General features: G+C 47.2%; 1 protein-coding gene across 1 annotated transcript; it reads left to right on the top strand.

The window, feature by feature from the left end:
- Positions 1 to 185,739: 185,739 nt before the first annotated feature.
- Positions 185,740 to 1,110,597, top strand: LOC138267129 (putative ATP-dependent RNA helicase TDRD12). Its single transcript, XM_069215983.1, has 15 exons — positions 185,740 to 186,075; positions 244,267 to 244,307; positions 271,236 to 271,400; positions 283,993 to 284,129; positions 319,827 to 319,946; positions 375,002 to 375,057; positions 482,876 to 482,961; positions 503,881 to 504,106; positions 663,128 to 663,167; positions 785,447 to 785,554; positions 907,628 to 907,735; positions 910,293 to 910,353; positions 1,011,774 to 1,011,872; positions 1,100,676 to 1,100,864; positions 1,110,466 to 1,110,597. Exons 2-15 carry the CDS (start codon positions 244,284 to 244,286, stop codon positions 1,110,595 to 1,110,597), a joined length of 1,551 nt encoding a protein of 516 aa, XP_069072084.1. The 5' UTR covers positions 185,740 to 186,075; positions 244,267 to 244,283.
- The last annotated feature ends 19,520 nt before the right edge of the window (positions 1,110,598 to 1,130,117 follow it).

The raw sequence follows: 1,130,117 nt of genomic DNA, 5'->3' as shown, positions 1-1,130,117 counted from the left end.
GGGAGGACCTTAGACGCTGGGCACAGAAGACCGCGAAGGCCCAGCTGGGGAAGGCCTCCCAACGAGGGCAGGGTGCCCGTCGGAACTTGCCCCCCCTGATGGCCCGCATACTGGCAGTGGCCTACCCAGAGCTGGTTGGGCGATTGAGGGCAGCACTGCAGCCACAAGGGGGCGAGTACAGTGAGCGTGAAAACAATTATTTTGGGGTCGTATGGGATTCTGGTGGTGGGTTTCAGTTAGTGGGAGCCCCTTAATGTCAACTCAGCCATTGCTGCGTGATCCAGCTCAAGGTAAATAGGTGTATAGCAAAATCTGGTAACCTAGATAGGTAGCATTCCTTGTCAGACAGGGCTTAGTGGGTCCCAGGAGGGGTGCAGTTGGCAGTGGTTGGCTCTCATTTTGCTGTGGCACTCAACCAATATAATGCCAGTGCGATGCATAGTGCCCAATCCTGATCCCTGTGTGTGATGGTAATGTGTATGCCAACTGTGTTTTTGTTGCTGTAATTGACCCAGTGCTCCCTTTCTCTCTCTCCCCCATTATCTTCTGTCATCCTGTCCATATGTGCATTAGCATCATCTGGTGGAGGAGCATGGGCACCTGTGACTGAGGGAGCTGCATCCCACAGGACCCAGGAGGCAGAGTCCACAGACGCTGAGAGGACCAGTGGGATGGAGGGCGAGGGGAGCACCACAGCGGAGACAGGAGGTGACAACACTGAGTCTAATTCCTCCTCCGATGGGAGCTCCCTGGTGGTGGTGGACACCTTTGGAACCACCCCAGCTACAGGTACAGCCGCCACCCTGTACCAACACCGCCCTCCTGGTAGCCCCCCGCCGAGTTGCACATGCCCGCTCACCCAGGAGGGTGGGCATCTCCTTTGCCCCAGGCACCTTTGGGCCCTGCCTCAGTGAGCCGTGCTGCCCTCATTGAGGAGGCTATTGACCTCCTGAGATCCATCTCTGTAGGGCAGTCAACCATTGTGAATGCCATCCAGGGGCTGGCATCCCAGATGCAGCAATGCAATGCATACCTGGATGGCATCCATGGTGGGTTGGCGGCCCTACAGAGATTTTATTTCAGGCTCTTGCCTCCTCTTTGATGGCAGCCAGTGTGCCTGTTCCTACCATCCCCCCTCCAACTACCACTTCCCAGTCCCAGTCTCCTCAGTCCCAACCCATCTAAGACACAGATACAGACAAGCATGCACACAAAACATCACACAGGATTAGCACAGTCAAACACAGGCAGCACCCTTCAGGCCACATGCACTCACACAAACAACAGGCATCACTGCCCCCGCCAGTTCGCCGTACTTATAATCACCTACGCTGCAACTCTCCACCGAGGCTGCCTTCTCTGTTTGTCTCCTACCACCCGGGACACTCCAAGATGCCTCACCATTCACCTGGGGTCTGGTATCAGTCCTACCACTCTCACCTCCTCCAGGGCCTCCTCACTCAGTACCAGGACGTTGGTGCTCCTCTCCGCACTCCAGCGAGGAGTTCAAAGCTCCAAAGATGCATGGGCTTCCTCCCGTCAGCTATGGGCCACCCCATGTCACAACAAAACGCAGACTGTCCCGGGTGCGCTCCTCGTTCACCGGCTGAGCCAACCAGCGCGATCCACTTGCGCTGCCTCGTTTCTCTCCAGGCGCAGCGCCACCCAGGCCCGAACGTCCTTCGTCGGGCCTCTGCGTCTCGCACTTGCCTGTTCTGTGCCCACCCAGCGCCGTGTTATTTTCGGGCTGCCGCGAACCAGCCGCAGACCTCACAGGTCTTAGTCCTCTTCTCAACGGGGTCGGCTCCCCCCCCTCACGGGTCTCACCAATGTTTTCCCGTAGCCACTGCCTGCTCCGTCATCCAAGGCGTGCCCCATCCAGCCGCTACAGTGCTTATGGGTTTCTCCGTCTGGAGGAGCCTACCATCCAAGCCCGCCCCTCTTGCCGCGCTCGTGTCAAGGCCGCTCCGGAGTTACCACAAGCCCCGTGTCTCCAACTAAGTCTCACGGCGCCGGTTGACATGGGGCCCGCTTCCAGGGCACAACCTACAGCGGCGGCCCAGACGCTTAGGGGTTTCAGTTCAATATGACCGTAGGATTAATGTGCGGATTTGTAGGTGGCCGGCAGAGCTCCGCTAAAACGTGGCCATCTTGCAGCCGGGCAAGCTCCGCCTCCTCTACGATACACTTTTTTTTAGATTTCACCCTGCAGGTACAGCGCCGTTCCACAATTTCGATGAAATCAAGAAGGCAATCCATACTAAAGAACTGAAATATATGATGCTATATCCAGCAAGGCTACAGCTGATAGAGAATGGCAAATTGTGGTATTCTACCACACCAGAAGAGGCATGGGGCTGGATTGAGGGCTGGCGCACTCCTAGACAGTAAACCCCCCCCGAAAGGTGAAAAGGGGGCACCCCGCAGCACAACGAAAGGATGACCTGTTGGCATAGGTTGAGGAACAATCTGCTGTGGAAAATGTGGCCTGGGATCGAAAGTTGTCATTGATGGTTTTATTTGATATAGCACCCATGATTACTAAGTAAGATGTTGATGAGATGGGGAGTTGGTGGGGGGAGGAAGGTTTGTTTAGGGTGTTGGGACACTGACGCTTCAGGTACATGAATACACAACATAGGGCAAACTCAGATGGCTCCTAGGATAAGAAGCAGCAATAATTCCCAATGCTTCACACACTACAGATGTGGGGGAAATGCTATTGCATTGTGGAGTTCTGCATGCTGAATAACGTCACTTGTTTTTTCTTGGCAGAACCAGCCAAACTTTAATGGATCTTATGTTATATTTTGGGCGACAGATGCTCTGCAAGTTGGGATGATGGGCGTACAGCAGCCTACAATACAGGGTAGCACGGTCAAAGGGGAGTTTTTGGGAGATCACAGTATTGTTCTGTTCAGATGGTTTTACATGGTTTACTATGTTTGTGCTCAGCGACACGGCGTATCAAAGGGAGGACACTTGAATCGCTAAGAGGGAACTGAAACTTGTTAGGCATTTGGACACACTAGATGAGACTTCCCACTACACACCACCACATGGGAGCCCCTGTTGGCTCTGCTGTATAGGTCATGACATGGAATGTTAGTGGCTTAGTGTAGGAGGCTGGCCTGGTTTGTAGTGGGTACCTTGGGTACTTACACCTTATACCAGGTCCAGTTATCCATTATTAGTGAAATGTAGTAGTGTTCTAGCAGCTTAGGCTGATAGAGGTAGCTGTAGCAGAGCAGCTTAGGCTGAACTAGGAGACATGCAAAGCTCCTACAATACCACTCTAGTTGCATAGTACTTATACACAATAAAGGACAATACTCAGTGTTATCAAAAATAAAGGTACTTTATTTTAGTGACACAAGGCCAAAAATATCTTAGAAGCAATACTCCTTCTGGAGGTAAGTATTATACACAATATATTCACTAGAGACCAAAATCGGGTAAGTAAATAGTCGCAGAATGGTGCAAACAATAGAGAATACCATACAGTGCAATAGGAAGAAATAGGTCTAGGGGCAACACAAACCATATACTAAGAAAGTGGAATGTGAATCATGAATTCCCCCCTGGACAAGTGTAGTGTGTAGAGGATTGCTAGGAGTGTAAGAAAACCACAAAGGTGAGGAAAATACCCCACCCCAGAGCCCAGGAAAGTAGGAGTAAAGTACTGCAAAATTCTTTAGGACACAGTACAAATCGTGATTAGAGTTATTGCAAGAACCAAGAAAGACTGCAAGCAAAAAATGGTAGATTCCTGGACCTGAAGACCTGTAAAGAGAGGAGACCAAGTCCAGAAGTCGCAGAAGATTCCAGGAAGGACAGGAGCCCCTGCCATCCTAGAAGATGGTGCAAAAGAGGATTCTCTGGTTGGAAGAAGTCTGCAGAAGAGCACCAAAGAAGATGGCTGCGGGTTCCTGTGATGCAAAGGATGTCCCACGTAGAGATGTTAGATGCAGGCGAGTTGCAACGCTGGATTCGTCCAACAAGCCCTGGTTCAAGCAATGTCACTGATTGCGTCAAAATGGCGCTGCCTGGGCCCAGGAGGGACTTGGGTGCCTCCTGGGGGCCTCAACTCGGTCTGAGGAGGTCGAGGGGGCTCTCAATACTGGAGGGAACCTACAGATGGCCAGGCAGCACCCTCGGAGGTCCCAGAACACGGGGACAAAGAAGGTGCAAATTGCTGTTGCTGCAGCACTACAAAAGAAGGTCCCACGTCGCCGGAGAACAACTCAGCGAGTTGAGCGTCACAGGATAGAGTGCTGGGGTCCTGGGCCAGGCTGTGCACGAAGGAGTCATGCAAATAGTGCACAGAGGCCTCAGGAGGTGAAGATGACGTGGTGCACAGGGGTACTGTTGCAAACGGGGAAGGCAATCCAACATTATATTTACTGGTTGTTGGTTTTTCTGTTTTGTCTTATCTTCTTTCTTTAGTGTGTGACTATAAGGGGACACTCCCCCTCCTTGTGACCTGGGGCCAGTAGCCTTTCAGGTTTAGGGTAATACAACTATACCTTCCCCTTGGACATGTGTTACTCATGTTTACATTGCATGACTTTTTGCTTGCTGTGTCACCATTACGTGTGCTGTGCAGTGTGGTGTTGTGTGTCATATATATGCCAAATTTTCTTGCTTTGTTTCCTTTAGGCCTCCATTAGGTATCTCCCCACAGGTAGGCCCCCTAATCTTTATATTATATTATCTGCACTCCTTTTTAGCGGAGTGGTTTATTGGTTGCAATGTGTGATTATGAGGGATCCTAGGCCCTGAAGAATGGCCCCAGGCCTTCCTTGGCTCTTAGTAGTGGGCAGAAACATGTTGGCCAGTAACTCTTAGATAGGTGACCCAGTTAGTCTTTGTTCTCACCGAGGTGTCCCATCCTTGCTCTTGATCACACCAGCAGACACCATGAATAAAAGTGTACTATTACACAGGTGACTGACTAGGTGTTTTTACTTCATCCCTAGTATAGCTGGATCCCATATTTTTCCAGACAAACTGAATTTACGCACTCCCTCCTGTTCTTTTTAACAGTGAGGTTTAGTCCGCCCAGGTGGCACTGTCCTACCTGGGTGGGACTAGGTGGTCATATGATGAAGCATGACACTATATAGTGTGTGAGACCACCTAGTCAGTAAAGGAAACTCCCCCCACCATACAACCTTCCACAGCACCCGACACGGAAACTCATAGCGTTAGTTTGAGGAACCCTAGGCGAAATCTCTCGCCAGCGGCTCCATAATATAAGTGAACCCCATACTCTTTGTATTTAGGGGTCTCTGACATCACCTGCTTGCACTGGCCACTCCGAGATCTCCAGAGTGTTCCCACACCTTAGAAAACAAGATGGCTAACGCCAGGGACACACTGGAGGAGCTCTGGGCACCACCCCTGGGGTGGTGATGGACAGGGGAGTGGTCACGCCCTTTTCCTTTGTCCAGTTTCGTACCCGAGCAGGGACCGGAGGTCCCTGAACCGGAGTAGAGTGGCGTATGCAAGGAGGGCACCATCTGTGCCCTTCAAAGCATTTCCAGATGCTCTGGGAAGCTACCCCTCCCAAGCCTGTAACACCTATTTTCAAAGCGAGAGGGTGTAAAACCCTCCTCCCAAAGGAAATGCTTTGTTCTGCCTTTCATCATGGGACTGAGCTGCTCAGACCCCAGGAGGGCAGAACCCTGTCTGTGAGGTGGCAGCAGCTGTAGATGCAGTGCAAGCCTCAGAGAGCTGGTTTGGCAGTACTAGGGGTCCATGGTGGAGCCCCCAGGATGCATGGAATTGCCCCCCAATACCATATTTGGAATTGGGGGACAATTCCATGATCTTAGACACCTTACATGGCCATATTCGGAGTTACCAATGTGAAGCTACATGTAGGTATTGACCTATAGATAGTGCACACGTGTAATGGTATCCCCGTACTCACAAAGTCTGGGGAATTGGCCCTGGACAGCGTGGGGGCACCTTTGCTAGTGCAAGGGTGCCCTCACACTTAGTAACTTTGCACCTAGCCTTCAGTAAATGAAGATTAGACATATAGGTGACTTAGAAGTTACTTAAGTGAAAATGGCTGTGAAATAGTGTGTGCACTATTTCACGCAGGCTGCAGTAGTAGTCATGTGAAAGGGTTTGTCTGAGCTCCTTATGGGTGGCAAAAGAAATGCTGCAGCCCATAAGGATCTCCTGGAACTCCAATGCCCTGGGTACCTAGGTACAATATACTAGGTTTGGCAGTACTGGGGGTCCATGACGGAGCCCCCAGGATGCATGGATTCGGCCCCCCAATACCATATTTGGAATGGGGGGACAAATCCATGATCTTAGACACCTTACATGGCCATATTCGGAGTTACCATTGTGAAGCTACATATAGGTATTGTCCTACATGTAGTGCACGCGTGTAATGGTATCACCGCACTCACAAAGTACGGGGAATTGGCCCTGGACAGTGTGGGGGCACCGTTGCTAGTGCAAGGGTGCCCTCACACTTAGGGTGCACGTAGCCTTCAGTAAATGAAGGTTAGACATATAGGTGACTTATAAGTTTCTTAAGTGCAGTGAAAATGGCTGTGAAATAGTGTGTGCACTATTTCACGCAGGCTGCAGTGGCAGTCATGTGAAATGGTTTGTCTGAGCTCCTTATGGGTGGCAAAAGAAATGCTGCAGCCCTTATGGATCTCCTGGAACCCCAATGTCCTGGGTACCTAGGTACCATATTCTAGGGACCTTTAAGGGGGGGTCCAGTGTGTTGGAATTGGTAAATGAAGTCACTAAACTATAGTGACTAATTTGGAAGCAGGGAGAGCATTAGCACTGAAGTTCTGGATAGCAGACCTTCAGTGACACTGTTAAGCACTACTGACAACACACACATTAGGCCACAAACTATGAGCACTGGGGTCCTGGCAAGCAGGATCCCAGTGAGACAGGCAAAACACACTGACAAATAGGGTTTTATCTATGAGCACTGGGGTCCTGGCTAGCAAGATCCCAGTGACTCAGTAAAAACACACTGACACACACTCACAAACAGGCCAAAAGTGGGGGTAACTGTGCTGGGAAGAGGCTACTTTCTCACACCTAGGTAAACAATAAATAAATGCACCTTTGCCTTACTGTATATCTGCAGACATGCCCAGTTCTTGTCCTCCTACAGGAATCCCACTTGAAAGGAAATCACTACAAAGTACTGGATCGAATGGGGGTAATCTCTATCAGCACATGCAGGTTTCACCTCTAACTCCAGAGGCACATGCATCCTTATTAAATCGTCAGTGCCCTACACACCAAACCGAGCATGGCACAACCTTCTAGGCCGATTTGTGGCTCAGACCGGCACTTCAGAGGGTTGCGCACTCAACCTGTGCTCAGTTTACATACCACAGAGGTTGCATGTAGAAATTTTACCAGCACTTAGTGCACTGCTATTCAAGATGCTTCCGGACACCTTGATACTCTGAGGGGAGGGTGTTCATGAATTCCTCCATGGAACCGTAGATGGACACATGACCAGTCCACTCTATAGCAAAGAAGATATTTTACTCTCCTTAGATGCAAGGATGGCATTTGATAGTATTGAATGGCCATATCTATTTGCAGCCTCAACAGGTTAGGATTTGGCCCCCAGTTTTGTAGTTGGAGTAAGCTCCTGTATCGGGTCCTTTTGGCGAGGGTGAGAGTAATTGGGGCAATGTCCTGTTCTATCACCCTTCATAAGGGTACAAGGCAAGGCTGCCCTCTGTCCCCAATGATTTTTGCTTTGGCGTTGGAACCACTGACCGCCTGGATTCAGCAGGACCTTCTCATATGGGGAATCAAGGGAGGAGGCAGCTGGGAGGAAATAAGCAATCTGTATACTGATGACATCCTATTATACGCTGCGCGACCCTGTGTGGACACAGTACTCCATATTGTTCAACTCTTTGGAAGTTATTCTGGTGACCAGATAAACTGGGACAAATCCCTTATTTTCCCACTCACAGGGGGGAGGCCAACACTTCCGTCAAGATGTGTGGCCCTGGTCGTGACAGATGTTTTTCATTATCTGTGAATTTACGAAATGCAAAGTGCAGAGGAATTTCTTGTTTCCTTAGCTGGAACACCTTCGCAATGATTGGCTGATGCTTCCGATGTCCCTGATGGGGCGAGCTGTACTTTTTAAGATCATGTCCCTTCCCGGCCCATTATACGTCCTTCAATATACCCCCTATAGGGTTGCAACTGACTTATTTCGCACAACCAATAGTGATCTGCGCAGGGTCCCATGGGACGGGGTTGCTCACGTATTTCCCTCATTAAGCTCCAACAAGGGGTGTCTGAAGGTGGGTGAGGTGCCCCTGACATATGCACCTACTACTCGGTAACGTAACAGACTACAATTAATGATTAGGTGTTCGTGGTTATTGAGAACCCTGCTTATCGAGTCGACAGAGAGGCTATGGGAAGCCACGGCTTCCCATCAATTCTATATGTTAGAAGACGGGAGGGTCAATCAGTACTGAGGGTGTGGAAAGAGGCCACCAAATTCCTGGGATGGGAGGGCAAGGTTGCTGACACGACCCCACTATTGGATAACGATCAACTAAAGGAATTCGGAAATCTGAAAGTTTTTCATAAATGGGACCTGATAGGCATCAAACATCTTGGGAATGACTGGAGAGTGGGGCACTAGTGACATTTGAAGACCTGGGACTACAAGATGGGGGATTCTGAACGGTTTAAGCATTTGTAGTTAGGCCATGTGCTGCGATGTCATGTGATGGAGGGGAGAGCAACTGCCTGAGTTGGCTCTGCTGGAATACCAACTACTTATAGACACCATGCTGGACAAAGCCATCTCCCTGACATATAGGAAATTAAAGAGCAATTCCCCTGACCCGCTACGGTCGATACAGGAAGCGTGGGAGAGCGACATAGGATTGATCGAAGATAATGACTGGGTAGAGGCACTACAGAGTTCCAGAGGAGTCACATTAAGAGCTTGCTTCCATTTAATACAGCTCAGGATATTGCACAGAGCATACTAATCTCAGCCACTTTTAAACTGCTTGGGGCGATGCGACTCTGATTTGTGCACTAGAGGATGTGCTATGGTGGGGTCCTTTTTCCATATTCTTTGGGAGTGTCTCATAATCCAGCAATACTGGAAGGGGGTGATGCAAATTATGAACCAGGTCATGGGTCTCATAGTGCCACTAGAAGCAAGACGGCATATACTTCAAATAACAGGGGACAAAGTGTGGCCTAGACACCGGAGGATAAGGTTGAGGTTGATGTTGGCGGTTGGGATGGCTAAGAGGAACATTGCTAAGTCATGGGGAGTAAATAGACCCCCGAATGGCCAAGATTGGGAGAATGATCAAGAATGATGCCAGCAAACAGGGCAGGTGATCTATAAAATTCCGGGATGTCCCCAAAAATGTGAAAAGATCTGGAAACCCTGGATCACCTACAGGGAATCGTGATTTATGCATGTGGGGAGGTGAAGGGGAAATTCAGGGGCTGAAAGTGCGTCTAAAATATTCTATATTTGTTCTGGTTTAGCTTTGCACGCTTATAATTTCCTAATGCTGGTTGACACGTGTCACATCTGTAAATTTATTGTGCCTTTTCTCCGTAAGGTATCAACTTATTGGTTCATGATGATACCAACTTTGTTTGCTGAGCAACTGTTGAATATTTTTTTTTTTTTAAAGAATATCATCGTCGGTAAAAAGCTCCAACTTATGTATTTCCGCTTCAGATTGGATTCCCCAATTACGGCCAATATAAATAAAATGGAAGAGCAGAGGCTCTATACTAAGAGCGAATGCGATTCACCCCTGCTGGACCCCCATCTGACTTGAAACAGCAAAGATCGCTGGCAGTTTAAGGTCACCCACGCCCTGGAAGAAGCATAATTAGCCATGATCATGTCATAAATTGAGGTCCAATTACCAATTCTTTCAGAACCAGTTGTATGAAGCACCAGTCTATCCGGTTGAAGGCCTTTCCTGAATCTAAAGAACTAGTAAAGCTGTCACCTTTTTCAGGATCTTCTCGACCAAGTGGACCACCCTTCTGATATTATCATGCATATGTCTTCCCTTTATAAAGCTTGTGTGATCTGAATGAACGAGTCCTAGAAGGAGATCTTCTAGCTTATTTGTCAGGACAGAGTTTGGTGTTTACATTTAGAAGAGTGCCTAGTTTGTAGGAAGCTCATTTCTGCGAATCACTGCCAGATTTCAGAATGACAGCTCCGATTGCTTCTGTCAGGGAAAGTGTCACTGTTCCTTCTGTGCAAAATTTATTGCACAGGGATGTCAATTTGTGCATCAGTTTGTGGTGATATTTTAGTTAAGTGAACATTATGTATATACTCCCTCTGGGTGGTAAAGTGGTTACTCTATGCTTTGTACAGGGTGTAGTAAAACTCTTCTAGTTCCTCTAGTTTATCTGCTTCTGTTTTTTAAGGGTGCCCTCCCCCAAAAGTGATTTTAATATGTGCGTTTCCATTTTTTCCCCTCAAGAGTCAAACAAGATATGGACCTATTTCATAATTTGTTTCGTATGACTGTCATTTGAGGCAGAGAAGAGTACAGTTGGCCCTGTGGGTCACTACAACCCTAAGATGACCTCTAAGAGTGGTAGTCTTTCATGGAACGGTCAGCTTTGCTGTACGATTGTACTGACGACTTAAGACTTAGAGATCTGCCTGCAGTATCTGTGCCTCTAAAGATCGGAGACTCTTAATGTTTCCCATGTTAGAGATGAATTTCCCATGTAGGACTGCGTTAAAGGCATCCCAAATCATAGCTGCGGAGACCTTCTGATTCTCGTTGAGATTAAAGTATTCTCTAATGCACTCAAAGATTTCTCGCCTGATAACGGTGTCACAAAGCAGAGGGATCCAGATGTCAATTCCTCGTGCCTCTCATATTTTTAAGGTCCCAAGTCTAAGTGTAGGTATGCGGGATCGGTTAGAAATCTAAATCTGACCATTTTTTGATCTCGATACTAGTGGTGGTTGTAAGCTTCGTGCTATGTTTGCAGCTTCTTTAGTGTAGAATTTGTGTATTTATCTAATCAGGAAATAATACGTCAGTCGGGCAGTGCAAGAAAACATGATACCTCACCTTCAAAGAGTATTTAGTTTGTTACTTTTCTGTTTGCCTTGTTTCCTGGCGATGTTGTAATCCATGATCAATCAAACGTAGATGGCGTGGAGATCCCTGGGTAAGCCCGTGAGGCGAGGGGAAGTAGTTCTGGCCAATCCCTCAGAAAGGATTACACCTAGACATGTTGCTGCATTCTCTCTCTCTGAGAAATGGTGACTTTCATTGTCTCTTTCGATTAAGAGACCAAAAGGCACCATCCATTTATATCTATGTGGCATTCTGTATGTAGAACTTGTATGTAGGAACCTGGTTACGGAACCTGGTAACTGTTACTATGAGAACCTGGTGACAGTGACCAGGCGATCTGACAGTTGGAGGAGAGGAGCAGAGAGAGAAGGCTTGTGTTGGCTGGGGTGTTTTATTTAACTCTTAACTTGAATAAATCACAATGGATTACATCATAAATGGTGTCACTCCTCATCATTTCATTGGCGACGAGGTAGAAGAACCTATTGACATTTATATCAACACCCCAGCACTACTGGATTGGCTAAAGTGTGGCAGAGACTTAAATTTCATTTTGGGGCCAGTCCGGCACCATTTGAATCAACGTGGCACACACAACTTGTTCGACTTGCCTTCAATACTGCAAATCTCCGTGCTTTAGCAGAGCTTTGGTGCGAGCAACGGTGTGGTGGCACCATTTTTGGTCTGGCTGCATCCGGAGGCGTGATTGTGCTCTTGGCGATTCTACTACGGAGGCGCTTCAAGATACGGCCACTTTCAAGATACGGCTGCCGTCTTGGCCGATTTAACCGTTCCTTCGCAGTGCGGAGATTCAGCTGTTTTTCGATTCGGATGTGCGTGAGGCACTGCGCTGGCTGTGGGGACGCTACGCTCCTCTACAGAGCAGCGAAGCTACGGAGAGCCGATTTAGCCAATAGGTGAGGTGGCAAATTGGCTTATCGGCTGATTCGCTTCTTCAGAGTGTTGAACGACGTTTCTTCCTTTGACTCCCCAGGAAGTTGTCCTGGGTGCCAGAAGATGGCGCTATTAAGCTAAAGAAGAGATGGAGTTGCAGGAAAATACCTCCTAGAGCTGGGACTGTAATTTTGTAAACTGTTCTATACTGGTGATTGTGTACTTTCATGAATTTAATTGTAGTTTGGAATTTATATATTCTCAAAAATCTTTATTTTTAATTCAGATTCAAGACTTAACACTATTTTGCATGTCATACAGTAGCACAAAATTTTAAAAGAAATATTGATACATTATTTAGTAGTATTATTCGCCATGCAGAATGTAACTTGTCCACCATTTTTCTTACCTTCTCCTGGTGAACCACAGATTCTGTGGAAGAAATGGAAAGGTGTATTTGCGCATTATGCAAGAGTTTGTGGCATTTCATTGAGTGCAGAGCGCAAGATGTCACTTTTATTACACTGTCTAGGGGCGGAAGGCCAGGAAGTTTTTGAAAATCTTCCTGAACTTTCTGTTGATGATGCGGATGAGCTCAATGATTTTGAGATCTGTATCAAAAAACTAGACTTACATTATTTACCTACAGTTTCCACAGTTTTAGAAAGGTATCACTTTGGGAAAAGAGTTCAGCACTCAGGTGAATCTGTAGAGGAATACATCACAGTTCTCAGGAAATTAGCCTCATCATGTAGTTTTGAGAGTAATAAAGAAGAAAGCTTAAGGGACCAATTCATGTTGGGCTGTAGTATTGAGAAAGCAAGAGAATCCTTTTGGAACAAGGATAATCCTTCTCTTAGCGAAGTGATTGTTATTGCTAAAATGCATGAACATAGTTCAGCTTGTGTTGAAGAAATTAGGAAGACTAATTTTACTGAAAGAGAATGTGAGGTACATCTTGTTGGTCATAAGAAGAACCCACAAGAGAGGGTGAAATCTCAGAGAATAGACGAGGAAAATTCGAAAGTCAATAAGGAGAGAGAAAATGTCCAGGGAAGGTGTTATAGGTGTGGACAGCTTGGTCATTATGCTAACTTTAAAGGCTGTGTTGGGTGGAAAGCTTCTTGCAAAAAGTGTGGTAAGAAAGGACATGTTACTTCGTGTTGTAGGAGTGCAGACATAAAAAAAAAAAAACAGGAAATAAGTTTGGAAGATGATGATTTTCTTGAAGAATTTGTCCTACAAGTCAAAAAGGGTAACGGTGGTCCAATAGAGTCTGTACAAATTGAGGGAGTAAATATTCCCATGATGTTTGACTCAGGAGCAGAAATCACACTTATTCCGAGAACTCTTTTTGAAAAACATCTCAGAACGACTGTAAGACTTTTGAAACCGGATATTTCACCTAAAGGGTATGGTGGAAAACCAATTAAGTTATTAGGTTACTTTATTGGCTCAATTCAATTCAAAGATAGGTCTACAGTTGGTAAGGTCTATGTTTCCATGAGAGGTGATTCTCTTATTAGCCGGTTTCACCAGTGGGATTTAAAGGTGTATCTTGACCCTAATGAATGTCCACCTGTAAGATTGAAGAATGATGTGTGTATTGATACTGTGAAACATGATGAGGATATCAATGTTAACAGTACGAGACCATCATATGAACAAGAATTTCCTAGCCTTTTTCAAAACAAACTTGGATGTATGAAAGGTTATGTACATAAAATTAAGATGAAGAAAGATGTCATACCTGTGGTCAGCAAAGTAAGAAGTGTACCTTTAATGGTCAAAGAGAAAATGAAAACAGAATTAGATAAGCTTAGGCTGAATGGCATTATCAAAGAAGTGGAGGCCACTGAATGGTTGGCTCCAGTAATCATGGCTGTAAAGGCCAATGGTGAACCAAGGCTTTGCATTGATTTGAGAGAATTGAATAAGTGTATAGTGGTGGATCATTATCCTTTGCCCAACATTAATGAAAAGTTAACTTTATTAGGAAATGCAAATTGTTTTTCTTCTATAGATTTAACATCTGCCTACCACCAGATTACTTTACATGAGAACTCTCAAGATTTAACAGCGTTCATCACTCCTTTTGGCTGTTATAAGTTTATTCGTATGCCCTTTGGTCTGGCTTCAGCTGCAGCTGTTTTTCAACGTGCCTTGGAAAGACTGCTGGGAGGACTGCAAGGTATCAAGGTATATCAAGATGACATTCTTGTTTATGGTAGAGATGAGAAAGAACACAACGAAAGGGTACGCCGAGTTCTTCAGAGACTTGAAGAGAGTGGTTTGACCTTGAAAGCAGGAAAATGCAAATTTAATCTTCATGAAATTGATTATCTGGGTCACAAAATTTCTTCCAAAGGTATTGAACCCAAGAAAGAATTGGTTGATACTATTGTTAACTTTTCCAGTCCTGCCTCAAAAGATGAGGTAGTGAGATTTTGGGGTATGGCAGAGTTTTACATTAAATTTGTGGATCATTTTGCTGACAAAACTACATGTATGAGAGAATTAGTAAGGAAAGGTGTCACCTTTGACTGGAGTGATGAGTGTGAAAAGGAGTTTGTTTCAATGAAGCAAAGTTTGAAATTTGCTGCTAGTTTGAATAGTTTTGAACCCGGACAACATACAATAATAATGTCCGACACCAGCGTCAAAGGACTTGGGGCTGTCTTAATACAAACATGTGGTGGTGTTGAAAGAACAATACTTTTTTTATCAAGGTCCTTGAAGGGAGCAGAGTTAAACTATTCTGTTATCGAAAAGGAGGCGTTGGCTGTGTTTTGGGCGGTGAATAAGCTAAGGAAATTTGTATGGGGTAGCAAATTATTGGTAAGAACAGACTATAAGTCATTGAAAGAAATCTTTGAAAAGAAAGGGTTGGATGCTGTATCTGGTAGAATCAGAAAATGGGTAGTAGCCTTGCAGGAATTTACATTTAGTGTTCAGTACATACCCGGGATTGAAAACAACCTTGCAGACTGTTGTTCGAGGTTAGTAAACGACAATATGGAGTCTGAGAATGCTTTCATGTATTATGAAGACGACTTTGATGTGTGCATGATCAGGGACGGTATAATTAAGGAAAGTGACTGGATATTGGAGTTATTCAGTGATGAAGTTTTACAGAAAGTTATAAAAAAAATCAGAGGTGGTTGGGATGGTACTGAGAAGAATGATCAACAATTATATGGGTTCTGGAGAGTCAGAGATGAATTATCAACTCATGGTGATTTCTTATTGAGAGGAACGAGGCTTGTTCCTCCAGGGAAGTTGAGAGATGAATTCATCTCTATGGCTCATGAGAGCCATCCTAGTATTTCCAAAACAAAAGAAAGGTTAAGACTCATGTACTGGTGGCCAGGTATGGATGTGTCAATTGAAAGATGTGTTAGGGAGTGTGCAGAATGTTCCAAGGCTGACAAGACTTTAACTTGTAGAACCCAACCCATGAAAGTAAGGGAGCTACCGAAAGAACCTTGGCAAGAAATTTTGTTGGACACTTTGGGTCCGATTAGACATTCAGGCTTCGATAAATATATAATTGTATTAGTGGATATGTATTCAAGGTGGCCCGAATTCAAGATCACTACCTCTGTGGAAACACGCGATGTAATAAGCTTTCTTAATGATATTTTTGATAGAGAAGGGTTCCCTTCCTCTATTCTGACTGACAATGGTGTACAATTGGTCTCACAAGACATGGAACGTTTTCTGAGTAAAAGAGGCATTAAACATAAGAAGACTTCTCTTTACCATCCTGAAACCAATGGAATGGTGGAGAGGTTAAATAGAGTATTAAAAGAAACTATTCAAATTGCTTTGGCAAATAATAAATGTTGGAAAGAGGAAGTGTCATGTAAAATCAGGATCTATCGGTTGACCCCTCAATCTGTTACGGGTTTTTCACCTTTTGAGTTGTTCAAAAGGAGAAAAACAAACACGTTGGTGTGTCCTTCATGGGTAAATGACAAGGTGGGTTCGAAATCTGAAACTTTATAAAATAATTTAAAAAACATTCTGAAAGAAAGACCAGATTTGATAAGCGCAGAGCAGTAAAGAAAGTACTAATTCAAGTAGGTGATTTTGTCAGGGTAAAGAATCCTCGTTTTGGTCTTTCTAAAGAACATTCAAAATTCTCAAGACCTCTTGAAGTTAAGAAAGTTCTGGGAAATGCTGTAAGAACTGAAGATCACAAAGTGTGGAACATTGGAAGGGTAGTCAAGGTGAAATCTGCTTTTAAGGATGATAGATCTGTGGGAGGTGATGTAGAGAGAAAACATGGTAATGTTGACGACCATTTTTCACCAAGGAAGTCTTCAAGAATTATCAAACGTCCTAAAATCTTAGATGCCTTTGTTTAGAACATATGTTTCTTTATTGTATGTGTTTTCTTGCTAAAAGTTGTCATTTTACTTATATTCTCTTCATTGTTGTTATAATTTCATTTTGATGAAGGGAGGGAGATGTGTGGCATTCTGTATGTAGAACTTGTATGTAGGAACCTGGTTACGGAACCTGGTAACTGTTACTATGAGAACCTGGTGACAGTGACCAGGCGATCTGACAGTTGGAGGAGAGGGGCAGAGAAAGAAGGCTTGTGTTGGCTGGGGTGTTTTATTTAACTCTTAACTTGAATAAATCACAACAAATTACATCATAAATGGTGTCACTCCTCATCATTTCAATCTAATGTTTTGAGCCTTCAGTTTATCTGTGATGGAGCAGAAGAGAAGCCCTTTCTGCAGTCTCCAGTTAAAAAATGTCAATACATTTTGTGCAGTGCAGCAAAAAAAAAGTTACACGTGAGATTGTTATCCATTGTACTAGGTAAAAAGTTGACAGTTGAGGGGTAAAATTAAGATGGTTGCCCCAGTGTTCATATGTGGTTCCTGCTTCTCCAGTCGTTGCAACCATTGCAGTGCTCCTGAGACAATAAGTGGAGCTGAGCCCATCCCTGACTTAAAAACTGTCCAGGGGCTTGTTGTGGTAGACTTGAAGGTCGTTGAGTCTCCTAGGCTGGTGTTTCAGCAGCTGGAGAAAAGACATGGGCCCTCATTACAACATCGGCGGTAAATCCCGCTTACCGACGTGCAGAAGACCGCCAACACACTGCAGCAGCTGCGGAATTCCGCCACAGCTATTACGACCCACAGCTCAGAATCCACCAAAATCTAGACTCCCGCACAAGTCCACCACACCAAAGGTCAGTGATAAACTGGCGATAACAAAACCTCCACCATCACGCCAACAGGAATACGCCCACACTATCACGACCCACGAATCCACACGGCGGTCTTTCAACCACGGTATTCCATTGACGGTACACACATATACAAAACATAACCACATTGGAAATTTGGAAATACACACACTTGATACACATACACACACCACTCCCACACACCCAATTCAATATAAAAGGCACACCCACATTACCCACAAACCCTTACAAACAAAAAATTTTGAGAAGCAGAGAGACAGCAAAGCAAAGACCACACCAGCATACAGAGGCACACAACACCATCACTCATACACCTTCCACGCACAAAACACCACACACCCCTAAACATCACCCCACACAGCAAAACACACACCACCTCACACAGCACCCACACCACACCAGGGCACCGCAAAGACACCCCAGGTTTTCTGAGGAGGAGCTCAGGGTCATGGCGGAGGAAATCATCCGGGTAGAGCCACAGCTATTCGGATCACAGGTGCAGAACCCCATCCACTATTTTGCACTTAAATAAACACCCTTGAATCACAAAACAATCTGGAGTCAGTCTGTGCTTTCACTAATGTGTATTTGCAATAACTGAGGAAAATAGCAATTTCCATTCTATTGTCAACATACCTATGTCATACAGCTCTAGTCCATGAGGTAACATAGCAGAGGTCACACAGTGGGACCCACATCTGTCAAATCGAAAGTGACAAATCAGGGTCCATACCCTGGTTGAAAGTGACAGACAGATGAGAGGTAGAATAATTTTATCAGATGTAGGAGGCAGTGATGTTTTCTTACCTGTGTCTCACTGGAAGTATTGCTGGATCACGGTGTTTCTGTTGTATATGTCCTCTTCTGCCTCCTCTTCTTCACTGTCCACAGGCGCCACAGCTGCCACAAGACCTCCTTCTGGACCATCCTCCTGCAGAAAAGGCACCTGTCGTCGCAAAGCCAAGTTGTGTAGCATACAGCAGGCCATGATGATCTGGCACACCTTCTTTGGTGAGTAGTATAGGGAACCACCTGTCATATGGAGGCACCGGAACCTGGCCTTCAGGAGGCCGAAGGTCCTCTCTATAACCCTCCTAGTTCACCCATGTGCCTCATTGTAGCGTTCCTCTGCCCTTGTCCTGGGATTCCTCACTGGAATCAGTAGCCATGACAGGTTGGGGTACCCAGAGTCACCTGCATATGTCGAGGGACAACTGTTAGACATACATTAGCCCTTAAGGACAACCCCAGACCCAGACATTCATTCACAGGGTATAGGGTCCTTGTCCTCACCTATCAGCCACACACGGTGCCTCTGGAGTTCCCCATCACATAAGGGATGCTGTTATTCCTCAGAATGTAAGCATCATGCACTGAGCCAGGAAACTTGGCGTTCACATGGAAGATGTACTGGTCGGTCAAACACACCATCTACACATTCATAGAATTATAACTCTTCCTCTTTCTGTACACCTGTTTACTCCTGCGGGGGGGTACCAAGGTCACATGTGTCCCATCAATGGCACCTATGATGTTGGGGATATGTCCCAGGGGCATAGAAGTCACCTTTCACTGTTGGAAAGTCCTCCACCTGAGGGAAAACGATGTAGCTGCGCATGTGTTTCAGCAGGGCAGACAACACTCTGGACAACACGTTTGAGAACATAGGCTGGGACAACCCTGATGCTATGGCCACTGTTGTTTGAAAAGACCCACTTGCCAGGAAATGGAGTACTGACAGGACCTGCACTAGAGGGGGTATCCCTGTAGGACGGTGGATAGCTGACATCAGGTCTGGCTCCAACTGGGCACACAGTTCCTGGATTGTGCCACAATCAAGTCTGTAGGTGACTATTACATGTCGCTCTTCCATTGTCGACAGGTCCACCAGCGGTCTGTACACCAGAGGATGTCGCCATCTCCTCACCTGCCCCAGCGGACGTGCGCTATGGATGAAAACAGCGATCAGAGGGTCAGCCAACACTGAGGTACTAAAAATTACATCTTTATTGCATACATTTGTCAATCCACTATGTGCCTGTCTTAGTGTGTATGCAATGCCTAGATATGTGTGGCACATTTAAAATTAATGCCATGTGGCCCACTGAAATGGCGGCTGCCTGACCTGTAATGTGGGACAAGGGGATATGAGAAAACTGCGCTGATGTTCTACACTGTCGCGGGTGGCGGTCAAAGACCGCGGCGCAATCCTGCATTGGTTAACATTGGACACTATGGATCCCAGGAGCTAATGACGATGTATGCTGGCGGTGACGGTACGCACCGCTGCTAACGTGACCACCATTTTCTCTCTCTTCACTCACTTGATACCTGATCTTCGACAGGAGAGGACCTACACTGCAAGTGCTGCTGTGACCTGTGTCTGGAAGCGATGATGGCTCATGTGTCTGGGGAAAGGGCCCCTGCCTTCACTTCGGAGGAGTTGGAGAAACTAGTGGATGGGGTCCTCTCCCAGTACACGCTACTCTACGGTCCTCCAGACAAACAGGTGAGTGCACTGTGAGCATGCTTTATGGGCAATGCCTGTTTGGAGTGGTGTGGATGTGAGATGGGGGGTGAGGCCTGCATGATCCGTCAGGGCAAGGGTGGGAACGTGGGCCAATGACCATGACGGTCCGGACAGTTAAAGTTTTTCCCTTTCCCCTGTACTATTCCTCTAGGTCAGCGCCCACCAGAAGAAGGATATTTGGCGTGCCATCGCCAAGTACGTCCGGGCCCTGGGGGTCCACCACAGACGGAGCACCCACTGCTGTAAAAGATGGGAGGACATTCGCCGCTGGAGCAAGAAGACAGCGGAGGCCCAGCTGGGGATGGCCTCCCAACATGGGAGGGGTGCCTGTCGCACCATGACCCCCCTGATGTTCCGTATCCTGGTGGTGGCGTGTCTGGAGTTGGATGGGCGCTTGAGGGCATCACAGCAGCCACAAGGGGGTGAGTAAGGTCACTTCCATCTGACTCTGCGCGCATTGGAGGTGTCTGGGTGGGGGAGGTAGGCTGTGGGTTCCCCTAGGCTAGGGCGAGCCTTGTAGGCAAGGACTCTTTGTGAGGCAGGCTAAGTGGCACCCCAACCCCACCAGTAGTAAGAGCCATCTACACCTAGTCAGGCTCCTGTGACTTCCATGTGTGCAGCAATCGGGCATAGGCCAAGTACCCCATGTCCCTGTGATGAATTAGGGAACTCTAAGTGCATGGCTTAGTGCAGAGGGCTGTTGTGTCTGTAGTGTCCGCCAATGGAAGAACATGTCTTCCTACTTTCTTCCCCCCCTTTTTGTGGTCTCCCTGTTCTTGTGTGCATTAGCATCATCAGGCGGAGGAGCTGTGCCACCGGAGCAGGAGGGAGCTGCATCCCAAATGGCCCTGGAGGGCGACACTACGGAGTCAGAATTCATCAGTGGGACGGAGGGCGAGGGGAGCTCCATGGCGGGGACTGGAGCAGAGACCAGCGACTCCCACTCCTCCTCTGATGGGAGATCCCTTGCAGTGGCGGGCCCCTCTGTGCCCCCCGCATCTACAGGTACAGCTGGCACCCCCCCTACCAGCACCGCCCTCCCAGCAGCCCCTCAGCGTGTACCCCGTGGCCGCTCACCCAGGAGGGTGGGCATCTCCTTCGCCCCAGGCACCTCAGGCCCTGCTCCAGTCAGCCCTGCGGCCCTCAGTGAGGAGGCCATTGACCTCCTGATATCTCTCACTGTTGGGCAGTCCATCATTCTGAATGCCATCCAGGGCGTAGAGAGGCAGTTGCAACAGACAAATGCATACCTGGAGGGCATTCATTCTGGCCAGGCAGCCCAACAGAGAGCATTTCAGACTCTGGCCTCAGCACTGATGGCAGCCATTGTCCCTATGTCCAACCTCCCCCCTCCAACTTCCTCCACCCAGACCCAATCCCCAGTACCTCAGCCTATCCCAAGCACACCATCAGACCAGCATGCACACACCTCAACACACAAGGGTAGCTCTGGCAAACATAAGCATCACACATCCCACAGGCACTCACACAGGCATACCACACATACCGACATCCACTGCCTCCACTGTGTCCCCCTCCTCCACGTCTCCCTCCTCCCTCCCTGTCACGTCTCCACTCACACCTGCATGCACTACATCCTCAGCCACTACCTCCATCACCAGCACGCCCATCACCACACACCGCTCACGTGCACTCACCACCCCCACTACCATTCACACATCCCCTGTGTCCTCTCCCAGTGTGTCTGTGAGCCCTCCTCCCAAAGTACACAAACGCAGTCACACACCCACCCAACAGCCATCCACCTCACGACAGCCTCCAGCCCATGCACCTTCACCCAAAATCAGCAAACGAACACCTCCTACAACCACTACCTCTTCCTCCACTCCCAAACCCCCTCCATCTACCCGTCCCAGTGTGTCTAAAAAACATTTCCTGTCAAACCTTGACCTCTTCCCTTCACCTCCCCCACCCCTTCGTCCCCTAGGGCCCGCCTTTCCAGGTTCCAACCCAGCATCTCAGCCACCACATCACCGGGCACGGTGGTGCCAGCAGTAACCGGATTCTGGAGTGCGCCAAGCAGCAGGGCTGCCAGTGTCCCGAGGAGCGAGGCCAAGGACATTCCCCCACCTCCTAAACAGAAGAAGTTGCCCACATCCCAGAGGGAGAAGGCCAAAACACCTGCCACCAAGGGCTCAGCCAGGACAACAGTTGGGAGTGGCAAGACAGCTGTGCCAGCATCCAAGGTGGGGAAGGGCCTGAAAAAGAAAGGCAAGTCAACGTCGCCGCCAACCTGCACGGCGGACAAGACCGCCACCGGCACCGCCACTCAGGACACCGCTGCCAGCAGCAAGCTCAGTGAGCCCCCCACCAACACCGCCGCTCAGGACCCAGTCACCACCACCGAGGTCAGTGAGCCCCCACCAGCACTACCGCTCAGGACACCGCTGCCAGCAGCAAGCTCAGTGAGCCTGCCACCAGCACCGCCGCTCAGGACCCAGTCGCCAGCCCCGAGGTCAGTGAGCCCCCCACCAGCACCGCTGCCCAATGAGCGGCGCAAGCATCGCCACTACTGAGCCCGCCACCAGCACCGCCAGCGGCCACGCCACAACCTGAGCCAGTGGCACCACCGCAGACATGGCTGCCATCCCCAGTGGTCATTCGTACGGGGCTGGTGGTCAGTTCCAGGGGCTTGGCCAGCTTGCATGTAGCACCACCGTCAGTGGAGTGCCACATCCACTACCTCTGTCCTTGGCAGGATGAAGCACTCTGGGCACAAAGCCCCCTCCAGAACCAATGGAGAGATACATCCACTACCTCAGTCCTTGGCACGATGAAGCACTCTGGCCACAAAGCCCCCTCTAGAACCAGTGGAGAAAGGCATCCACTTGAGAGACTGCACTCCCCAGGATAAAGCAGTGGGCAAACTACCCACTAGAAAGACTTGTGAGACTGTGGCTTTGCACTCCCCAGGATGCAGCAGTGGGCAAACCACCCACTGGAAAGACTTGTGAGACTGTGGCTTTGCACTCCCCAGGACAAAGCAGTGGTAAAACCACCCACTGGATAGACTTGTGAGACTGTGGCTTTGCACTCCCCAGGATAAAGCAGCGGGAAAACCACCCACTGGAAAGGCTTGTGTGACTGTGGCTTTGCACTCCCCAGGATAAAGCAGTGGGCAAACCACCCACTGGAAAGACTTGTGAGACTGTGGCTTTGCACTCCCCAGGATGCAGCACTGGGCAAACCACCCACTGGAAAGACTTGTGAGACTGTGGCTTTGCACTCCCCAGGACAAAGCAGTGGTAAAACCACCCACTGGATAGACTTGTGAGACTGTGGCTTTGCACTCCCCAGGATAAAGCAGCGGGAAAACCACCCACTGGAAAGGCTTGTGTGACTGTGGCTTTGCACTCCCCAGGATAAAGCAGTGGGCAAACCACCGACTGGAAAGACTTGAGAGACTGTGGCTTTGCACTCCCCAGGATACATCAATGGGCATGGAGCCCCCTCGTAGCGCTGGCGTCGTGCACTCATCCGGCCGAGGTGCCCCCCTTCCCTCCCCTGAGGTGCCTGTTTTATTTCGATCTGATGCCCTTCCAGTGTTCTCTCCGTTTCGATCGGGTATCTTGTGTGGGCTCGCCCATGTATTTTGGGCCCAGTGGTCCACGGTCTATATTGGTGCAGGACCTGGACTTTGATTCTTGGTGTACATATTTGTTCGTAGTATATATATATTTTTGACTAATGGATGTTTATTGATTACAATGGTTACAATCATTACCTTTTGTCCTTGGGTTCTTCCAGGGGGGGTTGGGGTGTGTGAATGTAATGTTTCAGCATGTATTGGTGTGTGTGTGTTGTTGTGGGTGAGGGTGGGGGTGGGGGTGTTGCGTGTGTGTGTCACTCTCTTTTCCCTCCCCCCTCCCCTGTGTCGTAGGTCTAGTACTCACTGTGGTCGTCGCCGCCGTCAGTCGTGCTCCTGGTAGAGGAGCAGGAAGACAATTTCAGGGAGTATTTGGAGTTCAGGCTCCATGGCGTCCTCATTCTTCGTGGGTTGTGTTAAGGTGAGTGTTTCCCCTTCCAAGTCCTGTTTCCGCCTTGTTTTTGTTCGCGTTGATTCCGCCCCAGAAAAGGTGGCGGATTGGCCTGTCAAAATAGTGTGGGCGGTACATTGCCTTCCGCCTGTCTGCTGGCGGTGACCGCCATGCTGTTTGTTTCTACCGCCGTGGCGGTCGGAGTGTTAAAGTGGCTGTCTATGTTGGCGGTTTCCGCCGCGGTCATAATTCCATTTTTTTTACCACCGGCCTGTTGCTGGTTTTACCGCCGCTTTAACACTGACCGCCAGGGTTGTAATGAGGGCCATGGTCTGTTATCAAGATGGTGGCCGTTCAGTTTTGAACCTCAATAAGGGGTGCCTGATTGATGCAAAGGGAGCACTGTAACTCAGCATGGGCAGGGTTGTCTCCAGCCAGGGAAGAAAGTGAAGCCAGTCTCACTATAATTTTAATTCCTAGTTGCTACAGGTGCTGAATCCAACACCTCACACTAAAAAGCTGACACAGCCCTGTTAACTGTAGTGAAAAACATCCTGGAATTGTAAGACAGGATATAGGAAAGAGGTATCATTCAGCAGGAGTTAAGAGTAGTTATCTGGGACAACGAGGGGGGACACAAAGACAGCCCTTCACGCTATCTGAAGCAGAGGTGGTATCTCCAAAGAGGCTATGCTGGAAAGCTCCAGGCTAAACCCTTCACTATAGCAAAAGAATTGAGAAGCTCTATGGGACAGCTGTACCCTTCATTGGAGTTTGGGCTGACTTGAGGATCCTTGGGCCCACTTAGATATACTGCTCATAAAAATGTAGCTGTGAATATGTGCCAACCCTGTGCTGAGCAGAATGCAGCACACACAGAAGTGCCAAAGCGTCATTTTGAAATGATTGTTGATGTGCAGGAAGGGACACCTTCCCACAAATAAACAATCATGTCTGGCATTTTGCTCTTTCTATGTGTGCTGCAGAATGAAGCATGCATAGAAAAAGCAAAAAACGAGGAGGAATAAAAGTATTCCTCCTCGATGTGTTAGCGCGTCAGACCTTATTAAGAAAACCCACAAGGGTGACGTGAATAAGCCGATGGATCTTTTGACTCGCTTCGGGCTTAACTGTTATTACATGTAACAAACTTCATCAGTGAGACCCCTAACTAACATCAGATTAGAATAGCATGTTTGGGCTTCATGCAAAACAATTTAGTCACACAAATTTGGAAAAACATCTAACTATGGTTCTATCAAAATAGCGGTTGGTACCTAGAAACAAAAGAAAAGTAGACATAACAGTCAGTAAAGTCATGGTATACCTGTCCTCAATAGGGCTGAACAGGCTCTGACAGCCTTCGTCAACAGGACATCAGTTCCGTCAGCCATACATCAGAATTCAGCATCAAAGCTCAGAAAAAGCAGTCTCTCTAAGCAGTTCGAAAGAATATAGCTAAACTCTCAAGACAGTTAAGAGGAATATTGCAGAATGGCTTCTCAGGACCATTAGGAAGAAAATAGCTAATGGCCTTTCTCCTCTCGGTGCAGTCCAGCTAAGTTAGATTTCCTAAAACTACTTCCCACATTGTAATTGGTCTGGGGATTGCATGTTCACACTTAGTCCAATGAAACTAAACTCTCAAATCTATAATTTTACTACTACATGGTTAAAATGTCGAAGATTGGTTCCTCTCCTCCCACTCTCATCATTCGGCTCGTCAGGTATCAATTTCGTTGCAGCTTATACTCCAGTCAGTGCATCCATTGTCTTCTCCTGGGAAAGTCAGTCTTACACACATTACATTAAAAAATAAATTACTATCAGGTACATCATCTTCTAGCAAGCAGTTTCTCATGAGAAAGAACTTCAGATAGTAGCACATGGATAGTATGGTGGAAAATCACAATTTAATTCTCTAAGCATCCATTATATCAGTTGCCTAAATAATGCAGCTTGACATGAGACCATGCAACTAGGCCAAGACCTGGCTAAGTTAAGGCCTACAATTAATAAAGCTAATACATAATAATGCATAACCCTTAATATGACATATTACTACATTAATCAAGCATAAGCTCAATATTTCATATTAATAAGCCAATAATAAGTACACTTAGTGAACATTGGCGGCCACTTTGATAGGCACACCTTCAAATGTGTGCATTATTTTTCTCTCTGTTAATACATTTTCTACACATTTTCAACACACAAAATCCATGAATATTCATTAATAAGACCCATTAATAACTCAGTGTTAGCAGTTGCACCTTGCTAACGCCACCCCTGAGATGCCGGTAGATAGATTTTGGCGCTGCCTCAAGTTCACAAAATCTCGTAAATCTGAGGCAGCGTCAAAATGCAATGAGTGTTGCTGTGGCAGGGCTGCGCGTGAAGGGGCTGTATTGACAAGGTGGTGTTAAGCCTCACAAAGTGGCTTAGCGCCACCTTGTAAATACGGCCCAGGCGTAGCGCCAACAGAGAGCCACTAGAAGAAATGCTCCAGTGGTACTAGGGGCTCTTAAATATGCCCCTAAATCTTCTTTTTGACACGCATCCCGGAGTGGGAGCCCTTTTTCGTTACCATAATATATGCTGTGACAAATTATTCTGAATAAACACACACACTCTCTCTCTCTCTTTCTCTCTCCCTCTATAATATATTTTCTTAATTGGGGTGAGACCCCCCTCACCCATTTTTTAAATTATAGAAAGGTGTTTTTATTTGGTGGTGGGGCAAAAACGTATGCCTTTACAATGCAAGGTAAGTCTACATAATAAGTGAAACCCTTATTTTTTATAAATATATTTGTGTATAGGTAGGTGTGTGTGTGTGTGTGTGTGTGTATGTGTATTTGTGTATAGTATCCACTTGCAGTACCGCCAGTAGGTAGTTATAGGTAGGACCTAGTTTCCATAGAAATAGTGTTTTTTGACTTGGCTATATCTTTGGCACCTTTTGACGAATCTTCACAAAGTGTTCCCAAAAAAGTATCACCAAGGGTCTTATGCATGTAATGTTTCGGAGTGGTCCATCAAGTGATGGCCGAGAAAAAGGTGGGTGAGGGGACTAGGGTTAAAAAAAAAGTGTGTTTTTCATGTTAATTCCAATAGACTCTTTAGACACACCTGCAGCAGAAACCGCTGGATGGAATTACACACAAAATTTAGCAAAAAGGTAACTTTTGATCTGCAGATCACCCTTTTTCTTATTTGGTGTAAATCTGTTCAATAGTTTTCAAGATACTAAAGGAAATGCAAATTTGTATATCTGGGTGGAGCCTAAGCACAGATCTCATGGTAGATCTGACTGTCAGCATGTCAACCAGAAATTGAGGGCAGCCATCTTGGGACCAATATACATGATATCATCTCAATTAAATGTATTGTAGTGAATGGCAAGTTTTGAGGGTCACAATAAGAACGTATAAAGGGTGATAATACATTTTAGTTACAAAATAAATAATCTGTTGATGGTACCATACTAATTTTAGAAATTGTGGTGTGTTCTAAGGTGATTTTACCTTGCTGGAATTTCATGAATCATGTTTGAGAGAAAACTGTTTTCTCGTGATTGTCCCATAAAGGTTAGGGAAGGTGCTAAGAAAGCTAAAATAAGAGCATATTTTCTATAAATTCACACTATCTTTCTCAGCCATGTGAGAATGAAGCCTGACATTCTCAGTAAAACATAAGCTTCCAACAGGAGTAGTCTGTCAGTTGATTCTCTAAAAATGTTTCTAGCTTACACGTCAAGAATTTTAAATTTTATTAAGGACACATAGGCAAGTATTATGCTTTCCTTCTTTGCTGTTTATTATAAGTAGAAAATCACAGCAGCCAATCAGAACTATTATTTTTTTAACAAAGACTACATTTCCCATAGTCAAAACGTCATGTCCACTGTGACAATGACGGGATTAGCCCTACAAATACTCGAACCAGCGCCATATTCCTTGTCTTTCTTTGCCTAGCAGCGTAACTGGAGGTTGAATGGACCACGAGCCTCTTATCCAGTTAAATCAAGTTCAATCAGAATACTTTTAACAGCCATAACATGACTGACGACCAACAGGGTCTGGAAATCTTGCACCACGAGGATAACGGTATTCCTTTATCTGGTTTTCTGTTACGAATCTGTAAAATAATAAAGGAGAACCTGGTAATATCCAATCTCTAATATACTATTTATTATCGCAAATAGTGCAATCTGGGAGGGAAAAAATATTAGCAGAATATATTACATTGATGCATCATTAAAATTGCATTATATAATGTTAAAATACATACCATTAAATGAATAACTACATGAATAATTAAATAAACAAATGGGAGGGATAATACTCGCCTCCGTGTCGTTAATAGAATTTAAAATTCTTGAAGCGTAAGCTAGAAATTTTTGTATTCTGTCAGGACAGGATGCTTCTTGTTATGCTTGTTTAAAGCTTGTTTTAACACTAAGGAAGCCACATCTAGTATAGGTTTGTAATGGAATGTTTTAAACGTCGAATCAACTGACCAATCTGCTGCTTTCATGATATCTTGTAACTGTGAACCTAAGGCATAAGACTTTGAAGCCATGGCTCCTCGCACTGAATTTGGACCACAAATAGTTGTGTCTGTACCTGCTTCTAATGAAATCCATTTCACCCAGCGAGCTAATGTAGCTGGTTACACTGGGTGAAACGGTTTCTGAAGGGCAATCAGGAGTTGACCATTGTTGGACTGTCTAAAAACCTGTGTGTGGTCTTCGTATTCTTTTAGACATTGTACAACACAAAGTTTTTGGTTTTCCTGAAAAATAGAATAGGAAATCTGTTTAGAAAAGGTTTTTGTGCATCTCGAAATGGAGAATAAGACTCCTTTCGATGAAAACACACGACCAGCGAGATCTAAGGCCTTGACATCAGATACACTTCTGCATGACGCATGACGCTAAGCACAAGAGAAGCGTAAATTTGTCTGAGAGCGGCTTTCTAGACAGGTCAGTGTTACATGGCCACCGCTGTAAAAACTTTAAAACGATGTTGACGTCCCAGAGAGTTGAGTATTTGGGAATAGGAGTATTAGCCAAGCGAATACCTCACATTACTTACCAGAGGATGTTCCCCTATAGGCCTACTGACCAGAGGCATAAACACAACGGAAATGGCTGACTGGAAATTGTTGACCGAACAATAACCAAGACCATTGGAGGCCATTTTGGCTAAGAAATCGATGATAAAGACAATGGAGGCCCCCCATGGGATCACCATTCTGTGAGTCGCACCAACCAATCCACCTACACCAGGCTGAGGCATATCTCTTGTGAGTGGAGTTAGCCCAAGATGTGGAGATGAAAGCTTGTTCCGAATGGTTCGGCGCAAACCATCTTGTCCTGAAGTGCGCCACGCCATGAGTTGAAGGCTGCACTGTTGAAGAAGAGGGTGACTGTTGCCCATCGGATCTGTCAAAAGATCCGATAACAGGGGAATCATCACAGGGCAATCTAGCGACATCTCCAAAAGAATTGGCAACCAGGGCTGCGCTATCCAGAGTGGAGTGACCAGGATCAGATCGGCCTGTTGACAAAGGGTTTGTGCTGCAACCCTCGGGATCATGAGAAATGCTGGAAAGGCATAATGCAGAAGACATGCGTTTGCTAAGATATTGTCCATCCTCAGAAAAACGCAGCATTTGGAGAGAGGAGCCAAAGCCTGGACTGTGAAGGACCCAGCTAAGAGCTCTAAGCAATTGATGTGCAGTTGGGATTCTTCTAAGTACCATCGACCCCTGGTGGAGATGCTGCTGCATCTGGCGCCCCAGCCCCACGACTGGCGTCTGATTCCAGTACTATGTCTTATTGAGAACCGAAAACTGCCTTGCCATTTCATGCTGACGTGTTCTAGTTCGGCTCTGGTCTCTTCGTTCAGAGCTATGAGATCCTAGTAACTTACTCCCTTCTGGAGGTGCTTGATTTTCAATCGTTGAAGGGCCCTGTAATGAAGAGGGGCCAGAAAGAGTACTTATATTGAAGATGCCAGGAGACCTATGATCCAGGCTAGGGATCTGAGGGAGATGAGGTCCTTGAGGAGGACAGACTTTATTTCCTTCCGAAGGGTGTTTCGTTTTTTGGGGGGGAAGAGAGAGTAGAGAGGACTGGGAGTTGATCTGGAAGCTGAGAAACACTATGCACTGAGAGGGTGAAAGGACAGATTTCTTCTCGTTGATAAGGAAGCCTAGATCCTGTAACAACTGGACTGTCCAACTCAGGTATACCATGAGTGTGTGCCGCTGTTGGGCCATAATGAGGAAGTCGTCTAGATAATTTATAGGACAAATGCCCCTGGAGCGGAAATCCTCTACCACTGGACGCAGACTTTGGTGAAGCACCAAGGAGTGGATGATAGACCAAAAGGTAGAACCTTAAAATGAAACCACTTGCCCTTCCATTGAAATTGTAGGAACTTCCGGTGAGGCTGCCAAATTGGATTTGAAAGATAAGCGTCCTTCAGATCCAATCAGACCATCCAGCCGTCCTCTCTGAGGATGTCCCTCAGAAGGTGAATTCCCTCCATTTTGAAATGGCGGTAGAGAAGCCAACTGTTGAAATCTTTCAGATTTATGACTAGACGTGAACATCCCCCTTTTTTTGTGACTACGAAAATGTTGCTGCAGAATCCAGAAAGGTCTGGGAGGCAGTGACATATTGCATCCTTGCGCAAGAGATGATCTATTTCCTGTTGAATAAAGCTCTGATCTGCATGAGAAAAATGGAGAGGGTGGGGAATAAAGAGTCTTTTGGGGAACTCTGTAAAATTCTAGCCTGAAACCCCTGGTCGTCTCCAAAACCCACAGTCTGAGATCCGAAGCGACCAAGTGTCCAGGAAAAAACATGCCCTGACATGTACAGAAGTAGGTGGAATTAGGCTTACCTTGAGAAATTGCTCCTGGATTGTATCCAGTGTGGGTTCTGTAGGAGCCCCTTTTGTAACGGGGATGACCTCCCTGGTTCCTGGCCGGATAGAAGGTATCTTTGCTTTGGTTATAGTAACCACGACCTCTGAAGGAGTTGGAAGGTCGGCGAAACGGCCAGACGATCGACATCTGTAATGACCAGCCTTCACAAAAAGGTGCTGATTTAACACTTTTTGGATAGAGGTTTGTGCTTTAACTAGGGTCGTAAAGATGTGAACAAACTTACCTATATCGTTCACAAATTTTTTGCCAAAGAGAGCCCCATTGGCAAGGGATCCAGGTTCCATGTGCCAGTTCAGAGAGTTTAGGGTCTATGCGCATGAGCACTGATCTTCTGCGCTCCACCGATAATGCACAATTTGCATTGCCTAACAGGCAGAGAGCGTGTTGAGCCGAGCCTGCCATACTGTCCGGATCGACAGGTGTGTCAGACTTTTTGCCCGCCACAGCCATGTCTAGGATCTTGTATAACAGGCCTGAGATGTCCAATAACTTATCCTGGCAGGCCTTCTAGGATCTGTCAATCCCTTTCTTGGGGTCTTCTGAGGACCGTTTCAGGAATGTGAAAAGGTTAGTGTCGAGCTCAGGGGTCTCAGCTACTGACAAGACCAAGTCCACTCACCTGAATTCCAGGTTCTGTGGGAGCGAAGAGAATAAAAACCTCACCCGTAAACACTATTCTCTCGTATCTGAACTGAACAGAGAACAAGCAAATAGTCTCTGGGGGAAAGGGATAGGGAACATGGATTTGGGAAGGGAAGAAAAACAAAAACACTGGTTCACAAAGGAGCATCACTGTTGTTCTAAGAAAAGTGCCTCAGGGCTTGGTGCAGGAAGTTCTAAGACCACAAACAAATCAAAAACAACAGAACCACAAATACCACAGGGTCTTTCAACAACATAACAATAATTATCATTTGATGAGCAATCACCGAGCCTTTCAGCAAAATCACAATAATTCTTAGCACTTGAATGCTCAACTATTAATCATGCTTTTGTAACTCACAACAAAAATCGTTATGAAATCAAACTTATGAATTTGTCTTTTGTTATTCGTCTTCACACAATAGATTCGCTCCAAAAATAATCAGAATAAATGTCTAATTTTGCATAGATATCGAGCGATGCTTTCAGGAGTTCACAACACTTAACTTCAATGCTACTTTTAAAAATCCTTCTCAAGCTGTCTTTGGAAAATAGTCTTGTATCACAGTTTCCTCAGCATCGACAAATGTTTTTCATAATGCACCAAAAGATCACTAACCTCGAGAAGGTTGAAAACAGGGGAACAACACGGGGATTATTCACGAACCGATTTCTTCTGGAATGTTTTCGATTATTTGTGGGAGATAGAATACCGTTCATAAATTATCCAGCCGCTGCGAAAGTAATCCGCTCCAGAGAGGGAAGCTCCGATGAAGCCTCGCACTGAAATGACGACTCCAGAAGAATCACGGAAACTCTATCTAAACCGGGAACACCTGTGAGCGAAGAAAGACTCGAAGCCAAGCACAGGAAACACCTTGGCAGTTCTATTTATAGATTGGTGATGAGTCATCAGACACATGCTGCTGATGAGTCATCAAACACTTCTGATGATTCATGTGAAAGAGTTCTATCCCTCCATAAACTACTTGGCACACAGTTCACAAATGGATCAACACTTGCTCTTATCAATATAAACAAACATGCAATGTAGTGTTCCTCACAAGTTACAGGGAAGTGCAATGCTGTAAATACATTCATGACATGTTTCAACTTTCTTCATACATGCTGATTTATTTTGTGATGGTGCAGTAAGAAGTGTGCGTGTGTGAGTCCTAACAGCTACTTTGTGTGGGATGTCGGGACGGGGACACTCTGATTTCAGCCTGTTACGTACCTCTTTATCAAAGGCCTTATGAAGCTAATTTGGCCACAGGGAGGTGGTGGTCCCTGGGGCCCATAGGGGTCCACGCGGCCTCCCCATTTCTCTGATTTAGCCCCGGGTAGGTGGTGATCCCTGGAGCACAAGGGTCCACAGGACCCCGCAATACCATTAACATTTTCTGCCCTGAAGAGGTGGTGTTTCCCGGGGCACTTGTAAATTTGCAGCAAAGGTTTGTTTTTTTAAAAGTTTTTTTATACCCTGCTGGGGTCCTTCTGGGTCCCCAAGAAGAAGGCTTAGGGGTCAGGGTATTCCTACCTAGCCCCATTTTTTGTTTTTTTTCATTTTTGGGGGGACTCTGCTGAAGTCTAGTCCCAAGAGGGCTGCCAACACTTCCTGGTTGAAGTGTTGGCAGCCAATCAGAGCTCAGCAGATCTCTGCATGAACTTGTCATTATTCACAAACATGTCACATCCACAAATAAACAAATTTGGATTTCCTTAAATTTCCCAACAACTACTGCATGGATTCACACCAAATAACAAAAAATGCAATCTGGGGAACAAAATCTAGCTTTCTGACAAATTTGGTGTAATTCCTTCCAGCGGTTTGGGCTGTAGTCGTGTTCAAAACTCCTATGGGAATTAACACGAGTAACGCACTTTTTATGCGCAACAACAAGGATCACCAGCACCTTGTTTTGGGAACATTTTGTGAAGATCCGTCAAACAGTGCCAAAGATATAAGCTAACCAAAAAACGCTTTTCCTATGGAAACATGGTCCTAACTGTAACTACCTACTTCAGGTATTCCATAGGAAAAGTGTTTTTTCTCTTGCTAATTGATTGAGCCCTGTTTGAAGAATCTCCAAAAAACATTCAAAAATTTGTTAAAAGGTCCTCTAACAGGTTCCCACTTAATTTTCTCACTGACTCCACAAGTAAACGGACAACTGGGGGGTGGTCTATAGAAGAATCCTGTACCAGTATACACCCTGGAATTATATCCAGTTCTACTCTCAGACAGCATATGCATCTTAAATCTATTATAATATGCCCTTGCGCTAGGAATGAAATGCCTAAAAACCAAACAGTCTTTGAACAGGACGAAAGACTCATCCACCACTGTTTCCTTACCCTGGAACATAGATTTCTAAAGAAAAAATGTACAAAATGATCAAGGACAGGCCAAAATCTTGAAGAGACTGTCACAATCAGGGTGATCTTGTGGCAATGCTGAAGCATTATCAATAAAATGCAGCATATGAAGCAGAAGAAAATACTGATCAGGACTCGTTGCTGGAAATATAGCTGTTGCCATCAAAGGACTAGTAGACCAATAAGAAGACCATGACAACTTCCTTATCAATCCCATCAAAAACGTTTTCCCCAAGAGCTTCTTCAACTCACTCAAATTTGTGGGAGTCCACCGGCTAGCTCTAGAGTTGGACTTAAGTCTGGCACTGTTGTCCCTCACTGTTCAGCATACAAATTAATCTGATCAACAGTCTCATCCAAAAATACATCAGCCATAACAAACTGATAGAAATGTATAGGCAAAAGGTTTCCAGTATTTACTCTACACCCTGAGACACCACTAGAGGCAGGCAATACTGGGTGCACTATGTTTGGGGCAACCCAGAGTTCAGCACTTCCAATAGGAAGCCTTTCGACCCCAGGCTGAAATCCAAATTCCTCTTGCTGCACAATCAGCAAACCAATGGCCTCCTCTAAAAGAGGCACTTCTTCTGCAGTGGCTTTATCCTCAGATGATTCCTCTTGGACAGAAAATTCACTGCCAGAATCTTGGACTTCATCCTCTGCCTCAGATGCAAAGTCAGTCCATGGTAAAAGGAAGATTTGATAAGCAAACTGACAACGTGCTGAGCATCAATCTTACACATAGCCATAATCCTTACTAATAAAATAGTATTCTGGAAGGAAAAGTCAATCAATACAAAACACACAACGATCTATATACTTAAAAACGATACCACTCACTTGCCAGAGACAGCAAGACTGAGGATCAACAACACCTACTATGCACAGACACAGTAAGCACCAAAGAAGTCCCACTGGAAAGGGAAAAAAACATATTACACATATCAAAAGTCATTACAGAAAATGCACAAATCAATATGTTACTTTGGAAGACAATCACACTAAAAAGCTAAAGGTTCAAACATTAGTACAGCAGTCAAAAACATTATGCAAACAGGCCAAGGATACATATTAGATGAAGAGATTACAAAACGAGTTGCTCACCAACACAGTTCCACAAACTACAGATCTGCCAAAGCTGCACCTGCAAACAGGGTTCACTACCAAGACAAAGGAAACGATTGGCTCAACAATAAAAATACAAAATTAAAACACAAATAAAATTATAAAATAGTAATCAAAATACGCTGATATTACCCCATAAGGAGGTGTGTCAAAGGCAAACAAAAGACACTACCAGATGGAAGCAAACCATACCCCAGAAGCAATTCTCCCACCACATTCATAACCTTATTCCCACATGACTTGTGTTGCCACCCAGCCGGAAGACTTAAAAATCGCCAATCTGCCCCATGCGAGGGGGGTGCGCTTGGGGATACAAACAGAAAATGCCCCCCAAGGGGAGCAACCTTTCTACACACTACCCCTGGTGTCTAGTGGCCTTTCGCACTCCTCAGAGGGCAGATAGACCCTACAAATAGCTGATCTGCCCTCTATGTGTAGGGGGGTGGAATACAAAAAAAAGATTATTCACCAAAGGGATCCCCCTTTACCCAAGGGGTAACTCCCCGCAATTATCTAAAACATATTAGCCCTGAATTCTAGTGGGTTTTGCCACCCCAACTCCCCTCCCCAGGAGCAGACCAGCCTAATTAGTCCACAGGGGGAGCCCAAACATGGATTTAATATTTGACCCTTAAAAGAAGTGACCTTAGATCTAGGGGTTTCTCCCCAACCACAGAAAAGGAACTGGTGATCTATTGGTGTGCATTCCTGCACCATGCTTGCGGCCCCACCCATTCTCCCACATATCCCCATAAAAGTGGACACTGCTGGGGGCTTCTGGTGGAATGAGTCTTGACCCTCAAGTGCTGTTCCCGAGATCATAGACTCTTGGTTGTGTTTTTGTGTATTCCTCCTAACATTCTGAAAATCCGGGGACTTAGAAACCTTTTAGCAACGAAGGCCTCCAGACAACTGACAAATCTATCTGATGAAGGTGCACGGTTGCTGGGCCAATGATTCAAGTTGCTTCCATTCTTTCCACAGCAGCAAATCTATTTCAATGAGAAGTTGCAGAGAGGCTATTGGCTATCCAGCCTTGTGAAGCTTTCAGCTTTGCCACGCTGGTCGAATCCAAGCCCCAAATAAGTGTGGACGAAGGCGTCAAGGGTATCAGTCTGGCAAGGGACATTGCTCAAGTGCAAGTTTTGAATTTCTCCAAGCTTTCCTGCCAGAAGACAACGGCACCGGTAGGAGTTTGTCTGACAGATATCTGGTCTTGTGGAGGCCATCTCAGCCATAGCCTGCTGCCTTGCCACACCAAGGACTTTTTACTTCCATTTCAAAGACTAACTCAGAAGGTAAAACTTATGACTGGGATAACCCTGGTATCTGTATTCAAATTGCGCTCCATCGTATTCGGCCTTAAATCACAACTACATCCAGAATAAGTGCAACCTGAAGACCGCTGTTGGAGCTCAATTCTTTTGACACTATTTTAATTTAAAAAAATTATGGCCCTCATTACAACATTGGTGGTAAATGCCGCTTACTGCCGTGCAGAAGACCACCAACACACCGCTGCGGCCGCGGAATTCCGCCACAGCTATTATGACCCACAGCACGGAATCCGCCAAAATTCAGACACCCACACAAGTCCGCCAAACCAAAGGTCAGTGATAAACTGGTGAAAACAAAACCTCCACCGTCATGCCAACAGAAATACGCCCACACTATCACGACACACGAATCCACGTGGTGGTCTTTCAACCGCGGTATTCCATTGGTGGTACACACCGCTGCGCTCAAAATACACACACATTTACAAAACACAACCACATTGGACAATTCAAAATACACACACCTGATACACATACACACACCACTCCCACACACCCAATACAATATAAAACACACACCCACATCACCCACAAACCCCTACGACCACAAGTACCGAGAGAAGGCCAGAGAGAGACACTACAAACAAATACCAAGCATCCACAGGCACACAATACCATCACCCACATTACTTCCATGCACCTCACACAACACACCACTAAATAGCACCCCACTTATCACTACACACACCACCCCACACATCACCCACACCACCCCATGGCACGGCAAAGACACCCCAGGTTCTCTGAGGAGGAGCTCAGGGTCATGGTGGAGGAAATCTTCCGGGTAGAGCCACAGCTATTCGGATCACAGGTGCAGCACACCTCCATTGCTAGGAAGATGGAGCTATGGTGAAGAATAGTGGACAGGGTCAACGCAGTGGGACAGCACCCAAGAAATAGGGATGACATCAGGAAGAGGTGGAACGACCTATGGGGGAAGGTGCGTTCCGTGTTATCAAGACACCACCTTGCGGTTCAGCGGACTGGCGGCGGACCCCCACCTCCTTCTCCCACAACTAACAACATGGAAGGAGCAGGTCTTGGCGATTCTGCATCCTGAGGGCCTCGCAGGAGTAGATGGAGGAATGGACTCTGGTAAGTCAAAGCTTTACTATTACATCCCCCACCCTACCTGCATGCCATCACATACCTCCACCCTCACCCCCATCACTCCTACTCCTCACAAATGTCCCACTATCACAACCCACCCATCCCAACACCAAGCCCTGCATGCAACAACAAAGCATAGACACCCATCACCAAAGCATGGCCACTGCACATGCCCATACACCCCCCTAAACTACCATCACAATGGGTCCCACACAGGAACGCAAGCACTGGGGTACACGGACACCCACCTATTGCACACCATGGCACACACATATGTAATAAACATCCTTTTATACCCCTGCAGGACCCCTACCCAACGTCACCGGACAGGAGGGTCCACACATGTCCACACCACCAACAGAAAAGGTCCCCAGTGATGACAGCAGCTTTGTCCAACTGGATCTAGATGACCAGCCTGGCCCATCGGGGACCTCTGGACAGTCGGTTCCCCTCACACAGTCACAGGCCACTACAGACTTTCCCCCCTCTGGAAACACCAGCACAGCACCCACCCAGCGGGCCCATACCTCTGTCCCCAGGACACGTCAAGCAGCAGTGTGTCCACCACTACAGGGAACCCAGGATAACCCACCACCCCAACAACAACAGGGACCTGGGGGCAGTGGTAGTGGGCACACGGTCCAGGGGACGGAGGCCAAGGAACACAGGGGAACTGGGAGGGCTGCTGTGCGACAGGGGGAGGACAGGCCAAGGGAACCCACTCTCCACGAGGCCCTCTCCTCCATCATGGGAGCCTACCACCACTCCCAGGAGACGATGCCAACAGTACTGGCCAAGTTTCAGGAGACCCAGCGCCTGCAGGAGGAACAGTATTTGGGCTTCAGGGAGGAACTCAGAGCCATCAATTCCACCCTGGGAACCATCGTAGGGGTGCTGAAGGAAGTACTCAACACCAGGAGGGACACTGTGGCACAACAAGGGGCCCCTGACACTAGCATGGACGATGAACTGCCCACCACCTCCGCCAGCTCTAGTGGACAGGAGGCACCGCCACAGGACCACCACACCAGCACCGCACCCCCTGCAGAGGGAGAACCACCCCGCAAACAGTCCCTGAGATCCAGGACAAAGACGGAGAACGATGCCAAGACCCCTGCTGTAGGAAGTTGGCTCTGTATGCACTATTTCAAAGTAAGAAATAGCATGCACAGAGTCCAAGGGTTCCCCTTAGAGGTAAGATAGTGGCAAAAAGAGATAATTCTAATGCTCTATTTTGTGGTAGTGTGGTCGAGCAGTAGGCTTATTAGAGGGTAGTGTTATGCATTTGTTGTACACACACAGGCAATAAATGAGGAACACACACTCAAAGACAATTCCAGGCCAATAGGTTTTTATATAGAAAAATATATTTTCTTAGTTTATTTTAAGAACCACAGGTTCAAGATTTACAAACAATACTTTAAATGAAAGGTATTTCACTCAGGTATCTTAGGAACTTTGAATCATCACAATAGCATGTACAGTTTTGGCAAAAATGGCAATAAGCTATTTTAAAATTGGACACTGCAAAATTCAACAGTTCCTTGGGGAGGTAAGTATTTGTTAGTTTTTCAGATAAGTAAAGCACTTACAGGGTTAAAAGTTGGGTCCAAGGTAGCCCACCGTTGGGGGTTCAGGGCAACTCCAAAGTTACCACACCAGCAGCTCAGGGCCGGTCAGGTGCAGAGGTCAAAGTGGTGTCCAAAACGCATAGGCTTCAATGGAGATAGGGGTGCCCCGGTTCCAGTCTGCCAGCGGGTAAGTACCTGCGACTTCGGAGGGCAGACCAGGGGGGTTTTGTGGGCCACCGGGGGAGACACAATTCAGCACAGAAAGTACACCCTCAGCAGCACAGAGGCGGCCGGGTGCAGAGTGCAAACAGGCGTCTGGTTTGCAATAGGTTTCAAAGGGAGTGCCAGGGGTCTCTTCAGCGATGCAGGCAGGCAAGCGGAGGGGCTCCTCGGGGTAGCCACCACCTGGGCTAGGGAGAGGGCCACCTGGGGGTCGCTCCTGCACTGGAGGTCAGATCCTTCAGGTCCTGGGGGCTTCGGGTGCAGTGTGTTTCCCAGGCGTCGGGTTCTTTGAAGCAGGCAGTCGCGGTCAGGGGGTGCCTCTGGATTCCCTCTGCAGGCATCGCTGTGGGGGTTCAGGGGGGTCAACTCTGGCTACTCACGGGCTCGCAGTCGTCGGGTAGTTCTCCCTGTAGAGTTAGTTTTCCGCAGGTCGATCTGGGGGCGTCGGGTGCAGAGTGGAAAGTCTCACGCTTCCGGCGGGAAATGTGTAGTCTTTATAAGTTGCTTCTTTGTTGCAAAGTTCCAGGTTCTTTGGAACAGGGCTGCTGTCCTCGGGAGTTCTTTGTCCTTTTAGATGCAGGGTAGTCCACTGAGGCTTCAGAGGTCGCTGGACCCTGGGGGACGTGTCGCTGTTGCAGTTTTTCTCAAAGTGGGGAGACAGGCCGGTAGGGCTGGGGCCAAAGCAGTTAGTGTCTCCTTCTTCTCTGCAGGGCTTCAGGTCAGCAGTACTTCTTCATCTTCTGGTTGCAGGAATCTATCTTGCTTGGTTCTGGGGGCCGCTTAATACTCAATTTAGGGGTGTGTTTAGGTCTGGGAGGTTAGTGGCCAATGGCTACTAGCCCTGAGGGTGGCTACACCCTCTTTGTGCCTCCTCCCGGAGGGGAGGGGGTCACATCCCTAATCCTATTGGGGAAATACTCCATCTGCAAGATGGAGGATTCTAAAAGTCAGAGTCACCTCAGCTCAGGACACCTTAGGGGTTGTCCTGACTGGCCAGTGACTCCTCCTTGTTTTTCTCATTATCTCCTCCGGCCTTGCCGCCAAAAGTGGGGCCGTGGCCGGAGGGGGCGGGCATCTCCACTAGCTGGGATGCCCTGTGGCGCTGTAACAAAGGGGGTGAGCCTTTGAGGCTCACCGCCAGGTGTTACCGTTCCTGCAATGGGAGGTGAGAAGCACCTCCACCCAGTACAGGCTTTGTTACTAGATACAGAGTGACAAAGGCACTCTCCCCATGTGGCCAGCAACATGTCTGGTGTGTGGCAGGCTGGCAAAACTAGTCAGCCCACACTGCAAGTCAGGTATGTTTTCAGAGGGCTTCTCTAAGATGCCCTCTGGGTGTATTTCACAATAAAATGTACACTGGCATCAGTGTGCATTTATTGTGCTGAGAAGTTTGATACCAAACTTCCCAGTTTTCAGTGTAGCCATTATGGTGCTGTGGAGTTCGTGTATGACAGACTCCCAGACCATATACTCTTATGGCTACACTGCACTTACAATGTCTAAGGTTTTGCTTAGGCACTGTAGGGGCATAGTGCTCATGCACCTATGCCCTCACCTGTGGTATAGTGCACCCTGCCTTAGGGCTGTAAGGCCTGCTAGAGGGGTGACTTATCTATGCCATAGGCAGTGTGAGGTTGGCATGGCACTCTGAGGGGAGTGCCATGTTGACTTTGTTATTTTCTCCCCACCAGCACACACAAGCTGGCAAGCAGTGTGCATGTGCTGAGTGAGGGGTCCCCAGGGTGGCATAACACATGCTGCAGCCCATAGAGACCTTCCCTGGCATCAGGGCCCTTGGTACCAGGGGTACCAGTTACAAGGGACTTACCTGGATGCCAGGGTGTGCCAATTGCAGAGACAAAGGTACAGTTTTAGGGAAAGAACACTGGTGCAGGGGCCTGGTTAGCAGGCCTCAGCACACTTTAAAATCATAACTTGGCATCAGCAAAGGCAAAAAGTCAGGGGGTAACCATGCCAAGGAGGCATTTCCTTACACCTGCCAAGAAATGAGACCACCCTGATTGTCATCCTTCTGTCCCACCTTGTCACCCTGTCCATCCTCAAACTGCCCCAGCTCCACTTCATATGCCCATTTGGGCAATGCATCTGTGAAACTAATAAACTGGACTCTGCCATGGACATTCCTCCACCATCACCCCTCACCATTTTACAACTCCCTCCAATATTGAGCACTTAAATAAACACCCTTGAAGCACAAAACAATCTGGAGTCAGTCTGTGATTTCAAAATAGTGTATTAGCAATTACAGTGGCAAAATGCTCTTTCAATTGTAATGTCAACATACCTATGTCACACAGCTCTAGTCCATGAGGAAACAAAGCAGATGTCACACTGTGGGACACCCATCTGTGAAATCGTAAGAGAAAGTGACAACTCAGTGACCATTCACTGGGTGAAAACGGCAGACAGTAGAGAGGTAGTAGTGTTAAAGTACATGTAGTAGGCATGTTTGTATTCTTACCTGTGTCTCACTGGAAATATTGCAGGATCACAAGAGTTCCTGTTGTCCATGTCCTCATCTTCTGCTTCCTCCTTCCCACTGTCCACAGGCTCCACAGCTGCAACAACACCACCATCTGGACCATCCTCCTGCAGAAAAGGCACCTGTCGTTGCAAAGCTAAGTTGTGAAGCATACAGCAGGCCACGATGATTTGGCACACCTTCTTTGGTGAGTAGAATAGGGATCCACCTGTCATATGGAGGCACCTGAACCTGGCCTTCAGGAGGCCGAAGGTCCGCTCTATTATCCGCTGAGTTCGCCCATGGGCCTCATTGTAGCGTTCCTCGGCCCTTGTCCTGGGATTCCTCACTGGGGTCAGTAGCCATGACAGGTTGGGGTAACCAGAGTCACCTGCAAATGGCGAGGGACAACTGGTAGACACACACTAACCTGTAGGGATATCCCCAGACCCAGACATCCATTCCCACTGACTTGCTTCCAGGTGCTCACCTAATAGCCACACACGGTGCCTCTGGAGTTGACCCATCACATAAGGGATGCTGCTATTCCGCAGGATGTAGGCGTCATGCACTGAGCCACGGAACATGGCATTCACATGGGAGATGTACTGGTCTGCCAAACACACCATCTGCACATTCATGGAAAGATAACTCTTCCGGTTTCTGTACACCTGTTCAGTCCTGCGGGGGGTACCAAAGCCACAAGGGTCCCATCAATGGCACCTACGATGTTGGGGATATGTCCCAGGGCATAGAAGTCTCCTTTAACTGTAGGCAAATCCTCCACCTGAGGGAAAACGATGTAGCTCCGCATGTGTTTCAGCAGGGCAGACAACACTCTGAACAACACGTTGGAAAACATAGGCTGGGACATCCCTGATGCTATGGCCACTGTTGTTTGAAATTACCCACTTGCAAGGAAATGCAGTACTGACAGCACCTGCACTTGAGGGGGGATTCCTGTGGGATGGCGGACAGCTGACATCAGGTCTGGCTCCAGCTGGCACACAGTTCCTGGATTGTGGCACGGTCAAGCCTGTAGGTGATGATCATATGTCTTTCCTCCATTCATTGTCGACAGGTCCACCAGCGGTCTGTACACAGGAGGATGCCGCCATCTCCTCAAATGTCCCAGCGGATGGTGCCTATGAAGGACAACAGCGAGCACAGAGTCAAACAACTCAGAGGTACGTACCCACAGCTTACACAGAACACAAATCATAATCCGAAAATTGGCCTGTATGTGTGTTGAGGCTAGGCCTAGGTATGTGTGACGCAGTTAAAAATTAAGCCATGTGGGCCCCTGAAATGGGGGCTGCCTTACCTGTAAAGTGGGACAATGAGATGTGAGGTAACTGCGCTGGCGTTGTACACCGTCGCGGTAGGCGGTCGAAGACCGCGGCGCAATGCTGCATTGGTTAACATTGGACCCTATGGGTCCCAGGAGCCAATGACGATGTACGCCGGCGGTGACGGTACGCACCGCCGTGGACGTGACCGCCATTTTATATCTGTTCAATCACTCGATACCTGACCTTCGACAGGAGAGGACCTACACTGCAAGTGCTGCTGTGACCTCCGTCTGGAAGAGACAATGGCTCGTGCGTCTGGGGAAAGAGCTCCTGCCTTCACATCGGAGGAGTTGGAGTAACTCGTGGATGGGGTCCTCCCCCAGTACACGCTACTCTGCGGTCCTCCAGACAAACATGTAAATACACTGGGAGCATGCTGTATGGGCTATGCCTGTGTGGAGTGGGGTGGATGAAAGATGGGGGGGGGGATTGAGGCGTGCATGAAACGACGGTGAGTGCATGTGCATCATTGCAAGGGTAGGGATGGGGGCCAATGACTGTGATGGTGCATTTGGTAATAACTTTTTTTTTCCCCCTGTGCAATTCATGTAGGTCAGCGCCCACCAGAAAAAATATATTTGGCGTGCCATCGCCAAGGACGTCCGGACCCTGGGGGTCTACCACAGACGGAGCACCCACTGCCGTAAGAGGGGAGGACATTCGCCGCTGGAGCAAGAAGACAGCAGAGGCCCAGCTGGGGATGGCCTCCCAACATGGAAGGGGTGCCCTTCGCACCATGATCCCCCGATGTTCAGGATCCTGGCGGTGGCGTACCCGGAGTTGGATGGGTGCTTGGGGCATCACAGCAGCCATAAGGGGGTGAGTACAATCTCATTCTGCTGATTTTGCACGCAGTGGAGGTGTCTGGGTGGGGGAGGTGGGCTGTGGGCTTCCCTAGGCCAGGGCAAGTTTATTAGGCAAGGTCCCCTTGTTCTGGCAGACCCTGTGGCACCCCACCCCACCTGTGTACAGTGCCAAGTACACCTAGTCAGGCTCCTGTGTCATCCATGTGTGCAGATGTCGTCCATAGCCTTGTAGGCCATGTCCCAGGGATTGAACAGTGGAGCCCAAGTGCGTGGCGTAGTGCAGGGGGCTTCTGTGTCTGTCGTGTCCGCCAGGGGTAGCAGTAATGAATGCACTCACCATGTCTTCCTTCTGTTCCCCCCCCTTTTTGTGGTCTCCCTGTTCTTGTGTGCATTAGCATCATCCGGCGGAGGAGCAGTGGCACCGAAGCAGGAGGGAGCTGCATCCCACATGGCCCTGGAGGGCGAGACAATGGACTCGGAGTTCACCAGTGGGATGGAGGGCAAGGGGAGTACCACGGCGGGGACAGGAGCTGACAACAGTGACACGGACTCGTCCTCTGATGGGAGCTCCCTTGTGGTGGCGGCAACATCTGTGCCCCCCGCATCTACAGGTATAGCCGCCACCCCCCCTACCAGCACCGCCCTCCCAGCAGCCCCTCAGCCTTTACCCTGTGCCCGCTCACCCAGGAGGGTGGGCATCACCTTCGCCCCAGGCACCTCAGCCCTAGTCACCCCTACTGCCCTCAGTGAGGAGGCCATTGACCTCCTCAGGTCCCTCACTGTTGGGCAGTCTACCATTTTGAATGCCATCCAGGGTGTAGAAAGGCAGTTGCAACAAACAAATCCATTCCTGGAGGGCATTCATTCTGGTCATGCGGCCCTTCAGCAAGCTTTTCAGACTCTGGCCTCAGCACTGATGGCAGCCATTGTCCCTGTTTCTAGCCTCCCCTCTCCAACTTCCTCCACCCAGACCCAATCCCCTCTACCTCAGCCTATCCCAAGCACACCTTCAGACCAGCATGCACACATGTCAACACACAAGGGAAGCTCAGGCAAACATAAGCACCACACATCCCACAGGCACTCACGCAAGCATCACACACATGCAGACACACCAACATCCACTGCCTCCACTGTGTCCCCCTCCTCCACGTCTCCCTCCTCCCTCCGTCACGTCTCCACTCACACCTGCATGCACTACATCCTCAGCCACTACCTCCATCACCAGCATGCCCATCACCACACACCACTCACGTGCACTCACCACCCCCACTACCATTCACACACCCCCTGTGTCCTCTCCCAGTATGTCTGTGAGCCCTCCTCCAAAGTACACAAACGCAGTCACACACCCACCCAACAGCCATCCACCTCACGACAGCCTCCAGCCCATGCACCTTCACCCAAGGTCAGCAAACGAACACCTCCTACAACCACAACCTCTTCCTCCACTCCCACACCCCCTCCAGCTACCTGTCCCAGTGTTTCCCAAAAACTTTTCCTGTCCAACCTTGACTTCGTTCCCACACCTCCCCCACCCCGTCCGTCTCCTAGGGCCTGACTCTCCAGGTCCCAAGCTAGCACCTCAGCCACAATATCTCCGGGACCAGTGGTGCCTGTAGTCACCAGAATCTGGAGTGCACCTGCCACCAGGCCAGCCAGTGTGGCACGGAGCCACAGCATGGACAGTCCCCCACCTGTGAAGCATCAAATGTTGGCCAGTGCCCGGCTGGAGAGGGGGGAAGACTCCAGCCACCAAATCCGCTCCCAGGGGTACAGGTGGGAGTGTGGAGTCAGCTGCGACAAATTACAAGGTGGGGAAGGGCCACAAGAAAGTCAGCAGGTCTGGGAAGAGCAGCACGGCGGAGGAGACCGCCATCATCCCCGATGCCCAGGAGGCCACCGCCATCATCCCCGCTGCCCAGGAGGCCACCGCCATCATCCCCGCTGCCCAGGAGGCCAGCGCCATCATCCCCGCTTCCCAGGAGGCCACAGCCATCATCACTGCTGCCCAGGAGGCCACTGCCAGCACCTGCACTGCTGTCCAAGACGCCACCGCCACCAGCCCTGCTGCCCAGGATAGGACCGCCAGCACCAGCCCTGTTGGGCCAGACAGGACCGCCAGCACCATCCCCGCTGGGCCAGACAGGACCGCCAGCACCAGCCCCGCTGGGCCAGAGAGGACCGCCAGCACCAGCCCCAGCCCCTCTGGGCCAGAGAGGACCACCAGCCCCGCTGGGCCAGAGAGGACCGCCAGCACCAGCCCCGCTGGGCCAGAGAGGACCGCCAGCACCAGCCCCGCTGGGCCAGAGAAGACCGCCAGCACCAGCCCCGCTGGGCCAGAGAGGACTGCCAGCACCAGCCCCGCTGGCCCAGACAGGACCGCCAGCACCAGCCCCGCTGGGCCATGAAGGACCGCCAGCAGCTGAGTCACTGTAAAGGACCCCGCCGCAACAAGCACCGCTGAACAGGGAACCGCCGCCACAAGCACCGCTGAACAGGGCACCGCCGCCAAAAGCACCTCTGAACAGGGCACCGCCGCCACAAGCGCCGCTGAACAGGGCACCGCCCTTACAAGCACCGCTAATCAGGGCACCGCCACCACATGCACCGCTGGCCCATGAGCGCCAAGGGCACTGACGCTACTGAGTCCGTCACGAGCAGGATGAAGCACTCTAGGCACAAGGCCCCCTCCAGAACCAGTGGAGAGATACATCCAGTACCTCATTCCTTGGCAGGATGAAGCACTCTGGGCACAAAGCCCCCTCCAGAACCAGTGGAGAGGTACATCCACTAGCTCAGTCCTTGGCAGGATGAAGCACTCTGGGCACAAGGCCCCCTACAGAACCAGTGGAGAGATCCATCCACTACCTCAGTCCTTGGCAGGATGAAGCACTCTGGGCGCCAAGCCCCCTCCAGAACCAGTGGAGTATCACATCCACTACCTCAGTCCTTGGCAGGATGAAGCACTCTGGGCACAAGGCCCCCTCCAGAACCAGTGGAGAGATCCATCCACTACCTCAGTCCTTGGCAGGATGAAGCACTCTGGGCACCAAGCCCCCTACAGAACCAGTGGTGTATCATATCCACTTCCTCAGTCCTTAGCAGGATGAAGCACTCTGGGCACAAGGCCCCCTCCAGAACCAGTGGAGAGATACATCCACTTCCTCAGTCCTTGGCAGGATGAAGCACTCTGGGCACAAAGCCCCCTCCAGAACCAGTGGAGAGATACATCCAATACCTCAGTCCTTGGCAGGATGAAGCACTCTGGGCACAAGGCCCCCTCCAGAACCAGTGGAGACTGTCATCCACTTGAGAGACTGTGGCTTTGCACTCCCCAGGATTGAACAGTGGGCAACCCACCCACTTTAGAGACTTGAGAGACTGTGGCTTTGCACTCCCCAGGATGAAGCAGTGGGCAAACCACCCACTGTAGAGACTTGAGAGACTGTGGCTTTGCACTCCCCAGGATTGAACAGTGGGCAAATCACCCACTGTAGAGACTTGAGAAACTGTGGCTTTGCACTCCCCAGGATAAAGCAGTGGGCAAACCACCCACTTTAGAGACTTGAGAGACTGTGGCTTTGCACTCCCCAGGATTGAACAGTGGGCAAACCACCCACTGTTGAGACTTGAGAGACTGTGGTTTTGCACTCCCCAGGATTGAACAGTGGACAAACCACCCACTGTAGAGACTTGAGAGACTGTGGCTTTGCACTCCCCAGGATAAAGCAGTGGGCAAACCACCCACTGTAGAGACTTGAGAGACTGTGGCTTTGCACTCTCCAGGATTGAACAGTGGGCATGTGGCCCCCTCGTGGATTTGGCGTTGTGCACTCAACCGGCTGAGGTGCCCCTCCTTTCCCTCCCCCTGAGGTGCCTGTTTTATTGCTATCTGATGCCCCTGCAGTGTTCTCTCCGTCATGGTCGGGGATCTTGTGTGGGCCTCGCCCATACCGTGTGGGTCCAGTGTTCCATGGAATTCAATGGAGCACTACCTGGACTACTATTCTTGGTGTATATTTTGTTAATAGTGTAAATATGTATATTTTTGTGTACTGGATTTTAATATATTACAACGGTTACACTCATTTTCTTTGGTCTTTGCATTCTTCCGGTGGGGTTGGGGGGTGTGACTATAATGTATCATGATGTATTAGTGTGTGTGTGTTGTCGTGGGTGAGGGTGGGGGTGGGGGTGTTGCGCGTGTGTGTGTCCCTGTTTTTACCCCCCCCTCCCCTGTGTCGTAGGTGCAGTACTCACTGTGGTCTTCACCGCCGGCGTTCATGCTCCTGGTAGAGGAGCAAGAAGATAAGGGCTGGCATGATCTGCAGCTCTGGTTCCATGTCGTCCTGGTTCCTCGTGGGGTGTGTAGAGGTGAGCGTTTTCCCTTCAAGATCCTGTTTGCGCCATGTTTTTGTCCGCGGTGAATCTGCCCCGGAAAAGGTGGCGGATTGGTAGGTTGTGATACTGTGGGCGGTACTTTGTCCTCCGCCTGTCTGTTGGCGGTGACCGCCAAGCTGTTTGTTTGTACCGCCGTGGCGGTCGGAGTGTTAAAGTGGCTGTCTTTGTTGGCGGTTTCCGCCACAGTTGTAATTCCAAATTTTTTACCGTCGTCCTGTTGGCGGTCTTACCAACGCTTTAACACCGTCCGCCAGGGTTATAATGACCACCTATGTCTCTGGTCCACCTAATTGAATATTTTTTGTTTTGGTGCCAATTTGTTCATTAAACTACTATCTTTTTTATAAAATGTAATGGGATTTTTAATGTGTTGTGTTTTTCACTTAATAATGGTTTTGGTATTTTAAAATGCCTGACACATTTTCTAAGTTTATCCTGTCTGCTCTGTGCCATAGCTACCAGGTGTTGAGTTCAGGTTTAAATTACTGAAACTTTTTCTGGACCTTACAAAAACAGTGATATTATTACTTGTGGTTCACTACCATCAACCCCAAATAATAAACCACTGTCTTACATACATCCTGAAGGCCAAGCATTGCTGAGAGGTTAAATGAAATGAGTCCGACTCCAGCCAGAAGAAGGCTGGGCTATTCTGGCACCGAATAGCGTTCCATGAGGAAAATACATGAAACTAAGAAAAACAATATTTCAGTTCAGAAGTAAAATGTATCAGGCATGATTCAGAATTGGCATATTGCATAATAAAGCACTGGTGTTAAGGCAGAGAAAGAAATAATTCAGCTTTTTCTCACAAAAACATGCTTCGATATACGCTGATTGGCTGTAACTGAAGACCTCAGGTTGATCTTCTTTGTCATAAGTGTTAATGAGTCCAGACTTGACAACATCCTCTAGGAATTCGCACACCTCTTCTAGTGGTTGGAGTGTCTCGGTTTCAAACCCATTAAACTGCACCTACCCAACACCGTCAGGCTTACACTGCTGAGGCACAGAAGAATCACATTCCAGCTGCGACCGATTGTAGAGCGTGAACTAAAATACCTGGAGAAAATGCATACGATTGAAACATTCACTGGTTCCACCCCAATGGCTTTCTGTCATGATACCACAACAAAGAGAGAGGTAGCCTCCCAGTTTAAATAGGTGTGTGTGTGTGTGTGTGTGTGGGGGGGGGGGGGGGGGAGTGGTAGAAGAAACTTGTTTTTTAATGTTGTTTTAATTGACTTTTTTAATAAAGAACTGGTAAGATCGGTATGAGCCCCCAAAGTCTCTTGGTCGTGCCGTGCGACGTTATGGAGAGTATTTTCCTTAACGGCTGACCAAAAGGCCATGACCTGAGCCATAGTTAGGTCGCAGGCACCCTCCCGTTCCCTGAGACCATTGCACCTCTTCTCTTAGCAAGGCTTAGAGCCACTGAGGCTAAGTCTATACTTGGTGGGCAAAACCGAAGTGTCACACAACAGTGCAGTTTGAGGGGACAAGAGAGGGTTGGTGGTTTCGAGGGACAGGTACCTGTAGCAAAGCACTTAGCACCCCAACTGTTTCTGCCAGAGTAATAATACATTCGGAAAATTCCAAAACATATAGATGAAGTTAGCATTTAATAATCCACATGGTTTACATCCTATCACGTCAGTAGCCCCAAATCTATTTGTTCAGGTGTATAGTAATAGTGATATATCAGCTTGAAATGTATCAGCCTGTGTCTATAATTGACTGGGAGGTCCTTTACTTGAACACAGCTAAACTCCCATGTTGTACCTGTGAGATGATGTCCCAGTGAATCCTCCCACCTGTGTTTAGCTGCTCTAAGTTACTTGGACGATATCACCCGTGGTTGAAGAGAAAAAGAAATGAGTCATATCTGCCCTCAAAATATAGTTTGATGATAGCAGCAATTCAGGCGGTGAGACAGGGAATGTCGAGAAGGCGGTCCGGACGGCGGAAGTAAGGCAGCCTACATACAGCAAGTCGGCGGCGCCAACGACGAATCCAAACAGGACTGGAGGCGCCCTGTGCGACGGTTTATTTTGGCGCCCCCCACCCCCATGACCTCCTCCTCGGTTTCACTCCCTACCACCTGGCAAATGTGCCTCTCATCTCTTCATCGCTCCCCTTTCACATACATGTGTTTTAAAGCACTTTTGAAGGATGGCTTTACTAATCCACTCAGCTATCCACATAAAATATAGGTGCATATTTAAGATCCCCTAGCGCCATTCTCACGCAACATTAGAGTCATGTTTTTATGCTAATGTGGTGTTAGAAGGCCAAAAACGCAGTGCCTGCGCCACTTTGTAACCCTTTGCAGTACATTTTGCCTGCATCAGGCATAATGTATGCAAAGGTGGCATTCTCCCTGTTAGGAGGGCCAAAAAAATGGCGCAAAGAAATCTGACAGATTTCTTTGCGTCATTTTTCCGGCACTTTTAACGCCTGCTTGGAGCAGGTGTTAAAAGGAGGTTTCCATCGATTACAATGGGCCTCTGGGTGCTTTGCTGAATTAGCATGAACATTTTTTACGTTAATCCTGCAAAGCACCTGACTAGAGCCAAAATGTCTGACGCTAGTCCCCTAACTACTGCCATGGTGTGCTGTATTTAAATACATCGCACATATGGTAGTGTTAGGGGAGCGCTAAGGGACGCAAGAAAAGTAGTGCAGCACTGTGTGCAGTGCTATTTTTTTCAAATATGTCCCTTAGGGTCATATTTAAGAGCCCCTACTGCCATTCTAATGACAAATTAGTGTCATTTTTTTATGCTAATGGGGCGTTAGAAGGCCAAAAACGCTGCACCATATTTACAAAGTAGCGCAATGCATGCACTGCACCACTTTGTAACCCTTTGCGCTACATTAATCCTGCATCAGGCATAATGTATGCAAAGGAGGCACCCCTGTTTTTCCGGCACTTTTAATGCCTGCTCAGAGCAGGCATTAAAAGGAGGCTTCCATTGCTTACAATGGGCCTCTGGGTGCTTTGCAAGATTATTGGCAACATTTTTTACACAAATCCTGCAAAGTGCCAGACTAGCGTAAAAAATTCTGATGCCATGGTGCGCTGTATTTTAAATATGAAGCACACATGGTGGCGTTAGGGGGGCACTAAGGGGTGCAAGAAAAGTGGTGCTGCACTGTGTGCAGCGCCACTTTTCGTAAATATGCCCCATAGTTTTGTTTTTTTGTAACAGGTATATTAACCCTCTATGGTACTTTATGTTGAGTCAAAGCTGCTCCTAGGCAAAACTCCCATCGCTCTCCCAAGCAGGAACATTAATCACAAGGGGTATCTTGACACTGTAATTGTTTCCTGAAGGATGGACGATCAAGGGACTTTTAAGTAGGTGCTTTTAAATCGCAAGTTTCTAAAGTTATAGCTAAACACAGCACCTCCCCCCTGTGGTCAGCGCCCCGTGGGGCCGCACCACTCGCACCGTCCAAAAGGCATCCATGAATCCAAACCTTCAGCGCAAACTGACTGTGAGTTCGAAAATGTGCAATTTTCAAAAAGGTCGCCCAGCATTGTCATTCCCAGTATTTGCACCAGTTTCAGTACAGGCTTTTCCCTGGATGGTGGAAGCAAAGGGTTGTTGTCCATTAATCAGTAACAGATGAAGGGATAGGAGCTTTAAGATGTCCGGCCAAGCCCAGCACACCGTTCCATCTACATTCACATCATCTCTCTTTGAGCGTGGTTGGAGTTGACACACAATAGTGAGCTGGAGAGGATAACAGCCCGGACAACACGTGGTGCTTTTCCTTGAGGAGGGACCCAGCTGCTACAAGGTAATAAACGTAACAAGCTTTGGCAAAGCCAATAGGTTTCGCCTATGCAAACTTTGTCAATATTTTAGCAATGTTGCTGAGCTGTGTGGATGGTCGTATCGTATTTTTTTTTTCAAGTGTTGGTGGGACGGCAGGCCAGGAGGCATCTCGAAGAGTGGCCATGCAATACAAATTTTTTATCATTCTACATACTTCAACCTAACCAATGACACTGGGATGAAACCTCCTTGCCAAGAGCCACACAAAGTGTCAGAGCGAGTATTTATTTTTTTCCTCCCACTATACTGGGTGCCGCCTTCTACTTTGATAAATTATCAATATGATTATTTGTGAATTTAAAATAATACCATAGTAACGAGGCTACAAAAGGAGGTGTTTAAGTAAGCGCTCCAATACCTCTGGTCGAATTTTCTCTATATAAATAAGGAAACCTCCCTGAATAAATTTTTTTTAAAAAAAACAAAGCCAAACACAAGAAGAGAGAGAGACCCATGGAGGCTGGGAGCAGCAACATAACGGATGCGGGGGACATCCGTGGGGGTGGGAGCAGGGAGCAACCTGACTTTACTTTACTTTATACTTTATTGCGTAATTAATTCAAATCATTGGCAGCCTTTACGCATTGACTCAAGAATGCGACATCTCAGGGAGTGTCGTCATTAAACAGAAATTACCTCTTTCTCACATGAACAACATGTCTCAGTGATACACAGGCAATGAAGGAGATGCAGTAAAGTTTTCAATAGGTTTTATTAACAAAACTGCAATCTACGATAAGTTGCATGGGCTTCAAAGATCAAGATAATGAATAATGCGAGGAACAGAATGGTAAAGGCAAGAGTCATGAATACAAAGACCCCCACCATCTTGCAATAACATAAAATGACATGAGATATGATATATGTCCTAATACAATAGCATGATGAACCTAACCCCTAACCTAAAGAGAGCAAGGTGTGATAAACCTAATCTGCCAAAATTATCCTATTACTGTTGGGGTAGTATAATCCAGCAGTTGTCAGGTACCAATGTGCCCCTTATGGCTTTGAGTCCTGCTGCCATTGCACCTGCTGCACCAATGAAAGCTAGGCTCTGTCATACTGCAAGCAAGAGAAATGGCCCCTTTGACTGTTGGGGTAGTATATTCCAGCAACTGTTAGGTAGCAATGGGCCCTTTGCGACTTTGGGTCCTGGTGCCACCGCATCTGTTGCACCAATGGAAGTTAGTCTTTGCCACGGTACAAACAAAGTAAATGGCCCATTCGACTGATGGGGTAGAATGGATGTGTAGTAATTATTAATTCACCAACTTTCATTCCTTTGAATAGACAGAACAAGAATGAATAAAAGCGAGCTGCCTAGGTAAAGCGCTTCAATACCTCAGAGTGGAATTGGTGGTAAATAAATAAACAAATCCCCCCAAAACAACGAAAAACACTAAACCAAAACACCAGAGGTGCCCATGAAGACTGTGAGCTGCAACAGGCAGGGGAAGTAGGCGAAGGAAGGAGGGAGGGAGAGAGGGGTGTGAGACTGACCACGGACATGCACTCTTGGAGAGAGCATGTTGAAAAACATAAACAAGTTAGTTTTTTGTTTTTTTTCAAATATGTTTTTATTAACTATTTGCTGTTTTACATATGTAGGTCTATTTGCAATAACATATTGTCTTTATTGTACATTTCTATTAACTGAGCCGCGTCTCTGTTATATTTTGCTTGCAAAGTGCTTCGCGATCATCAGTTCATTTCAATTACAAATTAGCATTTATACATCATTGTTTCCAGCTCTTTAATCAATCCGTTTTTTGGGCATCAGTTCTTTGAGTGCCCCTTGTTACTTTTGTGCTTGGTGACCTAATAACAGACTTAACTCAACTTCAAACTGTAAGTAAACTTATTGGCTTATATGGGTGGATCTGCTTAATTTCTAAAGGGAGGATTACCGGGGCGTTTCTTATCATGTAGTGGTGGCCTGTACTCCGCTCCCCCCCTCCTCTATCCTTTAGTTATTGTGTCCTATCCCCCCCTACTCTTCGTCCCTACGTTTATCCTGGCGGTGTGTCTGGTATTTCTCCCGTCCTGGATTCGGGGATCTTCCCCAGCAATCATATCTGTTGGCCATTTCAGCTAGTTCATCCCACCCCCTCAGGTGCTATCGGTCTCTTCTTTAGGTCGTCCCAGTTTATCACTAGGTTTTCCCACCCCGAAGCGATGGGGGTCTGGCGAACTCCCCTGGCCTCCTCGGCTTTAAGGACCTGCAGCTCAGCCCTGGACCATCTTGTGACATCACTTCTCCACTCAGACAGAGAGGGGCAGCCGGGTGACTTCCAGCCCTTCACAATCAGTCTTTTATAGAGGGCTAGGGACAAGTCAAGGAAACAACCCCCAACCCTACTCCATTTGACGGCAGCTCTAAGGCCCAATAGGCACATGTTGGGGGCTGGCCGTAGCTCCGCCCCGTACATCTCTGTGAGGACTGCCATCATCGCGCCCCAACCCCTCTGGAGTATCGAGCATCCCCACATCATGTGATCGTAGTCGGCCTTACCATCCCCACATCTGGGGCATGTCCTGGGCGCCCCCCGTATATGCGGTGCAGTCGTTGAGGAGTGAGGTATGTTCTGTGTAGGTAGTTGTATTGGATGTATCTCAGCCTCGTGTTGCGTAAGATCGTCCTGGGATAAGCTAGTGCTCTGGTCCACTCTGATTCAGACAGGTCCCGCCCAATTGTCCTCACCCAATTTTCTCTTAGGGAATGCAGGGGGTCCACCGCTGCCTCTATTTGGGCCCGGTAGATTTTAGCAATTAAGTGAGATTCCTCTCCTGCTGTCAACAGGAGGTGCAACACCCCGTGAAAAGTGGATTCCGCATTAATCGTGTCCCAATGATCTTTCAGGGTGTGCACCAGCTTCCTGAAGAGTAAAAATTGTCCTCGTGGCAGTCCCCCCTCTGTTACCTCAGTGAAGCTCCTCAGCACCCCATCCTTGAATAGCCCCCCGATTGTCACCATCCCTGCTCTAGTCCATGGTCCCAATCCCAGTCCCCCCCGCACCTCCACTCCCGGGTCCAGGGCGACGACCGCCATCGGCAGAGCGGGAGAGTATGGCGGCCCCACTCCAGTTCTTTTCGTGCACCGCTTCCAGCATTTCATTGCCACATTGCACAGTATATTGTCTCTTATGGGGGCAATCTTCCTGCCCGCCATACTTGCTGCTAACCGAGCTGTGTCTATTACTCCGTGTGCGGTAGCCAGGTCCAGCTGTCCCCTGCCCGCCAGCCAGCCGGCCACCCATTGTAACTGGGATGCCAAGTAATAAGCCTCGAAGTCAGGGGCACCCAGACCTCCCTGATGTGTCGGTCTACAGATAGTCGAGAGCGCCGTTCTCCTGCGGCCCTCATCCCATATCAGCTCTCTAAGCAGAGCGTTCAACTCTCGGAACCATGCAGAGGGGATCTGTAGCGGTAAGTTAGCAAAGTAGTAGAGGAGGCGTGGAAGCATGATCATTTTTTAGAGCGCCACTCTGGCCATTATTGATCGTTTCAATGATCTCCAGAACCCCACTGAGGAGCGCAGGGATCTGAGTGCCCTGCCAAGATTACCGTCCCTGAGGTCGCTCAATTCGTGAAATATTTGTATGCCCAGGTATTTAAAAGTCCGCGGGCCCAGTTTACATCCGCTGGGCACGCATCAGGGCGCGCGCTGCCTGACTGCACGGGGAACACAAATGTTTTCCTCCGATTAAGGCGATGTCCGGATAAGCCCCCGAAGTCTTCCAGGATCCCCAATGCCCACGTGAGTTCTCTTGCCCCATACCTCAGGTAGAGAAGTATGTCATCAGCATACAGAGAAACAATATGCTCAGTTGGACCCCAAACGATTCCCTTGCCCATGCCTTCACACCGCAGCTGCGATGCCAGGGGTTCAATTGCCAGGGCAAACTATAGTGGGGACAAGGGGCAACCCTGCCTGGTTCCCCGGTGTACTGGGTATGCACTGGAAATCGTCCTTCCGGTCTTAACTCTTGCTAGTGGGGATGAGTACAACAGGTCCACCCATTTCACCCACTCCTCCCCCAGCCCCATTTTAAGCATCACAGTCCTTAGATAGTCCCACCTGATAGAGTCAAAGGCCTTCTCGAAGTCTACCGCGAGCAAGACCCCCGTTGGTGGCTTCAGGTCCTCGGGCATGTGCAAAACCGTAAAAACCCGTCTCAGATTCAGGGAGGTACTGCGGCCAGGGACAAAGCTGTTCTGGTCAGCGTGGACTAACTTGGTCATAAGGGGGAGCAGCCGATCCGCCATAATCTTGCTAAGAATCTTGAAATCGCTGTTTAGCATTGATAAAGGCCTAAAGTCCGTTACCGGAGCTTCCCTGATTTTTGTCTTGGGGAGTGGCACCACTAAAGCTTCCCGCAGTGTGCATGGTAGCTCTCCTTGATGCAGTGACTCCGCATACATCTCTGCCAGTTGGGGAGCCAGCAGGGACTTGTATTTTTTATAAAAATCCATGGGGAGACCGTCTGTTCCAGGGGTCTTCCCAGGTGCTAATTGCGCAATGGCCTCGCTTACTTCCTCCACCGACACTGGTCCCCCCAGGCTATCTCTCTCCTCTGCACTCAATGTTGGCAGTGGAGTTTGCTGTAAGTACCTATCGAAGGTCTCCGTCCGCAGCTCGCTGGGTTTCCCGTACAATTGCGTATAGTATTCCCTGAATGCGTCATTTATGGGGCCCGGTCTGAGCCTGCGAGATCCTTCCCCATCTATCACACATGTGATAGGCTCACCCTGTCCCCCTGGGCGGGCCAGCCATGCCAACAGTTTCCCCGATCTGCCCTCCTCCGCCTGCATGGATGCTAAATATTTTTGCATATTGTGGCACCTGAGCTGTTCTTCAATCCGGGAGTGTTCCCTGCGGGCACGGTTATATTCTTCATTCTCCTGAGCTGCCTTCCCCTGTCCCAATTCCCCCTCATGTATATCCTTCTCCAGGGCATTCAGTTCCTTTTCAAGCGTGCGCTTCACCCTCACCGATTGCCCCAAGCAGAAGTCCCTCGTCACCACCTTGAGTGTCTCCCACTCCAAGGCCCTAGAGGAGGTGGACCCACTGTTCGTCTCGATATATTCTGCTAGATGACATTGTAGGGCCTCCCTATACGCCTGGTCTTCAAGTGCTGAGGGGGACAGTCTCCATGACGGTATTGGGGGTCTATCCTCCAGCACCCTCATCGTTACTAGCAAGGGATTATGGTCAGACAGGGTGCGGGCTAGATATTCTGAGCGTGTCATAGTATTTATCAGGCCTGCAGTGCAGACCACTCTGTCAATTCTAGTGTGTACCCGGTGGAGACCTGAGTAGTAAGAGTAGTCTCTAGCAGTTGGGTGATGCACTCGCCAGACATCCGTCAACCCCCACGTGTCCAACCACTCGCCTAATCTTTTGGCTGTTTTGATTGTCGCTGCCCCCTGTAGAGGCGGGGTGGACCTGTCCATGTTTGTGTCTAGCACTGCATTAAAATCCCCCCCTACTAATAGCTCTCCGGTGCATTGGCGTATAAGGTGTCTCGACAGGCCCGTCATGAAGGGTACCTGGTCTTGGTTGGGGGCATAAATGCAACTCAAGACTATCGGTATACCATGTAGCCTCCCCTCTAAGATCACGAATCTTCCCTCCCGGTCTATGTTGGAAGAGATCATTGTGAAAGGGACCCCGCTCTGATCCATACCAATACACCTCTCGCGTAGGCTGAGTATTCCGATGCAAACACCTGCCCTCTCCATCTGCGTCTTAGCTTCTCTCCCTCCCCTGGCGCCAAGTGGGTCTCCTGCAATAATGCCACCTGTACACCCCTTCTCTTTAAGTAAGAGAGTATTTTGTGCCTTTTAGCTGGTGTGCCCATCCCCCTAACGTTCCAGGTCAAGAGATTGTAATCTGCCATTTCATAGTATCAGTCTGGTGACATTGTCCCCGGCTCTCCCAGGCCTCGGTGTTGTTTTTCCGCATGTTCATGTCTTTGCCATAAACTAGTTCCACCACCCACTTTGCCATATTAACTTGTAACTGTGTAACCCAACTCCTGATCCCCAGGGCGCCTCTTAACTTATAGGTTGCCCAGCAAACTGTGCAACAGTGCAACTTGTTCAACCACTTGTCAGCAGTACTCGCCATTCTGTTGGATAGGCGAGGTTCTGGTCCGGGGGTGGCCAAGTCCGGAGGGGCCGCTAGTTCCCATGACATGCCTTATCTCCGGAGCCCTTCTGCAGGTTCAGGTTAGCCAAGTTCGTGGGCCGTTTGCGGGGTCACTTTCGGGGCTCGGTCTGAGTGTTCCAGGTCTCCCGCAGATGACACCAATGTGTCGTTCGATTCCTCCCCGGAGCATTCCTGGGGGGATGCCTCCCCACCCATGTGTGCCGCAGCTTCCAGCGCTTCCTTCCTGCCTTTCTCCTTCTGTGTTTGTGTTGGCGCCAGTCGTCGACGGTCTCTGGATTTCCTCCCCTTCATAGCTCGGCGAGCCCTGCCTCCAGCCGGGCCCTCTCCTGCGGGCCGCCCCGCCTGGGAGCCATGTGACTCCAGCCACTCCCACGCCTCCTCTGGGGTCTGGAGGAACGTTGTCTTCCCTTCCAGCATCACTCTTAATCTGGCTGGGTAGAGTAGCGAATACTGGATTCCTTCTTCTCTTAGGGCTCTCTTGACTGTCAGAAATGAAGCTCGCTTGTTTTGTACCTCCAGGGTAAAGTCCGGGAATAGTGTCACCTCCCCGTTTGCAACTTTAAATGGGCCCGATTCTCTGGCTCTCTGCAGGAAAGTTTGTCCCTGTCTCTGTAGTGTAACAGTTTAGCTATAACGGCCCGGGGGGGCCTACCCGAAGCAAGGGGTCTCGCTGGTACCCGGTGTGCCCGCTCCAGCGTGTAGAAAGGAGTCTGGCGCCCTGGCGCCACTGTCGTACTGAACCACTTCTCCAGGAATTCAACAATGTTCGTCCCCTCGGCCCCCTCCGGGAGGCCCACCATGCGAACATTATTCCTTCTGTTCCTCCCCTCCGCGTCCTCCGCACTCTTTTCGAGGCGTGTCACTCTGTCAACAAGGGAAGTCACTTCGGCCGCCAGGTCTTTCTGTTTTGGTACGATGTCCGCCAGTGCGGTTTCTGTCTCTTTGACTCTGTCTACCAGTTTGTGGTGATCCGCTCTCAGTAGGCTCACCTCGACCGCGACTTGGCTGATCTCCCGCTGCAACGTTGCTTTTGTGTCCTCAATCGCCCGAGTATTTTCTCTAGAGTATCCTGGACTTTAACCTGCGTGTGGTCCCATGGGCCCGGTTCCCCGCCCTCGGCCGGAGCCACGGTGTCCATGGTTCTGTTCTTGCGGCGGCTCTTGGGGGACATCGGACCGGCGGAAGGCCGCACCCCAGGGGCTCTGACAGCAACCCCAACGGTGTCTATAATTCCTCTCCGGGTCTTCGCTCTGCACTCTCCCTAGGCCGTGCTTTTGTTCCTGGTTCGTCCTCGGCAGGATCCCTGCACCCCATCGGGATCCGCTGTTTCCAGGTTGTGGTGCTGGGGGCTCCGCGCTGGCACTTTCTACTTAGCCACTAATCTCTTCAGCTCCGGACCCTTTAGTGCGTTGTGGGGTTGCGTCTATCCCCCTTCCTCCTGGCTCCAATGTTGCCTCCCTCTTGCACTCCTTGTTGCGCAATAGTCACTTTTAGGCACCCTCAGTCACCCCTCTAGGGCTATTCTCCTCTTGTATGCTGTCCTCCATCCTGCTCGATTTGGGGTCTCTGGCGCTCCCGGGCACCCGGGGAGTCCACGATTCCATCTGCTGGGCCTTCCGCCCACCGCTCTCCCCCAGGGTGCGAGCCGCCACTCACCAGCACCACCGATTGATCCTTTTGCTTCGCTGGCTTGATCCTGTCAGTTGGATCCTCCTGCCCCTGTCTCCAGGTCAGCTCCCAGGGGTCTCGGCTCGGCGCAGTCCCGGGCCGCTCCACTCCGGCATCCACCTCAAATGGTCTGCCTGTCCCGCCACAGTCTCATCAGTGCCCACAGGGGCTTACCAGGGTTCACTGTCCGCTACTCTTTCCGTTTCTTCAGCGTTTGCCAGGGCCCAGGGCACCACCTCCAGTCAAGCGGCCCGCAGCATGCCCCCTGGTCGCACCGCCACCTCGGCGTCGTGTTGCTCCGTCTCCCTCACGGCCCCGCGCTGGCCCCGACCCTCTCTCTGGGGCCACGCCTTTGCCCAGGAGCAGCGCCGCTCCGCCTCCCGACGGGGTGTGTCTTTAATTGGGCCCCTGGGCCCCAACCGGCATCTCCGCCGCAGCGGAGAGACTCGTCTGGAGTCCCCCGCTGTCCTCGGGCCGGCCGCCCCCGAGCCGCCTCGGTCCGCAGCCCAGCGCGAGGCCCCAATCTCCTTCGCGGGCCGGCCCCTGTATTTTCAGGGGGCCGCCCGCCTCCAGAAGCGCCGCTTCGCCGCACCCCGATTGGGCGCGTCCTTACTTGGGCTCCCGGGCCCCCGCTGGCACCTCCGCGGTCGCGGGGAGACTCGTCCAGAGTCCCCCGCTGTTTTGGGGCCGTTCGCCCTCACGCCGCGTCGGGTCGCGGCCCCACGCAAGGCCGCGGCTTCGGCCGCGCGACCAGGCCCCCGGCCCTTGATATCGCCGACGGCCCGATTCCGCCCCCCGGCACCCTCCGGGGTCGCCACAGGGGTCCGATCACGCCCAGCCACTTCCGTCGGCTCCGCCTCTCTGCTCGGACCCTGATCGGCCCGGAGAAGGCACGCTTTTGAACGTTTTCTCGCCGGCCCCTCCGGAGTGATAAGTTCAGGCGTGCGCCATCTACGGGTCCTTGGCCACGCCCCCATAAACAAGTTAGTTGAAAAAGAAAACAAAAGAAAAGCAGTGGAAGAGCATGATCGATTTTTAGATTCTGCTCCCAAGTATACGTGCAGTTGACAATCAAGCTGAGTTACAAAGAAAAAGTACCTCGAGTAAGGCTCCACAAAATCGAAAACACACAAAAACAAACCCACCAGCAACAAATAGGAAATAACATGCACAAATCAATAAAAAACAAGAAAAACAGAGTGACAAGCAGGTAAACAAATGGAAAGTTAGAGAAAAGTTGGAGTTGGGCTATAAGCCCATTTAGAAATTTTTTTTTTACTTACAAAAGACTTCACAAGCACAATGCAAGCACTGTGCAAGCGAAACCGAAAAATCTGGGCCTGCCAGTCCCCCAGGCGTCATTGGTCATGTAAGCACCCCCCAGTGTGCCCTTGGTTGGTCCTTTCCCGATGTCAGACATAGGAGCACTAGCTGGAACTGTGTTAAAAATACTAGCAGTAGGGTAACTGACATCTTGGTCAAAATACCATCTTAATGAAGGAAAATAACCCAAACGGGCAAGGGTAGCCTAATCCAGTGTGCAAAGCTCATCCACACCTGGTCAAGAGCTACACCAAAATTGTCTGGGATGAGGTCATCACAGTCCCTATATACCCATATACCCAAATACATGACACAACCCGGACTCCACTGCTGTGGGTATTCCACTGCAGGTGGGTAGGTACATTCAGTGAGAGGGAACATTTCGAACTTAGTCCATTTAATTTTTAAAATGGAGTAGCCCACAAAATCTTTAACTTCCCATGTGATGAGTGAATTATTCTCTTCAGGTCTCTGAAAAAATAGGATGACGTAATCCGCATAGAGTGAGATAACTACAGAGCCACTCCTGAGTTGAAAACTTCACTGCAAGTGCAATTCACAAACAAAGCATGTCAGGGGTCTGATTGCAAGGGCAAAGATTAGCAGCAAGAAGGGGCACCCCTGATGGGCCCCCTCCCTACACCAAAGGGATCGGAATATAATTTACTCACCTGACACTCATGAATGGCTACTCCAGTGAATCAAACGCCATCTCCAAGTCCAGCATCTCTGCCACCGAGGGCAGGAACGGGTTCACCATGTGCAGTATCACCATTGGTGTTTGCAAATGAAAGATTGCAGTGCTGGATTATGAAACTCACTTGCTCCGGTAGCCCCCCCAAAGTACCCAGAGGATTATTTTGCGTTCTCTTCTCTCTTTAAATAGGGAAATAAACAGCCTGGTTTGGGCTCAGTAACTAGACTATTCATCCATAGGAAATGCCAGGGTGGCTCTTCTAAAAAGGAGAAGGAAGCGTATGAAGCTACGCATAGCAAGAAATGGCTGTAACAAACTTTGGATTCTTCTTAGAGAAGCAGCAGTAAAGAGTCAAGCTAGACATTTTTGGGCCCTGGTTGGGGAGGGGTGTGGAACTAGAATCTGATCTTCTCCCGTCGTCATATCTACTACCTGGTGGTCCGAATGTATTGCCTTCCTGTATGCCTCAAATGGGGTGGTATTTTTGCGGCCCCTTGAAAGTAAGGAGCTGTATCCTCCTTCCTGTCAGTAAAAGAGATAGAACAAGCTATTCGCTCTATGTGTTTCTCTGCTGCAATGGGCCCTGATAATGTGTCCATTTCCGTAGTAAGTATCGGTCCCTGGAGTAAGATCGTATATGTGGTTTTTCATATGTGTTTTATTTCTCAATGTATCCCTCCCTTATTGACTGGTAGCATTATTATACCTCTATTTTAAGAAGAGCGACCGCAATTGCCCCGCTAATTATCGGCAGATCGCCCTTCTAGATGCAGTGGGAAAAATCTTTTTTAAAATGTGTGCTTTCGAGACTCACTGATTAGGCAGAGGAGAATAACATTATCCGTTTGGAGCAAGCAGGGTTCTGGCGCAATCATGGCACAAAGGACAATATTGCAATGCTACAAATCATCACAGAATAATATGCCAAATTAAGAGGCAGAGTGGTTTACGCCACTTTTATCGATTTCTCAACAGCGTTTGATAAAGTGGATAGAGCTCTCTTATGGGGAAAACTGGCCACTCTGGGTATTCTTCCCACCCTTCTTGAGCTATTGATTGCTCTCCACTCCTCAACCTGGTGCAGAATCCTCTTGGGGGCAGATAGAGGCTTATCGCCCGAGATGCCTATTCTGAATGGATTAAAGCAGGGTTGCCTTTTGGCTCCCTTGCTCTTTTCCTTATACATCTCGGATTTGCCCTCCCTTTTATCTCAAAGTCAGGGTTTTCCCCCTCAATTAGGCAGACGCCCGATCTGTTGTTTACTGTATGTGGATGATATTATTATTTTTGATCTAACCCCAAAAGGCCTACAGAACTGTCTTCAATCTTTGTCACAGTTCTCTGAGTCCCACTTTTTAAAGATTAATGTTTCAAAGAGCAAGATTTTGTGCTTTCATAGCAACAAGAGAGCGAAATTTTCTAATTTCCATTGGGCACTAGGTAACCAAAAACTGAAAATCGTGAATTCTTATACCTTTTTAGGGAAAATTGTATGCAGAAATCTTAGTGACATCATCCACATCACCTCTAATAAATCTAAAGCTGATGCTCAAGCAAGAGGTTTGGGGGCGTTATGTATGGCCACGGAAAGAAGAGATTTCGCCCATCCCCTAGCGGTTTACAGAGCTAAGATCCCCGCTTCTCTTCTCTATGGAGAGGAATTCATATATTCCTCCAAATGGTGGTTTCACAGGATGGTAAGATCTTCAGAAAGCTTTTATCTGTAAATACAGCTGTTTTGGTTGCTACCTTAAGGCTGGAATTGGGCTTAAGAAATGTGTTTGCCCAGGGTCTAGCTAGGGTCATCCGTTGGGCTGCTTCTCTCATGAAACCAGAGGATAATACTCTGAGGGCCTTACTGCAAAAATAAATCTTTGTGGAAAATAATACCTTCAGGTATACCTTCTCTAAGATTCCTACATATGCCCTAGAAATGCTCGAAGTTGACTTAAAGCAGGTCTTGACTATTCCTTTACCGCAATTGAAAAGTGGCTTAAAACAGGCAACTTGGTCCTTAAGTCATCGATTGGACCTAGAGAGCTGTGCAAAAAGGAGAACGTTCTCGATTTTATCAAAATCATTAATAGCAAAAAAAGCACAACCTTACGTAAACTGGAACTTACTGCATGGGGTGCAGCGGTTTTGGTTGCCTCTGAGATTGGGATTACTACCTTTAAATGTATTGTTGGCAAAATGGTATGGTTCAACTAAAGAGAGCAACATCTGCTCTGCCGAAACTTAAGACCTAAATCATGTTCTATTTATTTGTACTTCCCTTACTCCCTATTGGTGTAAATGGCTATGACCCATTTGTTTTCAGTTCTCTCTGATGTTGGCACCAGAGCTTCTCCAAGTCTTCTACTCTCCTCCATATGAATTGTTTTGATATAGAGTTTTTAATTTTTTAAAAGTTTTTTTACATTTGTTTTAAGATGCAAATGGTTCTTTTCAGTTGGTCGAAGGAAGATATGGGAGAGAGGTGATATGATCAGAGGTTCAGGGAAGCCATAATTGTGTGAGATCAATTGATCAAACCGCTCCTACTATTATTATTATTTTATTATATTATTATTATATGTACATTTCGGGCAGTTGTTTAATGATTCATGTATATTTTGATATTTTATGCCTTGTTCATCTTTGCATGTCTTATCTTGTTTTATTATGTCGACCTCGTTTAGGGTTCCAAAACATAAATAAATAAAATTGAAGTTAAATTGAATTGTCCTGGTAGCATCAAGTGTTGAAGGTGAATTGCCAGTATTTTGTTGTCAAGGAAAGGGGCCCTTAAAAAGTGCATTGGGTGGAGTCTTTCTGTGGTTCCAGCAAAACAGTTATGATCGCTTCTGTGGTGGAGGGACATAGGGCTCCCTTAAGTACGACAGTGTTATACATGTCCTATAGCTGGGGAGCTAATAAATTGATGTGTTGTTTTTAAAATTTTACGGTGAGACCATCACCTCCTAGGGCTATACGACTGGGAAAGCTTATCACTGCCTGTTTGATATCTTCTAGCGTGAAAGGGGAATTAAGAAGCTCTCCAGCTTCACCCTCCAACCATGTCAGCACTACTTGGTCGAAGTAAGCAGCTATCTCGGCACTAGTCACTCAGCTGTGCATAGTCGCTTATGAACTTGCTGAAACAGTGGCATGTTATCAACAGGTGCAGTACAGTCCACCGCGACTTCAAATCAAATGCTAGTAATCTGTGTTGTGGGGCAATGTGCTCTGCCTACCCAGGCAAGAGTTCTGCCCGGCCGGTCGCCCTCACCAAACTGCCAGACACAAGCATGTCGCCCAAGGTACAGGACCTCCCACTCAGCTTCTTCAATTAATTCCTCAAGGATCGGCTGAAGTCTAGCTAGTGTAGTTCATTTCTGGGAGCCTTATAGTTGCTCTACCAGATTTTAAGTCAGTTTCCAACTTAACAAGCCGGTTACAAATTGATTTAAGAAAGTTCACGCTATTTGCTATACACGTGCCCTGTATGTACACCCTGAAGGCTTCTCATAGTTTGCCCACATCTGCCAACAAATGCGTTTTGTTTATAATAGTCCGCTATCGCTTCTCTGATTTCTGTCCTGGGAACGGCATCTCATAACTCTCTGCCCTTCAGTCGCCAACTAAAGAATCTAGGTGATGAAGTAAGCCTGTCAGGAAGCAACAGAACGGGTGAATGAACAGAGAGTGAACACGGGAGGATGCTCCCCTGCTGAACCACAGGCAGCAGGAATCAGAACATCACCAACAGATCTATGCGCAAGGACATTGGGCAAGTATGGCTTTAGCGCATGAGGGAGGGTGTTCCGCTTTCGGGGTTGTATTGAACTTAGGGCCTGATTTGTGAAAAGTGAGCGCTGCCTTTATGTCATTTTTTTACGAAAAAGTGGGGCAAACTTACAAAATATAACCTTTTGCATAAAAAAATGACGTAAAGGCGGTGCTAACTTTCATAAATTAGGCCCATATTTATACTTTTTGTGACGCAAAATGGGCTCAAACTTACGAAACAATTGTATTAAGTGAGTTTGCACCGCTTTTGCATCAAAAAACTACTCAAATGTGGCGCAAAAAAAGTATAAATATGGGCCTTAGTGTGCAAGGTCAGGTTAAAGGCCCCCCCCTCCTCCAGATCATGGGCCACTCTCGGTACTTGGAGCAAAGGTGCAGAGTGTCATTCAAAAAATGTGGCTTATCCACGTTTGGGCTATGAATATTGACTAATAGAAGTTGCTGCCCTACTAAGACCCCTGCACATATGACCACCCTCCTCACTGCATCCTTTATGCATTCTACTAAGTGAAAAGTTGAACATTTCCTACTGAGGGTGACCACCCCCCTCGGAACAGGCTGAGTATGATGAAAAAAACAACAATGATGTGTACCCCAGCCGGAGGCAAACGCTGAAGTACCTAGCAGAGAACAGTGCATCTCCTGTATCATGGCTACGTCCACTTTGTGCTGGTCCAGGCATGCTAACACCTGCTGTCCCTTACGGGGACTACTTATCACGCAAACATTCCAACAACAATATTAATCAATGATAATAAAGATATGACAACCTTTTATTCATTGGTACCTCAATGCACGTGTTCGATCAATACGGTTGGAATGCCAGTAATGAAAATGTATGCTGATCAATGTAGCATGCTGTAAAGGAACACAAAAGAACACCCAGCTAATAACACTTACCATCCCTGTCCCATGCCAACCCCAATTGTTAGCAAGCTCCCTAACCTGCGTCTCCCATTAAGGAGGAGTGAACAATAACATTGACTGAAAGCCCATCAGAGTATTCCACACAAGGTGGTGCCAGAGAGCTCGACTGGCCCTGAGCTTAAAGCCCAACACTACTAGAAAAACGTATTTCAAAATGATGCTATCTATTTTGCAGGAGAGACCCAAAAGGTGATCTGCCTCCTGCAGAAGGGCTAGATGCTGGAGTCAGACAGACTGCCTATTGTGTTTTACTTGGCCTTCGAAGGTGAGCTGATCCCAAAGTTGTGGAAAATGTACGAGGTGGCTCCTCCCAGCTGCAACCAGTGAAGATGTAGTGACCTTCATTCTAAAACCAGGGCGCCCCCCAGAAGAACTCCCCTTCTATCTCCCCATTTCTATCCTCAGTACAGACTATAAGATCCTCAATAAAGTCCTGGCCAATCAACTCCTTCCGGTTTTACCACTGCTAGTTCATAGTGACCAGAATGGATTCATCCGGGACGAAACACATGCCTGAATCTGAGGAGGCTCGATGAAATCCTAAAGTCCCAATGGAGAGGCCCAACTTGGCATGTTTCTGTCTGTACCTAGAGAAGGCATTCAATACGCTTAAATAGATATACCTTTAAAGCCTAAAGAACAAGTTACTTACCTTCGGTAACGGTTTTTCTGATGGATACAATAGCTACCGGTAGATTCCTCACCTTATGATTACTCACCTTATGAATTCACCCTTGCACCAGCATCCGACGGAAAGTCTTCTTCCCAGCTCTCCACGTCGACGAGGACGTCATAATTGCACGGATCTACGCGACTCCGTCTGACGTCACCGTGCCAATAAGAGGTCCTCGCCGGTGTGCAGGAAAAATATAAATATATACATACACCTATACAACCACATATCCTAGTGCAATCAGAAAGGCAACGGGGAGGCGGGTGGGACTGTGAGGAATCCACAGGTAGCTATTGTATCCACCAGAAAAAGCATTACCAAAGGTAAGTAACTTGTTCTTCTGATGGATACAACTACCTGTGGATTCCTTACCTTATGAATAGAGTCCCAAAGCAGTACCGCACTCGGAGGTGGGTGCCTGTCTGATCACACCAAGAAATCCTGAAACACAGATCGTGCAAAATGGCTGTCCCTCTGAACCTCAGAGTCCAAGCAATAATGCTTTGCGAAGGTGTGGAGGGACACCCAAGTTGCTGCTTGCAAATATCCACCACCGGAACCCCCCTTGCCAGGGCCGAAGTAGCAGACTTAGCCCTGGTGGAGTGGGCTCTGATACCCTCTGGGGGAAGGTTTTTCGCCAACGAGTAGCAGATCTCGATAAAAAGGATAACCCACCTGGAGATTGTTCTTTTATGGACTGCTCTGCCCTTCCTCTGTCCAATATACCCCACGAACAGCTGATCTTCAAGGCGAAAGTCCTCCGAATTTTCAATGTAAAAACTAAGCGCCCTTTTAGGGTCCAAGCGGTGAAGCCTTTCTTCCTCCTTCGGGTGGTGAGGAGGAGGGTAGAAAGATGGAAGGGTAATAGTCTGCCCTATATGAAAAGGAGTGACAACTTTGGGCAGGAAAGCCGCCCTGGTTTACAACACCACTTTATATGGGAAAAACAAGGTAAAGGGGGGTTTAACAGAAACAGCTTGAAGCTCACTAACCCACCTAGCCGAGGTTATGGCAATGAGAAAAATTGTTTTAAGAACTAAAAACCTTAACGGGCAAGAGTACAAGGGCTCAAAAGGTGACCCCATTAAAAAGGTTAAAACAAGATTTGGTTCCCACTGAGGCACATGAAAAGGAGTGGGAGGAAACTTATTAAGTAAACCCTTAAGAAACTTAACCACAATAGGTGATTTAAACAATGAGGGCTGATCCGGGAGACAAAGAAAGGCTGACAGAGCAGCTAAATAACCCCTAACTGTAGCCAGTGCACAACCCTTCTTTGCTAAGTCCAAAACAAATAATAAAATATCAGAAAGGTGGGCCTTCAAAGGATCAATTTTCTTTTCTCCACACCAAGCCACAAATTTTGCCCACCTGCTGGCATAAACTGTCTTAGTAGAGTGTCGCCTAGCCAATAAAATAACATCCTCTACATCTGGTGGGAGAGAAAAGGAACTCAGGTTGCCCTGTTCACTGTCCAGGCATGAAGGTGCAGGCTCTGGAGGTTGGGGTATAGAACCTGCCCCTGCGACTGTGAGAGGAGGTCTGCCCTGAGAGGGAGACGGAGCAGATGGCACAGCGAGAGTTGGAGAAGGTCCATGTACCACACCCTTTTTGGCCATACTGGGGCTATTAAAATGACCTGAGCCCGATCTTGGCGAATCTTCCTCAGAACCCGAGGAATCAAGGGTATGGGGGAAACACGTAAAGCAACTGGTTGCACCAAGAGATCTGAAACGCATCCCCCAAAGCTCCTTGCGCCGGATACTGGAGGCTGCAGAATGACGGGCAGTGCGTGTTCTCCCAAGTGGCAAATAGATCTATCACTGGAGAACCCCACATCTGAAAGATCTGTTGAACCAGATCCGGATGGAGACGCCACTCATGATGGGCTGAAAAATGCAGACTGAGAGTGTCCGCACGTACGTTGAGCACTCCAGCAAGATGATTCGCTATCAAGCAAATCCCATGGTCCCGAAACCAGGACCAGAGACGCAGGGCTTCTCTGCAGAGAAGATACGACCTTACTCCTCCCTGCTTGTTTATATATCACATCACAGTAGTGTTGTCCGTCAGGACCTGAACTGACTGACCGCGAAGGGACGGGAGGAAGGCCTTGAAAGCCAAATGTTTCACCCGCAATTCTAACAGATTTATATGAAAAGTCTGTTACACTGGAGACCAACGACCCTTGATCTCCAGGTCCCCCAGATGAGCTTCCCACCCTAGAGTGGAAGCATCCGTCATGGCCGTGGCCACTTGATGTAGCAGTGAAAACAGCCTTCCTTGAGAAAGGTTTCCGTCCACAGCACACCATCGTAACTCCGCTGCAGCGTCTCTGGAGATCGTTCTCGACTCCTCGAGATCCCCTTTGTGTTGAAACCACTGCCTGCGGAGACACCATTGGAGAGCCCTCATGTGCCAACGTGCGTGAGCGACCAAAAGAATGCAAGAAGCGAACAGACCGAGCAGACGTAAGGCCATGAGGACTGGAACAACCGCTCCATTTTGAAACATTGGAATCAACGCCTGAATGTTCTGGATCCGCTGAAGTGGAATATAGGCTCAATTCAATGTTGTATCCAGTACTGCCCCTATGAACAGGAGGCGTTGAGAGGGCTCCAGGTGAGATTTGGGTACATTTATCGAAAAACCCAGCCTAAACAACAACTTAGTTGTCATCTGCAAGTGACGCAACACAAGCTCTGGAGACTTGGCTTTGATCAACCAATCATCCAGGTAAGGGAATACCAATATCCTCTTCCTCCTGAGACTTGCTGCTACCACTGCCATCACCTTTGTGAAGACTCGAGGTACTGAAGTAAGACCAAACAGAAGGACCGCAAACTGGTAGTGTTGTGACCCCACCACAAACCGGAGATACTTCCTGTGCGACTTGAGTATAGGGATATGAAAGTACGCATCCTGCAAGTCGACAGACACCATCCAATCCTCTTTGTTCAACGCCAGAAGTACCTGTGCCAGAGTCAGCATCTCAAATTTTTCCTGTTTGAGGAACCAATTCAAAATCCTCAGGTCTAGGATTGGTCTCAAACGACCGACCTTCTTGGGGATCAGGAAGTATCTTGAATAACAACCCTGACCCCTTTCTTGCTCTGGAACCAACTGCACCGCACCGCACCTTTTGACAATAGGGTCTGAACCTCCTGCTGTAACAACAGGAGATGGTCTTCTCAACAAAACGAGGGACGGGGAGGAATGGGAGGAGGAAACTCCTGAAAAGGGAGAGCATATCCTTTTCTCACAATGTTTAGAACCCATGAGTCTGATGTAACTAACTCCCACTCGTGGAGAAAAATGGTCGATAAAGGGAAGGAAACTAGGGCTGCTTTCCTTGCTGTTGTCCTCCAGAGGAAGAGGATGATGCAGGGTGCTGCTGGGTGGCCCCTCTTGTCCTAATCCTCCCCTGCCCTCTAAAGGATCGATATAGAAGGCTGGTAGGCTGGTAGGTTGCTGGACTGAGGACTGGGGTCTCCCTCGATAAACGGCTCCACGCCTAAAACCCCTGAACCTCCGAAAGGACCTAAAAGGGGTAGCAGAGGAGGCTTGCAATCCCAAGGACTTCGCAGTGGCCCAGCTATCTTTAAAGCTCTCTAGGGCAGAGTCCGCTTTATCTCCAAACAGCTTTTCCCCATCAAAGGGCAAATCCAACAAAGTGGTCTGTACATCTGAATAAAACCCAGAGGACCTCAACCAAGCGTGCCTCCTGGTAGCAATAGATGTACCCATTGCCCTGGCCACCGAGGACGTAGAGTCCAGGCCAGACTGGATTATTTGTTTTGCCGCAGCCTGCGCATCAGATAGGAGTTCACCAAATGGTGTCTGTACATCCCATCCAGGTCAGGAACCATGGCCTTCACGGAGTCCATGAGGGCGTGAACATATCTACCCAGCTCACAGGTAGCGTTTGCAACCTTGAGAGCCATGCTGCAAGACTAGAAGGTCTTCTTTGCGGATTGCTCCATCTGCTTGGATTCCCTGTCTGATGGAATCACAGGGAAGGAGCCTGGAGCAGACCGTGTAGAAGAAAGGCCTGAACCACCAAACTCTCCGGGGTAGGATGTCTTGATAAAAACCCCAGATCACCAGGCACCACTCTGTATTTCCGTGCTACAGCTCTATTCACAGCAAGCGACGATGCAGGCTTCTTCCAAAGTTCTAATATGGGCTCCGTAAGAGCCTCGTTGAATGGAAGCAAAGGATCCGCAGAAGTCGAGGAAGGATGCAGGACCTCTGTTAAAATGTTCGTCTTAACTTCCGCAGCAGGCAATGGAAGTTCTAAAAAGTCCACTGCCTTCCTGATCACTGTGTGAAAAGAAGCTGCCTCCTCCGTGAACTCCCCCGGTGAAGACAAGTCCCATTCCGGGGAAGTGTTCAGCCCACTGACCAAATCCAGCCTCTGATACTCTCCCAAGGGCTCGACAATCTCCCCCTCCTCCAACAACTGCCTTTGATACTCTTCCTCCTCTAAGAGTTGCAAGGCCTTCCTGCGTGACCTCAGTCGAGCCTCCAACCTCAGCGACGACATAGAATTTGCGGATGTCGAAGACACCGGCTTCAATACCTGATGTGGAGCAGGAGAGGAAGGTTGACTCCGGTCGAATCCATCACTCGGATCTGGCACCGGCAAGGATCCTAATGGCACCGAGGATGCTCGTGGCTCCACCATCGGTGCCGGCTGACGGGGTGATGAAATTGGCGCCATAGATCTGGAAGGCGACGTCATGTGATCCACAGGGCCTCGAGGCGATGTGATCGGTACCCTCAGCCAGATAGAATGGCATAAACGCGCTGCCTTGTACGGAGCAGGGGAGCCCAACGAAAAAGCCAATGGACCCGTGGGACCAGCCGGTGCACCAGCAGGGGCCATCACATTGAACATAGAGAACATGGCATTCAAAAATGCTGCCGGATCCGCTGCCGGAGCCTGGAAGGCAGGATACCGCTGGTCTCTCTGTTGCACTTGTGCATGCTGAACATTGGACTCCTGAGCAGCAGGTGAAAATCGAGAACTGTCCGCAGGTGCCACAACCTCAAAGACAAACAGTGCCGGAAAAGCCTCACAGATCTGGGGTTGAGGAGTCACCGTCGGACTCACCTCCCACGTCGCACGGCGCTGACGAGATGGAGACCTCAATCTTGATCGGCTCCGAGCCGAACAACGCCGAGAGTCATGATGGGTGCCGTTTCTTATGCTTCTTCGAAGAAGCACTGGAAGAGGATATACAATGGCTCCTATGACCCTTCTTCGCCTTGGCCATAAAGAGTTTGGCCTCCCTTTCCTTTAACGCCTTTGGATTCATGCTCTGGCAAGACACACACTCCTCGATGTCATGCTCAGAGCTAAGGCACCAAAGACAATTGTCATGAGGGTCAGTGACCAACATGTGACCCCCGCACTCTCTGCATGGCTTGAAACCTGACTTCCTAGGGGGAGACACTGTAACAAAAAAGTCAGATAGCAAAAAGATGAAACCTCCAACAGAAGCAAGAGCTAGGAGAAAACTGTTAGCGTTGAAGGCACAGAAAAAAGGGAACTGACGTCAGCACGCCAGCGAGGACCTCTTATTGGCACGGTGACGTCAGACGGAGTCGCGTGGAGCCATGCAATTGTGATGTCCTCGTCGACAGGGAGAGCTGGAAAGAAGATTTTCCATGGGATGCTGGCGCTTGGGTGAATTCATAAGGTGAGGAATCATAAGGTGAGGAATCCACAGGTAGTTGTATCAATCAGAAGTCAATTTGGACTAACCTGGCCCCTACTCAGGTAGATAAAACTCCTCTACGGAGCCCCAACAGCAAAGACGATAAAAGGAATTCATATCTCGACCTCTTATGGAGTATATTGGGGCTCATGGCAGGGATATCTCCTATACCCTTTGCTATTTTCTTTAGCTATTGAACCATTAGCAATGAAAATGTGGCTGAGTAGCACATTCTGGGGCATACCGATGGCTAGAACAGTGCACGCAGTATCCTTATATGCTGACGACATGTTGATTTATGTGCAAGATGTTACAGCAGACCATAACCCGATTACTGTTGCCATTTCAGGCCTGAACGTCAACCATAACAAATTCCATGTATTCACCTTCGCGTGCAGTGTGCCTCAAATATTGGTCCACTTGGGAACTTGACCCATAAATTGTGCTCCAATCTTCTTTCGGTATCTAGGAATAAACATTTACCACACACCTATGGTCTTATTAGATGGCAATCTTGGGAGGGTAGTGAGCTCCTTGCGATCATAACTGATCTTCTGGATCTTGCTACCTCTGTCGGTCCCTAGCTGTCTAGCCATCACAAAGATGGTAATGCTACCTCACCCTCTTTATTACTTTGCAAACCTTTCTCTGCTCCTACTCTAGAGCTAATTTCATGAGTTTGATACCCTGCTAACATCCCTTAAATGGGGTTTGGGTAGACAGGGATAAGCTCAGCAAAACTTTGGCTACCCCCTGAAATGAGAGGATGGGGAGCCCCTGACTTTTATGGCTACTACCTAACAGCCCATCTTTAATCATGGTACACTGGTTGGAAGAATCTCACATTCAGGAGACAGGGCTTGGGGCCTCCCAGACATGAGATGGGACACTGGGCTTTATTCTGATTCCTGGCTCAAGAATCCATGAGGATACACCATTATTATTACACCAGGCCTTTGAACTCCTGAGGAGGGTCGCTGCATACACTGGCGTGGCCCGACTATAGGCTCTGGCTATGCCCCTAAGTGGCCTCCCAACCAACTCCAGATGCCTGACGGCCCGAGATCTACTGCAATAAGAAGTTTGCCTTCAAACCTTTGGGGATTCTAAATGCAGTGGGAACCCTCCTTGCATTGCTTACTTTATTCGAAACACACAATTTACTGCTCAGACAATTTCATGTATATATTTTAGGATTCAGGTTATTCTCCGGCAGCTCTGAAGAGAAACCCCAAGTGCTCCCCCTCCAAATGCACTCTTGCACATCATTTGCACCATAGGGCAAGGTCATAAATAAATTACCTGGATCTACATGGCCACCCGGAGGGAATTCTGGAAGATTTCTCAGGGCAAGTGTTTAATGACAAGAAATGGCGGAGGGCAACTGAGTATCCACTGAAAGTCTAATCCCCCAGAATACTCTCTGAATAAGGTCACTGAGATGACTACTACAGTAAAATATGATCCTCTCCCACCGCCATTTGGCGGTCCTTGCATATAATAATTTACTGTAGGGTGTAGGGTAAAGAATCCCTGTGGCCTATAGATGCTGTGAGCAATTCTCCGGCAGGAAGGAAAGGGTGGGTTAGGGTTAAGGAATGCTTTAGTAATATTCTGATACATGCTACCAAAACTGACATAACTGCAATGTTAATGTCAGTACATGTTAATGTGTCCATTACAGTACTTCCATAGTCTACAAAGCTCATGCATGGGTTGCCACCATATTACTGCCAATACTTGCCCGTCCAAGATGGACTATTGTTGAAAAACCAATAAAAGCACGTTTAAAAATAAACAATTTTTCAGATACATTGAGAGCAATTTTCACCACCCCTCCACCCCCTAACCACAACACCAGCCCAATATTATGTTATAATATGTAGATAGCAGGGTGGAGAAGTAACAACAGAGAAAAGCAATATCTAACCAATGAACAAATATTGTTCTTAAAATAACGATGCTGAAAATGTCCCCTATAGATCATATCAGTCAGCAATCTTCCGGTAAAGATAAAAATTCAGCAATGATTTAACTGTTGTCACTGAGGGCAGATGCTCCCCAGAGCCAACCACTCCTAGTGGAAGCTGGTCTTGTGGGATCAGTGGTTGGGTCTCTTCAGGGCGACATACTGTGTTCAATACAATCAAGTGCTGCTGCTGGTTACACAAAAAGGTGTGCTTGCCCCTGTATTAAAGTCAAAGTCTAGCTACAAATAACAGAGTATTTGATGGTTTTGGCTCTAAGGTCCTCATTATGACCCTGGAGGCCGGCGGTACACTGGTGGTAACACCGCCAAAAGGCTGCCAGTGTTCCACCAGTGTATTATGACCGTGGTGCATTAGCCACGGCCACACCGCCGGCCCCTCCACTTGACCGCCAGACTTCCGCCAGGCAGTCATAATCCCCAACCGCCAGCATGTCCATGACGGTAAACACCACCATGGAAAGGCTGGCGGTAAAGGGGACTCGGGGTGCCCCTGGGGGCCCCTGCACTGCCCATGTACTTGGCATGGGCAGTGCAGGGGCCCCCAGGCACAGCCCCATTGAGCATTTCACTGCCCGAATTTCGGGCAGTGAAATGCGCGACGTGTGCTACTGCACCCGCTGCAGAGCAACATTGTCACCGGCTCTGTTATGAGCCGGCTGCAACGTTGATGTGACTTTTCCACTGGGCAGGCGGACGGAAACGCTGTTTCTGTCCGCTGGACCAACAGAAATGTCATATTAGGGAGCCACCAATACGGCCAGCACTGGTGGTATAGTGGCGCCCGCGGCGTGGGGGTCTTTTTGAAAGACCGCCAAAGTCGTAATGAGGGCCTAATTATTTTCTTAACCTCAGCAACCTCTTGCACTGCTGACTGAAGTTGGGGTAAAATGGCACTCGGGAGTCCACGACTTGAAGACCTTTTTATTAGGAGAACTTGACCTTTATCTCTGTAATTGAGGCGTTTTGTTACTATCACTCTAGGGTTTTGCCAAGGCTTGGGTTTAGGAGCAAAGGATCGACATGCTCTCTACAGAATCAAGGCATCCAAAAAAGCATAATGCCTGAATAATTTAGCCAGAAAGTCTTAACAAATTACTCCATATTGGTGATGGTCATCGAGTCAGGAATTCTTATGATCCATATATTATTCCTTCTGGATCTTCTTTCCAAATCTTCAATTTTTGTTTTGATTACTTTTAGGATGCACATGAGAGGAAAGTGAATCAGATGATCAATGTTGTCTGTCCTCATTATCTTAGACCTGCGCTACTGCTTGTGTGAGCCTTTCATGGTATACATTGATCAGTCCCTGGAATCTGTCTGTTCTGTACGTGAGGGAGTCTATTTTATTATCTATTTTTTTTTAAATGTTTTTTAGAAATCTTTTTTTTGCATTTAAAACAAACAAGTACAAAACTACAAGATGCAAAATATTCAGTAGCATGAAGATCTCAGCACAACGGACCCAGTCTCTCCCTTCCCCCATTCCCTCACCCCTCCAGACCTCAGTATTCAGTTCCAACTGCAGTGGGAGACGCAGCTTCAGCCTCATTGATAACATCTGTATCAAATGTGCATATTCTCCCCTTGTAAGTATTCCACGTTCCCCATACCTCGATCCATTTGTTAGGGCAGCCTCTGCTTTCATATACCACCTTCACCACCAGCATACATCAACTCATATCTCGCTCCCACTCCCCCATCAAAGTGCGCAATATGCTCCCCAAAGTAGCACTCTATTGTGCTTGGCGATCATTAGCCCCAACGTTGCCCACAGTTGATCTGGCCGGGAAAGGTCAGTGGCATCCGAGATGTTTGCCAAGCACCACTTTGCGGTTGCAACCATGTTCCCCCCAAACACGTCATTCAGACACTTAACCACTGACTTTCAGTACTGCTTTAGGATCAGGCAACTCCAAAGCATATGAAAGAATGTACCTGTTAGGCCACAGTGTCTGTTGCATAGGGAAGATGTTGCCCTGCCCATCTGTACCATAGTAATATATACATAGTAAGAGTAGTGTAAAATCGTTAGTTGCACCAGGCAAAATCGGGATCAAATGGTCACTTCCCAGGATGACACCAGTGCCTCTGGCCAGTCATCATCTTCCAAGCTCCCCAGATCTCCCTCCCATCACTCACGTAAATGTGCCAGTGAAGTTATTGATTAACCTTCGATAGGTGAAGGAGATGGCTTTACGTGGCATGTAGACTGTCAAAAACTTATCTTACAGTGGCAAGGACTCAGGGAGGTCTTTACATTTTGGCAGCAGCTTCTGTAGAGCGAGTCCGATTTGTAAGTAGCAATAGGTTTTAGCATGTTTCAAGTTGTAGTCACATTGCATTGTGGTGAACGGGAGCACACCATCCTGAGTCCAGAGGGTTCCAACTCTAGACAGGCCTATCAAGTCCCATTTATTGAAGCCAGGCTGCGTCCCTAAAGTACTCAGCAATGCAGCATCCCATGGGGGGTGGCTTGATTGATCTTGTCGTGCCAGCCAAGGGCAGCTAGCGATGTATACCAGAGGGTGAGTGTGACAGCTGTGGGATGGGGGAGAGATTTACGGCATGTTAAACCATAGAGAGCTCTGTGATACCCAGCCAGCTGCAGGACCTGATGGTCCATACGATATGCTGGTTCCCTGGGAGGTAGATGGACCCAGTAGTTAATAGTGGTGAGCTGTGCCACCTAATAATATTGTTGGATGTCAGGTAGGGCTATTCCCCCGTCGTACCAGCTGTTCATGAGTTTCTCGATATCAATGCCTGGAGGACCACCATCCCAGAGCAAAGTATGGGTTTCACTTTCGATCGCCATAAAGTAGGAGGGTGGGGCTGGGCATGACGCATTTTGGAGTGCATATAGGAAGTGGGGCAGTTCTGTCATTTTGAAGAGCACTGCTCTTACAAAGAGCAACAGGGGCAAGGTTCTCCAGTGTTGGACGTCACGTCGTAGATGCACCAGTGGCGGGTCTAAGTTATAGGTGTAGAATTTAGTCAGATCAATGGTCACACAGATTCCAGATAAGGAAATCCCTTTGAGATAATGCAAACTGCAGTCTCGGGGAAGTCATGGGGCAGACCCATGGAGTATATAAATTAGGGACTTATCCCAATTAATGGTATAGCCTGAGTATTAACATGTATTGCAAGTATTTGCATGATCCTATCGAGGGTGAAGACTGGGTCTGAGACATAGAGTAAAATGCCATCAGCGTAAAGGGAGATTTTATCTTTCCAATCGGCGGATCACTGCAGGCCTCGTGCTAAGGGATCTTACCCTATCCAGACTACAAGGGGCTCCGAGATCAGAGCAAAAATCAAGGGGGGCAGTGGACATCCCTGTTGGGTTACACGCTGAAGCCAAAACACTTTGGACATGCCTCCATTCACTATCACTTGGGCAAGGGGGTCGGTATAAAGGAGTCAAACCCATGCCTTTAAGCACGGGCCAAAGCCCATTGTGGCCAGCACTTCGAACATAAAGGGCCACCCAACTGTCATACGTGCGTTGAGTGAGAGAAACAGGGCATCTTCACTAAGCTCAGTGGGACAACCGAGTACGCCATGAAAGTGTCATAAGTTAAAAGCAGTATTCCGACCGGGCATGAGGCCTGACTGGTCTGGATGGACCAGTGTCTTAATAATTTGCGTTAGTCATGATGCAAGTAGTTTCACCAGAATTTTAGCTTCTGCATTGAGTAGTGAAAAGGGACTATAGGAGGCACAGTCATCTGCAGGCTTGCCAGCTTTATGAATGACAACAATACTGGCCAATCTTTGGTCCCTGAGCAGAACATCTTCACCACAGCTGTCGCTGAACATTCGCAGTAATTGTGGGGCTACTATTGGGGTTGTAAGTTTGTAAAGTTCAATGGGGAGGCCATTTGGACCCACTGCCTTTTTAGAATGTATACCCTTGACAGCTTGTACAGTCTCCTTATCTGTTGGTTCTTGCTCCAGAAGTGTCCTCCCTGACTCCGATAGATTCGGAAGGCAAATGTCGGCGAGAAGCTTACATGACTCATCCATTGGGGTTATAAACTCTCACTCGCTATTGTTTATCATTTAATATTGACCAAGACCCGTCTGCTCGCTTAGGCTCCACTGTCAAGCCAGGCCTGAAGTTTACCTGCCTTGTCACCCAATTCGTACAATCTGTGCTATGTTGCACAGTGGTGGGCTCTAGCGGCCAAGTGCCAAGTTAAAATCCCCTCCCAGTAAAAGGTCTCCAGCAGGCAGAAGAAGAAGAAGGAGGGCACTGAGGTCGGCACATGCAGCTGCATGTAGTCGGGGTGGGATATATACAAAACAATATTAATTGGTTGACCTACATATTTATCTAGGGTATCTGGCCGAAGCCAGCACTATGATGCCCACCCCTCTTGAGCCAGGGGTATACCCTGCGTTTGCCAACATTTTATAACCCCATCTTTCAAGTGCCCGGTAGGTATTGCTTTGTAAGTGAGATTGTAAGTGATATTCCTGGAGAAGGACCACATCTGGGGAAAGGCGTTTAAGGCATTGTAGTACCACTCCTCGTTTAATCTTATCTCCCAGCCCGTTTATGTTCCAGGATAAAAGTTTGAGGGTCAGTGTATTCAACCTGGTGGCCATAGGGATACTATATGTGGGTGTGCTCTGCCCATAGCAGCAAAGGCCAAAGGATGGGCCAAAGACCCCGGACAAGGGGAAGACAGCCGCGCATGCTACAAGAACAAAAAAAGCAAAATCCCAAACTAATCCCCCTACCCTGCCTCCCTGCATAGCGGACCTAAAACTGCCTGCTCCCTCAACTTTGCAGAGTGCATGTCGCCCTTAAACAACATAATTAACGATAGGTGGGTGAGACTAGTGCCCATATGTCTCCCTCAACCCTTCCCCGTCCAATTAGGAAGAATGTTACTGCTGCTGTGCATCCATTAATGAAGTCTCTTTTCTTTAAAAAAAAATATTTTTATTAACAATTTGCTGTTATACAAATACAGAATAATTTGGCGTGGCAGTTGAGATTACACGTGCAGCTCAGGGTATTACATATTTGGTCAAATATCATGTACTTTCTTTTACATCAATTTGAATTGCTTATTGTCTAATTCTAAGGTCTCGTACATTTGCCTGTGCACCACCTGAGAGCTATGCCATTGATCTGATTGTTGTACATCTAGAACAGTTTTTAACTAAAGTTAAACAGATTAATGGTGCGATGGAACTTGTGTGGGCAGGTGGTTCCAATGTCTGAAGTCAACCTCCTCTCCATTACGCTGGAGCGGGGTTGGCGCCTTTCATGTTATCCATCCCTATTTTAATCCCAAGATGGTAACTCCCTCAAATAATGCCCGTCCCCTCAAACCCCCACTTGGTCACTTCTGTGCCCTCGGCCGTGCATTCCATGTCTGTCTTCGTTTCCCTTCTAGTGTCTTCTAGGTTCTGAACTCTGGATTTATCCTTCCCTAACCCATGAGTTGTATCACTGCCGGACTCTGTCTTGGGCCTTTATTTTAATCTTTGTCAGTCCCTCTGTGGTTGTGTCCGTACCCCTCAGCATCCCTTCCCACTTTGTCAGTATCTCCTCCCATTCAAGGGGCGATAGAGGTCTGGCGGAGTCCAGGCTCCTCCTCTCTCTTCAGTATCTGCAGTTCTGCTCTGGCCCACTTCTCTACTTCCCGTCTCCATTCCGTCATTGATGGGGATCCGGGGATTTCCACCCCAAGGTGATCAGTCTCCGGTATAAAACCAGAGCGAGGTTCAGAAAACGACCCCTCACTTTGCCACGTGGGAGACCGGTTCCAAGACCCAATAGGCACACACTGGGAGATAGGGCTAAATCCCTTTCAAGCAGTCTAGAGAGGTCCGTCAACACACTGCCCCAGCCCTGACGCAGGTCTGGACAGCTCCACACCATGTGGTCGAAGTCTGCCTTCACATCACTGCACCTGGGGCATGCCCTGGGGACCCCCCGTACAATAAGGATAGACGGTGTGGGGTGAGGTACGTCCTGTGCGTGTAATTATATTGAGTATATCTCAGTCTCTTGTTTCTCGATACTTCCTTTGGGTACGCGAGTACTCTACTCCACTCTGAGTCTGTTATTTCATTTTCCAAGGATCTCTCCCACCTCTCCCGTAAGGATTGCATTGGGTCAAGGGCTCCTTCCTGTTGGGCTCGATACAGTCTTGTGATGCGGTGTGCATCATCCCCCAATGTTAGGAGGAGGTGCAATATCTGATGGGTGGTAGGCTCTGCATTCACTGTTTCCCAGTGTTCCCGCAGATTATGTGTTAACGTTTGGTACAGAAGGAATTGTCCCGGATGGATTCCTCTGTCATTCACTAGATCAGTAAAAGGCCTCAACACCCTGTCCCGGAATAAGTCACCTACCGTCTCTACTCCCGCCCTTTTCCAAATCCCGAGCCCTGTACCCATCAAGATCTCCTCCCCTTGTTCTAGTATTAGGGCGGTCAGTGGCAGGGCCGGAGAATAAGGGGATCCCACCCCCACTCGCCTTGCACACCTCTTCCAGTAAAGAATGGCTACTTTCGTCATCAGACTGTCCATTTGGCGTGTCACCTTCTTATTAATCAACTGCGCTATGACTCGGTCCGTACCTCCATCTCCCACTGTAATCCATCTGTCCAGGCATCCCTTTCCAGCGAACCAACTGGTGACCCATTGCAGTTGGCATGACAGGTAGTAGGCCTCAAAATCTGGAACCCCCCAGGCCCCCTGCTAAAGTTAGTCTACACAGGGTCGGGAGTGCTGTACGTCTGCGGCCATCGTCCCAGATAACTAAGTAGGGTATTTAATTCTCGAAACCATGCTGAGGGAATCGATAATGGTAGGTTGGCAAAATAATAGAGGAGGCGGTGAAGCATGATCATTTTAGATAAAGAAATTCTGGCCATGATGGATAGTTTTAATGAGCGCCAGAAACCTACTAAGGCTCTGAGGGAGCGGAGTGCCCTTCCAATGTTTCCATCTCTCAGATCCCCAGTCTCATGGTATACCTGTATACCCAAATACTTAAAAGTGCGTGGAGCCCAAACTATGTCCCCAGGGCAGGGGGAGGGTCGCCCATAAGATTTTGTTAGGGGAAAAACAAATGTCTTGCTCCTGTTGAGGCATAGGCCTGAGAGTGCACCGAAATGGTCCAGCGTCTGCAAGGCCCAAGATAGACCCAACTCTCCATCATTGAGGTATATGAGTATATCATCAGCATATACAGGGAGTGCAGAATTATTAGGCAAATTAGTATTTTGACCACATCATCCTCTCTATGCATGTTGTCTTACTCCAAGCTGTATAGGCTCGAAAGCCTACTACCAATTAAGCATATTAGGTGATGTGCATCTCTGTAATGAGAAGGGGTGTGGTCTAATGACATCAACACCCTATATCAGGTGTGCATAATTATTAGGCAACTTCCTTTCCTTTGGCAAAATGGGTCAAAAGAAGGACTTGACAGGCTCCGAAAAGTCAAAAATAGTGAGATATCTTGCAGAGGGATGCAGCACTCTTAAAATTGCAAAGCTTCTGAAGCGTGATCATCGAACAATCAAGCGTTTCATTCAAAATAGTCAACAGGGTCGCAAGAAGCGTGTGGAAAAACCAAGGCGCAAAATAACTGCCCATGAACTGAGAAAAGTCAAGCGTGCAGCTGCCACGATGCCACTTGCCACCAGTTTGGCCATATTTCAGAGCTGCAACATCACTGGAGTGCCCAAAAGCACAAGGTGTGCAATACTCAGAGACATGGCCAAGGTAAGAAAGGCTGAAAGATGACCACCACTGAACAAGACACACAAGCTGAAACGTCAAGACTGGGCCAATAAATATCTCAAGACTGATTTTTCTAAGGTTTTATGGACTGATGAAATGAGAGTGAGTCTTGATGGGCCAGATGGATGGGCCCGTGGCTGGATTGGTAAAGGGCAGAGAGCTCCAGTCCGACTCAGACGCCAGCAAGGTGGAGGTGGAGTACTGGTTTGGGCTGGTATCATCAAAGATGAGCTTGTGGGGCCTTTTCGGGTTGAGGATGGAGTCAAGCTCAACTCCCAGTCCTACTGCCAGTTCCTGGAAGACACCTTCTTCAAGCAGTGGTACAGGAAGAAGTCTGCATCCGTCAAGAAAAATATGATTTTCATGCAGGACAATGCTCCATCACACGCGTCCAAGTACTCCACAGCGTGGCTGGCAAGAAAGGGTATAAAAGAAGGAAATCTAATGACATGGCCTCCTTGTTCACCTGATCTGAACCCCATTGAGAACCTGTGGTCCATCATCAAATGTGAGATTTACAAGGAGGGAAAACAGTACACCTCTCTGAACAGTGTCTGGGAGGCTGTGGTTGCTGCTGCACGCAATGTTGATGTTGAACAGATCAAAACACTGACAGAATCCATGCATGGCAGGCTTTTGAGTGTCCTTGCAAAGAAAGGTGGCTATATTGGTCACTGATTTGTTTTTGTTTTGTTTTTGAATGTCAGAAATGTATATTTGTGAATGTTGAGATGTTATATTGGTTTCACTGGTAATAATAAATAATTGAAATGGGTATATATTTTTTTTTTGTTAAGTTGCCTAATAATTATGCACAGTAATAGTTACCTGCACACACAGATATCCCCCTAACATAGCTAAAACTAAAAACAAACTAAAAACTACTTCCAAAAATATTCAGCTTTGATATTAATGAGTTTTTTGGGTTCATTGAGAACATGGTTGTTGTTCAATAATAAAATTAATCCTCAAAAATACAACTTGCCTAATAATTCTGCACTCCCTGTAGTGAAATTATATGTTCTGATTGACCACATTTTACTCCCTTGCCAGTGCCCTTGCTACGCATTGCAACCACCAGTTGCTCTATGGCCAGAGCAAATAGAAGCAGCGATAGCGGGAACCCCTGTCGCGTCCCCCGGTATATAGGGTAAGTATCTGATATCGTTCTGCCCATTCTCACCCTCGCCAACGGTGACATGTACAGTAAATCCACCCATTTTATCCAGCCTTCTCCCATTCCCATCTGCCGCATCACTGTTCTCAAATAGTCCCATCTAACCGAGTCAAAAGCTTTCTCGAAATCTACTGCAAGCAGCACTCCCGCCCCGGGCCTCTCTTCTTCGGGCATGTGCAAGATGGCGAAGAAGTGCCTCAAGTTCAAAGAGGTGCTGCGGTTCGGGACAAAGCCATTTTGATCAGTATGCACTAACCCGGTGATGTGGCGTAGGAGTCTATTGGCTAAGGCTTTACTAAGGATTTTAAAATCATTATTTAACATCGATAGAGGTCGAAAGTCCATTACTGAAGCCTCTCTCGACTTCGTTTTGGGCAGAGGGACCACCAGTGCCTCCCTGAGTGAGTCCGGTAGCATTCCGCGTTGCAATGCCTCCGTGTACATCTCCACCAACTGGGGGGCTAACAGTGCAGTATATTTTTTGTAAAGGTCCATGGGAAGTCCATCCGTCCCTGGGGTCTTACCGGAGGCCAGCTGTGCAATAGCCTCCTGTACCTTGTCTACCGTCAGCGGGCCTCCTAAACTATCCTGTTCCTCAGGTGCTAGCATGGTCAGAGGGAGCGGGCGCAAAAAATCGTCTAGGTCATCTGCTCTAAGCTCTCCCGAGGCCCCATAGAGGTGAGAGTAGTACTCTTTGAAGGCGTAATTTATGGGTCCCGGCATACACTGACGTTTCCCCCCTTTATCATAGACACTTGTGATGGGTCCACTATCCCCTTCCGCCCTCACTAACCACGCCAGCATTCTACCTGATTGGCCCTCCTCAGCCTGGAGTGATGCCAGATATTCCCAGAGGCTGTGACAGCGAAGCCACTCTTCCACCTGGGCATATGACTTCCGTGCCTGGACATATCTTTCCTGTACTATATCCCCGTTCTCCCCACCTCGCTCCCCTTCGTGTATTATCCTCTCTAAGCTATTCAGTTCGCGTTCTAGAGTGCGTCTCACTCCAACTGTCTGACCTAGGCAAAAACCGCTAGTTGTCACCTTGAGAGCATCCCATTCTAAGGATCTTGAAGAGGCTGATCCCTTATTGGTTTTAATATGGTCTGAAAGGTGTAGGCGAAGGGATTCTCTGTATGCCTGGTCCTCTAACGAGCCAGGGGTCAGTCTCCATGTCGGGACAGGAGGCCTATCCATTGTCGCTTTCCAAGTAACCAGTAGGGGGTTATGGTCCGATAATGTGCGAGCAAGGTATTCTGCGTGGCTCATTCCCTGCGCAATATCTGCTGTACACACCACCCTATCTATTCTGGTATGTACTTGGTGAAGTCCCGAATAGAATGAATAATGCCTCTCAGTGGGGTGTTGGACCTGCCATACATCCACTAGGCCCCACGCATTCATCCATTCTCTCAATTTTTTTCGCCACTCTATGTGTCGCTGCCCCTGTAACTGGTGGAGAGGATCGGTCTAAATCCACGTCTAATATTCCGTTAAAGTCTCCCCCGATTAAGATACCCCCGGTTTGTTGCCGTGTGAGATGACTCAACAGTTGCATTATAAAGGGGACCTGATCTTGGTTGGGGGCGTAGACACTGCCCAGGACAATTGGAGTTCCATGAAGTCTCCCTTCCGCTATCACAAACCTACCCTCATGGTCTATGTCCTTAGATATGACTTCAAAGGGAACCCCCGCTCGTATCCGAATCAAGGCGCCCCTCGCATACGCTGAATAGCCAGTGGCAAACACCTGTCCTCTCCATCTACCCCTCAATCTCTCCACCTCTCTTGCGGTTAAGTGGGTCTCCTGTAGCATTGCCACCTGCACACCCCTTCTTTTAAAAAAGGACAGTATTCTGTGACGTTTGGATGGGGACCCCATACCGCGTACATTCCATGTTAGTATATTATATTCCGCCATAGGGTTGTCTTATAAGCATTCGAGGTTGCCCACCCCTGCCCTGGGTACAGACTCCCCGTTTTTCGGAATGTGTACATAAGTATTTCTCTCCACCCTGCCCATCGCACCTGCAAAATTTGTAACTGTAAAACCCAACTCCCTAACCCCAGGGCGCCTCGCAAACAGTAGGTTGCCCAGTAAACTGTGCAACAGTGCAACATGTTCAACAGAGTATCTGAAATTCTCGCCAGTCTGATTGGTTGGACGAGAACTCGTGTGGGGGGGCAAAGTCCGGAGGGGCCACGGGTCTGTACAATTCACTTTGCCCCAGGGTCGTGGTATCACATCTGTTGCACAAGTTCGTCTGATGTCTGGGGGGGTCACCTTCGGAGCTCCCGGCGAGGACTCCGAACATCCCATGGAGGACCCGGCCGTGCCATCTGAGTCTACCCCGGAGCCTCTCGGGGGGGATTCCTCTCTGCCCATGGATGCCACCGCCTCAAGGGCCGCTCGCTTTCCAAGTTCCTTCTGTGTCTGCGTTGCCATTCCATGTGAGCGGTCCCTGTTCCTCCACCTTCCTAGGACTCTGCGCTTTCCAGTCTCTTTTACGTTGACTTTTGCGCTCTGGGCCGACTGGCCTCCATGGGCTTCAAACCATTCCCAGGCTTCCTTGGGGTTCTGGAAAAACAAAGATTTACCCTCGTGTGTCACTCTCAAGCGATCCTGGAAGAGGAGTGAGTACTGGATTCCTTCCGCTCTGAGGGCCTTTTTGACTGCCATGTACGAGTTTCACCTGATCTGGACCTCAAAGGTGAAATCTGGGAATAACGTCACCTCTCCGTTCTCAACTCTGAAGGGGTCTGCCTCCCTGTCCCTCTGGATTAGGGCATCCCTGTCTCTAATGAAGAACTCTGGCTATCACCGCTCTGGGTGGTCTGCCCAGGGGAAGAGGTCTCGAGGGCACTCGGTGTGCTCGTTCAAGCGTAAAAAACGTAGTCAGGTTGTCTGCTGCTACAGCCGTGCGCAAGCAATTTTCCAGAAATGCCACCATATTCATCCCTTCTGCTCCCTCCGGCAGGCCTACCACTCGAATATTGTTCCTTCGGTTCCTCCCTTCTGCATCCTCAGCTCTCTGTTCCAGCCGTTTCACTCTGTCGTTAAGATTCTCCACCATAATTGTTGTGTCTCTTTGTCTAGGAGTGATATCCGCCAATGCAGTCTCTACCTCTTTAACTCTGTCAGTTAATTTTTGATGGTCTGCCCTCAGAAGCCCCACCTCTACAGCCACTTGATTGATATTGTGCTGTAGTGTAGCTTTAGTGTCTTCGATTGCCCCCAGGATCTTGTCTAGGGTATCCTGCACTCTAGTCTGCGAGAAGTTCAGAGGTTCCCCCTCTTTGGCATCAGTGTGTGTTGGACGGTCCACAGCTTTGGTCTTGTGCCGACTTTTGGATGACATCGGGCTTGCAGTGCTTCACTTCGGTGTTAACGGGAAGGTGAGCTGGACTGTTATATTGCACTCATTCACATAAGCTCAAAGGCTTATCTTGGGCCAGTCAGTTGCATCCAGTGGTCCAATTCAGCTCTTCCACACAGTAGTATTGTGGTTCTCTTGGAGTGTTCCCCCTCTTTCACCTGATTCTCTCACTCCTAGGGGCCTAGCTGCCCCTTCTTATTGTTGCCCTAAGCACCGGGCCCAGGCCTCTACTGCTCTCCACCTCCAGGGTTTCCTCTATCGGGTGCAGTACACTACCCAGGGCAACAGCGGGTATTACAGGCCTTCTGATTTCCACCTTCACCTTAGTCCAAGTGTGCTCCCTCCTTCCAGCAAAGCTCGGTAGGACTCACCCCCTCACTTCTGCTTTACGTCCTTATGGGGAGCTGGGCTCACTCCTGGTGTCCAAGGTTCGTGCGTAGTGTGAGATTGCTCTACTCAACAAGGCGTTTCACTTACTTTCGGTTCTCGTTCCCCAGCGTCCCTTCCCTGTTGTGGGCGCTAAGTTCGCACCGACACCGCCGGCTGACCACGTGCTCCATCACACCCTCAGTGTTTACGGGCGCTTTATCCAATGCACTGCAGCATGTTCTCTGCTAGGCCGATGCGGGACCGCCCTTCAACGTCCACTATCAGTCCTGTGGGGTTATGTTCAGCACCTCGGGCCTTTTTGTCCAGCGTTACTTCCTCGCCATGGGTGTCGGGCCTGCACCAACACCGCTGATGGCCCGCACACTCCGTCACGCCCTCGAGCGTCCCATCCGGTGGACTACAGTGTACCCTCCGCCAGGCCGGGGCGAGACCGCCCCACAACGTTCTCTGCAAGTCCCTTGGGGGCACACTTCGTGCCTCACTCCTTGTTCCCCAGTGTTACTTCCTCATTGTGGGTGTTGGGCCTGCATCGACCCCGCCAGCGGATCGTGCTCTCTTTCACGTCCTCAGCGCACGTGGGCGCTTTTATCCAATACACTGCAGCATGTTCTCCGCCAAGCCAGTTGGAGGCCGCCCTTCCACGTCCTCTACAGGTCCCCTAGGGCCCTGCTCCGTGCCTCGTTCCTCATTCACCAGCGTTACTTCCTCGATGTGGATGCCGGGCTTGTGTCGGCATCGCCAGTGGCCCGCTCACTCCATCGCGCCCTTAGCGCGCACAGGCTTACTGTAGCGTGTTCTCTATTAGGCTAAGGCGAGGCCACTCCTCGGTGTCCTCTACAAGTCCCCCGGGCTGTACTCCGTACCTCAGTCCTTGCTCACCAGCGTTGCTTCCTCGTTATGGGTGCTAGGCCCGCACCGACACCGCTGGTGGACCGCGCACTCCGACGCGCCCCCAGCGCACACGGGCGCTTTATCCGATGCAATGCAGCGTGTTCTCTGCCCGTCCGGGGGGAGACCACCCTTCAACGATCTCTACAATTCCCCTGGCGGTGCGCTCCGTACCTCGATCCTCGTTGTAGGCGTCAGGCCGGCACCGACACCGCCGGCGGATCGCGCACTCCGTCGCACCCTCAGTGCACGCGGGCGCCTTGTCCAATGTGCTGTAGCGTATTTTCTGCCAGGCCGGGTGAGGGTCGCTCTTCAGCGTCCTCTACAAGTCCCCTGGAAATCTGTTCCATGCCTCGTTCCTCACTCCTCGATGTTACTTCCTCATTATGGGTGCCGGGCCCTCACCGTCACCGCCGGCGGACCTTGCCCCGAGCGCACACAGGCGCTTTATCCAATGCACTGCAGCATGTTCTGTGCTAACTCGGGACGAGTCCGCCCTTCAATATGCTCCTCTGGCAAGCGCCGAAGCCGCGGGGGGGACCATGTCACTACGCGAGTCCCCGGTCTCGGCCCGGTGGCCCCGGTTCCAGCGGGGGCCCCCACGTTCCGGGATCAGACTCCCCCTTGTTCCTCTGGACCCCCGGTGCCTCCGGGTACCGACTCTACAAGTCGATGGTCCCCAAGAGTAGGCTATTTTCAAGGATTAATAGTAGGCCCCTCTTGAGCCACGTTCTCAAGCGTGCGCCATCTTGGCTGCTTGGCCACGCCCCCCCATTAATGAAGTCTCTTATCTGGCCTTATCAACTGCACAAATCCAATACAATAAAGAACAGGAGAAGACTTGCACCACAATGCAGCCTGAGTCGTTATGTCAAATGAAATCATTTGGGAAGTTGTGTGTTGGTCCTAATCCTGTTCCAATTAGTGTGTCCAAGGTCTTAATCGGGTGGTGCTCACAGGGGCCATTCCCGTTGGGACCCACTCCAGCAGTGAGAGTCACCTTGATCCTCGAGTTTGTTTGGGTTTTTACATTGGTGCGTGCAATGTGTTTTGAGGTTGAGTCCCACTCTTCATCTTACATCCCTCCAGCTAGTCCCATGTCTCAGTCGGATTTGTAAAATACCAAGTCTTTCCTTCTGCAACCACTCTCAATTTTGACGGGAAAATCATGGAGTATTTGAGTTCTCTGTCTCTCAAAGCTTTTTTAACCTCCAAGAAGCTGCATCTTATTAGCTGAACTTTCAGCATCAAGTCCGGGAAGAAGGTGATTTTTCGCGTTTTTATAATGGAGAGGTAGTGCAGTATGGGCTGTCTGCAGTATGACACTGCGGTCCCTGTAACTGAAAATGCAAGCTATGATTGGGCGAGGTAGTGCTCCCAGTTTAGGGGGTACTTGGAACCAGATAGGCTTGGTACATCGAGAAGTAGTTAGGCAGGCCCCTGGGCTGCAGCATTTTGATGATTAGGTCTTCTAGGAAGAGGTCAACTACGTGTCCCTCTGCTCTTTCAGGACCCTGACAATTCAGATATTATTCCACTTCAAGTGGGCCTCATAGTATTTAAGTCTAGTTTCCAGGGCCCGTTTGGAAGCCTGCAGCTTGCTAACTTGAGTTTGTAGGGTCCCTGAGACTGCTTTGAGAGATGCAATCGACTCATCTGTCATTCAAGTTCCCATTTTGAGGAGGTCTGCTCTCGCCAAGGTTACTTCAATCGAGATGGAGTCAATTTGGGTTTCTAGGGAGGTGCACACTCCTTGGATCGCTGTCATAATATCCTAGAGAGTGAAAGTGTCAGCCCAGGGGTCTCCGAGGTGGTAGGAGCCTGTGCAGTCTGGGGCTCCATACCTGCAGTTGTGTCCTTGGGGAGAGCAGATTTGTCCATTTTGGTCTAGTGGGCACCTCGAGCTCCCTTGCCCTTGGTCATTGTTTGTGAGTCCGTTGGAGTGGCTACTTAGCAAAGCTGGTTAGACACTCATGTAGGGAGGGAGGGGTTTCCAATGGCAATCGCCGCTGCCTGCCTAGCCAGCCAGCCTGTATAGCTGTGGCTAACTGCCTTTTTAGCATGCAAATAGTAAGGAAGTCCTTCGTCTATTTCCATGCTAGTTTTCTTTTACAAGCCACAAATTCAAAATTGCTTTTTGTGCTTTATAAACAGGCAACCCTTCCTCTCTCTTACCCTGGCCGCATACTTTTATTTTTCTTCCACACTCTTCCTCTATCTCTCATTCCACAAATTAAGGGATTTATTTCACATTAAACCACACCCCCTCCCAAATGCCACACCATGTCACAAATTTCTGATGTGCCCTGCCATGATTTAATAAGCAACAAATCTCCCAGACACTGCCAGGGGGTTATTTACACAGGGACTTCTTTTAGCTGGATGAAATTAAAAAAATTAAAAACAAAAGAAAATACAACATTCTCCAGGTGGGGTTTGAACCCTAGTCAAAAACTGTGCTGACTGTTGGTACTAACCACTATAACAACAGTTCTCTTCAAATAGTCTATTGGTTAAATGCCTTTTTATCATGAACATTGTGTATGAGTCCTATTTCTGTTTTTGTTTGGTTTTGGAGGGGGCCTGGTGCCCTGTGATGCAGCACTTGGGGAGTGCAAGGTAACAGTCTCTCACCTGGGTGTCACACCCACAGGATTTGCAGGGTCCAGGACGCACTCCAGTCCATGGAGGCAGGACTACACACTGCCCGCCGACGGTGATGGCTGCTCAGTAGTGTCAGTGGCAGTGCTGGTGTCAGTGCTACCAGTGGTGCTGGTGGCGGTGCTGGCAAAGTTGGTGGAAGGCTCCAGCCCATCCCCTGCAGCCTCGGACGGCTACACGCTGGGGCTGCTGCTGCTGGCAGTGGTATTGGTGGTGGTGCTGGCAGTGGTGGTGGGAGACCCCAGCCCATCCCCTGCAGCCTTGGTTGACTGCCTACTGGGGCTGCTGCTGCTGGTAGTGGTGCTGGTGGCGGTGCTGGCAGTGGTGCAGGTGGTGGTGGGAGGCTCCAGCCCATCCCCTGCAGCCTCGGACGGCTGCCCACTCGGGCTGCTGCTGCTAGCAGTTGTGCTGGTGGAGGTGCTAGTGGTGGGAATGCCAGTTGTGGGGGAGGCTCCAGCCCTTTCTCTGCAGCCTCGATGGGCTGAACCGCCATGGTTGGTGTTGAGGGCTCAAATCAGTCCCAGCACCAGGTCTCCTGTCAGTCCTGCTTGCAGGGGCAGGACCCTTGCCCTTGCAATTGGCAGCTGGTGGTGCCTCCTTGGCAGCTGGTGGTGCCTCCTTGCCTTTCCCCTTGGCAGCTGGTGGTGCCTCCTTGCCCCCTGCCCTTGGCAGCTGGTGGTGCCTCCTTGCCTTTCCCCTTGGCAGCTGGTGGTGCCTCCTTGCCATTCCCCTTGGCAGCTGGTGCAGGCACGCTGTCAGTGCTGATGGCTGGTTCCCTGGAGCCTCTCACAACTGCGGTAGCTGCCGACACTACTGTGGCTGTGGAATGGGAGGCTGAGGTGCTCACCTGGGTTCTGACCACCCTGGCCCGACGTGAAGGACGGGGGGAGGAGGGGTAGGGAAGAGGTCAACGGCTGAGGGGAAAAGCTTCTTAGGAACACTGGGGCAGGAAGAAGGTGAAGGTTTGGGAGTGGAGGAAGAGGGAGTGGTTGTAGGAGGTGCTGTCTGCAGTGTTTGGGTGCAGGTGCATGGGCTGGATGCTGTTGTGAGGTGTGTGGCTGTTGGGTGTCTGAGTGCTTGCGTTTGTGTACTTTGGGAGGAGGGGGCACAGACACAGTGCGACTGTCCCCTCGTGTCTATGCCATGGTGCTCCCCTCGTCCTCCGTCCCACTGGTGCCCTCACCGTCGACGGACTCGGCCTCATGGGCCATGTGGGATGAAGCTCCCTCAGTCACTGGTGCCACTGCTCCTCCGCCAGATGATGCTACTGCACATAATGACAGGGTGACAAAACAAAAAGGGGAGGGAAGAGACAAAGGATATGTAAGGAAATGCCTCCTTGGCATGGTTACCCCCCCCATCTTTTTGCCTTTGCTGATGCTAAGTTATGACTTGAAAGTGTGCCGGGCCCCTGCTAACCAGGCCCCAGCACCAGTGTTCTCTCCCTAAACTGTACCTTTGTCTCCACAATTGGCACAACCCTGGCACTCAGGTAAGTCCCTTGTAACTGGTACCCCTGGTACCAAGGGCCTTGATGCCAGGGAAGGTCTCTAAGGGCTGCAGCATGTCTTATGCCACAGTAGGGACCCCTCACTCAGCACATGCACACTGCTTGCCAGCTTGTGTGTGCTGGCGGGGAGAAAATGACTAAGTCGACATGGCACCCCCCTCAGAGTGCCATGCCAACCTCACACTGCCTGTGGCATAGGTAAGTCACCCCTCTAGCAGGCCTTACAGCCCTAAGGCAGGGTGCACTATACCACAGGTGAGGGCATATGTGCATGAGCACTATGCCCCTACAGTGTCTAAGCAAAACCTTAGACATTGTAAGTGCAGGGTAGCCATAAGAGTATATGGTCTGGGAGTTTGTCAAACACAAACTCCACAGCTCCATAATGGCTACACTGAAAACTGGGAAGTTTGGTATCAAACTTCTCAGCACAATAAATGTACACTGATGCCAGTGTGCAATTTATTGTAAAATACACCCAGAGGGCATCTTAGATATGCCCCCTGAAAACATATCCGACTTCCAGTGTAGGCTGACTAGTTTCTGCCAGCCTGCCACACACCAGACATGTTGCTGGCTACATGGGAAGAGTGTCTTTGTCACTCTGTGGCCAGGAAAAAAGCCTGTACTGGGTGGAGGTGCTTCTCACCTCCCCCTGCAGGAACTGTAACACCTGGCTGTGAGCCTCAAAGGCTCACCCCCTTTGTTACAGCACCACAGGGCATCCCAGCTAGTGGAGAAGCCTGCCCCTCCGGCCACTGCCCCCACTTTTGGCGGCAAGGCTGGAGGAGATAATTAGAAAAACAAGGAGGAGTCACCCACCAGTCAGGACAGCCCCTAAGGTGTCCTGAGCTGAGGTGACTCTTACTTTTAGAAATCCTCCATCTTGTGGATGGAGGATTCCCCAATAGGATTAGGGATGTGCCCCCCTACCCTCACGGAGGAGGCACAAAGAGGGTGTAGCCACCCTCAAGGACAGTAGCCATTGGCTACTGCCCTCCCAGACCTAAACACACCCCTAAATTCAGTATTTAGGGGCCCCCAGAAACTAGATTCCTGCAACCTTAACCAGAAGAAGGACTGCTGACATGAAGCCCTGCAGTGAAGACGGAGACGACAACTGCTTTGGCCCCCGCCCTACCGGCCTGTCTCCCAACTTCGAAGAAAACTGCAACAGCGACGCATCCAACAGGGACCAGCGACCTCTGAAGCCTCAGAGGACTGCCCTGCAACCAAGGACCAAGAAACTCCCGTGAACAGCAGCCCTGTTCAACAATCTGCAACTGTCTTGCAACAAAGAAACAACTCTAAGGACTTCATGTTTCCCGCCGGAAGCGTGAGACTTTCCACTCTGTACCCGATGCCCCCGGCTTGACCTGCAGCAAACCAACACTACAGGGAGGACTCCCCAGCGTCTGCGAGCCCGTGAGTAGCCAGAGACGACCCCCCTGTGCCCTCACAGTGAGGCCTGTAGAGGAAATCCAGAGGCTCCCCCTGACCGCGACTGCCTGTAACAAGGGACCCGATGCCTGGAACCAACACTGCACACGCAGCCCCCAGGACCCGAAGGAACCGAACTCCAATGCAGGAGCGACCCCCAGACGACCCTCTGCCTAGCCCAGGTGGTGGCTACCCCGAGGAGCCCCCCTGTGCCTGCCTGCATCATTGAAGAGACCCCCAGGTCTCCCCATTGCTTTCAATAGAAAACCAGACGCCTGTTTGCACTCTGCACCCGGCCGCCCCTGTGCCGCTGAGGGTGTACTTTCTGTGCCTGCTTGTGTCCCCCCCGGTGCCCTACAAAACCCCCCTGGTCTGCCCCCGAGGACGCGGGTACTTCCCTGCTGGCAGACTGGAAACGGGGCACCACTGTTCTCCATTGAAGCCTATGTGTTTTGGGCACCTCTTTGACCTCTGCAGCTGACCGGCCCTGAGCTGCTGGTGTGCTAACTTTGGGGTTGCCTTGAACCCCCAACGGTGGGCTACCTTGGACCCAACTTTGAACACTGAAAGTGTTTTACTTACCTGTGAACTTAACCTCTACTTACCTCCCCCAGGAACTGTTGATTTGTGCACAGTGTCCACTTTTAAAATAGCTTATTGACATTTTTGCCAAAACTGTACATGCTATTGTGATTATTCAAAATTCCTAAAGTACCTAAGTGAAATACCTTTCATTTGAAGTATTACTTGTAAATCTTGAACCTGTGGTTCTTAAATTAAACTAAGAAAATATATTTTTCTATATAAAAACCTATTCGCCTGGAGTAAGTCTTTGAGTGTGTGTTCCTCATCTATTGCCTGTGTGTGTACAACAAATGCTTAACACTACCCTCTGATAAGCCTACTGCTCGACCACACTACCACAAAATAGAGCATTAGAATTATCTCTTTTTACCACTATCTTACCTCTAAGGGGAATCCTTGGACTCTGTACACACTATTTCTTACTTTTAAATAGTATATACAGAGCCAACTTCCTACAGGATACACTCGGTCAATGGCTGCCCCAACAACACCATTGGCATACACAGCACTCTCACACAGGGAACAAGCCTATGCCCTATGCAATGTACTACCAGTCACAATGCTAGTCACCAGCACAAGGACAGAAACATACCTAACGCCAATAGCAGCATACCTGACACCCAGAGACCCCTGCCCAGTAGTGGGTCCCTACTAGCTTTGTAGGAGGTGGTGTTCATCAGCCCCTGCCCAACATGGGATCTTCCCTGCAATGTCTGGCCTGGCCTAGGGGCACCCACAGGCCCACATCCACCACCGTAGAACACCTAACCACGCACAAGTAGTAGATTTGGAAACTGTACTCACCCCCTTGTGGTTGCTGTGATGCCCTCAAGCGCCCATCCAGCTCTGGATAGGCCACTGCCAGTATGCAGAACATCAGGGGGGTCAGGTTTCGACGGGCACCCCTTCCTCGTTGGGAGGCCATCCCCAGCTGGGCCTCCGCCGATTTCCGTGCCCAGCCTCTCAGGTTCTCCCACAGTTTGCGACAGTGTGTGCTCCGCCTGCCGTAGACCGTCAGGGTCCGCACCTCCTTGGTGATGGCGGGCCATATACCCTTTTTCTGATGGGTGCTGACCGGCAGACAAATAAACATAGAAAAAGGTATCAGCCATACCGTCCGGCCTGTTACACTCATGTCCCACCATAGCTCTCCCATCCCCTTACGTACAGACATTTCCCACCATACATGCAGCACGCTGCCCATGACCCTTCCACCAACCCCCCCCTTACATGAGGCCCTCACACACAGCACTATATTAATTCATGCCCCGTGCATCGTGCTCACAGTGTACTCACCTGTTGGTCTGGAGGCCCACACAGCATTCAGTACTGGGGTAGGACTCCATCCACCAGTCTCTCCAACTCCGCAGCAGTGAAGGCAGGGGCCCTTTCCCCAGTGACTCGAGCCATAGTCGGTTCCAGACACCGGTCACAGCGGCACTTGCAGTGTAGGTCCTCTCCTGTTGAATGTCAGGTAGCAAGTGAGAGAACAGATAGAAATGGCAGTCACGTCCGCGGCAGTGCATACCGTCACCGTCGGCATACTTCACCATTGGCCACTGTAACCCATAGGGCCCAACAGCAACCAATGAGGAGTTGCATGGCGGTACTCGACCACCTCCTGCAACGGTGCACAATGTCAGCGGCATTACCTCATTTCCACATGTTCATTCTCATAGGACAGGCGAGCGCATTTCAGGGGGGGAGGCCATGGCACCTAACTGCGTCACAGTACACATAGGCACCATTTGGGCCTATCCAAAACATACTGTTACTGTCACAATATGCAGTACAGTGTACAGTTTGGAAATGTGGAATACTGACCACCTGCTCACTCTTTTGCCCCCTAGAGTACAACCGCTGCAGACACCCCCCGTTTACAGACTCCTGGTGGACTTAGCAACAATACAGGACAGGCACATTATCCTCACCTATAGGCTGGACAGGGCCATAATCACAGAGCTGTGTACCCAATTGGAGCCAGACCTGATATCTGATATCCGTCACCCCACTGCGATCCCCCCTCTTGTGCAAGTCCTATCTGTGCTCCATTTCTTGGTAACTGGTTCTTTCCAAGTGACAGTGGGCTTGGCAGCAGGAATGTCTCAGTCAATGTTCTCAATAGTGCTGACCAAAGTGTTGTCTGCCCTGATTAAACACATGCACAGCTACATTGTTTTCCCCCAGGTGGAGAATTTGGCCACAGTGAAAGCTGATTTATATGCAATGGGACATATCCCCAACATTATTGGGGCGACTGATGGTACACATATTGCATTTGTCCCCCCCTGGAGAAATGAACAGGTGTTCAGAAATCGAAAGAGTTTTCACTCCATGAATGTGCAGATAGTGTGCCTGGCGGACCAGTACATCTCCCATGTCTATGCTAAGTATCCTGGGGGTCTGTGCATGATGCCTTTATCCTGAGGAATAGCAGCATCCCATATGTGATGGCTCAACTCCAGAGGCACCGGGTGTGGCTAATAGGTGAGCCCATGGTTCCAACCCAGTATATATTGGTGTATGGATATGGTGTTGGCCCTAAAGGTTAGTGTTTGGCTAACAGGTATCCATCGATATCTGTAGGTGACCCCAACCTCTCATGGCTACCGACCCCAGTGAGGAATCCCAGGCCAAGGGCAGGAGAACCTTACAATGAGGCACATGGGCGAACAAGAAGAATAATCAAGAAGATATTCAGCCTCCTGAAGGCAAGGTTTCATTGCCTCCATCTAACAAGTGGTTCCCTGTGCTACTCACCCAAGAAGGTGTGCTAGATCATCATGGCATGCTGTATGTTGCATAACCTTGCCTTGAGGCGCCAGGTGCCTTTTTTGCAGGAGGATGAGGCTGGAGATGGGCGTGTGGCAGCAGTGGACCCTGTGGACAGTGAGAAAGAGCAGGCAGAGGATGAGTACAACAGAACATCAATCATACGACAGTTCTTCCAGTGACACACAGTTAAGACACTGTAACTTCACTTACCATTGACAGTTTTGTGTTGGACATTGTACATGGCAGGCTGATTTTCCCACTACTATGGCCACTTACTGTACCCTTTGGCATCTCTATTTTCAGATATCTGTGCCCCACTCTGGCTCCTGGTGTGTTGACTGCTGCCAACTACAGGTCATACCTATGTATACATTACTGTACAGTTGAAGTGAAATGTTTACAGCTTGTTAAACAAATACATATTTCAATCAATTGACAGACTCCATACTTGTATTTGTTCCAAGGGTGTTTATTTAGGTGTTAATACGTGGAGGTGGTATTGCAATGGGCTGGGTTGCTGATGGAGGAAAGTCGAGGGTAGAGTCCAGTCTATTGGTATCACAGGTGCATTGTCCAAGGTGGCATAGAAAGTGGAGGAATGGCAGTTCAAGGTGGACAGGGTGACTGAGTGGGACACAAGGGTGACATTCAGGAGAGTCTTATTTCCTGGCAGGGGTCTTGGCAATGTTCTCTGGCTTCTGCCTGGATCGCAGGGACCATTTGCGGGGTGGTTCTCCTTCTGCAGGGGGAGGGGTGCTGGTGGCCTGTTGTTCCTGTGGCGGGGCCTCCTGTCCACTAGCGGCAGCGGAGGTGGAAGGCTGTTCATCGTTTTGGCTAGAGTCAGGGGCCTGTTGGTGTGCCCCTCCTCCCTCATGGTGTTGGTCATGTCTGCCAGCACCCCTGCAATGGTGACCAGGGTGGTGTGGATGTCCTTCAAGTCCTCCCTGATTCCCAGGTACTGTCCCTCCTGCAGCCGCTGGGTCTCCTGCAACTTGTCCAGTATCTGGCCCATCGTCTCCTGGGAATGGTGGTATGCTCCGAGGATGTTGGTGAGTGGCTCCTGGAGAGTCAGCTCCCTGGGCCTGTCCTCCCCTTGTTGCCCAGCAGTCCTCCCAGCTTCCCTGTTGTTCTGTGCCTCTGTCCCCTGAACCATATGCCCACTGCCACTGACCCCAGGTCCCTGATCATCCTGTGTTTGTGGGGTGGTGGACACACTGCTGATTGATGTGTCCTGGGGACAGTGGTATGGGCCTGCTGGGTGGGTGCTGTGGTGGTGTTTCCTGAGGGGGGAGGCTCTGTGGTGGTATGGGACTGTGCCTGAGTTACTGACTGTCCGGAGGTCCCTGATGGACCAGGTTGATCATCCAGATCCAGGCGTCCAGAGCTGCTGTCATCACTGTGGGCCTCTTCTGGGGGGGGGGGAGGGACTGGATGTTGCTGGCACCTCCTCTCCGGTGACGTTGGATGGGGGACCAGTGGGGATGTAAATGCAGTGTTATTGTTTCTGTGTGTGCCATTTTGTGCATGGGTATGTTGCCCTCTATGGTTGTTATTTCCCTCGTAGCTTAGCCTTGTGTGAGTAGTGATTTGGTGAGCTAGGTGATTGTCTCTAGTGTGCATGCTTTACTGATGTGTGTCCATGCAGGTCTGTGATGGGGGTCCCTGCATTAGTGTTACATGCAGGGCTTGGCATTAGGATGAGTGGGTTGTGATGGTGGGGTATATGTGAGGTGGTGGGGTGAGGAGGGTGAGGGCAGGGGTGCGGGTATGTGATGGGTTACAGGTAGGGGGGTGATAGTAATAGAGAGTTGACTTACCAGAGTCCAGTCCTCCTGCTACTCCTGCCAGGCCCTCAGGATGCATGATTGCCAAGACTTGCTCCTCCCATGTTGTTAGTTGTGGGGGAGGAGGTGGGGGTCCACTGCCAGTCCTCTGTACTGCTATCTGGTGTCTTGCTGCCACAGAAAGCACCTTCCCCCATGGGTCATTCCACCTCTTCCTGATGTCATCCCTTGTTCTTGGGTGCTGTCCCACAGCGTTGACTCTGTCCACGATCCTCTGCCATAGCTCCATCTTCCTTGCAATGGATATCTGCTGCACCTGTGCACCGAATAGCTGTGGCTCTACCCAGATGATTCCCTCCACCATGACCCTTAGCTCCTCCTTTGAGAACCGGGGGTGTCTTTGTGGTGCCCCTGGTGTAGTGTGTGTGAGGGTGTGTAGGGTGTAGGGTGATGGTGTTTTGTGGCTCTGGTTCTGTGGGTGCTCTTGGTCTCTCTCTCTCAGGTGGCAATATTTTTTCATCATAAGGGGTTGTGGGTATTGTGTGTGTGTGTTTTATAGTGTTGTGGGTGTGTATGTGTGTCACGTGTGTGTAGTTTGAATTGTCCAATGAGGTGTTAACTTGTGTGTATTTCGAACCCAGTGGTATGTACCGCCAATTGTTTACCGCGATTGAATGTCCGCCGCGGTGATTCGTGGGTCATAATGATGTGGGCATAGTTCTGTTGGCATAATGGTGTGGGTTTTGGTACCGCCAATTTATCACTGACCTTTGGGCTGGCAGACTTGTGTGTGTGTCTGTATAGTGACGGATTGGTATGTGTGTGTCATAATATGGGTAGCCGGTATGTTGGCGGCAGTCGGCATGGCGGTAAGCAGGACTTACGCCAATGTCATAATGAGAGCCTTAGTCTTCTAGAAGCAGGAAAGTAGTAGGGTGAGGTCCTGCTGAAGCTGTTGGCTTTGGCAGGGAAAGGCCCAGGTGGGAAAAGTTCAAAGTTTGTGTGCAAGGAAGTCCTTTTGTCAATCTGGTTAAGATGTCTATGTTTGGACTTCATCTCTCTTCTTAGAGCTCAGAATTCTTCACCTGACAAGGCTAAGGGTTGTATCTGGTGATGAGTTCCACAAGGCTGGATACCTCCTTATAGAAGGCCACCTGAAACAGATTTGCAGCTGCAGAGAAGATCCTTGAGGGAGATACCTGTTTTTCAGCTTAGTGAAGTCACACTCTGGTGGGATTGGCTCTGATAGTTGATCTCAGTTCTCCTATGGCTGGAAGTCCAAAACGCTTTCTATGTTCCAACTTTCCAAAGATTGCAGCAGAAGTCCAGTTACACACAGCCAAGTTTCCCAGGACCTCAGGGGCAGCACTTAGGAGTTAAGGCACACTCCAGCGAAGGCTGCTAGCAAGGTTCCATCAGGTATAGGTTGAACTGGTAAGCTGCGCAGTTGCAGTAAAAGCTTCTTGTAACTTGCTGCATCCCGGAACAGGTCAGTCTTATGTCCTTTGGAGTCCACTTCTTTGTCCTGGGTACAAGAGGAAGATCAGGATCAGCCCGTCAGGGCTGTTGCACAGTTCTCAGAAAACAGGTTCAGTCCTCTTCTGATCTTCCACAAGTCCATTAATGTTCTGAGGAGGGTACTGGGGATGTCACATTTATGCTTGGTGTTGGACCTAGCATCCTTGGCGTGGTTTCCCCTAAGTTTTTTGCCTTTTGACCTCCTGTTTTGCTGACTTTGTTTTTGCTGTCCTTATGATTCTGTGCACTTTACCAATGCTAACCAGTGCTGAAGTGCAGGTGCGTCATACTCTAAAACATGGTGATATTGGCTTATCCACAATTGGCATATTTAATAAAATTGTAAGTCCCTAGTAAGGTGTACTATATGTGCCCAAGGCATGCAAATTAAATGCTACTAGTGGGCCTGCAGCACTGATTGTGCCACCCACTACAGTAGCCCTTTAAACATGTCTCAGACCTGCCACTGCAGATCCTATGTGTACAGTTTTAAACTGCCTATTTGATCTGGCAAGTACACCCACTTGTCAGGCCCAAACCTTCCTTTTTATTACATGTAAGTCACCCCTAAAGGTAGTCCCTCATTAGCCCCAAGGGCAGGATGAACTGTATTTAAAGGTTGGACATGTACTTTTAAGTTTAACATGTCCTGGTAGTGGAAAAGTGTTACATTTGTTTTTCGCTACTGCAAGGCCAGTCTCTCCCCCAGGTTAACATTGGAATTACCTTAAAGCAGCCTTTGAGTGTAACGTCTAATTGAGTAAAGACAGAAATTTTGAGTTTGGTGTCTCTGGACTCACAATTTAAAATCACAATTTATAGTGAACTTGGACTTTAAATTGTAAGTCTAAAAATGCAACCTTTAAAAAGTTGGCATTTTCAAACTTTAACCATTCTATGCCTCTGCCAGTCTCTGAATACACATCTGGGGTGGGTGACAGCTGGGCTTTGTGCATTTCCTCTAGACAGTCACACACAAAGGAAGCTGGGGTGTGACATTTGCATCCTGTTGGCCCGTTGGTGACCTGGTGGTTGATGAGCCTTCCTGACCTAGATGGGAGGGAGGAGCTGACACCTGAATAGGGCTTTGCCTGTCCTCACACAAGCCCCTGTAGAGTGTCTAGCGCTAGGGAGGGAAGGGCAGGGACCTTGTGTACTTCAAAGGCGTCTCTCCCACTTCAAAGCCTCAAATAGGTATAGTTACTGGACCCCCAAACTCCACTAAATCAGTACACTTCAGGATCTGAGGACATTTTCTAGGAAGAAGGACTGTTGTGCTGCCAGGAGGGACTGCCACTCTGCTCAACTGCATAGCTGTGTTGGTCTGCTGCCTGCCTGCTACCTCTTGACCGGGAGTGATGAGGACTGGACTTAGCTCTCTACATCCTCTACAAAACCAAGTGCTTGCTGGCTTGCCTTCTGTCCTGGAAGTGTCAGGGCCATCAAAGTCTTTCCTCACCCCTACTTCAGCTGCTGGACTCTGCCACTGTGAGTCCTGCCCTGCCAAGGGGTTCTAATCCAGTCCTGGGCCTTAAGAGTGGACCCTGCAACTGTTTTTCTTCAAAAATCGATGCATCAAGGCCGTTGTGCCGCTCAGAACCCACCCAATGCCCTTCAACACTTATGTAGGTCCGATTCGACGATGATGCGGGACCCGATTGCGTGATTCGATGACAACGCTGCGCCAATCCGAAGACATCACTGCATGGCTCGCCGATGACGCATTGCCTGCATTGAAAGGGGTTTGACACCAGACCTGGCTGCGTGTCTCAACAATGATGAGTCTACCCGACTGGTTGGCTCAGAACTGACGCATCGAATCTTCGACACCAACACTTGCTCCATTAAGGTTCTTTCTTCAGCGGGCCTTGTGTAGGTCCAGTAGCCAGCCTCCCCTCCATTGCAGTCGACCTGAACTTTGGATTTACCCAGGATTAGCGCAACCTCAAGTAACCTTTTAGCGTTATTGACTTTTAAGCACTACATTGCAGTTTATTCTTTAAAAATTCATACCTTGAGTTCTACTTATTGGATTGTTTTTCGTTTTGGTCTTGTTTTGCTCAGATAAATATTCTCTGTTTCTCTTAACTGGTGTGGAGTCTTTTTGTGATGTTTTTCACTTAGTTACTGTAATTTAAGTGTTGCACAAATACTTTATACATTGCCTCTTACGTTAAGCCTGACTGCTCTATGCCAAGCTACCAGAGGGTTAGCACAGGTTAATTTAGGGTGTGTATCTGAATTACCCTGACTAGGTTTGTTGTCCCTAATTGAACAGCATGCATACCTGTAACAACTAGAGACCCAATTTCTAACATCAGCTTGTGGGTGTGCATGACTCCTGGCTCCTCCCTAACCAATTGGGTAAAGGTTACCAGGAATTACCCTACCTACTCTTGCAGCATTGTCTGTGTCATGGGAGACCTATCTAAAGTTTATTCAGGTCCTGAGAGCTGCCCAAAATGGTCATCTTGCCAGAGTATCAGAAATACCTCCTCACATCCAAACCTCTGTCTCTGCTCTGGTAGCCGTTTTTCACAACTTAATCAGGATTGAGCACCAAGAGGGCTGCAGCTAGAGGCTAGTACAAATTAGCCCTTGAGACTTGAGGCATGGAAAATGAAACTTTCTAAAATAAGGTTTTCTTTCATATTTATTAAAATTAAAACTTCACGAGTGAATTTGGCTTTAAATAAATATTACAAATAGTCCTGAATGAAATCCCTTGCTGTTTCCTAGGTGGATACAGCCTTATTAAATTTAATATTGCATTCAGTGTTTTCTTATGGCACAGCAAGTCGGTTTCATCCTTTTCACTGCAAGGACATGCTCAACACATAGGTCCAGATTTACTAAAATTTTGCATCATAATTGTGCCACTTCTTTGGAGCAGCAACAATTCAAAATGCTTTTCGAGATTTGGAAAGCCCTGCAAGGACCAATTTGTGTCACCTTTTGTGGCTCTGTAAAAAAAAAGTGATGCACGTTGTGTTACACTGTGTCGGGGAGATGTTACATGGGTGAACCACGAGCAGTCCCATACACCCATCCTTGTGTATTAACGCAAAGCGTGATTTACTGAAGGAATTAAACCTGAGTTTGTGCCAAAATCATGCACCTACCCAAGACAGGGGTAACTAGTCTAATTTCTCTTTGTTACGTCCTCCTTCCATGTGTGCTGCATTCTGCAGCACAGATATTATTAGGAATTTACCTCTACGTATTGTCTTTGTGCAGGAAGGTGTCCCTTCCTGCACAAAAACAATACTACCCACAATGTGGCACCCTTGTGTTGTGGTGCAAGGCTGCCTGCATTGACACAAGCCAGCCACAAGTGCACCACTGTAGACAGACAGCTGAACCATGCCATATGTTTGTATTGTGGCAGTGTTCTGCTCTCTCCTATTCACAGATAGCAGTGCAGCAGCTTGTCTTGCTGCATTGTTAAGTGCACTTTTAAGAAATCTGCCACTAAGTTTTGACATGTTCTACTTTTGAATACCATGCATCCTGCTTTATGGGCGGAAAGGCCTACATAGGAGTCACATGTTAATATTTAAAAGGAAATTATGACAGGTGAGAAGGGGTTTCTTTGATAGGTCGAATTGTATATTTACATGGCCACTCAGGCTATAATGATAGGCCTGAAGCCATGTTTTATACCATCAGTTTAGTGGATGATACAATAGATGCTGCAGTCCAATAGTGATATTTAACTTGCAGGCCTTGGGTACACTTTGTGCCATATACTAGGGGCTTAAAGGTATGGTTAAATATGCTAAGTTGGAGTATACCAATTTCATCAGGTTGAAAACAGGGGCACAGGCACTTCACCTCTGGGTAGCAGGTGTAGTATATACAACCAGCAAACACAGATATGGCAAAACTCTGGGTGTATATAATGCAAAATATGTCCATTTCCTGCTGTTGAATCAAACATTTTACTTTTTTACCAACATCCTCATTTTCATTCTCAGAAATTATTCTGAGTATTTATTTTCTTTTTCCTGAACTGTTTTTTCCAGAAATTCAACTAAAATACATGGCCTTTTGAATTGTGACAGAGGTGACATGCATTTTCCTGCCATTTTGCAACATCTGCATACCAATTAAGTCTATTCTATGCTAATAACAGTTTAAATTAATTAATAGCATAAAAGCAGCATCCTATTTTAAATGTTGCACTATATGGTAATCATTTTGATGTTTAAGTTCCTCAAAACAATAAACGATGTACAATATCATTGTGATTGTTGCTGACAAGATGTTCTTTTGTTTGGAAAGGTTTAATAATATTCTATACTCAAATTAAACAATCAATTTAAGCATGAAAAAAATAACATCTTCATTGTATGTACATTGCCTTTATTAGTACAAATACCCCCATTTGTTTGTCTTTTATGATTAAATAAACCACAACAAACATTTCTATGTATTACTCTGTAGCAAATAAATATGTTCAGTAACAGTTGTTTTACTTAAATCACATGTAACCTATACAAGAGTTGACACATACTAAATAATATTTCAATGTACTTAAAAAGAAAAGACAATTATTCAAAATACCTATTTTAGAGCATTTTCTTTTACTTTTTTAGTTGTTTGCACTTCATCAAGTTCATCCTCATTGAGTGTAAGAGGTATCTTCTCATTAGCACAAGTTCTGCTTCATACCTATTGAAACCTTCCAGGTTTTTGAGTATTTTGATTGTTATCTGCATTAAGAAAATAAAAAAGTTCAAATCTCCATACTTTTAATTTTAGTATTAAAGCAAACATGGAAAGTAAACATACAATTTAACATTCCTTACAAGAATTAGGGTCCTCTGTTATTGTTCTCTGAGGTTGTCTTTACTCTCAGGTGTGAACTATGTACACTTATTTGATATTTTCATAGCTTTGATTCATAAATACTGAATACAATTAGCATGTTCCAAAATGATCAGCGTCTTCCTTTTTATTTTTTCCATGCAAACATTTTTATTTCATGTTATACAGCACCACTTAGGTAAATGTACAACAATTTAAGATTGTGAGTATTGCTCATCTTTTGTTGCCCTTTCTCTTTTTAATGTTTATCATTACTCTTGATAACATCCATTTGAGAATATGTAAATGGTTGTCAGATTTTTCCAATTTAAATAAACTATAATGGCAGTTTGTCTCTAGTGGTTGTGCTTGGGAAATGCCTTGTCAATTCAGCTTTCTATGTTTTACAGTCTTTCACTGATGAGTAAAACACAAAATAGTCTGTGGTTTATGTGAGTACACTTTTAACTAGCACATTCGAATGTCTCTGTTTTCTATTCTTTTTTTATCCAATAGTAGATATGTACGTGTTATTTCACATTTTTTGTTCGTAATAGGCAATGAATTATGGACAGTTTTCAGAATATCACCAGATTATGAGGTGTGTGTCATAAAGAGCTGAGCTTGATAATTCATGGCAATTTATTTTCATGGCAAATCTTTCTGATACTGCCTGCAAAAGTACAACCACATTTTCCTGCACCACAGTTCCTGATTTTCAATCAGGACACATGGTCACAGGAATAGGCTAAACATGAACCATAGTTCTAGTCCTTTCATCAGAATACATGTTTTTAATCAAGTATGAACTTTTCATATTGGGTAAACCCTCGTAAAGAAAATCCGATCTTTGTCTGAAAATGAAACTCCATTTTCCAAGCATAACCCCCACATGCCAACTTGTGATTTTCCAACACCAATTAATCATGTTGATGGGTTTTGCCCTGCTTGAGCAGGTTTTACAATCCCATGTCAAATCTGCCTACCATAAAGCTAAAGATGCCTACTATATGCAAAAGGATGCCCTCTGTTTAGTCGGTGCCACAACTGCTCCATGGATGCCCTCCATAAGGCTAAGAACCTCCATATTAGTCACAGACATTATTGTTCCAAGGATACCCAGAATGATGTGACATATGGCCACAATTAGACCATGAATACTAACAATATGTCAAGTGTAGCTGCCATGATACCATAAGTAGTCCAACAATGCCTGACATAAGCAGTATTTACATTATGCCAGTGCAAACATAATAAGAAACACTTATAATAAATAAGAAATGATCATAATTGTGACAGGTATGTATGTGCTGTACATAAAAGTGTAAAATAAATCCATATAAATTCTTATGAATACTGTACACAGACCAAGTTCTTTAACTACGGCCCCTGCAGCATCGATTGGAACATTAGAAGGCTCAAACCTTTTCACATGTGCCAGACATTTAATATTAGTTTTCATAGGCTTTGATAACCACTGATCCAGTTGCTTGTGGCTCCTGAACATTTTTGGGGATCGGCCCAATCAAAACTCCCAATAATGTGCATCATTTATTAGTACCGAGACAAGTATCATATTCCTTAATCTCTTGGAATGCACCAGGTCTAAGGAAACAACCCACAGCAGTCTCCTTCTTATCAAACTGATATATTTTATACTTGCAGAAGACTTCGACCACAAAATCTCTGTCCGTAAAGGGCTACCATAAAAACAACTTCCCAGCTATAAAGCAATTTAAGCATGGTCACGTATCAGGTAGTCTTTCAATTTATATGTCTACAGCTATTGATAAATATTGAATATTAGGAAAACGTTCCCAGATTTTATTAATAAATGTCACTCTAAATATGCATGGAAACATCACACCATTTTATTTCAGATTTATTTAGTAATATCGACAGCCTGAAGACCTTATATCTGGGAGCAGCAGTGATCATAACAGGGGTTTTTAATTTAAATGTACTTGAAAATAAATAGATAATTTATAATACTGACAATTAGGCTACTACTCAAAGTTCAATGGGGAGTTCCACAGTGAAAATACTAGGACAAACAGAGGGCCCAGAAATTGCAGGCCTCTTTCACACCCTGAATGTCTTGCCTTTTAATTGGTCAAACGATTTCACTCCTCACCGCCCCTAGAGATGGGCCGCACTAGATTATATATTTGGTACATGTTCACCATATCAAGTCTGTGCTAAATTTGTTGTGGTTCTGCAGAACAAGAGTGGCCACTTCCCTATTCTTGAAAAAAATAATGTAAACTCCCAAATTTTGTTTATTAGGCAAATATTGGAAATGCTAAATGTTTTTTGCATTAAATGAGATCAAGCGGTTCCTCTGCCCATGATAAATATAAACAGTGGTGGGAATCCACCCTGACCCTAGAGCGGGTGAACCACCCTCATAGCCAGGATAAGTTCATCCAGATCCATTCAGTACGGCTGAGTATCATAGTTCCTTAAAAAGGATCTAGCTAGCACAAAGAAGCATACTGGAAGAATCAGACCTCGGGTAGGAAATCATTGGTTCTCAGATTCACTGAGACAAAGAAGGAGTGCAGTCAATAGAGATACAAAAAACAACAGTAATAACTCCAAGGGGATGATGCACTTTTAAATATGTTAGCTAAAGTGAAAAGAAAATCTAAGAAAAATAAGGAGGCTGCACAGAGACCTTTTTTTTTAGTCAAAGATGGACCTTAATTTACACTCTCAGTAAATTATGCCAGTTTATAAACCGGTTTGATGATATCAACAGCCCTAACAGAAAAAATGGAGCAGGAGTTACAGAATAGAAACACCAATTTTAAATTGATATCATTCCACACCGCATGAAAATACCAATCAGACTAAAGTCAAGAGGTGCCCACTTTTATAACACAACAAACAAAGATCAATGTTTCTACTTGTTTAACCTCCTCTGTATCTTTAAACTATCTGTTTATATCCAAGCAAACAGAAGGTAGAGCCAGTGGTTCACCAGGACACAAAGTACTGAGTAAATATGATAAGGAATTCCAGGCCCATTGGATACACCCAGTATTTAATGCTTGCTTTCGTCTGGGCTCTATCTATGACACATGGGGAGGCTCCATCTTACACCTGATATTCAAAACTGGAGACATAGCTGATCTGCATTATTAGCGTCTAATACCCTTTAGATATTGAATCCAAGTCTGCTCCAGGTTGCTGCTCACTGATCGTGACAACTGAGATGAGGAGAAATAGATTATCTCTTTCTATCATACATGGTTTTGGTCAAATTGCTACAATGAAGATAATATCATAGCCTTTACCCTTATGTCTCATCACTGTACTGGCAACCAATGCATACCACTAAATGCATGTTTTATTGGCTATAATGCAGAATATTATGGGTGTAGAGAGATGGCTTTTACGGATAATGTGAACGATCGGGAAATTCCAACACTGTTACTCAGAGCAATTATTTCCTTACTCAACAACATCAGGCCCAAAATTAAAAAAAGGTGGTGGAATTTGCATTTCTAACAAAGGACCTACTAATGGAGGTCTGAAATAAGGCTGCAGTCTATTCTGCCTATATAAAGCTGACATTGGTATAGCATTAATTAAGGCCTGAGTATACCCTCAAAATTTGACAATCAGCATATTCAAAGATCACAGTAGGTAGATGATCTAATTATCCTAAATAAAAAGGCAATAGGCCTGGTAAGGGCATTGGATTCACTTGAAATCTATGAGCAAGGCAAATAATATGGTCCATGGCAGAGATAATAAGAACTGCAACAAGAAATGGCACCTGGGCATGAGTAATGTTCTATTTACAACTATCCTGGAGTCTGTTATACCGAAAAGCTCTCACTAAGATGCCATAGATCTACAACAAAAGTGATCATGGTCAAATTTCTCCCAGCCTCAGTTTATGGTCAGAGAACTACACCCAACAGACTGGCTTAATTTCCTGACACTTTACAATGCAATATGTTCAGAAGGATATTTCAACTACCCCAATTCAGCCCCAGGGTGCTGATTCACCTGGAATGTGGACTCCTAAAGCGAGATCTGCAAACATTATTTCTTAAATATTCTTATAAACTACCACTGGGAAAGCTAGGCATTTTAAAGCAGCCCAATATACAATAATTCATGCAAATAATAAATTTTCAAATCCCTGAGTAAAAATCTGTTATTTCCATCTAAGTCATCTACAGATTAACTCCATCTAGACCAAGAATATCATAGTCTTTATTTAAAGTAGCATTAAAGACACCAGTCACTTAATGTCATGAGCAGTTGACAACATTAAACTCTTTCAACACGTTTCACAAAAGTCTCTTCAATTTGTATACCTTCTTATCAAAACAGCCATAACCTTCAGAAACCTTTAGCCTACAATGTATACAGAACATCATCCTATGAAATGTTTGATAGTGCTTCTCAAAGAAGTTAGCAGAAATAGTCCTCATCGTAACTTGGATGCTGTTAATTGAGGACTCTGCTACTACGATAGAGTCACTCTTGCACTTTTAATGCTGATGCCCAAGACATAAATTGTTATAGAACCAAGATTTTTAGCTAACACAATCAGAAGCTGTATGGAAGCACTGAACCGCTGCCTAAACACCAAGAATACAACAGAATTAAGCAGAGCCGCAACGTTTTTTTCTACTATTTTTGGAAAGTTTTTATCCCACATGCCATCTAATAAATATTGTTTTTTCCTGGCTTTTTCTCTTAGGTTTTAAAGGATTAGCATTCCCTGCCGCTGAAAAACATGCCATTAACAAATCAAATCTAACCATGTTTATATAGTGTTTGGACAAAATCTCAAGGAAAAAATATTGTAAGGACAAAATTTTGTGTCAAGTATATTGAGGACAAAAATACGGTGTCAAGAATATGGAGGGCAAAAATATTGTGAAGGTACTTATTTATTTAAGGTGTTAGATTAATTACATCAGGTTTTGTATCCCCACACCCCTCCCAGGTTCCTAAGGCCCTTCTTATAGTCCTTAAAAATGATTGTGCATATCCTTTCTAACACCAATTCAAGTAATCTAAACACTAAACTGCCCAACACTTCCTAGATCGTTATATTTTAAAAGATATAAACCAAATTCAAAATACATAGTTTCAAAGCAAGCCATCTACTAATACTATTATTAAAATTACACTATTCCCATTATTGCATTATTCCTATTATTGTGCCTACACTCCACCCCAAGGCAAGGTGCATGTCCGGAACAAGAAATATCAACCTTAGTTACCCCTGGCAAACGAAAGTCCAATATCAATGCCACTCTTAATACCATCTTCCTGTTTCTTTTAGATTTATTGGGGCAGCTCTTTAATTCAGATGAAGCACGGTACCTTTCTGTCGAAAGTAAAGCTTTCCTATGCTTAACTTCACATATATGTACCTTGATGATACATATATCTTCAAGGTATGTAGACGTGTAGTTAACAATAGTAAATGAATACATATCCATTTGCACCTATCTTTACAATATTATGGTCCTTGACATATCTGACACAATATTCTGTCCACACAATATTTTCCACTTCGATATTCAGTGAGACAACCATTTATAATCTCTCTCATATACTGATACACTTTGACTTGACTTAGTATACTATGTGCAACGGCAGGCTGAGGCAATGTCTTTCATGGAGGGACATGTCACCAACGACATACATACCAAACACAAACTTAATTTCAGAGAAATGTGTATGTATGCACAGAGAAACACGCATACATACATGCACATAGCCCTTCCACACTCCACTCTCAATCTAGTGTTTAGTATTGTTGACTACACGGCCATTAATGCCTGGTCATCATATACTTTCACTCTATCTCCAGTAGCCCCTCTGTCTAGCGACTCTACTCTGTTTATTGATGACACTGATCTTTCTGGCTCAGTTATCACACGTACTGTATGATCAATAGAGTTGTGTTTCTAAAGTGACTTACCTCCATGTGACTGCTAAATTGAGAATGGAGACAGGTGGTCATTTAGCAGGTAAAATTGGTTATCACATTGTGTGTTTGTGTGTGAGCATGTGGCCCTCCCATTGGTTTGACTCAGAGAAATTCAAAGGATACGTACATGTATAGCACTGCTATCTTCAAAATGGTTAGACCCTCTGAATTCGATAGTATGCGCAACTACACTTCAGAGTGCTACTTCCAGGGTACTGAATAGCTACAGGCAGGCCCAGGGCAACCTGTTGGAGACCGGTGGTTCACAGAGAGTAATTACGAGCCTCATAAAGAGGGCCATGATGCAGAGTGTCAATTTTGCTCCCCAAAGTTAACCCCTTAGCTGCTGGGCCTTCCCCCACACAGTGCTGAGCCTTTTTTTGGCTATTTGGGGAAGTTCGGGCTTAGGCCTTCTTAACTTTTTGTCCACATAAGCTATCCACGCCAAATTTGCGTCCTTTTTTTCCAATATCCTAGAAATTCTAAAGGTACCCAGAGTTTGTGGGTTACCCTGGAGGAGGCCAAGAAATTAGCCAAAATATAGCTAAGATTTCGTTGTTTTTTTCAGAAAAATTTGAAAAAAGGCCCACTGAAAAAAGCATGTGTTTTTTTCCCCGTGAAATTGGCCTAAAAAAGGGTTTGCGGTGCTAAAATCACCATCTTCCTAGCTTTCAGGGACAGGCGAGCTTGATTCATAAAACCACATTTTTCGAAACAATTTTGGCAATTTATTGGGACATACCCCATTTTTCCTCTTTTTGTGCTTTCAGTCTCCTTCCACTTAGTGACAGAAATGGGTGTGAAACCAATGCTAGATCCCAGAAAACGAAACATTTCTGAAATGTAAACAAAATTCTGAATTCAGCAAGGGGTCATTTGTGTAGATCCTACAAGGGTTTCCTACAGAAAATAACAGCTGAAATAAATAAATATTAACATTGAGGTGAAAAAAACAACAATTTTTCTCAATGTTGTACTCTGTAACTTTTTCCTGCGATGTCGGATTTTTTAAAGCGATATACCGCTACGTCTGCTGGACTCTTCTGGTTGCAGGGATATATAGGGCCTGTAGGTTCATCAAGAACCCTAGGTATCCAGAGCCAATAAATGAGCTGCACCTTGCAATGGGTTTTCATTCTATACCAGGTATACAGCAATCCATTTGCTGAAATATAAAGAGTGAAAAATAGGTATCAAGAAAACCTTTGTATTTCCAAAATGGGCACAAGATAAAGTGTTGATAAGCAGTGGTTATTTGCACATCTCTGAGTTCCGGGGTACCCATACTAGCAAGTGAATTACAGGGCATTTCACAATTATACGTCTTTTTTACACACTGTCTTACATTTGGAAGGAAATAATGAAGGGAAAGACAAGGGGCAATAACACTTGTTGTGCTATTCTGTGTTCCCCCAAGTCTCCCAATACAAATGGTACCTCACTTGCATGGATAGGCCTGATGCTCGCGACAGGAAATGCAACATGGACACATCACATTTTCCAAAAGAAAACAGAGGTGTTTTTTGCAAAGTGCCTACCTGTGGATTTTGGCCTCTAATTCAGCTGGACCCTGTGGAAACCTACCAAGCCTGCACATTTTTGAAAACTAGACACCTAGGGGAATCCAAGATGGTGTGACTTGTGGGGCTCTCACCAGGTTCTGTTACTCAGAATCCGTTGCAAACCTCAAAATTTGGCTAAAAAAACACTTTATCCTCACATTTCGGTGACATAAAGTTCTGGAGTCTGAGAGGAGCCACAAATTTCCTTTCACCCAGCGTTCCTCCAAGTCTCCCGATAAAAATGATACCTCACTTGTGTGGGTAGGCCTAGTGCCCGCGACGGGAAATGCCCCAAAACACTATCTGGACACATCAAAATTATCAAATACAACACTACCTGTTTTTTTGTGTGTGTGGGGGGGGAGGGGGAACAACCTGCGTTTTTGGTCCTGGGCTCAGCAGCCATCTAGGGAAACCTACCAAACCCAGACATTTCTGAAAACTAGACTCTCAAGGGAGTCCACAGAAGTGTGACTTGCTTGGATCCCCCAATGATTTCTTACCCAGAATCCTCAGCAAACCTCAAATTTAGCTAAAAAATCACCTTTTTCCCACATTTCTGTGTGGGATCACTGCACCGGGACAAATTTTCTACCACCCAACGTTCCCCTCAGTCTCCCAGTAAAAATGATACCTCACTTGTGTAGGTGGGCCAAGTACCTGTGACAGGGAAGAGCCAAAAACATGGCAAAATTGAGGGGGAACCAAAGCAGGTCCAAAAGGGCAGTTTGAAAAAAAAACATTTTTAGGCTGACAAGTGCAGCAGAATTGTTATCGGTATAGATGGGACAATGTTGGGTGTTAGAAATGTTGTGGATTCTTGCAGATTCCGGAATATTCCATTACAAAAATGTGGGAAAAATGTGTGATTTCCAGCAAAGTTGGAGGTTTGCAGGGCATTGTGGGTAAGAAAATGGTGTGGGTGCATGTGAAGCACACCACCCTGGAATCAACTAGATGTTTAGTTTTTAGATGTGTCTGGGTCTTGTGGATTTTTCTACATGGCAGCGTCCCAAAGTCAAAAAAGTGCAGCCCTCACCATTCCAAGTGGGACAATTTTGGGAGTTACCAAGCTCTCATGGACCAAATGTAAAACGAAAACCCAAAATAATTAAATGTCTTCTAGCTTGCTGTGGGATAAGATGTTTTGGTGTGCAGGGGGAGAGCTGAAAGACTGTTACCCCCTTCAGTTGGGGTGGGGGCATAACCAGGCCCATACTGGTTGGTAGCCTCCACCCCACTATTATTTTTAATTTTTATTCCATGCCATCTAGTAGACTTTCTGCTCCCCCGGGGTCTGGATCGGGGTTAGTTGCCCCATCTGCCCACTGGTGGGCAGAACAACTTTGGCCCCATTTATATGGGGTGGGGTTATGGCCATACCCCCACCCTCTTATTTTGAAAAAAACCCTTCCCTGGTCTCTGGTGGGCTTTCTGACCCCCTTGGGGACAGATGGGCCTTCCAAAAATAGGCTGATCTGCCCCCAAGGGGGGCAGATATGGCCACCAGTAATGTGCCCCCATGGGGAGCGACCCTTGCCCAGGGGGCAGCCCCCCAAACAAAACACACACACACGAATCCCTGGTGTCTTGTTATTTCTGCACCCCTTGGGGCAGATTGGCCTAACAAAACTAGGCTGATCTGCCCCCAAGGGGCAGAAATGGCCTAAATACAATTTGCCTCCCAGGGGAGTGACCCTTGCCTAGGGGTTTGCTCCCCATACATAAAAATATAAAGTAAATAAAAAAACATATATATCAATGGTGTCTAGAGGTTTCTGCCCCCCCGGAGGCAGATCGGCCTAATTATATTAGGTCGATCTGCCTCCAAGGGGGGGTAGAAAAGGCCTAAAAATATTTTGCCCACCCGGGGAGCGGCCCTTTCCCAAGGGGCCTCTCCTCTTATGCTTAAGGATAATTAACCGTTGCTGAAGGGGTCGCTCCCTAAACATAAAACAAAACAAAAAACAAATAAAAAATTCTGGTGTCTAGGGGTTTTCTGCCCCCGGGGGGACAGAAATGGCCTTCAAATTATTTTGCCTCAATGGGGAGCGGCCCTTACCCAAGGGGCCACTCCCCTTATACGTAAGTAAATGATAAAAAAAAATCCCTGGTGTCTAGTGGTTTCTGCCCCCCCCCCCCGGGGACAGATCGGCCTAATTATATTAGGCCGATCTGCCTGGGGGGGGGGCAGAAATGGCTTCGAAACAATTTAGCCCCCTAGGGAGCGACCCTTGCTGAAGGGGTTGCTCCCTAAACATAAAATAAAATTAAAATAATAAAAATACCCGGTATCTAGGGCGTATTCTGTATTCCCCCCCCCCCCTCCCAGGGCAGAAATGGCTTTAAAATTATTTGTCCCCCCTGGGGAGCGGCCCTTACCCAAGGGGCCGCTCCCCATATATTCATTTAAAAAAAAAAAGAAATTCCCTGGGGTCTAGTGGGCATTTCTGCTGCCCGATCGCATTGCAATCTATGTCCAGCTACATAATGGTAACTCCAAACCTGGGCATGTTTGGTATCAAACATGTTGGAATCATAATTCAATACTGTTACCAGCATTGGTTGTCTGATCACATGCACTCGGGGGGCTCCTTAGAGGACCCCCGGCTCTGCTCCTACCAGTGTGCAGGGTTTTACTTGGCAGCCCGTGCTGCTGCCCTCCTACAGACAGGTTTCTACCCTCCTGCTGCTTGAACAGCTCAAGGCCAGGAAGGCAGAACAAAGGATTTCCTTTGGGAGTGGGAGGCAAAAGGACACAAAAGGACTTGTCACCACTGCATTGTTCATGCGGCCAGTTTGAAGCCAGGGCAGAGGAGGCATTAAACTTCAAATGGAATTCTCTAGAATATTCTCCTTCTTCAAAGTGGGACCAGTTATAAATATTGGACCCTCAGACACAACTCTTTAGTACACCTCTGGACCTGTAGAAAGCTTGGAAAGACTGCTGTGCTGCTCTGCAAGATGGCCTGCTACTCTGCTGCTCTGCTGCCCTGGTGTTTGCTGCCCTGCTGGCTGAGAGAAGGACTGGAGCTGCATATTGAACCCAGGACCACCAGAGTGACTCCAAGGGCTAGTTTTCTAGCCTCCTAATCAGAGTCTCAGGGTCAGAAATTACCTTTAACCCTGCACCTAGACTCTGATTTCTGTGACTACTGCCCGCCAAGTGGTGGCACTCCAGTCCTGTACCCTTGGAAGAGACCTGAAGGCACTCTAGAAGCCCCAACAAGCCTCACCGTACAGCTGCGAGTCCCATCGGCATTGATGCAGAGCGAGGCAAAGCCTTGCAAAGCATTGCTATACAGCTTCATCGCAACTAATGTCAGACAATGCAAAGCCTCGCACAGCAATGTCAGGCAGACCACGCACCAGGATTTAAGGTACTTTGTTCAGTGACCCTAACTGGTTCCCTGTAACCAGCCCGTGCTCTATGGCGGTCAACAAGTAACCCAATTTGTAACATTGTTTATTCTTGAAACCACATGTGATAGCACGTTCCCTTCCTAGGGCCAATGGCATCCCTTGTATCACATAACTGTAGGGTGTGTAGTGAGACCTCATATTTATTTATTCATGTATATATATATATATATATATATATATATATATATATATACATACACACACACACATATATATATATACCTATTCACTGAAAAAAATAAAGGTTACAGCAACATTGTAGTAAGGTTCTGAATTTACTTACACAAAACCATCAGCCGTGCTGGACTGCAGCCAACTCCCTATAGACACCCAAACCTGCGCCACACACGAAGACCGTGCAGGGCAGAGGCTGGCTGCAGGGCCTGGCCTGTGGTCAGGCATGGCAGTCAATTCCATGTAACCACCCAACCCTGCGCCACTTACAATGAGGAATGTTCCGACAAATTGAAAAAAAAAAAATTATTTCAAAAGTACAAATAGTAAGTGCACCTTTCTGCATTTACCTTAAATATTTTAAGTTAAATAAAATGTAAAGCCAAGAAATGACAACAGATACACCTGATGGCTCCATGAATTTTCATACTCTTTGTTCATTTTAGGGAGTTTGCTACCATTACTGAAAGCTGCCTGGTTCCCTTTCTCACGTGGTTGCCACACTAAGTGGGTGCAAGCCCTTATTTTATTACGTTTATGCTTTTAACTTTCACACATTGTAGGAGGTTGGCTCTCTATGTAGTGTGCAAAGCTGGGCCCACTGTGCAGAGAGTCCGGGCAACCACACGTTGGTTTATAGAGGTAAAAACTAGGCCACCCAACGTTCTAATTTTTATGGTAGCTTGGTCGAGCAGTTAGGCTAATCTTGGTGAAGTGCAAAGCATTTGTTGTACTCACAGTGTCAATAAATGAAAACACACACTCAAAGCAATAACTCAAGACCAATTTACAAAAGGTTCAGATTTTCCTACAAATTTTAAGACCCAGATCATAGAAATCGGATAAGTACTTTTTAAATTATGTTTTTTCAGAATTTAGCAAAAATAGTCTTTTTGTGTGGAATTATGCACCATAAGAATCTATTGGAGAAAACTTTAAAAATGCATATAAAATCAGACGGTGTGTTTACCAATGTCTCCTTTTGTTCTTAGGCCAAGGCCATTGAGAAGTCCTGTAGGCCAGCCCGAGGAGTTTGGGCGGTTCACAGTTTTGGTGGGAAGAGCTGCTGAAAAGTCCTTGGAGCTGGTGCTGGACCACTGCGGGGGACCACTTGGAAAAGTAATGCATAGGTGGACTTCAAGGTAAGACTGGTGGGTCCACTAGGAGTGTAGATGTTACAAGAGGTGGGGGACCTTTAAAGCACAGGTGGTTCTCCAGTACAGGGCCCAGGGAGGCCAGGTGCAGAGCAGATAGATGAGCCAAGAGCTGTGCGCAAAGGAGCCCTTGAAAGCAGAAGTTATGTCTCTTTGAGGGTCACTTTCAGGTCAGCAGGGCCACTCTGGTGGGTGGTTCTGGTGGTTTCTGAAGTCCCTTGACTGGGGTTTCCTCCTGCTCCTTTTGCTGTTCGAAGTGGTCTTTCCTTCCTGGTGTCCGACGTTGAGTGGCCAGTACCTAGGGCTATTGCATGGTTCAGCCACTGGAGGCCGCAGGCCACCAAACATGGTACACTTGCAGGTTTTTGCCCTCAGGTTCAGTCGGTGAAATTTGGTCCTGCTGTAGGGTCCTGTTCTCTGGTCAGTAGCTGATCAGTGAACTGGAATTCACTGGGCTTTTGGTCCTGGTTGCAGGAGAGTGATGCCTTCACTCTGGATGGAGATCTTTGGCAATTGTTACAAGAATGGAGGTCCTCTGGAGATTTTTAGAGTCTGTCTGATGTCTGGGCAACCCCTCAGCTGTGATTGTAGAGTCCTGGGTGCAGCAGGCAGGGTTTGGCACCTTTTATTTGATGCAGCAGGACTTCAGTTCTCAAGCCTTGAATCTTCTTTGTTGCTGGTCTTTTTGTGTCCTTGGAATCTGAATCTCTGGTCTACAGGTGTCCACTAAATACTGTATTTGGTGACCGTTTAGGAGAGTACCTAGTAGTGACCAATGGGTCATCTACCTTATGGTGGCTACACCCACTATGTGACCACTTCCTGTGAGCAGAGGTCACTTACCTATCCCTGATAGGCTATTTCCCTAGCATGCAAGATAGAGGAAAATTTAATGGAGGGGTCACCTCGCATGCAACACTTTAAGGGGGGGTGCAAGCTGGTGGTGCCCACTCCTCCTGTCCTTTGTGTGTTTTCCCATTGTTGCTTCCCCAAAAAGTGGGGGTTTGCAATGGAGGCAGCCATCTGCTGCTGGCAGCAGGCCTGGGGGTTGAGTTTCAAAGGCGGTAAGCCTTTTGAAGCTCACTAGCAGGGCAGTGCACATTCCTGCAGAGGGAAGTGTGACACCACCACCCAGGAAGGACTTTGTTCTGGGACCCAGAGAGCAGGAGTTCTCACCCCAGGGTTCCAGAATCTTGTCTGGTGGTGGCAGGCTGGTTGTGACCGGCCAGCAACCATGCCAGTGTTAGCTTTGCAGAGGTCACCTCTAAGGTCGCCCATTGGTACATTTAGCAATAAATCCAATACTGGTAACAGATTGGATTTATCATTCTGAGTTGTTTGATACCAAGCAACCCAGGGTTCAGAGTAGCCATCATGTAGCTCTGAAACTCGTACTGACCAGTGTCCAGCACATGCATTTAGAATGGCTGCTCTGTTCACGTACTATGTCCCAGGTTTGGCAGGGACATAGTAGGGGCATACTGCTTGTGCATCTATGCCCACACATACAGCACATCTGTGCTGCTGCCCTCAAGGGGCGACCCTTATCACCCCATGCCCTGGGTACCTAGGTACCATTTACTAGGCGCTTACAGTGGCAGCTAAGGATGTTGCCAACTGTATGTAGGAGGCTGGCCTGGCTTGTAGTGGGTACCAATGGTACTTACACCTTATACCAGGTCCAGTTATCACCTTATTAGTAGAGTGTAGTAGTGTTATAGCAGCTTAGGCTGATAGAGGTAGCTATAGCAGAGCAGCCAAGGCTGAACTAGGAGACGTGCAAAGCTCATGCAATATCACTTATATCATATAGGTACTATATCATCAGAATGACAATACTCAGTGTTACTAAAAATAAAGGTACTTTATTGTAGTGTCAATGTGCCAAAAATATCCCAGAGGATATACTCCCTTAGGAGGTCAGTAACATACCCAAAATATACACAACTAATCAAATCAGGTAAGTAAAACAGTCAGAAAGTAGTGCAAACACTGTAAAACACAATAGGATGCAACAGGCCTAGGGGCAACAAAAACCATATACTAAGTAAGTGGAATGCGAACCACGAATGCACCCCTGGGCAAGTGTAGTGTGTAGAGGGTCCCTGGGAGTGTGAGGAAACACTAAGGGTGTAAGGGAGACCCCACCCCAGGACCCTGGAAAGTAGGAGTAAAGAACTAGTATTTCCCCCAAAACACACTAAAGTCGTGATAAAGGATTTTGCAAGGACCACAACAGCCTACAAAGCACTGAAGATGGATTCCTGGACCTGAAGACCTGCAAAGGAAGAGGACCAAGTCCAAGAATCGCTAAAGTGTCCAGGGGGTGCAGGAGCCCACTAAACCCCAGATGAAGGTGCAAAATGGCTGCCTCAGGTTGGAAGAAGATGCTGGTTTTGCACCAACGAAACAAGGTAGGAGGTTCTTCTTCTTGCAGAAGATGTCCCACAGCGTGCTGGAGGATGCAGAGTTGTTTCCTTGGCAAAATACCGCAACCAAGCCTAGCTAACTGCAAGAGTCGCGGATGGAGAAAAAGGATGCTGTTCGGGCCCAGGAAGGACCAGGATGTCGCCACTTGGGAGAGGAGACAGAAGGGGCCCTCAGCAACGTAAAGAGCCCTCAGACAGAAAGGAAGTACCCGCAGAAGTCCTTGAAGACGGGTTCAAGAAGTCTGAACACAGCGGTCATCTCAACACTGCAAAGAGAGGTCCCACGACACCAGAGGTCAACTCAGGGAGCTGGGCATCACAGGACAAAGTGCTGGGGGCCTAGGCTCAGCAGTGCGTGCAGGATTTCTTGGAAATATGCACAGAAGCCCTTGTAGCTGCAGATCACACGATGCACATGATTACTGTCTGGGGAGGGGAGGCAAGGACTTACTTCCTCCAAATTCGGACAGTTGGACCTCTGGACAGTCTGGGTAATTTGGGTCCACCACCTATGTTCCAGGGGCCACGCTCGTCAGGATGAGAGGGGACCCAGAGTACCTGTGAGCCTGAAGTTTGGTGCCTGCTGAAGCAGGGGGAAGATTCCGTCGACCCACAGGAGATTTATTTATGGCTTCCAGTGCAGGGTGAAGGCAGGCAGCCCCCAGAGCATGCACCACCAGGAAGCAGTCGAGAAAGTTGGCAGGATTAGGCTACAATGTGGCTGGTAGTCTTCTGGCTACTATGTTGCAGTTTTGCAGGCGTCCTGGAGCAGTCAGCGGTCGATCCTTGGCAGAAGTCGAAGAGAGAAGTGCAGAGGAGTCCTGCTGGATTCTTGCAAGTCGTAATCTGATGAGAAGCCCACAGGAGAGACCCTAAATAGCCCTCAGAGGAGGATTGGCCACCTAGTCAGGTATGCACCTATCGAGAGGGTCTCTGGCGTCACCTGCTGGCACTGGCCACTCAGAGGCCTCCAGAGCGCCTCCACACCTCTGAAAACAAGATGGCAGAGGTCTGAGACACACTGGGGGAGCTCTGGGCACCACCCCTGGACAGGGGAGTGGTTACTCCCCTTTCCTTAGTCCAGTTTCACACCAGAGCAGGGACTGGGGGTTCCCTAAACCGGTGTAGACTGGCTTATGCAGGGAGGGAACCATCTGTGCCCTTTAAAGCATTTCCAGAGGCTGGGAGAGGCTACCCCTCCCCAGCCTTTAACACCTATTTCAAAAGGGAGCGGGTGTTACACCTCGCTCTCAGAGGAAATGCTTTGTTCTGCCTTAATGGGACTGGGCTGCCCAGAACCCAGGAGGGCAGAACCCTGTCTGTGGGGTGGCAGCAACTGTAGCTGCAGAGAAAACCCCAGAGAGCTGGTTTGGCAGTACTGGGGGTCCATAGTGGAGCCCCCAGGATGCATGGAATTGGCTCCCCAATACCAGATTTTGAAAGGGGGGACAATTCCATGTTCTTAGACATGTTAAATATTTGGAGTTACCATTGTGAAGCTACATATAGGTATCGACCTATATGTAGTGCACGTGTGTAATGGTGTCCCCGCACTCACAGAGTCTGGGGATATGGCCCTGAACTATGTGGGGGCACCTTTGCTAGTGCAAGGGTGCCCTCACACTTAGTAACTTTGCACCTAACCTTCAGCAAGTGAAGGTTGGACATATAGGTGACTTATAAGTTACTTAAGTGCAGTGAAAATGGCTGTGAAATAACATGTGCGTTATTTCAAGCAGGCTGCAATGGCAGTCCTGTGTAAGGGTTTGTCTGAGCTCCCTATGGGTGGCAAAAGAAATGCTGCAGCCCATATGGATCTCCTGGAACCCCAATCCCCCTGGTACCTAAGTACCATACACTAGGGACTTATAAGGGGGGTTCAGTATGCTAATTGAAATTGGTAAATGTAGTCACTAGTCTATAGTGACAAATTTAAAGGCAGAGAGAGCAGAAGCACTAAGGTTCTGATTAGCAGAGCCTCAGTAGCACAGTTAGGCAATACACAGGCATACACATTTAGGCCACAAACTATGAGCACTGGGATCCTGGCTAGCAGGATCCCAGTGAGACAGGCAAAAACATACTGACATACATGTAAAATTGGGGGTACCATGCCAAGAAAGATGGTACTTTCCTACACTGTATCAATACCTTTGCAATTTTAGGGCAAGGACACTGGCACTGGGGACCTGGTTAGCAGGATCCCAGTGCACTCAAGTCCAAGTTGCATTCAGAAACTGGCAAAACGTGGGGGATTGGGGGTGGGGGTACTGCAACAGGGTGCCAGTTTCCCACACATGCTTATTTTAGTTTACATTTTCTTTCCCAGTAGTAACCAACCGCAGGGGAGGCTGTGACTGGTTTTAGGGGTTGCTAGACCCTGGTTCTATTGTTCTTTTACCCAATTTGTTTTTACTGGGTGACGGTCTGCAGAGTGCTTTAGACCACGCCTCCCGCCATGCCCGGCTCATGGCGGCTGATTTCAAGGGCAGGCAAGCACGTTCATGCAGCTGATGGCTCAGTAAGTTTCTATACTCTTTGTTCCTTGTAGGCAGCTATCTAACTTTACTGGGAAGTTCCTGGCTCCCTTTCTCACGTGGTTGCAATACTAAGAGGGTGTAAGCCCTTACTTTATTATGTCTATGCTATCACCTTTCACACTTTTATTTTACTTTGCATTTTCTATACCAGTAGTAACCAGCCAGAGGAAGCCTGTGACTGGTTTCAGGGGTTGCTGGACCCAATTTGTTTTTACTGGCTGATGTGCTGCAGAGCGCTTTGGACCACACCTTCTGCCACGCCCCGCTCATGGCGATTTCAAGGGTAGCAGAGTGCATCCGCACAGTGGACGTACACAGCAGGGGCCAGGTTGTCTGGGCCAGATCGTGCAGAGCGCCAGGCCCCCTGGAAAACTGGCTCCAGATGGTAATTAATGGTGACTTATACCTGGGAGGCTCTGCTGGCACTTCATTCAGGTAAGACTAGTGGCTGTGATCAGCTTAAGCCATGTATTAGTACTGACCTCATCACGGTCACCTGCCAACATTGCAGTCTTCAATTACATTCATTGTGCCCGCCTCAGTCCAACAAAGAGACTTTGAATATTGTTGCAGCAACAACTTCCTTTCCTCCTCTGAGACGGTTATTGCAGCCTAACAATACATTAATCGGTCTTTTAATTAATGCCCAATCCCTTGTAAAACACAATACACTATTCCATCTGCTTATGATGACTTAAAAACCTTCCCTGGCATTTGTTACTGAGAGTTGGCCTGACCCCTCCTCTAGCCCTGATATTCAGGAAGCCTTGCCCGAGTGCTTTGTTATTTTCAGACATGATAGACTGGAGAAGTGCAGTGACGACTTAGCCATTATGTACAAGTCTGAACTTTCAGTCTGCTGCAACTCTGTGCCATCACCTATTTGTGAGGCACTCGCCTTTTCTATAACAGTCTCCAAGAATCAGGCTTTTATAGGTATGGTCATGTATCCCCCACCTGGCCCAAGAGCCACCTTTTCCCAGGAGAATAGCAGTCTGCTTGAAGATAACATTCTGCTCTCAGACTACACTGTTTTAGGTGATTTTAATTTCTACCTAGAGGCCCTTGAGCATAAGGATACAGCAGCACTTTTACTGACTATGTCAGGTTTAGGACTTTCACAAACACTGGTTGGCCCCACACACCTAGCAGGGCATACATTAGATGGGATTTTTACCAGTAACACTGCACTTGGCAATATCAGGACTTTTCCTATGGCCTGGACAGATCATAGTGCAATTGTATTTGACTTCAGTATTGGTAATTTGGAATCTGCTGTAAAAACCTCTCCCAAAGTGTTGTCCTCCCGGGCTTGGGATAAACTCCTACCTGCCCCCTTTAATAAAATGCTAATTGACTCACTCTCCTCCCACTCGGAGAACCTTTAGGCAGCCGTATCTTACTATACTACATGGTTAGATTCCGGTGCTTGCACCCTGGCACCAATGTAAACAGTTAAATCTAAGCGGGGCAAAATAACAGCCCTCTGGTTTCCAGAAAAGCTCTGGGCCCTTAAACAAAGCTCTAGAAAACAGGAGAGGAGATGGAGACTAGAGTACAATGAGGTTGAGAAGGCCAAGTGTAAGATTTGCCTGGCTGAGTACAAGGCAATGAATGACATGGAGAAAGCGGCATACTTTACTAATAAAGTAGAAGCTGCCACAAATTCCACCAAAGAACTGTTGCAAATAGTCACTACATTGACCACGATTTCTATCAACTATATTTCGGTCACTAGTTAATCTTTTTGAAACTCCTTGGCCAACTTTTCCAGCAAAAAGTTGAAGCTGTTTATAGAGACTTTGATTCTCTAACCCTCCCCCTCCACTGATTTGTTTCCAATACTAAATGTGGGTCACCGCTTGACCCTTGTCCCCTGAAAGTGGCGAAACTTGCAGGGGAAACCATTGTTCCTATACTTTCAAACATTTTCCATATCATGCTTAAACTTGGATCTTTTCCAGTTTCCTGGAACAAAGCTTCCATGCTCCCCCTCATAAAGAAAGCTAATTTGGATCCTATGGACGCAAATAGCTACCACCCTTTATCCTGCCTATCTTTTCCAGCCAAACCTATGGAAAAAATTATCAATAGGCAACTTATAGAGTTTATCGACACCCACAATATTCTTGATGCTACTCAGTTTGGGTTCCGCACCTGTAACAGTATAGAGATAGCATTGATTAAGGCTACTGAGCAAATCAGACTGTCCCTTGATTGGGGAGGGAGGGCTGCTCTTATCCTGCTTGATCTATCAGAGGCCTTCGACGCGGTTGTCTTATCCAGGTGGCTGGTTGACACCTGTTCGGTATAAGTCAATAAGGACACTCAATGAAGGACCACACACCAATTATGAATACAATTTAGCTTTACTATAATTTCAGGTAAATGCAGGCATTTAGCACATCAACAATAGTGGTATAAGAATAGCAATGAAAAGCATCTATTCATATCTATGTACACTACAAAGAGTATCTATGTATACGTATGAGCAAAGAGTTCATTGACAGAATAAGAATAGCAATAAAAAAAAAAGCAACTATATATATATATAAGTACACTACAAAGAGCATCTATGTATACATCTGAGCAAAGAGTTCATTGACAGATATGAACTTGGAATAACTGTATACCAAAATGTGATACACTACGATGTTCAGGGAGCAGAATATAAACAAGTTGAATACTTCAGATAAGCTTTGATTTACTGCACACTAAAATGCATATTTCAATTACTGTGGCAGACTCACACTACGATGTTCATTCAGTAAGGAAGAAAAACTATAAACAAGCTGAATTTCTCAGATTATAAACACAGTGCAAGCATAATAATCAATCATAATAATAGAGCAGAGAAACAAAAAGCCTTTCATCCCTGGGTGGAACTTAACTTAGTCCACGAATGCTGGGAAGCCCTCTACCGTCCGCTTGGACCTCTTTCCCCCTCGAGCATCACGGTCTTGGAACAGCAAAACAGGGAGGCAGCTCTGGGTCTGAAGATGACAGTTTCATATCTCCATCTGCGAGCTTCAATTCCCTCACCCACTTTTCAGTGCTTAAATAACCTGAAGCTTGGATTCTACCCCCTTCCAGTATTTTCTAGCTATTTTATCAGTACATGTCTCTTGGCTGCCTTGCCATTCCCTGGCCATTGTTTTCATTCCATCTTTCACTGTGGTCTTGTTCTCAAGGTTGAGACTGAATCTCCTTCACAGCCTGTTTCTCACACATGCAGCTGCAAATAAGTTTATCTACGGAATGTCAAAAGAAAACAAGCTTGAAAGCGAACATCGTGAATTTCTTCCACGTTGCTCTGGCTTCGGCAGGCGTCATCACGCTCATCTACACTGTTCAAGCTAATTAACCCTTCGCGTCACAATGTCTTCCGCACCTTTCCCTATACTGATCAGCGGTCAATCATGGGATGGTGCTGGAGTGTCTTGCTGATATTGGGATGACTTGTGCAGCGTTGGACTTGTTAAAGTCCTTCTTTTCTGACTGTGAACAGGTGATTCACCTTGGCAAAATAGTCTCACCATCCTTCTCCCTTCCTTGCGGGGTCCCCCAGGGAATCTCGCTCAGTCCAAACCTTTTTAATGTGTAGGTCATCTCTCTGGCCAGCATAATTAAATCATACGACTTCTCGCTTACATCCTACGTAGACGACACCCAAATTGTCTCCTTTGCCAGTGAAGATTCAGAACTTGGGTCTAGATTTTGTGACTGCATGTGTGCGGTTAGCACATGGATGAATAAAAAAACTGTCTGAGACTTAAATTAAGTAAGATTGAAGTGTTACTGTTTGGATCACAGACCTCCTTTTGGATAGATTCCTGTTGGCCACAGGATGTGGGCCCACTCCCAGCCCCTGTTGCTAAAACCTGTAACCTGGGAATACTAATCAGCAATAGATTGTTTTACTCTGATCATGTTAAGGCATAACCTCCTCTGCCTTCTTTATGTTTAGGTCTCTAAAGAGATCATTCCCTTTGTTTCTGATTATTTACAGAAACTGATTGTAACGTCCAAGTTAGATTACTGTAATGGCCTTTTTTCTCTATGCTCATCAGTGTGTACTAAACATACTACAAACTCTGCAGAATGCCTACTTCTGGAAATTCCTAAACATCATTCAATTTCTAAACACATAAAGAAACTGTATTGGCTTCCTATCAGGCAGAGAATTGTTTTAAGCCACTTTGCATTTCCTGCAAAGCACTGAACAATCAAGGTCCTGCCTTTTTTAACAACAGTTTAAAATGGTATATACCAGGACAGAGACGTAGGTCAGCAACATGTATGAGGGCTATTGTCCCCAGGTTTAAACTGTTGGCCTGGGGTTGCAGAAGCTTTTTTCACTGAGCTACCAAGGCTTGGAATGTTCTGCCTATCACCATCAAATCAGCTCCTAATTTACTGACCTTCAGGAGTGAGGGTCTCAGAGTTTAACCACTGGGCCGTAGGTGACTCCTTACTATGAAGTGTTCAGGCATCTCAATGACATTCAGTCCAGAGATGGTGATGGCAAAAAGACGTAAATGTTCCATCACTAGGAATGTTTAACATTCAACACACAAGTAAATAAACAGACGCACTGCCATGAGATAACCAGGATTTGAACCTCTGACCTACTGAGTGACAGTGCAAGAGCTTTAGTCCAGAGGTGACTCTGTTCTGCTGTGCATCAAAACATAACTATAGTATTCGTAGCAAACATCTTACTAGTGTGACGTTTTGAAGTCACTGTGTTGAGTGACTGTGGCAGTAATAATCTCTCTCTCCCTCTTCCACCCCATTATGGGATTGAAGAGGGGCAGAGAGAAAGAGAAAGTGACAGGACCGCGGAGGAGCCTTGAGGCCCCCGAGGTCGCAGCCTAGCTCCTATCTCCTGCCGGAGCCAGCACTGCTCCTGCAAGCAGGGAGCTGCTTTAAATAGCATCTCCCTGCTTGCAGACGTAATGCTTTGATCTCTTTCCCTACACATGTATTAGTGTGCAGGGAAATAGATGAAAACTTCACTTGCAGCAAGCATGAGCTGTTTGACAGCTTCCACTTGCTGAAAGTGGAGTTATAGTTTCTTTTGCTTGGTAGGAGCTGACAGCTCCTGCAGAGCAAAAGCAAACAGCTACCTCCCGAAGGCAGTAGGAGCCGGCACTGGGGAGGTGGTGGTCCCCAGGGCCATAAAAGGCTCCTTATATTGTATTTGCCCCAGGAAGGTGGTGGTCCACGGGGTGCCACTCGGTCCCCCCCACAAACTCCACTTATATATTGCCCCGGGGAGGTGGTGGTCCGTGGGGCATGGGTGGCTGCACTGATTCCCCCACATACATTTAATGTAGATTTCCCCAGGGAGGTGGCCGTCCTCGGGCAGCGAGGGTCAGCACAGGCCCCACCACATACATTTAACATAGATTGACTTAACATTGTTGGCACGGGGAGGTGTCAGTACCTGGGGCGCAGCTGTGTGTCCCAGCATACTTTTAATATACATAGCCCCTGGTGGTGGGGGGGGTCCCGGGGATTTGATAAGCCCTAGGAGGGGCACCCCTGCACCCCTCCTATATTTTGGCAATGCCCCCGGGACCTATCCCACTCGGGGGAAATGAAAAGCAAGCATAGGAGACCGCGCTTGCTTTTTCTAAAAAAAATCACAGTGAAATTCACCGATCCACTGCAATTTTCGCAGTGATTTAAAAAAGAAAACACTTAAAACACTTTTAAGCCTGGGGAGGGGGGGTCCAGTGGTACCCCTGTACCAAGACTAGGGGGTTAGTGTAAACGCTTAAGCTGAGTCTCAAAATGGCTGCCAATACTTCCTGATTGAAGTGTTGGAGGCCAATTGTGAATTTGTGAAGCACTTGTGCCTCCAGATATATACATTTAGTTTTCTTTTAATATTTCAAAAACTACTGAACGGATTTACACCAAACAGCAAAAAGCACTCTTTCTGGACCAAGAGCAAGCTTTTTGCCAATTCTGGTGTAATTCTGTTCAGCAGTTCGGGTAGTGTCTAAAATCTCTATGGTAATTAAAATGGGATGCACTTTTTTGGCCCCCCCCTTTTTCTCTATATAGACAGTTACGAAATGCTTTTTCAGTGGAAACTAGGTCCTAAGTATACCTGGCCTACTGACAACCGACAGTAGGTAATGTGTGTGTGTGTGTGCAGTTATACATATATATATATATATTATATATATATTCACTGAAAAAAACAAAAGAGGGATGTTATAGTTAGGCTCACATTTCAAGGGACAAAACCATAGAAATTCTACAGTTATAGTTAGTTACCTAAAGTAACTATAACTCGTGCCTTAAGGTAACTATAACTCGCACCCCCGCCTTTCACAGTTTTTTCCTAAAAACTTTTACTGTACAAATGACATTCACTTTATCAAGTATGTTATCAAAGATGTCATGGGTGCTGTAATTTGTGATGTAATTAACGGGCTACTTGACACTGCAGGGTAAGTCTTAAGCAGCCCCATGCTTGCTGAGGCATTTTTTCTCTGTCCCCATAGGGACCCCCCTTTTTCCCTTTTTAAAAAAAAAAAAATATTTGCTCTGGGAGGTTTCCCAGGGTGTGGGGGACACGGTCCCTGGAGAGGAGGTGGTCCCCAGGACAGCGGGTCGCTGTGGGACCCCTGCATTTTATAAAAGAAAGCCCTGAGGAGGTGGCGGGCCCCCGCATATTAAAAAATGAAAGCTCGGGGGAGGTGGTAGTCCCCGGAGCTGTGTGAGGGGTGGGAGCCCCCCCCCAAAATTATTTATGCCCCTGGGACCTAGCCCACCCAGGGGCTTATGGAAAAAAAAAAAAAAAAAAGTGCGGGTGCCCGTGCTTCATTTTTTTTTGGCTGTGAATCTCGCAAACTCCTGGCAAAAAATGATTTTAAAAAATGTTTGGGACCCCCCCCCATGCCAGTGTCCCTACCCTGGCCCCTTTTATTTTATTTTTACTTTTTTTCTGGGACTCCCAAGATGGCTGCCAACACTTCCTGATTGGAAGTGTCGGCAGCCAATCAGAGCTGTGCATTTCCCTGCAAGGGCTCGTCTTTGTTCGTGAATACTTCGTGACCAGAGATATAAAAATTTGAATTTCCCTAAATTGCTCAAAATCTACTGAATGGATTTATTCCAAATAAGCAATAGCGTAATCTGCATACTGACAGCTAGCTTTCTGCCAAATTTGGTGAAATTCCGTCCAATGGTTTGGCCTGTAGTTGTGTCAATTTTCCATGTTTAAGCAGATAAAAGTGGATAGTTGATGAGGTAGATGATTCCACCTTTAGACTGAAAATCAACCTGACAGAATAATAGGAACTAAACGTGGGTGTCGCATGGCATTAGTGGAAGGACTATCAATGGATTACCATACTACTTGAAACAGAAAAAGGACTATGTAGGAAAGTACCATCTTGCCTGGCATGTTACCCCCATTTTTCACTGTATATATGTTGTTTTAGTTGTATGTGTCACTGGGACCCTGTTCACCAGGGCCCCAGTGCTCATAAGTGTGCCTGAATGTGTTACCTGTGTAGTGACTAACTGTCTCACTGAGGCTCTGCTAATCAGAACCTCAGTGGTTATGCTGTCTCATTTCTTTCAAATTGTCACTGACAGGCTAGTGACCAATTTTACCAATTTACATTGGCTTACTGGAACACCCTTATAATTCCCTAGTATATGGTACTGAGGTACCCAGGGTATTGGGGTTCCAGGAGATCCCTATGGGCTGCAGCATTTCTTTTGCCACCCATAGGGAGCTCTGACAAACCTTACACAGGCCTGCCACTGCAGCCTGAGTGAAATAACGTCCACGTTATTTCACAGCCATTTTACACTGCACTTAAGTAACTTATAAGTCACCTATATGTCTAACCTTTACCTGGTAAAGGTTAGGTGCAAAGTTACTTAGTGTGAGGGTGTAGGAGGCTGGACTGGCTTGTAGTGAGTACCAAGGGGTACTTGCACCTTGCACCAGGCCCAGTTATCCCTTATTAGTGTATAGGGTGTCTAGCAGCTTAGGCTGATAGATAATGGTAGCTTAGCAGAGCAGCTTAGGCTGAACTAGGAGACGTGTGAAGCTACTACAGTACCACTTAATGTCATATGCACAATATCATAAGAAAACACAATACACAGTTATACTAAAAATAAAGGTACTTTATTTTTATGACAATATGCCAAAGTATCTTAGAGTGTACCCTCAGTGAGAGGATAGGAAATATACACAAGATATATATACACAATAGCAAAAATATGCAGTATAGTCTTAGAAAACAGTGCAAACAATGTATAGTTACAATAGGATGCAATGGGGAAACATAGGGATAGGGGCAACACAAACCATATACTCCAGAAGTGGAATGCGAACCACGAATGGACCCCAAACCTATGTGACCTTGTAGAGGGTCGCTGGGACTATTAGAAAATAGTGAGAGTTAGAAAAATAACCCTCCCCAAGACCCTGAAAAGTGAGTGCAAAGTGCACTAAAGTTCCCCTAAGGACAAAATAGTCGTGTTAGAGGGAGAATGCAAGGAAAACACAAATCAGCAGTGCAACAACGATAGATTCCTGTCTGAGGGTACCTGTGGAACAAGGGGACCAAGTCCAAAAGTCACAAGCAGCTCGGAGATGGGCAGATGCCCAAGAAATGCCAGCGGTTGGTGCAAAGAAGCTCTTACTAGGCTGAAGAACTGTGAATACTGCAGGAACGACAAGGGCTAGAGACTTCCCCTTTGGAGGATGGATCCCCCACGCCTTGGAGAGTCGTGCAGAAGTGTTTTCCCGCCGGATGGACGCCAACAAGCCTTGCTACACGCAAATCGTGCGTTTGGCGTTTTTGGACGCTGCTGGGGCCCAGGAGGGACCAGGAGGTCGCAAATTGGACCTGCAGAGAGAGGGGACGTCGAGCAGGACAAAGAGCCCTCACTAAAGCAGGTAGCACCCGGAGAAGTGCCAGAAACAGGCACTACGAGGATGCGTGAAACGGTGCTCGCCGAAGTTGCACAAAGGAGTCCCACGTCGCCGGAGACCAACTTAGAAAGTCGTGCAATGCAGGTTAGAGTGCCGTGGACCCAGGCTTGGCTGTGCACGAAGGATTTCCGCCGGAAGTGCACAGGGGCCGGAGTAGCTTGCAAAGTCGCAGTTCCCAGCAATGCAGCCCAGCGAGGTGAGGCAAGGACTTACCTCCACCAAACTTGGGCTGAAGAGTCACTGGACTGTGGGGGTCACTTGGACGGTGTCGCTGGATTCGAGGGACCTCGCTCGTCGTGCTGAGAGGAGACCCAAGGGACCGGTAATGCAGCTTTTTGGTGCCTGCGGTTGCAGGGGGAAGATTCCGTCGACCCACGGGAGATTTCTTCGGAGCTTCTGGTGCAGAGAGGAGGCAGACTACCCCCACAGCATGCACAAGCAGGAAAACAGTCGAGAAGGCGGCAGGATCAGCGTTACAGAGTTGCAGTAGTCGTCTTTGCTACTATGTTGCAGGTTTGCAGGCTTCCAGCGCGGTCAGCGGTCGATTCCTTGTCAGAAGGTGAAGAGGGAGATGCAGAGGAACTCGGCTGAGCTCATGCATTCGTTATCTAAAGTTTCCCCAGAGACAGAGACCCTAAATAGCCAGAAAAGAGGGTTTGGCTACCTAGGAGAGAGGAAAGGCTACTAACACCTGAAGGAGCCTATCACAAGGAGTCTCTGACGTCACCTGGTGGCACTGGCCACTCAGAGCAGTCCAGTGTGCCAGCAGCACCTCTGTTTCCAAGATGGCAGAGGTCTGGAGCACACTGGAGGAGCTCTGGACACCTCCCAGGGGAGGTGCAGGTCAGGGGAGTGGTCACTCCCCTTTCCTTTGTCCAGTTTCGCGCCAGAGCAGGGGCTAAGGGGTCCCTGAACCGGTGTAGACTGGCTTATGCAGAATTGGGCACATCTGTGCCCAACAAAGCATTTCCAGAGGCTGGGGGAGGCTACTCCTCCCCTGCCTTCACACCATTTTCCAAAGGGAGAGGGTGTCACACCCTCTCTCAGAGGAAGTTCTTTGTTCTGCCATCCTGGGCCAGGCCTGGCTGGACCCCAGGAGGGCAGCTGCCTGTCTGAGGGGTTGGCAGCAGCAGCAGCTGCAGAGAAACCCCAGTAAGGGCAGTCTGGCAGTACCAGGGTCTGTGCTACAGAGCACTGGGATCATGGAATTGTACCAACAATGCCAGGATGGCATAGAGGGGGTAATTCCATGATCATAGACATGTTACATGGCCATATTCGGAGTTACCATGGTGAAGCTACATATAGGTAGTGACCTATATGTAGTGCACGCGTGTAATGGTGTCCCCGCACTCACAAAGTTCAGTGAATTGGCTCTGAACAATGTGGGGGCACCTTGGCTAGTGCCAGGGTGCCCTCACACTAAGTAACTTTGCACCTAACCTTTACCAGGTAAAGGTTAGACATATAGGTGACTTATAAGTTACTTAAGTGCAGTGTAAAATGGCTGTGAAATAACGTGGACGTTATTTCACTCAGGCTGCAGTGGCAGGCCTGTGTAAGAATTGTCAGAGCTCCCTATGGGTGGCAAAAGAAATGCTGCAGCCCATAGGGATCTCCTGGAACCCCAATACCCTGGGTACCTCAGTACCATATACTAGGGAATTATAAGGGTGTTCCAGTAAGCCAATGTAAATTGGTAAAAATGGTCACTAGCCTGTCAGTGACAATTTGGAAAGAAATGAGAGAGCATAACCACTGAGGTTCTGATTAGCAGAGCCTCAGTGAGACAGTTAGTCACTACACAGGTAACACATTCAGGCACACTTATGAGCACTGGGGCCCTGGGTTACCAGGGTCCCAGTGACACATACAACTAAAACAACATATATACAGTGAAAAATGGGGGTAACATGCCAGGCAAGATGGTACTTTCCTACACAACCCCCCCCCAAACGAAGGACAATAAGACTAGCCATTACCTGATGAGTCTTCATTGTCTAAGTGGAAATATCTGGAGAGTCCATCTGCATTGGAGTGGCTACTCCCAGGTCTATGTTCCACTGTATAGTCCATTCCCTGTAGGGATATGGACCACCTCAACAATTTAGGATTTTCACCTTTCATTTGTTTTAGCCAAAGTGGAGGTTTGTGGTCTGTCTGAACAATGAAGTGAGTGCCAAACAGGTATGGCCTCAACTTCTTCAGAGCCCAGACCACAGCAAAGGCCTCCCTCTCAATGGCAGACCAACGCTTTTCTCTAGGGGTCAACCTTCTACTAATAAAAGCAACAGGTTGATCCTGGCCCTCAGAATTAAGTTGTGATAGGACTGCCCCTACTCCTAATTCAGATGCATCAGTTTGGACATAGAATTTTTTAGAGTAACAAGGGCTTTTCAGGACAGGTGCAGAGCACATGGCCTGCTTCAGCTCCTCAAAAGCTTTCTGACAGTTTGCTGTCCATAATACCTTTTTAGGCATTTTCTTGGATGTGAGGTCATTAAGAGGGGCTGCAATGGAGCCATAGTTCTTAATGAACCTCCTGTAATACCCAGTGAGGCCTAGGAAGGCTCTCACCTGAGTCTGAGTGGTAGGGGGAACCCAATCAATAATAGTTTGGATTTTCCCCTGAAGTGGTGCAATCTGTTCCCCACCAACAAGGTGTCCCAGATAAACCACCTTACCCTGCCCTATCTGGCACTTTGAAGCCTTGATAGTGAGGCCTGCCTTTTGCAGGGCCTCCAAAACTTTCCAAAGGTGGACCAGGTGATCATCCCAGCTGGAGCTAAAGACAGCTATATCATCCAAATATGCTGCACTGAAAGCTTCCAGCCCTTGCAGGACTGTGTTCACCAACCTCTGAAAAGTGGAAGGTGCATTTTTCAAACCAAAAGGCATTACAGTAAACTGGTAATGTCCTCCAATGGTAGAAAATGCAGTCTTAGGTTTAGCATCTTCTGACATTTTGATCTGCCAATACCCTGCAGTCAAATCAAAAGTGCTTAGATACTTGGCAGATGCCAGTGTATCTATTAGCTCATCTGCCCTGGGTATAGGGTGAGCATCAGTTTTGGTTACCAAGTTGAGACCTCTATAGTCTACACAAAACCTCATTTCCTTCTTTCCATCTTTAGAATTGGGTTTTGGTACCAGTACCACAGGAGAAGCCCATGGACTGTCAGAGTGCTCAACCACTCCTAGTTCCAACATCTTCTGAACTTCTTGCTTTATGCAGTCCCTGACATGGTCAGGCTGCCTATAGATCTTACTTTTGACAGGTAAACTGTCTCCAGTATCTATAGTGTGCTCACACCAAGAAGTGGTGCCTGGCACAATGGAGAAGAGTTCTGAAAATTGTCCTAGGAGATTTATGCAATTATCTTTCTGCTCAGCAGTAAGACAATCAGCCAAAACTACACCTTCCACAAGAGCATCTTGTTCTGTGGAAGAGAAGAGATCAGGTAGAGGATCACTGTCTTCTTCCTGTCCCTCATCTGTTGCCATGAGCAGGGTGAGATCAGCCCTGTCATAGTAGGGTTTCAGGCGGTTGACATGGAGCACCCTAAGGGGACTCCTGGCAGTGCCTAAGTCAACCAAGTAGGTGACTTCACCCTTCTTTTCAACAATTGTGTGGGGTCCACTCCATTTATCTTGGAGTGCTCTTGGGGCCACAGGCTCCAAGACCCACACTTTCTGCCCTGGTTGGTACTGAACCAAAACAGCCTTCTGATCATGCCATTGCTTCTGGAGCTCTTGGCTGGCCTGAAGGTTTTTACTGGCCTTTTTCATGTACTCAGCCATCCTTGATCTGAGGCCAAGTACATAATCCACAATATCCTGCTTAGGAGCTTTTAAAGGTTGTTCCCAACCCTCCTTTACAAGTGTGAGTGGACCCCTAACAGGGTGTCCAAAAAGAAGTTCAAAGGGGCTGAAGCCCACTCCTTTCTGGGGTACCTCCCTGTAGGCAAAAAGGAGGCATGGTAGAAGGATATCCCATCTCCTGCGGAGTTTTTCAGGGAGTCCCATAATCATGCCTTTGAGAGTTTTATTAAATCTCTCCACCAGTCCATTTGTTTGTGGATGATAGGGTGTTGTGAACTTGTAAGTTACACCACACTCCTTCCACATGGCCTTTAAGTATGCAGACATGAAATTGCTTCCTCTGTCTGATACTACTTCCTTTGGGAAGCCCACCCTGGAAAATATTCCCAGGAGGGCCTTTGCCACTGCAGGAGCTGTAGTGGTCCTTAAAGGAATTGCTTCAGGATATCTTGTGGCATGGTCCACTACCACCAAGATAAACCTATTGCCTGAAGCAGTAGGAGGGTCAAGGGGGCCAACTATGTCAACCCCTACCCTCTCAAAGGGAACCCCAACCACAGGCAGTGGGATAAGGGGTGCCTTTGGAGTGCCACCTGTCTTGCCACTGGCTTGACAGGTTTCACAGGACTTACAAAATTCTTTTGTGTCCTCAGACATCCTAGGCCAATGAAACAGTGGTACCAATCTGTCCCAAGTTTTCATTTGACCCAGGTGCCCAGCTAAGGGAATGTCATGTGCCAGTGTTAGGAGGAACTTTCTGTACTCCTGAGGAATCACTAATCTCCTGGCAGCTCCAGGTTTAGGATCCCTATGCTCAGTGTACAAGAGGTTGTCCTCCCAGTAAACTCTGTGAGAGTCACTGACATCCCCATTAGCCTGTTTGACAGCTTGCTGTCTGAGACCCTCTAATGTGGGACAGGTTTGCTGTGCCACACTCAGCTCCTCTCTGGCAGGCCCCCCTTCACCCAAAAGCTCAGCAGTGTCTGCTTCCAGCTCCTCTGGTGTAGGTTCTGCACAGGGAGGGAATTCTTCTTCCTCAGAAGTAGAATCCACTGTAGAGGGAGGGATAGTAGGAAGTGGTTTGCTTCTACTAGCCCTAGCTTTAGGGAGCACTTGGTCCATTGTTCCAGGATCCAAGCTTCCCTGTCCTTTTTGCTTTTTGGCCTGAGCCCTTGTCAAAGCAAAAATATGCCCTGGGATGCCCAGCATTGCTGCATGGGCCTCCAACTCCACATCTGACCAAGCTGATGTCTCCAAATCGTTCCCTAATAGACAGTCTACAGGTAAATCTGAAGCTACCACAACTTTCTTTGGACCAGATACCCCCCCCCAGTTGAGATTTACAACAGCCATGGGGTGGCTTTGTGTTATGTTGTGAGCATCGGTTACTTGGTACTGGTGTCCAAGTATGTGTTGTTCAGGGTGCACCAGTTTCTCAATCACCATTGTGACACTGGCACCTGTGTCCCTGTAGGCCTGGACCTCAACACCATTTATTAGGGTTAGTTGCTTGTACTTCTCCAAGTTATGGGGGCAAGCAACCAAAGTGGCTAAGTCAATAGCCCCTTCAGAGACTAAAGTAGCCTCTGTGGTCTCCCTAATCAGACCAACCCCAACTAAATTACCAAAAGTGAGCCCAGCTACTCCCTTGGATTGGCTATTAGTAGGTTTGCTCCCACCACCACTGCTATTAGTAGGGACACTAGGTGTAGCAGTAGGGGTTGTAGTGGTAGGAGCTGTGGTGCCTTTCTTTGGACAACTGGGATCTGTTGTCCAATGGCCTTTTATTTTACATAAATAGCACCATGGTTTCTTTTCCTTGTTCTGATTAAAGGAGGATTTGGGCCCACCACCCCCACCAGAGTGTTTTTGTGGGCCTGATGAAGACTCATTTTTAGATTTGTCCCCACCCTTGTCAGAAGACTTACCATCCTTCTTTTTGTTGCCATCTTTGTCACCCCCTGTATGAACTTTTCTGTTCACTCTTGTTCTGACCCATTTGTCTGCCTTCTTTCCCAATTCTTGGGGAGAGGTCAGATCAGAGTCCACCAAGTACTGGTGCAACAAATCAGACACACAATTATTAAGAATATGCTCTCTCAGGATCAAGTTATACAGGCTGTCATAATCAGTAACTTTACTGCCATGTAACCACCCCTCCAAGGCCTTCACTGCCTGGTCAATGAAATCAACCCAGTCTTGTGAAGACTCCTTTTTGGTATCTCTGAACTTTATCCTGTACTGTTCAGTGGTTAAGCCATAACCATCCAGGAGTGCATTCTTAAGAACTTGGAAATTGTTAGCATCATTTTCTTTTACAGTAAGGAGCCTATCCCTACCTTTTCCAGTAAATGATAGCCATAGGATAGCAGCCCACTGCTTTTGAGGGACATCCTGTACAGCACAGGCCCTCTCAAGTGCAGCAAACCACTTGTTAATGTCATCCCCCTCCTTGTAAGGGGGAACTATCTTGTGCAGATTCCTGGAATCATGCTCTTTTGCAGGATGACTATGGGGAATACTGCTGCTGCCACCATGGGTATCTAAACCCATCTTCTGTCTTTCCCTCTCTATTTCTAAAGACTGTCTATCCAAATCCAGCTGTTGCTTCTTGAGCTTCAGTCTGGTTTGCTCCACTCTCAATCTATTGAGCTCCCTTTCTAACAATCTGTCATCAGGGTGTGTGGGAGGGACATTTCTAGATACAGAGGTATGATGGGAATGAACAGAAGGAGACCTGTCCCTTACAAGGGGCACCCTAACAGCTTGGCTACCAGCATAATGTGAGAGCACATCATCAGTATGATGTGATTCAACCTCTGTACCAACTATGCTAGACTGTCTAGTAATGGGCAGGCTGAGAAGTTTCTTTCCTGAACCTTTTCCTGGGGGAGTCCCTGGATCAGATTGAGAACCATTAGCTACTTTTTCTACAGATTGGGCACTTATGGCCTTATCCTGTACTCTAAGCATATTAATTAACAGTTCTAAGGAAGGATTCTTCCCTACACTCAAACCTCTCTCTATGCAGAGACTCCTTGCTCCTTTCCAGCTAAGGTGATCATATGCAAGTTTGGACAGTTCAACTTTTTGGCCTGTGCCAGACATTTTTAGAGAGAGTTAAAGTGATAGACAAAGAGAAAAAAGTTTTCAGAACTTTTTGGAAAGACAGAAAAAAACTTTTTAAACTTTTAAGAACTTTTTGAAAGTTTGGAAGTACTTTTCAGCACTTAGAAAAGAGTGAAAAGAGGAAATGCAAAACTTTTTGGCTATGTGTATATACACTGACCTTGTTTTGTATATTTTTCTCTTATGAAAAGTACAATGACAAGAGTGGTAAGTAGTCTCAAAGCACTTATCCCACCGCTGCACAACCAATGTAGGAGGCTGGACTGGCTTGTAGTGAGTACCAAGGGGTACTTGCACCTTGCACCAAGCCCAGTTATCCCTTATTAGTGTATAGGGTGTCTAGCAGCTTAGGCTGATAGATAATGGTAGCTTAGCAGAGCAGCTTAGGCTGAACTAGGAGACGTGTGAAGCTACTACAGTACCACTTAATGTCATATGCACAATATCATAAGAAAACACAATACACAGTTATACTAAAAATAAAGGTACTTTATTTTTATGACAATATGCCAAAGTATCTTAGAGTGTACCCTCAGTGAGAGGATAGGAAATATACACAAGATATATATACACAATAGCAAAAATATGCAGTATAGTCTTAGAAAACAGTGCAAACAATGTATAGTTACAATAGGATGCAATGGGGAAACATAGGGATAGGGGCAACACAAACCATATACTCCAGAAGTGGAATGCGAACCACGAATGGACCCCAAACCTATGTGACCTTGTAGAGGGTCGCTGGGACTATTAGAAAATAGTGAGAGTTAGAAAAATAACCCTCCCCAAGACCCTGAAAAGTGAGTGCAAAGTGCACTAAAGTTCCCCTAAGGACAAAATAGTCGTGTTAGAGGGAGAATGCAAGGAAAACACAAATCAGCAGTGCAACAACGATAGATTCCTGTCTGAGGGTACCTGTGGAACAAGGGGACCAAGTCCAAAAGTCACAAGCAGCTCGGAGATGGGCAGATGCCCAAGAAATGCCAGCGGTTGGTGCAAAGAAGCTCTTACTAGGCTGAAGAACTGTGAAAATTGCAGGAACGACAAGGGCTAGAGACTTCCCCTTTGGAGGATGGATCCCCCACGCCTTGGAGAGTCGTGCAGAAGTGTTTTCCCGCTGGATGGACGCCAACAAGCCTTGCTACACGCAAATCGTGCGTTTGGCGTTTTTGGACGCTGCTGGGGCCCAGGAGGGACCAGGAGGTCGCAAATTGGACCTGCAGAGAGAGGGGACGTCGAGCAAGACAAAGAGCCCTCACTAAAGCAGGTAGCACCCGGAGAAGTGCCAGAAACAGGCACTACGAGGATGCGTGAAACGGTGCTCGCCGAAGTTGCACAAAGGAGTCCCACGTCGCCGGAGACCAACTTAGAAAGTCGTGCAATGCAGGTTAGAGTGCCGTGGACCCAGACTTGGCTGTGCACGAAGGATTTCCGCCGGAAGTGCACAGGGGCCGGAGTAGCTTGCAAAGTCGCGGTTCCCAGCAATGCAGCCCAGCGAGGTGAGGCAAGGACTTACCTCCACCAAACTTGGGCTGAAGAGTCACTGGACTGTGGGGGTCACTTGGACGGTGTCGCTGGATTCGAGGGACCTCGCTCGTCGTGCTGAGAGGAGACCCAAGGGACCGGTAATGCAGCTTTTTGGTGCCTGCGGTTGCAGGGGGAAGATTCCGTCGACCCACGGGAGATTTCTTCGGAGCTTCTGGTGCAGAGAGGAGGCAGACTACCCCCACAGCATGCACAAGCAGGAAAACAGTCGAGAAGGCGGCAGGATCAGCGTTACAGAGTTGCAGTAGTCGTCTTTGCTACTATGTTGCAGGTTTGCAGGCTTCCAGCGCGGTCAGCGGTCGATTCCTTGTCAGAAGGTGAAGAGGGAGATGCAGAGGAACTCGGCTGAGCTCATGCATTCGTTATCTAAAGTTTCCCCAGAGACAGAGACCCTAAATAGCCAGAAAAGAGGGTTTGGCTACCTAGGAGAGAGGAAAGGCTACTAACACCTGAAGGAGCCTATCACAAGGAGTCTCTGACGTCACCTGGTGGCACTGGCCACTCAGAGCAGTCCAGTGTGCCAGCAGCACCTCCGTTTCCAAGATGGCAGAGGTCTGGAGCACACTGGAGGAGCTCTGGACACCTCCCAGGGGAGGTGCAGGTCAGGGGAGTGGTCACTCCCCTTTCCTTTGTCCAGTTTCGCGCCAGAGCAGGGGCTAAGGGGTCCCTGAACCGGTGTAGACTGGCTTATGCAGAATTGGGCACATCTGTGCCCAACAAAGCATTTCCAGAGGCTGGGGGAGGCTACTCCTCCCCTGCCTTCACACCATTTTCCAAAGGGAGAGGGTGTCACACCCTCTCTCAGAGGAAGTTCTTTGTTCTGCCATCCTGGGCCAGGCCTAGCTGGACCCCAGGAGGGCAGCTGCCTGTCTGAGGGGTTGGCAGCAGCAGCAGCTGCAGAGAAACCCCAGGAAGGGCAGTCTGGCAGTACCAGGGTCTGTGCTACAGACCACTGGGATCATGGAATTGTACCAACAATGCCAGGATGGCATAGAGGGGGTAATTCCATGATCATAGACATGTTACATGGCCATATTCGGAGTTACCATGGTGAAGCTACATATAGGTAGTGACCTATATGTAGTGCACGCGTGTAATGGTGTCCCCGCACTCACAAAGTTCAGTGAATTGGCTCTGAACAATGTGGGGGCACCTTGGCTAGTGCCAGGGTGCCCTCACACTAAGTAACTTTGCACCTAACCTTTACCAGGTAAAGGTTAGACATATAGGTGACTTATAAGTTACTTAAGTGCAGTGTAAAATGGCTGTGAAATAACGTGGACGTTATTTCACTCAGGCTGCAGTGGCAGGCCTGTGTAAGAATTGTCAGAGCTCCCTATGGGTGGCAAAAGAAATGCTGCAGCCCATAGGGATCTCCTGGAACCCCAATACCCTGGGTACCTCAGTACCATATACTAGGGAATTATAAGGGTGTTCCAGTAAGCCAATGTAAATTGGTAAAAATGGTCACTAGCCTGTCAGTGACAATTTGGAAAGAAATGAGAGAGCATAACCACTGAGGTTCTGATTAGCAGAGCCTCAGTGAGACAGTTAGTCACTACACAGGTAACACATTCAGGCACACTTATGAGCACTGGGGCCCTGGGTTACCAGGGGTCCCAGTGACACATACAACTAAAACAACATATATACAGTGAAAAATGGGGGTAACATGCCAGGCAAGATGGTACTTTCCTACAGAGGGCACCCTGGCACTAGCCAAGGTGCCCCCACATTGTTCAGGGCCAATTCCCCGGACTTTGTGAGTGCGGGGACACCATTACACGCGTGCACTACATATAGGTCACTACCTATATGTAGCTTCACAATGGTAACTCCGAATATGGCCATGTAACATGTCTATGATCATGGAATTGCCCCCTCTATACCATCCTGGCATAGTTGGCACAATCCCATGATCCCAGTGGTCTGTAGCACAGACCCTGGTACTGCCAAACTGCCCTTCCTGGGGTTTCACTGCAGCTGCTGCTGCTGCCAACCCCTCAGACAGGCAGCTGCCCTCCTAGGGTCCAGCCAGGCCTGGCCCAGGATGGCAGAACAAAGGACTTCCTCTGAGAGAGGGTGTTACACCCTCTCCCTTTGGAAAATGGTGTGAAGGCAGGGGAGGAGTAGCCTCCCCCAGCCTCTGGAAATGCTTTCTTGGGCACAGATGTGCCCAATTCTGCATAAGCCAGTCTACACCGGTTCAAGGGACCCCTTAGCCCTGCTCTGGCGTGAAACTGGACAAAGGAAAGGGGAGTGACCACTCCCCTGACCTGCACCTCCCCTGGGAGGTGTCCAGAGCTCCTCCAGTGTGCTCCAGACCTCTGCCATCTTGGAAACAGAGGTGCTGCTGGCACACTGGACTGCTCTGAGTGGCCAGTGCCACCAGGTGACGTCAGAGACTCCTTGTGATAGGCTCCTTCAGGTGTTGCTAGCCTATCCTCTCTCCTAGGTAGCCAAACCCTCTTTTCTGGCTATTTAGGGTCTCTGTCTCTGGGGAAACTTTAGATAACGAATGCAAGAGCTCATCCGAGTTCCTCTGCATCTCTCTCTTCACCTTCTGCCAAGGAATCGACTGCTGACCGCGCTGGAAGCCTGCAAACCTGCAACATAGTAGCAAAGACGACTACTGCAACTCTGTAACGCTGATCCTGCCGCCTTCTCAACTGTTTTCCTGGTGGTGCATGCTGTAGGGGTAGTCTGCCTCCTCTCTGCACTAGAAGCTCCGAAGAAATCTCCCGTGGGTCGACGGAATCTTCCCCCTGCAACCGCAGGCACCAAAAAGCCGCATTACTGGTCCCTAGGGTCTCCTCTCAGCACGACGAGCGAGGTCCCTCGAATCCAGCAACTCTGTCCAAGTGACTCCCACAGTCCAGTGACTCTTCAGTCCAAGTTTGGTGGAGGTAAGTCCTTGCCTCACCTCGCTAGACTGCATTGCTGGGAACCGCGACTTTTGCAGCTACTCCGGCCCCTGTGCACTTCCGGCGGAAATCCTTTGTGCACAGCCAAGCCTGGGTCCACGGCACTCTAACCTGCATTGCACGACTTTCTAAGTTGGTCTCCGGCGACGTGGGACTCCTTTGTGTAACTTCGGGTGAGCACAGTTTCACGCATCCTTGTAGTGCCTGTTTCTGGCACTTCTCCGGGTGCTACCTGCTGCTAAGAGGGCTCCTTGTCTTGCTCGATGTCCCCTCTACCTCCTGGTCCAATTTGCGACCTCCTGGTCCCTCCTGGGCCGCAGCAGCGTCCAAAAACGCTAACCGCACGATTTGCAGCTAGCAAGGCTTGTTGGCGTTCTTTCGGTGGGAAAACACTTCTGCACGACTCTACAAGGCGAGAGGGATCCGTCCTCCAAAGGGGAAGTCTCTAGCCCTTTGCGTTCCTGCAGAAACCACAGCTTCTTCAGTCCAGTCGAAGCTTCTTTGCACCCGCAGCTGGCATTTCCTGGGCATCTGCCCATCTCCGACTTGCTTGTGACTTTTGGACTTGGTCCCCTTGTTCCAAAGGTACCCCAGATTGGAAATCCAGCGTTGTTGCATTGTTGGTTTGTGTCTTTCCTGCCTTATTCCCCTATCACGACTTCTTTGTCCTTTGGGGAACTTTAGTGCACTTTGCACTCACTTTTCAGGGTCTTGGGGTGGGCTATTTTTCTAACCCTCACTATTTTCTAATAGTCCCAGCGACCCTCTACAAGGTCACATAGGTTTGGGGTCCATTCGTGGTTCGCATTCCACTTTTGGAGTATATGGTTTGTGTTGCCCCTATCCCTATGTGTCCCCATTGCATCCTATTGTAACTATACATTGTTTGCACTGTTTTCTAAGACTATACTGCATATTTCTGGTATTGTGTATATATATCTTGTGTATATTTCCTATCCTCTCACTGAGGGTACACTCTGAGATACTTTGGCATATTGTCATAAAAATAAAGTACCTTTATTTTTAGTATAACTGTGTATTGTGTTTTCTTATGATATTGTGCATATGACACTAAGTGGTACTGTAGTAGCTTCACACGTCTCCTAGTTCAGCCTAAGCTGCTCTGCTAAGCTACCATTATCTATCAGCCTAAGCTGCTAGACACCCTATACACTAATAAGGCATAACTGGGCCTGGTGCAAGGTGCAAGTACCCCTTGGTACTCACTACAAGCCAGTCCAGCCTCCTACATTGGTTGTGCAGCGGTGGGATAAGTGCTTTGAGACTACTTACCACTCTTGTCATTGTACTTTTCATAAGAGAAAAATATACAAAACAAGTTCAGTGTATATACACATTGCCAAAAAGTTTTGCATTTCCTCTTTTCACTCTTTTCTAAGTGCTGAAAAGTACTTCTAACTTTCTAAAAAGTTCTAAAAAGTTTTAAAAGTTTTTTTTCTCTGTCTTTCTAAAAGCTCTGACAAACTTTTTTCTCTTTTTCTATCACTTTAACTCTCTCTACAAATGTCTGGCACAGGCCAAAATGTTGATCTGTCCAAACTTGCATATGATCACCTTAGCTGGAAAGGAGCAAGGAGTCTCTGCATAGAGAGAGGTTTGAGTGTAGGGAAGAATCCTTCCTTGGAATTGTTACTTAACATGCTTAGAGAACAAGATAAGGCAAGAAGTGCCCCATCTGTTGAAAAAGTAGCTAATGGTTCCCAATCTGATCCAGGGACTCCCCCAGGAAAAGATTCAGGAAAGAAACTTCCTAGCCTGCCCATTACTAGACAGTCTAGCATAGTTGGTAATGATGTTGAGTCACACCATACAAATAGTGTTGTCTCACATCATAGCAAAAGCATTTATTCTCACCACAGTGGTACTGATGTTTCTGTTAGCCAAGCTGTTAGGGTGCCCTCTGTAAGGGACAGGTCTCCTTCTGTCCATTCTCACCATACTTCTGTTTCAAGGCATGTCCCTCCCACCCACCCTGATGACAGATTGTTAGAAAGGGAGCTCAATAGATTGAGAGTGGAACAAACCAGACTGAAGCTCAAAAAGCAACAGCTGGATTTGGATAGACAGACTTTAGAAGTAGAGAAGGAGAGACAGAAACTGGGTTTAGAAACCCATGGTGGCAGCAGCAGTATTCCCCATAGTCATCCTGCAAAAGAGCATGATTCCAGGAATCTGCATAAGATAGTTCCCCCTTATAAGGAGGGGGATGACATTAACAAGTGGTTTGCTGCACTTGAGAGGGCCTGTGCTGTACAGGATGTCCCTCAAAGGCAGTGGGCTGCTATCCTATGGCTATCATTTAGTGGAAAAGGTAGGGATAGGCTCCTTACTGTAAAAGAAAATGAAGCTAATGATTACAAAGTTCTTAAGAATGCACTCCTGGATGGTTATGGCTTAACCACTGAACAATACAGGATAAAGTTCAGAGAGACCAAAAAGGAGTCTTCACAAGACTGGGTTGATTTCATTGACCATTCAGTGAAGGCCTTGGAGGGGTGGTTACATGGCAGTAAAGTTACTGATTATGACAGCCTGTATAACTTGATCCTGAGAGAGCATATTCTTAATAATTGTGTGTCTGATTTGTTGCACCAGTACTTGGTGGACTCTGATCTGACCTCTCCCCAAGAATTGGGAAAGAAGGCAGACAAATGGGTCAGAACAAGGGTGAACAGAAAAGTTCATACAGGGGGTGACAAAGATGGCAACAAGAAGAAGGATGGTAAGTCTTCTGACAAGGGTGGGGACAAATCTAAAAATGAGTCTTCATCAGGCCCACAAAAACACTCTGGTGGGGGTGGTGGGCCCAAATCCTCTTCTAATCAAAACAAGGAAAAGAAACCATGGTGCTATTTATGTAAAATAAAAGGCCATTGGACAACAGATCCCAGTTGTCCAAAGAAAAGCACCAAGCCTCCTACCACTACAACCCCTACTGCTACACCTAGTGTCCCTACTAATAGCAGTGGTGGTGGGAGCAAACCTACTAATAGCCAATCCAAGGGAGTAGCTGGGCTCACTATTGGTAACTTAGTTGGGGTTGGCCTTGTTAGGGAGGCCACTGAGGCTGTGTTAGTCTCTGAGGGGGCTATTGATTTAGCCACCTTAGTTGCTTGTCCCCTTAATATGGATAAGTACAAGCAGCTACCCCTAATAAATGGTGTTGAGGTTCAGGCCTACAGGGACACTGGAGCCAGTGTGACTATGGTCATAGAGAAACTGGTCCACCCTGAACAACACCTACTTGGTCACCAGTACCAAGTAACCGATGCTCACAACAACACACTTAGCCACCCCATGGCTGTTGTAAATCTCAACTGGGGGGGGTTTACGGGTCCAAAGAAAGTTGTGGTAGCTTCAGATTTACCTGTAGACTGTCTATTAGGGAATGATTTGGAGACATCAGCTTGGTCAGATGTGGAGTTGGAGGCCCATGCAGCAATGCTGGGCATCCCAGGGCATATTTTTGCTTTGACAAGGGCTCAGGCCAAAAAGCAAAAAGGACAGGGAAGCTTGGATCCTGGAACAATGGACCAAGTGCTCCCTAAAGCTAGGGCTAGTAGAAGGAAACCACTTCCTACTATCCCTCCCTCTACAGTGGATTCAACTTCTGAGGAAGAAGAATTCCCTCCCTGTGCAGAACCTACACCAGAGGAGCTTCAAGCAGACACTGCTGAGCTTTTGAGTAAAGGGGGGCCTGCCAGGGAGGAGCTGAGTGTGGCACAGCAAACCTGTCCCACATTTGAGGGTCTCAGACAGCAAGCTGTCAAACAGGCTAATGGGGATGTCAGTGACTCTCACAGAGTTTACTGGGAGGACAACCTCTTGTACACTGAGGCAAGGGATCCTAAACCTGGAACTGCCAGGAGATTAGTGATCCCTCAGGAGTACAGAAAGTTCCTCCTAACTCTTGCACACGACATTCCCCTAGCTGGGCACCTGGGACAAATGAAAACTTGGGACAGACTGGTTCCATTGTTTCATTGGCCTAGGATGTCTGAGGACACAAAAGATTTTTGTAAGTCCTGTGAAACCTGTCAAGCCAGTGGCAAGACAGGTGGCACTCCAAAGGCACCCCTTATTCCACTGCCTGTGGTTGGGGTACCCTTTGAAAGGGTAGGGGTTGACATAGTTGGCCCCCTTGACCCTCCTACTGCTTCAGGCAATAGATTCATCTTGGTGGTAGTGGACCATGCCACAAGATATCCTGAAGCTATCCCTTTAAGGACCACTACAGCTCCTGCAGTGGCAAAGGCCCTCCTGGGAATATTTTCCAGGGTGGGCTTCCCAAAGGAAGTAGTATCAGACAGGGGAAGCAATTTCATGTCTGCATACTTAAAGGCCATGTGGAAGGAGTGTGGTGTAACTTACAAGTTCACTACACCCTATCATCCACAAACAAATGGACTGGTGGAGAGATTTAATAAAATTCTCAAAGGCATGATTATGGGTTTCCCTGAAAAACTCCGCAGGAGATGGGATATCCTGTTACCATGCCTCCTTTTTGCCTACAGGGAGGTACCCCAGAAAGGAGTGGGCTTCAGCCCCTTTGAACTTCTTTTTGGACACCCTGTTAGGGGTCCACTCACACTTGTAAAGGAGGGTTGGGAACAACCTTTAAAAGCTCCTAAGCAGGATATTGTGGACTATGTACTTGGCCTCAGATCAAGGATGGCTGAGTATATGAAAAAGGCCAGTAAAAACCTTCAGGCCAGCCAAGAGCTCCAGAAGCAATGGCATGATCAGAAGGCTGTTTTGGTTCAGTACCAACCAGGGCAGAAAGTGTGGGTCTTGGAGCCTGTGGCCCCAAGAGCACTCCAAGATAAATGGAGTGGACCCCACATAATTGTTGAAAAGAAGGGTGAAGTCACCTACTTAGTTGACTTAGGCACTGCCAGGAGTCCCCTTAGGGTGCTCCATGTCAATCGCCTGAAACCCTACTATGACAGGGCTGATCTCACCCTGCTCATGGCAACTGATGAGGGACAGGAAGAAGACAGTGATCCTCTACCTGATCTCTTCTCTTCCACAGAACAAGATGCTCTTGTGGAAGGTGTAGTTTTGGCTGATTGTCTTACTGCTGAGCAGAAAGACCATTGCATAAATCTCCTAGATCAATTCTCTGAACTCTTCTCTACTGTGCCAGGCACCACTTCTTGGTGTGAGCACACTATAGATACTGGAGACAGTTTACCTGTCAAAAGTAAAATCTATAGGCAGCCTGACCATGTCAGGGACTGCATACAGCAAGAGGTGCAGAAAATGTTAGAGCTGGGAGTGGTTGAGCACTCTGAAAGTCCATGGGCTTCTCCTGTGGTACTTGTACCAAAACCCCATTCCAAAGATGGAAAGAAGGAAATTCGGTTTTGTGTAGACTATAGAGGTCTCAACCTTGTAACCAAAACTGATGCTCACCCTATACCCAGGGCAGATGAGCTCATAGATACACTGGCATCTGCCAAGTATCTAAGCACTTTTGATTTGACTGCAGGGTATTGGCAGATCAAATTATCAGAAGATGCAAAACCTAAAACTGCATTTTCAACCATTGGAGGCCATTACCAGTTTACTGTAATGCCTTTTGGATTGAAAAATGCACCTGCCACTTTTCAGAGGTTGGTGAACACAGTCCTGCAAGGGCTGGAAGCTTTCAGTGCAGCATATTTGGACGATATAGCTGTCTTTAGCTCCAGCTGGGATGATCACCTGGTCCACCTATGGAAAGTTTTGGAGGCCCTGCAAAAGGCAGGCCTCACTATCAAGGCTTCAAAGTGCCAGATAGGGCAGGGGAAGGTGGTTTATCTGGGACACCTTGTTGGTGGGGAACAGATTGCACCACTACAGGGGAAAATCCAAACTATTATAGATTGGGTTCCCCCTACCACTCAGACTCAGGTGAGAGCCTTCCTAGGCCTCACTGGGTATTACAGGAGGTTCATTAAGAACTATGGCTCCATTGCAGCCCCTCTTAATGACCTCACATCCAAAAAGATGCCTAAAAAGGTATTGTGGACAGCTAGCTGTCAGAAAGCTTTTGAGGAGCTGAAGCAGGCCATGTGCTCTGCACCTGTCCTGAAAAGCCCTTGTTACTCTAAAAAATTCTATGTCCAAACTGATGCATCTGAATTAGGAGTAGGGGCAGTCCTATCACAACTTAATTCTGAGGGCCAGGATCAACCTGTTGCTTTTATTAGTAGGAGGTTGACCCCTAGAGAAAAGCGTTGGTCTGCCATTGAGAGGGAGGCCTTTGCTGTGGTCTGGGCTCTGAAGAAGTTGAGGCCATACCTGTTTGGCACTCACTTCATTGTTCAGACAGACCACAAACCTCTACTTTGGCTAAAACAAATGAAAGGTGAAAATCCTAAATTGTTGAGGTGGTCCATATCCCTACAGGGAATGGACTATACAGTGGAACATAGACCTGGGAGTAGCCACTCCAATGCAGATGGACTCTCCAGATATTTCCACTTAGACAATGAAGACTCATCAGGTCATGGCTAGTCTTATTGTCCTTCGTTTGGGGGGGGGGGGTGTAGGAAAGTACCATCTTGCCTGGCATGTTACCCCCATTTTTCACTGTATATATGTTGTTTTAGTTGTATGTGTCACTGGGACCCTGTTCACCAGGGCCCCAGTGCTCATAAGTGTGCCTGAATGTGTTACCTGTGTAGTGACTAACTGTCTCACTGAGACTCTGCTAATCAGAACCTCAGTGGTTATGCTCTCTCATTTCTTTCAAATTGTCACTGACAGGCTAGTGACCAATTTTACCAATTTACATTGGCTTACTGGAACACCCTTATAATTCCCTAGTATATGGTACTGAGGTACCCAGGGTATTGGGGTTCCAGGAGATCCCTATGGGCTGCAGCATTTCTTTTGCCACCCATAGGGAGCTCTGACAAACCTTACACAGGCCTGCCACTGCAGCCTGAGTGAAATAACGTCCACGTTATTTCACAGCCATTTTACACTGCACTTAAGTAACTTATAAGTCACCTATATGTCTAACCTTTACCTGGTAAAGGTTAGGTGCAAAGTTACTTAGTGTGAGGGCACCCTGGCACTAGCCAAGGTGCCCCCACATTGTTCAGGGCCAATTCCCCGGACTTTGTGAGTGCGGGGACACCATTACACGCGTGCACTACATATAGGTCACTACCTATATGTAGCTTCACAATGGTAACTCCGAATATGGCCATGTAACATGTCTATGATCATGGAATTGCCCCCTCTATACCATCCTGGCATAGTTGGCACAATCCCATGATCCCAGTGGTCTGTAGCACAGACCCTGGTACTGCCAAACTGCCCTTCCTGGGGTTTCACTGCAGCTGCTGCTGCTGCCAACCCCTCAGACAGGCAGCTGCCCTCCTGGGGTCCAGCCAGGCCTGGCCCAGGATGGCAGAACAAAGGACTTCCTCTGAGAGAGGGTGTTACACCCTCTCCCTTTGGAAAATGGTGTGAAGGCAGGGGAGGAGTAGCCTCCCCCAGCCTCTGGAAATGCTTTCTTGGGCACAGATGTGCCCAATTCTGCATAAGCCAGTCTACACCGGTTCAGGGGACCCCTTAGCCCTGCTCTGGCGCGAAACTGGACAAAGGAAAGGGGAGTGACCACTCCCCTGACCTGCACCTCCCCTGGGAGGTGTCCAGAGCTCCTCCAGTGTGCTCCAGACCTCTGCCATCTTGGAAACAGAGGTGCTGCTGGCACACTGGACTGCTCTGAGTGGCCAGTGCCACCAGGTGACGTCAGAGACTCCTTGTGATAGGCTCCTTCAGGTGTTGCTAGCCTATCCTCTCTCCTAGGTAGCCAAACCCTCTTTTCTGGCTATTTAGGGTCTCTGGGGGTCATTCTGACCCTGGCGGTAATTACCGCCATGGCGGAGGTCGGCGGTAGCACCGCCAACAGGCTGGCGGTGCACCGCTGGGCATTCTGACCGCGGCGGTTCAGCCGCGGCCAGAAACGGAAAGTCGGCGGTGTACCGCCGACTTCCCGCTGCCCTTGAGAATCCTCCATGGCGGCGGAGCTCCGCCGCCATGGGGATTCTGACACCCCCTACCGCCATCCAGGATGGCGGTAGGGGGTGCCGCGGGGCCCCCGTAAGAGGGCCCCACGAAGAATTTCAGTGTCTGCTTTGCAGACACTGAAATTCGCGACGGGTGCAACTGCACCCGTCGCACCTTCCCACTCCGCCGGCTCCATTCTGAGCCGGCGTCCTCGTGGGAAGGGTGTTTCCCGCTGGGCTGGCGGGCGGACTTTCGGCGGTCACCCGCCAGCCCAGTGGGAAAGCCAGAATGACCGCCGCGGTCTTTTGACCGCGGAGCGGTCTTTCGGCGGGAACCGCTTGGCGGGCGGCGACCGCTGTCCGCCGCGGTCAGAATCACCCCCTCTGTCTCTGGGGAAACTTTAGATAACGAATGCAAGAGCTCATCCGAGTTCCTCTGCATCTCTCTCTTCACCTTCTGCCAAGGAATCGACTGCTGACCGCGCTGGAAGCCTGCAAACCTGCAACATAGTAGCAAAGACGACTACTGCAACTCTGTAACGCTGATCCTGCCGCCTTCTCGACTGTTTTCCTGGTGGTGTATGCTGTGGGGGTAGTCTGCCTCCTCTCTGCACTAGAAGCTCTGAAGAAATCTCCCGTGGGTCGACGGAATCTTCCCCCTGCAACCGCAGGCACCAAAAAGCTGCATTACCGGTCCCCTGGGTCTCCTCTCAGCACGACGAGCGAGGTCCCTCAAATCCAGCAACTCTGTCCAAGTGACTCCCACAGTCCAGTGACTCTTCAGTCCAAGTTTGGTGGAGGTAAGTCCTTGCCTCACCTCGCTAGACTGCATTGCTGGGAACCGCGACTTTTGCAGCTACTCCGGCCCCTGTGCACTTCCGGCGGAAATCCTTCGTGCACAGCCAAGCCTGGGTCCACAGCACTCTAACCGGCATTGCACGACTTTCTAAGTTGGTCTCCGGCGACGTGGGACTCCTTTGTGTAACTTCGGGTGAGCACCGTTTCACGCATCCTCGTAGTGCCTGTTTCTGGCACTTCTCCGGGTGCTACCTGCTGCTAAGAGGGCTCCTTGTCTTGCTCGACGTCCCCTATACCTCCTGGTCCAATTTGCGACCTCCTGGTCCCTCCTGGGCCGCAGCAGCGTCCAAAAACGCTAATCGCACGATTTGCAGCTAGCAAGGCTTGTTGGCGTTCTTTCGGCGGGAAAACACTTCTGCACGACTCTACAAGGCAAGGGGGATCCGTCCTCCAAAGGGAAAGTCTCTAGCCCTTTGCGTTCCTGCAGAAACCGCAGCTTCTTCAGTCCAGTCGAAGCTTCTTTGCACCCGCAGCTGGCATTTCCTGGGCATCTGCCCATCTCCGACTTGCTTGTGACTTTTGGACTTGGTCCCCTTGTTCCACAGGTACCCCAGATTGGAAATCCAGCGTTGTTGCATTGTTGGTTTGTGTCTTTCCTGCCTTATTCCCCTATCACGACTTATTTGTCCTTTGGGGAACTTTAGTGCACTTTGCACTCACTTTTCAGGGTCTTGGGGTGGGCTATTTTTCTAACCCTCACTATTTTCTAATAGTCCCAGCGACCCTCTACAAGGTCACATAGGTTTGGGGTCCATTCGTGGTTTGCATTCCACTTTTGGAGTATATGGTTTGTGTTGCCCCTATCCCTATGTGTCCCCATTGCATCCTATTGTAACTATACATTGCACTGTTTTCTAAGACTATACTGCATATTTCTGGTATTGTGTATATATATCTTGTGTATATTTCCTATCCTCTCACTGAGGGTACACTCTGAGATACTTTGGCATATTGTCATAAAAATAAAGTACCTTTATTTTTAGTATAACTGTGTATTGTGTTTTCTTATGATATTGTGCATATGACACTAAGTGGTACTGTAGTAGCTTCACACGTCTCCTAGTTCAGCCTAAGCTTCTCTGCTAAGCTACCATTATCTATCAGCCTAAGCTGCTAGACACCCTATACACTAATAAGGGATAACTGGGCCTGGTGCAAGGTGCAAGTACCCCTTGGTACTCACTACAAGCCAGTCCAGCCTCCTACAGACTACAGCTGTATTACTTGGACGCATGATCCTTTAGACTAAATACAGGAACTAAGAAACTGCTTGGTTGTTGTTCTGGGTACTAGACTGACTTGTGGAATGTTTCTAATGAACGTTTCTTAAATAACTGAAAATATTTAGCAATAAAATTCTATAGCACACATAGAGAGAAATGAATAGCTTTTTTGTGACTAACAGTCTTGAGATGTACACGCAAAGACATTGTAAAATGAAAAAGGTGACGTCTAGTGACTGTGAAAGAGAGAAAAGGTGGTTGTTTTCGAGGCATGAAAAATACATATGAAATTGTGGCATGAGTTATAGAGGAATATTTTGTGAGTAACATAAATGTATGGGGCTGCTCCCAGAATGAAAGAACGTGTGTATAAAGCATAAACTCCCATTATTATTTTGCATTATGTGAAAGAAAATTACCATAGAAAGAGAAGAAGGACATCCATGCTATCTCGTTGATGAAAAGGCATTTAACCATCTTTTGGAAATGTCCCTTTCTACAGGATCAGCTTTAAACATTTTGCCTACCCTCTCTACTTTTCTGACCTAATTTTTGCTAGCTTTAGGACTCTGTGTACTTTACCACTGCTAACCAGTGCCCATGTGCTCTCTCCCCTAAATCTGGTAATACTGGCTTATCCCCAGTTGGCATACTTAATTTACCTATAAGCTCCTGGTAAAGTGCCCTAGATATGCCCAGGACCAGTAAATTAAATGCTACCTGTGGGCCTGCAGCACGGATTGTGCCACCCACTTAAGTAGCCTGTAGGAAGCTGCATCTTTATATAGTGGACCAAAAACGAGGTACATGTGCAAAACGTCCAAGCAATCCCCAGAGGTATCACAGAGGCACAAATTACATCCCAAATGCTCTCTTTTTGGGTAGTGTGGTCGAGCAGCTAGGGATATCAGAGGGTGGTGCAAAGCATGTAAGACACATGCTCATACAGTCAGTGAGACACACACTTAATAAAGAAATCGGATACCAATTTATACAAATAACACATACTTTTATATAAACTTTGATACCAAGGTCACCGGAGTCAGGTTAGTCCTTTCAGAGTTATTAATTTTTTGAGTTTAAAAAGGTTAATCTCCTGGACTTGGGGCAAGGTCCAAGGCCACACCAACAGGTCACCTCTGGCGGCACAGGAAAGGCTGGGAGCAATGGTGCAGTTCAGCGTCGGGTGCCCTGTGTCAGTCTATGGGAATCGGTCCAGCCACAAAGCTGCTGCAGGGGTGGTCTGAGAGTCCAGTTTGGGTGAACCACTGAGGGGGTTCGGTTCTTGTGAAGCTCAGGGTTGTAGGAACACCAGTGGTCCTGTTCTCCTTGGTCCAGGACATCCGGGGGCAGAGGTGGTTTGGAACGTTGGGTTTACTGTTACCAGAGATAGCTGCAGGACAGGGGGCCCACAGAAGCAAGCAGCAGGCGAAGACTTGGGGACCAGTCTGGGTGAACCAACAAGTGTGCTCAAGTTTCATAAGCCTGGGGGACGTAGGGACACCAGTGTTCCTTTCTCCTTGGTCCAGGGCATCCGGGTGCAGTAGACTGTCAGGTCTCCGTCACCAGAGGCAGTCACAGTAAAGGGGGGTCTGCAGTATCAGGCTGCAGATGCCATCGGGAATTCCACAGAGGGCAAGCTCAGGGTGGGCTTTGTCTCTGGAGGACCTGGGATCCACGCTGACACAGTTGGCCCACTTCATCTCCGACTAGGCTTAAATACAGCAATGATGTCCTTGGTCTGGTTTTTGGTGGTCCCGGTCCTTAGAGTTCTTTCTTGGGTGCCGCAGATGTGGGGAACAACTCCTCTACTCCAAGGGAGTTCTTCTTGGCAATTTGCAAAGCTCTGATAGCTCTCCCAGTTTCTTGGAGGCTGCAGCGGCAGGACAGGTCAGTTGCTCCTCCAGGGTCGGGGGCAGCAGGTAGACTAGCAGGGTTGGCGCAGAGTTCGTCGTTCTCTGGTTCAGCAGGTGTCTTGTCCACTTGTTCGTGTTCAGGGAAGATCTGAGGATCTGGTATCAGGTGGTCCCTTAAATAGTCAATTTAGGGGGCATTAAGGGGAGTGAAGGGTAGTAGCCATTGGGCTGCTTTCCCTTGAGGTTACCATGCCCCTTAGATGGCCTCTTCCTGTGGGGAGTGGGCATCACCCTGTTGAGAGTTCCTTAATTCCACCACACACAAGATGGCAGAATTTCCTAAGTCATGTCCACTTCAGGCTGGTCACCCTAAGGAAGGGGGGTGTGGCCAACAACATGGCCGAGCAGCTGCACTTGTTGTGAGTTCCGGTGGCCAACAAGCAATCTGTGAGGAATTCTGCCTACTCAGGGGACATCTACACCTTATGTGGGGACACTAGTGCCGCTGACGGTCCTCCAGCTCTGTGAAGGGCCATGGGACCACTTAACAACTGCACAACTACACGCGATTTGAGCAGCGTGGTGACTCACCGGACAAATGAACATGGCAGTGGCCGCTCTCCTCGTTGCCTGATCTATCCTGCTGACCAGAACAAAGTGGCCCCAATTCGGAGGACGTTGTTGTCTGAGGTCCGCGAGGGAGAGAGTGAGCCCTACTCCCAATCGGCGGGTGGGAGGAGCCGGCAGCACGGCCACAGATGAGCGAGCGACATGGGCCACTCAGCTGGGATGAGACCTGAGGTGAGCATAGGCTGAAGTGGCATGTAGATGTACCCCAAAGAAGCACAATGCCGGGCAGTGATTGTGTGCCCGAACACCTAAATATCCAGAGGGGTGCCTGAAAGTGCCAGTGTCTGCAACACAAAAGGAGAGGCCACTCCTATGGGCTTCGTTGGAAAGTCCCAAGCTGGAGTACACCATAGAGTCGAGGTGCAACTGGACAGGCCTGCGCTCCCCCCCCCCCCCCCATCTAGCCCGGAGACGTAGCTTCTTGAGTCAGAGAGTAGAGGATTGAGTCTGCCCCACTGTCAGCAAGCAAGAGGAGCCGGGAAAACAGATGCGGCGGAGCAGGTGATAGGGACTGCTCGACCATGACGAGGCCCGTGGGGAGATGGGACGAGAGTTACCCAAGCACGCCCAGTGGAGGTCAGAGGGCTGGACTTTGAATGAGGGGCACATACGCCCTGGTACTCAGGCGGGCCCCAGAATCATTCTGGAGTGCAAATGAGTATGCCTCAGTGATCTGCAAGGGCCTTGGCACAACCCAGGGGAGGAACTAAGCACGCCTGGGGCCGAACGCTGGAGCACCAGGGGCCTTGCGTAGGCAGGCCTTATATGATTGATAAGGGGCTTCTGGGGGTAACACCACTCGCAAACCACTCTTAAAAAACATTTCACACACCCCAAAGGGTATACCGGATACAGCCTGAAGGCCAGGCACAATAGTAGTGTTTGGGGATACGATAGAAGAGGAGCGCTACAGATGGTGAGTTTGTGAAGTCACACTCTAGCAGGGCTGGCTGTGGATGGTGAAGGGGAGCGTGGAGAGAGAGACTAGGCCGGAAGCCATACCATATTCGTGCGCTGTCATCTACAGTGTTCCCAAGAGGGGCTAACACTACATAACTCTTGTGTCCCAGTGCTGCCTCCTCTGTCGTCCTCTGTCCCACCCCATTGTGGGCACTGCAAATCAAATCAAATCATTAACATTTATAAAGCGCGCTACTCACCCGTGCGGGTCTCAAGGCGCTAGGGGAAAAAGGGGGGGTTATCCCTGTTCGAACAGCCAGGTCTTTAGGAGTCTCCGGAAAGTGGAGTGGTCCTGGGTGGTCCTGAGGCTGGTGGGGAGGGAGTTCCAGGTCTTGGCCGCCAGGAAGGAGAAAGATCTCCCACCCGCCATGGAGCGGCGGATGCGAGGGACAGTAGCGAGTGCGTGGCCAGAGGAGCGGAGGAGGCGGGTGGGGACGTAGAAGCTGAGGCGTCTGTTGAGGTATTCCGGTCCCTTGTCGTAGAGGGCTTTGTGTGCGTGGGTGAGAAGTCGGAAGATGATCCTTTTGCTGACAGGGAGCCAATGCAGGTGTCTCAGGTGTGCAGAGATGTGGCTGCTGCGGGGTATGTCGAGGATGAGGCGGGCCGAGGCGTTTTGAATGCGTTGCAGGCGATTTTGGAGTTTGGCTGTGGTCCCGGCGTAGAGGGTGTTGCCGTAGTCCAGGCGGCTCGTGACGAGGGCGTGGGTCACGGTTTTTCTGGTGTCGGCGGGGATCCAGCGGAAGATCTTGCGGAGCATGCGGAGGGTGAGGAAGCAGGCGGAGGACACGGCGTTGACTTGCTTGGTCATGGTGAGAAGAGGGTCCAAGATGAAGCCGAGGTTGCGGGCGTGGTCTGTGGGGGTCGGTGCGGTACCGAGGGCCGTGGGCCACCAGGAGTCGTCCCAGGCGGACGGGGTGTTGCCGAGGATGAGGACTTCCGTTGTCTGTGTCTGTCCTGCCTTGAATCCCACTGACACAAGCCCGGAATCATGGCAAAAGATAAGGAACCCAAACACTTGTGACCGGGCAAGATGGACAGATACACGAAGGCTGTACCTCCTCTGCCACAACAGGAGACTGATGCATTCTCAGGACCCAACAACGCAATCCTCCTCTAGGCGTTGCAGTCCTCCAGGGAGGCACTTGCGGGTAAGATGCGAGAGGTGTGTGCAGAAGTCTCCTTCCTGTGCCAAGACCTACAAAATGTATCAGAGAGGGTGACAGCTGCATAGACCAGGCTTTCAGAGGTAGAGGACACATTCCAGAGCCTCAGAAAATCAGTGACAGAGACCCGCAGGGCCAACGCATATATCATGTGGCACCTGGAATACAGAGAAAATCAGGCCAGTAGAAACAATCTTTGCTTCATTAGTTTCCCAGAGGGGGCAGAGGGCACAAACACCAACAAGTTCTTGACCAAGGGCTACTGAACACCTTCTTCTCCAACAAGTTTTCCAGATGCTTTTTGGTGGAACGGGCACACAGGGCCCTCAATGCAAAGCTTCCCACTGGGGCCTCACCACACCCTATAATAGCAAAGTTTCTTAACTTTCTAGACAAAGACATGATCCTCGGTGAGGCCAACCACAAGCTAGACCTATGCCACGAAAAAATATAAAATGATGATATTTCCAGACTATAGCGGGGAAGTTCAATGTCAACGCTGCACTTTTGATTCAGTAGAAACGAAACTGCGTGCCCTCCAACTCCACTATATGCTCATATTTCCTGCCAAACTAAAAGTTCTCTAATACGGAGGAGACCTCTTGTTCCACTCCCTAGAGCAGGCCTGGGCCTGGCTGGAGGAATGACCCATACCCCGGCTAGGTCCAGAGGCAAGACCAAGTCGGCCATTAGCAGGAGTGTCAGGCCAGACCGAAAACCAGCCAGCATTGAAGGTGGCGGAAAATACGTAGACACACACCAACTGGAGGGGATACCCTACACCCGCAGAAGACAATGGTGGATAGACTCTGAAGGAGACATCAGGCACACCCATAAGAAGATCTGGGGACGCTCACTGTCTGAGACTCACCTATCTGGCCCCAGTAGGGGGGGAAACATCCTCGGAAACAAAAAGCATGCACCCCATTGCTGCTGAAATCACAGCATTAGAGGAGAACATGGCTTACCAGGAGAAACAGTCACAGAACCACGGCCGAGATCTCGACCAATCTAACCCCTGAAGTGGCATCTCTATGGCCATAAACATGGGCAGCGACCAGACAATACTATCCCATGAACTCATGTCTCCTCTTCGGAAGAGCACAACTGAACTCTAATTGGGAATTACTCTCTAAATGCATAGCTCCACTCTCTTTTTTCTCTACCTTTTGTCCCTTCCCTTCTTTCTCCTTCTCAACTTTCCTTCCTTCTGATTTCTCGTAAATGATTTAGCACTGCATACATGTGAAAGTTATGTAAGGTTAGGCAACAGAACTCTTTCTATCTTCCTGCGCACAGCTGTTCAATGTTGATGTGATTTGATGCAACACAGAGTTGTAGGGGGAACAGAGGGGTGGGTAACGGCTGAGTGAGTTCTACAATTTGTTTTTTCTTTTGAGTTTAAATGATGGTTGTTGTAGAACATGTGAGGCAACGGACACAATGGGGCCACAGGAGGCAATTGGCAGAAGACGAGTGTAGGAAAGTAGCCTCTTTTTAGCATGGTTACTCCCACTTTTTGCCTATTTGTCAGTGTGTTTGACTGTGTTCACTGGGATCCTGCTAACCAGGACCCCAGCAACTATGCTCTGTCCCTTTAAACTTGGTAACTTACACCCCATATTTGGCACACTGGTGCCCCCATTTAAGTCCCTAGTATATGGTACCCAGGGCATTGGGGTACCAAGGGATCCCTTTTGGCTGCAGCATGTATAATGACACCCATCGGGAGCCCATGCAAAGTGTTCTGCAGGCCTGCCATTGCAGCGTTCTTGGAAGGGGGTATGCACCCTTTTTCACTACAGGTCACCACACCAGGTCACTATAAGTCACCCCTATTGCAGGCCCTCCTAGCACAGACAGCATGGTGCATGTCCCTGTGTGAGGGCACCCCTGCACTAGCAGAGGTGATCCCATGAACTCCAGTTACATTTTCATGGACTTCGTGAGTACGGGGATGCCATTTTACACATGTACTGGACATAGGTCAATACCTATGTCCAGCTACATAATGAGAACTCCGAACCTAGGCATGTTTGGTTTTAAACATGTTGGAATCAAACCCGAATACTGTTGCCAGTATTGGCAGTTTGATTACATGCACTCTGGGGACTCCTTAGACGACCCCCAGCATTGCTCCTGCCAGCCTTCTGGGATTTTCTGGGCAGCCCAAGCTGTTGTCACTCCCCAGACAGGTTTCTGCCCTCCTCCTGCTTGATCAGCTCATGCCCAGATAGGCAGAACAAAAGATTTCCTTTGGGAGAGGTGGGGTAAAACCCTCTCCCTTTGGAAATAGGTGTTACATAGCTTGGGAGAGGTGGCCTCCCCAAGCCACTGCTATGCTTTGAAGGGTACATTTGTGCCCTCCATGCATAAACCAGTCTACACCAGTTCAGGGACCTGCAGTCACTGCTCTGGCAAGAAACTGGACAATGGAAAGGGGAGTGACAACTTTCCTGTCCATCACAACCCCAGGGGTGGTGCTCAGAGCTCCTCCAGAGGGTCCCTGGGTTCTGGCATCTTGAATCCAAGGTTGGTAGGGACCTCTGGGAGCATCTGAGTGGCCAGGTCAGGCAGGTGAAAGGTGGTCACATGGCTAGGTGACCAAGACCCCTTTTAGGGCTATATAGGGTCTCTCTCTCTCTTGGATGGGGCTCAGATATAACATGCAAAATTCCAGCAGGACTCCTCTGCAACCTCTACTTTAACTTCTAGCCACTGGAACTGCGACTGGACCCTCCAGGAGCTGACAACCTGAATCCATGACAAAGACTCTGCTTAAAACTTTGTTTCCAAGGCTCCTTCCAGCTTCTGCAACATTTCCCCAACTGTGCATCCTCTGAGGACGGCAAGTCTTCAGTCTGCACAAGAACAAAGAAGGAATCTGCCTTGGAGTGAAGGAGTCACTCCCCTGTATCCGCAGGCACTAACTGCAACGACGACCGGCTGCGTGGATCTCCTCTCATCCTGAGCTACGTGGATCCTGCATCACGGGTGGTGGTCCAGAGTAGTCTTCTTGATCCTCTCTGCCAGCTGTCCAACTTTGGTGGAGGTAAGCCTTTGCCTTATCACGCAAGACAGTACACCTGTGCACAGCATCTCTTGCAGCTACCAAGGCTTGTTGGCATCTCCTCCAAGGGATCTTCAGGCTCCATGTAGCCGCAGCCCCCAGCACTCCTTCCTGCAAAGCACAGCCCTCTGCGTGCTTCTCCTGAGGCATGGGACCCTTCTCCACTTGAGCTGCGTGGGCTCCTCTACGACTCCTGGTTCTTCTGCCAGTGGGTCTCCTATGGGGTCTGCCTCTTCTTCTGTGGACTCTCTGCCTTGCTGAAGGTCTCCCTAGGACTTCCCAGTGGGCTGAGTCCACCTGGACCTTGCTGCTCCTTGGCAGCTCCCCTTTTTATTTACCGCAACTTCTGCATTTGCCAAGGCTTGTTGGTGGCTTTTCCAAGCCACTGACCAACTACAATCATCAATCCGGCGTGGGCGCTGACTGCATCCTTCAGGAACTCTTCACCTGCTCCAGGGCTGCATCCCTGACTGTCTTCATCTGTCGACCAACTCCTGCAACCACACCTGGGTGGTAGTAGCTCCTGCTCCCTCTGGACTCTTCTGTGACGTCTGGACTTGGTCCCTTTATTCCACAGGTCTTCCTCTTCAGGAATCCATAGCTGGTTTCTTGGAGTCCTGTCTGGGTGTTGCATTATCTTCTTTTTTGTCCTTTGGGGTGGTTTGGGGAAAAAGCAGTAACTTACTCCTTTCTTCCTGGTCGCTGGTGGTATTATGGTGCTTACCTCTGGGGTTTTCTAGTGCCCCGAGCTCTCCTCTATACATTCCACTTACCTAGGTGGGGGTCTGACTTCGCATTTCATTTTTTTAGTATATGGGTTGGGCTCCCCCTAGTGTCACTCTTGTCTATTTGTATTTGCACTGTTTTCTATAGTTTTCTATGCCTGTTTCTGTTTATTAATCTACATATTGAGTATGTTTTCTTACCTCTATTGGAGGGTTGCCTATCTGGTGTTTCGGTACTGTGTTACTGTAATAAAGACCCTTTATTTTCTTAACACTGAGTGTTTTCTTTCATGTGTGCAAGTGCTGTGTGACTACAGTAGTATTGCATGAGCTTTGCACGTCTTCTAGATAAGCCTTGGCTGCTCATCCACATCTACCCCTAGAGAGCCTGGCTTCTAAACACTGCCTACATTTCACTGATAGGGGAACCCTGGACTTAGTATAAGGCGTAAGTACCATAGGTACCCACCACAAACTAGGTAAGCTTTCAACAGTGAGAAATCACTGTTAACCCACAATGGCAATGGTGTCTACCCACACTGATCTGGGACTCAGGGTATTAATGTGTAATGTAAACGGACTGGGGAATAAAATGAAACATGGCCTGGTAATGACATATATCAAACAGATATAACCGGACAAAGTCATGCTGCAAGAAGCACATCTGCAGGGAACGCAATGCTGTTTTCTAAGGAGGGGCGCATATGTGATTTTAGCTCATTCGGGCTACACTTCGGTTTTTAGGGGTGTGGCAATACTGTTTAAAAAAATACCCCCTTCACATTGACCCAGACACGGACTGACCTGCAGGGTACATACATTGGGGTTAGGGGCATGTGGGCAAGACAAGATTTTGCCTTGATCTGTGCCTTTGTTCTTCCCCATCTTCAGGCTCCCACACTGGCCAAGGTGGTGGCTATCTTGCTGGAGACCCTCATCTCCATACATATCCTGGGGGGGACTTTAATGATATGATGCACCACCGCTGGATCGATTCAAAACTAGGGGGGACACTCCTCAGACCACCCTGCTGGCCCGCTTCGTGGAGACAATGGGACTGTCTGATATGTGGAGATGCCAACACCCCCATACTAGACAATACTTTTACTTCTCAGGGGCTCACAAGGTGTACTCCTGATAAGATCACATATTTATGCCAGATGGGGCAATGAGGAAGGTATCCTGGGTGGAGTACCAAGCCAAATGTCTGTCTTACCACTCACAGCTATTGCCACAACTTGGGACAACACCTGGAACTCCGAGAAATGGGTGGAAATTGAATGCATGGGACCTTTGCAATGGGGAGGCAGACAAAGGGCTCAGAGCGGACACTGAACTTTTCTTCAGGGAAAATGTAGACTCTGTCGACTCAAAAGTTATGTTGTTGGAAGCCTACAAAAATGTCCTAAGAGACAGAGCCCAAAACCTAATCTCCCAGAAAAGAGAAGTGGGAGTCTGCAGTGATACGGCACATAGAATGACAAATCCTTTCCCTAGAAGAGTAGGCAGACAGCTCACCAGACCCCCTACTTTTGAGGCTATTAGAAACCCTGCACACTGAGTACTGTGACTTGGCGCAAGACACTGCTAGACAACAGAGGTTGGCAACCTTGCACCATCTATATGAAGTCAGTGACAAGGCTGGGAAATTGCTGGCCTGGATTAGTAAAAAAAGAAATGGAGGCCAGATGAGTCTGTGAAATCCATTAAGATGGCGGGGTCTCCCACACCACAGATGTAAAAATCATCCTTTCCTTTGCTACATACTACAGCTCCTATTATAGAGCCCACCCACTTAGTGAGCACACAGCCATCACTCACTACCTAGATGGCATCCAGATCCCGACACTAGGCTCCGAAGAGGTTGAGACCTTAGGGAGTGACCTAACCCTGGTGGAGATAGAGGAAGCGGTATCCAGGCTCAAGACAGGCAAAATCCCAGTGCCAAGAGGCATCCTTGCTGAATTCTATAAGCGCTATAATGATATTCTGGGTCCTCATCTGCTGAATCTTTTTACAGAAATTAAAGAGGCGGGTACAGAGCCCCCAGACCTTCGGACAGCCACTATCACACTCATCCACAAAGAAGGACGACCATGCAATAAGTGTGCCTTCTACCGCATAGAGGTTAAAATTCTGGCCACTGTACTGATGACACAGATGCTCCGGGTCATAACACATCTTATACTCAGAGACCAGTAAGGGTTCACGCCGAGACGCTGCACCCACCTGAACCCACGCCGAACTCACAACTGGATGGCAAAAGTCGAAAACCGACCATCCACCCATGTTTTTCTATCTCTGGATGCAGAGAAAGTGATTGAAGAGGTGCATTGGCCATTCCTGTAATGCACACTGATTAAATTTGGCTTTGGGCCTAAATTTAGATATTGGGTATCTCTCCTCTACCAAGACCCAAAGGCAGCGGGGCACGTAAATGCGCTGTTGTCACCTGAATTTCCCACTGGTCGGGGGACCCAACAAGGATACCCCCATCCCTTCTTCTATTTGCCCTTACGGTTGAACCTCTGGCGTGTCGAATTCTGATGAATTCTGATATCCATTGATTTCAATGTACAGCCGAGGAAATTGAAGAAAAGATCTCCCATTTCACAGATGATATCCTTCGGTACATCACTGAGCCCCAGACCACCATCCTTACCCTTTTCCATATATTAGAATACAGGCAACACTAAGGGAATAAAATAAACTGGGACAAGTCCACTATATTCTCACCTGGGCTCGCACACAACTCCCCCCCCCCTCCACTGGGTAATCTAAAAGTAGCTCCCGAAGGCTTCAGGTACCTGGCATCTTCATTACACCCAATAGGTAAATTTGCTACCACCAAAATCTGGGGAGAGTGGTGTCTAACTTTCAAGAAGATGTGGTAAGGTGGAGAGACCTCTCTTATCGCTGCTGGGGTGGGCAGCTCTCTTCAAGATGATTACCCTCCCACAGCAATTGTACATGCTCCAAAACACATACTTTCAACTTCCAAGGAACACATTCACCAACATTAAAGCGATAATGCAGTCCCTATTGTGGCACAGTGGGCACCCGATAATAGCTCTGAAGACACTAAGACGAAACCCCTGCAATGGTGGGATAGCTCTTCCAGACATAGAGGCCTACTATTGGGCAGCACATCTTATCCCGAATAATGATTGGGTACACTCACCAAAAAGACCACCCCACCTATAGACTGGAGAGGGGCACCCTGGCACGTCGCTCATATTTACACTACCTTTATGGTGGCAACCCAGATACCAATGGCAGTCTGAGAGAGGACAACTAAGATGATTGGTTGGGCCCGGAAGATCACAAAGATGACACCCTTCTGGAAGGGGTCATGGCAGAGTGGGGTTATCAAACTTCAAGGCTTTGGGGTGTAGGACTTAATCAGTATTTCCACGGTGGGAGACATCCCGGAAAACAGAGAATTCAAATCCTTGGTGACTTTTAGCTCCAAATACAAACTGCATAAGTCCCAATTTCTCAAATATGCTCAATTACAACATGCCTGGATTTCTGAGGGCCTTTCCAGTTCTGAGGTTCCAGAATACAACCCATTGGAGGGGAGACTTCTGCAAAACAAATTGACTAAGGGGGCGGTTACACTCACCTATCGTACCCTGAACAATAATATGCCTGCCAATCTGCACAGCCTTAGAGATCACTGGACAAGGGATGTGGTCGACATGGAAGATATTGACTCATGCACCCCAGGACGGTTCCTATCAAGACCTGGCTGCGCCTAACCCATTACAAAATCTTACACAGGGTGTACTATGACAGGGCTAAACTACACACAATGGGTAGAGCGGTGTCGCCAGCATGCCTGAGGTGTCACTACAAGAGAGGGGACTTCATACACACACTGTAGCACTGCCCCTCATTCAGGGGTATTGGAATGCAATCTTGGCAGAGCTTGGTGAGATCCTGGAGGCACTGCTCTCAACTGATCCCAAAAATGTCCTACTAGGCATCCCAAATGATATTGATATTCTTAGATCACATCCTATTTCTAGTACACTGGGACTTGTGGTGGTAAAACACAATAGTGGTGTGGGAGTGGGGGGTGGCAGAGGTCCTGACACTTCAAGAATGGAAGAGATGTATGGACCCCTATATGGCTGCAGAGACGGTAACATATGCCATTAGGGGCTGCCGCCAAAAATTCTATAAAACATGGGGCCGATGGATCAGATATTATGGGTTTGAGAGAGTGGGTGATAGCCAGAATGGCACACCAGGCCCGGGAATACACCCATATCACAGAGGGTCTCGAAATGGCTGTACCAATACTTAACACTGTAGCATGGTGGTGGAAAGTGCCAACGTATAATTGTTTATACTGTGATGACATGATACCCATGTATTGCCAACTGCAAATTACTTTACTGTATTGTGTTATAATGCGCTCTCCATATGTATACTCTACACCACGGTTTTTGATCTTCTTTGTTCTAAGTGATTACACTAAAATTGTAAAATAAAAAGATATTTAACAAAAAGTCACCCCTAACGTAGGCACTTGACAACCCAGAGGGCAGGGTGAAATGTATTTAAAAGGCAGGTACATGTACTTTTAAGTTTTACATGCCCTGGTAGTGAAAAACTCCCAAAGTAGTTTTTCACTACAGCAAGGCCTGCCTATCTCTCCCATAGGAGAACATTGGGATCACCTTATTAGATTGTATAAGTGTAATTCACAATCTCAAAGAGATATGTTTTTCGAGTGAGTTTGATGTCTCTGGATTCACAATTTAGAATCACAAGTGAAAATGCCACTTTTAGGAAGCTGGCATTTTCCTGCCTTAGCAATTTGGTGTCAGCAGCCTGTCTGCGGTCACATGAGTGGGTGTAGTTGGCAGTTGGGCTTTGTGTATTCCTCCCAGGCAGTCACACAATAGTGGGATAAGGTGCATCTCAACGTGCCATTAACTGGCTTGACGGGGGAGATGAACACAGTCCCACTTACACCTGAATAGGCTGTGTCCTGTCCACACACAAAGGGCTTAATGACCCTGTATTCTTACTCCAGCCAGCTTGGAGCCAGGGCAGGGGAGGGGGGGAATTCCTTACACTTCAAAGTAGCTGTCCTGAACCTTTGCCCACCTTCCAGAACCTGTGCACCAAAGTATAAGTACTGGACCTCTGACACCACCAACTCAGTACAATTCTGGACCTGTGATGCTCTGCTAGGAAGAAGGGCTGCTGTGCTGCTGAAGGATTGCCACTCTGTTGGACTGCTGCTTTGCTGGACTCCTAACTTGCTGTGCTGGCAGATGCCTGCTGTCCCCCTGCATGGGTGAGGAGGACTGGACCTGCATCATTTGAACCCAGTGTGACTCCAAGGTCCAGCTGACTGGTCTCCTGATCTGAAGTCTCGAGGACATAAAAGACTTCCAACTAACCAACTTCTGCACCTGGACTCTGCCATCTGTGAGTCTGCCCTGCCAAGTGGTTCCACCCTAGCCCTGGTCCTTTGGAAGTGAGGTCTAGGGTGCTTGCTTCAGTAGAACCAATGCATCCCCTGTCAACACAGTGCATCACCACTGCTGCATGGATCAATACTGGTGCTTCATTTGTGTTATGGTGTTGGAACCGGTGCATCACTACTGTTGCATGGATCTAAACCGGGGCATCACCGCTATTGCCAGACCAGACCTGGCGCATCACTTTCAGACCTACTGCCTCCCGGAACCAAAGCATTGCCGCAATGCATAGAGAAAACCAACGTAACTCCTCTGCTGCACGGGGAAAATTGACGCATCTCCTCCGCTGCGGGACTCAACAGCAGTGCATTGCTTCTACTGCATCCCGCATCTTCAATGTCGATGCAACCAGGACTAAGGTACTTTTGTTCAGGGGGCCTCACTGTGTCCCTGTATCTGGCCCCCGCTCCATCTCGGTCGGCCTGAACGTTTGACTTTGTCCCGGTTTGGCATGACCAGATATGCTAGATTGGAGCTTCTTGCCTCTAATCGCTATTTTAGAGTTTAATCTTTAAAAATACATAACTTAAGTTCAACTAATTGGATCTTTTCTGTTTTGGTATTGTTTTAATTATTAAATGTTGCTCTTTTTTTCTAACCTGGTGTGGAATCTTTTTGTGTGATGTTTTCACTGTTTTACTGTTTAAAGTGTTGCACAAATACTCCACACACTGCCTCTAAGTTAAGTCTGTCTGGTCTGTGCCAAGCTACAAGAGGGCGAGCAAAGGTTAATTCAGGGTTTGCCTGACACGTACCCTGCCTAAGATTGTAGTTGATGCTTGACTAAGGTTAACACACCAGTCAATCTAAAAATCATCTTCTAACACCATTCTATCATATTAGTAAATTGGTTGGTATAGTGGTTGACACAATGGATAACATATGCTTTTGACAAGGATTCAAACCCCACACAGAGTAATTTTTTATATTGTTTTTATTTTTTTATTTTACCCAAATGAGAGAGGTCCCTTTGTAAATCACCACTAGCATTGAATGCGGGATCTGTGGTTTATTTAGTCAAGTCAGTGCACGTCAGAAATTTATGACATGCTGTGGCATGGGGGCAATGTTTACTGTGAAAGTAATCTCTTAATTTGTGGAATGATAGCTAGAGGAAGTTTGTGGGAAAACAAGAAATTATGGGGCCAGTGGTAGGGTGAAAGAAAGGAAGGGTTATTTGTTGATAAGGCATGAAAAGCAATTGCGAATGTGTGGCATGTAAAAGAAAATCCTCATTGAAATAGAAGAAGGACTTCTGTATTACGCACAAGTTGACAAAAAGTTGAGACAAACAATTCAATCAATTTATAAAGTGGTGTAGTGGTAAGTACAAAGCGTTAATAAATGTTTTGGCTAGGGTTCAAGCCCCACCAACAGGCTGTTGACGTATATATTTATATATTTTTTTCTTTTTAGGATGCTGCCCCTCTATGTAGTGTGCAAAACTAGGCAGATTTTGCAGGGGGTCCAGGCAACTACACGTTAGTTTCCAGAGGTAAAAAAAATCAGATTACCTAATGGTCCAATTTTTTAGGTAGCTGGTTGTGTAGTTAGGCTTATCCGGGAGATGTGCTAAGCATTTGATGTACTCACAGTATCAGTCATGCACCCACACGCACACAATGAAAGGTTTGAGAGCAAATTTATAAAAATACTTCAGATTTGTAAATAATTTTTAAAACTAAGAGGGTCAAGGTACGTTAAGTACTTTTCGAGTTATGATTTTTCAAAGTTTTAATAAAGTTAATCTTTCTGTGCGTAATTCCGCACCATGCGAATCAATGGAAGGCCACCTGTAAAAATGCATATAAAATAACACAGTTTTGTTACCAGTCTCCTCTTTTGTAGGATAGTCGATGAGGATGTGGGCACACTGTGCCAGCTGGAGAGCCTCGGGCGTCTCCAAGTTCTGTCGGGAGCAGAGATGGAAAGTCTTTTGGCACAGGCCCACTTGGAAGGGCCACATGGAAAAGGAGCTGGCTTGCAGAATTAAAGGTGGTGCTTTGTGGTACCCTTGGGCTGTTGAGATCACAAGGGGATAGGGACCAGTGGCACATAGCTGGTTCCACAATGCAGGGCTCAGGGCAGCCGGATACAGGGCGAGTTGGAGGTCTTGGAGGTTGTGCGCAATGGAACCCTTTGGAGATAGAGTTAAGTCTTCTTCTGGGGGCCTTGCAGGCCAACGAGGGCACTCTGGTGGGAGGGCCAGGGTGTTCCTGAAGCCCCTTGACTAGGGCTTCCTCCTGCCCCAGTTGAAGCTCTGGGAGAGCTGTTTTTGCTGTTGTCCGATGTGCACTGATCTGTACCTGGGGTATTGGCACAAGTCGGCCACCGGAGGGCCCAGTGCCACCAAACCGCACACTTATAGGTCTCGTCGGGGCTGTCGTTGGTGTATTGTCGGGTCCGGCTGCAACTTCCGGTTTTGGAGATATCGGCCAGTCAGTGAAGTGACCCTCACTGGTTTGCTGGTTCTTGCTGGTTTCTTTTGCTTCTTGAGTGGTGCCTCCACTCAGGAGGAAGATCTCGGGCTATTTGCAAAGGGTCTTTGAGGTTGGTCCAGTGGTCAGCATCTCCGCATCAGCGATTGTCGGGACTCTGGTGCAGCAAGCTGGGGTCTTGGATTCTCTTTTGGTGCAGCAGGCACTGTCTTCTTTTCTTCCTGATGAATCTGATTTCTTGGTCTAGGGATGCCCACAAATACTGAATTTAGTGGGTGTTTTAGTGGAACCTGGTAGTGTCCAATGGGACACTTACTTTTGGATGGCTACACCCAGTATAGTGACCACTTCCTGTGGGACGGGTCACTTCCCTAAACCTGATTGGCTATTTTCCTTCCATCCAAGATAGAGGAAAATTAAATAGAGTGTCCATCTGGCAGCCAACACCTTAGCAGTGGTGCATGCCAGGTGAGGCCACTCCCCCTACCGTTTGTGTGGTTTCCCGCCTTTGCTCCATCCAAAAGTGGGGGTTTGCAAAGGGGGAGGCCATCTGCTGCTAGCAGCAGGCCTGGGGGTTGACTTTCAAGGGCGATAGCCCTTTGAAGCTCACTGCCAGGGCAGTGCACATTCCTAAGAGAGGGGGTGTTAGCTCCTCCACCCAGGAAGGGCATTGTTTTACAAACCAGAGAGACAGGGCTCTCCCCCACCGTTTGTATATTGGCTGCCTGGAGGTGGCAGGCTGGCTGAAAACAGTCAGCAACCATGGCAGGTTAGTTAGCTTTTGCTAGGGGTTAGGTGAGCTCTAGGTACTTTTTATAATAAATCCAGTACTGGTACCAGTTTGGATAGATCATTCTGAGTTGTTTGATACCAAATAACCCAGGGTTCAGAGTAGCCATTATGTAGCTCGTGTTGACCAGTGTCCAGTACATATGTTAAAATGGCTGCTCTGTTCACTCACTATGTCCCAGGTTTGGCGGGGACACAGTGGGGCATATTGCTCATGCAGCTATGTCCTCAGAAATAATATGGAGCACCCTGTCTTAGGGCTGTAAGGCTTGCTAGAGGGTTGTCTTATCTATAGTAAATGCTGTGTATGGTTGACAGGGCACACAGGTAGTGTGCCAAGTTAAGTTTGTGTTTAACGTTTGCAAGAGGACACTTAGGCCCTCATTACAACCCTGGAGGACGGTGGTAAAGCAGCGGTAATACCGCCAACAGGCCAGCGGAAAAAAAAATTGAATCACGACTATGGCGGAAACCGGCAACACAGACAGCTACTTTAACACTTCGACCGCCACGGTGGTAACCGCCAACAGACAGGTGGAGGACAAAGTACCGCCCACCGTGTCACAACAGGCCTATCCGCCACCTTTTTCAGGGCGGAACCAATGCTATCAAAAGCACGGCGGAAGCAGTACACAGAAGGGAAACCACTCACCTCTCGACACCCAACGAGGAACCAGAACCCCATGGAGCCCGAACTACACGTCCTGCCCATGCTGGTATCCTCCTCCTGCTCTATCAGGAGCAGGACAGACGCCGTCGATGCCCACGGTGAGTACTGCACCTACAAGACAGGGGAGGGGGGAGTGAAAAGAGAGTGACACACACACACACAACACGCAATACCCCCACCCCCACCCTCACCCACAACCCATACACACAAATACATGCAGCAACATTACATATACACCCCCTCACCCCCCTGGAAGAAAGCAAGGACAAAATTAAATGATTGTAACGATTGTAATCATGAAAAATCTGATAGTGAAAGTTCAAAATTCAGTATATACAGATATTTACACCAACTACACAAGTCCGGATAGTGTACCAATCATTGTCCGTGGACCAGTGGTCCCAAAGTGCATGGGTGAAGCCCACACAAGATACCTGACTCGAAACAGAGAGAACACTGCAGGGGCATCAGATTGAAAATAAACAGGCACCTCAGGGGGAAGGGAAGGGGGGGCACCTCAGCCGGATGAACGCACAACGCCACTGCTGCACGAGGGGGCTTCATACCCATTGCTTTATCCTGGGGAGTGCAAAGCCACAGTCTCTCAAGTCTTTCCAGTGGGTGGTTTGCACACTGCTTTATCCTGGGGAGTGCAAAGCCACAGTCTCTCAAGTCTTTCCAGTGGGTGGTTTGCCCACTGCATTATCCTGGGGAGTGCAAAGCCACAGTCTCTCAAGTCTTTTCTCTCAAGTCTTTCCAGTGGGTGGTTTGCCCACTGCATTATCCTGGGGAGTGCAAAGCCACAGTCTCTCAAGTCTTTTCTGTGGGTGGTTTGCCCACTGCTTTATCCCGGGGAGTGCAAATCCACAGTCTCTCAAGTCTTTCCAGTGGGCAAAGTCTTTCCAGTGGGTGGTTTGCCCACTGCATTATCCTGGGGAGTGCAAAACCACAGTCTCTCAAGTCTTTCCAGTGGGTGGTTTGCCCACTGCATTATCCTGGGGAGTTCAAAGCCACAGTCTCTCAAGTCGTTCCAGTGGGTGGTTTGCCCACTGCTTTATCCTGGGGAGTGCAAAGCCACTTTCTCTCAAGTCTTTCCAGTGGGTGGTTTGCCCACTGCATTATCCTGGGGAGTGCAAAGCCACAGTCTCTCAAGTCTTGCCAGTGGGTTGTTTGCCCACTACTTTATCCTGGGGAGTGCAAAGCCACAGTCTCTCAAGTCTTCCCAGTGGGTGGTTTACCCACTGCATTATCCTGGGGAGTGCAAAGCCACAGTCTCTCAAGTCTTTTCTCTCAAGTCTTTCTAGTGGGTGGTTTGCCCACTGCATTATCCTGGGGAGTGCAAAGCCACAGTCTATCAAGTCTTTTCAGTGGGTGGTTTGCCTATTGCTTTATCCTGGGGAGTGCAAATCCACAGTCTCTCAAGTCATTCCAGTGGGTGGTCTGCCCACTGCTTTATCCTAGGAAGTGCAAAGCCACAGTCTCTCAAGTGGATAACAGTCTCCACTGGTTCTCGAGGGGGCCTTGTGCCAGAGTGCTTCATCCTGCCAAGGACTGAGGTAGTGGATGCCTTTCTCCACTGGTTCTGGAAGGGGCATTGTGCCCAGAGTGCTTCATCCTGCCAAGGACTGAGGTAGTGGATGCCTTTCTCCACTGGTTCTGGAGGGGGCTTTGTGCTCAGAGTTCTTCATCCTGCCAAGGACTGAGGTAGTGGATGTGATTCTCCACTGGTTCTGGTGGGGTTATTGTGCCCAGAGTGCTCCACATGCAGTGTGGCCGGTCCCATTCCCTCATCTGGGTGTGTGTGCCACGAGATTGCCTAGGAACAGATAGCATGATACACCATGGAGGCAGAGATATGCCCCACACTGCTGCGGCTTCGCCTTCCACCTGCAGGTGCAAACAGTGATGGAAGTCATGCCTCATGGAAGCTGGGCAGGGTCCAGGAAGTCTCCTCCAGGCTCGGAAGACTGACCACTGGGGATGGTAGCCGTGTCAGCGGTGGTGCCACTGTCTGAGCACCTCGCGGGGCTGGTGGCGGGGCTTGCGGCTGTGTCTGTGGCAGCGGTGCTGGCGGTGGTGCATGTGTCAGCACCTGTTGAGGGACACAGCAGGACGTCTCCTGCAGCCTCGGATGGCTGCCCACTGGGGATAATGCTGGGGACCTTTGCCGAGGCTGCAGACGTGCCGGTGGTGGTGCAGGTGGCTGTGCAGGTGGCGGTGCTGGTGGCGGTGCAGATGGCGGGGAAGGTTGCGGTGTTCGTCGCCATACAGGTTGGTGTAGTCGTGGACAGAAAGGGTGACACTAGTCCCTCAGTCGGTGCCACCGTGCCCTGTCCTGATCTGCTCTTCTGCTTTTGGCCCTTCCCCACCTCTGATGGTGCCGCAGGTGTCTTGCCACTATCCCCTTTTGTTTTGCCGGAGCCCTTGGTGGCTGGTAGGTGCGGCTTCTCCCTCTGGGATGTGGGCACCTTATTCACCTTGGCAGGTGGTGGAATGTCCTTGCCCTCGCTGCGTGGCACACTGGCAGCCCTAATGGGTGGCGCACTCGATGACCCCGCAGTTGCTGGCAACACTGTGCCTGGGGATTTGGTGGCTGAGGTGCTGGGCTGGGACCTGGAAAATCCTGGCCCTAGGGGAAGGACAGGGAGGGGGAGGTGAAGGGAAGAGGTCAAAGTTTGCCAGAAAAAGTTTTTTAGACACACTGGGATGGGAAGATGGAGGGTGTTTGGGAGTGGAGGAAGAGGTAGTGGTTGTAGGAGGTGTACCTTTGCTGAATTCGGGTGAAGATGCATGGGCCGGATGCTGTTGTGAGGTGGATGGCTGTTGGGTGGGTGTGTGCCTGTGTTTGTGTACTTTGGGAGGAGGGATCACCAACACACTGGGATAGGACACTGGGGATGTGTGCATGGTAGTGGGGGTGGTGATTGCACGTGAGCGGTGTGTGGTAATGGGCGTGCTGGTGGTGGAGGTAGTGGCTGAGGATGTAGTGCATGCAGGTGTGAGTGGAGACGAGACAGGGAGGGAGGAGGAGTGTAGGAAAGTACCATCTTGCCTGGCATGTTACCCCCATATTTCACTGTATATATGTTGTTTTAGTGTATGTGTCACTGGGACCCTGCCAGCCAGGGCCCCAGTGCTCATAAGTGTGCCCTGTATGTGGTCCCTGTGTGATGACTAACTGTCTCACTGAGGCTCTGCTAACCAGAACCTCAGTGGTTATGCTCTCTCTGCTTTCTAAATTGTCACTAACAAGCTAGTGACCAATTTCACCAATTCACATTGGCATACTGGAACACCCTTATAATTCCCTAGTATATGGTACTGAGGTACCCAGGGTATTGGGGTTCCAGGAGATCCCCATGGGCTGCAGCATTTCTTTTGCCACCCATAGGGAGCTCTGACAATTCTTACACAGGCCTGCCACTGCAGCCTGAGTGAAATAACGTCCACGTTATTTCACAGCCATTTACCACTGCACTTAAGTAACTTATAAGTCACCTATATGTATAACCTTCACCTGGTGAAGGTTGGGTGCAAAGTTACTTAGTGTATGGGCACCCTGGCACTAGCCAAGGTGCCCCCACATCGTTCAGGGCAAATTCCCCGGACTTTGTGAGTGCGGGGACACCATTTCACATGTGCACTATACATAGGTCACTACCTATGTATAGCGTCACAATGGTAACTCCGAACATGGCCATGTAACATGTCTAAGATCATGGAATTGTCACCCCAATGCCATTCTGGCATTGGGGAGACAATTCCAAGATCCCCCGAGTCTATAGCACAGACCAGAGTACTGCCAAACTACCTTTCCTGGGTTTCACTGCAGCTGCTGCCAACCCCTCAGACAGGTTTCTGCCCTCCTAGGGTCCAGCCAGGCCTGGCCCAGGAAGGCAGAACAAAGGACTTCCTCAGAGACAGGGTGTTACACCCTCTCCCTTTGGACAAAAGGTGTCAGGGCTGGGGAGGAGTAGCCTCCGCCAGCCTCAGGAAATGCTTTGATGGGCACAGATGGTGCCCATCTCTGCATAAGCCAGTCTACCCCGGTTCAGGGATCCCCCAGCCCTGCTCTGGCGCGAAACTGGACAAAGGAAAGGGGAGTGACCACTCCCCTGACCTGCACCTCCCAGGGAAGGTGCCCAGAGATCCTCCAGCGTGCCCCAGACCTCTGCCATCTTGGATTCAGAGGTGTGCTGGCACACTAGACTGCTCTGAGTGGCCAGGGCCAGCAGGTGACGTCAGAGACTCTTTACCTGTGTTACTAGCCTATCCTCCTTCCTAGGTAGACAAACCTCCTTTTCTGGCTATTTAGGGTCTCTGCTTTGGGGAATTCTTCAGATACCGAATGCAAGAGCTCATCAAAGTTCCTCTGCATCTCCCTCTTCACCTTCTGCCAAAGGATCAACCGCTGACTGCTCAGGTCGCCTGCAAAACCGCAACAAAGTAGCAAAGACGACTACTGCAACCTTGTATCGCTTCATCCTGGTGGTGCATGCTCTGGGGGTAGCCTGCCTCCTTCTTGCACCAGGAGCTCTGAAGAAATCTCCCGTGGGTCAACAGAATCTTCCCCCTGCAACCGCAGGCAACAAAAGACCGCATCACCGGTCCTCTGGGTCCCCTCTCAGCACGACGAGCGTGGTCCCTGGAATTCAGCAACTCTGTCCAAGTGACTCCCACAGTCCAGTGACTCTTCAGTCCAAGTTTGGTGGAGGTAAGTCCTTGCCTCCCCACGCTAGACTGCATTGCTGGGTACCGCGTGATTTGCAGCTGCTCCAGCTCCTGTGCACTCTTCCAGGATTTCCTTTGTGCACAGCCAAGCCTGGGTCCCCGACACTCTAACCTGCAGTGCACAACCTTCTGAGTTGTCCTCCGGCGTTGTGGGACTCCCTTTTCTGACTTCGGGTGGACTCTGGTTCACTCCTCTTCTAAGTGCCTGATCCGGTACTTCTGTGTGTGCTGCCTGCTTCCGTGAGGGCTCCCTGACTTGCTGGGCGCCCCCTCTGTCTCCTCATCCAAGTGGCGACATCCTGGTCCCTCCTAGGCCACAGCAGCATCCAAAAACCCTAACCGCGACACTTGCAGCTAGCAAGGCTTGTTTGCGGTCTTTCTGCGTGGGAACACCTCTGCAAGCTTCTTCACGATGTGGGACATCCATCCTCCAAAGGAGAAGTTCCTAATCCTCTTCTTTCTTGCAGAACACCAAGCTTCTTCCATCCGGTGGCAGCTTCCTTGCACCCTCAGCTGGACACACCGTCAGAAACCACCGGACCAACTCCTGGCTAGCTCACGGTGCCTCACCTACACCCCCAACCCTGCTGAGGTGAAAGGTGATTGTGGCCACCTGAACATGACACTTTGACTCCTGAGGAAGTTGTTGAGAAAAATCTCACTCTTTCGTTGTATTACTCGTGCATTTCCAGGCAAAACACAGGAGAAATACGAAATAAGGGCCTGGTTTAGATTTTGGCGGATGGGTTACTCTGTCACAACAAAATAAGTTTTCAATATTTTAATTGAAACAACATCTGCCCACTCTCGACATTGTCGCGACTCTTGGACTTGGTCCCCCTGTCTTACAGGTACTCAGGTCCGGAAATCCACTGTTGTTGCTTTGCTGGTGTTGGTCTTCCTTGCAGAATCCCCCTATCACGACTTCTGTGCTCTATGGGGGTTGTAGGTGCACTTTACACCTACCTTTCAGGGTCTTGGGGTGGGCTATTTTTCTAACCCTCACTGTTTTCTTACAGTCCCAGCGACCCTCTACAAGCTCACATAGGTTTGGGGTCCATTCGTGGTTCGCATTCCACTTTTGGAGTATATGGTTTGTGTTGCCCCTATACATATGTGCTCCTATTGCAATCTATTGTAACTTTACACTGCTTGCATTACTTCCTTTTGCTATTACTGCATATTTTTGGTATTGTGTACATATATCTTGTGTATATTTGGCATCCTCATATTGAGGGTACTTACTGAGATACTTTTGGCATATTGTCATCAAAATAAAGTACCTTTATTTTTAGTATATCTGTGTATTGTGTTTTCTTATGATATTGTGCATATGACACCAGTGGTATAGTAGGAGCTTTGCATGTCTCCTAGTTCAGCCTAAGCTGCTCCGCTATAGCTACCTTCTATCAGCCTAAGCTGCTAGAAACACCTCTTCTACACTAATAAGGGATAACTGGACCTGGTACAGAGTGTAAGTACCCCTTGGTACCCACTACAAGCCAGGCTAGCCTCCTACAAGGAGGACAGAGGAGGGGGACACAGTGGAGGCAGTGGGTGTTGCTGTGTGTGCCTGGGTATGGTGCTTGTGTTAGTGCTTGTGGGATGTGTGGTGCTTATGTTTGCCATGTCCACTCTTGTGTGTTGATGAGTGTGCATGCTGGTCTCATAGTGTGCTTGGGATAGGTTGAGGTACAGGGGATTGGGTGGGGGTGGAGGAAGTTGGAGGGGGGAGGCTGGACACAGGGACAATGGCTGTCATCAGTGCTGAGGCCAGAGCCTGAAATGCTCTCTGTTGGGCTGCCTGCCCAGAATGAATGCCCTCCAGGTATGCATTTGTTTGTTGCAAATGCCTCTCAACACCCTGGATGGCCTTCAAAATGGTAGATTGCCCAACAGTGAGGGATCTCAGGGGGTCAATAGCCTCCTCACTGAGGGCAGCAGGGCTGACTGGGGCAGGGGCTGAGGTGCCTGGGGCAAAGGAGATGCCCACCCTCCTGGGTGAGCAGGCACGGGACACACGCTGAGGGGCTGCTGGAAGGGCGGTGCTGGTAGGGGGGGTGGCTGCTGTACCTGTGGATGCGGTGGGCACAGAGGTGCCCGCCACTGCAAGGGAGCTCCCATCAGAGTAGGAGTTGCTGTCACTGTCGTGGAGCTCCCCTCCCCTTCCGTCCCACTGATGGCTTCAGACTCCGTTGCTTCACCCTCCATGGCCAAGTGGGTTGCAGCTCCCTCCTGCTCTGGTGCCACTGCTCCTCCGCCAGATGATGCTATTGCACACAAGAACAGGGAGACAAAACAAAAAGGGGGGGGGGAAGACAGAAGAAAAACATGTTCAGTGCATGCAACACCACTACCTTTGTCTGACACAACACACAGGGAGCAGCCCTATGCACTAAGCCATGCACTAACATGTACGAGGCCTAAGCCTAATTGTGGACACTGGGAAGTCACAGGAGCCTGACTAGGTGTAGATGGCTATTACCACTAGTGGGGTGGGGTGCCACAGAGCCTGCCTACCAAGGGACCTTGCATACTAAGTTTGCCCTGGCCTAGGGGAACCCACAGCTCACCTCCCCCACCCAGACACCTCGTAATGCGCACAGAGTCAGCTGAATAAGAGTGTACTCACCCCCTGCTGCGATGCCCTCGAGCACCCATCCAACTACGGATAGGCCACCGCCAGGATCCAGTACATCAGGGGGGTCATGGTGTGACGGGCACCCCTTCCACGTTGGGAGGCCATCCCCAGCTGGGCCTCCGCCGTCTTCTTGCTCCAGTGGCGCAGGTCCTCCCATCTTTTACGGTAGTGGGTGCTCCGTCTATGGTAGACCCCCAGGGTCCGGACATCCTTGGCAATGGCACGCCAAATACCCTTCTTCTGGTGGGCGCTGACCTAGAGGAAAGGTACAGGAGGAAAGGAAATTACTCACCCATCCGGACCGTCATATTCATTGCCCACCAGTTCCCATCCATGCCCTGACGCACATACACTCACCATCCTCACATGCAGGCCTCAGCCCCCCATGTATCTTCCATCCACACCACTCAAAACAGGCATTGCCCACGCAGCATGCTCACAGTGTACTCACCCGTTTGTCTGGAGGACCGTACAGTTGCGTGTGCTGGGAGAGGACCCCATCCATCAGTTTCTCCAACTCCTCCGAAGTGAAGGCAGGGGCCCTTTCCCCAGACACTGTAGCCATCGTTGCTTCCAGACACAGGTCACAGCAGCACTTGCAGTGTAGGTCCTCTCCTGTTGAAGGTCAGGTATCAAGTGAGTGAACAGATAGAAAATGGTGGTCATGTCCGCGTCGGTGCGTACCGTCACCGCCGGCGTACATCGTCATTGGCTCCTGGGACCTACAGGGCCCAATGTTAACCAATGCTGAATTGCGCTGCGGTCTTCGACTGCCCACCGCGACGTTGTACAACGCCAGCGTAGTTACCTCATTTCCCCTTGTCCCACCTTACAGGTCAGGCAGCCGCCATTTCAGGGGGCCACATGGGATGGATAAAAACTGCGTCACACCTATTTAGGCCGGGAATACAGACAGATACCGGCACATTGCGATTTACCGTTTCAGCAAATAACACATTGTGATACCTCAGTGTTGGATGACCCTCTGCTCGCTGTTCTCCTCCACAGGGCACGTCTGCTATGGTAGGTGATGAGATGGCGGCATCCTACGGTGTACAGACCACTGGTGGACCTGTCGACAATGGAAGAGAGACACATCATAATCACATACAGACTTGATCGTGCAAGAATCATGGAACTGTGTACCCAGCTGGAGCCAGACCTGATTTCAGCTATCTGCCATCCCACAGGGATCCCCCCTAAAGTGCAGGTTCTGTCTGTACTCCATTTCCTGGCCAGTGGGTCTTTTCAAACAACAGCGGCCATGGCATCAGGGATGTCCCAGCCAATGTTCCCTAAAGTGTTGTCCAGAGTGTTATCTGCCCTGCTGAAACACATGTGCAGCAACATCGTTTTACCTCTGGTGGAGGATTTGCCCACAGTGAAAGGTGACTTCTATGCCCTGGGACATATTCCCAACATCATTGGTGCCATTGATGGTACACATGTGGCATTTGTACCCCCCCCCCCGCAGGAATGAACAGGTGTACAGAAACCGGAAAAGCTACCATTCGATGAATGTGCAGATGGTGTGTTTGGCAGACCAGTACATCTCCCATGTGAATGCCAAGTATCCTGGCTCAGTGCATGGCGCTTACATTTTGAGGAATAGCAGCATCCCTTATGTGATGGGGCAACTCCTGAGGCACAGTGTGTGGCTAATAGGTGAGGCCAAGGTCCCAACACAGTTGACATAGGTGTCTGGGTATGGGGTTGTCCCTAAGGGTTAGTGTGTGTCTAACAGTTGTCCCTCGACATTTGCAGGTGACTCTGGTTACCCCAACCTGTCATGGCTACTGACCCCAGTGAGGAATCCCAGGACAATGGCAGAGGAACGCTACAATGAGGCACATGGGCAAGCTAGGAGGATTATAGAACGCACCTTCGGCCTCCTGAAGGCCAGATTCCGGTGCCTCCATCTGACAGGTGGCTCCCTATACTACTCATCGAAGAAGGTGTGCCAGATAATCGTGGCCTGCTGTATGCTGCACAACCTGGCTTTGCGACACCAGGTGCCTTTTCTGCAGGAGGATGGGCCAGATGGTGGTCTTCTGGCAGCTGTAGAGGCTGTGGACAGTGAAGAAGAGGATGCAGAAGAAGAAGATGTTGACAACTGAAACAACATCATCATGCAATACCTCTAGTGAGACACAGGTAAGAAGATATAACTGCTTCCCACATCTCATACTATTGTTGGAGCTAGCATAAGGCTGTCATTTTCACTCAGTGTATGGACCCTCACTTGTTACTTTGCCTTTCCATTTCACAGATCCGGGTCCCTCTTTGTGGCCTCTGCTATGTTTACTGCTGGCCTACAGCTGTGTTACATTGGTATGTGAACAAGTACATTGACATTGCTATATTCCAGAGATTTTGTAATTACACATTTGTGAAAGCACAGACTGACTCCAGATTGTTTTGTGATTCAAGTGTGTTTATTTCTGTGCAAATACGTGGAGGGGGGTTGTAAAATGGGCTGGGGTGATGGTGGAGGAATGTCCATGGCAGAGTCCAGTCTATTTGGTTCACAGGTGCATTGTCCAATGGGGCATAGGAAGTGGAGCAATGGCAGTTTAAGATGGACAGGGTGTCAAAGTGGGACAGAAGGGTGACATTCAGGGGGTCTTATTTCCTGGTGGGGGTCTTGGTAATGTTCTCTGTCTTGTTCCTGGATCTCAGGGACCGTTTGTGGGGTGGTTCTCTATCTGCAGGGGGTGGGGTGCTGGTGGTCTGTTGTTCCTGTGGCGGTGCCTCCTGTCCACTAGTGCCAGCAGAGGTGGAGGGCTGTTCATCATCCAGGCTAGTGTCATGGGCCTGTTGGTGTGCCACAGTGTCCCTCCTGGTGTTGAGAAGGTCTGCCAGCACCCCTGCAATGGTGACCAAGGTTGTGTTGATGGACTTCAAGTCCTCCCTGATCCCCAGGTAGTGTTCCTCCTGCAGCCACTGGGTCTCCTGAAACTTGGCCAGTACCGTGCCCATGGTCTCCTGGGAATGGTGGTAAGCTCCCATGATGTTGGAGAGTGCCTCGTGGAGAGTGGGTTCTCTGGACCTGTCCTCCCCCTGTCGCACAGCAGTCCTCCCTTCTTCCCTGTTATCCTGTGCCTCTGTCCCCTGAACAGTGTGTCTACTGCCACTGCCCCAGGTCCCTAATCGTCCTGTGTTACTGGGGTTGCCTGGGTTCCCTGTAGTGATGGACACACTGCTGATTGACGTGTCCTGAGGACAGAGGGATGGGCCAGCTGGGTGGGTGCTGTGGCGATGTTTCCTGAGGGGGGAGGTTCAGTGGTGGTTTGTGACTGTGTCAGGGGAACCGCCTGTCCCGAGGTCCCTGATGGGCCGGATTGGTCATCTTGATCCAGGCGTGCAGAGCTGCTGTCATCACTATGGGCCTCTTCCGTGGGGGGGACTGGATATGTCTGGCACCTCCTGTCCGGTGACGTTGGGTAGGGGTCCTGTTGGGGTGTAAATGCATAGTTATTGTATCTGTGTGTGCCATCTTGTGCAATGGGTGAGTTACCCTCCTGTGCTTGCATTATTGGCTTGGACCTTGTGTGATTGGTGATTTTGGGACATGAGTGAGTCTCTCTACTGGACATGCTTTGGTGATGGGTGTCCATGCATAGGTGTTACATGCAGGGCTTGATTTTGGGATGTGTGGGTTGTATTAGTGGAGTATCTGTGGATTGTTGGGGTGATGGGGTTGAGGGTGAGAGTATGTGATGGCATGCAGGTGGGGTGGGGGGATAAAGTAGTAAAGATTTGCCTTACCAGAGTCCAGTCCTCCTGCTACTCCTGCAGGCCCTCAGGATGCATGCTCGCCAAGACTTGCTCCTCCCATATTGTTAGTTGTGGGGGAGGAGGTGGGGGTCCACCGCCAGTCCTCTGTACAGCAATCTGGTGTCTGGATACCACGGAACGTACCTTCCCCCGTAGGTCGTTCCACCTCTTCCTGATGTCATCCCGTGTTCTTGGATGCTGTCCCACTGCATTAACCCTGTTGACAATTCTGCGCCATAGCTCCATCTTCCTTGCAATGGATGTCAGCTGCACATGTGATCTGAATAGCTGTGGCTCTACCCGGACAATTTCCTCCACCATGATCCTGAGCTCCTCCTCAGAGAACCTGGGGTGTCTTTGAGGTGCCATGATGTGGTGTGGGTGATGTGGGAGGTGCTGTCTGTTGTGATGTGTGAGGGGATGTGTTGTTTGAGGTGCGTGGATGTTGTATGAATGATGGTGTTGTGTGTCTGTGGATGCTGGTGTTGTGTTAGGTAGTCTCTCTCTCTGGCCTTCTTTCTGAATTTTGGTTGTAAGGGTTTGTGGGTGTGTGTTTTATATTGGATTGGGTGTGTGGGTGTGGTGTGTGTATGTGTATCAGGTGTGTGTATTTTGAATTGTCCAATGTGGTTGTGTTTTGTAAGTGTGTGTGTATTTTGAGCGCGGCGGTGTGTACCGCCAATGGAATACCGCGGTTGAAAGACCGCTGCGTTGATTTGTGGGTCGTGATAGTGTGGGCGTATTCCTGCTGGCGTAACAGTGTCGGTTTTGGTATCGCCAGTTTATCACTGACCTTTGGTGTGGCGAACTTGTGTGGGTGTCTGTATTGTGGCAGATTCAGAGCTGAGTTTTAATACCTGTAGCAGAATTCCGCTGCCGCAACAGTATGTTGGCGGTCTACTGCACGGTGGAAAGCGGGATTTACCGCCAGGGTTGTAATGAGGGCCTCAGTGTGCAATGGCAGTGCTGGGTGTATCTGGATGCATGGCCCTATAGGGTGGCGCAATCAGTGCTGATGCCCTCAGGGGCCTACCCATAGTACCCCATGCCCTGGGTACCTACCTTTTACTATGGACTTATAGTGGTAGCTAAAAGTGTATCCAATTACCTTTACAATGTTTTAGGGAAAGAACACTGGCACTGGGTACCTGGGTAGCAGGATCACACTGCACTCCAGTCCAAGTTGCATTTAGAAATCAGACAAAAAGTGGGTGGGGAGGGGTTACTGCAACAAGGTGCCAGTTTCCCACATTCTTCATTTAACCCAAGTGAAAGATAAGTCTTTAGAAGAACCTACTGGCACTTCTGGGGGTTTCTAACACAATTATACTTGAAACAGTGTGTCCAAAAAAGTGACATGCTGTGACATGCTGTGGCATATGTCACATGCCAGACTTGTGCTCCAACTCCTTCTCATTTTTCCTCCTTGGGACCTCTGCCAGTTCAGGCTGACCTCTTAACTGCAGCCGAGGGAATCACCAAGCCACAACTCCCGTAAAAATATCCAGACCAGACCTAAAGTCTACTGCGGGCCTTGGCCTGGCTTCCGAGACATGTGCTCCTCTCGCAAACAGCTGCACATAGGCTGACTACCCCTTTAATGCTGTAGTGATATTTGTATTTTGACCACTTGGCTTATCTGTCCACCGTCACATTACTGATCACCAGTTACAGACTCCATTTTGTATTCAGCTTAGCCTTAGCTTCACTGCCACGTTAAAGGTGCAAGTAGTTTTCTGTACAAACATGTTATGCAACGTGTTTTCTATTCTGTGTGTTCTTTTTTCACTGAGGAGCTAGGACATAAGGTGGAGGAGTCAGTTAGCAAGCTAAGGATGTACTAGACTGATGGTTATGGTACCGCAGGGAACGGTTCAGTTTTGGGAAAGACACCTCGGGATTTTGGCCAAGTCCTGACGTGTTTCTTTCAAAGCTGACCTAAAATAGCCAGCATATTTTAATACTTCTTGCACAGAGGGAGGGGCTTTTCCAGAAAGCTCCTTCCTCATTTGTTTAAAATTTATAAGAGACCCAGATCAACAGTGGGAGATTCATAGACCTCAATCAGGATTTTAGTGTAGAGTTCTCTCTTTCTCGTTGTAGTCGATCGGGGTCATCGGCTTGCCGGCAGGAGAAAGATGAAGCACCAGACAGGCCCTACGGTTATGCATTTTTATTAATCATGGTCTCACTTCATTTTTGCACATTTTAAAAGTACACTTTTGGCTATTCAAGCCTTCCTTCACAAGCCTTGTGAAAAGCTATAATAAATGTCTTCTTCAGATTAAGAAGTGCATTCCAAAGAATCTTTTTGACTCCTTAAAGCAAAACATCTGCGTACTCCTAGCTTGTTTCCAGGAAGCAGCAACACCCTGCACCGCAGGGAACCGCATCATATGCCTTAGAGCTAGGACGACTTCTGACTGTTTGTGGGCCTATTTTATTGATTGGCGGGCAGGATTCTACCGTTGATCTCTTATATTACAAACACTGCCTGAAGCATACAGAAATGCATGCAGTCTCCATAACTTGCAAAACACTTACACATGTCCGTATACGTTCAAAACTGTCACATTTGCAAATGTGGGCCACTTGTATTTTAGTGTTTGGATCTATTTGCTGTCCCAGAGCAACTCTGCCCCCGCTCTTGTAATGGGAGGGCTGTCTTTGGTTGACAAAAGCAAATTACACTACAATTTAGCGTCGGAAACCGAGTCGTAGTACTTTTTAATACATTACAGTTCAATGTCGGAAACTGATTTGTAGTCTTTGTTTCCTTGTAGTACTTTTTTATTACACTACTTTTCAATGTCGAAAACGGATTTGTATTTTTTTCCTATCTTTGAGACCAGAAGGTTCCAGCTATAATCCAATAATATTTGTGTAAAGTGTAACAAAATAGACAGGAGGCTCGTGTCCTATTCTAACTCAGGTCCTGGAATAATTCTGCGTGCTTGGATGGGGTAATAATCCCTCAAGTACTTTAAAAGGTCAGCTAATGGTCATTCTCTGTACCGCATTTGCGTACTATTAATTTCCAGGCTAAGGGAGGTCTTGCGGCCTAATGTTACAGATGGTGCTAGTAAAAAGCCTGGCGAGCTATAGAGGATTCAGTCACATTGGCCTCTTAAACAAGTACAGCAACCACATGGCTGTATGGATAATACACCATCAGCGAAAACCTAGCCCAGGCCAGATTACGGTATAAAGAGAAAATGTTTCATCAAAATGATAAAGAATTATTTTACTGCTAAGGTATATTTTTTTTTTACTGGAGTGGACATGAGACATACCTGCTCGTGCCATCTAGTATCTTTTTAGTGGGGGTGGAAGAATGGAGGTCTTACCCTATAAAATGTCAGCCTCTGCAGCCTCCAACCAAAACCTCATAAATCAACCTATTCTTGGATGCATTTTTTTTCGTTTTTTTTTTTTATTACGCCTCCATTTACGCAGGGGCGTGGCGCCGTGCTGCTAAAGCCTAGTGACGTTCGGTACGTGACGTGAACTTAAGGTCAATGTGGAAAGCGTTCCTTGTGAATGTTTAATTGTGAATTATGTCTCCTCGGCTGTTCTATTTGCCCAACTCTAGACAAAGAGTGGAATCGTGGCCAGCACCGTCTTTCAGCTAAGAGTCAGAGGAGTACTGGGGCTGGAAACTACTGTGCCAGCTTCAGGTACGTTGGTGAGAAGTAAGCAAGAGAAAGGAGCGTAGTCTCGGCGTTGGGTCTGTGTGGCCGTTCAGTAATTTAGCTGTATGTCTTGTTTCGCCACCGCAGTATTTCTCACTGTTTAACTTTTTCGGGCTCCAGAACGTACCTTAACTGTCCGTTTTTGGGAAGCACTGCTGTCCCAGAACGCCTTTCATCACCTCTGCCGCTATTTCGAAGTAGTGATGTTTCCTTTTCTAGCCCACTTTCGCCATCTCTGGAAGCCGTGGTTCCTTCTTCACGGCAGAGGTACCCAGATGTTTACTGTTTACTGTCACTGGTTAGTTGTAAGTTTCCCGATTCACTCTCTTCTGGGAGTGTTACCACGGAACGCAGCTCACTCTCCCGCTCTCCGTCTCACCTGGTTTGTAAACTCCTCCAGAAAATACTGCCCTTGTTTCAGGGCACTACCTCACCGCTACCCCCCAAAAAACAACTCTCACACACACTAATTTTCCCCTGCAGAGCCCACACACACTAATTTTCCCCTGCAGAGTCCGCCCCATAGCAGTCACCCTGAGTGAACACACTGGAGATCACAGCTTCCTTAGCTTTATCTAGTTTCCTCTTCCCGTGGGTAACTCGGTTAGTTCACGTTTTTCTTTGCATTCGAGGACTTTCAGTTATGATTTTATAATGAGATAGAAAGAACTACTTGCCAGCCCAAGTCAAAAAGGAAGATCATCCTAGAGTAATTCTAAAGTAATCAGATGACTCCTTCCTGCAATAGACTGTAATTATCTGGGGAAGTCATCCCAAACCATCCTGAAGTATGTGTATAGGGTGAAATATTTAGATGAGATGACCCTAGAGTCATCACAAAAACTACTCTAGCATGTTGTTCTGCTTACTTCATTTGAATATGCATGATGATCTTCTACTACTCCAGGAATACCAGCTGACAACTTGAGGATGGGCAATCTATGTATTTTACACTACTCTACTAATTGCCACGGTCGGGTTGGGGGTCAACAATTGGCCCGGGCACCCTAAAAAACGGTGGCCTGGATTCACGGATCGTGGCGTTTCATGAAACACTGCTGGATTAATATCGGGGGCTCATTTTTGCAAATATGCAGGACACAAGTCGTAAAAAAAAAGTGCTGGGGGGGACTAAGAGGCTTACAGGAAGTGGTATCACAACCCATGACCTCACAAGAAGTATCAGATCTTAAAACCTCTCACAGCAGATTTAGCATGGCTATATTTGAGCAAATTACAATACTTAAATGATAATTTGCATAGGGTTTGTGCCACAAAAGTGATGCAATCCTGATGCAACATCTGGGACTAAATATATACATTTATTTTTTATGAACCCTGCCAGGAGGAACATGGCAGTAAATCAGTTGTGCTTAATTGGTTGCAAACTCTGCATTTTAAAATATCTTATGGGGTTAAAACACATTCTGCAGAGATATGTGTGCCCAGTAAATCTCAAGGAATATTAATAATGGTAAGCTAACTTTTGAGGGTAACACATTTGCTAGAGAAACCTGTGTTTTCTCTACTCCCAGTTTTGAATCAAAGTACCATAGAGGGTTAATGTGTCTCTTGCAAAACACATCATGTAACATGCAGAGAACCGATTTTTATTATATGAAGCTAGGTATGTGAGTTACTGCTTTTAACACAGATATCCCTTTGTTACTTGCAGTTCCTAAATTGTAATCCTTCTAATATTGTACAGCATGCTATGAAGCTACAAAGGACATGTGATTCCTACACCATGTAATCCTTTTACTTACACCGTCTTATGTAACACATTTCATTCATTGTTTTACATATTTATAGAATTGATTGTCAATGTGTACGTGTGATGTAAGGTGCTTTTACAACCTGCACTAGAGGAGTAGTGCTATAAAAGAAATACAGCAAAACAGTGGTATCTAAATTGTTATTCGTGAGACTACTAGAACAGACCAATAAATCTGACACTTAAAATGCATGAAAATTGAAAAGCTCTTATATACAGGCATTCAACAAGGTAAAAAGCGTGCCTCTTAAGTATTTGTGAAGTGATAACTACAAGATGCTTGCCTTTGTTTCCCATCCCTTACATTTACATCTAGGTGTAATGCTCAAATATCTCCCAGTCACGATAGTGGAACAAAAGGAGGCCCAGTGGCCCCTTAAAGTCTGCTTTTGTTCTGGACCTAGCTTGAGACTGAACTATGATAGTCTCCTTCCCGCCTGCATGTTACTGCTAGAAACAAGAGCAGACAAAATGCAGGCACTGCCGAATGTGTCCCAGTGTCTGAAAAATACACCAAGACAAGCTCAGCATATTTCAGTGGGGCCCACTTATTGCAGGGTGGACGGCGTCCACTCTGTGAAAATAGTGGGTGGACGTCCTGTACCCTCTACTAGTGCCGTGTTAATATGTGTAGTAAATAACACATTTGAAGCTTATGGGGACAGTAATCTTGGTCAAGGCAAGAAACACTACATCTTTGAAAGCTGAATACATGATTGCAGTCTCAATGTGATGTATAACAAAGTGAGACTCCCTGTCTTAACCAACTTCTATGTCATGGTCTGATTATCAGTGAAATCTAACCCAAAGCCAAGATCAAAGGATTTAAGTCAGCCTGCATTGGTCAGTCTTCTGGGGATGGGAGTGGGGTTGTAAGAGGAGTGGGTGCTTAGCACCCCCTATAGCCTTGGCTATGCCAGACAACTTGGTTCATTTGAAAACTGGTATCATTGTGCGGAAAAAAAACAACCGTCCAACAAGGGGGCCTCAGGCACTGGCCCTCTTTCTGGTCCCCAAAATGTCCGGTTTACCAATCTGACCATGCTAATTGCCCATCGAAAGGTAACGACCATCACTATTCAAGAACACATCTGCCAACTTTCCTGTTTAAAACTTTGCATTGTTTAACTTATGTTTTGTTCATTGTCTCATTCAGAGCTTCTTTTGCACCTTTGAGCTATGGCGAGAGAGTACATCATAGCCTTGTCTCGCCACATAACGGGAGGTGTTTATTTTTTATTTTTTTATTATTATTTTGAAAGATGTTTCTTACTAATTTCGACATGCATGTTATGGGTCTGCAAAGGAGCATGCTCCATTCCTTTGAATGATGGACATCAGAAAGCTTTTTAAGAGTCAAATCTTCACACTTGGTTTCCTGATCACAGGTCTCAAATTGTGATTGTCTCTTATGGAGGGCCAGTTTTAAGGTGCCATTGATTTAGGAGTGCCTATTGCTGCCCAAGGGTCATACTTTGAGTCTGAAGGCTGGTGATGTACACAATTTAGATTCTGCTCCCCCACTGCACATTCAACTCTGCTGGAGTTCTAAGTTTTATTTAAAGTGACCCTTCTTTACTGGGGTGGGCAAGGTTACTGTTCATCTCATGAGCTATTATGAGATGACTAGTGGCAGCTCACGGTAGATGTGGCGTACAGGCATACTGATCCCTCCCGACTTATTCATGCAATTTGTGTTAAATGAGTGCTCGCTGTTGTCAAATTTCAAAGGAGCCTCTATGATATATGTGAATGTCCACGAGGTATTAGCTTTTGCTTGGCGGTAGGTGCCCGTGCCGGTCTCTCTCCTCCAACCTTATTTCCCGGTTGTGAGTTAAGATAGCTGCAGAATTTGTGAGTATTCATCTGCTTTTTGGCTATAGCATATGAATACTTGTGGAAGCAAAGAACTGTAGAATAATATTGTTGTAGGTTAAAAGGTCAGGTGACAGTTGCACTGTCAACCCAGACTTCAAAATTCATATAGAGTAATGCCTGCTCTCCCTCTCTCTCTGCAGCCAGAGAAAGACTAACTCAATACATAATCCAGTTATTTAAGACACTAACAGCATTGCAATGTCATGTTTCTACGTTCGCTCATCCAGCTGGATAAATAAACAAAATTACCACAGCTTGAAGAGGGCAAGTACTCCTTTGTGTTTTTTTTCTTTTTTTTTCCTTCTTTTTGTGGAAACACACCAGTGCAGCCCAATCAAAACACATATCCCTAGCTCCCAACATGTGGGCAGAGCCAAAACCTCTCTAGTGGTGCTCGCAGTTGTCTGGCGACAGCAATGCTGTTGAGCTAGGCCATAAAGAAACAACCAAACCAAAGTGCCCAGCCATATAACCCGTTGCTTTGACCTGATCAAAGGCGTGTGCTGTCTGCCGACCTCACCCTAAACATCTTGTGTATAAGTATGCCAGGCGAGCCTAGCAACAATCCCTGATTGAAGGAAAGCGAAAGCTGGCCTACTTTCCTATGTTACCCTGTGCTGCTCCTGATTTCCGTTAGACTTCCTCTTCTTCCTGATTTAACTCCTTGCCATTTCAACTGATAATCAGGAAGCACTTAATTTTTGTCAGATGTCAGCCAATTACCATGGATCATATGGGAAGCTGGGCTTGGGGAAATGTACCAGGATAATAATATTTATACAGGACTAGTGCAAGGTATCGAGAATATGCTGTTAAGGAATAAAAAAAAATCTAGCCTTTTATTTCTTGGAAAGAATAGTGCACCACGTATCTGTTTGTGAGAGAAATGAAGGATCTGCTTTCTGTAGGCTGCTTATACATTTAAGTTGTGATTTTTTTTTTTTCTGGACTTCTGATGCATGTGTATAATACATGAAAGTTGGTAATTATGAGATCTGTACCGTCAATAGTTTAACTGTTTACGTAGCATTTGTTGATAAGGATGCTTCTATTGCTGCCACACGCTTGGTAACATGAATTATGTTCACCACTGTTATTACCCCATACCTATGTTTGTGATTGGTCTCAAAATATAGTGGCAGAGGATGAATAGTGTATTGCGATTTGGGCAATAACCAGATCTTGCTAACGGTTGCCAGGAATACATTTATATTGCTTTTTGGTTGCTAGTACTTCCACCCCCCCACCCAAAAAAAAAAAAATTACACAAAGTAAATCTACACTGCCTTATTTTTAAAAGGCTTATTAAATCCTACTGCCTCGTTCTAGTGCAGAATATATGTATGCGTAATTACAGATACAAATATTGCTATTTAAGATAACGGCAGAACAGGTAAATAAAATGGACTTAAGCTTCCCAGCCTATTACATAATAAGAATATTTAGTTGAATCCCCTTGCTCATATCTACATGAGCACCGAAACAGTGATTTTATAAAAAAAAAGAAAAAAAAAAAAAAAATCCCAGATGGTACACAAGCGTACTTGCCCCTTGTTTGCATTTTGACAGTCTTTGTTTTGCCCTTGGTTCCCTTTCTTATTTTGCTATTCCTTGAAGGAAGGGGCTTTTTAACGAGTAAGCACAGCCTTGCCATACTGCTGTAGATGCTCTTGGAAATGTCTGGAACTCTCTCATTAAGAAGTTAGCAAATATGTCATGAGTATTTTTCAACCTTAATTTTGGGAAATATTAACCTTGTGATGTAAGCTGAGAGTCGAAATGTTTGAATTCCTGTGCATATTCACACAAAGCCAATTTTTTTTTTTCTCTAAATGTTTCACTTAATGACTATATAACTTGAGCTAGAAATTCGCAATTGAAGAATTAAAAATGTTATACTATAAATGCACATAAAAGGAAAACACATGGCAGGTATTTCTTATGACGTATGTGAGGCCATAGGCAGTGATATACTTAATGAGCGGGGCTTCGGGTCAGAAATAAGAACAAGTGTGGTTACCTCGTAATAGTATTTGAGAATAGTCCCATATTCTGGTGGCAAGGGTTTAGCCATGCAAGGGAGTGGTGAGGGATTTAGGTTCTAGTTTGGGCTTGTACATGGGAGTAGTGTGCAACAACTAAAGTTAAAGCTGCTCTTTGCTCATGTTTGGTGTATTTTAATGGTCTGGTGTTAGGAGTTAAAGTATCTATTTAACGATTTGCTTTGGCGGATGGGTGAACGTTCCTGTGTCTTGGTTTGGGTAGTGGTTCTCTGGTATTGTTCTTTGTTACTTGAATATTAATGGGGTCATGTAATCAAGTACCTTTTGAGGAATTCATGTTCCATGTGGATAAGATTTGGTAACTTGGACTAATATTTTTTGTTTGTTTGAACGGTTTTCTGGAACCCATATCAGGTGAATTTATTTATTTATGTTAGAAACTTGTATCTCTTATTCTTTTGTGAATAGAATGGGACTTGTGACCTATGGATTTGCAGGGCAATTTTCACTGGCTAAGAGTCTGTAGATTTGTACGACTGACTTTGTGTTTTGTTTCATCTTGATGAATTATTGTTTTCACAATATCAGTAAAATCTATAAGGGTGTAATACATGTTATATTTTGGATACATGCTTATTTTTCCATGTCCGCCTGAGAAGGAAAGTTCATGTGGAGCGTTGTAGGAGGCTGGCCTGGCTTGTAGTGGGTACCAGAGGTACTTACACCTTGTGCCAGGTACAGTTATCCCTTATTAGTGTAGAAGAGGTGTTTCTAGCAGCTTAGGCTGATAGAAGGTAGCTATGGCAAAGCAGCTTAGGCTGAAGTAGGAGACATGTAAAGCTCCTACTATACCACTGGTGTCATATGCACAATATCATAAGAAAACACAATACACAGAAGTACTAAAAATAAAGGTACTTTATTTGTATAACAATATGCCAAAAGTATCTCAGTGAGTACCCTCAGTATGAGGATAAGTTATATACACAAGATATATGTACACAAACCAAAATTATGCAGGTAATAGCAAAAGGAAGTAATGCAAGCAATGTAAAGTTACAGTAGATTGCAATAGGAGCACATAGGTATAGGGGCAACAAAAACCATATTCTCCAAATGTGGAATGCGAACCACAAATGGATCCCAAACCTATGTGAGCTTATAGAGGGTCGCTGGGACTGTAAGAAAACAGTGAGGATTAGAAAAATAGCCCACCCCAAGACCTTGAAAGGTAGGTGTAAAGTGCACCTACTACCCCCACAGAGCACAGAAGTCGTGATAGGGGGATTCTGCAGGAAGAACAAACGCCAGCAATGCCACAACAGTGGATTTCCGGACCTGAGTACCTGTAAGACAAGGGGACCAAGTCCAATAGTCGTGACAGTGTCGTGAGTGGGCAGGAGCCCAGGAAATGCCAGCTGAGGGCTCAAGGAAGCTGCCACCAGTTGGAAGAAGCTTGGAGTTCTGCAAGAAAGAAGAGGACTAAGAACTTCTCCTTTGGAGGATGGATGTCCCACGTCGTGAAGAAGCTTCCCACGCAGAAAGACTGCAAAACAACCCTTGCTAGCTGCAAGGGTCGCGGTTAGGGTTTTTGGATGCTGCTGTGGCCCAGGAGGGACCAGGATGCCGCCACTTGGATGAGGAGACAGAGGGGGCGCCCAGCAACGTAGGGAGCCCTCACAGAAGCAGGCAGCACCCGCAGAAGTACCTGAACAGGCACTTAGAAGGAAAGTGAACCGGAGTCCACCCGAAGTCACAAAAGGGAGTCCCACAACGCCGGAGGGCAAATCAGAAGGTTGTGCACTGCAGGTTAGAGTGTCGGGGACCCAGGCTTGGCTGTGCACGCAGGAAATCCTGGAAGAGTGCACAGGAGCCGGAGCAGCTGCAAATCACGTGGTACCCAGCAATGCAGTCTAGCGTGGGGAGGCAAGGACTTGCCTCCATCAAACTTGGACTGAAGAGTCACTGGACTGTGGGAGTCACTTGGATAGAGTTGCTGAGTTCCAGGGACCACGCTTGTCGTGCTGAGAGGGGACCCAGAGGACCAGTTGTAGGAGGCTGGACTGGCCTGTAGTGAGTACCAAGGGGTACTTGCACCTTGCACCAGGCCCAGTTATCCCTTATTAGTGTATAGGGTGTCTAGCAGCATAGGCTGATAGATAATGGTAGCTTAGCAGAGCAGCTTAGGCTGAACTAGGAGACGAGTGAAGCTCCTACAGTACCACTAGTGTCACTTGCACAATATCATAAGAAAACACAATACACAGATATACTAAAAATAAAGGTACTTTATTTTTATGACAATATGCCAAAGTATCTCAGAGAGTACCCTCAGTATGAGGATAGCAAATATACACAAGATATATGTACACAATACCAAAAATATGCAGTATAGTCTTAGAAAACAGTGCAAACAATGTATAGTTACAATAGGATGCAATGGGGACACATAGGGATAGGGGCAACACAAACCATATTCTCCAAATGTGGAATGCGAACCACGAATGGACCCCAAACCTATGTGACTTTGTAGAGGGTCGCTGGGACTATTAGAAAATAGTGAGGGTTAGAAAAATAGCCCACCCCAAGACCCTGAAGAGTGAGTGCAGAGTGCACTAAAGTTCCCCAAAGGACATAGAAGTCGTGATAGGGAATTCTGCAGGAAAGACACAAACCAGCAATGCAACAACGATGGATTTCCAGTCGAGGGTACCTGTGGAACAAGGGGACCAAGTCCAAAAGTCACAAGCAAGTCGGAGATGGGCAGATGCCCAGGAAATGCCAGCTGTGGGTGCAAAGAAGCTGCTACTGGACAGTAGACGCTGAGGATTCTGCAGGAACGACAAGGGCTAGAGACTTCCCCTTTGGAGGATGGATCCCCCACGCCGTGGAGAGTCGTGCAGAAGTGTTTTCCCGCCGAAAGACCGCCAACAAGCCTTGCTAGCTGCAAGTCGTGCGGTTAGCGTTTTTGGATGCTGCTGTGGCCCAGGAGGGACCAGGATGTCGCCAATTGCGTCTGGGGACAGAAGGGACGTCGAGCAAGACCAGGAGCCCTCTCAGAAGCAGGCAGCACCCGCAGAAGTGCCGGAACAGGCACTACGAAGAAGAGTGAAACGGTGCTCACCCGAAGTTGCACAAAGGAGTCCCACGTCGCCGGAGACCAACTTAGAAAGTCGTGCAATGCAGGTTAGAGTGCCGTGGACCCAGGCTTGGCTGTGCACAAAGGATTTCCGCCAGAAGTGCACAGAGGCCGGAGTAGCTGCAAAAGTCGCGGTTCCCAGCAATGCAGTCTGGCGTGGGGAGGCAAGGACTTACCTCCACCAAACTTGGACTGAAGAGTCACTGGACTGTGGGAGTCACTTGGACACAGTTGCTGGATTCAAGGGACCTCACTCGTCGTGCTGAGAGGAGACCCAGGGGACAGGTGATGCAGTTCTTTGGTGCCTGCGGTAGCAGGGGGAAGATTCCGTCGACCCACGGGAGATTTCTTCGGAGCTTCTAGTGCAGAGAGGAGGCAGACTACCCCCACAGCATGCACCACCAGGAAAACAGTCGAGAAGGCGGCAGGATCAGCGTTACAGAGTTGCAGTAGTCGTCTTTGCTACTTTGTTGCAGTTTTGCAGGCTTCCAGCGCGGTCAGCAGTCGATTCCTTGGCAGAAGGTGAAGAGAGAGATGCAGAGGAACTCTGATGAGCTCTTGCATTCGTTATCTGAGGAATCCCCAGAGACAGAGACCCTAAATAGCCAGAAAAGAGGGTTTGGCTACCTAGGAGAGAGGATAGACTAGCAGCACCTGAAGGAGCCTATCAGAAGGAGTCTCTGACGTCACCTGGTGGCACTGGCCACTCAGAGCAGTCCAGTGTGCCAGCAGCACCTCTGTTTCCATGATGGCAGAGGTCTGGAGCACACTGGAGGAGCTCTGGACACCTCCCAGGGGAGGTGCAGGTCAGGGGAGTGGTCACTCCCCTTTCCTTTGTCCAGTTTCGCGCCAGAGCAGGGCTAAGGGGTCCCTGAACCGGTGTAGACTGGCTTATGCAGAAATGGGCACCATCTGTGCCCATGAAAGCATTTCCAGAGGCTGGGGGAGGCTACTCCTCCCCTGCCTTCACACCATTTTCCAAAGGGAGAGGGTGTAACACCCTCTCTCAGAGGAAGTCCTTTGTTCTGCCATCCTGGGCCAGGCCTGGCTGGACCCCAGGAGGGCAGAAACCTGTCTGAGGGGTTGGTAGCAGCAGCAGCTGCAGTGAAACCCCTGAAAAGGCAGTTTGGCAGTACCAGGGTCTGTGCTACAGACCACTGGGATCATGGGATTGTGCCAACTATGCCAGGATGGCATAGAGGGGGCAATTCCATGATCATAGACATGTTACACGGCCATATTCGGAGTTACCATTGTGAATCTACACATAGGTAGTGACCTATGTGTAGTGCACGCGTGTAATGGTGTCCCCGCACTCACAAAGTCCGGGGAATTTGCCCTGAACAATGTGGGGGCACCTTGGCTAGTGCTAGGGTGCCCTCACACTAAGTAACTTTGCACCTAGCCTTTACGAGGTAAAGGTTAGACATATAGGTGACTTATAAGTTACTTAAGTGCAGTGGTAAATGGCTGTGAAATAACGTGGACGTTATTTCACTCAGGCTGCAGTGGCAGGCCTGTGTAAGAATTGTCAGAGCTCCCTATGGGTGGCAAAAGAAATGCTGCAGGCCATAGGGATCTCCTGGAACCCCAATACCCTGGGTACCTTAGTACCATATACTAGGGAATTATAAGGGTGTTCCAGTAAGCCAATGTAAATTGGTAAAATTGGTCACTAGCCTGTTAGTGACAATTTGAAAGAAATGAGAGAGCATAACCACTGAGGTTCTGGATAGCAGAGCCTCAGTGAGACAGTTAGTCACTACACAGGTAACACATTCAGGCACACTTATGAGCACTGGGGCCCTGGCTGGCAGGGTCCCAGTGACACATACAACTAAAACAACATATATACAGTGAAAAAGGGGGGTAACATGCCAGGCAAGATGGTACTTTCCTACACAACTCCCCCCCCCCCCCCCCCCCCCAAACGAAGTACAATAAGACTAGTTATTCCCTGATGGGTCTTCATTGTCTAAGTGGAAATAGCTGGAGAGTCCATCTGCATTGGAGTGGCTACTCCCAGGTCTATGTTCCACTGTATAGTCCATTCCCTGTAGGGATATGGACCACCTCAACAATTTAGGATTTTCACCTTTCATTTGTTTTAGCCAAAGTAGAGGTTTGTGGTCTGAACAATGAAGTGAGTGCCAAACAGGTATGGCCTCAACTTCTTCAGTGCCCAGACCACAGCAAAGGCCTCCCTCTCAATGGCAGACCAACGCTTTTCTCTAGGGGTCAACCTCCTACTAATAAAAGCAACAGGTTGATCCTGGCCCTCAGAATTTAGTTGTGATAGGACTGCCCCTACTCCTAATTCAGATGCATCAGTTTGGACATAGAATTTTTTAGAGTAACAAGGGCTTTTCAGGACAGGTGCAGAGCACGTGGCCTGCTTCAGCTCCTCCAAAGCTTTCTGACAGTTTGCTGTCCATAATACCTTTTTAGGCATTTTCTTAGATGTGAGGTTATTAAGAGGGGCTGCAATGGAGCCATAGTTCTTAATGAACCTCCTGTAATACCCAGTGAGGCCTAGGAAGGCTCTCACCTGAGTCTGAGTAGTAGGGGGAACCCAATCAATAATTGTTTGGATTTTCCCCTGTAGTGGTGCAATCTGTTCCCCACCAACAAGGTGTCCCAGATAAACCACCTTACCCTGCCCTATCTGGCACTTTGAAGCCTTGATAGTGAGGCCTGCCTTTTGCAGGGCCTCCAAAACTTTCCATAGGTGGACCAGGTGATCATCCCAGCTGGAGCTAAAGACAGCTATATCGTCCAAATATGCTGCACTGAAAGCTTCCAGCCCTTGCAGGACTGTGTTCACCAACCTCTGAAAAGTGACAGGTGCATTTTTCAATCCAAAAGGCATTACTGTGAACTGGTAATGGCCTCCAATGGTTGAAAATGCAGTTTTAGGTTTAGCATCTTCTGATAATTTGATCTGCCAATTCCCTGCAGTCAAATCAAAAGTGCTTAGATACTTGGCAGATGCCAGTGTATCTATGAGCTCATCTGCCCTGGGTATAGGGTGAGCATCAGTTTTGGTTACCTGGTTGAGACCTCTGTAGTCTACACAAAACCGCATTTCTTTCTTTCCATCTTTGGAATGGGGTTTTGGTACAAGTACCACAGGAGAAGCCCATGGACTTTCAGAGTGCTCAACCACTCCTAGTTCTAACATTTTCTGCACCTCTTGCTTTATGCAGTCTCTGACATGGTCAGGCTGCCTATAGATCTTACTTTTGACAGGCAAGCGGTCTCCAGTATCTATAGTGTGCTCACACCAGGAAGTGGTACCTGGCACAGTAGAGAAGAGTTCAGAAAACTGACCCAGGAGATTTATGCAATGGTCTTTCTGCTCAGCAGTAAGACAATCAGCCAAAACTACCCCTTCCACCAGAGCATCCTGTTCTGTGGAAGAGAAGAGATCAGGAAGAGGATCACTGTCTTCTTCCTGTCCCTCATCAGTTGCCATGAGCAGGGTGAGATCAGCCCTATCATAGTAGGGTTTCAGGCGATTGACATGGAGCACCCTAAGGGGACTCCTGGCAGTGCCTAAGTCAACTAAGTAGGTGACTTCACCCTTTTTCTCAACAATTGTGTGGGGTCCACTCCATTTATCTTGGAGTGCTCTTGGGGCCACAGGCTCCAAGACCCACACTTTCTGCCCTGGTTGGTACTGAACCAAAACAGCCTTCTGGTCATGCCATTGCTTCTGGAGCTCTTGGCTGGCCTGAAGGTTTTTACTGGCCTTTTTCATGTACTCAGCCATCCTTGATCTGAGGCCAAGTACATAATCCACAATATCTTGCTTTGGAGCTTTTAAAGGTTGTTCCCAACCCTCCTTGACAAGTGTTAGTGGACCCCTAACAGGGTGTCCAAAGAGGAGTTCAAAGGGGCTGAAGCACACTCCTTTCTGGGGTACCTCCCTGTAGGCAAAAATGAGGCATGGTAACAGGATATCCCATCTCCTGCGGAGTTTTTCAGGGAGACCCATAATCGTGCCTTTGAGAGTTTTGTTAAATCTCTCCACTAGTCCATTTGTTTGTGGATGATAGGGTGTGGTGAACTTGTATGTCACCCCACACTCCTTCCACTTGGCGTTCAAGTAAGCAGACATGAAATTGCTTCCTCTGTCTGAAACTACCTCTTTTGGGAAGCCCACCCTGGAAAAGATTCCCAGGAGGGCCTTTGCCACTGCAGGAGCTGTAGTGGTCCTTAGAGGAATTGCTTCAGGATATCTTGTGGCATGGTCCACTACCACCAAGATAAACCTATTGCCTAAAGCAGTAGTAGGGTCAAGGGGGGCAACTATGTCAACCCCTACCCTTTCAAAGGGAACCCCAACCACAGGCAGTGGAATAAGGGGTGCCACCTGTCTTGCCACTGGCTTGACAGGTTTCACAGGACTTATAAAAATCTTTTGTGTCCTCAGACATTCTAGGCCAATGAAACAAGGGAACAAGCCTATCCCAAGTTTTCATTTGCCCCAAATGTCCAGCCAGGGGAATGTCGTGGGCAAGAGTTAGGAGGAACTTTCTGTACTCCTGAGGAATCACTAATCTCCTAGCAGCTCCAGGTTTAGGATCCCTTGCCTCAGTGTACAAGAGGTTATCTTCCCAGTAAACTCTGTGAGAGTCACTGACATCCCCATTAGCTTGTTTGACAGCTTGCTGTCTTAGACCCTCTAGTGTGGGACAGGTCTGCTGTGCCACACTCAGCTCCTCCCTGGCAGGCCCCCCTTCACCCAAAAGCTCAGCAGTTTCTGCTTCCAGCTCCTCTGGTGTAGGTTCTGCACAGGGTGGAAATTCTTCTTCCTCAGAAGTCGAATCCACTGTAGAGGGAGGGATAGTAGGTAGTGCTTTACTTCTACTAGCCCTAGCTTTAGGGAGCACTTGGTCCATTGTTCCAGGATCCAAGTCTCCCTGTCCTTTTTGCTTTTTGGCCTGAGCCCTTGTCAAAGCAAAAATATGCCCTGGAATGCCCAGCATTGCTGCATGAGCCTCCAACTCCACATCTGACCAAGCTGATGTCTCCAAATCATTTCCTAGTAGACAGTCTACAGGTAAATCTGAGGCTACCACAACTTTCTTTGGACCAGTAACCCCCCCCCCCAGTTGAGATTTACAACAGCCATGGGGTGGCTAAGTGTGTTGTTGTGAGCATCGGTTACTTGGTACTGGTGACCAAGTAGGTGTTGTTCAGGGTAGACCAGTTTCTCTATCACCATTGTGACACTGGCACCAGTGTCCCTGTAGGCCTGAACCTCAACACCATTTATTAGGGGTAGTTGCTTGTACTTATCCATGTTAAGGGGACAAGCAACCAAGGTGGCTAAATCAATAGCCCCCTCAGAGACTAACACAGCCTCTGTGGTCTCCCTAATCAGACCAACCCCAACTAAGTTACCAAAGGTGAGCCCAGCTACTCCCTTAGATTGGCTATTAGTAGGTTTGCTCCCACCACCACTGCTATTAGTAGGGACACTAGGTGTAGCAGTAGGAGGCTTGGTGCTTTTCTTTGGACAACTGGGATCTGTTGTCCAATGGCCTTTTATTTTACATAAATAGCACAATGGTTTTCTTTTCTTTGTTTTGATTTGAAGAGGATTTGGACCCACCACCCCCACCAGAGTGTTTTTGTGGGCCTGATGAAGACTCATTTTTAGATTTGTCCCCACCCTTGTCAGAAGACTTACCATCCTTCTTCTTATTGCCATCTTTGTCACCCCCTGTATGAACATTTCTGTTCACCCTTGTTCTGACCCATTTGTCTGCCTTCTTTCCCAATTCTTGGGGAGAGGTCAGATCAGAGTCCACCAAGTACTGGTGCAACAAATCAGACACACAATTATTAAGAATATGCTCTCTCAGGATCAAGTTATACAGGCTTTCAAAATCAGTAACTTTACTGCTATGTAACCACCCCTCCAAGGCCTTCACTGAATGGTCAATGAAATCAACCCAGTCTTGTGAAGACTCCTTTTTGGTCTCTCTGAACTTTATCCTGTATTGTTCAGTGGTTAAGCCATAACCATCCAGGAGTGCATTCTTAAGAACTTTGTAATCATTGGCTTCATTTTCTTTCACAGTAAGGAGCCTATCCCTACCTTTTCCACTAAATGATAGCCATAGGATAGCAGCCCACTGCCTTTGAGGGACATCCTGTACAGCACAGGCCCTCTCAAGTGCAGCAAACCACTTGTTAATGTCATCCCCCTCCTTATAAGGGGGAACTATCTTATGCAGATTCCTGGAATCATGCTCTTTTGCAGGATGACTATGGGGAATACTGCTGCTGCCACCATGGGTTTTGAAACCCGGTTTCTGTCTCTCCTTCTCTACTTCTAAGGTCTGTCTATCCAAATCCAGCTGTTGCTTCTTGAGCTTCAGTCTGGTTTGTTCCACTCTCAATCTATTGAGCTCCCTTTCTAACATTCTGTCATCCGGCTGGGTGGGAGGGACATGCCTTGAAACAGAAGTGTGGTGAGAATGGACAGAAGGAGACCTGTCCCTTGCGGAAGGCACCCTAACAGCTTGGTTAACAGAAACATCACTTCTACTGTGGTGAGAAGGAATACTCTTGCTATGATGTGAGACACCACCATCTGTATGGTGTGACTCCACATCAGTACCAACTATGCTAGACTGTCTAGTAATGGGCAGGCTATGAAGTTTCTTTCCTGAATCTTTTCCTTGGGGAGTCCCTGGATCAGATTGGGAACCATTAGCTACTTTTTCAACAGATGGGGCCCTTTTGGCCTTATCATGTTCTCTAAGCATGTTAAGCAACAATTCCAAAGAAGGATTCTTCCCTACACTCAAACCTCTTTCTACACAGAGACTCCTTGCTCCTTTCCAGCTAAGGTGGTCATATGCAAGTTTGGACAGATCAACATTTTGGCCTGTGCCAGACATTTTAGAAAGAGTTTTAAGTGATAGAAAAAGTGAGAAAAAGTTTTTCAGAACTTTTTAGAAAGACAGAAAAAAAACTTATACAACTTTTTAAGAACTTTTAGAAAGTTTAGAAGTACTTTTCAGCACTTAGAAAAGAGTGAAAAGAGGAAATGCAAAACTTTTTAGTTATGTGTGCACACACTGAACTTGTTTTGTATATTTTTCTCTTATGAAAAGTACAATGACAAGAGTGGTAAGTAGTCTCAAAGCACGTATCCCACCGCTGCACAACCAATGTAGGAGGCTGGACTGGCCTGTAGTGAGTACCAAGGGGTACTTGCACATTGCACCAGGCCCAGTTATCCCTTATTAGTGTATAGGGTGTCTAGCAGCATAGGCTGATAGATAATGGTAGCTTAGCAGAGCAGCTTAGGCTGAACTAGGAGACGAGTGAAGCTCCTACAGTACCACTAGTGTCACTTGCACAATATCATAAGAAAACACAATACACAGATATACTAAAAATAAAGGTACTTTATTTTTATGAGAATATGCCAAAGTATCTCAGAGTGTACCCTCAGTATGAGGATAGCAAATATACACAAGATATATGTACACAATACCAAAAATATGCAGTATAGTCTTAGAAAACAGTGCAAACAATGTATAGTTACAATAGGATGCAATGAGGACACATAGGGATAGGGATAGGGGCAACACAAACCATATACTCCAAAAGTGGAATGCGAATCACGAATGGACCCCAAACCTATGTGACCTTGTAGAGGGTCGCTGGGAGTATTAGAAAATAGTGAGGGTTAGAAAAATAGCCCACCCCAAGACCCTGAAGAGTGAGTGCAAAGTGCACTAAAGTTCCCCAAAGGACATAGAAGTCGTGATAGGGGAATTCTGCAGGAAAGACACAAACCAGCAATGCAACAACGATGGATTTCCAGTCGAGGGTTCCTGTGGAACAAGGGGACCAAGTCCAAAAGTCACAAGCAAGTCGGAGATGGGCAGATGCCCAGGAAATGCCAGCTGTGGGTGCAAAGAAGCTGCTACTGGACAGTAGAAGCTGAGGATTCTGCAGGAACGACAAGGGCTAGAGACTTCCCCTTTGGAGGATGGATCCCCCACGCCGTGGAGAGTCGTGCAGAAGTGTTTTCCCGCCGAAAGACTGCCAACAAGCCTTGCTAGCTGCAAGTCGTGCGTTTAGCGTTTTTGGATGCTGCTGTGGCCCAGGAGGGACCAGGATGTCGCCAATTGCGTCTGGGGACAGAGGGGGCATCGAGCAAGACAAGGAGCCCTCTCAGAAGCAGGCAGCACCCGCAGAAGTGCCGGAACAGGCACTACGAAGAAGAGTGAAACGGTGCTCACCCGAAGTTGCACAAAGGAGTCCCACGTCGCCGGAGACCAACTTAGAAAGTCGTGCAATGCAGGTTAGAGTGCCATGGACCCAGGCTTGGCTGTGCACAAAGGATTTCTGCCGGAAGTGCACAGAGGCCGGAGTAGCTGCAAAAGTCGCGGTTCCCAGCAATGCAGTCTGGTGTGGGGAGGCAAGGACTTACCTCCACCAAACTTGGACTGAAGAGTCACTGGACTGTGGGAGTCACTTGGACACAGTTGCTGGATTCAAGGGACCTCGCTCGTCGTGCTGAGAGGAGACCCAGGGGACCGGTGATGCAGTTCTTTGGTGCCTGCGGTAGCAGGGGGAAGATTCCGTCGACCCACGGCAGCTTCTAGTGCAGAGAGGAGGCAGACTACCCCCACAGCATGCACCACCAGGAAAACAGTTGAGAAGGCGGCAGGATCAGCGTTACAGAGTTGCAGTAGTCGTCTTTGCTACTTTGTTGCAGTTTTGCAGGCTTCCAGCGCGGTCAGCAGTCGATTCCGTGGCAGAAGGTGAAGAGAGAGATGCAGAGGAACTCTGATGAGCTCTTGCATTCGTTATCTGAGGAATCCCCAGAGACAGAGACCCTAAATAGCCAGAAAAGAGGGTTTGGCTACCTAGGAGAGAGGATAGGCTAGCAGCACCTGAAGGAGCCTATCAGAAGGAGTCTCTGACGTCACCTGGTGGCACTGGCCACTCAGAGCAGTCCAGTGTGCCAGCAGCACCTCTGTTTCCATGATGGCAGAGGTCTGGAGCACACTGGAGGAGCTCTGGACACCTCCCAGGGGAGGTGCAGGTCAGGGGAGTGGTCACTCCCCTTTCCTTTGTCCAGTTTCGCGCCAGAGCAGGGCTAAGGGGTCCCTGAACCGGTGTAGACTCGCTTATGCAGAAATGGGCACCATCTGTGCCCATGAAAGCATTTCCAGAGGCTGGGGGAGGCTACTCCTCCTCTGCCTTCACACCATTTTCCAAAGGGAGAGGGTGTAACACCCTCTCTCAGAGGAAGTCCTTTGTTCTGCCATCCTGGGCCAGGCCTGGCTGGACCCCAGGAGGGCAGAAACCTGTCTGAGGGGTTGGCAGCAGCAGCAGCTGCATTGAAACCCCTGAAAAGGCAGTTTGGCAGTACCAGGGTCTGTGCTACAGACCACTGGGATCATGGGATTGTGCCAACTATGCCAGGATGGCATAGATGGGGCAATTCCATGATCATAGACCTGTTACACGGCCATATTCGGAGTACCCATTGTGAATCTACACATAGGTAGTGACCTATGTGTAGTGCACGCGTGTAATGGTGTCCCCGCACTCACAAAGTCCGGGGAATTTGCCCTGAACAATGTGGGGGCACCTTGGCTAGTGCCAGGGTGCCCTCACACTAACTTTGCACCTAGCCCTTACCAGGTAAAGGTTAGACATATAGGTGACTTATAAGTTACTTAAGTGCAGTGGTAAATGGCTGTGAAATAACGTGGACGTTATTTCACTCAGGCTGCAGTGGCAGGCCTGTGTAAGAATTGTCAGAGCTCCCTATGGGTGGCAAAAGAAATGCTGCAGGCCATAGGGATCTCCTGGAACCCCAATACCCTGGGTACCTTAGTACCATATAGTAGGGAATTATAAGGGTGTTCCAGTATGCCAATGTAAATTGGTAAAATTGGTCACTAGCCTGTTAGTGACAATTTGAAAGAAATGAGAGAGCATAACCACTGAGGTTCTGGATAGCAGAGCCTCAGTGAGACAGTTAGTCACTACACCGGTAACACATTCAGGCACACTTATGAGCACTGGGGCCCTGGCTGGCAGGGTCCCAGTGACACATACAACTAAAACAACATATATACAGTGAAAAATGGGGGTAACATGCCAGGCAAGATGGCACTTTCCTACACCAGTGATGTAGTCTTTTGGTGCTTGCGGTTGTAGGGGGAAGATTCTGTCGACCCCCGGGAGATTTCTTCAGAGCTCCTGGTGGAGAGAAGAGGCAGGCTTCCCCCAGAGCATGCACCACCTGGAAACAGTCGAGAAAGCCGTCAGGATGAAGCGATACAAGGTTGCTAGTAGTCGTCTTGCTACTTTGTTGCGGTTTTGCAGGCGTCCTGAGCAGTCAGCGGTCGACCCTTTGGCAGAAGGTGAAGAGGGAGATGCAGAGGAACTCTGGTGAGCTCTTGCATGCGTTATCTGAAGAATTCCCCAAAGCAGAGACCCTAAATAGCCAGAAAAGGAGGTTTGGCTACCAAGGAAGGAGGATTGGCTACCAAGAGAGGTAAGAGCCTATCAGAAGGAGCCTCTGACGTCACCTGCTGGCACTGGACACTCAGAGCAGTCCAGTGTGCCACAAACACCTCTGTTTCAAAGATGGCAGAGGTCTGGGACACACTGAAGGAGCTCTGGGCACCTCCCCTGGGAGGTGCAGGTCAGGGGAGTGGTCACTCCCCTTTCCTTTGTCCAGTTTCGCGCCAGAGCAGGGCTGGGGGATCCCTGAACCGGTGTAGACTGGCTTATGCAGCGATGGGCACCATCTGTGCCCGTCAAAGCATTTCCAGAGGCTGGGGGAGGCTACTCCTCCCCAGTCATCACTCCTATTTCAAAAGGGAGAGGGTGTTACACCCTCTCTCAGAGGAAGTACTTTGTTCTGCCTTCCTGGGCCAGGGCTGCCTGGACCCCAGGAGGGCAGAAACCTGTCTGAGGGGTTGGCGGCAGCAGCTGCAGTGGAGACCCCGGAAAGGCAGTTTGGCAGTACCCGGGTTCTGTGCTAGAGACCCTGGGGATCATGAAATTGTCCCCCCATGCCATAATGGCATTGGGGTGACAATTCCATGATCTTAGACATGTTACATGGCCATGTTCGGAGTTACCATTGTGACGCTGTACATAGGTAGTGACCTATGTACAGTGCACGCGTGTAATGGTGTCCCCGCACTCACAAAGTCTTGGGAATTTGCCCTGAACGATGTGGGGGCACCTTGGCTAGTGCCAAGGTGCCCACACACTAAGTAACTTTGCACCCAACCCTCACCAGGTGAAGGTTAGACATATAGGTGACTTATAAGTTACTTAAGTGCAGTGGTAAACGGCTTTGAAATAACATGGACGTTATTTCACTCAGGCTGCACTGGCAGGCCTGTGTAAGAATTGTCAGAGCTCCCAATGGGTGTCAAAAGAAATGCTGCAGCCCATAAGGATCTCCTGGAATCCCAATACCCTGGGTACTTCAGTACCATATACTAGGGAATTATAAGTGTGTCCCAGTATGCCAATGTGAATTGGTGAAATTGGTCACTAGCCTGTTAGTGACAATTTGGAAAGCAGAGAGCATAACCACTGAGGTTCTGGTTAGCAGAGCTTCAGTGAGACAGTTAGGCATCACACAGGGACCACATACATGGCACATACTTATGAGCACTGGGGCCCTGCCTGGCAGGGTCCCAGTGACCCATAGACTAAAACAACATATATACAGTGAAATATGGTGGTAACATGCCAGGTAAGATGGTACCTTCCTACAAGCGTTGCTTGTGTCAGTCAGTCATTAATCTTTATTCGGCCCACAGGCCATGAAAGTTACAAAGATAAAAACACTCAATAAATATAACCACAAATCCTTAGCTAAAGTTCAGAAGAACAGACCATAAAAACAGATATGATAAAATGCATATAGGAGAAAAGCAAAACATAAAAAATACCGAGAACCTAAAGCACAAAGGTCCATGAAGCTCCAAAAAAGCAAACAGTTTTAAGGAGACTTGTACTGCAAGACATCTGTTTATTATTTTCAAGGCAAGATTAACAAAGTTTCCCACGGCAACACATCTCTAACTTTTCTAGTTTTTGCAGCTGCGCGATGCCTTCTTGTGAGAATTAGTGTTAAAAGATAGAAAAATGGGGGTCAGGATGCGTTTCCTCGGGAAGACCTACAAGGTACAGAAAAGAATAAAGTGCAGTGTGCTCTGTTGTTGGACATTAATATATGGGCGACAAGGTAGTGTCGAGCCCCAGGCTGTATTTTTTGGAAAGACCACTAGAAAGTACAAACAGATAAAATGCAAGCTGGTTAAATAAAACTTCATACTTCCCTTAGGAGGCCAAGAGAGATAGGACTTGAGCCTATGTGTCTGATTACTCAGATTGTATTTAAGGCTAGCTGAGAGCTTATCAAACTCCAACTGATGGAGCCTACTTTGCTTACTCAAATAGGCCTCATTCATGTTAAGAATATCCTTGGTATCCAAGCTCATTGGATTACTAAACAGATCTGGGAGTCCCAGGTCAGTAAATTCCTTCTTTATATAACAAATCAATGGGATGTCTTCTTGTTGGAGTATCCCCAGCCCTTTATACCCCCCCAAACACCAGCTCCATAACTTGCCACAGAAATGCACTTATTCTTGTATATGTCACTCATTTCTCTAACTGGTTTTTGTCCCAGTTTCCTGGCAGAGGAGAAAATAGACTCAACATCTCTTTGTATATGTGCAGGCCTGGAGTTGTACAGTGTGTGCCAGGTTAAGACCAAAGCTTTGAAGAGGAGCACTCCGTTCTAGAGAAACACTTCCTCAATGGGTAGTGATAGTCCAAATCGAGAAAACAAATCCACGTATAGAAGGAAAATTCCTTGTTATCCAGTTAATGAAATTCATCAGCCAAGAATCAGCAAGGAGCTATGTTGTAATGTCACACTCACATTTTATTAGATTCTCTTTGTAACGTACAGCAGCCCAGCCAGCACGCTTCATCCAGAGACTGACTTCATCAGGGTCATTGTATCAGTATATTCATATTGCTTGTATTCTTCCTGTCAGGTTCCCCACAATCCAGTACATGGGAGGAATAGTAACTTGCCTAGTTAAGATCTGTATCAGCTGACCAGTGTCTGCTGGAATCACTGTATCTAAAGTAGGGTTTTCGCCACCTGTAAAACATGGTTTATTGACTATTTTCCCCATAAGGTGGTATTGTCTTACAGCCTAGTGGCTTTACTCTGTTCTTCCCAAGCAACATTTCTTACCTCTATTTTCCTGTTCTCTAGGGTTGTTTTGCCTTGCTTCCAGGATCCTCCATAAGGCAGGGTGTAGGAGGCTGGTCTGGTTTGTAGTGGGTACTTAAGGTACTTACACCAGGTCTAGTTATCCCTTGTTAGTAAAATGTAGTCGGTCTCTATAAGCCAGGCTGTCTAGTGTAGGCAGAGCAGCCAAGGTTGAACTAGGAGACATGCAAATCTCTTGCAATACCACTCTAGTCACACAGTACTCACACACACAAGAAAGACCATACTCCGTGTTACCAAAAATAAAGGTACTTTATTTTAGTGACACAAAGCCAAAAATATATTAGAGGCTATACTCCCATAGGAGGTAAATATTATACACATAATATACACTAGTAACCAAAATCAGGTAAGTAAACAGTCATAAAATGGTTCAAATAGTGAAAATCACCATAGGCTATAATGGGCAAAGGGGCAACACAAACCATATACTAAAATAGTGGAATGCGAATGCCGGTTTCCCACCTAGGCAAGAGTAGTGTGTAGAGGGGCTCTGGGTGTGTAAGGAAACACTAAAGGTAAGTAAAGTATCCCACTCCAGAGCCCAGGAAAACAGGAGTAAAGTACAGTAAGTTTCCTCATAACACTAGGAGTCGTTATAAAGGATTATGCAAAAACCAAGCAGGACTGCAGGACACCAACAATGGATTTCCGGACCTGAAGACCTGTGGAGAAAGGAGACCAAGAACAGCTGAAGAGCCCAGGAGCAACTGGAGGCCCTGCTGACCTGCATGAAGGTGCAAAAGTGGATTCTCCAGTTAGAAGAAAAAGTCAGAAATGCACCAAAGAAGACAACTGTGGGCTCCTGCTTGGAGCAAGAGATGTCCCACATCGAGTAGATGGATGCAGGCTGTTTTTCATAGTTGGATTCTGCCAACAAGCCTTGGCTCATGCCAAAGACGCGTTTGGCGGGCAAAGGCGCTACCAGGACCAAGGAGGGATCTGAGGGTCTCAACTCAGACTGAGGAGAAAGCGGGGGCTCTCAGCACTTCAGAGAGCCCTCAGAAGACCAGGCAGCACCCACAGGAGTCCCAGGACACAGGGACAAACGAGTTTGAAATCGTGGTCGTTGCAGCACCACACAAAGGGATCCCACGCCGCTGGAGAACAACTCAGAGCTGAGCGTCGCAGAATAGTGCTGGGGACCTGGGCTATACTATGCACGAAGGATTCCTTGGAGAAGCGCACAGAAGCCCTAGGAGCTTCAAACCACGTGGTGCACAGGGGTACTGTCTGGCTCGGGAGGCAAGCTCTTACCTCCACCAAATTTGGACAGCTAGACCTTTGGACAGTCAGGGTCACTTCTGTCCACCACCTGTGTTCCAGGATCCACGCTCATCGTCGGGAGAGGGGGGCCCAGAATACCGGTCATTGCTGCAGAGTGGTGACTGCTGAAGCAGGGAAGTGACTCCATCACTCCATGGGAGATTCCTTCAGTCCTTCTGGTGCAAGATGAAGACAGGCAGTCATCTGAGCGTGCACGACCTGAAAACTGTTGGAGTTGCCGGAAGGAGCTGAAGTTATAGAGTTGCAGTAGCCTTCTTGGATACTTTTGTTGCAGTTGTAGAGTTCCTGGAGCAGTTCTGCGGTTGATCCGACGGTAGAAGGTGAAGCAGAGTTTGCAGAGTATTCCTGCTGGAGTCTTGCAAAACCAAATCTGAGGAAGATGCTCCCAGAGTATCCCAACAACTTGGAATCCAAGATGGCTAACACCAGGGACACTCTGGACGAGCTCTGGGCAGTTGTCGCTCCCCTTTCCTTTGTCCAGTTTTGCGCCAGAGCAGGGACTGGGGGTTGGGGGAGGGCTCTGAACCAGTTTAGACTGGATTATGCAAGGAGGGCAAGGTTTGTGCCCTTCAAAGCACATCCATAGGCTTTGGGAGGATACCCCTCCCATGCCTGTAAACCTATTCCCAAAGGAAATACTTTGTTCTGCCTTCATGGAATTGGGCTGCCCAAGCCTCAGGAGGGCAGATGCCTGTCTGTGAGGTGGCAGCAGCTGAGGCTGCAGTGAAAACCTCAGAGAGCTGGTTTTATGGTACTGTAGGTCCATGGTGGAGCCCCCGGGGCACATGGAATTGTCACCCCAATACCAGAATCGGGCTGAGGGGTACAATTTCACAATCTTAGACACCTTACATGGCCATATTCAGGGTTACCAGTGTGAAGCTACATATATGTATTGACCTATATGTAGTGCACACTTCAGAGTGGTGTCCCCGCACTCACGAAGTCTAGAAGATTGTTCCTAGACAGTGTGGGGCCACCTCTGCTGGTGCAGGGGTTCCCTCACACACAGTAACTTTGCACCTCGTCTTCAGGAATTGAAGCTTAGACATATAGGTGACTTATAGGTTACCTGGTGCAGTGAAAATGGTTGTGAAATAGTGCTTACACTATTTCACTCAGGCTGCAATGGCAGTCCTGAAGAAGTGTTTGTATGAGCTCTTTATGGGCGGCAAAAGAAAGGCTGTAGTCCATAAGGATGTCCTGGGTAACTAAGTACCATATACTAGGGACTTATAAGGGGGGGGTCCAGTATGCCAATCTGGAGTGGAATATCGAGTCACTAGACTATAGTGACAAATTTAGAAACAGGGAGCATGAGCACTGGATTTCTGGTTTCTCAGAACTCCAGTAACACAGTCAAGCATACTGACAACACAGTAAAACATACTGACATATAGGCCACAAACTATGAGCACTGGGGTCCTGACTAGCAGGATCCCAGTGAGACAGTAAAAACACACTGACAAACAGGCAGAAAGTGGGGGTAACATGCCAAGAAAGATGGTACTTTCCTACACAGGGTGTTTTAGATAAAACTGGACTGTGGTACAAGCATGGTTGAACCAACTGACCGGCGGCAGAGGCTTACCTTTCCTATTGCATCTCAGATCATTTTCTGCTTCAGCACAGAGGGCACTAAATGCCTGTAAGATAGCCTCAGGGGATTGTGCTAGCGAGGTGAAGACGACAAACAATCTCCAATTATGGTTAACCAATTTAGCCACAAAGCCTCTTACTCCACTGACTCCCATTTCATTTTTAACCCTCTATTGTAAGTATTAGTTTTCGGGATAGACTCGCACGTCCCTACATTATTTCCTAGCTGTATGTTTATTTGAAAGAGTATAGGGTTAGGATTGCTTAAGCTGGAGGCATCTACTGCGCAGTCCAAAATCATGTCAGCCAGGTCTGAAGAAACAATGAAGAAATGTACTTCACTGCCTTTTGAGCCACCAATAAAGGTGGGTAGTGCTAGGCATGCTTTCCTGCTCTATTATTATTATTATTTTTTTTTGTCCTTCTGAAAACCAATAGCTTAACTAGAATAATTCTATTAATGGCATCCCTGATTAATGTATGTTTGAAGTGCAGGGACACCTCCTTGTCTTTATCTTCCTTTCCGTACGGCGAGTGGCCACTGCTGGCAGTTTCATATTAAACTCTTCCCCCCCACCCCCCAGGTTATAGGTAATTCCCAACTATTTGTCTATATAAGAGTTTCCAAGGTGAACTCCATTCCCTCAACCACCTCCACCATGCATGTTTCAAAAACATTATTATACAGGTTTATCAGGGCAACATCATATGAATAAGGAATCTGTAGTAGGATCAACTGAAAAATAGTGGGAATGGGTACCTAATATAGATGGAACACCTGTCACTTTGATGGAAATCAGTGACCAGCCCTCCCTGAGCTCAAAGGGGAAGCTCTACTACACAGCAGAATCGTTCACTGAGCATGTTTCCTGCAGAAGAATGTCAGCTTTCCCTATTCCCCTAGACCAATCTGGTTTTTTTCAATTTCTTTTGTGGATATCTGCTATATTCCAGGACAGTAGTCTTATGCCACCCCCCCCCCCCTCCTGGGCAACCTACACTGCCTAAGGAGGCTGAGAGAAGCCCGCATAGCTCTCCAGCAAGACGGTTTAGGAACCCACCAATCCCTCTCCTGCTCCCCAACCCCAAATGGTCCTTGCCTCGCTAAATCCCTTTAAGAACTAATCTGTGGTACCTCCAGCTGTGAATTAGAAAGTGAGTATATCTCATCTATAGCAGCTAATGGTTCAATTGAGTTCCAGACTCCTATATTGAACTCCGTATGCTCTGACCTAGGCATGGGGGATGCAGCTTGCAGTAGGTGGAGGGGTAGGGATGCTGTACTTTTGGGGCAAAAAAAGCTCAGTGGGACCACTTGGATGAGTCCTATGGCCCTACAGTGAGGTAAAAAACTCCAGCAATGAGTCTGCCAGACTATGTGATTTAAAAGTGACAATAAGCAGTCCCCTGCAGATTCGTTTATGCTTGACCAAGTCCTAGGAGTTTTCCTAATCATATTGATCTCCCCATGGTAATTTATCATTCCCCCTCCCCCTTTTATTCCTAAACCAATGAGACACCTTGTTTTTTTAAAGTGGGGCAACTTTCCCTTACATTGGGTGTGAGCACCGGCACACCTTTCAGAACTAGGACATAAGATGCACACTCTGCTGGTAAATGGGGGAAATGAGTTAAGAATCCTGCGCCCCAGTGGTTTCTTGACGCTGTTTGTCCATGCCCCTCGGACAGTCTGGTTAAAATGTTCTTCCGCTTCACAGGGCTGCTTAGGTCGCTTGGACCATGCTCTTGCAGGCCCACACTAGACTGCCTTTTATGGTCAGAAATAGTCTGTGGCAGGGGAGGTGGTGGCAAATCCGAAGATAGTTGTGGTGCTGCACGTGGATGCACAACTCCACAGGCAGTGGCCAGTTTCCCCAAGTCCTCAGTATTCTCCAACCGTAAGATAAGCAGCTTTAATAAGGTTAATAAGGAAGCCAAGGCCTCCGTGACCAGAGTGAACAAAATCTCGGTTAACTCAGAAGTGCCGACCATATCCCTCCTATAATTGTCACCCATGCTCAACATTTGAGTGGACAAAACGGACAAAGTGCCTGAGCATTGTTTCTTAGACCTCCTGCGCCCTTTAGTTTAATTCTTTTCCCTGATTGCCCTTGTTTATTGACCTCGTTGAGTATGGATTGGGGATAATTCTTGCATTCTTCTGCTAGTTCCTCTGGTGCGCTTACTTCAGCAGTGTCTGCAGGCTCAGCATCTGTTGTACTTCTTCCTGTTCCACTTGAGCATGATGCCAAGCCCACCTCAGCGATGGTCATATCAGACAATGGGTGTATCTCCAGGACTGATTATGGTGCCAGATGGCGCTCTGCTAGCTAAATCGCTTTGAGCATCCCCACCGCCTGCTATTTAAAAAAAACAAAAAAACTGGCCAAAGTGGTACATTGTGCTAGAGAGGGAGGGTTACCTGCGGATTTTGGCTTCCCCATGCAAATGGCACCAAGCATAAACAATATTGGATTAAAACAGGAATAAAAGGCGAAGTCCCTGACCGTACCTTTAAGATGGATGTTGGGGGGTAGTCCAGCCTCTTTAGAGCGCTGACAGGCGCAGTGTGGGCTTTGCCAGGGCGCGACCCACGCCTGTCTCCTGCCAAAGGAGATAACAGTGCGCTTTCTAGCGATAGTGGCCGATGCGGGAAGTGACATGCAGCAACCCTTCCTCCTTGGGCAGTGTAGCCTTGGACTTGATGTCCCGACTACAAACAGGTCCTCCTGCGGACATACCCTGCGTGACCAGGAGTCTGTTCTTGACGCTTTAGGTGAGTCTTGGCCCTCTGGTCTTCCTAATACAGGGAATACTTCTCCTCACTCTCCAAGCGGCCAGCCTGCGGTAGGATGCCCTCAAATGAAAACCCAAAGGACAAGGTTGCTAATGTTATCACTTACCTGTCAAATATGCCACCATCACCAATAGTGCATTTTTCTTTCTTGATTTTTGAGGCACACATCCTCATGCATCCTCTCCCATTTGTGTGCGTTTTTTTACAAAAACGCCTTGTGCCCTTCGATTTCAGTTATCTGTGTCCCACTACCCTGACAGTACCAGCGAGAAATCATTGGGACTTGTGGCGTCCTGGCCACTGGGCGAGGTGATGCTGTCCTGTAACCCTGTGTTTCCTGACATCTTTTCTGTTGCTCCTTCGGGTTTGGAAGCTGACTGAAATGTTCAAGCTTCAACAACCTGACCCAGTTTACCTCATTTCTGCCCGTTGTTTGTGTCATAGAGCAGTGGTTCCCAACCTGTGGTCCAGGGACCCCTGGGGGTCCGTGAAGCCTCCTCAGGGGGTCCACGGCTGCTTAGAAAATTTGATAATATTAACAGATTAGGTCCCCAGCTTTCAGTAATGACTCATTTGTGGGGTCCCCAGATTCCAATAATGATTCAGTGGGGCTCCCTGGGACCCAGTATAGATAGTCGGGGTCCACAGAAGTGAAAAGGGTGGGAACCACTGTCATAGAGTACCTGGGCCGACAGATAAGTGGAGAGAGGTTGGCTTAATTCGGATCACTGTGATAGAGTTCTCCTTTTAGGAATTTCCAGTTAGATGATTTGGTTAGTTGTTGAAGACTGCCCATAATGTCTTGGATGTTGATTTTGGCCAGTTTTAGATTATCTGTAATTGTGAGGCATACCAATTCTTTAGGGACAGGCCTGGCCTCTATGGCTTTGTTTTTGAGGAATGTCTTAGACATTGTAGGTTTTTGCTAGCTTGTGTATGTCAGGATATGTGTTCATTTTCATCTCCTTGCTATCATCTTTATTAAGGTTTGAAACAATGAAGCAACTTCAGGAAGGTTGACATTATCATAACTGCTTTTATTTTTTTAAACTCAAATGATGGGTTGTGCTTTAATATGCTTATGTTGCAAACAATGAAAGGAATTTACTGAGCGAGTGTGGCACACTTGTATTATGTGAAATGTACTAATTGGATAGGATGGTTTACATAGGCTTGGAGGGGCTGCGATACCTAGGCACGTGTTATCAAAAGGGTAGCGACAAAGAGATTGTTTCAGACCGAAATATATGGTATTCATGAGCATGACCGGATCAATAACATGGGGCGGCAGGTGCTGCAAAATGCTGGTTTATTTAAAAAAGGGTCTCCCATTTTTACTTGCACACAGTGGGGTTCAAACCTTGCAAGATGAGGATATTAGACAAGTGACTAACTACTCGTTGATTGGGGTCTAAAATATAGACCTAGTCCTGGTTAATGGGGACTTTCTATAGATAGGTTTGGTATAGTTGGGCCCAAGTGTGTGTATATGGCCCACATCAGATAGGTGTTTTGGAAATTGGATATTAGATATGTGTTTATGGTGTTGTTTAGATTTCATTGATTTGTACAGGCACTACAAGATACATCTGATATGGAGAAAAAGATGCAGTACAATTGATAAGAATAGGTAAGACAATATTATTGGTGTGCTTTGACCAGACGTACACTTGACCCCTTCTTAGATCACAAATGACCTATTCTATATTTTAGGATACTTGTACCTTGGAGGTACCTAATGCAATATATACATGAAGATGTAGGGGTATCACAGCTTTAAAACTCTTGTACACCTCACACAGAGAGAAAGGACTATTGGTTTCCACATGGGTGATTACTATAGCATGTTCTGACTCACATTCTGCATGGATGGATTTTTATTTTTTTAATTTTTTTAAATGTAACAACCATCAAAATCCTTTTCACTATCTCACTAATTAGCACAAGAAGCCCAATTATCACTTGGGAGATGGAATAGTCGATTGCAAAAGAGTTCAATTTCAGCAATCATGTATATTTGTGGTTCTGTTATAGCTCTTAAGACGTCGACTGCAACTTATGCAGCATTGACGAGACATGTTGACATGGGCAATTGTGATTTGACTGGATGAAAATAAAGCTCAAACGAACATTAAATACACAGTGTGGACTTATTTTTGAGTGCTCAGAGCTTCCCAAAAAATATATTCTAGGAAGACAAGATGGCGTTTACCTTCTCCTTGAGCACCAGACACTTACAACTAGATTCCTACTCTTTTACTGCAAGAGTAAGTGCACCGTCATTCCCAGCCACCTTTGTTAATGAACTTTGCATTATCACAGCTAATGTTTATCCTGGGCAACAGTTGTAAAGGCCTCTCCAGCTCACTGGTTTTGAGACGTTCTCTGAAAGGTGCCTGGGATGTTTTTATAAGGGCATCACATCCTTTGTCAGCTTAATAATCAAGCATAAAAACTCCTGTTCACTCATTGCATCTTAGAAATTTTACTATCCTGTACTAATTTGGACATATGAATTTTGAAACATAGAAAAAGCTGTCTCACCTAATGGATCTGAGCTTTGCCAAGAGATATAATCATGTAAACGTTAATGATTCCACATTACACTGCAGAATTTGCTCTGAATTTGTGGTAACTGTCTGTAACAATCCTGTTTTCATGTCCCTGCAAATGGTATTTGCAATAGAGAGAAGGCTACTCGCCAAGACTGAAGCAAAAGGGTGGATGTAATTTGCTTTGATAACACTTTGATCTCAGGTAGAACTTTCTAAAGACTTTGGGTCTGGTTATAACTTTAGCGGATAGTACTCCGTCACAAATGTGACAGATAACCCATCTGCCATATCTTTATATCTTATGGAATTTGTAAAACGGCAGGCGGGATAGCCGTCACGTTTGTGACGTAGTATCCCATCCGGCAAGGTCGTAATCAGGCCCTTTGTCGAGGAAGGAGTGCTCTCTGGAGGTTGGTGTCCTTTCAATGTCCCCATGTCTCATGCCTTGTGGATGATATGCCCAAATGTCAGTTATGTTGCATGGTTGCTGCTCCAGAATGAATCCCATCTGATTGATCAAAGTGTCTCCTTAGGGTTAATGAAGTCTCGAGTTTAGTTTACAAATGCTTGTAAAAATAATTCCTAAATATCAGTATTTTTCACTGCTGCAGTTTTGGTCTCGACAGTGTAGTTGTCATTAACTTGATTTTTTTTTTTTTTTTTTTTTAAGGGATTTTTTTTGAATTTACGAAACCTTGTGATCTGAATTGCTAAATATAGTCTCAGTTGTTTCTTAACCCCTGTAAATTTGTGATTGTGCTGAGAGGTGAAATATTGCTTATGGCTCAGCTCTAGTCTCTTTATTTGCTTTCCATATTTCACCAGTCTGCGTGAATGCCTGCCGATGTTTCAGTTTTAGCCACAATTGCATACATTTTCCAGCAAAACACTGCCTTGCCATGTACCGTACTCAGACTACTATATTCAGAGCAGTGGTGTGGCTTTATTTCATGCGCTTATTCTGTTGCAAATGATGACCTCTTCGGGTAGTTTCGTATCGTGGCTCATTTGAAGGATTTGGTAACACATGACTTAATGGATAAGTCTTTTGCGTCGATGTTACCATCGTCAGGCATCCACAAGATCATGTTCCTCCTGCTACTTATGAAGTTATTTAGGTAGGGGTTGGGCTGCTTTAGCACTTTTGTGCAGTTTAATCAGCTGACAAATTAATATCATTTATATGGTTCTGATAATCCCCATTCCCTCCACAAATCTACCCTGCTCTGACAAGGCCTCCTACACGAGCTCTGCTGGTTGCCAATTCAGGATACAATTACACAGTGCTAATTGATGTAGAATGTAAAATCCTTCATCCTAATTGAGTTGGCTTTTCTTAAAGCTGAAATGAAGTCTTCAAATAACGAATGAGTCGGTTATGGGGAATTTCCAATATCATTTATTCTGCTTCCACTGCAGCAGTGGAGTCTCAGAGCATTCGCCAGAGAGTCTGCTTCAATTTAGGAATTACTCACCTTAAATACATTTGTAGTCACGTAGGAAATAGTAAAAACAATCATCTCAACAAAAAGTGATCATAAAAGAGTTTAGTGAGAATAGCAGCTGTAGCAGGAAGATCTCAGACAGTTTGCCATTTATCATTAGCAGTTGATTGGTTTCCTTCCTTTGTTACAATGTCTGTTACACTTTTAAACAACCCATTATTCACTGACATGGGTTTATCAATGTATTTCTTTTTTTGTAAGTGTTTTTTTTGCGGCTATTGTGTGGTAGGGAATACCCATGCTATGTAATGGGAATGTCCCTAAACTTTTGGCAGCCAGGTGTATGTTCTTTCCTCACACCTAAAATACACTAAATACCCTTTTTTTCCTAGGTACATGGGCTAGCCTAGTGAAGAGTTATTGCTTATGGTTAAGTACTGTTCACATTCACTATCTCCCACTTCTTCTCTTTTTTTTTTCTGTCCTCTAAATATATACTCCCCTTTATCTCTGCCTCAATGCCAGAGTTGTCTGGACAGGTGGGGCTGTACCATTCTGTAGTAATTTCTGAAAGTTGCTAGGATGTAGTATTTATTATTAAGGGTTCTTCTTCCTTATTTTCTGACATAGCCCAATCCATAAGAACCTGAAGGTACAGTAACCTATTATATTCTGATAATGTTGTCCTTAATAGTTTAATTCGTTTCTGCTCTGTCCCAAAAGTAGAAATCTTAAAAAAAGAATAAAATACATAGCATGATGTGTTAAATGGCCGAGGCATATCTTGACAGGCATCTGTATGTGTGTGTATGTCTGAAACCTTAATTTCTCTATGGTATGCATTTATTATTTGTATTGCAGCATTGTCCCTGAACTCAGCTTGATGGTGCTGGTGCAAATTATTGCCGGGGCAACAGTTGTTACAAACTAAACTTTCTGTTTACCAGTAAGGGCCATTATTTCATACATCACAATTGCGAGAAAAAGGGCCATACTGAACCCAACAATAGTAAGCATAACAAGAGAAGGGAAGCTTAATAGGCTCTTTTTGAGCTTCCTCTTATGTCTCTCCATAATTGAATATCCTTGTATGCAGCACTGTTTATTAAGTTTTGACGACACACTTGGTTTGGGATTTTTACCTCTGTTCACCACGCTCTACACAATCACAAGGCTTCCAGAGGTTCACAGCACATGTGAGGCTCCGAGTCCAGTCTTTCAAGACTGTTGGTTGGACTCATCAGATTGTCTTTTAGGTCTTGGATGAAAGTTACATCTGGGCTTGTTAGTATGCACTTGTGGTAAATCTGATATGCGCTCTGTCTGTTCTTGACATGTTGGTGCAGGCACTCTCTTCACAAAGATGGCATGTATCCAGTTTTTATGTCCCTCACATTTCGCAGCTGTGTTAGTAACCAGAAGGACATGGGTCGGGCCCTTCCACCTATGCTGAAGACAATTGTTGCACTAGAAGTTCTTAGTCAACACCCAGTATGTGGCCTGGAGACCGTGTCCTAATCATGGATGATGTGGGCAGGGAGTGTTTCACTTGATTGTACAAAAGATTCAGTCTTTTTTTTTTTATAAACAAATTTGTATTGCTTTTAAAGAAGGAATAGGCAAAGTACACAAGTAACACACAAGCCCTGGTCTGTGTGCCACCGGCTGGACAGTCCATTCTAATCTGACATTTCTGTACTCGGGATACACAGGAATCTCCAAGATTTCATAGTTTGTTATTACAGAGAAAAAAGTGGGAGGGGGAGAAGGGGAGGGAAGAGGGAGAGGGGGATGAAAGGAGCATATGCACACAATCTTCTAAGCCCCTTTAGTCTAGCAATCCCGTCCATTTCCCCCAAATCTTCTCATACTTATGGGGACATCCCCTTGATTCGTACATCACTTTTTCTTGGGCTGCACACCAGTCCACAACCCGCCTCCATTTCTGAAGGGAGGGGCCCTTGGCGGTTTTCCAAGCGGCCGCAATGTCTCTCTTGGCCACCATCGTCGCTGTTCCGACCAAAGTCCTGTCTGCTCCAGACCCCTCCATGTCATCCATTACCCCCAATAGTACCAGTTTGGGGGTCAATACCTGCAATACTCCCAAGACACTGTTCAGCTCATGGTTTACTCCCTCCCAGTATGTTCGAATCACGGGGCAGGACCATATCATATGAAAGAAGTCGGCTTGGCCTCCACCGCATCGTGGGCATTGGGCCGAGTTGCGGAAACCCATCTTGTGCAGTCTATCTGGAGACAGATATGCTTTATGTAGAAAATAAAATTGTGTCGCCCTCAGCCTTGCCGACACAGCCAGCGCTCGGGGAGCCATCAATGCCTCTGCCCAGTCTGTCTCTTCAAGTGGACCCACCCAATTCTCCCATCCCTTCCCAAGGTGGCCTAGGTCCCCAGGTGCGTTGGTAACTAACATTTTGTAGATCTGAGAGACTCCTTTCTTCCCCAGACTTCCCATGAGTATTTTAGCCTTAACTGGGTTGACTTCCGGTACGGGAGTCGACTCTTTTAGGTGCATAACCAGGGCATGCCGGAGCTGGAGATATCTAAAAAAATTGCTTCTGGGACAATTGGAACTCTTGTTGTACTTCTTGACAGGACTTCATCATACTTCCTTTCCACACATCTCCCACCAAGGATATGCTCAGTGTGTCCCACTTCCCGAATCCCTCCGATTTGGCTGTCTCTTTCAGCCATGTACCGTGCCACAATGGGGTTTGCTGAGTAACCACTTTGTTCTAACCAGTGTGTCTTAGGGCCGCTCTCCATGCTAAAAAGACCGCCTTGGTGATAGGCTCCAGTTCTGTAGGGATCGGTGCACCGTATAGCACATTCAGGATACGGGAATACCCCAAAGCGTCTAATTCTACCTGGTAAGCTGGGTCTGACCAACCCCCGTTGAACCAATCATGAGCCACCAGGAGTTGTCGCCAGGTAGTACAGATATGGATCGGCCATGCCTAGTCCCCCATCATATACCCCTCTTCGGCAGCTCTGGGACGCTACTCGGTGCCTTGCCACTCCCCATATAAAGGAGATGGTAATTCCATCCAGCTTTCTAAACCATGAGCGGGGGATCGTGGATGGCAAGTTCTGGACCACATACAGAAGACGTGGTAGGACCATCATCTTGTACAAAGCTACACGGCCCAATACGTTCAGGGGCAATGATTGCCATTGTTTAAGGTCCTCCCGTATGCGAGACGCCAGTGGAGTCCAGTTCAGGGACCAGGTTAGCTCTGGGAGCAGCGCAATCCATATCCCTAGGTATTTAAAACTTAGGTGACACAGGGGGACCACCTCCTGCCAGTCAAAGCACTCCCGTGACCGCGCCAGAGGAACCAGCACCGACTTGGCCGGGTTCATTTTGAGCCCCGAAGCCTCCTCGAAACGCCGTAATAGATGGAAACCTCCGGGACCGGTCACTCCCGGGTTCGCCATGTATAACAGGACATCGTCCGCATATAAGGCCACTCTGTCTTCGTACGAAGAGCCCCATTTCCAACCCTGGTAAATCGGGTCTTTCCGTATCATCTCCGCCAAGGACTCAATGGCCAGTGCAAAAAGGAGAGGAGAGGGGGGGGCAACCCTGTCGGGTTCCCCGATGAATCGGAAAGGCCGAGGACAAGACTCCATTGACCTGCACCTGTGCCGTAGGCTTTGTATACAGGGCCCGGACCAGTCAACGGAATCTTGGTCCAAAACCGGAGCACTGCAAGAGGGAACCCCCAGTTAACTGAGTCAAACACTTTTTCGAAGTCGATGAACAGGAGAGCTAGGTGTTGGAGCAGTCGGTGTCGCCCCGCGAGGCCCACTTGGAGCCTTCGTATACAGTGACACATACTACATCCGGCCATGAAACCACACTGATCCGGGTGCACTAGCAGAGGCATCACCCTCTTGAGATGGGAGGCCAGTATCGCGGCGTGGATCTTTACTTCACTGTTAATCAGAGATATGGGCCTCTAATCCGCGCAGGAAAGGGAGGGGGGTTGGGTCTTACGCAATACGACAATGGTGGCAACATCTAGTCCATCTGGAAAAAAGCCTTTTTGGTCAACTTCTGCATAGAGATTCATTAGATGCAGGACCAGCTCATCCCTGAACCTCTTATAATATTCTGGAGGAAACCCGTCAGGCCCGGGAGTTTTCCCCACTCCCATAGCCTCCCCAATTTCCGTTTCTGTGAACGGTTCCTCCAGTGCCCAGACATCCACCTTGGGCAGTTCCGTGAGCGAAGTGTCTGCCAGGAACCGGTCTGGGGATCCCTTCTTCTCTGAATTTGTTGCTCGGTACAGGACCGTATAGTATTCAGCGAACGTTTCGGCCACCCCCTGGAGTTCAACCAGCCACTCCCCATGCTCATTGCAAATCTCAGGGACGATTCAGGGAGCCTGTTGTTGGGAAATCAACCAATATAGTAGTTTTCCTGTCTTATTACCCCAACCATAAACTCGGGCCGTGGAAGCGCGCCACATGTGTTTGTCCGTTTCTAGGGATAGACTACGAATCTCCTCTTTAATCAGCAGGAGTTATCCGTTAGTTCGGGTGTGTTTCTTGCTCTGCTTCGAGATGAATGGTAAGGATTCAGTCTTTTAGTCAGGGCTGTGCAATAGCTCTACATTGCACCACCAATGTGCACAATAGCAGTTAATTGGAGGAGCTTCACATCACCATCAATCCTTGAGTCACAGTCTCATGACGGCTTACTTTGTTGGTGGCATTCGGAGTACTGCACATACTTAGTAGTGCTATGGGCAATGCTTATACCAAAGTCAGTTCAGTATCTGCACATACCTTTTAGTTTAAGAATACCATTCCTCTTCTCCACTGCGCCTACTGACTGCGAATGGTACACACAGTAGAACTTCAGCTTTATCGCCAGGGTCTTACATGCACACTACACCACTTTAATCACAAAGCGTAGACTGTTATCTGACAAAATTGTGTGTGGAACCCCAAACCTTGGGATCAATTCCTTCAGCAAACACTTAACCACTGTTTGTGCATCGTTCTTCATAGCGTAAATCTTAATCCAGCCAGAGAACATACAGACCATCACCAGTGGTTATCTAAATTTGTGTGTGGGTGGAAACGTCACAAAATCCATCTGTAAATGTTCAAAAGCACCTAAGGAACAAGAAAATGCCCTGATGTTGTGGGTGGTTCCTTACCTCTGTTAAACAGTCTACAAGAGACACAGTTCTGTCATATTGTCTCAAACTTTTTCCAAAAGTTCTTATTATACCAGAATATAAAGTGTTTACACATGACATTGCGCTCCCGATATGCATGACGTGAATAGTAAGGGCCAAATTTTACACCAAAGCATAAGGCAACCTAATAATTCTGTTAGGTCCTACCCACATCCCATCATCCTTGGTGCCCTTCTTTTGCCATTCAACCTTTTCTCCATCAGTTGCATTCTGCTGGAACAAATGGGGATCCATGTTTATGTTGCATTCTGCTTATAACATTTGCTCTGGTTGACCCAAGTACATATTGGTTTTCTCGGGTATGCCAGTGGTATTAGCAGTTTGATCAGCAACACTCTTACCTCCTCCCCCCCCCCCCCCCCCCCCCCCCCCCCCCCCCACACACACAAAAGAAAATATCCTTACTTGTCAACTAAAGCCTCCACCTCTCTTGGTCTGCATGCTGACACAATCCCCTGTCCCATCTAGCCAATATCTAATCAAGTGGCTTCATTGACCAACAGGAAATAACTGTCTGGGGTGTTTGTAAACTGCAGACAGAAGTCCTTGTATAAGTGCATTCACTAGGGCAGAAGTAGAGCCAGATATCCATCCCACTATGGACCTTTAAAAGTCTTCCTCTTCCAATCAATACAATACAATGACAAGGTACCAATTCATTGAGATCCTTTTTGTGGCAAGTCCAAAGTGTCTTGGGAAAGGGAACCATTGTCTTGTCTATCTGGCTCTTCTTTTAGCAACTGCATCTTTTTGATCAGTTTTAATTTTAGCCCAAAGTTCTGAAGGTAGAATTATGGAACACATTGTATCAAGGTCTTTCCATGTCAGGTCGCCTAATTTCAATACCTATTCTACCTTTTGAATACCATGCATTAGGGCTCTCTTGTAGGTTAGGAAAATATTTTTTTAAAAGTAATCCATCTTGGTACATTGAGTATAAACATAGTAAAATTACTCAGTTGCCATTCCCGGGATTTCCCTCATAGGAATTACCTTACTCTGGGCTCTAGAATGGTAAGTGAGCCAGGTGTTTGTAGAAATCCATCCCCAGGCAGTGAGATGTCTGACCTGTATTGTGTCTCATTTGTGTTTTTTGCATCTTCAATCTGTTTCTTTTGTTGCCTTCTACCTTCCTTCGTCTCTTGATCCCACCCTTCTGCCTATTTCATACCCCCCTCTTTTTTTTGGATACAGTTAATGTATCCAGATCCTTTTCTATGGTCCTTTACCCTGCTCCACGCAGTCATTTGTTACTTTGATGTCCCATGATGACACAAATTGCTTCTTATCACTAGGGTGCCACTGAGCAAAGAAAAGAGCATTAGTATGTGCTCAATCTCAAATCTTCCATCTCATGTGCCATCCCATGCATTATGTTTTCCTCCAGTGCAACTAGTACTGAATCATCATGACTTTGTTCTAAACGTCTGGCTAACTCCCTCCCTACGAGAACGTTTTGTCCATATAGGCTACTTTGCCAAACTTGCGTCCTCTTCCCCCCCCCCCCCCCCCCCCCCAAACATCCTAGGGTTTCTACAGGTACCCCACGTTTGTTGGTTCCCCTTAAGGAGACCAAGAAATTAGCCAAAATACAGTGAAAAAATCAGTTTTTAAAAACAAATGGGGGGAAAAAAGGGCTGCAGAAGAAAGCTTGTGTTTATTTTCCCCTGAAAATGTCAACAACAAGGGGTTTGCGGTGCTGAAATCACCAGCTTTCAGGAACAGGCAGACTTGAATCAGAAAACCACATTTTCAACACAATTTGGGCACTTTACTGGGACATACCACATCCTCGGCGAGGATAGCACTGTGCTGATCCTATGCTTAAAAACTTTGCTGGATAAGCAGACATTTGAGGTGAGCAAATCTAGAGTGTCGCTGGTGTTGCAGGGTGCTCCTTACTAGAGCAGCTCTCCACCTAAAATTGGGAACTTCCCAGAGTTCTCCTTTGTTTTTTGCATAATTTATGCGTCACATGTGTGTGTGTGTGTATATATATATATGTGTGTGTGTGTGTATATATATATATATGTGTGTGTGTGTGTATATATATATATATGTGTGTGTGTGTGTATATATATATATATATATATATATATGTATATGTGTGTGTGTATATATATATATATTATATATTTTTTGGTAGTTGTAGGGTTTCCTTGGGGGCCAAAATCTTCCCCAGGGAAACTCTACAACTACTGAAAAAAAAGTAATGCCCCCACAGGGGGCACCTACCTTCAAATAAAAAAAATATGGCCCCTGGGGGGGAGGGGCCACCCGTTTTCCGAGGGGGGCTGACCGCTCCCACCCCCCCAGGTGAAATACCTGTTGTCTTGTGGTGTTTCCTGGCGGCCAGGAAACAGTCAGGAACGCCTCGTATGAAAGGGGAGAGTCTCCTCTTTCATACAAGGCCTTCCCGAATGTCGGGAAGGCCGTTTGGGGCAGTTTTCCACATCGGAGCAGGAAGCGGCTGTGTGACGTCAGCATGCTGACGTCACAAAGGGGTGAGTGGGGGGGGCAGGGGGGCACCGAAGAGCTTCCGTGTCTCCCAGGGGTTTAAAAAATAAAATACAAATTTTAATCGATTTTTCTAACCCCCTCCCTGGTGTCCTCCACTGGTCGTGACCTGCATCAGGGAGGTAGTGTGGACGCCGGCCAGTGGCCGATACCTGCACCAAAGGGGTTAAGTTATCTTCAATTACTGTAAGAAATGTACCTAAGTTTATGCGAAAAAAAACTTCCCACAACAGTTTTCTAAACCACCTATGTTAGACTCTGGTAACATGGTGGTGCAAGGCCCTCTGTCAAAAAATGTAATAGTGCATTTTGCTGAACGTTTCAGTGTCTTTAAACACATTAGCAGGTTGGATTTAAACTTGGACAACTCTCCGTATAATCACTTTGAATTGATTGGGGGGGGGGGGGGGGGGCGGCGCACAAGCTTTCAAGTAAGTTTCTTTAACAAGTGGAAAATTAGAGCAGCTGTTGAGGCCATTGGGCATGTTAGACTCTTGAAGGGAATTATTCATAACGTATGTCCTCACTGGAAAACCCCGTTTTGCAGTCTTGTTACAGAAAGCCCCAGCTGCCTCTCTGGGAGGCTACATTGCATACCATATTCCACAGAGCCAGTCCTTTCTCAAGATTGAATGGCGTTTGTATCAGTCTTAGTTGCCTTGGCCCTGTTTGTTGCCTTCCTCCCTTTTCTTTTTGAGCAACCCACAGGACATTTTTTGGTTTCACCAATGGTGGATGTGTCAGTCTTCTTGCTTGGAACTCAGCATTTTAAACAGTGCCACATAACACCAGTTTGCTGCATTTAACTGCCACGTGATGGTGTCAAGAAAAACAAACAAATGTGGAAGATTAATCTTGAGAAACTAACATAAATGATAATTTACAGTGCCAGTCGGTTTTGCTCGTATGTAAAGTAAGGTTCACTCCTCTTCCTTTTACCTTTTTTATGTAGGTCTCTAACAGAGGGTAATATTTAAATATGTGGCCTCCAAATAATTGCTGGTTCCACCAGTTGGGAAGCTGAAATTTCCCAAATGTTCCTAGGTGCCGAAAACCATGCCACCGGTTAGCCTGTATAACTGAATTTCTGTGGCACCCCACATCCCATAGTCCTTATTTAGTCCTATTCTTTTCTCCGGTTCTGGTTTCACTGGGGCTCCATGTGTGAATGTAAAGTGAGTGTTTTAGGAACCTGTTCTCCTTCAGGCAATAGAAGTATTGCCTTGCTTTTACAGGAATAACCAGTAAGTGCGTGGGGATTTGTATCATATTTCCCAAAATGTCATAAAGAACTAGAAATTGAAACGCTTGCATCACAATGACAAATAATGCTGAAAGAAAGTTATGGATCATCATGTAATAATAGGGTTGGAGTTAAGTTTGACATAGTACAGTTGTTGGAGCTCGAGGGGAGGAAAGAACCTTACTGGCGTAATATCTGAACTTGTTAATTAATTTTAATGACTAAACTACTTAAATCATGTTTGTCAGACTTCACTCCCTTCAATCCACAGTGTTTTATGAATTTCTTTAGAATTTAAAATGAGGGTTTGCAGAAAAATACCTTCCGTCAACCTCCACTCCTGTTTTTACTCTGGAAAGCTGAATTGGAATTTAAGAGAATGTTTTATTATGCTTAAAAGCTTTGGCAAAGGATGACTGATTGTTCGGACTAAGTTGGAGACTTATAGCTACAGCAAAGGCAGTGTGGGTGCATGATTGTTGGTGAGTTAGCAGATAATAGTCTATATGTGGCCAGACGTGTACAGTAGTGGGGTTGATGATGTAAAATAGGAGTGCTGATGCATTATGATGGCTTTGTGGGCATTTGTGCTTCAGTGTATGAAAGTGGTTGTGGGGTTGTCTGATAGGGTTATGGCTGGGTACTGCTGGTTATGTGGACTATAATGGTGTGATTGATATTGGAGTTTGATGGGTGGGTGTTTGGATGTCTGTTGGTAGCTGTGGTATTTTATAGGACCTCATTTAAGGAATTTAGTTCATCCTTATCTCCCTAATAAACCCTTCTGTTCGAGTAACCAGAATTTAGCAGTGATCCCGCAAGTCAATCTGGTAAGACAATAAGGTCGTGTGTGTTGCCAAAAACTCAGGGACTCCCTCTCCTCCTACCTAAGGCTTTGGAAATCTACTGAGAGTTCTGTAAGCAGTTAAAGACTTAGGTATTCTATTCCTGCCAGACTTGCCTGGATTGTTAGACTGTGGGATGCCCTTTGAGGCAGCCATGCACTTAATAAATAACATAACATGTAGCTTTTTACTTTTCTGTGCACACAGACCACCGTGAAGCGAGAACTAATGGAGAGATCAGGTTGATCTAGGCTGTTCTTCTGATTTGAATTAACCCCACGAAGGCAAAGGAAACGAGGCATGGCATTGTGAAGCTTCAGTTATAGCTGCCAAATCTCTGTTTTGTGTGTGCCCTTCCCAGGTTTTTAGTGTCATATTGGACATTTCAGTGCCTTTTTTTTTTTTTTTTTTTTTTTTTTTTTTTTACACTTTATCACAAGTAGACAGAACAGTTGTCATTGTATTGAATACATTTCGTAAGTACGCACCTTTTGTGCACAGCAGTGGTGTACAAACAGCTTCAGAACAGGCTCACTGCTCTTAAAATGATTATATACAGTTTCACTGACCTGTTTCCCTTTCCTAATGGATTATCAAAAAAGTATCCCAACAGTAAACAATATAGTACTCTTTGGAATCTATTTATTCTACAGTGAGAATAGTTGTGCATAGAGGTATGCGTCCAGCAGCCGGGGCACAGTGTCACTTGTGCAGCACTGCACACTGTACATGAACTGTAGGGAAGTGCCTGTCAGTGGGAAGCGTTTGTTATAATTGGAGGCTGGGATGGATCAGCTGCAACTCCAGGCGTAGGCACAATGCAACTTTAGAAACGTGTTTACTTTTACTGATGCTAATTTGCAGAATCTGATTGCATGTAATGAAACAGCCCGTGAACTCTAATGGAGAGCTTTTAATCGAGACTGCCTTAATTGGTCACTAGTTCAGTGATTAATTACCAATCCACCCCTGAGTAAAATGTCATTGCAAGCCTCATAATGTAATGTGCTGGAGGTATTCCTTTTCCTCACATAGCCTCTTGGTAGCTATAAGGCACACTTTTAGAGTTTGTAGTTTTGCTTTTTAACGTGGTGTTGGCACTAAAGACTGAAATATTATGCTCACAACGGAACATTAGCCTTTCCTGATGATTAGCACACTTTTGGAGGATCGGTTATTTTAGAGGTCCCAAAGGTGTTTGAAAATGTGGGTGCACTTGTGACTTGTGTATATGTGTGCTCTTTAAGAGTAAGGCTGCAAAGAGCACAAAGTATGAATGCATAGCCCCTCTTTCCTTAGAGGTGTTAGAATTGCCAGGGTCCCGACAAGTACGATTCTTAGTACTGTCTCCGGGTGAATGTGTATACTTTTTCATTTGTACAGGGAGTGCAGAATTATTAGGCAACTTGTATTTTTGAGGATTAATTTTATTATTGAACAACAACCATGTTCTCAATGAACCCAAAAAACCCATTCATATCAAAACTGAATATTTTTGGAAGTAGTTTTTAGTTTGTTTTTAGTTTTAGCTATGTTAGGGGGATATCTGTGTGTGCAGGTGACTATCACTGTGCATAATTATTAGGCAACTTAACAACAAAAAATATATACCCATTTCAATTATTTATCATTACCAGTGAAACCAATATAACATCTCAACGTTCACAAATATACATTTCTGACATTCAAAAACAAAACAAAAACAAATCAGTGACCAATATAGCCACCTTTCTTTGCAAGGACACTCAAAAGCCTGCCATCCATGGATTCTGTCAGTGTTTTGATCTGTTCACCATCAACATTGCGTGCAGCAGCAACCACAGCCTCCCAGACACTGTTCAGAGAGGTGTACTGTTTTCCCTCCTTGTAAATCTCACATTTGATGATGGACCACAGGTTCTCAATGGGGTTCAGATCAGGTGAACAAGGAGGCCATGTCATTAGATTTCCTTCTTTTATACCGTTTCTTGCCAGCCACGCTGTGGAGTACTTGGACGCGTGTGATGGAGCATTGTCCTGCATGAAAATCATGTTTTTCTTGAAGGATGCAGACTTCTTCCTGTACCACTGCTTGAAGAAGGTGTCTTCCAGGAACTGGCAGTAGGACTGGGAGTTGAGCTTGACTCCATCCTCAACCCGAAAAGGCCCCACAAGCTCATCTTTGATGATACCAGCCCAAACCAGTACTCCACCTCCACCTTGCTGGGGTCTGAGTCGGACTGGAGCTCTCTGCCCTTTACCAATCCAGCCACGGGCCCATCCATCTGGCCCATCAAGACTCACTCTCATTTCATCAGTCCATAAAACCTTAGAAAAATCAGTCTTGAGATATTTCTTGGCCCAGTCTTGATGTTTCAGCTTGTGTGTCTTGTTCAGTGGTGGTCGTCTTTCAGCCTTTCTTACCTTGGCCATGTCTCTGAGTATTGCACACCTTGTGCTTTTGGGCACTCCAGTGATGTTGCAGCTCTGAAATATGGCCAAACTGGTGGCAAGTGGCATCGTGGCAGCTGCACGCTTGACTTTTCTCAGTTCATGGGCACTTATTTTGCGCCTTGGTTTTTCCACACGCTTCTTGCGACCCTGTTGACTATTTTGAATGAAACGCTTGATTGTTCGATGATCACGCTTCAGAAGCTTTGCAATTTTAAGAGTGCTGCATCCCTCTGCAAGATATCTCACTATTTTTGACTTTTCTGAGCCTGTCAAGTCCTTCTTTTGACCCATTTTGCCAAAGGAAAGGAAGTTGCCTAATAATTATGCACACCTGATATAGGGTGTTGATGTCATTAGACCACACCCCTTCTCATTACAGAGATCCACATCACCTAATATGCTTAATTGGTAGTAGGCTTTCGAGCCTATACAGCTTGGAGTAAGACAACATGCATAAAGAGGATGATGTGGTCAAAATACTCATTTGCCTAATAATTCTGCACTCCCTGTAGATTACAACATAACGAGGGCATGCTCATGCAAGCATCACAAGACAGTAGACACTATGGACTGGGATGGGCCAGGCTGATTCTAGCAGAAAGTGGAGGAGAGAAATAACTGGCCTGGTCAGGACCGATACTCCGAACTAATTAGTATTATATGGAAGGAGTACAATTAAATGTAACACAGCATTTTAGCATTACGTATTCAACAATTGTTATAGGCTGCCTGTCCCCACCCCCAATTGTCGTGGCGTATGTTTTTCGAACCCTGTATAAATGAAGCCAAAGAGTAATCTCTGCACAGCTTTTAATATTAGAGATGTCAAGCCAATCACCATTAAGTTGTAAAGTTAAGGAAGTGTGCTTTGTGACGTTGGCTATTTTTTAAACTGCCAGTTAATCCTATGACCCTGCAAGTGTTCAGGTGGTGGTGTAGTAATTGTTCAATAAGTTGGGGATATAGAGTTTGTAACAGTTTGAAGTACTTTATGTACATAACGAGGTAGTTCATTATACAGACCCTGCACAATAAAATGAACCCTCTTCATTATATAAAATGTTTCAAGTAATGAGCGCTAGGAGCAAACCAGTTTTGCCCATATTTCTGTTTAAGCATGCCAAAGTTGTATACTTCTAACCCCTGATGTGTGTCCCCTTGTCTCCATCAGTGCCCGGTTCTCCCTCTTCCATGGAATCTGCAGTTGCTCTGTCAAAGGGCAGATGTACCTCAGTCTCATCCATAACTCATATGATCTGTGTCTCTTACTTCTGGACTGTATTACCCACCTCTCCCCTGTACTGGACTGCATCCTGGGATGGCATTGACTGCCTCCTCTAGACTACTTGTTCGACCCATCCCCGTCACGTTAGTTTATCTGATGCAGCATGGATTTAAAGTTCACATCTTCCATACGTGCCATTTACTTTCTTACACACTACATGCCTACCCAGTCTTACGCCTCAAAAGTAATGTCACTCTACTCACTTCCCTCCAGACACAGAGATTTGAGTCTTTGCCTTCTGATGACAAGATTTAAAGTGAAGACCTTGCACGCTCAACAGAACGCTATTCTGGAATATTTTGGCCAACATCATTTGGTCAGACAGCCAAGCAAAGTCTACTTCAAATAACATTAATTGAACAAAGGTGTCTCAGTATGAGCTGGAATGGCATGTCGAGGAACACAGTGTGTGTGCAATAGAAAACAGCAGCTATCACCTTGCTTGCCTAAACTTTGCTGATGGGCTGTTTTGGGTAGCACACTGATAACAGGTTGTTGGGAAGGAACAGGTCGGTGAGATCTACGGTCGTTGGTATAAGGCACAGAGTCTTGGTCTCTCTCGAGGATGAGGAGAAACATGATCACTAAGCTAGGTTAGGTGCCATGATCTTAATCAACCATCTCTTTAATTTCTATGGGGCAAATCATAGTTTCTTTGAAAGTGAAACATCATGGCATTAAAATCCCACTGGCAGCTGATTTGCATGCTCCAAGGGTTTTTCCAAAATGTTTTTTTTGCCTTTGGCAATGTGGCACTTGGCAGAGTTGGTTAGTATCATGTACCAGCATCTCTCAGACAAAGCAAGCAACCAAAACCCCCTAAAATCTGAGCACAGATCATTTACTGCAAAAAGCAAAACGTTTGAGGTCATGTAGTTCAAATACTCTTAGTTTATCAGTAAGACAACTTAAATTTCCCCATAAATTATTGAATCTAATGCATCAGATTTGTGCCTTGAACACTTTGTTTCAGGCGAAGAAACCAATATTTTCTTTCTTTGGAGACAATGAGAAAGTCTAACTTGGCCAGCACAAGTTTTGCAGCTTTATTTTTATTGTGGTTTTTGACAGCAGCCAAGAAACAATTGAGTGCATAATATGCATAGATATACCAAGAGGCAGCCCAGTAATTGGTAGAGGTCCTAATCTAATGCACATCATCCCGCAGAACTTATGTTGTAAGGCAGAGATAGATGTCCACGCCTATCAGTTAACAGTGGGTCTTAATGCGGCACTTCATGCATGAGCAGATAGGCTGCTAAAGGCCTCAAATGTTGTATGGGCATAGCATCTGCAGGATTGTGGAATAATAAAGTCAGTTGCTTGTTCTTATAGATCACTCTTAAGCCACATCTGAACAGTGGGGGATCGCTCCCTGCCCTACACGCAAGCCACTCATTGCTTAGCCAGCATGAGGGGGATAGGAAAAAAAAAATCACCTGACACCCCAGTCCATAGACATGGTGCAGCCCAGCATGGCCACTTTCAGCAAAGTCACCTGAACAGCATCCGCCGTCTCAACTAAAATACAGTACACTCCTTCCCAAAAAGCACAAACTTGCGGGCAACACCATGCTTTATGGATAAAGTCTGCTTCTGCTTCCTCACAGAATGCACAGTGAGAGTTATGCTGGAGTCTAAGTCAGCCATTGTAGGAGAGGTCTCCTACCTGGCTTCACCAATAATAACTTTCTTTATTGGAGATAACGCCTCCCACGTTCGCCGCCCCCAGTGGTTTTGCCCAGGGGATTGATTGGGGCCTCAGATTGCAAAGTGGTATACAGCTTGATCACTTGATGTCTGGAGGTGAGAGGAGTGTGCAGTAGAGCCAGGGAATTGGGACTTCCTCTGGGAATATGGAGTACTTGCCTTTGCATAGTACTCTAAGTCTGTAGTATATCAGTGCAAAAGGGCAGAAAAATCAGACCGGGCGGACTATCTCGTAGTCGGCCAGCCATCCAAGTAACATGACAGCTCTGCATGCGCAAGAGGACTGCTTTGTCACTGGTGAGGGCTACCAGAGGGGAACTCTAGGTGATAGTGCATCCCGTTGTCTATGCCCCGGAGCAACCTATGTGCTGATGGAGCCCTTCCCACGCTAATTGCAAGCAAGAAACAGTTTATTTCAGCACGAGGGCGACTAGGGGTCAGGCAAATCAAAGCAGATTATACTCCGAGGTGGGCAGTGTAATGCTCTATGGATAAGTGGGCCTTGTATGGAGGTGGGAGCAGCCAAAAGTATGCAAAGTGTGCCCGTGTACCAAGATAATAAAGCTCAACGCCTGGTACTGCCAGACCACCCTGATTGTAAGGCAGGGTCAGCACTTCCGAAGGACTGTAGGGTGTTATTTTATTTTTTCTTTTCTTTTTTTTTTATTGTGGTTTTGAACTTACCAATAACATTGGTATAGTGAATTCCCCAACAACTTTCACAAAGCCCCACTCCCCCCCCCCATACATGCGTTAACATTGAGTAGTATTCCTAGGTCGATAATTCTCCTCTAAGCCAAATAATAAGTTATCTATGTGCAAGGCATTAGGTTTCGGGTGTGGTGTCCGGTTCCGCTTCAGAGTCTGAGGTGGTTGTAGCAACTTCCACAGTGGGGACTTCAGGTGTCCTCAGGGTCTCTAGTATTGAGTCCCATTGTGTGGCATTGTCTCTGGGTCTTTGCCCTCGCAGTGCTTCTTGAAACAACACAGCTCCTTCTATTTCCGCCCATTTTTCCAATGCGTTTTGCCATCTGGTTACTTGTGGGCCTGTTGGGGCCATCCAGTTTGAGGTGATTTCTCTTCTAGCGAGGATCAGGGCCAGGTCTTTGAACCTGTTAGATGTTTTAGGAGCTGAGGGGTGTGGAAAGTCCCCTAACAGGGCCACTACCGGAGACAGGTTCAGCACTCTGTTGGTGCAGATTGAGATTTTCCCAAATATCTCTTCCCAATATGGCTTAAGCTGAGGGGAGCTCCAAAGCATGTGTGCGTATCCTGCCGCAGGTTCGGCGCATCGGGGACAGCCTATGCCATTTGTGCTGTAAATTTTAGCAATCATTTGCGGGGTTAGTTCGGCCCTGTGGTAAATATATAGATTTATTAGCTTGAATCTGGCGTTTCTGGACACTGAGTGGATATGGGAGGTAACCTGGGTCCACTGAGACTCTTCAAATGTAATATCTAACTCCGACTGCCATTTAGTTTTAAGTTTAGTTAAAGGCAGGCGTATGCTATCCTGTAGGGCTTTATATATTCCTGAAAACACTCCTTTCTCATCCCCTATTGAGCAGAGAAGGTTACAGCCGCTATGGGTAGGCGGTTCAAGAGCTCCTGTTCCCCCTGATTTGTTAGCAATTCTAATGATAGCGTTGTGGGTAATGAATAATCCAGGAGGGAGGTCGTACTGAGTTCGTAGTTCTGTATAGGTGTAGAGTTTCCCTCCGCTGTTTAGATCTCCCAGTTTTGTGATATTATGAGGCATCGATTTATATGTTTCAGACAGGTGAGAGGGGCCTCTGGTGCATATGGAATTTTTGCGCGGGTACGTTTTAGGTATTGTTCCCAGCAGTGTCTAGTCGATTCCCACTCTATTGGTAACTGTAGTTTTGGTTTCCTGGGGTTCAGTAATATACCTAGTATTCTATCAGATGGACAATTTAAGGGGAGTTGTAGTGCAGTTGTGACTTTGGGGCTGCTAATTAGTTTTGCTAGCCATTGTAGTTGCCCCGCCCAGTAATATATTTTCAAGTCTGGGGCAGCCAGGCCTCCTCCTACCGTGGGTCTTTGGAGGGAGCGTAGTGCAATTCTGTGTCTGCCCGATCCCCATATAAAATTAGTGGACATAGACTCTCTCTCTCTAAACACTGCTTTCGGGATTATGAGTGGGATGGTAGAAAAATAGTAGAGCATTCTGGGCAGTACTATCATTTTAAGTAAGGCAATTCTTCCACTGACTGTTGGGGGTAACGTCTCCCAGAAGCGCATATTTGCTCTAATCCCTCTGAGTGCTCCTTGTATATTTCCTTCTAGTAAATCTTCCATTTTGTGATATATTTTTACTCCTAAGTATTTAAACATGCTAGGGGACCAGGGCAGACCCCTTGTGTTGTTGGGCTCATGGGTGTCCTTAGACATTGGGAAAATTTAGGATTTCCTCCAGTTGATCTGAAGTCCGGAGGCTACACCGTAGTTCTCCAGCATCTTCATGGCTCCAGGTAAGTCTCTCTCCAGGTTTTGTAGGAAAAGCAGCATGTCATCTGCATAGAGGGCGATGTGATGGGTCCAGTTTTTAAGTGAGATACTCTTAAAGTGCAGTCCGGTTCTGGCCATTTGAGTTAGGGCTTCTACTGCTACTGCAAAGAGAAGGGGGGATAGTGGGCATCCTTGTCTGGTGCCCCTGCCAACCTGGAATGGGGCGGATATAGTATTGCCTGTTCTCAGTGGGGTTAGTGTACAGAAGTTTAGTCCATCTTACAAATCCCTCCCCCAGTCCCAACTTTAGCATGACCTGCTCTAAGTAGTCCCACCTTAGGCTGTTGAAGGCCTTCTCAATGTCCACTGAGATGATCGCCGCCAGCGGCAGAGTCGGGGGTAGAGAGTGGAGAACTGATACTAAGCGCCTAATGTTTTGGGCTGTTCTACGCTGAGGAATGAAGCCTGATTGGTCTTGGTGAATCAATGATGGCATATGAGGAAGGAGTCTATTAGCTAGTATCCGGCTTAATATTTTGTCATCAATGTTAAGCATGGATAGTGGGCGATAGGAGCAGACGTCGGTGGGGGGCCTGTCAGGTTTCAGTAGGGGTATCTGTGATGCTATTAATGGAGTTTGACCAATGACTTTGTGTTTCACCACTACGCATATTAGTTGCTCAATGTTCACCAGTAGCACATTATATGTTTTGTTCAGCCTAGCCGCCTATTGGCTTTGACATGGCATTAGCCATTACTTTCTGTATTCAATTTAGCTGCCTATTGGCTTTGACATTGCATTAGCCATTACATTCTGTATTCTGCCTATTGGCTTTGACATGCTGTATTCAGTTTAGCTGCCTATTGGCTTTGACATGATGTATTCAGTTTAGCTGCCTATTGGCTTTGACATGCTATTAGATATTACATCCTGTATCCAGCTTAGCTGCCTATTGGCTTTGACATGATATTAGACATTGCATTTTGTATTCAGCTCCGCTGCCTATTGGCTTTGACATGATATTAGACCTTGCATTTTGTATTCAGCTCAGCTGCCTATTGGCTTTGACATGACACTAGACATTGCATTTGATATTTAGGTTAGCTGCCTATTGCCTTTAACGTGGAGTTAGACATTGCAGTTGAGAATCCAAGCTGTATTTTTCCAAGCTGTGTTTTGCCACATGATGAGACAAGATGTTTTCTTCTCACACTAGACTAGACCTGATAAGAGAGAGTACATCTGGTGTTTTTCCTTTCAGCTCAAGCTTGGGAAGAGGAGCAGTCTAGGAGATCTGGCCAATCTCCAAAGGCTTGCGTAGTTTTCCCGAGTCTGAGAGGAGGGGCACACCTTTGTAACGGATGACACGGGCTTCAGAGGATGAGATTCGAATCTGCCTGACTTCGGACTGGAACTTGGCGCCAGTTGCCAGTATCCAGTGTGGGTAGATTATCTCTTTCTCGCAGTTGACTGGAGTCATCAACTTGCAGACCCTAGAAAGATGAAGCTGTAAATAGTTTCTCACATGGTGAAGTATTTGTTTTGCTTTGCATTCAATATCTTATATATATAACCTGCTGTGTACATTGCAACTGAAATATATTTTGTTTTCATTGCTGCCTTTGAATGTGTGCTTGAAATCTAATAATTTGTCTCTTACGAACTTGTGGTTTTAGAAGAATTAACAACAATAAAAGTCTTCTTTGAACTCAGAAGTGCATTCTTGATATGTTCTGTAAGCTCTGATAACGAGATAAGAAGGAAAGCAGAACAGTATCATAATAGCTATGTTGGTTGATTGGGGGAGGTTATTGTTATTCCATGCTTCGGCGTATAATGTGCAAAGGTGGGGGGGCAGTAAGTCTTGGTATATGTGATAGAACTCTAATGGGAGCCCATCTGCTCCTTGGACCTTGCCCTTTGCCATGCTTTGGATCGCAGGTTTAATTTCTGCGATTGATATTGGTGTTGCTAGGGCTGAGCTCTCCTCTGAACTCAGGTTGGGTAGAGCGAGGTCCTCTAGCTCTCGCATCTGAGTGGTACTCCGTGTTTAGGTGGGAGGTGCGTATAATTTTGCATAGCATTTAGTAAAGATGGTATTTATCTCTTTTTGGGTGTATACACTATTGCCCGGGGTTTCTTCGATTTCGACTATGACGGTTTGTTGGGGTTGAGCAAGTAAGGCTAACAGGGCGCCTGCTTTTATCACCTTCTGAGTGTTGTCTGGTTAATTATTGCTTATAGTCGAAACATGCCGATCTGTTGTTTGCCTAGTTTATTCTCGTCTTTGTTTCATTTAGAAGGAGGTTCAGGTCAGGTTGTGTGGGGCGCCTTCGCTCTGTCTCTAAGGGAGTCTTCCAATTGTTGGAGCTCAGCTTCTATTGATTTCCGAACTCCTATATTTTCAGTAATACAAGTGCCCCGAATTACTATTTTGAATGTTTCCCATTCAAAAGATCTAGAGGACGCCGTCCCCATATTTTGTTTGAGAAATTCGACAATGGCCGCATGTAAAGTGTGTTTGAATGCTTCGTCTTCGAGCATTTCCGCTCTAAGGCGCCAGGTTGGAATTGTCGGTCTCTCGCTACCCCACGACAATGAGATCATCAGGGGTTTGTGATGAGATATTGTACGACTGAGATATTCGGCTGCTATCACGTCATTTTGAATTTCGGTGGATACTAAAAAGGTGTTGAGCCTGACGTGTAAATCATGCACAGGTGAATAATATGAGTAGTCCCTTGAGTGTGGGTTGAATGTCCTCCAACTGTCTCCTAATTGCCAGTAGTGTTACCATTCGGTGAACAATTTAGCGGATTTTAGGGATTGGGATTGCGGCAGTGGCCAGTGCAATCTGTCTTGGTTGATGCTTGCTATTCAGTTAAAGTCCCCCCGATTATATTTAAACCTGCAAGAAATGGGCCTATCTCTAGAGATAGCTTGTCGAAGAATTTCCCTTGGTCATGATTTTGGTGCGTATATACTGCCTATGGTTACTTCCCTCCCCTCTAGTCTCACGCCAACTACCACGTACCTTCCTTCCTTGTCAAGGATTTTGCGGAGTATCTGGAAAGGGACCCCATGGCGAACCCATATCAGTACTCCCCTTGCGTAAGCTGAATAGTTAGTGGCGATTATTTGGCCTCTCCATCTTTTGTTGAGGGCATTAACTTCTTGCTCCACTAGATGGGTTTCCTGTAAGAGAGCTATGTGTATCCCTCTACGTTTGAGATAGCTGTATATTTTATATCGCTTGGACATATTGTTTAAGCCTCTGACGTTCCAGGTTATTATTTTATACTGTGTAACCATGATCTTGGTTTTTCTTATCTGTGTTGGCTAGGGCAGAAATATGCACTGCGGTACTGGAGATGCTGATTTGAAAGCGAGGATCTAGCTCGAGAATTATCAACTTTAGTAATGGTATGTGCATGAATTACCCCTTTTCTTAACTTAACGAAAACCTCTCTCAACTCCCTCTCCCCAGGACCGGTCACTGAAACTTTCCCCGTCCAAACCATTATAACTTACCTTAGTTCCTATTGGTGGGTGGCGTGATCGAGAGCCTACACTCCAGGCCGTTCCAGGGACCCGGCAAGGACATGTCTGCTGCCCAGAGAGGTTTACTCAGAGTTAGCCGACTTCTGCGGTTCCCGTGTATACTTCTTCAAACAAGTGTTGTGTTAGTTATGCTCGTGGTGTTACCTATGTGATTTCAGCTCCACCCGTGAGGGGTCAAATTATTTCTTCCGTCGATCTCGGGGTTACTTTAGGCAAGCTAGTAAGAGTGTTCCGTGATGAGATTGAGGAACTCCCACAACTCGAGTCGTGGTCCAAGGCGTCACCCAAAGCCTGGGAGAGGACGGGGGCTTCTCCGCTCAGAACTGCCGCTGCATCCACTGCTTAGTGCATTTCTTGTAGAGTTTGGTGTCTAGAGGGTGCGATTTCCAAGACCTGTTTGGAGGATCTGCTACGTTTCCTGCCTGGCGGGCGAGGGGCCCTGGTCCGGAAACCCAGAGAGGCAAGATGCAGGGATTCCAGTCAGTCTCCCACCAGCTGTGGAAATGAAGAAACAAAAAGTGCATTTTGCCTTCATGTTCTACTCTAAGTTTGGCTCGGAAGAGCATTGCATATGTTATACCTTTTTCGCGTAGTGTACGTTTGTGGTCATTGTAGGAGGCTCTCTTGGGTTTGAGTTCCTTTGGTGAAGTCTGGGAAAACCATGATGCGTTGGTTATTTAACATGATTTCACCTAAACGAATTTGCGAGAGGATATAGTCACTATCTTTGAAGTGTAGTAGTTTTGCCACTATTGGACGTGGTCTGGTTCCTGGGCGGGGAGGTCTACTGGGTACTCTATGGGCTCTTTCTATCGCAAAAAGCGCTGAGAGGCCCTCGGGGGCACAATGTCTTTTATCCAGCTTTCCAGGAATGATTCCATGTTTGCTGCAGAGGACTCCGCTCCTTCCGGCACACTGACCAGTCTAAGGTTGCTCCTACAAGAACGGTTTTTTGCATCTTCCGCCCTGGCTTCAAGAGCTTTGATTCAGGATGTGAGCTTGACAGTTTAGGTAGAAGATGCTTTCTGCGTGGATGTCACCAGTTCTAGGGTCTTTTTGGTCACTCCTACTCTCTCCGTGAGCTTACGGTGGTCGTCCCGCAACAGTGATAGGTCCACTGTCAAGTTATCTATTTTTTTGTTCAAGTGCTTCGGGGGATTCTCTAATGGCCTGAAAGACCGTGTCTAGAGTTGTCTTCTGCTGTGCTGGGGTGTTTTGCGGGACCAAGTTTGGGGGTTGTCCAGACATCTTGGTGGCCGTCACGTCGTCATGGTCCTGCCCTTCACGCTTTTTGGGTTTGCCCATTGTTTTAACCCTGTTGCGATGCGAATGAAGTAGGAGGCCTCAGTTGTGGCGTTCAGGGGCTCTTAAATTTGAATGTTTCGGCGGGGTGGGTCTCTGCGCACTCCTCGCAGCTCCTCGTCGAGTATCCGAGTGAGGGGAGCGTTATTATTGAGCAGGGAGGTTGGATCTCAGCTTTCCGCCTTTGTTTGTGGAGGTTTCTACCGGGTATCTGGGGTCCACCGGCTTGCAAGGCTGAGGGGCAGATTCCTGCTAGTGTCCGCTTCCCTGGCAAGACCAAGGGTGTTAGTCAGCAGGCAGCAGGTGCACGCGTCTCCGCCCGCGCTCCTATGGGGGTTAGCACTCCACTTGGTGGACCTCCCGAGGTAGGTTTTTGTATGGGCGGTGGGGGGGCCCAGTTTCTGAGTCCAGGCGTTCCTTTACTTTTCTTCATTTCCCCCCCCCCCCTAGTTATTTCTATGTTTTTATAATTAAAATTCCCTACAGTGCCCAGCGGGGAATTAGATTTTAGCCGTGACTCCTCACCTCTTTGGAGCCGCCGGCCCCGGACACCCAAATATTTAAAGCTCAGTCAACGGATAGGAACCTTATCTTGCCAATCATAGCAGTCCCGCGTAGGCTGCAGTGGCATCAGCCCGTACTTAGCCGGATTCATTTGCAGGACTGACGCTTCCTCAAAGCAACGCAGAAGGTGAAGGCTTTGTGGTCCAGTTTCACTAGGATTCGCCATATACAATAGGATGTCATTGGCGTACAGTGCCACGTGGTCCTCGTAAGTGGGATCCCAGCTCCACCTGCGGTATATTGGGTCCATCCTAACCGGGTGAGCTAAAGGCTAGTGTCGATAAAGGACAGCCCTGATGTGTCCCTCGCCGAATGGAGAAGGAAAACGATAGTGTTGTCCACTCAAATTCCGGCTACGGGTTGATGTATAGAGTGTGGACCATCCGGCAAAATCGTGGGCCCATGCCCGACCGTATTAGCAGCAAACGTAAGTATTCCCAATCTACCATATCAAAGATTTTTTTGAAATCAATAAAAAGAAGTGCTAAATCGGAGGGAATGTGTTGACGTTGAGCCAGTGCTACATGGAAACGATGTATACAATGACGTGTACCCCGTTTGGTCATAAAGCTGTATTGGTCGGGGTGAATCAGAAGTGGCAGGACCCTCTTGAGGCGGGTCTCAAGAATTTTGGCATAGATTTTTATTTGGTTATTAAGTGAAGTTGGTCTGTAATCCTCCCAAGACCTGGTCGACGGCTGTGTCTTAGGGAGCACCACTATGGTGGCCATGTCCATTCTGTCCGTAAAGGAACCAACCTGGGTCTCTTCATCATTTGGGGCCTGAAGTTGAGGTGTTAACCCTTTGCTAAACATTTTGTGGTATTCCAACGGAAACCCATCGGGTCCAGAAGTTTTTAACCCCAATGACATGATTGCCTCACTTATTTCCTTCCTCGTTATAGTTTCATGAAGGATGGCCATGTCCATTCTGTCCGTAAAGGAACCAACCTGGGTCTCTTCATCATTTGGGGCCTGAAGTTGAGGTGTTAACCCTTTGCTAAACATTTTGTGGTATTCCAACGGAAACCCATCGGGTCCAGAAGTTTTTAACCCCAGTGACATGATTGCCTCACTTATTTCCTTCCTCGTTATAGTTTCATGAAGGATGTCTATGTCCATTTGTAACAACTCCGGGAGAGGGACATAGTTAAAAAATTGTCGGTGTGTTCTGGGATTATCATTGGGGAAGCCTTGTATAGTTTGCTGTAATAAGAGGGAAAAGTGTCCGCCACCTATTGTAGCTTGGTGACCACCTCACCCCTACGTTGCTAATTCCGGGGATAATTCTAGATGAGTGATGGTGTGATACCAATCAATAAAGCAGTTTCCCATTTTTGTCTCCCCACCCATATACACGGGCGGTGGAGGCACGCCATAAGTATCTGTTCCTGTATGCGCATGAGTTGCTGAATCAGTTCCTCAGTTGGCTGTGTGGATTGTTTAGCTTCAAGACGGAGGGCTCAGGCTTCCAAACTAGAGATGCAAAGCCTCTGTGATCGCTCCCGGGTGACTGGTTGGATTAAAATACTATACTTTAAAAAAAAAAAATCACTGGAAAAAACTAAGGTTACAGAGACAATATAGTTAGGAAATGGAATAAAAAAAAAAAACATAGAAATTCACTGGAAAAAATCCAAACAAAGGTTGCAGGGGCTTTATAGTTAGGATCACATTTTAAACATAACAAACCATAGAAATTCACCTGTTATAGTTAGTTATGTAAAGGAACTCTAACTTGTGCCCTAGCCTAAGGTAACTATATATTGCGCCTTCGCTATGCACTAATTACCCCACAAATTACAGCACTCATGATTTGTTTGACATCATTGATAATATCAGTGTAATATTTGCAGTAAAAAATTTGCTGAAAAAAAAACTGCATGGCGAGGGCACGAGTTATAGTTACTTTAGGGCACAAGTTATAGTTACTTGAGATAACTCTAACCGTTGAATTTCTGCAGTTTTGTACGCTATAGCTTAACTATAACGTCCTTCTAACTTTTTTTTTTTTATGAATATAGATGTGTGTGTGTGTGTGTATATATATATATATATATATATATATATTTTCTCTATTGGGGCTGTTGTGAATTTGTAAAGAAACGCTGTGGAGGTGTTTTGTAAAGTATGGAAGTCTGCATGCATTTATACATGCTGCAGGTAATGTTTGTGTTAATAAGAGAAATCAATAAATACCATTTCAGCATACCATAAAAGGGCGCACAAATTCCATTGTTTTCCCCTTGGGGGCTGATCGTGCCCTCATTGTGGGGCCCAATTGCTACCCACTAAATACCTCCATTGTTGGCCAAACATGTATGCCCAAAAGGGCATAAGGATACTCTTGGTAATAATGGAATATGGTGAATATAGAGATTTGGTATAATAGAAAAGGCATAGATGGATATACCAGCTGCAGGGAAAGCTCTAATAAGCAGAGATGTTAGACCGAGACAGACCTTCCCTGTTTCTTAAAACTTAAAGTAAATGGGTGACAATCTTTGTCAGACTCTCACTTGAGTTTTGACGATCTGTTTAAAAGAAATGAGCCCTGAAAAAAGATTTTTTTGTATATATTGAATGTAAAATAAAGAATTGAATAGGTGAAGATTGCCTGTGCATTTCAAATGTAAAATAGCCCTCCTTTATACCAGTAGAACTGCTTCATAGGAGGCAGAATGAGAGCTCATATAGCCAAAAGCATGTTTGTGAGAGAAATACTCTTCTGGGCTCATCTAAGATGTGATGGACAATGCCTCGATCCAGTAGATGAAGAGAGATCCCATCAAGAAGCCACTGGCTGAAGAGGGCCAACATAAAGCCTAATCTATGTATCTTGGAAATAGTCTGTCAAGCAGTCAGTTGCCAGACCAGACCTAAAATGGGTGTATCACTGAGGAGGAATCCCTAGGCCTTTGAGGGGGTAAACCACAGGACAGCTGTCTGTGATCTGCTAGTTGGCGGTCCCATGTTTCAAACAGCTTAGTGGAATTGCAGTTGACTGAAGGATGAAACACATTTCAATTTTTTCAGGAAAGGTCTGTTAGGCAATTTATAATGAAGTATTCATACTGCTTTTTAAAGCATATCGTAGAAAAAAAAATATTTTCCAAAAATGTAGATGCTTGTAGTGCTTGTGATTAAGAATAAAGTTTTTATTTGATGTGAAGTGGCCTAATGTTTGGTTTGTATGTCCTTTTTTTCAGATGTATCCAGCCTGAACATGAGTGAAATTGAAGTAGTAAAGGTACACCACATATATTTTGAATGTTTGTGTCAAACCATGATTTTAATGCTGGGTGCTCATTATCCTGGGTAACAGAAGTTGAAATTGGCTTACTGCACAGTCATTCCAGTGTGTGCAGCATTCTATGCAATTTGCTACTTAGTCAGTGAAGGGATGGTCTGTTTATTTAATCATAAAAATGTATTTCAATGGTGTGTATACTAGTGTATGTGAAGTTGTATAGGCTTAATTTTTAGTTCAGTACATTACTTAATCACATTATAAACACATTGTGTCTTGTTGAAAGTGACTTTGCTTTACTGGTCTAATGGGAAATGTAAAGGTGTTAGTCGCTTCCCTGCCTTAAAGACCTCTGTCTGTGTTCAGTGAAATATTGTGGCTTCTAATTACTTGATAACTCATTTTTGTTCTCTCCAACTTCAGTTAACTTTGGACTTTAGATCACCACAGGATTATGTTTCCTTGGAAGAATTCTGCTCACTTCAGCCTTACATTTGTTTTTTAACTTGTTTGTAGTGTCATCAAATACCTTTAAGTGGTATCTTTCTGGTAGTAAGACTAATTTTATTCTAAGATCGAATGGCTTATTACCAGGGCTAAAGATTTGGCTAAGATTGAAAAAGTGTCTAATATTACATGTCATCTTAAGGAGCTAGTCAGATACAGTAGGTGAGTAGGAAAGAAAACCTTAATTTGAGCACTCATAAACTTTAGGAACCTTCAAGATTACAGTGTGAAAACATTGGTACATAGGGTAGATTAAAATAAGGTATGGTGGGAAAGAGGAAGCAAATAGTACCTGGGAAAAAATTCAGTCTGAATTTTGAATAGAGTGACTAGCGCAAACATCTCCTTTTTAGGGTGGAAAACTAAAAGGGCAGTCTGTTATGTTGAGTTTAATGTTTCCACCTTTAGGAAGTTTATAACAACATTCAATTTCAGTAATAAAGAGATGCATCACTTGTAACTCTGAGACATGTTTTCAGTATGCAGTTGTATGGATATTCACCCTTCTCCAAGCATTTTGTACGTATTTTCTGGTTAGGCAAGGAAACTGTTTAATTAGGCAAATGGTAGTGGTTGTAAATGAGATCACAGTATTTATTTTTAATATTAATCAAAGAACGAGGGGGCAGTATAATGCGGGGAGTTTGGGTTCTGCCCAACACGGTGGAACGGCTACTTTTGAAGTATGTATTTTTTTTATTATCATTGTCTTGTCCACTTTTGTGGGTTTAGATAGACATTGGCCGATGCTTAATGTGAACCTAAATGGCTGTCTTGTTTAGTGGTGTAACCTAATTGTAAAGGGACTTCTGTGCAAAAAGTATCCCAGCCTGGTATAAGGCAGTGAGTGATCTGAAATTCCCTTCGTTAGGAAGGTGGTTTCCTAATGAGGGGACCAAGAAGTAATCTAACATCGAGCCCGCCTGGGAGTTGATGTTAAATCAACTCCCAGATGGGCTCTTGAGGACCAAGAAGTAATCTAACATCGAGCCTGCCGAGATGCGTATGAAATTTGTCTCCTCTTTGGATGTCTCGCCCTCCACAGGTCTTGTAACTCCTTTGCCCAAGTGAAATCTAGTAATTTATAGTTGTCCGTCCCTCTGACAGCTGTCATTCTAAGTTTGTGTGCATAGTCAAACTGAGTTCACCCCCTCACAAGTTAGTCACTTCCAATTAGAGTAACTCTTTGGAAGGATAAATTATTCATAGGCCTAACTTGTACATAACATGCATGTATCATTAGAAAAGCCTTGCGATATGTCACCCAAGTCTATTAAGGGTTGTAATGCAGCTCCCTAGTAAATAAAGAAGCAGTGCAGGGAATGCGGACTATTATGATTCCTACCTAATTCATGCAGAATTGAAACATGGGTTGGGAGTATCTCATGTGCAATAGTGCGTAGTCCTTCATTCCACGTAAGTGCCCTGTTGGAGTGCTGTTTGTCTCTGTCTTAATATTTTTCTACAGTTGTCACAGACCTGTGGGGGGCATTTGGGGTGGAGGTGTGGGGTTCGGTTGTCACAGTTTCATTACTATGGATAGTTGAAGCAGGACCATCCAGGCACCATGGTACCTCATTCTCCTTTGCGTTCCATGTTGTGCTTAATGCGGAAAGGGCCACTCGAGGAGCACCACAATTATATTTCTCCAACAACCAATGAATGGGTGGTGTGTTTAGTAGCTGTGAATTCTCTGCTGCCGGTACTGTGCCTTGGTGGTACGTGACTGCCCTGCTCTAGCCCTCTTACAGCCATCTACGGTGTCTGTTCAGTCCTGTCCCTACGCCTCATCTCCTCTTCACTGCTTATGGTGGGGCGTGGCTGCCACTGATCACCTTGGGGCTGCATGGCCGAATTTTGGCACCCTCTCGCTCCCATCAGCGTCCTTTCTGCCCAGTGTTCTTCAAAGGCCTCTGCATAATTCTGGTGTCGCATTAATAAACAATTTCTTTTTTTAATTCTGGCCAACTCTTTAATCGTACCTGGAAGAGAATTCAGTCTTCAAATCAATACTAAACCAAACGAAGTAGCAGAGATCTTCAAATTCTTCGAACTATATTTCTGCACAGAAAATAGAAATGTTAAGTGTCAAGAACGTCAAATATCTAACAGTTGAACCTCCTCTCTTTCAAAGCAAAACAGTTACACTGTAACAGAGAAATTGAGGGTATGAGGTCTGTAGAGTGTAGGTGGAATTAAAAGTTGGAAAAGCACCCTAATCTGTTGGTTTTATGTCCAATTTTTACAAAATCTTCTGGGACCATATTAAATTCCTACAGTTAAATCTGTTTCAACATAAAATGAAAACAGACAAAATAAGAGGCATCACAGCTGAAGCTCAAATATCCACTATTACCAAGGAAGGGAAACACTTAACACTGAAACAAAAACATATAGGCTGATTTTTGCATATAAGCCTTCATTGTAAAATGTATGCTAAGCATTTAGCTAATTAACATAATACATTGCTCCTAAGTCTGAAACAATCTGTTAGGCTGGATTCAAGACTGTTTTGCCATGTCTTATGAAAGGCCGAACCCTTGAACACTCCTATGGCTGCCCTTGCCTTGGATGGTGAAAAAGAATGTTAGGTTGCTTGGATAATTTATTTTTTATGATATCCTACTGCTAAGAGTCGTGTTGAATTGATGCTTACTAACATAACATTAATAAATTACATCAACCACTTATGGGGGTTATAAAAACATATGTGATCTCTGTACATTTTTCTGTCAGCAAAGATGTTTTTTGACCAACGCAATATGATAATGAACTTTTAAAATTAATTTACCTATAAGAACATTTGAATAGGTATTTTATAAGTCTGCTGAAATCTGCATGGGTGGAAGGCTCACTTAAGGACACTTCTTAGGTTAATGTTTGATCACTTTTGATATTACTTTGGTCACTCCTTTTCGAATATAATTTTTGGTCACTTCTCGTTGATTTCATTCTTGAAAAATGATAAAAATAATACTAACTGGGCGGATTACACCTGTCATAACTTCTGGACTCCAATCCAACACTTGTGGTTGATGGCAGTTGCATTAATCTCTCCTTTTTTCTCTCATCGAAACTAATATACATCCTTCTTCTAGTCACTTGTTAGCACTCCGCTACAAATTAAGTTTGTTACACTTTTACAATGAGTCTCGTCTGATAGCCAAATATATATTTACTGGAGAAGATTTCTTCTTTGAAAAATTCGACCTCTTTTTGCATTCTGGGTGATATTCCCAAGTATTTTTGTTTTTCTTCCAAAAAGAAGAGTACCTTTTTTTCTAATTTCTTTTTGTACTTTTAAAGCCTTGAAAAAGCCCCAGGTTTTCATATCGGCAGGGAGCAAAACGCGTGTCAGCTTCTGTTCTTCTCTATGTACCTCATAATAAATACCTACTGGATTCATTGACTTGGCTGAACGTGCTTCTTAAATTCCGATTATGATGTGAAGATTTGTACTATTAACTTGAAATATGGGTTTGCCAATACCTCATTGCAACTATTGATTATTCTAATTTTAATAGAGGAGGCTCATTCTTCTATCCAGACTCTTAAGGTCAATGAGAAATTGCAGGTTAAAATGAAATACTATAATCTGGCCTTTCCATGGTCAATCACAACCTTCAAAATAAAAGGTTCCCTTTATAAAAATTAACTCAATTGATAAAGGCATTCTGTGGTATAAACACCTAGCCACCAGTAAAGATCTTTTTCCTTATTCATGAAAATAAGCGAAGGTTAGAACGTGTTATATTTCCGACGTAGCCTCTCAAATCACTTACTAGTTGATTTTGGCCTGTATCTCCCACTCTTAATGAGAGGAGAGGTATAGTCTCTGACCTTCTCCACCCTCCTACTCTTGAGTCCGTTTGAAACTTACAGGGAAAGTAGGGACTAGACTGTGTTTGTAACCATCCTGATAGCAAATGCCCTGTGGCTTGGTCCTATGTATTGTTTATGTTGCTTTTATGCAAAATTACTTCTCTTCTAGGTCAAACTTAATTTAGGTTGCTACATAAAAAATATTATCTACGCAAGCCAGTAATTGAGATTCTGAGAATTTGCTTTAATTGTGGATCTGCTACTAGGACTTGGATTATAGTTCTTTTTTTTATGCCCCTTCTGAAAGCTTTCTAGGATAAAGTTTGTGATCACATTGACAATGTTGGCAGCATAAATTTATCAAAAAGCTTTACATATTCAATTTCTGGAGCAGTGTTGAGATTCGATATACCAATCTCCAATCTTGACCATCCTCTTATTAATCTGCTACTCACTCTGGCCTGCAAAACAGTTCTTAGGAATTGGAAAGATTCAAATAAAACATCAACCCAATTCTTGGTGGGACTATCTTGTCTTTATGAAAAGAGTGGACAGCATAGCAATTCAGATTTCCCACAGGCTCTGCCCAAAACGTCCCATATGGGAGAAAGTAGAAATTTACCTCCATCCAGATAGTCTGCATATTCTATCAATATGACTTGAGTCTCTCATTGTACATACTGTTATGTCTGTGTACCAGGTTCCACTTCATTATTACATTTTTGTAATAGCATCCAATTGATGTTCCTTTTGTGTGCTTATTTTATTCCTACTTTTTTTCCCTGTTACCCCATTTGACATTATTTTGTTGATTCCCATCCCACTTGATAAGTTCACCTTGCCTCACTCTGGTTTCTTTTCTGAGCCCATTACAAATGTCCGTGGAGCGTAATGTATGCAGATTTCACTGGTCTATATAATTTGTCTTTTATATAAGGGCGGTGACTATAAAATATACTGTTGATTAGGTAGAAATGTTTTGTTATACTTCAAGGTTGAAGTTATACTTATGAATATTTTCAACTTCTTCCCTTGTGCAACTCTTTCTAATTTCTTCCATTTGATGTTTATTGTGCTGAAAAACTAAAAAACGGGGCTCAGATTGGTTTGAGAAATGTGAAAAAGCAGGTCTGAGAAAAATATATATTGCCTTAACACTTTGTGCAGGTTATGCTGGGTATGCAGGTGTTTGATTTGGTCCTCTCTGCAGGGTCACCCCCAAACGTTTTGCCTTCACCCCTCTTTTTTTCTGAATTTGTTTCTTTTGGTTTTGGGACTCCTGCACTGTTTATCACTGTTAAATATGTGATTATCAGCCTACATCTGATTGGCACATTTATTTTACATTTAAGTCCCTAGTATATGGTATTGCATGTACCCAGAGCCTGTAATTGAAATGCTACTAGTGGTCCTGAAGCACCCATTGTGTCACCACCTAAAGTAGCCCTTAAAAAAATTCGACCTGGCAAAATAAATCGTTTTCCAGGCCTGATACTTCTTTTTTAATAAATGTGTCAGCCTTAGGGGTAGGTCTTAAACAGCCAGAGGGCAAGGTGCAGTGCATTTAAAAACTAGGACATGTTATTTTAAGTTTTACTTGTCCTGGTAGTGAAAAACTCGCACACTTATTTTTCGCTACTGCAAGACCTGCGTCTCCTATTGGATAACATTGGGTTACATTTGCAGATTTATGTGCTTGCTTTTAATTAAGATGAAGTAGGAACATCACGTTTGATCCCTAATGAAATGTAATTTAAAAACCCTCTTATGTTGTAAAGTCTGATTTTGTCACAAATCTGAAAATGGCTCTAATAGAAAGTTGTCATTTTCTTGTCCTAATCATTTGGGGCCAGATGTATCAAATTTTTTTTTTGTTTGTTTTTTTTAACCCATTCTGTGTCTATGGGAAAAGTGTTCGTACATATGGCCCTTGGTGCTTTGTGCTAGTTTCCTGGGTCACTTGACTGAGTAATTTAGCTGTTGGGCTTTGGGTAACCCCTTCCCCACTCCCAGACAATGAGACAAAAAGGAACTAGGTAATGGCAGGATGGATTATCCTGCCAGGATGGCTGGGGCAGAACTGTTCCCTGCCGCACTTAACCTTCAAAGAACTGCCTCCAGCACACACACAAAGGAACTTGACCCTCTCTTTTGTCACTCCAGTCTTTTGGAGCCTTGGCAGGCGAAGAAAGGACCATTCCAGAACCTGATGCTAATGAGGGTAGACCCTAAAAGATTCCCTCACTTCAAAGGCTTTCACCAGAGAGAATTATTGGATCCTCTGAGCCAATCATGAGTACACTTCTGAACCTGTGGACATTACAGAAAGACTGCCTTCTTCCCTAGAAGACAGCCCTGCAGCTTGAGGCCTGCCCTGTTAAGCTCCTATGAAGAAGTGACAAATCCTGACGTTTTGGGCTCTTCCGGACGAGCCCAGTTTGTGCAAGACTTTGCTGCCTGCTGTGACTGCCAACTTGGGATCTGCACTTCATGCTACTTCAGTGGCAGCCCGCAATCACTGTCAACGCAGTGCTCCAGCAACAACTGCCCATGATGCCTGACCAGATTTTCAAGCGACAGCAATGACCATCTGCAAGACCTAGCCTGTTCTTCGTGCTATAGCGAATACAATTTATGATGCTTACTGCTCCTCCCGAGCCAACCCCCCCTTCACCCCGAATGAAACTCTTCGTGCCCGACTTTGAGAAGGCAACTTTTTCAGCGCCACTATTGCGGTCCCTTTACTAGGTGCATGCTCTATCTTGGTCATTCTGAACTTGTGGGTTACCCCTGGTCTAGCATGACTAGATTACTGCAAGTTGCTCTTTCTGCTTTTAGGCGCTATAAATACCTAAAACTTTGCATATTTCTGGTTCTACTGGATTTTTGTCATTTTGGTCTCATTTTATTAATGAAAATGTACACTTTAGATAAAGTGGTTTGGGATTGTTCTTGTGTTTTCACTTTGTTACTGTTTTATGTAGTGCGTGAATACTTAACACACTGCCTTTAGGTTAAACCTGACTGCTTTTGTGCTAAGCTACCTGAGGGTTAAGCACAGGTTAATTGATTGACTTTTTGTGGCTCACCGTGACAAGAATGGTCTAGTATTAACTCAATTTCACACATTGGTGTTCAGTGGTTTGATTCAAAACTTGTATTTGTGCAGTGTCAGTCAGTGCTCTGATGTGCCATAAAATCCCATTATTAATTGATACTGGATCCATTTTTTTATTTTATTCCCCTTGATTAGCCTCTTTATTCCTTTTTTTTTTTTTTTTTTTTTTCCAAAAAAAAATTCACTTCCATCCTACCTAATGTTGTGCATCAATTACTTTGCCTGTTACAAGTATGGAGTTGGTCAGAGGCCTGCCAGTTACAGGCTACAGAGAAGGAGGAGAGGGGGTAGATGGTGAGGGGGCACTCAGAAAAGGAGGTGTAATGGGGGAATGACTTGGTGACTTCAGAGGATAGCGGGCCCCTTCCGGATGCAGGGTCAGCAGCAGCGTCTTAGTCTACAGTGTCCTCCGAGGAACTACTGGACGGGAAAGACAGAACAAATACAACCTGCAGATTGCCAAATTACTAATTGAGGTGATTCTGGCTCTGGAAGGAAAGGGGCTAGGTCAGGAGAGGTGCCTAGGAGAACTGGACTTGAAGCTCAGCAAGCATCAAAGTCCAGCAGTGATACCCCAGTGTTCCATGGATGCAGGAGTGTCTACCTTTCAAAGCATCTGTTGCCTAACTTTGCTGTGGGAGATGACATAGAAAATGGTTTGAGGCCTATGAGATTGACCTAGAGATGTACAGAGTACCTGATGATAACTTGGGAGACAGTCCCTGAAGCCACATTCCCAGTGAAGGGAGGGATTCACTGTTAGTTCTAGGGAAAGGGGGCAGGATGGTGTATATCATCACGAAGGACACTCTTACCAGGAAATATGGTCTTAGCCTATAAAATAGATTAAAGTTTAGGGACAACCAAAAGTTCTCAACATGCTTTCAAATACTTTCAAGTACAGGCAGTAGGTCACCTTCATTGGGCAGAGGGTTGATGCTCTGAGCGACACAGGGCCAGTATAAGTGCTGTACGATGTCATCTGATGTCCTCTGAGCAGGTAATAAAAGTAGCTGTGAGTCCTGCAGTGCCTGTGAAATGTCTATTAGCTAATGATCTGGAGTACACTGTCTAGAAAGAAGTGGAGCTCAGCCTGAGTGTGTCTGCATTACCTTGAATCCATGGTTGACAAAGAGGGGAGTGGAGGATGCATGGAGCCTGGAGAAATGGCTCAGGCTGCTGCAAAAAAAAGGGCAAGGGTATGGGAAACTAGCCTGAATATGGATCTGCATGAGGCAAAAGTGGGATGTCCTCTTATGCCAGCTTTTTGCCAAAAGGAGGTGCCACTGAAGGGAGTTGAGTTCAGCCCCTTTGAGCTCCTGTATGGTGACCCTGTTAGGGAACCGCTCAGCTGGTGAAGTAGGGGTGGTAACAAGCTCCCAAGAAGCCTTTGTTGTGAGTCTGTTTTAGTTCCCTGCCTGGACAAAGGAGATAGCTTAGCTTTTAGCTTGCAGACCTGTGCCCTTTTTACCTATTCCTCTTTGACCTATTTATCATGCTCAGTTTTTTATTCTATTTATAGACTCCATGCTGCTTTGCAGGGAATCTCAGTCTTGTGTCTCTGCGTTTCCTGATCCAGAGACTAAGGGGCCGATCACATCCCAAGGTAACTGGGTTGGTAGCTGGGGGGGGGGGGGGGTTTATTTCTCATGGACAGTGTACTGGTAGATTCGGCTTATCATGCATAGCTCTCGCTTTAGGGTAGGGTACGGTTTATTGCAATATGTTGGGGGTTTTCATATTCACCACTTTTATCCTCTCCCATTTTGCTTCCATTATTTCTCATTGTCCGAATCATTGCTGCACATACATTTATCTTAGACTGCAGTCTTTCAATAAATGTATTGAGAACTGTCCTGCATCTTCTTTGTTGCCTGTGTGTATGTAAGAGGCTTATTTATAATGCGAGAAAAGGGGTAAGATTTGTTACACCAGAACTTCCCTGAGAGGTCTCCACGGTCCATGCGCTAGGCTGTGAAAAATCTCCTTTACTACTTAGTGTTTGGGTGAGGTACTGCTAGAGAACCAGGAGGTTTGGGCAGACCGCTTCTAACTGGCGTAGGAGTAACTCCGTCACCTATGAACAAAAGTGTTGCTGCCCCCTAATCCTGCAGTCTCGCTGAGAGGGAGAGTCATTCAGGACATGGCGCAACCAACAATGGTTTTTAGGCACTAATTTACTATTCGCCCTGAGTATCTGTCTCACACGCAGCAGGTACCCTAAGCACCATTTTACAGAGATATCCGTGGTCTTACAGATGATCCACCTCAGTTAAATAGGGAGTACCTATCTAAACTGAAGGTTGTTCAAGCTTGAACTTTTAAAAGGATTTCTCCCCATTTGGTGTTCCGTTCTCTGATACTTATCACTAAACATGGCTAACTCCATAAAAATTCGGGAGAACTGCAGAGAAGCTTTAAGGTATATCCTACCCCATGGCTTAACAGGTGAGGGCTGGGGAACTAACATTTGTTGTAGAAGCAAATAGAGCTTACCAAACAAACATTTTACTTTTGGGTCACTTTTCCTGAAACAAATGCACATACCTTTTACCCATACAGAGTATCAAACAAACTGCAGTGTTACCAAGCTTATTAACACTTAGAAATCCCATTTTGTTATCAAGAAAGCCAAAACTGGTTTAATGGTTCCCTACCACATGTAATGCAACCCATGTGATTAGGTCCTCAAAGTAATGATGGACCAATGTGGCAAATGTTTGCCACATACACAGCACATCCTGGCTTACAGGCATGCAATCGCCGATGTACGCACACTTTACAATGAGCTAGTAGCAATTTACAGACTACTAGAACAGTGCGTTATGTGAACTTTGAACATCGCCCCAGCAAGGGCTGCACCAGCTGTTCCCCAATTGGCTGATACTGGCATTAATCCACAAACCATCCACCCCTTCATGGGTAAAGCACCCACGGGGTAGGGGAAGATTCTCTTCTATATTGCACAAAACACATATCAGCCGGAAGCATTATTTCCCCATACCGTACCCCAAGACAAACAAAGAATTCTCACAATGTGCTTGCCATTCGGAATGATTCGCTCAGTAGAGGACTGCACCACTTGCAATACAGTCTTTGACGCAATTTACACTCCCACACCTGGTACTCTGACACTTGCTAATATACCAGAAGTGTTGAAACAAATTCTTAGTGAATATGGGCATGCCCCAGCCCTAGTCTTGGGAAAGAAATGGATGAACAACTTAGTCTCCTCAATTATTCTCAGTATCATGAAAGGGAGAAGCAGCTGTGTTGGCAGTCAGCAAGGGGTTATGGGATGTGCCTCAAAAGGAACAGGAGCGCTAGCTACCAAAAATTATTTTCGAAACCTATACAAGTAGAGGACGATAATTCCAAAGTGTGCAAGGACCATCCAATCAGTCCAGTAAAGTCATTGGTCCAATGTGAAGGGAGAATTTTTTTATTCCAAGAAATGCAGACAGCTGACACATGTTTCTTCTGACTTTTTCAAGGCTAAAAACTCATATCACTGCAGATCTAATTCGACTTCGAGACAGCCCTGATGAGGTCTAGGACAGTGACTACAGGTGCGTCCAATACCAAGGTAGGGACAAGTAACCTGATACAATTACACAGGCAATTTCCAAGGCATTGTAGAGAACACACCAAAAGTATTCATGTAGCCGAGTAGTAATAGACACACAAAAAACGAATTCCTGTCTGACGGGGGTCAAATGTCAGGCACTCATGTGAGTTTGATCTAATTAGACTGCAAATCTGAGATCCGGTAACAAAAACACTGTAGTTGAGCATGAGGCGAGGCCATGATATGTCCCCTGGTACTGGCAAAGACTTGCTGTAGATTGAAACACATGTTGGCTGTCTGCATCTTGTGGAATAAATTCTCCCTTCTACATTGGACTGATGTTTATACTGAACTGAATGGATGGTCCTTGTACACTTTAGAATTTCTGTATTACTTCTCTAGGTGCACTTTATGCGTATGTTTGTGGAAATATTTCTCATACTATATGGCACTAAAGGGGTGGCGGAATGCTGTCACCTATTGAGTGGTTTATGTTTACACAATTGTCATTTAGGAAGGTGTTGTACATGATTGACCACCGCTACCTGTTCTTTCTTGTACTTAGCATAGGACGGGATAGTCTGGGTGCCAGACCACCAAAGCCACATATACAAAGTACTACCCCTAAGGAAGGTACTAAACAAGCACAAGAGAGTTCTAAAAAATGCTGGGACAAACAAAACAAAATAAAGACAAAAGAAGTCAGAGCAGATTCTCTGCATCCGGAGACCTCTGGAAGAAGATAGTGTTCATAATAGAAGGGCATTAAAAACAGCTAATTGATACCAATAGACTGATAGACGTCCCTCTCAGGACACGTTGAATGAAGTGAGAGAGTGGGTCGGTGTAGGAAGCTGGCTCTGTGCACACTATATCTCATTTTGAAATAGTATATATAGAGCCCAGAGGCTTAACAGAGACTAAAGTAGATAATATTAATGGTTTTCTTTTTTTTTTTTTCCTTCTTTTTTTTGTGGAAGTGTGGTCGAGCAGTTATGCTTATCAGAAGGTAGTGCAAAACATTTGTTGTACATAAGCACAGTCAATAAATGAGGCACACACTCAATGACTAACTCCAGGCCAATGTATTGATATTGGAAAAAATATATATTGTTTATTTCTAGAACCAAACAGATCTTGTTGCAGTTAAGTAAATTTGCAAGTAAGTATCAAACATCTGTATCAATAGCACTTTGATTAGATTTTGCAAAGAAAACGGTTTACATGCAATTAACACTTCGCTTTTAAAAGTTGACAGTGCAATTTTCAGAGCAGTCTTGTGGGGGAAGGTGTAAGTGCAGTTTTGAGGTAAGTACTCGACTTACAGTTCCAGTCTCTGGGAGTTAGGATGTCCACTGGTCAAGGTGTAGGATGACCTCAAACTTACACCACTAGCAACACTGGGCCGGCGGGGTGCAGAGGTCCAAGTTGTAGTTAGATTTTGAATGGGATAATATGGAGGCCTGGGGGACTCTGAAACAGACCTGTAGCCAAACATCCACCCCCTCCCCACACCCCCACCTCCACCCTCCCCCGCACCTAGCCGCACAGGGGCGGCCGGATCCCAATGCTTTTCAATAGGTGGACCCCAGGGGTCACAGAGATGCTGCAGGCTGGGTCTGGGGGGTTGCTTCCAGGAAACCATAGGCAGGGCAAGGAGGAGGGCCACCTGCTGGACCGTTGGTCGGAATTTCCCGAAGCCAGGGGACTGTGGGTGCTGGGGTACTTTTAGGCGTCTGGAATCTTCGTCCGGTTCTCTTGCGGTCAGGGGTGTCCTCCAGATTAGGCTGCAGGTGTTGTTGTGTTGGCCAGGAAGGGGGTGGGGTTGTCAACCCAGGGTGGACACATGGTTGGAATCACCTGGGGACGTGCTCTGGGCCGGTGGGCCACCTGGACTCAGGTTGGGTGCAGAGTGGGCAGGACCCATGGATCCAGAGCAGTTCTTGAGTCCTTTTGGAGGGTTTCTTCTGCACAGGGGCGCTGTCCTCTGGAGTTCTTGGTCCTCTGGTGGGCAGGCAGTCCTCTGGGGGTTTAAAGAGGTCCTGCAGGATGCGTCTCCTTTTTGTAGCAGGGCTTCTGAAGCTGCAGACAGGTTGGTAGATCTGGGGCCAAGTCATTTGTCGTCTGGAGTCTTCACTGCTGGGGGGGTTTGGCTTAGCAGTCCTTTTTCTTTCTTGTTGTTGTTGAGGTTGGCGGGAATCTGGTGAGCTAGGTTCAGGGAAGCCCTTAAATCCTAGATTTTGGGGTATTACAGAGGTCAGAGCAGTAGCCAATGGCTACTGTCCCTGAGGGTGGCTGCACCCTTCCTGTGCCCACTCCCTTTGTGGGGTGGAGGGAGAGAGGGAGACACTCCTAACCCAATTGGTCCCTGTCCTTCAAACCAAGATGGAGCATTCTACAGGGAGGAGGTGGGGGTCACTTCAGCCCTGGACACCTTAGGGGTAGTCCTAGCTGGAGTGGTCACTCCTCCCCATTTTACCTCATTTTCCCACCGGACTTGCCACCAAAAGGGGGCTTTGTCCAGGTGGTGGGCATGTCTACTCACTTGAGTACCCTGGGGCACTGTAACAGGAGGCCTGAGCCTTTGAGACTCACCACCAAGTGTTGCTGCAGGGCAGGAGGTATGAACCACCTCCACCCAGGACAGGCTTTGTTTCTGATCCCAGAGAGCACAAAGTCCCTCACCCCTTGGGGTCAGAAAGTTGACTGTTAGTGGCAGGCTGGCCCAGACCAATCAGCCCTACACTAGGGGTTTGGGTAAAATACAGGGGGCATCTCTAAGATGACCTCTGTGTGCTTTTCACTATAAACCTGTCTTGCTGTTCCTAGTGTTACAAGCTCAGGGGGACATGGCTCCGTGGGCATCACAGTTATATTATCAAACCCCTTGGTGTCCCATGATTCCGCCAGCTGTAATGTTGTGGATCTGAGAGCCCCCTCTCCCATGGGATACCCCTTAAGAGTCGAGGAAGCCATTCTTCCCACCGCTATTTTGTCATCCGGACACATTCCACTCCTGGGGCATCACGATTATCCCACAAGAGATCCTTGGTTACCCTGCGTTTCTATCTGATCCTTCTAGTTTAAATTCTTTCCCTGTGCTGAAATCATTTTCAATTCTGAAAGGTGCTCAGGGTAGCACCAGTACCTTTACCGACACAGGAAGGATTGGTGCTAGTAACCAATTGGGGGCTACTGGGACTGGTTGCCATCTGCTCTTCTACCTGGGCGACCCGAATGACCACCATTGGAGGTGCCCTCTTTGTTAAAGTCTGAGGATTTGTCTTTATGCTCTTAAAATTTCAATGGGGTTGTTCATAAGTTTGAATCGGCCATCTTAGTGTTCCTTTTAAACTATTACGACTTAATAACTTTGCAGGAAACATGGGCTGAGGTCAGTTGCCCGCTGTCGGGGTTTCTGGAAGTCTAAACGTCTGCCTATAGAGAGAAGAAAAGTGGATGAGCAAGGGGGTATTTATCTGCTTATGTCGCTGTCAAACTAAAAGTTCATATCACGCCACTGGTTTGGGATCAAAATTGGGTCCAGGGGATTAAGATCGGGGGAGCGGAGGGGTGGACTGGGGGTCTCACCGGTGCACGGGCTGGCGCAGCTTTGGACGCTTCCCTGATGGCCATCGACAGAGGATATGCTGACTCCCTCTGAGTGATTGGGGCTGAAGGGGAAGAGGCCCAGACTTGGAGACTGAGCTCGGAACGCCGGGCAGCAGCTGACTCCTGGGACAGGGATAGGCAGTAGCTTGAGTGACTGGAATGGTCTTACTTTGTCTTCATACTGATGGTCAGGTTGCACATCTGTGAACACAGCACTTCTAAATCTTGAGAACCCCCCCAAAATGTCTTTGTTGTACTTTGCTAGGTTGCAAAAGTGTTGGGCAGGGGCGACAGATGCTTCAGGGGGTAGAAGTATGGGGTGGGGGGGGCGTTGGGGGTAAGGGGATTGTGGGGAATTGTTTTGTGTTGTTGCCTTTATATTAACTTCATTTTTCCAGGTTAGACACGTACGCTGTGAATCGCGTGCGGACCGATCCGTTGCCCCGTGTCGTCCACAGTAGCCCTGGTGCTTGGCAGCTCGGGCCTGCTGAAGGACCAGAGTTGCATTCAGTGCCATTACCTCCACCTGTAATATGTCCGCAGTACTCTCCTGGAACGTGAATGGTGTATTAGACCGCATCAAGAGACCCACAGTCCTCCGTTACACTAGGAGATGTCACCTGGGGGTAGTTCTCTTACAGGCGACCCACTTGGTGGTAACCCAATGCCTGTTTCTCGGTCGCTTCGGTTATGACTGGGTACAGCACTCTTATTTCTCCAGGGATTCCTGGGATGTGGCCCTCATGCTCCATAAGATGTTCCCCATGCTAGTGGACAAGGTCCACACCGACCCCCAGGGGAGGTATGTATGAGTCGAGGGCCGCCTGGCAGGTTGACAGGTTAACTTTGTTTCATGTTGTCTTCTCCGGCCCACCCTCGCAGGACTGCGCACGCTGCTTCTTTTCCTACTGCAGGGAACTACTATTCTGGGAGGGGACTCCAACTTGGTACCAGACCCTCACCGAGACACCGCTACTCTCCCTCGTACGGGACGTCACACTGATTCTATGTGCCTATCAGACTGGGCAGACTGCTTGGGCCTGTGCGACGTGTGGCGGGCTTGGCACCTGCAGGCGATGACGTTCACCCATTGGTCAGCAGCCCACTACATGGAGGCGTGGATAAACTTAATATGGCTCCCAACTGCGGATCTCCTAGCCTTGACCTCAGTGCAGATCCTTGCCTGTGGTATCTCTGACCCTGTGCCGTATCTCGAGTTGGAGTGCCCTGGTGCAGAATGCGCGACCCATATGACGCTTCAGCGCCTGGTATTTGAAAGATTGATTGTGTGTAATTCATTGACCAAGAATTACTGCACACTTGATTTTATAATTACATTCTGGGGGCAATGATCACTCTCACACCGGTAAGAAATCAAAAACGTTTCAATAGAGGGGAGCAATTCTATGTTAAATAGCATAATACAAATAGGAGTAAGTTCGCCCATCAGATCTCATCCAGCACAGAGGGATGTCTTGTTGCAGACGACAATCAAAACTTTGGTTTTGCCAAATCATCAGCTTAGAGCAAATGGCTATGTTTAGCTATACCAGGGTTGGCCTCCAATGGTTGTTCAACCAACTTGCACTTTTTACAGCTGTGAATGATTTGGAAGTAAACTTCCTCAAAACTAAAGTGGTTTCCTTTGGTAGGAAAAGACAGCTGGGAATTAGCTGGTTCTATAAGAGCAGCAAATTTATTTCAGATTTGTCTTATAAATATTTAGGGGTGCACCTTGACAGTAGGGGCAGCTTTGTCAGGCACAGGAGATAAATCGAATTTAAAGCTGTAGCCCTGCAGTTGGCCTTTTCTCAGTTATTCAGTACTTTGCAGGGGCCTAATTTGCTCCCATTAATGGATGTTTTGAGAGCTAAGATCATTCCCTCACTGCCTTATGGTCAGGAAGTCATGTTGGGCTCAGGTTCCTGTCTGTTAAACAGGTTGGTCACTAAGATTTATAAGAGGGTTTTTCATTTACCTCAATCTGCAGCTCTCACGCAGGTGCGGTTGGAATTTGGTCTGTTATATCAGCGGGGGCAGTAGGTGCAGGTGCCGTCTTGAAATTTGCCATAAGTTGCGTGGGGCTAAGGTGGGAAGTTTGGAGTCAGTCCTGTGTCTTGAAATAAGTGTGACTGAGGTAAAAGGGTCCTTCTACCTCCTTCTTTTCGACCGATTTGTAGATAGCTATTAAGTGTTAGTGGGCGTTAGGCCTGCCAGTGGCCCCGGAAGTCAATTTAATTAGAATTATGTGCAGTGTCATACTTTTAAAATTGTATCCCCTCCATATATAGGTTTGCATTTAAATTGATGTCAAAATAGATAAATCATTCAAGTATTCATTATGTATTTTATGTTGGATTTTAACACCATGGCTGTTGCTTGATGCTCTCAATTGTGTATTGCACCAATTGATCAATTTAATATCTGTATAATAAACATATTTCACAGGTTGTGAATGGCAAATAAACCCAACACTGGCATCAGTGCGTGTTTATTTTGCTGAGAGGTTTGATACCAAATGTCTGTCTTCAGTGAAGCCATCATGGAGCTGTGGAGTTTGTAATGGTAAATTCCCAGTCCATGTACTTAATATGGCCCCACTGCAGTTACAATGCCTAAGAATGGACTTAGACGCTGTAGGGGCATATTGCTCATGTAGCTATGCCCTCCCCTGTGGGATAGTGCACTCTGTCTTAGGACTGTAATGCCTGCTAGAGAGATGACCCACAGGCAGTGGTTTTTGGGCATGGCACCCTGAGAGGGGTGCCATGTCGACTTTACCTTTTTCTCCCCACCAACACACACAACTTGCAATGGTAGTGTGCATATGTTTGGTGAGGGACGCCTTAGGGTGGCACAATATATGCTGCAGCCCTTACGGACCCTCCCTGGCACAGGGTCTTTGGTACCACTGGTACCTTTTACAAGGGACTTAGCTGTTTGCCAGGGGTACTGTTTTAGGGAAACAACACAAGTGCTGGGGCCTGGTTAGCAGGATCCCAACACACACACACTCAGTCAAGTTAACATCAGAGATCAGGCAAAAAGTGGGGGATACTGCGAACAAGGGCCCAGTTTTCTACATACGTCCACAGCCCACAGACCAGGAGACTCCACCAAACCTGGGGGAATTGTTCCTAGTCTGTCAGACAAGGAAGAGTAGGGAAACAGGCTGGTTTGTTGCAGGGCCTACTCTGCCTTACCGCCTCCTGTTCAGATCATGCCCTCTGGGGAACTGACCTACCTCAACAGTGACAGGACCCAATCTGAATTGCCTCTTGTCTGTGTTTTAGTGTGTTCACCCATCCTTTTTATCTTGGGGCTAGAGGCATCCACCTCTACTAATCCTATCTTGGCCTAGGCCTCCCCCAGATTACCCAAAGAGCTTACCCACCGCTTGAGGAACCGCACCATGACCAACCGGGGCAACAGGCCTATCTTGCTATTTGCCATGGGGTTAGACCACCATGCCGAGGACAGTGGAGCCCTATAGACTAACACCCTGCTGAGACCACTCTCAAGTGTCATTGCCCAGAACCACACCTTTAGCTCTCCACCCACAAGGGAAGGGGCTAAGTTATAGGCTTCTTGGGATTCAGGGTGCCTATCTGCTGTGTTAAAGTAGGGGTGTGCCACATCTTGTAGTAAACACCCTCCTTCCACTCTCTCTTCTTTTAGCTGAGGAGCCACCAACTCATGTGTAACAATTGTCTGGCTAGTCAGACTTGTGGGTCAGACTGTGCTTCACCAGTGCCAATTGTTTAGTTTTCTCCTACAGGAGCAGAATCTCCTTGGCTAACCGGAGGCTTGGCTAAATGCTGCCTACCTATCTTGCACTTAATTTTCTTTCAGGCCTACTTGAAGACACTGCAGAGGCAGCACCTCAAGAATCCTTTGACAGGTCTGGCACTGGACCAACTCCTCTCTTGGGCTCTGACCAACCTGTGGGTAGTCATTTCCAAGGAGACAATCAAGGGGGAGGTCTGTACTGACTACCACTCTTCTCCAGTTAAGAGGCACACTCATTTCTAGGAGCACTAAAGGTGCAGGCCTATTAGTGACTTCCTCTGGGCTAACCCTTACCCTGATAGTCTCCCCTGGGATGTACTGGTTTGAGATCACAAACCTGTCCTATACAACTGTGGGACTGGCACAGGTGTCACTCAGGGCAGTTGCTGGGATTCCATTCAACAGTAGGTAGTCGAAGTGTTTACTCTCCTCTGGAATCTCCAACTCACCTGTGAGGCCCACTTTCCAGTTAAAGACTTTGACCTCCTCATCTGAGGAGTCACCCATAATGGCTTCACTGGCTACCCCTAGGGGTTTGCTAGTGGGTTTGTTTTTGGGACAAGAAGTGACCTTGGTCTGGTGCCCTGTCTGTCTACAGTTGTGGCATCATGCCTTAGTGGCAGCTCGGTTTTTACCCTGTAAAACTGTATCATCCTGAGGGTAACAGAGTTGTGGAGAGGAGGAACTGAGACCTAAAGCAGTGCTTAACAGCAATAGTATTCGGTTCAGGCCGTAGTTGGCTTCATCACCTATATGGGGGTCCAGAGGGCACATAATAATCTGCCAAGACAGTCCTTGGGAGGGCGTACTCCAAGTGAGATCCTGTTTGGAATACTCATGTATATCCCAGATCGTGATGGTCCTGGCATGGTGGTGGAGGACACACCGTTTGACATAAATGAACGTGTTGCTGTTTCACATTAACTACAACAATTTTGAGATGACAATTCATCTGCCTGAGCTGCCCCTTTGGGAATAAGGGATTTACCAGCAACATCTACAGGCTGGATTCCCAAAGGTGGGGATCTGGTTTGTGAAAAGATCCTGTGAAGAAAGAATTTGGCACATCTTACAGAGCACTGGTTCCAGTCCTGGGGAATACACAGCACTAGAACTGTCATCCTACCACCGCTGACTGTTCCAAAGGGAACAGATTTGCCTCCATTTACAGTGTATAAATTGCACCATGTGGCTGATTTTGCACAGTGGGCTCTGAGGTCCCTTCGGTAGTACCTGCTTTCCTCTCACTACCCCAACAAAATATACCTCTGCATGTACTAAACAACATTTCTGCAGCTACATGTACAAGCAGCAATGCTACAGTTGCCTCCTCAAGCATGGGGAGGGTGAAGAATGAGCTTTTGCTGATTCCTGTTACAACTTCTTCGACAAGAACTGTCCAAGATATGGAACTATACCACTCCAGTTCAACGCAGACTGACTGAATTGTCTACTCTGAACCTCTGCAAGAAGTGGGGCCATCCACCAGTGCTACATTGGCTCCTGTGTTTGCACAGGCTACTTCTGGTTATTTCATTGATATTGATGACTTTTCTTCAACTTCATCTACTTCTGCGATGGAAACTGTTTCAACAACATGTAAACTATACATATGACTTAAAAATAACTATTTAATTTATTCATCGTATTATCTGTGGACGTTACTGACATGGTTTGCCTTTCTATTATGGATTGAGTTTGTCATTATTTTCTTTCTTTTGATAAATAGACATTGCCTTCCTGAACGTGCTGCTGTTGCTGATGAGCCAGTGAACGAGGTTTTACCTCCTTACCTTCCCTCCCATAAAGTTGGAGACTTGTCCTTTGTGAACATTTCAGCAATTCCTATTTCAGATGGGATAGTTTAGGATAAAGTTCCCTTCGATATATACGGTCCTACTGAGATCATTCAAAGTTCATATGTGCTTAAAATATAATTCACTGATGTAATTGCAGCTGGTGTTTCAGATGACTGGGGTTTTAAGACAGTTGATCCTATGCTTGCGGAGCTTGATTAATACACTGTTTTTGAAAGTGATAATGTGTATATGAGCACCGCGAATTGTAGGGAAATGTACTGTTATCATCATTGGGGACACTACTTTCTACATCGAGCTACTAAACAAGGATTAGTTTACAATTACACACAATGGGAGTATTGTCCACCTCCACCTGTGGGAAGTTCCAAAACATATGTGGATAAGTTTGCATATTTCAGTGGGCATGACGCTAGTAAGGCTGAGTCATATTTTAAATTACCACCATCAAAATGCGGAAAACACCAGCCAAAATCTAATTGATATATTCATATTCTTTTGTTTCCTGGTATGCTGTTGAAGGCCATAAGTTTTGGAAAAACACTATTGAATTGAATAGTGTATGGGGAACGAACGATTGGCAAAAACAGATTAGGGAAGCTTTTTTTAGAGCATGCCTTATTCCCTTTCAAGTTATATTTTTGAATAAAACTGTCCAGCAAACATCCTGCTTGGGGGTAGGAGAAAATAAAAAAAAATGAACGCATCCAGTATCCCCATAACAACCAAATTTGATAATTGACAAATATTTCTAAATGTCAACGGATAAGTATTGAATGCTTTGTTTCAGAATGGTACCTTTAGTTCCTCACTTTCCAGTTCTGGCGGGTGGTTATTGTTGCTAAAGGGCACAAATGATTGCCAGACACATTTTTGTTAATTCCTTAGGGGGTTTCAGGACTGCCGGCCAGACTTTTGCTTTGTCTTGGGTCAGCACTTGGGTACTGTCACCTCATATAGTGTGGGTAAAGTATGCCAACAATGGCTACGCTCTTCCACCTTAGCAGCAGTGAAGGAACATATTACTCTCCTTTCAGAGGAAGTAGACTTACAAGAGTTCTTGTTGGGTCCAAGAAAGCCACGCTCAAAGTGATTCCTATATGGTGTTTATAATGAAATATGGAATCTTTCCCAATTGGAAGCCCCTGCATGTTTAAGGCAGATAGATAGGAAAACATGGAAAACACTTTAGCTGTTGTTGATAATGGCGTGAACACTCTGTCCAACAAAATGTATACCGTAAATAATGTTATGTTTTCTGCAATTTATATAATTCAGAAGGACATGTCCTTTTGGGCAAAGTTAGCTGCGTTTTTTTGCAGCTAGTTTTGATACTGCAGGTTCTGAAAAATGGCTGCGGGCCATGGAAGCATTAGTAGTGATGTATTTTCTGCTTTTAATTTGTCTAGAGAACAACAGATAATAGCTAAAAAGGAAGCTATGCTCAGTATCGAAAAGCTAGAAAACCAGCAGAATCACCATCATTGGTATGATTAGTACATGGAGCTATAAATTTGCCTTTATCCACTTTTCATTTCACAAAATGTTTGGAACATCTTGCTGTAGGCAGATAGAAGTGGTTGGGAGACAGTTACAAACAGGAAGAGCGGGAGTTGCCTTTCAATTTCGGGTGTCTGGATGGTGAAACTGAGGTCGTCTTTGGCTGAAGCAAATGTGAGACTACTTTTAGTCATTCAATGATCTGTAAGCAAGTGTCCTTGCAAGGCCTTTGCAATGCTGAGGTCGCCAACTTGCCATGCTTTCTGAAGGGTGCTCTGTCCCTTTAATTTGTCCGGGATTTCATATACTTTACCAACGGAGTTATGTGGTTCTGACCAATCAAAGCAGCTGCGGCATGAAGCCTGGCATCACCTACACAATTTTTGTTTCCTAAATTACTTGCTGCAGCCATGTTCTATTAACGGCCCCCCCCCCCCCCCCCAAACCCTGTGCGAGCACATGCGCGCACACACCCCACGCCGTACACTTCCCCCTCCCCCACGCCGTACACTCCCCCCCCACGCCATACACCCCCCCCCCACATCACGCACGCACACACCACACACGCACACCACGCACACACACACAATAGGAGAAGTAGAAATGTGGCCTCACACTGCTACTTCTAATGTAAATTTGGACAAGCTAAGCGGACTAAAGGCATTATTGTTCCAAAAACAAGTAGCTCTGACATCAGCCAAGGAGACTTCTAATCTCCAGATAGAAAGATCATTGGCAGAGATACAGTCCCTATTAAATATAAATTCCCCCAAGCACTTTGGAGAATTGGTGGCCAGATTATTCAATGCATCTGACACTAGGATTGTTCCCTTCTTTAAAGCTTTAGGTTCTGGTTTTGTCAGAACCTTTGAGACCTTGTTTGGAGTGATGAGTTAAGCCATATATTCACTCTTTTTCAAGTGTGTTTGATGGATTGCCAATAACTTTGGTGTTAATTGTCAGAATTTTGTTGCTGCTATTTTTGTTACACAGTGGCTGTCCAATCTTGGCATAGCGGAGTGATGGAGCTACCACCAGCCCAGCTGTCGTGAAGGGATGATGCAGTACTTCAGTGCTCCCTTACTGGAGGAACTGGAGCGGTGTTCTGCTTTACTACAAACTAAGAGGAAAATGATGCCAAGGAATGCAGCACTCCTAGTTTGAGTAATTAATTTATTAAGGCCCTCCCCAGATTTCAAATGAAAGTACAATAAAATATAACCATGAGCATTTAACTTGAATGCAGTAAACGCTAGAATACTTACAGCACTTAAACAATTATAGGCATAAAAAAGGACAGTGCATCAACAATGAATATGTATGCAGTGAATGTGTGCCAAGCTAGATAATTAAGAATAAAAATGCATCACCATGGGGATATGGATCACTACAACGGAGGGTGCTCATTACACTGCCAATCCGTTCCCCCTACTACAGAGACTGGAGGATGATGTTAAACACTGGAGTATGCTACCACTATCACTAATGGGTAGAGCAGCCATGTTCAAAATGATGGTGCTGCCTAGATTCCTCCCCCTATAGGATCTTGGATGCCTTCTTTAAGAAAGTAGACTCGCTAGTTAGGACATTGTTATGGGAAGGAGGGCAGGCCTGCTTAGCCTTGACAACACTCCAACGCAGTAAATAAAAGGGAGGCATAGCTTTGCCAAACATCCGGAAATACTACGAAGCAGCACAGGTGGGAGTGGTTAATGATTGGGCATACCAAGACCAAGATGATCCAGCTTATAGACAGGATAGAGAGGGGATGGGGCCTAGGACCTGCCTACATCCACTCTATGGGGAGGAAAAATGGGTTTACTGATGGGCCCGGTACCAGCAACAATGGTGGATACATGACGCAAATTAAATAAAGGAATGCACAGGGAGAACAGACTAACACCTAGTACCCTGCTATGGGAGGGCAACAGGTTGCAATTGGAAAGTATGAGAGGGAATTTTTATGGGTGGAGGGCAATAGGCTTATCCACATAGGCGGATGTGTGGGATGCAAATGGAATAGCACTTGCGGCTAATATATGTTTGCTCTGATGCCCGATGCATAAGTGTTAGCATTTGCTTGATGCAATGATAACCAATAAAAAGAATAAATAAAAAAAATGTACATGTACATTATTTTTCTATGTTACGTTGGGATATTTTTGTATCTTGTTGAATTTTTACTTTATTGCTGTCTTAAGTGCTGCATAAATACTTTCACATTGCTTCTAAGTTGCACCTGACTACGTTTGTTCCCAGCTACCATATTAATTTAATGACTTTTTGTGGTTCACCCTGATAAAGATTGTGGCTGTTGCATGAGTATTGTTTAATCCCTCTCAGCCAACAACAACCCAATTTGTCACACACAGGCATTGCTTGGAGTTCAATTTAGGCCAGGAACACTTTCAATTTACTGTTCTTGCCTCAGCCCCTTTGGAGTTAGCAAAAATGATGGTACAATTTTCCATTTCTTGCCCATTCTCAGAAGTCAAGCGCTCACATACTTCTGTAATCCAGTGTCTGCAAAAGGTGTCAGCTGTAGATTACCTCTAGACACACTCCTGACATTGGTTTTACCATCAATGAGCTGAAGTCACACCTGAGCATCACACAAAGGATTTCATTCATTTGTTCAATGTTGACACTGTTTCTAGAGCTTCCCTCCTCCTCAGCGATTCCAGGACTTTGAGTATATGATGCTGAAGTCTTGTATTAGTCTTAACTTTTGGTGAAGATGCCTCTGAGTCGTCTTGGTCTCCCTGCCTCATGTATCCTCCTCATCTCATATACCAGATGGCACTCCTAGGCCCTGTACTCGGTCCAGCAGTGGGATTTTCTTTCTGACTCCAAATCTTGAAGGAGGTGACACATGATTTTCAGTGGTGTCTGGCAAGACTGCAAGTTAATCTGCGACAGGCCATTCTGTTTCCACTTGGATGTGATAGTGGTGACAGTTATAGGTCTTTGTTTGAGGGAGCTTTCTGGGGTAGGTAGAGAATGGAGCCCCCCCCCCCGCAGAGAGCGGCACCATATCAGCCTTTAGCATATTGGGCAATTGGTCGAGTGCCAAAAGATTTCCTGAAATCCATCAAACTGGTGAGGGGGAGGGGTATGAGGGGTGGATAGTACAGATCCTCATAACAATATGGCCATTTTGTGGTTCTACAACAAGCAGTGTTGAGTGGGGTCCTGGATCCTGTGTAATGGGGTGCTATAGCTCTACAGGGACAGAACATCTTAGTCACCAAACATCCAAGAGTGTCTTCATCCTGTAGTGACACATGGCATCTTTGATCAGTGGGGCATGCCCTGGCTAGATCTGTTCACCTTCAAAAACAAGCTATCATAAGTTTTACCTGTTGGAGTTTATTTTTGTTATATATATTTTTTTTTCAGCATTCTGGCTGGAATGGGAAGACTACTCGATGCCCTCTTCTGTTTCTAGTTTCAAAGAGGATCACCATCCCCGTCACAAGATATTCTCAGTGCCTTGGCCTGGACAAGGAGAATTACTCCAATCAATTGAGCCTCTCTATTTGTCCTTTGATCTGGGTCCTGCTTTTGGAGGACATACTATCTCTGCAGCAAGTTGCCATTCTGAATCAGTCTCCCGTCTACACCTCAATCATTAGAGGTTTGCATCTGAATGCATTTAACTTGCTGATAGGTAGTTGATGTCATCATTGCATCAAGACAAGCTTCCATTAAATTAATCTATGCTGGGCGTTGAGATGTATTTTCTGCCTGGTGTTGTTCCTGAAATACTGACCCCTAACAGATCAAACTTCAACAAGTTGGAACACCAGCAATCCAGGACCTGTTTCACCCTAGTTATGGTCTGGTCCTTGGTTACTTCTTCTGGTTCAGAGAGGATCTTGCTTGGCAGTTCAGGCTGGACTATTTCCATGAGGAGCAGGGTCAAGCCTGATTTGCATACAGCTTGGTCCAAACTGAGGTGGCATGGTGAGCAAAAGAATGATTTGTTGGGGTGCTACCCAGAGCAATTGCCAGTGGTTAGACAAATTGCAAGCATTCCTTCCATCACCTTTTTTGTGTGCTTAAGTCAGTTACTCTGCCAGTGATTTTCCCCACCTCCACTCTTGAAAGATGAAAGGCTCCATCAATTGGTCTTTTAGGTAGTCAGTCTGCGGACCAATATTGTGGATGATAAGCTCGTTGTGACTTTTACTGGGCCAAGGAAAGGGTACGCTTGTACAGTGCGGTCTGTCAGACCTCATGCATGATAACTTTGAAGCAAGATAGTTTTGAAACCAATTTGTAGCAAACAAGCAACCAGTAGAATACCCACAAAATAGACTAGTAGCTGAAGAATGCCAGACTGCTGTTTTTAAATGTGGACTAACCCTTGCCTGGTAGCAGTAAGAGGTGTGTTTTTTTTTTTTTTTTTTTAAACTATTTTTATAATTTTTTATTTTTAAACCACTCCTTTGATGGAAGAGATGCTATGATCTTGCTTGCTTTTCATTATGAATTGTTTGATTGATTGGAAGCAAAGGAGTTCACCTGACCATACTAATTCATATTTGCTGGCCCTGTCACAAGTTGCAGAGGCTTTTTGATAGATTAGTGCAAGTTAGCTGGAAACTTGAGAGACCATATTGTGAAGAGAAATAAATTAAAGTGTGCATGAAGTTTCGTTTCTGTGGACTGGCTGCTACCAAGCCTTCTTTCCTCCAGGGAATAACAGACCTGCCAACTTATGAACATTTTTCATCATGTGAGGAGGGGGTGAGGTCTCAATGGAGGCGTAGCTTAGTACCGATTATAGCCATAGGAACTTTTTTAGTTCACACCTCGCCCCTCCAACACCAAAAAACAAAGCCTTGAAGGCTGTTGCTGCTGTCCTGAAGAGATTTCACATGCTGTAATGTACATTGGCTACTTAGTCATGTGATTGTTTCCTCATTGGGTGAGCATGTGATGGGAGCCGATATTATGTGACACACGGTGGGACTGAAATGAAGTTTCGACTCCTAAGGCGTTACCCAGTTTAGCGTGTTTCTGCCGTAAATAGAAAAACTGAATGGAACTATTGAGGTTAAAGAAGTGAAACCATGGTTAAAGGTGGTGTTGAGTAGTACTGACAGGTATCAGAGCTTTAGGGGTACATTGCAGTTAAATTTTGCCGTGGTGTAGTTTATAAAGATTTGTTTGTACTTTGCTTTGTACAGATCGAGAACCCTGGATGCTTTTGGGGTATTATCAGAAAAGGTTTTGGAGCAATACCAGAAGATGCAGAGGCTTATGAAAGATTGTACATGGAGCTGAATCAGCTTTACAGTGTAACATACAGAGACATTGAGGAAATAAAGCCAAGTGCTTTAGAGAAAGGACAGGTACGTTTGTAAGCCTTTTTAAACGTAAATAGCTGATTGGAAATTGCTAATTTAAAGTGTGGTTTCCAATCAGCAGTAGTAAAGTTTATTTTTTTTTTCCTTTTTTTTTTTTTTTCTTTCTTTCAAATAAATGTAGACACACAGGTTATCTAAAGTTATTAATACTGATATATGCATTGCTTTGGAGAACTTAATTTGTATTATTTGAAATACCTTTCAATTTGTCTTGGGTCTGGAGATATCCATTTGAATGTATATGTACAGATTAATGCTGTATTATTCTCACCTGTCAAGATGGGTTTTGTGAATGGAGAATGATCGCCTGACTTGACACTGGAAAGCATGTTTGTCTGCCTTCAATTTTCCCTTAGTAAGCTGTACTGTTTGACCACTCCCTCTTAGTACGTGCCTGTGGCTGCAGTGGTTCCTTTTTGTATTGGCTAATCTTAAGAGGAATAGGGTCAAGACTGATTTGCATATGGCTGGGTACAAAACTGGGGTGGCATGGTGGCAAGAACGATGGATTAAACCCAGCTCTGTGACTGGAGGTGAGTGTTTGCATTGTTCAGCACTCCGTCCATCATCCTTTTGTAGTACCTAAGATGGAGGATTGGAGGGACAGGCCCAGAGTCCTGTTTGGAATGTTCTGGGTAGAGCCCTTCTGTTCATGAGCTCATTTTGTAATGGGACAGACAGAGGTGTGTTAAGGAAGGAGATGTGACTTTTTTGAAGATATGGTTCTCCCTGTCTTTCCTAGGCTTTCCTCCAAAGATAGGCAGCCTCCCTTAACTTTGTACTTTTTGTTTTGTGTTGCTCCAGAGGGGAAACACACAGCCCCCCTCCCCACCCCCCCTTTTCCCTCACTCTCTGCCTTCCTGCTCACAATTGTGACCTAAAGCACTGCTAGACCAGTTTGGGTGAAAATATCAAAAGAGCAAAACTGACCAGAACTGATCACAGAACCTGAACTGAAAGAGTATACAAAAGGGACAAATGTTCAGCCAGTGTGCCAAGAATTCCTGACCAAAACCCAGGGATCTTCCCCAGTGGTGACCCGGAGATTGTTTTGAGCTCCAGGTTTGTGGTCATGAGCATGAACTCCCATTGACAAGTTTGTTAACAGTAACTCTGGAAGTATGCTATTAAATTTCCAGAAAGGTTGCCTCTGTTCTTCTAGGTAGAGGGCTCAGGAGGTGCATTAGAGGTACCCCAGTACATTCTGCGCTGATGAAGTGATGGCAATGAGGGAGCCCTGGCGCGACAAATCAGCTATGAAGCTGCCAGATGGATTGAGACCTGCACCACTGCACAGAGTGAGTCATTGGAACTTAAGGTGTCCTCCTTACACAGGCAGTTATGCTGACACCTGAGGCTGCATGTTTTGAGGAATTTGAGAGGGTGCGCCCCACAGCACTGTCTAGCACCAAGAAATGTCTGTAGTACTGCTTGAGGGGGGGGGGGGGGGGCGGATGGAAATGATCTATTTGTCTAGGGGGAAAAATGCAACAATTTTCCATGTCCAATAGAACAATCAACTTGTCCGACCTACTTCCTTAATCAGTTGCATTGGCTGACATAAATATTAATGAATTTTTCTTCTAATAAACATGACCATCAAGATAGATACTTTATAAGAATGCTAAAGCAAAGCTTGGTTATATTGGTGAGAAAAGATATATGATCCTTATTCACCCAAAAAGTATTGAAACACAACACTAAATGATCTTGAATAACTGACTTCAGATACACAGGTTTGGACACCCATATCCGAAAAGCAAGTTGTAGCCCAAGCCCATTTTCACCTTCATCCATGTTGGTTGTATGCCAAAATAGTGTCTCCAGAAACATCGTAGCAAAATACTGTGGTTTATATTGAGGAAATAAATGCAGAGCAGGTCATAGACAAAAAAATATTCTTAACCCCTCTGTGCTTACCTTCTTGATGTTTGTTTTACCCATGATATGCTTGAATCCATATTCATAGTACCTTGATGTTCCCATAAAGAAGGTGATCATGATCAGAAATTCTTTGAGACTGGAGAAGAGCTACCTGTCACCAGGTGCCATAGGTCATGTTCGAGTATTGTTTGGATAGTACAGGAAGCATTCTAATATTAGTGTTGCACAGTATTTGAGGCTCAAGGTTCAGTATTTTCAGGGTCACTGCTCAATTACCACAACAGCAGTGGTACCCAGATACTTCAAAGTTCAATGCCAGCCTATATTTCCAGGTGATCATCCAATGGTGCTAAACTTTGTTTACCATTGTTTAGAAAAAATGAAAAAATCTGACAGCTCAAACTTCCTTGTGCCCCAGTTAACACATTGCCAATATGTTTCGACAGTGTAACACAGTGCCACATGTAAAGAGCCGTGGTTTGGGGATGGGAAACAGTTGTCATGGCAATGTTTTTTTTTTAACAGGGTAAACCTGAAACCCTATTTCTACATTATCATTCTGCGCAATATGGTAAGTGGAACACATGTGAATTTGGCATGGGAATCAATTCCTGTTTCCCACACATTTATTGTTCCTCAAAAAGTCATTAGCTACCTGAAAGAATTGGTCGTCAAATGTGCTTTATCACCTTGCACCGTCGCAATGTTAAGCTAGATGGGGAGCACAGAAAGCAATTGCTGCTTTTTAATAGATAGGTACACTCAGAACAGGTAAAACAATGAGATTAACTCTTTTTATTTTATATGATAATCCTGAATCTTTTATCAGGTAAGAAAAGTTGATTAGTGGTAATCATTATCTGCAATGCACAAACTCCTTCACCAGTTGTCAGTCAAACCTGTATGGAGACATTATGGTGATTCTGATCTCTTACTAACTCGGATCTCAAATTTCTCTTACATCTGCCTGCTTCCATCCCAATTGGTTCTTTCCCTTTAGCCTTCCCTTACTTTATTTATAATTGTACTGACTCACTACCCAATTGTAGTGGCACACAACCCCAGCACAAATAAGCCCCCCCCCCCAGTGCACTGCCACAGAACTCCACTGAACAGACACACAATGAAGCTACTGAGAGATGCTCTGCTGCATAGAACCACACATCACATCCTGCACAGATGCAAAATCTTCCTTGTAAAGGCACCCTACTGCAGGCACACTCCCCTAGATGCACATTCCCTCTTACACAGACCTACGTACAGCCACTCTAGATAGATCCATGCTCCCCATTTTGACAGACAGACAGGGGCGGCTCCTCCATTAGGGCGGAGGAGCATGCACATGCTCCCAATCTGCGTGGGAGTGCCCTGCCTGTCAGATGTTAAGATTGATTACAAGATTGGCAGATGGATCCACAGAGCAGTAGTGAGCAGCAGCCTTAGATGCAGGATCTCCCACGATGGCAGCACCATCCAAAGTGCCCAAAGGAGCCAGACAGTCCACTAAAGGTGGCTCATAAGTGGCCTCCTGAATCAGCCTCAGTCTCATGGGGCACGACCGTGAATGAACCCTCAAAAGAGCGAATGGATAGCTGAAGGAGTGACTAAGAAGACTGGAAGATGGACACAAATCCAGACCCGACAGCCGACAGTGTGCACAATCCCTGTAGTGCTCGAGGCATTGAATATTTTGGTTACCAGCTCTCCAAATAGCTTGGGGAAGTTGGTATTTAATATTGACTGTATCCCAGCTGAGGATCTTGCTATCTGGAGAGCATCTGTCTCTCTAGCTGATGTCAACACAAATTGTTTCTGGAACAATAGTGCCTTTGGCCTGCTCAACTTGTCATTTACATTAGTATCAATATGAGGCCACGTTTCTGCTACCCTTATCTCGTGTGTGTGTGGGTGGGGAGGGGAGGGGAATAAAACATGTCCTCCGCACGTTACGATCTTAGAGACTGAAATTGCGTAGGCAATTCATGGTCACATACCCCAACAGCTTTGTTCGTTCAGGACCACATAACTTCCATTCGAAAGTACATGAAATGCTGGATGAATCAAAGGGACGGGAGTACCCTTCAGAAAACAGGCCAAGTTTGCCACCCCCGCACTGCAAAGGCCATGAAGGGACACCTGTTTGCAAATCATTGAATGACTAACTGTAGTCTCACATTTTCTTCCATTAAGAAAGACCTCTGTTTTGCCGTTCAGACACTTATATTCAAAAGGCAACTCCCACTCTTCTTTAATATAGCTATCACCTAGCTGCTCGTATCTGCCCACGGCAAGATGATTCAAGCGTTTAGAAAAACAAAAGGTGGAAATAGGCAGATTTATACTGCCATGTACTAGCCATACTGTTGATGGACTTTCTGCAACTGTGAAAGGCAACTTCTCTAACTTTTCATTGTGAAGCATGGTGAAACTTGCTTCCATTTTAGCCATCGTCTGTTGTTCCCTGGGTAAGTTAAAAGCAGCAAACAAGTCACTACTGTTAATATACTTCCATGGAACGCGGCCGTTTTTCAAAATCTGTAGTGTCCAACCTAACTGCATTATGGAACGCAGCTGACTTTGTCCATGGTGTAAAAGGGACATGTCATTTTGAATTATGTCAATTGCAGATGACAGTGTTATTAAGGGAATAAACCCTATTAGACAGAGTGTTCATGCCATTATCGACAACAGTCTTTTCTAAATTTTCTTCATCAAGCTGCAGTAAATGCACAGCAGCTTCCATTTGAGACATTTTTTTCAGAGCTCATTGTGTATGGCATATATTAATCTTTTAGAAGTGGCATTCTCAGATCTAACACAAAGTCCTGTAAATCTGTATCTTCAGAAAGAGTATTACGATGTTTCTTAACTGCAGCTAAGGTGTTACCATGTAACCACTGTTGGCACAGTTTTCCCACACTGTATGTAGTTACTGTACCAGAGTATTGACTCTAGACAGAGAAGTTTTGGCCGGCTACTCTTGAAACCCTGAGTAATTCACAAAACTCGTGTGACACTCATTTGTGTCTATTGGCTATAATAATCACCCGCCAGGACTGGAAAGTGAAGAATTATAAGTACCAGCCTGAACCTTTGCATATAATTCTTCCACTGACGTTGAGGCAGGACTACCAATTGGCAAATTTTGCCGGTGTGGAGATACTGGGCACATTAATTTCCTTAATTTTTGCTAACCCTAGACAGGAGGTCTGTTGAATGGTGGAACTTAAAAAGATAATTTGTACAGGAATAAGGCATGCTCGGAATAAAGCTTCCCTATCCTGAATTTGCCAATCTTGTGTTCCCCATACACTTTTTACATCAATAGTGTTCTTCCAGTATTTGTAACCTTTAACTGCAAGTTGGGAAACAAAGGACTCTGAATCACATTTGTGTTTGCAATATTTTCCTAATTTTAGAAGGAGGTACTTAAAGTAGAAGGATTCTGTGTTCCACATGTCATGCCCAGAAAAATGTGAATTTATCTGAAAAATGTTTTGGGCTCCCCACAGGTGGAGTTGAACAGTGTTCCCAGTATGTGTAATTGAATACTGATCGGTGTCTAGTTGCATGGTGCAGGTAGTAATGTCCTCAGTTATTACAGCGGAACATTTCCCCATAATTTGTGTTAGTGTACACGGCATCACTTTCAAATACAATGTAATCCTTCATTTCGTCTAACATGGAATCAACTGTATGGACATCCCAGTCATCGGTTACAACACCAGGTGTTACTACATCAGTCATTGAAATTTTGAAGACCTATGGAACTTGAGTGACCTCTGTAGGCCCGTATATATCAAATGGAACTTTAGCCCACACAATTCCATCAGGAATTGGTACTGCTGAAATGTTCACACGGAACAAGTCTCTAGGGACCGTATGCAAGGAAAGATATGGAGTTAGAACTTCATCCACAGGCGCAACAGAAGAGCGTTCAGGAAGGTAATGACCACTTATAAACTAGAAAAAAAGTCACACATCCAATCCATAGAAAAAATGCAAGCGAAGTCAGAAATAATCACAGATATTTCCATGGATAAATTAAATAGTTATTCTTAAGCCATATGTACAGCTTACATGTCTTTGAAACAGTGTCAATAGCAGGTGCGGATGAAGTTGTGGAAAAATTATCAAGGTGGATGAAATAACCAGAAGCAGTCTCTGCAAACACCGGAGGCAATGCATTACTGGTAGAAAGATCAACTTTGGGTGGATGCTCATAGTAGACAATGTCGACAGATTGTGGTGTTTTGGAGTAGAAAACAGCCACATATAGGACATGTTTTGTTGTTGAAGTGGTAACAGGAATCAGCAACAACTCATTTTCCATCCTCCCCATGCTCGAGGAGACATTTGTAGCATCGTTCGACATGCTTGTGTAGCCAGAGGTATTTTTGTTTCTTCTTTGAAGAAGTATGTCCTGTTGGATATTGAGAGGGGATCGGGAACTACCCAAGGGACATCTTGGTCTACTCTGCAGGATTGGCCAAATGATATAGTTTGATGTTGTCAATGGAGACAGCTCATTTTGCTTTGGACCTAGGCAGCGGTGGCAGAATGACAGTTCTGCTACCTTGTATTCCCAGGACTTCGACTGGTGCTATGTATGATGGCCCAGATTCCTTCTTCACATTAATCTTCTCATGAACCAGATCCCTGACTTTAGGAATACAGCCAGTAGAAGTTGTTGGCAAATCACTTATTCCTAAGGTGGCAGCACTGTTGGATGATTTATCACCACAAAATTGCTGAAGCTCCTGCAAGACAGTGAGATGTTAGTTTATGTCAAAAGGTGTATCTTCTGCCACCAAACCAGGGCCATCCAGATCTGGGATGTAACTAGGTATCCCAAAGAGAACCTTTGGAGTGCATCCTCCCAAGGACCTTATTGTCCGGTTATTCAGTGCTCTCTGTACCCCATATAGGTGATGAAGCCAACTGCTGCCAGAACCTAGTATTCTAGCTGTTTAGGACTGCTTTAGATCTCGATTCCTCCTCTCCATGACCACATTTCCCTTGTGATGGTAGGGTGAGTAGTAATGGAGTTAAACACCCATCGTCCCCATGGGGTCCCTGAATGTCTTGAAGGCAAAAGCAGGGCCCTGGTCCGAATGGAATGCAGCAACTGGTATGTACTGGTATAGATCAGCAAGTCTTTTATAACAGTTCGAGCGTCAGCCGACCGCTGAGGCCGTACCCACAGGAATCTAGAACAAGAATCTACAGAGACTAAGATGTACTTATATGCCTCAGGTTGAAGTGGACCACAATGGTTCAGGTACAAACATTGTAGTGGCCTATTGGACACTAAGAGGGATGTCTGCAGAGGGCGTTTGATGTTTGAGCCCTTTATCTGCTGGTAAATGTCACAACAAATTACATTGCTTGGTCTGTTTGTATAGACCTGGCCACCAGAAGCGTTTCCTGTAAGAGTGTTATTGTGGCCGCAACACCAGCATGTGCAGAGGCAAGACCCTTATGCGCTGCTTTGATTAGATCTAATCTCTGGTCTTTGTTGGGGATCACTCAATCTCCAAATCCAGGAAGTGTTGCATAGGCAACATTCCGTGCACTGATGTGATATATTTTGTAGGCTATGCTTCCAGGAGAGGCTTGCCTTAAACCAAAGCTTTCACGGCAGCCAAATGTTCATTAACCAATCTCTTCTGAGAACAAGTCACTGCAGCAACAGAAGCTGTAGCTACTGCTTATTTGTCCACTGAATCCAGCGTGGGTGTAATGCATTAGTGTTAGGAACGCTAGCTTTGGTGACAGCCTCTAAGGCGGGCACCGGGGTAATTACAATAATGCGTTTCCCTTAGGCAAGTGGCCTCTCCTCAATGACCGCCATCTGAACTTGTTAGAATTTTCTCTGTGGGTGCAAAATGTTATTCTGTATTGGAGTATGAATGTGATTTTATATGCTATGGGCACTATGTCACCTTTATTAAAGGCGACAGAAGTGAACCCAAGGGCACCAGCAATTATTCTGATGACCAAATTTGTTTTTTTGTCACTGGTGTGTAAGTGTTTTGCTTCTAGCATGTCCTGTCGTAGTCCTCTAAGGATGCTTGTGATTTTACTGTCCAGTGTCTCCTAGAAATGTCAGGGATATTAAGTCCATCAATCAATGCATTTATAGAGTGCACTACTCACCTGCGAGGGTCCCAAGGCGCTGGAGGGCGGGGGGGGTGGATTACTGCTGCTCGAAGAGCCAAGTCTATTTCATCCACAATTTGCACACTGGTGCCCCATTATAAGTCCCTAGTATATGGTACCTAGGGCATTGGGGTTCCAGGGGATCCCTATGGGCTGCAGAATATACTTTGTCACCCATAGGGAGCCCAAGCAAAGGGTTCTGCAGGACTGCCATTGCAGCTTGCCTGAAAAGGTGCAAGAATCCTTTCACTGCCACTTTTCACTACACCAGTTCATTTATAAGTCACCCCCTATGGCAGGCCTTCTAGCCCAGAGGGCAGGGTGCAAAATACCTGTGTGTGAGAGCACCCCTGCACTAGCAGAGATTCCCCCACGAATTCCAGGACCATTTTCCCGGACTTCGTGATGGCAAGGATGCCATTTTACATGGTTAATGGACATAGGTCACTACTTATGTACAGCTACATAATGGTAACTCCAAACGTGGGCATGTTTGGTATGAAACATGTTTGAATCATACCCCAATGCTTCTGCAAGCATTGGTTGTATCATTCCATGCACTCTGGGAGCTCCTTAGAGGATCCCCAGTATTGCCATTACAGCCTTCTGTAGGTTTCGAGGTAGCCCAACCTGCTGCCACCTCTCAGACAGATTTCTGCCCTCCTGTTGCTTGAGAAGCTCAAACCCAGGAAGGCAGAACAAAGGATTTCCTTTGGGAGAAGGGTGTTACACCCTCTCCCTTTCGAAATAGGTGTTACAGGTGGAAATAGGTGGGAAGGGTTGCCTCGCCAAGCCACTGGAAATGCTTTGAAGGGCACATTTGGTGCCCTCCTTGCATAAACCAGTCTACACCGGTTCAGGGACCCCCAGTCCCTGCTTTGGTGTGAAACTGGACAAAGGAAAGGAGAGTGATCACTCCCCTGTCCATCACCACCCCAGGGCCGGTGCTCAGAGTTCCTCCAGAGGGTCCCTGGGTTTTGCTATCTTGGATTCAAGGTTGGCAGGTAATTCTTGAAGCATCTGAGTGGCCAGTGCCAGTGGCTGACGTCTGAGCCCCCTTCGAATAGTTTTTCACTCAGATAGGTGTCCAATCCCTCTTTCAGGGCTATTTAGGGTGTCTCTCCTGGGTTGTTCCTCCGATTCGGATTGCAAGACTCTGCACCCTCCACTTCAACTTCTGACTGAAGAAACTGCATCTGGACTCTTCAGGACCATACAAGCTGCAACAAAGCAGCAAGATGCCTTCTGAAACATTGTATCTCCAGCTCCTTCCAGCAACTGCAACATTTCCCCAGTTGTGCATCCTCTGAGGACAAGCCAGTCGTAGGCCTGCATCAGAAGAAAGAAGCAATCTCCATTGGAGTGAAGGAGTCACTCCCCTGCTTCTGCAGGCACCAACTTCTCTGAAAACCGTGCCTGCATCCCCTTTCCTGCCGAGCTGTGTGGATCCTGCCTCAGAGGTGGTGGACTGAAAAGGTCCTGACGGTCCCCCTCTTCCAGCTGCCCAACTTGGGTTGAGGTAAGCCCTAGCCTGCCCACGCAGGACAGTTCCCCCGTGCACTGTGTCCTTTGCAGCTGCCAAGGCTTGTTGGCATCTTGGCATCTGGAGGAGCTCTGGGCAACACCCTGGGGTGGTGATGGACAACAGAGTGGTCACTCCCCTTTCCTTTGTCCAGTTTTGCGCTTGAGCATGGACTGGAGGGGTCCCTGAACCAATGTAGACTGGATTATGCAAGGGGGGCACCATCTGTGCCCTTCAAAGCATTTCCAGAGGCTCTGGGAGGCTACCCTTCCCAAGCCTGTAACACCTATTTCTAAAGGGAGAGGGTGTAACACCCCTCTCCCAAAGGAAATGCTTTGTTCTGCCTTCCTGGGCTTGAGCCGCTCAAGCAACAGGAGGGCAGCAACCGGTCTGTGAGGTGGCAGCAGCTGGGGCTGCTTGGAAAACCCTAGAAGGCTGGTTTGGCAGTACTGGGGGGGTCCACTGTGGCACCCCCAGGGTGCATGGAATTGTAAAACCAATACTATAATCAGTATTGGGGTACAATTCCCAGATGTTATACACCTTACATGGCAATATTCGGAGTTACCATTGTGAAGCTGGACATAGGTATTGACCCATGTCCAGTGCACGGATAAAATGGCGTTCCCCACACTCACAAAGTCTTGGAAAATGGGCCTGGACAACGTGGGGGCATCTCTGCTAGTGCAGGGGTGCCCTCGCACACAGGTGCTTTGCACCTAGCCTTCAGGGTTAGAAGACCTGACATATATGTGACTTATAAGTGACCTGGTGCAGTGAAAATGACTGTGAAAAGTGCATGCACTATTTCACACAGGCTGCAATGGCAGTCCTGTAGAAGCCTTTGCATGGGCTCCCTATGGGTGGCAAAAGATATGCTGCAGCCCATAGAGATCCCCTGGAACCCCAGTGCTCTGGGTACCTAAGTACCATATACTAGGGACTTATAATTGGGCACCAGTATGTCAATTTGGGATGAAATACTGGGTTACCAGTATGTAGTGACAAATTTGGGAAACAAGAGAGCATCCGCACTGGGGTCCTGGTTAGAAGGATCCCAGTGACACAGTCAAGCATACTGACAAACAGGCCAAAAACCATGAGCACTGGGGTCCTGGCTAGCAGGATCCCAGTGACACAGTCGAACACACTGACAAACAGGCCAAAAATGGGGGTAACCATGCCAGAAAGAAGCTACTTTCTCACAGGTTGTCTTCGTGAATGCTGCCGAGTAGACTGGGTCGAGGGTGTGACCTACTGAGTGAGTGGGGAGGTTTGCTAGTTGCTTCAGACTGAGGGTGGCAAAGTTGTCCAGGAGGATTGTGGTGTTTGGGTTGTCGTGGTTATAGAAGTGAAAGTTGAGGTCACCGACTAGGATATAGTTGGTGAAGGGGAATGCTTGTGGGGCGACTAGGTTGGCGATGGTTTCACTGAGCTGGTGCTGGGGCCCGGAGTGGACTGTAGACCAGCATGCCACAAAGGCAAGTGTTACGATTGGTCTGAATTTGGAAGGGTATTTGTTCAAGGGTGGTTGGTGGGTTTGGCTTCTTGATGGTGGTCGACAGGCAGAGGGTGTTCCTGTAGACTATGGCAACATCGCCTCCTGGTTGATTGACTGTCTTTGTGGACGATTTTGTAACCGTCGGGGACGGTGGTGGCGATGTCCGGGGCAGAGGTGGGGGGGGATTCAGGTCTCTGTGAGGAAGGTGATGTCAGGGGCGAGCGAGTCAAGGAGGTCCCAAACTTCTACTGCGTGTTTGGCAAGGGCGTGGATGTTGAGGAGTATGCACTTGGGATGTCTGTGTGGGTGGGGTGGTATGGCATGCTGAGGCAGGTAAGAGAGCAGAAGCAGCAGGAAAATGGTCCATGTGTATTCTTCGGAACGGCTTGGTGGCAGGCTGAGGATCTTCCAGGGTTGAGGGCGTGTAGAGTGTTGTCGTCATATTGGTGATGGGGTGTGAGAACCAGGATCTGTGGTCATGGGCGCGGTCCAGGTGCGGACGGAGGTAAATGAGTTTACTGCTCAGCGGTCGCCACTAAGAAGGGGATGGAGGTTGGAAGGCTAGAAAGCACTTTGTAGGGAGGGGCAGCAGCAACGGAGTGCGGGAAAACTGCAAACAGCAATAGCAGCAGCACAGGAGTGCAAAAAGGAAAAATTTGATGCTATGTCCTTTCTTGTGTAGTGGCTTGTTTGAAGGCTTTAGCTAAAAATCATGGATTTTAGCCCTTGAAGATAATTTTGTCTACCCGTCTATGCTTTAGCATCACAGAATACTCCCTATACTGCTTGTGAAACGGATTATCTGGGTTGGAGACCACCTTGAAACCTTTTTTTCTTTAAACCTGATTTGGCTAAGAAAATGTTCAGAGGTTGTCTTGCAAAAGAGCATTCCATAGCTGCATAAAGAGTTATTAGAGTTCTTTTTGTAACCCCTATATGGCATCTACTTCAATGTAAATTTAAAGCAAAGAATGTTCCTTACTTTTGTGGACAACTGGAAGCATTATTAGAGTAGTCAGCAACCCATGTTTGTCATTTTAGGCCCGTCTGCTATATTATAGGTTGTGAAGAAGAGCAGAGTATTGGAGTAACGAAAAATTGTTTATGCAGCTTTGAAAACTGTGTCCTTGCCACCTCCACAACATCTTTGCAGCCATCATCCTGGTGTTTGCCAAGTCATGTTGTTTGCGTTTGAGTGAAAATATATGAAACTGTTGCAGCCATAGATGTTGACGTTGAGCGAAGTGACAAACTTAAGGGGCATTTAAAAATAACTCTGAGCTAAAGCATCCTTTATTTTTGTATCAAAGCATTTTCAAAGCAGGGCCTGCTATGGGGTAAGGAAGAAGAGCATGTTATGTGAGTATTTGAATAATCATTACATTTTGAGAACCGTGTGTTATTAGATACTGTTTAATATGTTGAAGTCTTTCCTGCTCGCCTCTTCAAAAAATGTGTTCATATTCTATTGATTTCATGCTTTCAGCAATTAACTAATTCTTTATTAGGTCTGTGCTGTTTTTTCTGACGAACTCAAATGCTGGTGCAGGGCCATTATAGAATCTTTCATGTCAAGTGGAGATGACTTCCTAGCAGAATGTTTTCTTGTGGATTATGCAAAATATGTTCCAGTGAAAACCAAAAGGTAAGAAGCTTATATTTTGTTCAAGCTTTCCTTGTAAACCAAATTGATACCACATAATATGCAATGATGTTCCTGTTTCAAGTGTAATATCACTAACCTTAATACAATATGTCTAACTATTTTTATATAAGTCGAAAAGCAAAAGTATTATAGATGCAAATATGACAGTTGCAAATTGAGATAAAATGTTTTAGTATATAATGGTGATACAACTAAGTTAAATACCAAGTTATAAGTAACACACTGAATAGTGAGGTAAACGTAGCAGAAAAAGAAAGGTCAAGATTTTTCGAAGAAGACTTAGCATCTTCAGTTTTGTAAACTATATTTAACATTGCATTGCAAACAGATGTATAGAGTTGAGATGAACATATTTAACATTGATCTTAAATTGACCTATTACGCTTATGCATTGACGACGTGACAATGTTAATTTATTATACAAAAATATAATATTTAGATATGTATTTGCTGCACAGTCAAGTGAGTTAATCTTGTCATACTAATTTATAGGTGAGGAGGCCAAAATACACCAAGATACCGGTCCCTCTCTTATTGAATTTTATTGTCAACTGTTTTATTACAAAAAGAGGAGAGAGGCTTGTGACAGTAAATTTGTTTGATCAGTAATAATGTTTTTGGGAATTAATATACATATATAGTTTGTGATAGTATGGAATTCTTATTTTCCTTAATTGGTTGACTGCCTCCCTTCTCAGGCAAAACATTCAGATTTTGTTGGATAAAATCACCACCTTCTGTTATATCAAGACAAAGCTTTTTTGGTCATGGACACTTTGTTAGGAGGCCATTCACCTTTGGCAGCTGGAACAGCTACAGCTAATTTTGCCAGTTATGGGTACATGTTGCAAGTGCCCACTAATGGATTGCAGTTGCTTGATTGTCTGTAATGAGACTACCACAAATGGTAATTACACCTCAAAGTGATAAAGGCAATCATCTTACGTTCATGATTTCTATTAGTAATTCCCTTCCCCATGGCCCAGAACAGGAAATGTCTTTGGTTTTATGCAAAACACTTCCCTTTGAATGGTTTCGTGGGGTAAGGATTCGGGTCCATTTGGTTTCAGGGTCTTTATGTACACTTTTCCACCACTTCCAAACTTTTGTTGAAGGTTCTGTGGAAGGTGTGTGAGGTTCAAGCCCAACTGATAGCCACAGATTGGACAAGGAGGAAGTGCATGTTGATCTCTTGGCATTTGGCATCCTCTTCCAGTGCAGCATAGGGTGGGCCTGCTCTTTTAGCAGGATCGTTGGGTCTTCCGCTTAACTCCTCAAATGCTGTGAATTCTGCACAGGTGAAGATAGTGATGCCATTTGCACTTCTTAATAAGCCATCATGATGAAATGGCTGAAAGTTTATGCCAGGAAATCTGCATTGAAATTCATACACATGTATCACTGGAACAGACTTGTTCCTTTTACTGTAATGTATCGGAGAGACAGACGATAACGGCAAGGAGATCTTTAAGATAGTTTAACGCTCCATGAAGCTAGAAACAAAGTCCCTGCTCCCCAAGCTTAACCAAGTCTAATGTATGGGACTACGTGATTTCTTTGAAGATAAGATATCCAAAATCCAGGCTATCCTGGGGGATACCTAGTATACTGGATTCTGCCCCAGGACAGGCAGACATTTAAGGGCCATCAGCAGAAATGATGCGGAGGTCTTTTCTACCCAACACAACTGATCATTTGAAGGAGCAGTTTGCCACCTGCAGATCAGGGTCTCCTGAGGATCCTTTCCCACCTAATATACTAAGGTCTATAGCTGACAACATTGACCCGGTCTATCAAGAGCTGTTCTGTTTCACTCTGTGCGGGTCTAATACCAGATTTCTGGAGGAGAGCAAATGTTGTCCCCCTTCTTAAAAAGGCCAGTGCAGATCCGGAAGTTCTAACAAATTTACATTTGGTCTCATTATTGCCCGCAACCACTAAGATTTTAGAAAAAGTGATAAGCTGCAAACTCCTTACTTTGGCTTATAACAAGCTGCTACATGCATTCCAGTCTGGCTTTCGAGCCCGACGTGGCACTGAGACAGCTCTACTCAAAATATGTAAATCTATTAGGATTAGCCTGGATTCTGGTCTGAGCAGAGCTGGTGCTGTTGTACCTATTTGATGTAGTGGACTACAGTATTTTGCCTCCAAGACTGGAACATTTGGTTGTGGCAAGCTTTGCCTTAGGGTAGCTAGGCTCCTTTATGGGGAAACGAGAGCAGGTAGTCTTGATAAAGCCATGCTCCTACAAAGCCAAACAGTTGAAATGGGGTGTTCCTGTGGGCTCCGCAGTGAGCCCTACCCTCTTTAATAGTGATCTGTCCCCTTTGGCATCAAAATCATGTCCTATGCGGTTGATACGAAGCTCCTGCTCACCTATGAGGGGGACTCTGCACAGAGAAACATTTGCTCCTTGCCTAAAGGTGCTGCTTGACTGACTGAGGAGGAACAAAATGCAGTACAACCCAGACAAGATAGAGGTTCTTCTGTTTTAGTTGAATCCCCTCCCGGGATGGACAGGTCGCTGGCCTTTCTTCAGTGCCGAGGTTTCAACGGATGTAAAATCTTGCCTCTGGGTTCTCCGCCTACTCTTAGATCTTATTTAGGCTGGATTATGTCAATGTTTTGTACCTGTGCATACCAGAGTACTTAAGCCAGCGTCTGCAGGTGGTCCAAATATGGTGATCTGCATTTTATACAAGCTACATAAGCAGTCGTCAGTATCTCATCTCCGCTAGAAGCTCCACTGGCTTCCAGTGCTCAAGTGCATAATGTTGAAATCCTTTACTTTGACGCACCAAGCCCTCCACAATAAGGGTCCATAATTCCTGAATGAGCGGATAAGAGACTATAGACCAGGGAGGTTGTTGCCTTTTTGTGATTGGGTATTAAATATAGAACACTACTTATATTCTTTTTGGGGTTGGTTTATTGGCACAGGGCTGCCTTTAAAAGTTTGCAGTAGGGGAGGCGAAAACGAAACCCATTATCTTGTCAGATGTGGGAGAATCTTCTGAGTGCACAGGGAATCTAGTAACACTTTACATTACTCCATCTTTTCTGCTGACCTGAAATACTGCACCCTTTTTCTTCACTTTGAAGTAGACCACTAGTGATGACTTGCGCTAATGCGCCCTTCTGCATCAAACAATATTAATTTCTACTCATAAACACTAGAGTAAATTTGTGCAATGCAATGCAAAATGCAATGAATCTTAATACCAGTTTTAAGTCTCCGTTGCAGCATTTACTGTCCAGAAAAGAGATAAATGTTTGAAAAGGTGTGTAGGAAAGTAGCACCTTTCTGGCATAGTTACCTCCACTTTTTGCCGTGTCAGTGTGTGTAGTACACTGGGATTCTGCTTACCAGGACCCCAGTGTCTGTGCTCTCTCCCCTAAATTTATTTGTAATATAACTTTTATATCTCACAATTGGCATACTGGTGCACCCATTTAAGTTCTGAGTATATGGTACGTGGGTACCCAGGGTATTGGTACACCGGGGGCCCCCCACATGACCTGCAGCACATATTGTGCGACCCATGAGGGCCCATGCAAACTGTGACCGCAGGCCTGCCATTGAAGTCTGGGGTGAAATGGTGCATGCACCTTTCACCCCAGATATATGTTTTGTCTTTTATCATGGTCACTGCACTCTGACCCTGTAAGTCACCCCTAAGGTTGGCCCTTTTGCCCAAAGGCAGGGTGCATGGTTCTAAGTGTGAGGGCATCCCTGCATGAATAGAGGTGCCCCTACAAACCCTAGTGTTCTGCTTGGCTTCAAACTAAGGGGGAACAAAGCCAAAGAATGCAGCACTCTTAGTCTGAGTGACTTATTAAGGCACTTCCCAGATCTCATACGAAATCACACACAAATATGAACATGAGCATTAAATGGAGTAAAACAGGTGTAGATACCAAAATAATCACAGCAGTCTAACAATGATACCATGTACTCTGGGGGTTCCCTAGGGGATCCCCCATGTCTGCCTGTGCAGCCTTGCAAGACCTGCATGGCAGTCAGTGCTGCTGCTGAGCCCCAGACACTGTTGTGCTCCTTGCTGCTGAACTTACATTGGGCAGGGGAAGGCAGAACAAAGGATTTTCTATAGGGTAGAGGTGTGAGCACCAATTCCTCAGAAAAAGGTGTCTCTCGTCTCGGATGGGGTGCTTCTGAGCACCACCAGACTGCTTCTATGGGCACATTTGGTGCCCTCCTTGCATAAACCAGTTTGCACCAATACAGGAACCCCCGGTTACCACTCTAGTGGAAAACTACACAAAGGAGAGGAGAGTCACCACCCCCATGTCCAGCTCCTCCCGTAGGGAGGGGCACAGACTTCTGCCAGCTGGCCACTTGATTTCTCCCATCTTGGAAATAAGATGAGCAGAGCCCCCTGTGAGCATCTCACTGGTTAGTCCAGGTGAATGACCTCCCTGACCCACTCTGATAGGTGGGTCATTGCAGTTAGTGTCCAATCCCCTTGACATCCCACGGACACTGACTTGAGAGTTCTACTGTGCACAAGGGTGCCTGGGGAATCCTACCTACGTACCTTTGGGGTTTTAGCCCTTCCTCAGTCCTAAGTGTCCCTGGGTGGTAGTGTGGGTTGGGAGTGATTTTCACAATGTTTTTTTCTTTTCTTCAGTATATGGTTTCACCCCCCCACTCCCTCCCAAAATAGGGGCCCATGTTATTTTATGCCTTTACTTACCTGTTGCTAAGTATTTTTTCCTGTGACCATATCTCTGGTTAGGAGAGTGTATGTTATAATAAATGTACATATTTTTCTAATACTGGTGCGATTATTTTCTGTGTGTACTTCACTGACTGACCTATGTGGTATTTGCAGCCTCTTTACACCCTCCTGGATAAGCCTTAGCAGCTCTCCACAGCTACTCAATCAAAAAACCTGGTTATCTAGAGCCACCTACGCTATCACTAAGGGTTGCCTGGACTCAGTACAGGGTGCCTCACCTATAGGTGTACTTCATATACTCAGCCAGCCTTTTACAAGATGAAAAATAAAATGTGGCCTGGTGTGCTTTCATTGTGGGAAGAGAAAAACAATGTTGTCCATTTAATACTTCAGGCATCTTCTTTACCTACAATGCAGCTTACTGGCAGGCCAGATAGGCAGTTACTTTCTTCTGGCTCATGTAATCAGGACCTGCTGAGCACATGCAAGATTTGAACCCCTCTGTTTAAACTAAAATTATTTTATTTTTTTAAGCTCTAAAAGTTATATTCAACACATGTATTCAAAGATTGTGATGTGTAAAAAGATGTCTTAAAAACTGAGACTGAAGGCATTGGGCTCTTGGGGCCTGATTGGAAGACAGGAATAGGGGATGAGCTGACCAAGAAGAGAAGACTTGAAAGGTCATCTTCACCTGTCCCCTCTTTACAAAGACTCCCACAAAGGGAGATCTAAGTAAAAGAGGTTGTCAGAATATCAACGACATTACTCTGTCATTCTGGCTGGACGTCTAATGTATGTCTCACCAGGGCATCTGACTCTACCTGTTCACGTTCAAGCAAAGGCTTGATACCATGTAGTGTTGTGAGCGGGGAGGGAAGATAGCTGTCAAAGAAGCTGCATTGGTCCGTGTCGGCACATAGAGATTGCTCAGTGTCGAAGGGTACTCTTGACATCAGCTAACTCAGCCGTAGTCTACTTGTCTGTCATTGAAACCAAGCCACCAGTCATCATTGATGTATTGGTTGTTGAAAGGAACAAAATGGCATAGACTGAGCTCTCAATCTCCTTTGACATCAAAGAGAATGCAGTTTTCAACAGACATGTCTGGAACTCCCTCCCTGTCTATAGTCTCACTGTCCTCTTCACCTTCCTTACATTCACTACAACTTATATTACTGGAACACCAGAGTATGGATGCTCCAAGATTCTCAACCTCCACTTTTGTCACTACACCTAAAACAAAAATGGTCTTTATCTAAGCCTCCCCCTTCTACCACTCATCCAATAACACCAGATTTTCAAGGATTGCCATTAAAGCCACTAAAACCAGTCATTCCATTTGAGGAACCACTTCTGAACCACTGCAGAGCCTCTGCCGTTTTAAATATTTTGCCAGAAGTGGTGTCTGGCCCTATCTCAGTAACCCCTCTAAGAGGAAACCAACTCCTTCATTTTGCCATGCTCTAGAGAAGGAACGACACAGATATCTCATAAGATCTGTACCGCGCTCGACAAACCAGAATTACTACGCTTTATACTCCAACTTCACTAGCGACATTACCATCTCAATTCTCTCTGATAGATGACTTTTCCACTTTTCAGGAAGTTTTACTAAGGGGTGTCACTAAAGTGAACGTCATTTTGGAGGCTCCGCAACCAACTTTCAATAATTCCTGAAATTGTACAACATAGAGCAGCTCCCAATCGCCTCTTGCCACTAGCCCCCATTCTGCTCATTATAGCAGAGGACACATTCTTGACACCTGCAAAATTCAAGGCAGCAGCTCCAGGATTGCTAAAGAAATATAAAGCACTGCAACAAGATCCTGACTTCTAAAAGTCAAATCCAACCGGACTCTGTCATAGTAACCTTTGTGAGAAAACATGCATTGGCTCCAGAGACAACGCCTCCTCCAGATTGTGAAAGTAAATGCATTGATGCTGTAGGGTGAAAAGTATGTGGAACACATGCCACATAAATAAAAATACAAGTGCCACTCCTTTCCTTGGTCTTTACTAATGAGAGAAATGTGAGGGTATGCATTCCTTCATTAACAACTTGCCTGAACAGCATCAACGAGATTTTAATGAAATTCTCTAAGATAATTCTTTAGTGGCTTACCAAGATTAACTTATAGACACTTCTAATTGCAGATTGCTCACCTTAGAATTTTCCCTGGATCCCAATTTTTTTTTTTCCTTTGAGCAGTATTCCTGCGTGCCTTTACATGGCATTGGTTGACTCCGCCTCTGTCATTGGCGTCGTGGTTGGCTGTTGCTTTTTGACTGGATTTTCAACTTTTTGTTGAAGGTGTTTTTTTTGTTTTTTTTGTTGTTAAACTTTTCAGGTGCATCGAGGATGTCCAAGAAGACCAGTTTCAAGCCCTTCGACTCCAGTAACCACATGTCCGTGACTGATCCGCTCCTGGTGTGTTTGTGGTGCTTGGAGTGTGATCCAAAGTCATGTTCCGACTGCCGGCCCATGAACCAGAAGGCTTTGAGGCAGAATGCTCACCTTAGAATTTTCCCTGGATCCCAATTTTTTTTTTTCCCTTTGAGCAGTATTCCTGCATGCCTTTTCATGGCATTGGTTGACTCCGCCTCTGTCATTGGCATCGTGGTTGGCTGTTGCTTTTTGACTGGATTTTCAACTTTTTGTTGAAGGTTTTTTTTTTTTTGTTAAACTTTTCAGGTGCATCGAGGATGTCCAAGAAGACCAGTTTCAAGCCCTTCGACTCCAGTAACCACATGTCCCTGACTGATCCGCTCCTGGTGTGTTTGTGGTGCTTGGAGTGTGATCCAAAGTCGTGCTCCGACTGCCGGCCCATGAACCAGAAGGCTTTGAGGTAGCGGTTCCTGAAGCTGCTTGCGGCCCGGCATCCAGCTCCTCCTCTCTTCCGGTCTCGGTTGGAAAGAAGGTCCCGAGACTGCTTGCGGAGCCACCAGCACCACTCTTCTTTGTCCCATTCTAAATCTTCGGAACATTTGGGTAAGAAGTAGTAGTCAAAAGCACAAGAGCTCTTCGACTTCACCTTGTTGGTCGGACGATGCAGCGCAGGACAAAGAGCGTTCTTGCTCTAGGCCTCTGTCTTTGGAGCCTACTGTTGGGTCTGCTCTGCGCCTCCCTTAATTCCCAAGAGTGGAGCCACCCCTGCCTAACTCCCAAGTTTTACGAGGCCACACACACCTCAGTTTTGGGCAAGCCTGCCTTGTTAGAGACCCCCCAGGTCTAACTGGTTTGGCAGGGGCACCTTTGGGTTCCACCCTGGCGGCTTTGGCCTCTGCGCCGAAGGGTATACAAGGGTCCGAACCGGCGTCTGTTGTACCTTGACCTTCCCTGATGTCAGTTCAAGCATCAACGCTCCTGAAGCTGCCTAGGCCTGCAAGCGGCATCGATCCTATACTCCTCGCCAACTCCCACACAAACCCAGAACAACATCACTTGATGCAGATTCTGTCAATGGTGCAGAGCCTTTGGTCTCTAGATTGGATTTCGACCCTTATTCTTATGAGTCTGAATTTGGTGAGGGTATGGAGGGGTCAGTGGAACCTTTAGAATACAAGCTGGAAGATCCTAATGACGGGGCTCAGGAACTGGGTGAAGCCAGCGGGTTGGCTACCTCATCTGATGCTGGTATGCTTTCTCCCCGTACTGTGGCTACGGAGTAGGGAGCTTCTTACTCCTTGATGGTAAGAGTGGCTGGGTCTTGGGCCTCGAGCTACCTTTGGTGTCTTTCAGGACTAATCTCCTGACTGATGTGCTTCAAGCAGGGACTTCAACATCAGAACGCCTTTTGCCCTTTAATGAAGCCCTCATTGATGTCCTGCTGGGAGCATGGTCCAAGTCCAGCGAAGGGGCCCCTGTTAAAAGGACAATCACCCGCCGCCATAGGCCTGGGCCTAACGACCCGGCTTTCCTGACCCAACACCCTATCCCTGACAGCTTGGTCATCCAAGCCTCAACCTCCCATGGTGCGTTCCCTTCCGCTCCCCCGGGTAGGGAATCGGAGAGGCTGGACCATCTTGTGAAGAAGTTGTTCTCTTCCTCCAGCCTGGCTTTGTGAGTAGTGAACACCACATGCCTTCTGGTCCGTTGTAGGACTGTGTCCCATAAAGTATGGGTGTAAGTGTTGCCACAGGTCCCAGAGGAGGGGCGAGACATACTCTCCTAAGCTGTTTCTGATGGGAGTGACGTGCCGAAGTTCACCATCAGATGTGGGCTGAATACGACTGACTTTCTGGGCAGATCAGTTGCGTCAACGGTTGCTTTAAGACGCCACACCTGGTTACATACATTCGGCTTTTAAGAGGATGTCCAATCTAATCTGATGGACATGCCCTTTGATGGCACAAGTCTCTTTGGGGACAAAGCAGACTTAAGGAGTTTCATGCTAAGGCTCTGTCACTTGGTCTCGCGGCTGCCCCTTGTCCCTCTCAGTCTGCTTTTTGCCCCTTTCATAGCTACGGAAAGGGCACCCAGACAGATCAGTTCCTTGCCATGCTGCACAGTATCTGTGTGGTCAAGGACATGGGATCCAGTGTCCGTGTGGATCTGGGAGCCAGTGGCCTCCCTCTGCCCCAGCCTCCATGCCTTCCTAATCTGGCGCTTCCCACCAGGGACAAGGCGGCAGCTGGTTTTGCCATCACCTGTCCCACTAGACCATCATCACGTCAGACAGATGGGTTTTGCAGATCGTTCAAGGGGCTTCTCCACCCTCTTGAAGAATACCCCTCCATGCCACTATCCTGTGATCGCATGACTGAGGATCACCTAGCACATCTCAGCGAGGAGGTTACGGCTGTCTTGGCCAAGGGAGCCATAGAGAAGGGTCCCTGTGCCAGAAGTAGGTCTTGGTTGCTATTCCTGCTACTTTCTAGTGCCAAAAAAAGGCAAGGGCCTATGCTCTACCTTCGACCTTTGGTCCGTCAGTCCCTTCCTCAGGAAGGAGAAGTTCAAAATGCTTGCTCTGGCTCGGGTCCCACCTGCCCTGGACCCAGGAGGCAGGATGGTAGTGTTGGACTTGCAGGATGCTTATTTCCATATTCCTGTCTTTCCTGCCCACAGATGTTACTTACGATTTGTGGTAGGTCATGAGCATTTTCAGTTCACTGTGTGCCCCTTTGGCCTTAGCAGCTTTCCTTGGGCGTTCATCAAAGTGGTGGCAGTCACAGCTCATCTGCCCAGGTTAGGGCTGTCAGTCTTCCCCAACCTCGATGACTGGCTATTGAAGACAAGCTCACCCCGGGCTAACGTCTCCCACCTCCAGACTATGACGAACCTCCTACATTGACTGGGGTTCACAATAAACATGCAGAAGTCACACCTGGTGCCCTCTCAGATGCTCCCTTTCATTGTAGCTATTCTGGACACAGTGCAGTTTTGGACCTATTCTCCCGAGCAGTGAGTCCAAGATATTCAGGCCATGATACAGATGTTACAGCCTTTATCCTGGATTTTGTTGAGAAAGACTCTGAGGCTGCTGGGCCTCATGGCCTCCTTCATCCTGCCAATGACTCATGGTAGATTGCATATGGGAGTTCTGCAGTGGGACCTGAAGTGCCAGTGGGCGCAGCATCAGGGAAATCGCTCCGACATGGTGCAGATCTCTGTAGGGACTGCGCATGATCTGCAGTGGTGACTTTTAAACGGCGATTGGGTCAAGGGCTAATCCCTCTTCCCTTCCCCAACCAGAGATCACCATAGTGAAAGATGCATCACTCTTTGGGATGGGGTGGCCACATGAGAGGCGGAGTCAGACTTCCATATCAACCTTCTGGAACTCGGAACGATTTGGCTCCTCAACACAGGTAAATAGACAAATTCACCAGGAGCCTTTGCTTGGGTGAGGTCTGCTGCAGTCGCGTCAGTGGCTCTCTTCTAGGCCATTAGGGATTACGGAGGAGATCTGTAGACTCTGATCAGAGGAGTGAGTATTGAGGTATCCCCGTGGCACAAGGGCATCTGTAAGTCAGCAGACCGCAACAGTGAGGCAGAGGTCCAGAGTGTGGAAACAAGGTTGTTTCATGGGTAAGTAGATGAGGTCCCATTGGGAGTTGTCAGCTGTTAAGGAGCTGCGGGCTGAAGATTCGTAGGGCCCCTCGAGGCACAATAATCTGCACTTCGTTAGTCCTAGAGGAAGCAGACAGCCCCTACCCAGAACAATTCTTCATGAACTGATTTAAATCCTGGATTTCAGAGGCTGAGCTCTTGAATTGCTTTGTGCTGGAGATGGACAACTGGGCTCATAGACCACTTCATGGGGACTCGGCCTGCCCAGTTATATCGTGGGCCCTGAACTACTTAGACATGTCATATTGAGAAGGGCTCAGCAGACCCAGGACCTCAAGCATGATAACACCAGGATAAGGATCCCGCCCCCCCGACTACACAGCAAAATTGCAGTAGTGCAAATCCTTTGAAGGGGTGGAGCAAAAGTTGATGGTGATGGATTTCCAATATATGCTGCCTTCTTGGAAGTAGAAGGTAATGCATGGCTGTTAAGCCTTCTTTGAGACTCATGAGAAGGTATGAGTGGGATGAGCATATATTACCAGTGGCTAGAATGGGGTTCAGTGGGGGTGCTGGGGCATGGTAGCTACCTCAGATGTTCAGTTGGCGGCGACTGCTTCAGGGGCTCTAGAGGTTAGACACTGTAGTTCCCTATCAAGGAGATAAAATATGAGACTTGAAGCTGATGGATCCTCCTCTGGCACTGAGGATCAGAGGTTTGCACAGAGGCGCCAATGGGTAGCCCTGGCAGCGCTCCGCCTGCCACCTGGGGAGGGGGGCTTGGGGTACCGGACTTGAAGCTGTACTACCCAGCAGCTCAGCTTCAGTGGCTGGTGAGCTGGCTCAATGGGTCGGACCCCTCGGTGGTCAACATAGATGAGGGGCCTTCCCAAGGGGTGGAACTCCTGGCTTGCCTACTTCAGGGGAAGCGGGCCCTCCCTGGATGGAGTATACTGGTGGCCGCGGCCTTTGCAGCCTGGCGTAGGGCACTTAGCCAAACACACACGACAAAGCCTATTCCTCACCACTTTGCCTAGTTGGCTTCCCACATGGTGAACCCTGCTCCTCTTTTACCGCACGACCACTACAACAGTGGACAGAGGTGGGGATCACAACAGTAGGTGACCTGTACAAGGGAGGGATGTTGATCCCCTTTGGCGACTTGACGGAACAAACAGGCTTAGTCACTGGCCAGTTCTTAATTTGAGGCACATCATAAGAACCCTGAAAGCCATGTGGGGTGACTGAAGTGAGGAACCTGCTGCAGCTACATTCCATGCTGATTCTTGGGGGGGGTGGGGGAATCCCACCTGATAACGTGGTTCTACAGAGCCCTGAATGGGAGGATAGACCGATCATTGGAAGGACTAAGATGTAAATGGGGGACGGATCTAGGTAGACAGATGACGGACACTGAATGGACCCGAATCCTGGCATACCCATACAAAATCTCACGAAACACATGCTTGAAGTATATCCAGTATAACTATGTCCATAGGACCTATCTTACCCGCATAGAATTAATCGGATAAATGGATATGTGGTGCAACGCCAGCTGAACAACGCAGACTTCTGCCATATGACTTGGGGATGCCCGGTGTTGCAACACTTCTGGGGGAAGGTTATTACTAGACTTAATAGCACCCTACACAGGCAGATGGATAATGGCTCAGCTGTCTGCTTACTGGGACTTTTCGATAGCCCCCCCCCCCTCCTCCACACACCCCACCAAAACAAAAAAAGATGTGGAACAGGTTTGTTGACCTGGCTTTGGGACTAGCACGAAGGAGGGTAGCGATGGTCAGGAAGAATAGAAACGGACCTATGTCGAGCATATGGGTGGCAAACGTTACTTAATGGGCCAGTGCGGAAGAACGGTGTTGTAGGCTGGCCCTCAATGTAGTGTACAAAATTGATTAAACTGTGCAGAGGGTCTGGGAAACTACAAGTTGGTTTCCAGAGGTAAATAGTAGAGCACCTGATGCTCCAATTTTTAAGGTAGCTGTTCGAGCAGTTGGGCTAATCCATGAGATGTGCTAAGTATTTGCTGTACTCACAAATCCAGTCATGCACCACACACACTCAATGAATAACTTGAGACCAGAATTTATTAAAAAAAACACTTCATACTTTTATATGAATTTTAAGATCAAGATATTTAGAATATTTTGAGTACTTTTCCAGTTATGACTTTTTGACGTTTTAGCAAAGTTAGACTTTCTGTGTGTACCCACGCACCATTGGAATCAATGCACAGTCACCTTTTAAAATGCACTAAAAATCTCACCAGTCTCTTCTCTTACAGGGTGGCTGCAGCAGTCAGTGGGCAACTTATGCCAGCTGGAGAGTGTCTGGTGGCTCCTGGTTCCAGCGGGAGCAGCGTTGGAGAGGTTCTTGGCATGGTCACAGGGCCACTTGGTAAAGGAGCTGGTTTGCAGGTTTAAAGATGGTGCCTTGGGGTCCCCTTGGGCTGTCGGTTGCAAGGTATTGGGGCCTGGGGCACACAGCAGATCCTGCGATGCAGGTGGAGGTCTTGGAGGCTGTCCGCAACGGAGTCCGCTGGAGGTGAGTCTCTTTGAGGGCAGCTTACAAGACAGCGGGGACACTGATCGGAGGTCCGGGCTGTTACTGAAGCCCCTCGACTGGGGCTTCCTCCTGATCCTTTTTCAGCTCTGGGGGAGCTGGTTTTCTGCTTGTCTGACCTCAGCTGGCCAGTACCCAGGGTTTTGGCATAGCTCTGCCACTAGAGGGCGTAGTGCCACCAAACTTTGCACAGTTGTGGGCCACATCTGGGCGGTCGTCGGTGTCGTCTGGTCTGGCTGTGACTTCTGCTCACTGAGATATTGGCCGGTCAGTGAAGTGACTCTCACTGATTTGTTGGTCCTTTGCAGGTTTCTTGATTTTCTTGAGTGGTGCCTACACTCAGAAGGGAGATTTAGGCTATTTGTGAAGCCTGGAGGTCCTCTGGGGCTTTTGGGGTCGGTCCAGTGGTCAGCTCCTCCGCAGCAGTGATTGTTGGGCTCTGGTGCAGCAAGCAGGGGTCTTGGAGCCTCTTCTGGTGCAGCAGGTCCTCGGTTCTCATCCTGGTTCTTCGGTGCAGTCTTCTTTCTTCCTGTGAAATCTAAATTCTTGGTCTAGGGGAACCCACTAGATACTGAATTTAGTGGGTGTTTTAGGGGGAACCTGGTAGTGTTCAATGGGACACTTACCCTTGGGTGGCTGCACCCACTACAGGGACCACTTCCTGTGGGAAGGGTCACTTTCCTAAACCTCATTGGCTGCTTTCCTCCATTCCAACATGTAGAAAAATGAAATAGAGGGTCCTCTTCTCATGCAAGCCCTTAGGGGCGGTGCATGCTCAGTGAGACCACTGCTCCAACCCTTTGTCTGGTTTTCCACCTTTGCTCCTGCCCAAAGTGGGGGTTTTCAAAGGGGGAAGCCTTCTACTGCTAGCAGCACGCCTGGGGGCTTGAGTTTCAGGGGAAGTAGCCCTTTGAAGCTCACTGCCAGGGTGTTGCACATTCCTGAGGGAGGGGGTGTTAGCTCCTCCACCCAGGAAGGGCATTGTCTTACAAACCAGAGAGCCATGGCTCTTCCCCAGGTTTGTTTGTTGGCTGTCTGATGTGGCAGGCTGGATGGAACCATTCAGCAACTATGCCATAGGGTTAGCTTTTTCAGGGGGCACCTCTAAGGTGACCCCTGGGTAGATTTAGGGTTGAATCCAACTCTGGTACCAGTTTGGATTTAATATTCGGAGTTGTTTGATACCAAACAACCCAGGGTGCAGAGTAGCCATCATGTAACTGGGGAAACTCTTGTTTTACCAGTGTCCAGTACATGGATTTAAAATGGCTGCGCTGTTAACTCACTATGTCTTTGGTTTGTCAAGGACACAGTGGGGGCATATTGCTCATGCGGCTATGCCCTCACACATAATATGGCGCACCCTGCCTTAGGTCTTGAAGGCCTGCTAGAGGGCCTGCTTACCCTTATTATATGCAGTTTGGGGTGGACAGGACACACACAGAGTGCGCCATGTCGAGTCTATCCTTCTAGGTTTGCCCCAGTACATGCAGCCTGCTATGGCAGTGCTGGGTGCAGGACCCTTGGGGGTGGCACGATCAGTGCTGCTGCCCCCAATGGTCTACTCCTAATATCTCTTGCCCTGGGTACTGGGGTACCCATTTAATAGGGTCTTATAGTGATATTTAAAAGTGTATCCAATTGTGCCATGCATCACAACAGATTTAGGTAAAGAGCTCTGGCCCACGGAACCTGGTTAGCAGGGGCCCTGGACACTACCATCTTCTAGAACACATCAACATCAGGCAAAAAGTGGGGGCTAACCATGCAAAAAGAGGCCTCCTCTCACAAACGGCGGGCACTCCAGAGGGAAGAAATGAGAGGGTTGAGGAACAGACCGATAGCCCCCCACCCCATGGGCAAAAGTGGTGGGAAAATGGGACAATCTCGAGGCAACTATAGATGACCTTGCAGGTGGGCTGCTTAACCTGCGGAGTTAGGGTTATAGCAACCTCATCCCCTCCAGGACCTCCCAGCACGATCATGCACGAGCTCGCCGCTCTGAACCGGAGACCCACTGGCGACCCCCACCACCGATTATTACCTTGTAGGCAGAGTTCTGTGAGGAACAACCCTCAGAGTGGACGATAGCAGTGCTTGTTAACTGTTTCAAAGTTGTCATGTAAAGGTGACATGTAACCTGTTATGATCCTGTGAATAAGATGATGTACCATCTGAAATACCAGTAAACAAATATGTTTAAAAAAAACCAAAAGAATATGTTCTTATTCAAGTCACCATAGGTTGTTCACTTTTTGAGAGACTCGCACATGTTTCGACAAATCTCTGGCCTTCATTATGAACTTGGAGGTAATCACTGCCGACAGCCGTGCTGACGGCTGTCAGAAGACCGCCAGTGGTGGTGGACTGCACACCGCAGAATAATGATGCCAAAAAGACAAACCTCCACCCACCCACCGCCAGGGTCAACAACAGAAGAAAGACAGTACACCCCACCCCCGCCATGCTGACAAATGATCCACCCACCAAATAATGATGCACAAATCAGCTTGGCGGACAGTGAATTCCGAATGACCATTGGCGGTACAGACCGCCACGGCCAGCAGTGGAACCCACAAATAACAAATGCTCACATTGGCAAGTTTAAAACCTACACACCTGATACACATCCACAACACTATAAAACACTCTCATACACACCCCAAAATCCTTTGCAACGCCAATTGCACAACAGATATTGACAACACAGCACGCAAACACTGAACTCAACATCACACAAGTCACACACCCAACCACACAACAGCACCCTCACCAATACACCTACAACACACCACCCACAACATATACCATGGCACCCCTGCTTCACCGACGGGGAGTTCAGGACCATGGTGGATGAAATACTCAGGGTCGAGCCACAACTATTTGGGGCACAGGTGCAGCAGACACTCATGGCCAGGAAGATGAGGTTATGGCAGAGGATAGTCAACAAGGTCAACGCAGTGGGAAACCATCCGCACACAAGGGACGACACCTGAAAGAGATGGTACGACCTGCGCGGGAAGGTTCGGTCTGTGGCATCCAGGCTCAACATCGCCGTACAAAAGACTGGTGGTGGTCCCCCACCTCCTCCCCCCGAGTACACCGACTGGGAGGAGAAGGTCCTAGCAATCTTGCACCCCGAGGGACTCACTAGAGGACTGGACTCTGGTAAGTCAACTACAATATCTTCATATTCACCACACCTGTAATGCATGTATCACCCCATCCCCCACCCAGTCCACAACACCCACATCCAAGTTCCCTGCGTGCCTAGAATCCCACAATCAAATCTTCCTCCAGCACCCTGTGCACAGTCACCTACCCCTGCATGGAATACCAGTGGCACTAGAGCACCCACAATGCACCTCCACCCCCCCCACACAAAAAATGCGACAAAATGTACACAAAGGAACATTGCATGCCACTACTGGGGAATATAAGCATCAAATAGTGCAGAACAGTGTAGCAATTTCTGAAAAAGTACAGGATACCCACATGTCTATTCTCCCACATACAGGCACCACCATCCATGCCCCCGGACGGAGACGTCAAGGAGTGCCACCCCTCCACCTGTGGACTGATGCCCTACTCAAGAAAGTGCAGAGGGATGTCTGGACACAGAGGAAATTCCTGACTTATCCCACAGTCCAAGACTGTCATTCTCCAGAAGCCCCACCCAGGATACCACTGATACCCCTACTACTCAGCCACCATCATCCGCTCTGGCCAAACGACCTCACACCAGTGTTTCCCGGCCACGGACTGGCTTCCCACATGTGCAGAGGCCAGACTCCCGACCCACCAACAGGCAGGATGGTGAAAGGCCAACTGCAAGTGGGACTGCCAGACCTGTGCAGGGGACACAGGCACAGGGGACTAGGGCCTGTGGGAGGGCATCAGTGGCCCAGGGAGGTGGCCTAAGGATGGATGCAGCAGCCCAGGAGGTGATATCTGAAGTCCTGGGAGTATACCACCATATCCAGAACCGGATGGGCCAGATCCTGGCCACCCTGGAGCCGGATCAGAGGCTGCAGATAGCACACCACCTGGAGGCCATGGAGCAATGGAAACAGCTCAATGCCACCATGGTCTCTATTGCAGGGGTGCTGCAGCACCAGTACCACAGCCAGCCTGAGTCTTACACTCATCTGCAAGCCCCTACCACTAGCCAGGAAACTGGCCTGCCATCTACATCTGCAGCATCCACTGGACTGGTGGCACTGCCAGAGGACACACAGGAAACCAGTACCCCTACCCCTGCAGCCCAGCTGCACCTTCGCAAACGTGCCCTCAGACCCAGATAGGCCACTGAAACACCAGCCAAGACCAACTCCAGCGCCAGGAAGTGACTCTGCCCTGAACTGTCTCCCTTGTGTGGCACTCAGCTACCATGTTGACATGCCACTGACATCACACCATCTTCCAATGGCCCCATGGACGAAAACCCAGTGCAACCAACAGCTGAGCATATGTACCCGAGTGTTTTCTTTTCACCATGTGCCCACTCCCTTTCACTGTCCCAACACTTATGTATATATTGCCATTGAATAAATAAACCTATGCACTCAAATTGTATGGCCCTCATCAATATGAGATCAATTGTGATTATGTATGCATTAGCCAGTTGCTATCATCATCACACTTATTGCAGGAGGGATCCAACGCACTGTAGTGTCTGAAGTATGTCACACTGTACCTAATAGTGGGTTCCCTGGCACATGCCATTTTAGTCATTTAGCGTTGCCACTCATAAGACACCACAGTACATATTGCATGAGACAGACTGTAACTATGCAGTGAAGACAGCAGCATCATTGATCAGTACTTTAGGCACTGGAAGTATAGCCGGATTAGCTGAGTCCTGGAGTTGAGATATTCCCCCTCTTCTTCCTAACCATCACTCTCATCCCCTCTCTGAGGTTGCAGGGCTGGTTGAACAGCATCCTCCTCTTAACAGTGGGATAGCTTTCCTCACAGCCAAGTTATGCAGCAGGCCAACACTATCTTACACACCTTGTCAGGGACATAGCACAGGGATCTCCCAGAAAGATGGCGACAACAAAATCTTGCTTTCAGGAGTCCTATAGTGCGCTCTATTACCCTCCTAGTACGCCATTTGGCCTCATTGTAATTACTCTCTGCATCTGTCCTGGGATTCCTCAGAGGTGACGGGAGCCATTGCAAGTTTGGGTAGCCAGCATCACCTGCAAAAGTGGGCGAAAGAGGGCTTGAACAAACTGCCTTTACTTGCATACAGCCTGGCTGTCAGCTATGTGACTGATCCAGAGTTACACACACTCACCTATGAGCCACCCTCTGTCCCCTTGTAGATGTCCCATCATGTGTGGCACGCTGCTGTTTCTTAGGACAAAAGAATCATGGACTGATCCTGGGAACCTGGCATTGACATGTGATATGTACTGATCAGCAGTACACACCAATTGTACATTCATGGAGTGATCATTCTTACGATTCCTATACACCTGTTCATTCACTATTGGGGGTATGAGAGCTATGTGGGTTCCATCAATGGCATCTATCACATGGGATATATTAGCGAAGGCATAGAATCCAGATTTGATGGTGGGGAGCCCAGCCCTTTGGGAAAACTGGACATAAGTTTGCAAGTGGTGAACGAAGGCATCCAGGAATTTGGACAGGATGAGGCTGAACATTGGCTGTGAGAGCCATGCCCACTGTCACCTGAAATGAGCCTGTGGAAAAGAAATGGAGCACTTTCACAGTTGCCTTGCGGATTCCGATTGGCTGGCTTCAGAACAGGATCCATTAATGCACAAAGGTCATGGATTGTAGCTCTATTGAGTCTGTATGTGATGATGTGACGTTCCTTCATAGTGTCCAGTTCTACCAGGGGTCTGTAAACAGATGGGGCCCTCCTTCGCCTCATGGGTCTGTACCTATGTGGGAGGAAAGAACACATTCTGAGTATCAACATACACTTTCATCACATGATGTCACTGTACTTTTCAAAATGCGTCACATAGGTAATGCACACAAATGGAAAGAATGAGGTACACCGTCAGGCAAATGTGTGCTGAGGTTTCTCTGTCATAATGGCATCACAGCTTGGACACACTTCCAACCATGGGTACATTTGGGGATCATAGAATCATGTCCGCAAGCGACAAAGGGGAGAGAGAATGGGGTCATGGATGAGGTCCTAGACAAGGCTATGGAGACGTGGTGAAAGCAAAATGGCAGCCTCCTGCAATCTAGGTAAGATAGATTGGAAGTGACTTCATTCCGCTGATGTTAGTTGTCATGGCGGAAGGCGGTGTTCACCGCCGTGCACCTGATCATTGGATTACATGGTTGTCAATGGGGAACCTGGACCAATCCTGATCGCCGCTGGCAGTGACGATGCACACCGCTGCGGTATCTACCGCCATTTTGTGAGACTCTTCACACTTGACTCCTGAATTACGTGAAGGGTAGTACTCCACTGCGTGTGCTGCTGTGTTCTGACTCTGGTCCCTGAGATGGCGTGTGTCACAGGGGAACGGGCCCCAGCCTTCACTGTGGAGGAGCTTGAAAAGCTGGTGGTTGCGGGTCATTTGCCTGTATGCGAAGTTGTATGGGCGACCAGAGGAAGAGGTGAGTTGCCATCTGTAATTCGTAGATGTGTGTGATTGTGGCGGATACCTGTGCGACTGCCCAGCCGTAGGTTGTTTGGCATGTTCTGCCTGTAATTTGTTCAAATGCATGTCAAAAATGGCTGTTCAATATAGAACTGCATGGCATTTGTATACGGGGCACCCATACAGACGTCTTTTTCTTTGCTCTGTGTGTCCCATGCAGGTCAGTGTCCATCAAAAGAAAGGCCTGTGGCAAGCCATTGCCAAGGAAAGTGTGTACCCTGGGGGTCTACAACCGGTGGAGCACCCACTGCAGGAAGCGGTGGGTGGACCTGAGGCACTGGGCCAGGAAGACCAGAGAGGCCCAGCTGGGGAAGGCCTCCCAATGGGGAAGGGGTGCCCGTCTCACACCGACCCCCCCTAATGGCCCGCATTCTGGCGGTGGCCTATCCAGATTTGGATGGGCGCTTGAAGGCAGCACAGCAGACACAAGTGGGTGAGTAGCAACACTGTTGTAATATCACTTTGGGTGCTGTGGGATGTATGCATTTTCGCGATAGGCACTTAAACAGGTGTGTCCCTGCAGTCCTGCCCCCTCCAAGTCCTTGGGATGGTGTAAGAGCTAGTTTTGGCAGGCTCTATAGGCCTTTGAGGGGTCCCCGTTCTGTCATCTGGTATTTATTGTGGCCTTATGGACTTGTAAGTGCATTGGCTGAGCATGGTCTCTCATGGGTGTACTTCACACAGTGTATCAGGGTCGTGTTTCATGAGGGTTATTTGGAGTGTTCTGGGGTCATGCCCACTAGTCAGGGGCACATTCATAACTTAAGTTGTTTCTACTTGAGGGTACATGCCTGACCTGGGTGGGAGTGTGTGTGACCCAAAATGTACATTTATTCAGGATTTTACATAGTTTTTTCTTGTTTTTGTTCCCCGCTCTTGTGTCCTTTGTGTACATTAGCATCATCTGGCGAGGGAGCTGAGGCACCAGCGACTGGGGATGCACCAGCTCACGGTTCCAAGGAGGCAGTCGACCGACGCCAAGGGGACCAGTGTGTTGGAGGGCGAGGGGAGTACCACGGGGGAGGCAACTACCACTTGAGGTAGTAACTGATACCCCCTCCGTTGGAAGCTCCCTGGTGGTGGCAGACCCTATTGGGCCCACCCATTCTTTGTCATCTTCCCCCACCCCCATGCCATCACAGCCCTCCCAGTTGCTCCCCACCGAGTTGCCCGTGCCTGCTCACCCAGGTGGGTGGGAGTCTCCTTCACACCAGGCACCTCATCCCCTGCCCCAGTCAGCCCTGCTGCCCTCACGGAGTTGGCTATTGACCTCCTGAGAACCATCTCCGTAGGGCAGACGACCATTGTGAATGCCATTCAGGGGCTAGCATCCCAGATGCAGCAATGCAATGCATACCTGAAAGGCATTCACGGTGCAAGGTCTGGCCTACAGATATCTTTTCAGGCTCTGGCCTCCTCTTTGACGGCAGCCATTGTCCCTGGTCTTTCCGTCCCTCACTCCCACCACCTCTACCCCTTCCAGCACCCCACTCCCTTTACCCATTCCAAGCACACATAGACGGCCATGCACACAGATCAACACACAAGAAGCGCACAGAGAAACACAAGCATCACACTTCCCACCACAGGCAGGCACACACCCAACATACCAAAGCGCACACAACATCCACTCCCCCCAGTGTGTCAAACGCCACCCTGTCTTTCACCTCACCATTCACACCCACACGCACTGCTCCCTCCATCACTGCTGCTGCCCCCATTCATGCAGTCACCACAACATCTGACATCCAGACATGCACCCATGACACCACACCTGCACTCACCACTACTATATTTACAGACACCTGCAGCACACTCACCAGACTTGCAGACACCCAGACAACATCCATCTACACTGGCAGCCTGTCTTCTTCCACTGTGTCCACCCCCACCCTCCCAAAACACTCAAATGTTCGCACACATCCACACCATACACATCAACCACACATCAGCATACTATACAGGCACCTGCATCCACATCTAGCACACCTACACCTGGTACGAGCACTCCCTCAACCTCCTCTCCCAGACCTCCTTCAAATCCTCTCCAACTGCACCTAAGAAGCTTTTCCTATCCTGTGTTGACCTGGTTGAACCCACTGGCCCACCCTGTCTTGTCCCTAAATGTGTCCATGTCCTTGCCCAGTCCTCTCCTTCCTCGTCTAAGTCCCCCCCCAGTCCTCCCTCACTGAGCCCCTTCCTCAGGGAGGTAGAGGCCCCGTATTGCCCCAGGTCCCTCTGCCACCCCCCAGTCCAGGCCCACCCCCACTCCTTCCAAGGGCAAGCCCAAATTCCATCCACCTCCCAAACCTAAGCCCCCCCCCCCCCCCCCCCCATTCCAGACCTAAGTCCCCAACCCTGCCACCCCCTGCCCCTGTTCCCTGAGGTTCCTGGCTGCCTGATTGATGCCCCTTCCCAGTGGTGTACCCTTTGCACACGTGCGTGTCAAGTTTAGCTATATTTGCCCTTCAGGGACTTATCGATGGAGTGGCCAATGGCCTTATTTGGACATTAGTTCTGTTATATGAAATACATTTTAAGTGACCAGAAGTGCTGTTGGCACAATATTGTGATGTTGTTCAGTGTTTCACTGTGGGGGTGTGGTGTGCACATGTGTGTACATTGGTGCAGGTCTTTGTTGGCTTTTGTCTGGTAAGTACATTGTGTTATGGCATATGACTTGGGATGTGGGAGGGGTTGAGAGTGTGTTGCTGTGTAACTGTGCCCTTTCTTTCTATGTGTACTAGCCTGTGGTACGTACTATCATTGTCTTCGTCCTGGTCACTGTCCTTGAGGAATACAGCAAGAAGAAGCAGTGGCATTATTTCCAACTCTCGCTCCATGTCTGTGTCTACGCGTTCTGTGTACCTTCTGTGATCTGTGAATACAGGGCCTCTGGGATCTCAGTCATCAATCCCTGCATATCGGTTACCTCTAGCTTCAGCCAGTCTTTCTGGCTCTAAAAGCATTCGTTTATCACCTGCCTCACAAGGTTATCTTATTCCACATGGACAACATGAGAGCCATGTATTCTTTACAGAAGGGAGGGGTGGGGCCACGGTCGTCCCAGGATGGACGACGACATTGCAGACCTGCTTTACAGGATGCAGCAACAAGTACATGAATGGGAACTGAACTCCACCTGCAAGTCCTTCAATCGTACTTCGCAAAGTAGGGAATTCCTCAGAAAGACCTTTTTGCCATAGTAGAAAAAGCAAATACCCAAGCTTCGCCTCCAGGTATCCACACCCTCTATCCTTGGGCAACTGTCTATGTATGAAGCCGTCAGGGATATTGGAGTACGGTTTTCCACCTCTCCCTCTCATTCCATTTCCGGTTCAGAGGCTCAGGCAGACATCGATTACCATGATCCTTGGAGCTCCCACTTACGTGCATCAGCCATGGTTCACCACACTTCTGGACCTCTCAATAGTCATCCACAAGAAGCTCCCCAAAAGGCCAAACCTTCTCACTCAAAATCAATGACAGATCAGACCTCTAAACCCCAAGACACTCAACCTTGCGATATGGCTCCTGAAGTCATAGAGTTTGGTTATTTCGGATTGTCTGCGGAAAGTATGGACATTCATGATGGAAGATCATAGACCCACAACCAGAGCATGTTATACTGCAAAATGAAAACATTTTGTATGCTACTGTCAACCCAAATGTATTAATCTCATTAAAGCTACTGTCCAAGACATTATTTGCAAAATATATCAATTTTCCCCTTGGCTATATAGCTCACATATCCTACACTGTCTCAAGGGGACACAACCATTCCATACATACATGCCTATTCCATCAACCTCACTCTCAAAATGACCAGTAGTAATAAAGGGTTACAAAAATAAACTTCTGTTTAATACATTAGTTGGTCGCATAAAACAATGATGGAATCCACCACATTGTCACACACAAAATAATAGATACAAATTCCACAAAAACAAATAATTCCACGGTTCAATAACCCACCAAAAAAAAAAAAAAACTAAACATGCAGGAGATGCAAAGGAAGGGACCCCACCCTTGACTATCATAACATTTCTGTCCCACAAATCATATTAACATGCCCAAAGACTGTTTCTTCACTTTGAGTCTAAATATAGCATGTCCCAGCAGATCCAGTCTCACAAATGCATCAAAGTGTTTCAGTGGCCTTCATAATTTTCTCCCCACCTTCCTCAGAACAATCATATAGGCCCTCATTCTGACCTTGGCGGTCGGCGGAGAGGCGGCGGTCGGACCGCGAACAGACCGGCGGTATTAAAAATGGCATTCTGACCCTGGCGGGAACCGCCAACACAGCCCGCCAACTTAACACTCCGACCGCCACAGCGGTACAAACAAACAGCGCGGCGGTTCCCGCCAACAGCCCGGCGGCAGACAAAGTACCGCCCACCCTATTACGACCCACCAATCTGCCACCTTTTCCGGGGCGGGAGCACCGCCGATAAGAACACGGCGGAAACAGACTACGAACGGGAAAACGCTCACCTCTACGCACTCCACGCGAGATTCCGGCAGTATGGAGCCAGAGTTACAGGTCATCCCCGCACTCCTATTCCTCCTCATATACCAGGAGCACGCCCGGCGGCGCGGAAGACATCGGTGAGTACTGCACCTACGACACAGGGGAGGGAAAAGATTACCGGCACACACCCACCCACCCACACCCACTACAACACACACATCAATGCATTCCCACAGATCACTGTCACAACCCACAAACCACCCCCCTCCGAAATAATGCAAAGACCAAAAGAAGAGATCATAAACGGGCAGATATATTGAAATATGTACGCCATTAATCCCCAAAAATAAACTATGTACAAAATATATACAGCTACTAAATGTAGTCCAACCACTGTCCGTGGATCACAGGGGTCCTGTGCAAAGGGGCAAGGCCCAGTCCCACGACAAGAACTCCACGGAGAGAACACTGCAGGGGCATCAGAAAGAAAATAGGACAGGCACCTCAGGGGAAGGGAAGGGGGGGCACCTCAGCCACTTGAGTACACGACGCCAGATCCACGAGGGGACTCCATGACCACTGGCCCATCCTGGGGAGAGCAAAGCCACAGTCCAAACAGTCCATACAGTGGGTGGCCTGCCCACTGGGCCATCCTGGGGAGAGCAAAGCCACAGTCCATACAGTCCATACAGTGGGTGGCCTGCCCACTGGGCCATCCTGGGGAGAGCAAAGCCACAGTCCATACAGTGGGTGGCCTGCCCACTGGGCCATCCTGGGGAGAGCAAAGCCACAGTCCAAACAGTCCATACAGTGGGTGGCCTGCCCACTGGGCCATCCTGGGGAGAGCAAAGCCACAGTCCAAACAGTCCATACAGTGGGTGGCCTGCCCACTGGGCCATCCTGGGGAGAGCAAAGCCACAGTCCATACAGTCCATACAGTGGGTGGCCTGCCCACTGGGCCATCCTGGGGAGAGCAAAGCCACAGTCCATACAGTGGGTGGCCTGCCCACTGGGCCATCCTGGGGAGAGCAAAGCCACAGTCCAAACAGTCCATACAGTGGGTGGCCTGCCCACTGGGCCATCCTGGGGAGAGCAAAGCCACAGTCCAAACAGTCCATAACAGACCCCACTGCCACTGGAGGAGGCAAGTTGGCCAGAGGACATCCTACAGCCCTGCCCGAGATAGATCCTGCCCTGCCACGTCTGCCAAAGGGCCAGCGGTTCTTGCCTTGAAGGGCCCAGTTCAGCGGTTCTTGCCTTGAAGGGCCCAGTTCAGCGGTTCCTGAGACGGCGGGGCCCAGTTAAGCGGTTCTTGAGACGGCGGGGCCCAGTTCAGCGGTTCTTGCCTTGAAGGGCCCAGTTCAGCGGTTCTTGCCTTGAAGGGCCCAGTTCAGCGGTTCTTGAGACGGCGGGGCCCAGTTCAGCGGTTCTTGCCTTGAAGGGCCCAGTTCAGCGGTTCTTGCCTTGAAGGGCCCAGTTCAGCGGTTCTTGAGACGGCGGGGCCCAGTTCAGCGGTTCTTGCCTTGAAGGGCCCAGTTCAGCGGTTCTTGCCTTGAAGGGCCCAGTTCAGCGGTTCTTGAGACGGCGGGGCCCAGTTCAGCGGTTCTTGCCTTGAAGGGCCCAGTTCAGCGGTTCTTGCCTTGAAGGGCCCAGTTCAGCGGTTCTTGCCTTGAAGGGCCCAGTTCAGCGGTTCTTGCCTTGAAGGGCCCAGTTCAGCGGTTCTTGCCTTGAAGGGCCCAGTTCAGCGGTTCTTGCCTTGAAGGGCCCAGTTCAGCGGTTCTTGCCTTGAAGGGCCCAGTTCAGCGGTTCTTGAGACGGCGGGGCCCAGTTCAGCGGTTCTTGCCTTGAAGGGCCCAGTTCAGCGGTTCTTGCCTTGAAGGGCCCAGTTCAGCGGTTCTTGAGACGGCGGGGCCCAGTTCAGCGGTTCTTGCCTTGAAGGGCCCAGTTCAGCGGTTCTTGAGACGGCGGGGCCCAGTTCAGCGGTTCTTGCCTTGAAGGGCCCAGTTCAGCGGTTCTTGAGACGGCGGGGCCCAGTTCAGCGGTTCTTGCCTTGAAGGGCCCAGTTCAGCGGTTCTTGAGACGGCGGACGGTCTATGGCCAACTGCTAAATGCCTGGTGGTGCCCTCCTGGGCAGCGGGGATGGTGCTCCTTCACTGCCCACCTGGGCTGTGGGTGGTGGGGCCCTCCTGGCCAGCTGGGCTGGGTCCTCCCTGGGCAGCGGCTATGGGGCTGGTGGGCTCTCCCGGGGCAGCTGTGCCGGTTCCTCCCGGGGCAGCGGCTATGGGGGTTGTGGGCTCCTCCTGGGCAGCAGGCCTGCTGCCTGACCTCTCCAACTTGCTGCCCTTGCCCTCCTTAGTCGTCGGCCTGTGGCCCTTTCCTCCCTTTGGAGCTGTGGCTGGTGACTGTCTCTGGGTGGTGTCCGGGGGGGATGTAGAAGGCGGGCTCCTGCGTACTTTTTCCGCCAACAAGACAGAGTGAAGTAGCTGAGATTTAGCCCCACATTGCTACTTTCAATGTGAATTTTGACAAGTTGAGCAGACTCGAGGCTTTATTGTTCCAAAAACATGTGGCGCTCACATCTGCACGCAAGACCTACGCACTTCAGATGGCAAGATCATCAGCAGAGATAGAGTTCCTTTTAAGTACTAACTTTCCAAGACACTTTAGTGAGCTCGTGGGACGAATATTTAATACATCCAGAACTACTGGAACCACAAATTTCTTTAAGGCTATTTCTGTTTTTGTTCACACCTTCTCCTCTATATTCGGTTTAATACCATCAGCCATCCACTCAATATTCTCCAGTATTTTTGGGGGGTTTCCGATAACTTTGACTATAATAGGTGGCATCTTGCTATTGCTACTTTTTCTGCGCAATGGCTGTCCCGCCGCAACAAGGAGGAATGAAAGCGCTCCCACCAGCGCAGCTGTGTCGTGAAATCATGATGCAGTACTTCGGAGCATTACTCCTGGAGCAATTGGAGTGTGACTGGTCATTCAGACCGGTTTTGCATTGTGTGCAGCCTGTGTTTGGGTCCCTCTGGTACTCATTCGAACATGCACTGAAAGTTTGTCTTTCTACGCAGTGCTTTCTTTTATTGGACGCTGATCTGTTGATGTTCTGGCTGAGGGCTCATTACCAGAAATGTGCATTGAGGGTGCATTTTCTACGGGAAGCTGCTTATGAGTTGCCCTTCACTGAGGATGCAGCTCTGAACTTATTATTGGACAGACCACGGACTGCTGCTGCCTTAGCTGATGTTCAGGCTTATGAACACAAATGCTTCTTGGTTCTTCTTGGTCATGAGTTTCTTACTTTACCAACTATTGAAGTGGAAGATTTTCTGTCTTCAGTTATCCTGGATTTGATTGCCAACTTCCAAGATGGCTCTGACTCTTGAAATTCAGCCTTTTTTACGCCACAAGTTAACCTTTTTTCAATTGTCCTTTTATTCATGCTCAAGTGTCTTTTAGTTTGTCATTATTGACATTTTTATATATATCTTAGGTTGAATTTTAGTAGCTTTTATACATAATTAGGCTTCAAACCACCTTTGAACCGGCAAGGGAAGGGTGTTGCGTAGCCATTTTAGTTATAGCTCTATGCATGTCATTTTAGCACACTAGGCCTGCCGCTGTGCACCTTAACCAAGATATATTTATTCCCCTTTGTTTATTATTTTAACAATAGCCACATTTGCAGTCTTGTTTTATTTTGCTCTGTCTAGTTGTTCTTTGCCTAGGCCAGCACTGCATTCTTAAACAAGACATTTCTTTCACTCAAGGCTGCAGTAAGATAGGTTGCCGGAAAACGTGGTAATGCTTTGTCTCTGGTATTCATAGAAATGTACACTTCCTTACATAGGGACATTTTCTCAGAACATCAGCTGTTTTATTATAAAAACACTTCTTTGTCCCATAAACGTTGGAGGGATATTCCAGCCCGATGACCACGACTGTATGCTGATTGCTGAACGCTTTGATACAGCTGCTTATGCAGACGTCGGGCTTCTTGCTCAGGTATGAGGGATGTCTTCCCAGGGGAACCTGAAGGTCAGAACTAGAGCTTAACATGCTGTGCTTTAACATAGCCTAGGTAGGAATTATTTTAATGATTCTAGTGACAATATGGTAGCTTTATTTTTATGCTTCACTCTCCTTGTCACAATTTTAATCCTGTCATGCTTCATCGTCCTGGTTATTGCAGTACATGCTTTATTATCAAAGATGCAGTTGCTTCATTAAAATCCTATTGAAACATATACTGACTCTGATTTTCCTTGTATATGTGAGACTAATGTAACTGAGAGAAACAGATGTGATCTGAGTGACCACGATTTCCCTGAGGTGTCAATTGTGTCATGCGCTCGGCTGCCCAATCATCCCTGCTCTTGGGTGGAGATGAGGCACTGCTTGTTACCCGGAGCAAAACCCAGATTAGGCTGACAGGTGGCACCTATAGTGGGTTAGATTCAGGCGATTCTACTGTTCAAATCCAGTAGTCTCATTAGAATGAGAGCCTACGCAACAAAGGAAATGTTGACCCAATTCCTCGCTAGCTCACAGTGCCTCACCTGAACCCCTAATCTTCCCAGGGTAATAGATGATTTTGGCAACCTCAAACATGACCATTCCGTCTCTCACGGAAGTCTTGGAAACAGATCTTAGCCTTTCGTCTTTTACTTATGCATGCCCAGGGTAGAGACATGAGAGATACAAATACAAAATGACAAACGTTTATACAAATAATTCTATTACTGTATAGAGAGAATGAGCTGTGATTATTATCAGATGAAATAAAGCATTGTTACCAGCATTACCAACATGGTGAACAGAATAAATAATGCAACCATGACAATGTCTATATATTTCTGCTTATCACCACCTGCATGCCGGGATCGGCAGAGTGTACACTCGCTATGCTCTCATAGGAGAGCCTAAGCCCCCCAATAACTGGATAGCTGAGCCGGGTAGCTGGTCCAGGGTGAAGTGGCAGTCTTTCTCTGCAAGATGAAAGGTCAGCAGAGCTGTATAGCAAACACAGGATCCATTCCAGGACAGTCCCAGCCAGAGTGTTCCTCTGACCACTGTAGGGCAGTGCACTGTTTATATAATCAATACCACACTGTTAGAGGTGCATCTTTGATATGTTATGTCTAGGTGTAGGAAGCTGGCTCTGTATATAATATATCAAAGAGATGTAGTGTGCACAGAGTCCAGGGGTTCCCCAGAGGCTGGCTAGAGGCAAAAATAGATAATACTAATGCTCTATTTGTGGTAGTGTGTGGAGCAGTTAGGCTTATCAGAGGGTAGTGTTAAGCATTTATTGTACACACACACACGCAATTAGAAGAAACACACACTCAATGACTTCACTCCAGATCACTAGGGTTTTATAATGACATTTTTTTTGTTATTTTATTTCTAGAACCACAAGATTTACTTTGCAGGTAAGTACATAAAATGAAAGGTGCTTTGCATAGATTTAATCAGGACTTTAAATGGAATCAACAATGTATACAGTTTTCTTTTAAATGACAAACAGCTATTTTAAACGTGGACACTGCACTTTTCAACAGTTCCCGGGGGAAGAAAAGATGGCACAGTTTTACAGGTAAGTATTCAACTTGCAGTTCTTATATCTGGGTTTTAGGTAGCCGGTCTTTGGGGGTTCAAGTTAACCCCACCCACCACCAGCAACACTGGGCCGGTCGAGCGCATTGGTCAGAGAGGAACCAAGTTAACGTGGGCTCCTATGGAAACGGGGGGTTCTTGGAATCCGGTCAGCCAGCAGTTAATTACCTGCAAGTGGGGGGAGGGGCGGGCAGGGAGGGGGGGGGGGGTGGGGGAGACAAGTGCCACTTTCTTATACTAGGTTTCAGGAGATGTCCCTTAATGTACAACACAAACTAGGATTTCTTGTTCTGTATTTCTAGCCTTGAACAGTGTACACAGATTACATGGCGTGAAAGGCTTACTGAAAGCAAGCAATATGTACAGCGTATTTTCAGATTAATATTGTGCACACATAGACATGTAAAATAATGCTGCTAAAAACGATGTCAGTCTTAAAACATGTAAGAGATATTACTAAAATGGAGAATCAAAGTGGCTTAAAGATTGCCAAGCCTTTAGGGTAGTGCAGCAGAGAAAACCCCCTGGTAAACGTAGAACCGGCTAGAAGCCTATACCAACTCTCCAGTAGCCCTGTAGTATTTCCAGAGGACAGGTGCTGTGACTGCACATGTCTGACATATCCTCAAAGAGCCTGTTCATTGCTGTTGCAGAGCAGCTGCCCCATTTTGTGGAGCCTCTGTGCTGCTGCTGGCATGAACTTAAGTAACACACTGACAGAAAAGGCAAAAGCTGTCTCCTGCTAGTAGGCTACACAGGGCCTTCAAATGGTGGGCTGAGCTGTATCTTGAACTGTAAGTCCAGCCTTCCATTAAAGATGTAACATTACAAACTTGAATTATTTTTTTCCTAGATTATTCAAACTGAGCTACGTGGTACTGAAACCTAATAATTGCTTAGTGACCCTGCACCATGCCTTTTGTTGTCTAAAATCTGGTTACCTTTTATACCCATTAATTACCGCTGATTGGGGTGTGGGAACCAAAGAACTGGCAAGACAGTAGTAGAGGTAACGGGATGCCAGGTGGGTACCTGCAAGATTTGAATCCAATAATGGTCTATATGGTACTTTGCTTTGCTCTTGCAAAGTACTACTCATTTCTTAAGTTAAGCACTGGGCTGAACAATGAACTATTATCTGTTTGTTGATTAAGTTCTGATTCCCCCCGCCCCCCAGACCCCTCACCCCCTATTACTTACCTCCTTGTAAAGCTGTCAACTGATTACCTCCAATACTCTGATGGTCAAGTGCGGGTTGTTCTTTGTCTAGTATGTAGAACTCGAGAAGAATATGCTCCAGGACACTAGGGGTAAATAACCCAACCACCACTGATTTGGTCTAGTAACCCGCCTCTGCTCTATGATCCATAAATAAGGGTGTGACACCTACGTAACAGGAAGTTTGTACTATAAGCCATAAATGTACCACTACTGATGTGGTCAAGTATCTCCTCTCTGACCTGTGCCCCATACACAAGGGTCTGACACCTACTTAACAGTACATTTGTACTATAAACCTTAAATGTACTTAATCTTTAATAATCAACCCTGTTTCACCTGCTTTGTCAAACTGGCGCACTAAAGTATTTGTAATTTGCAGTGGATGAGGATATGGAACCCAGGCTTAGCCATCTTTTGCACTTTATCTAACTTGACTTGATGTGCCGGAGACTCGTGTTAATGCATTGATAAAGCCCTGAATCTGAATTACCATGCAGCAGTTTCTTCAACTTATCCCGGGGCTTGCCTGCATGATTCCAGACATAGTTACCTGAACCTAACCAACTGTCAGTCACTGAGATGGCCCTGCTGGGCCCTCTTGAAATTTTCAATTAGCATTTTGTGATTTCTGTAATATTTTGTCTTGTAAGTCCTACCTGGCTTGGCCTAGAATTCAAGTTCAATCATATAGTCCAATCTCACAAATATAGAAGCCTATCGCAATCCTGATAAATGTGTTTCTCATCACAGTATGTAGTTTGAGTGCCATTTTTAATTTCCTCTCTCTTTTTCTCCTGATAGGGAGGCCTTAACATGTGACCTCAGACACTGATTCTGTTGGCTGTTCTCTTCTTGGTAGATGAGTAGGCGCTTTTGTTCTGCCAACTGCATGCTTTCTTTAATGCAGAAAAAATGGTACTCTAGGCTATGGTCTATTGCCCCCTTCGTACCTCTTGGCCTGCAATTATCCTATCTATGTTCCACCCTGATCTGACTTGTTCGCTGCACTCCCTTCACTCATGCTGTCCCGTTCCCCTTGCGATCTGAGTGTTGATGAGGTTTCCCATCTGGTCAACACCTCCTGCCATAGCTCGGACATAGGTTGGTGTCTAGTGCCCTGTACATTCTCTCAGCTCAGGATCTGTCCCTATGCGCCAGCCCAGACTGTGACCTCCTTTGCCCATGCTTCTACTGTGATCCCAGTACTGGATTTGCATGCCATCGCAATTTTACGGTTAACTAAGGCCAGGGCCAAGTCCAGGAACCTTGTACCCACCTTGCCCTTGGCGGGTCTAGGGAAGTTCCCCAGCAAACATGCTACCATGGTCCACAGGGTGCCCGCCCAATTAGATCTCCAAGGTGCTGTAGGGTTGCTGCCCAAATATTCTTAGTGATTTGTGTACAATGCATACCTAATCTGCTTACAATGTTTAAACCAAAAAGGGTTACTTTAAGACAAGTATGTTATGAGATTCAATGGTCAAAGGATGGAGTGTAAAGCTATCTGTATTTAACCACTGATTCCATCTTGACCACGGACTCCATTTTGTGCTTAGCTTCAAATACAGTTACTTTGGGGGCTGGTATTTTTCCATGCACAGCTTGTTCTCTACATTGAATGTGTTTTCTCATTTCTCACCAGAGAAGGTAACATAATATGGGGGATGCAACACTAGGAGTGTACAAGAATGAGTGTTTATAGCCGAGAAGGGTACAGCTTTGTCTTGGATATGGACATTGGGATCTGGCCAACCATTTTATGTGTTTTCAAAACTGACACAGTACAGCCAGCGCTTGAACTTAAAAACTTTCTCAAAGGGAGGGGGAAGGTTACGAGAATCTTCCTCTTGCGTTTGTTCAAGGCATATAAGGTGGGGAAACTTGGTGCTGAGGCAGAAGGAACTCATTTCTGAGGGTGGACACATTGCTCAGAAAATCAGAATCCCATTGGGGAAAATTTCTCCTGCCTCAGCTGTCCAGGGTCAGACAGCTTGACATTGGCAGGGACAAGGATGATGTTGGATTTGATCCCCATGGTAATGCATTGTAATTCTTAATTATCTAGCTGTGCTGTGTGCATGCATGCATCAATCTATATATATATATATATATATATAATTTCCTGCATACATATTCATATTCATGTTGCTATATTGCACTTTTTCTGCTCATCATTCAACTGCTGTGATTATTTTAGTATCTGCACGTGTTTTGCTGCATTCAAGTTAAATGCTCATGCTAATATTTTTTGTATACTTTCGATTGAGACCTGGGAAGTGCCTTAACAAATTCATTACTCAGACTAAGAGTGCTGCTTTCTTTGTCTTCTTTAGCCTTATTCCCGCTTAGTTGAAGCTAAGTAGAACATATGTATTCTCAGGCTGTATGCATAACCAGTGGAACTCCGCATTTAAATCTTGTTGCCATACTGAGCTTTAGCAAAGATTTGATTGCAATATTTTTGTGAACTACAAATATATTGTAACACCACATTTTGAAACATCTGTCCTGGTCTAGATGGTTCTGTGGCAGTGAAACAGTTTCCATTGAAATGTAGAATCTCAGTTCTGCTCATGACAGATAGGGAAACTGGGTGTTGGCCAGACTGTCAGAGAAAACTGGTAAGATTGTATTGATGGTGTGTGCAATGTAAAACCTAGTTATTTTTTTTGACTCAAGGAGAAGAAGCCTACTAGTGTGCCCTAGAATGAACCAGAGTGCATTCATGCGCCCTCAAAAGCCTGCACAGAGATTTGTTTGCTGCATAGTTTCCTTAAGTTGTTCAGCACGCACAAAACTTTGTAAGTCTTCAAAAATTTGCAGTATTGACTTTAAGCATCTCCAGAAAAAAAAACACATTTAGAGACTGGAAATCACTCAGAGGATGTCAAATAAACAATCTTGCTGTACTCTGCGTTGCACATGCTTGCACTCAAAATTGTGCTGCACTGGCATGGTATTTCTGCAGCACAAGTTAAGCTTGTGAATGGACATCACAACTACCATGCTGTGCTGTATGATCCTCTCCCTCATGTGCAGTCTCATTAAAACAGATGTCAGAACTCTCGTCCATTATTTGTTTTTAGGGCCTGAGCAGCTGTTATCTGACAAAACACCATGTCCGTTTACTGTCTGAAACTGTTGTCAGAGTTTGTGTGCTAGATAGGCTAGAGGTACTCGTAGAAATGTTTGTGTACTGAGAATGCCAAACATGCGGTCCCTGCAGTCAGACATAAAAACCTAGAGGAAAAGAGAAAAAAAACATATTTCAGCTTGCAACAAACCACTCAGGAAGACTAAATGGAATAGTTACATTAGCAGCACAGATGTAACAAAGAAAATTGTACAAATTAGGATTGTGGTCGGACAACAAACCCCAGTTGCTTTTAACGCAAGTGCTTTCAAAATGGGATTAAAATTTATAAGTAGAATTTGCAGGGCACCTGAATTAGAACACACTTTGTTCACTGGGAGGGGATCTGGAGAAATGGTAAAGGGCAGCTACATAGACAATCAAAATCCAAAATGAGCCCCCACCATTTTCCCTTCCTTGGAGGGCTGATCTATCTCCCCAGGGCTAGGAAAATGGGCATTAATTTCCCCCAGGAAGAGTGAGACCACCCTTTCTTTCCCTCATCCCTTCAGTGTGGCTGACAGCTAGGTGCAGCAAGCTCACACCTCTTTGTGCATCTGATGTGGATACTGCAGGCTGGAGACTACCCAGCTGTGTCTTAAAAGGGCACTGAGAGCGAAAGCCAATCCAAGCTGGTTCTGAAAGTGCAAACAACGAATCCACATCTATCTGCTTTGACTGAATAAAAGTGCAACCAACTGTTGCAGTTCGTTTTCCCCCCAAGATGCTCATAAATTGTTTGCACCCAGTTTGATGGAGGGAAGAGTGGCAGTGATTTGTCCCTGTGTTGGGAGGTGTGAACCACCTCTGTCCCTCTCCACAACCCCCCCACCTCCCCCCCCCCCCCCCCCACCCAAAGAAAAACAAGCCCTAGCCCTTTGCCAAAGAATCTAGCATCCTGGTTACGATCCCAGATCAGAATACTTCCTAGAGCGGCAACCATTGTAAAGGGACAGTATTCCCCTTAAAAATGGGACCTTAATGTGGTTCTCTGTGCATTTGGCCCCAGCAGATGAAAGAAATCAAGGAAGCATCCAGTGCAAGCACTGGTGATTTCCTCAGCCACCACAAAAGGATAAGGCCTTCAGTCTTTGTACTGTGGAGGAAGTGCAAAGGATGTGAATGTCCCGTCCTCTGCAGTATAGGGGGGAGTATACATCTTCTAAGTTGTTCAAAAATGTAATCTTAAAGTGTAATTCTGATTCAGCTTAATTAACCAATTGCCTAATAACTAATTTTGTTTCTGTACTTCACAGCATTCGTGCAGCAGTGGAGTCATGTTGGCAACTCCCATACAGAGCAAAACAGTTTCAGCTCCACGATTTACAGCCAATGACACTTAATATTGACTTAACCAATGACACAGCGGAACTTGGGTAAGAACAACAATTTTTTGTTGAATTGCGTTGAGTGTATTAATAATAGTGTTGCCATAAAAGAGAAAAATGTTGTCAAAGTATATCGAATGCCTTCAATGTTGGTTAGTTCCTTGAGCAGAAATGACACGAATCAACAGCCCACAGATCCCTGGTTCTAAATGACATTCTACAAACCATATTTAAACTGATGAAGCATCGACTAAAGATTAGCTGCTAAACTGAGGACTACAAACTGTAAGCCCCTTGAATATAAGCATAAGAATTTAAACAAGTATATTTGAGGGATAAAGATATAATGCATTTTAATTCCAAGTGTAATACACTTAGTACAGTTTTCAATGCATGTATACATCCAGATGGTAGGACCATTGAAAACTTGTGCTGTATTAGGACTTGTGTGAAAGGAGAAGTGTTAGGAATGACATTCATAAATATATCACACTATTATTGTATAACATTGTGCATACATGCAATACTCCAAGGTAGCGATTCAGATGAGTAAATGTGTTGAGACTGATGGATTTGAAGATGTTGAGTAGATAAGGGGTAGCTGAAAATCAGTAGGTGGTGCTTATTGTAGATTCTGTCCAAATTTCTGTCTTTTGAAACTGTTCATAAACTTGCATACTATCACTACCTCAAATGGGTCCTACAAGTCTACTAGTCTAGCTATACTCTCAAATTCAAAGCACCAACTCCCCCAGTACTTCCAAAACCAGTACAAAAATAAAATTTTTGAATCAGTAAGTACAATCTCTCAAAAGTGCAATATAATTCTTACTTCCTCAAGATGAGGAGAAAAAGACATCTATTTCAGATTTTTTTTTGGGTTCCCTAAAAGGGTCCCAAGCAAGAGTTCAGACCTATTTTAGATCCAAAATGGGCAAACCAATGGATTTAGAGAGAGGTTCATGATGCAGGCCTTTCATCAAATGTATTCTCATTAAGAGAGACTGTATGTGGATTTACAGGATGCCTACCTAGTTCCACATTTCACTAGCAAAGACACACTAAATTCCTCTGATTCATACTCAGCAAGACCTACCTTAAAACAAAGTTGGACCCTCTGAGCTGAAATCGGCTCTGAGAATGTTGTTCAAATGCATGGCAGGAATAGCAGCTTAGCTCAAAAGGCTAAAGATCTACATTTACCCTTGGATGACTAATTAAAGCACAGTCTGCACATCATACACAGTTGGACTTAACACAACAGCCTGTTACATCGTCTACATATCCACTTTGAAAAATCAACATTCTCCAGAACAGATGCTTGATTATCTAGGAGCAGCAGTAAACACCCAATAGGAAGAAATGTGTCCTTTGGAGGAGAGAGAGTATGTACCATTTTACCTTAATGCCACCAGTTGTTACTCTCATCCTTCCCAGCAGCTCACATTATCTACACGGGTTCACATGACTTCTATAGCAGTGCCTAGATCATCAGGGGTCTCAATGGAAGTACAGTTTGAAGGACAAACTGAGTCTCTGTTCAAGGAAGACATTCACAGAAATGGCATTGGTACAAACGATGTCCTATGAAGAATCTTCGTCCAACAAGCTTTACCGAGCCAAATGTTTGTCACCGATTCCTTTCTAACAGATTAGTGAGCTCATTTTCGAGATGTAACCATTCAAGGTCTATGGTTAGAAAAACATCTCTGCCACATAAATGTTCTATAACTGAAAAATATATTTAACCGTCAGAGCCTTATTACAATCATTGAAGATGCCCAGAATTAAAGTGCAAACTTACAATACAAGGATGATGCCTTGCATCAAACGACAAGGGAGGGCACCAGCTTCAGATTAGTGTCACAGGAATCAGATTTGATTTGACATTGGTTATTAAAGTGAAGGTTTACATTCTAAGCCCTTCACCTACCATAATTGTAGAACTGTCAAGCTGACCTAATAAGCAGGTGTTCTCAAGGAAATCAGTTGTTGGAAGACTTACTAGTAATCCTTGAGGGCTGGAGTTTCCCAGCTACCTTTGCAACAGGAACAAATGCAGATTGACCAAATTACACTTTGAGGGCATGAGAATCAAATTACTTTGGCAATATACTTTTGGGTTATCAGGAAGACCTTTTTATGCTTTTTCCTCCGATTTCCCCCAATACCAGCAGTGCTAATCCAACTGAGACCTTCCAATGCAACAATGACCTTAATAGTCCCAGAATGGCCAAGACAGCAGTGATATTCAGAGCTACTTCACCTAGCTGCAAAACCCTTAAATATATTACCATGCACACAGACACTGCTTTCCACAATACAAGGAGAGATTCCCCACCCCAAATGTACACTCATTGAATTTAGGGGGGTAGCTCCGGTGGTCATAAAATATGGATATGTGAATTTACAATGAGACTGTATGAACATCTTAGTAGCCAGATATCCGTCGATCAGAAAATCATATGCTTTTAAAATAAACCCTTTATATGGTGCTTAAACGGTGGCCATGACTCCATTCTCTGCTAAAGTCTTTGTACCACATTTGCTTAATCTTGCCAAGTGGGCTTCACTTTTCCATAGAAGCAATCTTAAGACAGCAGTCGCTGGATGCACTGCGTGCACATTCTAGTTGTTGCAGTTGTTTCCTTTAAAATGTTCTAGTCACCTAGGAAACATAATCTTAAGAGCGTGCTGCACTTGAAGTGGCACACTTAACGAGTTACCTCACCTGGAAGCATCTAAGTTCTTGTTGTGCATTTTCTCTCAGTAGTCTTCAGGTGGGTGACGCTGTCTATGGTAGCTAAAAGCGTTTGTATGTTGTTGGGTTTAGGTTGGGAAGTGTTTGAGCTGCGCAGTCTCATAGTGTCCATGTGTGTGTTACTATGGCTCGTCTAATAGATTAGTGTTCACGGACACACCAACTCGTAACAAGAGAGTAGTGTTCTGGTCCTCAAATATCCTTGAAAAGAGATTATTGTTCTGAGCCCAAATACCCTTGTCAGAATATTAGCATTTCTGTCACGCTACTTCTCTTCTCTCCCTAGAAATAGTTTTGACTTCAAAATCTCTTGGCTTAGAGTTTTCAAGTGCAGTCCTGCAGTCGTATTCTAAAAAGAGTAATATCGAAGAGAGGTGTAAAGAGTAACTATTATCAGAATAGACAAGACCAGAAAAAAATACTTATTGGCCTTTGCCCAGCAATAAATGGAGTTTCAGTTCCTGCATTTTTCAGAGACAATGTGTGGTTATCTAAGTACCCCTGTATGCGGAAAGTATCAAAGAACAATAAATTGATAGATGCAGATTGTAAATGACAAGTAAATGTGTATATAAAAATGCAGATATGCATATAGTTCTTTAATCCTGCTGAATGGTAAGAAAATTACTTGAAGAAATATGAAAAGAACTGAACGTTTTACAAGAAAACAATATTAGAAGAGAAGCGAAGGCCATTGTTTTAATGGGTATGTTAATGACAATATCATTAAGTTACAACTATATATATATATATATATATATATATATTCAGTGGCATGTGTAGCTGCAGATACGCATGCTGTGCACTGTTCCTGCCATCTAGTGTTGGGCTTGGAGTGTTACAAGTTGTTTTCTACGAAGAAGTCTTTTCGAGTCACGGGACCGAGTGACTCCTCCCTTTTGGCTCTATTGCGCATGGGCATCGACTCCATCTTAGATTGTTTTCTTTCTGCCATCGGGTTCGGACGTGTTCCTCTTCGCTCCAGTTATTCGATTCCGAAAAATACAAAAATCACCGAAAATCGTCGGTATTGTTTTCTATCACAAACCATCTTGCATCGACACCTCGGCACTGGCGAAACACACCTTTGGTAGTCCTGCGGGGCACCTGCGCCCATCCTGGGCCTGGTCGGCCCGACCGCAGGAAGTGTCGAAGCCTCATGGACTCATGGGAACTACCCAAGAATACGCATATAGAAAATTCCAGATATTCCTGGTTAACCGGCGGCCTGCAGACATCACTGTCAACTTGAGGGTTATGGTGAGTGCTGTAGGAAAGTACCATCTTTCTTGGCATGTTAACTCCAAGTTCTGCCTGTTTGTCAGGGTTTTTAACTGTCCCATTGGGATACTGCTAGTCAGGACCCCAGTGTTCATAGTTTGTGGCCTATACCGTTGTCAGTATGCTTGACGGTGTCACTGGCGTTCTGCTAACCAGAACTCCAGTGCTTATGCACTCTAGTGACAAATTTGGTACACAAATAGTTTAGTGACTCCATATTCCAATTCTGATTGGCACACTGGACCCTCCGTAAGTCCCTAGTATATGGTACCTAGGTACCCAGGACATTGGGGTTCCAGGAGATCCTTATGGGCTGCAGCATTTCTTTTGCCACACATAAGGAGCTCATACAAACCTTTCTTCAGGACTGCCACTGCAACCAGAGTGAAATAGTGCACACACTATTTTCACTGCACCAGATAACTTATAAGTCGCCCTTATGTCTAACCTTCAGCTACTGAAGGCTAGGTGCAAAGTTACTGTGTGTGAGCGCATCCTTGCACTAGCAAAGGTGCTCCCACGTTGTCCAGGGCCAATTCCCTGGACTTCGTGAGTGTGGGGACACCATTATAAGCATGCACTACATATGTCAATACACATATGTAGCTTCACAATGGTAACTCCAAATATGGCCATGTGAGGTGTCTAAGATCAATGAATTGACACCTCAATCCAAATCTGGTATTTAAGGGCCAATCCCATGCACCCTAGCGGCTCCACCATGGACCCCCAGTACTACCAAACCAGCTCCTTGAGGTTTCCACTGCAGCCACAGCTGCTACCACCTCACAGAAAGGTTTCTGCCCTCCTGGGGATTGAGGAGCTCAATCCCAGGAAGGCAAAACAATGCATTTCCTTTGAGAGGGGTGTTAAACCCTCTCCCATTGGAAATAGGTGTTACAGGCATGGGAAGGGCGGCCTCCCAGAGCCTCTGGAAATGCTTTGAAGGGCACAAACAGTGCCCTGCTTGCCTATCCAGTCTACACCGGTTCACAGACCCCCAGTCCCTGCTCTGGCGCTAAACTGGACAAAGGAAAGGGGAGTGACCACTCGCGTGTCCATCACCACCCCAGGGGTGGTGCCCAGAGCTCCTCCAGAGTGTCCCTGGCATTAGCCATCTTGGATTCCAAGGTGAGGGGACCCTCTGGGAGCATCTGAGTGGCCAGTGCATAAATGTGACATCAGAGACCCCTCCTGAAAGGTGCATACCCGGGTAGGTAGCAAATCCCCCAATTTAGGGTCTCTCCTTTGGGTGTTTACTCAGATTTGGTTTGCAAGACTCCACCAGCACTCCTCTGCTTCAGCTTTTGACCGTCGGATCAACTGCAGACTGCTCCAGGAAGCGCTGTAACTGCAACAAAGTATAAAGGAAGGCTACTGTGACCTGGCCCTTCAGCTTCAGCCAGCAACTGCAACAGTTTCCAAGGTGTGTACCCTCAGAGGACTGCCTGTCTTCATTCTGCACCAGAAGAACCGAAGGAATCTCCAGTGGAGTGACAGTCACTTCCCTGCTTCAGCAGGCAGTTCTCTGCAACGACAGCTGGTACTCTGGGACTCCTCTCCTGTTGACGAGCGTGATTCCTAGAACACAGGTGATGGACTGAAGTGGTCCTGACTGTACAAAGGTCCAACTGTCCAAATTTGGTGCAGGTAAAAGCTTCCCTCCTGTGCTAGACAGTACCCCTGTGCATCGCGTTTTCTGCAGCTCCGTGGGCTTCTGTGCACTTCTTGCAAAAGTTCTTCATGCATAGCGCAGTCCAGCCCAGGACAGCTGCACTCCATCCTGCGACGCACAGCTCCCTGAGCTGTTCTCCGGCAGCGTGGGGCCCTTCTGTGTAGCGCTGCGACAGCCGCACTTTGCATCTCCTTTGTCCCCGTGTCCTGGGACTACTGTGGGTTCTGCCTGGTGTTCTGAGGGCTCTCTGAAGTGCTGAGAGCCCCCTCTTTCTCCTCAGTCCGAATTGAGAACCCCAGGTCCCTCCTGGGTCCGGGAGCTCCTCTGACGCAAAACGTGTTCTTGCGTGAACCAAGGCTTGTTGGCAGAATCCAGCGACGCAAACAGCCCGGATCCAATACTCGACGTGGGACATCTCTTGCACCAAGCAGGAACCGGCAGCTATCTTCTTTGGTGCCTTTCTTTCCTTTTCTTCCAACCGGAGAATCCACTTTTGCACCTTCTTCCAGGTGGGCAGGGGCTTCTGTTCTTCCTGTACTCTTCGACTTCTGGACTTGGTCTCCTCTCTCCACAGGACTTCAGATCCAGGAATTCATTGTTGGTTGCTTGCAGTCTTGCTTGGTTCTTGCATAATCCTTCATCACGACTTGTAGTGTGTTCTGAGGAAACTTGCTGTACTTTACTCCTGTTTTCCTGGGCTCTGGGGTGGGGTACTTTACTTACCTTTGGTGTTTTCTCACACTCTCAGTGCCCCTCTACATACTACACTTGCCTAGGGGGAAATCTGACCTTTGCATTCCACTATTTTAGTATATGGTTTATGTTGCCCCTAGGCAACCTATTGTGTTTTTCACTGTTTACTCTATTGTATGATGGCTTACTTTCCTGATTTTGATTACTAATGTACAATACTTACCTCCAGAAGGAGTATTGCCTCTAAAATATTTTTGGTCTTGTGTCACTAAATAAAGTACCTTTATTTTTGGTAACACTGAGTATTGTCTTTTGTGTAGAAGTACTGTGTGACTATAGTGGTATTGCAAGCGCTTTGCATGAATCCTAGTTCAGCCTAAGCTTCTCTGCTGCACCTACCACTAGACAGCCGAAGATGCTAGACTCTGCATAAGTTTGACTAAGAAGGGATAACTGGACCTGCTATTGTAGTGTAGCCATTTTTAGTATAGCTTTATGCACGTTAGGTTAACATATTAGGCCTCTGTGCACTTTGCCGTAGATACATGTTATTCCTCCTCGCACTGTTATTTTACAATAACCAGTTTTACGGTATTGTTTTATTCTTTTTATCACACTGTTTAGCTTAGTTCAGCACTGTGTTCTCAAACACTGCATTCTTGCTCACCCTGTGCTTCAGTCAAGGCTACAGTCTGGTACATTGCCGGTTCACGTGGTAGAAGTTTAGTCTCAAGTGTTCGTAGACGATACACATCCTTACGTAGGGACATTTTCTTAGAACATCTGCGTGTTAGTTATAAAATTACTTTCTAGTCCTAGTACAGGTCAGAGGGAGATTCTGACCAGTAACCTACAACTAGATGCTGACTGCCCCGTTGCAGATCCTGATGCGGCTTACAGGCCTTTGCTCAGGTATGAGGGTTGATGTCCTCCCGGGGGAACCTGAAAGGCAGGCTTAGAGCTTCACATCCCTTGCTCATAATATAACTTAGAGAGAACTTAATATAGTTGCACTATGATAGCCTTATTCTTCTGCTTCACTCATCATTACTATTTTAATCCTACTATGTTGTTTCGTTCTGGTTATTGCAGCTCACGCCTTACTATATAAAATGCAGTTGTTTTATTAAACCAATCTTTAAAATTTTAACTGCCTTTGTCATTTTTATATGAGACCGTACTGTGTATGAGAGCACCGGTTGTGACCTGAGTGACCACGACTTCCCTGGGAAGTACTAAGATGTCATGCACTCGGCTGCCCAATTGTCTCTTCCCTTCGGGAGAGATAATGCGCTGCTAGTTAGCCGGATCATAACCCGGATTTGGGGTGACAAGGGTCCTTCACCGTGGGTCAGACTTAGTCCCCCACACTGCGAACGATCTTGCCGCCTAAAAATCTAGTAGTCTCATTAGGATAATGAGAGCCTACGTGACACTATAAGGTGTAAGTACCTTAGGTACCCACATTAAACCAGGCCCGCCTTTTACAAGCACTAGTTGTTGATGTTGGGTGTGGAGGAGTGGAGGAAGGTAGCCTCTTTCGAGCCTTGTTACCCCCACTTTGGGCCTGTTTGTGAGTATATGTCAGGGTGTTTTTACTGTCTCACTGGGACCCTGCTAGCCAGGACCCCATTGCTCATAGGGATAACCCTATTTGTCAGTATGTTTTATGTCTCACTGGGATCCTGCTAGCCAGGACCCCATTGCTCATAGTTGTGGCCTGAATGTGTGTTCCCTGTGTAGTGCCGAACTGTGTCACTGAGGCTCTGCTAATCAGGATCTCAGTGCTTAAGCTCTCTCTGCCTTTAAAATTGTCACTGCAGGCTAATGACCATTTTTACCAATTCTAATTGGCACACTGTAAACACCCTTATAATTCCCTAGTATATGATAACTAGGTGCCCAGGGTATTGGGGTTCCAGGAGATCCCTATGGGCTGCAGCATTTCTTTTGCCACCCATAAGGAGCTCATACAATTCTTACACAGGACTGCCACTGCGGGCTGAGTGAAATAACGTCCACGTTATTTCACAGCCATTTATCACTACACTTAAGTAACTTAAAAGTCACCTTTATGTCTAACCTTCACCTGGTGAAGGTTGGGTGCAAAGTTACTTAGTGTGTGGGCACCGTGGCACTAGCCAAGGTGCCCCCACATAGCTCAGGGCAATTTTCCCGGACTTCGCGAGTGCGGGGACACCAATACCACGTGTGCACTACATAAAGGTCAATACCTATATGTAGCTTCACAATGGTAACTCCGAATATGGCCATGTAATATGTCTAAGATCATGGAATTGTCCCCCCATGCCAAATCTGGTATTGGGGTGCCAATCCCATGCATCCCGGGGCTCCAGCGTGGACCACGGGTACTACCAAACCAGCTCTCTGGGGTTTTCACTGCAGCTACTGCTTCTGCCAGCCCACAGATCGGCTTCTGCCCTCCTGGGGTCTGGGCAGCCCAGTCCCAGGAAGGCAGAACAAAGAATTTCCTCTTACAGAGGGTGTTACACCCTTTCCCTTTGGAAATAGGTGTTAAGGGCTGGGGAGGAGTAGCCTCCCCCAGCTTCTGGAAATGCTTTGAAGGGCACAGATGATGCCCTCCCTGCATAAGCCAGTCTACACCGGTTCAGGGATCCCCAGCCCGACCACTCCCCTGTCCACCACCACCCCAGGTGTGGTGCCCAGAGCTCCTCCAGTGTGTCCCAGACCTCTGCCATCTTGAATGCAGAGGTGTGAGGGCACAATGGAGACCTCGAGTGGCCAGTGCAAGCAGGTGACGTCAGAGGCCCCTCCTGATAGGTGCTTACCTGGCTAGGTGGCCAATCCTCCTCTGAGGGCTATTTAGGGTCTCTCTTGTGGGTTTCTCGTCAGATAACGGATACAAGAGCTCACCAGAGTTCCTCTGCATCTCCCTCTTCGACTTCTGCCAAGGATCGACCCCTGACTGCTCCAGGACGCCTGCAAAACCGCAACAAAGTAGCAAGAAGACTACCAGCAACATTGTAGCGCTTAATCCTGCCGGCTTTCTCGAATGTTTCCTGGTGGTGCATGTTCTGAGGGCTGTCTGCCTTCACCCTGCACTTGAAGCCAAGAAGAAAACTCCTGTGGGTCAACGAAGCGTGGACCCTGGAACACCGGAGCTGGATCCAAGTGACCCCGACAGTCCAGTGGTCCATCCGTCCAAATTTGGCGGAGGTAAGTCCTTGCGTCCCCACACCAGACAGTAATCCTGTGTACTGCGTGAACTGCAGCTGCTAGGGCTTCTTTACACTTTTGCAAGGAATCCTTTGTGCACAGCATAGCCCAGGTCCCCAGCACTCCATCCTGCATTGCTCAACTCACTGAGTTGACCACCGGCTTCATGGGACTTTCCTTTGTAGTGTTGAGACGACTGCCGTGCTCAGTTTTCTTGAACCCCTGTTCAAGTGCTTCTGCCTGCTTCTGCTTGGGCTCTCTCTGCTGCTGACCGCTCCCTCTGTCTCCTCCTCCAAGGGGCAACCTCCTGGGCCCGGGCAGCACCCATTTTCTTCAACCGTGACCTTTGCAGCTAGCAAGGCTTGTTTGTGGTCTTTCTGCGAGGTAACAACTCTGCATCCTCCAGCACGCCATGGGACATCTTCTGTGCAAAGGAGACGTTCCTGGCATCTTCTGTTGTTGCAGAATCTTCAGCTTCTTCCACCCGGAGGCAGCCATTTTGCACCTTCATCCAGGGTTTAGTGGGCTCCTGCCCCCCCTGGACAGTTTTGTGACTCTTGGACTTGGTCTCCTTCCTTTTACAGGTCCTCGGGCCCAGGAATCCGTCTTTAGTGCTTTGCAGTCAGTTGTGGTCTTTGCAGAATCTCCTATCACGACTTTAGTGTGTTTCTGGGGAAGTAGGGTAACTTTACTCCTACTTTTCAGGTTCTTGGTTTTGGGGTACCTTGGACACTCTTAGTGTTTTCTTACACTCCCAGCGACCCTCTACACACTACACTATGCAGGGGGTCCCTAAGTGGTTCGCATTCCACTTTCTTAGTATATGGTTTTTGTTGCCCCTAGGCCTATTGCATCCTATTGTATTCTACAGTGTTTGCACTACTTATCTATAGTGTTTTACTTCCCTGATTTTGGTTTGTGTGTATATTCTGTGTATTATACTTACCTCCTAAGGGAGTATGTCCTCAGATATGTTTGGCACATTGTCACTAAAATAAAGTACCTTTATTTTTAGTAATATTGTGTTTCTTATGATATAGTGCTATATGATATAAGTGGTATAGTAGGAGCTTTGCATGTCTCCTAGTTCAGCCTAAGCTGCTCTGCTATAGCTACCTCTATCAGCCTTAGCTGCTAGAACACTACTAATCTACTAATAAGGGATAGCTGGACCTGGCACAAGGTGCAAGTACCATCAGGTACCCACTATAAGCCAGACCAGCCTCCTACAAGGAGGCGTTGTGCCAGCTGTGCTAGTGAGTTGAGGGGGGTGGTAGAGCTGAATGGGGTAGGACGGTGAGGCTGTGTGAACGGGGCAACTGGCCCTGTTTTAGCCACTGCCGTAGCAGGCCTTGGTGTTCAGAGAGGAGCCCATGTGAAGTTTGGCCCTGGTGCGGCTTGCAGGTGCAGTGTTGGGTAAGTTGCTGGGGGATGAGTTGAACGGATTGAACTGTCAGTTGGAACTTGGAGGTTTGAAGCTCTACTCACAAGTTACGATCAAGGATGACTAAGGCCAAAACAACTAGGAGAAAGAAATACAAAGAAGTCACCTGTCCACAATGTCCACAGTGGCTGGAGAAAAATATTGGCTCCAATGGATTAAGGTCTCAGAATACCCTGAGACGCAACCAATTCACTCCCAGAATCATCTCATACAGACAGTTCTGTGTTGGGACCAAAGGCGAAGATTATGCTTTGTTTTCTTCACTTTTTTGTTTGCAGCAACCATTTTGAACAATAACTACATTTCCCAAAAACCATTGGGAAAAGTTCAGTCCGGCCATCAGGATCTCCCTTCATAATCCTCTGTAGACTCTCCTGTCTCCTTTTTCTTCAATATTGCAGCAGCTAAGATAAGGGCTTCCTTGTTTATTTTGTTTGTAAGCCATTTATTTTGGGTTTCTTTGCATGTTTGTACGTTCTTTAATTATGCCATTTCACAGCACAACGTGGGTGCAGGAGTGCTCAGACACTTTACTGCAGCAACTAATCAATTTATATTTCACCTCGGAGGCATCGGGGCAGGCGTGCAGCTGTCTTACAGCTGCCAGATGTCACGCACCTCTCCCACAGCACATCTCTTGACAAGCGCACTTTCTCATTATCTCCGCTGCTGGAGCGCACTTCAGAGCTTCTGGCCTCAGAAGTTCTTCTGTACCCTGACCCACCTGGAGTCAGACCACCCCTGTATGAGAGATTCACTTCTCTTATGGCCAGGTGCCTCATAAATTGGTCGGGACACTGACTCAGACGGTATCTACAAGTGTCAGCCCTGATAATTTGCATAGGGGCGTGTGGTTTGAGGTGCCCCATGGGGACTTAACCCTGATTGACAGTGGTCCAACGCTACAACAATAAGTGGCCATAATACATTTTACTTGTTAACTCCAGGCCCTATATTGCCCTAAAAAAGATGGCTGACTGCACCTCAAACCCTGAGTGCAAAGGGAAACCTGTCTAGACCTCTGGTACCCATACCTCCAGGGCAGCGTGACCAGCACAAACTTGAGTACCCACACAAACATGCGCACTTGCGCGGGGTAGATTTGGACACCTTTGTTAGTCTTAAGACTTTTGAGCCAAGCACTGTATGTGTCTGCCCCACCCCCTATCCCTTCTCTCCCCACCCTGGGCATTGATGGGATCTGAAATGCAGGGGGTCGACCTGTCCTCTCCTGCTGTTGGTGGGGATGATTCTTCTGCGGGGTCCAAAAGGGATGCAGTCTGACAGTCCATGGCACCCGCCCGCACCTTCTACCAGTAGGGAAGCCCTGCGCAATGTGGATGTCCAGGCTAAGGAGTCTGTTGGACCTAAAGGAACTACTGAATCCTCATTCTTTTAAATGGACCCCAGCAGAGAAAGTAGACAACTATGTGGTGGGCAGACTGTGCAAACTACTGGATAAAGAAATCCGAAACCACCTACAGGTGGAGTGTCCCCATCAGTCGCTGGCCTGCAAAGTACTGCTTAAACCTGCACAGACCCTAGGATGGCCACCTTCTTGGCCAAATAAGTCCGGGACCACGAAGTAAATTGACTGCTCTTGGCTGACTTGTCAAGTTAAAACTCTTGGATGTGACACACCCTCACAAAGATCCTTGACATGGCAAAGACATCCAGCGCACTCATATCCCTGGAAGTCCTTTCAGGCTGAGCTCATCGAGCCATCTTCTTCTGGGGGAGTGCCAACTGTGCCTTCTCTACCGTGAGGCACAGGTCCTTTCTGATTAAGATTGACCCAACGTTGGGGGATTTAGATACCTCCAATGCGGGCCATGTCGCGCATGGAGGACTGTTTAGGAAACCCTTTATAAAGGAGCTCAGCAAACTTGTTTCGACGTTCAATTCCTTGTATGAGGCTCAATCCTCCATAAAGCTCATTTTTAACCTCATGTTTTTTGGGGGACTGGCTGTGGCAGGGGGCGTTTGGTGGGCCGTCTGCAGTTCTTTGCCAGAGGCGAGTGCTCCAACAGAGGCCAGTGGCAAGATAGCTCCAGTTTTTGGGGTTTCTACCCTACCAGAGTTAACTCCTATCACTGAGGCTCCAGATGAGCTGCTAACTCCACCACTGTCCAAGTTGGTAACTCAGCCACCACCGTTGGTGGTGTACACTTCATTTCTCACACAAGGCTGGGGGGCAGTGTAGCAGCCTAGTGCACAATTGGAGGCTAGTGACATCGTTCTCCTGGGTTCTTGAAAACTGTTTAGGGTTTCTACATAGTTTTACAGATCTCCCTTTCAGCCCTTCCCTCATTGACCCCTGTCCTTCTCAAACATGAAGGCTGCCCTCATTGATTTAGAGGTTGAAGAGCTCCTCTCAAAAGTAGTTTTCACTCCCACAGCAGGTCATTCTACAGGATTCCTCAGCTCTTTATATTCCTGGTGGAGAAACAGAACAGAAGCCCACACTTGTTAATCAACCTACGGGGAGCACAGTGAGTGGTTGTTCATCTGCCCCATCACAATGGAGACGATCCACCGCCTACGGGACCTTTAGAGACCCAACAACCAGTTCATACATCTGGATCTGAGGATGCTTACCTCACGATCCTGATCTACCCACAGCATTATCTAATGGAAACTCCAAAGATTGGAGTTAACAACTCTCACATTTGGCCCATCTTTAAGACCTTGGTGCTTCACCAAGGTTCTGAAACCAGCGGTGAAAAAACTCCAGGAGTTATCTGCATGATTTGTATATTTGGACGACATTCTCCTCGTAAATCAATGCCTGAGAAAGTTGTCATCCCACCTGCAGAGATCCGTGGATCTCCTTCAGTCCTTGCAGTATGTAATCAGCAGGATGAGATCTATCTAACTCAGTTACTCGCATTCCTGGGCTTTGTGGTGGATTGGGTCAAAACTACCCTGAGTCTTCCTTCCAGGAAGCGCTCCAAAATCTGACATGAGCTCTGCAGATGCCTCACCAAATCAGCCAATTCCCTCAGGCAGATGGTGTGGATTTTGGGCATTCTGTCCTCTTCAATTCAGGCCATATTTCCTGGTCCCCTGCACTTTCTAGCCGTCCAGTGGCTGGTAGTGTCTCACGTACTACCAGTGGGTTCCTTCCTCTGAAGATATAAAGGGTGAACTTTGCTGGTGGCTCTCCCATGTGTAGGCTCCGATTGGGTGTGCTATTTTTGGCTCCCGACCTGATCCGGTGATAGATGCTGATGGCACCAGCTGGAGAGCTTGATGTGGGGATTGTGCCACAGGAGGCAGATGGTCTGCTACAGAACAATCATTACATATCAGTTGCTTGGAGCTGATAGTCGTCTCCTTCGTGGTGAGAGTTTGAACCAAGGAACCGAGCATCATTTTAAGGATGAATATTGTAGCAGCAGTGCTGTTTATCAGTCACCTGGGCAGCACTTAATCCAGAGCATTCTCAGATCTGGCCCAGAGCTCCTGGGAATATTGTCTTGAGAACTGTTAGAAATGGGGTCTTTGGTTGGCAGTCAGGTTACCCCTGTCGAAGCAAGCACCCTCACTCTAGTCAGGGTAAATGAAAATCACCCTCAGTTAATCCCCGCTCACCCCCTTGGTAGCTTGGCACAAGCAGGCAGGCTTAACTTTAGAGGTAAGGTGTAAAGTATTTGTACCAACACACACAGTAACTCAGTGAAAACACTACAAATGACACAATGTTTAGAAAAATAGATAATATTTATCTACACAAAACAAGACCAACGCAACAAAAATCCAACATACACAAGTCAAGTTATGAATTTAAAAAGCAAGATAGTCTTAAATCATTTAGAAAACAGTGAGAACATTGTTAGCGTACAAAAGTATCTGGGTATCGCCAAAATAAAGCTGCACGGGCGAGCGTGCGTGTCAGAAGGCCAGCAATGCGTCTATTTCTCACTCTCAAGCGAGAGCATGCATCGTTCCTCCTCCGGCCAGGTAGGCATGCGTCATATCTTCTCTCCCGCAAGAGAGCGATGCGTCCATCCAGATGGACATATTGGGTCCGGGCAGGCTTTCCGTTGATTTTTCCGCACCCAGCGATGTTGCATTGAAATCCGGTCACTTGGTTTCAAGAAACCGTGGTGCTTGAGGGCTTGCGTCGTTAACAGCAGCTGCTGCAGGTGTTGTGCGTCGTTTCTCTAGCCGCGTTGAGTCGATCTCCCAGCCGCGATGCAGGTGGAGCGTCGATTTTAGCCACGAGGCGGGCGGCGTGTTGTTTTTCAGCCGTGAAACGGGTGGTGCATCAAAGGTTTCTCCGCACGGTGGTCTTTGTGTGGATTTCAGTCCTTTTCCTCCAGCTGCACCTTTCAAGGGCCCAGAGACAGGTTAGGGCACCACTTGGCAGGCAGGACTCTCAGTAGAAAGCCCAAAAGCTGACAGAGAGATGTCTTTGCTATTCTTGAGACTTCAACAACACAAGGCAAGCTCAGTTTCAAGCCATTGGAGATTCTTCACCAGTGGGAAGTCACACAAAAGTCAGTCTTTATGCTCTCTCAGGTAGAAGAAGCCAATGCAGGCCAACCCCGCAAAGCACAGTCACAGGCAAAGGGGCAGTACTCCTCCTCCAGCTCTTCTCCGTGGCAGAGGTTCCTTTTGGTTCCAGAAGTAATCTAAATTTCAGGTGTTTTGGGTGCTCTTCTTATACCCCTTTCTGCCTTTGAAGTAGGCCTACTTCAAAGAAACGTCTCTTGTTTTGTAAGATCCTGCCCTGCCCAGGCCATGCCCCAGACACACACCAGGGGATTGGAGACTACATTGTGAGGGCTCAGGCACAGCCCTTTCAGGTGTAAGTGACCACTCCTCCCCATCCTCCCAGCACAGATGACATCTGGATATGCAGGCTCCACCCCAGCTCCCTTTGTGTCACTGTCTAGAGAGAGATGCAAACAACCCAACTGTCAAACTGACCCAGAGAGGAAATCCACAAACGAGCAGAGTCACAGAATGGTTTAAGAAAGAAAATGACTACTTTCTAAAAGTGGCATTTTAAAACACACAATGTAAAAACCAACTTCACTAAAAGATGTATTTTTAAATTGTGAGTTCAGAGACCCCAAACTCCCTATGTCCATCTGCTCCCAAAGGGAATCTGCGCTTTAATAATATTTAAATACTGTACCTTTGTTAACCTATGAGAGAGATAGGCCTTGCAACAGTGTAAACCGAATTTGGCAGTATTTCACTGTTAGGACATGTAAAACACATAACTACATGTCCCACTTTTAACATACCCTGCACCCTGCCCATTGGGCTACCTAGGAACTACCTTGGGGGTGCCTTACATGTATAAAAAGGGAAGGTTTTGGCCTGGCAAGTGGGTCCACTTGCAAAGTCGAATTGACAGTTTAAAACTGCACTGACAGGCACTCCAGTGGCAGGGCTGAGACATGTTTACAGGGCTACTAAGGTGGGTGGCACAACAAGTGCTACAGGCCCAATCGTAGCATTTGATTTACAGGCCCTGGGCACTTCTTGTGCACTTTACTAGGTAGTAAATCAAACATGCCAATCATGGATAAGCCAATGTACACACACAATTTATAGAGGGAACACTTAACACTGTAGCACTGGTCAGCAGTGGTAAACTGTCCAGAGCAAACAAAACAGCGAAAACAGTCCAGCACACAGAAACAACCTGGGAAGTAGAGGCAAAACGTTAGGGTAAACCATGCCAATTATGCCAATTTTAACAAGAACCACACCTCTGTAATGGCTGAGCATCTTCTGGGCACAGCCAATCAACTGGGGGACTTGTAGTTGCGTTACATGTGAGATGGGAGTCTTTGGAAACTGGATCTGACAGTGTTTCAGGCCATAGCAAACCGTCGGGGCCAATCACTGTGAATCTTTTAGCCTTTTGTCTGGGTCTTCTTCTTCCCAGGTACTTAATTTAGAGTCTGGACCCTAATGCAGTGGCAACTGATGCCTTTCTGCAGGAGTGGACAAGCGGATATAGGATATGCCTCTGAGTCCCTTTTCCATGATCATGAGGCTCGCAGTCCATGCTCAAAAACAGGCGGACCTGCTGGTGGTGAACCTGATCTGAAGGACTCAAGTTTGTTTTCTGGTTCTGATGGAACTTTCTTGGGATTTTTCCAATCCGTCTACCCCTTTTTCCAGGTCACCTTCATGATGTCTTTGGGAACAATCACATTCTAGTTCTGGAGAGCACCTTTTCAACTTATAGTATGATGACGGATCCCAGACCTTTCTTTAAACACTGTCACCTTCCACATATCCTGAGACACCACGTGTAACTTGCACGTTGTTTCATACCCTGCCTGAGCAGATTCTCCCAAGTTGTGTGGTCTGCTGGATTAAAGCATATGAAGCTCTGACTGAGAACGTCTGACTGCCTGGTGACCAACAGTTATTTATCACCTTCCAGAGGCCGCATAAGGTAGTGTCATCTCCTGTGATTGCTAGTGGGTAAGATAGGCCATGCAACATGAACACCAAAGCCTACGGAGCACTTTCCGCTAGAGGGGTCATGACCTTAAAGGCATTCGCCCTTGGGGCTCGACTAGATGATATCCTTAACGCCGCAGACTGGTCTTCAGACTCCACTTTTAAGAGATTCTATTTCAAACCAGCTTCCTTAAGCACAGCACTGGTGGTTGACAAGCTTTTAGGTAGCATAATCCTCGCCTCTGGTCCTGACATAAAATGACAAGTTTCCTAGCTATCGTAACAGAATGTTTAATTTCTATTTAGGACATGGAGGCGAGGATTAGCCCACTAAGTGTTTTCTCATCATCTATCCCACCAACAAAGTCAGGACGTTCCACGTGGGTGTTTGACTATTTTACCTTCAGTGGCCTGCAGTTTGTTCTTTGTAATGCGTAAACATTGATGGTTGAGCTATTGTGCATCTTGTGAGAATTACTTCCTCTACTGATGTTGTTTAATTGAGGTATTTACATTAGCAAACTTGGATCCTTTATAGAGGCAGAGTCATCTAAACAAGATTGAACTAGATCATTTCCAGCTTTTGTCGCAGGAAGACTGAGGAGGCAGGAGAGTCTACATAGGATTATGAAGGGATTTCCTGGTGGCTAATTGGCTGAACTGAGCAACATTTTTCCCTCTTGTTCATGGGAAATGTAGATATTGTGTTGTTTGAAATGGCTGCTGTAAAGAATAAAGTGACCAAAGTAAAGCATAACCCTCGCCTCAGTGTCCTTAATAGAACTGAAACTTTGTTACAATAGCTGGTTGAGAAGACGGCCTTGTAAAATTCTTAATAATCCCAGAGAAACCAAGATTATGGAGTTAATCAAGGTGGTGACCAACATGCCCAGAAAGGAGCAGCAGTGCCCATAGTAAGAGGGGCTTCTACAATGGGGTAGGCTTCAGATCTAAGGCCATGTAGCATAAAAGCATCAATAAGAGACTACATCATTCCTACCACATCACCTTCAAATGTCATCCTTTCACCAGAAGTTAAGGGTAAGAGGTGTGCCTCTTTGGCTCTGCCTGTGCCTTCAACCATAGTAGGGCCTGTTACTGTGCTTTGTGAAATGTTTCTCAAGTCAACCTCAAAGGGAGATCATGTGAAAGTAACTAATTGAAATTTTAAGGGCTATACTTTTGAGCAGGTTAAACCTTGGATTATATACTGATATCCACTGTGAAGTGCCCAAATCTATTTGTAATGTTAACTGCTCCTTTTCTATTGCATGAGGAAGAGGGATACTGTAGGAGGCTGGACTGGCTTGTAGTGAGTACCAAGGGGTACTTTCACCTTGCACCAGGCCCTGTTATCCCTTATTAGTGTATAGGGTGTCTAGCAGCTTAGGCTGATAGATAATGGTAGCTTAGCAGAGCAGCTTAGGCTGAACTAGGAGATGTGTGAAGCTACTACAGTACCACTTAGTGTCATATGCACAATATCATAAGAAAACACAATACACAGTTATACTAAAAATAAAGGTACTTTATTTTTATGACAATATGCCAAAGTATCTTAGAGTGTACCCTCAGTGAGAGGATAGGAAATATACACAAGATATATATACACAATAGCAAAAATATGCAGTATAGTCTTAGAAAACAGTGCAAACAATGTATAGTTACAATAGGATGCAATGGGGAAACATAGGGATAGGGGCAACACAAACCATATACTCCAAAAGTGGAATGCGAACCACGAATGGACCCCAAACCTATGTGACCATGTAGAGGGTCGCTGGGACTATTAGAAAATAGTGAGAGTTAGAAAAATAACCCTCCCCAAGACCCTGAAAAGTGAGTGCAAAGTGCACTAAAGTTCCCCTAAGGATAAAGAAGTCGTGTTGGAGGAATAATGCAGGAAAGACACAAACCCACAATGCAGCAACGCTGGATTTCCAATCTGGGGTAGCTGTGGAACAAGGGGACCAAGTCCAAAAGTCACAAGCAAGTCGGAGATGGGCAGATGCCCAGGAAATGCCAGCTGCGGGTGCAAAGAAGCTTCTACTGGACTGAAGAAGCTGCGGTTTCTGCAGGAACGCAAAGGGCTAGAGACTTCCCCTTTGGAGGACGGATCCCTCTCGCCTTGTAGAGTCATGCAGAAGTGTTTTCCCGCCGAAAGAACGCCAACAAGCCTTGCTAGCTGCAAATCGTGCGGTTAGCGTTTTTGGACGCTGCTGTGGCCCAGGAGGGACCAGGAGGTCGCAAATTGGACCAGGAGAGAGAGGGGACGTCGAGTAAGACAAGGAGCCCTCTCAGCAGCAGGTAGCACCCGGAGAAGTGCCAGAAACAGGCACTACGAGGATGCGTGAAACGTGCTCACCCGAAGTCGCACAAAGAAGTCCCACGTCGCCGGAGAACAACTTAGGAGGTCGTGCAATGCAGGTTAGAGTGCCGTGGACCCAGGCTGGACTGTGCACAAAGGATTTCCGCCGGAAGTGCACGGAGGCCGGAGTAGCTGCAAAAGTTGCGGTTCCCAGCAATGCAGTCTAGCGAGGTGAGGCAAGGACTTACCTCCACCAAACTTGGACTGAAGAGTCACTGGACTGTGGGGGCCACTTGGACAGAGTTGCTGGATTCGAGGGACCTCGCTCGTCGTGCTGAGAGGAGACCCAAGGGACCGGTAATGCAGCTTTTTGGTGCCTGCGGTTGCAGGGGGAAGATTCCGTCGACCCACGGGAGATTTCTTCGGAGCTTCTAGTGCAGAGAGGAGGCAGACTACCCCCACAGCATGCACCACCAGGAAAACAGTCGAGAAGGCGGCAGGATCAGCGTTACAGAGTTGCAGTAGTCGTCTTTGCTACTATGTTGCAGGTTTGCAGGCTTCCAGCGCGGTCAGCAGTCGATTCCTTGGCAGAAGGTGAAGAGAAAGATGCAGAGGAACTCGGCTGAGCTCTTGCATTCGTTATCTAAAATTTCCCCAGAGACAGAGACCCTAAATAGCCAGAAAAGAGGGTTTGGCTACTTAGGAGAGAGGATAGGCTAGCAACACCTGAAGGAGCCTATCACAAGGAGTCTCTGACGTCACCTGGTGGCACTGGCCACTCAGAGCAGTCCAGTGTGCCAGCAGCACCTCTGTTTCCAAGATGGCAGAGGTCTGGAGCACACTGGAGGAGCTCTGGACACCACCCAGGGGAGGTGCAGGTCAGGGGAGTGGTCACTCCCCTTTCCTTTGTCCAGTTTCGCGCCAGAGCAGGGCTAAGGGGTCCCCTGAACCGGTGTAGACTGGCTTATGCAAAATTGGGCACATCTGTGCCCAAGAAAGCATTTCCAGAGGCTGGGGGAGGCTACTCCTCCCCTGCCTTCACACCATTTTCCAAAGGGAGAGGGTGTAACACCCTCTCTCAGAGGAAGTCCTTTGTTCTGCCATCATGGGCCAGGCCTGGCTGGACCCCAGGAGGGCAGCTGCCTGTCTGAGGGGTTGGCAGCAGCAGCAGCTGCAGTGAAACCCCAGGAAGGGCAGTTTGGCAGTACCAGGGTCTGTGCTACAGACCACTGGGATCATGGGATTGTGCCAACTATGCCAGGATGGCATAGAGGGGGCAATTCCATGATCATAGACATGTTACATGGCCATATTCGGAGTTACCATTGTGAAGCTACATATAGGTAGTGACCTATATGTAGTGCACGCGTGTAATGGTGTCCCCGCACTCACAAAGTCCGGGGAATTGGCCCTGAACAATGTGGGGGCACCTTGGCTAGTGCCAGGGTGCCCTCACACTAAGTAACTTTGCACCTAACCTTTACCAGGTAAAGGTTAGACATATAGGTGACTTATAAGTTACTTAACTGCAGTGTAAAATGGCTGTGAAATAACGTGGACGTTATTTCACTCAGGCTGCAGTGGCAGGCCTGTGTAAGAATTGTCAGAGCTCCCTATGGGTGGCAAAAGAAATGCTGCAGCCCATAGGGATCTCCTGGAACCCCAATACCCTGGGTACCTCAGTACCATATACTAGGGAATTATAAGGGTGTTCCAGTAAGCCAATGTAAATTGGTAAAATTGGTCACTAGCCTGTTAGTGACAATTTGAAAGAAATGAGAGAGCATAACCACTGAGGTTCTGGTTAGCAGAGCCTCAGTGAGACAGTTAGGCACCACACAGGGAACACATACATATAGGCCACAAACTTATGAGCACTGGGGTCCTGACTAGCAGGGTCCCAGTGACACATAACAAACATACTGAAAACATAGGGTTTTCACTATGAGCACTGGGTCCTGGCAAGCAGGATACCAGTGATACAGTGAAAACACCCTGACATACACTCACAAACAGGCCCAAAGTGGGGGTAACAAGGCTAGAAAGAGGCTACTTTCTCACACAACCCCCCCCCCCCCCCCCCCAAACGAAGGACAATAAGGCTAACCTTGGCCAGTTGAGACTTTATTGTCTAAGTGGTGATAAGTAGAGAGTAGCTCTGTAATAGACTGGTTACTCCCTTTATCATCCACTATATGGTTACTTCCCTGTGGGGATGTAAACCACCCTGTTTGAAGTTTTTTAGCTAAGCAACAATGTGAAGATGTATTTTCAGAGTTTCTATTAGTAAGTTTTAGTTTAGAGCAGTGGGAATTGTCCACTGAACCTATTTGTAGTGATGGAAATGCCAGACAGGGATGCTGTCTCAGAAAAGCCATGGCTGGGCAAAAACTTTGTCCATATGGCTGGAAGAGAGAACAGGGATGCTGTTTCTCTTGAGTTAGAGCAGTGCAGGGATGCTGTCCTAGGAGCTCCACACTAGGGCAGGGATGCTGTCCTAAGTGTTGTGAGGCAGTGCAGGGTTTCTGCACTAAAGTTTCTCTGGGAGGGTTGGAGGGATGCTTCATGTTAACTAAAATGGTGCTCTTTTTGTCACCAATGTTAGTTATCCCACAGAGAGGTACTTCTACCTCAGGGAGTCCAGCTTTGCCAGCTGATGATTCCCTTGGAACAGGTGCCACCCCAGGAGAGGTTTCTCCCACCACAGGAATGGTATCCTGAATGGCAGGGTGGTTAGGGGATACTGTGATACCCTTTTTACCTGTTGATGGAGAGGGATCCTGAGTTTTCAGGCCTTCTCTCCTTTGCTTTTTCATTTCAGTAGAAATGAGAGGGAACAATTCCTCTGGGATGCCCAGCATGGCTGCATGGGCATAAAACTCTACATCAGCCCAACCTGAGGCCTCTAGGTCATTACCTAAGAGAGAGTCTACAGGTAACCTAGGTGATACCACCACCTGCTTAGGACCAGTAACTCCACCCCAACTAAACTGAATTATAGCTAAGGGAAGAAACTTAGTGGAGTTATGGACATCAATAATTTTATACTGTTGTCCAATGATGTGTTGTTCAGGAGCCACTAGGTTTTCAGTCACCAAAGTGATACTGGCACCTGTGTCCCTGTAGGCCAAGGCCTCAACACCATTTATTGAAACTGTCTGCCTGTACTTATCCATTGTAAGGGGACAAGCAGCCAGTGTGGCAAGGCTACTGCCACTAGGTGTGACAGAAACTGTCTTGGGACTGACTACCCCAGTTTCTATGATGGACCCATAAGTGAACCCAACTACACCCTTTGCTTGACTGTTACCAGCAGTCCCACCACTAGTACCACTACTGCTAGGGGCACTAGAGCTTGATGTATTAGTGGTGGTAGGCTCAGGGGGTTTACCTGGACAGGACTTATCCCCTGGCCTATGGCCTCTGTTTTTACACACAAAGCACCAAGGCTTTTTAATGTGTGCAGGTTGAGAAGAAGAGGAAGAATTAGTTTTATCCCCACCCTCTGAAGAGTGTTTAAGATTTGAAGTGGGATCTTTGGTTTTACCCTTATCCCCATGCTTATCTTGAGATTTTTCACCATCTTTCTTCTTATTGCCATCTTTGTCACCCCCTGTATGAACTTTTCTGTTCACCCTTGTTCTGACCCATTTGTCTGCCTTCTTTCCCAATTCTTGGGGAGAGGTCAGATCAGAGTCCACCAAGTACTGGTGCAACAAATCAGACACACAATTATTAAGAATATGCTCTCTCAGGATCAAGTTATACAGGCTGTCATAATCAGTAACTTTACTGCCATGTAACCACCCCTCCAAGGCCTTCACTGAATGGTCAATGAAATCAACCCAGTCTTGTGAAGACTCCTTTTTGGTCTCTCTGAACTTTATCCTGTACTGTTCAGTGGTTAAGCCATAACCATCCAGGAGTGCATTCTTAAGAACTGTAAAATTATTGGCATCACTTTATTTCACAGTAAGGAGCCTATCCCTACCTTTTCCACTAAATGATAGCCATAGGATAGCAGCCCACTGCCTTTGAGGGACATCCTGTACAACACAGGCCCTCTCAAGTGCAGCAAACCACTTGTTAATGTCATCCCCCTCCTTATAAGGGGGAACTATCTTGTGCAGATTCCTGGAATCATGCTCTTTTGCAGGATGACTATGGGGAATACTGCTGCTGCCACCATGGGTATCTAAACCCAACTTCTGTCTTTCCCTCTCTTTTTCTAAAGACTGTCTATCCAAATCCAGCTGTTGCTTTTTAAGCTTCAGTCTGGTTTGTTCCACCCTCAACTTATTGAGTTCCCTGTCTAACAATCTGTCATCAGGGTTGGTGGGAGGGACATTCCTAGATACAGAGGTATGATGGGAATGAACAGAAGGAGACCTGTCCCTTACAGAAGCCACCCTAACAGCTTGGCTGACAGTGTAATGTGAGAGCACAGCATCTGGATGATGTGACTCCACCTCAGTACCAACTATGCTAGACTGTCTAGTAATGGGCAGGCTAGGAACTTTCTTTCCTAAATCTTTTCCTGGGGGAGTCCCTGGATCAGATTGGGAACCATTAGCTACTTTTTCAACAGATGAGGCACTTATAGCCTTATCTTGTTCTCTAAGCATGTTAATTAACAATTCCAAGGAAGGATTCTTCCCTACACTCAAACCTCTCTCTATGCAGAGACTCCTTGCTCCTTTCCAACTAAGGTGATTATATGCAAGTTTGGACAGATCAACATTTTGGCCTGTGCCAGACATTTTTTAGAGAGAGTTAAAGTGATAGAAAAAGAGAAAAAAGTTTGTCAGAGCTTTTAGAAAGACAGAGAAAAAAAAACTTTTAAAACTTTTTAGAACTTTTTAGAAAGTTTAGAAGTACTTTTCAGCACTTAGAAAAGAGTGAAAAGAGGAAATGCAAAACTTTTTGGCTATGTGTATATACACTGACCTTGTTTTGTATATTTTTCTCTTATGAAAAGTACAATGACAAGAGTGGTAAGTAGTCTCAAAGCACTTATCCCACCACTGCACAACCAATGTAGGAGGCTGGACTGGCTTGTAGTGAGTACCAAGGGGTACTTGCACCTTGCACCAGGCCCAGTTATCCCTTATTAGTGTATATGGTGTCTAGCAGCTTAGGCTGATAGATAATGGTAGCTTAGCAGAGCAGCTTAGGCTAAACTAGTAGACGTGTGAAGCTACTACAGTACCACTTAGTGTCATATGCACAATATCATAAGAAAACACAATACACAGTTATACTAAAAATAAAGGTACTTTATTTTTATGACAATATGCCAAAGTATCTTAGAGTGTACCCTCAGTGAGAGGATAGGAAATATACACAAGATATATATACACAATAGCAAAAATATGCAGTATAGTCTTAGAAAACAGTGCAAACAATGTATAGTTACAATAGGATGCAATGGGGAAACATAGGGATAGGGGCAACACAAACCATATACTCCAAAAGTAGAATGCGAACCACGAATGGACCCCAAACCTATGCGACCTTGTAGAGGGTCGCTGGGACTATTAGAAAATAGTGAGAGTTAGAAAAATAACCCTCCCCAAGACCCTGAAAAGTGAGTGCAAAGTGCACTAAAGTTCCCCTAAGGATAAAGAAGTTGTGTTAGAGGAATAATGCAGGAAAGACACAAACCCACAATGCAACAACGCTGGATTTCCAATCTGGGGTACCTGTGGAACAAGGGGACCAAGTCCAAAAGTCACAAGCAAGTCGGAGATGGGCAGATGCCCAGGAAATGCCAGCTGCGGGTGCAAAGAAGCTTCTACTGGACAGAAGAAGCTGCGGTTTCTGCAGGAACGCAAAGGGCTAGAGACTTCCCCTTTGGAGGACGGATCCCTCTCGCTTTGTAGAGTCGTGCAGAAGTGTTTTCCTGCCGAAAGAACGCCAACAAGCCTTGCTAGCTGCAAATCGTGCGGTTAGCGTTTTTGGATGCTGCTGTGGCCCAGGAGGGACCAGGAGGTCGCAAATTGGACCAGGAGAGAGAGGAGACGTCGAGCAAGACCAGGAGCCCTCTCAGCAGCAGGTTGCACCCGGAGAAGTGCCAGAAACAGGCACTACGAGGATGCGTGAAACGGTGCTCACCCGAAGTCGCACAAAGAAGTCCCACGTCGCCGGAGAACAACTTAGGAGGTCGTGCAATGCAGGTTAGAGTGCCGTGGACCCAGGCTGGACTGTGCACAAAGGATTTCCGCCGGAAGTGCACGGAGGCTGGAGTAGCTGCAAAAGTCGCGGTTCCCAGCAATGCAGTCTAGCGAGGTGAGGCAAGGACTTACCTCCACCAAACTTGGACTGAAGAGTCACTGGACTGTGGGGGCCACTTGGACAGAGTTGCTGGATTCGAGGGACCTCGCTCGTCGTGCTGAGAGGAGACCCAAGGGACCGGTAATGCAGCTTTTTGGTGCCTGCGGTTGCAGGGGGAAGATTCCGTCGACCCACGGGAGATTTCTTCTGAGCTTCTAGTGCAGAGAGGAGGCAGACTACCCCCACAGCATGCACCACCAGGAAAACAGTCGAGAAGGCGGCAGGATCAGCGTTACAGAGTTGCAGTAGTCGTCTTTGCTACTATGTTGCAGGTTTGCAGGCTTCCAGCGCGGTCAGCAGTCGATTCCTTGGCAGAAGGTGAAGAGAGAGATGCAGAGGAACTCGGCTGAGCTCTTGCATTCGTTATCTAAAATTTCCCCAGAGACAGAGACCCTAAATAGCCAGAAAAGAGGGTTTGGCTACTTAGGAGAGAGGATAGGCTAGCAACACCTGAAGGAGCCTATCACAAGGAGTCTCCGACGTCACCTGGTGGCACTGGCCACTCAGAGCAGTCCAGTGTGCCAGCAGCACCTCTGTTTCCAAGATGGCAGAGGTCTGGAGCACACTGGAGGAGCTCTGGACACCTCCCAGGGGAGGTGCAGGTCAGGGGAGTGGTCACTCCCCTTTCCTTTGTCCAGTTTCGCGCCAGAGCAGGGCTAAGGGGTCCCCTGAACCGGTGTAGACTGGCTTATGCAGAATTGGGCACATCTGTGCCCAAGAAAGCCTTTCCAGAGGCTGGGGGAGGCTACTCCTCCCCTGCCTTCACACCATTTTCCAAAGGGAGAGGGTGTAACACCCTCTCTCAGAGGAAGTCCTTTGTTCTGCCATCCTGGGCCAGGCCTGGCTGGACCCCAGGAGGGCAGCTGCCTGTCAGGGGTTGGCAGCAGCAGCAGCTGCAGTGAAACCCCAGGAAGGGCAGTTTGGCAGTACCAGGGTCTGTGCTACAGACCACTGGGATCATGGGATTGTGCCAACTATGCCAGGATGGCATAGAGGGGGCAATTCCATGATCATAGACATGTTACATGGCCATATTCGGAGTTACCATTGTGAAGCTACATATAGGTAGTGACCTATATGTAGTGCACGCGTGCAATGGTGTCCCCGCACTCACAAAGTCTGGGGAATTGGCCCTGAACAATGTGGGGGCACCTTGGCTAGTGCCAGGGTGCCCCCACACTAAGTAACTTTGCACCTAACCTTTACCAGGTAAAGGTTAGACATATAGGTGACTTATAAGCTACTTAAGTGCAGTGTAAAATGGCTGTGAAATAACGTGGACGTTATTTCACTCAGGCTGCAGTGGCAGGCCTGTGTAAGAATTGTCAGAGCTCCCTATGGGTGGCAAAAGAAATGCTGCAGCCCATAGGGATCTCCTGGAACCCCAATACCCTGGGTACCTCAGTACCATATACTAGGGAATTATAAGGGTGTTCCAGTAAGCCAATGTAAATTGGTAAAATTGGTCACTAGCCTGTTAGTGACAATTTGAAATAAATGAGAGAGCATAACCACTGAGGTTCTGGTTAGCAGAGCCTCAGTGAGACAGTTAGGCACCACACAGAGAACACATACATATAGGCCACAAACTTATGAGCACTGGGGTCCTGACTAGCAGGGTCCCTGTAAGGAAATGCCTCCTTGGCATGGTTGCCCCCTGACTTTTTGCCTTTGCTGATGCTATGTTTACAATTGAAAGTGTGCTGAGGCCTGCTAACCAGGCCCCAGCACCAGTGTTCTTTCCCTAACCTGTACTTTTGTATCCACAATTGGCAGACCCTGGCATCCAGATAAGTCCCTTGTAACTGGTACTTCTAGTACCAAGGGCCCTGATGCCAAGGAAGGTCTCTAAGGGCTGCAGCATGTCTTATGCCACCCTGGAGACCTCTCACTCAGCACAGACACACTGCTTGCCAGCTTGTGTGTGCTAGTGAAGACAAAACGAGTAAGTCGACATGGCACTCCCCTCAGGGTGCCATGCCAGCCTCTCACTGCCTATGCAGTATAGGTAAGACACCCCTCTAGCAGGCCTTACAGCCCTAAGGCAGGGTGCACTATACCATAGGTGAGGGTACCAGTGCATGAGCATGGTACCCCTACAGTGTCTAAACAAAACCTTAGACATTGTAAGTGCAGGGTAGCCATAAGAGTATATGGTCTGGGAGTCTGTCAAACACGAACTCCACAGCACCATAATGGCTACACTGAAAACTGGGAAGTTTGGTATCAAACTTCTCAGCACAATAAATGCACACTGATGCCAGTGTACATTTTATTGTAAAATACACCACAGAGGGCACCTTAGAGGTGCCCCCTGAAACTTAACCGACTATCTGTGTAGGCTGACTAGTTTTAGCAGCCTGCCACAAACCGAGACATGTTGCTGGCCCCATGGGGAGAGTGCCTTTGTCACTCTGAGGCCAGTAACAAAGCCTGCACTGGGTGGAGATGCTAACACCTCCCCCAGGCAGGAATTGTCACACCTGGCGGTGAGCCTCAAAGGCTCACCTCCTTTGTGCCAACCCAGCAGGACACTCCAGCTAGTGGAGTTGCCCGCCCCCTCCGGCCAGGCCCCACTTTTTGGTGGCAAGGCCGGAGAAAATAATGAGAAAAACAAGGAGGAGTCACTGGCCAGTCAGGACAGCCCCTAAGGTGTCCTGAGCTGAAGTGACTCTAACTTTTAGAAATCCTCCATCTTGCAGATGGAGGATTCCCCCAATAGGGTTAGGATTGTGACCCCCTCCCCTTGGGAGGAGGCACAAAGAGGGTGTACCCACCCTCAGGGCTAGTAGCCATTGGCTACTAACCCCCCAGACCTAAACACGCCCTTAAATTTAGTATTTAAGGGCTACCCTGAACCCTAGAAAATTAGATTCCTGCAACTACAAGAAGAAGGACTGCCTAGCTGAAAATCCCTGCAGCGGAAGACCAGAAGACGACAACTGCCTTGGCTCCAGAAACTCACCGGCCTGTCTCCTGCCTTCCAAAGATCCTGCTCCAGCGACGCCTTCCAAAGGGACCAGCGACCTCGACATCCTCTGAGGACTGCCCCTGCTTCGAAAAGACAAGAAACTCCCGAGGACAGCGGACCTGCTCCAAGAAAGGCTGCAACTTTGTTTCCAGCAGCCTTGAAAGAACCCTGCAAGCTCCCCGCAAGAAGCGTGAGACTTGCAACCCTGCACCCGGCGACCCCGACTCGGCTGGTGGAGATCCAACACCTCAGGAGGGACCCCAGGACTACTCTGATACTGTGAGTACCAAAACCTGTCCCCCCTGAGCCCCCACAGCGCCGCCTGCAGAGGGAATCCCGAGGCTTCCCCTGACCGCGACTCTTTGAATCCTAAGTCCCGACGCCTGGGAGAGACCCTGCACCCGCAGCCCCCAGGACCTGAAGGACCGGACTTTCACTGGAGAAGTGACCCCCAGGAGTCCCTCTCCCTTGCCCAAGTGGAGGTTTCCCCGAGGAACCCCCCCCTTGCCTGCCTGCAGCGCTGAAGAGATCCCGAGATCTCTCATAGACTAACATTGCGAACCCGACGCTTGTTTCTACACTGCACCCGGCCGCCCCGCGCCGCTGAGGGTGAAATTTCTGTGTGGGCTCGTGTCCCCCCCGGTGCCCTACAAAACCCCCCTGGTCTGCCCTCCGAAGACGCGGGTACTTACCTGCAAGCAGACCGGAACCGGGGCACCCCCTTCTCTCCATTCTAGCCTATGTGTTTTGGGCACCACTTTGGACTCTGCACCTGACTGGCCCTGAGCTGCTGGTGTGGTGACTTTGGGGTTGCTCTGAACCCCCAACGGTGGGCTACCTTGGACCAAGAACTGAACCCTGTAAGTGTCTTACTTACCTGGTTAACCTAACAAATACTTACCTCCCCTAGGAACTGTGAAAATTGCACTAAGTGTCCACTTTTAAAACAGCTATTTGTGAATAACTTGAAAAGTATACATGCAATTTTGATGATTTGAAGTTCCTAAAGTACTTACCTGCAATACCTTTCGAATGAGATATTACATGTAGAATTTGAACCTGTGGTTCTTAAAATAAACTAAGAAAAGATATTTTTCTATATAAAAACCTATTGGCTGGATTTGTCTCTGAGTGTGTGTACCTCATTTATTGTCTATGTGTATGTACAACAAATGCTTAACACTACTCCTTGGATAAGCCTACTGCTCGACCACACTACCACAAAATAGAGCATTAGTATTATCTATTTTCACCACTATTTTACCTCTAAGGGGAACCCTTGGACTCTGTGCATGCTATTCCTTACTTTGAAATAGCACATACAGAGCCAACTTCCTACATTGGTGGATCAGCGGTGGGGTACAAGACTTTGCATTTGCTGGACTACTCAGCCAATACCTGATCACACGACAAATTCCAAAATTGTCATTAGAAATTCATTTTTGCAATTTGAAATTTTTCTAAATTCTTAAAAGTCCTGCTAGGGCCTTGTGTGTTAAGTCCCTGTTTAGCATTGTCTTTTAGAGTTTAAAAGTTTGTTAAAAGTTTGAAATTAGATTCTAGAAACAGTTTTAGATTCTTTAAAAAGTCTTCCAACTTTTAGCAAAATAATGTCTGATACAGAGATGAATGTGGTGGAACTCGACACCACACCTTACCTCCATCTTAAGATGAGGGAGCTAAGGTCTCTCTGTAATATCAAAAAAATAACCATTGGCTCCAGACCTACCAAAATTCAGCTCCAGGAGCTGTTGGCAGAGTTTGAAAAAGCCAACCCCTCTGATGATGACATCACAGAGGAAGAAATTAGTGACTTGGAGGCCAATGTCCCTCCTCCAGTCCTAAATAGGGAGAACAGGACCCCTCAAGTCCTGTCTCCAACTGTGTTAGTCAGAAATGGTGAGTCCCTCACAGGAGGGTCCCACATTTCTGAAATCACTGAGGATGCTCTCAGTGAAGATGACCTCCTGTTAGCCAGGATGGCCAAAAGATTGGCTTTAGAGAGACAGCTCCTAGCCATAGAAAGGGAAAGACAAGAGATGGGCCTAGGACCCATCAATGGTGGCAGCAATATAAATAGGGTCAGAGATTCTCCTGACATGTTAAAAATCCCCAAAGGGATTGTGACAAAATTTGAAGATGGTGATGACATCACCAAGTGGTTCACAGCTTTTGAGAGGGCTTGTGTAACCAGAAAAGTGAACAGATCTCACTGGGGTGCTCTCCTTTGGGAAATGTTCACTGGAAAGTGTAGGGATAGACTCCTCACACTCTCTGGAAAAGATGCAGAATCTTATGACCTCATGAAGGGTACCCTGATTGAGGGCTTTGGATTCTCCACTGAGGAGTACAGGATTAGGTTCAGGGGGGCTCAAAAATCCTCGAGCCAGACCTGGGTTGACTTTGTTGACTACTCAGTGAAAACACTAGATGGTTGGATTCAAGGCAGTGGTGTAAGTAATTATGATGGGCTGTACAATTTATTTGTGAAAGAACACCTGTTAAGTAATTGTTTCAATGATAAACTGCATCAGCATCTGGTAGACCTAGGACCAATTTCTCCCCAAGAATTGGGAAAGAAGGCGGACCATTGGGTCAAGACAAGGGTGTCCAAGACTTCAACAGGGGGTGACCAAAAGAAAGGGGTCACAAAGACTCCCCAGGGGAAGGGTGATGAGACAACCAAAACTAAAAATAGTAAAGAGTCTTCTACAGGCCCCCAAAAACCTGCACAGGAGGGTGGGCCCAGAGCCTCTTCACAAAACAATGGGTACAAGGGTAAAAACTTTGATCCCAAAAAGGCCTGGTGTCATAGCTGTAAACAGCATGGACACCAAACTGGAGACAAGGCCTGTCCCAAGAAAGGTTCCACTCCAAACTCCCATCCAGGTAACACTGGTATGGCTAGTCTCCAAGTGGGATCAACAGTGTGCCCAGAGCAAATCAGGGTCCACACTGAAGCTACTCTAGTTTCTGAGGGTGGGGTGGATTTAGCCACACTAGCTGTCTGGCCGCCTAACATGCAAAAATACAGACAGCAACTCTTAATTAATGGGACTAGAATAGAGGGCCTGAGGGATACAGGTGCCAGTGTCACCATGGTGACAGAGAAACTGGTTTCCCCTGGCCAATACCTGACTGGAAAAACTTACACAGTCACCAACGCTGACAATCAGAGAAAAGTACATCCCATGGCAATGGTTACTTTAGAATGGGGAGGGGTCAATGGCCTGAAACAGGTGGTGGTCTCCTCAAATATCCCAGTGGACTGTCTGCTTGGAAATGACCTGGAGTCCTCAGCATGGGCTGAGGTAGAACTAAAAACCCATGCAGCAATGCTGGGTATCCCTGAACTGGTGTGTGTGAAAACAAGAGCACAATGCAAGGCACAGGGTGAACAAGTAGAGCTGGAGTCTGGAAGAATGGCCCAGCCTACCAAGAGAACAGGAAAGTCAGTTGGGAAACCAACTGCAACACAGCAGAAGAAAGGGAACCTCTCTTCTCAGGAAGAAGTTCTGCCCTCTGAGGGAACTGAGCCTTTGGAGCTTGAACCTTATCAGGTTGAGCTCTTAGGCCCAGGGGGACCCTCAAGGGAGGAGCTGTGTAAGGGACAAGAAACCTGTCCCTCTCTTGAAGGCCTTAGGCAGCAAGCTGCTGAAGAGTCCAAAGGCAAGAAAAATGGAACACATAGGGTCTATTGGGAAGATGGACTCCTGTACACTGAGGCCAGAGACCCCAAACCTGGTGCCACTAGGAGAGTGGTAGTGCCTCAGCTGTTCAGGAAGTTCATCCTAACATTAGCCCATGACATCCCCCTTGCTGGACATTTGGGACAAACCAAGACGTGGGAGAGGTTAGTCAACCACTTCTACTGGCCCAATATGTCCAACATGGTTAAGGAGTTTTGCCTCTCCTGCCCCACCTGTCAAGCCAGTGGTAAGACAGGTGGGCATCCAAAGGCCCCCCTCATTCCACTTCCAGTGGTGGGGGTTCCCTTTGAAAGAGTGGGTGTGGACATAGTTGGTCCACTAGAACCTCCCACAGCCTCAGGAAATATGTAAATCCTGGTAGTAGTGGATCATGCTACCAGGTATCCTGAAGCTATTCCCCTTAGGTCGACTACTGCCCCTGCAGTAGCCAAGGCCCTCATTGGTATCTTTACCAGAGTGGGTTTCCCTAAGGAGGTGGTGTCTGACAGAGGTACCAACTTCATGTCAGCATACCTAAAGCACATGTGGAATGAGTGTGGGGTGACTTATAAATTCACAACACCATACCATCCACAAACTAATGGCTTAGTTGAGAGATTCAACAAGACATTAAAGGGCATGATCATGGGGCTCCCAGAAAAACTCAAAAGGAGATGGGATGTCCTCTTGCCATGTCTGCTTTTCGCTTACAGAGAGGTGCCACAGAAGGGAGTAGGATTCTCACCCTTTGAACTTCTGTTTGGTCATCCTGTAAGGGGACCACTTGCTCTTGTTAAAGAAGGCTGGGAGAGACCTCTCCATGAGCCTAAACAAGACATAGTGGACTATGTACTTGGCCTTCGCTCTAGAATGGCAGAGTACATGGAAAAGGCAACAAAAAACCTTGAGGCCAGCCAACAGCTCCAGAAGTTTTGGTATGACCAAAAGGCTGCACTGGTTGAGTTCCAACCAGGGCAGAAAGTCTGGGTTCTGGAGCCTGTGGCTCCCAGGGCACTCCAGGACAAATGGAGTGGCCCTTACCCAGTACTAGAAAGGAAGAGTCAGGTCACCTACTTGGTGGACCTGGGCACAAGCAGGAGCCCCAAGAGGGTGATCCATGTGAACCGCCTTAAGCTCTTCCATGACAGGGCTGATGTGAATCTGTTGATGGTAACAGATGAGGATCAGGAGGCAGAGAGTGAACCTCTCCCTGATCTTCTGTCATCAGACCCAAAAGATGGCACAGTAGATGGAGTGATCTACTCAGACACCCTCTCTGGCCAACAGCAAGCTGATTGTAGGAGAGTCCTACAACAGTTTCCTGAACTCTTCTCCTTAACCCCTGGTCAGACACACCTGTGTACCCATGATGTGGACACAGGAGACAGCATGCCTGTCAAAAACAAAATCTTTAGACAATCTGACCATGTTAAGGAAAGCATCAAGGTGGAAGTCCACAAGATGCTGGAATTGGGAGTAATTGAGCGCTCTGACAGCCCCTGGGCTAGCCCAGTGGTCTTAGTCCCCAAACCTCACACCAAAGATGGAAAGAAAGAGATGAGGTTTTGTGTGGACTACAGAGGGCTCAATTCTGTCACCAAGACAGATGCTCATCCAATTCCAAGAGCTGATGAGCTCATAGATAAATTAGGTGCTGCCAAATTCTTAAGTACCTTTGACTTGACAGCAGGGTACTGGCAAATAAAAATGGCACCTGGAGCAAAAGAGAAAACAGCATTCTCCACACCTGATGGGCATTATCAGTTTACTGTTATGCCCTTTGGTTTAAAGAATGCCCCTGCCACCTTCCAAAGGTTGGTGAATCAAGTCCTTGCTGGCTTGGGGTCCTTTAGCACAGCTTATCTTGATGATATTGCTGTCTTTAGCTCCACCTGGCAGGATCACCTGGTCCACCTGAAGAAGGTTTTGAAGGCTCTGCAATCTGCAGGCCTCTCTATCAAGGCATCCAAATGCCAGATAGGGCAGGGAACTGTGGTTTACTTGGGCCACCTTGTAGGTGGAGGCCAAGTTCAGCCACTCCAACCCAAGATCCAGACTATTCTGGACTGGGTAGCTCCAAAAACCCAGACTCAAGTCAGGGCATTCCTTGGCTTGACTGGGTATTACAGGAGGTTTGTGAAGGGATATGGATCCATTGTGACAGCCCTCACTGAACTCACCTCCAAGAAAATGCCCAAGAAAGTGAACTGGACTGAGGAATGCCAACAGGCCTTTGACACCCTGAAACAAGCAATGTGCTCAGCACCAGTTCTAAAAGCTCCAGATTATTCTAAGCAGTTCATTGTGCAGACTGATGCCTCTGAACATGGGATAGGGGCAGTTTTGTCCCAAACAAATGATGATGGCCTTGACCAGCCTGTTGCTTTCATTAGCAGGAGGTTACTCCCCAGGGAGCAGCGTTGGAGTGCCATTGAGAGGGAGGCCTTTGCTGTGGTTTGGTCCCTGAAGAAGCTGAGACCATACCTCTTTGGGACTCACTTCCTAGTTCAAACTGACCACAGACCTCTCAAATGGCTGATGCAAATGAAAGGTGAAAATCCTAAACTGTTGAGGTGGTCCATCTCCCTACAGGGAATGGACTTTATAGTGGAACACAGACCTGGGACTGCCCATGCCAATGCAGATGGCCTTTCCAGGTTCTTCCACTTAGAAAATGAAGACTCTCTTGGGAAAGGTTAGTCTCATCCTCTTTCGTTTGGGGGGGGGTTGTGTAAGGAAATGCCTCCTTGGCATGGTTGCCCCCTGACTTTTTGCCTTTGCTGATGCTATGTTTACAATTGAAAGTGTGCTGAGGCCTGCTAACCAGGCCCCAGCACCAGTGTTCTTTCCCTAACCTGTACTTTTGTATCCACAATTGGCAGACCCTGGCATCCAGATAAGTCCCTTGTAACTGGTACTTCTAGTACCAAGGGCCCTGATGCCAAGGAAGGTCTCTAAGGGCTGCAGCATGTCTTATGCCACCCTGGAGACCTCTCACTCAGCACAGACACACTGCTTGCCAGCTTGTGTGTGCTAGTGAAGACAAAACGAGTAAGTCGACATGGCACTCCCCTCAGGGTGCCATGCCAGCCTCTCACTGCCTATGCAGTATAGGTAAGACACCCCTCTAGCAGGCCTTACAGCCCTAAGGCAGGGTGCACTATACCATAGGTGAGGGTACCAGTGCATGAGCATGGTACCCCTACAGTGTCTAAACAAAACCTTAGACATTGTAAGTGCAGGGTAGCCATAAGAGTATATGGTCTGGGAGTCTGTCAAACACGAACTCCACAGCACCATAATGGCTACACTGAAAACTGGGAAGTTTGGTATCAAACTTCTCAGCACAATAAATGCACACTGATGCCAGTGTACATTTTATTGTAAAATACACCACAGAGGGCACCTTAAAGGTGCCCCCTGAAACTTAACCGACTATCTGTGTAGGCTGACTAGTTTTAGCAGCCTGCCACAAACCGAGACATGTTGCTGGCCCCATGGGGAGAGTGCCTTTGTCACTCTGAGGCCAGTAACAAAGCCTGCACTGGGTGGAGATGCTAACACCTCCCCCAGGCAGGAATTGTCACACCTGGCGGTGAGCCTCAAAGGCTCACCTCCTTTGTGCCAACCCAGCAGGACACTCCAGCTAGTGGAGTTGCCCGCCCCCTCCGGCCAGGCCCCACTTTTTGGCGGCAAGGCCGGAGAAAATAATGAGAAAAACAAGGAGGAGTCACTGGCCAGTCAGGACAGCCCCTAAGGTGTCCTGAGCTGAAGTGACTCTAACTTTTAGAAATCCTCCATCTTGCAGATGGAGGATTCCCCCAATAGGGTTAGGATTGTGACCCCCTCCCCTTGGGAGGAGGCACAAAGAGGGTGTACCCACCCTCAGGGCTAGTAGCCATTGGCTACTAACCCCCCAGACCTAAACACGCCCTTAAATTTAGTATTTAAGGGCTACCCTGAACCCTAGAAAATTAGATTCCTGCAACTACAAGAAGGACTGCCTAGCTGAAAACCCCTGCAGCGGAAGACCAGAAGACGACAACTGCATTGGCTCCAGAAACTCACTGGCCTGTCTCCTGCCTTCCAAAGATCCTGCTCCAGCGACGCCTTCCAAAGGGACCAGCGACCTCGACATCCTCTGAGGACTGCCCCTGCTTCGAAAAGACAAGAAACTCCCGAGGACAGCGGACCTGCTCCAAGAAAGGCTGCAACTTTGTTTCCAGCAGCCTTGAAAGAACCCTGCAAGCTCCCCGCAAGAAGCGTGAGACTTGCAACCCTGCACCCGGCGACCCCGACTCGGCTGGTGGAGATCCAACACCTCAGGAGGGACCCCAGGACTACTCTGATACTGTGAGTACCAAAACCTGTCCCCCCTGAGCGCCCACAGCGCCGCCTGCAGAGGGAATCCCGAGGCTTCCCCTGACCGCGACTCTTTGAATCCTAAGTCCCGACGCCTGGGAGAGACCCTGCACCCGCAGCCCCCAGGACCTGAAGGACCGGACTTTCACTGGAGAAGTGACCCCCAGGAGTCCCTCTCCCTTGCCCAAGTGGAGGTTTCCCCGAGGAACCCCCCCCTTGCCTGCCTGCAGCGCTGAAGAGATCCCGAGATCTCTCATAGACTAACATTGCGAACCCGACGCTTGTTTCTACACTGCACCCGGCCGCCCCCGCGCCACTGAGGGTGAAATTTCTGTGTGGGCTCGTGTCCCCCCCGGTGCCCTACAAAACCCCCCTGGTCTGCCCTCCGAAGACACGGGTACTTACCTGCAAGCAGACCGGAACCGGGGCACCCCCTTCTCTCCATTCTAGCCTATGTGTTTTGGGCACCACTTTGGACTCTGCACCTGACCGGCCCTGAGCTGCTGGTGTGGTGACTTTGGGGTTGCTCTGAACCCCCAACGGTGGGCTACCTTGGACCAAGAACTGAACCCTGTAAGTGTCTTACTTACCTGGTTAACCTAACAAATACTTACCTCCCCTAGGAACTGTGAAAATTGCACTGTGTCCACTTTTAAAACAGCTATTTGTGAATAACTTGAAAAGTATACATGCAATGTTGATGATTTGAAGTTCCTAAAGTACTTACCTGCAATACCTTTCGAATGAGATATTACATGTAGAATTTGAACCTGTGGTTCTTAAAATAAACTAAGAAAAGATATTTTTCTATATAAAAACCTATTGGCTGGATTTGTCTCTGAGTGTGTGTACCTCATTTATTGTCTATGTGTATGTACAACAAATGCTTAACACTACTCCTTGGATAAGCCTACTGCTCGACCACACTACCACAAAATAGAGCATTAGTATTATCTATTTTCACCACTATTTTACCTCTAAGGGGAACCCTTGGACTCTGTGCATGCTATTCCTTACTTTGAAAAAGCACATACAGAGCCAACTTCCTACAGTCCCAGTGACACATAACAAACATACTGAAAACATAGGGTTTTCACTATGAGCACTGGGCCCTGGCAAGCAGGATACCAGTGATACAGTGAAAACACCCTGACATACACTCACAAACAGGCCCAAAGTGGGGGTAACAAGGCTAGAAAGAGGCTACTTTCTCACAGATACCAATACCAGAAAAGTCTGGAATCCTACCCTAAGGGACTGCAAGAGAAACTTTTCAGTGAGGAAACACCAAAGTGAAAACCTCTATGAAGGGATTCCCTTCTTCCAGGAAGTGAGACCAAATCTTGGCTGTTTCTCATGTACTTCATGGATCACAACTGTAGTAAGCTGGCCTGATGTGTGGTGGACGCCTATAGTGTTTGCACCTTATACCAGGTCCAGGCAACCCCTATGAATGAAGACAGTGTCTAGGAAGCCAGGGCTCTCTCGTGGTAGCTGTGGTGAGCACCCAAGTCTTCCCTAGGAGGAGTGTAAAGCCCTTGCAATACCACAGCAGTCACACCACAACTTATCACACCTGAAAGGAACCACACAGTGTTGCAAAAATAAAGGTACTTTTTTAGATTACTTATAGGCAGACCCCAAACTGGAGGTTAGTGAACACTATATATACATTGTAAATATTAGGAATTCGCATATAGAAACAACAAGATTTGGCAAGAAATAGTGAAAAATAGCTATGGCCTTATTTTTTTCGGGGGGGGGGGGGGGGGAGGGGGAAATCGTAAGCTAAATTAGTGGAATGCTAAGTGAAGTCCCCCATTCAAGGATGTGGAAGGGAGCCGGCAGAACTCTGGACCCCCAAAGGTGAGTACCTAGATGACCCCTAGCAACCAGGAGAGCAGAGGTTAGTTACCTGGCCTTCCCATAGACTAACAAGGGGACTTGAAGAAGGAACTTTGCAAGGACAGGACCAGTCCAATGGAACATAACAGTGGATTCCAAATGAAGAGGACCTGCAAAAGAAGGGGACAGATTCCAGTCCATGCAGGAGTGTCCAGGTGAGGTAGGAGCCACTGCCCACCCTTCTGCGTATGAAGATCCGTGTTGACTGGGGGAGATGAAGATCAGCTGTGGAGCCCAGGAGCTGCAAAGAGGTCCTCCGAGTCATGCAGGTGATGTCACACGTCAGTTGCCAGGTGGCAGATGCCCAGTGGTCAGAATGACCACCAACAAGCCTTGGGAAATGCAAGTTGGAACAAAGGATGATTTGCACAGAAGAGGACCAGCAAGGTCCAGGGGACTGGACCCTTGGAGGGCAGTCCGGGCTGACCCTCAGGAGTGTGGAGAGCCAGCAGAAACAGTCGCAGCCACCGCAGGCAACCTTCTGGCAGCAGGCACAGTAAGTTGCAGTGAGGCCCAGTCATCACACCTGGAGAGGAGGCCCACGGTGCTGCAGCAGCAGAGGAGAGACTGTCCTTGCAAGGATGAAGTGCTGGAGGCCAGGGCTTGCTGGAGCCGAAGTCAACAAGCCTTGGTTGCTGTAAGAGTCACTATGCACAGGAGCACAGTCCTGGAGAAAGAGGCAAGGGCTCACCATCTCCCAAGTTTGGGAGAGAGGACTAAAAGAACCACTCAGCACCACCACCAGTGTTGCAGGATCCATGCAGTTCCAGGGGAGAGCAGGTCCCAGCAGCCGGAAGTCATTGTTTTGGGTGCCTGTGGATGCAGGGTCGTGACTCCTTCACTCCAAGGGAAATTCCTTCTTGCTTCTTTGGTGCACCTAAAGTCTTGCAGACCCGAGAGGATACAAAGCTCTGCAAATGCTGCAATTACTGGAAGGAGCCGAAAAAACTATGTTTCAAGGCGAGGTCATCTCAGGAGTTTCAGTCTTGTTTTGCTCCTGGCACCGGAACCGGTGCTGGATTTCACAGGAACCAAAGAGTTTGATGCAGAGTAGTCCTGGTGGAGTCTTGGACACCGAATCTGGGGACCCACCCTCAAGGGAGTCCTTAAATAGCCCTAACTGGGGGCTTGGTCACTCTGATCACCTAACGGGGGGGGTCACTGTCATCAGTCACCAGTCCTGACGGACCAGATGCTTCCAGGGGCCTCTGCATATCTTGCTTTCAAGTTGGTAGAATCAAGTGGCCACATGGAGTGAGCTCTGGGCACCACCCTTTGGGTAGTGAGGATGGACAGGGGAGTGGTCACTCCCCTTTCCTTTGTGTGCTTTCGTTCCAGAGCAGGGACCAGGGGTGCAAACCTGATTAGGCAAGTCGGGCACCAAATATATCCTTTAAAGCAAGCCGGTGGCGTGGGGATGCTATGCCTCCCCAGCCTTGTAACACCAATTTCCAAGGGAGAGGGTGTTGCCTCCCTCTCCCACAGGAAATCCTTTGTTCTGCCTTACCCTGCTTGAGCTGGTCATGCAGCAAGAGGGCTGAAACCTGTCATAAGGGCAGCAGCAGCATGGGCCGCCCGCAAACCATGAAAAAATGGTAGGAGCAATACTGGGGGGGGTCCTCTAGGAAGCACCCAGAGTGCATAGAATCAAGCCACAAATACTGGCATCTGTATTGGGGTGTGATTCCGACATGTTTGATGCCAAACATGCTTAGGTTCGGAGTTACCATAATGTTGCTGGACCATAGAGTGACCTGTGACCAATTCACTGGTAAAATGGCTTCTGTGCACGTATGAAGTCCAATGCATTGGAACTCGAGTTCGTAGGGGCACCTCTGCTCATGCAGGGGTGTCCTCACACACACAGGAACCTGCACCGAATTCCCTGAAAGGTTCATTGCCTTCTTGCCTAGTGGGTGGAGATATGAGGGAGACTTTTTATATTCCACCACAAGATGACCCTTGGGACACACATGACACTGATGTACTAGCTGATATAAATAATCTGCACCTTGTGAAACCCTGTCCCCTGAACAGACTACCACTTATGATCTAATTGGTAGAGCAACTGCCTTCCACCAGGTGCAATTGAATACAGAGCCCTAAAGGATGATTTTTCATTTGAGGCACTGTCTTTCACACAGCAATACTTGCCTATGCTCAAATGCATGAACCCACCATACCACTGACATTGTCAATGATCCAGTTAGATCTAGGGTCATAACGCCAAGGTTTGATAAAAAGTATTGAGCGTCACCTTAGGACCCTATATATGTATATTAAAGGTGAACTCCCACCAGACTCTTTGGTTGGGGCAACAGCGCTTAAGAGAGCCAGTTCACAAACATCAGGTGAGGCACCTCCGCCAGATAAAGAAAGTAAAAAGATCAAAGCAGTTGGAAAGAGAGTGGTTGTTCCATCTGCCAATCGCTGGTGGATTGCAAATTCTATTGGCCTCCTCTCCAGATATGACAGGGATCACTGGGACGAGGTGGGAGAGATACTTCAATACCTCCCAATGAACATAAGAAATGGGCATGTTCAATTGCCTCAGAGGGAAAATTAATATTGAATTATTATATTTGCTGTGCACTCAACTCTGCCGATACTGCAGCTAGAGGGATAAATTCTAGCTTACTATTGCGCAGGCATGCTTTGCTCTGGCTCTCAGGGTTTAAACCAGGATTCCAACAAAATCTCCTGGCCCTCCTGTTTGATGCAAAACATCCTTTTGGCATTCAAATAGATCATCTTATTGAGAAAATAAAAAAGGATAACTAAACAACTAAGATCTGGGGAGCGGTGCAGACACCATCTCTGTGGTTTCTTTCCCTGCTGCACTTACTATGGAGGCTTTAGGGCCACATCCCCGAAGATCTCCATCTCATACCAGCGGCTGCAGACAGAAACCACCTTACCTAAGGAATACTACTGAGGTTCATACTGGGGTACCAACTCCAAAGGTAGAGGCAAGGGCAGCTTTACAGAACCATCTGCCATAACCACAAAACCCTGACTTAATCATTCTCCCCTATCATACTACAGCTGTTGAGGGGTCGAATACAAGGTTTTTTTCCCCACCTGGTGGAATCACCTTTGAACAGTTGGTCTTGGATATTATCCAACATGGTTATTATCTGGAGCTCACCTCCAAGCATTCCACTTCGCAAACACACTTTCCCCACAGCATCAGGAGTTACTCAGGTATGAAGTACAAGAAAGCTTTTAAAAATAAAAAAAAGGGGGATGGGGGCTATGGAACCTGTTCCACTACACCAACAGAGCATGGGAATCTAGCTATTATACTTCCTTATTTCTAAAAAGGAAGGTTTCCCAAGACTAATTTTTGGACTTCAGACTCCTAAACTAATACATTCTCTCAGAGCACTTTCATGTGCTAACTCTTCAAGATGTTATCCCATTCCTACAACAAGGTGACTTCATGGCTGCATTCTACCTCAAGGATGTCTACTTCCACATTCCTATTCACTGGCACATCATCACTATCTGAGGTTTGTAATAAACAGTCAGCATTTCCAATTCAAAGTGCTCCCCTTTGGGGTCACTACCGCACTAAGGGTCTTCATCAAATGTCTCACAGTAGTTGCTGCTCACTTGCGCAGACAAGGCATACATGTCTTTCCATATCTAGACTGCTCATCAAATGTGCAACTCATCAAAAGTGCTTTAAGCACATGGTCACCATAACCCTACTTACGAGCTAGGCTTTACAATCAATGCATTGAATTCCCACCTCCAGCCCTTCAGGTTCAGCCTTACCTAGGAGCAATTCTCAACTTGGAACCATACCCGAGTACTGCCAAAATAACATTTGTTCTAGGCACTCATTCCCCAATTTCAGCCAGTTCATCAGGTAACGGTGAGGACAGTCCTGTGTCTATGTGATATCATGGCTTCATATATAGCCGTAGTACCTCATTCCAGATTAAACATATGTCTGTTGCAGGAGTGCTTAGTGCACAGATAAACTCAAGCGGAGGTTACATTGGAAGATTTAGTGTTGGGTGGCCATCAAGCATGCCACACTCTGCAGTGGTGGAACACCAGCAACCTTGTTAAAAGGACATCCTTTCCTAAACCCAGTTCTGGAATGAGCTATAACTGATGCCTCTCAAACAGGATGGGGAGCGCATTCCCAAGATCTAACTGTCCAGGGCCACCCGACACCCAGTCTGAGACATCTCCACATAAATCACCTGGAGTTATTAGCTGTTCACTTAGCACTGAAAGCCGTCTTCCCTCACCTAATTGGCAAGGTAGTACAGTCTGAGTTGGGTGCTGCGGATGTTGGTGATTAGCGATGTGGCGGAACTTCGGAGACGATGTGGCGGTGTCTGGGCCATGTTTTCAACTCAGCAGGGACCACCTCTCCTGTGCAGGTAGCGGTGTGGGGTCAGAGCGGCTCCAGTTCTGAAGCCGTTCTGGAAGTCCATGCACTGGTTTCTTCCTTGTTGCACCAGTGCTCACTCCCAAGGGCCCAGGAACTAGATTTGGCACCACATGGCAAGCCAGGACTCTCAGCAAGAGAGCCTAGGCACTGGCGGGTTAAGTCTTTGATTTCCCCTGAGACTTCATAACAGGAGGCAACCTCAGTTCAAGCCTTGGAGAACTTTTGGAAGCAGGATGTAGAAAGCAAAGTCCGGTCCTTTCACTCCCAGGACAGAAGCAGCAAGTAGCAGGCCAGCACAACCACAACATATCAACAGGCAGAGTGGCAGATCCTCCTAGAGCATCCAGTTCTTCTTCCTGGCAGAATTTCCTCACTCAGTCCAGAAGGATTCGAACTATGTGTTGTCAGAGGTCCAGTACTTGCACAAGTATGTGAATGCACAAACAGCCCAGCTGTCATGCTGACCCAGAAGTGTATTCAGCAGATAGGCAGAGGCACGGAATGGTTAAGCAAGAAAATGCCCACTTTCTAAAAGTGGCATTTTCAAACTGAGCTCAAACACCAACCTCACCAAAAGATGTATTTTTAAATTGTGAGTTCAGAGACCCCCAAACTCCATATCTCTTTCTGCTTCCTTTGGGGGAAATTACACTTAAAATATATTTCAAGGCAAACCTCGTGTTACCCCATGGGAGAGATAGGCCTTGAAATAGTGAAAACCAAAGTTAGCAATATTTCTCTATCAGGACATGTAAAGCACACCTGTACATGTCCTACCTTTTAAATAAACTGCACCCTGCCCATGGGTTTGCCTTAGGCCTGCTTTAGGGATGACTTACATGTAGTAAAAGGGGGGATTTGTGCCTGGCAAGTGTGTGCACTTGCCAGTTTGAAATTGCAATTTAAAACTGCAAACACTGACACTGCAATGGCAGGCTTGAGACATGTTTACAGGGCTACTCATGTGAGTGGCACAATCTGTGCTGCAGGCCCACTAATGGCATTTGATTTACAGGATCTTAGCAAACATAGTACACTTAACTTGGGCATTACTAGTAAATCAGATATGCCAATCATGGATAAACCAACCACAGTCCAATTTAGACAGGGAGCACTTGCACTTTAGCGCTGGTCAGCAGTGGTAAAGTGCTCGGAGTCCTAAAGCCAACAAAAATGAAATGCAGCACAGAGGCAAAAAGAGGAGGTCAGAAGGAAAAGATTTGGGATAATCCTGCAACAAAGGTCCTATACAACACTCCTCCATATATGTCCTGTGTTGGGGACAACTGCAAATAGACCTTTTCACCACAGCAGAAAACACCCCCAGAGTCCAATGGTAATGCACTATGGATAACTTGGTCAGGTAAATTTGCTTACACTTTTTCCACCTTTCCCACTGCTTCCATTTGTGGTTTGCAAACTTCAGCAGACATCTCTTGTAGCTTCCATATGGGCATGGCAACAATGGTTCACCATACTCTTTGAATTGTCAGTAGTTTCCCACGAAATGCTTTCAAAGAGGCAGGACCTTCTCATACAGAACCTTGGAGAAATCAGACACCCGGACTCCAGATCTTTCAACCTTGCAATCTGGCTCCTGAAGTCCCAGAATTGAGTTACCTCTCGGGCCTGTTATGCTGCTAAATGTAAAAGATTTATTCATTATTGTTATTCCAAACACATTGCTCCATTAGCACCCAGGTTTCACAACATTGCCTTCTACTTATTTCATTTGTATACATCTGGGTTAGCTTTTAAATCCCTAAGGCTACACTTAGCGGCAGTAGCTGCATATATCTACAAAAGACTGCTTTCTACCCTATTTGGGTTGCCAGTCATCTAGGCATTTGTAGAAGTTCTTAAGACTGATTCCTCTTTGGGTGCCACCAGCTCCCTCATGGTATCTCACTATTGTATTAACAAGTTTAATAGGCACTTTATTTGAACCCCTCCACTCCTGCCCTCTCCAGTTTTTACTCTGGAAGGTAATATTCCTGCTCACTATCTCTTTACCTGGACGTGTCAGTGAGCTTCAGTCACTAGCTTTAGAAGAATCCTTCTTCCACATACATAGGGCTAGGGTTGTACTTCACACTAACCCCAATTTCTTTCCACCAGTGTTCTCACAAACCGACCTTAATCTATTGAACTGCCTGTTTTTTTTTTTTTTCCCCAACCTGACTCAGTTGCCTGAAGGGCTCTGCAAACCTTCCACTTAAAATAAGCTCTTATGTATTACGTTGACAGAACTAAATCATTTAAAAAGACACACACTATGTGTTGCTTTCTCAAAACCTCACAAAGCAAGGGCCATTTCTGAATCGGGTATTGCATGATGGATTGTTAAATGTGTCCAAACAGGCTATGCTAAAGTGAAAACAACCTCACCCATTCCTCCTAGAGTTCACCCTACTTGCAAAAAAGGAGCTTCAGTGGCCTTCCTGGGAAACATACCTATAGCTGGCTTGTCAGCAGCTATTTTCTATACTGCATACACTTGCAAAACATTATTGTGTAGATGTAATGGACCGTCAGCAAGCCAATATGTGCCTAGCAGTTCAGTGTACACCTTTTCAAACAGCTAACTCTCGCATGTTAGCCATCACTTACTGAGGATGACCGCTTTACAGTCTGTACTAACCATGTGTATCTGCAGCCACACATGCCATAAATGCAAAATGTTACGTAATCAGCAGGCATCTGTTCGTGGCATGTAGAGCTGTAAATTCACATGCACCCACCCTCCTCCTTGGACGCTTGTTTCAATTACTTTCACTATTTTCTCCCAAACCCCTTTCCCATGAACATCTTTCTTCTACACTTTGCTTCACGTTCCATCCTCACCCGCCGTGTGGGAAAAACCGTCTAACAATGGAGTCAATGACCATGCACGCTATCAGCAAGAAGAGGAGTCACACTACTTTGTAGCTTGAAAAAGTTTCTTTGAAGAAAAAGGACTTGAACACATCCAAGCTCAACACTAGAGGGCAGGATTATGCTGATCATGTTAATTTACAGCACCCTGTGCCACGAACAGATTCTTACTCAATAAGTAACATTTTCCTTTTCTTTACTCTGAATGACTAATTCAATTCTCCATAGATTATATCTCTAACGTAGGGAAAACTGTAGAGTGAAACTGAGGGTAGTGGTCCTCAAAATAGTGCGACAAATATAGTAGAGGGAGTTCTTCTAGTGAGCGGTCTTTCTCCTGCCTAGTACTTGGATTAATGCGTTGAAGGCTTAATGTGCTGTTAACTTTTTTTTAGGCATTTTCTACTGCCATGCAATTTATTCCTCAGGGTTCAGAGAAGGATATTATTGGGACTTCTCATATTATAGTACCGTTATTTTAAATTGATTGTATTTTGTAAATATATTTTAAATAATGTTGGGTATACAAAGCATTGTGATGTTAAGCTTTGAGTTTATAAGTTTTTTAATTGACACAATGTGTAGGAAGGTCGAATCTAGTTGTATAAATTTGTATAAGCTTTGTATCGTGTATTTATAATCTTAATGAATGGTTTCATGTTGGGTCTTACCTGCATATTATCAAACGTGATAAACTTCATAAAGCAACTATTATACGATGGATTACAAAAGGATCTAAAACCATCAGATGAGAATAGGGTTGGCCTATAAAAGTGCAGGTATCTAGACACTGGTTTAAAAATAAAGTTAATACTCAAATAACAGATTAAATAGGAAACACGACTCATAATCACAATTATCATTCTTATTTTCAATAATTGATAATGAATTGTTTAATCTGAAACATGGCATCACATTTTTCATTTAATTATAACACTTCTAATAATTATTAAAAATACTGAAACCTATCCAATCACACTTCACTTTTATTTTCACTTGGGGAAGGAAAGACTTAAATGTCTTGAAAAATACTATTCTTCTGTCACTTAGTTTCCATTATGTGCTCTCACCATCTCACTTTCTCCTCTGTCTATATTTCTACATCTGTCGACCATGTCCACACATTTTCGCCTTTTGAATTTCAGCCTTCGTCAGGATCACTCTCATACTTTGACAGTCAAAGCTTTCCTTATTCTCATATTTGTATAAATGTCTGTCTCGGGCATCTCAAATATTCTCCGTTCCTCCACAAGATTTATTATTTTATTATTCCACAAGTTGTTGTTCATGCAAACTAAATCGAGATTTGGCACTCCTAGGGATATCCAAATACGTGACAATCAACTTTAATATTTGTCTTTTGCTCTTCCGTGAAATCAATCATTTTCTGTTTCATATCTAATACCGACTCACAAGCTGTGGGAAATTCCTCTGGGGCCCAATCTGACCTTCCAACTTCCCTTACCTATTTGATTTGATGCCGCCTGGCCTTTCTGACCTATACTCCTCTCCACTATATTTGGATTCCTTAAATAAGACCCGGTTCTTTAGGAAAACTGTAGGCGTGCTGCTTCTTCGAAATCGGAAGTTGGTCTGCCGGGGGCCATGAAAAGTGAATATTTTTCTTGTCATGCCCTGGATTGGGTCTAATATGTGGTATTCAGAGAACACAAATGTTAGCTTAAGAAAATGTGTTAAGATTTTTATCTATGTTAGAGAAATATGAGGTGATTTTATATTTTGACACTCCTCAAGGTTGTTCTTTCTTCATTTCATGGCTTACTAAACGGTCACTTACCAACTAGCCACATTTCTTCTATCATTGTGTAATGGACATTGAAGGACCTGTGTACTATGAAGCAACAGCTGATGCACACCAGTGTCTGGAACTGAGGTCAGATAAGTGTGCTTTGCTTACAGTATGGAATTCCAAAATCAGATGCATCTTTTCAATCGAATTTGTAATTTCAGATTTAATTTGATGCAATACTATGCAACATGTCACTGGTATTCTTGGAAGTCTTGCAGGATATGATGGATGGTGGCAACATTAAAATATGTGCATTAAATATGCTTGGTGAATCCTTGGTGCAAAAAGGATTGAATGTCTTATTACAGTGAAATTGTGTGTATATGAGTAATCCCCACTTTGCCATTTTTTTACATTTAAAAAAAAAAAAAAAATCTCTGGTGTAGAGTAAGCATACAGCATTACAGTTAGGGGGTTATTACAACTTTGGAGGAGGTGTTAATCTGTCCCAAAAGTGACGGTGAAGTGACGGATATACCACCAGCCGTATTATGAGTCCATTATATCCTATGGAACTCGCAATACGGCTTGTGGTATATCTGTCACTTTTGGGACGGATTAACACCTCCTCCAAAGTTGTAATAACCCCCTTAATGTCTTTGAGGATTAAAACCCATATTTAGCCAAACAGTGGTGCGCTTGTGCAGGAAAAAAGTTTGGCTTAGACTTAATAATATGCAGTGTATATCTGAATGCCAATTCTTATTGTAATTGCTGTCATGACTTCGAGAAGGGCATTCCAAAGTGCAGCAGCCTGTAGTAATTTTTGCTCGGGTATAGGTTCAGACTGTGCCAAGTGAGTTTGTGGGTTAACATGGTGGACACAAGGCATGATTTAAGGACGTGCACCGTACACACACAACCACAGCTCATCTCCTGTGGATACGCATCTTTGTGCACCTTATTTTGCACACACCGGTTGTGTGACACACCAATTAATGATGTGTTGGTTGGACCAAGGAGTGTGTGGCTTTCAGTTTGTTTTATTGTATTGGTATTCCGTCCATTAGTGTTATTACAACCATTAGGGTGGTACTCCAGTCTTAGGAGGGATTTTTCTGAAAAAAGGTGGGGGTAATTGCTCTTCCAACCTATGCAATTGTTATATTTGTTGCAGTGTTTTATGCGGTGCATACGTGTGCATTACAATTCCATAATGGGGGAAGAGAGGCATTAATCGATCTTAAATTACTTTGCTTGCCAATTTGTGAAGCAAAACAAGGAAAGGGCCAGTCTGCTAGAACAGGGCCTTCAAGAGTAACCTTGAATAAGCTTTCCTGCTGTGTATTGGTGATCAACTTACACCACCATATTGTGAAGACAATTTCTAGTGACAAACGTCTCCAGCTAAGTACAATTAGTTTACTCATACCGAGCAGGAGCATCATGCTATGGTTTTTCAAGATTCATATCCTTGACCCCCACATCTTGACTGCTGCACTTCTCCACTCCTACCCACCAGGATGCCTTGCCCTACATAGTAGTTCTAATAAATTTACTCCGTCCTGATGGTGAGCTTAGATTGAATAGAGGTCGGAATTCTATTGACTCTGATGAAAAACATACTCTGACCCAATTCGTGTAAAGTACCTCTGGCATCAAGAATAATACATCTTTTTCCTTTTGTTTGTATGCACGTCGCTTTTCTATTCACTTTGCACTTTTCTGACAGTTTGAGCACTTCATTTATGCAGTCAAAAATGTTCTCTTGATTATCAGTCTTGAGAGAACATTGAGTACCTTATTGCAAGTTATTTCTCTATTTTTGAAATGTGTCCCTTTTTATTGATTGCAAAATTAATGTCTCTAATGTGGATAGTAGCTACATCCATCAATTGTTTGAATATTTTATTTTTTGCAAACAACTCTACAGTGAACCGTTGCCATCTAATTTGGTCAGATATTTGATAATATCAGGAGATTTGTTTTGATTATTTTAATTTTGTAGGCTGTTTTTGGCCTGAGTTATTCTACTCTAGGGTTTACGTTGTTCCAACAGATCAGTACATTTTTATCAGTCACAGAATAGGCATTCGCTACCACATGGCATTTAGAAAGTCTTGTTTATGACAAGACATTTTTACACCTACATTAAGTTTTTGGGTAGTTTGAGACTTCAGTGCTCATGTTATAATAATTAGGCTTATAGGGATAACTTGTTGTGAACTTAAATGTTTTATTTTTTCATTTTCTCTGGCAAGTGATGTCAGATCAGTTGTCCAGGGCCCCTGAAACTTGAGACAGTTATTCAATCTCTGTAACAAGTGTAAGATGTCCCCTGCTTCTCGGTAGCCGGGTATTACTACAGTTCATCCAGTGATACTGGCTCATAACCTTTTTTTTAACTTGTTTTTATTAGCCTTTTTCGTGCAAAATAAAAACACAAACATGAAACACAACTGAACATTGCAGCATTATCTGAGACACATGCATATTTAAAACACATCTCCTATGAGATGCCCTGATCTGCCCTCACCCTGCGAAGTTGTTCACCCATATACGATCTTCATCTTTTACACTTTGAAGTTTACAGTAGGTCCGACCCGGACTCCCAGGCCCAATTTACGCCTGTTCCACCAGCCCCTAACCCACGAGGGGTGAGGGAGGGGGGAAGAAACGCCATCATTCAGTGTTTACACTCTTTGCCTGCACACACTCAGCTCCATTCCCACCTAAAAGATAGACTGCTGAGCTCATAACGCTTAACTATTTTTAATCTAGTTTATGTGAAGCACTTGGCTGCCCAAGTGGCTAAATCCACACTTTATAAGTTCTGTAAGTACTCCAATAAACAAAGGCCAGCTGTGGCCTCTTTTCATTTGTAAAATCCCATGGTTCTCTTGAGTGGTATTGGGTGCCAAGCTTTGTGTACACACTGAATAGAACATGAATTTATATGACCACCTGGGTTATGAGCTCTGTGGTCATATTATTCATCTCTGTACTTTCTTGAACCATTTTTTGAGGCCAAAATCACCATCCATCTTTTTCAGTTTTGTAACTCACGAGTTCATCATGACAATGTTGATTGTATTTGCTTTAATTCGAGATAGTCATTGTAATCAGATTGCTTCTAGGATTCGGTGTCTTCACTTCTATTTCACAGATCTTTTAAGTGTTTCACATCAGTTCATGAACAGGCCACGTAAGATATCCACAGTCAGTTTATTTTTTACATTAAAAGCCTAATTTGACCCTATGTGATCTGTCCTCCACTTAATTAATTATCATTGAGCTCCCTTGTTTTCAGTGTCAGAAACAGTTTTGATACTGCATCTACAGTGAAGGACACATCCTAGGAGCCCTCTGGTTTTGTTAACAGTTGATTACTTATTGTACATCAGTGCAGATATGTGTCATTGTTTATGTCATTTAATCTTTGAAGGTCTGAAACTGCTGGCCCAAGTTTACAGTTCATTAGGTTTGAAAATCTTGCAGGCGTGCCAATTTCTTTTTAGCGGAGTGTTTCATCATTGATATGTCTGCTTGTTACAATTGCTATATTGGGCTCTTTACTTCATCATCTCTTCACCAAGTCTTGTGGCTCACTTCTACTTTCTTGCCAAATACGGGTGGTGTCACCTTGCAGCTTTCTTCTGGGAGCCCTTCATGAAATTTTTAAGGTGGTCCTACTTCTTGTCAGGTCTTCTTGAGGCCAGCATACATTTATGATTTAGAATAGACATAGAAATAAACATATTTTGATCATTTCATTACTTCACTGCTAGAACTACAGTCTGCTGTTTGGTTATAAATTACAGAGCCTCCTGCATTGTATTTTTTGAGTGAATTTCATTATCCTTTTTGAGTATATCTTAATATGTAATACAATCAAAACTTCCCTTTTTTAGTGAATATTTATACAATAAAATCTGGGAACATGAATTCAATGAAATAGTAATTGCAGGGGTGTGGAATTCCTATAGCCAGATGACCAGGTCATATTGTTTGGGGTCAAGAACAACAAGTTTTCATATTTATTTTATCCTTGGGACAAGTAGGCCCAACTCCCTGCAGCACAGTCACTTCGGCTGCCAGTTTACGGGGAAGGGAACTGTCTGAAGTTGATGTAATATGTGTGACCATTTGTTAATGCTGTTTGAACTTGTATTTATGATTCAATAATGCAAATCCTTTATTTTTAGGGTGAGAGTGCTCTAAATAAACGTTTTAAGATCACACTACACTAATGACAGTGGTTCCAGTAAAGCAAAATAGTGTGCATACGTTTGAAAAGTTTAACAATGTGAGGCTACATATAATGCTCCCAGAATACTCTCTGATTCGATGCAAGCATTTGCAGAAGCTTATATGCAAAATTAATGATTCTTTGCTTTCAAAATAAAATGTTCAGGAAAAAATGCAAGTAGGGGAAAAAAACAAGTTTTTTCAAAAATACTGTGAAATTGTAGGTACTATTTCTTTGAAGCACCATTTTGTAAAATGTGTTGATGTATGCTAGTTTTTCAAAAAATATTCATAACGGAAAACCGTGTAACCATTTTCAACAAGATTATAGGGAACATGAAAATAAACAAGCATTGGCAAAGCCAACCAATCTGACGTTGGTTGTCAGAGTTTTGGTTTTGTGAACGCCTGTCTTGTTTTAAAATGGGTTTTGTAACACTTCATTGTGGAGCTGCCAGCCCCTCACCACTGTAGCAAGCATTGCAAAAGCAATAAAGGTTTATTTGGTCTCAAAAAGCACATAATGCAGAGTAGTTCCTGGCACTGAACAAAACTATTTTGAGTGTCCATTTGCTCATTGTGGAAGAGCAGAATGCTATCGCTCCACAGTAAAGCAATCCAATGGAAGGACAGAGAGAGAAATAGAATTTTAATAAAAACAAAATGTTTTGGTTATCGCCAGGTAATTACTAAAGAAATTAACAAATGTGCACCTATGGTATGTCTTTGCATTAGTGACTTTCATGAATTCACAAGAATTTACAGAAGTAGACCAGGAAATCATACTCCTATAAAAAAAATTTGAACTGTATTTTAGCATGAGCAAATGTGTAGATTTGCTCATGCAAAAATGTATTGAGCGTTTACAAGTTCACTTTCCCTCCATCCACTTTTTCCCCCCAACCCTGGAAGAACCTTTAATTCTGCCCTTGTCAAGAGTAAATATCCAGTCTTTCTCAGTATGGGGAAAGATTAGAGAAGAGCTGGTGAAAATCTTTAGACCATGCAAGTTAGTAGGTTTGCATAGACTCAAAGGCATTCCAGCCATAGAACTATTACTGCTTCCTCCAACCCAGTATGTTCTGTGGAAAGGTGGCAGAATAAGGAAACTGATATAGTAGGGCTTGAAATTGCTAGTATTCAATGCCTACTATAATATTAGCCCTGGTATACTCTGAAAGTCCATTATCAGAGCTCTTACATAATGAGAATGCTGACATAATTTGGCGACGCACTACATGGCACTAAAGGGACAAGTAGATATTTTTTACAGGACAAGTACATTTAAGAAGCAACCTGACCCATAAACAAGTAGATATTTTTTTAATTCCACTCCCCTGGTGTGCAGGCAGTGCTCCTTTAAAATGGGTGATTACAGGTGGGCCCACCAGCACTACTTTTTGGGAGCAGCTTCCACTTTTCCTCATCACACTTTGACCCAGAGCAAGAAAGAAAAATGCTAATTGTGGAAGGAAACAAATTACAGAAAAAAATTAACAAAGAAAGCAGGGATGGAAAATAAGTTGTAAGAGATATAGAGTCAGGAAGTGTCTGGATGAAATAAGCATGAGATGGAGTTAGGAAAACACAGCCTTGGTATTTGGCACCCCTGATTTTCTCGTGCTTCGAGCCAGACTGCGTCTTGTTAATTATTGTTTTTACAAATTAAACAGTGTGCAGGCCAGTACTCTGTAGCAGCACAACATAGCCTACTAAACTTTTATTCAGCATTGCTATCAAAGTTCACTTACCCTTTGCTGGCAAAATCATTCCCTGGGAAAAAGCAAAATGAAAGCGACTGTATGACTAAGCAAACCAACGTCTTTAGGAATAAACCCTCCTGTATTCACAAATTTATATTTAAATTGGTTGTGACAGCAGTTGGATATACGACCAATAGAGTGAACTGCAATTTTGCATTTCTTCATCTGTCGAAGAACAGGGGGCTGCCGGAGGAACTGTGGACTTTGACCTCTGTCATCTGAGGAAATTATTGGCGATCAGTTGCCCCATCAGTAATTACGTCGATTGAGTCATTTGTGATCTCACTTTTGAAGGTACAGGCAGTGAATTGGGAGACGGGGGCGGATTTTTTGGTTTCCTAGTTAATTACAACTGTCACATTTCAGTATTTTTACATCATAATTAACACCTGCAATTGTCTTTGCAAGTATTTGTATAATGCAAATTACTAAACGATCTTACTAGACAAGCATAATGTCCATTGAACAACGTTGTATTTGCTTGTCCTTTTTACTGGACCGTTGTTTACCATGGAAGCACCCCTGTTCGGTTTAACTTGCATCTCCTTGCACACTCACCCTCCTTACCCCAAGCAGGAATGAAAGGACACTTTAGTAAAGCAGTAGCCTCAGAAGCCCCCAAACCTGCATGGCACATCTCAGGTGCATAACAAACCTTTCCTAAAATCTTTGCCTATAGACATGGAGGTTTCCTATGAAAATAAAACCCATACAGTTGAAAGAAGTTGGCATTTTGTAGCTAAATTTCTGACTTAGGAAGCAGGAGACCTTGAATCTAGGTCAGCGCTTCCCCACCTGTGTAATCTTGGATGAATCACTTAAAATCCATACACCTTGCTTCTTCAGTCCTAGTTACTAGCGCCTAATTAACAGTTTAACCACTTATTTGCTAGACTGGTATTTTATTTGTATTTACAAGAAATATTTAATTCACTGCCATAACGGCCTGATTAGAGAATCTCTAACATTTTTAGATTAATGACTATCCCAATCTCCTTGTAGGCCAGCCAAGCGATGGGACAGTGCTGCTATTCAATACTTCCAAAATCTACTGAAAGGTAAGATGAACCAAAGATTCGTGTTTTATAGTGGATGCCTTTGCTTTGGTTCCTGTTTATTATCGTTTCAAATGCTAATCCTTTCCTGTTTTCTCCTGTTCTTTTCCGAACTTTATTTGTTAAACTATTTCTGGAGAGGCTTGCAATATTACAGTTTTAGGCACCTCATTTGCACCGTCTTACTATGCAGTTTAACTTTTAACAATGTACCTTTCCTTCCCTCAGACTAATGACGTATCATTTTGTGAGGGATAAGATCAGAATACGTTTAAACTGGGATGAAAACAAAATGAAAGGGCTAAGTCTTGATGCCTGTCAACAATATGAACAGGTGCAACATTTAATAACGTTTCAAAATGTCTGGAGTGTGTCTACCTTACATGAATTTAGTGATTTAGGATGTGATTGGGTTATTCCAAATGACCTTAATTTACAGCTGTAAAAATGATACGCTGTGAAACAGTCCTGTCGAAAGTGAGGTTGCAGTAGAGCAAAGAGAGTGAAAAGGTCAGACTTAGTGTGTGAACGGAAGATGAGGGAAGGTGTGTTTTTGAAAGGAGATTATGAAATAGATATTTAAGATGAACTAGAAGAATGTGACTTGGGAGGTGAAGGGAGAGATAGCAAGGTGATGGGTTGGAGAGAGATGAGGTGAAAGAAGATAGTCTGAGATAGGAAGCAGACACTCTTCAGCGAAATATTGGAGTTTAGACAAAGTGTGATGTAGGGTTAACAAATTCTGTGTAGCCAGTGTCTCAAGAATTCCCACTGGTCAGTCTGTTGTAGTATTTGCATCCCCTAGAACAGGCATTGTCCTCCCCCATGTGCAAGTCAGTATTGGCTGATATGTCACAGACGTGCTTGAGTAGTGATAAAGTTGCCTAGTCTCTTAGACCTAGGGCACCTTCATTCTTATGCTTGGTTCACTACCTGACAACCTTTGTTGGCCTGGGTGAATTGCAGATCACTCCACCTCCTGGTCTGTAAGTGACTTTGTCTAACTAAACCTAGAATACTTAATAGAAAGCTGGATGGCACTATGCTGTACATTTTTTAAGGTTACCTTATTATGCCACACAGTGCTTAATTATAAACAGTGGTTGACAGTGAGACCCAGTGGCACTCGTTTTTAGGGAAACATATTTTTCCTCATCGGACTTTGACCCAGAGCAAGAGAGAAAAACACAAAAGTAAGGGAATGAGTAAGAGAAACTGAGAAACAATGCGAAAGCGTTGATAAAGAACCTGCATGACTGAGATAAAAGGGTGGGGAGTTTCGTGTGGTGAATTAAGGAGGCATCAGGTGAAATAAAGTGTTGGAATTAGGAGCCTGGACGTTTGATAGCTCTAGCCACAGAGGTTTTGGGCATAACTTTGGGCCATGACACCTATTCTTTTACAGATTAAGCGGCGATTTCTTGTAATGTGCCAGTCGGAAATCTGGCTCCGCTTGGCATACGATTTTCAGTACAAAATGTTTGTGTGGATACGTGGAATTAGTCGAACTATTCTATTCATCACACGTCCGTGGTATTCAAACGGTGTCTGTGCTGAACTCCACCATCATGTGTTATTGCAGTCTTGGCACTGGATTCCTATATATGTGAATGCTCTTCTGCTCACTTGGATGTCGGTGTCAAAGTGAAAACTGTCCCTAATGATTGAAAACTATGTGAAGGAAAGCGCAGAGTGCCTGCCTTCTCCAGTCACATGCTTTATTGAAATGATGAAGCCGGGATTTAAAGCCAGCATCTGATTCCTTGGTCACTACCTTTGCCACTGAATCCCACTCTCCTGCCTCGGGTGAACAGATGGGCTAGTGTGCGTTAGTTGGAAGGATACCTTTGGAGGCTTAAGGTGTCGATTCACATTCGGGAGTTTTCAGTGGTTCTTAACCTTTTGACTTCTATGGACCCCAACTTCATCGTTGCTCTAACCTGGGGACCTCCATTGAGTCATTACCAGAAGCAGAACATACAGAAACACCAAAATACCAAATAATTCACAAATGGAGAAATATAAAACAAATGATTTTAATAGGAAGGTTTGAGCATTTCTAAATTCAGTTGAGACCACCCATCGTCCTGTTTAATTTGCTCTGCTCTCAAGAATCCGTCTGAGGGTGCGAAGTTAATTTTTACCCTCCAGTTTCAAATTACTACATTTACAGAACGTTTTGAAAATTATCAGTTGTAAATTTTCCTTATTTATGTTATTAATCTGTTAATTTTCTAGACATTGCGTATCCCCTGAGTGGTCTTCACAGACCTCCAGAGATCCTCGGACCACAGATTGAGTCACAACTTTAGAACCTTTATTTGTGCAAGTCGAGCACTTAGCTGGAACATTACTCTTCCCGCTGTAGTAGATATTTTACTAGAGTTTGTGCTACACTAAAGTATTTTTAAGACTCCTGCCAAAGTTTTGTAACCTCGGTCTTGTTTTGTGGCTGTGCAGGGGGCGTTAGCAGGCCCACGTCTTCTCGTGTGTTTTATCCGACCTCCTTCGTATGTTTTATCCGACCTCCTTCGTATGTTTTATCCGACCTCCTTCGTATGTTTTATCCGACCTCCTTCGTATGTTTTATCCGACCTCCTTCGTATGTTTATTTCCTGTTCTCAGGAAAGGCTCAGAAAGAATCGAGCATATGACAACTTTTCGATGATTGTAAAGTAGCTCTTGAGTATTTTAGAAATGTGCCAAAGATGTTCTATACACACATTTTTGTAGATTGAAAAAAATCAGTCGTTGAAACCATAAAACCTAATGTGTGCGCAATATTTTCATTAATCGTGGTAGTAATTTTCCGGGCAGCAGTGCTCTGCTGATTTGATGAATACACTTGTGATCGACACTAAACGCAGCGTACATTCACAAATCAGGCATTGGCTGCGCAAATATGTCTGACTTAAATGTGCTAAGGCATGCAATCAACTTCATGAAGAAAGGCGATAGACTTCATTTGTGCCGACTGGTTAGCTAGCTTCTTTCTTCAAAGTGTTTTTTTTTTATATATTCAAAACGTCATGGTGCTGAATGACACTGCAAGCTTCAGTAGCTAAGAAAAAAAGTGAGCAACATAAGAGTTACAAAATGAATTAGGTTGAACAAATAGTCTGTGCGTATACATGCCTACATGCGGTTACCTTGATTTGCACTGGTTTGCAAGTTATTCTTAAAAGCTTGTAGTATATATCTTCTTCTTTGTCTTTGGGCCAGACTTTGTCTCGGTTTCCTATAATTCTGGATGATAAAGGTGCGGAGCACCAACACATCTGTGTTCAAATATTAACTAGGCAATAACGAACAGCGCTGGGCTTTGTTTTTATATCGTTCTAAAAAAGGCTGTCCCTCAAAAGTAATATATCCATATTCTGATGGATACAACTACCTGTGGATTCCTCACCTAAAGAATTTTCCCCACGCGCCAGCATTCAATGGAAATTTTCTTCTAGCTCTGCACGTCGACGATGACGTCACAATTGCCAGACTCCTACGCGATGCCGTAGGACGTCATCCAGGCAATAAGAGGTCCTCGTCGACGTGCAGTCAGTTCCCTTTTTTCTGTGCCTTCGAGTAACGTTTTTTCTTCAAGGCTACCAGGGAACTACTGTTTCACTTCTTGTGTAACAATGTCACAGCCAAGGAAGTCGGGTTTTAAACCCTGTAGGGAGTGCGGAGGTCAAATGTCGGTCACAGACCAACACGAAAATTGTTTGTGGTGTCTCAGTTCTGACCATGAAGTCGAAGCGTGTGGTTCATTTCAGCGCATTAATCCAAAGGCCCTTAAGGAGCGGGAGGCCAAATTGCTCCTGGCAAGGTCCAAGAAGAAGGAGAAGCATCATCGCTGTGAGTCTTCTTCTAAGTCCTCGAGATCTCACCGGCATCATCGAGACCTCCGGCGCCGATTAAGTAAGGACCGCTGCTGTTCGAGGTCTCCGTTGGCTCAGCGGCGACCAACTTGGGAGGTCAGTCCAACTGTTACACCTCCACCTCCGACGACTCCAGCTTCCCCGACGTCTCCACTGTCGGTCTTTTAGGTTGATCCGGAGCTGAGGGCCTCTCTGGCGCATATGGAGATGCCTGAGCTGACACCGGCTTCACCTCATGCACCGGCTCCACAAGGTTATCTGGCGTTCCCAGCGCCAGGCACAGACCTGGCTGCATTCCTCAATGCAGTGTTCAACATCTTCGCCACCGTGGCGCCTGGAGGTGTGCATGCGGGGCCTTCATGTCCATTGGCCTTCGACATGGGTGTTCCGGCTTCATATAGACCGACACCCTTCATGCCTTTTCTTCCTTCGGGAAGTGCTGGTTCAGCGCTGGTACCAATGGCGTCGCCTAAAAGACTGGTGACGCCGACGATGTCCACCACCCCGGTGCCGATGAGTTCGCCACAGCTTCAATCAACCTTGAAGAAGCCTATGGCGCCGGTGGATCTGGCGTCGGATGATTCAGATGGTCGACGCCGTCCGAGGTCTTTGGCGTCGGCTGACGCCTTATCAACGCCGGGGATTGAATCCAGGCTCTGCTCCAGAAGGTTGGCTCAGAGGCTGCTAGAGGAGCAGGAGTATGAGAAGCAGCTCTTGGAGGAGGGAGAGATTGTGGAGCCACTAGGGGACCTGCAAGGCTTGGACACGGCGAGTGGTTTAGACACTTCTCTGGAGTGGGACTTGGCTTCTCCAGGGGAGTACACTGAGGAGGCTGCCTCTTTTCATGCGGTGGTCCGGAAGGCAGCAGACTTCTTGGACCTTCCTCTTCCAGCTGCAGATGTCAAGACCAACATTCTCACTGAGGTTTTGCATCCATCGTCAGCTGTGGCAGAGCTGCTTCTTCTGTTTAATGAGGTGCTTATGGACCCTATTATAGAGGTGTGGAAGAAGCCTGTGACTTCGACTGCCGTGAACAGGTCGGTGGCAAGAAGGTATCAAGTGGCTCCAGGTGATCTGGCATTCTTATCCAGACACACGACTCTGGAGAGTTTGGTTGTGCAGACTTCATGTTCCTCTCGCTCTGCTCCGGGATCCTTTCCAGTCGTTCCTGCGGGCAGGGAGTCTAAGAGAATGGACCAGTCGGCTAAGAAGGCGTTCTCTTTGTGTAGCATGGCCCTCAAATCTACAAATGCTACTTGTATTCTAGGGTGGTAAATTAATGCTTTTATGGACAAGGCCAAGGGCACTCTGGGTTGCCTCAAAAAGTGATTAACCTTTTGACGGACGCTCAGGCGGCGACCCAGGTTATTCAATCTGAGCTAGACACCTCGGACTCTGTGGCCAGGGCTATGGGCACATCCATAGCGACAAGACGACATGCCTGGCTACGGTCTTCAGGATTTTCTCCTGATGTACAGTCAACCCTGCTCGACCTGCCCTTTGATATGTACAAACTATTTGGAGCAATGTAGGAAAGTACCATCTTGCCTGGCATGTTACCCCCATTTTTCACTGTATATATGTTGTTTTAGTTGTATGTGTCACTGGGACCCTGTTCGCCAGGGCCCCAGTGCTCATAAGTGTGCCTGAATGTGTTACCTGTGTAGTGACTAACTGTCTCACTGAGGCTCTGCTAATCAGAACCTCAGTGGTTATGCTCTCTCATTTCTTTCAAATTGTTACTAACAGGCTAGTGACCAATTTTACCAATTTACATTGGCTCACTGGAACACCCTTATAATTCCCTAGTATATGGTACTGAGGTACCCAGGGTATTGGGGTTCCAGGAGATCCCTATGGGCTGCAGCATTTCTTTTGCCACCCATAGGGAGCTCTGACAATTCTTACATAGGCCTGCCACTGCAGCCTGAGTGAAATAACGTCCACGTTATTTCACAGCCATTTTACACTGCACTTAAGTAACTTATAAGTCACCTATATGTCTAACCTTTACCTGGTAAAGGTTGGGTGCTAAGTTACTTAGTGTGAGGGCACCCTGGCACTAGCCAAGGTGCCCCCACATTGTTCAGGGCCAATTCCCCGGACTTTGTGAGTGCGGGGACACCAATACACGCGTGCACTACATATAGGTCACTACCTATATGTAGCTTCACAATGGTAACTCCGAATATGGCCATGTAATATGTCTATGATCATGGAATTGCCCCCTCTATACCATCCTGGCATAGTTGGCACAATCCCATGATCCCAGTGGTCTGTAGCACAGACCCTGGTACTGCCATACTGCCTTTCCCGGGGTTTCACTGCAGCTGCTGCTGCTGCCAACCTCTCAGACAGGCATCTGCCCTCCTGGGGTCCAGCCAGGCCTGGCCCAGGATGGCAGAACAAAGGACTTCCTCTGAGAGAGGGTGTTACACCCTCTCCCTTTGGAAAATGGTGTGAAGGCAGGGGAGGAGTAGCCTCCCCCAGCCTCTGGAAATGCTTTCTTGGGCACAGATGTGCCCAATTCTGCATAAGCCAGTCTACACCGGTTCAGGGGACCCCTTAGCCCTGCTCTGGCGCGAAACTGGACAAAGGAAAGGGGAGTGACCACTCCCCTGACCTGTACCTCCCCTGGGAGGTGCCCAGAGCTCCTCCAGTGTGCTCCAGACCTCTGCCATCTTGGAAACAGAGGTGCTGCTGGCACACTGGACTGCTCTGAGTGGCCAGTGCCACCAGGTGACGTGAGAGACTCCTTGTGATAGGCTCCTTCAGGTGTTGCTAGCCTATCCTCTCTCCTAGGTAGCCAAACCCTCTTTTCTGGCTATTTAGGGTCTCTGTCTCTTGGGATTCCTTAGATAACGAATGCAAGAGCTCATCCGAGTTCCTCTGCATCTCTCTCTTCACCTTCTGCCAAGGAATCGACTGCTGACCGCGCTGGAAGCCTGCAAACCTGCAACATAGTAGCAAAGACGACTACTGCAACTCTGTAACGCTGACCCTGCCGCCTTCTCGACTGTTTTCCTGGTGGTGCATGCTGTGGGGGTAGTCTGCCTCCTCTCTGCACTAGAAGCTCCGAAGAAATCTCCCGTGGGTCGACGGAATCGTCCCCCTGCAACCGCAGGCACCAAAAAGCTGCATTACCAGTCCCTTGGGTCCCCTCTCAGCACGACGAGCGAGGTCCCTCGAATCCAGCAACTCTGTCCAAGTGACTCCCACAGTCCAGTGACTCTTCAGTCCAAGTTTGGTGGAGGTAAGTCCTTGCCTCACCTCGCTAGACTGCATTGCTGGGAACCGCGACTTTTGCAGCTACTCCGGCCCCTGTGCACTTCCGGCGGAAATCCTTTGTGCACAGCCAAGCCTGGGTCCACGGCACTCTAACCTGCATTGCACGACTTTCTAAGTTGGTCTCCGGCGACGTGGGACTCCTTTGTGCGACTTCGGGTGAGCACCGTTTCACGCATCCTCGTAGTGCCTGTTTCTGGCACTTCTCCGGGTGCTACCTTTTGCTAAGAGGGCTCCTTGTCTTGCTCGACGTCCCCTCTACCTCCTGGTCCAATTTGCGACCTCCTGGTCCCTCCTGGGCCACAGCAGCGTCCAAAAACGCTAACCGCACGATTTGCAGCTAGCAAGGCTTGTTGGCGTTCTTTCGGCGGGAAAACACTTCTGCACGACTCTACAAGGCGAGAGGGATCCGTCCTTCAAAGGGGAAGTCTCTAGCCCTTTGCGTTCCTGCAGAAACCGCAGCTTCTTCAGTCCAGTCGAAGCTTCTTTGCACCCGCAGCTGGCATTTCCTGGGCATCTGCCCATCTCCGACTTGCTTGTGACTTTTGGACTTGGTCCCCTTGTTCCACAGGTACCCCAGATTGGAAATCCAGCGTTGTTGCATTGTTGGTTTGTGTCTTTCCTGCCTTATTCCCCTATCACGACTTCTTTGTCCTTTGGGGAACTTTAGTGCACTTTGCACTCACTTTTCAGGGTCTTGGGGTGGGCTATTTTTCTAACCCTCACTATTTTCTAATAGTCCCAGCGACCCTCTACAAGGTCACATAGGTTTGGGGTCCATTTGTGATTCACATTCCACTTTTGGAGTATATGGTTTGTGTTGCCCCTATCCCTATGTGTCTCCATTGCATCCTATTGTAACTATACATTGTTTGCACTGTTTTCTAAGACTATACTGCATATTTTTGCTATTGTGTATATATATCTTGTGTATATTTCCTATCCTCTCACTGAGGGTACACTCTGAGATACTTTGGCATATTGTCATAAAAATAAAGTACCTTTATTTTTAGTATAACTGTGTATTGTGTTTTCTTATGATATTGTGCATATGACACTAAGTGGTACTGTAGTAGCTTCACACGTCTCCTAGTTCAGCCTAAGCTGCTCTGCTAAGCTACCATTATCTATCAGCCTAAGCTGCTAGACACCCTATACACTAATAAGGGATAACTGGGCCTGGTGCAAGGTGCAAGTACCCCTTGGTACTCACTACAAGCCAGTCCAGCCTCCTACAAGCAAAAGCTGGCTCTGCCTTGGATCGGTTCAAGGAGAATAGGGCCACGGCAAGATCTTTGGGACTGCAAGCAGCCACCTCCTCTTCCTTAAGATCATTTAGAAGGTTTAGGGGGTTTGGGCATGGCTCTTCCTTTCGAGGGAGGCTCCAGGCAGCAGGACAGCAATCTTCAGGAGCTCACCCTTATAGATCTTTCAGGGGCAGGGGTAGAGTTCGTACTAGAGGGGCACCCAGCAGCACTTTGCCTCTTCCTCTTCCTCCGGAGGGGTGCAGCAAGGAAAGCAGCCTTAGTCCTCCATCACTCCCTTTACACATATCTCCTGTAGGGGGGAGACTCAATTTCTTCACTTGTGGGAGTCAATAACATCGGACTCCTGGGCCACCGACATTGTGGGGAAAGGTTATACTCTTCCCTTTCAGGAGTTTCCCCCTCCCTTCCCATCCCTCCCCACCCATCCTTCTGTTTGAAGACCATCTTCTTTTACTACAACAGGAAGTGCTAATCCTTTGTCGAAAGGCGCAGTGGAGTTGGTTCCAGAGTAGGAGAGGGGTCAGGGCTGCTATTCAAGATACTTCCTGATCCCAAAAAAGGATGGTCGGTTGAGGCCAATCCTGGACCTGAGGATTTTTAATTGGTTCCTCAGGCAGGAAAAGTTCAAGATGCTGACCCTGTCACAGGTTCTATTGGCGTTGAACAAAGGAGATTGGATGGTGTCTGTCGACTTGCAGGATGCTTACTTACATATCCCGATCCTCAAGTCGCACAGGAAGTATCTCCGATTTGTGGTAGGGTCGCAACACTATCAGTTTGCTGTCCTTCCATTTGGTCTTACTTCGGCACCTCGAGTCTTCACAAAGGTGATTGCTGTGGCTACAACGGAGCTCAGAAGAAGGTGGATAGCAGTATTTCCTTATCTGGACGATTGGTTGATCAAAGCCAAGTCTCCGGAGCTCCTGCGACGTCACCTACAGTCGACAACTCAGTTTTTCGATCTGGGCTTTTCGGTGAACATGCCCAAATCTCACCTTGAGCCCTCTCAGTGCCTCCTGTTCATAGGGGCAGTACTGGACACAACATTGAATCTGGCCTTTCCTCCGCCGCAGCAGATTCAGGACATTCAGGCGTTGATTCCAATATTTCCGAATGGAGCGGTCGTTCCAGTCCTCCAGGTCCTTCGTCTGTTCGCTTCTTGCTTTCTGCTGGTCACTCATGCACGCTGGCACATGAGGGCTCTTCAGTGGTGCGTCCGCAGGCAGTGGTTTCAACACAAGGGAGATCTCGAGAAATCGATAAGGATCTCCAGAGACGCTGCAGCGGATCTTCGATGGTGGGCTGCGGTTGGCAACCTTTCTCAAGGAAAACCATTCTCACTGCCACCTCCAGTGGCCACAGTGATAACGGATGCCTCCACTCTAGGTTGGGGAGCCCATCTGGGACGTGGAGGTCAAAGGTCGTGGTCTCCAGTGGAACAGAGGTTTCACATCAATCTGTTGGAATTGCGGGCAATATGTCTGGCTCTCAAGGCCTTCCTCCCTTCCCTTCGCGGTCAGTCGGTTCAAGTCCTGATGGACAACACTACTGCGATGTGGTATATAAACAAGCAGGGAGGAGTGGGGTCATATCTTCTCTGCAGAGAAGCTCTACAGCTCTGGTCCTGGGTTCAGGACCATCGGATTTGCTTGGTAGCAAACCATTTGGCCGGAGTTCTGAATGTGCGTGCGGACGATCTGTCGGCGCATCTCGACCGATCACGAGTGGCGGCGTCTTCCAGATCTAGTCCTTTACATCTTCCAGAGGTGGGGGTATCCACAGATAGATCTGTTTGCCACTCGGGAGAACGCGCACTGCCCGTCATTCTGCAGCCTCCAGTATCCGATGCAAGGAGCTTTGGGGGTCGCGTTTCAGATGTCCTAGAAGGGTCAGTTGCTTTATGCGTTTCCCCCATACCCAGTTCCTCCGGTTCCGAGGAAGATCTGCCGAGACCGGGCTCAAGTCATCTTAATAGCTCCGGATTGGCTAAGAAGGGTGTGGTATTCAGACCTCCTCCAACTCTCTCTGTGACCTCCGCTCCATCTCCCTTACAGGGCAGACCTCCTCTAGCAGTCGCAGATGCAGGTTCTACACCCCTACCTCCAGAGCCTGCACCTTTATGCCTGGAGATTGAATGGGGCAATCTGAATTAATTTTCTCTCCCGCCTGAGGTGGTGGAGGTTATATTATTGGCCAGGCGACACTCCACCAAATCCATCTATGCAAGCAGGTGGGCTACATTTGTGAATTGGTGTGGAGAGAATCAAATTGGTCCCTTGAGGGCCTACTTATCTGATATACTGTTTGCATTATTCTTGGCACAGAGGGGTTGTGCAGTTGCTACTGTTAAGGGTTATTTATCTGCGCTGTCAACTTTTCTATGCCTTCCAGACCAACCCTCCTTGTTTAAGTCGCCTATTGTTTTGAGGTTCATTAAGGGTCTCACTAATAAGTTTCCGCCCACTCCATTCGTTATGCCACAGTGGTATCTTAACTTAGCATTGACCTTTCTTATGGGTTCACCGTTTGAACCAATGCATCCTTGTCCATTGAGACTTTTAGTTTTAAAAACTGTTTTTTTAGTTGCCATAACATCTGCTAGAAGGGTGAGTGAGCTCCAGGTTCTTAGTGTAGAACCCCCATATACTTCCTTTTACAGGGACAAAGTGGTGTGAAGGACCAAGGCGGCTTTCCTACCAAAGGTTGTTACACCCTTTCATTTAGGACAGTCCATCACTCTTTCTTGCTTCTATCCTCCACCTCATCCATCCAAGGAGGAAGAGAGGCTTCACCGACTTGATCCAAGAAGAGCGTTGTGCTTCTTTGTCGACAGGACGAGGGAGTTCAGACAAGACGATCAGCTCTTTGTCGGTTACGTGGGGAAGAGGAGAGGCAAAGCTGTCCACAAGAGAACGCTTTCCAGGTGGGTCATTCTTTGCATCAAATTATGTTATTCTTTAACAAAGAAGGAACCACCTTTGGGAGCTACGTGCTCATCCCACCAGGGCTAAGGCGTTAGCTAGAGGTGTTCCTGTGGTTGACATCTGCAAGGCGGCAACTTGGGCATCCCTCCACACTTTTGCCAAGCATTATTGTTTGGACTCTGAAGTTAGGAGGGATGGCCATTTTGCATGCTCAGTGCTGCAGGATTTCTTGGTTTGACCATTCAGGCACCCACCACCGGGGGCAGTACTGCTTTGGGACTCTATTCTTTAGGTGAGGAATCCACAGGTAGTTGTATCCATCAGAAGAACAAGTTAGTTACCTTCGCCAACGCCTTTCCTGGTGGATACACTAGCTACCTGTGGATTCCTCACTTGCCGATGTACTGTAAAGGTGTACCGCTGATTGATACTTAAAACTGCATATTCCTCACCTTTAGAATATTCTCAGGCACCAAACTGAATCTGGATAATCATTCAAAGTAGTTTCTGCACAGCCATAGGTGGTGGTGTGTTGCTCAGTATGGACTCCACTCTGCCCTATTAGTAACCCCACGAGCCACATATAGGTGCCATCCAAGTGCACTGTCAGTTTCTTTTTGCTCCTTCCTTTTGCAGATCCAGAGCTAGCCCTGCACTTTCACTTGATGAGCCTTTTCTTTAAGAAAAAAATGTTCTTTAGTATGCAAAGGAAAAAGTTCCTCCCTAAAACTACAAGATTGGAGTCTTATAGGTAGTGGTGAGAACAGATGTCTGCGACAGACACCAGAAATGGTGTCTCTCTAGTGTTTTGGGTTGGACCGTGACATCGTCATACCAGGAGTGTGCTCCGATGCACCCAGTGATCAGGGAACGTGAAGCAAAGCTGTATGTCGTCGAGTGCAGAAGGATTTTGTGTGTCACTCCTGCTTGAAGTATAGGACACAAACCTATTTTCTATTTCTGGGCTGGTCCCACCACATAGTCATGTCAGAAGTCTTCTGGCAAGTCAGGATCCAAAAACAAGCTTAAGGAGTCCCAGTATGGCCTGTCAGTCTGTCTGACAAGTTGCAAGGATGTGGCAGTGTCCCACAGCCTAGCTCCCGGTCTCCTTACTGACGAGCCTGTTCCACAGCTGATTTCGATACAAGCTGAATTCCCAGTTCCATCAGTGACACCACAACAGATTATGATGTTTAAGGAGGGCATGCACTGCATTGTCAGCACCCTACTGGCTCCATCTAGCGTGCATTTGGGCCCGATGTATCCATGGTGGCCTCCAGTCAAATAGCATTGGTGGGTCTGCTCTGTGTCATCTTGGCCTCCTCAGGGTTCAGGTCTGACTCTACACCTGGCACCATAATCCATTCTGTTTCCTGCATGTTAGTCCTAGGACTGGCGCCAAGGATTACTTCAGTTCCATTGTTTGTTCCACTTGAGCCGAATTAGTTTATACCTCAGCCAAAGCTGTGGTCCAGTGAAGTCTCTACACCCCCGGCATCTTTACACTCTGACTGTGGAGCTGCCCTCCAGTGCTCCAACAACTACTCTAATCAGACTCTGATCAAGGACAATTAGCTTTTAGTTATGATGGGGATAATGGTGATAGTGGGGACTAATTCTCCCCACAAGGAAAATTTATATATGGATCTAGAAGAGGCAGGTGGTCTGGACATAAGACTTATCTGACCACCAACGATTCCACTGAAGAATTTGCTTCATTCGCCATGGTGGTTAGACAGGCAGCCAAAATCTTGGATCTCCAGTTCTCTTCTGTTGAGGTAAACACCATCCTGACAGAAGAGGTACACATGGGCAATCCTCATCTGATTTCCTCCTGCTGTTCAAGTCCCTAACTGACAACCTTTGGGTACTTGGACCAAACCCTGCTCTTGTGGCACAGCATCACAGACCTGCTGAAGGGCACCCTGCCTTCCTAAGGCAGCACCCTACATCTAAGAGGCTAGTAGTACTGTCCTCCATTAGCAGGTTTAACTAATTATTTTCCTACTACCCTCCTTTGCCCTCAGATTGGACAGTTTCTAAGTATTTAGGTGTTTGGCAAGAGGAGGTTTTCTTCCCTTAGCCCCGCCCTAAGGTCAGTCAACACCAGCTGTTTAGAACTCCATGCATTATGGGACTCAGGCACTGAGATCTTGCAAGCGGTCCTGGAAAAAAAAAATGCACCAGTGTGGCACTGACGGTTCAAGATGGCAAGGATGCAGCCACGTATGTTACCTGGACACAACAAATGTAAAAAGCTGTCTTTTTTTGGGGTGTACCAATGCAGGGGTACATCATGCTAAATTCCAGACGACCCTTACTGGTTTACAAGGGCTTGCTTTTATAATGCCACAGGCTCTGTTTGTGGTAGTGTGGTCGAGAAGCTCAGGCGTATCCGAGGGAGTGAGCTTTTGTTGAATATACAGTTAATAAATGAGACCCACTCAATGAGAGAACTGAGACCATTTCAGAAAAATAACAGATTTTTATATATACTTTGACACTCAGTTCAGCGTTACAAGGCTAACTAATTTGAATGGTATTGAATTGTCAAAGAAATGGCAAGAAAATATAGAACTGTCAGATTTGTGGCATGAGGCTCGAATGTGATTTTATTATCCTAGAGGAAAAACATACACTGCATAGGGCTATTTGCAAACAACCGTGAGAGGTCTCCTTTAGGACTTTAGGGGCTCAATGTCCCAAGTACCACCTGCAGTTCAGGGTTACCTGTCCTGGTGTGTCTGGGTGCAGGGGTGCTGGTCGCATTGGTAGCCTCAAGCTCTACAGACATAAAGTTTAAAGAAACCTGTCAAACACAGTCAGTAGGAAGCTGGATCTGTATGTACTATACCAAAATGAGGCATAGTGTGCACAGAGCCCAGTGGATCCGCAGAAGCTTAACTGAGGCTAAAGTGGATAATACTAATGCTCTCCTCTGATAGAGACTTTTAGTTACAGATTCCTTACCTTTGAATTTCCCCAGGTGTCAGACTGGATCTGGAGATTTTTTCTTCAGGCAGTACCCCTGTGCGCCTTTAGGTGGTGTCGGTCGACTCCGCGGGCATCGTTGGTGCCATGATGACGTTGCAGTCGTATATAAGCGCTCACATCTGTTCTTTTCTTTCCGCGCCAGCCTACGCGCAGATCCGGAGAAGAGCTACCCCAGTCATTTTTTGACTAACTATGACATTTTGTCAAATTTGTTTTTGACAATCTTTGATCCATAAAGGGATGTCCTGTAAGACTGGATTTAAGCCCTGCGACTCCTGTCATCGCATGATGTCATTGACGGATCCGCACCTCATGTGCCTCTGGTGTTTGGAGCACGACCCTGAGCCGAGGTCGCTCTCCGAGTGTCGGGCCATGAACCTGAAAGCTTTGAGGGAGCGGTCCCTGAAGCTCATGGCGGCCCAACACTCGAATCTGCATCGTTCCTGGTAACGTTCGAGAGGAAGGTCACCACCATTCTTCTTCGTCCAAGTCATTTGGACTTTCGGGTAAGAAGAAGAAGGCAAAACATTCTTCGACTTCGCCCTGTCGCTCTCATGACATGACGTGGGAAGAGCATTGACACTCTAGGCCTCTGTCTTCGGAGCCTCAGTCTGGTCCACTCCGCGCCTCACTGATTTTCTGGGGGCCGGGGGCTACCCCTGCCCAACTTAAGGAGTACAGTAAGGCCATGCATCTCATAATTGGGCATCCTGACCCACCCTCGGTGCCTTCGGGCCCAGGGAAGTTGGTGGGGGCCTTCTCGGGTTCAAAGTTGGCGACTTCGGTCCTGACTCCTGAGGGCACCTCAGGATTCACTTCCCAATCCATCCCGACGCTGGTCGTGCCAGTGTGACTTTCCCTGGCTTTAGGTCAGACGTCGATGCTCCCGCCGCCTATTGGGCCCAAAATTGACATTGACTCTATACTCATTCCCGACGACCCAGAGCCAGAACGATGTCGATAGACGCTGATTCCATTTTCCATTGGCTCTGCTGTACCCAGGGTTAATCCTGAACCCTATTACTATGGGTATGGATTCAGGGATAGTGTAGAAGGGGTCGCTGGACCCTTTAGAAGACCAGTATGAGCCTGAACTGGACTGGGTAAAGGATTTGGGTGATGCCAGTGGGTTGAACACCTCCCCTGACAATGGCATGTTCTATCCCTGTACCATGGCTATGGAGGAGGGATAGTCTTATTCTCTGGTGGTGATAAGGGTGGCTGAGGTTTTAAACCTCGAGCATCCCTCTGTGGTGGTCAGGCCTAATCTCCTGACTGAAGTGCTTCAGCCTGGGGCCTCCAGCTCAAGAACCCCTTCTTCCCTTCAACGAAGCACTTACAGATGTCCTACTGGTGGCCTGGTCCAAACCCAGCACAGGGGGTCCTGTGAATAGGACGGTTGCCTGCCGCCTTAGGCCTGTGCTGAATAACCCAAATTTCCTTACCCAACACCCTACACCTGAGAGCCTTGTCATCCAGCCTGCTTTATCCTCTGGCGCATTCCCTACCACCCCCCGGACAGGGAATCAAAAATACTGGACAATTTAGGGAAGAAGCTATTTTCTTCTGCCAGTCGCATGCTGCGGTCCGTGAACACCGCATGCCTTTTGGGCTTCTATTCCCATACTCTCTGGGATACAGTCGCGCAAGTGCTGCCCCAAGTTCTGGAAGAGGCCCGGAACGTTCTCTTACAAGCCATGACAGATGGGAGAGACACAGCCAATATCATGATCCGTTGTGGTCTGGATACGACCGAATCACTAGGCAGATCAGTTGCATCGACGATGGCACAGACGCCCCGCCTGGTAGAGGACATCTTGCTTTTCAGGGGATGTCCAACAATCTTTGATGGATATGCCCTTTGATGGTACTCGTCTCTTCAGAGACCAGGTGGACTCAACGCTTGAAGGAGGGGCTACTCCATCCCCTTTGAGATTTCTCTTCCAGCCATGCCACCATCATTCGATCACCTGTTGGAGGATCATTTGGCACTTCTCAGTGAGGAAGTCAATGCTCTCTTGGGCAAGGTAGCCATAGAGAGGGTCCCTGCACCAGAAGTAGGTCATGGTTGCTATTCCCGCTACTTTCTGGTACCCAAAAAGGACAAGGGTCTTCGCCATATCCTAGACCTCTGGTCCCTCAATCTCTTCCTCAAGAAGAAGTTCGAGATGTTAACCCTAGCTCAGGTCCTTTCTGCCCTGGAGACTGGATGATTGCGTTGGACTTGCAGGACGCCTATTTCCATATTCCTGTCCTGCCGGCCCACAGACGTTAACTACGATTCGTGGTAGGTCATGAACACTTTCAGTTAACCCTCCTCCCCTTTGGCCTTACCAGTGCCCCTCGGGTGTTAGCAGGGGTTGCAGCTAATCTGCGTAGGTTAGAGGTACCAGTCTTCCCCCACCTCGACGACTGGCTGTCCCCAGAAAGTCGCCTTGATAGTGAAACCTCCTGCATTCGCTGGGTTTCACTATCAATGTGCCAAAGTCACACCTGACTCCCTCTCAGATGCTCCCTTTCATCTGAGCTGTTCTGGCACAGTGCAGTTTCGGGCTTATCCTCCCGAAAAAGTGAGTCCAGGATATTCGGGCTATGATACCAATGTTTCAGCCTCTATCCTGGATTTTTGTGAGAATGACTGTGAGACTGCTGGTCCAACATGCCAGATGGCATATGCGGGTTCTGCAGTGGGACCTGAAGTTCCAATGGGCGCAGTATCAGGGGAATCACTCTGACATGGTTCAGATCTTAGAGAGAACTGCGAAAGACCTGCAGTGGTGGTTGTCGAATCCAGATTGGGTCAATGGCAGATCCCTCTCCCTTCCCCAACCAGATCTCGCAGTAGTGACAGATGCATCACTCCTGGGATGGGGCGGCCACATGGGAGGGTTGGAGATCAGTGGCCTCTGGTCTCCGGCGGAGTCTGGGCTCCACATCAGCCTTTTGTAGCTCCGAGCTATCCGACTTGCATTGAAAGCATTTCTTCCCTCTCTCAAAGGGAAAGTAGTGCAGGTGCTCACAGACGACACCACAGCCATGTGGTATAGCAACAAGCAGGGCAGAGTGGGGTCGTGGACCCTTTGTCAAGAGGCTCTTTGCTTCTGGACATGCTTGAATGCCAGGGCATTTCCCTGCTGGTTCAACCTCTAGTGGCCTATCTGAAGCCAGAGCAGACTAACTCAGCCGTCGATGCATAGTCGATCATGAATGGCGTCTCCATCTGGAGGTGGCGCAAGGTCTCTTTCAGCAGTGAGGAGAGCCTTGGTTAGATCTGTTTGCCTCCGCAGAGAACGCGCAATGTCAGCTGTTTTGCGCATTGGAGTTTCCAAGGCAGCACTCGCTTGGCAACGCTTTTAGTCATGAGGAACTCAGGCCACCTATACGCCTTCCCACCAATTCCACTTCTGGCCAGAGTTCTTAAGATAAGGCAAGACCCGGTCCAAGTAATCTTGGTGGCTCCGGACTGGGCACAAAGAGTCTGGTATCCCGAGCTCTTGAGCATGGCCATGAATCCTCCAATGAGACTGCCCCTTCGGGAGGATCTTGTGTCGCAGCAACAGGGGACAGCTATCCACCCGAACCTGTCCAGTCTCCGTCTCCTTACGTGGAGATTGAGCAGCCACAGTTGACTGCTTCTGACCTTCCACCCAGTCTGTAATGTCATCTTGGCAGCTAGGCGTCCCTCCACTAAAATGATATGCCTGTCGATGAAAGTAATTTATGGCATGGTGTATCAACAAATCTGTTGATTTCCTTCTCTGCATCGCTCAGAGGTTCGCCTCTTTATTCTCTCTTTCCCAGGAGGGCTCTATTGTGGGCATCCTCAAAGGATATTGGTCTGCCATATCTGCCTTCTTAAGGCTACCAGACCAACCTTCTCTTTTCAAATCTCCCATTGTTCGGGGGGTTTCCTAAAGGCCTCACTCATGTTTCCTCCCGTTCATCATGCCCCAGTGGGATTTGAACTTGGTCCGCACATACCTCAAGCGCCCCTTTCGAGCCGCTCCACAACTGTCCTTTACGGCTCTTAACCCTTAAAACAGCTTTATTGATTGCCATCACCTCTGCTCACAGAGTAAGTGAGCTTCAGGCTCTTTCTTCAAAGCCACCATTCCCAGCAGTGCACCCTGACAAAGTAATGCTTTGTACCAGGGCTTCCTTTCTTCCCAAAGTGGTAACACTTTTTCACGTAGGCCAGTCTATCACCTTGCCTACTTTTTTCGCACCCCAACATCCCTCTCATGAGGAGGAGAGACTCCACCATCTGGATCCAAAAAGAGCATTGGCGTTCTATCTAGATCGTACCAAAGATTTCCGGGTGGACGATCAACTCTTTGTGGGATATATGGGTGCTCAGAAAGGGAAGGCGGTACAGAAGAGGACCATCTCATGATGGGTAGTCCTCTGCCTCAAGATGTGCTACGCTTTGGCAAAAAAGCAACCCCCTGAGGGTTTGCGTGCTCATTCGACCAAAGCAGCTGCCACTACCACTCCAGGGGTGTCAGAGGTGCTGCAGGCTGGGTCCAGGGAATGGGTTGTGGAAAAACAAAGGCTGAACCAGTAGGAGAGGAGCCTGCTGGACATTGATGGACCATCGGTCAGATTCCCCAAGGCCAGGGCGCTGCGGATGCAGGAGTACCTTTTGGGCATCGGGAATCTTCGTCAGATCCGGTCAGTCGGGGGAATCTCCAGATTTAGCCTGCAAGCGTCATTGTGTTGGTCAAGAGGGGTCAACCCAAGGTGGACTCGAGGTCTGAATTGCCTGGGGACCTCATCTGGTCCGGTGGGCTACCTGAACACAGGCAGTCGGGTCTGGTGCAGAGTTGTCAGTACTTGCCGATCGGGGGAGGCTCTGGAGGACTTTTTGGAAGGTTTCTTGTGGACAGGGCTGCTCTCTTCGGGAGATCTTGGGCCTCTGGGCAGACAGTCCTCTGGGGGTTTATAGAGGTTGCTGGTCCTGCATGATGCGTCGCCTTTTTGTGGCAGAAGTCTGGAAGCTACAGACAGGCCAGTAGGGTTGTAGTCAAGTCAGTGGTCGTCTGGAGTCTTCACTGCTGGGGTTGGCCCTTCAGTTCTTTTTCTTGACGGCACAGGAATCTGATGAGCAAGGTTCGGTGGTGCCCTTATGTAGGAAAGTCCCTCATTCTCTCATTTCTAACCCTATTTTTTTGCCTGTTGTCAGTGTGCTTAGACTGTTTTCACTGGGATCCTACTAACCAGGACCCCAGTGATTGTGTTCTCTCCTCGAAATTTGGCTGTCTTGGCCCCCTTTACACCCCACAACTGTACCCCTGTAAGTCCCTAGTATATGTACTTAATTGCCAGTTGGTACATCAGGGCTCCCCCATGGGCTGCAGCATGTATTATGCCACCCATGGGATCTCATGCAAACTGTGCCTGCAGGTCTGCCATTTGCAGCCTGCATGAAAAGGTGCATGCACCCTTTCACCATATGTCCCTACACCAGGCCACTTGAAGCTACCCCCCTGGTAGGCCCTTACAGCCCTATGGACAGGGTGCAGGTCCCTGTGTGTGTGGGCACCCCTGCAAGAGCAGAAGTGCCCCTTCGAACTCCAGTTCCAATTACCTGGACTTCTTAAGTGTGGGGAAGCCATTTTAGCTATGTACTGGCCATAGGTCACTACCTATGGTCCAGCTACAGAACTGTAGCTCCGAACCTAGGCATGCTTGGTATCAAACATGTCTGAATCATACCCCAAAACTGATGCCACTATTGGTAGCATGATCCCAGGATTCTGCTCTCCTGCTGCTTGACCAGCTCAAGCAGGGGAAGGCTGAAAAACGGATTTCCTTTGGGAGAGGGGTGCAACCTCCTTTCCCTTGGAAATTTGTTAGAAGGCTGGGGATGGGCATCCTCTCCACGTCGCTGGCTTGCTTTGAAGGGCACATTTGGTACCTTCCTTGCTTAATTCAGTTTGCACAAGTCGAGGGACCCCAGGTCCGTGTTCTGGTGCGAAACTGCACAAAGGAAAGGGTAGTGACCACTCCCCTGTCCATCACCACCCGAGGAGTGGTGTTCAGAGCTCCCCCAGGTGGACACTTGATTCTGCCATCTTGAAATCAATCTGGGCAGAGGCCCCTGGGAGGATCTGACTGATCAGGTTAGGCAGATGGCGTCAGTGGCCACCTCTGAAAGGTGGTCACCTTGCAAAGAGACCAAGCCTCTTTATGGGCTATTTAAGATCTCCCTTGTGGGTGGGTCCCCTGATTCGGCATGCAAGACTCCACCAGGACTCCTCTGCAATGACCTGTTCTGCTCCTGGCCACCAGAATCGCTGCTGGGCTTCACAGGAACTGAACAGGAATGCAACAACAAAACTGCTTCTTCTTGCAATATTGCTTCCACGGCTTCTGTCAGCAACTTGCGACATTTCCACAGCTGTGTGTCCTCTGGGGTCGGCAATACTTTAGCTCTACCAAAGAAGCAAGAAGGAATCTCCCTTGCAGTGAAAGTCCCCTGCATCTGCAGGCACCTAAGGAAACAACGTCCAGCTTCTGGTATCTGCTGTCCTCTGGACCTGCGAAGATTCTCCAGCACAGGTGGTAGTTCTGAGGGAGTCCGCTTTGCCACCTGTCCATTTTGGGAGATGGTGAGTACTTGCCTCTTCCTCCAGGTCGGAATCCCTGTGCACCACGACTGTTTCAGCAACCAAACCTTGTTGACTCCTGTAGGAGGCTGGCCTGGCTTACAGTGGGTACCTTGTGGTACTTACACCTTGTGCCAGGTCCAGTTATCCCTTATTAGTAGATTAGTAGTGTTCTAGCAACTTAGGCTGATAGAGGTAGCTATAGCAGAGCAGCTTACGCTGAACTAGATGACATGCATAGCTCCTACTATACCACTTATATCATATAGCACTATATCACAAGAAAACACAATACTCAGTTACTAAAAATAAAGGTACTTTATTTTTGTGACAATGTGCCAAAAATATCTCAGAGGATATACTCCCTTAGGAGGTAAGTAAAATACACAAATTATACACACTAACCAAAATCAGGTAAGTAAACAGTTAGAAAAGTAGTGCAAACACTGTAGAATACAATAGGATGCAATAGGCCTAAGGACAACACAAACCATATACTAAGAAAGTGGAATTCGACCCACTTAGGGACCCCAGGCCTAGTGTAGTGTGTAGAGGGTCGCTGGGAGTGTGAGAAAACACTAAAGGTGTCCAAGATACCCCAACCCAAGACCCTGAAAAGTAGGAGTAAAATGACCCTGCTTCCCCAGAAACACACACAAGTCGTGATAGGAGATTCTGCAAAGACCACAACTGACTGCAACGCACGGAAGACAGATTCCTGGACCTAAGGACCTGTAAAGGAAGGGGACCTAGTCCAAAAGTCACAAAAGTATCCATGGGGGGGGGGCAGGAGCGCACTAAACCCCGGATGAAGGTGCAAAATGGCTGCCTCCGGGTGGAAGAAGCTGAAGATTCTCCAACAACGGAAGATGCCAGGAACTTTTCCTTTGCACAGAAGATGTCCCACGGAATGCTGGCAGATGCAGAGTTGTTTCTATGCAGAAAGACCGCAAACAAGCCTTGCTAGCTGCAACGGTCGCAGTTGAAGAAAAAGGGTGCTGCCCAGGCCCAGGATGGACCAGGAGGCTGCCATTTGGAAGAGGAGACAGAGGGGGCCCTCCACACAGAGAGCCCACGCCCAAGAAGGCAGCACCCGCAGAAGTACTTGAACACGGGTTCAAGAAAACTGAGCACTGCGGTTGTCTCAACACTACAAAGGAGGGTCCCACGAAGCCGGTGGTCAACTCAGTGAGTTGAGCAATGCAGGACGGAGTGCTGGGGACCTGGGCTGTGCACAAAGGATTCCTTGCAAAAGTGCACAGAAGCCCTAGCAGCTGCAGCTCACGCAGTACACAGGATTACTGTCTGGCGAGGGGAGGCAAGGACTTACCTCTGCCAAATTTGGACAGATGGACCACTGGACTGTCGGGGTCACTTGGATCCAGCTCCTGTGTTCCAGGGACCACACTAGTCACGATGAGAGGGGACCTAGAAGACCAGTGAAGCAGAGGTTTGGTGCCTGTGTTAGCAGGGGGAAGATTCCGTCGACCCACGGGAGATTTCTTCTTGGCTTCCAGCGCAGAGTGAAGGCAGACAGCCCTCGGAGCATGCACCACCAGGAAACAGTTGAGAAAGCCGTCCGGATTAGGCGCTACAATGTCTGTGGTAGTCTTCTTACTACTTTGTTGCAGTTTTGCAGGCATCCTGGAGCAGTCAGCGGTTGATCCTTGGCAGAAGTCGAAGAGGGAGATGCAGAGGAACTCTGGTGAGCTCTTGCATTCGTTATCTGAGGGAAAGCCCAGAGGAGATACCCTAAATAGCCCTCAGAGGAGGATTGGCCACCTAATCAGGTAAGCACCTATCAGGGGGGGGTCTCTGACATCACCTGCTGGCACTGGCCACTCAGAGGCCTCCATTGTGCCCTCACACCTCTGGATTCAAGATATCAGAGGTCCGGGACACACTGGAGGAACTCTGGGCACCACCCCTGGGGTGGTGATGGACAGGGGAGTGGTCACTCCCCTTTCCTTTGTCCATTTTCACGCCAGAGCAGGGGCTGGGGGATCCCTGAACCGGTGTAGACTGGCTTATGCAAGGAGGGCACCATCTGTGCCCTTCAAAGCATTTCCAGAGGCTGGGGCAGGCTACTTCTCCCCTGCCCTTAATACCTATTTCCAAGGGGAGAGGGTGTAACACCCTCTCTGAGGAAATTCTTTGTTCTGCCTTCCTGGGACTGGGCTGCCCAGACCCCAGGATGTTAGCCTGTCCGTGGTTTGGCAGCAGCGGTAGCTGCAGTAAAAACCCCAGAGAGCTGGTTGGGCAGTACTCGGGGTCCATGATGGAACCCTGGGGATGCATGGGATTGGCACCCCAATACCGGAGTTGCCATGGGGGGGGGGGGACAATTCCATGATCTTAGACATGTTACATGGCCATATTCGGAGTTACCATTGTGAAGCTACATATAGGTATTGACCTATATATAGTGCACGCGTGTAATGGTGTCCCCGCACTCACAAAGTCTGGGGAAATTGCCCTGAACTTTGTGGGGGCACCTTGGCTAGTGCCAGGGTACCCTCACACTTAGTAACTTTGCACCTATCCTTCACTAAGTGAGGATTAGACATATAGGTGACTTATAAGTTACTTAAGTGCAGTGTAAAATGGCTGTGAAATAACGTGGACGTTATTTCACTCCGGCTGCAGTGGCAGTCCTGTGTAACATTTGTCTGAGCTCCCTATTGGTGGCAAAAGAAATGCTGCAGCCCATAGGGATCTCCTGGAACCCCAATACCCTGGGTACCTAGATACCATATACTAGGGAGTTATAAGGGTGTTCCAGTGTGCCAATTAGAATTGGTGAAAATGGTCACTAGCCTAGAGTGATACTTTTAAAGGCAGAGAGAGAGCATGAGCACTGAGGTTCTGATTAGCAGAGCCTCAGTGACACAGTTAGTCACTATACACGGACACACATTCAGGACACAAACTATGAGCACTGGGGTCCTGGCTAGCAGGATCCCAGTGAGACAGGCAAAAACAAACTGACACAACCGGTAACAGGCCAGGGGATATGGTACTTTCCTACAACTCCTGCTCCAGGGGACCTTCAGGCTCCAAATAGCCCGGCCACCAGAACTTTGCTTCTACAAGGACCATCTCCTCTCTGGTGCTTCATTGACGTGGGACTACTCTTCAGGTCACTCACTACGACTGTGACTTACTGCACCTGCTGCCAGTGGGTTGCTTGTGGGGGCGGCAACTGCTTCTGGTAGCTTTCCTGTATTCTGAGGGTCAGCCCGGAGTCCCCCTCAAGGGTCGAGTCCCCAAGACCTTGCTGGTCCTCTTAAGCTCTGCAAATCTCCAACAGCTCCAGTTGCATTTGCTTGTTGGTGGTCTTCCTGACCACAGACCCATCTGCAATACGGCAACTGTTGAACAGTTTCTAGGTGACTTCAGGGACTCCTCTGCAGCTCCTGGACTCTGCAGCTGGACTTTATCCACCACCGTCAACCCAGATGTTCACCCACAGAATGGTGGGCATTACCTCCTGGCCCACATGTACATTCCTGCATGGACTGGACTCTGTTCTCTTCTTTTGCAGGTCCCCTCCATCCAGAATCCACAGTTGGGTTCCACTAGCCTGGTCCTGTTATTGCAATAGTCGGTTTATGAATTCCCATGTTAGCCTATGGGATGACCAGGTAACTTACCTCTGCTCTCCTGGTCGCTGGGGCTCTTCTAGATGCTTACCTATTTGGATTCCATACTCTCCCAGCCCTTCGCTAACTACTCCATATCCTCTGGTGGAGGACCCATTCTCGCATTCCACTTTTTTAGTATATGGTTTGGCCCTCCTGTAGGGCCCTTGCTTTTTTGTGCTATTTGCTAGTACTTGTCTGTATATATTTTGTCTGTATTTGCCTCCAGAGGAGGTTTGCTTATACTAATCTAGTTTGGTGTTCATGTAATAAAGTACCTTTATTTTTTCAACACTGTGTGGCTCCTTCAGGTGTTACACATTACTTTGTGACTACTGTTTTATTGCAAGTGCTTCACACTCCTCTTAAATAAGTCTTGGCTGCTCACCACAGCTGCCACTAGAGAGCCCTGGCTAACTAAACACTGAAACACTAACAAATAAGGGTTGCCTGGACCCAGTATAAGATGTAACACCATAGGTATCCACCACACACTGACCCAGCCTCCTACACCCTAAATACTAGATTTATGGTTGTTACATGGGTCAGAGGGCACTAGCCACTGGCTACTGTGCCTGAAAGTGGCTTCACCCTTCCTGTACCCACTCCCCTTGGGGAAGGACGCACATTTCTATTGGCTACTCTACTCCAGAGCAAAATGAAGGATTCTGCAAGTGTCACTTCAGTTCTGAACATCCTAGTGGTGGTCCCAGCTGAAGTGATTACTGCTCCTTGTTTTTCCTAATTTTCCTGCTGGACCTGACACCAAAAGTGGAGCTTGGTGCAGGGTGTGCAGGCATCTCCACTAGTTGGAGTGCCTTGGGGCTGTGTAGCAGGAGGCTTGAGCCTTTGAGGCTCACCGCCAAGTTTTGCAGTTCCTGCAAGGGGGACGTGTGAAGCACCTCCACCCGAGTAGGCTTATTCCTGACACCAGAGAGCACAAAGGCTCTCACCCCATGGGATCAGAAAGTTGTCTGTTAGTGGCAGGCTGGCACAGACTGGTCTGCCTTAGACTACATGGTTGGGTAAAATACAAGGGGCATCTCTAAGATCTCTCTTGTGCATCAAACTTTCCAGCCTTCAGTGAAGCCATCATGGCGCTGTTGAGTTTGTAATGACAAACTCACAGTCCATATACCAATATGGCCACACTGCACTTGCAGTGTCTAAGAATGGACTTGGACACTGTAAGGGTATATTGCAGTTATGCCCTCCCCTGTGATATAGTGCACTCTGCCTAAGGTCTGTTAGAGGGTTGACTTACCTATGCCACAGGCAGTAGTTTGTGAGCATGGCACCCAGGGAGTGATTCAATGTTGACTACCTTTTTCTCCCAAAAGCACCCAAGCTGCAGTGGCAGTGTGCATGTGTTTGGTGAGGGGGTCCCTTAGGGTGGCATAATACATGCTGCAGCCCTTAGTGACCCTCCCTGGTCACAGGGCCCTTGGTACCCACAGGCACCTTTTACAAGGGACTTAGCGGTGTGCCAGTTGTGAAAGCAATGGTACAGTTTAGGGAAATAATACAGGTGCTCGTGCCTGGTTAGCAGGATCCCAGCACACACTCAGTCAAGTTAGCATCAGATATCAGAATATCTAGAGGATAGCTGCCCTCAGTCGCTTTTTGACTGAATTTTCAACCCTTTTGCCAAAATTCTTTTGACATTTTTGGTGCATCGAGATGTCTTCCTTTGTAATTGGATTCAAGCTGCCTGACTCCTGTTACCGCGTGTGAGTGACTGATCTGTATTTCATGTGCTTGTTGTGCCTAAAGTGCGACCACGACCTGAAGTGGTACTCCAACTGCCAGACCATAAACACAATGGCTTTGAGGGAGTGGTCACTGAAGCTCATGGCGGTCCGACAGTTGAGACTGCGTCGCTCCCTGTCTCGCTCGAGAGGAATGTCACGAGACCGTTTGCAGAGCCGTCACCACTCGTCCCACTTCAAGTCCTCCGGACATTCGGGTCATAAGAAGAAGTCGAACAAGAACAAACGTTCTTCGACTTCACCCCATAGAGCTTGGCTGATGCGATGAGGGAGGAGCGTCGTCCTTCTAGGCCTCTTTCCTCGGAGCCTGCTTCAGGGTTTGCTCCTTGTATTCCTGAGTTTCCAGGAGCCAGAACCACCCCTGTACAACTCAGTTTTATGAGGCCAAGCTTCTCATATTTGGGAAAGACTGACCCTCCTGTGTTGTATCTAGCCCAATAGGGTCAGCCCCCTTTGGTTCGGCCTCTGCTCTGGAGGGCACCCTAGGATCTGTTTCCGTATCCAAGCTGACACCGGTTGTGCCATTGCGACCTTCTCTGGCGCACCTGTCCGGGCCCATAATCGTCAATCCCATACTCATTCCGCACTTTGACCCGGAGCAGGAACGTCACCCGACGCTGATTCTAACTAAGGGGACTTTTCTCTCCAGGTTGGATCCTGACCCATATACCTATGGGTACAGTAAGAATATGGAGGGGTTGCTGGACCCTCCTGAATACCAGCTGCAAGACCCTTATGTACACTGGGCTCAGGAATTTGGTTTGCAGCCAGTCTGTTGGACACCTCCCCTGACTCTGGCATGCTTTCCCCTACAATGGCTGTGAATGAGGGAGCCTCCTACTCTGTGGTGGTGGGAAGAGGGGCTGAGGTCCTGGGCCTCGAGGTGCCTTCAGTGGTGGTCAGGACTAACCTCCTGACTGAGGTGATTCAGCCTGGGGCATCCACATCTGAACCCCTATTGCCTCTTTAATGAGGCCTTCACTGATGTCCTGCTGGGGCCGTGGTCTAAACCCAGCACAGGTGCTTTTGTCAACAGAACAATCAACCGCCGCTGTAGGCATGCTTCTAGCAACCCTAAATTCATGACCCAACACCCTATTCCTGAGAGATTAGGCATTCAGGCTTATTCGTCCACGGACGCATTTCCTTCCACACCCCTGGACACGTAATCAAAAAGACTGTACCAACTTCGGGAGAAAATGTTCTCTTCCTCCAGTGTGGCATTGTGGTCTGTGAACAAGGCATGCCTTTTAGGCTGTTACATCCATAATTTATGGATTATGGTTGTGCAGGTGCTGTCACAGGTCCTAGGTCATTCTTTTCCAAGCTGTTGCTGACAGGAGAGGTGCAACCAAGTCGACAATTTGATTTGGACTGGACACCACAGACTCACTAGGCAGATCAGTTGCGTCGACAGTGACCCTTCGGCATCACGCTTGATTGAGGACGTCTAGCTTTTCGAGGGGTGTCCAGCAATCGCTTATGGACATGCCCTTCAGTGGCATCCGTCTCTTAGGAGACAAAGCTGACTCTGCACCCGTGTGCTTTATGAAGTCCTGGTTTATGGCTCGGTCCCTTGGCCTTGCTGCTGCTCCTCGCCCCCCTCTATCCACTTTTTGCACCTTTCATAGCTACGGAAGAGGCGCCCACCACATCCCTTTTCCTCCAGCCACCGTGCAGTGCATGCTGCTCAGCCTCTGCGTGGCCGAGGACTTAGGATCCATTATCCCAGTGGATCAGGGAGGCAGCGGTCGACCCAGTCTACCCCATCCCCCCTGCAGCCTCCAAACCGTCCTAATCCGTTGCCCCATCACTGACCAGGTGGAGGCAGGATCCGCCATCACCTGCCCCACTGTGAGTCCATCACAATGGACAGGTGGGATTTGCAAATAGTCCAAAGGGGTTACTGCCTCCCCTTCGAGACTACTCCTGCTGCCATGCCACCATCCTACCATTGAATAACAGAAGATCACTTGGAACATCTCATCGAGGAGGTTACAGCTCTCTTGAGCAAGGGAGCCATAGAGAGGGTCACTGAACCAGAAGTAGATTGTAGTTGTTATTCCTGCTACTTTCTGGTCCCCAAAATGGACAAGGGCATTTGTCCAGTCCTAGACCTCCGGGCCCTCTATCGCTTCCTCTGGAAGGAGAAGTTCAAAATGCTCAGTCTGGCTCAGATCCTTTCTGCCCTGGAGACTGGATGGTAGCATTGAACTTGCAGTACGCCTTTTTTCATATTCCTGTCCTGCCTACCTACAGACGTTACTTGCGGTTCGTGGTAGGTCACAAGCGCTTTCAGTTCACTTGCTTATCTTCGTACCAGTGCCCCTAGGGTGTTCACGAAAGTGATAGCGGTGGTTGCAGCTCATCTGCGCTGGCTAGGGGTTACAGTCTTACCCTACCTCGACGGCTGACTGTTAAAGGTGGGCTCGCCCCAAGCTGTCGTCTCCCACATCCAGACTACGACGAGCCACCTGCATTCACTGGGGTTCACTATAAACGGGCCGAAGTCACATCTGACTCCCCTCTCAGACACTCCCTTTAATCTGAGTTGTCCTTGACCCAATGCAGTTTTGGGCCTTTCCTACCGAGCGGTGAGTCCAGAATATTCAGGCTATGATACTGATGCTTCAGCGTCTGTCCTGGATTTCGATGAAAATGACTGAGGCTGCCGGGCCTCATGGCTTCCTGCCTCCTGCTGGTGACACATAATAGATGGCATATGTGGGCTCTGGAGTGGGGCCTGACGTTCCAGTAGGCTCAGCATCAGGGGAATCTCTCTGACAGGATCCTATTCTAGGCGGGAACTGCGCAAGATCTGCAGTAGTGGCTAATGAACCAAGATTGGGCCAGGTGCGGATCCCTCTCTTCCCCATCCAGATTAGACAGTAGTGACAGGTGTGTCACACCTGGAATGGGGTGGCCAAATGAGAGAGGCAGAGATCAGAGGCGTTTGGTCTCCAGGTATGTCCGGGCTCCACATCAACCTTCTGGAGCTCAGGGCGATCAGGCTTGCTGTGAAGGCAATCCTTCCCTCTCTTAAAGGGAAAGTGTGCAGGTGTTCAAACAACACCACCACCATATGGTATTGCATCAAGCAGGGCGGGTGGGATCATGGACCCTTTGTCACAAGGCCCTGGACTCCGGACATTGCTGAAACGTCAGGGCGTATCCCTGGTGGTTAAACATCTGGCGGGCTCTCTGAACGCCATAGTAGACAAATTCAGCCATCCATGCATGGTAGATCACAAAAGGCGTCTCCATTCGGAGGTGGCGCAAGGTCTCTTTCAGCAGTGGGGAGAGCCTTGGTTAGATCTGTTCTCCTCCGCATAGAATTTGCAATGTCATCTGTTTTACGTGTTGGAGTTTCCAAGGCGATGCTTTTCGTCTCAAATGGAACTCAGGCCTCCTGTATGCTTTCTGCCAGTACCACTTCTGCCCAGAGTTCTCAAGAAGACCAAGAACGACTGGCCCAAGTAATTCTTGTGGCTCTGGACTGGGCACTTGGAATATAGTATCTGAGCATGGCCATCGATCCTTCACTCAGACTTCCTCTTAGGGAGGATCTTCTGTCATAGCAGCAGGGAAGGATTCTGCCTTCAAACCTGTACAGTCTCCGTCTTCTTGCATAGAGATTGAGCAGTGGCAGTTGACAGATTTCAACCCTCTGCCTGAACTCTGTGGTGTTAACTTGGCAGGCAGGCCTCCCTCCACCAAAACAGTATACACCTGTCCTTGGCATAAATCTGTGGCATGGTATCCCAACAAAAACGTTGATTCCCCTTTCTGAATCTCTGTCTGGGGTTCTTTTCTTTATTATCTCTCTTGCCCAGCAGGGCTCTGCTTTGGGCACCCATAAGGGTTATCTGTCTGCAGTCTGTCTTTCTCTGACTTCCTGATCTACCCCTCTGTGTTCAAATGTCCCATTGTTGTGAGATTCCTCAAAGGTCTTACCCATATGTTTCCACCTGCCCGGTTTATAATTCCCCAGTGGGATTGGAACCTGGCCCTTAAATTTATCATGTGTGTTCCTTTCGAGCCTCTTCATAATTGTCCTCATCAACTCCTCACCTTAAGAAACGGTCTTCCTTGTGCCGATCACTTCTGTACAGAGAGTGAGTGAGGTACAAGCTCTTTCCTTAAAGCCACCCTTCATCTCTGCCCATCCTGAAAATGTGGTGGTTCGTATTAGGGCATCTTTCCTCCCTAAAGTGCTGGTGTGTTGCCCTTTCACCTAGGCCAATCTATCACCTTACCTACTTTTTATGCACCACCACATCCTTGTCATGAGGAGAAGAGACACCACCGTCTGGATCCAAAAAGAGCAGTGGCGTTTTACCTCAATCATACCAAAATCTACAGGGTGGACGATCAACTTTGTGGGTGCGAAGAAAGGTCAGGCAGTGCAGAAGAGACCCTTCTCCAGATGGGTTGTTCTCTGCATCAAAATGTGCTATGCTTTGGCTAAGAAGCAACCCCCTGAGGGTTTGCGTGCTTAATCCACCAGAGCAACAGTGGCAGCCACTGCATTAGCACACGGAGTTCCAGTCCTGCACATCTGCCAGGCAACAACATGGGTATCCCTGTACACGTTCACCAAACACTAGGGCCTGGACAGTCTGGTCCACAGGGCCTGCTATTTTGGCCGTTCAGTACTGCAGGACTTCCCAGTATGATCTTGGTTCTCGGACCCCCCCCACAGGCATGGTATTGCTTGGGTATCTATTCTAAGGTAAGGAATTTGCAATGAGCAGTCAATCACATGAACAAGTTACTTACGTTTGGTAACAAATTATCTGGTAGAGACAATCCAGCTGCCGATACTTTACTGACCCACCCATCCTCCCGGCTCTGATAACTGATTTCTAGGGACAGGGACTCCCTTTCAGGGCCCTAGTTCTGGCGCACCGGTATCAGTGTCCTTCATGGCGCCACACTTCTGGCGTGGAAAGTCATGAAAAAACTTCTGTCAGCATGCCGCAGTGGCGCCTAAATACTATTGCGATGTCGTCATAGCGACCATGACGCAATGGCAGGTGCAGAAACGATCGGTAAGAAGCTGGCCTCGTGTGTGGTCTACACCTATGGTCCAGGCGACATCTATGGTCCAGGCGACACCTATTATTATTTACCATTAGTGAATGTTGGCAGTGTCTAGGAAGCCATGACTCTCTAGATGTAGCTGTGGATGAGCAGCCAAGACTTACCTAGGTGACATGCAAAGCATATGCAATACCACAATAATCACACATTAATTTATCACACATGAAAGGAGCCGCACAGTGTTACAGAAATAAAGGTACTTTATTATAATAACACCAGATTAGATTACTTGTAGGCAGTTCCCCAACTGGAGGTAAGTACACACTATATATATATATACAGTAATTGGTACAAGAAACAACAAGCATCAACAAGAATTAGTGAAAAATAGTTGGGGCCCTAGGGGAGGACAAAACCATATAGTGGAATGCGAAGTTAAGACTCCCACCCAAGGATATAGAGTTGTTAGAGGGAAGCTGGAAGTACTAGTGACCCCTAGAGGTGAGTACCTATGTGACTCCCCAGCAACCAGGAGAGCAGAGATAAGTATCTGGTCTTCCCAAGGACTAACAGGAGGACTTAGAAAATGGATTATGCATGATCAGGCCCAGACTAGGAGAAGCAGAAGGTGGATTCTGTCAGAAGAGGACCTGTAAAAGACTGGGACAAAGTCCAGTCCACGATGGAGTGTCCAATGGAGGCAGGAGCCACTACTCACCCTACTGTGGATGAAGATTCGGGTCAGCTGAGGAAGACCAGCTGTGGAGCCCAGGAGCTGAAGAGGAGTCCTTGGAGTGGTGCAGATGGCATTACACGTTGGTCGTCGGGTCGCAGATTATCAGTTGTTTAGGAGAACCACCAACAAGCCTTGGCGAAATGCAAGAAGCAAAGGAAGAGTTGCAAGGCTGAAGAGGACCAGTAAGGTCCAAGGAACTCGACCCTTGGAGGGGAGTCCGGGCTGACCCTTAGCAGTTGGGAGAGCCAGCAGAAACAGCCGCAGCCCCCATAGCCCCCACAGCCAACCCACTGGCATCAAGCACAGTAAGCAGCAGTGAGGCCCAATCAGCACTCCTGGCGAGGGGACTGTTCTTGGTAGGATGAAGATCTGGAGGCTGCTGCAAGAGTCACAGTACACATAGATACTGTCCTGCTAGGAGAGGCAAGGCAAGGGCTCATCATCTCCCAAGTTGGACAGTGGGCAGAGAGGACCAAGGGGACCACTCCAGACCACCATCTGTGATGCAGGATCCAAATGGTTCCAGAGGAGAGCACATATACGATTCTCGTTGTCATTGCTGTAGGTGCCTGAAGATGCAACTCCAATGGAGATTCCTTCTAGTTTCCTACTGCAGGTGAATTTTTGCCGACCCCATAGGATGCACAGCCGGGGAAATGTTGCAGTTGAGCAGGAGAAACAATGTGGCAAGGTCATCTCGGAGTTGCAGTCTTGTCGGTTCCTGAAGTGTGCAATTGCGGTTCCAGCGGCCAGGAGCAGAATTAAATGATGCAGAGGAGTCCTGGCAGAGTCTTGCACGTTGAATCTGGGAACACACCTGCAAGGGTGTCCCTAAATAGCCCTAAAAGAGGGTTTAGTCACCTTGCACAGTGACCACCTATCAGGAGCGGTCTCTGACATCACCTGCCTGAGCTGGCCACAAAGATGCTCCCAAGGGCCTCAGCACATCATGGTTTCAAGATGGCAGAATCGAGTGGCCACCTGGAGGAGCTCTGGGCACCATTCCCTGGAGTGGTGATATACAGGGGAGCGGTCACTCCCCTTCCCTTTGTCAGATTTCACGCCAGAGCAGGGACTGGGGTGGGGGTGGAGGGTGTTGAGGAGAGGGGGTGTGGTCCCTGGACTGGTGCAAACAGTTTGTGAAAGGAGGGCACGAAATGTGCACTTTGGTGCAAACCAGTGGCTTGGGGAGCCTACCCCTCCCAAGCCTTGTAACATCTATTTCTAAGGGAGAGTGTGTTGTCTCCTTCTCCCACAGGAAATCCTGTGTTCTACCTTCCCCTGCTTGAGTTGGCCAAGCAGCAGGAGGGCAGAAACCTGTCTGATGGGTGGCAACAATGCAGGCTGCCCCGAAAACCCTAGAAGACCGGTAGCAGCAGTAATGGAGGATTCTCTAAGGAGCCCCCAGAGTGCATGGAATAATGCAGCCAATACTGACAACAGTATTGGGGGTATGTTTCCGTCATGTTTGATACCAAACCTGCCCAGGTTCAGAGTTATCATTATGTAGCCTTTTTACCTGTGTTCAGTACACAGATAAAATGGCTTCACTGCACGTACGAAGTCCAGTGTAATGGAAATGGAGTTCGTAGGGGCACCACTGCTCATGCAGGGGTGCCCTTACAAACAGGGACCTGTACCCTGCCTCTGGGCTAGGAGGGCCTCCCATTGGGGTTACTTACAGTGACATGGTACAGTAACCTGTGGTGAAAGGGTGCATGCACCTTACCACGCAGGCTTCAATGGCAAGTCTGCAGACATATTTTGCATGGGCTCCCATGGGTAGCATAATTCATGCTGCAGCCAATGGGGGTCCCCTGGTGTCCCCATGCCCTGGGTACCTAAGTACCATATACTAGGGACATTTATAAGTGAACACCGGTATGCCAATTGTGGAGTGCACAAAAGTCCTAGGCAACCAAATTTGGAAGGAGAGTGCAATCACTGGGGTTCTGGTTAGCAGGATCCCAGTGAAAACAGTCTAAGCATACTGATAGCATGCGAAAAATGGGGGAAGCCATGCCAAAAAGAGGGTAGTTTCCTACAGATGCCACCTGATGGTGTGCAAGGGTAATGCTCAAAGAAAAATCTCTGGGTCCTGTCTGATGCCTGTGGGAAATTCTAAGAAAAGGAATCTGTAACTACAATTTCTCTGCATATAATTTGTTACAGAAGATAAGTAACTTGTGCATCTTGACGATGGGCTGTTTAATGCAGGCTCGCCCCAGGCTGTTCTCTCCCACCTCACGATTAGAGAGAATCTCTTGTATTCGCTGGGGTTCACTACAAATGTGCCAAAGTCACACCTGACTCCCTCTCAGATGCTCCCTTTCATCAGAGCTGTTCTGGACATGAGGCATTTTCTGGATTATCCTCCTAAACGGCGAGTCCAGGATATTTAGGTTATGATAACAAGATTTCAGCCTGTATCCTGGATTTTGGTGAGATTGTCTCTGAAAGCTATTGGGACTCATGGCCTCCTGCATCCTTCTGGTGACATATGCCAGATGACATATTCAGCCTCTGCAGTGGGACCTGAGGTTCCAGTGGTCACAGCATCAGGAGTATCTCTCTGACATGGTCCAGATCTTGGAGGGAACTCTGAAAGATCTGCACTGGTGGTTAACGAATGGCAGTTGGGTCAGAGAAAGGTCCTGCCTGATTCCCCAACCGATTTGACAGTAGTGACAGATGAGTCACTCATGGGATGGGACGGCCATCTGGGAGAGGTGAGGCTTGACTCCACATCAACATGCGGAAGCTCCGAGTGATCTGACTGGCATTGAAAGCCTTTCTACCCTCCATTAAGGCAGGGCTAGTGCAGATGTTGACAGACAACATCACCGCCATGTGGTGCTGCAATAGGCATGGCAGTGTGGGATCGTGGACCCTTTGTCAAGAGACTACATTCCTGCACATGGCTGGAACAGCAGGGAATATCCCTGGTTGTTCAACATCTGGCGGGCCCTCTGTACACCAGAGCAGACCACCTCAGCTGAAAATGCCTTGCAGATCACCAATGACGTCTCCACCCAGAGGTGCGCACTGTAAAGGTTGGCTCTCCTTCAGAGACTCTTCATATCCAGTGGAATTGAGGGCTCCTGTACGCTTTTCTGCCCATACCACTTCTGCCTAGAGTTCTCAAGAAGAACAGGAATGACTGGGCCCAAGTAATTCTTGGGGATCTGGGCTGGGGAGAGAGTATGGTGCTCCGAACTGCTGTGCATGTCAATCGATTCTCCAATCAGACTGCCCCTTTGGGAAGAACTTCTGTCATAGCAGCAGGTGACAGTTCTTCACAAGAACATGTCCCCTCTCTGGCTTTTTGCATGGAGATTGAGTAGCAGCAGTTGACAGCTTTTGACCTTCCTCCAGAAGATTCTAATGTCATTTTGGCAAGCAGGCGTCCCTTCAGAAAAATGGTATACGCCTGTCATTGGAAGAAATTTGTGACATGGTACACAGACAAGTCTGTTGATCCCCTTTCTGCCCCTTGTTTTTTTTTTTTTTTTTTACTTTATTTTTGCATTTTATTAAGTAATAAACCAGACACAAGGGTCCGTACAGCCAGCATGCAGGGAGACAATGTAATATATCAAAATTATCCAAGAAGACAAAAATATTAGCAATAGCATACTTCTACAGTGGGTGGATAAAAAAGTGCAAAGTACAGGGACAGACAGACATCCATCAGTTCCCACCCAACTGCGTGAGAAACAAGCCAACCAAAGGGTGGCCATCTAACTCTCGAGACAGTTGTGTTAAATCTGTTATGAAGCATCTCCCATAGACTCTGGGGAGGAGGGCAACCTCATGTCAATCTCTAAGTGTTTTTAACATGGTAAGGTGCAAGCCCCCTATCCTGCCCTGGCAGCAGATGTAGGTAAGAAAGGGGCACCACATGGACTCAAATTTAGCCTGTTTGTCCTTAAGCAGAACAGTAAGTCTCTCCATAGTATATATGTTCCACACATTTCTCCACCACATATTAGTTGTATGGGCGTGAGGCCTTTTCCACTTCTGAGCTATACAGAGACGTGTCGCTAGTAAAAGAACAGATATAAATCTGCCTTTGGAAGTAGTAGGGGGGAGAGCTCTTTCGGCGCCGGGATCCCCCCAAAAACTAGTAATGGATCTTGTGTCAAAGTAATGTTAGTGATGTGATACATATGTTCTGCATGATGGTGTCCCAGAAAGATTGTATGGAGGGGCAAACCCACCAGGTATGTTAAAAAGAAAAAAAAAGTACACTGCTCTGCACACTCCTCCCAACAGATGTCGGGGATCCAAAACATTTTGTGTAAGCGAACCGAGGTTAAATGCCCAAGGGTGATAAGTTTGTATGCATCTTCTGTGTGTTGTAGACATATGGAAGAGCCAGAAGCCCTTTGCAAAATGGAGCGCCATGTGGCCTCAGGGATATCTATCCCCAGTTCCCTCTCCCACTGTATTACATAGATGTGTTTCTTAGATATAATGGCCAAGATGTAGCGATAGAATAATGAATTGTCTTTACGCCAAATGTTTAAGTGGAAAAGAGATTCAAGATCAGATTTGTTGCACTCCATGGTAGTGCGAGCTCCGGGAGTCCCCGCCAATGTAAATCCTGGGTTAAGCGATATGACACGGAATGGGAAAGGCCAAACCGTTCCCGGAGGGACTCTCTGGTCCCTAGGGTACCCTCACTTTAGAATGCACACAGGGGAATGTGCATCTGGACAGTATTTCCAACCAGTATGTTAACAGTGAAGTCAGTAGAAGAAAAGGAGGACCCGGAGGGACCCTTGTGAGGGGAAGCCACAAGCCATCCAAGGGAACCTGGGATTATTCCTGTTCAGCCTGCACCAATGGTTTATCTGGATTATGATTCCATTCTTTGGCGCAGCTGCGGTGTGTGTGTGTGTGTGTGTGTGTGTGTGTGTGTGTGTGTGTGTGTGTGTGTGTGTGTGTGTGTGTGTGTGTGTGTGTGTGTGTGTGTGTGTGTGTGTGTGTGTGTGTGTGTGTGTGTGTAAACCCCAGGCCTCCATTAGATTCAACATGGCATAGTCCCCCATGCCACCCTTGGGGATTTATTTCCCTAGACAACAGAGACATTTTAGTATGTATGTGGGCCAGTGTAGATTTGGGACTAAGGAAAGGGAGAGTCTGGAGACCATATGGAAGGCACGGCAGAAAATTCATGTTGAGGCAATTGACTTTGACTAACCATGAAATCTCCAATTTGTCCCAGTGGTAAAGAGAATTAAACTGAGCGGGTTAATATGGGTGGAATATTGACTTGAAACAAAGCCACAGCGGTGGAAGTGAGTTAAATGCCAAGATACGTAATACTGTGCTTTGTGCATTGAAAACCCGCCTGATGCACAGGTTGCTCTAAGGTGCCCTGGTCATCGGCCACACCCCAAGATTTTGTGAAATTAACCTTGAATCCTGAAACTTCTGCGAAAGCATCAAGTTCCTTCATCAGGGCAGATATAAAAGTTGAGGGGTGAGTGAGGGAGCAAAGAATATCGTCCGCAAATAAAGCCAGTTTGTGCTTCCTACCTTAATGCCATGAGTGTCTGGGTTTTTCTGAATTCTAACCACCAAGAGTTCCATAGGTACCGCAAAAATAGAGGGTGAAAGGGGGCAGCCTTTATGGGTCCCCCTCATGTGGGGGATGGACGTAGAAGGGGTGCCATTGATTTCCAATTTCGTGGCAGGCGGACGAAAAGTGGCTTGGATAAAGGTCGTCAAATTGGGGCCCATGTGGAATTTAGCCAGAAGTCTAAAAAGGAAAGCCCAATCCACCCTATCAAACACTTTCTCTGCATCCAGGAAAAGAAGGAGTAGGGGTTGATTGGTGCGTTTTGCTACCTCTATGAGGGCTATGGCTAATCGTGTGCTGTCATTGGCCTGGCAGTTTTGTATGAAACCTGACTGCTGTGAGGCGATCATGCGAGGTAGAATGCATTGGAGGCGCCTAAACTAAAAAGATACAAAAAATGTTTGTCGCAGTTGAGGAGAGCTATGGGGGCGATATGATGTGGGAGTAGTGGGAAGTTTATTAGGATTAAAGAGCAAGATGATATGAGAGTCCATCATTGTGTCAGTAACCAATCCCTTTTTTAAGAAATAGTGGAAGACTCGTGCTAATGTTTCGACCAGAAGGTGGACAAAAGCCTTGTAAAATGTAGCTGGAAATCCATCGGGACCGGCTGCTGTCTGTGCATGTAGCCCAGTGATGAGTGATGACTAGTAGAACCTCATCCGAGTCATTCGCAGGCTCCAATTGCAATAAATCTCCCCTGCAATCAGGGGGATCAAATCCATCTAGATAATCATCCTGCAACTGCTCAGATGGGGCCTGAGACTGATACAGGGCTGAGTAGTAATCATGGAAGATATGCATTATGTCCAGAGTTGAATAAAAAAGACGGTCTCCCTTGTCTCGGATCTCATGTATATGGTTACATGTAGAATGAAGGCATAGATTGTGTGGTAATATCCGCCTTGTCCCCTTGCTCGTATGTCGGACCAATTTTTTTTATCAGAAGAAGGTGCTCTAATTCCCCCCTAATATTTTGGAGGTCTTTCAGAGTACGAACTGTTCCAAAAAGTTTATGGCGGGTTTCCACCTCGGGCCAGGGTAGTCTTATCCTGTCTCTGTGACTGTGCCACGTTTTCAAACATAGACGTATGAGATATTAATTTGCACCAAGACAGCTTTTGCCGTGTCCCAGATGGTCCAAGGAGAAACATCCCCAGTGTCATTTTTAGTAAAATAATGTTCTAAAGTGTCTTTTGATCCTATCGCGAAGGGAGGAATCTCAAAACGCCACCTCATTCATCACCCAAGAACAAGGGAATGAAGTCACACGCGTTGCACATCAAACTGCGGGCTGATGAAGTCAGCATCGCTGGTGTGGATGGCGGCGGTGCGAAGCGGGACGATGCAACGTGCGGTGCCCACAGGTCACGGTGCAGGCAGCGGCTCGGTGATGGCGTCCAGCGGCGTTGGTGAGACCAGGGCTGCGGTGTGAAATGAGGCGGTGCAATGTGTGGTGTCACCAGGTCACGGTGCAGGCAGCGTAGTCGTTGTTGCTGAAGCGCTGTTGTCAGTAGGCCCAAGCCAGCGGTACAGGACGGTGCTTTGTGACCCACGCCAGCGGTAACCACAGGCCACGGTGCAGCAGGGATGCCTGATGACGACACTGGAGTCGATGGTGCTAGCATCGGTGGCCCGGGGTTGCGGTGCAGGACAGGACGGTGCTTCGTGTATCTCACGTGCGGTGTCCAGACCATGGTGCAGGCAGCGGTGTCGTCATTGCTGAATCGCTGTCGTCGGTAGGCCCAAGCTGGCGGTTCGGGACGGTGCTTCCTGACCCACACAAGTGGTGTCCACAGGCCATGGTGTAGGCAGGGATGCCTGGTGACGACACTGGAGTCAATGGTGCTGGTGTCTGTGGACCGGGGCTGCAGTGCAGGACAGGACGGTGCTTCGTGTATCTCACAAGCGGTGTCCACAGGCCACAGTGCAGGCAGCAGTGCCGGTGTCAACAGGAGTGGTGTCGTTGGGGTTTGCCCAAGCTGCGGTGTGAGCAGGTGATGCCGGAGTGCAGGGCCCATAGGTCGCGCTGCGAGCAGCAGCTCTGAGAGATTGTCCACAGATGGCGTTGGTGAGACCAGGATCGTTGTGTGAAGCGGGCAGTGTGGCTCTGTGCGGCGTCAGCAGGTCACCGTGCAGGCCAGCGGCATAGTTGACCGCGTTGCAATGGTTTTTTCTTCTTGAACAGCACAAAACACACAGTTCCCAGTGCTTGTGGAAGAGGAAACGGAAATCTTTGAAATCCCTGTGACTACCAACAGGAGGCAAGCCCTGCTCCAAGCCTTTAGAGAACTTTCTCAAGCAGGACGCACAGCAAAGTTCACCCTTGACACTCTTTCAGGTAGAAGCAGCAACTACAGGCCAGTCCAGCAAAGCAACACACCAAAGGGAGAGTACTCCTCCAGCTCTTCAGCTATTCTCCTTGGCAGAGGGTCCTCTTGATTCCAGAAAGATTCTAAAAGTCTGGGTTTTGGGACCTCTTCTTAGACCCCTTTTGGCGTTTGAAGTTGTCAAACTTCAAAGCAAAGTCTCAAGTGTTTGCAAGATCCTTCCTTGTCCAGGTCAGGCCCCAGACACACACCAGGGGGTTGGAGACTGCATTGTGTGAGGGGAGGCACAGCTCTTTCAGGTGTAAGTGACCACTGCTCCATCCACTCTAGCCCAGATGGCTCATCAGGATATGCAGGCTACACCCCAGCTCCCTTTGTGTCACTGAGAGGTGTGAACAGCCCACTGTCCGACTGACCCAGACGGGGAATCCACAAACAGGCAGAGTCACAGAATGGTTTAAGCAAGAAAATGCCTTCTTTCTAAAAGTGGCATTTTCAAACTTATAATCCAAAAACCAACTTCACTAAAACATGTATTTTTAAATTGTGAGTTCAGACAACCCAAACTCCATAGGTCTATGAAGTTATGTAAAGGCAGCCCCATGTTAACCTATGAGGTAGATAGGCCTTGTAACAGTGAAACACGAATTTGGCATTGTTTGACTGTTAGGACATGTAGGACATGTACTAATGTGTTTTACCTTTTAAGTACACTGCACTCTGCCCATGGGGCTATCTAGCTACCACCTTTGGGGTGCCTTACATGTACCAAAAGGAAAGGTTTGTGCCTGGCAAGTGGGTACACCTGCCAGGTCGAATTGGTAGTTCAAAACTGCACACACTACACTGGAGTGCAAGTCTGAGCCATGTTTACAGGGCTACTTATGTGGGTGGAACTATCAGTGCTGCAGGCCCACTTGAAGCATTTGATTTACAGGCCCTGGGATCCTCTGGTGCACTTTACTAAGGACTTACCAGTAAATCAAAAATGCCAATCATGGATAAACCAATCAGCAGTGCAAATTACCTAGGGAGCACTTGCACTTTAGCACTGATCAGCAGTAGTAAAGTGTGCAGAGACAATAAACCAACAAAAACAGACCTGAAAAAATAGGAGGAAGAAGGCAAAAAGTTTAGGGATAACCCTGCAAAAGGGGCAATTTCCAACAATGCATTAATGCGTTTTATGGACATTGGAATAGAACGTGTAATCCTGATCTCGAAGATGGAGGTGTCTCCAAGCATGGATCAGGGAAAGATCGACCATGCCCTGTAATGGGGCAGAGGGAATTTGTCCCCCGCCTAGTCTCATTCCTGATCTATCGATGCCAGGATCGAGTGTGGTATTTAGGTCACCCTCCCCCCCACCCCAATAATGGGCCCGCGTGCAAAGTGGGAAAGGATGGGAAATAGTGTAGAAAAAGAATCCCTGTCAATGGTGGAACCATAGATCAAAGCTAAAGTAAACTATGGAGGGGCCTAAGAGAAGTAGTCTTGTCACTCCGTCAAACAACATAGCATAAAACATACATATAACATCAAAAAACAACCAAACCGAGGCACGAGTGCGCCAATATGAAAGGCTCAGACTCATCCCCACGGAGGAAGGGACCATATGGGCCAATGTGGGGGAAAAAAACAAATCATATAGAGAAAAAAGTCTCCCAATTTGGAAAAGATAAAAGAAGTTAGGGGAAGAGTCCCAGTAATAGAACTGAAGCTCCTACCCCCAAGATATAACTACAGAGTCAAGCAGCAAGAGTCCACAACATGCATTAGTATATCATGAATGTTCCACTGCCAATGGACATAATCTGATCTAGTCCCCTGGTGGGCAACCCACACATCGACCCCCCCCCCCCAGATGCAGTGTGACGTCCCGCAATTCCCTTCAACTAGCTAAGGTATGGGCAGACACATCCTGATATATAGCTAGGCTGTCACCCCTGTGGACCCCCGGCTATCCGCCTGCATGACCCTCTTTTTGATATGAAAATAATGAACCTTGGTGAGGACATCTGGAGGAAAATTGTTCTGCTGCTGGTACTCTGAAAACACCCTATGCATACGATCAAGAAGCACCAGCTGATCAGTTGGGGCCCAGGAGCTGGACGAAGAGAGCCTGAACATAAGTCCCCAGTTCCGACACAGGGACAGCTGGGCTAATTCCCCTGATGCAAGCGTTATTACGTGTAGATCGATTCTCCACATCATTCACTTTGTCTTGCAGCAGATGGTAATTTGTCTTGAGTTTCTCAATGTGTGTTGTTTGGGCTCCGTTCCTGGTCTGCAGAAGTCGATTTAACTGTGGTTAGGTGCGAATCAATCTGTCAGACTAATTTGTCAAGGTCCAAGAAGGTGCACATAAAATATTGACGAAGCGCGTTGATATCCTTGCAGAACTCAGCCAACAAATGTTGTATATCCCCTTAAGTCGCCGGAGTCTGATTGTCCACTGACCTTTCAAACAGCTGGTTGGGGTGGAAGAGATTCATTCCCCTGCAACCAAATGGTCGGATCCTGTTTTTTTGAGCAGATCTTTGATGGAAGTACTCTGAGGGGTTTTAGTACGATTGGTAGCCGTGGCCTATATAAGGCTTACTGACTTGTGGTTGGATGCATTTGCGCCGAACCAGGAATCCTCGTATTTCCAATAGGTGAAGTAGAGGCACTAGGACCCCCTCAATTATCACATCAATAGGACTGCAGTGGCCTTTTGCGAGCATTAAAGTTCAACAGAGAAAGCACCCGTCAGCAATGCAGGTACAAAAAGCAACAGTTCAAGCCAGAGACTACAGTGGGGGTGTGAACACGCCAAGGTGCCGCCATTAGAACCAGGAACAGCTGCCAAAGTATAAGATATGAGCCAAAAGTTAGCTCTGCCTTCCCGCTCTTCGTCAAACAGGGGAGAAGATACCAAATATAGTGTCATGGCCCAAAGTCAATAGCAGCAGTAGAATGTGATGTCAGCCAATGTTGATATGTCAAGGACAACATATCTGAGAGAGCAGCCCGTGGGAAGCGCACAACGGGCCCAATGCTTCACCACAGGGCCCAAGCTTTACCTCAGTTTACCCGGTTGTTCAGGTGCTCTGCCATGTGCGAGGCCAGCAGCCCCCAGCCCCGCACTCTACCTCCAGCCCCGCACTCTACCTCCACCAGATCAGTTTGCTGGGCTGCCAATCCACCTCTGGTAGCCCTGGATGTCGGCAGTCGTCTTTGGGCCCATCCAAGTGCAGGCTGCGATCCAGTTGATCTGCCCGAACTCGGGCGGCCCCAACCACACAAGGCTGGCAGCTGCTGCAAGATGGCCGCGCCCAGGCCCAGCCACCGAACAAGCCAGGCCAGGCTAGCCATACGTCCGTGCACTCAGAGACCTCCGATTTTCACTGTGGGGGTGATTAAGCACTGAACTTCATTGCTGGGTCGACGGGGAATGCTGACCCTTGCTGTAATCCGCATGCGTTAAGGGAGGAAAGGGGGCTCTGAGGGGGAGCTCAGGGGAGATATCTTGCCAGGTTTCCCCCTTGGCCACACACCCCTCTGCCCCTCTTTCTGAGGTTCTGCAGTTAATTCTTTCCCATGCCCTGCAGTGCTCTGCTTTGGGGACTCTGAAGGGCTATTAGCTGTCACATCTGCCTTTTGTTGCATACCTGATAATCCCCCTGTCCATAGGTACCTCCAGAGTCTTACTCATGTCTTCCCTCCTTCCCCATTCATTATGCCCCAGTGGAATCTTAATTTGATTCTGACCTTTTTGATGTGTGCTCCTTTCAAGCCTCTTCACAACTGTCCTCTCAGGCTTCTCACATTGAAAACAGCCTTCCTTGTGGCAATTACATCTGCCCGCAGAATGAGTGAGCTGCAAGCCTGATCATCTAAGTCTCTCTACCTCTCTGTCATGAAAAAGTGGTGCTTCACTCTAGGACCTGTTTTCTGCCAAAAGTGGTCACGCCTTTTCATGTAGACCAATCAGTCACCTTGCCTACTTTTACACCCCCCACTTCTTTCTAAGGAAGAGGATAGACTCCAGCGCCTGGATCCAAAAAGAGAGTTTGCATTCTACCTTGATCAAACAAGAGAGTTCTCAGTGGATACTCAACTCTTCAGGCAGTTTGTGAGTGCAAAGAAAGGACGATCGGTGCAGAAACATATCTTCTCTCGTTGGGTTGTGCTCTGCATCAAGATCTGCCATGCACTGGCCAAAAAGCAACCCCCTGAGGGCTTGCAAGCTGATTCTACCAGAGTTAGAGCTGCAGCCAATACATTAGCATGCAGGGTTCCTGTCCTGCATATCTGCCAGGCAGCAACATACCCATCTCTGCACACGTTTAGCAAACATTACTGCCTGGACAGTTGGGTGCGCAGGGATGGGCACTTTGCCTGTTCAGTCCTGCAGGACTTTCTTATATGAAATTGGTTTGCAGAGGGCTGGTATTACTTGGGTGTCTGTTCTAAGGTAAGGAATCTGCAGCTAGAAGTCTCTATCAGATGGGCAAGTTACTTACTTTGGTAACAACTTTTCTGGTAGAAACTATATTTAGCTGCTGATTCCTTACTGACCTATCCGTCCTCCCCGCTCTGAACTGATTTCTAGGGGCAAGCACTTTCCTCTCGGGCCCTCGTTTTGACACACAAGTTGTCGGTGTTCTTCATGGCTTCACGCTTCTGACATGGAAAGTCTTAAAAAGAAACGGATGTCAGCTTGACAGGGTGTCACCTATATAAGTACTGCAACATCATTTCCAGTGCAAATGATGCCCATGGTGGACACAGAGTTGATCGATGCCACCCACCGGTGCACATGGTTACTGATCGCAAAAAGCTTCCGGATCTAGTTTGACTCCTGCGAAGAACTCAAAGGTAAGGAATCTGCACCTGGTATAGTGTCTACCAGATAAGGCATTACCAAAGGTAAGTAACTTGTTCATTAGGTAAATAGTCTTGAAAATTGGTTTATTAAAGTCTTCAAATTTTATTTTAAACTGGAATGTTTTCTTATAAAAGGTAATTTCATATTGAATGTGAAAACGTGTATTTAAATAATTCTAGCAGCAGATTCCTTACCTTAAAATTATCCCCAGGCTTCAGACTGGACCAAGAAATTTTCAAGCAGTATCCCTGCATGATGGTAGGTGGTGTCCTCTAGCTCCGCTTTGGCGGCGTCCAGACCAGAAGGGACGTATATGGTACCTAGATAGCCGCCACCTCTGCGCTCTGACCTCCATTCTCTTTTCCTCGCCATCAAGCGCGGATCTGTGAAGAGCTACCCCGAGTTCCTTTTTGAGTGGCTTTTCCCAACTTTTGTGAACCACTTTTTTGAGAGATATTTAATCCTGGTGTGCTAGGATGTCCCCCAAGGAACTATTTGGCTTCATACCATGTGATGCCAGTCATAGGCAGATGTCTGTGTCAGAGTCATACTTGGTCTGTTCTGATGCCTCAATAAGTACTATGACTTGAAGACCTGCGAGTATTATCATGCACCCAAATGTGCTAAGTGCTCTCTCCAACCCCTCTTTGCAGGATGTCAGACTATCAAGTTCCCCGTTACGTGGAAGGTCCCGGGAACTCTTGCAGAGCTGCACCCGATGGTTGTCGTCCCTGTCGAAGTCGTTGTCTGTTAAGTTACATAAGAAATTCTTGGATGAGATGGAGCGTCAGCACTCCAGGCCCAACACCTCTGCAGGGCCCCAACCAAGGTCAGCTCTGCGCTTCCCCAACTTTCCTGTAGCGACCCCCGCCCAACTTAGAGATTTCTGAGGCCATGCACCTCATTTTTAGGATGATTGCACACAAATCCCCTCCCTGTGGGTTGTGGAGAGACTCCTACTGGATACACGTTTATGGGTATGCCATCTGCACAAGTCAGGTCTCTCCTACTGTGGCTATGGAAGAGAGGGCCTCTTTGGTTATGGTGGTGTGCAAGGCATTTATTGTCTTGGACCGTCATTTGCCTTCAGTCGCAGTCAAGAATAACATCTTGACAGGTGCTTTAGCTGGGGATTGCTCTCAAGCCCTTGCTCCCCTTTAATGAAACCCTCAATAGCATCCTCCTCTGGGCCTGGTCCATGCCCTGCACAGGTGCTCCTGTGCACAGGACAATTTCCCGCTGCCTCCGACCTACTTGGTTGTCCAGGCCTCCACTTTCAGAATCCACCCTGGCGCGTTTACCTCTCATTCACTGGATAGGAGAATCCAAAAGGTTGGATACCTTTGGAAAGAGAATGTTCTCTTCCACCAGACTAGCACTGCAATCGGTAAACACTATGTGCCTCTTGGGCCGTTACTCTTGCATGATCTGGAAATCTGTTGCGTTAGTGCCTCCTATGGTCTTAAAGGAGGCCTGTGCAGTACTTTCTCAGGCTATTGCCCATGGAAGGGATGCAGTAAGTTTCAAAATTCATTGTGGCAGGACAAGATTGGCTCCCTGGGCAGAGGCATTTCTTCATTAGTGACCCTTTCGTGGCTCCTGTCTCTTTGGAGAGAAGGCGGACCTGCGTTTCACAGCCACTGAAGGGGTTTCCATCTGCGTCAATGCCTTCCCTGCCACCACAGCGAACAAGCTTGTGTACCCTTTTGTGACCAAGGATGCAGTACCCACAGACTACATGGGCCAGGTCACTGTAGCACAGGCCAATCCACTCCCCTGGCAGCCGCAGCCTCAGAAGCCCCTTTAGTTTGCCCTCCTACCATCATGGGTGGAACACTCCATGTGCTCCAGTGGAGGTCAATAACAGACTGTTTGTACTACAAACTGTACAAAGGGTCTACTCCATTCCCTTTGTGGCAACCCCTCCACCCATGACACAGACTAGTTGACAGAGAACTATCTTTCTTCACTCTGCTGGGAAACATTGGCATTCCTGGCCATTTAGAGGGTGCCAGCATCAGAAATAGGTTTTCGTTGCTATTCCTGCTACTTTCTGGTGCCCAAGAAGGAAGGGGACCATTGTCCCATACTGTACCTGATCCTTCTCAAACTATTCCTCAAACAGGAGCATTCAAAATGCACACACTCGCTCAATTTCTGTTTGCTCTGGATCTAGGAGACTGGATGGTGGTGATGTTGGAATTGCAGGACACATTTTTATAACCCTGTATTGCCCGCCCACAAACATTACATGAAGTTCAGGATGGGCCAGGCACATTTTAAATTTCCCCTTTGGCCTCATCAGCAGTGTTCAGCAAGGTGATGACTGCTGTTGCAGCACACCTGCAAAGCTCTAGCGTTTGTTTTTCCATACTGCAACAATTAAATGTTGAAGATGGGCCTGCTCCAGGCAGTCATCTCCCACCTCCAGGCTGTGGGGAAACCTCCTGCACTTACTGGTGTTGACTGTTAATGTGTCAGTCACCCGATTCCCTCTCAAATGCTTCCTTTCACAAGGGCTGTTCTGAGCACAGTGCAGTTTCAGCCTTAACCTCCGGACTCTAGTCAAGAATATTCAGGCTATGATAGTAATGTTTTAGTCTCTATGCTGTGTTTTGGTGAGACTGACTGAGGACATTGGGCCTAATAGCCTCCTGCATCCTGATAGTGAAGCATGCCCTCTGGTATATGCGTGCCCTACAGTGAGACTTAAAGCTCCAACGGGGGCAGCATCAGGGTAGTCTTTCTGGTGTCTAGGTCTCAGAGGGAAGTGCTACAGATTTGCAGTGGTGGCTGACAAACAGTGATTGGGTCAGCAGCAGATCCCTCTTCATTCCCCAGCCAGAACTGATTGTAGTGACAGATGAGTCACTCCTGTGCTGGGACAGCCATCTGGAGGAGGTGGAGATCAGAGGACTCTGGTGTCCGGCAGAGACCAGGCTCCACATAAAAGTGTTGGAGCTTTATTTGATTTGCTTGGCAGTGAAGGCCTTTCAGGCGTACATCAAGGGTTGGCTACTGCAGGTGTTCACGGACAACACCACTGCCATGTGGTACTGGAACAAGCAGAGTGGAGTGGGGTTGTGGACTCTGTCAGGTGGCTCTGTCTAAAGACTAGGCTGAAACATCTGGGAACCTCCCTGGTAGTCCAGCGCCTGGCAGGTTCTCTGAATTCCTTGGTGGATGAACTCCGCGGTCAATACCAAGCGGATCACAAATTGTGTCTCCATCCAGACATGGTGCAAGGTTTCTTGCAAGAGTGGAGACAGCCTTGGTTAGATCAGTTTTCCACTGCAGAACATGCAATTTCAGAAGTTCTGCTTACTGGAGTTTCCATGGTAGCTCTTGCTGGGAGATGTTTTCAGTCTTGAGTGGCGCTCCATCCTTCTTTACTCTTTTTCGCTAATACCACTCCTGCCTAGAGTTCTCAAGAAGATGAAGATTGACTGGGCCCAAGTTATTCTTGTGGCTCTAGATTGGGCTAGGAGAGTCTGGATTCTGAGCTATTGAGCATGAGAATCGGTCCTCCAGCCAAGCTGCCTCTTCAGGAGGCTCCTCTGTCACAGCAGCAGTGTCCTGCACCTGAACATACACACCCTCTGTCTTCATGTGTACAGGTTGAACAGCTGACAGCCTTTGATATTCTTCCCGAAGTCTGTGATGTTATTCTGCCAGCAAGGCTTCCCTACACCAAGACAGTATATGCATGCCAACGTTACAAATTTGTGGCATGGTGTGTATGGCAGACCTCTAGTCCCCTCGCCTCTTTCTTGTTTTACTTGTTCTTTCTTGCAGTTGCCAGCCAAACCTTCATTAATCATACCCCAGTGGGATCTAAACCTGGTCCTCACTTTCCTGATATGCACACATTTTGAGCTGTTGTACAACTGCCCATTTCGGTTATTGGCTTTCAAGACTGCTTTTCTGGTGGCTGTTATGTCGGCCAGGAGGGTCCGTGAGTTGCAGGCGCACTCGGTGCATCCTCCGTATACTACCTTCTGCCCTGACAAGCTGGTTCTCCTGACACTTGCCACCTGCATTCAGAAGGTAGTTACTTTTTTTCACATAGGCTAGACCATCATCATGCCTTCCTGTTTGCCCTGCCTCATCCTTCTAAGGAAGAGGAGAGACTCCACCCTCTGGACCCAAAAAGCGTTATGGTTCTACAATGACTGCACAAAAAACTTCAGGATGGATGATCAAATCTGAGTAGGGTACATCAGCTCCAAGAAAGGGAAGGCACAAATAAAATAACTTCCAATGGATAGTGGTCTGCATAAAAATCTGCTACACATTTGCCAAGAGGCAAACTGCTGAAGGCTTGTGCGATCATTTTGCCAGAGCTAAAGCCGCAACCACTGTGTTAGCTCGTGGAGTTCCAGTCTGGGACATGTCAGGCTGCAATGTGGACTTCCTTGCACACAGTTACTAGGCAATACTGCCTGGTCAGTCAAGTCTGTCGGGATTTTGCCTGTTTGGTCCTTCAGAACTTGCTGGTCTAAATTGGGATCACAGACCAACCTCCGGGGAGACTTGCTTGTGCATCTATCTATTCTGTGGTAAGAATCTGCAGCTATAAGTCTATCAGTTATTTTCCTTTGGAAATGTGTTATCTGAAAGACTATATAGTTACAGATTCCTTACTTGTTCCTTCTAGCCTCCTTGTTCTGAGATATGATTGAAGATTGAGGGTTTCCACTTGAAAAGGTCTTTACAAATTTACACCACAGGTCAATATTTATCATGGCTCTGTGAAAAGTTGCAAAAAACAACTGATGTTAGCGTGTCGAGGTGGCGCCTTTATAGATACCACATACCCCACTACTAATGCAGAGCTGAATGATGTGACCTTCCGGCTTGCAGGGTTAGTGCTTGAATCTCCAGATCAAGTTTGATTCCTGGGGATAATTTTAAGGTAAAGTATCAGTGGCTGGATAGACTCTCTACCAGATAAGGCATTACTGAAGTAAAGTAACTTGTTCTTAGTAACAAACTAAATTTGTAGCAGCTTCCTCAAGACAATTAGACTAATATACAGGGAGTGCAGAATTATTAGGCAAATGAGTATTTTGACCACATCATCCTCTTTATGCATGTTGTCTTACTCCAAGCTGTATAGGCTCGAAAGTCTACTACCAATTAAGCATATTAGGTGATGTGCATCTCTGTAATGAGAAGGGGTGTGGTCTAATGACATCAACACCCTGTATCAGGTGTGCATAATTATTAGGCAACTTCCTTTCCTTTGGCAAAATGGGTCAAAAGAAGGACTTGACAGGCTCAGAAAAGTCAAAAATAGTGAGATATCTTGCAGAGGGATGCAGCACTCTTAAAATTGCAAAGCTTCTGAAGCGTGATCATCGAACAATCAAGCGTTTCATTCAAAATAGTCAACAGGGTCGCAAGAAGCGTGTGGAAAAACCAAGGCGCAAAATAACTGCCCATGAACTGAGAAAAGTCAAGCGTGCAGCTGCCACGATGCCACTTGCCACCAGTTTGGCCATATTTCAGAGCTGCAACATCACTGGAGTGCCCAAAAGCACAAGGTGTGCAATACTCGGAGACATGGCCAAGGTAAGAAAGGCTGAAAGACGACCACCACTGAACAAGACACACAAGCTGAAACGTCAAGACTGGGTCAAGAAATATCTCAAGACTGATTTTTCTAAGGTTTTATGGACTGATGAAATGAGAGTGAGTCTTGATGGGCCAGATGGATGGGCCCGTGGCTGGATTGGTAAAGGGCAGAGAGCTCCAGTCCGACTCAGACGCCAGCAAGGTGGAGGTGGAGTACTGGTTTGGGCTGGTATCATCAAAGATGAGCTTGTGGGGCCTTTTCGGGTTGAGATGGAGTCAAGCTCAACTCCCAGTCCTACTGCCAGTTCCTGGAAAACACCTTCTTCAAGCAGTGGTACAGGAAGAAGTCTGCATCCTTCAAGAAAAACATGATTTTCATGCAGGGCAATGCTCCATCACACGCGTCCAAGTACTCCACAGCGTGGCTGGCAAGAAAGGGTATAAAAGAAGGAAATCTAATGACATGGCCTCCTTGTTCACCTGATCTGAACCCCATTGAGAACCTGTGGTCCATCATCAAATGTGAGATTTACAAGGAGGGAAAACAGTACACCTCTCTGAACAGTGTCTGGGAGGCTGTGGTTGCTGCTGCACGCATTGTTGATGGTGAACAGATCAAAACACTGACAGAATCCATGGATGGCAGGCTTTTGAGTGTCCTTGCAAAGAAAGGTGGCTATATTGGTCACTGATTTGTTTTTGTTTTGTTTTTGAATGTCAGAAATGTATATTTGTGAATGTTGAGATGTTATATTGGTTTCACTGGTAATAATAAATAATTGAAATGGGTATATATTTTTTTTTTGTTAAGTTGCCTAATAATTATGCACAGTAATAGTCACCTGCACACACAGATATCCCCCTAACATAGCTAAAACTAAAAACAAACTAAAAACTACTTCCAAAAATATTCAGCTTTGATATCAATGAGTTTTTTGGGTTCATTGAGAACATGGTTGTTGTTCAATAATAAAATTAATCCTCAAAAATACAACTTGCCTAATAATTCTGCACTCCCTGTATTTTTTTAAAGGATTTGTTCTTAATGTGTGATACTGTTAAAAGCTTTTTCTTTTCAAGCTGTTTGGTATTCTAACTGCAATTGGGATACGCTTTATAATAGTGTGTGTTGCTTCAAGTACTAGTGAGTACAGTGGAGACAAGCAGTTAAGCAATGGTTGATCTTTAAGTGAGGTATACTCGCCTTTATATGTGTACATTTATCGTATTGTGGAAATGCTGTTTTATTTCATTCAATAGTCTGATGGATATTTGTGACAAATTCCTAGCCTTTGTAATTTCTCTTGGTATCCGAATGAATCATGATCTTTTCATAGCAGTTGCAGCTGCTGCCAACACTTGGCACCATTGGGATCTGCACCAAACTCATCTCCTTAGGAAGTGTTGGCACAGAGTTCTATATAGGCACCACCTTGTGCGCAGATATTGGATCCTTTTTTTATGTCCTTCAGTGCATGTCCATAGATCTGCTCCAGACTTTATTCTGTGTTTCATGAACTCAAAATGTTGTTGTGACAGTCTTGGGGATAAGGTTTCCCCCAGACAACCCCATGATTCAAACTGTGCCATAACTGCAGGAAGCAGATGTTGGTCATAAATTTACTTGATGTCTGATTATGGGGTCTGTGGTCTAGGCGTGACCACAACTCCTGTGCCAAATGTTCCCTGATGCACACAAGGGCCATCAGAGAATGGGGATGAAAAGGTATGTCACCAAAGAGGTTATGGTATGTAGATTTGTATAGCGTGGATTATCACCGGGTAGGGTGTCCAGGTGCTAGAACAGGAATATAGGCGTGAGGCTAAGGGTGTAGTGAGTCAGCCTCAGAGAATTATTTGAAGTGACAGGACTTTAGCTTCTTGCGGAATTCAAGGAGCCTGGACGAGGCCCTGATATGTAGATGGAGATCATTCCAGGTTTTGGATGCAAAGTAGGAGAATGCTAGATGTCCCTTACTGCTTCTACTGATACAAGGCATGTGTGAGAGCGAGGCTAAGCGCAGGTGTGTGGTGGGTTGGAGTTGAAGGCGGTTAATATATGTTGATCCTATATTGAGCAGTGCCTTGCATGAATGAGGAGTCTGAATTGGCACCGTTGATGTATGAGGTGTCAGGGGCTGTCTCTGAGATGTGGTATGATGTGGGTGCATCATGGGAAGTCTGGGATGAGTCTTGCTGCAATGGTCTGAAGTCGGTTGAAGAGGCCGTTGGAGATTCTGGCATACAGTACGTTGACTTAGTCTAGTTTGCTTGTGATGAGGGCTTGTATGACAGTGCATCTGATATTCTGGGGTAGTATCTGAAGGTCTTGCAAAGTATGCATAATATATATGGAAGCAAGAGGAGCTCACTAAGTTGGGCTGTTCTGTCATGTTGAGTTTGTCTTCAAGGATGATTTCCAGGTTTCTTGCATGGTTTGTGGGTGTGGGTCTGAGCTCTGGTAGCCACTAGGTAGAGTCCCAGGGGGAGTTCTTGTTCCCAAAGATCACACTTCCATCATGTCAGAATTGAATTTCATGTAATTGGTTATCGTTCAGTCTGTTGATCATGAAGTCGGAGAAGCGGGTTCTGGTGGTCGTGGCCTTGTCCTACAGCGAAAGGATGAGTTGGGGTGTCATTGGTGTAGAAAACTAGATGCTATGTGCTCTGATGTTGGTGAGCAGAGTCATATAAATGGTTTTGATTTGTAGGCTGGTAGTCTGACTCACTGCGTTCTTCCTGTGAGGAAGGAACATATCCAGTTGAGGACCAGTCCTCGGGTGCCTTTGTTGTGCAGTCCTTTGAGGTTGTAATGTGATACTGTGTCAGAGCAGCAGAGAAGTAGAGTAGGGTGAGGGAAGCTGTTTCTCCGTGGTCCAATATTGTGTGGATTTCATCCATGATGCGATCAGTGCTGTTTCTGTGCTGTGGTTGCTCTAAAAACCTGATTGCTGTTGCATAGGTTGTGGAGTTCGAGGTGATTGGTGAGTTGTTTGATTGCCCTCTCTATCACTTTGGTTGTGTATGAAAGCAGGGAGATGGGTTAGAAGTTGCTCACAATGCAGGGGTTGGGTGTTCTTTTTTTTTTTGAGGAGGGCATTGACTGCTGCATGTGTCCAGTCTCTAGGGAAGTTGGCTGATTTGATGGAGGAGTTAATGTGTGTGAGGATTTTACTTGTCTATGATCCTCTCATGTTGATGTGATAAGTGTGTTGGGTCCCTAGAGTGTACTGTTTTTATAATTGCTGCAGTATCTTCTTTGGTGAGTGTTTTGCAGCCGGTTAGGTGTGTCTTGGCTGGTGATGGATAGGTTGATGATGGATCATTAGGGTTGGGTGGTGATTCGAAGTTGCTGTAAACGTGTGTTTTTTTTTTTTTTTTTTAATAAAGAAGTTGGATAGAGTGTCACAAGTTTGTTATGATGTTGGCCCTGGCATCTGGGGTGGTAAACTCCATGACGGTTGAGAAAATGTCTTTGAAAGTGAACCAAATATAAGAAAATGGGCAGGTCACACTCCAAAAATAGGACATATTCCAGCTCTAAATCAGGGTCCTTTGGTAAGTCTGAGACAAAGTTGTGAAAGAGAGACGTCCCACCTTAAACGTAAGAGTTCCAAGGAGGACTCGCCAATCTGATCACACTAACTCAAGGAAGAAGTCATGCAGTTGGAGTTCAAAGGACCCAACTCTGCTTTTAGCATCTAATTCAGTGTGTTCTGAGCTGGCCATGTTTCACCTAGAGTTTCTCGAGCTGATGTTCGTGCTTAATTTGTAAAAGAAAAAGTAGTGGGGCTTAAAGCTTCTCTAAGTGGCTGCCATTGATTCTTCTAAATGTTCGAATTGCCAAATACCAAGGTTGCCTAGCCTTTATTTTCCTCATGCCTCTTTTCTTCCACCTCTATACCCTCCCTATCTCATGCTTGCAGATTATTTAATCTGCATTCCTCACTTTCTAACCTTTGGCACGGTTTTCCTGTCTTTGTGTAAATATTATCTCTTTTCTGCATTTTTCAGTGAGTGCCAGTGTCTACCACTGTCATTGACCCTACCGCAGATAGAGACCACTGGGGAGGCTGTGGTGCAACTTGTTTGGACGATCCTGGTTCAACCTGTAGCACCTTTGAGACCCCAGTAAGTCTTTTGCTGGCAGGGCCTACAATGGTTCTGGTTGACCAAATTAGGCTTCCTCAATGCCTCCTCTTGGAACCGGCCCATACTTTCACTCCAGCTCCAGAGGTGTTGTTTATACAAACTGCTTCAGGGCAGGACTCCAGTTGCATGTACTTTTGATTCCACTCTGATATCTGTTTCAGTTTGTTGACAGTGTGTTCCAGCACAAGGTCTGCATCTTCTTACATGATTCAGGGCACAATCCCCCACTTTGGATGAACCCCAGCCTCTCACTCAACCCCAGAATTACTATTGCCTAGAAGCCTTGTCATCTGGTTTTGATGCTCCTCAAGGCATTCAAAATGTTCTGCATGATGAGTATAAAGGCAAGGAGACAGATACTGTACTACTTCCTCTTTACGCTAATGCTAGTCTCTATTTAGATGTACAGAATGTCAGTGGCCAGGATAGATTCACTGAGGCAGTTGGACTCCCACAGAGCCCTCCACAGTGACAAGTGCCTCTTTTGCAGTAGTTGTCCAGAGAGCAAGAGAAGTGATGGGCCTTTAGATATCCACAATGGAGACTAGGAAATCTTTACTGATGGAACTCTTGCAGCTTGGACCTGCAGCCTCGGAGTCCTTGCTGCCCTTTAACCAGACTTTGACTAACATGGTCCAGTCAGTTTGTTTTTTTGCCCCAGTAGATTTACTGGGGGACACAAAAACTGATTGGAACATGTCAGGCCAAGTCAAAGCCTGGTTAGTAGGTGTCATAGGCACTCCCCTGGGGAGCTGGCTTTTCTGACACAGCACTAGATTCCAGCACGCTTAATGGTTCAAGCTTCCACCAGAAAAGTGAATACCAATGCAGTCTGTATGGGGCAGCTGGACAGGGAAAGTAAATCTATATTGATCCCTCATCCATTAACTTGGACCAGGTCTGGGGAGCTCGGTGCAGAGGTGATTTTATCTAGTGGGCCAGTGAGCTAGAGGTTCTCACCATTCTTGGGGTACCTGATGAAGAGGGAAAAGAAACACAGCAGGGTAGCTGTAGGTGTGGAGCTGGCCTCTCTTGACGTCCCTCAACATCAGGTAAGTTTGCGGTGACGGTGGTGTTCCGACTGAACTCTAATAAGCCTTAGTGCTTGCTAATGACTGTTGTACCCTGTGTATTTGTGCAGAGTGGCTCCAAGCAAACTTAGCATCTCAAAGATGGGATGGGTCGACTGGACTGACCTTCTGGACACTCTGTATCCTCTTCCTGGCAAGATGCTCCTTTGGTGGACCCAATGGTCAGCAAAACGGGGGACCAGGCAGTTTCATTTGGTGCCTGCTGGTGCAGAGAAGTGGCTCCTCCACTCCAAGGGAGATGTTGCTGGATCAGTGAAGTACTGGACAGACCTCCAAGAGTTCGGGGGGGGGTTATCCACTTTTGGGCAAGTCTGTCTTTGTAATTCTCAGGATAGCAGCAACCGGCATTCATGAATTATTCCAATATTTTCATGGTGTCCCAACTAGGCCTAAGACTGCTAAAGGTTTGCCTACCCTAAGGTCCTTTTAAGGAAATCGTGGCAATGTAGTGCATTTTTCTGCATAATGCTCATTAAAAATTAAATGTTTATGAAGCCTTAAGTGAAATACATAGTTTAGGAAGCAGGCTATGCAGTGTACAGGGCGTACTATCTGCATAGTGTACCCCTACAATTTAGGGGTACACTGTGCAGTTAGTACAGACAACCCTTATTTGTTTACAGAGGGTAAAATAATCCCAAAAGCTCTCTATTTTTGTAGTATGGGTGAGCAGTTAAGCTTATCAGAAGTTAGCCTTAAACATTTGTTGAACAGAGAGCCAATAAACGAGAGACACACTCAATTAGTATCTCGAGATAAATGTTTAGAAAAATATTGATCCTAAGACTTCAAAAGACATTTTACTGCAAAGGGATCCTTGCCGAGAGTTCTTGGGAGTCCCCTGTAGGTTGTAGGGTGCTAAGGGAGCAAGGTCACTAAAGACACCAGCAGAACAATTTTACCTGTCAAGGGGCATCCGGGTGCAGTGGTGCTGGTCAAGTCAGGTGCCTTACGCAATGCACGGTTGGCAACCGGGGGGAGGGGGCACCTAGAAAAAGACTGCAAAGGGGGATTTGGGGATAAGTCCGGTACCTCCCAATAGGGGGCTAGGGCACAGGGCATTTTTAGACCAAGGTAACAGTCTGTTGTACTGGCCCTGGTCCATGGAGCTTGGATGCAGCAGGTCTTTGTTGTTGGTTTTCCTGCGTCAAGGCACGCACAGTCCTTTGGTGGACTTGCAAGAAAAGGGACAAAACAGGGCAGCTGCGTCACTCTCTGTGATGTCCTATGCTTTGCTGATGTCCCTCATCAGCTTGCCTTCAGTTACGGCATTGGAGCCTGGATTGGACTACTAACAGTCTTTGGTTGGTGCAAGGGATCCAGTACCCTGGGCATCTGGGCAGGACAGCTCCGATGGGTTCTGGTGTTCTTCACACTGGGTGGGGAGATGAGTTTGACCTCCTGGATCACAATGACTTCCTCTTGGGCAGCTGCTGTGTCGGTGACTCCAGTGGTCAGCAGAACGGTGCGCTGGATGTTGCGGTTGGTGGCTGCAGGGACGTGGTTCTTCGACTTCGAGGGAGAAGCTGATGGCTTGCTGAACTGCTGGAGGCCCTCTGAGGCTTTTAGAGAATGCACAGCTGCAGGAAGAGTCAGGTTGTTGTCATTGCTGGGACAGGAGCAGGCAGGCAGGGTTTTGCGCCAAAAGTCCACCAGCAGTCCGCAGTTCTCACTTCTTCGGCTCTTCTTTGTCCTCCTTCTTGGGTCAGGCAAATCTGTTGTTCTGGTGCCACGGGGTAACCTAAATACTCAATTTATGGGTGTTTAGGTGAGTGTAGAGTAGTAGCCAATGGGCTACTTATCTTTAGGGTGATTACACCCCCTATATGGCCACTTCCTGTGGGAGGTGGGAATATCCCTGTCCTAGAATTCCTAGTTCCACCAAAATCAAGATGGTGGAACACTTCCCTGATTGTCCACTTCAGGTAGACCCCCTTTAGGTTTGTGACTAGCCCAAAGGGCTACTGAATAGCAATTTCCGGCCTATCCTGGTGCCAAATGTGCCCCAGGGAAGGAGGTGGCATTTCCTAGTTCTGAGGGAAGCAGGGGCTTAGAAGCCTCTGACTCTGAAGCCTCTGTCTCTGATATGCTAACTCACTAGTGATCCTGCTCCAGTACCCAGGCTCTAGGTACCAGGGGTACTGTTTACTCGGACTTACATAAGTGCACGAGTGTGTGCCAGTTGTACACAATGACCTTGTTTAGAGAAATAGCACTGGCACTGGGGACCTGTTTAGCAGGAACCCAGTGCACCTTGGTTGCTAAACTCAGAAACAGTGAGTACAAAGTGGGGTGACCTAGTTAAAAATGGGCACTTAACTAAAGTTTAGAAAATAACAGTTATCATGAATTGACACAGATTGATGCTCTGCTCTTGGCCATGCTTGACCTTGTTGGCCCAGGATTATTCTACTGCCATGTTGTGAAATGCAGAATGCAAGTAGATTTGACATTTTCAAATGTCACTGCATCAACTGTCTAAACTGCTTGTAATGATTATGCTGTCCCCAACATCAGAGACCTCCTAACTCTCAAAATAAGAGCAGGCACTTTGAAACACCATAGAACTACCTAGCCAATCAGAATCTGAAGCAACATCTCAGTCTATCAGGACCACCCCAATGCTGCTCCAATTTAGGGAAGAATTAAAGATGCACCTCTTTTGAGGACACTGAATTACAAAGCAATAATAGTACACTTCTGTAAGATTTCAGCGACCTCTCTTAGCACTTGTTGACTGTATGCTTGCTCTTGACCCTGTACTGCTCTCTGCTGCCTTGTAGCTGGTTTTTTACTTTACAAATTCCACCTACATATACAGGGAGTGCAGAATTATTAGGCAAATGAGTATTTTGACCACATCATCCTCTTTATGCATGTTGTCTTACTCCAAGCTGTATAGGCTCGAAAGCCTACTACCAATTAAGCATATTAGGTGATGTGCATCTCTGTAATGAGAAGGGGTGTGGTCTAATGACATCCACACCCTATATCAGGTGTGCATAATTATTAGGCAACTTCCTTTCCTTTGGCAAAATGGGTCAAAAGAAGGACTTGACAGGCTCAGAAAAGTCAAAAATAGTGAGATATCTTGCAGAGGGATGCAGCACTCTTAAAATTGCAAAGCTTCTGAAGCGTGATCATCGAACAATCAAGCGTTTCATTCAAAATAGTCAACAGGGTCGCAAGAAGCGTGTGGAAAAACCAAGGCGCAAAATAACTGCCCATGAACTGAGAAAAGTCAAGCGTGCAGCTGCCACGATGCCACTTGCCACCAGTTTGGCCATATTTCAGAGCTGCAACATCACTGGAGTGCCCAAAAGCACAAGGTGTGCAATACTCAGAGACATGGCCAAGGTAAGAAAGGCTGAAAGACGACCACCACTGAACAAGACACACAAGCTGAAACGTCAAGACTGGGCCAAGAAATATCTCAAGACTGATTTTTCTAAGGTTTTATGGACTGATGAAATGAGAGTGAGTCTTGATGGGCCAGATGGATGGGCCCGTGGCTGGATTGGTAAAGGGCAGAGAGCTCCAGTCCGACTCAGACGCCAGCAAGGTGGAGGTGGAGTACTGGTTTGGGCTGGTATCATCAAAGATGAGCTTGTGGGGCCTTTTCGGGTTGAGGATGGAGTCAAGCTCAACTCCCAGTCCTACTGCCAGTTCCTGGAAGACACCTTCTTCAAGCAGTGGTACAGGAAGAAGTCTGCATCCTTCAAGAAAAACATGATTTTCATGCAGGACAATGCTCCATCACACGCGTCCAAGTACTCCACAGCGTGGCTGGCAAGAAAGGGTATAAAAGAAGGAAATCTAATGACATGGCCTCCTTGTTCACCTGATCTGAACCCCATTGAGAACCTGTGGTCCATCATCAAATGTGAGATTTACAAGGAGGGAAAACAGTACACCTCTCTGAACAGTGTCTGGGAGGCTGTGGTTGCTGCTGCACACAATGTTGATGGTGAACAGATCAAAACACTGACAGAATCCATGGATGGCAGGCTTTTGAGTGTCCTTGCAAAGAAAGGTGGCTATATTGGTCACTGATTTGTTTTTGTTTTGTTTTTGAATGTCAGAAATGTATATTTGTGAATGTTGAGATGTTATATTGGTTTCACTGGTAATAATAAATAATTGAAATGGGTATATATTTGTTTTTTGTTAAGTTGCCTAATAATTATGCACACCTGATATAGGGTGTTGATGTCATTAGACCACACCCCTTCTCATTACAGAGATGCACATCACCTAATATGCTTAATTGGTAGTAGGCTTTCGAGCCTATACAGCTTGGAGTAAGACAACATGCATGAAGAGGATGATGTGGTCAAAATACTCATTTGCCTAATAATTCTGCACTCCCTGTATATATATACAGACATTTCGTAACATCAGCACACAATTGATATATATCATGCTTTCACAAAAGGACAAGTTGCCAGACTTGGCCATTTTGGCCAGTTCCATGTTGGAATGAGAAGTTTTCTTATACAATTTATAATGCTTTGCTGCCACTGTGGATAAAGTGTTTGATACTTGCCCCCATGCTCAAGCCTCTGACCTAGAGATAAGCAAGAAAATGAGAAGCTCTGGTTTGTGTCTTGTTCTAATAGACTGACGCTCATTAGCAAAAGGAGAAAGACTGCAGTTTTCTACAAGGGTTCATTTGACACGTTCACATGGCTGGATCGGTGTTAATTTGTGTGTTGTGGAGCTTTAACTGCCTAGAATTGTTTGATTTAGTGTTGCAAGTAACGCAACACCGGACACACAAAAGGATAGATTGAAAATGACAGGTTAATGCCCCTACAAAGCTCAATTGATGATCCTGCTCTAGAAAAACAGACGTCCTCATCAGAACCTGTAAAGATTTGAAAATGTCATGGTTTTAGGGAAGAAAAAGATTAGGTTACAAGTACCCGAATATTGTCTGTTGTGCACTTCAGTGATGAACTCTGGGGCCATGGGAACCTTCATTGACATCGCTTACACTTTAAAGAAAGAAAAAAAAAAAACAGCTTTCCAGATATCGGAATCTGAATACATAGGGGCTTTCTTCTGATCCTGGCACCACCTAACCCATACTTTTTTTTTTTTACCTTGGCTGTTTTGCTGAGAATAAGCAATACATTAAGTTGGCTCTCATAGATTCTCCAAACTTAAACCTAATGTTGGTGTGTTATGGTTTTCTTTACCTAGCCTATGTAAAGAGGGCTAGTCAGTTATCTTTTCGTCCTAATGTTGTGCAGCACCAGTGCTAGAAAGAAGGTCTTGTCTCTGTCTCGCCTACTCCAGCTAATAGTATTGGGGTTGTCATCTGTGTTAGCCAAACCAGAAGTATTCTTTCAAAGATGTCTTTAACAAAGTCAGTTTCAAATCATGGCCTCCGCAGAGAGTATGTGCACTCCTCCTTCCTTACCCTGCTTCCAATAGATTTCATATTGGATGTCGAGATCATATGTAGACATGTTGATGCTCTTTTAGTGGAAGAGGATGACCACCTTTATTGCTGTCATTTAAACTAAGATGACGCAATCCCAAAATAATTCAGCGCTCTTATTCTAAATAATACATTTGTTAAGGCACCTCCCAAATATCAAATAAGTCATACAAATATATGATAAAAAGCATATAACTCAAATGCAGCAGAACACTTGCATATGCAGAGATAAATGCATATATCAAGTGGTCAAGCCTTAAAACGAAATGTGCAATGCGTCAACAGAGCATGTATACATGAATTAAATAATCAGGATTGAAAATACTTCACCAATTGGGTTGACATCATCCTCGGCAGTGCGACTGGGGAACCCTTGATTCAGTCGGGGAGGAGACCCAACTGGGATCACAAATGAGATCCAGGGCAGCACGTCTGCTCCACAGGCGAGCTCCTACCTGAGCGCCAAGTCTCACCATCTTTTATACCTTAAAACACCTCAACAAGAATGTTGTAGAAACCCCCTCCCCTCGGTTATAAAATTAAAGGCTGGTTGTACTTCATCTGCATCAAAAACACCCATAGAAGCTGGCCTGACTCCTAGTGTTTTTTCTGAGACAGGGTTGTACATTCCTCTGGTAAAGACAGTCTCAGACTTGTGACCTCTTATCAAGTACGCATCCCACATAATATGTTCCAGCACTGTCCGAGTCTTTGCTGAAGAGAAAAACATGTTTTGTAAGGAAAAACACTTGTGCTGCCCTGCAACTACAGCAGCGCACAAAATTGAGTTACTCTAGCAAAATGGAGTTGATGGTCAAATGATGGTCAAATCTAAATAGCACCACACCACCTCAAAAAATGCATGCACTAATGATTGGTGTCTAGCTTTGTTTGGCATTCCAGTCCTGACTGTTTTTATTCTCTTTGTACCCCAAAAGGGAGTTGAGTTCTACAGATATGCATATTATCATGCAGCAAGATAGCCAGTGATATCATAAATAGTTTCTGCTTCCCTTATAGCCGATGGTGTTGGAGCAGCTTGGAAATAAACTATATAAACTCAATTAGATTTAAGGGAGCTCATAATTTGGTCAAGATGTGGCAAGCAAATGAGTGGGAGATTGTATTTTGGAACAAATTATATGTAAGTGTGCTAAGCAATGCAGTTTGGTCTCCGCAAGATCACAGCCAGATTTCATCTTTTCTTTTTGTTTAACAGCATTTTCTGGGAATGTATCAATTTGTCTTTGGATGTGGCTTGAGATATTTCGTTTTTTTCTGCTGTTACTCAGATGCATTTGGCGTAATGTGAGGCCTGTTATCCAGAAATAGACAACAAAGGTTGTACACAGAACTAGAGTATAATTTCCTTACATCAATAATAACATTCCTGTCTTGTATCTGCTGTGAAAATAAATCTGGTTCTAAAGGGGCTCCAGTCAATTGTGGAGAGGCCTGAGCTCACTTTGGTCAACTTGGGTAAAGTATTAAAGAGCACATCATTGGCCCTTTTTATACCTGTGATTTGCCCTAACATTTCAAGCTTGGTTGCTTCCTTAACTCTTTTCTTAATAGAAGTAATCATTCCAGTTGAAAATCCATGCAAATGTAGCATTTTGAGCATTAAACGTGCACCATACTTCCAATTTCTAGTCATCCACAAACAGTTCCTCTTTGAAAACTATACTTCTAAGGATTCTTTAGGGGATTCCTGGAAACACTGCTTATGAAGTTCATTTAGCTCAAAATGTCAAAACGAGGGTTTGCAGATGCCTTGGTGTGAATGATTCGATGGGGATTGCTATTGCATTGGGAGGGGGAGGGGGTTTGGCTCGATGACCTGCATACAACTTTGTGAAGCTGTTGTTCGAAAACCTTGTTGTGCTTTTTCCACCTCTTTTGCCAAGAAGTGCACCAACTGCTGTTCATTGCTTCTGCCTAACATGGTTTTCGTAGCAGGTACTTTCATAAAGCATACTGCAGCAGCAGTCTTTTCAACCAAAGAAAATTCACAGTGCTTTTGCCAAGGGAGTATGTTTCTTGGGACATAGAATGTTTTTGCTCAGTGTTGGTTATTTCATGGGGGGCTACAAGAACAAAAGATAAATAATTGGTCTGTCATGCATTCTAGTGGAAGCTCTACAAAGCTCACTGACACATCTGTAGAGCCAATAGCATGAAGGTGAGACTAAAATACTCCAGAGGGCACATCCAGGATAAGATTGACTAGATCTCGAGCCAGTGGGAGAAGATTGCTGAACTAAGCAGGGTAACTGTTTGAAGGGAACTGACCCACAACTCATTCTGTGTTAATTGAACAGTCTGGCAATTGTTTCACCACCCCCTGAAAAAATAATTCTGTCCTCCCATAGCTCTTGGTATTTACCTACATTATTGATTACAACATGTACTTGATTCCCTTCTCAAAACTTCATTTATCAGCTGAACAGCTTAAAGCAATGAATAGAAAGAACAAACAAGGTGATTCTATGCATGGGAGTGCAAACAGGAGTCCTTCTTTTGTTCAGTTTAATGGTTGCCCCTTCCTCTTCCCTGTGTTGCTTGTGTCCTCCTGCACCTTCTCTCAAATCTCTGCAGCTTTTTTCCTATTTTCTGCTTCACTGCTGCCTACATCATTCCCCGCACATCTGTGCTGGATATGGATTCCTGATTTTTTTTTCTCCCCTGTGTGGACTCTGACATGGTGCACCCCACCACAGTTGTGGCCACTGCTGCTGACAGCAAGCCCTGCACCACGTCTGAGGAGCGAACAGCTGAAATAAGTGGATGGCAGGGTGGAACCTGGCTGTATTGACTGCTTACAAATCAGCAGGGCTTCTCTGTTGCAACAAGTCTTATTTTTGGCATTTGATAGTGTCCACATGGTGTTGTCCTGTGGGTTATGTTAAACTACTGTGCCTAATTCTACAGGAAACCTATCCAGATCAGGAAAGGTGGAATCGATGGGGAGGAGGTGGTGAGAGCTGAAAATGTGTATCCTCCAGGTGGATGTACAGAATGAAGGAAAAGGATGGGTCTACCGTGCTACTGGCATTGAAATTTGGAGGTTCAACAGTACTTTAGATTAACTGTTAACACAGTATCTCCATACGCTACATTCTTTGGCTCAGAGACTGAACTTTATCGCTTTTTAGATGTAGAGACCTTTCATTTCTTTTTTTTTTATGAAGCACTTATTGGTTTTCTATTTTTGCAGCAAATACATTGTAAAGTGAGACCATCAAATCAAACAAAAGTAACATGAGTAAATGAAATACAAATCAGCCATTACCAATTGAGTCTTCCACACACATCACTTTGTCGTGTTTAACTTCGTCTGAATGACCTTCACATATATGAGCTCTCTAAAACTTGTGTTCTGATGTTGCCAGAATACTAGCGGTCTTCACTGGTTAGCAATTTGAAGGCCAGAAAAAGGACTAAAGAATCAAGAGGTTTAGGAATACAGTGATTAACAATTTACAGAAGCAGGCTATTTAGCATTCCTGCCCTACATACACTGTCTCACTCAATACCCCATAAATCTAACTAAAGAAGGCCGGGTAAGGCTTATCTTATATTTATGTAAGGATTTTACCTTACATATATGGTTCTTAGTTGGTTAGCCTCCATCCCTGCTGTCTTATTAGTCTAAAGGCAGTTTAAGTAACTCAGTCATTTAAAACTCATTGGAGACCAAAATTGGCAAATCAGAATGTCAGACTTGTTACGAAACTGAATTAAAACACTGATCCTAGAATGGCAAACAGCTGACTTCCCCAGGTCCAGTGCCTGATGAAGAGAGTCCAAAATCTGACAATTTATTGTGTGTGGAATTGACATTCTCTAATACATGCCTCATGTCAATAGCCAGGCCCATGACAACATTGAATTTTTATTTTTAAAACACTTTCTCAAATTTGTTCATGAGGTAATGCATCTCCCTTAAATGAACACTTCACTGCATTTGCTGTGTAGATTTCCTTTTCTCCAAGAAGGCCACTGTCCCAACACTTTTCGTTCACCCCTGTGTTCACTACTGTGTGATTGGCTGAGTAATCACTGTGTGCTAGTTCTAGGATTAGTCATGCTTGTGTGGGGGCCTACGATACGGATAAGTACGGACAAGGAGGTCTACCACTCAATCCTGTGCAGTTAAAGTTTTGAAGGCTTTCCATACTTTGTTATATTTTACCTGCGTCAAGTATGATGGATCTCCATAGCATAAATACACACTATCTTACCCCCACCTCAGGTGTATTGGTGGTGTTAATTGTTTACAGACCTGTGCTAGGGTCATGCTTGCTGCCAGTAGGAGCTGCCAGAACAATTAGCTATCTGTTTTAATAGTAATATGGATTTCTCACCTGGGTCATCTAATACGACCTTCATGGGTCAGGAGGTACCTAGGTACCCATAATATGATGAATGTGTTAAGATCTTCCCCCAGCCTGCTCGTTGTGAGTACAGGACCACCACATGCACGAAAGTGGCTCTCCACAACCCTTCCAGCAAAGCTCTGAACTCCTGTTGATGGCATGAAAGAGAGTGGGAGAGAAGCCAGCGTGTCAGCAATTTATTTGCATTCTGCTTGTGTGTTATGCTGATCATTGCTTTCGCCGCTGTTCACCAGATTTGGGTCCATACCTCTTCTCCAATCTTTCCCCTGGTCTTGCTTCCATTGCATGGAATATTTGTTTGGGTTTTGTATAGAAGTCTGATAAGGATTGTTGTCATGTGATGCGTTTATGTGCTATTTTAGTAGTAGATATGCCTTCTAAAGTAGCTCAGTGCAGTTGTTGCATTATTTGATGATGGTCTTGTCGGCTAAGGTTCCAATTTTCCAGTAGCTCTTGTCTAGTGACCAATAGCTCCTCCTTGAATAACTCCCCTGATGTATGTGGACCGCCCATCCCCCATGCTTAAAACTCTGGTCCTGACCCCTTGTGGAAAATCTTGGTTTTGTGTAATGGGGGTCATTGGGGAGGGAAAGGACATCAGTCCCTTTCTCTGTACGACCTATGGGCAGTATTTTAAGAGTATTATTGTTGAAGAGGGGGCGTGAAGCCTGCCCACTTGCCCTCAGTGGGAGCCAGAGCAAGTATGGCAGGGGAATATCCGAGGAGCACAGCTCTAACTGTATCCATCACTTATGGTTGTTATCATGGTTCCACTGTAACGCAGGCTTTATCTGAGCTACTTGCACAATTATTTTCATATTTGGGGAAACCCAATCCTCCCTGAGTGACAGGCTTAAGGAGCATAGCTCATGGAATACTAGGGGAGCTGTTCTTTTAAACAAATGTGAATAGCATTTTTTGTGATTTACTGTATATTAATGTATATTAATGTACTCTGATCAGGAGGCACTGAAGAATGTGGAGGAGACGGGGCAAAAAAAATAAGTTTTTTATTCGCCATGCGCTGAGCCATGATATTTCCAGCTTCCCCCTCTATTAAGGTCTTTGAATATTATAAGCAAAACAGAGATGATATTGGTGTGCGAATATGTCGGGTAAACACATAGATGAGGGGTTTTTGGCACCACATGAAGCCATTCTGATCCAATGGTATATGGGTCTCCTGGTGCTAACTTGTCATGCCTATTCCCTTGGATTTTTCTGAATTTACCTTAAATCCCAATACTGCATAAAGTCTCCAGTTACTCTTTAACAGCTCATTAGGGGACTGTCAGGAAACCGAGAATGTTGTTTACATAAAGGGCCAGTTTAAATGCTTGCTCGCCTATTGTTATGCCTCTGATTGCTGGATTAATTTGTACCTTCTGTGTGAGGGTTTGCATTGGAAGATAAAACATTGATGATGACAACAGGAATTCCTGTTTGCCTCTGGTCAATTGTAATGTCGATAACTAAGCTCCATTTACTGTTCTTAGTCTCTGGGGATTTGTAATTAGGCATGATCCATTTGGTCATGTTTGGGCCTAGCAGCGTTTTCTGAAGGATCTTGGACATGAAAGACCAGTTGACTCTATCTAAGGCATTGAGTGTCAAGTGAGCGAATGACCATTGATTGTTTTTGTCTTCACTGCTTGCAATAGGAGAGTGGCAACCCTGTTGTCTTTTGCGCGTTAAGTCTTTATAAACCTGGTCTGTAGGTGTAGAATGTTTTGACCACATCTCATGTAATCTGGGTATTATAATGGCTGTAAAAATTCTTACATCTGTGTTCAATAAGGGGATTGGTCTTTATGAGGAGCAGAGCTGGTGGTCTTTTTCCATTACCATGTTTAGCATCAGCCATGACTCCAGCCTAGATTTTGTGATTGTGCCGGTGATAAGTATATGATTAAATGCCATGGGCAATGGTGCTGCCAATAAACTTGGGTAGGCTTTTTAAAAGGATGCTGGGAAACCGTTCGGTCCAAGAGCCTTATGGCCTGGGAGAGGTTTTATAGTGATCAAGACCTCTTTCTCAGTAGTTCTCCTCCAGCTAGAGACAGTCCTGTCTCAATAACGGACATCTGAAATCCTTCAGATAGTTATCCTGCGTGTCTGGGCTAAGGCTCAGATCCAAAAAGATGGAGCAATGGTATTCTGTGGTATTCTGTGAAGACAGGGAGACTATCCTGGGTTTTGGTGTGGATCACGCCTCCTCCATCTTTTATTACACCAATGTGTTTTCAGGTGTAGCATTGCTAGTTTTTAAACTAGATGCCTATCGGCCTTGTTGCCCTTCTCATAGTACTTGGTGTATAAAAGTTTCTTGTCTGCCTCCCTCTTCAGTATATGTTCCAGCTCACCTCTCCCCTTCCTGAGCAAGCTTACATTCTTTGAGAGGTATCTATTTTATGTTCGGCTTCTGATCTTTCAGTATCTTGGTCCCTTTTTTCTGTTTGCTTGGTCTATCAAATGTTGCAGTGTAGGCTATCAACTCTCCCTGTATTACCGCTTTAGTTGTTTGCCATATAGTATCCCAATTAACCTCACATGTAGTGTTTTTATGAAAATAATGTAATGGCCTCCGGCATATTTGTCCAGTACTATTTCATCTCAAAGTGCCACTTTGCTAACCTGCCATTGTCTAGATAAGGGTGGTTGAGGAACATTCAAGGTGAGCTCTAGTTTGACAGCTGCATGATCCGACTGGATCTTAAGCTCTGTCAGAGGCAAGGCAGGCTTGTAGTAAGCCTCATGTTGTCAGGAAGTAGTTTACGTGGGCATAGGTCCTTTGAACATTCTGGAAAAAATGTATAACCTTGATTACCTGAATGCTGCTGACACAAGGCACCCATCAGACCAAGATCTATTATTCTTTAATAGGGACGTAAGGGAGAGTGGGGCAAGTATGTCACACTGGAGCCCTGTCCTCCTCCACGTCTAAAATAAAGTTTAAGTTGCATCCAATAAGGAGGTGTCCTCTGGGAAAATTGTGCTATTTTGGCCAGTATGTCCACATAAATTTGGCCTTGTCTTCATTTGGAGCTTAAAGAACAATAAAAGTAAGTTGCAGGGACCCCCATTGTAGTCACAGTCCAGTGTGTCTACTTTCTCTGTCTTGGTATTTCACCTCCAATTCAAAATTCAAGACTTTATGAAGGATAGCCAGTCCCTCACCCCTGCTTGTCTTTGTTTTATAGTTAGTGTGGAATTGGGACGGGAACCAAAATGATCTGAGTTGGTTTGTCTTTTTGCAGAAGGTGCTTTTCTTGTAACATCACTATTTGTGCCCTTCAGCCACTGAAACAGAGCCCTTCTTTTGATCAGGTATTTAAGGTGATTAACTTTTTAGTGTGAGCACTGTCAAAGCATGCATGTTAATGACTTGTGTAGTGTTACATAGATTCTTTTAGGAAAGTACCATTTTGCCTGGCATGTTACCCCCATTTTTACACGTATGTCAGTTTTTTTGCCTGTCTCACTGGGATCCTGCTAGCCAGGACCCCAGTGCTCATAGTTTGTGGCCTGAATGTGTTTACCTGTGTAGTGCCTAACTGTCACTGAGGCTCTGCTAATCAGAACCTCAGTGCTTATGCTCTTTCTGCTTTTAAATTTTTCACTATAGGCTAGTGACCACTTTTACCAATTTAAATTGGCACATTGGAACACCATTATAATTGTCTAGTATATGGTACCTAGGTACCCAGGGCAGTGGGGTTCCAGGAGATCCCTATGGGCTACAGCATTTATTTTACCACCCATAGGTAGCTCAGACAAACCTTTACACAGGACTTCCACTGCAGTTATTTCACAGCCATTTTCACTGCACTTAAGTAACTTATAAGTCACCTATATGTCTAACTTTCACTTGCTGAAGGTTAGGTGCAAAGTTACTAAGTGGGAGGGCACCCTGGCACTAGCAAAGGTGCCCCCACATAGTTCACGGCAATTTCCCCAGACTTTGTGAGTGCGGGGACTCATTACACAGGTGCACTACATATAGGTCAACACCTATATGTAGCTTCACAATGGTAACTCTGAATATGGCCATGTAACATGTCTAAGATCACGAAATTGTCCCCCCCCATGCCAAATCTGGTATTGGGGTGCCACCCCACAGACAGGGTTCTGCCCTCCTGGGGTCTGGGCAGCAGTCCCAGAAAGGCATAACAAAGAATTTCCTCTGAGAGAGGGTGTTACAACCTCTCCCTTTGGAAATAGGTGTTAAAGGCTGGGGAAGGGTAGCCTCTCCCAGCCTCTGGAAATGCTTTAAAGGGAACAGATGGTACCTTCCGTGCATAAGCCAGCCTACACAAGTTTAGGGAACCCCCAGTCCCTGCTCTGGTACGAAACTGGACCACGGAAAGGGGAGTGACCAATCCCCTGTCCATCTCTACCCCAGGGGTGGTGCCCAGAGCTGCTCCAGTGTGTCCCAGGCATCTGCAATCTTGGATCCAGAGGTGTGAGGGCATTCTGGAGGCCTCTAAGTGGCCAGTGCCAGCCGGTGCTGTCAGAGACCCCTCCTGATAAGTGCTTTCCTAATTAGGTGGCCAATTCTCCTCTGAGGGCTATTTAGGGTCTCTCCAGTGGGCTTTTCCTCAGATAACGACTTGCAAGAATTCACCAGAGTTCCTCTGCAACTCTCGGTTTGACTTCTGCCATGGATCGACCGCTGACTGCTCCAAGACGCCTGCAAAACTGCAACAAAGTAGCAAGAAGACTACCGGCAACATTGTAGTGCCTAATCCTGCCGGCTTTCTCAACTGTTTCCTGATTGTGCATGCTTTGGGCGCTGCCTGCCTTCATCCTGCACTGGAATCTTCCCCCTGCTCCAGCAGGCACTAAACTTCAGCGTCACTGGTACTCTGGGACCCCTCTCATCCTGACAAGCGTGGCCCCTGGAACACAGGTGGTGGACCCAAGTGACCCAGACTGTCCAGTGGTCCAACTGTCCAAATTTGGAGGAGGTAAGTCCTTGCCTCCCCTCTCCAGACAGTAATCCTGTGCACCGTGTGAACTGCAGCTACAAGGCTTCTGTGCACATTTCCACGAAATCCTACATGCACAGCCAAGCCTAGGTCCCCAGCACTCTGCCCTGCGATGCTCAGCTCCCAGAGTTGATCTCCGGTGTCGTGGGACCCTCTTTTGCAGTGTTGAGACGACTGCTGTGTTCAGACTTCTTGAACCCGTGTTCAAGGACTTCTGGGGGTGCTACCTTCTTGTGCGTGGACTCTCTACGTTGCTGAGGGCCCCCTCTGTCTCCGTTTCCGTGTGGCAACATCCTGGTCCTGCCTGGGCCTGGTCAGCACCCTTCTTCATCAGCCATCACTCTTGCACCTAGCAAGGCTTGTTTGCGGTCTTTTGCCAAGGAAACAACTCTGCATCCTCCAGCACTCCGTGGGACATCTTCTGCACGAAGTACAAGTTCCTAGCACCTTTCTTTGTTGCAGAATCTTCATATTCTTCGATCCGGAGGCAGCCATTTTTCACCTTCATACGGGGTTTATTGGGCTCCTGCCCCCCGGACACTTTCGTGACTCTTGGACTTGGTCCCCTTCCTTTGCAGGTCCTCAGGTCCAGTAATCCGTCTTCAGTGCTTTGCAGTCTATTGTGGTCTTTGCAAAATCCTCTAACATGACTTTAGTGTGTTTCTGGGGAAATAGAAGTACTTTACTCCTACTTTTCAGGGTCTTGGGGTGGGGTATCTTGGACACCCTTAGTGTTTTCTTACACTCCCAGTGACCCTCTACACACTACACTAGCCTAGGGGTCCCTTCGTGGTTCACATTCCACTTTCTTAGTATATTGTTTGTGTTGCCCCTAGGCCTATTGCATCCTATTGTATTCCACAGTGTTCGCACTACTTTCTGACTGTTTTACTTTCCTGATTTTTGGTTTGTGTATATTTTGTGTATTTTACTTAACTCCTAAGGGAGTATATCCTCTGAGATATTTTTGACACGTTGTCACTAAAATAAAGTACCTTTATTTTTTTAGTAACCCTGAGTATTGTCTTTCTTATAATATAGTACCTATATGATATATGTGGTATAGTAGCAGCTTTGCATGTCTCCTAGTTCAGCCTAACCTGCTCTGCTATAGCTATCTCTATCAGCCTAAGCTGCTAGAACACTACTAAGGGATAACTGGACCTGGCACGAGGTGTAAGTACAATTGGTACCCACTATAAGCCAGACCAGCCTCCTTCAATTCTCCACTGCTGAATACCAAGTGGTTCATAATGCACTATTGCATAGTGGAGACAGAATAGTCAAGGGCTGTAGACCCACCTATTTTGTCTTGTGGCATAGATTGCCTTAATAGGGTCTTGGACCTGTGCTGAAATGTAACAATTAAGAACAAACAAACCTGTGACCATAACTGAAATGCGCTCATCATGTGGGTTGAAACTAACATTCAAAACTTGAATGCAAATAGCAGCTGAGTAGGCTGCTTTGAGGACTAGCTCTGGTAAAGATATCTGAGCGCCCACTGATGTTGCTGATCATCTTTCTGTATCACCAAGGGAGAAAAGCTGCCCGTGTTCAAAGTCTGAGGCACCTCCCTACTGCAGTGTTTTCTCCGCGATTAGGGGCAGAGGCTGACACGAGCAGGGCATCCACTCAGTTGAGCTAAGCACAGATGCTCAGGGGCCCCTCGTGCCTTTAGAGTAATTCCTCATGTATCAATTTTCCTGCCGTGAGGGTGAATGATCCTCTTTCCTTTTGGCCTTATGGTCTCCTTTCTCTGTTTGCAATATTTTGGTTCTTGGGGTTACGCCCTGCCTCCGGAGTACTGGCTGTAGCTTGTGAGCCGGTTGGAGAGTGTTGGTCTGTGTTCTTAGATAAGCCTACTGTATCCCTCACCTCCTGATTCTCTTACCATGTGTGAAGTTCCTTTTGTATTTTTAGTTAAGTGGAAAGGGTGTCCCCAGCAATATGGTGTTTCCTGTTTTTTTTTAGGTGGGTTGTAATGTCTTTGAACTCTCTCTGCTGCCCCAACGTCTGCACAGAAAAAACATCCAAAAGAGGGGGGAGCCGCCTCAAAATACCACAGGTTCCTGTTTGAGAGGCACTGCCATTATATCCTCTTTGTGTTTGGAAAAAATGCACTTTGGTGATGACATCTGGTGTTGGAATCTGTATTTGTTAGAAAATCAAGAAGACACTGTTTGTAAAACCCAGATGTAAGCTTTCCAGAACCCCATTCCATAGGAGATGTTTTATGAAATCTAGGACAAATCCATCCAAGTCCTTGTTAGTGATCTTTGCTGGAATGCTTGTATTCAGACATTATTCCTCCTTGAAAGATTTGCCAAGTCCTATAGCTTCTCCGACATTTTTTTTTTGTTTTGACTCCAAACAGGCCGCCATGCGTGACTTGGTATTTTTGTGTCTGGCTTGGGGTAGCTATGTCCATCAAGTTGTTACAAGTGTGCTTCACCTGTTTGCAGTTGTGATTCTCTGTCCCCTATCGCCTTGCTAACATCATGTTTCAGAGATAAAAACGTGCAGCAAAACTCTTGCACGAGGGAGAGGATGTGGCTGATGATTGGAATTCTTGGTCATCATCCCATTGGGAACCCATAAGCAGGTGGCTGGGGCCCTCCCTCTCCCTTTTCTTTGAAGCATGTCCTGAATGCTTGTGGAGATTGGGAGATTCCCTTTTGCCTACAATATACTTTGCAAAAGAAGTCACAAGCTCCCAAGGCCTTCCCTCCTAGAACTTAGTCTGCTTGATGCACCAGTACTGCGAGATAAGCTCTGCGGGTCATTTGTGAGCTCACATCCTTCTTGCTTTTTATCACCTGGGCAGGGGCTATGCTTCAATGTTGGGGGGCTCTCTTCCCCCAGAATCAGTCCCTCTTTCATCTGCTCCTCTATCCCCCTGTGTCAGTTACCTCTTTCCAGTGTTTTTTAGTGTTGTGGTTCCCAACCACACCAGTGAGCCCTATTGAGCTCAAGGCCTCTGCACAGTCCCTCCACCCTGGGGCAGAACTCCTGACTTCAGGTGCAAGGTGCACTGTAGTCTGTTCACCCACTGTGCACAGGACAGGCGCCAGTGGCTGTCTGGTTGTCCTTCTCTCTTCTGCAGGGAGGGACGGTCCTCCAGGCCTATCGTCTCTCCCCACGTTTCACACAAGATTGTCCTCACTTATGGGCCTGTACCTGCTTCTTTGGCAGTGGTGTGGCAGTGTTCCATGTCCTTTCAACCTGAGTGGTTGGGGTGCTGGGGGAGGTAGGTACCCTGGCCTCCCTGGAAACTCCCTGACTGCGCTAGTTGTCCACGTTAGCCATTTTTGCTCTCAGCAGCTCAGAAGGTCAGGCAGTTGCAGCCTTTATTTCTCAGTCCTGCAATATGCTGTTGGGACTGCTGTGAGGGAGAGGGTGATTGCAAGATTATACAGTGTTGCCTCCCAGTAAGATTATTTTTTTTTTGGTTCAGTGGGAGGTCGATACAGGAGCGTAGGCATGACATCTTGCCTGGACCACACCTCAATTACATCTTTTTACCAGCACTCACGTGATCAGCCCCACCACAAGTCCAATTTATAGGCAACCCCTGAACTGCTTATTGACACATCATTCAACCTTTGAGATATTAGATCCAGCTGTCGTAGGCATGGCAAATTATATGCAGGATTTTAGGTTGTTAGGGTCAGTTTTTTTTTTTTTTTTTTGCTTATTAAAAAACCCAGTTCAGAAATCCTTCCTATATTGATAACCAAAACATTGAAAGGAAATTTACAAGTAAAGCAATTTAAGCTAGCCCGTAGTCAGAGACTTCGAAAACTGGTCGCAATTCTTACGGTGTATATTCATTCTTGTGACAGCTCATTTATTAATAAAACTGTTTCAGGAAAGACCTTCTAAGCTACCATCACCGATGGCTTGTAGACAAGGATCATATTTTACTGGCATAGCCAGTCTTCACAAAACAACCAAATGGAAAATCCGATTACACCTGGGCTGCAAACCTTTGTTCCAAAGATGGGCAAATCTACATTCAAGACAACTGCATTTCCAATATTTTCCTTACGCTCCAAAAGAAACTGCCTAAAAATTCTCAACCAGTAACTCAGCTGCTGGATTCAACTTCATCACTAATAGATCTTGAAGCTCTGTCAGAGTTCAAATTAAATCCTTTGGCAGCTGATTTAAAAAAAAAAAAAAAAAAAGGATTATACAATACAACCCAAAAGGGCCGAGACATGAATGGTCTCCCAAACTGGATTTATTTAATGAACCTCAGGCTATTTGGTATTGGGAAGGATGTTACTACAATAATTGAATTTATTGATCTCTTCAGTGGAGGTGGTGCTTTACTAAATACTACTAGTGTTGCATCTTTCACATCAGCTGCATATGATAAAATGAGTAGACTTTAAACTAATTGTCATACAAGACCGACCTCTTAGAGCCTTGGGCTAACTTTAATTCCACCTTAATTTCTTAAGTTAACTTGAATGACTTTCAGAGCAACAGAATAGATGTAATTCCTGTACAGGATATACAGCGCAAAATTGATACAAATATTGCCTATAGAAAACCAAGCAGAAAACAGATGCACTTTTATTAGGTCCCATCCTATGCATTTCCAGGAGTCAGTCAAGAAAGATCTGTCTAGAACTTCTTTGTGGTTGAGCTGAAATTGGTTAAATATGCATTGTCCGATATGGATTGGAAAGACCTATAGTCTCCGTTAGCCCACGACTACAAAATTGTTCCCACAATCATACATTAATTTATCAAGAATCTGTTTTTGTTCTGGAACCTGGCTGTACTGCTCACAAGTAACATAATAAAACAATATTAAGCTCTAAAGCTGCTGTAATTTACCTTAAGGAAACTTGGGGCCAAATGCACGAACACTTTTTCCCATAGGCACAGAAGGGGTAAAAACCTTTGCTACATCTGGCCCTTGGTGTACCTGCAGTTTTGTTCTACATAATCATTATGCATCGAGTAGTCCTTCTATAACTACTTATAAGGTGCCACTTCAGGAAGGATTGCTTGTCTATCCATTGATTATGCCTAGAGCTATACATTTACTTCTGATTAATCTGCTAAAAGGCTTAAGACTTGTTTTTAATTTGTCAGCCTCACATTAAAAAATATGCATATTTGCGTTTAAATGTCAAACTGCCCCCTTGTCCCAAGAATAATGCAAGATTATTAATACTCTTGGATTAATTAATTTTCTTATTTATGATTTTCCAGCTATTTGAATAAGTAGAGTCCACGGGCCCCTTCAGAATTTTATAAAATAAGGCCAAATTACATAGTCTTGCTTGCCATTTTTGTGTATAAAATAGAATGGTCAATCACTCAAAAGTGGAGTCTGTTAGCTGAACAATTAGGTCTAAAACGGGGGTTCCTCCTATCTCCACCCCCCCTCCCCCCCACTTCTTTCCCCCATACTTATGATTTCAGGGTTGTGGAATTCCTCTGGACGCTTGGGACATATTGTTTGGGGTCAAGTGCAACAAGTGTTCATGTTTATTTTGTCCTTGAGACAAATATGCCCAACCCCCTGCGGCACAAACCCTTGGGCTGCTGGTTTACAGAGAAGGGAATTGTCTGCAGTTGAGGTAATGTGCGTCCAAAAGTTAATGCTGTTCGAACTTGTATTTGTGGTTCATTAATTAAAAGCCCTCATTAATAGGGTGAGCGCTGTAAATACTAAGGTCACACTGCACTACTGGCAGTGGCTACAGTTTAAAAAAAAAAAAAAATTTTTTTAAGTGTACACTTGTTTGAAAAGTTTAACAGTAGGAAAACAATGTTTCGCTTCTACAAAAGTTTAGATGCTATGTAGTAAACTATGTTGATGCAAGCTAGTATTTCCAAAAAATATTCCTAATGGAAAGTCAGTGTAACCATTTTCAACAAGATTATAAGCAGCTTAAAAATAAACCGGCACTGGCAAAGCCAACCAATCTGATTTTTTTTTTTAGTCTTTTGGTTTTGTCAATGCGTGCTTTGTTTTAACATGGCTTTTGTAACACTTTATTGTTGTGGGAACCGCCAGGCTCTTACAATTGTAACAAACACTGGCAAACAGAAAAAACGTTTTTGGTTTAAAAAAGCACACACTGCTACCAGTGTTGTAACAAAGGTCCCACAGCTCTCTTCCAGGGGGCTCCCTCAGCACAGCACTTGCCCTGAGTTAGTCTGGATGGATGGGTCCTCCATGTTCTTTGCAGGGAGGCCCCCTCCAGTTTCATTACGCCACTGATTGACACAGTGGTTCCTGGCACTGCACAAAACTACTTTGTGTGCCAATATGCTCCTTGTGGAAGAGCAGAATGCAATCACTCACAGTAAAGCCAGCCAATAGATACAGAAATAGATGTCTATTAAAAAAAAAAGACCCAAATTTAATGTCATTTTTCTGACGTTAATGTGGCTTTAGTTTTCCAAGAATGCTGCACCATATCTACAAAGTGGCACACTGCATGCACTGCGCCACTTTGTGACCATTTCTGCCACATTATGCATATGCCATGCATAATGTATGCAAAGGGGGTGTTCTGGCATAAAGAGGCCCGCAAAAATGGCACAATGAAGTCTACAAGATTTCAATGTGCCATTTTTGGTGTCAATTTTAACGCCTACTGAAAGCAGGCATTAAAAGGGCGCACCTATTGGAATCAGTAGGCCTCCCTGCAGTTTGCTCCACTAGTATGAGAAGTTTTGATGTTAGTGGAGCAAAGTGCCACAAAAGCATAAAAGGTTGGACACTATTTTACCTAATTCCGCCATGGTGTGCCGTATCTTAAATAGTAGCGTTAGGGTGGCTCAAGAAAAGTGGTGCTTTACGATGGGAAGCACCATTTTTCTTGAATTTGGGACAAAATGTATTTGTTCACGCTAGACCTAATTAGCGACACAATTCTCAAAGAATATCATTAAAGTACACCCATGGTCTATGTCTTTGAATTAGTGGCTTTCATGAATTCACAAGAACTTACAAAAGTAGACCTGGAAATCGTACTCCTAGAAAATATTTGTGAACTGTATTTCTGATGGATACAAACTACCTGTGGATTCCTCAGCTTATGAATATATCCTTGTGCCATCATCCAACGGAAACTTCTCTTCCTAGCTCTCCATGTCGAGGAGGACGTCAGAATTGCACGGCTCCAGGCGACTCCATCTGACATCACCGTGCCAATAAGAGGTCCTTGTCGACGTGCTGATGTTAGTTTCCTTTTTTCCGTGCCTTTGACGTCAATAGTTTTTTCATGGCTCGTTGGATAGTGTGTATCTTTGGTTGTTACAATGTCTCCCCCGAGAAAATCGGGTTTCAAGCCTTGTAGTGAATATGGCGGTAGGATGTCGGTCATGGATCCGCATGAGAACTGCCTTTGGTGTCTTAGCTCTGAGCACGATGTCGAGGGGTGTGGTTCGTGCAAGAGTATGAATCCTGCGGCACTTCAGGAAAGAGAGGCCAGCTTTTCTTAGCGAAGGCTAAGAAGAAGGACCACAAGAGGGCTTCATCTTACGCCTCTTCTAGGAGGCATAAGAAGAGGCATCGGCATGACTCTCGGCGCCGTCATGGTTCACGCCGCCGATCGATACAGAGCCGGTCGAGGTCTCCATCAACTCTACGTCGAAGTAATTGGGAGGTGAGCCCTACTGTGACTCCGTAGCCCCAGAGCCCAGAAGTATCTCCGAAGCCGTCAGTCTATGAGGTGGCTTCTCATAGCTCTATTTTCTCTGGCGCCGCAAGAGCCTTATATGCAGCAGCAGGATCAAGAACAGCGTTATCCTGCCTTCCCGGCTCTGAGAGCCGATCCGGCGGCATTTGTAAATGCCATGTATGCTATTTTCCAGGCTATGGCCCCTGCTGGTGCACCGGTTGGTCCCAAGGGACCATAAGCTTTTTTTTGGGGGGGCTCTCCGGCTCCATATCAGACAAAGCCGTTTGTGCCGTTCTGCCTGGTTGAGGGTGTCGGGTCGACGATGTCTCCTCGAGGTATGGTGTGCCCATCTAGATCTGTGGCGCCGTTGCCATCTCCGTGTCAGCTGCCGCCGATGCTCTCCCCTGGCCAGCCTGCTCCATTACTTGCGTGCCAGCCGACTCCGAAGGAGGTGCCGTTGGAGTCCGTGTCGGCACTGGGTCAGAGTGATACTCGGATCCATGCATCTTCTTCTGTGTCTGGTCGGGATTCGGCGTCGATGTTAACGCCAAGGTTAGAATCCCGCTTGAGATCTCGGAGAAGGTTCTTGCGTCTTCTTGAAGAAGAGGAATACCGACAATTGGAAGAGGGTGAGATTATGGAGCCTTCAAAGGAATTCCAATGATTAGGGTCGGCCAGTGGACTGGATACTTCCCCGGAATGGAACATTAATCTCTGGGGGAGTTTACAGAGGAGGCAGCGTCATTCCAGTCTGTCAATAGAAAGGCAGCAGGCTATTTAGACCTACCTTCATCTGCAGCAGAGGCAAAGACAAATCTGCTAACTGAGGTGCTGCATCCCTATACATCCTCAGCTGATCCTTTGCTGCCCTTCAACAAGGCATTGTTGGCGCCTATTATGGACTTGTGGAGGAATCCAGTTTCGGCTCCAGCTGTTAATAGAGCGGTGGCAAGGAGACATAGGGGGGCACCCGAGCATCCTGGGTTCCTCTCACGTCATCCAACCCTGGAGAGTTTAGTGGTTCAAGCGTCTTGCTCCACAAAGTCTGCTCCTGGTTCGTTCCCCGTCTGATAGGGGGTCCAAAAAAATGGAGCAGTCTTCAAAAAAGATCTTTTTGTCTTGCAGCATGGCGCTTAAAGCTGTGAACGCTACTTGTGTGCTGGGCAGGTATGTCCATGCCCTTACGGATTCTGCCAAGGCTGTGGTCGGGGATCTGCCACAGGAGGCACAGAAGCCTCTTGGAACACTCTTTTTGGATGCACAGGCTGCGGCGCAACAGATTATACAACCTGGCCTTGATACCACAGATTCGGTAGCTAGGGCGATGGGGACATCTGTTGCTACAAGGAGGCATGCATGGATGAGGCCCTCAGGATTCTCCTCAGATGTACAGACCACCTTACTTGACTTGCCCTTCAATGGTGAACGGCTGTTTGAAGAGAAAGCTGACTCTGCCCTTGAACGTTTTAAGGAGAGCTGAGCAACTGCAAAGTCCTTAGGTTTACAAGATACCCCTGCTGCTCCGTATAGGTCTATTAGCAGATTCAGAGGGTTTGGTCGTGGGGTGGGTTTTCGGATGCCCCAGTACTCGGCCCAACAGCCTGCCAATCCATATTATCGACACTTTAAAGGGCATGGGAGGGCTAGAGCTAGAGGGGCAGTCCAGCAACACCCTTCTTCGTCATCCTTTTCCTCTGGTGGACAACAGCAGGAAAGGCAGCCCTAGTTTTCCCCACTTTATCGAACATGCCTCTCCTCTAGGGGGAAGGCTTAATCTTTTTCTCCGCAAGTGAGAGTTGATAACAGCAGACTCCTGGGTGTTGAATATTGTGGAAAAAGGATATTCTCTCCCCTTTCAGGAGTTCTCTCCTCCCTTCCTCCCCCGTCCCTCATTTTGTTCAGAGGACCATCTTCTGTTGTTGTAACAGGAGGTTCTGACCATGTTATCAAAGGTTGCGATAGAGTTGGTTCCGGAGCAGGAAAGGAGTCAGGGTTGTTATTCAAGATATTTCCTGATCCCTAAGAAGGACGGTCGTCTGAGGCCGATCCTAGACCTGAGGATTTTGAATTGGTTCCTTAAGCAGGAGAAATTCAAAATGCTGACTCTGGTACAGGTACTTCTGGTGTTGAACAAGGAGGATTGGATGGTTTCTGTCGGCTTGCAGGATGCGTACTTTCACATCCCTATACTCAAGTCGCACAGGAAGTATCACTGGTTTGTGGTGGGGTCGCAACACTACCAGTTTGCGGTCCTTCCGTTTGGGCTTACTTCAGCACCTCGAGTCTTCACAAAGGTGATGTCGGTGGTTGCAGCACATCTCAGGCAGAAAGGAATAGCGGTATTCCCTTACATGGACGATTGGTTGATCAAAACCAAGTCTCCAGAGTTGGTGCTGCATCACCTGCAGGTGACGACCCAGTTGTTGTTCGACCTGGGGTTTTCGGTAAACGTGCCCAAGTCTCACCTGGAGCCCTCTAAACGCCTCCTGTTCATAGGGGCAGTACTGGATACAACATTGTATCGGGCCTACCCTCTGCCTCAGCGGATTCGGGACATTCAGGCGCTGATTCCAATGTTTTGAAATGGAGCGGTTGTTCCGATCCTCAAGGTCTTGAGCCTGCTTGGTCTGTTTGCTTCTTGCATTCTGTTGGTCACTCATGCGCGCTGGCATATGAGGGCTCTTCAGTGGTGCCTCCGCAGCCAGTGGTTTCAGCACAAAGGAGAACTCGAGGATTCAATAAGGATCTTTAGGGACACTGCAGCAGATCTCCAATGGTGGGCAGTGGAGGGCATCCATTCCCAAGGAAGGCCGTTCTCACTACCACTTTCACTGGCCACAGTTGTTACGGATGACTCCACTCTAGGGTGGGGTGCTCATCTGGGGGATCTGGAGATCAAGGGTCATTGGTCTCCGGTGGAACAGATGTTTCATATCAATCTGTTGGAACTGCAGGCGATACGTCTGGCTCTCAAGGCCTTCCTCCCTTCCCTTCGCGGTCAGTCAGTTCAGGTCCTGACAGACAATACTACTGCAATGTGGTATATAAACAAGCAGGGAGGAGTGGGGTCGTACCTTCTCTGCAGAGAAGCTCTGCTGCTCTGGTCCTGGGTTCAGGACCATCAGATTTGCTTGATAGCAAATCATTTTGCCGGAGTTCTGAACGTACGTGCGGACAGTCTAAGTCAGTGCTTCTTGGCCGATCACAAGTGGCGTCTCCATCCAGATCTTGTCCGGTACATCTTCGAGATGTGGGGGGTCTCGGCAGATAGATCTATTCGCCACTCATGAGAATGCGCACTGCCCGTCGTTCTGCAGTCTCCAGTATCCGTTCCTTGGAGCGTCGGTGGACTCGCTTCAAATACCCTCGGGCGGCCAGTTGCTTTACGCGTTTCCCCCCATACCCTTGATTCCTCGGGTCCTGAGGAAGATTCGCCAAGACAGGGCCCAAGTCATCTTGGTGGCACCGGATTGGCCGAGAAGGGTGTGGTACACAGAACTTCTACAACTCTCAAAGTGCTCTCCGCTCTGTCTCCCGCTAAGGGCAGACCTCCTCTCGCAGGGGCAGGTTCTACACCCCCACCTCCAGAGCTTACACCTACATGCCTGGAGATTGAACGGGGCAACCTGAGTTCTTTTTCTCTCCCACAGGATTATTCTATCGTCCAGGTGCCACTCCACTAAATCCATTTATGCCGATAGGTGGACTAAATTTGTTAGTTGGTGTGGAGAGAAGCAGACAGATCCCCTGAAGGCCCACCTTTCCGATGTTTTGTTATTTGCCCTTGATTTAGCAAAGAAAGGCTGTTCAGTAGCTACAGAGAAAGGTTATTTGGCTGCTCTATCGGCTTTTCTTTGTCTTCTGGATCAGCCCTCTTTATTCAAATCTCCGATTGTAAATAGGTTTATTAAGGGCTTACTTAATAAGTTTCACCCCACGCCTTTTCACATGCCTCAGTGGGATTTAAATCTTGTGGTAACATTTCTGATGGGTTCACCATTCGAGCCCATGCATTCATGTCCTTTAAGGTATTTGGTTCTTAAGACGGTATTCCTTATTGCTATAACCTCTGCTAGGAGGATTAGGGAGCTTCAAGCCCTCTCCGTGAAACCCCTCTTTACCTTGTTTTCTCCTGATAAAGTGGTACTGAAAACCAGGGCGGCTTTCTTGCCAAAAGTTGTCACTCCTTTTCATATGGGACAGACTATTACCCTTCCCTCTTTCTACCCTCCTCCCCACCCCTCTAAAGAGGAAGAGACACTCCATCGATTGGACCCTAGAAGGGCTCTCAGTTTTTATATTGAGAGGACGAAAGACTTTCGCCTAGAGGATCAGCTGTTCGTGGGGTATGTTGGTCTGGAAGGGCAGAGCAGTCCATAAAAGAACAATCTCCAGGTGGGTCATTCTTTGTATAAAAGTTTGCTACTCACTGGCAAAGAAAGTTCCTCCTGAGGGAATCCGGGCTCACTCCACCAGGGCTAAGTTGGCCACTTCGACCCTGGCAAGGGGAGTCCCGGTGGTGGACATTTGTAAGCCGGCAACTTGGGCGTCCCTCCACACTTTCGCTAAGCATTACTGCTTGGATGGTGAGGTTCGGAGGGACCGCCATTTTGCGCGATCTGTTTTACAGGATTTCTTCGTGTAATCAGACGGGCACCCACCTCCGAGTGCGGTACTGCTTTGGAACTCTATTCATAAGGTGAGGAATCCACAGATAGTTTGTATCCATCAGAAGAACAAGTTACTTACCTTCCGTAATGCTTTTTCTGGTGGATCCAGTAGCTATCTGTGGATTCCTCACAGTCCCGCCCGCCTCCCCGTTGCCTCTCTGATTGCACTGGGCTATGTGGTTGTATAGATACATGTGTATATAGATATATTTTCCTGTGTGTATGTGTATGTGTGTATATGTGTGTGTGTATATATATATATATATATATATATATATATATATATATGATGGTTTTTCATTATGTTGCATCATGAGGGTTTTATGTGTATATGTATTTATTGTGGAAGTCGGATCGCACCTGTTCGCCTCAAAGGCACGTACAAAATGGGTGAAACTGACGTCAGCACACCGATGAGGACCTCTTATTGGCACGGTGACATCAGACGGAGTTGCGTGGAGCTGTGCAATTATGACGTCCTCGTCGATGTGGAGAGCTAGGAAGAGAACTGTCCATCGGATGCTGACGAAAGGATGAATTCATAAGGTGAGGAATCCACAGGTAGCTATTGTATCCACCAGAAAAAGCGTTACCAAAGGTAAGTAACTTGTTCTTTAGCACGAGAAAATATGCATGTGTAGATTTGTTCATGTGACTATCTATTGAACGTTTACAAGTTCACTTTCCCTCCAACCTCTTTCCCAGCCCCTCTCCCCAATCCTGGAAGAACTTCTACCTTTGCCCTTGCCAGGAGTAAATTCCCAAACTTTCTCATTATGGAAAAAGATTAGAGAAGAGCTGGTGCAAATCCTTAAACATGCAAGTTAGTAGGTTTGCAAACTCAAAGGCTTTCCAGCCCTGGAACTATTGCTTACTGCTTCCTCCAGCCCCAATATGTAGATGTGTGGAAAGGTGGCAAAATAAGGACATTGCTATAGTAGGATTGAAATTGCAAGTATTCAAGACCTACTATAGTAGTAGACCTGACATAATCAGAGAGGCTATTATCAGAGCTCTTACTTAATGAGATTGCTGCCATAATTTGTCGCCACACTACATGCCACCAAAGGGACAAGTAGATTTATTTTTAGAGGACAGGTAGATTAAAGAAGTAACCTGGCCTGTGGACAAGTAGATATTTTATTAAATTCCACACCCCTGAATGATTTACAAAGAATATTTTCCAGTTGGATCAATTTTCCCTACAGATAGGATTATTTATTTGCTGTTCTGTACGCTGACTACTTAATTTGGTCTGAACTCATATCCATTGGTTTCCATTGTAATCTGCATGCACCACAGCACTTCAAAAAGTTCAGTTTGCCACTGCCATTTTCTTAACATCAACATCCAAAAAAGTATGGTTGGTGTATTTAATGGTAGAAAAAAACATGGTATGTGTATAAATGGATGTTGGGTAAACACATAATGGAGCATGTAAAAACCTAATTTTATTTGGGTAGAGTTTTTTTTTTATATGGCCGCCGACCCACATTTATCTTCAAAGCACTTTAACTATTAGTCCCCTTCTTAAATCCAAAATTCCTGATGCTCCGCTTAATGGGGATCAGTGTATCCTCTACAAAGTCTTCTTCCTTTATTAAAAAAAATCGAAGGGAAAAGCAGTGTGTCTTTTTGCATTACGATCCTCTGTTTCAGTCCACGCCCTTTGACTAGAATTCAGACTACCAAGCACCTTCTCTCTAGCTGCAGTGACTTACTGGGGTTGGCAGCGGTTACATTCAAAGGAAGGCTCCCTGAGATGGCACATAAAAATGAATTGACAAATAATGATACAGTATTGTAACCAGAATTTAGTCATACACTAACCATTTTGTAGTTCGCTCTGGAATACTTAAACAAAAAAAAAAAAAAAATTACTTAGCCAACTAAAATGGGCTTTCAAAAATAGAACATTTTCCATAGATAGTAAAAGATCTAGATAGTTCATTGTTTAAATTTAAAGTAATATATTATAGCTGGAATAGGATGCATCTTGACAGTCGATTGAACCTAAGATTAAAATAACATTCATATATAAAAAAGACAGATTACCTTTCCAAGGAATGCTAGAATCGTGAAAAGGTCAGTCTCATGACCAGCAAATATGCCCCCTATGCAAAGCAGTCATGTAGAATCTAGACCATATTTTGTCTTTCTGTCCCAGCCTAGAAGTAAAACGACTCTTCTTCCCATTTGCGGTCCTTAAGAAGTAGCCAGTGCATACCAAGTGAAATATATGCATGTTAGACCTGAAAAGCTGAAGTAGTGACTCCCCAAACCTTTTTATGCAACTTTTGCATAGGTTTTGCTGATTCATTAGTTTCCTTAGGCCCCCGGGCACTTTTCCTACTGCAAGTATAGTGTGAAAGTACATGTGCCTTTCCTACATATGTTAGGAAGTGGCGCTAACCAGTGTGTGCAAGCTTGCACAATGATGTTTTAACCTGCTGAGCCCGCCATTGCAGGCCAGTGTGTGCGCAATTGCGCAATGGTGTTCTATCATGCCTGTCTAGTCTGCCATTGCAGGCCAGTGTGCGCAGTTTCACAATAGTATTTTAACATGTGTCCAGCCTGCCATTTCAGGCCACTTTGCTTGCACTTGCCCCATGGGTGTTTCTAAACGTAGTGAAGAATACCCATGTGTTTTCACTACCTCTGAAGGTTGCTCTCCCCATAGGCTAGCATGGGGGGGGAACGATTGAAATCACTCAACTGCAATAGTTGATTGCAGTGGAGCAGACTCATGTTTCCTATCATTGGATTCGCACTGATAAAGCCCTTCCTATGGTAAGGATGCTTTTGTCATTAATAGCTGACAAATGCCACTTTTTGGACCTGACATGCTGAGGTAGTGGTTCCTCAAACTTTTTTTGCTTCGGTCCATAGGATTTGCTGATTCACTTTTAGTGGCCGTATGGCCCTGGGAACTTTCCTATTGTAAGTATAGTGTGAAAGTGCACGTACCCTTCCTACATATTTTAGGAAAATGCACTAACCAGTGTGGGTACGCTCGCACAATGGTGTTTTGACATGTCCAGCCTGCCATTGCAGGCCAAGGTGTCTACACTTGCACAGTGGTGTTATAACATGTCCAGCCTGCCATTGCAGGCCAGCATGTGTGCACCTACCCCAAGGGTGTTTCTAAATGTAGTGAAGAAAACCCAAGTGTGTTTTCACTACCTCTGAGCGTTGTTCTCCTCATAGGCTAACATGAGGGAATGATTGAAATCACTCCCACTTTCAATAGCTGATTGCAGTAGAGCAGCCTCATGATGTTTCAAATCATTGGATTCACAGTGATAAACCCCTTCCTAAGGTAAGGATGGTTTTGTCATGAATAGCTGATAAATGCCACTTCCAGAAAGTGGGCATTTCTCAGCTCTAACGTTCATTGTGTGCCTTTGGACCTGGCTCCAGTCTGCACAGAAGGTTGGGATAGCAAATCTGTGCATTCCCCAGCGACAGCCATAAACAATGGGCACGCAACTGGAACAGACCTCTGACATTTGAGGGGCTGGATAAATTAGACTGAAAGGTTTTGATTCATGGCCTCTGTGTGCCAGATCATGACCCCACTAAAGATTATTTTTTTAAACTGTATTTTATTGATTTTAATCAAACTGTACATTATAACCTACAGTGCCGGTTGACAGAAGCACATTTTTCTCTTCTGATGTACATATTATAAATAGTTCTAGATATGAGTACTTTCATAGTGGCCATCAAAGTGACATCAGTATAGAGTATAAATTTATTGGAGTGGGTCAGTGAAGGAACCAAGACCAGTGGCATAGCAATGTGAAAACATCATGTTATCTTACCTGGTTGTCAAATGTTTACTTGTAGTTTCATCACAGAAGGTAGTCACTCTGCTCCATCAGAGTTGCTCTTAGTGTTTGAATCCACATCCCTGGTAAACTCAGCCAACAGCTGTGCTCCATGCATGATTTACACTGCCTTCCTAACATCAGATTGGATCATTCTTATGCACTGCTCTTCTGCTGCTCCCCACACTGTCGCCCAGCCATCGAGGAACCTGCAGACTGTTTCGCCAAGACAAGGGGTAGTTTGTTGAGATTGTATGGGATTCTCCAACCTTTGGGCTTGTTCACGGCTCCCAATAAACAAGGGGTGTGAAGCTAATGACCAGTCCAGTATCTTCCTCAATATGAGGCACCACTTGACTCAAAATGGACTAGAAGGTGGCACTTATTACCCCACAATGTGCACATTCAGCACCTTTGAGGGATCTATCCTGTTTATCTTGTAGGTTGTAATATAGGTGCGATGTAGGAAGTGGAAGTGCAGCAATTTAAACCTATGGTTGCACGACACTGTGTGTACTAGGCCGGATACACATGTTCAATCAGCTATCGGTTCCCTCATGTTCTGTTCCCAGGCCCTGACGGCCACCAATGGAGTTATACTCATGTTTCCCCTAATGGCCCAATTAAATAACTTGATTAGATGCTGGCCCTCCCCTGTCTGAGTCCTCCCAATATCTCCATAGGCAGTGGAGCTGTGGGGAAATCAGTCCGTATCTCCCTTGTCACACACTCTAATTTAGCTTACTGTAAGAATTGACTGGGGCCCAACTCAAAGGATTCCTGGGCATCCTGGAAAGTGATAAGTCTAACCGGGGTAGAGATCACCCACTACTTGACATCCCCCCCCCCCCCCCACCCCCCCACCCTCCAGAGTTCCGTAGACATGTCTGAGCCTATACCATGAAAGGCTGCAATGTTCCGTAAGTACAAGTACCTGCTAATTGGGGCTCTACAAAGAGCCCTCTGGACCACCTGTTACCAGATAGTGGCCGTGTTTGTTGCTATATGTGGCACAGGGTGTTCCGATCTGCCCCCTCACATCAATAGCCATACCAGGGTGTCTCCCATGCTAGTGTCCCCAATAATCTCTTCTCCCAGTTGTCTGGTAACATGAGCTGCATAGTAATAAAGTTGTATGTTGGGGACAGCTAGCCACCCCACCCCCATCCACCATAATCCCTCTTGAGGACTTCTAGCACCACCCTGCTGCGTCTTCCTTGCCCACACTAGGGAAATCAACAATCCGCCCAACTTCTTAAAAATCCTTGTCTCAAGTGAGTAAAGTGAGTTTTGGACTAGGTATAGACAGTGTGGGAGGAAAACAGTTTTTGCAATTGCTGCTCTACCCATCAGAGAAAGAGGGAGCGTGTTCCAGAATGCAGTTGAGTTCTCAAGACCCTTTACTACCCTATCTGCATTTCTGAGCTTATGTTTTGCTTCAGTGTGTGTGACTCATATCCCCAGGTACCTGAAACTGTCTCCCAGCAGAGCCCCATGTCCAATATCTGTTCAAGGGGTTTCCAAAATAGCCCCTCGAGAGGGAATAGGTGTGATTTGGGAATGCTCACTTTTAAGCCGGAGACCTGACCATAATCTCTCAGCAATTGCATTAGGAACGGAACTGATTCAGCTGGGAAATGAACATATACTAATGCATCATCCACATACAGGGACACGATGTGTGTGATATCACTCACACAAATCCCCCAGCGTTCCAATTCACTGTGTAGCAATAACAGAAGGGGCTCGATCGCAGAGAGGCGATAAGGGCAACCCTGCCTAGTTCCACTCCAACCTGCCATGGCTCCGAAAGGTTGCCTCCCACCCTGATACAAATAGAGGGCTTAGTGTATAGAAGCTGCACCCAGGTGCAATAATTAGGCTCTAATCCCATGCCCCTCAAGATGGCCATCAAATAATCCCATTCTACTGTGTTAAATGCTTTCTCGAGGTTGAGCGAGACTAACACCATCTCCTCATCTTTCCCAATAGTGTCATGAGAACATTTACCAGCCTGTTTAAATTTTGGGAGGTACTTCATGCAAGCATAAAGCCACACTGGTAATCAGCCATCAAATCTGGGACCACTACCTGTAGCAGAGACGCTAGCAGTTTACATAATATCGAAGTCTGAATTGAGCATGGTGAGGGGTTTATAGGAGGACGATTTGGCCGGCTCATTACCCGGCTTTAACATGGTGCAAACAATGCACTCTTGTAAGGACTCCGTCAGGAGTCCCTGATCTTTCCCCTCCACGAAGACCTCCAGCAGTTTCTCCCTGAGAGAAGGGTGCCATAGGACTGGTAAAATTCATCGGGAACCTGTTCCCCCCCTCCCCCCCTAATACTCGGTTCCTCAATGGATATTCTCTTCCAAGACTAGTATGTGACCCTATCGTAATTGACGTAAATTCACCTGTGTCAAGAATTGATCTACCGCCCCCTCAGGGCCTGCCGGGCCCATCCCGTACACCACCCTGAAGTGTTCAAGGAAGGTAACCAGAATAGCCTGCCTACTGGTCTGCAGCTCCCAGTGTACATTCCAGATGCCCAAAATGGGACGGATCTCCTGCTCATGCCAGAGAATCCAGGCCAGTAGCCTGCCCGATTTGTCGCCCTCCCTATGTAGTAGCTGACATTAGGATATACATGTGGCCTTGTCTAGAATATCTCAAAATGTATGCATGTCCCTTCAAATCCCCAGCAGGGCAGCACAAGCTTCAACTGAGGTCACTTCATGTCTTTGGTGCTCCGCTAATCATTTCTCTTATGTTTTAGGATCTGCTGTCTTACGCCTACGCATCCCACAAACTGTGCCTATGCATTCTTCTCTGACCACTGCCTAAAGGGCTTCCCATTCAACCACCCTAGTGTCCATAGTACCCCAATGTATTGCCAGGTAAGCTTCTAAGGATTTTACCAAAGTTTCATGGCATGCTGCATCCAATAATATCTCCAATTTATAATGTTGGAAGAAGTTACCCCAGAATAAGGTCAATAACAAAGGAGCATGACCTGAGAGTAACCGCCCCAGTTGTGTTACTGCATGGATCCTGGCATGATAAAGACCACCACAATCAAAAAATGATCCAGCTGGCTGTAGGTTCCATGGGTCAGGGAGTGGCAAGATTGCTCACTCCTCCTGGGATATAGTGCAACCCAGCCATCCAGGAGACCTAAGTTATGCATCGTAGCCTGCAGTGAATCCACCATATGTGGTGTGGTGCCCCCGTTGGGTGGGTGCCTATCCAACTCTCCATTCAGGATGCAGTTAATCTTCTACCCAAAGTATAGGAGAGCCTACAATATCCTTTAATAGACGCTGAAGTCTGCCATAGAAGTGTGCGTCGGCAACATTAATAGCGTATGAGTTGAGAATAGTGACTCCACATCTGCTTCACTATAGATGTGTTTAAAGGGGATAGCGGGAGCCACCCACATGAGCACTCCTTTGGAATAGAGAGAGATAGAGGCGGGTAATATTTAGCCCCTCCATCTCTTACTTAATTTCTGTACTTCCTGTCCCATGATTTAAGTCTCCTGGAAGCAAGCAATGTGGATCTTGTGACGCCTGAGGAATGTATGAACCCTATAATGCTTAGAGTAATTCCAAAGCCCTCGGACATTCCAGTTGATGAAATTTATCCAATCAGCCATTTGCACAGGTTTTCCCCAACCCCTTACCACCCAGGGTCCCACCCACACTGATTGCCATATCTCTTGTTGCCCAGAGTATATCCATATCAGTCATCTGCTTCCCAGCACTGTAACAGTAAGCAAATAACTCCAAACACTGGAGTCGTAATCTCACACTATACCGACTCTCTCCCAAAAAAACGCCACCCCTCCGGATGTACAGTACAACATCAACAACCTTTCATACTGCAGATCCATTATATTGCCAGCTGTCAGGAACCACAGCCTTATCCCCAGTTAGCCAACCATCTCCTACCACTACACCACATATTGCTATATCACATGATATAGAACAATGACCAGTGGACCCATCAGATGGTGGTCCCGAATGATAACCAACCCTGTGAAGGCACTCACCCACGTAAGGGAGTCAATCAGTAGGTCCCTCCTGGCATAGGGAGAAAGATAGACAATAATAAATCCACAAATAACCGGAATGTGGAGCATCACTTCTCAGAGTCAGCTTACATCATCGGGGTACCACGGGATGGGCCCAAGTTCGTCTGACAAGATGGGTTGACTGGTGGAGGTCAGGGCCATGGTGCTATCATCCTGCACAACCACTCTAGAATGGCCCGCCTCCTCAAAGGATCATTCGTGCCTTGGTGGTGCCCCAGCTTGGAACCTCCATGAGCGGCAGACTGCCCCAATAGATACCTTGGATCTGGGTATCCATGGTCCCATTTTTCCCCAGGTTATCTTGTCCCAGACCTCCAGCCACCTCTACACATCAAGTGTGAGTTTCCTCCAGAAAAAAACTCCCAACTTAGCAGGATACAACAACATATGTAAGCCCAGAGAGTGAAGCTTGGTTTTAACCTTTAAGAATGTTGTGCCGCCCCTTGTACTTTAGTGGTGTAACCTCAGAGACTGCATCCCTGGCAGTGCAAAGGATGCCATCTCTAGTCCTGTAATTCAAGATGCAGGCAATTATGGCCTGCAGAGAGGCCCGAGGACACGGCGGCGCCACCAGGGCACAATGTGCTGTCTCAGCTGCAAACATGGGGGACAAATCAGAGGGCTTTTCAAGGATATCTTGAAACAACTGTTCCTCAAAATGTTCGGTGAACCCCTCCCCCCCCGTTCCGAAAACCCTAGGAGGCGTATATTGTTGCAGCGTAAACTTCCCTCTGCACCTGCCAGCCGTGCCTCCAGGGCCCCATATTTGGAGGTGACTGAGGCCACCTGCCTCTTCTCCGCAGCCACATCAGTCTGGAGTATCACTATTGAACCCTCCGTTGCTTAGATCTTATCGGACACTTGGAGGAGGTCCGCACACAGATGGTTGCCCTCCATGGCCATAGTGTTTTTATTTTGCTATAGAGCAACCCTAGAGCCCTGGATAGCTGTAAGGAGTTCGGCTCTAGAAGGCTCCACAGCGGAAAGCTCAGAATCCTGGCATGTGTGCTTCTGTGATGCAGCTGAAGGTGTGGTGTCCTGTTTATAGTCTTCCCCTACGGGGGACCTGTCTGCTTATTCCTTCTCATAGGTATACTTTTAGTTTAGCGGCAGTGGACAAGATTCACAGTTACTCTTGCGGGGGCAACCAGGCCCGCCAGCAATCAAGTTCTCCCCACTGTGGCCCTCTTCTTGTAGCATATAGTTCAGAGAGCAGGGAGAGCACCCCCACGGCTAACAGTGAGAGCCAATAACTCCTTAATGGCAGGGGGAAAGGTCTGACCTGTCTTCCCCCTACAAAAGGCTTGGGTGTAGGCCCTTCTTAAGAAGTGGAGGGCTCGGGCCACAACAGCAGAGTGGTGGACCAGCCACCAGAAGAGGCCTTCGAAAATAAAGATGCAGGGGGAGGTGACCTCCTGTCTGCTACATGCCAGCCCCCCCTCCCCTCTCCTCTTTCCCCCCCTCCCCCCCAACAGAGCCTTAAGCTGCCACTCCACCAAGCAACCTGACAGCCCAGCAGCTCGCCAAGATGTGCTGCCAAGGCAAACCTGTCCAATTGCAGGCTGCCACTCTCTCCCCTGGAATGTAGTGGCCACTGGGATCCACTGGGGCTCGCCGCCCAAGGAATCTTCCCCAGAGGCCTATGCCACCCCACACACGCTGCAGATTAGTGCGGAGCCAAAGGTCCGCTCCCCTTCTCTGTAAATCCCACAACTTGGCTGGTCTCTGGGGCAGCGAGCATGTCTGCTGCATGGTGTAGTTCCTCATGGTGGAGATGCCATGGGATCAGCTGTGAGGAGACGAGCAGGCCATCGGAAGAAGCCACACCAGCAACCCCCAGAGCCTCTCTCTGCAGCCCCCAACCAAGGCTTACTGCACCACTGCTCCCCTCTGCAGTCCGAGCTGATGCAGCATGCAAGAGTGGACCTCAATGTAAAAGAGGCTGCATCTCCACCGCATTTGCTCCACAGAACTGCACAGCCCGAATCTGACTGCCTCTGATGTCCAGAAGTGGGTTCTGCCAGTTTAATAAAGATAGCCCCTGGGATTGGGGGCCCCACGCCAACTAGTTGGTCGCAGAGTCTGATGCTCTTTCGGCATCCTAGCCCACCACAAGGAGTCCCTATCACCACAAGCCTGCAGCATCCCTGTCCCGGGTGGCTGCTTTTGTTTTTTTGGGATGGGGTATTATTGAAGGATAATGCACAGTCAGATACTGGAATCCAAAGCAGGATTTAGGGCCAGAATGCCGAACGATTATGCAAAGGTTAGCAGGAGACTCTCAGGCACGCGTCTTGTCTACCCTTTTGCATGCCTCCCTGACCCCCCGCCTATAGATTGAGAACTGCATTCCATGGCCCTATGGCAAACTGGACTGAAATTTAGGGGTGACATCTGTGGTTCAAAGGAAGAACCTTTGAAACACCCCCAACTCCAAAAGCACATTACAGTAGAACTACTGGTGCCATACTGCAGCAGTGTAGAGATACACTTGCAGGGACGTGGGGCTGGATAACCTGGTCTGCGTGGTGCTCACTGCCAGGGGAATCTGTTGTGCACAAGGACGATTACTACCCTAAGAAGGGACCTTGCCCCCTTCCCGAATCGTGGCTGGCCTGGGCAGACTGCCTGCTGCTGTGTAGCACCCTGAAGTGTGCTCTCCAATGGCTTTTGTTGGCTTGCCCCCTGTTCTCTTGTGAAGGTCTCAGTAACTTTAATGACCTCCCATGAGGGAACCACTCAGTCTGCTTGTGACACCTGGAGAGTGATGCCCTCATAAGTGCACACATCACCTGCTGGATTCCAACTGAAAACGCGAAGTGAATGTGAAACTAAGAATTGTGCCTGAAGACCGGATTGCCTTGAGCGGAGCCCCAAAAGCATTGCCCTGTCCAAGGAGTGACCCCTGCATTGTGGGGCCTCAGCACACAAAAGCATCTTGTTGATGGTGAGTGGATTCACTGGTTGTGGGGCGCCACGCGACCTGCTTTGTCAGTCATGCTGCATCTCTCTGTGCATCACCTCGACTGCATGCTCATTGCGTGCGGTGTCCGATTCACAGGTTGCGACCCTCGGCGATGGGGGCGTAACCGTAGTAGTGCCTCATTCTACCTTGTGGGGCACTACTGAACTTGTGCCTGTGTGTGGCACCAGGACTGTCTGGTGCGACCTGTATCAATGCGAACTGGGCATTGTCTCATTTCCAGGGAGGCACCGAATTTGCATTTTTTGATTCTGTGTGATTGGAACTGCCTGGTGCAACTCATATCAACGTGCATCAGGCATTGTACCTCACTTCTCAGCAGGCACAGGATTAGTAACTTAATTGTAATTGATCGGAATTGTCTGGTGTAAACCATATCAACGAGCACTGGGTGATGTGCCTCATTTCCAGGGAAGCACGGAATTTGCAACTCATCGTTGTGTGAAGCTGGAACTGTCTGGTGCTATTCATAGCATTGCACACCAGACGATGTACCAGGATTGCCTGGGTACAACTCTGATCAACGTACACCTGACGGGGCGCCTTTACCTTCAGAGAAGCTCCCCTGCAATATGTAGGAAAGTCACTATTTTTGGCATGTTTACCCCCCACTCCCCCCCCCCCCCCCCCAAACCAAACACACACTTTTCGCCTGCTATCCGTGTGCTTAGACTGCTTTCACTGGGATCCTGCTAACCAGGACCCCAATGATTGTGCTCTCTCTCTCCAAATTTGGTTGCCTAGGACTTTTGTGCACTCCACAATTGGCATACTGGTGTCCCTTTATGAGTCTCTAGTATATGGTACTTGGGAACCCAGGGCATTGGGACACTAGGGGTCCCCCGTGGGCTGCAGCATGAATTGTGCCACCCATGGGAGCCCATGCAAAATGTGTCTGAAGGCCTCCATTGCAGTCTGTGTAAAAAGGTGCATGGACCACAGGTCACTGTAAGTCACCACTATGGTCTGCCCTCCTAGCAAAGAGGGCAGGGGCCAGGCCCCTGTGTGTGAGAGCATTCCTGCATGAGCAGAGGTGCCCTTACGAACCCCAGGTCCCTTGCACTGGACTTTGTAAGTTCGGGGAAGCCATTTTACCCATGTACATGACTGAGGTCACTACCTGTGTCCAGATGCATAATGGTAACTCCGAACCTGGGCAAATTTGGTATCAAATATGTTGGAACCATACCCCAGTACTGTTGCCAGTATTGGCTGCCTGATTCCATGCAGTCTGGGGGCTGCTTAGAGGACCCCCCAGTATCGCTCCTACTGGTTTTCTAGGGTTTTCTGGGGAACCTGCGCTACCACCACCCCTCATATAGGTTTCTGCCCTCGTGCTGCTTGACCAGCTCAAGCAGGGGAAGGCAGAACAAAGGATTTCCTGTGGGAGAGGGAGGCAACACCCTCTCCCTTGGAAATAGGTGTTACAAGGATTGGGAGATGTAGGCTCCCCAAGCCACTGATCTGCTTTGAGGGGGACATTTGGTGCCCTCCTTTCATAAACAGGTTTGCACCAGTCCAGGGACCCCTGGTTGCCACTCTGGCACGACACTGGACAAAGTAGAGTGACCACTCCCCTGTCCATTACCACCCCATGGGAGGTGCCCAGTACTCCTTCAGGTGACCACTCAATTCTGCTGTCTTGAAACCAAGATGTGCTTTGGGCCCTTGGAGCATCTCAGTGGCCAGGTCAGGCAGGTGACATTAGAGACCTCTCCTGATAAGTGGTCACCATGCAAGGTGACCAAACCACCTTTTTAGGGCTATTTCAGGACTCCCTTGCAGGTGGGTCCCCAGAATCAACGTGCAAGATTCCACAAGGACTTACATACATGGTTTACTTCTGCTCATGGCCACTGGAACCCCAACTGGAAACGTCTGGATCAGACAAGACTACAACTCCTGAGATTACCTCCCCTTGCAACTTTGTTTCTCCGGCTCCTTCCAGCAACTGCAACATTTCTCCGGCTGTGCATCCTCTGGGGTCGGCAGGACTTCAGTTGCACTAGGAAACCAGAAGGAATCTCTCTTGGAGTGAAGGAAGTCACTCCCCTGCTTCTGCAGACACCTACAGTAATGACGACCGGCTGCATGAATCTGCTCTCCTCTGGAACCGTGTGGATCCTGCATCACAGGTGGTGGTCTGGAGTGGTCCCCTTGGTCCTCTCTGCCAGCTGTTCAACTTGGGAGACTGTGAGCCCTTGACTCTCCATGCAGGTCAGTAACCCTGTGCACTGCGACTCTTGAGCAACCAAGGCTTGTTGACTCCTGCTCCATGGGGATCTTCAGGCTCTGAGTAACCACAGCCTCCAGCACTTTATCCTGCCAAGGACAGTTTCCTCTCTGCTGCTCCAGTGATGTGGGACTCCTCTCTAGGTGTGCTGATTTTGCCTTGCTGCAACTTACTGTGCCTGCTGCCAGTGGGTTTCCTTGGGGGGGCAGGTGCTTTGCTGGCTCTCCCAACTGCTGAAGGTTAGCCCGGACTCCCCTCCAAGGATCATGTCCCCTGGACCTTGCTGGTCCTCTTCAGCCTTGCAACTCTTCTTTTGCTTTTTCTTGCATTTGCCAAGGGTTGTGGGTGGATCTCCTAAACCACTGACCATCCTTGACCCGACGACCAACGTGGAACACTATCTGCACCGCTCCAAGGACTACTCTGCTGTCCCTGGGCTCCACAGCTGGTCTTCTTTCCCCATCGACCTGGAACCTTATCCACAGAAGGGTGAATAGTGACTCCTGCCCCGACTGGACACCATCATGGAATGGACTCTGTCCCCTTCTTTTGCAGGTCCTCAACTTCCAGAATCCATCTTTGGTTTCCTCTGGTCTGGTCCTGTTCTTGCACAATCCATTTTCTAACTCTACTTGTTAGTCCTAGGGGAAGACCAGGTATTTACCTCTGCTCTCCTAGTCCCTGGGGGTCACTCAGGTACTCACCTCTTGGGTCCTTAATTCTTTCAGCTCTCCTCCAACTACTCAATTCTTTTGGGTGGGGGAACTCACTTCACATTCCACCATTTTAGTATATGGTTTGGCCCTCCCCTGGGGCCATCACTACTTTCTACGTTTCTTGCCAATGCTTGTTTTTATATGCTAATTCCCGATTGCTATTGTGTGTGTGTGTGTGTGTGTGTGTATCTATGAGTATGTATGTATGTGTATATATATGTATGTATGTGTATATATATATATGTATGTGTATATATATATATATGTATGTGTATGTATGTGTATATATATATGTGTATGTATGTATGTGTGTGTGTGTGTGTGTATATATATATAGTATACTTACCTCAAGTTAGGGGGACTGACCATAAGTAATCTAGTGTGATGTTACTGTATTAAGGTTCCTTTATTTTTGTAGCACTGTGTGGTTCCTTTCATGTGTGATAAGTTGCTGTGTGGCTATTGGGGTATTGCATAAGCTTTTCATGTCTTGGCTGCTCATCTACAGCTACCTCTAGAGAACCCTGGCTTCCTAGGCACTGCCTACATTCACTTATAGGGGTTGTCTGGACATGTTATAAGGGGCCAACACCATAGGTGTCCACCACACACCGGGCCAGCTTCCTACTCTACATTCCCATCTTCATCTATTATTCCTTTTGGGCCCTTCTGAGAGGCGAACTACCTGCCCTCTGCTTACTCGGCCCCAACAACAGCATGTGCCCAGTAGTATTGACCGGGCCTGGGTGTCGAGAGTAATTGACTGGGCTGGAGGAACACTTTCAAGAGCAATCGGAAACATGTGACCCCTTTGTTCCTCCCCTGGTGCTTCGCAGAACTGGTTGTCGCTGAAAGGCATGTTATGGAATCCTTTAATTGAACAAACTAGTTCCCTCTGCCACTTCTGCTACGGATCCTGTGGGTTAAGTCCTGAGTGGTGGCCAACCTCCTTTTGTTTGTCAGCTGCCTCCTAATCAGTCCTGCTACTTACTTCCCACCTTATTCCATGGGACCATATCTAAGTGTGACTGTCAGAGAGTTTGGGGAGGGTGGAATCTTTCTATTTGTGGGTGTGGGGTAGTCAGGGTGAGACAGATGGTGGAGGAGGGTTCGGGGCGGGGGCTCTCCATTGTGCTACCAGTTGTCCTGCCAGATACAAGTTGCACCGCATTAAGGTGTTGCATGAATGGGTGGGTGTAAGTATGCTGCATACAGACCTGTGTGATATCCATAGCTCCGCATATTGCTGCTGAGTGAATGTGTGCTTGTGGGAGTGCCTGCATGAAGACTGCCTGCTAGTGATTACATTGACCGGCAGTACTGCTTCACATGTTGATTTTTTTGCCACGTGAATAGTATGCTTGACATTGGTTCTACCCATTCGACCTTGGCCCACAGTGCTGTCAAGTTGTAGTTAGTTGTGTGAGTTAACAGAACAAGACTCGAAACTAAAAGCTAGTCATGAAATGAAAGCACAGAGCACCCTTTTGTGTTACCTTTCTACACCTGGGAAGCAGCCTCCTGAAAACTCTTTAGCCGGTGGCACTTTATTTACCTCCATGATCTTCCCAATGTCCCTTTTATTTAGTGCGAGTAAGGAATGATCCAATGTAGAAAGTACACCCGATTACTAACAACCATACTTAGTACCCTATAGGCCAGTGAACCACAGAGCACTGTGCGCACTATGCCCATGTGTGCTGCTTTGTTGAAATCTATGCTCTCTATGTCCTGTACACATCTAAAGTGATGGTTATGTTGGCAGTGTTGTATGTCATGTCCCACGTGCATTCTTGAGAGTGGCATGGTGGGAAACAATTACATAGCTGAATAAAACTTACTTGCAGTGTTTCCTGGTTTTAGAGCTCAACAGTAGCAGACCCACCCCAAAAAAAAAACAACCTAACAATTGTTCATGGAGGGGGCGTGGCCATGCAAGATTGCGGGCGGGACGCGCTCCGAGTGAGTTTCCGCTCCCCAGCCTAATCCTAGATTTATCCTGGGGTGCCTGTGATTGTAGATTTCCTCCCCACGACTGGGAAAGGTGTCAGGACCTTGCGGATGCTCTTTGGTGGCTGGTTAGGGGCTTTGATCTGCGGTTTGTGTGCCGAACAAATTGGCCGGAAGTTGCTGGGCCACGGGAGAAGGAGGTGTGCGTGCGGCAGCCCCATCAGGCGTGCCGCTCTTGAACCGGCATGGTGGGGGTGATTGCCCCTCCCCCCAGTGGAGGAATCCCAGATGGGCTTGCCTGATGGGATTGCGGTGCCACAGGGTGGGCGGATCTGGCTGCTGAGGTGCTGCGGCCTGGCGTTGGAGTAGGCCTGTGGAGTCCAGCACCTGCAGAGGGCCGTGACTGGACCTACCTGTCAGTTCTGGTGCATGGTGAGGAGAGGGGGCCTGGCAACAAACTTTGGATCTGCTGAGTGGGGGCAGTGAAGGAGGAGCTTGTAGCTCCTGGACAATCTGTGGTGCTGCCGGCATAGTTGGGCTTCGGACTCTGAAAAGTGGTGACTTGGCTGGCCAGTGAAGGGCTTGTATCCCAGGTGTGGGCCTGCCTGGTACAGCTGCATGGGACATGCTGCTTGGGACTCCAGGGGTAGAACGCACGCACTGACCCCAGGGCTGCCTATCTATGATAACATGTGGCTGGCGCGGTGCACAGCCTAGCGACTACTCCTGCTACTTTGAGTGGTGCTGCGTTTGTCAGTTGCTTCTGCTCCCCGTCTGGGTTACTTGTGCAGATGCTGTGTGGTCCCTTGCCGGCTGAGGTATGGGACGGCACCAACAGTCGGCGGCATTGCAGGGGAATACCATTGAACAGTACACCACACCGGTGCCGCTGCCGCAGTGCCAGACACAATCTGTGGGGCCTGAGGATTCTCTGGGTGCACCTGTGACCACTGGTGAGCCTTCGCTGGCGTAGCTTCTTGCAGCTATGCAGGGCTCTAGGGTGACCCTCGATGGAAAAATAGTGACTGTGGCAGTGGAGTTCAGTCTCCTTCGGGTGGATCCCAGGAAGGTCTTTGAGAAGGTCAAGGTAGCAGAGGGTATGCTATCCAAATGGCAGGGAGTATACATGTCCCTCTAAGACACACAACACACATAATAGGCTTCATTGGTTTCTCTTGGGTTGCCTGGACTCCTCACAGATTATGGATGTTTGTCATCTGGACAGGTATCTATCTGATCATGCACCTGTGATGATGCAGCTGCGGTGGGGATCTGATAATACTGAGCTAACACGTAGTTGGAGGATGCCTGTGGGCTTTCTGGAAGACACTGAGTGTCGTGATAAGGTTGCAGTGGTTATCAAGGACTATTTGGACCTAAATTGGTCCACTACGGACTCTAGAGGTACGGAATGGGAAGCATTGAAGGCAGTTGTGAGGGGGTGTGCATTGGTACCGCATGTGGGGTGCGTAAACAAATGGAGCAAGAACTTACTGAGTGAGGGGACAAGTTGGCGGAGTTGCAGTGTCAGACACCACTTACACATGAGGCTGAGAGGGAACAGCTTTGGCTGTACAAAATGGTGAATAACTATTGGGACACATTAAGCAAGGTAACACTTTGAGCATATAGACAGCACTTGCATAGGTAAGGAGGAATAATCAGGCTAATTATCGGCGTGGATCCTAAAAAGAGAAGTGGAGAATCCCCCCCCCCCCGGAATTGGATATTAGGAATCCCTAAGATTAGATGGTTACCAAGTGCAAGGATTTACTTAGGGTATTGGTGGAGTATCTGCAGAGAGTATCACAGGCTGGTGCGGTAATCCCAGAGGAGTTGGCAGGATTTCTACAGCTCATGCGGCTGCCGCACTTGGAGCTGGAATGTAGGGAGGCTCTAGAGAAAGCAATAACAGTAGAGGAGGTGAGCGAGGCGGTGGAGACGATGAAAATCTAAGACGCCGGGGTGACTGGTTCCCGATTGAGCTATATCAGTCATTCCCCCTACTTCTGTGGGAGAAATTGTTGGCGGTGTTCAAAGAGACGCAACAGCGTGGCATCCTGCCCGAAACCATGCACCAGTGCATTGTTTGTTTGATGCTTAAACCTGGGGGGATCCTGGTGATCCCTCCTCCTACAGCCTGCTTACTATGTTGAATAGTGATGTGAAGATTCTTTGCAAAATATTGGCCACCAGGCTTCGAGGAGTGATTCGGAGCTTGGTGCATGAAGATCAATGTAGTTTCATTCTGGGTCGTAGCACAACCTATAATTTACTTCGCTTGGCACATGTGCTGCATGAGACTCTGGGTGGGAAAGATGAGCTAACTCTGGTATCATTGGACCTGGAGAAGGCCTTTGACATGATGGAATGGGGCTATCTGCTAGCTATGCTGCAGGGTCTGGGGTTTGGCCCACAATTTTGTGCGTGGGTGCAGCTGCTATATGCTGCCCCCGTTGTGCGTGTTTGAGTGTGGGGGGAGAGCGCTCAGAAGCCTGGGAGATTGACAGGGGAATGAGGCAGGGCAGTCCCTTTCTCTGCTTCTTTTTGCATGAGCTGTGGAGCCACGTTGCTATTTGGATCTGGGAGGAGCTGGAGCCCTGGGGTATACGAGTGGGGCAGGCCACACATAGTGTCTCTCTATATGCAGATGATACGCTGGTGTATTTTTGTGAACCCGGTGTTTCGGTGCTTCAATCAGTCAATTAATCAAGGATTTATAGAGCGCACTAATCACCTGTTAGGGTTTCAAGGCTTAGGGGGGGAGCTACTTGTCGTTTGCACTGTTGCAGCTGTTGGAGGCTTTTGGAACTGTGTCCAGTCTTTGAGTGAATAGGAAGAAGTCACTCCTGTACCCGTTGGGTTCTCTCTGTGGTGCCCCCCAGGAGGGGCTACTCAGGGTTGGGCTCTGATGGGAGCTTGAAAGCTTTAGATATCTGGGTATTTGGGTAACTCAAACTGTGACAGCCCATGAAAAACACAGTGTGGAAGGAGTAGTGTCCAGACTTGAGCGTTCAGTACTATTCTGGAAGACTACCTCTCTGTCATGGGGAGAGCGGCTGTAGCCAAGATGGTATTTTTGCCAAGGTGTCTTTATCTGGTTCAGAACTCACTGTTCCGCTGCCTGCTCAACTTTTTAATCGACTGGACAGCTTTCTGATTTCGTTGCTGTGGGCTGGGCTGCATAGTAGGGTGGCATTGTCGACAATGCAGAGGAAATTGGAGGAGGTAGGATTGGCAATCCCTAACATTAGATATTACTACTATGCAGCGCACCTACAGCATGTTGCAAAGTGGATGAATGACTCGGACAACTGGGAGAAGAAATTGTTTGTAGGATTGTTGGGTGGGAAGACGCTAGTGACTCTACAGATGTCGGGTGGCCAGTCTGAAGCAGATGTACCATATCTGATTAGAACTACTGCCTGGATATGGGAGCAGGTAGTCAAGAAGGTTCTCAAATGTGCCCAGTTTGCTAGAGAGTTAAAGATCTGGGATTTAGCCCCCTTCAGGGATATAGATACCCTAATGTCAATGGAAGGCTGGAGATGGGGAAGATATGAAGTGGTCGGAGACTTATACCCCAATGGAGAGGTTATCTCATTCCCGGATGCTAGGGATACGTTTGGACTGGGCCCAGGTCAGTTCTTGCAATATGCCAAAATGGAGTGTAGCTAAGGAGATCTGATGTGGGTTTCCGCTGGCCCCTAAGGCATCGTCTGTGTTGATTGGACTATTGAATTGGGGCGATGAGACCCATCTGAGTACTTTATAAGGCCCTTCGGGAGGATTAACCGGGTCCTACGAGTGTTGCGCGCCGGGCATGGGAGCGTGATTTTGGAGAATCTCTGGAGGATGCGGACTGGGCAGTGGCATTATTGCTAGTGTGTGCGGTGTCCTGCAGTCACAGGTTCAAACTATTACATTTTAACTTTGTGCACAGAACGTACATCACACCTGCTGGGCTCAATAAGATTGACCCAACAAGGGGGGGGAGTTGTCCTATGTGTGGCCTGTTGGATGCTTCTTTTCTTCTTTGGTCTGGTCCTGTCAGATGGTGCACCAATTCTGGCAGTAGGTAGGGTGGAGGAGGTAACGGGACAAGGGCTAGATGTATTGCCTGTGACATGCCTTCTAGGAGTGGTGAGGAGGCCACAGGGTAGGAATATCCCATACAAACTCACACAACTGGCCTTAGTGTTGGCCAAACGCAGATTGGCCATTGGTTGGAAGAGCTCCTAGTGCCCTTCAGACTCTTGCTGGATTCGAGACTTTGTGGAATGGGGTTATGCCGAAGAACAACATTTGCACATGTCGCGGAAGGGGGAGAGGGCACTTACGGATGTGAATGCACGCGGGACATTACTGGATCTGTTCTCCGGTGGGGAGGAGTTAAGTACAGAGGGGAGCACGGATGAGGATGACTGATGGAATGCTCTTTGTCTTATTTAACCCCTTCTGTGCCAGGGACGTACTGGTTACGTCCACCGGCACAGTGCTCCTGTGCTGAGGACGTAACCATTACGTCCTCGGCGCTCCCTCTGTGGGCTTCATCAGAGGCCACTTCCCCATCTTCCAGCGCAATCGGAAGAGAAATGCTTTGCACTTCTCTTCCGATCATGTGATGGGGTCCTGAGAGGCTTGAAAGGGAAGGAAGGGAATTTCCTTCCCTTTGAAGTCTTGAGTATTTCAGAAGCCGGATCGTAAAGCAATCAAGGCCTTTTATGCCCCCCCCGCCTATTGTTATTAGGCAGATCTGCCCTCAGGGAGTGCAGAAACCACTAGACACCAGGGATCATTTTATTTTTTACTTTTTGTTTTTTTAGAGTTTGGGAGCGACCCCTTAGGCAAGGGTCATACCCCAGGGGGCAAATTGTATTTGGACCATTTCTGCCCCCCCTTGGAGCAGATTGGCCGATTTTTGTTAGGCCAATCTGCCCCCAAAGGGGGCAGATACCACTAGATACTGGGGATTTCTTTTTTTTGCACCACTTTCACGCAAGGGGAGCGACCCCTTAGGCAAGCGTCGCTCCCTGCGGGGAGGGGGGGGGGGATTATTTTAGGCCATTTCTGCCCCCCAGGGCAGATCGGCCTATTCTTCTTAGGCTGATCTGCCCTCAGGCGGGGCAGAAACCTATAGGCGCCAGGGATCTTTTTTTTTTGTTTTTGTGTTTTTTAGAGGTGGGGCATGCCCCCTTAGGCAAGGGTCGCTCCCCTGGGGGGCAAATTGTATTTAGACCATTTCTGTCCCCCTTGGGGGCAGATAAGCCGATTTTTTTTGGGGGGGGGAGAGAAACCACTAGGCACAGTTTATTTTTTGTATTTTTTTTTTGCGGCCATTTCACGCAAGGGGAGTGACCCGTTAGGCGCAAATAAACCTCTAGGCACCAGAGATCGTTTTTGTTTTGTTATTTAGTGGTGGGGAGCGACCCGGAGAAAGGGGGGGGGGGCTATTTTTGCCCATTTCTGCTCCCGTTGGGGGCAGATCAGCGTATTTCTATTAGGCCGAGCTGCCCCGGGGGGAAGAGGGGGGGCAGAAAACACTTAGGCACCGAGGATTGGTGTGTGTAGGTGTGTTCTTTCTTTGGGGGGGCAGCCCCTTGGGTAAGGGTCGCTCCCCATGGGGGCATATTCCTGCTGGCCATATCTGCCCCCCTTGGGGGCAGATTGGCCTATTTTTGGAAGGCACATCTGCCCACCAGGGAATTTTTCTTTTTTTTTTTTTTTTTTTTTTTTTACAAAATAAGAGGGTGTGGGGTATGGCCATACCCCAACCCCAAATAAATGGGGCCAAAGCTGTTCTTGCCCACCAGTGGGCAGATGAGGCAATTACCGCTGATTTACACCCCAGCAGGGCAGAAAGTCTACTAGATGCCAGGGAATTAAAAAACAAACAAAAAAAGTGGGGTGGTGGCTACCAACCAGTATGGGCCTGGTTAACCAGTATGGGCCTGGTTATGCCCCCACCCCAACTGAAGGGGGTAACAGTCTTTCAGCTCTCCCCCACAGTCTAAAACATCTTACCCAACAGCAAGCAAGAAGACATTTGATTATTTGGGGTTTTGGTATTACATTTGGGCCATGAGAGTTTGGCTAACTCTTAAAATTGTCCCACTTGGAGTGGTGAGGCCTGCACTTTTTTGACTTTGGGATGCTGCCATGTAGAAAAATCCACAAGACCTAGACACATCTGAAAACTAAACATCTGGGTGATTCCAGGGTGGTGTGTTTCACATGCACCCGCACCATTTTCTTACCCACAATGCCCTGCAAACCTCCAACTTTGCTGGAAATCACACATTTTCCCCACATTTTTGCGATGGAACCTTCCAGAATTTGCAGGAATCCACAAAATTCCTACCACCCAGCATTGTCTCATCTATACCGATAAAAATTCTGCTGCACTTAGCCTAAAAATTTTTTTTTTTTTTCTCAAACTACCCTTTTGGACCAGCTTTGGTTTCCCCTCAATTTCAACATGTTTTGGCTCTTCCCTGTCACAAGCACTTGACCCACCTACACAGATGATGTATCATTTTTACCAGGAGACTGAGGGGAACTTTGGGTGGTTATGAAATTTGAAAACATTGGGGATCCACGCAAGTCACACCTCACTGGACTCCCTCGGGTGTCTAGTTTTCAGAAATGTCTGGGTTTGGTAGGTTTCCCAAGGTGGCTGCTGAGCCCAGGACCAAACACGCAGGTGCCCCCTACCCCCCAGCAAAAGCTGGTAGTTTTGTATTTGATAATTTTGATGTGTCCAGATAGTGTTTTGGGGTATTCCCTTTCGCAGGCAGTAGGGCTACCCTCAAAAGTGAGGTACCATTTTTACCAGGAGACTTGGGGGGAATGCTGGGTGGGAGGAAATTTGTGGCTCCTCTCTGATTCCAGAACTTTCTGTCACCGAAATGAGAGGGAAACAGTGTTTTTTTGGCACAATTTTGAGGTTTGCAAAGGATTCTGGGTAACAGAACCTGGTCCGAGCCCCACAAGTCACCCCATCTTGGATTCCCCTAGGTGTCTAGTTTTAAAAAACTGTACAGGTTTGCTAGGTTTCCCTAGGTGCCGGCTGAACTAGAGGCCAAAATCCACAGGTAGGCACTCTGCAAAAAACACCTCTGTTTTCTTTAGGAAAATGTGGTGTGTCCACATTGTGTTTTAGGGCATTTCCTTTTGCGGGCGCTAGGCCTACCCACACAAGTGAGATACCATTTTTATCGGGAGACTTGGGGGGACACAGAATAGCAAAACAAGTGTTATTGCCCCTTGTCTTTCTCTACACTTTTTCCTTCCAAATGTAAGAGATTGTGTAAAAAAGAGGTCTATTTGAGAAATGCCCTGTAATTCACATGCTAGTATGGGCACCCCGGAATTCAGAGATGTGCAAATAACCACTGCTTCTCAACACCTTATCTTGTGGCCATTTTGGAAATATAAAGGTTTTCTTGATAACTATTTTTCACTTTTTTATATTTCAGCAAATGAATTGCTGTATACCCAGTATAGAATGAAAACCCATTGCAAGGTGCAGCTCATTTGTTGGTTCTGGGTACGTAGGGTTCTTGATGAACCTACAAAGCTCTATATATCCCCGCAACCAGAAGAGTCCCGCTTACGTAACGGTACATTGCTTTAAAAAATCTGACATCGCAGGAAAAAGTTAGAGTAAAATGTGGAGAAAAATTGCTGGGTTTTTTCACCTCAATTTCAATATTCTTTTATTTCAGCTGTTATTTTCAGTAGGAAACACTTGTAGGATCTACACAAATGACCCCTTGCTGAATTCAGAATTTTTTCTACATTTCAGAAAGGTTTAGCTTTCTGAGATCCAGCATTGGTTTCTCACCCATTTGTCACTAACTGGAAGGAGGCTGAAAGCACAAAAAAAGTAAAAATGGGGTATGTCCCAGTAAAATGTCAAAATTGTGTTTTCTAATTCAAGTCTGCCTGTTCCTGAAAGCTGGGAAGATGGTGATTTTACCACCGCAAACCCTTTGTTGATTCCATTTTCAGGGGAAAAACACAAGCCTTCTTCTGCAGCCCTTTTTCCCATTTTTTTAATTTTTTTAAAACAAAGTTTTTGTTGTATTTTGACTAATTTCTTGGTCTCCTTCATGGAAACACACAAAGTCTGGGTACCTCTAGAATCCCTAGGATGTTGGAAAAAAGGACGTAAATTTGGCATGGGTAGCTTATGTGGAGAAAAAGTTATGAGGGCCTATGCGCGAACTGCCCCAAATAGCCAAAAAAAAGGCTCGGCACAAGAGGGGAAAAGCCCTGGCTGCAAAGGGGTTAAAGGAGTGACGACCAACAGTGGTGAGGTTGTGTCTACATGATTCTTACGACATGTAAGATTTGGTCTCAGGTAGATCTTTCTTGGGTGGACGGGTGCAGTGTAATTTCTATTGCAGTGGGTATTACAGATTCTTATTCATGACTGTGTCTGCCTCGTCCTATGGGAATCTGATTAACAGGTACATAAAATAAAGATTCTATTATCCTTTGAATGGATACGCACTGCACTGTAACGTTTTTGATGGTTATGTTTCTTAAAATCGATAAAAACAGAGTTAAAAAAAATAATTAAAAATTGTTCAAGGATAAACATGTGGAAGGCCAAAGAGGAGAGCAGCATTTCTGAACTTAGAGTTCACTGCTAAAACACTATGTTGAATTTGAAGTTTAAAATGACCATATGTAACAAACAAAAATGTAAGTACAGCAAGCCTCTTTGAGCATCCTTATAATTGCCTCCCTGGTAATATTAGGCTGCATTGTGCTTCACTGAAAGCAATATTTTGTAACATCAAGAAACTACCATAAAATGGCAAATCGAGCACGGTACTTGAAATTCTGTTAACCTATATGTGAATAAAAATTCAAGAAGGGCTTCAGCAAAAAAGCAAGCCTTTTGGTTTCCTCGTAGTATTAAGTTTAAGTGCCAATAGTTAACAAGCATATTTTTAAACAACTTATGACGTAGTTCTGTAACACCTTTAAATACGAATAAATTGTGTTTTATTTTTCAACATTATTTCTAATTGTTGCTCAAATTTGTTATATTTGTTTGCATATATGTGTCTCTAAATATTTTTTCAGTGTCTAAACACACAGAGGTGAAGTTATGCTCAATGGAGGAAAATAAACACAGCGTCTATCTCTATGTAACAACACCGGATGTAACGGTGAGTTTATAAAATTATTATATTAACTTAAGAGTACAACTTATATTGTTAAACGGCCCTTTTTTCCATTGTAATTAAGGAACGTTTCTTTTAAAGACCCACAATCATTTCCAGAATAGAAGCTCAATTTGTTTAAGTGACTCAGAGGAGAGGGCCAGCCAGAAAATAATAGTTTTCTAGTTGGGTGGACTGTTAGTCTTTTCACTACTTCCCATATTTAATGGAAGGTGAAAGTAAGCTTTTTGCATTTCTAATATGCCCAAAAGCACATATCTGTTTGGTCACAGCTGAACTGCAAGGCACAACCAGTCCTAGAGAACCTATTGGGCAGTCCATAGTGCCATAAAACCAACCACTTTAATGCTGTTGGGCAGTGGCAGTCTCTGCTAACGGCAATAACCGAAACAACTTTTAATTGGACAGTGGTGTCCATAACATTCATCCTCGTATGTCAGTGATGTACAAGTATGCATCTAAATATGGTCATGAGTGCCTATCAAATAAAACCCATGTTATACACCAGCATAATGCAGTGGCTGAAAATATATTTACATAGAAACTGAAGAGTAGCACTAATCATTCTGTGATCAAACAGTTACTTAAAGTTGGTAACATTAACTTTCAGTTCTGTGTGATTAATTTGGCTCTGTAGTAGAGCTTTTCTGTTTCTCTGTATAAAGTGTGTTCAATTGATATTAAATAAATAAATAAATATTTTAGGCTGTATCATGGCGTAGAAGTCAGCAGTGTTCAGGTAGTTTAATTTGTTTTGTCATACTAAAAGAAAACTAGGCAAATGTGGTAATGATGTTGCACATCCTCACCCATGAAATATTGTCTAATTTAATCAAATATTGGTGCTCATACAATATAGACATCCATTGTCATGTCACTAAGCAAGGTACCATACTGTATATGGCAACTACTGCATTCATCTATCGAACATAAACATTGGAGCACACTCATACATGTAAAGCCATATTGTAGTATGGCCAGTTAACATGTTTTTTGCCAGCAGTCAAGCAAAAGTCCTTATTTTTTTTAACAACACGGAGTACTCATACAATGGTTAAGGGACGCATTAATAGAATACAATATATATGAATACTATTGTACTGGCATAGTAATTGTGTTCTTCTCCCCCCCCTTTTTAATCTGTTATTGTCAGTACATGATCTGCCTTAAATTCCAGTGTTGGGCAAAACATGTCAGCTGAATCATCTGTATTTTGTATGGCTGAATCATCATGATCATTCTTTATTTGGTATAGCACATAAAACCATAAAAGACTGCAGCAGTATAAATACATCATTGATGTTGCATAACAATCATCTGTAGGCTATATGATGGCATGAGATTAAACAAATCACTCACAACTTCATATGAGTTTTGGACTTCTGGCATGAAGAGGAGAAAATAAGGACTTTTGTTGAACTGCTGGCAAAAAACGTTAACTAGACATAGTACTACGTCTTTACATGTTTGAGACTTTTCCAATATTTGTTTGAAGAGCTGAAGTTTGTACTGTGTTTCTTTTGGGGGTGGGCGATAAATTCCACTTCACAGACGGAGTTTTGGGAGATAATCGTGCATGTAACGTGGAGTTCCAGCCAAATTCTGCACTCTACCGCGTGGCTGAGGTTTTTTTTTTTCTCACTCGTGACTCACCAGAGGTAAGTTTTGGCATTCCCTAGTACAATTTTCGGGTGCTAGGACCCCAAGTGAGAGTTTCTGAAAACACGGGCGGTCGTGGGCAGTCAGGACTGTGCTCAATGGGAAAGTTGGCGCTTGAGTAGAAAATCTACTTGAGCAGCAGCAAAACCAACTCAAGCAGCAGTGCTGCGGGCGCTGTTCGCGCTTATTTCTCATTGCAGAACAAGGTCCTGATGTTGAAAATTAGCATGGGCAGTGGGAAGTTCTGATTTTCGCCCACTTGCAGAACTTTGTGGAATCTTGCAGACTTTGTATGTAACTCCGTGGAATTCCACAGAGTGAAACTGTGCAAGTACTGTCCACCCCTAATTTCTTTTATCGAGATAGCTAAATATCATACTTTTTAAAGTATGTGTATAGTATGTTCCTGCTTCTGCAATGAAGTTGCAAACTTATTGAAATGCACAATATATTCAACTAACTTTAAAATATAGAATGTTTCCACTTGATAGCTATATTTGGCGTAAATTGATGTTGACTTTCATTTTAAATTTTTTTTTTAACTTTTGAATGCATTTTGTGCCCTGCACTGGCTTAAAAAAACAGCATGGGCAATAACAAAGAAGCTGAAGGTAGATTTGTGCTACCATCTAGTGTCAAATTTTAGTATACCTCGGTTTCTGCTGAAAATCCAGATTCCTGACCCAGTCGGTTCTAACCAGTATTTATCATTTGAAAGTCTTGAGCTTGAGAATGGTAGCTGTTGGGACAGCAGATCAGTTTTTGCAATAAATCAGTTTCCTATTATCTATTAGCTGTGTTTATTAAAGCCGGAGGCTAGAATGAGAGGCCTTACTATTAATATTTTGTGGCCTCAATTTTGTTTTATTAGGGATCGCTCTCATTGAAGTCAATGCTACAGGTTGCACATTGAGCCATTTAAGGCCAGTTTCAGGACATCATTTCTATATTTTCTTGAAGTTCCATTAACTCAACATGCCCTATGGATGAAGGTTGGTAGGTACAGCGGAAATGATGGTGACTGCATGGAACTTTACGTGATCCATGGACTATTGATGGCACAACATTTGTATCCTGAACTTGAGGGCGCAGTCCAAACCTTAGGTCAGAGTCCTTGATCAGTCTCTTATCCACTGTGATTGCATCGGCTGTGATGCACAGGAAAGCCTCCACCCATCCTGAAAACCTGTAGGCCATACATAATTTCTACTCGTAGGACCAGCGATGGGACTTAAGACTAAAGTATATTGGGGAATGCACCAAGGGTCCCCTGGAGCAGGCTGCGCTGCTCGGGTGTGTTAAAGTTTTACCAACATTGTGCTTAAAAGATGGCACTAGAGTCGCAATACTGTTGGACTATCGTTGGAAAACAGAAAGCAAATGTAAGCAAATGCCTTCCTTGGCATGGTTACCCCCTGACGTTTTACCTTTTGTTGATGCCAGTTATTATTGAAAGTGTGCTGGGACCCTGCTAACCAGGCCCCAGCACCAGTGTTCTTTCCCTAAACTGTACCTTTGTTCCCACAATTGGCACAGCCCCGGCACACAGATAAGTCTCTTGTTAATGGTACCCCTGGTACCAAGGGCCCTGTTGCCAGTGAAGGTCTCTAAGGGTTGCATGCAGCATGTCTTATGCCACCCTGGGGACCCCTCATCCAGCACATTCACACTGCCTGACAGCTTGTGTGTGCTGGTGGGGAGAAAATTAGTAAGTCGACATGGCACTCCCCTCCGAGTGCCATGCCCACCTCTCACTGCCTGTGGCATAGATAAGTCACCCCTCAAGCAGGCCTTACAGCCCTAAGGCAGGGTACACTATACCACAGGTGAGGGCATACGTGCATGAGAACTATACCCCTACAGTGTCTAAGCAAAACCTTAGACATTGTAAGTGCAGGTTAGCCATAAAGAGTGTATGGTCTGGGAGTTTGTCAAACACAAACTCCACCGTTCAAAAATGGCTATACTGAAATCCGGGAAGTTTGGTATCAAACTTCTCAGCACGATAAATGCACACTGATGCCATTGTGGGATTTATTGCAAAATACACCCAGAGGGCATCTTAGAGATGCCCCCTGAATACCAGTCCGACTCCTAGTGCTAGGCTGACAAGTTTCTGCCAACCTGCCACAACCAGACGAGTTTCTTGCCACATGGGGTGAGTGCCTTTGTCACTCTGTGGCCAGGAACAAAGCCTGTACTGGGAGGAGGTGCTCCTCACCTCCCCCTGCAGGAACTGTAACACCTGGTGGTGAGCCTCAATGGCTCATGGCTTTTTTTACAGCATCCCGGGGCATCCCAGCTAGTGGAGATGCCCACCCCTCAGGCCACTGCCCCCACTTTTGGCAGCAAGGCTGGAGGAGATAATGATGAAAACAAGGAGGAGCCACCCACCAGTCAGGACATCCCCTAAGGTGCCCTGAGCTGAGGTGACTCCTGCCTTTAGAAATCCTCCATCTTGAGATTGGAGGATTCCCCCTATAGGAATAGGGATGTACCCGCCCCCCCTCCCCTCAGGGAGAAGGCACAAAGAGGGTGTAGCCACGCTCCAGGATAGAAGCCATTGGTTACTGCCCCCCAGACCTAAACACACCCCTAAATTTTGTATTTAGGGGCGACCCTGAACCCAGGAAATCAAATTCCTGCAACCTGAAGAAAGGAGGAGGACTGGTGACCTGAAAGCCCCGCAGAGACGACGGAGACACCAACTGACTTGGCGCCAGCCCTACTGGCCTGTCTCAAAGAACCTGCACGGTGACGCATCCGACAGGGACCAGCGATCTCAGAGGACTGCCCTGAACCTGAAGGACCAAGAAACTCCAGAGAGCAGTGGCACTGTTCAAAAACAGCAACAACTTTGCAACTTTTTAGCAACTTTCAAAGAACTCTCTCTAGCCAGACGGTTATGGTGTCCTGCCGGAAGCGTGAGACCTCTCACTCTGCACTCAACGCCCCCGGCTTGAGCACCAGAGAACAAGCATTGCAGAGAGGACTCCCAGGCGACTGCGATGACGTGAGTAACCGGAGTCGACCCCCACAGCAACAACTGCAGAGAGGATCCACAGGCTCCCCCTGACCGTGAATGCCTGGTATCAAGGTACCCCACGACTGGACCAAGCACTGCACCCGCAGCCCCCAGGAACGAGAGGAACCACCCACCAGTGCAGGAGTGACCAGCAGACGGCCCTCTTCCTAGCCCAGTCGGTGGCTGGCCCGAGAAGCCCCCTGTGCCCTGCTTGCATCGTCTAGGTGACCCCTGGGTCCCTCCATTGCTTTCAATAGCAAACCCGACGCCTACTTTGCACACTGCACCAGGCTGCCCCTGTGCCACTGAGGGTGTGTTTGTGTCCCCCCCCAGTGCTCTACAAAACCCCCCTGGTCTGCTCATGAGGACGCAGGTACTTACCTGCTAGCAGACAGGCGCCTATGGAGAACAGGGGTGCTCTGGTTCCAAAGTGTTTTGGGCCCTCCTTTGACTTCTGCACCTGACCGGCACAGTGTTGCAGGTGCAGTAACTTTGGGGTTGCCTTGAACCCCCAACGGTGGGCTGCCTATGCCCAGGAGACTGACTGTGTAAGTGCTTTACTTACCTGAAAAACCTAACCAAACTTACCTCCCCAGGAACTGTGGATGTTTGCACTTTGCCCACTTTTACAATAGCTTATTCCCATTTTAACCTAAACTGTGTGTACTATTGTTTTAAAAAGTTCTATACTTACCTATATGAAGTACCTTGCATTTTATGTACCTACCTCAAATCCTGAATCTTGTGGTTCTAAAATAAATTAAGAAAATATATTTTTCTATATAACCACTCTTGGCTTGGAGTTAAGTCTTTGAGTATGTGTTCCTCATTTATTGCCTGTGTGTGTACAACAAATGCTTAACACTACCCTCTGATAAGCCTACTGATTGACCACACTGCCACAAAATAGAGCATTAGTATTATCTAATTTTGCCACTATCACTTTGAGATCGTATATACACAGCCAACTTCCTACAGAAAACTAATTAGTATTGGCAGCACTTCCAATTCTGTGTATTCCTGCATGATGAATTCCATGATACAATTGAGCAAAGATAGACAACACAATTCTTGGAGCAACCATTTTACAGTTTCGAATTCTCCAAAGGACATCTAGGTGCCCAAGGCTCCCATACTTTCTCTAGAGTCTCTTCACTTTCAGGTACCTGTTCCTGTAGAGTAGCATGATCATGTAAAGGACAAATGAGAAGTCGGGTGTACAGGACAAATACACGTTGTGTACACACTGTAACCTGTCAATGAATTTCCAACATTGTTTGAGTTGAGGTCATCAATATAACATTATATCCATAGGGTAGAAATCTGTTCAGGGTTTAGTAAGGTGAGAAGTGTTTTTAAACATTCATGAGGTTCAAAATCTTATGAGTTAGCTAACAATGACTCTGGAATCAAAAGAGAACTTCTAACAAGTGTTGTGTTTGAAGCAGACCATAATATTTTGTGTCCTGATAGTCAAGATATTTGACTGCTTTTAAGTTTTCATGCCATTGTTATAACAAATGTTCCAATCATTTTAAAATCTGTAACATTTGAGTGGATCCAAAAGGTCCTTAGTGACAAAACATTAACAAGTGGAAAAAAATGAACACATTAAATGATTGGATTATTCGTATTTATAATCTTCATATGAACATTTCAGCGCTTGACAAGGTGCTACATGTGACTTTGCAGTGCGAAGCAAAGTGCAATACTGTGCATCAATATGTGCAGTGTGCAAAACAGTTTGAGGGCTGAACCACCACAATAGGAAGTATATATGAGAATACACTATTGCATTACAACATAATTTCATAGAAAATGTCCTTTTACCAAAAGGTCATGTGGTTTTAGACATATTGGTTAATGTTTTGACCCCAGAAGAGACAATTTGACAAGGCCTTCCTCAGGCTAAACATAGTAATCTGACCTAGCTGTGTCCCACGAATGAGATAAACATGAATAGGAAAGGACACCTGAGGAGTACTGCAAAGACCTACTCCTCAAAAATCATGAGTAAAAGAGGCATATAGAACCTACTTGTCTTTCAGAAGCGTACTACCAAAGCCGCTCCTCAAACATCAGGAGTAAATGGGAGGCATAGAACTTTACATCATACCAAACTAAAGTGATATATTTATTTTCTAACAGGGTTTGACTAGGAGCAGTATAGCTCGTTCACATGTGCTGATGGAGAAAGTGACTACAAAAGATTACATTTTCTGATCACCTTGTGGAGCAACACTGATTCCTATAGGATTTCAAGAAGCAACTACGTAAAGCTATTAGGTCCATACCTATACTGGAGTTTTCTGGTTGGAAGGTCCAACATTGATGAAAAAGATAGCTTTAGTATTTGGGGTGATGCCCTGTTTGGATAAGTGCAAACATCCCTAGCCAGACTGTTATGGTGTCTACAGACCAGTGCAGATCAAAGAATCCAATCACGCCTTCCTCTGCTCCTCCCTGATACAGATGACAGGCTTATAGATAATTTGGGCAGTAGAGTTGGTTCAATGGTGGCTACATCAAACAGGACCTCAAAGCCCTTGGTAAAGTTAGGCTGTTATGATCACCAAGTGTGGTATAACATCTCACCACTAATTGACCTCCTACTGGATAATATGAGGGACATGCCTAAATCCATCAAAAGCTGCAACTACTTCAGTGGCAAACTATGATACAGCAATAAATATTTTAAACGCAGGCTTTCGTCAGCCTGAAGGAGCAGCTGTATTAAGAAGGGATGGCTATAATCTACAGATTTCCATCCAGATGTCAAAACAAAGATTCTTGCCATGCTGTTTGATTGAGTCATCCTGTTTGAAAAACTTGATGATGCCCTGTAGAATAGTTTAACTTAACAGATAAGGCAAGAGTTCTCCTGAATCGTCGTTGTTCTGGTTTCTCACATTTTTGTGGCTCACAAAGATCTCAGACCTATGGAGGAGGTTTCATTCAGTATGGAGGTCAAGGCCACTGATATTACATTTATGACAGCCAAGGTATGACCAGTGTTGTGCAGCAAATAGAAATCAAAGATAAGAGTGTGACAGATCTTATTGTTAGAAAAGGAGCTCCTTGCAAACGCGCTTCTCCAAGACAGCCAAAACAGAGCTTGACTTCACAGCTGCCCCACCATCTGCCCTCCACATCCAACAACTCTAATGAAAGGGATGAGAATTTCCATTTGTGCCCCCTCATAGGAGTATATTACACTGACTGAGGCAGATTGTACACTTAGGTCATACCTTGAAGTTTATAGAGAAACCACCCATCTGCCCCCGAGAGGGAAATTAATCTTTATTTGAAGGAGATGCGACAAGAAATTCTCCTTCTCAAAGGAGTAATGGAGACTGTTGTGAAAGCCCAGATGAATTCAAGATGCTTTCTGATAATTAAAAAAACAGGACAATGGAGACCTATCATGGACCTCGGGGAACTGAACGAATTCCTGAAAAAACAAGCCTTTCACAATTTATTGTTCCTGGAAGTCCTCCTGTTGCTCCAGAGAAATTACCTGAATTCTCTGAATTGTAAGGACATCCCAATGCACTGGAAGCACAGAAAGTACTTCTGCTTTTCAGTGGCAGGGTGTACTACCAATTGAAGGTGCATCCATCCAGCCTCAAATCAGTGGCACGGATCTTTACAGGTCCCTAGCACCAGTTTGTGTCTTCCTCAGATGGCAAGGTTATCAAATGTACCCATACTTGGATGACTGGCTTGTCAAGGCACCATCAGCTGAAGAGGCACAAATGTCTATGTCCTCCTGCATCACTGTATTCCGTGTTTAAGACTTAACACTAACAGGTCCTGAATGGAACCACAAACACTTGTTTAGTTCTTGGGAGTGGTATTGGATATGCAATTGGGGAGAGGCTTTTCCCTCAGCAAACCTACTTTAATCCATGGCATATACCTTCATGGTCAGTCAGCCACAGTTAGGCAGTACACATCTCTGCTTGATCTGATATCATGCATAGATCGTGTACCTTTTGCAGGCTCCGGGTGAAACACATCCAGCAGGAACTGGACCGCTAAGTGAAGCAAGTTCACAGTATACGTGATGACGTGGTATTTGTCACAGGATGTTTGAAGTAGACACACATGGTGGAGGTTTCCAACTAATCTCAACAGGGCTTCCTTTCCACCCTTTGCCAGACAGACAAATGCTCACAGCCACGTTCTACCATGGAGGTTTAAGGGCTAGCATGCAAGTCTATGGTGAGATGCAGAAAATAAGCTCCAGGTGTGCCATGCTGTACGACTTGTTCTGCTGGAGTTCCTTCCATTGTTTGCTGGTCATGCAGTCCTCATCAAAACAGACATGCCAGTGATGTTTTACATTGTCAAGCAGGGAGGATCTAGGTCCTGATCTGTTGGAAGAGGTGCAAATGGTATGGGACTGGGCCGTTTCCCCAAAAGGGAACATTGCTGTTAAGCACCTCCCTAAATGCCATAATGGTCAAGCGGATGCACTCAGTCGAACATTGACTGATTGCTACTAGTGGAAGCTCCACCAAGACCAAGTGAAGTTCATCTTCCACAAATATGTTTGGCCAACACTGGACTTGGTCTTTTACCTAGACCAGGAAATGCCAGTGTTAAGCCTGCAGGTTTGGCAACAATGGTCCAGGGCAATGCCATTTTGATCAAATGGTCTGTCTTTGTGGATGCATTTTCAGTTTCCCCTGATCCAGAGGGCCCTAAGGAGAGCCAAGGCAGAACATTGTGCCATGAATCTTTTTGCCAAGGCCTGACGACAACAGTACTGGTTCACTAAGCTCCACAACCTGTGTGTGCATACATTGATTCCATTGAACATGCCCCCAAGCTCCTCTTCAGGCACAGTGGAGAAATACAAACTACAACCGGGCTTTCCAAAGCAGCTCCTCCTGTATGGTGTCCATCAGTACCTTGGGAGATTAATGCTGTCCTGAGACAGCTGCACTCAGTGCCAGTCCAGTGAGCATGCCGCCTTCATTAAAGCCTATCCAGAGGGCATCTAAAATTAATTTCTTGATAGACAGCACTTCTCTTGGCAGGTAACATCAGTGTGCAGAGCTGGAGAAATGAATGCATTTACAGTGAAACCGTTCTCAGCTTTACTAATGGCATTCATCTTATGGACTAATCTGAAGGTTATGCTTAAGGCACCTACTTATTAACACTTGAGTTAACCTACCATTTTGCGCTCCTTTTTCCTCAATACCACAACTTCAACTAAAAAGTGATTGTACACTCTTGATGGGCGCGAGTGCATCAAGCTTTAAATGGACAAGATGAAAGATATTTGCTCTTCTGATCAGATGTTTGTCTCTTGACCATGCACGATATGCCAACCCCATCTAAACCATAGCATGTTGGCTCTCTGCCCACATAACCTGCCACTGAGATGACAAATCTTTCTCTTTAGGGAAGAGAGAGGGTGCATTCCACTAGGAGCACGACAGCGACTACAAAACTACACAGGTCTGCCTTTGTAAAACATAAACACTGCAGCTATCTGGAGGTGCAGGCCCACGTTCATGAAGCAGTAGTGCCATGTTGTGAATATGACAACAGACACTACAGTAGTGCAGGAATTCCTCATCAGCCAGTTTCAGTAAAAGTGAGCCTACTTCTAACTGTTATGTTCTTCTTTCTATTCTGATTCAAGCTTGTGATTATATGAAAGATGCAGGAGCGTGGTCAAGATGGCGGAGCGCTAAGACGTTCCTTACTGCGCTCCGCCGCCTCGGCCCGAAGCAGCGACCTGTGACCAGCCTGGGGGAGGCCTGGAGGCTTCACCCATGTAGTGCGGCTTTCCCCCGGTGTCCTGGGCGCGGCGGTGCCGGTCGGAGCCAGGGTCTACCGCGTCACTGGGAGGAGTGGGGCTCGGCCTGACAGCCTGGGCGCGGCCGCGGCGCGGGACGCTGCCTGAGCAGCGAGACGGGCCTTCCCCTGGGGTCCCTGGGGTTTGAAAGTTTAGGAGCCCTCCTGGGGCCCTCTGATTACGGGAACGTGCTGAGGGGCCTGGCGCTGGATGCTGGTGGCGCCTGGGCGGCGAATGGGGCCTCAAGAGCCCATTTAAACTGGCGGAGACCGGCGGAGACTTCGTCATTGGGCGCCCTGGACTGAGCTTGGTGAGCTGCGAGAATTGGTGGACGGCGGAGAATTGGTGCATGGTTTTTTGGGTTGTAAACCCCAACATTTGAAACTTTGCCCGGGCTGGCCTGCAGTTCTGCTCCTGGGCGAATGGAGAGGCCCTTGTTGCCTGGTGGTGGCTGGAAGCGGTGCCCTGGCGTCGTTCCGAAGGGAGTGGTGCACAAAGACCGGCTTTGGTAAAGTGATTTTGGAGGTCCCAAGGAGTTGAGCTGGTGAGTTGTGATCGGTCGGGCGCGCCATAGCGACTTCGAAGCCCAAACGTGAGCGCTCAGTGCAGGACATGTTGGCAGGGGCGCGCTCCACGCCGGGGCCTGTGATGGAGGACTTACCTGAGACGAGGGCCTTGGAGGGTCGAGTTGAGACAGAGCCAGAGGAGAACTCTTCAGTGACGAAGGGTTTTCAGACCTCCCTTTTTGAGTCGCTTCGAGGGGACATACAGGAGCTGCGAAGGGACATCTCACGGGAGGTAAAGAAGATAAGAGGAGAAGTCGCCTCCCTGGGTGAATGGGTATCGCAGCTAGAAGATAGTGAGATCCCTAGTGGCGAAGAGGTTGCGGGCCTGCAACAGGAGGTAGTTCGCCTCCGAGAACAACAGGACCTCCTCCAGTTGGCAGTTGAGGACTTGGAAAATCGCTCGCGGAGACAAAATATCCGTATCCGGGGGGCCCCGGTGGGCGCCGAAAAGGGGGACATTGGGGGCTATGTGATGGATTTGTTTTGTTCCCTGCTTGGCACGGAGGAGACACAGGAGGTAGTCTTGGACCGCGTGCATCGTGCTGGGTGCGCGGGGGCCCCTGGAGACCGCCCCCCAGACACTTTGGCCTGTCTCCACAATTTTGTCCTCAAAGAAAAGATTCTACAGCGGGCCCATAACCTTCCGTCGGTCCTTTTTCGTGGGCATGAGCTCCAGCTCTTCCAGGATCTATCAGTGCAGACTCTGCAGAGGCGGAGAGAGTTCAGGCCGAACACGGATCACTTGAGGGCACATAATGTGTCCTATTCCTGGGGCCATCCGTTTCGCCTGGTCTTTCGTTGGGAGGAACAGCTTCGGCAGGTGAAAACAGTCGCGGAGGCTGGTCGTGTCCTGGGCCTTGAGGATCCAGGGCGGGAGGCGAGTGACGATGTGGCTCTATCGGTGGGGGGGGGGGGGGGGGGGGGGGGCCTCGGTGTCAGAGAAGAAGAGGAAGTTGCAGCGCCCGACAGCAATAGTGCGGCGCTCGGAGAGAGAAGTCGCCTTGAGCAGCGTGGCGGCCGGCACGTCGGCCTAGTCTGGGTGCCCAGGGGCGCCTGGGAGTACTGTGAACCACAGTTGTCATAATATGTTGATGTTTGCAGTGGGTCGGGCGGCGGGCCAATGGATCGAGTTACTGATAGTATGGAACTTACTGCCCCGTGGAGATTTTGCCTCGCGAGGATGGACGACCGAAGACTTTTGTATCACATGTACCTGTTGTGCTGTTTGTTTTTTTGCTGTTAGTTTCCCCGCGATGCTGGTCTTCTGAGAAGGCATCTCTAGGCCTACTTGCACTAGGCGGTCTAGATGTTCCTGAGAAAGGTAGTCCCAGGCTGTGCTCTTATCCCCCTGGCATGTTTTTTTCACTCTAGGTTATGACCATTAAATGAATAAGCTTAAATCTTAGGGGGTTAAATAACCCTACTAAGAGGCTAGCTATTCTCTCAGCCTTAGAGAGATCTGGAAGCCATGTATGCCTCCTGCAAGAGACGCACCTTGTCCTTAAGGATATTTTCCGTATGCGTTCCAAGTGGTTTCCCAGGCAGATTTGGTCTTCCCTGCCGTCGAAGCATGCAGGGGTGGCGATACTTCTTTCACGCACATTCCCCGGGGAAGTAATATCCAAAGCGCATGAGGTCCTGGAGAGGCTCTTGTCCTTGCGGATCCGAGTGGGGGATTTCACTCATAGTCACTTCCCTGTATGCACCCAATTCCCGTCAGGAGGCCTTCTTGAAACAGTCTTTGACACCGATTTTGCAGTCCCCGGACGGTGCCATATTGCTGGGAGGTGATTTTAACTTGGTAATGGATGGGGGACCTGGATCGCTCAGGTCAACGGTATGGTCAGACTGGGTCCTTGTCGGATGCTGGGCGGCAGTGGCTTAAGGAGTGTGGGCTGGTGGATGTGTGGAGGAGGGCGCACCCCACGTTGAGGGATTACTCCTTCTACTCACAGGCAACCAAAACATACGCTAGACTAGACCTCTTTCTGGCATCCCAGGAGCTTCTCTCCAGGGTTAGAGACCCAGCGATTGAGCCGCGGGCCTTGTCGGATCATTCTCCGATAACAGTCGAAATTCACACAAACATGGAAAGGGTTGGTCCATCAGGATGGAGATTTAAAGACTCGATGCTTCAGAATGGAGAAACGGTTGAGGCGATCCGAAGGGCTATAAGAGATTACCTTAGCTTTAATGACAACGGGACAACAAGTATTGCAACACTATGGGAGGCATTGAAGGCTGTCCTGAGGGGTGAGGTGATGTCGCTCTCTTCTAGGGATAACAAGGCGAGGACCCGACTCCGGGGGGATCTGGAGCAGCGGGTGAGGCTGTTGGAGCGCTCACATATGCGTACCGGTGCTCCAAGAATATGGTGAGAGCTGGAGAGGGTCCGAGAGCAGCTGAGCCGGTTAGATTGGGACAGGGCAGAGTATGCGGTGGTCCGACTCAAGCAAAAGTATTATGTAGGAAGCAATAAGGCCGGCAAGCTACTGCCGCATAGGTTGAGAGCACAGCGCGCAGCGTCTTTGATAAAAATGGTAAGATCCCCTTCGGTGGCGGAGGCACGTACGAGCGACCAAATTGCGCATGCTTTTGCGGAATTCTATTGAAGTCTGTATATGGCTGAGATGCCCGGTGACGTAGCCCCAGAATCCTTCTTAGAGGGCATAGCAATCACACCTTTGTCGGCGATGGACTCTGCATCGCTAGATCATCCTATAAGGGCTGAGGAGGTTATATCTGCGATTGCTCGCTTGCAGATTGCAAAGTCCAGCGCTCTTCTGTCAGTTGACGCTGAGAAGGCCTTTGATAGGGTCCATTGGCCATAACTGTTCAAGGTGCTAGAACGCTATGGGTTGGGCTCAGGTTTTCTAACATGGATTCGATGTATTTATCAAGAACCCAGGGCAGCGGTCTGGGTCAATGGGACTCTTTATTTGCCTTTCACTGTCCAAAGAGATACCAGGCAGGGGTGCCCTCTTTCGCCCCTTTTGTTTGTGCTTTACATGGAGCCACTGGCTCAGAGGCTCCGGGACAATCCTCTGATTAAGGGCATGAGGTTCGGGGGGGATGAGCACCTCATCTCGCTGTACGCGGACGATGTTATTTTAACTTTGGCGGAGCCCGTGAACTCACTACCGACACTAATGGGTGTTATTGAGGAATTTGGGCGGGTTTGGGGGTTCCGTATGAACATGCTTAAATCGCAGGCCCTGGGCCGGTTTATTCCTGCGGAGCATGAAAGGGACTTAAGGGCCCGTTTCCATTTCACATGGTCCTCCTCGGGGCTCCCATACCTGGGGATTGAGCTGGGCGCCACGGTTGCCAGTACGGTAAGGTTAAACTATTCGAAATTAACGCGGGAGGTACAGCGCGACTTGGAATCATGGGGGAGGCTTAGACTTTCTTGGTTGGGTAGGGTTGCGGCGGTGAAGATGACCATTCTGCCGCGCATACTTTATTTGTTCCAGGTGCTCCCGCTGGAACCTCCCCCGAGGACCATAGTATCCTTCCAAACAGCCGTCTTAAGATTTATTTGGGACGGGAAGGCGGCACGGGTATCACGGCAGGTCCTGTACTGTCCTTAGAGGGAGGGGGGACTGGCGGTCCCATGCTTCCTTCGATACTTTCAGGCAGCACAGCTGCGCTTTCTTTTGGAATGGAGTCGGCCAGCTTCGGAGAAGAATTGGTGTTTCATGGATCAAGCAGTGGCGGGCTCTCACATATGGAAGGAACCTTGGCTTAGGTGCCGTCATAGAGTGCAGGGGCTATATATTTAAACGAACACGGAGGTTACGATGAGAGTGTGGGATCGGGTGGCCGGCAGAGCAGGCCTGACGACTTTCCCATCGCTGCTGACTCCACTGGGCGCGAACCCTGACTTTGGCCCGGGCTTACAACCGGAGGCATTGCGTCGGTGGTATAAGGGGGGATGCCAAAGGGCAGGAAACTTATTAGACGAGCATGGGGTTATCCCCTTTGATCGGCATAGGGAGCAATATGGCCTGACTGAAGCCAATAGGATGATGTACTATCAAGTAAGACACTCAGAACTCTATGCCCTCCTGCGGGGAAAGACCCGCCCAATCAAAACTAGGGGTCAATTGAGATGGGAGAAGGAGCTTGAGAGGGAACTATCGGAGGATGAGTGGGAGAGTGTTTTTTTTTTTTATAGGGTGCATCATACAGCATATAATGCAGCAGGTGCAGAGACCGCTTACAAGGTAGCCTCCTACTGGTACTGCACCCCTAACAGGATTCATGCTTGGAATCAGAATAAACCCAGTAGCTGTTGGAGGGGGTGTTGGGGGGGAGGGGGGGGGACACGCTTGTGCACCTACTATGGCATTGCCCCAAGTTGCACAGGTATTGGAAGGACATAATAGACTCCATGGATAGGGCATTTGATACTCAGATCCCCAGATTTCCTGTGTATGTTTTGCTTGGTCTACCCAACCCGCCCACCTTTCCCCTAAGATCTTTGAAGGGCCGTCGGATGGCCCTGGCCTTGAATGCGGCTGTACAACTTTTGCTTTCAGTGTGGGGGACAGAGCAGATCCCGTCAACAGTCTCTTGGCTGCACAAGCTATGGTTTATTCTCGCCATGGAAAAGTTATCTTTGGCTTCACAGTTGCGAGGCGGGGACTTTAGGGAACTTTGGCAACCTTTTCTACGTATTTTATCTGGGGAGTTTTCAGAGTTGATATGCCCAACCTATCTGAGGGTTCTTAACTTGAATTGATTGCCTGGGAGGTCACCTTCGAAGAGAGGGCAAATCTGGATTTGTAACACATGATATTAGAGCCTGAGATCGTTTGATTAACGTATATCCAACCAGCAGTGGGGAAACATAGTTGTGTTCACTGTATTATCTTTTTTCTTGTTTTTCTTTCATTGTTTTGCATGTAATATGCTAATGATGCGCTTGTTCGCAATATAGTGATGCAGTATATGTATAAGTGCGATGTTCTAAAATTGAAAACTTAATAAACAGATTTGATCTATATGAAAGATGCAATACTTGACAAGAAATTAGTTACTTAATCTCCAGTTCTCCGATGTTGGTATCTTTCATATATTCACATGTGACCCTCCATCCTCTCTGGTCAGAGGCTCATTTATTTTGTATTCTACTCACACATTGTTCTTGGAAACATGAGCTATGGCGGCCTCTAGAAAGCAGTAGCAGAGCTAGCACTTTCACCTGATAGGCTGAGGTTCAGATTATTTCAAATGAGGTGGATGTGCTTCTGTTGAGGGATTTGGCTACTTATACACTGATTACTGCCATATAAGATTCCTGGGGATTCCCAGCCTGGTGACGGAGTGATTCAAGCATGTGAATATATGAAAGACACAAATGCTGGAGAACTCTGGTTGCAGGGAAATAACTAACTTCTTGTGGGTTCCTCTCCACTATCGTGACTCCTTTTTGCCTGACTTGCATCTTTGTGAGTCTGTCTGGCTCTGCTATACTTACTTGAAGTCTCCTTTTTGACCAAAAAAAGGTGCGTACTCAAATTGGCTAAATTCTTCAGACCTGCCACAATCTACTCAAGCCTTCCATCCACAGTAAACAAATATTACTTAGTTTTTTCAGCATCTTATCCCGATTACGCTATGGCACAAACCCCATTCTATTCAAAATGCGTGAGCTAGGCCAAATTCCAATGTGCAACCCTGAAATAAAACACAGCTGTTCTTGATAATCCTTCTGTGGCTGTCTATTACCGCTTGCATCCGATTCAGAATTCTGTGCATCACCCAGAGGGAAGTAAATAACACGGACACTGCTGAATACGAGTGTCCAAGAACTACCATATGGCTTAACATAGCCTAGCCTTGTCTGCATATGAAGTTTACAGACTACTGCATCACTTATCACCAGGATCATTGGGTATTTCAAGTGCTCCAGTGAAAATAACGGACTTGAAAACATAACATATTTGTTTTTTGGATTTGTCTGTTTAACCCGGACAACAGAATAAACGTCCTTGGGCATGTTGGTAACCTTGGAAAACATGAGCCTTGATAGTCTGTTGGAAATGACACATGTTGTCTGTTGAATTCTCATAATGCTGATTATTTGTGCCTTTCACTACATTTGGGCACTAATCAACGCAGCAAAGAGATTAAAACTCAACGGTTTGAATCTTTACTATAGACTGCTTCAGTTGTTAGTTTTTGTCTGTCACTCATTTATGTGCTGCTTCTGTTTATAAGTCTTTGAGTTCTCGACATTCACTGCACTCATAGGCAATGCCTGGAGTAGCAGGGTGTTTTGGTTTGTAGGGCACCATTTTCTATAGGTGGAGGACAAAATAGAATACAAATTGCTACACTAAAATGTATTACTTAACAAAATGTATTTGTGGGGATGTGTAACTAGGTTATTGCAATGCTGCCTTTGTGATAGTGTCTCTTGGTCAGGATGACTGAAGGAACACTTTAGGCCAATTCTCTAGCTCCCTTGGCTAGCAATACTGAATCATGTAGAGCAGTGATCAAATCTTTTGTGACATGGCTCTCTTGCAGCAGAAAACATACTAGATTTCGTAGAACGGTAAAAAGAGTCTCAGGTTATCATATGGACGCTGTACCAATGGGCTTTTGATCGTTCTTGAGTCTTGGTGTGGAACTGTTGTAGATCCTTGGTCTAATCTTGTTGGTGACAGCAGGTGGTCATCACCATTTATTTTGAGGAACCAGCATCTCTCATTTTCTTTTTTGCAGCAGTCCCAAGTCATACAGAAAAATTCACTTCTGCCTGTCCTCTCTCTAGTCCCTCCCAGTTCCAAGCATGCATTCATAGTACACCAGTGTCATGGCCTCACAACATGAGTGACACTCTGAATATTTTGTACTAAAAAACATTTAGTCGAAGGACTACCCTGAACCAGTTCATTGAAAAGGCAGGGCCTGTTATTGCACCTCAGATTCATGTTGGTTAATAACAGGTGGAATGTCTCAATTGTGCTCCTTTCAGTAATGCACAGAGTGAGCCTGGAAGTGAGTGAATCTGGCGCCAGCCTCTGCTGCCGCTGCTGTCTGATTCAGCCTGATTGGTAGTTATCTCCAGTTGATTCACATTGCTCTGGACCAGGTATTCTTCTTTCTGCTCTCTTGTCCATTGTGGTTCTATGGCACAGATTGATTGCTGGAGGAGGCTCAGTGCCAGTCTGACTCATCAGTCCTTCATTAAGCAGCAGTGGGCTGTAAATGGGACAGATGTGGCAAACTGATTACAGCACCAATATACATGACTTGACTCAACTGTGGTCCGTCTGCATGAAGTGTTGTCAAGAACAGGAGATACCAATTGAAGCACCAGGAGTCTGGGGGTAATCAGCAGTGGCTGGTAGCGGGATATTTAGTATATTCAGTAATTTAGAAGCAAGTTGTCATACAATTTACAAGAGCATAAAATACCAAGCTTTTTCAGGGTGGAGAAGAACTGTGCAGTGATGTTTATGAAGTGATAGGTTATTATGTTGTATATTTTTTAGCACACTTTTTTTTTATTTATTTTTTACAACTATGAAAATTGTGTATATACAGAAGAAGCACAAGACCGCAATCTGACATAATTGTGGTTATGATTGACTGAGTCCAATAAGACTGATTTAGGGCATAAGTTAGCTGGCCTAAATTGCTGGGTATGTTGACTATTTCATCACTTGGTTGCTTGGAAGGTCATCATCTGTACATTGAGAGCAAAACTGACACAGTAATTGGTGTTGAGACACAGGATCAAAATAGTCCCTTATCCTGTCTGGTAAGCGTTGCATCCACAAAGTGAGGAAGTGCTGACTTACTGTCTCTTGACGATAGACTGTTACCAGGCACCGAAGGCTAATTGATTTTCCATTTTGTGAAGGTCACTGATATCATGTAAATGAGGGTGATATTGTGACTGTCAGTGTCCATCCCTCACAACTAAATGGAACAAATATGCTTCTAAATTATTGACTAGATGAATGTATCTATTGATGACCAAATTCCACTATCAGCTAGTGATGGGCACAGGAGTTAGTGTATGTGTGCTGCTTCCATGGTTTAAGTGAACAGCAGAAGCTAGGAAAAACGTTTAGAAATTTGGATATATATTCTGTTCATATTTTCCCCAAACACAGCTGTTTTGGCTATCAATCCAGGACCTCGGACCAGAATCCTGGAAGTAAAAAGGGACTGTGCAAGGACCAGTGGGTTGCATTTGAGTAGTCCTGGTCTCACGCAACCTCTGGTAACTCCAGAATCCTCGCTGTCAGTGGCATGCCAAGTCAACGCAGTCTCATCATCGTGCTTCTACACACTTTGCCTGCCCTGAAAGATCTTCAATAGAGTCCCCATCGAGGCAAGAAGAACAGTCACCCAGGCACTCGTCAGCATCAAGCTTGACTACGGCAGCGCACTCTATGCCAGCATCACCAAGAAACTCCAATCAAGACTGCAGAGAATCCAGAACACCGCAGCTAAACTCATCCTGGACATCCCCTGCCATAAACACATCACCACACACCTGAGAGACCTCAACTGCCTACCGGTCAACAAAATCTTCAAGCTCCTCACACTTGCATGCAAGACCTTACACAACATCGGACCCGCCTACCTCAAACACCGCCTCTTACATATCTACCAGAGCGCTCCAGCCACTCAGATGGCCCTTGCCTCCACCCCAAGGATCCGTACGAACTCTGCTGCACAGACCTGGAACACGCTGCCTGCCACCTCAGGCAATCATCCTTGCTGATCCAGTTCAGGAAGGACCTCAAGACCTGGCTCTTTGACTGATCCGCATCCTTCCCCACAGCGCCTTGAAACCCTCAAGTTGATAAGCCATTCTTTATAAATACCTGATTGGTGATGGCTAGAAAAATGAGAATCCAAATGCGCCAACTTGTGTCCTATTTGCTCTTGTCCCCGCTCAGATCCCCTAACATTCAGAAAGAGGTAGCCAGTAGTACCAATTCCTACCTATAAGTTACCTTCTTTGCCTAGCACTGCCCTTGCCGCTTTCTGGATTCTGAAGTCAGGGCAGTGGCAGGGAAAGTCTTAAAAAAATTCCAAAAGCTGTTTTTGCTTACAGTAGTTTCCACTTCTTGACTAGCGCTTGAGCAGCAACTAGGGGCCTGTTCAACAGCAATGGCTGATGTTGTCTATGGGGGAGACTTGGAGGGAGAGGGGGGTAGGTTAAGGCTGCATGATGGCATGCCATTTGATGATTTTCATGCCCTCAGTGCCACAGAAAACCATGTCCACCATTTAAACCTCTTAAAATGAAGTCCTAATTGGCCCTGAATTCTGTAAAGTGAATTATAAGAGAAACAAGGGGCACTAAAATGGCTCTCAGCAACAGACGAAGAGGCCATATATCACCAGTACCAGAGTTATGCCTTGCTGTGGCATTCTGTTGCTTGGGATTCTTTATCACCCATTTTGTTTTGTGGAAGGAAGTTAATTTGAAAATGAGTTATTTCATACTACATTGCTCTGCCCCTCTGTTACAATGAACCTGTCTTCTGACATGTTGATTATTCTTTACTAGAGTGTCTTATTGTTGCAGTGAGAGCCAAGAGGACATCGGTCACCTATCGACATTCCATTTCATTTGATGATCTCTGAAAGACAGTGACATGGGTTTTGCCTTGTGCATTCTGTAAACCAATATTTTGCTTTTTACATCATTTGTTTTACCCGACAGTGACTCCTGTACTTCTGAAGCATGTTACACTACAGTACATTTTCTTTTAAGTTTCATGGATGCTTTGCTTGCCACATTATGCTTTTTTGTGCAAATGCTGGATGATGAAAATAAAGTTTAAAAAAATCTCTTATAGGTGTGTGTTAATGACGACCTTGTGGCAAAAAATTTCGCTCAGTTTGCTCATTTAGTACCGCTCCAAGAAAATCATAAAGAAAAACATTGCAAGGACAGAAAATCTATACAACTCGCTTACTCTAATTTGGTGGCTCTGCATGAGACAAATGAAGTGTACAAAGAAGATAATCCTGCTAGCGATTTGTGGCCAGTGCTGTTTCAAGACCTAGAAAATAATAATTTGGGTAAGTATTGCTTTGTGGTAAGTTACCTAAATGCTGTAGCCATGCCTTGTGCTCCTTTACCTTTGTGCTAGTCTTTAACATTCCTTAACACAATTTAGGTAAGCTTGTTTTTCACAATTAAATTAGCGACCAGAACAAATTACTGTGATGCTGGGAAGCACAAACTGCATGCTGAACAATACATTAGTCCGATCTTACCCACTACTGCACTGTATTATCTCCCCCACTACTGATGAGCATACCAGCTACCAGAGTAGTCCATGAAGTCACAAAGTGGCTGCACGACTGGCACCTCATGGATGTGCAGTGCTGCAATCATGCTGGTGAAAGGAAATATTCTTTCCACTCACAATACAACCTAGATGTCCGCCTTGACAGATTTAAGGCATCCTGGGATAGTTCCCTCATGTTTCTCCTTTCAGAGAATTTAGGATGCTGCATATCCGATCATAATACTTTGATATTGATAGAGTTCCAGTGCAGGATGCCCACACTACCAATACCTACTTCGAAAGCTGCAGAGTGTGATGCTGAAGGATGATATGTTCAGAGACTGGCTAAGAGAAGTCATTAGTAGCTACATTGAAGGTAATCTAGGTACAGCCTTATCTCCACTGATTCAATGGGAGACATTCAAGATAGTCATAAGGGATCATTGTATTGTGGAGATAATAGGGAATTGTAAAACGCTAGAGAGAATAGGCTTGGGCACAATATTGAAAAACTTAGGTCAGTCAGTCTTGATTTACTGTCTTTTCTGACTAGCTTGGATATAATGACATCACAAAGGGAGCATTTTACAATCTTGGTTGAGAAACTGCAATTTTTAAACTATACTGAATACACTGCTGGGCAAGATGAGGAGGGTAAAAAGTTGGGAAGACTCTTGTCCTGGTTCATGAAGCAGTCTAGGGGAGACACTACCATTACTCAGATCAAAGACTCATATGGCAGCATACAGTACATCCTGTCAGAGTTAAATGAGGTGTTTCTTGAATATCACAGTGCATTATATGAACAATGCCCAGATGCATCTGAGCCAGTAAACGAGGAATATCTGCTGCAGTACACCATCAAGTTTCCGAGGAGGCTAGGGTGCAGTTGGGTGCCCCCATCATGGAAGCCGAAATAAAGGAGGCCATTAAGTGAATGGCAAGGGGGAAATCACCAAGACCAGGTGGCCTTCCGTCAGTTTCATTACACACTGAGGCTTATGCCACACTTAACAAATTTTTATGCTGCCACCATGGATGTCAAAATGCCAGGGTTAGTGGATGTGACATCACACGCCATTTCATCTTTACTTTCAATCACACATACATGCATAAACAACCACACATTCACTCATACACACACTATCTTTTACATTAGCACACTCACCCACAAGCATGCGCACAACATATATTTAGAAGTCTTTATTTACTTACCTCAGCTACCAAGGAAGGTCATATTACAGTTAACCGTACAATATTTTTTATTACACTATAGTGAGTAATATAATATTCACTATTGGTGTAATAAAATCAAATAATTGAAAACAAGTAAGTGGAGCTCCAAGCAATGTCCATAAGGACGCAGAGACAGTGCCAGAGGTCGCAAGGGGCAAGCTGATGGCCGCATCCTGACATCCATGGCTACCACGCAAGAGCTGAGGATCGAGAGTGGGCAGGATGCAGGCAGAGTAAGGAGCGAAGGCTGTGGGATCAGGAGTGAGTGTCGGAGACACAAACACTGCGGTTGATCTGACCTCTGACGACTCAGCTACTCTCCTCTCAAGTTCAAGCTTATTTTGTAAATGCGTAGTTAACTAAAAACCACTGCATCATACATACACTTTTATTTGAAAAAAAAAAAAAAAGAGAATATACGAATATATACATCCCCTCCCTTACACTTTAAAAAAAGATCAAGACTTCCCATTTTAATCTAAAATTCCTTCCTGGTGAAGACGTGCAGTCCAGCATGTCTAACCATGACTTACCTAGTGTATATTACATAGAAGAATAATTTTGTTAAATGTTATTACTAGCAATAACCCCCTATTTCAATGGGTATATTATTGTCGTATAGTGTTTGTTGTATAATACATCTTTTTCCGTGTGTCCCACATCTTTATACAAGTGATCCTAAAGACTATAAAAGTATATTTAAGTTCTGATTAATTTTACCTAAAGCAAGGAACGAAAAAGTGTTTTCCTAGAATCAATACAGGACTAGAAGTCTACAGATACATATGTTACATTTATACTAGTTTTGAACCTGTAGTAATTTTTTAGATATCAAACGTAAAAATGTTGTAAATTTTGCGTTAAAAACAAAGTCTGAAGGTTTGAAGCAAGCAATCACTACTTGTCTACCCCTTTGATTGAATGCTGCCTTTAATAAGACATCATTCATTTCGTAGGTTGTTACAGATGCCGGTCGGGTGACTTATATCTTCTAGTCCGCATCCACACATCCTACACTGAGGAGTTATTTTGGTGCGTTCCCATGGAGGTCGATGGGCATCACCAGGAATAATGCCAAATCAATGTGTCTGATGAAAAGATCCTTGTCAGATTTTGACCACCCAGCCTCCAAATATGGATGATATTTCAGACGTTTGTACTCGTTGATTATCATCCAAGAGTGTGATCTGGTAGCTAACTCTCTCTTATCCACAATTACCGATCTTTTCTTCACTGTTCGCTTTAAGATTTTTTTTTTTGCGAGTTATAGGAGAGATTTGAGCCCCATAGATCCCATACTTCCAACCCTTCTAATGCCTGATCTAAATACTGTCTTGACTTGGCTTTAGGATTGGAACTAATCTCATTCCAGAGTGCTTGGCAAAGCTGTTTTTCTTTAGTTAGCTCTAAGTGTTTCCAGGTTTTGATATAACTGGATTGCCTAGCTAGGCACTGATTTAAATATCCAAACTCCAGGCTAATTTGTGCTTGGGAGGTATACCCTGGTAACTTGAATAGGGACCTAAATATTTTCCCAGTGATTCTGTTTAGGATGGTAGCATCTTGTCCACACAGCTTCACTACTGTATCCTAAAGTCAAATTTAGTTTGGCTGCAACAACTTGCAGCAAGGGACGGTAGCTAGGGCCTTTAAGCAGCTTCTTCAACATGCGAAAAGCAAGCAGTAGAGCGTTTCCCTTACAATATAGTTCCTGCTTCTGAGGTAGAAAAGACCCCCGATCGTCAAATAGTACGCCCAGGTATCTATATTGATTTACTTGTTCCAGTACTCCCCTCTGGGTGTACAATTTTTTAATTCTGGAGATTTTATTACTTATTTCCATCACTTTGTTTTTTTTTCTGATTAATTTCCTTTCCATTCTGTTCAGCGTATTCCGATAACTTGATGATGAGCCGACGTAGTCCTACCTTGGTTTGACTCAGAAGTACTACATAGTTGGTGTTTAACAAATTGGAGATAAGCATGTCTCCAACCTTACGGGCGTGGGCATTCATGGTATTTAGTTTCACGGTCAGATCTGACATAATTTTTTTTAAAATAAACTGTGCCAGCACGCAGCCTTGTTTCAGACCTTGTTTTGTGTGTTTCCCTTGAAAGGAAAGAACCGTCCCCTATCTTAACTCTAACCCATGTATCTGTGTATAACAGCTGGATAGCTTTTAGCAGATTTCCCAGTATTCCCCAGGAGGCTAGTTTCTCCCATAGAAGGTGTCGCTGAACCAAATCAAAGGCTGATTTGAAATCTACAAAGCACAGATACAAGGGTTGATTCCTTTGTTTTTACATTTGCCAATGACAATGGAGAGAGTTAGAATATTTGTGGTGACTCCTGGGCCCTTTGCAAAGCCTGTCTGATTTGGGGGAATAATGCTGTTCTCTGTTGCCCACCTGCCAAGTTCCTCCAGTAAAAGCCCAGCATAATATTTGGCCTCTACATCCATTAAGGTAATCAAAAAATAGTTATCTGGATAAAATTTACTACCTCCTTTAAATATCGGGTAGATTATGGCTCCCCTCCATGATTTTGGAATACTTCCTAGTTCTTTACAGTTGTTTGTAAGTCAGTACCAGTTTTTTTCCCCCAAAAGGCTGGGTTCATTTTGAACAGTGCGTTTGGGATCCCTTTTGGACCTGGAGCACCTCCATTTTTACTGTTCTTTATTAAATTTACAACTTCTGACGTTGTAAATGTTACATTTCCAGATTCCTTTTGGAGAGTAGGGGGCTTTAATATAAATCCTTTTGTGCTTTACTCATTTGTTGTATCGTCTAGGTTTTAATAGTTCCATTTTTTTCTGTCAAAATGGTGGATTAAATAATCAGACCATACGAATTCCAAAATATTGGAGCTAGTCAGGGTCATTGGGGAAAGGTTTGAGTCATTTACCATTTTCCAAAATCCCAGTACATTTGAGTTTTTGTTTAGAAATAAGGCCTTAGCCCAAAAGGCATGATTTTCCTGTTTATGATCCCATATTTGTTTCCAATAAAGATTATTTAATTTTTTTAGGTCAGCCTTCACACGGACGTCCGTTGGATTTGTCTTATATAATCTTAGGAGTCTGTTTAGTTGTCTTCTTAATTTAATCATGTGTACTGAAAATTTTATATTCTTGGTTATTTTTGCTTTTACTTTTTTTGTTGCGTCCCTGGATGCGTCATTATAGCAGTGGTCAATTGTCGCCATTGACCATTCCCCAATGGATTCTATTGATTTTTCAGTACATCAAAGTTTTTTGTAGTTCATTGTGGTAACATTCATTGGTGCAGTCAGTGCAGAATTAAATATGGGAATTCCACATCCAGTGTCCAAGAATTGTTGACCATGGTCACTCTTATCTGATTTTGCGATACTTAGTAATTAGAGTAAGTAGAAATAAGGAGGCCACAGTGTAATCAATTGTTGCTTGAGATCCAGTGACATAACAGGTGGTTCCTGGCGGAGTATCTTGTGGAAATCTGCCATTTAGGAGTCTGAGCCCGAGGGCCTCAAGATCTTTTACCTTTACAAGGAAAGTGCAGTTGTACTGGCTTTTCCTCGCTCTATTGACCACATTGACTGCTGGGGTATTGCCCACAGATGATCTTACATGATGGTTTGGGCATCCCTTTCAAAGGGATTTAGTAGTTTCAAGTTGAAATCCCCAGCTATTAGAAGCTCCAGGGATCCCAAATCCTGATGGGCAGTTAATATTGTAGATCATGCATCTGGATGGATGTTTACATTTGTTAGCAAGAGAGGGGCTTAAGTGTTCTTTATGCCACCCGTCTAGCTTAACAAGCAGGAAATCTTTGTTTTCCTTATGTAATCGTGAGCATGATATATTTAACCCTGCTGAAATAAAAATTGCTAATCCCCTCCCCTCCCTTTGGATGGCCAAACCTTTTCTCCCTGATTGCTGGGGAAAAAAAAAACATAAATCTGTCAATTGCAAATGGGTGTGTAGCAAGATGATATGACGTTTTTTCAATAAGCTTGTCAGATCTTTTTGTTTGATATATGATCTAACCCCATTTATGTTCCAGGAGCAGCCTTAAAGGGGTTTATCAAGTGAAGTTAACTGCCCAATGGGGGCCTGGCTGTTCGGAAGTCACTGACGATTTTCTAAATGGATTGCTTCCGACATCCAGCCCTAATCTAGCTGCGACAAAGGGTGCATACTAGACGCTTGGAACCCTGTGGAGTGATCATAATTTTTCCCAACTGCGGATCTGAGAACTGAAAAGGATTTATTTAACTCTTTTGAATTTATTAGGTTCGGCATATTGATTTGATCCTCTAGAGGGTTAGGATAGCCCATTTGTTTGGGTATACTGAATTTGATTCCCCATTTTAAGGAGATTTTTTTCTTTGACAACTGTTCCAAGCACTTGCGACGTCTTCCATGTTACCAGGGTTAATTCATTTGATCTTCCTTCATTATTTTTTGCCACCGGTAGAAATTCTATTGAGACACTGTCAGTAGATTTTGTATCTTTTAAAACCGGAATAGCTTGTAACAGTTTTAATATGTTTCCTCTGTTAAGGATGTCGTTTAAGCCCCTGGATTGATATTGTGGTTTCTAAATTAGTTGATTGCAGTCTCTAGACGGGACGTAATTGGGGCTTCTTAGAAAGACCTCCAGTTCTCCCATTTTGATTGTCCTTTTATGTTCTGTTATCTCTATCTGTGATAAAGATTGTCTATCTGACCATCCTGAATTTACAACAAATTGCTTCACAGCTGGTCTATTTGGGGATTCTCCTTCTGAGAGTGGTCTAAGCACTCTTTCTTTTTTTTGGCTGGTGCGGAGTCGTTTGTGCCCCTATTTGAGCTCCTTGATGCTCAGCATATCCAGGGTTGGCAACTGTTATTGTTATGCCCTCTTCGTCAAATGCCATCCTGTTAGTTACAGGACTACGGCTATAATTGGCTTCCACCTCCCGTTGTTGTAGGTTGATGTTCAGTGAGTCTTGCTTTTTTTGGCCTATAACGTTTGGAATTGGGGTGACTTCTTTGTCCTTACATTGAATTGACTCCACATTTGAGTGTGGTTCATTTGGCCCCTTATGGTTTTGTGAGGTGGGGCCCCTCGTTTGGGAGTTGAATAATGGGAATATTTTACTTGCCGTTGGAATACATTTCATGCTGTTTATGGGCTCACTTTTTGGTGTGAGACAATTTACAGACCCTCCTAAAAGGTGCTGCTCTGGTATCTACTCAAAAGATGAGGAATCCGTAGTTTGAAGTCTTTATCAGAAGAATAAGTTACCTTTAGCAACATTCCCGCTGGTACAAACTATCTAACAGCTGTTTCATCAGTGATCCTCCCATCTTTCCATTTCTGTCAATTGGGCTCTATCCATTATAAGATCCCAAGTCTAGAACTCCACACATTTTTCTAGGCCATTGGACTGTTCGGGCTCTGTGTGTAGAGGCTCAGACAGACTTGAAGGCAACTGTCGTCAGTCTGCAGGAGTCACACCTACATGGTCCTGCATTGCATTTCTGGAGCAGAGCAGAGCAGCATCAGTGTGGAGCCCATGGCTTCACCTACTACCTCTGAGGTACTTCTCAAAAGTTTCCAGGTCCAGTCCTGATGCCTGAGGAATATTCAAAAGGTGAGGAATCTGTGGTTAGTCTCTTCCAGAAAGAAAGGTATAGAAGATGGGTAACATGTTCACTGGTAACTAGAAGGAGACTTCAGGACTCTAAGCAGAAACATAGATGTTAGTCTGACTTGTATTTCAGTAGCTTGGGGCCCTAGGACTACTAATGATTGTGCTCAAACTAATGCAGACGTACACCCTTCAGGTTCTTTTGAGGCTCCACTTTAGTGGCTTCTTGTTATGTGGAGTTATTGCATATATTTATATTATAGTGGTACGCTACACCCTGTTAAATTGGGTTAGTCATCCCTGGGAAAGTGGGTGCATTACACAGTACTGAGTCATGTGTACAATGTGTAATAACCATAGTATATAATAATTTCTTGCTTTTGAAGAGGTTTCTCTGGGACGGAGGGAACAGGGCTTGGTTGACAAATGGAGTTTTGGGGGGGGGAGGGGAGAATTGTCCTATCTCACCTTAATTGCTAACTCAGTCCTACCAGAAATATATATAGGAACCATCCAGGCAAAAGCAATGTGTTGGTAGACTGCGACATTGATCAATTGGTTTCATATCCGAGTATTGTATGTAAAATATCATAGGAGGAGGGGCCTGACCCGGCTGCAGGTGCTGGAGCGGTGCCCGTGACAGAGCGCAGACAAAGGAGATGTGGCAGCCCCCATTGAAGACTGGGTGATGCACGGCAGGCCAGAATATGAGGCGGTGAGCAGGCTCCGTCTGGGGGGAGGAGGAGGTGGAGTGTTAAGGGCTTGCGGTGGCAGCGCACCCCCTTCCTTATTTCTAGCGCAGAGCTGAGGAGCCCAAGTGGAGGTGGGGGCTGATGATGGCAGAGCGAGACGCCACAGACATTAAGCCTGCACTCTCAGCGGCAAGGGACCCACTAACCACCTTGGCACATCAAATCAAGGCCGTTGCAGTCCCCGCCGAAGATGCTGAAAACAGATCTCGCCGGAACAACATCCGGGTAGTTGGACTGCCTGAAAAAGTTGAGCGCAACAACATGACTTCCTATCTCAAGAACTGGATCTGCACAGAGCTGGCTCCAGAGGGCCTATCCCCATTCTACGCATTCGAGAGGGCTCAGAGTGCCGACCAGACCGCTTCCTCCGGGGACCCCACGACCGGTGGTTGCCAGACTGCTATACTACAGAGATCGAGACAATATCCTCGGGCAGGCCTCGAGAAGGTGGTAGTTGAAGATGGAGGACAGGGTGGTCCACATCTTCCTAGATGTCTCAAAGGATGTGCAAAAACAACAGGGCCACTTCCTTGGAGGTAAAGAGACAGCCGCGGTCATTGAACATCTCCTATGCTAGGCTCTCCCCAGCCATGCTTAGAATGGTGGAGGGAAGGCGAGCACTCTTCTTCCGGACCCCGCAGGAGGTGCGTGTGTGGCTGGATGGGCAGGACAGACAACCAGAAACACCGGGGGATCCAACCTCCTGAGTCCTTGCCAGCAATCTGGGGGGTCCCGCCATATTGGGGCAGTGCCAACCTTGGAGGACGCGCAGAGAGTGTGTCAAAGCCACCGCGGATCTTAAGTGGAGGCAAGACCAGCCCCCAGTCTGCTGTGACAGAGGAAGGTGCGCAACACTCAGAGTCCGGATCCTCAACGACACCTAGCATGGAACTGCTAATAGTAACACCGGGGACCTCGGAGGATATCATCTGAAGCTCCTTAGTGATGCGGAGATGGGAACTGCAAAGACCGCCTGAAGGCACTTAGGGGAGGACAGGACTAGCGGTTCTGAGGCCACATAAGAATGGATGGGGAAAGATCCAGGTCTGAGGGCCCTGCACCACCTTGGGTATTGCTGCGCGTACCTCATAAGAGAGTTCTTTGCTTAAGTATTAGTTTGGATGGAAGGGTGCTTTTTCACCTGTCCTGGGGCATGGGAGTTGGGAAGTTGCTGGGTTGTTGAGTTACGAGAATGCTGCCACTAAACCTCAAGAGACGTAAATCAGGTGAAATAAGATTGGGCAAAACAAACTGCATACGGCAGGGGAATGTCTGGCAAGAATTGTATAACAAGCAGACCAGATGGGGCACCACAGAACTTTAAGATTGTGTCCTGGAATATTAGGGGCATGCACACTATGACTAAGCGGTACAAAGTGTTCTCCTATTAACAGAGAAGAAGGACACACATAGCAATGTTGCCGGAAACCCACATGACTGCCTTAGAGGGAGTGGCTCTGCAGAAGAGGTGGAGGAGCCAGGGATACTATACATCCTACTATGCCTATGCCTATGCTTGCGGAACTCTCATATGGATTAGGGCGGGAGTCCCCTTTAAAAAAACTGGGCCAATTTTTTACACCAATGGCCGCTTTGTGGTGGTCACCGGCTGCCTGGAGGGACAGGACATAGCTCTCATAAGTGTTTATGTACCAAATACTGATCACAGAGCATTGCTGGGGCACTTCTTGGGAGCTTTGACCCCTCACTTAATGCACGCTGTATTTATAGGAGGGGACTTCAACTGTGTAGCCAATCCTGAGATAGACAGACTGCATCCCACACTTGGGAGTTCATCAGTCTGTGGAATTGCTGATGGCAAGCCAAGTGGAGCTTGGTGGACATGTCGTGTTGCCTCTACCCACACACCAGAGACTATTCCTTCAATTCAAATATGCATGACTTACATATCCGATAGACGCATTTCTCTGTACCCCAGAGATACATGGCCAGGTTCAGGAAGTGGAATACCTAGGGAGGACGATATCTGACCACAATCCCGTCCTTCTCCAGCTGTCCTGGGAGAGAACCAAGCCATGTATACCATCTTGGCACATCAAGCCAGAATCACTAGAAGACCCAGTCTTCCGGGAACAGATAGGGGGTCACATTAGACAACACTTTGCGGAGAATGAGGCCACCGCTTCTTCTCCCCAGATGCTGTGGGATGCATTTATAGTAGTGATACAAGGGAGTTTTAAAGCCGAATCAGTAGGGTTCTGGAGGACCTTACTAGGGGAAGTCATGGCTGCAGAGAGCAAGTTACGAACACTTGAAAAACTACAGCCGTGTCACCCTGAGCTGCAAAGGGAGGTGAGTGGGGCTAGGGAGAGAGTTTCTGACCACATGGGGCGAGTGCCTTTGTGCACTCTGTGGTCAGAAACAAAGCCTGTCCTGGGTGGAGGTGCTTCACACCTCCCCCTGCAGGAACTGTAACACCTGGTGGTGAGCCTCAAAGGCTCAAACCTCCGACTACGTGCCCCAGGGCACTCCAGCTAGTGGAGATGCCCGTCCCCCGGACAAAGCCCCACTTTTGGCGGCAAGTCAGTCGGGAAAATTAGGGAACACAGGGAGGAGTGACCACCCCAGCCAGGACCACCCCTAAGGTGTCCAGAGCTGAGGTGACCCCCCTCCCCTGCAGAGTTCTCTATCTTGGTTTGGAGGACCAGGACCAATAAGGATAGGAATGTGCCCCCCTCCCCAAAGGAAGTGTGCACAAGGATGGTGTAGCCACCCACAGGCAATGTTTCCTGTAAGGCGCGCATGCGCACCTTTCCTTCCCCCATCGCGCAGGCCCCTTTGGCAAGCGCCCACGTTGTGCTGTTATCAAATGTTCCACCATTCCTATACTTTGTGGTAGTTTATACGCTTTATCACTTTCTAAGCTTAAATAAGCCTTTTTGAGCGATATACGTGCTCATATTTGAATCTGGATTAAAGTCAATGAAAACCGCTTTTAAATACCGCGGGGAGTCTTTTAAACATCATTTGGCGTGCTTTAGCATACAAGTGGGAAAGTGATATTTGTCTTGAAAATCAATGGTTCATGAGCTAGGAAATGCTTCAGAACAGTAGAAAATGTGCTGTTATCAAATGTTCCACCATTCCTATACTTTGTGGTAGTTTATATGCGTTATCACTTTCTAAGCCTAAATAAGCCTTTTAGAGCAATATACGTGCTCCCCTAACAGGTCATGTCCTTGGGGTGTGCAGCCAGGTCACAAAACTGCCTTGATGCCCTATTGCATGGAGCAATGATATCCCTTTTTTGCTTTAGTGGTATGGAGAGGCTAATGCCAAAGATCTTGGCTAGTTATGCGCTGCGCGCGCATGAATGGTCAATTTCTTGGCACACGTATCCTTGGCTGCAGCGCACAGAGACCGCACACAGTGGAAAAAAATTAGAGGGAACATTGCCCACAGGGACAATAGCCATTGGCGGGTGCCCGCCAACCCCTAACACGCCCCTAAATCTAGGATTTAAGGGCCTCACTGAACACAGCTCACCAGATTCCTGGTGAACTATACGGAGGACTGCTAAGCTGCAAAACCCAGCGAAAAAGAAGCAAGACAACTGCTTTGGTCCCAACCCCACCATCCTGTCTCCTGCTTCAAAGAACCTGCTAAAAGACCAGCGATGTGTCCAGCGGGCCCAGCGACCTCTGCCAGCTCCAGAGGACTGCTCAGCACCCAAAAGGACCAAGAACTGCTGACGACAACGGCTCTGTCTAAAAGAAACCTACAGCTAAGGACTCCCTCCTCAATCCAGATGCAGGAGTCCTGACCCCTGTGCACCCGAGGCCCACGGCCCGTGTCCAGGTGGTCCACCTAGCAAGAAAGGGTCCCCAGGCGATTGGGAGCAAGAGCCTACCCTGGTTGACCCCACCAAACCTCCATGACAACGCCTGCAGAGGGAATCTAGAGGACCCCCCTGACCGTGAGCTCCGGACGAAGATATCCAACGTCTAAAGGGCACACTGTACCTGCAGCCCTCAGGCCTTGGAGAACCTGACCCTTGGCAAAGCATCCACCAGCAGGTGGCCTGCTTTGCTGCCCAGCTGGTCGTTTGCCCAAAACGCCCCCTGTACATCGTCTGCAGCCTCAGAGTGACCCCCATGGTCCCCTCATAGAGTTGCATTGAAAACCCAGCCGCCCTAGTGCTGCTGTGGGTGTGTTTGATGCCTACTTGGGGCCCCTCCAGTGCTCTCTTGAACCCCCCTGGTCTGCCCTCCGAATCGCAGGTACTTACTTGCTGGCTGACCGGATTCTGAGAACCCCCCCCCCCCTCACTCTTTCCATAGCCCACGTTAATTTGGTTCCTCTTTGACCTCTGCAACCGACCGCCCACATGTTGCAGGTCGTGGGTGTTTGGGGTTAACTTGAACCCCCAACGACAGACTACATAAAACCCAGAGATAAGAACTGTAAGTTGAATACTTACCTGTAAAACTGTGCTATCTTTTCCTTCCCCAGAAACTGTTGAAAATTGCACTTTCCACTTTTAAAATAGCTTTTTGCCATTTTAAAGAAAACTGAATACATGTTTGATTCCATTCAAAGTCCTGATTATGCCTATGCAAAGTACCTTCCATTTTATGTACTTACCTGCAAACTGAATTTTGTGGTTCTAGAAATAAATTAACAAAACCTACTTTTCCATATAAAATCATATTGGTCTAGAGTTAATTCATTGAGTGTGTGTTTCTTCTATTTGCTTGTGTGTCTGTACAACAAATGCTTAACACTACCTTCTGATAAGCCTAACTGTTTGACCACACTACCACAAATAGAGCATTAGTATTATCTGTTTTTGCCTCTGTCGAACCTCTGGACACTGCGCACAGTATATCTCATTTTGATATAGTATATACAAAGCCAGCTTCCTACAGCTACTGCACCTCGTTATACACCAGCCTAACACAAGGTAGGGAGGCCGACATTCAGGCTTTCCTAGAATCAATACCACGACGGAACCTCACTGGAGAGGAATCGGAAACCTTGGGAGGTGACATCAAAGTTACGGAAATCTGAGCAGCCATAAAAGGCTTTGCAAGAGGGAAATCCCTGGGCACAGATGGTCTCCCCATAGAATTTTTGCCACATACATTGATGACCTGGCCCCCAAACTTGCAACACTATGCAAAGCGGCGAGAGACCGGGGACACCTGCCAGACACAACTAAAGAAGCACTGATAGACCCTCTGCTGAAACGTGGCAAACCGGCATATGACAGCAAGTCCTACAGGGTGCTGTCTATGCTCAACACGGACTAGAAGATCCTCAGTTGGATCCTTGTGACAAGAATGCTGTTTTTCATGACTTTCCTGGGCCACACGTACCAACCAGGGTTTATCCCTACACGTAACAGAGTCCAGATTATCCGCCATGTTGTCAACCTCCTTGACGTTGCCATACTGGAAAGGCTAACTGCTGCTTTATTTGCATTGACATAAAGAAGGTATTTGACAGCTTGGAATGGAACTGTGTGTATACAGTACTAAAAAGCATGGGGCTGTGGGAGGGATTTATTGGATGGACCCAGCTACTGTACACAGACCCCAGAGCCTGCGTGTGAACTGGGACCACCATATAGTAATTATACAGAGTGGAAAGGGGTACACTCCAGGGGTGTCCCCTCTCGTCCTTGCTATTTGCGCTGACAATGGAACCATTGGCCACCCAAGCGTGGACAACTCATTGGTATCAGGGACTACAGCACAGTGATAACTCTCACCACATAGTGCTATATGCAGATGATCTGCTCATGTTCCTACGAGACAGAGCCTCGGAACTAAAGTGCTGGACGCTCCTAGAGCAATTTGGCTTTCTATCAGGGCTGCAGGTGAATTGGCAATGGTAGCATCATCAATTTATACTGGGTAGCCCTTCCCATAAGTGAAAGTGGGAGTGTCCACCATTGTTTCACATCCATATGTAGTCTGCTCAACTGTAGGAGAAGGCTCACCCTCACAAAATAGCCTGGGTCTCTAGTAACATAGATACCCAGGCACATAAATCCATCACAGACTATCGGCGCCCAGCAGTACGGTAGTAATACATGCGGAGCCCTCATCAATGGAAAGACCAGGAATTTATCCCAGCTTGTTTGATATCCTGAGTGTTTTATAAAGGTCAGGAACTTTGCATTATCCTATTAGTGGACCAACACGGATTAGTGACATAAAGCAATACGTCATCCACATAAAGCAATATCCGTTCGTCCCGTGAGTCCTGATGCCCCATATCAAGGGGTCCTGACAGGCCCAGGTCGCCAGAGGCTTGAGAGCAAGAACAAACATGAGTGACAGCCGACACCACTGTTGACTGCCCTTGTTATAACGAAGGTCCTGGAGAGCATAGTGATGACCCACACCCAAACCTGTGGCTCAAAGGTGCATGTCCCAAAATTACTGTTTTAAAGGGCTCCCTCAAGCCCAAGTTTTCTTTGAAATACAGATCCACCCTCTCTCTGTCTCTGAATGTCCCATCTCTCAGGTGCCATGGGTCCAGTCTAGTGGGCAACGTGTGTACCTTAGCTGGGCCCAATAATGTGACTCCTACTGGGAGTAGTCTATAGAATGTGCCCCTGAACCTCCTTATGTGGGTCCATAGGGTGAGCAGGTAGTCTAAGCAGAATAACTTCTGTATACTGCTAAATAATGTGTATTGTCTTGCCCTGGGATTGTGTTCCCATCACAAATTCACCAAACGTAGGACGTCCAGGAAGGCCCATAGTGACTCGGGATCACCTTCGGTCCTGGCTCGCAATTCCCTATCTAAATCAAGGTCTTCTACTAAGTTCAAATCTCCTCTCAACACAATGGGACCTTACTATTGAAAATGCCACCTGGGCTCAGTGTCCACCAGTGTCTGCAGCTTTGGCAGTGCATACACAGAGCAAACAATCAGTGTGTGGCCCTCCCAGACCCCTAATATTGTCACATAGCGGCCTAGAGGATACTACCAGGTGCGAGTTGGCATGAAAGGCACTGATTTTTTAATAAGAATGCCTGTTCCTCTAGAATCTGGGGTATATCCCACATGAGCCAGCAGGGAATATTCAAACCTGTCCATGGCCATATATTGGTTCCCCTTCAGTTTAGTCTCCAGCAATAGAAGCAGGTTCAGAGTATACCTCTGAAAATATTGCAAGACTCGATGCACTTCATTTTGCTACCCAAGCTGTTAACGTTCCTTGTCAACTCCTTTAGAGATTGAACCTTTGCTGTTGCCTTAGGGTAGTGGGTATACTTGTTGGAGGATCCATGCCTGTCGAGTGTCCCAATCCTCCCTTCCTTTTCAGTGCAACACGCACCACCCCATATATCAACCCTGCTGCGCAGTGTCCTGAGCAATGATAAGGCTATGACGAACAAGCAAACTGCCAACAATCATCCCCAACAAACAATCTCCACCCACCCTACTACACCACAGTGCAGGCTTTGAACTTTCCTGGAGTGCCTATGGCCCATAAAAATACTTTAACTCTTGTGGATGGGCTAGTGCTACCTCAACTAGCCAGCCACACAGACAAAAAGTACAATAGGTGTGACCAACTTTACCTTTTTTTTTTTTCTTGGATTGTCCTGCACCCGAACCAGACATTTGTACCTTACATCACCTCGTTCCCCTCGATGAATATGCCTAATCACTCCTACCCCAACCCCTTGTGGGCAGGGGCACCAATCTCGTGTTTATTTTGTCCCATTGACCAGGGCCTCACTTCACGCCCCAACACTTACTTACTGAAATGCGGTTGTACGTTATTCACAGAGGTCCCCACTTAAAAACTGCATTGTTGCCCCTGCACCTGAAGCGTGAAGTCTTTGAAGAACTAGATTATAATTTTCTCAAACTGTAGGTCAGCTTTGGACTGTACTGTCTGCAAGATTGCATCCGTATCTTGAAAGTTGAAGACCCTCGCAGTAGTAGCTGTGGGAGGGTCCCCTGGTCGTGGCGGGGGACCAGTGCCCTATGCACCCGATCTGTTGTAAAGAATTTTGATAGTTTCTGAGGGCAAAATGTCTTGGTAATAAAGTTCTGTAAGAAAATGTCATCACATGGTCCGTTAGCACCCTCCGATATCCCCACCACTCTAATATTGCTCCTCCTTGCTCTCCCTCCTGGTCATCAAGGTGGGCCACAATCCTCTTTCTTTAGTAAGGAATTGCACTTGACTCTCTAAACTATTGGAGGTGGACTACAAAAGAGCAATGTCCGACTCTGCATCTGTGACTTTTTTTGTGACTTTCTTGAGGTCTGCATGGAGGAGTGTGACATCTACTGTTACAGCATCTAGTTTTAGTTCCAGTGAACTTTTGAGGTTCTGGATAGCTGCCATAATCGCTCCCAAAGATAGCTTCGATGTGGTTCTCCATATGTTTACTTTCTGTTCCCCCTTCCGGTTGCAGCACTATAAGCATGATATGAGGTTGTGGTCATGTCTCCAGGGCCCACTTGTAATCCTAGCAGGCAATGGCCTTCTGACCCAGCCAGCAAGTAGTACTTATCAGGCCGACTGCCGCACCAGGTCTCCTGGAGCATCCGTTTACGGAGGAAGGGGCAAGAGTCAATGCAGGCTAGGTGTGAGGGAACAATAACTGTGCCCCACTCACTACATTGAAGCCTCTCTAGAAGAGCAGATATTCAGTGCACCTTGGGCCTCCTCGTTGCTTCACCATCCTGTTCTCCCTGGGCCTCTCAGCACTGTATCTTCGTTGTTGGGTGGTCCCTCTGCATCTCCCCTGCTCGCTGTGAAGCTAGATCGCCTCCATGACCTCCTTCAGGGGGATCACGGTTCCAGCGCCCCAGCTGCAACCATTCTAGGCCATGCAGATAACGGAGAAAGAGGGCTGTGGCTCAGCAGTGCTTCACCCTGCGGGGCCTTGAGTGTCCTTAGGGCAGCCTCCACCCCCGTGTCCATAGGCACCCTCTCCTCCGTCCTCCACTTCAGCACGCAGGTAGGGAGGGTGAAGTCACTGACACACTACTTGCCGTCACCAAGACTACATTTAAGCAGTTGGCCATCTTCTTTAGCCCTCACTTTCCATCAAGTATGCCTCTGGGAAGGAGGGTTGGTTTCTGCTGGTCACAGGGCACACAGTTTGATCCCAGGCTGCTTTAGCAGCTCAGGCTTTGCAGGTTATGACTATGTGACGGATTACTAGATGGATGCATGGGGGATTCGGTTTTAGGGGTACGGCGCTACTTCAAGGTGTGACCATGTTGGCTGGTGCTTAGCTGCACCCCCCTTATATGACATCTTATCCTAAATATTGTGTTCAAAATTATTTACAAAATTCTCTCTAAGAGTTAGGGGGACTATGTTTTTTTAAACAATATTTTGGATAGAATGTCAGACAATAGTTTTGGTACAGGTATTCTGTACCTTTTGGCACAGATATTCTGACATACAACTCACTAAATGCGTATAGCTCCAATTTAAAAGCTGTTTTCTATTAATGGAAGTCTCCATAATATCTGTGCCAATAACATCAAAACATGGAAGGTTCAGTTTTTCAGAGCATTGCATTCATGCTGACTTCCATCTATGATGGATATTTTGTACTAGTCTGCATTAGTAGTTGGTAAACCTAGTTCCTTAGACCCAGAGAAGGTTTTGCATTCCTTTCCTACAGGTTAAAGTAATAGTAGCATCCTATATAAACATCCCACTTAAAAAGACGCAGTAGAGATCACAATGTGCTACTTGTGACATATTTGCTGTTTGAAGCAGAAATTAAACCGGCATTGGCAAAGCCAATCAGTCTTGCCTACATGATTTTGTTTTTAGTCATGTTGTGCAGCGTGACTAAATGTTAAAAAAAAAAAATTCCCATGAATCCGTTGCTGGCCCAGGCATCAGGCTATGGCTGGATCGTAGCATTTATTTTTTCACTTTCAACCATGCTGCCTAGCAGTTGCGCTGCTGTACTACATGAGTCTTGTAGGCGAGACCTGTTGGCTTAGCCAGTGATAGTTGTCAATGCATCCAACAAGAGGATTATCACAGTTCACTCTGGACTGTTTTATTTGAGACCCATAAGTGAATGTAATTTTGGTAACACGTAGAAATCACTACCAAAAACATCACCTCACGTGCATCATCGGAGACTGAATGGTGCGTAAGAGGTAAGACTGCAGCAAGTATGACTAGAGCCAAACAAAAACTAGTGATGGTTCTGAACTTGCATTGGATCTTTGAATTTTCGAAATCACAATGTGAATGTATGTTAACCACTTCACAAATGAAAGTATGGTCCAGACAACTGCTACACTGTTTCTTACTTAGCAGACTAGGTTTATCATCCAATAAAGAATAAAATGTATACATTTCCCAAGCACGCATATAAATAAGCTTTATGAAAGTCATAAATCATCATATCAAGTTTTAACCAGTGTAGGGTTTAGACTTCCACATCAGCAGTGGAACGGCATCCAACCCATGAATCATCCCAAAATATTTGCTGTGAATGTTACGCTTAAGTTCAAATCATGGAGCAGAATGTTATATATATATATATATATATATATATATATATATATATATATATATATATATATATATTATATATTTTGTCACTTGAAATGAGATTATATGGAGAAAATAAGTTAGTGTCATTTATCACTCACCATGGAACCCGGCAAGTCTTTTTTTTTTGTTTTTCTTTTAAGGGCTTGAAAAGTCCAACTATTATCTAATAGTCATGTTTTGCAGCTGCTTTGCTACAAGAGAAGGGAAATCTTCTTTTAAAGTTGCGTAGTGAGATTGTCATCTACTGAACAATGTTTTTAACAAGGTATGCATTCACCAGCCTCTCAGAGCATTTACATTGACTTAAGTAGCTGTTGTAAGACATGTTTTTTTTCCAATCTATTAGAGCCATGAAGAAATATAGATATACCTATGGACTCCATACATTTATGCTTATGAGACTTAATTACCTTCATAGTGGTCGTTTTGGCAGATAAACAGCAGTACTTGTAGATTGTATTTTTAGTGATCCAAGCTTGGCTATCTAGGATCAACTGGTGGTATGTTGGCCTGGTTCAGCATTGTAAGTGATGGGTGCATTCAGTAGACTGAACGGTCCAAGTGGCAGTACATTGTGGCATTATTTTAGCTCCGTAGGGGTTGGCTTGCAGATGTTGGCTATTAATGCTTCGACTTCAGTAACTGAAATTTCCCTACCTCATGGCTAATCTATTAGGTGAGTGAAGTTCTGGTGGGGCACAATGGGTGTGTCAAGGCCTGATGTGTTTGCTGACCCCATAAAGCTGTCTGTTGAATAGTTTCTTTTTAAAATATGAACTGGCGTGGATGAGATTTTGTAGGCATTCCTTTCTCCTGACTGACTATGTTCTGTTGCTGATGTGTTTTATAGGCAGTGATGGAATTTCACTGTATATCTTGCCAAAGTACATGTACATCAGAATGAGGAAGAGTGAGTTGCCCTGTACTTGGTAATGCAATTTTCTGTATGCAGATAACATACCTGTGAGTTATCTCTGTACATTGAGCTATCTGCATATGGTGTTAACTGTATTCCATGAGGGGAAAAATTATACCCTTCATGAGGAACATTTCACATGTGAACAATCCTGTCAGTCCAATGACCTTGGGTCAGTAACCAAAAGTGAAGGGGCTTACCAGCGTTGCCTCTGATCCTTAAACTGATATAAGGAAATGCCTCTTTTTGTACGATCACCCCAAAATGTTGGATTAATGCTGCTGTTTTTTTTACTTGGAGTACATAGAAGCCTGCTAACTAGACCTCAGTGCCCGTTCTCTAACCTAGTGTGTATTTGATTGATTGGTTGACATATGACATAAGCTGTTACTTATAGATTGTATCACTTGTAGATTGACCACTCTTCCGACCCACCTGCGCCAGACCAAGGACCTCCTTACCTTCAGGAGACCTCTCAAGACCTGGCTGTTCGAGTAGTACCAGCGCCTTGAGACCCTCACCGGTGACTAGTGCGCTTTACAAATTCCTTGATTGATTGACTTGTAAGTCTCTAGTATATTTTACCTACAGCCTATTAGAGGGTCAACCCAGGGACTGCAGGACTGGTCGTACCATAATGGGTGTGCCAAGGTAAAACGTGGTTCCTAGTCTGCTACCACAGACTGAAAAGGCAGCTTTTAAACTGCTAACTCGACATTGCCTTTTAAAGTAATGACCAGGCTCAATCTTCCCCTTTAAATATATGTTAGTCACCCCAAGTTAGGCCTACCAAGCCCTAAAGCGGGGTGCTGTATATTACACAAGTGGAACATGTGTTTTACGTGTCCCATCAATAAAAACTCATAGTTGTCGTTTTTACTCTGGAAAAGGCTAGTAGCCCCGTTGGTGAGTGCGAAGCTACTGACTGACACCGTAGCCCTGGTAATATCTGACTGGCGCTACTACAGTTGATTCTTAAACGTATCAAACAACTTGTTATATTAAGCCCGACTTGATGCCCAATTCAAAATTACTGTAAGGTGTTGCAGTGTACAAAGTTGCTACTTTGGTTACCTAAATTTGCTGTGCCCGTCAACAGTTGCACTCTGAGTCTGAGACAGCTTTCTGTCCTCCTGTGGGTCATACAGTTGACTCCCAGGAAAAAAGACAATTGCAGACTGTGTAGAAGTGGTGTTACTTCTCCCTGGCAGAAAGCCACATGGGTGTTAGCCCGGGATGCAAGCTTCAGAGGAGAAGTACCTTGGAAGGGCAAATAGGGAGGGGAGCACTAGGGAGAGGGGCTAGCCTATTGTTTAGATACATCATAGGCTGGCACTTGGACAGGGATGGGGTGGGGGACAGTTACCATACCAGTTTTCAAGGGGGTGCAGCCACACCTCTGGGTTGGGCTAGATAACTCAGTACATCAAGAGAAGGGATCTGCTGTGTTGGGAGTGGGCAGAATAGAGAATTCTGCGATGCCCAGATGCCACACTTCACAGAAAGTGGTCATCAGGAGGGCAGGCACTTAGTAACCCATTGTCTACTGTCTGTGTCTGCCCCAGAGGCATTTTCTGGGCAAAACAGGGCATTTACAGCACCCAGAACTCCAATCTCATTGGATTGGAGAAGAGAACTGAAGGACTGCTCTGCTGCACCAAGGACCCAGCAAAGATGGGCTACATCAGCATGGATTAAACCTGATGAACCTGGTGGCTAGCAAACAAGAATGTGCTTTGCCTGTTGTGCCCTGCTTGTGAAGAAGTCTTTTCTGGAGCCCAGCTGGAATAAGACTGCAAGGGTCAGCTGGATGACCTCCTGTTCGTAGCACAGGGCCACAACAGCTGAAGAAGCCTGTTTGGGCACTTTGTAGCTCAGGTCTTTGCATCGCTACCACTTGCTACCAAGTGGCCAGGACCAGCTCACCAAGGGTGTGGACCAAGGAATAGCTGCAGAAATACCCCTGATGACCATTGCATCCTTGACCATCTTCAACATCCTGTTTCCATTGTATCAGGGCCACTTCCATAAGAATCCATGGCAAGAAGATAAAAGTGCCTGGAACTAACTGAAGACTGCTTCTTTAAGGTAGCTGTTTCTGTGGACATTCTGGTCCTGCTAACATGCTCCCTGCTGGAGTTGGTCACCTGAAGTGACTTAAAGTACCTGCAGTGATACTTATCAAAGTTTTCTTTAATGTTTCTAAGTGTTGAATTTACCAATGTCTGTTCAAGTGAAAAAGTGCTCATGTACTGTTCCTTGTAAAATCTGTATCTCTGAACCCTCTGATGAATCTTTTTTTGTTTTGGTGTCTAAAAGTCCATAAGTGCAGTCTACATTTATAAATTGATGTTGGATTTCTTGAGTCTAATGTATTTCGTCTTTAATTCTCTTGTTGCTGTATACACTTGCTCTTTTGTGTAAACCTGATTACTCAGAGCCACAACTACCCAGGGATGAGCTAAAGGTTTGACAAACTAAACCTACTAGCCCTAAAGGGGTTTATAAGTAATGCATCACACCGCGAGATCGCACTATCACACCGTATAATAGACCATTTCCTCAACTCTGACATGAGAAATACTGGAAGCCTCTGTCCTATACTCAATTTGCCGAATGTGAACTTTAGAGGTGCATGAAAGAACAAATGCATCCAAATGTAAACCAATACCCTTTCCAATTGCAGAACAAGCATAAGACTTTTTTCTCCTTGTTGCAAAAAGCCCCATACCATAACCATAGAAAGAAGCACCAGGAGGAGGGGTGGGACAATAAAGGGAAGAAAAATGTGTTATTAATTACTACTAGTCTGACTTTTTTTACTACATCACATGTGAAGCATTAACATCCTGGGTCATTTTCCAACCTATGGTACATTATCTTTGAGACGAGACATGTTTCAGTTGGAATAGGTTAATGAAACATGTTTCTCATTTCCACCAGAACACAAATGTTCAGTGCTCCAGCTGGATAAGAACCTCTGCCTCTTCAGTTCACTACAGATAACTTAAGTTCACTCTTCCAAAATGAAGTGTAATAAATGTTTCTTTTGCTTCCTGGGCGCATTTGTTGTCATTCTCGCCATGAGGGGTGCCTATATCTGTGGTGGTCCACTTAATGATGCTTTGTCAGCTTCCACTGTATCTCCTTTGGCACCTCCATTTCTAAGAGATATTTTGAATTCTAAAACTTAGCGTTAAGTAAAAAGATGATCTGTTCTCAAAATCCAGCTGCTTCTGCAAACTGAATTAGTGTAGGTTCTCACAGTATCATTTCTGACTAGTTTTTGATGACTTGGCTCCTCTCATATGTAATAGAGAAGATTTCTGACTGTGCTCGCTTACATTGCTACTTATGTTTTATGAAGCACTGCTTCCTCTATCTTAACTCTTTTCCAAGTGTGTAATAACTTGTTCTATTCTATTCACTTTATTAGTTAAATAAGCAAATAGACCAATTTCCTCTTCATTGTAGTATGGAAGAAACACTGAATTTCCGTACTCCTTCTAAACCCACCACTGTGGAACTTCTCTGTAAATCTGACCCCATTCTAAATCCCCCATTCTTAACAATATACATCTAAATCGTTGAATACAAAATAAAAAATGCACAACAGTGTTAGTCAAGTTACTGCTCAAACTTCTATAGGGAAAGGCCTGACTCAGATTTTTTATTTGTGAATTCCTGCTAAGGTACAGTCACTGTTAAAGCTGACCAATGCCACATGCCCACCCCTCTACCCAACAAAAGTATCTGTGGTGCTTGGGCTCTGACCACAACTGCATATTTTGTGAGTCAGACTAGCACATGCATCCAAAGGCCATTAATGGGAAAGAGGCTAGTCTCTATCTCCAAAGACAGAAGTAACTGCAGCTCCAGGTCTCTTCAATGCATAGGAGCAGAGATGCTCCTGCACAAAGCCACTGTGGGACAACTCTTCAGAGCTGCTGTGGGTTGAGGCTTCCCTGCCCCAGGACCTAATGCCACTGGAGGCCGCAGCACCTGTGCTTCACCTTCTGTTGAACCTAGAACTGGTCCAGTCCTACATGCTGGCTCCACATCTTACCCAGGAACTTCTGGCATATTTCCAAGATTGAATCAGAAATGGACAAACAGCACCAGGGCAGGTGATACAGTCCAAACTAGATATAATGGTTTCTGTTGCCAGGCCAGTGGAGACATTTGTAGCTGTTGGGAGAAATGTCATATTGAGAAACTCCTTTATTTTCCCCATCTATACAATCCACTTTGACTGGTCATCCTTTTGAAGGTTCCAAGATGTATGGGGAAGGCTGACCCAGACTTGGACTGTTGAACCTTTAAAACAAGTCATGCCACGGCCTGGCCTTTTGGTCTAAAGCTCCAAAAGGAAGGAATTCCAGAGGTCTCAGAAGTTTTGTGGATTTGGGAGAGGCCTCAGCCTCTGGCAGTGAGGCAGCCCTTGCCCAGGAGCAAACTCAGACCCCCTTTTTGTGACCATACAGGGAGTGTGGGAATGGTAGAAACCAAACAACACCTCAGGCAGTCACTACCTTCTCCTCCTAGGTCACCACACGTAAGCGGATTTAGTACTCCCTTGTCTGGATATTCGAGTTGGGATGGCCTTTTTCTTCACAGGCCTGGAAGCCCACAATCTTGGACCAATGAGTCGTACAAGTTGTGGAAAAAGGGCAAGCCTTATCCTTCCAGCATTCCCTTCACTACACACCCCTCCCAATGCTGACCTTTTGCAGGGCACCTTTTCCTACTCCAGCAAGGGATGGCAGTCTGGCTACAGAAAGGAACTCTGGAGTTGATGCCTGGACAGAAGATTGGCCAAGGTTGTTGTTTCATTAAATCTTTGTTCCAGAAGAGGCTCACATACTCCATTGGAAACATGGGCAACAGCACCTGTGAGGATCTCAAGGCATTGGGGGAAGGGGAGGGGCCTCATCCAAAGAGCCACGTCTTGAGCTTCTTCCTGAAGATGTTGAGCAACGGTGTGAGAAAGTACCCTCTTTTTGGCATGGTTACTATCATTTTCTTCCTGATGTCAGTGTGATTGACTGTATTCACTGGGATACTACTAACCAGGATCCCAGTGATTATGCTCTCTCATATCTAAATGTTGTCACTGCATACTAGTAACACTGTAGTTCACCCAGAATTGGCATACTGATGCCCCCTTATAAGTCCCTAGTATATGGTACCTAGGTACTCAGGGCAATGGGGTTCCAGGGGATCCCTATGGGCTCCAGCATTTCTTTTGCAACCTATAGGGAGCCCATGCAAAGGCTTCTGCAGGACTGCCATTGCAGCCTGCATGAACAAGTGCATGCACCCTTTCACTGCCATTTACACTGCACCAGGTCACTTATAAGTCACACCTATAGCAGGCCCTTCAGCCCTGGAGGCAGGGTGCTTAGTACCTGTGTGTGAGGGCACCCCTGCACTAGCAGAATTGCCCCCATGGCCTCCAGGACCATTTCCCCAGACTTAGTAAGTGCGGGGTCGCCATTTTACACATGTACTGGGCATAGGTCTCTATCTATGTCAATCTACATAATGGAAACTCGGAACATAGGCATATTGGGTATCAAACATGTTAGAATCATACCCCAATGATTTTGCAAGCATTGGTTGTATGATTCCCTGCACTTTGGGGGCTCCTTAGAGGATTGTCATTCCAGCCTTCTGAGGTTTTCCAGGCAGCCCCATCTGCTGCCACCTCTCAGACAGGTTTCTGCCCTCCTGTTGCTTGAGCAGCTTAAACCCAGGAAGGCAGAACAAAGGATTTCCTTTCGGAGAGGGGTGTTGCACCTTCTCCCTTTGGAAATAGGCGTTACAGGCTTTGGGAGGGGTAGCCTCCCCAAGCCTCTGGGAATGCTTTGAAGGACACGGATGGTGCCCTCCTTGCATAATCTAGGCTACACCGGTTCAGCAACCCTCAGTCCCTGCTCTGGGGCAAAAGATGCGTGACCACTCCCCTGTCCATCACCACTCCAGCGGTGGTGCTCAGAGCTCTTCCAGAGGGTCCCTGGCTTTTGCCATCTTGGATTCCAAGTTGGCAGGGCACTCTGGTAGCATCTGAGTGGCCAGTACTAGCAGGTGACATCAGAGCCCTCCCCTGATAGGTGCTTACCTGTTTAGCTGACCAAACCCCCTTTCAGGGCTATTTAGGGTCTCTCTTCCAAGGTGGGTCTTAAGATTCAGATTTCAAGACTCCAGTAGGAATCCTCTGCATCCTTTACTTCACCTTCCTACCAAAGAAACTGCATCTGGACCCTCCAGGAACTCTACAAACTGCATCAAAGAAGCAAAGACGACTTGTGCAACATTGTATCTTCAGCTCCTGCCAGCAACTAGAACTGTTTCCCGGTTGTTCATCCTCAGAGGACAGCCTGTCTTCACCCTGCACCAGAAGAACGAAGGAATCACCCTTGTAGTGAAGGAGTCACTCCCCTGCTTCAGCAGTCACCTCTCTGCAATGAAGATGGGTTGCATGAGACCCTTCTCCTGACAAACTGGTTGGATCCTGCATCCCGGGTTGTGGACGGAAGTGATCCTGATGGTCTTCACATCCAGCTGTCCAACTTTGGTGGAGGTAAGAGCTTGCGTCCCCATGCAAAACAGTACCCCATGCACTGCATGTTTTGTAGTTGCCAAGGCTTGTTGGCATCCTTCCACAAAGTTCTTTGTGTACCGTGCACCTCCAGCCCCCAGCACTACTCCTTGCGACGCACAGCTTCCTGCATGGTTCTCTGGTGGCGTGGGACCCTTTGTTGTAGTGCTGCGTGGGTCTTGTTTTCACCTTCTTTGTCCCCCTGCTGTGGGACGCCTGTGCACGCTGCCTCGTCTTCTGAGGGATCTCTGAGTTGAGAGCCCCCTCTGACTGTCCCTCTTGGGTAGAGTCCACCAGGTCCCTCCTGGTCCTGGGCAGCGCCATTTTCCGCTCACTGCAAGCTTTGCGTGTGCCAAAGCTTGTTGGCAGAATCCAGCAAACCAGATTGCAATCATCCATCCGGTGTGGGACATCGTCTGCACCAGCCAGGAACCCGCATCCGTCATCTTGGGTGCAGTACTGACAGTTGTTCTTCACCGGTGTTTCTTCTTTTGCACCTTCATCCGGGTTAGAGGGGGCTCCTGTTATCACTGGACTCTTCTGTGCTTCTTGGACTTGGTCCCCTTCTATCACAGGTCTTCAGGTCCAGAAATCAGTCGTTGGTGCCATGCAGTCTCTTCTGGTTCTTGCAGTATCTTCTTTCTCATGTTCTTGTGTGTTCTAGGAAAGTTACTATGATTTACTCCTGCTTTCCTGGGCTCTGGGGTGGGTACTATTACTTACCTTTGGTGTTTTCCAATACTACCTGTGCCCCCCTACACACTACACTTGCCTAGATTGGAAACCAACTTTCAAACTCCACTTTCTTAGCATATGGTTTGTGTTCCCCCCAGGCCCATTTATAACTATTGTGATTTGCACTAGCTGCACTGTTTTCTGTTTTTCCAAGTATTTCTGTATTCTAGTGTATATATTACTTACCTCCTAAGGGAGTATAGTCTATGGTATTTTTGTCATTTATGTCACCAAAATAAAGTACCTTTATTTTTGTAACACTGAGTATTTTGTTTCATGTTTGAGTATGGTCTGAGTACTGTGGTGTTGCATAAGCTTTTCATGTCTCCTAGTTAGGCTTGGCTGCTTGTCCACACTACCCTAGAGAGCCTGGCTTCTAGACACTGCATACATTTCACTAATAAGGGATAACTGGACCTGGTATATGGTATAAGGTGTAAGTACCTTAGGTACCCACTACAAACCAGGCCAGGCTCCTACATTAGTGGCAGTGGTGGGATAAGTACTTGCAGTTGCCTTATCACTCTGTCACCGGTGCTTTCCACAGGAAAGAATACTCTGTACCTAAAGCTATTCACATATACCTAGTACAGGGTTCTAGTCTCTTAGTTTCCTTTCCAAGAGACTAGAGGTTAGTTAGATTAGGTTTTCCTACACTAACACACACTCACATCATGTCTACTGCTGAGCCTAGTTCTGAGGTCAAGGGTACTCCTTATGAGGGCATGATGTTCAAGGAATTGAAAGGGCTTTGCGCAGACAGGAAACTAGATGTGGGGAAGAACCCCAACAAGAATTTCCTTTTGAGCCTCCTTCAGGCGGATCAGGAGTATGCTGATAGGAGGAGGTAGAGGGAGATTCTAACCCCTTACAATCAGATAATCATCCTTCAGGTTCAGGGAAGGGCTCTTCAAAAGACCTTACAACTAGTAGACTCAGTAGTGTAGCTGGTAGTGGGAGAGGTAGTCATTCAGGTGGGGCTCCTTTCACACCCAGAATTTAAGTCACTAGGGTCACAAAAGTTAGGGAAAGGTCTACCTCTGTCCATTCCCATATCACCTCCGTGTCTGAGGGATATCATAGTTCAACTCCAGGTGATGACTCCATAGATAGGGAATGTAGGAGGCTGGCCTGGTTTGTAGTGGGTACCTAGGGTACTTACACCTCATACCAGGTCAAGTTATCCCTTATTAGTGAAATGTTGGAAGTGTCTAGCAGCTTAAGCTGTATAGGGGTACCTGTAGAAGAGCAGCCGAGGCTGAACTAGGAGACATGCAAAGCTCTTGCAATACCACTATAGTCACACATTACTTACACACAATAAAAGACAAAACTTTTACCAAAAATAAAGGTACCTTATTTTAGTGACTCAAGGCCAAAAATATCTAAGAGGAAATACTTCTTCTGGAGGTAAGTATTATACACAATATATACACTAGTAACCAAAGTCAGGTAAATAAACAGTCACAGAATAGTGCAAACAGTGAAAAACACAATAGATTGCAATGGGCCTTGGGACAACATAAACCGTATACTAAAATAGTGGAATGCGATGGTCGGATTCCCCCCTAGGCAAGTGTAGTGTGTAGCGGGGTGCTGGGAGTGTAGGAAAACACCAAAGGTAAGTAAAGTACCCTGCCCAGAGCCCAGGAAAGCAGGAGTACCTCAGAACACACTACAAGTCGTAATGAAGAATTATGCAAGAACCAAGCAAGACTGCAAGCAACCAACAATGGTTTCCTGGACCTGAAGACCTGTGGAGAGAGGAGACCAAGTCCAGAAGTCGAAGAAGCATCCAGGAAGAACAGGTGCCCCTGCCTACCTGGAAGAAGGTGCAAAAGGGGATTCTCCAGTTGGAAGAAAAGTACAGAAATGCACCAAAGATTGCTGCGGGTTCCTGTTTGGTGCAAGAGATGTCCCACGTTGAGTTGTTGGATGCAGGCTGTTTGCGTTCCTGGATTCTGCCAACAAGCGTTTGGTGTCAGAGGAGCTGCCCGGACCCAGCAGGGACCAGGAGGTCTCAACTCAAACTGAGGAGACAGAGGTGGCTCTCAGCACTTCAGAGAGCCCTCAGAAGACCAGGCAGCACCCACGGGAGTCCCACACTGCCAAAGAACAACTCTGAGAGCTGTGCGTCATAGGTTAGAGTGCGGGGGACCTGGGCTACGGTGTGCACTAAGAACTTTTGGATGAGGTGCACAGAAGCCCAAGGAGCTGCAGAGGACGCAATCCACAGGGGTGCTATCTGGCACGGAGAGGCAAGCTCTTACCTCCACCAAATTTGGACAGCTGGACCTTTGGATAGTCAGGGTCACTTCGGTCCACCACCTGTGTTCCGAGGATCACGCTCGTCGACAGGCGAGGAGTCCCCGAGTACCGGTTGTCGCTGCAGATAGGTGCCTGCTGTAGCAGGGAAGTGATTCCGTCACTCCACAGGAGTCTCCTTCGGTCTTTCTGCTGCAGGATGAAGACAGGCAGTCCTGAGAGCGTGCACAACCTGGAAACTGTTGCAGTTGCAGGCTGGAGCTGAAGTTGCAGGTCACAGTAGCCTTCCTAGATACTTTGTTGCAGTTACAGCGGTTCCTGGAGTAGTCTGCGGTTGATCAGACGGTCAGAAGCTGAAGCAGAGGAGTCCTGGTGGAGTCTTGCAAACCAAATCTGAGGAAACACCCAGAGGAGAAACCCTAAATAGCCCGGAGAGGGGGATTGGCTACCTACCTAGGTATGCACCTATGAAGAGGGGTCTCTGATGTCACCTGTTGGCACTGGCCACTCAGATGCTCCCAGAGGGTCACCACACCTTGTAACCCAAGATGGCTAACGCCAGGGACACTCTGGAGGAGCTTTGGGAACCAGCTCTAGAGTGGTGATGGACAGGGGAGTGATCACTCCCCTTTCCTTTGTCCAGTTTCGTGCCAGAGCAGGGACTGAGGGGCAGTGTAAACTGGATTATGCAAAACATTTGCAGAGGCTCTGGGAGTATACCCCTCCCATGCCTGTAGCACCCATTTCCAATGGGAGAGGGTGTAACACTCCTCTCCCAAAGGAAATGCATTGTTCTGCCTTCCTGGGATTGAGTGCCTCAATCCCTAGGAGGGCAGAAACCTGTCTGTGAGGTGGCAGCTGCTGGGGCTGCAGTGGAAACCTCAGAGAGCTGGTTTGGCAGTACTGGGGGCCCCTGGTGGAGCCGCCAGGATGCAAGGAATTGGCCCCTCAATACCAGATTTGGATTGGGGGTTCAATTTCACAATCTTAGACAGCTCACGTGGCCATATTCGGAGATACAATTGTGAAGCTACATATATGTAATGACATATATGTAGTGCACGCGTGTAATGGTATCCCTGTACTCACGAAGTCCGGGAAATTGGCCCTGTTATGTTATGTTATGTTATCATATTTCTAAAGCGCATGGCTACCAACAGGCTTCCCAGTGCTAGAGGACTGTGAACCGAAACAAATGGGAGAGAAAAACCCTGTACCTAGAATAAACACGTTTTTAAAGACTTCCGGAATCTGAGTTCATCGGTCGTCAGCCGCAGACCAATGGGAAGAGAGTTCCAAAGTTTGGCCCCTTGATAAGCAAGAGTGGCACCTCCCCATCTAGATTTATTTATTCTGGGGAGGATAGTAAGTGCCCTTGAAGCTGACCTAAGATCTCTCTTGGGCTTGTGAAGGGAGAAAAGGGTTCTAAGAATCCAAGGGCCACTGTTATGGAGGGATCTGTGGACACAACACAGAACCTTAAACTTAATGCCTTGGTCAACCGGTAGCCAATATAATAGACTCAGTCCTGCCTTTACAGAGCTCCTTTTGGGAATGTCTAGCAGTAGGCAAGCTGCTGCATTTTGGACCCTCTGTAATTTATTTTTAACATATAAGTGTGACCCCGTCAAGAGGCTGTTTCCATTGTCCAGTCTAGAATTAATCAGAGCTTGCTCTATAAGCCTTTTGGCTACCAGAGGAAGAATATGTAAAACTTTTCTTAAAAGTCTTAGAAGTCCGAAACAAATACCAGATATGTGCTTAGCGTGGTAGTCCATTGTAAGAGATGGGTCCAGCCATATCCCTAGGCTTTTAATATGTTCCTTTGGGGCCGGAAGCACTCCTCTAGACCCATCGATCTCCAGAGTCTGATTGGGGCCAGATTTATGACTCGGGATCATCAGCTCAGTCTTGTCATTGTTTAGTAGAATTCTGCTGTTAGTCATTCAATCTGCTACAGCTTTCAGACAAGAGGGTAGAGAGGACACGTCTTGCATGGAGTTTGAGTTAAACAAAACCACCAGTTGCGTGTCATCAGCGTAGGAAATTAATGAAAACCCCCAGGACTCCACCAACTCAGCCAAAGGCGCCATGTAAATATTAAAAAGCATAGGGCTGAGTGATGAGCCTTGTGGTACCCCACAGATGTTATCAAATTTGGCTGAGAGGTGTGATCTGTCTAAGACCTGAAAGGACCGGTCTTTGAGAAAAGAAGTAAGCCAGGCCAAGGCCAGCCCCTCTAGTCCCACATTTCTCATCCTCTGCCCCAACACCTCATGGTCCACAGTATCAAACGCTGCGCTAAGATCTAAAAGTATGACCGCTGTGATCTTTCCTTGGTCCATACTCTTCCTTGCTTCTTCCAGGACGGCAATGAGCTGTTTCCGTACTGTGATCGGGACTGAAGCCTGTCTGGGAGGAATGCAGGCAATTATTTAATTCCAAAAAGGTGGACAGCTGCTTATTAATATGTTTGTCAAGAATTTTAGCGGGCTGGGTAAGAGGGAGATTGGTCTATAATTTTTCAACTCTGAGGTATCAAGAGTAGTTTTTTTTAGAAGGGGTTTCACTATGGCGTGTTTCCATAGTGCGGGACCTTCGCCTGTGGAGATGAACTTATTAAGCACATTTGTTATTACTGGGACAATAGCCCTGGTACCTTTAACAAGTATTTGCGGAGGGGCTGGATCTAAAGGTGAACCGGACTTAAGCGAGGATAAAACCCTTTTCTTTATAAGAGGAGGATCCTGGCCTTCTAGCTTGAGAATAGATTCTGGAAAATTAGAATAGATATCTGAAATCTTTTGATGAAAGAATCCCGCTAATTTATTGCTGTGCTCTGCTGAGGCAGCAATGGGAATCTCTTCACCGGAGACCTGAATGATTTTCTTTAATATCTGGAATACTACTTTTGGCTATCCAGCGGCTCTCTCAATTCTTTCTGCGTAATAGGTCCTCTGGGCTTGTTTTATCTCCAGATGGTACGCTTTAATCTCCTTTCTATAGACCTCCCTATCTGCCGGTTCATAGGACTTTCTCCACCTTCTTTCTAGCTTTTTACATTTTTGTTTAAATTTTCCAACAGATGGAGGTGTGGAGTAAACCATGGGGAGCTAATGCTCTTACATGTACCTGTTTTTTTTCCCTTGTAGGTAAGTGTGAGGTCCAAACTATCTGTAATCCAATTATTAAATTTCTCTGGCTCACAGTTGATCCCTTCAAAGCAATGACGTTTCCGCATTTTCAATGCCATAGTCCACTCTTTAGTGGTAAGCTTATGCCAACACCTGCCTTTCTGCCTAACTGGATGTAGATGAGAATTCCCCTGGACAACGAGGGGGCACCTTTGCTAGTGCAAGGGTGCCCTCACACACAGTAACTTTACACCTAGACTTCAGTAAAAGAACGTTAGCCGTCTAGGTGACTTATAGGTTACCTGGTGCTGTGAAATAGTGTGTGCACTATTTCACTCAGGCTGCAAGGGCAGTCCTGAGGGAGTGTTTGTATGAGCTCCTTATGGGTGGCAAAAGAAATGCTGCAGCCCATAAAGATCTCCTGGAACCCCAGTGCCCTGGGTACCTAGTTACCAGGTACTAGGGACTAATAATGGGGTCCAGTGTACCAATTAGAATTGGTATATGGAGTCACTAAAATATAGTTATAAATTTGGTAAACAGAGAGAGCATAAGCACTGGAGTTATGGTTAGCAGAACTCTAGGACACAGCATACTGACAACAGAAGTAGGCCACAAACTATGAGCACTGGGGTGCTGGCTAGCAGAATCCCAGTGAGACAGTAAAAACACACTGACAAACTGGTCTAAAGAGGCTACTTTCTCACAGGGAGCGCATGAAACTGAGACTGGAAGAGGCCAGGCTGAGGCTGCAACAGCTAGCCCTAGTGAGGGAGGCCTTGGCTGTAGAAAGTGAAAGGCAGGGGTTGGGATTAGAACCCCATGGTGGCAGAAGCGGCAGTTTCAGGAGTTATGGGGTCAGGGAAGACACCATTGATTCTAGAAACCTGCATACAATTGTTTCCCCATACAAGGTGGGGGATGATATCTACAAGTGGTTTGCTGCACTTGAGAGGGCCTGCAAAGTTCAGAGGTTCCCTAAAAGGCAGTAGGCTGCTATTCTGTGGTTGTCCTTTTCTGACAAGGGGAGGGCTAGACTTCTCACTGTCGGAGAAGAAGACTCAGACAACTATGGTATGCTTAAAAGTGCACTCTTAGATGGATTTGGCTTAACCACTGAACAATACAGGATTAAGTTCAGAGAAACCAGACGAGTCCTCACAGGATTGGGTTGACTTTGTGGTCTGTTCTTTCAAGGCTTTAGAAGGCTGGTTACATGGCAGCAAAGTGTCTGATTATGAGGGCTTGTATAATCTGACTATGAGAGAGCATATTTTCAATAACTGTGTGTCTGACTTGTTGCACCAGTACTTGGCAGACTCGGATCTGAGCTTTCCCCAACAATTGGGAAAGAAGGCAGACAAATGGGTCAGAACAAGTATGAGCAGAAAAGCTGACAAGGACAAGAAGGATGGCGAGTCTCATGATATGGGTGGGGATGAAGATAAAAACAAGTCTTCATCAACCCACAAAAATCTTGTGGGGTGGGTCTAAATCCTCTTCCAACCATCAGAATAAAAAGCCTTGCTGCTATATGTGTAAAAACAAAGGCCATCGGGCAAGTGATAGTACATGTCCAAAAAAGAAAACACCAAGGCTCCCACCACCACAACCCTGTCTGCTTCAACTAGTGCCCTTAGTAATAGCAGTGATGGTGGTGGGAAAAATAACACTACCAATAGTCAATCCAAAGGTGTGGCAGGGCTCAATCTGGGAAGTGTAGTGGGGGTTGGTTTAGTTGGGGAAACCACTGAAGCTGCTTTATTCTCTGATGGTGACATTAACTTTGCCACCCTTGTTGCTTGTCCCCTTAATATGGATAAGTACAAGCAACAGGCCCTAAAAAATGGTGTTCAGGTTGAGGCCTACAGGGACACCAGTGCCAGTGTCAGTGGTGACTGAAAAACTGGTGGCCCCTGAGCAACACCTACTTGGTCATCAGTACCAAGTGTCAGATGCCCATAACACTAGACAAGTAAACCCCCCCCCCCCCCACCAGTTGAGATCAACAACAGACATGGTGTGGCTTACAAAGAAAGTTGTGGTATCCACAGTCCTGCCTATTGAATGTCTACTAGGGAATGACTTACAGACTTCAGCTTGGGGTGAAATGTAATTAGAGGCCCATGCCTGCCATGCTGGGCATAGCTTTGCTTTGACAAGTGTTCAGGTCAAGAAGGAAAGAGGACAGGGAAACTTGGATCCTGGAACAATGGACTAAGAGCTTCCCAAAAGTAGGGGTAGAAAGGGTAAGAAATTATCCACTATCCCTCCCTCCACTGATGATTCCCCCTTTGAGGAAGAGTGAACTCCCTGGACAGAAATTACACCTGAGGAGCTGCAAGCTGACACAGCTGATAATTTAGGTGCAGTGGGTCCTGCCAGGGAGGAGTTAAGTGTGGCACATCAGACCTGTCCCACACTCGAGGGATTAAGACAGCAAGCCGTCTAAAAAGAGGCAGGGGATATCAGTGACACCCATTGGGTTTATTACGAAAAGAATCTCTTATACACTGAGGCAAGTGATTCAAAACCTGGTGCGACCAGGAGACTGGTCATTCCCTTGCACCGTAGAGAATTTCTGTTAACCTTAGCTCATGATATTCCTCTTGCTTGACATCTGGGGCAGACTGGTCCCTCACTTTCACTGGCCTCACGCAAAGCCAGTGGCAAGACTGGTGGTACCCCAAACGCCCCCTTGATCCCACTGCCAGGTGGCTGGGATGCCCTTTGAGGGGGTAGGGATTGACTTTGTTGGCACCCTTGACCCTCCTACTATTTCTAGTAATAGGTTCATTTTAGTGGTAGTGGACCATGCCACTAGATACCCAGAAGCTATACATCTGAGGACCACTACAACTCCTGCAGTGGCTAAAGCCCTCATGGGAATCTTTCTCCAGGGTGAGTTTTCCAAAAGAGATGGTGTCAGACAGAGTGTAGGAGGCTGGCCTGGTTTGTAGTGGTACCAAGGGGTACTTACACTCTGCACCAGGTCCAGTTATCCCTTATTAGTGTAGAAGAGGTGTCTAGCAGCTTAGGCTGATAGAAAAGGTAGCTTAGCAGAGCAGCTTAGGCTGAACTAGGAGATGTGTAAAGCTCCCACTATACCACTGGTGTCACATGCACAATATCATAAGAAAACACCATACACAGATATACTAATAATAAAGGTACTTTATTTTTATGACAATATGCCAAAAGTATCTCAGTGAGTACCCTCAGTATGAGGATAGCAAATATACACAAGATATATGTACACAATACCAAAAATATGCAGTAATAGCAATAGAAAGCAATGCAAGAAATGTACAGTCACAATAGATTGCAATGAGAGCACATAGGTATAGGGGCAACACAAACCATATACTCTAGAAGTGGAATGCGAACCACAAATGGACCCCAAACCTATGTGAGCTTGTAGAGGGTCGCTGGGACTGTAAGAAAACAGTGAGGGTTAGAAAAATAGCCCACCCCAAGACCCTGAAAAGTAGGTGTAAAGTGCACCTAAGTTCCCCAGAGAGCACAGAAGTGGTGATAGGGGAATTCTGCAAGGAAGACCAACACCAGCAATGCAACAACAATGGATTTCCAGACGAGAGTACCTGTGGAACAAGGGGACCAAGTCCAAGAGTCACACTCAAGTCGGGAGTGGGCAGATGCCCAGGAAATGCCAGCTGTGGATGCAAAGAAGCTGACACCGGATGGTACAAGCTGTGGATTCTGCAAGAATGAAGAGGACTAGGAACTTACCCTTTGGAGGATGGATGTCCCACGTCGTGAAAAAGCTTGCAGAGGTGTTCCCACGCAGAAAGACCGCAAACAAGCCTTGCTAGCTGCAAGGGTCACGGTTAGGGTTTTTGGATGCTGCTGTGGCCCAGGAGGGACCAGGATGTCGCCAATTGTGTGAGGAGAAGGAGGGGCGCCCAGCAAGACAAGGAGCCCACTCAGAAGCAAGCAGCACCCGCAGAAGTGCCGGAACAGGCACTACGAAGAAAAGTGAACCAGAGCTCACCCGAAGTCACAAAAGAAGGTCCCACGACGCCGGAGGACCACTCAGGAGGTTGTGCACTGCAGGTTAGAGTGTCGGGGACCCAGGCTTGGCTGTGCATAAAGGAAATCCTGGAAGAGTGCACAGGAGCCGGAACAGCTGCAAATCACGCGGTACCCAGCAATGCAGTCTAGTGTGGGGGAGGCAAGGACTTACCTCCACCAAACTTGGACTGAAGAGTCACTGGACTGTGGGAGTCACTTGGACAGAGTTGCTGAGTTCCAGGGACCACGCTCGTCATGCTGAGAGGGGACCCAGAGGACCGGTGATGCAGTCTTTTGGTGCCTGCGGTTGAAGGGGGAGGATTCCGTCGTCCTGCAGGAGATTTCTTCGGAGCTTCTAGTGCAGAGAGGAGGCAGACTACCCCCACAGCATGCACCACCAGGAAAACAGTTGAGAAGGCCGCAGGATCAGCGATACAAGATTGCAGTAGTCGTCTTTGCTACTTTGTTGCGGTTTTGCAGGCGTCCAGAGCAGTCAGCAGTCGATTCCTTGGCAGAAGGTGAAGCGAGGGATGCAGAGGAACTCTGATGAGCTCTTGCACTCGTTATCTAAAGAAATCCCCAACGCAGAGACCCTAAATAGCCAGAAAAGGCGGTTTGGCTACCTAGGAAGGAGGATAGGCTAGCAACACAGGTAAGAGCCTATCAGAAGGAGTCTCTGACGTCAACTGCTGGCCCTGGCTAATCAGAGTCGTCCAGTGTGCCAGCAGCACCTCTGTTTCCAAGATGGCAGAGGTCTGGAGCACACTTGAGGAGCTCTGGGCACCTCCCAGGGGAGGTGCAGGTCAAGGGAGTGGTCACTCCCCTTTCCTTTGTCCAGTTTCGCGCCAGAGCAGGGCTGGGGGATCCCTGAACCGGTGTAGACTGGCTTATGCAGAGATGGGCACCATCTGTGCCCATCAAAGAATTTCCAGAGGCTGGGGGAGGCTACTCCTCCCCAGCCCTGACACCTTTTTCCAAAGGGAGAGGGTGTAACACCCTCTCTCTGAGGAAGTCCTTTGTTCTGCCTTCCTGGGCCAAGCCTGGAGGGCAGAAACCTGTCTGAGGGGCTGGCAGCAGCAACAGCTGCAGAGAAACCCCGGGAAAGGTAGTTTGGCAGTACCCGGGAGACTCAGGGGATTATGGAATTGTCTCCCCAATGCCAGAATGGCATTAGAGTAACAATTCCATGATCTTAGACATGTTACATGGCCATGTTCGGAGTTACCATTGTGACACTATACATAGGTAGTGACCCATGTATAGTGCACGCGTGTAATGGTGTCCCGCACTCACAAAGTCCGGGGAATTTGCCCTGAACGATGTGGGGGCACCTTGGCTAGTGCCAGGGTGCCCACACACTAAGTAATGTAGCACCCAACCTTTACCAGGTAAAGGTTAGACATATAGGTGACTTATAAGTTACTTAAGTGCAGTGGTAAATGGCTGTGAAATGACGTGGACGTTATTTCACTCAGGCTGCAGTGGCATGCCTGTGTAAGAATTGTCAAAGCTCCTATGGGTGGCAAAAGAAAAGCTGCAGCCCATAGGGATCTCCTGGAACCCCAATACCCTGGGTACCTCAGTACCATATACTAGGGAATTATAAGGGTGTTCCAGTATGCCAATGTGAATTGGTGAAATTGGTAACTAGCCTGTTAGTGACAATTTGGAAAGCAAAGAGAGAGCATAACCACTGAGGTTCTGGTTAGCAGAGCCTCAGTGAGACAGTTAGTCATCACACAGGGAACACATACAGGGCACACTTATGAGCACTGGGGCCCTGGCTGGCAGGGTCCCAGTGACACATACAACTAAAACAACATATATACAGTGAAATATGGGGGTAACATGCCAGGCAAGATGGTACTTTCCTACACAGAGGTAGCAACTTCATGTCTGCATACCTGAAAGCAAAGTGGAAAGAGTGTTGTGTAACCTATAAGTTCACCACACCTTACCATCCCCAGCCAAATTGGTTGGTTGAGAGGTTTAACAAAACCCTCAAAGGCATGATGATGGGGCTAAAACCCTCATGGGAATCTTTCTCCAGGGTGAGTTTTCCAAAAGAGATGGTGTCAGACAGAGGTAGCAACTTCATGTCTGCATACCCGAAAGCAATGTGGAGAGAGTGTTGTGTAACCTATAAGTTCACCACACCTTACCATGTGCTTGGCCTAAGTCAAGAAGGCAGGTCGCCCCCCCATCTGCCACGCAGCCCCCTGTGGGTTGAACCTCCGTTGCCACTTTTGCCGCCTGACTACTCGCTCCTTTTTTTCTGTACCCCTGCGCTTGGCTTCTGTGCCACTTTATTTTTTCACTCTGTGCCCCTGTGTTTTGCTTTCTGTACCCCTGTGCTCTGTTGTCCCTCTCCTGCCGTCTTTTCCCGCCGTTTTTTCCCTGGGTTTTTCCCTCGCCGCTGAGGCCCTGCTGTCCTGCCCCCTTCACTCCCATTGGCTGCCCCGCTCCCACCTCCCAGCTGCTCCTTCCTCCTTCTGCCCTCAAATGGAGGCAGCGAAGCGGGCGCGCCATAGGCGCGGCTAAGGCAAGCCCGTCTGCGCCCGTCCGTGCCTGGACCGCACCCAGCACCAGAACCCCTTGAACCTGCAACGCCAGACTGCACTACGACGCAAGCACCCTCCACGCACTCAACACCAGACGAGACCACCCCTGCTACCGGGCCACCCCAAAACGCACCCAGGGGCCTTTCACCTGCCGGAACTGCAGATTCACCAGCATCCAACCCTCCACACCACCAGCCAGAGAACCCAACCACCTCCGCTGCATCCTCCTCAACACCCGCTCCGCTCGCAAGCACACCATCGAACTGTGGGACCTCCTAGACTCCACCGCCCCGACGTCGCCTTCCTGACAGAGACCTGGCTGAACGCCACCTCAGCACCAGACATCACCATAGCCATCCCACAGGGCTACAAGATCTCCCGCAGAGACCGCACCAACGGAGTGGGAGGAGGAATCGCCATCATTCACAAAGACTCCATCAAAATCTCAACGAACACCGAGGACACCCTCACCACCGCCGAGCACATGCACTTCCAGATCCACACCGACCCCAACACCACCCTCAGAGGAACTCTCATCTACAGACCTCCCGGACCCCGCCCACAGTTCAGTGACACCATCGCCGACCTCATCAGCACCCACTCCCTCGCTTCCACAGACTACATCCTCCTCGGGGACCTTAACTTCCACCTCGAGAAAAACGCCAACTCCACCGCCCTGATCGACAACCTCGGACTCAAACAGCTCGCCGGACACACGCTCGACCCCATCTTCTCTGCAAGCCCCCACGTCTCCTTCAACCACACCACCGAACCACACTGGACCGACCACAGATGCGTCCACTTCACCTTCAGAAAACCCACCACACACCACTGCACCCAACAGCTACCACGCCGCTGCTGGGGCAAGGTCACCGAGGACCAACTGACTACCGCCCTCGCCCTGAGACCACCCACCGACCCAGACACCGCCGCGACCAACCTCACACAGTGGATCAACGACTGCACCAACACCCTCGCCCCTCTCAAGACCTCTACAACCAACCACACCAACAAGAAAGCTGCCTGGTTCACTGAGGACCTCCGGACCTCCAAGCACACGTTGGAAGCTGGAGAAGAGATGGCTCCACGACCGAACACCAGACAACCACACAGCCCTCAAGAGCGCCACCCGCAGACACCACAAACTCATCAGGACCGCCAAGAAGACCGCCTTCAAGGACCGCCTAGACAACAACGCACACAACACCAAAGAGCTCTTCAGCATCGTGAAAGAACTCTCCAACCCCAGCTCCACCACCAACGACATCCCGCCATCTCAAGACCTGTGCGACTCCCTGGCCACCTTCTTCCACCGCAAGATCACCGACATCCACGACAACTTCAACCCCGACCCCCCCCCCCCCCCGCACCTACCACCGAGTCCACCACCCCTGCGACTACCACTCGCACCAGTCACCTGACCGTCTGGACCAGCGTCAGTGATGAAGACACCATCAAAACCATGAACTCCATCCACTCCGGATCCCCATCGGACCCCTGCCCTCACCACGTCTTCAACAAAGCCAGCGCAGCCATCGCGCCCCACCTCTGGAAAACAATCAACTGTTACTTCGAGACAGCAACCTTCCCAGAAAGCTGGAAGCACGCCGAGATCAACGCCCTTCTGAAGAAGCCCAAGGCGGACCCCAAGGACCTCAGGAACTTCCGGACCATCTCCCTGCTCCCTTTCCCGGCAAAAGTGACCGAGAAGATTGTCAACAAACAGCTGACCCGCTACCTTGAAGTCAACAACATCCTGGACCCCTCCCAATCTGGTTTTCGCAGTAACCACAGCACCGAGACTGCCCTCATCGCCGCCAACGAGGACATCCAGACCCTGATGGACAAAGGAGAAACAGCCGCCCTCATCCTCCTGGACCTATCAGCAGCCTTTGACACAGTCTGCCACCGCACCCTATCAGATCTAGACTATTTTATACTGGGCTCCTCCTACAATACAGACCCAGTACAGAGCCTTTCTTGGTCTCACTGGGTATTACAGAAGGTTTATTAAGAACTATGGCTCTATTGTTGCCCCTCTTAATGACCTCACCCCAAAGAAGATGCCGAAAAAGGTATTCTGGACAGCTAGCTGTCGGAAAGCTTTTGAGGAGCTAAAGCAGGCTATGTGCATTGCACCTGTCTTAAATGGTGCTGATGCTTCAGAGGTAGGGGTTGGGGCAGTTTTGTCACAACTGAATACAGAGGGCCAGGATCAACCCGTAGCTTTTATCAGCAGAAGGTTGACCCCAAGAGAAAAGCTTTGGTCAGCCATAGAGAGGGAGGCCTTTGCTATGGTCTGGGCTTTGAAGTTGAGACCGAACCTCTTTGGGACTAACTTCATAGTTCAGAAAGACCACAAACCTCTCTTATAGCTAAAGCAAATAAAAGGAGATAACCATAAATTGTTGAGGTGGTCCATTTCTCTACAGGAGATGGACTTAACAGTGGAACATAGACCTGGGAGTGACCACTGCAGTGCAGATGGACTCTCTAGATATTTCCACCTAGGCAATGAAGACTCATTTGGGCAAGGTTAGCCTTATTGTCCCTCGTTTGGGGTGGGGGTTTGTGTAGGAAAGTATCCTCTTTTTGACATGGTTACCCCCATTTTCTGCCTGATGTCAGTGTGCTTGCCTGTGTGCACTGGGATCCTGCTAACCAGGACCCTAGTGAGTATGCTCTCCTCTAAATGTTGTCACTGCATTCAGTAACACAGTATTTCACCTAGAATTGGCATATTGGCGCCCCATTAAAAGTCCATAGTATATGGTACCTAGGTACCCAGGGCACTGGGCTTCCACGGGATCACTTTGGGCTGCAGCACTTCTTTTGCCAACCCGTAGGGAGCCCTTGCAAAGACCTTTGCAGGACTGCCATTGCCGGCTGTGTGAAAAGGTGCATGCACCCTTTCACTGCCATTTACACTGCACCAGGTAACATATAAGCCACCCCTATAGCAGGCCCTTCAGCCCTGAGGGCATAGTGCAGAGTACCAGTGTGAGAGGGCACCCCTGCACTAGAAGAGGTGCCCCCATGACCTTCAGGACCATTTTCCTGGACTTCGTGAGTGCAGGGATGCCATTTTACGCATGTACTGGACATAGGTCACTACCTTTGTCCAGCTGCATAATGATAACTCCGAACATAGACATGTTTGGTATCAAACATGTTGGAATCATACCCCAATGTTTTTGCAAGCATTGGTCGTATGATTCCATGCACTCTGGGGGCTCCTTAGAGGACCCCCAGTATTGCCATTCCAGCCTCCTGAGGTTTTCCAGGCAACCTGCTGCTGCCACTTCTCAGACAGGTTTCTGTCCTCCTGTTGCTTGAAAGGATCGAGTCAGGGAAGGCAAAACAAAGTATTTCCTTTGGGATAGGGGTGTTAAACCCTCTCCCTTTGGAAATAGCTGTTATAAGCTTGGGGGAGGGTGGGCGCCTACCCAAGCCTCTGGAAATGCTTTGAAGGGCACAGATGGTGCCCTTCTTGCATAATCCAGTCTACACTGTGTACCAGTGTATGTCCTTGTACGTGTGAGTGAGAAGCTTGAAGGTGATTCGCTTCTCTACCGGTAGCCAGTGGCTGGTTCTTGGGTGTTGAGAGATGTGTTCTTGTGAGGGCGGTCCAGAATGAGCCTGGAAGTGGCTTTCTGGATGAGTTGTAGTTTTTGATGTTCCTAGTTGAAGTGCTGGCATAGAAGTCATTGCCATAGTCGAGCTTGCTAGTGACTAAGGCGTGGGTGACTGTCCTACGGCAGTCTGCTGGTATCCATCTGAAGATCTTCCGAAGTTTGCAGTGTGTGTGCCAGAGGGAGGAGGCAACAGAATTTACCTGGCAGGTCATGGATAGAGAGGAATTGAGGATAATTCCTAAGTTGCGGGCGTGCTCATTTGGTGCGGGGGAGGGAGGGCGTTGAGGGATATAGACCACCAGGAGTCAGTCCAAGCTTAGGTGGTGTTTCCGAAGATGATGAGTTCAGTTTTGTCAGAGTTGAGCTTGAGGCAGCTTTCTCTCATCCAGGTGGCGACTGCTTCCATTCCTGAGTGGAAGTTCCTTTTTGCCGTGTCAGGTTTTTCGGTGAGGGAAATGATGAGTTGTGTGTCTTCGGCATATGACACGATGTTCATACTGTGGCTTCTGAAGATGGCAGCGAGAGGGACCATGTATACGTTAAACAGTGTGGGACTCAGCGAGGATCCTTGGGAGACTCCACAGTTGACTCCTGTGGCTCTGGAGGTGTAGGGCAAGAGTCAGACCCTCTGCGTTCTCCAAGATGAAGAAGTGGATCCATTTCAGGGCTTTTCCGTGGATTCATATGTTGTGGAGTCTGGTGTGCAGAGTGCTGTGTGAGACCGTGTCAAATGCTGCTGAGAGGTCGAGGAGTATGGGTGCTGGGGTGTGGCCACAGTCTTGGAGTAATCTGATGTCATTGGTGGCTGCCAGGAGGGCTGTCTTCGTGCTATGGCTGCTGCGGAAGCCGGACAGGGAGCTGTCCATGTAGTTAATGGCCTTGATGAAATTACGTAGTTGTGCGTTGATTGCTTTCTCCAGTAAATTTGGCAGGGTAGGGTAGCAGCGAGATAGGCCGGAAATTCCTTAGTTCTAATCGGTCGGCTGAAGATTTCTTCAGAAGAGGGCTTATTTTGGCATCTTTCCAGTCCTCGGGGAAGGTGATGGAGCAGTTGATTGTGTTCCAGAGCTCGGGGGCGATGGATGCACTGGCTCTGTGTATGTGGTGCGGGCAGGGGTCCGAGGGGGCTCTGGAGTGGGTGCTGTTCATGATGTTGTCTGTTTCCTCTGTGGTGAACGTGGACCAGGTGTGGATGGTCTGGGGGGGAGGGGACGGGGGGTGTGTGTTGGTCACAATTTCCGGTTTCAGGATTTTCTGGGAGGAAGCTGTTGTAGTCCTGCATCTTGTGGTGGAAGGAGGAGACAAGTTTGTCTCAGAGGTCCTGTGACGGGGATGCTGGTGGATTCGGAGGGGAGGGATCTGTTTAGTCGTAGAGTTGTGTGCAGAGGAGTTGATGCGCTCCTGGAGTGCGTTCTTCCTTGCGTTCTTGATTATTCAGTGGTGGCCGGAAGTTGCAGCTATGAATGAGGTGAGGTCTTTGCTGGTTTGGCTGTTCCTCCATTTTTTCTCTAAACGTCGGCGGGTACGCTTTGATTTTGGAGCTCAGTGGTGAACCAGCTGGCTTTCTTAGGTACACGTTTGCTGATGTCAGCAGGGGAGGAGCTAGAGTGTCGACTCATTCGGTAATCTGTGCGTTGTGGGTGGGGGTCCTGGAGGTGCGGTGATTATGAATTCTGGCATTAGGGAGACAATTCCATGATCCCCAGTCCAGTCTGGGGTGGAGATGGCCTGAATGGTGTTCCAGTTGCTGTAGGCGAAGATGGGGTCCAGTTTGTTTCCTGCAATGTGTTTGGGTGCAGAGGCCAGTTGTCTGATACCGAGGGTGGCCAGGTTGTCGAGTAGCGCGGTGGTGTTTGGGTCCTCGAGGTGGAAATTCAGATCGCCGAGGAGAAGTTAGCCCTCCTGGTCAGCGGCGAGCGTCTGCTGCCCTTCCCAGCTCCTCTGGCTGCTGCTGCATTCCTGGGCAGTTGTGGGGTCTTATTCGACTCTGCCTCCTTCCCCATACACTATCCCCCCCCCCCCCCCCCCCCCCCAGTCATTTAGCCAAATACTTCTACATTCCAACAAAACATAAATGCTTGCTTTATCGCATGGGATTCTTCGATACCAAAGACGCTCGCCTATCCTGGAAAGATCAGTATTCGGACCAAAACTGCCACCTATATGGCTATAATTAGGAATCATTGTTGCACACCTTTTGTACCTGTCCAGCTCTACGCCCAGAAAGAAGGAAGCTGCTAAAACATGACTTTCAAACCCATAACATCTGCCCCTGCAGACCGGTAGTAATAGCTTGGCTATAGGGTGAGCCAATTCCATTCTACTGCAGGGGGGGTAAAGTTTTTATAACTGCTTCATAAGAAACTGACCATAGCCGATTTGGAATAACTGTTGATACATTCAGCGCCCTGGACGACATATCGCAAGTAACAGTTTATATGTTTTATCACTACCTTAAGAACTTAGTTTTAAACCTCATTAATGATTTATGAACTTACTGCTCACAAATGTTTCCGCTCTGGCTCAGAACAAGCAGCTTTATTAATGCCTGCAATGAGTTTGTAAAAGTAGAGTGCCTTGGCTGTCAACCAGTAAATGTTAGTTCACATGTTTTACCATTTTTTCTTGATTTCTGTTTAAAACCTGTCCATGATCGTAAAGGCTAGCTCTCCTTCCAATTCCTAACAGGCAGCTTTATCAATGACTGTAACGAGCCCGATTAGGCAGGGGTTCCAACGACCTTAAGCAGCCTCCGTTAAAATACTAGTCTTCATTGCTTTCAAGCACTTTTAAGAGCTTAACCTTTTGACTCTTGCATATGGTCATTTTAAGTTGATATTTTACCATGTTTTGTATTGCAATGGTTTTTATTAATCGAGCAATATAGATATTTAAGAATTTCAGATATTCTCAAATTTATTTGGCCCAGGAAGAATGTGCCATTGGTATGTTGTTAAACTATCTAGTGGCCTGGTCTCCTTTCCTTTGCCTTCTAAATGAACCATCTCTTCCTAAGTCCCCCATTGTTGTGATTTTTGAAAGTTCTGACCAATATACCTAATTCCTCCAATTTGTTATGACATAGTGGGATTTGAACCTGGTTCTTGCTTTTTTGATATTCTTTCAAGCTTATCCAGTTTTTCCTTAATGCTTTTAAACATTACATTTTTTTTTTCTGGTTGAGATTACTTCTGCCAGGTGTGCCAGCAAGTTGCAAACACTTAGTGTCACTCCATTCTTCTCACTTCTTACCCAGACAAGTTGGTCATTAGAGCCAAAAGCTGCTTAACTCCAGTGGGTAATGGCCCCTTTCCTTCTGTTTCAGTTGAGCTCTCTTCCTTCCTGCACCTCATCCTACAAAGGAGGAGGATATGCTGTATCTGCTTGATAGGAAAACACATCTGAACTTTTATATTGACCGCATAAAAAAACTTCTACGTGGATGACCAGCTTGTCATAGGCTAAGTAGGCAGGCGAAAAGGAAAAGTAGTGCCGGAAGGGATTATTCTGTGAATTAATGTCTGGAATATCACCGGCCAAAAAACTATCACTGAAGGGCATCAGGGAACACTCCGCAAAAACTAAGTGCTCAACATCTTTAGCAAGGGAAGTCCCTAAAGTTCACATCTGCAGAGTAGCCCCTTGGTCATCCCTTCAGGCCTTCATCAGGCACTATTATTATGGATGTGAAAGTGAGGTGGCCTGCTTACAGGCTTCCGGGTATAAATATTAATCAAGACCATCCATCACATAGACATTACTTTGGAATCTAATCAAACAATTGAAGAATCAGCCAGAAGAGTTACTTGCCTTCAGTAACAATATTTCTGGTGGATACTCTGTCCACCATGAGAATCCTTACTGATAACTCCCTGGTGTGTGCTAGCATAAGAAGGTTCCACTTTTTATTGTTGGTGTATATGTTGCTCTCGTCCTACTGCTTCAGACGTGTGGGGAAGAATGGATGGGAAACTGACAGCTTTATGATGGTGTGGAATCTTTTATGAAATCGGTGATATTACCTTTAGTGATGAATGGAGCTTGCACCCCTTACCATTAGAGGAGAGCTATGAAGAAATGTTTTTGGAGTATTCAAGAGGTGAGGAATCTGTAGGTAGTTAGTATCCACCAGAAATGGTTGCCAAAGATAAGTAACTTTTTATTTATTGTTTCAGTCCTCCCCAACCATATCGCCTTTACAATTTGTCACATTTTACATGCTTTATGTTAACCTTCTTGCCTTTTAGCCCAGCATGTTTGAACCAAGTTGACAATTCTGAATGGAAGGAAGAGACAAATTATGACACTCATCCCCTTTGACTTGCTAAAGATAATCCCTATTAGGCATGTATCCATGCCAGAGGCTTTCAGGCATGGATACATGCCTCGGACTCAAACAGCAGGCAACAGTCCTTGTTGTGCGTTGTGGCACATTTTCACAAAACTTGCACATACAAAAAATCCACACCATTTTAAAGATTTTATTTAAAGCCAACATTAGTGCACAGGAAATGAAACAAAATTGTTGCATAGTGCGATTATGAAACCAGACACCATATGTGATGTATTTTCGGTAACCCTACATGCCTAATTTTCAAAAGTATTGCCATAATGAGTCAATATTTCAATATAGGTGATCTTGCACTAACTCAGTATATTTTATAAAGGTATTTGCTTCTCAGTGTTTTTTTTCCATGTGATAAGTTGCTCACCATTGTGTGTTTATATTGTTTTTTTTTTTTAATACCTGGATAAAGGCCTCCAACGTCTTAAGCCTAAGAACCTTGCTACCAAGTCAACCCCACATTTTTTGAATTTATAACAGCATCTTGTGATGCATTGTTATTTCTGCATTGTGCAATGAGTCACCAACTAGGTATTTTATCATGACTGTATAGCTCCACACTTGCAGGAACTATGCTTGTGATAGACTATCAACCCCTTCTCTGCAGTACTGGATGCTTCTCAAAAACTGCCATGGTGAATATGGAATAGTTCTTCTGTTGGATTTGTGAATGAGAGAGTCCAAGAACTTCCTCCATGCGACTACTAACCTTTCTCTAGAACTTTTAATGTTTCAGTTGCAAACCCTACTTACTGAACTTTTAAAAAATAATCTACCCAATACCACTGTTTTGCTTACAGATCCAAATTGTGCCACTGCTATTGAAACATTTTCTGTAAATATAGATTCCTCCTGTTAAGGTACCTGCTGCCATGTCCTGCAATTATTGTGCCCAAGCATGTTTACCAGCATGCTCTGTCCCATATCCCCTCACCTAAGCCTGTGGGTGTTATGTCTATCTCATAAATTGCACCCATTCTTGACTAGTTGCGCTCTTGTAATGCTCCCATTGAAGCACCCTCTTCTACACGCAAAGATGCTGCCATTGCATGACTTCCTGAATCTAGTCTGAAAGGAGCTTCACACAAGTATTCCCGCCAAATCTTTGCAAGTCATCTAACTTAAACCTGTACTGGCCTTCTCGCTGCAGAAATACTGCCAGCTGGACAGCTTCAGAACTTGACCTCCTGCAAAGAAAACGAGTCTGTTTGGATCACGGAATTCGTTTTTGATCCTGCTAGCATGACAGTTGAATTATTGATGATTCTGTGTGTTTTCTGTGGAAATACAGAACATTTAAGAGAATAAGGCAGTTATTTCAAGAAGGTGCATTTACTTACAGATAGGTTTCCCCAAACGTTTAATGGTGTCAAGGTTTTTTACTAGGAAGTTCTGAAACAAATAGAATAAATGTTGAATCAGTGGTCCAGTAGTGGTAAACCTGTTGGTTTGAAGCAGTAGCCACCAGAATATGAAAAATGTAATCTTGAGGGACAAAGGAACACAACCCTGGAAAAGAACTGCTAAACTTCAGCTTTCAGTCCACTGAAATAATGGGAAAAGTGTTTACTGCATAAGCATTGAAAATATAGTAACTGTTTGTCCTCCCAGTGCTTATTAAAATGCCTGTTGATCTTTCTTCTGTAGCTCAAGAGTTCTGATAACCCAAAGCAAAGCAAGCGTTTACTCCAGAGGAGTGAGATAAAGCCAGATTGAAAGCACAGACAGACATTTAATCTCTCCTGTCTCCCAGCCCCATTCCCCCACCGGCTTGTACGCATCAGCCAAGTTTATCAGGTTAGTGACTGCAGACAGGAGGGGGTTGGTGGAAGCAGCTCCAAGATTTCCAAGTGAGTCGTCCTTGAGAAATACGCTCAAAGTAGTTATTGGGACTGTCTGGATTTTTGTTTTGACCACGAATGTCGGTCTTGTCATTTAGTGTAATAAAGTACATTTAGTCAGTTTTTTCGTTCCCTGGTCACTATTAAGTTCCCAGATGGGAAATGATTGGGAAATAATTTTTCAAAAGTCTGTTGGCCCATGCCCTACAGAGGATTTCCTGAAGGTAACACCGTCATTCCATACCTTTCCGGAGATTTAATATATTCCATCTTACAGACACATTCAACCCTTTCACATTGTGATTAATAACGTGATATTCACTACAACCCCACAGCCAGTCCCCTCTCATTTTATGTCTATTAGGCACAAGCTTCTATACTGGCCCACTCAGATCCTTTCCATTTCCCTGTCGTAACCTAACTCAATCATGTTAATGCTACATTAAACATTATGTAGTATGCATGAGAGAATAGTAAGAGAATCCTTAGGAGTAGTGTAGAACTGGGTGAGGTCATAGAACTGTGGGATGTGATGTAAGAGGCTGTGACAGTGAAGCTGGCAGTTGGATGCTGTTTGGATGGGACCTCTGTCATTGGAATAAACTTATATTAGATTACATCTTTGGCATCTTCCTTTCATCTTGGAGCAACATACTCATTATTACACTGGCGACGAGGATGGGATGCAAGTTTTATTTAACCCAGTGCCATTATTTCATTGCACACGGGGGAACAGAGGTCTCAACAAGGAACTTTAAGGACACGAAGCACAAGAAAGGTGAGCGATTTTTCCGTATGCATAGAAAAACTAGATAGACATTACATTACGAAAATTAGCACCATACTCGAAAGATATCATTTTGGCAGGAGGAATCAAGGAGAGTGTGAAACTGTGGAATGCTATGTTACAGCTCTTAGAAAATTGGCTTCATCTTGCGAGTTTGGACCTTTGTCAGAGGAGAGGATCAGAGATCAGTTTATGTTGGGCTGTAACATAGAAAGAGTTAGGGAGGAAATTTGGCAAAAGGATGATCCATCATTGGATGAAGTCTTAGTGTTAGCCAAGAAAATTGAACACTCACTCATGTGTGTTGAAACAATAAAGAAGGAAGAGAACAAGAGTGAAAATGTACAACTGGTCAAGGACAAACGAGAGATTCCAGTAAAGCAGAGTTATAGAAAGGAAAAGAGAGCTACTTTTCAAGGGAAGTGTTTTCGTTGTGGCAAGCAGGGTCACATGGCATATGATAAGAACTGCCCGGCAATTAAGGTGGTTTGCAACTTGTGTAAAAAGAAAGGGCATTTTGCTAGTGTGTGCAAGACTAAAAATAGTGTATATGGTGTTAATAATGATTCAGACACCAATGATGGGGATGAATTCGAGTGTGGCCAAATCGTCCTTCAGGTTGGAGGAGAGAGAAGGAAAGGACCTGTTGATGAAGTTTTGGTGGATGGTGAAAGAACTAAGGTTCTTTTAGATTCTGGAGCAAAGATAACCATCATTTCGAAAGAATTGTATTTGGGAGAACTCAAAGACAAAGTAAAGTTATTCAAACCAGATATAACGCCTCATGCATATGGTGGAGAACCTATTAAGCTGCATGGGTATTTTTGGGGTATACTTCAATACAAACACAAATATACTAATGCGAAGATTTACGTGTCCAAGAAGGGTGACAGTGTTCTGAGTTGGTTCCATCAGAAAGATTTGGACGTGATACTTGATCCAAATAATGACCCCCCTGTGAAAATTAGAGATCAAGTGGGGGTGAATGAGATTGTAGAACCTGGAGGGGCTACTGCTCAACAAACCACAGGTGATGATGATTTTGTGGCAAAACTTAAGTTGAGAGTTCCCTTGATCTTTCAAAATAAACTGGGGTGTCTTCGACACTACGTACATCATATTCGCCTCAAAGAAGGAGCGAAACCTGTATGCAGCAAAGTTCGTGGTGTACCAGTAGCTTTGCGTGAAGAAATGAAATTGGAACTGGGGAGGCTTCAGAAGGAAGGGATCATCGAAGAAGTCGAGGGAACTGAATGGTTGGCACCAGTGGTTGCAGCCAGGAAAGCGAATGGGAGTCTTCGCTTATGTGTGGACTTGAGAGAATTAAACAAACGTGATTGTAGATAGATAACCCTTACCAAACATTTCAGATATGTTGATGTTGCTGCAAGGAGCAAAAGTGTTTTCCACAATAGATCTGACGTCGGCATATCATCAGATTAGGTTAACTGAACAGTCTAAAGATCTCACTGCCTTTGTCACTCCGTTTGGAACATTCAGGTACACCAGGTTACCATTTGGGTTGATATCTGCAGCCTCGGTCTTTCAAAGGATGTTGGAAAATGTTTTGAAGGATTTGGAGGGTGTTAGGATTTACCAAGACGATGTCTTGGTATTTGGGAAAAATAGTTCTGAGCATGAAAGAAGAGTATTTGAAGTCTTGGAGAGGCTGGGAGAGTCTGGTTTGACTGTTAAAATGGAGAAGTGTAAATTTCAAAGGGACTCCATTGAGTATTTGGGACATACGATCACTGGAGGAGGTATATCACCAAAGAAAGAGCTTGTAGATACCATTAGGAAGTTACAGTCACCACTTAATAAAGAGGAACTGATGAATTTCATTGGGATGGCTGAGTATTATGGGAAGTTTATCAAGAATTTTGCTGAAATGTGTGTGAATATGAGGAGGTTATTACGGAAAGGTGTAGAGTTTGTATGGAGTGAGGAGTGTGAAAGTGAATTTAAAGAAATTAAGGAGAAGTTGGTTAGGGCTCCCAAATTGAAGAGTTTTAATCCTAATCTTTCATCAGTTTTGATCACTGATGCCAGTGCGAAAGGTCTTGGAGCTGTTCTGCAACAAGGTGATCATAAGTCTGAGCAAGTGGTTTTGTTTTTGTCGCGAGCTCTAAGGAATGCTGAGTTGAACTATTAGGTAATCGAGAAGGAAGCTTTAGCGGTACACTGGGCTGTGAAGAAGCTCAAGAACTTGCTGTGGGCCACCAAATTCGAGGTTAGAACAGATCATAAACCTCTTTGTGAGATCTTTAAAAGGAAAGGAGTTGATGCGATATCAAGTAGGATCACGAAATGGGTGGTATCATTACAGGACTTTGATTTTGAGATTAGATACATTCCTGGAGCGCAAAACAGGGTGGCTGACACATTATCAAGGCTGGTACGGTTGACAGGAGATAACCAGTTGGGAGAAGGGAGTGAAGAGGATTTGGATGATGAAGTGGTATGTGAAATTGAAGGAAGTGGTTTTGATGACAGTGTTGTGACTAAAGAAAGATGGAGGAGAGAATGCGAGTTAGATTGCACAATGGTTGAAATACTTTCCTTGATAGAGAGAGGTTGGGAGAACAGGAATGAAGGGAGTTTGGAGACTCAGAAGTTTTGGCATGTGAGAGGGGAATTGTAAAGTAGAGATGGTCTGCTGTTTAGGGGTACAAGACTAATTCCTCCCATCACATTAAGACAGGAGCTTATTTCCCTTGCCCACTCGGGTCATCAAGGTGTTTAAAAAACCAAAGGAAGATTGCGTTTGACATACTGGTGGCCAGGAATGGACAGTCCGGTAGAGAGAATCATTAGAGAGTGTATGCAGTGTGTAATGAGCGAGAAATCTATCAAACCCAGGGTTCAACCCATGGAGATTAGAGATCGTCCCACTCAGCCGTGGGAGGAAGTTGCGTTTGATATTTTAGGGCCCATTCGTGGAGAGGGTTGTGATGTATATCTCCTCGAGCTGGTGGATGTGTTCTCAAGGTGGCCGGAGATCAAATTTACTAGGGGCATTGAGACAAAGCACGTCATTGGTTTTCTGAAAGAAGTGTTTGGCAGAGATGGTATTCCCAAAGTTATCCTCACTGACAATGGTGTGCAGTTAGTGTCTAGAGAGATGGAACAATTTTTAGCGGACTGTTCCATACGGCACAAGAAGTGTGCGCTTTATCGTCCCGAAACCAACGGCATGGTAGAGTGTTTCAATAGGGTATTGAAGGAGACTATAGCTTTGGCCAAGGGTAGTGGATTGAATTGGAGGAAAGAAGTGACGAAAAGGGTTGAGGCTTACAGGGTCTCACCTCACTCCACTACAGGTAAAACACCATTTGAATTACTCAGAGCCAGACACCCTAATACCTTTTTGTCTCCCAGGTGGGTGAATGATATGGAGTCAAGGACAGGTGTGATATTTTCAGATGGATGTTGGAGAGAGAGGGAGCAAAAGAAAATAGAAGCTCGGAAAAAATATTTTGATTCAAGGAAGTTAACACAAACAACTAAAGTTAAAGTAGGTGATTGGGTACTTATTCGTGGACCTTTGAACAAAGGGAGAGGCATGAATAAATCTAAGCCTGTAAGAGTGGTTAAAGTGTTCAACAATGCGATAAGAACAGAAGATTCTAGGATGTGGAATCTTAATCGGGTGGTGGTTCTCAAATGTAATAAGTTTAGAAAGACTCTTAATGATAGTTTGGTTAATTCTGTTTCACCAATATGTTAATTAGAACAAATGTATGTAGCAATGTTGTTTTTTCTTGATACTTATTCTTGAACAAATGTATATAGCAATTTTTGTTTAACTTTTAGTTCTTATTGTTTTTGTTTTGTTTGTTAGTTGATAAAAGGGGGAGGTGTGTAGTATGCATGAGAGAATAGTAAGAGAATCCTTAGGAGTAGTGTAGAACTGGGTGAGGTCATAGAACTGTGGGATGTGATGTAAGAGGCTGAGACAGTGAAGCTGGCAGTTGGATGCTGTTTGGATGGGACCTCTGTCATTGGAATAAACTTATATTGGATTACATCTTTGGCATCTTCCTTTCATCTTGGAGCAACATACTCATTATTACACATTACCATCTCAAGATAATGGTTAGCAATTTACACCGGCAACTCTTATGTCCTAGAGATTTGATTCTGATAATGAAGATGTAAATTCAGGTCTAATTTTGTCCTAAAATGAGAAGTGCATACTTGTGTCCATTTGTGGGCAAAACATGATTACACAATCCTAACATCTATGAAGAGAGATTATTCCTTAAAATGTCTGAATATTCTCATTGGGACAGCATGTATTAATTCTTAGAAACTCCAAACAATCCCATGAACCCATGAATTGAATATGTAAAATGGCAGCAGATATCAGCCATTTACAGATTGTTCTTCATAGCTTATGTGTGAGTAAAGTAACTTTTGTGTACAAGTATTTGATAGAGTGGCTCTGGTGTTTGCTAAAGTACATTCTATATCCCAATGGCAGATCTGCTCCATGTTTTCAGTCTAAATTGTTTTAAAAACCACAGCTATTCTGACGGATGGCAAGCAGGCTTTGACACTCAAGCAGGCCAAGAAAATAATCTAAGAAAACAACAAGGTATTTTATTGCTGTCACATTGACAAATGGGTGCCAAACCTCCCAATACAATATTTAGAAATAAACCGCTCAGTGCATTTAATGTTTCACTATGTTCATCTTTCATTGCTCATAGGCGTATATTTTGTCTACATTTACTATTTAACCAAGAATGTATTAAGTTAACTATATAACTGATTAGATGTGTATTTTATTTGCCAGTCTTTAAACCCATTGTCTCACTCTTAACACTTGCTCACCCCTAGTTTTGATACTTTAGTAGCTATTGCAAGATATGGACCCTTCTTTAGATCCCCTCGACCCACAGCCAAGTGCTGGACTAATGCCAACTTGAGATACAAAACATGATGGACAGTAACCCACAGACTGTCTCCATTAAATCTGGATGGTGCATTTAGGCAACGATCTGTCCCGTGAGACTTACATGTTTATTTGGTAGTGCATTCCTACTTTCTTTCGCGATGAATGGGCATGCACAAGAATCTACACTTTATATAAGACTTTAGTGAAAATCATTATCCTGATCTAATGAAGATAATGTGTATATGTACAATATAGTGGCAAATATTGCAATTATCAAGAAAAATATTTAAAAATTCCAACATTGTGGCGGTATTTCATAAGTTCCATTAATTGTAGTATAGAGTTGATCTGTGTTCACCAGCCCCCTGCCATTCTAGCTCTTAGCTAAGCTGTCTTAGCACTTTAAGTGCCAGTTTAAGTGACCATTATCCCCCATACATTGTCTGAACCACTGACCTGTTCTCTGTTTCAGTAAGGTTGCTTTGTGTCTCGTGTGGTGTTCCTTAGCACACTGATGTGGCCCATCTGTCTTAGAGAAGCCAATGACCTTCACGGAGTATGTTGTTCCCGGGGCGTTGAAGATTCCTGTATGCCTAATACATGTCTGCACCAACCTTACAGTACTTCTCTGGTTATTTTAAAAAAATCCGAGCTTCTTGCAGAATGATGTAAAATGCAAGAATTAACATATTAATCTCGTACCTTCACTGAATTCTGTAACCTATTAAAAAGATTATGAATACATATGTATGAATTGATGTACTATCAAACTGTTTTAGAGCCAGTGTTGTATGTTGTACTTTTGCATTTGAATACTATGTGATGTCGTGAGGACCCTTTTTTAGAACCCGGGTTGGACACCCCTGTTCAGCTTAGTTCTGCAGCTTGTGATTTAATTCAGGTTTTATATACGTTTTATTCATGGTAGCAGTAGTGCTTTTATGTAAGGCTTTTACTCATTTTTATCAGTCTGCTTTATGATAGGAAAATAACATGCTGCTTATTTAATCAGGCCTTTGAACTAATTATAATCAGTACTCCTTCTCCATGGTTGAGAAAGGCAGTTCTCAATATGCTAACTTGTGTTGCTAGTCCCAGAGCCAGCTTCTGTCTCCAAGACACATCATTACATCAGAACTGTGGTCACAATGTGGCATGGGTTATTATATGAACTATACATTGACCCAAGGAGAGTAGAGGGGATTACGTTCATGACAATCCTGGGATGCATACTGCATGACAGGTAGTTTTGCTGGTGCTGATGGTCGAGCTCCCTGAGAGTTTTGCAGTCTACACAAGAGGCTGATTCCTGATACTCTACCCAGGTTTGGGGATGGGGCTGATCCCTTAGATCAGGCCAGGTGGAGGGTGACAACCACCTCGCAAATTTAGACGTGGGATTAGGTAGGAATCTCTAGAACATCTAGAACCACTCACACCATGATGGGATTGTTTATCTTCTTTACTGTGCTTGTAATGCTGATTATCTCCTAATTAACACAGTGCATGCTTTTTATCCTAAATTGCGATTTAGCATGCATGAGTAACTGAGCGAAAGGGCTATGATCTGTTTCCACAGCTTCCCTGGAGAGTCTGCATGTCCTTTTCAGGTTGCCGTAATCACCACTTACCCCTGTTGGTTTAGAGGTTTGGTTGAGGCACTGTGAGCTAGCCAGGAGTTAGGCCCATAGCTACTAACGATGTGGCTTGAAAGGTCTCCCCCACTCGGCAGTGCTGCTATCCTAAACACACAGACCTAATACCAAAGTAGGAACCACATAGCAGTACTATATGCTTAAAAATAAATAGGCACTCCAGTACATGCATATATGAAATGCTGTTGAGCACATGGAAAAATGCAAGATGAAGTCATCCCCAGAACGGTAGGGCATTAGTTCTAACTCATATTTGTATATACTTCTGTACACTTTGATAATTGAAAAAGTGAGGCAATAGTGTTCAGTGTCAGAATTATGCTCCATGATGAACAAACAAAAATGATGTTAAAAGGGATCAAAAATAAAAAGCTTGCTTAAGTTTGCTATACAGATAGACACCAGTAGTTTGATTGTCTTTCTTTTGTTCCTCTGATTTGGTATCATTCTGAAAAAGATGGCGAAATTCAATTCAGCTGCAATGAAGAGAAATCCACAAATGGAGACAGTAATGTTTTAAGTCTGATTTATTTCAGGAAAGTTAGATATTGCTCTTATTTGCAGTTATACAGGTACTTGACATCATTTAATGACGAAGCCCTGGTACGATTGGAAATGTTGACATTGCAGAGAATTACAGCATCAGAAACTGAGTTCAGGATGGCATCTCAGCTGTTGGAGTTAATGAAGCAACACATTATGTTTAAAAATAGTGAGATTGTCAGTCTCACATATCAGCAGATGTGTACACAGATATAATTCCGCCACAATGGTGTTGACGATTGGCAATTACATTGCAGAACGCCTGATGCTATCTGCTCAGTCGAATTAATTGCCTGCAATCAACCAGCAGCACAGCTTGTTGTCCCAACAGAATTATCAAGATGGCAGTTTAGGCACTGAAACACAGGTATCAGTTGTGAAGGTTGAAGTTTGTGGAAACAGGCCTGTGCACACCCAGGTAGCAAGCAGGTCTCCTCCAAGATGGAGGGGGAATAGCTTTGCAGCACTATTCAATGAGATACGGTTAATTGATGTCCATGCTTAAAAGGGGGGGGGGATGAGATGAATCCAAAAATACCCTTGAAGTCCATTAATAAGCCAAACCCGACAGTTTTAAAAACATGAGTAAAACCAGTTGTTTTTGAGACATAGAACACTGTTCAGTAAGTCAGCAGAATGTGTGGGATATAGCGTTTGCAAACAAATGCTCTATCTCCGAGACAGAATGGGCTGTTTTAAGAGCTTAATTCTTGACTGAGAGGTTTAGGGTACTCCTTTCTGAGTTAAATTGCGTAAGCTTATAATATTCTTATCGAAGTGCTTATTTTTCATGTCTACCTTTGACCATGACACAATTTCAAACATCATCTTGGAAGGGCAGGTAAAATGTAATACCTCACTTTTTGATGAGTTAGGAAATACATGAAGCCTTTGTACGAACCACAAACTAGGTCATTTGTTCCAATTGCATAGCTCCCATTTGTTAATAACATGCATCAAGACGGAATGGATGAAGCCAATGTTGCAAGGAGTTTAGAAGTAAACCTGGGCTTCAAAAGTTTGCAAGCACCATTAATAGTGACCGAATCATAATGAAGTGAATGTCAGAAGACATGCTAATGAAAGGATTGGCTTTTGTTCAACAAAGGTTCTTTAAGGGCAAACTCCATGCATTCATACAATCCATGAGATGTATGTACTTGACAGTCATAGAAATGAAAAGCAGTGATAGGCAAGGTAATTATTCCATGCAGGGGCCATATAAGATGTGGATCTTGCTTGACATAAAAGGCTGATGAAGGGCGATACCCTGAAACAGGTCCCAGGATGGTTGTTTCTGGTCCAGGGAGGACCTGGTCTGGCAGTTCGAGATGGACTGTTCCCATGGGGAACAGGGTCAAGAATGATTTGCATATAGCTGGGTCCAAACTGGAATGGCATGACAAGCAAAAAAAATGCTGGATTAAACCCAGATCTCTGATTAGGGTGAATGTATGATTTGTTCTGCATTCCATCCACCATCTGTTGTTTTTGCAGCTGTAGAGTTCATCATTTTGCAAAAGATTTCAAGCACAGAAAGCGATAATGGAAATGTTATGGTTATGTTTAGAAAGTTTGAAAGCCATTGTCAACTTTGACAGTAGTTTGTATTATGTCCGTTGGCTTCCCTAATTCCTACTGCAGCTTTTGAGTATGCCTGCGATTCATTTCTAGCAGCATAAATCTTGGGAGCTGTAAACCCTGTATTTTTCATGGGATTTGGGCCCAAAAGAAAATTACTTCAATCCATATAGTCACTTAATTTTGACATATGTTGCTTCACAGCACTTAAACTAGATTGTGATAGCCATTCCTGGCACAGTCTCCCTACACTGCAAGTAGTTGTATGGAAATGTTTCATACTCAAGATCTGGTCTACTTGTTATTTCACCAGTCGCTTTAGACCAAAACCTGTATAAACACTTATCCTTATTTGTAGACAATAGGAGGATACCATCTGAGCCTAACAATGTTAAATTTCATGTTCCTTTCGAAACCATTTCATTCAAGTTGTCATCAATAGTTTTTTTGCATTTCCAAATATACTAAAATGTCAGTTTAATTTGATTAAATGATGGATTTTAAATCTAAATGGGATTCAAAGGTCATGAAAGTTGTCTGTAGTCTTTTTTAAATATTTTAGAAATATCATTACTCTAGGACTTGTGCATGTTCCAAACAAGGTATCATGGCCCTGAATTTGCCAACATATAGTTCCGTTATTATTTTTTTCTTTCTCTTCCCCCCAAAAAAAGAAATTATTGAATGCAAAATTATAATGTGCATTGTAAACCGCAAAAATAACATCGCAGCAAAGATACAAAGCCTTTCTTCTCAGGTAAGTGTTCCTTAATTAGCTCGCCTACTCTTTGGAGTCACCTGTCAGCACCTTTGTCTTCAGTGGCAGAGTGTCATTCGTTGTAGATGGTCTCTCTAATTTCTTGAATGTTATAGCGCATTCAGTTTTGAAACTGGGCTGATGAATCAGTTTTTGACTTTGCCACCATTTCAAGGATGTCAAGATCATTTACATTTATAGCAAGGCTCCGGACAGGCCCGTGAATAATCCTACTTATTCTGCACCAAAATCCTGCCATCAAAGATAAAACAGTACCAGGGGACGACACCCGGTATGTAGGATGCTGGGACGGTCCTTTGTAGCAACCTGGTGAGGCCTATATGAAGGCGAGAGGGCACCCGGTGCGTCCTGCTGTGGCACCCCGAGTGAACACTTGAGTTGTGGCCTCCCCTGGCTGAGTAATTCGCAGTGGAGCAGTGTTACCTGTTTGGTGCACTTCCCAGGGCAAAAGACTGAATTGCACGGGCGTGCGTGGTGGCACCCTGATCCCCCCCCCCCGCGAAGGTGCGAGGCAGTTGCAAGGAGGGCTGACTGCAGTGCAAGGCTGGGGTAAGGAGTCAACGAGCGTGAGAATTCCTTGTAGACGAGGAGTGTTGCTGACGTGCTGGTGAGGGGCGGTGAGCAAAAGCAACGGCTGGAACACTGTACCAGGTGTGGGGAGATGGTCAGCGGCAGCCCTGGAGGAAGAGCGGATGATGGATGTGACTTGTGGGGAGCGAGCTGGATCCTGACTGGGTCCCCTTCCTCCCTCACCCCCCATCTGCTGGGCAGGCCTAGACCATGGTAAGACGAGGGCTCCTGGGCTCAACTTATGCACCATAACCTACCAGTGTGAGCAACAAAAGGAGACGGCTGGAACACAGAATTGTGTGGCGTACACTGCTATGAGCAGCCAGCACGAGGAAGGAGGGCCAGGTTTGGGGAGATGCTAATCTGTGCCCCCAGTGGCAATATGGGGGATGGATGAACCTAGTAGGGAGTGGGCTGGGAACTTGCAGAGTCACTCCCCATGAATGGTGCTGTGCCCGGAACACAGCACGCCGAATGCCTCTGGGACCAGCTTGTGCAGCATATGCTAACTGTGTGGACAGCTCAAGACGCCCCGAAACTGCGGTGCCAGCTAGGGAGCTGACACAACACAGTGTATGCTCACAGGTGGTGCCGTTGGCTGGGGACAGGTGGGGACACAGAGCAACAGATCTGTGAGGCTACCTGACTAGTGTGCTAAGCGGGGGTGACACTTGAATTGTGAGACTGGGAAGAACAAGGCGGCTGGGAGCTACCTGCCGACTTGAGAATATTCTTGGAAAGGCCTGAGAAGTTATATTGTGCTGATCCTGTCCCGGGCTAAAAGTCGCTGGCACGATTGGGAGACATGGGCAAAGACAAAAGAGGACGGCAGTGCCAGGTAACTAAGATTAACTATGTGCAGGTCACCCATGGCAAAGAAAGGATGGGCATAAACACCCTGAGGGACACCCAGAGCGCCACAGAGAGCTGCGACCCCCAAGAACTATCCATGTCTGATATCCTGAATGAAATCAAGGATACACGCGGTGAGCTAGTCACCAAAATCGACACAGTGGTGGTGGATTTTACACTACTGCGGGCAGACCTCCGTAAAGTGACGGACATAGTGATAGAAGTGGAAAATACCATTGGAGTGCTTAACTGGGAGGTGAACGCCCTGAAAGATACTGTCTCCCATCTCCCCCCACCCCCCCCAAAAAAAAAAAAAAAAAAGCTTACAGTACGATTGGAGGAGCGGGCGTAGGGTAGATCCTGCTGAAACAATTTGCGCTTTGTGGGTTTCTCAGAGTGGGGCGGAAGGGCGCAACATGGAAGAATTCCTGGACCATTAGCTGGTAACAATAGCGCTCCTTCGAGGAACATACCTCCTTCTTCAATGTTGAGTGCGCCCACAAGGCCTTGATGCCTTCCCCTTTCCCAGGGGGTGCCACTGCATGCTATTATTGCTCATTTCTTCTACTTCAGAGACCGCAACATGATTCTACAGCACATGCGGAATAATGGACAGCCACTCTACAGTGGCCACCAAATATTGGTGTTCCGGGACTACACCCAGAAAGTGCAGAGCCTTAGGAAATCCTTTGTGGATGTCAAGAAAAAGATGTGAGGTTTAAATTTACGCTATAGTTTGGTGTTCCCGACAAAACGTAGACATTGACAACAGTAAGGGAAAAAAAATATGCGGACCCGTAGGAGTCAGGCGAATGGGTGGACATGATGTTTACGCATGAGGGGCCCCATCGTGTCCCCGGACAGACAAACTAGTAACTCGCAAGAGCCCGCGAGCAAGGAGGCACACCCTGTAGGAAGTTGGCTCTGTATGTACTATTTCAAAGTAAGAAATAGCATGCACAGAGTCCAAGGGTTCCCCTTAAAGGTAAGATAGTAGCAAAAAGAGAATTCTAATGCTCTATTTTGTGGTAGTGTGGTCGAGCAGTAGGCTTATCAGAGGGTAGTGTTAAGCATTTGTTGTATGCACACAGGCAATAAATGAGGAACACACACTTGGAGACAATTACAGGCCAATAGATTTTTGTATAGAAAAATATATTTTCATAGTTTATTTTAAGAACCACAGGTTCAAGATTTACAAACAATACTTTAAATGAAAGGTACTTCACTTAGGAACTTTGAATTAGCAAAATAGCATATACAGTTTTCACACAAATGGCATATAGCTATTTTAAAACTAGACAGTGCAGTTTTCAACAGTTCCTGGGGGAGGTAAGTGTCTGTTAGTTTTGCAGGTAAGTAAACCCCCTATGGGGTTCAAAGTTGGGTCCAAGGTTGCCCACCGTTGGGGGTTCAGGGCAACCCCAAAGTTACCACACCAGCAGCTCAGGGCCGGTCAGGTGCAGAGGTCAAAGTGGTGCCCAAAATGCATAGGCTTCAATGGAGAAGGGGGTGCCCCGGTTCCAGTCTGCCAGCAGGTAAGTACCCACGTCTTCGGAGGGCAGACCAGGGGGGTTTTGTAGGGCACCGGGGGGGGGGGGGGGCACAAGTCAGCACAAAAAGTACACCCTCAGCGGCACGGGGGCGGCCAGGTGCAGTGTGCAAACAAGCGTCTGGTTCGCAATAGGTTTCAATGGGAGACCAAGGTGTCTCTTCAGCGATGCAGGCAGGCAAGGGTGGGGCTCCTCGGGGTAGCCACCACCTGGGCAAGGGAGAGGGCCTCCTGGAGGTCGGATCCTTCAGGTCCTGGGGGCTGCGGGTGCAGTGTCTTTACCAGGTGTCGGGTCTTTGAAGCAGGCAGTCGCGGTCAGGGGGAGCCTTGGGATTCCCTCTGCAGGTGTCGCTGTGGGGGCTCAGGGGGGTCAACTCTGGCTACTCACTGTCTCGTAGTCACCGGGGAGTCCTCCCTGTGGTGTTTGTTCTCCACAAGTCGAGCTGGGGGCGTCGGGTGCAGAGTACAAAGTCTCACGCTTCCGGCGGGAACGTGTGTTGTTTCAAAGTTGCTTGTTTGTTGCAAAGTTGCAGTCTTTGTGGAACAGAGCCGCTGTCCCCGGGAGTTCTTGTTCCTTCTAGATGCAGGGTAGTCCTCTGAGGCTTCAGAGGTCGCTGGACCCTGTGGAACGCGTCGCTGGAGCAGTGACTTTAGAAGTGGGGAGACAGGCCGGTAGAGCTTGGGCCAAAGCAGTTGGTGTCTCGGTCTTCTCTGCAGGTGCTTCAGCTCAGCAGTCCTTCTTTGTCTTAGGTTGCAAGAATCTATCTTGCTGTGTTGTGGGAGCCCCTAAATACTCAATTTAGGGGGGTGTTTAGGTCTGGGGGGTTAGTAGCCAGTGGCTACAAGCCCTGAGGGTGGCTACACCCTCTTTGTGCCTCCTCCCTGAGGGGAGGGGGGCACATTCCTATCCCTATTGGGGGAATCCTCCATCTGCACGATGGAGGATTTCTAAAAGTCAGAGTCACCTCAGCTCAGGACACCTTAGGGGCTGTCCTGACTGGCCAGTGACTCCTCCTTGTTTTTCTCAATATCTCCTCCAGCCTTGCCGCCAAAAGTGGGGCCGTGGCAGGAGGGGGCGGGCATCTCCACTAGCTGGGATGCCCTGTGGCGCTGTAACAAAGGGGGTGAGCCTTTGAGGCTCACCGCCAGGTGTTACAGTTCCTGCAGGGGGAGGTGAGAAGCACCTCCACCCAGTACAGGCTTTGTTACTAGCCACAGAGTGACAAAGGCACTCTCTCCATGTGGCCAGAAAAATGTCTGGTTTGTGGCAGGCTGCTAAAACTAGTCAGCCTACACTGGTAGTCGGTTAAGGTTTCAGGGGGCACCTCTAAGGTGCCCTCTGGGGTGTATGTTACAATAAAAGGTACACTGGCATCAGTGTGCATTTATTGTGCTGAGAAGTTTGATACCAAACTTCACAGTTTTCAGTGTAGCCATTATGGTGCTGTGGAGTTCGTGCATGACAGACTCCCAGACCATATACTCTTATGGCTACCCTGCACTTACAATGTCTAAGGTTTTGCTTAGACACTGTAGGGGCATAGTGCTCATGCACTTATGCCCTCACCCATGGTATAGTGCACCCTGCCTTAGGGCTATAAGGCCTGCTAGAGGGGTGACTGATCTATACCTATAGGCAGTGTGAGGTTGGCATGGCACCCTGAGGGGAGTGCCATGTCGACTTAGTCATTTTATCTCCACTAGCACACACAAGCTAGCAAGCAGTGTGTCTGTGCTGAGTGAGGGGTCCCCAGGGTGGCATAAGACATGCTGTAGCCCTTAGAGACCTTCCCTGGCATCAGGGCCCTTGGTACCAGTGACAAGGGACTTACCTGGATGCCAGGGTGTGCTACCTTGGACCCAACATTCAACCCTGTAAGTTGTGTACTTACCTGTGAACTTAACATTTACTTACCTCTCCCAGGAACTGTTGATTTTTTTTGTGGGGACAAAGGCATAGTTTAGGTAAATAATGAACCTGTGGTTCCTAAAATAAACTAAGAAAATATATTTTTCTATATAAAAACCTGTTGGCCTGGAATTGTCTTTTGGGTGTGTGTTCCTCATTTATTGCTTGTGTGTGTACAACAAATGCTTAACACTATCCTCTGATAAGCCTACTGCTCGACCACACTACCACAAAATAGAGTATTAGAATTATCTCTTTTTGCCACTATCTTACCTCTAAGGGGAACCCTTCGACTCTGTGCATGCTATTTCTTACTTTGAAATAGTACATACAGAGCCAACTTCCTACAGTATCCTTGCTGAGAAGCTACTGGTGGTATACCAGGAGGCGTCGGCCCTTGGTAGACTTCTGGACTCGATGAGGGAGGATTGGGTGGCCTTTTTCACCAAGCCAGATAGAGATCTGACGAACCCTGCTGCATATAGACCGCTGTCCTTTTGAATGTGGATTTTAAAAAACTAAGCAGCATTCTGGCGGCGCGTCTGCTCCCGCATTTGGCCTCCTTTATTGATGAGGATCAGTGTGGTTTTATACCCCATTGCAGCACCTTGTTTAATATTCCTTGCCTTCCCCAAATATACCAAATATCTACAGTGGCATGAGCTGGTAGCATTTGCACTTGTAGATATAGAGCAGGCTTTTGACTCTGTGGATTGGGGGGTATCTTTGGCATGTTATGACCATGATGGTTATCGACCCTAAGTATATTGCCTGGGTCCAACTCTTATACCAGAGCCCAGTTGCTTGCGTGCTGATCAGGGGAGTGGTCTCGGAGAGTGTCCAGGTGAGAAGGATGGGACAGGGCTGCCCAATGTCCCCACTCCTTTTTGCTATGGCTATGGATCCATTAGTGGCACACTTGTGTAAACTGCCGAACCCCGGGCCTGCATTTTGGGGTGACTACCCATGTGGCTTCCCTCTATGCAGACGATGTGCTAGTCCATGTGCGGAACCCAGAATAATTGATTTCGGTGCTTCTAAAGGCATTGGAGGAAATTGGGGAGTGCTCTGGACTCCGTGTAAGTTTTTGTAAGTCCTACCTGTTCCCAATGGGCGATCCTAGGTGGGGACCGAATCGATGTTCTCCTGTCAGTTGGATTACAGTGGGGAACTGGGAGCCTGCGATACCTTCGGATACAATTGGCACATACGGCTGATGAATCCTATGACCTCAACCATGGCAGAGTACTGGAGGGTCTGAGAATATTGGTCAGATTCTGGAAGGAATTACCGCTTTCCCTGATGGGCAGGGTGGCTATTACTAAGATGGTTATCCTGCCACGTTGCCTATATGGCTTGCAGAATACACTATATCACACTTTGTAGAAATACATAGCCTAATTCTGGAATTGTTGTGGGCAAGTAGGAGGAAGATGGTGGTATGACTATACTGCAACAAACATGGGAACTCGGGGGTATTGAGCTCCCTCATATGGAACTTTATAATTTTGCTTCTCAGCTGCAGCATGCTGTACACTGGTTTGACCATGAAGATAACTGGGAGAAGAGACTACTGCAGGATGGGTGCAGACCACATACCTGCTCGTCCCTACTCCTGGGGAACCGAGTGGTGACGGAAGAGGCCCCCTTCATAGTGAAGCGGGTCTGTAGTGTATGAACTTGAGTGGTGTCCTCTATCTGATAGACTTCTAGTTGCAGGTTCCTTACCTTAGAATTTTCCCCCAGGCGTCAGACTGGATCCAGAGATTTTTCTTCGAGCAATCCCCTTGCATGTCGGCAGGTGGGGTCGGTCGACTCCACGGGTGTTGTTGGCATAGTGGTCGCCGTGATGACATTGGAAGTAGTATGTAGATGCTCCCATCGCGCAGTGACGTCCGTTCTTTTCTTTCCGCGCCACGTGCGTATCTGGAGAAGGCCGAATTCAACCGTTTTTGTAAAGTTTTTTTTCTGTGCGACTTTGGTGCGTCAAGGATGTCCCTGAAGACCGGGTTCAAGCCATGCGAGGAATGTCACCGGACAATATCGGTAATGGATCCTCGTCGGGTTTGCCATGGTCAGAGTGCTGGGCCATGCACCCGAAGGCTTTAAGGGAGCAGTCCCTAAAGCTAATGGCAGCCCGGCACTTGACTCAGCGTAGGTCCCGGTCTCGTTCAAGAGGAAGGTCTCGATCAGTCGCGCTATCATCACCACTCATCTTCTTCGACTTCTTATTCTTACCTTGGCCCGAGGACTTGGAAGTCTAAACGCCCTCCGACTTCGCCCCGTCGCTTTGCCGACACGGGAAGAGCGTCCACGCACTAGGCCTCCGTCCTCGGAGCATGCGTCTGGGTCGGCTCCACGCTTCCCAGAGCCGGAGCAACCCCGCCCAGCTTAAAGATTTTTATGAGGCCATGCGCCTCATATTTGGGCGAGCCGACCCTGATACGGCGCCTTTGGGCCCAAGGGGTTTGGCTGAGGGGCCTCTGGGTTCCGCAACTGCAGCTTCGGCCCTGCCACCGAGGTCACCTCCGGATCCGTGCACAAATCCGTGCCGGTCACACCCTTGAGACCTTCCCCTGCACCGGGTCGATTATCGACGCTCCTGACGTCGGTGGTGCCCACTATCTGTGTCGACCCGATTCTTATCCCTGATGACTCTGAGTCGGAGCAGCGTCGACCGACGCCAACTTCGGCTGCGATGGGGCTTAATCGCCCCAGGTCGGATTCGGACCCTTTTTCTTATGGGTACGAATATGGGAAGGATATTGGAGGGGTCCCTGGACCCTTATGAATACCAGGATGACACTGGTATGGACTGGGCTCAGGAATTGGGCAAAGCCAGTTGTCTGGATACTTCTCCTGACCCTGGCATGCTGTCTCCTCCTACTGTGGCTACGGCGGATGGAGCAACTTATGGTATGGTGGTCAGTAGGACAGCTGAGGTCCTTGGTCTCGAGCTTCCCACTGTTGAGGTCAGGTCTAATCTCTTGACTGAGGTGCTTCAGCCTGGGGCTTCTACTTCAGAACCCCTTTTACCTTTTAATGAAGCCCTCACCGATGTCCTTTTGGGTACATGGTCCAAACCCAACACAGGGGCTCCTGTGAATAGGACTATCGCACGCTGCCATCGGCCCGCTCCGAACGACCCTAAATTCCTGTCCCAACACCCCACGCCTGGGAGTCTTGTTATCCAGGCTTCCTCTTCTTCAGACACATTCCCTTCCGCACCCCTGGATAGGTAATTGAAAAGGCTAGAACAGTTTGGCAAGAAGTTGTTTCATTTCTCCAGTCTGGCGCTTCGGTCTGTGAACACGGCATGCCTTTTGGCCCGCTATACCCACTCTTTCTGGTTGCGCAGGTCCTGCCGCAGATACCGGAGGAGGCCCGCACTATTGTCTCCCAAGCTGTGAACGATGGGAGAGATGCGGCAAAATTCACAATCCGTTGTGGGCTGGACACGACCGACTCTCTGGGCAGATCGGTTGCTACGACAGAGGCCTTATGAAGCCACGCCTGGTTACGTACTTCTGTTTTTTTGGGGGATGTCCAACAGTCACTCATGGACATGTTTTTTGATGGCACCCATCTCTCGATGCAAAGCAGTCTCGGCTTGGAGAGATTCAAGGATTCCCGGGCTACGGCTCGGCCCCTCACCCACCACATTCCGCTTTTCGCCCCTTTCGTGGCCACGGAAGTGGCTCCCTGTCGCGTTCTCCCCACAGGCACCGTGACTCGCATGCTGGTCAGCCTATGCATGGCTGAGGATGTGGAATCCCACGTGGCCGTGGAACAGGGAACCAGAGGTCTGTCCAGTCCACCTCTGCCCCCGCTGCAGCCTCCAAAGCCTCCTAGTCCATCCCCTCACTCCCGTTCAGTTGGTGGCAGGATTCACCATCACCTGCCCCACTGGGAACATATCACCACGGACAGGTGGGTTTTTCAGATCGTTCGAAAGGGCTACTCTCTCCCTTTCGAATCTGCTCCACCAACCATGCCACCATCCTTCAATCACCTTCCGGAGGAACATTTGGTGCTTCTCCGCCAGGAAGTCGCAGCTCTCTTGGCCAAGTGAGCTGTAGAAAAGGTCCCTGTGCCAGAAGTAGGTTGTGGTTATTATTCCCTCTACTTTCTGATACCAAAGATGGACACAGGCTTACGTCCTATCCTAGACCTTCGGGCCTAAACTTCTTCCTCAAGAAGGAGAAACTCAAAATGCTCACCCTGACTCATGTTCTGTCTGCCTTGGACCCTGGAGACTGAATGTTAGCGTTGGACTTGCAGGACGCTTATTTCTACTCCCCATTCTGCCTGCCCATAGACGTTACCCACGATTCGTGCAGCTCATCTGCGCAGGTTAGGGGTTTCAGTCTTCCCCTACCTCGACGACTGGCTGTTGAAGGCGGACTCGCCCCAGGAAGTCGTCTCCCACCTTCAGTCTATGGCGAACCTCCCACACACTGGGGTTCACTATAAACGTGCCGAAGTCACACCTGGCACCCTCTCAGTCGCTCCCTTTCATTGGAGCAGTTCTGGACAGAGTGCAGTTTCGGGCTTATCCTCCCGAAAAACGAGTCCAAGACATTCAGGCTATGATTCCAATCTTTCAACCTCGGTCTTGGGTTTCGGTGAGACTGACTCTGAGGCTGCTGGGCCTCAAGGCCTCCTGCATCCTGCTAATAACACATGCCAGATGGCATATGTGGGCTCTGCAGTGGGACCTGAAGTACCAGTGGGTGCAGCATCAGGGGAATCTCTCCGACATGGTCCAGATCTCGGAGGGAACTGCGAAAGACCTGCAGTGGTGGCTTTTGAATCCGCATTAGGTCCACGGCAGATCCCTCTCCCTTCCCCAACCAGATCTCTCTATAGTGACAGATGCGTCACTTCTGGGTTGGGGTGGCTGCATGGGAGAGGTGGCGATCAGAGGCCTCTAGTCTCTGGTGGAGTCAGGGCTCCATATCAATCTGCTGGAGCTCCGGCAATCAGGCTTGAGTTGAAAGCATTCCTTCCCTCTCTCAAAGGGAAAGTAGTGCAGGTCTTCACAGACAATACTACTGCCATGTGGTACTCCAACAAACAGAGCGGAGTAGGGTCCTGGACCCTTTGTCAGGAGGCACTACGCCTCTGGACATGGCTGGAACATCAGGGCATTACCCTGATGGTTGAACATCTGGCGGGCTCCCTCTACGCCAGAGCAGATTAACTTAGCTGTTGATGCACAGCCGATCACAAATGTCTCCATCCTGGGGTGGCGCAAGGATTCTTTCAGCAGTTGGGAGAGTCTTGGTTAGATCTGTTCGCCTTCGTAGAGAACAGGCAATGTCATCTGTTTTGCGCATTGGAGTTTCCAAGGCGGCACTCGCTTGGAGTCGCTTTTCGTCTCGAGTGGAACTCCAGCCTCCTTTATGCCTTTACGCCCATACCACTTCATCCCAGAGTTCTCAAGAAGATCAGGAACGACCAGCCATAGTCATCTTGGTGGCTCCGGATTGGGCACGGAGAGTATGGTATCCATAACTATTGAGCATGTCCATCGATCCTCCACTCAAACTGCCTCTTCGGGCGGATCTTCTGTCGCAGCAACAGGGGACGATTTTTCACCCGAACCTGTCCAACCTCCGGCTTCATGCATGGATATTGAGCGGCGCCAGTTGACGGCTTTTGCCTTTCCACCCGAGGTCTGCAGTGTTATCTTGGCAGCCAGGCGTCCATCCACCAAGACTGTATACGCCTGTCATTGGAATACATTTGTGGCATGGCGTACCAGCAAATATGTTGATCCGAGGTTCTTCTGTTCATTCTTTCTTTGGCCCAGCAGGGCTCTGCTTTGGGCACCCGTAAAGGGTATTTATCTGCCATTTCAGCCTTTCTTAAGCTACCTGATCAACCCTCACTCTTTAAATCTCCTATTGTGAGTAGATTCCTCAAAGGGCTCACCCGTTTATTTCCTCCCACTCCATTTATCATGCCTCAGTGGGACCTTAATCTTGTACGTACTTACTAGATGTGTACCCCCCTTTGAGCCCATGCATAATTTCCCCGTGAGGCTCCGCACGTTTGAAACTGCCTTTCTAGTCGCTGTCATCTCTGCTCGCAGGGTGAGTGAGCTTCAGGCCCTTTTCTCAAAACCTCCATACTTGTCTGTGCACCCTGACAAAGTTGTGTTATGCACTAGGGCTTCCTTCTTTCCTCAGGTGGTTACACCCTTTCATGTAGGCCAGTCCATCACACTGCCTAATTTCTACGCACCCCCACATCCTTCAAGTGAGGAGGGGAGACTCCACCATCTGGACCCAAAAAGAGCGTTGGCGTTCTACCTCAATTGTACTAAAGATTTCTGAGTGGACGATCAACTCTTCGTTGGGTATGTATGTAGGTACGAAAAAGGGAAGGTGGTGCAAAAGCGTTCCGTCTCTCAATAGATGCTTCTTTGCATCAAAATATGCTACGCTTTGGCCAAAAAGCAACCTCCTGAAGGCTTGCATGCTCATACCAGTAGAGCAACAGCTGCTTCCACTGCGTTAGCACGCAGAGTTCCTGTCCTGGATATCTGCCAGGCAGCTACGTGGGCGTCCCTGCACACGTTTGCTAAGCAGTACTGCCTGGACAGTTGGGTTCGTCAGCACAGATATTTTGGTTGTTCGGTCCTGCAGGACTTCCTAGTATGATCTTGGTTCGTAGCCCACCACCGAGGATGGCATTGCTTGGGTAGCTATTCTAAGGTAAGGAACCTGCAACTAGAAGTCTATCAGATGTACAAGTTACTTACCTTCGGTTACAAAATATCTGGTAGAGATATAGTCTAGTTGCAGATTCCTTACCGCCCACCCATCCTCCCCACTTGCGAACTGATTTCTAGGGACAGGGATTCCCTATTTCAGGTCCTTCGCTCTGGCGCACCAATCTCAGTGTTCTTAGCGGCTCTGCGATTTGGCGTGGAAAGTCGTTAAAATAAACCGACATCACTGCACGAGGGCGGAGTCTATATACTACTCCTGACGTCATCACGGCGACCACGGCGCCCTTGGAGTCGACCGACACCACCTGCCGACGCGCAATGGTATTGCTCGAAGAAAAATCTCTGTATCCAATCTGACGCCTGGGGGAAAATTCTGAGGTAAGGAATCTGCAACTAGAATATGTCTCTACCAGATATTTCGTTACCGAAGGTAAGTAACTTGTACATTGCGTTGTGGCCGTTACTCTAGGGATGTACCCATCTGGGATATGCAGGCTTTTGCGGGAGTCGCACTGGCCATCTCTATGAAGCGATGGACAGACTGGGAATGTGAGGTAGCGGGAGATCTCCATCTTGGGGGGGAATTCATTACCCAACAGGATGCAGTGGATGCATTTCAGCCGAGGGGAGGTAGATTCCTACAATAAGCAAAGATAGCGACGAGGGCACATGGGGGGGGGGGGGGACAGAAAGGGGGGGACAGATACTCAACCAAACACGAGTGATGACTAAACAATATTCATGTGTTGGGAGTTAATGTGGCACACTAAATCACACTGAAAGGAGGGAGGCCTGGGGGAGGAATGCAGACACCAGTAAAGAGCGAATGTGACAATGTTATTAAAGAGCTGAGAAATAAATTGAGGTACAAAAACAAACAGCAAAAGACTGTAGATATTGGGTGTACAGCATGATCAGACCTGTGAGATCCCACAATCAGTATTGGGGGGGGTGGGTTGTTGAGGGTTTTGTGTTTAATTGTTTGATTGGGCTCACAATATTGATTATTGCCTAAACTTTACAGTATTGAAGTGTAATTTATATGGCATAATAATGCAGAAAACAAAAATATATAGATAAAAAATAAAAATAAATAAAAAACAGTATGCCTTTAGGATTGACTATCTGTATTGAACTGATATGACTGAGGAAAATGATACCGAAGCCTTTATTGTAACGTAAGGGGAATAAGTGCAGGTCTTACTGCAGTTGAATTCTTTGTTAGAAAATGTTTCATTGCTATCCATTCTTTGTTATGTAAGTCTACCTTTATTTTTGCTGAAGCACAGTGTAGGAAAGTACCATCTTGCCTGGCATGTTACCCCCATATTTCACTGTATGTATGTTGTTTTAGTCCATGTGTCAGTGGGACCCTGCCAGGCAGGGCCCCTAGTGCTCATAAGTATGTGCCCTGTATGTGTTCCCTGTGTGATGCTTAACTGTCTCACTGAGGCTCTGCTAACCAGAACCTCAGTGGTTATGCTCTCTCTGCTTTCCAAATTTGTCACTAACAGGCTAGTGACTAAATTTACCAATTCACATTGGCATAATGGTACATCCATATAATTCCCTTGTATATGGTACTGAGGTACCCAGAGTATTGGGGTTCCAGGAGATCCCTATGGGCTGCAGCATTTCTTTTGCCACCCATAGGGAGCTCTGGCAATTCTTACACAGGCCTGCCACTGCACCCTGCGTGAAATAATGACCATGTTATTTCACAGCCATTTACCACTGCACATAAGTAACTTATAAGTCACTTATATGTCTAACCTTCACCTGGTGAAGGTTGGGTGCAAAGTTACTTAGTGTGTGGGCACCCTGGCACTAGCCAAGGTGCCCCCACATCGTTAAGGGCAAATTCCCCGGACTTTGTGAGTGCGGGGACACCATTACACGCGTGCACTATACATAGGTCACTACCTATGTATGGCGTCACAATGGTAACTCCGAACATGGCCAGGTAACATGTCTAAGATCATGGAATTGTCACCCCAATGCCATTCTGGTATTGGGGGGACAATTCCATGATCCCCCGGGTCTCTAGCACAGAACCCAGGTACTGCCAAACTGCCTTTCCGGGTCTCCGCTGCTGCCAACCCCTCAGACAGGTTTCTGCCCTCCTGGGGTCAAGGCAGCCCTGACCCAGGAAGGCAGAACAAAGGATTTCCTCTGAGAGAGGGTGTTACACCCTCTCCCTTTGGAAATAGGTGTGAAGGGCTGGGGAGGAGTAGCCTCCCCCAGCCTCTGGAAATGCTTTGATGGGCACAGATGGTGCCCATCTCTGCATAAGCCAGTCTACACCGGTTCAGGGATCCCCCAGCCCTGCTCTGGCGCGAAACTAGACAAAGGAAAGGGGAGTGACCACTCCCCTGACCAGTACCTCCGAGGGGAGGTGCCCAGAGCTCCTCCAGTGTGTCCCAGACCTCTGCCATCTTGGAAACAGAGGTGTTGGGGGCACACTAGACTGCTCTGAGTGGCCAGTGCCAGCAGGTGACGTCAGAGGCTACTTCTGGTAGGCTCTTACCTCTCTTGGTAGCCAATCCTCCTAACTTGGTAGCCAAACCTCCTTTTCTGGCTATTTAGGGTCTCTGCTTTGGGGAATTCTTCAGATAACGACTGCAAGAGCTCACCAGAGTTCCTCTGCATCTCCCTCTTCACCTTCTACCAAAGGATCGACGATGACTGCTCCAGGACGCCTGCAAAACCACAACAAAGTAGCAAGACGACTACCAGCAACATTGTAGCACCTAATCCTGCCGGCTTTCTCGACTGTTTCCAGGTGGTGCATGCTCTGGGGGTAGCCTGCCTTCACCCTGCACCAGAGGCTGAGAAGAAATCTCCTGTGGGTCGATGGAATCTTCCCACTGCTAACGCAGGCACCAAAAGACTGCTTCACTTGCCCTCTGGGTCCCCTCTCATCCTGACGAGCGTGGTCAATGGAGCACAGCAACTATGTCCAAGTGACTCCCACAGTCCAGTGACTCTTCAGTCCAAGTTTGGTGGAGGTAGGTCCTTGCCTCCCCACGCTAGACGCTGTGTACCGTGTGATTTGCAGCTGCTCCGGCTCCTGTGTACTCTTCCAGGATTTCCTTTGTGCACAGCCTAGCCTGGGTCCCCAGCACTCTATCCTGCAGTGCACAACCTTCTGTGTTCTCCTCCGACGTTGTGGGACCCCCTTTTGTAACTTGGCGCGGACTCCGGTTCACTTGTCTTCCAAGTGCCTGTTGGGGTACTTCTGCGGGTGCTGCCTGCTTCTGTGAGGACTCTCTGAGTTGCTGAGCGCCCCCTCTATCTCCTCCTCCAAAAAGCAACATCCTGGTCCTTCCTGGTCCTCAGCAGCACCCAAAAACCTCTACTGTGACCCTTGCAGCTAGCAAGGCTTGTTTGCGGTATTTCTGCGTGGGAACACCTCTGCAAGCTTCATCGCGACGTGGGACATCTGTCTTCCAAAGGAGAAGTTCCTAGTCCTCTTCTTTCTTGCAGAACTCCAAGCTTCTTCCATCCTGAGGCAGCTTCCTTGCACCTTCATCCGGGGTTTCCTGGGATCCTGCCCCCCCTGGACACTGTTGCGACTATTGGACTTGGTCCCCTTGCTTTGCAGGTCCTCCGGTCCAGGAATCCGTTTTTATTGCACTGCTGGTGTTTGCTGTTCTTGCAGAATCCCCCCTATCACGACTATTGTGCTCTTTTGGGGTAGTAGGTGTACTTTACTCCTACTTTTCAGGGTCTTGGGTTGGGATATTTTTCTAACCCTCACTGTTTTCTTACAGTCCCCGAGGCCCTCTACAACCTCACATAGGCCTGGGGTCCATTCGTGGTTCGCATTCCACTTTTGGAGTATATGGTTTGTGTTGCCCCTATACCTATGCTTGCCTATTGCAACCTATTGTAATTCTACACTGTTTACATTACTTTTCTTGCTCTTACTTACCTTATTTTGGTTTGTGTACATACAACTTGTGTATAGTACTTACCTTCTTACTAAGGGTACTCACTGAGATACTTTTGGCATATTGTCATAAAAATAAAGTACCTTTATTTTTAGTAACTCTGTGTATTGGGTTTTCTTATGATATTGTGCATATGATATAAGTGGTATAGTAGGAGCTTTGCATGTCTCCTAGTTCAGCCTGAGCTGCTTTGACATAGCTACCTTCTATCAGCCTAAGCTGCTAGAAACACCTCTTCTACACTAATAAGGGATAACTGGACCTGGCACAAGATGTAAGTACCTCTGGTACCCACTACAAGCCAGGCCAGCCTCCTACACACAGCACTAGAGATGCTAGCATGAGCCAAATCTAACCCTTCAAGAGCTGCCCTGATCAAATCTAATGTAGCTTGGTCACTAGCTATATGCCTTTCCTGAGTCCCACGTATAAAAACCACAGAATTATTCTTTGGTGAGGCTGTTGAAATAGTTGGAAGGGAAACTGCCAGGAGCTTTTTCCCTTTACATTGTTGTCTGTATTTCCACCATTAGGTCTGCATTGATCTTGGTTGTATTAGTCACATCAGCCTTCTTGATGGTTTGACCCACAGCCTCCAACCAAGGTGTAGAACAGACACATTGGGTATTCTTGCTTTAGTGGTTGCTTCTAATGTAGTTGTAGGGGAAGCAACAATTATTTTCTTTCCCTGTGACAGAGAATGCTCCTTCAAAATGGCCCTTTCAACTATCTTGAATATTTTCCTTCTAGAACTAGCTCCTCTGCAGTATAAGGTAATGTATTCTGAAGTGATTTTGTCCCTTATTTGGAACATGTGTAGCCTGAAGTGCTAGGAACAACCCTACTTATTAGGTTTGTGTTGTCCTGTGGTATACGTTTTTAGTCTCTAAAATGTCTGCTTGCACCCCACCCAAGGTAGCAATGCACATTTGGTCAAATTTCTTTTCAGAAAATATACAAGTAATACATTTATATAAGGAGCCAACCCTTTCATCATAACGTAGAAAGTAATCTCTTCCAAATTTCAAGAAGCCCATAAGGGCTTTTAACTTTCACAATGTCTTATGAAGTTAGAAAGTAGCAACCTTCTGTAGAAAGTCTGGTGCCATTCCTTTACCCTCACTGGACTGTTCATATCTAGGAATATAACACTGATGCAGAATCTTCTACAAATAAAATTAAAAAAAATATAAACAATCTTAGACTTTTAAAAATATTATTTTATACCCATTCCGGGCAAGTACCGTCACTATTCTGTTTACCATACCTAGGTGCTCTGTTAAGTCATCTGGGATATAAATGTTGTAAATATATATAAAGCGACAGATTCATCTTCAAAGATCTCCATATTTTTTTGCGGCAAAAAGGTCAGTGCTATTCTTATACCCTTGAGGTAATCTTTTATAAGTATTGTAGGAAGCTGGCCTGGTGTGTAGTGAGCACTTATGGTGTTACCACCTTATACCAGGTTTCGCCTGTTAGGGACGTGTAGGCAGTGTGTAGGAGGTAGCTATGGATGAGCAACCAAGACTTATCTAGGAGACATGCAAAGCTTATGCATTACCACTATAGTCCCATAACACTTACACACATGAAAGAACCACACAGTGTTACAAAAATAAAGGTACTTTATTATGGTAACACAGATATTAGAATAGTCAATCCCCCAACTGGATGTAAGTAAATACACTATTATATACACATTAACAATCACTAAATAGCATAGAAAACAGTAGGCATTGGTAAAAGCAATAGCAAATAAAGATGTCCCTGGGTGGGGGCCAGACCATATACTAAGAAAGTGGAAAGGCTGTCCCCCACCCAAGGATGTAGAATCAGGAGAAAGGAGCTGGAGGAACTAGGAACCCCAAAAGGTAAGTACCAGGGTGCCCCCCAGTGACCAGTAGAATCAGGAGAAAGGAGCTGGAGGAACTAGGAACCCCAAAAGGTAAGTACCAGGGTGCACCCCCAGTGACCAGGAGAGGTAGATAGCTGGTTTTCCCCAAAACCAACAGGAGGACTTTGGAAGAGGATTATGCAAGACCCAACCAAGACTGGAAGAACTCAAAAGTGGATCCTGACAGAAGAGGACCTGCAACGTAAGGAGACCACGTCCAGTTTGAGATGGGAGTATCTGGTTGTGGCAGGAGCCATTACCCACTCTTCTGTGGATGCAAGACCAAGTTGACGGTGGACGAAGGTCAGCAGTGCATCTCAGGAGACAAAGAGGAGTCCCAGAAGTGATGCAAGTGATGTCCTACGTCAATGGTCATGATGCAGTCTGTTAGTGGTGTGGGAAAACCACCAGCAAGCCTTGGCGCATGCAGAATACGGAGAAGGTTTGCAAGGCTGAAGAGGACCAGCAAGATCCAGGGGATTTGACCCAAGTAGTGATCCCCAGCAGTTGGGAGAGTCCTAAGAAGAGGAGGCAGCCCTCACAGGCATCCCACTGGCAGCAGGCACATGAGTCAGTCAGGCCCAATCAGCACATGTGGAGAAGTGTCCCACATTGCTGGAGCTGCAGGCAGGAAGAAGTGCTGGAAGTCAGGGCTACATGGAGCCTGAAGATCCCTTGGGGGAGGAACAAACAAGCCTTGTTAGCACTAAGAGTGCAGTGCACAGGGGTACTGTCCTGCAAGGAGTGGCAAGAGCTTACTGTCTCCCAAGTTAAACAACTGATGGATAGGACCAAGGGACTACTCCAGAGCACCACCTGTGAGGCAGCACCCACACAGTTCCGGAGGAGAGCAGATCCACGCAGCCGGTAGTCATTGTAGTTGGTGCCTGAAGATGCAGGGGAGTGACTCCTTCACTCCAAGGGAGATTCCTTCTTACTTCTTGTGCAGACTGAAGACTCTCTGCCGTCAGAGAATGCACAGCTGGTGAAATGTTGCAGTTGCTGTAAGGAGCAGGAGAAACAATGTTGCAGATGATTGGTTCCTGCAGAGTGCAGTTGCGGTTCCAGTGGCCAGAAGCTGAAGTAAACCTTGCTGAGGCGTCCTGCTGGAATCTTGCAAGAATCTGAAGACCTACCCAAGAGGGAGACCCTAATAAAGCCCTAAAAAGGGGGTTTGGTCACCTGCAAGGTGACCACCTATCAGGAGGGGACTGCGACATCACCTGCCTCCACTCAGATTCTCCCAGGGGACTCTGCACATCTTAGATTCAAGATGGCAGAACCAAGTGGCCACCTGGAGGAGCTCTGGGCACCACCCCTGGGGTGGTGATGGACAGGGGAGTGGTCACTCCCATTTTCCTTGTCCAGATTCGGGAGAGAGCAGGGACCTGGACTGGTGCAAATTGGTTTATGTAAGGAGGGCACCATATGTGTTGCCTCCCTCTCCCACAGGAAATCCTTTGTTATGCCTTGAGCTGGTCAAGCAGCAGCAGGAGGGCAGCAGAAACCTGTCTGGAGGGTGGCAGCAGCACGGGCTGCTTGCACAACCCTGGAAGACTGGTAGGAGCAATACTGGGGAGGTCCTCTAAAGAGCCCCCAGAGTGCATGGAATCATACAGACAATACTGACAACAGTATTGGGGTATGATTCCGACATGTTTGATACCAAGCATGCCAAGGTTCAGAGTTAGCATTATGTAGCTGGCCGCAGGTTGTGACCTGTGTCCAGTTCATGGGTAAAACAGCTTCCCTGCACTTATGAAGTCCAGGGAAATGGAGCTGGAGTTAGTAGTGGCACCTCTGCTCATTCAGGGGTGCCCTCACACCCAGGTACCTGCACCATGCCCTCTGGGCTAGGAGGGTCTACCATAGGGGTGACTTACAGTGACCTGGTGCAGTGACCTGTAGTGAAAGGGTGCATGCACCTTTTCATGCTGGCTGCAATGGCAGGCCTGCAGACATATTTTGCATGGGCTCCTATGGGTGGCACAATACATGCTGCAACCCATGGGGAAGCCCTGGGGCCCCAGTGCCCTGGGTACCTAAGTACCATATACTAGAGACCAATATGCCAATTGTGGGGTGTGCAGTGTCCTACAAAAACAAATTTTGAGGGAGAGAGCACTGTCCCTGGGGCCTAGTTTAGCAGGGTCCCAGTGAACACAGTCTTTACACACTGACAGTAGGCAAAAAGTGGGGGTAACCATGCCATAAAGCGGGTACTTTCCTACATGTGTATTAAAATCCACCAACGAGAAAGTAGTTACTATGATTCAGGCTCTAGGCTCTATATTTTTATTAAAAATCCTTCTGAAGTAGGTAATATTTTGTGTTTTTGTTTATACTAAATGTGTCATCAGTCTACTAGTCTGAGCATTTTGCATCATGTGTGCATTTAAATTTCTGTAATCTAACACTGTTCTATTTCTTTTCTGGTTTCAACACCAGGAAAAGGGGAGTATTCATGGTTAAATGACCAAGCACGATTACATCTTGATAATGTAATTCAACTAGGATCACCCTTATATCAAGCTTTGCTTCTGGCATGTGTTGGTATTAAGTCTTAACTTGTAGCTTACTGTGTACGTACTGTGTAAGGAAGTCATGTGGTATAGATTCTATATTCTTAACAACTCAAGTCTGTTTTAAAACCCAGTCACAAGCATTATTTGTCTGCGAGTTCTTCAGGTACCTAGGAAGAGAATATTTTTGTTATTACCTCTTCCTCTCTAGTTTCATCCCTTAAAAATTATGAAACCCATTATCCTCTGCTAGAATGTCATTGGCATCAGATGTATGACCAGAATACTGCTTTAATTATGAACAGTATGTCCACTTTTATTAGTATTTCTTCATCATAAAGACGGGAGAGATTGTGTCCATTTGGTATTTCAACCAATATGCCTTCTTTGGTTTCTTACTATCAGATTCTCTTTGAGAGTCTTAAGAATTATCATTACTTATGCTGTGCTCTCCAGAAGCAGTGCTGTCAAGTCATGTTATGCAAAATTATTCAGTTTTTGAGGCATACTTTTTCTTTCAGTCCAGCGTATTATTTACCCTTAACATGAATTTTAGAGTCCAAAAGGCTCTTCATGCTAACCTCAATATTGCATACTACCTTTCACTTTGTGTAACACACTAGTCATTACTGCAATGCTCAGTCTGTCCTCTTACTCTCTCTGGAGTACTGTAAATAGTGGAAGGACCTGATATTAGAATACTAATACCAATCCAGCTCAAATTGCACCCACCCCTACTGGACTTTGCTATCCTGAATTTCTGTTTAGCTTTCTGCTTTTTCTTAATTTCTGGTGGTGCTTTCTCTTTACTGGAATGCCCTTGTTGACTTGTTCTTTGTTTTGAGTTGCATTTTTGCAACTTGGAATCCTAACTCATACCAATCTGTGGAGTTACATAAACTTTATAATTATATAAATCTGCTCATTCGTGCAACCCCTGCTTCTCATCAAGAGTTGGAATGTTTCAAAATTACCTGTCAATTTCCTGTCTAAAATAACAGCTTGAGAAGTTCCATGCTCATTATGTATTTTTTATCTGATAGACTTATAGTGGCAGATTCTTTACCTTTGAATTTCCCCCAGGTGTCTGAATCTGGAGATTTTTCTCGAGCAGTACACCTGCATGCCGTTAAGTGTTGTCTGTCGACTCTGCATCTGTTGTTGGCATCGTGCTCATCAAATATGTTGCAGGTTGTATATAGGCCCCACCCCGGCGCGCTTACGTCAGTTCTTTTCTTTCTGAGCCAGCCTACACGCAGATCCAAAGAGCTACCCCACAGTCACTTTTTGACTGTGTTTTCTGACTTTTGTAGAAGATTTTTTGACGTTCTGGTGCACCGAGATGTTGTCACAGAAGGCTGGTTTCAAGTCCTGCGACTCCTGTCATGGGATGATGTCTGTGATGGATCTGCACCTCATGTGTCTCTGATGTTTGGAGCATGACCCCGACCTGAAGTTGAGCTCAGAGTGCCTGGCCAAGAACCCAAAGGCTTTTAGGGAGTGGTCCCTAAAGGTGCTTGGGGCCTAGCGCTCGGCTCCACCTCGCTCCCTGTCGAGAAGGTGGTCACGTGACTGCTGATGGAGCCCACACTCTTCATAGACCCAGTCCGAATCTTCGGGCTGCTTGTGTAAGCATAAGAAGTCAAAGAAGAGCAACCGTTCTTCGGCTTCACCTTCCTCGGTCGAAGGACACAATGCGGAACAAGGTGCGTTGCCACTCTAAGCCTCTGTTCCTGGAGCCTGCGTCTGGGTTGGGTCATGCCTCCCCAAGTTTGCGGTAGCTGGAGCCACCTCTACCAAAATCGGTGAGTTCTGTGAGGCCATTCGCCTAATTTTTGGCCGGTCCAACACTGCTAGATGGCCTTAGGGCCCACGGGGTTGGTAGGGGCACCCTCAGGTTCTGCAATGACGGCTTAGGCCTCTGCTCCGGAGGGCACCCAGGGATCCATTTCCGGGTCTGTAGTGGTGTAGGTCATGTCACCACGACCTTCACCAACGCTGGTGCAGATGTTGATGCTCCTGACACCGCCCAGGCCTGCAGTTGGCATTGATCCCATACTTATTGCTGACTCCGACACAGAGCCGATCCGGTGTCATTTGATGCAGATTCCTACTTTTACGGGGACCTTGCTCCCTAGGTCCGATTCTTATCCTTATTCTTATGGGTATGAGTACAGTGAAAGTACGGAGGGGTCACTGGACATTTAAGAATACCATCTTGATGACCCCATGAATTGGGCTCTGGACTTGAGTGAAGCCAGTGGTCTAGGCACCTTCCAAGACACTGGCATGCTTTCACTCCCTACTGTGGCTAGGAAGTAAGGAAGCGTTGTATTCAATGGTGGTGAGGAGAGCGCCCGAGAGCCTGGGCCTCATGCTGCCTTGTGTCTGTCAGGACCAACCTCCTGACTGAGTTGCTTCAGCCTGGGGCTTCCTCTTAGGAACCCCTTTTGCCCTTCAATGAGGCCCTCAGTGCTGTCCTGCTGGGGACTTGGTCCAAACCCAGCACAGCGGCCCCTGTTAAGACTGTGGGAGGCTGGCTCAGTTTATGGATTACACCTACATTGTGGCAACCTGTATAGAGTCCAGGCAACCCTTAGTGATAGTGTTTAAGTGACCAGATAGCAAAAGCTCTTTAGGGGTAGCTGTGGTGAGCAGCTAACACTTATCCAGGAGGACTGTTAAGCACTTGCAGTACCCTAATAGTCAGTCAGTAACTGTTCACACAAAAGAACCACATCAGGTGTTGCAAAACTAAAGTATTCTTTATTACAACACTATGATTAGTCTACCATTGGTATATCTTCACTTGGAGATTTCTACACATAAAATATACATTTATTAACAAGCAGGAAAAGCATAGGAATACATGGAGACCTATGGGGAGGGGGGAATCATAAACTTAGAAAGTGATATAAGAATGGAGGTGCCCAACCAATGTAAGTGGGTTAGAGTCCCCAGGGGCTGGGGGAGAAGGAAATTACCAGAGGCAAGTACTAGAAATCCCACAGGCGCTGGGGTGCAGAGTGGTTATCGAGCCGGGTGTCCCTTAGGCTAACACAGAACCATTACTGTTGGATTTTTATTAGGGCTCTTCCCAGTGGACCCTGAGGAAACCAGTTGGCAAAAAAAGGCTGGAGTGTGCCCTCACCCGTGGATACCCAGAATACCGGAATACCTACATTAGGGAGACCAGGTGCATAGGGGTGAAATAGTGTCAGAAACCCTTGTTGGAGTCAGTGGAAGCCTGGTTGTCCAGCTGCCTTTGTGACCCATGGACCAGGTCGTGGAACCCAAAGGTGGAATCTGGACATGGAGAACCTGAAAAAGATGAGGACAATGTCCAAACCAGTCAGATGTTGAGGCGGTGCAGGTAGGCAATGCCCACCCTCTTGAAGGTGAAGTTCCTGCAGGACGGTGAAGGAAGAAGTCAAGTTGCAGAGTCCAGGGGATGCAGGTGAGGAGATCCTTTGAGTCTTCCACAAGCTGTCACACGTTCACCGGATTGCAGGAGTGACAGTGGCTAACAGGGCTGTAGGAAAGTGCCATCTTTCTAGCATAGTTACCCCCCCACTTGTTGCCTGATGTCTGTAAGTTTAGACTGTAGTTTACTGGGAACCTGCTAATAAGGACCCCAGTGTCGGTGCTCTCTCCCCTAAATATGGTACCTGGCAAACTTTTCACACCCACAATTGGCATACTGGTGCACCTATGTGAGTCCCTAGTATATGTTACTTAGGTACCAAGAGCATTGGTACACCAGGGGTCCCACATATGCTGTAGCATGTATTGTGCTACCCATGAGGGCCCATGAAAACTGTTTGTATGTTTGCCATTGTAGCCTGTGTGAAATGGTGCATGCACCCTTTCACCACAAATACAAGCTTGCCTTAGGTCATGGTCACTGCACTTAGACACTGTAAGTCACCCCTCTGGTAGGTGCTTCACGCCAAGGGCAGAGTGCATGTCCTGAAGTGTGAGTACACCCTTGCATGAGCAGGGTACGCCTACAAACCTCAAACTCCATTCCGTGGGCTTTGTAAGTGCAGGTAAGCCATCTTAAAATATGTAGTGAACACTGGTCAACATGAGTGGTTGGACTTCATAATGGGTTCTCCGAACCTAGACATGTTTGGTATCAAACATGTTGGAATTATGCAACTACACCAATTCCAGTGTTAGTTGTAGGATACCATGCACTCTGTGGGTTCCTTAGAGGATCCCCCAGTTCTGTCTGTGCAGCCTTACAGGGTCTAGCTGCCAGCCCACGCTGCTGCTGACCCCACACACTGATCTGCTGGCAAGCCTGGGTCAGACCGGAGAGGCAGAACAAAGGATTTACTGCAAGAGAGGTGTGACCACCTCCCCCCTCTGTATTAGGTGTCTAAGGGCTCGAGTGGGATGGCCTCTGAGCACCACCAGACTGCTTTGAAGGGCACATTTTGTACCCTACTTGCATAATCCTGTTTGCACCAGTTCAGGAACCCCCAGTTCCTGCTCTGGTGCAAAACTGCACAAAGGACTGGGGAGTGATCATCTCCCTGTCCAGCTCCTCCCCTAGGGAGGTGCACATAGCTCTGCCAGTGGGCCACTTAATCCTGCCATCTTGGAAATGATTGGCAGAGGCCCCCGGGAGCATCTGACTGGTTCGGCCAGGTAGATGACATCCCAGACCCCCTCTGACAGGTGGGTCACCCAGAGAGTGACCATCTCCCTTTTAGGTATACGTAAGGGCTCCCCCTGGGTGGGGTCCTCAAATTTGTCAGGCAAGACTATACAAGGAACTCTCTGCAAGACATCTTCTGCTCCTGGCCTCTGGTACCGCTGCTGGTCTGTTTTTGGAACTGAAACCAGACTGAATCCAATTGGGAGGGCTCCCACTGCAACATTGTTTCTCCAGCTCCTTCAAGATTTTTGTAAACTCCATGGTTGTGCATCCTCCAGGGTCACAAGCACTCTATTTGCATCCAAGCAGCAAGATGGAAATCTCCCTTGGAGTGAAGGGGTCACTCTCCTGCATCTGCAGGCACCTCATAATAACATAGACTGGCTGGTGGATTCCTTAGCGATGCTCCCTGCTCTGCAGATTTTCTAGGGACAGAGACTTCCTTTTCAATGCCCTAGTTCTAACGCACCAGGGTCAGTGTTCTTAATGGCTTCATGCTTCTGGTGTGGAAAGTCGTGAAAAGTAATGGACGTGAGCGTGGCGGGGTGGCACCTATATACAACCCGTGACATCATCTGGCAAGCATGACACCAAAGCCCTATGCGGAGTCGACCACTTCCACCTAACAGATTGCAGGGGGTACTGCTTGAGAAAAATCTCCTGATCCAGACTGACACCTAGGGGAAATTCTAAGGTAAGGAATCTGCAACTCGATTGTCTCTACCAAATAATTTGTTACCAAAGTTAAGTAACTTGTTCTTTAATATCTCTGGTAATGCCACCAGTGTAGATGGGTTATGCATAGTAGTGTAAATACTAGCGAAGATTGTTCTCATCTAGTACACTCTGCTAGAATGTGCCATAACACATGAAAGCTTGAATTCTTTGTTTTAAGGTGTCGTCTAATGATAGAGCACTGCAAAATAATTATCTTTCTGAGCTATCAAAAATGGAATTTCGTCCTCCTTTGTCGCTTTGCCCGTGATTGTATTAAGTCTGTGGATCATTTCCTTTGTACATAGCATGCAGGTGTTAAACAGCAGCTTTAACCAAAATACCAGTCCCTATGGACTATAGAACATATTTTTGAAGTAGCCTGTATATAGCTACTAATTGACATAATAATAATTGTCTTCATTGGCAGTGTTTAGATTTTTGACTCCCGAATTATGGAGTATAGTCAGCCAACACAGGCCAAGTAGCCCCCAAATGCCTGAAGGGACCCATTCTGGCGTTTGGCATTAAATGTGGCAAATGACCCACTAAACCAGGTTTATTGGTGTTGATATTTATGGGGATTTACAGGGATTATAAAGCTGAAATTCAGGCGGTGCGAGATCAGCTTTATATGTGTGAAAATTGGTAATTGGATTTACAGGATCGTACTCCACCCAAGTGAAATACATTACATAGGATTATGGAGTATGTGCATTCACAGCAAAAACTGCTTCATCCCAGAGAAACCCCTTCTTGTGACATGTAATGTTAACGGTGCCTGAAATGTACCTTTATGGGGACAGGTTTGAGCTGCCATTGTAGAACTGAAAATGAAATTGTATGGGTAATACATTTTACTAGTTAAGCATCTAACAAACACACAGAGATGAGGGATCTCTATTACTAAGGACCTATCTGCTATTAGTAAATTTTGGTACTCTTGTCTTTCACTGTGGGGTGGATGTGCCCTAATGCATGGCCTGAACAGATGAGTTTGTTGTACTCTTTTGCAAAACACAGGCCAGTGTTAGCCCCTTAGATACTCTAGACCTTCAGCCAAAGTGCAGACTCATTGTCAACTTACCAACTTGAGACAGGAAAGCAGGTAGATTGAAACCTACAAGCAGCCTGTGCATTACATGAGGATGGTACATTCTGGGCAATGATCAGTCCAATGAGACGTGCATGATTATTTGTTTGTTGTTGAGCTTTGAATTCCGTTCCCCAGGAATGGACACAGCATAGAATACAGTTTATATTTAAGACCTAATTAAAAATCGACATCCTTATTTAGTGATGTGTCTAAATCTAACTATAAAAACAAACAGTATAATGACAAAGAATGCAATTAAAAGCAAAATGTTAAGTTGCAAAATTGTGACAGGACTTTGGAAGTTCCTTTCCTTGTGTGATGCAATCAGTCTCTTCAACTTCTCTTCTGTGCCGTAGTTAAGGTGTCTTAGCACTATTTAGAGCCAGTCTGAGTTTGTGTCTGCTGTTAGAGTGACGCATAAATTATGCAAAAAAGAAGAAAGAACTTTGGGTAGTTCCCAAGTTTAAGTGGAGAGCAGCTCTACCTTTGCTGTACAAATGGCAAAAGACTTTGTCACTATCTAGCTCGGCGTGGATAGCACTGTGCTGATCCAATGCTTAAAAACTTTGCTAGATAAACAGACATTTGAGATGAGCAAATCTAGTGTTGCTGATGTTGCAGGGTGCTCCTTACTAGAGCTGCTCTCCACCTAAACTTGGGAACTACCCAGAGTTCTCTTCTTTTTTGCATATATATAGATAGATATATTTTAGCTAAAGCTTAAACAAATGAAGTTTGCTTTCTACTTAATACATGTCAGTGCCAAGCGTCGTAAGTACACTTGTCTAGATATTTTGAAAAGGGCAGGCCTCTTGCAGAATAATATAAATGCAAGAATTAACATTAATTGTGCTGCACCTTCATTGAATTCCGTCACATGTTGATAATCATTTTAATATACATATTAATAATTCACAAGCTATCAACCTATTATAAAGCAAATATATGTTATACGTGTGCAGTTGACTAAATGCAAAAAAGTTATGAATGAAAGACAGTCAGATATGTGAGTATTTGAAATGCAGTGGGGTACATAAGCAGAAAAGTGCAAAGGATTTTATCAGTTCAGAATAGTGATCTTTATATGAATACCCCTGATTAACAGTTTGTGCCTAAATCTTCTGTGCCAACCCCCTCCCCATCCCCCCCCCCCCCTAAAAAAAAAAATCAACACCGGGCCTATGCTTTTCTGCTAACATCACTTAATAATTAATCTTGTCATCAAAGACAGTACTTTCTCTATAAACTGTTTACTTATTTTCCCTCAATCTCTGGTTTTCCTCAGTCCCCTTAACTCTCCCATGTACTTTCTGCTTCCAACGCCAGGTCATCTTCTCGGGTGCTCACTATGAAGATGTAGGATCACTCTTCAGCAATTTGGATTTTTTGAAGGAGTCAGTCGATCGATGGTCTTCTCATTGGCTTACATTCGGTCTTAAATTAGTTGTTCTGTTTCCATCATAAGCCTTAAATCTCTCTATACATTTTGTCTGATCTGTCTTGTACTTTCTGCCTGATGCTGGCTCTAACACTGGTTACTGAGACAAATGGTGTGAGGGTGTGAAAGGTCACTCTTATTTGCTGTAGTATTGACTGCTTATTTTTTGTAACCGCTTAAATGCTTGTGCATCTGTTGCATGCAGGGTGACCAATCAGGAGACTGTGCTGTTTATGCAACTGAACTGAGACTCCGATTCACTAGAAGTCTAATTGATTTAGTTTGGGCAGATGTTGGAGACTCCTACAAGAAAATTTCTCCTTTACTCCCTCTTTCTGTGCAGATTTTGACTTTAGTAAAGACTTTGTTTCCCTGGGGACTCCCTGTCCCAGAAAGCCCTTTAGCACCAGGGGGGCGGAGCAGCATATCACGGGCGCACAATAGCATCGAAGGATTCCCCGCAGCGCGGGTAAAGACTTTGTTTCCCTGGGGACTCCCTGTCCCAGAAGCCCTTCAGTGCCAGGGGGGCAGAGCAGCATATCGTGGGTGCACAAAAGTGCTGAAGGATTCCCCTCAGCGCAGGACGCGCCCAGGCAAAGCCCGGGCCCGTCCTTTACCTGTCAGTGACCGGAAGAGGCCAGGCCAACCCTATGAGTTCTGGGTCAGAATAGGTATGTGAGGCAAGTTGCTGGAGAAGATCTGGGCCTAGATTGGGCTGCCCCTCTTAGAGAAGTGGTTATTTGCCCAGTCATATGTTTAGTTTTTAAGGCTTGCAAATTAGTGACTATAATGGGGAAAATGAAAATTAGCACACAAGAGGAGGAGGGTGGACCAGACCCTTTAGTTCAACCATCTGTTACATGCTATTTATCATCTGTTATAGGGGCTATTGAGTCCGAACTAGGAGAAGTAGAGGAAAAGATTGTGGCTTTTCAAAAATCAACTTAGAGGCCGCCTTTGGAGCCCAAAGTTTTTATAAAACCCATGCAAGGGGCCCAGTCACCTAGGAAGGCCCCCATCTCAGATACCTCACTTTCTGGAATTTGTACCACACCCGTGCAAGCTTTAAATGAATGTGAGGCTCTAAAGATAGATTGCTCGCAGGCGGGTTCTCCACCTCTGAAAAAGAGGAAAGCAGGAGGAAAGCCCAAAAATACAAAGCGAGTCCCAGGGAATAAAAGGAAAAGTTATTCCCATCTGGAGAAACCTGTTGGCCAACTGGTAGCTCTTGATAAGACATCCGGGTGCAGAGAGAAGGAAGTTATTTTGAATGACCCTACGTATATAATTGACTCTATACTCAAACCTTTCTGTGCAGCTCTTGAGGAGAAGCTCATTAATTTGATAACTAAGCGATTGGATCTTCTTCCAATTTTGGGAGCCGCATAATCAAGATGTGGTTCATAGTAATGGAAATCTATCACCTAACTTTCTACCAAATGAAATTGGTTCATCCCTGTTTCAACTTCCAGACGGCGTTACATGGAGCCTAAGCCACGCTCAGAAAATCGAAACTCAGTTAATTCCGGGTGCCGAATCCTGCCTTCTACTAGCCCTAATAAAACTTGTGAAGAGATATTGCAATTACCTCCTGAATGTGCACTGTATGTTTTGATCCTAGTAAATGTCCAACCGCAGATGCCTGTCATAAGGAAGATACCCCAGCCTTAATAAGGAAGTCTGCCCACTGGTTGAGGATTAAATCTGGATATCATGGAGATTTACATAAGATTCTCATGGCATGCAGAGTGAAATAGGTTGGTTCATCAAAGAAAGTACATGAGGGTGATTGTGTTGTGATTAATTTTGCTAATCCTTATTTAGTCAAGCGCTTTTTGGCTGACTTGGTTCATTCTGTCAGGACCAAAGAAGGGATCCAAACGTACCCATTAAGTCACTTCTATGTCCCTATCACCCTTCCTACTTTCCCTACAGTAGTGCAGTGTGAATATTATTCAGGGCCGTTTCTGCCACAAACTCGGACAAATGTTCCTATTACTCACTGTTGCCCTGCCCTTAACCCCTTAGACGAGAATGATTGACTTATAGATACTGATAGATTCACGAGGGATGTCTTGATGGGCAAAACGGAAGGAGTTGGGCACAATACTTTCTTACTAGAGGATGGCTTTGACGAGATAGGCCTTTCTCTTTGTGTTTCTACACCTACTACCACTAGGAAAGATCGGGTGGCGGGACTAGGTCGCAAATATTTAACTTTAATTAGTTGGAATGTTGCAGGGCTTCGGTCTAAATCCAGATTGGTTGAATTTCATATCTATGTATGATATAATCGGTTTGCAGGTGACTTGGTCATAGTACCCTCTTCTATTGGATGGCTATTTATCCTTACATCAACAAGCACTTTCGGTTCTCGTCTCACTGCAATTACCAAAAATAGAGGCAACTTTAATCTGGTCCTCATCTTACTTTGAATGTTTTATTGCTGATTAAGGGGAGCAAAGGTATTTTGTTAATACCTTTTTATAATAACATACCAAGTGGCCTCCTGAATGGAAGCCTTGAGGACGTAATAGATTTTCTTGATTCCTTCACTGGACTTAAGGACAAAGAACTAACCTTGATCTGGCTAAGATACTTTAATATGCCCCTATGTCATCAGGAAGATTCACATGCATACAGCACCCCTACTGACGGTAGAGAGGTGACAACCCACTTAATTCATTCAAATCAAGGTGAAGACTTAAATTATTTTATTTATACGTTCGATCTTTCTTACGCAAGGGAAAAGGCCCCTGTGAATGTTAAAAAAAAAATCCCTACGTTTACAGGGAATCCCAGAGGGAGTATCATTGATTAATTTTCTTTTTTAGATTTTAATTTAATTCTTGATTTTAAGGTAATTTCACATTGTGATAATGATCACAATCCCTTATGTATTCATCTAGCTTATAATACCAAACTGGTTAAATTGAATAGGGAAGTGAGATGTAAACCTGCATTTATAAAACAATCTTTGAGCACACATGAAATGGGAAAAGGTAGATCCAAAGAATTTCTATCAGAAAATCATTAAACAAAAGTTAGATTCCATTAATATATGCTTGTCCCTTCAACCAACTCATGATCTTATAGTATTGGAATACGAACATTTAAGTAATGCAATCTCTGAGGCATTGGTAAGGGATAGGATTCCTCGGGGGCCAGAGGTACACCACTGGTTGAATTCTGCATGCACAGCTGCTCATAAAAACTTTTAAAAAGCTCTCAGATCTATTCGCTTCTCCCGTGATGTAGTCAAACTGGCTAGGGTACAGTATAATACAACATTAGAAGAGAAAAAAACAGAAGTTAGAACCGAAGCATGGGAAGAACTCTTGGCAGCTACTGAACTGAAGGATACATCAAAATTTTGGAGGGTGGTAAATCACCCTTTCTTCTCTGAACATGACACCCAGGATGATGACTGCCTGATCTCAGAATCAGTCTCGGTGAACCATTTCACAAGGGTATTTCAGCCTGATAACGATTTTCAAATGGAAAGGGCTGACAATATTGACCAGAAAGAAGCCTGTGGAATCTAATCCGAACATAACAGATAGATCTTTAGAGCACCACAAGGTTATTACAGCAATCAATCTTTTAAGGTCAGGCAAGGCTCCCAGCCCCAATTGGGTTCCCATTGACCTTTTTAAATCTATACCAAATCTTTGGGGCTCTTTAATTGCAAATGTTCCAAGTATAGTAAAGAGTAATATTCCATCTTCATGGAAGTTGGCCATAATTATCCCTATATTTAAAAAGGGTAATAGACAAGATCCAACCTGTTATAGGCCAATCTCCCTTATAGATTGAACCGCCAAGATTTTTGGGAGTGTGATTTTGTCACGGTTAGCGGAGTGGGTGTCCAAGGCAAAGACTCTCTCCCCGATCCAATATGGATTTAGACCTGGTCTAGGCACTGTAGAACAAGCACTTAATTTGCACCTCATTCTAAGTCAGTATGTCACTGTTAGAAAAAAAATCCATTCATATGGCATGTGTTGATCTCTCAAGTGCCTTTGATCTGGTAAATATAGGTAAACTTTGGAGGATAATGGAAACTATGGGGATCGATTCGAACTTGCTGGAGTTAATAAAGCAATTACATACTGACCTATTGGTTTCAGTGCAATATGGTATTCATGGTGAAAGAACTCACCCTTTTACAATTACGCAAGAAGTAAGACAGGGCTGCATCCTAGCGCCATTCCTATTTTTGTTATATATTAATGGGGGTCTATGACTTCCTAGTAAAAAACGGGAAGGATTTTCCTAGGTGGGACTGACACAGCTCCCAGTATTATTGTATGCTGATGACGTAGTTATAATCGCGCGCATAGCAAATGGTCTTCAAGGTATGTTGGACCTTTTTTTTTTACTTTTATGCAGGATCTTGATTTGAAAGTAAAATTTTACAAAGATGTATGTTATGACTTGTGGTCCTCAAAATACAAGGTCGAAACGATTTAGTATGGGAGGAAACATCACTAACAAAGTGAGAGACTTTTGTTATTCAGGTATGCTTGTAAGTTCCTCCATGTTATGGAACACCCATCGTCGAACCACGACACAGCAAATGGTGAGAAACGTTGAATCAATTTTTCGCTTTGCCCGCAAATTGGGTCATAGACCAGTATACCAGATCTCTAGGCTTTATAACTCTAAATGTGTTTCAGCAGCCACATACGGGGCGGGTTTGTGGGGGCTATGCTAAAGCAGATCAACTACAATGTGCTGAGAATAAATTTGCTCACAGACTATTGCAGGTACCTAAGAACGTAGCAAATATTATCTGCCATAAGAAATTGGGCTTACGATACATAGAGGACTTGATTGCGGTTGCCCCCCCTCCTAATGTGGCTTAAATGTTGGAGTAATCCTGAGGCTATTCTGGTACAAGACTGCATGACTGATTGTATTCAACTGGCTAAAATAAACAGAATCCCTTTGTTTCTACATTTCCATAATCTTTTCGAAACTTGGGGCTCGAGTATGTTCCTTGACCCAAGGTCCCTACCCATAAATGCAAAGGAGCTGGTAAAAAAAACAGCATATTGAGTATACTTTGAATCTTAGATTCCACTGGGCTTTGAAACTGAAAACTTTTGACCCCTATGTCCAAATTTCAACTACAGATATTTTGGAACCCTATTTAACTTGGTTCCCAAGCCCACAATTATGCTTCTTCTTATCTTTATTTAGATTGAATTTAATACATTTCAGAGTGGCTTTTCCCAAACAATGTATGTGGCAAAAAGAGCTTCCAAATTGCCCCTGCGATACTAGATCTAAGCAGAGCACATGCCATTTCTTCTTATTCTGTACACTGTATACTGCACCTAGACATGTTTTTATACTGCCCTGCCTACGTAAACTAAAATTTGCATTCTATAAGGATGCATTGACTTATGTTAAAAAAATGCCAACAATTCAAATCTGTTACTCTGTATAAGATTTTATTAGGTCTGCTATTGCTATCCGGAAACAATACGACATGGCCGATTAAGATGTATATTAGTTTAATTCAGATATGGATAAGATTATTAAATTAACTTGTGATCTTTTTAATTTAACTAAGCAAAGGTCATATTTTAATTTCTTGTATATTTATAATTGTTTTAACTCGTTAGTAGTGTTAATGTCACTAGGAAATAACATGAATTTGTCCAGTATCGATATGTTTTTAACTTTTTATACATTTTGAAATGTGTTTTAATTATTTTCCTATTTTGTACAAAATGGATCTGTGCCTTTATGGCAAACTGCTGAATAAAGAATTTTCTGAATGACTGACTTCAGTGCCTGTTCATAAACACATACTTCTGTCATCTGCTGAAGATTCACTATGTAGATGGGGCCTGGTCCCAATTGGATAACTCACTAAGGTGTGCAAATGACAGGTCTTAATAGGTACCCTGTTTCCATGATGACCACAGTTGCTCTACCAGGGCTAAATCTCTCCCCACTCTGATCTCTTTCCCCTGCCCAAAAAAAAAAAAAAAATGAAGTGGGGGCTCTATTTCTTGTTTTGAGAGTGGGTTTTACATTGTCCTTAATCATTAGAAATATTAGCTCGTAGTGAGGCCTTTTTACTTCTGCTTTCAGTGACCTCCCCGCAGTTTCACTGGGATCAGTGCCTAGGTACAACATCTCCTTTATGTCAGGTTGAAAATGTTGTATTGTTTTCTCCGCCAGTCTCTTCTCTGGTCAAATCCCACTGACTTTGTCCTGCAGATTGATCTGTACCTATGCACTCTTTTCTGTCCAGTATAGTACTTTAATGCTCCCACTGGCCCTCTTTCCTCTCTGAGCCCAGTTTGTTTCTCTGCTCCTACATGGAACATTCCAGGCATTCTTTTGCTGGTGGCATCTTATCTCGTTTCCCTTTTCAGTTCTCACAGCAGACAGCTTTAGCTATGTGTTGCCTGTCCTATTGTTTCCAGTACTTTAACATGGATTAGCAATGGGCTTTGATTCGTGATTGAATGGCTTCACTGTTTGTTTTGGATCAGTTATTGATTTTTGTAGGCTTTCCGTCGTCTGTTTCTCAGCCAGGAGAATATCCTGATACTGTATTTAGATTTGAGTTGTAGCCTTCAATGCAGGTATGAGGGAACCAATTACTGTGCCTAAGGCACTAGCTTTTGCTTGGACATTGTAACAGCAGAGCTTCATTTTGAATCAGAAGGCAGTTTTACAAAACCTTTTATACTGAGAACACTCGCTACTGTAGATACAGAGGAATCAGACCTTCGCCATTCAATTACCTTTTGTTAACTAAAAATTCAAGAGTTTGCTCAGAGCCATGATGATCAGTAGTATAACCCAACATTAGAATATTTTTCTTAACAAATATCAATACATTTGATACTCGCAGAAGTAAATTTCCAAACTTATTTTGAATCCCTGCCCACTCTCTCATCTGGTCTGCTTGAAATAAATAGCACAGTCAACCTTTGACCACTGTTAATTTCAGCAAAAGCCAGTGAAGAGCATTTGCTTTACTAATAATTCTGTGGTCTTCTGGGGTTGAAGGGGCAGTACTGTATTTCAGTAAAACCTCTAAAAAGTGCTTACCTTACTGTAGGCAACTTAATAAAATAACATCCGACTCCAGGAACCTTTTGTAATGACATAAGGCACTGGGTACTGCTACTCTAAAGATTGGATGAATTCTATCATTCTGTTTACATTAGAGTATTAGGTTTCATTTTGCAAATTACAATCTCATTTTACTTTTACTTTTAGAAAATAGCAATGCGTTCTGCCTCATGTCCTCACTCCCTGTGCTTTGCGCTCTTGCTTGGTCTCCCATTACCTGCTTGCCCGTTTCTACGTACAAGTGCTTGGCATTAGCTTAGAATGATAATGTATGAAAACAGCCTTTGGTAAGGCACCCTGCTTCAGAAAAGGGTTTAATTCGGACTCTAGGGACCTCTAGAAACAGCCTAATCTACTGCACTTTGCTTTAGGAAACATATTTTCTTTCAGGGGATACTCATCAGTAGGCGTAAGCACCTAATTTTCATTCCAACTTGGGTTATCCAGGGCCCTCAAAAATATAGACAAATGTGTAAACTTTCAATAGACTAGTGTTAAATACAAAAACAATTGTTGCAGTCGTTGGCAAGTTACAAAAGGCATAATTTAGTTTGTTTCTCTTGGTTTTTTTGAATGAAAATAAAAAGTACACCAAATAGTAACTACAGTAAGAAAATGTAACCAGAAACCGATTTAACAAACCTTTTAAAAAAAGAGAAAACAAAGATGATGAAGTGTGTCCGCTGTCATGGACATAAGAGAAGGAAGAATTGTCGGTGTTCCTTTAAGGATCCATGCTTCCCTTAGTTTCTCATCCCTGCAAGGTGATAGGTCAGTCCTTTTTTTCTGGTTAGTGGTAACAGGATCCTGGTGGACTGAGATTCAGCTTATTTGTCTTTTTTCTCATTGGTAATCTTTCAAACCTCCAAACTGCTTCACTTTAGGACTGTTAAACAATTTCTGGAAGAAAAATGTAAATTTGCATGTCGGGATACCTCCACTTGTAGTAGCGGACCCTGCCTTAGGCAAGAAAAAAGTCAGGTTGGACCCTGTTATCTTTTTATAGCATGACTTCTGGAAGATTATCAACCTGAAGGACTGCAGTGACTGCCAAAAGATATCCAGAAGGTCCGCTGAAGGTCAGGTTGAAAATCAAACTTCGGAGCCTGCAGGAGAAGCTCAAAGAGGCTGCTTCAGGAAAATGTGAGGGCCAACGAAAAGGTGATCCTTCTACCACAGCTCCCTCTACATTCTCTAAGGGCACTCTAACGAGTCTGCCTTGGGTGAGACACCAACAGAGGAAAGGTGCTGTTCACTGTCAACGTCTATCTATGATGTCACAGTCCTACAGTACTCACTTATATGTGGTCGACAGGCACTCTCTAACGAGGAAATGAAATATGGGCCATATTAAGTTGAAGATTCCCAGACATTTGCAGTTGAGACCTCAGTTGACTATGATGGCCATGGGTAGAACCTCTCAGATTGAACTAGAGGTCAAGGCTAGAATGCCATTCACCACCACCTTTGAGGCCTGTTTCCTTCGGATCAGCCTTCCACTCTAAGACAATTTGCTCTTTCTTTAGAGTGGCTCTGCTGTTTGAAGAAGAGGAGGGTACCTCCCAACTCCAGTTAAGAGTATTCAAAAAACATACTCTCCCTCAAGGTAAGTAACTGTGGAAGTTGCGTTATCATCAACTCTGTCACCTGGGTGATTAGTTCCTACATGCTTTTCTCCAGCATCTCATCTTTTTCATTGCTTTTGATTTTAACAAATCTGTCAGTCACCAGGGTTCCCTCAGCTGTTGCCTCCTGCTCTTCCTAAACCTGCTGAAGAGGACAGGATCACGTTCTAGAGCTTACTTGAAAAGAAGGTCCAGTTCTCTTTCCAGGTGCTCCGAACGTTGTAGCAGGAAGTCTTGTTCTTATAGGTGTTCACTCAGGCACAAGTACTCTTCCTTCTCTGATTTTTGTGGACCTTTCCTCCATGAAGGAAGACTCTCTAGCACAAATAGACTCTTATCAATTTCTCCACTGCGACCAATAGCTACCTTTTAACTAGGTTCTGTTCAGAGGCATGTTTCAGTTGAATACTCCAGTGTCTGTACCTAAAGCAATGACTGTAGTGATTTTTGAGGCCTTGTGTCACAAGTACTTCCAGACCACTCTAGCCTCTGGTCTGCAGTCTACTGAAAGTTGCCATGTAGTTTTTCCTGACTCCAGCTTCGGTAAAGTCTGCTCTTGCACCATCTAAACTTAAGAAGTAGTACAAACCCTCTCTTCCTGAAGACCAATCCGCCCCTTGATGACTATGATAACTGTAATTGTGTTCAGCAATCAGAAAATCTCCCGAGGTGGCTTCTTACTCCACGTTCTCTACTGAAAAGGAAAGCAAACTAATGGAATTAGTCAGCAGGGTGATGTGCAGCATTTTGGCTTCAGCACTTAAAACTGCCAATACCAGAAAATTACAGAGCGGGTATGATGGATCCCTATGGGATACTCTTCGATGGTTCATAGAGAAGGTTCCAAGGGCGATACATATGACTTGGCACAGTATGAATATCTTCATGGGCTGTGTTTGAGTTATGCCTCTGATGGATACTTACAACTACAGATTCCTCACTTTAGAATATTTCCCAGATTGAATCTGCAACAGTTTCTTTGGCAGGAGCAGTAGTTAGTGCTGTCCTTCCCTTTCAATTTTGCTTGTCTTTTGGTGACCTAAATTGAATTCCAGTTCCCTCTTAAAATTGAAGGTTTCAAACCATGCTACAACTGCAGAAATCTACCGGTATCAGTCGTCTGGGCTTGGACCACAACGCAAAGTTGTGCATCAAATGTACCTAAGAGCAGTCCAGGACATGGAAGGGAAAGTGTACATTGCTAATTGCAAGAAGTTATGGCCTTAAAGTAATTTCTGCTGCAGGTTGCAGGCATGGATTCGCCCCCGGGACCATACCAGCGAACGTTAAATTTTGCATTCAAATTTGCTTAAAGAGCATAGGCGAAAACATGAAATCACCTTTGAAGTGCCTGGTTGCAGAGCAGAGTACTGAAATGATCCTGGTGTGCCCAGAGTTCCCTGGGTCATAGACATCTTTGCACCAGATAGAAACATTCCAAGAGGTCCTGCTGTATATTTGTTATGCTTCTGGCTCCCTATGGTGTGCTTTTGGACACCAAGGAACTTCAGGGGCCCCAGTCAAGACACTGCCAGTGGATCCTTCTTCTTTGCCACCTTGACCCCCCTGAAACCTCTTCTGGAACCGTACCAAGACAGTACACTCTTCCATTCTGACTCCTAGAATTGCACCAGACTGTTCCATGTCGACACTGACTAGACGAACTGATGTCTGACACTGAACCAACCTTGCCCCATCTCGACCGATGTTGCCCTGCAGGATTACAAAAGTGAAACCAGTAGTCATACACCCTGACCCAGTTTCTGTACCAGGTCAGACATGCCAGAAAAGGCCCCAGTATCTTTTTTTACTGTGATTGTGAAAAGAGAGCACCCCAGGATAGGGATTATTCTCTCCCTCAATATGCAGACTCAACTTATACATGGATATACAAGAGGCCAGTGGGCTTGACACAGGTTCTAACTTGGACCACCAATGGAAGAATGTCCCTCTTTTGCTGTGTTGGTCTGGCAGGCAGCTGATATTTTATAGTAACAGCTGCCTTCAGTTGAGTACAAAACAAACGTCCTTCTGGAAATGTTTCAACCTGGCCAGACATGTCTGACTCTTGCTCCATTTTAACAAAACCCTCACTTGGCCATATCTTGATGGCAACTTGATCAAAACCTGTTCCTGTCCACTGGTGAATAAACAGGTGGCTAGGCTTCAAACACACTCCTAGCAATCTTGATTTTCTTACTAAACACCCTACTCCAGAGAACCTTGTCATTCAGACTTCAGCAAGTAAATTGAGCCCCAGCTCATTCTCCAGGACCCCTTCGGATAGGAATTCAAAGAAGATGGAGGCTTTGTGAAATGTACATTTTCCTCCCAGTCTAGTATTGTAGTCAGTTAAAGCTGTCTACTTACTGGGTGTTTAAACGCATGGCCTGTGGGACATGACCAACAAGAGATTTCTGGCAGTTCCAGAAGACCTCACGGTGTTGCTGCCTCACACAGTTCATGACTGATAAGCTGTCGTCAAATTTTATCCACAGTGACCTAAATACTGCTTATTACTGACTTACATGGATATGCACTACAGGAGTTTTGGTGAGGTACAAGCCTCTAATGGGTATTCCATTTTGTGACTCTAACCTTTTCAGTGAAAGGACCGATTCTGCATTGGAGCACTTTAACCCCTTCGCTGCCAGGCCTTTTCGCCTTCCTGTGCCAGGCCTTTTTTTACCTATTTGGGGCAGTTCGCGCTTAGGCCCTCATAACTTTTTGTCCACATAAGCTAACCAAGCCAAATTTGCGTCCTTTTTTTCCAACATCCTAGGGATTCTAGAGGTACCCAGACTTTGTGGGTTCCCCGGAAGGCGTCCAAGAAATTAGCCAAAATACAGTGAAAATTTCGTTTAAAAAAAAAAAAAAAATGGAAAAGGTGGCTGCAGAAGAAGGCTTGTGGTTTTTCCCTTGAAAATGGCATCAACAAAGGGTTTGCGGTGCTAAACTCAGCAGCTTCCCAGCTTTCAGGAACAGGCAGACTTGAATCAGAAAACCCAATTTTTCAACACAATTTTGGCATTTTTACTGGGACATACCCCATTTTTGCAATTTTTTGTGCTTTCAGCCTCCTTCCAATCAGTGACAGAAATGGACATGAAACCAATGCTGGATCCTAGACACCTAAACATTTCAGAAAGTAGACTCAATTCTGAATTCAGCAAGGGGTCATTTGTGTAGATCCTACAAGGGTTTCCTACAGAAAATAACAACTGAAAAGAAAAATATTGAAATTGAGGTGAAAAAAACATAAATTTTTCTCTACGTTTTACTCTGTAACTTTTCCCTGCAATGTCAGATTATCGAAAGCAATATACTGTTACGTCTGCTGGACTCCTCTGGTTGCGGGGATATATAGGGCTTGTAGGTTCATCAAGAACCCGAGGAACCCAGAGCCAATAAATGAGCTGCACCCTGCAGTGCGTTTTCATTCTATACCGGGTATACAGCAATTCATTTGCTGAAATATAAAGAGTAAAAAATTGCTATCAAGAAAACCCTTGTATTTCCAAAAAGGGCACAAGATAAGGTGTTGAGGAGCAGTGGTTATTTGCACATCTCTGTATTCCGGGGTGACCATACTAGCATGTGAATTACAGGGCATTTCTCAAATAGATGTCTTTTTTACACACACTCCTATATTTGGAAGGAAAAAATGTAGAGTAAAACAAGGGGCAATAACACTTGTTTTGCCAATCTATGTTCCCCCAAGTCTCCCGATAAAAATAATACCTCACTTGTGTGGGTAGGCCTAGCGCCCGCGACAGGAAACGCCCCAAAACGCAACGTGGACACATCCCATTTTGTTTTAAAGAAAACAGAGGTGTTTTTTGCAAAGTGCCTACGTGTAGATTTTGGCCTCTAGCTCAGCCGGCACCTAGGGAAACCTACCAAACCTGTGCATTTCTGAAAACTAGAGACCTAGGGGAATCCAAGATGGGGTGACTTGTGGGGCTCGGACCAGGTTCTGTTACCCAGAATCCTTTGCAAACCTCAAAATTTGACTAAAAAAACACATGTTCCTCACATTTCTGTGGCAGAAAGTTCTGGAATCTGAGCGGAGCCACGAATTTTCTTCCACCCAGCGTTCCGCCAAGTCTCCCGATAAAAATGATACCTCACTTGTGTGGGTAGGCCTAGCGCCCGCGACAGGAAACGCCCCAAAGCGCAACGTGGACACATCCAATTTTTTGAAAGAAAACAGAGGTGTTTTTTGCAAAGTGCCTACCTGTAGATTGTGGCCTCTAGCTCAGCCGGCACCTGGGAAAACCTAGCAAACCAGTGCATTTTTAAAAACTAGAAACCCAGGGGAATCCAAGAGGAGGTGACTTGCGGGGCTCTGACCAGGTTATGTTACCCAGAATCCTTTGCAAACATCAAAATTTGGCCAAAAAAAACACTTTTTCCTCTCATTTCGGTGACAGAAAGTTCTGGAATCTGAGAGGCGCCACAAATATTTTTTCACAGAAAACAGAGGTGTTTTTTGCAAAGTGCCTACCTGTGGAGTTTGGCCTCTAGCTCAGCCAGCCCCAAGGGGGGGGGGGGCAGAAATGCCCTAAAATAAATTTGATCCCCCCCTGCCCGGGAGCGACCCTGGCCTACGGGGTCGCTCCCCCTGCGTGACATTGGCGCCAAAAAACAAAACCCTGGCGACTAGAGGTTTCTGCCCCCCCTGGGCAGATCGGCCTAATAATAGGCCTGAAATAAATGTAACCCCCCCCCCCCCCCCCCCCCACGGTAGCGACCCTTGCCTACGGGGTCGCTCCCCCTGCGTGACATTGGCGCCAAAAAACAAATCCCCGGTGCCTAGTGGTTTCCCTAAAATCGACCAATCTGCCCCCAAGGGGGGCAGAAATGGTCTAAATACAATTTGCCCCCCAGGAGAGCGACCCTTGCCTGATGGGTCGCTCCCCATCTATAAAAAAAAAAAAAAAAAAAAATTGCTCTGGCGCCTAGAGGTTTCTGCCTCCCAGGGGGGGGGGCAGAAATGGCCTAAAATAAACTTGCCCCCCTAATTCCCCCCCCCCCCCCGGTGCGACCCTTACCTATGGGGTCGCTCCCCCTGCGTGACATTGGCACCAAAAAACTAATCCCCGGTGCCTAGTGGTTTCTGCCCCCAGGGGGGAAGAAATGGTCTAAATACAATTTGCCCCCCAGGGGAGCGACCCTTGCCTGATGGGTCGCTCCCCATCTCTAAAAAAAACAAAAAAAAAAAAAAAAAAAAAAACATTTTTTTTTGCAATGGCGCCTAGAGGTTTCTGCCCCCTCTTGGGGCAGATCGGCTAATAATAGGCAGAAATGGCCTAAAATACATTTGCCCCCCCAGGGAGCGACTCTTGCCTAAGGGGTCGCTCCCCTTGCGTGAAATTCACACAAAGAAAAAACTCCCTGGTGTCTAGTGGTTTCTGCCCCCCAGGGGGGCAGATTGGCCTCATCAAAATAGGCCAATCTGCCCCCAAGGGGGACAGAAATGGCCTAAATATAATGTTCCCCCAAGGGGAGCGACCCTTGCCTAAGGGGTCTCTCCCCACCTAAAAAAAATAGAAATGAAACATAAAAAAATAAAAATAAATGGTCCCTGGTGCCTAGAGGTTTCTGCCCCCCCTGGGGGCAGATCGGCCTAATAATAGGCCTTTTCTGCCCCCAGGGGGGGCAGAAAAGGCCTTCCTGAAAAAATGCCCCCCCTGGGAGCGACCCTTGCCGAAGGGGTCGCTCCCTTTATGTGAATTTCACACACACAAAAAAAAATACCTGGTGTCTAGTGGGGTTTCAAAAGCTGGATTGCAAGCAATCTGGCTTTTGAAACCCTGGGAGAGACTTCAAAGGGAAGGAAATACATTTCCTTCCCTTTGAAGCCCCTCCGGGCCTCCCCCAGTGATGGGGGAGGCCCCTGTGACACGTCACAGGGGGGGCGGGGGTGGAAGGGGAAGGTCTTCCCCTTCCATCCCCGCCTTGGGGGGGATGGGGGTACACGGGGGGCGCGCTCCCCCAAGTTCCCCTGTGCCTTGGACGAGGTGACCTCGTCCAAGGCACAGGGGAACTGTAGCCTTGGACGAGGTGACCTCGTCCAAGGCACAGAAGAGGTTAAGGAAAGTAGAATTTTTGTGTGTGTAGGAAGCTGGCCTGGTGTGTGGTGAGCGCCTATGGTGTTATCACCTCATACCAAGTCCAGGTAGCCCCTATTAGTGAGGTGTAGGCAGTATCTAGGAAGCCAGGGATCTCTAGAGGTAGCTGTGGATGAGCAGCCAAGACTTATCTAGTAGACATGCAAAGCTTATGCAATACAACTACAGTCACACAGCACTTACACCCATGAAAGAACCACACAGTGTTACAAAAATAAAGGTACTTTATTATGGTAACACAAAAGCTAAATCCTGAATAAGCAATACTCCAATATGAGGTAAGTAAAAACACACTAATATGTAAATGTCCGAAGTCAGTGATTAGCATAAAAAGCAATAGCAAATAGAAATACAATAGGAAATAGTGAAGGCCCTAGAGGGAGACCAAACCATATACTAAGTGGAATGTGAAAAGCAGTCCCCCATCCAAGGAAGTGGAATCAGTAGAGGGGAGCTGGAGGAACTAGGAACCCCAAAAGGTAATTACCAGGATGCCCCCCACCGACCAGGAGAGAAGAGGGAAGCACCCACAGGAGAACTTATGGAAAAGGACTGTGCAAGACCCAGACAAGACTGGAGGAAACCAAAGGTGTGGATCCTGACAAAAGAGGACCTGCAAAAGAAGGGTACCAAGTCCAGTTCGAGTTGGAAGTGTCCGGTAGTGGCAGGCGCTACAACCCACCCTATAGTGAATGCAGGACCAGGTCGACGGTGGATGAAGAAAGTGAGCACTGCAGCACAGGATCAGAAGAGGAACTCCAGAAGTGATGTCCCACATCTGCGGTCCTGTTGCAGTCGGCCAGTGGTGCTGGAAAACCACCAACAAGCCTTGGCAAATGCAAAAGTCAGGGAAGGTTTTGCGGGGCTGAAGAAGACCAGCAGGGCCCCGGGGACTCGACCCAAGGAGAGGAGTCCCAGGTGACCCTCAGCAGCTGGGAGAATCACAAGAAGAGGTGGTAGCCCCCCCAGGCAGCAGACACAGGAATCACCGGAAGGCCCATTCAGTACACCTGTAGGAGTGTCCCATGTCACTGGAGCAGCAGGCAGGAGCCTGTGCTTTGCAGGGAAGAGTGCTGGAGGCCGGGCGAACAGAGCCTGAAGATCCCTTGGAGGAGAGAAACACAAGCCTTGGTAGTTGCAAGAGTCACAGTGCACAGGGGTACTGTCCTGCAAGGAGAGGCAAGGCTTTACTATCTCACAAGATGGACAGCTGGTAGAGAGGACCAAGGTGGGGGGGGGGGTGGGGGGGCAATCCATACCACCACCTGTGTTGCAGGATCCACGCAGCTCCGAAGGAGAGAAGATCCATGCAGCTGGTCATTGCAGTTGGTGCCTGCGGATGCAGGAGAGTGACTCATTCACTGCAAGGGAGATTCCTTCTTACTTCTTGTACCAGCTGAAGACCTGCCATCCTCCGTGGATGCACAGCCAGGGAAACAATGTTGCAAAGCGGAGTTATCGCTGGAGTTGCAGATTGTCAGTTCCGTGAGGGTCAATATGCAGTCCCGGTGGCCAGAAGATACGAAGTAAACGATGCAGAGGAGTCCCACTGGAATCTTGCATGTTGAATCTGAGGACCCACCCAAGAGGGAGAACCTAAATAGCTCAGGGAGGGGGATTGGTCACCTAGCAGTGTGACCTGCCTGTCCTGGCCAATCAGCTGCTCCCAGGGGCCTCTGCCCACCTTGGATCCAAGAAGGCAGAATCAGTGGCCACCTGGAGGAGCTCTGGACTGGTGCAAACCGGTTTATGCAAGGAGGGCACCAAATGTGCTCTTCAAACATACCGGTGGCTTGGGGAGGCTACCCCTCCCAAGCCTCGGTATGTGCGGCAAATGCACTTTGGAGTGAAAGGGAGAGGGTGTGGCCTCCCTCTGCCAAAGGAAGTCCTTAGTTCTGTCTTCATCTGTTTGAGCTGGCCAAGCAGCAGGAGGGCAGAAACCTATCGGAGGGGTGGGAGCAGCGCAGGCTGCCTGGAAAACTCGAGAAGACTGATAGGAGCAATGCTGGGGTCCTCTAAGGAGCCCCCAGAGTGCATGGAGTCATGCAACCAATACTGGCAATAGTATTGGGGTATGATTCTGACATGTTTGATACCAAACATGCCCAGGTTCTGAGTTACCATTATGTAGCTGGATAGAGGTTCATTACTTGGGTAAAATGGCTTCCCTGCACTTAGGAAGTCCAGGGAAATGGAGCTGCAGTTTGTAGGGGCACCTCTGCTCATGCAGGGGTACCCTAACATGCAGGTACTGGCACCCTGCCCTCTGGGCTAGGAGGGGCAGCCATAGGGGTGATTTAGTGACCTGTTGCAGTGACCTGTAGTGAAAGGGTACATGCACCTTTTCACGCAGGCTGCAATGGCAGGCCTGCAGACACATTTTACATGGGCTCCCAGGGGTGGCACAATAAGTGCTGCAGCCAATGGGGAACCCATGGTGCCCCAATGCCCTGGATACCAAAGTACCATATTCTAGGGGCTTTTATGGGGGTACTAGTATGCCAGTTGTGCGCTAAGTCCAAAGCAACCATTTTTAGAGGGAAAGAGCACAGTCACTGGGGTCCTGGTTAGCAGGATTCCAGTGAACACAGTCAAAATACACTAACAGCAGGCAAAAAGTAGGGGTAACCATGCCAAAAAGAGGGTACTTTACTACAGTGTGCTCTGTGGGACTTTTGACCCCTCCAAGGCAGTTTCCACACCAATTCAAAAAAGTTCAGAGGCTGTTACGGAGTGTAGGGTGCATAAGAAAAAACTGTTTTCCCAACCAGTATACAGCAGTCACCCCATTCCTTTCGGGCCATGGATGATTTTGTGGCAGGCAGAACTCGGGCCATCAGGAGCAGCAGTCATCTCATTCACTTTCCCATGTTTCGGCCGCAACTAAACCACTTTAGTTTGCCCCTAGTAGCATATGCCCATACAGTAAGAGGCAAGGTTGATCACTACCTCAGAGAGTGGCCATTCATCGATTTTGATGGATGGGTATTAGAAATAGTTTATTATGGCTATGCCCTGCCTTCTTTTTTTGACCCATGCTCCTCTCCTACACTACTTCGTACCTTCGACCACTGAATGCCAGATTCAAAACTCTAAGACTATCCCAGTCCTGTCTGCTCTGGGCCCAACACCTGGATGATATACTTTGACCCTCAGCACACATTTTCATATACCTGTCCTGCAGTCGCACAGACTTCACCTACAATTGAGGATAGAACAGGGGCTTTTGAAGTTTGCTTGGCTCCCTTTTGAGCGCACTAGAACCCCATAAAAGTTCACAAAGAGGGTGTGGCTTAGGGTGTCAAGATAGTGGTTGCACTTTGAGAGTGCTCCGGACCGCTCTGTCATCCGCCGCCATTAGCCCCAGTACCCTGCACTCAACTGAGCACGAGAGGGCACTGTGCCTAACCACCTCAAAGTGCAACACCTGGAACCTGGGCTGACAAGCCCTACACGAGAATCTGTGTCCGGCATGGTGGATGGTGCCTAGCTTCGAGACATAGTGGGCGGAGGCCCGGATGTTGGTGAACGACAGAGAGGAAGCGTCTGCCCACCTTCCTTGAACTTGTCACCGTCTCCTGCCTGAGGAGACAAGAAGACGGTGTGGAGCAGCAGGTGACTGACCAGAAGCCTCCTGAGAAGAGGGAAGAGACCGGTGAGGCAACAAACCAAAACCCTGCACTCCCTCCCTGCTGGTGGCCTTGGGAAGGAGATACTGTAGGCCATCTGACCCGTGGGCCTGGTCCTGGAGGTAGCTGCGAGATGCAGTGCGGCGTGGGCCCATGGGTGACCAGGACTGTGGTGAAGGATTGGTCACACCGGTGAGAGCCTGCGGTGAGGCCGAAACAGCACCCTGTATAAGAGCCTGCGCACGGCTGCAGCAGTGAGGCCTACAGGGAAAGACCAGTTTTGCTCCCTGTGGTGAGACCTGAATGAGAGGAGCTGCCGGGCCGGCCCTGGAGAGGGGAGCATAAAGGAGGTGTTCTTCTGGTTCCTGGTAAGTGGTATTTGGAAAACCTGGGGCCAGAGAAGGGGAGACCAAGGGGTGCCTGAGTACATCCGGTAGAGGGGGCCTATGGGGTCCCATCTACCTGCCTGGGGCCCTGAGAAGAGTGCTACATGAGGGTAGATGACACTAGGAGGTGAAGGTTGATGATGGGAGGAGAATATGATGTACGGCGGACTGCTGTACTCTGACTGGCTCTAAATAGGCTGATTTCCAGCTTATTACACAGTCCCTCGAGAATGCAGAAGGGCAATGTATGCCAATTGAGGTGTCTTTCTCCTGCGGAGAAACCTTGTAGAGGTAGAACCAGTGAGGGTCTGAGTTTGGTGGATGGCTGACTAGCTCCTCCTTTATATTTGGGCTCAAGTTAAGCATAAGGGACAGCACGCTGATGTCCTAGGCATCCAGGCCCATTCCAACGTACAGTGGGGAAGAGAGATTGAGTAAGCAGCCATCCATGTCCCACCAGCGTGTTAACCAGTTTACTTCTCAGACAGCCCCTCTGGGGTCTGGCACTTAGGTGCGGGGGTGCCAGCAATAGATGGTCTAGATGCAACTCTGCAAGCGATCCAATCCTCACAACAGGCTTTCAAAACAAAGATTGGGAACGTACGTGAGGAAGTAGGTCTTTTGTGTCATGACCTGCGGGTTGTGGTGGGCTGAATTAAAGAGGTGGAAGATCGTGTCTCCACAGTAGAAGGTGACGTAAACAAACTAAATGCCAAAGTAGTGCAGCTGCAGACCCGCATGGGGCAAACTACACCATAGGGCAGACGATGTTGAAAATTGCGCTAGATGCAACAATTTGCACTTCGCCAGATTCACAGAGGGTGTGGAGATGACCCTACCCGCCGAGTTTCTGGAGCAGTAGCTCAAAACATGGGTGCCAGCACACAAACTGTTCCCCCGGTTTGGAATTGGATGTGCTCATAGAGCACTCACTCCAAAACCTCCCCAGGGAACGGAGATGACTGGTGATTGCCAGGTTCCTTAAATTTATGGATCAAATCTGTTTATTAATTTCAAAATATAAAACATTGCATACAAACCACATCTCAGTGTGCCATAAGACACATAATTAGCTTACTTCATGTGAAACAATAAGAGAAAAAAAAAGGAAGTTTAAATACAAAATACAACAGGATTTCCCCACGACTAGCTATTGGTACAAAAATCAGACCATCTCAGGCTCCTTTACACTATAATCCTGGCCACGTGTGGACCTCCCTTTTAAAGTTCGCTCTCTATACCCAGGTCAGGTTCAGCACTCTCAAGTAGGTTGGGCATGTCAACTCAGAGAACTCCCCAGATAAAATACGCAAGTATGGTTGCTAGAGTTCTTTGAAATCCCCACTCCGGTGCTGCGAGGCCAAGGTAAGCTTTTCCATAGCGAGAACAAACCAGAGTTTATGTAGCCATGAGGTCGTTGTCGGGATCTGCTCAGTCCCCCACACGGAGAGCAACAATTGTATTGTGGCATTTAAAGCTAAAGCCATCTGTCGTCCCCTCAGTGACCTCAAAGGAAAAGTGATAGGGTTGGGGAGGCCTAGCAGAGTGTATGCAGGAAATCGGGGAATCTGAGTGTCAAAAGCCATGTCCACAGTATCCAGTATGTATTTCCAGTACCGATTTAGCTTTGGGCAGTGCCACAAGAAGTGTACTAACGACCCCCCCACCCCCCCCACCCCCACCCCACACACACCCCTTCCAACAAAGACTGGATTTGGTGTGATCCCAGGCATGAATCCTCGTTGGGGTGTAATACCAGGAGGTAGCCACTTTATAAGCTGTCTCTGTACCTGCTGTGTTATAAGCTGCGTGGTGTGCTCTATAAAAAACACTCTCCCACTCATCCTCTGATAACTCTCTCCCCAGCTCCTTCTCCCATCTCAATTGACCCTTAGTCTTGGGCAGTGGGGCCTCTCCCCGCAAGAGGGCGTAGAGTTCAGAAATCATTCGCTTATCTCCCTTTTTGGTGAGGATCCATTTTTCAAACAGTGTTAACGGCCTGTCAATTAGTGCTCTATTGGCTGGTTGCAAGGCCCAATGTCGAATTTGATATAATCCATCATCCTATCCGCCTCGGTCAGACCATATGTCTCCCTAAGCTGGTCAAAGGGGATCACTCCATGCTCATCGAATAAGTATCCCACCCTCTTACAGCCTCCCTCATACCATCGACGTAATGCTTCCGGCTGTAGTCCCGGACCAAATTCAGGATTCGCACCCAGGGGGGTCATTAGGGACGGAAAGGTCGTCAAGCCTCCTCTGCCAGCGACCCGGTCCGAAACCCTCATAGAAACCTCCATGACCGGGGATATGTACAGCCCCCGGGCTCTATGACAACGCCTAAGCCAGGGTTCCTTCCATATGTGAGAGCCGGCCACTGCCTGATCCATGAAACACCAATGCTTCTCAGAGGACGGGCGGCTCCATTCCAAGAGGAAACGCAATTGTGAAGCTTGAAAATAACAGAGGAGGCAAGGGACCGCCAACCCACCCTGCAGCTTAGAACGATACAGAACCTGTTGAGGCAGTCGCGCCGCCTTCCCCTCCCATATGAATCTTAGAACCGCTGACTGTAGGGTCACTAACGTTCGTGGCGGAGGCTCCAGAGGAAGCGCTTGAAACAAATACAATATGCGCGGTAGGATGCTCATCTTAGCTGCTGCCACTCTACCCAACCAGGACAGTTTATGCCTCCCCCATATCTCTAGATCGCGCTGCACCTCCTGGGTCAATTTAGCGTAATTCAACGACACAGTGCGGGCAACTCTGGAGCCCAGCTCCACTCCCAGATACGGGAGCCCCGAGGGAGACCATATGAAATGGAATCGGGCCCTCCGGTCCCATTCATGCTCAGCACTGATAAACTTGCCCTTAGCCTGCGATTTTAGCATGTTAATTCGGAACCCCGAGACCCGACTGAACTCATCTAAGACATCCATTAACGCTGGCAGTGAGGTCATAGGGTCCGCCAAGGTAAGGATGATGTCATCTGCGTATAAGGATATTAGGTGCTCATCCCCTCCGAACCTCACAACCATTATCTGAGGGTTGTCCCGGAGCCTCTGTGCCATAGGCTTCATGTAAAGCGCGAACAAGAGGGGAGAGAGTGGACAGCTCTGCCTGGTCCCCCTCCAAACCGCAAAGAGAGCGTCCCATTGACCTGCACCGCCGCTCGAGGCGCCTGATAAATGCAGCGAATCCATGCCATAAAGCCGGGCCCCAGTCCGAAGCGCTCAAGCACCTTAAACAGGTACGGCCAGTAAACCCTGTTGAACGCCTTTTCGGCATCAATAGACAGAAAGAGCGCTCCATTTTATCCAATAGATGGAGCAGTCTCTTGGTATTATCGCTACACTGCCTGTGCGGAATGAACCCCGACTGATCAGGATCCACCAGGCCCGGCATATAATAATTAAGGCGGTGTGCCAAGATACCAGTAAATAGTTTGGCATCAACATTCAGGAGGGAAATCGGCCTGTACGAGGCGCACTCCTCAGGGTCCTTCCCCGGTTTCGGCATAACCACGATGGTGGCATCCAACATACTAGGCGCGAGGGTGCTCGTTTGACGAAAGGAATTAAAGCGGCGTACTAGGACGGGTGCGAGTTCCACACAGAACGTTTTATAACAAAAAGTGCAGAAAAACTGTCAGGGCCAGGTGACTTCCCGGTCTGCCGTCTAGCGATTGCAGATATAACCTCCTCTGCCCTTATAGGTTGGTCTAAAGAGTATGCCTCTTGTACTGTCAAGGAAGCTATATCTTGTAAAAAGGATTCTGGTGTTGAGACATCCGGCTCCTCCGCCCCATATAGGCCTTCGTAAAATTCCACAAATGCCTCTGCTATTTGGTCGCTCGTGTGAGCTTCTGCTCCTGAGGGGGAGCGGACCATTTTTATCAGTGACGCTGCCCGCTGCACTCTCAACCTATGTGCCAGCAGCCTCCCGCATTTGTTACTTCCTAAATAATACTTTTGTTTAAGGCGGATTACCGCATATTCTGCCCTGTCCCAGTCCAACCTCCTCAGCTGCTTCCTCACTTTCTCAAGCTCACGCCATATTCTAGGAGCTCCAGTATGTTTGTGTGATCTCTCCAGTACCCTCACTCGCTGCTCTAGCTCGTCCCTAAGTTGTCTCCTTGCCTTATTGTCCCCAGAAGAAAGCGACATCACCTCACCCCGCAGGACAGGCTTCAGTGCCTCCCACAATGTTGCAATACTTATAGCCCCATCGTTGTTAAACCTAAGGTATTCGATAATTGCTCTTCGGATCGCCTCTACTGTTGAGTTGTTCTGAAGCATCGAGTCCCTGAATCGCCACCCCGATGTGCCCACCCGCACCATGTGTATGTGAATCTCAACTGAAACTGGGGCGTGGTCCGACAGGGCCCTTAGCTCGATCTCTGAGTTTCTAACCCGGGGGAGAAGCTCCTGAGTCGCCAGAAAAAGGTCCTATCTAGCATATGTTTTGGTTGCCGATGAATAAAAAGAATAGTCCCTCAACGAGGGGTGCGCACTCCTCCACGAGGCCGCACTCGTTCAGCCACTGCCAACCAGCATCCGACAGAGACCCCGTCTGCCCATACCGTTGGCCTGATCGGTCCAGATCCCCGTCCATTACCAGATTAAAGTCGCCCCCAGCAATATGGCTCCATCCGGAGACTGGAGCAGTGGAGTCAAGGCCTGTCTTAGGAAGGTTTCTTGTTGGGAATTAGGCGCATATAGTGAAGTGATTGTAAAAGAAAAACTGCACAATCTAAGCCTCATAGCTAAGAGTCTCCCCGGGACCTCATGCAATTGTGATACCACTTCCCCAGGGAAGGAGCGCGAGAGGAGTATCGCCACCCCTGCATGCTTTGATGGTAGAGAAGACCAGAATTGCCCTGGGAACCACTTAGATCGCATACGATAGGTGTCCCTATGGACAAGATGCGTCTCCTGGAGGAAACCTATATGACTCCCGGATCTCTCCAAGGCAGACAGGATGGCCAGCCTCTTAGTGGGGTTATTGAGCCCCCTAACATTTAAGCTTATACATTTAATGGTCATAACCTGTGTGATGGGAATCAAGCAAAGGAACAGCGTCACACCAGGGGATCCACCTCCCATAGAAGTCTAGACCCCTTAAAACCCCCAGGTCCAGGAGAGTCACTTCAGAGAGCCAGTATCTCAGGGAAATCCAGCAACAAATAACTAACAAGCACAACAGGTGCCTAAGACTCAATAGTCCTCGATCATCGAACTCCACGAGGTAAATTCCCCACGGAGCAGTATGTCCACCCATGACAAATAACCAGGTCCATTGCCCCCGCCGCACCGACCCACTTCAACAGTCCGCATGCTATTAGCAGCGCAGCCCTAATCAGACCCGGACACCTCCGTGCCTCCTCCTAGGCCGAGGTTCCGGCGGCCACATTGTTCAAGGCGGATTCTCTCTCCGATCTCAGCTCCGAGGCCGTCGGGCGCTGCACCTTCCTTCCCTTCTCTTTTTTTCTCTGCCACCGAGGGAAATCCCCCGACAGAAGAGCCGCCTCCTCACAGGCTTCTCGGCCTACATCATCCAAGCCCAAAACACGGCTAGCCTGCAGGACGGATCTCACCTGCCGAAGCTGCTCCTCCCAACTGAAGACCAAGCGGAACGGGTGGCCCCAGGAATACGACACATTATGCGCTCTTAAATGATCCGTGATCGGTTTGAAGTCTCTCTGCCTCTGCAGGGTCCGCACAGATAGATCGTGGAATAGCTGTAGATCATGCCCTCGAAAGGCCACGTGCTGAAGATTGCGAGCCTGCTGTAGAATCTTTTCTTTAAGAACAAAGTTATGGAGGCACGCCAGGATGTCCGGAGGGCGTCCCCCGGGGCCACCAGCACACCCAACTCGATGGACCCGATCCAGAACGACTTCCTGAGTGTCCTCCGGGCCCAACAAGGAGCGGAACAGATCCACCACGTAGGCTCCGATGTCCTCCTTTTCCGCGCTGACCGGGGCCCCTCTAATACGAATATTTTGTCGCCTCGAGCGGTTTTCCAAGTCCTCAACCGCTATCTGGAGGAGATCCTGATGCTCCCGGAGGCGGACCACCTCCTACTGCAGACCCACCACCTCCTCGCCACGAGGGATCTCATTATCTTCTAGCTGCGACACACGTTCGCCCAAGGAGGAAACCTCTCCTCGCGGCTCCCTCACCTCCTGTGAGATGTCCCTGCGTAGCTCTTGAATGTCGCCCCGCAACGAGTCGAACAGGGAGGTCAAAAAGCCCTTTGACACCGGCGAGCTCTCCTCCGGGTCCATCTCCACCCGGCTCTCCGGGGCCTTCGTCCCAGACACCTCGTCCAGCGCGGTCCCCGATGTCAGACGCGCTCCGGCAAGCATGTCCCTCACTGAGCACTCACGTTTTGATTTTGCCGTCGCCATTTCACACAGACCTGGTCACGAGTCACCAGCTTAGTCCCTCTGGGCCACGAAAGTCTCTGTCCAATGCCGCTCCGCCACTGCCTCCCCGCTGGGGGCCGCACCTGGTCCAGCCGTCAGGAGCCACCGCTCGCAGATTTGTTCAGGAGCCAATCGGTGGCCAGCTGCAATGTAGGGCCAGCCGCCGGGCCCTCGGCCCCGTCAGGGTCTCACACTCCACCAGGCCGCCAATCCGCCACCTGGAGCACCAGCTCTGGGCGCCCGAGCCAACAGCACAGGCCGGGGCCCCTCACCCCTCCAGGGCACCTAAGCAGCCGAGGGCCAGAGCCTGCAGCTCAAATCCAATATTCAGGGCCCCAGGGAGAGCCCTCGGGCCCTCCAGCTCCCCCGGCGCTAAACTCAAAGGGCCGCCGGAGGAGAGCACGTCCCGCGGCCCAGGCCGCCTCCTCGGCCGAGCCGCGACCACTCTTCAGCCCCAAGGCCGAGCCCCGTTCTCCCGCAGGAGCCGCCGAAACCCGGTCCGGGCCGCCGCCGCACGGCAAGTGCCCCGAGGGTGCCTCCGAGCTCAGGAGAGCCTCCATGCTTCCCCCAGACGGGCCACGCAGCACTTTTGTGGGTCGATGCGGCGGAGCGCTAAAGGGTCCGTTCTAGCGCTCCGCCATCTTGGCCACACCCCGTTCCTTAAATTTAAAGACAGGGATGTCCTCCTCAAAGAGGCGCATGCACAATCTGATCTTCGTTGAGAGAAATCTAAAATCCTTATTTTTCTTGACAACACGCAAGAGGTGCAAAATAAACACCACTGCTATGATGCAGTTGAACAGAAACTTAGAGCAATTAAATTATTCTGTATGCTTTTCTCTGCGTGCCTCAGGGTCCTAATGAGCGAGCCCCCCTCTGCTGAGCCAGCCCCAGTCGAACAAACTGAAGAAGAGCAGTCCATGTCTGGTCACTCAAGGTAGTGTCTCAGCCGAACCCCTCCCTTCTTTGACTCGTATAGTTAGCAATGTCTTTATATATACATTTGTGTATGGAATATAGGTGAGATATTTTACTGATAGTGGGCTTACAAAGGGTGCTTTATTGCAATGATCCGGCTCCCTGGAGTGGTCCACCACTCCACACCAGTTTCAGACACATTGGTTTTGATTTGAGGTTTGTGTTATCGGGTGACAGGTGCTTTAGGGGTGGAAGTGTGGGGTGGGGGGCTGTTGGGGGAGAGGGGTTTTAAAGGGTCATTTGTGGCAAGTTTGAGTAGTTGGTTAAAGTTGTGGTTACCATGACTAACCCCTTCCTTTCAGGAGGTCTCACTGTATAATTCTGCTTCCTTCATGTAGATGACTTCTACAAAAGGGCTCCAGGCCCACAACTTCAATTCCTGGGCCAAGCAGTCACTCATGCAGGCCTTGATGGTCCAGCTCAGTGCACCCACATATATCCTTAGACTTCCCTATACAATTATGTCCTGGAAGGTCAGTCCTCTTGGACAAGAGCAGACGCTCCGCAGTCTTTTGTAGTGCCTGCTGCTCTACTCCCTATATATTAATGCTTCAAGAGACACACTTGATGGGCACGCTATGCCCCATGCTGGTGCGTGGTGGCTACGTTAGGGTGTACCATGCTGGATTTGCTAGCGGCTGTAGAGGGGTGGCTGTATTGCTACATCACTCACTCCTCATGGCAATTGCCACAACTAAACTGGACCTCCAGGGCCACTATATTGCCATATCAGATATGTTAAATAGCCAGTCGGTTAATCTGTGGTATCTGCATCCCCTCTGGAGCTTTGGAGCGGTTCTTAGAAGCTCTCCGGGAGGTTGTATCACAACTTGCGTTGGGCTTGACACTTTTGCTAGGTGACTTCAATGCAGTCAGGAACCCAGAGGCTGACTCTGTAGGCACCCCCTCTGCAGCTCGATGTGCCAGAACCATGCTGCTAAACCGTTGGCCGAATGGCTTAGGTCTGTGTGATGTATGGCGTATCTGGCATCTTAGAGCGAGACAATACATGCACACGTCTGCAGTGCAGAGCACACATGCAAGAATAGACTAATTCTTCATGCCAGTCCCAGATATCCTCTTGGTTGCTGATGTGCAGATCCACCCCCGTGAAATCTGACTATGCACCGCTTCTCCTGTGGGTGGGCAGCCCCACCACTATTCTATGCCCGATGTGGCGATTAAATGCTTGGCACCTTCAGGATGAAAGTTATGCCCAGGCCATGGGGGAGGAACAATTGCTAGTGATGAACGACTGGTTAGGAGGGATGGTCGAACCTGGCTTACCAACTTGAGCACCTGACCTTGGGATTCCCCTGGCCCCTGGCACAACTGTACGGAGAGCCCTTACCTAGGGTGATTCCTGAAGTTGTGAGATGAAGGGCGGCTCAGCGCGCCACGGGCTGGTAAGCAGGACTCACCCAGCAGACTTCACTATGGCAAGGAGCGTGGCTTTGGGAGGTCTTCGCTATGGAGATGTTTAATAAGTTGGACAGCACTGGCATTACACTCATGGGTGATGTCTGGCGCAGCTCTCATACGATGTCATTTCAAGAAATGCAACAGCAGTACTCCCTCTCAATTGCGCAGTTTCACAAATATCTGCAGCTATGACATGCACTGAGGGTCCATATCCAGCCTGACACCGTCTTCCCTGGGTTTAGCCCGATAGAGGCAAAGGTCCTGCTGGGAAGCCTGGGCAGGAGCAGTGTGTCCCAAAACTACTGCACTCTGATCATCAACACGATGAAACCCCTTGAGAACCTCAGGGAGCGGTGGGAGGGTTGGATGGGAAAGCTGGAGGAAGAGGATTGAGGAGATTCATTGATGGCCCCAAGTTTCCTGACCATATCCTCCTGTTTCTGGTTAGTCCAGTCATATTATTGCATGGAGCATACCTTACCCCTGATAATATGCATAGAGTGGGTCTTCAAGCATAGTCAGACTGCCCGTGCCACTCTGTGCCCAACAATGAATTTTCCATATGGTGTGGTCCTGCTCATACATACAGCGGTACTGGGAGGCAGTGGTCACTGAGCTCTCAGCCATACTGAGTGTGGAGGTGGTGCTGCTGCTGGTTCTACTGGGTGTCCTAGAGGTAGTGGGGAACAACTGGACTGACCGTACGTTCTTGGGGGCCTTATTACTGGTGGCAAAGCAAGATGTAACGGTCATTTGGAGATCAGCAGAAGCTCCCACACTGACCAGGTGGAGGTCAGGGGTGGGGGTTGGATTGGTGCACCCAGCAGTAGAGGCCTGTATATGAGGCAGCTAAATGTGATAAAGTGCGGGGTGAATTGAAAGGGACTGTGATGCTGAATATGGGATAGACTTTTGGACTGGGGATTGGCAGTGTAATATTAAATTCCCTGGGAATGGGCAGTGTACTTGGGAAGCAGATCTATAGTCTATGCCTTTAGGAATTGTAGTTAACTGACACGTGTTGCAGTTCCCCCCCCACCCCCCAGCACGTTTTGCCTGATATTGATGCTGACTTGACAGTGTGTGCTCGGAATCCTACTAACCAGGCCCCAGCACCAGTGTTCTTTCCCTAAACAATTTACCATTGTTTCCACAATTGGCAAACCTCTGGCACGCCACACAGCTAAGTCCCTTGTTAAAGGTACCAGTGGTACCAAGGGACGCAGCATGTGTTGTGCCACCCTAAGGGACCCCTCACCTAACACATGCACACTGCCATTACAGATAGTGTGTGTTGGTGGGGAGAAAAAGGCAAAGTCGACATGACACCCTCCTCAGGGTGCCATGCCCTCAAACCACTGCCTATGGCATAGGATAGTCACCCCTCTAGCAGGCCTTACAGCCCTAAGGCAGGGTGCACCATACCACAGGTGAGGGCATAGCTGCATGATCAATATGCCCCTACAGTGTCTAAGCCAGTTCTTAGACATTGTAAGTACAGTGTGGCCATATTAAGTATATGGTCTGGGAGTTTGACATTTCGAACTCCCCAGCTCCATAATGGCTTCACTGAATACTGGGATGTTTGGTATCAGACTTCTCAGTACAATAAAGCCCCACAGATGCAAGTGTGGGACATATTAAAACGAAAATGCACACAGAGGGCATCTTAGAGATGCCCCCTGTATTTTACCCAATTCTCTGGTGTAGGACTGACTGGTCTGTGCCAGCCTGTCACTGGCACACGAATATCTGACCCCATGGGGTGAGGGCCTTTGTGCTCTCTGAGGCCAGAAACAAAGCCTGCTCTGGGTGGAGGTGCTTCACACCTCCCCCCTGCAGGAACTGTAGCACCTGGCAGTGAGCATCAAAGGCTCAGGCTTCGTGTTACAGTGCCCCAGGGCGCACTCCAGCTAGTGGAGATGCCTGCCCCCTGGACAAAGCCCCACTTTTGGCAGCCAGTTTGGCAGGAAACTTAGGAAAAACAAGGAGGAGTGGCCACTTCAGCTGAGACCACCCCTAAGGTGTCCAGAGCTGAATCGACCCCCCCCCCCCCCCCCTGCAAAATCTTCCATCTTGGTTTGGAGGACAGGGACAATAGGGTTAGTAATGTGCCCCCTCCCCAAAGGGAGTAGGCGCAGGAAGGGTGTAGCCACCCTCAGGGACAGTAGCCATTGGCTACTGCCCACTGTAACCCCCCTAATCCTGTATTTAAGGGCTTTCCTGAACCCAGCTCACCAGATTACTGGCATCCTAACAATAAGAAGGATTGCTAAGCTGAAACCCCCATCAGAGAAGAAGGAAGACAACAGCTTCTTTGGCCCCAACCCTACCTGCCTGTGTTCTGCTTCAAAGAACCTGCAAAAGAACAGTTTGCAACTCAGCGGGACCAGCGACCTCTGCGCTGCACTAGAGGTCTGCCCTGCACCCAAAAGGACCAAGAGCTCCCGACGACAGTGGCCCCGTTCAAGAAGAAACCAACACCTAAGGGCACCCACCTCACTCCGAATGCGTGAATCCTAACCACTCTGCACTCAATGCACATGGCACTTGTCCAGGTGGCTCAGCCAATTAGAGAGGATCCCCAGGCGGTGTTGAGTATGTGCCCACCCTGGGTTGACTTCTTCACCCCTTCATGATGACGCCTGCAGAGCGAATCCAGAGGTCCCCCCTGACCGCAAAGCTCAGGATGAAGGTATCCGATGCCTTCATATAGACCACTATCACTACTGAACACAGACTGTAAGCTACTCGGTAAACTGCTAGCCAACCGTTTGCTCCCATGTATGCCGGACCTGATACATCACGACCAGGCTGGATTTATACCTGGCCGGAGCACATTTAGCAATATCCGAAACTTATTGCGCCTTATGGCGAACTCACGAACGGATGACTATGCTCAAGTGGCAGTATCACTGGACATAGAAAAAGCATTTGACACGCTGGGTTGGCCCTTCTTGATGGAGACGTTGCGCCGTATGGGCTTCGGTCGAACATTCATCAGATGGATAGAGGTACTCTACACTAACCCTTCTGCAAGAGTCAAAACGGGCGACACGATTTCGCAACCGTTTAAAATAGAGAGAGGAACCAGGCAGGGCTGCCCATTATCCCCGCTTTTATTCGCCCTCGCAATCGAACCCTTAGCAGCTCACCTACGAGCGGTAGCCCCTGCATGGGGCATCCGAGACGACCACACACACCGTATAGTGTCGCTATACGCAGACGATGCACTTATTTTCTTACGAGATCACCAAAAATCCCTACCTGAAGTGCTGAAGTTACTGCACAGGTTTGGCACGTTGGCCGGACTCAAGGTAAATTGGTCTAAGTCGTGCATATTCCCTATGTGTCCTGTCCCTGAAGCACACAGATTATCCTCCAACCCTGGCGAACTGAAATGGTGTTACACCACTTTCAAATACTTGGGTGTAAACATATATCACGACGCACGAGATCTCAGGGACGGCAACTTGGGGCAGGCGATTCGATCCATTAGAGGCTCCCTGCCCTTCTGGTGCTCACTCCCTCTATCACCATTGGGCAGAGTAGCCATAGCGAAGATGGTGATCCTGCCCCGATTGTTGTACTTCTTCATGGCCCTCCCACTGACTCTCCCAGCCTCTTTCTTTAAACCTCTGAATAGCCTATTAATAAATCTCATATGGGGCAACGGCAGACGCCGAGTGGCACTAACAAAATTATACCACCCACTAACAATGGGTGGAATGGGAGCGCCTAGATTCGAAATGTACTACGCAGCTTCCCAGTTACAATGGATCTCATCCTGGCTAAGCCGTCCAGACGGAGCTGAATCACAGATGATCCACTCGTCTTTGGGGAACAGGGGCTTAATACAATACTTGATGAATCGCGAATCCCCCAAACACCCACGCAACATACTACTGAAAATTGCGCACTGGATATGGGGCCACCATGTGATCATGAACAATAAAACACCACAATATTCCCCCAGGCTTCCATTTTTGGCCATCTCGAAAATAGCCAACATAGCAGCTAGAGTTGGCCTGAACAGTTGGTCAGAAAAGGGAATACGCACCATCGGCGACATCTATAGTGAAGGACGCCTCCTAACTTTCAATACACTAATTGATAAATATGAACTGGGGCGCGGAAGCTTTATAGCATATGGAGCTGTACGCCAGACACTAAGGTTTTGCTGGGGCAATGAAAACTCAGAACCAAATATCTCCCCTAGATTGCATGAGTTGCTAGGTAGCATAGAAGATTCAATAAATGTGTCAAGAGCATACATAATCTTAACTTCTAGCGCTGAAGATAAACAAGTACAATCAAAGAACAAGTGGGATGCAGTGCTAGCAGAGCCTCTACCACAACCCGCTTGGAATCAGGCGTTGACAATGACAAAAGAAGTATCACGCAACCCGCGTTTTCGTTATACCCAGTTTAATTATTTACATCAAACATATTTATCACCTCATCGAATAACCCGTATTTTCCCCCACTCAAAGCAAACATGCCCTAGATGCGCCACTCCCGAAGCCACCTTTTACCACATGACCTGGGAATGCCCCCCAATCCGGAAAGTATGGGAAGACATAATAATACTGCTTGTTGATTGGACAGCTGTTGAAATGTCCCCCACCCCGGAGCTGTGTTTGCTGGGTGTAGGTCCAAGCCTTAAAAGACGGAAACAAACCCTAAGATGCATAGCGCTGGCACTGGTGTTGTACAGACGCCTCATAGCCATGCACTGGAAGGCACCAGCCGCGCCGAGCATTGAACAATGGCGATCGGAGCTGCGGCGTTGGGCCAGGGCCGAAGCCGACACGCTTCAGCTCCTATCAACAAAGGGTGTTCTGGTCAAAGGTCTTGACACCTGGAACTCTTTCGTAGCAATAATAGAAAGAAAAGATGACGAACGCCCGCCCTGAACGATCCCCCCAACGAACATTAAAATCTGCATTTTATAGTCCTAAATAGCTGTAACCCCCCAGTGATAGCGCGCAACCACCCTTCATCAGGCTCGAATCAGAATGTCAAATAGAGGAAGGCGGACAGGAGCTGGGAGAGACAACATGAAATTGTATAACCTAACAGGCGGTAACCAACTAGCAATAACACCAGCACACAAAGGGACGCATGACCCAATGCTCGCGCGCGTGCCTTCCTTTCCTCCTCTGCCCCCGCTTCCTCCGTCTTGGGGGCCCCCCCCGGCCTTTATCCCCCCCCACAGTATTTCCCCTCTTTCTCTTTCTTTCTTTTCTCTTTTCTGTTTTTTTTTTTTTTTTTTTTTTTTCTTTCTTTCCAATGCAACAGGATGCTTTAATATGATGCCCAGTCAGGACTATTCCCCCCCCTGCTCCAGCCCGTGGCAACACGTTCTCTCTGGCAGTGGCGCGGAAGTGGGCGAAGTACAACATAGCCCAGTCATGGTACATAAGCCGTCTAGGGTGATGTGATGAACGAACCTGTTGCAAATGTTATTCTTATTGACAGCTTTCACTTGTGTAATTTTGTTGTGTGATAATAAATAATAAAAACACATTTAAAAAAAAAAAAAAAAAAAGGTATCCGATGCCTAAAAACACACTTCACCCACAGCCCCCAGGCCTTAGAGAAACCGACACCCAGTGCAGCTACGTTCAGCAGACAGCCCTCCTCCCTGTCCAACCCGTGGTGTGTGTGAGACACACCCCTGGACCTCGCCTGCAGCTTCTGAGTGACCCCCGGGGCCCCCTCATAGACCAGCATTGGAAGCCCAACATCCTGTTTGCACCCTGCAGCTGGCTGCCCCGGGACCGCTGAGGGTGTGTTTGGTGCCTGCTTGTGGCCCCTCAAGTGTTCCTTCATTCCCCCCCTGGTCTGCGCTCTGAGCCGTGGGTACTTAAATGCAGGCAGGCCTGATTCAGAGTACCACCTGTCTCCATAGGAGCCCACGTTAAATTTGCTCATCTTTCACCTCTGCACCAGGCTGGCCTCGTGTTGCTCGTGGTGGGTGTTTGGGTTTAACTTGAACCCCGACTGGTGGACTTCCTAAAACCCAGAGAATGAAACTGTAAGTGATGTACTTACCTGCAAAACGATATAACATTTCTTCCCCCCAGGTACTGGTTCTGAAAATTGCAATATCCATTTTTAAAATGGATTATTGCGAATAATTCAAAAACTGTATAATTTATCGATTTCAAACGGACTACTGTTGATACATGTGTGAAATACGAATCTATTGAAATACTTACTTGCAACTTGAATCTTGTGGTTCTAAAATTAAATAAATAAAATACATTTTTGATATATAAAAACCATTGGTCCGGAGTTAAGTCGTTGAGTGTGTGCTGCTTCTATTGTCTGGTGTGTACAACAAATGCTTCGCACTACCCTCTGATAAGCCTAACTGCTCAACCACACTACCACAAAAGAGAGCATTAGTATTAACTACTTTAGCCTCTGTTAAGTCTCGGGCAAACCCCTGGACTCTGTGCACTCCATATCTCATTTTGATATAGTATATACAGAGCCAGCTTCCTACAGGAATGATCAGTCGTGTTAAATGTTACCAGTGTGACATATTATGTTGTTGAAGAAATAAACTCAATAAAGATGTTCATAAAAATGTTTTCACAAAAGTAATTGCAGTGCACCCGCCCATCTTCAGTATTTGGAGATACGAATCTTCGCTTACCTAGACAGTTGGATGTTGAAGGTGGCCTTTGCAGTCAGTTATATGGCTGAGTTTCCTGACATTGATTTGGATCATAATTAATGAGTCAAATTTGCATGTGACTCCTTTGTAGAAACATATTTATTGGAGCTGTCCTAGACACTGCATTTTACGGCCTTTTGAGTCCAGGACATTCGGCTGTGGTTTTGTTTTAACCCTGTTCATGGATCATGGCGAAAGCTTCTCGGAGGCTTCTTGGCCTCTTAGCCTCCTGCATTCACCTGGACAGCTATGGCAAGTGGCTCTTCAGTGGATCCTGAAGTTTCAGTGGGTTCAGCAGTAAGCTCATGATTTGCAGTGGTGGCTGCTCGAACAAAAGTGGTCCAGTGGCAGTTCCGTCTCCCTTTCCCACATACAGCTGCCGATGGTGATTAATGGATCCTTGCTGGGATAGGGAGACCAGCTAGGGGTGGTGGCAAGAAGAGGACTTTGGTGGCTAAGAGAATCTTTGTGCCATATCAGACTAAAGTTTGGGGTCATTTGTAATGCTCTGAAGCCCTTCTTGCTATACATCAAGATGAGGCCTGAACAGGTTCTCATGGTTGAAAGCACCTCCATGCGGTTTTCCAAGAAACCGGTTGTAGTGGGGTCCTGGTTCCTGTGACTGAGTACTCTGTGCCTCTGAATTTGGTTGGAGCACCAGGGCTTTTTTCCGAGCATAACCCACCTGGCAGGGTCTTTGAATTCCAGAGCAGACTAGTTGAGCAGACAGTGTCTACATCATGAGGTAGCATAAAGAATCTTCCCACAGTGGGCTGAATTCTGGCTAGATCTTGTTGCCTCTGTCAAATTTGCATTGTCAAAATTTCTGCAAACTGGAGTTTTTGTAAGGGCACTTTAAGATCTGTTCCGGCTGGAATGGAATACTGGACTCCTGTATGCTTTCCCAGTTCTGCCTCTCCTGCCCAAAGTTGTGCAGAAACAGCAAGAACGACCAGGTCCTGGACTGGGACAGGAAAGTATGGTACCCAAAACTTCTGGGCATGAGCATTTGCTCTCCGATCAGACTACCTTTTTAAGAGAATCCTGTTGTATCAGGGGATGGCCCACCACCTGAATCTTTAAAATCTACACCTACTTGCATGAAGATTGAGTGGCAGCAGCAGACTGTTTGATCTGCTACCTTAGGTGAGGTATGTCATCCTTGCCGCTAGGCGTGCTTCCAAAACATTTACTTATGGCAGACGGAGGGAACAATTTTTGGCCTAGTGTGGCCCTCCTAAGTCTGATCTCTTAAAAGTAGAGTGTTTAAACATTTGTTTTAGCTTTGGTTTAGAGAGGTCTTACAAAAGACTCTATGTAAGGTTGCTTTTCGGTTCTTTCTATGTTATCGGAACAATCATTCTTGTTTAAATCACTTGTGATTTAATTTTTTTAAGGTTTTACTCATACGTTCACTGACAAGCCATTTGTAATGCCAAAATGTGACCTTAACTTTACATTTGTACACAGTTCGAGCCAATGCGTAGTTGCTTAGTGCATCTCCTGACTTTAAAGAGTGTATTCCTCATCATGATTACCTTGTAAGCCAGAGGCTTGGATGGTATTCTTGCTAAAAGTTGTGATTCCCTTTCATGTTGAGCAATCCATCACACCACCAGCGTTTTTTAAAATCTATTTACATCTCAAAATAGGATAGACTCCATCGGCTAGACCCCAAAAGAGCTTTAAGCTTTTAATTGACGCTTATCATAGACCATTGAGTGGATAATCAACTTGTCCTGAGCCCAGGAAAGGGAACGTTGTACAGAAGAGGACCATGTCTACGAGTCTGTTCCCCGGGGTCTAAGGCAGATACCACTGCACTAGCACACAGAGTACCTGTCCTTGACATATGTCAAGCTGTGACGTTGACATCATTGCATATGTTCTTGAACTACTGCTGCCTTGACAGCAGACTTTTTGCAAAACTGTTTGGTCTAAATCCACTCCACATACCCTTCCCCTGGGGAGGTGCTGGCTTGGTATAGATTCCAAGGTGAGGAATTTGTGGTTAGAAGTATCCATCAGAGGAACAAGTTACTTACTTTCAGTAGAGTTCTTTTTAGTGGATCCTTTATCTAACCACAGAATACACACAAGCCTCCCACCTACCTATTCTGGGAAGTGGCCCCTTTTATCATCTAAAAAGGTCCCAGGTTAGTAATCAGCACATTGGTACCAACAACTATTCACATTTCATGCCTGATAAAGGAAATATGAGAAACTGACATCCAGTCATAAGTGCTCGGAGGGCAGACCAGGGGGATTAGAGGAGCACTGGAGGGGCCCCAAGTAGGCACCAATCCCACACCCCCGGTGGCACTGGGGCGGCCCAGTGCAGGGTGCCAACAGGGTGTCAGGTTTCCTGTGAAACTGAGGGAACCCTGGGGGTCACTCGGGCACTGCAGGCGAGGTCCAGGGGGGTGTTTCGGGCACACCACCGGTTGGAGAGTGAAGAGGGCCGCCTGTTGATTGTTGCTGCACAGGATGCCGATATCTCCAAGGTCTGGGGGCTTTGGGGGCAGTCGGTCCTTTGGCATCAGTTATCTTCATCCGGAGGGTCCTAGGGATTCTCTCTGCAGGCATCGTCGTGGAGAGGTCAACCCAGGGTAGGCACTTGGTCACTGTTGCCTGGGGGTCCTCTCTGGTCGGTTGGGCCACCTGGACTCGGACTGTGGGCGTCGGGTGCAGAGTAGTTAGGACTCACGCTTCTGGGGTGAGGTGGGAGTCCATCATAAGAGTTTTCTTCTTCTGTTCTTCTTTGGACAGGGCCGGTGTCCATGGGATGTCTTGATCCTCTGTGATGCAGCCAGTCCTATGGAGGTTTTTCAGAGGTTGCTGGACCTTCAGTACGCTTCGCTTTTCTTCTGCAGGTTCTTTGAAGCAGGAGACAGGCCGGTAGGGCTGGGGCCAAGACAGTTGTTGTTTCCGTTCCTTCTCTGCTGGGGTTTCCGCTAAGCAGTCCTTTTTGTGAGGTCGTCAGGAATCGGACTAGCTTGGTTCAGGGAGCCCTTAAATACAAGATTTAGGGGTGATTTTAGGGGTTAGAGGGCAGTAGCCAATAGCTACTGTCCCTGAGGATAGCTACATCCTCCTTGTGCCCACTCCCTTTGGGGAGGGGGGCACATTCCTATCTCCATTGGTCCCTGTCTTCCAAACCAAGATGGAGGATTCTGCAGGGAGGGGGTCACCTCAGCTCTGGACACCTTGGGGGTGCTCTTGGCTGGGGTGGTCACTCCTCCTTGTTTTCCCTAATTATCTCTCTGGACTTGCTGCCAAATGTGGTGCTTTGTCACAGGGGCTTGGCATCTCCACTAGCTGGAGTGCCTTGGAGCATTGTGAAACAAAGCCTGAGCCTATGAGGCTCACTGCTAGGTGTTCTAGTTCCTGCAGCTGGGAGGTGTGAAGCACCTCCACACAGTGCAGGCTTTGTTTCTGGACTCAGAGCACAAAGGCTCTCACCCCAGGGGGTCAGAAACTCGTCTCATTGGTAGGCTGGCACAGACCAGTCAGTCCTGTGCTGAAGGACTGGGTAAAATACCGGGGGCATCTCTCGAAGATGCCCTCTGTGTGCATTTTTTTTATAAATCCAACAGTGGCACCACTGTGGGTTTATTATTCTGTGAAGTTTGATGCCAAACTTCCCAGTATTCAGTGTAGCCATTCTGGAACTGCAGAGTTCGTTTTGACAAACTCCCAGACCATATACTCAGTATGGCAGCCCTGCAATGACAATGTCTAAGAATGGACTTAGACACTGCAGGGACATTTTGATCATACAGCTGTGCCCTCACCTTTGGTATAGTGCACCCTGCCTTAGGGCTGCAAGACCTGCTATAGGGGTGACTTATCTATGCCACAGGCAGTGGTTTGTGGGCATAGCACCCTGAGAGGAGTGCCATGTTGACTCTGTCTTTCTCCAGGCGTAGGTCTTCCACCAGATTTTAGGAGTACTGCACGAGTTCGCTGCCTTAAGCATTCGGGAATAAATCATTACCTCCTTCAGCCATATGAATCACACTATAGCACTGTGGCCAGATGGGCACCTCTTCACAGCGTTGCAGCTCCTTGGGTTCCTAATCAGAGCACGGCGTCATCAAGTTCTTCAGGAGCCCAGAGGGCAAACCTATTGCTCTGGATTTTCCAGCCTGGCCAAAGCCCCACTGAGGTAGGACTGTACCAAAGGTTTGAAGACTTTGTCTGTTCAGGTGTCTTATCAATTTCTGAAGATTTAGATACATTTTTCATCAGACGATAGCTTCAGAATGCCAACTATCTGATAGAGACTTCTAGTTGCAGATTCCTTAGCTTAGAATTTCCCCTAGGCTTCAGACTGGATCCGGAGATTTTTCTTCGAGCATTACCCTTGCGTGCCATCAGGTGGTGTTGGTATACTCAGAGTCTGTAGTTGGTGTCGTGGTCGCCGTGATGACATGGAAATTGTACATAGGTGCCATCTTGGCGCAGGGTCGTTGGTTCTTTTCTTTCTTTGCCATGCGCAGATCGGGATAGACCTATCCTAGTAACTTTTTTACTAAATGCAACCTTTTTGACTTGTTTTTATGTCTTTTTGTTTTGTGGAGGGATGTCTTTGAAGACTGGCTTCATAACATGTGACGTCTGTCACTGCATGTTGTTGGTGGCAGACCTGCACCTGGTCTTTTTATGGTGTCTGGAGCGTGCCCACGTCCCGAAGTCGTGCTCTGAGTGCCGGGCCGTGCCTCCAAAGGCTTTGAGGGATTGGCTCTGCATCGGTCCCGGTCTCGCTCGAGGGGAAGATCTTGAACGCTCGTTGTAAGGAAATGCCTCCTTGGCATGGTTACCCCCTGACTGTTTGCCTTTTGCTGATGCCAGTTCTGATCGAAAGTGTGCTGGGACCCTGCTAACCAGGCCCTAGCACCAGTGTTCTTTCCCTAAACTGTACCTTTGCTTCCACAATTGGCACAGCTCTGGCACTCAGCTAAGTCCTTTTGTAAAAGGTACCCCCATACCAAGGGCCCTGATGCCAGGGAAGGTCTGCAGCATGTCATGCCACCCTGGGGACCCCTCACTCAGCACATGCACACTGCCTCACTGTAGGAAAGTACCATCTTGCCTGGCATATTACCCCCATTTTTACTGTATGTATGTATGTATGTTTTTGCCTGAGTCACTGGGATCCTGCTAACCAGGACCCCAGTGCTCATAAAGTATGCCCTTTATGTGTTCCCTTTGTGGTGCCTAACTGTATCACCGAGGCTCTGCTAACCAGAACCTCAGTGTTTATGCTATCTCTGCTTTTAAAAGTGTCACTGCAGGCTAGTGACTAATTTTACCAATTCTGATTGGCACACTGGAACACCCTTATAATTCCCTGGTATATGGTACCCAGGTACCCAGGGTATTGGGGTTCCAGGAGATCCCTATGGGCTGCAGCATTTCTTTAGCCACCCATAGGGAGCTCAGACAATTCTTACACAGGACTGCCACTGCAGCCTGAGTGTAATAACGTCCACGTTATTTCACAGCCATTTTACACTGCACATAAGTTACTTATAAGTCACCTATATGTCTAACCCTCACTTGGTGAAGGTTAGGTGCAAAGTTACTTAGCGTGTGGGCACCCTGGCACTAGTCAAGGTGCCCCCACATTGTTCAGGACAAATTTCCCAGACTTTGTGAGTGCGGGGACACCATTACACGTGTGCACTACATATAGCTCACTACCTATATGTAGTGTCACAATGGTAACTCCAAACATGGCCATGTAACATGTCTATGATCATGGAATTGTCACCCCAATACCATTCTAGTATTGGGGGGACAATTCCACGCATCCCCGGGTCTCCAGCATACAGCCCGGGTACTGCCAAACTAACTTTCAGGGGTCTCTACTGCAGCTGCCAATCCCTCAGACAGGTTTCTGCCCCCTGGGACCTGGGCAGCCTGGTCTCAGGAAGGCAGAACAAAGGATTTCCTCTAAGAGAGGGTGTTGCACCCTCTCCCTTTGGAAATAGGTGTGAAGGGCCTGGGAGGAGTAGCCTCTCCTAGCCTCTGGAAATGCTTTGAAGGGCACAGATGGTGCCCTCCTTGCATAAGCCAGTCTACACCGGTTCAGGGATCCCCCAGCCCTGCTCTGGCGCGAAACAGTAGCAAGAAGACTACCGGCAACATTGTTGCCCCTCATCCTGCCCGCTTTATCGACTGTTTCCTGGTGGTGCATGCTCTGAGGGCTGTCTGCCTTCACCCTGCACTGGAAGCCAAGAAGAAATCTCCCGTTGGTCGACGGAATCTTCCCCCTGCTAACGCAGGCACCAAACTTCTGCATCACTGGTCGTCTGGGTCCCCCCTCATCCTGACGAGTGTGGTCCCTGGAATGCAGGAGCTGGGTCCAAGTGTCTTCGACAGTCCACTGGCCCTTCTGTCCAAATTTGGTGGAGGTAAGTCCTTGCCTCTCCACGCCAGACAGTAATCCTGTGTACTGTGTCAACTGCAGATGCTCTGGCTTCTGTGCACTTTTGCAAGACTTCCTTTGTGCACAGCCTAGCCCAGGTCTCCAGCACTCCGTCCTGCATTGCCCAACTCGCTGAGTTGGACTCCGACGTCGTGGGACCATCCTTTGTGATTCTGAGTCGACCGCTGTCCTCAGATCTTCTAAGTGTCTGTTCAGGTGCTTTTGCAGATGCTGCCTGCTTCAGCGTGGGCTCTCTGTGTTGCTGAGCGCCCCCTCTGTCTCCTCCTCCAAGGGGCGACCTCCTGGTCCTTCCTGGGCCCTAGCAGCACCCAAAATCATCAACTGCGACTCTTGCAGCTAGCAAGGCTTGTTTGTGGTCTTTCTGCGTAGAAACAACTCTGCATCCTCCAGCACGCCGTGGGACATCTTCTGACCAAAGGAGAAGTTCCTGGCACCTTCCGTTATTGCAGAATCTTCGGCTTCTTCCACCCGGTGGCAGCCCTTTTGTACCTTCATCTGGGGTTTAGTGGGCTCCTGCCCCCCCTGGACACTTGCATGACTCTTGGACTTGGTCCCCTTCCTTTACAGGTCCTCAGGTCCAGGAATCCGTCTTCAGTGCTTTGCAGTCAGTTGTTGTCCTTGCAGAATCCCCTATCTCGACTTTACTGTCTTTCTGGGGTAGTAGGGTAACTTTACTCCTACTTTTCAGGGTCTTGGGGTGGGGTATCTTGGACTCCCGTAGTGTTTTCTTACACTCCCAGCGACCCTCTACACACTACACTAGGCCTGGGGTCCATTTGTGGTTCGCATTCCACTTTTGGAGTATATGGTTTGTGTTGCCCCTAGGCCTATTTCTCCCTATTGCATTCTATTGTGTTCTACATTGTTTGCACTATTTTTCTTACTGAGGGAGTATATCCTCTGAGATACTTTTGGCATATTGTCACTAAAATAAAGTACCTTTATTTTTAGTAACTGAGTATTGTGTTTTCTTCTGATATAGTGCTATATGATATAAGTGGTCTAGTAGGAGCTTTGCATGTCTCCTAGTTCAGCCTTAGCTGCTAGAACACCTCTAATCTACTAATAAGGGATAACTGGACCTGGCACAAGGTGTAAGTACCACAAGGTACCCACTATAAGCCAGGCCAACCTCCTACACTCACAGCTTGTGTGTGCTGGTGGGGAGAAATTGACTAAGTCGACATGGCACTCCCCTCAGACCGCCATGCGAACCTCACACTGCCTGTGACATAGGTAAGTCACCCCTCTAACAGGCCTCACAGCCCTAAGGCAGGGTGCACTATACCGCAGGTGAGGGCATATGTGTATGAGCACTATGCCCCTACAGTGTCTAAGCAAAACCTTAGATGTTGTACGTGCAGGGAAGCCATAAAGAGTATATGGTCTGGGAGTTGGTCAAACACAAACTCCACAGTTCCATAATGGCTACACTGAAATCTGGGACGTTTGGTATCAAACTTCACAGCACATAAATGCACACTGATGCCGATGTGGAATTTATTGTAAAATACACCCAGAGGGCATCTTAGAGATGCCCCCTGAATACCAGTCCGACTCCTAGTGCTAGGCTGACCAATTTCTGCCAGCCTGCCACAACCAGGCGAGTTGCTGACCACATGGGGAGAGTGCCTTTGTCACTCTGTGGCGAGGAACAAAACCTGTACTGGGTGGAGGTGCTTCTCACTTCCCCCTGCAGGGACTGTAACAACTGTCAGTGAGCCTCAAATGCTCATGCCTTTTGTTACAGCACCCCAGGGCATCCCAGCTAGTGGAGATGCCCGCCCCTCCGGCCACTGCCCCCACTTTTGGTGGCAAGGCTGGAGGAGATAATGCGAAAAACAAGGAGGAGTCACCCACCAGTCAGGACAGCCCCTAAGGTGTCCTGAGCTGAGGTGACCCCTGCCTTTAGAAATGCTCCATCTTAAGTTTGGAGGATTCCCCCAATAGGATTAGGGATGAGTCCCCCTCACGGAGTAGGCACAAAGAGGGTGTAGCCACCCTCCAGGACAGTAGCCATTGGCTACCTGTGCCCCCCACCCCCCAGACCTAAACACACCGCTAAATTTAGTATTTAGGGGCACCCAAGAACCCAGTAAATCAGATTCCTGCAACCTGAAACAAGGAGGATTGCTGACCTGAAAGCCCTGCAGAGACGACGGAGACGACAACTACTTTGGCCCCAGCCCTACCAGCCTGTCTCCTGAATCAAAGAAAACAGCGACGCATCTGACAGGGACCATCGACCTCTGAAGCCTCAGAGGACTGCCCTGAACCAAAGGACCAAGAAACTCCTGTGAGCAGCGGCTCTGCTCAACAAAAGCAACATCTTTTGCAACAAAGAAGCAACTTCTAAAGGTCTCTCTTCCCACTGGAAGCGTGGGACTTCACACTCTGCAGCCGACGCCCCTGGCTCGAGCTCCAGAGAACCAACACCACAGGGAGGACTCCCGGGCGACTGTGACCTGGTGAGTAGCCCGAGACAACCCCCTTGGACCCCCACAGCGACGCATGCAGAGAGAATACAAAGGCTCCCCCGGACGCGACTGCCTGTAACAAGGAACCCAACACCTGGACTAAGCACTGCACCCGCAGCCCCCAGGAGCAGAAGGAACCGAACCTCAGTGCAGGAGTGACCCTCAGGCGACCCTCTGCCTAGCCCAGTCGGTGGCTGGCCCAAGAAGCCCCCCTGTGCCCTGCTTGCACTGCTAGAGTGCCCCCCCCTGGCCCCTCCATTGTAGCTAATACAAAACCCGACGCATGCTTTGCACACTGCACCCGGCGACCCCTGTGCTGCTGAGGGTGTGTTGTGTGCCTACTTGTGTCCCCCCACTCCCAGTGCTCTACAAAACCCTCCTGGTCTGCCATCTGAGGATGCGGTTACTTACCTGCTGGCAGACTGGAACCGGAGCACCCCTGTTCTTCATAGGCGCCTATGTGGTTTGGGCTCCTCTTTGACCTCTGCACCTGACTGGCCCTGAGATGCTGGTGTGGTAACCTTGGGGTTGCCTTTAACCCCCAACGGTGGGCTGCCTATGCCCAGGAACTTACACTTGTAAGTGTCTTAATTACCTGACAGACTAACCATTAATTACCTCCCCCAGGAACTGTTGATTTTTGCACTGTGTCCACTTTTAAAATAGTTTATTGCCATTTTTACTAAAACTGTGTATTCTGTTGCTCTAATTCAAAGTTCCTAACTTAACTTCGTGGAGTACCTTGCGTTTTAGATATTTTTCTATATAAAAACTATTGGCTTGGAGTAAGTCTTTGAGTGTGTGTTCCTCATTTATTGCCTGTGTGTGTACAACAAATGCTTAACACTAACCTCTGATAAGCCTACTGCTCAACCACACTACCACAAAATAGAGCATTAGAATTATCTAATTTTGCCACTATCTTACCTCTAAGGGGAACCCTTGTACTCTGTGCACACTATCTCTTACTTTGAGATAGTATATGTTCAGAGCCAACTTCCTACACTTGTGGAATCTTCTCCACTCCTCCTCCTCCAAATCTTTGAGTCATTTGGGTAAGAAGTTGTCGAAGAAGGCCAGGCGCTTCGACTTCACCCCTTCGCTTGGCCAATGCGACATGGGACGAGCATCTGCGCTCGAGGCCTTCATCCACGGAGCCTACTTCTGGGTTCACTCCATGCCTCACTGTTTCCAGAAGCTGGAGCGACTCCTGCCCCAACTGAAAGAGTTCTGGGAGGCCACGCACCTCTTGTTTGGAAAGACGGACCCCCCCACCCCCGAGACGCTTTAGGGCCTGGTGGCTCGGATGGGTTCCCTGCCAGTGGCCTTGGCCTCCGAGGGCCCCTGTGGATTAGTTATCGGATCCATGCTCACACCGATCGTACTATTACGACCATCTCCAGCTATTACGTCAACGCTCAGGCGTCAGTTGGGCCCACAATTGACGTTGACCCAATCCTCATCCCCGACGAACCAGAACAGCGTCAGCCAGTGCCGCTTACGATTTCCATGGGGCCTACTCACCCCAAATTGGGTTCGTTCCCTTTTTATTCTGGGTACGAATATGAGAAAGAATTGGAGGGGTCGCTGGACCCTTTAGAATACCAGCTGCATAACTGTAACTGTAACTGGGACTGGGCACAGGAATTGGGTGAGGCTAGTGGTGTGGGCACTTAACCAAATGTTGGCTTTCTCCTACCATGGCTATGGCAGAGGGAGCTTCTTACTTACCGATTGATTGGTGCCTCAAGACCTGGCTGTTAGAGCAGTAGCACAACCCTCCATCCCCCCCCTCCCCCTCCCTCACCCCCCCACACCCCCGCACCCAGGGCCTTGAGACCCTACCGGGTGAGTAGAGCGCTTGACAAATTACTGATTGATTGACTTAATGGTGTCAGTAGGGCGGCTGAAGTCCTTGGCCTTGAGCTTCTCTCCGTAGCAGTCAGGACTAACATCCTAACTGAGGTGCTTCAGCCCAGGGCTCCCACTTCGGAACGGCTCCTTGCATTTAATGAAGCCCTCGCAGATGTTTTTCCGAGTACTTGGTCTGGACTCAGCATAGGGCCTCCTATGAATCGGACAATCGCCTGCTGCCATCGGCCTGCCCCGAACGACCCTAAATTCCTGTCTCAACGCCTGAGACCCTTGTCATCCGGGCGTTGTCTTCCTCTGGCGCGTTCCCAACCGCTCCCTTGGATCAGGAATCAGAGGCTGGACCAACTTGGGAAGAAGGTGCTTTCTTCCTCCAGCCTGGCATTGTGGTCTGTGAAAACTGCATGCATTTTGGGCCGCTACACCCATTCGTTGTGGTATACAGTCACGCAAGTCTTGCATGGGTCATCATCTCCCAAGCTGTTGCCAATAGAAGTGATACAGCTAAGTTCACAATTTGTGGCTGGACACAACCGACTCACTGGGCAGATCGGTTCCGTCAACAGTGGCCTTTAGGCGCCATGCCTGGTTGAGGACATCTGGTTTTTCAGGAGATGTCCAACAGACCCTTATGGACAAGCCCTTTGATGGCACCCATCTCTTGGGAGACAAAGCGGACTCAGCTTTCGAGGGGTTCAAGGAGTCCCAGGCTACGGCTCGGTGTAGGAGGCTGGCCTGGCTTGTAGTGGGTACCTTGGGTACTTACACCAGGTCCAGTTATCCCTTATTAGTGAAATGTAGTAGTGTTCTAGCAGCTTAGGCTGATAGAGGTAGCTATAGGAGAGCAGTTTAGGCTGAACTAGGAGACATGCAAAGCTCCTGCAATACCACTCATATGTACACAGTACTTATACACAAGTAAAGGCAATACTCAATGTTACCAAAAATAAAGGTAGTTTATTTGGGTGACACAAGGCCAAAAATATCTTAGTCAATACTCCTTCTGGATGTAAGTATTATGCACAATAAATACACTAGACACCGAAATAAGTTAAGTAAATAGAAATAGGATAGTGCAAACAATAGGAAATGCTATAGAACGCAATGTGGGAAAGTAGGTCTAGGGACAACACAAACCATATACTAAGAAAGTGGAATGCAAATCATGAATTCCCCCCTAGACAAGTGTAGTGTGTAGAGAATCACTGGGAGAGTAAGAATACAGTAAAGGTAAATAAATAACCCCACACCAGAGCCTAGAAAAGCAGGAATAAAGTACTGCACGTTTCCTTAGGACACACTACAAGTTGTGATTAGTTATTGCAAGAACCAAGCAAGACTGCAAACAACAAATGGTGGATTCCTGGACCTGAAGACCTGCAAAAGGAGACCAAGTCCAGAAGTCGAAAAGTTCCAGGAAGGACACGAGCCCCTGCCAACCCAGAAGAGAGTGCAAAAGAAGCGTCCCCGGTTGGACGAAGACTGCAGAAATGCACCCAAGGAAGATGTCAGCGGGTTCCTTCGTGATGCACTGGATGGCCCACGAAGAGAAGTTGGATGCAGGTGAGTTTTGGCGCTGGATTTCTCCAACAAGCCTTGGTTCCGGCAAAGTCACGTTTTGCGTCAAAATGACACTATCTGGACCCAGGAGGGACCTGGGGGCCTCAACTCTGTGTGAGGAGGAAGAGGGGACTCTCAGCACTTTAGAGAGCTCTCAGAACACCAGATAGCACCCACGGGAGTCCCAGGACACGGTGAAAAAGGAGTTGCAAAATGCAGTTTGTACAGCACTACAAAGGAAGGTCCCACACCAGGCTGTGCATGAAGGAATTTTGCAAAGAGTGCACAGAGGCCTCAGGAGGTGAAGAAGACGCATGCACAGGGGTACTGTCGTTCTCGAGGAAAGGCAAGGTCTTACCTCCTCCAAATTGGGACAGCAGGACCTCGGGAAAGTCTGTCGATGGGGTCCACCCTCTGTGTTCCAAGGAGCATGCCCGTCATCGGGAGAGGAGTCCAAGAGAACCGGTCGCCGACTTAGAAGGTACCTACTTTAGCAGGGAAGTGACTCAGTCACTCCACTGGAGATTTATTCGGTCCTTCTGGTGCAGGGTGAAGACAGGGAGTCCCCAGAGCTTGCACACCGTGGAAACTGTTGCAGTTGCTGGCTGGAGCGGAAGTTGCAGAGCCCTTCTGTATACTTTGTTGCTGTTACAGCGGTTCCTGGAGCAGTCTGCGGTTGATCCGAGGTCAGAGGATGAAGTAGTAGTTGCAGAGGATTCCTGATGGAAACGTGCAAGCAGAATCTGAAGAGAAACACACAGGAGAGACCCTAAATAGCCCTGAGAGGAGGATTGGCAACCTTATCAGGTATGGACCTATCAGGAGGGGTCTCTGACGTCACCTGCTGGCACTGGCCACTCAGATGCCTCCAGAGTGTCCCCACACCGTGTAAAGCAAGATGGCTGAAGTCTGGGACACACTGGAGGGCCTCTGGGCACCACCCCTAGGGTGTTGATGGACAGGGGAGTGGTCACTCCCCTTTCCTTTGCCCAGTTTCGCACCAGAGCAGGGACTGGTGTCCCTGAACTGGTGTAGACTGGCTTATGCAAGGAGGGCACCATCTGTGCCCTTCAAAGCATTTCCAGAGGCTGGGGAAGGCTACCCCTCCTAAACCTGTAACACGTATTTCCAAAGGGAGAGGGTGTAACATCCTGCTCCCAAAGGAAACACTTTGTTCTGCCTTCGAGGGACTGTGATGCTCAGACCCCAGGAGGGCAGAACCCTGCCTTTGAGGTGGCAGCAGCTGTAGCTGCATTGCAATTCACAGAGAGCTGGTTTGGCAGTACTGGGGTTCCATAGTGGAACGCCCAGGGTGCATGGAATTGGCTCCCCAATAACAGATTTGGAATGGGGGGGACACTTCCATGTTCTTAGACATGTTACATGCACATATTCGGAGCTACCATTGTGAAGCTACATATAGTTATTGACCTATATGTAGTGCATGTGTGTAATGACGTCCCCACACTCACAAAGTCCCAGGAATTGGCCCTGAACTATGTGGGGGCACCTTTGCTAGTGCAAGGGTGCCCACACACTTAGTAACTTTGCACCCAGGCTTCAGCAAGTGAAGGTTAGACATATAGGTGACTTATAAGTTACTTAAGTGCAGTGAAAATTGCTGTGAAATAGTGTGTGCACTATTTCACACAGGCTGCGATGGCAGTCCTCTGGGATGGTTTGTCTGAGCTCCTTATGGGTGGCCATAAGGATGTCCTGGAACCCCAATGCCCTGGGCACCTAGGTACCATATACTAGGGACTTATGAGGGTGTTCCAGTGTGCCAGTTGAAATTAGTAAATGAAGTCAATAGCCTATAGTGACAAATTTAAAAGCAGAGAGAGCATAAGCACTGAGGTTCTGGTTAGCAGAGCCTCAGTGACACAGTCAAGCACTATACACAACACACACATTAGGCCATAAACTATGAGCAGGATCCCAGTAAGACAGGCAAAAACATACTGACACACAGGTAAAAATGGGGGGGGGGGGGGGGGGGAGGCGTAACATGCCAAGAAAGATGGTACTTTCCTACACTTGGTCCCTTGGCCTCACGACTGCCCTCATCCAACACAGTCCACCTTTTGCCTCTTTCATGGTTACGGAACTGGCCCCCTGTCTCGTCCTTTCTCTACCAGCCACCATGCCACGCATGCAACTCGGCCACTGCGCGGCCAGGGATGCTGAGTCCCATGGGGTCATGGGACGGAGAACCAGAGGTCTACCCAATCCACCCCTGCCTCCAAACCCTCCTAGTCCATCCCCCCAATCTCAAACCAGTTGGGTGCAGGATTCACCATCACCTGCCCCACTGGGAATCCATCACAACAGACAGGTGGGTTTTGCAATTAGTCCAAAGGGGCTTCTCCCTCCCCTTTAAGACTGCCTGGCCATTCCTCCATCTTTCCTCCACTTACTGGAGGATCATATGCCACTTCTCCATGAGGAACTCGTAGCATTTTTGGCCAAGGGAGCCATAGAGAGGGTCCCTGCGCCGGAAGTAGGTTGTTGTTGCAATTCTTGCTACTTTCTTATGCCCAAGAAGGACAGGGGCCTACATCCTATCCTAGATCTTTGGGCCCTCAAACTCCTCCTCAAGAAGGAGAAGTTCAAAATGCTCACTCCAGCTCAGGTCCTGTCTGCCTTGAACCCAGGTGACTGGATGGTAACGTTGGACTTGCAGGATGCTTACTTCCATGTATCCGTCCTGCCTGCCCACAGATGCTATTTGCGATTCATAGTAGGTCATAAGCACCTTCAATTTACCATGCTCCCCTTCGGCCTTAACAGCGCCCCTTGGGTGTTCACGAAAGTAATGGCGGTGGTTGCAACTCATCTGCGGAAGTTAGGGGTTTCAATCTTCCCCCTACCTCAACGACAGGCTGTTGAAGGCAAGCACGCCCCATAAAGTCATCTCCCATCTTTCAACCAACGCAAACGTTTTGCACTCGCTGGGGTTCTCTATAAACATGCAGAAGTCACACCAGACTCTTTCTCAGACACTCCCTTTTATTGGAGCTGTTCTGGACCTAATGCAATGTTGTGCCTGTCCTCCTGAAAAGCGAGTCCAGGATATTCAGGCTGATTCCGATGTTTCAGCCTCTATTCTGTTTTTAGGTGAGATTCACTCTGAGGCTGCTGGGCCTCATGGCCTACTGTATCTTGGTGGTGACACATGCCAGATGGCATATGCAGGCTCTGCAGTGGGACCTGACATTCTAGTGGATGCAGCATCTGAGGAATCTCTCTGATGTGGAGGAAAATGCGAAAGACCTGCAGTGGTGGCTTTCGATTCGGTCAATGGCAGATCCCTCTACCTTCCCCTAGCCAGATCTTACAGTAGAGACAGATGTGTCACTCGTGGGATGGGGCGGCCACATAGGAGAGGCGGAGATCAGAGGTCTCTGGCAGAGTCCGGACCCCCATATTAGTCTTTTTGAGCTCTGGATGAACAGACTTGGATTGAAAGCATTCCTCCTCTCTCTAATAGAGAAAGTAGTGCAGGTATTCACGGACAACACTACCACCATGTGGTACTGCAACAAGCAGGGAGGAGTGGGGTCGTGGACCCTTTGTCAAGAGGCTGTATGCCTCGGGACATGGCTGGCCCATCAGGACATAACCCTGGTGGTTCATCATCTGGCGGGCTCCCTGAATGCCAAAGCAGACGAACTCAGCCATCAGTGCATAGTCGATCACAAATGGTATCTCCATCCGGATGGTATCTCCTTCCGGAGGTGGCACAATGTGTCTTTCAGCAGTGGCGAGAGCCTTGGTAGATTTGTTTGCCTCTGCATAAAACGCGCAGTCTCACCTGTTTTGTGCATTGGAGGTTCCAAGGCGGCACTCACTTAGTGACACTTTTTGGCTCGAGTGGAACTCAGGCCTCCTTTACGTCTTCCTGCCAATAACACTTCTGTCCAGAGTTTTGAAGAAGATCAAGAGCAACTGGGCTCAAGTATCCTTGTGGCTCTGGACTGGGCACGAAGATTATGGTATCCAGAGCTACTGAGCATGACTACAGATCCTTCGACTGCCCCTTCTGGAGGATCTTCTGTCGCAGCGGCAGGGGACGGTTCCCCTGTTGAACCTGTCCAATCTTCTCCTTCATGTGTGGAGATTTAGCGGTGACAGTTGACAGCTTTCGACCTTCTGCACAAAGTCTGTGATGTTCTTTTGGCAGCCAGGCGTCCCTCCACCAAAATGGCATATGCCTGTTGGCATAAATTTATGGCATGATGTACCAACTAGTCTGTTGGTCCCCTTTCTGCCCCTCTCCCATTGTTGGAAGGTTCCTAAAGTACTCACCTATTTGTTTCCTTTGATCCCATTCATTATGCTGCAGTGGGACTGGATCCTGGTCCTAACTTAACTTATATGTGCCCTTTTGAGCCGCTGCACCATTGTCTCATGCGGCTCTTAACAATCAAGACTGCTTTTCTTATTGCCATCATCTCTGAGGGATTGAGCTTTAAGCTCTGTTTTTCAAACCCCCATTTTTGTCTGCCCACCCTGACAAAGTGGTGCTTCATACAAGGGCCTCCTTCCTTCCTAAGGGTGTTACACCTTTTCACATAGGCAAATCCATCACTTTGCCTACTTTTTATACACCCGACATCCTCATCATGAAGAGGAGAGATTCCATCATGGATCCAAAAAGAGTGTTGGCGTACGACCTCAATCGTACTAAAGATTTCCAGATGGACTATCATCTCTTTTTTGGATATGTGGATGCGTAGAAAGGGAAGGCGATGCAGAAGCATACCATCTCACGATGAGTTCAGCTTTGCATCAAAATGTGCTACGTTTTGGCAAAGAAGCAGCCCCATGAGGACTTGCGTGCTCACTATACCAGAGCAACTGCTGCTATCACAGCATCAGTATGCGGAGTTCCTGTTCTAGACATCTGCCATGCAGCAAAGTGGTCATCCCTGGAAACGTTCACAAAACATTACTGCCTGGACAGTCTGGTCTGCAGAGATGGCTACTTTAAGTGTTTGGTCCTCCAGGACTTTTTAGTATGATCTTGGTGTGCAGCCCATCACTGGGGATGGTGTTGCTTGGGTATCTATTCCAAGGCAAGGAATCTGCAGCTAGATGTCTGTATCAGGTGAACAATTTACTTACCTTTGGTAATGATATATCTGGTAGAGACATAGTCTAGTTGCAGATTCTTTACTTATCCACCCATCCTCCCCGCTTGTGAACTGATTTCTAGGAAGAGGGATTCCCCTTTCAGGGTCTTATCTCTGGCGCACCATTTTCATTGTTCTTCATAGCTCTGCGCACTGGCGTGGAAAGTTGTGAAAAGAAGCTGATGTCACTGTGCTGAGGTGGAGCCTGACACCATCTGACGTGCCCAAGGGTACTGCTTGAGGAAGCAATCTCCAGATCCAGTCTGAAGCCTGGGGGGAATTCTAAGGTAAGAAATCTGCAACTAGAATGTGTCTCTATCAGATAAGTTGTCACTGAGGGTAAGTAACTTGTTCCTCTAGTTGAGAAATTTAAAGAACGCAAGCCCCCGCATTACTTGTTCAAAAGATGTCTTAAGAGTTTGGTGTACTAAGTTGCTTGCACTGTGCATGTGAAACAAAGATAAAAAGCTTCTGGTGTCTATTACCAGACATCCCTGAATTGATCCTGAGCATCTCTTCCTGAGCTCCAGTGCTGTTGTTCCCAGCTGTGGCGACACCGGCCCTTTGTCATGCCCGATTCCATTATGGATCAGAATGGGCATCACCTGACTGCAATTACAGTGCCAACTAGTGCCATGCCTTCAGAGTTGGAGTCAGTGCAGTGCTTTTTTCCTTCGATATGCCTTAGGAGGGAGAAGATTAGAAGGGGTGTGAGGACCCTTAAGGATGCCATCACCCCTTAAGGAAACTGAGGACAACTGGTATGAGGAACTGGTTTATTCCACTGGTTAGGAAATCTCACAAGACACTGGCTTGGTCTCTCCTCCCACTGTGGCTACCTACAGGAGAGGAAGTTTATTTTGCTATGTTGATGCTGGGGTCCTGGACCTTCAGCTACACTCAGTGGAAGTCATGGTAAATGTCTTGACAGAGATGCTACAGCTGGGAGCTGCCCCCTTCGAACCATTACTCCCATTCAGTGAAAACCTTACAAATGTCCTTCTTGAGGCCTGGTCCAAACAGTGTACAGGGGCTCTCGTGCAGTGGACAATTGCATGTTGTCATTGCCCCGCTCCTGGGGGGCCAAACTTTCTTTCACAACATCCCACCCCAGGGACCCTATTTTCCTCACCCTGTACCCCAACCCAGAGAGCTTGGTGGTCCGAGCCTCCACCTAGTGTTAACATTGATGTGCAGTTTCTACTGCTCCGTGTATAGTAAATCCTAAAGGCTTGGATACCTTTGGCAAGAGGATCTCTTATGTCAGCCTAGCACTGCTCATTTTGCAGATTAACAAATAAAATGTTTTTCTCAAACCTGCCTAAAACTTGATTTTTATTTGTGTTGGTGGACAAGGGTTGTGAGCATTGTACCATGAAAGCGAGAATTTTATTTCCACTAATTGTGCTACAAATGTATCCCCTCACAATTGCATGCCGCAGGCTGTCAACTATATGTGGACTTGTTTCTCTTGTTTCAGGGATGATTAAACATAACATCAATCCAGTATGCAGTCCGAACTGAATTTAAGTAATATGATTACTTTTATTCCCAAAGGACGTAGTGTACTTTTAATTGGTTACCCATGTTGATTCATAGGATTCTACAATTTGTTGAAACACATAAGACTGCTTCCTGTTGAAAACCTCCTTAGACTATAACCTTTTAAAAGGTTCAAATTAGTCTGCACCATTTCCTGAGCAACTTCGTTTTGAGAATTGCCATCAATCAGAATCTATGGGTAACAGTCACAAAACATTGAAGTATAAGACTTTTACAATGTTACCTTACTTTGGCTGCCCTCATTGGGGACACAGTTTATTGAACCTATAAAGAGTTTTGGATGAAAGCAATCTCACAAGAAAAGTTGGCTGTTCATTGAAAGTTTTGTTCTTAAAAAAGAATTGAGTCCTTTTATCCATGTGATATTAATAGTTGTATCTTTTTAAAAGTTGGCTGTTCATTGTAATTTTTTTTTTTTTCATAACTAATTGAATTCTTTAATCTATGTGATCTTATTAATTGTGTCTTTTCAAAAGTTTTTGATTACTTTGCAAAATACAGGGAAATACTTAAAGATCGTCTCACATTATTCAAGTGTTGGCGTCGTTGTGGAGGTATAGAGGGGTCAACCCAGGGTGGGCTCTTGCTCGCAATCGCCTGGGGACCCTTTCTTGCTGGGTAGAACACCTGGACACAGGCTTTGGGCGTCCGGTGCACAGGGTTCAGAACTCACATATCCGGAGTGAGGTGGGAATGCCTTGCTGTAGGTTTCTTTGGGACAGAGCTTGCTATCCTCTGTAGTTCTTGGTCCTTTTGGGAGCAGGGCAGTCCTCTGGAGTTGGCAGAGATCACTGGGCCCGCTGAATGAATCACTGGTTTTCTTGAAGGTTCTTTGAAGCAGGAAACAGGCTGGTAGGCCTGGGGCCAAAGCAGTTGTCATCTTCCTTCTCTGCTGGGGTTTTCACCTTAGTAGTTCTTCTTCTTGTATGTCGCCAGGAATCTGGTGAACTGGGTTCAGGGAGGCCCTTAAATCCTAGATTTCGGGGTTTGTTAGGAGTCAGAGGACAGTAGCCAATGGCTACTGTCCCTGAGGGTGGCTATACCCTCCTTGTGTCCACTCCCTTTGGGGGAAGGGGGAGCATTCCTATCACTATTTCTCTATGTCCTCCAAACCAAGATGGAGGGCTCTGCAGAAAGGAGGTCATCACAGCTCTGGACACTTTAAGGATGGTCCTGGCTGGGTGGTCACTCCTCCCCGTTTTCCCTAATTTTCCTCCCAGACTTACTGCCAAAAGTGGGGCTTTGTCCGGGGGGTGGTGGGGGCATCTCCATTAGATGGAGTGCCCTGGGGCACTGTAATCCGAGGCTTGAGCCTTTGTGCAGTTCCTGCAGGGGGGAGGTGTGAAGCCCCTCCACCCAGGGCAGGCTTTGTTTCTGACCACAGAGGGACAGTTGCATTCCCCCCATGGCATCAGAAACACGTCTGAAAGTGGCAGGCTGGCACAGACCGGTCAGTCCTATACTAGCAGCTCGGCTAACATACAAGGGGCATCTCTAATATACCCTCTGTGTGCATTTTTCAATAAATCCCACACTGTCATCCGTGTGGGTTTATTGTGCTGAGAAGTTTGATACCAAAATTCCCAGTTTTCAGTGAAGCCATTGTGGTGCTGTGGAGTTCGTAATGACAAACTCCCAGACCATATACTTAATATGGCTACCCTGCACTTACAATGTCCAAGAATGGACTTGGACTCTGTAGAGGCATATTGCTCATGCAGCTATGACCTCACCTGTGGTATAGTGCACCCTGCCTTAGGGCTGTAAGGCCTGCTAGAGGGATGACTTACCTATGCAGTGTGCATGGGCTGAGTGAGGGGTCCCCTAGGGTGGCATAATACATACAACAGCCCTTGGGGACCTTCCCTGGCCACAGGGCCCTTGGTATCATGGGGACCTTTTATAAGGGGCTTAACTGTGTGCCAGGGCTGTGCCAATTGTGGAAAGAAAGATACAGTTTTAGGGAAAGAACACAGGTGCTGGGGCCTGGTTAGCAGGGTCCTAGCACACTTTTAAAGTTGGCATCAACACTAGGCAAAAAGTGGGGGCGTAGCCTTGTCAACAGTGGCACTTTACTACATTTATCATTGGTGAGATGCAAAAACTAGAAATGCGATAAAAGTATTTTCTAGAAATGTCTTGCACATAGGTAGGCTACCCTAACTTAAGTAATATTGTTGCTGCAAAATGTATTGTTAATAAAACTCTAAGACAAGTGAAAAATGTGTTCTAAATTTGTGTTGAAAGTGTTGGTGAGAGAGCCAACACCTTTGGCCTATTAAGCAGCGAAAATGTCTTACTCATGCTACAAAAAGGATGAATGGAATGGTAAATCAGCCAAATATTGTTGTGGGTGAGTTCGTTGATTGCTTTAGGTGTCCCTCAGAAGTTTTAATACTTGGGATCTTACTGGAATATCAAGGTTAAGAAAACTGCTGTTCAAAAATGGGATAGATGCATTCTACAAAGCCCTAAGAAAGAAACTTCAACAGTAGAATAAACAATTTTATAAATATTTTCAACATGTCCTTGCTAAACTGTATAATTCGATAACATATTTTAAATTAGTTGGGTACGGCGAAATAGCAATAATATTTCTCTGATAGGAGCTATACTTTCTACACCAAAAACCTTTGACATTTGATGGGAAATGTAGTTGAGGGATTTGGGTGAGCTAGATATGAGACAAAGGGCTTTATTTGCTTTAAAGAGTCATTGCTAATCTTATTGCAAATTAGCCGCATGAACTAATTTATCTGATAGACTTCTAGCTGCAGAATGCTTACCTTTGAATTCCCTGGTGGCAGCTTCGAATCCGGAATCTTTTTGCTGAGCTATAACCTGCGTGTGCTGTTGGGTGGCGTCGTTTGGACCCGCGTGCGTCTGGCTCCACGAGGCTTCATCAATGTCGATGGAGCTGTCTGTGATGTCACAGTTACCTATAAAGGCACCACCATGGCGCATGTACCGCATTTCTTTTCCTTACCCGCCGGTTATGGACTGGTCTGGGATCGAGCTACCCTTTGCCTTTTTTGGCAATCCTTTTCTAGACCTTTTGTCAGAGACTTTTTTCGTCTGTGTGTAAGGAAATGCCTCCTTGGCATGGTTACCCCCTGACTTTTTGCCTTTGCTGATGCCAAGTTATGATTTGAAAGTGTGCTGAGGCCTGCTAACCAGGCCCCAGCACCAGTGTTCTTTCCCTAACCTGTACTTTTTGTTTCCACAATTGGCACACCCTGGCATCCAGGTAAGTCCCTTGTAACTGGTACCCCTGGTACCAAGGGCCCTGATGCCAGGGAAGGTCTGTAAGGGCTGCAGCATGTCTTATGCCACCCTGGGGACCCCTCACTCAGCACAGACACACTGCTTGCAGCTTGTGTGTGCTGGTGGGGAGAAAATGACTAAGTCGACATAGCATTCCCCTCAGGGTGTCATGCCAACCTCACACTGCCTATGGCATAGATAAGTCACCCTTCTAGTAGGCCTTACAGCCCTAAGGCAGGGTGCACTATACCATAGGTGAGGGCATAAGTGCATGAGCACTATGCCCCTACAGTGTCTAAGCAAAACCTTAGACATTGTAAGTGCAGGGTAGCCATAGGAGTATATGGTCTGGAAGTCTGTCACACACGCACTCCACAGCACCATAATGGCGACACTGAAAACTGTGAAGTTTGGTATCAAACTTCTCAGCACAATAAATGCACACTGATGCCAGTGTACATTTTATTCTAAAATACACCCCAGAGGGCATCTTAGAGATGCCCCCTGAAACCATACCCGACTACCAGTGTGGGCTGACTACTTTTAGCAGCCTGCCACACACCAGACATGTTGCTGGCCACATGGGGAGAGTGCCTTTGTCACTCTGTGGCTAGTAACAAAGCCTGTACTGGGTGGAGGTGCTTCTCACCTCCCCCTGCAGGAACTGTAACACCTGCCGGTGAGCCTCAAAGGCTCACCCCCTTTGTTACAGCACCCCAGGGCACTCCAGCTAGTGGAGTTGCCCGCCCCCTCCGGCCACGGCCCCACTTTTGGTGGCAAGGCCGGAGGAGATAATGAGAAAAACAAGGAGGAGTCACTGGCCAGTCAGGACAGCCCCTAAGGTGTCCTGAGCTGAGGTGACTCTGACTTTTAGAAATCCTCCATCTTGCAGATGGAGGATTCCCCCAATAGGATTACGGATGTGCCCCCCTCCCCTCAGGGAGGAGGCACAAAGAGGGTGTAGCCACCCTCAGGGCTAGTAGCCATTGGCTACTAACCTCCCAGGCCTAAACACACCCCTAAATCGAGTATTTAGGGGCTCCCAGAACCTAGGTAACTAGATTCCTGCAACCTAAGACGAAGAAGGACTGCTGAGCTGAAAAAACATGCAGAGAAGACGGAGACACCAACTGCTTTGGCCCCAGCTCTACCGGCCTGTCTCCCCACTTCAAAAGAACTGCTCCAGCGATGCGCCCCACAGGGTCCAGCAACCTCTGAAGCCTCAGAGGACTACCCTGCATCTAAAAGGACCAAGAACTCCAGAGGACAGCGGCTCTGCTCCAAGAAAGAAACATCTTTGCAACAAAGAAGCAACTTTGAAAGAACACACGGTTCCCGCCGGAAGCGTGAGACTTTGCACTCTGCACCCGACGCCCCCGGCTAGACTTGTGGAGAACCAACACTACAGGGAGGACTCCCCGGCGACTGCGAGCCCGTGAGTAGCCAGAGTTGACCCCCCTGATCCCCCACAGCGATGCCTGCAGAGGGAATCCAGAGGCTCCCCCTGACCGCGACTGCCTGCTTCAAAGACCCGACGCCTGGTAAGGACACTGCACCCGTAGCCCCCAGGACCTGAAGGATCCGACCTCCAGTGCAGGAGCGACCCCCAGGTGGCCCCCTTCCTAGCCCAGGTGGTGGCTACCCCGAGGAGCCCCCCCCCTTGCCTTCCTGCATCGCTGAAGAGACCCCTTGGTCTCCCATTGAACTCCATTGCAAACCCGACACCTGTTTGCACACTGCACCTGGCCGTCCCCGTGCCGCTGAGGGTGTAGTTTTTGTGCTGACTTGTCCCCCCCCCGGTGCCCTACAAAACCTGGTCTGCCCTCCGAAGACGCGGGTACTTACCTGCTGGCAGACTGGAACCAGTGCACCCCCTTCTCCATTGAAGCCTATGCGTTTTGGGAACCACTTTGACCTCTGCACCTGACCGGCCCTGAGCTGCTGGTGTGGTAACTTTGGGGTTGCTCTGAACCCCCAACGGTGGGCTACCTTGGACCCAACTTTGAACCCTGTAGGTGGTTTACTTACCTGCAAAACTAACTAACACTTACCTCCCCCAGGAACTGTTGAAAATTGCACAGTGTCCAGTTTTAAAATAGCTTATTGCCATTTGTGTGAAAACTGTATATGCTATATTGCTAATTCAAAGTTCCTAAAGTTCCTAAGTGAAATACCTTTCATTTAAAGTATCTTTTGTAAATCTTGAACCTGTGGTTCTTAAAATAAACTAAGAAAATATATTTTTCTATATGAAAACTTATATTGGCCTGGAATTGTCATTGAGTGTGTGTTCCTCATTTATTGCCTGTGTGTGTACAACAAATGCTTAACACTACCCTCTGATAAGCCTACTGCTCAACCACACTACCACAAAATAGAGCATTAGAATAATCTCTTTTTGCCACTATCTTACCTCTAAGGGGAACCTTTGGACTCTGTGCTTGCTATTTCTTACTTTGTAATAGTGCATACAGATCCAACTTCCTACACTGTGCAAAAAAGCTGTTATCTAGGAAGACTGGGTTCAAGCAGTGTGGTGCATGTCTTTGTGCTATGTTGGTGACGGACCCCCACCAGGTATGTTGCTGGTGTCTCGACGGGGACCACGGCTCGAAGTCGTGCTCCAACTGCCAGGCCATGGCCCCAAAGTCTTTGAGAGAGCGGGTTCTAAAGCTCATGGCGGGACGGCAACCTACTTTGGTCGGTGCGACTCCTCGGAGGTCATGGTCCGCTCAAGGGGGTCGCTGGACCGCTCCAGGAGCCCCAAGTCCTCTTCTTTCCACTTGAGGTCCTCTGGGAAGAGGCACAAGACTAAGTCAAAGCGGACTTTGACTTCGCCACTCCTGACGGCCCACAAGGCATCTCACGAACGTCGATGTTCCGAAGATGGTTCTGCTGAGCCGTTGCCAGGGCCGACTTCAAGTCTCTCCCCCTTATCCGGGAGCCGGAGAGACCTCCGCTCAAATAAGACTTTTATGAAGCCATGCACCTTGTTTTTGAGCCCGCTGCCTCCGCGTGTGGGTGTTAGGACCCCGTAGGGACTGCAGGTGCCCCATCAGTTTCGACGCCAGCAGCTTCGGTCTCGGTGCCATTGGGGATTCCAGTATCCGATATCTGATCCAGACTGGTGCCGGTTCCTCATAGTCTGCCTCCTCCTGTGCTGGGCCCGATGTCGATTCTCCCTCCACCAGTGGTGGAAGCCCCATCCTCATTCCTGATGGGCCGGAGCGTCATACAATGCGGATTCTGACTTCAACGGCTCCAACCAGGCCCAGATCAGTGCCTGAGCACAGGTGAGGAGTGGGAGGGGTCTGCAGACCCTTTGGAATATGGATTGGAGGGCAGGACTGGTAGGAGAATGTAGGGGAAGCCAGTGGACTGGATATTTCTCCAGATGCTGGTATGCTCTCACCTCCTTCTATGGCTACGGAGGAGGGAGCGTTGTATGCCATGGTGGTGCGAAGAGCAGCTGAGGTCCTGGATGTACACTTGCCTACAGTGCCAGTCAGAACTAACCTCCTGTAAGAGACTGGCCTGGTTTGTAGTGGGTACCTAAGGTACTTACACCTTATACCAGGTACAGTTATCCCTTACTAGTGAAATGTAAGTAGTGTCTAGAAGTCAGGCAGTCTAGAGGTAGTAGCTGTAGACTGAGCAGCCAAGGCTGAACTAGGAGACACACAAAGCTCTTACAATACCACTGTAGTCACACAGTACTCACACACAAGAAAGACAATCCTCAGTGTTACCAAAAATAAAGGTACTTTATTTTCATGACACAGGGCCAAAAAATACCTTAGAGGCTATTCTCCCTTAGGAGGTAAGTATTATACACAAAATATACACTAGTAACCAAAATAAGGTAAGTACACAGTCATAAACTAGTGCAAACATTGAAAATCACCATAGGATAGAATGGGCTTAGGGGTGACACAAACCATTTAATAAAATAGTGGAATGTGAAAGTCTGGTTCCCACCTAGGCAAGAGTAGTGTGTAGAGGTGGCGCTGGGAGTGTAAGAAAACACCAAAGGTAAGTAAATGACCCCACCCAAGAGCCCAGGAAAACAGGAGTAAAGTACAGCAAGTTTCCTTCGAACACACTAGGAGTCGTGGTAAAGGAATATGCAAAAACCAAGCAAGACTGCAAGACTCCAACAATGGATTTGTGGACCTGAAGACCTTTGGAGAGAGGAGACCAAGTCCAAGAACAGATGAAGAGTCCAGGAAGAACAGGAGCCCTTGCTAACCCGGATGAAGGGGCAAAAGTGGATTCTCCGGCTGTAAGAAAAAGTCAGAAATGCACCAAAGAAGACAGCTGCGGGTTCCTGCTTGGTGGAAGAGATGTTCCACATCGAGTCGTTTGAATGCAGGCTGGTTTTCGTTGTTGGATTCCACCAACAACCCTTGGCTTTTGCAAATGTCGCAGTGGCGGGAAAAGGTGCTACCTGGGTCGTGCCCAGGAGGGACCAGGGATCTCAACTCAGACTGAGGAGATGGAGGGGGCTCTCAGCACTTTAGAGAGCCCTCAGAAGACCAGGCAGCTCCCACAAGAGTCCCAGAATACGGGGACAAAGGCGTTGCAAATCATGGTCGTCGCAGCACTATACAAAGGGATCCCACCCCACCGGAGAACAACTCAGGAAGCTGAGCGTTGCAGGATAGAGTGCTGAGGACCTGGGCTACGCTGTGCACAAAGGATTTCTGGAAAAAGCGCACAGAAGCCCTAGGAGCTGCAAAACACGTGGTGCACAGGGGTAATGTCTGGCTCGGGAAGGCAAGCCCTTACTGTCACCAAATTTGGACAGCTGGACCTTTGGACAGTCAGGATCACTTCAGTCCACCACCTGTGTTCCAGGGATCACGTTCATCAACAGGAGAGAAATCCCTGAGTACCGGTAGTTGCTGCAGATAGGTGCCTGCTGAAGCAGGGAAGTGATTCTGTCACTCCACGGGAGATTCCTTTGGTCCTTCTGATGTAGGCTGAAGACAGGCAGTCCTCAGAGCGTGCACAATCTGGAAGCTGTTACAGTTGCTGGCAGGAGCTGAGGTCACAGAGTTGCAGTAGCCTTCTTGGCTATTTTGTTGCAGTAGTAGAGTTCCTGAAGCAGTTCTGCAGTTGATCCGACGGTAGAAGGTAAAGCAGAGTTTGCAGAGGATTCCTCCTGGAGCCTTGCAAAACAGAATCTGAAGAAACACCCAGAGGATAGACCCTAAATCACCCTGAGAGGGGGGACTGGTCACCTAACCAGGTAAGCACCTATTAGGAGGGGGTCTCATATGTCACCTGTTGGCACTGGCCTCAGATGCTCCCAGAGTATCCCAACACCTTGGAATCCAAGATGGCTACCCCCAGGGAGACACTGGAGGAGCTCTGGGCATCAACCCTGGGGTGATGATGGACAGGGGAGTGGCAACTCCTATTTCCAAAGGGAGAGGCTTTAACACCCCTGTCCAAAAAGAAATGCTTTGTTCTGCTTTCCTGGGATTGGGCTGCCCAAGCCCCAGGAGGGCGTAAGCCTGTCTGTGAGGTGGCAGCATCTGTGACTGCTGTGAAAATCTCAGAGAGCTGGTTTAGCAGTACTGGGGGTCCTTAGTGGAGTCCCCAGGGTCCATGGAATTGCCCCCCCAATACCAGAATCGGATTTAGGGTACAATTTCGCAATCCTAGATATCTCACATGGCCATATTCAGAGTTACCATTGTGAAGCTACATGTAGGTGTTGACCTAAATGTAGTTTACACTTATAATGGCATCCCCGCACTCACGAAGTCTGGGAAATTGGTCCTGGACAACATGGGGACCTCTGCTAGTGCAGGGGTTTCCTCACACACAGTAACTTTGCACCTAGCCTTCAGGAACTGAAGGTTAGACTTACAGGTGACTTATAAGTGAAAATGGCTATGAAATAGTGGTTACACTATTTCACTCAGACTCCAGAGGAAGTCCTGAAGAAGTGTTTGTATGAGCTCCTTATGGGTGGCAAAAGAAATGCTGCAGCCCATAAGGATCTCCTGGAACCCCAATGCCCTGGGTACCTAGGTACCATATACTAGGGACTTGTAAGGGGGGTCCAGTATGCCAGTTTGGAGTGGAATACTGGCTTACCAGTAAGTACAAATTTGGAATCAGAGAGAGCATAAGCACTGGAGTTCTGGTTAGCAGGACTCCAGTGACACAGTCAAGCATACTGACAAAACAGTAAAACAGTATGCCACAAACCGAGTACTGGGGTCCTGACTAGCAGGATCCCAGTGAGATAGTAAAAACACACTGACAAGCCAGCCAAAAATGAGGGTAACTATGCTAGAAGAAAGCCACCTTCCTACACCCCTTGACAGAGGTGCTTCTTTGGAACCGGTGTTACCCTTCAATGAGGCCCTTACTGAGGTCCTGCTGGGGACGTGGTCCAATCCCTGCACATGGGCTCCTGTGAGTAGGACAGTTGGCTGCCACCATAGACCAGCTCCTACAGACCCTAGTTTCCTCACCTAACACCCCACCCCAGAGAGCTTGGTGGTCCAGGCCTCGGCTTCCTATGGTGCCGTCCCTTCCGCTCCCCCAGATAGGGAATCCAAGAGGCTGGACCAACTTGGGAAGATGTTTTCTTCCTCCAACTTGGTTTTGCAGTTGGTAAACACCTCATGCCTATTGGGCCGTTTTTCCCCATACCTTGTGGGATACTGTGGCATAGGTGCTGCCCCAGGTCCCAGAGGGTGTACAGGACACTCACCCAAGCTGCCAAGGATGGGAGAGATGCAGCCAAGTTTACCATACGATGTGGCTTGGACATGACTGACTCGCTAAACAGGACGATTTCTTCAACAGTGGCCCTTTGTCGCCAAGCCTGGCTGCATACCACTGGCTTTTCGAGGGATGCCCAGGCAAATGTATTAAACATGCCTTTCGCTGGCTCATGCCTTTTTGGTGAGAAGACAGACTCAGCGCATGTGGTTCAAGTACTCTCGAGCCACGGCCAGATCCTTTGGCGTCTCGGTGCCCGCTAACCAGCAGTCTGCTTATTGTCCCTTTCGAGGCTTCGGAAGGGACGGGGTACCACACCAACCACAGTTCAGCCACCGTCCTCCATCTTCACAGCATCCAGTGTAAGGACAAGGTTGTGGTACCTTCAGACCCAGAGGGTCTAGCCAGAGTTCAGGCAACACCCAGCCCCCACCGTATGCAACGCCAAAGGCCTTCTTATATGGTTCTGGAAAATCATGTTCTTCCAGTTGGAGGGAGGATTCAATTTCATCTCCCTCACTGGCCTTCCATAAAATTGGACGAATGGGTTTTGCAGATCATACAGAAGGGCTATTCCCTCCCCTTCCAGTTGTTCCTCCTCTCTCTCTCCCTCCATTGAATGAACGGCTGATGGAGGGTCATTTAATCATGCTCCACGAGGGAGTTACTGCTCTCCTGGCCAAGGAAGCCATAGGAAGGGTCCTGATGTCAGAAGTAGGCAGTGGTTGTTATTCCTGCTACTTTCCGATTCCAAAAAAGAACAAGGTTCTTAACCCTATCTTGGATGTAAGGGATGTCAATCTCTTCCTCAAAAAGGAGAAATTCAAGATGCTCACTCTTGCTCAGGTCTTCTCGGCCCTAGACCAAGGAGACTGGATGGTAGCGTTGGACTTGCAAGATGCGTATTTTCAAAAACCCCATCCTGCCCCCCCCCCCCAACAGGCGTTACTTGCAGTTCAAAGTGGGCCATGAGCACTTAGTTTACCATGCACCCTTTCGGTCTCATCAGAGCCCCTCGGGTGCTCACCAAGGTGATGGCGTTGGTAGCAGCTCATCTGCTCAGGTTAGGGATTTCAGTCTTCACCTACCTCGACAACTGGCTGTTGAAGGCTTCTACGACCCTGGCTCTTGTCACCCCCTTCAGACTATAACTGATCCACCTGTATTTGCTGGGGTTCACTATAAACATGCTGAAGTCACACCTGACTCCCTCTCGGAAGCTCCTCTTCATCGATGCAGTTCTGGATACAGTGCAGTTTTGGGTTTATCCTCCTGAGCAGCGAGTCCAGGATATTCAGGTTATGATACCGATGTTTTGCAGTATTGCATGTTGGAGATTCAAAGGCGGTAATCGCTTGGCCACACTTTGTAGCGAGTGAAGTTCAGGCCTCCTGTACGTTTTTCTGCCCATACTACTCCTGCCCAGAATTCTCAAGAAAATCAGGAACGACTGGGCCCAAGTCGTCCTAGTGTCTCCGGATTGGGCTCAGAGGGTCTGGTATCCTGAGCTTCTCAAAATGAGCATCAATCCTCCGATCAGGCTGCCCCTTCGGGAGGATCTTCTGTCGCAGCAGCAAGGGAGGGTTCTCCACCCGAAACTGTCAACTCTGCGCCTTCATGCGTGGAGATCGAGCAGCGTCAGTTGATGGCGTTTAACTTTCCTCCAGAACTCTGTAAAGTTATTTTGGCAGCCAGGCGTCCTTCCTTCCTTTAAAATGGTATACACCTGCTGTTGGAAACGCTTTGTATATTATTGTATAGAAAGGTCTATTGACCCTCTTTCTGATTCTCTTTCTGATATTCTTCTCTTCATTCTTTCCATACCCCAGCAGGGTTCTGCTTTGGGGAATCTCAAGGGCTGTCTTTCTGTCTTATCGGCATTTCTTCAGCTGCCTGATCAGACTTCTATGTTTAAATCCCCCATTGTACTTAGATTCCTCAAAGGTCTTGTACATATGTTTCCCCCTACACTCTGTTATGCCCTGACAGGATTTAAATCTGGCCTTCACATTTCTTAAATGTGCTCCCTTCGAGCCTTTGCACAACTGTCCCCTCCGGCTGCTCACCATCAAGACAGCCTTCTTAGTGGCAATAACATCTGCCATGAGGGTGAGTGAGTTGCAAGCCCTGTCACCGAAGCCACTGTATCTCACTATGTATCCATACAAGGGGGTTCTCAGAACTCGTGCCACTTTCCTCCCCATTTCATCTGGGTCAGAACATCACCCTGCCCACCTTCTTTGCTCCACCGCATCCCTCTAAAGAAGAGGAGCAACTCCATCGACTGGACCCAAAAAGAGCGTAGTTGTTCTACCTTGACCGCACAAAAGAGTTCTGGGTGGATGACCAACTCTTTGTGGGGTATGTTAGAGCGAAGAAGGGTTGGGCAGTGCACAAGTGAACTATTTTGCGCTGGGTCATACTCTCCATCAAGATATGCTATGATTTGCCCAGAAGCAGCTTCCTGAGTGCCTACGGGCTCATTCTGCCAGGGACAAAGCTGCTACCACTGCCCTAGCTTGAGGCGTACCAGTCCTGGAGATTTGTCAGGCGGCAACGTGGGCATCTTTGCACACAATGGCAAAACATTACTGCCTGGACAGTCGGGTACGAAGAGACAGGCACTTTTCCTGTTCAGTCCTACAGGACTTCTTAGTGTAAGGATTAGTATCCGCAGCCCACCGCCTGGAGGATATGGCTTGGGTATCTATTCAAAGGTACGGAATCTGCAGCTCAAAGTCTCTTATCAGATGAACAAGTTACTTACCTTCCTTAACGCATTATCTGGTAGATTCCTTACACCCACCCAGGCCTCCCCGCTCTGTGGATATGTCTAGTACAGTTAGGGCTTATCTCTTTTCAGGGCCCTAGTTTTGCACAGACAAATGTTGGTTCTATCCATGACTCTGCTCTTCTGGCGTGGAAGATTTGTGGATAAAGGACTGATGTACGTGCGCGGGGGTGGTTCCTTTATAGGTGACCGTGACGTCACAGACAGCCCAAGTGATGCTGACAAAGCCACACGGAGCCGAATTACGCCACACGCCTGCATGCGCAGGGTATTGTTCAGCAAAATAATTCTGGATTTGAATCTGATGCCAGGGAATTCAAAGGTAAGGAATCTGCAGCTAGATAGTCTCTACCAGAAAATGCGTTACCGAAGGTAAGTAACATGTTCTTCAGGAACTACCTGCAAGGTCAGTATCTTAGTACATGGGAAACATTATAACACTACACTGTTGGAAAGCAAGTGAGGTACTTGCTACGCAAGGCAGACATATTCCGAAGTACATAGATTGAAAGAGTTTATTTGGTGTTGTAATATAACCAAAAAATGAATGCTGAGCGCATGGTAATTTACAGAAATACTAATACTAATATAATGCAAAAAATATATTGCATTGAGAAAGGTGGTGGCTCATTGGGCTTTAGCAACAAAATGGAGTGACTGTCCTACCAGATAGTGACATAGGCTTATGATATAGACCATATTAAGAAAGTTGATAAGCTAATTTATGTAATATGAGGATGTTTTCAAAATTTCCACAAGATTTAGAGATTAGAATAATGATGCTTTAAACTGTGTTAACAAACATATGAAACTATGGTCAAGCAACTTACAAGCCTACCCTCATCTTGTCTTGATCTGTCTGTAGAAGTTATTTACCTTCGGTAATGCTCTATCCGGGAGAGGCCTATTCTAGTTACAGATTCCATACCTTAGAACTTTCTCCAGGCACATGTCTGTGTCTGGAGATTTTTCTTAAGCAGCACCCATGCTCGCCGTCAGGGGACATGAGCTGGCTCTGCCTTGGGCGTCGTGTGCTAGATATGATGTTGTGGGACCTGTATAGGTGTCATGCTGGTGCGCTAACGCCAGTTTTTAATCACTACTTTTCATGCCAGAAGTGCGGAGCCATGAAGAACACTGACCAATGGTGCGTCTAAACTAGGGCCCTTAAAGGGAAATCTCTGTCTCCAGAAATCATTTTTGAGAGTAGGGAGGATGGGTGGGTCGGTGAGGAATCTGCAACTAGAATGTCTCTACCTGATAAGGCATTAGCAAAGATAAGTGACTTGTTCATCTGATAGACTTCTAGATGCAGATTCCTTACCCAAGTAATATGATCCCCTGAGATGGGTCTGCAAAGCAAGATCGTACTAGGAATTCCTGGACGAATAAAGGGGCAAAGTACCCGCCCTTTCTGACCTGACTGTCCTGGCAGTAGTGTTTGCTGAATGTGTACAGTGAAGCCCAAGTTGCTCCCTTTCAGATCTCCAGGACTGGAACTCTGCATGCTAACGCATTGGTTGCAGCTGTCGCTCTGTTAGAGTGAGCGCGCAAACCCTCTGGGGTTGCTTTTTAGCCAAGGCGTAGCACATTTTAATGCAGAGAGTTGCCCAAGTAGAGATGCTTCTCTTCTGCACTGTCCAACCTTTCTTGCACCCACATACTCAACAAAGAGTTGATCATCCAGCCGGAACTCTTTAGTATGATCAAGGTGAAACTCTAAAACTCTTTTTGGGGTCCAGGCAGTGGAGTCTCTCCATCTCTTTAGAAGGATGAGGGGGTGCATAAAAAGAAGGCAAGGTGATGGATTGGCCTACATGAAAGGGCATGACGACTTTGGCAGAAAGGAAACCCTGATGTGAAGCACCACTTCATCAGGGTTAGTGGAAAGGTAGGGTGGCTTAAATGACAAAGCCTGCCGCTCACTCAACCCGCGGACAGATGTAATGGCCACAAGGTAGTCTGTTTTTTCAACGTCAGAAGCTTGAGAGGACAATTATGGAGCTGTTCAAAAGGAGCATAGATCAAGAAGGTAAGAATCAAATTCAAATCCCATTGCAGCATTATGAATAGTGCTGGAGGAAATATATGGGTATAACCCTTAAGGAATTTACTAACTATATGAGACTTATACAAATATGTTTGGTCAGGTAATCTCAGAAATGCAGAGATAGCTGACAAATAACCTTTGAGGATGCTCAAAGTAGAGCCCTGCTGGGCCAAAGAAAGTATAAACAGGATGACCTCAGAAAGAGAGAGGGTGGGGTGGGTGTGTGGGTGGTCAACAGACTTGTCTGTACACCGTGCCACAAATTTGTTCCATCGACAGGCATATTTTGGGTGGAGGGACGCCTAGCTGCCAAGTTAACGATGGACTTTGGGTGGAAGGTCAAAAGCTCTTAGCTGCTGCTGCTCAATCCCTGTGCAAGAAGGCAAAGCCTGGACAGGTTCAGAACTCTCCCTGCTGCTGCCACCTCAGAAGATCTTCACGAAGGGGCAGGACTGATGGCCATGCTCAATAGCTCGGGATACCAGACTCTTCATGCCCAGTTTGGAACCACTAGTATTACTTGGGCCCGGTCGATCTTGATCTTAATGAGAACTCTGGGAAGAAGTGGCATTGGCAGAAAGGGGTACAGGAGGCCTGAGTTCCACTTGAGGTGAAAAGCATCGCCGAGTGAGTGCTGCCTTGGAAATTGCAGTGTGCAAAACTCCTGCCATTGCTCGTTCTCTGCAGAGGCAAACTGATCTAGCCAAGGCTCTCTTTACTGCTGAAAGAGACCTTGCGCCCCCTCTCGATGGAAATGGCATTCGTGATTGACCAGGCATTGTTAGCTGAGTTTGTTCGCTCTGCTGTTCAAAGAGCCTGCCAGGTGTTGCCCCACCAGGGAAATGCCTTGGTGTGCCAGCCATCTCTAGAGACGCATAGCCTTCTGACAAAGGATCCATGACCCCACCTCGTCCGTTGCAGTACCTCGTGGTGGTGGTGTCTGTGAATGCCTGCACTACTTAGAGAGGAAAAAAAATATATGAAAGCCTTCAATGCCAGTCCGAGTGCCCTGTGCTCCAAAAGATTGATATGGAGCACGGATTCAGCAAGAGACCTGACACCTCTGATCTCCACCTCTTCTATGTGGCCACCCCATCCAGGGAGTGACGCATCTATCACTACTGTCAGATCTGGTTGGGGAAAGGAGGAGGGATCTGCCTCTGACCCATTCGCAGTCCTAGAGCCACCAGTGCAGATCTTGAGCAGTTCCCTCAGATAACTGGGCCATGTTGAAGAGAATCCCCTGAGGCTGCACCCACTGGAACTTCCGGTCCCACTGCAGAGCCAGCATATGCCATCTGGCATGTGTTCACTAGCAGGATTCAGGAGGCCATGAGTCTCAGCTGCTTCTGTCATCCCTACCAAAATCCAAGCTAGAGGTTGAAACATCTGTATCATAGCCCGAATAATCCCAAAACTGCACTGTGTCCAGAACCGCTCCAATGAAGGGGAGTGTCTGAAAGGCAGTCAGGGGTGACTTTGGCACATTAATAGTGAAAAGAGGTGTGCCGTAGTCTGGAGGTGGAAGACTACAGCCTGCGGCGAGCCACCCTTCAACAGCCAGTCTAAGTAGGGGAGGACTGAAACCCCTAACCTGCGAAGATGAGCTGAGACCACTGCCGTCAGCTTGGTGAACACATAACGGGCGCTGCTAAGGCCAAAGGGGAGGACGTTGATCTGAAACTGCTCATGGCTCACCGTGAACAGCAAGTAACATCTGAGGGCAGACAGGTTTGGAATATGGAAATAAGCGTCCTGCAAGTCCAACGCTACAATCCAGTCTTGGGGTCCAGGGCAGATAGAACCTGAGCCAGAGTGAGCATTTTGAACCATTCCTTCCTGAGGAAGCAATTGAGGAACTGAAGGGCTAGGGTAGGGCGGAGACCCTCATCCTTTTGGGGCACCAGAAAGTAGCGGGAATAACAACCACAACCTCTTCTGGCACTGGGGCCCTCTTTATGGATCCCTTGGCCAAAAGATCTGTAACCACCTCATGGAGAAGTGCCAGATGATTCTCAGTCATCTGATCTTAGGATGGTGGCATGGATGGATGGGTAGTCTTGAAGGGGAGGGAGTAGCCCCTTCAGACTGTTTGCAAAACACACCTGTCTGATGTGATTGATTGCCCTGGGAGCAGGTGATGTCGAATCCTGCCTCTGGCTGGACCCTGGTGGGGAAGAGTCAGACTAGGAAGGTATGGAGGCTGATGCAGATGGGGGGCGGTGGACTGACTTGACTGCTGGCTCCCTGATCCACGAGGACATTGGGATCCCATATCCCCAGCCATGCAGAGGCTGGGAAGCATGCACTGCAGGGAGGCTGGAGCGGAATGGACGTGGTTGGGTTCCCGTTCTCTAGCCAGGAAAGGAGCAAATATCAGACTGAATGGGAGGTGGAGCTGCTGAGAGGCCCAAGGATCTGGCTGTATCTGGGGACACCTTAAAGCACTTGAGCGCCGAGTCTGCTTTGTCTCCATAGAGACAGGTGCCATCAAAGGGCATGTCCATAAAGGTGGATTGGACATCCCCTGAAAAGTCAGACGTCCTGAACCAGGCGTTGGGCCTCAAGGTCACTGTTGATGCAACCGATCTGCCTAGTGATAGTCGTATCCAGCCCACATCACATTGTGAACTTAGTTGCGTCCCTCCCGTCAGCAACAGCTTTAGAGTGACTGGCCCGGCCCTCCTCCGGGACCTGTGGCTGCACATGCACAACCATGTCCCATAAAGTATGGGTGTAATTGGCCCAAAAGGCATCTTCCCAAGCTAATCCAGCCTCTTGGATTCCCTATCTATTGGTGCAGAAGGGAATGCACCCGGCGACATGGAGACTTTAATATCTAAGCTTTCAGGGTTTGGGTGTTGTCAGGAACATTGGGTCATTTGGAGGGGTGCTATGGCGGTGGGCTACTTTCCTGTTCACAGGAGCCCCTGTGCTGGGTTTGTACCAGGTTGCCAGCAAGAGACATCAGTGAGGGCTTCATTAAAAGGCAAAAAGGGGTTCAGAAGTGGAATCCCCAGGCAGAAGCACCTCTGTCAGAAAGTTAGTCCTGACTGCCACAGAAGGCAGCTCGAGGACCAGGACCTCGGCTGTTCTTGTCACTGCCATTGAATAGGATGCTCTCATCTGGCTTTACCCAGTTCCATCCACCAGTCCACGGGATCTTCCAGCTGGTATTCCAAAGGGTTTAGCGACTTCTCCTATTCCTCACCGTATCTCAGTCCAAGAGAATAAGGGTCAGGATCCTACCTAAGGAGCAAGGTCCCTGTTGAATTCTAACTCTGCATCGGTCCAGCTCTGTGATGGAGTTGGCAATGATGGGGTCGACGCCAGTCGTAGACATGGGCAGCGTCCGTAATGTCTACGTCTGAACTATTGATTAAGGTCGACGTGGTTCGGCTGACACTGGTTCAGGTCCTGTAACGGATCTATGCATCACCCTCTCCCCCCCAACCCCTCCATTGTCCCGAGGACTTGGAGTGGGACGATGAAAAATGTGGGCTCCGTGACTATTCTCGGGACCTTCCTCTCAATCGAGATCAGGAGCGAAATGCGGCGCCGAGTGCGGGCCACAATGAGCTTTACCGACTGATCCCTCGAAGCTTTCAGATTCGTGGTCTGGCACGCAGAGCATGACTTCGGGTCACACTTCAGACACCACAAGCCCACGAGGTGCGTATCCGTCATGGACATTGACCCATGACAGGATCTGCAGAGCTTGAACCTGACCCATTGTGACAACATTTTGACACACCAGGAGTGTCAGCACTCAAAATCTTTGACAAAATGTTGAGAAATACCAGTCAAAAAGTGACTGAGCGGTAGCTCTCTTCGGATCTGCGCTGGCTAATGCAGAAAGAAAAGAACTGACGTCAGCGTGCCACCTACATCGATCCCGCAACATCATATCCCATGCACACAACACTGATAACTAACACAGAACCGACCAATGCCACCTGATGGCATGCAGGTGTACTGCTCGTGAAAAATCTCAGAATCTAGACTGACCCCTGGGGGAAATTCAAAGGTAAAGAATTGGCAACTAAAAGTCTCTATCGGATAATCTGTGCATTAATGCAGAATGACATTAAATAGGATAAGTTATTATAAACTGATTTAACTCTGTTTTCTACTATTTATACAGAACATATGTTTAAGAAACAACTTGAGAGTGAACAAGAAAGGTAAGATAATTCCCATTTATGGACTTTTCATAGTACTGTATTCAAGATTGTTGTGTTCCAGATTTGTTTGCCATTGACTTCCATGTGTTTTTCTTAGGTTTTATAATCCTGCATCATTGCACCTGCTGAAAGAAATTAAATGCATAGGTTCTGATTTGGTTCAGTTTATAAGTGCTCAAGCATGATCTATAAAATGTTTTGAAATTTAGTTTTACTCTTCATAGAATTGTATCTTAGCATAATTGTAGTACCATGATGTTGAGAATTCTACAAACTCTTCAAATGTACCCATGAATGTAGATTATATGAAAGGATGCATACAGCCTTGAATGCTGATTTACATTATACTTGTGCTCAGAAGGGAGAGGTTTGAACCTTCCCTGCAAGCATAAAACAATTAAGGCCTTAGGTGTTTAATCCTTAGACAGTTATGTTGTTTCTCCCTGTGTCCCGAAAGGGCTTTGAATATTATTGTGCAGTGCAGAACTTCCTATACTTTTGACTTCTGTGATCCCACACTGAATCATTACTGGAATCCAAGAATTCCCACTGTCATTTTTTAAATCCGAAGGCCACCGTCTGAAGCATTTTCTATTTGAACTTCAAAACAAAACACAAAAATACATTAACAAGTATATACCAAACTAAAGCTCATATTTTTAATTTAATTCATAATCAAATATAAAAAACGTTTACACATTTTCAATTTTGAGTCCTTAATTATATATACTTTTTGAATTTTAATTAATTCATTTTAATATTACTTAATTTTGTAGAACTGTTGCGGACATCCTGAGTAGCCCCTGCGGACCTCAATGGGGTCCTGGGACCGGAGATTGAATCACCGTTGTGGTAGTGTTTTTTTTTATTCCGCTTAGTAGTAGGTGCAGGGTCTCCAAAGACTTGAGAGGTAAACGTAGCTTTAAGTACAGTGTAACATATGGTCTATATACCGTCACTGGTCGGTGAACAGGGACTGCTTGGATGCTCTGCCTCTTCCAAACTCTACGTGGTTTCTTTTGTCTTGCTCCAGAACTAGTTTTCTCCTTGTACTTTTCTTCAATACCTGACGGTGCATGTATATTTTTGAGTATTATGGGAACATAGCCAAGGATGCTGGAGCATTTTACAAGTAAACAGTATTAATACAGTACACATGAAATAAAAATACAAAATCTTGCAAAAAAATTGTACATTTAGAAGGGTAAAGGAATACTAAATGTGGAATATATATGGCTCTGAAGAGCATATGCTCGAGAAATCAATGACCAAAGAAAACAATTAAGGCCAGGCAGTACTGCGTTGACAAAGAAGTATGATTAATCATGTGTAAATGCATTTGAAATAGTCCACTTAAGACATGAGATGGAGTTGAAAGAATAGGAGAGGAGAAGGTCTCTGTTAACGGTGACGAGATTGAATTTGCTTGAGTGGAGAAAGTCACTAGTTAGGTGAGAAAGGAACTGATAGGGCCTGGATAGAAGCGTCTTTAGAAGAGGAGGTGTTTAAACTCTTTGTATGTTGGCATGGCCATAAAACTGAGCCATTGTAATTTTTTTTTTTTTTTCTTCTATAAGCTCAACATTCTGGCAGCTTCGGTTCAGCACTGTAGAGACTATTGCCCTCACACTTTCAATTTGTTTGTCAGATTGCAAGGAGTGGATGAATGAATATCCTTGTGAGTGCTATGGGCTATTACAGTCTTCAGTGAAAAGATTAGAGGTTTTCACCCAAACAATAGTCCTGTGTAATCAAAATGAATCACGATTGATTTGCGAATAAGTTTAATATTTCTCTTATTGCCTTGAATTGGGGGTAAAAAGAATAAAACTTCACTTTATCCTTAAAGAGTTTTGCAAATTAATAAATGTTAGCAGCATGATTTTCTTCCATCAGCAGCTAATACAACCCAGTTTTAGACCCCCTGAACACTCTGGCAAAGTGCGGCCTTAGTTAGTTTACCAACTCGATCAGGGAATCCGGCAGATCGAGGAACTTCCCACACCTTACTCGAGGGTGGTGAATATAGGTCAACTATCAGTCCAGCGAGGCTGCATAATGATTTGTATTACTACTGAGTTCAGACTGTCTTTCCCCATGGTTTTTCACACACAGAACATTTGCACTGGAGATGCAATAGGCTTTATCAAAAATGAATGCCCTAATCTAGCATGGAGTATATGAATAGTTGAAGCTATAAAAATAAACATAACCACGGCAATGAAATAAGTTATTAAACAGTACAATAAAAATAATTCCAACGTTTTTATGGTATTCATTAATTGATAGCATTACATGATGGAATTAGTCTTTAGTACCCAAACCATCCCTTGTAGCTTCTGGCTAAACCTTCTTGGCATCAGTGTCCATCTGAATTTAAGTGGCTTTTATTCCACATACCTTTACTGAAAATCAGAATTGTTTCGGATCTGTGCCTGTGCTTTGGGGAGGTCAGAGTCTGGCTTTGTCATGGTTGTCTCAAGCTTAGAAATTTCCCCTTGCTGGTCCTGAGAGTCTTTGGCCTTCATTCTAAGTGTTTGCTGTACACAGCTCAGACAAAGCTCCGGATGAAAGCTTAAAATTTCCATATCCAAATTTGTGACTTAGCTACCCTATTCTGTTTAATAATGAAAAGGCCAGACCCCGTGATGAATGATGTATAATAGCATAATCAGTATAAATCCGTCACTAAATTCTGCCTTATGCCATAAATCATTATATAGTAAGAAAAACAAGGAGGAGTGACCAGTTCAGCTGGGCCACCCCTAAGGTGTCCAGAGCTGAAGTGATCCCCTCCCTGCAGAATCCTCCATCTTGGTTTGGAGGACAGGGACCAATAGGGATAGGAATGTACACCTCTCCCCAAAGGGAGTGCACACAAGGAGGGTGTAGCCACCCTCAGAGACAGTAGCCATTGGCTACTGCCCTCTGATCCCTGTAATGCCCCATAATCTTGTATTTAGGGGCTTCCCTGAACTCCGCTCACCAGATTCCTGGCGACCTGCAAGAAGGAGGACTGCTAAGGTGAAAACCCCCTGTAGAGAAGAAGGAAGACAACTGCTTTGACCACAGCCCTACCGCCCTGTCTCCTGCTTCCAAGAACCTGCAAAAAACAGTGACTCGTCCAGCGGGCCCAGTGACCTCTGACAACTCCAGAGGACTACCCTGCACCCAAAAGGATCAAGAACTCCTGAGGACAGCGGCTCTGTCCAAAAGAAACCTACAACTAAGGACTCCTACTTCACTCCAGATGCGTGAGTCCTGACCCCTGTGCACCAGACGCCCACAGCCCCCATCCAGGTGGTCCACCCAGCAAGAAAGGGTCCCCAGGCAATTGAGAGCAGGAGCCAACCCTGGGTTGACCCCTCCAAAGCTCCATGACGCCGCCTGAAGAAGGAATCCGGAGGACACCCTGACCGCAAGTTCCAGACGAAGATATCCGATGACTAAAGGACACACTGCACCGCAGCCCACTGGCCTTGGAGAAACTGACCTCCAGTGCAGCATCAACCAGCAGGCGGCCCTCCTCCCTGTCCAGCCGCTGGTTTGCCCGAGAAGCCCCCCTGGACCTCATCTGCAGCCTCAGAGTGACCTGTGGTGTCCCATCATAAAGTTGCATTGAAAACTCGGTGCCCTGTTTGCACCCTGCCCCCCGCCGTCCTAGTGCTGCTGTTTGGTGCCTACTTGGGGACCCTCCAGTGCTATTTTGAACACCCCTGGTCTGCCCTCTGAGTCGCAAGTACTTACCTGCTGGCTGACTAGATTCCGAGTACCCTCTATCTCCATAGGAGCCCACGTGAATTTGGTTCCTCTTTGACCTCTGCACCCGACCAGCTTGTGTTGGTGGTGGTGTTTGTGATTAACTTGAACCCCCAACGATGGACTACCTAATACCCGAAGATAGGAACTGTAAGTTGAAAACTTACCTGTAAAACTGTACTAGCGTTTCCTCCCCCAGGAACTGTAGAAAATTGCAGTGTCCACTTCTAAAATAGGTTTTTGCCATTTTAAAGAAACCTTTATACATTGTTGATTCCATTCAAAGTCCTGATTATACCTATGCAAAGTAACTTTCATTGCATTACCTGCAAACTGAATCTTGGGGTTCTAGAAATAAATTAACAAAATAATATTTTTCTTTATAAAATCCTATTGGCCTGGAGTTAAGTCATTGAGTGTTTTTCTTCTATTGGTTGTGTTTGTACAACAAATGCTTAACACTACCGTCTTCTAAACCTAACTGCTCGACACACTACCACAAATAGAGCATTAGTATTATCTGTTTTTGCCTCTGTCAAGCCTCTGGGGAACTCCTGGACTCTGTGCACTCTATCTCATTTTGATATAATATGTACAGAGCCAGCTTCCTACAGCTGTCTGCATACATTTGTGGCATGGTGTGCCAACAAATCTGTTGATTTCACTCTCTGCACCTCTTTCTGAGGTTCTTTTGTTTATTCTTTCTTTGGCCCAGCAGGGCTCTGCTTTGGGCACCCTTAAAGGCTATTTATCGGCTATCTTGGCCTTTCTTAGGTTGCCTGAACAGCCTTCACTTTTTTAGTCTCATGCTGTTAGTAGATTCCTTAAGGGCCTCACCCATTTGTTTCCTCCCACTCCAAATTCATGCCTCAGAGGGACCTCAATCTTGTCCTTTGCTTACTTAATGTGTACTCTCTTTGAGCTTATGCACAACTGATTACTTTAAAAACTGTTTTTTCTTGTTGCCATCACTTCTGCTTGCAGAGTGAGTGAGCTTCAGGCTCGATCTTCTAAGCCCCCATTTTTGCCTGTCCACCCTGACACAGTTGTGTTACGCACGAAGGCTTCCTTCCTTCCCAAAGCCGTTACACCTTTTCGTGTAGACGAGTCCATCACTTTGCCTACTTTTTACGCACCTCCACATTCTTATCATGAAGAGGACGGACTTTGCCGCCTGGATCCAAAAAGAGCATCGGCATTCTAGCTCAATCGTACTAAAGATTTCCGGGTCGACGATCAACTTTGTTGGATATGTGGGTGCGAAGAAAGGGAGGGCGTTGCAAAAACGTACCATCTCACAATGGGTACTTCTTTGCACCAAAATATGCTGCGCTGTGGCAAAGAAGCAACCCAGTGAGGGCTTGCACGCTCATTCCACCAGAGCAACTGCTGCTTCCATGGCGTTAGAACACTGAGTTCCTGTCCTGGATATCTGCCATGCAGCTACATGGGCATCCTTGCACACGTTTACTAAACATTACTGCGTGGACAGTCAGGTCCGTAGGGATGGCTACTTTAGTCGTTCGGTCCTGCAGGACTTTCTAGTAGGATCATAGTTCGCAGCTGACCTCCGAGGATTCAATTGCTTGGGCATCTATTCTAAGGTAAGGAATCTGCAACTAGAAGTCTCTATCAGATGTACAATACGATTAAAGATTGAAGCTGTAGAATTCACAGACATGTATGATATCAAATGCAACGGCAGTGATTGGATCACTCTTAAACTGACACTGGATATATTCCAGAATGTTGACACTGGGGGTCCTACAAACATCTGTTGCTTTATATGTCAGGATTTAAATTAAGCAGCAATGACGATGGGCAGTTACATTGTACTTCAAAATGCCTGATGCTCTCTGATCGGTCAGATCTAGATCTTTTCCCAGAAATGGACAAGCACAGCTTGTTGTTCAAATGAAATATTCAATACAACAGTCTGAAAATATATTTCTCACTTAAGGCTGAAGTTTATGAAATCAGTATGCAGTCAGATTAGCAGTACATCTCTTCCTGCATAAAAAGCAAGAACTTTTTGTCACTCAGTCAAATGTGGTATGTTGATCTTGATTCAGTAAAACAAAAAAAAAGCACACACTACAATGACATTGACATTCCACAAAACAAACTTGAAAACAAAGAACCAAAAATGGCAGGAACATTCCAAAAAATAGATCTGAAGCCAGCCAGTAATCCGCAGTCAATGGTGTTAAAACGTGCACACTGCCAGTCAAAGCACGGTTGTTGTAGGAGGCTGGACTGGCTTGTAGTGAGTACCAGGGGGTACTTGCACCTTGCACCAGGCCCAGTTATCCCTTATTAGTGTATAGGGTGTCTAGCAGCTTAGGCTGATAGATAATGGTAGCTTAGCAGAGCAGCTTAGGCTGAACTAGGAGACGTGTGAAGCTACTACAGTACCACTTAGTGTCATATGCACAATATCATAAGAAAACACAATACACAGTTATACTAAAAATAAAGGTACTTTATTTTTATGACAATATGCCAAAGTATCTTAGAGTGTACCCTCAGTGAGAGGATAGGAAATATACACAAGATATATATACACAATAGCAAAAATATGCAGTATAGTCTTAGAAAACAGTGCAAACAATGTATAGTTACAATAGGATGCAATGGGGAAACATAGGGATAGGGGCAACACAAACCATATACTCCAAAAGTGGAATGTGAACCACGAATGGACCCCAAACCTAGGTGACCTTGTAGAGGGTCGCTGGGACTATTAGAAAATAGTGAGAGTTAGAAAAATAACCCTCCCCAAGACCCTGAAAAGTGAGTGCAAAGTGCACTAAAGTTCCCCTAAGGACAAAGAAGTCGTGTTAGAGGAATAATGCAGGAAAGACACAAACCAGCAATGCAACAACTGTGGATTTCCAATCTAGGGTACCAGTGGAACAAGGGGACCAAGTCCAAAAGTCACAAGCAAGTCGGAGATGGGCAGATGCCCAGGAAATGCCAGCTGCGGGTGCAAAGAAGCTTCTACTGGACAGAAGAAGCTGAGGTTTCTGCAGGAACGAAAAGGGCTAGAGACTTCCCCTTTGGTGGACGGATCCCTCTCGCCTTGGAGAGTCGTGCAGAAGTGTTTTCCCGCCGAAAGGACGCCAACAAGCCTTGCTAGTCGCAAATCGTGCGTTTGGCGTTTTTGGACGCTGCTGGGGCCCAGGAGGGACCAGGAGGTCGCAAATTGGACCTGAAGAGAGAGAGGACGTCGAGCAAGACAAAGAGCCCTCACTGAAGCAGGTAGCACCCGGAGAAGTGCCAGAAACAGGCACTACGAGGATGCGTGAAACGGTGCTCGCCGAAGTTGCACAAAGGAGTCCCACGTCGCCGGAGACCAACTTAGAAAGTCGTGAAATGCAGGTTAGAGTGCCGTGGACCCAGGCTTGGCTGTGCACAAAGGATTTCCGCCGGAAGTGCACAGGGGCCGGAGTAGCTGCAAAAGTCGCGGTTCCCAGCAATGCAGCCCAGCGAGGTGAGGCAAGGACTTACCTCCACCAAACTTGGACTGAAGAGTCACTGGACTGTGGGGGTCACTTGGACAGAGTCGCTGGATTCGAGGGACCTCGCTCGTCGTGCTGAGAGGAGACCCAAGGGACCAGTAATGCAGCTTTTTGGTGCCTGCGGTTGCAGGGGGAAGATTCCGTCGACCCACGGGAGATTTCTTCGGAGCTTCTGGTGCAGAGAGGAGGCAGACTACCCCCACAGCATGCACAAGCAGGAAAACAGTCGAGAAGGCGGCAGGATCAGCGTTACAGAGTTGCAGTAGTCGTCTTTGCTACTATGTTGCAGGTTTGCAGGCTTCCAGCGCGGTCAGCAGTCGATTCCTTATCAGAAGGTGAAGAGAGAGATGCAGAGGAACTCGGATGAGCTCTTGCATTCGTTATCTGAAGTTTCCCCAGAGACAGAGACCCTAAATAGCCAGAAAAGAGGGTTTGGCTACCTAGGAGAGAGGATAGGCTACTAACACCTGAAGGAGCCTATCAGCAGGAGTCTCTGACGTCACCTGGTGGCACTGGCCACTCAGAGCAGTCCAGTGTGCCAGCAGCACCTCTGTTTCCAAGATGGCAGAGGTCTGGAGCACACTGGAGGAGCTCTGGACACCTCCCAGGGGAGGTGCAGGTCAGGGGAGTGGTCACTCCCCTTTCCTTTGTCCAGTTTCGCGCCAGAGCAGGGGCTAAGGGGTCCCTGAACCGGTGTAGACTGGCTTATGCAGAATTGGGCACCTCTGTGCCCAACAAAGCATTTCCAGAGGCTGGGGGAGGCTACTCCTCCCCTGCCTTCACACCATTTTCCAAAGGGAGAGGGTGTCACACCCTCTCTCAGAGGAAGTTCTTTGTTCTGCCATCCTGGGCCAGGCCTGGCTGGACCCCAGGAGGGCAGATGCCTGTCTGAGGGGTTGGCAGCAGCAGCAGCTGCAGTGAAACCCCAGGAAGGGCAGTTTGGCAGTACCAGGGTCTGTGCTACAGACCACTGGGATCATGGAATTGTACCAACAATGCCAGGATGGCATAGAGGGGGCAATTCCATGATCATAGACATGTTACATGGCCATATTCGGAGTTACCATTGTGAAGCTACATATAGGTAGTGACCTATATGTAGTGCACGCGTGTAATGGTGTCCCCGCACTCACAAAGTTCAGGGAATTGGCTCTGAACAATGTGGGGGCACCTTGGCTAGTGCCAGGGTGCCCTCACACTAAGTAACTTTGCACCTAACCTTTACCAGGTAAAGGTTAGACATATAGGTGACTTATAAGTTACTTAAGTGCAGTGTAAAATGGCTGTGAAATAACGTGGACGTTATTTCACTCAGGCTGCAGTGGCAGGCCTGTGTAAGAATTGTTAGAGCTCCCTATGGGTGGCAAAAGAAATGCTGCAGCCCATAGGGATCTCCTGGAACCCCAATACCCTGGGTACCTCAGTACCATATACTAGGGAATTATAAGGGTGTTCCAGTAAGCCAATGTAAATTGGTAAAAATTGTCACTAGCCTGTTAGTGACAATTTGAAATAAATGAGAGAGCATAACCACTGAGGTTCTGGTTAGCAGAGCCTCAGTGAGACAGTTAGGCACCACACAGGGAACACATACATATAGGCCACAAACTTATGAGCACTGGGGTCCTGACTAGCAGGGTCCCAGTGACACATAACAAACATACTGAAAACATAGGGTTTTCACTATGAGCACTGGGCCCTGGCTGGCAGGATCCCAGTGAGACAGTGAAAACACCTGACATACACTCACAAACAGGCCAAAAGTGGGGGTAACAAGGCTAGAAAGAGGCTACTTTCTCACAGTTGTCGCGAACAGAATTTGAAAAACCTGTTGCATTTCAGAAGTACGGTGGGCTTTTTGAAAACCAAATATTTCTTACACAGAGGTCAGTGGTACCTCTTTGTGAGTTACGTTTGCTATTTACATTTTTTATTTATCAAGGTGGTTATTTAGCAAATCAGTTTTTGGCCTTGAAATTCTATCAATCTTTTACTGGAAGAGTATAGAATGTATCTTTACTAAATTTTCTCAACAGCCATTAGGTACAAGCTGGCTTGGCCAACCCACATCATGAATAATTTGTTTGAATTACATATCTAACAATTTTTATGTGTAAAGCGATATGGCGGCTGGTAGGAAGAACGCACTGAGTTTAGAATAGCTCCTACAATTAGCACGTCCAGTCCTCAGGCATGCAACTTTGATCATTTCCTCAAGTATCTCTAGATACGGCAGTAAGAATTGCGGCAAGGACTAATGAGGAGATGGCACCTGTTTCACAAAAAAAGGTGCTCAACACACTCACTTTTTCCTGCATCGCATGCTACCCTTCTATTTGCTGCTGGCCTCTCGTCGCTAATAGATCCCGCCTGAGCTAATGGCACAGCATAGCCGTTTACCAGAAGATTACACAGTGTGAAGGGTTGGCAGCATGCGGTGTGTGATGGCAGCTTACTGCGTCAATTAGTGAAGCCATGCATGCTATTTATGGAGGAGTTCTTTGAAATGTTGGCTCCCTGAGGATTGCTGCAGTTGCTTTTTGCTCCAACACCCCTATGAAAAAAGGTCATGACTTGGTTGAAGTCTGATTGACATCTCATTTAGGATCTATTATTGGTGAGCCATATCTAGCAATTCAGACTGTCCTGTGTACAAAAGGGTAATACAGCATTTACTGGGAATAATTTGAATTACACTATGTATGCTGATTGTCGAAGTCTGGGCTTGACTGGTCCTGGTCCTTTCTACCACTATGTCTGCTATGAGAAAGTGCTAATAATAATGCATTTTTTTCTACTCCTTGTCACTTCCGTACCACTGCATGAGACATTCTGCTGGTGGTGCTTTTTCTGTCCCTCACATTCACCACAATACCACCAGGTTTCTAGGCACCGGCCTTCAGGCCATATTGGTACTCAGTACGATCGACCTAGGAAGGAAATAAGGTTTAAAAAAGTAGACAATGGCTGGTGTTACATGTAGAAATAGCAATCATAGAAACACTGGGCAGTTTAAAATTGAGAGTCTGAAACCTCTCAAATTGGCAGTGACAAGGACAGAGGGTGCTACAACAAACCCAAGGTTAACTGGAAGACTTAGCAGCTGAAGCTCTGCATGAAATGTCTTTGGTAAATCCCAGCAGTTTCAGCACTGACTTTGCTACTAATGATGAGAAACTACATGGAGATAAAGCTCTAACTGGAGTGATGCTAGCTTAAGCATAACAGGAAATGCTACCCTGGATACATCATGCTTACCAGCTGACACCAATGTCTTCATCCCCGAGCCTATTATGGCTGTCACTGCAGATATAATGGATGAAAGCGCCAAAACGCCCCTTCTGTCCCTATGAGCAACGTAACCAATTCTGTCAACATGGCATCTCCTCTTCAATATAGCTCAGAAAGTAATTTAATTTAGATTTCACAAGGTGCTGTGAAGCTTTGCATAGACTAACAACCAGACCCACTTGATTCTGCTGGTCCAAAGAGCCACGGGATCGGTAGTATAATGAAAAATACAGAGGTGAAAATTTTTCAGAACCAGCAATCGCCCTAGCCAACCATCCACTAAATGCAGTTGATGGCTTGTTAGACATCCAGGAGAAGCTGCCAAACCAGTTTGTCAACAGAGACAATCTCCCCTACTCTTGCCATTACCATCGATCTCCACTGATTGTCAATTGACTAGATTTAACAGATTACAAGCCCTCAACTACTCGGAAGACGTAGGCTAACCATCATAAGTAATTTCCCTGAGATGCTCGAAATAAGGAATCTGAGAAGCCAGTAAATAGTGGTTAAAGCCGAAGCCCAGGAAATAAATCCATAGATGTGCAATAAAAGGCAGGAGGATTTAAACTCTGATTCGTCAACAATATGCTACCTTTGTGCTGTGCCCCACACTCCTGGACAAGGGACAATTTAATAGGTACTCTATTTTGGATTACTTTACTGCGAGGTCTAAAGAAGCAATAGAAGATATTAGGGAATTTGATTTGCAACAAGATATGTCCTCAGACACTCCGGGTACTCTGAACACCTCTGAAACTGAAGATTCTTAGAGAAACTCCACTCGCTCTTTGACATCGGCTTCCACCAAAGTCCGGGTGGAAAACCAGCCTAAAGGAAGTTTGTTAAAAAGTAATCAAACAGCCCAATCACCTAAAGCTGAGAACTTAACACAGAGACTACTTTCAGTTCCGCAACAAATACTTGAATTTGTAGATGCTAGTAAAACTATTAAAACTGATTCCAGGCTTGGAGAGAACCTTGTCTTGGGTGGAAAAGAAACGGGGGGCCCAAATCAGAAATCTCTCATTCAAATATGAATACTTGTAGAATTGCTCCCATGGATCTAACCTCTGAATTGTAGAGGTTCCAGAAGAAGGCGGGATAGCATATGGGATGAGCAGAACAATGAACTGCTAGGTTGCCAGTCTTATTTCCATTTATGTTCTGGGCTACCTGAAGAGTTGCGACCAATGAACTGTTCCCTCACTCTCCATTGCATAGTCAGTGGCCCACTTAAATCAGGAGGCAGACCCGTAACATCATTGCTTATTTCTAAGACTTTAAAAAATGCTGTCCATTGCTAAGGAAAGTAAAAGATTTATTTCTTAGGCAGCATTTTTTTTTTCCATTTTCCAGGACCTAGCCTAGGTGACTGCTACTAGGATGAAAAAAATGAGAGCCCTTATTAGGGTTTTAGGCTGTATCCATTCTCGTTTCTTCCTTAAGCGGCTTCTCTCTTAAGATCACCTGGAAGGGGTCTTTCATTTTTTTCCCCACCTTCTGAGACTGCTAGATAATTCCTGGAGAATGAGCATTTGTGACATCCCTTGCTGAGACTTGTGTGAAATGATAGGGTGGGGGATGGTAAAATAATAGAAAAGCGGCAGAATAGAAGAGAAAAAAAGAGGAAACGTGTCCCAGAAAGAAGGAGGAGCATATGAATATTGCCTAGATTTCAGAAATGACATCCAAACAGAATGGGGGAATCCCTACAACCTAGCTGATTATATGCAATATCTACAGATGCAAACTCTGGAATTTATATAAAGTATCAACTTACCTGTTTGTAGTATGGGACACTATAAAACCCTTTATCAGAGGTATTTCTCAATCTTTCATTACTCAAATGCCAAATAACAGACAGGGAAGAAGATTGCTGGATAGAATAATTCAGATTCTCATAGCTCAGATAATAACTCGCTATGATTTAGCATGAGGAACGTATCAACAGATAATGAGTTTTCAAGGTTGAATCACTGCATTAATAACTACCTGATATAATAGGAGGATTTTCCAGTCCTGCGTTCACATTTATGAATTAAGGAAAAGTCAGGAAAATTGCTTGCATGTGTAAGCTGGTTAGGTACTCAGAAAACTATAAATACGCAAATAAAAGGTACAAAAGGGGAGATATGTACCCAGCATTTTGGAATTCTTTCAATTTTTTGAAAGATATTATTCAAAATTATACCAGGAGGATGCGGGTCGCAAAATGACTGACAATCACAATTATTTAAGGGTGATTGAGTTCCCTAAAATAAATGCTAGTCGTAATCAAATACTGGACGCCAAGTTTACAGTAGAAGTTACAACTACTTTTGCTGATTTACCATTCTGAAAGGTCCCTGGCTATGATTACATTCCAGCCAAAATATACAAGATTCTGACTAGTATAATATCCTCATTGTTGCTGAATGTATTTAAAAAAAGACAAGGACCCCCTGGAATGTAATGGATATCGTCCTATGTCACTTCTTAATGCTGACTCAAAGATCTGTATTAAACATTTGGCTAATCTGATTAACAAAATTATCCATCGGTTAACATCATCTGAGCAGCACAGGTTTATTTCTGACAGAGGTACCACATCTCACACCAGTCTTACTACCGTATTAATCAATTGAGCTTACACTTTAGGAGAACCACTAAATATAATTGTACTTGATGCTGACAAAGTATTCAACAGGGTATCATGGAAATTCTTAAGGGAACTCATAAAATAATTTATTAGCCTGAAATTAGTCTAAATGATTTGAGCTATATATCAAGCACCTAAGGCTCGAATACTCGTACAATAAGAATTTACCTAAACTTATTCAATTTTTACACGTGGCATCTGACATGGATGTCCACTTCTGGTGACCTTTTAGTGCCATATATATAGAGCCATATATTAGGAATCTACAGAACAATATTCCTAGCAATCCCAACATCTCTCCCATCTCCCCTTGCTGTGTTTGCAGATGAAGTTTTGATTTTTTCACACTGTATGAATCCCACTTTGAGTATTATTGAACAAGCAATCCTCCAATTTGGCAAGATATCGGGCTGTAAACTTAATTCTCATGAAATTCAGCTTGTATTGGCCGGGGGTTGGATTGAGGGACCTATTGGCCTAGACCTTTGAGTGGTCATCAGAGCTCGACATCTGGGTATCCCCTTTGCGCCCACTATAAGATACTGCTTTGAATATAATTACATCTTAAAGGTTTTACTGACCAAGTGGATGCATTTGCCCATCTCCCTAATTGGGCAAATTAATCAATTAATCAATTAAAATTAATATTTTGCTTAAAATGTTACTTTTGTCAGGCATTACTCCTACATTACAAATATATACCTCAAACAGTTTGTTTCTTGGTATACATATTAATCTGTAAAAGGAAGACCGAGCAAAAGACAGTTACGTTTCTAACACTTCGCATAATGGGCGTGAGGAGTTGGCACTCCCTGACCAGCAATTATATTATTGGTCCACTATTGTTCCCAGAAGGGAAATCCCCAAGTGCATGAAGTTGCTCTTTAATTATAACTGCTAGATGAGAGCAAATGTGAGCAGCTTCCAGGTGTGACAATTTCTGTTTATTATGTTAAAAATAATAAATACATTAAGGTAAGGAGTAAGTGTGAGATAGGATGTCTTCAGCTCATCAGGAGTTGTCTGGGTGCAATGTGATTGGGAGTGTGGCCTGTATAGGTAGTGAGTTGGTATCTTGTGTGATGGGCAGTGTCTCCTCTTATTTGCTGTGTGGGTATATAGTTGCAAATATGAATGGATTGGAACGAAGATAAGTGAGATAGCTCTGTACATTGTTTGCCTATCATCCTTATGAGATATTTGGTTTCAGTTCTGTGGTAGGCGTGATGAGGACGTCTGTGCCCTCAGTACCTTTTCACACTACAGGACTCCTGTTCTGTTTGTTGGTGCAATCCCTAATCATATGTTGAAGGCAAGCCAGATCTTATCAGCTTTTTTCCCAGGAGTCTTGAAAAAGTGTTCCTTTGCCAGGAGTTAGTTACATAATTTGAGTGTCTTATTTTTGATGAAGGTTCCATTGATAAGATGCTTTATATATTAAGGGATGGCCAGCTGTGATGGTGTTCGCAAGCAGAGTGTTCCCATCTGAATATTTTTAGTTTTACTTGGCTGAAAGTTGGTTTGTTGATCATGATGGCCCTGGAGCAGCACAGAGTGCCTTGAAGGCAGAACATTTGACATGAATAGCCTGTGAATCACTTGGACAGTTGGTATATTGAGGTCACATAAGCAAAGGTATAGGAGTTGTCTTGCTCAGCCTATCGCATAGTTTTCCTTAGCCCTTAGAGAGTTCATTAGTGTAGTTCACTAGAGATTTGACAAGTGTAATGGCAGCCTGTAGTTTGTGTGCATAACTTTGGTTATGAAAAATGCACTGAAGAGTTCACTTGATATAGAGAGCACTTATTTTGACTTGGCTCACTTGGTGAGCTAGTGAAGGATTGGAGTCTTTGATCATTCCCAACTTCTTGCTTCGTGCAGTGTCATTGGTAGTGGGCTGAGTTCCTACAGTCACATGGTTGAAGGCCAGTACTTATTCAGTTCTTCACAAGTTATAATCTCTGCATTTGTAAGAGTTAAGTTTAAGGTAATTCTTCAGTATCGAGTAGCTCATAGCTCAAGGATCTCATTAGCTGCTACCTTAAGACAGTGGTTTAGTTGATAGACAAGACATCTTGACCTTTTGAGCTGTAGAGTGCTTTGACTGCCATTGACAATGTTCTAGCAGGTTGGATCTGGCTGATCTGTAGAGCAGGCTGCAGAAGGTGTTAAAAAGTAGTGCTAATAGGATCATGCCTTGAGGTACCTCAGAGTTGATGCTGAAAAGAAGTGATCTAAATAGTGGGAGCAAGATGACGCTAGCCCTATCAGAGTTTAGAGACGTTATTGACTTGAACATTCCTATAGATATGAAGATCTCCTAGCTCTCTGGAGGAGGAAATGGTGGTGGACTTTTTAAAGGTGGTGGAAATGCCCAGTAGTTAGGTAAGGAATATGCTTTCAATTCCCCAAATGCCACTTGAAAGCGTTGGGCTCTCCTTTTGCCTTGGCTAGCTCAGAGTGCCCGGTGATGATGTTGCATTTGCACTGCAATTGCTGTTCATTTGCTAACGGTGCAAGTTGAAGTCCGAAGTGTTTTCATGGCCTTGTTCAATTAGCAGGACTTATGGCTTTGCATAGCAATTTCTGCAACATGGAATGTCTCCTTGAAACGCAGCAGAAGGCGGTTATGGGGTTAACAAACATTGTGGCCTACAGAAGTGTGTAGTGCTGCATTATTATGTTACCCCTCGGGCTCGCCTCTGATGGGACAGAAATGAAAACAACAAACTTTTTTTCCTTAACACACTGTGCAAATGTAGAGCTAATATGGTACACACCTCTTAATTATGCAGTGGAGAGGCGCCATAAAAAACTTAATCTGAGGGGTTCCCCCGAGTTTCCTGAAACCATGGTAAGCTTTGCCTTACCCATTCCCCCGTTAGTCCAAAGTCTCAAACACGTCTGGTGATGGGAGTTGAGGGGAGTCAAGGATAGGCAGATGAGGAGAGAGGGGCCATGCGTAACTGAGTTGGGGGTACTGTGATAGTGAATTAAAGAGAGGCATACAGGTCTCAGTCCTAATAGTCTTTGCGGCAATTTTGACTATAGTGACACTCATGTCCTTTCATCGCAAACAATTAAAGAAAAACCTGCATCTTACCCTCTTCATTCCTAGTGAACGTTTCTACCTCTTCTTCCTGTAGTGAATACGTTGCTTAAAAATAAAAACTTACACTCTTCATACATGTTTCTTGACCTCCCCTCCCACTTGGCAAAAGGTCTGTCACCATTCCTTCTCCAACTAACAATTTCAAAAATTAAAAGTAAATTTAATCACATCAAGACCTCAACCATGCTATTACAGATCCCTCACATATGAAGGATTTTGTCCTGCACTGCACTGCTTCATTTGAGCATGGCCAGGCTTGGGTTTGTCATAACTATGAAAATTGTTCCTGTTTTTTTTTGTGTGTTTAATTACTATGTTTATCTCTCTCTCTCACACATAAGGGTTACAGGGTCAGTAAAGTTAGGAAGTAGAATTAAAGAAAACCTTAGAAATTCACTAAATAAAACCATAAGTTACTGGGATGTTATAGCTAGGTTCAGGTTTTGCGCACACAAAACCATCGAAATTCGGCAGTTATAGTTAAACCTATCGCAAACTAATTCATGCCCTAAGGCAACTATAACTTACGCCCCCGCCATGTACAGTTTTCTCATCAATAATTATATTGCCAATGTTGCAGTGATGTTATAGAAGATGTTGTGACTGATGTAATATTTGGAGCAATAAGCAGTGCATAGTGATATGCATGGAGGGGAAAATAGCACTACAGTTACAGAATGTTTTGTTCTTTTTAACCACATCTTTGACCCTGTTGCACCTCTCACTAATCCTACCCCAGGGCACTCAGGATTACAGGTTTTTTAAGCACTTTAACTTCTACACGTAATTGAAGGGAACTTGAAAATGTGCTAAATAGTTGTGTTTCCAAGCCATCTTCATTTATATGGAGCCACTCTCACTCAGCCCCCGCAGATACAGCCGCCCTGGAGCCCCACCCCCGCAGATACAGCTCCCAAGAAATAAAGCCACGGACACCAAGTGGGTCGAGCCCCACAGTTTAAGAACCTCTACCTAATGGATAATGAGCCTTCGGCTGTAGTTCACTCTGCAAGAGATTTCTAAGTGAAGTCTTTATCCCTCTTTACTTGATTTCTAAACCACGTCAGAGCCTGTTTTAAAGCCACTCATATGAATATTTTTTCCATAGACTCCGCTGATACGAAGGAGGGGAATGCTTCCATTGTTAACTGCTCTCTAAGACAGCTGTTCCTAACGTTGGTCAAAGGACTTCTGGGATTCCGCTACATCTACTCAGGGGGTCTGTGAATGCTTAAAAGTGAAAAAGTAGCAGATTAATAAAGTGTACATGAAGCAAAATGTAAAATTATACATTTAAAGTATTATGTACATTTGAAGGAATTTAAATTGAAGGCTTAAAGTTAAGTTGGTATCCTCAGCTTCGAGGTAGCAGTGCAAGTGCATCAAACTTAATATAGTATGGACTATGGGTGGCCTCGATTTAACTTAGAAAAACTGCAACATTCCCTTTAAATTGTGTTATATTTTAGAATTTAATAACATATTTCAGGATTTAGGTCTTTGTTTGGCAAATGTTTGTTATTGTATTTGTGTTTATTATTTTGTGATTCAAACCATTGACATTGATTAGGCCTGAGTATCTGGCTTCCAGCAATGACTCAGTCGAAAGTCCGTGGATTCCAGTAATGGTTAAGTGGGTGCTCAACAGGTTGAGAAACCCTGCTCTAAGATGTGTCCCTTTATAAAGGATGATGGGCAATTGTCATCGGCAAGAATGATGTCCTAGTTAATCAATACATGTGACCATAGTACAGCTTTTAGTTTGTGCAGTGTATCCCTCTATTTGTATTTCTTCTTTGTAAACTATTAGGAGAGACTAAATGTCTAAATGGTGTTTACACTTGCACGTATTCTCCAGTTAGTGTAGCCTCTTTTAGAGACTGGCAAACTGTAGTTACTTCCACTGCCCTGTCCACTTTTGTCCTTCTGTTATGCAGAAGGATTCAGTTTCTGAGGCATGGTTGTTTTGTTGTTCTTTTGTTGCAAATCCAGAACCTTCCTTTTTCTTTAAATGCTCGTTTTATTCAGTACTTTTCTTTCTTCATGCTAACCCCCACTTCACTTAAATGTTTCTACAAACTCTTTGAACTAACAAACATGTCTTCACCATGATACTCAGTTTGTCTTCTCCTTTTTGTCAGTCTACTCTCCCCAGTAGTCCTGCAACGGAAAGAACGGCTATAAAAATACTGAAACCAATCTGTTTTTTTTTTCACTGTCCTTCAAACTTTATCCACCCTTATTGTACTTCTGCGGTGGATAAAATAAGGCCTAGCTTTCTTTAGCTTTCTCCTTTCTTATTTTCCGGTGCTTTCTCATTTATTGAACCATAGAGTACTTTTTCATTTTGATTTCGAGTTTTTTTAGGCATGAGTATCTAAAGTATGTTGATGTACAAAGTTTTATAGTTTAGCTAATAAACAGTCTCGCAAAGGAACAGGAGGTAAATGCTAGCATAGTGCCACCACACTGCTCCCTCTTGTACGTTGCTGGGACTATCAAAGGTCTTGAGAGTTAATACTTAGACAGATTAAACACCTGAGCTGGTTTCGCATCCGCTTTCATTCCTCTGGTAACTGTGTTAAAAGGGTGTGCCAAGCAAAGTTGTATATATACACTTACACATTTCGTTGCTCATATAGTAAACTCCTCAATGGGTGTTTCTAATTGTTGCAGACCACTTGGTTAATGGTCTCTTCTTATCTTGGTCGTGTTGTGTGAGGATGGAAAGTTTCTAATTGTCAGGTTTTGTGAGCAACACAGTATGCGATTTAATTTTCTTTAGTGGGGCACTTTGCCCATAATAGCATTTATTTTGTGTGGACTAATTGTCTGCGCTGAAGCATCTCCCTGTGGCAGCAGTAGTATGCCAGTCCCAATCGTCTGTAGCATATATTGTTGAATTATTGTCAGTAATAAAGCTATTAAATGTCTTATTCCTCCCCATTCACAATTCTTGCATCCATAGGAGGATTATAACCAGCCAGTGCAGGTAGCTTCTGAAATCCCTAAGGCACCCATTCTAACAGCCTTCACTACATGTTGTAAGAGCCTGTCCTCAAACCACACTTGATGTTGCTGATTCCTTATAGAGATTTATAGTCTTTGATATGGTTCCTAATTTTAAGAAATAGAGGCAGCTTTTTAAGTATGTACTTGCCTAGTTTTTGGATCCATAGACTCAAACCCCACACATGACTTGCATATTTGAGAGGGGGAACTGCATGTGGTGAAACTACTTGAATTACTTTGTGACCCCCCACCCACCCCCTCACCCACCTCCTTAGAGATCCATCATCTCGTTAAGGACCTCAGTCAATTCACCAATTGAATTTGTCCTTCTGACAACAGGTACTGCCCCCATTCTTGACCGATTAAAAATTAGATTCAAAATGTGGTAGAACTGAGAAAATTGTTTGCTGGTCAAGCTTGAGAGCTCCTATCTCAACTGAAAGGAAACCAGTTTTACAATAATGAATACATTTATTGTTTAGTTAATTAAAACCATAACAATATTACATTAAAAAAGTATAATAGAGTTCAGCTAACAAGCTGGCAGACCAGTCGGCTCCAAATGTGAGTAAATCAATTAAAATTATTTTCTTTCTTTCTTTCTTTTTTTTTTTTTTTTTTTTTTTTTTTTTTACAATAGCTATTTCTGCTTTTGTAATTATTGGAAGTGGTTTGTGATGCGGCAGAGCGATTGTTAGTGTCTGAGATAAATTCAAGTATTCCTTGCATTAATATGCTGTTGGTGTTTTAAGTGTGAAGGATATGCCGAGATGTGGGACCCTCTCTCACTGTGCCACTGGAACCAAGTTATACCTGGTTGGTGGGCCCTAGTAAGGGCAAAATCGTTCATGGGTTTGTAGTGTTCCAGTCCGAGGAGTGCCTGGCAGTTAGGGCTAGATGGTTCCCTTTGCAGCAGGGTCAACACTAATTTGCATATGGCAGAGTCAAAACTGAGGTGGAATGGTGGGTGAAAAATGATGAAATAGGATGCAACCGAGAGTCATTGCCAATGGCTGACATTAAATCAGGCATGCCATCCATAATCTTGTTTTTGATGCTCTTACTAGTTATTGGAAGCATCTTCTGTGTCCCAGGGGCACTCAACGTACCACCCCACATTTGGCACCATGATATGTTTTTGCAGCTTTATCAGTAAAGGTCCAGTTCTAGACATCCTAAATTCTGACAAAGTAAAGACTTATCAAACATATCCACGCAAACCAGGGAATCTGGCAGACTCTAATTCACACATCTCCCACTAATTGCTTGAGGATGGTGCGTACAGGGCTGTGATCAGTCCTGTGAGATTACTAGATTATTTCTTTTACGGAGTTTCAAAACTACTTTTCCCATGGTTGAACACACAAGAATTCCACACTAATATATTTAAAAATCTGTTTAAAAAAAGTGCCACATTCTGTTGGTATTCAGTAAATCATAGCATTAAGCAATCAAACATGTATTTTATAATCAACCCCCCTTCAAGCTCCTGGCTAAACCTTCTTAGCACCAAAGTACCAATCCACTGGGAATCACATTGGCAGAAAAGACAAAGTATGCATCTTCCCTCGATTGACTGAGGATGGGTACAGTTTCATATTATTCTCCAACCCTATTGAAGAGCACAGAGCAATTACCAACTGTACGTATTCCCCAGCATTTAGTGTTTAATTTTAATAGATATAATAAACTAAAATAAGCCTAATGCTGTTTGGAAATACAGCAACATGGTCCAGGCTTGAGGAATAATTACAATATTGCAGAATCAAAAGACAAAAAATAAGTATTTAATATAACTGCTTGTACAGTTATAATTATAACCTATGTAGCTATGAAGCACACACTCCCCCGTGAGTTGAGTGGTACTGTGGCATTGAATATCAGATCTTTATTGCTATCCAACTCATTTGTACTCATCCTAATGACCTCAGAAAGATGAACAGCTGTGGGCAAACACGAGTTTGAATCTGTAACCATGATGCCTAACACAGATACCTTCAGTGGATACATTAGTCTACTGAGTCTCCAGAAGCTGTTCATATAGTTGCCCCTTTTCCAGTTAGAGTGCATGAAAGGCAAGCCCCAACCCATCCTTCCCTGACGTCACACTGTCTGATATGACATTACAGCCCTCAGTGTTTGACCCAGAATGGGATCGTTAATCTCTTGAATCACCTCAAGCCATTAGACTACATCTAAAAACATTTTAATAGCTCTCCTGTGTGGATAGGTGGTGCCACTACTTTGTCTCAGGTCCAGATATAACCTCAATGAGCCACAGGATTGCAGAGTGCCACCCCAAGTGCACTCTAGGATGTAGTTCCAGAGACCCACTTCAAACATTTTATAACAGAATAAATTAGAATTGCAGTATTGTTGGTGTTGTCTGATGTTAAATCTTGCCACTCCTCCGGCAAGCAGGTGCTTCTCTTGGATCTGCATGACGCCCTCTTATGGTGTCTATGACTGTGGCACAACTCCTAGTCCTGCAACAAATGTGGTAGCATGCATGCCACGACCAAAAAAGAAAGACAAAACTCTTCTTGGTCAGTACCTGAGGTAAATGTCACTGTTCCTTTTCTCGAGGTTGTGGCATGCCCCTCTCCAGTCTGCATTCCACCTGAAAGTCCTCCAGGCAGCTCTTCTCCAAGGGCTCCAAGGAAAGGACTGCAAGAGGTCATACATTCTGAGTAGAAGGGACCCTCTGGCTTCTTGGCAGCGATCTTGCTCTAGTGTTAGGTGGTTGAGTTGACTGTTCTGCGCCCTAACACACATCTCAGTATAGACTCTGACTTGGTGGAAATTATGCCTGCATCAGATTGAGGGCTGATACTGTCATTGCATGTGAAACCAAGGAGATGGTTTCAAGGCCCTATCCCTGAACCTACTGTAATCATTGCCTTCACCCAGGCAATGCTGGCATTCATTAGAAAAAACTCTCTTCCAACATGCTGACCTCTAGAAGCTTTAAGGGCCCCTGACTAGCTCACCGCTGCTATCTTCTGCTCCTGCCGATTCTGTTTTGGTTACTGCTGTACCATTGTTCTGAGGGAGGCCTTGCCCACTACTTCATCACTCTCCGTACTGGTACAGACTTCATTTCCATGACATTACACACAAAATAATTCTGAAGAATAAAATTTATTTTAGGCACACTCAGAGACAGCAATCAGATTTTTTGAAGTAACGTCTTTTAGACTTTTATCCTGTGATGAGTTTATGGCAGCCTTGGTGACCTTTTAGGCTCGGACTCTATTCAAATGCCTGGTATTGCTTTTGTAGAATTTGGCCTTCTCTGCAGGGTCACCCCCAACTATTTTGCCTTCAAACCTCCTGTTTTCTGAATAGTCTTTTTGTTTGTATTAGGACTATGTGCGCTTTGCCACTGCTAACCAGAGCTAAAGTGGTTGTGCTCCCTCCCTAAAACAAGGTACAGTTGGCTTACACCTGATTATCATATATATTTGACTTAAAAGCCCCTTGTTTATGATACTGTATTTACCCAGAGCCTGTATATTAAATGCTGCGAGTGGTCTTGAAACACTCATTGTGCCACCCACTTAAGTAGCACTTTTAAAAATGTCTCAGGCATGCCATTGTAGTTTGTAATGCAGTTTCAAAACTGTCAATTGAACCTGGCAAAAACTTTTGAAAGGCATAAAAATTCCTCTTTTAAAACATAGGTATTCCTTATTTTTTAATTAAAAATCATTACAATATACGTAATTACATGTACAAAAATAAGTGATAAATATAAAACCTTTTTGATTTGTGGCTAGTGAGCAAACTCTGCCTGCAGGAATAAACCTTTGAAAAGACCTAAACATTCCCCTTTAAAACATATATCATTGCTGAGTTAGGCACTAAACAGTCTATAGAGCAGGGTGCATTGTATTTAAAAAGTAGGACGTGTGTTTTCAAGTTTTACATTTCCTGGTAGTGCAGAAATCCTAAATTTGTTATTATTTCTGTAAGGCCCATCTCTCCCATGTGATAAATTGGGTTACCTTATTACATTTAATACGTGCTAATGTTATTGGTAATAGATAGGAATGTCAATCATTTTCTCAGACGGTGACGGAGAGACACCGTTGACGCCGCGTAGAGGCCGAGCTCTCGCACAAGTAGGCAGGAAGACAGAGGGGTAGCGAAGCAGTGTCTTTCACCCCTGGCTGGCTGGATGCTGTGGAAAGACGCTGCGAGACACTGTGGAAAGACGCCGCAAAAGAGGACGGCGGAGAGCTGCCATGAGCGCTCTCCTTTTCTCACTCCCAGCCAGAAAGAACTGGGAGTTCGGGCACTGTGGAGAGACTCCACGAGAAAGGCCGCGAGAGAGGCAGAGCTACCGTGCAGGTCGAGCTGTAGCACAGCACAGTGCCCTCCTTTCTCCACTGCTGTCCGACAGCCTGGAAAGACAGTGCCCGTATTGGGAGCTGAGACAAGCTGCCGCTTTTTTCTTGAGACAAGTACCGGCGTCGCTCAAAGATAACAGGCAGAGGGGGAAAACAAGAAGAGACCCCCTCTGCGCACCCAAGGGGGAAGTATTTGAACAGCACTGAGGAAGAATCAAAGAGCCGGCCCGCGCAGAGGACACAGGTTAGGAGGACGTGGTGAGCAGTGGGCGGAAGAGAGCTGGGTGAGCCGGGAATTGAGGGGAGCTTGTATTTCTAACATTTCGACACTGTGGTTTGTTGCTGGTCCCTGGCTTACCACTCTTTTCCGGGTGACTTGAGGCCTGTGGACTGTGATTTTTGGAGATCCAGGGGGCGATTGTAATTTAGAGTGCAGCAGAAGGAAAAACTGCATTTAATTCTATACTAGGTACTGGTGGAACGCCAAACAAAATTCTGGAAAGTAAATACTGGTTTGCTTGGAGGGTGGACTCAGGAATAAAGTAAGATAAAAAGGAGTAAAGGATCATAATTAATAAAAATGACTTCTAAATGCATGAGAAGGAGAAGGTCATTCCTCAGTTGGGCCTGTAAAAAAAAAAAAAAAAAAAAACTAAATTGAACCCTTTAAGAAATAAGGGTATCCAGCATCTGAACGTAAAAAGTTTGAACTCTGTCCTCGCATTTCTCCAAAAAGTCCCATGTGCAACATCGTTTGGTAAGGTGGGAAATTATTTTGGCACCAATAATATATCCCAAGGTGCTGACCAGGGTAATTACTTAAATTTCATGATGGAGCAGGGCGCTGAGGAGGCATTTCCTGTTTTACAGCAAATGCCAGATATGGGTTCATCGCAAGATCACCAACAGACAGATTACCCGGTGATGCCATGTGGCACAGTTGACTAAATTGATGCAATCTTGCCTGGCACCACCTCATTAAGAGCACTGGACACCTGCTCTAGATTGGACATTCAGAATGTGGGAGAAAAACCCAATAGGGATAATGAACTTATTAGGCATACGGATTTATCTGATAGCCTGGAGTTTTTTACTATATTTGATGCTAACAACTTTAAATCGATCCTTTCTACTGTTGTGTTTTCTGGAAATAGAGGAACTCAAATTAATTGAGAGTAGCAATATTGTGAGGGTCTTTCTTGACCAAAGTATAGGTGGGTGTAAGGCAAAGGTGTGGTTCACCTCTAATACTGTTTTGAAATTGATTTTGGTAAATTTTGCTCAACTTCAACATAGAGGTATAGATTTTATTCCATTTTGGGATAAGTTAACATACTTTGGTGGACAGCATTCTACTCATGGTCTAGGCTCCTCAAATAGTAATTCGAACTGGGGGGAAAATGTTCATCATCCTCTGGCGAAATTGTGCAAGTTTCTTTATTTTAGGGTGCAAGTGTGGTGAAGGTTTTGGAAGGTCCACTACATCAGGTCAACTGTCCTAAACATAAAAATTGGAATTGGTTGGCGGGGGCTATGAATAGGTCTCCGTCGAAAGGTTAAGTTGATACAGTCGAGTTACTAACACTGACCTCTCATTGGTCTCATGGAATGCTGCAGGATCAGGGAAACATCTAGGAAAATTAAATGTAATTTGTTCATTGAGGATTGATCTGATATGCATTCAAGAGACTTGGTGTTTAGATAATTTTTCATGCCCCGGTTATACGGTTTTAAGTAAAAAAGCACTCTCCTCAAAAAAGGGCACGCTAAAGGGGGTATAGCCATGCTTTTAAGCGATAGATATAATTGGGAATTTGTTAGTCTTCCCGTGACTACATTTGTTTTTCAAATAGTGTGAGTCCACGTTCATGGGAAGAAGGGTAGGACATTCCCCTTGATTATCGTAAATGCATATATCCCTCCTGAAAAGGAATTTGACATTATCCTTCAACAGGTGCTTAACCAAGTTTTTGCCTTAGGAAAGTTTGTTGATTTAATTATAATGGGGGATTTAAATTGCAAAATTTCATATTCCACGCTCCACATCTGTTGTGACCCAGAAAGGGACAAACTGTTGATCATCCCACCCATCCTATTTCCTCCCGGAATCAGGACAGACAAAAGAGGACTTATCTTATTGAAAGGTCTGAGGTCCTTTAGTGGTATTATACTGAATGGGCGTTTCTGTTCGGACTCGCCCGCAGCCTACACTCATAGGTCCCCTATGAGTAGTTCTATTATAGACTATATCTGCACCTCGTATAATATCGCCCAAAGAGTTGAGGATATGGTAATAATAGATACGACGTATAGTGACCACATGATTCTAAAACTTACTTTAAAACTCCAGCTAATTGCAGTGGATCCTTGGTCTATAAAATGCATAAAACCTAGCATTAATGGGAAAATAGGAGAATGTATTGGTCGACAGCTAAAATAACATTGTTGAAGCCACTGTTAGGAAATATTGTGGGAATTATGGAGGTTTGGGGGAAGGACGCCTTAATATACTTTCCTAAATTAATAAGACATATTATGTGTAATCAGCCCAAGCATAGCATAACTGGAAATAAAAAAGCTCAGCTGCCCGTTGTGAATCTGAATAGAGAAATTAACAAACTGGTAAGGCGACAGTTGGATTGTAAGTCTATGGAAAGGAGTAGGAAAATATCACTACTCAAGAGAAGATGTACTCGCGAGCGTTTCTGGGATACACCGGCACACCGGTTGAATTGGCTTACGATACTGGTGGTCTGGGGTTCGTGTTCGTGCGGTCCATATAATATCTGGAGTGCGTAACACGGACACTGTGATTTATTCATGGGAGTTTTCTGCAGTTTGATTTGGACGGTTGACGTTGAGACTCCATTGATTTTTAGGGATTATTGTTACATGGCGATGTTTCTACCCTGAAGCCCTGAAGAAGTCGTGTGGGATTATGGTCCCGTGACTAAACAAGTGTTGGCTTGATTGCATTTCAAGTATTATATGTGAAACTTCAAGGATTGGACTCTGTGGTGATTTCATCTTCAGAAGGACGTTCCTCTCTAATAAACTTCGAGTAACTCTTTCTGTTACACATGGACTGTCTGTATGACTTAATTGTATTGGCGAAATTATTCCACTACTTGTAAGTGTACATGCTTTTGCTGCAAATCTTTATTTGAGTGACTCACATAGGTAATTTGTGTATTTTGTTTACATTTGTGAATGGTTTGAGGGATGGGTGTGGTCCCTTGTGAGGGCACCATTTAGTGACTCCGTGTCCGAATTTTGGCCCTTATAGCGCCTTTTTTCCCACTAATCTGCACCGCCATTTTATTCTTCAAGAGAAGATCATCGCAGGTGAAACTGGCCATCCAAAGGAAAGAAGCGGATCATAGGTGGATCACACTGAGGGAAGCAGCTGCAATGAGAAACCCTAGTAAATTTTGGGCTATTATCTCTGAGGGCTGTGGAAATCGCAAAACCCCCTTTGCCCCCTGATAGCAGAGGAAGACTGGAGGCTGTATATTCAGGTCCTTTATGCTGAAAACCGGGTTGTGGACCCAGAGAAAGAGGTAACAGCATTAAATGGGGAGGGGAAAGTGGACAATACGGGCGTACCCACAGTGTCTGAGCTAGAGGGGATTATAAATTCAATGCGCTCATCGGGTGCCATGGGCCTTGACGAGGTTCTGATGACACTAATTAAAAGGGAGCCTTCTCTTTGGGCAAGACTTCTTCACCCAGTATTTTGCGCCTGCTACTCTCAAGGTAATATCCCAGAATCTTGGACGGGTGGTATTATACTTCCCTTATAAAAAAGGGAGATAGACCAGTATTGTTAAACTATCGACAAATTGCCTTGTTAGATGCAACGGGAAAGATTTTTGCAAAAAGTATCCTAACGCAATTAACTGAGTGGGTAGAGGAAAATGATATTTTTCCGGTGGAACAGGCAGGCTTTAGAAAGGCCCATAATACCTTAGATAATATCCTAATAATGCAAACAGTAATTGACAAATATGTCCAGACTAGGGGGGGGGAGTAATGTATGCTGAGTTTATTGATTACTCCACAGCATTTGATTGGGTGGACAGGACGATCCTGTGGAGGAAGCTTCAGGAGATAAGGGTTCTGCCTTGCCTGTTGCGATTGGCCCCACTGCTATTTTCCCTATACATTGATGACCTCCCCAAAATCCTTAGGAGTGCAAATGGTTATGCCCCTGCGGTGGGTGGCCGACCAATCGCCTGCCTATTATACACAGATGGTATAGTTGTTTTCGATCTCACCCCGAAGGCCCTAAATCAGCATCTGGCCGCTCTAAGTTTTTACTTTGTGAAACACTACTTGAGAATTAATACCTCTAAGTCTCAGGTTGTATGCTTCACAGGGAAAAAAAAACAGAAGGAAAATTTGTTTCGCCTGGGTTTTGGGTCAACATAAGTTGGAGCGGGTAGATGCATATCGGTTTCTGGGAAAAATCTTTTCGGCCACGATAAATGATCAAGATCACATTCGTAATAATATAGGTAAGGCTCTCTCACATGCTCAAGGTTTGGCGGCTTTCTTCAATGCAAATGATAAACGCCATTTTTCACATCTATTGTCTGCCTGTCAGGTTAGGATCCCAGCTACTTTACGCGATAGAATGTATAGATATAGATAAATGGGAATTTCTTGATAACAGAAGGTCCGGTCCTAAGACTCCTGGCTTCCTGCAATAACTCCGCTTCGGGGGCAGCTCTAAGGCTTGAATTCGGCATCAAGAATATCTTTGTGCAGGGGCTTGCAGCCGTGATCAGAAGGGCACATTGCCTCATACACAGTGAGGGATCTACACTAAGAAACCTGGCTTTTAACAAACTTTTTTACAATTTGAGAGAAAAATCTAGTTTTTTTTTTTTTTTTTTTTTTAGAAATTACACTCATGCTATTCAGGACCTCACTACTTCAATACCTCTTATAATCCTAAAAAAAAATCTTGAAGGAGGCGACGTGGTCCAAAGGCTTTTCGATGGATCTTGAGTCGCACCACCCTAAAAGAGGACTAGAGAATCTAATCAAGTCAGTGTCTATGAAAGTGGTTCAACCTTACCTGACTTGGAATCTTCAACACGGTGTGAGACGATTGATCTTCTGTGATTAGATCGCCTCTTGGGCCCTGCCGTAGAAATTAAATGAAATATCACAGGAATTGTAAGGTTTTTTAAAATAGTTTTTTCTGCGGCTTTGAGGGAGGTGGGGCCTCTCGATTGCCCATGAAATTTTACGCTGTCCCTTTTTAAAGAAAGATTCTCCTGAAGAAGGAAGAGAGGGGCACGTCACGCAATTTCGTTGAGCGGGGATTTTTCGAATTTAAGAAGCTGTGCCTGTAGTAGGAGGTTAAAGTTATGTCATATCAAGATTAAATATTGCCATTTATTGGTAGTTCTTGTAAAGTGTGACGCATGTAGGAACAAATTGATGGTTTGGAGTTTTATTTATTTTAGAAAGTGTATTAATTTATTATGTATTTATATGGTTTTGTATCATTATACATGTGTATCTCTTTGGAGTTCCAAATCATGATATTAAAATGCATTGAATGTCAAGTTCTAACTAAGATAGTAATTGAAAACACTCTTTAATGTTATAGTTGTATTTTAAGTCACAATTACAAAATTGTCGGTTTTAGAAAGTTGGGATTTCCTAGTCCTAAACGCTTGGTGCCTGCTGCCTGTCTCCTAGGCCAGATGACTATGAATAGCTTGGCAGAAGGCTTTTGCGTAATCATCCCAGACAGTGAGACAAAGGAGGAATAGGTGTTGGCAGAGTGGGCAGGATGGGTGGGGCAGAGCTGTTCCCTGCCCAGCTTACATTTCAAAGGGCTTCCTGGCTTCCTCCAGTGCACAATCAAAGACCTGACACCAGTCCTTTGTTGTGAAAGACTCCTTGGAGCCTTGCCAAGGGAAGGGAAGAACGTTTCAGAAAAAGATGTGCAAGTAACCAGGATATCCCCCCAACCTTTTAAAAAAACTAGCAACAGGTATAAATAGTGCCCTCTTCAGTACACTTCAGGACCTCTAGACACTACAGGAGGATAGTCCTGTTACCCAGAACACATACTTTCCTACTTGAGGCCTGCCTTGTTCTTCAGAGGACTGTCCTGTTGCTTGAGGTGTGCAATCTTCTTCAAAAACTTGCCCTGCTACTTGAGGTCTGCTCTGCTGTCGGAGAAGGAAGATCAGTTAGCCTGGGATGAAGGGAGCAGGTCCAGACCGACTTCATGGTTCAGTTGGCTGACTTCCTGTTCTGAGCTATAGGAAGCAACAAGCGCTAGAGGCCTCCTTGTACTGCCCAGCTGACCTGCTCCAACCGGCCCTACCTGAGCTCTGCTGGTCTCAGCTAGAGTGAGTCACTAATTCCCCAAGAGGTGCCTCCCGAGCTCTGTGTACCCTTGGCTGGCATCAAAATGTACTTTGTGAAGTAAGGATCAATCCTGAAGATTTAAGTTTGTTACCACAAACTGGCCCATTTGCACAGACTCTGCTGCTTGCAACATCTGCCAACAAAAAGCTTCAGTGAACCAGACTCTTTGCACTACAGCAGCCGCCAGCGATAAGCGCAATGTGAGATCTGCACTTTGTGCTACAGCAACAACAGTGCATGGTGATCACCAATGAGGCACTCCAGCAACGACCGTCCATAACATCAGGCTGGATCTTCAAGCTACGGTGATGATGGTCCATGACACCAGGCCTGCTCTTCGTGTTACAGTGACGATCATCCGTGATGCTCTCCCTGCTGGACTCTTTATGCCTGACATTTAACAGATAACTTTTCAGCAGGACTAACCTGGTCCCTGTATCCGGCCATAGCTTCATCATGGTTAGCCTAAATTTGTGAATTTCCCTTGGAAAACCACAATCGGAACATCTTGAATGGCACTTTGTGCTTTTAGGAGCTATACCCACTTAAACTTTGAAATTACATACCTCCGGTTGTGCTGATTGTATTTTTGTTTTTTTCTTGTATGATTTTATTTACTCTGTTTCTAAATTGGTGGGAGACTTTTTTTGTGGTGTTTTCACTTTATTATTTTTTGTGTTCTTTGTAAATACTTTAAACATTGCATCTAAGTTAACTCTGACTCTGTTTGGGTCAAGCTACCAGGGAGATAAGTGCAGGTTAATTTAGGAACTTTTGTGGTTCACTCTCACCAGGATTGTGATTGTTGCTAGAGTTGGGTTTTCACCCCCACCAGTTAGTAACCCAGTTTCTTACAGTATTCTACAATGAGCAGGTTTTGTTAGTCAATCATGAAATGTCAGTGTAGTGTTAAAAAGCCACTATAGGCACAATAAATACAGGATAATCTAAAAGAGAATTTTATTTATACAAATTTGCTAAATATTAAAACCTTACAGCTGAAAATGCAGGACAGTTAACTATGAAATGGTGGTGAAATCCAGTCGGTGACGCATGATTTATCCCAACATATTGAAACCAAACGTCTGGTTGAAGTTTGTTGTGACCGCTACTCAAACCAATAATACAACAGCTATTATAGCCCAAATTAAAACTGTTAGTTCAGTCCAAAGGTGATTTATCACTGAAGACATTTGTAAGACTGTGCCTTCCTTTCCTTTGATTCCTTATGATCTAAGGAAGCTCTGGGCCTAAGTGCAGTTGCTCAAGCTGACCACTGAGGGTAGGGTGCTCTAATATTCTGCATCTGTCATTGTCACCTTATTATGTTATGTCTTTTTACATTGAGAGGAGCAGGTTCTGCACCTGAACAAAATCATCTGCCTTAATAAGTGTTGCATGTGTTTTTATCAGCACATTGCAACTCCACCAAATTTATTATTTTTCTGGTTGTTGGGCCTGTTTTGTCTTTTGCTACATTGAAGCAGAATTTGACTCTTCCAAAATGTGCTTATCTGATGTGTAGGCATTTGCACTCTCCTTGGCCCTGCAAGGCTTTGCTGTGGGCACTTTTAAGGGCTACTTGTTAGTGCTTTCAACTTTTCTGCGTTTAACTTATAATTCTTTGTTTTCCAGACAAATTGGTTCTTGGGACCAAGATGTCTTTCTTCCGAAAGTTATCACTCAGCTTCAAGCAGGCCAGTGCATCAGTTTGCAATCCTTCTGTCTGCTGCCTCATTCTACCAAAAAGGAGAGACTACAGCACTCAGGTGATTAGCTAGGCCCTCAGTGTTTTGCATTGACCAAATCTGTGAGAATGAATCTGTGAGAATGAGTTAGAATCATCTGTACCTTTGCTAAGCTGACTTAGAGAAAGGCTCTGCAATCCAGAGTTGGATTCTCTCCTGCAGTATCATTCTGTGCATTAAGACTTTGGTCCACAATTTCACAATACATTGCCTTGCCTCTTATGTCCTCAGGGAAGGCCAATTTTGCTCGCTCTGTGTTGCAAGACTCCCTAGTTTGTCCATCCTTTCAGACTCGTCTAGTTTGGGTTACTGCTTGATTAGGTGAGGAATCTGTATGTACGAATATCCCTAAAAAGGTTCCCTACCTTGTGTAATGCTCTTTCTGATGGATAGTCTGTCTGCCTTCATATTCCTCACTGATACTTCCCATTTTGAGATGTGGTTGAACAACTGTTCCTAATATGGTCATCACACGTTAGTTTTTGTATATTGCACCCATTTTGCTGGTCTCCTTAATCTTTTCTTTGCCTCAGAAATTTGGGGAAAGAAAAGGTCGGTGAAATAATGTTGATACACTTGGGTTGGCACCTTGAGTGACTGTTACGTGTTTGGAGTGGTTTTCCAAGTACAGGTGTAATCATGGAGCCATCTATCACCATAGGAGAGCTGTTGAAAAGTTTCTGAATCCAGTTTGGCAGCTGGAGGAGATTCAGGAAGTGAGGAACTCTGCATGTAGGCAGAGTATCCATCTGAAAGATTTTTTTTTGAAGGTATGTAACATATTTTTGTGCCAGCTGAACCAACTATTATAGACTGTGGTTGGAATTCGGTTATCATGCTTCATTCATTAATCAATTGCCCCATATTTTGATGTCTGCTGTTCAGTAATCCAGACCAAATGATTAAAGGGATGTCCAAATTCTGAGGAAACTGCAGACATTATTATAGATCCTCTAAATTTATACAGCAGCCAATGGGTTGGAGATTCCGGGACTCGTAATCAGCATCTCTTAGAAAGTTCAGTTCAGAGTTGTCCCCTTTACTAAGATCTGCCAAGCTTCTGTTAACATGACCGGTTGGGGAAGAGAGACTAGTTGCTTCTCACTGACTAGTTGTAGGTGCGTAGATTTTATGTTGTGTCTGCTATCTTGGATTACATCTAAAGTTGGCTGATAAATTAATAGTACCATTGTGATCAAGACTTTCTAGTACCAGCAGGGAGCCCATGGAACCTGGTGCACCCAAAGGGCTGTATTTGGTCTATTCATATGCCAAGGGTTACACTATCTCTGGTTGAGGTTTTCTTTAGAATGGAATGGTATATTGTGGTAGAGAATCTTTAAGCTAGCCATATTCTGGTCTGTAAAAGCACATTCAGGTACATTTGAAATGAACGTTATGTTTTTTCTGCTGTGTGATCTGTTGATGAGAATAGAACCAGAAAGAAGTTGAGAACCTAATATTCACAAGAAGTGTGTGTGTGTGTATATGTATGGATATGTGTGTGTGTGTGTGTGTGTGTGTGTGTGTGTGTGTGTGTATATATATATATATATATATATATATATATATATATATATATATATGCACTCCAAGGTTAAATGATAGAGTTGGGTATGGCAATATCTTGTGTTACATTAAATGGAACTTAAGAAATTCACTGAAAAAAAAAAAAAAGCATATTGCCATTATAGTTCGTGAAAATGTCAGTTAAAATGAAACATTTTAAACTTAAAACCATAGGTTAATCAGTTATACTTTACTGAGCTAACTACAACTTGTCCTTATAAGCCCAGCGTTGTCATCAATTAAGTCATTGAATATATCAAGAGTGGTGCAGTCTGTGAGGTCATAAGCAGAGAATGGTAGGGTCGTAAGTTCTAATTTGCTCGGTAAACTATAACTGATGCACTTCAGTGTTTTTGAGTTTAGAATGGTACATTTTTGCCTGTTATTTTCATCTAACTATGTCACTTTAACCTTTAGTGTTTTGATGTTTTTAATGTAAAGTAAGATATTACCATACCAAACAATATCACTTTAACCTTTGTTTTTTTTTCAGGGAATATCTAGCATTCTTTTTTTAATATAAAGTAAGATCCTATTACTATACCCCACATCACATGGGTGGCCAACCCCCTGCCTTGCATAGCTTACAGCTGTAATCAGAAAAAAGGGGTCCCTGACACAATGAGGAGAGAACCCCAGGAAACAAAACTCTGCACAGAGAAAAATACTTATGTCTCTCCTGTTAGATTTGGAACATCAATCATTAATAGTTGCTATACATATTTTAAAAAAGCAATCATTGTTTTAATCAAAACAACACAATCTTTAATTATACAATTTCCAAATACAAAAAAACAACATCAATTCCCTACAAAATGAAACAAAATATATCTTAAACTTATAAGAGTACGATCACGCAACACAATGGACAACCACCAAACTCACATACAAAACCAAAATTGCACAGACAACCAAAATCATGCACAAACAGATATCACAAAACAAAGACTACATACATATATGAAAGCAAAAAACAAAATAGCTCATAAAGTATCACAAATTCTCACAGGTATTTGCTTATAGAAAATCACAAATAATCACAGATATACATTGCATGTACTCAAATAAACTGTTATCAGCCTTATAATCTATTACTGGAGTGTAAGGAAATGCCTCCTTGGCATGGTTACCCACTGACTTTTTGCCTTTGCTAATGCTAAGTTATGATTTGAAAGTGTGCTGGGACCCTGCTAACCAGGCCCCAGCACCAGTGTTCTTTTTTCCTAAACTGTACCTTTGTCTCCACAATTGGCACAACCCTGGCACTCAGGTAAGTCCCTTGTAACTGGTACCCTTGGTACCAAGGGCCCTGATGCCAGGGAAGGTCTCTAAGGGCTGCAGCATGTCTTATGCCACCCTGGGGACCCCTCACTGAGCACATGCACACTGCCTCACAGCTTGTGTGTGCTGATGGGGAGAAAATGACTAAGAGGACATGGCACTCCCCTCAGAGTGCCATGAAAAACCTCACACTGCCTGTGGCATAGGTATGTCACCCCTCTAGCAGGCCTTACAGCCCTAAGGCAGGGTGCACTATACCACAAGTGAGGGCATATGTGCATAAGCACTATGCCCCTACAGTGTCTAAGCAAAACCTTAGACATTGTAAGTTCAGGGTAGCCATAATAGTATATGGTCTGGGAGTTTGCCATGCATGAACTCCACAGTTCCATAATGGCTACATTGAGAACTGGGAAGTTTGGTATCAAACTTCTCGGCACAATAAATGCACACTGATGCCAGTGTGCAATTTATTGTAAAATACACCCAGAGGGCATCTTAGAGATTCCCCCTGAAAACATACCCGAATTCCAGTGTAGGCTGACTAGTTTCTGCCAGCCTGCCACACACCAGACATGTTGCTGGCCACATGGGGAGAGTGCCTTTGTCACTCTGTGGCCAGGAACAAAGCCTGTACTGGGTGGAGGTGCTTCTCACCTCCCCCTGCAGGAACTGTAACACCTGGCGGTGATCCTCAAAGGCTCAACCCTTTTGTTACAGCGCCACAGGGCATCCCAGCTAGTGGAGATGCCCGCCCCTCCGGCCACTGCCCCCACTTTTGGCAGCAAGGCTGGAGGAGATAATTAGAAAAACAAGGAGGAGCCACCCACCAGTCAGGACAGCCCCTTAGGTGTACTGAGCTGAGGTGACCCATACTTTTAGAAATCCTCCATCTTGTGAGTGGAGGATTCCCCCAATAGAATTAGGGATGTGCCCCCCTCCCCACAGGGAGGAGGCACAAAGAGGGTGCAGCCACCCTCCAGGACAGCAGCCATTGGCTACTGCCCTCCCAGACCTAAACGCACCTCTAAATTCAGTATTTAGGGGCTCCCCAGAACCTAGGAAACTAGATTCCTGCAACCTTAACCAGAAGGACTGCTGACCTGAAGCCCTGCAGTGAAGACGGAGACGACAACTGCTTTGAACCTTTTTGCCACCATCTCACCTCTAAGGGGAACCCTTGGACTCTGTGCACACTATTTCTTACTTTTAAATAGTATATACAGAGCCAATGTCCTACATGGAGGATCTACAAAATGCAAATCAATGAATGTCTAAAGCAGATGTCCATAATGGGCGTTGTAAGTTATTTCATGAGCCACTTATTAATCATCATAAATTCACAGTTCATGGGGGATCCACTTCATATATTTGCGTCCAAGCTAGGGAGTTGCCTTAGCTCTTACTGTTGTCAGCTGAAATTATTGCCTTGTCTTAGGTCTTATTGCGAGCTGAAATCATTGCTGACGTGTGTTTTAGTGGACCTGCAAAATTAGGATGCAAAATTGATTCCTTGCGCCACCTTTTGTAGGGCAGAGTATCAAAATGGGTACTTAACCCTCTTGCTAGAAATCTGATAGAACCCACTACATGGAACGGCTCTCCAAAGGGATTCCGTTCATTCTGTGTTTGCAATCCGCAAAATGATGGAATATGGTAAATCCTTCCCCTGCTACTAACCGCTGTATTGAGGGCTTTCAGCTATATGAAGAGTGGGGTTGAGTGCAGGGCCTGGCCTGAGGCAAGACACTGCACCCAACTCCGCAGGCAGTCAGCCCTCCACTGTGCGCAGCATGGGGGTTGAGAGCCCAACCTCCCATAGACACTACACCACTTTTGTAATTCATTTTCCAGATCCCTTGAGTCCCCCAGGAATCCAGCTGGATTGTGGTGATTCCCACCATTTAATTCTTTACCTTTCGGACCCACTTTCAAGGGCTAAGGGGTCAGGATATCATCCCTGCACTGAAACCTTAATTTCTTTCTTAAATGTTTTCAGGACTGAGACCAGTTCTTTGAGTCCTGTAATGGTGGCCGCAACAGCTCTGTTCATGTTGCGGCCAGCCAGTCAGAGTGTTTGTTTCAAAAAGTACCATCAGCCAATCAGAACACTTGCATTTTTTTACATTTAAGCCAAACCTTAGTTTCTCAAAATACTGATTATACCAAATCGCAAGAAGGACACTTTCTATGAAAAGGTCTAGCTTTCTGTCAAATAAATCGGAATCCTGTTTTAGATGTTTTGGTTGTAGTACTGTCTAAAATTCCCTATGGAAATTGAATCAGGAAAGTGTTTTGGGACCCCCCCCCCCCCCCCCCCCCCCCCCCCCCTTTCCATTTTTCTTGGCCCGCTTGACAGATCATCCAGAAACTCTCCAGGGATGAGCAGAGGTGGATTAACCTTTTTTTTTTTTTTTGTCTTTTTTTAGAAAGTTTTGTTAAATGGCACCAAGGTCATTAGCAAAACAAAAAACGCCCTTCCATGACAAGTCTGAACTAACTACAGTTACACAATGGTGCCTGCTCCTTGTATAAGCACATATGCTTATCAAAATTGGAGCTGTGATACACATGACCGACCTGTAGCCCCACTATGCCCTAGATTCTTGGGACTAAATACGGTAGTATACATTTCTAGTGCAAATTCGCCCCAAATCACTCAATTCAAATTCAGAACCCTCAAATAGGTCGGACATGTCAACTCTGAAAACTCCCCCGACAGTATTTGTAAGAATGGTTGCCTTAGTTCCTTAAAGTCCGCACCTCGCTGCTGAGAGGTCAGAGTAAGCTTTTCCATAGCGAGAATAAACCAGAGCCTGTGTAGCCATGAAATTACTGTTGGGATCTGGTCAGTCCCCCACACGGATAGCAACAGCTGTAATGCCGCATTTAGAGCTAAGGCCATCTGCCGTCCCTTCAATGATCTCAGGGGGAAAGTGAGAGGGTTGGGAAGGAGTGTAGGAATCTGAGTGTCAAACGCCATATCAATTATATCTATTATATGTTCTCCCAGTACCGGTGCAGCTTAGGGCAGTGCCATAGCAAATGGACAAGCGATCCCCCACACCGCCTCCAACAAAGGCTAGATTTAGCGGGATTCCAAGCGTGAATCCTTGCTGGGGTGTAGTACCAAGAGGAGGCCACTTTCTAAGCTGTCTCTGTACCTGCTGCATTGTAGGCTGTGTGGTGTGCCCTGTAAAAAATGCTCTCCCACTCCTCGTCTGAGAGCTCCCTCTCAAGTTCCTTCTCCCACCTCAGCTGGCCCTTGGTCTTAGGTGAACGGGTCCCTCCCCGCAAAAGAGAGTAAAGCTCCGAGATCACTCCTTTATCGCCCTTTTTCATTAGAAGCCGTTTTTCAAACTGTGTTAACGGCCTGTCTATTAATGTTCTATTAGCTGGTAACAGGGCCCAATGTCGTATTTGATAATACATCATCCTGTCAGCCTTGGTTAGGCCGTATGTCTCCCTCAGTTGGTCAAAGGGGATCACCCCCTGCTCGTCAAATAGATATCCTACCCTTTTACAGCCCCCTTCCTGCCATCGACGTAATGCTTCCGACTGAAGACCCGGAACAAAATCAGGGTTCGCACCCAAGGGAGTCATTGGGGACGGGAGGATTGTCAAGCCCACCCTGTTGGCCACCCGATCCCACACCCTCATCGAGACCTCTGACCGGGGATACATTTAACACCCATGCTCTGTGACGGCGCCTAAGCCAGGGCTCCTTCCATATATGAGAGCCAGCCACTGCCTGGTCCATGAAGCACCAATGCTTCTCGGAAGACGGGCGGCTCCATTCCAAGAGGAAACGCAATTGTGCTGCTTGAAAGTATAGAAGGAGGCAGGGGACCGCGAGTCCGCCCTCCCGCTTAGGGCGGTACAGCACCCTTCGTGGTAGCCGCAACGCCCTACCTTCCCATATAAATCTTAGAACTGCTGTTTGGAGGGTTTCTATCGTTCGCGGCGGGGGTTCTACCGGGAGTGCCTGGAACACATACAGTATACGTGGCAGGATGGTCATCTTCACTGCAGCCACCCTGCCCAACCAAGACAGTTTGTCTCCCCCAGGTCTCTAAGTCACGCTGCACCTCCCGGATCAATTTAGTGTAGTTCAACGTCGCTGTATGAGCGACCGTGGAACCCAGCTCGACCCCCAAGTACGGAAGGCCCGAGGAAGACCATATAAAATGGAATCGGGCCTTCAGATCCCTTTCGTGCTCAGCACTGATAAACTTGCCCATAGCCTGCGATTTTTTCATATTAATCCCGAGACCCGCCCAAATTCCTCTAAGACACCCATTAGTACCGGTACTGAGGTCGCAGGTTCCGCCAAAGTAAGAATGACGTCATCCGCATATAACGATATGATATGCTCATCACCTCCAAACTTCATCCCCTTAATCCGAGGGTCGTCCTGGAGCCTCTGAGCCATAGGCTCCATATACAGCGCGAACAAGAGGGGCGAAAGCGGGCACCCCTGCCGGGTCCCTCTTTGAACTGAGAATGGTAAAGAGAGCGTTCCATTAACTCTGACTGCCGCCCGAGGTGACTGATAAACGCAGCGGATCCATGCCATAAGACCCGGGCCCAACCCAAAGCGCTCTAGCACCCTGAACAGATGTGGCCAATGAACCCTATCGAACGCCTTTTCAGCATCGATAGATAGGAAGTGCGCCTCCCTATGCGAGCGTTCAGTTTTATTCAGTAGGTGAAGCAGTCGCTTGGTGTTATTACTACACTGCCTATGCAGTATAAATCCCGCTTAATCTGGATCCACAAGCCCCGGCATATAATAGTTGAGACGATGTGCCAGAATGCCAGTGAATAATTTGGCATCTATATTCAAGAGGGAAATCGGCCTGTACGAGGCACATTTCTCTGGCTTCTTCCCCGGCTTCGGAATAACCACAATAGTGGAATCTAACATGCTCTGCGTAAGAGCCCCGTGTACCGAAAGGAATTAAAAAAGTCGCACTAAAACGGGTACAAGTTCCATACAGAAGGACTTATAAAAAAGCGCAGAGAAACCGTCAGGGCCAGGTGACTTCCCAGATTGTAGGCGCGCAATTGCTGATATAACTTCCTCTGCCCTTATAGGTTGATCTAACAGAGTCGCCTCCCTCTCAGTCAAGGGGGTAATTGCTGTGCCCTCTAAGAAGGACTCCGGAGTCGAGTCACCGGGCTCCTCAGCCCCATACAATCCCTGATAGAACTCCACAAAGGCCTCCGCAATCTGGTCGCTTGTGCGCGCTTCCAGTCCAGAGGGAGAGCAAACCAGTTTTATCATTGACGCTGCGCTCTCAACCTGTGTGCCAATAGCTTCCCACATTTATTACTTCCGACATAGTACTTGTGTTTAAGGCGGACTACCGCATACTCTGCCCTGTCCCAATCCAACCTCCTCAGCTGCTTCCTCATTTTCTCAAGCTCTCGCCATATTCTCGGTGCGCTTATGTGAACGTTTCAGCACCCTCACTCGCTGTTCTAAATCCTCCCTGAGTTGTCTCCTTGCCTTATTGTCCCTAGCAGAGAGCGACAACACCTCACCCCTCACTACAGCTTTCAATGCCTCCCATAGCGTTGCAATGCTTGTTGTCCCATCGATGTTAAAGCTGAGATAGTCTGTTATTGCCTTTCGAATCGCCTCTACCGTTGCACCGTTCTGAAGCATCGAGTCTCTTAATCGCCAGCCCGTTGCGCCTACGCGCTCCATATTCATATGAATCTCAACTGTAACCGGGGCGTGATCTGACAGGGCTCGAGGCTCAATCACTGACTCCCTAACCCGGGGGAAGGAACTCCTGCGAGGCCAGGAAAAGGTCCAACCTAGCGTATGTTTTAGTCGCTGCCGAGTAAAAGGAATAATCTCTTACCGTGGGGTGCGCACTCCTCCACACGTCCACCAAGCCATACTCACTCAGCCACTGATGACCAGCCACCGTCATAGACCCCGTCTGTCCATACCGGTGACTCGAACGGTCCAGATCCCCATCCATCACCAGATTAAAATCGCCCCTCACCAGGATTGCAGCAGCGGAGTCAAAGCCTGTTTTAGGAAGATTTCCTGCTGGGAGTTAGGCGCATATAGGGAAACGACAGTGAAGGAAAAACACCCCAGTCTCAATCTCATGGCTCTGAGCCTCCCCTGAACCTCATACAATTGTGATATCACTTCCCCAGGGAAGTATCGCCACTCCTGCATGCTTTGATGGTAACGACGACCAGTACTGCCTGGGGAACCACTTAGAGCGCATAGGGATAAGTATCTTTTGAAAGAAGGTGTGTCTCCTGCAGAAGGCATATATGACTCCCCATTCTCTCTAAGGCAGACAGGATGGCTAACCTCTTGGTAGGGTTATTGAGCCCCCGGACTTTCAAGCTCGTACATTTAATAATCATGTCTTAAACTTAGGGAGCATGCAAAGAGAAGGGAGCCCGCAAGAGGACCACCCCGTGTCAAGATCCAGATCACCTATAACCCCAGGGCCTGGGAATATCTCTACCAGAAGCCAGTATTTCAGGGAAACCCAACAACATTCAACTGATATGCACAACAGGTGCATAGAACACAGAAGTCCTCGAACATCCATCTTCGCGAGGTAAAATCTCCACGGGCATTATATCCAACCATGTTTAGTAACCAGGTCCATCGCCCCCGCCGCCCCGACCCACTTCAACAATCAGCATGCCAATAGGAGCAGGGTCCAAGGCCATCAGTGGCACCCCGTCTCTAAGCTGAAGTTTCGGTAGCCACGCTGTTCAAAACAGATTCCCTCTCCGACCTCAGCTCCGAGGCCGTTGGGTGCCGCAGCTTCCCTCTCTTCTCCTTCCACCGCCAGCGCGAAGGGCCCCCCACAGGCAGGGCTACCTTATCACTCGCCTCGTGGTCTATGTCCTCTAGACCCAGGATACGGCTTGCTTCCAAAACAAAGTTCACCTGCCGAAGTTGCTCCTCCCAGCGGAAGACCAGGCGGAACAGGTGGCCCCAAGAATAGGACACATTCTGTGCCCGCAAGTAATCTGTGATCGGTCTAAATTCTCTCCGCCACTGCAGAGTCCGCACATAAAAGGTCGTGAAATAGCTGGAGTTCATGCCCTCGAAAAAGAACCTGTTGAAGATTACGAGCCCACTGTAGAATCTTTTCTTTAAGAGCAAAGTTATGAAGACAGGCTAGAATGTCTGGAGGGCGATCCCCAGGGCCACTGGCGCGGCCGACACGATGAACTCTATCCAGGACTACCTCTTGTGTCTCGTCCGGGCCAAGCAGAGAGCGAAACAGGCCCTTCACATAATCCCCAATGTCCTCCTTTTCATCGCCCACCGGAGCCCCTCTGATGCGAATAATTTGTCTCCTCGAGCGGTTTTCCAAATCCTCAACCGCTATCTGGAGGACATCCTGCTGCTTTCGGAGGCCAACTACCTCTTGCTGCAGGCCCGCCACTTCTTCACCACGGGGGATCTCACCATCTTCCAGCTGCAAGACTCGCTCTCCCAAGGAGGAAACCTCTCCTCGCAATTCCTTCACCTCTTGGGATATGTCCCTACGCAGCTCTTGGATATCACTCCGAAGCTAATCAAACAGGGAGGTCAAAAAGCCCTTCGTAACGGGTGAGTCCTCGTCTGGGTCCGTCTCCACCCGACCCTCCAGGGTCTTCGCCGCAAGTGAGTCCTCAGCCATACCCCCGGATTTCAGACGGGCCTCCTTCAGCATTTCCCTCACTGAGCGCTCTCGCTTGGATTTAGACGTCGCCATGTTGCACCAGCCTAATCTCGGTCTGCCGGGACAGTCGCTCAGGTCTCTCCAAAATCTCCCTCTGAAGCGGGTCACCAGATGCCGCCGTGTCAAAGACCACACCTGGGCCTAACACCCTGAAGCCACCTCCTGCCCAACGCAGCTTTTACTGCTTCTGCCTCCGTATGTACGGGCCCACAGTTACTTATACTCCAGGCAGGTAAGTGTCGCAATGTTGGGGTAGAGCGGTGGGGCCCCGGTCGATACCCGGGGCCTCAGTCTTTCAGTTCGCCCCTCATAGGGGTGCTAGAGTGGGAGGCACCAGTCTCCAGCCCCCTCTCTAGTCCTGCATGCAGGGGCGCCCCCGCGCCCACAGCGATCGTGCAGCCTGGGGTCGCAACCCCAACCATGGCCCGCAGCTTACGGGGTCCAAACCAAGCCCTCCAGGCTGCCGGTCCTCCCAGCGTCAGACTCAGAAGGCTGCCGGAGAGGGGCCCGCTTCGCGGCCCAGGCCGCCGCTCCGCAGCCCCGATCGAATCTTGGGGCCGCACACCGCGGGAGCAGCGCAGCTCTCCTTAGAGCCCTCGCCGGGCTGCAGCAAGCCCTCGGGGGCACCTCCTCACCTCGGGGGGGCCTCCTGGCATCCCCCACTGGGCCAAACAGCAATTTTTCGGGGCAGAGCTCGGACGGGCACGTCCTAGCTCGCCGCCATCTTGGACACGCCCGTGCCTCGGATTTTATAGCAACCTAGGTCCCTCTTTGTTTTTTGCTTCCTAATTATTGTGTGAGATCCCTTTTCAGGTGTTGTCAACTACAAATGGTCTCCAGGCTGATAAAACCTTTCATCTGTACTGAGTGCAATGTTCTACTTTATCCATTGAGGCAGGTAAATAAAAAATATCTTCCTTACTTGACGATGTTTACCCAATGCCTTTGGTCCCTATGTCTGTTTCATCAGGCAGAGTATTTTCTTTTAGGGTTCTTCGAGAGATCTGTGGTTCAACTTCCCTCTTCATCTTTAAAGGTCTGGAGGAGTCCAGAAAGCAATAGATCTCTGTTACTTTTATCTAGTTTCCCTTTGTTGGGTTACCTCCAACATTGTATTCTTTAGGCCTTCGTACTTCAGAGATCACATTATTGTGCAGCCTGTAATACGTTTTGAAGTTGGTGACTTCAAGCAAAAGCATCTACTTATTCCCATTGCTTCCCCCTCACTACTATTTCCCAGGGCCTCTGAAACCCATAAGAGTACATTTTTTCAAATGTTCCTCCGTCATCCTCTTACTTCAAAGATCCTCAAGGATGTTTCCCTTGATTAAATTTCCTGTTCCATTTTCTGATCGGAATTACTAGATCAGTGCAACCTTGACTTCTTGAACCACCTATTTGTCAACCTTTATATGTCAACCTATACATGGTTGACTTCTCCCATGCCAAATGATGGAGACTTCTCAAGCTCTCTCACTCTAGTGATGGAGCCGTTCCTTCTTTAGTGTGTAGCTTGTCATATTTTATATTTAACATAAATCATGTTACTATCAGTTCTGTCCAATATGTTCTCAATGTCCACATTCAATGAGGTATAGCAGTGCAAGGCTATAATGGGTATGTGTTTGCATGTGTGTTATTCTGCTTCTTGGTGGCTGATCCTCTGAGAACACTGCTGTCTGTTTCCTGTCTTTTGTGAACCATGTCTTTGGGATAGGCATGATTAATGTGTCTCCTTAACAGTTTGCTTTGGTAAGGATCCATTCAGTGGTCCTGTGCTCCACTCCTTTTAAAGATGGCCCCCATTATTCTCCCTGACAGATCTACTGAGCAGAGCTGGTCGCATCCTTGAGCCTTTTGCTGCTACCCATTCACTTTGTTTTGCTGCACTCGTGATCACTGCCTCCCATCACCAAACCTCTCCTATGATCTTTGTCTCTCGGCAGCTGTACACCTTTAGGCCTGCCTAACCATCAGGCCCATCTCCCGTTTGATGGGCTCGAGCTCACCACATCCACGGGCTTCCACTACTCACCTGTCCTGCATTTGGTTCTTGGAAGCAGCCATGTTCACTTGCACTCATTTCCCTCATGTCCTTCCAGTATCACCTCTGCCATTCTTTCCCTAACCAGTGTAAAGTGTCTTATGGAGTATTCCAGACAACTCTGGTTGTCATCTTGTCCACACCCTGGAGAGCTCTAAAGTCTTACCGTGATTGGTGTTAAGTATATCGTTCAGCTTTCCCTAGCTCTCCTATTTTACTCTGAGTCTTGCTTGCTGTATAGTATCCCTCCTATGGGGTGCAGTGTCAGGTTGTGTCTGGTATTCCCATTTAGAGTTTGTCATTAAAGATGTGTTAACTATGTCTTTAGTTAGGAATCATGTCAACATATATTATTTCATATTCTCTACTAAACATAAGAGCTAACTTGTTAAACCCATTTATGTACTTGGCCCTTCATTAGTGTATTATAGCTGATAGTGTCACATTAAGTGAAGCTTTGAGGAGAGGACCGTTTCTCATTGGAGTGAATCTGGTCTGTACAGGAAGTTGAGCAGAAGGAAACCTGATTACATTTCATCTCAGAGAGCATCACATAGTCTGTGAGCTACTGTTGAAAATTAATTTGGTACTTGCTGAAAAATAGCCACATTTCTAAAAGTAGTTTTTGTAACATTTGTTCTAAGTTTGCAAAAGGCTTGTCATTTCGTTAATTAGTGCAGTGTCAAACGAATGTGACTTAGAAGTGGCTTTAAGTTTGGCCCCAGGTTTTCTGATATGTTAAAGCTCCTGTGGCAACAAAACCTTTGACTGTATTACCCTGTGAAACATGCAGATTGGCACAACTTCTGTTACGAAACTGGTCATTATGTAAGTGGCCCCTAGAACTTCAAGCCATTATGCAGTTTAGACAACTTCAGTTTTATGCAATAATTGTGAAAAAACAGTTGGTTTGACATTTTCTAAAAGTTTTTTTTTTGTATTTTATACAAGTAGAGCAGCAGCACTTCACTCAAAACATTCATCTTACGTACTCCCTAGCATCACTTTACTTCCTTTCCACCATACCCCCTTATGCAACAACTTCTAAAGAAACACAGTCCTTGTATGCATGGCCAGCTCATTGCATGATACTTTTTAAATGCCTCCTTTCCCATTTGTGTGTTGCATTCCAGGTTTCCCCATTTTACCCACCATTCCTAAACGTCATGGTGTCATTGACTTCACCAGATAATTGCAACTCTCGAAGACGATTGGGGTAGAAGAACTTCTGTTCAATCCTTCTAAATATTTGAACACCGGATTCCAGAGTCTCAAAGTTATTTTCCGCAACTGCTGAATCATGCGTTAGCCTTTCCATAGCAACGAACTCATTAGCTGCCATATCCTATTTATCCAGTTTGCAACCTTGGAGTCTCTGGATTTACAGTGACTATCTCAAATGCATCTAGCAGTTGAATACTCATTGTCCTGTCACCATGCGTAGCTGATGCCTCAATCCCACTGGCATTACTGTTATCTTTTCCATAACCAGGAAGCCTACTATTCTTTGATAATCCCTAAAACGTCTTTCCAGTATGCTTGAATCTGCATTTCTCTGCCAAAATGTAAGTGAACTCTTCTGCCTCATAGCACTTTCAGCAGGTCTGCAAAACAGTTGATACATTTTAGCTAGGCCCTGGGGGTTGTGACCGCAGTGAAACATATTTTTGTGACAAGATTCTTATAGAGAATGCCTCCGTATGTGCATGGGGCATCATCCCATAATGCCTACCACTCTTCTACCTTTAGATTATGTGCAAATTGTCTTTCCCACTTAGTCTGATACTTGCATTTTGCCCCTGAAGGCTAACCTCTAGTGTTCTAGATGCACTGTACACCAAACCTTTTGATCCTTCATACAGGGAGTGCAGAATTATTAGGCAAGTTGTATTTTTGAGGATTAATTTTATTATTGAACAACAACCATGTTCTCAAAGAACCCAAAAAACTCATTAATATCAAAGCTGAATATTTTTGGAAGTAGTTTTTAGTTTGTTTTTAGTTTTAGCTATGTTAGGGGGATATCTGTGTGTGCAGGTGACTATTACTGTGCATAATTATTAGGCAACTTAACAAAAAAAATATATATACCCATTTCAATTATTTATTATTACCAGTGAAACCAATATAACATCTCAACATTCACAAATATACATTTCTGACATTCAAAAACAAAACAAAAACAAATCAGTGACCAATATAGCCACCTTTCTTTGCAAGGACACTCAAAAGCCTGCCATCCATGGATTCTGTCAGTGTTTTGATCTGTTCACCATCAACATTGCGTGCAGCAGCAACCACAGCCTCCCAGACACTGTTCAGAGAGGTGTACTGTTTTCCCTCCTTGTAAATCTCACATTTGATGATGGACCACAGGTTCTCAATGGGGTTCAGATCAGGTGAACAAGGAGGCCATGTCATTAGATTTCCTTCTTTTATACCCTTTCTTGCCAGCCACGCTGTGGAGTACTTGGACGCGTGTGATGGAGCATTGTCCTGCATGAAAATCATGTTTTTCTTGAAGGATGCAGACTTCTTCCTGTACCACTGCTTGAAGAAGGTGTCTTCCAGGAACTGGCAGTAGGACTGGGAGTTGAGCTTGACTCCATCCTCAACCCGAAAAGGCCCCACAAGCTCATCTTTGATGATACCAGCCCAAACCAGTACTCCACCTCCACCTTGCTGGCGTCTGAGTAGGACTGGAGCTCTCTGCCCTTTACCAATCCAGCCAAGGGCCCATCCATCTGGCCCATCAAGACTCACTCTCATTTCATCAGTCCATAAAACCTAAGAAAAATCAGTCTTGAGATATTTCTTGGCCCAGTCTTGACGTTTCAGCTTGTGTGTCTTGTTCAGTGGTGGTCGTCTTTCAGCCTTTCTTACCTTGGCCATGTCTCTGAGTATTGCACACCTTGTGCTTTTGGGCACTCCAGTGATGTTGCAGCTCTGAAATATGGCCAAACTGGTGGCAAGTGGCATCGTGGCAGCTGCACGCTTGACTTTTCTCAGTTCATGGGCAGTTATTTTGCGCCTTGGTTTTTCCACACGCTTCTTGCGACCCTGTTGACTATTTTGAATGAAACGCTTGATTGTTCGATGATCACGCTTCAGAAGCTTTGCAATTTTAAGGTTGCTGCATCCCTCTGCAAGATATCTCACTATTTTTGACTTTTCGGAGCCTGTCAAGTCCTTCTTTTGACCCATTTTGCCAAAGGAAAGGAAGTTGCCTAATAATTATGCACACCTGATATAGGGTGTTGATGTCATTAGACCACACCCCTTCTCATTACAGAGATGCACATCACCTAATATGCTTAATTGGTAGTAGGCTTTCGAGCCTATACAGCTTGGAGTAAGACAACATGCATAAAGAGGATGATGTGGTCAAAATACTCATTTGCCTAATAATTCTGCACTCCCTGTAGTTCCTAATCTAGGTTTAGAATCTTGTGCGTTGCCTTTTGCAGTCTCCCTGTTTATATGGAAGAGAATCCAGTGCTGCAACTGAAGGAATTACAACCTATCACGTCCCTCCACGTTACTCCTTTTTGCATCCCAGGAATGTTTTGATTTGACTCTGGCAAAAGAGGCCCATCAGTGTGCCTTTTCCCTTATCCACTGCTTAACTCTCTTGCCAATGCTGGGGAGAACATTTTAACAATGAGGACTTGTATACACTGATGTAAGGCATGTGTTCAGTCCAGTTAGCAGGCTTTTAATCTTGTGGTTTCTTATGACATGCGGGTGGCAAAAAGTATTGTTGTGCCCCACATTGTACAATTGACTGGTATGTCATATGTGGTTTGTGTAAACATTACATTTGACTTGTATAAATTTAAAATATGTCAGCTTTCCTAACAATAACCATGTTTTAGTGAAGAAAAATATGAAGATTCAGAATAGCTGTAGAATATGCCCAACATAATCAGAGCATTCAAAGAGCAAGCACAAAAGATGGATTCTTAAAAAAAAAAAGTGAATTTTTGTGATTAATCGGCTTAGTCGGTCTGCAGTCCCGCTGAAAACTGTATATTATAGTTTCTCCTCTGGTTGCAGCAGGCCCAAACAGGACTCTTCTCCCGGTTGATGGCTCATCAGTGGCAGTCTTAAGCTGGACATATGAGCCCTGTCTGCACCTTTTGTAAAACCGTATCGGCACAACATATAGGCTGTGATCAGTTAATTAGGTAGGAGTGTGAGGACAAGGCCAATTCTTTCTTTAAAGTAGATACGACTAGATCTCCCTTACCAGTGACTTTTTTTGGCTGTCAAAATTGAATTGCTAAGATGTTGTGGTGGGCTTTGTTCTGAGATGGCTCCCATCAAAAAGATATGTGGGCATAGTATAGTATGGGCATGGTATAGTCATTTCTTTTATATTGTAGGAGGCTGGCTCAGTATATGGTGTACACCTATTGGTGAGGAACCCTGTACTGCGTCCAGGCAACTGTTAATGATAGTGTAAGTGGTTCCAGATAACCAGAGCTCTCAATGGTAGCTGTGGAGAGCAACTAAGGCTTCTCTAGGAGGTTGTAAAGCAATTGCAAATACAATATAAATCAGTCAGTGATGTACACACAAGAAAGAACCACACCAGTGTTAGAAAAGTAATGTATTTATTAAAACACAGGCACTAAACTAGCTATGTTATATCTCCTAACCGGAGATATATATACACACAAAAATATACTTAGAAACAGGTAAGTAAAGGCATAAAATAACATGGGCCCCTATGATGGGGGGGGGCAAACCATATAATAAAAAAATTGGAATGTGAATGTCCCTACTAATCAAAACTACCACCCGAGGACCCTTAGGACTGGGGAAGCACTAAAAGACCAAAGGTAAGTAACTAGGAATACTCAGGCGCCCGTGTCCCGGTTCAGTGTCCCTAGGGTAACATTGGGAGTTTGTGGTTTGAGTTCTTGGGTTCTAGGACGCTTCCCAGAGGGCTCAGAGGAAAGGTTTGAGTGCCTCCATCCATGGATACCCAGAGAAGTGGAGTACCTATACTATGGGAGCCCAGGTGCATAGGGGTGAAGTTGTGTCGGAAGCTTCTGTTGGAGTCCGTGGGGACCTCTGCTGTCTAGCTGCTGTTGTGGCCCAGGTCGGTGGAACCCAGGTGTCGATTCTGGACAAAGCGGACATACGGAAAGAGGACACAGAGTCCAGACCACCCTGGGATGCCCAGGGGGTGTAGGAGGGCAATGCCCACTGTTCTTGGAGAGGTTTTACTGTAGGATGATTATCGTGGAAGTGCAGCTGTGGCGTCCAGTTGATGCAGGCAAATCCCAGGAGTCATCCACAGGCTGTCCCACGCCAGTTGTCTGATTGCAGAGAGGGTCAGTGGTCAGCAGGACCACCAACAAGTCTTGGCAAATGCAAGAAAGCATTTTGCAAAGTGTTTTATGATTTGGGCACCAGCAAGGTCCATGGGACCCAACCTTTGTAGGTAAGGCATGACCAGCCCTAAGCAAGCAGGAGAGCTAGCAAGAATTGTTGGAGACTCCAGGAGGACCCACTGGCAACAGGCACAGTGAGTCACAGAGAGACCTCAGCAGCATATCAAAGATGAATGCCCATGTTGCAGAGATTGCAGGGAGGATGTCATTCTTGGAGTGGTGTGATGCTGGTGGCAGGGACTTCTTGAATCTAGGAGGTCTTACGACTGAAGCCTTGATAACAGCAAATGGATGCTGTGCACAGAGGTTACTGCCAAGCTTCTCCAACGAGTGACCGGTCAGACCTCTGGAGAGCTATAGAACCAACACCTGTGTTGTTCAGCCTTGAAGAGTCCTTGGGACAGCAGGATCCATAAACTGGTCATCGACGATGCAGTGCCTACAGATGCAGGGGAGTGACTCCTTCACTCCAAGGGAGATTACTTCTTGCTGTCCTAAGGGCAGGCAGAGTTGTGTGACTTTGGGGAATGCACGACCATGGAGGTTACAGATTCCTTGTAATACACAGGGACAAAGTTGGAGTAGGAGTCCTACCAGTTGTAGTCTTGTCTTGGTTCACAACGAAGTCCAGCAGCGGTCTCTGTATCCAGAATGCAGAAGTGACTTGCAGAAGAGACTTGTTGCTGAATCTTGCTGATGAATCAGGGTCCCACCATTAGGGAGAGCTCTTAAGCAACACAGGAATCGGCTGGACAGCTTCTGCAGCGACCCACCTATTTGGGGTGGGAGAGTCAAGGATGCTAATCTGGTGGACAGACCTGTCAAATGCTCCTAGGGGCCTCTGCTCATCTTATTTCCAAGATGGCAGAATCAAGTGACCAGCTGGCAGAGCTCTGGGCACCTCCCTAGGGGAGAAGCTGGACAGAGGGATGGTCGCCTCCCTGTCCTTTGTGTGGTTTTGTGCCAAAGCAGGAACCAGGGGCTCCTGCACTGGAGTAAACCAGTTTATGCAAGAAGGGCACCAAATGTGATACCCCGAAACCAGTCCCAGAATGTTTTTTTTCCTGTCCAGGAAGGACCTGGCCTGGCAGTTGGAGCTGGACGATTCCCATGGAGGTCAGGGTCAAGAGTGATTTGCATATAGCTGGGTCCAAACTGGAGTGGTATAGTGGGTGAAAAAACTTGGTTTTGCGAGGCCATGCACTTCATATTTGGGCATTCTGACCCTGCTGTGAGTGTCTTTGGGCCCAGCGGGGTCAGAGTGGGCCCCATTGGGTTCCACGCCGGTAGCTTAGTCTTTGACACTGGTGGGCTCCCAAAGATCGGATCCTGAATCAGGCCCAGCGCTGGTCATAACACCTTGACCTTCCTCTGCACCAGTACTGATACCGGCACCCACCGGTGGTGCCCTCCCCATTGTCTTCCCCAACTCGGCCACAAAGATGGATGGACTTCACACGATGCAGACTCTTGTGCCGACAGGAGCATTTCCTCATTTGGATCCTGAGCCCTATTACACTGGGCTAGGCCTTGAGTAATAATAGAGATGGGTAGTTAGACCCTTTTGAAAACCAGCCATATGAAAGAGAAATGGACTGGCATGAGGACTTGGTGAAGCCAGAGGGCTGGACACATCTCCAGATACTGGCTTGCTTTCTCTCCCTATCATGGCTACAGAGGAAGGAGCTTCTTATGTAGTGGTGTTGAGGAGAGCGGCTGAGGTCCTGGACCTTCAGCTACCCTTGGTGGCTGTACAGACTGATAACTTGAAGGATGCTGCTACTGGGAGCTTCCACCTCAGAACCCCTGCTCCCATTCACTGATGCCCTCACTGTTCTTCTCAGTACCTGGTCTAAACCATATTAAGGACGAGTCACAGGACAGGTTTCCTAATATAACACGCTATCCCTGAGAGCTTGGTGTTTCACACCTCTGCCTCCCAGGGCTCGTTGCCTACCGCTTCTCTGGATAGGGAAGCCAAAATTTGAATTAATTTGGGAAGATGTTTACTTCCGTCAGCCTTGCATTGCAGTCCGTGTTCACTGCATGCCTTTTGGGCCATTAGTCCCACACGCTGTGGGATTGTGATGGGTCTCTTCGATCTGACCCACACTCTGCCCGGACTTGTGCTGACTCTGCCTTTGTTGCACCGGAAGTGACCATGGATAACAGCGCTGGCATTGGTTGTATTACGAGGCCGTGTTACCTGAAGGGATTTAAAAATCAGCTTCCTCTGTCTTCGGGTGAGCACGCCGGGAATAGGAGCTGGGAGGCATCGGAGCTCGCGAACTTAGAGGAACAGACGATTGCAGAAACCGCCGAGACCAGAAAAGAAACAGCCGCTCCTTGGAGGAGCAGAGCGCCGCCTGAATCGGAATCAACAGAAACTCCTGAAGACGGCCGCTGACCCCGGGGAGCTGAACGAAAGAGCCGCCACTCTTCAGGAGAAGCGTGGCCTTTCCAGGTACGGGTAGCGGTACAAGGGGAAGCGGGTGGGAGACGGGAGGTACGGGAAAAGGGCAAGGAAGGAAAAGAAAAGGGGGACACTGCATGGGGAGCACTACGAAGAACGGAAAACAAAGGGGGACACGGCACCGGGAGCACTACAAAGAAAGGAAAACAAAGGGGGAACACAGCACAAGGAGCACTGCAGGAAAGGGAAAACAAAGGGGCCACGACACAGGATACACTGGGAAGAAGCGAAACAAACAGAAGAGCGAGAAGGATAAAAGACAGCGAAGAGAGTCGTATATGAGTAGGAATATAAAAGACAAAGGCAAGGAATCGAGAAGGGGAAAACAGGAAAGAAAGGAAATCTAGAGTATTCGACTCATAGGAAAAGAAAGAAAGACAGCAAGGAAAGAAATGGAACAGGACCAAAAGAAAACCAGAAGAGATTAAGTAAACAAAGGAGAAAAGACAGGAGAAAGGTAAATAGAGGCGAGAAGAAGAGAGAGGGAAAATAAAAAGAGAGTAAAACCTCAACCCCACACTTACCTGTTCTATGTTCTTCTTTTCCCGCACGCTTCCCGCGAGGTCCTGGGAGAAAGAGAAGAAGAAGAGGACGCGAGGTACACGCCTGAAGGAGAAGTCACCACCACCCGCCAGAACAGAACAATCATTTGTGGCTGTTGCCTGTATATTACCTATCAATCCAATAAATCAAATCTAATAAAGCAAGGACAACCCGCACAGTCTGGTGTTTCTGTCCAGCCATCCTCGTACAAGTGGTGTCAGAAGTAGGATCATGGAGGAAAAACCGACTATGGCCGATGTTATCGCACAACTAGCAGAGGGGCAACGACATCTCCAGTTGATGTGGGAGCAACAAATGAAGGAGGCCAAAGAGGAGAGAGATGCATTGCAAACTGCACTTAAGAATCAGGCCACAATTATGGCCAACAATCAACTCGTCCACGAAACAGCCCTAAGTAAGTTAACAGAAACCATTGCCCACACAAAGGTACATCCCAATGTACCCAGCAGCGTACTCCAAAAATATCAAGAACAGGAGGATCCTGACTCCTTCTTCCTAAATTTTGAGCGGGTGGCCAGATCTGCTAATTGGCCGAAGATAAATGGGGTCAGTATATTGCTCCTCTGTTGACCGGACAGCTATAGGCAACATATCAGGCAATAAATCCTACGAGCACCCTTCTGTATACGGACATTAAAAAGACCATACTGGAAAGAGTGGGCCTGGATAGCGAAAGTTACCGACATAAATTCAGACATATGAAATGGACCGTACAGGAGAGCCCTCGTACTTTATATTACCGGGTTCAACATGCAGCGGGGCGATGGCTGCGACCCACAGAAAAAAACAGGGAAGAGATGTTCGATGTTGTAGTACTGGAACAATTCCTGGATGCCCTACTGTCCTCCACAAGGAACTGGGTTCGCCAACATCCCGGGTTAAACAATGAAACGGCCATTGAATTGGCATGTGCTTTTCATAGAAGCCCGGACTTCAGGGCCAACCCCAAAAGGAACCAGACACCAGCTGCCTTACGCCCAGGAGTGGGAAAAGGACTGCTTTCTCGCGCCCGACTTCCCACGAACCGGAACGAACACGTATGCCCCATCCAAATCCAACCTCGTATCCCACAAATGGTCCTCACTGTTATAACTGCTCAGAGTAGGGGCACATCGCATGGTTCTGTCCACAAAAAAAGATATAGAGGAGCCCATGGAAATCGGGGTCACTAAAGGAAGGGTATTCTGGGCCGGGGCGACCAAGCCCACATATACTCTACCCATTCTTTTGAACGGGCAGGAGAAGGTAGCTCTGGTTGACTCGGGCTGCAGTCAGAGTGTAATAAGACCAGATCTGGTGAGTCCAAAACAAACCATACCCCAGTCCCATGTGTTAATTGCCTGTGTCCATGGAGACCAATCCTATTATCCTGTCGCTATGATCAAATTTCAGTGGAGGGGTGAGGAGGGAACCTCTCCGGGTCAGGATGTTACCACATCTCGAAGAGGACATTATCATTGGGACTGATTATCCAGTTTTTACACAGTTGTTAAGTAAAGCTGGGGAGGAACACATCATGAGAAAGTGGTGGGAAAGTAGTGCGATACGGAGATAACTGAAACTCGTCCTCTAAAACCCCACTTAAGTAGAAGACAGAAAAGAAATCAGAGACTGTTATACTGTGAGGAGAACTGTGGGAACAGTGATGAACCAGATGTCACAAGAAAGGTATATACCGTAGCGAGTGACTTTAGCCGAAATCAGAGAGAGGATCCCACACTGAAACATGTGTGGGAAAAAGCGCTTAGTAATGAGAGTACCGGAGCAGGACCCTCCTTTCTCATTCACAATGATCTGTTGTATAGGAGACCCCAGACGGGTAATAATCAACAGCGACAATTAGTAGTCCCTAACAGCCATCGACTACAGGTGTTGCAGGTAGCACATGGGGGAGCCAGGGAAGGGCATCTCGGAAGGGATAAGACTGAGGAGGCGGTCCTTAAACGATTTTACTGGCCAGGAATATATGGGGAGATACGTAGGTTCTGCCAAAGTTGTCAAAAATGCCAGCTCTATAATCCCGTCACCCAACCCCCAGCCCCATTACAACCCCTCCCTATCATAGAGACACCTTTCTCTTGGGTGGGAATGGACATTATCGGTCCCCTCCTTCCATCCACTCGAGGGAGGCAATATATCCTAGTACTAGTTGATTATGCCACCCGATACCCTGAGGCAATGCCCCTCCCGAGTACCCACACCAAGGTCGTTGCTCAAGCCATGACTGAGTTATTTTCACGTGTCGGGTTCCCAAAAGAGATTTTGACTGATCAAGGTTCCCCATTCATGTCCCGACTCATGGGAGAGGTCTGTAAATTATTGGGAATAAAACAAATTAGGACTTCCGTTTACCACCCCGAAACCGACGGTCTAGTGGAATGCTATAATCAGACTATTAAATCGTTGCTTAGGAAAAGTATTGCAGAGGACGGAAAGGATTGGGAAAAAAAATTACCCCTTGTACTATACGCAATACGTACCCACACTCAGTCCTCCCTTGGACATAGCCCCTATGAACTATTATTTGGCCGAACCCCTCGCACTCTCCTAGACATGTTAGTAGAACAGTGGGAAGAGACAGATGAAGAAACAAAGGACCTATTGACTTATACTAAAGAATTAAGAGAAAACTTACAGTCAGTTTGGGATAGGGCACATGACAACCTTCGAGAAGCTCAGGAAAGACAGAAGAAACATCACAATACTAGAAGTGTCCTTCGTACCGTTAATGTTGGGGACAAGGCGCTGATCCTCCTCCCCAGTAGCGAGAATAAATTATTGGCCCGATGGCAAGGGCCTTATGAAGTATTGAACGAATCAACCCCACAACATATAGATTGGTTCTTCCCCACAGACCGCATCAGGTCCAGATTTATCATATCAACCTCTTTAAAAAAAAATGGTAGGAGACAGAAGACCCACAGAACGTCCAATATATCACAACCGACCATAGTGACGACATACCATACCCCTCCTTTTACCCGACCCAAAACCCAGAGATAGACAAACCACAGATCAACTCCAACTTATTGGACTCCTATAAAGAGTCCCTCGCACAAGTCGTTCAATCCTATACCGATGTTTTCTCCCAACAACCTGGCCACACTTCCTTAACTGAGCATAGTATCTGCACAAAAAGTGAAGAGATAGCAAGGCATAGACCTTACCGAATCCCCGAGGCCAAGAAAGCGGTAATGGAACAAGAATTCCAAAACATGCTACGGACAGGTATTATTGAACCGTCCCATAGTCCTTGGTGCTCTCTGGTGGTATTGGTGCCTAAGCCGGATGGGACTACCAGATTTTGTGTAGACTACCGAAGAGTCAATGAGCTTACTTATTTTGACGCATATCCCATGCCCCACGTAGACGAATCATTAGAAAAAATAGGTCACGCCAAGTTTATGTCCACCTTAGATCTAACCAAAGGGTATTGGCAGATCCCTCTAACCAAAACAGACCGAGAGAAAACTGCGTTTGCAGCACCTTCCGGGTTATATCAATTTACAGTATTACCCTTTGGATTACATGGAGCCCCCGCCACCTTCCAAAGATTAATGGACATGGTCTTACAACCCCATTACAGGTATGCAGCCGCATACTTAGATGACATTGTGATATTTAGTGAAACATTGTCAGACCACCTCCAACACCTATCAGCGGTCTTACAGACATTACGAGAAGCACACTTGACCGCCAATCCCGGAAAATGTAAACTGGGATATACGTCTATACAATATCTGGGATACATCTTAGGCCAGGGGCAGGTCCGTCCCCAAGTAGAGAAAGTGGAGGCAATCCAACAGATCCCTATTCCGTCATCAAAAAAAGACGTGCGTGCCTTTCTATTACTCGTTGGGTACTATAGACGGTTTATACCCGGCCTTTCTACCATTGCAGAGCCCCTTACTAACCTACTGAAAAATACATCCCCGAAAACCTTTAAAGCACTGTCCGAGACCTGTATGCGTAGCTTTCTCCAACTCAAGAATGCTCTATCCACTGATCCCATTTTATGTTGTCCTGATTTCAATGTCCCCTTCTATTTACAGACTGATGCTTCAGGAGTGGGGCTGGGAGCTGTGTTGTCCCAACCACAACCTGATGGTACTACCCGTCCCATCCTCTACATAAGTAGAAAACTACTTCCCCGGGAACTCCACTATCCGACTATTGAGAAAGTGTGTCTGGCCATTAAGTGGGCCATTGAATCCCTTCGTTATTACCTCAGTGGCCGCTCCTTTACCCTCGTAACTGATCACGCTCTTCTCACCTGGCTCGCTCGATATAAGGACACCAACCCTAGAATCCTGCGATGGTTTCTTTCTCTGCAACCTTTTTCTTTTCAGGTGTTCCATTCTCCTGGCCGGGCCATGGTCAATGCGGATTTTCTCACCCGTCATCCCATGCCAGAGCGTCATCAGCAGATGCTCTCTAGGGGGAGTGTTCGTGATGGGTCTCTTCGATCCGACCCACACTCTGCCCGGACTTGTGCTGACTCTGCCTTTGTTGCACCGGAAGTGACCATGGATAACATCGCTGGTATTGGTTGTATTACGAGGCTGCGGTACCTGAAGGGATTTAAAAGTCGGCTTCCTCTGTCTTCGGGTGAGCACGCCGGGAATAGGAGCTGGGAGGCATTGGAGCTCGCAAACTTAGAGGAACAGACGATTGCAGAAACCGCTGAGACCAGAAAAGAAGCAGCCGCTCCTTGGTGGAGCGGAGCGCCGCCTGAATCGGAATCAACGGAAACCCCTGAAGACGGCCGCTGACCCCGGGGAGCTGAACGAAAGAGCTGCCACGCTTCAGGAGAAGCGTGGCCTTTCCAGGTACGGGGAGCGGTACAAGGGGAAGCGGGTGGGAGACAGGAGGTACGGGAAAAGGGCAAGGAAGGAAAAGAAAAGGGGGACACGGCACGGGGAACACTACGAAGAAAGGAAAACAAAGGGGGACACGGCACGGGGAGCACTACGAAGAAAGGAAAACAAAGGGGGACACGGCACGAGGAGCACTGCAGGAAAGGGAAAACAAAGGGGCCACAACACAGGAAACACTGGGAAGAAGCGAAACAAACAGAAGAGCGAGAAGGATAAAAGACAGCGAAGAGTGTCGTATAGGAGTAGGAATATAAAAGATAAAGGCAAGGAATCGAAAAGGGGAAAACAGGAAAGAAAGGAAATCTAGAGTATTCGACTCATAGGAAAAGAAAGAAAGACAGCAAGGAAAGAAATAGAACAGGCCCAAAAGAAAACCAGAAGAGATTAAGTAAACAAAGGAGAAAAGACAGGAGAAAGGTAAATAGTGGCGAGAAGAAGAGAGAGGGAAAATACAAAGAGAGTAAAACCGCAACCCCACACTTACCTGTTCTATGTTCTTCTTTTCCCGCACTCTTCCCGCGAGGTCCTGGGAGAAAGAGAAGAAGACGACGCGAGGTACATGCCTGAAGGAGAAGTCACCACCACCCGCCAGAACAGAACAATCATCTGTGGCTGTTGCCTGTATATTACCTATCAATCCAATAAATCAAATCTACTAAAGCAAGGACAACCCGCACAGTCTGGTGTTTCTGTCCAGCCATCCTCGTACAGGGATACAGCTGTGCAACTGCTGCCACAGATCTCAGAGGAAGCCCATGCTGTACTCTCTCAGGCTGTTGCCGGCAGGAGAGATGCAGCAAAGTTCACAGTCTGCTGTGGAGTAGAGACAACAGACTCTCTGGGTAGGGTGGTTTCTATGACACTGGCCCCCAGGCACCACGCCTGGCTGAGGATGTCCAGCTATTCAGGGGATGTCCATACTTCTCTCATGGACATGCCCTTTGATGGTACCCATCTTTTCAGAGACCCGGCAGACTCTGCGCTCAAGCTTGTCAAGGATGGTCATGCTATGGCCAGGTACTTGGGTCTCTTGGCCACCATCATACGACTGGATGACGGAGGATCATTTGGCCCTTCTCAGCAAGAAAGATACAGCTCTCTGGGCCAAGAGAACCATAGAGAGGGTTCTAGTGCCAGAAGTAGGCTGTGGTTGCTACTCCCACTATTTTCTGGTCCTCAAAAAGGGCAAGGGTATTTGCCCTATCCTGGACCTACAAGCCCTCTTCTCTTTCTCAAGAAGCCTTTCTTCTGCCTATCAAAGGAAAGATGGTGCAGTTGTTCATGGACAGCCCCACTGCCATATGCAACTGCAACAAGCATGGCAGGGTAGGGGTTGTGAACCCTTTGTGAGGAGGCTGTGCGCCTCTGAACGTGGCAGCAACAGCAGAGCATATCCCTGGTAGTTCGGCATCTGGTGAGCTCTCTGAACGCTAAGAGTGAAAGATTTCAGCTGGAAATGCCTGGTGGATCACGAATGGCTTCTTTATCTGGAGGTAGCGCAAAGCTTCTTTCAGCAGTGGGGATTGCCTTGGTTAGATCCGTTTAACCCCACTGAGAATGTGTAATGTCAGCACTTTTGCGTGCTAGAGTTTCCAAGGTGGCAATCTCTTTGAGACGCTTTGCGTCTTGAGTGGACTTCAGGCCTCCTGTGTGCCTCTCTGCCCATTCCACTCCTTCCCAGAGTCCTTATAAAGGTCAGAAACAAACGGGCACAAGTCATCCTTGTGGCTCCGGATTGGGCATGAAGAGTACAATATCACAAGCTGCTGAGCATGCCCATCGATCCTCCGATCAGACTGCCCCTTAGGTAGGATCTTCTTTTGCAGCAGCAGGTAAGCGTTCTTCACCTGATCCTGTCTACTCTCGGTCTTCTTGCATAGGAGATTTAGAGCGACAGTTAACAGCTTTGGACCTTACTCCTGAGTTTGAAACGTAATCTTAGCAGTCAGGCATCCCTCCACCAAAAAAGTATATGCCTGTTGGAAGAAAGCTGTGGCATGGTGGAGATACATACATACATACATATATATATATATATATATATATATATATATATATATATATATATATATATATATATATATATATATATATATATATATATATATAGTGCTCCCTTCAAGCCCCTCTCAGACTTCTCATATGAAAATAGCCTTCCTTGGGGCAATTACATCAGCCCGCAGAGAGAGTGAGTTGCAGGCCTTATCTAAGCTGCTGTACTTTTTCATATGCCCTGACAAAGTGAAACATTGCACTAGGGTTTCTTTTCTGCCAAAAGTGGTCACACCTTCTCATGTAGGCAACTCCATCTCATTTTCTACTTTTTACGCACCCCCACATCCTTCTGAGGAAGAGGAGAGACTCCACCTTCTGTATCCAAAAACAGCATTGACATTCAACCTTGAATGTACCAAAGAGTTCCGGATGGATGACCAACTGTATGGTATGTTGGTGCAAGAAAGGTCAGGCAGTGCAGAAGCAGACCATCTCCATAAGGGTCATACTCTACATTAAGATTTTCTACACACTGGCCAAAAAGCAACCCCCAAATGTTTGCTCGCTGTTTCTACCTGAGCTACAGCTGTGACCAATTGTGTGTCCTGGACATCTTCAGGTAGCAACATGTGCATTTCTGCACACATTTACCGTTAGAAAGGAGGTTTCTAGTTGGCAGAGGTACACACCCTTGTTCAAATAGGGACCACAATCCTAGTGAGGATAAGTCACAACACAATCCAAATTATCCTGTGCCCACCCTCTGGTAGCTTGGCACTGAGCAGTCAAGCTTAACTTACAAGGCAATGTGTAAAGTATTTGTGCAGTAAATCATACTGTAACACAGTGAAAACACCACAAAAGTAAACCACACAGGTTTAGAAAAAATAGATATTTCTCTAAATAAAATAAGGTCAACATGACAAAGATCCAATAAGCACAAGTTGAAATATGACTTTAAAAGGTTTAAGAGTCTCAATCCTTGTAAATCAATAGTTGTTTCTTTGTAACACACAGTACCTGTGATGCTTCAAAAATAACGACACAAGGGGCCCACTGAGGAGGAGATGTGTTGAAAAATAAGGTGTTGCATTGGATTTTCTGGTGCAGCACAGATGATGTCTGTTCTTTCCACACTGCAAAGGGTTTGTGTCATTTTTCAGGCACGCAGTCTTAGTTCCTCACTGTGATGCAGGATTATTTTTGACACCCAGTAACGATGCATCGAAAATCCTTGACACGCTGGTAGAAGGAGCAGGTGCTGCGTTCATCCAATGCGAGATGTCAAATTTTCAGTTGCAAGTCCGGTCCTATGTTGAATTTCCAGTCAGAAGTCTGTACTTCGTTGTTCCGGACAACGATGCAATGATTTCTGAACTGTGATGCAGGCTTTGGGTCAGTTTCTGCATGCTTTGTGGCAATTGTCTACGCACGAGGATTTTCTTGAAGAGGTGAAGCCTTTCTTGGCCCTGAGACTTCAGGAACAGGAGGCAAGGTCAATCTAAGCCCTTGGAGAGCACTTCAGGAGGAAGGCAGAGTCCTTCCAGCAGTCAGAGAGCAGCAGGGCAACAAGCAGGGAGGTAGTCCTTCTCAGCAAAGCAGTCTAGATGAGTCCTTTGGGAAGCCAGACAGTTCCTCTGACAGAGAGCAGGTGAGGTCCAGAAGAGTGTGATGTGGTGGGGTCAGAGACCCAGGTTATATGCCCCAAATTGCCTTTGAAGTGGGTGAAACTTCAAAGAGTGTTTTTGAAGTGCACAAGTTCCCCTTTCAGCCCAGTCCTGTCTGCCAGGATCCCTGTGTGGGTTATCAGTCCTTTGTGTGAGGGCAGGTCACTGGTCTTTGAAATATGAGACATCCCCTCCACACTTCCTGCCCAGGAAGACCTATGCAGATGAATGCAGATGTGACTGAGTGTCTTGTGTTTGTGGTGGTCTGGGTGGAATGCAGAAGGTGAGCTTTCAAACAGCACAGGCCAGACGTGGATTGGAGACAGGCTGTTAGGCACAGATGGTAGTAAGAACAGAGAAATATACACTTTCTAAAAGTGGCATTTCTAAAATAGTAATAATAAATCCAACCTCACCAGTAAGCAAGATTTTCTATTGCCATTCTGGCAATACCAAACAAGACATGGGTACTCCTTCCACATCAGAACCTACCACTTAAGAGTATATGAGGGCAGTTCTAATGCTAGTCAGAGAGGAGCAGCCTCACACTAGTGGAAAACGAATTTGAGTTGTTCACTACCAGGACATGTAAAACACACAAGTACATGTCCTCCCTTTTACCTACATAGCACCGTGCCCTAGGGGTTACCTAGGACCTACCTTAGGGGTGACTTACATGTAGAAAAAGAGGAGTTTAAGGCTAGGCAAGTAGCCTTAAATGTCAAGTCGAAGGGGCCGTGAAATTGCTCACACAGGCCTTGTAATGGCAGGCCTGAGACATAGTTAATGGGTTACTTGTGTGGGTAACACAATCAGTGCTGCAGGCCCACTAGTAGCATTTAGATTACAGGCCCTCAGCACATCTAGTACACTTTACTAGGGACTTACAAGTAAATTAAATATGCCAATGGGGTAGGAACCAATGTTACCATGTTTAGGGTAGGAGAGCATATGCACTTTAGCACTGGACAGCAGTGGTAAAGTGCGCAGAGTCCTAAAACTGGCAAAAATAGTGTCAGAAAAATGGAGGAAGGCAGGCAAAAGTTGGTGACGACTACCCTAAGGATGTTAGGTCTAACATGTCCTCCCCCGCATCCCCCCAGGCTAAAAGTGGGGAAAGCTCTTTGATGGGGCCTATTCAGGCCAGGTTGGATTCTGACCCTTTTTCTTATGGGTACTGATTGGGGGAAGGTTTGGAGGGGTCCCTGGACCCTTATGAATACCAGGATGACCCTAATTTGGACCCAGGCACTGGAGTTGGGCGAGGCCAGTGGCCAGGAACACTTCTCCAGATGCTGGCATGCTGTCTCCTCCTACCATGGCTACAGCATAGGGAGCGACTTATTCTATGGTGGTCAGTAGGGCAGCTGAGGTACTTGTCCTCGAGCTGCCTACTGTTCAGGTCAGGTCAAATCTCCTCACGGAGGTGCTTCAGCCTGGGGCTACCACAACTGAGCCCCTTGTGCCATTCAATGGAGCCCTCATTGATGTCTTATTCGGTACCTGGTGCAGACCCAGCACAGGTGCTCCTGTGAACAGGACTATCGTACTCTGCCATCGGCCTGCCCTGAACGACCCTAAATTGCTGATCCGACACCCCACGCCTGAGAGCCTTGTTATCCAGGCATCCTCTTCCTTGGGTGCATTCCCTTCCACACCCCAGGGTAGGGAATCAAAAAGGCTGGAACAATTAGGGAAGAAGCTATTTTCTTTCTCCAGTCTCGCCGTTACGGTCTTGGAACACTGCATGCCTTTTGGGCCGCTATACCCACTCTCTGTGGGATACGCCCGTGCAGGTTCTGCCACAGATACCGGAGGAGGCCCTTGCTATCGTCTCCCAAGCTGTCACCGATGGTAGAGATGCGGCAAAGTTCACGATCAGATGTGGGTTGGACACAATCGACTCTCTAGGTAGGTCGGTTGCGAAGATGGTGGCCTTGAGGCTCCACACCTGGTTGCGTACATCTTTGGAGGCAAGGCAGACTCTGCTTTGGAGAGGTTCAAGGACTCCCAGGCTACGGCTCGGTCCCTCTGCATTTCCACTGCCCCTCGCCCCGAACAGTCTGCCTTTCGCCCCTTTTGTGGCCAAGAAAGAGGGTCTCCATGTTGGGTCCCCATCCCAACCACTGTGCCACCCGTGCTGTTCAGATGCTGCGTGGCCGGGGACTCGGAATCCCACATGAGACAGGGAACCAGAGTTCTGCCCAGTCTTCCCCTACTGCAGCCTCCAAACCCTCCTAGAACGTCCCCTCACCCCGGTCCAGTTGGCAGTATTAGCCATCATCTGCCACACTGGGAATCCATCACTACAGACAGGTGGGTTTTGCATGTCGTTCAAAGGGGCTACTCCCTCCCCTTCGAATGTGCCCTACCAGCCATGCCTACATCAGTCAGCCATGTTCCGGAGGATCATTTGGCACTTCTTTACCAGGAAGTTGTGGGGCGCTCGGCCAAGGAAGCCATAGAGAAGGTCCCTGCACCAGAATTAGGTAGTGGTTGTTATTCTCGCTACTTTCTGGTGCCCAAAAAAGACCAGGGCTTACGTCCTATTCTAGACCTTCGGGACCTCAATTTCTTCCTCAAGAAGGAGAAATTCAAAATGCTGACCCTGGCTCAGGTCCTGTCTTCCTTGGACCCTGGAGACTGGATGGTAGCGTTGGACATGCAGGATGCTTATTTCCACATTCCTATCTGGCCTGCCCACAGACGTTACCTATGATTCATGGTAGGTCACGAGCACTTTCAGTTTACCGTGCCCCACTTCGGCCTTACCAGCGCCCCTTGGGTGTTCACTAAAGTGATGGTGGTGATTGCAGCTCATCTGCGCAGGTTAGGGGTGTCAGTCTTCCCCTACCTCGACGACTGGCTGTTGAAGGCGGACTAGCCCCAGAAAGTCATCTCCCAACTTTGGACTATGGCAAACCTCCTGCACACGCTGGAGTTCACTATAAACGTGCCAAAGTCACACCTGACTCCCTCTCTCATCGGAGCAGTGCAGTTTCAAGCTTATCCTCCCGAAAAGCGAGTCCAAGATATTCAGGCTATGATTCCGATCTTTCAGCCTCTGTCTTGAGTTTTGTTGAGGCTTCTGGGCCTCATGGCCTCCTGCATTCTGCTAGTGACACATGCCAGATGGCAAATGCGGGCTCTGCAGTAGGTCTTGAAGTTCCAGTGGGTGAAGCAACAGGGAAATCTCTCAGACATGGTCCAGATATTGAAGGGGACTGTGAAAGACCTGCAGTGGTGGCTTTCGAATCTGCATTGGGTCCACGGCAGATCCCTCTCCCATCCCCAGCCAGATCTATCCATAGTGACAGATGCGTCACTTCTGGGACGGGGCGGCCACATGGGAGAGGCAGAGATCAGAGGGCTCTGGTCTCCGGCGGAGTCTGGGCTCCATATCAGTTTTCTGGAGCTCCGGGCGATCAGTGTTGAAAGCTTTCCTTCCATCTCTCAAAGTGTAGGTGGTGCAGGTGTTCACGGACGATACTACTGCCATGTGGTACTGCAACAAACAGTGCGGAGTAGGGTCCTGGATCCTTTGTCAGGAGGCACTACGCCTCTGGGCATGGCTGGGACATCAGGACATTACTCTGGTAGTTCAACATCTGACGGGCTCTCTGAATGCCAGAGCAGACGAACTCAGCCATTGGTGCATAGCCTATCACAAACTGCGCCTCCATCCGAAGGTGGCAAAAGGTCTCAGCAGTGGGGAGAGCCTTGGTTAGATATGCTTGCCTCCACAGAGAACACGCATTGTCAGCTGTTTTACACGTTGGAGTTTCAAAGGCAGCACTTACTCTGAGACTCTTTTTGTCTCAAGTGGAACTCCAGTGTCCTTTATGGCTTCCCGCCTATGCCACTTCTGCCCAGAGTTCTCAAGAAGATCAGGGATGACCGGGCCCAAGTCAGCTTGGTCGCTCCAGCCTGGGCACAGTTTGGTATCCAGAGCTATTGAGCATGGCCACCGATCCTCCACTCAGACTGCCCATTTGGGAGGATCTTCTGTTGCAACAACAGGGGACGGTTCTCCACCTGAGCCTGTCCAATCCCCGCCTTCATGCATGGAGATTGAGCGGTGGCAGTTGATGACTTTTGACCTTCCACCCGAAGTCTGCGATGTTATCTTGTTAGCCAGGGGCCCTTCCACCAAAACGGTATATGCCTGTCATTGGCATAAATTTGTGGCATGGTGTACCAACAAATTTGTTGACCACCCCCCACCCACCCTCTGCTGCTCTTTCTGAGGTACTTTTGTTCATTCTTTCTTTAGCCCAGCAGGGCTCTGCTTTGGGCACCTTTAAAGGGTATTTATTGACTATGCGGGCCTTTCTTAGGATACCTGATTAGCCTTCACTCTTTAGGTATCCTATGGTCAATTGATTCCTTAAAGGTCGGTAACCGTTTATTTCCTCTCACTCCATTTATAAAGCCTCATTGGACCTCAATCTTATTCTTAAGTTTGAGCCGATGCACAATTGCCCTTTACGGCTCCTCAATTTCAAGACTATTTTTCTTGTTGCCGTCAGCTTCTTTCTTCAAAGCCCCCATACTTATCTGTGCACCCTGACAAAGTGGTGTTGCACACTAAGACTTCCTTCCTTCCCAAGGGTGTTAAGCTTTTTCACGTAGGCCAATCCATCACCTTGCCTACTTTTGATGCTCCCCCACATCCTTCTCATGAGTAGGAGAAACACCACCGTCTGGACCAAAAAGAGCATTGGCGTTCTATCTAAATTGTACTACAGATTTCCAGGTGGGCGATCAACTCTTTGTTGGACATGTTGGTGTGAAGAAAGTGAAGGCGGTGCAAAAAAGTACCATCTCTCGCGGAGTACTTCTTTGCATCGAGTTGTGCTACGCTTTGGCCAAGAAGCAACCCCCTAGGGTTTGTGTGCTCATTCCACCAGAGCGACTGCTGCTTCCACTACATTAGCACACAGAGTTCCTGTCCTGGATATCTGCCAGGCAGCTACGTGGGCACGCCTGCACACGTTTGCTAAACACTGCTGCCTGGACAGTCAGGTCTGTCTGAAAGATTACTTTTGTTGTTCGGTCCTGAAAAACTTTCTAGTATGATCTTGGTTCACAGCCCACCTCGAAGGATGGCATTGCTTGGGTATCTAATTTAAGGTAAGGAATCTGCAACTAGAAGTCTCCATCAGATGTACAAGTTAGTTACTTTCAGTAAAAATTTATCTGGTTGAGGCATACTCTAGTTGCATATTCCTTAGCGGCCCACCCATCCTCCCCACCTGCAAACTGATTTCTAGGGACAGGGATTCCCCATTCAGGACCTTCGCTCTGGTGCACCAATCTGTGTTCTTCACGGCTCTGCACTTTGGCGTGGAAAGTTGTGAAAAGAAACTGATGTCAATGCGCCGAGGCGGAGTCTGTGTACTACTCCCGACGTCATCACTGCGACTACAATGCCAAAGACGCCCGTGGAGTCAACCGAAGCCACCTACCTATGTCCAAGGGTATTGTTAGAAGAAAAAATCTCCGGATTCAGTCTGATACCTGGGGGGAAATTCTAAGATAAGGAATCTACAACTAGAATGTGTCTACCAGATATATTGTTATCGAAATAAGTAACTTGTACGTTACTGCTATACAATCAGAAGAGAATGGAATCTGTAAAAGATTGTTGAACCTCCCGCCCTCGAGTGCAAACCTTATTTTGCACACCGAATTTAATTTAGATTATATTTCAGATAACATTAGATTGGCGCCACTTTTGCTCTTTCTGAGTGTGTGGAGAAATATAGAGGCAAGTCACAACAGCAAAGTAATAATGGATTGTTTGAATCTAGATAATCTGCTCTCTATCTTTTGGGTGGTAATTACGTTGGCAAATCTTTGGCTGATACTGTTCTTCCTGGACTGCTTAGCACTGCTGGTATAATCAATCATTAAAACAGATAAAATGGTGGTGAGTTTGAGTTTTGGAGAATGCACCTCTTCAGAGAATTCAGGACGCTCTTCGTAAAGCTACTATTTTCCATTTTTATTCTACTTTGGCAACTAGTGATATAGCTTAGTATCTTAACCTAGAGTAAACTTTTTGAGAGCTCTCTCTTTAGATTTAAGTGGTGGACTGTCTGTCATTTAGTATGTTTTAATAATGTGCTAACGCGTGGGGTAGCTCACTACCCCCTGGTTCCTGCAATGATTGGGCGGAACAATCGTTGCTACACTTTTTTTTTTGTAGCTTTTATCGTAGGTTTTTTCAGTTCTGCCTCAAACCTTTATTGAAAAATTTAGCTTTTTCAGAAATGTAGAGTGATCTCAAACTTTCTTCAAATGTTAAACAGCCCTGACATTTGTTTTGGATTGTGCTGCTTTGTAAAATTGGCTTTTTGTAGTAGAAAATCAATGGAAGGAAGTTAGCTGGGCAGGTGTGATTTTAATTCTTGATGTTTTTATTTAAAAGATGGATTTTATTTGATTTTAAGGTTTAAATTCTGAATGAACTAATGTATTATTGTATTGTTTATCTTGTGCTTTTATATTTTTTAATGATCAAATTAAGATTATTGAAACTGAAACTAGTAAATCACTGGTTTAAGCGGCTCCAAGAAAGTCAAGGCTAAGATGTGTAGGGGTATTGTCACATTATTACAGTGATATTTGGACCTCTGGAAAGCCAGAGAACCATCACCTGTGTTGTAGATTCTTGAAGAGTCTGGGGGACAGCAGGATCCACAAACTAGTTGCGGATGCAGGGAGTGACTCCTTCACTCCAAAGGGGATTCTTTTTTTGTTTTTCTAAGTGCAGGCAGAGTCCCTGTGACTCTGGAGGCCACGGGGTTGCAGAATTTTGAAATAAAGTTGCAGTGGAAGTCCTCCTTCTGGTTAAAGTTTTGCTCTTAGTTCCAGCAAAGAACTGCAGTGGTTCCGGTGTCCAGGTTACAGAAGTGTCTTGCAGAGGACACCTGCCGACGATTTCTGAAGTCTTCCAGACGAACCTAGGGTACAACCCTCGGGGAGCCCTTAAGTAACTCAGGAAGGGGTTTGAGAGAAACTGCAGTGACCCACCATCATTTATTGACTAAAAACAGCGTGCAACATGTTGACCTATTATATAGAGTAACACAGGGGATCCTGTGTTTACTTTTACCTTTACTATTCTCTATTGTGAGATTTAGTGACTGTATAAAAATGTTTGTCATTTGGGGAGCGTAGACATTATTTTACCATATCCCAATTTGTCGTTTTTAGTCATGTCAGAGGTATCCGTATCAGAATAAATAGCATTTTTTTACCTCTAGCCATTTTTAACTACCCTTATACCAATCCTTAAATTACTTTTTGACCGGTTGTGCATTATTCTCAAAAGATCTCCGGTAAAGAGCCCCCTCGTGGGGCCCGTCAGGCATTGCAGGGCCGGCCTGACGAGGAGCATAGCCCTATGATGAAGCATGTCACCGGAAGGTGAGTGAGGGCTCTTGCTTCGAATATATTGATTTCCACTCAATGCAGAACCATTAGTCTGAAAGAAACCCTCTTGTGTTTTGGAACTGTGTGTATATCATTTTGATTTGTAGATTTGGGGGGGGGGGGGGGGGGGGGAGGTGCGTGCACCATTGCACACCGGCTGCAATGGGAGGCCTGTAGTCAGTTTGCACGGGCCTCCATGGGTGGCACAATACATGCTGCAGCCCATGGGGTACCCCTGGTGTACCAGTTCCCTGTGTTCCTAAGTACCATATACTAGGGACTTAGATGGGTGCACCAGTACGCCACTTGTGAGGTGTAAGATTTACCATACAAATACATTTTGGGAGAGAGCACTGACACTAGGGTTTGTGATCAGCAGGAGCCCAGTATACTACAGTCTAAACATACCGACACCAGGAAAAAAGTGGGGATAACTATGCCTGAAAGGTGCTACTTTCCTACGTAGTGCTTCAGTTTTTATTCTGAAAGTTTATCGGTTTTTGATTGCCACTTTTACCTGGACAATTCGAAGTCCTGGGAAATTTGCAGTTTCTTTAACTCTTGTGTCCTGTGCCTATGAAGATAGTATTGAAAGTTTCCAATTGCCACTGGTTTGTTTACTGCTGTCTATAATGTTGTAAGGTTATTTCCCTAATTTAAATTATAAACGCCTATTCTCTGAAACCCTAGGGAGCTTCATTATCCTCAGAGTATAAATTTCTAAAGCATATGATTTAATGATCAGCCAAGTGGGCAACTGTGCGTGTCTTTTGCAACATTACACAATTATGGATGTCATCTCCACCATGTGTTACTGTCAGTGAGCCCTTGTAACATCTTATTCAACTACATGACTAATCTGATATAGACATCTAGTTGCAGATACCGTACCTTTGAATTTCCCTTAGGTGTCAGTCTGGATCCACGGATTTTTCTCGAGCAGTTCCATTGTGTGCCGTTAGGTTGCATTGATCAGCTCTGTGTCCATCACCAGCGTCGTCCATGCCGGATATGATGTTGTAGGTCCTATATAGGTGCAACTGACTTCAGTTCTTTTCTTTCCATGCCAGCCAGCTCTGATCCAAAGAAAAAGCTACCCCCTCAGTCACTTTTTTGTGGGTTTTTTTCGACTTTTTTTAAAGCTTTTTTTTTTGTATTTCTACTCCTGATGCGTTGAGGGATGTCTTCTTGTAAAACCGGGTTAAAGCCTTGAGGAGCCTGCCATCGGGCAATGTCCGTGACTGATCCACACCTTATGTGCCTTAGGTGCCTGGAGCACGATCACAATCCAAAATAGTGCTCTGAGAGCCAGGCCATGAATCCAAAAGCTTTGAATGAGCGATCCCTAAAGCCGATGGCGGCTTGGCGCTCAGAGTAAGTCCAGGTATTGGTCAAGAGGAAGTTCCTTGGATTGGTCAGGGAGCTCCCCCATGTTGTCGTCCCACTCCAAGTCCTTGGGACAATCGGGTAAGTTGAGGCATAAGAAGTCGGCGAAGAAAGCGAGGGACACCCACAGATCTGTTTTTGGATCCGGACTGGTACCGGTCATATCACCTCTACCTTCCCTGGTGCAGGTCCTGATGTTGATACTTCCGGCACCCCCAAGGTGACACTGCCCCCATCCACATTGCCAACTCAGACACTGAGCTGAATATGCATCGTACAACGCCGATTCCAGGGTGGACAGAGCCCTTGCTGTGAGGAATGGGAGGGTTGCTGGGCCTTTGAAAGTATTGGATCAAAGAAACGATGGACTGGCGTACAGACCTTGGTGAAGCCAGTGGACTGGATTCCTCCCCAGATACTGTCATACTATTCCCCTCCCCACCACCACCACCACTACCACAGCTTTGGCAGAGGGAGCTTCATATTCAATAGTGGTGCAAAGAGCAGCCAAGGTCGTGGACCTTGAGCTGCTTTCGGTGGTAGTCATGACTAACCTCCTGACAGAGGTGCATCAGCCTCGGGCGTCATCCTCTGAACCTCTGCTTCTCTTTAATAAAGCCCTTACTGATGTCCTACAGGGTACCTTGTCCAAAACCAGCACAGCGGCTCCTGTGAACAGGACATGTGCCCACCATCGCCCAGCACCGTGTGATCAGGATTCCTGGTGCAACACCCTACGCCTGACAGCTTGATTATTCAAGCCTCCACTTCCCATGGTGCATTCCCATCTGCTCCACTCGATAGGTAATCTAAGAGGGTGGACACACTTGAAAAGATGTTTTCTTCCACCAGCCTGGCATTGCGCTCCGTGAACACAGCATGCCTTTCGGACCGTTATACCCACACTACAGATGCACAAGTGCTGCCACAGGTTCTGGAGGAGGCCCAGGCTTTAATTTCCCAAGCAGTTGCTAATGGGAGGGACGCAGTTAGGTTCACTATCTGATGTGGACTGGACACAACTGACTCACTGGGCAGAGCAGATGCTTCGGCAATGGCCTTGAGGTGCCATACCAGGTTGAGGATGCCTGGCTTTTTGGGGAATATCTGAGCTAATCTTATGGACATGCCCGTTGATGGCACCTGTCTCTTCAGAGAGAAAGCAGACTGTGCTGAAGCTCTTCAAGGATTCTTATACTACGGCCAGACCCTTGGGCCTCATGACAGCCCCTAATCCCTCTGTCTGTTTTTCACCCCTTTCATGGCTATAGACGGGCCCCTCAGCCACGTCTGTCCTCTTCCAGCCACCTTGTGGTGCATGCTGCCCAGCCTCTGAATGGCCAAGTACTTGAAATCCACTGTCCTTATGGATCAGGGAGCCAGTAGTCTGGCCAGTTCGCCGCATTCCATCTCACCTTGTTCCTGCTGCAGCTGCCTCCAAAACTTCCTAGTCTGGCAATTTCCCACCAGCGCCAGTCAGAGGAAGGATAGGCCTTCACCTGCTCTGATGGCAGTCCATCTCATCAGTCAGGTGGGTTTTGCAGATAGTCAGAAGGGGCTATCCCTCTCCTTTAAGACTATCCCTCCATCCATGTGACCATCCTACGATCGGATAAAGGAGGATCACTTGGCACTTCTCTGAGAGAAAGTTACAGCTCTCTTGGCCAAGGGAGCCATGGAGAAGGCATCTGTGCCAGAAGTAGGTTGTGGTTGTTTTTCCGGCTGCTTTGTGGTGCCCAAAAAGAACAAAGACCTTTGCCCTATTCTAGACTTTCGATCCCTCAGTCTTTCGCAGGAAGAAGTTCAAAATGCTCAAATGCAGGTTCTATCTGCCCTGGACCCAGGAGACTGTATGGTAGCATTGGACTTGTAGGACGCTTGTTTCCATATTTCTGCCCTGCCTGCCCACTGATGTTACTTGCAGTTCACTGTAGGCCACGAGTACTGGCAGTTCACCATGTTTCCTTTTGGCCTTACCGGCGCTCCTCGGGTTTTCACCACGGTAACGGCAATGGCCACAGCTCATCTGCGCAGATCAGGGGGTTCAGTCTTCCCCTGTCTAGACGACTTGGTGTTGAAGGTGCGCTTGCCCCAGGCTGTCGTCCTCCAGCGGACCTTCTGCATTTGCTAGGGTTCACTATAAACATGCTGAAGTCACACCTGACATCCTCTCAAATGTACCCTTTCATCGAAGCTGTTCTAGACACAGTGCAGTTTCAGGCTTATCTTCCTGAGAGGCAAGCCCAGCACATTCAGGCTATGATATCATTGTTTCTGCTTCTATGCTGGATTTTCAGTGATAATGACACTGAGGCTTCTGGGCCGCATGGCCTCCTTCATCCTGCTGGTGATGCATGCCAAGTGACAGATGCACACTCTACAGTAAGATATGAAGTTCCAGTGGGTGCTACATTAGGGAAATCTCTTCAAAATGTTCCAGATCTCAGAGGGAATTGCACATGATCCTCAGTGGTGACTAACAACCTTCCCTCACTAAATCGGACATTAGTGACTGTAGGAAGCAGACCTGGTGTGTAGTGGCTACCTGTGGTACTTACACCTTATACCAGGTCCAGTTATCATTTAATTTTGTAGTGTAGGCAGTGTCTAGAAGCCAGGCTCTCTAAAAGTAGCTGTGGATGAGCAGCCAAGGCGTATGTAGGAGACATGCTAATGCAATACCACTGTATTCACACTTAGTACTCACACACATGAAAGAAGCACTCAGTTTTACAAAAATAAAGGTACTTTATTTTGGTGGCACAAATACCATAAAGACCATACTCCCTTAAGAGGTAAGTAATACACAAATTATATACACTAGTATGCAGAAATAGGTGTAAAAACAGTTAGAAAACAATAGTTGGAAATGACCCTATGGGGAGCACAAACCATATACTAAGAAAGTGGAATGCGAAAGTCAGTCCCCCACCTTGGCAAGTGTAGTGTGTAGAGGAGAGCAAGGAGTACTAGGAAAACCCAAAGGTAATTCCCACGACCCACCCTAGTGACCAGGAAAACAGGAGTAAATCACACTAAGTTTCCCAGATCACACACATAGAAGTAAAGAAGAACTATACAAAACAGTGGATTCCTGGACAAGAATACCTATCGAAGAATGGGACCAAGTCCAAGAAGCACAGTAGAGTCCAGGAAGAGTAGGAGTCCCTACCCACCAGGATGAAGGTGCAAAAGGTGAACCACCGATGAGGAAGAAGAGTCAGTACTGCACCCAAGAAGATGAAGTCAGGTTCCTGGAAGGTGCACATGATGTCCCACGTCGGATGGAAGATTCCAGTTGGGTTTGCGTAGTCAGAATCCACCAACAAGCCTTGGCACAAGCAAAGCTTGTGGTTAGTGGAAAGTGGCACTGCCGGGGACCAGGAAGGACCAGGTGGACTCTACCCGGTCCTTTCAGGTCCTCCCCTCCACACCGCCCCTCACCCAGGTGGGGGGAGAGAGTCTGAGGGGACCCTCAGCAACACAGAGCCCACAGAAAACCAGGCAGTGCTCACAGTAGTCCCTCAGGATGGGACATGAAAGTTGCAGAAGAGGCCCATGCAGCATTACGAGAAAGGCTCCCATGCCACTGGAGAACCACTCAGAACTGTGCATCGCAGGATAGAGTGCTAGGGGCTGGAGCTTCAAGATGCATGAAGATCTTGGAGGAAGGATGCCAACAATCCTTGGCAGCTGCAAATGACGTGATGCACAGGGTACTGTCCTGCGTGGGGAGGCAAAGGCTTACTTTGAGCCAAGCTGGACAGTTGGAAGAGAGGACCGTCTGGACCACTTCAGTCCACCACCCGTGATGCAGGATCCACGCAACTCAGCAGAAGAGGGGATCCACGCAGCTGGCCGTCGTCGCAGTTGGTGCCTGCAGAAGCAGGGGAGTTACTCCTTCACCCCAAGGGAGATTCCTTCGTTCTTCTGATGCAGGCTGAAGACGGGGTGTCCTCAGAGGATGCACGACTGGGGAAATGTTGCAGTTGCTGGAAGGAGCCAGAGTTACAATGTTTCAGAAGACGTCTTGCTTCTTTGTTGCAGCTTGTGGGGCCCTGAAGAGTCCAGATGCAGTGTCTTCGGTGAGAAGTCGAGGATGCAGAGGATTCCTGCTGGAGTCTTACAATCCGAATCTGAGGAACCACCCAAAGGAGAGACCCTAAATAGCCCTGACAGGGGGATTGGTCACCTAGCTGTGTGACCACCTATCAGGAGTGGGCACTGACGTCACCTGCTGGCACTGGCCACTCAGATGCTCCCAGAGTTCCCTGCCAAACTTGAATCCTAGATGGCAAAACCCAGGGGACCCTCTGGAGGAGCTCTGAGCACCACTCAGGGGGTGGTGATGGACAGGGGGAGTGGTCACTCCCCCTTCCTTTGTCCAGTTTCGTGCCAGAGCAGGGACTGGAGGTCCCTGAACCGGTGTAGACTGGTTGATGCAAGGATAGCACCAAATGTGCCCTTCAGAGCATTTCCAGTGGCTTGGGGAGACTACCCCTCCCAACCCTGTAACACCTATTTCCAAAGGGAGAGGGTGTAACACCCCTCTCCCAAAGGAATTCCTTTGTTCTGCCTTCCTGGGCTCGAGCTTTTCAAGCAAAAGGAGGGCAGAAACCAGTCTGGGAGGTGGCAGCAGCTTGGGCTGTCTGGCAGCCTTCAGAAGGTTGATATGGCAATACTGGGGGTCCTCTAAGAAGCCCCCAGAATGCTTGGAATCATACTTCCAATGCTTGCAACAGTATTTGGGTATGATTCTGACATGTTTGATACCAAACATGCCTATGTTCAGAGTTACCATTATGTAGCTGGAGGTATTGACCTATGTCCAGTACGTGTGTAAAATGGCATCCCCTCACTCAGGAAGTATGAGAAAATGTGCCTGGGGTTCGTGGGTACACCTCTGCGAGTGCAGGGGTGCCATCACAGAACGGTACTTTGCACCCTGCCCTCTGGGCTACAAGGCCTACCATAGGAGTGACTTATAAGAGACCCAGTGTAGTGAAAAATGGCAGTGAAAGGGTGCTTGCTGCATTTTAGGGCCTAGTATTGACGCAACTGTGGTCAGTGTTTTTTACGGCTCTGCATCTCTGGCATGAAAAGTTGTGAAAAGAAACTGATGTCAGTGCACTGGGGTGATACCTATATAGGACCTGCAATGTCATATCCAGTGTGGACGATGCCAGCGATGGACTCAGAGCAGATCAATGCCACCTAACGGCTCGCAGGGGTACTACTTGAGAAATAGCTCCGGATTCAGACTGACGCCTGGGGACATTTTAAGGTAAGGGGTCTGCAACTAGATATTGTCTCTGCCAGATAAGGCATTACCAAAGGTAAGTAACTTGCCCATTAATGCTGCTTTGTTCCTGCAACTATAAGATGGTTTAGATACTTTCTAAGGTTCGCCTGAGACTGGATGAAGGGGATTGCATGTGTAAGTACAACTCAGTGCAGTGATTCTGCTGTTTCTAATTCTGCATATCCTTCTGCTAGCTGAGACAACTGCCACTCCCTATATTTTGGTTGGATTGGAGAGGGACTGGACTGATAAAGTTGGTGGGTGCATTTTTGCTTGATACCTAGACATTGATTGGTCTGCCTATCATTTAAGCTACAAATTTAACATTATGGGGGTCATTACAACCCTGGCGGACGGTGTAAAAGGTGGGTTAATACCGCAAACAGGCCGGCGGACAAAAACATGGAATTACGACCCTGGCGGTAACCGCCAACAAAGACAGCCACTTTAACACTTCGCCCGCTACGGCGGTACAGACAAACAGCGTGGCGGTCACCGCCAACAGACAGGCGGGAGACAAAGTACCACCCACACTATTACAACACACCAATCCGCCACCTTTTCCGGGGCGGATTCACCGTGGCTAAAAACACGGCGGAAACAGCCTTTGCTATGGGAAATTGCTCACCTCAACACACTCCACGAGGAACGACGACTCCATTGAGCCGGAACTCCAAATACTCCCTGCCCTTGTCTTTCTGCTCCTGTACGAACAACAGCGACGTAGGCGCAGAACATACCGGTGAGTACTGCATCTACGACATGGGGGAGGGGGGAGGCAAAAGTTAGGGGGACACACACCAAACACCCCCACCTCCACCCTCGCATAGTACAACATACACACCAATGTAGTCAAAAATATCACATTAACAACCCACAATCCCCCCGGAAGAATGCAAAAACAAAGCGAGATCCGTTCAAATATTGTAATGTGCCAATATACATGTCATATAAAAATATACTGAATCATATCTCGAAATCTGTCATATTTATATATACAATACAAGAAGTAGTGCAGATATGTACACAACAATGTCCGTGCACCAACAGTCCAAAAATGCATGGGCGAGGCCCACAATAGATACCTGACCAAAATCCGAGAGAACACTGCCGGGGCATCAGATAGAAACACTACAGGCACCTCAGGGAGGAGGGAAAGGGGGGCACCTCAGCCACATGACTGCAAAGCCAGATCCACAATGGGGCTCCATGCCCATTGATGTATCCTGGGGAGTGCAAAGCCACAGTCTCTCAAGTCTTTACAGTGGGTGGGATGCCCACTGTGCCATCCTGGGGAGTGCAAAGCCACAGTCTCTCAAGTCTCTACAGCGGGTGGGTTGCCCACTGTGCCATCCTGGGGAGTGCAAAGCCACAGTCTCTCAAGTCTTTACAGTGGGTGGGTTGCCCACTGTTACATCCTGGGGAGTGCAAAGCCACAGTCTCTCAAGTCTTTACAGTGGGTGGGTTGCCCACTGTGCCATCCTGGGGAGTGGAAAGCCACAGTCTCAAGTATTTACAGTGGGTGGGTGTAGGAGGCTGGACTGGCTTGTAGTGCGTACCAAGGGGTACTTGCGCCTTGCACCAGGCCCAGCTATCCCTTATTAGTGTATAGGGTGTCTAGCAGCTTAGGCTGATAGATAATGGTAGCTTAGCAGAGCAGCTTAGGCTGAACTAGGAGACGTGTGAAGGTACTACAGTACCACTTAGTGTCATATGCACAATATCATAAGAAAACACAATACACAGTTATACTAAAAATAAAGGTACTTTATTTTTATGACAATATGCCAAAGTATCTTAGAGTGTACCCTCAGTGAGAGGATAGGAAATATACACAAGATATATATACACAATAGCAAAAATATGCAGTATAGTCTTAGAAAACAGTGCAAACAATGTATAGTTACAATAGGATGCAATGGGGAAACATAGGGATAGGGGCAACACAAACCATATACTCCAAAAGTGGAATGCGAACCACGAATGGACCCCAAACCTATGTGACCTTGTAGAGGGTCGCTGGGACTATTAGAAAATAGTGAGAGTTAGAAAAATAACCCTCCCCAAGACCCTGAAAAGTGAGTGCAAAGTGCACTAAACTTCCCCTAAGGATAAAGAAGTCGTGTTAGAGGAATAATGCAGGAAAGACACAAACCAACAATGCAACAACTGTGGATTTCCAATCTAGGGTACCTGTGGACCAAGGGGACCAAGTCCAAAAGTCACAAGCAAGTCGGAGATGGGCAGATGCCCAGGAAATGCCAGCTGCAGGTGCAAAGAAGCTTCTACTGGACAGAAGAAGCTGAGGTTTCTGCAGGAACGAAAAGGGCTAGAGACTTCCCCTTTGGAGGACGGATCCCTCTCGCCTTGTAGAGTCGTGCAGAAGTGTTTTCCCGCAGAAAGAACGCCAACAAGCCTTTCTAGCTGCAAATCGTGCGGTTAGCGTTTTTGGATGCTGCTGTGGCCCAGGAGGGACCAGGAGGTCGCAAATTGGACCAGGAGGTAGAGGGGACGTCGAACAAGACAAGGAGCCCTCTTAGCAGCAGGGAGCACCCGGAGAAGTGCCAGAAACAGGCACTACGAGGATGCGTGAAACGGTGCTCACCCGAAGTCGCACAAAGAAGTCCCACGTCACCGGAGAACAACTTAGGAGGTCGTGCAATGCAGGTTAGAGTGCCGTGGACCCAGGCTGGACTGTGCACAAAGGATTTCCGCCGGAAGTGCACGGAGGCCGGAGTAGCTGCAAAAGTCGCGGTTCCCAGCAATGCAGTCTAGCGAGGTGAGGCAAGGACTTACCTCCACCAAACTTGGACTGAAGAGTCACTGGACTGTGGGGGCCACTTGGACAGTGTTGCTGGATTCGAGGGACCTCGCTCGTCGTGCTGAGAGGAGACCCAAGGGACCGGTAATGCAGCTTTTTGGTGCCTGCGGTTGCAGGGGGAAGATTCCGTCGACCCACAGGAGATTTCTTCGGAGCTTCTAGTGCAGAGAGGGGGCAGACTACCCCCACAGCATGCACCACCAGGAAAACAGTCGAGAAGGCGGCAGGATCAGCGTTACAGAGTTGCAGTAGTCGTCTTTGCTACTATGTTGCAGTTTTGCAGGCTTCCAGCGCGGTCAGCAGTCGATTCCTTGGCAGAAGGTGAAGAGAGAGATGCAGAGGAACTCGGCTGAGCTCTTGCATTCGTTATCTAAAGTTTCCCCGGAGACAGAGACCCTAAATAGCCAGAAAAGAGGGTTTGGCTACCTAGGAGAGAGGATAGGCTAGCAACACCTGAAGGAGCCTATCAGAAGGAGTCTCTGACGTCACCTGGTGGCACTGGCCACTCAGAGCAGTCCAGTGTGCCAGCAGCACCTCTGTTTCCAAGATGGCAGAGGTCTGGAGCACACTGGAGGAGCTCTGGACACCTCCCAGGGGAGGTGCAGGTCAGGGGAGTGGTCACTCCCCTTTCCTTTGTCCAGTTTCGTGCCAGAGCAGGGCTAAGGGGTCCCCTGAACCGGTGTAGACTGGCTTATGCAGAATTGGGCACAACTGTGCCCAACAAAGCATTTCCAGAGGCTGGGGGAGGCTACTCCTCCCCTGCCTTCACACCATTTTCCAAAGGGAGAGGGTGTCACACCCTCTCTCAGAGGAAGTTCTTTGTTCTGCCATCCTGGGCCAGGCCTGGCTGGACCCCAGGAGGGCAGATGCCTGTCTGAGGGGTTGGCAGCAGCAGCAGCTGCAGTGAAACCCCAGGAAGGGCAGTTTGGCAGTACCAGGGTCTGTGCTACAGACCACTGGGATCATTGGATTGTGCCAACTATGCCAGGATGGCATAGAGGGGGCAATTCCATGATCATAGACATGTTACATGGCCATATTCGGAGTTACCATTGTGAAGCTACATATAGGTAGTGACCTATATGTAGTGCACGCGTGTAATGGTGTCCCCGCACTCTAGTGCCAGGGTACCCTCACACTAAGTAACTTTGCACCTAACCTTTACCAGGTAAAGGTTAGACATATAGGTGACTTATAAGTTACTTAAGTGCAGTGAAAAATGGCTGTGAAATAACGTGGACGTTATTTCACTCAGGCTGCAGTGGCAGGCCTGTGTAAGAATTGTCAGAGCTCCCTGTGGGTGGCAAAAGAAATGCTGCATCCCATAGGGATCTCCTGGAACCCCAATACCCTGGGTACCGCAGTACCATATACTAGGGAATTATAAGGGTGTTCCAGTAAGCCAATGTAAATTGGTAAAAATGGTCACTAGCCTGTTAGTGACAATTTGGAAAGAAATGAGAGAGCATAACCACTGAGGTTCTGATTAGCAGAGCCTCAGTGAGACAGTTAGTCACTACACAGGTAACACATTCAGGCACACTTATGAGCACTGGGGCCCTGGGTTACCAGGGTCCCAGTGACACATACAACTAAAACAACATATATACAGTGAAAAATGGGGTAACATGCCAGGCAAGATGGTACTTACCTACAGTGGGTTGCCCACTGGACCATCCTGGGGAGTGCAAAGCCACATTGACGCAAGTAGATGCATTTCTCAACTGGTACTGGGTGGGACTGGTGGCCAGACTGGATGAGTCTCCCCGTGAAAGTTCCTGTCCTGTCACTGTCCCAGCTGCACATGGGAGAAGGATGCCTGATGTGGCGGCCTATTCATACCCACAAGGTGTTTGCTCTGATCAGCGGTCTTCACTATGGCGGTCTTGGCCTTGTTCAGCAGTGCTTTGCCATGGCTGGCTATGGACTGTTCAGCGGTCTTCACCATGGCGGTCTTGGCCTTGTTCAGCGGTGCTTTGCCATGGCTGGCTATGGACTGTTCAGCGGTCTTCACCATGGCGGTCTTGGCCTTGTTCAGCGGTCTTCACCATGGCTGGCTATGGACTGTTCAGCGGTGCTTTGCCATGGCTGGCTATGGACTGTTCAGCGGAAGCCTGAGATGGCGGTTCAGATAGTGGCATTGGGGTGTGGCATGACGAACTCCACACTGGACATTGGGGTGTGGCATGACAAACTCCACACTGGACATTGGGGTGTGGCATGACGTTCCATCATCGCCCAGTGGGGCTGTGGGATCCTGGGCACTGACTCTGGTGGTGGTCTCCTGACCAGTAACGATACTTGGGCCCTCCTGGGCACTGACTCTGGCGGTGGTCTCCTGACCAGTAACGATACTTGGGCCCTCCTGGGCACTGACTCTGGCGGTGGTCTCCTGACCAGTAACGATACTTGGGCCCTCCTGGGCACTGACTCTGGCGGTGGTCTCCTGACCAGTAACGATACTTGGGCCCTCCTGGGCAATGACTCTGGCGGTGGTCTCCTGACCAGTAACGATACTTGGGCCCTCCTGGGCAGTGACTTTGGCGGTGGTCTCCTGACCAGTAAAGATACTTGGGCCCTCCTGGGCACTGACTCTGGCGGTGGTCTCCTGACCCGTAACGATACTTGGGCCCTCCTGGGCAATCACTCTGGCGGTGGTCTCCTGACCAGTAACGATACTTAGGCCCTCCTGGGCACTGACTCTGGCGGTGGTCTCTGGACCAGTAACGACGGTGCTGGCGGTTGTGTCTGGACCACCGGAAATGATGGCGCACCTCTCCGCCGTGACACTCCCAGCAGGCTGGGCAGACTTCCTCGGATCCTCCCCCACCTTCTTTGGAGTTACAGCTGACTCACCAATCGCCTTCGATCCCATTTCACTTGTTGTCCCACCAGGAGTCTTGACACGGTCCTGTCGTCCACTCTCCAATTTTGGAGCCTTTATTCCAAAATTGGCTGGGCTGCCTGTGCCTTGGCTCCGGGTCCTACTGCCTGCCCTGGTGGATGGTGCACTCCACAAACCTGGAACACGCACCACTGGTACTGGAGGCTTTTTGGCTGAGGCGCTACGACGGGACTGATGAACTGGAGGGGGCAAACAGGTCAGTTTGACAGAGGGACAGTTTCTGACGGACACTGGGATGGGTAGTTGGAGGGGGTCTGGGAGTTGAGGTAGAGGAGGTGGTTGTAGGAGGTGTCACTTTAGGTGTTTTGTGTGCAGGTGCAGGTACTGGAGGCTGTCGTGAGGTGGATGGATGTTGGGTGAGTGATTGCCGGCGTTTGGGTACTTTGGGAGGGGGCGTCACAGACACACTGGGAGAGGACACAGGGGATGTGTAAATGGCAGTGGAGGTGGTGAGTGCAGGTGAGCGGCTTGTGGTGCTGGGTGTTCTGGTGCGAGTCCTAGTGCCTGTAGATGTGGTGCATGCAGGTGTGTGTGTAGACGACACTGGGAGGGAGGAGGGAGAAGAGGAGGAGGGGGACACAGTGGAGACAGTGGATGTTGCTATGTCTGTATGGGTGTGATGCTTGTGTGAGTGCCTGTGGTGTGTGTGGTGCCTATGTTTGCTTGAGCTACTTTTGGGTGTTGACTTGTGTGCATGCTGGTCTGTAGGTGTGCTTGGGATGGGCTGGGGTACAGGGGATTGGGTCTGGGTGGAGGAAGTTGGAGGGGGGAGGCAGGACACAGGGACAATGGCTGCCATCAGTGCTGAAGCCAGAGATTGCAGGGTTCGCTGAAGGACAGCCTGACCAGAATGAATGCCTTCCAGGAATGCATTACCGTGTTTCAACTCTCGTTCTACACCCTGGATGGCATTCACAATGGTAGACTGCCCAACAGTGAGTGACCTGAGGAGGTCAATGGCCTCCTCACTGAGGGCAGGGCCTGAGGTGCCTGGGGCGAAGGTGATGCCCACCCTCCTGGGTGAGCGGGCACGGGCGAATGCTGAGGGGCTGCTGAGAGGGCGGTGCTGGTAGGGGAGGTGGCGGCTGTACCTGTAGAAGTGGGGCGCACAGATGGTGCCGCCACCAAAGGGGAGGTCCCATCGGCGGATGAGTCTTTGTCGCTGGCTGGTGATCTGGTGGCCGACGTGAAGCTCCCCTCGCCCTCCGTCCCACTGGTGCATTCATAGTCTATGGTGTGGCCCTCCATGGCCATGTGGGATGCAGCTCCCTCGTGCTCCGGTGCCACTGTACCTCCGCCTGTTGATGCTGATGTACAAAAGGACAGGGAGAGCAGGAAAAGGGGGGGGGGACAGAAGTAAGAAAGTTTTAGTGCATGGCATACCGCTACCGTTGGCAGACAAGACAGAAGCAGCAGCCCCTGCATTACGCCATGCTCCTGACCTCTGCACATGCTATTTCTGGGATATGGCCTACATGGCAATGGTAGTAATCTGCCCACATGGATGGCAAAGGGGCAACTATACATCAACTTCCCTCTGTTTTGAGCTGGGGTAGAGTGCCACATGGCCTACATAACGGAGGGGCCTTGCCTACCTAACTCGCCCTGGCCTAGGGACACCCACAACCCACCATCCCCACCCAGACACCTCCACTGCATGCAAAGTCCATATGATGAGGTAGTACTCACCCCCTTGTGTCTGCTGTGATGTCCTTAAGCGCCCATCCAACTCCGGGTAGGCCACCGCCAGGATCCGGAACATCAGGGGGGTCATGGTGCGACGGGCACCCCTCCCACGTTGGGAGGCCATCCCCAGCTGAGCCTCTGCCGTCTTCTTGCTGCAGCGGCGAATGTCCTCCCATCTCTTACGGCAGTGGGTGCCCCGTCTCTGGTGGTCCCCCAGAGTCCGGACTTCCTTGGCGATGGCACGCCAAAGGTCCCTCTTCTGGTGGGCGCTGACCTACATGACATGCACAAGGAAAGAGGAACAGTCATTACCAACTGCACCGTCGTTGTGATTGGCACCCTCCCAACTCTATCCCTGTGGCCCATTCATCCCCATGCATAACTGTTCTATGAACTCTGCCCCCTTCTCTCATCCACCCATCCCTCTCCACCCAAGCCTAGCCCATACAACGTGCTCCCTGTGTACTAACCTGTTGGTCTGGAAGTACTGGGGGAGGACCCATTCCACAAGTTTCTCCAACTCCTGTGCAGTGAAGGCAGGGGCCCTTTCCCCAGACGCAGCAGCCATCGTCGCTTCCAGACCGAGGTCACAGCAGCACTAGCAGTGTAGGTCCCTCCTGTCGAAGGTCAGGTATCTAGTGATTGCACAGATAGAAAATGGTGGTGACGTCCGCGGCGGTGACGTCCGCGGCGGGGCGCATCATCACCGCCAGCGCACCTGTTCATTGGCTCCTGAGACCCATAGGGTCCAATGTTAACCAATGCAGCATTGCGTCGCGCTCTAAGACCGCCTACCGCGACGGTGTGCAACGCCAGCGCAGTTACCCCACAATTCCATTGTCCCAGTTTAGAGGTCAGGCAGCCGCCATTTCAGGGGCCCACATGGCTTTAATTACTACTGCGTCACACATACCGAGGCCTACACTCAAAACCTTTCCCGGATGGGTTAATTGCCTGTAGTAGTCTTGTGTGTGACTGTGGGTACATACCTGGAGGAATGCTGATAGTTTCTTCGCTGTTGTCCTTCTTAGGCACCATCAGTTGGGACATATTGGAAGATGGCGGACTCCGCCGGTGTACCGACAGCTGGTGGACCTGTTGACAATGGAAGAGAGACATTTGATTGTGACCTACCGGTTTGACCGTGCCACAATCCAGGAACTATGTACCCAGTTGGAGCCAGACCTGATGTCACCAATCCGCCATCCGACTGGAATCCCCCCTGACGTGCAGGTGCTGTCAGTGCTGCATTTCCTTGCAAGTGGGTCTTTTCAGACAACAGTGGCCATGGCATCAGGGATGTACCAGCCTATGTTTTCCAACGTCTTGTCCAGAGTGTTGTCTGCCCTGCTGAAACACGTAAAGAGATACATCATTTTCCCTGAGGTGGAGGATTTGCCTACAGTGAAAGGTGATTTCTATGCCCTTGGACATATCCCCAACGTCATTGGTGCCATTGATGGGACCCATGTAGCTCTGGTCCCCCCCCCCCTCGCAGGAGTGAACAGGTGTACAGGAACAGGAAGAGTTATCATTCCATGAATGTCCAGATGGTCTGTTTGGCAGACCAGTACATCTCACAGGTAAATGCTATGTTCCCTGGCTCTGTGCATGACGCCTATATCCTGCGGAATAGAAGCATCCCTGATATGATGGGTGAACTCCAGAGGCACCGTGTATGGCTATTGGGGGACTCTGGTTACCCCAACCTTTCGTGGCTATTGACCCCAGTGAGGAATCCCAGGACCAGGGCAGAGGAACGGTACAATGATGCCCATGGGCGGACTAGGAGGGTGATCGAACGCACCTTCGGCCTCCTGAAGGCCAGGTTCAGGTGCCTCCATATGATAGGTGGATCCCTATTCTACTCACCGAAGAAGGTGTGCGACATCATCATCGCCTACTCCATGCTCCATAACTTGGCATTGCGACGCCAGGTGCCTTTTCTGCAGGAGGATGATCTAGATGACGGTGTTGTTGCAGCTGAGGAGCCTGTGGACAGTGATGAGGAGGAAGCTGATGAAAATGAAAACGACAACAGGGAGTCAGTCATACAGCAATATTTTCAGTGAGACACAGGTGAGTACATTTTCATGTTTCACATATTATTAACTTTCACACGTCTACCTGTATCCTGTACCTACATTTCACTCCCTATTTGTTAACTGAGTTGTCCCCTTCCATTTCAGTTTCACTATTGTGGTAACCTACGTGTCAACAGCTTGCACCCTTGAAAGGCTTGTGATGTGTGACATTGGTATGTTGGCCTTCCAATGGGTAACCTTTTTTAACACTGTAATTGACAATACAAAGTTCACAATCATTGACTGACTCCAGTTTTATTAGTGTTTCAAGGGTGTTTATTTAAGTGCATAACAATGAAGGGGGGTTGTGAAATGGGGATGGGTGATGGTGGAGGAATGTCCATGGCAGAGTCCAGTCTATTAGTCTCACAGGTACATTGCACATCTGGCCATTGGAAGTGGAGCTGGGGCAGTTCCAATTTGGACAGGGTAACAAAGTGGGACAGTGGGAGGACGATCAGGGTGGTCTTATTTCCTGGCGGGGGTCTTGCCATCTTGCTCTGTCCTGTTCCTGGATCTCAGGGCCCGCTTGCGTGGTGGTGGTCCGTCTGCAGGGGATGGGGTGCTGGTGTGTTGGACCTGTGGCGGTGCCTCCTGTCCACTAGCGCCGGCGGAGGTGGTGGGCATTTCATCGTCCTGGCTAGTGTCAGGGGCCCCTTGGAGTGCCATGGTGTCCCTCAGGGTCTTTTGAATGTCCGTCAGCAACCCTACAATGGTGCCCAGGGCGGAGCCGATGGTCCTGAGCTCCTCCCTGAACCCCAAATACTGTTCCTCCTGCAGACGCAGGGTCTCCTGCAACTTGGCCAGTACCGTTGCCATCGTCTCCTGGGAGTGATGGTATGCTCCCATGATGGAGGAGAGGGCCTCGTTGAGAGTAGGTTCCCTTGGCCTGTCCACCCCCTGTCGCACAGCAGCCCTCCCAGTTCCCCTGTGTTCCTGTGCCTCCGTCCCCTGGACCGTGTGCCCACTACCACTGCCCCCAGGTCCCTGTTGTTGTTGGGGTGTTGGGTTACCCTGGGTTCCCTGTAGTGGTGGACACACCGCTGATTGACCTGTCCTGGGTAGGGAGGTTTGGGCCCGCTGGGTGGGTGCTGTGCTGGTGTTCCCAGAGGGTGGAAGGTCAGTGTTGGGCTGTGGCTGGGCAAGGGGAACAGACTGTCCTGAGGCCCACTATTGTCCGGGCTGGTCATCAAGATCCAGTGGGGGAGAGCTGCTGTCATCACTGTGGGCCTCTTCTGGGGGTGGAGTGGTGTTGTCTGGACCCTCTGGTGTGGTGAAGTTCCTTTGGGTTCCTGCGGGGGTATGAGTACATGATTATTGCATGTGTGTGTTTCATGATGTGCAGTGTTTGGGTGTGTGTGTACCCCAGTGCAGGCATTCCTGTGTGGGGGCTTGTGTGGTGATAGTTAGGGGGTGTTGTGGGTCTGTGCAGTGGGCATGCTTTAGTGATGTGTATCTATGCTTAGTTATGTCATGCAGGTTTTGGGGTTGGGATGAGTGGTTGGTGTCATGGGTAGATAGGGGAGTATTTGGAGTGATAGAGGAGGGTGTGAGGGTGGGGGTGTGTGATAGCATGCAGGTAGGGTGGGGGATGTGATAGTTGAAATTTGACTTACCAGTGTCCGTTCCTCCAACGACTCCTGCGAGGCCCTCAGTATGCAAGATGGACAAGACTTGCTCCTCCCATGTTAGTTGTGGGGGAGGAGGTGGGGGTCCGCCGCCAGTCCGCTGTACCGCGATGTGGTGCCTGGATACCGTTGAACACACCTTCCCCCGTAGGTCGTTCCACCTCTTCCTGATGTCCTCCCTATTTCTTGGGTGATGTCCTACAGCGTTGACCCTTTCGACTATTCTTTGCCATAGCTCCATCTTCCTGGCTATTGATGTGTGCTGTACCTGTGAGCCAAATAGCTGTGGCTCTACCTGGATGATTTCCTCGACCATGACCCTGAGCTCCTCCTCGGAGAAGCGGGGGTGTCTTTGGCGTGCCATGGGGTGTTGTGTGTGATGTGTGGGGTGGTGTATGTGTTGATGAGTGTGGTGAGTGTAGTGGTATGTGGTGTCTTGTGCGTGGGTGTTGTGTGGTTGATGGTGTAGTGTGCCTCTGTGTGATGGGGTTCTCTATTCTGTGCTGTCTCTCTCTGGCCTTCTTTCTGTAATAGTGGTCGTAGGGGTTTGTGTGTGATGTGGGTGTGTGTTTTATATTGTATTGGATGTGTGGGAGTGTTGTTTGTATGTGTATCAGGTGTGTGTATTTGTAATTGTCCAATGTGGCAGTGTTTTGTATATGTATGTGTATTTTGAGCGCGGCGGTGTATACCGCCAATGGAATACCGCGTTTGAAAGACCGCCACGTGGATTCGTGGGTCGTAATAGCACGGGTGTGTTTCTGTTGGGCGTGGAGGATTTGTTTCCGCATGTTTATCGCTGACCTTTGGTGTGGCGGTGTTGTGTGGGTGTCTGAATTTCGGCGGATTCCGAGATGTGTGTCATAATAGCTGTGGCGGTCTACCGCGGCGGTGTATTGGCGGTCTTCTGCACGGCGCTAAGCCCCTTATACCGCCAAGGTCATAATGAGGGCCTATGTCTGGCAAATAGGAGCTCACATTTTTTGATGTTCTTTGTCTTGTACATCCGAATTGAGTTACTGGGAGTGACTGTTACTAGATACAGGAGTCACTCAGTCGCAGAACTTATATTTTCTGTCCCTTAAGAATACATATGTAGGTTGAAAAGAGGGGGTTCCAACCCAAATTTTTCAAAATTATTAAATTGGTTCTTTTTTCAGGTAGGTCACTTAGTTTGTTTCTACATCAGATGTCTATCATTTCTCTATCATCCTATATTAGCAGTTTTATATTTGCCTATTGACAGTAAATCACAATTATTTTCTTTACAGTATCCTTTCTAGAGGCAAAGCGCTGACCCTGGATGATTTACAAAAAGACTGTCCTCCAGCTAAAATGCTGACCAGAAAGAATATGCACCTGAAATACGAAAATTGCCAACAAGTATGGATTTATAAATATGTACATCTGATGGAGACTTCTAGTTGCATATTCCTTACCCTAGAATTTTCCCCCAGGCATCAGACTGGATCTGGAGATTTTATTCTTCGAGCACTACCCTTGCGCGTCAGTAGGTGGCGTTGGTTGACTCCGTAGGTGTCGTGGTCACCATGATGACGTCGGGAGTAGTACATAGACGCCGCCCTTGCGCAGTGATGTCAGTTCTTTTCTTTCTGCGCCACGCGCTGATACAGAGAGAGCTATCCTGGCTATTTTTGGGCCAAATTCAACCGTTTTCTGTTTTTGTGTACGACTTTGGTGCGTCGAGATGTCCCCGAAGACCGGGTTCAAGCCTTGCGAGGACTGCCATCTGACGATGTTGCGTTTGTCTGTGGTGCCTCGAGCGAGACCACGACCCGAAGTCGTGCTCCGAGTGTTGGGCCATGCACCCGAAAGCTTTGAGGGAGCGGTCCCTAAAGCTAATGGTGGCCCGGCACTCGACTTCACGTAGGTCCCGGTGTTGCTCGAAAGGAAAGTCTCGAGATAGGTCGCGGAGTCATCACCACTCGTCGTCTTCGAAATCCTCGGGTCAAGGTAAGAAGAAGAAGTCGTCGAAGAAGTCCCATCGCTCTCTGACTTCACCCTGTCGCTGGCCGACGCAGGACTAGCGTCCATGCACTAGGCCCCTGTCCTTGGAGCCTGCATGTGGGTTGACTCTGCGCTTCCCCGAGGTTCCCAGAGCCGACGCGACCCCCGCCCAACTGCAGGAGTTTTACGAGGCCATGCACCTCATCTTTGGGTGAGCCGACCCGATAAGGCTTCTTCAGGCCCCAGGGGTTCGGCTGAGGGTCCTTCGGGTTCCGCTCCGGCTGCTTCGGCCCCGGCCACCGAGGTCACCTCCAGATCCGTGCACGGATCCACACCGACGCCGGTCGCACCTTTGAGACCTTCCCTGGCACCGGGTCGATTATTGATGCTCCCGACATCGGTAGGGCCCAATATTGATGTCAACCCAATTCTTATCCCTGACGGCTCGGAGTCACAGGATTTTGGGCGAAGCCAGTGGTCTGGATACTTCTCCTGAGGCTGGCATGCTGTCTCCTCCTACCATGGCTACGTCGGAGGGAGCAAATTACAGTATGGTGGTCAGTAGGGCAGCTGAGGTCGTCGGCCTTGAGCATTCTACTGTAGAAGTCAGGTCTAATCTCCTGACGGAGGTGCTTCTACTTCAGAACCCCTTTTACCATTCAATGAGGCCCTCACCGATGTCCTTTTGGGTACATGGTCCAAACCCAGCATGGGCTCCTGTGAACAGGACTATCGCTTGCCGACATCGGCCCGCACCCAATGACCCAAACGTTGAAGAACCAGAACCTTATGGGCCTGGCGGCGCAGGGTACGCCTGAAATCTCCTTGGATTCACCTGCCTCAACTAACAGAGACACGGGACACTCTGTCAGGCGTAAAAGATCAGATTTTATTAGCTGCAGCTAGTACAGTTGTCCAAGAAGTACACAAGGTATGTTCTCAGGAGACTGCCACTTTACTTTGTGGCGCACAATCTTATATACCGTATAAAAACCATTTATTAACTACATACACTCCCAGAACACATAGAAAGGAGCCAATAAGAATAATGTAAAGATAGAACAGAGCCAATAGAAATGTCGGAAAACAAGACAGCACCAATAGAAGGAATTGGAAAACAAAGTATCAAGTGACTTAAGGTTGCCTCCCCTCCAGCTGTGTTTGTCACCCCTCCCTTGAACTAATTCATTAACCGATCCACAACGAAGTTGCATGTGGTGTGATAAGTTTGTGTGCGTTTGGAGGACAGTTGTGAAATGAGAGAATACTAGCAAAGGACAGCGAAGGCCAGACGATAAGATAAGATCGGCGGAGAATAGTGTGAGCCTACAGATAGTTGAAACAAGGATTAGAAAACCAGACAGGGATTAGTGTACTCGGTCAGACCTTAATACCAGCCTTGTAAAGATAGAGGCAGAAGGCTGTTTTGAACACCATGTTGCAGAATAAGCAGAAAAGGCAGAATGGACTTCGTTCGCTGTGCTGCCTGAGTGAAGGCAACATAAAATGGCGGCGGGCCACAAAATGGCGGGTCGATACGATCGTATTAAAAATCGAATTTCCTCAGACCCTCCTTTTGCCAGAACTCAGGCAAGATACACAAACTCATGTTAATCTGAGTCGATGTCTATGGCCATGAGGTCATCAAGCTGTTGCTGTACCATCATTTTGATATTCTCTGCTCTTTGTGACTTGGGTTTGGGAATACATGCAGTAGCACATAGGTTGCAGATGGCAGGACCGCAGTGCATACAAAGACAACAAGAGAATATAAAAGCTAAAATTACTCCAAAGAATGTCAATACCTTCCAACCCCATTTGGACAGTAATCCCCAAAACCACTCTGAAAAGGACCAATCTCCTTCGTCCTGATGAATCGACTCGGAGATTATGTGTAACTTAGAGATAGCTTGGTATACTGTCGGAGCGTCATTAGGTATGAAAATACAGCAACTTGATCCGATCAATTTGCATACTCCACCACGGTCCGCAAGAACAAAGTCTAAGGCAACACGGTTCTGCAAGGTCATAAGACGATCAGCCTGTAGTTCAGCTGTAATGTTACTTAAAGCTCCTACAGTGATGTCTATGGTGGTTTCTACGACACAAACCAATTGCCTTATATTTCTGCTGTTGGCCATTGGACCCCAGAAGGGAAGAAATCCTTTGAGGAAATCTCCTCCCTCTTGTCCTGCTGTGTCTTTCGAATCCACAATCCCTCTGCCATATCTATTTTTATGATGGTTCGCAGGAGCGGTGTATGTAGGGGGAAGAAGAAAGGCTATATAACAAGTACCAGAGAAATCAGCTGGCAACCATGTATAAGCCCTATCGTGGCAAACGAAGTATGTACCTTGAGATGGTACTAACGGCGGTGAATTCAGGGCTGAACATGTATGGGAACATAAACTTTCTCTTTGTCCGGTGTTTGGAGTTCTACCATTTATTTGTAGACAGAAATTTCCTTGTTGGGGTATGACCCGTATCGGAGGAGATTTTCCTTGCTCAACCTTATCATTGAGGCTGGAAATGTAATTAGTTATGTTCCAATTGGTATATGCTTTTCTTTCATCTATGGAAGCTTCACTTTTTTCCATGATTTTAGCCATAGCTACCATTCCCTTTATCAATAAACTATGACTGAAATCTGAACCAACACTATGTGAACTGACAGGTTGTTTAATTTTACTTTGATATGCATTATTGAAAATGACAAAATAAGCCCAAGCGGAACCTTCATAGGAGAATGGAAGAACTAAATATGGCATTCCTTTTTCTACCGTATGTGGTATGAGTCCACACACCCAACAGTCAGTTGTATTGATCACTAACTGATGTTGATGTAACAACTGGACGAAGGAATTGTTAAAGTATTCAGTTCTTCTGATGAGTTCATGCTGGGGAAGAGTGTGAAATAGGTGCGGAGAGATAGTAGAAGAAGATGTAGAGGTAGGAGAAGAGGCAACTTTTTGCTGCAGAGTAATAATGATCCAGTTTACAGATGCCAAAAGAATACACGACAATATAATGACGCATAGAGCAATACTACAACGACTATATATTTCTTTACAATTATTCTTTACATTTTTACTTTCTCTTTTATCTAATGTAGCCTCCATCTTTCTAAGTGGATGCTCACGGCAATCTTCCTCAATCACTGTAGTCACGATTATCTACCGTCCTATGACACTGTGAGGTCCTGCAGGCCTATTGCCACTTACTCAGGTCGTAACTAAGACTCCTACCGTGACCCTGCAACCGGGATAGAGTACTACATAGGAGAGAAATTTACAAGTTCTTTGGTCTTGGTCTCAAATTATAGCGTTCCTGTCCAGAGGCAGTCTGGTTTTGAAACAATGTTCCTGGATTTGTCGTGTTCAAGCGACGATGCGATGGTATTGCTTCTTGAAGGATGTCGTCGTCCTCTTTCTCAGAAAGTGTTCCAATTAGACGCGCATCACTGAATGGTACAAATTGCGGAACTTTCTCACTTTCAGAGTCACTGATGCCTCTACGGACCCACTGATCGAAAGGCAAGGGCAAAGGCACTTTCTTGCAGTGCACGGCATGCACCCAGTTTTTCTTTCCTTCGACTTTAACTGCTGTTCTTGTGGTCAAAAGAACCAGGCGTGGCTCTCTCCATCTGGGCTCCAAATTTCTCTGTCGTTGGAAATTTTTCGTGCAGACCCAGTCACCTGGTCGGATGGAATGACCTGGGTCTGTGGAAGCCTCTGGTAGAGCACTCTGAACCTGTTGATGAAGAACACGCAATTTAGTTGTAAGGTCATGCAAGTAGTCAATCAACATCGGGTATGGCAAGTCTGAGTATTTCTTAGGGCGAGGAACTCCCCATACATTAGCTGGGCGACCAAATATCACTTCGTAAGGGCTAAGCCCCAAACGAGAGTGTACTGCTGTTCTGGTGGACAGAAGAGCCAATGGTAAAGCATCAGGCCAATTAAGTCCTGTGCTAGCTTGCACCTTAGCAATTTTAAGCTTCAAGGTTCCATTGTAGCATTCTACTAAACCAGCCGACTGTGGGTGATTCGCCGCGTGGAACTTCTGTTTTATGCCAAGACCTGCACAAACTTTTTGCATGACTTGACCCACAAATTCGCTCCCATTGTCACTCCAGACAATGCGCGGCAAACCAAACCTAGGGAAGAATTCTTTCAAAAGTATTTTGGCAGTTGATAAAGCAGTATTGTCCTTCAGAGGGTAGGCTTCTACCCATCTAGAAAAAGCACATACTATCACCAGAACATATTTGAGGTTGTTGCATCGTTCCATGTGAATATAATCGATCTGCAACACCTCAAATGGATATGTTGGAGGAGCAAAATGACCTGCTGGAGTTGGGGTTCCCTTTCCCGGATTGTACATCAAGCAAACAATACAATGTTTTACCACATTATTTGCACACTTTGGGATCCCCTCATTTTGCCACACTGGAGCCAGAAGTTTACATATTCCTTTTGCACTTAGGTGAGCTGGACCATGTGCCATAGTAACTACAGGTAGTACATAAGCATCTGGTAACAGCCAACGTTGATGTTCTGATAATTCAACCCAACATCCCATCTCATCTAACATTCCTGTACTTTCCTTCCACTTTCTCAACTCATTCTCCGTAGCCTCTCCTTGAATTGATTTCACACTCTCTACTGTATCTTCACACATTCCCTTTTCTTTTACGCAGTTTGCGGGACCTGCAACATACATTCGACTTGTGTTGTCTCTGGCTGTCTTTTTCGCTACCTCATCTGCAAATGCATTTCCTCGACCAACATCGTCCACAATCTTTTTGTGTGCACTACACTTCACGATCGCTATCTGAGTAGGCATTGTAAGTGACTCAAGAAGTTCAGTCACTAATTGACCATGTTGTATCTTAGTACCATGGGAAGTAAAGAATCCTCTTTCCTTCCATAAACGCCCAAAGTTAAACGCTACACCAAAAGCGTATTGGCTATCAGTGTACACGTTTACTCTTTTTCCTTTGGATAACACACACGCTCTAGTTAAGGCTATCAATTCAGCTGCCTGAGCTGAATTATGTCTAATGCGTGCTGTCTCCACAATCGTATGCAAAGTAGTAATAGCGTAGGCTGAAGCTGTATCTCCATTCGGGAGCTTGAAACAAGAACCATCTACCCATAGTGTTCCATCTGGATTCACCAATGGCGTGTCTTTTAGGTCAATTCTACCCTTAGTCTCTTCTTCAGTACGGAGAAAACAATCATGCTGTTCAGAGACATCTCTCTCTTCTGGAAGAGGCAACAAAGTAGCTGGATTCAGGGTATTACATCGTTTGATGTGTATGTGACTAGTCAAAAGCGTCAGCTCATATCCGGACAACCGAGCACTCGTAAGATGCTGCGTTTTTGTCCTATTTAGTAAAGTATCCACTGCATGTGGCACCATAACAATGAGAGTATTATCTAGCACTACTCCAGCAGACTGTCGAATAGAAATTGCTGCTGCCGCTGTCGCCTTAAGACAACTAGGCAATGCTTTAGCTACTGGATCTAACGTAGCTGAGAAATATGCGCATGGTCGCTGTTGATCTCCAAAACGCTGCGTTAAGACTGACAATGCACAACCCTCTCTTTCGTGGACATAGAGCGTAAAGGGCTTACTGTAATCAGGAGTACCCAATACAGGAGCAGAACACAAAGCAATACGCAAATCAGTAAAACTCTTCTGACACTCGTCAGTCCACGGAAGAGGCTGAGGCGTATCTTTTAAAGTTAGCGCCAACAGCGGTTTAGCCAATAAAGAGAAACTCGGAATCCACTGTCTACAATAAGAAGTAATGCCCAAAAAGGCACGTACCTCTCTTTGTGTGGATGGCACTGACATTTGTGCAATTGCCTGAATTCGTTCGGGGGTCAATCGTCGTCCCTCCTTTGACAAGAGATGACCCAAATAAGTCACCTCGCGACAGACATATTGTAATTTAGAAGGAGAAACCTTGTGATTCAGATCAAACAAATGACGCAACAGTGCAACGGTCACGTTTTTGCAAATCTCCTCTGAATCAGCGGCAACTAATAAGTCATCCATGTACTGAATGAGAGCGGCACCGGACGGTAAGGAAAAGGCATCAAGATGACATTTTAGAGCTTGACTGTAAATAGAGGGACTTTCACAATAACCTTGAGGTGCGCGTTTAAACCGGAAGCTTCGGCCTCCGAGGGAAAAACCAAAAATATCTCTACTCTCTTCGGCGATGGGAATACTAAAGAAAGCATTCTTTAGATCAATAACTGAAAACCAAGTCGCTGTAGAAGGTATCATCGTCAACAGAGCAGTGATATCTGGGACTACAGGAAACTGCGGTACGACAATCTTGTTTACCTCCCGAAGATCAATTACAAAACGATAAACAGGAGGCTGAGAAGGATCAGTGCGTTTAAGAACCGGAAGAACAGGACTGTTACATGTATTTCCTCTCGTTTCCTCAACCACACCCTTCTGAATCAAATAATGGACAATTTCCAGAAGTGCTTTCTCACCTTCAGTAGAGATTCTGTATTGCGGAATACGTGGCATTTCAGCATTGGGCTTAAGAGTAACAACATAAGGTGGGATCTCAAGACAACCAACGTCATTCGGACCCGTAGCCCAAAGCGTTTCGGGAAGAGAAAGCAATTCAGGTGGGAATTGATCTTTTGATAAGTACATTGGACTAGTCATTTTCTGTCCTAGAGTGAGGTATACACCAGAAGGTGAACAATATATCGTAGCATGCATTCTTTTTAATAGATCTAAACCCAACAGATTTTCACCACAACCATTCGTCAGAAGAAGCGGAGCTTCTAAATCATAAGGGCCTATTGAAACAGGCAAAGGGCAAGAAACTGGATTGCGAACAGGGGCGCCAGAAAATCCTACAGATACATTCGTTAAGCCAGACAAAGGTGCGCCAGGGAGTTTAGAATGAATGATAGAGCTTCTCATGGCACCAGTATCTAAAAGAAATGGCTCTGAAACACCCATTGTAGTGACATTAACATAAGGTCCATTCTGATCCACTGGAATTGACGTAACCCCCTTACTTTGTCCATGGCTGTCCTATTCAAAATGAAGACTTTCATTCCCTCCTTCAATATACTGATCCTCACTGTAATACTGTGTAGACCTAACATTTTGCTGGTCAAAGTAATTTCCGGAATTTGGAGGAACAAAAGAACGCTGCTCTTGGGTTAACACACCTCGACCTCTACCTCTATTTGCTGACTGAAGACCACCACGACCTCGTGAAGCAGATGTTGCTCCATTACGCTGCAACAATGCCGGACAACTGTTCTTAAAATGACCTTCCTCCCTACAATAAGCACATTGATTGGGACCTAGCAAAGGTCTTGGAATGAATGGTTCAGGCTTTTGATACAACCTCTGAAACTGCGGAGGCTGTTGAAACTGAGGCTGAACATAACGAGGAGGATAAGCCTGTTGCAAGAGAACTTTAGTTTTTAATTCTTTCGTCTTTTTCTCTTGTTTTTTCCTTTCTTCTTTGTCTCTATTTTCATAATATTGTGCAGTAGCCAATATCTGGGCGGAAGAAGAAACTGCACATGAACTCTCGGAGTCTTTTAGCTTGTGTGATAGTTCAGGAAGCAAGTTATATACGAACTTATCCACAAATAATCGCTGTCCCCCTTCTGTAGCCATATCTTGACCACTGTGATCAATGAATGTCTCCTCGAATCGGGTAAAGAAATCGGAAACACTTTCATCTTTCTTTTGTTTACATACTGCTAGCTTATCCCAATTAACTCTCAAAGCAGGCATCATTGTTTTCATTAATGTAATAATCCTACCAGGGAGTTCTGAGATCAAAGCGTCGGGCTTTGCACCACCTACTTGACCTCTATCTGCGGCAATAATAGCGTTCCAATCGCCGCCTAATTCTTGAGCGTGATCCTCTCTACGAATTTTAGCCCATATTGTCTGTGGAACTACATTTCCCATCAACATGTCAATATCTGCTAGATTCATAGTACATGCATCAACTGTTTGCGACAACTCTTTATAGTAACCAGCAGGATTTTTGCGTGGATCTGGTAGTGACTGTTTAAGTGCTAAAACTTCAGACCTTTTCCAGGGGACATGTATCCATATGCGCTGAAAATGCGCAGGAATAGCTGGATTAGCACCTGCTGCTGCAACTTCTTCCTTCCATATTGGAGAAACCTCTCTCATGGGATAGTTTTTCAGTGCTGTCCTAACTGAAGGATCAGAATCAGGAAAAGTCTGTGAGAACAATAGGGATCTGAAAGAAATAAGTGTTCTGACAGCGTTTTCAACCTTAGGACCCACAATAAGTCCTTTGTCAAAGTCAGCATGAACATCTAACAGATCCTGTGGGACCGAACCCAAATTCATATCCTCCCATTCTTTAGCGAGAGTATCGCACATAACTTTAAAAACATATCTCTGCGTAGGTGCATTCCATTGCAGAAAGGTGGACATAATATCAGACGTACTATATTGGGGACCCTTCTTGATCCATCTACAAGCAAGTGAGTCCAATTTTTCTCGCTCTTCGGAGTCTGGGAATTGACTACGAGACTGTCTTAGAGAAAAAGCTGGAGACACATTTAAAGCTTCAAAGAAAGGTGATAAGAGACCAGAGACAGTATCTGCAAATTGCTTACGCATAGATGGAGAATTTGACATAAGGATAGGGGACAAGGTATTAGGTGAATTAACTAAAGGAGCATTAGGAATTGCCAAAGGAGCAGAAGGCAAAGGAGTTAAAGGCAAAGCTGGCATAGGCAATACTTGAGGAGGCAAATGTGGAAAAGCTGGAGCAGGCGGAAGCACAACTGGCGGCTGAACAGGCTGTAACATCGGGGGTGCATTAGCACCTTGTACATAGGGCGGAGGCAATTTCAATAAGTGGGACATTAAGGGATCTTCCTCAAAATCTTTTCTCTTATCAAGGGAAGAGATAGGCAACGTCGGATAACATTTATCTATTGCCATTCGATGCTGTCTGTCTGAAATTTCCATTGCATTATCTATTTCATCATCTTTGAATTGCTGAGCAGCCTGTATAATCGTCATTCCCTGTGTTTTCCTATCTCGTTTCGCTTGTTTAATTTCTCTCTGTTTGGCTTCCTTACGCCAAAGGCGAAAAGAGTCAAACATTGCCGGCCGGGCTTTTCTTTTAAATAACGTTGCTTCTAAATTATCTAGCACATCAGTTTCGAAACTACCATTTTCTGGCCATTTTAAAACACCATCTTTCTTTGTATATCGGGTCCATGTCTTATTAAAGGCAATAGGACCAACACCATGTTTAGAATAGAGCTCATATGTGGGAGTTCCAACCGAAGGAATCGGACAGGAGTCCTCAAGCTGGGAGTCCCTATTACAACCAAAGCAACAAAGTTTTCCAAACTTAGTCAGACCAGACATCTCACGATTTTTACTGGCTGTTCACAAACATCAAGGGGGTAAAACTTTCAGTTTACACAGCACAAATGCACTTACCCCTCGGCTTTGGCCACTGCAATGGCCAAATCTAAGGACCTAAGGACAAAACAAAGACCAAAATTTGTGGGCGCGACCCACCAAATACTTAACTAAGGATGTCTTCTTACACCAACAGAGGCCCGTCTATCGTCTCGCTTTACCATACATCATCAAAGAAAGGGCCAAGGCAGGGCGGCAGTCAGGGCAGCAGTCGTCAGTAGCCGTCAGGAAGGAGTAACCGCGCTGAAAAAGACCTTCGGACCACTTCGACATACAGGGGTCGCTTGACGTGGCTCGCGATTCCTCCAGAATTTTCTTGCGGGGTTCCTCACGACCTTCAGGCAGAACCGGTACCGCTGAAGCCGCCCCACGTTGGGCGCCAGTTGAAGAACCAGAACCTTATGGGCCTGGCTGCGCAGGGTACGCCTGAAATCTCCTTGGATTCACCTGCCTCAACTAACAGAGACACGGGACACTCTGTCAGGCGTAAAAGATCAGATTTTATTAGCTGCAGCTAGTACAGTTGTCCAAGAAGTACACAAGGTATGTTCTCAGGAGACTGCCACTTTACTTTGTGGCGCACAATCTTATATACCGTATAAAAACCATTTATTAACTACATACACTCCCAGAACACATAGAAAGGAGCCAGTAAGAATAATGTAAAGATAGAACAGAGCCAATAGAAATGTCGGAAAACAAGACAGCACCAATAGAAGGAATTGGAAAACAAAGTATCAAGTTAAGGTTGCCTCCCCTCCAGCTGTGTTTGTCACCCCTCCCTTGAACTAATTCATTAACCGATCCACAACGAAGTTGCATGTGGTGTGATAAGTTTGTGTGCGTTTGGAGGACAGTTGTGAAATGAGAGAATACTAGCAAAGGACAGCGAAGGCCAGACGATAAGATAAGATCGGCGGAGAATAGTGTGAGCCTACAGATAGTTGAAACAAGGATTAGAAAACCAGACAGGGATTAGTGTACTCGGTCAGACCTTAATACCAGCCTTGTAAAGATAGAGGCAGAAGGCTGTTTTGAACACCATGTTGCAGAATAAGCAGAAAAGGCAGAATGGACTTCGTTCGCTGTGCTGCCTGAGTGAAGGCAACATAAAATGGCGGCGGGCCACAAAATGGCGGGTCGATACGATCGTATTAAAAATCGAATTTCCTCAACTTCCTGTCCCAACACCCCATGCCTGAGAGTCTTGTTATCCAGGCTTCCTCTTCTTCAGATGCATTCTCTTCCACACCCCTGGATAGGGAATCCAAAAGCCTGGAACAGTTTGGCAAGAAGTTGTTTTCTTCCTCCAGTCTTGCGCTGCGGTCTGTGAGCACCGCATGTCTTTTGGGCCGTTTTACCCACTCCCTGTGGGATACGGTTGCGCAAGTCCGGCCTCAGATTCCAGAGGAGGCCCTTACTATCGTCTCCCAAGCAGTAAAGGATGGGAGAGACGTGGCGAAGCTCACTATCCTTTGTGGGCTGGATACGACCGACTCTCTGGGCAGATTGGTTGCAATCACAGTGGCCTTATGGCACCAAACCTGGTTACGCACTTCTGGCTTCTCAGGGGATGTCCAACAGTCACTCATGGACATGCCCTTTGATGGCACTCGAATCTTCGGAGACAAAGCGGACTTGGCCAGGAGAGATTCCAGGATTTCCAGGCTACAGCCCGGTCCCTTGGTCTTTACTCTGCCACTCGCCCACCACTGTCCGCTTTTCGTCCCTTTCATGGGCATGGAAGGGGCACCCTTTTGCAGCCTCTACCCAGCCACCGTGCCACGCATGATGGACAGCCTATGCGTGGCCGAGGATGCGGAATTCCACGTGGCCGTGGGACAGGGAACCAGATGTCTGTCCAGTCCAGCTCTGCCTCGCTGCAGTCTCCAAACCCTCCTAGTCCGTCCCCTCACTCCCACTATAAATGTGCCAAAGTCACACCTGACTCCCTCTCAGACGCTCCCTTTCATTAGAGCTGTTTTGGATACAGTGTAATTTCGGGCTTACCCTCTCGACAAGCGAGTCCAAGACATTCAGGCTATGATTCGGATCTTTCAGCCTCGGTCTTGGGTTTCGGTGAGACTGACTCTGAGGCTGCTGGGCCTCATGGCTTCCTGCATCCTGCTGGTAACACATGCCAGATGGCATATGCGGGCTCTGCAGTGGGACCTAAAGTTCCAGTGGGTGCAGCATCGGGGAAATCTCCCTGACATGGTCCAGATCTTGGAAGGGACTGCCAAAGACCTGCAGTGGTGGCTTTCAAATCCAAATTGGGTCAACTGCAGATCCCTCTCCCTTCCCCATCCAGATCTCTTTATAGTGACAGATGCGTCACTTCTGGGTTGGGGTGGCCACATGGGAGAGGTGGAGATCAGAGGCCTCTGGTCTCCAGCAGAAGTCGGGGCTCCACATAAAATATGCTGCAGCTCCGGCGATCAGGCTTGCGTTGAAAGCATTCCTTCCCTCACTTAAAGGGAAAGTGGTGCAGGTGTTCATGGACAACACTACCGCCATATGGTACTCCAACAAACAGGGCGGGGTAGGGTCCTGGACCCTTTGTCAGGAGGCACTACGCCTCTGGACATGGCTGGAACATCAGGGCATTACCCTGATGGTTCAACATCTGGTGGGCTCTCAACGCCAGAGCGGACAACTCAGCCACCGACGCACAGTCGATCACAAATGGCGTCTCCATCTGGAGGTGGCGCAAGGTCTCTTTCTCAAGTGGGGAGAGCCTTGGTTAGATCTGTTCACCTCTGCAGTGAACGCGCAATGTCAGCTGTTTTGCACGTTGGAGTTTCCAAGGCGGCAATCGCTCGTAGATGCTTTTCATCTCGAGTGGATCTCCGACCTCCTTTACGCCTTCCCATCTATCCCTCTTCTCCCCAGAGTTCTCAGAAAATCAAGTACGACCTTGCCCAAGTTTTCTTGGTGGCTCCGGACTGGGCTCGAAGAGTGTGGTATCCAGAGCTATTGAGCATGTCCATCGATCCTCCACTCAGACTGCCTCTTCTGGCGGATCTTCTGTTGCAGCAACAGGGGACGGTTCTCCACCCGAACCTGTCCAACCTCCACCTTCATGAGTGGAGATTGAGTGGCAACAGTTGATGGCATTTGTTCTTCCACCTGAAGTCTGCAATGTTATCTTGGCAGCCAGGCGTCAATCGACTAAAAATTGTATACACCTGTTGGAATAAATTTGTGGCATGGTGTACCAACAAATCTGTTAATCCCCTTTCTGCCCCTCTGTCAGAGGTTCTTCAGTTAATTCTTTCTTTAGCCCAGCAGGGCTCTGCTTTGGGCACTCTTAAAGCATATCATTATCTGCCATTTTCGCCTTTCCTAGGCTACCTGAACTGCCCTCACTTTTTAAATCTCCTATTGTGAGTAGGTTCTTAAAAGGGCTCACCCACTTCATCATCATCACACACAGCTTTATTCGGTTATATTCAACCATCAAAGCAATAACATAATAAATACAAAAAATAAAATCAATTTCAGAGAGGAAAACACAACTTATCTATAATGATTTGGGAAAGAATAAAAACATAGATACTTAAAATCGTAGGCAAACTTTTCCTGCAATTTCTATTTGACCTCCTAGAAGCCCATCTCTCTTATCCTCATTAGCAGCTAGTAAAAAATCACAGTAATCTTAAAATCCTATATTGATCAAGAATAAATAATTAAAACTATAAAACGTGAGCTAGTTATTTTGACTTTTTTAGATAGCGTGTGCATATATACCATGCGGCCGCAAGGAACTTTCTGACCGCACTGAACAGGGGAGTAGAGGTGTCCTTAAAGCATCCTTTCATTGTCTCATGCCCATATTCCTGCAAACTGTGCGTAACCACTTCCACCGAGCAATCCTGTCTGCAGGACATATGAACATAAAATGCACTACGGTTTCTGAGGTACAATAACAGCTGGGACATAAATCAATTATCGGAGCAGAACTCCAAGTGCTACTAAAAGATTTGAGAGGTAAACATCCATACCTAAACTGGACATAGAAACTTTTACTTAACGGGTCAGAGATTAAATCTATAAATGGTTCAAAATGGAGATACCACTTGAAGTCTAAGAATTGGGATATCAGACTGCCATGTGACATACGTAGCAAATAGTTTTCCCTGACATAAGCGCAATAAACTGCTTTCAGGTGTTTCTTCTGATCCCTCCTTAAGTTGTAGGGTTGGCTCCAAAAGTTTCTAACTCCCAAGATATGACACCATTTTGAAATATGCTTGAGCCAAGGAATATAAAGTGCATTGGGTCTGTCTAGGATGCCTTGAAGGGACTCCTTATATACAATTAGTTCAGGGGTAGTCCAAATACGTACCCAAAAAAGCAGGGGTCTTAGGGCAATTACGTCCCAGATACGCAGAAGACCAAGATCCCAGAACATTGGGATCAGTGGGGTGTTTCGAGGGCAGGCCGAAAGCAATCTTATAAAGGTATTTTCCCCTACACAAAGTTTACTAGCATTAATAAAGCCCCAGACGTCTGCCCCACAGGCCACAGCACCCTGGGCCTTTGCCAAATAAATCTTTATTGCTGGAGGAACCGCTCTCTCAGTGGTGGATTTGTGGAAACGCAAAATGGCCCCAGATCTTTGCGATAGGAGGGCTATACTTATATCCACCTGAGCCTCCCATTGCATATTATTACTAATTCTTACCCCAAGGTGATCGATGGAACATACCTTACTTAAGGGGGTCCCACTATGTAAAATAGTATATCTCTTGGTGGAACAACAGCCCACGGTCATAAGTTTTGTTTTATTATGATTCAGTTCCAATCCGTAATAGCAGAATGAGCTGAACCTATCCACAAAGACCTGAAGACCCATAGGTGTTTTGGAAATCAAAAGGGAATCATCGGCAAATAATAGAATCAGAATTGTTTTATTATTTAAGGAGGGCGCGTCGTTATGACAATCGGTTACAACTTGCACCACCTCATTGATAAACCGGGTGAAAAGAGTCAGGGCAAGGATGCAGCCCTGGCGCACTCCTCTCCTGATATCTATTCTGTCGGTGAGTTCCCCCTGTCTACCCCATCATACTCGTGCGTATGTATTCTCAAGCAACCTTTGGATTAAATGCACTAAGTTCCCTGGGGTACCAATTTTGTTCAAGACTTCCCATAGCTTCTCCCTTGGGACAAGGTCAAAGGCAGATCTTAAATCCACAAATGCAACGTATAACTTTTGTTTAGCTAAGGTGACGTATGTCCAAAATACCAGTGAAAGCCTAAAGACTTGGTCCATGGTGCTGTTTTTTTGGGTGATAGCCAGCCTGGTGAGGGGATAAAACCTGGCTTTCTTGAACCCATTCCATGAGCCTGTCTAAGACTTGCTTAGCAAAGATCTTTTGCAAGTTATCAATAAGGCTGATTGGCCTATAATTAGCTGGCAGACACACATCACCTTTCTTATATATAGGAATTATTTCTGCCCCATGCCACGAATCTGCGATGGGACTACCTGCTGCTATGGCATTTGACAATGTGTTTATGTACCATGCCCATATAATAGGTTCAGATTTAAACAGGTCCCCCGGTGTCTTGTCAGGACCAGGGGCTTTTGCTGGTCTCAAGGAGTTGATGGCTGCTGTTGTTTCGGCTATTGTAAAGGCAATGTCCTCCGCAGAACTTTTAACGGGAGCTCTGCAGTCATCACACCCACTTATTTCCTCCCACTCTATTTATCATGCCTCAGTGGGATCTTAATCTTGTACTTACTTATTTGATGTGTACCCCCTTTGAGCCAATGCATAATTGTCTCTTGTGGCTCCTCCCATTCAAAACTGTCTTTCTGGTCGCTATCACCTCTGCTCGTAGGATGAGTGAGCTTCAGGCCCTTTCTTCAAAACCTCCATACTTGTCTGAACACCCTGACAAAGTGGTGTTACGCACTAGAGCTTCCTTCCTTCCTAAGGTGGTTACACCATTTCATGTAGGCCAGTCCATCACTTTGCCTACTTTCTACGCACCCTTACGTCCTTCCCATGAAGAGGAGCGACTCCACTGTCTGGACCCAAAAAGAGCATTGGTGTTCTACCTCAATTGTACTAAAAATGTCTGGGTGGACGATCAACTTTGTTGGCTATGTGGGTGCGAAAAAAGGGAAGGCGGTGCAAAAGCATACCATCTCTTGATGGGTGCTTCTTTGCATCAAAATGTGCTACGCTTTGGCTATAAAGCAACCTCCTGAAGGCTTGAGTGCTAATTCCACCAGAGCAACTGCTGCTTCCACTGAGTTAGCGCACAGAGTTCCTGTCCTGGACATCTGTCAGGCAGCTACGTGGGCGCCCCTGCACACGTTTGCTAAGCATTACTGCCTGGACCGTCAGGACGGCTACTTTGGTTGTTTGGTCCTGCAGGACTTTCTAGTATGATCTTGGTTCGCAGCCCACCTCCGAGGATGGCATTGCTTGGGTATCTATTCTAAGGCAAGGAATCTGCAACTAGAAGTCTCTATCATATGTACAAGTTACTTACCTTCGGTAACAAAATATCTGGTAGAGACTGTAAGGAAGTTCCTTCTTGGCATGGTTACCCCCTGGTTTTGCCTTTTGCTGATGCCAATTTATGATTGAAAGTGTGCTGGAACCCTGCTAACCAGGCCCCAGCACCAGGGTTCTTCCCCTAAACTGTACCTTTGATTCCACAATTGGCAAAGCCCTGGCACTCAGATAAGTCTCTTGTAAGTGGTACCCCTGGTACCAAGGGCCCTGATGCCAGGGAAGGTCTCTACGGGCTGCAGCATGTCTTGTGCCACCCTGGTGACCCCTCACTCGGCACATGCACACTGCCTCACAGCTTGTGTGTGCTAGTGGGGAGAAAAAGACTGTCAACATGGCACTCTCCTCACAGTGCCATGCCAACCTCATGCCAAGTCTCCCCTCTAGCAGGCCTCACAGCCCTAAGGCAGGGTGCACTATACCACAGGTGAGGGCATATGTGCATGAGCACAATGTTCCTACAGTGTCTAAGCAAAACCTTAGACATTGTAAGTGCAGGGTTGCAATAAGAGTATATGGTCTGGGAGTTTGTCAAACTCCACAGTTCCATAATGGCTACACTGAAATCTGGGAAGTTTGGTATCAAACTTCTCAGCACAATAAATGCACACTGATGCCAGTGTGGAATTTATTGTAAAATGCACCCAGAGGGCATCTTAGAGATGCCTCCTGAATACCAATCCGACTTCTAGTGTTAGGCTGACCAGTTTCTGCCAGCCTGCCTCAACCAGACGAGTTGCTGGCCACATGGGGAGAGTGCCTTTGTCACTCTGTGACCAGAAACAAAGCCTCTACTGGGTGGAGGTGCTTCTCACTTCCCCCTGGAGGAACCGTGACATCTGGCGGTGAGCTTCAAAAGCTCACCCCCTTTGTTACAGCGCCACAGGGCATCCCAGCTAGTGGAGATGCCCGCCCCTCCGGCCACTGCCCCTACTTTTGGCAGCAAGGCTGGAGGAGATAATTAGAAAAACAAGGAGTACTCACCCACCAGTCAGGCCAGCCCCTAAGGTGCCCTGAGCCGAGGTGATCCCTGCCTTTAGAAATCCTCCATCTTAAGTTTGGAGGATTCCCCCAATATGATTAGGAATGTGCCTCCCTCCCCACAGAGGGTGTAGCCACCCTCCAGGACAGTAGCCGTTGGCTACTGCCCTCCAGACCTAAACATTCTCCTAAATTTAGTATTTAGGGGCACCCAAGAACCCAGGAAATCAGATTCCTGCAACCTGAAACAAGAAGGACTGCTGACCCACAAGCCCTGCAGAGATGACGGAAAGCAACTGCTTTGGCCCCAGCCCTACTGGCCTGTCTCCTGACTCAAAAAACTGCAACAGCGAAGCATCCAACAGGGACCAGTGAACTCTGAAGTCTCAGAGGACTGCCCTGAACCTAAGGACCAAGAAACTTCTGTGAGCAGTGGCTCTGCTCAAGAAACAGCAACAATATTGCAACTTTTCTGCAACTTTCAAAAACCTCACTCTTCCTGCTGGAAGCGTGAGACTTCACCCTCTGCATCTGACGCCCCCGGCTCGAGATCCAGAGAACCAACACCACAAGGAGGACTCCCAGGCGACTGCGACCCCGTGAGTAACCCGAGATGTCCCCCACAACGATGTATGCAGAAAGATTCCAGAGGCTCCCCCTGACCGCGACTGCCTGTAACAAGGGACCCGACGCCTGGACTAAGCACTGCACCCGCAGCCCCCAGGACCAGAAGGAACCGAACTTGAGTGCAGGAGTGACCCCCAGGCAACACTCTGCCTAGCCCTGGTGGTGGCTGGCCTGAGAAGCCCCCCTGTGCCCTGCCTGCACCGCTAGTGTAACCCCCGGGTCCCTCCATTGAATGCATTAGAAAACCCAACACCTGCTTTGCACACTGCAGCCGGCCGCCCCTGTGCCGGGGTGGGTGTGTTTTGTGTGCCTACTTGTGTCGTCGTTTCTCTCGCCCCCCCCCCCCACCACCCCTCCACCCCCCAGGTGCTTTACAAAAACACCCTGGTCTGCCCCCGAGGACGCAGGTACTTACCTGCTGGCAGACTGCAACCGGAGCACCACTGTTCTCGATAGGCACCTATGTGTTTTTGGCACCTCTTTGACCTCTGCACCTGACTGGCCCTGAGCTGCTGGTGTGGTAACTTTGGGGTTGCCTTAAACCCCCCAACGGTGGGCTGCCTATGCCCAGGAACTGAGACTTTTAAGTGTCTTACTTACCTCACAATCTAACCAATACTTACCTCCTCCAGGAACTGTTGATTTTTGCACCGTGTCCACTTTTAAAATAGCTTATTACCATTTTAACAAAAACTGTGTATGTTATTGCTCTAATTCAAAGTTCCTAACTTACCTGTGTGGAGTTCCTTGCATTTTCTGTATTTACTTCAAATCTTGAACTTGTGTTCTAAAAATAAAGCAAATATTTTTTTCTATATAAAAACTATTGGCCTGGAGTTAAGTCTTTGAGTGTGTGATCCTCATTTATTTCCTGTGTGTGTACAACAAATGCTTAACACTACCCTCTGATAAGCCTACTGCTCGACCACACTACCCCAAAATAGAGCATTAGAATTATCTAATTTTGCCACTATCTTACCTCTGATGGGAACCCTTGAACTCTGTGCACACTCTCTCTTACTTTGAGATAGTATATACAGAGCCAACTTCCTACAGAGACATATTCTAGTTGCAGATTCCTTACTGCCCGCCCATCCTCCCTGCTTGCGAACTGATTTCTAGGGACACGGATTCCCCCTTTCAGGTCCTTAGCCCTAGCACACCAATCTCAGTGTTCTTAGCGACTCTGCGCTCTGGTGTGGAAAGTCGCTAAAAGAAACTGACGTCACTGCGCGAGGGCGGCGTCTATGTACTACTCCCGATGTCATCACGGCGAGTATGACGCCTGCAGAGTTGACCGACGCCAACTACTGATGCGCAAGGGTATTGCTTGAAGAAAAAAACTCCCAAAAACTCCGGATCCAGTCTGACGCCTGGGGGGAAAATTCTAAGGTAAGGAATCTGCAACTAGAATATGTCTCTACCAGATATTTTGTTACCGAAGGTAAGTAACTTGTACATACATCTGTGTCTACAGGTGTACCCACTTTTAAATAATTAAGTCAATGAATTAAAATACTTAGAGGCTTCCCCGTAGAACTTGTTTACAGAGTTTTTCTAGTTCTGTTAGTGTTTAAGTGAGATTATAATTCTTGCATACATAAATTATTCCATTGTGTGGAAGATTGTGGATTGGTGAGATTATTTTTTTCAGGATATTGGGTAAAAAGGTGATGATGTAGTGGATCAGTCCATGCAACTGGTGAATTTTGTTGAATAGTCACTAGTTCTGGTTTGGAGGTGAGATCCAGTGTGTGACCTGGTCTATGAACTAGTCCTGACGCAGTTGGTTTTAAGCAGATTGAGTGTGTTTGGCCATGAGATTATGACACTTGGTTGGTCAGCCAGGGCAAAGATTTGGGCAAACATGATTAATACAGATTTCCTGATACCTGCAAAGAAAGGCTGCAGTGTCTTATTGGGTATCCATGCTTATAGGTACAAAGTAGATATGCCAAACTATGGGGGTTAGTGTTGGGGCCAGTGATAAATGAAGTGTTGTACCTCATGCATAACCTTCGGGTGGCCATATCTGCTGCATTTCATACAGAAACTGTAGGAAAGTACCATCTTGCCTGGCATGTTAGCCCCATATTTCACTGTATGTATGTTGTTTTAGTCCTTGTGTCACTGGGATCCTGCCAGGCAGGGCCCCAGTGCTCATAGTATGTGCCCTGCATGTGTTCCCTGTGTGGTGCCTAACTGTATTACTGAGGCTCTGCTAACCAGAACCTCAATATTTATGCTCTCTCTGCTTTCTAAATTTGTCACTGCAGGCTAGTGACTAAATTTACCAATTCTCATTGGCACACTGTTACACCCATATAATTCCCTTGTATATGGTACTGAGGTACCCAGGGTATTGGGGTTCCAGGAGATCCCTATGGGCTGTAGCATTTCTTTTGCCATCCATAGGGAGCTCAGACAATTCTTACACAGGCCTGCCACTGCAGCCTGCATGAAATAACATCCACGTTATTTCACAGCCATTTTAACTTCACATAAGTAACTTAAGTCATCTATATGTCTAACCTTCACTTAGTGAAGGTTGGGTGCCATGTTACTTAGTGTGTGGGCACCCTGGCACTAGCCAAGGTGCCCCCACATCGTTCAGGGCAAATTCCCCGGACTTTGTGAGTGCGGGGACACCATTATACGTGTGCACTATACATAGGTCACTACCTATGTACAGCCTCACAATGGTAACTCCGAACATGGCCATGTAACATGTCTAAGATCATAGAATTGTCACCCCAGTACCATTCTGGTATTGGGGGGACAATTCCATGAGCCCCCGGGTCTCTAGCACAGAACCCGGGTACTGCCAAACTCCCTTTCCGGGGTTTCCACTGCAGCTGCTGCTGCTGCCAACCCCTTGACAGGTTTCTGCCCTCCTGGGGTCCAGGCAGCCCTGACCCAGGAGGGCAGAACAAAGGGTTTCTTCTGAGAGAGTGGGTTACACCCTTTCCCTTTGGAAATGTGTGAAGGGCTGGGGAGGAGTAGCCTCCCCCAGCCTCTGGAAATGCTTTGATGGGCACAGATGGTGCCCATCTCTGCATAAGCCAGTCTACACCGGTTTAGGGATCCCCCAGCCCTGCTCTGGCGCGAATCTGGAGAAAGGAAAGGGGAGTGACCACTCCCCTGACCAGTACCTCCCAGGGGAGGTGCCCAGAGCTCCTCCAGTGTGTCCCAGACCTCTGCCATCTTGGAAACAGAGGTGTTGGGGGCACACTGGACTGCTCTGGGTGGCCAGTGCCAGCAGGTGACGTCAGAGACCCCCTCTGATAGGCTCTTACCTTTCTTGGTAGCCAATCCTCCTTTCTTGGTAGCCAAACCTCCTTTTCTGGCTATTTAGGGTCTCTGCTTTGGGGAATTCTTCAGATAACGAATGCAAGAGCTCACCAGCGTTACTCTGCATCTCCCTCTTCGACTTCTACCAAGGATCGACCGCTGACTGCTCCAGGACGCCTGCAAAACCGCAACAAAGTAGCAAGACGATTACCAGCAACATTGTAGCGCCTAATCCTGCCGGCTTTCTAGACTGTTTCCTGGAGATGCATGCTCTGGGGGTCGCCTGCCTTCACCCTGCACCAGAAGCACAGTAGAAATCTCCCGTGGGTCGACGGAATCTTCCCCCTGCTAACGCAGGCACCAAAAGACTGCATCACTGGTCCTGGGTCCCCCCTCATCCTGACGAGCGTGGTCCCTGGAACACAGGAACTCTACCCAATTGACTCCCACAGTCCAGTGGCCCTTCAGTCCAAGTTTGGTGGAGGTAAGTCCTTGCCTCCCTACGCTAGACTGCAAACCTGTGTACTGCGTGATTTGCAGCTGCTCCGGCTTCTGTGCACTCTTCCAGGATTTCCTTCGTGCACAGCCTAGCTGGGTCCCCAACAGTCCCAGCGTCCTGCAGTGCTCAACCTGCTGAGTTGGCCTCCGACGTCCCATAGGTCTGGGGCCCATTTGTGATTCGCATTCCACTTTTGGAGTATATGGTTGTGTTGCCCCTAGACCTATGCTTGCCTATTGCAACCTATTGTAATTCTACACTGTTTGCATTACATTTCTGACTCTTACTTTGCTATTTGTGGTTTGTGTACATATAACTTGTGTATATTACTTACCTTCTTACTGAGGGTACTCACTGAGATACTTGTGGCATATTGTCATAAAAATAGTAACTCTGTGTATTGTGTTTTCTTATGATATTGTGTATATGACACCAGTGGTATAGTAGGAGCTTTGCATGTCTCCTAGTTCAGCCTAAGCTGCTTTGCCATAACTACCTTTTATCAGCCCAAGCTGCTAGAAACACCTCTATTCTACTAATAAGGGATAACTGGACCTGGCACCAGGTGTAAGTACCTTTGGTACCCACTACAAGCCAGGCCAGCCTCCTACTGAAACCTTAGTGGTGTTTTTAGAAAACAAAATTAGGACTGAACTATTTTTAATTGTAGGTTGGTCATTTTTCCAAGAGAGGGTGCATCAATAAAGATCTGAGATTTTGTTCTCTACTTCCAAAAATGTGTTGCCCATGTCAAAGAAACGATGTGGAAAAAGCTTGTGCTTTTCAAAGTATGCTTGCAAACTTTCCTTGTGAACCATAAGAGTGAACTCGTGTTAGCATGATCCCATTTACTAATTTAAGGTGGTTTGATGGAGGCAAGAATTTCTAATAGGAGAGGGTCCATATCTTTGAAATGGAGGTTCTCTGAGTAAGGTCTAGGGTGGTCTGTCTTGGGGACTTTGAGGTAACATTGTTATCTGGGTTGGAATTTGGAGCTTCTGCACAGCAGTGCAACATGGGTGTGGGATTGAGTAATGTACCTTGTGGTGAGACTGTCATTTGTTAGGTTCATGACAAATGTTACTTTCAGTGTCAGTTTCTGATCACTACTTCTACCTACAGGTTAATTGTTTGTTAAATATTGCCAGGTTCTAGTCAGGATCCAGAAACTTGTGGTTCTTCAACACCAATAAAGGGGTGCAGACTTCATCTCTATGCTGTAAACACTACAGGAGTTGTATAGTACCAACCTCAGTGTGTTGACTACACTTTACTTGTTTTCAGCACCATTTGCCACAGATCTGGAGCTGCTCAAAGTAACTTTCCTTATTCTCTAGGATGTTTTGCTACCAAATTGTTTAGTGCTCTGCTTAGTATGTGTAGGATGTCAATCTGGTGTGTGTGGTGGGTACCTATGGTACTTATACCAGGTCTAGGTATCCCTTATTAGTGAAATGTCTAGAAGCAAGGCTCTCAAGACAAGCGGTAGATGTGGATGAGTGGCCAAGTCTTATCTAGGAGACATGCAAAGCTCATGCAATACCACTGTAGTCACACTTAGCACTTACACACATGAAGGAAAACTCACTGTTACAAAAATTAAAGGTACTTTATTTCGGTGACACAAATACCAAAAATACCCTAGAGGCTATACTCCCTTAGGAGGTAATACACAAATTATATGCACTAGAATTCAGAAATAGACCAAAAAAACAGCTAGAATACAGTGCAATTAGTGAACATCACAATAGGGAGATATGGCCCTAAGGAGAGCACAAACCATATACTAAAAAAATGGAATGGGTAAAGTCGGTCCCCCACCTAGGTAAATGTTGTGTGTAGAGGGGAGCTGGGAGTACTAGGAAAGCCCAAAGGTAATTACCACAACCCACCCCAGCGACCAGGAAAACAGGAGTAAATCACTGTAAGTTTACCAGAACACACACAGAAGTAAAGAGGAATATTGCAAAACCCAGAAAAGACTGCAAGACACCAACAGTGCATTCCTGGACAAAAGGACCTGTGAAAGAAGGGGACCCAGTCCAAGAAGCACAGCAGAGTCCAGGGAGGGCGGGAGCTCCAACCCACCAGGATGAAGATGCAAGAAGTGAACCACTGGTGAAGAAGAACCATCAGTACTGCATCCAAAAAGACGAAGTCAGGTTCCTGGAGGATGCAAGTGATGTCCCACGCCGGAAGGAGAATTGCAGTCTGGTTTGCGTCTTCGTGTTCCACCAACAAGCTTTGGCACAAGCAAAACTCTGGGTTAGTGGAAAGTGGAGCTGCCGGGGGCCAGGAAGGCGCAGGTGGACTCGACCCAGGAGGGAAAGTCAGAGGGGCTGCTGAACGACACCGAGAGCCCACAGAAGCCCAGGCAGCGCCCACAGGATGGGGACTGGAGAGTTGCAGAAGGTGCCCACACAACACTACGAGAAAGACTTCCACGCTGCCAGTCGAGGAGCTGTGCATCGCAGGAAGGAGTGCTGGGGGCTGGAGTTTCAAGATGCCTGAAGATCTTGTGGAAAGGATGCCAATAAGCCTTGGCAGCTGCAAAGGACTCAGTACATGGGGGGAGGGGTAATGTCCTGTGTGGGCAGGCAAGGGCTTACCTCCACCTAAGTTGGACAGTTGGAAGAGAGGACCGTCTGGGCCACTTGAGTCCACTACCTGTGATGCAGGATCCACGCAACTCCACGGGAGAGGGGATCTACGCAGCCGGTTGTCGTCTCAGTTGGTGCCTGCAGAATCAGGGGAGTGACTCCTTCACCCCAAGGGAGATTCCTTCTTCCTTCTGATGCAGGCGGAAGATGGGCTGTCCTTAGAGGATGGACGGCCGGGGAAATGTTGCAGTTGCTGGAAGGAGCCGGAGATACAATGTTGCAGAAGGCATCTTGCTTCTTTGTTGCATCTTGTAGGGTCGTGAAGAGTCCAGATGCAGTTTCTTCGGTGAGAAGTCGAAGTGGAGGTTGCAGAGGATTCCTGCTGGAGTCTTGCAATCCAAATCTGAGGAACCTCCCAAAGGAGAGACCCTAAATAGCCCTGAAAGGGGGACTGGTCACCTAGCTGAGTGACCATCAACCAGGAGGGAGCTCTGATGTCACCTGCTGGTTCTGGCCACTCAGATGCTCCCAGATTTCCCTGCCAACCTGGGATCCAAGATGGCAAAACCCAGAAACCCTCTGGAGAAGCTCTGAGAACCCCCCCCTGGCGTGGTGATGGAGAGGGGAGTGGTCACTCCCCTTTCCTTTGTCCAGTTTTGTGTCAGAGCAGGGACTGGGGGCCCCTGCACCGGTGTAGACTGGTTCATGCAAGGAGGGCACCAAATGTGCCCTTCAAAACATTTGCAGTGGCTTGGGGAGGCTATCGCTCCCAAGCCTGTAACACCTGTTTCCGAAAGGAGAGGGTGTAACACCCTTCTTCCAAAGGAAATCCTTTGTTCTGCCTTCCTGGACTCGATATTCTCAAGCAACAGGAGGGCAGAAACGTTCTGTGAGGTGGTAGCAGTTTGGGCTGCTGGAAACCCTTAGAAGGCTGTAATGGCAATGCTGGGGGTCCTCTAAGGAGCCTCCCCCTTCCCATGTGCATGGAATAATTAAACCAATGCTTGCAAAAGCTTTAGGGTATGATTCCAACATGTTTGATAACAAACATGCCTATGTTCGGAGTTACCATTATGTAGCTGGACATATGTCCAGTACACGCGTAAAATAGCGTCCCCGCACTCTCGAAGTCCAGGAAAATGGGCCTGGAGTTTGTGGGGGCACCTCTGCTAGTGCAGGGGTGCCTTCACACACAGGTACTTGGCACCCTGCTTTCTGGGCTCGAAGGCCTACCATAGGGGTGACTTATAAGTGACCTGGTGCAGTGAAAGGGTGCTTGCACCTTTTCACACAGACTGCAGTGGCAGTTCTGCAGAACCCTTTGCTTGGGCTCCCTATGGTGGGGCAAAATATATGCTGCAGCCCATAGGGATCCCCTGGAACCCCAATGCCCTGGGTACCTAGGTACCATATACTAGGGACTTATAACGGGCGTCCAGTGTACCGTACCAATTGTGGGTGAAATACATAGTTTTGGGAGCGAGAGCATAATCACTTGGGGTCCTGGTTAGCAGAATCCCAGTGAACTCCCTCATCTGGGGTGGGTGACAAGGTTGCAGGATTGAAACCATTACAACACTGTAAGGACAACTTTTCTGCAGACAGAATGAGTTTCTCATTGCAGGTTAGGTTGCTATTAGTGAGTTGCTCTGTACGGGTCAAGAGGCTCTCCATGAATTGGGTAAACATGACAATGGGTGACCCAACTCAATGCTGTTAATATTGGATTGATCAATGTATATGCACAGCAACACATTTTAATACACAAACGACACATCTTCGTACACGAACCAAGTTGCAGCACCATAGTTGGATTCCCCTGTTGAGAACTCTGTCAACTCCAGTATGTAGGTACGTGGTCATGCAGTCCCTGAGACCTAGGCCTGAGGTTAATGGCTAGCAGGTCACAGGTGGGGTATCACTCAGCTGGCAGCCAAGTGCACAAACAGGAAAACTTAGATGAGATCCCACAGATAGGCAGTAACACTACAATGCTCCCCAGAGAAGGGAGACGGGCCCATATAAAACACACATGGCCAGAGGGATGCATGCATTCCCCAAAACACCATAAAATTAGATGTCACATGCAGTTTGGTACTTAGCCAAACAGGTCACAGCACATCCAGTGACCACGCGCCCCTCAGGCCAGACATCTGGACACATACTCGGTGGCCCACATAGTGTCCACACCAGGTCGAGACCGCCCAGTGTCCACTATCTAGAAGTGTATTTACGACTCCTTGACAACTGTTTACATTTTATTTACCAAAAAAAAGAATGTCTTTTATGGTTTTATAGCACTTGGAGAAACTTTAAAAATCTTGCTTCAATCCAGTGTGCAGGGAGAGAGAGTCCTCAGACCCGTCTTCTGTAACTGCTCTTCTGGCCGGAATGTTTAAACGAACTGTTCCTGTTTTGCCAGGCGCCTCTTGTCTTTTGTCTCAGATAAATTCTCATTTGTGCAATAATGCTTTCAGTCTGTTGGGTGCTCAAACTAACTGCTGCAACTGCTTTGAGACAACCACTTAAAGCTACAGCTACACAATCAATAGTCACTGACTAGTAGGCCGTGGGCCTTTTGTAATCAGTGAGTCTGTCAACACAGATACTGTTCACCCATTACCTTCATGGCATAACAGAGTTAAATCTTTGGTATAGTCTGGCATTCCAAGAGCTTGTGCGCTGCTGAGTAAGTGTGAGCGCGCCCATGCTCTCAACTTCATTTGTTGCTGGATCACTGACATCTGTGTGCATTAGCCGCTGTAGGGGCTTTGCCACTAGGAAAAAGTAGGGAACCATTGTCTGCAGTAGCCAACCATGTCCAGAAACTTGCACACATTATTTTGTGTGGTCAGGATCTCAAGAACACATTCAGTGCGCTCATTGGATACCCTTCTGGATCCCTTCTCAATCTGGTAGCCCATATATTTGGCAGTACTGTAATTTCTCTGGGGAATCCTATGTCTATTCTCTGCAATAAGATTGACAAGGCTATGGTGTCTTGTCTGCATGGTTCTTTTGTTATTAAAGCCACAAGCTATTCATCAATATACTGCACTAGTGTTGAACTGTATGAAAGCTGCAGCATCTCTAGATTCTTCTTTAGGACCTGATTGATGTATGAGGGACTTTCTGTATACCCCTGAGGAGCATGACACCACACAGGAGTTTTGTCTTGTGTAGGAAAGTACCATATTGCCTGGCATGTTACCCCCATATTTCACTGTATATATGTCGTTTTAGTCTGTGTCACTGGGACCCTGCCAGGCTGGGCCCCAGTACTCATAAGTATGTGCCCTGTATGTGTTCCCTGTGTGATCCTTAACTGTCTCACTGAGGCTCCGCTAACCAGAACCTCAGTGGTTATGCTCTCTCTGCTTTCCAAATTTGTCACGAACAGGCTAGTGACTAAATTTATCAATTCACATTGGCATACTGGTACACCCATATAATTCCCAAGTATATGGGACTAAGGTACCCATGGTATTGGGGTTCCAGGAGATCCCTTTGGGCTGCAGCATTTCTTTTGCCACCCATAGGGAGCTCTGACAATTCTTACACAGGCCTGCCAGTGCAGCCTGAGTGAAATAACGCCCATGTTATTTCACAGCCGTTTACCACTGCACTTAAGTAACTTATAAGTCACCTATATGTCTAACCTTCACCTAGTGAAGGTTGGGTGCACAGTTACTAGCCAAGGTGCCCCCACATCGTTCAGGGCAAATTCCCCGGACTTTTTGAGTGCGGGGACACCATTACACGCGTGCACTGTACATAAGTCACTACCTATGTTCAGTGTCACAATGGTAACTCCGAACGTGGCCATGTAACATGTCTGAGATCATGGAATTGTCACCCCAATGCCATTCTGGCATTGGGGGGGACAATTCCATGATCCCCCGGGTCTCTAGCACAGAACCCGGGTACTGCCAAACTGCCTTTCCAGGGTCTCCACTGCAGCTGCTGCCAACCCCTCAGACAGGATTCTGCCCTCCTGGGGTCCAGGCAGCCCTGGCCCAGGAAGGCAGAACAAAGGACTTCCTCTGAAAGAGGGTTAACACCCTCTCCCTTTGGAAATAGGTGTGAAGGCTGGGGAGGAGTAGCCTTCCCCAGCCTCTGGAAATGCTTTGATGGGCACAGATGGTGCCCATCTCTGCATAAGCCAGTCTACACCGGTTCAGGGATCCCCCAGCCCTGCTGTGGCGCGAAACTGGACAAAGGAAAGGGGAGTGACCACTCCCCTGACCTGCACCTCCCAGGGGAGGTACCCAGAGCTCCTCCAGTGTGTCCCAGACCTCTGCCATCTTGGAAACAGAGGTGTTTGTGGCACACTGGACTGCCCTGAGTGGCCAGTGCCAGCAGGTGACGTCAGAGGCTCCTTCTGATAGGCTCTTACCTCGCTTGATAGCCAGTCCTCCTTCCTAGGTAGCCAAACCTCCTTTTCTGGCTATTTAGGATCTCTGCTTTGGGGATCTCATCAGATAACGAATGCAAAAGCTCACCAGAGTTCCTCTGCATCTCCCTCTTCACTTTCTGCCACTGACTGCTCAGGACACCTGCAAAACCGCAACAAAGTAGCAAGACGACTACTAGCAACCTTGTATCGCTTCATCCTGCCGGTTTTCTCGACTGTTTCCAGGTGGTGCATGCTATGGGGGTAGCCTGCCTCCTCTCTGCACCAGGAGCTCTGAAGAAATCTCCTGTGGGTCGACGGAATCTTCCCCCTGAAACCGCAGGCAACAAAAGACTTCATCACTGGTCCTCTGGGTCCCCTCTCAGCACGACGAGCGTGGTCCCTGGAACTCAGCAACTCTGTCCAAGTGACTTAACAAGCGCTTTAAAACAAATGAATGCGTGTGAAAGGGGGGCTATGGAGAGATGAGGGGCACATTTGCTGGGTGGTAGTGAGGGAATCTGAGGAGGTGGTTATGGGGTGGGGGGTGCCAAAAAGACTGTCGCACCAGGTGCCACCAGCACTAAAGCCGGCCCTGTGGAGGGTCCTCCACTTCATATTAGCTTTTTGCAAGGCCATAATTTGTGACTTACATGGACTTCCAATGACCTCCTTCAAAAATCCCTGCTCTAGCATTCTCTTAATAATTGGTACTATGCAAGCTATGGCTTTTGGTGTTAATTTGTAAGGGCAAAATTAGGGAAAAACTGCATCAGACCTAAGGGTGATTTTTAATGAGACAGCATCTTTAAGCCAATTCACTTCCGTGTGAAGTCCTTTAACCTTTTCGGTGCGGGCGTCGGCCACTGGCCGACGCCCACACACACTCCCTGGTGCGGGTCACGACCAGTGGCCGACACCAGGAAGGGTATTAATAAATCCTCGGGTGCGTCGCAACCGAGGATTTTTTTTTTTTTTAACCTTCCCCCGGGTGACACGGAAGCTTCCGTGTCTCCCCCCCGCCCCCCACCCGCCCCTGCAGTTTCAGAAGGCCTCGTGAGAAAGGGGAGAGACTCCCCTTTCTTACGAGGCCTTCTGAAAGTGTTTCCTGGCCCCCAATCGCAGCACAGCTGCGATCGGGTGCCAGGAAACACCACTAGACGCCAGGGATTTCACTTTGGGGGGGCAGCCCCCTCGGAAAACGAGCCCACCCCCCGGGCATATTTTTTCTAATAAAAAAAAGGTAGGTGCCCCCTGGGGGGGGGGGGGGGGGGGAGGGGCGATTGCAGGGATGGGCGTGTGTGGTTGGCGGCGTGGGTGCAGGGCCTAGCGTGGTGGGCCACCATGAGGGGTCCCAGGTGTTTTTGTGTGGGCCAAAGAGGATTATTTCGGTTTTGCTTGAGTTGAGTTTCAGGTGGTTGGCTGTCATATATATATCACTTTTGTCAATATGTGTGTGGTTTCCCTGGGGGGAAAACGGTCTGACTTGTCTAGTGGCAGTTTTAGTGCCATAAAGAAGCGCAGAAGATTTATATGCCTACTGCAAAGAGCAAATCTGTATTTTATGTAAATAGCTGAGTACATTAGTAAAGTCAGCCATTACCTGCGCTATAATACCAATTAAATGTATGTGCGGGGTGGAGGGTGGCTATGGAGAGATGAAGGGCACTTTTGCTGGGTGGTAATGAGGGAATCCGAGGATGAGGGAGTGGGAGCACCAATAATGATTGTTGGACTGGGCGCAGGAGGTGCTAAAGACTGTGACGAATGGTATGTGACAAGGTGTTTTTTGAGTGTCTTGAAAGTACGTGCTGATTGAGGGAAGAAGCGCAGGTAAGGTGGCCTCTACTGTTGCACGTATCTCACACACACACCATCGATTTCGTGTCTGTCTACGTAGGCTAGTGTTTTAGAGCAACAGTTAAGCCAATAGCAGAGATGGCATCTTGATGGATGACTGCTGCCTGCACTCGGGTTATAGAGGACCGCTCTGACATAGGATCAGAGACTGAGACATCAGATACTGAGACAGCATCTGAGGGATAGGACAATGGCGCAGACTCTGGGAGTGATTTTTCAGTCAGAGGAGTCCCATTCGATAACTCCTCTTCCAGTACATTATGAGGGAGGTGATGAGGACAGTCCTGCTGTCCCTTCGCAAGCTGTTTCGTGCAACTGGGTAATAGTGGGTTAGGCCAACCCAGAGAGCAGGTGAATGCGGCGGCAAGCAGAGAGAGAGAGAGTGCTCTCTTGGGAGCTCCCCAATTTAGTTCAGCCCCAAATTCCACCACCCAAATCATATTGTGGAGACATCAAAATTATCTATGGCAAAACAAACTGGTTTTGTAAGACAGGCACCTGTGTTTTTGGTCCTGGATTCGGCGGCCATATAGAGAAACACACTAAACCCAAACATTTCTGGAAACTAGACATTCGGGGGAGTCCACAGAGGTGTGACTTGTGTGGATTCCCCAAAGTTTTCTTACCCAGAATATCCTGCAAAGCTGAAATGTTGAAAAAAACTCCTTTTTTCTCGCATTTCTGTCACACAAACTACAGGAATATGCTGGGATCCACAACATTCCTACCACCCAGTGACTCCTCACCTGTCCTGATAAAAACACTACCCCACTTGAGTGCCTACACCTAGTGCCTGTGTCAGGAATGGATCACCCCAGGGTCAACAGCTGCCTCACGTAAGGACCAACATTGACCGTTGTGTGATCTATTCCTGTCGCGGGCACCAGGCCTAACCACACAAGTGAGGTATCATATTTATCGGGAGACTTGGGGGAACGCTGGGTGGAAGGAAATTTGTGGCTCCTCTCAGATTCCAGAACTTTCTGTCACCGAAATGTGAGGAAAATGTGTTATTTTAGCCACAGTTTGAGGTTTGCAAAGGATTCTGGGTAACAGAACCTGGTCAGAGCCCCTCGAGTCACCCCATCTTGGATTCCCCTAGGTCTCTAGTTTTCAGAAATGCACAGGTTTGGTAGGTTTCCCTATGTGCCGGCTGAGCTAGATGCCAAAATCTACAGGTAGGCACTTTGGAAAAAACAGCTGTGTTTTCTATCAAAAAATGGGATGTGTCCATGTTGTGTTTTGGGGCATTTCCTGTCGCGGGCACTAGGCCTACCCACACAAGTGAGGTATCATTTTTATCGGGAGACTTGGGGGAACATGGAATAGCAAAACAAGTGTTATTGCCCCTTATCTTTCTCTACATTTTTTCCTTCCAAATATAAGAGAGTGTGTAAAAAAGAAGTCTATTTGAGAAATGCCCTGCAATTCACATGCTAGTATGGGCACCTCGGAATTCAGCGATGTGCAAATAACCACTGCTTCTCAAAACCTTATCTTGATCCCATTTTGGAAATGCAAAGGTTTTCTTGATACCTCTTTTTCACTCTTCATATTTCAGTAAATGAATTGCTGTATACCCAGTATAGAATGAAAACCAACTGCAGGGTGCAGCTCATTTATTGGCTCTGGGTACCTAGGGTTCTTGATGAACCTACAAGCCCTTTATATCCCCGCAACCAGAAGAGTCCAGCAGACAAAACGGTATATTGCTTTCAGAAATCTGACATCGCAGGAACAAGTTACAGAGTAAAACATAAAGAAAAATGGCTGTTGTTTTCAGCTCAATTTCAATATTGTTTTATTTCAGCTGTTATTTTCTGTAGGAAAACCTTGTAGGATCTACACAAATGACCCCTTGCTGAATTCAGAATTTTGTCTAGTTTTCAGAAATGTTTAGCATTCCGGGATCCAGCATTGGTTTCACACCCATTCCTGTCACTAACTGGAAGGAGGCTGAAAGCACCAAAAATAGTAAAAATTGGGTATGTCCCAGTAAAATGCCAAATTTGTGTTGAAAAATGTGGTTTTCTGATTCAAGTCTGCCCGTTCCTGAAAGGTGGGAAGATAGTGATTTCAGCACCAGAAACCCTTTGTTGATGGCATTTTCAGGGAAAAAACCACAAGCCTTCTTCGGCAGCCCTTTTTTCCCATTTGTTTGGAAAAAACAAAAATTTCACTGTACTTTGGCTATTTTCTTGGTCTCCTCCAGGGGAAACCACAAACTCTGGGTACCATTAGAATCCCTAGGATGTTGGAAAAAATGGACGCAAATTTAGCGTGGTTAGCTTATGTGGACAAAAAGTTATGAAGGCCTAAGCGCGAACTACCCCAAATAGCCAAAAAAGGGCTCAGCACTGGGGGGAAAAGGCCCAGCAGCTAAGGGGTTAAGTTTTCCCGGACTGTCCCTTAAGTCAGTGAGCAAATCCTTGATAGTAATAATCAGACTTAAGCTTCTTGTGACTTTAGTTTAAACTCTGCATTGGGTTAAGTACCCATGAGGGGGCAGGTACATTTATACATTTATCAGGCTGTATTTCTGAGGGTTCCCAGTGGACGTTTCTGTTAAAACAAAGGATTTTTAACGAAAATCAGAAACATTTTAACTACCCAGACATGTAGGGTCTATGGGAACATGTTTTTTAATCTTGTGGTGATGGCCCTGTTAAATTGTGCTGATCCTGCTGTGGCACAACGTTATATTCAGGCCCCTGTGATAGGAAGAGTTCCTAGCCACACATTTCAGGGAGGAGCATTTGAGGGACAACCAGAACAGTAGGACGCCAAATGAACACAAGTTTTTTTTTTATTTTTTATTTTTAGGACTAGTTGGGAGACCCTTATGATGAAGCAAGTCACACTTATGGTGAGAAGTATGCTGTTGGTCATGTTGGAAATACAGGGCACTGAACAAGATGGCTAATTAATCGCAGGTAGTACGCAACGTTCTAGCATGTCGCACATCGTTTGGTATAGTGAAGATGTGTGATTCCACTTCTCTTTCAAATGGTCAATTAAAATTCATAACCAAATTTAAAATGTGGAATCCTTTCTCGAATTCTTGCCCTTCAAAAGCATCAGACCCTGCTCCCTTAAAGTTGTATTCTGAACTTGTTCTGCAAAGAATACGCTGAGCTTCAGGCGATCAGTATTGATTACTGGGTTCAAAATATAATTTGAATCCTCCCTGTTACAAGACAGTTTCTTATATACGTGAATCTTTGGAACATCAGTGCTGAATAGCAAGGGTTAAAGGCAAGTAACACGTTTTTGTTGTAACCCAATAAAATGTGTTATTTATTTATGTTTATTACCAACTTTGTATCTATGATTCTCCCATAAAGTCTAATTGTTTTTCATACAGTGGCTTTTCTGCAAATGACATGTTAACGCACAGCTCTGATTCAAAACATTGGTTTGAAGATGAAATGCTCCCCAGGAAAAATGAAGACGTACAACGTGACTGTGCTAAGTATGAAGTGACCAGTTTGTACATATGTATATACACACTTGCATGTACCACCCCCATTAGTGTATGTTTTAACCCTAAGGAAGTTACAATCGCTATCAAATTAATGTGCAAATAGTTTCAATGTGATTTGTATTCTGGAGATTACTTTAAGCGTAAAAATAATTGTGTATCTTTAGTATTGAGGAGCGAAAGCTATTTTGGTGATTATAAATTGTTTGGAATACCGTATATTATGCACACTGGACGAGCTGTGTGTGGCCTTACTTTGCCACAGATAATGCATTATTCAGTTATACCCTAGCTTCTAACTTGCTCTGTCAGGGTGTTGGGTAGGTTGTAGGAATCCAATATCAAATACATGTGGTACTTTTATAGCTGCTGTAAAGTGCTTTAAAAGGAACAGAGGCATTGATACAGTCAGCATATGATTTTAAGAGTTAGCTGAGCTACGATAAACAACGTGGGCGCTTAGTGCATGATGTTTCATCTCTTTCCTGAATTGAAGCAACGTTGAGGCAGTCTTAATGGCTTACATGTGTGTTCTAGATAATTGGTACATAGATGTAGAATGTCTATCTTTTTTTTGCCCATATCTTTACGCCCATTCTGATGCAAGTGTGCCAGGAGCCAGTGGAGGTGGTGAGCTTGTCAATTAAATAGTCAAGGTTTTTCTTGTGATAGCTTTGTAAATGATGCACCTAATTTTAATGGTAGTTTTGCCCGGTAAAAGTATCTGGGATTATTTCAATCAGGGTTGATGCAATGTGAACATATACTTCAAGCCGTAAATGAGACCTGCTTTGGTGTGTAAGGTGTCCCTAAGTGGGGTCAGTGTTTAGACTTGAGACTCCATGAAGCAGGATGTTACCCCATTCAGATATGAGGGTTTGCGCAGAAGTTGCATTCACAGACAAACAATTTCACTTTGTTTATTAGAGGGATATGATAGCAGGTAGGGTTGATTTTCTAGGCAGTGCGTTCTTTGAAGGTTAAACTGGGGTCCAGGGTGAATCTAGGTGACCTGGCACTGGATAAAGTTGCAGTTCAAAACGTTTAAGGTTCATGTAATTGAGTCAGGTTTGAAGTAGTTAATTGTTCTTAACAATTGAGAGGAATCATGTCTTGGTCGGGATGAACTTCAGGCAGTTGCTGGACAGCCATGTCTGGATGTGGCACAGGTATTATTTCGTTGTTGGATGTCTGGAGTGGTGGAGATTTTGTAGTAGAGTTATGTCTTGTCTGCATATTGGTGAATTTTGATGCTTTGGTGAGTAAAGTTGCTTGCAGGGGTTGGGGTGGGGGTGGGCTACTTCTGAGACCTGAAGGCACCAATTTGAACAAACTGGTGTCCGTGGCATGGGTAGAAGGATAAACATTGAAAGGTATTGCCATTGAATCTAATTCATGACTTGTAGGCTATATCTACTGTGTCAAAGGCATCTGAGTAGTCAGACTTACCAGGAGGCATTGTTTTCTTTATCTGTAGTTGGAGTGTCCTCTACAATGTTACAGTAGCTGTGTTCTTACTCCATTGTGACTGAAGCCAGATTGCTAGATGTGCAGGAGATTGTTGGCACTGATGTGGTAATGGAGTTGTTAGTATATTGCTTTTTCAGTGATCTTATCGAGTAGTCTTTGAGTGTTGTAGTTGGGCTGATAAGTGGTTGAGGTCATCTGAGTCTAGTGAGTTTCTTCAAGAGTGTGAGGATCTGGCCTATTCCGAGAACTTCTGGGCGGTAATAGCTTGAGTGATAGAAACTTTTATGGTAGTGAGAAGGGGTGAGAGTACACCTCCAGAGAAAAGAGCTTAGGTGACAGAAAAATGTCAGGCGTGTACCTAGGAGGTGGCATTAAGGGAGTTAAGTAGGTCTGCGAGATCTGCAAGAAAGAGGATGACCTTTCAGTATGTCGAAAGAAGGGGCTTCTAAGAGGAAAACCAATCTTCATGTTCAGTGTTTAAGGGGTTGGCATTGATAAGGGTATTTCTGGAGCCTAGTCAAGGTTAATGTTTTATGGGGCCAGGTGTCAATGTCAACAATTTACTTGTGTCTATATATTCCACTTCCTCTGCACCCTAAACAATAATTGTATTTTTGGACTAGAGACTGCATTTATTTTTTATGTGCGGCCTTACTGGTTGCTAGAGCTTTGATCCAACAATATTGGCAGACCTTGAAGGTACCTACGGTGAAAGGTGGAAGCATATACCAGTTGAAGTGGTATTTTAATGGGGTATACATATGTGTGGGAACTGTTAGTTAGGTATTTGTATTGGAAGGGTATGTGAAGTTCTTTACGTCTGGCAGCACACTGATTGTAATGGTAGGCCATGAGTAATAGACATAGTGATAAACCTACAATGACAGCTTGAAATTATGTACTTCTGTACTTTGTTTTGAATTTTGTCTACAATAGTTGTGTTGGCCTGGGTGCAGACCTACCCATCTAATACCCCTCATTTTTTCTGTGTAGAGCTGGCGAAAGTTCAGCCAGCCTAGATTTGCTACTTCTAGCTTTGAATATGTTTGGCAACCATTTATTGTTTTCGCGTGATGCACTTTTTAATTTTCTGTGCACTTGACTATCATTTTTTGACTGCTACTCCTGTGCCACTTGGCCTGGGGAGGCAAGGTATGTTTGGTATCTTTTTGGGATATATGTAGAGGCCAAATCAATTGACATTATGTACTTTTGTAATTTACTCTTTCTAATGCTTCTTAATGCTGTAGACTTTGATTATCTAGGCCCAGGTTCAACTCTTATCACCGGTTCTGAATTCAAGGTGAATGCAAAGTGAAATGATATTCATGTTCTGCACAATGCACTTTTTTTGTTCCCAACATGCCCTTTAATACTGTTTTAACCGTGTTTGTCATTTTGGACTTATGGGTAGGTTTGCTCATAATGTCATTATGCATGTTAAACTATCTAAAATTTACTTTAAAAAGGTTAGTGTAGTTGTGGTTACAAAACCTAAGAATCACTTAAATACATTGGTTATGGTTTAGCAAACCAACCATAACTTATCCCCCCACTCTGCTTATGAAATTACAGGTTATATCATTCATGGCTTATTAGATGACATCACTGATGAACTCATCCAATTATGCCAGATCTGTCATTAGCTATGTTCTCTGGGAGTTAGCCGTTAGGCCATCTTTCTGTAATCCAACAAACCACTTTGCCCATATCATTTGGCAATGTACAACAATTATGTGCCATTACATCCAAACACTGTAATCACCCAATAAACTTACTGAGAGTGTTAACCAACAGTGTCCGCCTTTTAAGAGGAGGCTGCTGATACGCAGCAATGGTAAGGGCTCTTGGATGGTTACATGTGAACACATGCACACGTGAGGGCTGAGTGTGTGAGACTACCATTGTGCGCCACCCAAAAACTGCACACAGGCATCCTGGAGCTGAGGGGACTCTACCAGGTTGACCTAGGGTAGGACTTATAATATTGCTGGACCCTCATAGGGAAAGTCAGTATTGTTTACTGTTTGTCTGCAGTGAAACTTTATTATATATGGTGGGGTCTGCCTTAGAGTGCAGTTTAGCTTCCCTTTAGCCTTCAAAGCTCATTAAGAAATCAAAATGTGGTGAAACGTGCCAAGGTGGGTTATGAAATCCCCAAACAGATGTGTACAACTTATAGGTCATCCAGACTTGTCATTTCTCTATGGCTCAGCTCAGGATTAGCGCTCTCAGGCCTTTAGTCACCCTTCTTGACCAAGTTAATTACATTGCTCTGCAGCAGAACGAACAATGGCCTCACAGAAAGGGAACAATTAACAGTGCTTCACTCCTGTGGAGCAAGGGGGTTGGGGAAGAAGAAAATCAAATCTGCATCCGTTAATTATCTGTCATATGTGCAAGGTTGGGACAGCCCTGGTCCACAAAGGAAAGGAAGGAGCCCAGACCTCCTGTGGAGCCAAGACAGGAAAGGGCCAAGCCGGGTCTCCACACCCCTAGAGTAGGAAAGACCAGTGACTCTTGGATGATGTTATATTGTATTGTCCCAGTATGCTGTGCAGGAGGGCTGGGTCAGGGTGTAAAGGTGATGTCACTATAGGATTGGGCCAGGACTTTCCGCCCCCAGTTTAAAACTTTTGCACTGGGGGGTGCGTCTATGGCAGCCAAGATGGAGGCCACAAGTTAGAGCTGCTCTTGTGTTCTGAAAACATCCTGGCCTGACAACCCTGACTTATTATTATTGCATGGTACCTTACGGACCAAGATTGCTCTGACTTTACTGAAGTGGGGTTAGTTCCTATTTCAAGTTGAACGGGGGCACGGTTAAGTCGGCAGGTACACAGTACAGCCAGTAAAACATCCCTTAGGGGTTTAAGTAAGACCTATGTTTGGTGAAAGAAAGCCCACAAACTGGCAAAGGACTACTTTAGAGGACCAGCTTCTCTCTCTGGTGCAGCGGGCTCAGTGGTGGCCCTCTAACCTTGACCGGCAGTTGGCATTGCCGCAGTCTCTGTTGCATCAAATCGCTGGAGGAGGCTAAGCAATGTTGGAGAACTTCCACACAGAGGGTCTACAAACATGAAAATAAGTTGGGGGAGCTTCTCTACTGGCTGGCTACCTCATCTCCAGGGCGATACCTTCGTTTAGGGATGCTGAGAGCTGCTTATGTGAGCAGGTCATTGCTGTTGCTCAAGCTTTTGTAGATTACTATAGTTAACTGTAAGCATCTAGACCCGTGAAATTTCGCATCAGTTGTTGCATATTGTTCCTTTGTCCTTGATCCCTGTGCCGTTGGCCAGAGACCTCCATCAGATTCTTACAGTGGAAAAGATTGGGGAGGAGCTTTCAGATTTGCCCCTAGGGAAAACTCCAGGCCTCAACGGGTCCCTGGTTGCATATTAGCAAAGATTCCAAAGTCTTCTGCTTCTCCACTTGCTAGTGATGTACAACAAGGTGGCTGACCAGGGTATGGGGAGGTGGGAATATGGGGGGGGGGGGATTTCTCGTGGGGTTGGATGTGGCTACAATTGTAGTAATCCCTAAATCGGGCCAACCACTGGATAGCTGTTTTTCCTACCACCCTATTTTGCTAATCAGTTCAGAAATCAAGTTTTGCCAAAGCTTTGGCTAACCTTCCTGGCCCATTCAGATCAATGTAGTTTTATTCTAGTCCTTGATATGATGTATTGTACCCAGAGAATCCATGAGGTCCTCTCCCAGGCCCATCACCTTTGCTGCCCTTTGTCGCTGCTTTTGGTGGATTTTGACAATGCCTTTGTTACTGTTGACTGGACCTTCCTGTGTGCTGTGCTAGAAAGAGCCGGGTTGGGGCCTAGTGTTTGCACCCTTGATGATCTTCTCTATCCATTCCCTACTGCTTGGGTCCAGGTAAATTGTGTTCTGCCCCTACCTTCCCTCTCCATAGAAGCACTCGGCAAGAATGTCCTTTTTCTCTTCTTTTGTTTGCCTTTGCAATCGAGCCCTTAGCTTGCCTTATTCGTTGTGATGTTCGTATTCGTGGGTGGTCTTGAGGCAACAGACCTCATGAGCTTATGGCACTTTATGCAGATTATATTTTGGAGTTCTTGGCAAACCTGCAGACCTTGGGTATGCACTATTTGGAGATCCTGCAGCTATTCGGAGAGGACTCTGGCCTTCAGGTAAAAAAGTTGAAGTCCCTTTTGGTAACAATTGCTGCAGATGTGAGTACTTGTGCCCATAGGTCTGCAGTCCTTTTCCACCACTAGTCCTTTAACTATATGGGTATTTACATCCTGCGTCTCCTGAACTTGGCTTGGAGACTTAATCTGACTCCACACCCGTTCACTGGGATGAGATGGGACCTGCGGAAGTGTAGCTGTCTACTTTTGCTCGTTCTGGGGAGGGTGGCATGTTTCAAAATGATCCTGCCATATTTTTTTTAAAAAATTGTGTACACCATTCCTTGCCGTTGGTACCAGACCCTTGATTCAGTGATCCATACTTTATTCTGCCCCCCTCCCCAACGTGCCCTTTAATTGACAGCAATCCACCTTGATGTTGGGATGAGCATGGTAGATTTGTACTGTTAATATTTGACTTTGCAGTTGGTTGCGATTAATGACTGGTTTGATGGGGGATCGGACAATCCCACCTCTCATACGGAAGTGGCCTTGTTTGGCTTAGAAAAGCTATCTGGCCTGCTCTGTTCTTTTGTGCAGTGTGCTAGGGCAGTGTTGCTGTGCTGGAGGGCGGTGCTCTGTTTTCTGGGTTGGGTCCATCAACTCACCGAGCTGACCCCCTTTTTGCATAAACTCTTGCACAAGGGTAGACCGTTTTTGTTATAGCTGTATACAGGGACTGGACAGTGCCAACAATTGAAAACTGGAAGAAGAAACCCCTGATGCCCTCTTGGACTAAGGGGTCTGCCTACAGTTGACCCCAGGACCAGTGGGTCATCCCCAAGACCAGGAAAGCTGGTTCCGTTGCACCCTAGTTGGGGGAAGAACATCTGCCTGCATACAGGAGGAAAGAAGTTCCAAAGGACAAAAATAAGGACAAAGGCTGGCGTAAGGAGTCCGTGTCAGTCAGTGGAACAAGTCTGTGCAACCTTAGAGGCCAGGAGTGCTGTGAAAAAGGCTCCAGGTGGCAAGGGCACGCCACCAGTAGAAAAATGAATCCAAGGAGTTTGAGAATTGTCCAAACAGGGCCCCAGATATGCAGGAAAGAAGGCTCTGACCTTTGACCTCCCAACCGAGAACCTGTACACTTGTGTTGCCTTGCTGCCATTCTTCAAAACCCCCTGGGGTAGAACAGAGCCTGGGGCAAGGATCAGTAATATTTAATGAACCCTGAGTGAGGGATACGAGTGCGGCCCCTTCCCCAGAGCTCTGGAGGCCCAGCTCCTGAGCCAGTTCATGTATGCCCTGGGACCACATCTTTAGCCCCCTCCCCCCATCAAGAAACTTGGGGTGACGCTGTTGCACTCCCTGCAAAAGGAAGTACATCACTTGGCCCCCATCAATGGGCCCTCAATTCCACAAGGGCTGGGGAAGAGCACCGTTGTACTCCCCTTTCCACCCCACCCACACACTCCCCGAGAAGGGAAAGCTGTCCAGAGCCCCATCCCCCAATGCCACTAGAGCATGTCGCTCTTCCAGGCTCAATCCCCCTGCACCTCCCCAAAAAGGGTAAGGCGTCTGATACCCGACCTCTGCACCTCAACTATGGTGGCCTTGCACCTGTTCCCAGTGACTGCGCTAGGAAAAAACCCTGCGGCATCAAGCGCATATGGGAGAAGCACTCTGCCGACTCCTACACCAGCAGCATTGGAGGATGCTGGCCAGGCGCAGAGCTGCTCCAACAAAGAGAGTTATCAAGGGTGCCTGTGTGGGACAAGGCACCCCCAACAAAATAAAGTTTAAAAAGTGCTTGATGTCAGGCCACGCTACAGCACAGAGGAATGCTGCTGGTGCCTCTAATCATATATGCACATATATGCATGCTTCTGTGAGCGAAAGCCCCATAATACCCTAAGGGGCTTGAAATCAACCAAGTTGGTAGGGACACCCATAGCAATAATAAGAGTGTTGGGGTGTGGGGAGGGTGGCTACAGGAGCGCTACAGCTCCCCCAATGAAACTTATCAAAAAATAATAATTCTGGTTCTAAGTTTGCAGATTCTCAGAAAAGATGACCATAACCACCCACCCCCCCAGACACCATCTCCCCCCTCTACCTGGCTTTCTGCCTACAAATCCAGCACTCCCAAGGCAGCAACTTTTGTTGTATAGTCTGGGAGTGCAGCAACCTATTTTGGTTTGTCTTATGGCTACTTGTTGGTGGCCGAAGGTTTTGTTTAATAAAGACACAGGCACATGTTTTATGTTTGCACAATGCTTTAATTAGGGATGGTGTTATTGTTGATAGTAATGATTATTCCTGAAACAGTTCAATGCATTATTAATAATGTGTGCAGCTGGTTGCAATGCTTTATTACATATGATTACAGATTAATTATGGTAACTGAAGCCAATGGTGGATTTTGTGTATTATGACATGATTCTTGTCTTTAAGTGTGATAACAATGACAAGAGACAGTCTCTGTCGAAACAAAAACTTCTGTAGACAAATTGGCCATTATAGAACATGGTGTTTAGACATAGGAATACAAGGTTGACAGTAGTTCATTCTTTACGGAAAGCCCCTGCATCCTAACTCCACCAGGGATTGTCTATGCCAATACTGTTTTCAAACTTATGTCAATAGCTGATCATCACTGTGTATGTAAGCTGGCCTCACTAGGGTTAGACCGCAGGCCTCGAGCACCACATTAAGAGGTGACCTTTGGCTGTACATAGTGGAGGGTGTGACTCCTGGCCTGACCCTGCAACCAATCCTTTGTGGGTGTTTGTCCTGCACAGTGGGTTGCTTGGAGAGGGAGTGAGACCACTGGTCTCCATCGTACACTGTTGGAGGGGTACAATGCCTAGACTGTCAATGTCTTTTTGAACTTAAATTATTTTTAGCCTTGCGGCCATGCGCTGCTGAGCCAACTCCAGTCTGGGATGCTTGACTTTGGACTGGTGGTAGCTCGTTGGCAAGTCCCCTGGGGGCCTGATCTCTGAAAATCCTCAGAATATATATATATGTTTGATGGCATGTGTAGCTGTAGATACACATGCTATGCATATCCATTCTGACATCTAGTGTTGGGCTCGGAGTGTTACCAGTTGTTTTTCTTCAAAGAAGTATTTTTGGAGTCACAGGATCGAGTGACTCCTCTGCTCGGTTCCACTGCGCATGGGTATCGACTCCATTGTTAGACTGTTTTCTTTCCGCCTTCTGGTTCGGACGTGTTTCCTCTCGCTCCGAGATTTCGATTTGGAAAACTTTAGAAAACCTTCCCTTTCGTCGGTATTGTCTCAATCGCGTTCTCCATCTAGCATCGAACTGGTAGTACTGTTGGAAAATCACTTTGTTTGACCTTCAGGGCACGCGCCCAACTCGGGCCTATTTGGGCCGACCACGTGGAGAGTTTGATGGAGAGCATCGACAACATAATCTTTTTAAATCCCGAAAAAGCCTGCTTTGGAACCGAAAAGGCCAGCATACACAGAGGAACATGGACTTTCAAAAAGACTTAAAGAAAGCCACAGAACCTCCTGAAGAGGAGTATCAAGTACAACCAGTACTTGAAGTTTAGATGAAAGGCAGTCCAGGATCCATATCCATAAGGAAACATGCAGAATTCAGACAGCACCTCCTCTAAAACCAAAAAGAAAGCTAGCCTTTCAGGAGGAATTTGACACTATGCAGCCTCCAGCAAAAGGGCCAAAGCAGAAGGAGAAACCACCACCTCCTCAATCTTCTCCTCCTCATTCTCCTCCTCACTCTCCACACCTACCTACGTCTCCTCCTACTAGTCCTACACCAGTGCAGTCACCCACTCACTCTTTTGACTCCCAACAGGACAATGTGGATCCATGGGACCTTTATGATCCAGATCCCATTCCTAGTAATGACCCAGACAGCTATCCCTCTAAACCTTCACCACCTGAGGATAGCACTGTCTACAATCAAGTTATAGCTAGGGCTGCAGCATACCATGGGGTCACCATGCATACAGAACTGTTAGAAGAGGATTTCTTGTTTAACACCCTATCCTCAACACACTCTAAATATCAATGTATTCCCGTGCTCCCAGGCATGTTAAAACACGCAGATCAAATATTTAGTGAACCTGTTAAGGCACGTATAATTACACACAGGATAGAGAAAAAATATAAACCTCCACCCTCTGATCCTGACTACATCACCCATCATGTACCTCGAGATTCAGTGGTCGTTAGCGCTGCCAGAAAAAGAGCAGTCAGTCATCAGGAGAAATTTGTTGCTGCAGCGAAACAAGTTGAATCACAGGCAGCAAATTAGTGGAGGATAGCCAACTCTGAAGCACTGTTAGCTCGCTATGACAGAGCCCATTGGGACGAGATGCAAGACATAATCCAACATCTCCCCCAAAGAACACCAAAAGAGGGCACAACAATTAGTGGAAGAAGGGCAAGCCACTACTAACAATAAAATTCGATCTGCCCTAGATGCAGCAGACACCGCTGCTAGAAGTGTCCATACTGCAGTCACAATACGCAGGCATGCATGGTTCCGATCTTCTGGTTTTAAACCAGAGATGCCGCAGGCTGTATAAATATGCCATTCGATAAAAAACATATTTTTGGGCCAGAAGTTGACACAGCCGTAGAAAGATTAAGAAAGGTTTCAGACACAGCAAAAGCAATGGGCGCACTAAATTCGACACCATACAGGGAATCCTTTTGGAAACCTCAGTTTCGAGGTGGGTTCAGACCACAGACAACAGAGGCATCCACATCACAGGCAAAACAAACCATAATACCAATGAAGTGATTTTAGGGGCACATACAGAGGACAGTACCCCAGAAATAGAGGGGAAAATCAAACCTCTAAGCAACCTCCACAACACCCTAAACAGTGACTTTTCTCATTCCCTTCCACTCCACACCTCCCCTGTGGGGGGGAAGACTACAACAGTTCCACACAAATTGGCAAAAGATTACCACAGACAGTTGGTACTATCAATTATTCGCAATGGCTATTGCCTAGAATTGTTACACACTCCTCCAAATATACCACCAAGGTCACACAAACTATCCACAGAACACATCAATCTGTTACAAGAAGAATTCCAATCTCTACTACTCAAACAAGCAATAGAATTGGTACCACAATCTCAAATAGGGACAGGAGTTTACTCACTATATTTCCTAATTCCCCAAAAAGAAGGCACCCTCAGGCCAATATTGGATCTCAGGAACCTCAATCTTTACATCCTGTCAGAAAATTTTCACATGGTAACTCTACAGGATGTTATCCCACTACTCCAAAAACACGATTTCATCTCTGCATTAGACCTCAAAGATGCGTATTTTCATATACCCATCCATCCTGCACACAGAAAATATCTCAGGTTTGTCATTCAAGGAAAGCATTATCAGTTCAAAGTGTTGCCCTTCGGAATAACAACAGCTCCAAGGGTATTCACAAAGTGCCTAGCGGTAGTCACAGCCTACCTAAGAAGGCAACATATACATGTCTATCTATATCTAGACGATTGGCTAATAAAATCAAAGTCATACGCCATGCCAAAATCATATGCATTATGTAATACAAACCATGCACACACTAGGGTTCTTAATAAACTACCAAAAATCACATCTACAACCGGCACAAATACAACAGTATTTGGGTGCAGTCCTAAATACTCAGCAAGCGCTAGCATGTCCAAATACAGAAAGGATACAAGCTTTCCAAAATGTAATCACACAAATACAAACAAATCAACAATACACTATCAGATTTGACATGAAGATTTTAGGGATGGAATGCAATTGTTCCACACGCAAGACTAAACATGCGTCCCTTACAACAGTACCTTGCACAACAATGGTCACAGGCACACGGTCAACTTCAAGATCTAGTGTTGATAGACCGCCAAACATGCATGTCCCTTCAGTGGTGGAATTCCACAAATCTAAGCAAAGGGCGGCCATTTCAAGACCCCATGCTTCAGACCATAACTACAACAGATGCATCAATGATTGGTTGGGGAGCTCACCTAAACAATCACAACATTCAAGGGCAATGGGATGCCAAACACAAACAGCTACATATAAATCACTTGGAGTTGTTAGCAGTCTTCCTAGCACTCAAAGCTTTTCAACCTCTTCTCACACAGAAGAATGGTCCTTATCAAAACGGACAACATGACAACCATGTATTACCTAAACAAACAGGGAGGGACACATTCATCCCAACTCACCCTTCTAGCCCAGAAAATTTGGAAATGGGTAATCCACAACCAAGTTCACCTGTTAGCACAATACATTCCAGGGATAGACAATCAGTTAGCAGATATCCTCAGCAGAAATCACCAACAAACACACAACAGTTTAGGAAAATCCAGACACCCACATCCCCTATCCAAGGGCAATGCTATATGGATCAATTGGTCAGGGATATTTGCTTACACTTTCCCCCCTCTCCCACTCCTTCCGTTTCTAGTCAACAAGTTGCGACAAACTTCACTCAACATGATACGCATAGCACCAACATGGGCACGTCAGCTGTGGTACACAATATTACTAGACCAGTCAGTAGTACCACACTCCAAACTCCCAGCCAGACCAGATCTGTTGACACAAAACAGAGGCCGAATCAGGCACCCAAATTACTCAATCTAGCAATTTGGCTCCTGAGGTCATAGAGTTTGGATATTTACAACTCCCATCAGAATGTATGGAAGTTATTAAACAAGCAAGAGAACCCACTACTAGACAGTGCTATGCAAACAAATGAAAATGATTTGTATATCACTGTCAATCTAAACATATTGACCCTCTTACAGCATCAATACAAGACACTGTATGCTATTTACTTCTATCTGCAGATTCACATGCACCCTCCCGCCTCCCCGGGAGCCTGTAGTCGTCTGTTACAAACAATTGTACATAAGTATATATATATTTGCATTAGCATGGATATCTCTTATCTTTTACCTATATACTCTATCACTCCTTCCTTACCCTCTGCGGAAAAACAATCTAACAGTGGAGTTGATGCCCACGCGCAATGGAACCAAAGAGGAGTCACTCGATCGCTTGACTCAAAAGCACTTCTTCGAAGAAAAAACAAATTTTGTAACATTCCGAGCCCAACACCAGATGGCAGAATAATGCACAGCATGCAGCGGAAAATGCCACGAACAGATGAACACTGGTTAAGTGACATTATATAGTTTTTTCAATTAAATTACTTAGTATGACCCTTTACAACCTCCCACCACGTGTGCTCCTTTACATCAGCCCCTCCCCCCACCAAAAAACAAATCAGACTTCAGAATGAGACCAAAGTTTCATACACAAAATTAATTTTGAAATTTGAGGACATCTGCAGATCACCAACTGTCTATTTTATTGCTTAAATGTAACCTTTGTGCACAGCCTAAGCCTCTCAGTGATGATCTCAAACTACTAAATGTATTCAGACCAAACCAACAAAAGCATAATTATGGAGTGAAGTTTAACTTTATTACAATTTGGGTTTCATTTTGGCCTACTGTTATTTCTGTATGGTAAAGAAAATCTTGCTATGTGAATTAAAATGGGAAATTGCACTTTTGGGATACCCTGGCACAAAAAAGGATGAATTTATTTATTTGCATGTTTTGTGAAGATACTTTGACCCAACTCCAAAAAAAAAAAAAAGGATTTCCAATGGAAACTTTAAAGTACAGGCACTATTGCCCCAACTTTGTGTGTGTATATGTATGTATGTGTGTGTATGTTTGTGTGTGTGTGTGTATATATGTATGTGTATATATATATTTGTGTGTGTGTTTATATATATATATATTTATATATATATATATATATATATATATATATATATATATATATATATATATAGTATATAAACTACCATTCTGGTGGATACTTCTACCTGAAGATTCCTCACCTTTTGGGAATCCTAGGTGCCAGTCTGGATCTGAAAACATTTCAATAGCTCTTCTGCACTGGCGGTGGGGAGAAGCTGGCTCCAACACAGCTCGATATATGGCACTGTGTGACGACACTGGAGCCATAAAGCGTCCCCATCAGTGTGTTGACTTTAGTTCCCTTTTTCATGCCATTAGTGCCTTCCAGGAGGCTTCTCCTACTCTAAGAAGTCTGTTTTCAATGTTTTCTTTTTTACCCTTTCGTTTAAGCGTGTGTTTTTTTTGTTTGTTTGTTTGTTTGTTTTTTTCTTCATGATGTCGATGCTCAAACTTTCCAAGTTGAAGCTCTGTCAAGACTGAGGCATTCAGACGCCCATCACTGACCATCATGAAATCTCTCTGGTGCGTCGGATCTGACCATGATATAGTCGCATGTCAAGATTTTCAGAAGATGCATCCCAAAGCTCTAAATGAGCTAGAAGCCAAGATGTTTATGGCCAGAGCACGGGATGATAGTCAAGGACTCAGTCTTCATCCGATCCAGCTCTTCCTCCTCCTCCTCCGTCGTCATTGAAGTAATTTTGAAGGAAACGCTGGAGGAAGAGGAGAAATGCATTTCATTGTTCACTGAAGGAACAGATGCAGAAGATGATGCCACTGTCATTGTTACTTTCCTCTACGACTTTGGTGCCAGAATTGTGTCTCTGGCACCCCATTTGATGCAACCAGTGCCACAACTGATGCCACCGGCCTTTCACCTGATAGTGCCACAGATGTCTCCAGGGACACCACCCTCTGACTCTAGAGCCAGTGCCAAAAGTACCTCTTGGACCTACTTCTTTTGATGCTTCCCCGATTCGGGGGAGGGGCTGAAAGACTGGTGGAGGAGGGAAGGTTTTTCTTTGAGGATGTGTATCCTCATGACCAAACTGAGGATGTTCTGGGTCAGCCTACACTGGACCCTGACTTTGAAGGCTTAAGAGAAGCCAGTGGCCTGGACACATCCCCCATATGGTAATGGCTATCACCTACAGGTGTCCCTATGCTAGAGGTGTAGCCTCTTATCACTCTGTAATGCGCATTGCAGCAGAGATGTTAGACCCGTCTGTCACCAACTGAAATATTCACACTGAAGTGCTTCAGTCTGCTTCCCTTTCCTCAAAACTTTTTCTCCCCTTTAATGAGACCCTGACAGAACCATCTAGCCATGTGGGAAAAGCCAACTACTTCTATGGCAGTTTTACAACCTATTGCTTGCCATTATGAGCCTGCTCCTGGAGACATAGACTTCCTTTGTTTCCATTTGTCTCCAGAAAACCTTGAAGAGGAGAGATCCTGCTAGTCAAAGCTTACTCTGTTTTTTTTTCTGTCCATGCCCTCCGACCAGGAGTCTAAAAATATGGAGCAGTATGCCTACTAAATTTTCACACCAGGCAGCTTGGTTCTTAAGTCCATCAATGCTACCTGCCTGTTTGGCAGGTATTTTCATGCCTTAATGGATTTTTCCCAATCAGTCATCACTAATTTACCCATGGACATGCAGTCTCATTTCACTAATTTGTTCAATGATGGTCAGGCTGTAGCACTGCATGTAATTCAATCATGCCTTGGGACAACATACTCTGTGGCAAGAGCAATAGGCACATTGATATCCTGTCTACATCGTACCTCGCTGAGGATTTCATGCTGCTTTCCAGATGTCCAACATACTCTAATGGACTTGCCTTTTGATGACTCTTCTTTGGGGCTAAGGCAGACTCCGCAGGGGAAAGATATAAGCATAGTAAAGCCATAGCTAGGTCTCTTGGTCTTCAATGCTAATCTAGACCATAGACCGTTTAGGACATTTTGTGGCTTCAGTGGAGGCTTCTCCTTTCAAGGGTTTCTGCAATATACTGCTTAACAAGAACATCAAGAAGCAAATCCCATCCACAAGAAATACATAGGCTGTGGCAGACAACAACCCCTCCCTCTTCTCCAGCAGTGAAACAACAAGAGTTTCACCTTGTTAGAACACACCCTTCCAGTGGGAGGACAGGTGTCCTCATTCCCACAGCTCTAAAGTATTATTATTTCTGGCTTTTAGGTTTTGCACAATGTGGCAAGGTACTATGCCCTACCCTTCCAGCAAGCATTCTCACATTCACCACCACTCCCATGGCACATATACTCTTGCAAGACTATCTGCATGTCTTCTAACAGGAAGTTCAATCCTTACTTCTCAAGGGTGTAGTGGAATTGGTTCCAGAGCAAAAGCAGGGTTAGGGGTGTTACTCCTGATAACTTGTAATTCTCAAAATTATGGCAGTTTACGTCTGATCCTAATCGTCTGACTTTTGAACTGGCTCCTCAAAAAGGAAAAGTTGACAATACTGGCCCTAGCTTTGGCTGTTCTGCTGCTAGAAGTGGAAGACTGGATACTGTGTGACTTGTGGGATGACTAATTTCATATCTCTATTCTGCAGTCATACAGTAAGTATTGCTGCTAACAGTTGGTTCCGAACAATACCAGTTCCATGGACCTTCCATTTTGCCTCACTTTAGCACCTACAGTTAATAATAAAGGTGATGGCAGGGCTTGCAGCCCATCTCAGTTGATGGGCAATTCCTGATATTCCCTTACCTCGATGACTGGCTCATAAAAGCCAGATTGCCAAAGATAGCCTTGTTATTTGTAGTTATTGTTCGACGTGGGCTTTTCAATCAACAAGCCCAATATCTTAGAGTGGCCTCTTAGCACATCCTATGCATAGGGACAGTACTGGACACCACATTGAGTCAAGCCTTGACCCCTCAGAGATTTCAAGCTATTCAGACTAGGATTCTTATGTTTCAGAATAGAATGAGAATTCCAGTCCTCATGGTCTTGTGCCTGCTCAGTCTGCTACCTTCCTCCATTCTGCTGGTCACCCAAGTACTACAAGGGCCCTCAAGTAGTGCCTCTATAGGCAGTGCTTTTACACAACAGAGGTCTCCAAGCTTTATCAAGACCTCTAGGGATAATACAGATCTACATTGGCTGATGTAGTGCAACCTTTCTCAAGGAAAGCTGTTTGATTCTCTTCCTGCTCTGGCAACAGTCATCGCAGATTCCTACACTTTAGGGTAGGGAGCTCATGTGCAGGAACTAGACATCCGGCCTCTGGTCACCAGGTGAATAGATTTTACTTAATTTGTTATAGTTATGTGTGAAAACCTATGGCTCTCAATTCTTTCATTTGTTCATACTGATCATTTCTTTGTATGCTTTGCATCATATAGCTTTTCCGGAAAGTCCTATTCCATTAAGTATTTTACATTGTTGGAATGTCACAAACGGCCAATGATATACTAAAAATGTATAAAATGTTAGTGGAAATCCCATTAATAGCAGAAATCATTGATTACCCGGTAAAAAAAAGCTTATACTAGAACGTTTTGGGTTACACATGTTGCTGTCAAGACTATAGATTTCCCCACTTTGGTAGTATGGCCAATTCAAAGTGTTAGGTCTCTAGAGTGTAGAAAAGTACCATCTTTCTTGGCATGTCACTCCCAATTTCTGCCTGTCTCACTGGGATCCTGCTAGCCAGGACCCCAGTGCTCAATGTTTGTGGTCTAATGTGCGTGCTGTCAGTATGCTTAACTGTCACTGATGTTCTGCTAACCAGAACTCCAGTGCTTATGCTCTCTCTACTTCAAAATTAGTCACAAGTTCCAGGAGATCCTTATGGGCTGCAGCATTTCTTTACCCACCCATAAGGAGCTCAAACCTTTCTTCAGGACTGCCACTGCAGCCTGAGTGAACTAGTACAGACACTATTTCACAGCCATTTTCACTGCACTTAAGTAACTCATAAGTCACCTATATGTTTAACCTTCATTTACTGAAGGCTAGGTGCAAAGTTACTAGGTGTGAGGGCACCCTTGCACTAGCAAAGGTGCCCCCATGCTGTCCACAGCCAATTTCCCGGACTTCGTGAGTGTGGGGATACCATTACACGGGTGCACTACATATATGTCAATACATATATGTAACTTCACAGTGGTAGCTCCGAATATGGCCATGTGATGTGTCTAAGATCATGGAATTGTCGTCGCCCCCCCCCCCAATTCCAAATCTAGTATTTGGGGGGGCCATTTCCATGCAGCCTGGGGGCTCCACCATGGACCTCCAGTACTGCCAAACCAGCACTCTGAGGTTTCCACTGCTGCCACCTCACAGTCTAGGTTCTGCCCTCCTTGGGTCTGACAGCTCAGTCCCAGGAAGGCAGAACAATGCATTTCCTTTCGGAGGAGGATGTTATGCCCTCTCCCTTCGGAAATAGGTGTTACAGGCCTGGGAGAGGTATCCTCCCAGAGCCTCTGGAAGTGCTTTAAAGGGCACAGATGATGCCCTCCTTGCATAAGCCAGAAGCCAGTCTACACCAGTTCAGGGACCCCCAGGCCCTGCTTTGGCGCGAAACTGGGCAAAGGAAAGGGGAGTGACTACTCCCCTGTCCATTGCCACCCGGGGAGGGGGGGTGCCCAGAGCTCCTCTAGTGTGTCCCTGGCATTGGCTATCTTGGATTCCAAGGTGTGGGGACACTCTGGAGACCTCCAAGTGGCCAGTGCCAGCAGGTGACGTCAGAGACCCCTCCTGATAGGTGCTTACCTAGGTAGGTAGCCAATCCCCCCTCAAGGCTATTTAGGGTCTTTCGTCTGAGTGTTTCCTCAGATTCAGCTTGCATGACTCCTCCTGGAATCCACTGCATCCTCTGCTTCAGCTTCTGACCGTCGGATCAACCACAGACTGCTCCAGGAACCGCTGTAACTACAGCAAGTTATCCAGGCTGACTCCTGTGACCTGCAGCTTCAGCCAACATTTGCAAAAGTTTCCAAGGTGTGCACGCTCTTAGGACTCCCTGTCTTCACCCTGCACAAGAAGATCTGAAGGAAACTCCTGTGGAGTGACAGTCACTTCCCTGCTCCTGCAGGCACCCTTCTGCAATGACAACCGGTTCTCTGGGACTCCTTGCTTGACGCCGAGCATGCTCCCTGGATCACAGGTGGTGGACTCACGAGACCCAGAATGTCCTAAGGTTCAGCTCTCCAAACGTAAGAGCTTGCCATCCCGGTTTGCGACATTACCCCTATGCATCGCGTCATCTCCAGCTCCGTGGGTTTCTGTGCACTTCTTCCGAAGAATCCTTAGTGCACAGTGTAGCCCAGGTCCCCAGCACTCCATCCTGCGTCACGCAACTCGCTGTGTTATTCTCCAGCGGCGTGGGACCTTCTTTTGTTATGCCGCACCAACTGCACTTTGCACTTTCTTTGTCCCCGTGTCTTGGGACTCCCGTGGGTGCTGCCTGGTCTTCTGTGGGCTCTCTCCAGTGCTGAGAGCCCTTTCTGTCTCCTCAGCCTGAGTTGAGACACCCCCCCCCCCCGGTCCCTCCTGGGTCCAGGCAGCGCCATTTTGAAGCAAACCGCGACCCTGCTTGAACCCAGGCTTGTTAGACTAATCCAGCGACGCAAACAGCCTGCATCCAACAACTCGACGTGGGACATCTCCTTCACCATCCAGGAACCCACAGCCATCTTCTTTGGTGCTCTTCTGCAGACTTCTAACCGGAGAAACCACTTTTGCACCATGTTCTAAGCTGGCAGGGGCTCCTGTCCTTCCTGGAATCTTCTGCCACTTCTGGACTTGGTCTCCTCTCTTTACAGGTCTTCAGGTCCTGGAATCCACCATTTTTTGCTTGCAGTCTTGCTTGGTTCTTGCAATAACTCTTATCACGACTTGTACTGTGTCCTGAGGAAACTTGCAGTACTTTATTCCTACTTTTCTGGGCTCTGGGGTGGGGTATTTTACTTATCCGTTGGTGTTTTCTTACACTCCAAGCACCCCTCTACACACTTGCCTAGGGGGGAATTTGGGATTCACATTCCACTTTCGTAGTATATGGTTTGTTTTGCCCCTAGGCCTATTGCATTCTATTGTATTTTCTTCTGTTTTCACTATTCTATGCCTATTTACTTACCTGATTTTGGTCTCTAGTGTCTGTATTGTGTATAATACTTACCTCCAGAATGATTATTGGCTCTAATATGTTTTTGGCCTTGTGTCACTAAAGTACCTTTATTTTTGGTAACACTGAGTGTAGCATATTTCTTGGAATGTTACCCCCAATTTTACATGTATGTCAGTATGTTTTTCCCTGTCTCACTGGGATCCTGCTAGCCAGGACCCCAGTGCTCATAGTTTGTGGCCTGAATGTTTATACCTGTGTAGTGCCTAACTGTGTCACTGACGCTCTGCTAATCAGAACCTCAGTGCTCATGATCTCTCTACCTTTAAATTTGTCACAATAGGCTAGTGACTACATTTACCAATTTCAGTTGGCATACTGGAACACCCTTATAGTTCCCTAGTATATGGTTCCTAGGTACCCAGGGTATTGGGGTTCCAGGAGATTCATATGGGCTGCAGCATTTCTTTTGCTACCCATAGGGAGCTCAGACAAACCTTTACACAGGACTGCCACTGCAGCCTGAGTGAAATAACGCATGTTATTTCACAGCCATTTTCACTGCACTTAAGTAACTTAGAAGTCACCTATATGTCTAACCTTCACTTGCTGAGGTTAGGTGCAGAGTTACTAAGTGTGAGGGCACCCTTGCACTAGCAAAGGTGCCCCCACATAGTCCAGGGCCATTTCCTTTAGACTTTGTGAGTGCGGAGGACACCATTACACCTGTGCACTACATATGTCAGTACCTATATGTAGCTTCACAATGATAACTCCGAATATGGCCATTTAACATGTCTAAGATCATGGAGTTGTCCCCCCATGCCAAATCTGGTATTGGGGAGCCAATTCCATGCTTCCTGGTGGCTCCACTATGGACCCCAGGTACTGCCAAACCAGCATTCTGTGGTTTTCTCCGCAGCTACAGCTGCTGCCACCCCACAGACAGGGTTCTGCCTTCCTGGGGTCTGGGCAGCCCAGTCCCAGGAAGGCAGAACAAAGCATTTCCTCTGAGAGGAGGGTGTTACACCCTCTCTTTTTGGAAATAGGTGTTAAAGGCTGTGGGGGGAGGAGCCTCTCCCAGCCTCTGGAAATGCTTTGAAGGGCACAGATGGTGCCCTCCTTGCATATGCCAGTCTACACTGGTTCAGGGAACCCCCAGTCCCTACTCTGGCACGAAACTGAACAAAGGAAAGGGGAGTGACCACTCCCTGTCCATCACCACCCCAGGGGTGGTGACCAGAGCTCCTCCAGTGTGTCTCAGACCTCTGACATCTTGTTTCCAGAGGTGTGGGGCACTCTGGAGGCCTCTGAGGGCCAGTGCCAGCAGGTGACATCAGAGACCCCTCCTGATAGGTGCATACCTGACTAGGTGACCAATCCTCCTCTGAGGGCTATTTAGGGTCTCTCTAGTGGGCTTTTCCTCTGATTACGACTTGCAAGAATTCATCAGGGTTCCTCTGCACTTCTCTTCGACTTCTGCCAAGGATCGACCGCTGACTGCTCCAGGACGCCTGCAAAACTGCAACAAAGTAGCCAGAAGACTACCAGCGACATTGTAGCGCCTAATCCTGCCGGCTTTCTCGACCCTTTCCTAGTGGTGCATGCTCTGGGGGCTTCCTGCCTTCACCCTGCACTGGAAGCCTCAAAGATATCTCCTGTAGGTCGACGGAATCTTCCCCCTGCTCCAGCACGCACCAAACTTCAGCGTCACCGGTACTCTGGGTCCCCTCTCATCCTGAAGAGCGTGGCCCCTGGAACACAGGTGGTGGACCCAAGTGACCCAGACTGTCCAGTAGTCCAACTGTCCAAATTTGGAGGAGGTAAGTCCTTGCCTCTCCTCCCCAGATAGTAATCCTGTGCACCGTGTGACCTGCAGCTGCAAGGGCTTCTGTGCAAATTTCCAAGAAATCCTGCATGCATATCAAAGCCTAGGTCCCCAGCTCTCCGTCCTGCAATGCTGAGCTCTCTGAGTTGACCTCCGGTGTCGTGGGACCTCTCTTTGACGTATTGAGACGACCGCTGTGTTCAGACTTCTTGAACCCGTGTTCAAGGACTTCTGCGGGTGCTTCCTTCTTGTCCGAGAGCTCTCTACGTTGCTGAGGGCCCCCTCTGTCTCCTCTTGCAAGTGGGGACATGCTGGTCCTTCCTGGGCCCGGGCAGCACCCTTTTTCTCCAACCTCAATTCTTGCAGCTAGCAAGGCTTGTTTGCGGTATTTTGCCAAGGAAACAACTCTGCATCCTCCAGCACGTTATGGGACATCTTCTGCACAAAGAACTACTTCCCAACCTCCTTTTGTTGGAAAACCCGCAGCTTCTTCCAACCGGAGGCAGCCATTTTGCACCTTCATCCGGGGTTTAGTGAGCTCCTGCTCCCCTTGACACGTTAGCGACTCTTGGACTTGGTCCCCTTCCTTTGCAGTTCTTCAGGTCCAGGAATCCATCTTCAGTGCTTTGCAGCCTGCTGTGGTCCTTGCTAAATCCTTTTTCATGACTTTAGTGTGTTTCTGGGGAAATAGTAGTAATTCAGTCCTACTTTCCAGGGTCCTGGGCTGGGGTCTCCTTTACACCCTTAGTGTTTTCTTACACTCCCAGCGACCCTCTACACACTACACTAGCCTAGCGGGGTCCATTTGTGGTTTGCATACCACTTTCTTACTATATGGTTTGTGTTGCCCCTAGGCCTGTTGCATCCTGTTATGTTCTACAGTGTTTGCACTACTTTCTGACTGTTTTACTTACCTGATTTGGTTAGTTGTGTATATTTTCTGTATGTACTTACCTCCTAAGGAACTATATCCTCTGAGATATTTTTGGTACGTTGTCACTAAAATAAAGTACCTTTATTTTTGGTAACTATGAGTATTGTCTTTCTTATGATATAGTACCTATATGACATAAGTGGTATTACATGAGCTTTGCATGTCTCCTAGTTCAGCCTAAGGTGCTCTGCTATAGCTACCTCTATCAGCCTAAGCTGCTAGAACATTACTACACTCTACTAATAAGGGATAACTGGACCTGGCACAAGGTGTAAGTACCATTGGAACCCACTACATGCCAGGCCAGCCTCCTACACTGAGTATTGTCTTTTATTGTGTATAAGTACTGTGTAACTATAGTGGTGTTGCAGGAACTTTGCATTTCTCCTTGTTCAGCCTAAGCTGCTCTGCTACATCTACCCCTAGACAGCCTAGGCTGCTAGAACACTGCCTACATTTCATTAATAAGGGATAACTAGACCTGTGTATAAGGTGTAAGTACCTTAGGTACCCACTATAAACCAGGCCAGCCTCCTACATAGTTAAAGTGTTGATGTCTAACGGGGTGTTTGTTACAAGTTCAACCCCTACTGTATGTTATTATTCGGACCTGAGACTGAGGTATTGAGATTGTAAATCCAGCGCTGTTGGAAAAAAAAAAAAAACGGTTAGACACCATATTGTCAGTATTTCGGTTTTGTTTTTCAAAGAAGTACCATTCTAGGTCATTCTGCGAATCTCATTTTTCTGAGATTACCAAATTGTTTTTTTTTTTTCTGTGTCTTTTTGAACTTCTGTGTTCATTTATCCTTGTCCACACAGTACGTGTTGTCATATGCTTGCGTGGGCAGGTTATCATGCAAGTAACATTTTTTGAAGTGCAGTTGGTGTGATGCTTCAGGAACTGTTAAGACCTAAATCTATTTCTTTTACTTTAGTTAATATATTTTATAGTGTGGGTGATGGCCCCAAAAGAGTCTATGCCGTTCTTAATATATTTTGTCATATGATGGTCTTAGATCTTATGTTAACTAGTAATCAGATGTGAGGGTGTGCAGTACCTTCCTAATGAGAAATGGACCCCAATATATTTGTGACATTGGATAAAAGTTGGCGAGGTATACGATAGGTGTGATAACAAGTGACGCTTGACTGTGGGTGAGTGGGTCTGGGTGTTTTTTTTTTGTTTGTTTTTTGAGGCCTTCAAGAGGCTGGCTCGGTTTATGGTGTAAACCTATAGTGTGGCACGCTATACTGAGTCCAGGCAACTCTTAGTGATAGTGGTTTGCTGCCTAGATAACCAAAGATCTCTAAGGGTAGATGTGGAGATCAGCTCAGGCTTATCAGAGAACAGTGTAAAGCACCTACAAAACCACATTAGTCAGTCAGTCAGTGATGTTCACTCAAGAACCACAACAAGTGTTTCAAAAATAAATTAGTCCTTATTATAATATTAGTGCTAACCTAACTCCAATTTGAGATATCTACACACAATAAATATACTTAGTATCAAGCAGGACAAGCATAGAAATACATGGGACCCCATTGCGGTAGGGGCAAACCTATTCTTATACCATTTTCGAAGTATATGAAGTGTCCAACAGAGACTGGGGGAGTACAGGAGTTCCCGAAGTGAGTAGTAGAATCCTCTAGGCGCCCGTGTGAGGAGGAGTTATCTAGCCATGTGTCCCATAGGCTAACAAAGCACCATCACAATTGGAATTTTTATGATTCAGGACCCTTCCCGGAGGACCCTGAGGAAACCAGTTGCAACAACGAAGGTTTGATGATGCTCCCACCCATGGATGCCTAGGAAAGTGGAGTACTTACACCAGGGAGCCCAGGTGTATAGGGGTGAAGTGATGTTGGAAACCTCTGTTGGAGTCAATAGGAGCCTCGTTTGCCCAGCTGCTGTCACAACCCGTGGACCAGGTCGGTAGAACCCAAATGCAGGTTCTGGACAAGAGCCTGAAAAATAGGGGGACAGAATCCAGACCACCATGTCCAGGCGGTGCAGGTGGGCAATTCTCACCCTTCTTGGGTAGAAGTGCCTGAAGGAGGGCGATGGAAGGAGTGCGGCTGCGGAGTCCAGCTGATCCAGGAAGATCCTTGGTGTTGCCCACGAGCTGTCCCACAGCAGTTGCCGGATTGCAGAGGGGTCAGTGGTCCGCATTCCTCCAACAAGCAAGCATGAAGAAGCTGCAAGGACATTTGCAGGATGTTGGGTACCAGCAAGGTCCAAATGTCTCGACCCTTGGAGGGGAGTCAGGGCTGGCCCTCAGCAACCAGGAGAACCACAATGAAACGTTGGAGCCTCCACGAGGACGTAGTGGCAGCAGGCATGTGGAGTCTTAGGGAGGTCTCAGCAGCACAACAAAGGAGTCCCACACTGTAGCAGTTGCAAGGAAGTCGATGTTCTTGGAGTTTCAAAGTGCTATGAGCTGGGGCTTCTTGGAGCTCAAAGATCTTCAGGGGGAAGTATCAAAAAGCCTTGGTAACGGCAACAGATGCGGTGCACAGGGGTCCCGTCCCAGTGGCTACCGCAAGGGCCCACCATCTCCCAAGTAGAACAGAAGACAAGTTGGACCTGGAGTGGGCCACAGAACCACCACCTGTGTTGCAGAACCTTGAGATGTCTGTGGGACAGCAGATCCCCCAGCTGGTCATTGTCGTCTAGGTGCCTGCAGATGCAGGGAAGTGACTCCTTCACTCCAAGGGAGATTCCTTCTTGCTTCCTGATGCAGGCAGAGTTCTTGTGACCCTGCAGGATGCACAGCCACAGATGTTGAATTCTTGCAGGAGCCCTCTCACTGGATGCAGCCTTGTTTCAGTTCCTAAGCCAGACCTGCAGCGGTTCTGGATGCCAGGTTGCAGAAGTGTCTTGCAGAGAGTCCTTTGCTGAGTCTTGCTTGACGAATCTAGGGTCACATCCTCAGGGGAGCCCTTAAGTAACCCAGAAAAGGAGTTGGACAGGGTCTGCAGTGATCCACCTATCAGAGGGGGTCAATTACGTCACCTAGCTGGCCTAACCAGACAGATGCTCCCAGGAGCCTCTGCCCATCTTGCTTTCAAGATGGCAGAATCAAGCGGCCACCTGGCACAGCTCTGTGCACCCCCTAGGGGAGGAGCTGGACAGGATAGTGGTCACTCCTCGGTCCTTTGTGATTTCGCACCAGAGTGGGAGCTTAGGGTTCCTGCACTGTTGCAAACCGGTTTATGCAAATAGGGCACCAAACGTGCCCTCCAAAGCAGTTTGATGGCACTCAGAGGGCAAACCCAGAGGCACCCTTTTCAAAGGGAGAGGTGGTTACACCTCTCACCTACAGAAAATCCTTTGTTCTGCTGCCGTGTGCTTGAGGTAGGCTCATCTGCGGGAGAGCAGAACAGTGTCTAGGGTCAGTAGGAGCACGGGTTGGTGTGAAGTCCCTGCAAGGCTGTACAGGCATATATGGGGGGATCCTCTAAGGCACTCTCATAGTACATGGTATCATGCAAATAACACTGGAATCGTCGTAGTTGCATGAGTCCAACGTGTTTGTTACCAAACATGCCTAGGTTCGGAGAAGCAATTATGTAGTTGGACATCTCGTGTTGACCATTTTCCATAACATACCTTAAGATGGTTTCCCTGCACTTAGAAAGCCCAGATAAAGGAGTCTGAGGTTTGTTGGGGTACCTCTGCTCGTGCAGGGGTACCCTGACACTCAAAACCATGCACCCTGTCCTTGGGCTGAAGGGTTTACCATAGGGGTGACTTAGGCCCTCATTATGACATTGGGGGTAAGTGCCGCTTACCGCCATGCTGACTGCCACCAACATACCGCGGCGATATACCGCTACACGTATTTTGACCCACACATAGAAATCCGCCACTATACAGACACACATACACAAGTCCGCCAGCCCAAAGGTCAGTGATAAACTGGTGGTACCAAAACCCACACCGTTACGCCAACAGAAATACGCCCACAGCAGTGTGACCCACGAATCACTGCGGCGGACATTCAACTGCGGTAAACCATTGTCTGTACATACCGCTGCGCTCAAAATACACACAACCTAACAAAACACCGCCACATTGGACAATTCAAACTACACACACCTGACACACATACACACACCACACCCACAAGCCACTATAAAACACACACACATTACCCACAACCCTTTACCACTACAAACAATTTACAACAGAGAGAGAGACATGCCAGGAGCAACCAGAGCCACAGAAGACCATCACCCATACACTATCCACGCACCTCACAGCACACACTCCAACACGTCACCACACACACACATACAGACACTCTCTCTCTCTCTCACTACACCCATGGCACCACAAAACACCCCAGGTTCTCTGAGGAGGAGCTAAGGGTCATGGTGGAGGAAATCATCCGGGTAGAGCACAGCTATTTGGATCACAGGTGCAGCAGACCTCCATTACTAGAAAGATGGAGCTATGGCAGAGAGTCGTGGACAGGGCCAACGCCATGGGACAGCACCCCAGAACAAGTGATAACATTGTGAAGCGGTGGAACGACCTACGGGGGAAGGTGCGTTCCGTGGTTGCAAGACACCAGATAGCTGTACAGAGGACTGGCGGTGGACCCCGACCTCCTCCCCCACAACTGACAACATAGGAGGAGCAAGTCTTGGCAATGCTGCACCCTGAGGGCCTGGCAGGAGGACTGGACTCTGGTAAGTCAAATCTTTACTACTTTCACCCCACCCTACCTGCATGCCATCACAAACTCCTACCCTCACCCCCATCACTCCACCACCTCGCATATACCCCACCATCACAATGCACCCATCCCAGTAACCAGCACTGCATGCACCACCAATGCATGGACACCCATCACAACAGTATGCGCACTAGTGACAATCACTTAGCCAACCAAATCACAACTAGCACAAGCCAGAGCTGCCACAGTAATAACAACCATAGGGGGAAACATACCCATGCACAAGATGTCACACGCAGTAACAATAACGCTGCTTTCACATACCCACAGGACCCCCACACAACGTCACCGGAGAGGAGGTGCCAGCAGCATCCCATTCCCCCCACAGAAGAGGCCAACAGTGATGACAGCAGCTCTGCAAGCCTGGATCAGGATGACCAACCTGGCCCATCAGGGACCATTGGACAGTCGGTTACCCAGACACAGTTCCATACCACCACAGAGCCTCCCCTTCAATAAACACCACCACAGCACCCACCCAGCGGGCCTATACCTCTGTCCCCAGGACACGTCAAACAGCAGTGTGTCCACCACTACAGGGACCCCACAAACACAAGGCGATCAGGGACCTGGGGTCAGTGGGCACACGGTTCAGGGGACAGGGGCACAGGACAACTGGGAAGCTGGGAGGACTGCTGCGCGACGGGGGTGGACAGGCCCAGGGAACCGACTCTCCACAAGGCACTCACCAACATCCTAGGAGCATACCACCATTCCCAGGAGACCATGGGCCAGATACTGGCCAAGTTGCAGGAGACCCAGCGGCTGCAGGAAGGACAGTACCTGGGGATCAGGGAGGACATGAGGGACAGCCACACCACCCTGGTCACCATTGCTGGGGTGCTGGCAGACATGGCCAACACCATGAGGGAGGCAGTGGCACACCAACGGGCCCCTGACAATAGCCACACCGATGAACAGCCTTCCACCTCCGCTGACGCTAGTGGACAGGAGGCCCCACCACAAGAACAGCAGGCCACCAGCACCCCTCCCCCTGCAGAAGGAGAACCACCACGCAAAAGGTCCCTGCCATCCAGGCAGAAGCTAGAGAACATTGCCAAGACCCACCCCCTCCCCAGGAAATAAGACTCCCCTGAATGTCACCCTTGTGTCCCACGCTGTAACCCTGTCCACCTTGAACTGCCATGTCTCCACTTCCTATGCCCCCTTGGACAATGCACCTGTGATACCAATAGACTGGACTCTATCCTGGACTTTCCTCCATCAGCAACCCAGCCCATTGTAATACCCCCTCCACTTATTAGCACATAAATAAACACCCTTGGTTCAAATACAAGCATGGAGTCTGTCAATTGATTGAAATGTGTTCATTTAACAAACTGTAAACATTGCAATTCAACTGTACAGTTACGTATACATAGGTATGACCTGTAGTGGGCAGCAGTAAACACACCAGGAGCCAGAGTGGGGCACAGATATCTGAAAATAGACGTGCCAAAGGGTACAGTAAGTGGCCATAGAATTTGGAAAATCAGCCTGCCATGTACAATGACCAACACAAAACTGCAGTGGAAGGTGAAGTTACAGTGTCTTACCTGTGTGTCACTGGAAGTACTGTTGAATTATAGTTCTGTTGTCCACATCCTCTGCCTCCTCTTTGTCACTGTCCACAGGCACCACCGCTGCCACACGACCATCTCCAGCCTCATTCTCCTGCAGAAAAGGCTCCTGGCGTCTCAAGGCCAGGTTGTGCAACATGCAACGATGATCTGGCACACCTTTGTGGGTGAGTAGCACAGGGATCCACCTGTCAGATGGAGCTACTGGAATCTGGCCTTCAGGAGGCCAAAGGTGCGCCCAATGATCCTCCTTGTTCGCTCATGTGCCTCATTGTAAAGTTCCCCTGCCCTTGTCCTGGCATTCCTCACTGGGGTCAGTAGCAATGAGAGGTTGGGGTAATCATAGTCACCTGTAAATATCGAGGGATACCTGTTAGCCACGCACTCACCCTTAGGACCAAACCCATATACCCACAGACACTGGGTGGGGACCATGGGCTCACCTATTAGCCACACCCTGTACCTCTGGAGTTGAGCCATCACATATGGAATGCTGCTATTCCTCAAGATAAAGGCATCATGCACAGACCTAGGATACTTTGCATTCACATGGGAGATGTACTGGTCCGCCAGGCACGCTATCTGTACATTCAGAGAGTGAAAGCTCTTTCGATTTCTGAACACCTATTCATTTCTCGGGGGGGACAAAGGCAATGTGTGTACCATCAATAGCACCAATGATGTTGGGGATATGTCCCACTGCATAGAAGTCAGCCTTCACTGTGGCCAAATCCTGCACCTGGGGGAATATGATGTAGCTGCACATGTTTCATCAGGGCTGGCAACACTCTGGTCAGCACGTTTGAGAACATAGGCTGTGACTTCCTTGCTGCCATGGCCACTGTCGCTTGGAGGGAGCCATTTGTCAAGAAATGGAGCAATGACAGGACCTGCACAAGAGGGGGGATACCAGTGGGGTGGCGGATAGCTGAGATCAGGTCTGGCTTCAATTGGGCACACAGCTCTTGGATTGTGGCCCTATTAAGTCTGCAGGTTAGGATAATGTGCTTGCCCTCCATCGTCGCCAGGTCCACCAGGGGTCTGTACACAGGGGTATGTCTCCATCTCCTATTCATCCTCAGCGGTTGAACTCTAGGGTGAAAAACATTGAGTAGATGGTCCTATTCAAAGATATCTTCAGAGTAAAATGCCTTGCATTTTGTGACAGAAGTAGTATGTGAACGTGTAGGTCCGTTGATGTGCCTATGTCTGCTATGATGCAGTTATGTGGAAGGAAATGCCTCCTTGGCATGGTTACCCCCTGATTTATTGCCTTTGCTGATGCTAAGTTATGATTTGAAAGTGTGCTGGGACCCTGCTAACCAGGCCCCAGCACCAGTGTTCTTTGCCTAAACTGTACCTTTGTCTCCACAATTGGCACAACCCTGGCACTCAGGTAAGTCCCTTGTAACTGGTACCCCTGGTACCAAGGGCCCTGATGCCAGGGAAGGTCTCTAAGGCCTGCAGCATGTCTTATGCCAGCCTAGGGACCCCTCCCTCAGCACATGCACACTGCTTCACAGCTTGTGTGTGCTTGTGGGGAGAAAATGACCAAGTTGACATGGCACTCCCCTTAGAGTGCCATGCCAACCTCACACTGCCTGTGGCATAGGTAAGTCACCCCTCTAGCAGGCCTTGCAGCCCTAAGGCTGGGTGCACTAAACCACAGGTGAGGGCATAGGTGCATGAGCACTATCCCCCCTACAATGTCTAAGCAAAACCTTAGACATTTTAAGTGCAGGGTAGCCATAAGAGTATATGGTCTGGGAGTCTTTCAAACACGAACTCCACAGCACCATAATGGCTACACTGAAAACTGGGAAGTTTGGTATCAAACTTCTGAGCACAATAAATGCACACTGATGCCAGTGTGCAATTTATTGTAATGTACACCCAGAGGGCATCTTAGAGATGCCCCCTGAAAACATACCCGACTTCCAGCGTAGGCTGACTAGTTTCTGCCAGCCTGCCACACACCAGACATGTTGCTGGACACATGGGGAGAGTGCTTTTGTCACTCTGTGGCCAGAAACAAAGCCTGTGCTGGGTGGAGGTGCTTCTCACCTCCCCCTGCAGGAACTGTAACACCTGGCGGTGAACCTCAAAGGCTCTCTCCCTTTGTTACAGCGACACAGGGCATCCCAGCTAGTGGCGATGCCCGCCCCTCCGGCCACTGCCCCCACTTTTGGCGGCAAGGCTGGAGGAGATAATTAGGAAAATAAGGAGTCACCCACCAGTCAGGACAGCCCCTAAGGTGTCCTGAGCTGAGGTGACTCTTACTTTTAGAAATCCTCCATCTCGTGGATGGAGGATTCCCCCATTAGGATTAGAGATGTGCCTCCCTCCCCACCGGGTGGAGGCACAAAGAGGGTGTAGCCATCCTCAAGGACAGTACTACTGCCCTCCCAGACCTAAACACACCCCTAAATTCAGATTTTAGGGGCTCCCCAGAACCTAGGAAGACAGATTCCTGCAACCTTAACAAGAAGGGGGACTGCTGACCTGAAGCGAAGACGGAGACACCAACTGCTTTGGCCCCAGCCCTACCGGCCTGTCTCCCAACTTCAAAGAAAACTGCAACAGCGACGCATCCAACACGAAGCCTCAGAGGACTGCCCTGCAACCAAGGACCAAGAAACTCCCGTGAACAGCATTCCTGTTCAACAATCTGCAACTTTCTTGCAACAAAGAAACAACTTTAAGGGCTTCACGTTTCCTGCCTGAAGTGTGAGACTTTCCCCTCTGCACCCGACGCCCCGGGCTCGACCTGCGGAAAACCAACACTACAGGGAGGACTCCCCAGCGACTGCAAGCCCGTGAGTAGCCTGAGATGACCCCCACAGCGACGCCTGCAGAGGAAATCCAGAGGCTCCTCCTGACCTCTACTGCCTATAACAAGGGACCCGACGCCTGGAACCAACACTGCACCCGCAGGCCCCAGGACCTGAAGAAACCGAACCCCAGTGCAGGAGTGACCCCCAGGCGACCCTCTGCCTAGCCCACTTTCTGTGCCTGTGTTCTCTTCCCCTCCCCCCCGGTGCCCTACAACACCCCCCTGGTCTGCCCCCCGAGGACACGGGTACTTACCTGATGGCAGACTGGAACCGGGGCACTCCTGTTCTCCATTGAAGCCTATGTGTTTTGGGCCCCTCTTTGACCTCTGCACCTGACCGGCCCTGAGCTGGTGGTGGTGTAACTTTAGGGTTGCCTTGAACTCCCAACGGTGGGCTACCTTGGACCCAACTTTGAGACTTGAGTGTTTTACTTACCTGTGAACTTAACCTTTACTTACCTCCCCCAGGAACTGTTGATTTTTGCACTGTCCACTTTTAAAATAGCTTATTGCCATTTTTGCCAAGACTGTACATGATATTGTGATTATTCAAAGTTCCTAGAGTTCCTAAGTGAAATACCTTTCATTTAAAGTATTACTTGTAAATCTTGAACCTGTGGTTCTTAAAATAAACGAAGAAAATATATTTTCCTTTATAAAAACCTACTGGCCTGGAGTAAGTCTTTGAGTGTGTGTTCCTCGTTTATTGCCTGTGTGTGTACAACAAATGCTTAACACTGCCCTCTGATAAGCCTACTGCTCGACCACACTACCACAAAATAGAGCATTAGAATTATCTAATTTTGCCACGATCTTACCTCTAAGGGGAACCCTTGTACTCTGTGCACACTATCTCTTACTTTGAGATAGTATATACAGAGCCAACTTCCTACACTAAATTGTGCTTTTTGAGGTGTAATCTGGGTGGGGGATGTGGGTCCGTGGGTGCCCCTAGGCCAGGACAAACATGGCTGGGTAGGTTCCATGATGGACAGGCTCAGATGCACTCCAACCCCAAAAATGCTAGTGGGCAGGGTCCTGTGGGTTTCAGGTGTGCTGCTATTGGCGTTAGGTACCCCATGGCCTGGTCACTAGCATTGTAACTGGTAGTGCATGGCCTAGTGCATCGGGCTGTTCCCTGTGTGTTGTATAGGCCAACGGTGGTGGTGTTGCTTTCATTGACCAAGTATATCCTCTGTATCTTCCCCCTTTTTATTTTGTCACCCTGTCCTTGTGTGCATTACCATCATCTGGCAGAGGAGCAGAGGCACCGGCGATGGAGGGAGCTGCCACCTACATGGCCCATGAGGCTGAATCCACCGACTGAGGCCACCAGTGGGACGGAGGGTGAGGGGAACACCATGGCGGAGACTGGAGGGGACAGTTCGGACAGCAACACCTCTTCCGATGGAAGCTCCCTGGCGGTGGCGGACACCTCTGTGTCCACCCCAACTACAGGTACACCCGCCACCCCCCTGTACCAGCACCGCCCTCCCAGCAGCCCCTCAGCATGTTTCCCGTGCCCGCTCACCCAGGAGGGTGGGCATCTCCTTCGCCCCGGGCACCTCAGGCCCTGCCCCAGTCAGCCCTGCTGCCCTAAGTGAGGAGGCTATTGACCTCCTGAGATCCATCTCTGTTGGGCACCATACTGAATGCCATCCAGGGGCTAGCAGGTCATTTGCAACAAACAAATGCATTCCTGAAGGGCATTCACTCTGGCGTGGCGGCCCAACAGAGATCATTCCAAGCTCTGGCCAACTCACTGATCGCAGCCATTGTCCAGGTCTCTAGCCTCCCCCTTACAACTTCCTCTACCTGTTCCCATTCCTCTCAACCCCAGCCCATCCCAAACACACCTTCTGACCAGCATGAACCCAAATCAACACACACAAGTGGCTCAGGCATAAACAAGCATCACACTTCATCCCACAGGCACTCACACAAGCACCATACAGATGCAGACACACCAACATCCACTGCCTCCGCTGTGTCCCCCTCCTCCTCGTCCACCTCCCTCCAAGTAGCGTCTCCACTCACACCTGCATGCACTACATCCTCATCCACTACCTCCATCACCATTACGCCTATCACTACACGTCCCTCACTGGCAGTCACCACTGCCACATCCATGCTGTAGGAGGCTGGCCTGGCTTATAGTGGGTACCAGATGGTACTTACACCTTGTGCCAGGTCCAATTATCCCTTATTAGTAGATTAGGGGTGTTCTAGCATGTTAGGCTGATAGAGGTAGCTATAGCAGAGCAGCTTAGGCTGAACTAGGAGACATGCAAATCTCCTACTATACCACTTATATAATATAGCACTATATCACAAGAATCGCAATACTCAGAGTTACTAAAAATAAAGGTACTTTATTTTAGTGACAATGTGCCAAAAATATCTCAGAGGATACACTTCCTTAGGAGGTAAGTAAAATACACAAAATATACACACAAACCAAAATCAGGTAAGTAAATAGTTAGAAAAGTAGTACAAACACTGTAGAATACAATAGGTTGCAATAGGCCTAGGGGCAGCACAAACCATATACTAAGAAAGTGGAATGCATACTACTTAGGGACTCCAGGACTAGTGTAGTGTGTAGAGGGTTGCTGGGAGTGTTAGAAAACACTAAGGGGGTCCAAGATACCCCACCCCAAGACCCTGAAAAGTAGGAGTAAAGTTACCCTACTTCACCAGAAACACACTAAAGTCATGATAGGAAATACTGCAAAGACCACAACTGACTGCAAAGCACTGAAGATGGATTCCTGGACCTGAGGATCTGCAAAGGAAGGGGACCAAGTCCAAGAGTCACGCAAGTGTCCGGGGGGGCAGGAGCCCACTAAACCCCGATGGAGGTGCAAAATGGCTGCCTCCAGGTGGAAGAAGCTGAAGATTCTGCAACAACGGAAGATGCCAGGAACTTCTCCTTTGCACAGAAGATGTCCCACGGCGTGCTGGAGGATGCAGAGATGTTTCCACGCAGAAAGACCGCAAACAAGCCTTGCTAGCTTTAAAGGTTGCTGTTGAAGAAAAAGGGTGGTGCCCGGGCCCAGGAAGGACCACGAGGTCTCCACTTGGAAGAGGAGACAGAGGTGGCGCCCAGCAACACAGAGAGCCCACGCAGAAGCAGGCAGCACCCACAGAAGCACTTGAACACAAGTTCAAGAAAACCGAGCACGGCGGCCGTCTCAACACTACAAAAGAGGGTCCCACGAAGCCGGTGGTCAACTTCCTTGCAAAAGAGCACAGAAGCCCTAGCAGCTGCAGTTCAGGCAGTACACAGGATTACTGTCTGACATGGGGAGGCAAGGACTTACCGCCACCAAATTTAGACAGATGGACCACTGGACTCTCGGGGTCATTTGGATCCAGCTCCTGTGTTCCAGGGACCACACTCGTCACGATGAGAGGGGACCCAGAGGACTGGTGAAGCAGAAGTTTGGTGCCTGCGTTAGGGGTAAGATTCAGTCGACCCACAGGACATTTCTTCTTGGCTTCCAGTGCAGGGTGAAGGCAGACAGCCCCCAGAGCATGCATCACCAGGAAACAGTTGAGAAAGCCAGTAGGACTAGGCGCTACAATGTCGCTGGTAGTCTTCTTTTTACTTTGTTGCAGTTTTGCAGGCGTCCTGGAGCAGTCAGCGGTCGATCCTTGGCAGAAGTCGAAGAGGGAGATGCAGAGGAACACTGGTGAGCTCTTGCATTCGTTATCTGAAGAGAAGCCCACAGGAGAGACCCTAAATAGCCCTCAGAGGAGGATTGGCCACCTAGTCAGGTAAGCACCTATCAGGAGGGGTCTCTGACATCATCTGCTGGCACTGGCAACTCAGAGGCCTCCATTGTGCCCTCACACCTCTGCATTCAAGATGGCAGATGTCTGGGACACACTGGAGGAGCTCGGGGCACCACCCCTGGGGTGGTGATGGACAGGGGAGAGGTCACTCCCCTTTCATTTGGTTAGTTTCATGCCAGAGCAGGGACTGGGGGGGATCCCTTAACCGATGTAAACTGGTTTATGCAAAGAGGGCACCATCTGGGCCCTTCAAAGCATTCCCAGAGGTCAGGAGAGGCTACGCCTCTCAGGCCTTTAACCCCTGTTTCCAAAGGGAGAGGGTGTAACACCCTCTTGCAGAGGAAGTCCTTTGTTCTGCCTTCCTGGGACTGGGCTGCCCAGACCCTAGGAGGGCAGAAGCCTGTCTGTGGGTTTGCAGCAGCGGTAGCTACAGTGAAAACCCCAGAGAGCTGGTTTGGCAGTACCCGGGGTCCATGCCGGGGGCCCGGGGATGCATGGGATTGGCACCCCAATACCAGATTTGGCATGGGGAGGACAGTTCCATGATCTTAGACATGTTACATGGCCATATTCGGAGTTACCATTGTGAAGCTACATATAGGTATTGACCTATATGTAGTGCACACGTGTAATGGTGTCCCCGCACTCACAAAGCCTGGGTAAATTGCCCTGAAGTATGTGGGGGCACCTTGGCTATTGTCAGGGTGCCCTCACACTTAGTAACTTTGCACCTAACCTTCACTAAGTGAGGGATAGACATATAGGTGACTTATAAATTAAGTGCAGGGTAAAATGGCTGTGAAATAACATGGACGTTATTTCACTCAGGCTGCAGTGGCAGTCCTCTGTAAGAATTGTCTGAGCTCCCTATGGGTGGCAAAAGAAATGCTGCAACCCATAGGGATCTCCTGGAACCCTAATACCCTGGGTACCTAGGTACCATATACTAGGGAATTATAAGGGTGTTCCAGTGTGCCAATCAGAATTGGTAAAAATGGTCACTAGCCTGCAATGACCAGTTTAAAGGCAGAGAGAGCATAAGCACTGAGGTTCTGGTTAGCAGAGCCTCAGTGACATAGTTAGGCACTACACAGGAAACACACATTCAGGCCAGAACTATGAGTACTGTATCCTGGCTAGCAGGATCCCAGTGAGACAGGCAAACACAAACTGACACACAAGTAAAAATGGGGGTAACATGCCAGGCAAGATGGTACTTTCCTACACCACCTGCACCGCTGCCAGCAGCCCCAGTGGGCAGCCGTCAGAGACTGCAGGGGAAGGGCTGTAGCCTCCCCCCACCACTGGCAGCTCCGCCGCCAACTGCACCACTGCAGGCAGCAGCAGCCGCCCCAGTGGGCAGCCGCCCGAGGCTGCAGGGGAAGAGCTGGAGCCTCCACCCACCACTGGCAGCACCGCCGGCAGCCACGCTACGGCCACCACTGAGGAGCCGTCAACCGCCGGCGGGCAGTGTGTAATCGTGTCTACTGGGCTGTAGTGCGTCCTGGCACCTGCAATAACTGCAGGTGTGACACCCAGGTGAGTAAGTGTGACCTCGCACCATCCAAGATCTGCATCGCTGGGCACAAAGCCCCCTCCAGAACCAGAGGAAGAAGGCATCCACTCACACCCTCCTTGCCAGGATGAAGCACACTGGGCACAAAGCCCCCTCCAGAACCAGTGGAGAAGCCATCCACTAGAGAGTGTGGCTTTGCACTCCCCAGGACCAAGCAGTGGCAACCCACCCACTAGCGGGACTGTGGCCTTCCACTCCCCAGGACCAAGCTGTGGGTAAACCACGCACTAGAGAGACTGCGGCTTTGCACTCCCCAGGACCAAGCAGTAGGCAAACCACCCACTAGAGACTGTGGCTTTGCACTCCCCAGGACCAAGCAGTAGGCAAACCACCCACTAGAGAGACTGTGGCTTTGCACTCCCCAGGACCAAGCAGTGGGTAGACCACCCACTAGAGAGACTGTGGCTTTGCATTCCCCAGGACATTGCAGAGGGATGTAGCCCCCTCCAGGAGAAGTGGCGTTTTACCATCCTCCAGCTGAGGTGCTCCCTTCCCCTTCCCCCTGAGGTGCCTGTGTATTTTCGACCTGATGACCCAGCAGTGTAGGAGTCAAGTGTGGCCTTTGCCTATGTGTTACGTGTGGGCCACGGACATTTTGGACTGGGCATTGTCGCTCCATTTGTATAGATTGTAGATACTGTTTTGTGCTTTGAGGACGTATTTCTTGAACTTTATCTTATTACACTGACTTTACTCACTTCCTTTGCGTTATTCCTGAGGGGTACGTGGTGGATTTGTGATATTGTTGCATCTGTTTGTGTGTATGTTGGTGGAGGTGTTGCGTGTGTGTGTCACTCTCCCCCCCACCCCCCCACCCCCTTGTGTGCTAGGTGCGGTACTCACCGTGGTCATCTTCGCCGCAGTTTGTGTTCCTGGTGTAGGAGGAGGTATAGCAGCATGGGGAAGATCTGCAGTTCGGGCTTCATGGATTCGTGGTTCTTCCTTGAGTGTCGAGAGGTGAGTTGTTTCCCTTCTGTGTTCTGTTTCCGACGTGCTTTCAATGCCGTTGGTACCGCTCTGGAAAAGGTGGCGGATAGGTGTGTCATAATAGTGTGGGTGATACATTGTCTTCCGTCTGGCTGTTGGCGGTTACCGCAGCGGTGCTTGTTGCTACCGCCGTGGCGGTCGGTGTACTAAAGTGGCTGTCTTGGCGGTTTCCACCGTGATCCAAATTCCATTGTTTTTACTGCCAGTCTGTTGGCGGTATTACCGCCAGGGTTGTAATGAGGGCTATAGTGTTGTAGTGCTGTGACCGCAACATAAGGCTAGCCTTATATCTAAAGTGAAAGGTGAATGCATCGTTACACACAGGCTGAAATGGCTGACCTGCAGACACATTTTGTGTCTGGATGCCAGGTTATGGTGGATTTGTTCCAGTTAATGAAGGTACCGGACAAACGTTGAAACATTGTGATTTTGTGTATTACTGGACAGCGAATGTTTAACATGTCAGTGTAAAGGGAGATAATCAGATTGCAGGTAGTAAAGCTCTGACCTCTGTGTGCATGACACTGCCGCATGATCGAGGATAGTGGTTCAAGTCCCATAGCAAAGAGAAAGGGTGAGAGTGGGCATCTCTGATAGGTGCCCCTCTTAATGAAGATAGGGGGAGAAATGAGCCTCTTCAGCAATGTACTGGATGTGGGTGCAGTATAAAGGTGTTTAAGCTGTAAGAACTTGCCCCTGTTGGGATGGTTACCACCCCACTTTTTACTTGACATTGATGCTAACTGGACTGTGAGCTGGGATCCTGCTAATCAGGCCCCAGCACCAGTGTTCTTTTCCAAAACTGTACCATTGTTTCCACAATTGACACACCCCTGCCACACAGCTAAGTCCCTTTTAAATAGTTCCAGTGGTACCATGGGCTCTTGACCAGGGAGGTTGCCTAAGAGCTGCAACATGTATTGTGCCACCCTAAGGGACCCCTCACCCAAACACATGCACACTGGCATTTCAGATTGTGTGTGTTGGTTGGAAGAAAAAGTTAGTCGACACGGCATCCCCCTCAGGGTGCCATGCCTACAAACCACTGCTTGTGGGTTAGATAAATTACCCCTCTAGCAGGTCTTACAGCCTAAGACAGTGTGTACTATGCCACAGGTGAGGGCATATCTGAATGTGCAGTATGCCCCTACAGTGTCACAGTCCATTCTTAGACACTAAGTGCAGTGTTGTGGCTATATACATAGGGGCTGGAGGTTTGCCATTATGAACTGTACAGCGCTATGTTGGCTTCACTGAAGACTGGGAAGTTTGGTATCAAACTTATCAGCACAGTAAACCTCAATGATTCCAGTGTTGAGTTTATTAAAAAATGCACACAGAGGGCATCTTAGTGATGCCCCTTATATTTCACCCAGTCCACTAGTGTAGGGCTGACCGGTCCGTGCCAGCTACCACTAACAGACAAGTTTCTGACTCCTTAGGGTGAGAGCATTTGTGCTCTGAGGTCACAAAAAAAAGCCTTCTCTGGGTGTAGGTGCTTCTTACCTTTCCCCTGCAGGAACAGTAACACTTGGCGGTGAGCTTCAAAGGCTCAGGCCTCCAGTGACTGTGCCCCAGTACACTCCAGCTGGTAGAGATGTCCACCCCTCCGGACCACGCCTCACTTTTGGCAGCAGGTGTGTAGGAAAGTACCATCTTGCCTGGCATGTTACCTCCATTTTTACTGTATGTATGTTTGTTTTTGCCTATGTGTCACTGCGATCCTGCTAGTCAGAATCCTAGTGCTCATAAAGTATGCCCTGTATGTGTTCCCTGTGTGGTGCCTAACTGTATCACTGAGGCTCTGCTAACCAGAACCTCAGTATTTATGCTCTCTATGCTTTTTAAATTTTCACTGCAGGCTAGTGACTAATTTTACCAATTCTGATTGGCACACTGAAACAACCTTATAATTCCCTAGTATATGGTACCTAGGTACCCGGGGTATTGTGGTTCCAGGAGATCACTATGGGCTGCAGCATTTCTTTTGCTACCCATAGGGAGCTCAGACAATTCTTACACAGGACTGCCACTGCAGCCTGAGTGAAATAATGTCCACGTTATTTCACAGCCATTTTACACTGCACCTAAGAAACTTAAAAGTCCCCTGTATGTCCAACCCTCACTTAGTGAAGGTTAGGTGCAAAGTTACTTAGTGTGTGGGCACCCTGGCACTAGCCAAGGTGGCCCCACATTGTTCAGGGCAAATTCCCCAGACTTTGTGAGTGCGGGGACACCATTACACGCGTGCACTACATATAGGTCAATACTTATATGTAGCGTCACCATGGTAACTCCGAACATGGCCATGTAACATGTCTAGGATCATGGAATTGTCACCCCTATACCATTCTGGTATTGGGGAGACAATTCCATGCATCCCCGGGGCTCCAGCATAGAGCCCGCCTACTGGCAAACTAACTTTCTGGGGTCTCCACTGCAGCTACTGCTGCTGCCAACCCCTCAGACAGGTTTCTGCCCCCCCTGGGGCCTGGGCGGCCTGGTCCAAGGAAGGCAGAACAAAGGCTTTCCTCTGAGATAGGGTGTTACACCCTCTCCCTTTAGAAATAGGTGTGAAGGGCCTGGGAGGAGTAGCCTCTCTTGGCCTCTGGAAATGCTTTGAAGGGCACACACAGATGGTGCCCTCCTTGCATAAGCCAGTATAGACTGGTTCAGGGATCCCCCCAGCCCTGCTCTGGCATGAAACTGGACAAAGGAAAGGGGAGTGATCACTCCCCTGACCAGCACCTCCCCAGGGGAGGTGCCCAGAGGCTCCCCCAGTGTGTCCCAGACCTCTGCCATCTTGGATGCAGAGGTGTGAGGGCACAATGGACAGCTCAGAGTGATCAGTGCCAGCAGGTGACATCAGAGACCCCTCCTGTAGGAGGCTGGACTGGCTTGTAGTGAGTACCAAGGGGTACTTGCACCTTGCACCAGGCCCAGTTATCCCTTATTAGTGTATAGGGTGTCTAGCAGCTTAGGCTGATAGATAATGGTAGCTTAGCAGAGCAGCTTAGGCTGAACTAGGAGACGGGTGAAGCTACTACAGTACCACTTAGTGTCATATGCACACTATCATAAGAAAACACAATACACAGTTATACTAAAAATAAAGGTACTTTATTTTTATGACAATATGCCAAAGTATCTTAGAGTGTACCCTCAGTGAGAGGATAGAAAATATACACAAGATATATATACACAATAGCAAAAATATGCAGTATAGTCTTAGAAAACAGTGCAAACAATGTATAGTTACAATAGGATGCAATGGGGAAACATAGGGATAGGGGCAACACAAACCATATACTCCAAAAGTGGAATGCGAACCACGAATGGACCCCAAACCTATGTGACCTTGTAGAGGGTCGCTGGGACTATTAGAAAATAGTGAGAGTTAGAAGAATAACCCTCCCCAAGACCCTGAAAAGTGAGTGCAAAGTGCACTAAAGTTCCCCTAAGGACAAAGAAGTCGTGTTAGGGGAATAATGCAGGAAAGACACAAACCAACAATGCAACAACTGTGGATTTCCAATCTAGGGTACCTGTGGAACAAGGAGACCAAGTCCAAAAGTCACAAGCAAGTCGGAGATGGGCATATGCCCAGGAAATGCCAGCTGTGGATGCAAAGAAGCTTCTACTGGACAGAAGAAGCTGCGGTTTCTGCAGGAACGAAAAGGGCTAGAGACTTCCCCTTTGGTGGACGGATCCCTCTCGCCGTGGAGAGTCGTGCAGAAGTGTTTTCCCGCCGAAAGAACGCCAACAAGCCTTGCTAGCTGCAAATCGTGCGGTTAGCGTTTTTGGACGCTGCTGTGGCCCTGGAGGGACCAGGAGGTCGCAAATTGGACCAGGAGAGAGAGGGGACGTCGAGCAAGACAAGGAGCCCTCTCAGCAGCAGGTAGCACCCGGAGAAGTGCCAGAAACAGGCACTACGAGGATGCGTGAAACGGTGCTCACCCGAAGTCGCACAAAGGAGTCCCACGTCGCCGGAGACCAACTTAGAACGTCGTGCAATGCAGGTTAGAGTGCCGTGGACCCAGGCTTGGCTGTGCACAAAGGATTTCCGCCGGAAGTGCACAGGGGCCGGAGTAGCTGCAAAAGTCGCGGTTCCCAGCAATGCAGCCCAGCGAGGTGAGGCAAGGACTTACGTCCACCAAACTTGGACTGAAGAGTCACTGGACTGTGGGGGTCACTTGGACAGAGTCGCTGGATTCGAGGGACCTCGCTCGTCGTGCTGAGAGGAGACCCAAGGGACCGGTAATGCAGCTTTTTGATGCCTGCGGTTGCAGGGGGAAGATTCCGTCAACCCACGGGAGATTTCTTCGGAGCTTCTGGTGCAGAGAGGAGGCAGACTACCCCCACAGCATGCACAAGCAGGAAAACAGTAGAGAAGGCGTCAGGATCAGCGTTACAGAGTTGCAGTAGTCGTCTTTGCTACTATGTTGCAGGTTTGCAGGCTTCCAGCGTGGTCAGCAGTCGATTCCTTGGTAGAAGGTGAAGAGAGAGATGCAGAGGAACTCGGATGAGCTCTTGCATTCGTTATCTAAAGTTTCCCCAGAGACAGAGACCCTAAATAGCCAGAAAAGAGGGTTTGGCTACCTAGGAGAGAGGATAGGCTACTAACACCTGAAGGAGCCTATCAGAAGGAGTCTCTGACGTCACCTGGTGGCACTGGCCACTCAGAACAGTCCAGTGTGCCAGCAGCACCTCTGTTTCCAAGATGGCAGAGGTCTGGAGCACACTGGAGGAGCTCTGGACACCTCCCAGGGGAGGTGCAGGTCAGGGGAGTGGTCACTCCCCTTTCCTTTGTCCAGTTTCGCGCCAGAGCAGGGCTAAGGGGTCCCCTGAACCGGTGTAGACTGGCTTATGCAGAATTGGGCACATCTGTGCCCAAGAAAGCATTTCCAGAGGCTGGGGGAGGCTACTCCTCCCCTGCCTTCACACCATTTTCCAAAGGGAGAGGGTGTCACACCCTCTCTCAGAGGAAGTTCTTTGTTCTGCCATCCTGGGCCAGGCCTGGCTGGACCCCAGGAGGGCAGATGCCTGTCTGAGGGGTTGGCAGAAGCAGCAGCTGCAGTGAAACCCCAGGAAGGGCAGTTTGGCAGTACCAGGGTCTGTGCTACAGACCACTGGGATCATGGGATTGTGCCAACTATGCCAGGATGGCATAGAGGGGGCATTTCCATGATCATAGACTTGTTACATGGCCATATTCGGAGTTACCATTGTGAAGCTACATATAGGTAGTGACCTATATGTAGTGCACGCGTGTAATGGTGTCCCCGCACTCACAAAGTTCAGGGAATTGGCTCTGAACAATGTGGGGGCACCTTGGCTAGTGCCAGGGTGCCCTCACACTAAGTAACTTTGCACCTAACCTTTACCAGGTAAAGGTTAGACATATAGGTGACTTATAAGTTACTTAAGTGCAGTGTAAAATGGCTGTGAAATAACGTGGACGTTATTTCACTCAGGCTGCAGTGGCAGGCCTGTGTAAGAATTGTCAGAGCTCCCTATGGGTGGCAAAAGAAATGCTGCAGCCCATAGGGATCTCCTGGAACCCCAATACCCTGGGTACCTCAGTACCATATACTAGGGAATTATAAGGGTGTTCCAGTAAGCCAATGTAAATTGGTAAAAATGGTCACTAGCCTGTTAGTGACAATTTGGAAAGAAATGAGAGAGAATAACCACTGAGGTTCTGATTAGCAGAGCCTCAGTGAGACAGTTAGTCACTACACAGGTAACACATTCAGGCACAGTTATGAGCACTGGGGCCCTGGGTTACCAGGGTCCCAGTGACACATACAACTAAAACAACATATATACAGTGAAAAATGGGGGTAACATGCCAGGCAAGATGGTACTTTCCTACACAACCCCCCCCCCCCCCCCCCCCAAACGAAGGACAATAAGACTAGCCATGACCTGATGAGTCTTCATTGTCTAAGTGGAAATATCTGGAGAGTCCATCTGCATTGGAGTGGCTACTCCCAGGTCTATGTTCCACTGTATAGTCCATTCCCTGTAGGGATATGGACCACCTCAACAATTTTGGATTTTCACCTTTCATTTGTTTTAGCCAAAGTAGAGGTTTGTGGTCTGTCTGAACAATGAAGTGAGTGCCAAACAGGTATGGCCTCAACTTCTTCAGAGCCCAGACCACAGCAAAGGCCTCCCTCTCAATGGCAGACCAACGCTTTTCTCTAGGGGTCAACCTCCTACTAATAAAAGCAACAGGTTGATCCTGGCCCTCAGAATTAAGTTGTGATAGGACTGCCCCTACTCCTAATTCAGATGCATCAGTTTGGACATATAATTTTTTAGAGTAACAAGGGCTTTTCAGGACAGGTGCAGAGCACATGGCCTGCTTCAGCTCCTCAAAAGCTTTCTGACAGTTTGCTGTCCATAATACCTTTTTAGGCATTTTCTTGGATGTGAGGTCATTAAGAGGGGCTGCAATGGAGCCATAGTTCTTAATGAACCTCCTGTAATACCCAGTGAGGCCTAGGAAGGCTCTCACCTGAGTCTGAGTGGTAGGGGGAACCCAATCAATAATTGTTTGGATTTTCCCCTGTAGTGGTGCAATCTGTTCCCCACCAACAAGGTGTCCCAGATAAACCACCTTACCCTGCCCTATCTGGCACTTTGAAGCCTTGATAGTGAGGCCTGCCTTTTGCAGGGCCTCCAAAACTTTCCATAGGTGGACCAGGTGATCATCCCAGCTGGAGCTAAAGACAGCTATATCGTCCAAATATGCTGCACTGAAAGCTTCCAGCCCTTGCAGGACTGTGTTCACCAACCTCTGAAAAGTGGCAGGTGCATTTTTCAAACCAAAAGGCATTACTGTAAACTGGTAATGTCCTCCAATGGTTGAAAATGCAGTCTTAGGTTTAGCATCTTCTGACAATTTGATCTGCCAATACCCTGCAGTCAAGTCAAAAGTGCTTAGATACTTGGCAGATGCCAGTGTATCTATAAGCTCATCTGCCCTGGGTATAGGGTGAGCATCAGTTTTGGTTACCAAGTTGAGACCTCTATAGTCTACACAAAACCGCATTTCCTTCTTTCCATCTTTGGAATGGGGTTTTGGTACCAGTACCACAGGAGAAGCCCATGGACTGTCAGAGTGCTCAACCACTCCTAGTTCTAACATTTTCTGGACCTCTTGCTTTATGCAGTCCCTGACATGGTCAGGCTGCCTATAGATCTTACTTTTGACAGGCAAGCTGTCTCCAGTATCTATAGTGTGCTCACACCAAGAAGTGGTACCTGGCACAGTAGAGAAGAGTTCAGAGAATTGATCTAGGTGGTTTATGCAATTGTCTTTCTGCTCAGCAGTAAGACAATCAGCCAAAACTACACCTTCCACCAGAGCATCTTGTTCTGTGGAAGAGAAGAGATCAGGTAGAGGATCACTGTCTTCTTCCTGTCCCTCATCTGTTGCCATGAGCAGGGTGAGATCAGCCCTGTCATAGTAGGGTTTCAGGCGGTTGACATGGACCACCCTAAGGGGACTCCTGGCAGTGCCTAAGTCAACTAAATAGGTGACTTCTCCCTTCTTTTCAACAATTGTGTGGGGTCCACTCCATTTATCTTGGAGTGCTCTTGGGGCCACAGGCTCCAAGACCCACACTTTCTGCCCTGGTTGGTACTGAACCAAAACAGCCTTGTGATCATGCCATTGCTTCTGGAGCTCTTGGCTGGCCTGAAGGTTTTTACTGGCCTTTTTCATGTACTCAGCCATCCTTGATCTGAGGCCAAGTACATAATCCACAATATCCTGCTTAGGAGCTTTTAAAGGTTGTTCCCAACCCTCCTTTACAAGTGTGAGTGGACCCCTAACAGGGTGTCCAAAAAGAAGTTCAAAGGGGCTGAAGCCCACTCCTTTCTGGGGTACCTACCTGTAGGCAAAAAGGAGGCATGGTAGAAGGATATCCCATCTCCTGCGGAGTTTTTCAGGGAGACCCATAATCATGCCTTTGAGAGTTTTATTAAATCTCTCCACCAGTCCATTTGTTTGTGGATGATAGGGTGTTGTGAACTTGTATGTTACACCACACTCCTTCCACATGGCCTTTAAGTATGCAGACATGAAATTGCTTCCCCTGTCTGATACTACTTCCTTTGGGAAGCCCACCCTGGAAAATATTCCCAGGAGGGCCTTTGCCACTGCAGGTGCTGTAGTGGTCCTTAAAGGAATAGCTTCAGGATATCTTGTGGCATGGTCCACTACCACCAAGATAAATCTATTGCCTGAAGCAGTAGGAGGGTCAAGGGGGCCAACTATGTCAACCCCTACCCTTTCAAAGGGAACCCCAACCACAGGCAGTGGAATAAGGGGTGCCTTTGGGGTGCCACCTGTCTTGCCACTGGCTTGACCGGTTTCACAGGACTTACAAAATTCCTTTGTGTCCTCAGACATCCTAGGCCAATGAAACAATGGAACCAGTCTGTCCCAAGTTTTCATTTGACCCAGGTGCCCAGCTAGGGGAATGTCATGTGCCAGGGTTAGGAGGAACTTTCTGTACTCCTGAGGAATCACTAATCTCCTGGCAGCTCCAGGTTTAGGATCCCTATGCTCAGTGTACAAGAGGTTGTCCTCCCAGTAAACTCTGTGAGAGTCACTGACATCCCCATTAGCCTGTTTGACAGCTTGCTGTCTGAGACCCTCTAATGTGGGACAGGTTTGCTGTGCCACACTCAGCTCCTCTCTGGCAGGCCCCCTTCACCCAAAAGCTCAGCAGTGTCTGCTTCCAGCTCCTCTGGTGTAGGTTCTGCACAGGGAGGGAATTCTTCTTCCTCAGAAGATGAATCCACTGTAGAGGGAGGGATAGTAGGAAGTGGTTTGCTTCTACTAGCCCTAGCTTTAGGGAGCACTTGGTCCATTGTTCCAGGATCCAAGCTTCCCTGTCCTTTTTGCTTTTTGGCCTGAGCCCTTGTCAAAGCAAAAATATGCCCTGGGATGCCCAGCATTGCTGCATGGGCCTCCAACTCCACATCTGACCAAGCTGATGTCTCCAAATCATTTCCTAGTAGACAGTCTACAGGTAAATCTGTGGCTACCACAACTTTATTTGGACCAGTAACCCCCCCCCCCCCCCCCCCCCCCCCCAGTTGAGATTAACAACAGCCATGGGGTGGCTAAGTGTGTTGTTGTGAGCATCGGTTACTTGGTACTGGTGACCAAGTAGGTGTTGTTCAGGGTGGACCAGTTTCTCTATGACCATAGTCACACTGGCTCCAGTGTCCCTGTAGGCCTGAACCTCAACACCATTTATTAGGGGTAGCTGCTTGTACTTATCCATATTAAGGGGACAAGCAACTAAGGTGGCTAAATCAATAGCCCCCTCAGAGACTAACACAGCCTCTGTGGCCTCCCTAACAAGGCCAACCCCAACTAAGTTACCAATAGTGAGCCCAGCTACTCCCTTGGATTGGCTATTAGTAGGTTTGCTCCCACCACCACTGCTATTAGTAGGGACACTAGGTGTAGCAGTAGGGGTTGTAGTGGTAGGAGGCTTGGTGCTTTTCTTTGGACAACTGGGATCTGTTGTCCAATGGCCTTTTATTTTACATAAATAGCACCATTGTTTCTTTTCCTTGTTCTGATTAAAAGAGGATTTGGACCCACCACCCCCACCAGAGTGTTTTTGTGGGCCTGATGAAGACTCATTTTTAGATTTGTCCCCACCCTTGTCAGAAGACTTACCATCCTTCTTTTTGTTGCCATCTTTGTCACCCCCTGTATGAACTTTTCTGTTCACCCTTTTTCTGACCCATTTGTCTGCCTTCTTTCCCAATTCTTGGGGAGAGGTCAGATCAGAGTCCACCAAGTACTGGTGCAACAAATCAGACACACAATTAAGAATATGCTCTCTCAGGATTAAGTTATACAGGCTGTCATAATCAGTAACTTTACTGCCATGTAAACACCCCTCCAAGGCCTTCACTGAATGGTCAATGAAATCAACCCAGTCTTGTGAAGACTCCTTTTTGGTCTCTCTGAACTTTATCCTGTATTGTTCAGTGGTTAAGCCATAACCATCCAGGAGTGCATTCTTAAGAACTTGGAAATTATTAGCATCATTTTCTTTCACAGTAAGGAGCCTATCCCTACCTTTTCCACTAAATGATAGCCATAGGATAGCAGCCCACTGCCTTTGAGGGACATGCTGTACAACACAGGCCCTCTCAAGTGCAGCAAACCACTTGTTAATGTCATCCCCCTCCTTATAAGGGGGAACTATCTTGTGCAGATTCCTGGAATCATGCTCTTTTGCAGGATGACTATGGGGAATACTGCTGCTGCCACCATGGGTTTCTAAACCCAACTTCTGTCTTTCCTTCTCTAGTTCAAAAGACTGTCTATCCAAATCCAGCTGTTGCTTTTTAAGCTTCAGTCTGGTTTGTTCCACCCTCAACTTATTGAGTTCCCTCTCTAAAATTCTGTCATCAGGGTTGGTGGGAGGGACATTCCTAGATACAGAGGTATGATGGGAATGAACAGAAGGAGACCTGTCCCTTACAGAAGCCACCCTAACAGCTTGGCTAACAGAAACATCACTACCAGTATGGTGAGAATAAATGCTTTTGCTATGATGTGAGACAACACTATTTGTATGGTGTGGCTCGTCATCATTACCAACTATGCTAGACTGTCTAGTAATGGGCAGGCTAAGAATTTTCTTTCCTGAACCTTTTCCTGGGGGAGTCCCTGGATCAGATTGAGAACCATTAGCTACTTTTTCAACAGATGGGGCACTTTTAGCCTTATCCTGTTCTCTAAGCATGTTAATTAACAGTTCCAAGGAAGGATTCTTCCCTACACTCAAACCTCTCTTTATGCAGAGACTCCTTGCTCCTTTCCAGCTAAGGTGATCATATGCAAGTTTGGACAGATCAACATTTTGGCCTGTGCCAGACATTTTTAGAGAGAGTTAAAAGTGATAGAAAAAGAGAAAAAAACGTTTTCAGAACTTTTTAGAAAGACAGAAAAAAAACTTGTTAAACTTTTAAGAACTTTTTGAAAGTTTAGAAGTACTTTTCAGCACTTAGAAAAGAGTGAAAAGAGGAAATGCAAAACTTTTTGGCTATGTGTATATACACTGACCTTGTTTTGTATATTTTTCTCTTATGAAAAGTACAATGACAAGAGTGGTAAGTGGTCTCAAAGCACTTATCCCACCACTGCACAACCAATGTAGGAGGCTGGACTGGCTTGTAGTGAGTACCAAGGGGTACTTGCACCTTGCACCAGGCCCAGTTATCCCTTATTAGTGTATAGGGTGTCTAGCAGCTTAGGCTGATAGATAATGGTAGCTTAGCAGAGCAGCTTAGGCTGAACTAGGAGACGGGTGAAGCTACTACAGTACCACTTAGTGTCATATGCACACTATCATAAGAAAATACAATACACAGTTATACTAAAAATAAAGGTACTTTATTTTTATGACAATATGCCAAAGTATCTTAGAGTGTACCCTCAGTGAGAGGATAGGAAATATACACAAGATATATATACACAATAGCAAAAATATGCAGTATAGTCTTAAAAAACAGTGCAAACAATGTATAGTTACAATAGGATGCAATGGGGAAACATAGGGATAGGGGCAACACAAACCATATACTCCAAAAGTGGAATGCGAACCACGAATGGACCCCAAACCTATGTGACCTTGTAGAGGGTCGCTGGGACTATTAGAAAATAGTGAGAGTTAGAAAAATAACCCTCCCCAAGACCCTGAAAAGTGAGTGCAAAGTGCACTAAAGTTCCCCTAAGGACAAAGAAGTCGTGTTAGAGGAATAATGCAGGAAAGACACAAACCAACAATGCAACAACTGTGGATTTCCAATCTAGGGTACCTGTGACTTTTGGACTTGGTCCCCTTGTTCCACAAGCAAGTCGGAGATGGGCATATGCCCAGGAAATGCCAGCTGTGGATGCAAAGAAGCTTCTACTGGACAGAAGAAGCTGCGGTTTCTGCAGGAACGAAAACGGCTAGAGACTTCCCCTTTGGTGGACGGATCCCACTCGCCGTGGAGAGTCGTGCAGAAGTGTTTTCCCGCCGAAAGAACGCCAACAAGCCTTGCTAGCTGCAAATCGTGCGGTTAGCGTTTTTGGATGCTGCTGTGGCCCTGGAGGGACCAGGAGGTCGCAAATTGGACCAGGAGAGAGAGGGGACGTTGAGCAAGACAAGGAGCCCTCTCAGCAGCAGGTAGCACCCGGAGAAGTGCCAGAAACAGGCACTATGAGGATGCGTGAAACGGTGCTCACCCGAAGTCGCACAAAGGAGTCCCACGTCGCCGGAGACCAACTTAGAACGTCGTGCAATGCAGGTTAGAGTGCCGTGGACCCAGGCTTGGCTGTGCACAAAGGATTTCCGCCGGAAGTGCACAGGGGCCGGAGTAGCTGCAAAAGTCGCGGTTCCCAGCAATGCAGCCCAGCGAGGTGAGGCAAGGACTTACCTCCACCAAACTTGGACGGAAAAGTCACTGGACTGTGGGGGTCACTTGGACAGAGTCGCTGTATTCGAGGGACCTCGCTCGTCGTGCTGAGAGGAGACCCAAGGGACCGGTAATGCAGCTTTTTGGTGCCTGCGGTTGCAGGGGGAAGATTCCGTCGACCCACGGGAGATTTCTTCGGAGCTTCTGGTGCAGAGAGGAGGCAGACTACCCCCACAGCATGCACAAGCAGGAAAACAGTCGAGAAGGCGGCAGGATCAGCGTTACAGAGTTGCAGTAGTCGTCTTTGCTACTATGTTGCAGGTTTGCAGGCTTCCAGCGCGGTCAGCAGTCGATTCCTTGGCAGAAGGTGAAGAGAGAGATGCAGGGGAACTCGGATGAGCTCTTGCATTCGTTATCTAAAGTTTCCCCAGAGACAGAGACCCTAAATAGCCAGAAAAGAGGGTTTGGCTACCTAGGAGAGAGGATAGGCTACTAACACCTGAAGGAGCCTATCAGAAGGAGTCTCTGACGTCACCTGGTGGCACTGGCCACTCAGAGCAGTCCAGTGTGCCAGCAGCACCTCTGTTTCCAAGATGGCAGAGGTCTGGAGCACACTGGAGGAGCTCTGGACACCTCCCAGGGGAGGTGCAGGTCAGGGGAGTGGTCACTCCCCTTTCCTTTGTCCAGTTACGCGCCAGAGCAGGGCTAAGGGGTCCCCTGAACCGGTGTAGACTGGCTTATGCAGAATTGGGCACATCTGTGCCCAAGAAAGCATTTCCAGAGGCTGGGGGAGGCTACTCCTCCCCTGCCTTCACACCATTTTCCAAAGGGAGAGGGTGTCGCACCCTCTCCCAGAGGAAGTTCTTTGTTCTGCCATCCTGGGCCAGGCCTGGCTGGACCCCAGGAGGGCAGATGCCTGTCTGAGGGGTTGGCAGCAGCAGCAGCTGCAGTGAAACCCCAGGAAGGGCAGTTTGGCAGTACCAGGGTCTGTGCTACAGACCACTGGGATCATGGGATTGTGCCAACTATGCCAGGATGGCATAGAGGGGGCAATTCCATGATCATAGACATGTTACATGGCCATATTCGGAGTTACCATTGTGAAGCTACATATAGGTAGTGACCTATATGTAGTGCACGCATGTAATGGTGTCCCCGCACTCACAAAGTTCAGGGAATTGGCTCTGAACAATGTGGGGGCACCTTGGCTAGTGCCAGGGTGCCCTCACACTAAGTAACTTTGCACCTAACCTTTACCAGGTAAAGGTTAGACATATAGGTGACTTATAAGTTACTTAAGTGCAGTGTAAAATGGCTGTGAAATAACGTGGACGTTATTTCACTCAGGCTGCAGTGGCAGGCCTGTGTAAGAATTGTCAGAGCTCCCTATGGGTGGCAAAAGAAATGCTGCAGCCCATAGGGATCTCCTGGAACCCCAATACCCTGGGTACCTCAGTACCATATACTAGGGAATTATAAGGGTGTTCCAGTAAGCCAACGTAAATTGGTAAAAATGGTCACTAGCCTGTTAGTGACAATTTGGAAAGAAATGAGAGAGCATAACCACTGAGGTTCTGATTAGCAGAGCCTCAGTGAGACAGTTAGTCACTACACAGGTAACACATTCAGGCACACTTATGAGCACTGGGGCCCTGGGTTACCAGGGTCCCAGTGACACATACAACTAAAACAACATATATACAGTGAAAAATGGGGGTAACATGCCAGGCAAGATGGTACTTTCCTACACCTCCTGATAGGTGTTTACCTTTCTCTGTAGCCAATCCTCCTCTGTGGGCTATTTAGGGTCTCTCCTGTGGGTATCTCACCAGATAATGAATGAAAGAGCTCACCAGAGTTCCTCTGCACTTCCCTCTTCAACTTCTACCAAGGATCGACCGCTGACTGCTCCAGGATGCCTGCATAACCGCAACAAAGTAGCAAGAAGAGTACCAGCAAGATTGTAGCGCCTCATCCTGCCGGCTTTCTCGACTGTTTACTGGTGGTGCATGCTCTGAGGGCTGTCTGCCTTCACCCTTCACCCTGCACTGGAAGCCAAGAAGAAATCTCCCATGGGTCAATGGAACCTTCCCCCTACCAACGCAGGCACTAAACTTCTGCATCACAGGTCCTCTGGGTCCCCTCTCATCCTGACGAGCGTGGTCCCTGGAACACAGGAGCTGGGTCCAAGTGTCTTCGACAGTCCAGTGGCCCCTCTGTCCAAATTTGGTGGAGGTAAGTCCTTGTCTCCCCACGCCAGACAGTAACCCTGTGTACTGCTTGAACTGCAGCTGCTCGGGCTTCTGTGCACTTTTGCAAGACTTCCTTCGTGCACAGTCGACTGTCGTCCTCAGATCTTCTAAGTGCCTGTTCAGGTGCTTCTGGGGGTGCTGCGTGCTGCCTGCTCCAGCGTGGGCTCTGCTTGTTGCTGAGCACCCCCTCTGTCTCCTCCTCCCAGGGACGACCTCCTGGTCCTTCCTGGGCCTTAGCAGTACCCAAAGCCTTCAACCGCGACTCTTGCCGCTAGCAAGGCTTGTTTGCAGTCTTTCTGCGTAGAAACAACTCTGCATCCTCCAGCAGGCCGGGGGACGTTTTCTGACCAAAGTGGAAGTTCCAGGCTCCTTCCGTTGTTGTAGAATCTTTGTCTTCTTCCACCCGGAGGCAGCCATGTTGCACCTTCATCCGGGGTTTACTGGGCTCCTGCCCCCCCTTGGACACTTGAGTGACTCTTGGACTTGGTCCCCTTTCTTTACAGGTCCTCAGGTCCAGGAATCCGTCTTCAGTGTTTTGCAGTCAGTTGCTGTCCTTGCAGAATCCCCTATCCCGACTTTACTGTCTTTCTCGGATAGTAGGGTAACTTTACTCCTACTTTTCAGGGTTTTGGGGTGGGGTTTCTTGGACACCCTTAGTGTTTTGTTACACTCCCAGCAACCCTCTACACACTACCCTAGGTCTGGGGTCCATTCGTGGTTCCCATTCCACTTTTGGAGTATATGGTTTGTGTTGCCCCAGGCCAATTTCTCCCTATTGCATTCTATTGTGATCCTACATTGTTTGCACTACTTTTCTAACTGTTAATTACCTGAATTTGGTTTTGTGCATATATTTTGTGTATATTACTTACCTCCTAAGGGAGTATATCCTCTGAGATACTTTTGGCATATTGTCACTAAAAATAAAGTACTATTGTGTTTACTTATGATATAGTGCTATATGATATAAGTGGTATAGTAGGAGCTTTGCATGTCTCCTAGTTCAGCCTAAGCTGCTTTGCTATAGCTACCTCTATCAGCCTAAGCTGCTAGAACACCTCTACTCTACTAATAAGGGATAAATGGACTTGGCACAAGGTGTAAGTACCACAAGGTATCCACTATAAGCCAGGCCAGCCTCATAAAGGTCTGGTGGGAAACTTCTGTAAAACAAGGAGTGACCACTGCTGCCAGGACCACAACTAAGGTGTCTAGAGCTGAATTGATCCCCTCCATGTTGTTTTGAGGAGAGGGAACATTAGGGATAGGAATGTGCCCCCACCCCAAAGGGAGTGGACAAAGGAAGGGTGTAGCCACCCTCAGGGACAGTAGCCATGGGCTATTGCCCTCTGGCCCCTGTAATGCCCCTAAATCTGGTATTTAGGGGCACCCATGAACTTACCAAATTCCTGGTGACCTCAAAGGACTGCAAATCCGATCCCAGCAGTGAAGCCTCTAGATGACAACTGACTTGGCCCCAGCCCTACCAGCCTGTCTGCAGCTTTAAGACTCCTGCTACAAAAAGGTGAAGTGTCCTGCAGGACCTGTGACCTCTACAAACCGCAGAGGACTGCCTGCCCAGCAGAGGACCAAGAACTCCTGAGGACAGCGACCCTGTCCAGAAGAAACCTTCAAAAAGGACTCCAGAGCTGCCCCAGATCCACAAGCCCTGTCCCCTCTTCACCCAGCACCAACAGCCTGAGTCCAGGTGGCCACCAGTCCAGAGAATGTCCCAAGGCGATTCCGACTTCGGGTCCATTCTGAGTTGATCCCTCCTGGCCAACACAACAACACCTGCAGCCTATATCCACAAGACCCCCCTGACTGTGAGTGGATCTGACAAAGATTCCCAACTCCCAAAGGTACCCCTGTATCCACATCCCCTTGCCTTGGGGAATCAGTCTGATGGTCCAGAAACGTCCAGCAGGCTCCACGCCTTCCTATCCAGCCCATGGTTTTCCGGAACTGACCCCCTGGGCCCAGTCTGCAGCATGTTTGTGACTGCCGGGCTTCCCTCACGAGAAGCATTGGGCACCTGTATGAAAGAACCATCTTCCGTGGCATGTTAACCCCATTTTTACCTGTATGTCAGTATGTTTTTGCCTGTCTCACTGGGATCCTGCTGGTCAGGACCCCAGTGCTCATAGTTTATGGCCTAATGTGTGTGTGTCTGTAGTGCTTGACTGTGTTACTGAGGCTCTGCTTATCAGAACCTCAGTGCTTATGCTTCCTCTGCTTTTCAGTTTGTCACTGTAGGTTAGTGACTTCATTTACGAATTTCAATTGGCACACTGGACCCCCCCTAATAAATCCCTTGTATACCGTACCTAAGTACCCAAGGCATTGGGGTTCCAGGAGACCCATATAGGCTGCAGCATTTCTTTTGCCACCCATAGGGAGCTCAGACAAACCCTTTCACAGGCCTGCCATTGCAACCTGCGTGAAATAATGCACATGTTATTTTTCAGCCATTTTCACTGCACTTAAGTAACTTATAAGTCACCTATATATCTAACCTTCACTTGCTGAAGGTTAGGTGCAAAGTTACTAAGTGTGAGGGCACCCTTGCACTATCAAAGGTTCCCCCACATAGTTCATGGCCATTTCCCTGGACTCTGTGAGTACAGGGAGGCCATTACACATGTGCACTACATGTAGGTCAAAACCTATATATAGAGCTTCACAATGGTAACTCCGAATATGGCTATGTAACATGTCTAAGATCATGGAATTATCCCCCATTCCAAATCTGGTATTGGGGAGCCAATTCCATGCATCCTGGTGGCTCCACTACGGACCACTAGTACTGCCAAACCAGCTCTCTGAGGCTTGCACTGCAGTTACAGCTGCTGCCACCTCACAGACAGGGTTCTGCCCTCCTGGGGTCTGAGCAGCTCAGTTCCAGGAAGGCAGAACAAAGCATTTCCTCTGAGAGCAGGGTGTTACACCCTCTCCCTTTGGAAATAGGTGTTACAGGCTGGGGAGGAGTAGCCTCCCCCAGCCTCTGGAAATGCTTTGAAGGGCACAGATGGTGCCCTCCTTGCATAATCCAGTCTACACCGGTTCAGGGACCCCTTGTCCCGTGTTCTGGTGCGAAACTGGACAAAGGAAAGGGAAGTGACCACTCCCCTGTCCATCACCACCCTAGGGGTGGTGCCCAGAGCTCCTCCAGTGCGTCCCAGACTTCAGCCATCTTGCTTTTCTAAGGTGTGGGGGCACTATGGAGGGCTCTGAGTGGCCAGTGCCAGCAGGCCTGTTAAGGTAGCCAATCCCCCTCTCAGGGCTATTTAGCATCTCTCCTGTGGGTTCTCTTCAGATTCTGCTTGCAAGTTTCCTTCAGGAATCCTCTGCAACTACTACTTCATCCTCTGACCTTGGATCAACCGCAGCCTGCTCCAGGAACCGCTGTAACAGCAACAAAGTATCCACAAGGGATACTTTTCCTCCGCAACTTCAGCTCCAGCCAGCAACTGCAACAGTTTCCACGGTGTGCACGCTCTGAGGACTCAATCTTCATCCTGCACCAGAAGGACCGAAGAAATCTCCGTGGGGTGACGGAGTCACTCCCCTGCTCACGCAGGCACTTTCAAAGTTGACGACTGGTACTCCTGCACTCTCACAGCAACGAGTGTGCTCCTGGAATCAGAGGGTGGACCCCATCGACACAGACTGTCCTGTGGTCCTGCTGACGCAATTTGGAAGAGGTAAGACCTTGCCTTCTGTGAGAGCGACAGTACCCCTGTGTACTGCGTCTTCACCTCCGGAGGCCTCTGTGCACTATTTGCAAAATACCTCCGTGCACAGCCTGGCCCAGGTCCCCAGCACTCCATCCTGCGACGCTCAACTCGCTGAGTTGTTCTCCGGCGGCATGGGACCTTCCTTTGTTGTGCTGCACCAACTGTATTTTGCACCTCCTTTGTCCCAGTGTCCTGGGACTCCCGTGGGTGCTGTCCGTTGTTCTAAGGGCTCTCTAACATGCTGAGAGCCCCCTCTTCCTCCTTACACAGAGTTGTGGCCCATAGGTCCCTCCTAGGTCCAGACAGTGCCATTTTGATGCAAAACGCATATTTGTCGTAACCAAGGCTTATTCCAACACAACATCACGTCTGCATCCATCTTCACGCCGTGGGGCATCTTCTGCATCACGCAGGGACCTGCTGGCATCTTCCTAGGGTGCATTCCTGCAGTGTTAGTCCTACCGGGGACTCTTCTTTTGCCCCCTCTTCTGGGTTGACAGGGGCTCCTGTCCTTCCTGGAACTTTTCGACTTCTGGACTTGGTCACGTTCATTTACAGGTCTTCAGATCCAGGAATCCAGCAGTTGTTGTTTGCAGACTTGATTGGTTACTGCAATAATCCAATCACAAGGTGTAGTGTGTCCTAAGGAAACTTGCAGTACTTTACTCCTGCTTTTCTGGGCTCTTGGGTGGGGTAATTTACTTACTTCACTGTATTCTTACTCTCCAGTGATTCTGCACACACTACACTTGTCTAGGGGGGAATTTGTGATTTGCCTTCCACTTTCTTAGTATATGGTTTGTGTTGCCCCATGACCTATTTTCTCCCGTTGCATTCTATAGCATTTCCTTTTGTTTGCACTATCCTATGTCTAATTACCTTATTTTGGTGGCTAGTCTATATATTGTGTATAATACTTACATCCAGGAGTATTGCTTCTAAGATATTTTTCGTACTGTCACCCAAATAAACTACCTTTTATAACACTGAGTATTGTCTTTACTTGTGTTTAAGTACTGTGTAACTATAAGTGGTATTGCATGAGCTTTGCATGTCTCCTAGTTTAGCCTAAGCTGCTCTGCTATAGCTACCTTTATCAGTCTAACCTGCTAGAACACTACTACTTCACTAATAAGGGATAACTGGACCTGGTATAAGGTGTAAGTACCCAGGGTACCCACTACAAACCAGGCCAGCCTCCTACAGTGCCCGATGCTGTTTGCACCCTGCGCTCGGCTCCCCCTGTGCTGCTGAGGTGCTGACCGAACCACAGGTGCTTACCTCAATCTGTTTTCTTCTGAGTGCCCCCAGCCCTCATAGGATTCCATTGAAACCAGACAACAGATTTACCTCTGCATCTGGCTGGCCCTGTGTTGCTGGTGGTGCACTTTTGGGGGTCAGCTCGTCAGTACTCAACTTCGGGGGACATCCTAACCCCCCCGAAGTTGAGTACTTACCTGTTAACTGTGCTAAAATTTTTACTCCCATAGCACTGCATTGGTTCCTAGGAGAAATTGCACTGTCAACTTTAAAAATTGAAAAAGTATTACTTACTTGTAATCTGCTTTATTTGCAAAACCTAAACAAAGTACATTTGATACATATGCTTGATACTTAGTTACAACTGTACTTACCTGAAACAAAGATCTTTTGGTTCTAGTAATAAACTAAAAAATATATTTTTGTTTTGTAAAAACATTGGCCTGGAGTTAGTCATTGAGTGTGTGCGTTATTTCTTGACTCTGTGTGTACAACAAATGCTTTGCACTACCCTCTGATAAGCCTAACTCCTTGACCACAGTACCACAAAAGATAGAATTCGTATTTTCTACTTTAGCCTCTGTTAAGCCTCTGGAGAACCCCTGGACTCTGTGCACACTATACCTCATTTTGGTATAGTATATACAGAGCCAGCTTCCTACGTAAGCTAGTCCAGGAAACTGGACAGGATTCCCAATCTAACCCGAATCCAGAAGTAGTCCGGCTCCAGTGAGGCAAAGACCTTAGTGTAGTCGAAGGCAACAGCCACTGCTTGGAGACAAGTGTCTAGTTGGTTCATCCGATGAAAAATGCATCTTAGATGTGTGCCACCCATCAGCTGAGGATAAAGACCACCTGCTCTGGGTGCACCATATTGAGTAGTAGTGATAGTATGTTAGCTAAAAATTTGCTCTTATTTTTGTATCTGTATTAATGAGGGAGAGGGCCGGTGTGACTCGCATAGGTCTGATGGGATGTCGGTCTTTGGAAGTGTCTTCTTGCGCATTGATTGGGGCAGGAACCTTTTGCCATGAGCTTTTTCATTTTCCTTCAGCAACCAGAGAGCTAATAAATCGGCATACATATGGTAAAATTCACTTGGAAGCCAGTCACCTTCAGGTGATTTGCACATGGGCAAACCTGGATGTAAGTGACATGATCTCTTTTAGTGTCAGGGCTGCATCAAAGAATAGATTTTTGACCCCTTCAAGCCAGAAGAGGGCTACCCTAGCCAGGGAGGTAGTGAGTGCTTTGGGGTGCCTGGACTCCTGGCATACTATACAACTGGGTATAGAATGCACTAAACTCTGATACTATATGGTCTGCCTCATATAAAATGTCTTGAAGGGGTCAGGCGGTCGCAGTAATATTGGAGGCCTCGTGCCCAGTTGTTCACCCCGCAATATACTATAGCCCTACCTACACGCCTGCATGTTTAGAATCACTGAAATCATGATAATTGTCAACAGGGAGATCAGTCAATGTTGTTTAGAATCTTTTATCATTTTTGAGGGTGTAATCTGTCTCCAGTGTGCGCATCTCCCTTGTTGAGTGTGTTGAGTTGTTTATATTGCATTTTTCTTAGTGTTTAGAAATGCAGACCCTCAGATAACGACTTTGAAATCATCCTACAACATACCTAAACTACTGATAGAATGTTAGTTTATGGCAAAATAGCTGTATATCTCAGATCATACCCCCTCCCTCAAGGTTGCATCTAGGAGTCTCTGGAGTGCTAATTGCCAGGTGAATGCTGGATGTTGGGAATCAGGTAGCCTAAGCGCAAGGTTCACTGGGTATGGTCCGAGAAGGTGCTTGCAAGATATTCTCCTGGTTTAGCCCTGGCGCACACCTCAAGCCAAAAATCTGTCCTTGAACTGAAGCTGTGGACTTTAAGCCAGCCCTTTAAGTGGGATACCATCTTCTAATATCTACGAAGTTGTAGCCTACCATCAAGGATTATACAACTGCAGTAGTGGAAAGGTGTGAGTGACCCTTTTAGGGAGATCTGTCGAGGACGGGATCCAAAACTAAATAAAAGCCCCCTCCCCACAGGATAGAGTGAGGCGCTAGTTGTAAAGAGATGACCATGAGTTCTTCAATAAACATTTGGCAACAGTCTTTGGACTGTAAACGTTGATCAGGGTCATGTGTTTACCATAAAAAAACACTGGACAGTAATCAGTGATTAGTTTCATTTACCTTTTTAGTCAGAAGGATGTCCCTTGATTAATAAGTGTGACTGTTCCTAAAGTATACAAAGATTAGGTTTTATAGCCACTCTGCCACCCAGCAGCAAAGGTAATGGTTGGAGAGTTAGCTGGGTGGTCTCTTGGAGTAGGGCACTTCTATATGGTGGCGATCTAGATAGAATAGTATTTGGTGTATTTTGTGATGGTTACTTAGGCCTCCAACGTTTCAGGTTATGAAGAGGAATGCAATCATATCACTAGGTGTGGTAGGTTAGCTCAGTTTATGTCCCACACCAGGCATCACTTACTGATGGAGAATAGGTGTACAGATAACAAAAGCTCTCTATGGGTACCTGGGGAGAGCAGCTAAAACGTATCCAGGAGGACTATAAAGCACTTGCAGTACCACAGCAGTCATACAGTAATTCACTCACAAAGAACCACACAGGTGTTGCTAAAGATAAAGGATTCTTTATTAAAGCACTAATTACTAGACTAACGTTGGTATATCTCCCCTTGGAGATATCTACACACAAAATAACCAGCACAAAATAGCATAAAATATACAGGGCCCTATAAAGGGGTGGCCAATCCATACACTACGTAAGTGGAATGCGAATTAGTGAACCCAACCAATGTAAGTGTGGTAGTTATCTAGGGGTTGGGGGTAGATGAAAACACCCGAAGTACGGGAAGTGTCCCAGCGACCAGGTGCAGGGTGGTTACGTACCCAGTGGTCCCATAGACTAACACTGGGAAGTAATGGTTGGAGATCCTGTGTTTCAGGACCCTTCCCAGTAGACCCAGAGGAAACAGACAAGAGGAAGGTTGGAGTGGGCCCTCACCTAATAATAATCAGAAGACCGGAGTACCTGCAACAGGGAACCCGGAAGCAGAGGGGAGAAAGGACTCTCACTGAAGTCAATGGATACCTCAGAGTCCAGCTGTTGTTGGCACCCGTGGACCAGGCTGGTGGAACCCAGGGACGGATTCTGGACGTTGAGGATCGTAAAGGAAGGGGACAAAGTCCAGCACCCTTGGAGGGGCCCAGGTGCAGGTGGAAATGTCTACCCTCTTAGTGGTGCAGTTCCTGCAAGTCGGTGGAGGAAGAAGTTCAGCTGTAGGGTCCAGGAGCTGCAGAAGATCCTAGGAGTCGCCTACGAGCTGTTACTCGATGGTTGCCAGATTGCAGGACGGTCAGTGACCAGCCAGGTCACCAACAAGCACTGGGAAATGCAAGCAGGAGCGGAAGATATATTTGCAGAGGTTTGGGTATCAGCAAGGTCCAGGAGACTCTACCATTGAAGGGGAGTCAGGGCTGGTCCTCAGCAGCCAGCCCAGTCGAATGAACCACAGGCGATTGACATGGAGTCACTAGGAGGCCTTAGCAGCACAAGAAAATAGAAGCCCCCCGTCGCAGGAGTTGCAGGACAGGGGTTGACCTTCGAGTTGCAGGGTGCTGGAGGCCAGGGCTTTTTACTGCCTGAAGATCTCCTGGAGGAAGAGTCAACAAGCGCATGAGTAACAGTCACGGTGCACACGGGTTCCGGTGCGTTGGCAGAAGCAGGGACCCTCAGTCTCCGAAGTTGGTCAGAAGACCAGCAGGACCCAGAGGAGGCCACAGACCCACCGCCTGTGACGCAGAGCCTTTCAGTGTCTGTGGGACAGGAGACCCCACCAGCAGGTCAACATTGTGAGCTGCCTGTGGATGCAGGGGAGTGACTCCTTCACTCCAAGGGAGATTTCCTTGTGCTTCCAGGAGTCCATGTGACCCTGGAGGATGCACATCCTTGGATTTTGCAAAATTCTTGCAGGATCCAGAGAAACAATGTTGCAGTGGGAGTCTTCCCACCAGAAACAGACTTGTTTTGGCTCCAAAGCAGACCAGCAGCAGTTTCAGAGGGTAGGAGCAGAAAATGTGTTGCAGAGAGTTCCTTTTAGAGTCTTATGTGATGAATCTGAGGATGCAACCTCGGGGAGAGCCCTTAAGTGACCCAAAAGAGGGTTGGTCAATCCCTGAAGTGACTCGCCTATCGGAGGGGGTCAGGGAAGTCATCTACCTGGTCTGACCGGTGAGATGCTCCCACGGGTCTCTGCCCATCTTGTTTTCATGATGGCAGAATCAAGTGTCCACCTGGCAGAGCTCTTTGCACCTCCCTAGGGGTAGGATCCGGACGGGGGGGGGGGGGAGAATCACTCCCCTGTCCTTTGTGCAGTTTTGCACCCTGATAGGAAACGTAGGGTCCCTAAACTGGTACAAACCAGGTTATGCACAGAGGGCACCAAATATGCCCTTCTAAGCAGTCTGGTGGCGCTCGGAGACCCCTCCCCAACACTTAGACACCTAATACATAGGATGAGGTAGTCACACCTCTCACTTACAGGAAATCATTTGTTCTCCCTTCCATTGCCTGAGCCAGGCTCACCGACAGGAGGGCTGAACAGTGTCTGGGGTCAGCAGCAGTGTGGGCTGGTAGCCAGACCCCGTATCGCTGCACAGATAGAACTGTGGGATCCTCCAAGGACCCCCAGGGTACAGGGGATCATGGAACTAGCAATGGAATCTGTGTAGTTCCATGATTCCAACATGTTTGATACCAAACATGCCTATGTTCGGTGAAGCCATTATGTAATTGGACCACTTGTTTAGACCACTGTCCACTACATATCTTAAGATAGCTTCCCTGCACTTACAAAGCCAAGGGAATGGAGTTTGTGATTTATAGGGGTACTGGCTCATGCAACAATACCTCACACTTAGGTACATACACCCTGCCCTTGGGCTGAAGGGCCTACCGGAGGAGTGACTTACTATGTCTAAGTGCAGTGACCAGCATATAAGGCAAGCCTTATATCTGTGGTGAAAGGTACATACACTATTTCACACAGGCCTCAATGGCAGGCCTGCAGACATAGTTTGCATGGGATCCCATGTTTGGCACAGTTCATGCTGCCTGCCATGGGGTCCCCTGGTGTACCCATGCCCTGGGTACCAAAGTACCATATACTAGGGACTTACATGGGTGCACCGGCATGCCAATTGTGGGGTGTAAATGTTTACCAGCAACCAAATTTAGAGGAGAGAACACAGACACCGGGGTCCTGGTTAGAAGGATCTGAGTGAACTACAGTCTAAACACACTGACAGGCAAAATGTGGGGGTAACTGTTAGACTTAGAATCCTTGGTGTGGTCTCCTCTAACCTTTTGCTTCAGCTTCCCAGTTTGTTGATGTGTGCTGGACTCTGTTTTTGCTGTTTTTTGATACTCTGGGCACTTTATCACTGCTAACCAATGCTGAAGTGCAAGTGCTTCTATGTAAAATGTATGTGTAATTGGCTATCCATGCTTGACATATTTTATTTATTAGTAAGTCCCTAGAAGAGTATACTAGAGGTACCCAGGGCCTGTAAATCAAATGCGACTAGTGGGCCTGCAGCACTAGTTGTGCCACCCTTATTAGTAGCCTTGTAAACATGGCTCAGACCTGCCACTGCAGTGTCTCTGTGTGCAGTTTTAAACTGCCAGTTCGACTTGCCAAGTGTACCCACTTGCCAGGCCTAAACCTTCCCTTTTTATACATGTGAGGCACCTCTAAGGTAGGCCCTAGGTAGCCTGATGGGCAGCGTGTAGTGTATGTTAAAGGTCGGACATGTAACAATGTATGTTACATGTCCTAGCAGTGAAATACTGCTAAATTCAGTTTTCACTGTTGCAAGGCCTATCTCTCTCATAGGTTAACATGGGGTCTGCCTTTAAATAACTTTAAAGTTCAGATTCCCTTTGAGAACAGATAGAAATATGGAGTTTGGGGTATCTGAACTCACAATTTAAAAATACATCTTTTAGTAAAGGTGGTTTTTATATTGTTAGTTTGGAAATGCCACTTTTAGAAAGTAGCTATTTTCTTGCTTAAACCATTCCGTGACTCTGCCTGTTTGTCGACTGCCTGTCTAGGTCAGTTTGACAATTGGGCTCCCGCTAGACAGTGAGACAAAGGGAGCTAGGATGTGGCCTGCAAATCCTGATGAGACATCTGTGCTAGAGTGGGGGGAGGAGTGGTCGCTTACACCTGAATGGGCTGTGCCTGCCCTCTCACAATGCAGTCTTCCACCCCATGGTGTGTGTCTGGGGCCTGGTCTGGGCAAGGCAGGATCTTGTGAACAACAGAGACTTTCCTTTGAAGTAGGCCTACTTCGAAGGCAGAAAGAGGTATAAGTATTCGACCCAAACCCCCTGAAAATTAGATTACTTCAAGGATTCAAGAGGAACCTCTGCCTACTGAAGAGCTGAGGAGAAGTGCTGCTCTGGCCTGTGACTGTGCTGGGCTATCCTGCAGTTGCTGCTTCTGCCTGTGCAAGGGGGCAGAGACTAGACTTTGTTGCATTCCTGCTTGAGAGATATCTCCAAGGGCTTGGAGTAGAGCTCAAATCCTGTTTTGAAGCCTCAGGGACAGCAAATGCTTCACCACCCAATTCTGAGTCTGCCTGCTGTGGACTCTAGCCTGCCAGAGAGTGCCATTCCAATTCCTTGGCCACAAACTTCCTTGGCCCCTGGAAGTGAATTTCTGGATAAAAACCTGTCTAACGACGCCAGACGCAAGATGGGTCATGCTCTTCATTAAAATCTACTATGCTTTGGCTAAGAATAAACCCCCTGGGGGCTTGCATGCTCATTCTACCAGAGCAAAAGCTGCAACCACTGTGTTAGATGTCAAGAACTGGAACTCTGCATGCTGTCAGACTACAACATGGGCTTCTCTGCACATGTTTACCAAACACAACTACCTGGATGTTCAGGTCCAAATGGACAGGCACTTTGCCCGTTCTGTCCTGCAGGACTTTCTAGTATGATCTTAGCTTGCGCCTCTGTGGGAACTCTGACTCGGGCCTGCTGATTCTGGGGTGGAACTACGTCCTCCAGGCTCCCTTGCTGCTGTCTCACGCACTTAAGTGCTACCAGGCCCCCGCAGCACAGGACGCGCCCAGGCGAAGCCCGTCATTGCCCAACAGAGGCTGGGCTGGGTGTTTCTATCTGTTTGTTGAAAAGTAAGTTCTCGCTCCAGGATTTGCTTTAAGCTTTAATCCTTTTGCTCCTGCATACTCCTTACTTTCTACCCCTCACTGCTACTTAGAGATGGGGACGTGTAAAGCTGTGGATGTACTTGCTCATACTAGTGGCCCAAAAAACCTAAAAAACGATCAGATAATAAAACGAGCTTCATAGCCAATCAAGGAAGCCACTCCCTAGAAGATATAGACATCTAATTGAAGAAGTGGAGGCCATCATAAGAAGTAATTCTAATTTATCTTATTCAAAACAGGGTACCCCTGTTACAAAAATCCCTGATATATTTAGGAAAAGGCTGCAGCCGCTTAATCCCTCTAGGGAGACAGAACAGAAGATGATTCCCCAAGTTTCAACTTCGAAACCACCCTCTGTGCCAATTTTTACCCAGTGTAGTGGGTTGGATGCTGCATTGTGTGCTACAGGTGGCCCTTCCGTGTGGGACGAGGCCTTCCGCCTTCCGCCTTCCTTTAAGTCTTGAGGTTCTGGTGATTTCCAATATCCCGTGTTCCAATCGGTATGGGCCCCTGGTGGAGAACGAAGGGTCCTGCGATACTGCTACACATGCACACACTGGGGTATGTGCTGATGTTGATGCCACTTTATCCTCTGGCATGGAAAGACCGCTGACGCCGTGTGGCAGCCTTGACTTGTCCTCTGCTTACCTGAAGCTGGACGAAGTAAAGAGCCTGGTGTTGACATTGATGAACAAATTAATGAGGGAACCTGGGTTGTTGTAGGTGTTCTAGGCCAAGCATGGGTGGGCCCTTGCCTGTTATGGCGGGTATGTCCATTGTTACTGCTGTACCTGAATCCAGGCCCCAATCAGGCAATCAATAGTTACGGCATGCTACCACTCCCCTCCCTATATATTCATCTGTTCCCCATATTGAAGGACCACAGGCCCCCCCTGAGGGCACTAGGCATAAGTGCAGTATTGGTACTATGGCATTGAACCTTACTGGGTCTGACAGGCCCATTAAAGCTAAATCTGCTGACCATACCAAGGGTCTTGGGGATGCGGCTGGCTCCCAGGTGCCGGCTGGAGCAGTCATTTCTCCAACTCATTACATCAAGCCACCCGATGGTACCTTACATCAGGTTGGTACGAGTTCACCAGCACTCCAGAAACCGGTCCGAGCCCCTGGGAACAAAGGGGAGGTACCTTATTCATGGTTGAGGTACCCAAGCTGCCTCTAGGGTCTGTGGAAACTCAGGATACCTTGATAAATAAGATCATCAATTGGTTGAGAGTTCAGCAAAACTGTCTTTCTGTTATTTGAGCAGATATTTTAGAGGTGTGAAGACACTGCCATTTTGGTTCCAACTTTGATTTTATCTCCATTTGCTTTGCAGAGAGGCTGCTAGTGGATAATTTTATTGATTTTGAATGACTAACTTGTTATCTCAGGAATCCTAGGGGGGTGGTTGGCATTAGACTTAAACGTTCTCTGCCTACCGTTAGTTCATCCACAAATTGTGGTGATCTAGCTGAGGGGGGGGGGGAAGTCTGATATAGCCACAAGCGCGCTTCGGCCTTGGCAGCAAATAATTCCCATCTACTATCAGACATTGACTGACTATTCACTGACTCCAACCTAATAATTTCTACTCCGGGTTCTGTGGGAAGGCTTGGGGTGTCTGATGAGCCTGTTAACTGTGGGGAAGTCCAGTGTCCAAGGCCTAGAGATTTGGAAACTAGCGCTGAACTCTCTGTTATGTCTTGGAATCTGGCTGGGCAGGAAACTGCTGGATCTTGAATTGGTTAACCATATAAATAAGCAGGATATATGCTTATTGCAGGAGACCGGGGCTGTGGACTCTATCCCCCTGAACGGATTCCTATCATATCATGTGGCGGCACAATCTGCAGACGGGGATATGGTCGCGCCAAGGGAGGTCTACTGATATTGCTAAACAAGAAATTGCAGCACGACCGTTCTGTACTAAAAATTTACTCCCCGGACTTATTAGGTGTTCAGCTTGTATTCATTAGAGGTTTCAAGGTAATTATAATTAACATACATGCTAGGTCAGTGCCCCGGGGATTAGAGTCCCAGACCATGGCTCAGCTGTTTGAATATCTAGACACCTTGCCTCCTACCACCAACTTAGTGGTTGCAGGGGAAATGTATTGTGCATTCGAACCCTCATGTTTAAGCAATGAACTAACGGCCGAAAAGGATGAATATTGTGGGGTGTCCCACATTTCATGAATGAGCGATTTTGTATCCGCTCCCGTGTTGCTCTACCGTTGACATCACTGTGTCTTAAGTATGGACTTGCATGCATTCCGAACTAAATATCGACCCCACTTTTAAACGTGGCCAGTCGTCTAGTGCTATTGACTATTTCTTATTGGATGTCAGGTTGTGGCCAATGTTGGAAGATATGAAGGTGGATTTTCGCCACAACAGCAACCATAACTCCCTGCTTCTTACTTTACATAGTCTTGAATTTAGGAGGTCCTAGAATATTCATTATACTGTTGTCCCAGAGCCATTCTTGGATAATAGTTATATGTGTGTTAGCTGGCCAAAAGTAATGTCTAATCCATACATGATTAGGGAGATTTACAAATTGATCGTCGATGCAATGGTTAACTATGAGGAACACGAGGTCGCTAACATCCCAATTCTTTCCATTCATGAGATAAGGACACACGAGCTACTGAACATTTTTTTATAAGAAAACTCCCACTAAGCAACTCAACATCACACTTAGAATCAGGGAGTGGTTTAATAAGGATTGCTCTAAGGCTAAACTTGCACTAAAGCTAGCCATTGTGTCCCGTTCACAGGGGGCGATTAGAACAGCTAGATCAGCTTATAATAAAGCCATAGCCCAGGCAAAGAAAAGTTTGGATGATTCAATTTGGCAGAATCTGGTGGATACAACTAGATACAACAACAAAATGACCTTTTGGAAATTGTTGTCTGATAGACACAGAGAGGGTAAGAGCATAATTCACACTCATATTCAACTCAAGAGTTGGGTTGATCATTTTTCTAATCTCTGTGCTCACCCCTGTAATTTTTCCACCCACGATCTCTTCTCCCAGAAGTTGGCTAAATTGTGCTCCATCTGGTGACTTAGGAATGGATGTTCACAGTCAGGATGACCACATTGTTTTTACCAAGGAGGAAACAAATTGCTGCATTTAATTCCCTTAAACCTCCTAAAGCCCCAGGATCCGATAAGATACAGGGGGATTTATATAAGTCTGAGCCAGTGATCTGGTCCAGCTATATAAATATGATATCAAATGCAATAGCAGCTGGGGTCCAATAACCAGTACTTAGAAATAATTCCCAATTACAAAAAGGGAGTTGTGAGTTCTCCTGCTAACTATAGACCTATTATAATCTCAAAAAAACGTTTTGATAAACAGCTTTTGGATAGGCTCTTTGATTGGGCTGATACCCATCATGTGATGTCTCCACTTCAGGCAGTTTTCCACCCTAAAACTAGTACGGTGGACCAGGTTTTTAGGATGGCACTCCTATATTGGAAATATGTAACGCTTGCTAAACAAAATTTATGTTTCTTTCGTGGACGTTTGGTCTGCGTTTGAGATGGTTCCCAGAGAAAAACTATGGGATGTTCTATATAAAATAGGTACTCCAGTGAATATAATCCATCTTTTGCAGCTGTTACACGAGGGCACATATGCCCAGGTGAGGTGGGGTAATCAGGGAGAGTTGACAAATGATATTGCCATTCAGCGGGGTGTTCGTCAAGGTTGTGTTCTGGCACCAACACTATTTACTTTATATATAAAATAGGTGGTACAAGCTGTATCTCTCTGCCAAAATAATGCCCCCTCCCTAAATGCGCAAAAAATCCCTATATTGCTCTTTGCGGATGACTCCCTCCTCATCTTCAAGACGCCAATTGGTCTTCAGACTCTCGTTGACAAGTTTAATACTTTCTGATCAGACCATTGGTTGGAATTGAATGTTAGTAAAACCAAACTAATGTTGTTTAGCCCAGGATTAGCTAGGAGATGTACTATCACTTTAGCTGGGGCTCCTTTGGAAAAAGTAAGCTCAATAGAGTAGCTGGGTGTGAGGATTTCTAATAAATTGCACTGGGAAGAACAGATCAGTAAAAGTGTGTCCGTTCTCCAAAATAGATCTGGCACCATTTTGTGGTTTTATAAGAGCATTGCCACGAAAGCTGCTTCTCCGGCTATAAAGATTTATTTGGCTAAAGCGCAGAATGCTGCTACTTATGGCGCTGAAGTGTGAAGTTTTTGTAGAACTACTAAACTGTCTGTGGGTGAAAATAGTTTTGCCAGAGCACTACTTGCATGCCCAGGCAGTACTCCTTTGATTCCCAACTTTCTGGACCTTGGCTTTAATCGTATCCCTGATACGATAGCTCTTAGACCATTACTTTTTTGAGTAAGAATCTGGATGACTCCTCAGCTCGTTATTTACAAGGATTCTCTTCTCGATCTTTTAAAAAGACCTAATGCAGCCTCTATCCTATGGTTTAGGCATGTGTCTAACTGGTTTCGTACACTGGGACTTCGGAACTACTGGGAGAATCCACAGGATTTAGGGAAGGCCCACAAACTATCCCTGAAAACAGCTTGTTGGTCCTATGTTAGGAACAACTATCTCCTTGATACATCACATGGAGGACTGACCAATATTTATTGATTTCAATTGGTACCCCCAGTAAGAACCTTATTTAGATCTTATTCCGACTCCTTGAGAAAGAGTCTGTATGCCTGTTTTCGTTATGGATGTTTACCATTATTGTCTTTTACTGGTAGTTTGAGGAAACCGTCGGTGTCTAACCTGTGTCCTGGCTGCAATGCTGCCCTGGAATCAGTTGAACATTTTATGCTTTTCTGCCCAGCAAATGCTTCTCTTCGACGTAAGTGGATTCATCCAGTTTGTTAGAAGTTGGGTATCAGAAAATTTGCTATTGCCCTTAGGATTTTAAAGAGCAGTACTTCTATTACTTTGATCCATGCAGTTAGCAAGTTCCTTGTGGCTGCATGGTACACACGAATCCGCATCTTAAAAATATTGTAATTTGTAAATATGTATGTTTTAGGGCACGCACTGCGAGACTTACGTACTTTGGTTTTATTGTTAGTATGAATGGTGTTTTTACTTTTTAATTATTTATTTAATCCTATTTGCATTTTGTAATTACATGAAGTATTATCTGCTTTGATGTTTTTTATAACCAACTAAAGCTTGTGTTGTAATAATAATGATGATCTTAGTTTGTATACCCACCTCTGGGGATTGTACTGCTTGGGTATCTATTTGAAGGGAAGGAATCTACAACTAGATGTCTCTATCAGATTGGAGAAGTTACTTACCTACGGTAACGCCTTATCTGGTAGAAAAAAAAAACTAGTTGTAGAGTTCTTACCAACTCACCCATCCTCCCTGCTCTGCAAACTGATTTCTAGGGACATAGACTCCTTTTCAGGGCCTAGTTTTGCTGCACCAGTGGCCATTATTCCTCATGGCTCTGCACTTCTGGCGTGGAAAGTCATGAAATGAATCTGACAATAGGCACGCCGGGGTAGCGCCTATACAGGATTGCGTTGTCCTGTCCGACGTGGCCACCGACTGACACAGAACCGATTGACGGCACCTAATAGTGCACAGGGGTACTGCTTGAGAATTGTATCCAGATTCAGACTGACACCTGGGGAAATTCTAAGGTAAAGAATCTGCAACTTGATATTCTCTACCAGATAAGGCATTGCTGGAGGTAATTAACTTGTCCTCATGTGCCCCAACAGTATAGCTGGCCATCAGGGACTCAGCTTAATAGAGTTGCTTGCACCCACACCTACTATGGTTTGAGGCGGACTAGAAGGGTCCAGTGCAGACAGATGGTGATGGCATAAGGAGCCTCACTAGATTGCAACCATCTTGAAGGCAAGCACTCCAGCCACCCAAACCCCACACCCCCACCCCACCCACCATTGTCGATGTGGCACTGGTGTTCACAGGAGATCAGACATGGGATAGCAGATGCAAGCATGAAGCTTAAGGTGTAAAGGGGTTCTGATATAGTATCCTTGATAGTTGTGATAAAGAATAGTGCTAATTTAGTTAAGGGTAAGAGTTAGTTAAATACTGTGATAAAAACTAGACCATAAGTCAAGGGTCTGTCCATATGTTGAAAGGTTACTGTCGTAAAGACCTACAAATATGCATCTTAAGCTGAGACTGCCTAATTCTTGAAATGTTTTATCCACTGCTTTTCAATTAACACTAATGTCTTGTCCCAGAGGGGCAGCACTGACCTTATTGAGATGGCGCAATCTGTTTCAGCCTATCAAGCCCTTACCATATGAGATTGCAGTGGCAAAGGTTTCTTAAAATGTGTTTGTACCAATGCTGAGCAGATCAGCGAGTCTAAAATCTTTAATTGTTCACTGTGGATCTCAATAAACGCTACCATCTCACACTAACTGGCAACATCGATCCTGCTCTGTTGCACAAACCGTTTCAGAGTACGAATCCTGTACAACATTTGTTTGTCTTCTGTTACCAATTCATGACATCACCAACTGGTTTCCAATTGATATTAGAAGAGAAGCGCCTATCAATGCAATGTAAAGCCAAATAATTGTTTTAACTCTAACCATACTAACTCTTAAATCTTAAATTAGCTCTCTGGTCTGACCAGTAAGTCGCTGCCCCTGTTGAAGTTAGGGTAATTCATATATATGTGTGAGTGACATGCACATAGATCCACAAGTGGAGTTGGCTTCTTTGTAGTGAAATATAGTTCACTATGAGACCATTATAGTGCATTGAGATGTTCAAGGTTCACCAGTTTGGAGGTTAGGGTACCGCAGTGGTTTATTGTATATGATTGCTTTTTATCTTACCCAAAATAATTCTGAAGGTGCCGTTTTGACGAATTAAACAGATGAGGCCTCATGTTCGGTCATGTCACAAGAGTGTAGACTGCCTAGGATTGTAGGAGCTCTGACAATGTCCTGTGTCCCATATGTGTTTTAAATGCAGCAAAAAATATGCTGATACAACTTTACAGATAGACTGACTTGTAAACTTAAAATATTTTCAAATTGTTATTTTTTTTAAATCTTATCTAAAATACAGTAAAAGCAAAGGCTGCTCCCTAGGTATACCTTAAAATACTTTTGAAACATCTGCATCTGTGCTATAATCCAGTGTAGATTTATTCAAGAACTGTAGGAAGCTGCCTCTGTATATACTACACAAAAATGAGGTATGGTGTGTACGGAGTCCAGGGGTTCCCCAGAGGCTTAACAAAGGCTAAAGCAGATAATACTAATGCTCTCTTTTGTGGTAATGTGATTGAGCAGTTAGGCCTATCAGAGGGTAGTGCAAAGCATTTGTTGTACTTGCACAGTCAAATGACAAACTCCAGGCCAATGTTTCTATATAGCAAAAATATATTGTTACTTTCTTGCTAGAACCAAAAGATCTTTGTTGCAGGTAAGTTCAGTTGTAAGTATCAAGCATGCGTATCAAATGTATTTTGTTTAGGTTTTGCTGATAAAGCAGTTTAAAAGTAACACTTTTCAATCTTAAAAGTTGACACAGTGCATTTTTCATAGGAAGAACTAGAGTCCTAGGGGAGGAAAAGTGTAAACACATTTAATGGGTAAGTACTCTGCTTATGATCCCAGTCTTTAGGGGTTAGGATGGCCAAAGGGCAAAGTTCAAGCTAACCCTAAAAGTGCACTACTAGCAACATGGTGCCCCCCCTCCCCCCCCACACCTTTTCAGAGGCAGCCTGGTGCAGGGTGCCAAACACAGCGTCAGGTGTCCAATGCTTTTCAGTGAGGGTATCCCGGGAGTTGCAAAGATGCTGCAGGCCAGGTCCAGGGGGTCGGTTCCGATAAACCAGAGGCTGGACAGAAAGGAGAGGTGGCTGCTGGACATTGCTGGACCATCAATCAGATTCCACAGGGGGCTGTGCATGCAGGTGTACCTTTGTGCTTTGGGTGTCTTTGGCAGATGCTGTCTCGTCAGGGTGGTCCTCTGGATTCAGGCAGCAGGGTTGTTGGCCAGGAGGGGTCAACCCAGGATGCACTCGAGGTCCAAATCGCCTGGGGACCTCCAGGACCCGGGCTGAGGGCATCGGGTGCATAGTGGACCATGCTCGTGGATCCAAGGCAGTTCTGGAGTCCTTTTTAAAGGCCTTTGTCCTCAGTCCTCTGCTGGGCAGGCAGTCTTCTGGGGGTTTGTAGAGGTTGCTGATCCTGCATGATGTGTTGCCTTTTTGGAGCAGGAGTCTTGAAGCTGCAGACAGGCCGGTAGGGCTCGGGCCAAGTCTGTTGTTGCCTGGAGTCTTCACTGCTGGGGTCGGCTTACCAGTCCTTCTTCCTTGAGGTCACCGGGAATCTGTTGAAAAAGGTTCAGGGGAGCCCCTGAATATTAGTTTTAGGGGCGTTACAGGGGTCAGAGGGCAGTAGACAATGGCGACTGTCCCAAAGGGTAGCTACTCCCTTTCTGTGTCCACTTCCTTTGGGGTGGGGGCACATTCCTATCCCTATTGGTCTCTCTCCTCCAAAACAAGATAGAGGATTCTGCAAGGAGAGGGGCGGTCACTCCAGCTCTGGACTTCTTAGGGGTGGCCCTAGCTGCAGTGGTCACTGCTCACTAATTTTCCCGCTGGACCTGATACCAAAAGTGGGGCTCGCTCCAGGGGAGCGAGCACCTCCACTATCTGGAGTGCCATGGGGTGCTGTAACAGGAGACCTGAGCTTTTGAGGCTCACCACCAAGTGTTACAGTTCCTGCAGGGGGGAGGTGTGAAGCACCTCCACCCAGAGCAGGCGTTGTTTCTGAACCCAGAGAGAACAAAGGTTCCCACCTCTTGGGGCCAGAAACGTGTATGTTAGTGGCAGCTGGCACAGACTGGTCTGCCCTGCACCAAAGGGTTTGATAAAATACCAGGGTCATCTCTAAGATGTCCTCTATGTGCATTTTACAATAAATCCAACACTGGCATAAGTGTGGGTGTTTTATGCTGAAAAGTTTGATACCAAACTTCCCAGTCTTCAGTGAAGCCATCATGGAGCTGTGGGGTACATAATGACAAACGCCCAGCCAATGTACTTCATATGGCCATATTGCACTTACTGTGTCTAAGAATGGACTTGGACACTGTAGGGGCATATTGCTCATGCAGCTATGCTTCACCTGTGGGATGGTGCACCTTGCCTTTGGGCTGTAAGGCCTGCTAGAGGGGTGACTTACCTATGCCACAGGCATGGTACCCTGTGTGGTATGCCATGTCAACTTGACCTTTTTCTCCAAACCAAAACACATACAATCTGCAATGGCATTGTGCATGTGTTTGGTAAGGAGTCCCTTAGGGTGGCACAATACATGCTGCAGCCCTTAGGGATCCTCCCTGGCCACAGAGCGTGGTACCACTGGTACCTTTGGCAAGGGAGTTAGTTGTGTGCCAGCGGTGTCCCCATTGTAGAAACAACGGTACAGTTTTGGGAAAGAACACTGGTGCAGGGGCCTGGTTAGCAGGATCCCAGCACACACTCAGTCAAGTTAGCATCAATACCAGGCACAAGGTAGGGGGTAACAATGCCAAAAAGGGAACTTTGCTACACTTGCAACACTTGAGTCCGTCAAGAGAGGTTTCACCTACCTTGGTTTGGATAGATAACTTATGATGAAGCATGCCATGATCAGTTGTGGGTGAAGTGATCTCTCAAATCTTTTGGAGTCCTGCAGGTTTCAGTAGCATCCTCTCAGTAATATTTAGGCGTTAATCATCTAATTGTGTTTGTAATAAGGTTATGTCTAGGTTCATTGCCACTTTTCCCCCATCTGTGTGTGTTCAAAGTAGTGATGCACACAGTGGCAGAGGCAAGTTTCTGTGCCAAATTAGGGCTCCCCTCTAGACACTATACTGATAATACCTCTGTCTTTTGGAAAGGTTGAGGTGGAAGCAGAGTTTTGCCCCACTGACATCACCTAAACCTTCTCAGAGGAGAAGTGGTAAGAGGAGTTGGCTGACGCCGGTGGGCTGAACACCTCGCTAGACAGGGTTAGTTTCCCCTCCTGGGCCAGCCACTGAAGTCTGTCATTTGCAGTAGTGATGAGGGTTCCGGAGGTCCTTGTTCTCCAGCTCCCATCAGTGGAGATAAAGACTAATGTCTTAACTGAGGTGCTTCATCTGGGGCTCTCCAGTACAGAGCCCCTGCTTCCTTTTAATGAAGCCCTCATGGATGTCCTACGAAGGGCCTGGTTCAAACCTTGTTACAGGGTCCTTGTCAACCTTCAGATTGCACGTCTGCACTATCATGCACAATGCAATCCTACATTACTCATGCAGCACCACACTCCCAACAGTTTGGTGCAAGGTTTGACAGCCATAGTCAACTCAAATGCCTTCCCTCCTTTCCCTCTGGATAGGAAGTCTAAACGGTTGGCGACCTTTGGAGGAAGAGCTTCTCTTCCACCGGCCTGGCTTCGCTGGTACTGCAAAACTGCTTGACTTTGTGCTGATATTCCCACACTCGGAGACCTCTGTTGCACAAGTTCTGCCTATGGTTCCAGAGAAGGCTTGGGGGGATCCTGACACAATCCATACTTGCCGGCTGGGAGGCAGCAAGAGTCACAATAAAATGTGGATTGGACACCACTGATTCCCGTGGCAGGACAGTGGATTCCACAGTGCCTAATTTATTTGCAGTCTTGGACTATTCGAGGTATGCCCAGGCGAATGTCATGGTCGCGCCCTTCTATGGTTCGCCAGTCGTCGGAAAAGCAGATTTATCACTGGAGGGCTTTAAGGATAGCAGTGTCATGGTTTGCTTCTTGGGACCGTTGCTCCTTGCTGTAAAGAAATGTCTCTGTTCATAGCATGTATTGGCTGCAGATACACGTTATGCCCACTCCTGCTATCTAGTTTTGAGCTCTGACTCTACAACTTGTTTTTCTCAAATAAGTCTTTTGCTGTTGGCATGATGTCAAGACTCCTCCTCTTTGAGAGAATCTGTATGCTCAACAGCGCCCATGTTAGATTCTTTTTTTTTTCTTTTTTTTAGAACACCGCCATCCAGTTTAGACGGATGGGGCCGGAGCTGCTCGCAACTTCTGCAACCTTATGGCTTTCCAGCATCAAATGTAATTAAACCGGGCTTTCCACAATGGTACTTCATTACTACTTTGACTTCAGCAGTCGTTGACTCTATATTTGGTTACCTTCACGGTAACATCCACTGAGACGGCTGCTTTGGGTGTCGTTCTTCTGCACCACTTAGAATGCTCAGTAATTGAAGATAAGAGACACGTTTTTTTAAAGCGCCCACAGTGCGGGGTAAGGTATGGTTCCTCGGATCAACACAACGTCTGCAACCTTCACATTTCTCAACAGCACAGCAAACAGGATTGCACAGCTTGCAACCTGTTCAAGAAAACTCTTTGCTCACGAATAGATCGATGTCTACCTTACACCAGGGGGATGGAGGTAGAGGCAGAATTCACAGCTGAGGAAGAACAGATCAGCTCTGGTGGCAAAGAAGAGGAAGTTTGTGCGGAAGATGGTGTCCTCTTGTGCAGTCAGTACTAAGTTGTGTCTGATGACTCCAAAGATTAAACTTTGCCATCAACTCTGGGACTCCTAGACAATCCCATGACTATGAGAACCGGGCCCAGGATGAAGACTACTCCAAAGGTCTGGAGTACCCAGGGTCATCAGATCCTTCCATATGCGAGACAGCTACCCACACCCCCTACCCATCACTGCCTTGGTGCACCACAGCCTTCTGGTTCGGGTTACCATGGAGCCCCCTTTGGAGCTGAGACATGATTATAGCTCAATTGATCCTAATTGGACTCAGGGCAAACAGGACAAATTTGAAGGTGATGTGCAGGCCCCACCTCTGATTAAGCAGTCAGTATAGCTTACCTATTTGGTGATGGCAAAGTACATATGGCATCAATAGCAAAAAAGCCATCAGCACCAAAGCCAACAGCATCATCGGTCTCCACTCCACAGGAGCATAATACAAAGAAACCTCTTAACGACGTGCCACACAAGAAAGCCTATTCCACATGTTAAACCAGATTTGGAGGGCAATGTCGATGAGAACCTCCTAGGGCTTATAGAAAGAAAGATATTTGGAGGCTGAACATTTATCTGAACAAACAAGCCATAAAAGGAAGAGACCGGATACTGTTCAGCCTCAGTCTTCTCCAAAGAAAGACTATGTAACATAACGCAACCAGCCCTGTGCTGCTTGACACTTTACCACAATCCATGTCACTGTCATCCACACACTGCGGTGATCTAGACAGAGAGCCCTACATACTACACTCATGATGCTGATTTTCAGGGAGTGCCCTCCAATAGTTCTGACCCTTGGGATTCCTATATCGTCATTCCTCTAGACCCTGATATTGATGTGCTAGTCCCAGTCATATCATCACCACTAGGTGAAACTTCCTCTGTGCAGTTGAATATCATTAAGTCCAGATGCACACCACAGAGGAGGAAGATGATGACTTAGTTAAAACGCTCTCCAAAACCAAGAGATTACTTCAGTCTTTACCCATTATAGTGTCAATTTTGAGAGTCTGTACTGAGATAGTCAGAGCCAGCTAAGTTAAGAGTATTCACACATCATATTGTGCGCAAACACAAACTTTCTCCAAGTGATCTGCTCTACATTAGAGGATACCTCACAGAGGATTCACTAGTGTTTACAACAGCTAGGCAGAGGGCAGCTACCCAGAGTACAGGCAAAACTCCTCCTCCACCAAACAGAGAGAGTAAGCGTATCGATGCTGCAGGCAGACACATGGTAGTAGGATATGTAAATTATTGATGTGTATCAAATTCATTCCCTTTTGATGGGGAACACAGCTTTGGGCTCAAGGTGGATACCCAGTTAGAAAAAATAAAGAAAGATTCTGAGACTGTGAAATCTATGTCTATCTCCTCAAGACATGGCTCTTCGAACGATAGCAGCACCCCCCCCCTTCCCCCCCCCCCCCCCAGTGCTTCGAAACCCTAACGGGTACATAGCGCGCTTTATAAATCTTTTGATTGATTGATTGATTATGGGGACATTGCAGTCCACAACACCTAAATAGCAGTCCTTCTGCAAGTATCAGGGCAGGTGTGCAGCCAAAACCACCACTGACACCCAGTCATATCAGAAGCATCAGCAGGCATACCACTAACAAAGTGCTAGGAGCTACTGTAGCAAGAATAATAGGGGGCTAGTAAAAAAATCAGAGGTAAATGAACTCCCAGAATGGGAGCTTCTACCTCTAAACAATGACTCCACAAATTTCCCCTGATAACAAACCTTTCAGAGGAAGACACTGGCAGTTCCACCACCTGCTTCTTGAAATAACATCCAACCAAGGGGGTACTGTCCATCGTTCAGCACAGATACTTCTTAGAACTCACTCCCCCCAGCCGCCTCTCTACTTCTTGATATCCAAAAAGGACAGTACACGGAGAACAATAGTAGATCCTCCCCCCTTAAATCAGTGCATATTTTCATATCTAATAAGAGACTTCTAGCAGCAGATCCCTTACTTTAGAATTATACAAGGCTTCAGACTAGATCTGAAATTTTTTCATGAGCAGTACCCCTGCATGCCTGTAGATGGCCTCGTTCAACTCCATGTGGTGGTGCTAGCGCCATGCACAGTGCCTATATAGTTGCCACCCCAGTGCACTCACATCAGTTCTTTCCTTTCCAAACCAGTCAGTGCAGATCTGGAGAGAGATACTCCAGACATTTTATGACTTACCTTTTATGACTTTGTTGAATTCTTTATTTATTTATTTAGTTATTTATTTTAAGAATTTTCTCCTGGTGTGGCAGAAAAGTCCACTGGAAAAGATGGATTCAAGCATGGCAGGGCCTGTCACGGACAGATGTTGCTGATGGATGTGTACCTTGTCTGGTGTCTTGTGTGTGACCACCACGCAAAGACGTGCATCAACTGCCCTGCACCCCACAGCCGTGAGGGAGCGGTTCTCAAGTTCTGTGCTGCCGGATTTGCAACACTGCAACTGTCTCGATTTTGGTGGAGAGAAAGGCCCCGGGATCAATTGTGGAGCCATCATTCTTCATTGCAGTTGAGTTCTAATAGGGAATCGGTAAGTTCCCAAAAAAAAAAGTAAGAAATCATAGAGGTCTTTGACTTCAGCCCATTCATCAAAGTCATCCGACAAGACAAGGGAGCGTATTCATTCAAAGCCTGGCTCTGTGGTTGAGCCTGTGCCTGGGCTGGCTCTGTGCCTTCCTCAGTTTCCTGAGGAGAGAGTCAAAACCCCCAGGACCCCTCTCCCCTCCAAACTCTGGGGATTTTATGAGGTCATGTGCCTCATAACTGGGCAGCCCCATCCCCGCTAGAACACTGTCGGGCTGTGCTGGCTCAGGAGGGACCTTCACTAGCTGCAGTGAGAGGTCATCCCTCAGTGCTAGTTGGGCACCTTGGTTTCAGACAGAAATCCAGGCCAGCGCCAGACACAATATCCCTGGCTTCCCAGAAGCCAGTCCTGATGTCTGCACTCCCTTCTTATCCGTGACTCAGACCTGGAAGGGCGTTATCTGTCTCATGAGCCAACTAGAGAGATACTCTGCAGGCGGGAACCTGAGCCCTATTCCTATGGGCTAGGACTTGGAGAAGATTAGAAGGGTCTAATGAATCCTGAAGACACCAGCCTCTGACATTGAGTGGTGTTGCCATTGGACGGGACACCTCTCCAGATAATGGCGTGGTCTCTCCTCCTACCGTGGCTACAGGGCAAGGACAAGGGTGCCACATTTGCTGTGGTGGTGAGGAGGGTGGGAGAGGTCCCAGACCTTCAGCTGTCAAGTGGCTGTCAGGGCTAACATCTTGATTGAGGTGCTTCAGCTGAGAGTCACCTTTTCTCCCATTTAACAAAGCTCTCACAGACATCCTGCTTGGAGCCTGGCCCTAGCCCTGCACAGGGGCTCATATTAACAGGACTATTGCCTACCGCCATCGCCCTGCCCCAGAGGGACCCTCTATCCTCAACCCGCACCCTACCCCAGAGAGCTTGGTGATCCAAGCCTCCTTTTTCTGAGTAAAACCTGATGTATTCCCCATCACTCCACCGGATAGGAAATACAAAAGGCTGGGCTCCTTAGGCAAGAAAATCTTTTCTTCTGCCAGTCTTGCATCGCGGTCTGTGAACACCTCATGCCTTTTGGGCTGTTGGTTCCATTCCTTGTGGATTTGGTTGCACAGGTGTTGTTTATGGTCCAGGGAAGGCCTGGCCCATATTCTCTCAGGCTGTTGCTGACTGGAGGGATTCAGCTAAGTTCACAACTCAATGTGCCCTGGACATGACTAACTCGTTAGGCAAAGTGTTTTCTGCGGTGATCGTAAGGCGCTACGCCTGGCTAATTGTAGGAAAGTGCCCCTTTTGGACATGGTCATCCCCCACTTTTTGCTCACTGGTACTGTGGTGCACTAGGTCCCTGCTGTGCAGGTCCCCTGTGCCAGTGCTTTAGCCCTAAAAACAGCTAACAATGTGTACAACTGGCAGACACTCCTCTTCCTCTGTATGTCCCTAGTAAAGGGTACCCCTGGTACTGAGGGCTTGGTTAGTGGAGAGGATCTCGAAGGCTGCAGCACATATTGTGCCACCTTCAAGGACCCTCTAAAACAAGATAGGCTCAGCTGCCATTGCAGTCTTCGTGTCCTGGTGAAACTCAGGTGAAAACATGACATGACACACCCATTGTGTGCCATGCCCCAATCACTGCATCTAAGTATATGTGAGTCCACCCCTACAGAAGGCCTCGGAGTCTAAAGGCAGCGTGCATTATATTGGATGTGAGGTCGTATCTGCATGAGCAAATATGACCCTGTGATTCCCAGCTCCATTACTGAGCATTTTAAGTGATCAGGAAACCCATCTTGAGGTGTTTGCGTGACACTCGTCGTCATGAGTGCCCCAGCTACATAATGGATTCACTGAAACCCACTGTGTTTGGTATCAAACACCTCATCTTAATAAATCCAGGCTGATGCCAGCCTTAGATTTATGACATGCCCCCTGAACCTCTCTAGTCTCTGTATTGGCTGACTGGTCTTGACCAGCCTGCCACCACAGACTGGTTTCTGACCCCCTGGAAGTGCGAACCCATGCTCTGAGGCCAGAAACAAAGCCTGCTCTGGAGAGGGGTGTTGTCACCTACTCCACCAGGATGGCTAGCAAATCTCCATACCAAGGCCAGCGACTTCAAAGGCCATGCCACCTTTGTTATGCAACCCCTGGCTTTCCCAGACCTGGGTGTAGCCACCCCCTGCCCTGAAGCCCACTTGGCACCAGGACATGAGGGGAAATTAGTAGGCATGTACCACCTTTGGGCTAGCCACACCCCTGTGGTTGGCTACCCAAAGTGGACACTCGGGGAGGGGTTCCACCATCTTGTTTTTGGTTGGAACTAGGCCTTCTGGGATAAGGTTATGCCTGTTACCCACAGGAAGTGGTCATATAGGGGGTGTAATCACCCCAAAGGTAAGTAGACCTTTGGCTATTACTCTATACTCCCCTAACCACCCCTAAATTTAGTATTTAGGTAACCTCCTAACCTCAGAAGAACGGATTTGCCTGACACAAAGAGGACACAGAAGGAGCTGGAAGTGCAAGAACTTTTGGCGACTGGTAAACTTCAGGCATGAAAATCTGCCTACCTGATCCTGTCCTGACAATCGCAACATCATGACTCGTCCTGCAGCCGTGGGGACTCCAGAAGCCTGAGGTCCTCCAGTACTTTGCCAGCCCCTCAGCATCTCCCTTGGAGTGGAGGAGCCATTTCTGCATCCTGCATGCACCAACTGCAATGCCCTGATCACCCTACTGCTGACAACCAGGTCCACTGATGCAGTAGGCGTCCAAGAGGTCGTCACTGTGTTCCAAAGGGCCAGTCCTGTCTCCCCTCCAAGTGAAAAGGCTTCATGATCAACTGGAGCAGAGGTGCCCCAATACCTAGGGTACCTGACTCCTTACTACAACCAAGGCTTTTTGAGACCCACCCTGGGCTCCACAGCACCTCCGAAGACCTGCCGGCGAGGGACATCAGCACCGCAGAGAACATCCTTCCCAGCCATCCAGCTGCCTTGTTTTGTCTCTCCCTCTGCAGGTCACCCAAAAGAACATTGTGTGCCTTGACACCGGAGTACCACTGCTAAAGATGTACTGCACCAGTGTCCCCCGACCTGGGTTGATGACTTCCAACAGTGTCCACCTGCTCCCCAGATGCTCACTGACCAAGACCCCTGTTGGGAGCTTCTGGACTTGTCCCAAAGTCTCCCCCCTCCCCTTGCACTCTTTCTAGGTGGCCCTCCTCAATGCCAAGTGTGTGCTGCACAGGAACCCAGTAGCACTACTGCACCTAGATGCCCCAAGGTAGGTAAAACTGAACTGCTAGTCTTGTTCGTGACATTATAGCTCTAGCACCCTATTACCTACAGGGGATCCCTAAAGAACTGATTGCAAGGACCCCTATGTAGTAAAAGTCTCTTGGAGCCTTTACAGCCTAAAAGCACATTTGAATAAAAGTTGCTTACTTGCAATTGTTCTGCTTTCCCTCTTATCTCATAACCGAGCTTACAGAACCTCTCTGGAATGCACGTCTGACTTTAAAGAAGACATTTATTGTTACTAATTCTCCACCACGAGGTTCCTGAGAGACGAAATTAGTAGATTGGAAGCACACGTTCAAAAGTAGTCGCAGCAATGAAAGCAAAATATATCAAAGTACTTCTCAGTTGCAGTGTACACAGCAAATATATGTGATTATATTATAGCATAACTTCAAAGCAAAGCATAAAAGTCAAAATTCATCACCGTATGGGCAAGGCTGTAGGGCCTATATTCAGCTTCATCTTTCTGGGGTCTGCAAGTTGATGACTCCGGTCAACTGCGAGAAAGAGAGTTTCTACCCAAACGGGAGACAGGCAACTGACGTCTAGCTCCTGTCTGAAGTCAAAGCAGATTCAATCTACCCCTGCTGTAGCCCAGAGTCATCCTTAAAGGCAAACTCTGTGTGAGAATCGAAGAAACCTGGAGAGTGGCCAGTTCTCCCGAGCTCCTCGTTCCCAGACTGGATTGCGAGGTAAATATAAAATCTACGTGCTCTTATCAGCTAAGGTCTGGAGTGAAGAAAACAGCTTGGTCCATCTTGTGGAAAAACACAGCTTGGAAAAACACAGCTCATCTGCAATGTCTCAACTGCAGTGTCTAACCCCACATTAAAGCCAATAGGCAGCTAACCTAAATATCAAATGTAATGTCATGTCAAAGCCAACAGGCAACTAAACTGAATACAGAATGTAATGATTAATGCCATGTCAAAACCAATAGGCAGCTAAACTGAATACAGAATGTAATAATGTCTAATGCCATGTCAAAGCCAATAGGTAGCTAAACTGAACAAAACATATAATGTGCTACTGGTGAACATTGAGCAACTAATATGCGCAGTGGTGAAACACAAAGTCATTGGTCAAACACAATTAATAGCATCACAGCAATTCTTCCTGAAACTCCAACAGTACTTATTCTCTTGAAAGTATTCTGGTATTGAGACATAGAAACAACATTAACTATTTTTCTAAGCAATTGGTCTTGAGTTCATTCTTGAGTGTATGTCTAATTTATTGACCGTGTTTTAAACAAATGCTTAGCACTATCCTCTGATAAGCCTAACTATTCACCCACACTACCACAAAAGAGTTTTTGGAATTGTCACTTTCAACTCTGTAAACCAATAAGGGTTGCCTATACTACCTGCATAGTGTACCCCTACATTTGTTACAGTACATAGATAGCCAGTGTCCTACGCCAAGGACAGCTGGCTTTTCAGAGGATGTCAAAACTTTGCCTATGAACATGTGGGGAGACAAAGCAGACTCTGCACTAGAGGATGCCAACAACCACAGGGTTGTGGCCAGGTCCTTGGGTCTTTCCATGGCCCCATGTCAACCTCAGTCCACCTTTCACTCCTTTTGTGGCCCCAGAAGGTGCTTCCAGTTGCACCTGTACCCACCCAGCCACCACAGCCCTCAAGCTTCCCAGCCTAAGCATGGCTGCGGATTCAGTACCCACAGATCTAATGGGTCAGGCTGCCAGAAGTCAGCCCAGTCCACTGTCTCTACCCAACCCCCCCCCCCCCCCACCTCCACCTCCCATTGCCATCCTCAACCTCCAAGCCTCATTAGTTTGCACTCAGGCCATTATGGGCAACCAGTGGGTGGCAGGATATGCCGTAATCTGCACCATTGAAGGTTAGTAACAATTAGCTGCATTCTTCAGATTGTACGGAGGGGCTTCTCTCTCTCCCCCACCACCATATGACCCTCTTACGACTGACTGACAGAGGATCATCTAGTCTTAATCCACCAGGAAGTAGCAGCTCTCTTGGACAAATGAGTTATAGAGAGGACGTTAGCATCTGAAGTTGGTTTTGGTTGCTATTCTCACTGCTTTCTGGTGCCCAAGAAGGACAAAGGCATATGTCCTATCCTACACCTGCACCCTCTTAATTCCTGAAAGAGGAGAAATTGAAAATGCTCATGCTTGCTCAAGTCCTGTCTGCCCTGGAGTCGGGATGATAGCATTGGACTTGCAGGATGCATACTTAAACATCCCAGTCCTTTCTGCCCACAAACTATACCTTTGTTTCACAGTAGGTCAAGAGCACTTTAAATTCACCAGGCTTCCCTTTAGCCTTACCAGCACCCTTCAGTCCAAGGTGATGGCGGTGTGTCTTATCCAGGTGACTGGCTGACACCTGTTCGGTATAAGTCAATAAGGAAGCTCAATGAAGGACCACACACCAATTATAAATACAATTTAGCTTTACTAGAATTTCAGGTAAATGTAGGCATTTAGCACATTAACAATAGTAGAATAAGAATAGCAATGAAAAGCATCTCTCTATATATATATATATAAGTGCACTACAAAGAGCATCTATGCATATATATAAGCAAAGAGTTCATTGACAGATATAAGTTTTGATTAACTGTATACCAAAATGCATCACACTACGATGTTCAGGAGGCAAAATATAAATGAGTTGAAAACCTCAGATAAGCTTTGATTTACTGCACACCAAAATGCATGTTTCAGTTACTGCAGCAGGCTCACACTACGAGGTTTAGAAAGCAAAATATAAACAAGCTGAATACTTCAGGTTATAAACACAGTGCAAGCATAAATAATCAGTCATAATAATAGAGCAGAGAAACAAAGGCCTTTCATCCCTGTGTGGAACCTAACTTAGTCAACAAAATGCTGGGAAGCCCTCTACTGCCTGCTTGGACCTCTCTCCCCCTCAAGCATCACGGCCAGCAAAACAGGGAGGCAGCGCTGGGCCATGGCAGCTTTCACAACTCCATCTGTGAGTTTCAAATCCCTCACCCACACTTCAGTGCTTAAATAACTCTAAGCTTGGATTCTGTCTCTTTCTGGTATTTTCTAGCTATGTTATCAGCACTTGGCTGCTCTGCCCTTCCCCAGCCTTTGTTTTCATTCCATCTTTTCCCTGTACTCTCGTTCTCAAGGTTGAGACTGAGTCTTCCACACAAACAAGCTTGAAAATAATATCATGAACTTTTCCACGTTGTTTGGGGGGAGGGGGGGTTCAGCAGGCATCACACTCATCTACACTGCTCAAGCTAATTAACCCTTTGCGTCACAATGTCTTCCGCACCTTTCCCTATACTGATCACGGTGGTTGCTGCTCATCTGCACAGATTAGCTGGCATTTGCAGGTTCTGCAGTGAGACCTGCAGTTTCAGTGGGTGCAGAAAGCATCAGGGGAATCTCTCCAACACAATCCAGGTCTCGGAAGGAGCAACAAAAGATCTTCAGTAGTGGTTAACGAACTGTGAGTGTGTCAGCGGCATACCCCTCTTCCTTCCCTAACCAGAGCGGACAGAAGTGACTCCTGGGTTGGGATGGCCATGTGGGAGATGTGAAGATCAGAGGACTCTGGTCTCTAATGGAATCTGGACCCACATGAGCCTACTGGAGCTCCAGGTGATCTGTCTGGCATTGAAATCCTTTCTCCCCTCCATCGAAGGAACGGTAATGCAGGTGTTCATGGAGAACACCACTGCCATGTGGTACTACTACAGAGAGGGTGTGGTCGCAAGCATCGCGCTCATCTAAGGGGTGAAGTGTTCAGTGTAGCAGTAGGGAAAGTTGCGGAAGACATTGTAACGCGAAGGGTTAATTAGCTTGAACAGTGTAGATGAGCGTGATGCCTGCCGAAGCCAGAACAACGTGAAAGAAATTCACGATGTTCGCTTTCAAGCTTGTTTTCTTTTTGACATTCCGTAGATAAACTCATTCGCAGCTGCATGTGTGAGAAACAGGCTGTGAAGGAGAGTCAGTCTCAGCCTTGAAAACGAGACCACGGTAAAACAGGTCCCTCAACATGGAGATCAGTGATAAATGTTACAGTCCATTCGGCTTCAATGTTGTCCCAAACCACAAGGAGCAATCAGTTAATATCTCTCACTCTATGTGACAATATCAAGGGACCCATCTCCAGACAACCTCCACAAACGGCCAAACAAAGTGATCCGCAGCGCCAATGCAGGAGGAAATCTTACTCGCCTGAGATCTCGGCATAGCATAGCGGAAGGGGAAAAACGACAGAGAAAACAAACTAACAAAAAGGCAGGTGGAGCACACATCCAAACCGTGCAGGCTGACCTTGACAGCGCAATAGCACACCTAATCCAGGGAGGGGATGGGCCTTGCGCGCGGGCACCGCTAGTCACACCACTTACACATTCCGGACCGCCAGATATTCATTCAGTGGGGCCCAGATATCCTTGGGCCGAGACCCCTCTGGCATGAGTTCCCAAAAGACCGACAGCTGGTCATGGCAGAAAGCCGCATCCCGCAGCCATTCAAATCTATGCGGCGCTCTCCCCCGGCCCCAGCACATAGCAACCCTACGCTTGGCCAGCAACAGGAGAAGGCCCACTAGACGCCTTTGCGCCCCCTGGATCTCATCTACACATCCCAGCAGCGCAACCCTGGGGGAAACAGGCATCTCCAGTTCGACCATTTCAGTAATCGCATGCCAAACCTCCACCCAGAAATCATAGACTTCCGCACACTCCCACTCCAGATGCAAAAAACCCGCGTCCCGAGCCCGGCAGTGAGTACAACACGCATCCGCCCGCAGCCCCATAGAGTGAAGCCCTTTGGGTGTATAATATAGTCGATGCAAAAACTTAAAGTGCAGCAGACGCAACCTATAGTTCGGGGACAATGCTTTCATGTGAGCGCAACAACTGCGCCACGTTGCCTCTGTGATGGGCTCTCCCACGTCTCTCTCCCATGCAATCCTGGAGGACTCCCCAAAACCACCCTTTTGCACCTGCATACAATTATACAGCTTAGTTACCAGCTTGACCAGAGACTGCGCACTGCAAAGCACCTCAAGGGCCCGAAACTCCAGAGGAGCCCCAGTCGAACCGAAAAATCGATCCCGCAGCAGAGCACGGACCCGGAGAGCGTACATGCGCTGCAGCGCCGTACCATAACAACCAGTGAGTGCCTCAGATGTTGAGCAGACATCCGTCCACCAACCAGTCCCCCAGCACAGTCAGGCCAGCATCCTGAAGGAAACCACGCACCCTGCCATCTCGAAACATCTGTGCATCAGCAATCGCCATGACAGGCAACGAAGGAGCGAAAGGAGCAGTGACCCCAGCACGCTGCATCAGTGCCCTCCACGCTCTCACAGTGCATGCTACAGTGTCAATTCCCTTAGTTCGGGATGGCACTTGACTTCCAAGCGCACGCACTAAGCCATCCGGCCACACGGAGTCACTCTCAGACGCCAGATGCGGGAAATAACGGATCGGATTCAGCCAGTAGTACGCAAAGTGCGCCTGAGCACACTACAGTATAACTCCAGGTCCGGAGCTGCCAGCCCACCCAGTTCAAACTGCAACGCCATACGCTCCCAGGAAATGCACGGCTGACGTCCCGCCCACGCCAGACGAATAAGCGCAGAGCGGAGACGCCGGAAGATACCCCCGGCAAGCAGAAGGGGAAGATTCACAAACAGATACAAGAATTTGGGGAGAACCACCATCTTCGCAATGGCAATGCGCCCAATTAGCGAAAGCAGTAAGGTACGCCAGATCTCAACCTTTTCCTCCAGCCACGCCACTGCAGCACCGTAATTAGCAAGACGCAGTGCGTCAATGTCACAGCACAGCTGTATACCCAAATAGCGCACCGGCCCTTCCGCCCCAAACCAGGGTGTATCGAGAGTCAAATCTTATCACACTGGGAGTCAGAGGTAGGACCATCGACTTCGACCATTCGACCAATTGATAGTGACGCCAGAAAAGGTCCCAAAGCGCACGATTTCATCCAACAAAATATCTAGGTTCTGACCTGGGTTCTGCACGAATAACGCAATGTGATCCGCATACAAAGATATCAGGACATGGCGGTGTCGAAATTGTAAGCCTCTGATATTATATTTCTGTCGCAGTCCCGCCACCATAGGCCCCATAGCCGCTGCAAAAAGGAGCGGGGACAGCGGGCACCCCTAACGCGTACCACGCGCAACAGGAGATGGAGCCGATACACATCCGTTAAGACTCAACCTAGCAGTAGGCATAGTGTACAACAGTCTGATCCAGTTCACAAAACGCCCGCTGAGTCCCACTCGGCCTAAAAGCGCAAACATATGTTCCCAGGCCAGGGAATCGAAGGCTTTGGCAGCATCAAGAAATACCGCAGCCACATTATCACCTGTCTCCAATGAGCCCGTCACCGCGAAGAAGGTGCGCAAATTGTGACACGTAGATCTCCCAGGGACGAATCCTGACTGATCCGGGAGCACTAACTTGGAAAGAAGTGGCTGCAAGCGGGCCGCTATCATCTTTGCTAAAATTTTATTGTCAGTGTTTATCATGGAAAGTGGGCGGTACGAATCACACCGGGTCTGGTCTTTCCCAGGCTTCAAACCTGTTATTAACAGAGCCTCCCGGAGCGAGGCCGGTAGCGACCCAGTCTCCAGGGACTCCGCATACACCTCCAAGAAGCACGGGGCAAGAATATCCACATATTCTTTATAGAACGCAGGGGTCAGGCCATCAACACCCGGAGACTTATCGCCAGGTAGAGCCCGAATCGCCGCAGCCACCTCCTCCACTGTAAACGGTGCATCCAGATACGCCCTGTGAGCCTCTTCAAACCACACAAGTGCAATATCCGCAAAATACGCCTGCACAGCCGCCTCACTCAGGCCTTCCGGGGCCGCATAAAGCTGCGTGAAATATTCCATGAACACTTCAATTACACCAATTCGATCCGGTCACCTTTCCGCCCCCAGCGTCAATAACCTCAGTAACATAATTACTGGCCCAAGGCCTGCGCAGCAAACCAGCAAGCGTTCGCCCCGCTCTCTCACTCTCCCCGTACCGACGAGCCTGTGCATGTCTCCTGGAAAAACAGACCTCTCTTAAGGAGGTCTCCTCGTATAAGGACACCTCTCACCGGATCTCCGCAAGGACCTCTCTTGACCACGTCGCTGCCAAGTGTCTCTCCAGCTCTATAAGCCTCCCTTCAATATCAGCCATCTCCCGTCGCAAAGCCTTCACAATACCATGCTGCTTTGAGAGGCACACTCCTCGAATAACAACCTTAAATGTCTCCCAAAGGGTGCCGGCAGACTCAACAGATCTGCGGTTCTCAGCAAAAAACAAACTAATCGCCTCCCATACTTCCTCCCGAAAGACCTCGTCCCGGAGCGCCCCACTGGGTAACCGCCACATAACCGTCAGGCGCAGTTCACTGGGTATCGCCAATTCCAATTTCACCGGCAAGTGGTCTGACAGTGTGCGGGGGAGGCGATCTACCACTCTAGTCCAAGCCACCACATCTCTGGTACCCAGCCAACGATCTATACGAGACCAACTGCCGTGGACATAGTTCAGGCACGTTCCCTCTCGCACACCTGCATGCCTCTGTCGCCACAAGTCCACCAGCGCTCCACTCCGCATCACTGCCGCCAAAGACCTTGCCGCAGAAACATGCTGCACCCTGGCCGCACTCTCACGATCCATCTTAGCATCTAGGACCACATTAAAATCACCGCCCCAGATCACTGCCCCGGCACCCTGCTACTCCACGAGGCGCCACAGCTTCAGGAAGAACTCCGGGTCATCAACATTCGGTCCATACACAGCCACCAGTCGTCAAGCCCTGTCTAGTAACGTACCGCTCAGTAGAACATATCTACCATTTGGATCAATAATAATTTCACGCGTGCGCCACTGCAATCCTTTATGGATTATAATTGCTACCCCGTGTGCATAGCTAGAGAACGTGAAGCAGTGAGCCTCACCAACCCATCCAACTTTCAGTCTGTCCACCACAGTCACCGTCAGTTGCGTCTCCTGTAACATACAAATATCTATTTCATGACGCTTAACATATGCAGCCATCAACCGAGCCTTCTGCCTATCGTTGAGCCCACGCACATTCCATGTCAAGCATCTAACAACCGGCGTATCATCACCCCTCATCCCATACTACAGACATCCAGCTCTGCACGGGAACACACCTCTCCACCTGCCAGAAACATAAAGAAAAGATAACCAGAACTACATCAAAATTAACCCAAGCCCCCCACCACCCACACAGGCCCCCCAATCGGACCCTTACAGTAATCCACCCTTCCAACCCCAAAACCCACCCCCTGTATCTAAAGCTAAAAGTAACAGGATTCATCCTAGGGGCAGCAGCCGGCCTAACAGCTCTCCACCCAGAGTATTCTAGGGAAGAGGGGCCCTTGGGCCAAGTGACAAACTACACATCAGGCGGCCCGTGCACGAAGCAGACCCGCGCACCCCAGCAACTCCAAACAATACTTTATGCCAAGCAAAGCCGGTTAGTCATTGTCGCTTAGGGCGGCGACCTCCGCACCCGGCCCCCCAGACCCCGCAGCCCCCAACCGTCTTGGTAATCGTCTAGCAAACTTGGCCGCCTGCTTTGGGTCTGTGAAATACAGCACCTTGCCCTCATGCCGCACCCTCATTCTGGCCGGATATATTAGGGCAAACCCAATTCCAGCCTAGCTCCGCAGACGTTTCGACGGCAGAAAGGCACGCCTCTGGGCCTGCACACCAGGGGTATAATCGGGAAAAAAGTTGATTTCGGAGTTCTTGTACACCAGAGGCCTTCTCTCCCTTGCCAGTCGGAGGACAGCATCCCGATCCCTATAATTCAATAGACGCGCAATAATTGGACGCGGTGGTGTTCCCGGCGGGGGCCGATGCCCCAAGGACCGGTGCACCCTCTCAACCACCAGCATCCGTGAGAGCTCGTCAGCAAACAGTTCCAGCAACATACTCTCCACAAAGTCTTCCATGCGGACCATATCGGTCGCCTCTGGTTGCCCCATGATGCGTACATTATTACGGCGGGACCGCGCCTCCAGGTCCTCGTTTTTATTCCGTATCCCCTCTACGATGCGTTCCATTTGTGCAATCTGTTCTCTGTCACCCCTGCGCACATCTTCCATTTCAGACGTACGTGACTCCAGAACCTCAAACCTGGTGTCATGGTCAACTCGGGCTCTGATGCGGTCAAGCCGTTCCGTCACATGATCCAGCTTGGCATCTATGCCAGCCAAGCTGGACTTAAGCTCTAAGAACATGGACCGCACAAACAAATCTGAATTCTCTTCTCCAATCTAAGCATCTCCAGGCTGGGAAACAGGAACGGGTTCCTCTTTTTCCCTCCCTCGAAGGTGAGTTTTGCTTGCCGTTGGTCGGCTTTGCCCATAGTTCAATATAACACGTACGGACTCAGTCCATGCCAGAGCAGGGATAAGGATCCAAGACAGCGGGGCCTCACTTCCGAAGATCACTCTCCCGGCAGCCCAGCTCACCCTGCAGGGCCACCAGACAGCATCCAGACGACCCGGCCCACCTCAAACCACTTTAAAGATCAGGCCAGACCGCGCCACAGGGCACTCCACCAGCACCAACACGGTAGATCTGCGCAGCAGGGGGGGGGGAACCAGGCCTTCAGCCAAACCTTGCGCCCCAAAAAACGGGGTACTCCACGGCCCCCGACCCTCAGCGGACCACCACAAACAAAATCCGCAGCGCCGTCACCAGACCGTCTTCCTCACTGTCCAGCCACCTGCGCACCCCAGGCCGTCTCACTCCTCAGGTCTTCCTCCCTCCTCATAGGGCTGGGCAGCACTTCACAGCAGGTTCGCTCTCCAGGCGCTTCCAGGCCGTCCAGGCCCGGTCGCCGCCAGCAGCACGCAGCAGGCAAAGATCCTGAGGGCCGCGAGGCCCAGGCAAGGCCCCACAGCTGCAGGGCAACGGGAGCTCAGGGGGTCCAAGGCAGCAAGAGCCGCGATATCCACCGGGGGGGGGGGGGGGCGCGGACCCGATTTAGCCACCGAACAGGCCCCCGGTCACTCCCTCGCTACTGGCACTGCACATTCGCCGGGAGTGGCCTCAGCTCTCCTCCTCTCCTCACACACGATCAGCGCGCGCGCAGGCGGGTGAAAATCAGCGTCAGGCCACGCAGCAAGGCTCCAGCTTCGGCCGCTCCCCAGCGATTAGAAATGTCACTGGGGCCCCCAGGGGGGTATCTCCCGGGTCCGCCCCCGTCGTAGCCGCCTGCAGGATAAGTAAAATTAGATAAATAGCCCGGGGCCCGGCAGAGCCTCACGCTGTGTCGGCCATCTTGCCTGGCGGCCGGGCCACGCCCCCAGTAGTCGTCCTTTCAGACTCTTTACCATCAAGACTGCCTTCCTAGTGGCAATAACATCTGCCTGGAGGTTCAGTGAGCTCCAGGCTTTGTCATCTAAGCCCCAGTATCTAAACATCTTCCCAGACTGGTTCTTTGCAGTAGTTTTCTCTTCCTGCTGTAAGTTGTCACTCATTTTCATGTAGGCCAGTCCATCACTTTACTTACCTTTTATGCTCTGTTGCATCCCTATAAAAGAAGTGGAGTCACTCTGACTGGACCCAAAAAGAGCATTTTTTTTACCTTGACCGCACGAAAGAATTCCGGATGGACAACCAAATCTTCATTCAGTATGTCATAGCGAAGAAGGGGAAGGCTGTGGAGAAATGGACCATCTCTCAATGGATCGTGCTCTGCATTAAAATCTGTTATGCAGTGGCCAAGAAGTAACCCCCTGAGGTTTTACATGCTCATTCCACCAGAGCTAAGGTTGTGGCCACTGCATTAGCACGCGGTGGTTGGGTCCTGGATATCTGCCAGGCAGCAACATGATCTTCTTTGCACATGTTAAACAAGCACTATTTCCTGGATCGTCAGGTCCGATGGAACAGGCTAGTTCGGTCCTGCATATCTTTGTAGTGTGAAACAGTTTCACAGGCTCACCTCTTGGGGGAGGTATTGCTTGGATATGAATTCTAAGGTAAGGAACCTATGGCTAAAATTCTCTGCCAAATGAACAAATTAATCACCTTTGGTAATGCCTTATCTGATAGAGACTCTAGCTGCAGATTCCTTACCCATCTGCCCATCCTCCCCGTTCTGTAAATGGATTTCTAGGAACAGGGCTGATCCCTTTTAGGGCCTTGGTTGTCCACATCGGTGGTCATTGTTCTTCGTGGCTTTGTATTCCTGGCATGGAAAGTCAGAAAAATAAAGTGATGTCACCAAGCTGCGGTAGTTTCCATGCAGGCACCGCGGACATCACTTCCGGTGCGGATGACTCCACACGGATCCGAATTGACTCTACCTATTGGCATGCCGGGATATACTGATCATGAAAATTTTCCGTTTGACACCTTGGATAATTCTACAGTAAGGTATCTGCAGCTAGATAGAGGCTCTACCAGGTAAGACGCTACTGATAGTAACTTGTTCAACACTTCCATATGGTGACACTACAGGATGTGATTGCTTAGCTTCAGGAAGGCGACTTCATGATGGCACTCAACCTGAAGGACGCTTACTTTCATACCCCCACTCATCCAGCACATCCCCATCACCTCAGCTCTTCTCTGGGTCTTTTGCATCTAAAGCATACCCTAATACCCAAAAGGATCTCAATGTCCAGAACCAACTGCCTGTTGTCCCCTACAATTCAGAACAATGATGTACCTTTCTGGGCATGATGACTTCCTGTATAGAGATTGTCCCACATGCTAGGCTGCATGTGTGTCCCTTATAGGAGTGTCTGGCATCTCAGTGGTCCGAGACAGAGGGCAGTTTAGAAGATTTGGTGTTGATTCCCCACACGTTCCATCAGTCATTACAGTGGTGCAGCTGACAATCTACTCAAGGGCAGACTTTTTTTGGACCCAATGTAACAAATTAACTTCATCACAGATGCATCACTCAGAAGGTGAGGGGCACATATGGAGGACATGACGATCCATGGTTCGTGGACCGATCACCAACAAAAGCTGCACATCAGTGTGCTAGAACTCATAGTGATTCAGTTAGCCATAATAAAAGCATTCATCACCACAGTAACTCACAAGGTTGCTCTCCTCAGAACAGACAACATGACTGCCATGTACTATGTACAAAAACAGAGGGGAACACATTTGATAGAATTGCCTTGCATAGAGCAGGAGATTTGGTACTGGGCTCTTCGCCATCATGTCTACCTTCTGGCAGACTATCTCCCAAGAGTGGGCATTTCTGTGGCAGACCTGCTAAGCAGGACGCAGCAACAAATGTAAGTGGGAAATTCACCCCTGAGTCCTTCATTGCTACTTCCAGTGTTGGGGCATGCTAGTTGTGGACCTGTTTGCCACTTGAGAATACTCAAAATGCCAGAGCTTGGCCTACAGGAACCGCCACTCTGTCCATGGGCAATGCACTGTGTATGAGTTGGTCAAGGATACTTGCCTACGCTTTTCTGCCATCCTTTCTCATTCCTTAACTTAACTCTCAAGATGACCCTAGCAGCTCCCTCCTCAGCCTGAGAACCCTGGGACATGGCACTTCTGGATTTGTCCCTAGTCCCTCCTAAGAGACTTCACAAAGACGCAGCCCTTCTCACACACAGCCACAGGGTCACACACCCCAACCCCAAACGACTCAACCTCACGATTTGGCTCCTGATGGATTCTTAAAATTACCTCCAGTGTGTATGGACATTATTAGAGAGGCAAGGTGTCCAACAACTAAAGCTTGTTCATGCAGCTAAATGTAAATGGTTTGTCCATTACTGTACAGCCCAGCACCTAGACCCTTGTTCTCTCACAGTGCAACAAAGACTGTTAGTTGCTGCACTTACAGAATTTAAGACTAGCATACACTTTCCTACTGTACCTTGCGACAATTGCAGCATATCTGCAAAATCGTATACACCTGTCCCTTTTCTTGCTTCTATGACTTCTAGGCCACATTCTTTTAGCTGGTATTTGCAAAGCAGCTACATGACCAAATCTGCATACATTTCGATTTGCAAGCAAGACAAAGCCTAATTCCAGACATCTTCACCATCTGATGCCTAAAGCCACTACAAGATAAAAAAAAAACACTTTCCAGTGTATGTATGGCATGTATATCTGCAGCCAACACATGCTACCAAGGGAGTATATTACTTACCTTTTTTAAATATTGTTTCGTAGCATGTAGTACTGTAGATTTATTTGCACCCTCCCACCTCCCCGACAGACATTTGCTGGTGTCAGATTTCATGTATAAACTTAGTATATACAGATATTTACATAGATTTTTAGCCTTACACACATGCTTCTTGATCTTTTATAGATCTTCACCAGCTCCATCCTAACTCACGAACATAGCTGGAAAAAAACTATTCAACAGTGGAGCAGTTGAGCATGCACATTCTCACATAGAAGAGGAGTCTTCACATCTTGTCAGGAGAAAGACTTCTTCACGAAAACAAGCTGTAGAGTCCAAGCCAAGCAGTAGTAGATGCCAGGAGTGTGATAAGTGTGTGAATCTGCAGCACTACACTGTAAGAATAAATGCTCACCAGGTAAGTAACATACTCCTTTTGCAGGATAACTCTCAAACGTTTGGACTGTTGTTGCTGTTTTTTTTACTCTGAGTGCATTGAGGCCTGCTATCCAGACCTCAGTGCCAGTTCTTTGACCGTTAAGTGTAATGTTATTTTGGCTATACCCAATTGGCATACTTTATTTTATGGGTTCCAGTATCTGGCTCTAAAGGTATCCAGATTCTGTAATTTAAAGTGTCCATCACGTCCTGCAGCACTTTGTGCCTCCCTGAGTACAGCAGCAAAAAAAACAGTCTCCCAGCCTGCAACTGCAGACTAGTAGTGCAGGTCAAAACTGCTTAGGGCTTTTTTTGGTTTCAAATGGTAAACTGATCTTTTTAATATGTTACTGATGGAAAATGGCCTTTCTGAAGGGTCACCCCAAACATTTCGCCTTCCTCCTCTTCTTTTTTCTGACCCCTTTTTACTGGCTTTAGGGCTCTGGACACTTTACTGCTGCTAACCAGTGCTAAAGTGCATGCACACTCTCACTAAAAGCATGGTAACATTGGCTCATACCCAATTGGCATATTTAATTTACTTGTAAGTCCCTAGTACAGTGCACTACATGTGCCCAGGGCCTGTAAATTAAATGATACTAGTGGGCCTGCAGCACTGATTGTACCACCCACATAAGTAGCCCTTTAACCATGTCTCAGGCCTGCCATTGCAAGGCCTGTGTGTGCAGTTTCACTGCCACTTCGACATGGCATTTAAAACTACTTGCCAAGCCGTAAACTCCCCTTTTTCTACATATGTCATTCCTAAGGTAGGCCCCAGGTAACCCATAGTGCATAGTGCAATGTAGGCAAAAGGTAGGACATGTAAATATGTGTCTTATTTGTCCTGGTAGTGAAAAAACCCTAAATTGGTTTTCCACTACTGTGAGGCCTGCTCCTTACTTAGACTAGCATTAGGACTGGCCCCATATACTTTGAGTTGTATATTCTGATCTGACAGTGGTAACCATGTCATATTTAGTATGGCTAGAATGGTTTAGGAGATCCTGCTAATTGGTGAGGTTGGATATAATATTACTATTTTAGAAATGTCACTTTTAGAAAGTGAGCATTTCTCTGCACTTAAAACCATATGTGCCTTACAGCCTGTCTCCAATCAATGTCTGGTCTGTGCTGGTTGACAGCTCCCTTGTGCATTTCACTCAGACAGCCACAAATACAGGACACTCAGTCACATCTGCATACTGAATGGGTATTCCTGGGCTGGGAGGGTGGAGGCCCTTACACTTACATTTCAAAGGCCAGTGGCCTGCCTTCACACAATGGACTAATAAACCCCCCCTGCTGGGTCCCTGGCAGACAGGGCGTGGCTGAAAGGGGACCTTGTGCACTTCAAAACCACCCTTTGAAGTCTCCTCCTCTTACTCATCTGGACTGTTTTGCTGAGAAGGACTGCTACCCTGCTGTTGCCTTGCTGCCCTCTGAGTTTGCTGGAAGGACTCTGCCTTCCCCAAAAGTGCTCTCCAAGGGCTTGGATTGAGCTTGCCTCCTGTTTTCTGAAGCCTCAGGGCCAACAAAGACTTCACCTCTTAAATTCCTTGTGCGTCGAAAATCGACACAGTTCCTGCAGAAATCGATACGAAGCCTGCATTGTGGCCAAGAAAACACCACACAGCTGACCAGAATGACACAGCCCCGACACCACGACTGGAAATTCGATGCAGCACCTGCCTCGAGATGGAAGATTCAAAGCATCGCCTACTGGATTGACCCAGAGCCTGTTCCTTCTTCCAGTGCGTCCAGGATTTTCACACCTTGTCCCTGGGCATCTAAATATCCCTGCATTGCGCTAAGGAACCAAGACTATGTGCCAAATAAATGCAAACCCCTTGCAGCGTGGAAAGAACCGATCTATCATCTGTGCCGTGTCAGAAATTCCAACGCAGCACCTTATATTTCCACTCATCTCCTTCTCTGCGGTCTCCGTGCATCGTTATTTTTGCCGCATACCTGGTAAATGTGTGTAACAAGGAGACAACTGTTTATTTCTAAGGATTGAGATTCTTCTAAACCTTTTAAAAGTGATATTTCAAATTGTGCTTATTGAATCGTTGTTTTGACTTTATTTTATTCAGATAAATATCTATTTTTCTAAACCTGAGGAGTGTATTTTTGTGGTGTTTTCACTGTTACCGTAGGAGGCTGGCCTGGTTTGTAGTTGGTACCTAAGGTACTTACACCTTATACCAGGTCCAGTTATCCCTTATCAGTGAAATGTAGGCAGTGTTCTAGCAGCTTAGCCCGCTAGGGATAGATATAGCGGAGCAGCCAAGGCTGAACTAGGAGACATGCAAAGCTCTTGCAATAACACTGTAGTTACACAGTACTAGTACACAATAAAAGACAGTACTCAGTGTTACCAAAAATAAAGGTACGTTATTTTAGTGACACAAGGCTGAAAATATCGTAGAGGTAATTCTCCTTCTGGAGATTAGTATTATACTCAAGATATACACTAGTAACCAAAATTAGGTAACTAAACAGTCATAGAATAATGCGAACAGTAGAAAATACAATAGGTTGCAATGGGGCTGCAGGCAACACAAATCATATACCAAAATAGTGGAATGTGAATGTCTAATTGCCCCCTAGGCAAGTGTAGTGTGTAGAGGGGTTCTGGGAGTGTAAAACACCAATGGTAAGTAAAGTACCCCACCCGAGCTCAGAAAAACAGGAGTAAAGTACAGCAAGTTTCTTCAGAACACACTACAAGTTGTGATGTAGAATTATGCAAGAACCAAGCAAGACTGCAAGCAACAAACAATGGATTCCTGGACTTGAAGACCTGTGGAGAGAGGAGACCAAGTCCAGAAGTCGAAGAAGAGTCCAGGAAGAACAGGAACCCCTGCCAACCTGGAAGAAGGTACAAAAATGGATTCTCCGGTTGGCAGAAAAGTACCAAAGAAGATAGCTGCAGGTTCCTCCTTGGTGCAAGACATGTCCCACGTCGAGCTGTTGGATGCAGGCTGTTTGCGTCACTGGATTTGGCCAACAAGCCTTGGTTCAAGCAAGTACACAGTTTGTATCAGAGAGGAGCTGCATGGACCCAGGATGGGCTTGGGGGTCTCAACTTGGACTGAGGAGACAGAGGGGGATCCCAGCACTTCAGAGAGCCCTCAGAAGACCAGGCAGCGCCCACGGGAGTACCAAAACATGGGGACAAAAGAGAGGCAAAGTGAGGTTGTCGCAGCACTACATTGGAGGGTCCCACGCTGCCGGAGAACAACTCGGGCAGCTGTACGTCGCAGGATGGAGGCCTGGGGACCTGGGCTACGCTGTGCATGAAGAACGTTTGGAAGAAGTGCACAGAAGACCAAGGAGCTGCAGAAGACGTGGTGCACAGGGGTATTGTCGCAGCACAGGGAGGCAAGCTCTTACCTCCACCAAATTCGGACAGCTGGACCTTTGGACAGTCTGGGTCACTTCGGTCCACCACCTGTTTTCCATTGACCAGGCTCGTCGGCAGGAGTGGAGTCCCAGAGTGCCGGTTGTGGTTGCAGAGAGGTGCCTGCTGAAGCAGGGAAGTAACTGTCACTCCATGGGAGATTCCTTCAGTTCTTCTGGTGCAGGGTGAAGACCGGCTGTCCTCAGAGCGTGCACACCTTGGAAACTGTTGCAGTTGCTGCCTGGAGCTGAAGTTGCCGGTCACAGGAGTCTTCCTGATACTTTGTTACAGCGGTTCCTGGAGCAGTCTGCGGTTGATCCCAAGGTCAGAAGCTGAAGCAGAGGATGCAGAGCAGTCCTGGAAGAATCGTGCAAACTGATTCTGAGGAAACACCCAGAGGAGAGACCCTAAATAGCCCTGAGAGGGGGATTGCCTACCTAACCAGGTATGCAGCTTTCAGGAGGGGTCTCTGACATCACTTGCTGGCACTGGCCACTCAGAGGTCCCCACACCTTGATATCCAAGATGGCTAACACCAGGGACACTCTGGAGGAGCTCCGGGCACCACCCCTGGAGTGGTGATGGACAGAGGAGTGGTCAGTCCCCTTTCCTTTGTCCAGCTTCACGCCAGAGCAGGGACCGGGGGTCCCTGAACCGCTGTGGACTGGATTATGCAAGGAAGGCACAGTTTGTGCCCTTAAAAGCATTTCTAAAGGCTCTGGGAGGGTACCTCTTCTGTGCCTGTAACACCTGTTTCCAATGGGAGAGGGTGTAACACCCCTCTCCTAAAGGAAATGCATTGTTCTGCCATCCTGGGATCGAGCTGCTCAATCCCCAGGAGGACAGAAACCGGTCTGTAAGGTGGCAACAACTGTGGCTTCAGGTGAAACATCAAAGAGCTGGTTTGGCAGTACTGGGGTCCATGGTGGAGCCCCCTTGGTGCATGGGATTGGCCCACCAATACTATATTTGGATTGGGGGGGGGGGGTCAGGTCCATGATCTTAGACACCTCACATGGCCATGTTCTGAGTTACCATTGTGAAGCTACATATATGTATTGACATATATGTAGTGCATGCATGTAATGGTGTCCCCTCACTCACGAAGTCCGGGGAATTGGCCCCGGACAACGTGGGGGCACCTTTGCTAGTGCAAGGGTGCCATCACACACAGTAACTTTGCACCTAGCCTTTAGTAAATAAAGGTTAGACATATAGGTGACTTATAAGTTACTTAGTGCAGTGAAAATGACTGTGAAATAGTGTGTGCACTATTTCACTCAGGCTGCAGTGGCAGTCCTAATGAAGAGTTTGTATGAGCTACTTATGGGTGGCAAAAGAAATGCTGCAGCCCATAAGGATCGCCTTGAACCCCAAAACCTGGGTACCTAGGTACTATATACTAGGGACTTATAAGGGGTGTCCAGTGTGCCAGTCAGAATTCGAATATGGAGTCACTAAACTACAGTGACAAATTTGGTAACCGAGAGAGCATATGCACTGGAGTTCTGGTTAGCAGAAATCCTGTGATACAGTGAAGCATACTGACAACACATATAGACCACAAACTATAAGCACTGGTGTCCTGTCTAGCAGGATCCTAGTGAGACAGGCAAAACACACTGACAAACAGCTCGAAATTGGGGGTAACATGCCAAGAAAGATGGTACTTTCCTACAGTTACTGTATGATTTATTGCACAAATACTTCACATTGCCTTCTAGGTTAAGCCTGAATGCTCAGTGCCAAGCTACCAGAGGGTGGGCACAGGATAATAATGAGGGTTGTTTTGTGACTTACCCTGATAAGGATTGTGGTCCCTACTTGGACAAAGGTGTACACCACTGCCAACTAGAGACCCCATTTCTAAAAGTTAGCCCTACATCAGGCCTATCTAATCCTATTGCAGGGTCAGCATATTAGTAAACAGAAAATGTTTTTACATGTTCTAACAGTAAATAGTTGCAATTATCATTTTTACCAAGAGGTTAGTACCTCCATTGGTGAATACAGGATTGCCAACTGACAGCTCAGCTGTGCTAACTTCTGAACGGGACTACTAAAGTTGGTACTTAAAGATATCAAACAGCTACTTACTTTAAAGCTGAGTTGATGCTGAAGACTAATTTAATGTAACTCCACCCCCTCTGCTCACCACACCCACACAAGCTTCCTGTCGGTCACAGCATCTTGCTGCATCTTTGAGCATCCTGTATCCCTTGCATCAGGACCATTCCATAGAAGTTAAAGGCAACTGACTACTAATGCTGGAACTCGACTGGAGATGCTTTTCTTGTGAAGTTAACTGTTTTTTTGGACCTTATTGATCCTACAGACTTGCTCCCTGCTAGAGTTAGAAACCTTTTCAGAAAAATGTTATATCAAGGGTGAACACATTTACTTAGGATTACTTTGGGTGACTAAGTGAAATTAGTTGAATTTACCAATGCATGTTCACAGTTAGGTGAAAGGTCTTAATTTAATGTCTCTTTAAAAGTCTATATCTTCTGAATCCTACAGGGGATCTTTTTCTTTTGTGTTTGTAAATTCATCAAATACAATGTAATTTTATAAATTGGTGTCTAATTTTTTTCAGTTGTATTTGTTTCTTATTCAGTAGCTGTTTTAAATCTTTAATCTTGTTCCTTTGTTGTAGCTGGGCTACTGGAAGCCACCGTTACTCAGGAGTGAGCTAAGATTTGACAAACAAAGCCTTTACTGGCCCTAAGAAGCGTTGAAAGTGTATTGCTCAGTGAGGTCTCATAGCCTCACAATATAGTACACCCCATTTGCCCAGGCACTTGCCACCCACGTTCACACTGTGACAAATATTAATTCTTTGGGGCTCGCTGTCAACATGCCAAAGTCATACCTGACTTCTTCTCTGACACTTCCTTTCATCAGAGCTGTTCTGGATGTGGTGGTGTTTCACACTATTACTTGAGTGCAGAGGCCAGGATCTTCGAGCTATGATCCTGATGTTTCAGCTTCAATCCTGGATTATCAGTGAGACAGACTGAGGCGACTGGGCCTGATGGAGTCATGCATCTTACTGGTGAAGTATGCCAGATGGCACATGTGGACTGTGCAGTGTGATCTGATATCCCAGTGGGCACAGCACCAGTGGAATATCTCTGATATGGTCCAGATTTTGGAGGAGACTGCAGATAATCTGCAGTGGTGGTTGCTGAACTGAAAATAGGCCCACTTAGCATTAAATACCTTCTTTCCATCCATCCATCCATCAAGGAAAGGAAAGAAACAACAAACAGGGTGGGGTGGGGGTAGTGGACCTTGTGCCTCTGGACATTTTTTTTAACTTCAGGATATTTTCCTGTGGTACAACACCTGGTGAAGTATCTGAACAGCAGGGCCGACAAACATAGCCATTGATGCTTTGCAGACCCCAGATGATGTCTGTATCCACAGGTGTTACAAGGTCTCTCCTGAGAATTAGGACTGTGGGAAAGTGCCATCTTTCAGGCATAGTTACCCCCCACTTTTTTGCCTTATGTCAGTATGTTTTGACTGTAGTTCACTGGGATCCTGCTAACTAGGACCCCAGTGACTGTGCGCTCTCCCTGAAATGTAGTTTAGTAACCTTCACATCCACAATTAGCATACAGGTGCACCTATGTAAATCCCTAGTATAGGGTACCTAGGTACCAGGGCATTGGTACCTCAGGGGTCTTCCATGGGCTGCAGCTTGTATTATAATACCCATGGTAGCCCATGCAGACTGTGACTATAGGCCTGCCAAAGCTTGCATGAAAGGCTGCACACACCCTCAGGGGGGTTCAAGAGAGCACTGGAGGGGCCCCAAGTAGGCACCAAACACACACCCTCAGCTGCACTAGGAGGGTGGCTGTGTGCAAACAGGGCATCTGGTTTTCAATGCAACTTCGAGGGGACCCAGGGGGGTCACTCTGAGGCTGCAGACGAGGTCTGGGGGGCTTCTCGGGCAAACCATTGGCTGGGCAGGGAAGAGGGCCACGTGCTGGTCAATGCTGTTCGGGGGGGTCAGGTTCTCCAAGGCCTGGGATCTGTGGGTGCAGTTTGTCCTTTAGGCATCGGGTATCTTTGTCCAGAGCTTGGGGTCAGAGGGTCCTGTGGATTCCCTCTGCAGGCGTTGTTGGGGAGGTTTGGAGGGGTCAACCCAGTGTGGACTCTTGCTCCCAATCGCCCTTTCTTTCTGGGTGGACCACCTGGACACTGGCCATGGGAGTCGGGTGCACAGGGGTCAGGACTCGTGCATCTGGATTGAGGTGGGAGTCCTTAGCTGTAGGTTTCTTTTAGACAGAGCCGCTTTCATCGGGGGTTCGTGCTCCTTTTGGGTGCAGGGCTGTCCTCTGGAGCTAGCAGAGGTTGCTGGGCCCACTGGACGCATTGCTGGTCTTTTTGCACGTTATCTGAAGCAAGAGACAGGCCAGAAGTGCTGGGGCCGAAGCAGTTCTCTTCCTTCTTCTCTGCTGGGGTTTTCAGCTTAGCAGCCCTTCTTCTTGTAGGTAGCCAGGAATCTGGTGAGCAGGGTTCAGGGAGGCCCTTAAATTCTAGATTTAGGGGTGTGTTAAGGGTTAGAGGGCAGTAGCCAATGGCTACTGTCCCTGCGGGTGGCTACTTCCTCCTTGTGCCCACTCCTTTTGGGGAGGGGGGCACATTCCTATCCTTATTGGTCTCTGTCCCCCAAAGCAAGATGGAGAAAGGAGGTGGTCACCTCAGCTCTGGACACCTTAGGGGTGGTCCTGGCTTGGGTGGTCACTCCTCCCTGTTTTCCCTAATTCTTTCCCCAGACTTGCTGCCAAAAGTGAGGCTTTGTCTGGGGGGTGGATAGCTCCACTAGCTGGAGTGCCCTGGGGCACTGTAATCCGAGGCTTGAGCCTTTGAGGCTTACCGCCAGGTGTTACAGTTCCTGCAGGAGGAGATGTGAAGCACCTCCACCCAGGACAGGCTTTGTTTCTGACCACAGAGTGCACAAAGGCACTCACCCCATGTGGTCAGAAACTTGTCTGAAAGTGGCAGGCTGGCACAGACCGGTCAGTCCTATACTAGCAGTTGGGCTAACATACAGGGGGCATCTCTACGATGCCCTCTGTGTGCGTTTTTCAATAAATCTCACACTGATATCAGTCTGGGTTTATTGTGCTGAGAAGTTTGATACCAAACTTCCCAGTGTTCAGTGAAGCCATTATGGTGTTGTGGTGTTCGTAATGATAAACTCCCAGACCAAAACTCAATATGGCTATACTGCACTTAAACAATGTCTAAGAATGGACTTATACAGTGTAGGGGCATATTGCCCATGCAGGTATGCCCTAACCTGTTCTATAGTGCACCCTGTCTTAGGGCTGTAAGGCCTGCTAGAGGGATGACTTACCTATAGCACAGGCAGTTGGTTGTGGGCATGGAACCCTGAGAGGGGGGTGTAATGTTGACTTCCCATTTTTCTCCCCACCAGAACACACAAGCTGCAAGACAGTGTGCAAGGGCTGAGTGATTGGACCCCCAGGGTGGCTGGATACATGCTGCAGCCCTTAGAGACCTTCCCTGGCCACAGGGCCCTTGGTACCAAGGGTACGTTTTTATAAGGGACTTAACTGTGTGCCAGGGCTGTGCCAATTGTGGAAGCAGAGGTACAGTTTCAGGGAAAGAACACTGGGACTGGGGCCTGGTTAGCAGGGTCCCAGCACACTTTCAGTCAAAGTTGGCATCGACACTAGGCAAAAGGTGTGTGGGGGGGGGGGGGGGGAACCATGCCAACAGTGGCACTTTACTACAAACATTGTTTCTCCGGATCCTGCAAGAACTAAGCAGCATCCAAGGCTGTGCATCGTCCAAGGTCACAATGACTCTGTCTGCACCAGGAAGCACAATGGAATCTCCCTTGGTGTGAAGGAGTAACTCTCCTGCAACTGCAGGCTTCTCAAAACAATGTAGACCTGCTGGTGGGTACTGCAGTCCACAGACATCTGAAGATCCTGCAACACACACGGTGAGTCTGTGGTCTCCTCTGGGTCCCACTCAAATTCTCTCCAACTTGGGAGACTGTGGGGGCCCTTGCTCCTGCCACTGGACTGGCACCCCTGTGCACCGCAACTGTTGCACTTCCCAATTCTTTTTGCTTCTTACTCCGGGCGATCTTCAGGCTCCAAGAAGTCTCTGCCTCCAGGACTCTGCAAACCTAAGATCAGCTCCTGTCCTGCAACTCCTGTGATGTGGGACTTGTGTTTTGCTGGGCTGGTAAGACCTCCTTGTGACTCCGTGTCTGGCGCCTGTGGGTGAATCATTGGGTGCTCCAGCGACTTCTGTTGGCCTTCCTGTGTGCTGAGGGCCAGCTCTGACTCCCCCTACTGGGTAGAGGCTCCTGAACCTTGCTGGTTCCCAAAACAATTCCGATTCCTCTGCAACTCCTATTTGTATTTGCCAGTGTTTGCTGGTGACCTGGCTGGTCACTAACCCTCCTGCAATCCGGCAACCATTGAGGAACATCTCATAGGCAACTCTTGGGATCTTCTGCAGCTCCTATACCCCGCAGCTAGACTTCCTCATCTGATAGAGACTTCTAGTTGCAGATTCCTTACCTTAGAATTCCTTGGCTTCCGCTTCGAATCCGGAATTTTTCTGCTGAGCAGTAACCAGCGTGTGCCGTCGTTCGGATCCACATGCGTCGTCCGGCTCTGTGTGGCGTTGTCGGCATTGTTGGAGCCGTCTGTGACGTCACAGTCTTCTAAATAGGCACCACCCTGGCACGCGTACGTCAGTTCTTTTCCTTCCGCACTGGTTAATCGCAGATCCAGAAGGAGCTACCCTTTTTCTTTCACAGTTGAGTTTTTTGAACTTGATTGTTTGAACTTGTCTTCTAGAAAGATTGGTTTCAAACCGTGTGGTGCATGTCATCGCACCATGTGGGTTACGGATCCACACAGTGTGTCTCTCTGGTGTTTAGAGAAGGATCACAGCTCGACTTTGTGTTCTGACTGTCGGTCCAAGGCTCCGATGGGCTTGAGGGAGAGATCCCTCACACTTCTAGAGGCCCGACAGCCGTCTTCGGTCGGCGTGACTCCGAGGAGGTCACAGTCCTGCACTAGGAGGAGGTCGTGGCACTGCTCTCGGAGCCCTAAGTCCTCTTCCTCGAATTCGAGGTTATCCGATCATTCAGGTAAGAGACACAAGAAGAAGTCCAAGTAGACTTCGACTTTGCCATGCCCGCCGGCCGACAAGGCATCTAGGGAACGTCGATGTTCCGAGCACCGTTCTGTGGAGCCGTCGCCAGGGCCGACTCCGCGTCTTCCCACTTTTCCGGGGACCGGAGCGACCCTCACTCAGTTAAGTTTTACGAGGCCATGCACCTTGGTTTTGAGCGGGCTGCCCCCTCGGGTGGGTCTTTGGGCCCCCCGGGTTCAGCAGGGGCCCCATCAGATTAGACATCGGGGCTTCGATCTCGGTGCAGTTGGGGACCTCCGGATCCGATAGTGGATCCGGACCGGCACTGGGCCCACAGTTGACCTCCTCCGGTAGCCCCATCCTCATTCCGGATGATCCGGAGCGATGTTGTACGATGCAGACTCCCGACCTTCCCTGGCATCTGCGCCCTTTACAAGGTACTTATCTGTGTGCCAGGGCTGTGCCAATTGTGGAAGCAAAGGTACAGTTGAGGGAAAGAACACTGGTGCTGGGGCCTGGTTAGCAGGGTCCCAGCACACTTTCAATCATAACTGGCATCAGCAAAAGGCAATAATCAGGGGGTAACCATGCCAAGGAGGCATTTCCTTACACTGCCCCAGCCCCTAGCTAACTACCACACTTAACTTGGCTGGAGTTACTATTTCACGTTCCACTTTTTTAGTATATAGTTTGGCGCGCTAGAGACTTCCAAGAGGACTACAGAGCCCAGACTGCTTTGTGGCCCCGGGAGGCAGCCATGTTCCACAGCCCCTGCACCCACTTGATCAGACCAACGAGCGCTATGTAGCACTTGGGGGCACACCGCACTGAGGTACGTGCTCGGGCGAAGCCCAAGGCAAGGGGAGTCCCGCCCATGCCTGTTGGAGGCTGGGCTGTGCCACCCCCCTAACTTTTATTTTCAAAGCAGACTTTGTAAGTGCTTTTCCATTTTTATAGACACTGGATACGGCCATATTATCTTATTCTATCCCTAAGGGATCACCCTCTGGTGTAAGTAACTGCGATGGGCAAAAGGAAAGCGAACGAGGGTGGGGCTGGGGTGGCACACAGTAAAAAACACAAATGGCAGAAGCATTCAGCAAGTAACTGTGTAATGGATAGGATAGATGACCTCCTAGTTGACTGTGAGGATGTTTTGACCTCCTCCCAGGACAGAGCCCCTAAATCTATTCAGAGTGAAGGTTCCCCAATAAGACCAAGGAAGGGCCGCAGGAAAATTCCAGAGATGTTAAAAAAATATGGGGCTCCAGTTTTAACTCCTGCAGGGTAAAGCGAGAAATGCTAATACTTATTCATCATTGTCACTAGTGAGTGTGCTTACATCTTCCGGAAGTGAGGCCCTTCATTGCACCAATCGTTTCAGTCCCTTAATTGATATATCACATGACGACCCGGACCTAAATGTTTTAATGGTTGGGACAGCAGACACAGGAGCCACAGACACAAGCCCAGACCTGCCTAATGCACAGTACATCTCATGTATAAAAGACCTACAAGATGAGGTATCTGAGCTCAAATCCATGGTTAAATCCTTAATTATAATGGTCAAACAGCTAACATCAGTAGACGTGACACCCAGCAGGGATTACAATGGTAGTATCACGCTAAATCCCCGAGGGTTCTCAACATTTCAGACCAAATTGCCCTCGAACACCAGTAACAAGACTTGCAATTGCGCTCCTCCCCCCTTTGCTGTAAACCTGGTGCCCGGCACTGGTCATCCTACATCAGCCGGTGCGATCATGAATTCTAGCCAGGCTTGACGTACAAATACCTAAATAGGGGTGACAAACCAAGTCTTCATCAATTGCCTAGATTAATAAAAGATAAAGTTCCAAATTACGTTGGACAGCCTGCTGCCAATAGGGCTAATTCTAACAACACTGTCCCAATAGTTAATGTCTCCAGACTACCCCTACCAGCCCACAGGGAAGGGGGTGTGATTCTGTGACAAACCATGTGATTCACTGGATAGGGAGATAGACATAGTCCAACTTGCTACCATCCTATCTCTCGCTTGGATTCAATGCTAAAAGTGGCAGGCTGCGTTATCTTGAACAGACTACAGGAATGGGCCCAGGACAAGAATATTTTATCGGACTTACAGGACAGGTTCCGGGAGAGAGTAGGCACTGTTGAACAGAGTCTAAACCTTAGCATGCTGATAGAGAACAAACAAGGGAGATTGTACTTAGTTTTTGTTGATTTAACTGCTGTCTGTGACTGCGTAATTCATAGCAAAATTTGCACTACCATTGGGAACATGGGTGTGGAACTACTGATCATAACATTTCTAAAGGAAACATATCATGGATGCAGCGCCAGAGTGCAATACAGACTCAAGGGTGAATGTACCCAGCCATTTGGAATAGAGAGGGGTGTAAAGCAGGGTTGTGTTCTGGCACCCTTTCTCTTCTCCCTATACATTAATAGTCTGGGTAACGTATTATCTACCAATTGTAACAACATGCCCCAGATAGGTTCCCAGCCCGTCCCCGCCCTTTTATATGTTGATGATGCGGTCCTAATGGCCCAAACCCCTCTTGCACTACAACAGTAACTAACATGTTTTGTGTCCTATATGGAGGAACTGGGGCTGTTAGTTAAGAAAAGCAAGACCTTTGCTACGAGGTGCGGGAAAGTGTTACCGAAAACTCTCAATCTCATGATAAGACACCAGAATAGATTCTGTTACGTCATTTTCCTACCTGGGGATCATGTTTGACGTAAAAGGCACATGGCAAATGGCAATTTGAACCATAGAGCTACACTTCCTGAAAACTATTGAAGCCTTATGCAATTTTGCTTGCAAGGTTGGTAAGAAGGCCCGTAGGGAGATACTAACGGTATATAAGGCCAAATTTGTGTCAACAGCCATGGACGGGGCAGGCCTCTGGGGGCATGTAAACAGTGTCTCCCTACAGTTGATAGAGGACGCTTTCTGAAGTATCTTCTTTCTCTCCCACAGAGTAGTCCATCACATGTATGCCACACGGAATTAGGGGTCCCGCTAATTTTAAACCTAGTTAAAACCCAACTGATTTTGCCATGGCACAAGATATGGACTTCTGAGTCAATAAAGTTGAACCAAGAGATAATATGGGATTGCCTTAGGTCCTCTAATGTAGGAAAAGTAAAATGGTTGGGCTACGTAAAAAAAATTTGAGTGATCTAGGACACCCAGACTACTACCATAAACCAGATAATCTACGAGCTGTCACAAGAAATAACCCAAAGAAAGACTGCTTGTCACATTTAGAGGAACTAAGTCTAACTGCTGAACTGCTTAAGCCAAGCTTTCTTATAAACTAGCTGATCTTAACCTCACCTGGGATGTAACTGTATTTAAAGGAGGTGAGCAACGAACCGCACAGATTTGTTTTGACCAGGTTTAGGCTAGATCTTTTCCATCACTTGGTGGGTTTTCCAACCATAAATGACTGGTCGAGGCCTATGGCCAAATGCCAATGTGACACGGCTACAGAGCAAAGTTCTTTCCATACGATCCTATTCTGTTCATTGTAAAATTTGGCAAGAAAGATACTATTGCTGCCATTACTGAGATCCATGAACTTGATACAATGTCAACCAGTTTATGTGTTACTACAGTCTTTGTCATCCATATACATCGGTGACATGTTTAAATTCCTGTGTGCTTTCCTCAGACACAGAAAAATAATACATTTTGCTAGCAACTGAGAAATAAATTCCATAACTATTGCCGTATGCACCCTGCTGGGTAATCTTAATCATTTTTACCGTTTTATTCTTTGCGTTTTTATGATATTATTCTGAACAGTTAATGTGTGTGTGTGTGTTTGTGTGTATGTATATATATATATATATAATAATAATATATCCTTCCAATGTACGCGTTGGTCTGCGGCCCTGCATGGCAGACTGAAGCGGGTTCGCAAACCCCTGTATTTTTCACCACTCTTCATCCCTTAAAAAGAAACGCCTCAGTCACGCAATGTCTCCATCAAAATTAGTTTATTAGGGAAGATAAACACTCGCCCGACACGTTTCGGGAATCCAAACTCCCTTGTGCCCGTGAACAAGGGAGTTTGGATTCCCGAAACGCGTCGGACAAGTGTTTATCTTGCCTAATAAACTAGTTTTGATGGAGCCATCGCGTGATGAGGCGTTCCTTTTTAAGAGACAGAGTGGTGAAAAATATATATATAATTTTATTTTCCTTTTAATATTTTTTGCAGAGTTTTTAATTACAAAACCCTGTATTTCACAATTTTATTTTGTCTCAACACCATCCATCCTACCTGAGTCTTAATGCTTGGCTTGTGGTTAATGTATTGCATTTGTTTTCTGTATGTATGCTGTTTGTATGTATGCTTTTACGGCAAACTTCTGTCGAATAAAGCTTATTTGATTTGATTTGAATTAGTTTGGCCCACCCTTAAGGCCCTGTATATTTTTAGACTATTTCTGATGCCTATTTTGTGTATATATTGTGTGTAATATCTTCAGAGGGAGATATATCCATGTCATTTTAGTAGTAGTGCTGTAATATGGTATCCTTTTTTTTTGTGTAACACTTGTATGGTTCTTTCTTATGAGGAAGTCACGGTCTGATTACTGTGGTGTTGCAAGTGATTCACATTCCCCCTGGATAAGCTTTAGCTGCTCTCCTCAGCTACCACTAGAGAGCTTCTGCTATCTGGACACCTATTCACTGTCACTAACGGTTGCCTGGACTTAGTATAGGGTGCCACACCATAGGTGTACGCCATAAACTGAATCGGCCTCCTACAAGGACCACAAGAACAAGCAGTGTCACATTTCAACAGTTTTGGAGTTTACTCTGCATCTCTTGCTCAGAGATGCTTTACGTTTAGAATAAAACTCAGGACTCAAGTATGCCTTTCTGCTGATACCTCTGCTGCAGCAAGTTGTAAAAAAAAAAAAAAAAGCACAGACCTAAACAGTACCAAGTCATCCACAAGGCTGCAAATACTTGAGTATTTGTCCTCTAATCAGACAGCCACAATTACAGGGCCGGGTCCCACACCTGAATCTGCGTACTCTCCGTCATCATACTTGGAGACTGAGCAGCAACAGATGAGTGTCTTTGAGCTTCCTTCCGAGATCTGAGATGTGAATTGTGGCATTCTCTCATGCTGCATCAATACTTAACACAATACCTCTTTTTAAGCCTGACTGGTTTTGTACCAAGCTACCATCGGGTCACGCTCAGATTGATCTAGTGGCTTCTGGCCTCAAACTGAAACTGATTGTTCCTTGAAGGGTTATCACCCATCTCTACCAGTAATCCAATTGCTTACATTTGTGTTCAGTTGTGGGATTCAGTGCTTTTGTTTGTGCAGCACAAGGCCTCGAAAAATCATAAAAATTTTACTAGATCTCCAGGTTGAGTAACTTGAGTAACCTACTCGACCTACCTATAATGTACTTGACCCGTAAACTTGTCTCAAATTGTGTGAACCTAGGCAAATATTTTATTTTTCCTACTTGCCTCTCTCTTCATTCTCGTATACGAGTTCACCTTAAAATACATGAGTTAATTATTTCTGCTGTGCAAAAAAATCTAATTTGATTAAATAGACTAAAAATTTGCTCCATGTATAATGTGGGGCCTAGCTGTGAGGCTGTTTGTATCGCTCTTGCATCACACAACATGGTGCAAGAGTGATGCAAACCTTAAGACGGATTTCTGAAGCCACGCATAGTCAACTTTGCATGCTTCTGAGTGTTTCCAAAAATCCAGAGTAATTCAATGCAAAACCCAGGATTGCATTACTCTGCCTTGGTAAGGTGTTCCATTACCACTGCATAGGTGTCCCACGCATCTCTCATGGATTTTGACGCATCACCAGATTTACAAGAACTTGTAAACCTGAGGATGTGTCGAAATCTTGCACCTTCCCAGGGGAGACGTAAGAAGGAGAAATCTTTCTCCCCGTTTCTTCATTTTTCTGTGTGTGCTGCATTCTGCAGCCCACACAGGAATATGACTCCCAGGATTCTTTTTGTGCAGTAAAGTGTCCTTTCCTGCCTAAAGACAATCCTGCATGCACACCAGGCACCCTTTCACGATGATGCCAGGGTTGCCTGCTTTGGTGCTAGCCTGCCTATTCTGTGCCAGCACATGAGAAAGGACAGGAACGTGCCGTACTGCCTTAAATATGGCACATACCTGCCCTTTCCCTGTCGCTCAGTGCAATGCAGCAAATTGACTCGTTGTGCTATTCTGTTGATTCCCTCATAAATGAGGCCCTAAGAATCTAGCCCACATATAGGGTGCACATGATCCCTGACTTTGCCTCTTCTGCCCTGATGGGAATGCTATTAGGAAATGGAGTCTTTCTTAGTTTGTTTAAACACTCACTTTTAATAAATATAGTACTAAGGCATATTGTGATAGTGCACTTTTATTTACAGACAGTACATTTCCAAGAAATGGCCAAAAACCTTCCTACTAACTTGCAGCTTTACTGATAAAACTATATAGTGTATCAACAATTATCTGTGACAACTGGGTTTCAGAGAACATTTATCATTTGCCCATCACCAAATAAAGTGTTCTGATTTGTTTTCATTCTATTAAAGTATTTTTTTCATCACTGAAGTACAAATAATGGGCTCTCACAACTACTGAAATATATTTTGAAATGTTTGTACAGTTGACTTATTAGCTATTTAAACGTGTGTTAAGAAAGATCTGACACTCTACAGCCTTTTTCATTTCATACTTTGTACAGCAGGTCAGACAATTCACTTTTCAAAATCCTGGACCTTTACAGTCAGAGAAGGAAAGGTAATTGTAAAAAGAGTAACTGACTTTTGACCTCTGTCTCTGAACAGAGAAAATCTCAAGATAAAAAGATGTCAAGGTGTTTATTTCTCCTTCACTTTCTGACTGGACAAAATACCTGTTTTGTCAACTCACCAAAATGGGCAAGTGGGTCCTAAAAATAGCTCGACCTGATAATTTATGACTCGCCATTGCAAGTGGGGGAGTAGATATTTCGAGGCCCAAGTACCATGCAGTGATTTTGTGTAATACTGTAATACCATTTAAATAGCTTGATACCAGATGTAAATCTTTTCCAATTCTTCTTTATTGGCTTCTTTTGTTTTTCCAAAATTCACTTCCATTCTTCCTAACTTTGTACATGGGTGCAAGCATGGAGTTTGAGTTCAGTATTCTGGAGAGAGGTACACTGTGGCTGAGCTCAAATGATTCGGCAGGGAGAAGTGGGGCTTCTAGCAAACAAGAATTCAAAGAAGCAGGAGCTCTAGAAGCCCTCCGGTTCTGTCAGGAGGTCTGTCAGTTACAGTTTACAGCACATGAGTATAAGGAGGTGATCTCCGAGGAGTAACAGGAGGCGGAAATGAGAGGGAAGGATGACAACCCCGGATTGTGGCCCCAAGGGAGAGATGTTGGCCCACAGGAGTGCGGTCCCCTTTCTAGGTCTAGAGCAGTCAGCAGTATCTCCTCCCGCAGCCTGTCCCCAGTGGGGCTAGAGGGCAGAAAATAGAAATACTTCAGACTGAAGATGGGCAAACTGAAAATGGAGGAGTCAGTTGTACGGAGTCCTGCAGATGAGAAAAAAGCTGAAGCAGATAGCCTTGGCAAGGGAGAAGGTTGAGGCAGAGAAGGCCTTGACAAAGGAGAAGACAGAAACAGATTGCCCTGGCCAGAAAAAAGCTAAGGCTGAGAGGGCTGTGGTTGAAAAGAAGCTGGTCTTGACTCATGAAGTAAATAAACAAGAGCTGGACTGAAATGCCAAGCAGATTTCTGAAGCTAGCAACAGCGGTTGCAGCAACTCCTCAGTGCCCAATGGAGACAGGAGTATCCACATTCCTGTGGAGGATGATGCTGATAGGTGGTTTGAGGATATGAGGTTGTCCTAGAAATGCACAGTATCCTGTGCAGGATTAGGGAGCCTGTCTGTTGAGGCCCATTCCCATAGAAGGCCTGCACTGCTGCTCTATTCATTGGAGAAATGATGAGGTATCCCCTCTTGAAGGACACCTTGGTCAGGAACTAGGGTTTCACCCCAGAAAGATATAGGCAGAAGTTGACCCAACAGTCCCAGTGGATTATGTGGATTATTTTTGCAAGCCACTGGATGTTTAGGTTAAGGGCAGTGATGTAAGTGATTATAAGGACCTGTACAATTGGATTGCCAGAGAGCACATACTCAGCAATTATTTTACAGAGCTGCACCAACACCTAATGGATAGTAAGCTCATTGATCCCAGGGAGCTTGCTAAGAAGGCAGTGCACTGGTTTAGCTCCAGAGCCCCTAAGAAGGTACTTGGGAGTTACCCTAAGAGAAGTGATACAGGGTTCTTCTAACAGAGTGAGGTGGAACTCCAAAGAGACACACCGGTCTCAGAATAAGGTGTGTGAGTGAAGGGGGTCCCATGCCCCTTCTGAGACCAGGGTGGAGGTTGCGATAGGTGGTTGCCCAGGACACCCCATTACTTTGAGTGTTCCAGTTAGGTCACAAGCAGGGGGCCTTGGTCCGTCCCAGGAAACTACCTACTAGTTTCAACTCTAGAAGGCCGGCTTTTATGGCCTTTAGGGTTAAGTAGTTCCCCAGGAGCAAATGGTAGAACATGCTGTTCTCTCCCTCAGTTGGGAGATAGACTCAGTGGATGGGCTTGTGTGCCTTGAGGTTTTAAGTCATCACTTCCATCGGATCAGTGGATGGGATCCCTGCCACTTCTCTGAGTGATACCAGTGCCAGCCAGACCATGGTGGTGGAAAGGTTTGTTTTCCCAGATCAGGACACCGGACAGGTATTTAGGGTAAGCATGACCATTGTGCAGGGCTTTGTCTATCCTATGGCTGTGGTACCCCTTGAATGGTGTGGGGAAGTAGCCCTGAGGAGGGTCACAGTTAGCCCCCAGATGGCGATTGCCTGCATTCTGGGAAACTACTTACCACCTGTGTTATGAGTGCTGGAATGATCTACTGCCCAGGGCTCACTGAACGCTCAGGTTTCGCAGGGTATTGCTCACAAAGGGTATGGGAGCCAGATGGAGGATGTGGAAGGACTCTGTTAATCCTCTGGGTACAAACTCTAAAGAGCCAGACTCATGCTACTTCCCCGGGACTGGTGGGAGGGAGAGATGAAGAAGGATGCCTATCGCCTGGGGCAGTTGGCTCACACTCTGAGAAACCTCAGAGCTTAGTGAACCCTCAGGAGCAGTTAGGTAACTCCTTCCTCGCCCCAAATCAGGATATGAGGCATCTCCAAGGTCCCCAATTGGAGCCACTATCTGGCAGTAGATGCTCTGAGGGCCTGGCTCTTGACACCGACAGCTGTCTGTGGCCTCTGTTGGTTTCTTTCCTTATTGACAGGCTTTTCCTGGAGTTGGGGACAGAAGTCTGATCCAAGGGTTGGAATGGGCCAAATCACTGTTGGCCATGGTACTACTATCAGCCTACTGTAATAAAACTGTGTGCAAATTAAGCGTAAGTGCTTCACAGATGGTGGTCCAAAAGTAAGAAGAGTTCCCCATGAGTCAGTTCATTGGCTGTAGGAGAGTGTTGACAGAGGGATCCAGCTGGGTACAGAATTACAAAGAACTGACAAGGGCGTCTGCAGTAGAGGGCCATTGTCCACGTTTTGTCACCTAAGCATGGAAATCCATTGAGGTATTAATTAGTCTACTCTGGCTTTAAGCTGGAGGGAGGAGTTGTGTTGCACTTGGCCCGCTCAGCAGGGTCACCCTCAAACTTTTAATGGTAAAATTCACATACACTCAATCGTCACATTTAATTTAGTTAAGTGGTACCTCACGTACCCTGGACCTGTCAATTAAATACAGCTATTGAGGTTGCAGAACTTTTTGGGGCAATCACTTAAGTAGCCCTTTAAACTTTTTTCTGGCCTGCCATTGCGGTCATTTTAAAACTTCAAGCTACCAATTCATCCCAGCAAAATAAAACTGTTGCCAGGTCTAAACCTCCCTTTTTAATAGATGTCACCCCTATGGTAGATCCTAAATAGCCCACAGGCAAGGGTGCGTTGTACTTAAAAAAAAAAATAAGGGCATGTGTTTTTATGTTTTATGTCTCCTGATAGTGAAGAATTTCCCCTAAAAATAATTTTTCACTACTATGAGGCCTACCTCTTCCTTACGGTAACATTGGGTTACCCTTTTACTTTCAATAGGTGTTAACATTTGATTAGGAAGAGGTAGAAATATGATGTTTGGACTCAAATGAGTTTTATTTTAATATCTCCTCTCCTGGTAAAGTCTGATTTTTAGATTACAATTTTGAAAATCCCACTTTTAGAAAGTTAGTATTTTCCTGCTCTAAACTTGAGGCAAGTTTCTAGCTGCCTGGGGTTGTTAATTGCTCCCCCATCAGTAGTGCATATTGCACCTGGGCACTGAACAGTAGAAGTGTAATTTGGAGAGGGCTACATTCTGCCAGGCCTTTCCCCATTTATATTTCAGTGGCTACCTCCAGCACACTAAAAGAGGAACTTGTCACCAGCCTATTGCCACCCTAGACCTCTTGGAGCCTGGATAGGGGAAAGGAGGACATTTCTAGAACCAGGTGTTTGGGGGGAGGGGGGAGCCTAGAAGTTTACACCACACAAAGGCTGGTACCAGGTAAAAATATTGGACCCTCTGACCAACTCTTAAGTTCACTCCTGAACCTGTGAAAGACTTACGAAAGGACTGTCTTGTACTTTCGAGTACAGCCCTTCTATTTGATGCCTTTCTTGTTCTTCGGAGGACTGCCTTATTGCTTGAGGGCTGCCTGAAGAAATGATGACCATCTCCTTGAACCCAGAACTACCAGAGTGACTCCATGGCTCAGTTATCTAACCTCCTGTTCTGAGCTACACAGACGCATCAAGCTCTTGAGGCCTCCCTGGAGCCACCCAGCTGACGTGCTTGAACCCTTCTGGAGTGAGTTCTGGATCCCTAAGAGGTACCTCCACAAATCCTGGACCCTTGGCTTGCACCAGATGAGGTCCTTCTCTGAAATCCTGAAGTTTTGAACTCTGCATGCAGGACTTTGAAAAGATAACTTTTTCACTGGAACCAACCTGGTCCCTATATCCGGCCTTCACTCCATTGCAGCCTGAACTTGACTGTGTTCTGGTCTAGTGTGATAAGATACCAATAGTTAAGTCTGTCTGCTTCATGGCGTTATTGTTGGAGCACAAACATTACAAAACTGTAACACTAAAACAAAATGAAATAACATGTTTAAAATGTGTGTAGGGAAATGCCTCCCTGGCATGGTTACCCCCTGACATTTTGCCTTTTGTTGATGCCAGTTATGATTGAAAGTGTGATGGGACCCTGCTAACCAGGCCCCAGCACCAGTGTTCTTTCCCTAAACTGTACCTTTGTTCCCACAATTAGCACAGCCATGGCACACAGATAAGTCCCTTGTAAATGGTACCCCTGGTACCAAGGGCCCTGTTGCCAGGGAAGGTCTCTAAGGGCTGCAGCATGTCTTATGTCACCCTGGGGACTCCTCACTCAACACATGTACACTGCCTCACAGCAAGTGTGTGCTGGTGGGGAGAAAATGACTAGGTCGACATGGCACTCCCCTCAGAGTGCCATGCCCACCTCACACTACCTGTGGCATAGGTAAGTCACCCCTCTAGCAGGTCTTACAGCCCTAGGGCAGGGTGCACTATACCACAGGTGAGGGCTTATGTGCATGAGCACTTTGCCCCTACAGTGTCTAAGCAAAACCTTAGACATTGTAAGTGCAGGGTAGCCATAGAGAGTATATGGTCTGGGAGTTTGTCAAACACGAACTCCACAGTTCCATAATGGCTACACTGAAATCTGGGAAGTTTGGTATCAGACTTCTCAGCACAATAAATGCACACTGATGCCAGTGTGGAATTTATTGTACAATGCACCCAGAGGGCATCTAGAGATGCCCCTTGAATACCAGTCCGACTCCTAGTGCTAGGCTGACCAGTTTCTGCGAGCCTGCCACAACCAGATGAGTTGCTGGCCACCCGGGGACCGTGCCTTTGTCACTCTGTAGCCAGGAACAAAGCCTGTACTGGGTGGAGGTGCTTCTCACCTCCCCCTGGAGGAACTGTAACACCTGGTGGTGAGCCTCAAAGGCTCATGCCTTATGTTACAGCACACCAGGGCATCCCAGCTAGTGGAGATGCCAGCCCCTCCGGCCACTGCCACCACTTTTGGCGGTAAGGCTGGAGGAAATAATGAGAAAAACAAGGAGGAGTCACCCACCAGTCAGGACAACTCCTGAGGTGTCCTGAGCTGAGGTGACCCCTGCCTTTAGAAATCCTCCATCTTGAGATTGGAGGATTCCCCCAATAGGATTAGGGATGTGCCACCTCCTCTCAGGGAGGAGGCACAAAGAGGGTGTAGCCACCCTCCAGGACAGTAGCCATTGGCTACTGCCCTCCTGACCTAAACACACAGCTAAATTCAGTATTTAGGGGCACCCCAGAACCCAGGAAATCCGATTCCTGCAACCTACACAAAGGACTGCTGACCTGAAAGCCCTGCAGAGACGACAACTGCTTTAGCCCCAGCCCTTCCAGCCTGTCTGCAGATTCCAAGAAAACTGCACAGCGGCGCATCCGACAGGGACCAGCGACCTCTGAAGCCTCAGAGGACTGCCCTGAAACCCGAAGGACCAAGAAACTCCAGAGAACAGCAGCACTGTTCACCCACAGCAACATTTTTGCAACAAAGAAGCAACTTTTAAAGAACTCACTCTTCCTGCCCTAAGCGTGAGACTTCACCCTCTGCACCCGACGCCCCCGGCTTGAGCTCCAGAGAACCAACACTACAGGGAACTCCCAGGCAACTGCGACCTTGTGAGTAGCCCGAGACGACCCCCCTGGACCCTGACCACGACGCATGCAGAGAGAATCCAGAGGCTTCCCCTGACCGCGACTGCCTGTAACAAGGAACCAGACGCCTGGACTAAGCACTGCACCAGCAGCCCCCAGGACCAGAAGGAACCGAACTTCAGTGCAGGAGTGACCATCAGGCAGCCCTCTGCCTAGCCCAGTCAGTGTCTGTCCTGAGAAGCCCCCCAGTGCCCTGCCTGCCCGCTAGAGTGAGCCCGGGTCCCTCCATTGAGTTCTATTACAAACCTGATGCCTGCTTTGCACACTGCACCTGGCCGCCCCTGTGCCACTGAGGGTGTGTTTTGTGTGCCTACTTGTGTCCCCCACCCCCTGTGCTCTACAAAAGCCCCCTCGTCTGCCCTCTGAGGATGCAGGTACTTAGCTGTTGGCAGACTGGAACCGGAGCACCTCTGTTCTTCATAGGCGCCATGTGTTTTGGGCCCTCTTTTGTCCTCTGCCCCTGACCGGCCCTGTCTTGCTGGTGTGGTGACTTTGGGGTTGCCTTGAACCCCTAACGGTAGGCTGCCTATGCCCAGGAACTTGAGCTTGTAAGTGCCTTACTTACCTGAAAAGCTAACCAATACTTACCTCCCCCAGGAACTGTTGATTTTTGCACTGTGTCCACTTTTAAAATAGCTTATTGCTATTTTATCTAAAACTGTGCAAGTTACTGCTCTAATTCAAAGTTCCTAACTTACCTGTGTGGAGTACCTTGCATTTTATGTATTTACTTCAAATCTTGAAACTTGTGGTTCTAAAATAAATTAAGATATTTTCCTATATAAAAACTATTGGCCTTGAGTTAAGTCTTTGAGTGCGTGTTCCTCATTTATTGCCTGTGTGTGTACAACAAATGCTTAACACTACCCTCTGATAAGCCTACTGCTCGACCACACTAGAATTATCAAATTTTGCCACTATCTCACCTCTAAGGGGAACCCTTGGACTCTGTGCGCACTATCTCTTACTTTGAGATAGTATATACAGAGCCAACTTCCTACAATGTGAAATACTGAAAATGTGTGTTTTGGAAAAATGGGTGTTTTGAAAAACATGACCACTCTGGTGGTAGCCATAATGTAGTTCGACAATAATAATAAATAACTGTCTAATGAAATGTATTTAATGTACTGAAAAACAAATATTAATATGTAATAAAAGGATTCATAGTTTAAATATTATGAAATGTTTTATGCTGCACGTTGTAGCACTAGTTTTAAAAAGACCTCATGCTAGTAAAATAGATCATCAATGTTTAAAAATGTTAACATTGTGGAAAATGTTTATGTAAGCATCATGTGTGACTTGCTTACTGTGGAAAAGTTATGTTCTTATATTGTAAAAAAACTTTTATCTTCCTGCGAGATAGTGTGTACCCAGAAACAATAGTTTTATGTGCAGTCTGCAACAAATGTATTCTATTGCAGAAACTGGTGACTACAATGAGAGAAGATGAGCCAATCATGAATGCAGATAATGAAGAAAAGATTCTTATGGAATGTGGAGAAGATGCAGTCTTCTATGACTTAAACCACCCCATATACTGACCAATAGAGTTTTGGGCAGTTGCTTTCTAGGAGTTTAATATAATAGAATTAGGTGATGTAAGTTCAGTTTTTCTTTTGTCCCTGTGTGCCTTGCAGCTCTTGCTGCCCAATCAAGAAGACCAGAAGATGATCCACTGATGAAGCCTTTTGATCCATTTAGGAGAGGCATAACCAACACATGCATTTGTCTTTCTTGCAGATTTTTATGTTTTCTCTTTTAGAAACCCAGCCACTATTTTTGGTTAGCGCCACAGTCGGATGTTTTCAAATGAATTGTCATCGTCTTTTCTTTTTGCATGAAGACCAAGCACGCTTCTCAAACTAGAGTAATTGTTAAGGATGCCACAATCTAAATATGTGTTTCATATAAATGGATTGTAAACAAATACATATGTAATAACTAAATGTATTCTGTGTCTATAATTCATTTGATATCATTGTTTTTCTGCATGGTGGTTCTTGAATGCCTAATGATAAGTACTTTGTCTAGGTTAAGATTCATTCAAAGGTTTGGGCAGCCTTGGTTACTCATGTACTTTTATCATTTGGACTTGCGTTTGGTCTGCATGATCTTAGCATTGTTAATCTAAAGGGCAATACATGTTTGAACTTTACTAAATTGGTCTGTGATTCATGGCCACATGGGACCTGGTGTTTATAGATTACTGACTCAAATATGAAAAGTGATGTTTATTGATTTGATCTTGTTTTTTATGATGCCATCTCACTCCTATCGAAGTCCAAAGATTATTTTCAACCTCTAAGGGTAATTGATAGTTACCCTATACGTGTCATCTTATAAATAAATTATCAAAAGAAACATAAGGCTAGACATGCCCACACTTTTTTTACCTGAACCTTTAAAATGACACATCTCTGATTCTACTGATTATATTTTGGTAATTGTGGTCTCATTGTATTTATTATATTCTGCTCTTGTTTTCTAAATTGGTGTGGGCTATCTCTTTTGTTCTCAGTTTACTGTTTGTTTGCTGCATAAATACTTACCACAGTGCCTCCAAATTCAGGCTTACTTCTTTTGTGCCACGTTACCAGAGGGTTACACACATGTTAATTTAGAGACTTTAGTGGTTCATCCTCCCGAGGATTGTGGTCACTTGCAAAGGGTCACCCCCCTCAATTAAAAACCCAATTTCTTTCAATGTGAATATTTGTAACATTGGTGCTGAACATCATGGGTTAAAGGCGAGTAACATTTTGTTACAAACCTATTGAATGTGTTTTTATTTGTTTGCAACCACCTTTGTATTCATCAGTCCACCGTTAAAGTGTTATTGTTTTTCTTTCAGTGTCTTTTCTGCAGATGGAATGTTGACCTGGAACACTGATATGAAAGACTGCTCTGAAGATAAAACACCTACCAGGAAAACGGAAGATATAAAACGTGACTGTGCGAAGTATGAAGTGATACATTTGCACATATATATGTATTTGTTTACACCCCCATGTGTGTACTTATTTAGCACTTTGAAAGTCACTATCTTATCAAATGTGCATCTGAATTTGCAGATACTTTCAAAGTAACTTAACACATTGTCTCCAAGTTAAGCTGACTGTTTGTGCCAAGCTACCAGAGGGTTAAGCACAGATTAATTTGACTTTTGTTCATCCTGACAAGGATTGTGGCTGTTGCTTGTGAAGGCTTAACACCCCTTCAGCCAGTAACCCAATTTCTTACAGGAAGTTAGACCACACCCCCATAGGAGACTCTTGAGTGCTGTGTAGAGTTATAAATGATACTCTTAAAACCACTCCAAGAACCACTAATGGCTTTAAATCATTATAAATCAGAAATTTGCATTGTCTTTAGACAAGATAGTGGACATCTCTATGTATATATTTTGCATAAAGCAAACTGTTATTCAAGCAAATATAGCCAACACGTTCACTATAGAAGTCTAGCAACAAACATTGTCAATGCCAATAGGTCTGGCTTTAATGGAATGTGTGGTAATTTGGAGCATTACAAGAAAGTAGCATGGGAATTGATCTGCATTTGTGTTAAACTAGAACTGTAGAATAATATTGGTGTAGTTGAAAAAGTTATGTGACAATTGAACTGTTGAGCCAGACCTAAAAATCTATGTTGGCTAATGACTTCCCTCTGTGCTGCTGCCAGAGAAAAACACCATATATTATCTAAGACGCTTTAATACCTTTCAGTGTCATGTGGCTGCCCCCAAAAGTTCAAGCTCAGGCAGCTGGATAAATAAACAGTGATCACAGCTACATATAGGGCAAGCTCTATTTCGTGGAAGTACACAACTTCTGACCAGTCAAAACATGTAGTCCTGTTTCCTAACATGTGGGTGGAGCCAAAGTACCTCGCTGTGATTCTCACAATTGTTTTTTGACACCTGCTGTGTCAAGCCTGACCATCAAAAAGAATGTTATCCTGGTCTTCACAGTTAATGTACTTCTATTGCTTTTAAATCTGTATACGCTACCTGATAAAAGCTGGCATTCCAGTTCTTGAATATTGTCTTTGTAAGATGTAGAATATGCTGATATACTGACATTTAAATCAATTATCCTCCTTGGAAATGGTTAAGCACTATTTATATTTGATCATCCCATTGCCTCAACTCTGTGATACTGCCTGCAAAGTCAGTTTTCATAAACTTGCAGATGTAACCTTGGTACTGCCAGATATTTTCAATATACTTGCCAACTTTGTCTGCCTTTGTGTGTTCAGAACCAAAATGTGTTCACTACTCATCTCCATTTGCTGTAGATGGATCTCTCGCTAGAATTTTGTGTTACTTACTTTCTCAATCCCCTTTCTATATATATACACACACACCCTGTTGTAGTAGCACCTTTAATCAATACCAAGACTGGTTCTCATTGGATAAGGCTCTCTTTATTCACATAGCCTCAGATAGACTACAATAGGTTTTAGCTGAAGCCTGCGGGCTATTACAACTGTGCTTATTAAAATCCACTGACGTAACCTGGCTCACTAATACATGTGCCATCTAGGGAGATGTGCAGCTATCTAAATATGACTAGGCTAGTTAATTGTAGCAAGCTCCCAGAGAGCCCCATGGGAAAAACCAGAAAATACTTTCCTGTTTATTAGTGGACAGCCATTGTAGAGATGAATGTGAAATGGAGGAGCCTTGACAAGCTAATAAGGCTGATTAAGTAGACTCCACTATTTTGCTGTGTTTAAGAATATTTGCATAACCTTAAACATTGAGCACATAATGAAAATATAGCACAATATAAAAAGTGAAATACGCTAAAGGATAATGCAGAATACTGTTTAAATGCAAAAAGAAAAACCTAAGCATTATCAACGTTGTTCAAAATAAAAGCTTGTTAGATTGGGGACATTGGAACAAAACAGATCCAGAAATAGAACAGCTGACGGTGGGGGTAGGGGCCCGGGTGTGTTTGTGTGTGGGTGGGGGTTTAAGTGCCTGACGTGTGGTGCTCGTGATTATTACATTTTGTGTCTCGGCGTCTGATTTTTGTTTAAGTGCTTGGGATGCTACAAGGTAGTGTTTTACCTCTGCAGGAGGATGGACTTCCTGAACATAACTGACCACCCTGTCAAAATTACAGGGGGGTATATTGATTTACCACCCCCATCGTACTTTTTGACAATTGGTAGATGGAGCCCAGGAATTAATCCAGTTTTTCACATGATTGCTTTGTTTTACTTTCTACCTTGTTGATGAATATCAAAAGATTAAAACAAATCCTCTGTATGTTGCACCCCTGCTGTGCTGGAGTCTGAAGATTGCGTGCAGCCCCCTGGACAAAAGCCAGGCATAGTATTCACATTCATCTTTTCTGAATATGTGGTAAAGACTCGAAATACCACCATTAATTGCAGAGATTCACATTTTAGATCTTCATGGAGATTTCATCGGAATTGTAAACCTAATTCTTGATGTTTTTGAGTGCCAGTGCCATTTTTCATAAACTGAAACATCTTTCTTTTAGATTGTTGCAGATCTTGAATCCCGATTCCCTGAAACCTGATGATGATGATAATCTAAATCAGGTATTGCTGATTTCATGCGTTAGTAAAGATTTTCATTAATGATTGCCTTTTTATACTTTTGAAGGAACATATATGCTCTTGATTTTACAAATTATCAAATATATGGTACTGAAGAATGATGTTTTGTATCACCTAGAACTTCTAACAGTCACCAGAATCGCCAACCACATGCCCAGAAAGGGCACCCTGCCACAAGTAACAATAGTGTTTTTCAAGATTTATCTATCAAGGTAAAAATACTGATAAAAACATGACTTTGAAAAAAAGCACAGTCATATGCCAGTTACCCATATCCAACTTTTCAGTGGATGTGAGCTCTCATTGCTGAGCACAACATCGAGGGCATCCAAGGAGACCCAGTCCAGTGTTGGCACTGACTGTGTGATCCTGCACAGGGAGGAGGCTGAGATGGAAGGGTTGGAAGGACTAGGGAGAAAATGGAGGTGGCGAGTACAAGGAGGGAGGCGGAGGCAAAGGCAAAGTAAAAATGTGAAAAAGAGGCAAACATGAGAACTCTAGAGCGGAGATGTAAGACAATAGATTGGTATGATCTTGCGTACTTTTCTCTCTCCTGCTGGGTCAATACATCAAGGTGTAAATCTAGGAATTACGAAATGCTGAAAGAACTATTGTTTAATATTAAAGGACTTAATGCTTGTAGGAGGCTGGACTGGCTTGTAGTGAGTACCAAGGGGTACTTGCACCTTGCACCAGGCCCAGTTATCCCTTATTAGTGCATAGGGTGTCTAGCAGCTTAGGCTGATAGATAATGGTAGCTTAGCAAAGCAGCTCAGGCTGAACTAGGAGACGTGTGAAGCTACTACAGTACCACTTAGTGTCATATGCACAATATCATAAGAAAACACAATACACAGTTATACTAAAAATAAAGGTACTTTATTTTTATGACAATATGCCAAAGTATCTTAGAGTGTACCCTCAGTAAGAGGATAGGAAATATACACAAGATATATATACACAATAGCAAAAATATGCAGTATAGTCTTAGAAAACAGTGCAAACAATGTATAATTACAATAGGATGCAATGGGGAAACATAGGGATAGGGGCAACACAAACCATATACTCCAAAAGTGGAATGTGAACCACGAATGGACCCCAAACCTATGTGACCTTGTAGAGGGTCGCTGGGACTATTAGAAAATAGTGAGAGTTAGAAAAATAACCCTCCCCAAGACCCTGAAAAGTGAGTGCAAAGTGCACCAAAGTTCCCCTAAGGACAAAATAGTCGTGTTAGAGGGAGAATGCAAGGAAAACACAAATCAGCAATGCAACAACGATGGATTCCTGTCTGAAGGTACCTGTGGAACAAGGGGACCAAGTCCAAAAGTCACAAGCAGCTCGGAGATGGGCAGATGCCCAAGAAATGCCAGCGGTTGGTGCAAAGAAGCTCTTACTAGGCTGAAGAACTGTGAATACTGCAGGAACGACAAGGGCTAGAGACTTCCCCTTTGGAGGATGGATCCCCCACGCCTTGGAGAGTCGTGCAGAAGTGTTTTCCCGCCGGATGGACGCCAACAAGCCTTGCTACACGCAAATCGTGCGTTTGGCGTTTTTGGACGCTGCTGGGGCCCAGGAGGGACCAGGAGGTCGCAAATTGGACCTGCAGAGAGAGGGGACGTCGAGCACGACAAGGAGCCCTCACTGAAGCAGGTAGCACCCGGAGAAGTGCCAGAAACAGGCACTACGAGGATGCGTGAAACGGTGCTCGCCGAAGTTGCACAAAGGAGTCCCACGTCGCCGGAGACCAACTTAGAAAGTCGTGCAATGCAGGTTAGAGTGCCGGGGACCCAGGCTTGGCTGTGCACGAAGGATTTCCGCCGGAAGTGCACAGGGGCCGGAGAAGTTTGCAAAGTCGCGGTTCCCAGCAATGCAGCCCAGCGAGGTGAGGCAAGGACTTACCTCCACCAAACTTGGGCTGAAGAGTCACTGGACTGTGGGGGTCACTTGGACGGTGTCGCTGGATTCGAGGGACCTCGCTCGTCGTGCTGAGAGGAGACCCAAGGGACCGGAGATGCAGCTTTTTGGTGCCTGCGGTTGCAGGGGGAAGATTCCGTCGACCCACGGGAGATTTCTTCGGAGCTTCTGGTGCAGAGAGGAGGCAGACTACCCCCACAGCATGCACAAGCAGGAAAACAGTCGAGAAGGCGGCAGGATCAGCGTTACAGAGTTGCAGTAGTCGTCTTTGCTACTATGTTGCAGGTTTGCAGGCTTCCAGCGCGGTCAGCGGTCGATTCCTTATCAGAAGGTGAAGAGGGAGATGCAGAGGAACTCGGCTGAGCTCATGCATTCGTTATCTAAAGTTTCCCCAGAGACAGAGACCCTAAATAGCCAGAAAAGAGGGTTTGGCTACCTAGGAGAGAGGAAAGGCTACTAACACCTGAAGGAGCCTATCACAAGGAGTCTCTGACGTCACCTGGTGGCACTGGCCACTCAGAGCAGTCCAGTGTGCCAGCAGCACCTCTGTTTCCAAGATGGCAGAGGTCTGGAGCACACTGGAGGAGCTCTGGACACCTCCCAGGGGAGGTGCAGGTCAGGGGAGTGGTCACTCCCCTTTCCTTTGTCCAGTTTCGCGCCAGAGCAGGGGCTAAGGGGTCCCTGAACCGGTGTAGACTGGCTTATGCAGAATTGGGCACATCTGTGCCCAACAAAGCATTTCCAGAGGCTGGGGGAGGCTACTCCTCCCCTGCCTTCACACCATTTTCCAAAGGGAGAGGGTGTCACACCCTCTCTCAGAGGAAGTTCTTTGTTCTGCCATCCTGGGCCAGGCCTGGCTGGACCCCAGGAGGGCAGCTGCCTGTCTGAGGGGTTGGCAGCAGCAGCAGCTGCAGAGAAACCCCAGGAAGGGCAGTCTGGCAGTACCAGGGTCTGTGCTACAGACCACTGGGATCATGGAATTGTACCAACAATGCCAGGATGGCATAGAGGGGGCAATTCCATGATCATAGACATGTTACATGGCCATATTCGGAGTTACCATGGTGAAGCTACATATAGGTAGTGACCTATATGTAGTGCACGCGTGTAATGGTGTCCCCGCACTCACAAAGTTCAGTGAATTGGCTCTGAACAATGTGGGGGCACCTTGGCTAGTGCCAGGGTGCCCTCACACTAAGTAACTTTGCACCTAACCTTTACCAGGTAAAGGTTAGACATATAGGTGACTTATAAGTTACTTAAGTGCAGTGTAAAATGGCTGTGAAATAACGTGGACGTTATTTCACTCAGGCTGCAGTGGCAGGCCTGTGTAAGAATTGTCAGAGCTCCCTATGGGTGGCAAAAGAAATGCTGCAGCCCATAGGGATCTCCTGGAACCCCAATACCCTGGGTACCTCAGTACCATATACTAGGGAATTATAAGGGTGTTCCAGTAAGCCAATGTAAATTGGTAAAATTGGTCACTAGCCTGTTAGTGACAATTTGAAAGTAATGAGAGAGCATAACCACTGAGGTTCTGGTTAGCAGAGCCTCAGTGAGACAGTTAGGCACCACACAGGGAACATATACATGCACACCTATGAGCACTGGGGCCCTGTGTGACAGGGTCCCAGTGACACATACATATAGGCCACAAACCTATGAGCACTGGGGTCCTGACTAGCAGGATCCCAGTGACACATAACAACCATACTGAAAACATGGTGTTTTCACTATGAGCACTGAGGCCTGGCTATCAGGATCCCAGTGAGACAGTGAAAACAGTGACAAACACCCTGACATACACTCACAAACAGGCCAAAAGTGGGGGTAACAAGGCTAGAAAGAGGCTACCTTCTCACACAACCCCCCCCCAAACGAAGGACAATAAGGCTAACCTTGGCCAGTTGAGACTTTATTGTCTAAGTGGTGATAAGTAGAGAGTAGCTCTGCAATAGACTGGTTACTCCCTTTATCATCCACTATATGGTTACTTCCCTGTGGGGATGTAAACCACCCTGTTTGAAGTTTTTTAGCTAAGCAACAATGTGAAGATGTATTTTCAGAGTTTCTATCAGTAAGTTTTAGTTTAGAGCAGTGGGAATTGTCCACTGAACCTATTTGTAGTGATGGAAATGCCAGACAGGGATGCTGTCTCAGAAAAGCCATGGCTGGGCAAAAACTTTGTCCATTTGGCTGGAAGAGAGAACAGGGATGCTGTTTCTCTTGAGTTGGAGCAGGGCAGGGATGCTGTCCTATGAGCTCCACACTAGGGCAGGGATGCTGTCCTAAGTGTTGTGAGGCAGTACAGGGTTTCTGCACTAAAGTTTCTCTGGGAGGGTTGGAGGGATGCTCCATGTTAACTAAAATGGTGCTCTTTTTGTCACCAATGTTAGTTATCCCACAGAGAGGTACTTCCACCTCAGGGAGTCCAGCTTTGCCAGCTGATGATTCCCTTGGAACAGGTGCCACCCCAGGAGAGGTTTCTCCCACCACAGGAATAGTATCCTGAATGGTAGGGTGGTTAGGGGATACTGTGATAACCTTTTTACCTGTTGATGGAGAGGGATCCTGAGTTTTCAGGCCTTCTCTCCTTTGCTTTTTCATTTCACTTGAAATGAGAGGGAACAATTCCTCAGGGATGCCCAGCATGGCTGCATGGGCATAAAACTCTACATCAGCCCAACCTGAGGCCTCTAGGTCATTACCTAAGAGACAGTCTACAGGTAAGCTAGGTGATACCACCACCTGCTTAGGGCCAGTAACTCCACCCCAACTAAACTGAATTATAGCTAAGGGAAGAAACTTAGTGGAGTTATGGACATCAATAATCTTATACTGTTGTCCAATGATGTGTTGTTCAGGAGGCACTAGGTTTTCAGTCACCAAAGTGAAACTGGCACCTGTGTCCCTGTAGGCCAAGGCCTCAACACCATTTATTGAAACTGTCTGCCTGTACTTATCCATTGTAAGGGGACAAGCAGCCAGTGTGGCAAGGCCAGTGCCACTAGGTGTGACAGAAACTGTCTTGGGACTGATTACATCAGTTTCCACTATGGACCCATAAGTGAACCCAACTACACCCTTTGCTTGACTGTTGCCAGCAGTCCCACCACTAGTACCACTACTGCTAGGGGCACTAGAGCTTGATGTATTAGTGGTGGTAGGCTCAGGGGGTTTACCTGGACAGGACTTATCCCCTGGCCTATGGCCTCTGTTCTTACACATAAAGCACCAAGGCTTTTTAATGTGTGCAGGTTGGGAAGAAGAGGAAGAATTTGTTTTATCCCCACCCTCTGAAGAGTGTTTAAGATTTGAAGTGGGATCTTTGGTTTTACCCTTATCCCCATGCTTATCTTGAGATTTTTCACCATCTTTCTTCTTATTGCCATCTTTGTCACCCCCTGTATGAACTTTTCTGTTCACCCTTGTTCTGACCCATTTGTCTGCCTTCTTTCCCAATTCTTGGGGAGAGGTCAGATCAGAGTCTACCAGGTACTGGTGCAACAAATCAGACACACAATTATTAAGAATATGCTCTCTCAGGATTAAGTTATACAGGCTGTCATAATCAGTAACTTTACTGCCATGTAACCACCCCTCCAAGGCCTTCACTGCCTGGTCAATGAAATCAACCCAGTCTTGTGAAGACTCCTTTTTGGTATCTCTGAACTTTATCCTGTACTGTTCAGTGGTTAAGCCATAACCATCCAGGAGTGCATTCTTAAGAACTTGGAAATTGTTAGCATCATTTTCTTTTACAGTAAGGAGCCTATCCCTACCTTTTCCAGTAAATGATAGCCATAGGATAGCAGCCCACTGCTTTTGAGGGACATCCTGTACAGCACAGGCCCTCTCAAGTGCAGCAAACCACTTGTTAATGTCATCCCCCTCCTTGTAAGGGGGAACTATCTTATGCAGATTCCTGGAATCATGCTCTTTTGCAGGATGACTATGGGGAATACTGCTGCTGCCACCATGGGTATCTAAACCCATTTTCTGTCTTTCCCTCTCTATTTCTAAAGACTGTCTATCCAAATCCAGCTGTTGCTTCTTGAGCTTCAGTCTGGTTTGCTCCACTCTCAATCTATTGAGCTCCCTTTCTAACAATCTGTCATCAGGGTGGGTGGGAGGGACATTTCTAGATACAGAGGTATGATGGGAATGAACAGAAGGAGACCTGTCCCTTACAGAGGGCACCCTAACAGCTTGGCTACCAGTATAATGTGAGAGCACATCATCAGTATGATGTGATTCAACCTCTGTACCAACTATGCTAGACTGTCTAGTAATGGGCAGGCTGAGAAGTTTCTTTCCTGAACCTTTTCCTGGGGGAGTCCCTGGATCAGATTGAGAACCATTAGCTACTTTTTCTACAGATTGGGCACTTATGGCCTTATCCTGTACTCTAAGCATATTAATTAACAGTTCTAAGGAAGGATTCTTCCCTACACTCAAACCTCTCTCTATGCAGAGACTCCTTGCTCCTTTCCAGCTAAGGTGATCATATGCAAGTTTGGACAGTTCAACTTTTTGGCCTGTGCCAGACATTTTTAGAGAGTTAAAGTGATAGACAAAGAGAAAAAAGTTTTCAGAACTTTTTGGAAAGACAGAAAAAAACTTTTTAAACTTTTAAGAACTTTTTGAAAGTTTAGGAGTACTTTTCAGCACTTAGAAAAGAGTGAAAAGAGGAAATGCAAAACTTTTTGGCTATGTGTATATACACTGACCTTGTTTTGTATATTTTTCTCTTATGAAAAGTACAATGACAAGAGTGGTAAGTAGTCTCAAGCACTTATCCCACCACTGCACAACCAATGTAGGAGGCTGGACTGGCTTGTAGTGAGTACCAAGGGGTACTTGCACCTTGCACCAGGCCCAGTTATCCCTTATTAGTGTATAGGGTGTCTAGCAGCTTAGGCTGATAGATAATGGTAGCTTAGCAAAGCAGCTCAGGCTGAACTAGGAGACGTGTGAAGCTACTACAGTACCACTTAGTGTCATATGCACAATATCATAAGAAAACACAATACACAGTTATACTAAAAATAAAGGTACTTTATTTTTATGACAATATGCCAAAGTATCTTAGAGTGTACCCTCAGTAAGAGGATAGGAAATATACACAAGATATATATACACAATAGCAAAAATATGCAGTATAGTCTTAGAAAACAGTGCAAACAATGTATAATTACAATAGGATGCAATGGGGAAACATAGGGATAGGGGCAACACAAACCATATACTCCAAAAGTGGAATGTGAACCACGAATGGACCCCAAACCTATGTGACCTTGTAGAGGGTCGCTGGGACTATTAGAAAATAGTGAGAGTTAGAAAAATAACCCTCCCCAAGACCCTGAAAAGTGAGTGCAAAGTGCACCAAAGTTCCCCTAAGGACAAAATAGTCGTGTTAGAGGGAGAATGCAAGGAAAACACAAATCAGCAATGCAACAACGATGGATTCCTGTCTGAAGGTACCTGTGGAACAAGGGGACCAAGTCCAAAAGTCACAAGCAGCTCGGAGATGGGCAGATGCCCAAGAAATGCCAGCGGTTGGTGCAAAGAAGCTCTTACTAGGCTGAAGAACTGTGAATACTGCAGGAACGACAAGGGCTAGAGACTTCCCCTTTGGAGGATGGATCCCCCACGCCTTGGAGAGTCGTGCAGAAGTGTTTTCCCGCCGGATGGACGCCAACAAGCCTTGCTACACGCAAATCGTGCGTTTGGCGTTTTTGGACGCTGCTGGGGCCCAGGAGGGACCAGGAGGTCGCAAATTGGACCTGCAGAGAGAGGGGATGTCGAGCACGACAAGGAGCCCTCACTGAAGCAGGTAGCACCCGGAGAAGTGCCAGAAACAGGCACTACGAGGATGCGTGAAACGGTGCTCGCCGAAGTTGCACAAAGGAGTCCCACGTCGCCGGAGACCAACTTAGAAAGTCGTGCAATGCAGGTTAGAGTGCCGGGGACCCAGGCTTGGCTGTGCACGAAGGATTTCCGCCGGAAGTGCACAGGGGCCGGAGAAGTTTGCAAAGTCGCGGTTCCCAGCAATGCAGCCCAGCGAGGTGAGGCAAGGACTTACCTCCACCAAACTTGGGCTGAAGAGTCACTGGACTGTGGGGGTCACTTGGACGGTGTCGCTGGATTCGAGGGACCTCGCTCGTCGTGCTGAGAGGAGACCCAAGGGACCGGAGATGCAGCTTTTTGGTGCCTGCGGTTGCAGGGGGAAGATTCCGTCGACCCACGGGAGATTTCTTCGGAGCTTCTGGTGCAGAGAGGAGGCAGACTACCCCCACAGCATGCACAAGCAGGAAAACAGTCGAGAAGGCGGCAGGATCAGCGTTACAGAGTTGCAGTAGTCGTCTTTGCTACTATGTTGCAGGTTTGCAGGCTTCCAGCGCGGTCAGCGGTCGATTCCTTATCAGAAGGTGAAGAGGGAGATGCAGAGGAACTCGGCTGAGCTCATGCATTCGTTATCTAAAGTTTCCCCAGAGACAGAGACCCTAAATAGCCAGAAAAGAGGGTTTGGCTACCTAGGAGAGAGGAAAGGCTACTAACACCTGAAGGAGCCTATCACAAGGAGTCTCTGACGTCACCTGGTGGCACTGGCCACTCAGAGCAGTCCAGTGTGCCAGCAGCACCTCTGTTTCCAAGATGGCAGAGGTCTGGAGCACACTGGAGGAGCTCTGGACACCTCCCAGGGGAGGTGCAGGTCAGGGGAGTGGTCACTCCCCTTTCCTTTGTCCAGTTTCGCGCCAGAGCAGGGGCTAAGGGGTCCCTGAACCGGTGTAGACTGGCTTATGCAGAATTGGGCACATCTGTGCCCAACAAAGCATTTCCAGAGGCTGGGGGAGGCTACTCCTCCCCTGCCTTCACACCATTTTCCAAAGGGAGAGGGTGTCACACCCTCTCTCAGAGGAAGTTCTTTGTTCTGCCATCCTGGGCCAGGCCTGGCTGGACCCCAGGAGGGCAGCTGCCTGTCTGAGGGGTTGGCAGCAGCAGCAGCTGCAGAGAAACCCCAGGAAGGGCAGTCTGGCAGTACCAGGGTCTGTGCTACAGACCACTGGGATCATGGAATTGTACCAACAATGCCAGGATGGCATAGAGGGGGCAATTCCATGATCATAGACATGTTACATGGCCATATTCGGAGTTACCATGGTGAAGCTACATATAGGTAGTGACCTATATGTAGTGCACGCGTGTAATGGTGTCCCCGCACTCACAAAGTTCAGTGAATTGGCTCTGAACAATGTGGGGGCACCTTGGCTAGTGCCAGGGTGCCCTCACACTAAGTAACTTTGCACCTAACCTTTACCAGGTAAAGGTTAGACATATAGGTGACTTATAAGTTACTTAAGTGCAGTGTAAAATGGCTGTGAAATAACGTGGACGTTATTTCACTCAGGCTGCAGTGGCAGGCCTGTGTAAGAATTGTCAGAGCTCCCTATGGGTGGCAAAAGAAATGCTGCAGCCCATAGGGATCTCCTGGAACCCCAATACCCTGGGTACCTCAGTACCATATACTAGGGAATTATAAGGGTGTTCCAGTAAGCCAATGTAAATTGGTAAAATTGGTCACTAGCCTGTTAGTGACAATTTGAAAGTAATGAGAGAGCATAACCACTGAGGTTCTGGTTAGCAGAGCCTCAGTGAGACAGTTAGGCACCACACAGGGAACATATACATGCACACCTATGAGCACTGGGGCCCTGTGTGACAGGGTCCCAGTGACACATACATATAGGCCACAAACCTATGAGCACTGGGGTCCTGACTAGCAGGATCCCAGTGACACATAACAACCATACTGAAAACATGGTGTTTTCACTATGAGCACTGAGGCCTGGCTATCAGGATCCCAGTGAGACAGTGAAAACAGTGACAAACACCCTGACATACACTCACAAACAGGCCAAAAGTGGGGGTAACAAGGCTAGAAAGAGGCTACCTTCTCACAATGCTCATGCTAAACCGCCTAGAGGAAATAGGACATTGTGTGAATGCAAGAAACTAGAGTGGCATTTAAATATCTTAATATATTTAACAAACTAAGTGCTAAGAAATTCTATACAATCTGCTCAAAAGTATCTTGAAAAGAACCTGCAATTTGAATATTTGATACACTAATAATACAAAATTAGAGATCTCTCTCATCCAGCCGGCAGATGGGTTATTACTGGTAGAATAGATCATATGGTGTGTAGATGTGTCTGTGTGTGTGTATGTATATATATATATATGTTCGATGGCATGTGTAGCTGCAGATACACATGATGTGCACATCCCGCCATCTGGTGTTGGGCTCGGAGTGTTACAAGTTGTTTTTCTTCTAAGAAGTCTTTTCGAGTCACGAGATCGAGGGACTCCTCCCATTTCGGCTCCATTGCGCATGGGCATCGACTCCATCTTAGATTGTTTTTTTTCCGCCATCGGGTTCGGACGTGTTCCTTTTCGCTCTGTGTTTCGGGTCAGAAAGTTAGTTAGAATCTCGGAAAAATCGTTGGTATTGTTTGCGTTCGGGATCAGAATCTCGGAAAAATCATTGGTATTGTTTGCGTTCGGGATCGGGTTAATTACAACAGATCGACACCGACTTTTGAAGAGCTCCGGTGGCCCTTCGGGTTTTTTTTGATTCCCCGTCGGGGCCTGCTCAGGCCCGGCCACGTGTCTCTTCAAGGCTGATGGAACGGACCCCATTCCGCTTCTGCCCAAAATGTCATAACAAGTATCCGTATACAGATCAGCATCTGGTCTGTAACTTGTGTCTGTCTCCAGAGCACAAGGAGGATACCTGTGAAGCCTGTCGAACGTTTCGGTCGAGGAAGACATTAAGAGACCGAAGAGCGAGAAGACTGCAGATGGTGTCGGCGCCGACAGGACAAGGGCGTTTCGAGGAGGAAGAAGAAACCTTCTCCATCCAGGAATCGGACTCAGACGAGCTCGATCCCGAAGAAACGCCGAAAACAGTGAGTAAGACGTTGAAACATAAAACTCACGAGAAGACAACAAAAGCCCAGGGGACGCCACCGCCAACAGGCCATGGCTTAACCCGAAAAATAGGTGACCGATCATCGGCACCGAAAAAGGGCATGCTTGTGGCGAAGTCATCCGACTCCGGTCGAGATACCGCCACACAGCAATCTCTGGCCCGAGACAGCGGCTCCGAGCAGATTCGGCACTGAGACAGTGGCACCGAAATGGGTCGGCACCGAGACACCACGACGCCGAAAATAAAGAAGGTTTCCTCAGAGCCCAAAAAGGCGACCGAAAAGGTTTTGATTCCGAAACATCCAGCCTCGGAACCGAAAACAGGTTCCTACACAGAGGAACAGGAATTGTCCTCCCAGATGCAAGGAGATAAGTTCGGAGAGGAACTTGAATCAGTAGAGCCAGACTACACTCAAAGAAGGCTCCACATTCAAAAAGACACAGGGAAGATAAGCACTCTTCCCTCAATTAAGATGAAAAGAAAACTTGCCTTTCAAGAAAAGGATAAGCAGCCACAGGCAAAGGTGGCAAGACAAACAACTCCACCACCATCTCCACCACCATCAATGCACACATGACCGGTAGCCACTCCACCACTGATGCAATCCCCGACTCATACTGCAATGAGTCAAGATGATCCCGACGCATGGAACCTTTATGATGCTCCTGTATCAGATAACAGCCCAGACAGTTACCCTGTGAGGCCGTCGCCACCTGAAGACAGTACATCCTACACGCAGGTGGTCTCAAGGGCAGCTGCTTTTGATAACGTCACCTTGCATTCAGAACCAATTGAGGATGACTTTTTGTTTAATACACTATCCTCCACTCATAGCCAATACCAAAGCTTACCTATGCTCCCGGGAATGCTGAAACATTCCAAACAAATATTTCAGGATCCTGTAAAAGGCAGAGCCATAACTCCAAGGGTGGAGAAGAAATACAAGCCACCGCCAACAGACCCTGTTTATATTACGCAGCAATTAACACCAGACTCTGTGGTTGTCGGGGCAGCTCGCAAGAGAGCAAACTCTCATGCCTCGGGAGACGCACCACCTCCAGACAAGGAGAGTCGCAAATTCGATGCTGCGGGTAAAAGGGTTGCAGCACAAGCAGCAAACCAATGGCGCATTGCCAACTCACAAGCACTTTTGGCAAGATACGATAGAGCTCATTGGGACGAAATGCAGCATTTCATAGAACACTTACCCAAAGAGTTCCAGAAAAGGGCACAACAAGTGGTGGAAGAAGGACAAAGGATCTCCAATAATCAGATACGGTCAGCAATGGATGTAGCAGATACGGCTGCAAGGACAGTAAATACTACAATAACGATAAGGAGACACGCATGGTTGCGTACGTCAGGATTCAAGCCTGAAATACAACAAGCCATGCTGAATATGCCCTTTAATGAACAGCAGTTGTTTGGGCTGGAAGTCGACACTGCTATTGAGAAACTCAAAAAAGATACTGATACGGCAAAAGCCATGGGCGCACTCTACTCCCCACAGAGCAGAGGCACATTTCGCAAAACACAATTTAGGGGAGGGTTTTGAGGTCAACCTACAGAGGCCACAACCTCACAAGCAAGGCCCACTTATCAAAGCCAATATCAGCGGGGAAGTTTTCGGGGGCAATATAGAGGGGGACAATTCCAAAAGAATAGAGGGAAGTTCCAAAGCCCCAAAACTCCTCAAAACAAGCAGTGACTTCCAAGTCACACACCCCCAACACATAACACCTGTGGGGGGGGAGACTAAGCAAATTTTACAAACATTGGGAGGAGATAACAACAGACACTTGGGTACTGGCAATTATCCAGCATGGTTATTGCATAGAATTTCTCAAATTCCCTCCAAACGTCCCACCGAAAACACACAATATGTCAAAACAACATATAGATCTTCTAGGACTAGAAGTTCAGGCATGGCTACAGAAAGAAGCAATAGAATTAGTACCAAACCAACTGAAAGGAACAGGAGTTTACTCTCTGTACTTTCTCATACCCAAAAAAGACAAGAGTCTGAGACCTATATTAGGTCTCAGAACATTAAATACCTACATCAAATCAGATCACTTTCACATGGTGACATTACAGGACGTAATCCCACTGCTCAAACAACAAGACTACATGACAACACTAGACCTAAAGGATGCATATTTCCATATACCGATACATCCTTCACACAGAAAGTACTTAAGGTTTGTATTCCAAGGGGTACTTTACCAATTCAAGGTGTTGCCATTCGGAATAACAACTGCGCCAAGAGTTTTTACAAAATGCCTGGCAGTCATAGCTGCACATATCAGAAGGCAGCAAATATATGTGTTCCCGTACCTAGACGATTGGTTAATCAAAACCAACACGCTAGAACGGTGTTCACAACACACAAAGTATGTCATAGAAACCCTCCACAAACTAGGTTTCTCAATCAACTACACAAAGTCACACCTTCTGCTGTGTCAAACACAGCAATACTTATGGGCGACAATCAACACAGCAAAAGGGATTGCCACCCCAAGTCCACAAAGGGTTCAGGCATTTCACAATGTAATGCAGGCCCTGTATCCAAAACAAAAAATACAAGTCAAAAGGGTGATGAAACTCCTAGGCATGATGTCCTCATGCATAGCCATTGTCCCAAACGCAAGGTTGCACATGCGGCCCTTACAACAGTGCCTAGCATCACAGTGGTCACAGGCACAGGGTCAACTTCTAGATCTGCTGTTGGTAGACCGCCAAACATACACCTCGCTTCAATGGTGGAACAGTATAAATTTAAACCAAGGGCGGCCTTTCCAAGACCCAGTGCCACAATATGTAATAACGACAGATGCCTCCATGATAGGGTGGGGAGCACACCTCAATCAACACAGTATCCAAGGACAATGGGACACTCAGCAAAAACAGTTTCACATAAATCACTTAGAACTATTGGCAGTATTTCTAGCGCTGAAAGCATTTCAACCCATAATAAGCCACAAACACATTCTTGTCAAAACAGACAACATGACAACGATGTATTACCTAAACAAACAGGGAGGGACACACTCAACACAGTTGTGTCTCCTGACACAGAGAATATGGCATTGGGCGATTCACAACCACATTTGCCTAATAGCACAATTTATTCCAGGAATTCAGAATCAGTTAGCAGACAATCTCTCTCGGGATCACCAACCGATCCACGAATGGGAGATTCACCCCCAAATACTGAACACTTACTTCCAGAGTTGGGGAACACCGCAAATAGATCTATTTGCAACAAAGGAAAACGCAAAATGCCGAAACTTCGTATCCAGGTACCCACAAGATCAGTCTCAGGGCAATGCGTTATGGATGAGTTGGTCAGGGATATTTGCTTACGCTTTTCCCCCTCTCCCACTCCTTCCATATCTGGTAAACAAGTTGAGTCAAAATAAACTCAGACTCATACTAATAGCGCCAACATGGGCAAGACAACCTTGGTACACAACACTACTAGACCTCTCAGTAGTGCCTCATGTCAAACTACCAAACAGACCAGATCTGTTAACGCAACACAAACAGATCAGACACCCAAATCCAGCATCGCTGAATCTAGCAATTTGGCTCCTGAGGTCCTAGAGTTCGGACACTTGGACCTCACACAGGAATGTATGGAGGTCATAAAACAAGCTAGGAAACCTACCACTAGACATTGCTATGCAAATAAGTGGAAAAGATTTGTTTATTACTGCCATAATAATCAAATTCAACCCTTACACGCATCTGCCAAAGACATCGTAAGATACTTACTACATTTGCAAAAGTCAAAGCTAGCTTTTTCTTCCATTAAGATACATCTTACCGCAATTTCAACTTACCTGCAAATTACGCACTCAACTTCACTATTTAGGATGCCAGTCATAAAAGCGTTTATGGAAGGCCTAAAGAGAATTATACCACCAAGAACACCACCAGTTCCTTCACGGAACCTCAACATTGTCTTAACATGGGTCCACCTTTTGAGCCCATGCACTCTTGTGAAATGCAATACTTAACATTGAAAGTTGCATTTTTAATTGCCATCACATCTTTAAGAAGAGTAAGTGAGATTCAAGCATTTACCATACAAGAACCATTTATTCAAATACACAAGCATAAAGTAGTTCTACGGACAAATCCTAAATTTTTACCAAAAGTCATATCACCGTTCCACTTGAATCAAACAGTAGAATTACCAGTGTTCTTCCCACAGCCAGATTCTGTAGCTGAAAGAGCACTACATACATTAGACATCAAAAGAGCGTTAATGTACTACATTGACAGAACAAAACTAATTCGGAAAACAAAACAATTATTTATTGCTTTCCAAAAACCTCATACAGGAAATCCAATTTCTAAACAAGGCATTGCTAGATGGATAGTTAAGTGCATTCAAACCTGTTATCTTAAAGCAAAACTGCCTATTACACCAAAGGCACACTCAACTAGAAAGAAACGTGCTACCATGGCCTTTCTAGGAAATATTCCAATGACCGAAATATGTAAGGCAGCTACATGGTCTACGCCTCATACATTTACCAAACACTACTGTGTAGATGTGTTAACGGCACAACAAGCCACAGTAGGTCAAGCAGTACTACGAACATTGTTTCAAACAACTTCAACTCCTACAGGCTGAACCACCGCTTTTGGGGCGATAACTGCTTACTAGTCTATGCACAGCATGTGTATCTACAACTACACATGCCATCGAACGGAAAATGTCACTTACCCAGTGTACATCTGTTCGTGGCATTAGTCGCTGCAGATTCACATGCGCCCACCCGCCTATCCAGGAGCCTGTAGCCGTTTAGAAGTTGATCTTGAACATTTATAAATTTGTAAATATATTACTTTAAACTACATTATGTACATATGTATTCACTCCATTGCATGGGCACTATTACTAGCATACACAACTCCTACCTCACCCTCTGCGGGGAAAACGATCTAAGATGGAGTCGACACCCATGCGCAATAGAGCCGAAATGGGAGGAGTCCCTTGATCTCGTGACTTGAAAAGACTTCTTCGAAGAAAAACAACCTGTAACACTCCGAGCCAAACACCAGATGGCGGGATGTGCACAGCATGTGAATCTGCAGCGACTAATGCCACGAACACATGTACACTGGGTAAGTGACATTTTCCATATATATATATATATCAAACCAAGGCCCTTTCAGGGTTAGAATGACACATAAATTATGCAAAAAACAAAGGAGAACTCTGGGAAGTTCCCAATTTTAGGTGGAGAGCTGCTCTAGTAAGGAGCACCCTGCAACACCAGCGACACTCTAGATTTGATCACCTCAAATGTCTGGTTAACAAGCAAAGTTTTTAAGCATAGGATCAGCACAGTGCTATCCTCGCCGAGCTAGATAGTGACAGTCTCGTGCCATTTGTACAGCAAAATCTTTAAGCATAGGATTGACACAGTGTCATCCTCGCCGAGCTGTAAAATGACAAAAGCCATTTACCACTCCAGACACAGTATTACAGCTTTGGACTGGTCAAATACCGTCCAAGCCAACCTGGAATGAGTAAAGCAACCCCTGACACGCGTTTTGCTCTCATTAGAGCAATTTGGCGAAGATGACACTGTGTCAATCCTATGCTTAAAGATTTTGCTGTACAAATGGCAAGAGACTTTGTCACTATCTAGCTCGGCGAGGATAGCACTTTGCTGTTTGTCACCGGACCACTGAGAGGATACTTGTGAGGCCTGCAGGTCCTTCCGTTTCAAGAAGACCTTGAGGGATCGAAGGGCGAGACGACTAAAAATGGCATCGAAGAGTGCCGAGCACCTCGACCTCGAAGAAAAGGAGATGGCCATCTCCATTCAAGGATCCGACTCGGCCGATTCTGACGCAGACCGACCACCAACAGCAGGCCAACACGTGAGTACGCCTGCCCAGACCCAAACCCAGAGTCACTCCAAGCCCAAACAAAAGGCCTTGGGGATGCCACTGTCGGAAGGCCATGGCTCTACCCGCAAGAGATCAAGCGGTGAACAAGCAACACCCTCGGCACCGAAAAAGGCCACACCTGCATCGAAGTCTTTGGACTCGAGTCGAGGCACAGTCTCCGAAAAAGTTAGACATTGACTCGTCGAATCAAAACCCCAAAAGAGTCTTTCGGAACCGAGGCCTACTGTCACCATGGGCATTTCCGTGCCGAAAAAAACTGCGTAGGAGCTGAAAAAAGGCTCCTGCACTGAGGAGCATGGACTGTCTAAACAGATGAAAGAAAGCCACAGATTTGAGGAAGAACTTTACCAAATGGAAGAATTTGATGAGAGACCAGCAAGGATACAGATCCACAAGGATAATGGAAAAATCCTTACAGCACCTCCCCTCAAATTGAAAGGAAACTGGCTTTCCAAGGATGTTCGGACACTGAGCATCCAAAGGCTAAAGTGCCAAGAGAGCAATCTCCGCCACATCAGTTTTCCCCATCCTCCTCCACATTCTCCTAAAAAAAACTGTTTCTCCTCTTGCTACACCCACTGCACAGTCACCCACACACACTGTGCAGTCGTATCAAGATACATACCCGTGGGACCTTTATGATGACCCTTTGTCAGACAATAGCCCGGAGTGCTATCCATCTAAACCCTCTCCACCTGAAGATAGCGCCTCCTACACACAGGTCTTGGCTAGGGCTGCTGCTTTCCACAATGTGAGCATGCACACCGAACCACTGGAGGACGACTTTTTTTAATACCTTGTCCTCTACACATACATCGTATCAAAGTCTACCCATGCTCCCAGGTGTGCTTAAACATGCCCAACAGATTTTTCAGGAGCCTGTTAAGGGAAGGCCCATAACACCAAGGGTGGAGAAAAAATATAAACCACCACCGTCAGACCCAGTATTTATCACCCAGCAGCTGCCCCATGACTCGGTAGTGGTCAGCGCAGCGAGAAAAAGGGCCAACTCCCAGTCATCTGGAGAAGCAACCCCTCCAGATAAGGAGAGTAAAAAGTTTGATGCAGCAGGAAAGAGGGTAGCGTCACAAGCAGCCAATCAGTGGCGCATAGCGAACTCTCAGGCCCTCCTCGCAAGATATGACAGAGCTCGTTGGGACGAGATGAGCGACATCATTCAACATCTCCCCAAAGAATACCAAAAAAGAGCTTAGCAAGTGGTAGAGGAGGGACAGGCAATAACTAATAATCAAATAAGGTCTGCATTGGATTCAGCCGATACTGCCGCAAGAACAGTAAACACTGCAGTGACAATTAGACGCCATGCATGGCTTAGATCATCAGGTTTCAAACCGGAGATTCAACAGGCGGTCCTCAACATGCCATTCAACCAGCAACAGCTATTTGGCACACAAGTGGACACAGCCATAGAAAAGATGAAAAAGGACACTGATACAGCCAAAGCGATGGGAGCGCTTTACTCATCCCAATACAGAGGGACATTTAGAAAACTGCAGTATCGGGGGGGATTTCATGCCACAGCCATCTGACCCATCCACCTCACAGACAAAGCCCTCATACCAATCACAATATCAGAGGGGGGGGGTTTGAGGGTCCTTCAGAGGGCAGTTTCCAAGATCTAGGGGAAAATTCCAGCCTACAAAGCAAGCCACTAACACCAAGCAGTGACTTTGCCATCACCTTCCCCCAGCACACATCCCCTGTGGGAGGAAGACTGGAAATGTTCCACAGTCAATGGGCCAAAATAACAACGGACACATGTGTTCTATCAATTATCCTACATGGTTACTGTAGGAAGTTGGCTCTGTATGTACTATTTCAAAGTAAGAAGTAGCATGCACAGAGTCCAAGGGTTCCCCTCAGAGGTAAGATAGTGGCAAAAAGAGATAATTCTAATGCTCTATTTTGTGGTAGTGTGGTCGAGCAGTAGGCTTATCAGAGGGTAGTGTTAAACATTTGTTGTACACACACACACACACACAGGCAATAAATGAGGAACACACACTCAAAGACAATTCCAGGCCAATAGGTTTTTATATAGAAAAATATATTTTCTTAGTTTATTTTAAGGACCTCAGGTTCAAGATTTACAAACAATGCTTTAAATGAAAGGTGTTTCACTCAGGTATCTTAGGAACTTTGAATTATCACAATAGCATGTACAGTCTTGGTAAAAATGGCAATAAGCAATTTTAACCCGTTCTGTGCCCAGGACGTAATGGTTACGTCCTGAGGCACAGTGCTGCTGTGCCCAGGACGTAACCATTACGTCCTGTGCACAGAGCACAGAGGGAGCGCTAGTGCTCCCTCTGTGGGGTTTCCCCCAACCCTGCCCCCCCCACCCCCCCCCACCCCCCAAGTCAGGGATGGAAGGTGAAGCCCTTCCCCTTCCACCCCCGACCCCCCCCCCCCCCCCCAACCCCCTCCTTTGACGTCAGCGCGCGCTGATTAGTCACAGGGTCTCCCCCATGCGATTGAAAGAGAAATGCAAAGCATTTCTCTTTCAATCCCATGGGGGAGGCCCGGAGGGGCTTCAGAGGGAAGGAAATGTATTTCCTTCCCTTTGAAGTCTCTCGCAGGGTTTCAAAAGCCGGATTGCTTGCAATCCGGCTTTTGAAACCCCACTAGACACTAGGGATTTTTTTTTTTACTGAAACTGTCAAAAGGTCGCTCCCAGGGGGGGCATTTTTTGGGGAGGATCTTTTTTTCTTTTTCTTTTTGTAATGTTTTCTTTTTTTTTTTAGGTGGGTCGCTCCCCTAGGGGGAAAATTATATTTAGGCCATTTCTGCCCCTCTTGGGGGCAGATTGGCCTATTTTGATGAGGCCAATCTGCCCCCAAGGGGGGCAGAAACCATTAGACACCAGGGAGTTATTTTTTTTTTGCGTGAATTTCACGCAACGGAGCGACCTCTTGGGCAAGGGTCGCTCCCTGGGGGGGGGATTATTTCAGGCCATTTCTGCCCCCCTGGGGGGTAGATCAGCCTATTTTGATTAGGCTTTTGATTAGGCTGATCTGCCTATTTTGATTAGGCTGATCTGCCCCCAAGGGGGGCAGAAACCACTAGGCACCAGGGTTTTTTTTTTTTCTTTTTGTTTTACAGATGGGGAGCGACCCCTTCGACAGGGATAATGCCTGTATGAAAGTCATCATCCAAAATCTTTACGAGATAATTTACCGGTTGGCCAATGTTTAAGACTCAGACGGAACTGTAGTTCCACTTCTGAATTTGACCACCAAGCTGATGCTCTACAAGATAAACTCCTGGAACGGCATTATCCCTCCAGAATTGTAAGCCAGGCACGCAAACGGGTGCGAAACAATAACAGGGAGGCTCTACTTACCACTTTTGATAAAACGCCTCAATCAAGAATCACATGTGTCTCCACTTTCACTCCCCTATCAAATTCAATTAAGAAATTGATTAATAAACAATGGTCTATTTTGACCAGTGGTGGTTATGAGATTTCTCGACCTTTATTTGCTTTTAAACGCTCAACTAACATCAAGGATATGGTTATTCACACCCGTCCACGACCACCAACCGACACCCACACCCAGAAGACATTGTGGGGTCTTCCTCCGGTTGTAGGACATCACCCGTGTGGTAACTGTAATGTTTGTGCGTTTACTAGAAATCTAACATCAGTGAATCTAGATCCGATAGGTACATGGTACCTTAAAAAACATACTAATTGTAACACTAGGAATTGTGTTTACATGATCACCTGCCCTTGTGACTTATGCTACATTGGCATGACATCCAGACCGGTAAAAAACTGTATTAATGAACATCGCAGTAACATTAGGTGCAATAGAATCACTACTAAACTTAGCACACATTTCCTAGCGGTTAAACATTCCCCTGATGACCTTTGGTGGTTGGTTTTGGAAGCACCTAAAATAAGACCCAATGATCCAATACACCTTCTTAGAACAGAACAGAGATGGGTGTTCAAATTGGGAACCAATATACGGGGTCTTAATGACGATATTCCTTGGACCACACTAGCATAAATTGGACATACACATTCTAAAATGGATCAATGTACTGATTGTACCTTAAAGGTACATTTGAATTTTCCATATAATCTGAATAAACAGACATGCACATCCAGCTGACTGTCTTCAGATAGCATTTTTGTGTGAGATGTATTTTTTCTATTTTTGCAATTTACGTTGCTAAATAATGTACTTAATTTTTAGAAGGATGTGGACTCAAGGGACGTCCTGCACGAAAAGGTTTTTTCCTCTCCCTTTGGAGATGACTTTTTCTACCGCTTATATGGTGGTAACATTCCCCTGGGGTTGTATACTGTTTCTCTCATCTTTATTACAAGAGATGCCTCATCAGAGATGGCTGCCAGCTTCTGGCCTTCTTTTATTTCTACTATACCACATTCACTGAAGGAGCACTTTTTCTATTTCTGGCATGCCGGGACCTGATTTCTGGGTCCTCGCAACTTCTTTAAAACTCCGAGAATGTTTCACCGCGTCTTGATGCAGCTTCACGTCCCGGAGGGTAGGTCCTCAGATCGGACCAACGGCACGAGAGTGAGTACCCTGCTAAACCTTTCTGTACTGGTACTATATTTTATTTGTGTTAACGAATAGCACCTCGGGCGACCATGTGAGTTAACTTTCGTCCTCTTTAACTCGAATGAACGCGCCCTCTAAAATCCTTCGGCATTTTTACATTACTTATGTCTTTGAGTACCACTATTAAACATCGTTTAAACAGCATTATGTGCTGATATCGGGGCACTTGTTTTTTGACTGCCACAATGAGCTCCAGTCCGTTTTGATAGGACAATAACAACTTTTCCTTTGGTTTTTATGGACTTTTTAACAACTTGATTAACGGACAATAGCACCTATATTTATTATTGTATACATATAACAATCCTTCTGTCTACATGATATTTGAAGAGACCTTGGGTTGTTTGTTGTATTGACTTCCAATGAGAATTGTGTTCGATACTTTTACACCTGACTATTGATATTTATACTTATCAATGATCTATGCTTACTATGTTTAGCTGATAGCCGAGTCCAGGGGACGTGCTTACTAAGGAGCCTGTTCCCGACTTGGGGGTGGTAAGCTACCTTATTGTCATCATAATTCCTCCTAATTTCCACTTTTTTTGAGTCTTGCTGTATTGCACAATGTTTGCATGTTGATATTTATGACCACTTTTGGGCACGATTCGGTGCTTTGTCTCTTATGTTTTCTAGGGCGACCTGACTGTGACTTAGCCTCTTATTCCTCAATGTAAGTGACTGGCTTTGTTAATAAATTTGTCTAATTGGAGAAGAGCGTATTATAAATTTTTGGTCCTGATGAAGCGTCATGGATCCGTGGGGACCACACGACGCGAAACATGTTGACCCTGTCTAATGAGGACTCCTAATGGGCTTTTCCTCTGAGTTTATTGCTCATTGAAAGTAATTGAGCATTGACACTCATTATATTACTTTCTCTTGTTTTTAATCTTGGTGGCATCCCTGACTATTGATTAAAATTATGATATATGTAGGGTTGTTATACCAATTTTAACTTTAATTTCTTTTGTTCTCTCCTTTGGGTATAGGTGCTTGAATGGAAGCACTCACCTTGTTTAGATGGTTAGTATCCATCTACAACTATCAGAACAATACGGTTTAGTGCTCCTCCTTGTGGGGAGCCCGTCAGGCGTTGCACTGCCGGCCTGGCGTGGAGCATTACCCAATGATGATACTAGTCATCTATTATGATGCTTGAGGGTTTTTACTACTGATACTCCAGGTCTCTCTAGTTTTTCTTTCTTTTCTTTTCTCTCATGGAACAGTGTACTTTAATTGTGTTGTAAGGTTTTGCTTAGACACTGTAGAGGCAGAGTGCTCATGCACATAAGCCCTCACCTGTGGTATAGTGCACCCTGCCTTAGGGCTGTAAGGCCCGCTAGAGGGGTGACTTACCTATGCCACAGGCAGTGTAAGGTTGGCATGGCACCTTGAGGGGAGTGCCATGTCGACTGTCATTTTCTCCCCACCAGCACACACAAGCTGGCAAGCAGTGTGTATGTGCTGAGTGAGGGGTCCCCAGGGTGGCATAAGACATGCTGCAGCCCTTAGAGACCTTTCCTGGCATCAGGGCCCTTGGTACCAGGGGTACCAGTTACAAGGGACTTACCTGGGTGCCAGGGTTGTGCCAATTGTGGAGACAAAGGTACAGTTTATGGAAAGAACACTAGTGCTGGGGCCTGGTTAGCAGGGTCCCAGCAAACTTTCAAATCATAACTTGGCATCAGCAAAGGCAAAAGGTCAGGGGGTAATGATGCCAAGGAGGCATTTCCTTACAGTTACTGCATAGTATTCACACATTTTCCACCAGATATTCCCCCAAAAGAGCACAAACTATTGTCGCACCACTTGACAATGTTACAAACAGAGGTGCAGGCACTATTAACAAAAGAAGCCATAGACCTAGTACCTCATCAGCAAAAAGGAACAGGGGTCTATTCCCTGTACTCCCTTATTCCCAAAAAGGACAAAACACTAAGGCCAATATTAGATCTCAGGACTCTCAACCTATACATCAAATCAGAACACTTTCATATGGTGACACTACAAGATGTAGTCCCATTACTAAAACAGGGGGAATACATGTCATCACTAGATTTAAAAGATGTGTATTTTCACATACCCATCCATCCATCTCACAGAAAATACCTCAGATTTGTTATAAAAGGAAAACATTACCAATTCAAGGTGCTACCCTTTGGGATAACAGCCCCCAGAGTATATACAAAATGCCTTGCTGTAGTAGCAGCATACATAAGGAGACAACACATGCATGTATTCCCATATCTCGACAATTGGCTAATAAAAGCCAACACCCAAGAGCAGTGTCAAGATCACACACGTTACGTAATAGATACCCTACACACACTAGGGTTTTCAATAAGTTACCAGAAATCACACTTGCAACCATCCCAAATTCTGCAATACTTGGGAGCTACACTCAACACTCAAAAAGCGATTGCAAGTCCAAGCCCACAAAGGGTACAGTCATTCCACACCATGGTACCAAAAATACAACCAAATAAGCATTACACAGTCAGATTTGTGATGAAACTCCTAGGCATGATGGCATCATGCATCGCAATTGTCCCAAACGCACAGTTACACATGCAGCCCTTATAGCAGTGCCTTGCAAAACAATGGTCGGAGGTGCAGGGTCATCTCCAAGATCTAGTGTTGATAGACCGGCAAACACACTTTTCGCTTCAGTGGTGGAACCCCACAAATGTAAACAAAGGGCGGCCTTTTCAAGACCCTGTACTTCACGCCATTCTCACAACAGATGCATCAATGATTGGGTGGGGAGCACACCTCAACAATCACAGTAAACAAGGACAGTGGGACAACAAGTAAAAACAGCTACACATAAATCACTTAGAGCTGCTAGCAGTCTTTCTAGCACTAAAAGCTTTTCAACCTCTTCTGGCTCACAAACACATTCTTGTCAAAACAGACAATATGACAACAATGTACTACTTAAACAGGGGGGAACACACTCATCACAACTTTGCCTCCTAGCACAAAAAATGTGGCATTGGGCAATTCACAAAATTCGCCTAACAGCTCAATACATCCCAGGGATTCACAGTCAATTAGCTGACAATCTCAGTCGGGATCCCCAGCAAACTCACGAGTGGGAAATACATCCCCAGGTATTACAAAAACACTTTCGCCAGTGGGGGACACCAGACATAGATCTGTTCGCCACAAACCAAAACGCAAAATACCAAAACTTTGCATCCAGGTACCCACACCCTCAGTCTAAGGGCAATGCTCTGTGTATCAACTGTTCAGGGATATTTGCTTACGCTTTTCCCCCTCTCCCACTCATTCCATTTCTAGTCAACAAACTGCATCAAAACAAACTCAAACTAATACTTATAGCACCAACGCGGGCACGCCAACCGTGCTACACAACACTGTTGGACCTCTCAGTAGTACCTCACGTCAAGCTTCCAAACAGACCAGATCTGTTAACGCAACACAAACAGCAGATCAGACACCCCAATCCAGCAATGCTCAATCTAGCAATCTGGCTCCTGAAGTTTTAGAGTTTGGCTATCTAAATCTTCCAAACGAGTGTGAGGAAGTCATTAAACAGGCATGAAAACCTACAACCAGGCATTGTTATGCTAACAAATGGAAAAGATTTGTATTCTACTGCCAAGCAAAACACATCACACCATTGGATGCGTCCATACAAGACATTGTAGTTTATTTACTACGCCTACAAAAAGCAAATCTAGCCTTTTCATCCATCAAAATACACCTCACTGCAATTTTGGCTTATTTGCAAATTAAACACACAAAATCCCTATTTAGAATACCAGTCATTAAAGCCTTCATGGAAGGACTAAAATGGATCATACCTCCAAGAACTCCACCAGTACCCTCGTGGAATCTTAATATTGTACTTACACAACTCATGGGTCCACCTTTTGAACCCATGCATTCTTGTCATATCCAATTCTTAACTTGGAAAGTGGCATTTCTAGTCACAATCACTCCGTTACGAAGAGTCAGTGAAATACAGGCTTTCACTATTGAAGAACCTTTATACAAGTACACAAACATAAAGTGGTTCTCCGCACAAATCCGAAATTTCTACCAAAAGTCATTTCACGGTTTCATTTAAACCAAACAGTGGAACTCCCAGTCTTCTTCCCTCAGCCAGACTCAGTGGCAGAAAGAGCACTGCATACATTATTAGATATAAAAAGAGTTCTAATGTACTATATAGACCGAACAAAAGCATTTAGTAAAACTAAACAGTTGTTCATCGCATTCCAGGAACCCCATACTGGTAACCCTATATCCAAACAAGGCACAGCCAGGTGGATATTAAAATTTATACAAACTTGTTACCTAAAAGCTAAAAGACAACTACTTATTACACCAAAGGCACACTCCACTAGAAAGAAAGTAGCAGCAATGGCCTTTCTAGGTAACATACCAATGACAGAGATTTGTAAGGCAGCCACTTGGTCCACACCTCATACTTTTACCAAACACTACTGTGTAGATGTGTTAGCAACATAACAAGCCACAGTAGGACAGGCTGTACTAAGAACATTATTTTAAACAACTTCAACTCCTACAGGCTGACCACTGCTTTGGGGAGGATTACTACTTTGTAGTCTATGCACAGCATGTGTATCTGCAGCTACACATGCCACTGAACGGAAAATGTCACTTACCCAGTGTACATCTGTTCGTAGCATGTTCCACTACAGATTCATATATATGTATGTACATATATATGTATGTATATATATGTTTGATGGCATGTGTAGCTGCAGATACACATGCTGTGCATACGTCTGCCATCTAGTGTTGGGCTCCGAGTGTTACAAGTTGTTTTTCTTCGAAGAAGTGTTTTCGAGTCACAGGATTAAGTGACTCCTCCTCTTCGGTTCCATTGCGCATGGGCATCGACTCCATGCTAGATTGTTTTCCTTCCGCCATTGGGTTCGGACGTGTTTCTTTTTGCTCAGATAGTTCGATTTGGAAAACCTTGAAAACTCTTAATTTCTCGTCTGTATTGTTTCGATCGCATTACACCTTCGATCCACACTTCAGTACCATTGAAACAAACACCTCTACTCGCCCTTTGGGGCACGTGCGCCCAACTCGGGCCTGGTCGGGCCAACCGCGTGGAAGCTTCATGGATCGAACTCCATTCCGATTTTGTCCTCTGTGCCACGCTAAATTCCACTATACAGACCAACACCTCGTCTGTAATCTCTGCCTTTCCCCGACCATCGGTAAGAAAATTGCGAGGGCTGCAGATCCTTTTGGCCTAAAAAGACACTCCGGGACAGAAGAGCACAGAGGCCCGAGATGGCGTCAAAAAGCTCCAAATATCTCGACATTGAAGAGGAAGAGATCATGCAGACCGCAGTGTCCGTTCGAGGATCCAACTCTGACCAGGATTCTGAGGAAGACAGACCGGTCACAGCAGGAAAGCACCTGAGTACGCCTGCCCTTGTACCATCTAAGCCCAAACATAAGGCCTTGGGGACGCCACTGCCGGAAGGCCATGGCTCGACCCAAAAAAAAGACGCTTGGTGACCAACCCACCAGCTCAGCACCGAAGAAAGCCACCCCTCCGAAGCCATCGGACTCAAGCCGAAGGTCCTTCTCCAAACCGAGCAAACACCGCTCTTCTGAGTCCAAATCTCGAGCATCTTTTTCGGAGCCGAGGCCATCCTCAACCTCGTCTTTTTCGATAAGGAAGAAGCCGGCTTCAGAGACGAAAATAACCTAGTTATACTGAGGAGCATGGATTTTCAAAAACACTTGGAGAAAGCCATAAATCTACTGAGGAGAGCTCACAAATGCAACCAATCATGAAAGTAATGGATAAAAGGCAAGCCAGGATTCATATCAATAAAGAAACTGGGAGAATTGTAACTGCACCTCCTCCAAAACCAAAGAGGAAATTAGCCTTTCAGGAGGAATTGGACACTACACAGCCACCAGCTAAAGTGCCAAAAACAAAAGAGACCTCCACCTCCTCAATTTTCTCCTCCTCAGTCTCCTCCTCACTCTCCACATCTACATATCTCTCCTCCTACTAGTCCTACACCTATGCAGTCACCATCACACTCATTTGATTCGCAGCAGGATAATGTGGATCCATGGGATCTTTATGATCCAGACCCCATTCTGGACAATAACCCAGATTGCTATTCCTCTAAGCCTTCACCACCAGAGGATAGTACAGGCTACACTCAAGTGATAGCTATGGCGGCAACATATCATAATGTCACCATGCACACTGAGCCATTAGAGAATGATTTCTTATTTAATACACTCTCCTCCCTGGCATGTTAAAACATGCGGGCCAAATATTTAGTGAGTCTGTAAAGGCAAGAGTAATTACTCCTAGAGTAGAGAAGAAATATGAGCCACCTCATTCAGATCCTGTCTATATTACCCAGCAACTACCTCCAGGTAAGTGCTGCCAGGAAGAGGGCAAACTTGCGGTCGTCCGGTGATGCACCCCCACCAGACAAAGAGAGAAGGAAGTTTGATGCAGGCCAGCCAACCAATGGAGAATAGCCAACTCACAGGTGTTGTTGGCTAGATATGATAGGGCCCATTGGGACGAGATGAAAGATATAATCCAGCATCTCCCCAAAGAACAGCGAAAGAGGGCACAGCAGATAGTGGAGGAAGGCCAAGCCATTACTAACAATCAGATCAGGTCTGCCCTCGACTCAGCAGATACAGCGGCCAGAAGCATCTATACTGCTGTAACCATAAGGAGGCATGCATGGCTTAGGTCCTCAGGATTCAAACCTGAAATCCAACAGGCAGTGTTGAATATGCCATTCAACAAGAAACAGCTTTTTGGTCCAGAGGCCGACACTGCTTTAGAAAAAATGCGGGAGGATTCAGACACCGCAAAAGCCATGGGTGCACTACACACCACACAATACAGGGGGTCCTTTCGCTAACCCCAGTTTAGAGGTGGATTTCGAGCCCAAACTGCGGATGCATCCACATCACAGCCAAAGCCGGCCTACCAACCTCAATACCAACGAGTTGGTTTTAAAAGCACTTATAGAGGCCAGTACCCCTGAGACAGGGGGAAATATCAAACACCAAAACAAGCCTCACAACAAAGTAAACAGTGACTTGTGCCATTACTTTCCAATCCATACCTTCCCTGTGGGAGGAAGACTGCAAAAGTTCCACAACAATTGGCTAAACATTACCACAGACAACTGGGTATTATCAATTATCCACAATGGCTATTGCCTAGAATTGATACAAACTCCACCAAACATTCCACCAAAACCACACAGGCTATCCACAGACCATATCACTCTGTTACAGGAAGAATTCAAATCTCTATTACTCAAACAAGCAATAGAAGCCATGCCACAAAATCAAGTAGGGACCGGAATTTACTCACTGTATTTCCTCATTCTCAAAAAGGATGGCACCCTAAGGCCAATATTAGATCTCAGAACCTTCAATCTTACATCCTGTCAGAACACTTTCATATGGTAACCCTACAGGATGTTATCCCACTACTTCAGCAACACGATTTCATGGTAACATTAGAACTCAAAGATGCGTATTTTCATATACCCATCCATCCTGCGCACAGAAAATATCTCGGGTTTGTCATTCAAGGAAAGCACTATCAGTTTAAGGTGTTATCCTTTGGAATAACAGCAGCTCCAAGGGTATTCACGAAGTGCCTAGCGGTAGTCACAGACTACCTAAGAAGACAACCCATACATGTCTTTCCATATCTAGATGATTGGCTGATAAAATCACAGTCATACGCAGTGTCAAAACCATGCACATTATGTAATACAGACCCTGCACACACTAGGGTTCTCAATAGATTACCAAAAGTCACAACTACAGCCTGCGCAAATATAACAGTATTTAGGGGCAGTACTAAATACTCAAAAAGCGATTGCAAGTCCAAATATGCAAATAATACAAGCATTTCAGAATGTAATAGCACAAATACAAACAAATCAACAGTACACTGTCAAATTTGTCATGAAAATATTAGGGATGATGGCATCATGTATTGCAATTGTTACACATGCAAGACTAAATATGCGGCCCTTGCAACAGTGCCTTGCACAACAATGGTCACAAGCACAGGGTCAACTTCAAGATCTAGTGTTGATAGACCGCCGAAGATACAGATCCCTTCAGTGGTGGAATTCCACTAATCTAAACAAAGGGCGGCCATTTCAAGACCCTGTGCCTCAGACCATAATTACAACAGATGCATCAATGATTGGTTGGGGAGCTCAACTCAACAATCACAACCTCCAAGGACAATGGGATTCCCAACAGAAACAACTACATATATATCACTTAGAGCTGTTAGCTGTCTTCCTAGCACTCAAAGCTTTTCAGCCTCTCCTCATTCACAAAAATGTCCTGATCAAAACAGACAACATGACCACCATGTATTACCTAAACAAACAGGGAGGGACACATTCGTCCCAACTCTCCCTCCTAACTCAAAAGATTTGGAAATGGGCAATACACAACCTAATTCACCTGGTAGCACAATACATTCCAGGGATACACAACCAGTTAGCTAATGTTCTCAGCAGAAATCATCAACAGTGGGAGATTCGCCCTCAAGTACTTCAAAAATACTTTCAACAATGGGGAACACCAGACATAGATCTGTTCGCCACCAGCCAAAATGCAAAATGCCCAAACTTCGCATCCAGATACCCACATCCCCTATCCAAGGGCAATGCTCTATGGATCAATTGGTCAGGGATATTTGCTTACGCTTTTCCCCCTCTCCCACTCATTCCATTTCTAGTCAACAAATTGCGTCAAAACACTCTCAATCTGATACTCATAGCACCAACGTGGGCACGTTAACCGTGGTACACAACACTATTAGACCTGTCAGTAGTACCACACTCTAAACTCCCAAAACAGACCAGACCTGTAAACACAAAACAAAGGGCAGATCAGGCACCCGAATCCCAACATACTCAATCTGGCGATTTGGCTCCTGAGGTCATAGAATTTGGGTATTTACAACTACCAACAGAATGTATGGAAGTAATTAAGCAAGCAAGAAACCCACTACTAGACAGTGCTGTGCGAACAAATGGAAATGATTTGTATATTAATGTCAATCTAAACAAATTTCCCCTCTTTCAGCATCAATACAAGAAATTGTATGCTATTTACTTCATTTTCAAAAATCAAATTTAGCATTCTCTTCCATAAAAATTCATCTCATTGCAAGTTCCGCATATTTGCAAAATGTACAGCACAGCTCTCTATTTAGAGTACCTGTTATCAAAGCCTTCATGGAAAGATTAAAACAAATCATTCCACACAGAACACCTCCAGTTCCTTCGTGGAACCTATACATAGTGCTTACATGACTTATGGGCCCACCATTTGAACCTATGCACTTGTGTCGAATACAATTCTTAACATGGAAGGTTGCCTTCCTAGTCGCAATTACATCATTGCGAAGAGTTAGCGAAATTCAAGCTTTCACTATTGAGGAACCGTTCATACAAGTACACAAGCATAAATTCGTACTACGAACTAACCCTAAATTTCTTCCTAAAGTAATATCACCTTTTCATATCAAACAAACAGTGGGTCTACCAGTCTTCTTCCCACAGCCAGATTCTGTGTCAGAAAGAGCTCTACATACATTAGACATTAAAAGAGCTCTAATGTACTACATAGATAGAACAAAACCTTTCAGGAAAATGAAACAGTTATTCGTAGCTTTTCAAAAAACCCATTTCAAAACAAGGTTTAGCACGATGGATAGTAAAATGCATCCAAACATGTTACCTTAAAGCTTAAAGACAGCTTTGAGTTGCTCCTAAGGCACATTGTACAAGAAAAAAAGGTGCTACAATGGCCTTTTTAGGAAACATCCCAATAGCTGAAATATGTAAGGCAGCTACTTGGTGAACACCACATACATTTACTAGACGCTATTGTGTAGATGTTTTAGCAACACAGCAAGCCACAGTAGGTCAAGCTGTACTAAGAACATTATTTCAAACAACTTCATCTCCTACAGGCTGACCCCCGCTTTTATGGGAGGACTAACTGCTTTGTAGTCTATGCACAGCATGTGTATCTGCAGCTGCACATGCCATCGAACGGAAAATGATACTTACCCAGCGTACATCTGTTCGTGGCATGTTCTGCAGAAGATTCACATGCCACCTCCCCGGGCGCCTGTAGTCGTTTAAGTTAAACAATACTTCTACATATGTAGATATTTATATTTAACATTCCATTAGCATGTACATCTCTTTTCTTTATACTCTATCACTCTTACTTTACCCTCTGCGGGAAAACAATCTAACATGGAGTCGATGCCCATGCGCAATGGAGCTGAAGAGGAGTCACTCGATCCTGTGACTCGAAAACACTTCTTCAAAGAAAAACAACTTGTAATACTCCGAGCCCAACAATAGATGGCAGACGTATGCACAGCATGTGAATCTGCATCATAACATGCCACGAACTGATGTACACTGGGTAAGTGACATTTTCCATATATATATATATATATATATATATATATATATATTCGATGGCATGTTTAGCTGTAGATACACATGCTATGCATATCTCTTCCGACATCTAGTGTTGGGCTCGGAGTGTTACAAGTTGTTTTTCTTTGTAGAAGTCTTTTCGGAGTCATGGGATCGAGTGACTCCTCTCGGTTCCATTGCGCATGGGCATCTACTCCATTGTTAGATTGTTTTCTTTCCGCTGTCGGGTTCGGACATGTTTCCTCTCTCGCCAAGATTTTGATTTGGAAAACCACAGAAAACCTCCTTATTCGTCGGTATTGTTTCGATCGCGTTTCCCATCTAGGATTGAACCGGTAGTACAGTCGGAGCCTTCATTTTCCGCCCCTCAGGGTGCGTGCGCCCGACTCAGGCCTACCCCGTAGAAAGCCGGATGGATCGGACTTCATTTCAATTCTGCCCTCTGTGCCACGCGAAGTACCCCTATACAGACCAACACTTGGTTTGTAATTTGTGCCTTTCTCCAGACCATCGGGAGGAAGATTGTGAGGCCAGTCGATCTTTTCGATCAAAGACCCCCTCCGAGATCGCAGATCCCGAAGACTCGAAATGGCATTGAAAAGCAGCAAAAATCTCGACGTCATGCAAGAAGAGCAGGCGCAGACAGCAGTCTCCATTCGAGACAGACTCCAAACAGGAATCGGAAGACAACAGACCCATAACAGCTGGCCAGCATGTGAATACATCTGCCCCTACACCCCTGTACAAAAAACATTTAAAGGCCACGGGTACACCACTGCTGGAAGGCCATGGTTCGGCCCAAAAAAAAGAGTTGGCGACCATCCTTCTCAGTCGGCGCCGAAAAAGGCCACTCCTCCGGCCACTTCTGAGTCTAGCAAATCAGTTAAAAGCACAATTTCAGACTCCAGTAAAATACCCCATTCCTTGGAGTCGAAAATTCGGCACTGGGCTTCGGAGCCGAGACCTCTGACTACTTTTTCAGGACTGAAAAAACTATAAATTTAGGAGCTGAAAAAATCCTCATATACAGAGGAACAAGGACTTTCCCAAAAATTAAGACAGATTACAAGACCAATCATGGAATCTCATAAGACTTCTGAGGAAGAGTCGGAGATTGAACCAATATTACAGGTTACAGATAAGAGAGAGTCCAGAATCCATATTCAGAATTAGACAAGAAGAATCTCACTGCACCTCCTTTAAAAAACAAAAGAAAGATGGCTTTCCAAGAGGAACTAGACTCTGTGCAACCACCAGTGAAGGTGCAAAAACAAAAGAAGCCACTGCCTCTCCATACTTCTTCTCCTGAATCTCCACAGCTCTCTCTCAACTCAGAATAGCTCACCACCACTGACTGCCTTCTCCAATACATTCTTTATGCTCACAGGGAGGTACGACAGACCCATGGAATCTCTATGACCCTGATCCCATCCTGGACAATGATCCAGACATTTACCCATCAAAACCGTCTCCTCCAGAAGATACCACTGCATACACCCAAGGAATATCTAGGGCAGCAGCTTATCATGGAGTAACAATGCATTCTGAGCCATTAGAAGATTTTTTATTTAATAAACTGTCTTCTACACGTTCCAGGTACCAGTGTCTCCCAATGTTACTAGGAATGGTTAAACACGCAGACCAAATTTGTAACAAATCTGTAAATGCTAGGATTATCACCCCTAGAATTGCTAAGAAGTATAAGCCGGCACCTACTGACCCAGATTAGATCACTCACCAGGTCCCTTCAGACTCAGTAGTAGTCAGTGCAGCAGGAAAGAAGGCAAACAGCCAGTCTTCAGGAGACGCACCGCCTCCCGATAAGAAGAGTAGAAAGTTTGACGCAGCAGGGAAAAGAGTTGCTACACAAGCAGCAAAATCAGTGGAGAATTGCAAATCCTCAGGCACTTCTAGCCAGGTAGGATAGGGCCCACTGAGACGAAATGCAAGATATTAAACAGCATCTCCCAAGGGAGCACCAAAAAAAGAGCACAGAAAATGGTGGAAGAGGGGCAAGCTATCAGCAATAATAAGATAAGATCTGCCCTTGATGCTGCTGATACAGCTGCAAGGAGTGTAAACACTGCCATCACAATTAGAAGACATACCTGGCTGCGCTCCTGGTTTTAAACCAGAAATTCAGCAGGCAGTACTTAATATGCCTTTTGACAAAAAGCACCTCTTTGGCCCAGAAGTAGACACCACTATTGAGAGACTGAGGAAGGACTCAGATACTGCAAAAGCAATGGGCGCTTTATACACCACCCCATAGAGGCTCCTTTCGCAGACCACAGTTTAGAGGAGGCTTTAAGCCACAATCCTCAGAGGCTTCCACCTCCCTAACAAAGCAAGGAAAACAAACCCAATATCAACGAGGTGGGTTTAGAGGATCCTATAGAGGTTAATATTTCAGAAATAGAGGTAAATTCCAAACCTCTAAACAGACAACAACACAACCTAAACAGTGACTTCCTTCCCTCCCTTCCACTCCACACATCTCCTGTGAGGGGAAGACTACAGCAATTCCACTCTCATTGGCAAAATATCACCACAGACAATTGGGTATTATCAATTATCTGCAATGGCTATTGCCTAGAATTCATCTCCAACCCTCCAAACATCCCACCACGATATCACAAATTGTCCCCGGAACATACAGTTCTGCTACAACAAGAGGTACAATCTCTACTAATAAAACAAGCAATAGAATTAGTTACACATTCTCAACAAGGAACATGAGTATACTCACTATACTTCCTGATTCCCCAAAAAGACGGCACCCTCAGGCCCCTAAATCTGTACATCCTGTCAGAGCATTTTCACATGGTAACTCTGCAAGATGTTATTCCAGTACTACAAAACACAAGATTACATGACTGCTCTAGATCTCAAAGATGCGTATTTCCACATACCCATCCATCCAGCTCACAGAAAATACCTCAGGTTTGTCATAGCAGGAAAACACTACCAGTTCAGGGTGTTACCATTTGGCATAACAGCTCCAAGAGTGTTCCCAAAGTGTCTAGCAGTAGTAGCAGCCTACTTAAGATGACACATCCGTGTCTTTCCATATCTAGATGATTGGCTAATAAAATCAAGCAGTCTTACACAATGCCAAAAGCACACTTGTTATGTGAAAGAAACCTTGCACACCCTAGGGTTCACTCTAAACTACCAAAAGTCACACCTTCAACCAGCACAAGTAAAACGTACCTAGGTGCTATCCTAAATACTCAACTAGCCCTAGCTTATCCAAATATACAAAGAATACAAGGTTTCCAAATCTAATACCACTCATACAGCCAAATCCATAATACGCTGTAAGATTTATCATGAAGATTCTAGGAATGATTGCACCTTGCATAGTGATAGTCCCACATGCAAGACTAAACATGAGGCCCTTACAGCAGTGCCTTTCTCAACAATGGTCACAAGCACACGGTCATCTTCAAGATCGTGTTGATGGACCGCCAAACACATATGTCCCTTCAATGGTGGAATCGCAGCAATTTAATGAAGGGGCGGTCATTTCAAGACCCTGTGCTTTAGTCCATAATTATAACAGATGCATCAATGATCAGTTGGGGAGCTCACCTAAACAATCAGACCATTCAAGGGCAATGGGATGTCAAACAGAAACAGCTACACATAAACCACTTAGAATTATTCGCTGAATTTCTTGCCCTAAAAGCGTTTCAACCTCTTCTCAAGCAGAAGAATGTTCTCATAAAAACAGACATGTCAACCATGTATTATCTCAACAAACAGGGCGGGACACATTAATCTCAGCTGTCCCTTCTGGCCCAAACTATTTGGAAATGGGCAATTCACAATCAAATTCGTTTACTAGAGCAATATATTCCAGGGATAGACAATCAGTTGGCAGATGATCTCTGCAGAAATCACCAACAAACATATGAATGGGAGATTCACTCCCAAGTACTTCAAAAGTACTTTCAAAAGCAGGTAACACCAGACATAAATCTATTCGCAACAAGAGAAAATGCAAAATGCCAAAACTTCACATCCAGACACCCACATCCTCTATCCAAGGGCAATGCTCTGTGGATCAATTGGTCAGGAATATTTGCTTACGCTTTTCCACCTCTCCCACTCCTTCCCTTTCTAGTCAACAAACTACGTCAAACGTCACTCATCATGATACTCTTAGCACCAACAATGGCACGCCAGCATTGGTACACAACACTCCTAGATGTGTCTGTAGTACCTCATTCCAAACTTCCAAACAGGCCAGATTTGTTAACACAAAACAAAGGTGAAATCAGGCATCCAAATCCCAATGCTCTCGATCTAACGATTTCGCTCCTGAAGTCATAGAATTTGGTTACCTAAAACTTCCATCAGAATGTGTGGAAGTAATTAAACAAGCATGTACACCTACTACTAGACAATGCTACACAAACAAGTGGAAAAGATTTGTCTACTACTGTCAATCTATAAACACTGATCCACTTACAGCATCTATACAAGATATTGTATGCCGTTTACGTCATTTGCCGAAATCAAATTTGGCTTTCTCATCCATCAAAATAAATCTAAGTGCAATATCTGCATACTTACAACCTATTCAACATACTTCTCTATTCAGAGTTCCTCTTATTCAAACCTTCATGGAAGGATTAAAACGCATTATTCCACCTAGAACACCACCTGTTCCATCATGGAATTTAAATATCGTACTTACCAGACTCATGGGACCACCTTTTGAACCCATGCACTCTGGTCAAATTCAATTTCTAACATGTATGGTCGCCTCCCTTGTAGCTATTACATCTTTAAGAAGTTAGTGAAATACAAGCATTCACTCTTGAAGTACCTTTTTTCCAAGTACACAAACATAAAGTTGTACTTAGAACAAATCCAGCATTTCTACCAAAAGTTGTATCTCCATTTCACATCAACCAAACAGTGGAACTGCCAGTCTTCTTTCCACAGCCAGGCTCTGTGGCAGAAAGAGCTCTTCATACCATAGATCTTAAAAGAGCTCTTACATACTATAAAGACAGAACTAAAGATTTTAGAAAAACAAAGCAACTTTTCGTAGCTTTCCAACAGCCACATACAGGAAACCCTATATCAAAACAAGGTTTAGCAAGATGGATTGTTAATTGTATAAAGACATGTATATCAAAGCAAAAAGATAACTTTTAATCGCTCCTAAAGCACATTCCACAAGAAAGAAAGGTGCGTCAATGGCATTTTTAGGCAACATACCAATGGTTGATATATGTAAAGCAGCTACATGGTCAACTCCCCATACATTTACAAAACACTACTGTGCTGATGTTTTCTCACAACAACAAGCCCCTGTAGGCCAGTGTAGGAAAGTAGCCTCTTTCTAGCATGGTTACCCCCACTTTTGGCCTGTTTGTGAGTGTGTGTCAGTGTGTTTTTATGTGTCACTGGGATCCTGCTAGCCAGGACACCAGTGCTCATAATTTATGGCCTAATGTGTATGCGTGTAGTGCCTAACTGTGTCACTGAGGCTCTGCTAACCAGAACCTCAGTGTGTATGCTCTCTGCTTTTAAATTTGTCACTGTAGGCCAGAGATTTAATTTACCAATTTCAATTGGCATACTCGACCTCACTTATAAGTCCCTAGTATATGGTACCTAGGTACCTAGAGCATTGGGGTTTCAGAAGATCCATATGGGCTGCAGCATTTCTTTTGCCACCCATAGGGAGCTCAGACAAACCCTTACACAGGACTGGCATTGCAGCCTGCGTGAAATAAGGCACATGTTATTTCACAGCCATTTTCACTGCTCTTAAGTAACTTATAAGTCACCTATATGTCTAACCTTCACTTGCTGAAGGTTAGGTGCAAAGTTACTAAGTGTGAGGGCACCCTGGCACTAGCCAAGGTGCCCCCACATAGTTCAGGGCCATTCCCCCGGACTTTGTGAGTGCGGGGACCCCATTACACGTGTGCACTACGTATAGGTCAATACCTATATGTAGCTTCACAATGGTAACTCCGAATATGGCCATGTAACATGTCTAAGATCATAGAAATGTCCCCCATTCCAATTCTGGTATTGGGGAGCCAATTCCATGCATCCTGGGGGCTCTACCAATGACCCCCAGTCTTGCCAAACCAGCTCTCTGAGGCTTGCACTGCAGCTACAGCTGCTGCCACCTCACAGAGAGGGTTCTGCCCTCCTGGTGTCTGGGCAGCCAAGTCCCAGGAAGGCAGAACAAATCATTTCCTCTAAGAGCAGGGTGTTACACCCTCTCCCTTCGGAAATAGGTGTTACAGGGCGGTGAGGGGTAGCCTCCCCCAGCCTCTGGAAATGCTTTGAAGGGCACAGATGGTGACCGCTCCCCTCTCCATCACCACCCTAGGGGTGGTGCCCAGAGCTCCTCCAGTGTGTCCCAGACTTCAGCCATCCTGCTTTGCAGGGTGTGGGGGCACTCTGGAGGGCTCTGAGTGGGCAGTGCCAGCAGGTGACATCGGAGACCCCTCCTTATAGGTCCTTAGCTGATAAGGTAGCCAATCCCCCTCTCAGGTCTATTTAGGGTCTCTCCTGTGGGTTCTCTTCAGATTCTGCTTGCAAGTTTCCTTCAGGAATCCTCTGCAACAACTTCAGACTGTTCTGACCTCAGATCAACCGCAGCCTGCTCCAAGAAACGCTGTAACTGCAACAAAGTGTCTACAATAGACACTTTTCTTCAGCAACCTGAGCTCCAAGTCAGCAACAGTTTCCACGGGGTGCACGCTCTGGGGACTCCCTGTCTTCATCCTGCACCAGAAGGACCGAAGAAATCTCCTGTGGAGTGATGGAGTCACTTTCCTGCTCCAAGCAGGCACCTTCCAAGACGACTTGCTACTGGATTGGTGGTGGGTTAAAGCTTTACAAAATGCACCTGTCTTGGACTACTATAAGTATTAAAACTCTGTGAACTGTATTGTCGCCCAATATCTATGGCTATACCTGTGCACAAACCACAGCACCTACCACCAAAAGGGCAATCCTGAAAGGATTAAATGCAAAAAGTAATGGATAGTGCACCACTGCGCAAAGGCAGTAAAGTCCAGTAACACAACGTTGTCATTTAACCATCTTCATTTTTTATTTTTGCTTTTTCTTACACAAATGAGCAATCAGCCAACGCGTTTCGTCCTATACAAGAGGACTTCTTCAGGGCTTATATTTGCATGGTCTTTAAATTGATTGTCTTTCCATATTATTGGAATTAAATGTCCAACCTATTGTTACCCATAAGGTAAGGGATCAGACATGTCCGTCCCGGTCGGCAAAGAAAGTAAAAACCTTCCAAGACGACGACTGGTACCCTGGAACTCCTCTCACAGCGATGAGCTTGCTCCTATGGACACAGAGAGTGGACATCATCAACATAGACTGTCCTGAGGTCCTGCTGACGCAATTTGGAGGAAGTAAGACCTTGCCTTCCCTGAGAGCGACGGTACCCCTGTATAATGCATCTTCTTCGCTTCCTGGGGCCTCTGTGCACTCTTTGCAAAATCCCTATGTGCACAGCCTGGCCCAGGTCCCCAGCACTCCACCCTGCGACGCTCAACTCGCTGAGTTGGTTTTTGGCGGCGTGGGATCTTCTTTTGTTGTGCTGCATCAACCGCGTTTTGCACCTTCTTTGAACCCGGATCCTGCGACTCCTAGGGGTGCTGGCTTGCTTGCATCCTGAGGGCTCTCTGAAGTGCTGAGAGTCCCCTCTTCCTTCTCACACAGAGTTAAGACCCCCAGGTCCCTCCTGGGTCCACCGAGCGCCATTTTGAAGCAAAACGTACTTTTGTTGTAGCCAAGACTTGTTGGCTACTTCCAACAGGAAATCTCGTCTGCAACGATCTTCACGCTGTGGGACATCTTTTGCACCACGCAGGGACCCGCTGGCATCTTCCTACGGTGTATTCCTGCAGTCTTCGACTAACCAGGGACTCTTCTTTTGCACCCTCTTCTGGGTTGGCAGGGACTCCTGTCCTTCCTGGAACTTCTTTCGACTTCTGGACTTGATCCCCTTCCTTTGCAGGCCTTCAGGTCCAATAATCCAGCAGTTCTTTGCAGACTTGGTTGGCTGCTGCAAACTCCCCAAAACGGTGTAGTGTGTCCTAAGGAAACTTGCATTACTTTACTCCTGCTTTTCTGGGCTCTGGGGTGGGGTAATTTACTTACCTTTACTCTATCCTTAATCTCCCAGCAACACACTACACTTGTCTAGGGGGAAATTCGTGATTCGCATTCCACTCTTAGTATATGGTTTGTGTTGCCCCTAGACCTTTTTTTCTCCCATTGCATTCTACAGCATTTCCTATTGTTTGCACTATCCTATGACTATTTACTTGTATAATTTTGGTGTCTAGTGTATAATACTTACCCCCAGAAGGAGTATTGTCTCTAAGATATTTATGGTACTGTCACCCAAATAACTTTATTTTTGCTAACTCTGAGTATTGTCTTACTTGTGTAGAAGTAGTGTGTAACTATAAGTGGTATTTCAGGAGCTTTGCATGTCTCCTAGTTCAGCCTAAGCTGCTCTGCTATAGCTACACTATCAGCCTAAGCTGCTAGAACACTACTACAATTCACTAATAAGGGATAACTAGACCTGGTATAAGGTGTAAGTACCCAAGGTACCCACTACAAACCAGGCCAGCCTCCTACAGCCAGGCTGTCTTAAAGACATAATTTCAAACAACTTCAACTCCTACAGGGTAGCCACCGCTTTTTGGGAGGACTAACCGCTTTGTAGTCTATGCATAGCATGTGTATCTGCAGCTACACATGCCATCAGTCCGAAAATATTGCTTACCCAGTGTACATCTGTTGGTGGCATGTAGTGCTGCAGATTCGCATGCACCCTCCCTCCTTCCGGGAAGCCTGTAGCAGTTTAAGTTTTTTACATTTGTATATATGTATATACATTTACATTTGCATGGACATATCTTTGTATTTCTATATTCTATCACTCCTTCCTTCACCCTCTGCGGGAAAACAATCTAACAAGTTGATGCCCATGCGCAATGGAACCGAGAGGAGGAGTCACTCGATCCTGTGACTCCGAAAAGACTTCTTAGAAGAAAAACAACTTGTAAAACTCCGAGCCCAACACTTGCTATGTAAATCGTATACCAAAACATCACATAGAATGTCAACGCCTCTTCAAAGTTTAAAAAAGTTTTTACATATGAAAACTTAGACATTAATACATCACTTTGTAGCACTGCACTAAGAAATACTGTAAGGAAATGCCTCCTTGGCAGGGTTACCCCCCGACTTTTTGCCTTTGCTGATGCTAAGTTATGATTTGAAAGTGTGCTGGGACCCTGCTAACCAGGCCCCAGCACCAGTGTTCTTTCCCTAAACTGTACCTTTGTCTCCACAATTGGCACAACCCTGGCACTCTGGTAAATCCCTTGTAACTGGTACCCCTGGTACCAAGGGCCCTGATGCCAGGGAAGGTCTCTAAGGGCTGCAGCATGTCTTATGCCACCCTAGGGACCCCTCACTCAGCACATGCACACTGCGTCACAGCTTGTGTGTGCTGGTGGGGAGAAAATGACTAAGACGGCATGGCCCTCCCCTCAGAGTGCCATGCCATCCTCACACTGCCTGTGACATAGGTAAGTCACCCCTCTAGCAGGCCTTACAGCCCTAAGGCAGGGTGCACTATACCACAGGTGAGGGCATAGGTGCATGAGCACTATGCCCCTACAGTGTCTAAGCAAAACCTTAAACATTGTAAGTGCAGGGTAGCCATAAGAGTATATGGTCTGGGGGTCTGTCAAACATGAACTCCACAGTTCTATAATGGCTACACTGAAAACTGGGAGGTTTGGTATCAGCACAATAAACGCACACTGATGCCAGTGTGCAATTTATTGTAAAATACAGCCAGAGGGTATCTTAGAGATGCCCCCTGAAAACTTACCGACTTCCAGTGTAGGTTGACAAGTTTCTGCCAGCCTGCCACACACCAGACATGTTGCTGGCCATATGGGGAGAGTGCCTTTGTCATTCTGTGGCCAGGAACAAAGCCTGTACTGGGTGGAGGTGCTTCTCACCTGCCCCTGCTGCAGGAACTGTAACACCTGGCTTTGAGCCTCAAAGGCGCACCCCCTTTGTTACAGCGCCACAGGGCATACCAGCTAGTGGAGATGCCCGCCCCTCCGGCCACTGCCCCCACTTTTGGCGGCAAGGCTGGAGGAGATAATTACGAAAACAAGGAGGAGTCACCCACCAGTCAGGACAGCCCCTAAGGTGTCCTGAGCTGAGGTGGATCTTACTTTTAGAAATCCTCCATCTTGTGGGTGGAGGATTCCTCTAATAGGATTAGGGATGTGCCCCCCTCCCCACAGGGAGGAGGCACAAAGAGGGTGTAGCCACCCTCAAGGACAGTAGCCATTGGCTACTGCCCTTCCAGACCTAAACACACCCCTAAGTTCAGTATTTAGTGGCTCCCCAGAACCTAGGAAACTAGATTCCTGCAACCTTAACAAGAAGAAGGACTGCTAACCTTGAAGCCCTGCAGTGAAGATGGAGACAACTGCTTTGGACCCAGCCCTACTGGCCTGTCTCCCAACTGCGAAGAAAACTGCTACAGCGGCGCATCCAACAGGGACCAGCGACCTCTGAAGCCTCAGAGGACTGCCCTGCAACCAAGGACCAAGAAGCTCCCGTGAACAGCAGCCCTGTTCAACAACCTGCAACTTTCTTGCAACAAAAACAACTTTAAGGACTTCTCGTTTCCCACCGGAAGCGTGAGACTTTCCACTCTGCACCCAACGCCCCCGGCTCGACCTGCGGAAAACCAACACCACAGGGAGGACTGCCCGGCGACTGCAAGCCCGTGAGTAGCCAGAGACGACCCCCCTGAACCCCCACAGTGACGCCTGCGGAAGAAATCCAGAGGCTCCCCCTGACCGCTACTGCCTGTAACAAGGTACCCGACGCCTGGAACCAGCACTGCACCCGCAGCCCCCAGGACCTGAAGGAACCGAACTCCAGTGCAGGAGCAACCCTCTGCCTAGCCCAGGTGGTGGCTACCCCGAGGAGCCCCCCGTGGCTGCCTGCATTGTTGAAGAGACCCCCGGGTCTCCCCATTACTTCCTATACAAAACCCGACACCTGTTTGCACTCTGCACCGGACCACCCCTGTGCCGCTGAGGGTGTACTTTCTGTGCCCGATTGTGCCCCCCACCCCCCAGTGTCCTACAAAACCCCCCTGGTCTGCCCCCCGAGGACGCGGGTACTTACCTGCTGGCAGACTGGAACCGGGGCACCCCTGTTCTCCATTGAAGCCTATGTGTTTTGGGCACCTCTTTGACCTCTGCACGTGACCGGCCCTGAGCTGCTGGTGTGGTAAATTTGGGGTTGCCTTGAACCCCCAACGGTGGGCTACCTTGGACCCCACTTTGAGACTTGTAAGTCTTTTACTTACCTGTGAACTTAACCTTTACTTACCTCACCTGGAACTGTTGATTTTTGCACTGTGTCCACTTTTAAAATAGCTTATTGACATTTATACCAAGACTGTACATGCTATTGTGATTATTCAAAGTTCCTAGAGTACCTAAGTGAAATACCTTTCATTTAAAGTATTACTTGTAAATCTTGAACCTGTGGTTCTTAAAATAAACTAAGAAAATATATTTTTCTATATAAAAACCTATTGGCCTGGAGTAAGTCTTTGAGTGTGTGTTCCTCATTTATTGCCTGTGTGTGTGTACAGCAAATGCTTAACACTACCCTCTGATAAGCCTACTGCTCGACCACCCTACCACAAAATAGAGCATAAGAATGATCTTTTTGCCACTATTTTACCTCTAAGGGGAACCCTTGGACTCTGTGCACACTATTTCTTACTTTGAAATAGTATATACAGAGCCAACTTCCTAAAAATACTTATAAAAAGTGAGAGTTTTTAAACATCACCCATTAGTGAACTAAGAGGCAAGACAGTGGTCATGGGCGTAGCTTGGTCAGTTATACTTGGAGACAGGTGAGCTTAAGATTTCCCAATAATCACGCTGGCACATAATGATAAAATACATTGTATGACATGCAGGGCACATGAGAGGGGTTTAAGGGAGCAGTGGAAAGAGGTATGCGAAGTGGTAGGGGTGCTAAGAAAAGAGAAAGCACATTATTTTGTGAAATGATAAGCATTTTTTTTTTTTTTTTTTTTAAAGTATTTCCAAACAGAGAGAGTGAGTGAGTATATGAGCGTTTTTGTCTCTGTGTAAAAATTCCTGGTGAAATCTGACATACACCACACCTGACTGAAAGCACCTGCACCCAGTTTTATCACAAAATACAGTTTTTTGGCGACCTTGGCAGCACAGTTTCAGCACTCGGTCTATCATCTTGTTGTGTTGCCATGTTAGCCCTAAATGGCCAGGGTATGCCCAGACATGGGTCCCTTGGTCACTGTGCCATTGGATTCAAGCTAGCCAGGCTGATGAGGGGTGATACCCCGAAACCAGTCCCAGGATGCTTGTTTGCAGTCGAGGGAGGATCTGACCTGGCAGTTCGGGCTGGACTGTTCCCATGGGGGACAGGGTCAAGACTGATTTACATACAGCTAGGCAAACTGCAGTGGCATTGTGAGCAAAAGAACAATGGATTTAACCCAGATCTGTGACTTGGGGTGAGTGGTGGAAACGTTTCAGCACTTCATTCATCATCTTGCTGTGTTGCTATGGGGCTGAGTCCATGCCCATAGTTGTTAACTTTTCCCTGAGGTGGTGTCTTGGGCACTGGGTCGAACATGGAGGTGAAGTTAAATGCCACAAAAAGAGACATTTTCTTCACTCTACTGAATTTATGAATAGTGTATAAGATGTAATGTAAATATCCAGTCAATAGTTAAGACTTCGGCCCTCATTACAACCCTGGCGGTAAATCCCACTTACCACCGTGCTGAAGGCTGCCAACATACCATGGGCGCGGCGGAAATCCGCAACAGGCATTACGACCCACATCTCGTAATCTGCCACAATACAGACACCCACACAAGTCCGCCACACCAAAGGTCAGTGATAAACTGACGATAGCAAAACCCACGCTGTCACACCAACAAAAATACGCCCACACTATCAATACCCACAAATCAACGCAGCTGTCTTTCAACCGCGGTAATCCATTGGCGGTACACACCGCCGCGCTCAAAATAGACACACACTTACAAAACACAACCACATTGGGCAAATCGAAATACACACAACTGATACACATACACACACAACACCCACACCACTATAAAACAAACACCCACATTACCCACAACCCCTTAAAACAACATTTTTTGTGAAGAAGCACAGAGAGAGAATAGCTAACACTACACCAGCATCCACAAGCACACCACACCATCACTCATACAACATCCATGCACCTCAAAGAACACACACCAACACATTCACACAGCACAACAAACATCACCTCACACATCACCCATACCACATCATGGCACCTCAGAGACACCCCAATTTTTCTGAAGAGGAGCTCAGGGTCATGGTGGAGGAAATCATCTGGGTCGAGCCACAGCTTTTCGGATCACAGGTGCAGCACACCTCCATTGCTAGGAAGATGTAGCTATGGCGGATAATCGTCGACAGGGTCAACGCAGTGGGACAGAATCCAAGAACACGGAATGACATCAGGAAGAGGTGGAACGACCTACGGAGGAAGGTGCGTTCCGTGGTATCCAGACACCAGATTGCTGTACAGAGGACTGGCGGTGGACCCCCACCTCCTAACAACATGGGAGGAGCAAGTCTTGGCAATACTGCATCCTTAGGGCCTCGCAGTAGTAGCAGGAGGACTGGACTCTGGTAAGTCAAATCTTAATTACCATATCCCCCCACCCCACCTGCATGACATCTCATACCCCCACCCTCCTCCTCACCCCCATCACTCCCAACACCTCACTTATGCCCCACTATCACAACCCAGCCATCTCAATACCAAGCCCTGCATGCAACACCAAACATGAACACCTATTGCCAAAGCATGTCCAGTACAGACACCCACACAGACCCCAAAACACTAATCACACAATGGCAAACACAACAAGTCAAGCACAGGAGTAGAGGGTAACTCACCCAATGCACAAGATTGCACACACAGATAATAAAACTATGCATTTACACCCCAACAGGACCCATACCCAATGTCAACGGACAGGAGGTGCCAGACAAATCCAGTCCCGTCCCCCCCAGAAGAGGCCCACAGTGACAACAGCAGCTCTGCACGCCTGGATCTGGATGACCAGCCCGGCCCATCAGGGACCTCTGGACAGTCAGTTCCCCTGCCACAGTCACAAGCTACCACTGAGCCTCCCCCTCAGGAGACACCACCACAGCACCTTCCCAGCGGGCCCATCCCTCTGTCCCCAGGACACGTCAATCAGCACTGCAGGGACCTCAGCCAAACCCACCAACCCAAGACAATCAGGGACCTGGGGTCAGTGGCAGTGGGCACACGGTTCAGGGGACCGAGGCACAGAATAACAGGGAAGTTGGGAGGACTGCTGTGCTACAGGGGGAGGACCGGCCCAGGGAACCCACTCTCCACGAGGCACTCTCCAACATCATGGGAGCATACCATCATTCCAAGGAGACCATGGGCATGGTACTGGCCAAGTTTTAGGAGACCCAGCAGCTGCAGGAGGAACACTACCTGGGGATCAGGGAGGACTTAAAGCCCATCAACACCACCCTGGTCACCATTGCAGGGGTGCTGGCAGACCTGGCCAACACCATGAGGGACACAGTGGCACACAAACAGGCCCCTGACACTAGCCTGAGCGATGAACAGCCCTCCACCTCCGCTAGTATACAGGAGGCCCCACCACCTGGAACAACGATCCACCAGCACCCCACCCCCTGCAGAAGGAGAACCACGCCACAAACGGTCCTTGAGATCCAGGAACAAGACAGAGAACATTGCCAAGAACCCCGCCAGGAAATAACACTCTCCTGATTGTCATCCTTCTGTCCCACGATGTCACCCTGTCCCCCTTGAACTGCCATTGCTCCCCTTCCTATACCCCCTTGGACTATGCACCTGTGAGACCAACAGACTGAACTCTACCATGGACATTCCTCCACCATCACCCCAGCCCATTGCACATCCCCCTCCACTTATTAACACAGAAATAAACACCCTTGAATCACAAATCAATCTTGAGTCAGTCTGTACTTTTACAAATGTGTAATTGCAACCTTTCAGAAATATAGCAATGTCAATGTTCACATACCAATGTTACTCAGTTGTTGGGCAGCAGTAAATATAGCAGAGGGCACAAAGTGGGACCCAGATCTGTGAAATGGAAAGGCAAAGTGACATGTCAGGGTCCATACACAGAGGTAAAAAGGCAGATTTATCCTATGTCCTACAGTAGTATGAGATGTGAGAAGCAGTGCCATCCTCTTACCTGTGTCTCACTGGAAGTATTGCATGATGATGTTGTTTCGGTTGTCTATATCTTCTTCTTCTGCATCCTCTTCTTCACTGTCCACAGGCTGCACAGCTGCCACAAGACCAGCATCAGGCCCATCCTCCTGCAGAAAAGGCACCTGACGTCGCAAAGCCAGGTTGTGCAACATACAGCATGCCACGATGATCTGGCACGCCTTCGGGGAGTAGTATAGGGAGCCACCTGTCAGATGGAGAAACCGGAATCTAGCCTTCAGGAGGCCGAAGGTGTGGTCTATTATCCTCCTAGTTCACCCATGTGCCTCATTGTAGCATTCCTCTGCCCTTGTCCTGGGATTCCTCACTGGGGTCAGTAGCCATGACAGGTTGGGGTAACCAGTCACCTGCAAATATCGAGGGACAACTGTTAGACATCCTCCAACCATTAAGGACTCTCCCATACCCAGACACCTATTTAAACTGTGTGGGGACCTTGGGCTCACCTATTAGCCACACACGGTGCCTCTGGAGTTGCCCCATCACATAAGGGATGCTGCTATTCCTCAAAATGTAAGCGTCATGCACAGAGCCAGGGTACTTGGCATTCACATGGGAGATGTACTGGTCTGCCAAACACCCCATCTGCACATTCATAGAATGGTAGCTTTTGCGGTTTCTGTACACCTGTTCATTCCTTCGGTGGGGGGGACAAATGCCACATGGTTACCATCAATGGCACCAATAATGTGGTTATTGCGGACGTGCCCTATGGAGGAGAAGGGTGAGCAGAGGGTCATACACCACATAGGTTTCACAAGGCTGTTTAGCACAATCATGAAATAATCTTTGTGTGCCTTTGTCTGTCCATATTCCTGGCCAAAAGTGCTGTGACGCAGTTAGTTGGCCTGCAATGTGGCCACCTGTAATGGCGGTTTCCTGACCTGTAAGGAGGGACAAGGGGAAATGAGGTAACTGCGCTGGCGTTGTGCAGTGTCTCGGTAGGCGGTCGAAGACCGCTGCGCAATTCAGCATTGGTTATCATTGGGCCCTATGGGTTCCAGGAGCCAATGACTATGTACGCCAGCGGTGACGGTACGCACCACCACTGATGTGATCGCCATTTTCTATCAGTTCCCTCACTTGATACCCGACATTCAACAGGAGAGGACCTACACTTCAAGTGCTGCTGTGACCTGCGTCTGAAAGCAACAGTGGCTACAGTATCTGGGGAAAGGACCCCTGCCTTCACTGCAGAGGAGTTGGACAAACTGGTGGATGGGATCCTCCAGACAAACAGGTGAATAAACTGTGTGCATGGTGGATGGCACATGATTGTATGGAGTGTCGTCGATGGAAGAGACGGGGGGCGGGGCACAGGCCAGCATGTGAGGATGGTGAGTGTATGTTTTTCTGGGCCAGGGTGGGAGGTTTGTGGCCAATGAGTGAGAAGAACTAGATGGGGGAGTAACATCCATTTTTACTTCACTATTCCTCTAGGTCAGCGCCCACCAGAAGAAAGGCATTTGGCGTTCCATCGCCAAGGAAGTGCGGACCCTGGGGGTCTACCATAGACGGAGCACCCACTGCCGGAAAAGATGGGAGGACCTGCGCCGCTGGAGCAAGAAGACGGCGGAGGCCCAGCTGGGGATGGCCTCCCAATGTGGAAGGGGTGCCCATCGCACCATGACCCCCCTGATGTACCGGATCCTGGCGGTGGCATATCCTGAGTTGGATGGGCGCTTGAGGGGATCACAGCAGCCACAGGGGAGTGAGTACAGTCTCATTAAGCTGACTCTGTGTGCTTGACGAGGTGTGTGGGTGGGGGAGGTTGGCTGTGGGTTCCCCTAGGCCCGGGCAGACGCGCCAAGGTACATCCATTGTTTTGCAGGCTCAGTGCCACCCCAACCCCAAAGGTGGTAGTTGCCCTCTACACCTAGTCAGGCTCCTATGGGTTCCAACTGTGCAGGAAATGGGTCTAGGCAGAGTCCCCCATGGGCATGTGCTTTTCCTCTGCACTGTTAGTGCATGCGCTAGTGCACAGGGCTGCTCCCTGTGTGTTGTGTCCACCAACGGTAGTGGTGTTGCAGGCATTGACCATGTGTCTCTTGTGTCTCCACCCCCCCCCCCCTTTCTTTTGTCACCCTGTCCTTGTGTGCATTAGCATCATCTGGCGGAGGAGCATTGGCACCGGAGCAGGAGGGAGCTGCAACCCACATGCCCCTGGAGGGTGAATTTATGGAGTCTGAAGGCACCAGTGGGATGGAGGGCGAGGGGAGCTCCCTGATGGGGACAGGAGCAGACGACAGCGGCGGCAACTCTGATGGGAGCTCCCTTGTGGTGGCGGGCACCTCTGTGCCCACCGCAACAACAGGTACAGCCGCCACCCCCCCCCCACCAGCACCGCCCTCCCAGCAGCCCCTCATCAAGTTTCCCGTGCCCGCTCACCCAGGAGGGTAGGCATCTCCTTCGCCCAAGGCACCTCAGGCCCTGCCCCAGTCAGCCCTGCTGCCCTCAGTGAGGAGGCTATTGACCTCCTGAGATCCCTCACTGTTGGGCAATCAACCATTTTGAATGGCATCCAGGGTGTCGAGAGGCATTTGCAGCAAACAAATGCATACCTGGAGGGCATTCATTTTGGCGTGGCGGCCCAACAGAGAGCATTTCAGGCTCTGGCCTCAGCACTGATGGCAACCATTGTCCCTGTGTCCAGCCTCCCCCCTCCAACATCCACTACCCAGACCCAATCTACCTCAGCCTATTCCAAGCACACCTTCAGACCAGCATGCACACCCATCAACACACAAGTGGCCATGGCAAACATAAGCACCACACATTCCACAGGCACTCACATAAGCACCATCCCCATGCAGACACACCAACATCCACTGCCTCCACTGTGTCCTCCTCCTCCACGTCCTCCTTCCTCCCAGTCTCGTCTCCACTCACACCTGCATGCACTGCATCCTCAGCCACTACCTCCATTACCAGAACGCCCATCACCACACACCGCTCAAGTGCACTCACCACCCCACTAATATGCACACATCCCCTGTGTCCTCTCCCAGTGTGTCTGTGAGCCCTCCTCCCAAAGTACACAAACGCAGGCACACACCCACCCAACAGCCATCCACCTCACAACAGCCTCCGGCCCATGCACCTTCATCCAAATTCAGCAGACATACACCTCCTACAACCACTACCTCTTCCTCCACTCCCAAACCCCCTCCATATTCCCGTCCCAGTGTGTCTAAAAAACTTTTCCTGGCTAACATTGACCTCTTCCCTACACCTCCCCCCTGTCCTTCCCCTAGGGCCAGAATGTCCAGGTCCCAGCCCAGCACCTCAGCCACCAAATCCTCCAGCACCTCAGCCACCAAATCCTCCAGCACTGTGGACTCAGCAATTCCTGTCACATCGCGGGCGGCACCCATCAGGGCTGCCAGTGTGCCTCCCAGCGAGGCCAAGGATCAGCCCATTCCGTCACCTGCCAAGGTGAAGAACGTGCCCACATGCCATAGGGAAAAGCCGCACCAATCACCCAGCAATGCCTCCTCCAAGCCAAAAGGGGACAGTGCCAAGAGACCAGCAGTGACATCCAAGGTGGGGAAGAGACACAAGGCTAAGGGGAAGTCAGGACAGGGTACGGAGCCTCCGGCTGAGGGACTAGAGTCACTCCTTCTGGCAACCAGAACAGCAGCCTGTACGCGGTGGACACCATCACCTGCACGTCTGCTGCCTCAGCAACAGTCCCCAGCATCATCCCCAGTGGGCAGCTGTCCGAGGCTGCACGAGAAGCCCTACTGTCTCCCTCCACAGGTGCTGACACATTCACCATCAGCACCAACTCCATCACAGACACCGCCGCAACCACCGCCTCCAGCCCCGCGACGTGCTCAGACAGTGCCACCACAGCCGACATGGGTAACATTACGAGTGGACAGCCGTCCGAGGCTGCAGGAGACGTCCTGGACCCTGCACAGCGTACATGAGGCACAACACCAAGCACTGTTTGTACCAGCAGGTGGCAGGCAAAGTCGCAGCAGGGTGGAGTGTGTCTCTGTCTCCATGGAGTATTATGCTACCTGTTTGCAGGCAATCTCGTGGCACACACACCCAGGTGAGGGAATGGGACCTGCCATACTGCATGTGAAGCACTTTGGGCACCAAGCCCCCTCCAAAACCAGTGGAGAAAAACATCCACTACCCCAATCCTTGACAGGATGACACACTCTGGTCACCAAGCCCCCTCCAGAACCAGTGGAGAAAAACATCCACTCACACAGTCCTTGGCAGGATGAAGCACTCAGGGCACCAAGCCCCCTCCAGAACCAGTGGAGAAAAACATCCACTCGCACAGACCTTGACAGGATGAAGCACTCTGGACACCAAGCCCCCTCCAGAACCAGTGAAACATGTCAGCAACTTGAGAGACTGTGGCTTTGCACTCCCCAGGACCAAACTGTGGGCATAGAGCCCCCTCGTGGAGCAGTGGCGTCATTCGTTCATCCAGCTGAGGTGCCTCTCCTCCCCCTCCCCCTGAGGTGCCTGTTTTTTTCGACCTGATGCCCCAGCATTGTTCTCTCCGTTTCGAGTCGGGTATCATGTGTGAGCTTCGCCCATGCATTTTGGGACCACTGGTCCACGGACAATGATTGGCACACTATCCGGACTTGTATAGTTGCTGTACATATTTGTATATACTGATGATGTAAAGTTGTCTTGGCCTATCTGATTTTTCGATTATTACACTTGTTACAATCATTTCATTTTGTCCTTGCGTTCTCCAGGGGGTGACGGGGTGTAAATGTCATGTTGCTGCATGTATTTGTGTGTATGTTGTTGTGAGGGGGGGAGGTGGGGTTGTTGCGTGTGTGTGTGTGTCACTCTTGCTTTCCTCCCCCCTCTCCCCTGTGTGCTAGGTGCAGTGTTCACCGTAGTCATCGCCGGCGTCTTTGCTGCTCCTGGTAGAAGAGGAGGTAAACCAACATGGGCAGGACCTGTAACTCGGGCTCCATGGCGTCCTGGTTCCTCGTTGGGTGTCGAGAGGTGAGTGGTTTCCGTTCCAAGTCCTGTTTCTGCTGTGCTTTTGATGGTGTTGGTACCGCCCCAGAAAAGGTGGCGGATAGGCCTGTTGTAGTACAGTGGGCGGTACATTGTGTTCCGCATGTCTGTTGGCGGTTACCGCCGTGGTGTTTGTTTCTACCGCTGTGGCGGTCGGCGTGTTAAAGTGACTGTCTATGTTGGCGGTTTCCGCCATGTTGTGATTCAATTTTTTTAACCGCCGGCCTGTTGGCGATATTACCGTCGCTTTAACACCGACCGCCAGGGTTGTAATGAAGGCCTTAGTGTGGAAAGGATGTTCGTTTTGGTGAACCAGTCTTCCAGTGCTCTGAAAATCAGCTTTTATGTTTTTTAGACTGCTTGTGATGTAATATTTTGAGTTGTTTGTCTGGCTTATCTTGAAGATTGCGACTACAATGCTATTTAACCAGGAAGAGGTCCACTGGACCTTGGACAAGATTTCAATGTTAATTTCCCCCAAAATATCTGCCCACAAATCTGAATCCGAGAGACGGACCTCCAGAGGTATTGCGTTGGGGCAGAGAGCTTCCCCGTTTTAGCTCGAGCTTAGGCAGCACGCATGCATTGTCTGCAAAAACCTTCGGTATTCAGTAAAGGTACTTTTGATCCCGCCTGCTGCTTGCTTGCTTGCTGCAGTGTCGGTTTTTGCTGCCTCCTCGCAGGTTGTCAAACCGATAGATCACTTCCTGGCTGAGGAGGACCGGCCAAGTACAGGTTCATTACACTTTGAATCGTTTATGTGTGTGTGGGAAGTCTTTTTAAATTTTCATGATGCCTCGCCTTGTGTTTTTTCGGTGTTTAGAGTTGTGGCATGACAGCGTTTATTTTAGCAGCGCTGCACGCGCTTCAGGTTCAATATGCATATAAAGTGTGGTTTAATGCTCTATATTAACATTTTAATTTTATTTGTTTAGTGTGTTGTTTATTTTGTTACAATTGGAATGTATTTTGTTGAGGTGACGCCGAGCCTCGAACCCGGTTCCCCAGTCCTAAAGCCAGCAGCTCTGTAAGTTATGCCACATCACTTTTTGGGACTTATTTTTGTTGCTTTCTAAAGCCCGCACTTAAGGTTGTTTTTGTGTGCCTCGGCTCATGTATGAGCACGGTGCCCGCTTCAGGGACACCGCCCTTTATGGTTCCAATGGTATTTACATTTTACAACACTTATTTTTAGGAGTGATGCGCCCGCTTCATGGATGACGCACTTAATGTTTTCATTTTTTTTTTTAATAATTAGAAGGAGGTAAAGTGTGCGGATCTGATCTGCAGGCTTTTTCCTACGAGGCTTCGTAGATGCCCTCAGGGAAAATGTTTTTGTTATGGTCAAGAGATGGGATAACCTCTTGTTTAAATTTGGTGTTGCATTCGTATTATCAGCTCTGTAAGAAAACAAAAGTGACTTCATCGGAAAATAAAGTTGAAATACTAAGTAGCGTAAAGTATTTTCTCCAGAAATCAAACCAAGGAGCAGATACACGTGTTAATTATCTAGGTTTTACAGCATAATGTTAATTGTCACAATGCTAAACTCTTTACCATAACTGTGCAGGGCCAGGCGCTCTCAGTCTGAGGTTACTTCCATGTTTCTTGTAAAATCTGTATTTGTAACTTAACGTTTTATCCCAATGACAGAAGATTGAAAAAAGCAATCTCTGAGGGCTTTTTAAGTGTAGTTCATGGACATTTAGAATAATTTGAGTAATTTATGGGGACTTTTGCTTAACGTGGTGATAACTTAGCTGATCTGCAATAGTAAAGACCTTGTCCCTGGCCTCTGAGTTTGATCGCAGGCTACAGTTAATGTTGTAGATCACAAGCGCGTACAGTTTGTCATAAAATTATGGAAAATAATGGCCTAGTACATAAAATGTGCACTTTATTGAAATGTGTTACTTTAGTTTAACTCTGATGCTGGAGTCTGTTTTCTACTGCATTTGTCAGCTCAGGTTCCATTAGTATTAACATCTGGTGATGTGTACTTGCAAGTGCCAAACCTTTTATCTTTTGCTGTCTTTCTCTCATAGAACGTGGTTAATGTTTATTGTGCTCTTTTAAAAGACCATAACACCACAATGATTTTATGAGAGAAGATGTACTTCATTTCAAGTACTTTTACACTAAAAAATGCAACTGGAGGAATCTTATTTAAAAGGGGCTTTTAGGAGGCTTGTATGGTTTGTAGTGGGTTCCTAAGGTACCTAAACCTTATACAAGGTCCAGTTATCCCTTATTAGTGAAATCCAGGCAGTGTTCTAGCAGCTTAGGTGGTCTAGAGGTAGCTGTAGCAGAGCAGCTTAGGCTGAACTAGGAGATATGCAAAGCTCCTGCAATACCACTGTAGTTAAACAGTACTTATACACAATAAAAGACAATGCTCAGTGTTAACAAAATAAAGGTACTTTATTTTAGCGACACAAGGCAAAAAATATCTGAGGCAATTCTCCATCAGGGGTAAGTATTATACACAATATATACACTAGTAACCAAAATCAGGTAATTAGACCATCATAGAATAGTGCAAACAGTAGAAAACACCATAGATTGCAATGGGCCTAGGGGCGACACAAACCATATACTAAAATAGTGAAATGTGAATAACAAATTTCCCCATAGGCAAGTGTAGTGTGTAGAGGGGTGCTGGGAGTGTAGGAAAACAATAAAGCTAAGTAAAGTACCCACCACAGAGCCCAGGAAAGCAGGGGTAAAGTACACCAAGTTTCCTCCGGTCACACTACAAGTCGTGATGGAGAATTACGCAAAAACCAAGCAAGACTGCAAGCAACAAACAATGGATTCCTAGACCTGAAGACCTATGGAGAGAGGAGACGAAGTCCAGAAGTAGAAGAAGAGTCCAGGAAGGACAGGAGCCCCAGCCAACCTATGAACTAGAAGAAGGTGCAAAAGTGGATTCTCTGTTGAGAAGAGAAGATGGCTGCGGGTTTCTGCTTGGTGCAGGTGATGTCCCACGTCGAGATATTGGATGCAGCCTGTTTACGTTGCTTGATACCACCAACAAGCCTTGGTTCAAGCAAGTCCACAGTTTGCATCAAAAAGGAGCTGCCTAGACCCAGGAGCAACCTTGGGGCCTCAACTCGGACTGGGGAAACAGAGGAGGCTCTCAACACTGTGCGGTTGTCGCAGCACTACATTGGAAGGTCCCACGCCGCCAGAGAACAACTTTGGGAGCTGTGCGTCGCAGGATGAAGTGCTGGGGACCTGGGCTACACTGTGCACAAAGGATTCTTGGTAGAACTGCACAGAAGCCCAAGGATCTGCAGAAGACATGGTGCACAGGGATACTGTTGCAGCACGGGGAGGCAAGCTCTTACCTCCACAAAATTTGGACAGCTGGACCTTTAGGCAGTCTGGGTCACTTCGGTCCACCACCTGTGTTCCAGGGAGCATGCTCATCATCAGGAGAGGAGTCCCAGAGGACCTGTTGTCATCACAGAAGGGTGCCTGCAGAAGCAGGGAAGTGACTCAGTCACTCCACGGGAGATTCCTTCGGTTCTTGTGGTGTAGGGTGAAGACAGGCAATCCTTAGAACTTGCACACCTTGGAAACTGATGCAAAAGCTGGCTGGAGCTGAAGATGCAGGTCACAGGAGTCGTCCTGGATACTTTGTTGCAATTAGAGCGGTCCCTGGAGCAGTCTGTGGTTGATCCAACGGTCAGAAGCTGAAGCAGGGAATGCAGAGGAGTCCTGGAGGACTCTTGCAAACCAAATCCGAGGAAACACCCAGAGGAGAGACCCTAAATAGCCCTGAGCGGGGGATTGGCTGCCTACCCAGGTATGCACCTATCAGGAGGGGTCTCTTTCGTCACTTGCTGGCACTGGCCAATCAGAGGTGTCCAGAAGTTCCCCACACCTTAGAATCCAAGATGGCTAACGCAGAGGAGCTCTCGGCACCACCCTTGGGGTGATGATGGATAGGGGAGTTTTCACTCCCCTTTCCTTTGTCCAGTTCGCGCCAGAGCAGGGACTGGGGGTCCCTGAACCGGTGTAGACTGTTTATGCAAGGAGGGCACCATCTGTGCCCTTCAAAGCATTTCCAGAGGCTTTGGGAGGCTACCCCTCCTGAGCCTGTAACACCTATTTCCAAAGGGGAGAGGGTGTAACACCCTCCTCCCAAAGGAAATGCATTGTTCTGACTTCCTGGGATTGAGCTGTTTAGTCCCCAGGAGGGCAGAATCCTGTCTGTGAGGTGGCAGCAGCTGGGGCTGCAGTGGAAACTTCAGAGCTGGTTTGGCAGTACTGGGGATCCTTGGTGGAGCCCCCAGGGTGCAAGGGATTGGCCCCCTACTACCAGATTTGGAATGGGGAGACAATTCCATGATCTTGGACACCTCACATTGCAATATCCGGCGTTACCATTGTGTAGCTACATATAGGTATTGACATATATGTACTGCACGTGTGTAATGGTATCCCCCGCACTCACGAAGTCTGGGGAATTGACCCTGGACAACGTGGAGGCACCTTTGCTAGTGCAAGGGTGCCATCACACAAAGTAACTTTGCACCTAGCCTTCAGTAAATGAAGTTTAGAGATATAGGTGACTTATAAGTTAACTGAGTACAGTAAAAATGGCTGTGAAATTTTGTGTGCACTATTTCTCTCTGGCTGCAGTGGCAGTATTGATGAAAGGCTTGTCTGAGCTCCTTATGGGTGGCAAAAGAAATGCTGCAGCCCAAAAGGATCTCCTGGAACCCCAATGCCCTGGGTACCTAGGTACCATATACTAGGCACTTAAGGGGGGTCCACTGTGCCAATCAGAATTAGAATATGAAGTCACTAAAGTGTAGTGACAAATTTGGTAAGTAGAGAGAGCATAAGCACTGGATTTCTGGTGAGAAGAACTTCGGTAACACAGTTGAACATTCTGACAACACACTCATAGGCCACAAACTATGAGCACTGGGGTCCTGGCTCGCAGGATCTTAGTGAGACAGGCAAAACACACTGACAGGCAGAATTTGGGGGTAACATGTGTAGGAAAGTACCATCTTGCCTGGCATGTTACCCCCATTTTCACTGTATGTATGTTTGTTTTTGCTTATGTGTCACTGGGATCCTGCCAGGCAGGACCCCAGTGCTCATAATGTATGCCCTGTGTGTGTTCCCTGTGTGGTGCCTAACTGTATCACTGAGGCTCTGCTGACCAGAACCTCAGTGTTTATGCTCTTTTTTGCTTTAAAATTGTCACTGCAGGCAAGTGACTAATTTTACCAGTTTTCATTGGCACACTGGAACACCCTTATAATTCCCTTGTATATGGTACCTAGGTACCCAGGGTATTGGGGTTCCAGAAGATGCCTATGGGATGGGCTGCAGCATTTCTTTTGCTACTCATAGGGAGCTCAGACAATTCTAACAGAGGACTGCCACTGCAGCCTGAGTGAAATAACGTCCACGTTATTTCACAGCCATTTTTCTCTGCACTTAAGTAACTTACATCACCTATATGTCTAACCCTCACTTGGTGAAGGTTAGGTGCCAAGTTACTTAGTGTGTGGGCATACTGGCACTAGCCAAGGTGCCCCCACATTGTTCAAGGCAAATTCCCTGGACTTTGTGAGTGCGGGACCCCATTACACGTGTGTACTACATATAGGTCAATACCTATATGTATCGTCACAATGGTAACTCCGAACATGGCCATGTAACATGTCTAGGATCATGGAATTGTCACCCCAAAACCATTCTGGTATTGGGGGGACAATTCCATGCATCCCCGGGTCTCTAGAACAGAACCCGGGTACTACCAAACTGCCTTTCCTGGGTCTCCACTGCAGCTGATGCCTGCCCCTCAGACAGGTTTCTACCCCCCTGGGGCCTGGGCAGCCTGGTCCCAGGAAGGCAGAACAAAGGATTTCCTCTGAGAGAGGGTGTTACACCCTCTCCCTTTGGAAATAGGTGTGAAGGGTTGGGGAGAAGTAGCCTCCCCCAGCCTCTGGAAATGCTTTGATGGGTACAGATGGTGCCCATCTCTGCATAAGCCGGTCTACACTGGTTCAGGGATCCCCCAGCCCTGCTCTGGTGCGAAACTGGACGAAGAAAAGGGGAGTGACCACTCCCCGGAGCACCACCTCCCAGGTAAGGTGCCCAGGGCTCCTCCAGTGTGTCCCAGACCTCTGCCATCTTAGATTCAGGGGTGTTTGGGCACAATTGGCAGCTCCAGTGGCCCTTCTGTCCAAATTTGTCGTACGTAAGTCCTTGTCTCCCCACGCCAGACAGCAAACCTGTGTACTGCGTGATTTGCTGCTGCTCCGGCTTCTGTGCACTTTTCCAGGACTTCCTTCGTGCACAGCCTAGCCTGGGTCCCCAGCACTCCATCCTGCATTGCCCAACCCTCCTTTGTAACTGAGTCGACCGCTGTCCTCAGATCTTCTAAGTGCCTGTTCCGGTACTTCTGTGGGTGCTGCCTGCTTCTGCGGGGGCTCTCTGAGTTGCTGAGCACCCCCTCTGCCTCCTCCTCCATGGGGCGACATCCTGGTCCTTCCTGGTCCCCAGCAGCACCCAAAATCCTCAACCGCGACTCTTGCAGCTAGCAAGGCTAGTTTGTGGTATTTCTGTGTGGAAACACTCCTGCATCCTCCAGGACGCTGTGAGATATCTTCTGACCAAAGGAGAAGTTCCTGTACCTTCTGTTGTTGCAGAATCTTCAGCTTCTTCCACCCGGAGGCAGCCCTTTTGCACCTTTATCCGGGGTTTAATGGGCTCCTTCCCCCCTGGACACTTGCGTGACTCTTGGACTTGGTCCCCTTCTTTTACAGGTCCTCAGGTCCAGTAATCCACCTTCAGTGCTTTGGTAGCAGTTGTGGTTCTTGCAGAATCCCCTATCACAACTATACTGTCTTTCTTGGGTAGTAGGGTAACTTTACTCCTACTTTTCAGGGTCTTGGGGTGGGGTATTTTGGACACCATTACTGTTTTCTCACAGTCCCAGCGACCCTCTACAATCTCCCATAGGCCTGGGGTCCATTTGTGATTCGCATTCCACTTTTGGAGTATATGGTTTGTGTTGCCCCTAGGCCTATGTCACCTATTCCATCCTATTGTGATTCTACATTGTTTGTACTACTTTTCTTACTGTTACTTACCTGTTTTGGGTTTGTGTACCTATAATTTGTGTATATTACTTGCCTCCTAAGTGAGGGTATCCTCTGAGATACCTTTGGCATATTGTCACTAAAATAAAGTACCTTTATTTTTTTTATAACTCTGAGTATTGTGTTTTCTTATGATATTGTGCTATATGATATAAATGGTATAGTAGGAACTTTGCATGTCTCCTAGTTCAGCCTAAGCTGCTTTGCCATAGCTACCTCTAACAGCCTAAGCTGCTAGAAACACCTATATTCTTCTATTAAGGGATAACTGGACCTGGCACAAGGTGTAAGTACCACAAGGTACTCACTATAAGCCAGGCTAGCCTCCTACATTTGGTGGTGCAGCGGTGGGATAAGTACTTGTAACTGCTTTATCACTTTGTCATTTGGTGCTTTTCATAAGCAAATCTTATACCAAATAGTTCACTATATGTACATTGAACCAAAACAGTTTACTTTTCTGCTCTAAAACTTTCTACTAAGTTTCTGAAAAGTTCTGAAAACTTAAAAGTTTTCTAAAAGTTTTAAAACGTTTTTTCTCTGTTCTTTCAAAAGTTCTAAAACTTGTTCTCTCTCTGTCTTAAACCTTTTCTATCATGTCTTCAGTAGAGGTCACTCCCAAAGTTGTTCAGGCAACCTATGAGAGTTTAAACTACAAAAGTTTGAGGGGCCTCTGCTTAGAAAGAGGTTTAAGCCTTGGTAAGAATCCAACAAAAGAGATTCTCTTTAACCTGCTCTTAGAGGATGCCAGAACCAGTTTGGCCCATCTCAGAAAAGGGAGGTAGGAGGGGAAGCTTCCCAGTCAGACTCAGAGGAGTTCCCTGAAGAAGCTAGGGGGGGTTCTTACAATGGCCTGCCATCTAGCACGCCACCTAGTGACACTGGTAATGTTAGAGGGTCACACATTAGCAGGGTATCTTTCACACCTAAAGACTAGGTTACTTGGGTCCAGCCAGTTAGGGACAGGTCTCTCTCTGCCAATTCCCAAATCTCCTCTGTATCCAAACATTCCCAAGCCTCCCACCCTGAGGATAACTTAATGGAAAGGGAACTCCGAAAGCTGAGGTTGGAAGAGACCAGACTGAAGCTTAACCAGCAGCAGCTGGCCTTACATAGGGAATCCCTAGATATAGAGAGGGAAAGACACGAGAATGGGGTTAGGTCCCCATGGCGGCAGCAGCAGTGTTTCAGATAGTAATCCTGTTAGAGAGCAAGATTCCAGAAACCTGCATAAGATAGTCGCCCTTCCAAGGAGGGAGATGGCATTAACAAGTGGTTTGCTGCACTTTAGAGGGCATGAATGGTACAGTTGGTCCCTCAAAGGCAGTGGGCTGCTATCTTGTGGCTATACTTCACTGCAAAGGGTAGGGATAGGCTCCTTACTGTCAGAGAAAGTGATGCTAACAACTACAGAGTTTTGAAGGATGCACTCATGAATGGATTTGGCTTAACCACTGAACAATACGGGATTAAGTTCAGAGACACCAGAAAAGAGTCCTCTCAAGACGGGACAGATTTTGTTGACTGTTCAGTGAAGGCCGTGGAGGGGTGGTTACATGGCTGTAAAGTATCAGACTATGAAAGCCTGTACATTGTGATCCTGAGAGAGCATATTTTGAACAACTGTGTGTCTGATTTGTTGCACCAGTACTTGGTAGACTCAGATCTGACCTCTTCCCAAGAATTGTGAAAGAAGGCAGACAAATGGGTCCGAACAAGAGTGAACAGAAAAGTTCATTCAGGGGGTGACAAGGATGGCAAGAAGAAGGATTGTAAGTCTTCTGACAAGGGTGGGGACAAAGGTAAACTTTCGGAGTCTTCATCAGGCCCACAAAAATCCTCTGGGGGTGCTGCGTCCAAATCCTCTTCTGACAATCAGAAAAAGCCTTGGTGTTATTTATGTAAAGTAAAAGGCCATTGGGCAAGTGATGCCACTTGTCCAAAGAAAAACACCAAACCTCCCACCACCACAACCCCAACTGCAAATTCTAGGGCCCCTAGTAATAGCAGTGGTGGTGGGAAGTCTACTACACATAGCCAATCCAAGGGTGTAGCTGGGCTCACTATTGGCAGTGTAGTTGGGGTTGGTCTTTTTAGGGAGACCACAGAGGCTGTTTTAGTCTCTGATGGTGGTATTGACTTTGCCAACTTGGTTGCTTGTCCCCTTAATATGGGTAAGTACAAGCAACTACCCCTAATTATCGGTGTTGAGGTTGAGGCCTACAGGGAAAGTTGTGGTAGTCACTGAATTACCTGTAGATTGCTTACTAGGCAATGATTTGGAGACATCAGCTTGGGCTGAAGTGGAGTCGGAGACTCATGCAGCAGTGCTGGGCATTCCTGGGCATATTTTTGCTTTAACCAGGGCTCAGGCCAAAAAGCAAAAAGGACAGGGAAACATGGATCCAGGAACAATAAACCAAGTGCTCCCAAAAGCTAGGGGTTGGAAGGGTAAATCCTTGCCCACTGTCCCTCCCTCACCAGAAGATTCCCCTTTTGAGGAAGAGGAATCCTCTACCTGTGCAGAACCTACACCAGATGAGCTGACTGTAGACACTGCTGAGCTTTTGGGTGCAGGGGGGGGGGCTGCTAGGGAAGAGCTGAGTGTGGCACAGCAGACCTGTCCCACACTAGAGGGTTTGAGACAGCAAGCTGCCAAACAGCAGAATGGGGATGTCAGTGACAGCCATAAGGTATATTGGGAAGACAACCTCCTGTATACTGAGCCAAGGGACTCTAAGCCTGGAGCTGCCAGGAGATTGGTCATCCCTCTGCAATACAGAGTTTCTTCTTACCTTGGCACATGACATTCCTTTGGCTGAGCATTTGGGCCAAAGTAAAACTTGGGACAGGTTTGTTCCCCTGTTTCACTGGCCTCATATGTCAGAGGACACCAAAGGGTTTTGTCGCTCTTGTGTGACCTGCCAAGCCAGTGGCAAGACTGGTGGCACTCCAAAGGCCCCCTTAATTCCACTTCCTGTGGTTGGGGTGCCCTTTAAAATGGTGGGGGTTGACATAGTTGGCCCCCTTGACCCTCCAACAGCTTCAGGCAATAGGTTTATCCTAGTAGTAGTGGACCATGCCATTATGTACCCCGAAGCCATCCTCTTATGGACCACTACAGCTCCTGCAGTGGCAAAGGCCCTCCTGGGAATCTTTTCCAGATGGGCTTCCCTAAAGAAGTGGTGTCAGACAGAGGTAGTAACTTCATGTCTGCATACCTCAAAGCAATGTGGAAGCAGTGTGGTGTAACATACAAGTTCACTACTCCTTATCATCCACAAACAAATGGTCTGGTTGAGAGGTTTAATAAAACTCTCGACGGTATGATAATGGGACTCCCTGAAAAACTCAGAAGGAGATGGGATGTCCTGTTACCTTGCCTCCTTTTTGCTTACAGGGTGGTACCCCAAAAAGGAGTGGGCTTTAGCCCCTTTGAACTCCTCTTTGGGCACCCTGTGAGAGGTCCCCTTGCTCTTGTTAAGTAGGGTTGGGAACAACCTTTAAAAGCTCCTAAACAGGACATTGTTGACTATGTACTTGGCCTAAGATCAAGAATGGCTGAGTACATGGAAAAGGCCAGTAAAAACCTTCAGGCCAGCCAGGAGCTGCAAAAGCAATGGCATGACCAGAAGGATGTCCTGACCCAGTAGCACCCAGGACAGAAGGTGTGGGTATTTGAGCCTGTGGCCCCAAGAGCACTCCAGGACAAATATAGTGGACCCCATGTAATTGTTGAGAGAAAGGGTGAGGTTACCTACTTGGTAGACCTGGTCACTGCCAAGAGTCCCATTAGGGTGCTCCATGTCAACCGCCTAAAACCTCCTATGACGGGGCTGATCTCACCCTACTCATGGCAACTGATGAGGGATAGGAAGAAGAGAGTAACCCTCTCCCTGATCTCTTCTCCACCACTGAAGCTTATGGCTTAGTGGAGGGAGTAGTACTGGCAGATTGTCTTACTGCTGAGAAGAAAGACAACTGTGTAAATCTTTTAAGTCAGTTTTCCGAACTCTTCTCACTGATACTAGGTAGCACTACTTGGTGGGAACATACAATCAATACTAGAGACAGTTTACCTGTCAAAAGTAAGATTTATAGGCAGCCTGACCATGTCAGGGACTGCATTAAACAAGAGGTTCAGAAAATGTTCGACTTAGGAGTGATTGACCCCTTCAGAAAGCCCATGGGCTAGCCCAGTGGTGCTTGTTTCTAAACCTCACAGTAAAGATGGTAAAAGAGAGATGAGGTTATGTGTTGACTATAGAGGGCTAAACCAAGTAACCAAGACAGATGCTCACCCTATACCCAGGGCAGATGAGCTGATTAATACACTGGCTTCTGCCAAGTATCTGAGCACTTTTGACTTAACTGGAGGGTATTGGCAGATTAGGCTATCAGAAGATGCAAAACCTAAAACTGCATTCTCAACCATTGGAGGGCACTATCAATTCAATGTAATGCCCTTTGGTCGGAAGAATGCACCTGCTACTTTTCAAATGTTGGTGAACACAGTCCTGCAAGGGTTGGAAGCTTTTAGTGCAGCATATCTAGATGATATAGCTGTCTTTAGCTCCACCTGGGATGATCACCTGGTCCACCTGTTGAAAGTTTTAGAGGCCCTGCAAAAGGCAGGCCTCGCTATCAAGGCCTCAAAGTGCCAGATAGGGCAGGGGAAAGTGGTTTATCTGGGCCACCTAGTAGGTGGGGAACAGATTGCACCACTGTAGGAGATCAGACCATTATGGAATAGGCTCCTCCTACTACTCAAATCCAGGTGAGAGCCTTTTTAGACCTCACAGGGTATTACAGGAGGTTTATTAAAAATTATTGCTCCATTGCAGCTCCTCTTAATGACCTCACTAGTAAAAAGATGCCTAAAAGTGTATTGTGGACAGCTAGCTGTCAAAAAGCTTTTAATGAGCTCAAACAGGCCATCTGCTCTGCACCTGTCCTGAAAAGCAAATGCCATACACACAACTGTGCTCCGGACATGAGTATCGGCAGCACCGCATACATTCATCTTACGCCGGCAACCACCGGTGCATTTTTTTATGGAACGCTTCATTGCTTGCTACCATTCTTAAATACCGGGCGCCCACTCTTCTTGGCACCAAAGCAGCTGGGCACCGGCATGTAGGTACACCCACCGGTATTCCCTTTAGAGTGGTAAGTCATGGTTCTAGCCTTGCCTGCAACTTGTCCTTTTACAGCTTTGCTTCTTGGCCGTAGGTCCCTTCCTCTTTTCCTTTCTACCAGGTAACTCCAACCAGGCTCACTAGTCTGGCCATTTAGCAACCCTGCGGGGCACTCCCCTGTGACGATCCCTTATGAATTTTGTATTTTCAGCATCGTCTTTGTCTTTGTCATTGCTTAATCTCCTCATAGAGTGAGACTACAAGGGATACCTCCCCCGGCATCACCCAGACCAGAGGCTTTTTGTCCTTTTCCTTGGGGTTAGTCCCCCAATGCATGTCATTGTGTGTGTGTGTTTTGTTTCTGCACTGCTTTTATCACCTTGTATGCTGTGTTGTGTGCTTGCTGTGTTTTACGACACAGAGTCACCATATTTATTATAATTACAAGTTTATTTTCTCTACAGACCTACCGTAATACGAACAGTCAGTTCAGGTAGGCCGTCTATTTTTCCTTTTCCACTCGGCGAGCATGCTTAATAGCATCTACTTCTCGGGGATCCTTGACCTTGACGAATTCCCCTGACCTTCCAGCACATAGAGAGGGCAGAAATATGTTGGTCCCTGACTTTTGGACTCCGTGAGACATTAGAACTCAACTGAGTCCCAATTATACTTTTAGTCTTAACTGCATACACCTCTCTTAAAGTACTTAACTAACTGTGATAGGCGACGTGTATGGTAATTTTATTCTTACCTCATCTGGATCCCTGTAAATATCCAGTAAGATTTATTGCAGCACTCCCTCTGTCGTTCCTTTAACAACGAGGTTGAGTCCGCCCAGGTAGTACTATCTTACCTGGGTGGGCTAGGTGGTCAAATGCTGAAGCATGACACTATTATGTGTATGAGACCACCTAGTCCGTAAAAGGAACTCCCTCTTGCAGACACAGCCACTACCATAGACACTCTCTACACACACCTCCCTATAGAACTAATATATGCTGAATCAGCGTTATTAGCTGAGGGTGCACAAATCCAGTTTTACCCTCTTTCTGACCACCCCACACTTCCAGTGGCAGATGGATGTCCCAGACCTCTGCCATCTTGGATGCAGAGGTGTGAGGGCACAATGGACACCTCTGAGTGGCCAGTGCCAACAGGTGATGTCTGAGACCCCTTGTAAGGAAATGCCTCCTTGGCATGGTTACCCCCTGACTTTTTGCCTTTGCTGATGCTAAGTTATGATTTGAAAGTGTGCTGGGACCCTGCTAACCAGGCCCCAGCACCAGTGTTCTTTCCCTAAACTGTACCTTTGTCTCCACAATTGGCACAACCCTGGCACTCAGGTAAGTCCCTTGTAACTGGTACTCCTGGTACCAAGGGCCCGATGCCAGGGAAGGTCTCTATGGGCTGCAGCATGTCTTATGCCACCCTAGGGACCCCTCACTCAGCACATGCACACTGCTTCACAGCTTGTGTGTGCTGGTGTGGAGAAAAGAACTAAGTCGACATGGCACTCCCCTCAGAGTGCCATGCCACCCTCACACTGCCTGGAGCATAGGTAAGTCACCCCTCTAGCAAGCCTTACAGCCCTAAGGCAGGGTGCACTGTACCACAGGTGAGGGCATAGTTGCATGAGCACTATGCCCCTACAGTGTCTAAGTCCATTCTTATACATTGTAAGTGCATGGTAGCCATAAGAGTATATGGTCTGGGAGTCTGTCAAACACAAACTCCACAGCACCATAATGGCTACACTGAAAACTGGGACGTTTGGTATCAAACTTCTCAGCACAGAGGGGGCGTGGCCAAGATGGCGATCGGAGCGGCAGCATAAACTGCAGCTCCGTCACTTAGCCCGCTCAATTATCCTGTTGTTGAGGCCCTAGCCCCCCTGGTGCAGGGTGAAGAAGCCGCTCAGAGGGCCCCGGAGGGCTGCTCCATCGACCGGGATCGCAGCCCCGAAGCTGCTGTGATCCCGCAGAAAATTGCATGTCCGCGATCTGCACACGTCTTGAAGACCACACGGCCTAGGAGAGCGGAGCCGCATGCTCGGTGATCCGGAGCCCTCGCTCGAGCCCCGGCAGAACTACAGAGGCAAGAAGTCGGCACCACGACCCCAACGTGCACGCCGAGGCCGGCCGCGATCCTGCAGGAGATTACCCAGCACGCGCAGGACCGTCCGTGACCTCCCACTCACAGCCCTGCTCAGTCCAGAGCAGATTACACCGGTGCGTGCCCGCTCGGACCGCTTCCGTCCCCGTGGAAGCACCCGGCGGGCACCCGAGGGGACGCCCCGCAGACCCGACTCACACCCGGGACCTCCGAAACCCAAAACAGGTACCGCTGCCGGTCCGCAAAACGGGCGAGTACGTAATTTTGTCAAATGGCCTCACAATTGGAGGCCGCCATTTTGGAGTTCCAAACCCCCGTAGGGCCGCGGTCCTGCGGTCCCGGAGAGCCGATCTCACCTGCAAAGAGAACCAAACTGCTTGAACGTCCCCCACAAGCGGGATGCGTACCAAGGCTACACTAAGCGGCCGCATTTGAGCAACAGCATCACCCCAAGCCCCCCTGTGGCCCCCAGGAAGACAGAATCAGCAAAGTTTGGACTGCCTACACAGACATTCTGGGCCTACACCAACTTTATCAAACGCCACTCCTCAGGAGAAGAGAGGCAGCTGCAGCACAAATGGCGGACGGGTCCCAGGGACAAAATAGGTGCAGACAATAACACAAGGTGAGCCTCCTGGCGACACTTCGGGTCGCAACTTAATGTTACGCCAAAAATCCCCTCAAAACCCGAAACATTCAGTACAGACACTGCTTCTACCTAGTCTGGAAGCGCCAAATCCACGCCTCCTCAACATCACGAGTCCCGGCTGACACTGCAAACTGCAGGCCTCATAAGCAGATAGTTAACGTTTTTCGCTGCTTCTCCCCAAGTTATTCGCCAGACATATGCTCTAATTGGCCGGCTTGCCACAATATCTGACCAAGCGGCACTCATCGCAGTGAGCCCATACGCAGCACTAATTCACAGACACTGCTGCGTCTCTCAAATGGTGAAGCCAAAGACTACCCGAGCACCTCTCACCAAAATGGATCACACTACAACATCCCCTCCAGAAGCTCACACCACCGCGAAGTCAACATTACAGAAGCTGGAACTAACTTTACAATCACACACTTCACAATTTGAAAAAATCTTGCAAGCCATTCTGGACACTAAGACCACCTTGGAAGCCAAAATAGGCTCTGTAACGGAAGATCTCAACATCCTTCGCACTGACCAACACGCTCTAGCCGATAGAGTGTCCGAACTTGAAAAGGACACGGCGTCCCTACCTGGTTACATGAAAGACCTGCAACTACAGCTAACGCAGCTATCAACAGAAGTTGATTTCTTAAAACGCAGAACGAAAGATGCAGAAGGCAGGTCCCGCCGCAACAACATACGCCTGGTCAGATTCCCCGAACGCGCAGACGGCTTAAGCGCGGAACTGTTCATCGAACAATGGCTCATAGACACAATCCTCAAAAACAATATCCCGAAGTTCTTCTCTATTGAGAGAGCACATAGGATCCCAGGCAGACCTCCAGCACCCGGCTCACAGCCACGACCTCTTATAATAAGACTCCTTAACTACCGTGACAGGGACCTTATCCTCCAATTATTCCGCAAATCGGGCCCAGTGTGCTATGAAAATGCTACGATAACAGCCTATCTAGACTTTACAGCAGAAGTGCAAAAAAAACGCAACTCCTTTTACCGAGTTAAAACATGCCTCCGCAAACACAATATCAAATACGCACTGATGTTCCCAGCCAGACTTCGGGTACAGGATGATACTCGCTCCTTCTTTTTTACCACCCCGGAAGATGCCTTGACTTGGCTGCATGCCAAAGGCCTAGCAGACCCGATAGACACAAGCACTCAGGACGATAACAGACCTCTCTCCACGCTGAACCGTAAGCTACGCAAGAGACAAGGGACTAGGCCCTCACCTGAGCAGGCAAAATCCAAGCGCTCTCGGCTCCTTCGGACAACATCCAATTTCGTCAACGCTTCTCCCGCCGCCCTACCCTTGCAAATGGAAACCGAACTGGAACAGGATACAAACTCTGACTCAACCGAGTCCACACGTGGTCCTTTCCTTACACCGCGCACAGCGGACGACATCTGCTGAATGATTAGACTTAATATGCTTTTACCCACCAACCACGGCGAGATATCTCCTTGGCATCTTGATCACTCAACGCATTAAAGTCTTCGTCACTGTTTCTTCAATGCCCCTACACGCAGACTTGCAACTAACAAGTGCCCTCCGGCCGACGTGCCTCGCTTTCTAAATTATGAGAAACCCCGGCAGGGTAAGACCATACCTTTGCACCAACGCCAACCGGCACCCCCCTGCTCCATATGGACCATTACCTCACACTGGAGTTTTCCGGTATTGTTCTATATATGTTAATAGTTTATTTGTTGTATGTTGTTTTAGTGTGCACCTCTATATCAGGTGAATGGATCTATAAAGGGCGGGTTAAACACAAAAACAGCGGCAAACACACAAGAAACGCTTACTGCAGCAACAAACTTATAGCCCACAGCTCGTTAATCACTGGTCGGCCAATCACAGCGGCTGAGTCCCATAACAATGTCAAAATGGGGTTGACAGATAATCATAATCCCGATCATATAATAAATATAAAACAACTATGGCCACTCACAGGCACCAAGGGAACCTGAAATACAAAATACTCACATGGAACGTTAAGGGCATGGCAAATCCACAGAAACGTCAAAGGGTTCACGCTTTCCTCACAAGACATCAAGTACACATAGCTTTACTAAAAGAGACACATTTTACCAAATCCATCCTGGACACCGCACGCTCAAAATGTAAGGGCCAATTATACAGCACCACTACTTCGTCCTTTGCCCGCGGAGTTGCCATCTGGATAGCACCCAGGGTCCCGTTTGTATTCTCTCGCACAGTGTGATCCAAATGGCAGACATGTAATACTTGAAGGCACTTTAGACGGGTCCCCATTAGCCCTGGTTGCACTGTATTCCCCAAACGCGAACCAGCGCGACTTCTTATCCACGCTCACTACTGGCAACCTTAGAGACCCCACATTAGAATGCATATGGGGGGGTGACTTCAATAGTGTCCTGGACACTCAAATGGACCGCTCATTTCCCCCACTCATCGCAGCCCCTGCCAATCGTGCCTCAGAGACTCTGGCGCAGTGGGCATCAAACAACAGGCTGAGAGATATATGGAGGGTGCACCATCCCACTCATCGCGAATACTCTTACTTCTCCCCAGTTCATAAACTGCATACTAGGATAGACATATTTTTTGTATCCGCTACTATCATTCATAAAATATGCTTGTCTGAATATCTAGCACGCACGATATCAGACCATAACCCACTATGCCTAACACTGGCCTGGGGACACGTTCACACTCGGATACCAACATAGCGTCTACAACCAGAAGCCCTCCTAGACCCTCCTTTTCAAAAGGATATCTCCAAAAGTCTAACCGATTATTTTCTATCAAATAAAAATACAACCTCATCCTGTGCCATAGAGTGGGACGCTCATAAAGTGGTGATAAGAGGTCACTGCCTTTCGGCCACGTAGGGGTCAGAAAGGTACTCCTTAAGGAATTACAAGACTTAGAAACAAAGCTCCGTAAAGCAGAGAATGCAAATGACAACAGTTAACCCTCACTAACAACACTGCACCTGCTCAGGGCTACTCACAAGGAGAAAGACAATAGATTGAGTAAACATGATTACAGACACTACATGGCCAGACAACACGCTGAGGGTGACAGATCTGGTAGATTATTAGCTTGGCTGATTCGGCAGCCTTCACAACCAACACCCATTGGCGCAATACGCTTAAATGCTGACACCATCGTTAACACCCAAGCAGGCATAAACGACGCCTTCTCCACATACTATCGCACCCTCTACACACCCCCTCCACAACCTCCAGAGCAACACCTTATTAACACACTAAACCTGGTCTCCCAAAACCAACTTATCCTTGACAACACCGCCACTCTAGACGGCCCTATCACTATTGAAGAGCTGCGTCTAGCATTATCACAAATGGCACGTAGCAAAACGCCCGGGTCAGACGGTCTACCGATAGAATATTACAATTCCCACGCCGCCCACTTATTACACCCACTTATAGAAGTATTTAATGAAGCACACCACAAATTATAATTGCCGGATTCAATATGCGAGGCACTGATAGTCGTCCTCCCAAAAACAGGCCGAGACCCTCTAGATGTCAAATCATATAGGCCGCTCTCCTTGCTGAACACAGACTGCAAATTACTAGGAAAAGTACTCGCAAACAGGCTCCTCCTCTGTTTACCGACCTTAATACACCATGATCAATCCGGCGTTATTCCTGGCAGAAGCACTTTCCTAAATATTAGGAGACTCTTACACATAATGCACAGCAATACAAACTCGGAAGCAGTGGCCCTTTCCCTAGATATAGAAAAAGCATTTGACACACTCAGTTGGAACTATCTCTTACACACACTTAAAGCATTTGGTTTTGGCGCCGGTTTTATTAACTGGATCAAAACGCTTTGCTCCAGGCCCACTGCCCGTGTCAAAAATGGACGAGTTATCTCTGAAGCATTCCCCATAGGCAGAGGCACTAGACAAGGCTGCCCATTATCCCCATTGCTATTCGCTATTGCTATGGAGCCACTAGCGATTAAACTACGGAGCTACGCACACATATGGGGTATCCCGGAGTCTAACACCCACCACATTGTATCTTTATATGCAGATGATGCCTTAATATAGCTGCGCGACCACTCAGCCTGCATGACAGAGGTACTGCAGATGCTAGACTCCTTCGCCTTTGCCTCTGGACTGCACGTCAACTGGTCCAAATCAAGCATATTCCCTATCACTCCGATCCCAGTTGCTCACCACATGACGCTACCGCAATATAAATTACCCTGGTCATATATAACCTTTAAATATCTGGGAGTGCAGATCTAGCACTCCATTTCAGATCTAAAAGAAGGTAATATAGATAGGGTCCTTGGCTCCGTTCGTGGCTCAATACCCTTCTGGAGCTCACTCCCCCTATCCTCCATGGGCCGTGTGGCGATAGCCAAGATGCTCATCCTCCCAAGGGTTTTGTACTATTTTACAGCCCTCCCGCAGTGCTTACCACGCTCCTTCTTTAACAAGCTGCAATCAATACTAACTGATTTACTCTGGGGCAAAGATAGACGCAGAGTGACGCTGTCAATAACGCAGCACCCGCAGGAGATGGGTGGATTAGGAATGCCTAACTTTGAAAGATATTATGCAGCCGCTCAATTGTCATGGCTATCCACATGGCTCCGAGATACCCCGTCGGTTGAAAGCAGAATGTTACAGACACATACAGCACCACAGGGGCTGCTGCTCTCGATACTAACTAGCACTTCCCATACGTTTCCCAGACTAATATTGCTAGAGGCAGCTCGATTCTGCTGGCGTATATATGTCCAGAATAAGACCACCTCTCCCCCTATTCACCTCTGCTGCCACTGTTTCAACTGCCGGGCACTCAAACCCTGTCAATACACCATGATACACGTGAAATGAACACGCTCCAATTAGGTGATTTATACTCTAGCTCCGCGATGCATACTTTCGCGGAACTGGTGACTGCGGGCACTATGCAAAATGGGGCCTTTCTAACATTTAATACCACAAAATTATTACTCAATAATATCTGGGGCGCAGGAGACTCGGAACCTCCTGAGTCCTTGTTACTCATCACTATCCTAACCATTGGCAGTTCAAAGAGCATTATCACCACACTATATAAAGCATTGCTTGAAGTAATATGCACTACACAGCCACACGCGAAGGCGCGATGGGACTCTGTCCTTCCTGCCCCACTACCACAGAAGACCTGGGTTACCGCCCGCGCAACGATTAAACCAATATCCCGCAATCCTCGCCTACGTTACACCCAATTTAATTATCTTCACCAATCATATTTATCACCAGCCCGCATCCAAAGAATCTACCCCAACACAAAACCAACGTGTCCTAGATGCGCTATGCCAGCAGCTGACTTCTACCACATGGTCTGGAGTTGCCACTCCATAAACTCGGCCTGGCAACGAGTGACGGAGATCACAGCAGATATCTCATATCATACCCTGGTACCCACGCCTGACTCCTGCTTACTCGGCATACGACATCGAGCCAAAACAGACAAACATACACACAAGTTCATAGACTTGGCATTTGTGGTGTATAAACGTTTGATAGCAACACATTGGAAAGCTCCACATGTCCCTTCCCACGCGACATGGCTGCACGATTTACATAGCCGTTCTCAAGCTGAAGCCCACACACTTCACCTGCTACAACACAAAGGTCTCATTCTTGAGGGCCCGGAAGTTTGGGACACTTTCGTGGTAGCAATAGAGGCCAGAGACGACATGTATCCCCCGTGAACAGGATACTATACACAAACATCACAGCTTGGGCTGGCACTGTTAATGTCTTAGCCACACAGCATCAATTCTGGTTGTTTTCAAATGCACTCATCGCTAATATCCTTCTTCTTCCTCAAAAGATATCTCTAAGCTGTGCCCAGACACGCCCCACGCATTAATACATGCATGCAACATATATCTATAACACGCAAAATATGCCTGCCCCTGAACCTGTCAACCCCACAGACACATTTTATATCCTTTTGGTGATCTCCACCTTAGTTACATTTAATAGCTGTGCTTCTACTCTTTTTTCCCCCCACGCACTGCAGGTGATCACTTAAATTAGTACTGATGCCGATAATGATTGGCCGGACCCGTAAGCTGCAATCAGCTCCCACAATAGCTCGCACGCTAAATGCTGCTGCACCTTCATTTACCTTGCCCTTAGTTACTTCGTATTCTTATGATTGTTTATAATTGTTTTCCCATCCCGTTATCCTCATTCTCCTCTCTCCCTCCCTTTCCTTCCTTTTTTTGACACCTTATGGTGTAGCAATGCTGTGTAAAATTATACAAGTGTGTAAACGGAGATCACAGCAGATATCTCATATCATACCCTGGTACCCACGCCTGACTCCTGCTTACTCGGCATACGACATCGAGCCAAAACAGACAAACATACACACAAGTTCATAGACTTGGCATTTGTGGTGTATAAACGTTTGATAGCAACACATTGGAAAGCTCCACATGTCCCTTCCCACGCGACATGGCTGCACGATTTACATAGCCGTTCTCAAGCTGAAGCCCACACACTTCACCTGCTACAACACAAAGGTCTCATTCTTGAGGGCCCGGAAGTTTGGGACACTTTTGTGGTAGCAATAGAGGCCAGAGACGACATGTATCCCCCGTGAACAGGATACTATACACAAACATCACAGCTTGGGCTGGCACTGTTAATGTCTTAGCCACACAGCATCAATTCTGGTTGTTTTCAAATGCACTCATCGCTAATATCCTTCTTCTTCCTCAAAAGATATCTCTAAGCTGTGCCCAGACACGCCCCACGCATTAATACATGCATGCAACATATATCTATAACACGCAAAATATGCCTGCCCCTGAACCTGTCAACCCCACAGACACATTTTATATCCTTTTGGTGATCTCCACCTTAGTTACATTTAATAGCTGTGCTTCTACTCTTTTTTCCCCCCACGCACTGCAGGTGATCACTTAAATTAGTACTGATGCCGATAATGATTGGCCGGACCCTTAAGCTGCAATCAGCTCCCACAATAGCTCGCACGCTAAATGCTGCTGCACCTTCATTTACCTTGCCCTTAGTTACTTCGTATTCTTATGATTGTTTATAATTGTTTTCCCATCCCGTTATCCTCATTCTCCTCTCTCCCTCCCTTTCCTTCCTTTTTTTGACACCTTATGGTGTAGCAATGCTGTGTAAAATTATACAAGTGTGTAAACGGACTGCAAAATAACGAACAGCTATTGTATTGTTGTGTGAAGATTGTGTTTAATAAACAGACTTAAAAAAACAAAAAAAAAACTTCTCAGCACAATAAATGCACACTGATGCCAGTGTGCAACTTATTGTAACATACACCCGACTTCCAGTGTAGGCTGACTAGTTTCTGCCATCCTGCCACACACCAGACATGTTGCTGTCAACATGGGGAGAGTGCCTTTGTCACTCTGTGGCCACAAACAAAGCCTGTACTGGGTGGAGCTGCTTCTCACCTCCCCCTGCAGGAACTGTAACACCTGGCAGTGAGCCTCAAAGGCTCACCCCCTTTGTTACAACGCCACAGGGCATCCCAGCTAGTGGAGATGCCCGCCCCTCCGGCTACTGCCCCCACTTTTGGCGGCAAGGCTGGAGGAGATAATTAGGAAAACAAGGAGGAGTCACCCACCAGTCAGGACAGCCCCTAAGGTGTCCTGAGCAGAGTTGACTCTTATTTTTAGAAATCCTCCATCTTGTGGCTAGAGCATTCCCCAATAGGATTAGGGATGTGCCCCCCTCCCCACAGGGAGGAGGCACAAAGAGGGTGTAGCCACCCTCAAGGACAGTAGCCATTGGCTACTGTCCTCCCAGACCTAAACACGCCCCTAAATTCAGTATTTAGAGGCACCCCAGATCCCAGGAAATCAGATTCCTGCAACCTGAAGAAACAAGGACTGCTGACCTACAAGCCTGCAGAGAAGGAGGAAAACGACAACTGCTTTGGCCTCAGCCCTACCGGCCTGTCTCCAACTTTGAAAACCTGCAACCAGCAATGCATCCGACCGGGACCAGCGACCTCTGAAGCCTCAGAGGACTGCCCTGGACTAAAGGACCAAGAAACTCCCGTGAACAGCGTCCCTGTTCAAAACCAGCTACTTTTTTGCAACAAAGAAGCAACTTCCAAAGACTTTACGTTTCCTGCCGGAAGCGTGAGACTTCTCACTCTGCACCCGACGCCCCGGGCTCGAGATCCAGAGAACCAACACCTCAGGGAGGACTCCCCGGTGACTGCGAGCCCGTGAGTAACCAGAGACAACCCCCCTGAACCCCCACAGCGACGACTGCAGAAAGAATCCAAAGGCTCCCCCTGACCGCGTCTGCCTGCAACAAGGGACCCGACGCCTGGAACCAGCACTGCACCCGCAGCCCCCAGGACCTGAAGGAACTGCCCCCTAAGACGCAGGTACTTACCTGCTGGCAGACTAGAACCGGAGCACACCTGTTCTCCATAGGCGCCTATGTGTTTTGGGGACCTCTTTGACCTCTGCACCTATCCGGCCCTGAGCTGCTGGTGTGGTAACCTTGGGGTTGCCTTGAACCCCCAACGGTGGGCTGCCTATGCCCCAGGACTGAGACTTGTGTTTTACTTGCCTCCTAATCTAACCTTTACTTACCTCCCCCAGGAACTGCTGATTTTTGCACTGTGTCCACTTTGAAAATAGCTTATTGCCATTTTTACAAAGACTGTATATGATATTGCTTTTATTCCGAGTTCCTCATGTATCTAAGTGAAGTACCTTGCATTTAAAGTGTTTAATGTAAATCTTGAACCTGTGGTTCTTAAAATAAACTAAGAAAATAGATTTTTCAATATAAAAACCTATTTGCCTGGAGTAAGTCTTTGAGTCATTTATTGGCCGTGTTTGTACAACAAATGCTTAACAGTACCCTCTGATAAGCCTACTGCTCGACAACACTGCCACAAAATAGAGCATTAGAATTATCTAATTTTGACACTATCTTACCTCTAAGGGGGACCCTTGGACTCTGTGCACACTATTTCTTACTTTGAAATAGTATATACAGAGCCAACTTCCTACAGCTGTTTACTGTTGTGTGCAGCTATTACTGTCCAATTTTGGCGCCTCATCAGAGTTAGTAAGTGTTATACAAATAGAATGCAGGCTGCTGTTGAGTGTTTTGTTTTCCTGTCAATGTATTTTTTCTATTATTCAAACCTTATGTTTGTTTTTCTTTTCAAAAACCACAAGAAATCAAATGCATGTAACCTTCAAACTAAAATTAACATATAAGCTGATATGGGAATAGATGAACAGGTATTGTGATTTCCCCTTACTACACAGATATCAACCAGTTTGGAACAATCACCTACTGGCAGAAGCCTCTCCTGTGCGGGCCAACATAAAATGGAAGAAATCTGACAACTTTTGCATCAGTTGTATGCAGATGAAATCATAAAATGTTTTTACGAGTTTATTTTCAAATATCTACAGATCAGAGCTTACTTTCTGCATAAAAATAACAAACAGTAACCACAAAACATGCCAAACTTATGTACACTTACAAAAACTAAACAGTACTCTGTTAAGACATCCAAGCAGGAGTTCCTGGTAATCTGATGGAAACTTCTAGCCACAGATTCCTTACCTTAGAATTATCCCCAATCTGGAAATGATTTGTGTGCAGTACTCATGTGCCCTAGTAGGTGACCTTCGCATCTGTGTGGCATTGTAGTCTGTGCTTGAAACAACTTGCGTGGTGCAACTATAGACACCACCCTAGCGTGCTGATGTCAGTTATTTTTTTCCCCCATGTCAGTCAGCACAGATCCGGAGAGAGATACATCTGTCACTTCTTTATTGTCCTTTTTTCGACCTTCTGTAGAGGTTTTTTTGAGACTTCTCCTGTGGTGTGGCAGGGATATCAATGAGAAAGGCTTGATTCAAGACATGCCTGTCAGGATCAATGCCAGGGGTGGACTGACATCGCTTCTGTCTCTGGTGTCTTGAGTACAACCACAACCCCAAGACCTGCGTTGATTTTCAAGCCATGCACCTGAGTCCTTGTGGAGCAATCCCTCCAGCTCCATGTCGCTCAAAATGTGATATTGCAACACTTCCGATCCAGGTCAAGAGGAAGGTCCTGAGATCGGTCGCAGAGCTATCGGTCTTCCTCAGGGTTTTCCCATTTTGTTAAGTCTCATGAGAAAGCGAAAAGTATGAAGTTCAAAAGGTCTTCGAATTCGCCTCGTCTGTCGAAACCATGCAACAAGATGAGGGGATGTTGACCCTGGAGGCCCAACTCCACAGTTTAGTCTGCGCCTGGGTTGTCTCTGTCCCTCCCGGAGTTTCCAGGAGCCAGAGCAACCCCTGCCCAACTTCAAGAATTTTAAGAGGCCATGCACCTCATATTTGGGGAGCCTGTCCCTGCTAAGGCGCCGTCAGATCCTGTGGGTTCATGAGGGGCACCTACTAGTCCTCTGCTGGCAGGTTGCCCTTTGTGCCAGTTGGGCCCTTGGATTCACAGAGAGATCTGGAATGGTGCCAGTTGAGCCACCTCAACCTTCCCCTGGTACCAGCCTTGGTGTTGAAGCTCCCGGCCCCATTCTTAAATCCGAAGCAGACTCCGGTGCAGACTCTGGCACCAGAGTCTATACCCTATTTCTATGGTCTAAGTCTTGACAGGATGAATGGGAGGTGTCACTGGATCCTGACGAATACCAGCCCCTTGATCCTACGGGAGCGCACAAAGTGTGAGGATTTGACGGATGCCAGTGGACTGGATACTTTCCCAGGTACTGACTTGGTCTGTTCTCCTACCATGGATTTGGAAGAGGGAGCCTTGCTGCCTATGGTGTTGAGGAAGGGGCTGAGGTCCTGGACCTTCAGCTGACATCCTTAGCTATCAAGACAAACATCTTGAGGAATGTGCTTCAATTGTGAGTCACCCCATCACAACTGCTCTCTTTCCATGACGTCCTTATGGATGTTCTGCTTGGGACATGGTCCAAGCTCTGCTTAGGGACTTCTGTGAATAGGACAGTTGCCCGCCACCATCACCCGATCCCAGAGGAACCTTGTTTCCTTACGCAATACTGTAACCATGAGGGCTTTGTTGTCCTAGCCTCCACTTCCTGAGTAAATCCTGGTGCATTCCTTACCACCCCACTGGATAGGGAGTCCAAAAGGCTGGACACTATGGGCAAGATTTTTTATTTCTGCCTGCTTTGCCTTGCGGACCGAGAACATAGTGTACATTTTGGGCTATTACTCCAATTTACTCTGCGATTCGGGTGTTGCCTATGGTCTCAGAGTAGACGTGGGCCATACTCTCCCAAACTATTGCTGATGGAAGGAACGCTGCTAAGTTCACAATTATTTGTGGGCTGAGCATGTCTGACTCACTAGGTGGAGTGTTTTTTTCATAGGTGGCCTTATGTCGCCATGCCTGCCTGAGGACGACTGGTTTTTCAGGTGAAGTGGACATGCCCTTTGATGTCTCCTGTCTCCTTGGAGACAAGGAAAACTCTGCGCTGAAGATCTTCAAGGATAGCAGAGCTGCAGCCAGATCCTTGGGAGCTTCCATGGATCTTTCCATGGCTCCTTGCCAGCCCCAGTCTGCCTTTAGCTCTTTTTATGATCACAGAAGGGGCTTCCAGCCGTGTCTCTACCCACCTGGCCACCACAACATGCAAGCTTCCCAGTTTCTTTGTGACCAAGAACGATGTACCCAAAGACCCTATAAGTCAGGCAGCCAGACGTCATGCCAGTCCACCACTCCACCGAAGCCTCCAAACTTTCTTAGTTTGACCTTCAACCATCATGGGCACCAAGTGAGGGATAGGATACACAATCACTTGCGCCACTGTAAGGTGACAACATCAGAACGCTGGGTTCTCGTGATCGTCTGAAGGGGCTACTGCTTCACCTTCGTGACCATCGCTCCACCCATGCGACCCACTTGCAACAGGCTGACACAGAACCATCTTTCTTTCGCCAGGAAGTGGTGGCTTTCTTGGCCAAGGGAGCCATAGAGAGGGTGCCAGCAGCAGAAGTAGGTAGTGGTTGTTATACACATTACTTTCTGGTGCCCAAGAAGGGCAATGGTATTTGTCCTATCTTGGTCCTGCATCCTCTCAATTTCTTCTTGGGAAAGCAGAAATTCAGAACGTAAACGCTCTCTCCAGTCATGTCTGCCCTGGATTCAGTAGCATTGGACATGCACTACGCATACTTCCACATTCCCATCCTGTCCGCTCACAGACGTTACCTGTGGTTCACATTAGGTAACAAGTACTATCTGATAGAGACAACTAGCCACAGATTCCTTATCTTCGATTTCTCCCCCAGGTGTCAGAATGAATCCAGAAAAATCTTCTTTGCAGTACCTCTGCGTGTCGGTAGAGGCTGTCGTGTGACTCTGTATCAACGTTGTCCCAGGATATGATGTCAACAAGAGTCAATATCGTCCCTACCCGGATGTGCTGATGTCAGTTTCTTCTTTTCTGGCCAGCAAAGCGGATCTGGAGAAGCAGTTTCCTCTGGCCATTTTTTGGTCTTCCGTTTCAATGTTTTTTTCGTTGTTGGAACAGTGACTATGCCTACTGCCTTTAAGCCATTTGGGTCCAGTGCTCGACCGATGTTGGTCACGCACCCTCACTCTGTTTGCATGTGATGCTTAGGTAGGCATCACAATACAGACGACTGCGATGCCTGTCAACAGGTGAGGCCTAAGATGTTACGAGAGCGGTGGATAAAACTCCTGGTGGCGCGGGTGCCGCAATTTTCTCAGAACTATTGTTGTCCTTCATCTCCATTTCTCTCCCCAGAGACTGTTCTAGGAGTCGATCATGTGCGGCTCCTTCTGCGTCTGCGGTTCCAGCGACGTCTCAAGGTAAGCAATCCCCACGGTCGAAGTTGCGTCTTCCTCCAGTTCACTGCCCCACGCGGCTCCACTAGATCTTCGGAGGATGAGTTTGCACAGGAGTCAATCCCATCCCTTCCGCATTATCCTTGGGCTATAGCGACTCAGGCCTTGATGCAGGACTATTATTCATCCTTGAATTTTGTTTTTCAGTCTGCTCCTCCCTCTGGAACGCTTTCCGGCCCTCAGGAGGTAGTTGGTGTACTGAAGGGGTCCTCACTGGAGGCTTCGTGCTCATTGGGCCCCTCGACTTCGACTCCGGAGTTGGATCGGCACCGATGCACAGCCTCCCATGGCTCCCATCGGCTGCGCTTGGTTCATCCCTTCTGGCGCTGGCTTCGGGTGTGGTGGCGCCTGCAACTTCACTCGATGCCCCTTGTTGTTTCTCCAGAGTTCGATGATGCTCCTTCCGAAGTCGAGGGCTCTCCCTCCTGGCGCTGGTCAATGTCAACTCAGACACCAGGGGTGGCTCCATTGGAGTTGAATGTTCCTCACCTGGCGTTTTCTGGGCCTCACTCTCTAGTTCTTCCACCTGAAGGGCATGAGTTTGTCAGCCTCCACTTTCCAGGCCATTCCGATTAATCAGTCGGATCGGTTGGTTGACTTAGCCAACACAAGCGGTCTTGATTCCTCGGGTGCTTCCAGCCTCCTATCATCTCCTAGGTTGGCTTCAGAGGCTAGTTCTGCTCTTGCAGACATGGTAAAGCATCAATCGAAAGTGTTGCATTTACAGCTTCCTACTTTGCAACTATCCACAGATCCTTTGCTTGATGTTTTACATCCTGACAAGTCTTCTGTGGAGCTGGTCCTTCCTTATTGTGAGGCACTTTATGATATCCTATTAGACGTTTGGACCCAACCAGTTTCTGGTCCCCCTGTGGAGCGCTCTATTTCACATAGATAAAGGCCAGCCCTGGAGGTTCCGTCATGCCTTCGGCGGCATCTAGCTACTCAGTTTTGTGGTGCAAACTGCTTTGGCTGCACACAGTTTTACTGCAGATTCCTCCTGTTCCGCCAGAGGAAGAAGCCAGGCAGCTCAACCCTTCTGGTAAGAGGATTTTCACCTCATCTAGTTCGACCTTCCGTTCCACTAATACTTCTTGTGCCCTTGCTCACTTCTCTCATGTTTTATAGTACTCAGTGGATCGTATTTTGCCTTCTCTGCCTAATACAGCGAGAACTGCTCTTATGCCCTTTGAGCAAGATAGTCAGCAGGCTGCCAAGCTTACTGTTAGATGTGGTTTGGATACCACAGATTTGATTGGATGGATTATGGCTTCTTCAGTGGCACTACAGCGAAAGGTGTGGTTACGTTCTTCTAATTTCCAAGAAGCTGTACAAGCTTCGTTGCTTGATATGCCCTTTGATGGCACATCCCTTGTTAGCGTGCATACCGATTCGGCCTTACGCCGCTTCACGGATACCCTTGGTGGAACTTAGTCTCACATCCTCTTCATTCTCCAGAGTTTTTTTCTGATGTTTCCTTCTTCAGGGGCAGTTGTAATTGTTTCCATTGTTTTTTTTATACTGCAGTATGGTGGTGTGTTCTTGTTGTCATTTGGTTCCCTGGGAGAGGTTCCTCCTCCATGCAGGTTCCTTTGTTCTTGTCATGTTATGATACATTATGGAGATTTTGTTTAGTGGTACTGTTAAGTGCCTCTGATGGAACAGCCCACTTCTGTACAGGGGTTTCAGTCCAAAAGCCTATGCCCTTTATGTTCATTATACGCTGTTTTCCACCCCTATGGTGGACAGATTTTCTTAATATTTTGAGCTATTCCTACACAGGGTGTTTTCTTTTGCTTTATAGGCTGGTTGCCTACTATATATGTGCGCAATAGGAAGTAGTGTTCAGTCCCTGCTATTTGGAGCACTTGGTGTGGGCTTTTAGCCCCTCTCTCTCTCTTGCTTAATTGTTCTCTATTGGGAACTTGCTCACTGCTCTTATGAGAGCAGTAAGGTTCCTTGTATCACTTGTCCTTTTCCATCAGTGCTATGGGAGATGTTTTTTCTGCCCATGGACATGTGGGTATCGCTTCTGTTCCAGATACCCCTCTTCTGGATGCTGTTTGCTCCAAGACAGGAGATTAATCTGTGGCCCACGGAGGGCCCTACTTTCATTCTTTTCTGATCTTTTGGGATAGTTGTAAGGAAATGCCTCCTTGGCATGGTTACCCCCTGACGTTTTGCCTTTTGTTGATGACAGTTATGATTGAAAGTGTGCTGTGACTCAGCTAACCAGGCCCCTGCACCAGTGCTCTTTCCCTAAAACTGTACCTTTGCTTCCACAATTGGCACAGCCCTGGCACACAGTTAAGTCCCTTGTAAAAGGTACCCATGGTACCAAAGGCCCACTGGCCAGGGAAGGTCTCTAAGGGCTGCAGCATGTATTATGCCACCCTAAGGGACCCATCACTCAGCACATGCGCACTGCCTTGCAACGATTGTGTGTGCTGGTGGGGAGAAAAAGGCTAAGTCAACATGGTACCCCTCTCAGGGTACCATGCCCACAAACCACTGCCTGTGGCATAAGTAAGTCACCTCTCTAGCAGGCCTTTCAGCCCTAAGGCAGAGTGCACTATACCACAGTTGAGGGCGTAGCTGCATGAGCAATATGCCCCTACAGTGTTTAAGTCCATCCTTAGACGTTGTAAGTGCATTGTAGCCATACTGAGTCTATGGTCGGGAAGTTTGTTTTTACGAACTCTACAGCACCATAATGGCTCCACTGAATACTGAGAAGTTTGGTATCAGACTTTTCAGCACAATAAACCCACACTGATGCCAGTGTGGGATTTATTGAAAAATGCACACAGAGGGCATCTTAGAGATGCCCCCTGTATGTTATCCCAACTGCTAGTGTAGGACTGACCGGTCTGTGCCAGCCTGCCACTTACAGACACGTTTCTGAACACATGGGGTTGAGTGCTGTTGTGCACTCTGTGGTCGGAAACAAAGCCTGTCATTATTGGAGGTGCTTCACACCTCCCCCTGCAGAAACTGTGACACCTGGCGGTGAGTTTCAAAGGCTCAAAGCCTTGGGTTCAAGTACCCCAGGGCACTCAAGCTAGTGGAGATGCCTGCACCCTTGGGCGGGAAAATTAGGGGAAAGAGGGAGGGGTGACCATCCCTGAGGTGTCCAGAGCTGAGGTGACCCCCTCCCTGCAGAATTCTCCATCTTGGTTTGGAGGACAGGGACCAATAGGGATAGCAATGTGCCCCTCTCCCCAAGGGAAGTGGTTACAAGTAGGGTGTAGACACCCTCAGAGACAGTAGCCATTGGCTACTGCACTGTGACCCGTAATACGCCCCTAAATCTAGGATTGAAGGGCCCCCTGAACCCAGCTCACCAGATTCTTGGCGACCCATAAGAAGGACTGCTAAGCTGAAACCCCCAGCAGAGAAGAAGGAAGAGAACTGCTTTGGCCCCAGCACTTCCGGGCTGTCTCTTGCTTCAGAGAACCTGCAAAAAGACCAGGCATGCGTCCAGTGGGCCCAGCGACCTCTGCTAGCTCCAGAGGACAGCCTGCACCAAGAACTCGTGAGGACATCGGCTGTGTGTGAAAAAACGTAGATGCGCGAGTCCTGACCCCTGTGCACCTGAGGCCCACAGCCCGTGTCCAGGTGGTCCACCCAGCAAGATAGGATCCCCAGGCAATTGTGAGCAAGTGGCCACCCTAGGTTTACCCCTCTACGACGATGCCTGCAGAGGGAATCCCAAGGACCCCCGACCGCAAGCTCTGGACAAAGATAACCGATGCCTGAAGAACCACTGCACCTGCAGCCCCCAGGCCTTGGAGAAACCGACCCCGGTGCAGCATCGACCAGCAAGTGGCCCTCCTCCCTCTCTGACCAGTGGGGTGCCAGAGACCAACCTTCCCCCCCCCCCCCCCCCCCCCCTTGACCTCGCCTGCAGCCTCTGGGTGACCCCTGGGGTCTCCTCATAGACCAGCATTGGAAACCCGACATCCTGTTTGCACCCTGACCGGATTCCGAGTACCCCCTGTCTCCATAGGAGCCCACGTTAATTTGGTTCCTCTTTGACCTCTGCACCACACTGGCCCGTGTTGCTGGTGGTGGGTGTTTAGGGTTAACTTGTACCCCCAACGACAACCACCCAAACCCAGGAGATAAGAACTGTATGTTGAATACTTAACTGTAAAACTGTACTATCTTTACTTCCCCCAGGATCTGTTCAAAAATGCAATGTCCACTTTTAAAATAGCTTTTTGCCTTTTTAAGAAAAACATACATTGTTGATGATATTTAAAGTCCTTATCATATATATATATGCCAAGTACCTTTTATTTTATGTACTTACCTGCAAACTGGATCTTGTGGTTCTAGAAATAAATTAACAAGACATATTTTTCTATATAAAATCCTGTTGGTCTGGAGTTAAGTCATTGAGTGTGTGTTAGAAATGGGGACTTTGGTTGGCAGTCCGGGTTACCCCATGTCTAAGCAAGGACCCTCACTCTAGTCAGGGTAAAGGAGAATAACACTCAGTTAACCCCACTCACCCCCTTGGTAGCTTGGCATGAGCAGGTAGGCTTAACTTCGGAGACAAGTTGGTAAAGTATTTGTACCAATACGCACAGTAATATAGTAAAACCACCACAAAATGACTCAAAACAGGTTTAGAAAAATAGCCAATATTTATCTAAACAAAACAAGACCAAAACGACAAAAACCTGACGTACATACAAGTCCAGTTATGAGTTTTTAAAGATTAAACTTAAAAATAGCACAGGGAATGCATAATGCTTCGATGAGGTGTTAACACAGCGTCGTGATGGAGTCGTTCCCAACAGTCGGACACCAACAGCGCCAGGCATAGTCACGCAGACCCCCAGGTACAGTACCTTAGTAAAGTGTGAAGAAAAGGTGGTGCGCAAATTCGGGGACCGAAGAGGTGTCTGTTCCAGTGCTGTAGGGTGAAGGAGCTGAGGCGTCTCGAAGAGGCGTTGGGTACTTGCTGCGGAGCGGTGGAGGTGAGGCGGCATTGTTGCGAAGCGTTGAATCTGCGCACTTTGGATGGAATTGATATCCGGCAGTCACGATGTGGTGCAGCGACTTCCACCAAGTCGTGGACTTCGGCGGGCCTGCGAGGGTCGCACTCCAGCAAGGACCACGGAGTCGGGTGCCAGTGGCGTCACGGGATTCAGCAGCAGCGTCGGTCCAGAGTCGTCTGAAGTCGGTTTTCTTGTATTTTCACCAGCTTCTCCTTTCAAGGGCCCAGGCACTGAATAGGGCACCACTTATCAGGGTAGGAGTCTCAGGAGAGAGTCCAGGTACTGGTAGGGAAAGTCTTTGATGGCCCTGAGACTTCAGACCAGGGGGCAAGCTCAGTCCAAGCCCTTGGAGATTCTTCTTAAGCAGGAATATACCACAAAGTCCAGTCTTTGTCCCCTTTCTCAGGCAGAAGCAGCAACTGCAGGATAGCCCAACAAAGCACAGTCACAGGCAGGGGCAGCACTTCTCTTCAGCTCTTTTCCTTGGCAGAGGTTCCTCTTGATTCCAGAAGTGATCTAATTTTCAGGGGTTTTGGGGGCTGCTCTTACACCCCTTTCTGCCTTTAGGCCTACTTCAAAGGAAAGTGTTTCTTGTTTGTAAGATCCTGCCTTTCCCACGCCAGGCCCCAGACACACACCAGGGGGTCGGAGTCTTCATTGTGTGAGGGAGGCACAGCCCTTTCAGGTGTAAGCGACCACTCCTCGCCTCCCTCCTAGCACAGATGGCTCACCAGGATATGCAGGCTACACCCCAGCTCCCTTTGTGTCCTTTGTGAAAGAGGGCTTGGAGAAAGCCCTCAGTAAACCTCCCCAGGATGTATTTAGCTACATGCTGGCTTTCTGAAACCAGACTTGCCGCTTCAGAGCTCTCGCCCAAGAGAACCTTGAAGCAAGCTAGGCAGATATGAAACATTGGTATGAACAGAATGCCACTCTGATCGAGTTTCACCCTGGGCAAAAAGTGTGGGTGATGGCATAAGTGGAGCTTGGGGTGCTCCAGGACAAGTGGACTGGGCCATTTGAGGTGGTGGAGTGCAAGAGTGAAGTCACCTACCTGGTGGATTTGCAGACTCCCAGGAACCCTTTAAGGGTCCTGCATGTGAACCGTCATACGCCACACTTTGAGTGGATTGAATTGTCCATGTTCCAAGTGACAGATGACAGGGCAGAGGAGGAGAGTGAGCCTCTTCCTGACCTCCTGTCTGCAGGAGAGAAAGATGGGTCTGTGGAGGGAGTGAACCTCTCCACCTCCCTGACTGCAGAGCAGCAGAGGGAATGTCGCCAGGTTTTTGGACAGTTCGCTTCCCTCATCTTAGGGTGTCACACACTTGTGTACACATGATGTGGACACTCGGGACAGTCCACCCATTAAAGAGAAGGTTTACAGGGTGACTGATAAGGTCAGGGCCAGCATCAAAGATGAAGTATCTAAGATGTTAGCCCTAATGGTGATTGAGTTTTCTAGCAGTCCTTGGGCCGCCCCTGTGGTCTTGGTCCCAAAGGCTGCTGTTCCTGGTGCCACCCCAGAACTCCGGTTCTGTGTGAACCACCGAGGTCTCAATGTGGTCACTAAAACTGGCGCGCACCCTATCCCTCAAGCTGAGGAGCTCATAGATCGTTTGGGAGCTGCCAAATACCTAAGCACGTTTGACTTGACATTTGGGTGTTGGCAGATTGCCTTAACTGATGGGGCCAAGGAGAGGTCAGCATTTTCTACCCCATATGAACACTTCCAGTTTAAGTTGATGCCGTTTGGATGGAAAATGCCCCTGCCACATTCCAGAGATTGGTCAACCAGGTGTTGACTGGGCTGGATGACTTCAACGCAGCATACCTGGATGACATAGCAGTGTGCAGTACTGCTTGGGAGGAACACTTGCAGCATCACTGCAGAGTGTTGGAGGCCCTGCAAAAGGCGGCAGGCCTCACTATCAAGGCAAGCAAGTGCCAAATAGGGCAGGGTTCAGTGGTGTATTTGGGACACCAGGTAGGGAGTGGCCAGGTGGCATCCCTACAGCCAAAGATTGAAACCATTTTGGCTTGGGAGCCTGCCAAGACCCAGACTGACGTGAGGGCCTTTTTATGCCTCACCGGCTATTACAGGAGGTTTGTCAAGGGGTATGGCACCATTGTTGCCCCCTTGAATGAGTTGTCTTCCAAGAAGCAACCAAATAAGGTGATCTGGACAGAGGTTTGCCAGACCGCTTTTGATTCCCTGAAGGCTGCCATGTGCACAGCACCTGTGCTGAAGGCACCTGACTATTCCAAGGAATTTGTTGTGCAAACAGACGCCTCAGAGCATGGTATAGGATCAGTACTGTCACAGCTTAATGAATAGGGTCTAGATCAACCTGTAGCCTTCATTAGTAAGAGGGTAATCCACTGGAAACAAAGGTGGAGTGCAATAGAGTGTGAAGCTTTTGTTGGGGTCTGGATGCTTAAGAAGCTAAGACCCTACTTGTATGGGACTTACTTCCGGGTTCAGATGGACCACAGACCCCTCATATGGTTAATGCTGATGAGGGATGCAAATCCAAAACTGCTGAGGTGGTCTATTTCACTACAGGGAATGGACTTTACGGTGGAACACCACCCTGGCCCAGAACACGCCAATGCTGATGTTCTATCCAGATTCTTCCACCTTAGAGATGAGGTTGGGTAGTTGCTTGACACTTTCAGCTGGAGGGGACAGGTGTTAGACTTGGCATCCTGGGTGTGGTTTCCCCTAACTTTGTGCCTCTCTTTCCTAGGTTGTTGATGTATGCTGCACTCTGTTTTTGCTGTTTTTGTCACTCTGGGTACTTTATCACTGCTATAAAGTGCAAGTGCTCCTATGTAAAAATGTATGTGTAATTGGCTTTACCTGATTAACAAATTTGATATACTAGTAGGTTCCTAGTACAGTGCACTAGAGGTACCCAGGGCCTGTAAATCAAATGCTACTAGTGGGCCTATAGCACTGGTTGTGCCACCCACATTAGTAGTCCTGTAAACATGGCTCAGACCTGCCACTGCAGTGTCTGAGTGCAGTTTTAAACTGCCTTTTCTACTTGGCAAGTGTACCCACTTGCCAGGCCTATACCTTTCCCTTTTTTTCTTTTACATGTAAGGCACCCCTGAGGCAGGCCCTAGGTAGCCCCATGAGCAGGGTGCAGTGTATGTAAAAGGTGGGACATGTACTTAAATGTGTTTTACATGTCCTAACAGTGAAATACTGCCAAATTCGGTATTCACTGTTGCAAGTCCGATCTCTCTCATAGGTTAACAGAGGCTGCTTTTAAATATTATTAAAGTGCAGATTCCCTTAGGGAGCAGATAGAAATATGGGGGTTTAGAGTCTCTGAACTTACAATTGAAAAATACATCTTTTAGTGAATTTGGTTTTTAGATTGTGTTTTTGAAAATGCCACTTTTAGAAAGTAGGTATTTTCTTGCTTATACCATTTCTGTGACTCTGCCTGTTTCCCTGTCTGGGTCAGTTTGACAGTTGGGCTGTTTGCACCTCTCTCTAGACAGTGACACAAAGGGAGCTGGGGTGTAGCCTAACCCAACGGTCCCATAACAGGGTTGGCCATACAGTAACTCAAAAGGTCTAAAGCCAAGCCCTTTTTGAGGCACCTCACTGTAGGTGAACAGAAGGCATGGCAAGAGGACATCCCACTTCCGCCTCAATGGTTCTGACAGGCCCATGATCATGCCTTTCAGGGTGCGGTTGAATCTCTCAACGAGACCATTGTTTAGGGGTGGTAAGGAGTGGTGAACTTATAAGTTACCCCACACTCCTGCCACAGGGATTTCATATACGTGGATATGTAATTGGTATCCCTATCAGATACCACTTCCTTGGGCAACCCCATGCGGGTAAAAACCCCGTCAATGCACGACTCACCACAGGGGAAGTGATTGATCTCAGCAGAATGGCTTCTGGGTACTGGGTGGCATGGTCCACCAAGACAAGGGTGAATCTGTTTCCCATGGCAGTCTTGGGATCCAGAGGCCCCACAATGTCAAAGGCGAAGGAGAGCGTAAGTGCTGATCGGTTTGTGCGTGGACTTTCCTTGGGGGGCATTGATTTTCAACCCAGGATATTTTTTGTTCTTTTAGCGGCAGAAGCCTTTTAACTTGGAAAGGTAGGGGGCCTGTTAGAGCCCTCCCTTCCATTTTTACTTCTATTCTTGGCAAAACAAAGGCTAGCAGTCTAGCCGCTGCCGGTCACGTGAGCTTGTGCTCACTCGAGTCAGTGCTTTTATTTTCAGTCCCGATGCAGCCACGCAGCAGACGCGTGCAGTGGGCACACCTAAGGCAAGTCCGTATGTGCCCGTCCACGACTGACCGGGGGCTAGTGATTATGCCCCTCACCTGGCAACTCTAGACCACCTTTCTTATTCTAACCAAATCCTCCATTCTTTAGCTGGAAGTCTGTTGTGCAAGTGTTTGCATAAGATTGCTGCAGACAACTTGAAAGAATGAAGTTGCAAACATTGCAGTTGGACACCCCGGATTTAAGGTGATGCCAGGGTTCCTGGCAGGCCCTCATCTATGGAATGTAAGAGGCAAAAAAAGGGTATAGCCCTAATTAGGGACCCGTTAATTTGTGCTTTAATTAACGTGTGTTCTTTAATTAAACATAAAAAGGAAATCGAAGATTTAATTGGCCGTCACAATCTAGACTACCTTTTTATTACTGAAACTTGGGCAAAAGCTGATTCTAATCCACATTTTATAGTTGCTACGCCTCTGGGACATGCATACCATAGACTGGATAAAACCACTTGCAGAGGTGGAGGATTAGCTAATATTTGCAGGTTCTATCTCGCCTGCCAATGGAACGGGACCATTCCCTTATCAGAGATTTGTGAAGGAATGTACTTCAAAATATGTACAAAAAAATCCATACTATTTGAAGGACTTTTAGTCTATCGGCCACCTGTCCCGTACTCCAACTTTCTGCAGCATTGGCCAAATTTAATTGAATCTCTAACTCTGTCGACTAAAGCAAATATTTTAGGGGATTTCAATCTTCATTTTGATGACAGCCAGAACCCACATATTGAGGAACTTTTAAGTTTCTTGGCAGCTTTAAATTGAGAATTGAAGGTCACATCAGCTACCCATACAGCAAGCCACCTGTTAGGTGGGATATTTGCTCGTTCTGAGGATCAGATGTTGTTGACTAATACCCCATTTAGTTGAACAGATCATTATCTCCTAACCTTCGGGTTTATGGAGGTTTATCCGCCCCAGCACTCTAGCTCTAAGGGGAAACCTGTTCTACATTGGAATCGTATTAATAAGAAACAGAGAGGACCGGCTCTAGCGGCAGGTTGGGCATCTGCCAAAAATCTTTTTATCCGCTACCAACAGTTTTAATCAGGGAATAAATATTGCAATCAAATCAACTTGCCCCACGTAAGACCTCTGCTTCTTTAGAAACTAAAAAGAACAGTTGCCCTTGGTTCACTAAGGACCTTAAGTTACTTCAATGAAAATATTGCCAACAAGAACGGCGATGGAAGTTAGATCCCAACATGGTTTAGAAAGAGAAGTGAAGAGCTGTCCCTAGAGCTTACAAAGAGGTGAGTACTAAAACTAAATCTGAGTATTTCACCCAAAAGATTAAGGAGGCATCAAATGCTCCCAGAGAACTTTTTTTAAGTTGTACGCTCCTTGACGGGTTCCACTTTCCCTCCCGGAGTTGGAAAACTCACAAGAATTTTGTAATAAGGTGGCAACTTTCTTTGAAAACTAAGTTCTACAAATACCCTCGAGCTTTAGCCATTCAGAAGGGATAGGTCACTCACTTGATACTGCTAATAGCACTTTAGATATAGATCGTCCCTTGTTAACCAATTTTCAGTTACTACTTCCAGAAAGAATTACAGAGTTGATGTTAGGAAATAAGTCAGGTTCTCCTAGTGATCTTGTCCTCCACATATTTTAAAGCAGGTCCCTGATCTTGTATTGACAGCCCTTTCCCTGTTTTTCTTGGAAGTCTGAACCACAGAAGTTTTTCCTCCTCCTTGGAGGGAAGTGACGGTGGTTCCCCTGTAAAAGAAACCTGAGGGAGCAGAACATGACTTGAGCAATTTACAGCCTATTTCTCTACTTCCCTTTCAGGCCAAGATCTTTGAGAAACACATCAATAATGAATTAGCCAATTTTCTTCATACTTCAGGAAGATTAGATTCCTCCTAACATGGCCTTAGGAAGGCATATAATACTGAATCAGTGCTTATCACAACCTCGTACATGATTCGTAGATTGGTAAGTGAGGGGCAAGGAGCCATATTAGTCCTATTGGACTTATTTTCTGCATTTGTCACTATCTTGCCTCAGATTATGATATCTCGTCTCTATCAAGCAGGGATTAGAGATACTGTATTGAAGATTTTTGAACCTTTTTTGAGAGACAGACCTATCACGGTGAGTTGCGGTGACTTTAGGGCACCAGCATATTTTTTGCTATGCGGTGTCCCACTGGGCTCCTCACTTAGCCACACATTTTTCAATCTGTATGTCGCTCCTTTAGCCAGACTAATTTGTTTGGTTTTATGCCCATTTCCTATGCTGATGACACTCAATTGATCATCCCAGTCTCTAAATATTGGGAGGAAGTGGCAGACCGCTTCAATAGCTGTATGCGAGAAGTCAATAGGTGGATGGGCCTAAATTGGCTAAAGTTGAATGATGACAAAACCAACATTTTGTGTTTCGGCTCCGGTAAGGAGTTGTGGAACTCACGCTGGTGGCCTTTAGAGTGTGGCAAGCCTCCTGCCCCTGTTGCCGCCACTAAAAACTTGGGCATCATCTTTGACAATTGTCTTTCTTTTAAGTCTCATGTAAACTCCGTCACTAAATCCAGTTTTTGGACTTTGAAAATGCTGAAAAAGATTTATTCACAGAGAGAGTGGAGAGTCACAGTCATCTTGGCAATATCTAAATTGGATTACTGTAATGCCTTGCTACTCAATCTGGATAATGCTTCACTTAAGAAGCTTCAGTTGATCCAAAACACTGCTGCTCATTTCATATTGAATCCCCCTTGCTTGGCTTCTGCCAGTAGTAGCCTGAAACAATTACATTGGCTACCAGTTGCAAAGCGCATTAGGTTTAAAACCTTGTTTTGACCTGTAAGTCTGTGCATGGAGGTGGATCTGAATATCTATCCTCGAGGTTACATGGGTATAGACCTAGTCAGCAACTTAGATCTACAGGAGCTTTCGTGATTCAGGTCCCTCGTACTCATAGGGCTAGATAGGGCTAGATAGGGTGACAAAGCCTATACAGTAGCTGCTGCCAAATGCTGGAACTCACTCTCTTTGTCCATAAGGAAGGAACACAATTTTTTGGCCTTCAGGGGGTTAGTTAAAACTTGGCTCTTCCCTCGCTAAGCTTCGTTTTCTTGAGTTTCTTCTGGCCCTCAGTCACTTACTCCTTTCGTACTTAGCGCTTCGATGCCACGGGCGGAATGCGCTTTATAAATACCACATACAAATACAATGTCAATACCGACCCTTTCAAAGGGGGTACTAACTACAGGAAAAGGTTGGTGGGGAGCCTTGTGCTCCCCCCTCCCCCATCACTCTTGCTACTTGCCTGACAAGTCTGGCAAGACTTGCAATGAGCATCCGAGTGCCTGCGCATTAGGGACCAGTAAAAATGGGTGACAAGCTGTTCAAAGGTCTTGTCCTGCCCCAAAAGTCCAGCTTGAGCCACATCATGAGCCAGACCTAGTAGGAAGGCTCTGACGCACTGGGTACCACCAGCACACAGGCTGATCCAGGCTCCTCAACCTTAGGCTCACTTTACAGGAGGCCTTTCTCCCTATAGATCAGGGATACAGGGGGCCTTTCTCCCTATAGATCAGGTAAGATCCTGGCTCCTTGCCAGCTGCAATGGTCTGCAGCCTGCTACCGCAAACCCACTAGAGTAGGGCATGTTTTCTGTGCCTCACAGAATGCTTCCCTGGTGGGTTCCCCTTCCTGTTGCTACTGCGACAGCTCAGGGACCTCCCCCAGTTCAGCCACCTGTACCCCTGTAGGCTCCAGGCCGTCACCCTCAGGCTCCGCCTCCTTCTGTGAGAGCTTCTGGGGCCGGTTTCCTGCGACCCTTGCCCTTCCTCTTTTTGACGGTCCCCTTTGCCACTGTTTCAGGCTCCAGGGGCTTCTGACCACCCTTCTGTGCTGCTATTGACCTGGTGGATACACATACCCACCCAGGCAGACCCAACATCTCCAAGTGTGACCTGTGTTCCACCTCCATCCAAGGGGAATCTTCCAGGTCATTGCCAAGCAAATAATCCACAGGCATGGTTGGAATCACAGCTACTTTTAAGGAACCTGAGACCCCTCCTCTCTCCCCCCCCCCCCCCCCAATTCAAAGGGACACCTGCACCACTCTGTACAGGCGTGCAGAGTTGTCCACTGCAACTACTTGGGAACTAGATTTGGGCCCTTTAGAGAACTCCCCCTGTTTACCCTTACCCTCCCCTTTCTTCTGAGAGGGACCCCGCCCACCCTTGGTGTAGTCTGCCCCATACCTCTTGTGGACCCTGGCGCTCTCCCAGCGGTCCGCTTCCTGCTCAAGCTTCCTGGGGTCAGTCAGCTTGCTGTCAATTAGCTGCTGGCACAGCTCTGAAAACCATAAACTGTACAAGTGCTCCCAAGCAATTAAATTGTAAAGCCCCTCATACTTTGTCACCTTACTGCCCTTCACCCAACCATCCGGCGACCTGCAAAAGGAATCTTCACACTCCGACCAGGTTTGAGGACCTAAACTTGTCCTTATACTGCCCAGGGGGTCAGAACATATCTTGTGAGTAGGGCATCTTTCATTATGGTGTAGGTGAGTCCCTGAGGATCCCCTAAGGATGTCAAGCTGTCTCTCCTCGCTATCTCAAAGTGCTTCCACAGACCCCTCCTCTCCCAGTGAGCTTCGGGACCAGATTCATATGGACTGCAGAATCATACTCCTTTAACCACAAGAATGTCATCCTCCCTTTTGTAGTCTTTCACTAGGTCTTTTGGAATGTGCACACCCTTGTCTCAGACTGCACTGTGCTATTGCTGCCACAATCCCTACTAGACTGGCTCCTCTGATCCAGCTCCCTCAAGCTGAGCTTGTGAGCCAACAATAACTTTTTCTCCTATGTCCATCCTCATTTTCTCCAACTGGTGAGCCCTCTTTGCCTTTCTGTCCTGCAACTCTTCAGGCCTCAGACCCTTGAACGACACACTGCTACGTGCCCTGGAGACCCTCCCCTTGGACATAACAAGCCCACCCACTATACCATTGTGAATACTCTGCACCTCCTTCTCCTCACCCTCATCCTCTGTGTACCCCTCAGCTTCCTTGGCTGTCTCCCAGGCCCTCAATGCCTTTTGCAGCTCCTACTCCCTGGCGGTGCTCCTAATAGGACAGGCAAGATCCTTACAGAACTGTTTCAGTTGGGAAACTGTGTAACTCTCCAGTTTCCCTAAATCAAAAGCTGCTTCAACTGATGCATCTCCAGATTGAGACATGATGAAGAGTTAAAATTGCAAAGGTCCAAAGGCAGAAAACAAATTCCCAAATGGAGTTCAAAAGTCAATAAAGGATTACCACCAAATGGTAGTAGAGAAAACTCCACAAAAGAGAAAAAATAAAAATCATATGCCAAGTATTATGTGGTAACACAGTGATCTGCACCGAAATCAGCAGTGTACACTTAATCACTTTATGTCAAGTACAAATACAAGTCCAATCCTCACCGTTGAACACCAGTGTTAGAAATGGGGTCTTTGGCTGGCAGTCAGGTTAGCCCCATCCAAGGAAGGACCCTCACTCTAGTCAGAGTAAAGGAGAATCACCCTCAGTTAACCCCCACTCACACCCTTAGTAGCTTTGCACGAGCAGGTCGGCTTAACTTCAGAGACAAGGTGTAAAGTGTTTGTATCAACACACACAGTAATATAGTAAAAACACCACAAAATGACAACACAAAACAAAAACGACCAAAATGACGACAATCTGACATACACAAGTCAAGTTATGAATTTTTAAAGATTAAACTTAAAAATAGCGCTTAGAAACACAATATGCTTCGATGAGGTGTTAACATGGCGTCGTGACGGAGTCTTTCCCAGCAATCTGACACCAACGGTGCCGACCCCGGAGTCGCGCAGACACCCAGGTACAGTACCTTAGTAAAGTGTGAAAACAAGCTGGTGCGTGAAGTCTGGGATCGCGGTGTCGCTCGATCTGAGGCGACGTCGGTTCCGGTGCTGCGGGGTGAAGGAGCTGAGGCATCAAGAAGAGGCATCGGGTCCTTGCTGTGTAGCGATGGATGTGAGGCGGCGTTGGTGCAAAGTGTTGAATCTGAGCATTTCAGGCAGAGTTGATATCCGGCGGTCACAACGTGGTGCATCGACTTCCAGAGAGTCATGGGCTGCAGCGGTGTCGGGCCTGCGTGTGTCGTCACTCTAGCAAGGACCAAGGCGTCGGGTGTATGCGGCATCACGGGATTCGGCAGCGGTCATTCCGAAGTCGGTTATCTTGAATTTTCAACAGCTTCTCCTTTCAAGGGCCCAGGGACTGGCTAGGGCACCACTTGTCAGGGCAGGAGTTTCAGCAGAGTGTCCAGCTGCCAGGGAAAGTCTTTGAATGACCCTCAGACTTCATAACAGGGGACAAGCTCAGTCCAAGCCTGTGGAGATTCTTCTCAAGCAGGAATATGCCACAAAGTCCAGTCTTTGTCGCCTTTCACAGGCAGAAGCAGCAACTGCAGGATATCCCAACAAAGCACTGTCACAGGCAGGGGAAGTACTGCTCCTCAGCTCTCCATCTCTTCTCCTTGGCAGAGGGTCCTCTTGATTCCAGAAGTGATCTAATTTTGAGGGGTTTTGGGGCTGCTCTTATACCCCTTTTTGCCTTTAAAGTGGGCCTACTTCAAAGAAAATGTTCTTGTGTTGGTAAGATTCTGCCTTGCCCACGCCAGGCCACAGACACACACCAGGGGGTTGGAGACTGCATTGTGTGAGGGCAGGCACAGCCCTTTCAGGTGTAAGTGACCACTCCTCCCCTTCCTCCTAGCACAAATGGCTTATCAGGATATGCAGACTACATCCCAGCTCCCCTTGTCACTGTTTAGAGAGAGGTGCAAACAGCCCAACTGTCAAACTGACCCAGATATGGAATCCACAAACAGGCAGAGTCACAGAATGGTTTAAGCAAGAAGATGCCTACTTTCTAAAAGTGGCATTTTCCAACACCAAATTTAAAAAACAACTTCACTAAAATATGTATTTTTCAATTGTGAGTTCAGAGACCCTAAACTCCATATTTCTATCTGCTCCCTAAGGGAATTTGAACGTTCATAATATTTAAAGGCTGCCCCCATGTTAGCCTATGAGAGAGATAGGCCTTGCTACAGTTAAAACCAAATTTGGCAGTATTTCACTGTTAGGACATGTAAAACACAATAGTACATGTTCCACCTTTTACATGTTACATGTTAAAAGAAAAAAAAAAGAAAAAAGGAAAAGGAAGGTTTAGGCCTGGCAAGTGGGTACACTTGTCAAGTCTAATTGGCAGTTTAAAACTGTACTCAGACTGCAGTGGCAGATCTGAGCCATGTTTACAGAGCTACTGATTTTGGTGGCACAACCAGTGCTACAGGCCCACTAGTAGCATTTGATTTACAGGCCCTGGGCACCTCTAGTGCACTGTACTAGGGACTTACTAATAAATAAAATTTTCCAATCAGGGAAAGCCAATTACACATACACTTTACATAGGAGCACTTGCACTTTAGCACTGGATAGCAGTGGTAAAGTGCCCAGAGTGACAAAAACAACACAAACAGAGTCCAGCGTACATCATCAACCTGGGAAAGAGAGGCAAAAAGTTAGGGGAGACCACATCAAGGATGCCAAGTCTAACAGTGACTGCTTCTTCTAATGCGTGTGTGTGCACAACAAATGCCTAACACTACCCTCTAATAATCCTAACTGCTGACCACACTACCACGAATAGTGCATTAGTATGATCTATTTCAGCCTCTGTCAAGCCTCTGGGGAACCCCTGGACTCGGTGCATACTATATCTCATTTTGATATAGTATATAGAGAGCCAGCTTCCTACAGTGAGGCATCCTGTATTGAGTCCAGGCAACCCTTAGTGAGAGTGTAGGTGGTTCTAGATAACCAGAGCTCTCATAAGGATAGCGATAGAGAGCAGCAAAGGCTTATCCAGAAGGGTGTAAAGCGGTTGCAAACATAACACAATTAAGTCAGTGATGTACATACAGAATGGAATCAGACCAGTGTTAGAAAAATGTTTTATTTATTGTAACACACACTATAGAACTAACTTTGGTATATCTCCTAACCGGAAATATGAACATAAAAAATATACTTTGCAGCAGGTAAGTAAAGGCAGGAAATAACACTGGCCCCTATTTGGGAGCAGGGGTGCAAACCAACCCAAACTACCACCCAAGGACCCTTAGGACTGTGGAAGTATTAAAACCCCAAAGGTAAGTAGGTAGGATTCTCCAGTCGCCCGTTTGCTGAGTGATAACCCTAAGTCAATGTCCATAGGTTAACATAGGGCATTTTTAGGACCCTTCCAGAATACCCCCAAGGAAACCCATTGGGACAAGGGAGGTTAGCTAGTGCCCCCACCCGGGGCTACCCAGAACAGTGGAGTACCTAAACCAGGGACTCCGGTTCATAGGGGGTTATGTTGTGTCTGAATCTCCTGTTGAAGTCAATCAGGACCTCGGTTGTCCAGCTGCTTTTGCGACCTGTGGACTAGGTCGGTCAAATCCAGGTGTGGATCCTGAAGAAGAGGACCTAAGGAGAGAGGATGCAGAGTCCAGACCACCCAGAGGTGCCCAGGCGGTGCAGGAGGCTAATGCCCACCCTTCTTGGAGATGCTTTCCTGTTGGACCGTGGACGAAGAAGTGCAACGGTGGTGTCCAGGTGATGCAGGAAGATACAAGGAGATGTCCACCAGCTGCCCCACGCCGGTCGTCGAATTGCAGAGCAGTCAGTAGTCAGCGGGACCACCAACTAGCCTTGGCAAATGTAGGGAAGTGTTGCATGGGGTTTGTATTTGTGGGTACCAGCAAGGTCCAGGTGACCCAACCTTGGCAGGTAGATCGGGGCCAACCCTCAGCAAGCAGGAGCGCCAGCAGCAATGGTTGGAGGCCCCAGATGGACCCTCTGGCAGCCAGCACAGGTAGTCGCAGGGAGGCCTCAGCAGCCCAGCAAAGACAGATGCCCATGTCTCAGGAATTGTAGAGAAGATGTTTTTCTTGGAGCTGTATAGTGCCGGAGACTGGGACTTCTTGGAGCTAGGAGGTCGCTGAACTGTAGAACCATCAAGCCTTGGCAACTCCAGGTTGCTGAAGTGTCTTGCAGAGGAGACTTGTTGACAGATCTTAAAGTCTTGCAGATGAATCTGGGGTCCCACCCTCAGGGGAGCCATAAGTAACCCAGGTAGGGGTTGGACACTTACTACAGTGACCCACCTATTGTTGGGGGGGGGGGGGAGAGGGGGGTGTCAGGGATGTCACCCAGCTGAACTAACCAGTCAGATGCTCCCAGGGGCCTCTGCTCATCTTATTGTCAAGATTGCAGGATCAAGGGGCCACCTGGCAAAGCTCTGTGCACCTCCCTTAGGGTGGACCTGGCCTCTCCTGTGTCCTTTGTGTTTTGTACCAGTGCAGAAGCCAGGGGCTCCTGCACTGTAGTAAACTGGTTTATGCAAGGGGGCTCAAAATGTGCCCTTCAAAGCAGTCTGGTCGCACTCTGAGGCACCCCCAGCCCAGTGACACCTATATCTGAAGGTGGGGTGGTCACACCTCTGTCTTAGAGGAAATCCTTTGTTCTGCATTCTCCTGCTTGAGTTAGGCTCATTAGCAGGAGGGCAGATCAGTGTCTGGAGTTGGCAGCAGCACGGGCTGGCAGACAGACCCTGCAAGGCTGTACAGGCAGATATGGGGAGGGGGGCAGTTCCACAGAGGCTCCCAGAGTGAATGGGATCATGCAGCTAACACTGGAATCAGTGTAGTTGCATTATTTGCACATGTTTGATACCAAACATGTTTAGGTTTGGTGAAGCCACTAAGGAGTTGGGCATCTCGTGTTGACCGTATCTACGACATACCTTAAGCTGGCTTCACCACACTTACAAAGTCCAGAGAATGGGGTCTGAGGTTTGTAGGGGCACCTCTGCTCAGGCAGTGATGCCCTCACTCTGAGAACCATGCACCTTGCTCTTGGGCTTAAGGGCCTACCTTAGGGGTGATTTATAGGGCCAGGATGCAGTGACCATGATATAAGACAAACGTTATATCTAGGGTGAAAGGTGCATGCACCATTTTACAAAGGTTGCAATGACAGGCCTGTAGTCACAGTTTGCATGGCCTCCCATGGGTGGCACATTGCGTGCTGCAGGACTTTAGGGACCTCTGGTGTACCAATGTCCTGGGTAAATAAGTACCATATACTAGGGACTTGCATGGGTGGACCAGTGTGCCAATTGTCGAGTGTAAAAGTTACTTACCAACTCAATTTAGGGGAGAGAGCATTGACACTGGGGTCCTGGTTAGCAGGATCCCAGTGTACTACAGTCTAAACGCAATGACACCAGACAAAAAGTGGAGGTAACTATGCCAGAAAGGTGCTACTTTCCTACACCCTGATGTACTGAATGTCATCCTGCACACTGGCTGGTGCCTTGTGCTTCACAACAACATCCTCCCACAGGACAACATTAGATTCTTCTTTCCAGTCTCAACTGTCAGCTTGCATGCATGAAACTTGAACGCTTGGGTCCTACTTCATTTAATTTTCGCGCACAGGTGTTAGTGGTTTTACTGTCAGCAAGGTGACTTTTGAACTTGTCTGTATGTTTCAGCAGTATTTGCTTCCTGACATCACAACAGCTGGACTGGCTGCATACAGCATTAACCCATTTTGTAAGGGTAAGCATTTCTAGCTACTACATTTGTGCCACAAGTATCTTCCTGGATAAAGTAATTTACTCTTTGCAGTTGCTAGGATTTACTTGTTTCAATTTGGTGAGCTCCAAATCCTTTCATATTTCTCCTTCCTTTTTTTCCCCATCTAAGGACAGGACTGTACTTAGCGTCATGCACTTGTCCTTCTTAAGATGGAAATGGAGTTTCATATTCTATCCCATCCTCTGCCCCACACCCTCGGCCATTCAAAGATGTTGAATGTCTTCATAGGCTAGATCTTTATAGAGCATTCTTTCACTACATGTGCATAGTGCAAGCTGTCATACTGGATGATAACCAGTTATTACGTTTTCAGGATTCTCGGCTTGGAAGCATGGTGAACATATAAACCATCCCAAAGTAGTTGGGAAACCAAGCAGACTGGTCCACCCATGAGAGCATTTGGGTTTATTATACCTTAGGGAATGGCCACGTCCTCTGCTCTTTTGAGAACTATTAATTTTCCTGCCATCCATAATGCTCCCATTCACAATTTTGCCAAATGTGATTCCTTTTTCTGGAGGAGGATAGCTAGTTATAATTTGCAAGTGTGTGGTTCTCTGGTCGGTTGTGAGTAAATGGTGTCTATTATATGGTGTGGCTGTGCAAACTGAACCATGTGATACTGAACAAGCTCTTTAGGTCTAGTATGTTTTGTCTGTAAAACCCTCAGCTCAGCTCTGGGTAGCTGTGGCACTGAGCAGCAACAGTCCTCAGGAAAGTCAACATTGGTAGAACAATTTCCATATACAGTCTGGTGCTGTGGTAGGAATAGTTCAGTTAAGGAATCTTCGGGAGCTATTGTTTTTAACATAAAGGTTACTGAAGGCAAATGTTTTACTCTTTTGTGCCAAGAGCTTCTTTTTTTATTAACTGGATCTAATTGTAATGTTGAATCTGAAATTTCCTTCTCACAGAATATTTTCAAAGAATGCGACTACCTTAAAAACATTTATCTTTTATTCCAGCAGCTGCAGAAGTCATTATTGCAGCCCATTGTTCTACGCAAACGAATTCAGCCATGCTCAACACTTGAGGTTGCACCACTGTCTGCAGAGTTAAAAATGGTAACTTTTTTTTCCCCTTTCAGCTATGCATGTGGATTTGATTTTGATGGGTGTCAAGAAAGCAAACTATGTGCCCTCTACTCAGACTTCTCGTTTAGAGCACATGTATTTATTTCCAGGATTGCTTAGCCTTATCTGAAGCTTCTTTTTGCAAGTAACGTATTACGATATATCGCCAAATGCCTGTTGTGTTTAAAATCAATAGCTAACCATATGAAATCTACATTGTAGCCAAATTTCAGCTTGCTGTAATACCACAGACCTTCTTTAGTTTTTTGGACTGCATACTTTTTAGTGGTTGGTTGTTACAGTACAATTTGTAGAAAACGGGTATTTGCCAATCCAGTATTCTGTTATTTTTCAAGTATTATCCGTTTACATTTTTATGCCTTTCAGGCGCGCAGTAGGTACTTTACTAATACAGGTTGCATTAATTTAGGTCAATTCAAGACGGCGCTACAGTTGTACACAAGTGTTTCCTTTTTTTACTTCACATCTTTTAATCTGTATATTTTCCACAATGAGAATAATATGGAATACAGCTTGTGACAGCTTGATGGAATATCCAACACACGTGATAACCTGCAATGAGTGTATCAGCCAGTCACAGATGTTAAAATCACTTAGTAAACAAGGCAGAATAGACACTAGAATCTGCAAAGGCATCAATCGGATGGTGGATCGGCAGGCCATCAATTGGTTAATATATAAACCAAATATAAACAGAATTGGAAATGAGGAAACTAATAAAGTGTCAAACGTGGAAGTGAAAGGGAAGGCAGTAGCGGAAGAACCATTGGCACCCCCTGCAAGTATAGACTCTATACCAATGTAGTTGTTAATCAAACAATTGAAGGGCCTTGAGTTTGGGTGAGGTGAAACAGGAACATTCCAGTCATGTAAAGTAGTTTGTCAGAGGTTGCCAAATGTGGGCGTATTTGGCGTCTGTGTGCACTACCTTACGGTAAAGAAGCTCCATTGCCAGGACATGACAGAGGCGTGTAGACCATTGAGCAGTTGGAGGGGAAGTGTCTTTCCTAAAATGTAGGGCAATAAGTTGTTTGGTGGTGCCAAGCATATGGCTTATGGAGTACCATTTAGTATGTTATTGCCTCTCGTCAAGGGGCAGATGTTGAGGATTACTATGATTTAAGAATTTGGAGGAGGAACGCCTATGACCTCTTTAATGTGATTAAGAACTTCCTTCTAGAAGCTCATGATACGTGGGCATGACCACCATATATGTAGAAAATCCACAGGTGCTGCAATTCAATGCCAGCAGAGAGGCAAGGTGGTGGGGTATATAGAGTGAAGATTTGTTGGCGTATAGTACCATATGATCATCACCTTATATGCCGTCCCGTAATGGGGTGTGCTTCTATTAATCTTGGGACTGTCGCACCATGGTTGTTCCCATAGTTTCTGGGATATACCATCAATGGTGTGAGTGTGTCATTGCACTTGGTAATTGTGAGGGTGTGCAGAAGTGGACTGCTGTAGGATTCGGTATGTGCAGGAGATCATTCCTCTTGTCCCTTCATTTGACTGAACAAGAGTTTCGAAGAGGATAAACTGTGGTGTTGCTCCCTTGGCATTGGAGCGCCCAGTGCAGCAGTTTCTAATATTGTAATCTGACTGTCTCAGGAAGATTGAAATCCCTTTTATTGGTCAGAGGTCTTTAAGATTTCTCCCTCGAAGAGGTCCTGAAGGGTGCAGCACTGTCCCTCCTCTTCAATAAGCAAAGGAATGTGGCCAAAGGGCTTGCATAAAATCTAGGTTGTGGGCAAGGGGCTTTATTAGGAGAGGCAAAGATAGTAAGGCTCCGTTTTAGAGCGATTTTATCCCAGATCTCCAGAACAGTTTTTGTGGGGATAGCAATGTTTGCACTCTATGGTCTTGCTTGTTTGGGGAGCCATGCTAGGTCCCTGAGAGGCAGAGAGGCCGAGAGGCCAACAGTCCACCGCCCATCCAAATTAAACCAATGCTTTTTCTGGACAACCCATTCTGCGAAGTAGTGCAAATTAGCTGCCCAGTAGTATTTGATGATGTTGGGGCAAGCTAGTCCTCCCTGGTCTCTAGGGAGCATCAACACTGAATTTGAGAATCTAGGGCATTCCCCTCTCCAGATAAAGGTGTGTATGTCCTTTTGGAGGTAAATAATATCATCTTGAGGGATGACTGTAGATAGAGTTTTCAAAAAGGGGTAGAGGATTTTTCGGGAAGATGGACATTTTAGCGGCATTAAGGCACCCAGCCATGACACCTGCAATGGTTTCCAGTGGCAGAGCTCCTCCAGAATAGATCTCCAATATTGCGGCCAGTTAGCTGGCGTCCAGGTTAAGTAGGGTGTTAGATTTAACCCTAAGTATTTTATAGATTGCTAAGCCCACTGGAAGGGGGTTAGAGACTGCATGGCAGGAAGATCAGAGTTCGGTATTTTAAGGTTTAGGGCCTGAGATTTTGTCATGTTGATTTTGAAAACCCTAGGCTTTTTCGAAAGCAGTCAATACCTGCACCACTGCCGGGAGAGAGGCCGCAAGCTAGGCGAGAGTGAGCAGGAAGTCATCAGCAAACAGGGCTATCATACGAGGACGCCCACCAAAAGGGATAACCACTATGGCTTATGTTTGGTGGTTGGTTTCTCTAATGCTACGGCAAAGAGTAAGGGCACAAGTGGGCAGCCTTGCGTAGTGCCCTTTCCAGGTGGATGGGCTGCGAATGACAACCATTAACGCGAATCGTAGCAGTAGAAAATGCGTATGATGCCATTATCTTGGATATAATGCCCTAGCCAAGACCAATTTTGTGGGGGACCACTTGTAATAAAGAGCAGCTCACTGTCAAATGCATTCACCGCGTCAAGCGAGGGGAGGCAAGAGGGTATGTTGTGGGATATTTCACCAAGTGAGTGAGACAACAGATGTTGTCTGCTCCCTGTCAGTGGCGTATGAAGCCAACTTGGTCTGATTCAGTAAGCCCTGGGCGATAGTGTTGTAGTTTGACTCTTGCTCTCTGCAAGACTGCTGGTTTAAGGAAGACAGTACTTATGTTTGTAGGTGGCTATGCCAGTCCTACAACAAGTTGCTACTGTCGTCCCAACCCTCCTGGCTCACACGCAGCACCTCACCAAAAACCCAAACAGTAAAAGGTGATTTGTGGCAACCTTTACGTGTGGACTCGAGTGCGACATCTCAGGGAGTATTGTGGTTAAACGGAGATGACCCCTTTCTCACAGGAACAACATGTCTCAGTCAAACACCGGCAATGAAGGTGCTGCAGTAAAGTTTTCAATAGGTTTTATTAACAAAACTGCAATCTACGATAAGTTGCATGGTCTGCAATGATTAGGCTAATGAACATTGCAAGAAACAGAATTGTGAAAGCGAGAGTCATTAGTACAAAGACCCCCACCGTCTTGTAATAACAGAAAATGACATGAAAATATGAAATATGTCCTAATACCCTAGCACAATGAACCTAATCTCTAACTTAAAGAGAACTAAGTGTGTTAAACCTAATCTGCCAATGCCATGTCCATGAGAAGAGCCTCAACCCTCGTTACCTTAGAATGAGGTCTCTACCTCAGACTCTGTGTGAACACCACTACTGGGTCAGCGTCAAGGCAACGTGCAGCATCAATAGCAGCAGTGCCATCTTGTCGGAATCCCTCTGACTGTCTGTGAGATGCATTTATACAGATCTGCTTGGACCCCTGACGTAAGTCTGTTCCCAAACAATAGATAACAAGACATGCTTGGGACAGCAATTTATGTAAACAATTCCCTCGAAGGCATGAACAGGGAAAGTACCTAATGTGAATACCTACAGTTTGTTTATCTTTGTCGGTTGATAGGGACACCTTAGCGGGGTGGCACTGATAACGTGAAACTAAAACATTGGCCTAACTAGAAACAATACAGCCAACGTGGAAAGATATAATTAAATAATTGTGTTAAAACAGAGCAATTTTAAGTGTGGGAAGCATCACTGGGTGACAGGGCACAGGTCTGCAAGCCAGAAGGCTAAACTAGCTCCTGCTTCCCATTAAAACAAAATAGAATTCACTACACCCTCCCCATTGCCGGAACAAGTATGACGCCATAGGATGATGCCATTGAAGGCAAATTTAATCCAGGCTAAAATGCTCTGGACTAAAAAAGCTAAAATAAAAAAATAGCCAAAACATTGCAGTTAAAAACATGTTTAAAAAATAGATAAAAAAAATATAGAGAGATTTAGGCCCTCATTCTGACCCTGGCAGTGGGTGATAAAGTGGTGGTAATACCGCCAACCGTCTGCCCGTAATTACTGTCAGATTATGACCATGGCGGCAATATCTCCAAAAGACAACCAATGTACCACACCGACTGCCAGGAAGGAAACAACAGTCACCACAGCGGTAGCCACCTACAGCCAGGCGGAAGACAAAGTACCACTCACCATATTTTGACACACGAATCCGCCACCTTTTCCGGGGCAGTACCAACGCCTTCAAAAGCCTGGCGGAAACAGAGCACAATCGTCAGAGGACTCACTGTAGGAGACACAGGGAAGCACCACGATGCCATGGAACCCGAACTGTAAGTCTTTCCGATGATCTTCTATGTTATGCTCCACCTGGAACACCAACACCGGCAAAGACAACAACGGTGAGTACAGCCACCTAGCACACAAGGGAGGGTGGGAGGAAAAAGATAGTGACGCACATACGCACAACACACACCCGACATACACACGCCAGACATACACACAACCATACGCATTACAAAAACAATTTGATCATGAAAATCTGCAGAATAATGCAAGGACAACAGGAATTGACGAAAGTGAATGTATTCAGTCCAACAATAAAATCACCATTCCGATTTGTCCATGAAACAGATATGTACACTTGTATAAAAAAGGGACACTGCCCAGTTCATAGTTCAAAGGGTCCACATGGCAACAGGGCACAGTCCAAGGCCCCACACAAATCCTGCACCAATACGGATAGAACACTGCAGTGGCATCAATCGTAAAATAGACAGGTACCTTGGGGGTTGGGGGGATGGCACCTCACCCAGATGCAGGAACAAGCCCACTGGTTCTGGAGGGGGCAACATGCACATTGCTTTGTCCTGGGAAGTGCAAGGCCACAGTCTCTCGAGTGGGTGACTTGCCCACTGGTTCTGGAGGGGGCAACATACCCTGTGCTTTGTCCTGGTGAGTGCAAGGCCACAGTCTCTGGAGTGGATGTCTTGCCCACTGGTTCTGGAGGGAGCAACATGCCCTGTGCTTTATCCTGGGGAGTGCAAGGCCACAGTCTCTCTATTGGCTGACTTGGCTACTGGTTCCAAAGGGGGCAACATGCCCTGTGCTTTGTCCTGGGGAGTGCACGGCCACAGTCTCTCGAGTGGGTGACTTGCCTACTGGTTCTGGAGGGGGCAACATGCCCTGTGCTTTGTCTTGGTGGGTGCAAGGCCACAGTCTCTTGAGTGGGTGGCTTGCCCACTGGTTCTGGAGGGGGCAACATGCCTATTGCTTTGTCCTGGGGAGTGCAGGTCCACGGGCTCTGGAGTGGGTGTCTTTCCCACTGGTTCTGGAGGAGGCAGGCCAAACAAGCAGCCCTTGCAGGCAGGACTATATGGTGTCCGCTGGGGGTGATGGCTGCACAGTGGTGGTGGTTGTGGGAGGCTCCTGCTCAGACCCTGTACTCTCTGATGGCTGCAATGTGGTGTTGGTTGTGGGAGGCTCCTGCTCAGTGCCTGCACTCTGGTCAGTGCACTGCACTCCCTCCTGTAGCTCCATCTTGCAAGTAGAGCCCTTTCCCTGGCTCCTCTGAACTCCTGACCCCTGTCAGGAGTTCGGGGCCCTCCTCCACCCACAGGCTTCTGCCTGCGCCTCATTCCTGGTGTCTAGCGGGAGAGCTCTGTTTTCCTACTAGGCTACCTTCTGCCTCTCTCCTCCTTTTCTCTGCTTTGCTCTCTGCTCTGCTTCTCTTCTGTCCCTTTGTGCTGCTTTTGCTTCCCTACTCTCTTCCTCGTTTTTCTCTCTCTGCTCTCACTCTCTGACTTTCGCTCACACCTCTCTGTCTCTCCCCTGCGTCGTTTTTCCCCCTTGCCTCCCGGCTGTCCTTGTCCCCTCCGCCCCACCTCCCTACTTAATCTTAATGGTGGCCGCGCGCAGCGGGCGTCCTGCTGATGCACCAAAGGCAAGCCCGTTTGCACCTGGACTGCGCCCAGTGCCAGAACCTCTGGCTTCCGTCCCCCCACCGCCGCCATGCAACTCTTCACTACAACACCACCACCCACCGCACCCTCAACACTGGCTGCTCTCCCGCCTGCCTTCAAGCCTCCCTGCAGACCAACCGCAGACACTTCTTCTGCCGGAACTTCACCTTCACCAGCCTCCACGCCAGCGACCCACCCACCAAGGCAGAACGCAACCATCTCAGATGTCCTCAACACCCGCTCTGTCCACAAGCATGCAGTAGCACTATGGAATCTACTCAAATCAGCCTCCCCAGACGTCACCTTCCTGACCGAGACATGGATGAACCCCTCCTCAGCACCTGACATCGCCATAGCCATCCCGGACGGCTACAAGATCACCCACAGGGACCACTCCATCAGACCAGGAGGAGGCATCGCTATTGTCCACAAGAACACCCTCAGGATCACAACCACCACCGAAGACACCCTCAGCAACACCAAACACCTGCACTTCAGATCCACACTGACCCAACTACCACCCTCTGAGGGACCCTCATCTACAGGCCCCCCAACTGCCTACAGCAGTTCAGCGACTCCATTACAGATGTCATCAGCACACACGCTCTCGCATCCATTGACTACATACACCTCGGGGACTTAAACTTCCACCGCAAGAACACCGATGACGACAAAACCGCCACCCTGCTCGACATCCTCTCCAACCTTGGCCTCAAACAGCTCGTCACGACACCGACCCAGTCCTCAGGACACACCCTCGACCCTATTTTCTCCACCAACAGTCATGTCTCGATCAGCCACACCACCAAACTCCACTGGACAGACCAGTGCTGCATCCACTTCTCCTTCAAGAAACTCACAACACACCACCACCCACAACAAATAACGCAGTTGGAACAAGGTCACCGAAGACCAACTTATTGCGACCCTCTCCCGGAACCCACCCATCGACACCACTGACACTGATGCAGCTGCCTGCAACTTCAGGCAATGGGTCGGCACCTGTGCCAATACTCTCACCCCAATCAAGAATCGCTCCAACAGACGCACCAACAGAAAGGCTTTCTGGTTTACCGCTGACCTCCACGAATCTAAGCAAACCTGCCGAAGACTCAAAAGAAAGTGTCGCCAAGATCAGACGCTGTACAACCACACAGCCACAAGGAGCTCTTCAACGTCGTGAAGGAACTCTCCAACCCCAGCTCCAACGCCAACGACATCCTGCAATCCCAAGACCACAGTGACTTCCTAGCCTCCTACTTCCACCACAAGATTGCAGACATCCAGGACAGCTTCAGCACCCAGATCCCCCCTCCCCCGGCAACCACCAACACCATAGATTCACCTCTGACCAACCTCCTGCTCTCCTGGACCCCCCGTCAATGACAACACCATCGAAATCATGAACACCATCCACTCCAGCTCTCCCATCGGACCCCTGCCCGCACCACATCCTCAACAAAGCAAGCTTCGTCATCGCACCCCAACTACGGATGATAATCAACAGCTCCTTCGAGTTTGTCACCTTCCCGGAGAGCTGGAAACACGCGGAGATCAACACCCTCCTCAAAAAACCCAAGGCGGACCCAAAGGACCTCAAGAACTTCTGGCCTATCTCCCTGCTCCCATTCCCGGCAAAAGTAATCGAGAAGGCTGTCAACAGACAACGAACCTGCTTCCTCGAGGAGAACTGGACCCTTCCCAATCCAGATTCCGCAGCAACCACAGTACCGAAACCGCCCTCATCGCCACCACCGACTACATCAGAACCAGACTGGACAACGGCGAAACCACGGCCCTCATCCTCCTGGAACTCTCAGACGCGTTTAACACAGTCTGTCACCACACCCTACGCTCACGCCTCACCAATGTAGAAATCCTTGACAGAGCCCTGGACTGGGTCATCTTCTATCCCACCGGCAGAACCCAGAGAGTTCCCCCCATTCCCTTCAACCTCTACATTGCCCCGCTCGCTAACATCACCAGATCCCACAACCTCAACATCATCTCATACTCCAACGACACCCAGCTGATCCTCTCCCTCACCAAGAACTCCGCCAAGACCTACCTCCACGAAGGAATGAAGGCTATCGCCAAATGGATGAAGAGCAGCTGCCTCAAACTCAATTCCGACAAGATGGAAGTCCTCCTCTTCGGCTCCACCCCCTCCACATGGGATGACTCCTGGCGGCCTACCACTCTAGGAGCCGCTCCGATTCCCACCCACCATGCACGCAACCTAGGATTCATCTTGGGCTCCTCATTATCTATTACCCAGCAAGTCAACGCCATCTCCTCCTCTTGCTTCAACACTCTCCGCATGCTTCGAAAGATCTACAAATGGATACCTACCAGAACAGTCACCCAAGCCCTCGGGCCCTTCTTCAAAGCTGGTGCAGGCTCCTTCCCCTTCTTTGTAGCTGGTGTAGGCTCCTTCCCCTTCTTTGTAGCTGGTGTAGGCTCCTTCCCCTTCTTTGTAGCTGGTGTAGGCTCCTTCCCCTTCTTTGTAGCTGGTGTAGGCTCCTTCCCCTTCTTTGTAGCTGGTGTAGGCTCCTTCCCCTTCTTTGTAGCTGGTGTAGGCTCCTTCCCCTTCTTTGTAGCTGGCGGGTGTAGGCTCCTTCCCCTTCTTTGTAGGTAGCGGGTGTAGGCTCCTTCCCCTTCTTTGTAGGTAGCGGGTGTAGGCTCCTTCCCCTTCTTTGTAGGTAGCTGGTGTAGGCTCCTTCCCCTTCTTTGTAGGTAGCTGGTGTAGGCTCCTTCCCCTTCTTTGTAGGTAGCTGGTGTAGGCTCCTTCCCCTTCTTTGTAGGTAGCTGATGTAGGCTCCTTCCCCTTCTTTGTAGCTGGTGTAGGCTCCTTCCCCTTCTTTGTAGCTGGTGTAGGCTGCTTCCCCTTCTTTGTAGCTGGTGTAGGCTCCTTCCCCTTCTTTGTAGCTGGTGTAGGCTCCTTCCCCTTCTTTGTAGCTGGTGTAGGCTCCTTTCCCTTCTTTGTAGCTGGTGTAGGCTCCTTTCCCTTCTTTGTAGCTGGTGTAGGCCTTTCCCCTTCTTTGTAGCTGGTGTAGGCTCCTTCCCCTTCTTTGTAGCTGGTGTAGGCTCTTTCCCCTTCTTCGTAGATGGTGAATGCTCCTTCCCCTTTGCAGCTGGTACAGGCTCCTTCCCCTTCAATATTTTTGGTCTGGACTCCCTACCATCACGAGCACTGGGCCAGTGGACTGTTTGGCTGAGGTGCTGGACTGGGTCCTTGCTACCCTGCCCATACGTGCAGAAAGTGGGGAGGGGTAGGGAAGAGGTCAATCGTGGAAAGGAAAATCTTTTTAGGTACACTGGGGCGCGAAGAGGCAGGAGTAATGGGAGTGGATGATGAGGGAGTAGTTGTTGGAGGTGTATGTCTGCTGGATTTGGGTGCAGTTGTGAGGTGGATGGCTGTTTGGTGTCTGAGTGTTGACGTTTGGGTCCTTCAGGAGGGGTGGGGGGGGGACAAACATGGTGGGAGAGGACACAGGAGACCTGTACATGGATGTTGTGGGGGTGTCTGCCAGTGGTGTGTTCTGCTTGGTGTGGTGATGATGCTGGTAGTGGATATTGATGGAGTGCATGCAGGTGTGAGCGTAGACATAACTGGGTGGGAGGTGGAGGTGGAGGAGGAGGGGGAGACAGTGGAGATAGTGGATGTTGTGGTGTTAGGAACTGTATGGTGTTTGTGTGAGTGCCTGTGGGATGAAGTGTGGTGCTTGTGTTTGCCTGTGACACTCTTGGGTGTTGCTTGTGTGCATGCTCGTCTGGCTGTGTGCTTGGGATAGGTTGGGGTTGAAGAGAATGTGACTGGGAAGTGGAAGTTGGAGGGGGGACGGTTGAAACAGGGACAATGGCTGCCATCATTGAGGAGGCCAGAGCCTGAATCGATCCCTGTCGGGCTGCCAATCCACAGTGAATCCCCTCCAGGAATGCATTTGATTGCTGCAGCTGGGCTGCCAGACTCTGGATGGCATTCACAATGGTTGTTTGCCCTGCAGAGATGGATCACAGGAGGTCAATATCCTCCTCACTGGGGCAGGGCCTGAGGTGCCTGGGGCGAAGGAGATGCCCACCCTCCTGGCTGAGTGGGCACAGGCAACTCGCTGAGGGGCTACTGGGAGGGCGGGGCTGGTACAGGGGTGGTGGCTGTACCTGCAGCTGGGGTGGTCACAGAGGTGTCCACCACCACCAGGGAGATCTCATCAGAGGGGGTATCAGTCTGTGTTGTCCCCTCCAGTCTCTGCGTCTGTGGACGTGTATGCAGCTCCCTTTGCCGCTGGTGCCTCTGGTCCTGTGCCAGATGATGCTAATGCACATAAGGACAGGATGACAAAACAAGAAAGGGTGAGAGAGAGATAAAGGACATACAGGGTCAATGACTGCACCAACACAGCTTTTGGCGTACACAGCAACCTCACACACAGGGAACAGGACTATGCACTATGCATGGCACTACCAGTGAAATGGCTAGTAACCAAGGAATGAGGAGGGACACACACCGCCAACTGAAGCACACCTGGGACCCACGCAGCCCTGCCCAGGAGTGAATGCTAACAAGCTAGGTAAGCTGTATTTCACATTCAAATCCTAAGCCGCCAGAGGACCTATGCTGCTATGTCTGGCCTGTCCTGCGGGCACTCAAGGACACACAACCACCACCCGGATACCACCCCACCAGCTGTAAGTTGTAATGATAGCCTCTGTAATCACCCCCTTGTGGCTGCTGTGATGCCCTCAAGTACCCATCCAGTTCAGGGTAGGCCACTGCCAGTATGCGGGCCATCGGGGGGGGGGTCAGGGTCTGACGCCACCCCTTCCTCGTTGGGAGGCCATCCCCAGTTGGGCCTCCGGAGGCTTCCATGACCAGTGTCTCAGGTCCTCCCACCGTTTGCGACACTCGGTGCTCCGTCTGCCATAGACCCCCAGGGTTCGCAACTCCTTGGCGATGGCACGCCATAATCCCTTCTTTTGATGGGCGCTGACCTGCAGAGGTAATACATACAGGAGAACTCCATTAGACAAACAGTCCAGCCTGTCACACAAATGGCCCACCATACCCGTTTGCATCACCATTGAGACACACATAGCCCAGGCCACAACATGTACACCGCCAAGTGGACATCTACCCACCCCCCTTACACAAGGCCTTCACACACAACTCCATGCATTCATACCACATGCATTGTGCACAAGGTGCACTCCCCTGTTGGTCTGGAGGCCCATACAGCAGTCCGTACTGGGGTAGGATCCCATCCACCAGTCGCTCCAACTTCTCAGAAGTTAAGGCTGGGGCCCTTTCCTCAGTCACACGGCCATGGTAGGTTCCAGTCACAGGTCACAGCAACACATGCAGTGAAGGTTCTCTCCTATGGAAGGTCAGGAAACAAGTGAGGAATCAGACAGAAAATGGCAGTCACGTCCGCGGCGGTTCATACTGTCACCGTCAGCGTAGATCACCATTGGCCACTGTACTGCATAAGACCCGATATTATCCAATGAGGAATTGCACGGTGGTTCACGACCGCCTACTGCCACAGCGCACAACGTCGGCGGCATTACCTCACTTCCACCTGTCCCTACACACAGGACAGGTGGTCGCCATTTCGGGGGGGGGGACAATATTTTGATAGTGCACCACGCATTTAGATATATCATAAAACTCCAGAAATTATATAACGTCACATTGTTGTATTTCTTTTATTAAACTTTTTCTTAAAACATATTAATAAAAAACCTCAGCCAACACGTTTCGTCCTCAACACAGGACTTCTTCAGGGCTGTAATACAATGGAAATAATGTCCTCAATATGATAAAAAGTATATTAAATGAATACAAAAGAAAAAAGTGCTCTTTTTCTAAAAAGATAAAGAAAAATCAAGCCATCCTTAACAGTGCAAAAACCAACATGATCCACAATAACAGAAAAAGGGGAAAAAAAAGGCAAGGGACACTCACATCCATATTACACAATAAAGCAAACATATGTAAAAAAATAAATATATGACAAGGAAAACAGCAATTGTTGCTTCCCCTCACATCTAGTTACAGATATATACATAAACATGTACCCAAAGACAAAAAGAATTTAAACACAAAAAACATTAACCATGAAAAAACATAATATATATACGTACATATAACATCAAACATATAAAATTATAAAACACTAACGCCATGACTGACAGTAAAAAAAATTATAATTTCAACATTATCAATAGTTAAATATAGAAAAACACCAATATTTATTCCCATAGCAATCTTTGCAATCCATAATAACACTAATTGCATAATGTTAGATGAGCCCACCAAGATATGTATAAATGCATACCAATACCTAATAAATATATTAACCCTCAATTTGGCATAGATAATAATACCCTAACTAATGAAATGGAAAATTCGTACCTTGCACGTGTATAACTTTTATGGTTGTCACCAAAATGAATATCAGGATCAATATTGTTCATACGATATGGCCTAAGTATCGGCCAAACCTACCAGAAAGGCAAACAAAGAAAATAACAACTAGTACCAAGGCCGAGCGCTTGAAGAATAATAACAGAAGTTGCTCATAGTAAACAAAACACCCACACAATAGTCACTGCCATTACACACCAATGGTGTATATGGTTTTCATATTTTGACCACTGTGGGCAACAGAATAGGAATTACGGGTCATTTTGCCCATGTCATTTATAATAATAATCTTGCCGCAAATGCCATATGCCAAATGCTTACCTCTTCAGAATTTATTGTGGCCACATATGAGCACAACCGTAGCGTTCCACGGCATAAAGATATGGCCAAGGTACCGGCCAAACCTACCAGAAGGACAAAACAAACAAATAACACAAAGACCAAACGCTCAAGACCTAATGACAAATAATATATAGCAAAAGTTCCTAAAACTGTAGGAAAGTGCGCAATAACCACCGTCGTTACACACCGATGGTGTATGTAATTTTTATATTTCAATAGCTATGGGCAGTGGAACAAGAATAACCAGTCATTTTGCCCATGTATCTATATTAATAATCTCACCCCAAAATGACGTGTGACAACTGCTTACCTCTGCAGATTAAGTTACGTCTGCATGTAAGCACGACCATAGCGTTCCATGCCGTAACGGCAAGTGAAACCGAGCAAGCATCAATGCTACAGTTATAAACAGAGCCTGTCTCTCCGATAGGTCCATCGTATGCGCATGTTTCCATGGTGACCAGACTGCTTAAAGGCGTGCAAAGAAAAACACACCAAAATGGCGGCCATCTTAAAATGGCAAAGAATAACCGCTTAACAATGGTGACTAGAGTATAAGGATAGTGCTTCCAGTTAAAAAAGTGTAGCGCTCACTAGTATTCTATATCAATGATCCAATAAATTTATGAGCCAAAAAGAAAACAAGAGAATAAACATAAAAATTATAATAAAGAACAAAAATCGGGGAAAAACAATAATCCTATACTCAAAATCAAGAAAAAATACACCAACGGTCCCAAAAGGATAAATATTATGCAAATAACAACGAAATATTCCAAGAAACAAATATATGTTTGGGAAACGTTAAATAACTTTAATAACCAAAAAACAAGTCAACAAACACATTAGTCGGGTCATTCATTTGTGTAGGGCAAAAGCCCAAGTCCTTGCTTAGAACTGCAAATTCATCTTCATTAAGTGTATGATTAGACAGATTGACAATAACCAATCTCTCATCTTGCATTGCATGATCAAAAACTGCTGATATCCTAGAAGTAGTGGGATTTACCAGCTCATATGCTACTAGTTCTTCTTGGAACGTGTTTGTATCCCATGGAAAACCTTAAGTAACTTTAATAACCAAAAAACACAAATATGATCATGCCATCAAACGAGAGCCAGTGTATAAAGACATCCACTGTATCTGTATAAAATCACAAAGCATAATACCCAAACCCCAACAAATTATTTCACCATCAACTACAGAAAATAATGGGATTCCTCATCAGTATTATGACCCATATCCACGGCCCTTAGGTGGCAAATCCACGCCGCCTCTTTGCGCCGTAGGGCCAATTCTCTGTCACCCCTCTCAAGTTGGGTGATACCTGATCCACCCCATGAAACCAGATCTTGCCATCATCAGGGTGTTATTCCATCCTGTGAAGTGCCAATGGATATCTAATATCCTTGTTTTTTATAGCACAAATATGCTCCTGTATCTGAAGTTTAAGGGGCCTGATTGTACTGCCCACGTAGATTTTGCCACAATTGCAGCAAACAGTATAGACAGAATACTTTGTTTTACAATTAATAAAATATCTAATTTCATATCTTTTGCCAGTATTATAGCAAACGTTTTTTAGCTTGTCAGCACCAAAACTACAGACATTACATTCATGACATACAACAAACCTCTTCGGACCTGTTGGTAGCCAAGTCGGCGTTCTACTTGTGGTGATATAACTAGGACTCAGATGATCTCTGAGAGTACAACCTCTCCGGTAAGTAATCCTTGGTTTCCTGGTCAAAAACTTGCCAATACTAGGGACTTGCATCAAAAAATGCCAGTACCTATGAAGAATCTTATAAATATCATTGCTCAATGTGGAGTATTGATTGACAAATGCCTAAGCTTGTCATTCCTTTTGTTCTTATTGGTTTCAAGTGTAGTGCTTCGCTTTACAGTCCCAGTATGTTTTTCTGCATTCCTCAGTATATTCTCATTATACCCACGATCTCTAAACCTCTGTTTGGCTTGAGTGACCTGAGCAGAAAAAGTGTCACCAGTACTGCAATTATGTCTTATGCGAACCATTTCGCCAAACGGAATGTTTTTAATGACTGATTTTGGATGAGCACTATTAGCAAGAAGGACACTATTACAATCTGTGGACTTACTAAACAAAGTGCTATGTATCTTGTCATTTTCAATGTAAAATTGAATATCAAGAAAATCTATCCGTTCCTTACTGTATTGTAGGCTGAAATGAAGATTTTACGGATTATCATTAAGAAAACAGTGATATGCTAATAGTTGTTCCTCAGTTCCCTTCCACAAGATGATGTCATCAATATATCTTCCCCAAAAAAACACTGAGTCAGTCCATTGTGATGCATGTGTGCCCCATGCATTGTCTCTCTCATACCAGCCCATGAAAAGGCAGGCATAGGAAGAAGCAAACCTAGAGCCCATCGCAGTGCACTATCAAAATATTGTCCATTTGTAATCCCCCTGGGGTTGGCACTTTGGCGGCAGGTGCTGTGATAAGTGCACACGTTGAATGATAACATTTTTGCTTTACTTTTACTGTAACAGGTGATAGGGGTAGGTGAAGTGTTCATTTTGACCCACTGCCAAACATTATATCAGTTTTGCCATTTCAGGTGGGGGGGGGGGGGGAACAGGCCTATCGATTATTGCTGCGTTGCAAGATAAATAGGCACATACCTCACTAATTACACTGTCCCATAACATGTTTGCACATTGCGGACTGCTGTTGTGGCTCCATTGTTCAGTTTGTGACAGCCTACTCACTCTTGTGTCCCTTAGATACCTACTGCTGCAGATGAATAGGAGATGGAGACATACCCCTGTGTACACACCCCTGGTGGACTTGGCTACTCAGGAGGACAGGCACATAATACTCACCTATAGACTGGACAATTGGAGCCTGACCTGATATCAGCTATCAGTTACCCCACTGGGATCCCCCCACTTGTGCAAGTGCTATCAGTGCTCGATTTCCTGACAACTGGTTCTTTCCACGTGACAGTGGGCTTGGCAGCAGGAATGTCACAGCCAATGTTCTCAAACGTGCTAACAAGAGTGTTAACTGCCCTGATAAAAAACATGTGCAGCTACATTGATTTCCCCCAGGTTGGGGATTTGGCCACTGTGAAGGCTGGATTCTATGCAAAAGGACATATCCCCAATATAATTGGTGCTGTTGACGGAACACATTGTATTTGTACTCCTCACCCCCGCCAGAATGAACAAGTGTTCAGGAATAGTAAGAGTTTCCATTCCATGAATGTGCAGATGGCGTGCTTGGCAAACGAGTACATCTCCCACGTCAGTGCTAAGTGTCCTGGGTTGGTGCACGATGCCTTTGTCCTGAGGAATAGCAGCATCCTAAATGTGATGTCCCAACTAAAGTGGCACTGGGTGTGGCTAATAGGTGAGCCCTGGTTCCCATCCAATATATGTTGGTGTATGCCTATGGTGTTGGCCTTATAGGATAGTGTGGGGCTAAATGTTGTCCCTCAATATTTTCAGGTGACATTGGTTACCAAAACCTATCATGGCTGCTGACCCCTGTGAGGACTGCCAGGCCAAGGGCAGAAGAACGTTATAATGAGGCACGCGGGCGAACCAGAAGGATCATTGAAAGGACCTTTGGACTCCTGAAGGCCAGGTTCAGGTGCCTCCATCTGACAGGTGGATCCCTGTGCTACTCACCCAGGAAGGTCTGCCAGATAGTAGTGGCATGCCTCATGTTGCACAACGTGGCTCTCAGACGCCATGTACCTTGTCTGCAGGAGGAGGAGACTGGAGATGCCCCAGTGGCAGCAGTGGACCATGAGGACAGTGAGGATGAGTAGGCAGAGGATGAGGATGTGGACAACAGAACATTGGTGATACGTCAGTACTTTCAATGACACAGGTAAGACAGTGCAACTTCACATTTATATGACTGGTGTATTCTGTGTGGAATTGCCATGCTGGCATTACTCACTTGTTTCCCCTATTACCTTTGGATATTCATTTTGCAGATGTTGGTAATATGACACATTCTCCTGGTGTAATCGCAACAGCCAACTACAGGTCATTATTTCTATGCTCATTCTATGTGCAGTTCATTTGTAATGGTTGTAGCTGTTTCAATGAATACAAATTTGCAATACATTATATAATAGTCTAATTTTATCCAAGGGTGTTTTTTGTAGTGCTAAAATAATAATGGGGTGATGATGGAGGGAAGCCCAGGGTATTGTTCTAGTCTGATTATAGCAGACGTGCAGTGTCCATGGGGACATAGGAAGGGGAGCAATGGCAGTTCAAGGTGTACAAGGTGACTGAGTGGGACACAAAGGGGACAATCAGGCGAGTCTCATTTCCTGGCGGTGGTGTCTTGGCAAGTGTCTCTGGCTTCCGTCTGGTTTGCAGGGAATGTTTGCGGGTGGTTCACTGTAGGAAGTTGGCACTGTATATACTATCTCAAAGTAAGAGATAGTGTGCACAGAGTCCATGGGTTCCCCATAGCGGTGAGATAGTGGCAAAATTAGATAATTCTAATGCTCTATTTTGTGGTAGTGTGGTCGAGCAGTAGGCTTATCAGAGGGTAGTTTTAAGCATTTGTTGTACACACACAAGGAATAAATGAGGAACACACACTCAAAGACTTAACTCCAGGCCAATAGTTTTTATATAGAAAAATATATTTTCTTCATTTATATTTAGAACCATAAGTTCAAGATTTGAAGTAAATACATAAAATGCTAGGTACTCCACACAGGTAAATAAGGCACTTACAAGTTAAAGTTCCTGGGCAGAGGCAGCCCACCGTTGGGGTTCAAGGCAACCCCAAAGTCACCGCACCAGCAACACACGGCCGGTCAGGTGCGGAGGTCCCAAAACACATAGGCGCCTATGAAGAACAGGGGTGCTCCGGTTCCAGTCTGCCAACAGGTAAGTACCTGCGTCTTCAGAGGGCAGACCAGGGGGGATTTGTAGAGCACTGGGGGGGGGGGCCACAAATAGGCACACAAAACACACCCTCAGCGGCACAGGAGTGGCCCAGTGCATTGTGCAAAGCAGGCGTCGGGTTTTCAATGGGAATCATTGGAGGGACCCTGGGGTCACTCTAGCGGTGCAGACAGGGCGCAGGACGGCTTCTCGGACCAGCCACCGACTGGGATAGGCAGAGGGTCGCCTGGTGGTCACTTCTGCACTGGAGTTCAGTTCCTTCTGGTCCTGGGGGCTGCAGGTGCAGTGCTCCATCCAGGCGTCGGGTTCCTTGTTTCAGGCAGTCACGGTCAGGGGGAGCCTCAGGATTCTCTCTGCATGCCTCGCTGTGAGGGTCCAAGGGGGTCGTCTCAGGTTACTCACGAGGTCGCAGTCGCCTGGGAGTCCTCCCTGTAGTGTTGGTTCTCTGGATCTCGAGCCAGGGGTGTCAGGTGCAGAGGGTGAAGTCTCACGCTTCCGGTGGTAAGAGTGAGGTCTTTGAAAGTTGCAGAAAAGTTGCAATATTGTTGCTGTTTGCGGAGCAGAGCAGCTGTTCTCCGGAGTTTCTTGGTCCTTCGGGTTCAGGGCAGTCTTCTGATGCTTCAGAGGTCGCTCTTCCCTGACAGATGCATCGCTGTGCAGGTTCTTTGAGTCTGGACAAAGGCCCTAGGGCTGGAACCAAGTCAGTTGTCATCTCTGCAGGGCTTTCAGGTCAGTAGACCTTATTCTTGTTGAAGGTTGCAGGAATCTAATTTCCTGGGTTCTGGGGTGCTTGAAATACTAGATTTTAAGGGGGTGTTTATGTCAGGAGGGCAGTAGCCAATGGCTACTGTCCTGGAGGATTGCTACACCTTCTTTGTGCCTCCTCCCTGAGGGGAAGGGACACATCCCTAATCCTATTGGGGGAATCCTCCAAACGTAAGATGGAGGATTTCTAAAGGCAGGGGTCACCTCATCTGAGGACACCTTAGGGGCTGTCCTGACTGGGGTTACTCCTCCTTGTTTTTCTCATTATCTCCTCCAGCCTTGCCGCCAAAAGTGGGGGCAGTGGCCGAAGGGGCGGACATCTCCACTAGCTGGGATGCCCTGGGGTGCTGTAACAAAAGGCATGAACCTTTGAGGCTCACCACCAGGTGTTAAAGTTCCTGCGGGGGAGGTGAGAAGCACCTCCACCCAGTACAGGCTTTGTTCCTGGCCACAGAGTGACAAAGGCACTCTTCCCATGTGGCCAGAAACTCGTCTGGTTGTGGCAAGCTGGCAGAAACTGGTCGGCCTAGCACTAGGAGTTGGACTGGCATTCAGGGGGCATCTCTAAGATGCCCCCTGGGTGCATTTTACAATAAATTCCAAACTGGCATCAGTGTGCATTTATTGTGCTGAGAAGTTTAATACCAAACTACCCAGATTTAATTGTAGCCATTATGGAACTGTGGAGTTCGTGTTTGACAAACTCCCAGACCATATACTCTTCATGGCTACCCTGCACTGACAATGTCTAACGTTTTGCACTGTAGGGACATAGTGCTCATGCACATATGCCCTCACCTGTGGTATAGTCACCCTGACTTAGGGCTGTAAGGCCTTCTAGATGGGTGACTTACCTATGCCACAGGCAGAGTGAGGGGAGTGCCATGTCGACTTGGTCATTTACTTCCCACCAGCACACACAAGCAGTGAAGCAGTATGCATGTGCTGAGTGAGTGGTCCCCAGGGTGGCATAAGACATGCTGCAGCCCTTAGAGACCTTTCCTGGCGTCAGGGCCCTTGGTACCGGGGGTACCAGTTACAAGGCACTTATCTGGGTGCCAGGGCTGTGCCAATTGTGGTAACAAAGGTACAGTTTAGGGAAAGAACACTGGTGCTTGGGCCTGGTTAGTGGGGTCCCAGCACACTTTCAATCATAACTGGCATCAACAAAAGGCAAAAGGTCAGGGGGTCACCTGCCAAGGAGGCATTCCCTTACATTCACCTTCTGCAGGGGGAGGGGTCCTGGTGGCCTGTTGGTCCTGGCCACTAGCGGAAGTGGAGGGGTGTTCGAATGACTGGCTAGTGGTAGGGGCCCGCTGGTGTGACACTGCCTCCCTCATGATGTTGGCCATGTCTGCCAGCACCCCTGCTATGGAGATCAGGGTGTTGTTAATAGCCTGCAAGTTCTCCCTCATCCCCTCCCTCCTGCAGCCGCCTGTTCTCCTGCACGTTGTCTAGGATTTGGCCCATCGTGTTCTGGGAATGTTGGTAGGCTCCCAGGATCTTGGAGAGTGCACCCTGGAGAGTCGGTCCCTGGTCCTGTCCTGTCCTCCCCCTGGCGCACAGCAGTCCTCCCAGTGTCCCTGTTGGCCTGTGCCTCAGTCCCCTGAATGGTGTGCTCACTGCCACTAACCCCCAGGTCCCTGATTGTCTTGTGGGCGAGGTGTGGCCTGGGAGTCCCTGTACAGGTGGGCACACTGCTGATTGATGTATCCTGGGGACAGAGGTGTGGGTACGCTGGGTGGGTGCTGTGATGTTGGATCCTGATGGGGGAGGCTCTGTAGTGGTCTGTGACTGGCTTGGGTGACCGATTGTCCAGTGGTCCCTGATGGGCCAGGTACATCATCCAGATCTTGAAGTCCAGAGTTACTGTCATCACTGTGAGCCTCTTCTGTTTGGAGACTGGATAGTGGTGGCACCTCCTCTCCAGTGAGATTGGGCTGGGGTACCTGTGGGGAGGTAAATGATGTATTATGCTTCAGGTGTCTGACATTTGTACTTCTGCAGATTCCCCCCAATGGTTTTGTTCCCCTGCCAGCTTTAGCTTGTGTATGTTGGTGTATAGTGGTTATATTAATTTCCCTATGCCATGCATGCTTTGGTGATGCATGTCCATGTAGGGCTGTGAGGAGTGTCCATGAATTGGTACAGCATACAGGGTTTGGCATTGGGATTAGTGTGATGTGATGGTGCAGTGTGTGGGATGGAGTGGAGTGAGGGTATGTAATGGCATGCAGGTATGGGCGGGGCGATAATTGTTAAAAGTTGACTTACCATTGTCCATTCCTCGTCTATCGCCGGCTGGCCAGACCCTCAGGATGCAGTATTGCCAGTACCTGCTCCTCCCATGCTGTGAGTTATGGGGGTCCACCACCAGTCCTCTGTATAGCGAGCTGGTGTCTTGCTGCTGTGGAACGTATCTTCACAAGGGGCACGACCGTGATTGAAACCTCATCGGGGACATCAGGAGTTATTGGTCCTGAGGAGGCACTTGCGGAACAGCAAGACACACTGTAGGCAAATGTTCAAAGACGGGCTGCACACACACACCATAGGACTGGTCTGAATGACAGTGACCAATCACGCTCCAATTCTTCCAGCAATGGAACATTACAGAACAGAATCATGTGTTCACGGCACAGTTGAGCTGGTGGTAGTGGCTCCATTACTCCGCTTAGCTGGAAAGGCACAACCGCTGCGAATCAGAACAAATAGCAGTAGTAGTCCCTCTGTTAACGCCAAAATTATAGGAAAGCCACCAAACATGCTTGAAAAGAGTGAATGGATAGCTGAAGGAATGAGTCCGAAGACAGTCTGGAAGATGGACATGAATCCAGATCCAACAACCTTAAAGAAAGGGGCAATCCCTGTAGTGCTTGAGGCACCGAAAATTCTGGATATCAGCTCTTCAAAGTGCTTGAGGATGTTAATATTTAATAGGGATCGTATCTTGGCTGATGATCTTGCTATCTGGAGAGCGTACGTCTCTCTAGCTGATGTCAACCCAACTTGTTTTTATAACAGTAGCGCCTTTAGTCTGCTCAGTTTGTCATAATTTACATTAGCAGTATCAATGTAAGGCCACATTTCTGACTCTCCTATCTTTCGTGTGGGGGCGGAATAAAACATGTCCACAACACGTCACGAACTTAGAGACTGAAATTGTGTAGGCAATTCTGGTCGCATATCACAACTGCTCTGGATGCTAAGCACCACATAACTTCCATTTGAAAGTACATGAAATGCTGGTCGAATCAAAGGTACGGGAGTACCCTTCAGAAAACAGGCCAAGTTTGAGACCCCCGCATTGCAAAGGCCGTGAAGGGACACCTGTTTGCAGATCATTGAATGACTAACAGTAGTCTCACATTCGCTTCTGCTGAGAAAGACCTCTGTTTTGCCATTCAGACACTTGTACTCAAAGGACAACTCCCACTCTTCTTTAATGTAGTTATCCCCTAGCTGCTCGTACCTGCCCACAACAAGATATTTCAGGCATTTCGAAAAGTGGAAATGGGCAGATCAATTATGACATGTAAAAGCCATACCGTTGATGGAGTTTCTGCAGCAGTAAAAGGCAACTTCTTTAACTTTTCTATGTGGAGCATGGTGAAACTTGCTTCCCTTTTAGCCATTGTCTGTTGTACTTTGGATAAATTAAAAGCAGCAAACAAGTTACTACCGTTAATGTACTTCCATGGAACTCGGCTGTTTTTCAGAGTCTGTAATGTCCAACCTAACTGCATGATGGAACACAGCTGACTTGTTATAAAAGGGACATGTCATTCTGAATGATGTTAATTGCAGATAACACTATGTTATTAAGGAAATAAATTCTGTTGGCCAGAGTGTTCATGTCATTGTCTACAACAGCTAAAGCCTTTTCTAAACTTTCTTTGTCTATCTGCCTTAAACGCACAGCAGTTTCTATCTGAGAAAGCTTCCAGATCTCATTATGTATGGCATAGATGGATCTTTTAGAGCGTGGCTTTCTAGGACCTAATAAGTCCTGCAAGCCTATATCTCCAGGAAGAGTGTTACGATCTTCCTTAACTGTGACTAACGTGTTAGTCTGTACCCACTGTTGGCACAGCTTACCCACACTGTATGTTGTAACTATACCTGTATGTTGACCCGAGGCAAAGCGAGGGTCTGGCCGGCTAATTTTGAAACCCCTGAAGAATTCACAAAACATGACTGACACCCATTTGTTTCCACTGGCCATAGTAACCACCTGGCGGGACTGGAAAGTAAAGAATTATAGGTACCATCCCAAACCACATCTAGTTCTTCCTCCGTGACATTCAGAAAGGATTGCCAGTTAATATATTTTGCCGGTGTGGGGATACGGGGCGCATTTATTTCTTTCATTTTCACTAACCCCAGACAGGATGTCTGGTGAATGGTGTCATTTGCACAGGAATAAGGCACACTCTAAATAAAGCTTTCCCTACCCTGTATTTGCCAATCTTGTGTTCCCCATACACTCTTTACATCAATAGTGTTCTTCCAGTATTCATAACCTTCAACTGCAAGACGGGAAACAAAGAAATCTGAATAAATAATTTTTGTATCAGTTAGCAAAATGTTCCTACTCTTGGAAGGAGGTAACTTGAAACAATATGACTTGATTTTTTGTGTCATGCCCAGAAAAATAAGTGAATTTGTCTGAATACTGTTTTGGGCTCCCCACAGGTGGAGTTGAACAGTGTTACCACTGTGTGTAATTAACTATTGATCTATGTCTAGTGGCACAGTGCAGGTAGTACTGCCCCAGTTGCTATAGCAGAACATTTCCCCATAATTCTTTGTATTGGTGTATACATTTTCACTTTCAAATACTGACTAGTCTTTCATTTCAGTTAACATTGAATCAGTTGTCAGGACATCCCATCCATCTGATACAACACCTGGCGTAATTACATCAGTCATAACATTTTTTAAGACATATGGAATTTGAACGACCTCAGTAGGCCCATATATATCAAATGGAACTTTATCCCACACAATCTTATCAGGAATCAGTACAGCTAAAATGTTCACAAGGGACACGTTTCTTCGAACCTTATGTGAGGAATGATATGGAGTTAAGACTTCTCCCATAAGCTCAACAGAGGAACTTTGAGGATGGTAATGACCATTTATAAGCAAAAAGAAAAAATTCACGAAACCTGTCCATTGAAATAATGCAAAAATGTCAAGCTGAACCATAAATAGTTACATGGGCAAATTATTTTCAAGCCATAGATACAGTTTATGTGTCTATGAAACATTTTCAATCGCAGTAGTGGATGAATCTGAAGAAAAGTCATCAATGTTGATGAAGTAACCAGAAGCAGTCTGCAAACACAGGAGCAGGCGCATTACCGGTGGATGGATCCACTTCGCGTGGAAGCTCATAGTAGACGATATCAGTTTGTGTTATGTTGGTGTAGAAAACAGCCAAATCGTGGACAGGTGTTGTTGTTAAAGTGGTAACTGGAATGAGCAAGAGCTCATTTACGCCTTCGCCACGGTTGATGTATTTGTAGCATTGTTGGACATGCTTGTGTAGTCAGAAGTAGTGTTGTAATTTCTGCTTTGAAGCAATATGTCCTGTTTGGAAGTGAGAGGGGACTGGGAGCTACCCAAGGGACCTCTGGGTCTGCTGTGCAGCATCGGCCACATGGTGTAGTTTGATGTCATCAATGGAAATTAATCTATTAGATTTGGATCCAGGCAGTGGTGGTAAGATGACAGTTCTGGTATCTTATATTCCCTAGACTGGGATCGGTGCCCTGTAGGTTGTCCCGAATTCCCCAATTTTAAGAATCCAGCCATTAGAAGTTGTTGGTAAATCCCTTAATCCTAAAGTGGCAGCACTGGTGGATGATGTATCATCATGAAATTGCTGAAGCTCCTGTAAAACAGTGAGATGTTCATTTATGTCAAAAAGTGTACCTGCTGACACCAAACCAGGGTCATCAAGATCAAGGACATAACATGGGTATTTCAAAGAGAACCTCATAGGGAGTGCGTCCCACCAAGGACCTTCTTGGCAGATTATTCAGTGGTCTCTGGACTCCATATAGGTGATGAAGCCAACTGCAGGCAGAACCTAATACTCTAGCTGTTAAAAATTGCTTTAGATCACGATTCCTCCTCTTCACGACCTAATTTCCCTCAGGATGGTATGGTGAGGAGTAATGGAGTTTAACACCCATCGTGTCCCTGAATGCCTTATGGGCAAAGGGAGGGCCCGGGTCTGAATTGAATGCTGCAACCACATACGTACAGATGAAGATCAGCAAGTGTTTTTTTTACAGTTCGATTGTCAGCCGACGGCTGAGGCCATACCCACAGGAATCTAGAACAAGAATCTACAGAAACTAAGATGTATTTGTATGCACCATCAGGTTGAAGAGGACCGCAATGGTCCAGGTACACACATTGTAGTGGCCTATTGGACACTAGGAGGGATGTCTGTGGTGGGCATTTGATGTTGGAGCCCTTGATTTGCTGACAAATGTCACAAAAAAGGACGTATTGTTTTGTCCGTTTGTATAGACCTGGCCACCAGCAGCATTTCTGTAGGAGTGTTAAGGTGGTCGAAATACCAGCATGAGCAGATGCGACCTCCTCGTGCGCTGCTTTGATGAGATCTAATCTCTGGTCTTGGTTTGGGATTGCTCGATCTCTAACCCAAGGCATTGTTGCATTTTCTGTGCACTGATGTGGTAAGAATATTTTATAGGTATGCTTTTGGGATAGCTGTCACAGCAGTCAGAATTTCATTCTCCAATCTTGTCTGAGAACGAGCCACTGCAGCCACGCCACAGAAGCAGTAGCTACTGCAGATTTGGCCACTTCATCAGCCTAATTATTTCCAGTAACGTGTACGCTTACATGTTGGTGGCACAATATATGTTCTACATGGACACAAGGTAGCTTATCCTTCCGCCCCTCCCACCCCTCCTCGCCCAGTTTCTATGTTTTATGTTGTTCCCTTTGGAGTCTCTCAACCTGTTCATTCGCCAAAGATGAAAGTAATCATTGTAGGACTGGACGCAGTAGTATGAGTCATAAACAATTAAAGTCCGTAATCCTGGCTCTGTATGTTCTAGCACTAAGATAAGGGCTTTGAGTTTAGTCATCTGAGGTGTGCAGTTTCCTACTGTCTGCGTGTAGGTATTGTGAGGGTGGAAGACTCCATCCACTATCACTCCGCTCACGTCTGCGCAAGCGGCTGAGTATTGATGTTTGGTACCTACAGCTGGTTGTGCTGAGCCATCAGTATTAATGACAGCATGGTATCCGTCAAGTGGCAAAATATCTAGAGGTGTGGGTTACTCCTGTTCGTGTCTGAAGTTTTGGTTCACAGATAAAATCTACATCAGTGGCAGTCAGGGAGGTTGCCCACTGAATCCAACATGAATGTACTGCTTTAAATTGGGAGCGCTTGCTTTGGTGATGGCCTCCAAAGCTGGCACCGGGGTAACAACAATTATGCGTTTCCCTTGGGTAAGTGATCTCTCCTTAATGACAGCCATCTGAACTGCAGTTAGATTTTTTCCTGTGGGTGCAAAACGTATTTCTGCATTAGAGTATAAATGGGATTTATAAGCTATGGGCACTGTTTCACCTACATTAAAGGTGACATAAGTGAACCAAATGGCACCAGTAATTATTCTGATGGTCATATTTCTTTTGTTGTCATGGGTTTGCCAGTGTTTTGCTTCTAGCATGTCCTGTTGCAGTTCCTTAAGGAATGCATGTGAGTTCAACTGTTCAGTGTCTGCTAGAAAAATCAGGATGTATTAAGTCATTAGGTGGCTTGATACATTGTGCATAGTCAGGAATGTATGTTTTGCCAAAGATGAAGAAACCAAAAAAGACGGTAGTTTCTTGATTGTATTTGGTGGTTGGAGTTGAGCACATTTTTCTAGAAAGTGTGGGGCCAGGCTCTTACCCTTTGTGATAGCTCATATCCCAGGAACAATACGCTGACAAAGGCTACTTTAGTTTTCCTAAAATTACATTTGTAGCCAAGGGCTTCAAATCCTACAACGATCTGATCGACCCTGGCAAAATCAATGTTGAGGTCGTCATCTGTGAGATAGATATCATCCATGTAAGACAACGCCTCAGGATCAATATAATGTCATATTGATGTTACACGGGCTGAAAACAGCTCTGAGCTGTTCTTGTAGCCTTGGGGAAAACTACAGAAGCGTTTTTGTGAGGCAAATTAGAATGCACTCAGGTCCGACTTTCGTGTGCTAAGTTCTGGCAGAAAAAAACAGTTGGAAATATCCAAAGTTGTTTTGTATTTTTTCCGCACTATGTTGTTAATTATTGCTGGGCTCTGCGAATTTTGTACATCGTATGTGCGTGTATGACTGTTTAACTGTATCTAATCTAAGACTATTCTGTAAGCATGGTCTGGTTTTGCAATGGGGAGTAACGGGTTATTCATTGCAGAGACACAAGGCTCAATTACTCCCTAGTACTCGAGCTGAGTGAGCTTTAGCTTCATGTTTAACAGGATATTGTGGCTGAGGCGTAGACCTGATAGGTATTAATTGACCAGGAGAATCCTTGTCCCAACCTATATGATTGCGGTATAACGCAGTTGGCTGCTCTAAAGCCCAATTGACAGCGTAGGCTTGTTTTACCGCTTCTGGAACTAGATCAGAGAAAGAAAGCAAAATGACATCTTCTCCATGCGGGAGCTTACGGATGTGCTCAGATGGCCAGTCGCTTTCGGCCAATAGGATATCACAATTAAGTTCATCCCAAAATATCACACCAATGGTGCGCTCCACATCTCACTCAATTTGGATCTTTAACTCATAAACCCTGTTGAGTGTAAGGACTCACCCGTCTGCAGTCTCATCTGCAATGTAATAGCTAGTTGCTGTTGCATCCAGATGATCTTTCAGACTCTGGAGACATATCATGACCTCTGCTGCACTGTCTAACAGTATCACTGCCCACGTCTTGTTCTTCAGCAATGCTCTCAAGTGTACTGGCAATTTTAATTGACAGTGCTGCCACCTTTTTCTTTTTAAACTGTGTGTTTTGTTGTGGGTACTTGTCATCTTTATTTGTCTGAAGACTGTGGCGAGTGTTTCTTCTGTTTCACGTATTCAGGATGTCGTTCTGGACGGCCCCCCCCTCTCCCTACGTCTATCCGTTGTGTCCTGAAAGGAACAAGAGGACGTGAATTAGTATATCTGTCAGGAGCTTTTATATTTGTTTCTATTTCTGAGAGTATGGCTCCTGTCGGAGTTCTCTGGGTGTGGAGAATCAGCTCTCTGATTTCATCTGTCTTTAAACTGCTTTTTGTTTATCCCAGCACTTTTTAGAACCCTCCTGTGCTTGTTTAGTAACTTTCTTAGGGGCAGTACTCTGTATTTCAAGCTTTTTCGACTTGGCTCCCAAACTATCCCGCCCTGTACACGTATAGGTATTGGAAATTATTTTCGGTAGCTGTTTCTCCTGTTCCAAGTGTGGAATCTCTCAGAGGCACTGGCGTATTGCAAGTGCTACGGCTTCCCCTTTAATGTTACAGAGTATTATTGAGAAGTCAGCGTCAAAGTTACTCATTAATTTCATCCCCAAATCTAGGGCTGGAGCAGCCCGGTGCTCATTCTGAATTTGTTTTAACACTTCTGGTAAATTGGCAAGTGTGGGGGTACCGTGTGTGGTAGTTTAACTTGCAGCGAAGACTTTACCCCATGTGGCACAGTCATCCACTGAGGGAACCATCCCGAAGGGCAAGCACATTGTGATAATTCTATGTTTCTTCTCTGGTCCCATATGGGGAAATGCAGCTTCCAGCTGATTTGTTTTCTGGGCTATCCAGAAAGGAATTTTCTCTCATTCTGTGGGTACTTTACCCATAATAGAATGTACTGTTTATGGATTGATCACAGGAGTAGCCAATGGGTATCCAGCAGGTGCGGATGATGCTGGAAGCACTGGTGTGGTGTTCAGAGTTTGCATTACGAACTGAACACGTTGTCTATTTAGTGTTATTAGCTCATTGTATAAATTGCGCAGATTAGGTGCCAGTATGTTTTGCATACCTGAGTGTGAGGTCTGTATGTGGCAAACATAGGCCACGTTGGTCCTTCTTTACCTAAGGGACCTAATCTCATGCGTTGTATTACTTGAGGTATGGCACCAGTTCTGATGTTCTTGATAAGTAATCGGTATTTCAAGATACTGGTATGCTTGGTAACTTTGAGGTACGTTTGCAATTCTTCATGTGTGGAATGTGAATGATCTTTGGTCTTTCTCAGGAAAGGTGTGTAGGAGGCTGGCCTGGCTTACAGTGGGTACCTTGTGGTACTTACACCTTGTGCCAAGTCCAGTTATCCCTCAGAGGTGTTCTAGCAGCTTAGGCTGATAGAGGTAGCTATAGCAGAGCAGCTTAGGCTGATCTAGGAGACATGCAAAGCTCTTACTATACCACTTATATCACATAGCACTATACCATAAGAAAACACAATACTCAGAGTTACTAAAAATAAAGGTACTTTATTTTAGTGACAATATGCCAAAAGTATCTCGGAGGATATACTCCCTTAGGAGGTAAGTAATATACACCAAATATATACACACACACCAAAATCAGGTAACAGTTAGAAAAGTAGTGCAAACAATGTAGAACACAGTAGAATGCAATAGGGAGAAATAGGCCTAGGGGCAGCACAAACCATATACTCCAAAAGTGGAATGTGAACCACAAATGGACCCCAGGCCTAGTGTAGTGTGTAGAGAGTCGCTGGGAGTGTAAGAAAACACTAAGGGTGTCCAAAATACCCCACCCCAAGACCCTGAAAAGTAGGAGTAAAGATACCCTACTACCCGAGAAAGACAGTATAGTCGAGATAGGGGATTCTGCAAGGACAACAACTGACTGCAAAACACTGAAAACGGATTCCTGGACCTGTGAAGGAAGGGGACCAAGTCCAACAGTCACGCAAGTGTCCAGGGGGGGGCAGGAGCCCACTAAACCCCGGATGAAGGTGCAAAAGAGCTGCCTCCGGGTCGAAGAAGCCAAAGATTCTGCAACAACGGAAGGTGCCAGGAACTTCTCCTTTGGTCAGAAGATGTCCCACGGTGTGCTGGAGGATGCAGAGTTGTTTCCACACAGAAAGACCGCAAACAAGCCTTGCTAGCTGCAAGAGTCACGGTTGAGGATTTTGGGTGTTGCTAGGGCCCAGGAAGGACCAGGCGGTCGCCCCTTGCAGGAGGAGACAGAGGGGGCGCTCATCAACACGGAGAGCCCACGCAGAAGCAGACAGCACCCGCAGAACCACCTGAACAGGCACTTACAATATCTGAGGACGACGGTCGACGCATAGCAACAAAAAAGGGTCCCACGACGTCTGAGTCCAACTCAGCGAGTTGTGCAATGCAGGACGGAGTGCTGGGGACCTGGGCTAGGCTGTGCACAAAGGAAGTCTTGCAAAAGTGCACAGAAGCCCGAGCAGCTGCAGTTCATGCAGTACACAGGATTACTGTCTGGCGTGGGGAGGCAAGGACTTACCTCCACCAAATTTGGACAGCAGGTCCACTGGACTGTTGAAGACACTTGGACACAGCTCCTGTGTTCCAGGGACCACGCTCGTCAGGATGAGAGGGGACCCAGAGAACCGGTGATGCAGAAGTTTGGTGCCTGCATTGGCAGGGGAAAGATTCCATCGACCCATGGGAGATTTCTTCTTGGCTTCCAGTGCAGGGTGAAGACAGACAGCCCTCAGAGCATGCACCACCAGGAAACAGTTGAGAAAGCCGGCAGGAAGAGGCGCTACAATGTTGCTGGTAGTCTTCTTGCTACTTTGTTGCGGTTATGCAGGTGTCCTGGAGCAGTCAGTGGTCGATCCTTGGCAGAAGTCGAAGAGGGAAGTGCAGAGGAACTCTGGTGAGCTCTTGCATTCGTTATGTGGTGAGAGGCCCACCGGAGAGACCCTAAATAGCCCACAGAAGAGCATTGGCTACAGAGAAAGGTAAGCACCTATCAGGAGGGGTCTCTGACGTCACCTGCTGACACTGGCCGCTCAGAGCTGTCCATTGTGCCCTCACACCTGCATCCAAGATGGCAGAGGTCTGGGACACACTGGAGGAGCTCTGGGCACCTCCCCTGGGGAGGTGCTGGTCAGGGGAGTGGTCACTCACCTTTCCTTTGTCCAGTTTTGTACCAGAGCAGGGCTGGGGGGGATCCCTGAACCGTTGTAGACTGGCTTATGCAAGGAGGGCACCATTTGTTCCCTTCAAAGCATCTCCAGAGGCCAGGAGAGGCTACTCCTCTCAGGCCCTTCACACCTATTTCCAAAGGGAGAGGGATTAACACCCTCTCTGAGGAAATCCTTTGTTCTGCCTTCCTGAAACCAGGCTGCCCAGGCCTCGGGAGCAGAAACCCGTTTGAGGGGTTGGCAGCAGCGGTAGCTGCAGTGGAGACCCAGGTAAGGTTAGTTTGGAAGTGCCCTGGCTCTATGCTGGAGACCCCGTGGATACTTGGAATTGTCCCCCCAATACCAGAATGGTATTGGGGTGACAATTCCATGATCCTAGACATGTTACATGGCCATGTTCGGAGTTACCATTGTGATGCTACACATAGGTATTGACCTATATGTAGTGCACGTGTGTAATGGTGTCCCCTCACTCACAAAGTCCGGGGAATTTGCCCTGAACAATGTGGGGGCACCTTGGCTAGTGCCAGGGTGTCCACACACTAAGTAACATGGCACCTAACCTTCACCAAGTGAAGGTTAGACATGTAGGTGTCTTATAAGTTACTTAATTGCTGGGTAAAATGGATGTGAAATAACGTGGACGTTATTTCACTCAGGCTGCAGTGGCAGTCCTGTGTAAGAATTGTCTGAGCTCCCTATGGGTGGCAAAAGAAATGCTGCAGCCCGTAGGAATCTCCTGGAACCCCAATACCCTGGGTACCTAGGTACTATATACAAGGGTATTAAAAGGGTGTTCCAGTGTGCCAATCAGAATTGGTACAATTAGTCACTAGCCTGCAGTGACAATTCTAAAAGCAGAGAGAGCATAAACACTGAAGTTCTGGTTAGCAGAGCCTCAGTGATACAGTTAGGCACCACACAGGGAACACATACAGGGCATACTTTGAGCACTGGGGTCCTGGCTAGCAGGATCCCAGTGACACATAGGCAAAAACAAACATACATACAGTAAAACTGGGGGTAACATGCCAGGCAAGATGGTACTTTCCTTTTCTGTTTGGTAAGCTTCACTAGCTTCTACTATGAATGTGACATCCCCACTCATCTGTTAAGCCGTGCGCTATTAGGTGTAATGGTAATGTTTGTCTAGTATTCTCGAGAATGTCTATGGCGTTAGCTGTATTGTATAATAATGGGTAAAGAGATGGAACACCAAATGGGGAGAAAGGTCCTTTTAATAGTTCGAGCTCGAACAGCCTGATTAGGTGCTCCCTGTTCAGCTGAGGAGGATTTTCCCTAAGACCACAGACGTTTCTGTATTATGGTACTTAGGGTACCTGTTGTATGTGAGATAGTGATAGTCAGGGTACCCGTAAATTAGTGCTTAAACACCATCGTTGGTGGTCCCATGTCATAGTTTGACTCTTGCTGTAGGCAAGACTGCTGGTTTAAGTATGACAGTGCTTATGTTTGTATGCGACTATGCCAGTCCTACAACAAGTCGCAACTGTCGTCCCAACCCTCTCTGCTCACAAGCAGCACCTCACCAAAAACCCAAACAGTAAAAGGTGATTTGTGGCAACCTTTACGCATGGACTTGAGTGCGACATCTCATGGTGTGTCGTGGTTAAATGGAGATTACCCCTTTCTCACATGAACAACATGTCTCAATCAAACACAGGCAATGAAAGAGATGCAGTATACTTTTCAATAGGTTTTATTAACAAAACTGCAATCTACGATAAGTTGCATGAGCTGCAATGATTAGGATAATAAACAGTGCAAGAAACAGAATTGTGAAAACAAGTCATTAGTACAAAGACCCCCACCATCCTGCAATAACATAAAATGACATGAGATATAGGTCCTAATACCCTGGCACGATTAACCTAATCTCTAACCTAAAGAGAGCTAGGTGTGTTAAACCTAATCTGTCCATGGCTTGTCCATGAGAAGAGCCCCTCCCCCCAACCCTCGATACCTTGGAATGAGGTCTCTAGCGCAGACTCCGTGTGGACAGGAAGACTGGGTCAGTGTCAAGGCGACATGCAGCATTGATAGCAGCGATGGCATCTGGTCAGGAACCCTCTGACTATCTGTCTATGTGAGGTGCATTTATACAGATCTGCTTGGATCTCTGATGTAGGTCTGTTCCCAAACAATAGATAAGACATGCTTGGGACAGCAATTTATGTAAACAATTCCCTCGAAGGCATGGAGAGGTAAAATACCTGTTGTGAATACCTACAGTTTATCTTTGTCCCTTGATAGTGACACCTTAGCATGGTGGCACTGATAATGTGAAACTAAAATATTGTTCTGACTAGAAACAATGCCGCCATCTAGGAAATATATAATTAAATAATTGCGCTAAAACAGAGCAAGCTAAGTAGGGTAAAAGGCACTGGATGATGGAGCACTGGTCTGCAAGCCAGAAGGCTAAGCTGACTCCTGCTTCTCATCAAAACAAGATAGGATTCACTACAATGACTGTAATTGGTTTGCCAGGATTTTAGTGAAAATTTTTATATCCTTGTTTAAAAGTTCAGTAGGGTGATAGGAGGCAGAAAGGGAGGGGTCCTTACCAGGTTTAATGATAAGAGTTATCTTTGTCTCTGCCATGGTAGGAGTGAGGCCTTTGTCAGCTGTAAACGTGTTAGTGTCAACATATGGTCCTGAAGGGTCCAGGGCAGGGGCTCTGCCCAAAGGCAGTCTCTTCAGAGCGTGATGGAGATCACTTATGACGACAAAAGCAAACAAACGCAAATGATGGACGGAATGCAGAGCAAATCAAACATTCACCCCCCCAGTCACAGATCTGGGTTTAATCCATCAGGTTTTTTGCTTGTCATGCCATACCAGTTGAAAATAGGTTAAAGAATGATTTGCATATGGCTGGGTCCAAACTAGAGTGGCATGGTGAGCAAATTAATTGATGGACTAAACCCAGATATGTGACTGGGGGTGAATGTTTGATTGGTTCCGCATTCCGTCCATCATTTGTGCTTGTTTGCTATTGTCACCATAAGTGTGCCAGGGAATGCCCAGGCCTGCGGTCATGAGCTCACTGTGCCACTGGATTCAAGCTAGGCTGGCCGATGAAGGGTGATAGGCTGAAACCGGTCCCAGGATGCTTGTTTCCAGTCCAAGAAGGACCTGGCTTGGCAGTTCGGGCTGGACTGTTCCCCTGAGGAACACGGTCAAGACTGATGTGCATATGGCTGGGTCCAAACTCGGGTGGCATGGTGAGCAAAATAATTGGATTAAACCCACAGCTGAGACTGGGGGTGAATGTTTGATTGGTTCCGCATTCCGTCCATCAGTTGTGTTTGTATAAAAGTCTGGGAGGCATCCTTCTCTTTAAAGAGAGTGCGATAGTATTCTTGGAATGCTTATTTTGCCCCCTCAGTAGTACCAAAGTCCCATCCCCCACCTTGAGCTTAGATATGAGTGCACTTGTATTGTTGCCAAAGCTTATGAGCGAGGAGAGTCCCCACCTTGTCCCATCCCTCAAAATATTTCTGTTTCAGGTCAAGCAAGGACCTCTTTTCCCTGTTGGTGGGATGTACCCACAGCTGACCCCGAAGTAGAGTCAAATGTTTGTTGCACCTGGATGGGTAGGAGTGATTGAAGCATTCCAGGCCTTAATGTCGTTTGCTAGGCCAGTCTCAACTAGCCTGGCCCCTTGGGCACTAGCAATAGCTACAGAGGATCTTCACATAGTAACTTCGAAGCCATACCAAAGTGTATGCCCTGTAACTTCTGGTTGGGTGGTAGTCAAAATAGTTCATAATCGCTTTCCGAATTTCCTCAAAATCAACAGGATCCCTAAGTGATTGGGGAGGGGAGAGCTAAGCATGTGAGCGTAATTTGCACCCTAGGCCATGTTATTTCTATGAGCATGATCCAATATTGGTATGTCTGAAATTATGGCAGTGTCTAGATCCCTTAGTAAGAAGTGGGTGAGAAAGAAGTAATCTATAAGAGAATAGAAGGTATGTACAGACCTCCTAGAATAGATAGTGATCTTAGGTTCCGGGTGTCTAACGCCAAGTGTCTGCCAAGCCCAATTCAGTAGGATCACGTTTTAGAGCAACAGACATTGCCCCAGTATCTTGAAACAAAGCAGCGCTACAATCAAGATCATGGTCCAATATCTTGCTGAAATCTCCCCAACCACCAAATCTCCCCAGCCACCAGATCTCCCCCTTCATGTGCAACTTGGTCCAGTAATGGGTTTCTAAGGTATGTCTTGCTCTTGATTGGTGGCATAAATGTTCAAGAGGGTAAGGGGCCAGGTTTCTTGTTGGACTGTTATTTCAAGAAGTGGCCATTGTCATCATTGACTGTCTTCAGCACTTTGGAGCAAAAAGTGGCTTTACACATGATCGCAACCCCAGCTGTCTTGGTTGCAGTGAATGCCCAATGATGGATTGGTCTATCTGGGATGGGACGTGCAGCTGATGTCTTGTTGCTGAAGGTGAGTTTTGTGCAAAAAGATGATATTGGGGTCTTGAAGGAGGATGTAGCGCCACACCTGTCACCTTTTGTTAGGTGCATTCAGTTCCAGCATGTCAAGTGAAAGTTTGATTTGTGGATCATTAGCCATGGTGGGGGGTAATGGGTGTTGTCAGTGTGACCTTGCTGTAAAGATGTGTAGAGGTGCTCAGTAAAGCGAAGCTCATAAGATATGTTAAGAGGTAGCTGTTGTCTGAATAGAAGGCAGGTACCAGCTCGATGGTGGGGACACAGCTGAGGGAGTGGGGAGGGTGTTAGCCCAGGCCCTACGTGTGAGGGCACATGACAGTGACATCTGCACGCATAAGGGAAGGTAGATGTTGGGGAATCTCCCTGGGGCATCAATTGACCAAAGACAGAAAAGTAGATTATTATCACAAACAATAGGAGGCTAACAGGGCCTAAATTACTCCTTATGGCTAGTGCACCATCACGCCTGCCATGTTGGAGAAATCACTCTCCTAAGATTTGAATCGAGGGGGAAGGCAAAGCAGTGGTTTAAGGTCCCCGATGTCTTGAAACCCCACGGCCAGCAAAAGCCAAGATGGAGATCAGTTCAAAAGTGAGCAACAGTGGGTCCAGGAAAGATCTGTACCAGCCTTGCCATCGGATGTCATGACGAACAGGGACAACAGCTTAGGAGCCATAAGGAAGACCACAGCCACCCCATCCTCAGCCAGTGGAATGGATATTTCCACATGTACATGGTCTTTATGGAGCTGGAGTATCACAATCAAAAGGTTTAAAATGCTCACTGTTACGTTCCATTCATGATGGAAAAGAGAATCCGCCTTATACAGATCCAGAGGTCGAGAGTCCAGGAGAAAAGCTTCTGTCCAGAGTGTGGAGGTGTTGTATTATATCCATCTTGTTTTTTTTGGTTTTTTTTTGGGGAGGGGGCTTGGGGGGGGGGGGGGGGGGATAGGCATTGGCATCTCCTGGAACCTCATGTAGGAGCTCGACAGTAAAGGTCATTATGTTGGTGCCGTCCTTTACTCTGGGGACCCCCCTGATGTGGATATTTCTCCCACTGCTGTTTTCAAGGTCCTTCTGCTTCATTTGTAGGTCAGTCTGTCCTAAGATTGTAACCCTATGCCATAAAGCCTCTTGGTCCTCTGTGCGGGTATCAACTATGCACTCCAGATTGTTCACTCGTTCACCTAACTCATTAACATCACATTTAAGATCACAGATGCAGGATTTAAACTGTGTCTTAAGAGAGCGAATTTCAGTTTAGAGTACCTGGAGAAAGTTGTCCATATAGGCTTAGGTGACGGGTACAGAAATGGCAACCCCAGGGGTGGTCTCAGAGGAGACGTCAGAAGAATCCTTGCGTGCTGGAGGCATTTTGTGCCACGAAGAAGTAACTGGGTTGTCCTTAGATGGGCAACCTGGTGTATCCTTAACAGATTTACCACATGGCATGACAGGACGCTGGCAGCCACCGGATTCAAGCTCTTCTGGCTGATGCAGGATATTACCCCAAAACCAGTCACAGGACGCTTGTTTCAGGTCCAGGGCGGACTAGGCCTGGCAGCTCAGGCTGGACCATTACCATGGGGAGCAGGGTCAAGACTGAAGTGCATATGGCTGGGTCCAAACTGGGGTGACATGGTGAGCAAAAGAGTGATGGATTAAACCGAGATCTGTGAATGGGGGTGAGTGTTTGAAAAGTTTCAGCACTCCGTCCAAAATCCTTTTGGGTTCCCACAGTGGGTACTTCCAGAGCAGGACTACTCAGTACCCACTGCTGTCCCCTTTGGGAGGGTGGTGGACGAAGCTGCCTGACCTGCCATTGGGCCTTGTTATCTCGACACCAGTGCTGTGAATTGCAGTAGAAGGCCTATGAGGGTCCGGAGCTCAGGCGTTGCGCGTACTACTCCATGTTTGCCGGGCCACGACACCCGAAGTGTTTTTTAAGTACCTTTAGCGCATGCTTAGGATCACATAAGCATATCTGAGACTGTTTTCGCAAATCCGCCACCTCAGGATGAATGCAAACTAGTACTGCACTGCTTTAATAGTTTAAAAAGAGTAGTTGGGTGTGGTAGGTTACATATGTTAGGTGAGTATGGTAGGGTGTGTGAGGTAGTGAAGGTATGTGTTCTGTATCCATCCGGTCCCTCAAGATGGTATCCTGGATTAACTGGATTGGCAGACTGCTGTGTGGGTTCACCAGACATTTTTTCCACCTTTGTGCATTTCAAGTTAATCAGTCCTTATTCGGTCAATTGCTCAACCGTAAAAGCACAAAGAAATAAGCATAAAACCTACAGCATTAATTAATCCGCTAAGAAATCATTATACAAACACAATAAATAAAATCTAAAAAGAACAGTCAATCAGATCATATGAAGTATTATCAATTGTTCCCTAGGCTAGTTTAGAAATCCTTAATTGCCTCCAGTCATCTAAAGTTATATAAGTGTAAGAATCAGTAAACACAGCAAAACAGTTTATAAGGTATGCCAAAACACTGCACAAAAAGGTGACCCTTCCTTTAAAAAAAAAAAAAGTGCATGTGTGATCTAATAAAATATAAAATTGTGAAACAAGCTTCACTGGTACAAATGATACAACTGTTATATAAAGCTACGTATTCATATACCTCAAAGTCAATGGGCAGCCTGAATCAATAATTAAAAAACAAAGTGCATATTAGTTAATGGCTCGTGACATTCAGCTTATCCGTCCATAGATTTTCTACTCCTGACCACCACATGGAGAAAATAAATAACTCTCACACACGTCTCCACATTGCACAGCATTTGCAAGTGGAAAAGTGCGTCCTTGCATTCACAATACCCCAACCTTGTCAAGAGTGGTTTAAAAAAAAATTAGACTGTGGAGTAAAAAAAATCTACAAAAGAAAACAAAATGAAACAGACTGCTCCCCTCGGCCATCACTTGGACATGGCGGCAGGGAGTTTCCACACAGTCTACCTTCGCCCTGAAAACACAGTAGCCTCCACACCGTACCTGCTCTAAAACTAAACAAAAGTGACCTCTCCCAGTTTGTTAGGGGTAAAGACTCATAAAAAGCTTGCCCATATGTTTAAAAACATCTAAAATAATATGATACTGGCACTGTTTAATTCAATTTTGAGTCTATTCTCGGTGCAATATTCAAGATAGTGACGCTTTACGATCCTTTCCACTCTTGCTAATGGATGTTGGGGACTGTATGAAACTCTCCAATCCCAAAACAATAAAAATTCAAAATGCATAATTAATCCAAGGATTGGCGCACCCCTTTTGTAGGCTGAAAGTCCATTATTATACTGCAGCACAAAGACGCTGCTGTGTTCAACCACACTCATACCAACATCAACAAAGGAGCCAAGCTCAGCTAGTCCGTAGTATTCTTAATACTTAACCCTGAGTGCATTATATAACTCGAGCTAGTTTGGGGGTAGCTTGGAGAAGCCTGTGACAAATACGGGATTCCTCGCTTTGTCGGGATCTAAAGTTACAGAAACACCAAACTGCAGCTCCGTATGTAGCCGCAGGAACACATTGGGCATTGTAAATTTTTACCAACGGGCGAATCAAACACCTCATCCCACCCCAGGGTAAATTAAATAGTATGCTAGCAGCTCTACTTAATCTTAAATGGGCTTGATGCACTTGGGACAGCCACAAACCCTTGGAATGAAAATTGACACCTAAATAACTAAGATCATGAACATGCTCCAAACTCTGCCTCTTGATTTTAAGCCTAGAAACATTACATTTACCTGCCCCACATGCCATGGTCTGTGGCTTTCCATAGTTAGCAGGGAGGTCCAAACTACTCATGATGCATTTCAGATGGACTTCTGTAGGAACGTGCCATCTTGCCTGGCATGTTACCCCCATTTTTCACTGTATGTATGTTGTTTTAGCCCTTGTGTCACTGGGATCCTGCTAGGCAGGACCCCAGTACTCATAGTATGTGCCCTGTATGTGTTCCCTGTGTGGTGCCTAACTGTATCACTGAGGCTCTGCTAACCAGAACCTCAGTGTTAATGCTCTCTCTGCTTTCTAAATGTCACTGCAGGCTAGTGACTAAATTTACCAATTCTCATTGGCACACTGGTACACCCATATAATTCCCTAGTATATGGTACTTGGGTACCCAGGGTATTGGGGTTCCAGGAGATCCCTATGGGCTTCAGCATTTCTTTTGCCACCCATAGGGAGCTCAGGCAATTCTTACACAGGCCCGCCACTGCAGCCTGAGTGAAATAACATGATTTCACAGCCATTTCTCACTGCACATAAGTAACTTATAAGTCACCTATATGTCTAACCCTCACTTGGTGAAGGTTGGGTGCCAAGTTACTTAGTGTGTGGGCACCCTGGCACTAGCCAAGGTGCCCCCACATCGTTCAGGGCAATTTCCCCTGACTTTGTGAGTGCGGGGACACCATTACACGCGTGCACTATACATAGGTCACTACCTATGTATAGCGTCACAATGGTATCTCCGAACATGGCCATATAACATGTCTAAGATCATGGAATTGTCACCCCAATACCATTCTGGTATTGGGGGGACAATTCCATGATCCCCCGGGTCTCTAGCACAGAACCCGGGTACTGCCAAATTGCTTTTCTGGGGTTTCCACTGCAGCTGCCGCCAACCCCTCAGACAGGATTCTGCCCTCCTGAGGTCTGGGCAGCCCCGGCCCAGGAAGGCAGAACAAAGGCTTTCCTCTGAGAGAGGGTGTTACACCCTCTCCCTTTGGAAATAGATGTGAAGGGCTGGGGAGGAGTAGCCTCCCCCAGCCTCTGGTAATGCTTTGATGGGCACAGATGGTGCCCATCTCTGCATAAGCCAGTCTACACCTGTTCAGGGATCCCCCAGCCCTGCTCTAGCGCGAAACTGGACAAAGGAAAGGGGAGTGACCACTCCCCTGACCAGTACCTCCCAGGGAAGGTGCCCAGAGCTCCTCCAGTGTGTCCCAGACCTCTGCCATCTTGGATGCAGAGGTGTTGGGGGCACACTGGACTGCTCTGAGTGGCCAGTGCCAGCAGGTGACGTCAGAGACCCCCTCTGATAGGCTCTTACCTTTCTTGGTAGCAAATCCTCCTTTCTTAGCAGCCAAACCTCCTTCCTTTTCTGGCTATTTAGGGTCTCTCCTCTGGGGTATTCTTCAGATAACGAATACAAGAGCTCACCAGAGTTCCTCTGCACTTCCCTCTTCGACTTCTGCCAAGGATCGACCGCTGACTCCTCCAGTACACCTGCAAATCCACAACAAAGTACCAAGACTACCACCCGCAACATTGTAGCGACTCATCCTGCCGGCTTTCTCAACTGTTTCCTGGTTGTGCATGCTCTGGGGGCTGTCTGCCTTCACCCTGCACTGGAAGCCAAGAAGAAATCTCCTGTGGGTCGACGCAGGCACTGGTCCACTGGGTCCCCTCTCATCCTGACGAGCCTGGTCCCTGGAACACAGGAACTCTATCCAAGTGACTCCCACAGTCCAGTGATCCTTCAGTCCAGTCACGCTAGACTGCAAACCTGTGTACTGCGTGATTTGCAGCTGCTCCGGCTTCTGTGCACTCCTCCAAGGATTCCTTCGTGCACAGCCTAGCATGGGTCCCCAGCACTCCATCCTGCAGTGCTCAACCCTCTGAGTTGGACTCCGACGTCGTGGGACCCTCCTTTGTGACTCTGAGCCAGCTCCGGTTCACAAATCTTCTAAGTGCCTGCTTCGGTACTTTTGCGGGTGCTGCCTGCTCCTGTGTGGGCTCTCTGAGTTGCTGAGCGCCCCCTCTGTCTCCTCCTCCAAGGGGCGACATCCTGGTCCTTCCTGGTCCCCAGCAGCACCCCCAAACCTTTACTGCGACCCTTGCAGCTAGCAAGGCTTGTTTGCGGTATTTCTGCGTTGGAACACTTCTGCAACCTTCAGCACGCCGTGGGACATCTTTCATCCAAAGGAGAAGTTCCTATCTCTCTTCGTTGTTGCAGAATCCTAAGCTTCTTCCATCCGGAGGCAGCTTCCTTGCACCTTCATCCGGGGTTTCCTGGGCTCCTGCCCCCCCTGGACACTATTGCGACTCTTGGACTTCGTCCCCTTGCCTTGCAGGTCTTCAGGTCCAGGAATCTGTCTTCAGTGCTTTTCTGGTGTTTGTGGTTCTTGCAGAATCCCCCTATCACGACTATTGTGTCCTTTTGGGGTAGTAGGTGTACTATACCCCTACTTTTCAGGGTCTTGGGGTGGGGTATCTTGGACACCCTGACTGTTTTCTCACAGTCCCAGCGACCCTCTACAAATTCCCATAGGTCTGGGGTCCATTCGTGATTCGCATTCCACTTTTGGTTTGTGTTGCCCCTAGATCTATGTTCACCTAATGCAACCTATTGTAATTCTACACTGTTTGCATTACTTTTCTTACTCTTACTTACCTGTTTTGGGTTTGTGTACATATAACTTGTGTATGTTACTCACCTTCTAACTGAGGGTACTCACTGAGATACTTGTGACATATTGTCATAAAAATAAAGTACCTTTATTTTTAATAACTCTGTGTATTGTGTTTTCTTATGATATTGTGCTAGATGATATAAGTGGTATAGTAGGAGCTTTGCATGTCTCCTAGTTCAGCCTAAGCTTTGCCATAGCTACCTTCTGTAAGCGTAAGCTGCTAGAAACACCTCTATTCTACTAATAAGGGATAACTGGACCTGGCACAGGGTGTAAGTACCACTAGGTACCCACTATTAGCCAGGCCAGCTTCCTACAACTTCCTCCTAGTGGGAGAAGAATGACGCCTTCTTTCACCCAATGTCACTCTAGTATTAGCCATAGTATTTTACTCTTACCATGCAGCCTTTAGCGCTTGGTAACTTTGTAATTTTACCGCTCAGTCTTTACAACACAGGTAAGTAATACACAGGACATTTTTGGGTAAATTACAATGTAGGACTTTACCAAGCATGTTAGTTATGTTTTTTTATGTCATACACTTGTTTATGTGTACCCGTATATCGTCGTTGTCTATTGGCTTCACCAAAGGATAGGCAAAAAAAAAAGACTGCTGATACTGTATGTAAGTATGTTTACCCGTTGTTGCTCCATTTTGTAATCTGCTATATGTTGCACCTGTAGGAAACTGTCCCCTTGTTTGCAGTGACCCCCCCACATACACACACACTCACCTTTTGCCTGATATCTGATGCTAGCTTGACTGTGTGCTGGGATCCTGCTAACTAGGCCCCAGCACCTGTGTTCTTTCCCTAAACCGGTACCATTGTTTCTCCAATTGACACACCTCTGGCACACAGATAAGTCCCTTGTAAAATGTACCAGTGGTACCAAGGGTCCTGTGGCCAGGGAGGTCTCTAAGGGCTGCAGCATGTGTTATGCCACCCTAGGGGACCCCTCACAAAGCATGTGTAACCTGCCTTGCAGCTTGTGTCTGCTAGTGGGGAGAAAAAGTCTAAGTCAACATGGCACCCCTCTTAGGGTGCCATTGCGGGATGCCATGCCCACAAACCACTGCCCGTGGCATAGGTAAGTCACCCCTCTAACAGGCTTTACAATCGTGTGGCCGGGTGCACTACAGCACAGGTGAGGGCATAGCTGTATGAGCAATATCCCCTACACTGTCTGTCCATTGTTAGATATTGTAAGTGCAGTGTTGGCCATATTAAGTACATGCTTAAAGAAAATGAGGCAGACCAATAACCCCAGGACCTGAGTATGTAAATCTAGCAAGAAATTTCTGGCCCCAAGGGGGAATTGTTGCCTACAACTCCCACTACAACAGTTTAAAAACCTTGAATACCTGCAAGGTTGAAAGAATTTTTGAGTATCATTTTATTTAATTATAAACATGAATCAACATTTTCAGGTGCTCCCAGGATAACGGTGCAGTGAAACATGATTAGTGAGATCAATGAGGTGCTAAATGCAATCTACAATATATACAAATTGATGTTAAAAATGTATATGGAGTGACGTTCAAAAGGACCCCTTCAATACAGGTGTCCTGAAGTGGCTCATCTCAATAAAGAATAATCCACAAGAATTGATGTTGATGTTTCGACCCCTGTAGGAGGCTGGCCTGGCTTGTAGTGGGTACCAGAGGTACTTACACCTTGTGCCAGGTCCAGTTATCCCTTATTAGTGTAGAAGAGGTGTTTCTAGCAGCTTAGGCTGATAGAAGGTAGCTATAGCAGAGCAGCTTAGGCTGAACTAGGAGACATGCAAAGCTCCTACTATACCACTGGTGTCATATGCACAATATCATAAGAAAACACAATACACAGATATACTAAAAATAAAGGTACTTTATTTTTATGACAATATGCCAAAAGTATCTCAGTGAGTACCCTCAGTATGAGGATGACAAATATACACAAGATATATGTACACAATAGCAAAAGGAAGTAATGCAAACAGTGTAAGGTTACAATAGAATGCAATTGGAGCGCATAGGTATGGGGCAACACAAACCATATACTCTAGAAGTGGAATGCGAACCACAAATGGACCCCAAACCTATGTGAGCTTGTAGAGGGTCGCTGGGACTGTAAGAAAACAGTGAGGGTTAGAAAAATAACCCACCTCAAGACCCTGTAAGGAAGGTGTAAAGTGCACCTACAACCCCCAGAGAGCACAGAAGTCATGATAGGGGGATTCTGCAAGGAAAACCAACACCAGCAATGCAACAACAGTGGATTTCCGGACCCGAGTACCTGTAAAACAAGGGGACCAAGTCCAAGAGTCGCAACAGTGTTGAGAGTGGGCAGGAGTCCAGGAAATGCCAGCTGAGGGTGCAAGGAAGCTGCCACCGGATGGAAGAAGCTTGCTGTTTTGCAAGAACGAAGAGGACTAGGAACTTCCCCTTTGGGGAATGGATGTCCCACGTCATGAAGAAGCTTGCAGAGGTGTTCCCACGCAGAAAGACCGCAAACAAGCCTTGCTAGCTGCAAGGGTCGCGGTTAGGGTTTTTGGATGCTGCTGTGGCCCAGGAGGGACCAGGATGTCGCCACTTGGATGAGGAGACAGGGGGGTGCCCAGCAAGTCAGGGAGCCCACACAGAAGCAGGCAGCACCCGCAGAAGTACCAGATCAGGCACTTAGAAGAGGAGTGAACCGGAGTCCACCCGAAGTCAGAAAAGGGAGTCCTATGACGCCGGAGGACAACTCAGAAGGTTGTGCACTGCAGGTTAAAGTGTTGGGGACCCAGGCTTGGCTGTGCACGAAGGAAATCCTGGAAGAGTGTACAGGAGCCAGAGCAGCTTCAAATCACGCAGTACCCAGCAATGCAGTCTAGCGTGGGGAGGCAAGGACTTGCCTCCACCAAACTTGGACTGAAGAGTCACTGGACTGTGGGAGTCACTTGGACAGAGTTGCTGAGTTCCAGGGACCGCGCTCGTCGTGCTGAGAGGGGACCCAGAGGACCGGTGATGCAGTCTTTTGTTGCCTGCGGTTGCAGGGGGAAGATTCCGTCAACCCACGGGAGATTTCTTCAGAGCTCCTGGTGCAGAAAGGAGGCAGGCTACCCCCAGAGCATGCACCACCAAGAAACAGGCGACAAAGCCGGCAGGATGAAGCAATACAAGGTTGCAGTAGTTGCTACTTTGTTGCGGTTTTTGCAGGCGTCCTGAGCAGTCAGAGGTCGATCCTTTGGCAGAAGGTGAAGAGGGAGAAGCAGAGGAACTCTGGTGAGCTCTTGCATTCGGTATCTGAAGAATTCCCCAAAGCAGAGACCCTAAATAGCCAGAAAAGGAGGTTTGGCTACCTAGGAAGGAGGATAGGCTAGTAAGAAAGGTAAGAGCCTATCAGAAGGAGTCTCTGACGTCACCTGATGGCACTGGCCACTCAGAGCAGTCCAGTGTGCCAGCAACACCTCTGTTTCTAAGATGGCAGAGGTCTGGGGCACACTGGAGGAGCTCTGGGCACCTCCCCTGGGAGGTGCAGGTCAGGGGAGTGGTCACTCCCCTTTCCTTTGTCCAGTTTCGCGCCAGAGCAGGGCTGAGGGATCCCTAAACCAGTGTAGACTGGCTTATGCAGAGATGGGCAGCATCCTTGCCCATCAAAGCATTTCCAGAGGCTGGGGGAGGCTACTCCTCCCCAGCCATCACACCTATTTCCAAAGGGTCGCACCCTCTCTCAGAGGAAATCCTTTGTTCTGTCTTCCTGGGCCAGGGCTGCCTGGACCCCAGGAGGGCAGAAACCTGTCTGAGGGGTTGGCAGCAGCAGCATCTGCAGTGGAGACCCCGGAAAGGCAGTTTGGCAGTACCCGGGTTCTGTGCTAGAGACCCAGGGGATCATGGAATTGTCTCCCCAATGCTAGAATGGCATTGGGGTGACAATTCCATGATCTTAGATATGTTACATGGCCATGTTCGGAGTTACCATTGTGACGCTATAGATAGGTAGTGACTTATGTATAGTGCACGTGTGAAATGGTGTCCCCGCTCTCACAAAGTCCGGGGAATTTGCCCTGAACAATGTGGGGGCACCTTGGCTAGTGCCAGGGTGCCCACACACTAAGTAACTTTGCACCCAACCTTCACCAGGTGAAGGTTAGACATATAGGTGACTTATAAGTTACTTAAGTGAAGTGGTAAATGGCTGTGAAATAACGTGGACGTTGTTTCACTCAGGCTGCACTGGCAGGCCTGTGTAAGAATAGTCAGATCTCCCTATGGGTGGCAAAAGAAATGCTGCAGCCCATAGGGATCTCCTGGAACCCCAGTACCCTGGGTACCTCAGTGCCATATACTAGGGAATTAGAAGGGTGTTCCAGTATGCCAATGTGAATTGGTGAAATTGGTCACTAGCCTGTTAGTGACAATTTGGAAAGCAGAGAGAGCATAACCACTGAGGTTCTGGTTAGCAGAGCCTCAGTGAGACAGTTAGGCATCACACAGGGAACACATACAGGGCACACTTATGAGCACTGGGGCCCTGGCTGGCAGGGTCCCAGTGACACATAGACTAAAACAACATATATACAGTGAAATATGGGGGTAACATGCCAGGGAAGATGGTACTTTCTTACAACCCCACAAAAAGAATCAATCATTAAAGGGTCATCATCAGGACAAGTCATATTTTTCCCAGGTAACACCCTCACAGTAGCAGATAATAAAACTTTTGTTCACTTTGCACCCAGCCGCCCTTTGCCCTGCACCGAAAAACCTGCTGTGGCCTAAGGGTCCCCCACCCCTTGCAGCCTTGATACTCCAAAGGGACCCTAGGGATTCATCTTTTAGCTTACCTTGCAGTGCTGTTTCCAAGTGGTCCCTCGCAGTGGCCCTGCATCAGCTGCCCGAACTTCTCCAGCTGGCACAGTGTGCCCACCGATCACCTCGACCAACCCGTGCAGCAAAGCTAGTGACCCCAGAATGGGCATGTGTCATAACTAGGACACATAGCAAACTTCAGAGAGAAAAACGAGAGCAGGAGCCTGAAATAGCAGACCAGCCTCCCAAGAGAAGAGGCAGGAAGACTAGGGAACCAGGTTCAAAACCTATCCAGAATCAGGAACCCTCCTCTTCAGAAGAGGATTCTATCTTCTTGGGGGGAAGTGAGCCTGAAGAGCTTGAGCATTACCATCCAGATTTCTTGGGCCCAGGGGTATTCTCCAGGGAAGATCTGTGCCAGAGGCAGATAACCTGCCCCACTCTTGAAGGCCTGAGACACCAAGCTGCACAGGAGGAGCTAGGAAATGTCAGTGGTACCCACATGGTTTATTGGGAGGAGGGGCTCCTGTACACTGAGGCCAGAGACCTCATGCCTGGTACAACCAGGAGGATGGTAGTGCACCAGCAGTTGAGAGAATTTCTCCTCTGGACAATGACATTCTCCTATCTGGGCATCTTGGCCAATATAAAACTTGGAGTAGGTTAGGTAACCACTTTTATTGGCCAGGAATGTCCCAAACGTGAAGGATCTTTGCCAGTCCTGTACTACCTGCCAAGCCAGTGGCAAAGCAGGTGGACACTTAAAGTCCCCTTTAATGCCGCTCCCTGTGGTTGGGATACCCTTTGGAATGTTAGGTCGGCATTGTTGGCCTCCTTGACCCTCAAGCAGATTCAAGGCACGGATGCATACTAGTGGTAGTGCATCATGCCACTATATGTCCTGAAGCTATACACCGTAGGACCATTACTCCTCCTGCAGTTGCAAAAGCCCTCCTGGGTATTTTCACCAGGGTGGGGTTCCCTAAGGGGGTAGTATCAGACAGGAGTTCCAACTTCATGTCTGGATACTTAAAACACATGTGGAAGGAATGTGGAGTGACCTAGAAGTTCAACACCCCATACCACCCTCAGAGATTTAACTAACCCTTCAAGGCATAATTTTGAAGACTCCCTGAAAAGGATGTCCTGCTTCCTTACCTGCTGTTTGCCTACAGGGAAATGCCACAAAGGGAGTAGGCTTCTCTCCATTTGAAGTTGTTTGGACACCCTGCTAGGGAACCACTAAGCCTTGTTAGGAAAGGCTGGGAGAAGCCTCTCAAAGAGCCCAACAAGATATTGTGGACTGTGTGCATGGCCTACGTTAGATGGCTGAGTACATGGAGAAAACCAGCAAAAGTCTACAGGCCAGCCTGGAGCTGCAAAAGCTCTGGTATGATCATAAAACTGCAATGGTTGTGCTCCAACCAGGCAGAAGGTTTGGGTGTAGGAGCTTGTTGCTCCAAGGGCCCTTCAGGGGTTCTGTGGATTGAGAGGTCTTATCAGACATCCTCACAGACCAATAACAAACTGATTGCAGGCAAGTCCTCAATCAGTATGCAGAGTTATTCTCTCTGACCCCTGGAAAAACAAACTGGTGTACCCATGATGTGGACACAAGTGACAGTTTCCCTGTCAAAAACAAGATTTGTAGACAGTCTGACCATGTCAGAGGGTATTGAAGCAGCATGGGTTAAGAAGATGCTGGATTTAGATGTCATTTAACCCTCTGAGAGCCCCTGGGCTGGCCCAGTAGTTTTAGTCCCCAAGCCTCACTCCAAAGGAGATAAAAGGAAAATGAGGTTGTGTGTGGATTACAGGGACCTCAACTCTGTGACAAACTGATGCACATCTAATTCCAAGAGCTGATGAGCTCATAGCCAGACTAGGGGCAGCCAAATACCGGACGTTTGGATACTGGCAGATAGGTCTAACCCCAGGAGCAAAAGAGGTCAGCATTCTCTACTCCTAGTGGGCATTATCATTTCACTGTTAGAGGTTGGTGAACCAAGTCCTTGCTGGGCTGGAATCTTTTAGTGCAACTTATTTGAATGACATAGCTGTCTATAGTTCCACCTAGGGAGGTTCCTTGAGACTCTGCAGAAGGCAGGCCTCAATATCAAGGCCAGTAAGTGCCAGAAAGAGTGGCACTTGAAACTCCCCCCCGGACCTCCCGCCAGAGTGCCCCAATTGTCCTGCAAATGACCTTTGAACCAACTTACCTTCTGCTCCTGAGGGCATCCTTGCGCACAGCTCCTGGTTCACTGGTGCGCTGTGCATCCGGCTGCCCTATGCCCTGCACTGAAGAACCTGCTTCATGTCAGTGGCCCTGAATCAGCTCTAGAGACTTTCTCCTGCTGCTCCCGCCGTAACTGGGAGCCACCTGAACTTTTCCAGCTGGCACAGTGTGCCCACTGACGACCTCGACCAACCTGCAAAAGAAAAACTTGGGAAACCACCAACTGTATGATTTTATATGTATATTTAAAGGTTATCCTCCATTGATTCCTATAGTGCGTTATTACGCTTAAAAATACTATTTTTTATTCAACTTAAAAAAACTGTTTTTATTAAACTTAAAAAAATCATATCTCAAAGTACTTAACCAATTCTGATGATCCTGGTCTTAATATAAAAATCAGAAGTATTTTTATGAATTGGTCTTGAGCTATTACTTTGAGTGTCTAAGTTGCAAGATTGATTGATGTGGATACAGCAAAGGCTTTGCACTTTTCCAAGATTTGCCTAATTGCTCGACCAAGCTTCCTTGAAAAAAATTAGAGCATTAGTGATCTAGTTTTTACCTCTGTAAACCAACGTGTGGTTGCCTGGACCCCCTCAGTGCGCCTTGCCTTGCACACTACATAGAGGGCCAGCCACCTACACAGTTTATTTCCAAGAATTGGGAAAGAAGGCTGACCACTGGGTGAAGACTAGGATGACTTCCACTGGCGGTGGCAAAAGAATGGGGTTACAAAACCTCCCCAATGGGAAAGTGAGTGACACTCCTAGAAATAAAGAAGAAAAATCCTCTGTAGGCCCCCAAAAACCTGTCCAGGTGGGTGGGCCCCAAGACACCTCTCAGAACAGAAGTGGGTACAAGGGTCAACACCTGAGTGCCACTAAGGCATGGTGCCAGAACTGTAGGCACTGGCCACTCAGAGCAGTCCAGTGTGCCCCCAACACATCTGTTTCCAAGATGGCAGAGGTCTGGGACACACTGGAGGAGCTCAGGGCACCTCCCCTGGGAGGTACTGGTCAGGGGAGTGGTCACTCCCCTTTCCTTTGTCCAGTTGCGCGCCAGGGCAGGGCTGGGGGATCCCTGAACCGGTGTAGACTGGCTTATGCAGAGATGGGCACCATCTGGGCCCATCAAAGCATTTCCAGAGGCTGGGGAAGGCTACTCCTCCCCAGCCCTTCACACCTATTTCCAAAAGGAGAGGGTGTAACACCCTCTCTCAGAGGAAATCCTTTGTTCTGCCTTCCTGTGCCAGGGCTGCCTGGACCCCAGAAGGGCAGAAACCTGTCTGAGGGGTTGGCAGCAGATGCAATGTAGGCCCCGGAAAGGCAGTTTGGCAGTACCCGGGTTCTGTGCTAGAGACCCGGGGGATCATGGAATTGCCCCCCAATACCAGAATGGTATTGGGATGACAATTCCATGATCTTAGACATGTTACATGGCCATGTTTGGAGTTACCATTGTGACGCTATACATAGGTAGTGACCTATGTATAGTGCACACGTGTAATGGTGTCCCTGCACTCACAAAGTCCGGGGGATTTGCCCTGAACAATGTGGGGACACCTTGGAAATGCTGCAGCCCATAGGGATCTCCTGGAACCCCAATACCCTGGGTACCTAAGTACCAGATACAAGTGAATTGTATGGGTGCTCCAGTGTGCCAATGAGAATTGGTCAATTTAGGCACTAGCCGGCAGTGACAAATTTAGAAAGCATAGAGAGCATAAACACTGAGGTTCTGGTTAGCAGAGGCTCAGTGATACGGTTAGGCACCACACAGGGAACGCAACCTTATGAGCACTGGGGTCCTGGCTAGCAGGATCCCAGTGACACATAACAAACACATTGACAACATAGAGTTTTCACTATGAGCACTGGGCCCTGGCTAGCAGGATCCCAGTAAGACAGTGAAAACACCCTGACATATACTCACAAACAGGCCAAAAGTGGGGGTAACAAGGCTAGAAAGAGGCTACCTTCCTACACCAACTACTGGTGCAGGAGTGACCAGCAGGAGGCCCTCATCCTTGCCCAGTCAGTGGCTGGCCTGAGAAGCCCCGCTGTGCCCTGCCTGCATTGTCAGAGTGACCCCTGGGTCCCTCCATTGCTTTCAACACAAAAGCAGACACCTACTTTGCACACTGCACCCGGCCGCCCCTGTGCCACTGAGGGTGTATTTTGGGTGCCTTTTTGTGGACCCCCCCCACAGTGCTCTACAAATCCCCCCTGGTCTGCTCCCCGAGGATGCAGGTACTTACCTGCTAGCAGGCTGGAACCGGAGCACTCCTGGTCTCCATGGGCGCCTATGCTATATGGGCCCTAATTTGACCTGTGCACCTGACCAGCCCTGTGTTGCTGGTGCTGGGTGTTTGGCGTTGACTTGAACCCCCAACGGCGGGCTGCCTATGCCCCAGAGACTGAACTTGTAAGTGCTTTACTTACCTGAAAAACTAACCATTACTTCCCCAGGAACTGTTGATTGTTGCACTGTGTCCACTTTTAAAATAGCTTATTGCCATTGTTGCCAAAACTGTGTACATTACTGTTTTACTTCAAATTTCCATACTCACCTATGCCAAGGACCTTACAATTTATGTACTTAATTGAATTCTGAATCTTGTGATTCTAAAAAATATTAAGAAAATAATATTTTTCTATATAAAAACCTATTGGTCTGGAGTTAGGTCTGAGTGTGTGTTCTCATTTATTGCCTGTGTGTGTACAACAAATGCTTAACACTACCCTCTGATAAGCCTATTGCTCGCCCACACTACCACAAAATAGAGCATTAGTATTATCTAATGTTGCCACTATCAACCTCTAAGGGGAACCCTTGGACTCTGTGCACACTATCTCTCACTTTGAGATAGTATATACAGAGCCAACTTCCTACAACAAGCCTCTGAAATTAGCTTTGGGGAATGAGGAGCTGCAGACAGCAGCACACTACCATTAACATGGAGAGCGGGGGCGTGGCTTCGGGCGTCAAGATGGCGGTCGCACTCTGAGAGTGCTCTGGACCCCTCCCTCATCCGCCCTTAACCACTGTGGTCCAAAAGAGCGGAAAAACGCTGTACATAGCGCCCCGGTGTCCCGGGGACCCGTAGAGAAGTTTGTTGGGGCGAATCGATGGAAAGCCGGCGGCTCGCCCTCATACGGCGACCCGGCTGCTCCCGTGAAGAGGAGCTCAGGATGGCGGCCCCCGTCGTGGAGGAGGACGCGGGGTGAGCGGCGCGAGTGTGACCCGGAGGACCGGGAGCCCTCCCTGACCGCCTCGGCGGCTTGCAGTACCGCGCTGGGGCCGTGGCGGAGACCCTGGCCCCCGAGATCCCCCTGCTGCGGGGAGTTTAAATTTGGAGGCGAGAGGCCCGGAGAGAGCTGGGGCGCGCCCCGAAGGTGGATCCCTGCCGCGGGGGCGCCGGCGGGCCCCCCGCCCTCCTGTCGTGGAGGGGGGCGCGGGGTGAGCGGCGCCGCACCGGCGCACAAGGGTGACCCGGAGGACCGGGGGCCCTCCCTGACCGCCTGGGCGGCTTGCGGTGCTGCGCTGGGGCCGTGGCGGAGGCCCTGGCCCCCGAGATCCCCCTGCTGGGGGGAATTTAAATTTGAAGGCGTGCTGGGGACCAGGACCCAGCTGAAAAGCGGAGTGGTGCCCGGGGGGGCAGGGAAGTGAATCGAAGACCGGGGGGGTGGAAGGAGAAGACAAGCGGTGACGCCCCCGCCCCCCCCCCCCCCCCCCCCCCCCGTCCCTGCAGCAACAAGAGGGGACTCCGGGGCCTGGGGACTTGGCTCCGGCCTCTCTCGGGCCTGAGCCCAGGTGGAGCGCGAGCTGGACTGCGGCAAAATCTGGACTGCGAGCCGAGCGGTGGAGGGCAACACCTTGAGGCAAGTGGATACCCTGGGTTCCGGGTCGTGCTTGGTTGACTTTAGACCCTGGTCGGAACGACCTGAGAGATCGAGAGCGCGATCGCGACGGCACGAGGCCTACAATGGAGGCGCAGAGCCCTTAAGGTGGAGAGACCTGGGTCTGGGTCTCGGACGGGTCCCCCCCAACTGGTGGAGAGAGCGAGAAAAGGAGCTGAAAAGAAGGGGCCAACGGTGTCATTGCCGGCCGTCCTTACGTGATCAGACACAGCGAACCCACCCACAGTCCATGGTACTTAACAATGCACTAAATTCTCAGGCTTGAAACCGCGTTAAGGAAGGTGTGGCCCACCTGACGCCCGCCTCAAGTGCCACGATGGGGAAGGATAAAACGAACAAACAACCTCCGCCCTCCCAACAAAAAATCGACCAGTTCACGACTGCGACGGGCCAACGAGGAGGGGGAGAAGTGGCTGGTGGGGGTTCAACCCCGGACGGGGTGAGTGCCATTCTCCAAGCTATTCAATCATCGCAGATAGCCGTGGAAACGAAAATTGGTGAGGTGCGAGTGGACATGGGCCTCATCAGACAGGACCTTAGAAATGCTGTAACCCGAATTACGGAAGTGGAAACCCGAGTCTCCCAAACCGAAACTGATTTGTCTGACCTCAAAGCCAAAGTAGCCCAGCTGCAGTCCCGAACCGGCGAGCTTCACCGTCGTGCAGAAGATGCGGAAAACCGGGCCAGGCGCAACAACCTACGCTTCATAGGTTTCCCGGAGGGCATAGATGATGACAAGGCCGCCGAATTCCTGGAGACGTGGATCAAATCGTGGATGCCTGACCAATCCCTCTCGCCCTTGTTTGCAATTAAGAGCCCACAGGGTGCTCGCGCCTCGTCCACCTCCGGGCGGTCCGAAGCGCCCGATGATCGCACGATTCCTTAACTTTAAGGACAGAGACAATATCCTCAGGGAAGCAAGGCGGCAAGATGGTACGCAGTGGGAAAACCACAAAATCCTAATTTTCCCGGACTACACCAGAGAAGTCCAGACCCGCCGTAGGTCGTACGAACATTTTAAGCAAAAACTAAGGGCAATGCAGCTCTCGTACATGCTCCTTTTCCCCGCTCGCCTCAAAGTCCTCATGACTGGGAAAGCTTACTTTTTTGATTCCCCGGAGGAGGCTTGGGACTGGCTGACGGAGGAGGGCATTGGAGCCCGAAAGGGTCCCCCCGGGACCACTGGAAGAACCCCACATGTCGGGCCCTCACCATCAGAGGGGCCCCGGAGGAGCAGGCGGCGCACCAGATCCCGGAGAGGCAGACAGAAAGACACGATCGCTCCTGCAGAGAACGAAGCAGCCCGGGACTCTGGTCCTCAGACTAAATCTAACATTGAGACTCTTCCGGTGGCCCGAACACCGTCCCAACCCGCCGAGGATGGGCGATTGAGTCAGTCTCCATTACTCGGCTGACAGGAGATGTAGGACCCCTGCGCGAGACGTAAGGGGATTCGGGCTTCGCCTGATCCTCTCAGGCGACCCCTAGCGAGATTAACATTGATGACTCCGGAGGCTTCCTAGAGTATGGTGTTGAACGCTTGTTTTGTGACTACTAATTGCAATTGATCCGAAAGAAAGGAGGGGTCCACCACTCCACCCCAATGACAGTTTTACTGGCCGTCTGGTTTTGGTTGGGTACATGGGCGACAGATGCTTCCGGGCGGGGAGTATGGGGAGGGGGGGAGTTTAGGGGGGAGGGGAAGTTCAAGTTAGGTTTAAGAGGCGACAAGTTGGTTAGCCTGGTTTGTAGATTTAAAATTTTACGGTCATGTCCGAAACGGTCATCCCTGGGCTTGCTCCCGCACATCCAAACATGCCCAACAGTGTTACACCTCACGCTTGGTCCTCAGTAACCCAGGTCCTCTCCTGGAATGTAAACGGCCTGTTAGACAAGATCAAACGATCGGCAGTATTTAACACCCTCCGCAGGTATTCTCCCTCAGTAGTTCTACTACAAGAGACCCATCTTCTTGGGTCCAGATGCCCTATGCTTGCGAGAGGAGGATACGATAGGGTATATCATGCAGGGTTTTCCAGAGGCTCTAGAGGAGTGGCCATTCTGCTCCACCGATCTCTGCCCATGGTAATCACTTCCACGCAATCTGACTCACAAGGTAGATTCATGGTGGTCACGGGGACTCTTCACGGACAACCGCTAAACTTGGTGTGCGCCTATGCGCCCCCGGCAAATCACGACTCCTTCCTACTTTCGCTCCACCGAGTAACCTCAGGATTACCCCAAGGAACTACCCTGCTGGGAGGCGACTTTAACGCGGTCCTTGACCCAAGGCTGGACATTTCTGGGGAAGCTACCATACATAGATCCAAGCGGGCCTCAGCCCTAAGTAGTTGGGCGGAGAGCCTTGGCTTGTGTGAGGTGTGGCGCACCTGGCATCCCAGGGAGCGCCAATACACACATACCTCGGCAGCCCACCAGACGCAATCCAGAATAGACCTGGTATTCATGCCCGCCCTAGATTTCTTAAAAGTAGCAGGAGCTGAGATTCTTCCACGGGGGGTCTCCGATCATGCGCCAATACGGATCCGGCTGGGTAGAGCAGACCCTGCCAGACGGCCTATGTGGCGCTTGAACGCGTGGCACTTACAAGATACAGAGTACACCCAAGAGATCAGGTTGCACCTCGACCAATATTTCGAATTAAATGAAGGCTCGGTTCGATCCCCAGGAATGCTATGGGCTGCTTGCAAGGCCACTATTAGAGGACATGCCAGAAGCATTCTTCGGTCCCGTGAACGAGATCATAATTCCCAAATCACCGAGCTAGAGAACAAGGCCCGGAGACGCGAATGCCAACATATAAACTTGGCATCGGCCACGACCATGAGGAAACTGACCAGGGTAAGAGAAGATATTAAACATATAATGCTAGATTCGGCCAAGCACATGTGGAGAGCCTCAGCAAGCTGAATTTATGGATGGGGGGATAAAAACGGGAAACTACTGCATTGGCTGGCCACCCGCCCCATGGCTAACAGTATTATACCGGAGATCTTAGATGACTCAGACACCCTTGTCAAAACAGCAGTGGAAATCGCACATAGCTTCGCCTCCTACTACGCCCGTCTATACGCCAGGCATCCACGCCCTGCTGTTGAGAGAGAGTCCCCCCTACTAAATGAGATTACCCTTCCCGTGGTAACTCCAGAGGCGAGAGACAGACTGGACGAAGCCATCGGTCTTGTGGAAGTCTGCAGCGCAATATCGGGACTGGCATCAGGCAAAACACCAGGCCCCGACGGCTTTCCAGCGGAATTTTATAGTAAATGTAGCGATATTCTGGGTCCCCACCTGCTCAACATGTACGAAGAAGCGGAGAATCAAGGCCGCTTCCCAACAGAGATTGATCAAGCCACTATTGTGGTGATCCCCAAAACTCAACCCCCATCACGACAATGTTCAGCGTACCGGCCTATCTCGCTCCTAAATGTGGAAGTCAAGGTGCTCTCTTCGATCCTTGCTTCCAGACTGAGGGAGGTAATGCCCACGCTGGTGCACCCTGACCAGTGTGGTTTTATGCCCACTCGTAGCACAAGACACTGCATCAGACGATTACATCTTGCTTTGGCGCACCGCAAAGTGCTATCGCATACGCAGTTGGCACTGCTTTTACTCGACTTCGAAAAAGCCTTTGATACAGTAGATTGGTCCTTCCTCAATCAGGTCCTATGTAAAAACGGGCTCGGACCTAAATTCCGGGGACTGGTGAAACTCCTATACTCTAACCCGACGGCTCGAATCAGGGTGAACGGAGTAGTCTCCGACCCAATCCCCATTGGTCGTGGGACTCGACAGGGATGCCCGTTATCTCCCCTGCTCTTCGCACTAGTGATAGAGCCACTGGCGATATTAATGAGAGGCGACCCACTGATCGAGGGCTGGCATTGGCCCTCTGGTTCGGAAGACAGAGTGGCTTTGTACGCAGATGATGTGCTCCTGTATATCTCTAATCCATCCAAAAGCGGCCCACGCGTCCTAGAGATCCTTAGACTTTTCGCGGAAGCCTCAGGGCTGACCCTGAACCCAGCCAAATCTTTACTGATCCCCCTTCATCGCTCACACGACTGTATAGATTGGCAACGGAATATCCCGATACGGAGAAACAGCTTTAAATATCTTGGGATACATATCTCACTTCTCCCCGAGCTAGCGTGGGAACTCAATGTCACGCCGCTATCAAAGAAAATCAAAACCGACCTTCTGCGCTGGAGGGCCCTCCCCCTGAATCTACTTGGTAGAATAGCGCTGTACAAGATGATGATTCTCCCCAGGATCTTATACCTCCTGCAGAATTTTCCACACCCCTTCCCCGTGAGATGGTTCAGGGAGATGGATTCTTTAGCACGCCAATTCATATGGAGTGGCTCACGTACAAGACTGTCGCTAAAAACCTGTCAGAGGGATGTTTATGAGGGTGGACTGGGCATGTCGAATATTCAATACTATTGTCTAGCGATGCATATACTTGTAATTAATGACTGGATGGGAGGTGGATGGACAGACCCCGCATACCAACTAGAATTGCAGACAATGGGCTACCCACAGATCCTTGACATACTCTACGGGAGCCCGATACCCCAGGATACTCCAGATGTGACCAAAATGGTACTTCTGGGATGGCGTACAGCCCAGAAAGTGACGGGGTGGTGGGGGCGCCTAACCCAACAAACCCCGCTATGGCAGGGGAAGCAGCTGATACATGTTGCAGGTCTGGAGGGCTTCCAGAAATGGGACACCATAGGGATCTCCACGCTGGGAGATATTTGGAGAGGGACACATATACGATCTTTTCAAGACCTCCAGAAACAATATTCCTTAAACAAAACACAATTCCATCGATATCTCCAACTACTTCATGCCCTACTAGTTCACCTGCAGACAGGAGACACCATACCTGAGCACAGCCCCATGGAAGCCAAGGCACTGATGGGAGTCCTGGGAAGGGGAGGGGTTTCTCAGATTTACCGCTCCTTAATCACCGCCACTGGGGGACCCCTGAGAGAGCTTCGCCAAAGGTGGGAGAGTTGGGTGGGAACCATGGAAGAAGCGGACTGGACAGAAGCACTAATGGCCCCACGCTCCCTAACAATGGCCACACGCTTCCGTTTAATACAATCCTATTTCCTTCACACCGCATACCTCACACCCGCCATGTTACATAAAGCAGGCCTCCGCCCCACAGCGGAATGCCCCCGCTGCAGGTATCATACAGCGGATTTCTACCACATGGTATGGACATGCCCGATTATAATGGCCTATTAGGAAAGGGTGGTGCAAGAGATATCTGAGGCCCTACAGAAGGAGGTAAAGAGGTCGCCATTGCCCCTCCTTCTCGGGGTAATGGGAGATACAGAGCTACGAAGAGCAGATCGGTCCTTCTTAGGGGTGGCATGTCTGGTGGCCAAAAGGGACATAATGGCAGACTGGAAGGCCAGGGTGGCTCCGGCACTGACTAAGTGGAGACGGGGAGTGGATTGGTGTGCGCAGCGAGAGAGACTTGTGTACGAGGCCAGAGGTTGCTTACACAAACACAAGAAGATATGGGGGAAATGGGAGGATGTAGCGGGCCTTTAAGAGGGGATGGTGAGTAACATTAGTGATGAAAGCAGCAGGGACAGAGGACTTGACCATTATTGTATTGTTTTGATGCCCGTTGGCATCATGTTGTGCTGTATTCACAATTGTTCTATGCAAAATTTAATAAAATTTCTTTATCAAAAAAACATGGCGAGCAGTGAAGCCCTTTGCTTTAGACTCCTGAACTATGTTTAGTTGCACTTGATGTCAGTCACTGCAGCTAACATTGTCCTAGCCTTTGCCTTGACAACACAAATATGGTGTGAGCCCATTACCAAGCTGTGATGCTGACACCCTTTAAAACATGAGATTTTGGAGAGATCTTAGTTTATTAATGCAAAACATTCTGGGGCAGGTATCCAGAGGGAAAGCAGTTAAGTCAAGTCTGGTACATGTAAGATATGTCAAGGTCATGTTTAGAGTATATCACTGTTCACCTGACAGTTTTTCAGATGACCTGAGCAGCATCCAAGACCTCCCCCACCGTCTAACACCTCCTGCTGAGTGCAACAAAGACAGCTATTGCCGCACCCATCGAAACCAGTGTCAACAACACCAAGGAACTTTTCAACATCTTTAAGGAACTCTCCAATTTGGCTGTCATTGAAAACATCACACCCTCACAGGAGCTGCACAACAACCTCACCCACTTTTTCCACAACAAGATTGTCACTATATACAGAAGATTCAAACCTCAACCCACTTCGACTGACTTCTTCGACAGATAGGCCACCACAAAACTCACACGAACCACACACTGACTACCTGGAACATCCTCTCCACCCAGGACAACACCTCCACAATGAAATCCATCCACTCAGGAGCTCCCACAGACCCTGGCCCACACTACATCTTCAACCTTGGAAACCAAAGGATCGGTCAGTAACTCATCTCTCTGCTCAACATCTCTATCACCATATCTGCATTCAAGTGGACATGCTCGGATGGATCACCTCCTTCCTCACTGGAAGAACCCAGAGGCTCTGCTTCTTACCTTTCACCTCCAACCAAGGGAGATCACCTGCTGTGTCCCAGGACTCATCCTTCATCCCTCAGCCCCATGCTCTTCGACACATATATGACCCCGCTGGCCAACATGGTCTCAACATAATTTCCTACGCAGATGACACCCAACTCTCCTCTCACTCACTGACAACCTCTCCACCACCAGAACCAGCTTCGACAGATGCATGACAGGGGTTGCTGACTGAATGAAGAACAACAACTCCCTGCAGCTGAAAACAGACAAGACAGAAGTACTTTGGCAACAGCAGCAACACATGAAACGACTTTTGGCAGCCATCAGACCTGGTACCCGCCATACACTCCCTCTGACCACAGCAGAAACCTCAGAATCATCATTGACAACAATCTCATAAGGAAATGACAGATAAATGCTGTTTCCTCTGCCTGCGTCCTCACTTTGCGCATGCTTTATAAGATCCTTAAGCGGCTAGCCATACACATGAGACTCACTGTGACACAAGCCCTCATCACCAGCTGAGTCGACTACAGCAACGCTCTCTACATAGAAAACACTGCACACCTCCTACAGAGACTCAAGACCATAAAAACGCCGCAACCAGACTCCTCCTCAGCCTTCCTCGACGAATCCACATCACACCCCCATCTTCGGCAACTCCACTGGCTCCCCTGTACCGAAGAGATGCCAATTCAAGCTGCTGACCCACGCACACAAGGCTTTACACAATCAAGGACCTGTGTACATTAACCACCGTCTGAACTTCCACCAACTGTTCAAGACCACGCTCTGCCTCCCTTTCACTTGCCGATACTCCCTGCATTTACTGAAACAGAAGTGGAAGACGCTCCTTCTCTCACATCACAGCAAAAACCTGGAACAGCCTATCCACACACCTCCAGAGCATCGCATCACTTCCAGAATTCCGAATGGCCCTCAAGACCTGGCTGTTAGTATTAGCCTCTGGGACCTGCAAGCACCTGGATACCCTATCGGGTGATATTTGTGCTTTTATAAATCCTGATCGAAACCAGTGTCAACAACACCAAGGAACTTTTCAACACCTTTAAGGAATTCTCCAATTTGGCTGTCATTGAAAACATCACACCCTCACAGGAGCTGCACAGCAACCTCACCCACTTTTTCCACAACAAGATTGTCACTATATACAGAAGATTCAAACCCCAACCCACTTCGACGACAGAACCTTTTATAAATCCTGATTGATGGATGGGGATTGAATGTAGGTCCTGGGAACTAGGATCATTGCAGATAGTCATATACATAATGTGTAGTCTGCCAGGTGCCCTTAGTGGGACATAGACACAGCATCGTTTTTATATTTAAAAAAGCAGCTTTGAGATAGATGCTGCATGTGTACTGTATTGACACCAAAGAGCCCACAAGCAGAATCAGTGCAAATAACTGCAGTATTAATTTCTTCTGAGAGTAAATATTCACTTTGGTTTAGTTTTATTGGTTGCAAATTGATTTTAACTGAAAACTAGAAATGTTACTTACTGTCCTCATTGCATCGTGTCACATTTTTAAGAAGAAGTAAAAGGTCAGAACAGCAGTTAAGCTTAGACCAGAAGCATATTTCTTATGATAGATTCTCTGCTGCAGCTTCAGTTTGTTTTCCATCGTATGCTGTGGCCATTTCCAAATGTTTGCACGTGTGCTTTTGCACGTCTTTGTAGGAAAGTACCATCTTGCCTGGCATGTTACGCCCATTTTTACTGTATGTATGTTTGTTTTTGCCCATGTGTCACTGGGATCCTGCCAGGCAGGACCCCACTGCTCATAATGTATGCCCTGTATGTGTTCCCTTTGTGGTGCCTAACTGTATCACTGAGGCTCTGCTAACCAGAACCTCAGTGTTTATGCTCTCTCTGCTTTTCACAATTGTCACTGCAGGCTAGTGACTAATTTGACCAATTCTCATTGGCACAGTGGAACACCCTTATAATTCCCTTCTATATGGTACCTAGGTACCCAGGGTATTGGGGTTCCAGGAGATCCCTATGGGCTGCAGCATTTCTTTTGCCACCCATAGGGAGCTCTGACAATTCTTACACAGGCCTGCCACTTCAGCCTGAGTGAAATAACGTCCACGGTATTTCACAGCCATTTTTCACTGCACATAATTAACTTATAAGTCACCTATATGTCTAACCCTCACTTGGTGAAGGTTAGGTGCCAAGTTGCTTAGTGTGTGGGCACCCTGGCACTAGCCAAGGTGCCCCCACATAGTTCAGGGCAAATTCCCCGGACTTTGTGAGTGCAGGGACACCATTACATGCGTGCACTACACATAGGTCACTACCTATGTGTAGCGTCACAATGGTAACTCCGAACATGGCCATGTAACATGTCTAGGGTCATGGAATTGTCACCCCAATACCATTCTGGTATTGGGGGGACAATTCCATGCATCCCGGGTCTCTAGCACACAACCCGGGTACTGCCAAACTGCCTTTACGGGGTCTCCACTGTAGCTGCTGCTGCTGCCAACCCCTCAGACAGGATTCTCCCCCCCCCCCCCCGGGGCCTGGGCAGCCCAGTCCCAGGAAGGCAGAACAAAGGATTTCCTCTGAGAGAGGGTGTTACAACCCTCTCCCTTTGGAAATAGGTGTGAAGGGCTGGGGAGGAGTAGCCTCCCCCATCCTCTGGGAATGCTTTGATGGGCACAGATGGTGCCCATCTCTGCATAAGCCAGTCTACACCGGTTCAGGGATCCCCCAGCCCTGCTCTGGTGCGAAACTGGACAAAGGAAACAGGAGTGACCACTCCCCTGACCAGTACCTCCCAGGGGAGGTGCCCAGAGCACCTCCAGTGTGTCCCAGACCTCTGCCATCTTGGATTCAGAGGTGTTGGGGCACAATCGACTGCTCTGAGTGGCCAGTGCCAGCAGATGACGTCCGAGACCCCTCCTGATAGGTGCTTACCTCTTTCAGTAGCCAAGCCTCCTTTCTTAGTAGCCAAACCTCCTTTGTTGGCTCTTTAGGGTCTCTCCTCTGGGCTATTCCTCAGATAACGAATGCAAGAGCTCACCAGAGTTCCTCTGCACTTCCCTCTTCAACTTCTGCCAAGGATCGACCACTGACTGCTCCAGGGCGCCTGCAAAACCGCAACAAAGTAGCAAGACGACTACCTGAAACATTGCAGTGCCTCATCCTGCCGGCTTTCTCGACTGTTTCCTGGTGGTGCATGCTCTGAGGGCTGTCTGCATTCACCCTGCACTGGAAGCCAAGAAGAAGTCTCCTGTGGGTCGACGGAATCTTCCCCCTGCCAATGCAGGCACCAAACTTCTGCATCACCCATCCTCTGGGTCCCCTCTCATCCTGACGAACATGGTCCCTGGAACACAGGAGCTGGTTCCAAGTGTCTCCCGCAGTCCAGTGGCCCTTCTGTCCATAAGTTGGTGGAGGTAAGTCCTTGCCTCCCCACGCCAGACAGCAAACCTGTGTACTGCGTGATTTGCAGCTGCTCTGGCTTCTGTGCACTTCTCCAAGGATTCCTTTGTGCACAGCCTAGCCTGGGTCCCCAGCACTCCATCCTGCATTGCCCAACTCGCTTTGTGACTCTGAGTCGATTGTTGTCCTCAGATCTTCTAAGTGCCTGTTCCGGTACTTCTGCTGGTGCTGCCTGCTTCTGCGGGGGCTTTCTGAGTTGTTGAGCGCCCCCTCTGTCTCCTCCTCCGAGGGGCGACATCCTGGTCCTTCCTGGTCCCCAGCAGCACCCAAAGTCCTCAACCGCAACTTTTTCAGATAGCAAGGCTTGTTTCTGCCTGGGGTAACACTTCTGCAACCTCCAGCACGCTGTGGGACATCCTCCATCCAAAGGAGAGGTTCCTAGCCCTTTTCGTTGTTGCAGAATCTTCGGCTTCTTCCACCCGGAGGCAGCTCTACTGTACCTTCATCCGGGGTTTAGGGGGCTCCTGCCACCCCTGGACACTTTCGTGACTCTTGGACTTGGTCCCCTTCCTTTAGAGGTCCTCAGGTCCAAGAATCCATCTTCAGTGTTTTGCTGGTGCTTGTGGGTCTTGCAGAATCCCGTATCACGACTATTGTGTCTTTCTGGGGTAGTAGGGTAACTTTACTCCTACGTTCCAGGGTCTTTGCGTGGGGTATCTTTTACACCCTGACTGTTTTCTTACAGTCCCAGCGACCCTCTACAACCTCCCATAGGTCTGGGGTCCATTCGTGATTCACATTCCACTCTTGGAGTATATGGTTTGTGTTGCCCCTAGGCCTATGTCTATCTGTTGCATTCTATTGTGATTCTACATTGTTTGCATTACTTTTCTAACTGTTACTTACCTGTTTTGGGTTTCTGTACATATAATTTGTGTATATTACTTACCTCCTAAGTGAGGGTATCCTCTTAGATACTTTTGGCATATTCTCACTAAAATAAAGTACCTTTATTTTTAGTAACTCCGAGTATTGTGTTTTCTTATGATATAGTGCTATATGATATAAGTGGTATAGTAGGAGCTTTGCATGTCTCCTAGTTCAGCCTAAGCTGCTTTGCCATAGCTACCTCTAACAGCCTAAGCTGCTAGAAACACCTCTATTCTACTAATAAGGGATAACTGGACCTGGCACAAGGTGTAAGTACGACAAGGTACCCACTATAAGCCAGGCCAGCCTCCTGCAGTCTTTTTATATCACTGTGTTTCCACCTAGAGCACTGAGCAATTTTTTTCTGGAAAATACTTTACTTGATTGAATCATTATCAGCCTCTTTATTTATTTACATATGTTCCCTAGGATCTAAAGAGAGGCGGTCAACAAAGTTTTTTGTTTGATTGCTAGCCTTCATAGTGTAGGCTTACTTTTTGTATTTTTCAGCTTTATTTATTATATGCTACAAGTCAATTATACAAAATATCAGCCTCTGTTCTGCACAAATTGATCATCGTAATTCTTATCACTAAATGTAATGTGGCAAGACTGAAAGAAGATATACTTTTATAGTCTAGAGTAGGCCTTAAAAAGTTTATAATACGTAATAATGTGTTGATGTGGGGTTTTCTTTGATTGGGCAATCCAAATGTGAGGTATTGATTACCAATTTAAAATTCCGAGCATGGGAGGCAGACCAAAAGAAAGATGGCTCTTGATGCAGCTAGGAAAAAAAGTAGATCAATTTGCCCTGGTTAAAGATCTATATCCACACATATGACTACCTATACTTATGTACTTTCACAAAAGCTAACTCGAGTCTCATTCCACTAGATTCTACCCTTCTGGTAGTAGGATACAGCCATTACAAAATCTTTATCACGCAGTGCCTTTGCCATGCATGATGTAACTATATGGACTGTGTGTTTATGTATGTATATGTATCAGTTAAAAAAAGAACAAAAGTTACAGGGACGTTGTACTTAGGTTCTGAATTTACTTGTACAAAACCTTAGAAATTCAGCAATTAGTTATTTCAAGTAACTATAACCCGCGTCCCTGTTGTGCAGTTTTTTCTTCAATAATTTGACTTCTAATGTTTCATTGATATTTTTAGTTGACATTATGAAAGCTATGAGTGCTAAAATATTTCGGGTAATTAGCAGTGCATGGCAAGGACGCAAGTTATAGTTACTGTCTGGTGCGAGTTATAGTAACTTGAAATAACTAACCATAACTGCTGAATTTCTAAGGTTTCGTACGAGTAAATTCAGAAATCAACTAAAACATCCCCGGAGCCTTTGGTTTTTTAAGTGAATTTCTCTGGTTCTTTTAAGGTAAAGTAATTTTAATTACTATGTCAATCCAACCAACGCTGCGCACAGCCTCCGGCCGTGCGCAGCAGTGGTTGGCCTTACGGTCGACCCCCTATAACCGCCCAACCCCACCCTGCACACAGCCTTTGGCTGTGCATGGCGAGGGTTGGCCACAGGGCGTGACCTGTGCCCTGGCCCTGCAGCCAACCCCTTATAACCACCCAATCGCGCAAATGAGTCTCTGAATGACTTTTTTAAAAGCTTTTGCCGATATTCACAAATTCATCGCTATGTAACACAGTGGCCATGCTGAGCATCGCGGCGTACTCCTAAGTATTGTGTGTGGAAAATGACTTGTAAGGACATAATTTCACTCTCAAAGACCCCTGTGTAACAGTCCTGCGGTTAGGGTACCACTACCCCGACCCTTTATTCTGCTTTTCATAGTTTTTTTCAGCCCCGGGACTGTGCCCTGTTACCTAAAGTGTTGGCCCCAACTTCCTGTTCAGCTTGGGGCCAGTCAATCACAGCATTCCTGTAGGCACATGCATGTGCAAATTCACTGCGATAATCACGAAAACGTCACGACGAATCCGCGGATCCAGATATACAAATGTATCTCTCTGTTAATATCTTTAAAAAAACTAATGAACTGATTTAATCCAAATATCGAAAAGCTTAATTTGTGTACCAAAACCTACCTTTCTGCCAAATTTGGTATCATTCTGTCCAGCATTTCGGGGTGTAGTTGTGTTCAAAACTTCTTTGGAATGAACAGAGGAAACACTTGTGTTTTGACCCCCTGCCCTCTTTTTCTTGGCCTCCTCTTGACTGATCATCATGAAACTTCCCATGTGCAACAAGACTCACAGTGAACTTTAAAAATACAAAATAAATAATAAAAATTGTGAAGATCCGTCAAACAGTGCCAAAGATTTAGGCAAGTCAGAAAACGCTTTTTCTATTAAAACCTGGTCCTAACCATAACTACTTACTGGCAACCACCCGTAGGTTATAAATATGTAGAGAGAGAGATGTGTGTGTGTGTGTATACATTTTTTTGAAATAACTAAAGTGAAACATAGGGTTTGAGGAAGTTAGTGGTAAAGGGAGGTATGGGTAATTTCGGTGTTTAGGGGTGAGTATGGTAAAGGGAGGAAAGGATCATTTTAAGATTTGGATGTGATTTGTGGTAAAGGGGAGGTATGGGTAATTTTAGAGTTTTATGGATGGGTAGTATTAGATTAGGAACAAATTTGACATTGGCCGGTTTTGGTATGTGTAACAATGGTGTTTCCACTGGGTAGTTATTTAAGATTGTGTTTCCATAGGTACAGCCTTTTGGTTTGCTTATAACTTTGACAAAGTTTAAAAAATTGTAACAAAACTATCCCAAAAAGTCTCTTCAACTTCTTCCTGGAAAGTTTAATGGTTATCAGTGAAGCGGAGGCTGAGGAAACACCAGGGTTTAAAAACTTGTATTCCTAGTTCATTTTTACATAGGAAAATTGAACTGCGAAAACCACAAAAGCTGCTGAGCAGATTTGAATGAAACTTGGCAGAAAGCTAGGTCTCGGCCCAGAAGGTGTAGTTTGTGATAAGGTGTAAATCCATTGAATAATTTTTTAACAATTGAGGCTAAAACAAATTGCATATTTTACGATGCAGAGGATCTACAGAGCCACAGATCTCCAAAGGAGATCTTATTGACTGCTACCGCATCAACAATGAAGTTGCGGCAGCCATCTTAGGTCTCAAACCTGTGTCCTAGAAAAACGTTAAAAAAAGAAGAAAAAATATATACATGAGGGCAGAATAGGGATCCCCCGATCCCTTTCGAAACTCCCCAGCCTTCACAAAGGCCTCATTGGGAGGGAAGTGTGTTTTTTTCCCCCTAAAGAGACTCCCCCATTGCCCAATATCCTGAGCCTTTCTAAGCTTTCTAAGGGCCCAGGGACCCCATCCACCTGGTTCAAACTCTTATATTCACTGGGGATGGAGCTCACGGACCCCCTCCCTAAGTCTGCAAAAGCCCCAGGGAACCCCCCCGGGCCACCTCATAGATTTAATGAGGAAGGGAGCATGCAGCCCTCCTAAATGAGCCCTGAAAGTTCCCAGGGGCCTTCCCCCAGGGTTGACTCCACTGTGGTGACCCACGAGCTCACTTTGTCTGCTACCAACAGGCAGTAGTTTAAAAAATGGTCCCACCAGATGGGAGCAGACATTTGTAACCCTACTGGCTCTCTTGTGGGCAGGGAAACAGATTTGCTCCCACCTGGTGGGGATCAATAATTTTACTGCAAATGTTGGTGATATCAGTGATGTCATAGAAGATGTCATGAATGATTTAATGTCTAGGGTAGCAGTGCATGGCGAGGGTCCGAGTTAGTTACCTCAGTGCATGAGTTATAGTTACTTGAAATAACTTGAACAGCTACATTTCTATGGTTTTGTACATGTAACATCTGAACCTAACTACAACATCCCTGTAACCATTGGCTTTTTAGTGAATTTCTAAGGTCTTTTTAATTCAATTTTTAAACTACAACGTCCCTGTAACCTTTGTTTTTTTTTCAGTGAATTTCTAGGGTTTTTCATTTGAAAGTAAAATGCCTCCACACAATGCACGGTTGTGGGGGGTTGGGGGGAGGGGGGGGCTTGAGAATTGGACAGAGGGGCTGGCTTGGCATTGTGCTGTCCCCAATCAAGCTTGCTGATCTTGCCTCCGTCGCCCCCTCCTCCCAGCCATCCATTGTCCAAGTCCATGCACCAGCCCCCTCCCTCCTGCCACTACCCTCCATTTAGCTTGATGTCCCTGCCCACTCCTGCCCTATGTTGCCCAATTCTATGCCCCATCAATGCTCTCCTGCTTAGCATCTGTGCTTAGCTTGCTACCCCTACCCCCTTCCCCTGCCCTCTGATGTCAATAGGATTGCCTCTGCTCCCTCCTTTTTACCCACCATGTTCCATTTGCCTGCCACTACCCCTACTATCTACTGAGTGTTCTGTCGAGCTGCCACTGCTCCTCCCACCTGCCTACCATGGTGAGATGACTGCCTCTTACCCCTGCCACCTCCATCCTGCCTATCCGAGTTCCATGCCACTGTTCCCTCCCTCCTATCCGCCATTGTGCAGCCACTCCCTTCTGCTTGCCATGTTCTGTTGTGCTGCAGCTGCTTCTCCTATCTCCCCGGTGTGGTCTATTGTGAAGGTGTGCTCTCTTGTCTGTGTCCCGCCCTTGCCATCAATTCTGACCTCCATGGTCCTTTGTGCATTCCCCTGCCTCTTGCCCACCATGGCTGCCACTAACCCTCCCGCTTGCCATGCGTAGCCTGCCACAGCCCTTCCCACCTGTCCTGTGTAGTCAGCTTGATGCACCGGACTCCCATCTTCCCTCCATTGTCTGTGTATGGCATTATAGTCTCACTGTTCCCCTCTATAGTGTTGATGCGCTTCCAAGGTCTATCCCGCCTGTCCTGTATGATTTGCTTGCTGATGCAGCCCTGCTCTCTTGCCCCCTGCCCTCTCTTTTCCATGTGCAGGCCCCTAACCCCTCCCTCCTGCCTTATCTGGTCCACTGTTGTGCCCCTGCTTCCTCCCTCCTGCCCTTCATGGTCCGTTACGCTTCAATTGTCCCTCCTGTCTGTTTAGTATAGTCTGCTTGCTGCCCTTGCCTCTTTTCCCACTGCTCTCTATTGTCCAAGTGCATAGTCCTGTCGCCTTCCTATTGCTTTCCATGGTCCATTGTGCTGCATTGACATCCCGCTTCCCCTGTGAGGTGTGTTGTGCTGCTGCAACCGCTGACGCTTTCCCTGTAAGGTCAGTTTGGTGCCCCTGTCCATCTCCATCCTGCCCTCTATTATCAGAGTCCATGTCCCTCCCCCATGGGTGACTTGGAAGTCTTTCCTCACTTTTGCTTTTACTGAAAAGGGTTTACGTTGGCTCCTGGTCTCATCTCAGCTGCTTGCTACCGCAGGAAGTGATAAGCAGATTGAGCCTCAGAGGCATGCTTTGGGTTAGCCTTGGAGTGCAGTTGGTGCTGCTGGCTTGTGAAGTGAAGCAATGGGGGGCTACTCCTGGCTCCCTGAAATGGTGAGGGTGCTACAGTGCCCCACAACTGCCTGCTTGGATGGCGCATATGTGGAAGTGCTCAAGGGGTTTCCTCTGAGAACCATACTGGCTTGGACGTCTTCGGCAGTACAGCAAATTTGCCTCCCTGGTTAGGAGCAGCAGCCCTATCCCCAGAGTTCAGCTGCTCCTGCTGCCACGAGGGGTGGCAAGAGTGTTGAACTATTGCAGCGCACATTCCTGGCTGGCGGCAAATCTGACATGGGCAGAGATAAGGTGTTCCATTCCTCGAGAGCTCAAAAGCATTGCCTAATACACCACTGGCCCCCCTGTGGTCCCCACAGGTTGGGCTGAGTACAGAACAATGACTTAACCATCCGGAGATCCGGCCACAATTCTCCAGCTGATCCAGTCTTCACAGGAGGCTGTCTAAACAAAGATTGGTCAGGGTGGATGTGGGGCTACTGCACCAGGACCTTCGTAATGCAAAGGCCAGGATTACGGAAGCAGAAACAAGCCTGTCCTATGTGGAGGATGAGGTGAAGACCCTCAAGTCCCAAGTTTCAGCTCTCATGGCACGTACTGTGGAGTTGCACCGCAGTGCTAAGAATGCCAAAAACTGATCACAGCGCAATAATGTACACATAAAGCATTTACGAAAATGTGGAGACCCAACTTATGGCGGATTTTCTTAAAAGCTGGTTTAAAACCGGTATGCCATCCACCGACCCCTCGCTCTGAATCGCGATTAAGTGGGCCCACCATGCCTTGACTGCTCAGTAATCCAATATACCATATTTGCCAACTTTTTGAACTTGCTAAGAGGGTGATTTTGAATTTTAAAAAAACAACAAAAAACTGGGGATTTTTTTTCCCCATTGACTTACATCAAGGAGATTTTAGGCAAAAGACAGATAAAATAAATCCCTTTTGGGTTTAAAAAACATCGGGAGTCTCCTGCCTGAATCTGGTCGTTTGGCATTTGGCATGCATGTTTGTACTGCCACTGCCTCTTCCTTCTGTCTTCTATGGTCTATTGTTTTGCCACAGCCTCTCTTGCCTGTCCTGCATGGTTGGTTTGTTGCCCCTTTCCTCGATGGTTCATTGTGCTGCCACTGACCCTCTCGCCTGCCCAGCGCACTCAATTTGTTGCCTCTGCACTCTCCTCCCTGCCCTCAATTATCTGGGCCCATGCCCATGAAATCTGCCTCCCCATGTTATTCTAATGAACAACTAGATTGCTAACATTCTATATTTATCACAAAAGTGCATCATGCCTTAAGTCATCATGATGTAATAAAAACTCAAGTACCTAAAGCATTTCCTTTATAAATTATAAAAATTTCCAATAGAAAGTAAGGTTAGTGCTCTAAACAATTGATTATATGTTACACTTAGGGGAGAGAATGTTGCGTTACGGCCAGAGGTGCAGACTTGACTTAACTGGGAACCAGGTTTGAGTTCCAGCTTCAGTTCGAAATCCTGTGATTCTGTACAAATCACTTTGGGCCTGAATTAGAACTCGGCTGATGGGTTACTCATCACAATGGTGATGGATATCCTGTCTGCCTAAATCTAAATCCCATAGGATAGAATGGGGTTTAGATTTTGGTGGACAGGATATCCTCCACCATTGTGACGTAGTAACCTATCCACCAAGTTCTAAACCATCTCCCCATACTTAAAGCCCAAAAGGAAATTGTCCTTGTGTAATGTAACTGGTACTCATGTAAAGAACTCCAATATCTTTGGGTTATTTTTGTACTATTTAAAACTGCAAAAAAAAAGCATTTAAGCGTTTTGCACTCTTCGGTCATTGGCTTTACTTGAGCTACATTTTGGTGATGTGTGCTACATTTTGGTGATGTGTGCTACATTTGGCTCTTTATTTCCTCTTGTGGCTATCTTGGGAGACTTATTTGTTATCAAGCTCTCGGATATTGCAGTACCCTCTGTAATAAATGCTTTCAGTTTTCTCTGTCGATTCCATCAAGATAGCGGTCAGATGTGCCTCACTTTTTACATGAATGTTAGCACTCCAGTTGCTCACTAGAGCACTGTGGTAAACTGCTGATCACAAGGGGGTTAACTGACAGTCTGCTGCTGGTGTTGAAAGTACATGTTCCATTATACGTATCAGAATCTTTTAATGAAGTAGAGGAGGACGATATTTGAGAAGTCACTTAAAATGTGCCCTACTGTCTTTCTACAGCACTATCCATGATTTCTATGACAAAATGAAACCCCCCATTTTGTTCCTGTTTAAATTAAGTGTTTTAATTTGTACCAGTTTGATTCATTCAAGATGGCGTCAGGTGTGCCATACTTTTGCAATTAGTAAGACTGTTGGCGCTCTAGTTGTTTTTCACAACACTGTGGGAGGCTGCAGTAGAAAACAAGAGGATCAACTGACAAGCTACTCCTATTAGAAGTACATGTTTTTCTGAGAATGTCAGACTTCATTCTCATAAAGCTGAGAAAGATAGTGTGAACGTACAAAAAATATGCTCTCATTTTAGCTTCTGGAGCACCTTCCTTAACCTCTATAGGAAAATCATGAAAAAAACTGTTTTTTCTCAAACATGATTGATGATTCCAGCAGAAGGCTTTTTCACCCAATAAAATTAAATGATTTATGTTGTGACTGAAATCTGTTAACACCTTTATACGCTCTCCTTTTCGTTACCATCAAAACCTGCCATTCACAAAAATGCAGTACAGTGGAGTGCTATCATGTATGTTGGTCCTAAGATGGCTGCCGTCACCTTCTGGTTGAAGTGCAGACAACCAACAGATCTCACCAGGAGATCTGTGCTTAGGCTCCAACCAGATATATATAAAGTTCCCTTTCTTTTATCTCAAAAACTACTGAACAGATTGACACCAAACAACAAAATGTGTGCTTTCTGGACCAAGAGCTAACTTCCTGCCAAATTTGATGTAATTCAGTTCAGTGGTTTGGGCTGCAATCGTGTTTAAAATCTCTATGGGAACTAACATCGGAGAAACACTTTTTTTAACCTCCCTTTTTCTCGGGCCCCGCTTGACGAATCACCCTGAAACTCTGCGTTCATAGCAAGACCCAACAAGACACTTTTTGGGAAAATTTCATGAGTCTTCAAATGACACCAATGATATAGCTAAGTCAAAAATGTTTTTTCTATGGAATCTAGGTCGTAACTATAACTACCTACTGGCGGCGGCCAGTATATTTTATATTTTTTATATATATATATATATATATATATATATATATATATATATATATATATATATATATTATAATATGTTTGCCTTAAATATACTTACCATAAATGGTAAAAGCATCTGTGTTGTGAAGGCTGTCTGTGTGGAAACTTATGTATGCACTGTAATTTCATACAGGTTTCTGATAGGTGGTCAATTGAGCCTTTTACTACAAGGCCTTTAGCTGTTTTTTGTGGCATAGCCTAGCATTGATAGATGCCTTTGTGCATACACATTCATATCAGTATTACTCCTGATTGAATTTTCTTTTGGTCATCACAAATATTTTAAAAATATTTTAATGGAATTAAAGACCATTCTGTATGTATGTGAAGGTATGCTAGAAAACCCAATAAATGCCAAACTGATCATAGATTAAATTGTTTAGCATTATGAGCTTAACGACTCCACGTGCAAAGGTATATTTGTTTCTGTGCAATAATCTTTATTTCAGCTAAAAGTCTTAAACGATACGTGCATGGAGTATAAAAAACAAACCAATGCCATCATATTGATTCCCCGGATTTAAAATATGTCTAGATAGTCAGCAATCTTTAAACACTTACATATTGTAAGGAAATGCCTCCTTGGCACGGTTACCCCCTGACATTTTGCCTTTGCTGATGCCAAGTTATGATTTGAAAGTGTGCTGAGGCCTGCTAACCAGGCCCCAGCACCAGTGTTCTCTCCCTAAACTGTACCTTTGTCTCCACAATTGGCACAACCCTGGCACCCAGGTAAGTCCCTTGTAACTGGTACCCCTGGTACCAAGGACCCTGATGCCAGGGAAGGTCTCTAAGGGCTGCAACATGTCTTATGCCACCCTGGGGACCCCTCACTCAGCACAGACACACTGCTTGCCAGCTTGTGTGTGCTGGTGGGGAGAAAATTACAGTCGACTTGGCACTCCCCTCAGGGTGCCATGCCAACCTCACACTGCCTATGGCATAGATAAGTCACCCCTCTAGCAGGCCTTACAGTCCTAAGGCAGGGTGCACTATACCACAGATGAGGGCATAGGTGCATGAGCACTATGCCCCTACAGTATCTAAGCAAAACCTTAGACATTGTAAGTGCAGGGTAGCCATAAGAGTATATGGTCTGGGAGTCTGTCATACACGAACTCCACAGCACCATAATGGCTACTATGAAAACTGGGGAGTTTGGTATCAAACTTCTCAGCACAATAAATGCACACTAATGCCAGTGTACATTTTATTGTGAAATACACCCAGAGGGCATCTTAGAGATGCCCCTTAAAAACATACCCGACTTCCAGTGTGGACTGACTAGTTTTACCAGCCTGCCACACACCAGACATGTTGCTGGCCACATGGGGAGAGTGCCTTTGTCACTCTGTGGCCTGGAACAAAGCCTGTACTGGGTGGAGGGCCTTCTCACCTCCCCCTGCAGGAATTGTAACACCTGGCGGTGAGCCTCAAAGGCTCACCCCCTTTGTTACAGCGCCACAGGGCATCCCAGCTAGTGGAGATGCCCGCCCCTCCGGCCACTGCCTCCACTTTTGGCGGCAAGGCCGGCGAAGATAATGAGAAAAACAAGGAGGAGTCACTTGCCAGTCAGGAACAACCCCTAAGGTGTCCTGAGCTGAGGTGACTCTGACTTTTAGAAATCCTCCATCTTGCAGATGGAGGATTCCCCCAATAGGATTAGGGATGTGACCCCCTCCCCACCAGGAGAAGGCACAAAGAGGGTGTAGCCACCCTCAGGGCTAGTAGCCATTGGCTACTAACCTCCCTGCCCTAAACACACCCCTAAATTGAGTATTTAGGGGCTCCCAGAACCGAGGAAGATAGATTCCGGCAACCTGAAGACGAAGAAGGACTGCTGACCTGAAGCCCTGCAGAGAAGACGGAGACACCAACTGCTTTGCCCCCAGCCCTACCAGCCTGTCTCCCCACTTCGAGAAAAACTACAACAGCGACATGTCCTGCAGGGTCCAGCGACCTCTGAAGGCTCAGAGGACTACCCTGCATCTAAAAGGACCAAGAAGCTCCTGAGGACAGTGGCCCTGTTCTCCAAGACTGCAACTTTGCAACAAAGAAGCAACTTTTAAAGACCACACGTTTCCCGCCGGAAGCATGAGACTTTCCACTCTGCACCCGACGCCCCCGGCACGACCTGCGGAAAACTAACACTACAGGGAGGACACCCCGGTGACTGCGAGCCCGTGAGTAGCCAGAGTTGACCCCCCTGAGCCCCCAGAGACACGCCTGCAGAGGGAATCCAGAGGCTCCCCCTGACCGCGACTGCCTGCTTCAAAGAACCAGACGCCTGGGAAACACACTGCACCCGCAGCCCCCAGGACCTGAAGGATCCGAACTCCAATGCAGGAGCGATCCCCAGGCAGCTCTCTTCCTAGCCCAGGTGGTGGCTATCCCGAGGAGCCCCCCCCCCCTTGCCTGCATCGCTGAAGAGACCCCCGGGTCTCCCCATTGAATCCTATTGCGAACCAGACACCTGTTTGCACTCTGCACCTGGCCGCCCCTGTGCCGCTGAGGGTGTACTTTCTGTGATGACTTGTGTCCCTCCCCCCCAGTGCCCTACAAAACCCCCCTGGTCTGCCCTCCGAAGTCGCGGGTACTTACCTGCTGGCAGACTGGAACCGGGGCACCCTTATTTCCATTGACGCCTATGTGTTTTGGGCACCACTTTGACCTCTGCACCTGACCGGCCCTGAGCTGCTGGTGTGGTAACTTTGGGGTTGCCTTGAACCCCCAACGGTGGGCTACCTTGGACCCAACTTTGAACCCTGTAAGTGTTGTACTTACCTGGGAAACTAACGAATACTTACCTCCCCCAGGAACTGTTGATTTTTGCAGTGTCCATTTTTAAAATAGCTTATTGCCATTTTTGCCAAAACTGTACATGCTATTGTGATGATTCAAATTTCCTTAAATACCTGAGTGAAATACCTTTCATTTAAAGTATTGTTTGTAAATCTTGAACCTGTGGTTCTTAAAATAAACTAAGAAAATATATTTTACTATATAAAAACCTATTGGCCTGGAATTGTCTGAGTGTGTGTTCCTCATTTATTGCCTGTGTGTGTGTACAACAAATGCTTAACACTACCCTCTGATAAGCCTACTGCTCAACCACACTACCAAAAAATAGAGCATTAGAATTATCTTTTTTTGACACTATCTTACCTCTAAGGGGAACCCTTGGACTCTGTGCATGCTATTTCTTACTGTGAAATAGTACATACAGAGCCAACTTCCTACACATATGAACCGTCAAAGATAAAATCAAACAACTAGTACTATCTAAAACACATTAAACGTGGTGGAGCCAAGATGGCGGCTGGATAGGTCGCAAGATCGTGCCTCTCCGTCCCACCACCCGGGATATCCCCCTCTTGCTGCCCCTGGGGGTGAGGGGGCATCATTAGTACACCCAGTGTCCCTGGAGTTTGGAAACACATCTCGCCGGCCACAGGGGTGCGTGAAGAGCACCTCACCTGCCCCGGGACCGTGAAGAGCAGGGGCCGTGGCCCCGCATTGCGGCAAAATGTCAGTGCCCCTCGCCCGGTAGCAGAGCAGTGGACCCGGCGGCCTGAGCGAGGAGGCCCCTGGAGGTGGGGGCCGGCTGCCGGACGTTGGTGGTTGGCCTGAGGGACCGTGGAGGTGAGCTGCGCGTGTGGTGCACCAGCCCAGGAGCGCTTAGAGCTGAGGCACGCGGGTGCAGGGACCGGGGCGTGAACGACAACCAGAACGGGGCCCGCCGAGGGACCATAAAGTGGTAGCAGCGGACGGTGAGGCCTGGGGACCTGGCGGCGGGCGCATTCGGGTGGGGTTCAGCCCAATCTAGCGCTGTCATTGTAAAGCCTGGATGGAGCGCCGGGGACGCCGGGGGCCAGCCCGTGTGAGAGGTCCTGCCTGCTGAGCGACGGAGCCACGTGCCAGGTGTCGGAGGGGAGCCCTGGGAGATGCATCAGAGGAGGGGTCCCTGCGGAATGAAGGAGAGGGTCCCCAAGATGCTTGACAGATTGGAGGCACTGGAGGAGACAGGCTGGGGGCAACGTGCCTGTGGAGAAGCCCTGGGCACCCTGCTGTTGGCTGGCGGCTAAATGGGGAGCCGTGTCTCGGAGTGAGGGCCCGGAATAGCGCTGGTCAGGAGTGGAGGCTGGGAGCCCATTTGGCGGACCCCTTGGGCGCGGCGGAGCTGACGGATGCACAGCCAGCCTGGCCCTAGGTGCCAACAGCGGTTGAATCAGGGCCTGTGGAGCTGGGAGGGAGAGACCCGGCAGACCTGGCTTGCCCCCTTCCCGGAGGAGAACGGCGCAAGGCCTAGCCAGCTATGCCTGAGGGACCCGAGACAATGGTGACAATGCAAGGGAAAAAGGACAGATCTGTCAAGGACATGCTAGCCAAACCACCGGGTATCAAGGCGGAACGGGAGACCCCTGGATCTGCTCAGCAGTTAGACAAGGAGGGAGGGGAGGACGAGGGGGCTCCTGTTACTAGGTGCTTCCTGGAGGGCCTTTTTGCATCACTCCGAGATGTCATTCAAGCTGTGAAGAGGGACCTTTTGCAGTATTTGAAGGTAATGCGCAGGGAGCTCGAGGAGGTAGGCGAAAAGAGTGGTGTCTCCGGGGGAGCACGAAAACGCCAGAGGTGAGGAGGTCGAACAGCTACAGCAGGAAAATATCCGGCTTCAAGACCAACAAATTGAGCTCCAGGCACACGCAGAAGACTTTGAGAACCGGTTGAGGAGGAACAATATTCGCATCTGAGGGGCACCCACCGGGGCCGAAGAGGGGGATATACTTTCATTTGTGCAGGCCCTATTTGATCAAATTCTGGGGGAGTCCGCTGAGAGGGAGGTACGCATCGATAGGGTCCACAGAGTGGGCCCACCAAGGCCGTCTCACGCTCTGCTGGCTGCCACTCTGGCTTGTATCCACGACTTCCCTCTGAGGGAACACATCCTCCGAGCAGCAAGGGAGCAACATCCTTTGAATTTTCGTGGGCACGCTTTGCTCCTTTATCAGGATTTGGCCTCTATCACCCTCCAGAAGCGGAGAGACTTAAGACCCATAACCTCCTACCTATGAGATCATAAAGTTCCCTACTTCTGGGGGCACCCCTTCTGGCTCTTATTCAGATGGAAGGGTAAACTGCACCAAGTCCGCTCTCTGAAAGAAGCATACAAAGTCCTCCAGCTGGATGACCCCCAGGGCAGAGGTCGGGGCTCATCCACTATGGATTGAAGGATTAAGAGGCCTGCAAGGTGGAAGACTGTTCTGCATGGTGGATCCAGACAATGAGACTATGGTGTCTGAAAGGAGAGCAGTCCTGGAGTCACTCAACGGGGACAGGAAGATGGACGCTCAGGACATGGGGTGACGACTGTGGGCCTACCAGCTAGAGTTATAGGTTCAGGTGGGGTGGGGAGGATGCAGGGGGGGCGCCCCCAGTACACTGAACTGATTAGGGCGCAGGCTCCTTGGACTGAGGCGCGTCCTCCGGACTATGCCAACTTATCTGGCTCCCCTTTCTGGGATTGTTTGATCATGTTGATTTACTGTTTTGTTTTTCTTAGGTGGGGACAGGGACGCAACGCTTATGTTCAGCGGCAGCTACAATACAAACGGGACCCATACACAGACTACGTTTGCCCAGCAACAGGCTGGCCACAGCAGAACTCCCCTCCGGGACATTCTGCCTGACATTGCTTTCCTCATACCTTCCCCATGTCAGTGAAACTAATCACACTTAACATATGTCTCCTTCAGGAGACTCGACTAGTTCCTCCGGAGTAGCACAGGATGCGGTCTAGAGCTTTTCCCATACAACACTTCTCCGTTGGGAGGAAAGTAGCGGGGTCGCGATCTTGGTGTTGTGTGCTTTCAAGGGGAAGGTGGGTGACAAGATTGTGAAGATGCGGGGACATCTTCTGGCTTACAGGATCCATACTGGGGGGGGACCCGGATTGTGGTGGCGTCTATCTATGCTCCCAATGAGGGTCAGGAAGAGTTCATCCTCTGGCCCTCACAGAGGTAATGACTAAACAAGATAGACAGGTGTTTATTGGGGTCGACTTCAATACAGTTCTACATCAGGACCGGGACAGATTTGCCTTGCGATACGGAGGGACAGGAGCCATGCATGAAAGGGGCCTGGAGGGTTTAGAGGGATGGGGGCTTAAATTAAAGATCTGTGGAGGGAAAGACACCCCAACACAAGGGACTACACCTTTTACTCACACGCTCATAAGAACTACGCACGTACAGACATTTATCTGGGCACCAATGAAATCGAAGAGAGGGTTGGGGACATAGTGCATATGGGACTATTTCCATCAGACCATGCAACGGTTACCCTCACACTTAATGCCCCCTTCGGACGCACTGGGCCCCACCCTTGGCAACTGAGATCCACACTCCTGATGAGACCGGAGGAGGTCGCCCAGATCTCCAAAGCTATTTCCACTTACTTGGAATTTAATGATACGGCCGATACCCTGCTACCACTTCTGTGGGATGCACTGAAGGCGGTGATTAGAGGAGAGTTCAGAGGTATATCCGCAGCAGGTAACAAACTCAGACGTGAGAAAAGAGCTCACCTGCAGCAGCAGGTGACGGACCTCGAAACAATACACAAGAGGACGGTGGCCCGAGGGTCTGGAGACAACTTAACGCACCTTGACTGCAACTCGAGGGGATCAACATGGACAGGGCGGAATACTCAGCTTTACATTTGCCACACTCCTGTTAAGTGGGCGGCAATAGATGCGGCCGCCTCTTGAACAGTAGACTTAGGGCTCAGCACCAGAGGGTGACGGTGACATCAATTAGACTCCTGAGGAATGGTTATCAAGAGCAATATACGGATCACCTCAGCCTTCCGTGACTTCTACCGGGACCTATACTCTGCACAGCAGGCTGACCTGGGGCCCTCACTTCATTATTTGGAACAGGCCCTCACGGCTACACTGACGCCGGAGGAGGCTGCCCCTCTTGAGGCTCCCATCCATCTGGCTAAGGTCATTTCGGCAATAGCCTGACTCAAGGCCTCGAAGTCCCCTGGGCCGGATGGATTCTCTGGAGCCTTCAACAAGGCGTTTTGTTCTAGCTTGGCTCCCATCTTGACCCGACTCCAACAACATCAGGGGACCGGGGGACATGCCACCATCTATGCTGGACATGGCCATTGTGGTCATCCCAAAACCCGGGAAGGACCTAGAGGAGTGCAGCTCCTTCCGGCCTACATCACTACTAAATGTTGATTTCACGCTCCTGATGGGCATCCGTGCAGCCAATCTGAACCCGGTGATGCCTGGCCTGGTAGAATCCAACCAGGCGGGCTTTATCCCAGGCCGACAATGTGGAGACAACACAAAACGACTACTACACACGGTGGACAAGGCACAGCATCCGGGGAGGAACTCAATGTTGCTCAGTATAGACGCCAAGAATGCATTTGACCGTGTCCAGTGGTCACACCTCCACACAACGCTTGGACACTTGCCTGGGGACTTGGTTTCGGGCCTGGATAGAAGGGGGCTACAGCAAGCCGGGGGCCTTTGTCAAGGTCAACGGGGTGTCATCCACCCCCTTCTCGGTGGACCACCTGACCCGTCAGGGGTGCCCACTGTCCCCCTTGCTCTTCGCTTTATATATGGAACCTTTTGCGCAGAGAGTGAGTGTATGGAAATGCCTTCCCTGGCATGGTTACCCCCTAACATTTTGCCTTTTGTTTATGCCAGTTTTGATGGTAGTATGCTGGGACCCTGCTAACCAGGACCCAGCACCAATGTTCTTTCCCTAAACTGTACCTTTGTTCCCACAATTGGCACAGCCCTGGCACACAGATAAGTCCCTTGTAAATGGTACCCCTGTTACCAACGGCCCTGATGCCAGAGAAGGTCTCTAAGGGCTGCAGCATGTATTATACCACCCTGGGGAACCACTCACTCAGCACATGAACACACTGCCTCACAGCTTGTGTGTGCTGGTGGGGAGAAAATGACTAAGTCCACATGGCACTCCCCTCAGGGTGCCATGCCCACCTCACTGCCTGTGGCATAGGTAAGTCATCCCTCTAACAGGCCTTACAGCCCTAAGGCAGGGTGCACTATGTAGGAAAATGGCTCCCTGTTGCAGTACCCCCCCCCCCCCCCTTTTTGCCTGATATTGCTGCTGACTTGACTGAGAAGTGAGCTGGGACCCCGCTAACAAGGTCCCAGCACCAGTGTTCTTGTCACTTAAAAATGTACCATTGTTCCACAATTGGAAAAGCCCTGGCACACAGATAAGTTTCTTGTAAAAGGTACCAGTGGTACCAAGGGCCCTGTGACCAGGGAAGATCCCTAAGGGCTGCAGCATGTGTTGTGCCACCCTAAGGGACCTCTCACCTAACACATGCACACTGCCATTGCAGATTGTGTGTATTAGTGGGGAGAAAAAGGAAAAATCGACATGGCATCCCCCCCAGGATGCCATGCACACAAAATACCGCCTGTGGCATAGGTAAGTCACCCATCTAGCAGGCCTTACAGCCCTACGGCAGGGTGCACTATACCACAGGTGAGGGCATAACTGCATGAGCACTATGCCCTTACTGTGTCTAAGTCCATTCTTAGACATTGTAAGTACAGTGTGGCCATATTAAGTATATGGTCTGGAAGTTTGTCAAAAACGAACTCCACAGTTCCATAATGGCTACACTGAATACTGGGAGGTTTGTTATCAAACTTCTCAGAATAATAAACTCACACTGATGTCAGTATTGGATTTATTACAAAATGAACACAGAGGGCACCTTAGAGATGCCCCCTGTATTTTAGCCAATCCTTCAGTGCAGGACTGACTGGTCTGTGCCAGCCTGCCACTGCAACGAGTTTCAGACCCACTGGGGTGAGGGCCTTTGTGCTCTCTGAGGCCAGAAACAAAGCCTGCACTTGGTGGAGGTGCTAACACCTCCCCCCTGCAGGAACTGTAGCACCTAGAAGTGAGCTACAAAGGCTCAGGCTTCGTGTTACAATGCCCTAGGGCACTCCAGCTAGTGGAGATGCCCGCCCCCTGGACACAGCCCCCACTTTTGGCGGCAAGTCCAGAGGAGATAATGAGAAAAACCAGGAGGAGTCACCTACCAGTCAGGACAGCCCCTAAGGTGCCCTGAGCTGAGGTGACCCCTGCCTTTAGAAATCCCCCATCTTGGTTTTGGAGGATTCCCCCAATAGGAATAGGGATGTACCCCCTTCCCCCTGGGAGGAGGCACAAGGAGGGTGTAGCCACCCTAAAGGACAGTAGCCATCGGCTACTGCCCCCCAGACCTAAACACACCCCTACATTTAGTATTTAGGGGCAACCCTGAACCCAGGAAATCAGATTCCTGCAACCTACACAAAGAAGAAAGACTGCTGACCTGAAAGCCCCGCGGAGACGACAACTGACTTGGCCCCAGCCCCATTGGCCTGTCTCCAGACTCACAGAACCTGCACAGTGACGCATCCGACAGGGACCAGCGACTTCTGAGGACTACCCTGAACCCGAAGGACCAAGAAACTCCAGAGAACAGCGGCACTGTTCACCAATAGCTACATTTTTGCAACAAAGAAACAACTTTCAAAGAACTCTCCCTTCTCGCTGCAAGCGTTAGACTTCTCACTCTGCACCCGACGTCTTCGGCTCGAGCTCCAGAGAACAAACACCGCAGAGAGGACTCCCAGGCTACTGCGACGACGTGAGTAACCTGAGTCACCCCCCCACACCCCTCCACAGCGAAACCTGCAGAGAGGATCCAGAGGCTCCCCCTGATCACGACTGCCTGGTTACAAGAAACCAGACGCCTGGACCAAGCACTGCATCCGCAGCCCCCAGGACTGAGAGGAACCAAACTCAAGTGCAGGAGTGATTAACAGCCACCCCTCTTCCTAGCCCAGTCGGTGGCTGGCCCGAGAAGCCCCCCTGTGTCCAGCCTGCATCACCTAAGTGACCCCCAGGGTCCCTTCATTGCTTTCTATAGCAAACCTAATGCCAACTTTTCACACTGCACCCGGCCCCCCTGTGCCATTCAGGGGGTGTTTTGTGTGCCTGTTTGTGCCCCCCCCCCCCCTGGTGCTCTATGAACCCCCCCTGGTGCTCTATGAACCCCCCCTGGTCTGCTCCCCGAGGACGCAGGTACTTACCTGCCAGCAGACCGGAACCGGAGCACCCTTGTTCTCCATAGGCACCTATGTGTTTTGGGCCCTCCTTTGACCACTGCACCTGTCCGGCCCTGTGTTGCTGGTACAGTGACTTTGGGGTTGTCTTGAACCCCCAACGGTGGGATGCCTATTCCCAGGAGACTGACTGTGTTTAGGAGGCTGGCCTGGCTTATAGTGGGTACCTGATGGTACTTACACCTTGTGCCAGGTCCAGTTATCCCTTATTAGTAGATTAGTAGTGTTCTAGCAGCTTAGGCTGATAGAAGTAGCTATAGCAGAGCAGCTTAGGCTGAACTAGGAGACATGCAAAGCTCCTACTATACCACTTACATCATAAAGCACTATATCATAAGAATCACAATACTGAGAGTTACTAAAAATAAAGGTACTTTTTAGTGATCATGTGCCAAAAATATCTCAGAGGATATACTCCTTTAGGAGGTAAGTAAAATACACAAAATATACACACAAACCAAAATCAGGTAAGTAAACAGTTATAAAAGTAGTGCAAACCCTGTAGAATACAATAGGATGCAAAAGGCCTAGGGGCAACACAAACCATATACTAAGAAAGTGGAATGCGAACCACTTCGGGACCCCTGGCCTAGTGTAGTGTGTAGAGGGTCGCTGGGAGTGTCAGAAAACACTGAGGGTGTCCAAGATACCCCACCCCAAAACTGTGAAAAGTAGGAGTAAAGTGACCCTACATCCCCAGAAAGCACACTAAAGTTGTGACAGGAGATTCTGCAAAGACCACAACTGACTGCAAAGCACTGAAGATGGATTCCTGGACCTGAGGACCTGTAAAGGAAGGGGACCACGTCCAAGTGTCACAAAAGTGTCCGTGGGGGGCAGGAGCCCACTAAACCCCAGATGAAGGTGCAAAATGACTGCCTCCGGGTGGAAGAAGCTCAAGATTCGTCAACAACGGAAGATGCCAGGAACTTCTCCTTTGCACAGATGATGTCCCACGGAGTGCTGGAAGATGCAGAGTTGTTTCTTTGGAGAAAGACTGCAAACAAGCCTTGATAGCTGCAAAGGTCGTGGTTGTAGAAAAGGGGGTGCAGCCTGGGCCCAGGAAGGACCAGGAGGTCGCCACTTGGAAGAGGAGACAGAGGGGGCCCTCAGCAACACAGAGAGCTCACGCACAAGAAGTCAGCACCCGCAGAAGTACTTGAACATGGGTTCAAGAAAACTGAGCACGGCGGTCGTCTCAACACTACAAAGGAAGGTCTCATGAAGTCGGTGGTCAACTAAGCGAGTTGAGCAATGCAGGACGGAGTGCTGGGGACCTGGGCTGTGCTGTGCACAAAGGATTCATTGCAAACGTGCACAGAAGCCCTAGCAGCTGCAGTTCACGCAGTACGCAGGATTACTGTCTGGCGAGGGGAGGCAAGGACTTACCTCTGCTAAATTTGGCCAGATGGACCTCTGGACTGTCGGGGTCGCTTGGATCCACCACCTGTGTTCCAGGGACCACGCTTGTCACGATGTGAGGGGACCCAGAGGACCAGTGAAGCTGAAGTTTGGTGCCGTAAAAACGGGGGTAACATGCCAGGCTAGATGGTACTTTCCTACACTGTGTAAGTGTTTTACTTACCTGAGAAACTTAACCGTACTTACCTCCCCCAGGAATTGTTTATTTTTGCACTGTGTCCACTTTTAATATAGCTTATTGCCATTTTAACCTATACTGTGTGTACTACTGCTTTAATTCAAAGTTCAATACTTACAGGTCTGAAGTACCTTGCATTTTATGTATTTACTTCACAACTTGAATCTTGTGGTTCTAAAACAAATTAAGAACAGATATTTTTCTATATAAAAACTATTGGCCTGGAGTTACGTCTTTGAGTGTGTGTTTCTCATTTATTGCCTGTGTGTACAACAAATACTTAACTACCCTCAGATAAGCCTACTGCTCGACCACACTACCACAAAATAGAGCATTAGAATTATCTAATTTTGCCACTATCAATCTCTAAGGGGAACCCTTGGACTTTGTGCACACTATCTCACACTTTGAGATAGTATATACAGAGTCAACTTCCTACACACTATACCACCGGTGAGGGCATAGTTGCATGAGCACTATGCCCCTACATTGTCTAAGTCCATTCTTAGACATTGTACGTGCAGGGTAGCCATAAAGAGTATATGGTCTGGGAGTTTGTCAATTACGAACTCCACAGTTCTATAATGGCTACACTGAAATTTTGGAAGTTTGGTATCAAACTTCTCAGCACAATAAATGCACACTGATGCCAGTGTGGGATTTATTGTAAAATACACCCAGAGGGCATCTTAGTGAGTCACCATGAAGGTGTGGGACCAGGCAAATCGTTCGGGCGGTCTGACCTCCTATCCGTCCCCCTTGTTACCAATAGTGGGGAACCCAGACTTCTCCCCGGGCCTGGACTGTTGCGCCTCTTGGGACTGGACGACCTTTGGTCGACATTCTTTCGGTCATCTGTTTGACGAGCGGGCATACTTTCTTTCAAACACCTTAGAAGGACCCAGTCTCTCCCTGAGAGGGAGAGAATGTGCTACCTCCAGATTCGGCACTGGGTGTTGCACCCCTTGTTTAGGGAGATGGCCTGCCACCCCCACCACAAAGTATGAAAAATGGTTGTTGACCAGGAAAACTGATAAACACATTATATTGGATTTGTATAATCTACTACAGCGCACAGTCCCATTTCCTAGCATCCCGGGACAGACTCGTTGGGAGGCTGAGCTGGGGATATCCCTGATGCCAGAGGAGTGGGAGGCGATTCGCCACAGGGCACAGCGCGCTGCGCCGCGAGCGTGGAGACTGCGATAAAGATAGCCACTTATTGGTATCTCACCCTGGCAGAACTCCACCAAATTGACCGCACACGGTCACCTTTTTGCTGGAGGGGTTACAATATTATAGGCATCTTGACTCCCAAGTACTATGAGAATGTCCGAGGCTGGCTGGGTACTGGGAGGGGGTCCTACATGACATCTACAGTCACATGAACCCCCAACTTCCACGCTTCCCAGCATATATTCTATTGGGTCTTCTGAACCCCCTAACGTTCCCGCTCAAGTCTGTGTGGCTGACAGATAGGTCTGGCGTTGGGAGCAGCTCTCCAAAATATACTGACTCACTGGGGAACACCTTGGATTCCTACACAGCTGGGGTGGTTACAGAGACTTTGGCTGATCCTGGAGATGGGGAGGATCACCTTATCCCTTTCATCGCAAGGGGACTCTTATAGAGAGCTATGGCACCCTTTTCTGACTTTGCTTTCCGGCGAGTTCAGGGAATTGACATTCCCCAGGTTTCTGCGACTTCTTCAATTAAAAGAATAGGGGTCTCTGACACGTGAGGGTTGGGGGGAGGGGAGGTTAAGGAGGGGAACGGGCCTGTTGCCTGTTTCTTGTTGGGGAATGTTGGGTGCTGCAACACCCTCCTGTGCCTTTATCCCTTTTTCCCCTTTTCTGTTTTTTAAATCTAAATTTTCAATAAAGAAATTTAAACAATAAAACAAACAATAAAATACAGAGATAAAAACTTTAAGGCAGTTAAATGTAACTGCTGCCTTAAAGTTCATAACAAACAAAACAAGCATGAAAGAGTGGACTACCAACAAGGAAGATTTGATTAAATAAAAACAGCTAAAACTAGCAAAAATGCATCTAAAAGCAAAAGGGGTGGAATTATCGGCTTTCAACCATACTGACAAAAAATTGGAACACTTGCCTTTACGGCAAGAGGGGTCAGTATTAGACAGACCACTTTCTCTGGATCCTCATCAGGGATTGCAAATATCTATAAGTGGCAAAAACAATAGTTTGCCTAGTATCAAATTTCAGTAGTTGGAGAGTCTCTGTAAATGTCCTTACTCCCAAAGACAATACAACAACACTAGCCATCTAGTTCTCACTTTCATGTAAGCAGGACAGCAATAGAGGGTATGCTCTACTATTTCCTTGCTATGGCCACAAGAGGGGCAAGTTCAACTAGTGCAGTCACTCAATGTAACCCACTTAATGTGTATAAGAAAAAGAGGGAGTGTGCCATAGTGGAATTAAACTCATCCTTCGCCAAAAGGAAAGCATCAGTCTGATACCCCTAGGACGGATACGCCATCATCAGACTCCGCTTATATTGTTAATAATTCCCCTTAAAGGACAGCTTGTTGATGGATGTGGCAGAGGAAGGTACCTTCCAAAGTGGCCCCTTGGTGGACTTCCTACGGGTTTCTTTGACATTATTAAATCCATAGGACATTTATGCTTTATCATGCTATAAAAGCCTTGATTCAAAGTACAGTCATTTTTATTGCACCTATACATACAAAAATGGAGGTAGTGCCCTGGAAAAGAAGCTAATAGTTCTTGAAACCAACCACATTCTGGAGACTTATTATCCGTACTGAACAAAATCAGAACACTGAAGTAGATCAAATAGAGTTCTTAGCAGGAAAGCATAATAAAGATAAAATAAAATAATCCAGCTCAGACCATGTGAGTTTGTCTGGGTTGGCAGAGTTAGCAATTGATCTAACATGCTTTTTTTAACAGAGTAGACCATAATTTAAGTGATTTAGAGACTTCCTAAGTTTTGTACCATGAGGGATCCCCTCCTACCATTTAATATGTTATGTCTCCCAAGTCAGTCTACCAACATTGAAACCCAAAGATTATTTGGAACTAGAAAAATAAATTGCACTTAAAGAAAGTTTTAAGGCCATCCAGTTGACTCAGGCTACGAAACATTTGAAGCCTTTCTTGCTCCCAGTTTATTAGATATTTTAAGATATTTTCACAGTAATAAGAGTCTAAAAGACTTTATGAGGCTACTCTGTTATAATGCTGTTGGAAGGGAAAGACCCCTTGAATCCAGCAAACAACCTACCTTGTTCACTCTTTAGTTTCAACAGTAAAGTTTATGCTTTTGAACTGAATAATCCTATAGGGACCACTTTACTGAAAGGCAGTTTATTTGGTATTAATCTTACATAAAGGGAATGCCTTTGGTATGGCTATCCTAAGTCCTTTTTTTCCTGGGAGTGTATTAATACTGCCTTATTAATGATAAGCGTACAGTCAGTGTGTTCAGAAGTCTGAGGCTGGATTACAGAGTAGATTTCATAAATTTGCTGGCTGTGGAGGGATGATAACGTTAGAATTGAACCTCCTGGGAGGAAAAGGGTGTATTTCCTGTGTCTTGTTTCTACTGAAACAGAAGTGATTTACTCAGCTTCATAATGAATAGAACCTTCCAAAATGTGAGTTTTAATTTTCTAAAGTTGAGAGTGACTATTAAGTTAAAAAGTTTAATTTCAAACCAAATGTGACCAGTTTATTAATGGTAATTGAGAACAAGTGGAATCATGGATTGTCGATTCATGATTTCTCCTACAACAGTGGCACATATACTGTTATATTCGCTGAGACCTGATTCAGCAGTGTGAATATAACTTACCATCATACATGACCAATCAAAGGACAAACTGAACAGGGTGATCCGCATGCATTCCACTTATGCATATGTTACAGACTTCTGTAATGTCTTCTTGAGGAGCGTTCACATTATTTTTGAATCGCACATCAGTTCTTCTGATCAGTCCTTATTTAATGATAACATCTTTTTGCTGGATCTGTGATTAACCTTTGTAGTTAAAATCATAATTTCATATTGGAAAAAAGCAGACAAGTGATGAAACCAAACATGGTGGGCATCTGTGCAAGAGCATATATGATCTTGAAAACCTAATATACAAGGGTAGGCCTTTATGGTGGTGTTTGATAATTCACTCTTATTTAAGATTTTGTAAATATTTAGTTTATGCACTGCTAATAGGGCACTTCACCAGAATAACATTTTGTAATCACTGCTAAATGCATAATTGAAATACTCATTAGTGAAGCTGGCTACTACAACATTCTGTTCTATCGCTCTCTCCTTTAATTTAATCTCCCTCTGTTTTTGTGTCTTAGCTTACTTAAGGTGGTGTCCTGCTCCTACACAGAATATAGCAAAATAAAATGTTGCAGTGGGCAGGGTTGGCCTCATCATTGTGAAATAGTAGTCTGTTCTAGCCACTTCAATTGTAATATCTCATGTACATGGTCAGTACATTGCACTTCATTTTGTAACCTTATCGGTCTGTTTATCTTATATGGGGAAAAAGCTTAGAAAAGCTTTGGAAATTAATGAAAATGTATAGGGTTAATTGTCTCTCTGTTTGGTAACATGTTTTCAATTCTCTATTTTAGTGGTATCTTCTTTTTTAAATCTCCATTTTAGGAGCTCATCCGAAATAAGTTTTGTGGACCAGATTTTACAGAATCCTACTGTTGGCCTTCAATAGTTCATGGTTGTGATACTGTTGTAATATCACCTCAAGGGAGAAATCCTATGACTTACGTTCCCCCAGTTCTTACATATTTGCAATTTTCATCTGCAGCATGCAGGACACTGCCATCTAGAAATGGGGTAAGTGAAAAAGAAAGTATGCACTTAGCAAGGTTACAGTTATGTGAAAAACACTTATTCAGAGAAGGTTGCATGACATTGTAGCAATCAACTCCAGAGACAATTTGGACTTAGGGGCTGTGTGGGATTTGAGACAATCATTTTTTTGCTTTATTTGTTTAGATGATTTGTTTAAATCCCAGATGAACTTTACATCTTAAGGCTGCAAGTAACAAATTTCACAATTGCACCACTTGAAATATAGTGGTTCTAGCTCCTATCCCATAAAGTTAAAGATGAGTAGGTTAGCACAGATACATAAAGGCAGATTGCTGGATGTGACCCAGATATCACTTATAAATGTATCACTTTAAAAAGAGGACTGTGGGTGTGGCAGGCTGTATGTGCTATACATAGTCTGCAATTTAATGTGCTTCTTCTTGGACATTCCCAGGCTCATAATGAAAGATGTGTGATCAGTCTAATTTTAGTTAGTTTATATGGGTTTTAATTTGGAAAACACAGGATAAAGTAGTCAGATAGACAATGTTCATCATTTAATATGTGCAGCCTTCAAGCCATTTTAGAGATTAAAGTATGTGCCTAGCTGAAATGGCAGTGTCTTGTGTTTTTTTTATTTTTGTGTTTTTTTTTGTTTTGTTTTTATAAGGCCCTCCTCTTTTTTTCATAAGGCCTTGGGCTATGAGACGTCACTTGCGCCTTCTGAAGGTTGCTGAGTGGAAGTAGTTCAGCAAATATAGGGTGACTGCAATCCAGTGCACTTACAAGTATGCCACAATGTACCCTAATCCTCTATAACAGTGGTTCCCAACCTGTGGTCTGGGGACCCCTGGGGGTCCGCAAAGCCTCATCAGGAGGTCCATGACTGCTTAGAAAATTAAATAAAATTAATAGATTAGGTTCCCAGCATTTATTAATGACTCACTGAGGGGTCCCCCAGATTCCAATAACGATTCAGTGGGGGTACCTGGGTTCTAATAATGATAAAGTGGGGGTCCACAGATGCCAAAAGTTTGGGAACCACTGCTCTATCACTTCAGTCAACCAAATTAATTTAAATGTGTTAAAGTACCACATCAACTTTAGATCATGAACATTCTCTGTTACAGTTGTATCCTCCGTGTCTTCCTAAGGCTAATGTCATCGGCCATGTAGACATTATCAGCAGTATTTTGGAATCAAAAATTTACCAAAGCAATGCTCTAAATCAGCTGCACTGATCACTTCAACAGAGTGTTTTTTTTTGTATAAATACATTTGTTCTCTAAAGTGGGGAGCAAAATCTCTTCTTCAAAGAAAGTACTTTTCGTGCTTTTATGTCCAGATTGTCTACTGGCAAAAAATATAGTTTATAAAATGTAAGGGAACACTTCTTCCTGTTCAGCAGAAGCCAAAGCTGATGTTGAACATAAACGTGGATATGGAAGGCTTTTTTGGTGTTGAGTTGAGACTGGCACAACTACGGCACAGGCATTGACATCACTGGTCAGTACCCTGATGCAGGTCCTGACATCAGACATTTCACATGGATTCCAAAGGTTTATGGGATTCTGAAATAAATTCACCTAGACCCTAACACTGCTCTCATTCAGAACTGGTCTAAAATACCACATGCTGCTGATGATCAAGATTAATCTTATCACAACAATGGAGACATTTTTGAAGACCTACAGGACTCAGAAATTAATCCTCACTTAGACCCAAGCACTGTGGTCACTCAGAACTACTCTATACACCACAGTCTAATAATGATACTCAGGGTGAATCCTGTTACAATGATGGGAAAATGTTTGAAGACCTACAGGACTCTGAAATGAACCCTCATCTAGAGCCCAGACCTATGGCCACTCAGAACCAGACTATACTGATGATAGTCATCAGGGTGAATCTTGTTACGATGATGGGGACATTTTTGAAGACCTACAGGATGCCAGTAGTCTACACAACACCAGACAATGGTCTATCAATACCTAACTTGGCTATAGCAACCCAGAACTTTATCTTAGTTTCAACAGTGATCAAGAGAGTGGTGACAGTTTTAGACCTCATCTTACCAACTATAGAGGTAAAAACAAATGCACTTACTGAAGTCCTCAACTTCTGCCGTTCATTGAGACATTGACAGGTGCTGGTAGGCACCTGGGCAAAGACAGGATATTGTGTTTTAATGAGTAAGCAAGTAGCAAGGCAGCATAGACTTGACCCTGGGGTCCGAGACTTTCTTCTTCAGCCCTCCACTGTGGAGAGTTTAGAAATACAGACATCTGCCAACTGACTAAACCCAAACGCCTTCCCAATCACTCTTCTGGATAGATTCCAAGTGAATGGAAACATCTGCTTGCAAAACTCATGTTTTACTTGTTTACTGCCCCACAATTGAGATGCAGGCTCACATTTGATTGCAAAGAGTAAGGTTTGCATGACCCTGGTAAAATAGCAATCCTTTGACTTTACTATGCACTACAGTAGTCTCACTGATTGCTTAGCCAAAAAGTGTGTTCAAATCATGTACTCCTTCTGTGGAGTCTCTCCATATTGAGTTAATTACACATATCAGTGCTGTACATCTGTGTGCTTTGTCGTTTAATCGTGTTCCTGGCTTTATATCCTCTTACCTGGCCAGACCATTGTTTAATTATTTTTTTAATTGAACAGCGCAGGCCGGTACTTATAGCTCATAGAGGAAAATCAATCTTAGTAAAATCATTAGGCACTACTGTAGGAAAATGTCCCTGTTGGCTTGGCATTCCCCCCCACCTCAACCAACCACCCCTTAAAAAGACACATTTTGCCTGACATTGATGCCGGCTTGACTGAGTGTGAAACTGTACCATTGTTTCCTCAATTGGCACACAGCTAAGTCCCTTGTAAACAGGACCAGTGGTATCAAGGGCTGTGGACAAGTGAGGGTCCCCAAGGGCTGCAACATGTATTGTGCCATCCTACTGGACCCCTCACCCAAACACATGCACACTGGCATTGCAGATTGTGTGTGTTGGTTGGGAGAAAAAAGGTAAAGTCGACATGGCATCCCCCTCAGGGTGCCATGCCCACAAACCACTGCCTGTGACATAGGTAAGCCACTCCTCTAGCATGCCTTATAGCCCTAAGGCAGGGTACACAACAGGTGAGGGGATAGCTGCATAAGCAATATGCCCCTACAGTGTCTGCCCATTGTTAGGCATTGTAAGTGCATTGTAGCCATATTAAGTATATGGTCTGGGAGTTTGTCATTGCGAACTCCACAGCACCATAATGGCTTCACTGAATACATGGAGGTTCAGTATCAAACTTCTCAGCACAATAAATTCACACTGATGCCAGTGGGGGATTTATTTAAAAATGCACACAGAGGGCATCTTAAAAATTCCCCCTGTATGTTAACCCAACTGCTAGAGTAGGACTGACCGGTCTGTGCCAGCCTGCCACTTTCAGACAAGTTTGTGACCACATCGGGTGAGTGCCTTTGTGCACTCTTTGGTCAGAAACAAATCCTGCCCTGGGTGGAGGTGCTTCACACCTCCCCCTGCTGGAAATGTAACACCTGACGGTGAGCCTCAAAGGCTCAAGCCTCAGGTTTCAGTGCCCCAGGGCATTCCAGGTAGTGGAGATGCCTGCCCCTCAGACAAAGCCCCACTTTTGGAAGCAAGTCTGGTGGGTAAATAAGGGAAAACAGGGAGGAGTGTCCAACCCAAGCCAGGACCCCCCCTAAAGTGTCCAGAGCTGAGGTGACTCCCTCCCTGCAGAATCCCCTATCTTGTTTTGGAGAACAGGGACCAAAAGGAATAGGAATGTGGCTTCCTCCCCAAAGGTAGTGCGCACAAGGAGGGTGTAGCCACCCTCCGGGACAGTATCCTTTGGCTAGTGCCCCCAACCCCTAACACGCCCCTAAATCTAGGATTTAAGGGCCTCCCTGCACACAGCTCACCAGATTCCTGGCGACCTACAAGAAGGACTGCTAAGCTGAAAACCCAAGAAAAGGAAGATGACAACTGCTTTGGCCCTAGCCCTACCGGCCTGTCTCCTGCTTCAAAGAACCTGCAAGAGGAGCAGCGACCCATCCAACGGACCCAGCGACCTCTGACAACTCCAGAGGACTTCCCTGCACCCCAAAGGACCAAGAACGAGTCCTGACCCCTGTGCACCTGTTGCCCACGGCCAATGTCCAGATGGTCCACGCAGCAAGAAAGGGTCCCCAGACGATTGGGAGCAAGAGCCCAGCCTGGGTTGACCCCTCCAAGCCCCCACGACAATGCTTGCAGAGAGAATCCAGAAGACCACCTAGATTTGGTACCTACTTGTGGCCCCTCCAGTGCTCTTTTAATCCCCCCTGGTCTGCCCTCTGAGTCGCGGGTAATTACATGCTGGCTGACCAGATTCCGAGCACCACCGTCTCCATGGGGGCCCACGTTAACTTGGCTCTCCTTTGACCCCCTGCACCCGACCGGTCCTGTGTTGATTGTGGTGGGTGTTTAGGGTTAAATTGAACACCCAGTGATGGACTACCTAAAACCCAGAGATAGGAACTGTAAGTTGAATACTCACCTGTAAAACTGTACAATCTTTTTTTCACCCAGGAACTTTTAACATAGCTTTTTGCAATTTTAAAGAAAACTGTATACATTGTTGGTTTCATTCAAAGTTCTAAGTATAACTATGCAAAGTACCTTACATTTTATGTCCTTTCCATCCAAACTGAATCTTGTGGTTCTAGAAATAAAGTAACAAAACTTATTTTTCTATATAAAATCTTACTGGTCTGGAGTTAAATCATTGAGTTTGTGTTTATTCTATTGCTTGTGTGTGTACAACAAATGCTCAACACTATCCTCTGATAAGCCTAACTGCTCGACCACACTACCACAAATAGAGTGTTAGTATTATCTATTATTGCCTTTGTCAATCCTCTGTGGTACCCCTGGACTCTGTGCACACTATAGCTCATTTTGGTATAGTATATACAGAGCCAGCTTCCTACAAAGGGCATATCTGTTCCTGTAGATATGTCCTCACATGTGATATAATGCACCCTGCCTTAGAGCTATAGACCATCTGCAGGGGTTACTTGCAAATATCCCATGCAGTGGTAGAGGGCCTGGTACATAGGGAGGTGTGACAGGTCGTGTTTTCGCTTTTATTCGCACCAAGGCATGCAGCCTGAAATGGCAGCTCTGTGTGCATTTGTTGAGAGGTCCCTGATTGTGGCAAAATTCTTGCTGCAGCTCTTAGGGACCTATTTAGTACCCGAGCCCTAGATACCAGGGGTACCATTTACTAGGCCATTAGAGTGCTAAAAGTTGTGCCAATTGGGATAAAATGCACTTGGGAAGAAGATTTTTCTTCCTCCAGCCTAGCATTGTGTTATGAACACTGCATGTGATTTGGGCCGTTATTCCCACATGCTGTGTGATATGGTTGCTTAAGTGCTGCCACAAGTCCCAGAAAAGGCCTCGGCTGTACCCTTTCAGGCAGTTGCTGATGGGAGAAATGCAGCTGAGCTCACTATCAGAGGTGGACTGGAGGCCGACTCACTGGGCAGAGCAGTTTCGTCGACAGTAGCCCTGAGGCACCAAGTCTGTTTGAGGACGTCTGGCTTTTCAGGTGATGTCCAGACTACTTTGATTGAAATGTTCTTTGATGGCACCCTTCTCTTCAGAGACAAGGCAGACTCTGTGCTTAAGCGCTTAAAGCATTCTTGTGCTATGGCCAGGTCCTTGGGCCTCGTAGTGCCCCTCGTTCACCCTCAGTCTCTTTCGTGCCTACGAAGCCAACCGCCTTCATTCCTGGCCAGCCATCGTGCTGCGCATGCTGGCCAGCCTCTGTGTGGCAGATGGCATAGGATCCACCGACCTCGTGGATCAGGGAGCCAGCGATCTGGCCAGTCCCACCCAACTCCATGTGCAGCACCCTCAGAAGCCTTCATTGTCTGACTCCCCCACCAACGGGCCATTTGGAGGCAGAATTTGCCATCACCTGCTCTGCTGGCAATCCAACACATGAGACAGGTGTCTTTTGCAGGTAGTCCGAAGGGGCTACTCCCTCTCCTTTGAGACTACCCCTCCATCCATGCCCTATTGTACAATCAGATGATGGAGAAGCACCTGTCCTTGCTCTGTGAGGAAGCTATGGCTCTCTTGGCCAAGGGAGCGTTCCTCTGCCAGAAGTAGGTCGGGTTGCTATTCCCACTACTTTCTGTTGCTCAAAAAGGACCTTGGATTCCTCAATGTCTTCCTTAAGAATTTCAAAATGCTCACTTTAGCTCAGCTTTCATCTGCCCTGGTCCTAGAGACTGGATGGTACTGTTGGATTTGCAGGATGCTTATTTTCATATCCCTCTCCTGCCTGTCCACAGATGTTACTTGTGGTTCATGGTGGGCCACAAGCACTTTAAGTTCACCGTGCTCCCCTCTGGCCTTACCAGCTCCCCTTGGGTGTTCACCAAGGTGATGGTGGTGGTAGAAGCTCATCTGCGCAGATCATACTTCCCCTATCAACATTTGGCAGTTGAAAGCAGACTCCCAGGCTGTTGCCTCCCACCTGCAGAATACAGAAGACCTCCTGCATTCACTGTGATTCACTATAAACGTGCTGAAGTCACACCTGACTCCCTCTCAGACCCTCCCTTTCATCAGAGTTGTTCTAGACATAGTGCAGTTTCAGGCGTATCCCGAGTGACGAGTCCAGGATATTGAGGCTATGATACCAATGTTTCAGCCCCTGTCCTGGATTTTTGGGGAGAATAACTGTGAAGCTGCTGGACCTCATGGCCTCTTGCATTCTGCTAGTGAAACATGCCATAGGGGATATGCAGGATCTGCAGTGGGACCAAAAGTTCCAGTGGGTGCAGCATCAGGGGAATTTCTCGGACAAGGTCTAGATCTCAGAGGGAACTGCCCAAGATCTACAGCAGTGGGTATTGAACCACGGTTGGGTCAGACTCCGATCCTTCTTACTTCCCCAACCAGATCTGACAGTAGTGACAGACGGGTCACTCCTGGGATAGAGAAGCCGTCTGGGAGAGGGAGAGATCAGAGGCATCTGGTCTCCAGTGGAGTCAAGGCTCCACAGCAACCTGCTGGAGCACTGTGTAATTCGGCTAGCATTGAAAGCATTTCTTTCCTCTGTCAGGGGGAGAGGGTGCAGATGTTTAATGACAACATCTCCCCTGTGTGGTACTGTAACGAGCAGGGCAGGTGGGGTCTTGGGCCCTTTGTCAGGAGGCTGTACGCCTCTGGATGTGACTGGAACAGCAGGGTATATCCTTGGTGGTTCGACATCTGGTTGGCTTTCTGAACGCCAGAGCAGACAAATTAGCCAAAATGTCTTAACAGTTCACAAATGGCGTCTCCATCCGGAGGTGGTGCAAGGTCTGTTACAGCAGTGGGAAGAGCCTTGATTAGATACATTCACTTCCGCAGAGAACTCACAAAGTCAACAGTTTTGCATGTTGGCAGCAATTGCTCAGACGCTTTAATCTCTTGTGGATCTCAGACCTGCTCTACGACTTTCTGGCCATACCACTTCTGCCCAGAGTTCTCAAGAAGATAAAGAACAACAAGATTCAAGTAATCCTCTTAGGCCTCTGGACTTGGCATGAAGCCTGGTATCCTGAGCTGTTGAACATGTCCATAGATCCTCTGGTCAGACCTTTGGGAGTATCTTCTGTTGCAGCAGCAGTGGAGGGTTCTGCACCCCAACCCGTCGACTCTGTCTTTTTGCGTGGAGATTGGGTGGTGGTAGTTGACAGCTTTTGACTTTCTGCTGAAGTCTGTAATGTTAATTTGGCAGCCAGGAGTTCCTCAGCCAAAAACACCTGTCGTTGGAAGAAATTTGTGGCATGGCACAGAGATATGTCTGCTCCACTGTCTGAGGTTCTGTTGTTTATACTTTCTTTAGCCTGATCAACGTTCTTTAAGTCCCCTAATGTATATAGATTCCTTGATTGTCTCGCACGTTTCCTCCATCCTCATTATGGCCCAATGGGATTTGATTCTGGCTTTGACATTTCTGATATGTGCTCTCCTTTTAAGCCTCTCCACAATTGTCCTTTCAGGCTTCTCACTTTGATAACAGCCTTCCTTGTGGCCATTACATCTGCCCACAGGGACAGTGAGATGCAGACACAGTCATCTGCGAGCCTCCCTACCTTTCCATCTATTCTGAGAAAGTGGTGCTTCGTACTAGGGCTTCCTTTCTACCAAAATTGGTTACGCCATTTCATGTAGGCCAGTTCATCACCTTGCCTACGTTTTATGCACCCACACATTACTCTAATGAAGAGGAGAGACTCCACCACTTGGACTCAAAAAGAGAGTTGCTATTCTACCTTGATCGTACAAAACAGTTCTGGTTGGATGATCAACACTTTGTTGCTTATGAGTGTGAAGAAAGGTCAGGCAAGGCAGAAGCAGACTATCTCTAGATGGGTCGTTCTCTGCAGTAAGATCTGCTATTCAGTGACCAAAAAACAACCCACTGAGGGCTTGCATGCCCATTCTACTCGAGCTGCAGCTGTGACCACTGCGTTAGCATGCAGAGTTCCAGTCCTTTGTATCTGTCAGGTGGCAACTTGAGCATCCTTGCACACATTCACCAAACACTACTGCCTGGTCTGTCAGATCCGAAGGGACTGGTCGTTTGCCCGTTTGGTCCTGCAGGAATTTTTAGTCTGAGCTTAGTTTGCAGACCCACCTCTGGGGATGGTAGTGCTTGGGTAACCTATTCACAAGGTAAAGACTCTGCAACTAGAAGTTTCAGTCAGATGAACAAGTCACTCACCTTCGGTAATGCCTTATCTGGCAGAAATATATTCTAGTTGCAGATTCCTTATGGACCCAACCATCCCCCCGCTTTAAGAACTGAGTTCTAGGGATGGGGACTCCCCTTTTGGGGTCTTAATTTTGAAGCACAGTAGTCCATTTTCTTCATGGTTCTGTGCTATTTTTGTGGAAAGTCCTGAAAGGAAACTGACGTCAGGAGGCCGGGATGGTCCCTGTATAAGACCTGAGATGGCATTCTGGCACGGAGGACGCTGATGGTGGACGCAGAGCCGATTGCCACCATTCAGTGCGCAAAGATATTGCTCATAAAATTCTCTGGATCATGCTGATTCCTTGGGGGACATTCAAAGGTAAGGAATCTGCAACTAGAATTTCTCTACCAGATGAGGTGTTATAGAAGGTAAAAAACTTATTCTTATATGCAGTAGCATTCCCCTATCCAACAATAAGGCTAGGGTGCTGTTTAAAACAATAGAAGCATTCTTTAAGCTGTGCTTGCACTACTTTTGCTGACACCAACTCTCAAGAATTTTACGGGCAGCTCTGTTTTTCATCTCCAAAATCCATGGTATTTACATGAACATCAAGAATCTACAGTCCGCCTACTGGCCATCAAATTTGTCACTCAAAATTGTGGAGTGGCATAACTCCTTGAGGTCACCCACTTGGTAGACCTGGGCACTAGCAGGACACCCAAAAGGGTGATCCATGTGAACCGCTTCAAGATCTGCTGTGACAGGGCTGATGTAACCATGCTGATGGTTACTGATGAGGATCAGGGTGTGAACCTCGCCCTGACCTTCTTTCACTCAACCTTAAAGATGGGTCGTTCGAAGGAGGTGTCTACTCAGCCACCCTTTCTGCCCAACAGCAGGCTGACTGCAGGCAAGTTCTGCAGCAGAAGGGGGGGGGGCGGGAGCGTGCCGGCCAGCAAGATGGCCGTCACTGAGTAAGGCTCCGCCAGTCTTAGGGCTCTTTATAACATTTCTCCTGATGTAGCGGCGTGATTAGCGCTCCCCTTGGCTGGGAGATACTTGGACTGGGCAGGTGCCTTCGTCTGTGTCGGGGCCCGGCTGGGAGCGGGCCTTTGAGCCGTGCTGCGGAGATGGGCCTGGCTGGTGTCGGGCCCGCAAGGAGAGGCGCGCCCGGCCTGCGTGGTGTGCCGTGTGTCGCAGCGGGTGCCTGGGGGGTGTTTTTGGCCCCGTTGGTGAGGGGCGTGCGGTGATTGCTGCCGGGGGGGCTTTCGGCGGTCTTGTTGGGCCCCGCCTTTGCCCCCCTTCCACATCGTGGTGTTGCGGCCTCTGGCGGCCCGCTACCTGGATGAGCTTTGCCGCTGTGGCGCGTTGGAGGCGGTGAGGCCTGTTCTGCCCCCCGGGCGCACCGGCGGATCCGCTTGGGGACCTTCTGAGCGGCGCGGCCATTGGAGAGGGGAGGCCCCCGGAATTTGGTGGCAGGGGGGCCTCCTGGGCTACGAGGTGCCTGGGCTCCGTGGCCGTGCGGGCTAGCCCTGGGCCTTTGACGTCAGCCCCTGCTTGGGGGGGGGGCCAGGTGGCAAGGTGGCAGTGATATCGGGCCAGGAGTATGCTGAAGAGATCCTTTTTTGGCGCATTTTGGGCCCTTGTGGAGGACTGGGCCCCCCTTGGTCCGCTGTCGCTGCTGGCTGGCCTGAGGTGGCGGCGCATGGCGCCCTGGTGGTGGCTGCGGCCTAGGGGTGCTCCTGGTTGGTACCTGGTGCCATCGGGGAAAGGAAGGACTTCCCAGGGCCCCCTTTTTACTTACCTCGGTGGGTGCGGTTATTCACTGAGGGGTCCTGCTTGGCTCTGGGAGCTCCTTATTGGAATGACGACTGGACACCATATTTCTTGAGGGATCTGTCTGCTCCTTGGTGTTTGCTGAAGTGTCTCCGGCTGGGCCTGTAGTGGAGCAGATATGGGCAAGGCGGATCAGCGACAGGCCAAGCTGTCCTTTGATGGCAACAAACGGAAAGGGGGTCTCCCTGTTCCGCAGTTTGGAGAGGTGCAGACGGATGATGGGCCCTCGGAGACTTCCGTTCAACCCATGTTTTTGGATCTTAAGTGCAGTTTGGCAGGCATTGATGCCAAGCTAGACCATTTAACGGAACCGATGGATCGCATCAGGGCCAGGGTAGATGAGCATGATGCCCGATTTGAACACCTTGAGTCGCGCACATCGGAGATGGAGGATCAGCGACAGGGTGAGAGGGAACGCTTGTTGCAGATGGAGCGGGTCCTGGAGGTCATCAGGAATAAAAATGAAGATTTAGAGGCGCGGTCGCGGCGCAATAACGTCAGGATGCTTGGTCTCCCGAGTCCACTGACATGGGCAGGATGGAAGACTTCATGGAGAAAATGCTTGCTGACTTGTTTCCTGGTGGGCTGTCTCGCATGATGGTGGTCGAGCGAGCTCATCGATCGCTGGGCCCTCGGCCGCCTCCTGGGACTCCGCTGCGACCTGTTATTTTTCGCCTCTTGAATTATCGTGACCGCGACACTGTGCTGCGGTTGGCTAGAGAACGGCGTCCGGTGATTTATAAATAAAAACGGAGCTGCAATTCTTTCCATAATATACCCCAGGCGTGCAAGCGGCACGCAGGGCGTTCCTGCCGATCAATCGCTCTGACTTCAGCTCGTTTCTCCCTCATCTATCCGGCGAAGCATGGTGGTACATTACATTTCTTTACAGATCCGAAGCAGGTGGCCAAGTTTGTCAAGATGCTTCCACGGAGGTCTGCGGCTGGGGAACCTGGAGATCCTGGCCCGGAGCGGGCGAGCCTTAGTGACACTTACTATTTTTGGTGCTGTGGCAGTTTTGGCCCCTTACCCTTGTAGGCTGTCTTGCTGTGTTGCCTTGTTTATCTGTTTAAGAGCTGCTTTGTTGGTTCCTGTGCTTTTTTAGCCCTTTGTCCCTTCCTGCCTATCTGCGTCGCGGATGGGCTGGACGGCTCGACTCGCACCTCATGGATGAGTCCCTTTGCTCTGCTGTGTTGCGGGTTCCTGATCTTTTTGGTTGGGAGTTTGGGAGGGGGTATCTGCTTTGGTCTGTTTGGGGGGTCTGCGTGGGTGGGTCTGTGTTTTGGTTTGTTTTTTCTCTGATGTTCTGATTTGCTACTATTGTCTATCTGTGCTCATTGAGTATACTGGGTGGCGGCGGGTGGCTCTGTGGCGGGGCGAATGGAAATGTTGCTGGGCAGCAACGGGGGATAATGATGGTGGTTAATTGCTTGACTTGGAATGTGCGTGGCTTGAATAATCAGCGTAAGGTGCATCTTATGTCTGCTTACATTCAGCGCCATCATATAGATGTGTATATGCTTCAGGAGACTCACCTGGAGGCCTCCACGTTGAATCGTCTGAAGGCTGGGCGGATTGGTGAATGCCAATGGAGCGGTGTACTCGCGCCATACTATAGGGGTGGCAATTTTGCTACGTAGGGGGCTGCAGTGTGATTTTGGGGGGGGACGGGGACTTTAATGTGGTGCTGGATCCGGAGAGAGATCGAGGGAGTGAGGCCCGGCCCCGACACTCTGCTGCTTCCCTGCTGACTGTGATGAGTGGTGGTCTAGTTGATTTATGGAGGGCTAAGCATGGGGATCGGAGGGAGGGCACGTGTGTAGGAAAGTACTATCTTGCCTGGCTTGTTACCCCCATATTTCACTGTATATATGTTGTTTTAGTGTATGTGTCACTGGGACTCTGCCAGCCAGGGCCCCAGTGCCCATAAGTGTGCCCTGTATGTGTTCCCTGTGTGATGACTAACTGTCTCACTGAGGCTCTGCTAACCAGAACCTCAGTGGTTATGCTCTCTCTGCTTTCTAAATTGTCACTAGCAGGCTAGTGACCAATTTCACCAATTCACATTGGCTTACTGGAACACCCTTATAATTCCCTAGTATATGGTACTGAGGTACCCAGGGTATTGGGGTTCCAGGAGATCCCTATGGGCTGCAGCATTTCTTTTGCCACCCATAGGGAGCTCTGACAATTCTTACACAGGCCTGCCACTGCAGCCTGAGTGAAATAACGTCCACGTTATTTCACAGCCATTTACCACTGCACTTAAGTAACTTATAAGTCACCTATATGTCTAACCTTCACCTGGTGAAGGTTGGGTGCTAAGTTACTTAGTGTGTGGGCACCCTGGCACTAGCCAAGGTGCCCCCACATTGTTCAGGGCAAATTCCCCGGACTTTGTGAGTGCGGGGACACCATTTCATGCGTGCACTATACATAGGTCACTACCTATGTATAGCGTCACAATGGTAACTCCGAACATGGCCATGTAACATGTCTAAGATCATGGAATTGTCACCACAATGCCATTCTGGCATTGGGGAGACAATTCCATGATCCCCCGAGTCTCTAGCACAGACCCGGATACTGCCAAACTGCCTTTCCCGGGGTTTCACTGCAGCTGCTGCTGCTGCCAACCCCCCAGACAGGTTTCTGCCCTCCTGGGGTTCAGCCAGGCCTGGCCCAGGAAGGCAGAACAAAGAACTTCCTCAGAGAGAGGGTGTTACACCCTCTCCCATTGGAAAAAGGTGTCAGGGCTGGGGAGGAGTAGCCTCCCCCAGCCTCTGGAAATGCTTTGATGGGCACAGATGGTGCCCATCTCTGCATAAGCCAGTCTACACCGGTTCAGGGATCCCCCAGCCCTGCTCTTGCGCGAAACTGGACAAAGGAAAGGGGAGTAACCACTCCCCTGACCTGGACCTCCCAGGGGAGGTGCCCAGAGCTCCTCCAGTGTGCTCCAGACCTCTGCCATCTTGGAAACAGAGGTGTTGCTGGCACACTGGACTGCTCTGAGTGGCCAGTGCCAGCAGGTGACGTCAGAGACTCCTTCTGATAGGCTCTTACCTGTGTTAATAGCCTATCCTCCTTCCTAGGTAGCCAAACCTTCTTTTCTGGCTATTTAGGGTCTCTGCTTTGGGGAATTCTTCAGATACCGAATGCAAGAGCTCACCAGAGTTCCTATGTATCTCTCTCTTCACCTTCTCCCAAAGGATCGACCGCTGACTGCTCAGGACGCCTGCAAAACCGCAACAAAGTAGCAAAGATGACTACTGCAACCTTGTATCGCTTATCCTGCCGCCTCCTCGACTGTTTCCTGGTGGTGCATGCTCTGGGGGTAGCCTGCCTCCTTCTTGCACCAGGAGCTCTGAAGAAATCTCCCGTGGGTCGACGGAATCTTCCCCCTGCAACCGCAGGCAACAAAAGACTGCATCACCGGTCCTCTGGGCCCCCTCTCAGCACGACGAGCGTGGTCCCTGGTACTCAGCAACTCTGTCCAAGTGACTCCCACAGTCCAGTGACTCTTCAGTCCAAGTTTGGTGGAGGTAAGTCCTTGCCTCCCGATGCTAGACTGCATTGTTGGGTACCGTGTGATTTGCAGCTGCTCCGGCTCCTGTGCACTCTTCCAGGATTTCCTTCATGCACAGCCAAGCCTGGGTCCCAGACACTCTAACCTGCAGTGCACAACCTTCTGAGTTGTCCTCCGGCGTCGTGGGACTCCCTTTTGTGTCTTCGGTGGACTCCGGTTCACTCCTCTTCCAAGTGCCTGTTCCGGTACTTCTGCGGGTGCTGCCTGCTTCTGTGAGGGCTCCCTGACTTGCTGGGCGCCCCCTCTGTCTCCTCATCCAAGTGGCGACATCCTGGTCCCTCCTGGGCCACAACAGCACCCAAAAACCCTAACCGCGACCCTTGCAGCTAGCAAGGCTTGTTTGCGGTCTTTCTGCGTGGGAACACCTCTGCAAGCTTCTTCACGACGTGGGACATCCATCCTCCAAAGGGGAAGTTTCTAGCCCTCTTCGTTCTAGCAGAATCTACAGCTTCTACCATCCGGTGGCAGCTTCTTTGCACCCTCAGCTGGCATTTCCCGGGCATCTGCCCACTCTCGACATTGTCGCGACTCTTGGACTTGGTCCCCTTGTTTCACAGGTCCTCAGGTCCAGAAATCCTCTGTTGTTGCTTTGCTGGTGTTGGTCTTCCTTGCAGAAACCCCCTATCACGACTTCTATGTTCTCTTGGGGTTATAGGTGCACTTTACACCTACTTTTCAGGGTCTTGGGGTGGGTTATTTTTCTAACCCTCAGTATTTTCTTACAGTCCCAGCGACCCTCTACAAGCTCACATAGGTTTGGGGTCCATTCGTGGTTCGCATTCCGCTTTTGGAGTATATGGTTTGTGTTGCCCCTATACCTATGTGCTCCTATTGCAATCTACTGTAACTTTACATTGCTTGTATTACTTCCTTTTGCGATTACTGCATAATTTTGGTATTGTGTACATATATCTTGTGTATATTTGGCATCCTCATACTGAGGGTACTCACTGAGATACTTTTGGCATATTGTCATAAAAATAAAGTAACTTTATTTTTAGTATATCTGTGTATTGTGTTTTCTTATGATATTTTGCATATGACACCAGTGGTATAGTAGGAGCTTTGCATGTCTCCTAGTTCAGCCTAAGCTGCTCTGCTATAGCTACCTTCTATCAGCCTAAGGTGCTAGAAACACCTCATCTACACTAATAAGGGATAACTGGACCTGGTACAGAGAGTAAGTACCCCTTGGTACCCACTACAAGCCAGGCCAGCCTCCTACAATGTGTCAACTATGTGCACAATTGCTGGTCCCGCTTGGACCGTTGGTTGGTCACCAGGGATGTAGAGATGTGGATGCAGTCGGTGGAGCACCTGGGCCAGACCCTTTTGGATCATTCCCCAGTTAGGCTGCAGCTGTCGATTTCTGAGATTCCGGGTACTGCGTTTGCTTGGCGCTTGCCGCGAGGTGCTTTGAGGGATGAGGTGTTTCGCAAGGAGATATGTGCGGCCATCCTCCATTATTTCGCTGAGAACTCTGAATCGGTTAGCTCGGCTGGAGTGTTATGGGAGTTTAAAGTGGTTATTCGGAGAGAGTGCCTTTCCAAGCAGCATGGTATGCTCCGAGCTCTGCGCCGTGAGTTGGCGGGGCTGGAGTTGCAGATAGCGGAGCTGGAGAAAAGACTGGTGGCGGACTGGCCTGGCGAGATGTTGGCGGCTTTGCGTGATGCGGTCTCGCGATATGAGGAGGACTCTCAGCAGGAAGTTTGTTTTTTAGGGCGATATGCTAGAGCCCGGCGTTACGGGGAGGAAGACAGGGCGGGTAGAACGCTGGCGAGCATGCTGCATAAGCTTTGGGCAAGCAATTACGTCACTGAAATTGAGGGACAGGGAGGTGAGCGGGAGATTGGCACGGAGGGTGTCATGAAGGTTTTTACTAACTATTTTAAGGCTTTATATTCGGCTCCTACGGAGCTGCAGCTGGATGCAGTTCACGCTTATTTTTCAGAGATTAGTCTGCTTTGTTTTGAAGATGCACATAGAGCCTATTTTGATGAACCCTTTTCGGTGGATGAGATTAAAGCTGTAATCAGTGGCTTGCCTGGTGATAAGTCTCCTGGCTTGGATGGCTTAACTGCTGCCTTTTATAGGGAATATTCTGAGATTTTGGCCCCTTATCTGCAGGAGGTATATGCCGAGGTGCTGGAAGCTGGGTCTCTTCCTGCTTCCCTGCGGGAGGCATTGATCGTTACAATACTTAAGCCGGGAAAGGACCCTTGTAGTTGTGAGTAATACCGCCCGCTCTCCATGATTAATGTGGATAACAAAATTTTGGCTAAACTGTTGCCGCTGTGTTTGAGGCCGCTGATGAAGCGCCTGGTGCTCCCGGATCAGTCTGGATTCGTGCTGGAGCGGTCGAAAGCGCATAATTTGCGTACGTTCTTTGCGGTTCTGGGTGGACTTGCAGCGGAAGATGAGGCGGTGGCGGTGTTTCTCGACGCAACAAAGGCATTTGATTCTTTGGCTTGGCCATATCTATTTGAACTGTGGGGCAGGGTGTGTATGAGTGGCCGCTTTATAAAGTTGATACGCTTGTATACGGAGCCCGTTGCGAGGCTGTGGTTAAATGGCTGCATCTCGGCCCCCTTCCCCGTGGCCCGAGGGACTCCTCAAGGGTGCCCCTTGTCCCCCCTCCCTTTTGCTATAGCGATGGAGCCCCTGACGGCATTCCTGCGGCAGCACCATAATCATAGGGGGCAGCAGTTCAGGCAACGTCTGATCCTAATTTCAATGTATGCGGATGAAATTGCGCTGTATGTGTGAAAGCCGGGTGTGAATCTGGATGTTTTGCTCTCAGAGATTGTCCGCTTTGGTGTGTTTTCGGGCATAACGATGAACTGGTCTAAATCGGTTGTGCTCCTCCTCACGTGTGGCACCGCGAGTGTTCGGTCATGTTATCTCATTGAGTGGGCGGATGGCCCGGTTTGCTATTTGGGAGTTTGGTTGAGTTGTGATGCGGAGACTCTCTGGATGGCCAATTATGGCAAACTAATGGCTTGGTTAGAAGATAGATTGGAGGTGTGGCATCCGCTGCCGCTCTCGCTTCTTGGGCGCATAGGCATGGTTAAGATGGTCGTGTTGCCAAAGTTTCTGTATCTCTTTGTTATCCTCCCACTGGTGTTCACTGCGAGTTTTTTGCGGCGGCTCAGGTCGGCTTTGGTTCGGCTGGTGTGGGCGGGCGGGCAGCCCTGTATCTCTTGGGAGAAACTGACGCTGCCCTTCGAGATGGGGGGCCTCGCCGCCCCGGATTTGGAGCTTTACTATCATTGTACATTTTGCGTACTTTTGGATCCGGCCTATTAGATATTTCCCTCATCTTGTGGCCGAGAGTGACGCGGTTTGGCCGGACTGGCTGCAGAGGATTCTTGGATGCATGGCCCGGACTCGTTTCAGGGCGGTGAACACGGTTGCGTGTACTTCTGGAGCTTGGGCTGCTTTGGTGCGCCAGTCGGAGATAAGCAAGCCCTTTGCTCCTGCGATGCCAGTGTTGGATGTTGCTGATGAGGATATCCCGCTATGCACGTTTGCAAGGGTTCCTTGTTGACTCGGAGTTGTCCTTGTTAGGGGACTGGTTTGCGAATGAGCGGTTGATTTCTCTGGAGGAGGCACTGCGGCCCGGAGCTGATACTGGGTTGCATCGGTTATAGTTACTTTGCGTTTATGCGATGCTTCGTGCTCTATTTTCTGGTCTTCCGTCGATACCTAAGACCTACCCGGCGCAAGAATTGCTGTGGCGCGTACAGTCGCTGCGTAGGCTCATCACTAATTTGTATGGCTGTTTGCAGGAGCAGCGCAAGGCAGTGGTGGAGGCGGCTAAGGTTAGATGGGAGAGGGATGTGGGGGAGACTATTACTGAGGATGTGGAGAAGCTGCTGTGGCCATATGAGAGCCCTGTCGCCTAATTATAGGCTGCGGCTCATACATTTTAAATTTCTACATCGTTTATATTATACCCCTCGCGGCCTGCGTGATATGGGGTTTAGTGAGGATGCATATTGCGAGCGATGACGTGCTCCGGATGCAGACTTTCTACATCTGGCGTGGAATTGTGGAGAGGTGAGGTCCTTTTGGGTAGAGGTGATGCGTTTGCCAGCTGGTGTGACTGGATTGGATTTGCCTTTTTCCCCAGTGTTGGCACTGCTCGGGTTGCTGAATGGGGTACCGTCAGAGTGGAGGCGTCTGGTGGGCATGCTGCTCTTGTTGGTGAAGAGAAGAGTGGCGATGTGCTCGGGGAGGGGGCGGATCCCGCAGAGGGCTGATTGGCTGGGTGATGCTGTGTTTTGTCAAGAGCAGCTGTCAATTTTTTGGGAGATGGCTCCTGCATGCTCTCGCCCTAAAGACATTTGGGCACCCTTTCGTGCTTTTTTGGAATCCCAGGGTTGACTTGGGATGACTCGAACTATGCGCACAGCTACACCCTTGGCTGCTTGCATTGGAGGTCGTTTTTTGCTGAGGACTATGTGATGTTTGATGGATGGTCCTGCTACATGAGTCTGCTCTGCTGCCTTCCTTTGTACGTTACTGTATTTGTTACTGAGTTGTGCCTGGAAAGCTCTCGCATTCAGATTACTCCTAGGAATGTGCTTCACGTTGTTACTATCTTGGCTTCCCGTGTGATATTATGAGCACACTGATGGACTTCTTCTGTTATGTCTTCAGCTACCGGGCTATTCTTGTTGTATTATTGTGAACTATATCAATAAAATAAAAAAAGAATAAAAAAAAGGCCTGCAGCAGTGTGCTGTGCTTGTCTCCTTGACCCCTCGACAACCACATCTGTGTACCCTTTTAAAAAAAAAAAATGTAATTGTTTATTTATGCATATAAAGGACACATACAACTATGAACTACATTATATCCACATTACTGTTAGGGGAGATATTGCAGTCCAGCCGCTCTGCCAATGTCGATACCATTGTAGAGACTACAGCTCCGGGTCTGCATACTGTGCTATAACTTAGCGTGCATGGAGAATAAGACAATGATGGTAACAAACTAGGTCGATCTAACAACCACAGAACACAACAAGCATAGCAATTAGTGCCGCCATCCCCTAGGAATTCAGTGCAGTACATTTTAATACATTAACTATTGAACATAACACTGCAATCATATGCAATCATATGCATCACAGATAGATCAGGAGGGAAATCAATGGGTGTCCGTTATTCATCCAATGCATCAAGCACCTGTGGGGGCGGAGACGCCGGTGGGGGGGACATTAAACAACAGCTTGTGCACGAGCAAGGAACTAAGAAGAGGAGGAGGGCCAGCACATGAAGGCACCCACACCAAAAACAAGAGTCGGAAGCACACTCGCCCACAGCACATCTGAAACTCACAGCCATACCCCTATAACTCCCATACTCATTCCTCGAGTGGCCCAACTAAGGCCAGAGCTCAACTAGCGGAAGCGTCTGTTAAGGAGTCCTCCCCCTCACTCCCCTGCACACCAGGTAACTCATTAATCATAGTACGCCAGAGCTCCAGATCACAGTCAACATGTTCATCCATTCGAACCCTTCGTAGGCGACATTCCTCTGCAGTTGCCCATTCAGTTAAATCACCCAGCCAAGTAACATGCATCAGGGGTGTGGGCTGGCCCACCGGATCGCAATGTGCCTCTTTGCCAAAATAAGCTCCAGCTGCGCAAATCTATACACCATTTTGCGACCCTTTTTAGGGATGGGGAGCAGACCCAGCAGGCAATGTTTCATCGTCGCCTGCACTCTTAACAGTCATCACCTCCCTCAGTGTCTTCACTACTCGATGCCAAAAGGGCTGAACAGAGCCACAGGCCCATGCTATGTGGTCAAATGAAGCCAACGGCACACCACAGCGGCCACAGATGTTGGGCCTTGAGCAAAATATTCTATGCAAGCGTTGAGGTGTCAGGTATGCTCTATGCAAGTAATAGAAGTGTGTCGACTTAAATCTAGCGTTGCTAGTCGCATCCCGCACTAGAGAACAGGTTCTATTCCATTCCCCATCTATGAGTGCCGTTCCCAGACCAGCTTACCAGCGGTCCCTAATCCCCTGTGTGCCCGTCAGTCTTTCACCTTTTAGAGCCTTTATATGTTTGGGATGGGAGACCCTGGTCACCTCCAGGATTAAGAAGTGTCACCAGGAGGTGGGATTCGGCAGGCTCCCGCGGAAAGGACGTCCACATCTCTCTGACCATCTGCGAAATGTTGGTATAGTGCAGAAACTGCCCCTGACCTATTTAAAAAAAAGGGACTCAGCCTCCTCCTTCCTGATGAATGTGCCATTTTGATATGTCACCTGCAGTATTACAAGTGAAAGAGCAGAGCCGCATTTAAACTCCACCTCTTCACTCTAACTGTAATTCCTTTTTTTCTATGTCTTTGAACACGGATCCGACACTCAGCTCCCTTTTATTGGATGACAAATTATTTTCTAAATTCTTTCCAGTGTGCAAAGGAATGATGAACCCCCCCCCCCCCACCGAAGACTACAGTGTTCAAACCTTGCTGTGAATGTCTGAAGTATATGTTAGTGACTGACGCACACAAGGTCTGCCTCTGGTGTTTGGGCGTGGGCATGAATTCAAGTTTACGGAGAATGCACCCTTATGCACCTGACGGTGTGCAGGTAACATGAAGCGAAGCTGTGTATCCTTGAACACATTAAAAAATCACTCAAACTTGTTATGCTGCAAGTCAAGGCTGCTAACTTGTTTCTCCTATTAAGGCCGCACCTGCAAGAGGTCTTCTTGGCAGTCAAAATCGTCTCTGACATCCAAATCGAAGAAGTGTATGAAGTTTAAGCAGGACTTTACCCTTTCCTGCCACTCTGTGTCCAGAAAGAAGTCAGCGAGGTGTGCAATGGGCCAACCGATCATGCTCCTGATTACGGAGCAGGTTCCATAGCTGGTCCAGTTGCACCCCAATTCTGGGCCATCGTGATACTGCAGGTGGTCGAGGCCTTTAAGTAGTCCATGCTGCATATTTTTGGTATTATTTCCTTTCCTTTAAGCATGCCTTCCAGCCCCAGGGATCGGCAGGGGTTCACGGTCAGTGGAGTCAGGCCCTTAGTAGTCTCTGACCTCATACCCGCCTCGGGTTCTGCACTGAGTCCACTACCGACTTCCATTCCAGTTCCAAGATCTGCGTCTGTCCCAACATAGCTGGCACCTGAAGTCAAGACCCTGCAAACTCCGCTCTCCGATCTCAAGCCGCATCTGCTTTGACCTTGAGCAAAGTTGTGCCTTGTTTCCCCTCAACTGCTCCCAGTCTAAATGTGCTATGATTCTGTTAAAAAGCTTCCTCTCCTTTGAGTCCTTTGTCAGAGGATTCATTACTTTTTTTTGGTTCAGACTGATCAGACTGACAATGATGGTGATGCTGGGGATGATGACGTACATGGGTTTGCAGGAGGTCAGTGGGCTTCATACCTTCCTAGGACATAGGCTTGGTGTCCCCACGTAGACCCCCTACAGTGGAGAGCACATCATTGGCTGTTTTGATTAGGCATGCATTTGAAGTCCTGGACCTACAGCTGCCTTTAGAGTTGACGTCAAGACAAATGTCCCTACAAAGGGTTTGCAACCAGGGCCAGCCTGTCTGAGTGATTTGAATACCTATGGCACCCCCCTACCCATGCTTTGGCTTTTATAGTTATTTCAGAATTTGTAGTCAAAAAGTTTAATATATCTTTCCCACTCTTAGAAACATTATATGGAACAAATCTTCCTGGTTTCTCAAGTTCTTTTGCCTGTTTCAAAAAAAGGTTTTTAAAGATTACATTTTCTGGAGTCATAAGTTGATTAGGAGGGTCAAATTGGCAAAGTATGAGTACACATGTCCTTTTATCAATCTGGATACCTTGTCTGTCCTTAGTTAAAAAAATATATATATATTAAAAAAAATATATATATATAATATATATAGTTCACCCTTTTTTTCAGAAAGTCTGGTTTGTTCGTTATCACAAACCATAACCTTCTGCTTAGCACATGTTTAGATATGTTGAAAATAAGGGATTTCATATCACCTGGATTGTTAATTAACTGTGCCATCTATACTTACCAACTGAAGAACTGATTTCTTGTTTGTCTCTTCCCTTGTTGGCAGTTGTTGCCTAGCCCTTTCCTCTTCATCTCCCTCTCCTTTTTCCCTGCTTTCAAAAACATCCTGGGATTCCCATTTGACCTTTTGTCATCTGATCTCTTGAGTTTGGTCAGCTAGTTCTTGGACATCCGTGCTAACTTATGAGTCTGACAAGGTGACCCTTCTTTGAGCAGGCTGATTACCTGTGCACAGAAGCGAAGCTGAGAAAAATCTCTGGATGCAGCCTGGCACCTTGGAATATTCAGAGTGAGGAATCTGTGGTTAGAGTATCCAATAGAAAGAAGCGAAGGTAAATAGCTTGTTCTTCCTGTCTCTCTAGTGCACAAGAATTCAGTGAAATTAAGTTTCTGATGGATATATCTACCTGTGGATTTTTCAACTTTTGAATATTCCAAGTGTGCCAGTATTCTACAGAAACGTTACTTACCAGCTCTCCCATGTCAACAAGGACATCACTATGAGCATGGCTTCACATGAGACCTCGTGAGCTCACTGGCGCCATAAGAAACCCTCATCGGCGTGCTGACATCAGTTCCCTTTTTTCCACGTTTTCGACGCGTAACAGTTTTTTCATTGGCTCTCCAAAGAGTTACAGGCCTTTCTACACGTTTGTTCCAGATATTGCAACATTGTTGCAGGGGGAAATTGTCTCCACCAAGAATCTGTTTTTAAACCATGCAGGGAATATGAGGGTCAAATGTCTGTAATAAATCCTCATGAAGATAGTCTTTGGTGTCCAAATTCATACCACAACATCAACACCTGTTCATCATGTCAAAAGTTGAACCCCAAAAGAGCTGAAGGAGAGAGAGGTGAAACTCTTCATGGCAAAATCGAGACAGAAGAGAGGCAGTTGAAAGTCTCGTCCTCATTCAAAGTCGCTGTCTCCCCATCTCCTCCTTCCTCGATGTGAGCCAAGAGGAAGCATAAGAAGCGGCATCATAGTTTCTGTCGCCGTTCAAGAAATGAGTCTCCAAAGTCTTTGTCATCTTGTCTGAGGTTGTATTAGGATCGAGGTGAGGTGACTCTGGCTTTGTCTCCAGTGGACTTTCCAGCATGGCCTTCTAGTTCAAGACCACCACCGACTTCGTCTAGACTTCCTGATCCGGGGCCAAGATGCATAGAGTTGCTCTTGTGCCTCCTCAACCTCCTCGACAAAAGCAAGACTCTCCAGCTTTTTCTGCTCATGGATCTGATCCTTCAGACTTTTAAAATACTATGTACAGTATTTTCAGGAGGGTGAGGATTCCATCTGGTGCGCCTGCTCGTCCCCTGGGATCCACTGTAATATTCCGTAGGAGGATTTCTGGTGCAGAGTCAGCAGACTCCGCTCATGCCCTTTATGCCGTTGGCCCAGGTTTCCTGGCTGACTCAGTCGCCGAGAAAGGCTACTCCTTTGCCAGTTGAAGTTCATCAGGTACCACTGGCTCTGGTTGCTTCCTCTCCAATGTTGGCCGAATGTGCTCTGCTGCTGCATCATTGAACTCTAGTTCCTTTAGCCTCTCCTGCACAGACGCCGGTAATGGCTTTTCAGATGTCATTCTTGAAGTTGAGACATAGATCTCGGAGGAGGCTCAGAGGCTTAAAAGGAGCAGTATGCTTTTGGAGATGGAGAAATAGTAGTGGGAGAAATAGTGTAACTGGTTCCAGATTTTGCAGGTTTACAAATGGTAAGTGGGTTGGACACCTCCCCAGAATGGGAATTGTTGTCTCCAAAAGGTACTCCTCCACCGGAGTTCATATCATACCACTCAGTCATAAGGAAGGCGGCTGATATGTTGGAATTGCCTCTTCCATCAACTGAGCTCAAATCTAATTTGCTAAGGAAATGCTACGTTCTATTTCTTGCACAGCAGAGCCTTTATTACTTTTTAATGATTCCTTGACTGAGCTAATTCTAAACATTTGACAGAAACACATCATTCTCTGCAGTATCCAGACCAACTGTGAGAAGCTAGGAGCCTGCTCCTCTGTTTTTATCCTCTCATCCTTCACCTGAAAGTTTGGTGGTAGAAGCTTCCTGTTTGTCCTAGTTACTTCCTGGTTTTTTTCCGACATCCCCAGCAGATAGGGAGTCGAAAAGGGTGGACCAGTCTGCCAAAAAGGTGTTATCTTCTGGTAGCATGGCTCTGAAGTCAACCAACACATCTTGTTTGCTGGGATGGTATATTCATGCTTTGATACGCTCAGCTAAAAGTGTTTCCGAAATTACTGGAGTATGTTCAGGGTCAATTTTCTGAGCTGCTGAGCAGTTCAATCAGTTGAGCTCTGGACACCTTAGGGATGGTCCTAGCTGGAGTGGCTCCTCCCTGTTTTACCTAATTTTCCTACTGGGCTTGCTGACAAAATTGGGGCTTTGTCCGTGGGGGCGGGCATCTCTATTAGGTGGAGTGCCCTGGGGGCACTGTAGCAGGAGGCCTGAGCCTTTGAGGCTCACTGCCAAGTTTTGTAGTTCCTGCAAGGGGGGCATGTGAAGCACCTCCACCCAGAGCAGTCTTTGTTTCTGACTCCAGAGAGCACAAAGGCCCTCACTCTTTGGGGCCAAAAACCTGTTTTATTGGTAGGCTGGCACAGACTTGTCAGCCTTACACTAAAGAGTTGCTTAACATACAAGGTGCCTCTCTAAGATGCCCTCTGGGCGCATTGTACAATAAATCCAACACTAGCATCAATGGGGGTTTATTGTGCTGGGACGTTTGTGTAGGAGGATGGCCTGGCTTATAGTGGGTATCAATGGTACTTGCACCTTGTGCCAGGTCCAGTTATCCCTTATTAGTAGAGTAGTAGTGTTCTAGCAGCTTAGGCTGATAGAGGTAGCTATAGCAGAGCAGCCAAGGCTGAACTAGGAGACCTGCAAAGCTCATGCAATTCCACTTATATCATATAGGTACTATATCATAAGAAAGACAATACTCAGTGTTACTAAAAATAAAGGTACTTTATTTAGTGTCAAAGTGCCAAAAATATCTGAGGATATACTCCCTTAGGAGGAAAGTAAAATACACAAAATATACACAACAGACCAAATCAGGTAAGTAAAACAGACAGAAAGTAGTGCAAACGCTAGAATACAATAGGATGCAATAGGCCTAGGGTCAACACAAACCATATACTAAGCTAGTGGAATGCGAACCACTTGGGGACCCCTGACCTAGTGTAGTGTGTAGAGGGTCACTGGGAGTGTCAGAAAACACTGAGGGTGTCCAAGATGCCCCACCCCAAGACCCTGGAAAGTAGGAGTAAAGTACTCTTTCCCCAGAAACACACTAAAGTCATGATAGGGGATTTTGCAAAGACCACAACAGACTGCAAAGCATTGAAGATGGATTCCTGGACCTGAGGACCTGCAATGGAACGGGACCAAGTCCATTTGTTGCGAAAGTGTCCAGGGGGGCAGGAGCCCACTAAACCCCAGATGAAGGTGCAAAATGGCTGCCTCCAGATGGAAGAAGCTGAAGATTCGGCAACAACGAAAGGTACTAGGAACTTCTCCTATGTGCAGATGTCGTCCCACAGCGTGCTGGAGGATGCAGAGTTGTTTCCTTGGCAAAATACCACAAACAAGTCTTGCTAGCTGCAAGAGTCGCAGTTAGAGAAAAAGGGTGCTGCCGGGGGCCAGGAAGGACCAGGATGTCGCCACTTGGGAGAGGAGACAGAGGGGGCCCTCAGCAACGTAGAGAGTCCACGCACAAGCAGGAAGCACCCGCAGAAGTCCTTGAACACGGGTTCAAGAAGTCTGAACATAGCAGTTGTCTCAACACTGCAAAAGAAGGTCCCACGACACCGGAGATCAACTCGGGGAGCTGAGCGTGGCAGGACAGAGTGCTGGGGACCTAGGCTCAGCTGTGCATGCAGGATTTCGTGGAAATATGTTCAGAAGCCCTTGTAGCTGCAGTTCACGCGGTGCACGGGATTATTGTCTGGAGAGAGGAGGCAAGGACTTACCTCCTCCAATTTGGACAGTTGGACCACTGGACAGTCTGGGTCACTTGGGTCCACCACCTTCTTCTGGCTACTTTGTTGCAGTTTTGCAGGCATCTTGGAGCAGTCAGCGGTCTATCCTTGGCAGAAGTCAAAGAGAGAGGCGCAGAGGATCTCTGGTGAGTTCTTGCAAGTCGTTATCTGAGGAAAAGCCCACTGGAGAGACCCTAATTGGACCTCAGAAGAGGATTGGCTACATAGACAGGTGAGTACCTACCAGCAGGGGTCTCTGATGTCACCTGCTGGCACTGGCCACTCAGAGGCCTCAAGAGTGCCCTCACACCTATGGAAACAAGATGGCAGAGGTCTGGGACACACTGGAGGAGCTCTGGGCACCACCCCTGGGGTGGTGATGGGCAGGGGAGTGGTCACTCCCCTTTCCTTTGTCCAGTTTCGTGCCAAAGCAGGAACTGGGGGTTCCCTAAACCAGTGTAGACTAGCTTATGCAAGGAGGGCACCAACTGTGCCCTTCAAAGCATTTCCAGAGGCTGGGATAGGCTACCCCGCCCCAGCCTTTAACATATATTTCCAAAGAGAGAGGGTGTAACACCCTGCTTTCAGAGGAAATGCTTTGTTCTGCCTTCCCGGGACTGGGCTGCCCAGACCCCAGGAGGGCATAACACAGTCTGTGGGGTGGCAGCAGCAGTAGCTGCAGAGAAAACACCAGAGAGCTGGTTTGGCAGTACCCGGGGTCCATAGTGGAGCCCCGGGGATGCATGGAATTGGCTCCCCAATGCCAGATTTGGAATGGGGGGGCATTCCATGATTATAGACATGTTACATGGCCATATTTGGAGTTACCATTGTGAAGCTACATATAGGTATTGACCTACATGTTATGCACACGGGTAATAGTATCCCCGCACTCACAAAGTTGGGGGAAATGGCCCTGAATTATGTGGGGGCACCTTTGCTAGTGCAAGGGTGCCCTCACACTTAGTAACTTTGCACCTAATCTTCAGCAAGTGAAGGTTAGACATATAGGTGACTTATAAGTTAGTTAAGTGCAGTGAAAATGGCTGTGAAATAACGTGTGTGTTATTTCACTCAATCTGCAGTGGCAGTCCTGTGTAAAGGTTTGTCTGAGCTCCCTATGGGTGGCAAAATAAATGCTGCATACCATAGGGATCTCCTGGAACCCCAATACCCTGGGTACCTAGGTACCATGTACTAGGGAATTATAAGGGAGTTCCAGTGTGCCAATTGACATTGGTAAAAGTGCTCACTAGCCTATAGTGACAAATTTAAAGGCAGAGAGAGCATAAGTACTGAGGTTCTGATTAGCAGAGCCTCAGTGACACAGTTAGTCACCACACAGGTATACACATTCAGGCCGCAAACCATGAGCACTGGGGTCCTGGCTAGCAGGATCCCAGTTTGAGAAGCAAAAACGAACTAACATACATGTAAAAATGGGGGCGTTGTGCCAGGCAAGATGGTAGTTTCCTACAGTTTGATACCAAACTTCCACGCCTTAACTGAAGCCATCGTGGAGCTGTGGAGTTTTTAATGACAACCTCCCAGCCCATGTACTTAATATGGCCACACTGCACCTTCAATGTCTAAGAATGGACTTAAACACTGTAGGTGCATATTGCTCATGCAGCTATGCCCTCACCTGTGGTATAGTGCACCCTGCCTGAGGGATGTAAAGACTGCTAGAGGGGTGACTTACCTCTGCCACAGGAAGTGGGTTGTGGGCATGGCACTATGAGAGGGATGCCATGTCGACTTAGTCTTTTTCTCCCCACCAGCACACACAATGTGCAATGGCAGTGTGCATGTGCTTGGTGTGGGGTCCCTTGGGGTGGCACAATACATGCTGTACCCCTTAGGGACCCTCCCTGGTCACAGGGCCATTGGTACCACTGGTATCTTTTACAAGGGACTTAGCTGTGTCCCAGGGGTGTGCCAGTTGTAGAAACAAGGGTACAGTTTAAGTGTGTGTGTGTGTGTTTGGTGGGGGGGGGTAACCATGCCAAAAGGGGCAAGTTCCTACAGGTTCTTCCATCAGGAAGAGTTTGAAATGCTGACCCTAGGACAGGTGCTTCTTGCGCTGGAGAAGGAATACTGGACAGTCTTCTTCGATTTGCAGTATATGTATTTTCACATCCCCATTCTGCAGTCGCACAAGAAGTATTACCGCTTCATGGTGGGGTCTCAACATGATCAGTCCTTTCGTTTGGCCTTACTTCTGCACTTTGAGTCGTCACAAAGGTGATCAGTACATCTCAGAAGGTGGGGAGTATCAGTATTCCCTTACCTGGGCGATTGGCTGATCAAAGCCAAGCCTCCTGATTTGGTGTTGCATCAGTTGCAGTTGACAATTCGGTTGTTGATCTTGTTTTTTTTCTTTCAGTAGGCCCAAGTACCATCTAGATCACTCTCATATCACTCTGTTCATAGGGACACGGTTAATCGAACCTACCCTCCTCCTCAGAGGACTCTTGACATTCAGGTACTTTCTGATGTTTAAGGAAGCAAGCAATAGTTACAGTCCTGAAGGTCTTGCGCCTGCCAGGTCTGTTATCCTCCTGCATTCTGTTGGTCACCCATGTATGCTGGCACATGAGGTCCCTCCACTGGTGCCTCAGTAGTCAGTAGTTTCAACACAGTGGGGATCTCTGAGTCTTTCAGTATCTCCAGAGACACTGCAGTGGTTTTTTCGATGATCTCAAGGGAAGCTATTTTGCCCTCCACCTCCGGTGGCCACAGTGATACTGGATGCCTCCAATCTGTGGTGGGGGCTTATCTGGGGGATGTGGAAATCAAAGGACTTTGGTCTCCAGAAGAACAATTGTTTTGTATCAATCTATTTGAATTGCAGGCAGTACGGCTGGCTCTCAAGGCCTTCCTCCCTTCTATTTGCAGTCAGTCGGTGCAGTTCTTAACAGACAATGCTCCTGCAATGTGGCAGGGAGGGTTAGGTTCAAATCTTCTCTGCAGAAATATCTGTGACTCTGGGCAGAGGATCATCAGAATTGTGTGATGGCAAATCTGGA

Source organism: Pleurodeles waltl, chromosome 12 (assembly GCF_031143425.1).
Source record: "Pleurodeles waltl isolate 20211129_DDA chromosome 12, aPleWal1.hap1.20221129, whole genome shotgun sequence".
Taxonomy (NCBI): Eukaryota; Metazoa; Chordata; class Amphibia; order Caudata; family Salamandridae; genus Pleurodeles; species Pleurodeles waltl.
Note: the sequence above shows the minus strand (reverse complement) of the source record. Positions and strands in the feature narration are given on the sequence as shown.

Coding starts and splice junctions, on each gene's coding strand:
- LOC138267129 (XM_069215983.1), top strand. CDS start 244,284: ATGAGTGAAATTGAAGTAGTAAAG. Junction 482,962..503,880: donor TAACAACACCGGATGTAACG/GTGAGTTTATAA, acceptor AATCTCTTATAG/GTGTGTGTTAATGACGACCT. Junction 1,100,865..1,110,465: donor CACTGCCATCTAGAAATGGG/GTAAGTGAAAAA, acceptor TCAACCTTAAAG/ATGGGTCGTTCGAAGGAGGT.